Genomic DNA, 1,153,433 nt, shown 5'->3' with positions numbered 1-1,153,433 from the left:
TCGTGCAGCTAAACGTCGCGTTATAGACACCCTTCTTCCAGCAGCTGCCCCCTGCCCCCAATCTCTAGGCGCCTCTGCTTTGGGGCGATACTAATCCCACTGAGGTGATTTGTAGAAAAGCCGTGGAGCTTGGAAAACAGAGCTATCAGTGTGGGAACACAGCTCCCGGCCCGCAGGCCTCGGCGCAGCCCCCTTCTTATGGGAATAGGTCCACTGTCAGGTGCTACATTTGGCACTGTATCTAACCGGATTGTTGCTGTATCCCTGGCTGGGGTACAATCCTTGTCTGTAATAATGTGCTAATGACTTGCCCGTCCATTATGGCACGCAGTGTGAGGAAGAAGCACGAGTGGAAGGGGTCTGTGGTGCATTAGGTTGAGGTCCGACTCCTATTACTGTGCTGTCTCACCGGTGTGAGCTGTGTGATATACTGCATGTCTGGGTACCATGGCGACAAGAGACACGAAGTGACAAGAGACTAACAGAGCACGTGTACGGCCCTGGGTTTTTACTGTGCGCACTTTTAATCACTGTTTGTTTTAGGATGGCATCCTTCCGAGAGGAGGGGGCGCGGTTCCTTTAAAGGGGGTAGAGTTAAGTGCCTGTGACAGTGCTACTGCCGGGAAGAGTTGCTGCCCAGTAATGGCGGCGCACGACGGATGATGCCCCCGGGCAAGTGCATTCACTGCACGTGAGTGCCACAGACCCATAAACCAACCGCTGGGCTCCTGGCTGAAGCAACAATCGCCGAGCCTGAGCTGAACTGTCCTGAAGTGCAGCTCAAGGGTAAGGGGATTTACACCAAGTTTATCTCTCGGAGCATAAGGCCGCAAAAAGTGTGGTCGCTTGTGAGGAGAGATAAGACCCCCATTCCAGTCAGCAAGCATTGCTGGCTTATGCTGCTCAAGCAAAGGACATACGAATGTGTGGAGTCCCACCGTGGAACACCACCGATGACCAACTATGTGGGATGCATGTTGTCCAGCTCTAGGGCCACTTGAGGATGCTGAAAGCAAACTCCTCAAGAAGACAGGTTAGGCTCCATGTGTGACTGGTGGGTGCAGTGCCAGTATGTTGGTGTTGCAGAGGAGACATCTCCACCACACTGCTGAGGACAGTCTACTCGATTTTGAGTTCCCTGCCTCGAAGGAAGGATCTTTTCCGTACAAGACCTGTGTGGTTTAAGTGAACACTTTTGTACAGAAGGAATGCTGTGGAAAATGGCGCAGTACCAGAACCTTTATATTGAGCAGCCAGTCTGACGTCATTCCCCGCGGCAGCCAGTCACCTCACCAGTCTTTGCCGTGATGGAGCTGGCCGCTCCTCTTCCATGTGAAACTCCCTCTAGTGCCACACTCAATATGAGAGGAGGGAGGATAGGTGGGCAGAAACATGACTTCCATGTTTTTGGCCGAAGGCTTGTTCTGCTGTACTCTGAACCAGAAGAGAGGCCTATGCCTAGCATCACAGGTGCCGTAAACCAGGTCTGAGAAAAATAGCTAGCTACCCATGTGACTATGCTGTCTGTGATCGAGGTCTGGGCCCGTGCATCGAAAAGCTGGGTGGCTCCTGATTTCACAAGAAGATTTCACTTGATTTCCCGATTGCGTCATTCTAGTGGCAGCAATGGTGAAAAAAATTTTTTTTGATTCTCTAGTGCCTTTGAAAAATACGGTGTCAGAACTGTATTGGTTTGCTCTATTAAAAGAATGAAGCCAAGGTTGGGAAAACATCTCTAATAAAGCATTTTAATATATTTTTAGATCACTAATGGCTGAACCCTGTCTGCCAGGGCTTTAAGTGGGATGAAAAAACTCGGGGAGGGGGGGGGGGGGTCTCTCAAAGGGACGTGGCTTAAAACACTAAACTAAAAATCTGTGCATAGCATAGTGTGCCCCTGACTTGTATTTTGCTGTCTCCTTCATTGCATCCAAATGTATGATACAACAAGTAACATCATAAATACAAGTCAGCCCTATTGGCTTTGTCAATGGTTGTTAGTTGCATAGGATAAATAAGCAGCTACTATGGCTTGTATAGAATATTGATAAATCTTCCACTTAAAGCCCTGGTGAAACCACAACAATGTTGCTGCTCCTGAGTTTCAAAAAGAGAAGGGAAATCCAAAGAGAAAATGACCCGCTTTAAAGGATTTCCCTTCCCCTACAACGCTCACCTGGCATGACCTCATGCTGTAACTTCTCCACTAAAGAGAAGTGAGCAGTGTGAGCCCCGCACAGGATGTGCCTCCTGTCACCCCAACACGTCTCACTCTCACAGGCGGGTAAAGCTAAAGCGTGAGGCGGAAGTACGGGCTCTGGGCCAAGTCGGCGTGGTGGCGCCGGTCTGCTTACTTGAAAGAGTTGTTAAAGTAGTGTTTGTATGTAAGTATGTAGAAGTGTTCGAGGAGGTGTTAACAGCATGTAGATTAAAGATTTAAAGTGACGGTTGGGTAATTTTTCTTTTTGGTGGGGTGGGGGTGAGTAGGGGAGACCAAGGAGGAGTGAGCTGAGCAAAAGAAAGGCTTTTGGTAATGTAAGTGTTTCAAATGAAAATCTTTGTGCGTAAAAGGTATAAATATATCCACGCCCGAACCGCGGATATTTTTATTTTAGTTTCTTTTTTTTTCGTATGCTCCAAACCATGTGTAATGTAAAATTGCCAATGTGAGTACCTAACGCCATTTGCGTTGCCTAATACGTCACCAATTACTCGCTATGAAAGCAGAAATTACATTTCTGCCTTTAAAAGTAGGCATCACAGCAGCGGCCAGTATCATTTTTTTTATATTTCTCAATGACTAAAATACATTTCTACTTGGAGATCCCACTTCACCCATTAATCTGCAGACGGACCATTCCCAGCATCACCATGGAAACACGTTAAATGTGCGTGTGTTACCAGGTTGGCACTGCAGAGACATTTCTAGCTATGAGCTAAGTGGGCATTGGACTGTGCTGCTTTAAAAAACATAAACGTTTTACAGCTGGGAAAACACCAGGGAGAGCAGACATTGCCACCAAGGGGGCACTTCCTTTTTACGAATCTGTCACCACCTCCTTTGAGTAACAGGTAACTGTACAATGATTTGCGACCACAACTGTAGTCGTAAAGCATTGGTAGAGTGCACACCGATGCACAATTTGGAAGAAACACCTATTTTACGCCCCTTCCAAACTGCAGTTCCCTGTGGGTCGCAAAACCTGTTTTACGAGTTGGAAAATATTTTCCGACTCGTAAAATGGGTTTCCTACATTACAAAAAGCAATTTTGCGAACGCAAACCAAATGACTTAGCAAATGCAGAGTTTTACAATGGTAAAATCCTTTAGTATGTCTGGCCCTAACTTTGGAACTGCAAATCCACATTCTTTGATGGAGGAGTGGCTATTTCTATGCAAGAATTAAAAAAGTGAACCCATGGAGACAACATAAGTACGCAAAATCGGTTGTGAATCACTTCTGTGTGTCAGAACCCGAAGCTCCGTATTTGTGACGGCGAAAGGCAAAGCTGCGAGCGGCTGGCATCAGAAAGACGGGCACTTTGTCATACAAAGGCTCGAGGCACTGACAGACAGACATCCATCAGCACTTTTTGTGTGCACGAGAGGGCCAGGATTCCCAGGCTTCGGTGAAGCCAGACAGTGTTTTAAGGAACACCCTGTTTTCATTGGGGGATTCCAGTGTAAACCAGACCTCCAGTAGCGCCTCAAAGGCACGAGCCCCTAAGAGCTGTGTGCGCGAGGCCGGGATTAGGGCCCAGGAGAGGCGAGGCCCTTCTCACCTGCACACTTGTCTTCAATAGTGAACGATAGTGCCTGTAATGCTTCCAGGCGCTGCAGCAGGTGCAAAGAGAGGGGCCCATAGATTGAAGCTTCGCAGCGCGCTCTCTACTACAAGCTTACGTTTAGGTGTATTTCTCTTTGGCACATTTATACTATGCCCAAAGGCACACAGTGCAGCGGGCACGCTTTTCACATAGAAGCGTGGACTTAAGAGTGTTTAAAAGATCGAGCGACAGGGAGAGGACATGCGTCATCACCCTTCTGCCCAGACCCCCAAGCTCCTCATAGCTCACTCTACCCGTCTCTGTACCCCAATCGCCTCACGATGCTTGTGTGCTCCAATCTCCTCACGATGCCTGTGTGCCCCAAGCTCCTCACACTGCCCGGGTGCCCCTAGCTCCTCACACTATGTGCCTCAAGCTCCTCACGCCGCCTGTGTGCCCAAAGCTCTACACACTGCCCGGGTGCCCCCAGCTCCTCACACTATGTGTCCCAAGCTCCTCACACAGTCTATGTGCCACAAGCTCCTCACACTGCCTGTCCATGCACCAAACTCCTCGCACTGTCTGCCCATGTGCCTCAACTTCCTCACGCTTCTACTATATTCCCCAAGGACATCACCATTCCCCCGATGCCCAAAGCTCCCCATACTACCCCTCTAAGTACCCCAAGATCCTCACGCTGCTTGTCCATGCACCAAACTCCTTGCACTGCCTGACTGTGTGCCGTGAGCTCCTCAGGCAGTGCAGAGTCTCTCCAGATAAGCTACTCAAGATAAGTGCCCTCAGCTTCTCACGCTGAATATCAAGGTACCTGTAGCTCCTTACACTGTCTGTCTATGTGCCCTTCCCTCTTCTCTCTGTCTATCCTTAGCTCGAGTCCTTACACTGTCAGTCCTTGTGCCCTTCCCTCTTCTCTCCGTCTATCCTTAGCTCCTCACTCTGTCTGTCCATGTGCCCTTCCCTTTTCTTTTCTCTCTCTATCCTTAGCTCCTTACACTGTCTGTCTATGTGCCCTTCCCTCTTCACTCCATCTCTCTATAGCTCCTTACACGGTCTATGTGCCCCTCCCTCTTCCCTCTGTCTATCTATAGCTCCTTACACTGTCTGTTCATGTGCCGTTCCCTCTACACTCTGCCTATCTAGAGCTCCTTACACTGTCTGTCCATGTGCCCTTCCCTCCACAAACTGTCTACCCTCCACAGCTCCTTGGACTCTCAGTCCATGTGTCTTAAGGCTGCTCAACTTATGTGCCTCAAAACTGCTCACACTGTTCATGTGTCTTAAAGCTGCTCACAGTGTCTGCCCATGTGTCTTAAGGCTGCTCACACTTTGTGCTTCAAGGCTGCTCACACTGTCTGCCATGCACATTAAGGCTTCTCACACGTTTCATGTGCCTTAAAGCAGCTCACACTTTCTGCTCATGTGTTTTAAAGCTGCTCACACTGTCTGCTCATGTCTTAAGGCTGCTCACACTATGTGCCTCAAAGCTGCTCACAGTGTCTGCCCATGTCTTAAGGCTGCTTACACTATGTGCCTCAAAGCTGCTCACAGTGTCTCCCCATGACTTAAGGCTGCTCACACTATGTAAAACCAAAGGAAATGATGGACAGAGTGTTGAACATTGCAAGCACTCACCCCCGGTCAACTCCGTTCATCATTTCCTTTGATTTTGCTTTGTTCGCCATAAGTTGGCAGGGTATGCTCAGAGCCAGGTGTGCTCGGAATAGAAACACCTGCCCGCAATTCACCCATGCGCGTGCACAAGTGCACACAGTCGCGCCAGTGCCCAACTGGCACACACAATTTCAATTGCTCAATGCCCACGTCCCAAGGGGTGATTTCCCGCAGCTCACCGTCACACTGCTTACTCGGCCTTTTAAACATGAGCGTAAAGATGGCCGAGGCCCGGGTGCTCGAATCCGCTCACTCCCCATCTGAAACTTTCTCGGCTGGCTCAGCTTTTCTCTGAAGGCCTTTCTACTACTGGGTTTTCAACAATGTCTTTCCACATTTTTTTATAGCCACTGCTGACTTGGCGCTTTGCTCAAGGCCATATTCAAAGATGGGAAACATAAACATATCTCTCGTGGCTTCCAAAACTTCATCTTAGTTATTGTGAAAAATCGGTGCCTTGGGTGTTGGGGGGGGGGGAGGGGGATGTTCAATATCTCTGTGTTTTGTGCTCTGAGCCAGCAATAAATGCTCTACGTTTTGCCAAATTTGATTTGTAGCTCACTCATCTGCCAGGGGCCTTCTTGGCACTGAAATCTGTCAGTGAAAGTGAAAGTGACTGGGAACAGAAGCGAAGCGAGTATGGCCGTACAATGATGAACGAACGAACCCAAACAACGGAGGGCATCTGGTGTGTGCACTGTGGCATACATGCCAACATTTCCGAAGATCAATGGCTTGATTCCTTTTTTTAGTTGCAAGGAAATGTGACTAATGTCCTAAAAGGCTTTAACATTACTATTCCTACGAGAAAGCTTCTCCACCTGCAAAGAAAACATGAGATATTAGAAAATCACAGTGCACATGAAATTTAACGTTCATTCAGAAAGAGAACTACCAAGGACTGGTATTTCAGGCCTACAACTTGAGGCAACATAAGAATGTATTTCAAGCATTCATGTTACATAAATTGAGTTTACCACAACTACATTATAATTCTGCTAATGCAAATTATCAAACTAAAATGAAGCATTAGTTTAAATCACAACTAAAACATTATGAATGTAACACAGGTTTGTTCAGATGAGTAATTCCAGACGTCATGTCTATTTCCTATGTTATTTTGTTCGTCTAGATAATTGTTAAAATATGGCATGTAAATGCATTAATATGGTTTACATTTCTAACACACGTGTTTGCATGAAACATGATTATATGTGGGTGCGCTTTACATGTGATTATGATTAGGCCTGGGCGGTAAATTCCGTTCCGCTCGCGGAATTTGCAGAATTCGCGTAATTTCGCGTTCCGCGGAGAACGCGAAATTGCTCAAAAGTCTGCTTTCCGCGATTTCGCGAAATTTTTGCTTGTTCGCGTTCTCAAAATGCGTGTTCGCGAGATATTTCTCCCCGAGCACGCAAACAGCAATTGTGAACAGGAAAAAAGTATCGCGAACAAGCAATTCCGCGTGTTCGCGGAACTTCTGCGTGTTCGCAGAGATTTTTTACGGTTTCGCGGAGATTTGCGTAACGCAATTACGCAAATTCCGCCCACCCCTAATTATGATGCATCCCATCTAGTGTCCAAGTTTACAGCTACTTTTTACTTATTCACAGGGGCAATCGATTGACCCAGTAACTGGCAGAAAGGCCAGCCAGCATCACTAAAAGACTCAAAGCACTGCCCTACTCCATCACACCACTTGGATCACTAGATCATTTTCTGTTATACAAAATGAATACAGTTGACCAGCTACTCCTCACACCATTTTCTAGGCTGAAAGAAGAAGAGAAAATGCAGATCAAAACTTTAGGTCCAGATAAGCCTGAAATCAAGCTTGAACAGTCTACAAAAGATCGTGGAAAAGATTACATTAGAAAATTCACTACTACATGGTATACAAAGAAAATGTGGCTTACTGCTAGCACTACTAAAAATTCGCTGTTCTGCTTTCCCTGCTTACTGTTTGGTGGTGAAGTACCATGGACAAAAACAGGAGTTACGGATTTGAAGCATCTCTCTGAAAACATAAAGAAGCACGAATCATGTAAATCTCATCTAGATAGCTCAATAAAGCTTGCCATGTTTGGAAGAATGAATATTGCTTCACTGCTGGATGACGACTATCGCATTGGCATAAGAAATCATAACCTAGAAGTTGATAAAAACAGGTAAATTTTATCTAAATTGATTGACTGTGTGCTTTTTTGTGGTGCTTTTGAACTGGCATTACGTGGTCACGATGAGCAGGAAGGCTCTCCAAATAAAGGAATCTTTAGAGGCCTAGTTGATTTTGTTGCCAGCTTAGACAGTGCAATGGACACTCACTTAAAATCAGCAACAGTTTTTAAAGGCACTTCCAAAACCATCCAGAACGAACTCCTGGACTGTATGTTGGAAGTAACAAGAGACGTCATAATACAGCAGCTACGAAGCTCTGAATTTGTGGCTATTCAGGCGGATGATACTACTGATGTATCCACACAGACTCAGTCTGTACTGGTTTTCCGCTACATTAATGCCAGCAATAAAGTTGTTAAGAGATTCTATTGTTTTAATCAACTAAAAGATTTATCTGCTCATACAATTGCCACAACTGTGCTTCAGGAACTTAATAATATTTTCCCAGAGACCAGTGACAAAAAAAAGTCATTGCTCAAAGCTATGATGGAGCTAGTGTGATGAGTGGCGGTTCTGGGGGAGTCCAGAAAAAAGTTAGAGATGTTTACCCCAATGCACATTATGTGCATTGCTATGCTCATCAACTTAATTTGATTATGGAGCAAGCAGTATCGAGGATCTCAAAAGGTAAAACATTTTTTGCTATTCTCGGTGGCTTTCCTGCTTTTTTCTCACGATCTCCAAAAAGATCTGAAGTTCTCCAAGACATCGTTTCTAGAAGACTCCCAAGAGGGGCTACAACTCGCTGGAATTTCCACATACGCACTGTCAATATGATCTATGAGTACAGAGAAGACTTGAAAAAATGCTTTAGGGCCATTGAAAGTAGCGGACATTTTGAATCAGTTGCTGTACGCGAGGCCCATGGATTCATCAAAACATTGGAAGACAGAGAGTTTCTTTTCTTCCTTTTTTTATTTCATGACATAATGTCCTATGTGGATATTTTGTATAACCAGCTACAAAAGAAGGCCATAGATGCCTTATATGTGCAAACAAAAACAACAGATTTTGTCACCCACATCACATATGTAAGGGCATCTGTTGACAATCTTGATGCTAGATTGCCGGTGGAATCTGTGTTTTCAAGCCACAGAACTGATATAACGGTCTTGGTCCAAGATGCCAAAGAGGTTTGTGATACTATCATTGTCCACGCCAAAGAACGCTTTGAATTTACCAAACATCTTGTCAGTGCTACTTTACTCCAAAGTGACCACTTTGAAAAATATGACAAATCATTTCCAAATCAAATACTCAATGAAACTATAAAGGCATATCCCATGCTAAAAAAAGAAAAATTGAACTCTGAACTATCAATCATATATGGGAGGCATGAATTTCGAGGAGCTAGTGGTGCCATTCCCATATTTGGTTTATTTGTTGAAAACAATTTACAAGAACCATTTTCAGAGACTATAAATCTGTTGAAGATTCTGATCACCACACCCATGACCACAGCAGAGGCCGAGAGGTGTTTCTCAACTCTAAAGAGAATAAAAACATTTTTAAGGAACACTATGATAGAGACTCGTCTGAATGCATTGGCCATGTTGTCTATGGAACAGGAACTTATCAGAGACATTCCAGAATTTAATAAGCGTACTATAGAGAAGTTTGTCACTCTTAAAGATCGCCGTGCAAAATTTCTGTACAAAAAGTGAACATGGTTGACACCCAATAACCTTTTTGGAGGGGTTTGACTCATACAGCTAAATCACAATGACACATTTTCAGCATTTTCCTAGTGCTTAACAAATCACAATCAGTTGCTGTTATAAGCTTTTTGTATTCCTCTAAAAGATTTGAGCACTTTTCATTTTTCCGTCTTTTGGGTTTGCACAGTTATTTTTCTGTGTGTGTGGTCTTTATTTGCCGATGCTGCTTAAAAGTTTACACTTTATAAATTACTGTTACTCGTTAAATATTATTGTTCCAATATAAAGAGTGGAAACCAAGCTTTGCCACTTTAACATATTTGTGTTTATTTAACAAAATTTTCTTAACCATGTTAACCACTTGGTGTGGTTTTATTTATTTGTTAATGCCAAATTAAAGTTTACATTTTATACTTCACTTTTCTTTTGTACATTACGGGCCTCATTTATGAGGCCCCTTGCGCTGCTGCAATGTCTCTTTTTGTGATGTTCCGTGGTGCAGGATTTTTATTTACGAGGCAGCACTAAGCCACTTTTTTTGGCTTAATGCTGCCTCGTAAATATGTTTAACGCAGTTCTCTGCGTGCAATGCGTGTTGCTGGGGGCGTTCCCAGCAACATCCATGGCTTTTTGACGCTGCCCCAGATTTACGAGAAATCGGTAATCTGAAGCAGCACCAAAAACTTAGAGGTACAAAGCGGAGAAATCTCTTTATTTCGCCTCATTTTTCTTTTTTCTATGCATAGTGCCTTCTGCAGCACACAGGGAAAGAGGAAAACGCCTCTTGTAATTGCCCGCAATGCAGGTTCCAGTGCCCCATGGTGCAACAGGGCCTGCATTGGCGCACAGCAGCTTATTGTGTGCCGGTGCATGGGGAAAGGACAGGAATGCGCCGTATCTGCTGATAGATACGGTACATTTGTGCCCTTTTCTTTTGCTCTAGGGCAGCGCAGCAGGAAGGCCTACTGTTCTGCCCTAAAGCAAAACCTCATAAATGAGGCCCTAAATGCAAACTACTTTCTTCACTGATTTCAATTTTTGTTCTTGTAATGCTCTACATTTATGTTTTATTATTTATGTTTCAATTTAAAAATTAAACTTATTGTGTTAACTCCTTTTTCTCTAACACTTTATAAACCATATCTATCTTTTCCAGTATATCTTTGCTTTCCACCCAAAATCTTGTCGTCGAGTTTGTATGTTTTGCACCTCAATATCTGTTATGTGGACTTTCTGTCAGTGTACATTTATAGTATATAAATGCTATATTTTGCAAAATAAACACAGTTTGCTGAAATATAATTTCTGTTTGTCTGGCTAATCTTAAAAAATCAAGGATGAACTGCAATCCTGGGATGGATCTCTTTCGCCATCTAATTCTCAAAGTATTTGCAATGTACGGTCTTACCAATGGTGTGAGCCTTGATGACTTCATTAACCAATACAGTAAAAAGGAAGAGATGTGTTACAGGTAGAAAACACTTAGAGGGGCTCTTCCCATTGGCTGTGTGTGCTTGGCTTGGGGGTCGTTTTGCAAGCAGACCAGTTAGAGGATTGGGCACATTTTTGATATGTTTGTAATGTTTTCTTCACACTTGTGCTTTAAAATGCTATATTTGGATCCCGTTTTTGCAAAAATTTACAGTAAATATGTAGTGTAAAACCCACCATTTGAATACATTTTTTGCAAAATTTTCTTGCGGGGGGAATTACCCCCGCACCCTCCTTTTTCAGTTCGGGCTCGCTCGCTTTGCTCGCTCGCTCGTGCATTGTACAAGGGTACTAATTTTTCGCCTCACCACTTTCAAAATCCACCAGCCGCCCCTGCATGAGAACTGTCTGTTGTTAACATCACAAACAGTGAGCAGCGACCTTACACAGTGTAAAAGAAACAGTCTGGGTCGCTAGACGGTGCATGTTGTTGAGTTCAGGTTGATCGGCCCACTAGTTTAGCCATAACACGCACGCAGCTGCAAATGCCTGAAAGTCGAGTGCTTTTAATATTGCAGTGTTACATGTTTTCATTACATTCGGAAGAAGAGCTTTCCTAGGAGCAGAGCATAGCTGATCCTGTGATGTGAACTCTCTGAGCTGATCTTTATGGTATGGGGTTCCCCATTCAAGCCTAGAGACCTTTTATTAGTCTAATAATACTATTAGTGTGTTAGAGAAAGGAAGGTGGCCTAGAGCCACTGTCATTTTAGTATGATTACTCCTTTCATTTTCTATGGTATTGTAATTATGCTGATGGTTTTGATTTTAATCGTTTGTCTGCTTATGTTAGCCAAACTGCTGCATCTTAGGACACGAGGTTTATAAAATAAACTCTTTAAACTTTTACTGTGTCTCTGTTTACTCTGTTGTGGACTGGTACGAGAATAATGACGAAAAGGTATTTCCGATTCCCACCATTCCTGAGAAATATACTAAGTCGCTTGTTCTGGGTTGTCTATGCATTGGGACCGCCGAGCTAAACCTCGGATAACGAATGGGACACTGATGCTGGCCAGATGAGGGGATCTGGGATCCGAGGTGAGTTTTTGGTACACCGCAATTCACTGAGGGCCGGGGTTCCTGCGCATAGTTCTGCGCATAAGCAGAATCCCTGCAACAAAGATATATATCAATTTTCTTTAATTTAGTAGGATCAGCCCAAAATCTGTGAAGACCTAACTTTCCCAACCATGAGGACACGTGTTTAATCCATGGAAGTGATCTGGCACCTGGTATATTTAGAACTTCACACAGGGAATCCCTATAATCAGCAAGCTCCAGTGTACACCAGAGACAAACCCAATAAGTCAATACTTTCAGGGCCACTAGATCTGTTTCTCTTTTTAATCCCAGTTGTAAATAAAGTGGAATAAGGGGTGTACTAATTGAGAAGGGTTGATAAAAGACAAGAGAGGTTAAACTTGTGTGTAACAAGAGTTTGTATATTTTTTTTGCACCGGGCCCTTGGCGTGTGGACAGCAGGAGCAGGAGCGGACCTCCGAAGGTGTATGCCACCCCGGCATAAAGCTGGCTGCTTCCGCACCTATCGAAGGTTACCGCAGCACTACCTTTACCTGCCGTCTAGGCTCTTAGTCACTTTCCATGGCTCGGGCTGCTTCAGACGACGCTACCTTCTACTCGCACCATGCTCCGAGCAAACTCATCAACCGCTCTGTAATGGACACTATAGGGGAGAGGAGTTGGCCTAAGGGCTAGAGCGGTCGACCTCGGATCTGGGGAACTGGGATCAAGTCTCGGCAATGAGGCTGTACATCCTGTGATTCTGGGCAAATCAATAAATCTCCCTGGGCCTAACAAGAACAAGCATTGGCATAGCCAATAGGTCTCGCTTTTGGGACCTTATAAGTATTTAGTAATTCAGCACAATATCCTTGGTGCAACAGCATCAACTGTTGCAGGGCTAAGCACTTTAAAGGTCCCAAAGGCGATACCTATCGGCTATGCCAATGCTTGTTATATCTCTTCTGGCAACCTTCCATGATGCACAGAGGGGATCACTACTGGTAATCTTGCATCGGATGCCCACTAAAGTAATCTTGCCTAATGTGGTCACTATTGAAATAGAAGCTCCGGGGGATTTTCATTGAACAGCAGTAGCTTATATTACAGAAAAGGTTGCAGACTTCTGTTCTTTGTAATGATCAAAGAGTGGTTTACCAGTAAGTAGATAGCAGTCAAATGCACAAACAAGTACCAGCATGCGTTGCAATGTACAGCATGCCCTGCTCATAAAAGGGAATGGTAATTGGGGTAAAATTTCATATTGCACAGACAGCCTTTCCTGATGTTGCTCACTTGCTGTTTTCCTTAGATGAATCAATTTAGACCTCTGTACGTGGAATTCAGAATTTTAAAGCCAACTTGGCAAGGCTTACTTGAGCAGTGTGAAAATACAGGGAATTTGCATAAGTCCACTGTGCTAATTGGTACGTTCCCATAAGTAGGCCATTAGAATGGTAGACAGGCATGGATGCTTCAGTAACAGCACAGGGAACGAGTGCCAGCCAGCTGAGGGAGGAGTAGTGATAAAGAGCCCTTCTAGGAGACCGCTCGCACCACAACTGCAGATTTACAACAAAGAAATTGCTTTGTGCATTCTTGGCTTGGCTGCCAGCACTATATGCTGTGCTTTGCAAAACAGTCACTCCGGCTGTACTTGGACAAATACGCATACCTCAACCAGACACCCACCCGAAAAGGACATACCATCATAGAAATACAGACAGGCACACAAAAAGACACATACATGCACAAACGCATACAAAACGTATATAAAAGTTACCCAAATTCTGACATAGCATACAGAAACACAAACATACCGAACAGCCTCCCTACACCAAGACACACGCATCCCCATGCATATTAAGAAACACACCATTCACACACATATACAAAAACACTTGAATGAAAAGAAATGTACATACAGACCTACTGAAACACGCGCAGAAACACATGCATTGAACAAGCACACGCACTGAACCATAGTTTTGCTAGAAGAGATTACCACCACATACAGGCACACTAACAAGCACACAGGTAAGCACGTCTACAAAACAAACAAAAACACATGCACACACAAGCACAACTGGAGAGAACCACAGATGGCCATTAGCACATGTAGGTAGACACAGACATACTTGCACATATACGCACACCCACAGGCACAGGCAGAAAGAACACATAAAGATACAAACTACACACATACCCCAAATAGCCCCTTCCACACAGAGATACCCATAGACATGCACCTTTCCACTCATACTGTGCACGCACATGAATGCACACAACAAGCACACACCTTGAAGCTGCTGGACGTTACAGCGCAAGAACTCATCTTAATATTGCCGTCAATAGTCTTCTAATCCCCCGCGGCACAGAATCACTGACATGACGTCACGGAGTAAGCCAGTGAGGTACAGTGATGAAATGAGGTACTTGGCTAAGTTACGAGATGGTGTCACTCATAATTGTAGAATGTCACTCAAAATCACACTGAAATTATGAAAATGTCAAACATAAGCGATCTAAAACCTTTGCTTTTATGGCACTGGCTGGCTATCCCAATCAGTAAAGGGATGAAAATATAGTGTCAAAGCGCAGCAGCACTGAGTAACATTATTTACACCGCTCCGTGTATGGGCGGGGTTACGGAGCTGCTATCCAATAGGACAGAGCTCCGAAGATAGCCAACGATCAGAAAATACACATAACCTATGGATGCTCCATATTGGTGAACCTCGTCAAACAGTACGGCCATCTTGAAACTTCAAGGTGGTGTCCTCCTCATATTAAAATTATAGGGAAAACATACGCAACTTTTCTCAAGCACACTTGTTTGCACAATTTTGATTCTTTTATACTTAGTGTTCTAACTCACTATGTTGCTCTAAAGAAATCAATGTAAAATATTATTTTTTAAATTTGAAAGTGCATTTTATCTCTGATCCTAAAAACATGTTGTTTCTAATGAAGTTTAAAATGGCTATTCTATTAGGCCGCTTTCAAGCTCCTAATTCGCAATTGCTCTATTAATGCAGTTTACAATATAATATTTCCACACTGCCCTGTAACCTTTGCGAAAGTCATCGTGATCGCTCTGAAAGCGAAAGCGAAAGTGATCGCGATCGCGATGATGCGCTAAAGCACAGTTTTCAAAGTGCTGCTGGCGGCCGGCTGCGCACGTGCACGATTGCGTGAACGCAAGCGCTAGGCCAGCCAGCAGCACTTTGAAAACTCACATAGAAAATGTCTCTCCGAGCCAGCGCATGCGCTGGGCTCAGCGAGACCTAAAAATGAATGTGTCCCCATGTAATGCAACTGGTGCTATGTAAATCGCTATGATACCCGATTCGGGTCAAGTTTGCATTATATAAAACTCTGTAAAATAAAAAAATATAATAGAAATATAGAGGTCATCCAAGTTACAAAACATTAACTGCTGGATAGAAAACAAGCATTGTCATAGCCAATAGGTCTCGCCTTTGGAATCTTATAAGTGTTTTGCCAGAGCTATTGGTTTTGCCAATATGTTTAGGCTATGTTGTAGAGCAGTGTGGCTGCTGTGCAGCATGTTGAAAAGTTATAATAAAGTGTTACAAGTATTTTTGTTACCTTATATATGACCAAGTAAACATTATGTACAAACGAACAACCCTATTAAAAAATAATTAACATATACAATGTCTTCCAGTTTGCCTATCCTGGTGCTGAGGTAATGCTGTGTTGATGCTCAGGTGATGCTGACATGGTGCTGAGGTGGTGGTGTGCTTGCGCGGAGGTGATGCTGAATGATGCTGAGTGGGTGCTGTTCTGATGCTGCACTAATGCTGAAATGATGCTGCATTGGTGCTGAGGTGATGCTGCGCTGATGCTGTGATGGGGCTGTGCTGATGCGGAGTTGGTGCTTTGCTGGTGCACTGATGAGGAGGTGGTGTTGTGCTAGTGCTGATGTGGTGCTGAGTGATGCTGTGGCGGTGCTGAGTGAAGCTGTGCCATGCTGATGCCAAGGTAGAGCTGCACTGGTAGTGGGGTGGTGCTGTGCTGGTGCTAAGGTAGTGCTGCGCTAGTGCCAAGGTGGTGCTGAGCTGGTGCTCAGATCATGTAGAGTTAAACTGAAGTAGTGCTAAGGTGGTGGTATGCTTGTGTGGAGGTGGTGCTCAGGTGGTGCTGAGTGATACTGAGGTGTTGTTCAATGATGCTGAGTGATGCTTTGGTATTGCTGTGATGGTGCTCAGGTGGTGCCGAGTGATGCTGAGGTGGTACTGTGGTGGTGTTGAGTGATGCTGAGGAGACGCTGGTGCTGAGTGATGCTTTACTGGTGCTGAGGTAGTGGTGCTGCACTAATGTTGAGGTTGTGCTGTGTTAGTAGTCAGGTGGAGCTGCAGTAGTGTTGTGCTAGTGCTGAGGTAATGCTGCGCTGGTGCTGAGGTGGTGCTGTGCTGAATAATGTTGAGATGGCGTTGTGCTGATTGTGGTAGTGCTCAGGTGCTGCTGAGTGATGCTAAGGTGGCACTGCGGTGGTGCTGCTGTGTGACGCTGACTGGTGCTGATGCTGACATGGTTCTGAGGTAGTGCTGCACTGATGCATTGGTGTTGCAGTGGTGCTCAAGTGGTGCTAAAGTGGTGCTGAGTGATACTGAGGTGGTACTGTGCTGAAAAGTGCAGACCGATTTTTAAAGGTCATCTCCTAGAGCAGCGCTGCGCTAGGCTCGACCTAAAAACTTCTTCAAATGTATAAGCCACCATTCTGTGATGGAAGAAGTAAAGTGTGCTTTAACAGCACAAGGTCGAACTCAAGCTCCCACGGAATGGAAGAAGTGTGCTTTATTACCAGCAAAATTTCACAGTCTGCTCAAGGGTCATTGTTAGGTCAGTGTTTTAACTCCTCACAGACAGGAATTTGCTGCACAGAAACTGAAAATGGAGCCCGCCCCAGAAGCAACCACGAGCCAGCTATCCTCCTCGCGGGGTTAGTCAGGTGAAAACGCTGACAACGGCCTTTGACAGATATTTAAAAAAAGAAATACATTTTATTAACGTTTGTAATTTTAGCAGAGACTCAAACATATTTCAGGGTGCGAGCACCTTGGACAAGAGTAAACTGAACCCAAACGCTGGCACGCATTTTTATGACACATTTCAACTATGCAATACATGACAATTGCACTCAACTTTAGTAAACTTCCGAATCGATAGTTGGAGGCCACACTCAGCGATATAACATCGACTAAAGCACAATTGTGATCCTCCCAAACCCTAAGGAACCACGTTGCTATAAGATGAGCAAATTTTGTTAAAGAGACGTACACACCCTTCAAACGAATGTGTGCTGACAGGTATGAAAAGTGACCCCTGGCTATGATAGGATAACTCTCTGCATGTTCTCTTTAATCTCTCTAGGTGGAAGTGTCGTGTGCACACACTGAAGAGCTGCAAATTAGCATTACCTGAGGACGCTCTGAGTGGTTGTAAGTGAAGCCCCCATGCACACAGAGCAAATCTCTCCATGGACAGCGGCTAGATCCTGTCACAGGAAACGACTTTTCAATGACCTAGGGACAAGCATGCAAAGCAGTTGGCTGGCGTGTGTGCGTAGCTGCCCACATGAAGTCAAGTGTATTAGAAAACTACAGCTATGTCCATCTGTGATGAAGCAATAGGAAGTTGAATTCAGCACTAGTTGGGAAAGTGAAAACAAATGAGCTAGAGCGCCACTTGCGAGACAGTGACATCTTCAGTCGGCGACAAGTACTGCAGTGTACGGCTCGTAGTGAAACTTCAACATAGACCGCCTATCGACATTCCGCATTTGCACCCTCCCTAAAATCTCAGGAACGACTGTGAATGTATTAAGTAGAAAATGCAAATCAAGCTGGACCGTGTGTGACAGTGGCAAAACTTGGAAAATGAGGCAAACAGTTTGCGGTGAATTGTGGGCAAATCACTTAATCTCACCCTGACTAAACAAGCGCGCGGCAGCAGGGGAGGGGGCCTGCGCGATTCCCTTGTGGGAGCGTGCGACCATATGGCGCCACCATATGGCGCCGCGCGCTCCCGCAAGGAAATCGCCAGACGTGCACGCGTTGCCATTGCAAGCTATGCAACGCATGCACGTTTTTGCCCCCAAAGCTGTGCCGATGGCATTAGGTCTCTCTCCTATGCAGCGCATGCGCGCTGCGTAGGCGAGACCTAAAAAATGAGACGGCCTGCCTTCAACTGCACCTACGTTACTAGAAGAATCTCACTCTCAAATAGAAAGTGTTGCATGCACATCAGCAGCTCCATCAGAGGAATATAAAAATCACCCAAGCGCAGACCCTGACGCAGCCCGAGATTTACACAGCCACCTCAATTCAACATCAAGTATTATGCTTGCCTGAAAGTAAGTGCCCCAATGACAAGGACGCATACAGATGTTCCTAAGAGGCTTACATTTACATACTGTTCACAGCCTTCCTAGAAAGTTCTGGTCACGACAACCTAGCAAAATCAACTCATGCCTTCTAGCAGGGCCGGCTTTAGTGCTGGTGGCGCCCTGTGCGACAGAGTTTGTTGGCACCCCCCCCAATGACCACCTCCACCACGGATTCTCTCACTACCACCCTTTAACAGTGACCAAGTCTCCTTAACCACACTCTCTCAGATGCCTTGAATTCGTTATATAGCGCAACTCATACCAGTGTAGGATGTCCGAGCACTTTGCATCACACGCACATTACACAGAGACAATCAATCATATGTATAAATCAGTGAATAGGAAATGTTACATAAGCCAAAGGACTAAAAGTGTAGGAGTCACATGTCATCCATACTGGTAGGCAGTATGGTTTAAGAGTGCTTGGTGTGGAGAAGCACAAACTCAGAGTCGAAAATGAAACAGCATAGTTGAGAGTTTTCTTTAATAATAAGAATCGATTTCTAGCCAAATTAACCCTTCTTGCAACATTAATCAATGTTCTAATAATGTATACTTTGCAATGTGTATGCAGTTCTAGGTTGAAAGTTAATAGCTCACTATTCTTTATTAGGACTTTAAGTTATAAATTGCAAGTAACAAAAGGATGTCTCTTTTGAAAGCAGTAATCTGCTGATCTGTTTACATCATACGCACTCTGTAATCTGCTTGGTACATGTTCTTTGCAGCAGGCACATTAACCCTCTGCACTAACTTCACCTAAGTCAAAACCTCAACTATACATAATGCTGATCTCTCTCCAGGAAGATAATTATTCACACGAGTTATCTTGACATTTATGTGAGGCCTGTTATCGCCAGGGGAAAGACACGCTGCAGCAGTTGCTTCAAAAGCATAATAAACTTTCAAACACGGCGCCCCCAGGAAGCCAGCACCCGGTGCGGTGGCACCGGTCGCACCGCCCTAAAGCCGGCCCTGCCTTCTAGCATCGAAATTATACACTTCTACATGCAATACAGTGGAGGAAATGTGGGAGACACGCAAGGCATTCAGACCAAAGAAAGCTATCAAAGGGAACAAGCACTGGCAAAGGCAAAAAGAAAATTCCTTAAGTTTTATATACCGCAAACTTGACCCCAAGGTATCAGAGCGCTAGTTGTGTTACACAAGGGCACATTCATTTTTGTTAGGCATGGGGAGATTACGTGATTTTTCCAGAATCACAGGATGTTGACTTGAGCCTGGTTCCCTAGATTTGAGATAGAGACAGCCCAAGCCGTTGGGCCACATCCTAGTTGGTTGCAAGTGTTTTGGCTGGGTCAATGATTGTTTTGTCATGTTTTTTTGCAAAACTTTATTTTTGTGAAAGAGGCCGGGCTCTAGTCATCCTGAAATTAAAAAAATTAAAGAGACACAGGAAAAACAAAACCATGCCAAAACCAACAGGTGCGGCCTTGGCTGCTAATCTTTTGCTTGGTCAAGGCTTAATTTGTTTTGTGATGTTTAAAAAAAAAAATCTTGTTTATGCAGAGGTTTTGCCTGTCAGTAGCACCCACAGGGTCTTCAGGAGCTGCTGGCTAGAGGGTTGCATTCTGAGCGGGCTGAAATAACTTGGCCATGCCTCCGAAAAACTATTTCTAGTCACAGCCTTTTGCAAGGCTTTTGTTTTGTCATTTTTTTTTTGCTAAATGTTTATTGTTGAGAAAGCAGTCAGACTCTCGTCAATCTAAAATGAAAAAAATGAAAACTGGCTAAAAGCAAAAAAATAATATAAAAAAACACACATTCCGTTAATGGTTCCTGGCACTGAAGGGAACTACTTTGGGTGTGGATGTACTCCTTGTGAAAGACAGAAGGATGTCACTCACAGTGAAGTTAGCCAACAGCTGAAGAGAGCGGACTCACTGCCCCATACTGAATGCTGTGGTGGGCAGCAGAAAAATGTGAATGACACAAAACCAGACCAATTGAAGGAGAAGGCTGCCTGAAAGCCCCTATAAGTATACAACTCAAAATTTAGAAAAAAATAAAAGGCCCTGGCTAAAACTAGAATTAAAATGTGAATGCCATTTTACACTTCAGTTTGTGGGGCACTGCTGACGGTAAAGGTATGAAACTGAATTTACACATGTGAGATACATTAAGAAAGGTTGCAGCCATTCCTTTTATTCAAGCGCACCGGTGATGAATCAGGATGAAAAAAGTGCAGTTACGGGACACAAACAAACCTAAATACCAAATGCAAAGGAGCGGTCAGGTGAATAAACCGAATTGAACTAAATTACCTTGAACTATTTGTATCCACTCCACAGGCACATTTAGGGTCAGATTTACAAGCCCCGTACACAACTTTTGCGCCGCCATTGCGTCACTTTTGTGACTCAGTGGCGGCGCAAAGCCAGCGCCATGCTGCAGGGTATTGACGCATCTAGGGAGATGCATCAAGTTGTAAAGCCCTGCGCCACATGAAACCTGCGTCAGGTTTCATATGGTCGTTCCAGCCGGGGGGGTGGGGAGGGCGTTCCGGCGCAGGAACGCCTCGGAAAAGTGGCTGAGTGAAATCTACAAGATTTCACTCAGTCACTTTTCCGACCCCGCTGCGTCAAAACCTTGCACCTGCTTGTAGCAGGCGTAAGGATTGAGGCAGCACAGCTAGTACAGGGTGCCCCCGAGCAGTGCTGGAATTGCGTCGCGCTACCGACACAACTCCAGCACTGCTTCACCTTTACGACATCAGATGCGTCACGCATTTGACTATTCTTGCGCCATGGTGTGCCGCATCCATGGTGGCGCAAGAAGTGTCTGCCGTGACGCAAAATAACTGGCGCATGCCTGCTGATATGCAGGTATGCGCCAGTCATTGTAAATCTGCCCCTTAGAGTTAATGCCTGAATCAGAAGGTGTAGTAGACAGTCAAGTTACCTCTCTAGAGTATGAGAAAATGTTGCGAAGTCAGTTTCAAAAACACAATTAAACTGGCTGCGCAATTCCTTTTTCCAGAAGCGCCGATACTGCCCGCGTTACCTTACGTCACAAAAACAGCCACAAATACCTCAAAGAAGTAGCACAAATGTCAAGTACGATTAAATGAAAATACGACAAGGCGGACGAATATCTCTGAATCGAATTGAAATGCACAAGCTGCCAGTTCACTGATCACGGAGACTAACTCCAACAGGGGCGTCCAGAGGGTACAAGTAGACTGCTGGCTAGAGTTGCCTTCTGATAGGGGAGGAAATGCCGCCACTGCGAATTTCGCAGAGCTGGCAGGTTTGTTTATTTTCAAAACGGCCCCGGGCTTCCGCGAATCAATAAGGTTGTAGCGGAGGTTGGCTGTGTAGTAACAATAAATATTCTATTAAAGACCACAAGAGGGCGCAAGTGTGATGAATTAGTTACTTTGGAAATGTAAATGTTTGCAGAACTAGAAAGTCAGTGTTAACTTTCTACTCACCTAAATTATGACGTGGAACAGAAAAAAGCGAAACAACTGGGCACAAGAGGTGTAAATGTGTCTTATTTTGACGAGTTCCCCCTTACGTACTGTTGGGTAAATGGTCATTTAGGACTCCGGAAAGTCCCGGGTTCTAGATGTCTGTCCCAGAAAATCCGCTAATTATGTAGATTTCCTGTTTTATTTCCAAAGAATTCTGAAACTGTATTCCCAATAGTAAACAAAAAAAAACTTCTGCATCAACCGCTTGTGGTGTTTTCTGGTTGCACGTGGGTGCAGGGGAGGCCTAGGGGCATGGGGACCTAGCGGGACAGAGAAGGACACGACAGCCGGGGTTACTGTTGTGGGCCGAAGACCTCGAGCGGTCTCGCGCCCCTTTATTTATACCGTCGGGCGTGCCCGCCCTCCGGGTGCGTGGGTGCGTGAACAGCGTGCTGGAACGGGCCGGGTGGCTCCGTTACCACATCCCTCCAATCTTTCAGATACAGAGATCATTTCTCGCTGGACCGTTCAGTTCTTGCGCACACCACGCAAAGTCTCTAAGTCTCTTACTTGGGGCCGGGTTTGGCCGAAGTCCATACGGCCGACTCCGTGGAACATCTCCTCGGCCTGTTCCTCCTGCCCCTCGGCCACTGGGCGCCTCGGCCTCGGCGGGGGGCCCGCCTTCTCTATCGCCCGCCCCGGGCAGTGGGGGTGCGTTCTGTGATGGGCTTGCCGGCACTCCTGGTGAGCCGCCCCCTTCCGGGGCCTCAAACTCTTCCTCCTCCTGGTCGGTCTCGGGGACGCCAGATGTTATTCGTTTGAACCAAGACGCATTTCGCGTTACCGTCCGCGTCCCTCTCCTGGCGGACACCATGGTGCCCCGCACTCCGGTCACTTCCCACACCTCCGGTTCGAATGGGGTACGATACTTCCAATTCGGGTACCGGTCCTTCAGGATGACCCCGTCTCCCACCTGGAGACTCCTCCCCCGGGCTCTTCTCTTCAGACTGGCTTTCTCGTTGGAGGTCCGCCTTCTCCCTTGCGCCGCCTCTTGGTCTAGCGGCGTGGGCTGCCACACATGACTCGCCGGGATATTGTCCCTGGGGGCCTTCTTGAACAGAAGGTGCGCTGGCGCACACCTGGTCGTACAGTGGGGGGTCCGCCGGTAGGCACTTAGGAACTGCGAGAGGCACTGATCCGCATCTTCTCCTTGCTCGACTCCGATTCTCAGCGCCCTGTTCATCGTGCGCATGAAACGCTCCACCTCCCCATTCGCCTGGGGCCACTGTGGGGTAATCTTCCTGTGTCTGACCCCTCGAGCCGCGAGGTATTCCTGGAACTCTCGCCCTTGGAACGGGGGCCCGTTGTCCGACCGGACTTCCTCAGGTAGGCCCATCATGGCAAATATGCGATCTAGCGCCGCTCGCACCTGGCTGAATGCCGTCGATGACACTACTTCCACCACCGGGAACTTGGAGTGTGAATCCACCACCACTAAGGTGTGTCGCCCATCCGGGAACGAACCAAAGTCTACACTCAACTTGGACCAGGGTTCCAGACAGGGTTCCTCCGTGATCACTGGGTGAGGCGTCGGCTCCCCCCCCGTGATGTTGCACGAGTGACAGCTGCGGATGGCTTCCTCAACCAGCGCGTCCATCCGAGGGAACCACACCTTGCTCCGCAGCCTTGCCTTGGTCTTGGAGATGCCTTGATGCCCTTGATGCGCCAACCTGACCACCTCTCCTTGGAGACTCCTCGGAATGACGAGTGTTGCTCCTCGCAGGACCACGCCATGCGGCCCCTCGCTGAGTTCACTCCGCGCGTTCCACACCTGCTGTCGATACACTTTCTCCTCTTCGGTGAGGGCTTGCACTCCATCCAGGAAGTTCCGCCAGTGGTGGGTCGCCAGCGTGCGCTTCACCTTCACGAGGCAGTCGTCCAGCTCCGTGGCCTTGCCGATGTCTTCCAACGTGAGTGCCACCGGGCATGCAGCTTGCGACACCAGTCTGACGAACTCCTCCGTCTCCGCCTCATCCGCCTGATCAGGGTGCACCGGCTCCGGGTGGCGGGACAGGAAGTCCGCTGGGTTGCTGGCCCCGGGTCGGAACACGACCTCAAATCGGTACGCTTGTAACTGGACCGCCCATCTCTCGATCCTTGGGGGCCCTAGCCTCGCCGTGCCAGCGAAGAGCGGAACCAGGGGCTTGTGGTCGGTGACCACCCGGAAGTCGTGCCCATACAGGTAGAGATGGAAATGTTGGCAGGCCCACTTGATGGCCAGCGCCTCCCGCTCAATCTGCGCGTACCTCATCTCCGTAGCCGTCAGAGCCCTGCTGGCATACGCGGTCGGGACCCATTCCTTCGCCTCCGTCTCCTGCATCAGGACCGCACCCAGCCCCACGGGGCTCGCGTCCACCACCACCTCTGTCCGCCGGTGGGGTCTGAAGTACGCCATCACCTTGTCATCGATCAGCGCGTCCTTGACCGCTTGGAACGCCATATCTTCCTTAGCCGCCCAGGTCCAAGGATGACCACTCTTCGTGAGAAGCCGGAGCGGCTCCGACAGGGACGCCAGATTGGGAATGAACCGCCCGCAGTAGGTTGCCATCCCCAGGAAGCTCCTGACCTCGGTCGCAGATGTGGGCCTCGGGGCAGCGCGGATCGCTACCGCTTTCTTCGGATCCACTCTCAGGCCTTCCCTCGAGAAGATGTAGCCGAAGAATTCGACCGACTCCTGGTAGAAGGAGCACTTGGCCTCATGCAGGGTGAGGCCACTATCCGCTAGCCGCTGCAGCGTGTCTCGCAGATGCCGATGGTGTTCTTCCAGAGTTCGTGAGAACACCAGAATGTCGTCACTTAAGTTGATGACTCCCTGGAGACCCGAGAGAGTCTCCCTTATGGCGTTTTGGAATACTTCGGCCGCTGACGAGATTCCGAAGCTCAGCCGCTTATATCTCCGCAGGCCAACGTGGGTGGAGAAGGTGGTTATGTTGCGGCTGTCGGGGTGGAGTTCAAGCTGGTGGTACCCCGCGTTGAGGTCCAGTTTCGTGAACCACTGCGCGCCGTTGAGGTCGGCCACAATATCGTCCATGGTGGGCGTGAGGTGCCTTTCGCGCTTGACTGCCTTGTTTGGGAGGCGCATGTCCACACACAGTCGGATGGCGCCGGGCTGCTTGGGTTTGGGCGCCACGACCAGGGGGGACACCCACGGGGTCGGACCCGATACCTTCTCAATCACCCCCAAGTCTTCCAATTTTTGCAACTCCTCCTCTACCCGTGGTCGCAGGAGGAATGGTATTCTCCGGTGACGCAGCGCCATGGGCCGGACTGTCGGGTCCACGTGTAGTTTGAACTGCTTCCCGCGTAGGCATCCTAGACCTTGAAACAGCATCGGAAAGTCCTTCAGTATCTCCCTTGCATGCAGATCGTGCACCTGATTTGCGAAGAATACCAGCGCCAGATCTTCGGCGGTGTGGCAGCTCAGCAGGGTGCCCCTCTTGCCTTCCGCCACGTGGAATGTCGTGGCCAACTTCCGGCCTTCGCTGACGACTTCAACGTCGATCACCCCTCGCAGGGACAGTGGCCGGTCACTGTCATACGTGAAGATTTGGGCTTTGGAGGGTCTCAGGGGTGGGCGTGGCGACAACCTCTCATACTGGCAGCTGTCCATGACGTTCACCGACGCCCCCGTGTCGATGAGAGCACTCACCGGGGACCCGGCCACCATGATGTCACACATGGGCGGCGGTCTTCTCCTCGTGCCTTCCCGGCCTACGAACGACACGAAGAATACTTCCTCTTCTTCTCCCTCTTCCTCGAACTCTGGCTTGGAGTTTTCGCGCAGGGCGGCGGATTCCTCCGCTGTCAGTTGGTGTACGCGCGCCGCAGCCCCACGTGGGCCGGAAGCACCTCCGCGCCCCCTTCGGCCACTTCTGCAGACCTTCGCAAAGTGATTCGCTCGGCCGCACTTCAGACATGTCTGTCCCATTGCGACGCACCGGCCGCCAGGTGGGTGACCTAGGCCGCAGTTGCCACACGTGCTGCCCTGTGGAGCCCTCGCGGCTCCTCGCTGTTGGTTCGGTCGCTTCTGCAGCGCGTCCACTCTCTCTTCCTTGATCACTGGCGGTTTCGGGGCAGTCACTGGCCGATTGAGGGCCGCCTCCATCGCATCCGCCCGAGCATTGGACAGCTCGTGAGACCGGCCTAGGACCAGGATGTTGTCGAGGGAGATGCCTGGCTCCCGCAGGATGAGACGCCGCAACGGGACCGACCTGCACCCTTGTATGAGTTGAGCCCGAATCTCTGCCCTCTGGTCTGGCAGCTCACAGGACAGCGAGAGTTTCCGCAGGCGTGCATAGAAGACGTCAATGCTTTCATTTTCTTCCTGTCGCGCCTGGCGAAGCTTAAACCACTCGAAATCGGGGTTCGTTTGGGGATCAAAATGGCGGTTCAGGGCCCTTATGGCGCCCGCATAGTCGTTGTCATTCCCCCGGTCCGGTAGAGTTTCGAAGAGGTCGTACAGTTCTTCACCACCGTAGCACATGAGGAGAGATCTCTTGACCGTGTTGTCCGTCTCCCGCACTCCGACAAAATAGTGCTCCAGCCGTCCGATCCATGACCGCCACCGCACTGCCGCCGTGGAGGGGTCCGACAATTCGCTGAACGGCGGCAGCGGGGCCACCGCGCTGTGTCCAGGCGCGGCGGCCGCGGGCTGCGCGGCGGCTGCCGGCGGAGGCTGCTGCGCCGTGCCACTTCCGCTGGAGGCAGGGGTCGTCATGCTCGTCACCCCTCACTGCTCACGCCCCCAGACCGTGGCTGCTTGGCTGGTGTCCAGGCGAGACCACCGAAGCAATCTTCCCTTGACCGGGCCGCTGCAGGCCACCTGCCTGTCGCAGCGCGCGGGCGAGACCTCTGCTTCTGCTGGTGCTGCGCGTGGGCGAGACCTGTGCTGCTGTTAATGCTGCGCGTAGGCGAGACCTGCTTGTTCACCGGGTTTTTTTTTTTTTTTTTTGTGTGCTTTATTGTCCACTCTCCCCCTCAGGCACCGCTGAGGACGCCCTCTGCTGCAAGCTGTTGTCGGGGCCTTCACCGGCAGAGTCAGAGCCAGCTACAACCTCCCAGGCGCTCATCCAGCTCGCGAGGGCCGACTCCCCCCTCCGACGGAGCTCAGCTGCAGAGCGCCAGCTTCCTTCACAACCTCCAGCGCGAGGACGCGCGCGGCGAGGTCCTCCTCGTTCCGCCTCCGCGGAGAGCGCCGGGCACCCTCCCAGGCAAGTTTGCAGCGCCGGAGAGGCGAGGCGCGGGTAGGCTCCGCCCTCGTCGCCAATGTGGTGTTTTCTGGTTGCACGTGGGTGCAGGGGAGGCCTAGGGGCATGGGGACCTAGCGGGACAGAGAAGGACACGACAGCCGGGGTTACTGTTGTGGGCCGAAGACCTCGAGCGGTCTCGCGCCCCTTTATTTATACCGTCGGGCGTGCCCGCCCTCCGGGTGCGTGGGTGCGTGAACAGCGTGCTGGAACGGGCCGGGTGGCTCCGTTACCACACCGCTCTCTCAGATGGCGGTGGCAGGTTTGCAATGCAATAGGATTAGCATTTACGCGCGACCTATTGCATTGCAAACGGGCGGGACGTTGGGGGGAGCGAAGGCACGAACAACAGGAGTGCTGGGAGGGGTGAGAAGGCACCCACTGTGGGAGGGGGGAGAAGGCACGGGGAGAAAATAGTACTCAAAGTAAAGGGACCAGCAGCTAAGTAAGGATACAAATGACAACATGGCTGTCATAGGGAGGGACTAACAGGCCTATAAACCAATGGAAGGCAGCAGTTAGTAAAGGACAAAGACACAAGCCAATAAAAAAACTGGGCGGGGGAATGGGCGTGTCTTCTCTCCCATACTCAACTACACCAGAGTAGCGCTTGCGCCCTGGTTCAGAGCTCGACCGAAAAAAGGAGGGATAAAGAGAAGGAATGATCAATAGCAAGCAAGGATTTTTAAAGGACAATGACACAAACAAATGAAAAAGCATTGGGTGTCCAGTAAGCTTCAAAAACATAAAAGAGGTCTTGAGTGCTTGACCTAAAAAGGAGATAGATTCAACAGTTTAGAATAAAGGTTATTTTGAGGTTTTGTATTTTTACAAAGCAATGGAGGCCCCTTAAATTCTATTGGTGCTGGAAGATTATTTAGAAATATTCATACATTCCTCAAAGGTCATAGATCTTTCCAGTGTGAAAGCCTTAAAAGCACAGGTTGTGCGGTGAGTGGTCTGTGCTAGCAGGGCTAGACTGGACAAGGCCTGTGATGAAAGAGACCTCACAACAAAGAACATCAGTGCAATATCTCATGAGCTAAAAGACCACCACCGCCTTGGATCGGTAGTAATATCACTGTAGAACATCGTAATAACGTTATGAAATGATCCTAGTGGGAAGAGGCACGCCTGGAGTCAGGTGCCGGGTGTACGAAGCTGGCACTCCAAGATGGTTCTCTCAATGTGCTGCATTAGTTGGAAATAAAGTAGCATGTGTTTACTTATCTAAAGCAAACCAGGTAAAATAACAAAACAATTAAAATATACGAGAGCACATCACAACAAGCAGTCAAAAAAGAATGTAACACAACTAGCACAGTACAGCTCAAATCACACTGCAATAAAGCAGAAAAAATACAGGGAAGCATAAAAAAACTAAAGTATGTCAACATCACAGCAAAATGCCACAGAACAAATATGCATACATGTTCATGTCACACATTGCCACCTACAGAAACCTATTTCCATAAGACAATGTTAAAAGGCATTTGGAGCAAGCACTGCCTTAAACGTATATTCATTGTCATGATATAGCACTAGCTAAAGATGTTTTGTTGTTCTGCCTGGTGTCTTAAATTGGAACTCACAATGCTCACTTTATGGGATTCAGTTTAGTTGTTTTAGGTCAAAAATCTCTTTAACCCTCTTCCTGTTCTCTGATGAAGTTCCTGATGGTTTCCTCAAGCAGACCTGATACAATGCATGCCACTGCCTGGGGTGCTATCTTCTATATCAGAAGGTGAACAAAGCTTCCATTAAGGAAGGAGGATATTGCATAGTTTCCAATCACAGGCATCCTGTTCACCCGAGCATTGATGTCTTTTAAGAGGGTTAGTTTGGGCTGGAACCAGATGTGCTTTTTAGGTCTTGCATCAGATAGCACACGTGCTGTCTGATGCAATACATATTTTACCTTACAGTGGGCTTAGAGTCTGCCCAGTTATTACCATTGGGTGGTTTCATTGTCAGGGCTCACTTTAGAGCTGGAGGTGCCCGGTTACACAATTGTTTGGGTGCCACCCTCATATATCCTCCTCTTCAGATTCCCTCATTACCACCTTGCAAAAGTACCCCTCATCTCTCCATAGCCCCTCTCTCAAATACATTTAATTTGTGTTTAAGCAATGGTAAAATCTGGCTTTACTAATCCACTCAGGTAGAAAATACAGACCTGTTCTTCGCATCAGGTCTATTAACCCTCTGCACTTCTATATGTTGAGTCAAAACTATGACTAGACATAACTCAGATTTCTCTCTCTGGCAGGAACATTAATCACAAGAGTTATCATGAGATTTTTTATTTCTGCCTGAAAGCTGAACTCACAAGGACTTCTGCAGCAGGTGCTTTTAAATCGTAGGTTATTGCTAAACACAGAGACCCCCTTAAGGTCTGTGCTCCCCCATCAGATCCGCGCACAGTGCGAACGCACCGGTCGCACCGCCCTAAAGCCGGCATTTTCATCGTCACTCTCATTTGCTTGCTTGTAATTAATTAGAGAGTGTGATCTTCACTGCCTATTTTTGGGTCCTGGACCATGCACCTATTCATTGTGTATTTCGAATGCTCCATTTGCAGGGCCTACTTTTTTCTTTTTGTTTAAGTATTCTACACAATTGTTTTTTTAGGTCGAGCTAGACAGAGCTGTCTCTTATAAACCTGCTGTAATCAGTGTGTGGGCTATATGTCCATCCCATTTTTTGGCATTGCTTTTCATTTGTCTATGTCAGTGTCCTTTAAAAACCCTTGCTTGCTAGTGGTCAGTCCTGCCTCTTTGTCCCTCCTTTCTCTATTCTGTTCCTCCCACAGAACAGGGAATTAGTACTGTCTCATTATGCAATACTTCTTTATCTGTTCTTTGGGGATCTATTATTTTCTTGGTTTCCTGCTCTGTTACTGTTTGTCTGTGTTCAGCTTTAGCTTTCTTATATTTAAATATAGCATTGTTCCTCCTGCTGCCTGACTGGCCGTGTGTTCTATTTCCTTATTTTTAATTGCTTGACTCCGGGCATTAGATTAAGTTATATGTTTTATTGATTGCACGTTGTTTATGGTCTTTTATGAATTTTTATTAGGACTTGTTTTTAACTGTAGATTTGTGAATCGCATGATTTTATGTATTTATTTGTGTAGTATACTTTTATGATTTTAAGTAATCGAATAAAGTGGTTTTGACTTGACTTGACTTGAAGTTATATGTTACAGAATGTTGAGCCGTCGCCAGCTCGAACCCTGTTCCCCAGCTCCAAAGTCAGCAGCTTTGGATGTTTACCCACTTTCTCGCTTCAAGACAATGTGATTTTTTTAAAAGGGTTTTTACTCTGTTTCCTTCACTGAGTCACCCTCCTACCATGCGCCCACCCTTAACTCCTACCTCCCTTTTGCTTCCCTGATCTCCCCATGAGCACATGGGAAGCATGATTCCTTCATTACACAGAAGTGTAGAAGAAGCTATTTCACTTTAAATATAAAGAGCCTCAGATCCTGAGTCTATTTTCAGGAGCCCCTCCCTGCCGGCCGTCATAACATCCACACACCGCATATTAGACGAGGTAAAGTTTGCTTGAACTCGTCCCGGTATCAGAGCACTTTACGTGAGCACCAGCTGCATTACAGATGGACACATTCATTTTTTAAGGCCCCGGGAGATTAAATGAATAGCTCTTCCACAGCTATCACCAGGCTACAGCCTCGTGATTCAAGGCCATCCACACGCATCCACGGTGGAGAGAAAATTGCCATTGGTGACTCCACCTATCCGTCCCTAAACAGACCAGGCTCCAGCAGGCTTTCCTGACATCTCTCATATGACAAATGCACTGTTTACAATTCCACTCCAGCACTGCTCTGCCACGGAGTATCTGGGTGGCTGCCCGCCCCCTCCCTCTGCCCTTCCACTACGCTTGCCTCCCTCTTCCTGTGAGGGCCGTTGCAGAAACCCACCTGAAATCTCTGCAGTAATTCACATAGGCATTTCAGGACATCCCTAACCGGCCATCAAACTGCTGACCCGCGCAACCCCTTCATGGCTGGAGCTTTAATATTCTTTAATTTAATAGATACCTTTCCCCTACTTGTTTATTTTACACGTGTCCCAGGACAGCAGAAATAGCCATGGCCTTCACAAAGGGGATTATTTGGAAATGTTTGTATACGGGAAATAATATAATGCATTATATTCAGTGTTTCTGTTGCAAAGACATGCCATCTATCAAGCATCCAAAATATGTCCATGGAAGAGAGTCTTTCTTTGATGTCACCTCATTAAATTCACCTTATTTATAGACACAATTATATCTCAATTACGTTTCTCTACAGCATTGGCTTCACACTAATTTTCCTCCTCACTGGATTCTTGGAATATGCTCGGCCTGTTATATATTGACCTCATCTACAGTGAGTGGCAATCCATAATTTTTCCAGCAGCTCCTGCATCCCGCCCCTTTCTTGACATTACGGCGGCGCGGCGGCTCCGTGAGAGCAGCTCACACTTCATTCAACACCACTATGCACTGCTTTGCCCTTCTCCCTCCCTCTGCTTCCCTTCTCCCCTCACCTCTCACTCTTTTTCCGCATCTGTTATCAGTTTCACTTCCTCATCATCAATTAATCAATCAGTCATTTGTAAAGCACACTACATACCCGCGAGGGTCTCAAGGCGCTGGGGGAAGCCCTACTGATCGAACAGCCAGGTCTTGAGTAGCCTCCTGAAGGTCAGCAGGTCTTGGGTCTCTCGTAGGCTCAGTGGGAGGGTGTTCCATCTCTTGGCGGCGAGGTGGGAGAAGGATCTCCTGCCGGTGGTTGTTCTACGGATGCGCAAGACAGTGGCGAGTGAGAGGTCGGTGGAGCGTAGCTGGCAGTTGGGGATGTAGAAGGAGAGCCGTCTGTTGAGGTAGGTTGGGCCGGTCTTGTGGAGTGCCTTGTGTGCGTGGCTGAGGAGCTTGAAGGATATCCTCTTGCTGACGGGGAGCCAGTGTAGGTCCCTCAGGTGGGGGGTGATGTGGCCGTGGCGTGGTACATCAAGGATCAGTCGTGCTGAGGCGTTTTGGATGTGTTGTAGTCGTTTGATGAGCTTGGTCGGGGCTCACGCATAGAGGGCGTTTCCGTAGTCGAGTCTGCTGCTGACGAGGGCCCACTCCTCTGAGCTGCATTCCTCCATCTATTCCTCATTTTCCTCATAGCACATCTCTCCCACAGACCACTTCCCTATGTTGTTTTTTACTTACACATTACAGTGAATATTTATTTACCCAATTTACTCCTGATGTGTTAGCTCATAACTGTACATTTCACACTATCTTTCCAGTCTCTGTGTTTCACTCGCTCTCTTTTTAGGGCTTCTCTACTCATGTCACTTATTCTCTCCACTCTCTTTCCCTTTTTCCCTTCCTCTGTCACCCTTCTCTTTTACTCATACTGCCTTATCACGTTTGGCTCAGTCTTTAGCACAACACAAATCCCTCCCCAGCAATTTCGCTACCTGCTCAAGTTATACGGACTGAGGAAAATGGAGTGCAAAGCCGATGACACCCATACTTTTCTGAGCTCTCAAAGGCATGCGGATGCCACATTTCTTTTCCATTTGCAAAGCCAATAGCTCTCCATTTAATTAATGCAAAACCTTATGCATTACAATTGCTTATTTTCCCTGCAGTCTCTCTCGAGTACATCTACCCCTCCCCCCATGCTCGCTGTCAATGTGCTTCCCCCTGCTTATGTTGTTTTTTTTCTTTCAAAGTTTTATACAGCGCAAACTTGACCCAATGTTATCAGAGCCCTTTACACGAGCACCAGTTGCGTTACATTCATTTTGTTAGGCAGGGGGAGATTAAGTGATTTGCCCAGGATCACAGAAAGTTGGGCGTTGTTGCAGAGATCCGAACATGGGGGCATATTAGCAAGGGCTGGCGATGTAACTATCGCCGCTTTAGCGTCCGTTTTTGGGCGAAAAGCGGTGATAATTATATCACGATATCATCAAGGACACGCTAGAGAGATGCAAAAAAGGCGTGGCTGTGAAAACAACACATGTTAATATCGTGAAGGCAGCTTCGCGATATTAACAAGGAGGTGCAGCGATAAAAGAAATCACGCTACCTTAGCCTTAACCCAGGAATTTAATGTCTGTTAAATTCCTGACTAAGGCATACTTTTAATGGGATATGGATTATGCAGAAAGGACCACAGGGTCCTATCAGCAATGTTATCGCTGTTTTCAATGGAACATCGCTGGAAAACCAGCGATGTTCCATTGAAAACTCCGCTATCGCTGAAATATTATCGCCATAGAGCTATGCGTTGTAAATATAGCGTTATCATGGCGATAATATTCAGCGATAGCCGGCGATAATATTTCTATCGCTATGTACGGCCAGCGATAATTATCGCTGGCCGTTGATAATATGCCCCATGGTTCCCCAGCTTGAAGGTCGCCCGCCCTAGTCGTTAGATTACATCCGCTCCCCTAAGTAAACCAGTGGTGTTTTTTTCTGCAGTGATCTTCTCCCCACAGCTCCACATTTCACTCTCTCTCATTCGTTTGCTCCTTCCATGTTCCTCTCTCAGTTTGTCCCTCCCTGATTTCCCTCCCTGTGTACTACCGTTGCTTCCCCGTACACTCTCCACATGTTCCTTTGTGCACCCCACCCCCTACTCCATGTTGCTCCTCCTTTTGGCGTTGACCTCTCCCTAGTTACTACCCCATCCCCATTTTGCTTCCTCCAACCATGCTACTTTTTTTTGTTTACAAATTGAACTCCGATTGACAAACAAAAAAAAGTGATCACATGATTTAGTAGGTGCATGCATGCTTTGTGCACAGCTACAAAGTGACGCATATGGCTTTTTTGTTTTGTTTTTTGAGAGCCATTCTGCACAGCACCAGTGATGCCGTGTACATTTGCATTCCATTCAGACAAGCAGGCACCCTGGCAGGAAGGCTTCTCACAGCACAGGAGACTCAATTAATTAAACTTCAGCTGATGCATTTTAACTATCACAATTAGCCGTACTGGTATGGTTGTCTTTTTTCAAAACAAAAGCAAAATTTGGAATTCCAGGCACAAGTGAGTCTGGGGTATGCGCATCCCTTTCCTGGGACTCCACGGCCCCCTTAGGGGTTGCACCCCACAGATTGAAGACCCCCTGCTCCACACCCTGCCTAAAGCCAACACTAAAGCCAATAGGTCCCAAAAGGGGAGACTAATGGGCTTTTCAAAATGCTGGCTGTTTACAAGTACTGTGACGGTCTGCTGTGGTAATGTGCGATCGTTTTGTACATGCCTGGTCCTCGTATGAAAAGTCTTGCATCGCTGTGTGGAAACAGCGATGGAACACTTTTCAGTGTGCCGTCCTTGTGACACCATGCCTGTGCCATATTTGCTGTGCGGTGCTCCATGTCGCAAGGAGTTACAGATATGTCAGTGTTTCTGACGTATCTGTAGGCGCAGTAATGACGCATTGCTGGGGGGTGTTCCAAAAGTGATGCAACTCAAGCAGTGGGTCATTACACATCGGCAAGTCCCATGTTGAATGCGCCTGCATCAGTCTTACACCTGCTGGGAGGCAGGGGTAAGATTTTGACACAGTTGCAGCCTAGAAGTGGGACATTGAAATCTAGTAGATTTCACTGCGCCACTTCTACAACGCTTTTTGTGGGGGAACGCCCACCCAGCATACCTCATACCTAATGCAGGTGTAATGTAGTGCAGGGTTTTACAAAGTGACGCATCTGCTTAGATGCGTCACTGTGTTAATAGGGTGCAACGTGGTGCATTTTTACACCGCTGGTGCGTCACAAAAGATGACGCAACAGCGACACAAAGGCCTCATAAATAGGCCCCTTCGATATCTTGCTCGGCTGTGCCTAGTGAGAGATCGATCACTGCTAAGTCTGATTACACTTTCTTATAAAATGTTGTAAACAATGAATATGAAATGACACGTCTTTGCAAAAATTCCTGTTTTTCTGTGAAATACCGACTTGCCTGGAAGTTCACAACCTTTACGTATTTGTCTGTTTTTTGGGGGGAGAAATATGCAATGTTCAAAGAAAAAAGTTTCACAATTTTGCAACCCCCTACTATATAGGAGTTAGCACCACAGACGGTGATGTACATTATAATACAGTGTCCACTCCCTGACATCCCCGCCCTGATGCATCATCTCAGCACTCGGGAAACAGACGGGTGGACATGCTCTGGGCCCAGAGAACAGGACCCCGCTGCCAGGCAGAAATAAACCTTTTATGGCGCTGAATGCTATGTAAAATATAAATAGGAGAAGAGGGCCTTTTGGCAGATTTATGATAGAAATCCAAGACACAAAGGCAATCCTATGTCGGTGCGCAACTATGACTGGGATGCACGCGGTACCTACGCTGTCACGTTTAACATGATGAATGTGTGTTTACAGTAACGTTACAGAAAGAGACATTATGCAAACTTTGGCCATGCTGCCCAGACGCTGCAACTACACACCATTTGGGCACATGCTGCTAATTAAAGGCAAATAGAAGTGGGCATTTTAATGCATCTGTTCTCGGAAGGTTTGCAGTGTGGCTGTGCCAAGCTAGTTACAGAATCTACACATTTTTAAAACAAACACTTCACTGACCGGTGAAGGTCATATGTGCAGTGGTTTGACAGATGTGCGTTTGAGCTTCACCAAAATTCAATCTCTATTTAAAATGATGTAGCCAGGGACTTAAAATTGGGGGTAATGTGCTTATAAGGTGAGGAGCCTAGGACAAATGCACCCTGGAACAGTGCTTAATTGTGGACAGATAAGTGCCAGGCCGCATTTTGTTCTTAAGAGCCTGCCACAAGCACTGGAGTTTTCCAAGGTTATTGATAGAAAGGATGCCTAGTCTTGCTTCCACTACACATCTCTTTCTTCCACCACATTCCACTTACTGTCTCTTAACCCATGGATACCACCGTTTTCCTATCTTTCTCTTCATACAACCTCTTTCTTCTACCACCTTCCACTTCCCATCTCTTAACCCATGAATACCACTGTTTTCCTGTCTTTGTTATGTTATGTTATGTTATGTTATGTTATGTTATGTTATGTTAGAGGGACCTCTATAGCGCATGACTCACCCGGGAGCATCTCGGCGCTTGCTAAAGTTATCTCACAAAAGACTGGTAGGGAACAGGTAATGATTTTTTTTAAAAAAAGAAAGGCTTTCAATTGTTTCCTAAAGGTGGAATACACTGTAATTCTATGGAGAAAATCTGGAAGCTCATTCCAGTATCTAGGTGCAAGTATGAAAAGGCCTTTCCTCCAGAGCGGCATAGCCTGATGCGTGGCACTTGTAAAAGAGCCCCCGTACCAGACCGCAGATTTCTAATAGGGGCATGCTTAACAAGTCCCTTTTGAAGATAACTAGGGCCTCTACCATTAAGTACCGAATACGTAAGGCAGCAGATCTTAAAAAACTATCTTTTCCTCACTGATAGCCAGTGGAGCTCTCGAAGCAAAGGGCCTGATGCAGAGCCTGCTGGGCGGTTCATAACCATCCTAGCTGCCGTATTTTGAATGACCTGGAGCTTACTCAACAAGGTCTCTCCTACCCCTGCCAGTAGGGCATTGCCATAGTCCAGGCGACTGATAACCATTGCCTGGACCAAGGTTTTACGATGGCTAGTGGGCAGGAAAGGAAGAATTTTGCGCAACAAAAACAGGCTATAATAGCAAGAGCTCGTAGTCGCGGCTATGTGATCCCTCATAGATAGAGCCTGATCTAATTTTAGACCCAGGTTTTTTACACATAGAGTCGGAATAGGGACAGTTCATAATTCGGCCGGCCACCAGTCATCTGACCAGCTGACAGTTTTTTACCTATCAGCATTAGCTCGGTCTTGCCAGGGTTCAGCTGGAGACAGTTCCGAGACATCCAATTCGAAATTTCGAGCATTCCTCTGGCAAATTGAGCTTTCTCTTTCTCCTCATCCTGCTAGTTTCTTCCACCACCTTTCATTTCCTGTCTCTTAACCCATGAATACCACTGTTTTCCTGTTTTTTTAATCACCCCCCTCTTTCTTCCACCACCATACACCTCCTGTCTCTTAACCCATGAACACCACTGTTTTCCTGTCTTTCTCTTTGTCCCACCTCTTTCTTTCACCGCCTTCCACTTCCTGTCTGTTACTTTCATGAACACCACCGTTTTCATGTCGTTCTCTTCATCTAACGTCTTTTTTTCACCACCTTCCACTTCCTGTCTCTTAACCAATGAATACCACTGTTTTCCTGTCTGTCACTTCCTAATCACCTCTTTCTTCCATCGCCTTACACTTACTGTCTCATAACACATGAATACCACTGTTTTCCTGTCTGTCTCTTCCTAACCGCCTCTTTCTTCCACTCCCCTACACTCCCTATCTCTTAACCAATGAATACCACGGTTTTATTGTCTTTCTCTTCCTGACTGCCTCTTTCTTCCACAACCTTACACTTCCTGTCTCTTAACCCATGAATACCACTGTTTTCCTGCTGTTCTCTTCATCCCGCCTCTTTCTTCCACCACCTTACATTTCCTGTCTCTTAACCCATGAATATAACTGTTTTGCTGTCTTTCTCTTCCTAACCGCCTCTTTCTTCCACCACCTTACTCTTTCTTCTCTTTATTTCATGAATACCACTGTTTTCCTGTCTTTCTATTCATCCCACCTCTTTCTTCCCCCATACTACACTTCCTGTCTCTTTACCCTTGAATACCACTGTTTTCCTGTCTTTCTCTTTCTAATCGCCTCTTTCTTCCACCGCCTTCCACTTCCTGTCTGTTAACCCATGAATACAATGGTTTTCCCTTCTTTCTCTTCCTAACCACCTCTTTCTTCCATCACCTTTTACTTCCTGTCTCTTAACCCTTGAATACCACTGTTTTCCTGTCTTTGGTCTTCATCCTGCCTCTTTCGTCCACAACCCTACACGTCCTATCTCTTAAACCAGGAACACCTCTGTGTTCCTGTCTTTCTCTTCATCTCACCTCTTTCTTCCACCACCTTACACTTCCTGTCTCTTTACCCTTGAATACCACTGTTTTCCTGTTTTTCTCTTCCTCCTGCCTCTTTCTTCCACCACCTTCCACTTCCTGTCTCTTAACCCAGGAATACCACTGTTTTCCTGTCTTTCTCTTCATCCTGCCTCTTTCTTCCACCACCCCTCACTTCCTGTCTCTTAACTCATGAATACCACTGTTTTGCTGTCTTTCTCTTCCTCCTTCTCTTCTTTCTCTGAATTGCTCTGGGTAAAAAGTCTATTGAAGAAAAAGAAGTCTGGGTTCATAAGCATAAGTGCCATGCACACTACCTTCACCCACTGGCACACATTAGACATTGCCCTGAGGCATGGGTATGGAGGTGAACAGCCTCCTATGAGGCACCTTGGCAAAGAGTCACCTAGGAACCGGATCAAAGGCATTGACCCTCACCCTGAGAGTACCCTTTGGAATGGAGTCATAGAGGTCCCAGGTAGTCCTCGGGCATCTTTTTAAGTTTGAAAGAAAGATTTTATTAATACAAGCAAAGGTATCCATACAAAAGTAATAACAGTAAATGCTTGTCAAGGTATTTCATTGAAATATGACTACAGAATGTGATAAGTTCATGCCACTACAGCACAATAAATTATACTGCACAAAATGAAAAACAAGCTCATAAATAAGAAATAGGCCATTAATACAGAGAGATTAAATCATAACAGTATTAGAATTGGAAATAAATCTGGGAACGCACAAGGGATTCAAGGGGGCTTAAAAACCTCCTGCTGGAGTGGTTTTAGCTGAGAGCACCGTTTGGCACACATGTCAAGGTAAAGTGTAACAGGGGACCACAAATCTAGACGCTTAGTTGCCAACTGCATAGGATATACAAAAGAGGTGTCCAGTCTGTGATTATGGCAGACTGCATACCACCATGCCTTGTAAGAAATCTTTGTAAAGTCCTTCCAGTTAACAGTGATCTGTTGAAAAGCAGCCGCTAACAGCAAATCAATGATTTTAGTGTTAACTGGGACATTCTCCCAACACGGTGCAAGACTCCCCCAAAAAATATGAGTGATAGAAAAGGGACATGTAGTGTCAAAAATTAAGTTAATTTGGGACCAGACTTGCTTCCAAAAATTGTGTACAAGCGGGCAGAAAAATAGCGCATGCAGTATATCAGCCTTTGGGGAGGAGCATGACCAACAAGTATCTGGGGTGGATGCGAAACTTCTGCTTAGAGCACTGGGAGTGAGTAGAAGTCGGTTATACACAAAAAACAGCATTTGTGTAAGATTAGCCGCCCTGGAAGACTTACGTAGCTTGAGCCATATGTTATTCCAGAGAGATGCTGACCATGACAGCTGAAAATCTCGTTCCCAAGCGTCCTCCACCTTGGATTTCTGTCGAAGGGTACCCGTCCCCTGTAAATGCTGATATATACTGGAAGCTGAGGGTTTAGTCTTAAGTAGGGAGGAAAGCTGTGAAGGAGAAGTCCGGGAGGTGGGGGTCAGGGACATAGCAGAGATTTGATCGAACCTAGCCATCACAGCCAACTTGAGTAGATTATACTTGGGTAGGAATGAGTCAGGCAGGTCAAAACGCTGTTTAAGTGAATGAAAGGTCAAAAAATTTGAATCTGAGAGTAGCTGATGTATCCATATTAAACCCTTTCGGCGCCAGGTCTTCCAATAGATGGGTTTACCACGAATAACTAAGTCTTTATTGTGCCATATTGTGGAACTCAGGAAAAAATCAGTAGTGTCCGGGGGGGGGGGGGGAGATGGTATAAGAGCTAAAAGCTTGGAGGTCAATTTAATTATGGGAGAGGACACCGCCTGCGGTTTGCGCGAGAAGGAAAGATACTCTGAGAAGGAGAAGGGAGAAGGGAAAAGACGCTCTGTACTGAGCCATAGAGGGCAATTCTCTGAGGGATCAAGCAGCCACAGTGAAGCCTGTCGCAAAAGGAAAGCTTTTTGATAAACCTGAAAATCAGGAAAATTAACTCCTCCCTCTGACTTGGGACGAATTAATTTAGCTAGAGACATTCGAGGTCTTTTTGAGTTCCACAAAAAAGAAGAAAGGGTGGAATTAATCTTTTTAAAGAACTTGGCAGGGATAGGGACTGGAATATTTGAGATGGTGTACAATACAATGGGTGACAGCATCATCTTTATAGTGTCCAACCGACCCCACCATGATAGGTAAAGTGGATGCCACTTGGCCACTAAGTCAGACATTTTCTGTATACATTTGTTTAAGCATAACGCCACTGTGTCTGATATTGAGGGGGTGATATACATGCCTAAATACTTAATATGAGAGGGGCTCCATGTGAAGTTTAAGGCGCTAAAATCCGCTTTAAAGGTATACTTGGTCAAGGGAAGAATCTCACATTTGTCGTTATTTAACTTGTAACCAGAAATTTTGGAATAAGCCTGTACTTCTGCCAGAAAGGCAGGAATGGAGGCACTAGGGTTGGACATAAAAAGTAAGATGTCATCCGCATAAGCAGCCAGTTTAAGGTGAATACTTGCCGAGTGAAAGCCATATATATCTGGATTCTGGCGGAGCTTAGAAAGAAAGTGCTCCAAGGCTAAATTAAAAAGGAAAGGAGAGAGAGGGCAACCTTGACGGACACCCCTACCCAAATCAAAATACGAGGAAATCAATCCATTAGCACAGATAGCCGCCCTTGGGTTGGAATATAGAAGAGAGATCAAGGATACAAACTTGGGACCAAAACCAAACCAACGGAGCGCGTAAAACAAATAAGTCCATTCAACCCTATCGAACGCCTTCTCAGCATCAAGCGCAATTGCCGCTAGGGGATGTTTAAAGGATGAAGATTTAGACAGAACATCGAAAAGGAGTCTGGTATTGTCCGTGATAAATCTGCCTTTGACAAAGCCAGACTGTTCCATACCCAAGAGATCAGGCAAGTAGGAGTCAAGACGTATAGCCAAGGCTTTGGAGAAAATCTTATAATCTATGTTTACCAAGGAAATAGGTCTATAATTTTTGCAGTACTTGTGATCCTTCCCCTCCTTTGGTATAAGGCATATGTGTGCTTCCGAAAAAGATCCTGAGGAGCAACCCAAAGTATTGAAGAAAGTTATAAGAGAGTGTAACTTGGGCAATAGGAGTTTGGAGAAGTGCTGAAAGAATTCTACTGTAAAGCCATCGGGCCCAGGCGCCTTATTTTTTTTGAGTAGCTGGAGAGCCGCCAATAGTTCTTGTTGCGTTAGGTCGGATTCCAAAAGGCTTAGATCCGGCGAATGATGAGAGGGTGTCTGGAGAGTCGAGAAAAACTGAGAAAGAGAGTGATCGGATGGTTGCGATTCCGAGGCATAGAGGGATTTGTAGAATAGGGAGAATTCATTCAAGATATCTGCACCCTTGAACTTTAAATCTGAGTGGTCGTCGTAAATGGATTCAATATTAAGTCTGTTGTGTTTGACTTTCAAGTAATTAGCTAGTATTTTCCCCGCCTTGTTTTTACCCCCGTAAAATTTAGCGCTGGATTTTAGCAAATATAATGAAGCATCCTCCGTCGATTTCTCGTTAAATTTCAATTTAGCATTAATGAGGGCCGTGAGGGATTATTTGGAGTGTGAGGTGTAAAAAGAGTGCTCTAACTGTTTGATGTCCTGTAAAAGGTTCTCAGTAAATTTGCGAGAGAGTTTCCGCCTCTTAGCAACAAAGCCAATAATGAAATCTCTCGCTGAGGCCTTGAAGGCATCCCATACAGTTGAGAAGGGTAGAGATTGGTCCGTATTGAACACAAAAAACTCATCAAAAAAAGTGGTGAAAGCGGTAGTAAATTTTGGATCCAGGAGGAGGGCATTGTTGAAGCGCCACCGTTTGGGACCGGCGGCCTTAGGTAAAATTTCTAGACCAATTGAAACAGGGGCGTGATCTGACAGTAGGATAGGACCAATTTCTGCGCGTGTGAGGGTTTGTGAGATGGAGTGGGAGACAAAAACATAATCAATTCTTGATTGGGTTTGATGTGATGGGGAATAAAAGGTATACTCTCTGGTAGTTGGATTGCAGAGACGCCAAGCGTCTAAAAGTTTGTGCTGGGAAATAACTCGTACAAATGATTTCTGAGGCTTGTTGGGAATGTAAGAAACCCTTGAATTCTTGTCTATAAACGGATCAAAGACCTGGTTACAGTCCCCCGCCAAAATAAAATTATCCTCCATGCCAAAAGCAATCTTTGCAGCTAAGGTGGACCAAAAAGAAGGCTCTCCACAGGTTGGAGCGTAGACGTTAAAAAGAGAAACAGGAACACCTTTCAAAGACAGTTTAACATTTAACCATCGTCCGTTAACATCTGAGTCTTGGGCTAGCAACGTAAGCGGGAGGGATTTGCGGCAAAGAATCATCACCCCATTCCGCTTACCATCACCAGGAGAGAAGAAAACATCCCCTACCCAACCCCTCTTCAACTTTAACGATTCATCATCGGAGAGATGAGTCTCCTGCAAAAAGGCAATGTCCGCATTTAGTTTAGCAAGGTGGGTCAGGACTCTTTGCCGCTTAATAGGGGAGTGTAAACCCCTAACGTTCCATGTAATCAGTTTCAAGGACATGAACAATCAAAAATAATGCAAAATGCAATTATAAGGCAAGATGCCAGGGCAGTACAAGAACAGTATAGAATATAAAAGAGGCATGGCAAAAAAGAAATGTTTTGTCTAAAGACATAGGAAGAAGAGACAAATGAGTCAAACATGCACAGAAAAATAAGATTAGAGGAAAGAGAGAAAGTCGGAGTAATAAAGATACCAGACAAGCAATAGAACACGAATGGTGGAAAGGATTGCCGAAGCAAAAAAAATACAATAGGAATTACATACAACAAAACATAAAACATACCTACAAAAGGAGAGAATGGGTGGGAGGGTAGGCGGAACCACATGGAGCAGACAAACGTCCAAGGAAGGTCCAGCGGGGATCGGGGAAGACCTTGTGAGATGAAGTCAGAACTGTGAAGCGAGAACACAAGATGAAAGTTAATCTTAAGGGAAAACCGTAGAGATATACATCAGGAAATCACGGACTAAAAAACATTAAAGAGCATCATTGCAAAAATACAGAACCGTTAATACAGTGAGTGGTGAGTATAACTGACGCTGCTGTAAAGAATAAAATATTAATAACTATTCAACTAGCTTCAAAAAATCCATATAAACAAGAATAATGACAGAAAGTCAAACATGCTGGTCAATAGTTAAGTGACATGTGAGGAAGCAGCTCCTGAAGAAGTGGTGGCATCCATTTTGTGGGAATTAATAAAGCTCTGCAAGCGTACTGGATCCTCGTAAGTCGTGGTTCGATTATTGTACGTGACCTTGAAAAGACACGGATGAAAGAGGCCATATCTGGCCCCCATGGAACGAAGATCCGGTCGTAGATTTAGAAAGGCTTTGCGTCTATCAGCTGTGGCTTTAGAGTAGTCCTGCGCAAAAAACAGTGTGGAGCCAGACCATGTGACACGTTGAATCGCTCTAGCCGCTGCTAAGACCTTTAGCAAATCGGTGTATTCTAGGAAGTAAATAATGACACCTCTCGGTCGCTGTGAAGAGGAACCAACAGAAGGAGGTCGTCCCAACCTGTGGGCTCGTTGGATGTTTAACTGAGTATCTTCTGACATGTGAAGGATCCTAGGGAGGGAGGATTTGAAGAATGCAATGGGGTCATTACCTTCGATTCCCTCTCCCAGACCAAAAATGCGCAGATTGTTCCTTCGATTACGATTTTCAAGGTCCTCGACCTGCTTCTGAAGGCTAGTAACTTGCGAGTGCAGAAAGGGGACACTTTTAGTAGCATCGTTGAGAGAAACAACACTGTGTTCGACCGCTGTGAGCCTTGTGTCCAGATGCACCCAATTGTCTGAGAGAGTTTGTAATTTGTAATTTGTTTCCTCCATAAAGGGTCTGAGAGCCCTTATCTCATGCAGTAATAACTCCATGGAGACATCCGAAGAAGGTTTGGGAGGTGAGGGAGGGTCCTTTTTTAACCTTTTCACGTTTGACTTGCCGGCCGTAGCAGTTATGGGATCCATAGTCAAGTTCGCGGTCTCTTCCTCAGGTGATTGCAATTCTTCCAGTTTAGAAAGTTGTGAAAAGAGAGTAGAATTTTTAATAAAAGAACGCTGTGGTAGAGACGAACTAGTATGAGCACCCCGTGTTCTACCCATAAATTGACAGGATTAGTATTGAGGCACGTAAAAAAAAAAGGAAAAAAAAAGAGACTGCCAGCTGAAGTGTGCAAAGTTCAAAATGTGGTTCACAGGTAAAAGTCGGTCAAAGACGGCTGTAAGGACCATTCGCGAGTTCAAAATGAAGCATTGCCAACCCAGTCAACACATACATGTAGTTAAGAAGCCAGGAGTTGAAAAGTGCAGCAAGGAAAAATTGTGAGGAAAACCATCACCCAAAATGGCGGCCGCTGCTGACATCCTCATAAGCTGAGATATGAATTGAAGCAATAGCACAGAAATCCCGATAAAGACACAGTCTTACAGTCATTATGGGCACTAGGAATCGTATTCCAGTAAAAAGTATACATGTATGTTGCAGATGGCTAAAGCTCATGAGGAGAGGATCGGATCCGCCGAAATTCAAAATGGCGGCCGCGATGTTGCTGGGGCGCTCCAAGGCTCTTTACCTGAAAAAGAAGGGTATTTCATCTCAGGCAGGCTCGGGCAGCATCGTACGCGATGTAGAGGCGCTTCCGATGTAACCCCCTGCCTGTCGCTTCGCAGAAAAACGCCGCTAAGCAGGACTTCTCCGCTCCGGAGCCGGGAGCCTCACGGAGACGCGTCCATACCCCTTGGGCGCCTAGCCACGCACCGTCCTTGGGCATCTAACCGCAGGCACGTGTAGTCTCACACTATACCCACCTGCGAAGTAGGTACCTACCCTCTCCTTAAGAGCAGGCTGTCTCCCTAACCCCACCCACTGACAGACGGACTCACAATTTGAATAAAAACACAGTTCTGTCTTAAAAAGTGTTTTTATTTCCAGTAGACTAAAAATAGCTGCTGGCTCAAAACTTGAGACCTAAATCATGTCAATACATTCATGAGGAGCTGAACAAAAGTTCATCCGGCCCTCAGCAGAGGTGAAGAGGGAGTACAGTTTTTAAATGTGACTGGGTTCAGGTGTGTAGATGGATTTCCTGCAATGCAAGTGAAAGTTTTACTGTATGTGTGGTGAAGGGACAAAAGATGACACGTGGTCATCCCTAATACTGGGTTTGTAATTGGATTTCTAAATCTCAAACAACCATAGTGTAACTGCCTTCTAGGGGTGATACTAATACGCTCGTAGCAAATACATCAAAATCCTGCCTGTAGGCGAGAATCACATTTAGCATCAAAAACTCTATGTCACCCTACCATCTTCTCAGGTGTCTGCTGTGTCGTACAAGGCACCACCAAGTATCCATGTGGCAATGTAAAGCGAAACCCTAGACCAATTGAGCTTTTAATAAGGGTGTTAGCTCTACGTAATGATCTAGGATCAGTTACAAAAAATCTGAAGGTTTGTAGTTTGTGAATCCCATCATGTGGGGAAGTAGTGCTCTCTGAAGAGATGTCAAGAGTAAGTGCTCCACAGAAGGTCACCAGTAACATGCTTAAATAACCAGTGATTAATGTGTTTTCAGCCAAAGCAGGCAATAGGAACAGTACTCTTAGGCTATTTTCCATTGTTGATGCCTACAACACTATTAGATGCAATAAGGCACCTGGCTAGAAAATGAGGTGCTCCTGAATTACAACAGTGGCTTGCAATGCAGATAAAAGAATGGTCTGAAGGGATGTAAGTCAGAGGATGTGATAGAAACACGGCACAGTGGACTATATACATACAGTCTATTGAAAACAAGGATATTGGGGAACACTGCATAAGACCACTTGAACATGAAAGAAGTCCCACCCTGGGATGAAAATGTAGTAGTCTATGCTTGTTCTTATAATGTTCATTGGTATGGAACCTCACTGCGTGAGGTTTCCGGACTGAGCGTTGGGGCTGCAGACAGTTGGGAGTTGTGGATGCCTCTGTTGCTCTGCCCTGTTGGTCCAGCTGAACATTAAAACATTGTCAACAACTTACCTGTTTACCGTGCCTTCTTCATGATAGAAAAGCCTGAGGGTGGGGTGCTATCTACAGGCTGGCTTTAGAGCGGTGCTGCTGGTGAAGTCGCACCTGGCGCTGAGCTCAGAGGGTGGACTATGTTTAGGAATAGGGTATGAGCTTAAAGCACCTGCTGCAGAGTTCCTTGTGTGTAAATAAGTTTTCAGACAACAATAACAGTGCCAAGTTAACTCTGCTGATTAATGTTCCTGCTGGAGAGAGTTTGGAGTTTTGGCTAGTGGTAGTTTTGATTTATCATAAAGTAGTGGTTCATTTGGGGGTGGGTGTAACTTGCGTAATTCAGTGTAGTGTAAACAAAGGAATTATCTAAAAATTCTGTGATATCATGCATAATTATGCAAAAATAGTAATTCTAAGTTTAGTGCTATTTCTTAACGCAAAAATACACCTTTGTATCAAAAAATAGACACGAGAATGCTTTTTATGCTAAGAAATCGTACTATATGCAACAGAACACAAACAGCAAGGAGCTGATCGTGCTTTCTAAATGTGCTCTTGGGGTAGGTTTTTCACCAAATTTACCCCCCTGATATTTAGCACTATTTTATTATTACAAAATACCCCCTCACATCTGAATCGGGCGTAAGGAGGCATTTTGCACTAAGAAATAGTGCTAAATGTGCTGTTGCAGCAGAATTTTCCCTCCAACGAACTCCCAACTTCTAGCACTAATTTCCATTTTGGACGAGAGGATGCATTTTACATTAAAAAATAGCTCAAGCAGCCATTTGGAGTCAATAAATGTTTTAGCCCTGTAGGATTGTTTTTTCCCCAAATTACTCTTAGTAACGTGAGATGGTGTAATTGCGTTCTTATCAGTATTTCTATGTCAAAGAGTAACTACTGAAAAGGAATTACCAAAATTACTCTGATTAGAGTGAATAAAATTATGCCCAGGCCTAATTAATATGCCTACTACAAATGCACTTGCTCAGTGGATAACTGCTCTTGTTGCAGAGATCTTTATCTTACTTGGAGTTCATAAATTACAATCCTAAAATAACACAGTGATCTATGAACTGTCATCAAAGAGCTGCATGTAGATTGCATGGTATAGGTTAGATTGTAATGTTTTCCACCCAGACCGTTATTATCTTTTTGCTAAAAACACTTTGGATAGTAGTACATTCGGATTAGAAAAAACAGTCCCAAACTCTGTGGTATGTGTTCAAACCTGAGTTTGTGCGTCTCCAGACCAAACGCTCAATGGATGACATGCGAATTCTACACCTCATAATCATTGGTGTCTTATGTAGCATTACCTATAGACTAATTTAGAGACGTATGATTCATTGTCTCTGCATAATGTGTGTCATGTGTAGTGCTCTGACAACCTTCACTTGTATGAGTAGCGCTATAAAACAAATGAATGTAAGAGAGGGGTTATGGAGAGATGAGGGGCACATTTGAAGGGTTGTAGTGAGGTCATCCATGCAGAAGGAGTTCATGGGGTGGCACCAGAATAGACTGTTGCATGAAGTTGACACTGGCTACAAATAAACAATGTGGTTCTACTCAATGTGATATTAAAAAAATATTTTTCTGTATTTTGTTACTTTTAAATGGTGAATAATAAAGCAGTGCCTTATGTAATGTCAATGAAGGCACTAAATGTTTTTAAAATACCCCTCACACACTATGAATTCCCATAGTGTCATGCTTCATCATGGGGGTCTTCCCGTCCCTCTACGGGGCGGGGCGTGCTTCGACCAATACGTATATGGGAGCACTGTTGTTGGGTGAAGGAAGAAGACTATGTGTTAGGTGATGGTGAGTGTGATAGGGTTAGTGAGTGAATACAAAAATTAAAAATCCTCTAGCTAGTGGAAAAAACAGATTTTATTCAATTCCCTAGCTGAGAATGTTAAAAATTGGGGTTGCGTAGGGGGTGTATATCAATTAGATACTCCCTACTGGGTCAACATGTTTCGTAAGCAGTCCCCACTGCTTTACTCATCAGGACCTAAAAATATGTCCCTACTACACTCAAAATGTTGATAGGATTGTATGCCTATTCGCTTAATTTTAAGTCCTCCAAAAATGGAGAATAATTAAAGGTACATTGACCTTTGTTGATTGAAAATAGCGTTTCTTTGGTATCTGTAAAGATAAAAGCATGAATGAAAAACAACCCGTGAGTTGTTCATATAAACACATCTCCATACTGTGAATTTTTATACTAGCTGAAAGAGAAAATAGTGATATATTTTTCTTTTGCTGTATTTGAATAGTTCATATTTCATTGGTTATTCTGGCTTTTTATTTGGCCAGCACATGCGTTTACACATTTGCATTCTTTCTTATTCCTTTGCCACGGAGCGTGATATATTTTCCTGTGAATAAATGCTGGGTTTTTATTCCACCAACAAATTATCAATGACCAAATTGCAATGTGCAAAATATACTCGTTCTTTCATTCTTAGTTGCCAACACACACATTCATACATCTACTTTCAACAAAGCTCATCGTTTTTTTAATATCCATAATGATAGCCATCTGACTCAGTTGTGGTAAAAAAACAGTTACTTTGCAAACTGGTAGCTTGTACGAGCTCGCAAAGAAAGGACATACTGACATTCATGCTGTACTCCGTAAACCTGTGGTAGCCGGTTACGTGTGGTATATTTACGTAACGAAATGAATACATACTTCATTTGGGATGATTATCCAATTTCATGAGCTGGCATCGGAGAAAGGGGGGGGCCTTCTACCAAACACTGTGGATAAGGTGAAATATGTTTAGAAAGGTGATTGCCGATAACGTGATGTCGTTATTACTTTCGCTGAAGCAAGGGAGGGGGCAATTTAAGCGATGCCTACTTTAGAGACTTAGGCTGGTCGTACTTACATTTTAGAGAATCACTCCTCACCTCAGCTTCCCACCGTGCTGCTCCGTTGAGCGCCTTCTTAGTTCTGAGGTTTATATAAACCAAACATGTTGCCGGAAGCGGCGCGTGGAACAACCAAATAAGCTAGTGCGCGTTCTTCTTACAAAATGGCTACCCGTTTTGGAATAGTTGTTTTCTAAATGTATGCTCACTTCCTGGTATGTCTCTGTCACTCGTACCAGGTTGAGAAACCCGTTTCTCCATAACAAATATACACGAAATCTTTATGATGCCACTTGGGAATGTCAGATATCTACCCGATATATAAGATGTTACTTAGGAAAAAGTGGTAGATTCTTGGAGAAAGTTTTGTTTGAATTGACTGTAAATCTTTTCCGATAGTTCGTGTTTTAAAATCGGGCGGTCTCTATTCATTGGCAGTATGAAAAAAATGGCGGAGTGGTTGTCATACAGCCGAGAACCTGTTGAAATGGGGAACCACAGATGTTCCTGAAGTAATTTTCAATCATTTAGAAGACATTGCCTTCTGGGGACCTGGGTTCAGGTCCCCACAGTGCAATCAAGTCCCCACAACGTGAGTGTGTTATCATGCCCAAGTCCCCACAAGGATAGTTACACAAACCCCTCCACACACACAACATAACACCCTTTCCAAGGTGGTACAGGCTGCAGAGGAGAGATCATATCACCCACAACCTTTGCTCATGGAATTCAAGATGTCTTTAATAAACGTTGACATTGACATTTCTGAAGTGATTATGAAGTAGTCAAAAAGAAATATTAGACACAATTGGCTTAACTCATGTGGTGGGATTGGAAACTAAAACACACTCTCAGAGACTGAGAGTAACAAGAATCATGTGGGATACATCATCTGCGAGGGGTTGATGCTGGAACAGTGAAGCTGCCACACTGGTTCTCGTTCCCTGCGCAGAGAATTTCTCCAGTAGGTGTGCAACCTTCTGGGGTCTGGTTTGAGTAGCAATCTGGACACTTGTATCCATTTAGGGTCTTCTATATGGGAGTTTCTAAAGAGCGTCAAGGAAAAAATATGACATTACATTTGACGTACTAACCAGTGCTAAAGTCTCCCTGAAACATGGTAATATTAGCCTACTCCTGACTGGCACATTTAATTTGCTGTAAGTCCCTGGTATATTGTACGAAAAGTACCTGAGCCAGTAAATTAAATGCTACTAGTGACCCTGCAAAAACAACAGTCGATGGACAGAATGCAGAACAATGTCATACATTCACCCCAGTACAGAGATCTGGGCCTAAATCCATCGTTTTTTTGCTCACCATGCCATTCCAGTTTGAACCCAGCCATATGCAAATCAGTCTTGACCCTGTGCCTCATGGGAACAGTCCAGCCTGAACTGCCGAGCCAGGTCCTCCCTGGACTGGAAACAAGCATCCTAGGACCGGTTTCGGGGTTTCACCCCTCTTCAGCCAGGATAGCTTGATTCCTGCTGCATGGAGAGCGCGGGACCCACATCTGGGCATAGCCGTCCCACTCGGTGTGACAAATGCAAAAACAACAGTTGATGGGCAGAATGCAGAATAATGTCATACATTCACCCCAGTACAGAGATCTGGGCCTAAATCCATCGGTCGTTTTTTTGCTCACCATGCCATTCCAGTTTGAACCCAGCCATAAGGCAATCAGTATTGACCCTGTGCCTCATGTGAACTGTCCAGTCCGAACTGCCAAGCCAGGTCCTCCCTGGACTGGAAACATGCATCCTAGGACCGGTTTCGGGGTTTCACCCCTCTCCAGCCAGGATAGCTTGATTCCAGTGGCATGGAGAGCACGGGACCCACGTCTGGACATACCCGTCCCACTCGGGGTGACAAATGCAAAAACAACAGTTGATGGACAGAATGCAGAACAATGTCATACATTCATCCCAGTACAGAGATCTGAACCTAAATCCATCATTTTGTTGCTCACCATGCCATTCCAGTTGAACCCAGCCATATGCAAATCAGTCTTGACCCTGTGCCGCAGAGGAACAGTCCAGCCCAAACTACCAAGCCAGGTCCTCCCTGGACTGGAAACAAGCATCCTAGGACCGGTTTTGGGGTTTCACCCCTCTTCAGCCTGGATAGCTTGATTCCAGTGGCATGAAGAGCACGGGACCCACGTCTGGGCATACCCGTCCCACTCGGGGTGACAAATGCAAAACAACAGTTGATGGACAGAATGCAGATCAATGTCATACATTCACCCCAGTGCAGAGATCTGGGCCTAAATCCATCGTTTTTTTGCTCACCATGCCATTCCAGTTTGAACCCAGCCATATGCAAATCAGTCTTGACCCTGTGCCTCACGGGAACAGTCTAGCCCGAACTGCCAAGCCAGGTCCTCCATGCTCTGGAAACAAGCCCCCTAGGACCAGTTTCAGGGTTTCACCCCTCTTCAGCCAGGATAGCTTCATTTCAGTGGCATGAAGAGCACGGGACCTACTTCTGGGCATACCCATCCCACTTGGGGTGACAAATGCAAAAACAACATTTGATGGACAGAATGCAGAACAATGTCATACATTCCCCCCAATACAGAGATTTAGGCCTAAATCCATCATTTTGTTGCTCACCATGCAATTCCAGTTTGACCCCAGCTACATGCAAATCAGTCTTGAACCTGTGCCTCATAGGAACAGTCCAGCCCAAACTGCCAATCCAGGTCCTTGCTGGACTGGAAACAAGCATCCTAGGACCGGTTTCTGGGTTTCACCCTTTTTTCAGCCAGGAAAGCTTGATTCCAGTGGCATGGAGAGCACGGGACCCACTTCTGGGCATACCCGTCCCACTTGGGGTGACAAATGCAAAAACAACAGTTGATGGACAGAATGCAGAGCAATGTCATACATTCACCCCAGTACAGAGATCTGGGCCTAAATCCATCGTTTTTTTGCTCACGTGCCATTCCAGTTTGAACCCAGTCATATGCAGATCAGTCTTGACCCTCTGCCTCATGGGAACAGTCTAGCCCGAACTGCCAAGCCAGTTCCTCCCTGGACTGGAAACAAAAACAACAGTTGATGGACAGAATGCAGAACAATGTCATACATTCACCCCAGTACAGAGAGCTGGGCCTAAATCCATCGACCCTGCAGCACTCATTAGGCCACCGACTAGAGTAGGACTTGAAGACTTGTCTCGGGGCTGCCACAGCAGCCTGCAGTGCAATTTTAAACTGCAATTGTGACCTGGTAAAATAAACCTTTTTGCCAGTCCTAAATATTGCTTTTAATACATATAAGTCACTACTAAAGTAGGAAATAAAGGCTCCTAGGGCAGGGCGCATTGTAATTAAAAAGCATGGAATGGATCTGCTGAAGGTCTTGGTGTATTCCTCCACACAGTGTCACAAAGGATAGTAGGTGTGGACAGGATGGGTCTTCCTGCCAAAATAGCTGGGGGCGGAGCTGTTCCCTACCTCACTTGCACCTCAAATGGGCGTACATCCAGCACACACAGAGAAACATGTTACTAGTCTTTTGCCACCTCAGATGTCGTGGAGCCTTCGCAGGGAAGGGAAGAAATTTCCAGAACCAGAAGTGGGGCTCAGAGAGGGTGTTCCCCCCAGACACAATGGCTGGCACCAGGTATAAAAGCTGGATCCTCAGAACACCTCTTCAGTACACTTCTGGACCTATGGAAGACTTCTGAAGGACTGCCCACCCCCAGAGAACTATCCTGCTGCGATTAGAGGATTGCCTTCCTGCTTGAAGGAATGCCTTGCTGCTTGTACGAGATCTGGAGCATCTCCTTGAACACAGGAGCACCAGATGTGACTCCACAGCTAGTTTGCTGGCCTCCTTTGTAAGCTGCAGGGACATAGCAAGCTCCTATGGTCTACAACCCTGCTGATGGCCTGTGCTAGAGTGAGTCCAAAGCTCAAGTGGTGCCCCCCTGGCCCTCCACCCTCGGTAGTAGTGTTTCTGGTACTTTCCCATAAAATGTAACCAACAGAAGCCCGGAATCTACCTGCCAGCCGATCCTCCCAAGGTGCATCGTCAGTCAGCCTGACTTTGAGGCCAACGCAACGTTCTTCTCCAAAGTTCCAAATCCTGTTCTGCAGGACCTCTCAGCGAATGTATCCTGCCTTGTGGAGACCTCTTTGACTACAGCTTGTAGCTTTGCTCGGCTAAAGATACACTACTTCTAAAAGGTTGACTTAGTACCAAGACAAAATCTTCACCACAAATTCGGTCAATGGCTTTCAACAATGACACCTCATCCATGAACACTACCTTCTGCCTTACCCCACTGAACTCTACCTTCTAAGGACCTTTTCTTCAGGATATTTTCTAAGTCCAAAGTGTGAGACTGGGCACAATCCACCCCTTGTATCAGACCCACACTCCATTGTGGTCTGCCTTAACTTTTGACTTTGACTCGCTGTCTTCATACCAGATACACAAGGTTGGCACTTTGAACTTTTTGGGCACTATTTTAGACTAATTCATTAACAATTCATAACTTTGGTTCTACTGATTGGATTGAATTTGTTTTGATGCCATGCTATTTTAAAAAATACTATTACATTTCTTTAAATTGGTGTGGGTATTTTCTTGTGTTGTGTTTTTACTTTATTACTGTCATGTGTTTCAAACAGGGTCTATTGTAGTTTCCCTATGTTAGTCTCACTGTGCACGACACAGGCCACATTAACTTTGCACACAATACTAAACAATCATATTTGCTTCGGTGCCACATTATATTTTCACACAGCCCTGCAATTGTTTTCTCGTTCTGTTCATTCCTGGGATTTAGGCTTAACACTGGACAAGGTCAAATAACAATGTCCCTTATTTTTTTGTTCTGGTCAGCCACGCGCACCTAGACAGAACACAGAAATGCAGCTGTTGTATATGAATATGTGAACCTTGTCACATCCACATCACTGTAACACAGAGCGAGGTCAATATTTCCTGAGAGAAGATCACAGCTGTATCTGAGATGTACTACATTCATCTGTGTATGCTAAGGTATGGGGTGCTGATAAGCCCAGAGATCTTTACTGTATAATCAGTTTGCTTCTGTAGAAGGGGAGGGGAGTTAGGCTGTTCTGTCATAATATGACCGGGCTTTTCATAATTTACTGTAGATTGACAATGCAGATGGTATTTTTGCTAGGCAGTTGTATTCTAATTGAGGCATGTATTCTGCATTTCAGAGTACAATAGTTTAAATAGACATTTCAAACTTCCTTCGTGTCTCTTTCATATCCTATTGTGGATGAGTACGAGTGTGTGAGTGAAAGGGAGTGTCCTGACACCGCGATCCCTGAGAGGGTCAGGAGTGTTGTGTTCTGGGGTGTTAATTCACTTAGTCCTCTGGGTATGAGTAGGAAGGCAAGTGGAACAATTTAACTAGTCGGACTCGGGCTCATGGTACGGTGGTGGTATGGTGACTAAGACCCTAACTACAGATGTTCTATGGTGCCAAGCATAGTTCTGTTCCTGAGAAGAATCCCTGCAACATTACTGTTTGTGTAATGCATACATACTTTACACATTTCCTCTAAGATAAACCTGACTACTTTTTTTCCAGAGAATTTAGCCCAGGTTAATTTAATTACTTTTTGTGGTTCACCCTGACAAGGATTGTGGTTGTTGCCTGAGTGGTTCTCACCACTTTCAACCACTAACCTCATTTCTTATAAATCCTTCCTGCTCATACTCAGAAGGAGGGCTCAGACTTCAGAATAATTCTGCAATCAACACTCCTATAATATTTTAATAATTTAACAGAACAGGCAACTCACCTAATCTTAGGGGCTGGGCACTTCAACCAAGTGTAGCATCAGCTATTCCCATGGACATGAAAAGAGACCCACCTTCATAAAACCAACCTTGTGAACAAATTTACTTTACACAAAACAACTCCTTTGAGATCGCATATACCAGTGGCAAGCAGAAAGAGAGCAATAAAGACACAATAGGTAATACACATTCTCAGAACCATGACCTACCACTGTACTGTATGTGTATCATAGTAATAATACTATGGGGTGGCATGATTGGGATTAGAATGCTGTGGGTAGAACCATCGAGAAAGTCAGTTGAGCTTTGTGCCTGGTGGATGGGAAGCTGCTTTGTTGGAGTAGAGCTAATTGTGAAACCCACCTGTGAGAATTTCACCTTTCATTATACTTTACGTTTGGCAACGATCTGTGGTCTCAACAAAGCAGTGTTCATCGCCTGCTTCATTGGACTTCTTATGGATGCTCGTGCTGCTCCTTGGTGGATTTCTGGAGTTCTTCCTCAGACAGCCATTGGAGGAGCCAGCCCTCTTGCCAGAAAATTCATACTCTGCCTGCAAATCCACAGAGGATTACTAGATCCTAAAGACACAATTTCAGTGAGTCGAACTGTGAAGGTTTTGAGGGCCGTGGAGATCTTGATCCAAACCGTATCTAGTACTAGTTCACTATTTGGCAAGTTCAGAGCATGCATGGAGATTTCAGGAGTCACAACTTCTCCATCCTAGAGCTGCCTTTTACTGGCAGTATAAACAGATGTGTGTAAATCTATCCCACAAATCTGTGCAAGTGCATGTGACGTCACACACGGCAGTCAACAATAATTGGGCTATTTTCTCTTGAGGCAATGTGAAAAAGTTTGAAGTGCAGATGTTTTGGCAGCCATTTTTAGGTTTCACCATCACAGAGCCTGTGATGTGCTTGCTAAATCTTTTGTATTGAAAGAAAATATCTTAAACGGGGCTTACAACCCACAAATTACTTACCTTTACCTACCATTGGCTGGATTGTATGTGGCTCTCGCTTACTTTACTTACCAGTGGCTGGATCCAACATGGCTCCCAGGCACTTCACTTACCATTAGCTGGCTCCCACGTGGGTCCGGTGTCACTCTTGGTCACTACCTCCTCCTCACCTCTGGCAGTGTGGTGCTGTGGAGCCTGGACCAAGTACTGCTTGTGGTGGTGGGTGTCCTTTCACTCCAGGCTCCTGCAGGTACTCTTTTTGCTCTCTACGTGCCATCGCCAGGGAAAACTGTTAGCGATATATCAAAATGGATAATATCTGAGCTAGTGTTTCTTTTCCAGCCCCTGCAATACTTTGCTTTTACTTTGCGAGGCTTTCAGATGAATATTTAGATATTTTTGCTTGAATCTGCACAGTGCGGCTACTCCCATCTCTTGCTGGTGCATTGACTTTCGGTCTAGTAATAATGGCTAGAGTGAGAATGACTAGCTCCTGTATTTAGTGCCCTGTACAGCTTTTCAACAGGCAGTTTCAGCTGCATTGGCTACAAAGTAACTCAGCGAGAATGATTCCGCTGATTGCATGTTTATATCTGGGGTCCACACTTTCTAGGGATATAACATTTCCCTGCCCCACTGTCACAGGATTGTCTTGCCATTTTGACCTCTTTGTGAAGTAAAAATGAAAACATCATCTATTACCTCCTGCAGCTCAATGACATCCCTGGGAGGAGCACAGTTTCATTGGATTTATGTAATGTAATTTGTATCTTTTTGAATATCAGTTATTATGTTTTATGGTCATTGGGTTATGTATCTTATTAATTATGGTGTAGATGATGCAGTTATTTTAATTTTGCTTCATGACCATTGAACTGCTCTGTATTGTTTTTGTCTTTTATGGCTGTATATGGCTGGATACAGAATAATTGAATTGAATTGAATTGGCTCATGAAGGTTATCCTGGTATGTTTGTTATTAAACAGAAAGTTATTGAATTGTATTGGTGGGTAAAAACCGATGGAATTATTGATGGTTCGTTGAGGCAATGTGCAGTATGTGCTGGTAATGACAAGTTGGCTGAAGCATGTGTTGTTGAAATGGGACTGGTGCAGGGTGCCAAGGATTCGTGGAGGAAGTTGGGTACTGATATTCTCTGACATTAGCTGTGCTAAGAAGGATCGTTGAAAAAGTATCCCCAAAGTGGCGGGCACCATTTTTTAATATAGATAAGGAGTGAGGTTGCAAGTAAGTCCCCACTTACCAGCCCATTTAGGACCCCAGGGACCCTATCCTCTGGGGCCAAATATATTCAAGCAGAGGGGGCACAGTGCATCACTCCCCACGCCGATGGTGGCCCCAGGTACCTCATCACCCAGGGGCAATGTTGTAAAAAGTGGGCAGGGGGCTGCACGGCTCCCCTCCCCGAGATTGTGAAGGCCCTGTGGACCCCATCCATCGGGGCTGACTTTTTAATTAAAGGGAGGGGGACCCTACAGTCTCTCCTCCTCTCCTTAAACCTTTAATGGCCTCGGGACCCCATCCCCTGGGGTCAGCTCACTTACTCTGTCCCGAGAAGCCCACCTCCGGGACATAGTAGTTCCTAAGTCTGAAAAAGCTGGCAGGAGTTTAAAAAATTTTGATCTAGCTGAGAGCAGACTTCTGTTCTGTTTCCCTGCTCGCACTGATGTGGGCAGGTGAACAGAACACATAGTTCTCCTGCCTATAGGGAGCTTGCATAAATCAGTTGCTCCCTCCAGGCAGGAGCAAAGCCGGCTCTGGCACCATACGAGGAGCTGGTTGTGGCTGTGGTGGCCCTGAGGCTCTCCCCACAGTCCTAAACATTGTACTTGGTTGGTACTCTGGCACCACCTATAAATAATAGAGACCTTGGGGAATGGGGTCCTGTGGCAAGAAAAAGGCTATGAAGTCTCAGGGAGAAGTATGCACAGCCACCTTCACTTTTTGATAAACTACGGTCCCTGGCGATGTGATCCTCAGGGCCAAAATAGGTTTGGGTAGGAGGTGCACACAACCCCCTTCCCTTTTTAAAAAAATGGCCCAAGGAGATGGGCTCCCCGGGGCCAAAAGAGGCCTTTTAAATAAGGGATGACACTGGGGCCTATGAAGACTTGGCCCCTCCCTTTTAATATAATACAGTCCCAGAGAATGGAGTCCCCTGGTCTAATACGTCTCGGTGAGTGGTGCTGTACGGCTCCCTAACTTTTCTTATTATATTTGGTATCCGGGGGTGGGGGCCCCGGGCATATTAGGTCTTAGGGGCAGGGGCCACCCTTCCTTTTTTTATTGTATTTGGCCCGAGAGGATGGGGTCCCAGAGGCCTATTAGGGTTCAGAGAGGGGGTTTGCACGACGCCCTCATATTAGATTTTGGCCCCTGGATATGAGGTCCATGGGCCCAAGAATGCTGAGGGAGGGGGCTGCAGCCACCTCCCCTGTTTAAGCTTGTTTCCGGTCCAGGGAAGACATGGTTTGGCAGTTCGGGCTGGACTGTTCCCATGAGGCACAGGGTCAGTCTGATTTGCATATGGCCATGTCTGAACTGGGGTGGCAGAGTGGGCTAAAGAACGGTGATGGATTAAACCCAGATCAGTTGACTGGGGGTGAGTGTTTGCAATGTTCAACACTCTGTCCATCATTTCCTTTGGTTTTTAATTTTATTTAACCCTATGGGTGGGTCCCTGGGGCCTTTTTAGACTTGGGGAAAGGGACAATGCTGCCAACTCCTCTTTTTATTGGAACTGGCCCTGGTGGATGGGGTCCCTAGGGCCAATTAAGGCTTGGGATGGGGGATGCATGCCCCTGTTCCCCTCATAAATGTGTTTTGTCCTGAGGATGAGGTCCTTGGGTCCCAAAATCCAACCCTAGATCACACATGCCAAAGGCTGTGCACAGCGTGGGGCTGGCTGCCTTTCCATTATTAAATATAGTTTTCAATACTTTTCACTTGATAAGAGACCACTCTGGAAGTACCCCCAAACCCCTTAAAACAAACAATCAGATTGATGTCCCCGCTAAATGAAAAAGAAGTGTACCAGGAGCCCAATACACAGGATAATTGATCTTTGCATCCACATCGGGACTTCAAATCCCATTACACTGGCGTAATATGATGCAGAAAAATGGTGTGGGAAGAAATGCTTAAAAGAGACTTCATTCCGGCCATACTGACAACACCACTACACTACAACACCACTACACAACGAGACAGGCCAGGGTTCTGGGAGCATGCACCCCTGTTGCAAAAAGAGGCAGATTGATTCCCCGTGACATGAATAAGAAGCGCAATATGCGTCCAATTCTTGGTAATTAATTGGCAGCCTGAGCACCCTTCATACTGGAGCACACCTGAAGTCCTCCCTCCAAGCTAAAAGAGTAAGCCCCCTTTTTATAATTCAGCATAAGGATAGCCAGCGAACCACAATTGATGAAAAGGATTATATTGTTTGATTTGTTGTAAAAAATCATGTAGTGAATGCTCCATGCTCTACGCGATGAGACTGACCAACTCATTTACGGAATTCCTCCATTAACTTATCAAATCCTTTTGCTCTATGTGAATGTAAAATAATGGGATTTATCAGCATTTACAAAGCAATGTTTTGGAATTGAAGCACTGAAACACCTGCTTTCTGGTTTATTAGGTAGGATTCTCTTTGGGCCATGCACCGATTACACCAAATTTTATGTAAAGTCAAAGGATATATTGGAGGCATTCATTTGCTTTTGCCAAACCCATCTCCCATCCTTGTGACATATTCTATTTGTATAATCCTACCAGCACTGACCTCTTTCCCTGTGTGTTTATTACAGTGCTTTCAAACAGTTGTATTGGAGTGTCACACATACCAACTGTAGCCATGATCAAGACCTTCATGAAAAAACTACTGTTTTGATAGTTGAAATGCGTCAGCGTATATATGTGGGTTGAGGGTGACCAGCCCCTCACTGATTGTGAGCTGTTATAGATAAGTAACATTTTTTGAGGACTTGAAAAAATAAGGGGACAAGAAACTGTAAATTAATTCCCCAACCCATAATGGCCTACTACATTCCTCAACATAGAATGAGAAAGTCTTTAAATTGTTTGAAAAGTATAATATGTGTTGGACATTTTTCTACGTTGCTTCCCTCAGGGAAGAAGAGAAAATGGAAGAACGGAATGGCTGGCTTTGGAGTTGGAGAGTATCAATTGAACTATGCATAATACAAACACATCTCTTCAAATCCAGTGCTGACTGATAATGACAACACAGTGTAGCACGTAGGGCAGAATGCATATATTACTACTGCAGACTGATGTTAGAGTGGATGCTGTCAGGTGAAATCAAGTCATGAAGCAGAATCGCAAAGTTAATGCATTGTCAGTTTTCCATCACGGGTTGCAGGAGGGTGGCTGATGGCCTGCCCTGGGGTTAGCCTGGCAAGTGGGTACAGGTAGGCCTGGGCAAAATTTCCGTTCCGTTCACGGAATTTGCGATAATTTGGCATTTCCGCGTTCCGCGGAGAGCGCGGAAATGTCAAAATTTCCGCATTCCGCAGCTATGCGATAATTTGGTTCTTGCTCGCGCTGTAAAATAATACATTCTCGCGCGCGCGCGATCGCCTTACCTGAATCCCCGCGTTCGCCGACAAGTTTTCCCGATCCGGTCGCGTTCTCCATGAGATGTTGTATTGTTTTAGCCATTTGCGCTGTCTCGCGACAGTTCGTGTCCGCAGTGACGTCATGCGTCGCGCGATCACGTCTTTTTTCTCGCGATCATGCACCGCGAGACAACTGAAAACAAGATGGCCGCGCCCGCAAGCAACCACATGGGTAAGTTGACGACCTGCAACCATGCAGAAAATCTCGCGAACATGCCGGAAAAAAACTTCCGCATCTTCGCGATATTTCCGCTTGTTTGCGGAGATTTTTAACATTTTCGCGATAATTTGCGAAAGTCGCTTTCGCAAATTCCGCCCACCCCTAGGTACAGGTCAAGTAGATAGAAGTCTAAAGAGAGGATGAAGGAGGTGGGCAATTCTTAGTAATAAGCCAGACTTGAGGCTCAGTTTTTTCTCTGAAAATAGATAGGCAGTGCATTCTGATTTATGGATCTTACAGTAAAATGTGATACAACAAATTATAATAACAAAAAAAGTAAAAAATAAAAGACCCATAACTAGCAAAAAAGTAAACAATTTATTTTTACAAAAAATAAATCTATCAACACCATCCAAAACTGGCCCACTCCCCTCCATACACCCAAGGAGTTCTCTTCTCCAACTGTGCCACCCTTCACACTCACAACAGGCCCATCATTTCCCTAAACCCAAAACTGAGTAAAAAAAAAGTTCCCTTTTCCATTTGTACCCCACCACCCACAGCAGGCCCATCCTCTTCTTAATTAAAGTCAGTGCCATGCATTTTCATCCAGTTTCTGTTTTTTTAACCTCCTTCAGGACTTTTAGGATCTCACGGAGAAAGACCTTTGTAGTGGAGGGGGTACGGAAGAGACTGCTTTGAGAGATACAAGACTCTGCCGCCTGTGGCAGCTCGGGTGATGGTGCTACCTCTGTTCCACTGGCTGAGCACTGGAGAAGCTAGGTTTGCTACCTCATCCTCCTCTTCCTCCAGGCTAGGTAACTGGTGGAAGTCTGCTGGTATAAACTTCATCTTTTGGAGGTTCAATTAAGTATCTATTTCCCGCTGGTGATGTTCCTCCTGAAGCAGTCAGTCTGAAGCTAAGACACCGGTGGGGATAGCTGGATGTTGTGAGTAAAGAAGAAAAAGAACTTGAATTGTACTCCCCATGAATGATGTAATATGTGACGTCATCAGCAGTGCATTGCGGGGGTGCGAGTTATAGTTAGCTGAACTAACTATAACGCCGGAATTTCTATGGTTTTGTACGAGTGAAATGTACAACTAACTATAACGTTCCTGAAACCTATGGTTTTTTTCAGTGAATTTCTATGGATTTTTAAATGCTAATTTCTAACTATAACGCGCCTGAAACCTATGGTTTTTTCAGTGAATTTCTATGGTTTTTTGAATGCTCATTTCTAACTATAATGTGCCTGAAATCTATGGGTTTTTTCAGTGAATTTCAAAGGTTTTTTAAAGGAAAATGTGTAACTCTAATGTACCTCAATCCTATGTTTTTTTTTTTATATATATATAAAACAAGGCAGTTGTGCCGAAACGCGTAGCGAAAGAAGAATAAAACCCAAGCCGGATGGCTAAAGCATCTCCTGTGTCGGTGTCCGATTTTATTTAAGTCGGGTTTGGTTGGAATATATATATATGTATACATATAAATATCTACATATTTAAAAAAATTTGAATAATTTTTAGTTAGGAAAACTATATTCATTCTTTTTTTTTTCAATATTATACCGAAGTCGCGCACTGTACACGATGGCTGCACACATTCCGGTAGTATGAAATATGTTTAAATGAATTCTAAATAAAAGATTTCCTTTAAGTGTTTATCTAAATTTATTTATAAAAGTATTTTTAAAGTATTATTTTCAATATAATTTCGACGAAAGTAAAGTTACGAAATGCACGGTATAGCCACTTAATGTGCGCATCATCTCCCTGCACGTATTTCCGGGGTCACGCCGAGATCGCAGCGAGATCACGCCAACGTCGCGACTTCGGCATATTTTTATAGTTGAAAAAATAACTGTAGAAAGTTTGAATATGAGATTAGAGAAAATAGGTTTGACAATATAGTTCCTAAAATATTATAGAAACTGTTATTTATAGTTTATATTCATATATGCAATATTTCATGGGTGCGCAAAGGGTGCGTGATGTAGTTGCGCACCGTACACGACTTTATGTCAGTGAAAAAAGAAAGGATCTGATTGGTTTACATCATTTTTATTCTAGGAGAGGGAGTATCCATCCCTTTATCTTTAAAATCCATTGAGAGAAGACGTATTTCTTGCTTCTCTGTCTTTTGTAGTTTTTTTGTGCGTATGTGTTTTTTTGATAGCAAGAATGGCATCTAATCTTGCTACAGTAGATCCATTTGCTGTGGATGAGGAGGAACAGCTTCTGCAGCACAACCAGAAGAAGAAGGAGAGTATTGTGTGGGCCTTCTTCACAGTTCCAGAGGGTCATACAAAAGTCAATGCCACAAAAGTGACCTGTATTATATGCTCCAGAGTGCTTTCAAGAGGGTGTGAGAAGAAGTATTCATGTGGCTCTTCTAGTATGAAGAAGCACCTGGAAACAATACATCCAGGAACAACGACGGAGGGAGATGAATGCTGCAGCACAGAAAGACCGTAATGCTGCATCAACATCTGGTCAACAAGTTGCAGCTGCTCCAAGGCCCCACATCATGCCTAAACTCTTGAATGCAACTATATGTTGCAAGTTGTGCAATGTTCAACTCGGCATGCATTGCTGAACAATGCCTTGAAGTTATTACTGATGCATTGAAAGCACATAAATGCTATTTTTCTATGTGCTTCTGTTTTAGTTAAAGTTTTTTTCTTGTTCCTCATTTTTCTGTTTTAAAAAAATCAAAAACACAAAAAAAGTACAAGAGTTTTAAAAATACAAAATTTTTTAAAAATTGTTAAAAAAAAAAAAAAAAAGCAACGGTTCTCACAGAACCACCTCTACTTGTTAAAAGAAGAAAAATTACCTGAGAAATTGTACGAGTGTATGTAGACTGTGTGGGTGATTATTGAACTGCAAGGCTACTGCATGTTTTTTTTAATGAATGTTTCAGCAGTAGAACGTGATTGAATGAGTTCATGGATAATAGTTTGGGTGATTGGAGGTGTGCACAAAGAGTGACAGAGTGATTGCTGGACTGCATGAGTACTACCTGGGTAATTCAAGGAGTGAATCAGTAGTATGCACCTGGTTAGAGGTCTGCATGGATAGTGTACAGAGGATTGTAGCAGTGCTTGTGTTAGTGCCTGGGTCATTGTATGAGTACGTGAGCAGTGACTGGATGATTACAGTGCTCTAAAGAGAGTGCATGGTGAATTGATATGTGCTTGGGTATTGGCGGAGTGATTGGATAAGTAGATAGTGCTAGATAGGTGATTGGAGAAGTGGATAGGGACTGACAGGGGGATTGCTAGACTGCATGGGTACTACCTGGGTAATCAGAGGACTGAAGCAGTAGTATGTAGCTGGTTAGAGGTCCGCATAGATAGTGCACAGAGGATTGTAGAAGTGCTTATGTTAGTACCTGGGTCATTGTATGAGTACGTGAGCAGTGACTGGATGCCCGATTCACAGAACTAACTTAAGACAAAATCCTAAACTTACTACTTTTGGTATTCACAGAAGGCATTTAGTAGTAGTAAAGTTAGGATTTTGTCTTAAGTCTGTTTTAGGTCTGTCTTAAGTCTGTCCTAAGTCTGTCCTAAGTCTGCCTTAAGTCTGTCTTAAGTCTGTCTTAAGTTTGTCTTAAGTTTGTTTTAAGACTGTCTTAAGACTGTCTTAAGTCTTTCTTTAGTCTGTCTTAAGTCTGTCTTAAGTCAAACTTAAGACAAAATCCTAACTTAACTGCTACTAAATGCCTTCTGTGAATACCAAAAGTAGTAGGACAGACTTAAGACAAACTTAAAACAGACTTAAGACAAACTTAAGACAAATTTAGGACAGACTTAAGACAGACTTAAGACAAAATCCAATCTTTATTACTACTAAATACCTTCTATGAATACCATAAGTAGTACGTTTAGGATTTTGTCTTAAGTTAGTTCTGTGAATCGGGCCCTGGCTGACTTCCGTGCTGTAAAGAGAATGAATGGTGAATTTATAAGTGCTTGGGTATTGGCGGAGTGATTGGATAATTACATAATGTTAGATGGGTGATTGGAGAAGTGCCTGGGGACTGACAGGAGGATTGCTAGACTGCATGGGTACTACCAGTGTATTTAAAGGAGTGAATCAGTAGTATGTAGCTGTTTGGAGGTCTGTATGGATAGTGCACAGAGTATTGTAGCTGTGCTTGTGTTAGTACTAAGGCCATTGCATAAGTACATGGCTAGTAACTGGAATTATTAGAGTGCTGCAAAGAGAGTGCATGGTGAATTTGCAAGTGCTTAGGTATTGGCAGACTGATTGCATAAGTAGATAGTGCTGGATAGGTGATTGAAGAAGTGCATGGGACTGACAGGGGGATTCCTAGACTGCATGGGTAGTGCCTAGGTAATTAGAGAAGTGAATCAGTAGTATGTAGCTGGCTAGAGGTCTGCATGGATAGTGCACAGAGTATTGTAGCTGTGCTTGTGTTAGTACCTGGGCCATTGCATAAGTACATAACTAGTAACTGGAATGATTACAGTCCTGCAAAGAGAGTGCATGGTGAATTTTTAAGTGCTTCGGTATTGGTAGAGTGATTGGTTAAGTAGATAGTGCTCGATGGGTGATTGGAGAAGTGCATGGGGACTGACAGGGGCATTCCTAGACTGCATGGGTACTACCTGTGTAATTATAGGAGTGAATCAATAGTATGTAGCTGGACAGAGGTTTGCATGGATAGTACCAAGGCCATTGCATAAGTACGTGACTAGTAACTTCAATAATTACAGTCCTACAAAGAGAGTGCATGGTGAATTTATAAGTGCTAGGGTATTGGCGGAGTATTTGGATAAGTAGATAGTGCTGGTTGGGTGATTGGAGAAATGCATGGGACTCAAAGGGGGATTCCTAGACTGCATGGGTACTACCTGGGTAATTAAAGGAGTGAATCAATCGTATGTAGCTGGTTAGAGATCTGCATGGATAATGCACAGAGTATTGTAGCTATGCTTGTGTTAGTACCAAGGCCATTGCATACGCATATGATTAGTAACTGGGATGATTACAGTGCTGCAGAGAGAGTGCATGGTGAATTTATAAGTGCTTATGTATTGGTGGACTGATTGCATAAGTAGATAGTGCTGAATTGGTGATTGAAGAAGTGCGTGGGGACTAACAGGGGTATTACTAGACTGCATGGGTACTACGTGGGTAATTAGAGAAGTGAATCAATAGTATGTAGCTGGTTAGAGGTCTGCATGGATAGTGCACAGAGTATTGTAGCTGTGCTTGTGTTAGTACCTGGGCCATTGCATAAGTACATAACTAGTAACTGGAATGAATACAGTCCTGCGAATAGAGTGCATGGTGAATTTTTAAGTGCTTCGGTATTGGTAGAGTGATTGGTTAAGTAGATAGTGCTCGGTGGGTGATTGGAGAAGTGCATGGGGACTGACAGGGGCATTCCTAGACTGCATGGGTACTACCTGGGTAATTAGAGGAGTGAATCAATAGTATGTAGCTGGTTAGTGGTCTGCATGGATTTTGCACAGAGTATTGTAGCTATGCTTCTGTTAGTCCCAAGGCCATGGTGAATTTATAAGTTCTTAGGTATTGGCAAAGTGATTGGATAAGTAGATAGTGCTGGATGGGTGATTGGAGAAGTGCAGGGGACTGACAGGAGCATTCATAGACTGCATGGGTACTACCTGAGTAATTAGAGGAGTGAATCAATTGTATGTAGCTGGTTAGAGGTCTGCATGGATAGTGCACAGTGTATTGTAGCAGTGTTTGTGTTAGTGACTGGGCCATTGTATGAGTATGTGACTAGTAACTGGATGATTGCAGTGCTGCAAAGAGAGTGCATGGTGAATTTATAAGTGCTTCGGTATTGGTGGCGTGATTGGAGAAGTAGATAGACTAGACTGCATGGGTAGTACCTGGGTAATTAGACGAGTGAATCAATAGTATGTAGCTGGTTAGTGGTCTGCATGGATAGTGCACAGAGTATTGTAGCTATGCTTGTGTTAGTACCAAGGCCATTGCATAAGTACATGACTAGTAACTGGAATTTTTACAGTGCTGCAAAGAGAGTGAATGGTGAATTTATAAGTGCTTAGGTATTGGTGGACTGATGGCATAAGTAGATAGTGCTGGATGGGTGATAGGAGAAGTGAATGGGGACTGACAGGGGGATTCGTAGACTGCTTGGGTACTAACTGGGTAATTAGAGAAGTGAATCTATAGTATGTAGCTGGTTAGAGGGCTGCATGGATAGTGCACAGAGTATTGTAGCTATGCGTATGTTAGTACCAAGGACATGGTGAATTTATAAGTGCTTAGGTTTTGGCAAAGTGATTAAATAAGTAGATAGTGCTGAATGGGTGATCGGAGAAGTGCATTGGACTGACAGGAGCATTCCTAGACTTCACGGGTACTACCTGGGTAATTAAAGGAGTGAATCAATAGTATGTAGCTGGTTAGAGGTATGCATGGATAGTGCACAGAGTGTTTGTGTTAGTGTCTGGGCCAATGCATGAGTATTGGCAGACTGATTGCATAAGTAGATAGTGCTGGATAGGTGATTGAAGAAGTGCATGGGACTGACAGGGGGATTCCTAGACTGCATGGGTAGTGCCTAGGTAATTAGAGAAGTGAATCAGTAGTATGTAGCTGGCTAGAGGTCCGCATGGATAGTGCACAGAGTATTGTAGCTGTGCTTGTGTTAGTACCTGGGCCATTGCATAAGTACAAAACTAGTAACTGGAATGATTACAGTCCTGCAAAGAGAGTGCATGGTGAATTTTTAAGTGCTTCGGTATTGGTAGAGTGATTGGTTAAGTAGATAGTGCTCGATGGGTGATTGGAGAAGTGCATGGGGACTGACAGGGGCATTCCTAGACTGCATGGGTACTACCTGTGCTTGGGTACTAACTGGGTAATTAGAGAAGTGAATCTATAGTATGTAGCTGGTTAGAGGGCTGCATGGATAGTGTACAGAGTATTGTAGCTATGCGTATGTTAGTATCAAGGACATGGTGAATTTATAAGTGCTTAGGTTTTGGCAAAGTGATTAAATAAGTAGATAGTGCTGAATGGGTGATCGGAGAAGTGCATTGGACTGACAGGAGCATTCCTAGACTTCACGGGTACTACCTGGGTAATTAAAGGAGTGAATCAATAGTATGTAGCTGGTTAGAGGTATGCATGGATAGTGCACAGAGTGTTTGTGTTAGTGTCTTGGCCAATGCATGAGTACGTGACTAGTAACTGGATGATTACAGTGCTGCAAAGAGAGTGCATGGTGAATTTATAAGTGCTTCGGTATTGGTGGAGTGATTGGATAAGTAGATAGACTAGACTACATGGGTAGTACCTGGGTAATTACACAAGTGAAACAATAGTATGTAACTGGTTAGAGGTCTGCATGGATAGTGCATAGAGTATTGTAGCTATGCTTGTATTCATACTAATACTATTACATAAGTACATGACCAGTAACTGGAATTATTGCAGTGCTGGAAAGAGAGTGAATGGTGAATTTATGAGTGCTTAGGTATCAGTGGACTGTGCATATGTGGATAGTGCTGGATGGTTGATGGGAGAAATGCATGGGGACTGACAGGGGGATTTGTAGACTGTGTGGGAACTTCCTGGGTAATTACAGAAGTGAATCAATAGTATGTAGCTGGTCTGCATGGATAGTGCACAGAGTATTGTAGCTGTGCTTGTGTTAGTACCTGGGCCATTGCATAAGTATATGACTAGTAACTGGAATAATTATAGTGTTGCAAAGAGAGTGCATGGTGAATTTATAAGTGCTTAGGTATTGGTGGACTGATTGCATAAGTAGATAGTGCTGGATGGGTGATTGGAGAAGTGCATGGGGACTGACAGGGAGATTTGTAGACTGCATCGGTACTACCTGGGTAATTAGAGGATTAAATCAGTAGTATGTAGCTGGTTAGAGGTCTGCATGGATAGTGCACAGAGTATTGTAGCTATGCTTGTGTTAGTACCAAGGCCATGGTGAATTTATAAGTGCTTCGGTATTGGAGGACTGATTGGATAAGTAGATAGTGCTGGATGGGTTATTGGAGTAGGGCATGGGACTGACAGGACAATTCCTAGACTGCATGGGTACTACCTGGCTAATTAGAGGAGTGAATCAATAGTATGTAGCTGGTTAGAGGTCTGCATGGATAGTGCACAGAGTATTGTAGCTGTGCTTGTGTTAGTACCTGGGCCATCGCATAAGTACATGACTAATAACTGGAATGATTACCATCCTGCAAAGAGAGTGTATGGTGAATTTTTAAGTGCTTCCGTATTGGTAGTGTGATTGGTTAAGTAGATAGTGCTTGATGGGTGATTGGAGAATTGCATGGGGACTGACAGGGGGATTCCTAGACTGCATGTGTTTCACCTGGGTAATTAGAGGAGTAAATCAGTAGTATGTAGCGGGTTAGAGGTCTGTATGGATATTGCACAGAGTATTGTACCTGTGCTTGTGTTAGTACCTGGGCCATTGCATAAGTGCATGACCTGTAACTGGAATGATTACAGTCCTACAAAGAGAGTGCATGGTAAATTTATACATGCTTAGGTACTGGCGGAGTGATTGCGCAATTAGATAATGCTGAATGGGTGATTGGAGAAGTGCTTGGGCACTGACAGGGCGATTCCTAGACTGCATGGGTACTACCTGGGTAATTGCAGAAGTGCATCAGCACTGTGAAGGTGGTTAGGGGACGGCAATTTTAAAGCAAACACCAAAAATGATGTGGCATATTTCGAATGTACCTCTCTAAAGACTTATAAAAACTAGTCTTATCAGAAATACCTTAACTCAGCATATGCACTTCCAATTTGAAAGCAACACCTAACATTATGCGTTGTACATATCGACACACTGAAACAAACTACCATAATCAGCAATCCCTATTCCAAAATACACATAATACTATACAGAATCTATATTAAACAGCAGTTAAATACATTACAAAAAACTGCAATAAACATTTCTACATTTCAAAATATATCTCAAACTTCAAATTTCATGATTCATATTTTATCTTTAAAAACAAAGGCACCACATAGTAGACCTCACAAATTTATAACTCACCTTTCAAATTGATTTGTAGACTGTGAAGTATCAACCCTTGCCAACTGACTTCTAACTGAACCCAAAATGCTTCTGGAATTTTCTGGAGTTGAGACTGCACTATGCATAGTAAGCAATGGCACCGCGAATCCATACGGCAGTTCAAAAATATATTACAAATAATTTTACCACTTTTTTTAATAATACTCTACTTCTAAAAATAGCACTGATTTGGGAAATCTCACTGTAATAACATATTAATTTAATATTTATAACAAATTCACATTTTAATGCCACATTTAACTTCTAAACCTACCCCCATTCTCCACAATCCTTGTTTCCATAACAACAGTTGATGGAACACTCAACTGAACTCACAGGTCACAAGTTCAGCAAACAATGTTACAAATACAAACAGCAAGTTTGCTTGACTTTCCAAAAATATGAGCTTATCCTATCTAATGTACCTTTGAAACATTTTTTACTAACAAATAAGAAACATGCTTTTTAAAGACAGAAACATGCACCCTATGTTTGGCTATATTATGTTCTTAAACTGCCAATCTTTTCTCTTTTTTTTTTAAACTGCATCTTGTGCACCATTTTAGATACCTCCCATTCTACCAACTGCCTACGTCAGCTACACACATCTTTTCAGTGCATCCAGACTTCCCTTCAAGATGCTTAGAGTGTGGATTGTGGGACACAGCTATGTTTTCTGGTGCAAAAGGTATGCTGAACACAGAGGTATTGACAAAGATCTAGCTTTGCAAAATATGGACAATAAATGGATTGGACAAAGAGAATTAAAGTGGCACCAATTGATGCCTTTGGTTAAAACCTTTTTACATCTCCAACTCCCTAACCTCATGATTGTCCATTGTGGAGGCAATGACCTAGGCACATTGGCTGGGGTAGGGCTGGAAATGCTAATGAAGAACACCTTTGCATAATTGATGTGGCTTTTGACTCAACTGTCTTTGTATACTCTAACATATGTCAAAAACAGAAATGGAAGTGGTCCAATCAATTCTGTCCACAGATTGCGAAAGCTTGAAGAAAAGTGTCAATAAACCTGTTTCTGCTTATCTCAGAGACCATAGTCTGGGCTCCATATACAACAACAATCTGCGTTTTGATATGGATGGCCTCTATAGGAGTGATGGTGTAACTGTCACAGATAAGGGAAACAAAGTCTTTCTCAACAACCTAAGGTTCTACATCGGAACTTACATGTAGCTACAAAAATCTTCTAATAAACACAATGGCTCTTTTTAGAGCCACCTAATAACCCAACATATAATTTAGTTTTTCAAAAAAATATTTTGTTTTTTGTTGCTTGGAGTCATGCTCCCACCACGACATCCAGAGCCGTGAACCCATAGCGTTCACTTGGGGGGGGGGGCCATGCTGAGAGCCGGTCACCCATCACGTTTACACAGGTGCCACGCTGAAAGACACTCATCCATCACGTTCACACGGGGGGCCACACTGAGAGCCACGCACCAATCGCATTCACACAGGGGGGCCGCTCTGAGAGCCGCGCACCTATCACGTTCACATGGGGGGCGCGCCGAGAGCCGCGCACCCATCGTGTTCACATGGGGCCGTGCTGAGAGCCACGCTAGGGTCGCGACTCCATTTTTTTAGGAAAAAAAAACAGCCACTTTCAATAATTTACATTCGCCTCAGGGAACCCATTTCCCGAAGGCATGCCCACATGTACATTTTTTTTTAAAACAACAAATGGGAAGAGGGCTGCATGGCCCCTCTCCCAGGCCACTTCTGGCCCCGGGGATCCCATCCCCCGGGGCCTGGCCTCTTCGTTGGGGACTGTGGAGGGAGCCCCAATGCCCCCACGGTCCCACCGGCTCCTCGCCTCCTGTGGGAGCCGGCATTGTATTTCCACACGGAGGGCTGCTGACATGCAGCTCCCCATGTATAAAAGCAATCCTGCTTTGGATTTTGAAACAGAGAGCAGGTATTCCTGCTCCCGCTTCCAAAATCCAAAGCAGAGTTTGCTATGGTAGGGTGGGAACCGTGCTCCCACCCTACCATAGCAAACAGCAGTGTACAGGAAGTACCCAGGGACACTGCAGGAGCCGGCCCTGGGGGTGGCGGTCCCCAGGGCCTGCAAGAGCTCCAGGACACACATTTTTATTTATAGCCCCGGGGAGATGGCAGTCCCCAGGGTTTGGGGTATCCCGCAAGACCCCCACTAATTTCAATTTGTGCCCCGGGGAGGTGGCGGTCCCCGATGCTCAAGGGGGACCCCGCGGGCCCCTGCACATTTTTGGTGAGTGCCCCTGGGACCTGACCCACCCGGGGGCTTTTTCAAACAAAATGCCTCGTTTTTTTAAATTTCTCCTCAGAATCCGTGACCCCAGCGCAGACTTTTGACATTTTTAAAAAACAAAAATGCTCTTTTTTTGCCCTGGGGGGCCTTGTGGGACCCCCTGAATAGGCCAAGGGAGGGAGGGTGTTTGTACCCCGCCCCCTTTTCTTCATTTCATCTTTAATTTTTCCTCATTTCTTCTGACTGAGTTACTGGGAGAAAATGGCTGGTTTGGAGTGTTGGCAGCCAATTAAAATGAAGCACGTGGACGGGAGGAGTCTCGAACCCACTGCGGCCATAGATATCAATATATTTATTTTTTGATTTTCACAGCAACTACTGAACGGATTTGCACCATTTTACAAAAGGTCGTTTTCTGAACCAAGCACTACATTTTTGCCTAATTTGGGTTAAGTCCGTTCAGCAGTTTGGGCTGTAGCCTTGCCTAAAGTTTCCTATGGGAAAATTATTTTTTGACTCTCAGCAACTACTGAATGGATTACACCATTTAAAAAAAAGGTCGCTTTCTGAACCAAGAGCTACCTTTCTACCAAATTTGGTGTAATTCGGTTCAGCAGTTCGGGCTGTAGCCTGTCTCAATATTTTCTATGGAAATGAGCACATGACAAATGCGTTTTGGGACCCCAGTTTTTTCTCAGCCCCCGCTTTACGAATCACCCCCAAACTTTCAGGATAGGAGCTGACCTGGATAGACTTTTTTGGGGAGAATTTCGCGAAGATTCGTCAAACGACGCCAAGTTATTAGCAAATCAAAAAATGTTGTTCCTATGGAAACTAGGTTCTAACTATAACTACCTATATACGTTTATGTATATGTATATATTACCTACTGGTGGTAGCCAGTGGATAGTTATGGTTAGGACCTTATTTCTGTTCAGAAAGTGTTTTTTCTTTTGTCAATATCTTTGACACCGTTTGACGAATCTTAGCTGGGTAATTAGACGAGTGAATCAATAGTATGTAGCTGGTTAGATGTCTGCATGGATAGTGCATAGAGTATTCTAACATCCTGAGTAGTTGTAGAATGGTGAAGCAGCAGCACAGAAGTGAGGTTTAAGACATGTTGGCAGAGGGATTAGTGATTAGACTACTTTCTTTGAATCTGGGAAAATGTACACTTGAAGTACACCGCATAAATGTAGGTAGTTTTAGGTTTAAGGTCTTGTAATTTATGTATGTCTCTACTTGCACATGAATTCTCATATGTGCTATGAAGCTGATGATACTAGATGTATAACACAGGTATACCTCTATTTGTCTGTTTCTTTTATATATGATAGTACTAGTAAAAGGTACAGACACATGCATACATACTTTCAGGAATATGGTGAGATTTACAACAGACTCATGTGAAGGATTGCTGTGTTATATTTGGGTAGGCCCAACACTTTGAGTAGTCGCAAAATGGTGAAGCTACAGCACAAAAGTAAGGTTAAAGACATGTTGGCAGATGGTTTAGTGATTAGGGTACTTTGTATGAGCCTGTGAAAAAATGTTATGGATATGTAGATAGCTGTTAGACCTGGTACCATTGGCGTGAGTCTCCCTTCTATTTTTACTGATTGCCGCCTCTGTTTTTGATATGTTTTGCTGGTTTAGATGCTTTGGGCACTGTGCCACTGCTATTCAGTGCCACAGTTCAAGTGCTCCCTATGTTAAATTGATGTTTTGATTAGTGACTCCATGATTGACTTATTTGATTTACTGCCAGACCCTTGTATTGTGCACCGTGTGTGCCCGGGGCTTGTAAATCAAATGCTGCTGGTGGGCTTGCAGCACCGATTGTGCCACCTACCGAAGCAGCCCGTAAAGTGTAACTTGAGCCTGCCACTGCAGAGCCCGTACACAGTCTGGGACTGTCATGTCGACAAGGCGAGTGCACCCACTCGCCGGTCCTTAAACCTTCCCTTTTCTGCATATCAGTCACCCCTACGGTAGGCCTACGGGCAGGGTGAGTTGTATGTAAAAGGTAGGACATGCCCTGATGTGTGTGGCGTGACCTGATAGTGAACAACAACCCATTTCGTTTTTCACTATTGCAAGGCTACCTGTTCCCCTAGGCCAGAATGGGCAGTTTGATCATAACATCTTATAATCCTAACTGACTCAGGGAACTAGGTAGAGATTCAAGTTTAGTATGCCTGAAGTCAGAATGATACAATGCATCTTTTAGTGAAGTTGGTTTTAACATTCTCTGTTTGAAAATACCACTTTTAGAAAGTAGGTATTTTCTTACCTATCCGTCCAACCTGCCTCTGCTAGCATGCACATTGTATGTCTGGTTTTGTGAGTGACAGGGTCTGGGGGACTCCAGGAGACAGGGTGAGTCAGCATTAGGCTGAATAGGCCGATCTACCTGAGGAGTGGTGGGAGGAGAAACACCTGGGCCTGTATAGAGCTGTTCCTGCCTTCCACAATGCGGGCTCCAGCTCCTGTGGTACGTCTGATGACCCTGGCCTACTCTGACAAAGGAAGAAGTTGTGCACTGGCAGAATGCACCCAGAACTGGTTTGGACTAGGTACAGGACCTCTGCCTTCAGAGGATAAAGGATTTCTGAGTATAAATATTGGGACCCAGACCCCAAGACTTTAGATCACTTCTGGGAACACAAGCCTAACCCTTGCCGAGGAGAAGAACCGAAGGAAGCTGCAGGAGTTTAGACTGCACCTCTGCCAGTGTGCTGTTGTTAGGTTGGCCTGCAGTGGTGTCTTGATTGCCGAGGAAAGGAGAAGGAACTTTTACAGAGCTTTCATCATCTTGCAGAATATTTCTCCAAGGGCTTGAACTGAGCTTTCCTCCTGTCTGAAGTCTCAGGGAAACAAAAGACTTCACCCCTTCTGTTTGCCTGCTTCTGGAACTTGCTGTTTCAGTCGCTATGGAGGAAATCTGTAACACGAACGCCAGCGAACGTCGCCGCAATCTGCATCGAAGTTGTGAGCGTTGCTCCGACTTGTACCCGTAGACCGACGCCTGCTGCTGTGCCGTATTGACTCTGAAACTGACATCATCGCGTAGCCGATCCTCGACAAACGTGGCCAAGAACTAATCGACATCGTGACATCGTAAGGAACCGTGGTGTCGGCGCCATCGTAACGTCACCTCCTCTCCGGTCAGGAACTGACGCCTCCCCTGCCTGCGCAAGCATCCAGAACACCGACGCATCATCTCCCCCGAAGCAAGGAAGCATTGTTGCAACACGCCAACGACATCGCACCTCCCCAACGCTGTGAGATGTCTTTGTTTTCTCTTTCCAAGGTACTGGTCTGTGGGTGTCTGTTTTGACTCCGGGCCCGATGCTGCGCATCTCGCGGTCGGCACCGTACTTTGGGAACTCTTTGACCTTGACGTTGTGATAACTTCTGTTGGGGTTATCTGTTGCTAAAGACTGATTAAGTGAATGACCTATTTTTTTAATTACTTCTACCATTGTGAAGTATTATTTGTGATTACAGTATTGTGGATTTTTGTCGTTTGTGGTATTGTGATAAGTCTATATAAAGAATATTTATTTTTATACAACCCGGTGTGGTGTCCGTCTGTAGTGTTTTCACTGTATTACTGTATGTGTTCAGAAATGCTTAATACACTGCCTCTGAGATAAGCCTGCCTGCTCGTGCCAAGCTACCAAGGAGGTTAGCAGGGGTTATCCAGTAGTGTAATCCCCTTTCCCTAACTTAGACGCAAGGGTCCCTATTTGGACAAAGGTGTATGCCATTGCCAACTAGAGACCCCAAGTTCTAACACTGGCAGTCAGCGGTGAGCATTTGGACTTGCATTTGTAACTCATTTACAGTGATTGGTGTACACTACAAGTGAGTGCATACCAAATGCCTCCACATATTTTTTTGTAGAATATTTTTCCATGGACTGTTTTTTTTTTTAGAGCTGCCAATTCTTACTACCATAAGCCGACCAGCATCTGTTGCATCTATGGATCTCGATTTTGAGGAACAGTTTTTCTGGTAGCAGTATGATGGTTATATTGTTTTGGATTGGTGATTATTGCTTGTAAATTGCTTAGTCATTATTGATTATTGATTAGTATTGGTTTATGTATTAACACTCTATGTTGAGTCGCGTCGAGTTCTATGTTGTTTGACGGCTTCTGGGATGTAGGAAGTCGAAAGCTTGTAACGGTTCCGTAGTAGAGCAGAGGTAAGCGCTGCTCTCGGAAAGACGGAATTGTTGTTGCCCAGTAGGTACACGGGGAAAACGTGTGACGATTGGAGTTGCACGACGCATTGTCTGGGTTCGATACGGTAACATCGTCGTGTGTTGCCATTAGGGACATTTTCTGTATGAGAGAAATGTTTGGTAGCGAAGGTCACCTGTGAAATTTAGTTTTTAGGTACCAGCAGTCCTAAAGGAGCTCTGATTACGCTTATCACTGGAAAGGTAATAGGTGTTCCCTAAGCTTGCTAGAAGGATAAAGTAGAGGGAAGTGCTACTTTGTTAACAAGTGTCATAATTCTGTAGTAGGGCAGACTGTTCGCTGCTCTCGGGAAAGACAGGATTCTGTGTGAATGTACTACATTTTCTGTGTGAAAGTGCGTGAATGAAAAGGCATTCAGGATAATTATGAAACTCTGGTTTTATTTCTCAGGAGCATTGCGTCTCCAATTAGGTGTCTTAATTCTGGAGAATTGGTTAGCTGATGTTTGCTAGAAGGGTAAGGTAGAGGGATGTGCTACTTTATTGACGGAAGTAACGATTCCGTAGTAGGGCAGAGGTAAGCGCTGCTCTCGGGAAAGACGGAATTCATGTAAGAAAGGTCTTTGACTATCCTTGGTTAGCGAAACAGATGATGGTGGCATTTTCATGTCGTTACTAACAGATTTGTGAGTTTGAAGAACGTAAAAAGCTTACCGAGAACATTTTTGTAAAGGAGGGGTCAACAGGAGCAGGAGTGAGAGCCGCAACAGCGAGAAAGGCTGACGTCAGAAAAGTCGCGCTGGTATTGGCTAGTAGTAAGAAAATGTAGATGCTCCTGGTTGGTGCGTTAGTGTACGCCGCGCTAGGATTGGAGAATTATAGGGTGACGTCAACGCTCCAGATTGGTGCGTTAGTGAAAGTCGCACTGAGATTGGAGAACTACAGAAGTGAAATAGACGCTCCAGATTGGTGCGTTAGTGTGAGTCGCTCTATGATTGGTTAAAACAACAGAATGGTCGTAGGAGAAAACTAGCGACACACAGAATAGACAAAATGATGTATTACGATCCACCAGAAAAAGAGAAAAAGTCCTGGTTTGGAAAAATTAAGAGTTCATTTAAAAAGGATAAACCGATTGTGATTAGGGAAGGACAGTTGCTTCCCTCACCGAAATCACCCGCATCCTTTATGGTTGCGAAATACGGATATCATACTTGTATTTGGTTGGACAATAGGGCAAAGTATACGAAAGATGATGGAGTTTTGGCATTTCCAGAGCATGGTTCGTTCAATTTAGCGGTTTTGAGAAATTTGAGAGAGAGAATAATGAATCTAGAACCGAGACCTAGACCAACACAGTTTGAAGCATTGACAGAATGGGAAGATGAGATGCGTGACAGAGAAAGATAGAGGAGTGTCGGAAGATATAGGTACATGTTTGGTAGATCATACAGACATGAGAATCAATGAGGCGATTGCGAAGTGCAAATATGGCTGATGGTTTCTTTCCTGTAAGACATGCTGAAGAAATTAGTGGTAGAAAATGTACGGAAAAGAGACATAATGTAGAATAAAGAGGGTACGGAGTGAATGAGTCGGAGGATGATGTTCTTGATGACATGTTTTATAAAAATCCACCCCGTATCAACCAGAATCCGACATGTTAACACCAAGTGCCCCAATGATAGAGACTTTGCGAAACATTAAAATTGAACCAGTACCCCAAGAGTTAGGGAGGAATAATTCTTTCAGAGAAATAGAGAGAAAACAGGATAATAAAGTGAGTGGTGAAAATTTGGCAGACTTAGCAAAAACCACTTTAGAATTAACTGAAAAGATTAGGGAATTGACTAAAAACTTAGAAGCCGTGACTGTTCCTGTAACTATCGGTCCTGTAATGCCTATTTTTGATAAACAAAAAGATAGTGAACATTGTCTAACGGTCCCTTATAACAGTAATAAACAGATTGAGAGGCCAAAGCAAAGTTCAGACGAAAACCCAGGGAGACAAACAGTAAGTACGATAGAGCCAAATGTTCCTAAAAACCTGACAGTAAACCCAAATATAGTGGAAAGACATACAATGACTATAGAATCTGTATCAGAAACTCCAAAAGACCTAGAACGAAGCAATGGAGAAAAACCAGTAGGTCCAACGTCAGAATAATTTAGCAAATGGTTGAGGAGCTTACAGAGAAAAGATAGAGAATCACAATCAATAGATGTGGCCAAGCTAAAGATGGTCCTGGAGGAATTAATAGTAGGGACTATCCCCACAGAGAAGTTAAAAACTTATCAGGATGAAGAATTACTATTTCTGTGCCAAAGTATAACCTGGAGAGCAAAGAATCTGCATGAAAGACTAGAGGAAGTGGCAAATGAAATGGGTATAGATATTGAAAAGGTAAAGGCTTTACAAAAACCATATCGAGTAGATTTCACCGAGAAAGATATTTAAAAATTTGAACACCACAAGACGAATAATTCAGATTAATGACATAATTATTTTGTTAAGAAAATGGGGAGATGTGGATAAATGGAGGAGCAGGTGGTACCGAAAACGAGATGATGCCTCAGATAAAACCTTTGCAGCTTTCCCTGTAAGAGAAAAAGAAAAGGCGGTAACAGAATGTCCTATGAGAGAAATTCCAGGTGGAGGCTATGAACATGTCCCCTGGACTAGGCAAGATATTTTATCATTTACAAATGATTTACCTCGACTACATGAAAAGCCTGTCGAGTGGTATAGGCAAGTAGATAGGTTGGTAAAATTATCAAAAGTTTTGTGGATTGATCTAAATAGTCTATTTGATATAATAGTACCAGCAGATCTATGGACAGAATGTAAGCTGATGATTAATTGTCCTACACAAGAATACCTTAGGGATCCAAAGACAGGAGCCCCTGACCCGGAAGTAATGAAGAAATATCAACAGGTTATTGCTTTTCTGAAAAACAAAGTACCTCCCAAAGAAACTGATTGGGTAAAAATTGACCGAACTCATCAGGAGAGTAAGGAGTCAGTACACGCGTACTACGAAAGGCTAATATTCGCTTTTAAGCAGTTCAGTGGTGACGAAAATTTGAGTGAAAAGGATTTGAGTCATTTTTTATACAGATTTGTATATGGTCTACGTCCAGAAATTAGTGAAATGATTAAGCAACATACTGTGGATTGGCAAAAAAGGAAAATAGATGAAGTACTGAGACATGCAAAGTATTTTAGTGATGAAATTGAAGCCAAGCAGCGTAAATTAAAAGAAAAAGCTATGTGGGCACATGTAAAGGTAGCAGAAAGACAGGAAGCTCAGCTGATTGAACAAGCAAATAATACAGGACCAAAACAAAAATTCAATCCTGGGAAAGGAAAGGGACATTTTAATATAGAAGAGGCCAAAAAGAAATGGCCATGTCATAATTGCGGAAGAATAGGGCATTGGAAATCCGAGTGTAAATTTCCCCCAAGTACTAATAATGAAAATGCATCATTGAATCCACAGGTGCAGAATGAGGTGAGTGGTCAACCGCAGCGACAGCAGCAGGTTGTTCCCCAACAGAATCAGGTGCCAAAATTGCCTTTTCCACAGAGCGTAAATTCACAGAAATACAGTAATGAGACAGGATTCTACAACGAAGAACAGATAACTAAGCTGCCGCGCGCTAGCACTGTTTTGCAGTATTGGCTACAACGCGATGAGAGTGAGTCAGAAGAAGGTTATTGACGTGCCGAAGGGAGGAAGAAGAGTGCGCACTTGGCGCAACTCTAGAAGTAGACCAGACAGGCTTATTTGTGGACGGAAAGATAAATGATGAAAATATTACTTTCCTAGTAGATACTGGTGCTACTCGATCAACTGTTAGGTCAGCTGATGTTAACAATCTTCCTCTCTTGGACGAAACAATCCAAGTAGTTGAAGTATCCAACAGACAGATTAAAACGTATCTTACAGAACCAGTAAGAGTCAGTATAGGGAAATTCTCCGAAATGCACCGTTTTGTTGTGTGCGATTCAAGTACTGTGAATTTGTTGGGTAGAGACTTGTTTTGCAAAATGAATTGCATTATATTCTGTACCCCTGATGGTATAGCATTTGAGACCCCTGATGAAGACGTACTATATAAAATGACTATGGCTAATATGGAAAATGAGATTACTGAAGCCTATGCTGTATTCAACCCTGACGAACTACCAAAAGAATTGAAACAGACAGTAAAAGCAGAAGTCTGGGATTTCACAGGAGAGGATGTAGGACTAATGAGAAATGTGGATTCAGTAAAAATAACAGTAAAGGAAGGAATAAGCTACCCAAATATTCCTCAATATAAATTGACACCTGAGATAATTGAAGGAGTTACTCCCATAATCGAGAAAATGATAAAACAAGGTATTTTGAGAGAAATAATGAGTAGTCCATGTAATTCACCAATTATGGGACTGAAAAAGCCTAATGGGAAGTTCAGGATAGTACAAGATTTGAGAAAGATAAACAAAATTGTTGTGTCATGTTGTCTAATTGTACCAAATCCATCTGTAATATTGTATCAGATTCCCCATGATACAGAATGGTATACAGTAATAGATCTATGTCATGCTTTCTTCTCCTTCCCATTGTAACATGACAGCCAACAAATTTTTGCGTTCCATTTCGGCGAACGTATTTTGGCATGGTGTCGAATCCCACAGGGGTATACTGAGAGCCCCTCAATATTTAATCAGATACTGAAAAGGTCCTTAGAAGACTTAGAAATGCCCGAGAATTCAGTGTTAGTGCAGTACATTGACGACCTGCTTGTGGCGTCAAAAACTAGAGAGGCTTGTGTAATGGACACCATAGCATTGCTGAATAATTAGGCAGATGGAGGACTTAAAGTGTCACCATCGAAGTTGCAATTTTGTCAAAAAGAAGTACACTATCTAGGCCATAAAATTGAAAAAGGGCTGAGGAAGATAACAACAGACAGAATAAGGATAATAAAAGGAATGAGAGCTCCAATGACACAAAGAGAAGTGAGAATGTTTTTTGAAATGGTTGGATATTGTCAACAGTGGATAAGTAATTTTTCCCTGATCGCGAAACCTTTGGTATGCCTGACGAGAAGTGATGTAAGAGATCCCATTGATTTAAGTAGGGAAGAACTAGCAGCTTTTAAACAATTGAAAAACAGTTCGTGTGAAGCGCCAGCCTTAGGCATGCCTGATTACGAGAAAGAGTTCGAGTTGTACTGCAGTGAGAAGAATGGATGTGCACTCTGTATTAATACAGAAACATGGAAATTGCATATTTTTCAGCTATGCTAGACCCTGTAGCTGGAGCGTTGCCAGGTTGTCTGAAAGCAGTAGCTGCCACATGTAAGAGTCTGGAACAGAGTGAAGGAATTGTGATGGGATATCCTGTGAGAGTGTTTGTACCTCATGATGTGGCAATCCTTTTAACAAGGAGTCGCACTCAGTTCATGACACATAGTCGGTTGACTAAGTACGAGAAGGTCATATTAGGTGCAACGAATGTGAGCCTTGTGAGATGTTTGAATGTGAATCCTTCAACACTATTGCCTGAGCCTGAAAATGTTGAAGTCAGGGACGAAGTGGATCATGATTGTCTGAATGTACTCGACTTCTGTACTAAACCACGTCCTGATATAAAAGATGTACCTTTGCCAGAAAGTGATTTTGTGATGTTTGTGGACGGGTATTGCTTGAGAACAGACAGAGGAATGCTGAGTGCAGCATATGTAGTATGCACAGTTGTAGCAGTAATGGAAGCATCTTACCTGACAGGAGTAAAATCAGCCCAGGTAGCTGAGCTTGTTGCTTTGACTAGAGCATGCAAGATAGGAAAGAATGTGAGAGTGACTGTGATAACTGATAGTCAGTATGGTTTTGGTGTTGTGCATAATTTTGGCCAGATATGGCTACAACGAGGATTTCTGACTTCAAGTGGAACTCCTATAAATAATGCTGAAGTGGTTGGGAAATGGCTTGAGGTGATACAGCTGCCTAAGCAATTGGCCGTTGTGAAGTGTGCTGCCCATAGTCAGATGGGAGACTACATCGCTGTTGGCAATAAATATGCCAACGATATGGCCCAATATTGTGCGCAAAATCAGAACGCAATCAACAGGGCGAAAGAAAGGGAGATGAATTCTTGCACCCTACTGTTTACTAACATTGTGGGTACCTGGGAGGAAGTGAGGCAATTGCAGGAAGAAGCAGGAGATGAGGAAATGAGACAGTGGGTAAAAGCAGGATGTGCACCAAGGGAAACAGATCATGTGTGGGTCTATCGGGATGGAAGACCAGTTATGCCTGATAGCATGATGTCTGTCATGGCACGGATGTATCATGGACAGGGACACATAGGGTGAGATGCGATGATTCGGTCCTTTAAGCAGACTTGGTACAATGCAAAATTTAGACTTGTAGCTGAGAGCCTTTGTCAAAGATGCCTTATGTGTCAGCAGTTCAATCCTGGAAGAAAAACTGTGGTAAGTCTAGGAACAATAGGTCGAGAAAGAGGGCCTTTCACCAGAATGCAAATTGATTTCATTGAGATGCCTCCCTGTAACAGGCTGAGGAACGTTTTAGTAATGGTCTGCTTGTTTTCTAGGTGGGTAGAAGCATACCCCACAAGAAGGAGCGATGGAATTACAGTAGCAAAATTGCTTTTGAGGGAATTCATCACTAGATTTGTGTTCCCAGTAACAATCGAGTCAGATAGAGGAAAGCATTTCCATAACGAGATCATAAAATTGAATTGTTAGGCATTGAATGTACAACAGAAACTACATTGTGCTTATCGCCCAGAGGCTCCTGGTGTGGTGGAACAAATGAATGGCACCATTAGTAACAGATTGGGAAAAATGTGTTAAGCCACAGGTTTGAAATGGCCTGATGTCTTGCCTCTGGTACTCATGACTATTAGATCTATTCCAGATAGGAGTAAAAGTCTGAGTCCACACAAAATTATCATGGGAAGAGCAATGCGCCATGTATTCATACCAGTCAACAAGCTGATCCCTATAGCTGATTACTTGGTGTTGGATTACTGTAAGGGGCTGGCTGACGCAGTTCATTCTGTGTTTCATCAGGTTGGAGCGGATGCCACCACCCTTGAAAAGAAGCAAGCTCATGATCTGAGCCCAGGAGACTGGGTGAGAATTAAAGTACACAGAAGGAGGAACTGTTTGGTCCCACGTTGGGGAAAACCACGACAGGTGATTTTGACTACAACAACAGATGTGAAGTGTGCTGGGATCAAGAACTGGATCCATGCTAGCCACACTTTGAGAATTCCAAATCCAGTGGATAACAAAGAAGGAGAATATTTTGAGGAGTCAGAGAGTAGTTCTGAATCAGATGCTGAAGAAACAAGAACAAGAGAAAATCCTGAATGGGGGGAGACAGAGCCAAAACTAACCGTTGCCCCAGAGAATATCCCCTTGAGAAGGAGATTGCAGATTTCTGATACGAGCTCAGACTCAGAGACTGAACAAATACCGGTACATTCCGGGAAAGAGAAAAGCAGTGAAGAGACAATCAGAGAAGTTGTTGATAAGGAAGTTCCTGATGAGAAGCTGAGAGAAATTCCACCTGAAATAACAAAAGTAGATGTACATGTGTCAGATACAGAGAGAGAGAGAAAGATTCTTGCGGAAGACCCCCGAGGAGTTGTAGGGAATTCAGACATCCAGTTAGAGGAAGGGACAATTAGTCAGCAGGAAGATATTGTGCAAGAAACACGAGGAGGGACAGAAGTAGGGAAAATAAAAGAAGTGGTGGAAAGCAAGACAGCTGAAAGCAAAAAGCAAGTTGAAACAGAATCGGAGGATAGTGATGAAGAAATACCAGAAGGTCGAGTCCTGAGAAAGAGAGCATGGAGAGCTGAAAAGATTTATAAAGGAAGTAAATTAAGAAGATCTGCAAGAGATGAAGTCTGGCCAAACAAAATAAAGAGATTGAAATATCGACTAACACGAGTAAATTCACCAAGAGCTAAACAGGTGAATGAGGTATCTAGTCAAGAAAAATCGAAAGACAAGAAAATAACTGCAGTGGAGGAAAGCAAAAGAATGAGAAAACCTAACCAGAAGTATAAGTCGCCGGAATGGTCGTATGTGGCCCTGCCTGAAATAAAAGAAGAGGCGGATAGCCAAGAAAACCCAGAGGTGACTGTACCAGAAGTGGTTGAGGAAGACGAAGAATCGGAAATCCTGAGAGTCATCTTGTCTGATATTGGAGAAGAGACGGATGTTCATGAAGTTCTGTATCCGGATTACGAAAGAAAAGTGAAAGACGATCAAATGCCAAACTGAACAAAGACAAAAGTACTGCTAATGGAAAAACAATAAAATAACTGGAAGAGACATAACTGATAGAACCAAGTAGGTGCTTAGAGCCTTGGGTTAGACAAACTAGTTGTGAAGTAGAAGAGGCTAAGTCAAAAGACACTGATCATTTTTGCAAAATGGCAAACACGGAAAGTAGAAAAGCTAAATGTGTATTCTTAAAGCATTGGTTTAAAATGTGTTGTTGTTGTACAGGATTACTAATGCTTCTATGGAGTGGGTAAGCTCTGATGATCTCATTTAAGGTTACCATAGTCACAATAGAAGGACATAGTGAAAATAAAACTAATATAGAAAAGATCCAAAAGGTATATCCGACTAAAATAGATTGAAATTATCTACATAAAGATAGGTCTATAAATAATTTCTCTAACAATGTATTTTCAAAACTACTGTATGAATATGTAAAGACAATGAATGTGAGGGACTGCTACGTCTGCATGCAGCTACCTGCATCTGTATCGGAGGGAGTGACCTACCATCACCTTCCAGTAACCTATAGAATAACATGTAGTGTAAAGCTAGTCTGTTTTACAAAATAGGGAAACTAGAATATTATTTTTCATATGTAGATAACATATTTCCACAAGTACCTGTAATTAACTAATTGAATAAAGTAAAGCCTGCTAAGGTATTAGGTGATTTTTTCTTAGAGACTAAAGAACTAACATTAGAATATATATTTAGAAATAATTTGACTTGCAGTTTAAAGAAAGAGTAAAAGACGTTCTTGGATATGGTTGAAGAAAGGAGATTGAAAATGCAATTGAAAGTATCTGAGGGAAAAGAGGAAAAGACAGTCTGGGATGTTGAAATTGAAAAACACCTGAAGGGAGAATCTAGTCCAACTATGGCTTTAGATTGGCCTCAGAAAGGGAAATTGTGTATTCGAAGGAATCAAACTGCATATGATAATTACTTTGTAGGCAACAGTGAGTGCCATGATATATACTGAATCATGGGTGGATGGGGATTTAAAGGAGGAATGATCCAGTTTTTCCTGGGTTATATTTTATATGCGGGAACAAGGCATATTATCGTTTGCCAGACCATTGGTATGGCACATGTTATGTAGGTCTGGTTTTCCCAAAGATATTCCACATGGGAAGAGGAGAAGATGGTGTACATAAGTTAGGTAGTTATCTAGCCCATAGAAAGAGAGAATCTTGGTCAGAAATTATGGGTGACATCTTTGGAGCATTGATACCAGCAGTGGGAATATCTCTGAATGCACACAAAATTAGAAAACTATCAACAGTAGTGGATCGCTTGTCAACAAGCACCGCTGGAGGATTTTTATTGGTAAATACTGAAATGGTTGCCATGCATGCTATGGTAATGCAAAATCGACTTGCCCTTGATATATTATTGGCAAAAGAGGGTGGAGTCTGTGGAATGCTGAAAGTTCAACATTGCTGTACTTACATTCCTGAGGAAAGTAAAGATCTGAAAGTATACATAAAAAATATAACTGATCTGAATGAGGAAACTGCACCACTGGAGGTTGAAAGTGTTTGGGAAAAGATTGGAAAGAAATTTTCTTCTATTAAAGATTTCTTATTAAACTTATGTGGTACCTTTATAGGTAGAATCTTATTTCCATTAACCTGTGTGATTTTTAAAGTATTAATATTAAGACTAGGATGTTTATGTCATAAAAGAAAGAAAATACAGAAAAAGATAAAAAGAGAAAATTTGAAAAGAAGACAGAATAAAAGACAAGACAGGGAATTTGAAGAAGTAGAATTAGAAGAAATTAAAGAAAGCATGTATAAAACAACCAGAAGAGAGGAAATTGGGGAAACAGAGATGTAAATTAAAACCAAAGAATTCATTTTACTTTCATGACAAATTGATAAAAAATGTTAATGGTGTGGTGATAAAATCACCAAAGAGGGTATTGATGGAGCGGGTAGTACAAAATGTTTTATACCCCCCCTATTCTGCTTGAATATACTAATCAAATGATATATTAATTATAATATTACTAAATGAGTTTGCATGTTTTATTAATCAACATTATTAATATACAAATTACACGTGGGATTTGAATTTTGCATGGCTTAATAACTTTTATGACTAAAATCCGAAAGCATACTAACAGTAGTATATGTAATTAAAAGAATATTGCATGATAAATGTTGCTTTGTATTGTTTTGTAATGTTGCCCAAGAAGAGGACCTAAAGGGTGAATATAATTGCTTTAAATGACGGTATACGCTAGATAAATACAGACACATAGAGGGATTAGTAAGGGGTTAACATTAGATTCATTATTTCTATGCATTAATTACTTTTTTGTGTTTGTTTCGCTTAAGTTGGAATTTGGGCCTAAATCCAATATGGCCGCCGACGCGACACGACGAAGTGGCCACTGTCCCACGAGGTGCAGAGTGAAATGCGCAGATGGGACAAAGACCTCCTACAGCCTCTTCATGACCTGTATCCCAATGTACCAGAACAAGGCCAAGGTGGGAAGACGGCCAGGACGAAAGACAATAGACTTTCACAGTAAACCAGAACGGACTGACTTTACATGAACTTGTGACATCACCCCTTGAACTGTACCAAAATCCCCAAAAGATTCCATCGGAGGATCTAAACCAACCAATCATGACCGTGCTGAAATAACGAAATGTATCTTATTGCTTTGACTTTATTATAAAAATACATGGTAGATTAGAGAGTCTCTCAATCGTTCTTTTCCTACCCTTCTTTCCTTCAATGACGACGACAACGATGACGAGGACACTACGCGGATCCTACTTATCGATGCGACTTAGGGCGACTGCTACGACGGTCCGGATGCTGCCCGATTACCTGATGACTGCAAACTGTTATTAAAGTCTATGGGCACCGACAGATGCTTGCACGTCTCTGGTCCTTTGCTGACCTTTTGGGACTGTAGAGTGCTGAGCAAAGAACTTTGAACTTTGACGCTTTAGATGACTAAAGGCGAATTTAAGTCTACCGAGCCAATGACTTAGAGGACTCCAGATAGCCAGATTAGGTAAATATGATGTTCTGCGATTTACATGAAATTTGATATATAATTTCCAAATGCGAATTTAACCTTTTCTGAAAATTTATATAAACAGATATTGATTAACAAGAAACAAGTTTGTGGGTTATTGAGAAAAGTATCTTGAAATGTGTTTTAGCAGGTAATAAATCACCATCAACCAATCCAGCTATTTGGTCCATTGACCATGTGGGAGGAGTGCCTTGATGTTTAGGATTGAGATCTGTAGGCGAAAGGGTATTAATGTATAGATTTGTAATACAACTTTTCTTCCTATAGGAAATAAGGTATTCCTCTTCATGTCTAGCGCTTGAACCATTCATTCCTCCTGAGCGTGCAGACCAGTGTGGAAGTGACGTGGGAATGTTGGTGTTATGGGCCCCACCAATGACTGCATGTGTGAGTGCGTTAGTGTGATGCTGGGTCTGTGACGAAGGGAGGATATCGGTACGGGTTCGCCTTTTTCCCCGTTACCTGGGTTTTTGCTAAGCCTGGGCAAAGCACTACGCTACGCTCGCGTAGTTTGCGAAGTTCGCGCTGCTTCGCAGTACGTGAATTGCACGTAGCACAGTGCGAACACGCGTAGCGTAGTGTTGCGTAGTGCTGCGGTCATGTTTTGCTTGCTCGCGGTCCTCAACGTCAAGTTGGCGACCGCGAGCAAGCAAAATGACATCCCGGCGAGACTTTTTCCTTGTTCGCGATCAGCAACATCAAGTTGGCGATCACGAGCATGGAAAATAAACCTCCCGGCGAGATTCCCAATGCGAGGAGGTCAGGTTTCTCATTGCGAGTGGTCGTGTATGCTCGCGACCGCTCGCGATGAGAAACTACCAGTTCGCGTTGAGAAAGCTGCCGCTCGAGTAAAAATCTACTCGAGCAGCAGAAAACTACAGCTCGCACTGTGCAAGATGCCATTTTCAATGATTGCACAGTGCCGGTTGCTTGTCCGCACTGTGCAATCATTGAAAACGACATCTGGCAAAGTGCGAACAAGGTACTACGCAGTTCGCGAAGTGCTACGCATAGCTCGCGTAGTGCGAACTGCAATTTGCGTAGCTTCGCGAAGTGCTACTTCGCGAACTATGCCCAGGGTTAGTTTTTGCACTCCAACACTACGAGCAGAGGTTATCAAAGGGTGTAGCCCGCTTACTCTGACTTAGGAAGAAGGGTCCCTACTTGGACAGTGGCCAGCCATTGCCAACTAGAGACCCCATTTCTAACATTGGTGGTCAGCGGTGAGGATCTGGACTTGCATTTATGATCACATACAGTAATTATAGTGTACACTACTAGTGAGTGCAGACCATAACGTAACCACATACGTTTTTTATGTTTTTTCTATTTTTGATTGATATTTCCAGTTATTGCTACAATGGGCAAGCCCAGATCCAATGCCTCTGAGGATCTCTCCTGGGAAGAAGAGAAATTAGAAACCTACAATGCCAAGCAGCTCAAATATTTTTGCAAACGCTTCACAGTCCCTATCACAGGTCTCACTAGAAGGGAAGAGTATTATAAGGCACTGAAGGCCTAGTTAGAAGCCAGGGATGCCCCTAGGAATATGGGAGAGCCTGTGGAGGGGGAAGAGAATGCAGGAGAGCAGCAGGATGAAGTGGTAGATTTGGTGGGAGATAAAGCAGTTTCCAGCCGAGGCACTAGTTTGTCCTCAAGAGGTCTGACTCTAGAAGAGATGGAGGACAGGGAGAGAGAGGCGGCATAACATGGAGATGGCTAAGCTTAAAATGGATGGTCAGAGGGACCTAGAGAACAAGAAGTTGGAATTTGAAATTATGAATATGAAACTTGAGCATGAGAGAATATTGAGGGAGTTGGAGATTAAAAAGAGTGTAGAGAACTCCCCCTCTGGTGGCAGCATACCAGTAGTGCATACTGAGAGTAGAGTGTATATACCCAAGGAGGTTATTAAGGATTTCCATAAAAGTGAAGATATTGGGCAATGGTTTGCCACTTATGAATTAGCTATGGTGTCCCACCGGGTCCCGGAGAAGGAATGGGGAGCGAGGTTGTGGGGACGCTTTGTGAGTGAGGGGAGGGATACATTGTTGGACTTACCCCCAGAAAGTAGGATGATTTATGCCCACATGAAAGAAGCTTAGATTACCCGCTATGGTTTGACCCCTGAGATGTACAGGCAGAGATTTAGGACCTGTAAGAAGCTAGAGGGTACCACGTGGGTTGAATATGTGTATTTTTTTGCAGAGCAATGGAGCACTGGGTAAAAGGTAGCAAAGTAGAAACATTTGAGCAGCTTTATGATTTGATTGCATGGGAGCATTTATCTAGTAACTGTTTTCCTGAGCTACGCCAGCACCTGATTGATTGCAAGCTAACTAACCCTAGGAAGCTTGCTGAGGAGGCAGATCTCTGGGTGAGCACCCGGGTTCGCAAGGGTCCAGTGGAAGACTTCACCAAAGGTGGGCAGGGTCCCCAGCAGAGAGGTGGGGGGACAGGGGTAAACCAAGGGAGTTCCATAGGACCCCAAAGTAATTCCCAAGTGAACCAAGCAGTGGTGACCCAGCCTCCCCAAGATAAGAAGCCAGTGCCCCCAACAGGCAGGCCTAATCAGAGGGGGCCCCTTACTTGCTATAAGTGTGGTCAAGTGGGCCACAGATACTTTGATCCACAGTGTCCTCAAAGGGATGCTCCTGCACCACCCCGTGCACCACCCCGCCAGCTTGCTATTGTAGCCCTGGGAGGGGAGATGGGTGACCAAGGTGGGTGGGATCCCGTAGAATTGACCCTTGTCTCACTAGGAGACTTTGAGATGGTCCCTAAGCCTGCACTGCCTGATAACACTAAAAAGTACAGGCAGTGGGTGACCATCAATGGCCATAGAGTGAAGGCTCTAAGGGACACAGGAGCCAGTGTAAATGCTGTCAGTTCCCGGTTTGTGTCCAAAGAGCAGGTTGTCCCCCATGCATTCTACCCAGTAGTGTCCGCAGACAACTCAGAGAGCCAATGTGAGGTGGCTCAGGTTCCCCTTGAGTGGGGGGGGTCTCAGGAACTCTTCAGGTGGCTGTGAGGCCTACCATGCCTGTAGACTGTTGGGCAATGATTTAGAGAACTCCCCGTGGGCTACGGTGGAGAGGAGATCTCACTTGGAAATGTTGGGTCTGCCTGAGTGGGCGTGTGCTACCACTCGGTCCATGGCAGCCAAGGAGGGTATTGAAAAAGACCTGGAGCCTGAGAGTATGGCCCAGGTTCCTGCCTTAGAGAGAAGGGGTGGGGCAGGGGGCTCGGGAAGCTGGCCCCCTTGGTTCCCATGGCCCAGGAGGGAGCAGACCCTGAGGGGGATGCCCTGGAGCCTACTGGGGAGCAGAGCGCCAACCTGGGGGACCTGCCTGAGCTGACCCATTGGCAGCAAGCATGGGGGGCCCACGAGGGAGGAGTTTTGTGAGCAACAAAGAGTTTGCCCTTCTCTTGAGGGTATGCGGCGGCAGGCTGCAGCCCAGGCAGCAGGTGACGTGTCTGGTTCACATCTGATTTATTGGGAGAACAGTCTCCTGTATAGCGAGCCTAAGGCTGCAGAGCCGGGGTCAGCCCATGTGCTGGTGGTACCCGAGTGCTTCAGAGCCTTCCTACTGGGGTTGGCTCATGACATTCCATTGGCGGGACATCTGGGGCAGACTAAGACCTTTGAGAGGCTGGTTACCCACTTTTATTGGCCCCAGATGCGCAAGAGCTCAGACGCTCATTGCAGGACATGTGAGACTTGCCAGGCAAGTGGGAAGAGTGGGGGGAAGATTTCCAGTTGTTAGTACCCCATTCGAGCGAGTGGGCATTGACATTGTGGGGCCTCTGGACCCCAAGACAGCCATGGGCAACAGGTACATCCTGGTCTTGGTGGACCATGCCACCCGGTACCCTGAAGCCATCCCTCTCAGGACAGTGACGGCCCCTGTGGTGGGACGTGCACTGATAGTGATCTTCTTCCACGTGGGGTTCCCCAGAGAGGTGGTGTCTGAAAGGGGGACCAACTTCATCTCCCAGTATATGAAGTATCTGTGGAAGGAGTGTGGGGTAACTTATAAGTTCACCACTCCTTACCACCCCCAAGGTAATGGTATGGTTGAAAGGTTCAACCGGACCTTGAAGGGCATGATCATGGGCCTAAAAGAGCCCCTGAGGCGTAAGTGGGACGTCCTATAGCCATGCCTGTTGCTTGCCTACCGTGAGGTGCCACAGAAGTCCTTAGGGGTCAGTCCCTTTGAACTGCTCTATGGCCATCTGGTAAAAGCGCCTCTGAGTCTGGTCAAGGAAGGCTGGGAGCAATCTCCCAGGAAACCTCCTCAATATGTATTTAGCTACATGTTGGCCTTCAGGAACCAGACTCAGTGTTTCAGAAAGATTGCTGAGGCAAATCTGGAAGCCAGCCAGGAGGAAATGAGAAGTTGGCACGACCAGAATGCCACTCTGGTCGAATTTCAACCTGGACAGAAGGTTTGGGTACTGGCCCCAGTGGAGCCTTGTGCGCTCCAAGATAAGTGGACCGGTCCATTTGAGGTGGTAGAGCGCAAAAGTCCAGTTACCTACTTGGTGGACTTTAAGTCTCCCAGGAACCCCCTGCGGGTCCTGCATGTGAGCCGCCTAAAGCCCCACTTTGAGAGGTCTGAAGTGGGCATGCTTCTTGCCACAGATGCTGGGATGGAGGAGGAGAGTGAGCCTCTTCCTGACCTCCTGTGTGCAGGAGAGAAGGATGGGTTAGTGGAGGGTGTGGTCCTTTCCACCACACTGACCCCTGAGCAGCAGAAAGATTGCCACCAGCTGTTGGGGCAATTTCCTGATTTGTTTTCCCTAGTGCCTGGTGTCACTGAGTGGTGCGTCCATGAAGTGGACACCGGGGACAGTCCTCCTGTCAAGAACAAGGCTTACAGAGTGACTGACAAGGTCAGGGCCTACATTAAGGAGGAGGTCTCCAAAATGTTTACCCTAGGGGTGATTGAGTCCTCTAGCTGCCCCTGGTCCAGCCCCGTGGTCTTGGTACCAAAAGCTGCAGCGCTTGGTGACAGTCCTGACCTTAGGTTCTGTGTGGACTACCGAGGGCTCAATTCGATCACGAAGATTGACACGCACCCCATCCCCAGAGCTGATGAGCTCATAGATCGATTAGGGGCTGCCCGGTACCTCAGCACGTTCGATCGAACGTCTGGGTACTCGCAGATCGCCTTAACTGGGGCAAAGGAGAGGTCAGCATTCTCCACACCAGATGGGTGCTACCAGTTCCATGTGGTGCCCTTTGGAATGAAGAATGTCCCTGCCACCTCTCAGAGGTTGGTCAACCAGGTGTTGGTTGGGCTGGAGGATTTCAGTGCCGCCTACCTGGATGACATTGCAGTGTTTAGTTCCTCCTGGGAGGACCACTTGCGCCACCTCTGGGAAGTGTTGAGGGTGCTGCGCAGAGCAGGCCTCACAATCAAGGCCAGTAAGTGCCAGATTGGGCAGGGTTCTGTGGTATACTTAGGGCACCAGGTGGGGAGTGGCCAGTTGGCACCCCTGCAGCCCAAGATTGAAACCATCCTGGCTTGGGAGCCCCCAAGGACCCATACCCAGGTGAGGGCCTTCTTAGGACTCACGGGTTACTACAGGAGGTTTGTCAAGGGGTATGGCAACATTGTTGCACCCTTGACTGAGCTGACTTTCAAGAAGCCTTCAGAGATTGCGAACTGGACTGACGCCTGTCAGAAAGCTTTTGATGCCCTCAAGTGTACAGCACCCGTACTCCAGGCACCCAATTTTGCTAAGGAATTTATTGTCCAGAGAGACGCTTCAGAGCATGGGGTGGGGGCTGTTCTGTCACAGATAAATGAGGAGGGACTAGACCAACCTGTAGCCTTCATCAGTAGGTGGTTACTTCCACGGGTACAGAGGTGGAGTGCAATTGAGCGTGAGGCATTTGTTGTGGTCTGGGCACTGAAGAAGCTGTGACCATACCTGTTTGGGACTCACTTCCGGGTTCAGACAGACCACAAGCCCCTCAGATGGTTAATGCAGATGAGGGGTGAGAATCCCAAATTGTTGAGGTGGTCCATTTCCCTACAGGGTATGGACTTCACGGTGGAACACCGCCCTGGTATAGAACACACCAATGCTGATGGTCTGTCCAGATTTTTCCACCTTAGTGATGAGAACTTCCAAGGGAATGGGTAGTTCTCCCCACATTTCAGCTGGAGGAGCATGTTAGACCTGCCACCATTGGCATGGGTCTCCCTTCCATTTTTCGTTGTTGTTTCCTCTGTTTTTGCTGGTGTTAGATGCTCTGGTCGCTGTACCACTGCCATTCAGTGCCACATGCAAAAACAACAGTTGATGGACAGAATGCAGAACAATGTCATACATTCATTCTAGTACAGAGATCTGGGCCTAAATCTATTGTTTTCTTGCTAACAATGCCGTTCCAGTTTGAACCCAGTCATATGCAAATCAGTCTTGACCCTGTGCCACATGGGAACAGTCCAGCCCGAACTGCCAAGCCGGGTCCTCCCTGGACTGGAAACAAGCATCCTAGGACTGGTTTGAGGGTTTCACCCTTCTTCAGCCAGGATAGCTTGATTCCAGTGGCATGGAGAGCAAGGGACACACGTCTGGGCATACCCTACCTACTCGGGGTGACAAATGCAAAAACAACAGTTGATGGACAGAATGCAGAACAATGTCATACATTCACCCCAGTACAGAGATCTGGGCCTAAATCCATCGTTTTTTAGCTAACCATGCCGTTCCAGTTTGAACCCAGCCATATGCAAATCAGTCTTGACCCTGTACCTCATGAGAACAGTCCAGCCCGAACTGCCAAGCCAGGTCCTCCTTGGACTGGAAACGAGCACTGTGCCACTGGAATCAAGCTTTCCTGGCTGATGAGTAGTGAAACCCCAAAACCAGTCCTAGGATGCTTTTTTCCGGTCTAGGGAGGACCTGGCTTGGCAGTTCGGGCTGGACTGTTACCATGAGGCACAGGGTCAAGAGTGATTTGCATATGGCCAGGTCTAAACTAGGGTGGCATGGTGAGCAAAAGAATGATGGATTTAACCCAGATCTCTTGACTGGGGGTGAATATTTTGATTTGTTCTGCATTCCGTCCATCAATTGTGTGTCTTTTGCTTTCTCGTCCTAAGTGCGCCAGGTATGCTCAGACGTGAGTCCTGGCTCACTGTGCCACTGGAATAAAGCTATCCTGGCTGAAGAGGGGTGAAACCCCAAAACCGGTCCTAGGATGCTTGTTTCCGGTCCAGGGAGGACCTGGCTTGGCAGTTCGGGCTGGACTGTTCCCATGAGGCACAGGGTCAAGACTGATTTGCATATAGCCAGGTCTAAACTGGGGTGGCATGGTGAGCAAAAGAATGATGGATTTAACCCAGATCTCTTGACTGGGGGTGAATGTTTTGATTTGTTCTGCATTCCGTCCATCAATTGTGTGTCTTTTGTTTTCTCGCCCTAAGTGCGCCAGGTATGCTCAGACGTGAGTCCTGGGCTCACTGTGCCACTGGAATCAAGCTATCCTGGCTGAAGAGGGGTGAAACCCCAAAACGAGTCCTAGGATGCTTGTTTCCGGTCCAAGGAGGACCAGGCTTGGCAGTTCGGGCTGGACTGTTCCCATGAGGCACAGGGTCAAGACTGATTTGCATATAGCCAGGTCTAAACTGGGGTGGTGGCATGGTGAGCAAAAGAATGATGGATTTAACCCAGATCTCTTGACTGGGGGTGAATGTTTTGATTTGTTCTGCATTCCATCCATCAATTGTGTGTCCTTTGCTTTCTCGCCCTAAGTGCACCAGGTATGCTCAGACGTGAGTCCTGGGCTCACTGTGCCACTGGAATCAAGCTATCCTGGCTGAAGAGGGGTGAAACCCCGAAACCGGTCCTAGGATGCTTGTTTCCAGTCCAGGGAGGACCTAGGTTGGCAGTTCGGGCTGGACTGTTCCCATGAGGCACAGGGTCAAGACTTATTTGCATATAGCAAGGTCTAAACTGGGGTGGCATGGTGAGCAAAAGAATGATGGATTTAACCCAGATCTCTTGACTGGGGGTGAATGTTTTGATTTGTTCTGCATTTCGTCCATCAATTGTGTGTCTTTTGCTTTCTCGCTCTAAGTGCACCAGGTATGCTCAGACGTGAGTCCTGGGCTCACTGTGCCACTGGAATCAAGCTATCCTGGCTGAAGAGGGGTGAAACCCCGAAACCGGTCCTAGGATGCTTGTTTCCAGTCCAGGGAGGACCTGGCTTGGCAGTTCGGACTGGACTGTTCCCATGAGGCACAGGGTCAAGACTGATTTGCATATAGCCAGGTCTAAACTGGGGTGGCATGGTGAGCAAAAGAATGATGGATTTAACCCAGATCTCTTGACTGGGGGTGAATGTTTTGATTTGTTCTGCATTCCGTCCATCAATTGTGTGTCTTATTCAGTGCCACAGCGCAAATGCTCCCTGTGTAAAGATGACATGTGAAATGGTATATCCATGATTGGCTTATTTGGTTTGCCTGTTAGTCCCTAGTAGCATGGCCTGTGTGTGCCCAGGGCTGGTAAACCAAATGCTTCTGGTGGGCCTGCAGCGTTGGTTTGCACCACCCACAGAAGCAGCTTGTAAAGTGTGTCTCAGACCTGCCACTGCAGAGTCTGCGTGCAGTCCAGAACTGCCATCTTGGCTGTGAAGTGCACCCACTTTCCAGCCAATGAACATTCCCTTGGCATCATGTAAGCCACCCCTATGGTAGCGTGCATTGGATGTGTAAGGTAGGACCTGCTCTGATATGTTTAGCATGTCCTGGTAGTGAATTTGTCCCAATTTCGTTTTTCACTACTGTAAGGCTAACTGTTCTCCATAGGCCAGAATGGGCAGTTTTACTATTACACTCTATAGTCCTGACTGACCCAAAGAACATGGTAGAAAAACGAATTTAGTATGCCTGAGCTCAGAATATTTATATACATCTTTTAGTGAAGTTTATGTTTATATTCTGTGTTTGAAAATACCACTTTTAGAAAGTAGGTATTTTCTTGCCTAAGCCTTCCAGTGTGCTCTGCTGTTATGTGTATTGGCTGTCTGGTTTTGGAGGGACAGGGCAGGCTGAGTCAGACCTGTGTTGAATAGAGAGATCTGCATTGGAGTATGGGGAGGGGTAGCTCCTTGACCTGAATAGGGCTGTGCCTGGCAAGGTGAATGCTGGCTCCACCTCCCACGGTGCGTCTGATGGCAGACCCCCTCTTTCTGAAAGGAAGGATGCAGCCTGGTAAACAAAGTGCTACAGGACTGGGCAGAACTGGTTCTGGCTGGGTTCAGTGACTTGCAGCTTCTGAGAAAAAAGACCTTTGGGGTATAAATAGCTGTGCTGAAACCCCTACAATTTGTATTGCTCCTGGACAACAAGAAGAACCTCTGTCCGTGTAACTGAAGGGATCTGCAGGAGGTGACTATCCTTGTGCTTGTGTGCTGTTCCTTGGATTGGTCTGCAGTGGTTACTACTGGACTTGGAAGAAGAGGAAAAGGACTTTGAAGGAACTTTTATTTTATCTTGCTACAGCAATCACCCAAGGGCTAGAAGAGAGCTAGACTCCAGCTGGAGTCTCAGGCACATCAGACTCCACCACCAGCTTCCTGATTCCTCCCAGTGAGGATTTCTATCTGCATGTGAGGCTCCTGTGAGTTCCAGGGCCTCTAGTTCTACTACACAGAAGAGAGTGCTGAAAATCGTCGCTAACGCCGGTTTGCGAGCCGCCGCAGCTGAAGCGCATACGAAAAATCATCGTTCTGCTGCCGCTAAGGGCTCGCTACCGGAAATCATCGCATCGCACGTTTGCGGGCTGCCAAAGGCTCGCTAACCCGAAGATCATCGCATCACACGTTTGCGGGCCTCCAAGTGCTCACTAACCAAAGGTCATCGAATCGAGTTCATCATTTTACGACATCTCAGCGCGGATGCCGGGCGTCCACCATTTTCATCGCATCGCATCAGGATAGTCGCTGCCTCGCGGAGTGGCATTTCTTTTCATCGCAACAAGATCGCATACGCAACAGGCTCGGCGCATCTTCCTCCCTCGGGCCAAGGATTTCAACGCATCGCCGGGTTAGCGTGGAGAAGTTTTTCGCTTTGTCCCACACGCTTCTGCAGATCAGCGCGTCATCCTCCCTTGCGGCAAGGATTCAACGCATCGCTGGTCTCGCGTGAGGAAAATCTTCGCTCCAGCTCCTTTGTGACATTTTGGTTGTTTTGCTACAGAATCCAGGTACTTTGTAAGTAAAAGGGTCACAGAGACCACTGTTTTGAACTGAACTCCTCTTTGCACACTTTGAACTATTTTTGCAGCATTTCAAGAGTTTCTAGTATTGTGGCTTTTTACTGTTATTGGTCTTGTGTTAAGTCTATATATAAAGATACTTATTTTTTATAACTACTTGTGTGGTGTCCCTTTGCATTTTTCTTCACTGTGTTACTGTGTATGGTCATAAATGCTTCGCACACTGCCTCTGAGATAAGCCTAGCTGCTCGTGCTACGTTACCACAGGGTTGAGCAGGGGTTATCAAAGGATGTAGCCCGCTTACTCTGACTTAGGAAGAAGGGTCCCTACTTGGATAGTGGCCAGCCATTGCCAACTAGAGACCCCCATTTCTAACAAATGGTTTTAGTTTTCTCAGGTAGCTTAAATGGAAACAGGCGTTTTGTGCCATTGTGTTGATATGTGCTAACATGTTCAGGTTTTTGTCCAGAGTAATTCCCAGAGATTTAGTAGAGTCGACAATCTTTGGAGTACACTTTAGAGCCGTGATAAGGTTGGTCCATTCTACTATATTTGATTTGCTTTTCTGGGGTGTAATCCATAAGTATTCGGTTTTCTGAGGGTTTAGCTTCAGGTGGTTCATGGTTAGCCATTGGAGGGTTCTCGTTAGTGCCTGGTTCATGGTCTTTATCTCTTCTGTCGATGCAACCTTGATGTACAGCTGAGTGTCATCTGCGTACACGTGGAAAGAAATGTTTGCTTTTTCAATTCAATTCAATTCAAATAGACTTTATTCGGATTTCAAAAAACCATCCATAAAAGCACAAAATCTGAGTTAAGATACACAATTTGATACTAATTTCAGACCACAATTTATAATAAATAACATATTAAATATGACTTACAAAAGCAACAGTTAAAATACAATTATGCTTCCTTACTAGACTATACATAAGGCCTCCATACATACAATATATAGGGGTATACCAGAATGTAACCACTGACTTTATAGAACCACTGACTTTATAGAAGCAAAACAAACGTGTTCCATTAAGTTTGTACAAATTAGGCTTTAAAGTGCAGAATGCATATGTAAACAAGTATAATGCATTAAATTTGTGCAAATTATGCTTTAAAGTGCAGAAATGCATATGTAAGCAAATACAGAGCATTAAGTTTGTGCAAATTAGGCTTTGGGTTGCAAAATACATATAAAATTACTCAATTTTCAGAGACCTGCGTGAACGTACAATTGCATTGAGGAAGCCAGTAATTCTAAAAATTAGTTCATCTGATCCAAGCATTAAAAAGTGTCTAAAAGCATGGTTGTGGTCAGACAGATCGTGTTTCCTGCAGTAAGGGATTAGGTAATGCTTTGTATATTTCCTGTAAAAACCACAGCCAAAAATAAAATGGAGCATACTCTGGGTACCACCAAGGTCACAAGGGCAATATAATTTTTCCAAGTTTTTAGTGTAGCCCAGTGGGAAGCAGATAAGATTTACAATGCTCCTGTCCCTGAATCTAAATAATACAATCCTGTTCCACCTGCCCAATTTTTTACGTAAATAGGGCTGGGGTAACATCGGAGATTCAGTGTGTGGCTCCCGGATCATTAGGTAGTTTGTTGTGGATTGTTTCAGTGAGTCCACTTTTTCCCTCTCATTATGGAAATATTGATAGAGTGCCCTTCTCACCAGGTTTTTATGGGAGCAGTCAATCTGGTCGGGGTCTGAGAATAGGTGACCATAATTGACGCTCACAAGGCTCCTTTCTACCGCATTTATCCATGGAATTAAACGCAAATTCTCACTTTGCAGACAATCCATAATGATCTCACGGGAAAGGGAGGCTGCTGGGTTTTGCCAGATCCTTAACCAAAATAATGCAGGTCTGGCTCTAATAAAATCCTCAATATAATGCAATTTTAATTCATTGTGACATACGAAGGTCGATGCACTAATAACTCCCCCCAAGATCTTCCGACAGAATCTATTCTCTTCTCTCTGTAATTCTGAGCAGTTCGAGAATCCCCAGACTTCTGCTCCATACGTTCCAGTTGGGAGGCATTGGGTCCGATAAACTTGTAGTAAACTGGAAACAACATCAGCCTGACGGGGCTGATGAAGAGAGGTAACAGAGTTAATGGATTTGGAGAGTTTATTCCTCCCCCTTGCAACATGGGGTTGCCATGAACCACTATTGGAAAATAGCAGACCCAAATAGGGGAAAGTGCAAGTGCATTTTAGAGTATTTTGACCTATCGTGATCTTTGAGATTTTATAATTTTTAGGACCGCAGGTCATTATAAAAGATTTATTAAAATTGGTGCACAGACCTAAATCAGCCATATAATTGACAAATCCCGAAATTAAAACACGCAGAGCATTCGGGGTGCGGCCCATAAGGACCGCATCATCCGCGTAGAGTAACGCCGGGATGGGTTTCTTGTTAATAATGGGGACATCCTTAGTCAGATTGCATAGAGAGTTGGACAGTTCATTGATATATAATATAAAAAGCAAGGGGGCCAAGACGCAGCCCTGTCTCACCCCCTTGTGAATTAAAATATCGTTTGAAACCGCGCCTTCGTTGTTTATTCGTAAACGGGCTTTCAAATTGCGATGGAGGATGGCCAAAAAGTGGACTAAGGCTTCATCCAAACCATAATTTAAAAGAATGGACCATAGGCGGGAACGGTTTACAAAATCAAATGCTGAACTTAAGTCCATAAAACCAAAATATAAAGGGGATTTTTTGGCTCTTGTATATTTGGCCATTAGGAGATTAAGGTTCAGACATTGTTCCACCGTGCCGAGTTTACTCCTAAAACCCAGCTGGCAACGATGGATAATGGAGTTCTCGTCTGCCCAGGAGCTAATTTTGTTAAATAAAACCCTTCCAAGGACCTTCAGGGTGTTATCGATCAATGATATTGGTCGATAACACCCCGGGTCCATCCTGTTTCCCTTTTTAAAAATAGGTACAATGGTACTACTAGACCATGTCGAGGGGATGGACTTCTTGCTCAGGTTATTAAAGAGATTGCAGAGTAAGGGGGCCCAGAAACAAATATTCGATTTTATCTGGTCGATGGACAAACCGTCCGGGCCAGGGGCCTTATTGCCAGCACTATTGGCAATGGCTTCCTCCACCTCCTCTAGTGTTATGGCTATGGTGCCATCGGGGAAGATATCCTCAGTTGGGTATCCAACTGCAGCATAAAGCTTAGAAAAATGAGTGACCCATGAATCGCCTGTGATGTTGCAGTTTATCGGGTTAATATTACTACCCAGGGCTCTTAGGTTCTTTACTTCTCTCCAGAACCCTGTCATATCTTTTAGGGCAGCAGTTTTGGTCAGATTGTCCCAATGGCTTATTAGCAGCTCCTCAGATCTTGCTTTTAGTGCATGCTTGTATTTAAGGCGTAATGATCTGACAAGGGACACATCTCGGGGTTTGGTTTCCAGGGCCTTTCTAAGTTCTCTATTAGCCCTCGAGCAATTGGTATCAAACCATCTATGATTACTTATATTCCGTTCCTTTAGGGGTTTGGAAATTGCCCTTTTTATAACTACACATAAATCACAGAAGGACTTGGTTATATCAGGGCCACCAAGTGTTAAGCAGTTAGAGATCAATAGAGGGTTATTTCTAATCACATTAGCTAGAATCTCTTTATTGTCGATCTCTCTCCATACAATCCTGAGCCTATCTATGGAAACAGTAATGTTTGAGGCTCCAACCTCATGCGGGCCTGTAGGTCTTTTAATGGATTTAAGGTGGATTACAATTGGTAGATGATCACTATATGAACTACTGACAACCTCAGATTTAAGTAACACTCCACTAAGGAGAGAAGAGGTGAACATATAGTCAATAGTTGTAGAACTACCGCGGCCAATGTAAGTGGGAACCGTTACATTTTCCTCGGCAATTCCGCTAAAAACCCATAACATCATCTAAATCCCTACTATGCAATAAATCCAATAATTCGGAACCTCGTCTGCAGGGTGGGGATGTAGAATGAATATGAGCATTAAAGTCTCCGCCTACACAAATACCATCAAATTGGCCATACTTTTCTCCATTCACAACTTCATCAATAAAATTAAACAATTCTAAAAATGTAGGATTAGGATGGTTAACGAAATCATTATTGTAAAAGTTTATAAAGCAAATCTTTAACCTTGCACCATATTTTACAGCTATCAAATGTTTACTAACCACATATAGTGGTTCAATTTTCACATCCTTAGAGATTTTTGCCCAGATAGATAGACCACCACTAGGACGCCCCATAGCAGGACATGGTACAGTAAGATTATGACAGAAAAAACCCTCCAATAATTGGGCACATGTACTCCATGTTTCCTGCAGCATTACCACATCATAATCACTTATCCATGTGACCCATTCTTTAATTTTCATCTTACCTATAAGCCCAGCAATATTCCAGCTAATGATACTTAAAGTGTCACTCAATAGGATAGTAGCAGGAAAAAGGGGGGCTACGGAAGGGTCAGGGCATACTACGTGTGGGGGTACTAATCTACCTGGGCATAATTTGAGGATGCATGTAGAATTTGCCATTTCCAGGGGGACTGTGCTAGTGACCTCATCCGGTATATTAGAAGATGTTGGTGGTGGTCAATCTAGACTTCCTAAATCGGATAGGGCAGAGAATCTATTAGATAAAGGAAAGGTAGTGGAAACCATTTGGTAGTCTATGGGGGGGCCTATAGAAGTAACCCAATGGGTGAAGGGTTATAGCAGTGGACAGGCTGGCATAGGTATTATGTGTATCCATAAAGAATCTTACAGAATTCGGATGTCTAAAATTAATCACTATACAGTCTCCACTAATATCTTTGTGTTGTGGGCCCACCCAACTCACCCGGCGAGTTGATATAATCTCATTTGAAATGTCCCATCTTGCCCCTTTGTGTTTGGTCAGCCAATCAATACATTTATTGTGTAATTGTGCCCATGACTCACTTTGACCTTCTCTAAGGGCAGGGACGCCTGCTAAGACTAAAACATATGGGCAGGCATCTGGGGGTAAGTGGAGTGGCGGCCCTAAATTATTAGTGGATCTATTTCTTTCAGGTGCGCCTCCTTTGTTGCTTACACCGTCCAGAGTGTTGCCTGTCCTAGTTGATGGAGTAGCTAATGGGGCAGTAGTGGCCTTAACATTTGAACTTACAGTTCTGGCCGTTAGTGTTCCTGCTACATCAGAGGGGTCATGTGTTAAACCGGTAATCCGTACAGGTAGAGTATTGGCTAGACTGCTATTAGAAGAGGCAGTTTTAGCGATGGTTGGACCTTTGATCTTACTCTGGCCAGGATCTGCGGTAACAGCCAAACCCCTCTCCCTCAGGCCATTACATAGTGATTCTAGCTCATCCATGAATTTCTCACCCCGAAGGGCATCTATACTAATAATACCTTTCCTTTTAGTTTCCTCTTTTTTTACAAGGTTTTCGATTTTGTCAAGTCTCTTAAAAATGATATTAAATTGTTTAGCTATTTGAACTTCAACTTGCTTAAAAATAGTGTCTACGATAGTTTCAATCAAATTGCCATTTGGTTTAGGATGGATATTCCGGTCGAGGAACTCAGTCTGTGTGCTGATAGAGTTATCAGTGCCCTCAGGTTGCGACATAGAGTCCTCACAAGTGGTTTTATCCAAAGCTGAGAACTGTGGCCTGCGAGTGTAAACAGGGAGTCTCTCAGTACCATCGTCCAATGATAATGGTGGAAGCGAAAAATCCTCAGTGACAATTGATGTGACTATTTTGCAGTCTTTGTCTTTATTCCACATACTCTGTGGAGTAGGTTGGTTTCTGCAGCGACTTGGTTGCTTTCTTTTATTTATAGTACTTTTCACGGGGCCTCTCTTGCGTTTTTCCCTTGTTGTCTTATTGGTACATGATACTTTATCTGTTTCGGGTTCCGCTAAACAGTCAGGGACAAGAGTAGTAACCGAACTAATGACTCCAGTAATAGGGGTTAATGTATCCATTTGAACTGTGGGTTTATTAACCGTTACTGTGGGGGAGAGTGGAAGACCCGAATTTAATGCAGTCTTTGGGGATTGAGAACATCGGGAAGTAATGTTAGGTAGTCCTATGGACAATCTTCTTTCGGTGTCAGCAATCTCATTGGTTACCATGGTTAGAGCATTGGCCAGCAAAGTATCAAACGCTGTGGGCAGCTCAATCGGTACGGCAGGGTCTACTGATACAGGTATAATCGTGCGTTTCCCCATATTGAATGTATTTACCTGTGCATCCAAAAGACGAAAGGGGTGCAGCCCGCCCGACCACTGGAGACCACTGAGGGCCACAGAGGGCCCGCCCTTTGCCCGGGCTTAGCCCGGCGCGTCCCGCACGCGTCCCGCGAAGCGGGCCTCAGGGCTTCTTAAGTGCGCCTCCGGGCGCTGCCGTGACGTGAACTGTGCGCGCCACCGCAAAGGACCTCGGGATATGTATTCCCGTAGCGGCGGCGCGGTCTGTCGGCGAAGACTGGGGCACCTGGGGCGATGCAGTGAGTAAGATGACTCCTGGCAGTGTCGGCGGTAAGATGCAAGATATTCCCTGTTTGCTTTTTGTAATATATCCGTGAGTGGTTCTACGTATAGATTGAATAGTGCCGGAGATAGTGTTGAACCTCGCGGAACTCCGATTGTATTTCTGCTTGGGCCTGATAGGGTTTGGTTGACAATGAATTTTTGCGATCTATTCTCAAGAAAGGAACTAAACCATTTTAGGACTGTTCCCTCTAGCCCTATTCTGTTTTTCCACCGATCTAATATTTTGGCATGGTTTACCGTGTTGAAAGCCGACGACAGGTCCAACAGGATTAGGAGACATGTTTTGTTGTGGTCAAGAGCCAGTAAAGCGTCATCTACGATGTGCAGAATTGCTGTTTCTGTACTATGGTTTGGTCTGAAACCAGATTGGAAATCATTTAACAGATTAAAATCCAAAATATAAAGACTCAGTTGTTTGTTGGACACATTTCTCCAGTACTTTGGCTAGCATGGGAATGTTTGTTACTGGTCTGAAGTTGATTGGATAAGAGGGGTTCTCTGTTGGTTTTTTTAAGAGTGGAATGACTTGACCAGTTTTTAGGCAGGCCGGTATTTGGCCTTGTGACAATGAGGCATTTATGACCTTTGTCTATGACGGGATTAGCAGGTGGTTTATAGAAGACCAGCACTTTGCCGGTAAAGGATCGTTATAGTGATTGTTAGGTTTAGTGGTCGACATGACCTTTGCAATGTCTAGTTCACTGACAGCTTAAATCCTGACCATCGAGCATTTTTGGGGGGTTTTCTAATTCTTGTTGAGCCTGTTGTTCATCTAAAGTACCCTTATCGCTTTCAATGTCTTTGGCTGCTTTTTTGAGCTCCCCCTCCAGTGAGTTAGCTTTGTCTGTAAAGAAAACCATGCTTATGCCCACATGAAGGAAGCCCTGATGACAAGGTATGGTTTGACCCCAGAACTCTATAAACAGAGGTTCAGGAATTGTAAGAAACAGGAGGCAACTACCTGGGTGGAGTATCAGTCTTTCTTTTGCAGAGTGATGGATGGTTGGGTGAAGGGTAGCAAAGTGGATACTTTTGAAGCGCTCTTTGACTTGTTTGCATGGGAACACTTGTCTGCTAATTATTTTCCAGAGCTACGCCAGCACCTTATTGATAGCAAGTTGACTAACCCTAGGAAGCTTGCAGAGGAGGCGGACCACTGGGTCAGCACCGGGGTCCACAAGTATCACGTGGGAGACCTCGCCAAAGCTGGGCAGGATCCCCAGCAGAAGAATGGGAGGGACAAGGGTAAACAGAGGGAGTTCCAGAAAGGGTCCCAAAGTAATTCCCAAGGGAACCAAGGGAAGGGTTCCCAGCCTACCCCTGAGAAAAAGCAAGAAGCCCCGACAGTTAAACCTGCTCACAGGGGACCCTCTAAGTGCTTTACGTATGGTCAAGTGGGTTACCGTTGGTATGATGCACAGTGTCCCATGAGGGACTCTAAAGCACCACTTTGTGCATCACCCCGTCAGATGGCGAGTGTGGCCCTGGGGGAGGGTTGGAGATGGGTGCCCAAGGTGGGTGGAGTCCCGCAGAAATTTCCCTTTTCTCGCTAGGAGACTTTGAGATGGTCCTGAGGACCCAGCTGCCTGATAACACTAAGAAGTACAGGCAGTGGGTGACCATCAATGGCCATAGGGTGGAAGCTCTAAGAGATACCGGGGCAACTGTGACCACTGTCAACTGCCAGCTGGTGTCCAAAGAACAGGTTATCCCCTATGCATTCTTCCCTGTAGTTGCCGCAGACAGCTCGCAGAGCCAGTGTGAGGTGGCTCAAGTTCCCTTCGAGTGGGGGGTGGCGTCTCTGGTACTCTTCAAGTCGCTGTGAGGCCAGCCATGCCTGTTGATTGTTTGTTGGGCAACGATTTAGAGAACTCCCCTTGGGCTAAGGTGGAGAGAAGGTCTCATTTGGATATGTTAGGTCTGTCGGAGTGGGCGTGTGTGACCACTCGGTCGATGGAAGCCAGTAAGGGTGTTCAAGAGATTCTGAAGCCGGGAAAATATGGCCCATATCCCTGCCTTAAAGAAAAGAGGTAGGGGGCATGGGAAACCTGCCCCCATAGTTCTCACAGTCCAGGAGGAGGCAGACCTTGAGGGGGGTGGCCTAAAACCTACAGGAGAACAAGTGGCCGAACAGGGGGACCTGCCTGAGCTGACCCATTGACAGCAGCAAGGAGGCCCCTCCAGGGAGGAATTTTGTGAGGCGCAGAGGAAGTGCCCTTCTCTTGTGGGATTGCAGCAACAAGCCACAAACCAGGCAGCAGGTGATCAGTCTGGATCACATTGGATCTACTGGGAGAACAACCTCCTGTATAGTGAGCCTAAGGTTGCTGAGCCTGGGTCAGCCCGTGTGCTGGTGGTATCCCAGTGCTTTAGAGCCTTCCTACTGGGTTTGGCTCATGACATGCCGTTAGCTGGACATCTGGGGCAGGAAAAGACATTTGAACGGCTTGTCACCCATTTGTATTGGCCCCAGATGGGGAAGAGTTCAGACACTCAGTGTAGGACTTGTCAAACTTGCCAGGCAAGTAGGAAGAGTGGAAGGAAGCACTAGGCTCCTCTCCAACCCTTCCCTGTACTCAGTACCCCTTTTGAACGGGTGGGCATTGACATTGTGGGGCCACTAGACCCCAAGACAGCCATGGTCAACAGGGATATCCTGGTCTTGGTGAACCATGCTACCTGGTACGTGGAAGCCATCCCTCTCTGGACAGTGACGGCCCCTGTGGTGAAACGTGGACTGATGGGGATTTTTTCCCATGTGAGGTTTCCCCGAGAGGTGGTGCCCGACAGTGGTACCAACGTCATATCGAATTATATGAAGTCTCTGTGGCAGGAGTGCGGTGTTACCTATAGGTTCACCACTCCTTAAGCCCCAAGGTAATGGCCTGGTTGAAAGATTTAACCGGACCCTTAAGGGCATGATTATGGGTCTTGAGGAACCTATGAGGCATAAATGGGACGTCCTCTTGCCATGACTTTTGTGTGCGTACCGTGAGGTGCCACATAAGTTCTTAGGGTTCAGCCCCTTTGAGCTGCTGTATGGTCACCCGGTACGAAGACATTTGAGTCTGGTCAAGGAAGGCTGGGAGCAATCGCCCAGGGAACCTCCCCAGGATGCTGGCCTTCAGGAACCACACTCAGCGATTCAGACAGCTGGCTCAGGCGAATCTGGAAGCCACCCAGGAGGAGATGAAGCAGTGGTACTACCAGAATGCCACTCTGATAGAGCTTCAGCCTAGACAGAAAGTTTGGGTCATGGCCCCTGTAGAGCCCTGTGCGTTCCAGGACAGATGGACTGGGCCATTTGAGGTGGTGGAGCGCAAGAGTGATGTCACCTACCTGGTGAACTTGCGGTCTCCGAGGAACCCTTTGCGGGTCCTGCACATTAACCACCTGAAGCCCCACTTAGAAAGGTCCGAAGTGGGCATGTGCCTAGCGATGGATGATGGCATGGAGGAGGAGACCAAGGCTCTTCCAGACCTCCTGTCTGCGACCGAGCAGGATGGGTCAGTGGATGGTATCAACCTCTCTGCCACCCTGACTCCCGAACAGCAGCAAGATTGTTGCCAACTGTTTGGACGATTCTCTGATTTGGTCTCCCTGGTTCCCGGTGTCAATGAGTGGTGCGTCCATGACGAGGACACTGGGGACAGTCCTCCTGTGAAGCACCAGGCTTACAGAGTGACTGACAGGGTCAGAGCTCACATAAAGGAGGAGGTCTCCAAGATGTTTGCCTTAGGGGTGATTGAGTCCTCTCACAGCCCATGGGCCAGCCCAGTGGTCTTGGTCCCGAAAGCTGCCGCGCCTGGTGCCACACCTGAAATCTGGTTCCGTGTGGACTACCGAAGACTCAATTCAGTCACCAGGACTGACGCGCACCCCATCCCCAGAGCTGATGAGCTCATTGATCGGCTAGGGGCTGCACGGTACCTCAGTACATTTGATTTGATGTCTGGGTACTGGCTGATCGCCTTGACCGATGGGGCAAAGGAGAGGTCAGCATTCTCCACCCCAGATGGGCACTACCAATTCTGGGTTATGCCCTTTGGGATGAAGAATGCCCCTGCCACATTTCAGAGGTTCGTCAACCAGGTGTTACCTGGGCTGGAAGATTTCAGTGCCGCGTACCTGGACGAGATCGCAGTGTTCAGCGTCAGTAGGGAAGAACATCTGCCACACCTCTGGGAAGTGTTGATGGCGCTGCGGAAGGCAGGCCTCACGATCAAGGCGAGTAAGTGCCAGATCGGGCAGGGTACCATGGTGTACTTGGGTCACCAGGTGGGAAGCGGCCATGTGGCACCCCTACAATCCAAGATTGATACCATCTTGGTATGGGAACCCCCCAAGACTCAGACACAGGTGAGAGCCTTTTTAAGACTCACGGTGTACTACAGGAGGTTTGTCAAGGGGTATGGCAACATTGTTGCACCCTTGACAGAGCTGACTTCCAGGAAGCAGCCCAAGAAAGTGAACTGAGGTGTCAGAAGGCTTTTGACGCCCTGAAGACTGCCATGTGTACGGCACCCGTACTTCAGGCGCCCAACTTCTCAAAGGAATTTGTTGTCCAAACAGATGCCTCAGAATATGTTGTGGGGGCTGTTCTATCACATATTAATGAGGAGGGCCTAGATCAACCTGTAGCCTTCATCGGTAGGAGGTTACTTCCATGGGAACAGAGGTGGAGTGCAATTGAGCGTGAGGCATTTGCTGTGGTCTGGGCACTGAAGAAGTTGAGACCATACCTGTTTGGGACTCACTTCCGGGTTCAGACAGACCACTGGCCCCTCAGATGGTTGATGCAGATGAGGGGTGAGAATCCAAAGCTGTTGAGCTGGTCCATTTCCCTACAGGGGATGGACTTTACGGTGTAACACCGCACTGATACAGAACACGGCAATGCGGATGGTCTGTCCAGATTTTTCCACCTTAGTAAAGAGAACTCCCAGGGGGGTGGGTTGTTCTCCACACATTTCAGCTGGATGAGACACGTGTTAGGCCTGGTACCATTGGTGTGAGTCTCCCTTCCATTTTTTACTGATCGCCTACTGTTTTTGATATGTTTTGCTGGTTTAGATGCTTTGGACAATGTGCCACTGCTATTCAGTGCCACAGTTAAAGTGCTCCCTATGTTAAATTGATGTTCTGATTAGTGACTACATGATTGACTTATTTGATTTACTGTCAGACCCTCGTATTGTGCACCGCGTGTGCCCAGGGCTTGTAAATCAAATGCTGCTGGTGGGTTTGCAGCACCGATTGTGCCACCCACCGAAGCAGCCCATATAGTGTAACTCGGGCCTGCCACTGCAGAGCCGATACGCAGTCTGGGACTGCGGTGTCGACCCGTTGAATGCACACACTTGCCGGTCCTTGAACCTTACCTTTTCTGCATATCAGTCACCCCTACCGTAGGCCTACGGGCAGGGTGAGTTGTATGTAAAAGGTAGGACATGCCCTGATGTGTGTGGTGTGACCTGATAGTGAACAACAACCTATTTTGTTTTTCACTATTGCAAGGCTACCTGTTCCCCTAGGCCAGAATGGGCAGTTTGATTATAACATCTTATTATCCTAACGGACTCAGGGAACTAGGTAGAGATTCAAGATTAGTATGCCTCAAGTCAGAATGATACAATGCATCTTTTAGTGAAGTTGGTTTTAACATTCTGTTTTTGAAAATACCACTTTTAGAAAGTAGGTATTTTCTTACCTAACCATTCAACCTGCCTCTGCTAGCATGTGTATTGTATGTCTGGTTTTGTGAGTGACAGGGTCTGGGGGACTCCAGGAGACAGGGTGAGTCAGCACTAGGCTGAATAGGCCGATCTACCTGAGAAGTGGTGGGAGGAGAAGCACCTGGGCCTGTATAGAGCTGTGCCTGCTCTCCACAATGCTGGCTCCACCTCCGGTGGTGCGTCTGATGACCCTGGCCTAATCTGACAAAGGAAGAAGTTGTGCACTGGCAGAATGCACCCAGAACTGGTCTGGACTAGGTACAGGACCTCTGCCTTCAGAGGAAAAAGAATTTCTGAGTATAAATATTGGGGCCCAGACCCCAAGACTTTAGATCACTTCTGAGACCACAAGACAAACCTTTGCCGAGGAGAAGAACCGAAGAAAGCTGCAGGAGTTTGGACTGCCCCTCTGCCAGTGTGCTGTTGTTGGGTTGACCTGCAGTGGTGTCTTGATTGCCGAGGAAAGGAGAAGGAACTTTTACAGAACTTTCATCATCTTGTAGAATATTTCTCTAAGGGCTTGAACTGAGCTTACCTCCTGTCTGAAGTGTCAGGGATACAAAAGACTTCACCCCTTCTGTTTGCCTGCTTCTGGAACTTGCTGTTTCAGTCGCTACGGAAGAAATCTGTAACCCGAACGCCAGTGAACGTCGCAGCAATCTGCATCGAAGTTGTGAGCGCTGCTCCGACTTGTACCTGTAAACTGACGCCTGCTGCCGTGCCGTATCGACTCCGAAACTGATATCATCGTGGAGCCGATCCTCGACGAAGGTGGCTAAGAACTCATCGACATTGTGACATCGTAAGGAACTGTGGTGTCGACGCCATCGCAACGTCACCTCCTCTCCGGTCAGGAACCGATGCCTCCCCTGCCTGCACAAGAATCCAGAACACTTATGCATCATCTCCCCCGAAGCAAAGAACCAACGCTGCAACACGTCAATGACATCACACCTCCCCGACGCCTTGAGCTGTCTTTGTTTTTGCTTTCCAAGGTACTGTTCTGTGGGGGTCTGTTTTGACTCCGGGCTCGATGATGCGCACCTCGCGCTCGGTGCTGTACTTTGGGAACTCTTTGACCTCTACGTCATGATAACTCCCGTTGGGGTTATCTGTTGCTAAAGACTGATTAAGTGAATGACCTATTTTTTTAATAACTTCTACCATTGTAAAGTATTACTTGTGATTACAGTATAGTGGATTTTTTCGTTTGTGGTCTTGTGATAAGTTTATATAAAGAATATTTATTTTTATACAACCCGATGTGGTGGCTGTCTGTAGTGTTTTCACTGTATTACTGTATGTGTTCACAAATGCTTAACACACTGCCTCTGAGATAAGCCTGCCTGCTCGTGCCAAGCTACCAAGGGGGTGAGCAGGGGTTATCCAGTAGTGTAATCCCCTTTCCCTGATTTAGACGCAAGGTGTATGCCATTGCCAACTAGAGACACTGGGTTCTAACAATAGCTTTGTTGCCCAGTGGATGAAGATAGAATGACATTTGTACATAATGCATAAAGAGGCCCTGGAAATGATGTTTGAGACATTGTGATAATGTTGTGCGAAGGTAGATGTGTAAACACAGTAGTTTCAGAGAAACAAATCCAACATTGTCATGCAGGTAAATATGTGCAAACGTTAATGGCAGAATTGTTATTGTGAAAAAATGATAATGTAAAAAAATGAGCAGCTTTGCTACATAGGCCTAACCCGAGTACATAACACCCACTCCTCATACTAAGGTTTGATATAAAAAAGCTATCTAAAAAGCCAACAAGCTATAAAGAAGCAAAATTTTAAAAAAAGGTTAAAAGACTACTCTTAAAATAATCTAAAAGCAAGCTTCTCTTTAAAATATTCATATAAAACCCTCAAGGTCATTATACTAAGTGAAATTCCAAGCACTCAGAAAGCCATGGCGCCTAGCTGTTGATCCATTTTCATTTTGTTTTGTAACAAACAGGCCAAATGGTTCCCACCACACGGGAAAGACAATTGTTTATGTGTTCTGAGTGGTAGACTCAACATTACTGTTGCCCACAACTGCGACAGTCCCAGAGGCGCACCACTTAGCAGGTTTACGGAGCAAAGGTGATTCCATCCAATTCCCTCAACAGCCACTGAGGGAGGGACTGCATCCTGCAAGCATACTATTGAGCCAGTGTCCGTTTCATTCGGAGCCAAAGCATCCCAGGGTGGTTTGAAGAATGCATTCATCAGCAATGGAATACGCTGGGGACAACAATACCCATGGGTCTTTAAGCGGTAGGTACTTCAATGTCCAGTGGTGCAACCGATTGTGATCCTACGGATAGATCCAAAACATATTTGTGAGTTCATAGCAGGCAGCGGAATACAGGTTGTATGCAGTTAAGCCAAACAGGCCTGAAGGACAAGAACCAGTGCTCATTCAGTTCTCGAAGCTCAGGTGTGCCAAATCAGTGTACTGTGCGCTCACTGCAAAGGAGCACAAGCAGTGCTGTCTCCATTCTGGGTTGAACTGGGATATCCATTGCAGAGTAGAAAAATGTAAATCAGCATTCCCGCCACAAGCAGCAGGACAAGCAGGAGCCTTCCAAAATTGCTTCCCAACACGGAGTGTATGAAAGAAAGTAAAAACTCAAAAAATCGTCTGAAAGGTGCTAAACCATCCAGACCCGATACATTTAAAAAAATTGCACTATTCCCTTCGTATCAGACACATTAAAGATACAGTGCACCAGTTACCCAAAATGCAGTGGGATGTTAGTATGGAGTAGTGTCTGTATCTTAGACGAGGACCTTGCAACCCAGAGATCAAACGTCTCTTTGGCTGAAGTTAAGGCCACATCCTTTAAAAAAAAGCATGGCTTTCATTTTGCTCTGAGAATCAAATTGTATGGTGGAACCATTTATCAAATGCCATAGCGTTGCCTCCCTAACTGTGCGGGCAGGTAGAAACAATACTTATGTGTAATAAGGGGCTATAGAATTAACCATTAACAGATCCAGATAAGAGATGTCCAGTTCCATTTAACAGCAACCTTGATCAGTCAGCATCAAATACCTCCCATTTGACAACAGCTTGAAAACTGGATGAATCACAGCAGCCGGGGGAACCTTCAGATAAGAAGACACATTCGCAACCAGAGCATTGCATTCCCCATGAAGAGAAATGTCCTTGCAAACTAGAGGCTAGCTTAGAGCATCCTCACAGTCTGACCAACTAAGGAAAACTTCTGCATCCACATTCATGCATCTAAACCTGAATGGTAACTTCCAATACTCATGCACATAACCTTCCCCTAACCATTCATATCTGCCTACCTGCTGGTATTGGTGACAATATTTTAATTGTAAAGTCATGACCGGTAGGGTGATGTAACCATGGATTATCCATTTTGTGGATGGTGTAAAAGGTAATTGGTCTAACTTTTCAATGTGCAACATGGTATACTTCCCACCTCTGCGTGCCATTGCTTTCTGTCTTTCTGTTAGATCGTAGGCATAAAACAGACTCGTACTATTGATGTAATGGCATGGCACATGGCCAGAATGTAGTGTTTGTAAAGTTCAGCTCAGTATAACAACCGACCATAATTGTGACTGTCCATGCTGTAAAATAGACTTCTCTTGCTGACTAATGTCAATCTCTGAAAACACTATGTTGCCCAGTGAATACATTCTGTATGAGAAAAGTGGTCATGCTGTTGTTACCCACAGCCAAAGCCTTTTCCAAATTAACTCTGTCGATCTTGCGCAATCTCCTGTTGAGAAATTTCCACACCTCATTGTATTTGCCATACAAGAAGTGCTTTTGACATGGGTTCTGGGACCTACTAGAAAATCCCTGAGATCCATGTCATCAGAAAGAAGGGACAAGTGTTGCTTCACCTGAGAGAGTGTTGAGGTTTTCAGCCAAACAAGGCACAACTACCCAACACTATATGTCACCAGCCCTGTTTGCGGCAACTGTTTGTACATATCACTTATCCAGCCTATTAATTCTAAACCCTTCGGTGTTACCTAGGTATCTAGATTGACCCATTGGGATCTGATGAATTAAAAGAATTGTTACGTTTCATGGTGTCCAATGTATCCCGACTAAGGTGTTTTAAGTGCTGCCAATTCACGAAGTGTCAGAATGCGGGATTGCGAGGTGTGTTAAAAACCTTCATTTTGGCTATTCCGAGACAGGAAGTTTGTTGCACTGTTTTATTCAGGAAAATGATTTGATGTGGTATGAGGAATGCTCTAAATAAAGCCTCTGTTCAGCGAACCTGCCAATCTTTTGTCCCCCAGATGGATTTTGTATCTATGGTGTCTTTCCAAAAGTCAAAACCTTGAACAGACAGTTGGGAAATAAAGAAGCATGAGTATATCAGCTTGTTGTTTGTTAGCATATTTTTCTTTGCTGCTGTGGGAGCAAGCCTAAACTAATAAGAGGCTGGGTCTGATGTATCGAAACCAAAAACATTTTCACAAAAGTTTGCTTATTTTTCTGAACTACCTTTGGCGGTGTTGGGCAGTATTCCCATTGCGTGCAAATATAAACAGTGTGGGGGATACTAGCTTTGTGTAAAAAAATGGTGAACATAATGTTGATAACAGAACATGTCACCAAAATTAGATGCACCATCATACAATTCATCATTTGAAAATGTAGCTGATTGCTCTAGTTCTGCAAGCAAATTATGCGCAGTTTCAATGTCCCAATCATCATAGAAAGTACTAGAGGTTATGATATCATTCAAAGAAATTTTAAACAAAATGCAATTTGTAAAAGTTCAGTAGGAACATATACATCATACAATATCCTATCCCATACTATTTCTTCCGGAACTGGAACTACTGTAATGTTCATCAGGGACAAGTCCCTTAGTTCACAATGCAATGATGCATGTGGTTTCAGAACCAAGTTCATAAGTTGTATTGCAGATTGTCCTGGGAGATAGTATCTATTCAGGAGTAGAGAAAGGACAGTCACCAAACCAATCTAGAGGACCAGAAATAGTAAACTGACTATAATTCAAAGATGTATCTAAGGAACAACAAAGTATGTATTTTTTAAGCCAAAGATAGAGTATACACTCGTAGCCTGAAAGGGAGGGGCAATGGTGGCAGCTGCGGTTCACTTGAATCCGATGAGAAGTCATCATAATACACAAATTAGCCAGACACCGTCCTGTCCATTTTTGGCAGCTCAGCACATTAGAAATGGGAGATCTGTGGCATATTCACATAGACGTCATCAAGCTTTCAAACTGAGATTTCAGTACTCGTTGACTATGCAGTTGTACTTGTTTCAACAGGAAGAACTATTATTTCATCTTTGTGTATAGCTTCTTGTTGCAGAGGGAAATCATCTGTCTTTAGTAGGAGGAGTGTGATTGCTACCGAAAGAGCTCACACAGCCTACTGTTGAGAATCGGCCACATAGTGTGGTTTGATCAGATCAATGGAGACAAACCTTTTGTCTCTGAGACTAGCAATGGGTGGAAGAAGTACAGTTATAGTACCTTCGACAATTTTCTCACTGACTAGATTCCCCATTTTCAGGATCCAGGATGGTCTTGGCGGTACAACTTTCAATTCTCAATTCTCCAGTGGTGGTCTTCAACAAGGCCGACTCCGTCATCGCACCCCAACTCCGGGACATCATCAACTGCTCCTTCAACACCGCCACCTTCCCGGAGAGCTGGAAGCATGCCGAACTCAGCGCCCTCCTGAAGAAACTTTCAGCAGACCCCACCGACCTCAAGTACTACCGCCCCATCTCGCTCCTCCCATTTCCTGCCAAAGTCATCGAGAAGACCGTCAACAGACAGCTTGCTGCCGTCCTCGAGACGAACGGATCCCTCGACCACTCGCAATCCGGCTTCCGAGCCAACCACAGCACCGAGACAGCCCTCATCGCAGCCACTGACGACATCCGAGCCCTGCTCGACAATGGGGAAACAGCGGCCCTCATCCTTCTAGACCTCTCCGCAGCGTTCGACACTGTCTGCCACCGCACCCTAGTGCAGCGCCTCAGCAACATCGGAATCCAAGAGAAGGCCCTAGAGTGGATCATCTCATTCCTCGCCGGAAGAACCCAGAGAGTCCGCCTCCCCCCGTTCAGATCCGAGGCCACCGAAGTCATCTGCGGCATACCACAGGGATCATCACTCAGCCCCACCCTCTTCAACGTCTACATGAGCCCACTCGCAGCCATCGCACGCCAACACAACCTCGTATGCCGACGACACGCCGACGACACCCAGCTGATCCTCTCCCTCACCAACGACCCAGCCACCGCCAGAACCAACCTTCACGAAGGGATAAAAGACGTAGCCGAGTGGATGATGAACAGCCGCCTGAAACTGAACTCAGACAAGACAGAAGTCCTCATCCTTGGACCATCTCCCTCTGCTTGGGACGACTCCTGGTGGCCCCCCGCCCTGGGCAGTGCACCCAAACCAACGGACCACGCACGCAACCTGGGCTTCATCCTGGACTCCTCCCTCTCAATGACCATACAAGTCAACGCCGTCTCATCATCATGCTTCAACATCTTACGCATGCTCCGAAAGATCCTCTGATGGATCCCCACTGAAACCAGGAAGACGGTCACCCAGGCACTTGTCACCAGCCGTTTGGACGACGTTAACACCCTCTACACCGGAACCACAGCCAAACTACAGAAAAGACTCCAACGCATCCAGAACGCCTCCGCACGACTCATCCTGGACCTCCCCCGTCACGGCCACATCTCCGGACACCTGAAAGACCTGCACTGGCTACCCGTCAGCAAGAGAATCACGTTCCGACTCCTCACCCATGCACACAAAGCCCTCCATGACCTGGGCCCCAGGTACCTCAACAACTGCCTGACCTTCTACACTCCCACCCGCCAGCTACGATTGTCCAGCCACGCCCTCGCCGCCGTTCCACGCATTCGAAGAGCCACCATGGGAGGAAGATCCTTCTCCTACCTAGCAGCCAAGACATGGAACTCCCTCCCCATCCACTTCTGTCTTACCCAAGACCACCTCTCCTTCAGGAAGCATCTCAAGACCTGGCTGTTCGAGCAGTAGCGGACCCCCCTTTCCCTAGCGCCTTGAGACCCTCCGGGTGAGTAGCGCGCTTTACAAATAGATTGATTGATTGATTGGTAAATTTGGATGTTGATTTATGCGCCCTGGAATTCATCACGTTTGTGTAAAACAGCCCAACGTTCATTGACTTCAAAAGCTGTTTCCACCGCCACTATGCTGACATTATCAAGGTCTGTTACCCACGTTCTCAATCTAAACAGGAGTTTGTAAGGAGTACATTTTTATTGAGTGCCCTCTTGACCCCCCTGTTAAGGAACACTATTTTTCATTTCAACAACCAAATTTCCCACTGGATGGTATGGGGATGAGTACCGCAAGGCCACACCCAAGAGCTAAACGCCAGGCCCTGGTCAGAATGTAGTGTGTCAATTGTGTATGTCCCGATAAAGATTCACAAATCCTTTATAATAGTTCAAGCATCAGCTGAGCGCTGAGGCCAAACCCACAGGAACCTGGAGCATCAATCCACTGCCCCCAAGATGTACTTGTAAGCCCTGTCTGAGTTAAGGGGCTGCAGTGATCCACATAAATAACCACTAAAGGTTTGTCTGAGATCAATAAAGGTGTCTAAGGAGGACATGCTATGATGAACCCTTAATCTGCTGGCAGATGTCACATTTCAGGACAAAGTCCTTGGTCTGTTTTGTAAAACCATGCAACCAATAGCAATGCTTCACTAGAGAAACTGTAGCAATGAGCCCTGTGTGTGCTGATCCGAGACCCTCATGTGCAGATAGTCTTAAACACAATCTATGATCAATGTTTGGTATTACTCTATACCCCACTCCCGAAATCTGAGCATATGGAATGGTTTGTGCATCTAACTTGTAGGAGTACTTGAGTGAAAAACCCTTTGGAAGGTGGGTGTCATTGCAAGCAGCATTGGCGGCCACCATGATGTTTGTGTCTATTCTCGTAGTACTTGAATGAGTGATTGAAGCAATGACAGTAGCGTGAACTTTTGCCTTTTCAGCCTCATCGGCCATGGAATTCCCTTCAACGTGAATGCCAACATGCTGGTGACTCGATGTGTGAATAACATGAGCCCGTGACAAGCATTCTTTCAGGTTCATCACCTGTTCCCAAAGTATCTTGTGCTTGACTGTGCAAACCTTGGAATCTCGAAATCCATTTTGGCCCCAATAGTGAAGATATTTCTTATAGGAAGGAACACAGTAGTATGAATCGCACACTATTAGTGTGGGAAATTTAGTATCCATACTTTGTAGTGCCATTATCAGGACTTTGAGTTCTGCCAGCTGTACTGTACAGTTCCCTAAGGACTGAGCGTGTGTTTTTCCAGGACAGAACTTTCTGTCATGCATGCACACCTTTACAATTGTGCATGCCACAGAATATTGTTGTTGTGTTCCTAGGGCAGACTGAGCGGATCCACCAGTATAAATGATGCATTTGTATTGACCTAGAGGGATTATTTCATTCAACAGAGGATATTCTTGTTCATACTGCAGAAATGATTGTTTTTATAATGTAGAATCGAATCGGTAATCTACATCTGTCGCAGTGAGAGAGTTAGCCCATTGAATCCATCTTAGATGTAATGCTTTGGCATTTGGAATCCTTGCTTTGGTAATGCCTCTAAGGTCGGTACTGGGGTAACGACAATTATTTGATTACCCTGAGCCAGTGTTCTCTCTCTCACTACAGCAGTCTGTACCTCCGTGAGAATTTTCTCAGTAGGTGCAAAACGAATCTTAGCGTTGGTGTACAAATGTGATTTGTGTGCAATGGGTACTGTATCCACTTCATTGAAAGTGATATAGGTGTACCCGGTAGGTCCAGCGACAGGTTAGTTGTGTTTACAAGTGTGTGCAAATATTTGGAAGCTATCATATCAGCTTGTACGGAAATTAAAATGTTTGTTCCCGTGTCCAATGGTTGATTAAAAAATCTGGTCCAATTAAATCATAGAACGGTTTTACACGTTCTGCGTGATCCAAAATGTATGTTCTGCCAAAATTAAAAAATATTAACATTGATTGTAATCATTTGGAGGTGTGAGCAGTGCAAATTTTTCTAAAAAATATGCCGCAAGGTTGTTGCCTTCACTTGACAGCTCATATCCCAGAAACAGAACATTGGGGTTAACAATTTTTGATTTTTTTAAATAAAAATTGTAGCCCAAGTGAGCAAACCCAAGAATGATATGGTTCATTATAGCTAAGTGTTCCATTAACTCTTCGTCTGTCAGATAAATATCATCTGCATAGGACTATGCCTCCTCATCAAAATTTTGAAGTAACTCTGTTACCCTGGCTGAAAGCAGCCCAAGGCTATTTTATACCCTTGAGGCAAATGCCAAAATTTACGCCGTGAACCTAGCGCTAAAAATGCAGTCAAATATCTGCTTATAGGCGCAATATTCTGGCATAAAAATCCATTTGAGATATCTAGTGTGGTTTTGTATTTGTTCCGCACAATGTTATTCATTAGTGCGGCACTATGTGTATTTTGTACTGCAAATGTGCGTATGGAAGTGTTAAAATGTCTATAGTCTAAAATGAGATGATATGAATTGTCTGGTTTCATTACCGGAAACAAGGGATTATTCATGGATGAGGTGCAATTTTCTATTACACCCTGGTGCTCAAGTTGTTCTAGGATTTCCCAACTTGTTTTTTAGCTTCATTATTTATTGGATACTGTCTTTGCGGTTGAGTAAGTGATTTTAATGGGGAGACTCATCACCCCACCCAACATGACTGCGGTAAAGTACAGGAGCTAGCGCTAATGCCCACTCCTGCGCATATGAATGTTTAACTGATTCCGGAACCAGGTCAGGGAAAGCAGGTAAAATAACTATTTCTACCAGTGGGAACTCAGATGGCCAATCTTTTTCAGCCAAAATAATTTCTGAACTGTGTGTCAGATTCTCCCAAAAGAGAGCCTTGATGTTCTTGAGTATGCCCCTCCTCCATTTGGAGCGTTATTTTGAATAAACAATGTGGGACACTTGCCTTTGTATCAGGTGTTTCCACCATGAAATGTTCATTCAGCATTACTACCACCTGATAATCCATCATGTTCCGGTGGGCAATTGTGACTTCTGCTGCGCTGACCAGCATCGTCACTGCCCACTCCCCATTCAGAAGCGGAGTCCTCAGTAGCCTGGGCATGTCTTATTTGAATTCCAGCTACCTTCCTATTTTTGAATTGAGCTTTTTGAGTCTTTTGTTTGTCCTATTTAAGGATGTAATCTGAAGCGATTCCCTTTCTGTCTTCACACGCTCTTCTGATCTGCGCTCTGACTGTCCACCTCTCTCTGAACCTGACAGGAATGACAGGAATGTGTATCACTATCCTGATACTTGTCAGGCTTTTTAATATTTTCACGATTTCTTATATTATATTTTTTGTCAGTGGATTCCTGCTGAGGAGACCCACCCTGTGATTGTGTATTATTTTTTTTATTATTTTTTTTATTTATTGTCCCATTTCTTTTTGGAAGACTGAGGTGCTTGCGAAGAGTTATCTTTTTCAGAATTACTCTTAATTTGTCTAGCTTCCCAATTATCTTGTGTGTATAGCCAATGCTGCTGCTTCCCCTTTTATGTTACTTATCATAAGGGTTGCTACCATGGCAATATTCCCCATCAGTTTCATCCCTAACTCCAGGTCAGGTCCTGCCACGTACTCACTTTGTACTTGTTTCAGTACATCAGGTAGAACTGTTATTGAAGGGGTACCATGAGTTCTGGTGTAGACTGCAGCAAAGACTGTACCCCGAGTGGCACAATTTTTCACCAAGAGGGGCGATCCCCATTTGCAAGCAGATTGTTAATATTCTGTGTTTATCCTGTGGTCCCGTATGGGGAAAGACTGCTTCAAGCTGGCTTGTTTTCTGTGCTATCCAGAACAGATTTTGCTCCAGAATGGTAGGAACCTTTCCCAAAGTGGTGTTCAACGACTGAGGGCTGATACCCGCAGAAGCTAACTGAGGTTGTGCAGTCTGAGCCATCCGTGCAGGGTTAACTGTTAGTGTTAACATAATTTACTGTGTGTGATTTCTGTAAATCCTTAACAAATCTTTGTATAGTATTGTTATTTCTGCTGCATCTAAATCAGCAAGATTAGGATGTGGTGTATAAGCGGCTAAGACTGGCCAAGTCGCTCCTTCTTTACTGAGCGGACTAAATCTCACATTTTATACAGTATGGGGGAGGGCGACTTTTATATGTTCTTGGGAAGTTAAAGGAATTTCTATGTCCACATGTGGAAAATATTCCTCTGGTGTCTCATTTTCAATATAAGTGTGAAACAATTTCGAGCGAGCATCTGCATGTGGGAATTTAACCCAAGAGTAGAGTAACTCTGTTCTGAATGCTTTGTGTGCCTCAACCATGGAGGTAACATCATCACCCATTGTCCAGAGGCCGTAATTTAACACTTTCAGAGTCACTGCAATTTTCTGTAATATTCAAGCAATTACATTCTCTCTACCGGTATCTCCATTTATGGACATTTTGTGAGGAGAGTATAATTTATGAAGATGAATTTACGGAGATATGGTTAGCACCAAGTGGCAAAATGTTATCCTAGAAATTTGAACAACCTACAAACAATACATAGGGTATATCTACTCAGCTGAGGCAAATTTTTCCTTTATATCACAGACGTCTCCGGTTTGGAGCTGAGTAGGGTTCACTGAGAAAAGCACAACTGAACTACTCAGATAGACTAGTTAAATAAGAGCCCAAACAATGTTGAGTGCCATGGCGTGTAGTTCCCACTAATCCATAGGACCTGCACATTTGTTGGCAGGATAAACTTTAGGTGAGGTGCATAGACTGATTCTGGGCATCCCCGCAGAATATGTTGGCCTAGAAACCATCTAGCTCACAGTGCTGCCGTCAGCCACCCTAACCTTACCAGGGAGCAAATGGTTTCTGGCAACCACAGAACATGACAACCCTGACCCCTCAGGGGGATGTATGTCGTTACAACGCACACTTTTACAACGCATGCACTTACAACGCATTTTTACAACGCAAAATCCATTACAACGCACTACACTTACAACGCATGACAACACAAAGCATTTTTAAAAACTACCTTTACAACGCATTCCATTACAACGCATACTACCTTTACAACGCATACCATTACAACGCATAATATTAAATTGCATTTAAGGTAAGTATTAGATAGTATAGGGGTAAAAATTACTTTTCTAACTCCAGGGGGTGCAACAGTAGGGTAAGTGTTGGATAGTATAGGGGTAAAAATTACTATTCTAACTCCAGGGGGTGCAACAGTAGGGTAAGTGTTGGATAGTATAGGGGTAAAAATTACTATTCTAACTCCAGGGGGTGCAACAGTAGGGTAAGTGTTGGATAGTATAGGGGTAAAAATTGCTATTCTAACTCCAGGGGGTGCAACAGTAGGGTAAGTGTTGGATAGTATAGGGGTAAAAATTACTATTCCAACTCCAGGGGGTGCAACAGTAGGGTAAGTGTTGGATAGTATAGGGGTAAAAATTGCTATTCTAACTCCAGGGGGTGCAACAGTAGGGTAAGTGTTGGATAGTATAGGGGTAAAAATTACTATTCTAACTCCAGGGGGTGCAACAGTAGGGTAAGTGTTGGATAGTATAGGGGTAAAAATTACTATTCTAACTCCAGGGGGTGCAACAGTAGGGTAAGTGTTGGATAGTATAGGGGTAAAAATTACTATTCTAACTCCAGGGGGTGCAACAGTAGGGTAAGTGTTGGATAGTATAGGGGTAAAAATTACTATTCTAACTCCAGGGGGTGCAACAGTAGGGTAAGTGTTGGATAGTATAGGGGTAAAAATTACTATTCTAACTCCAGGGGGTGCAACAGTAGGGTAAGTGTTGGATGGTATAGGGGTAAAAATTACTATTCTAACTCCAGGGGGTGCAACAGTAGGGTAAGTGTTGGATAGTGTAGTGTAATATTATGCGTTGTAATGGTATGCGTTGTAAAGGTAGTATGCGTTGTAATGGAATGCGTTGTAAAGGTAGTTTTTAAAAATGCATTGTAGTGTCATGCGTTGTAAGTGTAGTGCGTTGTAATGGATTTTGCGTTGTAAAAAATGCGTTGTAAGTGTAGTGCGTTATAAAAGTTGCGTTGTAAAGGTTGTTCCCCCCCTCAGGGATCATGGAAACAGATCAGAACCTTTTGCTCAGTCACTCGTGCTTACAGGTGCTCAGAGAAATGTACAGAAAATACTCAGTGGGATGTTTTTAATATATTTATTGAACCAATGGTATTCTTGTATAGAATACATGGGCTGCGATAATCAGTAGACAGATGCAGATGAAAGTGATAACAAGCACCAAAAGAGTAGATAGTAGGTATAGCTCTACCATGATACTAAAACAGTGTATTTATGCAGGCATATAAACAAGGCAATAATCAGGCGTACTCCTACTGTGCAAAATCCTACTCTAAGTGTACCTATAGTGTGTGTAGCTGTAGAGCCATGAATCTCTCCTAGGGACGTTCCAACCCCATTACCTGGCAGGAGAGAATGAAAGAACTCATCTTGGTCACAAACTGGACACCCCTCAAGAGATGACAGACTGCGGCATGCTGAAGTCTCAGCATGCAGGGACCCTCGGTGTCAGGTGAAGTGTCTCCTCTGCTAATCTCTCGGGATGCTCATTATTTATAATAGAAAGCATCCTTGTGATATATTTTGTAGATTAGCAATATTATGGATAGTTCTGGTGCCCCTTGGATGAATATAGAACGACATTTGTACATAGTGCACAAAGAGGCCTTAGACATGATGTTCAAGGCATCGTGATAATGTTGTGCGAAGATAGATCTGTAAACAAAGTAGTTTCAGAGAAACGAATCCAACATTGTCGAGCACGCAAATGTGTGCAAAGGTTTAGAGCAGAAATGTTATTGTGAGAAAAGGGCAATGTAAAAAAGGAGCAGCTTTGCTACAAGGGCCTAACCCAGGAACATAACACAATGATCCTGCCACAATTCACAAAGGGGAAGGTATCCCCCTTGGGAACAAATTCCCCTTTGAGAATGTGGTGCAATGTTGAAGGTGTGGAATTGTACAAGTATTCACTTTCCATCTCTCTTTAGTTCACTGTAAGTGTCTGACTGCCGCCGTTGAAGTTCCTGAAAGAAAGAAGAGATAATCAATGCCAATCCAATTATTCATCTGAAAGGGTAATTTCTAATTCAAATACTCTTTGGTCCTGCTTAAGCTATACATTGTTTGGAGAAAGAAAGACATTTTTTATTTTTCTAGTATACAAAGTGTTTTCTGATCAATTTCAATTTTCTGTATGACCCTGTGTTGATTGCTCTTGTGCACTGATTGTCTTCAGGTTCAATGCAGGTTTTCTACTTTGCATTTCTCGTTTATCACCTGATCCTTTGCAACCTACAACTCGTAACCTACATACTCGTTGTGGCACCTCCACCATGCAGATTCTCATTATGGAGATCCTGTCACGTGTTTGGGCCCCCCACCACGAGTGTGGGCCCTCCACAATGAGTGTGGAAGCCCTTTTTTAATCAGGCCCACAGTATTTATTATTATGAAGATTCTCAATCTATGCAGAGTTTTCATTTTATCCCTAATAGAATATAATATTTATTTGTGCATTCCTATTGCTCGTTAATTTTTTAACTCTCCCTGACCTGCCAATGAGACCAAGTATGTACCAATAGATCTCCACAACATTATTTTAGCCTACAATCACACTTTACGTGTCAACAAGGCCCACACCTTCCTTAGAAGGTCCACATAAAAATGTTCGCCTCACCTATCACCTTATCTCTACGCTGAAAGTGGGCCTGTGCACTTGTTTGCTCCATATTGTGCTGTATTAGATGGGAACCACACACATTAGTTACGTGACTATTTAGGTTAACACACAATAGCTTGTATCACTGAATTTTACAAAGGGGTGTACTACACTCACCTATTTGCAATGCACTGTATTAATGGAAAGGATGATGAATGAACACATAGAAGGCTGAAGCAAGTGTGATGAGGAGGCAGTCATCTCACTGTACAGTGTGATAGCCTCCTCTTATGAAGCCGGAGCTCAATCTCTCATACACTAACTGATACGTTCATGTATCGAAGAACCTAATAAATCACCTATATACCTATCCATGTTCCACAACTTTCTTTTCTGTAAACCATATGTTTACTTACCAACTTAGTACATCAGCTTCTCACGCTGTGAATGTTAACACCTGCTTTCTTTCTCCCCCTAGAGGCATGCTTTGATTAGTCCATCACAAATGAAAATCTCTCTTTTCATTCTATATTGTTCAGGTTTCCTTATTTCAGTACAGTTTGCAAGAACAGAGTTCTTTCTCCATATTGGATCTATTTCATTTGAACCCTCAGGCACGGGCTGTGAGCAGAGGAGCAGCCAGACTCTGAGTGCCTCTACCTGCCTTCCTGATGCACAGTAGAGGGAGGAGCTAATGCAGGGCTCAATTTGGAGAAAAAAGTAAGTGCCAGGGCCCTCATCAGGAGCCCACTGCCACTTGCACTACCCATTGCTCCTGCCAGCGCTGCCAGTGAGAGTACCAACACAACTACATGTGTGACAATTCAGACTATTCCAGGACCCCAAAGCTATAAGAATGGCTTGGGTGGCACGTATACGCCATTTGTAATCTGTATTCAATTAATAAACAACTGTTGTGCTTATCTGTAAATTAGACACACAGCACCAGCATGTGACAGACTGTAATAAGCACGGGTGTTGACAATTAAGTGTCAGTGCCGAGCACCAGAAACCATTGGCTAGAATTAGGCACTGAGCTAACAGTTCCCTCCATCGTTGCCATGCTCTAGTGTACCATTCCCCCAGCTCCTACTTGACCCATAGCACTCCAGCCACTCCCATTTACCAAACTGATAGTGAATCCCAGTGGAAAATTGACGATTTTTTGATCAGGAAAGGAAACCTGCATGCTGACAAATTATGTTGGTTTCACGTGTTATTCCACATTCCGCTTGAAACAATTTGTGATACTCCTTATTTGAAGCAGCAATACGTATAAGAATATTAACATTCCTTCTCCCCATGACTCCTAGTATCCCTGCACTAAATAACTATCAACTTGTAATGAGGATTAAAGATCAGATTAAAGCGCAGGACAACCTACTATAGGAATAAAGAAGGTTCCTTGAGTTACTTATAGATGAAAAGAAGCTTCTTGTAGCACTACTCCAACCTGAGGAAGTAAAATGACACCCTAAGTCATAGATTTAGGTACATGCCAGCTATTATGACTAATTTTTTTCTCACACTGGGACTGTGTGGGAACCGTGCAATGTTTGCCATTATATGTGTGTCTGCTCTTAAGCATCATACTGAGAACATCATCCAGGTTTCTCTGATCTCACCAGCTGTCCCACACACACCAGTTCCTGGGAGGGCCAATGTAAATGGGGGCCCTGCTTGTGTTCAGGAACTGCATTTTTTAACCTTCTTGCTCATTCAAACTGGTACAAAAGCTTTACTATTGAGCCCGCTAAATGATTGTAAATCGAAAGCACTCGGTGTATCCTGACTGATATTTACAATCCTCTTTTTTTTTTTTTTATTGAGTTTTTGGCAATACAGTTTATCAAACATAAACAATATGCTGGGACAAAGCATCATACATCAACAAAGAGAAAAGAAAGGGAGATCCACACAAATCATATATAAGAAAATTTCAGCAATTTAAAATATAGTAACAAATATCGAAATCTGTCTACCCCATTCAAAGAATGACTATTAGTCAAAGTAAGATTCCCAAATTTTGGTAAATTTACGTAGTGCCCCGGTCCTTTGTGCAAAAATGAATTCGGATTTCCTGACTTTCCTACTTTTTTGAAACCATTCATCTACAGTTGGCACTGTTTCTGTCTTCCAGTGCTGAAGAATCAGTGATCTGGCCACTGCCACCAATATATACAAAAGTTTCGCCATAGACTCGGGCAATTTTAATTCTAGATCCAATCCGAATATGATTAAATTTTCGTACCTAATGAACGAGAAATGTAAATGAAGAGAAAGCAAAGAAAACATTCCTTTCCAAAAGGACTTAAGTTTAGGGCAGAAGGCCATTATATGCGACCAATTAGCCAGGTCCGGTTGTGTACATCTAAAACAATTAGACGATGAAGAGCTATACATCTTCGCCATGATTGCAGGAGTATAATATAAGAGCCACTTACTAAAGAAAAGCATACGTCGCCAATTGGCGCCTCGCACAAACGTAAAATTAAATTTATTTAAGATATTCCAAAAATTATCAGTTATTTTAATGTTTTCCTGCTTCTGCCACTTTTTTATTGCTTTAAGGCTTATATCCTCTTCCCTACTTTGTGCTAAACTTTTTTTCCATTTTCCGGGATTTTAAAAAAGTGGGGACCAAAAAAGGTCATTTGTTAACTGTAATAGTTGATTATTTTGTGCTAAATCGAGTTGAGCCAGAGATTTATACAAGAGAACATATGAGCCTATAAGTAAAAAGTTTCCACAGATTAAAGTAGCTATCTCATCAATAGTCAGCCATATTCCATTTTTCACAAAGCTCGATAAAGTTGTAAACCCAGATCTGGCCCAATTTTGTATGATTTCTGACCCAATATTAATCCCTAATCCCAGAACAGCATCCTTCAGCGGAGTTACTAGGCTCAAAAGAGGGAGAGAGTACCTTTTTAACATAACTTCACGTTTTTAAAAAAACCAACTCAGGACCTTATATCTAACTAATTTGGGTGATTTAACTATCGAAAGAGGAGAGGGAATTTTGGACTCTTTGCAAATTAAATCGAAAAAAAAGTTTATGAACAAAACGACTCTAGGTATTGAGTATTTAAATCTTGAAAGATACTGTGCAAAATAAGCATAGTAATAGTCTTTCAGATTTGGCAGACCAAGACCCCCTTGTTCTTTATCTGCATATAAGACATTAATAGCTACTCGAGGTTTTTTTTTAGCCCAGACAAAAGCTGAAAATAAAGATTCAACATTTGAAAAAAAAACACTTGGGAGAGAACAATAAATAGTAGAGAACAAAAAGTTAAATAAGGGAAGTATTGCCATTGTAATCAATGCCACCCTACCCAGAATAGATAAAGGCAGTAAATTCCATCGTGAGAGCATATCACGGACTTTTTGAATCAGCGGCTCAAAATTCAATGTGTATAGTTCCCGTACTAGAGGTGTAAAAAGAACCCCCAAATACTTTTTGGGTCTATTGTTAACACAGCTCTGAATATCAGGGTGCAATTCAGGATTATTCTTACCACAGATTAAGATTTCCGTTTTCTTCTTATTAATTCGATATCCCCCCAGTATTTCAAATTCAGTGAAAACGGAAAAGACCAGTCTTTGCGTATGTCTCTCAGGTTTCAGCAGCAGCATAATATCGTCTGCATATAATTTAATTTTGTCCATGCCGGGAACAGGCGGAAGAATATCCTTACTTTCTCTAATTGCTACTGCGAGAGGCTCAATAAAGAAGGCAAAGAGAACAGGAGACAAAGGACATCCTTGCCTTGTCCCTCTTTGCACCGCAATCGAGCCAACTATAAATGAATTAACAAGGATATGAGCCTTTGCCCCCTGATATAAATTCCTAATTAGGGTAATGATTTGAGAGGGAATACCAAAGTGCTGTAATATAAGAAAAAGTGTATCCCAAACCACCAAATCAAAAGCCTTTTCTGCATCTAAAAGGAGAACTAAAGCAGGAACCCTTCGTACTTCAAAATAGTCTAAAGCCTCAATCAGATAATGTGTATTAGTCATTAATTGACGGCCGGCAATAAAACCATTCTGGTCTGCGTGAATCAAATGTGAAGAGACGTGATTAAACCGAATAGAAAGTAATTTTGTAATAATTTTATAATCTGAGTTCAGTAATGTTATGGGTCGATAAGAGTTAGGATCTGAGGCTTGCTTCCCTTTTTTCAAAAAACTGACTACCGTTCCATCATAAAAAGACGCGGGAGTTGGGCCACCCTCCAAAATAGAATTGACTAGTAAAAGAAGAAGCGCCGAAAAAGAACTAAAAAACGTAACATAGAATTCCGAGGGGAGTCCATCTGGACCACAAGCCTTACCTTGCGGAAGGCTTTTGACAACAGACTCTAGGTCATCAGAGAGAAATGATGATGCCATTGCTTCTTGGTCTAATCGAGAAAGAGTAGGGAGAGCAAATTTATTTAGAAAATCGTTTAATCTCCCCTGATCCGTAGTGTGGTATGAGGTATAGATATTCTCATAATGGGACAACATAATTGTTCCGATCTCTCCCTGATCTGAAGTATCCCCCCCACTAATTGGTGATTTAAGAGACCGAATTACATTAGCCGCAGAACGTTCTTTAACCTGCCATGCTAGGAATTTGCCCGTAAAATTACTATGTTCGTAAATTTTTTGGGTTTGTCTGCAAAAGATTTCCTCACTTCTAGTGAAATAATGTGCATTCAACTCCCGTTTTGCGGCATTCAATTGATTTTGTATCTTGAGAGAGGGATTACAGTACATTTGGTTTACTAAAACCTGTATGTTTTGCTGCAATTGGTTCTTTGTATTCCTATAGATGGCCGATTCCTTTGCATCCATTCCAATAACTGCCCCCCGAATAAATGCCTTCAGTGAATCCCATAAAACATGTATGGGGGCTGTCCCCAAATTTCATTCAATATACTCCCTAATCTCCTTTTTAAGAGAAGAAACCCATATTTCATCGGAAAGATAGGCCTTGTTAAAAACCCATCGTTTCTGAGAATTCGTGCCTTCTTCCAGCACAAACTCAGCCACTAACATCGCATGGTCGGAGAAGCCATTATATAAAATCCGATAATGCTGAATTTTTAATTTTGAAGACACCAAAAGAAAATCAATACGAGAAAATGACTTATGCCTCCCTGACCAGCAAGTATATTCTCTTTTATCAGGATTCACAGAACGCCATGGATCCACGAGATCGAAAATCCTTACGTTGTTCGTAATTATCTGAAATGATTTAGGTTTCAACTGCTTTTTCCCACCAGTGGTGGAATCCAAGTTCGGTTTCATAAGAATATTAAAGTCCCCTCCAATAACAATATCTCCCCCAACCATCAGTAGGGACTGAAACATTTCGTCATATATCTCAGGGCAGTCATTCAAGGGGGCATAAAAGCTTACGAATGTGACATGCAATGGTCTATTCTTTAATTTACATGTGGCCCAGCACCACCTACCCTGGGTATCTGCATCTGTTTGAATCAACTCCACCTCTAATCTCCTACTAATAAAGAGTGCGACTCCTCTCGCTGATTCAGAGAAGAAGGAAAAGCCCCGATGCGAAGCCCACCCCTTAAACATGGAAAAGTTATCAGATTTTGAAATAGGTATATGGGTTTCTTAATAATTGCTGGATTTTCAGACAAAATCCAAGTCTCTATTGCCCGCATCTTCTTTTTATTATTTAGACCGTTCACATTAAAAGAAATAATTTTCAAACTTATTTTAGTCATAATTAAAGCCCGAATTTAGAGCCCACAATCCACAATTTCCCTTTTTTTTTTATCCAACATAACTTTAAACAGTCAATACAAAAATCAATATTCACCAAATAATCCAGCAAAAAGACCATGTTACAAAAAAAAAGAAGCAAAAGATTTTTTTGCCAAAAACTTCATTTCTAACCTTTTAAACCTCACCCACCCCCTCTACAACCTGTGGCACCCTCCTAGCACTGCCTAGATCTTCCCACGCGTACCACAGGAACCAACCCCTAGCAATGAGGTGTCCTGAATTTACACCCCTCAACCCCGAGGCCGTGGCTCCCCCCTCCCCCCCCTTCAGAGCAAAAAAAAAAAGGATCACATAATCTAGATTATCACAAAAAAAAATCAAAAACGAATACATACGGTCAGACTAGCCATTCTAAATTCCATGGAGCAAAGCCTGTGCTTCCTCCACGTCTGACAACATATGAAATCTTCCTTTAATGAGTACTCTAAGTTTGGATTGTTGTACAATCACTGCTTGAGCCCCCTTAGCTTTAAACAGATGTAAAATTTTAACGACCTCCTTCCTGCGTCTCGCTGCGGCAGCAGACATATCAGAGAAAATTCGGCATTTCGTTGTATCAGTTACAGGGAACTGCCTTTGTTGAATTGCCTTGGAAAGAATTCGCTCCTTAACCCTAATATCAGCAAAATTTAGAAGGATAGTTCGTGGAAGAGTTGAATTCGGAAATGGGCGAGCAGGTACCCGGTGGGCTCTAGTAATAGTGAGATCATCTTTACACTCCGGTATCACCACCTGGTGAAGAAACGTGGTCACCCATGTAAGCATGTCTGTCCCCTCAATTCCTTCAGGAACACCCACTATGCGTAGATTGGACCTTCTATTATAATTCTCCAAATCATCCATTTTGATCTCAAAAGCCTTGGTTGTTTTAACGGCATCTTTGGACTCTTGTTTCACCACAGTAATTTGGTCCTCTAAGGAACAGATCCGTTCCTCCGCCTCAAGTAAACGAGCTGGAAAAGAGGAAACTAACTCCTCAATTTTATCCATTTTGTCCAGTCTCAAATGAATTGCAGAAAGTTCGGCGTTTTGCGACCTTTTAATCTCTCGCACCTCATCCAGTATTAGGTTCAGCATATCCTTCACGGACATCTTCATTTCACCCTCCATCTCTGTATCCATCTCTATCAGGGGGCCCAGGGGATCTATCGCCATCTTATCACGTCCCCTATCAGGGACTTCAGGAGGCTGTGTTACTTCGCTCCTTACATCTTTTTTTGTAACAACCGCAGCATCCGTTATTATCTTTTTTTTCCCAGGATCAGATGTAGGAGGATCGATAGAAGGAGGGCTTGAAGAAGTGTTTACCACATGACACGGCCCATTTGTGCCAGCCTGTGGAAACTGGCCTAACTCCGGATTTGAAGATCCCCTGGAGGTCGCTGCATTAGGTGAGGGGAGAAATCATTTTTTAGTAAACAAAGGAAATTGTTTAGACGGAGGGCACAGTGGGGGGGATTCAAGAGTCTCAAGAGTTTTAGGGTAATCCTCCGAATGTAAGGCGTTAATTTCACCCCCCATATTCAGTTGGACTAAATTTTCTACTAAGGTATCCTCGAGCTCTGAGCTCTCTGGCGAACGTCCCAAGTCGCCTTCCTTAGGAACAGCACCGTCTATTAATCTGGCTGCTACCGCTGCCTCTTTTGCCTGTTGTCGGCGTTGCTTGGCTTTAACGCGAGCATTCAAGAGTTTTCCCATAGTGTGTGCGTCGATAATTGCGCAGTGGGGAGAAAAAGGAGAAGAAAAAAAACAAAAAAAAAAAACAGAGGGCTCTCACAGTACACAGAGCAAAAGATGTTACTTTACTCTGACCCCTTTCTTCCTTTCTCTGCCTCTCACTCGCTTGGAATGGCAATTTCCCCTTTGTTGCTCACTCACTTGAAACTTGTCATAAGCTGATAGAGCAGAATAGCAGTCAGGCTCGAGGATTCAGGCTACAGCTCGTCAGTGGGAAAAAAAAAAAAAGAGAACAAACAGCGTCGCCTCTCCTCAATAGATCAGCCCCATGGCTCCAGGTGCAGTGGACGAAGACCCCAGACCGGCACAATTATGGATGTAATCTCTCACATTCCTCCGTCCGATGATCGACACACTAACACACTGACTCGCGCTCAGTCCCCAAGGCTGAGAGCAGACGAGAACGGAAGGAGGCACGGAGTGTCCGGAGCGTGTACTGGTAAGCGTCCAGCGGCCGCCGCCATCATTGACCACGAGAGGGGGAGGGGCAGCAGCACGGTGCTCAGGCGCTACGCGAAGGCGTGGAACTCCGTCGCAGCATGGCCCGATATTTACAATCCTCAATGTCTCTATTCGGTGCTGATCAAAACTGTGAAAGACACATCCAGCAATGGCTGAGTGGGATAATCCAGACACAGAGAGTCAGCGTGAACTTCCTTTGCCTCAGGACACCTCTCCTTAATTACGTTGCTTCCAATGTTATTTAAGTGTTTAGTTTATGTGAAAATATGCCCCTTTTTGAGTTGTCACACACATCTTTTGCTTAATGTTATTGCTGGTTTTAGACACTGCAGACTGAGGTCAAATTCCTGATTGGCATACGTAAACTCTTCTATGGTGCCACAGTGTATGGTGTTGAAACTGCATCCATGGCATACGTGTTAAATGTCATTTCTGGGTTGCAGCGCTTTCTGTGTCTTCCACAAGTGGCTCCAGGCCTATCAGTGTAGCTGGAGTCGAGTCACTGCGCCATGTCTGTTTGACTTTCGATATAAAATGGAGACGCACTAAGGACTCCGGAGCAGATTTACAAGCCCCTTGCGCCACTTTTACGTCACTTTTAACATGGGAAAAGTGACGCAAAAGTGGCGCAAGGGGCTTGTAAATAAGCCCCTCCGTACTTAAACAGCCCTGGTTATCATGCTCGGGTCAAAATTAAGTCATACTGGGACGATTTTGGCGGACATACAAACAAGACAAAAGGTGCTCTAGACGGATTGAACAAGAAAGGGGAATATATAATTGACCGTAACAACGGGACGTTTCTTGTTTACAAAAATAATTATTCCCTTTATAAAAACAACTTCTATGGACTGAACTGTGGAGTTGAGGACTTCATTTTTTCAGATTATTACGTTGAGCTGTGTATATGGGACAGTGCAATTTGGGTTGCAACTTGGTCGAACTGCCTTGAAAAAGTCTTTTGGATAAGACGAAACACATGTCGGCTGATTGTTGTGAAACGAAAAAGAAATCAATAAAACATCAGTGGAATTACTATCTCTCATGAACTTTCTTTCTGCATTTCCATTAAGAAGAAGAGATGCTTTTCAACTTTTTGAGTAGTTATATTATTCTGCATAATTGCATATACTGTTGTGTTGCGATCCGAGGACCTAATGGCCTTTTCTGTTCACTTATGAGAGTGCTGGCATAAGGTTCCATTATATCATATCATTGTAGCCTGACTGCTGCAATTTAAGCCTGCAGTACAGCAGCTGAAAATAGCCCATTTCTAACAGGTAATAACTTCCCTTTTGAATATTAGTAAGCTGCACCTATATGGGTCTTGTAACCAGTGGCGTAATGAAACTTGAGGGGACCCCCTGCAAGGTATGTGGAGGGGCCCCCTCGGGGCTCAATCAGGAGCTGCCAGGCCAGACATTGTGGAGAGGGGGCCCCCTGGAGCTTAGGGTCCCCCCGCACCGCGGGGGATGCGGGGGCCTGTGTTACGCCCCTGCTTGTAACCTAAAGGGAAGGGTGCGTGGTATTTAAAAGTGGGACAAGTTGAAAATGAATGTTACTATGGGGCTGATTACGATGGCAGGCGGGCTAGGTCCAAACTACATCATAGCGGTGTTTGGAACCGCCCGCCAGACACGCGGCAGTCCCACCATTGTGATTAGGAAGCGCCCGCCATACTGGCGGGCTCATCTAGGGCTTTTAACTTTGCGGGCGGTGCTGGTGGCTGCAGCACTGTATGCAATGTCAAAAGTGCTTGCACTGCATTTCCCTGCACTGCATGGCAGGCACCACACAGTGCCTGCCACTTGGTGCCTGGAAATGCAGGGGGGTACCATGGGTACCCCCAGTGCAGTGACCCCCCCAAACAAGGGGGGCCCGCAACGGCCCCCCAAACCCAATCTCCACCAGCCTTCCCATGGTGGCATCGCCACCATGGGATCGCCACCCACATCCTCATTTGGTGGACAGTGCCTGCTAGGCACCGCCACCATTTTAGTGGCCCTGCACCGTCCACCAGGCAATCAGTGCGATTGCCTTTGGCGGTGAAGCATCGGCCGGACTTTGCATCTGCCGCGGTACCCACCGCCATCCTAATTTGGAGGTGAGTAATACGATTGGTGATGGCGGAAGGACCACCACCTCCGGGCCGGCGGTGGTGGTTCTTCCACCATCATTATGACGCCCCATGTTCCTACAGTGACAAGGTCTTAAAAGGTATTTTCACTGTGCAGGCCTGTTTGTCCTACGTAAAAAAATCAGAGTACAGTGTAAAATACTTAATACTTTAAGAGTTCTTAAATATCCAGTTAGATGGTGAAGACCAATTCAATGGTGAAGTTGGTCTTTTAATACAGAGGAAGGAAAAGCACATTTAAAAAAGTTAGGTTTTCCCTACATGAAGTTCCTGGAGTCTAATTTGAAAGGGAGGAAAGAGGATACTAGGACACATCTTGTGTATTCCCTGTCTAGTGCTTAGGGACCCTGCTTTTTTCTTACCAGACTTCTGTCTGCTGGTTTGTTGTGGGTACAGGGCCTGCTTCAAACTGGATGTTAGTTCAGGGTGGACACGAGTGATTTCCATAGTCTACTCCTCTACACAACTCCAGTCCATAGAGGCAATGTTTAGTGTTGCGCGCGAAAGCCTTTACTCAATTGATTAGGCAGTGCCCATAGTCACCCCATCCAGTAGCTGATGCCAACCATAAATGTGGCCCACTAAAGCACCTCCATAGAACACTTCTTGATGATGCAGAAGAACAGAAGAGAACTGGACCTACTGTATATCGCTTGAGAGGAGCCTAGAAGGACTGCACCTGCTTTCCTTGTGCTCTGGAAAAAGATGCACACTCTAAGAGTTAGCTGGCTTACCTCTTGTGTGGCACCAGGGACACAACAAACTGCCAGAGGCCCTCTTTTGGGAATTTCCAGCTGACTTGTGGCAGGTGGAACCTGGACTGAACTATGATGGTGGCCTCTGTCTGACACCCTAAGAATCTCAAAGTGTCCCACATTTAGGTCCTGGGGACCTTACAAGTGTATTCCTGTAATTGTTTGAAGCTTGAAACTTTTTAAAACCTTTTCTCCAGAGCTCCTGAACTCCAAGGGGACTTGCCTCAAAACGTTTCTGACTAGCAGTTCCACTACATCATACTGAATTTCAACTTTGTCTCGGGCAAAGAAGAGTTTTTCTTCAGAAAAATGAGACTGGCTTTTTTTAGTTTTGGCTTTTTAAAATGTTTTGACTTCCAGATTTTCACTGAGACCAAAATAGTTGGAGTATTCAACCCGGGCTCCCTTGTGGTTGGCCTCAAATTGCACATACGTCCCAGTCTGCCATGTCCACAGACTACCATTTCTGCTTTGCGCCTTTCTGCAATATCTCTGGTTCCCCTTATTTGGTTTAAGTTGTTTAGTATTGTTTTGCTTACTAAATGTTTCTCTATTTATATGAATTGGATTGAGATGTTAATGTGTTGTGTCTTTGATTTTTCAACTATTTGGTACTTCTAAATGCTTTACACATGTTTTCTAAGTGTAATCTGTTTGCTTTGTGCCACAGCTACCAAGGGTTAAAATCATGTTTTCATTTTTGAAACCGTTGACTGGTTAGTGATTTTATTACTTGTGATGGACTAACAACCACCCCAAATAATAATTCACTTTCTTAAAGTTTCACTTTATTCCTACTGTTTATACGCATGTGGGTGCTCTGGCATCTTTTGTTTTGGTCTATCAGCATTGAACAATACCAAAATTGGCAAATCTATAACTTTCTCCTGTAGTTTGTCTCTCCTTATGCAACTCAAAAGTATTTTTTCCTCTCATTGCTCTATAACCTTTGAATGCTGATTGGTTTGCCATCTTGAATGGGGCTTACTGCTCAGCCTCTCAATCATCATTCAACAATTTACAATTTAAAATAATGTTTTGAGATTAATATAAAACTATTATTCTCTTGTCTAAACCAGTGGATTATTCATGGTGTTTTGCTAAAGAGAAACGTAAAGCTACTATTTAAGAATGTATTACGTTAATTTGTTACTGAACCTTGTTGCTGTGTGAGCTGCTACAAAAGTTATTTGGTGCAAGGTAGAGAAGATTAACTACAAATATGAAGAAAATAAGTGAAACATACAGTTTATATTAATGATTAGAAGTGGTTTCTTTATTGTCAAGGCACAATTCTCACAATACGTGTATTTTAAACACCACAACAGGACTCACCTGTTATGTAAGGACTCCGGAGCAGATTCACAAGCCCCTTGCGCCACTTTTACGTCACTTTTAACATGGGAAAAGTGACGCAAAAGTGGCGCAAGGGGCTTGTAAATAAGCCCCTCCGTACTTAAACAGCCCTGGTTATCATGCTCGGGTCAAAATTAAGTCATACCGGGACGATTTTGGCGGACATGTTATGTTATGTTATGTTATGTTATGTTAGTGCTATTTGTATTGCGCACGGCTGCTCCAGCGAAGGAGCGTCCCGGCGCACCGACAAGGTGGCGAACACAACACAACTGGGGAACAGAAATAATTATTAAGAAATTGGGGAGTGAAGGATTTAACAAAGCTCAGAAAATAAATGAGTTTTAGCGGCCTTGCGGAAGGAGAGCAGGTCACCAAAGGTCCGGAGTTTCAAAGGGAGAGCGTTCCAGAGTGCGGCTGCCCGCACCTTAAAAGAGCGACCCCCCACCCGACTGAGTTTGAACCGAGGGGCTACCGCTAATTCTTGGTCTAGCGAGCGCAGAGTGCGGCCCGGGATGTAAGGGCGCAAGAGTTGGTGCAGTAAGGGAGGTGATAGGCCCTTCAGAATTTTGAAGGAGAGGCACAAAACTTTAAAGTGGATCCGCTGCCTAACGGGTAACCAATGCAAGGCTCGCAAAGATTGACCGGCCGAGCAAAACCTAGGAAGACCTATGATCGCTCTGGCCGCAGCGTTCTGCACTCTTTGAAGTCGGGTTAACTCAGCCTGGTTTAATCCTATAAAAAGGGAGCTGGCATAGTCCAACCGTGCCAGAACCGTTGCTTGCACCACCAATTGACGAGTTGCGGCATCGAAGTATTTAAGGGCAGGGCGCAGATTGCGCAGGATGCCGAAGCAGCAAGCCGCCGTCCTTTTGGTGTGGCCAACAAAGTTGAGGGAAGGGTCCAGCCAAACACCAAGGTTTTTGATCTCCGCAACCGGAGTGGGGGTCGGCCCCAGCTCGGAGGGCCACCAAGTATCTCCCCATAGGTCCGTCCGCTTCCCAAAGATCATCACCTCCGTTTTTTTGGCGTTTAGTTGGAGACAGTTGGACGTCATCCAACCAGCCACCGCCCTAAGTCCTTCTCTGAATCTTGGGGCATCCACCCCAGAGTCCCCGCTGATCGTGACCGCTAGCTGGGTGTCATCTGCGTACGACACCATGGTCATACCACAGAGCTTCACAACCTCAGCCAGCGGCCTCACGTAGATGTTAAACAACGTGGGGCTCAGTGAGGAACCCTGTGGGACCCCAAGAGACAGAGGATGACATTTGGACTGGTAGGGCGGGGACGCCACACAGAAGGAACGATCCCTGAGAAACGAACGGAACCACTGGTGTGCAGTGCCGATCACCCCTATCTCCTCAAGACGTTGCAGGAGAATGTCATGGGAGACCGTGTCAAAGGCGGCGCTTAGGTCTAACAAAACAAGCGCCGCCGTTTGACCTGCATCCAGAACTACCCGAAGGTGCTCGACCATAGATAACAGTGCTGTCTCCGTACTGTGGCCAGCCCGAAAACCATTCTGGGTGTCGTCCAGAATGTTGGCACGCAACAGATGACCAGAGAGGGCGGTGTTGACATGCGCCTCCGCGAGTTTGGCTGGCCACGGGAGAAGTGAAATCGGGCGGTAGTTCTCCGATTTTGTAGGGTCCAGAGATGGTTTTTTCAAAATGGGCATTACTACCGCATGCTTCCATTTCAAAGGCACTTGGCCTGATGATAGCGACGTGTTGATTAAGTCGCAAACCGGGCGAGCAAAAACCTGGTCTCTGAACATAGGTGGCTTGAGCGGGTCGTCCGGCGACCCCGACTTAACTCGGAGAGCCAAGGCCGTGTAAGACTCCAAAGAGAGAGAGGGGAGAGAGTCTAGCACCACCTGATCCAACCGGATGGGAGGCCCCATACTGGTTTGTGCAGTGGAGGAGGGGAAGGCCCTATATATGGTCTGGACCTTCTCCAGGAAGAAAGCCGCCAGCGCTTCACAATGAGTATTGGAGCTGATGGAGTTACCGGCCGGCTTCCTTGCCACAAGGTCTTTAAGGGCCTTAAAGATGGTTTTAACAGGATTCCCACTATTGCGAAACTCCAGAGCGTAGTATTCAGCCCGGGTTCTACAAACCGCGCGGTGATAAGACTTGACCGCAGCCATATACAGGGTTTTTTTGCTGCTGTCATACCTCTTCCTCCAGTCTCTCTCTGCACGTCTGCAGACACTTTTCAGAGCCCTCAGATTGCCATCATACCAGGGACTGGGGGCGCGGGAGCCACACTTACTGGAAACCATCGGGATAAGGGAGTCGAGGGCCCTGGTTACCCATCCGCAGAAATGGTCATAACCAGACTCCACGTTCTCCACTGCACCCAGTGGGTCGTCAGTGAGAAGGCGGTGGAGATCTTCCGCCTTTAATTTGCTCCAGCGCCGTCTGGGCATGGCTCGCAGTGGCACCTTAAGTGGGGCTTCATCAAGACTACAGTGAATGGTCACGAGTGAGTGGTCTGACCAGGTCAGGGGGAGGGGGGGGGCCACTGTAACCCCTTCTAAGTTAGAAAAAAAGGGGTCCAGAGTGTGGCCACCACTACAAACAAGACAAAAGGTGCTCTAGACGAATTGAAAAAGAAAGGGGAATATATAATTGACCGTAACAACGGGACGTTTCTTGTTTACAAAAATAATTATTCCCTTTATAAAAACAACTTCTATGGACTGAACTGTGGAGTTGAGGACTTCATTTTTTCAGAATACTACGTTGAGCTGTGTATATGGGACAGTGCAATTTGGGTTGCAACTTGGTCGAACTGCCTTGAAAAAGTCTTTTGGATAAGACGAAACACATGTCGGCTGATTGTTGTGAAACGAAAAAGAAATCAATAAAACAACAGTGGAATCACTATCTCTCATGAACCTTCTTTCTGCATTTCCATTAAGAAGAAGAGATGCTTTTCAACTTTTTGAGTAGGTATATTATTCTGCATAATTGCATATACTGTTATGTTGCTATCCGAGGACCTAATGGCCTTTTCTGTTCACTTATGAGAGTGCTGGCATAAGGTTCCATTATATCATATCATTGTAGCCTGACTGCTGCAATTTAAGCCTGCAGTACAACAGCTGAAAATAGCCCATTTCTAACAGGTAATAACTTCCCTTTTGAATATTAGTAAGTTGCACCTATATGGGTCTTGTAACCAGTGGCGTAATGAAACTTGAGGGGGCCCGCCTGCAAGGTATGTGGAGGGGCCCCCTCGGGGCTCTATCAGGAGCTCCCCGGCCGGACATTGTGGTGAGGGGGCCCCCTGGAGCTTAGGGGCCCCCCGCACCACGGGGGATGCGGGGGCCTGAGTTACGCCCCTGCTTGTAACCTAAAGGGTAGGGTGCGTGGTATTTAAAAGTGGGACAAGTTGAAAATGAATGTTACTATGGGGCTGATTACGATGGCGGGCGGGCTAGGTCCACACTACATCTTAGCGGTGTTTGGAACCGCCCGCCAGACACGCGGCAGTCCCACCATTGTGATTAGGAAGCGCCCGCCATACTGACGGGCTCATCTGGGGCTTTAAACTTTGCGGGCGGTGCTGGTGGCTGCAGCACTGTATGCAATGTCAAAAGTGGTTGCACTGAATTTCCCTGCACTGCATGGCAGGCACCACACAGTGCCTGCCACTTGGTGCAGGGGGGTACCATGGGTACCCCCAGTGCAGCGACCCCCCCAAACAAGGGGGGCCCGCAACGGCCCCCCAAACCCAATCTCCACCAGCCTTCCCATGGTGGCATCGCCACCATGGGATCGCCACCCACATCCTCATTTGGTGGACGGTGCCTGCTAGGCACCGCCACCATTTTAGTGGCCCTGCACCGTCCACCAGGCAATCAGTGCGATTGCCTTTGGCGGTGAAGCATCGGCCGGACTTTGCATCTGCCGCGGTACCCACTGCCATCCTAATTTGGAGGTGAGTAATACGATTGGTGATGGAGGAAGGACCACCACCTCCGGGCCGGCGGTGGTGGTTCTTCCACCATCATTATGACGCCCCATGTTCCTACAGTGACAAGGTCTTAAAAGGTATTTTCACTGTGCAGGCCTGTTTGTCCTATCTAAAAAATCAGAGTACAGTGTAAAATACTTAATACTTTAAGAGTTCTTAAAAATCCAGTTAGATGGTGAAGACCAATTCAATGGTGAAGTTGGTCTTTTAATACATAGGAACGAAAAGCACATTTAAAAAAGTTAGGTTTTCCTTACATGAAGTTTCTGGAGTCTAATTTGAAAGGGAGGAAAGAGGATACTAGGACACATCTTGTGTATTCCCTGTCTAGTGCTTAGGGACCCTGCTTTTTTCTTACCAGACTACTGTCTGCTGGTTTGTTGTGGGTACAGGGCCTGCTTCAAACTGGATGTTAGTTCAGGGTGGACACAAGTGATTTCCATAGTCTACTCCTCTACACAACTCCAGTCCATAGAGGCAATGTTTAGTGTTGCACGCGAAAGCCTTTACTCAATTTATTAGGCAGTGCCCATAGTCACCCCATCCACTAGCTGATGCCAATCATAAATGTGGCCCACTAAAGCACCTCCATAGAACACTTCTTGATGATGCAGAAGAACAGAAGAGAACTGGACCTACTGTATATCGCTTGAGAGGAGCCTAGAAGGACTGCACCTGCTTTCCTTGTGCTCTGGAAAAAGATGCACACTCTAAGAGTCAGCTGGCTGACCTCTTGTGTGGCACCAGGGACACAACAAACTGCCAGAGGCCCTCTTTTGGGAATTTCCAGCTGACTTGTGGCAGGTGGAACCTGGACTGAACTATGATGGTGGCCTCTGTCTGACACCCTAAGAATCTCAAAGTGTCCTACATTTAGGTCCTGGGAACCTTACAAGTGTATTCCTGTAATTGTTTGAACCTTGAAACTTTTTAAAACCTTTTCTCCAGAGCTCCTGAACTCCAAGGGGACTTGCCTCAAAACGTTTCTGACTAGCAGTTCCACTACATCATACTGAATTTCAACTTTGTCTCAGGCAAAGAAGAGTTTTTCTTCAGAAAAATGAGACTGGCTTTTTTTGGTTTTGGCTTTTTAAAATGTTTTGACTTCCAGATTTTCACTGAGACCAATATAGTTGGAGTATTCAACCCGGGCTCCCTTGTGGTTGGCCTCAAATTGCACATACGTCCCAGTCTGCCATGACCACAGACTACCATTTCTGCTTTGCGCCTTTCTGCAATATCTCTGGTTCCCCTTATTTGGTTTAAGTTGTTTAGTATTGTTTTACTTACTAAATGTTTCTCTATTTATATGAATTGGATTGAGATGTTAATGTGTTGTGTCTTTGATTTTTCAACTATTTGGTACTTCTAAATGCTTTACACATGTTTTCTAAGTTAAATCTGTTTGCTTTGTGCCACAGCTACCAAGGGTTAAAATCATGTTTTCATTTTTGAAACCGTTGACTGGTTAGTGATTTTATTGCTTGTGATGGACTAACAACCACCCCAAATAATAATTCACTTTCTTAAAGTTTCACTTTATTCCTACTGTTTATTATCATGTGGGTGCTCTGACATCTTTTGTTTTGGTCTATCAGCATTGAACAATACCAAAATTGGCAAATCTATAACTTTCTCCTGTAGTTTGTCTCTCCTCATGCAACTCAAAAGTATTTTTTCCTCTAATTGCTCTATAACCTTTGAATGCTGATTGGTTTGCCATCTTGAATGGGGCTTACTGCTCAGGCCTCTCAATCATCATTCAACAAATTACAATTTAAAATAATGTTTTGAGATTAATATAAAACTATTATTCCATTGTCTAAACCAGTGGATTATTCATGGTGTTTTGCTAAAGAGAAACGTAAAGCTACTATTTAAGAATGTATTACGTTAATTTGTTACTGAACCTTGTTGCTGTGTGAGCTGCTACAAAAGTTATTTGGTGCAAGGTAGAGAAGATTAACTACAAATATGAAGAAAATAAGTGAAACATACAGTTTGTATTAATGATTAGAAGTGGTTTCTTTATTGTCAAGGCACAATTCTCACAATACGTGTGGGTTGTCTCCTGAGGCGAAAAGCCGGGAGTAGACGCTGTTGCTGCTATAATTCAGACTTGCTCACCTTTTAAAACTGTATTTTTACTTTGTATAGCACTCTTGCACTTTAGGGCATCACGGAGCAGATCTAGCGCTCACGTGACCCCTTACACCGGCGTCCTTCGCCGCTGGCCACGCCCACCGCTAGGCCACGCCCCCTTCCCGCCCTACTTAAGCGCTGATTGACGAGCGCTCGGTTGGGTTGTCTCCTGAGGCGAAAAGCCGGGAGTAGACGCTGTTGCTGCTATAATTCAGACTTGCTCACCTTTTAAAACTGTATTTTTACTTTGTATAGCACTCTTGCACTTTAGGGCATCACGGAGCAGATCTAGCGCTCACGTGACCCCTTACACCGGCGTCCTTCGCCACTGGCCACGCCCACCGCTAGGCCACGCCCCCTTCCCGCCCTTGAGACCTCCTATATTAAATGTGCAACTACAGAACGCGCAGCGGACGTGCGCAGCGGGCGCGCCGTTTGCGCGCCGAAGGCGCGCCTAAGGCAAGCCTGTCTGCGCCCGTCCGCGGCCGGACGGGGCTAGGGGCACGACTCCATGCCAAATTCATCTCTTACTCCTCTGAGGAGCTTACCACCCTCCAAGGCCACTGGCCACTCTCGGATTGTGTCTGTAGGCACATTATCTCATTAGGTCTTGTACCTTCTTCCACTCCTACTCTGCCGTTTTCTTTGCCCGCCTCTCCCCCACAATGCCCTCTCCCACCCGACCCTCTCCCTCCGACTCCGTCACTATCCATTCTTTTACTTAACACCAGGTCAGCGGTCAAGCACCATCATGAGCTCTTTGTCTTGCTCGACTCTGAGAAGCCTGACTTATTGCTCTTGACCGAAACCTGGTTTTGCGACTCCTCCCTCCCCGTTCTCTTGGCTACCCTCCCCCCCTCCTATGTGGCCTTACGTGCTGATCATTCGGCAGGCAGGGCTGGTGGCGGAGTGGCGATAATCGCTCGATCGGAACTAAAGTTTCAAACCATTCCCTCTCCCCCCATTCCTTCCACTGAATTCCTTACAGCTCGCTCCTAATGTACCGTCCTCCCAAGCCTTCGCCCCTATTTTTGCCGGCTTTTCAAGACCTACTAGCCAACATGGTGGTCAACTATGCATCGGTCTTGGTACTAGGGAATTTCAATTACTGGCCCTCGGACCCTTCTGAGTGCACAGCCTCGAAAGAATTTACTGAGTCCCTCACATCTTTAAATTTTATGTCGCACATCTCTGTCTCCACTCACTCTCACGGTCACATACTTGACCAGGTCTGGTCCCTTAACCTTCCAGTCTCCCCGGTGACGGTTTCCCCCTGTCCTTGGTCCGATCATGCCCTTATCTCCTTCTCTATCTCTCCCAACTCGGTGCCCAAAGTTCCCCACGCCAAAAATACCTGGGCGCGAAATTGGAACAGAGTTGACTTTCCTACCCTGACGTCCCACCTTCGGAATACTATCCCATCCCTCTCTGGTCTTCCGTCCGACTCTCAAGCCAACACCATTAACACCTGGATGACTATGGGTTGTGACTCAGTGGCTCCCCTGCGTCGCATCTCCGCTCGGCGACCCAAGGAGTCTAACAGGTGGTTCAATGACCACCTAAAAGAATTAAAACTGTCCGCTCGTCAGGCAGAAAGGCACTGGAGGAAAAATTACTGTCCCTCACTTAAAACCCTTTACCTGACATCACTCGCCCACTACAAGACCGCAATCCTTGCTGCCAAAACTTCTTATTTTTCTACAAGAATTTTGTCGGCTGAAAATAAATCTAGGGAGATCTTCGGCATAGTGCAGGACCTAGCCTACTCCGATAGGGCTTCACCTCAAATCCCCTCATCCCAGCCTCTATGTAACGAACTAAACACCTACTTTCTTGATAAGATTGTTACCATTAAGGCCAACATCCCCCCCCCTCCCCTGCTTTTGTTGACCCTTCTCCTCCCACTATTCAAAACCGTCTTACTTCCATCCCTCCCCTCACTGAAGAGGTATTCCTGGAGATACTTCCCAAAGTAAAATCAGGCTCTCCGGCTGACATCTGTCCGGCGCGAGTCCTCCAACAAATCTATTCCTCTTGTCCTGAACCTCCCATCACCTTCCTTAACAGCTCCCTAGCGCAGGGAGTAGTGACCCCTACGCTCAAATCAGCCACCATAGTGCCCACCCTAAAGAAGCCTGGCGCTGACCCTTCCATCTCAGCAAATTACCGCCCCATTTCCCTGCTGCCCTACCTGGGCAAGGTGCTGGAGCGCTATGTCACCGCGGTATTCAGCACCCACGTAGAGGCCAGTGGGGGACTGGCTTCCCGCCAGGCTGGCTTTCGACCTAGGCACTCGACTGAATCAGTCGTGGTATCAGTCCTAGACAACCTCAGGAAGGGTATGGATAACAACAAACACCAGGTGCTGGTACTCCTCGATCTCTCCGCCGCATTTGACACGGTAGACCATACCATCTTATTGTCCCGTGTCAAGGCGGCTGGAATTGAGGGATCAGCCCTGGTGTGGCTTTCCTCCTTCCTGAGGGACCGCACCCAGGCGGTCCGACTAGGAGACTTCACAACCACCCCACTCCCCGTCACGTGCGGTGTCCCCCAGGGTTCTTCCTTGTCTCCCCTACTATTTAATCTTTATATCTTCCCCCTCATCTTTGCTCTTCAGCAGCTGGAGGTCACCGTGTATAATTACGCGGATGACCTCCAGCTCATCTTTGACCTATCCTCTTCTCCCCTCTCTGTCTCCAGCTTCCAGCACACTATGACATTCATCAGGGACTGGATGAACCATAACCATCTCAAGTTGAACCCGGATAAAACCGAGTTGGTTCTTACCGGAGGCTCTTCCAGTCCCTGGAACTCTCTCTTCTGGCCCTCAACCCTTGGTCCCGCCCCCACCCCTTCTACCACGGTCAAAACACTGGGGGTCAAAATGAATAATCAGCTCACCCTTCACTCTCAAATTAGTTCTGTAGTTTCTTCCTGCTTCCTCACCCTCCGTACTATTCGCACTGTCGCCCGTTTCTTTTCCCCTCAGGCACTCAAAATGATCATGGCCGCTTTAGTGATATCACGGCTGGATTATGCCAACGCTCTCTACAATGGCATACCAGCATACAGTCTTAGGAGGCTACAGTTGGTTCAAAACCAAGCCGCCCGGCTGGTCTTTGGTCTCCCTCGCTATCATCACTCCACACCCCTCCTCAGGGAGCTCCACTGGCTCCCTGTTAAGGAACGTTCTCTGTTTAAAACCGCTTGCATGGTATTCCAGGCCCGTCAAGGCACCGCCCCCGCCTTCATTTCCTCATTATTAAAAGAATATGTTCCCCTCAGAGAACTTCGTTCCTCCACCAAGTCCCTCCTTCAAATCCCACGCTTCAGATGCAAAAAGTGGGGTGGGTCCAACTTTTCCACCTTGGCCCCCACTTTTTGGAACTCCCTCCCAGACCACCTCCGTGCGGCTACCCATTATGTGTCCTTCCGTAAGGATCTAAAAACGTTTCTTTTTAAACAGGCTTTCCATGCGTAATCTTCCCTTCCCGGCTCTACCACCGGTTCTCGCTTTTGTCTCTGTAGCCATTACCCTCTATTAGCGCCAAGAAACCGTTCGGTGCACGCTGCGCTTTATAAATGTTTTAAATTAGAAATTAGAATTTTAAACACCACAACAGGACTCACCTGATATGTAGAATCAGCTGTGGTGCCATTTGATGCCTTGTTCATGTGTCTGTTACCTTTAATAAAACAAAGAATGTGGTTAATCCCCTCATTGGATAAATGTTGATTATCATCACAAAGCATAGAGCTTTATTTAATGTTTGAGTTCCCTGCCATACTACCCTGTAATTTATACCGAAGGTGCTGTAGCCTATACAAAAAAATGGGAATGCTGGTTGGATGGGCTGCAATGAAAACAACAGACATTAATGTAACTGAAGGTTTTCCCTAGATATATCAGCCCATAAAGCACTGTTCAGATGGGGTTCTAGGGTATATGGATTGTTGAGAAGATATATAGAACAGTGCAGTGAGACTGACTCACTCTGGGCCTGACCTTCTCTGCAGGGTTACCCCTTTTTGCTGCTACCCTCCACTTTCTGGCTGAATTCTTTTTTGTTGGCCTTACGACTCTGTGCACTTTGCACTATTAACAAGTTCTAAAGTGCTAGTGCTCTCTCCTTTGAACATCGTAACATTGGTTTACACCTAATTGGCCTATTTAATTTACTTATATAAGTCTCCTTTAGAGTGGGTATACGTTACATTTGTGAAGTCCTGATGCTTTTGTGTAGTTCAAAAGGATTTATTCAACAGCATATAGGCACAGCACCAACTGTACAGCAGGATGCCCATCTCTGGAATGAGTGATTCATGAGACACCATGCATCACTAAATTCCATGACATGGGCAGGGTTCCATACATTTTAAGATTACAACACATCCCCATCCAATAAGGGAGAAAAATGATTAAACAAAAGAACAAGAAACAAACACAACTACAGTAAAGAAAAACCAATAATACAAAAGCTGAAAAGAAAGCAACATATTAGAAAAACACTGTATCAATAAAAGACATAATCCCTCAACTTCATAGGCAATTTTTTATTCCTTCCAGTGGAAGTGTCATTTTTCCTGCTGCAAACATCCTCACCTAATGGATCACGATCATCAGAGAAATTACTCTCACGTGATGCATGCATATTTGGAGAATTCCCAGTATATCTTACCAGCCTAGACATGCTCCACATACAACCTGTGTCAACCTTCACAACATTCTTTCTGATGACAACAATGGTGAAGGGACCCATGAAGCTAGAATTCCCTTTAGGAATATGCCTTGGATTTTTTACCATAACCTGGTCACCGAAACACCACTTTTTGTTTCTCACACACATCTTGGAGTCATAACTCAACATGTATTTTTGCTGATAATCAGAAATTCTGGATCGTCTTGATTCAAGAGAAATGCCCACATTATCACATTCAGGCAACCAAGACCGGTTTAACTTCGAAAAAGCCTTCCTTCCCCTCAAGGCCTCGAAAGGAGACCACTGCGTGACCACATTAGGTGTAGTACGGTGTGCCCACCATGTATCTCTTAAAACACTGCTGAAAGACAACCTTCATTCAAGAGCACGCTGGGCACAATCTTTGACAGCCTGGTTCATACTTTCAGTCAAACCATTGGCCTGCGGTGCATAGAGAGCCGTCTTCTGGTGAATTATATTGAGATTGTCAGTGACCAGAAATTAGGCACACCCTCAGACCCAAATACATCTCCAAGGAAGTCAATAACAGTTTTGGTGTTTGCAGTAGACACACATTTTGTGACTACTCACTTAGAGGTGTAATCCACTAGCAAGAGGACAAACCGTTCACAGGATGGCAAGAGTGCAAAAGGACCAATAATATCCAGGCCCAATTTTGACCATACAACATCTGGAACCTCAACAGGAGATAGAGGCGCATGACTGGGGACACAAGACTTGTCACTGGAGGCACAAGACACACAGTCCTTAACAGCATTTTCAGTCATGTGGTCCATACCAGGCCACCAGTATCTTTCCCTCACGCATGCTTTAGTGAGGCTTCTCCCCAAATGACCCTCATGAGCAATGTTAATTATCCTACCCCTGAACTCAACTCTGTCACCCCTCATGAGATTGCCGCAATAAAATGACAAATAATCCTTCACAGACCAATATGCCTACATTTCCTGATCCAAAGCCTTGTAGTCAGGCCACCCCTGGCTCGTCCACATCTTGAGGGAAGAAAGAATTTTGTCCTTCTTTACTCCATCCAACCATTTTCCACTGGACAGGGCTGATTCAGCCACCCAACACACATTCTCGATTTCACCATCATTCTGATCGCACTCAGAAGGTAACCGAGAGAGACAATCTGCGGGCTTGTTACTTGGGCAAGGTATATACTGTACACGAAAGTTAAATTCCTGGAGACCCTCACCCCAACGCCTAAGTCTGGGTGTGATATGTTCACTGTGGTGGCATTAAAAGATCCAGACTAAGGGTTGATGATCCGTCCTGACAAAAAATGGGATGCCGCAGAGATAAAATTTAAAGTGCTGCACCGCCCAAACACACTCAAGGCCTCTCTCTCAATACATGAGTAATTGGCTTCCTCATCCCTGCGAGCCCTGAAGGCAAAAGCGACTGCTCTCTCATCCCCATCCACAACTTGGGAGAGTATTGCCCCTGACCCCTTGAGACTGGCATCAGTGGTTAAGATGGTCTTATGGTTGACATCAAAATGCCCCAGGGTGGGCATCCTCCTAATCTCACACTAGATGCTGTCAAACACTCTTTGGCAGTCATCAGACCATAGGAAATGCACACCTTTCTTGAGTAGATCCCTGATGGGTTCAGTCAAACTGGCAAACCCCTGCACAAACTTGGAATAGAACTCAGCAAGTCCCAGGAATTACCTCACTTGCGCCTTATCCTTGGGGGTGGGCACCTTCACGATACTCTCAGCAAGCTCTAACTTGGGTTGGATCCCTTCTCCTGAGATCATATGTCCTAGATACGTAACTGATCTCAACCCAATGCAACACTTCTGTTTCTTTACAGTGAGCCCCCTCTCCTTCAACTTCTCAAATACACAGGTCAGTGTTGCACCATGATCTGTTTCATTCTTGCCATAGACCAAGATGTCATCCTGGAAAAACATGATGTTGGGTATCCCTTCCAGGACCATCTTCATGACCCTTTGGAAACATGCCGTAGCCGATGCCAAACCGAAGGGCATTCTTAGAACGCGATAAGCTCTCAGAGGTGTCACGAAAGATGTAAGATGCCTCGAGTCTTTGTGCAGGAGAATTTGGTGATAGGCTGATGATAAGTCTAACACACTGAAAATCTGGGTTTCCTTGAGCATGCTAAGGGAGTCTGATATATTGGGCAGGGGTTGTCGATCCATCCAAATCCATTGGTTCAATCCCGTCAAGTCCACACACATCCTTATGCTGGCACCCCCATCTTTAGGGGCTAAAACAATTGGAGCCAGCCATTCAGAAGCTTCTATCTCCTCAATGACTCCCAAGTTTAACAGTCTCTCAAGGTCAGCCTTCAAGGGTTCCATAATCATATTGGGTACCCTCCTCACTTTATGCAAACAGGGAACAGCCCTCTCCTTGAGAACAATTTGGTGTTCAAACCCTTTAACACAACCAAAGGTATCTGTGAAAACTTCAGGAAACGTATTAAAGTACTAACTACCTTGATATTCATATTCCACCAGCATGACCTGATCCCTAGGATCTCTTGCACTCAGATTGAGCATGATACCTAAATCATGGTGGTGTCTCCATCCCAACAGATTGTCCCCCCCTTTCGGCCACGTAGACTTTACCAACTGTATGTCTATTTTTGAACTGGATACTGGCTTTAACATAACCAAGGACATTAATTTTCTCACCACCATAACTGACAGGATTTATGTCAGGTGGCAAAAGTGTCATGCTGTTCAACCCCACACTCTCATCCCATTGCCTGTTGCCGATCATGGTGAAAGGCGAACCAGAGTCAGCTAATACAACAAAGTTAAGACCGTCTACTAAGATACTGCACTCAGGCATTGTTATCTTCCCTGCATCAACTTCACCATTATTTTCACTGATACTAAGAACAACAGTGCGCACATTCTCAGCCCTTTTCTCTGGGTTACGAGCCTTCGCTGAAGACTTGCAAACCCGAGCATAATGTCCCTTGACATCACATTTGTTGCATACATACTCTCTGGCATAGCAGTGAGGGTAGTTGGAGAAGTGTGAGAAACTCCCACACCTAAAACACTTAGGTTTAGGAAACTCCCCTTTGGTTTTGTCATTAGCATTACCACCAACATTAGGAGAGCAAACTTCATATTCTGTTCTCACCGGAAATCCCTTGGAAGGACCACGGATGCGTGTGTCCTTCTCTGAGGCTTTACACTTGTCACTAGGTGAGACTTTGGCTACATTGTCACAAACCTCCAAGGTGTCAAAATCCACAAGAGAATGAACATCCTCTTGCCCATCCTTTTTATCCTCACGGTTTTTCCTAATCTCTTTCACCAATGTAGAAGTGTTCTCAATACCTTCTACAATGGCAACAGCCTCGGTCAAGGATGGGCTTTTTGACAAACATTTTTCCTGAACTTGTGTACTGTTGGTGCACCTCACCAACTGATCTCTGACTAGAGAGTCAGAGAGTTCACCAAATTCGCAAGTCTGTGCTAGGGTCTTAAGAGAGGCAACACAACTTCCCACCGGCTCAGACGGACCTTGGACCCTGGTAAAGAACCTGTGTCTTTCTAGAACAACATTACGCGGGGACCAAAATATTTCTCCAACATAGTCATAGACATTTAGTAAACATCAGTTGGTTCTCCATCACCATTCCCAACTGGAATAAGATCCATACTGTTGTAAATATTCCTTCCTTCTACACCTAAATTGTGGAGAAGAATAGCTTGCTTCCTAAATGCTGAAAACTTCTCTCCACCAATCGCTACAATATAGGAGTCACGTAAGTTTCTCCATCTCTTCCAAGGAAGGATTGGATCACCCTTCTCTGATAAAAAGGCTGGGGGTTGAGACATGCTTGTTGTGGCAGCCATGCTAATGTTTGGATGTGAAGAAACAGCAAATCAATTTAAAACAGCAAAAGAAAGAAATATGAGCAAATTGAAAGTCCAACCAGTTAAAGCGTCAACAGTTGAAATCCAAACAGTTTCTAGTGTAGTAATTCTTGAAATGTTCGTTGTCGATTAGAAAGAAAGGAAAATAAGATCACTGGAATACTGGTAATAAAAATGATGTCACTGCTGTACTTGGGCAAATGTAATAACACTCCAACATTTCCAACTCTCACCATGTACCAAGGTTCTAGCGTGGCAATCGATGAGTAATGAAGAAAAAAAAACATTGTTCGTCCTGACGAGATGACTCTTTACTCAGTTAGCAGCATGCTGCGTAGTCACACTGTGATTATGCCCTGAAGTGCGGCTTGCATTCCAGTATGCGTTCCAAAGTAAACAAACGCTTGATTCAAAATGGCCGAAAGCCGTGTAGTCACAGCGTGATTACGCGCTGGATTACGGTGTGCGTTCTGAGATGTGAAATGTGATGGAGGCTTAGCGCAAGGGAACTCCACTTGAGGAAGAGCTCGCGGTGTGGCAGTTGAGTAGGTGAGCCTCACATGTCCCAGACAGCAGCCTCGCGCTCATGTAGGCGGACTCTATCATAAAAAATAAATGTAAAACTTACAGTTCTTGGTGTAAAGATAGCAGTCACAGCCTTGCCTCTTTAAACAAATGATGAGGTAGACGCAGATCCAGAAATGATGGCACAGTCCTAAAGGCAAAGTTGAAAAACAGGGAAGTCGGTGCTGAAGGTGCCTGTCTCCAATCAGGCAAAAGCTACTCGTTGCCACGGTTAAATTTGGGAAGTCCTGTCGCTTGTTTGTAGTTCAAAAGGGTTTATTCAGGAACAGCATATAAGCACAGCACAAACTGTACAGAAGGATGCCCAGCTCTGGAATGAGTGATTCATGAGACACCATGTGTAGGAGAGTAGGATCTGCTTCACATGGGTACCCCTACTTTTTGCTGGTGTTTCACCGTTTTTCGACCTTAGTCTGGCTGTGGCCTTGCTAATCAGGACCCCGGCCTAGCTGCTTCCTCTCTAAAATGGTTTCCATGTACATTAGGTACATTCCTAATTGGATTCTGGAGTGCCTTATAAGCCCCTAGTATATGGTATACTATGTACCTAGGGCATAGGTACCTCAGAGGCCTACCAGGGGCTGAAGCATGTATTATGTCACCCTTGGGAAGCACTCCAAAATGACAGCACAGGTCTGCTACTGCAGCCTGGGTAAGGTGGTGCACGCACCCCTTACTGTGGTATAGGCTACCTATATCACTACCATTGCACACACATATAAAACCTATAAGTCACTTCTATGGCAGGCCTTAACAATCCTGAAGGCAGAGTGCTTGGTTTTTATGTGAGAGGGTGCCCCTGCATGAGCAGAGCCCCTCTTAAGTGCATTATAACCTCGCGGTATATGCTAACTTTGGACTGGCTGCACGGAAACATGTTGTGTTTGATGTCAAACGCTTTGGAATACTACATAATCTGCAAGACACCGCCATCCATATTAATATGACTGCGAAGAACAGCCTTTCCATGGCAGCAATGCCGCCATGGAAAGGCATGCGGATCCTGCACGTGGGAGCCGATTGTGGGCCCCCAGGGTGGGGGGGGGTTGGGTGCACATGGGGGTACCTATGGTATCCCCCAGCATTTGCATGCACAAGGTGGCAGGCACTGCGCGGTGCCTGTCACGTTGTGCATTCAAATGCACAACATGCATTTTTTACCTTGCGGCTGGTGCTGCGGCGGACGGTCCCTTTAGCCGTTGCGCTGGCGGGCGGATCGCAATAGACCCCTTAGTGTCTCACCCATTTTAAAAGCCCCTTAAAACATTTCCCAGGCTTGCCACTGCAGCTTGAAATCACTTTTAAACTGCCAGTTTGACTTGATAATATATCCCCCTTGCCATAGCGTGCATTCCCCTTTTATTGTATATATGTCACCCCAGGTTAGGTCGTAGGTAACCCATAGGGCAGGGGGCATAGTAGTTAAAAGGTTTGACATGAACTTTTAGGTTTAACACATCCTGGTTATGAAAAACTCCTAAATTCATTTTTCACTACTGTGTGGCCTACCAGTCCCAGAGGATAACATAAGGTTGACTTATTGCATTTAATAAGCTCTACCTTTTGATTGGGGGCAGAAAAGAATTTCATATTTCATATCAATGAAATTGTAATTAAAAATCCTCTCTATTGTTAATGTCGGATTTTAAATTACAATTTTGAAAATGCCTGGTAGATGACCAGATGTGGAAAGCCCCCTTGAAAGCTATACTTGTTGCCAAATGTGGCTGACCCCTGAAATATACTATCAGAGGTTCAGGGACAGCCATAAACTCCCAAATCTCAGTCTTGGGTGGACTTTTACTATTCCAGCAAGGCACTGAATGACAAGGCACTGAATGGCTGAGTTAGGGACAGGAAGGTCCTGTGGGACCAATGGTCCAACTATCCTTAATTTTGTAACCCCATCCAGCCCAATCTGAGCACTTCTGTAAAGGCTAATTTCTCAACAATGGCTGAACGGATTTACAAAAAATCATAAAAAGCACACTTTGTGTTTAAAGGTCTAACTTTTTGTTAAATTTGGTATAATTACAGTCAGTATTGGAGAGCAAAGATTACTATCGGAATTAGCATAGAAAATGAAAGTTCTGGGACCCCTCCATTTATAGTTATAATTAGATCAGAGATTCCATAGCAGAAGCATTTTAGATTTTTAATAACCTTGGCACAGTTTGATAAATCTTTACAAATCTTTGTAAAAACACAATTCATCTGCCTTAGCTCCTTTTGTATTGATCAATCAAGTGGGTCCCAAGAAATGAGGGGGGTCTCAAAAGTAGATTCCCCCATGTTACGTCCCAAAGGAAACAACAGAGCAGGAGTGAGCTGCTTCCAGTGGTTGGCCGCTTCTGTTGATTGACCACTTTTGATGGGTTAGGGGTGGTATTTGGAAATAATTCAAGTAAAAATATTGGGTGACAAATATAGAGCTTTTAATATTGTAATACAGAAATATCGCAATGTAGAAATATCATTTACAAAAATATTGATTTTTTAAGGTAAGTAATATTGTTGCCAAAAATATCTCTGTAGTTAATATTGTTTGCAAAAATATAGTTCTAAAAAATATATTTTGATAAATTATCTTTATGTATTTTAGTATATATTAAATTGTACATGTTATAAATTGCATAATGTTTTTAAATATAGACTGTAATTAAAAATTTAAAATTTAATTTAATTGATAACTGTAATTTATAGTGTCATAGCAGGCGCTGAGGTTTGTAGGGGTACAGAGTGGGGAGTGAATTAATTATTAATTATTTTTAATTATTATTATTTATTAAATTGACAATCAATTATGTAAATTCTGCAATTAATGTCTTTTTAAGTTATATTTTAGGTGGTGGTTGTTGGGTTGTAGGGTTAAAGGATGGAAAAATAATTAAGTATAATAAGTTAGTAATTAATTATTAATAATTGTTAAATTGATAATTAATTATGTGAATTGAGCAATTATTATATGTTTCAAGTTATATTTTAGGTGAGGGATGTTTGATTTTTAGGGGTACAGTTTTGTTAAATTGATAATTGATTATGTGAATTGAGCAATTATTATATTTTTCAAGTTACATTTTAGGTGAGGGCTGTTGGGTTTGTAGGGGTAGAAGGTGGAAGTTAATTAAGATATAATTAGAAGATAATAAATTATTAATTTATTATTAATTATTTAATAAGTAAATAATCATGTAAACTGTGTAGTCATCATATTTTTTAATTTACATTTAGGTGTAGTTTCGTTTTTAGGGGAATAAATTGGCAAGTTAATTAAGTAATGATTGGTTACTAATGAACTATTATTTATTATTGACATATTTAATTTATTGTCAATTTTGTAAATTATTTAATATTTTCATTTTTTTATCTTCTATGTTATATATTAGGTGTGTTTTGTTGTTTTTGCAGGAGAGTAGGGTGGAAAGTTGTTTACGTAATAATGAATTAAAAATTATGTATTCATTTATTAATAATTGTTTTATTTATTAATTAATGGGTTAATTGTGTCATACTTTTTTATTTCAATTACATTTTAATTGTTGGCTGTTATGTTTGTGGGAATATAGTATGGCAGTAATTAATATTATTTGTTTTAATTAACAGTAATTATTGGAAATTGTAATATGTATCTAATTTGTTTAATGTTTTTGTTTAAATTAGACATATAATTTCTAAATTAAGAATTTTATATTTTTGGTTAATTAATAGAGTTGCTAAAATATGCAATCTTTTTTAAATGAACTACTGTCTCTCTACTGCTGCACAAAGTGCAGTGGGAATATAAATTTTACCCCTCCACAGTCCAACGCTTTCCCTACTGTTGCAAGGACAGAAGTGGGAATAGGACATTTTACACATATGTGGCCCTATTATGTAAAGGACACAATTTACCTGTTTGCGCCCGGCTCACCTTAAAGCAAAGCGCTAACAGGAAAAGTGCCCCTATTACATGGAATGCCCTGCCCCCAGTTCAGCCGTGAACGTGTGCTAACCTGGTGCCAGCACATTCTTGTGAAAAATGGAGCAGCTGCTTTGAATTCGTTCCCTGTTTCTCTGTGCAGGCAGCAACCTGCCTGCAATTTTCAAGGGGATTAGAGATCCCCTTGCAGGCGGGTGCAGGCAGTGACTGCCCCAGTCTGCAAGGGGATGTTTGGGGGGTCCATGTGAGCCTTTTATCTTCTCCAGGGGGCTGCCATCAGGGGGCGCACTGATAGTGTGCCATCTTTTATATGGCGCTCTGTCAGTGCACCTCGTGAGAGCTTCTTTGCCTCAGCACCTGCGTCTGTAATACGGCGTAGCCACAGAGGCAAAGGGATACCCTCATTTGTATGGGTCACATCCCCATGCAAATAAGAGAACGCCCCCTGAAGATAGCGCTGTTATATGCTTACCAGCACTATCCGTATTACAGAAGGGTCCACACAAGCGTCTGCAGCCCCTTCTGCAGTACCAAATGCACCGGAGGCACGCAAAACGGGTGCAAACACGCGTTGTGCCCTTGGAGCACTTTTGCAATATGGCCCCTAGTGTACAACACGTTCCTCACTGTTGCACACACCAAAGTGAGAATAGTAATTGGGAGTCCAACGCTTTCGGTACTGTTGTATACTTCGTGGTAAAAACATATAGCTATTTTTCACAGATGTTACTACTTTTTGTTGCTGTTTAAATACATGTAATATTATTATTTGCTTATTTGTTTAATTTGATATTATTATTCATATTCGCATATACAAATATATAATTTGCTATATTATTTTTAATTATGATCGCTAAATGTTGTTTTTTCATTTAATTTGTTAATTATTTTATGTTATATATATATATTCATATTTGTATATATTACCTGCTGGCGGTCGCAAGTAGGTAGTTATAGTTAGGACCTCGTTTCTATTCAAATAGCGTTTATTCTTTTGCCAATATCTTTGGCGCCGTTTGACGAATCTTCAGGAAATTTTCAAAACTAATGGGGCACTCTGATCAGCTCCTGTCTTGAAAGTTTCAAGGTGATTCGTCAAGCGGGGGGTGGGGAAAAAGGGGGGTCCCAAAAAGCATTTTCCCCATGTTAATTCCCATAGGAAAAATAGGAACAGGCTACAGCCCGAACTGCTAAACGGAATTACACCAAATTTAGCAAAAAGGTAGCCCTTGGTTTCAGAAAGAGACCTTTTTTTAAATGGTGTAAATCCGTTCAGTAGTTCTTGAGAAAAAGAAAAATATCGATATCTGAGCACCGAGGAGGGTTCGCAAACCCTCCTGGGCACGAACTTCACTCTGATTGGCTGCCAACACTCCAAACCTGGAAGTGTTGGCAGCCACCTTGTGACTCAGTAGAATCGAGTCACAAGAGCCCTGGGGACCACCACCTCCCGGGGTCTCTGCTAATTATGTGCGGGGGGCACATGACCTCCGTTACCTCCACAGGGCTATAAACAAAATAAATGCATGGGGGTCCCACTCCCCCACGCTGCCCCAGGGACCGCCACCTCCCTGGGGCTATGTTTTATAAAGACAAAGAAGTGTGGGGGGACAAGAGCCCCCCCACATGCCCCAGGGACCACCACTTCTCCGGGGCACTCTTTGTTCAATTTTGGGGGTCCATTACGGACCCCCAGCCCCGGGGAAAACCACCTCCCCAGGCTTTCAAAATGAAGGGCCAGGGCCACGCGGCCCCCCTCCAGGAGTCCTTGATTGCCCTGGGGACCGCCACCCCCCAGGGCCAGCTCCTGCAATGTCCCGGGGTGCCCACCCCCGGGACATTGCTGTTTGCTATGACAGGGCTGGAGCACGGCTCCCGCCCTGTCATAGCAAACTCTGCTTTGGTTTTTCGAAGCGAGAGCAGGAAACCTGCTCTCTCTTCACAAAAACCAAAGCAGATTGCTTTTGAGCAAGGGGAGCTGCATGTCAGCAACTCCCCTTGCTCAAAAGCAATGTCAGCTCCCGCAGAAGGTGGGGGGCCGGCGGGACCGTGGGAGCATAGGGGCATTGGGGCTCGACCCACGGGCTCGAACGTGAAGGGCCGTCCCAGTGGGATTGGGTCCCCGGGGCCAAGAGTGGCCCGGGAGGGTGGCCATGCGGCACCCTACGTTAATTGAAAAAAGGGCAGGTCCCAAGGGATGGGGTCCCCGGGGCCAGAAATGGCTCAGTGGAGGGAAGCCACACAGCACCCCTCCCTGGAAATATAATTGTTTAAAAACAGGCCAGGCCCAGGGGGATGAAGTCCCCGGGGCCAATAGTGGCCCAGGGAAGGGGGGCCATGCGTCCCCCTTCCCGTTTCTTTTTTTTTTTTTAAATTAAAAGAAAATGTTCAGGCGCCAGGGGATGGGGTCCTGGGGCCAAAAGTAGCCCAGGGAAGGGGGGGCCACGCAGCCCCCTTCCCAGAAAAGAAAATTTAAAAGAAGAAAAAAAGAAACAGGCAACTTGCCGGAGGCCCCGCCCCCTCCCTGCAGCACTCTGCAAATGGACCCCCTGGTTTGTTCTAAATTGGGGGATTAAGCCCCCTTAAATATTGAGGGTTTGAGGCCACGCCCCTTTTTACACCTCTCTGCAACACAGCTCTGTGGAGCTTACTGGAGGTACCTGGTGGGCTAGTTGTCACCCAGGGACCCTAAGGATTCAAGGGGACTTAATCCCCCTACTTACAATGCACCAGGGGGCGCGTTTGCACAGTAGTGCACACAGGGAGTGGGGCCTGATATTAGAAGTTAGCAATCCTGCTGTATGGGACTTACTGGAGGTAATAAAAGGGGTATTTGGCCTCCAAGGTTGACGTTGAGGGCTAACTATCCCTCCTATTACCTCTGCTAAATCCCACACAGTGGGATTGCTAAAAGGTCTTTGAAGGCCACGTTCACCTTTCTCCACCACTCTGCAAACACGAGTGCTATGTTATAGTTAGCAATTAGCATTTAAAAAACCTTTGAAATTCACTGAAAAAAACATAGGTTTCTGGCACGTTATAGTTAGAAATTAGCATTTAAAAAACCTTAGAAGTTCACTGAAAAAAAAATAGATTTCAGGGACGTTATAGTTAGTTGGACATTCCACTCATACAAAACCAGAGAAATTCTAAGGTTATAGTTAGTAGAGCTAACTATAACTCGCGCCCCCACAATACACTGCTGATGACGTCACATATTACATCACTCATGACATGGTCAGTGACATCACTGATGACATGACTGACGACATCTCGAATGACATCACTGATGACATTACTGATGACATCATCCATGTGATAATCTGATGCACCTCCTCACACCCTATTATAACCTTTGCTACACCCACTCTAAAATACAGACTACCCTTTTCAAAACCATAGCCACACCAATACCAGTTACTACATATGAACTCACTGATTCTTAGGTCTACACACACATCCACTCATTCACCCATGCAGTAACTCATACATGCAGTCCCTCATCAATACAGCACTATCATATGCACTCATACACCTACACATACACTCACACACCACCACACATCCATAGACTTACTCACACACCTCCTCAGTCATTCAAAGAATCAATCACACTCATTTACTCACCTATACAGTTATACACAGACCACCTCACTTATTTATACATATACTAACACATACTTACTCTCTTATACAATCACTCATACAAGCAGACACTCATCCATACTGCCACTCTCACTATCACTCCCTCTCACGTATAGTCATTTACATATCCCAACACTTACATATACTGCCTTTCACATATGTAGTTACTCATACATATTCCACTAGGACATCCATTCACTCACCAACACACCCATACACACACTCACCCACCCATACAGCCCTTAACAGATACACTCTGGAACCCATACACCCAGTGAAACACCTACTCACACCTCTATGCACTAAATCATCCACCCCCACTCACAAAGACACTCAGGCACCCATACAGATGCTCAGACAACCAATCAATAATCCATATAGACAGTCATGTAGCTACTCACCAATCCATGCAGCCGCTTATACACCAACTGACAGACTGATACAGACAGTTACATAGTTCAAATCACTAGCCCCATGCATTCAGTAAGATACACTTAATTAGTCACTTATACAATCAGTCACGCACCTACTAAATCATCCATTCAGACACTTATACACCCACTCATTCTTCAATACACCTTGGTGCATAATATATATATATATATACATTCACTGAAAAAACCATAGGTTTCACACACGTTATAGTTAGGAATTAGCATTTAAAAAACCTTGCAAAGTCACTGAAAAAACCATAGGTTTCACACACGTTATACTTAGGAATTAGCATTTAAAAAACCTTGCATATTCACTGAAAAAACCATAGGTTTCACACATCTTATAGTTAGCTGGACACTTCACTCGTACAAAACCATTGAAATTCCCCTGTTATAGTTAGTTCAGCTAACTATAACTCGCGCGCCCGCAATCCACTGCTGATGACGTCACATATTACATCACTCATGACATGGTCAGTGACATCACTCATGACATCACTGATGACATCTCAAATGACATCACTCATGACATCACTGATGACATCATCCAGTGAATGTGTGTCTTTCTGAAAAATAAATATTTTTTATATATGTATATCTAAAGGTTAATGGAAGAAAAAATGGGTAAATAAGTGTCTAAATGGATGGTTTTTTTTGTAAAATTAATTGTATAACTGACTTATTAGCAGTATCTTAGTGAATACAAGTATTAGTGAGTAATGTTTAAATATTTAAATATCTGTATCAGCGTCTCACTTTGTGTATAAGTGGCTGCATGGGTTGGTGAGTAGCTACATGAGTGTGTATATGGGTTATTAGTTTGTTTTTAGAGTATCAGTATGAGTGTCTGTATGGTTCAGTGGGGGATGTTACTTAGCGTATGGATGCATGACTGAGTGACTCACTGTTTGTATGTATTTTGAAGACAGTATGTGAGCAGGACAGTATAGGTGGATGAGTGTGTGTATGGGTGAGTAAGAGAGTGAATGACTGTCTCAATAGTGTCTTTATGAGTAAGTCCATATGTTTTGAACTAGTATATGTGAGTATTGATGTATATAAGTGAGGATATATGAGAGTGAGAGATTGGAAGAGTTCCTGTATAAATAAGTAGAAATAGAGAGTAAGTATGTGTACATTTCTGTAGAAGTAAGTGTACTGGTGTGTGTATAGCTGTACATGCAAGTAAATGGATGTCTATTTGCATGTGTGAGTATGTGTGTGAGTAACTCCATGTATGAGTGTAGGTGTGTAACAGGATGTATAGGTGTATGAGTACATATGATGACTGAGTACATGTATGAGTGACTATATAGAAGTGTTGATGAATGAGTGGATGCGTATGTAGATTTTGGAATTACTGAATAGGTTGTTCTAACTGGTATTTGTATCTCTATAGTATTCAAAACCTTAGTTTGTATTTTTCAATGTGTGTATCAAAGTTTATATTCGGATAAGAGGAGGTCTGCCACTCTTACACAAGGATGATGTCATCAGTGATGTCATCAGTGATGTCATTTGAGATGTCATCAGTGATGTCATGAGTGATGTCACTGACCATGTCATGAGTGATGTAATATGTGACGTCATCAGCAGTGGATTGCGGGCGCGCAAGTTATAGTTAGCTGAACTAACTATAACGGGGGAATTTCAATGGTTTTGTACGAGTGAAATGTCCAGCTAACTATAACATGTGTGAAACCTATGGTTTTTTCAGTGAATTTGCAAGGTTTTTTAAATTCTAATTCCTAACTATAACGTGTGTGAAACCTATGTTTTTTTCAGTGAATTTGCAAGGTTTTTTAAATGCTAATTCCTAACTATAACGTGTGTGAAACCTATGGTTTTTTCAGTGAATTTGCAAGGTTTTTTAAATGCTAATTTATGAATGTATTATTATATTTTTTAATTATTTATTTTACAATAAGCTACCTATGTATATAGTTATAGATTGACTGTATCCTGTAACATGGAATGGCTCAGCTCTTTTTTTTTTATTTGGATAAAGTTGAACAGCATAGTTAATATCATCTATATTAACAGCGCGTCTTTCTCGAGAGATAAGGTCGCACTTTTGTCTTAGTTAGGGCTCTGCTGCTTGTTATTTCGTTAGCGGGGTATTCTCTGCTTGATTAATTTTCAATGGAGCTGGTTGTTAAATATTTTTGTGTTTTTACTAGACATGGACGCGCGCTCAGTTGAGAGTCTCTCCCTGTGAGTGGGTGGGACGTCACACCACTCTGATAGTTGCTTCGCATCTATTCCACAAGCGGCAGAATCGTTCCATAGCAACAACTTCTAGTGCGAGTTGGGTCAGCTTGTACAGCTTTCAGATTCTGCAGGACTCTATATCTTTATACGTAGGGCCCTAATGGCCGGCCTCGTGTGATATGGTTCCTCACTTATGGGCTTAAGTTACACATTAGACACACTAGCTTGCCTTCAGTATATAAGATAGTACTATACATATACCTTGCTGAGGTACCTGAAAGCGAGCAGAAACCTGAAGTTCTCGAGTTGGCTTCTCTGCAGGCCTTCACACTCGAGCAAGAGTATGTCTGTGATAGGTTTTATGACACATACACGTTGTAGTTTCTTTTAGAGCGAGACTGGTTTTAAAGCTCTTCTTACCAGCGTTGATACCTTGTTCTATACCAGGTTGTCTTTTACTTTTCTTTTTACAGAGCGCTGCTTCCCGCCCTGAGTTGTCACCAGGAGCGTTGACGCACAGTCCCAATCTTTGACGGGTAAGCTGATCAGTGGTATACCTTTTGGTACCCACCGCTGCAAGTCACTAATTTTCCTAAACCCCTATCCCCGTGCTACATTGACATGTGCTTGTTGTATGTTCTTCTTGTATTTCTTACAGGTACTGCATTAAGAACCCCTGCAGCCCCACTTCCTAATAACTGAGTGGTTGCATCTGCCGGAGGTATCATTTTGTTTTCATGCATTTGCATCTTGTCCTCATTTGGCATTGCTTATTGTTGCAGGAGTAGCATATGGTCCTGATGAAAGCCTTGATCACAATTTTGTGATTTATAATGGCTGAAACATGTTGACCACCTTTGTTTTAATTTTTGACATCCAACGATACCTAATAAACAGATTTTTCGTTAGATAGTCAATTTTAACTGTTTTTGCACTCACTCTGCACGTTTCACGTTAGTTCACCACACCTAGGGCAGCTTTAGTCTCTGTTATATTCAGCCTCATTAGGTTATTAAGATCCTTAAACATCCGTGAGCTCCTCCTTCCTTAGTTCTCTTGGAGTTGTAGCTCGTTAACCACACCAGGTTGTGGTTAACAGGAGGCCCCAGATGATGAAGCATGCCACCACGGTGGGTGATGGGACTCCGTCCTCTTTATGAGGACTTTTCTGTTTGCTATTAGCATCTGATTTTGTGGCTTTGGAAAATTAGCTTGACCCTCCCTATATCAACCAGGAGTTACACGTGCAACATGCAGAATATGATTTTTGTTTTTTAAACTGTAAATTCACTGAAAAAGCAAAGGTTAAAGTGACATTACAGTGGAGTTAAAGTGAATTGTAGGTGACAAAATGAAATAAAAGATAACATTTAAACAACAAAAATACTCTCAAATTTATCAGTTATAGCTTAGCAAACTAACTGTAACTCACCATGCACTGCTTACGACCATACATATTACACCACTCACAACATGACAAATGGTATTATTGGTGACATCACTGATGACATATCAAATGACAACATTGATGACATAACGGAAAATATTACAGTCATATCAGCATAGAGTTACTGTGCATACACAAATGGACTCATAGGATGGAAATAGTGTGAGCCCTGGAAGTGAGCATGACTGTACATGTTGAAAGTTAAGTGGTGCACCGTTTACAAATCACTAAAGGTTGGTGTGCATGTATTACACCCTGCGAAGCAAGATAAAGGCTGAGCACACTAAATGTGGGTTGTAAAGGTATGTTTGAAGTTAGGTTGAGGCGTAAATCCCAAAAAGTATAAGGCATCAGAGATTCTTGAATAATGTAGAGTGGAGAGATGTCCACTTAGAGGTGGTTTATCTCTCAGTGGTGTTGTAATAATGTGCCCAACTCAGCACCATGTGTGGAGTATTTTACTAAACTACAGATTGTTGTACATAGGACGTGGAAGAAGTACCTTTAGAGTGACAAAGGTATACCTGTCTACGTCTTGAATTAAAACTGTAAGTCGTGTGAAGTCTTTAAGTCTGCAACACCAATAAGGCTAATAGAACATTTTCCACAGCTGCAGTGTGTTGAATTACTTCAAGGCCACAAATACTATTAGAGGGTTTCACAATGATTGTATAATGTCTTCAATGATGGTTGTTTTGAGTGATGTGTGAGCTCCTATGCAAATAATGGTGAGGGAGTAGGTTGTAGTTAGCTCAATAAACTATAACTCGTGAATTTCAGTATTTACATTTTTTTTATCATTAGTTTTTGCTTTATTATAATAGCTAAATATAACTCTTTTCTTTCCAATACCGCAGTACTGTAACTCAAGTGTCACCTTAGGCACCCCGAGACTAGGAAGACTTCAGATATTGAATATTGCACAGTTTTGCTGTATCACAGCTCCCACAGGAGTCTTACAGTTCTTCACAGGAGCTGTGCAGAGGGTATCGCAGAAGCCATGGTACATTTTTTATTTTTACTTTTTGGCACGATGTGGGTCCTTTTGGGTTTTTTCCATGAGCACTAGGGGATCAGGGGGTCCATACTCTGCCTTCCTATGTGTTTTTTTAAACAAGTTCAGAAGACAGGGACCAAGTCCTCATATCCCTTAATGGCAGCCACAACAGTTTTCTTCATGTTGCAGCAAGCCAATCAGCTCTTTCGGTGTTGTAGGAAGGTACTGATCACACAGGACTGAAAAGACCAACGGGAAAAAGCCCTCTCCACCAATCAGATCACTCAATTTTTTAATTTGACATCTTACATGAGTCATCAGCTATGTCATTTGAGATGCTACTAATGATGTCATTTAAAAATGTAATGAGTGATCAAGTATGTGTGGTCATACGGAATGCATGGCAGGGGAGCAAGTTAGTTTGTTTTGTATTATTTCAACATCTAACTATAAGACCACTTAACCTTGTTTTTATCAGTGATTTTTTTGTGTTTTTTCAAAGAAAAGATGTTATTACCAATCCTAGCTATTATGCCACATTTACTTTTGATATTTGCACTGAATGTCGGAGTTTTTTTTATCATATTCACCCACCACCCCAGCTTAGTAGGTTGGCCTCTGACAAGGCCGTATGTCCAACACCCTGCAGTTGTCCAAACTCCTGTCCCACACTACACTGCATTTGCCTGTGCATGGTGGGTTGTGAGAGTAGGGCCAATAACCGCCACGGACTCCCAATCCATATATTTCACATTTACTCATTTTTTAAATTTCTTTAGCAGTACCACTGTGCTATTGGAGTACCACAGCACAAGCTTCACCTGGATAGTACTGCAGGACAATGCAAACTTTGCTTTCTGAAGCTTTGCCCATCCTGGGGAATAATGGGGTGCTGCTTGTATGGCCGAGCTCATGGAAGTCTGTGGCATGAAATTTGTTTTTGTTTTCGCCCTGGGTGGGGAGCTGAGTCACCTCTAGAGGTGTCAGGGTATGCCTAGGAACATGGAGACAGATTTCTGTTGCAGTCTCAACCACCCAATCGCATAGCTCATAGTTGACCAACAGGGGAAAAATGTCCCTTGGCGAATCGGATTGCTTTATTCAAGCCTACCTCAACATCTATTTAAATGCAAATTTTTCAAAACCAGCTAAACAGATTGATACCAAATCTTGAAAAGCGTGCTTTCTGAGCAAGGTTCCAACTTTCAGCCAAATTTTGTGTAATTCCATTCAGCTGTTTTTGCAGCATCGCTTCCCAAATTCCAGGTATGTATTTATGTGAGTTGCAGCCACATCACGTACTGCTTATGACATCACTTAACATATCGCAAATTACATTCATACCCAAATCTGTGCATGCACTCATTCTCCATCCCCCATCGTCTATTTTTTCATTACTTTTGTTCTGTTTGACCCCAGTACTCATTAGAAATTTTAAAGAATGGTGTTCTTTAAATCTAATGAGTAATGTCCCAAATTATGTTAGTTAGCATGTCATAAGTGTTGTAATATGTGAGGCCATAAGCAGAGCCTGACGAAGACATAAATTGTAGTTAGTTGATTAAACTGTAAACTTTGTATTTCTGTGTTTCCTGGGTTTATTAATGTTAGGTCTTGTCTCATTCCAATACCTGTCAATAACATCAACTTAGCCTTCTCAGGAATTTTATTATTATTATTTTTTTTTAATGAAGTTAAGTTCCTAGCATGTAACCTATTTATGACATCACTTTAACCTTTATTTATTTGAACAAAGTTCTCAGATTTTCCAATCATTTTTTGAATTAAGCAAGTGCCCATCCCTGCATGTTGCAGCCAACCACCACCCCCTTCAACCTCACCCAATGAATAAAGTTTTTCTACCAAAATGGTACTATTCCAAAGTTAGAGAGCTAATCGATAGGGTGAGTGAACAGATGTAACTCTCTTCAAGTATTTTAGTCCCTCCAAAGGGACATTAGGCGTCGAATTACTAAAAACCCATCACCCCTGCACCCCCAACACACACACACGGTCTTAATCAGCTAGTTTCATATCTGCATTACCATCTCAATGCTCATTTACTTAACCCACCTCCTTGGAAATGGCTTTCAATTGAACAGCTCCTACTTCATCAAAATGGCATTCAGGAGTGCCTCACTTTTGTCTTAAGCCCAAAATGTTAGCACTCTACGTGTCCATTAGAACTGTGTGGTGAATCCACAGTTGATGACTAGAGAGTTAACTGACAACCTGCTGTTGGTGTTGGGAGTCCATTTTTCACTGTGTCAGAATGTTTAACTGACATGAATGAGGAAGATAACTGAGAGTGCATAGACAATGTATCCTGATTTTAGCTTTGTATAGTACTAACTATACTTTCTATGACTAAACAAACACCTCTAGTATTGTTTACTTCAAAAGGAAATTATTTTAATTTTACAGCTTTGGTTACATAGAGGTGGCATTCAGATGTGCCACACCTTTGTTATAAAAATGGTATCTTAGTATTCAAATTGTTCATTAAACCAATTTGGTGAAACTGCAGTAAAACTCTGGGAATATATTTACAGATGGCTGCAGGAAAGTAAATGTTTCAGTCAGCACTTGTCAAGATTAAGGTGGCTTCAGTCCAACCCTTGATTTCTCCTGGGCAAACGTCCACCCCAATTTTTACACCAGCAATCCCTTGGGACTGCCCAACTCAGAGGACTTCTTGGAACAGATAGTCCATTGCTTCAGGACTTTTCCTTGGCCTCAAACAGCAGGTGCAGTAATTATTCTGTGTTTACAAAGGTTTATAGATTTTTGAAGAAGGAACCCAGGGTTGCCACATTTATGACTGGAACTAGCCTGTGGAAGGGGGTGACTCCTGCCCCCTCTCTAAATATAGTTTAAAAGATTCCAGTGGTTACCCTTCCCACTACATGTTCTCCTTTCAAATATCAAGCACCCTGCCTCATGGTTATATACGGTCTTCATAGGGTTTACTTATTAATAGAAAGTTGTTCTTTCTGTCAGGCTGGGCTGCAGTTTTAACCTGTAGCATACAGGCTACAGAGGTAGGCCTGGATTCATGTCACACTAGTGGATGGCACAGTTTTTCTTTAATCTGTATGTGACATTTTACTTAAGATGCCATGGGTGTACTTTCAACACCATATATTATGGTGTTATAGTAAAGTTAAATATGCCAGTTAGGGTTTTTGCCAAAGTCAACATGTATTAGGGGTTAATACAGTTGCACCAGGACCTGGTTCGCAGTGTCTAGTGTACATAGTCAAAAAATCCAGCAGCTTCATTCTTAACAATTGGGGTTGACAACACAATAGAGGCAATTTTTTCACAAGATTTGATCCATTAATATGGCATCCAGAGGTAGCACACTTTTGTCATAAATACAGAATGTTTTTTTATAAACAAATACTATTGATTTTGTTCAAAACAAAGTAAGAACAATACGAGACATATTTTGCTCAGCAGATAGAATCACATAGTGAGATTGCAAGGCACTGGTATTCAGTCAATACAGTACATCATCACAAAGCAGCAACAACAGCAGCACCCCTGCCCTCCAGGAGTATGTTAGATTAATTGGCCCAACAACTTCCCCCAAACTCAGCCATGTTTAAGGGGACAGCTCCTGGCCTCGTAGACTGGTTTCTCCTGCAGTGCACACCAATCCACCATCCCGCATGACTGTGAGAGCGTGGGAGGAGAAGGAGACCTCAATCGGGCAATGATATCTCATTTTGCGACCATAAGAGCCTTCCCTAAGAATGTTAGTACTTTAGTTAGTTATTGGAAAAGTACATGGAATCTGCAGTAGAACACTGAAGAATCAAATGGCAGATCTCTGTTGCTACTGGAAGTTCATATTTTACTCAGAATATCAGACTTGGGAGGCTACTGTAGCACTGTTACTTAATGCATCTTATTGCATCTAAGTTCATGAAGCAATTCCAGATTCTAGGATTTGCCCTGCTGACATTTTTTTCTCTTTTCAGAAAGTACTGAGGTAAACACAATTAGAGAAACCAACCTGCAACTTTTGTTTTGCTATGGTCTCTCAAGCGTTGTCTGCACAAAGTGCCTAAGTCCTGGTCAGCTACATGGAAAACATCTTGACATGAGATTCTTTCAATACCCTCCTATGTGGAGGGCAGTGATGGAATTATTTTTATTGCTTCATAAACGTTCATTCTTATCACATTATTTCCTTAAACACTATGTTGTTTGGCTAGTTATAGAACATGTGCCACATGCATTTTTAAAAATATTTTGCCCCAATGCTTGTTTACCAAGGATGAGACTTAGCTTCCTTACAGCTACCAGTTTACCTATATGCATCCAATTGTTTGCACCTTGTGGGAACTGGGTCACAGCTCACATTAACATTGCGGTCTTAACATCATAATGCTCTGAGTCTGGACACCTGCTGTAGAGAATTCCCCAGTACCTTTCCTCCTCTTACCTGAGTTGCCCCTCTTCCTGATTTTTCTGGTCACAAAAAGAGATACCCCCACCAGTAGCACCAAAAGCAGAATGATGGTAACCACTATTCCTGAGATAGCGCCTGCTGATAATCCTGAAAAAGATGAAGTACAAATAGTTATTTGCATACTACTATAGGGGCAGCACCAACATCCCAAGAAGAATGCCAAACATTGATTTGTTAGTCCAAGCAAAGACAGAAGGGCAAGTGTGACCATACTAATGAATAACAGACATCAAACACGGGGGTTAAAAATGAAACACCGAAGAACCACCAATGAGATACAAATACGTTGGAAAAATTATACTATAAGGCAATGCCAATCCCAAAAATACACTGCAGAACATACCTGACAGTGGATGGGTACCACCTCCAGAGTAGCGCGAAATACTTTTGGGCATTGCTCCTTAAACTGAAATGATGTCCTAAGTCTATCTTGAAGTTGACCTTTTATTGGTAACTAAAAGGTCTAATTTACTGAGATGCAGTGAGCTATCTTATTATTATGATTATTATTACTTATTATTAGGATTATTTGTAACGTGCATGAATCATCCCCAAAGGGATATCTTGGTGCAGCAGAGAGAAATGTCAGCAGTGGACTTTGATACTAAAACTGTTCGGTTTTTAATACTTTCCTAAAATTACAATGAACAATGCATTCTCTTATGTGATTGGGAAGTTTGTTCCAATGATATGGAGCGAGAAATGAAAATGCTTGGCCTATGGAACGAGTATTTTTGATTCGTGGGACAGTGAGTAGATCTGAGAGACCTTACTGGTCAATAGGGAATGAGTTTCTCCATCAGATACCTAGGTCCCTTGCCATTGGATTGTGCACTAGGCAGCAGATTTTGAAAATAATTATGTTTCTCACTAGCAGCCAATAAAGTGAGCGCAGTAAAAGATCCGGGGCAGATCATGCCGGCAGATTATGAATTAGGCGAGCCGCTGTATTCTGAATCACCTGGAGTGTATCCATAAGGGATTCATTGGCAGCAGCCAGAAGAGCATTGCCATAGTCTAGGTGACTAATCGCCAGTACCTGGACTACGGCCTTGTGCACTGCCAGTGGGCGCATAGGATAACCTCTGCGAAATAGTCTCATAACATGAAAGCAGGTGCCAGTAGTAGCCATCACCTGATCTTTCATAGTTAGATTCTAGTCTGAGTGTATGCCCAGGTTTTTCACTAAGGATTTGGGAGCAGGTGGCACTCCCAATTCGGACAACCACCACTCGGGACCATAACTGCTGTGCAGCACCAAGGAGCATCATTTCTGTTTTACCACTGTTTAAGAGGAGAAAGTTCGTAGCCATCCAGATTGTTATAGCTTTGATCCCATTCATTAAGTGTTCTCTCGTTGCAGACAGATTTTTCTCGAAAGAAAACAAAAGTTGAGTGTCGTCCGCATACGAAAGAGGTATCAACCCATAGGCTCTCATAATATCTGCAAGGGGGGTTATATATATATATATATATTGAACAGTGTGGAGCTCAAACAAGAGCCCTGTGACACTTCCATAATGATTACCATGGTACTTGATTTAAACGGTCCCAGGTTGATGGTCTGAGTATGGTAAGATAGAAAAGTTCTGAACCATTGTAGCACCGTATCCTGTATGCCTAGCTCTGCCAGTCTCTGTATCAATCTTGGGTGAGATATCATATCAAAGGCAGCTGACAAATCTAATAGTACGAGCACAGACTGCCGATTTTTGTCTAGGCAGCATCTAATATGGTCCTTAACTGCTAGAAGTGCAGTTTCGGTGCTATGCATTGGTTGAAAACCTGACTGAGATTAATCCAGGTACTCCACCAGTTGTTTATTGATATGACTTTCTATTATTTTACTTATCAACGGAAGAAGCGATAGGGGGATAGTTGGATATATCTGTAGCAGGAAGGTTACTATTCTTCCGAATAGGAATGACCTGGGCAGCTTTCCATTCTGCTGGATTTATGCCCATGCTTAATGAAAGTTTTAATAGTAAGCATATAGTCAGAGGCACCTGATTAGATAGCACAGCTGCTATCTTGGCTGGGAAGGGGTCCGAAGGAGAACCGATTTTACAGATTTTAAGGCTATTTGGGTGGACTCCAGATTGAGAGGGGAAAACTTCTGTACAGTGCAGATGTTGTGGGCTTTTTCAGGGGCGCATTTAGGTTCTGGATTAATGCAGAATGTCAAGCTCAAAATATTGTTATAAATCAGGTTGTTATGCAAGCCTGGGAAATAATCAAGGAATTGAGAGTTTTGAAAAGTTCAATAGAGGAGTTTCCAGCTTTGTCAAGTTGCTGAGAAATGTATGTTTTTCATGCTTTTCTGATATTTCCGAGATAGTGTGCTAAAGATTTAACCCCTTGAATGTGGGCGAAATTTTCCCACAGTGCGGGAAAATTTCACAGGTGCGTGAATCGGACGGTTCCGGGCCGTCGGACGCACACGCCACCTGTAGCGTCGGACGGCCCCCGGCATCCAAAGGGTTAATAAAGGCTTCTTGCTCTCCATGGTTGTGTGATGTTTGCCAGCATCTTTCCAATTTTTTACATTGGCTTTTCTCCTTGCGTATTTCAGAAGTGTACCAAGGAGCATGGGGAGTTTGTCTAACTGAAGAATGAGTTTATGTTTGAGCCAGGTTGTCAATAGCTGTATTCAAAGATGTATGGAATATTCCAAGTGTTTCCTGCATATCTTCTTCCTTCTCTATATTTGGGGTGATATATTCTTTATTAGAACATTGGAATGTTGGGAGCGCCATTGAAGACAATGGAGTGCTCCCTGCTTTTACGGGCCGGTAAAAACCCACAAGGCAACATTTTAATGTTGTTTTCAAAGGCCTTTCAGAGCCCAAGGGAATTTAAACCCCTCGAACTCCGAAAGGACTTTGTTTTATTTTTTGGAACATTCTGCCCTCTAGTGGCAGAATGTTCTAATAGCCTTATAGCCCTTCGTAGCTGGCCTATACCGGCTATTAAAGTCCCGCTCCCTTGTTAAAGTCCCTCGCCTTTGGCTCAGGCCTTTAACGCTGGAGCGGGCCTTAAATAGCCGGTATAGCCCGCTACGGCGGGCCATAAGGCTATAGTAAAGGCGTCATAAGAAACTTTATGCCTTTGTCTGCTGTAGTTTGGCTTCGGTAGATTATTACGATGTTCATCTATATGTGCCGAGGAGATGTGGAAGTTAATTAGTGAGTGGTCAGTCCACACAAGGGGCCAGGGAGACTCACAGGGTAGGAGAGGGGAGTTAGTAAAGATCAAGTCTAATGTATGACCTGAATGAGTGGGGCCATTAACAATTCATTTGAAACCTAAAGAAGTTAAATCAGTATGGAGTTGTACTGCCTCTAAATTTAAAAGATCCTTCATATGGACATTGAAGTCACCAAGTAACTCAACGTTTTTTGAGAATAGTACCTGCATTGTAATGAGTCTCATAAGTTAATAACTAAAAGGCCCTATTAGGCAGGGAGGGTGATAAGCCAGGGCACCTTTGCTGCTGTTCTGGGAAGAGAAGTCTACCTTAAAAACACATATCGCAGCCCCTTCCTCAGAAACGGTTTCAATGAAAGTAATTTTTTGTATATTATGGAAAAATGTTGCTAATCCTCCACCCGTTCTTCCCACCTTATCTAATCTCAATATATTATAGTTAGAAGGGAGAGCCAAAGCGAGTGAGGTTTTATCCAGGTCTCAGTAATAAACCCCAAATCCTGTAAGATGGTCATAATCATGTCCCAGATTTCAATTTTATGTTTAGGCAGTGATCAGACATTGCAGAGAAAACATTTCCGTGTATCTGCAGGCCGAGTGTGAGATTTAAAGGAGGCTGTAGAAGTGTAATTAGCTCTAGGGTTCACAGAATCCACAGTAGTCAAGGAAAGCACTCCTTAGGAGCTGAATATTAGTTATACAGTCCATGGGACAGCCAAACGTACGGTGTAGGTGCAGTGGTGGTCGGGGACCACCCCACCAGCGGTCCAACCACCGTATTAGGAGTACGGCAGTCGGACCTCCAGAGAATGCCCACAACCGCCAGGGATCCTGTGTTCCCTGGCAGTGGTGAAGTGGTTTTGAGGCTGCAATATGCTTGGTGGTGCCGCTGCAGCACCACCAAGCATATTACAAGTTTCCTCACCACTAGCAGCCACATGTTGTGCCCCTCTGTGTGCAGTCACCGCCTTTCCTGCACAACATGGAATTTGCAGTCATTTGTATGCCTTCCAACTGTCACCCAGGAGCTGAAGTGCCCTCATAATGTGTGTGTTGTGTGTGTTTGAAGTGCACCATCAAAAACTATTCTGTTCATGCATGGAATGTGTACAAGTAACAGTCCTGTGGAGCAGACATGTCTGGGTGGTTGATGCAAGGAAATGAAATTGTTCAGGCTGGTCGGGCCTAAATTGTGTAGTGCCTTCAATGTGTGTGTTCGAGGAGTATGAAATGAGCACTTATGTGTATTGGGAGGAAGTGGAGCTCTCTGGGGAGTGGTGTGATGTGAGTTCTGTGTGGACTTTTGAGGATGAGTCTGACTGCTGAGTTCAGGATGGTTTGTAGTCTTCTAGTGAGTTCCATGGTGATCCCGGCATAAAGCGTGCTGGAGAGAAAGGAGTGAGTGTTAGTTTTGCTAGTGTTGCTTAGGAGCTATTTGGAAATCTTCTTCAGCACCTTCAGGGTCTGTAGGATGCAGTAACGGCATTGACTTGTGCAGTCATGACCAGTTTTCTGTTGATGATTATTTTACGGTTACAGGCCTGGGTGCTGGCCATGGATGTGGGCCTCAATTCAGCTGGATACCAGTTGGATGCCCATGTTTAGGTGTTCTTGCAGAGGATCACTACATCTGTTTTGTCACTGTTGAGCTTGAGACAGTTGGTTTTCAACCTGTTATCGATTATGTTTAAGCAGGTGGTAAATCTGTATCTTGTGCTGGGGGTTTTATTCAAGAATGAGAGTATGAGTTGCATTTCTTTACCATAGGAGAGGAAGTTGATGTTGTTTGCATGGATGACGCTGGCCACAGCGATCGTGTATACATTGAAGAGTTTGGGGCTGAGCGATTAACCTTGAGGCACTTCGCAGATACGTTTGTGGGTATCATCCATGGAGTAAGGTGCCAGGCTGACAGCTTGAGTTCTATCCACCTGATGAGAATGGTATGTACGACTGTGTCAAATGTTACAGAGGGATCTAGCAGAATGAGGCTGCCATGTCTCCTCTGTCAAGGATCATGCTGATGTTGTCTGTGACAGAAATGAGTGCTGTTTATGTACTGTGTTAGGCCTGAATCTATTCCTGAGTGCTTGGTATTGAGGACTTTGGTTGCTGAGGTCATCAGTGAGGCATCAGTTGATTAGTTTCCCTAAGAGCTTTGCCAGGTATGGCAGGAAGGAGATGGGTCTGTAGTTGAAACGTGTGGCTGGGTCAGTGAATGGATTCTTGAGCAAGGGTCTGGGAATGTGGCTGACTCAATGGAGGCATTGAAGATGGGTGTTAGTGCTACACTGATCAATGGGAGTCCTTTGGTGAAGACGTGGTGGGGCAAGGTTCAGACAAGGCCCCCAAGTGGGTGATCTTCATGGCTGCAGTAATTTTGATGGCGGTAATGGCGGGCTTCGAAGTCAGGAATACATATTTGGCCATCATGTGAAGTTGAGATGCAACAGTGATGGGGTGAGTTGAGGGTCAAAGTTGCCATATATGGAGGTGATTTTTTTACAGATGAAATCCTGGGGCTTGTTGCCAAGGTCTTGTGAAGGAGAGATGTTGTTGGACAAGGCAGGAATCACAGTCAAATCTTTGATGATGGCGAAGTTTTCCTCGTTGCTGTTAGCACTTTAGTCGATGCAAACAGTGTGCTTGGTTGTTCCTATCTGTTGGTGGTACTATCTGCAGGCTGCTTTGAAGATGTTCTTATCTGTGGTGTCTTCACTTGCTCTCTAATTGCGCTCCAGTTGCTTATAGGGGCATTTCATCTGCCAGAGCACCTCTCTGTACCAGCTGGCCTGTGGTCAGGCTCTTGCTGTTGGGTTGCTCTTGAGGGGAGCCAGGATATGTGGTGATCCAGTTGTTTAAGTTCTTGAAGGCTTTCAGCAAGTTGCTGGTGCACTTGGGCTGGACACCTTAAGGGAGAAAACCAACTCCTCTTCTATGATGCTTTTCCAGCTGTTGCAGGCGGTTCTAGTGCTGGTAGGTCTGTGGTGATGTGGGATGATTTTGCTAAAACTGACAAAGTCTGTCCAGGTCATAGTTGCTGGCTTGCTGACTGTAGTGCTGCTGATTAAGGAGAAAATCAGCGTGCAGCGGAGTCAAAGGGTTTGGTAATGTGCTGGGAGAGGCTTAAGTTTGCATGATTTTCTAGGAGTGTCGCAGAGTTTGGGTCACTGTGTTCTTCTAGATGAAAGTTACATTTTCTGAGGAGGATGAAGTTGCTTGATTTGATGATAATGGGTGTGATGAAGTCTGTGATGTCAGTGAAAATTTGGTGTGGGGTCCTGGTGGTCCGTATAGAAGGGTTCCGCCCATGAAGAAGTTGACTGTGATGCATATCTTCATTGTGAGCTGTTCATGTACTGATGAGGGTGTCCATGTTGGTGGTCCTGTTGATGGTATCTTTGAATATGATGGCCACTCAACCACTGGGCTTGTGCAGATAGTAGCTGTTGGGGTGGCTGTTGCGATGTATGGTGCAGAGGTATGGGTTGAGCCTTGTTTCTGTGAAGAAGAACACGTCCGGAGCAGGGTTGCGCAGTATTTCCAATATATCTGTGGCATGTTTGGTGAGTGAGTATGTGTTGAGGAGCATGCATGCGAATGTGGCAAGTTGTGTTGGTAGTGTTTGGTCCGTGTGACCATGAGCGCATGGCTGTTTTTTGTGATTGCAAGCACATGGGTTCTGGGTGCTGCTGCAAGGATGGAAGAGTGCATGTGAACTTGTAGGAGCCGCATGTGAACACTCCGTCCATGTTGTGCGGTGCAGTATGGCAGCCATGTGGCAAGTGATAGCTGGGGTTGAGAATACAGTGGTGCTCTGCAGGGTATCAGTGGATATGGAGAGAAACAGGGTTTCATGAGCTGGACAATCTTGAGGTGCGGACTGGTATACACAGGCTTACATCTGTCATGGCACATCCTTGCTGCAGTCACCATTAAAAAGGTTGTGGGAAGGATGAGTGATGATAAATTAAGCCCTTCTGCTAGGCTTCTTTTTTAAAGGATGAATTCGGCAGGAAACCAGAGATCTAACTTCTTAAGCAGATGAATGATGGTAAATCCATTGATGTTACTTCCAGTACAGGTGGATGATGGGAAATCCAGTGATGTCATCTTCCTGAGCAGATGGATGATGGGCATTCCAGTGATGTCTCTTCCTGAGCAAATCAGTGATGGGACATAATGTCCTCTTGCTTGGCTTCTTCTTTTAAATTCCTTTCTGTACAGATGGATGTTGGGAAATCCAGTGATGCCACTTCCTGTGGAAAGGGGTGATGGTAAGTGAGGAAGATGGGTGGAGACAAAGGCCTTGAGTTTGGGAAGGTGCTCTGTTTCTCTGTGAGGCTGACCATCTGGGCTATGCCCAGGAGCTTAATTAGCATCAAAGTTGCCATCCCTGTCACAGGTAGATGTAGCTAACACGAGGGCCTGCCCATACCTTTGGTTCCCTAGCCAGTCAGATACCAGTCCCAGTGGGAAAGGAGCTGCCCCCAGAACTGGTTTTGAGTGCCACATTGGAGGGGCTGCTCAGTTCCTTGACAACACCTCTAGGGTGGGCACAGGAGCTCTGCAAGAGGGAAGAAAGTTTCTGCTTCATTGGTTTTGGGCAGTGAGTGGCACGGAGGATTTTTTGCAGTAAAGCCCACAGGAAGTGCTGCAAAAGTAGGTAGGGTCACCCCTAGGTAACAATTACCCCATTGGTTAGGGAGTGGCCAGGAGTACCCCCCTCGCAGGTTGGAGCAGGGCATAAATGATGCAGCCACAATACTCTCCTTAGATCCGTTCTGGGCCTGCGAAATAACAGAATAGGAGCAGCCTGCAGTCTATATCTTGAAAAGAACCCTGAAGACTTGACCCACTCTCCTTCTTGTACCTGGGTCAAAGAACCAGATTCCAAGGGTCATATGGCTAACTTCCTTTTTGGGCAACAGGGACAGAACAAGTTTCAAGAGGGACTTTTCCTGCATTTCCAAATGACTAGCTCAAACTAGACCTGCCCTGGATCCTGCTTCTGGAATAAGACTTGACCTCTAAGTGCTGTCCCCTTTGTATAGGGCCCCTGGCTGGTGTAAAAGTGTACTCCATCTAACAAATCCTGAAACCGGGATTTAGACACTTTTTGCCAATGTTCAGCTCTGAGAACCAATGAAGGTGCATTGCCACTGCTACAGATTCACATTGCACCTCCTACATTCTTCTCTGCAGTAGAAAATCCAATTCAGCTGCACCTTGCGGAGAAGTTATCCAGATTCCAAGGTCCATGTGAGAAGTTGGCCTGATATATGCTGTCCACTAGTTCTAGTGGGCACCTTGTATCAGTCCAAACAACCCCTTATTGGTTATAGATTAAAGACAACTTTTATTGAAAGCTATCCTAGTGGTAGGGGAAACATCGTTTACAACGCGGGGATTACATCGCGATGCCATTACATCGCGGTTATTACAACGACTTGCGCTAGATGGCGCTCTAGGACAAGGAATAGTATAATTTACTATCCAACACCTTCCCTACTGTACGTAGACTGGAGTTGGAATAGTAAATTATACTACTCCTAAGTCCTATTCCTTGTCCTAGAGCGCCATCTAGCGCAAGTCGTTGTAACGACTTGCGTTGTAAAAACCGCGATGTAGTGTACCGCGATGTAAATGTATGCGTTGTAACGTCATACATCCAGTGGTAGCTATAGAGAGCAGTCTTCAGGCTAAGTCTAGAAGGAATGTAAAGCAGCTTGTTTTACCAGTCTATACTCTCTTGAGTCACTAAATGAAAGATATCCACACCAGGTATATATATAAAATATATGTATTTATTACTAAACACACCCTCCTAGTCTCTTTATGAGACTAGAGGTCAAAACACATAAGTTACACTTCAATAATCACAGTAAAATAGCACAAATACACGTTAGGCCCTAGGGGCGAGCCAAACCATATACTAAAATAGTGGTATTAGAATCACGACTTAACTAGACACAAGGCCTAGAGCCTGTAGAATCACTGGGACCCCAAGGAACCACCCAAGGCAGTGACACAGGGGACCCACGGGGGCCGTGTGCAGTGTGTGAACACAGCTGCGAGCTCCCGTTAGCTTCTATGGGGAAAGTCACGGTTAGATTTTTAAAGATTAGGGACACTTAGAAATTAGTCAGGACCAGACCCTTTTGGACTTAGGAAGTTCTAGGGCTAGCACCCACGGGAGCACCAGAGTACTTGTGTTACCTCACCCAGGGAAGCCGGGTGCATAGGTGTCTTTTGGTGTCGGGTCGCGTCGTCGATTTCAATGGGAGCTGGCGAAGAAGTGCTGCTGCCGTGAACATGCGAAGTGTCCGAAGAGATCCAAGCCTGGATTGAAGATGAGAAGAACCTGAAAGCAGAGGGGACAGAGTCCGGGTCACTGGCCAGTGACCAGGAAGGCGATGAGCAGATGTCCACCAATGTTGGGTGATTTCAGGTGAAGGAGGTGAAGCTTGACTCTTCAGCCATGAGGTCCAGGAGGCGTCAAGGATGACCAGGAGCTGGACTGGAGCAGTCCCACAGAGGATGTCGAGTGCTGCAGCGTCGGTGCCTGGATTGGACACAACAAGCCTTGGCAACAGCAACCCACGCAGAAACGAGAAAGATGCTTCGGTGCAAGCCAGCAAGTTCTGTGGGACTCACCACTTGGTTGGGAGTCAGCACACATCTGGAGCAACCAGGGAAGCCCAAGGAAATACAAAGTTACCCCCTCAGGGACCCACCAGTCGACGGACCAGGGATCGCATAGGGACCTCAAGATGAAACACAAAATGGCGGCCCATGGGTCACTCGGAATGACCAGGCTGACAATCTTCGGTGGATTCAGTGCTCGAGGTGGGAACTACAAGTCAGCCCAAGCACGACTTCAAGAGACGTCGAGAAGTCAATGCACTTGCAGAAATGCACGGTGACCAGGAGTTCCGGTTCCACGCTACTCACTATGGCTGCGGGTCTCAGCTTTGCTGGGGACTTGGATCGGCCTCTGAGATGTCTGAAAATCCTCTTCCTGGGCTGCAAATACTTCAGAGTCCGGTGGGAGCTTAATGATGCAGACTGGCAAATGGCTTCATTGGGGCCTGCGAAGCAGGGGAGTCACTCCTTGACCCCAAGGGAGATTTCTTCAGTCCTCTGATCTTGAGCAGAACGTCAAAGGTCCAGGATTCAGCTTCAGGGTTTCATCCAGGGTAATCTAAAGTCCTAAGGACAGGGGTCCCATATTTATACTAAGGTAGGGGGTTGGACATACTCTGGGGACCCACCTATGGTAGGTTTTGGAAAGAGGGGTGGCTACACCCATTTCCTTTGTCCAGTTTCACGCCAGAGCAGGGGCTGGAAGCCCCTGAACCGGTTTGAGCTGGACTATGCACAGGGACACCAAATGTGCCCCCAGTGCAGGACATCAAAGCACTCAGTGGGTGCTCCCACACAGCCCTAATACACATAAGCCTGTCTGGGAGTTGGTTACACCTCCCTGTGACAGGAAACCTATTGTCCAGGCCTCCCTTGCTGGAGTTTCGGTCAGCAGCAGGAGGCCAGAGCCGTGTCTGTGGCTGCAGCATCCATTTTGTGATGCCCGGGCTCTATTAAGTTTCTACTGGGTATACCAGTGCCATAATGTCTCTCCCTGTAGAAGGGTGGGATCATACTCCCACACCAGTTACTAGTGTGGGGGTATGATTCCAAGGTGTTTGACACCAAACACAACATGTTTCTGTGCAGCCAGTCCAAAGTTAGCATATACCGTTTGGTTGTAATGCACTTAAGAGTATATGGTCAGGCTGCACTACTGACAACCCCGGAGAAGAGATTCCGAAGGCTGCAGAGGAGCTCAGCTCATGCCTGGGCACCCCCTCACATATAACCAAGCACCCTGCCTTCAGGAGTGATAAGGCCTGCCATGGGGTGACTGATAGGTTTGTATGTGCAGTATATGGTGAGATATGGTGAACCTATATCTCAGTAAGGGGTGCATGCACCACCTTACCCAGGCTGCAGTAGCAAACCTGTGGTGTCATTTTGGGTGGCTTTCCAGGGGTGGCATAATACACGCTTCAGCCCCTGGTAGGCCTCTGGGGAACCTATGCCCTGGGTATGTAGTATACCATATACTAGGGACTTATAAGGGCACCTCAGATCCAATCTGAACTGTACCTAAAGTACATGAAATCATTTTAGAGTGGAAGCAGCTAGCCTGCGGCCCTAAATAGCAGGGTTCCAGCCAGACTAAAGTAAAAAAAAAACGTGAAACACCAGCAAAAAGTGGGGGTAAACATGTGAAGCAGATTCTACTCTCCTACACTCCAAAAAACTGACTTAATCCGAAGTTAGACATTTTCAACCGATGAAGGAGAAAAAACTATCCAGCATCGATGGAAATTCTCTTTCCCAAAATTAAAAAAAAATCCCACTCTGAGCTTTCCCCACCAAAAGTAAGTGGTTTCAGGAGACCTCATCCAGCACCTGTCCGACGATGTGAAGCCCTCTTTGACCCCAGCCTGCTGCCTTTGCACCCACTGAGGATTTTCAACTTCCATTCCAGAGTCCGAAGCCAAGCTTTTCAGTGGGACAAATCTAGTCCCTGTGTCTGACTGTCACGGTCAGCCTTAAACCTTACCCTTGTCCCACTGAAGCATAGCAAGATGACTGCGGTTGGTGCTTGACACTTTTTGACTGTATTTTAAACCTTAAACTTTAAAACTTAATACATACGGTGTAATTTTAAATTTTAAAATGTACTTAATTGTTTTGTAAATTGATTTGGGATTTTTCTTGTGTTGTGTTTCTGACTTTATTACTATTAGAGCAATGCATACGTACTTTACCCATTGCTTCTAAATTAAGCATATATGCTTTTGTGACATAGCTAGCAGGGAGTTAAGCTGAGAGTAGTACAGTGACTTTAGTGGCTCACTCTCCCTAAACTAATGCCACAGTTCTTGTAGTGTGCCCACAACACTTTACCAAAGATTGTTCATCTGTGCGGTAGTAGATACATCTTTAAAGCTGATCCAGAATATTGAGGCTGGTTCCGCCCTGATTCTTAAATACTATAAATATAACTCATCCCTTCCAATAGACATATTGTGCTTTTCCACAATTTAAATGCAGTCATATTTTTCACAAGCTAGTTGCTCCACTTTTTACCTGTGTAGACTTTCTGTTTGTAAACTATGAAAGTATAATCCTCAGACAATATTTCAATCCATGCCATGTACATGGTGAGGTAGTTGTGCAACATGAATACTCCTTAAATGGTAGTATGTGTATTACTGTGTAGAATAGTGGCAATTGTCTTAGAAATATTTAGGCCAATTTCTCTCTAGCTTTTTTAGGGCGTGGGCTTCCACTCTCCACCTTTGAAAAAGGAGGTTGGATCCTTTACTTTACTTATTGTAATTAACCCTGGCAGAGAACTCCGCTCCGCCAGCGGAGTTTACGGAGTTTTGCCTACTTTGCGCTCCGTTGAGAATGCAGAGTTTAGGCAAAACTCCGACTCCGTGGCGGAGCAGTTAGCCGGCCCATCCACCCTCCCTAATTTAATTATATTTAAAAAAGGCACTTACCTGCTGGGGTGTCTCTGGGCTGCCTCCTCCTCGCCATTATCTCTCTCGCCTCACTGTCCTGCCGCCTCGTCCACGGAAACCCCTACATTGTATGTGCAACGTAGGGGTTCCGTGGACGAGGATGGCTGGATGGCGCGGAGAGGGAGACAATAGGAAGGAGGAGGCAGCCCAGAGATGCCCCAGCAGGTAAGTGCCTTTTTCTTTTTTATAATTAAATTAGGGAGGGTGGAGGAGAGCAGAGCGGAGTTCCACCGAGTATTTTCAAACTCCGTTGAACACCGCGTAACGGCACTACGCCAGCTCTGCCCGGGCCTGATAGTGGCTTTTTGCCCCAATGCCATTTAATGCACATTGAATAACTTTTAAGCAACACCAATGTTTAGGAGGAGCTGGCATTTGAAGTTAGTAGTCCAGTGTGTGGATAAAATTTCAAAGGAAAATATTGTGTGGACAAAATATTGTAAAGGTAAGTTTCTATGGAAAAAGAAAGTTCTACTATAATTAACTGCACATATATTTAGCTTGATGATATGTAATGTAATAGTTAGGTGAATTTGTCCCTGTCAATATTAATATTTTGAACTAGCAAAACACAGAAAGTCACCAGTTAACTATATCTTGCTTCCCGCCATGCACTGCTTATGTCCTTACTTATGACATCATTCATAACCTGTTCCATCACATCATTTATGACTTCACGGATGAGACCTCATATTACATCATTTATCTTAAAAAGTACAATTGTAGTGAAGCACAGAGCTGGGGCAATATGTAAATTCTGTTGTTTTATTAGTTAATGGTGTCACTGACAAATTCACCTAACTATAATTTGACTTTAACCTTTGTTTTTTTCAGTGAATTTCGAAGTTTTTTAAAAATAAAAAACGGATCCTTTTATCACACTTTACTATAATGTTACTATAACCTTTGTTTTTATCAGAGAATTTCTAGATTTCTTTTAACATAAAGGACGGACATGCGTGGTGAGTGGTTGGCTGCAGGTCATGGCCTGCGGCAAGTCCCAGCAGCCAACACTACCCCATACAGCCAAACCCCCACGGAGGGGGTGCCGAGTGCAAATATATTTGAAAGTATCCTGGCCTGAGCATATAATTATGCTTGGAAAACAAATGAAGGAGCATCAATCCTTGATGACTCAATATCACCTTAAACTGATGCCTGAGAAAAATTATTTCTTCCTGATCTCTCCTCGATTCAACTTCTATATAGGAACACTTACTTACAATAATGGCTAGATGCAACAAATGTCCTCAGATATAAACTAGCCATTGTTGAAACAGTGAAACCCTTGGGCTTCATTCTGGATAAATACTTGGTTCTTCTTATTTTAAGTGTATCATCTAGGTCACTTTAACCTCTTCCATGCTCATGACGTCTCCCGGCCGTCATGAGTCACGATGGGCGTGTGCGGACGACGGCCGGGAGACGTCATGACCACGCCCGCGATTGGAATGTCAGCACTGCGGTAGCGCTGCGGCGGAATTTGCGCCGCAGCGAAGAGGTTAATATAGTGGTGCACAAATGTTCTTGTTTACATAGTGGACCTAAAAACAGGTTTTTGTTTCATGATTAGGATCTGCCCCTTTTTTAGTCAATCTGCTCCAGCGACTGTTCCTGTGCCTTAGATTAAGTGGATGTTAATTACTAAATGACAGATAAATAGAATTAATTAGAACTTGATTCCTTCAGCAGGAATGCTGCTGGGGCTCGACTGTAATACGAGATGTAAAGTGGCTAGTGTTTTGACTTTGCCCTTATATAATTATTATGTCACACTTCATACCCTATATATGAACAACATGGCTGCTAAGTTATTTGTCTACGTCATTTGAAATTTGAAAATCTCCTGCAATGCAACATCTTCTGCAGCATAAATCCACAGACATCTGCTCGGCCACAATTCACCGTCCACGTGCCGCTTTTGCAGTCAGGAAAACGTATGAACTTGTAACATGATCCCAACGTAGTAATGTATTTTAGGGGCATGGTTTAGGCGCCAGAGGGAATGGCCGCCGCTCTCGGAAGGTCCGGGACTACGTAGAGAGCCGAGACTCCTCCGGGCGCCCGCCGCTGTTCTGCAGATCGTGGAGTCATGTCTTCCGACACCGGAATTCCTCCTGCATGCCCTGCTATCGGCGTGGAGACGCGGGGTGAGCTTGCAAGGTGTTTTTCTGGCGTTATGTACCGGCCGCGGCTCGTCTCTGAGTCACGGCCGCCATTTTAAGCATTTTGAGCATTCGCGGATCCCCGTGCCTCCCGCATCTATTTTACTGAGGTATCTCGCTCTAAAATGCCTATTTTAATGTTTTTATGGGCTATAAGCAGCAAGTCTTCCCTGTTTCATACTGCCAACTAATCTACATGGCATTTGGTCTATTTTTTGCGACTATGGACAGTTTTTTCCTTTCTCCTCAGCAGTGAATGTTATCTTCCTGGCCACCATTTTAGTTTTACTACTCTGTCATCTTCCACTGTGCTCACTGGAATAAAACAATGTGGTTCATCACTTTTTCATGATTTAAGACTTTATATGTGCTCACACCGATGAAAGATTCATTTAATTTTTATTAATTGAACTTTTTACTTTTTCTCAAGTCTTTCCAATAATTTCTGGCACCCTTTTCTGGCGTCTCGTGAATACCTCCCAATATTTTTCTCCACTCATTTTGTGAGCACAATGGCCCGTTCTAATCGTAACAACGCTCAACTTATTAATACTACCTGTGTGCCGTTAGTGGACAATAATCCTTTCAGTGTGCTACAGGATAATATGGATGACACACCTACTGAATCTATTGGTCTCAAGGGATCCACTCCTAACACTTCTCGATCAAATGCCAAATCTAACTCTAAACTACCTTCTGTATCAGGGAAATGAGTGAAGGCAAATCTTCCTTCCCCCACCGACGCATCCTCTTCCATTTCCATGGAGCTTCTTCTTGAAGAAATACGCTCCCTTAAACCGTATATGGCCGAAACAAATGTTCGCCATCAGAGCCTTGAGGATAATTGGTCCCATACTGAGCAACAAGTGGCAGATCTTGAGAGGAAAATTTCCTCAGTGCAGGCAATCTCTGACCAAGTTCCAGGAATGCATAAAGAAATACATTCACTTAAGCAGCAGATTGAAAATTTGGAAAACCACAGCAGACGCAACAACCTACGTATTTATGGCCTTGCGGAAGGTATTGAAGGTCCTAATCCTATATCCTTCTTTCAATCCTTCCTGCCAACACTTCTCGGTCTTCCAACTTCTCCTCCACTGAATATGCAACGTGCACACCGATTAGGTCCACCCTCTCGTACTGCCAATTCTGCATCCAATTCAACGAAACCTAGAGGTGTTATTCTATACTTTCTAGAATATACAGATCTGATTAAAGTTATTCAAACTGCTAAACAGAAGGGGAAGCTTACCTGGAGTGGCGCCAATCTCTTCTTTGCCCAAGACTACGCTAAAGCTACCGCAGATCATCGCAAACAGTTTTTGGACATGAGACCTGCTCTCCATTCCCTGAATGCACACTATGGATTGTTCCATACTTGTCTCTTCAAAATGACTTACAATAATAAGACGACAAATTATAAATATCCTGCACTTCTTCAACAATTCCTCAATTCCTGCAGAGACGATTCCATGGACACTCCCCGTTTATAATTGTTTTAATGGTTTTGATTGTCCCATTTAACTTCAGTGTGCCGTTATTTGTTTTTATTCTCTTTTCCGGTGCAGTTTGTTTTACCCTGAGATGCCCTCCTAATGTCTTCTTTTTTCTTTTTTGTCAGGTGCGGTTCTGTGATCCTTTTGGTGTATGACCTTTTCGTCTTATGTCTGGAGGTTGTTCTCCCTTTGCTGCGTCCTTTTGAAGTATTCCGTCCGGTGTGCTGTTTTCCCTTATGTGGTTGCTCCATCCCCACTTTCTTTGTCCGTTTGTGGTATGTCTTTTAAAAATTCTTATGCTTTATCATGTGTTGTTTGTTTTATCGTCTGTTTTTGTTTTGTGTTCTCTGCATTCCTGTCCTTTGTTCTCTCTCTCCTTCTTCATTTCTTTTTTTCCTTTCCTTCTTCCTCTGCTCTTTTTCCCTTCTCTTTTTGATGAAAGCTTTATTTCTATTTCTTTTCTTTGTCTCATCTGGAGCTCATGTTTCATTTCCTATCACTTTGCTCTCTATTCTTCTTTTATTATTACCTTTAGTTTTTCTATTACTTGCATAACAATTGTTCAAGTTACATTTAACTGTTACATTTTTGTTTCTACTTTATAACCTTTTCTCAGTAATAAGCTTAATCTTTTTTTATTGATTGCTCAATATTTGTTCAAGTTAATTTTTTATTGATTCCATTTAGAGTCGTTACATGGAACGTTAAGGGAATGAATAATACCATAAAAAGACAACGGGTATTAACCCATTTAATCTAAATGAAATGCTGACATAGCGCTAATTAAAGACTCACATGTATCTGATGCTGAAGCATCTAAATTAAAACGAGGCTGGGTTGGTAATGTTTTCTCTTCTTAAGCCTTAGGCAAGAAAAATTGAGTTTCTATTTTATGTCACAAAAAATATCAGGTATCTGACTCCCATCAGGAATGTGACTCGGAAGGTCGATGGGTAATAGTCAAACTTCTCTTGAATCAGATACCTTTAGTTCTTTTTAACATTTATGCATCAGTTAATGTTGATAATGCTTTTTGGACTCTAGCATCTGAGAAGCTTCTTTTGATGAGCGATGATTATATTATTTTTGGAGGAGATTGTAATCAGGTTTTTGACCCTATACTGGATAGACATTCTTCTGTTAGGTTTTCCAACACTAAGATGCATTCCCAATTTACTTCCACCATATGACGTAAGTCCCTAGTTGAAGTTTGGAGTTTTTGTCCCCCTGACACTCGAGAATATAGCTTTTATTCCCCTTCACATCATTCACAATCCCGAATAGATTATCTCTTTTTTAGTAAATCCCTATCTCAACAGGTTTCCCATTCCGAAATTGGATCTATTTTAATTTCGGACCATGCCCCAGTTTTTGTAGATTTTGACTTGTTACCCATCACTCCACATGCATGTAGATGGCGATTTAATAATAATTTATTAGCTGACCCTAATTTTACATCCCAATTCACCTCGTTTGCTTCCAAATTCTTTTCAATAAATTCTACTCCAAACTCTTCTCCGGTTATTATTTGCGACTCCTTTAAAGCGGCTGCCATAGGCTTTATTATGAACTTTGTTTCTCGTAAGAAGGAATCCTTTGAAGCTAAAACGTCCCAAATACTTGCTGAGATTAAACAACTTGAATATACTTACTATCATTCAAACTCTGAATCTTCCTTAAAAAAATGTATTGAAGCTAAATTTAATTTAATAAAACTACGGAAGCAGCCTCTTCATATCTTTTGAAGAGCAGTGCGCGTTACTATGGAGGTCAAAATAAAATGGGGAAGTTATTGGCAAATTATTTAAAAATAAGACGTGATCGTACTAGGATATAATCTATAAGGAATAATGCTGGTATCTCCTTAGTTAAAGATAATGACATCCTAAACAAGTTTGTTTCTTTTTGCAAAACTTTATACACTCCCAAACGTCATCCGTCCTCAATTGACCTTGTTCCCTATTTTCATTCTACTGATCATCTGTCGCCTCCTAATGTTGATTTTACCTCCTTAAATATGGATATCACTCTTTCTGAAATTACTCATGCAGTTTCTGTACTAAAACAAGGAAAAGCTCTAGGTCCGGATGATTTTACTGTTGAATTCTATGCACATTTTGCTAATATACTCCTTCCACTTCTTTCACTTCTTTTCAATTCCTTTATTACTGTTGGCGCTTCTTCTGGTACTTTTCAGGAAGCCATGATCTGTTTAATCCCTAAAGATAACAAAGATCCGTCTCTGTGCAAAAATTACCGTCCAATTTCCTTAGTCAATCCTGATTATAAGATATTTGCAAAAATTCTTCCTCTCCGAATCGATCCTATTTTACCTAATCTCATTGGACCTGAACAATTGGGTTTTGTAAAAGGTCGTCTATCCTCTGATAATTCCAGAGTCTTTTTTAATATCCTTAGTAAAGCCTCTACTCTTAATTATCCTATTGCAGCTGATAGGATTGTTTGGGACTTCATGTTTCAAGCTCTCAAATGGATAGGATTTCCTCCTAAATTCATATCCCTTATCTCTCAACTGTATTCAGGTCCTACAGACTCTATTTTTGTTAATGGTAAAGTCTCAGACTATTTCACTCTTCTTAGAGGTGTACGCCAAGGATGCCCTCTATCTCCACTTTTATTTATCATTGCTTTAGAACCTTTCTTAACCAAGATTAGGCAAGATACTCAGTTCACTGGTTTTCAGCTCGCTACCTCCCATGTTAAAATGCCTGTTTACACGGATGACATACTTTTATATTGTTCTAATCCTTCTTCTTCCATTCCATCTTTTATGGCACAGGTTGATGTTTTTTCTCAATTATCTGGCTATCGTCTTATTCAGACAAGATTTCAATTCTACCGGGTTTTTTTGCAAACTTCAAAGATAAAATGCTTTGGCCTGTGGTTCTCTTCAAAAATTCCGGAAACCCTAAAATTAAATTTTGATCACATAATTAAGACTTCATCCAATTCTATTAATCGTTGGCATCCGCTTTTTCTATCTTGGTGGGGACAACTAGATTCCATTAAAATGATGCTTTCTCCCATAATTTTATATATCATCTCTATGATTCCAGTGCGTATCCCTGGATTTTATTTAAAAAAAATTGATTCTCTTCTAACAAAATTTCTTTGGAAAAACAAATCTCCATGTATAGCCCTATCCTCTTTGAAGGCTAAAAGCTCTGGTGGTCAAAATGTTCCTGATTTCAAAAAATACCAACTTGCCTTCTCATTAAAACAATCTTCCCGTTAGCTTTCTCTTGATCAGAATATACCTTCTCCTATTTGGTTGACTATAGAAAATTATTTTATAACACCTTTTAAATTTGAAGAATCTCTTGCCTTTACCAACAATATTTCTTCCTTTCGGAGCCCGGTCATCTCTCACACTCGCAAAATTCTTGCTCCACTTCTGCCTTCCTCCTATCCCTCTCTTTCCTCGTTAGAACAGCCCATTTGGCATAATTCTTTACTCCGCATTAAAAATCTTACTTTCTATTGGAAATCTTGGAGAAATAAGGTATTACTTTGGATTTCACAATTATTATTACATAATGTTCCCTTTTCCTTTTCGGATCTTCAAACACAATTTGCCCTACCCTCTTCCTATAGATCTCAATATGATCTTTTGTATTCTTCACTTTGTCAATTCCTTCGATCCTTATCATTATTGCCTTCTCCCTCATCCAGCAGCTCCACGCTCTTTCCCTTATTAACAAACTCCTCCTCTGCTTCATCGTTATATAAATGTTTATCTCTATCTCCTGATAGGAGCAAAACGAAGGTTGATTTGGCTTGGGAAAGTGATCTCCTGGAATGTTAAGCAACTTCTTTTTGGGATAAGTTGTGGCTCAAAATTCATAAAACCTCCAGAGCTGCTAATAAATCTCAAACCCTCTATTTTGTTTACAAGCGTCTTTTATTTACTCCCACAAAATTAGCCTCCTTCACTACAAATTCTACCCCTATTTGTTGGTCTTGCCCTTGCACAAATGCAGATTTACATCACATGCTTTTTGATTATCCCCCTGTGAATTGTTTTTGGTAATTAGTTTGGTCTCAAATTAACAAAATCTTTAAAACAAAAATTCCCTTCTCCCCTTCCAATGTTTTTCTAGGCTCTCTATCCCCCTGCTGGCCTCAATCTCCTTCTAATTCTAAAATCATAGATTTGTTACTAGCAGTAGCTCTTCACTTAATCACCTCTAACTGGAAACAAGCTGACAAAGTTACTTTTAGAGCCTGGTGGGATGCAGTCTGTTTTTATCACAGACTTGATACTAACTTCGTTACCCCTATTTCAGTGTCCATAATAAGGGACCTTTTATGGCTTCCTATATCCACTTATTTAACTTATATTGCCTCACATAGTGCTCCATTAGTCCAAACCTCTGACGAAGTTCAAAAACCTCCATGACTTACTTGTTGTCTTTGCTTAGTTAAACAATTTCTTATTAATATTCCCTTAGATATTTGTCCTTATTATAACTCGATATTGATATTTTTTAACAATGTCTTTTATGCATACCAACACTGTTTCATATGCTATTTTCTCTTAAAGGCTAGTACAGATTATAACAGTATATATTTTCTCCCATCCCTTATTCCCGTCCCCCCCTTTTTTCTCTCTTTACCCCCCTCACTTCCCCCTTTCTTTTCTTTCCTTTGATATTTTTCATATATTTTAATTATTTGCTTGGAATGTTCTTAATTATATCTAATTTTTTTCTCTTTTATATATTGTGTTATATTGAAACTTGCTCAATATAATTTGATGTTAAACTTAAAAAAAAAAAAAAAAAGTAATTGAGTTTACCTTTTTCTAATTTAATTTTATTGATTTTCTCTCGATAAAGTGGGAGAAAATTTTAAATGCCAGTTGGTGTATTGATTGTTTGGATGAGTTGTGTGGTTCGTACGAGAACTACTTTTTGCGTATTTTACAAGTATAAATACATGCATAACATCTTGCCTGCGCAATGCTCCTGAGTGTCCTACTGTATATTTTTACTGCAACTTTTATGGCATTTTGCTGATTAAAGTTTGAGAAATACTCCCCTTATTTTATTATATTCACCACTCACACTTGACTCCGAAATGCATAGACCACATGTACCCAGGAGCATCAACTGCATGTCCAAGATGTGTAGAAGTCGAGGCAGATGTTAAACACATGGGGATTAAATTATTGGATTTTTGCTTAGGGCAGCGCAGTAGGGCACCTTGCTCTGCTGCCCTATGCCAAAGTGAAAGAGCAGGAATGCACCGTATGTAAACAATACAGTGCCTTCCTGTCCTTTCTCCCTTTGCTGGTGCCATTTCGGCAGCCTAGCGCCAATGTAAGCAGTCGTGCCCCATGGGGCAAGGGTGTCTTTGCATGCAGAATTGTTTTTGTGCAGGAAAGAGTGCCTTCCTGCACAGAACCAATCCTAAAAGGCATTTCTCTCTTTCTGTGTGTGCTACAGAATGCAGCACACATGGAAAGAGAAAAAACAAGGGAGAAATAAACACATTTCTCGTCATTGCGCCTCACCTCCAGAGGAGTACATATTTGGTACTCCCGCAGCTTTACATCACTTTGTAAATTTGGGAGAGCTTCAAATTACATGGGTATTGCATGGGAAAACCCATCGCAATGCCCATAGAATGCCTCCCGAGCACAGAGTAAGGCGACACAGCGATTTAAACTGCGTCACCTTACTCAGTCATGAAGGATGGCTTTGCGTGGCTTCATAAATCGAACTGGGAGCTCTGCGTCACGCATGTTCTACTTTACGCGGTCCAAAAGTGAGGCAACGGTCCCATAAATAAGCCCCCTTGTATGGTGATTCCCTGACATCTCAGATTTTTTAGATGACGTGCTTAAATGTGAGAGTGACATAACAGGGAGATTGATTCCGAAGGAGATGCGGTCTCTTGGGTTGGATGGTTCATGCCAGGAATGCTAAACATGTGTGTACTTTTGAAGAGTTGGCCCTTGTGCTGGCTAAAATATGTGCTGCCGCCCCATAGAAAGCAGTGTCCGCACTGTCAAGTTGGGACTGGACGAGGGATGAAGAAAAATGGGCACACTCTGAAATTCACGCATCATCTGTCCCCAGTCCACAGGCGGCCCAGGCATCCGGTACCTATACTGGGACGGGTATGTGGAGAAAATGGAGGCGAGCTCTGATGTCTGGCCTCCTTAACATACATTATGGGGGCGTGGTTGTTGAGGTGACCAAAGTACCGGGGAGATAAGGGAGGAGGTGCCTTGACTCAAGAATGGAATGGCATCAAAAGCCCTTAGAGATGGGAAAGCGGTGTCACCTGCCACGCTCTCTGGACATGACATGGGCCTGCAATGTGGCCCTGTTTGCACTCATGCTGTGTTTGGGTTTAAGTTAAAGATTAGGTAATATATTACTCCCTGTAGATTTTAATGCACACACCAACAGATTATATACAGATATAAAGTTGTATTAAGCATGGATAGATCCACATGTAACATATATGCTTACTGTATTTTGTAAGACAAACAAACAAAGATCAACTGGGAATAAAAGCAAGTGTTACGAGTGCACCTATATAAAACAGATGTTATGTAATATGTAATCATAATCACAAGAAGCATGTTCATACTTTACCACGTGTTTTGCCAATGAACATGTCTGATGCCTCAGGTGGGTCTGTAACAGAGAATAAATAGCATTTTGAAGGGATTGCTGATAAAATTAGACATACTTAGTAGCCCATTTGAGCTACTGATCTTCTCATACAGTTAAGCCACGCCATAAAAATAATTTTCACATCTGTGAGATTGACCAATAGGTATTGGTGTTTTATGTGTCCCTCCTCAGAGTTGTCCCCAATGTCAGGAATACTTCGATTCATTAGGCAGTCTTCTGAATTGCATAAATCATACATTCTTTTGGTGACCGAGGGGCTTACCATGAATCAAATGTGCTCCTCTCCCAGATTATCATTTATAATCGCTGGAAAACGTCTGAAATCAGATTTAAGGTTCCTGGTTTGACATCAGTGTGGGGTCATACACCTTGAAGATTCCAACTGCAGAATATCAGATTTCAAAGGTCAATGCCCTTGAAGGAACAGGCATAATGTGGTAGTAGCTTTCATAGTGGGACAAACGTAGTGCAAAAAAGAAAATAACAAAGCAGCAGACATTTCCTGGAATTGTAACAACATCTCCCCCCTCATCAATCAGCACCTTCCCGGCCGTGGTGCAACTTAGGATGGGGCTGAATCCTAACTCTTTACAAACAGTGGACCGTGGTGCAGTAATAGCCACTTCTGCTCAAACAACGCAGACACTCCCCCAATCGCTCAATGACCGTATCGCTGCCCTTCACCCTCTGCAGTGCACTGCTGCCTTCAGGCTAGATTCACACTATAGAAATAACAGATGCATACATATGCAAGGTTCTACTCAAGAACTTCCTCTGATAGTATCTAAATCTTCCTAGTAGTATAAGGGTCTTGTAAAGCCTCTGTTGTGCACTGCATGAGGGCCTTGGAAATGGTATGGGGTTGCTCTTTCCCAGAACCATTCAAAGGCCCCACCCATGCATGTTTTTGTTGCAAGTGCCCTTCCTGGAACAGTGCCCAACCATTGAGCAGAAGTACCACTGAATGCCAAACAATACACAAACTAAACATGAAATGCATGGAGGTGCAGCTAGAGGTCATGTAGCTGCTCCTCAATGCTGGTCTGCAGTTGTAGCACATGCCTCAGTGTTGTGTGCCCACTGGGCACCAGTCTCCAGAATGGAGCCCTCCTGACTGGTGCAGGCAGGGTCTTACTATTGTATTAGTTCCTTGCCACTTAGCGACTTGTGGAAGCAGTAACTGTGCTTTACGCTGCCATTCTGTGCTAAGGCTGGTGATGCAGGAAAAGACACATTCTTCGAATTCCTTGAAGATGAAGGGGCACCCGGAAGAAGTAAAGGTAATATTGCATGTGACAGTCCGAACCAAGACTCGCTGACTCTCCAGGTAACTTGAAGCAGTGATGCTGAAAGGAAGAGGTGTCACAGGTGCAGTGTGAAGGAGCAGGACAACATCACTATCCCAGCTGCAATAAAGATGGGACGTTCCACCAACCGGGGTTACAGTTTTATGTACACAATTCTTTAATAATTTCTCAAAAACATGAACATGTGTACGGTAAATATCCAACAAAAACGGATGTAAGTCGAAGAAAAGTATGTGAAACACGGCGAACCGAGGTGCATGCGATGAATACTTTTCCCACTCACAAAGGGATTGTGAACACTGATGTACATAAACCAATGGCAGCATGAAGACTGCATTCCTAATGACAACACACACTAACTCTTAACACCCTGTCTGCAATTCACCAATGAGGAATAACAGAAAACATTTGACATTACAGGATATAAAATATAAAGGTGCAAATTGTGGGGGAGGGACACAGCAGCACCCTCTTTTAGCACAGAGACTGGTCGAACTGTCTTTGTTTAAACCCAGGACAGCTCCAGTACAGAGCCTTGATTGTTGGACCCCTACTCCAACTGGGTGGTGACGCTGCAGCTCCCAGGGGGCCACCTCCCTTTTATTATTATTATTGCATCTTTTATATAGCGCGAACTCGACCCGAAGGTATTGGAGGGCTTTACGTAGCACCTATTTACATTACACATTCAGGCACGGGGAGATGAAGTGATTTGCCCGGAATCACAGGATGTGGACGCGACCTCGAGGCCCGAAACCTGGTTTCCTGCACCAGAGACGGCAGCGCAGCCGACGGACCACATCCCCTCTTGGGTATAAATCGATATTAGGTGGTGATCCAGTTATTCCTTCATCGTGCAGCATTTTGCCTGTTGAATTTAACCAGGACACAAATATCCGAATCGATCATGCATTCTACAATAACTTTATGATTGGGGGGATTTTAATATATTATGTTTAACTGAAAGACACACTGGTAGAAAACTAAGGTGGAGAAGGCATCTTGGATGTAAGCTACTCCAAGACATGTGATTGGTCAGCTGACAATCTACCAGGTGTGCCCTAAAGATTCAGAAAGAGTTCTCATCAATTTCTTATTGATAAGCTACAGGTGCTCTTCAATACTGATTCATATGGACAAAACGTCAATTCACCCCTGGCCTTCCTATGAACATATCTGGATGCGAGGCTGTGAGCCACACTCTCTATAGGTAGTGCTCTGCGAAATGGTGTAATTTCTTTTTTTTAGAAATTATGCGAAATGTCATGGAATTGTGCATGTCTTTTGCAAAATACATTCCAGGGTATTTAATGCGGACACAAGAACGTTCCTCACATTCAGAAGTCTCTCAAGACACCGACAAGGAGCAGGCTGGTTCGAGGAGGGACACACTGTGTGCACAAACCGATCTTCGGCAAAATATATTCTACTTCAAGCAGCCAAATAATAAATAAAGTAGGCAGAATGACACATTCAAATAATATATTGTAATTTTATGTAATTTGCTAAGCACAAAGTTGCTCAAATTAGTCAAATTACAGAAGTAAATAGATATTTATTGACCGTTCAATTGATTAAAATCATTACAGTAAGAAAAAAAAAGGTTCAGTGCAGTTCCCCCTCACCCCATCCCGCACCCCCCAATGTCTTAGGCCTCCGATTGGCAATAGTCCCCTGGCCCGTATGTGCTCATGCTCGAAATTATTTGCACTTGCTTATGGAAAGGGAGGCGTGGCATTGGTTGTTGAGTTGAACCTGTGCAATGCTTCTCTGCACGAGGCCTTCCTCGTCCTAGTGATGTATGGGGGGCCTAGTAATTACCAGGCCGATGTGACGGGAGGTGAAAAGAAAACAGCAAAACAAAAAAAACACAGAGACCTTTGCAAACCCATTTCGTCTACTCCAAGTAAAGATATACTGTGCAGGAGCGTTGAGAGAGTATAAAGTGCAAAGAGAGCTGGTTTAAAGTGCTGACCCCCCCTCCCCCCCGTGCGGCCCGTTAGGGATTCTGTGGCAGCTCTAAAAATGCGGGCAGGTGGGTGCTAAAAGCGAAAACGTCGGTTAAATGAGTTGAACTATAGATTAAAAAGAGATGGTCGCCCTTAGGGGGCTCTCCCTTAAAATCTATCGGAGTCCCACCCTGCTGCCTCCTTTGGGGAGTAAAGTGCACCGTGCTGGTAAAGATGCATGATTATTAGCCTATCATGGGAGTAACTTTGGTTTGTAGTGCCTCAATAATAGCAGTCCTGATTTAGGGGCATAATCTCAAGGATTTATCAACGATTTATCAGCACTTTAGCGCCGCAAAAGTGGCGATAGATTTTTTGCCCTATTCTCAAGCTGGCGCAAACTGCAACATCGCCAGTTTTCCAGCGATAGCTGCCGAAGAAAACATTGCCACGGAGGAGAGCGACAACTAGGCGTGCCCGTGCAAAAACACACAAAAACACCACTGCGCGACATTCTCAACAACCAGCCAGATCTGCGATGCGATCCAAAAACAGGCAATAAGGTGTGTTAGCAGCAGGGATTTAACACCTGCCTTTTACTGGTGTTAAGCAGGACGACAACCTGCAGTATGAAAGGGAGCCCAGCCCAGAGCCTCATCTGAAAACCAACAGATGTCAAGGAGCTACTGATCATGCAGCTCGGAGACCCAAGAGGGCCACAACACCCACTGCCACCACCCCCAGCCCCCCGCCTGGACCCTCAGTCCCTGGTCGTTACTCACCCTGTTCCTGTTGGCTCAGGTCATGTTGTGCAGTGTCCGCTCCCCCAACTCCTGCACTGTCTCCCCAATGATGGTCCCTGGCTGGTCCTCCATGGGGCTTGTGGGGTTCTGATTGTTCTCTGTACTTTCTCCGGCTACCTCTATGGAGATTCGTAGTTGTGTGTGTTTTTGGTTGCCGCTTTTATAGTGATTTTGCCCGCCTGACTTGTGGGACTTGCAGGCCTGGTGCAGCTTATCACGGATTTTTTTATCGCAGTTGAGCCCATCGCAACTTTTTTCACGTTCGGGTTTAGATTTTTATCACCGTCCAGGTGATTTTATCGTGGAACTTTGACGAGTTATCGCTTAACTATCACATGTTACCGCCGTGTTGGGAATACGACATTAACCCGGAGTTATTTTCCCGCGATGTGAAAAGTTGTGTTAACCTATTTTTGCAATGATTATCGCACATTCTTGAGAATATTCCCCTTGGTGTGTAAACATTCCCAGTATGGCTAGGTTGCTTGCCGAGGATTTGGCAAAGTCTGAAGCCGCCCTGCAAGTCCTGGCTCCCTTTGCATTGAGTATAGGGCAAAGTAGGTGCCGTCGCTCACCGTTCAGTTTTGGGCAGCAGCTCAGGATGTGGAGCCAAGCTTCTTTAAAGTAGGAGAATAGCCCACATGAGCCCTTTTCCCTCTTACGTGCCCAGACTGGATTAAAATCTGTGATACGTAGCATGGTAAGTCTCATGTAGAGTATTTATCACTGGACCTGTTTTGTCAAAGCATCGCATAAGTAGGGTTGAGTCTTTCCCAGGCAGGAGTTTTATCCCGTGACTCTGTGATGGAGCCGGAATGGAGGGTTGCATTGTCTTTTTCAAAGGATGTTACCAGTACCTGCTTGTTCACTACTGTTTTCCAAGTGGATGGAGTAACCTCGGGTAATTGTATGCTAACTGTGTCAATACTCAGGGTGCCAAGGGACTGGCTGAGGTTGAGGTGCAAGGGAGAGCCTTCCTCCTTAAAAACAAACCTCAATTGATGTTTAAGTGAATCTGCCGGTGCCCTCGTAATCCTTATGTAAAGCTTCATTAGGTCCCCCTGGCATTCCAAGTCCGGCCTTTCAAGTCTTTGCCTTGCCTTTCTGTCAGTACGGGCAGCACTGCCTTGTATGCCTTGGCCTGGGCAGTGATTAGGATCCTATTCAGGGCTCCTGGGAAGGCCAAGTGGCCATAACTGATTGCCGGTATCAGTTTTGCTTTTAAGACTCTCAGTATTTGCTTGGCAGATAGGCTTATCAGGTGGTGGTTTAGTTGTTTCAATGTGTAGATGACACTGCTGGCCTTGGTGCTAAGATGCTTTTGGTTGGTGTTTGAATTGGCCCTTTCTGAAAAGCAGACCTTAAGGTACTTGAAGGCTATTACTGTCCCAATTTGCAGTTCTCCCTGTTGCCAGTGAGCTTGCCTTTTGTGTGGATATTTCCCGAACACAACTACCTTGTTTCCCCCATGGTCTGCTGCAGTCCACCTTATCAAAAGTGGTGCTATAGTCAATAAAGCATCAGAACAAATGGGGTGGAGGAGCTCTTCTTCTTGACCCCTTGTGTGGATGAGTGTGCCAGCGCTATAATGTTGTCAATGGTTGATGAGTATGACCTGACGCCTGATTGAAAAACAGGATGATGCCTTTTTCTTTACCCATGACTTCAAGTCCTTCAAGAGTAATCGGGCATGGGCCTTTGCTTCTAGGTCGAGTAGGGCAGTTTGGCCCTCGTGCTCCATCATTCCTCATTTTATTGATGATCTTAATGACTTTGTCGTCTTCTATTGCCGTGCCTTGGGGCGTGCAGTTCCCTGCTTCTTGGCTATTCAATTAGGTGGTTCCTTTGTCCGGAGGGTCGGTCGAGTACAGTTGTTTTACATAGTTTATCCAGTCTCGTTCAGCTACCCAGTTCTCCTTTGTCGCTCCTCGATTGCTTAGCTGATTGATGTGCCTCCACAGCCCGGAGTGATTTTTCTCAAGGCTGTAATGGAGCGGCTGTCAGTTAGTTTGCCCTCTCTTTTCTTGGCTTCCAGGGCCCTATGGATAGCACATTAGCACTTGATTATTGAAGTAACCGAGAAGGAGACTCGTGATGGTTTCCAGAGGTGGTTTATTCAGTCAGAGAGAACAGCTTGTACATCCACTCAAGTCAATCCCCCAGCTGCCTATAATCCACGACCCACCATGGAACCTAGAACACTCTTAGAGCAATAACACTCTAAACCAGAGCGTGAGCGTGGATAGACTGAACACTACACACCTTCCCCCTTTGAAAAAAATAAATAAATAAGTAAATACAAACATTTAAAATCTAACAAAATCATTCAATTTAACAGGTGGTTTCCTGATACGAGAACTTTTCCTTTGAGCAGACATTTCACCACCTGAGACAGCCACCTCTTCAGCATGTTGGTTCTCAACAGGACCATCACTAGATGTGACAGCGGTACCCTGAGTTGAAAAAGGTCCATCCATAATGTCAGTGCTCAAAGATGGTATCACCACCTCTGATTCAAAGTTAGAACTATCCAAGACATCCAAAAAATTTTGAACATCATCATTCTCATTAGTAAGCAAAGATTCTTCTCGTGAAGGTACACGTGATTTGCAACAAATATCCTTGGATCTAAAAATGGATATGCGTCTGAAATTCCAAATTTTACCCCCTTGTACCCTAACAGCTTTGCTGAATACTTCAATTACCTCCACTGGGTCAGACCATCTAGACCATTTTTTGTCTACACCACCCAATTTCACACGAACTAGATCACCCACTTTGATTTTACAATTCACAAAACAGTTGTTACTTTTACTCTTCTGCATTTTATCTTGATACTTTTGAATTCGCTCCCTGACAGCCTTAAAATCCAAAGTAGAATCATGAATGTTATTTTTCTGCATCCAACATGGCACCAGCTTAGAACAAGGTCTCCTCCCTCTTAACATTTCAAACGGAGAACAACCCGTGACTGAATTAGGAGACATCCGATAAGTATGCAAAGTGGCTCGTAACGCTTTCCTCCAATGAATCTTACTTTTGATAGCTAACTGTATGGATTCTTTCACAACTCTATTAAAACGCTCAACTTGACCATTAGCCATGGGATTGTAATTGGAGACCCTTTTATGAGTGATACCACATTTATTTAGAAACATTTCAAATTCATTACTGATGAATTGCGGTTCATTGTCTGAAACCAGCTCAGAAGGAATACCCTCACGAGAAAAAATGTTATCCAAAAATTCTATAATGTGGTTGGAATTTACTTTATCAACTTTATTTTTGAAAAATAGTCAACTAAAACTACTGCAAACACCTGTTTAGCACTGGGTAGATTCAAAGGCCCAATAATGTCAATGCCTAATTTCCTCCAGGGACCTTGTGAGTATTCAATAGGAGTAATTCCCATAGATAGTGGTTTAGCAGACTTGTCACTTTTTGTACATTGTACACACTCTCTGACCCATCTGTCCACCATACTATCCATACTAGGCCACCAATAAGATTCTCTCAAACGCCGTTTAGTAGAAGACATACCCAAATGTCCTTCATGTGATAGATTAACTAACTGTTCTCTAATTCCCGAGGTGGGACAATTTTATCACCCCTGACTACAAACCCATGTAAAAACATGAGTTTGTCTTTGATTTTCCAAAAAGAGCTCAATTCTCCCCTCAGTTTACTCTCCTCAGGCCAATTGCTTTGTAAATGTCTTACAACATCTTGTATAATGTCATCCTCAGACATTGCCTTTGCCCACATCTCCTCCGAGATGGCATCTGAACTTATACTGTTTTGAACATCCTCCATGGTATAAGCTATATCACACTCCTCAGAACTATTAATGACATTAGGGTTCTCATCTAATGACAAGCGAGACATACAATCAGCATGAACATTCATACGGCCAGGAATGTACACAACTGAACATTGGTATTCTTGCAATTTAGCAGCTAACCTGGCTAAACGAGCTGTAAGATATCTTCCCCCCCCAGCTGTTAACATGTTGATAAGTGGTTTGTGATCCGTCCTTAATTGAAACTTTGTACCCCATAAAAATTGCCTAAAATGTTGAGCAGCCCACGTGCATGCAAGTAACTCTTTTTCGATAGTTGAATAATTAAATTCTGCCCCTTTTAAAGTTCTTGAAGCATAGGACACCACATACTCTTCCCCAAATTTCCTCTGCAAGAGTACCGCACCTAGGCCCGTATTGCTTGCATCTACTGCTACTATACACTCTCCTCCAATCGTGAAGGGTCTCAAAAATGGAGCAACACTAATTTCTTTTTTCAGTGCTTCAAAAGCCAATTTTTGCTCCTCACCCCAGACAAATTTCGTGTTCTTCTTTAATAGATTACGTAAAGGGAATACTTTTGAAGCATAATTTTCCACAAACTTACTATAAAATTCGGTTAAACCTAAGAATGATAATAATTGTTCTTTTGTTATAGGAGCAGGAGCTTTTACAATACTAGCTACATGGTCTAGTTTTGGTTTGATGCCCTCATGTGATATTTCATGACCTAAATATTCCACACTATCCTTTCTGAACTTACATTTTGAGAATTTAAGGGTTAAACCTTTGGTTTGTATATTACCCAAAACCCTTTTTAGGTTGCAGTCATAGTCCTCATAATCTTTCCCAAAAATTAAAATGTCATCCTGGAATGCTATGGCACCCGGACAACCTTCTAATACGTCTTTCATAAGTCTCTGAAAGACAGAGGCAGCACTAGCTAGTCCAAATGGCATACGCTTAAATTGATACATGCCTTCCGGTGTAATAAAAGCAGTTAAACATTTTGATTGTTCATGCAGCATGATTTGATGGTATGCACTTGCTAAGTCTACCGTGGAAAATACCCTAGCACCAGACAAAGTTGAAATCAATTCATGTATGTTAGGTAATGGGTGCCTATCGATCCAAATTTCTTTGTTTAAGCTACGGAGATCGACACACAACCTAAGATCCCCGTTGCTTTTAAGGGAAATAACCACCGGAGAAACCCATGGGGAGGACTCTATCAGTTCAATAATGTTTTTAGAAACTAAATCTTTCAGCATGTCTTTCAATCTGTTACGGTACGCTAGAGGAACATTGCGAACTTTATGTCTTATGGGAACAGCAGAATCTTTGATTATTATTTTATGTTTGAAGTTTGCATATTTCCCAAGCTTGTCACTAAAAACACTAGGAAACATTTCTTTTATGTTTGCAACGAAATCCTCACTTTGTGTGAAAACACTGTAAACAGGTGGTGAAGCATTTGGATCCAACTTTATGCCCAATTCTTGTTGATGGGGCCAGCCCAGTATAGCCACCCCTTTAGTAGCTACGTACAGTTTACCTCTAATTTTTTTTTCCGTTAAAAAACAAATCTGTCCATAAATACCCTTCCAAATCAATTTTATGCCCCGAGTAACTGCCAGGTTTAATATCGGGAGGCAGTAATTTCCTATCCTCCCATAATTCCATGAATAGGTCTTTAACAATAATGGAATACCAGGCACACGAGTCTATCATCATCTCAACTTCTTTCCCATCCACTAGTAAAGAACCTATTGGAAAACCTTTACAATTTTTTTCAGACACACAGGAAATGTAGTTAAATTCATTAAACTCTGTTGAAATTTCATCTTCTTCACAGGTAACACAGTTAACTTTTTGTAGTGATCTGCACATCTTCCCAAAATGGCCTGGCTTTTTACATTTGATGCACACTTTATTCCATGATGGACATCCTTTGTAATTCCCAACATGTTCAAAACTACCGCACCTATAGCAGATCACAGGATTTCTACGGTTACCAAATTTATTGTCTTTGAAACTTGGGTCTCTTTTAATAAACGAAGAAGTTCTCTTTGGTGTAAACTAAGGTTTTACAAGCGAAACTTCTACTACTGGATCTTGTACTTTGACAGCTTGAGGTTGACCTCTAATCTCACTTACAAACTTTTCAGACTGTTCAATGCCTTTAGCAATATGGACTACTGCATTCAACGAAGATTCAGTGCCTAACCACAGTCTTTCTTGTATCTTTTTGCTTTTTGTTTTCATCATTATTTGATCTCTGAGCACTTGTTCGTAATTAATAGTATCGAACGCACAGGAACCAGCTAGAGAACGTAATGCAGACACATAGTTTTCAATCGATTCATCCTCTTTTTGAGCACGAGAATAAATGTGTTTGAAGTAGCTATTAAAAAAATGAGTACCAGATTTGGAAAAAAAATAACATTTAAATCTTTCCATCACTGTATTTATTTTATTTCCAAATCTGGTACTCATTTTTTTAATAGCTACTTCAAACACATTTATGCCTTCTGTGCTTTTGAGAGGAGGTAAGTTGTCGAATTCTTTAATCCCTTGACCGCCCAAGCAATGCCTCAACAGGTCTAATTTCCTTTTTGGAGAGCAACCCTCCTCTTCTAACACTTCCACGTAGGCTAAGAACATGGGATACCATAGATACCATTCCATTTTCGGTTCACCTGCAGTTGGCAAAAAATGTGGTGGAGCTGAAATATTTGACATCTTGACACTAGTAAACCAAACGGTAAAAAAAAATATAGTAGAAAGATGTGAGACCTTCTTAAATGTAGCGCAGCTGAAAATGTCAACAAAGATACTCCACTTAGTTTGTTAAAACTATATGAAATTCACTTGGAATCATAAACTAAAAAAAACAAAATTTTTCCTTGCAGTGACACGATCCCAAACCAAGATGTCTCTGTTAAATGCAGCTATTTGTAAAAAAAACGAGTCTTTTAAACCAATGTTAGAGCGTTTCCGTGTAGTTACACCTCTCAACGCGTGACATCATTACACTCGATTTTATCCACACTCAGTGTGGGAGGGTATGCTCAGACGTGAGTCCCTTGCTCATTGCACCATCAGGATTCAGGCAAGCTGGGCCGACGAAGGCTGTGATGCCAGAAACCGGTCCCCGGAAGCTTGTTTCCTTCCCAGTATACGAATTGGCTTGGTAGTTTGGTTTGCCCTGTTCCCATCATGCACTGGGACAGGTACAGACTAATTTGCATGTAGCCAGGTTCAGAGCTGGGATGGTGCAGTGAGCTAAAAAACGGTGATGGATTAAAACCATGATCTCTTGACTTGGTGGGAGTATTCTGCATCATTCAGAAACTCTGTCCATCACCACCCCCTTTTTCCCAAATCGATTTTATCCACACTCAGTGTGGGAGGGTATGCTCAGACGTGAGTCCCTTGCTCAGTGCACCATCAGGATTCAGGCAAGCTGGGCCGACGAAGGCTGTGATGCCAGAAACCGGTCCCCGGAAGCTTGTTTCCTTCCCAGTATACGAATTGGCTTGGTAGTTTGGTTTGCCCTGTTCCCATCATGCACTGGGACAGGTACAGACTAATTTGCATGTAGCCAGGTTCAGAGCTGGGATGGTGCAGTGAGCTAAAAAACGGTGATGGATTAAAACCATGATCTCTTGACTTGGTGGGAGTATTCTGCATCATTCAGAAACTCTGTCCATCACCACCCCCTTTTTCCCAAATCGATTTTATCCACACTCAGTGTGGGAGGGTATGCTCAGACGTGAGTCCCTTGCTCATTGCACCATCAGGATTCAGGCAAGCTGGGCCGACGAAGGCTGTGATGCCAGAAACCGGTCCCCGGAAGCTTGTTTCCTTCCCAGTATACGAATTGGCTTGGTAGTTTGGTTTGCCCTGTTCCCATCATGCACTGGGACAGGTACAGACTAATTTGCATGTAGCCAGGTTCAGAGCTGGGATGGTGCAGTGAGCTAAAAAACGGTGATGGATTAAAACCATGATCTCTTGACTTGGTGGGAGTATACTGCATCATTCAGAAACTCTGTCCATCACCACCCCCTTTTTCCCAAATCGATTTTATCCACACTCAGTGTGGGAGGGTATGCTCAGACGTGAGTCCCTTGCTCATTGCACCATCAGGATTCAGGTAAGCTGGGCCGACGAAGGCTGTGATGCCAGAAACCGGTCCCCGGAAGCTTGTTTCCTTCCCAGTATACGAATTGGCTTGGTAGTTTGGTTTGCCCTGTTCCCATCATGCACTGGGACAGGTACAGACTAATTTGCATGTAGCCAGGTTCAGAGCTGGGATGGTGATGGATTAAAACCATGATCTCTTGACTTGGTGGGAGTATTCTGCATCATTCAGAAACTCTGTCCATCACCACCCCCTTTTTCCCAAATCGATTTTATCCACACTCAGTGTGGGAGGGTATGCTCAGACGTGAGTCCCTTGCTCATTGCACCATCAGGATTCAGGCAAGCTGGGCCGACGAAGGCTGTGATGCCAGAAACCGGTCCCCGGAAGCTTGTTTCCTTCCCAGTATACGAATTGGCTTGGTAGTTTGGTTTGCCCTGTTCCCATCATGCACTGGGACAGGTACAGACTAATTTGCATGTAGCCAGGTTCAGAGCTGGGATGGTGCAGTGAGCTAAAAAACGGTGATGGATTAAAACCATGATCTCTTGACTTGGTGGGAGTATTCTGCATCATTCAGAAACTCTGTCCATCACCACCCCCTTTTTCCCAAATCGATTTTATCCACACTCAGTGTGGGAGGGTATGCTCAGACGTGAGTCCCTTGCTCAGTGCACCATCAGGATTCAGGCAAGCTGGGCCGACGAAGGCTGTGATGCCAGAAACCGGTCCCCGGAAGCTTGTTTCCTTCCCAGTATACGAATTGGCTTGGTAGTTTGGTTTGCCCTGTTCCCATCATGCACTGGGACAGGTACAGACTAATTTGCATGTAGCCAGGTTCAGAGCTGGGATGGTGCAGTGAGCTAAAAAACGGTGATGGATTAAAACCATGATCTCTTGACTTGGTGGGAGTATTCTGCATCATTCAGAAACTCTGTCCATCACCACCCCCTTTTTCCCAAATCGATTTTATCCACACTCAGTGTGGGAGGGTATGCTCAGACGTGAGTCCCTTGCTCATTGCACCATCAGGATTCAGGCAAGCTGGGCCGACGAAGGCTGTGATGCCAGAAACCGGTCCCCGGAAGCTTGTTTCCTTCCCAGTATACGAATTGGCTTGGTAGTTTGGTTTGCCCTGTTCCCATCATGCACTGGGACAGGTACAGACTAATTTGCATGTAGCCAGGTTCAGAGCTGGGATGGTGCAGTGAGCTAAAAAACGGTGATGGATTAAAACCATGATCTCTTGACTTGGTGGGAGTATACTGCATCATTCAGAAACTCTGTCCATCACCACCCCCTTTTTCCCAAATCGATTTTATCCACACTCAGTGTGGGAGGGTATGCTCAGACGTGAGTCCCTTGCTCATTGCACCATCAGGATTCAGGCAAGCTGGGCCGACGAAGGCTGTGATGCCAGAAACCGGTCCCCGGAAGCTTGTTTCCTTCCCAGTATACGAATTGGCTTGGTAGTTTGGTTTGCCCTGTTCCCATCATGCACTGGGACAGGTACAGACTAATTTGCATGTAGCCAAGTTCAGAGCTGGGATGGTGCAGTGAGCTAAAAAACGGTGATGGATTAAAACCATGATCTCTTGACTTGGTGGGAGTATTCTGCATCATTCAGAAACTCTGTCCATCACCACCCCCTTTTTCACAAATCGATTTTATCCACACTCAGTGTGGGAGGGTATGCTCAGACGTGAGTCCCTTGCTCATTGCACCATCAGGATTCAGGCAAGCTGGGCCGACGAAGGCTGTGATGCCAGAAACCGGTCCCCGGAAGCTTGTTTCCTTCCCAGTATACGAATTGGCTTGGTAGTTTGGTTTGCCCTGTTCCCATCATGCACTGGGACAGGTACAGACTAATTTGCATGTAGCCAGGTTCAGAGCTGGGATGGTGCAGTGAGCTAAAAAACGGTGATGGATTAAAACCATGATCTCTTGACTTGGTGGGAGTATTCTGCATCATTCAGAAACTCTGTCCATCACCACCCCCTTTTTCCCAAATCGATTTTATCCACACTCAGTGTGGGAGGGTATGCTCAGACGTGAGTCCCTTGCTCATTGCACCATCAGGATTCAGGCAAGCTGGGCCGACGAAGGCTGTGATGCCAGAAACCGGTCCCCGGAAGCTTGTTTCCTTCCCAGTATACGAATTGGCTTGGTAGTTTGGTTTGCCCTGTTCCCATCATGCACTGGGACAGGTACAGACTAATTTGCATGTAGCCAGGCTCAGAGCTGGGATGGTGCAGTGAGCTAAAAAACGGTGATGGATTAAAACCATGATCTCTTGACTTGGTGGGAGTATTCTGCATCATTCAGAAACTCTGTCCATCACCACCCCCTTTTTCCCAAATCGATTTTATCCACACTCAGTGTGGGAGGGTTTGCTCAGACGTGAGTCCCTTGCTCATTGCACCATCAGGATTCAGGCAAGCTGGGCCGACGAAGGCTGTGATGCCAGAAACCGGTCCCCGGAAGCTTGTTTCCTTCCCAGTATACGAATTGGCTTGGTAGTTTGGTTTGCCCTGTTCCCATCATGCACTGGGACAGGTACAGACTAATTTGCATGTAGCCAGGTTCAGAGCTGGGATGGTGCAGTGAGCTAAAAAACGGTGATGGATTAAAACCATGATCTCTTGACTTGGTGGGAGTATTCTGCATCATTCAGAAACTCTGTCCATCACCACCCCCTTTTTCCCAAATCGATTTTATCCACACTCAGTGTGGGAGGGTATGCTCAGACGTGAGTCCCTTGCTCATTGCACCATCAGGATTCAGGCAAGCTGGGCCGACGAAGGCTGTGATGCCAGAAACCGGTCCCCGGAAGCTTGTTTCCTTCCCAGTATATGAATTGGCTTGGTAGTTTGGTTTGCCCTGTTCCCATCATGCACTGGGACAGGTACAGACTAATTTGCATGTAGCCAGGTTCAGAGCTGGGATGGTGCAGTGAGCTAAAAAACGGTGATGGAGTAAAACCATGATCTCTTGACTTGGTGGGAGTATTCTGCATCATTCAGAAACTCTGTCCATCACCACCCCCTTTTTCCCAAATCGATTTTATCCACACTCAGTGTGGGAGGGTATGCTCAGACGTGAGTCCCTTGCTCATTGCACCATCAGGATTCAGGCAAGCTGGGCCGACGAAGGCTGTGATGCCAGAAACCGGTCCCCGGAAGCTTGTTTCCTTCCCAGTATACGAATTGGCTTGGTAGTTTGGTTTGCCCTGTTCCCATCATGCACTGGGACAGGTACAGACTAATTTGCATGTAGCCAGGTTCAGAGCTGGGATGGTGCAGTGAGCTAAAAAACGGTGATGGATTAAAACCATGATCTCTTGACTTGGTGGGAGTATTCTGCATCATTCAGAAACTCTGTCCATCACCACCCCCTTTTTCCCAAATCGATTTTATCCACACTCAGTGTGGGAGGGTATGCTCAGACGTGAGTCCCTTGCTCAGTGCACCATCAGGATTCAGGCAAGCTGGGCCGACGAAGGCTGTGATGCCAGAAACCGGTCCCCGGAAGCTTGTTTCCTTCCCAGTATACGAATTCGCTTGGTAGTTTGGTTTGCCCTGTTCCCATCATGCACTGGGACAGGTACAGACTAATTTGCATGTCGCCAGGTTCAGAGCTGGGATGGTGCAGTGAGCTAAAAAACGGTGATGGATTAAAACCATGATCTCTTGACTTGGTGGGAGTATTCTGCATCATTCAGAAACTCTGTCCATCACCACCCCCTTTTTCCCAAATCGATTTTATCCACACTCAGTGTGGGAGGGTATGCTCAGACGTGAGTCCCTTGCTCATTGCACCATCAGGATTCAGGCAAGCTGGGCCGACGAAGGCTGTGATGCCAGAAACCGGTCCCCGGAAGCTTGTTTCCTTCCCAGTATACGAATTGGCTTGGTAGTTTGGTTTGCCCTGTTCCCATCATGCACTGGGACAGGTACAGACTAATTTGCATGTAGCCAGGTTCAGAGCTGGGATGGTGCAGTGAGCTAAAAAACGGTGATGGATTAAAACCATGATCTCTTGACTTGGTGGGAGTATTCTGCATCATTCAGAAACTCTGTCCATCACCACCCCCTTTTTCCCAAATCGATTTTATCCACACTCAGTGTGGGAGGGTATGCTCAGACGTGAGTCCCTTGCTCATTGCACCATCAGGATTCAGGCAAGCTGGGCCGACGAAGGCTGTGATGCCAGAAACCGGTCCCCGGAAGCTTGTTTCCTTCCCAGTATACGAATTGGCTTGGTAGTTTGGTTTGCCCTGTTCCCATCATGCACTGGGACAGGTACAGACTAATTTGCATGTAGCCAGGTTCAGAGCTGGGATGGTGCAGTGAGCTAAAAAACGGTGATGGATTAAAACCATGATCTCTTGACTTGGTGGGAGTATTCTGCATCATTCAGAAACTCTGTCCATCACCACCCCCTTTTTCCCAAATCGATTTTATCCACACTCAGTGTGGGAGGGTATGCTCAGACGTGAGTCCCTTGCTCATTGCACCATCAGGATTCAGGCAAGCTGGGCCGACGAAGGCTGTGATGCCAGAAACCGGTCCCCGGAAGCTTGTTTCCTTCCCAGTATACGAATTGGCTTGGTAGTTTGGTTTGCCCTGTTCCCATCATGCACTGGGACAGGTACAGACTAATTTGCATGTAGCCAGGTTCAGAGCTGGGATGGTGCAGTGAGCTAAAAAACGGTGATGGATTAAAACCATGATCTCTTGACTTGGTGGGGGTATTCTGCATCATTCAGAAACTCTGTCCATCACCACCCCCTTTTTCCCAAATCGATTTTATCCACACTCAGTGTGGGAGGGTATGCTCAGACGTGAGTCCCTTGCTCATTGCACCATCAGGATTCAGGCAAGCTGGGCCGACGAAGGCTGTGATGCCAGAAACCGGTCCCCGGAAGCTTGTATCCTTCCCAGTATACGAATTGGCTTGGTAGTTTGGTTTGCCCTGTTCCCATCATGCACTGGGACAGGTACAGACTAATTTGCATGTAGCCAGGTTCAGAGCTGGGATGGTGCAGTGAGCTAAAAAACGGTGATGGATTAAAACCATGATCTCTTGACTTGGTGGGAGTATTCTGCATCATTCAGAAACTCTGTCCATCACCACCCCCTTTTTCCCAAATCGATTTTATCCACACTCAGTGTGGGAGGGTATGCTCAGACGTGAGTCCCTTGCTCATTGCACCATCAGGATTCAGGCAAGCTGGGCCGACGAAGGCTGTGATGCCAGAAACCGGTCCCCGGAAGCTTGTTTCCTTCCCAGTATACGAATTGGCTTGGTAGTTTGGTTTGCCCTGTTCCCATCATGCACTGGGACAGGTACAGACTAATTTGCATGTAGCCAGGTTCAGAGCTGGGATGGTGCAGTGAGCTAAAAAACGGTGATGGATTAAAACCATGATCTCTTGACTTGGTGGGAGTATTCTGCATCATTCAGAAACTCTGTCCATCACCACCCCCTTTTTCCCAAATCGATCATCACACTCCCAGCATGCTTTGCACTTCCAGTTCTTTTCCCCGAAGGAGAAGCGCATAGAGCTTTCGATTCTTCCCCGCAAGGTGGAACGCGCTGGAGCTCTAAGCGAATGTTGGTGTCTTTTTTCAAATAAATTATTTTGCCCGTTATAGCCACCTTTTGAGAGTTGGCGGTGCCTACAAAGATCCAAAATAGCAATGGGACACGACTTTTATCGTCAAAATCTGCCGCGGGCGCAATCAAAGCGCATACATAAACTTACACGAGCAGCGCAGCCGCTGGCACAATCAGAGCGCAATTAGGGCATTTCTCAATACTTTAAAGTATTACACGTCTTTTTAAACTGCTAATCATGCGAAATTCAAATGATTCCCACAGCCGCTGGTGCAATCATGAGCACAACATTCACAAACGGCCGCTGGTGCATACACGCACTGATACCCAATACCTTAACGGAATTTTCTTAACAAGTGAGCGCTGTCCTCTTCTGACTCCCAGTCGTCGCCAGTGTGAAGTAACCGAGAAGGAGACTCGTGATGGTTTCCAGAGGTGGTTTATTCAGTCAGAGAGAACAGCTTGTACATCCACTCAAGTCTATCCCCCAACTGCCTATGATCCACGACCCACCATGGAACCTAGAACACTCTTAGAGCAATAACACTCTAAACCAGAGCGTGGATAGACTGAACACTACAATTATGTCCTTGGAGTAGCAGGGAGCTCTAGGTGCTGTTATAAGTTTGTTTGTCAACCGCTCCTTTTCCTACGTGGGGCTTCTTTGTCTCCCAACTCCCTGGTCCACTGCCCGGTGTTCCCGGTTTGTGTGAAGAGAGCCAGAAGAAAGCTGCCTCACCCCCTTCACTTCTGACCCACTTCTGGGTGGGGAGCCATCTTGGGGGTTGGTGCACCAGATGTTCCCTTCATCCAGCCATAAATGCTGGAAAGGGACTGGGCGTGCAGCGGATCAACTCTTCTCTGTGGCAAGTCTACCTGGTCTGTTCTCATTTGTTTATGCTTGACGGAGCACTCCTGTTTCTGAGCCTCAAGGGGAAGTTGGGGGAACTTGGTGGTGCTGGAGAGGGACGGGGTGCACAGCCGACACGCGCAGCGGGTGCTCCGTCTGCGCTCTTCCGCGACAGGACGGCACCACGCGCCTGGAACCCTGTTCCACTCACCATCCATACAAGGTGTGAACTCCTTGCTCTACGACACACTGTCACTAACAGTCTCTACTCTCCTCACGAGTGGGGCAGCAGCTTTATGTAATACAGGTGCCACTTGTGTTGTTTCTCTCAGAGTACGGGGGTTGGGTCAGGGTATGTTCTCCCCAGAGCCCCTATTCAAACTTCAACGGAAAGGCAATCAGCTGTAAAGACACATCACTGTTTGCTTCTTAACACTAGGTTGCTAATTAAGCATACACTAAAATTTGCAGATCTAATGGCCCAGCACGATCCTGACATTACTTTCCTCACGGAGACCTGGACTGACAGTATGTCTGACCCAGACATTAAGGCTGCCGTCCTGTGTGGGTTCAACATTGAAAGATTGGATAGATTAGATAAAAGAGGAGGGACTAGCGATTATTTATCGCAATTCGCCTGAGGCCAGTTGCACACCGATGTATCACCTAGAGTGTGAGGCACTTAGGTTCCGCATCAGTTTGCGAAATCTTACACATTTCAAGGACTACTAGTCTACCGACCCCCTGGCCCAAGGAGGGGTTCTGTTGATAAAATTAAATCCTTCATGTAATCCAGCATAATTTACGCAAATATTTTGCTGGTAGGGGACTTCAATTTCCATTTAGAGTCACCCTTGGATGCAGATAAAGGATATCTGGTGGACACTCTTAATAGCTTCAATCTACCCCAATGAATTGATGTGCCCACTCACATAGCCAACCATACACTGTGTGGTATCTTTACAAATAGTGCCGGTCTAGGCATGGATTAGATCCTTCCACTTCCATGATCGGACCACATGGCCATTTCTTTCTCTATCTCGACCCAGTGTAATAGAGCTGAATCAAATAACATAGCTAGAGTTATTAAGTACTAGCCATGGAAGGATACCAAGCTAGATGCTCTACAGGAGGCTCTCTCCAACTCTGTTCTCGTTTCTGTCAAGGGCATTGACAAGGCAGCAACTACCTACATGCACTGGCTGGAGACAGAATGCAGCAAAGTAATGCCTGTGAAGACACTAAGTAGCCATAGGAAAAATCCTTCTGCTCCTTGGTTTTCTCCGGCATTGAAAACAGCACAACTGAGGTGCAGGTGGGAAAAGGGTCTCTGGAGAGCAGACTACTCCACCGGGAAAAAGACCAGGTACAAAAAACCCTTGCAGAGTATAAAGAGTTTATTAAAGCCGAAAAGACCACATTTTTCTCAAGGAAAATCAGACTAGCAGTAAATTCCTCCAGGGAACTTTTTAAAACGGTTAAAGATTTGTCGAATTGGAGCAACAGCAACTCCTTTGTGATGGACAAATCTTTCTGCAGCAAGCTGGCTGATTTCTTCCAATTTAAGGTAAATGCCATCTTTCAGGTAATTTCTCAGCAGTCTCTCAGCACCGACCTCATTTGGAAGAGGCCTCGGGTTCGGGTACATTCATTGGTCGGGAGGTATCTCCTACCTTCGAGAAGTTTTCCCTTCTCACGCGGGATAAAATGCTCAGCCTCATGAGTTCCATCAATTCTAGGGCCCCCTCTGATCCTACCACCCTGGAATCCACAACAAGCTAGCCAATCTGGTGGTTCGGGCCACTTAAAGATATACTGAACCAAGTACTGAGTTTGGGCTATATCCTGACATCTGTAAAAAGGCTTCTATTCTTCCTCTGGTGAAGAAACCCTCCCTGGACCCTAAGTTGGTGGACAGGTATAGACCAATTTCTCGTCTGCCGTTCCCGGCTAAGGTGTTGGAGAAGGCCATGAACGCGGAAATTCTAACTTTTCTGTACACCTATCATTTGCTGGATCCTGCTCAACACGGGCTTAGACCAAACCACTACACCGAGTCCACACTGGTGGCCGCATCGGAGGAAATTAGAGTGAGGGTGGACAAGGGCGGCAGAGAGGCAATAATCTTACTCGATCTCTCTGCTGCCTTTGATACAGTCCACCACATGCTTCTTAGGAGACGCCTGCACTCCTTGGGCTTCAGGAGCACTGCATTAATCCTGCTGAGTACTTTTCTTGAAAATAGGCAATAATGGGTTGAGATGGGAGTGGTAAAATCCAGCCTCTTTTCCCTTCCATGTGGGGTGCCACAGGATTCAGCGCTCAGCCCTACTCTCGTCAACGTGTATGTCAGCCCCCTGGTAAAGCTTATTCTGAGCTTCCGCCTGACCGTACTATCGTACGCAGATGGCACACAGATAGTGTTGTCTGTGTCATCTCAGTTTGGAAATGATGCCAGCAAATTCTGCAGTTGTATGACTGCAGTGGCAGGCTGGATGAAGGAGAACTGTCTTAAATTAAATAGAATAAAATGGAGGTATTGCTCTTTGGGAATAAGACATCCTTCTGGATTCCATCCTGGTGGCCCCAGGAGCTGGGTGAAGGCTCAGAAGGCTAAAAACTTGGCAGTTATCTTTGACACCAGATTATGCTTCGATACTTAGATCAATGCAGTGACCTCTGGGGGCTACTTTATGTTACAGGTCCTCAAAAAAATCCTTCCTTTCATTCCAACCAATCTTCAGAGGACCGTAATGTTGGCCATCATTGTTCTAAGCTAGACTACTGCAATGCACTTTATCTTGGGACCTCGAAATACCTGGTAAACAAAATTGCAGTCTCTACAAAATGCAGTGGCCAGAACCCTTCTGAATATCCCCAAGTTTAAACCAGTCTCTCATCTATTACATGGTCTTCACTGGCTACCAATAGAGAAGAGAATCTCATTTAAAACTCTGTGCTTACTGCACAAGGCTCTCCACGGTACTGGCCCCCTCTATTTCCAGGAGTAATTTACCTGGTATGAGTCCAGTAGAACACTTAGACCTAGCTCAGCGCATAAGGTCCAGATTCCCAGAATTAAACGAGTAAACTGGGGTGGCAGAACACTGACCTTCCAGGGGGGAAAGTTATGGAATTCCCTTCCTCTTGCCCTCCGATCCCCACACAGACTGCAGCTCTTCAGAAAGCAGCTAAAGACCTGGCTTTTGCCGCTGTTAAATAACATTAGACCTAACTTTGGTGATGCGCCCTCCTCAGTCCTTGATCCGCCTAACGCCAAGACACCTTAGGGTATTGCGCGTTCTATACAATTATTTCATTCATTCATGCATTTCCAAGGTTTAGTTGAAGCTCTGCTATGATGTTCTCCAAGTTCCGTATTATTGAGACTTGACTTGGTGGTTTTGTGCCGTGCTTTCTTTTCACCACCCATGCTAGCAAGTTGTCTCCAATTTTTTATGACCATTTTATCCTTTGGAGAACCTTGTGCCTTTCTTCTCCTGTGTTTTACACCTACTGTTTGATGGGTGATTGCTGTAGGTACTACTAGTTGCATCAGGCCTCTCAGGGGCCTGTGATCCCTTTCAGCCCTGTCATCACTTTCTAAATCTTTCAGCCTGGTTGCAGTGGTTTCACTGACTAAAATTTAGTTGATTGTGGACATGTTTCTGAAGTTTGGTTTCGGGCACCAGGAGGGACAGCGAGATTCCTTTAGTGAGTGGATTGAGCTTAGCTAACGGTTTTTAAAAAGAGTTAGAAGGGGTTCTGTCTGATCCCGGGCTCTAGAGCAAGGCTTTCTTTTTGTCTAAATTCCTCAGATTAAAGTCTCCTGCTATGATTGCTTGTTAAGATTCATATTTGATTAGAAGGGTATCTAATGATCTTGTCAGGGAATCCATGAATTCCTTCAAGATAGTCTATTCAGGGTTGATGTAACAGTTTATTTGCAAGAGGCATAGTGGTTTATAGTTAAGATTCAGGCCTTTGATCAGTAAGACTTCAGTCTCTGGTGGGTAGTGTGTATTTCCGTAGCTACAAGACTGCAGGTGTGTTTTTAAAAGAGAGAGAGTCCTCCTGATGGCTGGTCGAAGATGTTCCGCTTGGTAGCTGGTACATGAAACTCACAGTACCCTGCCAAGGGGGTGGTGTTCATGACCAATGTCTCCTGGAAAACCGGTATGTCACCCTTACCAAGAAAACCCTGTATTGGTTTTTCCTTGGAGATTTTGCCAATCCCTGCAATGTATCAGGAGATTATGGAAAGATGTTGATGGGGCGAGGTTTCATTCCTTTCCCCTTCCCTAACAGACTGACTATAACTGTTGTTAGGGATGATGCCACTGTGTTCTTTGGGCTACTGTGAGAGCCAGGGCAGGTTGACTTGAGTGTACAGCTCATTGGTTGTTGCAGTATATGACCCTTATTTTACCAGGGGCATTTGAGCAAATCTCGTGGCTGCTGCTGCCGGATACTTTGCTGTTGGTTTCACGCAGGACTGAGCGGATACCCTTCCTCCCATTGTTCTTGGCAAGGACGTGAGGGTATTTAATCTGCCGGGGGGGTGGAGCTGCGTGTCTATGCCACACTCAGCTAGCTGTTGCGATTCACCCAACACTGCTTGTTGGAATCCCTTTTGCCAAAATCCCACCAAGGTCGAGTCACCATGGGTGTCCCCCTGAAGTTTCAGGAATCTGACCCATTTTAGGTCTTCTGAAAGGATTTGTGCGAGGGTGGCTACATGTTTAAATAGGCAAAGTATATTGCTCCTTTTCAGAATGCCATGTTGGCCCTTGGTGTAATATCTCGGAGTAAGCACTATCTAGTAGATACCTGTGGTTGCCTGTAAGGTCAGTTCTTCTACTGTTCTTTGACCCTGGTATTCTTGGCTTGTCAGAGAGCCTGGACTTAGTGGATCTTTCGGAATATAGCCTTGTTGGTGGCCGGTTGCCCTTCCAGTTGTGCTCGGCAGCCTTCCTTCCTCCTCAGGCCTGGCTGTAGTTGCATGGTGGGCCCTTCCGGGCTTGTTGGCTCTACGGCCTTCAATGTGATGCCGTCGCCTGGGTGCTGACATCCACCTTTATGGGGCGTGTCCCCGCAGCTTCTTTGGGTCCAAAATGTAAGTTTGGTAGGTGGGGGGCCTGGGGATCCTGTATGTTGTTGTGACATGGTGGGGCTGCCGGCCCTTGTGTTTTTTTTTTACCATCTGGTAAAACCCCTGGCTTGGTCCCATGTTTGACTGTGAAGAGTGGGTAAAGCTGTCTTTCTTTGGTTTCAATTCGTGAAATGGGTTGATTCAGGTGGCTTAAATGATCTTTTGGCTTTGGACTTTATAGCTCTTTTCTCAGCTTTCACTCTGCTCTCCTTGTTAGGGGTGCTTCTGGTATGGCTGTTGTTCTTGGTACTGCTGAGTCTTGGATTTTCCTTGAGAGCACTTCCCCTTCACTAATACTAACCCTCAGTTGGACAGGTGTAACTTTGAGCCCTGGTACAGAGCTCGGGGCACTTGCGTGGAGTCGTGTTTTGGTCCCTCTTTTGCTTTTGGGCTTAAGGTGGCTTCTTCTTTACTACTTGGTGCCAGGCAGGAATTGCACTATACTGATGGGCTGGTGGTTGTTTTGGGTGCCAGTGTGTCCCCTCGCCCCTTGGCTATCACCACTATTCCCCTAAGAGTCTCTGGAAAAGTGGCCCACTTATCGATGATTGTTGTGCAAGAGCATGAGCAGAATTTTGTGTCTAGATTCCTCACCATCCTGTCTTTCATTGCCTCCATCCTGCTGCTGAGGTTGACCAAGTGCTGCGCTATCGATTTCAGAAGGTCTATTTGGAACTCCATTTTTGTGGACTGCCATAGTAGAGATCTGGTTAAGGAGTTATGTGCATCTTTTGTGTCCATCAATTGCAAATCTTCATTATAGTTGGGTGATTGGATCTCTGATTGTGTGCCCCTTGCATCCTCCGATAGCCCAACAGTTGTTAAGGTTAAATCAAGAGTTCTTTCTATTTTTAGCCCCAGGTTTTGAATAAAAGAGGCTGTGAAGTCACCCGCTGCTGTGGAGTCGGCTGCCAGGCCCCAGATGGATGTAGCAGGACTAGAGCAGGTTGGAGGTGTCTCTGATTTTAGGTCTTCTGGACAGGATCCTTCGTGCCTGTGGATTTGTGCCACAGTGACTAGCTCCATTCCCATTTAGTTAGAGGCAGCCCTGGTACTTCCAGGGTTGTGTTTGGTCCTTCAGTTTGGTGATTCGGGTGCCTTTTCTTTCGAATTGGTAGTAATATAACATGGTATAATATAACATTTCTCCCGCGATTGCCCATGGAGGTGCACAACTCCGACTCCCCCCAGCCCACTGCACATGAGGGCGATCTCCTCTTTTGGATGGTTGAACTCCTGGGGGGATTTTTGGTCGTGCTTACATTGTGATCGGCTGATGAGAATAGGATGCCAGACCCAGCGTTTACCCCATCCACTTGGCGATCCAGGATTGTTCTAGGTTTTCCACTTGATGGAAACATTGTGTGATGGAGCCCAGTTAGGAGGATTTCAGTGGATTCTTACTTGAAGAATGCAGCTGGAATGTGCCTCTGGTAACCCTTTTGGTTGTTGTTGGACTTCGTCCTCTTTGCAGGGTCATCCCTGAACTTTTGCCTTCCTCCTAGAATTTTTCTGACATGGTGTTGGTAATTTTAGGACTCTGGGCACTTTACCACTGCTCTCAAGAGTAAAGTGTGTTAAATATGGTATGGATTGGTCTACACCTGTATGGCATATTTAATTTACCTGTCAGTCCCTTGTGAAGTGGTATCTCATATACCCGGGGCTGGTAAATTAAATGCTACTGGTGGGCTTGCAGCGCTGATTGCGCCACCTACCAAAGTAGCCTTTCAAACCTGTCTCAGGCCCCTGCCATTGCAGGGCCTGTGCGCGCAGTGTTACTGCCGCTGTGACGTGGCAGCTAAAGTGTGTGCCATGTCTGTGACCCCCCCTTTTACTACATGTCAGTCACCCCTAAGGTAGGCCCTAGCTAGCCCTGTGGGCAGGGTGTATTTCAGGTAAAAGGTAGGACATGTATCTTAAGAGTGTGACATGTCCTGGTAGTGACAAACAGCCATTTTGGTTTCTCACTGCTATGTGGCTGCCCTCCCCTAGTAATGCATTGGGGATTCCCTGACAAATGTTTCAGGGGTAATTCCTGATACGAGAGGAGCCGTGTGGTCACATTTGGTATGGTTGGAATAGTAATAATAAATGCTGTGCAATTGTGTGCGCAGATTTATTATCACTTTTTTAGAAATGCCACTTCTAGAAGTTGGCATTTCTGTGTGCTATGTGTCTGCCTGCCTGATGTGGATTGCATGTCTCGTTTTGGAGTAACAGGGGCTGGTGAGGTGTGTGTGGCTCCAGGAGGGGCAGGGTGAGTCAGCGCCAGGCTGAATAGGGCATCTGCATTTGGAGTAGAGGAAGGAGTAGTCCCCTGACCCTGAATAGGTCTGTGCCTGTCTAGGTGAATGCTGGCTCTGCCCCCTGTGGTGGTCTGATAACTGAGCCCCCATCTAACAAAGGAGGGTGTGAGCACTGTACACAAAGTGCTTTAACACCCCCCAGAACCAGTTGGAACTGGTTCCCCTAAGCCCTGTGCCAGCGCAGATAAAAGGAAAATGATGTATAAATATTGGGGCTGTGACCCCATGAATGGGGGTGATTTAATGCTTACTTGGTCCAGGAGATATTGCCCGGAAGTACCGCCGTGGGGCCCAGCTGCTGCCCTCAGCTGGGAGGCCCTGCATGCTGGCCTACCAGCTGGCGCCTTGCTGGTGGCCCTGGCCTTGAGGGGGCCCGAGCGCAGGAGGAGTGCTTTCTGCCCGTGAAGACTAAAGAACACTGCCTGCTCCCTGTCCGTTCTCCAAGTGGGAGGTAGTCAGGGTGATTCAGATTGGCCTATTGGCCCTTTACCTGGGCTGAGAGCACTGCAGGATTTTGGGCCCAGTATGTGGGCTCGCATTGCAGTGCTGGGGGAGGTCTGCCCTGTTGTTGGAGGGAGACCTGAGGTGCTGACACAGGAGCCGTGGTTCACTGCAGCTCCGAAGGAAGCCCCCACAGTGAAAAGGAAGCCAGGCGAGTAGAGCATGACCTGGGGTGATGATTTGGCCTAAGGAGGCCTGAACGGGGGCATGGCCAGCCAACGGATGCTGCTCAAGGCAGGAAGCCAGGCAAAAGAAAAGCCTGGTTGTGGGCGGGCCGGATTAACGGAGTCTCATCCTCCCGGGTTTCTGTAACCCTGAGGGAGGACAGAGGAAGTCAGGTGAAGGAAGCCTGGTTGTGGGCGGGGTTCCAATAAGGAGGAGGGAAGACCTGCATGTTGCAAGCCTGATCGGAGCCGGAGTCGACTGAGGCATAGCTCCGTGCCTGGCCATCAGTTCTGTTTGTGTTTAATACTTCCCGGGCTGCAGCAGCTGCACCGCATGACTTTGCGGGCAGCCGGGGTTTGTGAGGCCAGGACAGAAGGCTACAACTAGCAATCACCAGGTCAGTGCAGCAGGAAGGATTTCCTGGAAAGGGAGGGCTGTCCAACATTGGGCCTGACCGTCCTGACTGTGGAAGATGGCATTTCTGGGCACTCAAAGCAGGTTGCAGCCTCGACGGAGGCCCCCGCTGCTCATCGGGATCTAGGAAGAGTTTTGAAGGTACTGGTCGGGAGCAGTCATTATCACACTCCCAGTAGTAGCTGGGCAGATGGCCCAGTAGCCTCTGTTGCTAGGGGCGCTGTATTGCATGTAGGAGGAATGCAGGGCTACTCCTCGTGGTAGCCTGGTCTGACTTTGTGATATCCGTAGTAAAGGAGGATATATGGAGATTTATTGGGAATTTACCCAATGCCTCAATCTAATGGCCTCACCTCCGTGCCATGACATTATGACGATTAAGATGTTGTTCATATCTTGCGATGATCATATAGGGCCACCTATGCAATCAGTGGGGGTGTTTATGCCTAGCGCTTTTGATGGTATTTGGTAGCGTGTGCGCTCTATGAGCCCGGCTTTTGAGGCACTACATGGGCTATGACCGTCGCTTGTTGCAAAGTGATATGTGATGTGTGTAATGACAAACTGCCCAGTTGACACAGGTGTTTTATGTGATTGGGGCCTAATTTGCTTCACCCAGTGCAAAGTGTTTACTCTGGTGCACAGGAGATGATGTGTTTACAACAGGTTTAGGCTAAGTGCCCTATTACCAGTAATTACTGGTTGTGTTTAACTACTTGTGCTTGTGATGGTTCTGACAGTGGTCTGATTGGCCCTGTCATGTATATAATCCCCTGTAAATATTGCCAAGTGCCAGTTGGCACAGTGTACATTGTGTGATTATGATTTGGATGTGTTTTGGATAATACAAAGGCTATTTTTGTATAACCTTGTGTGGAGTTTATTTTGTGGTGTGCCTAGTGTGTGCTGCTGTGTGTGTGTTGCGCAAACGCTTTACACATTGCCTCTGGAATAAGCCTGACTGCTCGTGCCAAGCTACCAAGGGGGTGAGCAGGAGTTATCTTCGGTGTGTAACTGCCTTGCCCTGACTAGAGTGGTGGTTTCTGCCTGGCTGAGGTGTATGTACAAGCCAACCAGAAATCCCATTTCTAACAGTTGTTAGCTGAGGGGTGTCCATTTTCTCAGAAATCATGCTTGTCAGCAGGTGACCCTCTTTTTGGGCCCCGTTTTGGTGGGGCCACCTGAGTGTTGTGAGGACTGTCTAGGGTTTTTTTCGGTGCGCCTTCTCCAGGACTTAGCGCCCCGCCCACGGGTATTCGCCGACGCGTCCACCCCAGGTCCCTTCTGGGGTACAGACTAGGAAGCACCTCTCAGAGGGCGGATTCGCCGCTCCTCGGTCATCCAGGTCTATGCCGCCTCCGGAGTATCAAAGATGTATGACTTAGCTTGGAAGATTACTTTGAGATGTGCCGGAAAGAGGAGTCTGTATTGCAGGTTAAGGGTTCGCAGTTTCTGTTGCAAATGGGTGTATGATCTTCTTTGGGCTTGCACTTCCTTTGTGTAATTCGGGAAGATCATAATTTTGCCATCCTTGTGGAATAACTCTGACCAGGAGCGGGCTTCCTAGAGGATGGCATAGTCATCTCTGAAATTTGATATTCTCGTGATAATTGGCCAGTGAGGGGCACCCAGAGGTGGCCTGGGCTCAAGCGCCCGGTGGGCCCTCTTCAACACAAACCACCATGACAGAGCTCTCGTGGGAATCCAGGACTTAATTCAATCCTCACTGAAAGTGTTCATCTGTGAGGGTTCGGTTCCCTCCGGAAGGCACACCAGGCGAATATTGTTCTGACGTGATTGGTTTTCAGCATCCTCAGCTCGTCAATGCAGATCGGCTGCGTGGGACAGGAGCTGCTTCACTTGGGCCTTCAGGGTGGACACGTCGTCCTCGACCTCCGAGATGCAGGATTCTGTTTCTGAGTTGCGAGCGGTAGCATTGCTGAGGTCCTGCTGAATAAGGGCCATGTCTACTCACACCTCCTCGAGTTTGGTCTCCATTGACTCTTGACAGGACTTGATGGCCTGCAGGATAGTGGACAGGTCTCTCTCCAGGTGGCTGGTTGCCGGAGGCGCAGTCTCACCATGTCCAGGACCACTAATTGCATATTGCTCCATTCGAGTCTGGGTGGAAAGGGGTTTAGCCCCTCTATCTTTTCCCAACGGGGAGGTAGCTCGATCTATTTGTGCACCTTGTTGCTTTAGATTCCAGGGATGCTGGCCGACCGAGCCTGGGGGGGATCTCACAAACCCACGCAGATCTCGGCAGTCCATTGAGACTGAAGTGTTATAGTGGCTGCATCCAGTTATACAATTCTTTTGCAGTACGTGGCCGCCTCCCTGAGCCCTAAGAGCAGGAGATTCTGGAGGAGGCTCATCAGGTCATGGGAGGGATGCTGACTGCCCGCTCCCAGTGGTCTGCTGGGCTACAGAACCCCCGGCACACAGGGGGTATAGGCTGGGGATCTACAGGGCTCTTTAGAGTTGCCCTGGACTTCAGTGCCCAGATGGTGTTGCCTATAATCACAGGCCGAGCTGGGCGTCCCCTCTCAGGGCAACATCTGTGCACCATCCCTTCAGCCCCCCAGGGTGACCCGCCAACCTAAGTTGCCTTTATCTATTTTGCTGTGCGGAACACCCCCGGGACAGCCATCACTCTAGCACCCCTAGCTCCCGGGTAGCATACGTCTGCCAGTGCCCACAGTCCAGACTCAGTGTGTTGGGGAAGAGGAGAGGTCCTCTCTCATGCAACTTGAGATGTCCCGCCAATCGCGGGTCGATTTGGACCCGCCCCTCCACAATGGCTCTATGTAGTCAGGGTCCGTCGGCTGTGGGCCCAGCACCGGCCTCCTGCTGCTATTGGTGTCCCTTCCCCCAGGGTTCTGGAAGATATATAATCACAGCATTCACAGGGCTGTCCCACCGACTGCAGGTTGAAGAGCGTGAGTAGGCCCCACAGTCCATCGGGACAAAGGAGGTGTGCCCCCACCACAGAGAGCCGCCCGAAGACCTGGTTCAGCCTCCGAGGGGCCGAAGGCTCCAGGCAACGTGACCTCAGGGGGCCCCAGCTGTAGAGGCCTAAGTCCCACGACCACAGGCCGGGGGGACCTATATTCTGCCCCAGTAGGTGACCACGGAGGCAGGGCCTGCCAACGGGGATGGACCCGCTCCAATGAACTACGGCGCCTGTGGGTTTGTCCCACCGATCGCAGGCCAAATGGAGTAAGCAGGCCCCACAGCGAGTTGCCCTGCACAGCAAGCGCAGCATTAGAAGGGCAGGAGGCCACAATCAGTATAGTGCCAAGGGCATCAGTGGCCTAGATCCAAATCTCGCTGATCGCAGGCCAAACAGGGTCCGCACTGCATGGTGCCCCGCCGATCACTCATAGGGAGTGGCACACCACATCGGGGGCTGCCGTTGTTCCGAGGGCCAAGCGGCGGCTCCGCTATTCCTCCTCCTCACCTCCAAGAATGCTGCGGGCTCCTAGTCGGTCAGGCACCCCGACAGCAGGCACCACATCGACAGGCTTCTGGGCTGCATGCAGCTCGATGTGACTGTCAGGCAGTTTCAGGGCAAACTGCACCGTCGCTAGTGTCGGCAGGGCAGAGAAGGCAGAAATCGTTCCCTGGGGAGTCCACTGCAGTCCTGTGGGTCTCCGGGGTGAATGGCTTCAACAGGTCTCGCTCCCTGGCAACGACTATAGGCCTTCTAGAAGTATCCTGCCAACCGCAGGTCGAGTGTCTCCCGCAAGGCACACTACTAACAGGATTTGGGCCGCCAAGGGTCGCTGTCATCTTCAGGGCAATGCAGCAGCCCCGCGACTAGCCGGAGAGTCCCCCTCCTCACCTCGGCTTTCGCGCAGGCCCCGGCCTCACCATTCAGCTGCAAGCTGCCCTCTCCGGCACTGCGGCACCTGCAGATCCTCAGAGCCGCAACTGGCATGGAGGAGGTCCGCACCTCAGGAGCGCATCAATCAGCAGCGTCGCACGGGGATAGCTTCTAGAAGAAGGCTACCCGCCGCTATTTTGGCTCAGTTCAGGCCGCTCTTCAAGGTCTCGGTGGCAGCCGCTGAACCCCCCAAGGTGGTCGATCACTCACAGGGCTGTTGCATGGGAGTGCACCTCGAGGCTGGAGGTGCCCTATCTGTCTTGGCTGCACTGAGGAAAGTCAGGATGGTGGCAGATCTCCGAGGGGTCCAGAGCACTCCTAGAGTTCAACTGACATTTTGGCTGGCCAAGCCACGCCCCCCCGTGGGACTTTAGTATGAAAATAATTCATAACTGCATATGTTTTAACCTGTCTTTCCCACCAATTGTGGGAACTTAGGGGCAGATTTACAAGAAAGGGACGCATCTGTAGAGGTGCGTCACTTTCCCTGCGCCACCATGCGAAACCCTTGCGTCATCATGGATACTTCGTATTTACAATACGGCACACCATGGCGCAAAGATTGACAGACGAGTCAGAAATTCTGACGCATCTGTTGATGGAAAAGTCACACATTGCTGGAGTTGTGTCGCAAGCACGGCGCAACTCCAGCAATGTGTGTTGCGGCCTATTCCTAATACACTGCGTCACTCCTTACGCCTGCTTCAAGCAGGCGTAAGTTTTGATGCAGTGGCGTCCTAAAAGTCACGCAGTGAAATCTTGTAGATTTCACTGCGTCACTTTTACGAGGCTTTCCTGTGTGGGAACGCTTACCTTGCATACATTATACCTGACGCAGGTATAATGTCACGCAGGACTTTACAACGTGACTCATCTCCCTAGATGCGTAACATTGTAAATGGGCTGCACCTTTTACGCTGCCGATGCATCACAAAAGTGACGCAACAACAGCGCAAAAGTGATGCAAGGAGCTTGCAAATCTGCCCCTTCATCTTAGCGAGTGACCTATACAGTCCGAAACCAGAAGAGATTTAGTTGATTTTGGAATCAGGAAAGTGGGACACCCTTTTAATCACTGAAACCTGGACTACCACTGATTCGGCAGAGGATGGGGGTGGAGCTGGTATTCTATACCAAGAAAAGTGGGATTTTTCCCCTTTGGCAATTAAAACGTGTGAATGTATAGTAAACTGGTTTTGTTAATGTCTTCTCAGGGGCACTATGTTATAGGGCCCCAGATTCCTTGACCTTGCACATGCACTCCTTTTTTAGAAACTATTGCCAGCTCTAATTTCTGTATACTTGGAGATTTTAATCTCTGGGCAAATGATGCATCATCCTCTCCGTGTAAAGATTTGTGGAATTTCTGTGTGATTATTAGACTCCAAAAACTTATTAGTGGCCCAACACACCTAGGGTCCACACACTAGACCTCATTTTCTTCCCTAATGGTCTAACTCAGATAAATGATCAAATTCCTCTCTGTTGACCTGACCATGTCTTAATCTCCTTTGATTTACATATTCAGAAATTGCCCACTTGGATAATGGCTGCGATCTCAGGAAATCTGATCAGAGCCTGGCACAAAATTACCAGGCCTCCTTTTTTTTTTTTATTAGACTTTTATCTCTTCAAGCACAGCAGCATAATGAAATAAATATACAGAAATCATCTGAGATATATATATGATATCATGATAACCGGAGGAAAACACAGAAATTATACCGAAACGTCAAAAGAAAAATCAACAGAATTTCCACCTTTAAATTCATCAACCATATTGATCATACAAAAATAGGAATAAATCCCCAGTGTGTACAGATATTAATCGTTACTGCTTCTCCTTCCAGTTGTAAATAGGTTCCCACATGCGCTTCCCAAGTGCTCTCCCCCTTTTGCCCTTCCTCGCATAAATTCCTTTCTCAAGATTATAGGCTGAGAGCAACCTGGCGAACTATTGTTGAAATGTTGGTGGCAATTTATCCAACCATGCCGATGCAATACAAATACGAAGTACCGACATAGCCACGAATACAAAATAATGTGACGGACATTGATTATCTTCGCCATTTATCCCTAGTATTATTATAGCTGGTGTTAGAGAGATCTTAATCCCTAGCGTTCTATCAAAAAAGGATTCTATAGCGCTCCATAAAACCCTGAAGGTGAGGGCAGGATGCAAACATCTGCACTATTTCAGCATCTGAGCTATCACACCGTGGACATGTAGTACCCGTGGTGCCCCCCCATTGTGCTATCCTTGCAGGCGTGTAATACAAGGAGAAGATTGTTTTATACTGCTGGGCTTGAAGCCCTGCAGAGCATAAAATGGTCTGACCTAATTCCAATGAATCTGGAAAACAGTCTTGATCTATCCCAAGTTTATCTGCCCACTTATTTCCATATTTTCCAAGATCGTCATTTTCAAAGCAGATAGCTCGGCATAGAACCTTCGTATGGTGCAATCTACACCAGCCTTAATAACATCCATTATTTAGTTTTTACCAAAACCAGAGGGCCCGCCCTTTTTCTTTCCTAAAACGCTCTGAATTTGCAGATACTTAAAAAAATTCCTTTTTCCAATACCAAAAGTAAGCTGTATATCTAAGAACTGGCGAATTCCATCCGACCCCAATCGGTCACCCAATTTCCGGATGCCATGCCGCTCCCATTCTACCATACTGAGTCTGCAAAGATTTCTGCAGGAAGGGTTGGATGCCTACATAACTGAGTATAAGCGTTCAGCCTACCAAGACCACACTTTTTCAGAAACGACGCCCACACCTTATAAACAGCCATTAAGGTCTCAAACCTAGTTCTTTTAAAATAACTAGGGTCAGTGTATTTTAAGGGACAGTTCTCTGCCTCCCCGCCAATCCATATAGAGTACATATCTACAGATCCTGTCTTGACCTGCGGATCTGACTCATCCCCCCCAACAAACCACACATATACTGCAAGGCCGCCGCCCAACAATACATTTTAAAATCAGGGACGCCCATCCTCCCCTTGCCCTCGGTAGAGACATAAAGCATAATACCCTCCTGGTTTTCCCGTGAGCCCAGATAAATCTATTGACCAAATGCTGCAGTGCAGTGAACCATTTGGCCTCGAATTCAAGTGGAATCGCCCTAAAAATATAGAGAACCTTGGGCAATAGGATCCTTTTTACTACATTACAACGCCCCACTAGGGAGAGATGGAGATTATGGATTCTATCCAGATCTTTTTTAGGTTTCAATATTATTGGCTCAATGTTCCTGTCCACAGTCTACCCAGATCTGCCGAAATGTTAATCCCTGCATAAATAGTGGAGTTAACAACCCGTACGTCATTGCACACGGCCCTCTCATTCTTGACTATCTGAGTCTGAGGCCCATTTAAGGCATATAATGACACCCAGCCAAAAGCAAGAGCTTCTGACTCCACCACAAATATGGCATTTGCAGGTGAAGGGGTCACTAAAGCGATGTCATCTGCGTACGCCAAAGTTTTATATTCTAAGCAATGGACATTTATAGGGGGGATCCCACCATTTGCTTCCAACCTACAAATTAATGGGTCGATATATATCGCAAATAATAGCGGCGAACATGGACAACCCTGACGTGTCCCACGCTTAATTTGCAGGGGCGCCGTATATCCTCCATTGATTCTAAGGCAGGCTGTAGGAATTTTGTATAAAGCCTGAATTGCATTGATGAATCCCGCCCCAATACCACACCACTTCAAACCATCCAATGGTAGTCCCAGGAGACCCGATCGAATGCCTTTTCGGCGTCCAACAACATGACCACCATGGGTTCTCCTGAGACTTCGGCGGCATCAAAGAGAGTGATAACCCTGCGGACATGCTGCCTTTTACCTCTCCCCAGGATAAAGCCGTGCTGAGTGGGGCTAACCAGTTTGCCTATAACCTTACAAAGCCTAAGAGCCATGACCTTGGAAAAGATCTTTGCATCAGAGTTCATTACAGTTATTGGTCTATAAGACCCTGGTTCTTTAGGTGGCTTGCCTTTTTTTAAGATGACTACTATATCAACGCCGGCCCAGGAACCTGGAACTGAAATTCCCGCATGCTGCGCTGTTTCAATCAAATCTAAACAGAATTCCTCCTGGAAAACTTTATAAAATTCAATGGGTATCTGATCAGGGCCCGCTGCTTTGCCCGAGGGAAGGCTATTCATAGCCGTAATGATCTCTTCGGCAACCAAAGGTACTTCCAGTGCCTCCCTATCTCCCTCGGCGAGAAATGATACAGAGATATCCCTAAGATAACCTTGGATTTCCAGGAGTTCTTTCAACTGTTCTTCATCATACAAAGTAGCATAAAACTGCCTAAAAACCTCTTGAATCCCATCCTGATCGTTAACTATCCCACCATTTCCATCCGAGATCCCCTTAACTTCCCCTATTCCCGCTTACTGTCTCATGCGTATAGCCAGTGTATGCCCAACACGTTCACTTAGCTCATAACATTGTTCCTTTCTTGCCAGGAAGGTAGCAGCTATTTTGTTAGCTACAATCTCCTCTGCTTCAGCCTTTGCCCATGCGACTTTGAGCAGAGCCTGGTCCAAGGGTGCCCCCGATGTAATTGCTACATTCAATTCCTCCTCCGCATCAGCAACCGCCATGGACAATTTGGAGGGGCAAGATGTCCGCTGACTGGCCGTAGCAAGAAGTTGCAGCACTCTCCCCCCCTCCTTTGTTGAATACGGCTATGTAACGATGCTGGTTACCTCTCTTCTTTTGGAACAACTGTCTGGGTAGTGGAACACAAACTGCTGCAGTACTGGGCTCGGGAGGTGACTCCACAGGTGATATATGCAGCCCGACGTTTTGGCCGAGTATTGAGGTCACTCTAGCCCTGGAGGAGCGTGGATCGCAGAATGGTGCCAAGAGTGGCTAAACAACAGAAGGAGCCCAAGGAGGTCAAGGATTTACTGAATGATGCAGCGGCGTCGGCTACTGGGGCTATGCCTCTGAGAGGTACCAGGCAATCGCGCATAGTGGCTGCTAAGAAGCCGGAGGGCAGGATGGTGGCAACAAATCTGGCGAAAACAATTTACATCAGCCTACCTTGATAGAGTCCTTCCCTGCGATCCTGGCTGTGCCCCTGAGAGTTTCTTCAGCCGAGAGCGTTGTGAACCCTGAAGCCCTACCGCGCACAGATACAGTGTTGCAGGCTCAAGCTGGCCCTCCGGATAGACACAGGGAGCCGAGCGAGGAGATCACAGATGAAGCAGGCAGGCTCCGAGCACAGGGCTCACAGAGTTTTGAGGAGGAGGTAAGAGGCTTTGGACCTAATGATGGGAAAAGTATGAACAGCATGATTGAAAAAGCCTTGGGCCCTGAGTTGGTCATTGACTGGAAGGCTAAAGGGGATAAGAACGCTCCTGAAGGAGCTAAGCCTAGCAGACAGACAGCAATCCCCCCTATTGAGAAGGCGACTCCAGGGCTGGCAACTGTGAAACAGAAGCAGGGGTCTACCCACCCCAAAGCAATCACTGGCTCTCCAGATGGGGATTGCTTCTTTTCCATTAACGACGAAACAGACTCTTCTGTCTCGAGTGATGGTAGCATGTCTGGTGTCTCTGACTCAGTGGAAGACTCCTCAGTACAAAAAGCTCACTCTGTTCATAGGGTTGTTCACCGTAAAAATAGATCCAAATCAAAATCAAGTCAACTGGGAGCCTAACCCACACGGAAGCTGCTAGAAAGCTTCTATGGGACTATTCAGCTACATCTCAGTTATATCAGGAAGATAGTGCAATAACCGTGCAAGAGGGCTATAATAATCTGGGCAGCTCACCACAGACTCCCTCAATGGACCTTCTGTATACCACCTTTAAACAGATGCAGGGAGAAACCAGGTCAGAGAGCCGGAGAGCAAAGCAGGCAACGAAGAAAATACAGGGCTCACTCAGAAAGATGAACAAGCTATATGATGATATGGTGGACAGAGTTACCCAGGTGGAAGAGAGAACTGGAAGACTAGAGGACGACGTCACTAAGTGGCAGACATTCAAAGAGGCGCAAGAGAAAGTGGTGGAGGATGTCCAATGGAAGCTTGAGGATTTTGAGAACCGCCAGTGGCGGAATAACATCAGACTGCTGGGAGTGGCCGATGGGATCGAGGGACAGGATGTTATGGCTTTTGTCATCTCCCTCTTGAAGGGGGCCGTCCCTGAACTGACTTCCTGGAATTGGGAGAAGGAGGTGCAGCGAGCACATCGTTTCCCTCTGACCCAAAGGAAAGGGCACCCGGCGGCTCAAGCTGATAGACCTAGGGCGATCCTTGTCTACATTGGCAACTACCTTCTAAGGCAGGAAATTATGGATAAGGCAAGGCCAGATGCCAGACGGGCATTTGAAGGAACTTCATTTTTCGCCCTCCCAGACTTTTGCCACACCACAGTGGAAAGGAGATGGTGTTTAAGACAGTTGATTCTTCCTTTTCAGGGACTGGGCTGTTAGGCTTATTTATTGTATCCAGCACGGCTTAAAGTAGTAGTTAAGGGGCACGTTTGAATGTTCTTTTCCAAAATTAAGGCTCAATCATGTTTGGCGGAGCTAAAGGAGCGGGGGGGGGTAATTGAGGGGTCCCACTGTATGACGTTACCATTGATAATGAGAATCATGAACCTTGTAAGGGAGATTAATGGGGGCAAAAAGAGTGGGCACAAAGTTAGGGGGGGCTGCAACTTGGCTACGGGTTTAAGCTGTCACATATAGGTCATTGCTGACCTATTTGCCTGTAAGGGGGAGGGGGGCTGCAGGGGCGGGCTCTGAGGTGGGGTGGTGTACGGGGAGTACTCGAGGGGGGGCACATGGTACTGCACAGCACGGCATCTGAGATTTATGGGTGGACACAAGTGGTGTAGCAAAGTAACTAAAAACTAAGAAAGAGGGAACTCAGAAATGAAGAAAAGGAATCTTAGTATTGATTTAGAGGTTAATTGGTTGGGGCATTTGACTAATCTGTTTTAATGAGCATACGAATTGCCTCACTTAATGTATGTGGTCTGAACGATCAGATCAAGAGACAACGGGTTTCAACACTTTTAAGAACGATGCGGTTGGATTTTGTATGTTTGCAGGAGACGCACATAGAGGGTACAAAAGGGTATTTAATGGAGCAGTTGGGGTTTCACTTGGTTACTCACACTAAGCAGGGGGCCAAAACCAGAGGCGTTGCGATACTCTCCAAGAGAGACAATGTTATAGTCAAGAGAAAGTTGGAAGATCAGTGAGGTAGATGGGTCCTGGCGGAATGTATGATAGATGGTGAAACGGTTAATTTGTGTTCAGTTTATGGGTCAACTGAGGACGACCCGGATATATTTGAATTCTTAGATCTAGAGCTTGCCTCTTGGCCTATACCTGTTATTCTGTGCGGAGATTTTAATATAAATGGGATGGGGGGGTTATGGACAGAAACAGGGGACCGATATGCGTGTTGTAAGAAAAGGAAGTTTCGAGCAATTTCTAATCTGGCTCGGAATAATTCTTTAACAGATGTGTGGGCAAGTTTGAAACCTAATGATCTTGGCAGCACTTACTACTCTGCTCCACACAAGGTTTGTGTTAGGCTTGATTTTTTTTTATATCAAATTCCCGGCTGTCAAGATGCCAGATTGAGAAACTACCTCGGATTATTTCTGATCATAACCCGATAGTTTTAACATTGGAAATTGAAAGGGTGGCTATGTGAGAGTGTGTATGGACTTGTGAGAGAGGGTTATTGAAAGATACAAGAAATGTCCAACATATGAAGGAATGGATAGTAGGCTATTGGGATATTATCAGAGGTAGTACCTCTTCAGGGGTAACCTGGGATGCTTTTAAAGTGGGTGTTCGAGGGGAGACGCTGAGCTTTAGCCTATATAGACAGAAACAGGAGGAATCAAGATCTAAAAATTACCAGGCCTCCTGATGGCTCAATTTTCGGTCTTTCAAATTCTTTTGACCCTTGGAATACAATAGAAACTAACTGTACTATCCTCAATTAAGAAATTACTGCAAGGTTACATAAATGTATTCCCCGTACTAATCACAAACCACCGACCAATTGCCCAATGGTATAGTGAGTCACTAAAGGCATCTAAGCTTGTTGAAGACGGCCTTAAATAATTATAAAAAGGAGGTGCAAAAAGCAAAAGCTGAGTTCTATTAGAAATATATTTTAGCCGCATCTAATAGTGCAAAAAAGGTTTTTAGTATTTTTCGTGACCTTTTAAATCCCACTGCCTAAAAAACTGCGATGAGTTAATGGGCTTTTTTGATGAGAAGATCAACATGATTTTAGATGATAGTGGTGATTCTTTGGAGGTGGACAGACTGCTCTCTACTGACAGGTCTAGGGTGGTCGGTACATCTCAACTTAACAGTGGAACAGGGACGTTGTTCTAATTAATGGTGTAAGACTGTTGGAAAATGCTTTATTAGTAGTGATAACTAGTGAATTATGACTAGTAATAAGGCCACAAACACAATAAAAGGTTCAGTTAGGATCTCAATAAATTAATCCCTTGCTCAAACCTTGGTATCTGGCAAAAAGCAGGCAGGCTTAACCTAGGAGACAGGTGTGTGAAGCATTTAAAACACCAGATATTTGAATAGAAAGGCACAACACACAATAAAATTATAACAACAATTTATAACAATAGGTTATTCTTTTATGAACAATTATACATCAAAACGACAACAATCCGATGTAGGGAACCGTAGGTATGAATTTTGAAAGAATAAACACTTTCTAGTGCTTAAAAAACATTAGTGCCAAATTGGGATATCTGGTCACGCTTGACCCCGACAAAGTCAAAGTTTGAGGCCAACTGCAATGAAACCTTGGCCAGATACTCTAAGCTGGAGGCCTAGGTCAAAATGCTACCTTCACACCTAGTCGTTTTTTTGGAGCTTTTTTTCTAGATGTTGAGCAAGGCTGCGCTTCAGGCCAGATTAATGTTGAATTTGTTTGCTTGATTTTCTGTGATGCCCAGCTAATCCTGGAAGCCTGGAGCTCTGGAGCTTTCCGTGGGATGAACCTGAAATCCAGGCCAGGTCGCAGTTGAAGTTAGCTGGCTTTACTCTCGACATCGAGTCAGTCACCTAATGGATCTTTTTACCAAAAAATTGCCAAACTTCTGGATCTTCTTCCAGAAGGACTACTTGCGGGTTAAAAGGGACCACAACACCAATCCAGGGGTCTAGTATCTCTGAGAAGGTCCTTGGGATGTTGTGACTACAATTCCCACAATGCAACCAGCCAACTCTCTAAAAGACTACTGGATGCACTCCAGGATGGGGACTTCATGATGGAGATGATGCAGGTAGATCAGTTAACTTGTAGCTTGCAGGGAGTCCACTTCTTAATCCTTCTTGAAGCAAGGCAAAGTCCTTAGAAACGTAGTCCTAGAATGTGCAGCAAGTACAGTGCTTCAGAGTGCAGACCTTTGGGTATAGATCAGGTTTCCAGCAGGGCAGTCCTTCTTCTCCTTGTAGTTTCAGGTAGCAGATCTGAGTTGCTTGTCAACTCTTTCATATTTATGAAATATTCCTTGGCATCAAGCAGCGGGCAGCCCTGACCAATGGGATGCAGGATGCCACCCAGGTGTATGACCACTTCCTCCAAAGTGTAGCAAATTATTGCCCAAGAAAACACCATTCTTCCAAAATCTAACATGGAGAAACTCTCTCCTTGGAGGTTAGATTAAGTTAGACCAACCCACTAGTGTGGCTAATATTTCCTAACTCTCCCCTTCCTTAATCTAATTATTGGGTCTACTGTGTGGCTTTGGTTGCAGGATGTGCAGGCGAGCCTGAGCTGGCATAAAGTGTCATTCTCGCTTTGAGGGCCAGTTTGGTTGCTCCACCCCCTTCCAGCTTGTAGCTTCTGCAGCAGCATTTCTCCTCCCGCAGGAAATCCACTGTCATTCTGGGAGGCAACTTCACGCCTCATTAAGACAGCTTGGCTCAGCCTGGCAGAGGCTAGCCAATCAGGAGAGGGCAGCTGGGAGGCTGGGTTTTGGCTTACAGAAAAGAAAATGTAATAACTTATTTTCTGTGATAGTTATTATAAATCGAACAGTGGCAAGTTGTTGAATTTATCATAACTATCATTTTAAGTTCTTGAATGACATTTTTAGCTCACTCCGGTCAAAATTTAAACTTAAATAAAATATTCCATTGTTAGCCTATGGAGCCATTTGCTACAATGGGGAGAAAACAAAATTGACAGTTTTTCCCACACCATCTTTTATAATGTCCCTGCTTGTAGGTACAAGGCAAACTATCCTTGGGGCACCTAGGGGAGACCTTAGGAGTGACTTATATGTAACAAATAAGGTAGTTTGAGACTTTGGAAGTATCTATAAATCCAAAGTCAAATTTGCATATTATTATTTTGTTTTTAAAGTGCAAAGCAGGGCTGTCTTTAAAACAACAGCAGGATACACACCAGTGCACACAACTGTGCAGGAAATCTACTGTCCCGCCAAACCTCCCTGCCCTATTATATACTAGGGACACATAGGTAGTTTGAATACTCCTTCCCTTATTATATAGTAGGGACTTACATGGGTCAGTCAGTACCAATTGTAATTATGCTTAATTGCCATGTAATTTTAAGCAGAGCACAGGCCCTGGGTCTTGTTAAGCAGAGTGCAGGGCACAATCAGAACTAGAAAAACAAAATGGGTGCATAAAGAGTGGGGGATGTACTGCAAACAGGTCCTGATTTCTCACAAAGTCAGGTTCTGTCTGTGACTACTAATTGTCAGTTTGATTGTTCTGAGCCTATCTATGAGGAAAGTTTTCTCAGCATCGCTGTGACCACTATGTTTAGATCCCCTTTAGATCCCCTCCCCTCCAGACAGTGGAAAATGTGGACTGATGAGCTGCTGCCGCCCTTGAGATTACCTTGCAATCAATCCCTGGATTTGGGGGTGGTACATCGTTGCTGGAAAAAGGCCAGCCGTTTTAAGTGACTGTAGGTCAATTTACCTACTTCCGTTTCCCGTGAAGATACCGGAAGGCCATGTTAGTAAGATTTTCTCTTCTTACCCCGAAACACATTCTTTGCTGGAGGGAGAACAATTTGGTTTTACAACTGGCCATGGCACGGAGACAGCTCTATTGAGTGCCTTGGATAAAATATACCTCAGGGCAGACTTTGTTGATTCTGCTGGAGTTATCAGCAGCTTTTGACACGGTTGACCACCATACCCTGCTGGTGTTGGTAGTATGAGTTAGATTAGACAAAGTCTTATCTGAAGGACCACTGTCAGGCAGTTGAATTACCCCTTTATTAATCGGATTTCACATGCATCCGACATGGAGTACCACAAGGTTCAACACTCAGTCCGATACTGTTTAACATGTAATTAAAGCCATTAATCTCCTTAATAAAAAATACATCATATTATGGTATTTAACTATGCCAATGATACACCGTTGATGCTGTCTTTTAATAGAAATCAGCAGGATGTGTTAAGCACTTTTCGGTCCTGCATGGCAGACATTGTGAAGCGGATGAATGAAAATTCCCTTAAATTTAATGAGAATAAGACAGAATTCCTCTGCTGCTTGGCAAAGTTCTGATGCACCTTCCCCCCAATTTTTGCGCACTAACCTCAGAGACAGAGAAACCAGAGAGGTGGTTTGTAGTCTCAGAGTCACCTTCGACGAACAGCTCTCTCTTGAGAAGTACCTCAATAAGGTGGCCTGTGTCTGTTTTGCCCTGTATCATGGCCTCAGGAAAGTGTTTCCAGTGCTGCCTATGCACACCAAAACTTTTATTGCACAGAGTACTATACTTAGTCGACTCGACTATTGTAATGTACTTCTTCTTGCATCCTAAACTATCTGGTTAAGAGACTGCAAGTAGTCCAGATAGTGGCTGCCAAGCTAACACTAAAGAGACCCGGAAAATCCTCAGCATCCTCGGTTGTGAGAGAAGGTCATCGGCTCCCCGTGGAGCAGAGGATCTTTTTTAAGTCTATGAGTATGGTGTTCAGAGCCCTTCATGAGAGGGGCCCTGTGATGCTGCAAGGTAGACTAAAATGCTATGTTCTGGGGAGGTCTCTGCGATCTGCCACTGCTAATCTCTTTCAAGAGCCTAGGTTTCAAAAGGTTCGACAAGGTGGGCGAGCCTTCTCAATCAAAACTGTTCAAGTGTGGAACAAGCTTGTGCCCAGCCTGAGAGCGCGCACAGACCTGTTGAAATTCAGGAAAGCCTTGAAGACCTGGCTGGTCCCTAACACCTAGGCGCCCGCAGCGGTTCAATACTCTCTGTTCCTCCCTTTCGCGTCTTTCGCACCAGGATACCAGTCTGGTTACAGTACAGTGCGCTCTGCAAAAGCCTTAAATCAATATTAAGTACATTAGTGGGGAGTGGGATGCAGGCTTTCTGACTGCCACATTATTTTACAACTGGAACTCCTCAGTGAAAATGAATGCACGAAGTATGTTCGAAAGATAAACCTATTAACTACAGGGGTGTGAACACCAATATCAGCTCACAGGGCTGGGGCCGGATCAATGCCACTGTGTGAGGACATCCACATAGGATACATTATTTATCATTCTTCTTAGTGACGGGTGTTCACTGAGTTGAGTTTTCTGCAGAGGTCACAATGAAGGCCCTGATGCCATCACCACTGCCTTCCCTTGATTGGATTCTGCATTGAGTCCCTTCCCACTCATACTCTGGACATGATCATGTTCTCTCTTTTCTTGTACTCCTTCTGATTTCCTTCGCTTTGTTTTTTGTTTTATCATGCCCCTTGCTTTCAGAGTCCTCTTCTTAGATGCAGCTCAACAAAGAGCAAAATGAGCTAGAAGTTGTTTTTTTTTGTTTTAAAAGATGTTCTTTCCTAAAATTATTACTTTTTCTCTTTTAGGTGCTTGCAGACACTTCCTCTTACCCCATCTTTACTGGCTGGATTCGGTGAATGCTTCACCTTTGTTGATGTTGCAGTATTTTTATTTCCATGTGTACTGTTCCTCTTCCGTCGTTCGCAGATCATGTGTTTAGACCTATTACTATTTATTGTTTCTGCAGTAGAGTAAGGTATTTTCTGGTAATTTCTTTTTAATACGTAAATGTGTAATTTTTATGTTTAAAATTAGGGTTGTTGCAAACTGAAATTCCCTCGAGAAAGTTGAACAAAGAGGACAATCTTTGCAACTTCTTGGAACTTGACCTGCAGGTACATAGTGAGAATTTTCCTGAAAAAAAACGTAGGTTTCGTTTTTTACTTCCTGCAAACCCTACTTTTTAAGGCGTTGGTAGTATGCTATTTCTGTGCCAACTTTAGGAATGATGAGTTTTAAACGTGTTTCTTTGGCACTGATAGAAGCCTTGTTCACACACTTAGCACAACCCTTGAATCATTATTTTCTGTTTTACCACTACTGCCTCGCGCGGAAGTACGATGTAATATAACAGAAGAAAATCAGGACCCTCGCCACAAATTTATCAAACTGATAAGCCATGAAAGTGTTATTCTGTGCAGTGGTTAAAGGCTGTACTTACATCCAACCGTCAGAGTGATGCTCGATGTAGTGCGTTTGTCCACAGCCGGAAAGTTTGCGGTGCAGGACAGGCTTGTGTTGTTATGCTGCCTCGAAGTTGTGAAAGTGATAGTAGATTTATACGTCTTGGTGTCATCCAGATTATCAGTTTTATAAAATGACTGATTGTATTTAAACTGTGACTCGGGGCTCCAGGTTATCTGCGGGTCGGTGCCGTAGCACCTCCCGGGCGCCGTGCACTCCACAGTCACCGTTTCACCCAAGATCACTCGTTCACGGAGGGAGATTTCCGGCGTGTCCTGAAGATCTAGGGGACAGAAATCAAAATGCACAACATTATTTTCTTTTTATTAAAGGCACCGTCTAGGTAGCTGCAGTTATTAAGAAGCTCCGACAATGATACAATGTCTGATTTAGCCAGTTTTTGTTGTCATGGCTGCACTGTAGGTTTATATGTTGAGAACACAGACAACACACAACCAGAATGTCGTGTACATCCAGGTCATACACTCAGACTCCAACACACACAAATAAAAGAGAGCACACAGTCAAACATAGTCACCAGGGTGGATGGGTGAATACACGAACAATGCAGTTGGAATGATGGCTGTGTGAGTGAGTGCAGCGATGGATGACTGAGTGCAAATCATAGTGGATGGATGAATATGTACATGTGTGAAAAGAGTACTGGAGGAAAGGTGGGGGGGTTAGTGCTGTTTAGCTACACCTAAAATTGTATGTGTAAGAATGGTGGCTATTAGTTACGATGGGATCTTTCACAAGTAATACATTGGTAATAGTCTCTTTATTGAGAACCAATTACCATACTGCAGGACTTGACTCTTCAAGGTAGCAAAGCAGAGCAGTCAAATGTCCACTCAGGTGAGGTGATATTTGCTAGTAATCTCAATTCCCTGGCACACCACAACAACCCTCAATATATTATTCTCCAGTGAGTGCTTTTCAACACACACACACACACGCATGCGCGCACGCACACACACACACACACACACACACACCTAACTTACAAATAAATACATTCAGGTAGATGAAAATGCCTTTGGTGGCACCCTCATATCACAGTACACCCATAGTAGATCCTGAACCCTATTACCACACTAACCACACCTATGCCAGATGCAACATCTCAATGTAAGGGTATGTATTGATTGATTGATTGATTGATTGTATAAATCAAGCCTACTAGCTTTGTCACGGTGTCACTACATTAAAAACAGCTGCATGCTATATTAGATATTGCATCAGCAGTAAACTCACTGTGGACAATAGCAGTAATCAAACACCTTCATTATAATAAGACTTGCTGGGTCAATATTCACAGTTAAAAATAAAGCTTTGAAAATCAGCTCATGTGACAAAGCACCGGCTCAGCAAATGCATAAAATGTGAAAAGCCTCTCCCATGATCATCCTTACACTTCCATGTTGTTTATTAAAATATTGTTTGTTTTTCTAACTGAAACTGGTGTGGGATCTTTTTGTGTGGTCTTTTCACAGTTTTTACTGTTTGAAGTGTTGCACAAATACTTTACAAATTTCCTCTAAGTTAAGTCTGACTGCTCTGTGCCAAGCTACTAGTGGGTTAGCACAGGTTAATTTGGGGATTGGTGGTGCCTTACCCTGACTAGGATTGTGGTTACTGCTTTGCCAGGACTCACACTACAGTCTACCAGGAGCACACTTTCTAGCATTGATGATCAGCAGTGAGGTTAGGGATTGTGTTTGTGCAGTGTCATGCCATAATTTGGTTTACACTAACATCCCATATCTAAGACCAATTCAAATCATTTCTCCCTGATTGGCCTTTTTGCTTTTTCCTAATTCGTTTTTACTCTACCTGGCTGTTGTGTCTTTGGCCCCCACCTGCAAAGATGAAGTTCGAGCTGGCCACCCTCGACAGTTACACCATGGCCCAGCAAAAGGAGTTTTCTCGGGAGAGGAGGTTGCTTGCTAAGAGGAGCACTGAAAAGGTAGAGCTTCAAAGCACCTTGAGGGTAGGGGCAGAGGCCCAACAGATCCCCAAATGATGAGGAGGAAGATTTGGACGATGATGAGGAATTGGGGTGTTGGACCCGGCCCTCGTAACATAGTCAGACCTGACCCCTGCACCTCACACCAGCCCCGAGCCCCTGGCCTAGCCGATCCTTCCCACCAGGACACACGCACCCGACCCGGACTTCCCCCGTCCATAGGCCTTCCTCCTTCGGCCACCCCGGGCCCGCGTGCCCACTGCATGCACCAAGATGGCCGCCCGGCCCCAGCGCGACCCTAGCCTACAGGCGCCACTCCGGCTGGAGGACATCGCGCCCCCCTTGGGATGAGAGAGGGAGGAGCAGTTTCCATCACACCTCTGCGCTTCCCTGGGACGGTGGGTTTCGATCGACCTGCCGGCCTCCCTGAGGGCTGGCTCCACGCCTGCTGGGTGTCTGGGGCTCCTCCCGACCCGGCCCTGAAAGGATCAAAGGACAATGGCAGGAAACCCCCAACAAGCGACCCCCAGGTGACAAGACCCCTGCCTGCACAGACTCCGGACATCAAAGAGGAGTCGCCCTATAACAAGGGGTGCTCTGGGACTATCCGGCAGATTCGCCTTGGAACCACCTGAGCCCTGCTGAGTGACTCGCGGCTCCCTGAAGATCGTAAGACCTCCGAACTTGTGCTTGAGCCCTGATGAGTGACTCGCGGCTCCCTGAAGATCGTAAGACCTCCGAACTTGTGCTTGAGCCCTGCTGAGTGACTCGCGGCTCCCTGAAGATCGTAAGACCTCCGAACTGGTACTCGAGCCTGCTGAGTATCTCGCAGTGCCCACAGACTCCCGTGGTCCCACCGGACCCCACGACGACAAGCGTATCCCCCAGCTCGAGGATTGTGAGCTGTGCACCGGATACGCCCCTGCATTTGATCCATTCCCCCCAAAGACTGTCCCGCTACCTCCTAACCCCCCTCCAAGACTTCGTGAGCCCGCGCTCCACTTGTATATATATTGCTTTGCGGATCATAAAGATCTTACCACTCCGATCTGATAAAGATTTGCTCTTAAGAACTCTCGGTGTTGTGTCTCTTTGTCGTGTGGTGCCGAGTGTACGATCCTAGATACGAGATTCCTCCCCTGAGGAGTCTCCTGCCAGTGCCCGGCTACGATACCTCGAGGGTTGGTCTCAGGCCAGTCAGGGCCCCCTCCAGGCCCCTCTGAGGTCGCCTTCTAACATTGGTGGCAGCGGTGGGATTCGGGCCCATAAATCTAGAGATCGTACCGTGAACGGCTGACGCACTACCGACAAAGATGGCAGAAGGAAGCGCCGTGGTTCTCGTAGAAGACGGCGCCAGCACCGTGTTCCAGGTGGAACAGCTGGAAGAGTACACTCACAGAGAACTAAAGCAATTCTGTAAGGAACTCAGAATCGCTACCACTGGTCTCAACACCAAAGAAGATATGCAAAAGGCACTGAAAGCTTGGGTGGATTCTGGAGCCTCCCGCCCAGAAGGAGCGGTGGAGCGCCACGACGAAGCAGGACCCTCCCAAGGAGAACGCAGCAGCAACCAGGTGCGAGGCTTCGTACCAGACGGGGGCCTATCCCCGGAGGAACTCGCAGACAGAGAAAAAAGTCGCCATCACGAGCTCGAATTAGCCAAACTCAAAATTGAGGGCGAATTGAAATTAGCCGAGAAAAAGCTAGCAGTAGAACAGTTGCGAGTGCAAGGAGAACTGGAGGAGAAGAAACTCCAACGAGAACACGAGGGAAGGAGACTTCAACTAGAACATGAACGCAGCTTGAAGGAGATAGAACTGAAAGCAAGAAGCGAAGAAGCGCGGCCCCCGGGGAACCGGGAGGCGGCCGCCCCGACAGAACAGAAGGTCCACATCCCCAAGGATGTGGTCAAGGAATATTACAAGAATGATGACATTCAGCAGTGGTTTCGGGCCTACGAGGTCGCCATGACCTCCCATCGGGTCCCGCAGAAGGATTGGGGGGCTGGGCTATGGGGACGGTTCCTGAGCGAAGGGAGAGACACCCTGCTCGACCTACCCACCTCCATGCAGACCTCCTACGAACACATGAAAGCGGCCCTACTCACAAGGTACGGCCTCACCCTGGAGATGTACCGTCAGCGGTTCCGGGACTGCAGGAAGATCCCGGGTACCACCTGGGTGGAATATGTGAATTTCTTCAGCCGTGCCTTCGATGGGTGGATCAAGGGCAGCAAGGTAACCACCCTGGAAGAACTAACTGACCTTATGTTGTGGGAACACCTGGCTGCCAACTGCTTTGTGGAACTACGCCAGCATCTGCTCGACAGCAAGCTCACGGACCCGAGAAAGCTGGCTGTCGAGGCGGATCGCTGGACCAACACCCGGGTCTCCCGGGGCCCTGTAGGAGAGTACCCCCGAGCCAGTCAGGGACCACCCCGCCAGAGGGGGGGGAAACCAGGGAGGGCAGAGAGAGCCCCAGACTAGTCCCCCGAAGTCCCAACCTCCGCCTTTCCCGGCACCCCCACCAGCTGTATCCGGCCCCCCCCTGAGACGGGGGCACCGGGTAACCATCACTTGTTTCCGTTGCCAGAAGCCCGGGCATTACGCCAACGACCCTGAATGCCCCATGGCCCCACGCACCAACCAGGCAGCACCCTCCGCTAGACAGATAGCCAATGTAGCCCTGGGGGAGGAGGTTGAGGAGGCCGAGGAGTGGGAACCAGCCGCTATGGCCCTAGTGTCCTTAGGGGATAGGGAGATGGTCCCTGGGAGCCTCCTGCCCTCTAACACAAAGAAATATGGCCAGCTCGTCACGATCAATGGCCACCAAGTAGAAGCCCTCCGCGACACCGGGGCCAGCATCACTGGTGTCCTCAGCCATTTAGTCCACGAGGACCAGGTCCTCCCCAACGTATTTTGCCCTGTCATTTCAGCCGACAACACAGAAAGCCTATGTAAGGTAGCCCTGGTGCCCTTCGAGTGGGGAGGGGTGGTCGGTAAACTGAAGGTCGCAGTGAGAACATCCCAGCCCGTCGACTGTCTCCTGGGGAACGACCTGGAAAGTTCCCCCTGGGGGCAAGTTGAGCGCAAGACCCACCTAGGGATGATGGGCCTCCCTGAGTGGGTGTGCGCCACCACTCGATCCATGGCGGCTCGACTGACCCCCCTGAGGGACATCGACGACGCCCCGACCCCTGAAGATGGGATGGTCCCAGCCGAGGGCCCCCACATCCCCCCACCGGAAGAGTCGCTCGCCAGTAACGACCCGCCGCCTTCCGACTCCACCTCAGACACCGAGTTAGGCGATCTGCCCGAATTAGCACAGTGGCGCCACGAAGGGGGCGCCTCCCGAGAGGAGTTCTGCCGAGAGCAGGCTACCTGTCCCTCCCTGGTCGGGCCCTGGCAACAGGCAGAGGCCCAGGCCGCAGGCGACCAGACGGGGACGCACCGGGTCTATTGGGAGAATGACCTTCTGTACAGCGAACAGAAGTCGGTGGAGCTAGGGTCCGGCCGGGTGCTGGTGGTACCACTACGCTTCCGAAACCACCTCCTGGGCTTGGCCCACGACGTCCCCCTCGCAGGCCACTTGGGTCAGGACAAAACATACAGTCACCTCGTGACTCACTTCTATTGGCCTAGGATGAAAGCAGATGTAGAAGCCCACTGCAAGTCCTGTCCCACGTGCCAGGCCAGTGGGAAGAGTGGAGGGAAGCGCAAGGCTCCCCTCCAGCCCTTCCCTGTCGTCAGTACCCCTTTTGAGCAGGTCGGGATTGACATTGTGGGACCCCTGGACCCCCCAACTTCCCAGGGGCACCGGTTCATCCTCGTCCTGGTGGACCATGCCACTCGTTACCCTGAGGCCATTCCCCTGCGCACCGTCATGGCCCCCGTGGTGGGCCGGGCGCTGATGGGGATCTTCTCCCGCATGGGTTTTCCCCGCGAGGTCGTGAGCGATCGCGGGACCAACTTTATCTCCCGATACATGAGGTCCTTATGGCAACAGTGCGGGGTGTCCTACAAGTTCACCACCCCATACCACCCCCAAGGAAACGGCCTGGTAGAGCGGTTTAACCGGACTCTGAAGGGGATGATCGCGGGCCTGGAAGAGCCCCTCTGGCGTAAGTGGGACCTCCTGCTCCCCTGCCTCCTATTCGCATACCGAGGAGTTCCCCAGAAATCATTGGGTTTCAGCCCCTTCGAGTTACTCTACGGGCACCCCGTCAGGGGGCCCCTCAGCCTGGTCAAAGAAGAGTGGGAGGCGGCACCCCGAGGCACCCCCCGAGACGTGTTCCGTTACGTCCTGACCCTCCGCAATCAGACTAGGAGGTTCCAGGAATTGGCAGAGGCCAATCTGGAGGCGAGTCAGGAGGAGATGAAGCGCTGGTACGACCAGAACGCCGCACTAGTAGAGTTTCAGCCGGGCCAGCTGGTGTGGGTCATGGCCCCCGTGAAACCCTGCGCTCTCCAGGATAAATGGACCGGGCCCTTCAAAGTAGTTGAGCGAAAGAGCCCGGTCACGTACTTGGTAGACGTCCAGTCACCCCGGGACCCCCTCCGGGTCCTCCACGTGAACCGCCTCAAGCCCCACTTTGTGCGGACAGAGCTGAGCCTCCTACTGGCCACTGACGACGGGTCCGAAGAAGAGTCGGATCCTCTCCCGGATCTTCTATGCACCAAGGAGAGGGACGGCTCCGTAGGAGGAGTGAACCTCTCCCCGTCTCTCACGCCCCAGCAACGTGAGGATTGCCGCCAGCTCCTAGGGCAGTTTCCAGACCTTTTCTCCCTGGTCCACAAGGTCACCGACTGGTGTGTCCATGACGTGGATACCGGAGACAGCCCACCAGTGAGACACCGAGCCTACCGAGTCCCCGATCGGGTCCGGTCCTGTATCCAAGCCAAGTCTCGAAAATGTTGACCCTAGGCGTGATCGAACCCTCAGACAGCCCCTGGGCCAGCCCCGTGGTCCTGGTCCCAAAAGCAGCCGCCCCCGGGGTCGCCCCGGAACTCCGCTTTTGCGTGGACTACCAGGGACTCAATAAGGTCACCCGAGCCGATGCCCACCCCATTCCCCGAGCCGACGAGCTCATTGACCGGCTCGGAGCTGCACGGTTCCTCAGCACCTTCGATCTCACCTGCGGCTACTGGCAAATTGCGCTCACAGAGGGAGCCAAGGAGCGGTCCGCCTTCTCCACCACGGATGGGCACTATCGCTTTCGCGTAATGCCCTTCGGGATGAAAAATGCCCCGGCCACCTTCCAGCGACTGGTAAATAGAGTCCTGGCCGGGCTGGAAAAATTCAGCGCTGCATATCTCGACGATATCACAGTTTTTAGTTCCGAATGGAGTGAGCACCTCCAACACCTCCGGAGGGTGCTAACCGCCCTACGCCAGGCGGGCCTCACCGTGAAAGCCAGCAAATGCCAGATTGGGCAAGGTTCGGTAACCTACCTGGGGCACCAGGTCGGAAGCGGGCAGGTCGCCCCTCTACAGCCCAAAATCGACGCCATTCTAGCCTGGGAACCCCCCCACCACCCAAACAGAGGTCCGAGCCTTTCTGGGCCTCACGGGCTACTATCGGAGATTCATCCGGAATTACGGCAGCCTGGTCGGTCCCCTCACGGGACTCACGTCCAAGAAGCAGCCCAAGAAGATACAGTGGTCCCCTGCCTGCCAAGAGGCGTTCAATGCCCTGAAAACGGCCATGTGTACGGCCCCCGTCCTCCAGGCCCCCCGACTACTCCAAAGAGTTTGTGGTACAAACTGATGCCTCCGAGCATGGCATCGGGGCCGTCCTCTCCCAAGTAAATGACCAGGGTCTGGACCAGCCCGTGGCCTTCCTCAGCCGAAGGCTGTTGCCCCGGGAACAAAGATGGAGTACCATCGAGCGCGAGGCGTTCGCAGTAGTCTGGGCCCTCAAGAAGCTACGCCCTTACCTGTTCGGCACCCATTTCAGGGTCCAGACCGACCATCGCCCCTTGCGATGGCTCATGCAGATGCGAGGAGAAAACCCCAAGCTTCTGCGGTGGTCAATCTCCCTCAAGGGGATGGATTTCACCGCGGAACATCGCCCTGGTACGGATCACGCCAACGCCGATGGCCTCTCCCGATTCTTCCGCCTCAGCGAAGAGAACCCCCAAGAAGATGGGTAGTTCTCTCCGGCTTTCAGCTGGGGGGGGACGCGTGTTGGACCCGGCCCTCGTAACATAGTCAGACCTGACCCCTGCACCTCACACCAGGCCCGAGCCCCTGACCTAGCCGATCCTTCCCACCAGGACACACGCACCCGACCCGGACTTCCCCCCGTCCATAGGCCTTCCTCCTTCGGCCACCCCGGGCCCGCGTGCCCACTGCATGCACCAAGATGGCCGCCCGGCCCCAGCGCGACCCTAGCCTACAGGCGCCACTCCGGCTGGAGGACATCGCGCCCCCCTTGGGATGAGAGAGGGAGGAGCAGTTTCCATCACACCTCTGCACTTCCCTGGGACGGTGGGTTTCGATCGACCTGCCGGCCTCCCGGAGGGCTGGCTCCACGCCTGCTGGGTGTCTGGGGCTCCTCCCGATCCGGCCCTGAAAGGATCAAAGGACAATGGCAGGAAACCCCCAACAAGCGACCCCCAGGTGACAAGACCCCTGCCTGCACAGACTCCGGACATCAAAGAGGAGTCGCCCTATAACAAGGGGTGCTCTGGGACTATCCGGCAGATTCGCCTTGGAACCACCTGAGCCCTGCTGAGTGACTCGCGGCTCCCTGAAGATCGTAAGACCTCCGAACTTGTGCTTCAGCCCTGCTGAGTGACTCGCGGCTCCCTGAAGATCGTAAGACCTCCGAACTTGTGCTTGAGCCCTACTGAGTGACTCGCGGCTCCCTGAAGATCGTAAGACCTCCGAACTTGTGCTTGAGCCCTGCTGAGTGACTCGCGGCTCCCTGAAGTTCGTAAGACCCCCGAACTTGTGCTTGAGCCCTGCTGAGTGACTCGCGGCTCCCTGAAGATCGTAAGACCTCCGAACTGGTACTCGAGCCTGCTGAGTATCTCGCAGTGCCCACAGACTCCCGTGGTCCCACCGGACCCCACGACGACAAGCGTATCCCCCAGCTCGAGGATTGTGAGCTGTGCGCCGGATACGCCCCTGCATTTGATCCATTCCCCCCAAAGACTGTCCCGCTACCTCCTAACCCCCCTCCAAGACTTCGTGAGCCCGCGCTCCACTTGTATATATATTGCTTTGCGGATCATAAAGATCTTACCACTCCGATCTGATAAAGATTTGCTCTTAAGAACTCTCGGTGTTGTGTCTCTTTGTCGTGTGGTGCCGAGTGTACGATCCCAGATACGAGATTCCTCCCCTGAGGAGTCTCCTGCCAGTGCCCGGCTACGATACCTCGAGGGTTGGTCTCAGGCCAGTCAGGGCCCCCTCCGGGCCCCTCTGAGGTCGCCTTCTAACATGGGGCAAGACCCACAATAGGGTCTTGTGCTGAGACATGTTGAGGAGGAGGGTGGGTCAGGACTGCGACATGTTGAGGAGGAGGGTAACTTACTCCCAGGATTGGAGATCACTTTCAAGGCAGGTAGCAGTGTGTCTTCCAGGAGCCTGTTCTCACAGGAGTTGGGAGGACAGGTGGGAAGAGAGGAAGCTCACAGTGGAGCTGGGCAATTGAAATTAAATTGGAGGAAGAGCCTTAGAGGAAAAAAGGCTAGCCATGGAAAAGAACAAAATAAACTGGCTATGGAAGAGAGAATTGCTTTGGAGCACCTGCCTTGTGAGAGGAGCTGTTCCTCAAGGCCAGAAAGGCAGAGTCCAGGGGTGGTGGTAGCAGCAATTCTTCAGTGCCCTCTGACAAGAGGGTCCAAATCTGTAAAGGGCTCGAGCCTGACTTTGTGGTGGGAGATGATTTTGGTAAGTGGTTTGAAGCTTATGAGATTTCCTTATTGATGCACAGCATCCCTGTGGAGTATAGGGGAGCTAGTCTGTTAAGGCATATGCCTAGCGTGGAAGGGGCATCCTACTGGCCATAGAGAAGGAGAACAGGATTAAGTATAAAAGAGGTCCTTCTCAGGAAATATGGCTTTATCCCAGACAATTATAGGCAGAAGTTCAGGGACAGTCAAAAGCTGACCCCACAGACCTGCGTTGATTGTGTTGATTCTTTTTACAAGGCACTGGATGTTTGGGTGAAGGGCATTGAAGTCAAGGATTATCAGGAGCTGAAGGACTTGATTGCAAAAGAGCACACGTCCAGTCTTTGTTTTCCAGATCTGCGCCAACACTTGATTGAAAGTAAAGTCTCTGACCTCAAGGAGCTTGCTAAGGGTCAGCACCAGGGTCCACAAGAAGGTATCTGGGGTGGATAACCACAAGGGTGGGCAGGGCGTGTGACAAAGGCAGGGGGATACAAATAAAAGCAAGGAGTTCTCTAAAGGGCCCCAAACTAGTTCCTCAGGTCAGGACTCCCATCCCCATACTGAGAAGAAAAAGAGATGGTTCCTTGACAGTGGTTCTTGAGGGAAGGCACCCCCTAAGTGCTTTTGGTGCCAACAAGAAGGGCAAGTGTCCCAAGCAGGCACAGCCCCCACCGGTGGGCAGTCACTGGGGTTGGCTAGTATAGCGCTTGGGGAGGAGATTGTCCCTGTTAGTGTGCGGGACGGAGTAGAGGTTACCCTAGTGTCCTGGGTGATGGAGAGATGGTGCAAAGAATTCACATGCCTAGTAATACTAGGAAGTACATTCAGTGGGTCACCATCAATGGGCAGAGGGTGGAGGCTCTGAGAGACACTAAAGCCAGCATGACAACTGTCATATGTCATCTGATAACCTCAGAGCAGGAAGCCCTTAATGTGTTCCACGAAGTTGTTGTAGCTGACAACCGAGAGAGTCACTACCCAGAATCTCTGCTTCCCTTTGAATGGGGGGGGTCCCGGGTTCCTTTAGCGTAGCTGTAAGACCATCCATGCCTTTGGATTGTCTACTAGGTAACTGGAAGGAGGTGGAGCTCAGGCCCCACTTGGAGATGATGTGGTTGCCTGAGTGGGTGTGCCTGACCACACAGTCTATGGCAGTCCGAGAGGGTGGTTAGGAGTAACTGGAGCCTAGAAGAATGGCCCAGGTGCCTGCCAAGAAGAGGGAGGGCAAGGGTTGCAGGAAACCCACCTCCTGAGACTCCCACCATCCGGGAGAAGGCTGAACCTGAGGGGGACACCCAGAAACCTACAGGGGAGGGTGGCCGAATTGGGAAACCTGCCTGAGCTTGCCAACTAGCAGTAGGAAGGGGGTCCCGCCAGGGAGGAGTTCTGCAAGGTGCAGAGAGAATGCCCTACTCTTGAGGGTCTTTGGGAGCAGGCTGAGACCCAAGCAGCTGGTGACACCTCTGACATACTGGGAGAATGGTCTCCTGTATAGCAAGCCTAAGGCTCCTGATCCTGGTGCAACCCATGTGTTGCTGGTCCCCCAGTGCTGCAAAGCCTTCCTACTGGGGTAGGCTCATGATGTTCCCATGGCAGGTCATCTGGGGCAGGAAAAACCTTTGACATGCTTGTCACCGAGTTTTACTGGCCTCAAATGAGGAAGACCTCAGATGTATTCTGCAGGTCCTGTCCTACCTGCCAGGCCAGTGGCAAGTCAGGGAAGAGGTGTAAGGCCCACATGCAACCTTTTCCTGTCATTGGTACCTCCTTTGATAGGGTGGGCATCAACATCATTGCATCCCTAGACCCCAAGACAGCCATGGGCAACAGATTCATTCTTGTCTTGGTGGACCAGGCCATCTAGTACATGGAATCTATTCTTCTAAGGACTGTGCCTGCACCCGCAGGAGCCATGGCACTGATGGGGATCTTTACCCCTGTGGGTTGCCCCAAGGAGGTGGTATCTGACCGGGATGCCAACTTCATGTCAGAGGACATGAAGGCCTTTTGGAAGGAGTGTGGAGTAACCTACACAGTCTCCACTCCTTACCACCCAGAACCTGGAATCCACCCAAAATGAGAAAAAATTGTGGCATATCCAGATTGCCACTCTGGTCAAGTTTCAGCCTGGTCAAACAGTGTGAGTGAAAGAGCCTGTGGAGAACAGGGCCCTGCAAGACCACTGGCTCGGGTCTTATTAGATGAAGGAGTGCAAGAGTGATGTCACCTACTTGGTGACTGCAAGATTCCCAGGAACCCTTTAAGGGTCCTTCATGTCAAACGCCTTAGGTCCCAGTTTGAGAGATCTCAGCTTACCATGCTGCTGGGTACTGACGATGGGGTAGAAGAGGAAAGTGAACCTCTCTCCGACCTCCTTTCCTCCAGGAAGCAGGATGGGTCAGTGGAAGGTGTCAGCCTCTCCCTTACACTGACCCTAGACCAACAGAGAGATTTGCCTCTTTTTTCTCACTTACTCCAGGACTCACTACATGGTGTACCCATGATATTGATACTGAGGACAGCACACTTGTGAAGAACACAATTTACAGGTTTCCTTACAAGGTGAGGGCCAGCATTAAGGAGAAGATCTCCAAGATGCTGATGTTAGGATTATTGAGCCCTCAAACAGCCCTTGGTCCAGCCCATCAGTGTTGGTCCTCAAGGCTGCCCCTCCGGGTGTCACACCTGAACTTCTGGTTCTCTGTGGACTACCGTGGGCTCAGTGTGGACAGCAAGACTGAAGCACACCTCGCCCCCAAATTGATGTGCTCATAAATCGTCTAGAGGCAGCAAGTTCACATTTTATTTAACGTCTGGGTATTGGCATATCGCCTTGACCAAGGGGGCTAAAGAGATGCCTGCGTTCTCTACCCCAGAAGGGCACTTTTGGGTTGAAGAATGCCCCTGCCATCGTTAAGTCGCTGTTCAACCAGGACCTGGCTGGGTTGGAAAACTTCAGTGCTGCCTCTCTAGATGACATTGCACACATTTGTTTTAGCTGGGAGGACCACCCGTGCCACCTACAGGAAGTGCTTCAGGCACTGCAAAGTGCAGACCTGATTATCAAAGCCAGTAAGTGCCAGATAGGCCAGGGTTCAGTGGTCTACTTGGGTCTCCAAATGGAAGGTGGCAAGGTTCAGCTCCTCAAGGCCAAAATTGAAACCATTGTTGTTTCGTAACACCCCAAGACCCAAACAGAGGCGAGAGACTTCCTAGGCCTCACTGGCGAATATATGACGTTTGTTAGACCCGGCCTCGTGGCGTGGCCATCCCTGTCCCCGCACCACATACCCTGACCCATGCACCTCATGCAGCCCCCGAGCACACGGCTTAGCCGATCCTTCCCCCCGAACACACAAACACCCGACCCGGACTTCCCCATCCGTGGCCGTCCTCCTTTTGGCCACACCCGGCCCGCGTGCCCACTTCATACACCATGATGGCCGCCCGGCCCCAGCGCGACCCTGGCCTAGAGGCGCCACTCCGGCTGGAGGACATTGCGCTCCCATTGGGATGAGAGAGGGAGGAGCAGTTTCCATCGCACCTCTGGGCTCCCCTGGGAAGGTGGGTTTCGATCGGCCCTCCGGCCTCCCCGAGGGCTGGCTCTACGCCTGCTGGGTGTCTGGGACTCCTCCCGACCCGGCCCTGAAAGGATCAAAAGACAATGGCAGGAAACCCCGACAAGTGACCCCTGCCTGCACAGACTCCGGACATCAAAGAGGAGTCGACCTATAACAAGGGGTGCTCTGGGACTATCCGGCAGATTCGCCTTTGGAAACACCTGAGCCCTGCTGAGTGACTCGCGGCTCCCTGAAGATTGTAAGACCTCCGAACTTGTGCTTGAGCCCTGCTGAGTGACTCGCGGCTCCCTAAAGATCGTAAGACCTCCGAACTTGTGCTTAAGCCCTGCTGAGTGACTCGCGGCTCCCTGAAGATCGTAAGACCTCCGAACTTGTGCTTGAGCCCTGCTGAGTGACTCGCGGCTCCCTGAAGATCGTAAGACCTCCGAACTTGTGCTTGAGCCCTGCTGAGTGACTCGCGGCTCCCACAGACTCCCCTGCTCGTAACGATCAATGGCCACCAAGTAGAGGCCCTTCGTGACACCGGGGCCAGCATCACCGGTGTCCTCAGTCATTTAGTCAACGAAGACCAGGTCCTCCCCAACGTCTTTTGCCCGGTAATTTCCGCTGACAATACGGAAAGTCTGTGTAAGATAGCCCTGGTGCCTTTTGAATGGGGAGGGGTGATCGGTAAACTGAAAGTCGCAGTGAGAACCTCCCAGTCAGTCGACTGTCTCCTGGGGAACGACCTGGAAAGTTCCCCCTGGCAACAAGTCGAGCGCAAGACCCACCTAGGGATGATGGGTCTCCCTGAGTGGGTGTGCGCCACCGGACCCCGACAACGACAAGCGTATCCCCCAGCTCGAGGATTGTGAGCTGTGCGCCGGGTACGCTCCTGCATTTGATCCATATCCCCAAAGACTGTCCCGCTACCTCCTACCCCCCCAAGACTCTGTGAGCCCGTGCTCTATTTGTATATACTTGCCTTGCTGATCATAAAGATCCTACAACTCCGATTTGATAAAGATTTGTTCTTAAGAACTCACGGTGTGGCGTCTCTTTGTCGTGTGGTGCCGAGTGTACGATCCTAGATACGAGATTCCTCCCCTGAGGAGTCTCCCGCCAGTGCCCGGCACCGATACCTCGAGGGTTGGTCTCAGGATAGTCAGGGCCCCCTCCGGGCTCCTCTGAGGTCGCCTTCTAACTACGTTAAAACGCATGCAATTACAATGCATGCTTTTACAACACAGTCTTTACATCGCAACTACCATCACATTGCAGGATTTTACAACGCATGCAATTACAACACATTTTTACCATTACAATGCATACCATTGCCATGCGTTGTAGTGACATGCGTTGTAATGGCATGCATTGTAATGGCATTCGATGTAAGGGCAGTTGTGTTGTAACAGTTGCGTTGTAAAGATAGGTTGTTGTAATGACTGCGTTGTAATGGATGTTTCCCTCACTGGCCATTACAGGAGATTTGTCCTGAGTGCTGCTGGCTGGCCTAGCGCATGGTGGCTGCTCGCGTGCACGCTCACGTGCACGCAAGAGCTAGGCCAGCCAGCAGCACTTAAAAAACTCACATACAAAATGTCTCTCCGAACCAGCGCATGCTCTGGGCTCAGCGAGACCTAAAAAGGCATAATAATACCTGCAACAGCCCTGACTGAATAAAAAGTGTCAGAAAGTGTCACTTCTATGGTTGTACGGTTAGTGGCATGGCGCCGTCTACATATGGAAATGTCAGAAACTGAAAGGTTTTGACTGTTCTCTCTGCGCTCAGCCAGGCTGCTTGTTCTGTTCACTACCTTCGGCCAATGAGTACAGAGGTCACGTTGTTCTCATGTCCCCGGTATTAGAGTGATTTACGACAAGGGAACTGAACTCTTGTAGATCACAATACAGGAGGAAAACAAAATAGGCCGTACCCCGGAGGTACCAGGATCCCAGTTCAGCCAGCCCCCAGAAGCAGAGGCCACAGAGGTTGAGAGGGTGGAGATAGCATGTACATTCACCATCCACAGCTACGGGCTGCTGGTCTTGTACTGGCGGTTTCCAGGACAGGCTTCGGGGTGCATTATTTGTTCTTATCGTGCTGCCAAGCATGAAGGGCCACATGCAATTACCCTTAACCAGCAGGCCCTGTCGATAGCCATGATTATCAAGCGTGCAAATGTGGAAGCGTCTAGACTGTACCACTGCGCTGTGGGGGAAGAGGATGTGGTCCGTCGGCTGCACTGCTGACTTTGGTGCTGGAGACCAGGGTTCGAGCCTCGGGGTCGCATCCACATCCTGTGATTCAGGGCAAATCACTTAATCTCCCCGTGCCTGAATGTGTAATGTAAATACGGTGCTCATGTAAAGCGCTCCAATACCTTTGGGTCGAGTTTGCGCTATATATATATGCAAAAAAAAAAAGTGACTGTCACCAGCAGGAAGCCAGCACACAAAGTATCAGGCAGCTTCTAGCTGCTGTCCCTGCTGGGCTAAGAGCCAGTCTCTGGCGCCACCTCGTGGCTCATTTCATGTCACTGCCTGCGTAAGTGGATTTTAATAGGGCAACTTCATTGCCTTGCCAGTGCCAGGCAGTTCCTTTCTGCAGACCATTGTTTACTGCATGTATTTTTTGCAGCTTCAAGAGTGCAGACTCTGCGTAGTGGCATTAAAGGAGCTTTACTTGGGCAGCAGATTAGGGTATACAAGGTCACATGGGGAGATAATGTTGCTAGAGCCGCCGACTATGGAGCTGGAGAAGCGGGTTCAAGTCTCGGGGTCTGCTCTGCATCTTGTGATTCTGGGCAAATCACTCAATCTCGGGGGTGCCTACCAAAAAAAAGCATTTGCAATGCAATAGGTCTCACATTTGCAAGAGATTGAGATATTGGCATTGCAAATGACAATGTGTTTTATTTATGTGTTTTGAAAACCTGCAAGCTGTGCGTAAACACACAATCTGTACTTACAAGAAGCAAGGCTGGCAGTAACTGCAGCCCTTTTACTGCAAGCCTTGCTTCTCGTAAGCAAGGTCTATAAGTACAAAGTGAGTGTTTACGCACCGCGGTCAGGTTTTCAAAAAACAAAGAAAAGGTATTGTCATTAACAATGCCAATAGCTCACATGCTTGCAAATGCGAGACCTATTTGCATTGGAAATGCTTGTATTTTTTGCTTTACTGCTGACTGCCCAGTAGGACAACACTCCGCCATTACGGAGGAGTTGCCCCTGGATTTCAGAAATACAAATATACTTTTTTCTCCCTTCCCTGTCAGGAGCACAATAGCGCAATGGCAGGCAGGGAGAGCGTGGTGGAAATGTTGTGCACTGCCCTGAGGGAGAAGATCAACAATGCACACTTATATGAATCCCGTCCTCTATATGTGACATACATAGTGCTCTGCAATGCATGGACTTAGAAATCAATTTACAACCAGAGCGAAGTTCAGACGTGACTCACCTACAACCGTGACGCGCAGCGGATAAAGTTCATAAGAATATTTCGTTGTTGAATGCTTATTGTGTTCATATCGGAAGCAGTAGTTTCCTGCATCCGAGCTCCTGACGTCATCGATGCTGAGGGAACAGTCCCTTTGATTGACATCTCCCACCAGTCTGAAGCGGCCTTTGGTGTCCGCGAGGATCGCTCTGCTTCCATCGTTGGAAGCCACGGCCGCCTCGCCGTCCCAGCCTGCACTTCCAATGAACCAGGATCCGTGGGGGCTCTCTGCTGCCTCCTCCGTCGGCTCGTAGGTGAACTGGCAGGGAATGAGGACGCACAGGCCTTCCTGCGCCGTGACGCTCTCGGGCACGGTCAATGTAAAATATGCGTCTCTATCTCCGAGGACTCCTGCGGAGAGAAGAACAGCGGGTCAACGGTTTATAACAATATGAACGAATGGCGGGAAGTGAAGGGAAGAGGGGAAGCAGGAACCAGAGAGCGGCCGCCGTGGAAGCAGAGGGGCAGGTGATATAAAAGGAGATAAAATGGCCACTATCATTAATGACAGTGTACAGTAATAGCTACAAAATATAATTATGTATTGGTATTCATGCACTTTTTCAAAACTTAACGAGCTGTGTATGACACAGTGAAGGTTAAATAAGTTGTTAAAAAAAACGTTATCAGAAACAATCCTGCAATAGTGTGTTACGTATGCAAGAAATCCAGCAAAAATCTATTGTTTATTTCTTGTTTTCTTACGAACAAAGGTTTCTAGCTCCTACTGCACTTCGTGCCTAGACACAAAGCATTGGTCATATGACACCAGTGCTTAATTTGTAAAATATGAAGTGCAGGTGCTCAAATCATTGTCGGAGGCCACGCCTACTTTTCTCTGGCTCCACCCACTTCATCCACTGGCTCTACCCACTTCCTCTATTAGCTCCACCCACATCCTCAACTGGCACTGCGAAAAGTCAGATGAATTTCAGCAAGGGACCTCTACTTCCTGGGACTGCCTTTTGATAAAACAGCTGAGTGTGTGTGACAATGCATTTGCCCCAACTCCAAGTCATCATGTGACAATTTCAAATCCAAGCAAGGATGACTCAGACTTGCATACTTATGAAATCAATAAAAAAGCACCATTGGGTTGTGCTATACATACAGCATGTCACTCTGGGGCCTGTTTTCATAAATGTCGTCTGTACTGAGAGAGGTGGAGCACAATGTGTTTGTGAATACGTTGTTTAAAGTGACAGCGGTCACATTGTGCCAGTAACAGCCTATCTCCACATAGATTGGAGGTAACACAGCTTCTACCTGGACACAGTGCAATTTTCTGACAGCCACCAATGTTACAGCTGCAACAGATGTAGGTACGGACGCATCTGTACTCTTCAGTACCTTTCATTGTCCCGACGTGCACTGGCCTTTACCAATTTGAAATGCATATTTATCCGAACCCTTTCCCCTCACACTGAGAGAGGGAAGTGTTGCTTATTATGCACAAATGCACCAATAACGTGTCCCCTCAAGAACCATTTACCATAAGAGCCACCAAAACAAGTGTGCTGTGCATAAAAACCACATGTGCAGTAAGACACCAACTCCGTCTTCGTCTTAATTAGTCAAGGAGCACATGTGATAGAAACACATTTGAATAGGAGCAGGGGAAAAACATCAATCAAAGCGAGGGTTGACATTACATGCTTAGGGGCGTAGCTATCATAAGCACTGCAGGTAGGGTCACAATGGGGCCCTGGGAGTTGACGAACCACTGAACTTCAGTTATGTCAATTGGTTACTAAAACTGGGGGTAGGAGGATCATTGTTCTTCTTGCGTTAAGGCCCATTGCCCCCTTATCCACTCCACTGTAACTAAGCATCTTCACCTTGCACCAAAGCATACGTTATGTGTTGTAAACGTGAATTCTTCTGCACTGCTGTTTCTATCCTTGAGTGCACGAACATGGCAGTGCCGCTTTATACAATGCCTGTAAAGTCACCCAGGTATATATGCACGCTAGTACTACTGATGATTATTCCAGGCAGTGCTGGCGAGGTAAACCTGTGGCACCCTACAGAGCATGCTGAGGATGCTCACACGGAACCCCACAGGAGTAGCAAAGAGATGCACAATTTAGGGGTGGGCGTTCCTAATTTACATGGAATGACATCCAAAAGCAGCCATAAGGACCCCACCTTTAACAACTCGTCCAATGCAGAATGTTGCCCAAATGAGAAAAGCCTCCACTGCTTGAAATTCAACATTCATGTGAAAACATTGTCAATTGGAAAGGCAGCCCCTTTGGTTTTGCTGTGAGCGCACAACATCGAACTGACATTGAGCAGCTTTGCCAATAAACTTCTGATAACAATACTTATTGCTAAGTATAAAGAAACAATGCGTTTGTCAGATTTTAAACTTGTAGCCTGCAGATTATAAATAGTCTTTTACAATGAGTGCTGCTACTAAGATCAGGTGGCGCGCGGATGCTTTATTCATTAGCCCCCCCATCAGACCTCCCCACCCCTACAGCCCCTCCCGCCACCAGGGCTAGGGCTGGAAGCCACTACTCATCGCGCAATATAACTGGCTTCAAATTAAATTAATGGACGACATTGCAGGTGGTTGACGGGCCTTCTTATGTTAGTTGATTTTGCACATCGACTTCCTAATCTGCATATAAGGCACGATTACAACTTAGTTTACTTTAAAACCACAAAAACCATGGCACGCTTGAAGAGCTCCTTTACCAGTGTATATGCCTAGGATAGGCTCATTTATTAGGCGTTTGCTTGTTTGGGAAGGAATGGAGGATTCTTCAAGGGCAGGGGCAGGCCTTTAACTTCGTAACCCTGTCCGGCCCTATCTATTGTGATGTATAATAAATGTGTATGTGGGCCGATAGCCGGTACTAGGCCAGGACAGGCACAGTGCGTCATCGAGTCTTCTGGAGCTGCCGCCGGAGCTAAGGAGGATACTATTACTACTAAATTCAAAGGCAAGGGGCCGGGCAGGGCCTTTAACTTTAACACCGGCCGGCCGGCCGGCCCGGCCCTATTGTGATAATAATGTGTGCACAGCGTGGGCGACCGCTACTGCGCCAAGCAGCAGGCCAGGAACAGAACAGTGCATCGTCGAATGGAGCCGGAGCTACCCCGGAGCCCGACACCACGCCACCACTGACTGGGCATGTGGCATGATGTCTGACTGACTGCTACAGTACTTACATTTACACTCGTTGTGGTCGGCCGGAGCTGCGGGGCACTTTATTAACTGATAGGCCTGTCCTCAACGTGGTCAGAGTGGCTCTAACTCGTGGGGTGCGGGTGTGCCGGGGCGTGGGCGTGGCAAGCGGAAATGAAACTGTGCGCAGCGTGCACAACCAAAACTGACCCAATCAATGCCTGACTCCCGCCCAGCACTTCTCCCGAGTCCCGCCCACCCCCGGCAACAGTCCTGAACTAAGGGCTGTGCCCGCGCGACGCCGTGGCCACCATGAAAACTCCATGAGTATCATTAATATAATTAATGAATGCAGCCAGCAATTGCTTTGCTCCGGACCTCCGGCTCACATTTACACTGACTGACTCAATCGAAGCACACTGTACTCAGGAGACCCAGAAAAACACTCTGCGCCAACTCCGAGTCACTGAGTCAGTATTGCACCATGTCATCATATATGACGACGAGCAGTCCTGCAGATGCGTGTAGACCCGGCCCTGAAAAGAAAGTGCCGGTGCTAAGCACCGGAAAGCACCGGCACAAATTAAGCACTGTATGACACGCGTTTCTCTCTGTCAATGTAAAACACTGTAATTCACATGGAAGCTTCAATTTGTTTCCACAAACCAATCATCACATTTTGTAGTTGTTGTAACAGTGAAGCAGGGGGCATTTGTTTGAGGCTCCTGTTCTGGTACTTGTAAAACACAGTGTGATCTGAGGTGCTTTTAAGGTGAGTCTTGACTGATGGGCAGGAGGTGAAGTTGCAGCAGATTTCGGTGCAATCAGTGAAGCGAGAAAAGGCACATAACAAAACAAGCATTGGCAAAGCCAATCATTTTTGCCTTTACGAGTTTTATTGACTTTATCAATTGTTTTTCTACATGCTATGCAAAATGGATAAGCATAAAGTAAATAAAAACAAAGAGCTATGGCGCCATCGGTGTTGACCGTGTCATAGCGTTTTTTTTTTTGTTTTTTTTTTTACTTTAAGGCACTTTGCACAGCTTCCCACGCTACTATGCACGCAAATTAAACCATTAAAAAAAGTCAAATAGTTCTGCGAGCTGCCGGCGTTTGAAACATGTGTACACCCAGCAAGTGACTATTGGTACAAAAAGGATTTAATTACAATAGTCGAAGGTTCTACAGTGAACCCTCTTAGAGGGCAGCTCAAGTAACCATGGTCTGGCACCATGACGAGCTGTTACAGCAGGTTACAGTAGTGCATTGATTAACAATCACTTGGCCTCTTGGCGCTCATGAGCCTACTTGCGGTTCAGTTATGTTTTAAACTCCTCCCAGGTTGCGAGTCACCTCCCCCACCCTTACAAACTTTCCAACTGCATCCCTGTGAGAAAGTGCCATCTTTCGTGCATGGTATGCTCCCACTTTTTGCTGAATTGCTGAAGGTACTTTGACTGAGTGTGCCCTGGGCTCCTGCCAATCAGGTGCCCAGGGCCTATGTTCCTTCCCTAAAAACTGTGCTGAAACCTAAACTGAAATTGGCAAACCCTGGCCACATGTAAGCCCCTGGTAAATGGTACAATAGGTACCCAGGGCCTTGTGACCAGGGAAGGCCACTAAGTGCTGCAGCACTTATTGTGCCACCCTTAGAGGCCCTGTACCCTTACACACACACACTGCCCTTGCAGGCTGAGTGTCTGGGTATAGAACAAAACAAAGAGTCGACATGGCGCACATCCCTGTGTGCCATGCCCACAACACACACTACCCTGGCAACCTCTGCCACCCCTCTAGCTGGGTACCCTATGCCAGTAGTGTGGGTACAGGAGCATGAGTCCTGTGCCCCTACAGTACCCAGGTCCATTCCTGGGCACTTTAAGTGCAGTGCTGCCATTTAAGAGTATATGGTGCTGGGAGATCGTCAACACGAACTCCACAGCACCATGATGGCTCCACTGAAGACTGAGAAGTTTGGTATCAAACTTCTCAGCGCGAACCCGCACTGAAGCCAATGCAGGATTTAATGTACAATGCACAACAGAGGACATCTTGGAGATTACCCCTGAACCTTACCTACATTCCACGTCTTGTCTGAGGAGCTGCCTAGGCTGCCACACAGCAGACATGTTGCTGGACCCCTGGGTAGAGAGCCATCTGCTCTCCTGGGCCTGCAACAATGCACATCCTGGGCGAGATGCTAGGTCTCCTCCCCCACGATGGGCAGGGGAAGCTTCAAAGGCATGCCGCCTTTCTGAGCTTCTCCAGGCCACTTGCTGTACTCAGCAACTGGCCCCTACCGGTTCTAAACCCCCAGTCTGTCGGGAAGACTGGCCAGAAACCCCAAGGAAGGACAGGGGGTGTGCCAGCCTCTGCCAACCCCACCCCTCAAGTGGGGGAGGCGAGGTGAAGCACATCTCCGGGCTTTCGCCATCTTGAAGATGGGGAGCCCTGCCCAATCAGGACTAGGCCACTGCCCCCCTCCCACAGGAGAGTGGCAGGATAGGAGGTGTACCCACCCCAGGGCAGGGACCCAGTGGTCCCTGCCCTTTACCTACCTGTAACGCCCCTAAATGTAGTATTTAGGGGCACCTTGAACCTTCCTTTCTTAGATCCAGATTCCGAAACAGCAAATAAGATCAAGAAGCAAGAAGACCTGCTGTGCAGCTGCTAACAAGAGGAAGACACCAACTGCTTTGGCCCCAGCCCTACTGGCCTGTCGATCCTCAAACCTGCTCCTGCTAAATCTCGGCATTTCCCGTGGCCAGCAACCTCACAAACCCCGGAGGACCTGGCTACCTTGTGACTCTAAGCATCTGGGACTCCCACGAGCAGTGGTACTGCTCAAAGCAAGTAACTGACCTCTGGCATCAGCCAGGAACTGCGAACCCTTCACACTCTGCACCCGCCAAGCCTGGCCTGTGCTGGAGTGGACAAAGACCACAAGGACGCCCCCCCGGCTCTTTAATAAACACATAATCAATACTTTGAATCATGGTGCCTGTTTGGAAGTAGATATGATGTAATCTAGGGTTTGTATTCTCCCTCCAGAGGTGACAAAAAGTGGGCCCTCCAGGGCCCACCCAAATGCACCCGTGACCCATCCTGATAGAAGTTCATGGAACCGGGTCTGCTGGGAAGGCGATGTTATGTTCCATATAGGTATCCCAATATGGGCTCAGGTAGTCACCTAACCTTTCACCTATATTCTCTCTACCATTACTCTACATAACGGTTCTTAGTGCTGACCTTTTACCTAGTTACGGTAATGTCCAGAAATGACATGGGGTTTTCTCTGAAAAGCTTAAGCCTCATTCATTATGCATGAGGATTCTTGGAATCGGAGCAGGACAGAAGGCCTACCATCTCCTGCATAATAACTATTTATAAAGGTAATTCCTTCGTCATCATAGTCCGACGTGACACAGCAAGGTATATCCCCAGGGGGCACCACTTTGGGTATATATACACCAAATCTTGCTGAGGGAATTAGAGGAGAAAATGACTTCCATGCCGACACACTGACGTGAGACGCTGAGGCTCCTGCATGCAGACACTCCAGCTCGCAGTGGTCTGACATCCCTTGCGCCGTGTCCACCTCGAGACCAAGACAGGGTCCCACAGTCTCTCTCTTCAGGTAATGGGGTTGACTTTATCCTAGAGGGTTTCTTGGCCTTTACACCCACATACATGCTAGGTACACTTAGGTACCTCTATTTAGGGTCGCATCGTAGTAGTTCACTTTTATTACTGTCATGTATTTTATATACTTGCCTGTATTCACTGTTTTAGCACAATGGTAGAAATCTACCATCCTTTTACTCTGTTTTACTTAAAATCATTTATATGTGTTACTGTCTAATGGTTGTTTCAGCACACCTATTTTACACTATTGAAAAATGTCCCCACCGTTTATTCTGTGTCTCTCTCTGAGACAGAGTGAGCACGAGTGACTGAGTGACAAGTAGCACTGTTTCCACGATCCCTGATGAGACAGGGTTGTCATGTTCGATAGTTGCCAAGAACTATTCTCTCCTTGGTAAGTGTGGTTTCTAGTGGCACAGTGAGCTAGCTGGTATACAGGCCAACCTACTCGGTTGGGGTGTCTAGAATTAGTCTGACAACAATCCTACAGTGTATGTTGTCTAAACACACAGATCCTATATAGGTTTATGGGAACTACACGACAGCATAGCATTTTGACAAATCTCCAGGGCTACCGCTGATGGTAAATCTCTGAATGCACCCGAAGCCCTGGGTGGATGCATGGGAACACCCTTGACCCACCCATGGAATGCCTCTCTAGCAAACAGGGCCGCGACTTGCTAATGCTGCCATGCTTTACTCCACTCTTACCAAACCATGCAGGGCCACTAAATGAAGCCTTGCGTGGCTTGGTAAATGTTATTCTAGGTTTTATGTCACCCTGCGTCCCCTTGCATGGTGTACGGGAGACGCAAAACCTTTGATAAGTATGTCCCATTAAGTCTGTCAAAATCTCTGATATGCAAGGCAAGAAGCAGAACAGGAAACAAAGAGAAAGGGTGAAAGTGAGAGTGCACTGTGGGAATGATTCTTTACTAACTGCTTTCGGACATATATTTATTTCATTTTATGAGCCGGACTGTTTGGCATGTACGACAGCATATCTATTGACCAGGTAGCAAGGACATGATATTCACAGGGGACAAAAGGCACAGATGACAATTTTGATATCTTAGCCAGTCAACAGCACATTACATGCTGGGCCCCTTAAAGCACCTACATACACTGATAAAATATAAACTACAAGATCCAGAATACAAAATGCTGTTGACTAAAAAGCCAGGACTGGCTGAAAGTGATACACATGACAAGCAGCCATTTGAGCAGCTCTGCATATCAAAAATACAATAAGTAAGCAATTCAAGTCCCCCAACCCCAAACTTGAATAAAGACTTTCCAAATACCTAACTCAGGGTGGCAATATCATATGTATTTTCCCGACACTGAAATGTGAACCTGCCTCCAAAAAAGCATAGGAAACTGTACTGTAAATAATAATAACAAGCATTAGAAATGCAATAGGTCTCGCATTTCTTTGAGTGAGAGCTATTTGTGTTGTAAATGACAATGTCCTTTACTCATGTTTTATGGAGTGTATGTATGTTGTATTTAGTAGAATTATGTGGGTTAGATTGGAATTGTTAGTTGTGGAATTGTGAGGCGTGGAATTTTGTGGTGTGGATTTGATTTGGGTAGTGGAATTATGTGGCATGGTGTGCAGTGGAGTTATTTGGATAGTAAATGTGTTATCTAGTGTATCAGCATTATATGGAGTAGGATTGTGTGTTATGGAGTGGAATTTTGTTGAATGGAATTTTGTGTTGTGGTGTGGTATGTAGTGGAGTTTAATTGTGTGGTGTGCTGTTGAATTTTGTGCATGATGTGGAATTGGGTGGTGTAGATTGGATGTATGTGGTGTGTTATGCAAATGTGTTTTTGAGATGAAATATGTGCTTTGGTGTCAAATTATGTGGTGAGTGGAAAACAGAGGGAGGGATCACATGTACGGACACATCAAGGACTCAATGGAAAGCAGATGTGGTTTATGAAAAAAGTTTCTGCATGTTAAAGAAATACACTTTTTTGAATTTTGAAGAGAGTTTGCTACATTGTACATTGTCTTTTTACATTCTTTACATGGCAAACATTTTTAGGGCTCTGCTCTGTGCATCTGCCTTTGTAAAACATTCACTTGACACAAACTAACGAAAGGTCAACATTAGTTTAATTATGCGGGCAGGCGAAGAGCGAGTGCCTCGATGCACAGTGTGAAGGGGAAGCAGCCATGAGAGCAACAATTAGGAGAAGGATGGAGTGATGAGAAGAGGGACGAAAGAGGCGGAGAAGGACAAGGCAAACAAGCTTGCATTTTGAGTATTGCAAATATGTGCAGTGACCATAAAAATTGTAATACTAAGTAAAGAATAAAATGTTGCTGTCTAAATATGATGTTCATATGTGTTCAAAATTAAATTAAATAAACCCAGAAAATTAAAGTGAATAAGTTTGGCGTTATTTAATCTCTCAAAATCTTCCATGTAAGGCGTGAATAGTTCATCCAGTCCTTCATTTGTTTTTGTGTTCCTGGCAAAGTGAATTTTTGATTGACTAATTCAGTCCAGATACAGCACACTTGGTATAGGACAGATTTTATTTATTGTGTCATAGTTTGCAGCATGGCTTAGGTAGTCGAGCGCTTGCTGCTGGGGAACTAACAACGGTTCAAATCCAGGCATTATGTACTCCGCTCTCGTGCTACTCATGTTCAGAATTTTTGTATTATCATAAAAAAGAGGGTAATTACACCTGCAATTAATAGCGCTTAGAATCAACAGGTGTGGGTTATAAAGAGCTAAACACCAAGTTATGAAGTAAATCTTCCTCGTCCTCGACTTCCCCCTCACACTAAACTGAGAAGAGCTCTGAGTTTATAGAATGCCCCTTTCCTTTCCTTACCACTGACCTGTTTTCTGAGATCTCCAAACACGACACTAGTATTATTAGGCTGACTGGTGTTCTTTAGTCAAAGCCGTGTTGCATTGCAGCTGCAAGCAACACGTGTAGCGCATAAAACAATAGAAAAATAGCAAAAGTGAACCTGTCAGGGTCACATCTGGAGAAACTGTCTGCTGGTGATCTAACATTTACTCATCTTCAGCATATGAACTTTGCATAAAATAGCCACTCCGAGTGCCTGCATGTGAATTCCTTTACTGAGAAACGCGTGGAATTGCCAGCTGGAGGTGGCTCACAATCATTTTTAGTCTTTAAGATTTAAAGGGGTGAAGTGGCAATAAGAGGGCTAGACGCCATTGTACCAACAAAAAAAGCCTCAAGAGCTGTTCTGTCTCAGAGTCTGGGAGGGCTGCTTGATCGGCGGGTTTAATGGCGCAGATCAGGGCCGGCTTTAGTGCTGGTGGCGCCCTGTGCGACAATGTTTGTTGGCGCCCACCCAATGACCACCTCCACCACGGATTACTCTCACTAGCACCCTTTAACAGTGGCCAAGTCACCATAACCACACTCTCTCAGATGCATTGAATTAGTTATCTAGCGCCACTCATACCAGTGTAGGGTGTCCGAGCACTTTGCATCACACACACATTACACAGAGACAATCAATCATACGTGTGTAAATCAGTGTATAGAAAATGTTACATAAGCCAAAGGACTGAAAGTGTAGGAGTTACATGTCATCCATACTGGTAGGCAGTATAGTTTAAGAGTGCTTGGTGTGGAGAAGTACAAACGCAGAGTCAAAAAAGAAACAGCATAGTTGGGAGTTTTCTTTAATAGCAGCCAAATTAACCCTTTTTGCAACATTAATCAGTGTTCTAATAATGTATACTTTGCAGTGTGTATGCAGTTCTGGGATGAAAGTTAATAGCTCACTATTCTATATTAGGACTTTAAGTTATAAATTGCAAGTAACAAAAGGATGTCTCTTTTGAAAGCAGTAATCTGCTGATCTGTTTACATCATATGCACTCTGTAATCTACTTGGTACACGTTCTTTACAGCAGGCATATTAACCCTCTGCACTAACTTCCCCTAAGTTAAAACCTCAACTTTACAAAACACTGATCTCTCTCCAAGAAGATAATTAATCACACGAGTTTTCTTGACATTTATGTGAGGCCTGGTAATTGCCCGCGGAAAGAAACGCTGCAGCAGGTGCTTCAAAAGCTTAATAAACTTTCAAACACAGCGCCCCCAGGAAGCCAGCACCCGGTGCAGTGGCACCGGTCGCACCGCCCTAAAGCCGGCCCTGGCGCAGATACAGCTGGTCAGTAGTGAAAGATTGCACCGGGTAGCTTGTTATGAGCCTTTCATTCGTATCTGTTAAATGGCTGTTTACGTTCTGCCGTATTGCTGTTTAGCTTTTAAAGTACAAATGAAAATGCTTTGTAAAAAATAAATGCATTTCATGTCGGTACATGGAATGCATTTTTACAAAGCTTTTTCATTTGTACTTGAAAAGTGAAACAGCAATTAATTCCTGTTTCAACACAAATGCAGAATGCCTACCAACCAGCAGGAAATTATTAACACGCTGTAGGAGAGTAGGATCTGCTTCACATGTTTTTGCAGGTGTTTCACTGTTTTTCGACTTTAGTCTGGCTGGGACCCTGTTATTCAGGGCCCCAGCCTAGCTGCTTCCTCTCTATGTTGTATACCTGGGCCACCTTGTAGGTGGAGGCCAGGTTCAACCATTGCATAGCAAAATCCAGACCATAATGGACTGGGTTGCTCCAACTACCCAGACTCAGGTGGGAGCCTTCTTAGGCCTGACTGGGAACTATTTTTCAAGGGGTATTGATCAATAGTGACACCCCTGAATGACTTAACCTCTAAGAAACTGCCCAAAAAAGGTTCAGTGGACAGTTAGCTGTCAAAAGTCATTTGATGACCTGAAGCAGACCATGTGCAGTGCTCCCATTCTGCAAAGTCCTGACTACTCCAAAAAGTTCATTGTCCAAACAGATGCATCTGATTTGGGGGTAGGGTCTGTACTGTCACAGTTGAATGATGAAGGTCGGGATCAACCAGTAGCTTTCTTAAGCAGAAGGTTGACCCCCCAGAGAGAAACGTGGGTCAGCCATTGAGAGGGAGGCCTTTGCTGTGGTTTGGGCTCTGAAAAAGTTGAGGCCATACTTGTTTGGTACCCACTTTATTGTTCAGACAGACCATAAGCCCCTCTTATGGCTAAAACAGATGAAGGATGAAAACCCCAAACTTCTCAGGTGGTCCATTTCCCTACAAGGGATGGACTATAGAGTGGAATATAGACCTGGGAGTAACCATGCCAATGCAGATGGACTCTCCAGATATTTCCACTTAGAACATGAAAACTCAACTGGTCAAGGTTAGTTTAATGTCCCTGCGTTTGGGGGCGGGGGGTTGTGTAGGAGAGTATGTGGTATATGTTAGACCTGGCACCATTGGCGTGGGTCTCGCTTCCATTTATCGCAGTTGCCTCCTCTGTTTTTGCTGGTGTTAGATGCTCTGGGCGCTGTGCCACTGCCATTCAGTGCCACAGCGCGAATGCTCCCTGTGTAAATATGATATGAGAATTGGTCTATCCATGATTGGCTTATTTGGTTTATCTGTTAGTCCCTAGTAGCGTGGCCTGTGTGTGCCCAGGGCTGGTAAACCAAATGCTGCTGGTGGGCCTGCAGCGCTAGTTTGCGCCACCCACAGAAGCAGCTTTTAAAGTGTACCTCAGACCTGCCACTACAGAGTCTGTGTGCAGTCCAGAACTGCCATCTTGGCTGTGAAGTGCCCACACTTCTCAGCCCCTGAACCTTCCCTTGGCATCATATAAGTCACCCCCATGGTAGGATGCATTGTATGTGTAAGGTAGGACATGCCTTGGTATGTGTGGTATGTCCTGGTAGTGAATTACACCCAATTTCCCTTTTCACTACTGTAAGGTTACCTGTTCTCCATAGGCCAGAATGGGCAGTTTGACTATTACATTCTATAATCCTAACTGACCCAAGGAACATGGTAGAAAATCGAATTTAGTATGCCTGAGCTCAGGATATTAAAATACATATTTTAGTAAAGTTTATTTTTCTATTCTGTGTTTGAAAATACCACTTTTAGAAAGTAGGTATTTTCTTGCTTAAGCCTTCCAGTGTGCTCTGCTGTTATGTGTATTGGCTGTCTGGTTTTGGAGGGACAGGGCAGGCTGAGTCAGACCTGGGTTGAATAGAGAGATCTGCATTTGGAGTATGGGGAGGGGTAGCTCCTTGACCTGAATAGGGCTGTGCCTGGTAAGGTGAATGCTGGGTCCACCTCCTACTGTGCGTCTGATGGCAGACCCCCTCTCTCTGAAAAGAAGGATGCAGCCTGGCAAACAAAGTGCTCCAGGACTGAGCAGAACTGGTTTTTGCTGGGTTCAGTGACTTGTGACTCTTTAGAACAAAGACTTTTGGGGTATAAATACCTGTGCCCAAACCCCTACAATTGGTATTGCTCCTGGACATCAAGTCGAACCTCTGTCCGTGTAACTGAAGGAATCTGCAGGAGGTGACTATCCTTGTGCTTGTGTGCTGTTTCTTGGATTGGCCTGCAGTGGTTACCATTGGACTTGGAAGAAGAGGGAAAAGGATTTTAAAAGACCTTTTATTAATCTTGCTAAAGAAATCAACCAAGGGCTAGGAGAGAGCTAGCCTCCTGCTGAAATCTTAGGCACATCAGACTTCACCACCAGCCTCCTGATTCCTCGCAGCGAGGGTTTCTATCTGCAGGTGAGGCTCCTGTGAGTTCCAGGGCCTCTAGTTCGACTACAGGAAAGAGAGTGCTGAAATTGCCGCTAACGCACGTTTGGAAGCCGCCGCAGCTGAAAGCGCACCGGAAAATCATTGCACTGCTGCCGCGGAGTGCTCGCAACCAAAGATCATCGTATCGCACGTTTGCGGGCTTCCAAGTGCTCACTAATTCCAAAGATCATCGCACGTTTGCGGGCTGCCAAGTGCTCGCTAACGCCAAAGATTATCGCATCGAGATCATTGCATGGCAGACGCCGGGCGTCCACCATTTTCATTGCGTCAGGATTGTCTCTCCCTCGCGAGGCCATTTCTTCGCATCGCAACCTGATCACACACACAACAGGATCGTCGCCTCGTCTCCCCCCTCGCGGCAAGGAGTCATTGCATCAACGGCCTAGCGAGCAGAAGTTTGCCGACTTGACCCCGCATGCATCAGCAGATCGGTGCCTCGTCTCCTCCCTCGCGGCAAGGATTCATCACATCGCCGGCCTCGAGTGTAGAAAGTCATCGCTACAGCTCCTTTGCGACATTTGGTTTTGTTCTGCTACGAAATCCAGGTACTTTGTAAAGTAAAAGAGTCGCAGAGACCACTGCTTTGAACTGATTCCCCTTTGAGCACACTTTGAACTATTTTTGCAGCATTTCAAGAGTAATCCTATTTTACAGTATTGTGGCTTTTTATCGTTATTGGTCTTGCGTTAAGTCTATATATAAAGATACTTATTTTTTATAACTACTTGTGTGGTGTCCCTTTGTAGTGTTCTTCACTGTGTTACTGTGTATGGTCATAAATGCTTCACACACTGCCTCTGAGATAAGCCTAGCTGCTCGTGCTACTTTACCACAGGGTTGAGCAGGGGTTATCAAACGGTGTAGCCCTCTTACTCTGACTTAGGAATAAGGGTCCCTACTTGGACAGGGGCCAGCCATTGCCAACTAGAGACCCCCATTTCTAACTTATGTACCCAGGGCATAGGTACCCCAGAGGCCTACTAGGGGCTGTAGCATGTATTGTGCCACCCCTGGAAATCCTTGCAAAATGACACCACAGGTCTGCTCCTGCAGCCTGGGTAAGGTGGTGGTACTGAGGTATAGGTTCACTATACCTCACCTATCACTGCACATAGTAACCTCTCAGTCACCACTATGGCAGGCCTTATCAATCCTGAAGGCAGGGTGCTTGGTTATATGTGAGAGAGTGCCCAGGCATGAGCTGAGCCCCTCTGCAGCCTTCGGAATCTCTTCTTTGGGGTTGGCAGTGGTGCAGCCTGACCATATACTCTTAAGTGCATTATTTCTAAAACAGTTAATGCTAACTTTGGACTGGCTGCACGGAAACATGTCGTGTTTGGTGTCAAACACCTTGGAATCATACCCCCACATCAGTTCTTGATGTGAGGATATGATCCCACCCTTCTAGAGGGAGAGACATGGCAGTACTGGTATACTCGGTAGAAATCTAATAGAGCCCTGGCATCACAAAATGGATGCTGCAGCCACAGACACGGGTCTGGCCTCCTGCTGCTGACCAAAACTCTGGCAGGGGAGGCCTTGAAAATAGGTTTCCTGTCACAGGGAGGAGTAATCACCTCCCAGACAGGCTTATGTGTATTGGGGCTGGGTGGGAGCACTCTCTGAGTGCTTGGAAGTCCTGCACTGGGGGCACATTTGGTGTCCCTGTGCATAGTCCAGCTCAAACCGGTTCAGGGGCTTCAAGCCCCTGCTCTGGCTTGAGACTGGACACAGGAAATGGGTGTAGCCACCCCTCTTTACAAACCCTCCTATATGTGGGTCCCCAGAGAGAACCTCTGTAACCAGAATTTTAGATATCCCTGGATGAAACTGTGAAGCTTTATCCTGGAACTACGATGCTCTACTAACGACTAGAGGACTGAAGAAATCTCCCTTGGGGTCAAGGAGTGACTCCCCTGCTTAGCAGGTACCAATGAAGCATTTTGCCAGTCTGCATCTCCGAAGCTCGCGCCAAACTCCGAAGTATTTGCAGCCCAGGAAGAAGATTTCCAGACATCTCAGAGGCCGACCCAAGTCCCCAGCAAAGCTGAGACCCACAGCCCTTGTGAGTAGCGTGGAACCGGAACTCCTGGTCACCGTGCACTTTTGCAAGTGCATTAACTTCTCGACATCTCTTGAAGTCGTGCTTTGGCTCCCTTGTAGCCCCCACCTCGAGCACAGTATCAACCGAAGAGTGTCGGCCTAGTCTCCCTGAGTGACCCGTGGGCTGCCATTTTGTGTTACGCCTTGAGGTCCCTTAACGATCCCTGGTCCGTCCCTGAGGGAGTAACTTTGATTTTCCTTGAGCTTCACTGGTTGCTCCAGACGTCCCCCGGCTCCCTACCAAGTGGTGTGTCCTTCAGACCTTGCTGGTATGCACCGAAGCATCTTTCTCTGTTGGGCATGGGTTGCTTTTGTCAAGGCTTGTTGTGTCCAATCCGGGCACCGACACTGCAGGACTCGACATCCTTTGTGGGACAGCTCGAATCCAGCTCCTGGTTGTCCTTGACACCTCCTGGTCCTTGTGGCTGAAGAGTCAAGATTCACCTCCTTCACCTGAAATCACCCAACATCAGTGAGCATCTGCCTATCGCCTTCCTGGTCACTGGCTAGTGACCCAGACTCTGTCCCCTCTGCTTTCAGGTTCTTCTCAACTTCGATCCAGGCTTGGATCCCTTCGGACACTTCGCATCTTCCCAGCAGCAGCACTTCTTTGCCAGCTCCCGAAATCGACGACGCGACTCGGCACCATTTGACACCTATGCATCCGGCTTCCCTGGGTGAGGTAACACGAGTACTCCAGTGCTCCCGTGGGTGTTGGCCCTAGAACTTCCTAAGTCCCAAAGGGTTTGGCCCTCACTCATTTCTAAGTGTCCCTAATCTTTAAAAATCTAACCGTGACTTTCCTCATAGAAGCTAACGGGAGCTCGTGGCTGTGTTCACACACCACACACTGCCCCCTTGGGTCCAATGTGTCACTACCTTGGGTGGCTCATTGGGGTCCCAGCGATTCTACAGGCTCTAGGCCTTGTGTCTAGTCAAGTAGTGGTTCTTATACCATTATTTTAGTATATGGTTTGGCTCGCCCCTAGGCCATGACGTGTATTTGTGCTTATTACTGTGATATTTGAAATGTACCTTATGTGTTTTGACCTCTAGCCTCATAAAGAGTCCAGGAGGGTGTATTTAGAAATAAATACATATATTTTATATATATACCTGGTGTGATTGTCTTCCATTTAGGCCTAGACTGGTAAAACAAGCTGCTTTACATTCCTTCAAGACTTAGCCTGACGGCTGCTCTCCATAGCTACCACTAGTATAGCTTTCAATAAAGGTTGTCTTTAACCTATAAACAATAAGGAGTTGTTTGGACTGGTACAGGGTGCCCACTATAACTAGTGGACAGCATATATCAGGCCAACTTTTCACACACGATTTGGGAATTAATCATGTGGAACTGCCAGAGAGAGCCTAATGAATGATTGGGATGGGGAGCGTACAGCAGAGAGGTGGGGGTGGAAGAGCGAGCGAAGAGAGACGAAAAGGAAAGCAAAACTAGTGCTGTGAAAACCAGTGCCAGTCCTCTTAATGCACTTAGATCTGCTAACCAGCATTTATTATATATTCCCAGGGTCCATAAATGTAGAATAGGTGGAGCAGCTGCGAGAAGCAGGGCAGGCACAAACAGCAGTGCCCTTTGCTCTGAGGTAGGCTGCAGCACAACCCTCCCTCTCCATCTGCCTGGCTCTGCTGTGAGGCGGCTGGAGCCTCGTGACTGATTGAGAGGGGGGATGGAGAGCAAAGAAAGTGGAGCCAGGAAATACACAATAAAAACGAAACCCGCACAGTGCTGGTGAAATGCTAGCAGTGCTGATAGATAATTCTGATAAATAATGTCGACTATATATTATTAACAAGCAACCAAGTGGGAGGAAAGGCAGGGGAGGCAGCAGTAAAACAACTGTGGTGTTAAGAGGAGGTGGGAGGAAGACTGCTGTATTTAAATGTAAGCAACTCGGGCGCTCAAGTTGAACACAGACAAACACTAACAGAGCAGGAAACCAAGAAAGAAAAGAGTCCCCCAGAGAACAGATAAGGAACCATAGTGGAATGAGACAGTACTTAGTCCCTGCTGCATGGGAGGAACGGAAGAGAGAAAGGAGGGACAAAGAGGTAGTACTGACCACTGGCAAGCAAGGATTTTTGAAGGACACTGACAGACAAATGAAAAGCTGGTGGATGACTTTAACCCAACATAAGAAATTACAATAGGTCTGGAATGCTCGACCTAAAAACCAAAAATTAATCGATAGTCACCAAATGACACAATACCACGAAGGTACCATGTTCCAGCGTAAGTCTTCATTTAACAGTTAAATGCATTTTGGGAGATGTAGTCATTAACAACTTCAATAAGTTTGAATTGGGCTACATAATTTACATCACAGTGGTCTGTACTATTTAAAACTGAGCTTGAGTTTTGTTCTCCTAAGAACAATGTCCTCTGGCAATCTTAGCATTTTTAGAATTATAATAATGGACACCTTCCAGTGGGAGCCAGTCAACATTATTGCTGGCAGTTCTGTCGATGTCAGCATTCGGCTACATATAACTCCTTTCCATCTGGTTGAGTGTAGTTTCCACCAAAGAAGGTTCGAGTCTGAGGTGAGGAAGACCCCTGAACTACAGGATTTCCACAACAGCAAATAAGTAAGTGAAAACAGTATCACCACAAGAGAAGAGTGTTGCAACCACATACAGCTGTGTGGCACTAGAGTGCACTGTATGGTAGTAGCATTTGAGTAGAGCCCCTTTAGTAGATCATTGGACTGCAATGGGACACTCTGAAACTGACCTTCGCTGGACGATCTTAGAAAAGATTCGCCAACAAAGAGGAACTGACAGCAACAATGTTCGCAAGAAGCGAGAAGTATACTGGATTTTTGTCCTTAAATCTAAGGACAAGGGACTAAATGAATCCCTTCCATGGGAAAACGTCATTCCAAGCATTTTCAGCTGTCATGTGCTCTCACAAGTCATTAGACCCTTTCCTCATTCATTCGTTCTGCCCTGAGCACTGTAGATCTCGCTCACGCCATACTTTTAAATGTGGTCTCTTTGCTGCTTTTTTCTTTTCTCCCAGTTTACATTTGTAAATTCCCGGCAGTCTTAGTTCAGGAATTGTTATCCTTCCACACAATTTGACCCCCTGGTTCCTATTCAAGCGATACAAATGTTGCCGCTTATTGCCACCTCTCTGAAGTTATACCTCTTATTCCGCTTTTTTCTTGCTTTTTTCGTATTAGAATAGACTCTGTTTTGGCACCGTACCATTGTATGGATGCCAATATTAGTCATTTCCTCTTTTCTGTAGTCTTTACTTTAGATTAGTTTTCACCCTTGCGCGTATTCTTTATTGGATACTATGTTTCCAGATTTCTGCCAATGCGACCGTGGGACCTTTCTCCCTCCCAAGTTACTGACTTGCTCAGCTTCCCGGCCCTTTAAATCTAGACACGCCCCCCCTTCCCTTTCTCCCTGATGCTATCGTGCATTGGCCTATTTAAACGGCCTTTGAACCTCTCTGGGTGTTTCCCGGACCGGTCGTTTACTTCCATTCTCTTGTTTGAGGACTTCATCTTCCCGGAGTCCCTCCTATTGACGGTGTGTTATTTCGTGTGATTTGCGCGTTACCAGGTACAGACTCTGTATTTCATCTCGATAGCCTTTAGTTGACTTTTTCTCTGTATCCTCTGTAATTGGTCATTATTTATTGTCTTCAGGCACGCACATCATTGTCTCGCCGAAAATCTCCGTAAATAATCTGATGCTTCCTTTGCTATTTTACTCTATCGATATACACGTCCCTGCTCTCCCAGGTACGGGCCTTTTGCTTACCTATACAACAGGCTTTTTCTGACCTCTCTTGAACTCTCCTTTATTACTTTTATGTTTTTGTCTATTTTTTTCCCTTTCCCTCATTTTTTAACATTACATGTTTTTGGCTTTCTAGTCATACCTGAGATCTAAATCTAATTATCACGCTGCTGGAATCCCACGATTGAAAGGTCTGGCACTGACTCCGAGCCCTCAACTTCCTTCACAGGTTTAATTTTTATCTCGTTTTTATCCGTTATCTTCCCTGTCTGCATTTGTGCTTTAAGTGCGTAAATATTTGGAGGGAATAACGCTTGTCCCTTATTCGCTTCGTTTTTCGGCGCCTGCTCGCTTTGGATTGTTGCCTTTTTTTGCGCTTGTTTTCTGTCGAAGCAATTGTTCATGCCATTGGCCATTCAGTTTACACTGCTGTATCCGGCAGCTAACGATATAAAATTAGCCATTTAAGTCATTTAAGTTGAAGCTCGAGCTTTCATTCTAAAAACCTGCATGTATGTTTATCCAGCAGATTCTTCCTAAGTAAACGCCTTGATCTCCGTTCTTTTGAGACCAGAGCGGTCCCGCCTGGGTCCTCATTTTGACTTATTTGCCACGCCTAGAGTTTTCACAGGTGAGTGGAAACGTCCCCATCGTCTGCTCCACAGCTCCCCTGAGGTGACATGTATACTCTTCTTTCCCCCTTTTTTTCTTTCTTCTTTTTTCTTTTTTCCTCTTCTTCTTTCTCTTTTTCTCTTTTCTCTTTTCTCCTTTCCTCTTCCTCTTCCCATCTCTCCTCTCCCCCCTTCTTTCCCTTTTAAACCCCTTTCCACCCCCCCTCCCTCGCTTCCTAACCCCCGCTTTGGGTAGCCATGGACATAAACTTGATATTCACTATGTACATAGGTTTCTATTCTACTTCCCCTGAGTCTTCACTATTTCATTATTTAGGATCACTTATAGTGGTGGGATAGGACTCGCCAGTGTTTACGTTCCTCTAACAATGGGATTTATTGTCTTTAATTTATGATGTTTGACACTTATGACTAATGACCTCTGCATGTCCAGTCTCTTATCAAGACAAATGATGTTATTGAATTATATTTGCATTATTTGTTTATTTCATTTTTGCTAGGTCCCAGCAAAAATTCTAAAGCTATTTCCTTGTTAGCCCTGAGGAAGGTGGCACCAATATTTCGGTGCGTTCACCGAAACGCGCGTCGGCGCTTCCACTGAGTCCACCTAAGCCCTACTCCCTTAAATTCGAACATGTACTTTTTAGCACAGTATTGAATGTTCATATGTCTCTGTCTATATACTGATTGCTGTGGCTTCTTTTGGACCTCTATTTGATTAGTTGCATTTTATTGTACAGATGTTTGATGTCTGTTTTTATGGTGCGTTATGATACCGGTATAAGTTTGTGAGTCTGTGTGTGTTTGATTGTGACTGGGACCTTTTCATATTTGCGTTTTGTTATTTGATGTTATTCTCTCAAATTACCAACAATTCTATGTATTGAATTTATTTCGTTGAAATTTGACTATAGTGAAAAATAAAACACTAATGAACTTTCCTTTGATTATGTGCTGAATGTTCTTTGAAACTGCCATTCTGTAGGTCTAGCTTAAGTGTTAGTATGCCAATGAGATGATACACTGTACATTTTGAAACATATAGGTAGAGTACCTTCTTTTCTCTTTGAGTAGCACTTTCTGGCCTTGATCTGGACCAGAGGGCTATGCTGACAGAGCGCATCCAAAAGGCTATAACTGATATTGGATAATGTAAAGTGGAATCGGTGAGAACATGAGGAGTAGAGAACAACTCTGAAACTTTGAAAGGCTCATTAAATTATATGATCAGAAACTCCTTCCCAAAATTAAGTGAAGTAGACTATTAAAAAAGACATGTTTGAAATCAAGCACAACTGTGTGGGTTTGTCAGTCAAAGTACAATAAACAGTGGAGATATTATTCCTATCAAGAAGCAAAGAGGACTGGACGAATGATGAAAAAAGGGGGAATCCTAATGATTATTTCTAGGTGCCCTCACACATTCCTGGGGATGTCATGCTTCATAATTGGGCATGCTCCTCGTGGGGTCTTGGGGAGAGGAGTTAGACTAATAGCTAGGGTGGTCGAACTCGAATCTGGAGAACCGGGTTTGAGTCTCGGCAATGACTCTGAACCTCCTGTGATTTTGGGCAAATCACTTAATCTCCCCGTGCCTAACAAAAATGAATGTGTCCTCATGTAACACAACTGGTGCTATGTAAAGCGGTCTGATACCCGATACCGGGTCACGTTTGCACTATATAAAACTTCGTAAAAATAAAGAAATACATTTTTTTTTAAAAGGGTCGGTGCTGCAATGCCATACTGACTCTAAGAAGGGTCGCTTTGGCGAAGATCTTTTGGTTCTTGCCATTTGATGAGAAGTGTCTGAATATGTGGTGCGCAGTGAAGGAAAGCTAAAGCTGTCTAAGAGATAGCAGACAGGATTTTAATATGATGGCTCTCTTGGCAGAATTAAAAAAAGACTGTAAAGGGGTCGGGGCAACTACAGGGGTGTGAAGTAACCAAGTAGCTAAATTTGTAAGTGCAGTCAGGTTGACATGTTTAGCGCCCTATGGCCCAAAAAAACCCAGGACCTGTGGCATTTCTTCAGCACCTACAAAAAGTGGGTATCACCCTACCCCACACCTAAGACATGATGTAGGTATTCCCCTAGAAGAAAATATGGTTCCAAGGTTAAAAATGATCGTCCAACCTAGAAAATAAATAAGATAAATAAAGGGAACACATAGTAAACGGAGTTATTGCATGTATGGTTCAATGTGTCACCAGGATCGCTTTTTCCAGCAGTATCATAGTGTCTCCAAAGGTAAACATGCGCATGCTATTGTTGGTGCTAATCAGTCACCACAATGTGAAGGAAGTGAAAAACACACCAGTACATATCATAACAGAAAAGGCAAGTGGACATATGTGGTACAGACAACATAAAATCAAACTGTATTGGTGTTACACCCTGTATCTCAAGTCACTTGTTGTCCTCAGGTGTGTGCAAAGGGTCTTACTCTGTGGATTAATCAATTATGCCCCCTAGGTCCGAAGCATAGGTAAGCGTTCAGCTGCTAACTGTAGAAAAAGGCAGTGATAGTCAAAATCAATAAACAGTAAGTCAAGAGAACCAAAAGGTAAAAGAGAAGAGAAAAATTCACAGGAAAGGCACTGTAATCATGTGGTTTCTGTGCAGGGAGCACAAAAGACCTACCCTCTACTGCTCACCTGGATCAAGAATGAGCAGAGTAGGCAATCCATCTTTTAAGGTACGCGCAATTGGAGCGATTCTTGTCAGGTGCGAGGATTGCGGCAACGGGAGGGAGTAATGGTTGAGTAGCCAATGAGGAAGGGAAAGGAGGGGCATGCTCAAGCAAGGTAGGGCAGGCCCCTTATCAGCTGATGTAGCGGAGTATTCTTCCATCAGTGGTGGCCATCTTAGAGTATGGCGGTCCAGTATGTGCCAGTCCAACTGAAGCTGTGATATTACAAAGGTGATGTTTCACAATGCCACAACATTTGAGTGACGGCATGAGTTTCGGAAGTGTGGCGGTCAAATACATGCTTGCTCGAGGTAAACAGTGGTACTAAAATGACAGTCTAATAACACTGTTCTCGAACCCTGTGTTTTCTTTTCTTAACTGAGGGAGATGGCATGTAAGTGATGTGGTGCATAAAAGTGTCCTTGCATGTTTGAAAGCTAAAAAACAGATGATGCATGCTCCAGCTGTAGAGAGCAGGACCCCAGCGTGCTAGTGAGACAGGATTATCTTCCTACAGCGGGGGCCATGTTGGGGTGTATAACCATCAAAAGTGAACCGGTCCAGAGTAGACAAACATGTTAGAGAGCAATGTCTCAATAGAAAAGTAGGAAATCTATTTATTGGAAAGTGAGAGCATGTGAATTGCATGGTAAACGCAAGTCATCTCACATATATAGTGATGGAGCGGAAAGCGGGGACGCTCGATTGTTTGGCCAAGCAGGCATGGTAGTACTCGTGATCATGTTGGTTATATCTTCCTATTAGGAGGTGGCAGCACATGAATGCTATGATTAACATAAACTCTCTCACTTTTATGGTGATGGAGAGGAAAGCAGGGGCACTCAACTGCTTGCTAACCATGTGGTAACATGCAGGCATGGTTGTGCTTGTTTTGATGTTGGGTGTATTGGCTACCTCATCTAAAATACCATACTGGGGTGGAAAAATGGCAATGCCACCCATTTTAAACTGTTATAATCTCTTGTGGAAGAGTATGGTAAGCGAGATTGTGACTATCAGGGTAAATGTGTGACATAGTGAAATATCAGTGTCATACAAAAAAAGAGTCTGTTGGTCCATGTTTTCTTTCATGGGGGTACAAAAGAAAGAGTTCTAGACATGGGCACTATGTTATGTGTGGTACAGAAGTCCATAGCAGGGCATTACATCCGTGGTGTGGTGTCAGTTTGGATGTGATGGAACAAATCCCACACAGAAGGAGTGGGTGAGTGCGTCCCTGGTGAGGAAATGCCTGAAACGAGGGTTAGACTTGGAAGTTACACCTCGCACGACAGTATTTCATCATTTAGACCATTGCTGTTTGTGGAGAGGCAGAAGATCCACCGTTGCTCCTTTCTGAAAATGTTGATATTATTCCACGTGTTGTTTTCTTCAAAGATAGTCCACCGGAGGTCATCTGGAGAGTGCTTGTAGCTGCAAAAGTGATTATACATATTTGTGGTGCACAGCGTCTCCAGTAGATCATGCTTGGGTGTTCCACTAAACCTGTTTTGACAGCCCTCATGGTCATTCCCATGTAATGAATGCCAAATGGGCAGGTAATCAGGTAGAGACATTTTTTTGTGTTGCAGTTAGTGTGGCTTGTTTGTATCCAGGTGGGTTGGTGACCCACTTTGATTTCTTCTGAGTGTTGAGTGAGTGAGCAAATCCAGCATGGCCCACAGTGATACTGTTCTTTGACAGATGGCATGGGCTACAAGGTGTTTTGCATAGTGGTTTGTTGAGTATGGGGTCTGGTATGTCCTAAGACATCCTTCAGGTTTTGGGTACTCCTGAAAGCGAATAGTGGTCATGGAATCTCAAGAGATCCAGTGAGTAAAATGCCCCAATGTTTCATGATGATGCATTGGATCCTGTTGGAGCTAGGGGTAAAGGTGGTCACACAGGTAATGACACCTTCAGTAAATCTTGTGTGGGTCTCCATGAGAAAGCCCCGGTGATTGTTTTGTTCCCTTTGCCCAGCATGTTTAATAACTCTGGATGGGTAATTCCGGAAAGACTGGTTCCTGCTGAGTGTCTTGGCTTGCTCATCGTAATCTTTCAAAGAGCTGCAGTTTCTCCAAGGACTGAGAAACTGCCCATGCAGCATATTCTCCCATATGGCTTTTGCATGGTGGCTATCAAATAATATAAGGCTGTTGCAATTGGTGTGTTTCTTTGTACATAAGTGTCCATCCTAAATGGAGATTAGTAAATCCACAAATGCTATCTGTCTCATTGAAGTCAACTGGGTGAATCTCAGGTAAGGGTTGAAGGTATTGATCCAATATCCAAATTCCTGACACGGGGTATCATCGCCCTTCCTGATGATAAAACCAGCAGATAAGGACAGAGCGATTGTTGTGATGGATACCACCAACTATAACCAAGAATGCCTAAGTCAACTAGCGAATGAGAGAAACTATCATACAATAAGTTCAAATCCAAGAGATAGATTGATGAAACAAATTCAGTCCATGGTCACGATGGCAGAGGCACAAGAGTGGTTCACAAAACATGAAGCAGAGTTCTTGCTGAAAACTTCACGAAGTACCCCTATTTTTACATACTACCCAAACTACACAAGGGCATAAGCCCCCCTCCAGAAAGACTATAGGTCTCAGGCATTGGATATCTATTGGAACCTTTCAGTAAGTTCGGCGACCACTACCTCTGACCACTGGTCTAAAAAACCTTTCATTCTTAAAAGACACCAGGGACATGTTGAACCTGATTGCTAACATCACAATTGACCTCCTTGTGACCCTAAATGTAGAGGCGTTGTATACTAACATCCCTCAAGACGCACCCGTAGAGGTAATTGAGGCCAGCCTAAGAGCACAAACATGGACAGCCGCCACGTCCATTGACTTCATCATTGAATGTGCCACAAACAATGGCATTGAAGTACAACTTTTTCAAATTCAAGACCCAGATTTATCATCAGATACAAGGGCTATCTCTGGGCAGCACATTCACCTCGAGCCTGGCTTGCCTCTATGTGGCCCACTTTGAAGAACAATACATTTTCACTGACACAAATCCCTTCAAAACAACATTCTTATGTGGGGATGATACATAGATGACATTCTGGTCTCCTGGAAGGCCTATTATACCCCGTGTCAGGAATTTGAATGCTAGATCAATATCTTCAAACCTTACCTGAGATTCACCCAGTCGACCTCAATGAGACATATACCATTCATTGATTTTCTAATCACCATTGTGGATGGACACTTATGAACTAAGACCTACAAAAAAACACCAATTGCAACAGCCTTCTGTTCTTTGAGAGTCACCATCCAAAAGCCTTTGAGAGAACCTCCTGTGTTAGACCTGGCACCTTGGCGTGAGTTTCCCTTCCACTTTTTGATGGTGTGCCTCGGTTGTTTTGCTGGTGTTGTCCGCTCAGGGCACTGCGCCACGGCTAATCCGTGCCGCAGTGCAAGTGCTCCCTAGGTAAAGTGTACCTGTAATTGATGTTCATGATTGGTTTATTGGATTCACTGTCAGTCCCCAGTAAAGTGCACCAGGGGTGCCAGGGCTTGTGAATGCCAATGCTGCTGGTGGGCTTGCAGCGCTGGTTGCGCCACCCACGGAAGCGGCTGTGTAAAATGTGTCTAGGGTCTGCCACCGCAGACCCTGTGCGCGGTCCGGGACCGTCGCGCTGACTGCGCAAGTGCCCCCACTTGCCAGTCCCTAAACCTTCCCTTACCTACATATTAGCCACCCCTCTGGTAGGCCCAAGGGCAGGGTGCATTGTAGGCATAAGGTAGGACATGCCCTGATGTGTGTGGCATGTCTTAGTAGTGAATTACAGCCCTTTCCGTTTTTCACTATTGAAGGCTACCTGCTCTCCATAGGCCAGACTGGGCTGCTGGGATCACGCCAACGCTGTGACCCCAGTGGACTCAGAGAGCATGGTAGAGTGTCGAGTTTAGTATGCCTGAACTCAGGATGATAAAATACTTCTTGTAGTCAAGTTTATTTTAGTATCCTGGGTTTGTAAATACTACTTTTAGAAAGTTAGTATTTACTGACCTGACCATCTCAGTCCGCCTCTGCTGTGTGTGTGTGTGTGTTCTGCCCAGCAACAGTAAGGAGCAGGGTGGGGGGATCCCCAGAGACAGGTTGGCTGCCAGGTGGTGGGTAGAGAGATTACACCAGGATGGGTGGGAGGAGTACACCTTGACTCTTGAATAGACCTGTGCTCTGCCACCACAAAGCCGGCGCCGCCCCCTGTGGGGCGGCTGATGTCTCTGCCCTGCTGCTGAAAGGAAAGAGCAGAGTCACCATAACAAAGTGCTCCAGAACTGGACTGAGCCAGGCCTAGGCCCCCTGGCGCTGAAGAACAAAAGAATCATGGTATAAAAGTAGGAGCCTGGCTCCTAAGAAATCAGAATCCTGTTTACCACAAAGAACCTCTGCCCGACTAGAAGGAGAAGGAGACGCTGGAGGAGCTGGCCTGCTGCCTGCCTTGCTGAGAAAGGAGAGGAAGAGACTACTGAAAAGACTTTGCTACTTTGTGCTTGAACATTCTCCAAGGGCTTGATCTGAGCTTGCCCCCTGAACTGAACCCCAGGAACAGTGGGTTCTCTGTGCTTCTTGCTCGTCCTCCAATTCGAGCCGTGTGTGCATCCCGCTGGAAAAGAGACTGCACCCCTCATCGCCCCTCCTAGGGCCGTGACACTCAGGAGCTCGCCTGCCGCAACCCCGTGAGAGCCCCGCTCCGTCCGGAGTCGCTCTCTGTCCCCGGGCTAGGCCGCCTGCACCCCTGTCACCGCCTGCCATTGGAGCGCGCTGAACGTGCTATCACCCCTCCCGCCGGAAGCCGTCCGACGACTGTGATCTACGCCGGGTCATCCAGCTGCACTGACTGTGCCCTGTGACCCCGCTTCGCTATCCCCGGACACCTCAGGCCGCGCCGCCCCCGCTGTGGAGACCCTCCTGCACCGCCGTGCTAACGGGTCGAGGGCCGCGCCTGCCTACTTGCCCACACCTGCTGATTGAGGACCCAAGAACACTTCCCAAGCTGAGAGTCGCACCGACCTGTGCCGACTCTCCACATCACGGAAGAAGTTCCAGTATCGGGCTCGGGGCCCGCAACGCCTTATTTCCCCGTTCGCAGGAGCCGATCTCTGTGAGTACTGGAACCACGAGTAACATTTGAAAGAGACTACAAAGTATCCATTTGAACTACGAACCAAGAACATTTGCCTGCTGTATAATCTGGTGGCCTAGCGGAAACGTTATTGGTCTTGTGATAAGTCTGCTGAGAGATATATACCTATTTTTACATAAAGAATCGTATTTTTATATATATCCAAGTCTGGTGTCCGTTTCTGGGGGGATTGATGTATTTACTGTGTGTACGATTGTAAGTGCTTAACCAACAACGCCTGAGGAATCGCCTTGGCTGCTCACGCCACGCACCTAGAGGGTGAGCAAGGGTCATTCGCGAGGGGTTATCCTGCACCCTGACGTGGAGGAGAGGGTTCCTGCTTGACACAAGGGCAACCTTGCGCCAACCAGAGATCCCCGACTCTAACATTGGTGGCAGCGGGTGGGATTTCGGATTTGCACTTGTAATTTACATACAGTGAATTATTAATCACCAGATAGTGAGAGCAGACCAAATAACGCAACCACGGGTTTTCATTTTTTGAACTTTGTTGAGACATCTGCCATTACTGCAACCATGCCTGGCTCACACTCCGCTGGAAGAGCACTCTCTGTGATTTCTGGAATGGATGAGGTGGATTGGGAGAGACTGGAAGGCTACACGATGGAGCAATTGAAAGGCTACAGTGTAAAATTCAGAGTCCCCCATGCTGGATTCAAGATGAAGAACCAGTACACCAAGGCGTTGAGAGCCTGGAAGGAGTCACGAGACCCACGGAATGCGGGGGACATGGTCCCACCCGACAACCTTGAGGAGCCCAGCAGAGTCCGGTCGCCAGAGGAGCTGGCAGACAGGGCAGCAGACAGGGCGCATGCAATGGAGATGGCAAAGTTGGCAGGACAAATGGAAATGGAGAAGCAGAAGTTGGCCCTGGAGGCACAACAACGCCAAATGGATCATGACATAAGATTGAAGGAGTTGGAGCTGAAGGCGAAAAGTTTGGACACCGCTCCTTCTGGTGGCAGCACTCCACCAGTGCAGGTAGAGTCCAAGGTGTACATCCCCAAAGATGTAGTAAAGGAGTATTTTAGAAAGGATGACATAGGGCAGTGGTTTAGAGCCTACGAGGTGGCCATGTCTTCACACCGGGTCCCTGAGAAAGACTGGGGAGCGGGGTTGTGGGGAAGGTTCCTTGCTGAAGGGCGTGACACACTGTTAGATTTACCCTTAGATCTCCAAGTCTCCTACCCCCATATGAAGGAAGCGTTAATGACCAGGTATGGGTTAACTCCTGAGCTATATAGACAGAGGTTCAGGGAGACCAAGAAGATCCCTGAGAGTACGTATGTGGAGTATGTGACCTTTTTCTGCAGAGCACTGGATGGTTGGGTGAAGGGTAGCAAAGTGAATGATTATCAAGGGCTGCTTGATTTAATTGCATGGGAGCACTTGTCCAGTCAATGTTTTCCTGAGCTACGCCAGCACCTGATAGATAGCAAGCTGTCCAACCCGAGGAAGCTTGCTGAGGAGGGGGACCGCTGGCTCAGCACCAGGGTCCACAAGGGTCAAGTGGGAGACTCCGCCAAAGGTGGGCAGGGTCCCCAGCAGAAGAGTGGGGGGGACAAGGGTAAACAGAAGGGGTTCCAAAAAGGCCCCCAAAGTAATTCCCAAGGGAACCAGCAGAAGGGTTCTCAGCCTCCCCCACCCCCGCAGCAGAACGGGGCCCCGACAGGTAGACCTGTTCCAAAGGGGCCCTTCAATTGTTATAAGTGTGGTGACCCGGGTCACATTGCCTCTGATCCTAAGTGTCGCCTGTTTGGTAAGACCGCACCCACTGGTGCTCCACCCCGGCAAGTAGCTAGTGTTAACTTTGGGGAGGAGGTAGCAGTCCAGGAGGGTGGGGGTCCCGGGCAGATGACCCTAGTCTCGCTAGGAGACAGTGAGATGGTCCCTGTAACCTACCTGCCCTCTAACACTAAGAAATATGGGCAAGTAGTGACCATCAACGGAAAGAAGGTTGAGGCTCTTAGAGATACCGGAGCCAGCGTGACCTCGGTGAGGCAACACCTGGTGTCTCAAGAGCAGATTGTACCCAATGCCTACTGTAGAGTTGTCAATGCTGACAACGTAGAGAGTCGTTGTCCAATGGCTCAAGTTCCCTTTGAGTGGGGGGAGGTTTCTGGTACTCTACAAGTCGCTGTGAGAACTGACATGCCTGTAGACTGTCTGCTAGGAAACGACCTGGAGAGCTCCCCTTGGGAAAAGGTGGAGAAGACCACGCATCTGAGGATGGTGGGTCTACCCGACTGGGCGTGCGTGACCACCCGGTCCATGGCAGCCAGTAGGGGTGTTGAGAGGGTCCTGGAGCCTGAGGGAGAGGTCCAGGAACCGGCCTTAGGGAGAAGGCGCAGGAGGCGCGGGAAACCGGCCCCCGAAGTTCCCACGGCCCAGGAGGAAGCAGACCCGGAGGGGGATGCCCAGGAGCCTACCGGGGAACAGATTGCCGAACTGGGAGACTTGCCTGAGCTGACCCATTGGCAGCAAGAAGGAGGTCCCTCCAGGGAGGAATTCTGCAGGGAGCAGAAAGAATGCCCTTCTCTCGTGGGTATGCGGCAACAGGCTGCAGACCAGGCCAATGGTGTTCAGGCCAAAACACACTACGTGTACTGGGAGAGTGACCTCCTGTATTCCGAGCCTAAGGCTGCTGAACCTGGGTCAGCCCGTGTGCTGGTGGTACCCCAGAAGTTCAGAACCTTCCTACTGGGGCTGGCTCACGATGTGCCTTTAGCAGGACATTTGGGGATGGACAAGACCTATGACAGGCTTGTCACCCACTTCTACTGGCCCCAAATGCATAAGAATTCAGATTCCTACTGCAGAACCTGTCAGACTTGCCAGGCAAGTGGTAAGAGCGGAGGGAAGCACAAGGCTCCTCTGCAACCTTTCCCTGTGGTCGGTACGCCATTCCAACGAGTGGGTATTGACATTGTGGGGCCTCTGGACCCCAAGACAGCCCTGGGCAACAGGTTCATCCTGGTCTTGGTGGACCATGCCACCCGGTACCCTGAAGCCATCCCTCTGAGGACAGTGACGGCCCCCGTGGTGGGACGGGCACTGATGGGAATTTTCTCCCGAGTGGGATTCCCTCTAGAGGTGGTGAGCGACAGGGGGACCAATTTCATATCCACATATATGAAATCCCTGTGGAAGGAGTGTGGGGTAACTTACAAGTTCACCACTCCTTACCACCCCCAAGGAAATGGGTTGGTTGAGAGATTCAACCGAACCCTCAAAGGCATGATCATGGGCCTGGACGGTCCAATGAGGCGTAAGTGGGACGTCCTCTTGCCATGCCTGCTCTTCGCTTACCGAGAGGTGCCACAGAAGTCTCTAGGATTCAGCCCCTTTGAGCTTCTGTATGGTCACCCGGTAAGAGGACCTCTGAGTTTGGTAAAGGAAGGCTGGGAGCAATCTCCCAGGAAACCTCCCCAGAATGTATATAGTTACATGCTGGCCTTCCGCAACCAGACTCGGCGTTTCAGGCAACTTGCTGAGGCAAATCTGGAAGCCAGCCAGGAGGAGATGAAGCGGTGGTACGACCGGAATGCCACTCTGGTTGAGCTTCAACCTGGACAAAAGGTGTGGGTCTTGGCCCCAGTGGAGCCTTGTGCACTTCAGGATAAGTGGACAGGTCCATTTGAGGTTGTGGAGCGCAAAAGTCCTATCACCTACTTGATGGACATGCAGACTCCCAGGAACCCTTTGAGGGTCCTACATGTTAACCGCCTTAAGCCCCACTTAGAGAGGACCGAAGTGGGCATGCTGCTGGCCACTGATGATGGAATGGAAGAGGAGACCGAGCCTCTTCCGGACCTCTTAGTGGCCTCTGAGAAAGATGGGTCAGTGGATGGAGTTAACCTCTCACCCACCCTGACGCCCGAACAACAGGAAGATTGCCGCCACTTGCTGGGACAATTCTCCGACCGATTCTCCCTGGTTCCTGGTGTCACAGATTGGTGCGTCCATGATGTGGACACAGGAGACAGCTTACCTGTGAAGCACAAGGCTTACAGGGTAACTGACAGGGTCCGAGCTTGCATCAAGGAGGAGGTCTCCAAAATGCTTGCGTTAGGGGTGGTTGAGTCCTCCAGCAGTCCTTGGTCCAGCCCCGTGGTCTTGGTCCCCAAAGCTGCTGCGCTGGGAGCCACACCTGAACTCCGGTTCTGTGTGGACTACAGAGGACTCAATTCAGTGACGAAGACTGACGCGCACCCCATCCCCAGAGCTGATGAGCTCATTGATCGGCTGGGGGCTGCCCGGTTCCTCAGCACGTTTGATTTAACGTCTGGGTACTGGCAGATCGCCTTGACCGATGGGGCCAAAGAGAGGTCAGCATTCTCTACACCAGATGGGCACTTCCAGTTCCGAGTCATGCCATTTGGGATGAAGAATGCCCCTGCCACCTTTCAGAGGTTGGTCAACCAGGTACTGGTTGGGCTGGATGCGTTCAGTGCCGCCTACCTGGATGACATCGCAGTGTTCAGTGCCACCTGGCCTGAACACTTGCGCCACCTCTGGGAAGTGTTGATGGCTCTGCGCCGAGCAGGCCTCACGATCAAAGCCAGCAAGTGCCAGATCGGGCAGGGTTCCGTGGTGTACTTGGGACACCAAGTGGGGAGTGGCAAGGTGGCACCCTTGCAACCCAAAATTGAGACCATCCTGGCTTGGGAACCCCCCAAGACGCAGACCGCAGTGAGGGCCTTCCTGGGGCTCACTGGGTACTACAGGAGGTTTGTCAAGGGCTATGGAACGATCGTTGCCCCCTTGACAGAGCTGACTTCTAAGAAGCAGCCCAGGAACGTGATTTGGACTGACACCTGTCAGAAAGCTTTCGACACCCTGAAGACTGCCATGTGCACGGCGCCCGTGCTCTTGGCCCCTGACTTCTCCAAGGAATTCCTAGTACAGACAGACGCTTCAGAGCATGGTGTAGGGGCTATTCTCTCACAGATGACTGAGGAGGGCTGGGACCAACCCGTAGCCTTCATCAGTAGGAGGTTACTTCCACGGGAAAGTAGGTGGAGTGCAATTGAGCGAGAAGCATTTGCTGTGGTCTGGGCGCTGAAGAAGCTAAGACCCTACTTGTTTGGGTCTCACTTCCGGGTTCAGACGGACCACAGGCCCCTCAGATGGTTGATGCAAATGAGGGGTGAAAACCCGAAGCTGTTGAGGTGGTCCATCTCCCTACAGGGTATGGACTTTACGGTGGAACACCGTCCTGGTACAGATCATGCCAACGCTGACGGTCTGTCCAGGTATTTCCGCCTTAGTGACGAGGAACCCCCTGGGCAAGGGTAGTTCTCCCCACATTTCAGCTGGAGGGGACACGTGTTAGACCTGGCACCTTGGCGTGAGTTTCCCTTCCACTTTTTGATGGTGTGCCTCGATTGTTTTGCTGGTGTTGTCCGCTCAGGGCACTGCGCCACGGCTAATCCGTGCCACAGTGCAAGTGCTCCCTAGGTAAAGTGTACCTGTAATTGATGTTCATGATTGGTTTATTGGATTCACTGTCAGTCCCCAGTAAAGTGCACCAGGGGTGCCAGGGCTTGTGAATGCCAATGCTGCTGGTGGGCTTGCAGCGCTGGTTGCGCCACCCACGGAAGCGGCTGTGTAAAATGTGTCTAGGGTCTGCCACCGCAGACCCTGTGCGCGGTCCGGGACCGTCGCGCTGACTGCGCAAGTGCCCCCACTTGCCAGTCCCTAAACCTTCCCTTACCTACATATTAGCCACCCCTCTGGTAGGCCCAAGGGCAGGGTGCATTGTAGGCATAAGGTAGGACATGCCCTGATGTGTGTGGCATGTCTTAGTAGTGAATTACAGCCCTTTCCGTTTTTCACTATTGAAGGCTACCTGCTCTCCATAGGCCAGACTGGGCTGCTGGGATCACGCCAACGCTGTGACCCCAGTGGACTCAGAGAGCATGGTAGAGTGTCGAGTTTAGTATGCCTGAACTCAGGATGATAAAATACTTCTTGTAGTCAAGTTTATTTTAGTATCCTGGGTTTGTAAATACTACTTTTAGAAAGTTAGTATTTACTGACCTGACCATCTCAGTCCGCCTCTGCTGTGTGTGTGTGTGTGTTCTGCCCAGCAACAGTAAGGAGCAGGGTGGGGGGATCCCCAGAGACAGGTTGGCTGCCAGGTGGTGGGTAGAGAGATTACACCAGGATGGGTGGGAGGAGTACACCTTGACTCTTGAATAGACCTGTGCTCTGCCACCACAAAGCCGGCGCCGCCCCCTGTGGGGCGGCTGATGTCTCTGCCCTGCTGCTGAAAGGAAAGAGCAGAGTCACCATAACAAAGTGCTCCAGAACTGGACTGAGCCAGGCCTAGGCCCCCTGGCGCTGAAGAACAAAAGAATCATGGTATAAAAGTAGGAGCCTGGCTCCTAAGAAATCAGAATCCTGTTTACCACAAAGAACCTCTGCCCGACTAGAAGGAGAAGGAGACGCTGGAGGAGCTGGCCTGCTGCCTGCCTTGCTGAGAAAGGAGAGGAAGAGACTACTGAAAAGACTTTGCTACTTTGTGCTTGAACATTCTCCAAGGGCTTGATCTGAGCTTGCCCCCTGAACTGAACCCCAGGAACAGTGGGTTCTCTGTGCTTCTTGCTCGTCCTCCAATTCGAGCCGTGTGTGCATCCCGCTGGAAAAGAGACTGCGCCCCTCATCGCCCCTCCTAGGGCCGTGACACTCAGGAGCTCGCCTGCCGCAACCCCGTGAGAGCCCCGCTCCGTCCGGAGCCGCTCTCTGTCCCCGGGCTAGGCCGCCTGCACCCCTGTCACCGCCTGCCATTGGAGCGCGCTTAACGTGCTATCACCCCTCCCGCCGGAAGCCGTCCGACGACTGTGATCTACGCCGGGTCATCCAGCTGCACTGACTGTGCCCTGTGACCCCCGCTTCGCTATCCCCGGACACCTCAGGCCGCGCCGCCCCCGCTGTGGAGACCCTCCTGCACCGCCGTGCTAACGGGTCGCGGGCCGCGCCTGCCTACTTGCCCACACCTGCTGATTGAGGACCCAAGAACACTTCCCAAGCTGAGAGTCGCACCGACCTGTGCCGACTCTCCACATCACGGAAGAAGTTCCAGTATCGGGCTCGGGGCCCGCAACGCCTTATTTCCCCGTTCGCAGGAGCCGATCTCTGTGAGTACTGGAACCACGAGTAACATTTGAAAGAGACTACAAAGTATCCATTTGAACTACGAACCAAGAACATTTGCCTGCTGTATAATCTGGTGGCCTAGCGGAAACGTTATTGGTCTTGTGATAAGTCTGCTGAGAGATATATACCTATTTTTACATAAAGAATCGTATTTTTATATATATCCAAGTCTGGTGTCCGTTTCTGGGGGGATTGATGTATTTACTGTGTGTACGATTGTAAGTGCTTAACCAACAACGCCTGAGGAATCGCCTTGGCTGCTCACGCCACGCACCTAGAGGGTGAGCAAGGGTCATTCGCGAGGGGTTATCCTGCACCCTGACGTGGAGGAGAGGGTTCCTGCTTGACACAAGGGCAACCTTGCGCCAACCAGAGATCCCCGACTCTAACATCCTGTATGGGCAGTTTCTCCAGATCCTGCAACTCATTGAAAGATTATGATGAGCAAGCCAATATACTCAGTAGGAACCTGTCTTTCTTGAACTACCCATCTAGCATTACCTAACGAGCTGAGAAAAGGGCACAATACAATAACCGGGAGCCTCTTTAGGAGACCAACAAAAGCCATAGTCAAAGGATTTTGTCGAGCGCAACATATCACTAGGAGGTCTCAAAGCACTTGCCTAAACCCTGAGAAAACGTGAAAGGAAAGGAAGGCAAAAAGAGTGCGAGTGAAGGAAGAAACAAATCAGAACAGCCAAGTTTTTAGAGCTTTACGAAATAGTCTATGATTAGTTTCCATGCGTAGCTGTAGTGGAAGTGAGTTCCACAGAAAGGGGGCATGATATGAGAAAGATCTGCCTCCTGTCCTGACAGTACGGATCTTAAGAGGGGTAAGAAGATACTTGCTAGAGGACCTTAGAGTTCTAGCAGGTTGGTATCTGGTGAATTTTTTAGCAATGAAGGATGGTCCGGTCACATGGATAGTCTTGTGGACTAGGCAGAGGATCTTGAAATGGATGCTTTTCCTCATGGGCAACCAATGGAGAGCTCTCAAACTTGGTGCAGACGGGGTCCGAGAAGGAAGGTTTAATACAAACCTGGTGGCTGTATTTTGTAGCCCCTGGAGTTTGGTGAGCAGCTCTTCATTGATAGAGGCCATCAGGGCGTTTCCATAATCCAGCCAGCTAATGATGAGTCCCTGGACCAGCGGAATCCTATTTTCAACTGGGATCCACTGGAAGATCTTGCGAAGGCTACGTATCAGCCCATAGCAGACTCCCAACACATGATTAACATGTTCTATCATGGAAAGGTTGTTATCAATCAGCACCCCTAGGTTACGGACTGCTGATTTGGGAGATGGACAAGGGCCAAGATTGGGGGCCAAGATCAACTGAACACGTCTTTACCTGCGTGACCACCTTTACCCCTAACTCCAACAGGATCAAACGCATCATCATGAAACATTGGGGAATTTTGCGCATTGGGGGCATATTACCAAGAACGTGTGATAACCATCGCAAAAGTTACTTAACGCAACCTACAACATCGCAGTCCATCGCGGGAAATTTACACTGTGTTAACCAAGTATTCACAACACGGCGGTACCATGCGATAGTCACCATATATCGCGTCAAATGGCCGCGTTAAAAACAATGCCACGCCACAAACATGCGAAACACGAACGCAAAAAAAGCTGCAATGATGCCAAACGCGATACAAAATGCTGCGAAAACCAGCCACAGGCCTGCAAATCACACGTGTCTGGCGGGAAAATGCACTATAAAAGCAGAACAGGAAAAACACACCAGAAATAATCCAAAGTGCGCAGCACCATGGATGCACCCTGACCCAGCACAGAGGCCAACGCGAACCCCACAAGCCCCACAGACGACCTGCAAGGTACAACGGGGACGGGGAATGCAGGTAGAAGAGGGAGATGATGGGGTGCAGTCCGCAGCAAAACACGAACAGTGTCATGGAGGTGACAGAACACTACCATCAAGTGACTCACAAGTAGACCACTTGGAATGCATTTGTTGTGCCAAGGAGGCCAATCGAGGAGGCCAAGAGGCGCTGACATGATGTGACAACCTAAATCAGGCACAAACCCTCAGAAAACAGGAAGGCTGCAACGGCGACAGGAGGTGGCAGTCCAGCGCCACTGGAGAAGCTGGAGGAAAGCTAGGCCACAGTCATCAGTGTGGAGATGGTGCAAGGAGTAGGGAGTACAGACACAGCCTGAGAGGACCAGACACAACATCAACAGGGTGAGTAATGGCCAGGGACTGGGGGGATGGAGAGAGATGGGCACAATGGCACACATGCCCAACGAGGAGTAGCACACTGCACACCCACAATTACCCTGGATAATGTCCCTGATCCCCTTGGCACACTGCAGCACACACACATAGCAAGAACAGCACACCCACATTGACGACAACGTGGTACAATGTGCAAAGCCGACACTGCAGAACAGAGGACACAACTGGCTCCGCACACGCACAGAAACATGCCTACTACATCTGACAGAGCAGGAAACTGTGCAATGGAAAAGTACACGTACGACCTCACATCCATCATGTAGTCCAAATGTACACTGTCCTGCAGCAGTACTCAGCACCTCCCAAACAGTCACAATGTACATTGTCAAACAGTCTACATGTAAACCAGAACAATGCGCCAACATACATGTCAACACAATATCAATATCCATTTCCCCTTCACATTGCAGAGGGCCACATGACACCTCCAGCAGAGCACAGAAGACCACATATCTGTAATGCCGGAGAGGACCACCACACCTTCGGCACTGATGCCCTACAACAGCCCATGGACATCCCATGCAACCCACCACCAGGACCCGGGCAGCCATGCTACTCAGAGGAGAACACAGAGCCTGCAACAAACCACACAGGAGGCACCCGCAAGCACAGCTGGCTCACGACACTTCACCCACCCACACATGGCACACCAATGCCATGTGTCAGCACGCCAAAAGGAGGTGGCCAAACAGGTGTGGGTGGGGTCCAAACCCATGGAAGGCGAACTAGATCAAATACGTTGGTGTCTATTACCCTTCAGGGACCAACTACACCCCACAAAGGAGACCCACACTGCCATAGACACATGCAGATGCACATTCACAGTACAGAACCACGCCCAGAGTCACGCAAATAGCAGCCACACACCCATGTTGGCTCTGCGTACGATGGCCCAGGCCACTCCCCTTACGAATTGAGTGGGTGATGACAAAGCTATATGTCCAAGCTCCAACCCTCTACCTGCGGTGACATGTCTGAGTCCGATGTACACAGCACAATGCAATGTCGTAGGGCCCAGGGCCCTCAGGCATACAACAAGACCACAGGGACACATGCATATATCATGTTTAACTGGATATGGGCACATGCCCCCGGCCCCTTTATTGGCAGGGCCACATGTACAGTGACGCCTGTGCTGGATGTTTCTGGGGTGAGTGTAAGCCAGCACGCACGGAATACTTGGTGCTGGCAACCAATTGAACATCGAACACCAGTGCACCTGCATAACAGAGTCAACTGCTGAGCATCATGGAGGGAGCCAGAGAAAGTCCAGAGGACACCCAACATGCAAACAGAAGTGTCTGTGAGTTGCAGTGCACTGTGGTTGGGACACTAGAGATGAGTGCGCTCATGTGAAGAAAAAGTCTTGGATTGTGTCCCTTCGAGATATTCCTGATGCAGATGCAGTGGGGTGTGTTAGATCTGCATCATCTTCCCCATCAACGTCACAGGTCTCCCACACTGCTTGAGAGGACATTGCTGCACAACCTCTCCACAGCACAAAACTCTATCACGAACGGACGATGGCTTGCGGTGCACTGAGTTAGTGGCACCTGGAGTGCTGAGCAGGGTATCAGGCCGATGATGGCATCCACGCCAGGTGTGAGCAACTCTGTAAGTCTGTCAGGACCATCGTTTCGACCCTGGCAGATGGCGGTTGGAGGAGGTCCTTGCAGTGGTGGCATGTGCCTCCTGCAGTGATGCGACGTCTGGGCCGGTCAGGACTGAATTTGATGTGTGGGCCCTGGTGGCCCGCAGTTGAGGCTGGAGGCTGTGGACAGTGCAGGGCTGCAGACACATGACGTTAATGACCCCAAGGCCATCGCCTCAGAGGCCATCCAATATCTCAGAAGAATGTGTCCAGGACCTGACCAGCACAGAGCTAGTGGCCCCGGATGCACTGCGGCCGGCACAGGCACCCAGCCACGGGACAGTGACTTGCAGTGCAGTCAGATGGGCCATGCGACCTAAGTGGCTCCTCATCAATGTTCGAGGTGTATGTTGCGGCGGGTTGTGGGAGACAGTGGAAGCTGTCCTCCAGGGCATGATGCAGAGGGTGGAAGCTGTCCGGAAGCAGCAAATGGAGGAGAATGCCACGGCATCCTTTTCGCCACAAAGTCAGTATCTCCGACATGATGGCGACGACAACCCCAAGTCCATGGACTCAGTCGCCACCAAAGTCCAACCAGAAAGTGTCCATGGGTCTCGGGAACCGAATAAGGGGAACTGGGGCTGAAAGGGGATGCAGTCTACGATGAGGCCTGTCCAATGACATCAAGTATGCCATAAATAAATCAAGGCTGAATTCAAAATTGTGTGTGACCTACTCGATCGCAATGTAGGCCGGAGGCAGCGGTCAGCAAGGACCCACAGCCACTTGCCGATGGGATGCTATGCACATGGTTGCTGCCACCTGAGCTTAGGGAGTACATTGTAGTATATTCTTCATTGTTGTGCGTACACGGACAATGTATGATCAAGACTCAGTTCCAAATGTGTGGCCTACTTGTCCGCAGTGTAGGCCAGAAGCAGTAGTCAACAGGGGAGAACAGGCATGTGTTGTGAGCATGCCATGCATAGAGTTGGTGGCACCACGGCGAAGGGAGTACACTGATGTAAAATCTGCAATGAACATATGTACTTTACCATCGTGTAATCAAGACTCAGTTCCAAATGTGTGACCTACTTGGCCGTAGTGTAGGCCGGAGGCAGCAATAGAGTACGACAACGAGAAAGGACTAAAGAGGGCTTGTGTCGTGGAGGCCGTGATGGTCTGAGGAGGCTGCCAAGGTTACGGGCCCTGGGCTTGGAGCTTGGGCCGGCACATGGTGGGCCCTCCTTGACACACGCCGGTGTCGGCAGGTGATCAATGTGGCCTGACTACGCAGGGGAGGGCCTGACGGGTTCGGGGTCCAGCAGGCCGGGGTACGGTAGGAGCACAGGATCGCAGGCAAATCCGCTCAGGAGGATGCCGTTGGCCTCGTGGGGGGTTGAGATGCACCGCCCTGGAAGAGATGGTGGGCATTCCGGTAAAGGACCAGGCTCAGGGCTACGTGCTTTTTATTCACACCCCTACGCTGGCCTGGCGTACGCCGGTCCATCCCACTCCGCTCACGCGTACAGGGGGATGTAACTGGCAACATTTCTGCAAACTCCCCCACTGGCTGGGGTGACATGGTTGCGTCCACTGTCCACTGAACTCCATACACCAGGGGTGTATGTCGCCATGGATATGGGTGTGTTCTGCATACTGCGGTCTGTCCAGCACATCGCTGCCACTCTTGGCATTGTGTACTTTCCCAATCATGGTTCTCCTGTCTCCTTCACACATGCCTGGTTCCCACCTCTCCCCACATTCCGCTATTGTGTGGCTGAGGTGCCATGCTGTTGATGGCTCATGTTCAAGGCTTGCCCAGTTTACCATTGTGAGTTGTTCTGTCGTATCTGGTGGGTGGGCATGTTGTTTTGCATGTTGTAGTTGATTTTGTGACGTGTGCTTTGCTAGAGTTGTGTGTTGCATGGTTGTGGAGTTGATGTGTGTGGGGTATTCATTTGGAACTTGCCAAAGGGCTGTGCATTTCCCTTGGTGCCATCCTGGTGACGCTGGTTGATGATGGACTGTCGGAGGATGAAGGAGTCATGCACACTGGCTAGGTATTTGGCGACGGCGTTGGTGGGGATGCCATGGTGTTCGGATGTTGCCTGCACATTGATGTGAGACGTGTCCTTTCTGTTGCGGTGTTTGTGTGCTGTGTCACCATGGGGCACAGGTATGACATGTGTGCTATGGATTGCCCCCAACACGTGCGTGCATCCAGCTATGGCGTATGGTCCTTGCTTGGTCTCCTGCAGATCCTGTGCATTGTGTTGGATGTATAGGGATTGGGGTACCAGGCTGATGGTGATGTCCAGGACAGGTGTGAGGGACATGGATGTGGCTGGCTGTAGGACTCCTCCAACTCTGGCGGGTGTTGGTTGAGGGGTGCCAGGGGCCAACAGGTGAAGCACAGCCAGCAGCTTTGTCTGCAGAGGGATGTTGGTTGTCCGCTGTGTTTGTGCCGTCAGCCTGGTGGGGGATGATGGTCAGGGTGCGTAGGATGGTTGTCCTTTCGAGCCTGTAGTGGGCAATTACATACTCTGGTGTTAAGTCTGTGAGGCTGGTGCATTTCCTGAAGGTCCACTGTCTTTGTCTGCACTGCCTCTGTGGTGGTCCAGGGGGGCAGGAGGGTCCCGGGGGGTGGGGGTCCTGGGGGTGGTGGCGGTGGGTGTTGTGAACCTCTTGGGGCTCCGGGATGCATCATTCTGTGGCTCCATGGCATCTGTTGTTCTTCAGGTATGGCTCTGGGCTGGGCTCCCTTTTGTGGTGTAGGTTGTAGTCCGACTTTGCACCAGGTCGGAGCAGGTGTTAGTTTCCTGGTGCTAACGCACCTTATCGCATGTTTTGTGTTCTTATCGCCGATATGGCTTGTCGTTCAGAATGTTGTGGAGTGGTGTTGTCACAGCTTTTTCCTCAGGAACGCCTAGTCTGTATCTCAATAGCGATAGTTGCCGCGGTCACCCTTGGCGATGTTTTTTGCGGCTGCTTTCACCGGAAATGTGATGATATGGGCTGTTTGCAACAGCTTGTGAATGGGGTGTAAGTTTATTGCAAATTTGGCTGTGTTAAGGTGCCGATAACTCGGCGATAGCTCCTTGAGAATATGGTCCTGGGTCCCTTAAGATTCCATGACCAGGATTTGCTTTCAGGCATACGCAGAACCTGAAGGACCTCCTGGCACATGCCAGATCCCGTACTCGACAAACCCACATGCAAAACACCCTGTGGGCCTTGCCATCTGTCACAGGACACTATCACTGTGGGTCCTTTGGAGTATGCTCTCTCACTCAACAGTCATAAGAGGTCAAACAGAGTCCCCAATTCACCTGGATACATAAAAGTCACACTAACTGCAACACAAAAAACTGTGTCTACCTGTTTACCCACCCATGTGGTCTTCCTTGCATGGGAATGACCAAGCGGGCTGCCAAAACGAGGATAATCAAAAACCGGAGCACGATCCGCTGCGGGCACAGCACACAAAAATGTACAATCACTACTGCGACTCAAAGCACTCTCCAGCTGACCTCTGATGGACCATATTGGAAGCAAACCTCACATTTTAGAAAGGAGCAATTGTGGATCATCCACCTCTCCACAAATAGCAATGGTCTAAATAATGAAATACTGTGGTGCGAGGTGTAACTTTCCAGACTGACCCTCATTTCAGGCATTTCCTCACCAGGAACGCACTCACACACTCTTGTGTGGGATCTTTTCCATCACATCCAAGCTGACACCACTCCACGGATGTAACGCCCTGTTATGGACTTACGTACAGCACATGACATAGTGCCCGTATCTAGCACTCTTCCTTTTGTACCCCCATGAAAGAGAACTTGGACCAACAGACGCTTTTTATTGATGACATTGATATATCACTGTATCACACAGTTAACCTGATAGGCTTCCTCATTCACACTCTCACTTACTATACCCTTCCAGAACAGATTACTATAGTTTAAAATTAGTGGCATTGCCATTTTTTCACCCCCATAATGTTTTTTGGATAAGGTAGCCCATACTCCCAACATCAATACAACCATGCCTGCATGTTACCATAATGTATGGTTAGCAGTGAAGTGCCCCTGCTTCCCTCTATATCACCATATACGTACGTGAGAGAGCTCATATTCGCCATAGCCTTCATATGCTGTCACCTCCAAATAGGAAGATATTCCCAACATGAACACGAGTACTAACATGTCTGCATGGCTAAACAATCGACTGTGCCTGCTTTCTTCTCCTTCACCGTATATGTGAGACAACTTGCATTCACCATGCCATACAGAAACTGTCTAATCCTCTATAACACAGCTGTCTAATCTGGACCAGTCCACTTTTTGATGGGTATACACCCAAAATGGCTGCAACTGAAGGTTGATAACCCTGTCATACTAGCACGCAGGGGTCCCACTCCCTACAGCTCGAACATACGCTTCCTGTCTTTGGGCTTTGCATGTGCAAAGACACTCTTATGCAGCACATTATGTATATGCCATCTCCCTCAGTTATGAAAAGAACACACAGTGTTCGAGAACAGTGTGCTTAGACTGCCTTGTTAATACCATTGCTTACCTCAGGCAAGCATGTACTTGACCGCCACACTTTTTAACCTCATGCCACCACTCTCTTTTTGAAAAAACATTCAAGTGTTGCAGTGTTTTCTTTAAACACCAACTTTGTAATATTGCGGCTCCAGTTGGGCAGACACTTACTTGACTGCCATACTATAAGATGAAATTCACTGAGGGAAGAGTTCTCCGCTACATCAGCACATGTGGGGCCTGCTCTTCGTGGCTCGAGCATGCCCCTTCTCTTTCTTCCTAATTGGCTGCTCGACCATTACTCCCTCCTGCCGCTGCACTCACTGCACCTGAGGACAATCGCTCCAATTACCCATACCTTAAAAGATGGCTCGCCTCCTCTGCTCATACTCAATCTAGGGGAGCAGAGTAGGGTAGGTCTCTTGCGCTCCCTGCGCAGAAACCACGTGATTATGGCTACCTTTTCTATGAATGTTTCTTTTCTCTTTAACCTTTTGCCCATTTGATTCCTTTGAGCTACTGTCTATTGATTTTGACTACAATAATCAGACTGGAGGGAGAAAGAAGAGCCTCTGATCCACTCAGCTTCCTTGTCTCAAGTATCAAAAAATCAAAAGGGAGTGGATCACTAGTCCCAAAAGAACCAGGGAATGCAATGGTAGTACAAGGTACTGTTAAGAAACCCTCAATCACGTATTGTAGAGATCGATTCGAGCGGTATATTTTCGTTCTCCGCTTCGATATTAACAACGTGACAGCATCATCATCGGGTTAATGCAGTGCTTCCTCCATCTGGAGGTCGTCCCACTGGTTATTCTAGTAGTGATCGTAGAAAAAAAGTGAGTTTTGGTGAAGTGACAAGTGGTGAGAAATTAATTTACAAAAATTAAAAATCCCGTGGAGCCAGTAAAAAATCTTTAATTACACTGGATTCGGGAAATTATAAAAGGTCTTCGGTGTACACTCAGAGGCTGGTTATGGCCATGTGCACTATAAAAAAGGGTGTCCATAAAAAAGGTCGACATGTTTCAGCCCTTCAAGTGCCCCGGAGGGTCAAGTGGACTTTCTTCAGGACCTAAACGGTGAAGAAGACCCTAGTATTCAGGGGGCCTTCCAGTGAGTGAAGCGAGATCTGTTAATCCCAGGAGTATCTGTTCAATTTGAACCTGTTCGCCGTTAATGCAGGCAACAGCGGGTGTAAAAAGGGGCGGTCGCTCACGCTCTCTTCGGCGTGGGACGTGCGTCCAGTGCTGACTCTGCCCTCTTTGGCCCGGTATTGATTTTGACTATCACCGCCTTTTCCTACAGTTAGCAGCTAACCACTTATCTCTGCTTCTGACCTATGGAGCACTTGATTGATCCAAATGAAAAGACCCTTTGCTCACACCTGAGGACAACCAGTGACTTGTGATATATGGTGTAACACCAATACAGTTTGATTTTATGGTGTCTGCACCATGTATGCCCACTTGCCTGTTCTGTTATGATATGTAGTAGTGTGTTTTTCAATGACCAACAAAGAGAGAAAAGAGAATATTATTGTACCATGTATGATTAAGTTATAAATAAAATAAATCTCACAAACACATCATATCCAGATACACAGATCGACTGTTCTGTATTTGAGACTTGGAAGTGGATAAGGCAGATCACACTAGAGGGTACTATACCTTTTAACCCTTTGGAACAAGAACATCTTGGGGACACCATTTACCCTTTTTTTCCACTACACAATGAAACATTATTTACTCCTTTTAGGAACATATCCAACCCTGATGAAGTCCTGTTTGACGAAATGTGTTGGTTGGGTTGATGTATGCATGTAATTAAAACTTCAATAAAGTGGACTTGGAAACAGATGAACAAGTCTCCCTGATCAATATACCTGGATGTGATGGATTCATAAGATTTATTATATTTACAATGTAATCATACATGATCCAATTATATGCTCCGTTTCACTCTTTGTTGATCATTAGTTGTCTGAACAGTGACTTCTAAGCAGTGGGGTCACAAAACATTAGAGCATAGAGAATCAAGACACTGATGAGAAAGTTATACTTGTGCAACACTATATGGCCCACACTGCTATTATTTGCATTTGGATAGTGTGTTTTTCACTTCCTTCACATTGCGGCAACTGATTAACGCGAACAATAGCATGTGCATGTTAACCTGTGGCGACACTATGATACAGTGTGCTAGAAAAAGTGTTCCTGGTGTCATATTGAGACATACATGCAATACCTCTATTTACTATGGGATCCCTTTATTTATCTAATTTATTTTCTAGGTTGTATGATCATTTTTAACCTTTGAGCCAGGTATTTTTTTCCTAGGGGCACATCTACACTATACATCATGGCTTAGGTGAGGGGTAGGGTTACACACCGTTTGTTTAGGCCCTGAAGAAACACCAGGGATCAAGTTTTTTGGGCCATTGGGCAACACATGTTAACCTGACTGCATTCACAAATTTAGGCTACTTGGGCACATCAAGCCCCTGTAGTAGCACCAACCTATTTACAGTCTTTTTTTAATCCTGCCAAGAGAGCCATCATAATAAAATCCAGCCTGGTAACTATTAGGCAGTTTTAGCTTTCCTTCACTTCACCATACACCTTCACTCCTAACCACTTATTTATGATGCTTTCACAACACAGACACTTCTTATCAAACAGCAAGAAACCAAAAGATCATCAACAAAGCGACCCTTCTTGGAGTCAGTATGGCATTGCAGCGCCGACCCTACCAGGAGCACGCCTGATGATGAAGCATGACATCCCCAGGGATGCGTGAGGCCACAAAAAAATAATCCTTAGGATGCTCCTTTTTTTTGTCACTGCCCAGTTTTCTATTCTTCTTGATAGGAACAGTACCACCAGTGCTAGTTGTATTAGCATCTTCTGAGCCCAGGTACTGGACCTTTATTGGCTCCTAGTCCCTCCTATTTTTGGTTACTCAGCAGTGAAAGACCAGCGACTGGAGCAGAGGGGGAACGCATCGAGAGCAGGAGGAGACCAGGGATGGTGAGAGCGTATCGTGCCATGCCTTCTTATAGGGTGCATCACCAAAAGTAAAAAATAAAAGTACCGGGAGCTGAATGTAGCCAGTGGAAGGATATTGGATGCAAATACAATGCTGTGCTAGGACCATGCGCCGAGGTAGGGACAGAAGCCACAGAAGATTACAGGAGGTAGTGAGCAGTTGGCAAGAAGCAAGAGGTGAGACTAGTAAGAAGTAAGGGAATAAGAGTGGCATGGAAGCCAACCAATGGTATGTATTGGTAAGTAATATGCCGGCTCTAAGTCAGTTTTTAAGCTTTTTTTTAAATTTACAATAGTTTTTGATGACAGTGTATGCACACTGTAGGCAAAAGCTAAATATTAATCCTTACCAGGTTTGCAGATGCTGTGCGGGAGAGGGATGGGTTGAGAGGTAATGGTGAATAGTGAAATGGGATGCCTAGGGTGGGAGGAGAGTGTGTAATTTATACATTTTAGCCTTTTAGTCATTAGTCACTTACTGATAACTGTTTTTCTTCTTTGGGGAGCAAATTGCAACATATGAAGAAACAGTCTATTTTTAGAAGAGGAGGCAGGTTTTTGTGTCAGAGGGAATATCATTCAAAGAGCAACACTATCATTCGCAACTGTTGACCTTTCAAAATGGGGGAGTGGGTCAAAACGTGCAGTTGTGAACAGTGGAAGCTGGTGAAATACCAACGTTCAGGGTACTGATACCTGATTCAAACTGCACCTAGTGAGCAATGTGTTTTGTGGTACTTCCCCGAGAACCTGCTGTAAAATGCAGGCACTTTATTTGTACCTATATTGGGGCAAATTGTTTCCCATTGGAGACAATAGGCATTCCAAACTTTCAAAATAGGTTGGGTCCCCACTGTGAATTGCATGCATTGAAAACAAAGTGAGGGAGTCGAATTGCTCTTGGGGTGTGGTCTTCTGGAGAAACCTTTGTCAAAATGGGGCCAAATATTGAATTTTGGAGCAAAAATGGTCCCTTCATAGGCAAAAAGCTAAAGCATCCTATGGGGCATTGAGAAATAACCAGTTACTTTAATTGTGTGACAAGCATGCCTGACCCTAACCCTCAGTGGCACTTTATAATATTCCCTCTTTCTCGTGAGGTGACATTATTTGACGGCATCCTCACTGTAAAACTTGTTCCAACACCACTGCAGGTTAGTCAACTGTGAGGAGAACAGCAGCCTGGGAGGAGACCACATTTGTAAAAGGGCTGACTATTATACAAGTCACAGAATCGGACAGGGAACTATTCCACTCCCTATCCCTAATTTTCAACTGCCCCTTCCTTGGGCTGAACATTTGTCACTAAGTATAGGTCTTCGCCCATGAATGTCAGGATCAGCCATGCCTAGATTTCTGCAGCACCTGCTCACAGTTACTCCCATCCTTGGACTCCAGCTTACCCTGTTCCTTGTATAACATGCAAGAGCTCCCCCAACCGTCCTCAATGCCATGTCGCTGTGAACATAGTAGACCCACAGCCCCACTCCACATAGGTAGACCCTCTGCTTCCCCCATCAGTTTTCTACATTCTGAAACTTCTCAAATATTCTCCCCTATTGGCTCCATCCAGCACCAGTTGCTCCTTGCATGTCATGTGCTGCAAGCCACCTTCCAGATCTCGCTTGTCAGGACTTGAACTAGAGTGCATACAAGGATAAAGTCCACCGTGGGGCATGTCCGCAGGTGTGGAGGCACACTGGGGGCAAGAAAGAAAGCCATTGGAGGCACCCATGCCCTTAGTTGCTCCTTGTATACTCCTTGCATGTCATGTGCATAGAGCCACCTTCCGAACATCACTTCTTTGCAATTGAACTGGACTATATAAAAGGCTGAAATCCGACAGCAACATGTCCCATCGGTGCAGAGGTGCAGAAAATTAAGCAATAGGGGGGACCGCCCTCCCCCAAGCTCCCAATTTGATCTGCACCAGCACCAGTGGCTCCCTGCATATCACATACATGGAGCCACCTTTCCGTTGAATTCTTTTTATTAAAGTTTTGCTATGCAACCATGAAAATCGGTACCGATGAGGGCATGTTATGCAGGTGTAGGGGCAAATAGGGGCAGAAAGGGAGTCCAGAAGGGGTTCTTGCCTCTGGGGACCCATATTAGCTCTGCACTTGCACCAGATGTTGCTTGCATGTCATGTGCACTCAGCCACCTTCAGGACTTCTCTCCTCAGCACATGAACTGGATAGCATATTAGGATGAAGGCTAGTAGGGGCATGTTCTACATGTGCAGGGTTTCATTGCATGCAGAAAGAGAAGCAAGAATGGCACTTGCACCCTGTCGCCCAAATGGCTCTGAGCCTGCACCAGTTGTTTTTTACATGTCATGTGCTAAGCGCAACCCTCAGACTCCACTTTGGAAAAAGCCCAGCACGAGCATGTTCTGCAGGCGTAAGGGCACATTGGTGGAAGAAAGAGAATACAGAGGAGGTGCTTTACCCGTACACTTTTTATTATGCACCTGCACTTGTGCTCCTTGCATGTCATGTGCACAGAAGTATCTTCCAGACTTCACGTCTCATGACTCAGGACAATGCTCAGCAGGGGCATGTCCCACCAGTGTAGGGGTGCACAAGTGGGAAGAAAAGGAAGCTAGAGCAGATGCTCCCAGTCCCTGTATTGGTTCCATACATTCACCAGTTGATCCTTTCATGTCTTATGCATGAACCTGCCTTCAGGAATTCACTTCCCAGTACTTGAATTGGACTACATATGAGAATGAAACCTAACAGAGGCATGGTCTGCAGGAGTAGGGGTCCATTGGGGTCAGGAAGAGAAGCCATAGGTGGAACTTGCCTCCCTGCTTCTATTGGTTCTATGCCTGCACTAGTTGCTCCTTGCTCATCATGTGTCAGCATCCTTCTGGACTTAACCTTAAACTTACTTCTCAACATTTGAACTGGACTATATATGAGTATTCAGCTCAGCAGGGTCATGTCCTGCAGGTTTAGGGGTGGACTGGGCAAAGAAAAGAAAGCTAGAGAGGGCACCCACCCCACTGCCCTCCAGTGGCTCCAGACCTAAACCAGTTGCTCATTGCATGCCATGTGTGTCAAGACGTGTATCACTTCTTAGCATATGAACTGCACTATACATGAGGATGGTCTATGCCTGTCTATGCACACTATGTTTCTCTTCTATTTAAACTCAGACTTTCTAATGATGAGTGATATTGCATGCACACATGCGTTATTGTGAATCTGACTGCCTGAGGCAGAAAGAATACATTTTGATCTGGATCGTACATGGGGCCAAGGTGCAGACGTGAGCAACTGGTGCTGGAAGGTTTCTTGCCATGTTTTTGGTAGGCACATGTAGCTGCTTGAGCAGCCGCGGCCGCTGCAGTTAAGATCGGTGGGGTGGTGGGTCCCGGTGAAGGAGGGGGGGGGGGGGGGGGGGGATTTCGATGGACGATCATGAGGGAAAATGAATTATTTATTTAATTTTCGAAATTCCCTCCCACCGCTCTTACCTGCAGCGGCTGCCGCTGCGCTTCAGTCCTCCTCATGAGTCAGGTCCTCAGCCTATCAGAGACGGCCTAAACCTGCAGCAGAGGGGAGCCCTTCAGTCAAAACGAGCAGCAGTTACCAGGACATTCAGAGCTTATCATGCTACAGCATGAACACAGCAGGGCAGAAACAAGAGCAACGTATGAGCATGAACTAAACTAGCTATAGTGCTAATAGCAGTATATAAACATCAATTATTCCTTGGTATGATTTCTACATGTCCAGATGCTAAAAGTTTATGAAAATGCAAATGCATTTAAATAAACATGATATTGGGATCATGCTAATCATCTTTGGAATACTGGTGCCCAGACACACCTCCTGCTCATACTATTGCACCTTTGTAACATTGGTACTCGAGTATCCCCAAACAAGAAAAAATTGTGTTGTGTGTTTATTTATTGGAATGTATGTTTTGTTGGAGGGGTGGGAAAGGATTGTAACATTGGTACTCGAGCATCCCATTGTCTGCTCTGTCTCTCTACAGTCAGCAGTTGTCATTACATTTATTACAAAACACGTCTGCCACTGTCAGCACCAGCCACTGTCAGCACCAGCCACTGTCAGCACCAGCCAGTGCGATCCGGGCCCAGCAGAGTGTACATCTTCTGTCATGGATGGCTCTGGTGCAAAGGGAAATCTACAGTCCTCCATGCCTGCCCTCTGGGGATTATGGTCCGCAAACATAACCACACAGGCGTTGGTATGGTTGCAGGTTCGAGAGTTTGCAAATCTGGCTCTGATCTGCCCTGGGTCTATAGCCGGTTGAATTGCTGGAGGCTCCGGTTCTGGGAGCCTGGTGGGGACATCTTAAACTTTATTTATTGTTTCAGTTAATTAAAACCATAACAATATACCGATAAAACTGGACATATTGCGACAAATATAAAAGAGGTCTCACAAATTTGATGGTAACCAATACTACATTAGAGGAGAAGGAAGTAGCGCGGGGGCCAATATGCAGTTTTACGTAAAGTTCTATCTGCTCTTAATACCATCATCTTAATCAGAAGAATGAACTGTTCTGATTAATTTCACGTACAGAAGAAGACATTTTACCATTTTGCAACTAAGCTGTCGGCCAGTCGGATCAAGTCACTATAGAATAGCGGATCTGCAGGTGCGAATGCCACTAATATTAAAAAGGTGTTTTAACAATAAAAGCCATTTTAATTTCAAAACAGGACATATGCATATAAGATGTATGAAGTCCTGCTTTGCTGCACCACATAGACTACATGACTTCGGTCCATTATGTTTCCAAGTTGGTTGGTTAGCCATTGACGGTAATGATACAAGGTGTATTGCTAGTAATTTTCTTCTTAGGTGTAGGGAATATGTTATACTCAAGTATGCTGTGGGTTGGAATGCAGAATACGATTGCGTGACCATCCATGCGTGAGCATGTTTGCTGAATATATTTTTATCTTCAATTAGCGGGTGCCTTGTTTCCACTTTATTAAGTAATTGTCATAATGACGAAAAGGATGAGTTATGTTGCCTAAGATCTGTCACATTCGGTAACTTCATTGATGACTGTAAATACTCGCTATAGCCTTGTTGGGGATCATCTTCGTGAGCCCCCTAAAGAGTGACATGTCAGCTAGTCAATGTAGATAGCCTCTGACTGTAAATACCCTTCCGTCCCAGGCAGTCTCCTTTAGGCTATCATTAGTAGCAGTAGGGCTGCTGCAAAATCGGTAGCCAGCGACTTAACTCGGCTACCATTTTGTCATCTCCTTGTTCCCTTTTCCCAAAATAATACCTTTCAAGAATTGTGCTCACTGGTGGTAAATGATGCATCTCTAGTTTATGTATGTTGTATTGTTTATGTCTAAGTGCTGCCTCTTTTCTCTGCCTAAATTAGCCCAACAAATTCTTCCCTAGTTCTGGAACGCCATCTTCGATTGACTCCAATTAGTGGTAGATTTCCCAGAAAGCTTAGAAAGAAAGGAGGCTCCAACGTGACTCCTGTTGCAAAGTACAAAGGGGCATATCAACAACAACCGGCGATAATTATCTCTAAGCGCACTTAGCGCTAGGATTTTATCGCTGAGATAGCGTGCTATTAGCAACGCTTATCTCAATAGCGATAAAAATCCTCACGCTAAGTGGCTAACGTGAGATTATCGCTGGAAACCCAGCGATAATCTCACGTTACCTTGTTGATAGGGACAGGCAAACTTAGCCATGATATCCTCCTTCCATAGGATATCATGGCTAAGTCAGAAAAATACCAGACGTAAAAAAGCAGCGTTAACCGCGGTTAGCGCTGCTTTTTTTGTCTCTAACAGGGTTAGCGACATTCTTGATAATAGGAGAAATGTCGCTTAGCGACATTTCTCCCATTATTTTACTCTGGAACGCCCCCTTTGCATCTCATTAGAGATACAAGGGGAAGCGTAGAGTAAAAGGGTGCTAACATGCGAATTTGCATGTTAGCACCCTGTTGTTGATAGGGCGCTAGTTTTATCTCTGCCTTTTTGGCTTTTAAAGCCAAAAAAGCAGAGATAAAGCCCTTGTTGATCTGCCCCCAAGTTTTAAAGAATACCTAAAAGGAGAAATTAATTATCAAAAGAAACCTTATGGCAAAGTTTTTAAGTCTAAGAATCTAAGTCTAAGAGTACCAATTTCTGCTACATAAAATATTACTATAATTAGGGTGTCTATTGCCATTATAGCAGGAACACTTCAGGTCTCTTTACTGTAATGCTTCAGATCAAAGGTATTACCATCATTATTACAAGCAACAACTTAATTCATCCCAATACAGTACTCCCTTTGCCTGTGAAAGACCTGGTTGCACTGGCCACTTATGCAACACCCTCATGATTGTGAGCTCGCTGTTACAGAAGCAGGAGCTTGTTTCATGCCGAAATATCAGCACGAATGGCACCATGCGGTCGGCCAGAGGGTGCAGATTCTCGAGTTGATTTTGTTGCCACTCGAGTAGACTTTCTACTTAAGCAGTAGCTTTCTGATCGCGAACGGTGGAGGCCACCCACGACTGCCAGAGTTGAAGAGATCTTGTCAGGTGCCCTTCTAGCGACCAAAAATCATGCACAGTGATGCCACATCTCACTCTCCAGCTTATCGTTTGCAAGTCACAAGCGATAAAAAAACCCTGCCTCGTTGTGTTTGGCGGAATTTGTCAGGAACTCGTGTTACAAGCCGAATATATCTCCCAAACCTACTCAGAGCCCTCAGCTACTATACACCTTCTACAATTCTACAACATAATTCCTCATAAGGCCATAGTTGCTAGATACTACATGATGCTATAATATCCAATCCTGATCTCACTGAGCCAGGTCAGCTTCAAGGTAAGAAGTATCTTTAAGACAGTCTATCCTACTCACTAGACTCTTCCCTTCTATCTAGCTCAGAAAGTGGCTACTTTTGGTGACTACTGCCAGCTTTGAGCAGACTCCCTGCCATCATTCAAAAAGAAAAACTAGTTTGTCAGAATGGTTTCACAGTAATAAATTGAGGGGACCCTCAAACTCCAAATGGTTTTGCATCAGAATATTGTGTAATAATAAATATTAATAATAATAAACAAGTTTATAAAGCGCCTGGTTACACTAGGCTAGTGTGTCCCCGCGCTACGGTACAGCCTAGCGGCCCTATGACAAAAGATACTTGATTTACAGCCCTTTAAAGGAAGAAGACAACAGTGGTCTATTCTACGGGGAAAAGATACGTTTTCAGCTCCTTGCGGAAAACTGCCTCCGAAGCCTCCAGCCGGAGCCCCCACGGGAGTTTATTCCACTGCTGTGCCGCCAGGAAGCGAAATGAGCAGCCACCCATTCTTGCGCTCCTGATGAAAGGTATACTAACCTGCCCCATCCTGCTAGATCTTAATTGACGGGTGGGGATATATGGAGTTAAAAGGTTGGATAAGTAGGTGGGCCCCTTTTAGCCGATCGAAAATATTGATCGGCTAAAATATCTTAGCCTAAATATATCAAGGACCAAAATATAGAAGTTCACACAATTTTTGATAATGCCATGATTGGGGTGAGGAAGGGATACTTCAAAGCCCCAACTCTATATTCAAGTCAGGTATTTATCATCTTTGAAATGTCCATTGCAGAAGACGGGAGAAGTCATTGCAAGCATGACACTAAGCATGGGTCTCAAGGTGATTTTAATGCTTTTATTTCAATGCCCACACTTAGCTTGTTGGTGGTCTCGAGGTTTGTATGCAAATATGATTGTCATTTGAAACAGAAGTGGCAAGAAATATTGATTAACCAATTGTATCTAGAAAGTTGGAGATTAAGCTATAATGTGAGGAATTGTGGATGTGTGTGGGTTGATTTTTAAAGCACACTTATTAACCTATTGATGGTAGATGTTCAAGATTCCTTTTGTATAGCTGGGGCCCTAACTGATACTTTAAAGTGACTCACCTTTCCTGTGAGTCTATTAGACGGTTTTGTCATGATTGGGTTTGACTAGCCCACCCCATTCTAGGTTATGATTAGGGTGTTTTAGTTTAGCAAATTTTCTTCTGAATGACTTATTGAATGCTTTGATGCCTTGCTTGGGCTCGTTTTTGACTAGAGCTAGGATGTCCAGGGCAGATGATAAATAGTGGGAAAGTAGCCCATTGAAGATGCAAAACTTTGCAAATGTTTAATCTAAGTTGTATATAAAGGTGACCTCTAAGGATGTAGTACTTTTGAAACTTTGAGAGTGATTCAAAAATGTACCTTACACTTTTGAGTAAGTTTACAAATTTCGGTATTCACAAGTTACCAGTAGAAACATTTAAAACTCTTTTTATTAAACAGTTGCAGGAGACATCAATACAATTGACACAGATACAGAGGTGTAGACGATCTATTGTACACATCATTACAAATTGAGGGGATTTATCCTGCAGTCCTCCCCTCTACCGTCTTTACTCCCAGCCCTGCAGTTCAGTGCCATCAAGACTCCCATCCCCAGATGTTGTTTAGCCCTGCCTATACACCCCCAAGTGGGCCCATATCTTTTCCCCTTTTTGGGGGTAGCCTCTACTTTCATAAACAGCCTTCTCCACCAGCTGGCACCAGTCCATGTCACCATCCCAGTCACCCATCTCTGGCAGGGTCGCTGCCCCCACGCCTGAGCGATATTCCTATTTGCGATCATCAAGGCCAGCATGAGCCAAGTGCCAAGATATTTGGGCCACCGCTCCTCCCCCGCTATGCCAAGGATATGCCACCGTGCCTCCAGTGGGAACCGGAGACCTGTAGCCGCAGCCATGACCCCAGTCACTCCCTCCCAATAGCGCCAAACATCGGGGTATGTCCATATGATATGAAAGAAGGATCCCTCCTCCCCGCACCCTCAGGCACAGTGGTCTGAATTGCAACGGCCCCATCTGTGTAATAGTGTCCTAGAGGCATATGACCAATGCAGAAGGCGCATCTGTACCAAGCGGAAGCATGCACCAATGGCTATCTCTCTAGGGCACTGGAGTCCCTCCGCCCAGTCTTCGTCCTCTAAAAGCCCCAAGTCTGTCTCCCATGCTTCCCTCAATGGGCCCCAGAGGGTCCGGCAAATTATTGAGAAGTTTGCAGTAGGTGCAGGAAATAGATTTTTCCTCCATTGTGTCAAGGAGGAGCCGGTCCTCCAGTTGGGAGCTCTTGGGAATCAGTTTGCCCGTAGGTCGGCAGAACCTTAGGGCATGTTGCAGCTGCAGGTACCGAAAGTGTTTCGTGTCAGCCACTTTATATTTGGACTGCAAATCTTCTAACGTGATCATGGCCCCCTCCCGCCAGATATCCCCCAGGTGAGAAATCCCAAAGAGACTCCATCAGGCAAAGCGCTGTATGCATCCTACTTCTCTCAGTCCATCACTGGTCCATAGGGGAGTTTGAGTCGTCAGTTTGCCCTCCCAGCCCAGCAGTTACACACTTTTCACCAAGCCTGCACCACCACTTGCGTGTGTCCCAGGAGTTCCCTCTCTTGACTCTTCTGATAGAGCATCCCCAGATAGCCTATTGATCTCATGTCATTCTGATCCAGACGGTATGCCAGTTCCGAGGAGTCAGAGAACACCCAGCGGTTTATATTTATAAGTTGGGACACCAGGTAGTAGCACTTGATATCTGAACTTGTCAGCCCCCTGTCGTACACCCCATGATGGAGCTTATGTAACGCTATTCATGGGGTGCCCTCCTCCCACAGCAAGGTTCGGATTTCAGGGTCGAACGTCTGGAAGACGCTAAGCGGAATTCTGTGGGGGGTATGCTGGAGCACATACAACAGGTGCTGGAGGGCCATCATCCTGAACAGGATGGGCCACTTCCTCCCACAATCTCTACAGCTGCGGGAGCATATTGAGAGATATAAATTCCCCCTTCGAGTGGGTGATACTAGTGCCCAGATATTGAAACTCGCCCCTCTGAGCCAATGCCGCACAGTCGGATGTCAGGGGGGGAAGGTCCTCAGACAGTGGAAATACCAGGGATTTGTTCCAATGTAACTGTCAAATAGCCTGAAAATATGCATAAGTCAATGAAGTGATTGTCGGGATTGCGCAAATACAGCAGAACATCATCTGCATACAGAGAGATATGCTCCTCCCAACCCCTGCGCTTGCGGTGCCGTATACAAGTGGATCCCGGCGTACCCACGCAGCAAGTGGCTCAAGGGCCAGTGAAAAAATCATGGGATAGAGGGGGCATCCCCGACGGGTGCCCCTGTGCAGTAAGAAATGTCTGGACACTACCCCGTTGACCCTGACATGCGCCAGTTATTCCCAATATCGAAGTCTGACCCAGTCACTGAATTTTCCACTGAAGCCCATTCACTTCAGGACCGTGAAAAGGTAGGGCCACTAAATACTGTCAAATGCCATACACAAATCTAACGAGAGCAGCGCCGTTACCTCATGCGGCCGTGATGCTGTCATTTGCAGGACTCCATATAGCTACCGGAGATTAAGCCTGGTTTCTCCAGTGTGGCATAAACTCTGACTAGTCGGGTTGTATGACTGATGCGATAATCAGGCGCAATCTATTTGCAAGTGCCTTGGCCAGGGCCGTGGCTTCCAAATTTTGCAGGAATATGGACCGATAGGAGCCACATTTGTCTGGGTGCTCGTCTTTTTTCAGGATAACTACTATTGTGGCCAGCTGCAAGTCTTTGGGTAGTTGCCTGGTGTCCCTAGCCATATTTGGATCATGTTGAGCATTGGCTGTGCCACCTTATCCACCATGCATTTGTACAATTCCATGGGTATCCCTTTGGTGCCCGCAGCTTTCCCGGACTGTACGTCCCAAATTGTTTGCCCTATATCCTCCACCGTCAGGTTCTTATCTAGTTCAGCTGTGCCTCCCTCTGAGAGTTCCCACAGGGAGACATCTTGGAGCAGGTCCGTAGAGTCTTACTCGGATCTATTCACCGCCGACTCATACACGACCTCGTAGCACTCAGTGACGATCTCTGCTATGTCCCTCCCGGTTGCACATAGGGGTTTGCCCAGTGCTCAAAGCTCCAGCACCCAGTTACTGCCTTGGTCTCTCCTTTCTAGCCATGCTATCAACTCTTTCCCTTAGTTCATACATATGCCATTGTGTAGCAATGGCGTGCATCCAAGCTGCGTTCTCCTCCAGGTTTTTTTAGTTCTCGCAGTTTGACACACAAGCGGTGTCTCAATGAGCAATCCTGATTTCCCTCCCATTCCATCTTCAGTGCCTTGACCTCCTATTCCAATGTCTCGCACAGAACGTGTTGCTCCTTCTGAGCCCCCTCAGAAACACCTGAGAGTGTCCCTGGACCACCACTTTATAGGCCTCCCATAGGATGCAAGGCGAGTTAACAGGACCCAAGTACTCTAGGAAATAATATTCAATCCTGTCCTGTATCTTATCTCTGAACCCCTGGTCTTTAATGTGCCAGGAGGCAACACGTGGAGAGAGGGTGAAGTCACTGGTCGGGCCTAGGAGTTGCACCTCCACTGAGGAGTGGTCCGAGATGCCCCTAGCTCTCTGCCAGGCTGGCAAAAGAGCCCTGCATTTGGGCATTGTGTAAGAATGTAGACTAGGCACGACCCAGTGCCGTGTGCTGCTGGTATGTGTGTGTATTGTCAGCCATGGGATTGTGCACACGCCACAAGTCCCATTGCCCCCAAAAATCCTGGTAGCTGCTCCTGGACCCTGTCCGACTACAGGGCGCACTCCTGTTCATGTCACGGGAGATCGCAGCGTTGATGTTTCCTCCCATTATCAAGACCCGTGGGGGCAGCTCCATCAGAAATCTGCTAAGCTTTGGGAAAGTGTCTGTGTATAATTTTGTTTGGTATGTATACAGAAAAGAGGCAAAAGTTAGGCCGTTCCCCGCCGCAATGAGCACAACATATCTACCTAAGGGGTAGATATGCCAGGGCAGGAAGGGGATCGAGTTTTTCACCAGGATGGCCACTCATCTGGACCCGGACATGAATCCTGCATGGGTAAGGAGTATGTACCCAAATCTATTCATTGGCAGGCAACAGTTTCCTTAAGATGGGTCTCCTGTAGCAGGACCACGTCTGGGAAAATTCTGTGGAGATATCAAAGGACCATGGTACACTTAATCCTATCCCTAAGGCTGTTGACGTTCCACATCATGGCTGTTAGGGCCATCACTGATTGTACCACCATAGCCTGACTAAGGTGGATTGGGTGTCCTCCTTCCATGGTCCCCCCTTCCCTCCCTCTCTCTGTGTCTGGCTGTCTCACCTGCATTGGTCCTGTGTCCCCATAGCATCAACCTTAACCATAAACTTGTAACACACCCCCTTGTAAACACCCATCACCCAGATACCCTGCACCATAGGTCTAAAACTACCCACTTCACCATTTTGCAGAGCGCCTGTCGCCCAGAAAAGAATGATCAGCATAACGTGGTGTTGACTAATTCCGCCATATCTAACCAGTTGGCAGACTCTACCCAATTTGTGTCCTTCTGCACCCCGGCCATTAGGTCTGCACTTAGATTTGTATCAGAGTGGCGTGTAGTCCAACATTCATACAGAGAGCCAGTGTCTCGAGATAGTGTCTATGGTGGCCCAGCCAAAGAGATGCAGAGCCCTCCTCCAAAGCAGGTGCATTTAGTTCTGGAGGGGAGGACCCCAGCGGTCACCCCATCGGACTCAGAAAAAGGACAATTCGATTTGACATTTCAATGGCTCCGCCTCACGGATGCTACGCGAGTCTCCCTCCCCATGATCTTGTAGCCGCCTTCGCTCCTCATCCTGCCCCCGTGGCCTCTTCATCACCCAGATCAGCTCAAGCCAGTCACACACCTCCTCCAGTGACGTGAAGTACCAGGACCTGCCATCCACCAGTACCTGGAGCTCCAACGTGTTTTTCAGATCCACAATGGCCATCATGATGGGCCTAAACAAGGGCTCCGCACTGACCTACTTCTCCCTGGCAGTCGCACCTTCCTTCACCACCTATCATGGCACTGCATATTTCTCCATCTTATTACACTGTTATGGGGGCATCCTTGTTGGTCTCATTGTCATCACGCTCACCCCCATGCTGTTGGGGCAACCGCCAGGGCCAACGTTACCTTTCCCTCTGGCTGCGCCCTGATCCAGGTGCCGATCAAACAGTGGGGGCCGCCTTCCCCCAATCAACCTCCAGCACTGATGTGGTGCCTGATGGCCTGGAGCGCTCTGGTTCTCTGCCAAACTGTTTCTCAAGAAAGGGATGAGGGGAGGACAATTCTCCCTCTCTCTGCCATTTCCCTGGATCACTCTTGGGTTCATGGACCATCCTGCTGTTATCTTACCATCTCCCTCAGCAGACTCCATATTCCAGCACTCAGCTCCATGGGCTTGGGGCTCTCCTCTGCAGGCTCATGCCTGCCCAGCCATCCCACCTTCCTTGGACACATGGAAGGGAGCTGGTTCCAGGGCATGCGGGCCACTCCAGCCACTTCACTTCGGGGCTTCTTGTCAGCGTGCCGTTTCCACACGCAACCCTAGCTTCAGCAACCAGAGGGAAGAGATGGTCTCACCACACCTGCATTTCGGCACTTCGCTGCGGGGGCCAGAACTTATAAGCGGTGGTCCAACGCCCCTCTTCCTCCAGCTTTCGAGTTTGTGGTCGGCCCGTGTCCCAGACAGGCAAGTCACGTCCACCAGCACCAGCTGTCACAGCCCGCGGCCTCCCAGTACAGCCGCAGGCTGCCCGTGTCATTCTTGGGGTCTCTGTTTCCTAGCTGCGAGGGCCGCAGTTGAGCAGCCAAGGCAGCGGAGGGGGATCAGCCTCCAGGAATCCGTCACCCACAGGCCGCACTGACTCGCTGAGTACCGGCAGCTGTCAATGTGAACAACGTCATCAATATGCCGTCCTCGGCCACCAAATCTTCACCGAGGGTGCGGCAAGCATTCACGGACACCCAGGTGAGCTCCTGAGAAGACATCAGGTGGATTATGGGCAGATATTATGGCGTAGAAGAAGTAGGCCCTGCGGAGTTTACAATTTACGTGGCCATCTTGGCCGATGCTAAACCACGCCCCCTTCCCAGTAGAAACTTACTACAAAAGTGTATGTTACATGACTCCACCCACTGAGATTTGTGAGTGAATTACTATTGCCTGGATGGGTAATGTCCTTCAATAAACAACTCCTACTATCCCTATTCCCATACCCTTTTGTAGTAAGACTGTCCCTTCGTTCAAGACATTCCCAAAATTCCCTCCCACATTTATTACTAAAAGTCATCTCTACATGTGTGGAGACTCCAAAGTCAGGGCGGAGAACTATGCTCGTAGATTGTGAATTGCAAGTAGTAGATTGTTTAGTAGTAATACAAATAATATTACAAAGGGCAGTTTTTTAATCAGGATCATTGCATGTAAATATATAAATCCTTTGTAACTGTTTTTAAAGCACAAAAAAGGGATAGGATTCATGTAATAAAATAAAAGTGAAAAGGTGAAGGAATCACTCAGTTACAGAATAATACATGCATGTTTGTGGAAAGATACTGATAGACTGACCACTTACACTGAACTCGTGTCTGGCATGGTGTTGAACATGGCACTCTGCAGGTTCATCCCCAAACTTTGCACCTTCACCCTCCTATTTTCTGAACCTATTTGTGCTAGCTTTTAAGACTCTGTGCACTTTACCGTTGCTAACCAGTGCTAACATGCTTGTGTTCTCTCATTTATATCTTGCAAAATTAGCTTACACCCAATTGACGCATTCTATTTACTTGTAAGTCTCTAGTAAAGTGGCACTATATGTACACAGGGCCTTTAAATTAAATTTTACTAGTGGGCCTGGAGCAGTAATTGTGCGACCCATGTAAGCAGTCTTTTAAACATGTCCCATCCTGCCATTGCAGCTAATGTGTGCAGTTTCAACTGCCTTTTTGACCTGGGAAAATCATTTTTTGTCAGGCCAAAACCTTCCTTTTTAATACATGGAATTCACTCTTAGGGTAGGCCCTAAGCAACTCATAGGGAAGGGTGCATTATATTTTGAAAGTTCGACGTGTTCATTTAAGCTTTACATGTCCCGTTGTGAAAAGCTCTCAAATGTGTTTTTCACTATTGTAACGCCTACCTCTATCATAGAATAACATTGGATTACCTTATTGCATTTAATAAGTTATAACTTTTGAGTGGGAGTAGGTATGAATTTCAAGTTTGGACTCTAAAGAATTTTAATTTAAATCCCTCTTTAATGGTAAAGACGGATTCTGAAAATGCACTTTTAAAATGTTGGCTTGATCTTGTTCTAACCATTTTTTGCCTGCAGTCTATTCCTTACACACTTGACTAGGTGTAGTTGGTAATTGCCTTTTGTGTATTCCTCCCAAACAGCCACAAAATAGAGGTTCCTGGAGTCTACAGGATTGGCCATCCTGGCTTAATGAGGGGAAGGAGCTGTCACCTACCACATTTGATCTTCAAAGGCACTGACAGCACACTCACAAAGGACTTCCCACTAGCCTATTGTGCCCTCAAACAGACCAAGAGAAACAGTAAATTTCGGTAGGAAGAAAACTCCAGAAGTTCCTCCCACTTCAAAGGAGGTTCTGGGGATAAAAATGGGATCCTTAGACTCACTCTTCAGTTCAGTTCTGGACTTCTGGAAGAGTCACAAGACAGACTTCCCCGCTACTCTGCAGCCAGAAGGACTGCCCTGGTGCTCTCCTGTCCTGCTGCCCTGCTGCAAGGACTTCCTAGCGACTTTGCTGCTCTGCTGCCCTGCTGCTCTGCCTGCAAGAAGGACTGCTTTGCTGTCTTGCTGACTGAGGAAGAACTGGACCTGCACCTTGAACCAAGAACCACCAACAACCAAGGGCTCCAACACCCTTTAATCCTGCACCTGATCATCTCTGCCTACTGTGAATCCTAACCGCTAAAGTGGTGCCTCCCTCATCCTGGACTCTAGGAAGTGGGGCAAAAGGTGCTTTGCCAGCCAAGCTGTGGTCGTCATCAGAACCGACACAGAGCGACGCAACCTGATGCAGCCCTTGCAGCTCCACAACACAACGCAGGATCTTGTATCACAGCTGTCGCTGCTCTCCATTGGAACCAACTCAGGTTTCTATTTTTTACCTAATCTTTAAAATTGCATATCTCCCGTTATACTAATTGGATTTTTGTTGTTTTGGCGTCAAATAATTTATTACATTTTACTCTAATTTTCTAAATTGGTGATAGATTTTTCTTGTGTTGTGTTTTCACTTTATTACAGTTTAGGAGCTGCATAAATGTTTTACACATTGCCTCTACGTTATGACTGATTGCTTTGAGCCAAGCAACCAGAGGGTTAAGCACAGGTTAATTTAGTGACTTTTTGTGTTTCACCCTGTGGTTGTTGGTTTAAAAGGGCTACCCCCACCACCTCCCTCAACCAATAACCCAATTTTTCATGTATGGTATCACCCAATGGCCTCCTGTCCCAAGTAAAAATATCAATAAGAAAATTCTCTAGGAAATCAGTTTCAATGGCAAATGTGTTTTTTTGTTAAAGTTCTTAAAGTTGGGGGCGTGGCTTGCCAAACTGCGGAATGGCTGCTCTGTAAGAGAGTTCCACCGGCCGAGAACCAAACGCTTAGTAATCCGCACATTAAAAGAGACAACCTCCTGCAATCTCTGCATCTCTGAAGGCGCCTACCTTACGGTCACGATCGGTGAAGGTTTGGGATCAGTTTGCCATCCGATTGTTGAGATCCGAGCTCCGGAGTGCGACGCGGCGGTGAATGGTCTCTAGGCCTGGAGGCGGCGGCCAGCCGTTCTTACTACTATAGGCCGTGGTCCCATCGTGGGCCTACATCCTCTGGTTGTTGCTGCTGACGTCGTTTCCCCTGGGGGGAGCGCTGGGACCTCCGTGGGTGCTTGACGACGGGGGACGTTTCAGCTGCGGAGCCGCACCGCCTGTTGATGACCCCGGGGAGGCGTGATCTGCGAGGTGAGGCAAGACTCGCGTTAGGCCGGGCTGCGGCCTCCCGATCCACTGTCTGCCCTGGGGCCGGTGCGGAACACCGTGGAGGAGCTATCAGGTCCGGCTGGAGTGTGCTGAGAGGGAAGGAGCAGCTATTTGAAGGCCTGCGCCCATGAACACTGCCTGAGTTTGTCGTCTGAGAAGCTGTGCACATACGCTCAATTCGCTGGAGAAGTGCCCCTACTATTGTGGGTGGGAGAGGCAGGCGCAAGTGGGAGGTGGCTGTGAGCATGGAGACGGTCCGTTGGCGCTTTGCAGACACCGCGCTGTGGGTGTTGATGATTCTGAGCCACAGTGACTTTGCCGAGTTGTCCCTTATGGCCATTTTGGGCTCCATGGCGATAGGTGGGCTGAAATGCCGGAACTCCAAGGCATCTGAGGTTGACGCAAGATAGATGGCGAGCCCATGAGCCAACGTAGCCCCTGCCACTATACTTGGGATCCGGAAGTGGTGCACCTAGGGGCAGTGGTGCGGTGTTCATGGTCGTGGAGGGGTTTGGCTGCTGTGCGTGACTGCGGTGGGACCCTGACTGAGCCCTGGCACAGGAATCTAGGCAGATAGTTGCGACACCCACTGGTGGGCCCTATTATTCCCTGGTCGCCCTGGGTCATTGGAGTCTCAATCTCGTGGCGGGTGGATTGTGACGCCTGCGAAGAGGTGCTGTTTGCCAAGCTGCTAAGCACCTGCAGTACGAAGTGGGGCTACCTGGACCGCTTCACCATGGGCAAGCACGACACCAAGCAGACCAAGCTCACTTTTGATCAACTTCGGTCCACGAGCCAGCAAGAGTCGGACTCAGAGACCACCGCAGGGGGGTCCGCTGATGGACACCGTGAAGACAAGGGTGAGGATATGCGCGCACTCATGTTGGAGATGCGCTCGAGTCTGCGCACTATTGATGCCAAGTTAGATACCTTAACATCGCAGATGGAGTCGGTGAAAGCACAGATCGGATCGCATGAACACAGGCTAGATGTATTAGAAAATACACATACCGACCTACTCGAATTTCAGGTGGAAACCAAAGAACAAGTGTCCCAGATGGACAAACTCCTCCACATAATCCGCGCCAAGAATGAGGATTTGGAGGCCAGATCGCGTCGCAACAACCTACGCATCACGGGAGTGCCGGAGACGACGGCGATCACGAAAATGGAAGTCTATGTGACGGATCTGCTTCGGGGACTGTTCGCAGAGCATCTGTTGCCGGTCTTTGCGGTGGAGAGGGACCACCGTACTCTGGGAGCGCGGCCACCGGTGGGGGCTCCTCCACGGCCTATATTGGCGAGAATATTGAACTATCAGGATCGGGATGTGGTGCTGAGGCAGGCTTGTGCGATGGGCACAATCACTCACCAGAGCAACCAGGTCGCCTTCTACCCAGACTTCACCCCGTCGGTGCAGGCTGTTAGACGAGAATTCTTACCGGCAAAGAGGATCCTATTGCAGGCACAGATACCATACTCTCTGCTTTACCCTGCCAAACTCAAAGTCTCCCATGACGGCTCCGCTCATTTCTTCACTGACCCCAAATCGGCCTTGAAATTTGCCAAAGTTGTGGGTGGCAAGCTGAACAAGAAATGTCCGGGTCCAGCTGCGGCAGAGGAACGGCAGCTAAGTGATAATGACTAACAAATAGACATTTGTATTTCTTCTGATACATGTTTCCTTTTTTCCATGTACAACTGTTCTTAATTCCGCAAACTGTCATTCTGTATATTAAGATCCCAGATGTCTGTGCTCCGTTGCTTTATGATACACACAATGTGCATTGAATTCCTTATTGTTCTAAGAATTGGTAATGGTTCCTACCGCTTTAGATGTGAGATACCAGCCATGCCCACACCTTGTGCCTTTCTAACTTGGCGGGGTGAGATAGTCAAAGTGGGCTGGATGATCGTAATCACATGTTGTGAGATGGTTCTAGTAAATGTCGCCTTAAGACCACATGCTTTGTTTGGATTGATGCAGTGCAGGTTTGATCTCTTGCAGTATCTCGGCCACCCTGCTATGGTAGGGAAGTTAGCCGGTACTCATACGTCCCCATGGGAAGTTTCCCTGATATGCTCAATTTTGTGTATGTTTTGGGGGGGGAATTGCTTCAAGCTTATTGGGGGGGTTGATGTGGGTGGGGGGAAAAGGGGGGTTCCTTTAGGGTGTCTTTGTTGGTGTGTGGTTGTCGATTGATAGGACTGTTTCCAGCCGCAAAGACAGAACTATTTGCCCGATGGGGTGGGGGGGCGATGCGCATGCACCTTTGTTGACAATCACGAGACTATGGTGAATTTTTTAACATGGATCATTAGAGGTCTTAACGACTGTAAGAAGTCAGGGTTGGTCCATGCATATCTCGCACGCCACAATGTTAACATATGCTTATTGCAGGAGACGCATCTCCGATCCCGGCACTCAGCGAAACTCAGACATAGGCGTTGGGGCTCTACATATGTGTCAGTGTACTCGAATTTCTCTAGGGGAGTAGCTGTGCTGGTGCGGAGAGGCATAGATTGGAGGGAAAGAGAGACCTATACTGACCCTGATGGACGTTATGTCATACTTCTGGGCTATTTGGGTGGCACTTTACTGACAGTGGTAGCACTATATGGCCCCAACTCGGACTCCCCTGGGTTCTTTCAGGACGTCTGGGCTAAGGTTAGGGCCACGTGCAATACCACATCCCTCTGGGGAGGAGACTTCAATGCCATTCTTCACGATGACTTGGACAGGCAGGGCACAGCTAGGACACATCATCCTGCGGCTAGCAAGGTATTAAATGCCCTATTAGACGAAGGCGATATGGTGGACATATGGAGGCTTCGCAATCCATTGACTAAAGAGGGCACATGCTTCTCAGAACACCATCGGGCCTGCTCCAGATTGGACTATTGGTTAATGTCGTAGGATGTGGCCGGCTGGGTGGTGGACTTTAAGCATCTGTCGAGGACCCTGTCGGACCACTCGCCTTGCCTGCTGACCCTCTCCTTGCCTAACACTACACGGAAGGCGTTCGCTTGGAGGCTGCCCTCACAGGCGCTTTTAGATGAGGCATTCAAAGAAGAAATACGCACTGACATTGTGGACTACTTCACACTTAACACGGGGTTCGTAGATACGGAGGCCGCACTATCGGAAGCGTTTAAGGTGGTCATTAGGGGTCACTGTATCTCTAGACAGGCGGGCGTCCTCAAGGCCATTAGAACAACGCTGAGCAGTATTGAGACGTAAATTAAAGATTTGGAGGCGCGTATACAAGCTAATGGGGAAGTCGCTCTTTTGGCTGAGTTGAAGGTCAAGCTGCTGGAATATGAAGAGGAAGCACAGAGGGAGGTAAAGTTTCTAGGGAAATACGCGGAAGCCCGGAGATACGGGGAAGGGATAGACCGGGGAGAAGGCTGGCTGGTATGCTTCGTGCCCCCACGTGCCGCGGCCTTTGTCCCAGAAATTAGGAGTCCACAGGGTGACGTTGTCAGGGGCTCATCAGAGATTTTACAAATCTTTACACAGCCTCACAAACTGCGTGTCCAGAGGGTATGCAGGAATTTCTGGATTCCGTGGCGCTGGTGTGGTTTAATGATAGACACAGAGAATATATGCACCTGCCATTCACAGTGGACGATGTCAAAGATGTTATTAATAGCATGCCTTTGGATAAGGCCCCCGGATCAGTTGGTCTGACGACCACATTTTACAAAACATACATTGAAGAACTGGCGCCCAAACTCCTTGCGGTGTATGGGGAAGCGCATGTACCGGGCATTCTGCCTCAGACAATGCGTGAAGCTATCATTATCACCATACTAAAGCCGGGCAAGCCAGAAACCGACTTAGACTCATATAGACCACTGTCTCCTATTAATGTAGACTTCAAAATTTTGGCGAAACTGATAGCGAGCAGACTGCAGCCTTTACTTCCAATGATAGCGCCACCGGATCAATCGGGTTTCATACCTGGCAGATCTACGTCCCACAACCTAAGGACGGTTTTCTCAGTCTTACATTATCTGCACCCTGATGTTCAGGCGGCAGTTGTGTTCCTGGATGCTACAAAAGCCTTCGATTCGCTTGAATGGCTGTATCTTTTCCGAATTCTGGCACGAATGGGCATTGGCCCCTTGTTCATAAAATGGATACAATTACTATACACTGAGCCGTTGGCTAGGGTAAGAGTGAACGGACTGCTCTCAGCCCCATTCCATATAACGCGAGGCACTAGGCAGGGATGCCCGCTGGCCCCTTTACTAATTGCCATTGCGATGGAGCCTTTGGCAGCCCGTATCAGGCAACACCATACCGACAATGGCATAGGCTTTGGAGCTCGGAGCCTTTTGATTTCGTTGTATGCCGATGATATTACGCCATATATTCTGCGACCTGAGTACAATCTGGATGTAGTGCTAAGGGAGCTCATCAAATTCGGGGGCCTCTCTGGAGTAAACATTAACTGGTCTAAATCGGTGATATTTCCACTCACTGACAATACTAGGGCAGTTAACTCGGAGTTCCCATTGCAATGGGAAAATGAGGCTGTGAAGTACTTAGGAGTTTGGATACGCAGGATTTACAAGACTTGTGGAAGTTAAATTATGGCAAAGCCATCGCCTGGCTGGAGGACAAGGTGCACCTATGGGCTAAGCTTCCACTTTCCTTGGCGGGGAAAATTGCGTTGACCAAAATGATTGTCCTCCCAAAATTTTTGTATTTATTCGTTAATCTCCCACTTATACTTACTCAATCCATTTTCAAGACACTGCGCTCTTTGCTAATCTCCTTGGTATGGTCTGGAGGCCAAGCTAGAGTGTCCTGGGAGCTGTTATCTTTACCTACCGGGCAGGGAGGGCTGGGTGCCCCAGACATAAAGCTATATGCGCTCTGTGCACAGGCACAGTTCTTGCAGTACTGGGTCCACCAGACGCCATTTCAGCCTCATGTGGCTGTTGAGAAAGACGCGGCTGCTCCTGTTCCACTTAAGGTGGCAGTGTATCAAAAATGTAAGCGTCCCACTGACTGCATAGATACTGCTGAGACCCTCAGATGGGCCTGGGATGGTCTACGTAGAAGAGCAGGCGCGCAGTGTTTATACGCACCTTCCATCCCCCTAGCGCAGAATCCCATGCTTCCCAATGTCAGGGATGAAATCACTGCCAAAGTGGCATAAACTATGTCCCTTCACACCTTTGCAAGTCTATACCCAGGCGGAGTATTCAGGGATCCCCCGAGTGCAGTGGAGGGTCATGAGGTATCTTTTGGAGAGATGTTTTTATATCATAAAATACGTGCAGCATGTCGGGAGTTACATGCTGATTTCCCATCTCAGCCCGTCCCACTGACTGCCCTAGAAAATTTGCTGGTCACGCCATCGCCACACAAGCTTATCACCAGACCGTATACTCATATGCAGAAAGACGCACCTGTGATTGTTTCCGATGCTTGCATTAAATGGAATACGGAGTTGGCTCCCCCTTTGTCTGATGACCAATGGGCATATTGTTGTGCCCAGATGAAAGAACTGTCACCTACTATAAACTTCGGCTAATCCACTTCAAATTTATTCATCGCTCCTATAGAACGCCGATTCGTTTATTTAAAATGGGACTTAGAGACGACGACTGTTGCTGGCGTTGCGGAGCCCCTGAGGCCTCCTTCCTCCATAAGGCGTGGGCCTTCCCAGCTGTTACTGAATATTGGTCGCAAATTTTTGAAGCCATCAATCAAATCTTGGGGCAGGCACTGGCCCCATCGCCATTGCTTGGACTGTTGGGATATGTTAAAGACACACATGTTAGAAAACGCAAACTACATGCACTGTTATTGCTGTTTGCCAAACGACAGATAGCTTTATGTTGGGGTAGGAAGAGGAAACCCACGGTCGAGGACTGGGTTCGGAGGGTCACATACAGACAAACTCAGCTAGCTGTATTTTGGGAATTAATGCCATCTACCTCCAGGCCCAGCGATATATGGAAACCGTTTATTGACTGGGCTCGTGCTAGATCTACTAATTCGGTAACTGACACAGAAGTTGGAGTCACTGGTGGTCCTGGGTGATTTATTGTGTACATGCACTAGGACGTAGTCACTTATGACGTGCTGGAAAGGGGTAACATGTTTGCACTACATGTGGACATTGTGGTAGTCGAGTGTCTAGTATTGTCAGAATCTGTATAGTCTTATATGATTGTTTATTGGACGGCGGAGGTCGTCTGTGTCCGTTGTATGGTGCATCGCTGCGCCCACTGTGTACTATTTTGTTGATTACGTTTTTGGGGAAAATGTTCTGCCACATGCTATGATTACAAGAGGGGTCCACTGCACACCACTGTTTCTTAATTTGTTTTTTGTTCTTGATTTTGATTTGTACTGTATGCATTGTGAAAATCAATAAATAAAAGAAAAAAAAAAGTTCTTAAAGTTTATTTTATATTGGCAAGTCACACTTACCTTTCCAAAGAAAGGACATCACAAGCATTCTAACAGAGCCCATTATTGTTCCAGTAAACAAAAGTGAGATGTTTTCAAATCTATGAATTTCAAAGGGTGGTAGGGTCCGTACAAGGCACAGAACTTCTAGGAAAAATGAAGGGGCATCACTTGTTTTTGATGCAGCAAATCCAATGAATTCCTCTGAGCCGATCTGAGGAGGGAAATATAAATGTATTATTAATGTATTATCTTATGTACAACAAAACATGTAGAAATATAGCAAACATTTAACAGTACATTTGTTCAATTCATTTTTAGACAACAGACATAAATCATACAATGTGATGCCTGTTATAAGACTAACTGTTTATGAACTGGAGACATCAGGAGACAAAGGGACTGATTTAGATTACAGAGGATTACTTTTTGCAAACGTGCCACCATGCAATGGTTGGTCTGAGTACTTTTTGTAATGCAGAAAAAAATGTGGAAAGCCCATCTGTTGGACATGGCCATCGTAGGTGGATTTCACAGAACATTTTGCTTTTTGTCCTCCTAGTATTTGCCTACTCTCTGCGTGTGACCCTAGGACTCTGGACACCTTCTCCCTGTAGTGCAGTGAGAAGGTACCAGTCCCATACCTACACAGGTCAGGAATGGGGTGCCTATGTGATTGGGTTAGGTGTCACCCCTGTGAGCACCCTGTAAAAAGGTGCACCACATACCCAGGGTGGGCATGGTACTGGCTAGTAGTGGGACGTAGCACTGACCATGCCCCCACTGGACTCGGCTGCCAATCATGTTCCTGCTCAGGTTTGCCTCTCCTACTTGTGAGCCAACACTGAGAGGGCCTCCCTTACCGCTGGAGCAGCCCTAGGGTATGTCCCGAGGAGTGAAGCTCAGGTTAGCTGAGTTTCTGGGCAGGGACATGGGCGTGTCCACTATCCGAGAAGGGAAAAACCTTCAGGTACGTTCTCCCTACTTTGGAGGTCGGCTCCCCCCAGTGGGGCAACTTCCAGGGCATTTCCCCACTGTTGGTGCAGTGTAGAAGTGTGCGCACCCTTCCTATACCTGGTAGGAAGTGGTGCTTAACTGATGGGGTGAAACAGATCCACCACCTGCATTGCAAGTAAAGTGCGCGCTGGCACCAATGATGTGCTGAGCATGTGGTCCGACCCGCTATTGCAGGCAGGTCTGTGCACTCTTGCCAAGGATGTTTCTAGACCCAGGCCACCCGCCTGCCACGGCAGGCCAGTGTGCGCACTGGCACCAATGATGTGCTTAGCGTGTGTCTAGACTGTCATTGCAGGCTGGCCAGCACACTGGACACTGGTGTTTTCGAGACATAGGTCACCAGCCTGCCATGACAGGACAGTGTGCACGGGGGCCCAAACAATGGGCTTTGCAGGCATCCTACTTGCCCTTGCTGTCCGGACTGCACATGGGCACCAATGATGGTGTTAAACATGGGACAGGTCTGCAATGGCAGGCCTGCCAGTGCGCACGTGCACCAATAGTGATTGTAGATCAGTGTCAGGCCTGTCAGTTCACACCATGGTGCGCACTTGCAGGGAACGTGCTTTTAAAAATGTGTTTAACCTGCCAAGGCAGGACTGTGATGGTGCCATTGCGCATGTACTCAGGCTGGCCTTTCGAAAGCACTGGCCACCCTAAGGGGCCCTTTCACTTTCACTCAGAGTAGAGGGTGAAGGGCCGGGCAGGTACACGTTTTTTGCCTACCCAGGTAGTAGTCAACTAGTCGTCACCCAGGCGTGTTTCACTACCTATGAGACTTGCTCTTCCCATACGTTAGCATGGGGAAATGTCGACAGTGCTTCAAGCTGCAATAGTGGTTTGCAGTGGCACAGCCTCATGATGATTCCTATAAATGGAGTCGCACAGCCAAACCATTTCCAGTGGTAAAGGTGGACATGGAATTACTCGCTTAGAAATGCCATTTATAGAAACGTGTACATTTATATGCTCTAAAACTCCTTGTGTGCCATGGTGCTTGGCGCTGGTCAACAACGGAGGCCGAGGGAGCACATCTGGGCATTCCCAAGCAACAGCCTTAGACCATTGGGCATGCAACTGGAATGGTGGACCTCTGCCATTTGTGGGCCCGCCGGAATAGATGAGAGGAAGAGGTTGTGAAACTTGGCCTCTGGAGCCAGATATTGGCCCCCATAAATATAGGGATCTGCATTCCGCAGCCTCATGGCAGACAGGATGGAAATTTAGGGGATAAATCTGTAGTTCAAAAGGATACCCTTTGAACCCCTCAACTTCAAAGACTCACTTCAGTAAAACTACTGGTGCCACCCTACAGCAAGGAAGAGATACAGTTCCGGGGATGCAGGACCGGTGAACCTGGTCTACGTGGTGCACACGGCCAGAGGAACCTGCTGTGCCCGAGTAGGATTACTGCCATTGGAACAGACTGCGTGGCCTTCCTGAATAGTGGCTGGCCTGGGCCGACTACCTGCTGAAGTGTGGCACCCTGAAGTGGGCTCCCCAATGGCCAGTTGGCTGGTCCCTGTTCTCGCAGAGATCCCAGGGACATCAACGATCCCCTATGAGGGACTTACACCGTCTACTGATGAGATGGGGAGAGCAGTGCCCCCTTAAGTGCCCATATTGTCTGTTGAATTCAAACAAACAGTGCGGCGTGAGCTTCGAACTAAGATTCGTGCCTGTAGACCACAGTGCTTAGTGTGGAGCCTCAAAATCCTGCCCGCATATAAGGCAACATCGATCGAGCCGATGGAATCCGCGCCACATAGGTCATTTGAGGGGTGAGACCGGACAGACCGTGAGTACTCTGCAAGACGTCTTGACAAAACTTTATTATGTCTTGCCACCGCTAACTCCAAATGGAGAGACGGCAGCCTCGAGACGCAGCTTAAACATGTCTTGGGTGTTTTGTTTTCTTGTTTGTCTTTGTCTCACTTACAATTTGCAAAATACCGTGAATGTGTTGATGAACCAATACACTTTGTGGCTTTTAATCAAAATCTTGGAACCAGGGATACGCCCGCTAAAGCGTGATTCCACGTGGATCACTACTATTCTCTAAACGGGGTAAGAACATCGAAAATACTTCACCTGAGTTTCAACAAAAACTTTATTGTATTACAAAGCGATTTATATGAAGACGAATGAGTGTGGGTGTGTACAATTAAAGAACTTGTTTCTGTCTTCGTCACTTGGGTTTAAGGGACACTATATAAAGGCAATTAGCCAGTAAAAAACAATGAGCGCAAGAAAGTGAGTTCTCTTGGCATAAAATTTAGTTTTCAAATTGACACACTATACTGCAAGAGCACAACCTGGGAAGATATGAGGGAACTTCTCACACCATAGTGTTATTTGGCGTCTGAAGATCAGTATGCGCTGATACATAACTTTTCTTTTCTCTTTGTTGTGTTTTTCTCTCCACAGATGGAGTGACGTAACTTTTAAAATCATTGACGACATACAAAGGAGCAGCTATCTGCCCTTTATTTAAATAGGATGGGGTAATTCCCAGTTCTACTTTCACCAGGGGATGACATGGCCCTGAAGAAAGTCCTAGCAGCAATTTCTTTGGGCACACAAGGACTGAAACATGTTGGCCCTAGGGTCTTAGGACCATAATTTTCAATACAACCCTAATGTCATTATTTTAATATTCCTGTCAGACCCAAGAATAAAGGGATCCTGGGGTCTAACAGCAAACTTTTAATCTTTATCCCCCTGGCCTGTTATCTTATCTAAGTGCTCCCCGAAATATTGGTTGAGCCCACCGCGACTTATAGGGGTCGCGGTGTCCCGATGACGAAGCATGACACCACTAGGGTGTGTGAGGGAAAATAAATAAAAGCAAGGTTTTTTCCTACACCACTTTACTAGTGGTAGCTTCATGTAGGGACATCCCAACACCCCTCTCTTTCTCTCTCTTTTTTCTTACAATCAATACCTTGATAAGAATAATAGTGGAGTACTGTAATGTGTATAAGATTTAGAATCAGGAGTGTGTACTTCTTCTTTTTCCTCTTAGCCCTTCAAATATTCAGGACCACACGGTTCTGCATATTTAATGTATTACGATGGTAGTTCTTTCACCTACAAAACTCAAATGCTATATTATTTTAAAATAAACTGTCCTGTTAATTATTCATCAATCTAGTTAAGAACATAACCAATTTTAAATCTCTATTGGGTATTTTTTTAAGGCAGAGATCTGAACAAAGGTTGTGAGAAATTCTCCTCCTAAAGTTATTACATTAAAAAAAAAATAATGATGGCTAGTACTGCCTAGATATAAAGCATAATCCCTATAATTGAATGATTCTGATCTTGAAACCTTTGTCCCTCATCTCCCCAGCTCTGAAAGACCCATACGACTAGTCCACCGCGCCTGTTTACATCTTGCCTCTGTAGGTCATTTTTTCGCCAATCGCGGCGTGATTGATTTGTGCAGCTATCCAGGTACAAACCATCATCACAATGCTTCCATGCTTTCAAGTTTGAAATCACCATCTTGGGTTTGCCATGGCTGAAACCGTTCTGAGTTACTGCTGAGTTGTTCTCTCTTTTACTATTATTTTTGCACTTAGTTCAGGCATTAAGCGCCTTTGTCTGGGTTAGTTTAGTGGAAAGTTTATAACTTCTGTGTTTTAAACAGTTTATCATGCTAAAACTAAGCTTCTGTCCTGTTGCCTTCCGGCTCAGAGTTTCTCAATCCTCCAGGGCCGGTGTGGTGGAGAAAGCTCCGGGCGTGCTGTCTGGGTCATCTGCGTGCGTGTTTCTTCCTCTTTCCTCGTAACTTCTTAATGTTCCTCTCTGTTCGTGATCCACATTTTAAATGTGACCAATTCTTGTTTTGTGGTTGCTCAAATGGCTGACTGTTGGCTCTCTTGGTTGTTTCGTCTCTCGAGAGCTTTTAAAAAGCATTTTAATTCTGCCTGCAGCCGCAGCATCATGGCTATTAATGAGGAACCCAGAAGAAACAGGCCTCACTGGTCATATTACAAGTCCTTGAAGCGGACTGAGCGGGGAGGGAGTTTTTATTTATTTGAAGCAATCATTTGATATCGTTGCGTTCAGCTCACCCTCTCTGATGAGTTCAATCTCTAATAAAACCCAGATTTAAGTGTTGCTTTTAACGAGGGGGAGGATGAAACCCGCACATCGGCATCACCCCCCTCCTCCTGTGGCCCCTGCAGCCCGAGTCCGGTGGTTCTTTGTTATCAGGTGGTGATGGCCGCCCAGGACTGCCTGTTTCCATCATCTCTCCCAAACACATCTTTCTCCTTATCTTCATATTTTTTGTTTACAGAACCCTTATTAAGAACCCTGTTCTGTTTTTGCCTTTCATTGTTGGGAACACCACCTGTCATTTTTTCACCTTTTCATTTTCTAGCTCCTTACTACCTTACCTTTAATGTTCCCTAAATTGGACTGAACATCTATCCCGGGCATCTTCACAATCTTCTACAAGTTTCCACAAATAGAAAAAATATATATATTTTCACCGTCCCTGATAATTGTCACCACTGCAAGAGTGAAAAAGTTGGCTAACTTGAATGATTCACTTGTTAAGAATTGACTGACACGGGTCTGGTCTTTGTCCCTCAGTCAGTCGACCCGATGGGCCAGTCTTTACAAGCAGACAAAAAGGACAAGCTTCCACAATCCTGTGACAATCTGCACCTTGAGTCTCTCTCTCTCACACACACACGCCTCCCCCCACTTTGATGACTCTCATCGCCTTACCACTGCGCCGTTTGATGTTTGAGATCTCCATGGATTTAAAAATGGATGAGGGACAAAGGTTTTTCGGTAAACTGTAACCAGTTCACCGGGAGCTTCAGTACATGAAGGTCTGAGCACTGGTGAGCTGGAGTCACAAGGACCCAGGGGATGGGGCTGCACTATCTGGTTACGGGCTGAAGCTGGAGTGACACATACACATACACATGCACGTGCACAGGGACCCACACCTCTGAGGACCAGTGGGCTGGAGCCACAAGGAGCCAGGGGATGCGGCTGCCACTCTCTGGTTTACCAGCTGCACCTGGAGTGAAACACACACTCACTCACGCACGGCTCACACACCTCTGCTCTGAGCATAGGTATGCCGGAGTCACAAGGAGCCAGGGGATGCGGCTGCCACTCTCTGGTCACCCGATGCACCTGGAGTGATACACACGCGCATGCACGCACTCATGCACGGCTCACACACCTCTGATCTGAGCATAGGTAGGCCAGAGTCACAAGGAACCAGGGGATGTGGCTGCCACTGTCTGGTCACTGGGCGGCAGCACCTGGAGTGACACACACACACGCATGCACGCACTCACGCACGGCTCACACACCTCTGCTCTGAGCATAGGTAGGCCGGAGTCACAAGGAGCCAGGGAATGCGGCTGCCACTCTCTGGTCACCGGCTGCACCTGGAGTGACACACACACGCATGCACGCACTCACACACAGCTCACACACCTCTGCTCTGAGCATAGGTAGGCCAGAGTCACAAGGAGCCAGGGGATGCGGCTGCCACTCTCCGGTCACCGGCTGCACCTGGAGTGACACACATGCATGCACGCACTCACGCACGGCTCTCACACCTCTGATCTGAGCATAGGTAGGCTGGAGTCACAAGGAGCCAGGGGATGCGGCTGCCACTGTCTGGTCACCGGCTGCACCTGGAGTGAGACACACATGCATGCACGCACTCGCGCACGGCTCACACACCTCTGCTCTGAGCATAGGAAGGCCAGAGTCACAAGGAGCCAGGGGATGCGTCTGCCACTGTCTGGTCACCGGCTACACCTGGAGTGACACACACACACACGCATGCACGCACTCACGCACGGCTCACACACCTCTGCTCTGAGCATAGGAAGGCAGGAGTCACAAGGAGCCAGGGGATGCAGCTAACACTCTCTGGTTACCGGCTGCACCTGGATTCGAGTGACAGACACACACATGTCCATGCACGCACGGCTCACACACCTCTGCTCTGAGCATAGGAAGGCAGGAGTCACAAGGAGCCAGGGGATGCAGCTAACACTCTCTGGTTACCGGCTGCACCTCGATTCGAGTGACAGACACACACACACACACACATGTCCATGCACGCATGGGGATAAAACACCTCTGATCACAGGTAGGCCGGAGTCACAAGGAGCCAGGGGATGCGGCTGCCACTCTCTGGTCACCGGCTGCACCTGGATTCGCTGATGACTCTTACCATCTCTCTACTGCACCACTAGATCTTACAGTTCACCCTACATTTAATAATGAACAAGCATTTGCAATGCAATAGGTCTCGCATTTACACAAGTTTAAGGTATTGGCATTGTAAATGACAATGCGTTTTATTTATGTTTAAAAAACCAAACAAATAAGGAAAGACCAATAACGAAAATAGTGCTCACCCACTAAATAACGGAGACCGTGTAACAAGCCAAGTAAAAAGTCCAGTTGTTATGGGCGGTAATAAATGCAGACAAGGTGGTACCAAGGCAGGACTAACAAGCCTAGGTACGAATCAGAGGCCAGCATTTTCAAAGGACAATGACACAAGCCAATGACAAATATGGGGGGAGAGTGGGTGGGGCTTCCAGTGCATACCCTAATCCAGAATGCCTCACAGAGCGAGTGGTGCATGTGTGCTGCCGTTAGGCTCAACCTAAAAACTATAGTCTATAAGACCGAAGAGCCTGCTTGTCTTCCTAACTTCAAACAAATGGTTTACTTGATATTCAGTGAGAATGAATGCACCACGTGGTAACAAGAGAAAACTGGAACAGCCCAGTGCAAAAAATAATGATCTATGTAGTTCCACATAACTGGGAACTCGCTGCTTGCAAGGGGGGGTTGTACACTATTGATAAAGGAAACTAGAGAACATCAGAAACTCAGGGGTCAATGTCACATCTATGCTTCACTTTTAGTGCCAACAATTTCCGCGACCGTCTGGAAACTTTGAAGGTGGCTCTAGTCCACTCACTTGTCCAAGGGCCCTTTAACCCACATTGAATTATACCACTCGTCCATGACACTTTTTTTATGACCACCTTTCTACCACATGAGTAACAAAATGTCTGATCTTCAGTTGCGAACCTAATGGTATTAAGGGCCCCAAAGTCAAACCCCTGGTTTTCGTCTCTTCCCTAAGAAATTCCAATTAAATTTCACATGTATCACCTAAACGGGAGAAACGCGCTCAAAACTAGGAGCAATTGTTTAACCTTCTGTGCTTCTCTTCCTGCCTACAAAAACACTTTAATATACTTTACAACAGCGAACAAAACAACAAACACAAGAATCGAGATTATATCTAATGTATCTGCAAGAACTGACGATCGGGCCCCCCTGGGAGCCATGGAGGCTGCTTGCCTGTTTATTTGAAATACAAAGGTCGGCTGCTCTTCAACACACAATCACAACTATTTACTAACCTCAACTCACACGAACAGAGCAGACAAGCACAGGAGACCGCACCTGTAGACCGGGGCCCGCCATTTTTAGTTAAACTGAGTAGAGTGGGACACTCATGGCTGGCACATTCACGGAAGGCTGTAGCACCCGCAGCCAACGGGCGGCTTTAGAGCATGGATTCCACCCCCATAGAAAGCGCAGAGGACACTGGAGAAGCGCCGCTCCCCCCTGCCAGTTAAAAGTCCCGGGCAGGCATCCATGCCTAATGCCAAATACCACACATGGCAGAGTAATCCGGCTCTGAACAGGGTGATGAACGGGGCATGTCCGTGTGCACCTTGGCAAGATCACAGAAGTTTAAAGAGCCGCAAACAAGGACTTTCATTAAATGCACCCAAAACGGTTTGCACTTAATGGAACATGTCTCCGCCTTTCCCGCGTGCACTTAGACCGCATGATTAATATACAAACGTGTGACTATTACGTGCATCAAGCACCTATAAATGAGGACGGAATAATACAGCATTCTACGGTGAGACAGTGTAACACTGAGGAGTGTGATGGAGAATGGTGAAAGGAAAGATGGAAGAACAAGGAGCTGGCAGAGAGAAAGCAGAATGGCGCAAAGGCAATGTAGGAAGAGTTGGGGCAAAGCACATGGGCGAAGGAAGAGGCGTGTAGAAGGATTTAAAGGAGAGAAGCTAAGAGAAGAGGAGAAAAGGAAGTGAAGCGGAGAGAAAGAAAAGACGCAGGGATAGGAAAGGAGATAAGATAAGCATGCACTGTGTGAAAGTGATCGCAATCGCGATCACATCAAAGCGGCCGTGCGGCCCGCGAAAGTGAAAGCAAACGAGTGCTTTCAGGCCTCCAAATGGTGCGCGCGCCCAGCGCACATACACTGTATTTGGAGGCCTGAAAGCACTCGTTTGTACTTCCAGATCCCCCATTTACAAAAGCTCTCGCGAGAGCAGCGCTAAAGAGCTGTCTCAGGCGAGACCTAAAAAGCACAAAGGGGTACCAGTCTGCGGTGCCAAACTTCCAGTGGGCTGTAAGGGCATGAGTGAGGAGAGGGCAGGAGAATTGCCAGCCAATCCCCCTTGAGTCACACCATGGCCAATCGCCGGCCTGATCACCTGTTCACTGTAAAACTACATGTTAAAGTTCTGAATACTTTAAAAAAGCTCAAAAACAGCAGCAGAAACGTTTCATTGTCCCAAAGTTCACTCTCTGTAATTGCAGCACATGAAGAACAAACTCGGGGGATATTTGTCAGAGTTGTGGAAGAGAACACAGATGTGCCCTGTCAATCACCCTGCTCTTCGCTGTAAACCAAGGCCAGGCACAGAGGAACATATGTGCAATGTACATCTTCACTTCACAGAGATAAACAAAGAAAATAATGCACTTTGCTGTCACCGTGTTTATAAAAGCAGTAAAGATCCCTAGGGAACAAGTGAAGCAAATGTGTCTGGGGACACTGGACCAACATTGACAGAACAGGAGCTGTTGCAACAAATGCCACATCCTGCCTCCAAGGTATGTGAGGAAGAAAAATGTCTGCTCATGGTACATGTGAAAAACGTGCATAGTGACTGGCTTGTGACATGAGGCATATTTTATGCTGTAGAAGATGAACTAATACACACCACAAAATAGATTTTGGGGGCTCAGAGGTACCGGAGTGGCCCCCTCAACCACCCATTCTGCGATAGCATTATCTAGCACTGCCACCTGGCTGCAGCCGGCCTTATGCAGAGGTGTGTGAGCTGTGTGTGAGTGCGTGCATGCGTGTGTGTGTCACTCCAGGTGCAGCCGCCCGGTGACCAGACAGTGGCAGCCGCATCCCCTGGTTCCTTGTGACTCTGGCCTACCTATGCTAAAAGCAGAGGTGTGTGAGCCGTGCGTGAGTGCGTGCATGTGTGTGTGTCACTCCAGGTGTAGCCGGTGATCAGAGAGTGGCAGCCGCATCCCCTGGCTCCTTGTGACTCCGGCCTACCTATGCTCAGAGCAGAGGTGTGTGAGCCGTGCGTGAGTGCGTGCATGCGTGTGTGTGTCACTCCAGGTGCAGCCGCCCGGTGACTAGACAGTGGCAGCCGCATCCCCTGGTTCCTTGTGACTCTGGCCTACCTATGCTAAAAGCAGAGGTGTGTGAGCCGTGCGTGAGTGCGTGCATGCATGTGTGTGTCACTCCAGGTGTAGCCGGTGATCAGAGAGTGGCAGCCGCACCCCCTGGCTCCTTGTGACTCCGGCCTACCTATGCTCAGATCAGAGGTGTGTGAGCCGTGCATGAGTGCGTGCATGCGCGTGTGTGTCACTCCAGGTGCATCGGGTGACCAGAGAGTGGCAGCCGCATCCCCTGGCTCCTTGTGACTCCGGCATACCTATGCTCAGAGCAGAGGTGTGTGAGCCGTGCGTGAATGAGTGTGTGTTTCACTCCAGGTGCAGCCGGTAAACCAGAGAGTGGCAGCCGCATCCCCTGGCTCCTTGTGGCTCCAGCCCACTGGTCCTCAGAGGTGTGGGTCCCTGTGCACGTGCGTGTGTATGTGTCACTCCAGCTTCAGCCCGTAACCAGATAGTGCAGCCCCATTCCCTGGGTCCTTGTGACTCCAGCTCACCAGTGCTCAGACCTTCATGTACTGAAGGTCCCGGTGAACTTGTTGCAGTTTACTGAAAAACCTTTGTCCCTCATCCATTTTTAAATCCATGGAGATCTCAAACATCAAATGGCGCAGTGGTAAGGCGATGAGAGTCATCGAAGTGGGGGGAGGCGTGTGTGTTTGTGTGAGAGAGAGAGACCCAATGTGTTGGGTGAGGAGCAGGAAGCAACAGTGTTGCAATATTTTGTTGTTGCAATGTACTGAGACCCTGGCGAAAAGGTGCCCCGCATCTCTCTCTATCAATAAACATGTGAGGGTGAAAAAGAACAGAACGCGATGGTGACGAAGTACAGCCAGGGAAAGAAAGAGGACACTAAAAAGAGTCCTTAGAGAGGGTGTGACAGAGCGATGCAGGTAATAACAAGTATGTATAGTGAATAAGAGACAGCTGAATGAGAGAGGAGTGAACAAGAGATGCATGTGAGAAAGAGAGACATTGGAAAAAAAGAAAGAGAGAGAAACACCAAAGGCAAAAGAGAATAATACATAGAGGGAGAGAGAGATAAACAGGATATGAAGAACCAGGTGAGTATGAAAAAAAAACCTGACACAGGGAGACAGATAGATAAAGGGAGACCGAGAGAGAAAATGAAAAAGCGAGAGAGGAGAGAGTGAGAAATAAAGCGAATTAAAGCGAGAGGTTGAAACACTAAGTTTAGGAACGTAGGATCTACTTCTATGGTTACCGCCACTTTTTGCTTGATGTAGTGCTGTTTTTGACTAGTCTGACTGGGATTCTGCTAATCAGGACCCCAGTCTATCTGCATTCCCCCTAAATTGGTTTGTTCAGTACTTAGGTGCCCTCCAGATTGGATAGTGGTTTACCCTTATCGGTCCCTATCATATGGTACCAAGGTCCCCAGAGCATAGGTATCCCAGAGGTCCCCCATGGGCTGAAGCATGTATTATGCCACCCATGGGAGACCATGCACAATGGAACTACAGGCCTGCCATTGCAGCCTGTGTAAGTTGGTGCATGCACCACTTACTAAATATATAGGTTTACTATATCTAAGGGTCACTGCACTTAAAACCTATAAATCACCCCTATAGCAGGCCTTTGCAATTCTAAAGGCAGGGTGCTTGGTTCTAAGTGAGAGGGTGCCCCTGCATGGGTAGGACATCCCTACAGCCTACGGAGTCCATTCTCCTAGGTTGTCAGTGAAGCAGCCATTTACTATATAGAGAGGCACCGCGTAATTATGCGATGACCATCTAAAAAATGGCTGCAACGAATCCGATCATGTTTGGAATTAAACAGGTTGGAATTGTTGGAATCATAACCCCACACCGTAAAGGGTGTGGGAGGTATGATTACAAGCATTGGAAGAGTCCCCCAGTGTCAAACTTCTAGTCCCGTACAGCACAAAATGGCTGCTGGCAACCAGAGACACATTTCTGCCCTCCTGCTGCTGAGCCAAGCTCGAGCAGAGGAAGGTGGAACAATAGACATCCTGTCACAGGGAGGTGTGACCACCTCCCAGACAGGATTTAGTGTATTGAGACCCGATGGGTGCGCTTGCCAGCACCTAAAAGGCTGCATGAGGGGTACATTTGGTGTCCCTGTGCATAGTCCAGTTCAAACCAGTTCTGGGAGCCTCTGGCTCCCGCTCTGGCGTGAAACTGGACAGGGTCCAGACCCTCCCCTGAGAAGGTCCCTTGAATCTTCCCAACCATTTCCTTAGGGTACTTAAGGGCTTTCCTGGGTATAGGACCCTAGATTTGTTGTGGGATAAGAGTCAGATCAGATGTCACTGCACTTCTACCGTCTGGGCACTGTGGACTTCGCTGGACTTTGTTTGGGCCTGACTCCATCTCCCTTCCAGTCTCCTGCATTATCTGTGCAACACAGATGGTGGTTTTCCACAGCTCTCGAGGCCTACTCTACCCTGTCACCAAGTTTGAGGCCAGAATTCCTTGTGGGCGTTGCAATAACCAAACCCTTGCGTACCGTCTCCAATGTGCAGTTGCAAAGGCTTGTTGGCTTCTTTGCAAGAAGATCTTCGGACTCCAAGAACCCCCAAACTTGAGCATCTCCTGTGACCAGAATCTTCAGCCACACCACATCATGTGCACCATGGCCTGCATCTTTTGGTGAGCTGCTTAAGGTCCTCTCGCGACTCCAGTGCCTCCGGCCTGTGGATCCACTTGAAGGTCACACCTGTTTCTTTTGGGCTCCCCTTATTGCTTGGGGCCTGCCCTGGCTCCCCTGCCTTTGGTGAATCCACTGGACCTTGCTTGTCCCGACATTGCTCCTTTTTTAATTCCTGAGTGGCTTGCCTTTGCCAAGGCTTGTTGGTGCTCCCGCCGGACACCCACCCATCAGCACTCAACATCCTTTATGGGACAGCTCGTATCCAGGTCCTGGTCTTCCTCAGCATGGCCTGGTCCTCACAGGTGCAGAGTCAAGGTCCTCATCATCCATCCTGAAGCACCCGACATCGAAAGGCATTCGTCTTCCAAGTCTCCTGGTCACCCCTGAGTGACTTAGACTCTGTCCCCTCTGCTTTCAGGTACTCCTCTTCAAGAATCCATGTTTGGATTCCCACTGACAGTTTCTCCTCTTCCAGCAGCAGCACTTTCCTGAAATCCTCCATTGGGTTTGACAGCGGTTTCCAACACTACTTCACACGTATGCACCATGCTTCCTTGGTGCAGCTAACGTGGGTACTAGGGTATCCACGGTAGGGTATCCACGGATGGGGTGGCTCTCCAACCTTCTGTCTTCCATGGGGTTTCTTCAGGGTCCGCTGGGAAGGGTACTCAATATTTAAAAATACAACCGCGACTTGAACATAGACTTGTACGGAGCACGCGGTTGTGTTCCCACACTGCACATGCTCTATGTGGGTTACCTATCTACTTACTTTGGGTGGTTCTGTGGGTACCCAGCAATTCTATGTCCTCTCGACACTGTCTTGATCTGAGTCGTGGTTCTTATACCACTTTCTTAGTGTATGGTTTGGTCTCCCCTGGGGCCACTGTGTATTCTGTGCTATTTACTGTATTTCTTTGATAAAGTATTGTGTGTATTGTGTTTATCTCCATGTTGGAGATATTTGAACGTTCTAGAGAGTATTATATAATACATAAATATTTTTATTAATACTTGGTGTGGTTCTTTTCACTTAATCTATACCATGAGAATGTATTCTGGTAAAACAAGCTGCTTCACACTCCTTCTGGACTAAGCTTGAAGGATGCTCTTCACAGCAACCACTTCTAAGGTTGTCCACGACCTCTTAAATCACCATAAGGGTTGCCTGGACTAGTGGAACGCGTCCACTTCCATAAGTGTACATCAAATACCAGGCCAGCCTCTCACACTAAGGTTGGAAAAAGTGCAGATGGAGAGAGAGGAAAGGTGACCATCGGAAAAAAGGGTAGAAGAGAAAGAGATAACATCACAAACAGAGAAATGTGTGTGTCAGACAGAAATGTTACACAGAAATGTCTAAGTTTACGTGTGAGAGAGGGCCGGCCAAAGATGGTGCACATGTAGAGAGCTATGGCACAAAAGAAATCTGTGGGCTTTGCATGTGTAGCAGCCCAGAAGCACTCAAAAGCGAGAGGTACCTCAGTGCTGTAAACGCACCAGTAAACATCCTGTAGGGCACCGATGGACAAGGAAAAGCCTAGGGAAATTGAAAACAAAATGGAGGTTGGGTGCAGGTTCTGAGCCTGATACTCCACCATGATCAAGCAGTGAATGGCAAAAACAAGAGCCTTAGGTGCCCCTGGGAGTAGGTAGCAGGCCCTGTATAGTCGATGCATCATGCCCATCTCCCCTTGCACTTCTCCATCCTAAAGATTGAGGCAGTGGCAGAGCAGACAAGGGGACATATTCACTAGAAATTGGTGTAGAGCAGCGCCGCTCTACACTAATACGTTAGGACAGGAATGCAGAGTATTTACAAAATATGGTGCATTCCTGTCCTTACAGTCAGCACAGGCGCACATTTTTCTGCTGTGCACCAATGCAGGCAACCTTGCCTCATGGTGCAAGGGTGTCTGTATTGTTGGCACAATTTTGTTTGCGCATGAAGGTATGCCTTCCTGCACAAAACCTATAACAAGAGGCGTTTACTTCTTTCTGTGTGTGCTGCAGAATGAATCACACATGGAAAATTGAAAAAATTAGGAGAAATGTCATTACTCCTGCTCTAGGAGGAGCACAGCATTTCTGCTGCACCAGGTTTAGCTGATGATGTAACTCTGGGGCAGCATCAAACTCAATGGGTGTTGAGTGGGAACACCCACAACAACACCCACGGAACGCGTCTTTCACGCAGAGTAAGGCAAGGCAAGGCTTGCGCTGCTTTACCTTAATGCAAATCTGCAAGGTCATGCAAAGCCACATAGTGTGGCTTGCATGACCGAGCAGATATGGGCTTAACCTGTGCGCCACTGGAGTAGCAAAAAAAGTGATTATCCAGTGGCTTAAGGGGCTTGTAAGTATGACCCAAGGTGAGAAACAAGTGGCTCTGGCACTCAGCATGTCCAGGTTAGTTTACTGCAATGCCCTCTACCTGGACATGAACAAGACTGTCCTTGCCAAACTGCAGCTTGTTCAGAACGCTGCAGCAAGACTGATTCTTGACATCCCTAAATTTCAATCGGGATCTTAGGGAATTTTGAAACTTCACTGGATTCCTGTGAACAAGTGAATCACCTTTAAGTACCTTTGCATGGTTCATAATGCCCTTGACAACGGAGGCCCTAAACAACTCAGGAATCTTTTCCAATGTTACACTCCCTCTAGACAGTTGCGATCCTACGATAAACATCTCTTAACTATTCCTAGGTATAAGAAAACCAGATGGGGACGCAGCACTTTCTCTGTGGCTTAGTCCAAATTGTGGAACTCGCTTCTCCCTTCGATTTCCAGTCTTCAATCTCATGCCCTATTTCGTAAGGCCTTAAAGATCTGGCTGTTCACTCTGTACTGGTCAACCGTTAGTTGCTTCTCAGTTCCCCCTTCCATAGACTAATCTGCTATCAGCACCTTGATACCATTGCCATTGGTTGCACTCTACAAGTCTATTTCATTCATTCAGATATGCGGTGGGCCACTGCAATGGACACAGAGGACATTTACTCACTGGTGAATGCCTGGACGAACAGAGCATACTTAGACACTCGACGATGGGCTTGACATCACAGTAGCACAAACATACAGTGAGTGAGGACACAAGGGAAAGGGTTGATGGTGCTATTGAGCGCAGGTCCTCCTGAGATGGAAGAGGTGGCATAATGCACACCAGTTTGGATATACAGAGACAGTACTGGAAACCATATGTAGATGCATGTTATTGGCGCAAACAAGAACAGGACATAGGCCAGATTTGCACTGGCCACGGAGATTACCTGCACATCCACTTCCACAGTGGTTAGGATCTATATGGATGGAGAGATAGCAACCACGACAGAGGTGGATAATAATACGAAGTGCAAGTCCACGTCAAATTTATGCTATAGTCCAAAACAAAGGGAGGAAACCACAATAAGTGAACAAATGAGACAAGTATGTATTTGGGACTGCACAATGACGGAAAGACAGGAGCATGCCATGGAATCCGGACAAGTAGCCCGAGACAAGGAAAGTGTTGCTGGCACTCAGGGACACAAGATCGTTCCTTGAACATATGATCAACACAGTGCTAGTAGATATTTATTTGATTTGCACTGACATGAGGAACATTTTCACGAGAGTCACCACTGCAGAAGGAACACTAAAGGATCATGCAGACGCCATCAAAATGTTACAGGGGGAAGCTCTTAAAGATACCACACAATGACCTCTTGGACTAGAAAATGCTGAGGGTATGTCTGGAAGTAATAACACCAGACTAATGAGTTTGCCAGAGAAGGCATAGGGAACGTGTTTGACTTGGGCCCTCTGCAGGGTCACCTCTAAACATTTTGCCTTCACCCTTTTGATTTCAGAACCCATTTCTGTTGGCTTTTAGGACTCTGTACACTTTACCACTGCTAAACAGTGCTTACGTGCTCCTGCCCCCTCCTCTAAGCATGTTAAAATTGGCTTTCACACAATTGCTACACCTAATTTACTTACAAATTCTTAGTATAGTGGCATTACAGGTGACCAGGGAAAATGTATATGTGAGCCTGCAGCATGTATTGTGGCACCCCCTTAAGTAGGCCTTAAATGATGCGCCAGTCCTGCCATTGCAGCCTGCTGACAGTTTTAAATTGCCAATTTGACTTTGCAAAATAACCTCCTTGCCCAGCCTTAAACTCCCTTTCTATGACCCCTAGAGTAGGCCCTGGGCAGCCCATTGGGCAGGGTGCATTGTACTTAAAAAGTTGGACATGTACTTTTAAGTTTTACATGTCCTGGTAGTGAAAAACTGTGAGGCCTACCTCTCTAGCCTAGGATAACTTTGGCTTACATTATTACTTTAAATAAGTGATAACTTTTGATTTTTAGCAGGTAGGAATATTATGTTTGGTGTCTGATGAATGGTAATTTAAAACCCTTTTTAATGGTAAAGTCGGATTTTAAGTCGCAAGTCTGAAAATGCCATGTGAGAAATTCAGCATTTTCTTGTCCTAAACATTTGGTGCCTATAGCCTGTTTCCTGGATCACATGACTAGGTGTAGTTGTCCCTTGTATATTCATTCCAAACACTATCATAATAAAGGGTCTGGGTGTTGGCAGGGTGGGCCATCCCCACCAGGATGGGGGTAGAGCTGTCACTTACACTTCAAAGGCACTTGCTCAGCCCAAAAACAAAGGACTTCACACTAGCCTGCGGTGCCTCCAGAGAGATTGGGTCCAGGACAGGGGTTCATTTAATTCCAGACACCTCTGTAGGTGGAAACACCAGAAGCTCCCCCCACTTCAAAGTCAACAACAGGTATAAAAAGAGGACCCTCACGCCGACTCTTCAGTTCACTCCTGGACTTGCGAATACTACAGACGAAGGATGCTCTGCTGAATGAGGCCTGACCTGCTTCCCAAGAAGGAAGCCTGGACCTGCACCCTTCACCCCAGGCTGAAGTGACTCCAAGAGTCTGCTGACTGACCTCCTCTTCTGAGCTAGATGGACACAGCACGCTCCAGAGGCCTATCTGCAACTCCTCCTGCAACTAAATATACCAGCTGATGGCTTAGTGGACCAGTGCCTCCACTGGAAGGGCCTGTGTGTGACCTTATGGTCACAGGTTCAAATCCCAGCAGGTCAACCCAACTTTTTATCCTTCTGAGGCCGATAGAATGAGTACTATTGAGTTGCATAACAATAAACAGATATTATTTAGCAACAACACACTCTTTGTGTTGAATATGCGCTTTGCAAATACACATATCTTATGTTAGACCTGCCTGAGCCCTGCTTGCCTCTGTTGGAGTGAGTTCCAGATCTTCAAGATGTGCCTCTTAGGCCGTGGACTTTTTATCATTAGTTGAACTCCATCTTGAAGAAAAGGAAAAATCCTGAAGTTGTGGGTTCTTTGCTATTGCGAAGTGGCCCATTCATACCAAGATCTAACCACCCATTCATACTGCCAAGGCGAAAGACCAGTTGAACTCGATTCATTGCGCTATGGTGACCATCAAATCGAAATCTGTACTTTGCACTGCAGCATCTGCAGCCCCCGGTGGCCAGCATGCAAAACTCCAGCAACAGCAATCCATGATGCCTGAAAGAATCTGAGCTCTACAGTGACAACCATCCGTGATGTCCGTCCTGCTTTTCATGCTATAGTAACGACCATCTGTGATGCCCTTGTGGTCTCCTCTACAACAGGACTCTTCGCGCTGGACTTTAAAAGGTAACTTTTCCAGCTGGACTAACCTGGTCCCTGTATTTGGCCTGCACGTCATCATGGTTGATCTGGAGTTGTAATTTTTACCCAATTTCGCATGACCAGATGACCACGAGTGGCTCTTTACGCTTTTAGGCTCTATACTTAACTTAAATCTTTTAAACTGCATCTCTCGGTTCTGTTGATTGGATTTTTGTCTTTTTGGTGTCAAATATTTAATAAAATTTTACTCTATTTATCTCAGTTGGTGTGGAATTCATTACTGTTTGTGTGCTGCATAAATATTTTAATCCATTGTCTCTAAGTTAAGTCTGATTGCTGATATGCCAAGCTACCAGAAGGTTAAGCACAGGTTAATTTATTGACTTTTGTGGTTCACCCTGACAAGGATTGTGGCTATTACTTGATAAGGGCTCACCCCCCCTCATAAACAACCCATTTGTTTCTCCCAAAACTGGGAGCCAGACCCCGGCCGTTAAATAATACTCAGCTAAAGATACTACAATGCCATCTTGCAAGAAGCCTGCTAACATGCCCCACAGCCATTCGAAAACCATACAATAATGGTGTTCATGGATTACACGTATACAACGTCCAATTAAAAGAATGCTCTTTCAAATAAATAAAATGTTAACGTTGCAAAACAGGACGCAATGCTCAATTATATCCTCAGCCAAAACTATGAGTGATTGCCTTCCCGGAGGAAGCTGGGTAGTGGTTGGAGGGTTGTACACTGGTGGACAGCAAGAGATGCAGGCAAACACGAACCCCAGCAGACAAAAGGGAGCAAAGTCAGATAGAATTGGAGGCAACAGAGGACACAGGCCATTGAGAGCTGCAATCTGTAATGATCATCCACTGCTGTGAAAATCACGAGTCAGACAGTTTGTGGAATATTTCAGGAGTCCGGGAACAGTATGCCGGTGAAGTTCAGAGGCGCGAGGGCAATGGAACCAGAGCACACAGGCCTAGTGGCACTCAACAACATGTGAGTTTCAGCAAAGTGCTGAGTTACTTAGATTAGCTACACTTCTTTGAAGTATTTAGTGGGTAACAGTCACCTCAAGCATTGGGGAAGTGGGTAGTTTAACTGTTGCAGCATGAGGCAGTAGGGTGAGGGGGATGTTGTTTGGGTGAGAGGGGAACAGAAAGCATTGCCAGACACCCAGGTGCCAATAGAGCCAAGATAGTCTGTGTATGCCCGACAACCCCATCCATATGGCGTCTGAAGTAGGCCAAGTCAGTGCACGGTGACAGAGCTTTTCCTTCTAATCATGGAATGTAAATGAGCTAGGCAGCCAATTAAAAAGGGGCGGGTGATAACATTTTAGCAAGACACACTAAAGTTTACAAAAGAGTAACGGATGGAATGCTTGAACTAATCTCAGCCACAGGTCATTACTCAGGTCGCATCCCAGTCCATCGTTATTTTGCACACCATGTCACCTTAGTTTGTATCCAGCTATATGGAAATCCGTCCTAACCCTGAATTGTTTCCATATGGCTGGGTCCAAACTGAGATTGCATGGTGGGCAAAAAATGATGGATTGGGATGCGAACCATAGTGATTGCCAGTGGTTGAGATTAATTCAAGCATTCCATCCATCACCTTTTTGTTGTTGCAGTTACTGCTCTAAGTGGAATGGGTAGACCCAGACGTAGGTCCCATGCTTACTGTGCTACTGGAATAAAGCTATAAACCTGTCTGATGAGCCATTATCAGAGTGAAACCGGTCCTAAGTTGCGTGTATTCTGGTTCAGGGAAGACCTGCCTTTACAGTTTGGGCTGGACTGTTCCTATTAGAGCAGGGTCAAGACTATTTGCAATTGGCCGTGTCCAAACTGAGGTAGCATGTGTAGGAATTTGGGTGGTGATTGCCAAAGAGACAATCAAGGGGGTGGTCGGAACTAACTACCACCCTCTGCCAACTAAGGGACCCAGCTATCTTTAGGGGCACTAAAGCTATAGGCCTAGCAATCACCTCGCCTGGGACAGTCCTTACTATGCTAGTCTCTCCTGATAAGTACTGGGTTGAGCCCGTCATGCATAGTGCTGTGATTGGCACTGGTATCCTTCTGGACAGTGATTGGAATTCCATTTACTTCTATGGGATGGAAGTGATTACTTCAGTCTGGATTCACCAACTCACCTTTTGGCCCAGTTTCCCAGTTACTAGGTACAAAGATTTCCACATCTGAGGAGCATTCTTCAAAGGCTACACTGACAATCCCAGTGCCTACTTTTTTATTGGGACAAGATGAGCCCCCTCTGTAATGTCGAACCTGCTGACTATCAAAGCAGAGCCTGCAGTCAATGACTTTCTTTAGCTTAGGGTCCCCACTACTCTATTTACCACTAGAGGCGAGTTGGGATATGCTATCCATCTTTTCAGGGGCTTTAGTCTCTGAAGGTGTTTCCTTGGAGGACTTACCACCTCCATCCTTCGGTGGTCCTGAAACCCCTGTCTTGGAATCTCCCCCCAATGCTTTTGGGGAATCCTAGTCCTAATCCATTCATCAGCTTTCTTGGCTAGCTCTAGGAGACTAGAAAGTGATGTGTCCACTAGATGCTGATGTAACTTTTCTGATGTACAGTTTGCTAAAATGTGCTCCAACACTCAATTAAGAAATACGATACCAACGTATAAAAATAGCACATTGTTTATATGAATTTAGTTACAAAGTTCATCGGATTCAGGTAAGTACCTTTCGAGTTATGCAATCTTACAGTTTTTAAAAATGGACACAGTGCAATTTCTGAAGCAGTAATGTTATCCTATGGAGGAAAGACCTACACTTCATACAGGCACTTCACGGCGACTTACGGGACCAATCTCCTGGACTTAAGGGAAGTATGGGGCAAGGTCCAAGGTAGCACCAACAGGTCATCTTGGGCGGCACTAGGTCTGCCGGGTGCAGATGTGCTTTTCAGCATTGGGTGCCCAATGTTATCCTATCAGGGGGAAAGCATGTATTGCATTCAGGCACTTTACAGCGACTTACGGGACCAATCTTCTGGACATAAGGTGAGTATTGGGCAAGGTCCAAGGCCAAACCAACAGGTCACCTCGGGAGGTTTTGGGGCATCCGGGTGCAGAGGTGTGTTATGACATAGGGTGTCCCATTCACTTTCATGGGGAAAGGCCCAGTTGCAAAGAGGCTGCAAGCTGGGACTGGGAGACAAGTCATTCTAAACTAACAAGGGGGCTCAGGTCTCATGATGCTCAGGACATGGGGACGCCTGTGATCCTCTTCTCCTCAGGCCAGGGCAGCCAAGTGCAGAGGTATTCTGAGGCGTAGGGTTTTCAGCACCAGAGACACTTGTGGTAGAGGCGGCTGCACAAAGAGGCTTCAGGTGGCATCGGTGAGTCCACTGTGAGTAAACCCAAGGTTGGCTTTGTCTCTGCTCTGAAGGGTCGGGGGACCACGCTGGCACCATTGGCCCACTTCAACTCATGCTGGGGGCAAAGGTGCAGTGGTGCTTTCTGGTGTCAGGTTTGTGGTGATTCGGAGTCCTCACATATCTTTTGGAGTACCTGCAGGATGCAGGGAAGCAGCTTTGCTGCTCCATGGGAGGCACCACAGGTTTACCCGCTCCATCAAGGCAGGATAGACTAGGCACACCAGTGTCGTATCTTCGCAGTGGGACTGGGAGGGCCGTGGAAGGTCTGACCTTGGGAGGACAAAGCTTGCAGAACCTCCAGCAATAGCCCCAACTGCGCCCTAGGATAGTCCCAGGGCGATTGGTGTTCAAGCTACTCTTAGACCAAGATAACCCCGGGACGAACCCAGGGCTTCTAGGTGTGTTCAAAGCGTCAATGATCAATATGTCCAGCAATTCTCATTACTTCCCACAGCTATCCATGCTCTTCATCAACACACAAGCCAAGTGATCCACCATCAAGAGTCACAGGCAGCTTTTGCATCATTTGCCCACTTGCACTTGCAGGAGAGGCAGGAGGAAGTCAGCCCCAGCCATCCCCTAACCATGCAGTAAGAGAGCCCCCTTGCTCTATTAGGAGACACTGAGAGTATAAGAGCAAGGTGCCACACAGTGCCAAGGCAATCCACTCGCTTCCAGTACATGCATGGAAGGTTAGGCCGGGGCAGAATTTCCTCTCACCTCTCCGAACAGTTCACACTAGTTTCAAACGTGCACAACATCACCACTGGGAGGAACTGGGGTTCCCTTAATCCACCAGGTCCTTCACATCAAGGCAGTCCTTCCACCCAAGACAGGACATGTCCTCAGTCACTTCAAAACCCAGGCAGGTTGGAATCAGGCTTGAGAGTGCCCAGGTATGAGGTCCTCAGTATGTCCCAGCCGTGGGAGGCACTGCAGTTTGGTACATGCTGGGGGAGTATGGGTCGCCTCTTGGGAGGGCTATCTCTCGTGTTGTGCTCCTCCTATAGGGTCCAGGACATAACCCGCCCGAGTCCCTCACATTTCAGTTGCGTCCTCTCCGGTGGAACAGCCTGAACCTGTCCCTCACCTAAGCATGCAGCCACCATGGACCGCTCTATCAGCCAGGATGCACAAGGGGAATGACAAGCCGTATTATGTCTAGGAGATGCCTCAGGGTTCAAGCTGCCACTGTCAGTCACCCGGCCCTCTTCAATGCTAATGATCATTTCGCAGTTTCACCTACAGCAACATTGTACAACTTTCATTCCTCTAGATCAGGGTTCTCCAAAATCGAATCTGGAGGGCGGGATCTATGCCAGACTTTTTGCATAACCCCATTTAGATAAATGCAGTTATCTTAAAAATCTGGCATGGATCCGTCCCTCCAGGACCGACTTTGTAGAACCTTGTTCTAGATAGTCAAGTTTGCTCATCTTCTTAGTGCAAGTGCAATGCAAGCCTTTAATAATTGTTGGTACCAACATTCTCTCTTAATTTTTATCCCAGTGACTGCATGTTTATTTGTGTTTAACGACCTGAATTAAGTTGTGTGTTTACTGTTTTATCAATTGTTGGTTTGGTCATTTATTGCAAAGAATAGGAGTGCCTTAGAAAAATCTGCAGCTACTTAATGAGTGGGAAAAAGTAGATGATATGAATGTAATATTTATTTTTGATCACTTACCACCATCACTTAGCACAACTGAAACTTCCTTGACTCAGTCATCACGAATGCTCCAACCACCATCAAAAGTCCTTACTTCTTCATCCCAGCCAGCTTTGAAAATGAACGCAAGATGATTTGTGGCAAGGTGCCCTGATAGATCTTTGGCCTACACAAGGGAGGTTTTATCCAGTACTTACAGGGTAAGGATGATATCTTCTGTGAAGTCAGCTGAGCAGTGCTGTGCTTTCGAGAGGTGGACTCTTCTTGGTTACATTAAGGACCGGAGTAAGGACGTTTAATTTGGATTATTGTCAGTACTGGTAAGTGATAAATACATCACCGTGCCCTGCTCAGAAATATACTAATCAAGGAGTTCCCCAGCCACTTTCTGACAGCACACATGGATGCAAGTGGAAGTGTGCAAAGAAAGATCCTGATGGATTTGGATAAGAAATGGAATGTATGGTAAATGCAAAATAAATGGGCAAAACAGATTTCTTTGAAGATTAGAATGAAAAATAATATGCTGTGAAATTAGCTTTGTACATACCTCAGTGCTTAGCTACCCCTGAATTCTCAGTGCTGATGCTAATCCTACTCACAGGTCTATGATTGGCTAGGTACCCCACTAACTTTTGTATCATCTATTGGGCAGTCAGACAGTGAGATTGTTGAGGGCAAGTGATAATGTATGTGCATAGTATATAAGACTGTGAAAAGGCCAGCATTTCTGCTGGTCACAGCAGACATTATTGAAAATTAAAATTAGCTGCTATGTGAAATATTACATTGCATCATATCAGCTGTGCTGCACCTGACAAGATGGATTTTACAATACAACACACTGAGGTTTCAGCAAAAGTATCTCCGAGGATGCATCAATTTTCCATGGATATTAGAGAATTAAGCAGGGGTATAGGGGTGGATATTTAACATATAACATATAGTGAGCATATTTGCAACCCATCTTCTGTCAGTGTACTACCAGAATAACATCCTTTATAACACCAATGGGTATGTAAATATGTAATTGCATAACATGTGACCTAGTATTAGCTGTGTCTATCAGAACAATATAACTGATGTCTCAGGAGGCTTGCAATTAGTGCTGGGTTTTTAAACAATGTGTTAGTTTATAGCAACGTTTGAGCAAGAACGTTGTAAGCTGTATGAAAAGTCAAACTAGCATTAAAGGCAGAGAAAAGCAAGTCTGGAAAATATTTTGATTAACAAATCACATGAGTGGTAAAGGAAGTGATACATGGAGGGATGACTTTTTTTTAAAACCATTGTCAAATTTTTCCACAAAATGTTTTTAAAAACTTGCTATTAAGACAGTTTTGATGTGAAGTTTATTTAAAAAGCCAGGTGACAGTGTTTATTTTGTTTCTCTTTCTCTTGTGTGCACTAGAAATTGTTTCTCGTGGTATGGCAGGATTTTAATAGGAAATGGCATGATTTACTAACTGAAGGACAGTTTGATTCAATTCATCAGCTTTGCTTCCAGGGAGACAGGTTTGTCAGAGGGCAGTCAAGCATTATAGGAGAGATCCTTCTTCTGGAAAATAGTTGATGTAAGTTCTGGCGATGGACCACCATGTTGAGGTCAGGTGATGGAGAGCAATGAGTCTCAAAGAAGAGGGCCTCATAGTTTAGTTTCCTGAGGCGTAACAAGTGTATGGCTGTGGCAAAAGGCTGATAGATCATGACAGAGGGGCCCTTAGGACCATGGGAGGAGGTCCATAGTTCCAGATTAGTGGAGTCTTTCAATCAAGAGGAAGGAGGGTGTTCAGTTGCTTATTGGAATGGCAGTGGCATAAAAAAAGCTCCTTCAGTCCCAGCGGAGGGGGTCCAAGCTCCGGGCCCCCCTGCGGCACTGGCAGTTCCCTGGCCTGAGAGCTCTGGAGTGGTTCGGAGCCTGGCCCCCCCATGTATTTTCGAAGGCCCCCCAAGTTTTGCTACGCCACTGTGGAATGGGTGTGGTATGACCTGAAGGCAAGTTGTTTGTGGCATAGATGGTGGTTTAGGTCCGTTTTCAATTGAGATGAGTCCATCGGGTTCACAGCAAGAGTGAGTGTGACTCACTTGAAGAAGCAATAAAAGGGGAGCAGCACCATCTGACAGAGCAAGTTTCTCAGAAAAAGCATACCTTTTAATATATTAAAATACTAAGGGGCATATTTACAAGCCCCTATTGTCACTGGAGAATCGTCTGCAGCAAAGAGGCGTGCAATGGGTGTTGCAGTGGGCGTTTGACAGCAACACCCATTGCTTTTGACGCTGCCCCAGATTTACAAGGCTGAGAGAGCACCAAAAACTAATGTCACAGAAACCAAGCGTTAGACTGGCGATATGAGGAGATATTATTAATTTCTCCTTGTTTTTTGCTCTGTCCATGGGTGCTGCAGCTGCATTCTGCAGCACACATGGAGAGAGCAAATCTTCATTATTGATTGTTATGTGCAGGAAGGCGTCACTTCCTACACATAAAGAATCGTCCCTTTAGCACAGGCACCATTGCAACATGGCGGCAGGGTGCCTGCACTGGCACTCGGCTCTAGGGGAAACACTGAGGTGCACCGTATTCTTGTGGATTTGTCACATCGCTGTGTTTTGAAAATGTCAGAGCGTGGCGCTGCCAAATTTGGCGCAGACCCGCACTCCAACATTGTTTTGTGAATATACCCCTAAAATATTTTGCACATTACATAATCCACAGCAGGTTATATGAAAAGTACTCACAGAATTTACACACAAACTAAGTTGTTCAATTATATTGGTCCAGTAAATCGTAAGTACAACTGGCTCATTGAGAGACACAAAAATAGCAAGTTTTAAATACCGCAGGCCATTTCAACATCATGAAAAATTCCGCTACTCATGGCTAAACCCCCTAGTAGAACATGAATCATGCTTTTTGGGTAATTTCCCATGTTAACTCTTCAAAATAAAGTGGACACATTAGCATATAGTGTAGACTTGACATAATGCTGCGTAATTGAGTGACCAGCAAATTCTGCAAGCTTATTTTCCAGACAATGATTCTGATCAAATTGGAAACTTCAATATTCCACCCTCATTCACATTTGTGTTCTCATTAAAGACTCAGTGGTCCACACTACGTAATCCCCTTCTAATTTTTCCAAAGATTTGTAATCTCCACAATTACTTGATAAAACTAAAATTTCATCTTATTGGCTGAAGACAGCTCTAGGTGACCCATCTCAGCGTGTTTATTTCGTTACCAAAACGTTTATAACACACCAGACCTTGCATATAAAATAGCCATTTCTGTTTGCAGACCATGTACATAGAAGGAACTTTCAAACACATCTCATTGATGGGGTGCAAGACAGTACCAGCCAGGATGGCAAGAACGTGGGTGCCCCATGGAATTTGTACTGGTGCTCACATCAGGCATGCAGAAGCACAATTACTAAAAAATAGTGAGTCAAGATGAGTAGGCACTGAAACTGTGGCAGCGCCGCCCCCAGACTCTTTAAAGCGCTTCAGTCATATGATTTATAGAGATTTAATGTACTTACTTTGTGAGAGGAGACAATCGTGCATCCAACTCCCAGGCAGGCAATGCTGATGCAGAACACTCAGAATATCTCCAAAAAGGTAAAAGACAAAAAAAGCAGAACTGTGCTGAGCAACTTCCTCATCTCAACACCAGACAGCCTTCCCCGTTTTTGGCCCCAGCTGAGTCCTCCTTCGGGGGAGGTGAAGGTACTGAAGGCTGCATGCCCAGGTGTAGAGATTTTCACCAATCCCAAATAAGGAGTCCAGAGATCACTTCAGGAATGAAGAAGTTTTACAGAGCATAGGTAAAAGACCACCAGTCCAAACAGCAGTTGTAGTCCCACTGCCCACATCATATTCTAAACTCTACAGCATTCTGTTGCCATGCCATGACCACATAGAATGTAAGACATAGCCTGACAACAGTGATGAGAAGTAGAACATAATTATACATAACTACCAAAGCATAAATAAACCCACAACACATCTCCCTCCCAAACAAATGGGAACCCCACAAGGAGAACACCCATGTACAATAAATATGAAATAACAATAAAAAAAAACATACCTAACAAAGCATTACACACTCCCTGTGCCAGCCGGCCTAAACTCAACCCGCACTGGCCATCATGTTCCAAGACATGCCTAACTTGACATTTCATAATCCTTGTGCCAAGATGGTCTAAATCTCAACCTCCGTTGCCCATCCCGTTCTAGAACAATAGGAACACTGCTTTGAATTTCAGAATTAGAACCGGGTATCCACTCAACCAGCCGTGACATGCTCCACACTTCACCAGAATCTAAAACAACCACATTCTTCCTGATCTCCACAATGGTGAATGGACCAGTAAAACGTGATTGACCTTTCCTCAGGAGACCCGGCCTTTTGATCAATACTTCATCACCCACTTTCCAAGCCTTGAGAAAAGAGGAATGCCGTGAGTCAAAGTTTTTTTTGTATCTGTCTTGATATAAATTTCGTCTCAAAACAGCTTGATCATCCATTCGTACATCCACATCTAAGTTCAACCAGGCTGGGCTCAATTTGTCATGTGGCTTCCTCCCTCTCAAAATAGAGAAAGGCGAGACTGAAGTCACACAATTAGGAGTGTTGCGGTGAGCCCACCACGTTTCTCTAAGCATTTTTTTTTAGAGAAGATCTTGTTTGTAAAGCTCTCTGGGCACAAGATTTCACAATCCTATTCATTCTCTCCGCTAATCCATTTGCTTGTGGAGAATACAAAGCTGTTCTAAGATGTGTAATGGACAATTCTTTCAAAAACCCTTTCATCTCTTGGGAGACAAACTGAACTCCATTGTCCGTAATGAGCTGTTTGGGAATTCCTTCCCTTGAAAACTCATCTGAAAGAAACTCCACAACAGTTCTGGAATTCACCACAGGTACACACTTCGTAACAACCCCTTTGGACGTATAATTCACAAGCAAAATCACATAGCGCTCATCATAGCCAAATGACTCGAATGGACCCGCAATATCCAAACCTAACTTGGTCCATGGCTCAATGGGAACTTCAACAGGTGAAAGTGGTGCAGTACGAGTTTTTTTACTTTTATCATTATTAGCACATTCCCAACAATCTTTCACAACCTCTTCTACCTGTCTATCCATAGATGGCCACCAATACCATTCTCGTACCCTAGCCTTGGTCAAGTTCCTCCCAAGATGACCTTCATGGGCTAAATTTATAACTTTCTCCCTAAGTTTACACGGAGGAATTACACGATTTCCACTCAGCACCCTCTCCTCAAAGACACACAAATCATCTTTTACATTGAGAAAACCCCTCATGCACTCAGGTAAATCCTTTTCCACCGGCCACCCTTCAACAATGAATTTCTTACACATGTCCAATTCATTATCATTTCGAGAGGCCAGTGACCACTCATCCAACTCCACCGCTGATTCATGTACCCATCCAACCAGAGAATTATCTACCTCCACACCCATTTGATCCAAAGGTAATCTCGAAAGGCAATCTGCAACTACATTCATTGACCCAGGAACATATTCAACAACAAAATTGAATTCTGTCAGTCCTTCAATCCAACGCTTCATTCTGGGAGAGACATTATCGATATCTCTACATGAGAAAATCTGACACAAAGGACGATGATCAGTCCTCACTACAACAGGCAAACCCCAAAGATAAAATTTAAAGTGACGGACAGCCCAGTAAACCGCCAACGCCTCCCTCTCAATCACTGAATAAAGTTCTTCTGCCCCTCTGAGTGATCTCGAGGCAAACGCAACAATCCTGGATTCTCCATCCACCACTTGAGACAACACTGCCCCCAAACCAAACATACTTGCATTAGTGGACAAAATCGTTTTTCTTTTTGTGTCAAAATGTCCCAAAGTGGGCATTTCACTAATGACCTCCTTAATAGAACTGAAAGCTGATGAACATTCATCTGACCACGTGAATGACGTACCCTGTTTAAGCAAGACTCTAAGAGGAGAAGAAACACCAGCAAAGTTAGGAATAAACTTCGAACAAAATTCAGCTAACCCCAAGAACGAACGTACCTGGTCCTTACTAGCTGGTGTAGGAGCTTTCACGATACTTTCCACAATATCTAGTTTAGGACTAATTCCATCCGCAGAAATAGTGTGCCCCAAATAATCCACTGATGAGACACGAAACTTGCATTTCTCCTTCTTAATCACCAGACCAACTTCCTCCAATCGCTGAAGCACTCTCCATAACACCTCATCATGATCTTGAGTATCCTTCCCTATATGCTTATTCAGCCCACGCAAATCCACACACATGCGAATCGCCTTCCCACCATCCTTGGGTGCCAAAACTATGGGAGCCAACCATTCAGAGCACTCGATCTCTTCAATCACACCAGCCCCGAGTAATTTCTTAAGTTCTGCATCCAGAGGTTCCATAAGCATGTGTGGAACTTTCCTGACCTTACTAACAAAGGGCTGAGCATTGTCCTTTAGAATAATTTTATGTTGAAAATCCTTCAACAATCCTAACTGTTCACAAAAAACTTTCGGAAACTGTGAACATACATCCGACGACAAACTGGGAGACATAAGCAGAACCTTTTGCGGTGAATTGGGATCCAACTTGATTCCCATGTCTCTCTGGTGCCTCCACCCGAGAAGATTATCTCCCCTCCTAGCCACGTACACCTTACCCATTGTCTCCCTATCCTTGAACTGAATCCTTTTTATGACAAATCCTAAAACATCAATCCTAACCCCCCCATATCCTACTGGATTAATGTCCGGGGGTAACAATTCAGTCTTGTCCAAACCATAAACCGCATCCCAATTAGCATCTCCAACCATTTTGTAAGGTGAACCCGAATCCGCAAGAACAGTAAACTGCTGCCCACCAATCAACACTTCACACTCAGGCATCACTAGTTCATCACCATTAACCGTACCATCATGCTTAATACTACAAATGAAATGTTTTTCTTGCTCAACTAGTTGTACAGGATGAATCCTCCCATTACGGCACACCCGTGCATAGTGCCCTCTCTTTCCACACTTACTGCACACAACAGACCTTGCAAAACAATTCGGACTGTTAGGTGAATGATTTTCACTCCCACATCTGAAACACTTGAAACCACTCTTACTTTGTCTGAAATTTGAATGTTCGGAATCAGAAGGCTTAAATCTAGGATGAGGTTGTTCTGGACCAGGAAACCTCTTCTCATTCTTATCATTCTCACTAAGACTTGTTTTCAACATATTCTTCGAGTCATCCCTTCTAACTTCACTCCTTTTTATCTCATGAATAGCCTTATCATCACTACTTGTGTCAGAACCCTTTTCAACTTTCATCTCCCGTACCCACATATTAGTATTTTCCATGCCCTCGACAATAGACATCGTGTCTCTGAGATCAGGATTCTTAGCTAACAATTTTTGTTGAAATCTCGGATCATTAGTACATCTAACAATTTGATCCCTTATAAGGGAATCCGTTAACTGCTCAAATTCGCAGGTGCGAGCCAATGTTTTTAATGTAGCTACATAACTGGTAATCTTCTCTTGTTTGCCTTGGATCCTGGAGAAGAATTTATGTCGCTCTAACACAACATTAATTTTGGAACCAAAATGGTTTTCGAGCATCAAAACAGTCATGTCGTATACATTCTCAGGTTCACCCTCACCACGCCCTAATGGAATCTCGTCTAAACTGTCATAGACATGCCTGCCCTCTACTCCCAAGTTATGTAAGAGCGTGGCTTATTTTCGCACAGCTGAAAATTTCTCTCCCCCAATGGCTAAGAGGTAAGAATCAAACAATGGTTTCCACCTTTTCCAAGGCAAAGCAGGATCACCCACATCAGTTAGAAATTGGGGCGTTTGAGACATCCCCGTGGAAGCCATTATTTTCAGGCAATGTGAATAGTGGCGGTATATCTACAAAATGATATCCCAAGGTAAACACCAACAATCAAAGGAAATATAACTGTGCCAAACTATATCACTAACAGGAAGCCGGACCAAAATTCAGCTAAACCCTTCAAAAACATACCCCAAAAGAAAAAAATAATAATAATAATTTGTACTGTAAAGGCTTAATCAAATGTCCGCCAAGAAATAATAGCCCCAAGCCTACAAATGTACTTGAAACTGTGATCCAATTTTCACCAGGCACGAGTGTGTGTATCACTGATACACAATTCCGATGTCCATGTACAAAGCGCCGCTTCGTGAGTGAACAATTTTCATCAGGCAAGAGTGTGTGTATCACTGATACACAATTCCGATTCCCATGATGAAAACGCCGCTTCGTGAGTGAAAATTGAAGTGCTTCGTAAAATCCAAAATGGCGGCACGTTGCGTGATAATCCTGGAACGTCACCGGGTGGCTCACAGCACGCAATTGTCATTCCGAAGATGCCGGGAAGAAGCTAGCACGTCATCCCTCAGTGCTCGAGCCCGGTAAGAATCTTTAGAGTGATTTTTTTTAAACTGCAACAGCTGGCTCCAAATTAAAATGCGATGTAATTAGAAATTCCAAAACTAAACTTGACATATCTTACAAGCCATTCTCAGCGCAACAGAGCCACATCTCGAAAATGTTGGCGGACTGCCTAATAATCCAATTCAATTCCAAGTCACACAATCCACTGCCTCAGCTTGCGTTACGGTTGATAATTGTTATCCTCGCAATTGGAGCATGAATATCTTCGCTCTGGAAACACGTCGAAGTCATCCGCTCGCAACGTTGAAATAATCACTTGTCATTCACCACAGCAGGGCCAGTGAATTATTTACCAGTATTCAATCAAGTAATCCAATGGGTTCGTATACGGGGAGGCTGGTGGTCATCAAGTCCTGTCCCCAAGTAGGTCAACTCGTCGCCAGTGTAGAGATTTTCACCAATCCCAAATAAGGAGTCCAGAGATCACTTCAGGAATGAAGAAGTTTAATACAGAGCATAGGTAAAAGACCACCCGTACAAACAGCAGTTGCAGTCCCACTGCCCACATCATATTCTAAACTCCACAGCATTCTGTTGCCATGCCATGACCACATAGAATGTAAGACATAGCCTGACAACAGTGATGAGAAGTAGAACATAATTATACATAACTACCAAAGCATAAATAAACCCACAACACAAGGTTGAATGTCTTATGTACAAAACATTGCATTTAATTGTCAACAAACAAGAGTGACCGGTCTCCAGCAGTAGTTAAAGGGTTAATGCTGCACAGTTGGGACATTTGCAGAAATGAGAAAACAGGATCGGGTAAATAAACTAAGGCCTAGAATAAGCTGTGAAGATTCAAGATGTACTTAGCATAGACTTCAATCAGGACACAGGACTTGGAAAGTGGCTACTCCGGAGGATGACAAGCAGTGCTTCAGGTAGTCCTGGCCTCTTAGCCAAAAACATTGTACAAGCTCACATTTTCCACTGCATACTTGGGTTCGCTTGAATATACGCTATTGAAATTGATTGCTTTTTGATTCACTTTGAGTTACTTCTGCTGGACTGCTCTGCAGAAGAGTAGTCAGATCACTTACTGGATTACCTTCATTACACTGAGCCATGCTCATCCTCGCTACAGTCCTTGTGTCAATAGTTATATCTTCTGGGCTAAAGGGTACCATCTTCCTCCTGCCAGGAGGACTCAAATATCTGACCCTTAATCTGGGAAACCTGTCCCTAATACCAGAGGCATCATAGTGATAAAAGTGGAAGCAGGTGGGGAAGGAAACATGAAACTGTGAGAAGTAAACATCGGACTCTTGAGTAATGAGTGGTAAGTAATCGGAGCTTCACACCTTTGATTCGTTCTCATTAAAGTATTTGCATTAGTAGGAGCTTATTTGCAAGCCCCTTGCGCTGCCGGTGTGTCACTTTTTGTGACGGACCAGCGGCACATTTTGCTGCCCAAATTTACTAGGAGGAGAAAAGCCACGCTGCGTGGCTTTTTCTGTCCTTCTAAATACAGCCGCTTTATAAGCAGCACTTAGCATGAAAGAGGCATTCCATGAGTGTTGCTGTGGTTGTTCCCATGCCACACCTATGGAACCTGACACATTTCCAGATTTACGAGCAGCCATAAACCTGGAAATGCTTCTGAATGCAGGGGCGTAGGGAGGCGCAGGGAGGTGAAATGTATTCATTTCTCCTTCTTTTTTTCCTCATAGAACGAGGAAATCACCCCTAGTGATTGCTTATGTGCAAGATATCCCATCCTGCATATAATCGTTTAAAAAAAATACGTTTTGCAAGTTCTACATGTGCTAATGCAGCACACATAGGAGTTGAAAAACGCCATTTCAGATTGTTTATGTGCAGGAAGGGACACCTTCCTGCACACAAACACTCATCCCTGTGACGCAGGCGTCCTTGCACCGTGGTGCAAGGGTGTCTGCGTCGGCTCATGGAAACAAATTATGCACCAGTCATATCCTTGTAAGATTTGAAACATACCTGTGCTTGGAAAGTGCCGCAGCATAGCGCCGCCAAAGGGCTTGCAGTGCCGCGCTGTGGCACTTTCTTGTGAATGAGGCCCGACGTGAATATCAAGCAGTGGTAAATCCAACTGCTCCTATGCAGCCATCCAAAAACAATGCACCTTCTCTGGGTGCACTGGTCTCAAAGCATTGTGAAAGACGAGTTACTGTCCAAGCAACAATCAAATCAATCACCACAGCAGACTGTCATATCATGCATGAAGGCAGTATAAACAACATGCTAATTAGGCACTGATAACGTCATAGGTCTTGCTTTGATGCTACTCCATTCTCTCTGAAGTCATTGTTATTTTGAAGAATTTGAATAACATTTATTTTAACATAGACTATACAGGGTCAGACTGGCATGGAGGCAATCAAATAAGTGTCCGATTGGCTGGTCCGACAGGTCAGAGTGCATGCTGCGTTTTTTGGCTGTTTGTGGGCCCGTTTTAAGTGCTGCCAAGCCAGTTTCTACTGCTGATTTTCATGATATTAACACAAGTATTGCCTGCAGCAACCTCAAATCTATGCAGTTTTACCCTACAGAACACTTATACAGCATGTCTTTACAAGCACAAAACTGTAGTTTGCACACATGATCCACTTTTTTAGGTTGAGCCCTGGCATCACGCATCTCCTACCTGCAAGACCTGCTGTAATCACTCTACAGAGGAAAATTCCAACTGCTGCTTACTATAGATTCTCTCCTGCGTCAGTCTTCTTTTGTGGTCTCCTGCGTCAGTCTTCTTTTGTTGCTCCTTATTTGTTGGTGCTCTTGATACCCCACTTCCGTTTTATGTTTCGGAGAACCGGCCAACTACAGTTTCATTATGCTGTGGGACTACTTCTTTAATTTCCTGCTGCTTGTTCTTTAATGTGGTCGTATCTTTGTAGCCATCTTCATTTTTAGGTCTCGGCTAGACAGCGCTTGCGCTGTCTCTTCGAGACATGCTGTATCTACTTTGTGGCCCACAGCTCGCCTTAAGGCTTCCTATTTGCTGGCTCCTTTGTCACTCTCTTATTCTTTCTCCTCATTTGTCCATGGCATGCATTTGCCATGCCTCTTGTTATGTTTACCACTCCCCAACAGTAGGGACTCAGTACTGGTAAGCATTTTAACATCTGTTCAGGAACTCCTTTTGTCTTTAATCTGGAGCACTTGATACAGCGCTTGTGGTTTACTGCTGTAAACAGGGCTATAAATCTCGTTTCTTAGCACACATTTGCTGTGCATTCAATGACTGAGGTCTGTTTTTCATTCATGCTCTTTCTCTGCTTGTGTTTTTTTTTTAAATGTGTGCGGTTTTCACTTTGCAGAAAGTTGCCACTCCTCACACATCACAGTTTGAAGAACAGCGAGGTCCAGGGCTGCGGCTGTGGTCTGGGCAAGAGAACCCACCGTCCCCGTGCCCCCACGGAGCACGCTTAAATGAACTGTATGCCAGCTTTATCCCAGAGTTTTTCCAGTAAACACCGACACATACAGACAAGTGAGCAGCAGCATTGGTTGAGAGCTGTGCTTCAAGCCGAAGGATGCAGATGCAGAACACATGGCACTGATCAATCGGCCTCATAAAAACACATTAAGCTGAAGCTCGTTGCATGTGGTGTAAATGCACATTGTTCTACTTTGCACTTTTAGAAACAAAGATGTCTTGAGGTAGATAGGCCTGCAGGAGGGCTGCGTGAACTCCATGCACAAGGTTGAGGGCAGGGGGCCGACTTAAACATTTTGAGGTGTTCCTCTGAGCTCCAGCATTAGTCCACCAGAGTGAGGGGTATTTTTATTTCCTGTACTGAGAGTCACCTGCATTACTATTTGCTTCTTGTTTGCTTTGAAAGCCCATTTGAATCATGCTGTGGCCAAACACAGATGCAGCAACATTTGGTTGTGTTTTGGGACAGCTCACTGAGTGGTGCATCCATGGGCCCTGCAGTAGAAGGGGGTCACCTTCAGCAGCTCCACGCTCTGCGGAGCCCACAGCAGGCCTTAGAGGAAGGACATCCGGCAGATTAGCCCATAAATCACGATCCGTTCTCTCGAGGAACCTTCAGGTTGGTATTATGATTACACGCTGCCTACTGCTCTTAACTTGTGCATCGGAGGCGCTCATAGCAGTGTCTGCAATCAAACTCACTCAATGTTACAAACAGGACCCCTGAAAAACAACCAAGGTGTTAAACAGCACATAGCATGTATATATTTAGCTGCAGGCTGATTTTAAAAGTGGTTATTTTTTTCCGAAACGTGAGCTCAATTTAGAGAGGTATTGAATTATATATTTAATACACCCCACAACAGAACCTCCTTGGGGCTACTCATTCAAAACATGCACGGTTTAAGGCCGAAGTGCTCTACATTTTCAGTTCAGGAACTTAAGTGTTACATATTTTCGTGCTCTCTACCGGCTGACAATCTAGGATTCCCAGATGCCTGCAACAGGTGCACTGACTTCATGAATAAGGGTATTCCTATAATATCTTTTTGTACAGTGTTTTATAATGCAATAGCTATTGCTGTAAATGGTGCGTTACTGGTGCAAAATGTCATAGTTCAAATCTCTGAACTTTACAAAGCTCTAGGGATATCGACTGCAGATGTATAATTCATTGTGCCATTTTCTTATATCAGATAATAATAATATTAATTCCTATTTATAAATTGTAGGCATATCTCCCTCTTAGGGGTTTCAAAGCGCTGGGGGCCATCAGGGAGATAAGTGAGCGATTGCCCAGGGTAACATGATGCTGAGCTGAGCTGCCTGCCGGCACCAGAGATCAAACCGTGAGACCCGCGGCTCTGGAGTAGGCTCCTCTGGCCGCTGCACCCACACCACTCCCAAGGTACATTTGTTCCTGAAATGGCATTGTGTGGTGCATTTACATAGAATTGTATGCTGATTCGTCCAAAATCACACTACACTAGAACACAAATAATAGAGCCCTGTCCAAAATCCAAGTTCTGCTTCTTAAATCAGACCACATGCAGAGATGCGGACACCTGCACAGTGTAGGGTGAACAGAGGTGCTGCCCCTTGAAGAGAAGTATTGGCATTGTGGTTGAGCCAGAAATGACGTGATACCAAAGGGGATGATGGACGGAGCGTTAGAGCAAATCAAACACTCACCCCCAGTCAACTGATCTGGGTTTAATCCATCATCATTTTTTAGCTCACTCCACCACCCCAGTTCAGACATGGCCATATGCAAATCAGTCTGACCCTGTGCCTCATGGGAACAGTCCAGCCTGATCTGCCAAGCCATGTCTTCCCTGGACCGGAAACAAGCATCCTGGGACCGGTTTTGGGTTCATAACCCTCGTCAGCCAGGCTATCTTGAATCCAGTGGCAAAGTGAGCAAGGGACCCACATCTGGGCATACCCTGCCAACTTAGGGCAAACAAAGCGATACCAAAGGGGATGATGGACGGAGCGTTAGAGCAAATCAAACACTCACCCCAGTCAACTGACCTGGGTTTAATCCATCATCATTCTTTAGCTTACTCCACCACCCCAGTTCAGACATGGCCATATGCAAATCAGTCTGACCCTGTGCCTCATGGGAACAGTCCAGCCCGAACTGCCAAGCCATGTCTTCCCTGGACCGGAAACAAGCATCCTGGGACCGGTTTCGGGTTCATAACCCTCATCAGCCAGGCTATCTTGAATCCAGTGGCAAAGTGAGCAAGGTACCCACGTCTGGGCAGTGCCAGAAATAACACCTGGTCTGGAAAATGGAAACGGGCATGAGCAGTAGAGATGTTTGTACACCTGAAGTAGGATTGGGAAGTGGTGACGGGAATCATTACAATCAGTGGGTGACCCTGGTGGCCCGTTCAGCATATTGCAAAATTGCAATATCCAGTACCATTGAAAACACAATGTTTTGCAGCACTTTTTATTTGGACTAACACAGCAAAGCATTTTAAATGGGGCTCTATGTTACTTCATTCAATGTAGCCTCTTACAAATTACCATGAATCCATGGTAGCACCAAAGACACACTGTCCCAACATAAATATCTCCTTGAAAGTATGCATAACCATTTACAACATGACATGGGCTAATAACAGCAGGCAGTCTTGAATAAACAGGTTTAGACCCAACCCACATTTAACCCACCCAAACAGCCAGCACTTTAGTTGGCATTTAACCCAGCGTTGTTATTTAATGCCATGAGCAAACCATTCTGAAATAAGAACCGTGAACAAAATTGTAATTTCTTGCTGCTTTATGGTAGTCTTTTTCTTTACAAAAATATGTTTGAAAGATAATCTCTCTAAACCCATTGACCAACATGACAGATCCTAGAATACTAATATAAACAAAAGCGTCCAACATAACTAGTATAAAGTAGTAAGCACAACAATTGAGATTTGAAACAGTCATCAAATTAAGTCTTAGCGTAAGAGAAACCAGTACGTGTTGGACTAATGTATATTATGTTGTCAACTTAAGCTCGAAAAAAAGTACTCGTACTCTTTCTCTGCCAGCTGGTTGCTCTCCAGCCAGGAGATGGTCTAGTTACATTTGTCCACGATCTTCTTCTTCACTTGTCGTCCTCCACAGTGCTTTTCATGTCGAAGTCGTAGGATTAGTCTGAGTTCTTGGCAGCAGCCTTCTCACTCTAGGCTTTATTATCTGCTTTGTATATCTCTACCTCCTGCACCATCCTCTCGATCTCCTCTTTGCTCAGCCGGCCCTTGTCGTTGGTGATGGTGATCTTTTTCCATTTGGCTGAACTCACCTTCCTTACATCCATGAGCTAATCATCACTATGAGTGATGTCTCACGAATCCATTTCTTAGCTCAAGAGCAGCACATTCCTATTATTGATTTGGTGCTTCTTTCCACAGTTCGTCAATGGGAAGTTGTTCTAGACTTCAGCTCACTCAAAGGCCTACTGCTCTGCGTCTTGGCGATTTCTAGATGGATGAAGATGGCTGGTGAGAAAATGGCACATCTGCTACTGAGGAGCAGTGGAGGTGTAAAGAATGTGACAAGATAGATGCAAAGAAAGAGTGGTTTGACACAAAGAAAGCTCCAGAAACAACCACAGTAAGCTTGGTGAGGGGGAGGGCACGTCACCTCTCTGCACCTATTAACAGATTGAGATAGTATGCAATTAGAATGGAGTTTTTGGAGAATGACTTGCTTCTTTCACATTGTCAGTACTACATGTGGGATGGAGGTAACAATAGGGAAGGCAGATAATGGGTTGCCTAGCCTCTTTTTTTAGTTTTGGTTTTTGGTTTAGAGTCTCCTGCACTTACTTTAATGGACTTTGGATGTAACTCCACAAGCCATTGGCTTCTTTAGCCCTGTAACCTTCAGCTATTGGCATTAGACATTATTAGGCACATCATTGATCATCTCCCCATTTTTCTCAGAAAGGAGAAAGATGCTTCGGTGCAGACCAGCAAGGTCTGAGGGACTCACCACGCAGTGGGGAGTCAGGGCATGTCTGGAGAAACCAGGGAAGCCCAAGGAAAATCAATCAGAGTTGCCTTCACGGGGACCCACCAGTCGAAGGACTAGGGAAATGCAAGAAGCGGGCTCACGGAACACTCGTGGAGTGTAGGACCACAATCTTCAGTGCAAAAGGTGCTCGGGGTTGGGCTACCTGTAACCCACAGCACATTTTCAAGAGACGTCGAGAAGTCAATGAACTTGCAAATGTGCACGGTGTCCAGGAGTTCCGGTTCCACGTCACTCACGAGGGCTGTGGTTCTCAGCTTTGCTGGGGACTCGGGTCGGCCTCTGAGAAGTCAGGAAATCCTCTTACTGGGCTGCAGATACTTTGGAGTCTGTAGGGAGCTTCGGAGATGCAGACCGGCAATTGCTTTGTTGGTGCCTGCCAAGCAGGGGAGTCACTCCTTGACCCCAAGCGAGATTTCTCCAGTCCTCTAGTTTTGAGTAGAGCGTCCAGGTTCCAGGATTCAGTTGCAGAGTTTCATCCAGGTATATCTAAAGTTCTGGTTACAGAGGTTCCTTCTTTACACCCAAGGAAGGGGTTGGACTAACTCAGGGAACCCACCTATGGGAGGGTTTGGAAAGAGGGGTGGCTACACCCATTTCCTTTGTCCAGTTTTGTGCCAGAGCAGGGGCCGGTAGCCCCTGAACCGGTTTGAGCTGGACTATGCATAGAGACACCAAACGTGCCCCCAGTGCAGGACTTCAAAGCACTCTGAGTGCACCCACCCAGCCCCAAAACACTAAAGCCTGTCTGGGAGGTGGTGACACCTCCCTGTGACAGGAAACCTATTGTCCAGGCCTCCCCTGCTGGAGTTTCGGTCAGCAGCAGGAGGTCAGACTCCTGTCTGTGGCAGCAGCATCCATTTTGTGATGCCAGGGCTCTTTTAAGTCGGTACCGGGTATACCGGTGCTGTCATGTCTCTCCCTCTAGAAAGGTGGGATCATACTGCCACACCAGTTACTGGTGTGGGGGTATGATTCCAAGCTGTTTGACACCAAACACGATGTGTTTCCATGCAGCCAGTCCAAAGTTAGCATTTAAAATTTGGTTATAATGCACTTAAGAGTATATGGTCAGGCTGCATCACAGACAACCCCGGAGAAGAGATTACGAAGGCTGTAGAGATGCTCAACTCATGCCTAGGCACCCTCTCACACAAAACCAAGCACCCTGCCTTCAGGATTGATAAGGCCTGCCATAGGGGTGACTGATAGGTGTCTATGTGCAGTAATGGGTGAGATATAGTGAACCTATATCTCTGTAAGGGGTGCATGCACCACCTTACCCAGGCTGCAATAGCAGACCTGTGGTGTAATTTTGGAGGGCTTTCCAGGGGTGGCATAATACATGCTTTAGCCCCTGGTAGGCCTCTGGGGTACCTATGCCCTGGGTACATAGTATACCATATACTAGGGACTTATAAGGGCTCCTCAGAATCCAATCAGTTGTGTACCTAAGGTACTAGGATTTAATTTGTAAGAGAAAGCATAGAGGAAAAAGGTGGGGGCAACCATGTAGTCAGATTTCACCTTCCTACAATAACATAACACACAATAGCATAACACTCTACCCCACTCTGCTATGAACTTTGTGCCACTGCGCTCCTGCATTCTAGCCACTGCACTCAACTCTATGCCACTCTACTGCACTGTATGCTACTCTACTCTGCATCATTCCACTTTACACCACTCTAATTTATTCTACATCACTGCACCCCACCCCACTGCACTGTACACCTCTGCACTCTACCCTGTATCACTCCCCCCACCCTGCACCTCTCCTCTCTATCCTGCACCACTCCACAATGCACAATACAATTAAACACATAATGAAGACAATCACATGCAATCTCACTCTCCATATTTCCATGATAGTTAATATCATTTAGTCACCATCCACATAATTCCACAGCACACAATGCCACATATTTCCACTACACAACTTCACACCACACAATATTCCACAAAAAACAATTATAAAACAACCCCTCTCTAACTTGCACTTCCACCAACCCTGTCATCTCTCTCCCACACATCCACTGCCCCTCTCCTCTCTCCCTCATAGTACCACTACCCCCTCTTATCTCACAATTCCACTGTGACCCTCTCATCCCTCCCTCACACTCCCTGTCTCCTCTAAAAAACTGCCTGCTCACACATACTACCTTCCTATAACTACTCATGCTGTGCACTTTTCCACCTCCCGGTACCCCTCCCACTTATCCCTCTTTCTCTCGCTCTCTCTCGTACTCTCTCTCACACCTCTCTCTAACTCTCTCTTGCACTCTTCCCACCTCTCTCACGTGGTTCACTTCAGTTCTTCGATCACAGTTTCTTTCCCGTGCCTTATCAAGATATCCATCCCGCAAACTCACACGCTCCTTCTCTTCTTAAGGTGTCATCTGTCTACACAGGAGCTTCCTCTTTATGCATCTGTGGCCTGCATCTGTGGTCTTTCACTCTTCTCACATACTCTTTCTGCTCCCCTATATGGAGTTCTTTCACCGCTTCATGCACAAATGACCTATCCCTCGCTATCTTGGTTCCCATCTATTCTGTGCAGCTCTTATCCCTAGCTATTCACTGTCCAACATAATTCCACTACACAGATGCACTACACACCATATAATTCCAACCCACACAATTCCAGAACTAACCGTTCCAATTCAACCCACATAATTCCACTCCACACCACATACATCCACTCCACTCCTAATAAAAATACATACATAACAGACATTGTCATTTACAACACCAATAGCTCTAACTCTGGTAAATGCGAGACCTATTGCATTGCAAATGCTTGTTCATTTTGCATAATTAGCATTATTTATTTATTTTATTAATTCCGATCTGCACACCATTGTTTATTTAATTTTATTAGTTCTGATCGCCATTTTTTGTACACATGAGAAAGCCAAGACTCGAACCCTGTTCCCGAGTCCCAAAGTCGGCAGCTCTGTACTTACACTACGTGAGGACCAAAGTGCTGTGCATTACACACACAGTGCAGCGGCCCATCCTGTATAGCAGTGTGTGTTGTTCCAATAACAATTACGGGACTGGTTTTATCCTGTCTAATGATAGCACAAACATTACCATCGATATTAGAATCTCCAGGTAGTTTTGTCAGAAGAGCGGCATATTTTACAAATGTCCAGCAACCATACAGCATTTTGGGAGTGTGTTCTGGGCTAAGCTTTGTGATGAAGTCAACATGTTTTACGACAAACAAACAGAGGCAGGGAAAAACGCCATAGATTTTATTGCACTCTCTTTCAGACAGTATATGGGGTACTGCTAAACTGCATGACTGATTATACACATATCGAAGGGACACCAAAGTATGACTGGGGTGTGTAACTTGCCTCTCCTTGTGCCCGCCAACCACTGTTCAGATTAAACTGCTGAGCACCATGTGATTTTGCAGAGGTCACTAGATGAGACAGGAAGACTGACTCTTACAGCAGATAGGACTTGGAGGCCGCAATGTGTGGGTCGATTCTCTAGCTTTTAGCAGGATGGGACAAACAAGTGAGGTGCTTGTAAGTGACATCACCAAAAGTGCGAGATGTGCACCGTAGGCCTTTTTTAGGTCTCGCTGAGCCCAGCACATGTGCTGGCTCGGAGAGACATTTTGTATGTGTGTTTTTTTAAGTGCTGCTGGCTGGCCTAGAGCTTCCGTGCACGTGAGCGTGCACGTGCGCAGCCGGCACGCGCTAGGCCAGCCAGCAGCACTCAGGAACGCCTTTAGCGCGTCATCGCGATCACTTTCACTTTCACAGCGATCGTGATCGCGATCACTTTCGTGTGGCCGCGCGCGCACACAACTCCCACTTCTCCCCCTCCCCCACCACATATCACGTCTCGCGGCCACCGGACGCTTGTTTAAAGCGTTTTCAGTATTGCATACAAGCCATAGTTGCTGCTTATTTATCTTACGCAACTACCAAACATTGACAAAGCCAATAGTCTTGACTTGTTTGAGGTATGATGTTACTTGGTTTTTTTTTACCAAGAAGCCATAATTAATGCATGTTAATTTCAGTCACAAACTGTAGATACTGCTGCACTCGGGTTTTGCTCTGCGTGTGACTTACATCCTGAAAGCCACAATTTGTGTAATCACTTACATAAATGAAAAGCTGACAAGTTAACAAAAATACATATCCCTCTCAAATATCGAACAAGCGAACATGCGCCTGAGATCTAGGCAGGCGTCCCCATAGAAGCCTTATGCATAGACTTTCTGTGCTTGTGACGCACAGTTACAATTCTGAAGATTTATTGGCAGGCCAGAACAGCTGGTCAGAAGAGTTGAAGTCTGCTGAGATTAGTGGGATACACCCCCACAGTATACTTCAAAAGCATGCTGTTTTCAGGCAGTGAGTATTTCTTTCTTTGACGATCTACTGTTTTTGCTTGTTATTGGGTCTAAGTTTTAAAACTCGAAAATACTTCTTTACCCAAAGTGGTTTGTTACTTGTTAGGTCGAGGCCATATAGTGGCTCATCAAGAACACAGAGCGGCTTGGAGTCCACCCATTGCTTACCAGCACAGCATCACTCAGCACCAACATAGCATCACTCAACACCAACATAGCATCACTCAGCGCCAACATAGCATCACTCCGCACCAACATAGCATCACTCAGCGCCAACACAGCATCTGTGCAGCCTCTACTCAGCATCAATCAACACCACAACAGCACCATCTCCATATCAGTACACCACCACCAGCGCAACCCCACAACAGCATTAGCATAGCACCACTTCAGAATTGGTGCAGCCTACCTCAATGCCAGTGCAGCATCACCTGAGCACCACCAATCATCACTTAGCACCACCTCAGTATCACTCAGCATCACCACCTCACAAACACACCACCTCAGTGTCACCAGTGCAGCACCACCCCAGCACAGCACCAGCGCAGCACCACCTCAGCATAGCAGCACCTATGCACCGCCTCAGCATCTGCACAGCACCATTGCAGCCCCACCTCAGCACCAGCGAAGCCCCACCTCAGTTGCAATTCAGCACCAATGCAGCACCACCACAGCATCAACACAGCACCAAATCCGCATCTCTCAGCACCACATGAGCACCAGTGCAGCACTACCACCTCAGCATCACTTGGCACCACCAGAACACCACCTTAGCATCCGCACAGTACCACCTCATCAGTGCACCACCACCAGTGCAGCACCAACCCGGCATCAGCACAGAACCACCTCAGCATCAACCCTTGGACCAACAGTGCAGCCCCACCTCAGCAGCAACTCTGCACCAATGCAGCACCACCTCACCATCACTCAGCATCACCAGGGCACCAGCTCTGCTCCACCTGAGCACCAGCACCACCTCAGCATGACTTAGCTCAACCACAGCATAACTCAGAACCACCACAGCACCAGCGCAGCACCACCTCAGCATAGCAGCACCTATGCACCGCCTCAGCATCTGCACAGCACCATTGCAGCCCCACCTCAGCACCAGCGAAGCCCCACCTCAGTTGAAATTCAGCACCAATGCAGCACCACCACAGCATCAACACAGCACCAAATCCGCATCTCTCAGCACCACATGAGCACCAGTGCAGCACTACCACCTCAGCATCACTTGGCACCACCAGAACACCACCTTAGCATCCGCACAGTACCACCTCATCAGTGCACCACCACCAGTGCAGCACCAACCCGGCATCAGCACAGAACCACCTCAGCATCAACCCTTGGACCAACAGTGCAGCCCCACCTCAGCAGCAACTCTGCACCAATGCAGCACCACCTCACCATCACTCAGCATCACCAGGGCACCAGCTCTGCTCCACCTGAGCACCAGCACCACCTCAGCATGACTCAGCGCAACCACAGCATAACTCAGTACCACCACAGCATCAGCACAGCACCACCTCAGCATCAGCAAACCATCGCCCAAGTACCACCACAGCACCACCTCATCAGTGCACCACCACCAGTGCAGCCCCACCACAGCACCACTTCAGAAGCAACTCGGCACCAACACAGCACCCCTTCAGCAGTAGTGCAGCCCCACCTCAGCACCAGCGAAGCCCAACCTCAGTTGCAATTCAGCACCACCACAGCATTAGCACAGCACCAACTCCGCATCACTCAGTACCACCTGAGCACCAGTGTAGCAGCACCACCTCAGCATCACTCAGCACCACCAGAACACCGCATTAGCATCAGCACAGCACCACCTCTTCAGTGCACCACTACCACCACCAGTGCAGCACCAACTCAGCACAGCCCCACCTCAGCAGCAACTCTGCACCAATGCAGCACCACCTCAGCATCACCTGGGCACCAGCTCTGCTCCACATGAGCACCACCTCAGCATGACTCAGCGCAACCACAGCATATCTTAGTACCACCACAGCATCAGCACAGCACCAACTCAACATCAGCAAACCATCCGTGCACAACCACCAGCACAGCACCAACTCTGCACCAGCGCAGCGCCACCTCCACATCAGTACACCACCACCAGCGCAGCCCAACCACAACACCATGTCAGAAGCAACTCAGCACCAACACAGCACCACTTCAGCATTAGTGCAGTATCACCTCAGCACCAACACAGCATCACTCAGCACCACCCCAGCATAGCAACACCAAAGCATCACTCGGCACCACCTCCGCACCACCTCTGCACAAGCACCACACCACATCAGCACCATCTCAGTATTACTCCGCACCACCTCCGCATCAGCGCAGTACTACCCGAGCATCACCACAGCACCACATCAGCTCAGCACCATCTAAGCATCAGCACAGCACCACCGCCTCATCATCAGTACACCACCAGTGCACCACCAATGCAGCACCACATCAGCACAAGTGCAGCACCAGTGCAGCACCACCTCAGCACCAGTGCAGCACCACCTTAGCACCAGTACACCACCACCATCGCCGCCCCACCTCAGCACCAGCGCAGCCCCAACTCAGCAGTAATTCAGTACCAACACAGCACCACTAAAGCATCAGCACAGAATCAGCACAGCACTAGTGCAGCACCACAATCTCAGCATGGCTCAGCACCACCTCAGCATGACTTAGTACTACCTCAGCTTCATTCAGCATCACCAGAGCATTCCCTCCGTACCAGCACACCTCCATCTCAGCACCACCTCAGTCTGTCTTTGGGATCTGGCATCAGTTGAGTCTCACCTAGTGTCTGTCCACTGCTCGTGTTCAGGTAATATTTCCAACCTCCACCCTTCCGTTGATTATTCCACCCTCCCCAACAATAAAAACTATAACAAACGAGCATTAGAACATGCACGAAGAATTTGACAGCATTACAAGGACAAAAAAACCAGAAGACATTTTTTATGCTAATTTGATTTTTAATAGGGTCGTTCAGTTGTATGTAATGTCCTCTTGGTTATATGTAAGGTAACAAAAATGCTTATAAAACTTTTTTTTTAGTAACTTTTCAACATGCCACACTGCTCTATAACATAGTTTAAAGACATTGGCAAAGCCAATAGCTTTGGCTAAACACTTATAAGGTCCCAAAGGAGAGACCTATTGGCTATGCCAATGCTTGTTTATTTTTATATAGGTGATCTGCCGGAGACTGCGAGCAGATTGCCTGGGTCTCCATTAAAAATGTGGAAGCACGTTGATCTTAGAGTGTTTTATCCCCATTCGAAAATGGATTATTTTGAGAAAGTTCCAATAATGCGACTCTAAAGTGCAGCATTGATCACTATTTACTAAAATATTTGAGCTAAAGCCTAATGGTGAGAGGTGTTGACTTTAGGACCAGGTTCAGTCCCGGCATCGAGTCACCATCATGGGATTCTGGGCAAATCATCGCCCGTGCCTTAAAAATTAACCTGACTTTGTGTAATGTATTCGAGAGCTCCTGTCATGCCCCTGGGCCAAGTTCATGCAAGCCCAAGGTTGTTGTATGAAACTTCAAAATAAAATGGAGCCCCAGTGAACTGTATGAAGTCGTGGAGAAACACATCATGATATACCACCTCTCTGGTGCTATTTGTGCGAATACTCAACAAGCATTTGCAATGCAATAGGTCACGCATTAGTCAAATGCAGAGCTATTGTCTTTGCAAATGGAATAGTAATGCGGCAGGCAAACTACCTTTTTTAAAACTTTATTTATTTTGTATTTATTTTGTATTAAAGGCGTGCCATCATTGTTACAAAAGTGAATAAATCGGGGAAAATTTTTTTTGGGCCGCCGTATTCGTTCGAAAAACTTTATTCGATTCATAAGAAACATAAAAGTACATAGTTAAAATGATAAAACAGATCTTAAAAACTTTCCATGTAGCATTTTAGACTTATTAAATATATCCAAACAACGTATAAGATTTCAAAACATGATTATCCATAAAATCCACCATATTCCAATCCAAGGATATCATGAAGAAATTATACCCTATGATTGCTTAGAGCCCTTTTTCTCTATTTCCTTATCGTGATTCGTCCCTTTTCCGGATTAATAAAGCAGTTCTAATAAACTTTAACACAGCACAACAATTGATGGGATTGGACAAAGATCGTAAGTGATTAAAACCATCCTGGTGTGAGCAGGGGAACATTTCCCTCAGGATGGGCCTAATAAAGCATGCCCTTGTATCTTTATATAAAGTGCAAAACAGCATAAAGTGCATTGTGCTTTGTTCGGCTAGATTATTACAGGGGCAGGGAGTCAGTTTCTCAAACCAGCTCACCTGGTTGGGAAAAGCCACAAAAAAGTGCAGTGTGCAGAGACGAAACCAAGTCAGGAGGAAACGAGATTGTGTATGGATACTAAAAGATAGATAAAATTGCTGAAGGCTTAGCAGCCCATGATTTGTGGTCTCATCTTCCAAATTAGATCTTCTTAACTCATTATAGTAGGCATTTTTGATGGTTTATTTATTGTTAGATTGAATACCATCCGGGTTTTCGTAATAATTTCCCAGGCCGATCTTATTGAAAGCGTTTTTAACATAACAAAGCCAGGGAATGGACGATACATTTTCTAAACTTAAACAATCCCTGATAATCGCTCTAGTAAATGATAATTACTCTGAAGACCACACTTTCCCCCATAAGATCAAGGGGGCAATTTTGACCCTGTCTTCAACATAGTCCAATCCTAGTTCAGAATGACAGAATTTTGTGGGAGAACTAACGGGAACCATCACCAATCTTTTTATAAACTTGTTTTCCAAAATTTGTAACTGACTGGTTTTTGACTTCCCCATGCTCCTGCCCCATAGGTTGAAACTGACCGGCATTATGATTTATATAAAATTACAATTTCTGCCACTGGCTTATGACCCAGTTTCCCCACAAAACAAAACAAGCCTTCTATGATTCTACTGTTCTGTTGGGCCCTAGTTACGATCAATTGTTCTCAGTTCAATTTATTAATGAAAACATGCCCTAGATATGTAAAAGAGGGTACCTTTTCAAGGGTTCTTCCATTGACCACATATTTCCTCGTCTTTGTGTTTTTTGGGCCACATTCCATAATAAAGGACTTGCTAAAATTGACTTTGAGATCCAAAGCCGTCATAAAATCAGTAAAAGCGACCAGGGCTTTTTGAAGACTATTAGCTGTTAAAGTCATCAGTACAATGTCTTCAGCATATGACAACAGAAGTACCGGCTTGCCTTCTATGGTCGGATAGTCCAGCTGCTGTTCCATTAGGAATTTCTCCACCCCGTTTGTGTATAAAAGAAATAAAAATGGGGCCAGAATACATCCCTGTTGAAACACCCTCTATGGACACAATTTTTCCTGGTTTTTTCACCTCCTGGTCCGTAACGTATAGAAACAGAGGTAGATGAATGCATCCTACGTAAGAGGGTGATAAGTGCCTCCTCGAAGCCCAACCTTTCCATAGGTAACCACGGCTTCCCCCTATTAACTGTGTCAAATGCACTGGATAAGTCCATGAAGGCCAAGTGGATTGATCCTCTCTTGGCCTTCATGTACTTACCCATGACTAAGGAGAGATTAAGACATTGTTCGTTTGTGCCCTTTCCTTTTCTAAAACCGTATTGTGAGTGGGATATCAGGCCAGAGTCATTAGCCCACAACTCAAGACGGGCAAGAATTACCCTCCCCGAAACCTTGGATGTCGCATCGATTAGGGAGATGGGCCTGTAGCAAACAGGATCATTCCTGCTGCCCTTCTTGTAAATCGGGACCACCACGGCCTCTTTCCATGAGGCAGAAACGCAGCCTACTATTATTGATTTAAAAACATTTGCAAGTAACAGTGCCCATAAAAGTGGATTACCTTTAAACATGTCCAAAGTGACACCATCTGGCCCAGGGGCCTTTGCAGAAATACCCTTCAACAGTGCATCTACAACCTCACCAATAGAAATGAATAAGCTAAGTTGATTTGCAGTTACAAGATTAACCGCTATATCTTTTTTTTGATCTTGCAACGAGACCCTTTGGGATTAAATATCTTAGAAAAATGAGCTATCCAGGCATCCCCTGTTACTAACGATTCCATGTTCCTAGCCTCATTTGTAAAAAAGGGGCGATTTATCACTTCCCAGAAACCTCTGGAATCCATTAGGGCACTAGGTTTCTCCAAATCTTCCCATGCGAGTCTGCTTAACTCGTCCTTTCTCTGCCCAATTACATGTTTATAAGTTTGTCTTGCTTTCCTAATTAAATCTCCAGCACGGGGGACCGTATGCAAGGCTTTTTAAAGGTCTTTTTGGGCCTTAGAGCACGCGGCATTAAACCATTTTGTTTCCGGTGGTTCTTTTTTCTTCACAGAGCTAGTCAGATTAATAGCCACATCTTTACAGATGTCTTTGAAGCTCTGTATCACCAGCTCCGGGCTAGAAGCACCAGTTAAACATGTCATGACATTATCCATGTTAGATCGCACAATGAACTCTTCAAATTTAACAGGGTTTGTTTTACTCCATTTTAATCTTACCCCCTGGTTAGGATTATAATTCAAAGGGTAATCATCACTATTGCCCTTCAATGCCTTTATTTGCAAGCTGGCAACCAGAGAGTTATGATCACCGGTGGGAATGGGATCCACCATGAAGTTGTCCACCAAGTGGGAGTATTTCCTCGAAATCAATGTGAAATCCATGGTATTTACCCTACCTCCCCCCCCTCCCCCGAAATGTTGGAAACTGTTTAAGTGGAGTGCAAACCAGAGTATCGACAAAACATAAATCATTGATTACAATAATATCATTTAGGGCTTCATCCTGCATGGTGTGTTTAAAGTGAGAGAAAGATTGATTTTCGGAATCTAGCACCCCACAGACCATGTGCGTACTATACTGACATAAAGTGCAGTTAAAATCCCCCAGCCAAATTATGCATAAAGGAAAGCATTTAGCCACGGCCTTATTGATCTCCTCATTTAGACTATTAATGACCCCACATTAATTGTTGTTAAAGATGTTATAATACTAGTTAATCAGCAATATTGGAACATCAGTTAGGCTTGAGATTAAAATAATCTGGAACCAAGGAGAGGCCACAATATTCTCGGTCTTTATCGATCCAAATTTTACAGTGATCAGGGTCACTAAGCCACCCTTTGTCCTCCCTGCAGCAGACGGAATTGCCTGGACATTAGATGAACAAAAACCATCAATAGCCATCCTTTTCCTGCTCCATGTTTCTCAGAGACAGATAATGTCAAACGTCTTAACATATGATAGCCAGGCTTCGTCTAAGATTCTTGATTTAATTCCTACGATGTTCCATGAGACCATTCTTAGTACATGTGCGTTTTGGGCGAGTACATCTGCCTCCCCACCGGATTACTTTTTAATTTGCAAAGCGAATAGCTCTGCATTTAACTAATGCAAGATCTATTGCATTGCAAATGCTTGTATCTTTAGCTTTCTAGTTTACTAATTGGGACTACTGACCATGGCAATCGCGTGTTGGAATCGTATTGGCAACAATAATTATGAGCATTTTGTGACAGATTACTTTGTATTTGTGTGGTCTACTGTGTGAAAGCAGAATAACAGATGCTGCTACATTCGGGTAGCTGTAAAATTGATTATGAAGTATATGTAAATTAAAACATTTTTTATTTCAAAACTTGAGTGCCTATTTGTCATTTCCACTTAGTGGATCTAAGTGTGGGAGGGTACTTCATCTAGCAGACATTTGGAGAGAGTTATGTCTTTCTTCGCTAATTTTTGTTTTAGCATATGGCCATCAAGTTGAAAGTAGGGGAGTGCTCCAATTTTAATGAAATCCACATCACGTTCAAGAACAAAGACAATTACACACAGTACATCTCTCCGGTATCTTGAGTAACATTACTCTAAAAGTGTATACCTCACACGAAAAATCCAAGTGAGATACATACAAGAGAGTGGCTCGATAAGACTTTTTTTGTATTCTGTCCTCAAGACATTTTGGGCCTCATTTACGAGGCTCTAGCAGCAATTTTACACCAACAGAGCATCACTTTTTTGATGTACCAGTGGCGCAATGTGCCACAGCATATCTACCAGGCCACGCAATGCCACTTTGTATGGCTTTTAATGGGCTTGTAGATATGTGCCCCTTTCATGCAGACCACTGCATGAAAGGAGAATTCCATGGGAGTCGCTGTGGGTGTTCCCATGCAACCACCATGGAATCTGAAGCATTCCCAGATTCACGAGGAATAGTAGACCTAAGAATGCGTCAGATTCCAACACCACCTCAGGGGTGCCGTTATGGTGGCACAATGAGGAGAAATATTACATATCCTAGTTTTTTCCTCTTTCTGTGTGTGCTGCAGCACAGAGAGAGAAAAACAACTCTCAAAGGTATCCCTTCCTGCAGAAAAATAATCACACCTACAACACAGACATCCTTGCAACATGGCACAAGGGTGCTTGCATTGGGGCATGGCAGCAAAATTATGCGGAGCACATGGAAAAAGGACAGGAATGTGCTGTATCTCATAGATACGGCACATACCTGCACTTTTCTTTTGCCGCTGGGTGGCTCAGCAAGATTCCTTGCTGCGCTGCCCTGTGCCAAAACCTCGTAAGTGAGTCCCTTTGTTCTTGAACCAGTCTCCCATGGGAAAAAAACACATGAAATTGTACTTTATATGAATTGGGCTAATTTTTTGCATATTTACAATGACAAAGAATTTGGCAAATTTACACACACCTAAAACAAACAATATCCCACAGGCCTCAATGGGAGCTAAATCGATAAAAAAGTAGGCAAGAAATGCAAAGGATAAACAGTTGGGCTTTATGCATTTCTCCTAGACCAGGTGTGTCTCAATGGGCCATCTCTGGCAGGATGGGAGAGAGGAGCTGGGAACAGCCTTACCCACACCTAAATAGGCTGTGTCTTGTCCAAGCGAAAAGGGGTGCATACCACCCCTGTAGTGAGTCTGGAGCCGAGCCAAGATTGTAGGTATGCACTTTTAAGGCATCTCATGGGAGTCTCCCCCACTTCAAAGGCACTACTGGGTATAAATAATAGACCTCAGACACCACAACTTCAGTACATTTCTAGACCTGTGGACCCTCTGCCAGAAAGATGGACTGCTTTGCTGCTGAAGTACTGATACTCTACTCGGATTTACTCTGCTGGACTTTTGCTTTGCTATGCTGATCTGCTACCTGCCTTGCCTGGGTGAGACAGACTAGACCTGCATCTTTTGATGACAGAACCCGGGTTAGTTGGCTGGTCTCCTGAACTGAAGCCATGGGGACATAACAGGCTTCCAACCCATGAACCTGGACTCTGCCATTTGTGAGTCTATCCTGCCAATTGGTGACACCCCAGTCCTGGAGCCCTGGACCCTTGGAAGTGGACCTAGGGGGTTTATCAGTGGAACTGATACATCTTTTCTGCAGAGTGATGCAGCCTGAAGCAGAACCAACACTTCTCAGTAGAACAGCGCATTCCCGAGCAGAACTGGCATTTGCCCACTGTCCCGGGGATTGGACTTATCTATGAAAACTCGTTTTGCTGCTGCCTTCTGCATCTTAAGACCAACGCATCACTTTTGGAACCACACTTTCCCTGGCGCAAGCTGCCCGCAACCCTCGCCGTCTACAGCCTCGATGACGATGAAACTCCGTATTGTAGCTTCACTGCTCATTGGAACCAACACTTTGCTTCAGCTGTGCTTTACATCCTCGACACCAGACTTTGTATCACAAGCCTCGGCAACAGGGTCCTCAATGTCGGCACATCAGGACCTCGCATCACAGCCTCACTGCATCTCAGAACCAACGTATCACCTTGGCTGTGCAAAGCATCTTCGATGCTGATCCACGCAATGCTCTGCAACCAGGATTTAAAGTACTCTGTTCAGCAGTCCTAACTGGATCCCTGTGGCTGGACCACGATCGATTGGGGTCAGACTGAACTTGTTACTTTGTCCAAGGTCCGGTGCAACCAGATATCTCCAAAAGCACTTAGGGGCACTATTTTTTTACTATAAACTTGCAAAACTAATATCTTCGATTCTACTAACTGAATTTTTGTTGCTTTAGTCTTGTTTTATTTATTAACTTCGCTTCTATTTTTTAGGTCGAGCCTGAGTCAGCGCGCATGCACTGCTTAGCGAGGCTGCTGAAGTAGAGTATGGAAGAGAAGCTCAGCCCACTCCCCGCCCATGTTAGTCATTGGCTTGTGTCAGTGTTCTTCGTAAAGACTGGCGTCTAATTCATGAAGAAGCCTGTTAGTCCCTCCTTACTACCGCCTTCCCTTCATCTGTAATCTCCCATGGCGACTGGCCCCTTTACTCTGGTTGTAACACAGTAAGTGTTAAGTATGTAAGCAGCACTATTTTCTTTATTGAGTTTCTTTTGTGCAGGCACAACGTGTTTTACTTAAGTCCAGTGCGCCATGCCCAGTTTTTGTTTTGAAGCAGCGGGGATAATGGTGGGCACTTCTTTGAAATGCAATAGCTTGCGGAGAGTCAGGTCAGCTGTGCTAGTCTCTGCCTCAGCAATTGACATGCAAAGTCATTTTCGTGGATGCTAAATTTGGGGGGGGTCAAGCACGAGAAGGTAAATTTCAAAGGTACACTGGCCACCGCTCGATGAGTTTTCCCGGAAATGGACATGCTTATGGTGAGACTCGCCTTTGGGTTAACAGTTACTTTCCTTTGTTGGCAGTCATTTACATAGCACTGTATGCCCCGCTGGTTGCTTCTATTTGTATATATATTTGCTGATTTCTTATGGCCTAGTTAAAGTGGTGAGCGGAAGCCACCTCTCTTTTTTCTGTAGGCACATTATAAATCATGCACATGTATTTTCAGGGACATATTTCTGATTCGATACTGCACCACGTTTGAAACATAAATGCTATTACGTTTGAAGGTTATTCTGTTTGTTATCACTTCTGTTGCAAACTTAAGCAAATAAAGGGTCTTAGAAATGTTAAAATCACTTACAACCAACATGTTACTTATTTTTTATCACCGTATAATTGGTGCATAATATAAGCCACATTTTCTTCAGAACATGACAACACCAAAAGAACTGTACTACTGAGTATGTTTGAATATGATGGCAGTGAACTCTTTATTGGAGTTCCAGTGGAGCACAACTAGTGGTCCAAAAAGCACAGGGTGGGTCCCTTTGGTAGGAGCAAACAATTGGATGCTAAAAAGGCGCTGTGCATCAACTTCCAAAGTCGCAAATAGATGGAATCCCAGAGACCTTTCCCCATCGCCCTGCCTCCACATGTGTTTAGTTGGGGCTCAGTTGGTAAATGTTTCATTATTTTCCAAGAAGTCTAAATGATCACGGTTTCCTGCAAATAACAGAGGTAAAGCATATCTCCCATTTACTCTTATCATTTGGTCTACCCAATTTTTGATTAGTTTTCCACAAAATATTATTTTTATGGGGCTTATGGGTCTTCTGTTACTCATAAGCCAGCGTTTAGCGCCTTGCAGTTTATTGAACCAGAATGTATTGGTGATGGCATTCTTTCTAACAGCTAATCCCACACCCATGAGTCCTTCATTGCACTTAAATGACATGCAATTGGATTTACAGTCACGCCACGTGGTATATACACACTCCAGACCATCCTTTAAGGTCTCTCGGGTGCCTACCAGATGCTGGATGGTTGGCCCAGGAGGAAGACCAAGCTTTTAAAAACAGTGGGCAGACAGCACACCGCCCTCGCCTCTAAACAAATGGCTGGAATGGCTGGAGAAGGAAAATTCATTGGTGCAATTATTTTACACTTCCCTTCTTAAAACCAGACGAGGCACACCAAACCTCCCCTGTGTCAAGGAAGTCTGTTCGATGGGCTAGAAATTGCCCAGATCCTGCTATACAACATAAGTGTACTGGAATAGGATCACTCTATGAGTATCGATGGCAAATTTATGCTACATATCAATAACACTGACAATGTTATATCTCACATCACAAACCAAACTGTGGGGCATATTCACAAGGACTTATCTCCGAATTATCCCCACCTTAACGGATCCACAATGCGAACCGAAAACAGGCAATAAGCCGCGGTAGCAGCAGGGAATTAACACCTGCCTCTTGCTGGTGTTACGCAGGAAGACTACCTGCAGCATGAAAGGGAGCCCAGCCAAGAACCACACCTTAAGACCCAAAGCCATGCAACTCACGACATTGCCAGTGGGCACGCAGCACAACTACATACAACATGACACACAACATGCCAACCGACCAGACACGACAACACAACTCCATTGGGAATCCGGCCTTGCCATGCCCACAACCCAGCCACGGCATAGCACCACAGACACACAATAGCAGGATGTGAGGAGAGACATGGAGCAGGCATGTGTCAGAGTGGAAAGTGATTAAGGAATGTGAACCTACCTAATGCCAGGTGTGGTGTGGTGGTGCCTGACAGGCCACAGAGTGCAAACCACGGAAATGGCCATGTGGAGGTCAACTGCTGGTGCATGGAGTGTAGTGGCCAGTGGACGGTACAATGTTCCCACAGACTGTGATGCAGAATGCGGAAATGTTTCATGTTATGTCCCCCCTGCATGCGCATGCGTAGTGGGTTAGACCTGCATACGCCTGTCGCAATGGTCGTGGTTCTCATTCGGAATGGACAACGCGTCTGCCAGGGCGGCGATCCACAGCCTGCCATGAGTCCTGCGCTGAGCGCGGCGGGGCCTGCGTCCCTGTGCGCCTGCTGCTCCCCGGGCCACTGGACCACATCCTGCATGCCCCAGTGCACCAACGAGGCTCCGCTCACCTGCTCACGGCGTTTGGCAAAGAGGGCCCACAGCTCCAAGCACCAGTCCCATGACCTCTGCAGCCTCAGCAGACCATCACTGCCCCCCCCGACGCTGGCCCACATTATTCCTAGTTATCCCAGTACGTCCCACATGTGGAATTGTGTCCTGAGTCCTGAATGGCAGTGACCCCAAGGGCGTGGCAGCGACCACAGCACCAGACCCCATTCGATCAGTGTGGCAGAGTTCCATAAGGCAGGCCTGAGACACATGGTACCCCGAACCCTGTTCAATGCAAGCTGGTGACACGTGGTGCCACCATCCCTGTTCAACGACAGCCGGCAACACATGGTGCCACAAACCCTGTTCAACGCAAGCTGGCGACACGTGGTGCCACTGACCCTGTTCAACGCCAGCCGGTGACATGTGGATGAGGGCTTAGGCATACCCTGCGGACCAGTCGGTTCCACATCCAGTACCTGGTCGCGAATCATGAATGGCAGAGTCCAGACCAGCGAACGCACTGAGAGGAGTAAGAGGAAGATGCGGCTCAGTCCGGACGAAAGCCAGATCAGAGTCACGGAGGTGATCGAACACTATCAACAACTGACCTGGTGCCATCAACCCTGTTCACCGCTGAACTACGCAGGCCGGTGGGGCCAGCCAACCTAAGCCGGCGGCACCTGATGAATGGCCCGTGCTGACCGCTGCCTCAGGCCTACACTGCGGTCCAGTATGTCACACATGTGGAACTGTGTCCTGGGCAAGATGTGGAGGAGCCAACACCATTGGACACACCTCATCGCAGGCGACATCCCCTAACGGCACTGGTTCCACTAACTGTGTGTGCAATGAGTCATGGGCACTATCTGGTTGGACCTTGTTGGTGACTGAGTCCAGAGGCTGGTGGTTTCCTGCATCTTCATCAGGCTGGACAGGACTTGGTGTCCGACATGTGTCTGTTCCATTCTTCTCCGCCATAGTGATTGTTTCAGCATGGTCCTGCCCTCTGAATTATGCCCTGGGGGCACACCTGGCACTCTCCACCGAGACACTCCACGACAAGCCCCCTGGCATCTACGAAAACCTGCTCTGCACTCGTGACCCTGCCCCACTGCACCGCAAGACAGCGTCCCGTGGCGGTAGGCCCGTACAGGAAGCTGTGCATCCAGGGCCACTAACACTGTGAAGCACAAGTCATGGGGCCCTTATGGTTGAATAGTTGTGTTCTTTACGCTGTACACTGTTGTCTATGTCTGACTGCACCAGTCAGCCCTTGCCGGCTTGTCTGCACACACCCCACACACATCCAACACAGGTGTCACTTGGTATGTGTGCCTGCTAATAAATGTGGCCGTGCACATGTGCACGTGAAGAAATAAAAACCTTATTAGGGGTTCACTGATACACCTGGTCCTTTAACCCAGCAAAGAAGAGATTGGAACGGAAGCTGTAATATAAAAATAATGCATTTATTAACCTCACATGAGGGAGACTGCGTCAATACGGTACCCTCAGGCCACTGTAGGAGGCAGTCTTAGGAGTGCAGAGAACAGGGGCCTTTTATACCCACACAGGGGCTCAAAAGGAGGCGGTTCAAATACACATGAGAAGAGTTACACACATAGATGGTCATACAGAAAATGCACAGTCAACAAGTAGGAGTTGCTGACATCAGTTAGAACAGCCTGACAGTTACAGTCTAAGGCATGTGCATGAGCAGCTACAGACTCTTCTGAGCATGTGCAAGGCTCTGGCTCAGTGCTGAAAGAGTTAACTATATCACATGACACAAGCAGAATACAAGGGCAGTCGACAGTGAAGAGGGAGAAAGCACATGGTGTTAGAAATGGGGGTCTCTGGTTGGCAGTGGATGGCCACTGTCCAAGCAGGGACCCTTCTTTCTAAGTCAGAGTGAAGGGCTGCACCCCTTTGACAACCCCTGCTCCACCCTGTGGTAACGTAGCACGAGCAGTTAGGCTAACATCAGAGGCAGTGTATAAAGCGTTGATAATCATACACAGTAAATACAGTGAGGAACACTACAAAGGGACACAACACAGGTGGTTATCAAAGAAAATAGTTAGTTTTATAGAGACTTATCACAAGACCAAATAACGTGGAAATCACAATACTGTACAAAAATAGTCCTCTCTGGATGCTGCCAAAAATAGTTCCAATGGGTAAGGTAAAGTTCAGTTCAGGACAGGGGTCTCTGCGACCCCTCTACTCACAGTTCTGAGGTGTTGGCAAATAATCCACAAGAAATGTCGCTCCGGCGGGTTAGCAATGTTTTTCCTCACGCTCTGGTCACAGCCGCTCGCTAACGGGGGTTAGTGACGATTTTCCGGATGTTCAGCAGCTGTAGTGATGATTTTCAGGCCGCAAACGTGCGGGCGATGATCAGGCCAGCGAGCCTTCAGCGGCAATGATGCGATGATTTTATTTATGCTCGGTAGTTGTAGGGATGATTTTCGGGCCACAAACGTGCAGGGCGATGATCAGGCCAGCGAGCCTTCAGCGGCAGCGATGCGATGATTTTCTTTACGCTCAGTAGGTGTAGCGATGATTTTCTTCACGCTCCTCGGCTGCGGCGGCTCGCTAACCGGCCTTAGCGATGAAAATGAAGTCTACTCGTCCTGAGACTTCAGTCAGGAGGCTAGTTCTCTCTCTAGTCCTTGGGTGATTGCAGGGTCAAGATACAAAAGTTCTCTTACAGCTCCTTTTCCCTCCCTTTTCCAGTCCAATGAAAACTACTGCAGGCCAATCCAGGGACCAGCACACAACACAAGGACAGTCCTCTCCTGCAGCTTTCTTCAGTTCCACGGACAGAGGTTGGTCTTGAAATCCTGGGCAATACAAATTGTAGGGGTTTCAGCACAGATATTTATACCCCAAAAGTATTTGGTCTAAAGAGTCACAAGTCACTGAACCCAGCCAGAACCAGTTCTGCTCAGTCCTGGAGCACTTTGTTTACCAGGCTGCATCCTTCCTTTCAGAGTGTAGGGCAGAGACATCAGACACACCACAGGAGGTGGAGCCAGCATTGTGGAGGGAAGGCACAGCCCTATTCAGGTCCCAGGTGCAACTCCTCCCACCCATCTAGATGCAGATCTCTCAATTCACCACTGGGACACCTCACACTGTCTCCTGGAATTCCCCAGCCCTGTCACTCCAAACCCAGACAGCCAATACACATAACAGCAGAGCACACCGGAAGGCTTAGGCAAGAACATACCTACTTTCTAAAAGTGGTATTTTCAAACACAGAATGTAAAAATAACCTTCACTAAAAGATGTATTTTAATATTCTGAGCTCAGGCATACTAAATTCGTTTTTCTACCATGTTCCTGGGGTCAGTTAGTACTATAGCGTGTAATAGTCAAACTGCCCATTCTGGCCTATGGAAAACATGTAGCCTTACAGTAGTGAAACACGAAATTGGATGTAATTCACTACCAGGACATGCTACACACATCTGAGCATGTCCTACCTTACACATACAATGCACCCTACCATAGGGGTGGCTTACATGATGCCAAGGGAAGGTTCAGGGGCTGGGAAGTGGGTGCACTTCACAGCCAAGATGTCAGTTCTAGACTGCACACAGACACTGCAGTGGCAGGTCTGAGATACACTTTACAAGCTGCTTCTGTGGTTGATGCAAACCAGCGCTGCAGGCCCACCAGCAGCATTTGGTTTACCAGCCCTGGGCACACACAGGCCACATTACTAGGGACTAACAGGTAAACCAAATAAGCCAATCATGGATATACCAATTCACATGTCATATTTACAAAGAGAGAGCATATGCACTTTAGCACTGATCAGCAGTGGTAAAGTGCCCAGAGTCATAAAATTAACACAAACAGGTCAGAAAAAATACAGGAGGAAGGCAAAAAGTTTAGGGATGACCCTGCAAAAAGGGCCATTTCCAACACTTGGCGAGCCCATGGCTAACTAAAATGGCTGCCTCAAACCAAATGGCTTCAGCAGATGCTAACAGTTATTGCAGTTAGTTTTCCACACGCGTAGCCTTTCACACCATCTGAGCAAGTGTGAACATGTGGTCATTGTGTCAGCATGATGGGCACGGACCCTGCAACTTCACAGTGTGTTATCTTCAGCAGACGCCACCATGTCACATCAGTGTTAGAAGTGACCCTGGACATGTAGCTCCGCACGCATCCCCCTGCATGCACAAGCGGCATGTGCTGGTCCGGCATACATCTGGTCAGTGCAGGGGAGTTCTGATTCGGCAGGGGGAGCAGGGCGTGACTCGTACCTGGCCTTGGACAGGGAGTGCGGTAAGTGTGTATCTGTGTTGGGGTGTTGTCGCCACAAGGGCCACAGGTGCCGATGTTGCAATGTGGCATGCACCAGGAGGGCGGGGCCGGACGTACGGAGACATGTAAGAGCGCAAGACCGCACGGGGTCTTGGCACATGCATGCCAAGTGTTATGTGTATCAGCCCTGCGGATGGATGAGTCAGTTGCCTCGCCTCATTCGCTGCACGATCACAGCCCACCATGGGCTGTACACCTGTGTCCGCCCTGTCTGGACCATTGGCCTGCACTCATGTGTCCGCCCACCCTCAGAGGCCAGCTTCACGGTTTTGCTGGCATGCCGCTGGACATGCGCGGACAGGTACTACCATGGTGCGCCATAGGATTGCATGTGATGCAACCACGCAGTGCACACAGTTGTGGGGTCTCGTGGGAGGGAGGGGCAGCTGTGTGGCAACGTAACACATAGGGAGGCTGCTTATGTGCAACGTGCTGGGCATATCATCCATGAGTTCCAGGGTCACAGACATCCCACCACACCCACGACAGGCCTCTGTACCTCTCCTGTATGCATGAATGACTGTAGGGATGAATGGTCCTTTGTCTGAAGTATCAGGCGGGTGCACATCTTCAGCTCCAAGCATGCACTTGCTTTTGGCCAGCACCCCCTGACAGATAGGATAGCATTTGCTTGCGACTCCCACACTACGCACTGCCCGCCATGAGACCAACGTGTACACATCCCGCACTCAGGAGTCCATGGTCATAGTTAGCGTGCGTGAAATGGCCTTCACACATGCTCCCACCCAAACCCAGGCCTGCACCCATTGCACACAGACACTGCTCATTGCACCGAGCTGTGCCATTTCAACCACAGGACTGGCGCAGGGTAAGCCATTGCCGCTTTAAGCAGAGCCACTGATGCAATGGAAGACCATCCCGGACACATGCTCCAGTCACGTGGACCTGTGCCGTGCACGCCTGCTGCATGTCATTGGCAGTGTTGAGGATCAGTTACCGGCTGAGCTTCCGCCTTGCAGACGTCACCTGCGTTCAGCCTGTGTTACATTGTCGCTCATGCATATTCGAGTTGTCCATGGATGTCTGCCTCTCCAACGTAACGGTAGCTGACCTGGATTATGATGTGTGTGTGCACCCCCTGTTGGATCATGACCAGGAGTGTCACCGTGATGCCCGTCTATGGCATGCATGGATGTTTAGCATGCAGGCTGGAAACTGGACCTGGGAGTTTGCACGAGTTCTCGTGTGCAGTGAGCACACTGAGCCACTACCCGATTAGGCTTTGTTGCACATAGGGTCCAGTGGTTGGAGTCAGCACATCTGTCCGGGTCAGCTGATGGATTACGTCGACGACATGTCAGATGTGGTGGACGACGATCACTCACTGGAGATGTTGGCCTACGCAGCTGCACTCACGTTCATGGACGAGTGACAAGGTACCTGCAGCCACAACTGGATGTGACCCATTGCATGTGTCCCGACGCATGGTTGCATGTTGTGAATCTGGTCACATGTCCCGAGACGACAGTGGACATGGCTACATTGGTCTGGACTCATGATCCATGGGCGGACAACCAAAGCGGGTTGGCACTGACTTGTGTTGGTGATGGACTCCCCCGAGGTGGACATGGGCGCTTTCCTATGTTCCCCATTCAGACATGCTGCTGCATTGGTTTGCATCTCGTGGCACTTCTCATGGCCGTACTGACAAGCACTTGTTGCTAAAGTCTTCGCACTTTCACTTGTCTCCAACTGTGTTGTGTCTTGATTTGTATGTCAATGTGGGTGTCAAGGACTCTCTGGCTGCCTGCCATACGTGCATTGCTACCCCATCAGGGCTGTGGGTTTGTACTTGTGCATTATCAGGTCCCTGTTTCGTATTTAGCCAGATGCGTATGGCTGTTTATCGGCCACAGAGGGGTGCACTTGTGTCCTGTGTTCGGTAGTGCGGATGTTGTTGTTTTTACAACATTGTGTTCTATGTTGGGGTGCTCTGCTTCCTATGTGTGTGTGCTGCATTGTGTGTGGGATGACCCTTGTGCTCTGATTTGGCTCAGCCTTCTCCCTGTCAGGCAGTGTGGTTTTCACTTCTGTGCTTGTTCAGTGGTGTTCTGTTGCCAGAGTGTGTGACTTGTGCTCATGGTTGGTGTTGTTACTCTTGTGCTTGGTTTGTCTGTAGTTGTGCTGTGCTTGATTGTGCATGTGTGCCATTGTGCCGATCTCACCCGTCCCCCCAGTCCCTTCTGGTTCCTCTCCCTGTTGCTGTTGTGTCTGTTGTTTTGGGCAGTTTCCGGGCCCCTAGTCCAGCCACCATCTCCAGACTGATGTGGTGGACACCATTTCCTCCATGTCATCCAGCTCCTGGTGTGGCGCTGGACTCCCACCTCTGGTGTGCATTGCTGCCTTCATTTTGTTGGCGTGTTTCTGCTTGTTTGTGCCTTTTGCATCTTTCCGGATGTTCTGGTTTTCTGCTATTATCCTCCTCAGCTCTCAGTCTGCATTCACCTTGTCCACGATGGCCTGCCATGTACAATGTTTTGTTGCCAATGTGGCCAGTGGGGTTGTCTGCTGGCTTGGATTGTATCCATTGTGCTTGGCTGTTGTTTTCTATTTGGTTTGTCTTTCTTTTTCAGGCTTTTGTTGTGCTTATTTCCGCCTGCCATGTGTGACGCGAGCCTGGCAGTGCTTATCCCTGCTTTCCTCATCGCGAATGGGCTCATCGCACGTTTTTGGGTGTTGTGGTTTATGTTTTTATCTCGGTCAAGGGGGTTGTATCGCGGACATTGGCTGCGGTATCGGTAGACTATCGCATGCTACCGCCTTGTTGTGAATACCATGTTGACATGGGGTTATTTTCCCACGATAGGCTGCGATGTGTAAAGTTGCGCTAGCATTTTTTGGTGATGTTTAGCACACGTTCTTGTGAATGTACCCCTGTGTGTTGCAGGTCACACACATATCTCACCAGGGGCAGGTGGACTTCTGTGGATATTTTCATGGCACCCAATTTGTGGGATTCTCAATAACATCAATATTATTCATCCCATTGAAACAGTCTACAATGCGTCTGCACACCCACATTACCTGCATGTGCAAAACTCCAGTCTTATTTTCTAGGGTAGTTTCTATATCCCTAATAGGCTCTGCGCATTGGATTAACATACACTATAGATTTGACATAGAACTAATGTCAGTATGTCTCTATCGAGTATATTAAACGTAATTACTTGTGTGTGCCAGCTAACTCAGAGATCACTAGAAACTTCTCAAATATACAAGAAGGGATTAGTCTCTGACAACCGCATAAACATGACAACTATGTTTCCTTTTAGAATCGGAACAGTCTCAGAATCGTGGAAACAATAGATAACAGTTTCACTCAGTCAATTGTGCATGCTTCGTTTCTACAGAGTTGCACAGAAATAGAGAGAGGGGCGTTTCAATAAAAGGGTTTATTGAACAGTCTTTTTTCTCATGCAAGAGATATGAATGGCTACAATCGTAAGACAGACTGCAAAGTACAATATGTACGAGGTTAGCAGTAAGATAAAATATTACTGCAATAGCATGGTTTGTAGCTATGACATATATTAATGAAAATACATACTTAAATAACATAAGCTAAAATGTGATACTCATCTGATGCTTCTAAATTGCTCTACCCCAGTGTACTTAACCTAAGTGCAGTACGAGGTTTGAAGTAGGTGCCATTTCTAAAGTATAGCTAGCTATACTTTAGTTTAGCCAAGAGTTGCCAAAAGTGTCTCTAAGTTCTAGTCAGCTCCATACCTTAGAATGAGAGAGGTTGGAATCTCTTTTCTGGACTCGATAGTCTAACCCCCCGCCAGGGAAGTCAGAGAACACTGGAGCTGGATTCTCTGCGAGGAGGATGGCAGTGTCAGGTCAGTGCATCAGGCTGGAATTCGATCTCCTTCCGAACTTGCTGTGGTGAACCGCGTAGTCTGGGTTGAATCGAATCCTCCAGGAACCGCAATTTGCCAGGGCAAGTGCTGGTATATTTATACCTTGAAGTTGTCTAGGAATACCGGTATTGATGTAAAAGTCGGGCAGAGGAATGTCATGAATGAATCCCCTAAGGAATAGATGTTCATGCATACTTAATGAGTTCTTGGAGAAATCAATATTCAAGCTGAGGGAAATTCCTAAAGCCTTAAGCGTCTGATTTTCCAAGAATTTGTTGTCAAGTGGATGGACGGATGTAGGTGGCCATGCCTGTATTTGGTTTGTATGGACAATGTCTAAATAAGGGCCGGATTTCTATGTCCAAATAAGGGCAATGTGAATTGTACCTATATAAGGGCATAAATTGGTACATCTATATACAGAATCTAAATCTGCACACAACACCCACTCCAGTTCCGTATGAACAACGTTACTAAATCCTAAACATTCTAAACATATCTTAAAAACAGAGTATCGCAAAGGTTTGCTAAAATAAGCTAAAAACATATCTAAAAAATATATTCTAAAAATATATTACAAAACCATTGCTATGCACAGATTGTTGTACATATTAAAGACAATGTTCCATTCTAAGCATAGGATCACATTGGAATGCTAAATGAATGAACCAAAATATATACATGTGATGAAATGACTCGTAAATACAGAAGAAAAAGGGGTCCGAAACCATTTATTTCAGGTTACATTGTTATTCATGACAAGGTGGCATACTGTCCCTGGAAGTGTTTATCAAAGAATTCTGTTCTCTATGAATAGTTCTACTATAAGCAGATTATTGTGCCAAAAAATGAAAAATACAATTTTGGGACGGGAAGAAAAAGTTCCTAAGTCAGTATCACATTTGAAAAAGAATGAAGGCCAAATTCAGAGTCTCTCCGGAACACTGTGTGCTGATGGAGAAAACATAACATTTTCTAAACCTGTAGACAACAAGTCGTCTATCGTTGTGGGTGAGAGTTGGAATACCCCGTGTAGAAGCCTCGGCCTGTAAATGCATGCTGATAAACGCTAGATCTTTGGTCAAACATAGTACTGAATATGCACAACTAATTGAGGATAATGACATACAATTGACTTTTATCACCGAGTCTTGGACTGACGATTGCTCGGGCCCGATTTGCTAAAAGCAACTCCTCCAGGCTTTGTTTGCCAGTCTTTGAACAGGGGCGGCGGAAAATAAGGGGGAGGGCTTGCACTGCTATATCCTAGCTCATTTAAAGCAGTATTCCACCCTAATGTAGGCTGCGAGGCGCTGCCCTTCAATTTTAATACATCCATTCATCATACCTTTAAAGGTATCTTAATATATAGACCTCCGTATAACAAACAGGCTTTTATCACCGCTATTGGACATTTGCTGGAAGACAGCATTTGTCAGAAGTTTTATACTATTTTGGGAGACTTTAATTATCACCTGGAGGCGCTTTTGAATCCAGACACAGTCACTCTTACAGATATCATGAACAGTGTTGACCTCACACAACAGGTCACTGGTCCAACTCACTTGGCGGGAAATACGCTAGATGGCATTTTTACAAATCATCCAGGCCTCCAGGTTATAGGAGTTACGCCCATGGCCTGGACAGATCATTCGGCCATCCTGTTTGATCTAACCAGTAAGGGACATCACCCAGGTGGGGCAAAGGTCAAGAAATGGATTGAGATCCGATCCTGGAATAGAATGGACAATGGAGCTCTCCGGGAACTCCTTACTGCTACATCTACTCACTCAAGTTTAGGAGCAGAGGAGGGGACGATCACGTATACTAAGCGGGTAGAAAATGCTTGTAATAAGTTAGCCCCAGTTAGGAGCATTGTACCTAAGAGATTGACTCCGTCTGCCCCCTGTTTTTCAGAGGAACTGAAACAGGGAAAACTCATGTGTAAACGTCTAGAACGTTTATGGAGGAGAGAATACAAGGAAGTAGATAAGCTGGCCTATAGAAAGGGATTAGCAAACTATAAACAACTGTTGTTTGCTACTAAACAAAAATTATTTGTGAATAAAATCGAGCTGGCAAAAGATTCAGCTAAAGTATTATTTAAAACTGTTCTTGATCTCGCCTCCCCGCGTCCGGTTACATTACAGCCCAGTCAGGAACTCTGTGAAAAGATCGCCACATTTTTTCTGAATAAAGTTGAAGTGATCTTTTTGGCTTTAAATGGACCTATGGCATTAGGAAGCGACCGGGATAAGGATCATCTGGGGCGGAGTAACGCCTCTATTGTAGTCCTCGAGAAATTTGAGTACCTTCCTTTAGATCAAGTATGCTGTTTTCTGGACATGGCTAGATCTGGATCACCCTATGACCCCTGTCCGGTGGCCATTGCTAAACTTGCAGTAGAACCACTTAGTATGGCACTTACCCCAGTTTTTAATTCCATGATTGATACCGGGTGCCTTCCTGGGCTTTGGAAAAAGGTGTCAATTTTACCCCTTCTAAAAAAGCCCAATTTAGACCCGGCTGACCCCTCAAATTTTCCCCCAATATCCAGGCTCCCTCTACCAGCTAAAATGATTGAAAAGGCATTAAATACTCAATTGGGGGCTTTTCTTCATACAACCCAGGTGTTGGATGCAACCCAATATGGCTTTAGAAGTGGCCATAGCACGGAGTCAGCCCTTTTGAAGACCACGGATGAGATCAGGAAGGTGGTTGATCTGGGTGGAAGGGCCGCCCTGATATTATTAGATCTGTCCGCTGCCTTTGACACGGTCCACCATGAGCTTTTGTTGGACCGGTTAAGGTCATGCAGACTTCAGGGCAAGGCCTTGAATCTTATAAAATCCTTCCTTACTGACAGATCCCAAGTGGTCGCCATGGGTGAGCACTGTTCAAGGCCATTTGTGTTGCTCTGTGGGGTTCCTCAGGGATCTTCTTTGAGCCCGACCCTGTTTAATGTCTATGTTTCATCCCTGGCCCCTATTATTAAGTCCTTGGGCTTTGATCTGACATCTTATTTCGATGATACCCAAATTGTGGTATCTCTGCGGCCAGGATTGGAGGGGGGCATGGATAACTGCTTTCATGAATGCATGATGGCAGTGAGTCGTTGGATGGCAAACAACTGCTTGAAGCTGAATTCTGATAAAACAGAGGTGATGATTTTCGGAAATGTCCCCAATTTTTGGAATGCAAATTGGTGGCCTGTTACTATGGGGAAACTCCCTGCCCCGGTTCAAAAAGTAAAAATTTTGGGGAGTAATTGTCGATGATAAATTGAATCTGGGTGCCCAAATTAATTTGGTGTCTTCCTCTACAGCTTTTGTCTTGAGGACGGTGAAAAAAATTCTGCCTTTCTTGCCAGCAGGGAGTCAGAAAACAGTGGTTTCTGCCCTGGTGCTGTCAAAGCTTGACTACTGTAATAGCCTCTACTTAAATATTCAGGAACGTTTCCGGAATAAATTACAAAGGCTTCAAAATGCAGCCGCCAGATTACTTACCGGGGTCCCAAGTTTGCGGCTATTTCCAAGCAAATTCAGAAGTTGCACTGGCTCCCAGTCAGAAAGAGGGTACTTTTTAAAGCTTTGAGCACCGTCTTTAAAGCACTTCATGGGATTGGTCCAGAATATCTACAGAATCAATTTAAGTGGTACACACCCACAAGAAATTTACGCTCCTCGGGTGCTAAAATGGTGACTGTCCGGAAGATAAAAAAGGTCTCCTGGGGAGGCCGAAGATTTGTATTCGGAGCGGCTAAGGCGTGAAATGATCTTCCGGTTCAGCTTAGAAATGCACCTGATCTGTTGTCTTTTAGAAGGGCACTTAAGACTTGGTTGTTTATCCATTAGAATTTCTCCACTGCCATTAAATAGTCTGACTCTTCTTGGTAACGGCCAGTAGGAAAGGTAACTAGCGCCAGGACTCCCCAAGGTAACCGTTGCGCTTTACAAATTAATTAACATAACATAACATAACATCAACAGCACATAGATGCGAACCATTGCCTTCAGCATGGGAAGCATCAGCAATATTCGGATTGGATGTTACCTGCGCGCCTGGTGTTTCCTCTCGTACCTCAGCAGTAGCATGTTGTGTCTGTGAGATCTTAATGAATGCCGCCATCAGGATTGGTAGCCGCTTGGGACAACACATAGCATGGGCCGTTATCGGGTCCAGCAGAGTATCGATATCCATAGATATGACTGATGGGAGTATCAGACAAATGTCCAGCACGCATTCTTCACCGATTAGCAGGCAGCGTAGAACAGGTAAGATGCAATCTTGCCAGATTGGTCTGAATGACAGAAACCAAGTGGTGTTTAATTCTCGTGGACGAGGTAAACCCAGAATTTGGATGATGCGCTCACGGCCGGTCATCTCCAATAGAGTTCTTTCCATGGTGAACTGGGTGTAGCTGGTGATATGGCTTGCCATATCGTAGCAGTAGAAGCAAAAATCGTATCCCTGCAACAAGTGCTAAAAGGAGTGGCAGTCCGCCAAACACAGAGTGCACGAAGTTTGGAAAAAATCAGAGGACTGCTTGAAAAGGTGCGAACAGTCCTGCACACACGTTCATAAATACATGTACAATACCGCTCGTATCAGACATGTTTAAGATACGACCTAACATTTCTGAGAAATGCACAGGGCAGTTTGTATACACACGGGTATGTATCTCTGCAGAATTCCTTGCGACTTGGAGATCATAGGTTTCTTTGACAGAGGTCAAAGGCACAGTTTTTTGTAAAAGAATGGCTTTCATTCTGCTTAGAGTATCAACTCGTATTGAAGAGATATTCAGTGAAGGCCATAAAGGCGACTCTCTGACTATGTCTATTTGGGGAAACAAGACTTGCGTACAGCAGGTGACCCTGGATGTAACCTTTACTAGATATGGGATACCTGGCAGTATGCCACAGCAGCTGTGATCATTCAACATAATCTAACTCCCATTAGAAAGTTGACCAAAGATTGGATTAATCACTGCTGCCGGTGCACCGTGCAGGTGGCAGGATAAGTTTGTAGTGGAACCGTCACAGTCCCCGTGTAAGTTAATACCCTGATAAAGGAGAGAACCACTAAGTGTGTGTTCACAGTTTACACCGCTAAGAAACACTTCACATCCCCCACTCCAACATCTGTGTGTGTAAGGTAAATCCCAGGATGTCTTGATGTATTCTTTACCCAACCTTTCATATTTGCCTGCTGGTATATTTTTTAGGCAATACTGAAAATGGAAAGTAGTAACAGGCAGAGTAATCTTACCATGTATGATCCACTCAGTAGCTGGTTTTTCTGCCACTGTGAATGGAAATTTCTCCAGTTTTTCAATGCTCAGCACCGTATAGTCTGCTCCCCTTTGTGCCAGTTTGATCTGTCTATCAGTGAGATTGAATTCTGCAAACAGTGACGTAGTATTGATTAAACGCCAAGGCACATAGCCAGAACGCAGGTTTTGAAGCACCCAGCCTAGTAGCATAGATAGAACGTAGCTGTGACTGACCATGTTGCAACATGACCAAGCCTTGTTCCATGACGTCTATGACCGAGGATACAATGCTGTCCAAAGAATATATCCTGGACGACAGTCGTTCACCCATTGTTTACTAAAGAGATGGATTTCACTAAATTAATACGATCAATTTCTTGTATTTGTTCTGCAGTCTCTACTTGGGTGACCTTCCATGCTTCATTATAAGCAGCGTAGATACCGGCATATATGAAATGTTTTTGGCGCGGTTTTCTTGGTCCTAGTAAGAATTCCCTAAGGTCTGCGCCTTCTTGAAGTAAAGTTAAGTGTTGTTTTACATCCTCTAGTGTAGCTTTCTGTAGCCAATCAAGGCAAAGTTTCCATACACTGTAAGTTGTTACTAACCCCGGATGCTGTCTTTGGACATAACGTGGTTCTGGCCTATGAAAGGTAAAACCTTGTGTTTTGTTCAGGAATCCATCTTGACAGTTGTTTGTGTCTAAGGGCCAGAGCAACCATTTTTTCCATTCTGGATCTGATCTGTTATTATTCAAAATAGTATGTACGTCGACCTCCCCCTGTGTAGGTCTTTCACTTGTAGGTGCAGGTATAGACGGAGTGTTCATGTCTTTTATCTTGGCTATTCCAAGGCATGATGTTTGTTGGACAGTGTCGTTCAAAAACATAATTTGCTCAGGGATGATACAGGCTCTAAACAAAGCTTCTATTCCCTGTACTTGCCAATCTTTAGTACCCCAGACAGTTTTCGTCTCACTGTTTTCTTTCCAAAAGTTGTAACCCTGTGTAGACAGATGGGCAATAAAGGCTGTAGAATAAATCTGTTTGGTATTCGTTAACATAGTTTTCATTCCTGTCTTATTGACATTCCTAAAGTAAAATGTCTCTGCATTCGAGATATTAAACCCTGAAAAATATGGAAATTTAATTGCAAATGTTTTCGAGCTACCCTTTGGTGACGTAGGACAATGTTCCCATTGGTTATACATAAATACATTTCTAGGTGTTGCAGGTTTATGCAAGAAATGATGACCATAGTGGTTATAACAATACAGTTGTTCCTAGTCTGATGAACCTCGTAAATATTCATTATTGGTGAACGCATTTGACATCTCTAGATCAGACATCATATTATTAACAGTCTCCAAGTCCCAATCATCAGAAAAGGTACTGGAGGTAATAAAGTCACTTAATGACATTTTAAATAAATGTGGAATCTTCAAAAGCTCCGATGGGCCAAAAATGTCATATTCGGTTTTGTCCCAAACTATACTGTCAGGTATAGGAATCGCTGTGATGTTCACTGCTGACAAGTCTCTTGCTTCACGATGGGATGATTTGTGTGGCTGGAGAAATAAGTTCACTCTTTTACTTGCTGTGTCCATTTGAATATATCTTCCATTAATCAGCATACTCCGAGTTATTTCCAGAGCTAACCAAAGTAGAAAGAAGAATATTCCCAAATCAATCCATACTTTAATCCATGGTGAAACCAGATACGTTTTTTCTAGTAGATGAAAAAAGTCTGTTCTTTGAAAGTTCTTTGTACTGGCGTTGTTTCAGCCTTGCTGGGATCCTCAGAAAATGTATCAAAGTTCATGAAATAGCCAGAAGCAGTTCTGTCAATGGTTGGAATTGCATCTGTATTTGATTAAATTGCTGGAACCAGTTGATCACTTGTTACTTTGTTGTAAACAGGTGTATCTGGACGAACTGTTATTTGGGTCTCAAGAGGTACAAGGTCCATAGCATTGTTGCTTAGTCCTCTATTTCTTACTGTAAATTTTCAAAGGTGATGAGTCTCTCAGTTTGAACCTCTTGGTTTGTAGCTAGAGGAGTGCGTCTGCTACATTGGCAGAGTCCACTTGGCCTACTGTTCCGTATCGGCCACATAGTGTGATTTGATCAGGTCGATGGACACAAATCTTTTCTCCTTTTTACCAGCAAGGGGCGGCAAAAGTACTATTCTTGATCGGTGGATTGCTAGGACAGGTACTGGTTGTCTGTATGAGGGCCCAAATTCCTTCTTATCCGCAATCTTTTCTCTGACTAGATTCCCAAGCTTTGGGATCCAGACAGGCCTTGCTGGGCCGGCTCGATTTTTTTCAGTGGTGGTTGGCTTCAGGACCACGTTGCTTAGTTGCTTTCTTAGTTTATTTAAGTCCTGTAAAACAGCCAAACGATCTTTCTTACTGTAAATTTTCAAAGGTGATGAGTCTCTCAGTTTGAACCTCTTGGTTTGTAGCTAGAGGAGTGTGTCTGCTACATTGGCAGAGTCCACTTGGCCTACTGTTCCGTATCGGCCACATAGTGTGATTTGATCAGGTCGATGGACACAAATCTTTTCTCCTTTTTACCAGCAAGGGGCGGCAAAAGTACTATTCTTGATCGGTGGATTGCTAGGACAGGTATTGGTTGTCTGTATGAGGGCCCAAATTCCTTCTTATCCGCAATCTTTTCTCTGACTAGATTCCCAAGCTTTGGGATCCAGACAGGCCTTGCTGGGCCGGCTCGATTTTTTTCAGTGGTGGTTGGCTTCAGGACCACGTTGCTTAGTTGCTTTCTTAGTTTATTTAAGTCCTGTAAAACAGCCAAACCATCTTTGATATCAAATTGTTTGTTTTCCACCACTGTACCTTTCATATCTAAGTCCGGAACCAACATTCTAGTCCCAAACAGGACCTCATATGGAGTGACACCCCCTAGAGAACTTCTTGGCAAGTTGTTTATTGCGCTGGACCCCATATAAATGTTTGACTCACCCATCACCCGTACCTAATACCCTAGCTGTAATAGACTGCTTTATGTCCCGGTTTTTTCTTTCCACAACAGAATTTCCCTCAGGATGGAATGGAGAAGAATACCGCAATGCTATGCCCAGACTGGCCATTGCTTCTTGGTAAGCCCTAGAGGTAAACGCAGGACCCTGGTCAGAATATAGTGTGCCTATTGCGTATGTGCCGATAAAGACTCGCAAATCTTTTATAACAGTTCGAGCGTCAGCTGAGCGCTGAGGCCACATCCATGGGAACCTAGAGCACGAATCCACTGCGACCATGATATATTTATAGTTTCCATTCCTTTGTAAGGGACCGCTGTGGTCCAGGTAAACACAAGCTAATGGTTTATCTGAAATTAACAGGGGTGTCTGCGCAGTATGTTTAACAGTAGAGACTTTCCTCTTTTGGCATATCTCACAGTCCAAAACATAATTTCTAGTGTGTTTCCTAATGCTGGGCCACCAGTACCTTTGTTTTAATAAAGCCACTGTAGCTGAAACACCTGCATGGGCAGAGGCGAGCCCTTCATGTGCTGCTAGGATTAGCCCTAGTCTATGTTCCATGTTTGGAATTACTCTTTCCCCCACTCCGGGGATTCGAGCAAACGGAACGCTATTTGCATCAATTATATATGAGTATTTGAGTGGAAACTTTTTAGGTAATGCCACTGCCTTTGCTTGATGCATTGACAGCCAGCATTATTTTGCTTTCTATTTTCGTTTTTGAACGAGTGATTGCAGCTACGGAAGCCGTTTGCACAGCCCCTTTCGCGGCATCATCAGCCAATTAATTCCCTTCAACGTGAACGCCATCACGTTGGTGACTGAGCATGTGTATCACGTGAGTGTTTTATAGTCCATTTCGCAACTGAACTACTTGTTCACAAAGCAATTTGTGCTCGATTGTGCCACCTTTTGCATCTTTGAAACCATTTTGAATGCAATTCTGTAAATATTCATTATAAGATTGAACACAGTAAAAAGAATCGCACACTATCAGTGTGGGGAATTCGCGATCTGTATTTTCAAGTGCCATCTTAAATGCCTGTAGTTCAGCTCGCTGAGCTGTACAATCTCCTAGAGATTGGGTTTTTGTGACCATTGGTCTGAATTTGCCATCTCACATGCGACCTTTAATGCACTGTAAGCTTGTTTACTCCCCGTAGCGGGCTGTGCAGATCCGTCAGTATAAATTATAAATTCGTACTGGTCAAGAGGGAGAATTTCAGTAGGCAGAAGACATTCGTGTTCATATTCGGGAATGCTTGTGTTTTTAAATATGGATCAAAAACGTATTCAACATCAGTTGCAGCAAGAGAATTTACCCATTGTATCCCTCTCGGATGTAAAGCTTTTGCATTTGGAATGCTAGCCTTTGTAACTGCCTCTAGGCTGGTACAGGAGTCACAACCATAATACGTTTCCCCTTTTGCTACAGCAGTTTGAACTGCTATCAGATTTTTTTCTGTAGAACTGAATTTCACTTCTGCTTCTGTATACAAGTGGGATTTGTATGCAATTGGTACTTTTTCACCTTCGTTAAAAGTTAAGTAGGTGAATCCGCATTGACCCGGAATTATTCGGATCACTAATTTGCTTACGTTTACGTGTGTTTGCAAGTATTTTGTTGCTAACATGTCTGTTTGGAGTGAACGCAACATTTCTGTGTGTTTTTGTGTCCAATATGTGATTTTAAAATCAGGTTTGATTAATTCGTAGAGAAGTTTAACCCTTTCTGCGTAATCTAAAATGTAAATTCTTCTAAAATTCAGGAAACCTAGAATCAACTGTAAATTTTTCAGCGTTTTTGGCGGTTGGAGCAGCGCACATTTTTCGAAAAAGTTGGCTGCCAGGCTTTTTCCTTCACTTGATAGTTCATATCCTAGGAAAAGGATGTTGAGGTGGGCAATTCTTGACTTTTTAAAGTTTAATTTGTAACCCTCTGAGGCGAAGCCAATATTATGGTGCCTATCCAGGTCATCGTCTGTCAGATATATATCATCGACATATGACAATGCCTCGTCATCATAAGTTTGTAGTAACTCTGTTACCCTTGCTGAGAATAACCCCGGGCTGTTTTTGAATCCCTGGGGCAGTCGACAAAATTGACGCTGAGTCCCCATTATTGAGAAAGCGGTCAAATATCTGCTTTCTGGTGCAATATTTTGACAAAAGAAACCATTTGAAATGTCTAATGTGGTTTTGAACTTTTTGCGCACAATGTTATTCATTAATGCTGTACTGTGTGCATTTTGCACTGCAAATGTTTTGTAACAAGAATTTAAGTGTCTGTAATCCAAAATTAGATGATATGTATTGTCTGGTTTGGAGACAGGAAACAAAGGATTGTTCTTTGATGAGGTGCCTGTTTCAATCCCCCCCTGATATTCAAGTTGATCTAAGATCTCTCTGACCTGTTTTTTTAGCTTCTTGCTTAACTGGGTACTGCCTTTGTGCAGTCGGTTGATTTTTTTAACTGGATTTTATGGTGAGGTGAGTCCTCATCCCATCCTACATGATTTTTATACAGTGCTGGGGCTTGAGCTACTGCCCATTTCCCGGCTAATGTATATTTTAAATGAACTGAAACATGGTTGGAGAAGGCAGGCATAATGATGTCCTCGCCATGTCTGCACTCCCTGAAAAATTCTGGTGGCCAGTCCCGTTCTGCTAGAAATATATCATAACCCTTTGAAAGATGCTCCCAAAAGAGGGCTTTTACTTTTTTTGGTATGTCTCCCTCCATCCGGAGTGTTATTTCATATAACCTATGTGGAGAACTAACCCTGGTGTCTACAGTCTCAACTTGTATGTCTTCATTCAAGTCCACTGTCTCTAGAAGTCCCTGCAGGTTCTGGCGAGCTATTGTAACTTCTGCTGCACTGTCCAGCATGGTCTGGGCCCATTCTCCGTTTGTGAGTTGGGTTCTCAGTATTCTCGGCATGTCTGATCTTCAGACCTACTAAATTTTCTTGGAGAATTGAGGTTTTACTTTATTTTTCTGAACGTGTTGATCGTCTTTGGACTTCACACGGTCTTCCTTGTTTTCTGACCGTCCTCTTCTTTCGGATGTCTGTGACAATATCTGAAAGGTACGAGAGGGACGTGTATCATTATCTTGATATCTGTCAGGTTTTCTCAAATTACCCCTATTCCTGAGTTTGTACCTCCTTTCAGAGGGCTCCTTCTGTGGAGGAGACCTGCCTCGGGAATGAGAACACTTCTCTTTGGAATTCTGTTTACTATTTTCCCCACTTCTTTTTAGAAGAGGTAGGAGTATTTTTAGGAAAGACCTTATCAGGACTTTCAGACAGTTGTGGTTTTACTGGTTTCCCTCCCAGACTGTCTCTGCCTAATTCCTAATAGGATTTTTCAATTATTCTGGCTAGTTCTTGAGGTTGTTCTGTTACATCAAATTCCCTTAGTTTCTGGCGGATCACTGCTGATGCTGCTTCTCCTTTAATATTAGATAATATTATTGCTGACACCTGGTCGAAATATTTAAGTAACTTCATACCTAAATTCAGAGCAGGCTCTGCCCCGTATTCATTTTGAATCTGTTTCAGGATATCAGGTATTACCGTCATTGATGGAACACCATGTGTTTTTGTGCAGATAGCAGCAAAGACTGTGCCCCAAGAGGTGCAGTCTTCCAGATGTGATGTGATCCCCATTGGTAAACAAATTGTTAAAATTCTGTGTTTTTCAAAAGGGGTAGTAATAGGCAATACTGCTTCGATTTGAGTCATTTTTTGAGCTAACCAGAATGGAATTTGTTTGTGTTTTGCGGGTAATTTACCCATGACTGAGTGTAAAGTCTGTGGAGTAATTTTTAACGTATTCCCCTGATGAGGGGCTGGATTTTGAATGGTTAATGGTGGTTGGACTGTGAAAGTCCGCATGACATATTGAATTAATTGTCTGTAGATTTTGATTAGCTCCTTGAGTTGAGCTAGTAATTCTACATCTGTCATTTCTTCAATGTCAGGATGAGGAGTGTAGCCGGCTAAAATCCGCCATGTTGCTCCTGGTCTACCTAGTGGACCGAGTCTGGTAATGTGATTGTAATGTTTTAGGGCGCCTTTAAACCAGAGCTCATGCTCTTATAATATTCATCACTGGTTTGAGAAATCTATCGATACATGTCTTCCTCTTTCTATAAAAAAATTAAACAAGCATCGTCCTCCCGCCCCCTGGTTCTCAGAGAAATTAAAACAAGAAAAAAGTAAATGCAAAGTCCTTGAAAGGCATTGGAGGAAGGACTATTCTGATAACTACAAGATTGCCTATAAAACATCAATTCGAGCATATCACTCTTTGTGTAATACCGCCAGAGCGGAATTTGTGAATAATACTATGATAAATGCACAAAATAATTTCAAAACTCTATTTAGAGTAGTCAGAAATTTGTCTGCCACTGATAACCTTCCTAGTCCCCCTAGTCTTACTGAAACTCAACGCGAGAATCTGGCTGTTTTTTTCCTTACTAAAATAGAAAAAATGTATGATGCTTTTAAGACGAAACAAGATATTTCTCCAGTGTCTGACAATTATGTTTTTCTGACATCAGATTCTATGAAACAGTTGAAGGAGAACCAAGGACACTCTAGATCTTTATTGGAAAATTGGGCACTTCTTGATGTTATCACTTTTATGCAAATTTTAAATAGTCTTAGATCTGGTTCACCAAATGATTTATTTCCTGTTCCAGTGATGCAAAAACTGGATGCACCTATTCTGAGTGTGATCATGGAGCTACTGAATGCTTCCGTTCGTGAGTCTACTATACCTGCTGAGTGGTAGCATGCCATGGTCCTTCCTCTTTTAAAAAAAAGCCAATGCTGATCCAGAGCAGCTATCCAATTTCTGCTCTATCTCTCTGCTTCCAGTGTACTCCAAAATTTTGGAAAAACACATTAATATTCAGCTAACTAAATTTGTTGCCACCCAAAATTTCTTACACCCTTCACAGTCAGGTTTTCGGGAAGGTTTTTCGACCGAAACAGCGCTTTTGAGGGTCACATAGAAATTACGGGGACATCTGGACGCTGGGGAGACTGCGGCGCTTATTCTACTTGACTTAAGCGCCGCCTTTGACACGGTGTCTCACCCAGTGTTATTGACGGCGTTACGTTCATGCGGGGATAGCTGGCCCAGCACTTAGCTGTTTTAGTAATTTCTTGACCAATCGAACTTTTCAAGTTTTTTCATCTGAAGCAGCATTGAAAACTCATTTATCCCCCCCATGGCATTCCTCAGGGCTCTATCTTGAGTCCTTTATTATTTAATATTTATGTTAAGCCACTAGCAGTGATCACAGAAGAAGAAGGGCTGTCTATTTTCTCCTATGCCGACGATACCCAAATAATTTTTTCTTTGTCGGCAAACAGGTTTTCGGAATCATCTTCTCTTCAGACAGGGCTTAGGGAAATTGCGGAGTGGATGGTGGTTAACTCACTGAAGCTCAATGGGGAGAAGACCGAGGTTCTCATCCTGGGTAGGAATGTAGATCTCTGGGGCCCCCATTATTGTCCACCTGAAATGGGGACTCTCCCCACACCTGCCACCCAAGTTCGCAATCTGGGTGTGATTATTGATAACCAACTCTCAATGAAGCAGCAAGTGGTAAAAGTAGCTTCGGTTTGCTTCACTATCCTGAAATGGCTCAGGAAGATCCTTTGGATGTTGCCTAGTCCCACGCAGAAAACGGTAATTCAAGCACTCATAACATCTAGATTGGACTATGGCAACATCCTATATTTGGGAGCCAATAAGGAGTTGAAGCGCAGGCTACAACTTGTACAGAATGCAGCTGCTAGGCTGCTATGTCAGATTCCACGAATGACTCCTGTCTCCAGCTCTCTTTGTGAACTCCACTGGCTCAGGGTCAAGAGCCGTATAAAGTTCAAGACCCTGAACTATATGTTTAAGGTGAAGTCTGGTAGTGCCCCTCAATATCTAAAGGCCATTGTTCATTTGTATCTTCCTTCGCGGTCCCTCCGTTCTGCTACTCAGGCAAAGTTTGTAGTACCTAGGATCACACGTTCTCGGCTAGGTGGTCGGTCCCTTGCTTATCTAGGTCCTCTACTTTGGAATTCCCTTCCTTTAGTCCTTAGGAAAGAAACTGTTCTCAGTAACTTTCGTAAACACCTAAAGGCTTGGTTGTTCAATCAATAGGTTCATGACAATTTGACCACTTGTACTTTTTCCTGTATGGCGGCGCTGGGAAACCTTCTTGGTAGCTATGCGCCTTATAAGATTAATAATAATAATAATAATAATAATAATAATAATAATAATGCTCTTGGTATGTGAGTGGAATTTCAATATCCTCGAAAGGAATATATTCCTCAGGTGGATCATCTTCTTTGTAGAAGTGAAACAAGTGTGTTACTGGATTTGATTCTGGGAATACTATCCATGAATAGAATACCTCTGTCTGGTGAGATTCATGTGCCTCTATCACAAAAACTGCTCTACCGCCTCTTGGTGTTAGGCCATGTTTTATAAGTTTTAGAGTGATGGCACTCCTTAAATTTGGATGGATGTTTATAGCATCCTCGTCGGTTTCTTGAAAACCTGTACGATTAAAAGCTGCTTTGACTTGTTCAGCCGCAGCTCCACCAGTATCTGTGTTTGTGCTGTTTTCGGTCATTGTTTAGTGAAAGTTGCAGAGCAAGTTTCAAGGAAACAAAGATATGGTGCACAATATTTTGGAACACTGTATCCTTCAACGCTGAACAAAACCAAACAGCTAATGCATAGGACTTTCGTCCTACTCAGCTATGGCGGATATTATCCCTACCCACTCCACACGTCTTATGGAGTTTAATTAGTAGAGGGTCTCTGAGAAAAGCACGACTGAGTTACTTCAGTATCTAGCGTTAAATTAGTGCCTTACCAAACCGTTGGGCGCATGTAGTGTAGTTCCTATATCCCTGATAGGCTCTGTGCATTGGAATAACATACACTATAGATTTGACATAGGACTAAAGTCAGTATGTCTCTATCGAGTATATTAAACTTAATTACTTGTGTGTGCCAGCTAACTCAGAGGTCACTAGAAACTTCTCGAATATGCAAGAAGGGATTAGTCTCTGACAACCGCATAAACATGACAACTTCTCAGAATCGTGGAAACAATAGATAACAGTTTCACTCAGTCAATCGTGCATGCTTCATTTCTACAGAGTTGCACAGAAATAGAGAGATGGGCGTTTCAATAAAAGGGTTTATTGAACAGCCTTTTTTCTCATGCAAGAGATATGAATTGCTACAATCATAAGACAGACTGCAAAGTACAATATGTACGAGGTTAGCAGTAAGATAAAATAATAATACTGCAATAGCATGGTTTGTAGCTATGACATATTAATCAAAATACATACTTAAATAACATAAGCTAAAATGTGATACTCATCTGATGCTTCTAAATTCCTCTACCCCAGTGTACTTAATCTAAGTGCAGTACGAGGTTTGAAGTAGGTGCAATTTCTAAAGTACAGCTAGCTATATTTTAGTTTAGCCAAGAGTTGCCAAAAGTTTCTCTAAGTTCTAGTCAGCTCCATACCTTAGAATGAGAGAGGTTGAAATCTCTTTTCTGGACTCGATAGTCTAACCCCCTGCAAGGGAAGTCAGAGAGCGCTGGAGCTGGATTCTCTGCACGGAGGATGTCAGCGTCTGGTCAGTGCATCAGGCTGGAACTCCATCTCCTTCCGAACTTGCTGTGGCGAACCGCGTAGTCTGGGTTGGATCGAATCCTCCGGGAACCACAATTTGCCAGGGCCAGTGCTAGTATATTTATACCTTGAAGGTGTCTAGGAATGCCAGTATTGATGTAAAAGTCAGGCAGATGAACGTCATGAATGAATCCCCTAAGGAATAGATGTTCATGCATACTTAATGAGTTCTTGGGGAAATCAATATTCAAGCTGAGGGAAATTCCTAAAGGCTTAAGGGTCTGGTTTTCCAAGAATTCATTGTGACGTGGATGGACGGATGTAGGCAGCCATGCCTGTATTTGGTTTGTACGGACAATGTCTAAATAAGGGCTGGATTTCTATGTCCAAATAAGGGCATAAATCGCGAAACCTATATACAGAATCTAAATCTGCACACAACAATTGAATGCTTGACCTCTTTATTGACACTGGCAGCAATCAAAAGATAGAGATTGTCGGGAGAGTAGTATAGTTGCAGACGAGGAGGGTGAAACAATCACGAAAAGTGCTCTCCAAGCTTTGGAGTAAACCGCCAGGTGGATAGGGCACTGTAAACAGCCGAGGACAAACTTGCCCCTTTCACTCAATTTTTCAAGGATATTTTGAACAATGGTGGAAGTGCTGAAAGCCAAATTTAAAATGCTGTTGGACTATATGGGATGTAAAGAAGACAACCCTGATCAAGAATGGGTGACATGCTTTGGGTGAGACTGAATGGATACAGGACCTGATTCACAAAGATTTTGCAGTTAATAGACGGGGCTTATGCTCAAATTTTCAGAAGCAGTGGCACCAACATATATTATTAATAATAACTTTTATTTATGTGGCCTTCATCCTGAACCTCTGCTCTTTTCAGTGCTGAAATGGAACCAGCAGTACAAAAAGGGGTGGTGATGGACGGAGCATCAGAACCAATCAAACACTCACACCCAATCAGCAGATCTGGGTTTGATCCATCACCATTCTTTAGCCCACTCTGCCTCCCCAGTTCAGACATGGCCATATGCAAATCAGTCTGACCCTGTGCCTCATGGGAACAGTCCAGCACGAACTGCCAAGAAATGCCTTCCCTGGACCGGAAACAAGCTTCCTAGGACCGGTTTCTGGCATTTCAGCCGTCTTCAGCCAGGCTTGCTTGAATCCAGTGGCAAAGTGAGCAAGGGACTCACGTCTGAGCATACCCTGCCAACTTATGGCGAACAAAGCATTACAAAAAGGGGTGGTGATGGACGGAGCATCAGAACCAATCAAACACTCACACCCAGTCAGCAGATCTGGGTTTGATCCATCACCATTCTTTAGCCCACTCTGCCTCCCCAGTTCAGACATGGCCATATGCAAATCAGTCTGACCCTGTGCCTCATGGGAACAGTCCAGCACGAACTGCCAAGAAATGCCTTCCCTGGACCGGAAACAAGCTTCCTAGGACCGGTTTCTGGCATTTCAGCCGTCTTCAGCCAGGCTTGCTTGAATCCAGTGGCAAAGTTAGCAAGGGACTCACGTCTGAGCATACCCTGCCAACTTATGGCGAACAAAGCAGTACAAAAAGGGGTGGTGATGGTTTGCCCTGTTCCCATCATGCACTGGGGCAGGTACAGACTAATTTGCATGTAGCGTGGTTCTGAGCTGGGATGGTGCAGTGAGCTAAAAAACGGTGATGGATTAAAACCATGATCTCTTGACTTGGTAAGAGTATTCTGCATCATTCAGAAACTCTGTCCATCACCACCCCCTTTTTCCCAAATCGATTTTATCCACACTCAGTGTGGGAGGGTATGGTCAGACGTGAGTCCCTTGCTCATTGCACCATCAGGATTCAGGCAAGCCGGGCCGATGAAGGCTGTGATGCCAGAAACCGGTCCCCAGAAGCTTGTTTCCTTCCCAGTATAAGAATTAGCTTGGTAGTTTGGTTTGCCCTGTTCCCATCATGCACTGGGGCAGGTACAGACTAATTTGCATGTAGCCTGGTTCTGAGCTGGGATGGTGCAGTGAGCTAAAAAACGGTGATGGATTAAAACCATGATCTCTTGACTTGGTAAGAGTATTCTGCATCATTCAGAAACTCTGTCCATCACCACCCCCTTTTTCCCAAATCGATTTTATCCACACTCAGTGTGGGAGGGTATGCTCAGACGTGAGTCCCTTGCTCATTGCACCATCGGGATTCAGGCAAGCCGGGCCGACGAAGGCTGTGATGCCAGAAACCGGTCCCCGGAAGCTTGTTTCCTTCCCAGTATAAGAATTAGCTTGGTAGTTTGGTTTGCCCTGTTCCCATCATGCACTGGGGCAGGTACAGACTAATTTGCATGTAGCCTGGTTCTGAGCTGGGATGGTGCAGTGAGCTAAAAAACGGTGATGGATTAAAACCATGATCTTTTGACTTGGTAAGAGTATTCTGCATCATTCAGAAACTCTGTCAATCACCACCCCCTTTTTCCCAAATCGATTTTATCCACACTCAGTGTGGGAGGGTATGCTCAGACGTGAGTCCCTTGCTCATTGCACCATCAGGATTCAGGCAAGCCGGGCCGATGAAGGCTGTGATGCCAGAAACCGGTCCCCGGAAGCTTGTTTCCTTCCCAGTATAAGAATTAGCTTGGTAGTTTGGTTTGCCCTGTTCCCATCATGCACTGGGGCAGGTACAGACTAATTTGCATGTAGCCTGGTTCTGAGCTGGGATGGTGCAGTGAGCTAAAAAACGGTGATGGATTAAAACCATGATCTCTTGACTTGGTAAGAGTATTCTGCATCATTCAGAAACTCTGTCCATCACCACCCCCTTTTTCCCAAATCGATTTTATCCACACTCAGTGTGGGAGGGTATGCTCAGACGTGAGTCCCTTGCTCATTGCACCATCAGGATTCAGGCAAGCCGGGCCGACGAAGGCTGTGATGCCAGAAACCGGTCCCCGGAAGCTTGTTTCCTTCCCAGTATAAGAATTAGCTTGGTAGTTTGGTTTGCCCTGTTCCCATCATGCACTGGGGCAGGTACAGACTAATTTGCATGTTGCCTGGTTCTGAGCTGGGATGGTGCAGTGAGCTAAAAAACGGTGATGGATTAAAACCATGATCTCTTGACTTGGTAAGAGTATTCTGCATCATTCAGAAACTCTGTCCATCACCACCCCCTTTTTCCCAAATCGATTTTATCCACACTCAGTGTGGGAGGGTATGCTCAGACGTGAGTCCCTTGCTCATTGCACCATCAGGATTCAGGCAAGCCGGGCCGACGAAGGCTGTGATGCCAGAAACCGGTCCCCGGAAGCTTGTTTCCTTCCCAGTATAAGAATTAGCTTGGTAGTTTGGTTTGCCCTGTTCCCATCATGCACTGGGGCAGGTACAGACTAATTTGCATGTAGCCTGGTTCTGAGCTGGGATGGTGCAGTGAGCTAAAAAACGGTGATGGATTAAAACCATGATCTCTTGACTTGGTAAGAGTATTCTGCATCATTCAGAAACTCTGTCCATCACCACCCCCTTTTTCCCAAATCGATTTTATCCACACTCAGTGTGGGAGGGTATGCTCAGACGTGAGTCCCTTGCTCATTGCACCATCAGGATTCAGGCAAGCCGGGCCGACGAAGGCTGTGGTGCCAGAAACCGGTCCCCGGAAGCTTGTTTCCTTCCAAGTATAAGAATTAGCTTGGTAGTTTGGTTTGCCCTGTTCCCATCATGCACTGGGGCAGGTACAGACTAATTTGCATGTAGCCTGGTTCTGAGCTGGGATGGTGCAGTGAGCTAAAAAACGGTGATGGATTAAAACCATGATCTCTTGACTTGGTAAGAGTATTCTGCATCATTCAGAAACTATGTCCATCACCACCCCCTTTTTCCCAAATCGATTTTATCCACACTCAGTGTGGGAGGCTATGCTCAGACGTGAGTCCCTTGCTCATTGCACCATCAGGATTCAGGCAAGCCGGGCCGACGAAGGCTGTGATGCCAGAAACCAGTCCCCGGAAGCTTGTTTCCTTCCCAGTATAAGAATTAGCTTGGTAGTTTGGTTTGCCCTGTTCCCATCATGCACTGGGGCAGGTACAGACTAATTTGCATGTAGCCTGGTTCTGAGCTGGGATGGTGCAGTGAGCTAAAAAACGGTGATGGATTAAAACCATGATCTCTTGACTTGGTAAGAGTATTCTGCATCATTCAGAAACTCTGTCCATCACCACCCCCTTTTTCCCAAATCGATTTTATCCACACTCAGTGTGGGAGGGTATGCTCAGACGTGAGTCCCTTGCTCATTGCACCATCAGGATTCAGGCAAGCCGGGCCGACGAAGGCTGTGATGCCAGAAACCGGTCCCCGGAAGCTTGTTTCCTTCCCAGTATAAGAATTAGCTTGGTAGTATTGTTTGCCCTGTTCCCATCATGCACTGGGGCAGGTACAGACTAATTTGCATGTAGCCTGGTTCTGAGCTGGGATGGTGCAGTGAGCTAAAAAACGGTGATGGATTAAAACCATGATCTCTTGACTTGGTAAGAGTATTCTGCATCATTCAGAAACTCTGTCCATCACCACCCCCTTTTTCCCAAATCGATTTTATCCACACTCAGTGTGGGAGGGTATGCTCAGACGTGAGTCCCTTGCTCATTGCACCATCAGGATTCAGGCAAGCCGGGCCGACGAAGGCTGTGGTGCCAGAAACCGGTCCCCGGAAGCTTGTTTCCTTCCCAGTATAAGAATTAGCTTGGTAGTTTGGTTTGCCCTGTTCCCATCATGCACTGGGGCAGGTACAGACTAATTTGCATGTAGCCTGGTTCTGAGCTGGGATGGTGCAGTGAGCTAAAAAACGGTGATGGATTAAAACCATGATCTCTTGACTTGGTAAGAGTATTCTGCATCATTCAGAAACTCTGTCCATCACCACCCCCTTTTTCCCAAATCGATTTGATCCACACTCAGTGTGGGAGGGTATGCTCAGACGTGAGTCCCTTGCTCATTGCACCATCAGGATTCAGGCAAGCCGGGCCGACGAAGGCTGTGATGCCAGAAACCGGTCCCCGGAAGCTTGTTTCCTTCCCAGTATAAGAATTAGCTTGGTAGTTTGGTTTGCCCTGTTCCCATCATGCACTGGGGCAGGTACAGACTAATTTGCATGTAGCCTGGTTCTGAGCTGGGATGGTGCAGTGAGCTAAAAAACGGTGATGGATTAAAACCATGATCTCTTGACTTGGTAAGAGTATTCTGCATCATTCAGAAACTCTGTCCATCACCACCCCCTTTTTCCCAAATCGATTTTATCCACACTCAGTGTGGGAGGGTATGCTCAGACGTGAGTCCCTTGCTCATTGCACCATCAGGATTCAGGCAAGCCGGGCCGACGAAGGCTGTGATGCCAGAAACCGGTCCCCGGAAGCTTGTTTCCTTCCCAGTATAAGAATTAGCTTGGTAGTTTGGTTTGCCCTGTTCCCATCATGCACTGGGGCAGGTACAGACTAATTTGCATGTAGCCTGGTTCTGAGCTGGGATGGTGCAGTGAGCTAAAAAACGGTGATGGATTAAAACCATGATCTCTTGACTTGGTAAGAGTATTCTGCATCATTCAGAAACTCTGTCCATCACCACCCCCTTTTTCCCAAATCGATTTTATCCACACTCAGTGTGGGAGGGTATGCTCAGACGTGAGTCCCTTGCTCATTGCACCATCAGGATTCAGGCAAGCCGGGCCGACGAAGGCTGTGATGCCAGAAACCGGTCCCCGGAAGCTTGTTTCCTTCCCAGTATAAGAATTAGCTTGGTAGTTTGGTTTGCCCTGTTCCCATCATGCACTGGGGCAGGTACAGACTAATTTGCATGTAGCCTGGTTCTGAGCTGGGATGGTGCAGTGAGCTAAAAAACGGTGATGGATTAAAACCATGATCTCTTGACTTGGTAAGAGTATTCTGCATCATTCAGAAACTCTGTCCATCACCACCCCCTTTTTCCCAAATCGATTTTATCCACACTCAGTGTGGGAGGGTATGCTCAGACGTGAGTCCCTTGCTCATTGCACCATCAGGATTCAGGCAAGCCGGGCCGACGAAGGCTGTGATGCCAGAAACCGGTCCCCGGAAGCTTGTTTCCTTCCCAGTATAAGAATTAGCTTGGTAGTTTGGTTTGCCCTGTTCCCATCATGCACTGGGGCAGGTACAGACTAATTTGCATGTAGCCTGGTTCTGAGCTGGGATGGTGCAGTGAGCTAAAAAACGGTGATGGTTTAAAACCATGATCTCTTGACTTGGTAAGAGTATTCTGCATCATTCAGAAACTCTGTCCATCACCACCCCCTTTTTCCCAAATCGATTTTATCCACACTCAGTGTGGGAGGGTATGCTCAGACGTGAGTCCCTTGCTCATTGCACCATCAGGATTCAGGCAAGCCGGGCCGACGAAGGCTGTGATGCCAGAAACCGGTCCCCGGAAGCTTGTTTCCTTCCCAGTATAAGAATTAGCTTGGTAGTTTGGTTTGCCCTGTTCCCATCATGCACTGGGGCAGGTACAGACTAATTTGCATGTAGCCTGGTTCTGAGCTGGGATGGTGCAGTGAGCTAAAAAACGGTGATGGATTAAAACCATGATCTCTTGACTTGGTAAGAGTATTCTGCATCATTCAGAAACTCTGTCCATCACCACCCCCTTTTTCCCAAATCGATTTTATCCACACTCAGTGTGGGAGGGTATGCTCAGACGTGAGTCCCTTGCTCATTGCACCATCAGGATTCAGGCAAGCCGGGCCGACGAAGGCTGTGATGCCAGAAACCGGTCCCCGGAAGCTTGTTTCCTTCCTAGTATAAGAATTAGCTTGGTAGTTTGGTTTGCCCTGTTCCCATCATGCACTGGGGCAGGTACAGACTAATTTGCATGTAGCCTGGTTCTGAGCTGGGATGGTGCAGTGAGCTAAAAAACGGTGATGGATTAAAACCATGATCTCTTGACTTGGTAAGAGTATTCTGCATCATTCAGAAACTCTGTCCATCACCACCCCCTTTTTCCCAAATCGATTTTATCCACACTCAGTGTGGGAGGGTATGCTCAGACGTGAGTCCCTTGCTCATTGCACCATCAGGATTCAGGCAAGCCGGGCCGACGAAGGCTGTGGTGCCAGAAACCGGTCCCCGGAAGCTTGTTTCCTTCCAAGTATAAGAATTAGCTTGGTAGTTTGGTTTGCCCTGTTCCCATCATGCACTGGGGCAGGTACAGACTAATTTGCATGTAGCCTGGTTCTGAGCTGGGATGGTGCAGTGAGCTAAAAAACGGTGATGGATTAAAACCATGATCTCTTGACTTGGTAAGAGTATTCTGCATCATTCAGAAACTATGTCCATCACCACCCCCTTTTTCCCAAATCGATTTTATCCACACTCAGTGTGGGAGGCTATGCTCAGACGTGAGTCCCTTGCTCATTGCACCATCAGGATTCAGGCAAGCCGGGCCGACGAAGGCTGTGATGCCAGAAACCAGTCCCCGGAAGCTTGTTTCCTTCCCAGTATAAGAATTAGCTTGGTAGTTTGGTTTGCCCTGTTCCCATCATGCACTGGGGCAGGTACAGACTAATATGCATGTAGCCTGGTTCTGAGCTGGGATGGTGCAGTGAGCTAAAAAACGGTGATGGATTAAAACCATGATCTCTTGACTTGGTAAGAGTATTCTGCATCATTCAGAAACTCTGTCCATCACCACCCCCTTTTTCCCAAATCGATTTTATCCACACTCAGTGTGGGAGGGTATGCTCAGACGTGAGTCCCTTGCTCATTGCACCATCAGGATTCAGGCAAGCCGGGCCGACGAAGGCTGTGATGCCAGAAACCGGTCCCCGGAAGCTTGTTTCCTTCCCAGTATAAGAATTAGCTTGGTAGTATTGTTTGCCCTGTTCCCATCATGCACTGGGGCAGGTACAGACTAATTTGCATGTAGCCTGGTTCTGAGCTGGGATGGTGCAGTGAGCTAAAAAACGGTGATGGATTAAAACCATGATCTCTTGACTTGGTAAGAGTATTCTGCATCATTCAGAAACTCTGTCCATCACCACCCCCTTTTTCCCAAATCGATTTTATCCACACTCAGTGTGGGAGGGTATGCTCAGACGTGAGTCCCTTGCTCATTGCACCATCAGGATTCAGGCAAGCCGGGCCGACGAAGGCTGTGGTGCCAGAAACCGGTCCCCGGAAGCTTGTTTCCTTCCCAGTATAAGAATTAGCTTGGTAGTTTGGTTTGCCCTGTTCCCATCATGCACTGGGGCAGGTACAGACTAATTTGCATGTAGCCTGGTTCTGAGCTGGGATGGTGCAGTGAGCTAAAAAACGGTGATGGATTAAAACCATGATCTCTTGACTTGGTAAGAGTATTCTGCATCATTCAGAAACTCTGTCCATCACCACCCCCTTTTTCCCAAATCGATTTGATCCACACTCAGTGTGGGAGGGTATGCTCAGACGTGAGTCCCTTGCTCATTGCACCATCAGGATTCAGGCAAGCCGGGCCGACGAAGGCTGTGATGCCAGAAACCAGTCCCCGGAAGCTTGTTTCCTTCCCAGTATAAGAATTAGCTTGGTAGTTTGGTTTGCCCTGTTCCCATCATGCACTGGGGCAGGTACAGACTAATTTGCATGTAGCCTGGTTCTGAGCTGGGATGGTGCAGTGAGCTAAAAAACGGTGATGGATTAAAACCATGATCTCTTGACTTGGTAAGAGTATTCTGCATCATTCAGAAACTCTGTCCATCACCACCCCCTTTTTCCCAAATCGATTTTATCCACACTCAGTGTGGGAGGGTATGCTCAGACGTGAGTCCCTTGCTCATTGCACCATCAGGATTCAGGCAAGCCGGGCCGACGAAGGCTGTGATGCCAGAAACCGGTCCCCGGAAGCTTGTTTCCTTCCCAGTATAAGAATTAGCTTGGTAGTTTGGTTTGCCCTGTTCCCATCATGCACTGGGGCAGGTACAGACTAATTTGCATGTAGCCTGGTTCTGAGCTGGGATGGTGCAGTGAGCTAAAAAACGGTGATGGATTAAAACCATGATCTCTTGACTTGGTAAGAGTATTCTGCATCATTCAGAAACTCTGTCCATCACCACCCCCTTTTTCCCAAATCGATTTTATCCACACTCAGTGTGGGAGGGTATGCTCAGACGTGAGTCCCTTGCTCATTGCACCATCAGGATTCAGGCAAGCCGGGCCGACGAAGGCTGTGATGCCAGAAACCGGTCCCCGGAAGCTTGTTTCCTTCCCAGTATAAGAATTAGCTTGGTAGTTTGGTTTGCCCTGTTCCCATCATGCACTGGGGCAGGTACAGACTAATTTGCATGTAGCCTGGTTCTGAGCTGGGATGGTGCAGTGAGCTAAAAAACGGTGATGGATTAAAACCATGATCTCTTGACTTGGTAAGAGTATTCTGCATCATTCAGAAACTATGTCCATCACCACCCCCTTTTTCCCAAATCGATTTTATCCACACTCAGTGTGGGAGGCTATGCTCAGACGTGAGTCCCTTGCTCATTGCACCATCAGGATTCAGGCAAGCCGGGCCGACGAAGGCTGTGATGCCAGAAACCAGTCCCCGGAAGCTTGTTTCCTTCCCAGTATAAGAATTAGCTTGGTAGTTTGGTTTGCCCTGTTCCCATCATGCACTGGGGCAGGTACAGACTAATATGCATGTAGCCTGGTTCTGAGCTGGGATGGTGCAGTGAGCTAAAAAACGGTGATGGATTAAAACCATGATCTCTTGACTTGGTAAGAGTATTCTGCATCATTCAGAAACTCTGTCCATCACCACCCCCTTTTTCCCAAATCGATTTTATCCACACTCAGTGTGGGAGGGTATGCTCAGACGTGAGTCCCTTGCTCATTGCACCATCAGGATTCAGGCAAGCCGGGCCGACGAAGGCTGTGATGCCAGAAACCGGTCCCCGGAAGCTTGTTTCCTTCCCAGTATAAGAATTAGCTTGGTAGTATTGTTTGCCCTGTTCCCATCATGCACTGGGGCAGGTACAGACTAATTTGCATGTAGCCTGGTTCTGAGCTGGGATGGTGCAGTGAGCTAAAAAACGGTGATGGATTAAAACCATGATCTCTTGACTTGGTAAGAGTATTCTGCATCATTCAGAAACTCTGTCCATCACCACCCCCTTTTTCCCAAATCGATTTTATCCACACTCAGTGTGGGAGGGTATGCTCAGACGTGAGTCCCTTGCTCATTGCACCATCAGGATTCAGGCAAGCCGGGCCGACGAAGGCTGTGGTGCCAGAAACCGGTCCCCGGAAGCTTGTTTCCTTCCCAGTATAAGAATTAGCTTGGTAGTTTGGTTTGCCCTGTTCCCATCATGCACTGGGGCAGGTACAGACTAATTTGCATGTAGCCTGGTTCTGAGCTGGGATGGTGCAGTGAGCTAAAAAACGGTGATGGATTAAAACCATGATCTCTTGACTTGGTAAGAGTATTCTGCATCATTCAGAAACTCTGTCCATCACCACCCCCTTTTTCCCAAATCGATTTGATCCACACTCAGTGTGGGAGGGTATGCTCAGACGTGAGTCCCTTGCTCATTGCACCATCAGGATTCAGGCAAGCCGGGCCGACGAAGGCTGTGATGCCAGAAACCAGTCCCCGGAAGCTTGTTTCCTTCCCAGTATAAGAATTAGCTTGGTAGTTTGGTTTGCCCTGTTCCCATCATGCACTGGGGCAGGTACAGACTAATTTGCATGTAGCCTGGTTCTGAGCTGGGATGGTGCAGTGAGCTAAAAAACGGTGATGGATTAAAACCATGATCTCTTGACTTGGTAAGAGTATTCTGCATCATTCAGAAACTCTGTCCATCACCACCCCCTTTTTCCCAAATCGATTTTATCCACACTCAGTGTGGGAGGGTATGCTCAGACGTGAGTCCCTTGCTCATTGCACCATCAGGATTCAGGCAAGCCGGGCCGACGAAGGCTGTGATGCCAGAAACTGGTCCCCGGAAGCTTGTTTCCTTCCCAGTATAAGAATTAGCTTGGTAGTTTGGTTTGCCCTGTTCCCATCATGCACTGGGGCAGGTACAGACTAATTTGCATGTAGCCTGGTTCTGAGCTGGGATGGTGCAGTGAGCTAAAAAACGGTGATGGATTAAAACCATGATCTCTTGACTTGGTAAGAGTATTCTGCATCATTCAGAAACTCTGTCCATCACCACCCCCTTTTTCCCAAATCGATTTTATCCACACTCAGTGTGGGAGGGTATGCTCAGACGTGAGTCCCTTGCTCATTGCACCATCAGGATTCAGGCAAGCCGGGCCGACGAAGGCTGTGATGCCAGAAACCGGTCCCCGGAAGCTTGTTTCCTTCCCAGTATAAGAATTAGCTTGGTAGTTTGGTTTGCCCTGTTCCCATCATGCACTGGGGCAGGTACAGACTAATTTGCATGTAGCCTGGTTCTGAGCTGGGATGGTGCAGTGAGCTAAAAAACGGTGATGGATTAAAACCATGATCTCTTGACTTGGTAAGAGTATTCTGCATCATTCAGAAACTCTGTCCATCACCACCCCCTTTTTCCCAAATCGATTTTATCCACACTCAGTGTGGGAGGGTATGCTCAGACGTGAGTCCCTTGCTCATTGCACCATCAGGATTCAGGCAAGCCGGGCCGACGAAGGCTGTGATGCCAGAAACCGGTCCCCGGAAGCTTGTTTCCTTCCCAGTATAAGAATTAGCTTGGTAGTTTGGTTTGCCCTGTTCCCATCATGCACTGGGGCAGGTACAGACTAATTTGCATGTAGCCTGGTTCTGAGCTGGGATGGTGCAGTGAGCTAAAAAACGGTGATGGATTAAAACCATGATCTCTTGACTTGGTAAGAGTATTCTGCATCATTCAGAAACTCTGTCCATCACCACCCCCTTTTTCCCAAATCGATTTTATCCACACTCAGTGTGGGAGGGTATGCTCAGACGTGAGTCCCTTGCTCATTGCACCATCAGGATTCAGGCAAGCCGGGCCGACGAAGGCTGTGATGCCAGAAACCGGTCCCCGGAAGCTTGTTTCCTTCCCAGTATAAGAATTAGCTTGGTAGTTTGGTTTGCCCTGTTCCCATCATGCACTGGGGCAGGTACAGACTAATTTGCATGTAGCCTGGTTCTGAGCTGGGATGGTGCAGTGAGCTAAAAAACGGTGATGGATTAAAACCATGATCTCTTGACTTGGTAAGAGTATTCTGCATCATTCAGAAACTCTGTCCATCACCACCCCCTTTTTCCCAAATCGATTTTATCCACACTCAGTGTGGGAGGGTATGCTCAGACGTGAGTCCCTTGCTCATTGCACCATCAGGATTCAGGCAAGCCGGGCCGACGAAGGCTGTGATGCCAGAAACCGGTCCCCGGAAGCTTGTTTCCTTCCTAGTATAAGAATTAGCTTGGTAGTTTGGTTTGCCCTGTTCCCATCATGCACTGGGGCAGGTACAGACTAATTTGCATGTAGCCTGGTTCTGAGCTGGGATGGTGCAGTGAGCTAAAAAACGGTGATGGATTAAAACCATGATCTCTTGACTTGGTAAGAGTATTCTGCATCATTCAGAAACTCTGTCCATCACCACCCCCTTTTTCCCAAATCGATTTTATCCACACTCAGTGTGGGAGGGTATGCTCAGACGTGAGTCCCTTGCTCATTGCACCATCAGGATTCAGGCAAGCCGGGCCGACGAAGGCTGTGATGCCAGAAACCGGTCCCCGGAAGCTTGTTTCCTTCCCAGTATAAGAATTAGCTTGGTAGTTTGGTTTGCCCTGTTCCCATCATGCACTGGGGCAGGTACAGACTAATTTGCATGTAGCCTGGTTCTGAGCTGGGATGGTGCAGTGAGCTAAAAAACGGTGATGGATTAAAACCATGATCTCTTGACTTGGTAAGAGTATTCTGCATCATTCAGAAACTCTGTCCATCACCACCCCCTTTTTCCCAAATCGATTTTATCCACACTCAGTGTGGGAGGGTATGCTCAGACGTGAGTCCCTTGCTCATTGCACCATCAGGATTCAGGCAAGCCGGGCCGACGAAGGCTGTGATGCCAGAAACCGGTCCCCGGAAGCTTGTTTCCTTCCCAGTATAAGAATTAGCTTGGTAGTTTGGTTTGCCCTGTTCCCATCATGCACTGGGGCAGGTACAGACTAATTTGCATGTAGCCTGGTTCTGAGCTGGGATGGTGCAGTGAGCTAAAAAACGGTGATGGATTAAAACCATGATCTCTTGACTTGGTAAGAGTATTCTGCATCATTCAGAAACTCTGTCCATCACCACCCCCTTTTTCCCAAATCGATTTTATCCACACTCAGTGTGGGAGGGTATGCTCAGACGTGAGTCCCTTGCTCATTGCACCATCAGGATTCAGGCAAGCCGGGCCGACGAAGGCTGTGATGCCAGAAACCGGTCCCCGGAAGCTTGTTTCCTTCCCAGTATAAGAATTAGCTTGGTAGTTTGGTTTGCCCTGTTCCCATCATGCACTGGGGCAGGTACAGACTAATTTGCATGTAGCCTGGTTCTGAGCTGGGATGGTGCAGTGAGCTAAAAAACGGTGATGGATTAAAACCATGATCTCTTGACTTGGTAAGAGTATTCTGCATCATTCAGAAACTCTGTCCATCACCACCCCCTTTTTCCCAAATCGATTTTATCCACACTCAGTGTGGGAGGGTATGCTCAGACGTGAGTCCCTTGCTCATTGCACCATCAGGATTCAGGCAAGCCGGGCCGACGAAGGCTGTGATGCCAGAAACCGGTCCCCGGAAGCTTGTTTCCTTCCCAGTATAAGAATTAGCTTGGTAGTTTGGTTTGCCCTGTTCCCATCATGCACTGGGGCAGGTACCAACTAATTTGCATGTAGCCTGGTTCTGAGCTGGGATGATGCAGTGAGCTAAAAAATGGTGATGGATTAAAACCATGATCTCTTGACTTGGTAAGAGTATTCTGCATCATTCAGAAACTCTGTCCATCACCACCCCCTTTTTCCCAAATCGAAATGGAACCAGAGCAGTTCTGGAACTCACTATTCCAAGTGCCTGTTTCCTCTCAAGAAGTACTGGTACTCTCCTATTAAATATATTGCACAGGGGTGCTGAAAAGTGTAGGTACTCCCCCTTTTACATTAAAGAAGTGTTGGCACTCAGCACCTGAAGGGTACCTGCCCATTTGAAGCACTGGCTTCTTTTGAAGTTTTGTACATAAGTGGTGTTGCCCGTACCCAGTTTAATAGATGTATGTGTGTATTTGGTATGTGTAACGCGCTCAGCTACTCGAAGAGTGTCCCGGGACGAGCATGGACGAAGGAAGGCAAGAGGGGACATCTAGATGAAGAAAAGGTCTTAAGCCTTTTCCTAAAAAGCTTGGAATATTGAATGCTGCGGGGATCTAGAGGGAGAAAGTTCCAGGCCGAGACTGCCCTGAAAGCAAGAGATCTCCCTCCCACTCTCTTAAGGCAAAATATCGGAACATAGGCGAGAAGCTGCATAGCAGAGCAGAGCTGCCTGGTAGGAATGTAGAACCTGAAGTGCTTTCTCAGGTAAGCAGGGCCGTGTCCATAGAGAGATGAATGTGCCAGGGATTTGAACTTAACCCTTTCCAGCATAGGCAGCCAGTGCAGATCATGAAAGTGTTGTCTCACGCTGGTCTTTATGGGGATATGAAGAAGAGTTCTGGCTGCGGCATTGTGAACCACCTGTAGTTTGTTCAGACGGTAGCTGGGCAAACCTACATACAAGGCATTGGCATAATCAAGGTGCGAGGATACCAGGGCACAGGTAACAGTTTCCCTAGCTGACCTAGGGAGAAAAGGAAGAATCTTTTTGAAAGATTTCAAAGTTCCAAAGCATTGACCAGTGAACTTCTTGATCTGAGGAGTGGAGTTCAACTTCTCGTCAAACCAGACTTCCAGATTTTTCGTGTGATGGCCTTCCGAGGTCAGCAAAGGTGAATCCTCTGGCCACAACGATTTCCGAAAATGAGGAGGGAAATTCCCCAAAAGAAGTATTTCAGTTTTATCTCAACCATAGAAAGACCGCTGACAGACAAGATTTAGCTAGGGAGGTGGTACAGTAATTTTTCTTCCATGTGAAGAGGAGCTGGGTATCATCTGCATAAGTGATGATCTTGGCACCAAGCTCCTCAGCCATCTGTATGAGGAGAGTGACATAGATGTTAAAAAGAAGAGGGCTCAAAGTGGACCCCTGTGACACTCCCGTGATCACAATTTAGGGAGAGGAAGAAAAAGTGGGATGCAAATTTGTGGCGTTCAACCCTGAAGAAAGGATTTCAACCATCTCCAAGCACACCCTGAAACTCCAATTTCTGGGAGACGGTCCAGGAGCAGCGAGTGTGCCACATTGTCCAACGCCGCTGAACAGTCTAAAAAAATAAGGGCTGCCCGACCACCTGAGTCCAAAGTTTCACGGATGGATTCAGTAACTTCTGTGCTGTAAGTAGCTCTAAAGCCAGATTGTGTCAGGTGACGCAGGCCATGCCGCTCATCATACTCTGACATTTGCCTGTTAACCAGTTTTTCACAGACATTTGCCACGGCAGGAAGGAGGGAGATAGGGCAATAGCTGGAGGGAATGCTGCGGTCAAGAGTAGGTTTTTTCAGCAATGGAGCAATTTTGGCCTGGTTTCACGTAGCAGGCACCATAGCTGTGGTAAGAGAGAGATTGATCAGCTGATTTAAAACTGGATTGATCGTCTCTGCGGCCAAAAACAACAGTATAGCCAGACAGGGGTCTGCTGGTGAGCCAGATTTAAGTGACTTGAGGACCGCCAGGGAGTCTGGCTGAGCAATGGCTGTGAAGGTGAGCAAAGTGAATGGCAAAGCCAGAAACCGCCCTTTAGGGGACAACTTCTCAGCTGAAGACCTATTGGTGACGTCGAAATTAGCGTGGAGAACTCAGATCTTGTCAGTGAAAAAGCTAGAGCGTTCTTCGCACCAGGCAGACTAGGCGTGATGAGTAATAGCCTCTGCTCTAGGAGAGAGGAAACTTTGAACAATGTTAACGATTTCTTTAGCATTGTTCCTAGAATGGCCAATGCGCTCTGCGTAGTGAAGGCTTTTAGCTTGAGTGATCAATGAATAATAGGCCTTTTGTGCCTTTCTAAGGGCCGCCTTACCAGTCGGACAGTATTCCTGTTTCCACTTCCATTCAAGTTTTTCACACAGTTGTTTCTGTTTTTTTTAGAGAGGGTGAAAACCAAGGTTTAGAAGGGAACTCCCTGGTGTGCCTGCAACAGGTATTGCGGGGCAATTTCTCTACTGCCTGGGAGATCCAGTTGGTAAAACTGTGAAGAGTTACAGTCAGGTCATTGGAGAGAGACGGTTGAGACTCAGCTAGAGCAAGACTGAAACTGAAGGGTCTATTTTGCAGGGGGTTTAATCATACTCAACTTAGGACCTTCAAAGGCTGAGACCGCTTTGCTGGAATTCATCCTCAGCATTGCAGCAGATACCAAAAGTGAGCATTTACCTCAGTGGGCCTCCTTTCCAGTTTGTGGCATTCAATATGAATCGTACTCCCAGTGTCCCTCTGGTTATCCTTAGTTTGTTCCACAGCTAACCTGTACAAGGCAGTGATTTATTTGTAAAAGAACAAAGTAAGTGCCAGCTCTTCTTGGGAGGCCACTGCAACCTGCACCACTCATTGCCCCTGCCAGCGCTGCCAATGACAGAACCAACACAAGTACTAACAATCACACTGCTACAAGTGTGACAATTCAAACTATCCCAGGCCACGCAAAGCTATAATAATGGTATGAACAACTGTTGTTAATAGTTTTAATGTATATTGACTAATGAAACACTGTTGTGTTGATATCAATATTTTGCTAACAGCTCCACCACATGGTGGACTGTCACTAGAGCTGATGCTGACAATTAAGTTCCAGTGCCGCGCACCGGAAATCACGAGCTCAAATTAAGCACTGGTACAAGGTAGCTCTTAAAATCGGCCAGTGATATACGAAGACAGGGCTGAGTGCTCTAAAGTATTTACTCTCTAAAATTGTTATACCTAGTCCAGTGAGGAGTAACAGAATCTGTATCTTCCAAAAAACGTGTTGTCACAGCACAGCTCACCTTGAAGGTGTTTTTTTTATAAATATGCAGACAATGCATGAGACACAGTCCCACACATTCCTTGGTCCCAAAGGTGAACAGAGTCATAGAAAACGTGTACAATACCTCCAGTGTGTCTGGAGAGAAGAGCAGCTAGAGAAATACCACTTTCTTCCCCACTGAGTCATCCAACAACCCCATGTCTAACAGTTGGTTATTGAGATTAGTTTTGTGCTCTCTGTGAAATCATTTCATGCATTTTCTCTAGTTTTTTTGTGGTAGTTGGTGAAACAAAGGCTCTTGAAGTCAGTCTCTTCCCCAATATCCCTGCTTATCGCAGTGCGGACATCATGGGCAACGCTGCATTGCATATAAAAAAATAGGCTAAACCTGCACTATTAGCTGTCTGTGCAGAAGCAAACGAAGCATCATATGGTGTCTGTTCATGCCTGCTTCCACCCATCAGAGCTGGCATCCTCTCCAGCTCAGAAAGGACACCAGGCTTGGAGCTGCACATGTACTGATTTGCACACATGTATGGTAGTACCCATGGCAAAGTAGCCACACCTCAGCTCTTACCTAATGTATTGCCACATGTACCAGCAGTTGTGGAGTCCAGAAGAGGGGATGCAAGTTCAAGGCTCTTGAGATGTAATCAACTTGTGGGGATGATAGATGGGTATTCTGGGCATCCAATTCAGGAAGGCTGGAATCTCATGATGTCTGTGCTCCCATTTACTGCATGGAAGGTGCAGACATAGGTGCAGCATGCAGGCTTCAGCTTTTGGGTCAGTGGGGATTGGACCTGCACAGGGACTGGCCTCTGACCTAGCTGGTGAGATGCTGAATTTCCTCTGTTGGCCTAAAATCAATCACTTTTCAAGAGGAGGAGATAAGCTGCTCTTAGCACTTGTCTTGCCCTTACTACCAGTTATAGCCAATAACAATCAACAAGACATTCTTAAGAATGTAGGTTTGCCATTGGTAGGTATGCTATCGGAAAAGGAGAAAGCAACGGGCAGTTGCCAGCAAGGTAAACCTTGGGGATTTTGTAACTTAGAAGTGACTTTTTGCTAAAAAAAAAACAGGAACAAAAAAGAACAAACGCAGTTTTTATGCTATGAACAACATTCTTGCTCTGTTGAGAATGCTACCTCTTAAAGCTACGTAGTCTTGGCAACAGAGCATTATGAAAAAGGGGGAAGGAGAAAGCATTTAGCTGTAGAGGTGATGGAGCCCAGTAAATGTGAAATATAACCTTCAAGAAAAACAACGTATTTAGATGTTGCGTGACAGCCTACACAGTAAATTCTAGATCGTAGAATGGCTCTCTGCAAGGGCAATATTCATCAAGCTTTTGCACCGCCCTTGCGCCATGCAAGGTAGCGCAAGGGCAACGCAAATCCTAGATGAGATTTACCAAGCCAGGCAAGGCCTGCTTGCGTTACTCTGTCCCAGAGAGTATGTTCCATGAGTAGAGCATGGGTTTTCCCATGCATCCACCCATGGATTCTGAAGCATTCCCAGATTTACCAATTCTGGTAGAGCTGGGAATGCATCAGAATGCTACGCTTCTCCAGGGGAAGCGTAATGAGGAGAACTATCTAAGGATTGTTTTTGCGAAGGAAGGTGTCCCTTCCAGCACAAAAATAATCCTGCTTGTAATGCAGTCAGGGCCGGCTTTAGGGCAGTGCGAATGGTGTAGCCACACTGGTCACTGACCTGTGGAGGGGGGTGCTCTTTAGGCAGGGGGGAAGCTGTGATAAGCAGTAACTTATGATTGGAGAAATGAGGGGCACTTTTGCCCAGTGGCAGTGAGAGAATCCAAGGAGGCGGTCATGAGGTGTGGGGGGCGCCAAAAATGATTGTAGCACTGGGCGCCACCAGCGCTAAAGCCGGCCTTGAAGGCAGTCGCCCTTGAACCATGGTGCAAGGGTGCCTGCATTGGCGCTAGGCAGCAGTTTGTGCACCAGCGCAGGCAGAGAGTGGGAATGTGCCGTATTTATGATAGATATGTCACATTCCTTCCCTCTCTCCATTCATGCAATGCAGCAAGGTGTTGTGCTGCAATGAAAAAAATATGCTCCTAAATTTATTCAGCCTACAGCCAGCCCTGGTAATTGATTGTGTTATAAGTCCAAACTTGTGTTTAAAATGTGAGCCTTCCCTAGACAGACTTTGCCTCAAATCACACAGAAAAACAGTTCAAACGACACAGAAGGTGAATAAAAAATAAAGCCTACCAATGATCGAGACTCATGAAAAACTAACGATTATGACAGGAATGTGCCAAATATTTCTAAATATGGGTATTTCCTGCCCTTGCCTATCATGTAGCGCAGCTGCGCTGAGTGATAAGTGGATAAATATGCTCCCAAGTACCCATTTGTAGCACTTTATTCCCTTAGGGTAGTGAAGCAGAGCAGTTGAAGGCCTACTCAAGGGAGGTGGTGTGGGCTAGTAATCCCAATTCACAAGGCAGACAAGAACACTCAATAAATTATTCTCCAGTCATCCCCTTTTCTTTTAAAAAGGGAAAGCACTTTTATTACACATGCGCTACTCAATACTATGCATTACATTTCAAATATATACATCGGATAGATGGCAATACCTTAGTGACTCATACCACCAATGCTACCCATCTATTAAAGATGTAACATCACTGTATAAGTGGGTGTCATTATTTTATTATATCATTATATAATATTATCATATTGTATTATATTATGTAGTGGTATGTTATGCTATTTTATGATATGTTATATTATATTATAGTATATTATATTATAATATATTATACACATGTCCTTCCATTCACATACACTGCACCCTGCCCATGGGGGTACGTTGGGCCTACCTTAGGGGTGCTTTGCTTGTAAGAAAAGTGAAGGTTACGGCCTGGGATGTGAGTGCGCTTGCCAGGTAGACATGCCAGTTTAAAACTGTACGCAACACTGCAACGGCAGGTCTGAGATTTATTTACAGGTCTACTCATGTTGGAGGCACAACCAGTGTTGCTAGCCCAATAGTACCGTCTGATTTACAGGGACTTGCCAGTAAATCAAATATGCCAATCATGGACAACCAATCATAATAACAAATTCCCTAGGGGGCACTTGCACTCTGACACTGATCAGCAGCGGCAAAGGGCCCAAAGCATCTAAGCCAGCAAAAACGAAAACCAGCACAGCATCAAAAAATACAGGAGGTAGAGGCAAAAATTCAGGGGGAAACATGCCAAGGATGCCAAGTCTAACAATATTATATCTGATATCACTAGACTTGGAAACGGGATGCAAGCCAGCAAGCCATTGGAGTCACTCTTGGTTCAAGAGATGCTCGTCCAGTCCTTCTCACCCAGGCAGGAGAGCAGCAGACAGAAGGGAAGTCCTTTGATCAGCACAACAGCTCTTCTTCCTGGCAGACACAGGTCCAGAAGTGTACTGATTTGGTAGTGTCAGAGATCCAGGACGTGAGCCTATGAAGAGGGGGGGACTTCAATTGCAGCTTTGAAGTGCACAGAGGTTCTCCCTTCCTGCCCGGGCTCCAGACTCACTACAATGAGGTAATCAAATATTTGTGTGGGGACAGGGGCATTTTCCTTTTAGGTGTAAGCATAAGCTCCTCCCTCCAATCCTTCTCAGAATGGCCCATCTACATGCATATGATCACTGAGGCACACCTACCCTTTCTTTGTGTATAGTTGCCTAGAGGGAATGAAGGAAGCCTGCTGTTACCCACCCCTGACGTGTATTCCAGCATCAGGCAGAGGGCACCAAATGGCTAAATTACGCAAATTGGTGCCAAACAGAAATGGGGGGAGAGTGAGGAAAGGTAGGGGGACGTCCCTATTCCCAAGTAAGCAAATGCCAACCAAATTTCAAAAAGTGGAATTTGCTAAACGGAATTTAAAATGCAACTTCACCATAAGTTGTGATTTAAAATTAGGAGTTCTGTGACACCAAACTTGAAAAGTCTATCTCTTCACAATTAGGAATTAATTTAAAACGTATAACAAGATACCTCCAGTGTTATCCAATAGGAAAAATAGGCCTTGCAGTAGTGAAAAACGAAATTGACAGTTCTTCACTACCAGGAAATGTAAAAATTGAAAGTACACATTCTGCCTTTAAAATACATGGCATCAGGCCCTGTGGGTAGACAGGGCCTACTTAAGGGGTGACGTAAATGTATAAAGAGGGAAGGTTTAGGGCTGCACGAGGGTTACCTTGCCAGGTCCAAGTGGCAGTATAAAACAGCACTAACAGGTTCTGCAGTGGCATGCCAATTCATGGTTAGAGGGCTGCTTCATTGGGCGGTACAATGAGTGCTTAAGGCCCACTAGTAGCATTTAATTTACAGGCCCTGGGTCGCTGTAGTGCACTTTACTAGGGGCTTAAATGCCAATTGCCATTAAGCCAATGTTACCAAGTTTACATTAAAGAGCACAAACACTATGGGCCCGATTCACAGAATTAACTTAAGACTAAATCCTAAACTTACTACTTTGTGGTATTCACAGAATGCACTTACTACTTTTGGTATTCACAGACTGCACTTACAGGATGGATTTACGACTACTAACTTTACGTCCGCACTCGGGCCGGAAATTCCGGCCCGGAGGCGGAGCTTCCGGCCCGGAGGCGGGGCTTCCGGGCCGGAGGCGGAGTTTCTGGCCCGGAGGCGGAGCTTCCGGCCCGGAGGTGGAGATTTCGGCCATGGCTAAATCTCCGCCACTGGCCGGAATCCCCACCTCCGGGCCGGAAGCTTCGCCTCCGGCCCAGAAGCCTCGCCTCCGGGCCGGAAGCTCCGCCTCCGGGCCGGAAGCTCCGCCTCCGGGCCGGAATTTCCGGACCGAGTGCGGACGTAAAGTTAGTAGTCGTAAATACATTCTGTGAATACCAAAAGTAGTAAGTTTAGGATTTAGTCTTAAGTTAATTCTGTGAATCGGGCCCTATAGCACTGGTCAGCAGTGGTAAAGCGGGCAAAGTCCTAAAACCGGCAAAAATGAGTTCAGAAAAATGGAGAGAGGCAGGCAAAAAGTTAGGGGAAGACCACCCTAGGACTATCAGGTTTAACAGGCAGGTTTACTTGAAATTCACAAAATCTGGGTTTACCTCAAAATCCATAGGAGGATGCATGGGAACACCCATGCTTCATCACTGTAATGTCTAACCAATGCAAAGTAAAACAAGGTAGTGATATGCAATGCGTTGCATTACTTTGCATTTAGTAAACCATGCTAAGCCACATATAGTGTCTTTGTGTGACTCAGTAAATGCCACAAATTATTTGATGTGTGCTCTGCACCACAAAAGAGATCAACCTGGCTCAAAATCTAAATATATCTGCAACTATATGTTTTTGGCATATTAGCACATTGTAAAAATGACTTACACAAATGCCCTTGGTCTGTGCCACATGTGTGCCTTCAGTTAATTGTGGCTTCTCTCTATGACAATGGTCTTCCATTGTTTAACCAGAAACATCACCATCCACACTATGCAATTGAACTAACACAAAACCAATTGGCCAATAATATGCTGAGCTGCCTTGAAAAGATGAACATAGGGTTGGAGCCTAAGTCTGTACCTGTATGGCTTATTTTTACACTTTTTTTTAATGAATACATGAGCTTTGTCAAACAGCTAATGCTGTCTCTAGCCATACCTAAACTGCAGCAGCAAAACCTCATAGCACTCCCCTGGCCTTCCGTCAAGGTATTGAACGTTTGAAAAATACATTTCTTAAGGACACAGCTTACATTCGGAATGATGCAACATCACTATGCCGGCATCCTGCATTTCACTCTGCAATGTCATGACTTCTGAATGGCTTTTAAGAGTCACCTATTTCCTTTGCTCGCAACACGTAACAATGTTCCTACTTTACATCCAGGATTAACCTGATCCAGATGCAGCGTTAGCAAACTAAATATATCCTTCATCTCTACTTCTGTTTCTGTAACAGTAGGTATGCTCCTCACAGCGCCCAGAGGCAGTTCACCTACCAATGAGTGCTATGCAAAACAAAAGGAAGAAACATGGAGCAAACATCAGGATCAGCTGTTAGAACTCTCCGTCAGGCTTAACAAACAAAGAGCCCGATTAACAAAGGTAAAGTTAGACCAAAAATCTAAATTAGATCAATAGTCTAACTTGACTACTTTTCGATATTCACAAAGGTAAGTTACTACTGGTAAAGTTAGAATTTTGGTCCTAGTTTACCTTTGTGAATGGTGAAAAGTAGTAAAGCTAGACTTTTGGTCTACGTTTACCTTTGTGAATACCAAAAAGTAGTAAACCTACACAAAAGTGTAAGTTTACCTTTGTGAATCGGGTCCTAGAGTATCTTTTCAGTAGCTTTTCATTTTCACTTTCCTTATTATTAAGTCCTCCATTACAAGTCACCCAGTAATTCTGGGGCGGGTAATTTAGCATGCAGATGTTCAGAGAGAGTCATGATATAGAATACTGATTACAAATTCTGCCCTAATCATTATGAGTCAACTTATAATGTTGGCCCAAGACAGGCTGGTCGGCAGACTTTAAGGAACCTGTGTTTATTGCATTTGAATTTCTGGAGATAGCTATACGAGAACGGCAAACTACCTGCATGTTACAGTATATTCGGAACCAAAAGCCAGTGTTAAGAGTTTTAGGATGCTTCAAATATGTTTTCAAAATTACAATGTGGATAACGGTGGGTTTTTCATCTGATAGAGTAATACAGAAAACAAGCAATAGACTGCTACAGAGGAGTGAAGATGTGCCCATTTGTTTGAATACATTTGCATTTCAGAAGCTGTTTAGTGTCAGAAGCAGGGGAGCTGATGGGTGGCAGAATGTTATATGGGGCAACACAACCCACATCTGTGAAATGCTGTGGACATGACAGAGAGATCCTTCAACCAATGGCCAATGAGGAAAAATATGGAAAAAGCTAATGGCTTAAGGGGGCAGACAGAAAAAGACCACACTCTCTAATTTACTCTCTTTTGCAAGTTTTAATAAAAGGTGGTATGAGCTCTTGTAGCAATCAGCTAAATCTGCCAGTACTTACTTACCTACATACTTACTTACCTATACATTTTACCCCTCCTCTGGAATAGGCCAACAATCAGGACTCACCAGCCATCTCTGTCCTGGGCTTTTCTTTCTATGTGACTCCAGCTGTAACCCATCTCCTTGCAGTCAGCCTCTTGGTCTCAGTGCCAGGTGTTTCTTGGCCTTCCTCTTTTCCTTTTCCTTTGAGGGTTCCAGCTTGGCTGGTGGTGATTGATGCAGGCTTGAGGAGGGTATGACCTATCCAGCCTTAGCAGCTTTTCATGATTACTGGCTGAGCAGGGAGTTGGGCAGTCTAATGCCATAGGTCGTTGTTGCTGTAGTGTGTGGCCAGCAGATTTGTAGGACTTTCTTCAGACAGGTGTTGATGTAGGTCTGGACTTTGTTGGTGGTGGTCAATGCTATCCTCCAAGTTTCTGCTTCTTACAGAAGGACTGATTTTACCTTTGTGTTAAAAAGCCGGATCTTGGTTGCAGCGTTGGGTCCTTGGAACTTAAGATCTTTTTCAGCTGAATGAAGGCAGCCTTTGCTTTGATGATACTTGACATCGGTGTCTGTGCCACTAACCTTGTCTATGACACTGCCCAGAGCATGTGCACTAAAAATGGCAACACCCTCTACCACATAATACCAGTCCACCTAACACACTAGCTCCAGACCATCCAAAAAGCCCCTGCAAGACTGGTTCTCAATCTACCCTGCCACACCTACCTTACACCTGACCTCCAGGAACTTCACTGGCTCCCCATCCCAAGCCAGTTCAAGACACTCACCTTCACCTTTAAAGCGCTGCACCAGAAAGGACCTACCTACCTCAACCACCATCAGCACTTCCACCAACCAACCTGGAATCTTTGATCTACCTGGCTATCACTCACATACATCCCCCGCATTCACAGAACATTGTCAGGATAGCAGAAAACGACCTTGAATGTCCTCCCCAGGCCATCAGAACATCCACCATGCTCACTACATTCCACAAAAAACTAAAGACCCGGCTCTTCGACTGATGCCCCAGAACTTACTCACCTACTCAGTGCCTAGAGACCCTGATGGGTGATTAGTCCACGCTTTAAAATCCTTAAACATTACATTAGGATTCAGTGATGGGGCACAAAGTAGCCTTTTTGTTAAACTGCAGATATTGCATGATGTACTGGGAAAATGGATTCTGCCAGGAAAGTGGGGATTGATCCAAGAAAGAGGATCAAGGGTTGGAACCAGTTTTAACCAGTAGAAACTCTGGGGCATATTAGCAAGGGCCAGATTGCCGCTTTATTGGCACTGTTTGCCAATAAAGCAGCGATTTTTTTTTTATCGCCCAATTACCAAGCTGTTGCTAACAGCAGTTAGCGACAGCTTCAAGCCGATAGCGACCGGTTTGGGGCCCGCTTTGCATGTCAGCAATATTTATCGCTAATGACATGCAAAGTGGGCGTGTCAAAAGTGGTACCGACTGAAAGCAGTCGCTAACACAGCTATCGCCTATTAGCAATAGCCGCGGCGTGATAAAAAACCGCGCGCTAACCGCGATAAGCACCAGGATTTTACACCTGGTAAAAATCTGACATAGCCACAATAGTCAATGGGAGGTGGATTCTATGGCTAAGTCCCCACCTGCGAGATTTTCCTTAGCGATAGGATTTTTATCGCTGGAAATCTCACGTTAAAGATTGGGACTCTCTGGTTGCAAACACCTAATCAGGTGCTAGGAAAGGGCTCAAAGCATAAGTTAATGCACATCAGTCACTGCAGCTGGAGAGACTGAAACGGTAGAGTATTTCTTCTCAGTTTCAGATCGGTCTGGACTGGTGAGGACTCGGATGGGGGGCTGGGAGGAGGCTCAAAAGGCAGCATTGAAAGCTGCTCCAGTTATCTAAGTGAAGGAGGGGATGGCTCAGGGATAAAAGACTACTGGCAAACCATCAAAAATGTAATCTCCTTAAATGAGAAATCGGAAGTCAAGGTTGAATTAAAATGAGACTAAACTGTGATGCCACGGCTGGAGGGGAGCACTTCAAGCGCGCAAATGGGGGGTGGGATGCCTCTCAACCTGATCCGACAACCCTGGAAGCTATATACCACGGGATTAGCTGTAGGGCACAGGCTGCTAATCGGAAGCTGCAAGGAGCCACATGAAAAGTGGAAAAGACCTGTTCAGAGTTTTCAGACAAAGTGTCTGAGATGGCAAATAGGGTGGCCACCTTCGAGACAGAAGTGCTTGCAAACAGCAAAGTAGGAACAGAGCAAAAAGCACAAAGCAAGCCTCACTGACACTCAGTGGAGTTTGAAAAAAATTAAGGCGCAGGGTCATGGGGGTCGCGGAAGGAGTTGAGAAAGATGGCACCTGAAAGTTATTATTGGCTTTTTTAAGAATGCATTCCCAGAACTTGGACCTGGAGATACAGACAGCACACAGTACCCCTTTTAGGCAGCGTCAGCACCAAGTACAAGATGGGGGCAAACCACGAGCCGTTCTAGTACTCTTTGGCAATTTTCTTTCGCAAAACAGGTCACTTTTAGGTCTCGCATAGAGCAGCGCATGCGCTGCCTCTACGAGGCATCAAGTAATTAGTATTACTATTGAAACTCCACCCCTTTTTTCCTCTTTGTTTTGTTGATTGCCATAGGTGGAATCTTGGATTGCTGTTGTTATGTTGCTCATTGTTGGCTGGTGGTCCGATACATCACTTCCCTTTTCTTCAGTTTCAGGAGGAAACAGCATCAGTTAACTTACGCTGTTGGCTGTTATCTTTTAATTTAGGGACTACTTTTGTTCTTTGCTGCCACATCATACTTATTTACGTTTAATATACACGAGATATTTATAGTTAAATGATGCTGCCCACGCCCAAACCCTGTTCTCGGCAGCATTAAATGTTGAGCCACCTCCCCATATTTATTTACGTTTAATATACACGAGATATTTATAATTAAATGATGCTGCCCACGCCGAGGTTCGAACCCTGTTCTCCTGCTCCAAAGTCGGTACTCGGCAGCGTTAAATGTTGAGCCACCTCCTCACACCATTTGTTTTACGTGGCTTTAGATGCTAAATTTTTTTCATTTAATGGACGTCATCTCCCTGGGCTCCTATAGTAACAGTGAAGGAGCCTGATTTTAGTACAAACGCCATGATGTCAGGGTGAATGAGTTATGTTACTCTCTTGTGGTTACTTGCACTGGAATTGCAAAGCAATGGCTTATTTTTAGGTCTCGCCTGAGACAGCGCTTTAGCGTTGCTCTCGCGAGAGCTTTTGTAAATGGGGTTCTAGAAGTGCAAACGAGTGCTTTCAGGCCTCCAAATACCGTGCATGTGCGCTGGGCGCACGCACCATTTGGCAGCCTGCACACCATTTGCTTTCACTGTCGCGGCCGCTTTGATGTTTGATCGCGATCACTTTCACTTTCGCGGCCGCTTGTTTTAAGGATGTTTTACAAATTGGACATTCGTCACATTTTTAAGACAACACACAAGATACTAGCAGAATGTCTCACGCATTATCGGGCGCTTGAATCTTTAATTCGCTCCGGAAACAGACTACAGGGGCCACAGGGCTTGAAGGCACACAGAGCCATCCGGGTGAATTAATGCCTTTGCAATCCCATGTGTTTGCAGTAAACATGTCCGAGGCGCCAGCCGAGCGCAAGGCACATGGTGACATCCTTCTGCATTGTTTATTGCGCTGCTCTGCTCGCATCTCCCTCCTCCCTTTCTTTCATTCGGTCTCCTTTTCGTCAGTATCATTTAGCTCCGCTCCAAGCATTTCAATCCTCCCTTTCTTCGCCCAGCTCTGCTTGCATCTCTCTCCTCCCTTTCCTTCACTTTCAATCTGTCTTCTTCTCGTCAGTTTGTGGTAAATATTTTAATTACCTGTACTATTTTTGATGCGGAAAAACTATTAAGAATAACTCAGTAAAATGAGAGGCAGAATCCGTGGTATTAGAGGTTCTGAAAGGGCTTTATTCCTTATACAGTTCGAACTGTAGGCATCATATTCCATCACCACGGAGGTTCAGGAAGTGAAGACAATACATTATTGACAGGTAATCATTTTTATAGAAAAGGCATTATAATGAAACAGATGCAGTAGGCGTAACAGCTGATAAGACAAAATAAAATATGCATGCGTAACTAAAATAGGCGTAACTAGAAAACGTCATTATACATGATGTCATAAGTGGGTGGATCCATAAGAGAATCTTGCAATGTCAGCAGAAATATTTGGCAGAAATGCGCGTGCAGCCGCATGACGTGTGATTGACGTGCAACTAGGGGGTAAAGGAGACTTGGCATTTAGCTCTACATGTGGAGACAAAAGTCTGGAAGGTCAGGTCAACCTAATCCTAAATCATATCTAATATCCTATGTTTAAAGAACTGTGTTATCCAAAAGGGAAGGTCTCTCGGACGAAATCTAGTCTATACTGACTGTGAGTGCGTGTACAAGCGTCTAAGTGTCTACATGAGATGCGAGGAGGCAGAAATCTTCCATAGTAACAGGGCTATGAATTACTTGCATGAAGACAGAGAGGCCAGGCCCCTTGCTCGGTAGCTGGAAGAATGTTTATTTAAACTACTAGACAGGAATGCATTGGATGAGGAGCGGAGCAGATAATCTTGAAGGTGAAATACAGTTTTTGGCAGGCAGACAGGCCGAGTCAGGCACCGTTAGCCGCGCAAGGAGTAGGACAAAGTTCATGGATGCAGATGCGAGCTCAGACTGGAGCTGTCAAAGGTAGAAGGCAGGAAAAGGCTTGATGGCAGAAATCAGGGCCTACTCGCCTGGACTGTAAAATGGAGTAAATGAGCCACATAAAGTCGGTGGCCTTTCATACTTAGGAATGGAATATCCGGCCCATTCATGGCGGATCTGAAAGAGGACATGTTGACGGTGGACGCACATTTGTTTGCGTCTTCATAACTGGAACTGGAGGGAACATACATGTACTTGTAGCTTATACATGGAGTCGTTGGGGTCTAAGATAGGGGACATAACTGATCACAAAAATCCATATTTCCTCATTCCCTCCTTGTCCCCTACTGACCCTTAGGAGATATCAATCTTCATCAATCCATCGATCTGTTCATATAGCATAATTTGTTCTTCTTTCTTCTTCCGGGATCTTGAACGAAAACTTGGAGGTGGAATACACGATGTGGCACACAGACCACAAATCGCTGGTCCACATTGTAGACATAAGCAGCAACTGAATAGTATGAGAAAGCCAATACCTAGGAAGGATAGGATCCTCCATCCCCAGGCTGACAGCACGCTCCAGAGCCAACCGGACCAAGTCCAGGTGCCTGGATTTTGGTGTATCTGGCTTACAATCTTATGAAGGCGAGTTATAGCTTTATATACAGATGGCGAATTTTCTGGGATGAATACGCAGCAACTTGATCCGATGACCCTACAAGCTCCGCCCCTATCGGCCAGGATGACGTCAAGGACAAGACGATTTTGAAGAACAACAATCCGCATCGCAGACTGCTCCTCTGTTAAGTTCGCTAAGGCGGAAGTAGTTTCGTTTACTACTGCTTCGAGGGTTCTAGTTAATCTACGTATCAGCTTACTATTAGTAACTGTACCTATATAAGGAAAGAAACCTTTATTGAAATCTGTATATTTTTCCCATGCCGTTTCAGTGTAGTCGACAATTGGGAGATCTCTCCGTTCTCTATTGTGTACTAAATGAGTATTTCTGTGATAATCGGGAGGGGCTAGGAAAACAGGTGGCAAAAGGAATGCGATGTAACAGGTACCATCCCAATCTAAAGGCAAACGTATATATGCGGTCTGACCACATACAAAGTAGGAATGACGGGAAGCTCTAAATGTAGACTTGCCTTGATCACTGAATTCTATTACAGTGGTGCATTTACTATGGCCCATATGTATTGAACCATTCTTTCTTACACACAATTCACCTTTAACTGGAAATACTGACATAGCGGGCAAAATTGGTGCAGCTTCGGATTCAACATTCAGGATCATGAGATTAAGTGTAAAGTTACCTAATCCATATACTTCATTTTCTAGATCAGTTCCTGTTCTTTTGGGAAGTCCCTCCTTGTTAGGGTAGCAGACTTTGAGTAAAACTATGTTCAGGTTTCCCCAAACCCAATTGTCTTGATAAACTACTGAATTTGAATCTAAGGAATTAATTAAGCTAAACCATGCTCCACAGGAGCCATTATGTGTGAACGGATACGGAAAGAGAGGCAGAACTCCCTTATAATTCTGATAGGGAGGGAGTCGGCCACATATCCAACAATTGGTAGCATTGCTGGTCTGATGGGAATGATGTAACATACTAATGAAAGTGTTGTTGCGCAGCGCAAATCTATAGGACAACTCATGCGGGGGTAATTCGCTAAAAGAATGTTCAGCAGTAACATTGTAAGCACGTTTAGAAATAGGGTAATATATGTGCAACAGTATACTTGCAGCGATGATCAGGAGACTTAAGAAAAACATAACTAATAATGTCACTATGCAATGACTACGAAGTGATTTACAATACGCATGCTTTTTCAACTTCATCTGTCGATTTCTTTCTCTATTCAGGTCTAGAGGATACATGTCAGAGACAAATTCAACCGATTCACCTTGGAGAGGACTTAAACAATCAAATTGTCTGACTTGCTAGACCTTAATTTTAGTTTGTACAGTTCTGTATCGGATTGTTCAACCAAGGGGAGTTTTGAATCAATCTGTGAGGAAATGCAAGGCGTAATGTTCACATCAGAAGGTAGTCCATGAAATTTCTTGATATGACTTGAGTGTAACCACCCTTTACGACCTTCGATCTTCACGGCTGTTCTTGTGGTTAACAGAACGAGTTGAGGCGATTTCCACCTGGGATCCAGCTGGGTCTTCCGGTCAAAATTCCGTACCAGCACTAGGTCCCCGGGAACCACGTCATGGGGTTTTACCTCAGTGTTATCGGGAAAGGCTGCAGCTACCTGTGAACGACAAGATTGTAGTGTAGACATCAAGGAAGCCAGGTAATCTGTCAGCATATTACAGTCAACATCAGTTATTTTACGGGGTATAGGCGTCCCCCACATATTTGGTGGTCTACCGAAGATCACTTCATACGGGGATAGCCCTGTTCGAGAATGCGCTACCATTCTCATGTAAAAGAGTGCAACTGGTAAGGCTACTACCCAATCGACACCTTTTTCTCTGCATATTTTGGACAATCTAATTTTCAGAGTTTGATTATGGCGTTCCACGAGACCTGCTGCCTCGGGGTGTCGGACACAGTGGAACTTCCATTGGTAACCTAACAAAAGTGAAACGTGTTTCATCAGTTCGGATGAGAACGGCTGGCCGTTATCTGAGTAGACAACACGTGGTAAACCATACCGTGGGAAGAATTCTCGAACTAACTGTTTGGCAGTAGTCGGGGCAGTGTAATCTGAAACCGGGTAGGCTTCGGTCCAACGGGAAAGAGCACAGACAACTACGAGAACATATTTGAATCCTCGACACCGTTCCATCTGGATATAATCCATCTGGAGAACTTCAAAAGGGTGATCAGGAGGTTGAAATCCACCCTGTTCTACGGGAATGCTTTTACCTGGGTTAAACTGACAACAGATCATACAGGTACGAACTTTTTGTTTAGCTGCTGCTCGTAAATGTTTGTTGAACCAAATGTGTTGAATGCTGTCTAGCATAGCCTTTTCTCCTAGGTGCGCTGGACTATGTATTGTGTTAATGATAACTTGAACCATAGAGTCAGGAAGAAACCATATAGATTTTTCCTTCGTCATCCATCCTTGATCCGTTTGGATCCCTCCTAATTCAGTCCATTTCTTTATCTCGTCTGGTGTAGCATGTGTCTGTATGTCAATTACATCAAGAGCGGGATCCTTAACTGTCATGCAATGTGCTGATGTCGGAACTATTGTCTTTGTCACGTCAGTTGTGTGAGTTTGAGCAGTCTGTTTAGCTGTTCTGTCAGCTAGGTCATTGCCTTGAGAAATGGTATCGGTAACTTTCGTATGGGCTTTGCATTTCATAATCGATATTGCAGTGGGTAGATGAATTGCATCTAATAAAGCTTGAATGAGGGGTCCGTGCTGGATGTGGGCACCGTGAGAAGTTAAATAACCTCTCTCTCGCCACAGCACGCCGAAGTCATGAACGACTCCGAATGCATAACGTGAATCTGTGTATATATTGACTTTCTTATTCTTGGCTTGAATACAGGCTTGTGTCAGAGCGATGAGCTCTGCTGCTTGAGCTGACAAAGTGTTTATACAATTTGTTTCAATGACTTCAGTATCTGTTGTGACTGCATAAGCGGCTACTAACTCTCCTGTACTTGTTCTCATGCATGAACCATCTACATATAATGTCAGGTCTGGATCTGACAATGGGACATCTGTCAAGTCTTGTCTGGGTTTCGTCGTGATAGTAATAACTTCACTACAATCATGTGCTAGTGGGTCCGTTCCGTTTACTGGCAAAAGTGTGGCAGGATTTAAGGTATTGCAACGTCTGATTTCTACGTGTGGCTGAAACAATGTCAATTCATAACCGGTAAGTCTCGCTATAGTCAAGTGTTGTGTTTGCGTTCGGTTCAAAAGAACCTCTACTGCATGTGGTACTTGTACTGTCAATGGATGTCCTAATACTATGGCATCGCTTTGTCTGATTGCTAAAGCTGTTGCTGCCACTGATTTCAGGCACGCTGGAAGAGCCTGAGGTACGGGATCTAATGTACTAGAGAAATAGGCACATGGTTTGTGTGATCCTGCTTGTTCCTGTGTGAGTACTGACAAGGCAGTACCTTCGCGTTCTGTAACAAAGAGTGTAAAATGTTTACTGTAACATGGCGTTGCTAAAACAGGTGCTTGACATAAAGCTTTCTTTAAGCTTTCAAAGGCTTGTGTATGTTCCTGAGTCCAAGGGAGGACAGTCGATGTGGCTGCCTCCTGTGTTGTTAGCTGAATGAGTGGTTTTGCTAGAAATGCATATTGAGGGATCCACTGCCTACAGTATGAAGTGAGGCCTATAAAAGCCCGCCCCTCCTTTTGTGTCTTGGGTATTGGCATGTTAGCAATTAACTGGATGCGGTCAGGTGTAAGCTGTCTTCCCTCCTTGGACAGCGAGTGCCCAAGATAAACAACTTGCTGAACACAAAATTGCAGCTTAGAAGGGGACACCTTGTGCCCCTTGTCGGCCAGAAATTGTAAAACCGTCAGTGAGGCTTTTTCACATTCAGGTTCGCTTCGAGCGGTGATCAGCAGATCATCGACATATTGAAGCAGGGCAGTGTTAACTGGCATGTGGATACTGTCAAGTTCTCTTTTCAGTGCTTGGCTATAGATGCTGGGGCTTTCTGTGAATCCTTGAGGTGCGCGTGTGAATTTAAAACTTCGTCCATTTAAACTGAATCCGAACAAGTATTGGCTTTCCGGATCTATTGGGACGCTGAAAAATGCATTCTTGAGATCAATTACAGTAAAGAATGTTGCTTCGGAGTCAATGGCTGTCAGTAATGAAGAGATGTCTGGGACCACGGGGTATTGTGGTACAATGCATTTATTTAATTTGCGCAGATCAATAACTAATCGATATACTGGCGGAGCTTTGTGATCAGTTCGTTTAAGAATCGGAATTATCGGGGAATTACATACATTGGAGTCAGTTTCCACAACCACTCCTTGGGCAATAAGCTCGTCAATGATTTGCAGTAAAGCCACTACAGCATCTGGAGGTAACTTGTATTGTCGAATTCGTGGTAGTACCACTCCTGCCTTTAGTGTGACTCGATATGGTGTAATGTTCATGCAACCAACATCAGTGGGGCCTTGTGCCCATAAGTGTGTAGGTAAATTCTGCAGTCGGTGATCCATGTCTCTGGACACATAGTGCCCTTTGAAATCACGTAAAAATAATCTTACTCCTTCCTGAGAACAACATATTATAGCTCCTAGAGCTTTCAATGTTTTTATACCTAACAGGTTTTCTGGACATGATTTAGTAAGCAATAAATCTGTAGTTCGTGTCAAGGGACCAATCGTAAGTGGAAGCGGTTGTGATACTTCATTAATGATAGGTTTTCCTGAAAAACCAAGGGAAATATTCTGTGAGCCTGAGAGGGGTGCCCCTGGAACTTCACTACGTCGTATTGTTGTTCTGCTTGCCCCTGTATCAAGTAAAAACTTTCTATCTTGACCTAATAGTTCACTATGTACATAAGGTCCCTCTTGATCTACAGGAACCTCGATAAGGGGTAAGCCAACTTCCCTCTCTAGGCTGTGTCATGCGTATCGCTGATAATCGGGATAGTCAGTTTATGCATACTGGTTCATCTGTCGTGTCGTTGTTTGTGTGGCAGCAATAGGCTGCTGTTGTGGAACTGGCATGGACTGTTGCGGAGCTGGCATGGACTGTTGCGGAGCTGGCATGGACTGTGCATGCTGCGTGACTCCTTGTTGATTCTGATCCTGTCTAGGTGGCCGTGGTCTTTCCTGTGTTTTACCTGTGGCGATATTATGTTTTAAGACTGGACAATCGTGTATATAATGACCTGGCTGTTTACAATAGTTGCATGTCCCTTTCACAGGACCTGCTGAATCACTGGACTGTGTCATACCCTTTTTATGACCGTCAACTGGAACTGACTGGGCAACTAGCATTTTCATTTTCGTGTCCTTCATGCGTCTTTGTTCATGTTCTTGTTCCTCTCTAATTCTATTGTGGTGATATTGTAACATTTGTAACATTTGTGACGGGGTGTTACCTTGCCAGGTACTCTCGAATTTCAATACTCTATTCTTAACTTGGGGCAGGGAATTTTCAACTAATTTTGTCACAAACAGATGTGGATATGATTCGCTACTTGCTTTTATGCCACTATTTATACCAAAACATTTTTCGAATCGGGAATAGAAATCACTAGTGTCTTCATCTTGCTTTTGTTTACAGGCTGAGATTGCACCCCAATCTTCCTTTTTCGTACTTAATAAACGTGGCAATACCTGTACTAGTAGACCTGGTAGTGTTTTAGTCTTGTCCCCAAGCCCTGAACCTGGACCTCGGGCTCTTTCTTCGGTTTCTAATGCTGTCCAATCTATTTTTTGGTCTCCCACCTCCCAATCTTTTTCTTTGAGTTTTTCGTAAATGCCAGCAGGCATTAATACTTTCAATATTTTCATAATGTCAGGGTAGGTATATTCTCCCATGAGTAACATGTCTTTGATCTCACGGTGGAAACCCGCTGGGTCTTTGTCATGACTGGGTACCACTTTCTTCATTTCTAATAATTCCATTTTAGATATGGGTGTGTATACAAATACACGTTTAAACTGATTGTCATCGCCTTTAATTGGGTGTACTTCGCGTAAGGGATTCTGTCTGTCCATGTAATACGTCGTTCTTTCCTTCATGGGCAGTGAGACATGTTCTGGGCATACAAAAAGAATGTACTGGTTTCTGAATTCTAGTATTTCTCTAATTAAATCAGTACCTGAACCTCTCCATTTATTCGTGAGTAATTCAGACAATATATCAGGTAAGGGACCAGGATCGGAGTGTTGGCTTTTATATAATATAAGGAGTTGTTGAATCATGTATATACCAGCTAAACGCTGTTCATCTGGGGTAAGGTTCAAAAACGTGTGTGCTAGTGTATCATCACTATATTTTCCGGGACTGTCAACCCATTGAACGGCTGACCTGGCTAATTCTTGTTCGTCCATAGAATCGAGTATATGATATCCCCTTCGTTCTCGGAGTAATTTGTCAGCGGCTTGGAACAAATGTTCGGGAGACCTTATATTTATTATAGGGGTTTGGACATTTCTGTTACTTTCTGGACGTATCGGACGTATCGGATCATTAAAGCATCTAGTATTATTAAAAGATCTTCCTCTACCTACATAAGCCATCGTGTCCAACTGTCCTGTTGGCATTTCTGATTCTTCCCCCTCCTCTCTGTCTTGTTCAGGCTCGTCTACTTCTAATCTTTCTTCGTGTATTCGTTCTACTTCTTTGCGGATCTTTCGGCACATAGCTACTATACATAACTGTTTATCATGTTTCCCTTCTGATATATTCCGACTCCATGTGACAAGTTTTTGCATTACTTCCGGATTTACCCCCGGCCGGTCTTGATTTCTGATTACACAGTTTATGAGGAAACGTAACAGTTGCCCCTGTACCTCCGCTTTCTGGTACTCCATGGCTCTGTTAATACTCTCAGGACCTCGCCCTGACTGGACAAAGTGATATATATTTTCTAAATGTGTCGTCATTCCTGGTAGCATCGCTAAATATATTGTAGCTCGTCGTATACGTAATGATGACAGCAGCATTTCGTCCCGTCTACCGGGCACAGGATCATATCTACAATCCACTAGAAGTTCCTTAAGCATGTCGGGAGTTGCTACTTTGGGCGTACGTTGGTGTGCTAATTCTCTAAGGGAAAATTTATTTCCTCTGGGTGGCGTAGAAAAAATGTCTGTCGTACCTCCTGTAGCACCGTCTGAGGTGCTGGACGTGAAAGGATTTGTTGAATGTGAGACAGAAACCGTAGTTGCGGGAAAAGCGGTAGAAACAGATGTGCTTGTCGGAATGTGTGTCGGAGTTTGTTGTTGCGGAGGTACAGACGGAGGATCTTGGCGATGAGCACCATCGGCAAGCGGTCTATGTGGTGCGGTATTAGCATACTCGGGAGCTGCGTCATCTAAATAAGAGGAAAGGAAAACATCTTCTGCGGTTCTGGGATGCCCTTTGGGATGTGCTTTTATCGGAATCAATGGAGGTGGCAAGTCTTTTGGTATCTCCGGAGTAGCCTTAGGTAACCCTTCGGCCAGAAGTGGATACATACCATTCATAAGGGCGTTTCTTTGTCGGTCTACTTGTTCTGATTTTACTCGGGTACCTTCCTCAATTAATAGATTTTCTCGGACTTTATTTGAATTCTCCTTACCCTTATCTTCCTGTCTGAGTGCTTTTTCTGTACGTCTATATGATTCTTTACGCCATAATTCAATGGCATCTTTCTGTGATTGTCTGGCTTTCTTTTTCCATAATTCTTCTTCTACTCTCATGATGCAATCTGCATCCCAGGTCCCAGCTGCGGGCCACCTCTGACTTTCTGGTAATTCCTTGGTGTAGTCCACCCATAAATCAAGAAATAATACGGCATCTAAGCCATGTTTATGATACATGAAGTACCCTGGAGTGTCCCTAGGTGGAATGGGAACAGCTTCTTCGAGTACCCCTTTTCTAGTTTTGATCTGTCGTAATTTCGAAAAGAGCGGCATTTTTAGATCTGGTTACTTAATCTTGAACACGCTTAATACAATAAACACAATAATGAACAGTCATTCACACCACAATATGTAGAACGTATTTAAAACATTTAACATTTAACGTTTAACGAACAATGATAACTAATAGGAAACGAGTTACTGGCATAATACTTGACACTAGATGATACTGAATTATTATACAAGACTTACTAGATATACTGCTAAACAGTACAGATACACTGCTGAAACAGTGCAGACCGGATTTGTGTACCCCAACCCGTCTTGACCGGCACAGACTATGTGCACGTTTAAGTGCCTCCCCGGCAATGGTACTCACCGGGTAGCTCGGAACGGAAGGCCTCGGAACTGAACAGGACTGGACCGGACTGGACTCGACTCGACGTGGAACTTCGGAACCTGGTGGGCCTCTGTATACCTCGGATCTTGCTCTCTCAGCTAGGCTCTGGTCGGGATACTTCGCACTTCTCACCGCCTCGTCTGGGTGTTGATCGCAGCCTCAGTTACCCCCGCTTGGCAGGAGGGAGATACAGGAAATCCTGCGGGTACGCGTTGTTGTCCGTCCAGCTGTGGCAGGAGACCGGGCCTGCAACGCACCTCCGGCGCGTGAGATGAGAAAGTGTCCCTATTCGGGCGCCAATTTATGTGGTAAATATTTTAATTACCTGTACTATTTTTGATGCGGAAAAACTATTAAGAATAACTCAGTAAAATGAGAGGCAGAATCCGTGGTATTAGAGGTTCTGAAAGGGCTTTATTCCTTATACAGTTCGAACTGTAGGCATCATATTCCATCACCACGGAGGTTCAGGAAGTGAAGACAATACATTATTGACAGGTAATCATTTTTATAGAAAAGGCATTATAATGAAACAGATGCAGTAGGCGTAACAGCTGATAAGACAAAATAAAATATGCATGCGTAACTAAAATAGGCGTAACTAGAAAACGTCATTATACATGATGTCACAAGTGGGTGGATCCATAAGAGAATCTTGCAATGTCAGCAGAAATATTTGGCAGAAATGCGCGTGCAGCCGCATGACGTGTGATTGACGTGCAACTAGGGGGTAAAGGAGACTTGGCATTTAGCTCTACATGTGGAGACAAAAGTCTGGAGGGTCAGGTCAACCTAATCCTAAATCATATCTAATATCCTATGTTTAAAGAACTGTGTTATCCAAAAGGGAAGGTCTCTCTGACGAAATCTAGTCTATACTGACTGTGAGTGCGTGTACAAGCGTCTAAGTGTCTACATGAGATGCGAGGAGGCAGAAATCTTCCATAGTAACAGGGCTATGAATTACTTGCATGAAGACAGAGAGGCCAGGCCCCTTGCTCGGTAGCTGGAAGAATGTTTATTTAAACTACTAGACAGGAATGCATTGGATGAGGAGCGGAGCAGATAATCTTGAAGGTGAAATACAGTTTTTGGCAGGCAGCGTTAGCCGCGCAAGGAGTAGGACAAAGTTCATGGATGCAGATGCGAGCTCAGACTGGAGCTGTCAAAGGTAGAAGGCAGGAAAAGGCTTGATGGCAGAAATCAGGGCCTACTCGCCTGGACTGTAAAATGGAGTAAATGAGCCATATAAAGTCGGTGGCCTTTCATACTTAGGAATGGAATATCCGGCCCATTCATGGCGGATCTGAAAGAGGACATGTTGACGGTGGACGCACATTTGTTTGCGTCTTCATAACTGGAACTGGAGGGAACATACATGTACTTGTAGCTTATACATGGAGTCGTTGGGGTCTAAGATAGGGGACATAACTGATCACAAAAATCCATATTTCCTCAAGTTTCATTCAGCATACGTTCCTCTGGCCTTCGCATTACACTCTGATCCAAGCATTCCACACTTCCCTTCTCGCACAGCCTTGCTCTGCTCGCATCTCCTTCCTCCCTTTTCCTCACTTTCATTCGGCCTCCTTTTCGTCTGTATTATTTATCATCCGCTCATTTGGCCCAAGAATTCCCCTCTGCTACAAGGATTCCATCCCTTCCTTGTAGCCCATCCTTTTGATGGTCTGGTCGCATCTCTCTCCATTTTCTAAGAATCCAAATGTGCATGCAAACTGCGTCCAAATATTACATTACACCACACACGCAATGAGACGCTCTGCTGCAGTCACTTTTTGTGCATTACGAAAGGTGTTACCCACAGATTACTCAAAATTAGGTTTAGATTGCCACCTGGGTAAACTGCTATCAATACTGTAATTTTCAATGCCCAGTACAGGCAAATATATCTGGGGGCAAATATTAAACAGGTAAACAGTGTTTTTTTTTTGTTTTTTTTTTTAAACATTACGTTGCTTTAAGTTACTGTGCCACCTGGGTAAACTGCTATCCGTACTATAATTTACAATACCCAGTACAAGCAGATATATCTGGGGGCAAGTATTATGCACGCAAACTGTGTTTTTTATTACTGAAAACATTACGTTTTTTTAAGTTGCAAAATAAATACAATTATTTAAGCTACTAAAAGATACACTGCTGTTTTAAAACCAGAGCAGCCAGCGGGAGGTCCATCTCTGGCAGCATTTCAAGTTCTCATTCCTCAAGTGAATTGTTTACCCTGCAACCCTAAAGGCAGCTTTACCACCAGAGTTCTGTGTTTTGCTGTGGCGCAATGTCTCAGCATGGTGTAAACAACATAACACTTTGCTTTTAGCTGCTAACTGATCACTAACAAAAGGTGATAATATAGATAACGTTCAAAGACATGCATACCAGACAGTAAACAAATGCTGGAGGGCATGTATCTGTCCCGTAAGAAGTATCTCCTGGGAGAGGCAGCAGGGTAGTGTTAGGAAGTGTAAATGTTTGCTTGACACAGGGGAAACAACATCACATTATTTAAAGTTACAAAATATATAAAATTATTTAAGCACCACACACTGCTATCGCTACTGTAATGTATAATATTGTAAAATCAAACGAAGCCCAACTGCAAACCAACAGGCAACGAGCCTGGCAACATCGCTGTGTACAGTAATAGGAGTGACAGGGTTTTTTTATTTTCACTGGGAGACTCTCTTAACACGAGACAGCACAATCCGGGCCTCCTCCCATGGTGCTTTAATTAAACAGCATGGGGCAGATCTATATTGGAGATGCGCCACTTTTACGCCGCCGTTGCGTCACTTTTGTGACGCAGCGGCGGTGTAAACCCTGCGCCACGTTGCGCCATATTTACATCATGACGCATCTATGGAGATGCGTCACGATGTAAAGCCCTGCGCCACGTAAAACCTGCGTCAGGTTTCACGTGGGCGTGTCGACAGAGGGGGGGGGCGTTCCGTTGCAGGAACGCCCCTGAAAAGTGACTCAGTCAAATCTATAAGATTTGACTGAGTCACTTTCCCAACGCTGATGCGCCAAAACCCTGCGCCTGCTTGAAGCAGGCGTGAGGCATGACGCACCATGTTAGGGATAGGGTAGGTTGGAACAGTGCTGGAGTTGCGTCGCGCTTGCGATGCAACTGAAGCACTGCACCAACCTTACGCCATCGGATGCGTCACGCATCTGTTTATTCCTGCACCATGATGCTCCGCATTGTAAATGCCGCGCATCATGTGTGGCGCAAGGGTAAACTTGCGTGACGCATCATTCCTGGCGCATCCTTGCTGATTTGCAGGGATGCGCCAGGAAACATAAATCTGCCCCCATATATTTTGTTGTTGCATACATCAAAGCAGCATCCGTTGACATCTTTGAATATGCTGCAAAGAAATAAGCGACGAGCCTGGGAACATCTCTGTGTACGGTGATAGGAGTGACAGGGTGTTTCTATTTAACATCTTAGACTCTGCTGCTGCTGTAGAGCACAATTTCGACCTCCTCCCGCCCTGCTTTAATTAAACAACATATATTTTGGTGTGTATTATGCACGTAAAAAATGTTGGGGGGTGAAAACATTATGTTGTATTAAGTTACAAAATCTATAAAATTATTTAAGCAGCTAACAAATACACTGCCCTTTAAAAACCAGAGCAGTCCGCGGGAGCTCCTCCTTTAGGAGCGTTTTGCATTAACCTTTCACCTACGGTCATTATAAATAACAAACCTTTTATCTATTTGTTGGTTTTAAAAACAAATACATAAAAGATATTGCCATTTACAATACCAATAACTTTAAACTTTGAAAATGCGAGACCTATTGCATTGCAAATGCTTGTTCTCCTCTTTGCCTCTCCCCCTCTGCTGCCTGTCAGCAGCTGCCCCAGCCTCTGCTTGAATTCTTCGGTAAGGCTGTCCCTGCTTCCATTAATGACCGCGCCTGGGGCTCCTGGGGCCGGGGCCGGGAGGGGGAGCGGAGAGGACTGGAGGTTCTGAGCACTCGAAGCTCCAGGCACCGGGTGTTTATTGATTGATATCTACTACACAGGTTCGAATGTGTCCCCTGCATGTATTGTTTAAAATATTCAAGTGAACTCTGACCCAGCCTAGGATCGACTAAGGTGTCCCTAAGCACTTACAAAAGCGGGCACTGCACGTACATATGCACACCCCCTCTGCCTCCCCCACTACTCAGAAGGGGAGGCCAGAGCAGCTGTACCACCCAGACTTAAACGCCATCCTGCATAAAGGCGCATAGTTGGTTTTGAGGCGCATCATTCAAAGCACATTCTTACTTTCACAAAAGATCATTCACTTCAAGGTGCATCACCCCGACCGAGGCACATCATCTCTTTCAAGGCTCATAGTTCCATTGAAGACATAACATTCAAGGCGCAACAATCCCCACAGCATCTCTTTCAATCCGCATCGTCCCTGTCAAGGCACAGCATATTTCCTTACCTGGCGCCTCATTGAAGGCGCATCATACTCCATTCAACACCACACATTCCATGCCACACAATTGCACAACAAACAATTCCAATCCAACCCACATTATTCCAATCTATACCACATACATGCACTCCACTAAACGCAAAGCTATCCACACATTTCCATACCACACAATTCAACTCCACTCATTTACAATCCACACCACATAATTCGACACCAAACCACATAATACAACTCAACAATACAATTGCACAACACACCAAATACATCCAGTACACTCCACACAATTCCACATCCTTCCACAACATTGAACTGCATACCACATAATTAAACTCCATTACATACCACTCCACAGCACAAAATGCCATTCCTTATAATTACACTCCAGAACATACAATCCCACTCCACAAAATTCCAATACATGCAATACCATATAATTAATATCCACATAATTCTACATCACACATACCACATAATTTCACAACACAACTCCACACCACACAATTACATAACTAACGAATACAATCACTCTCACATAATTCCAGTACACACCACATTCATACACTCCATAACACATAGGTAAAAGACATTACCATTTACAATGTCAATAGCTCTAACTCAAACAAATGCGAGACCTATTGCATTTCCAATGCTTGTTGAAAAAGCATGCTCTGTTTCAAAGCTGGTGGCTGATGGCTGCAGGTTGTTTCTTTGGCCAGACTTCTGCCACACTACAGGAGAAAGATGAGGGCGCTTAAGGCAGAAGATACAGCTTTTACAGTCTAACGGTGAACAAACATTTTTGATAAATCAGGCAAAGCTGAAAGTTATCTCTCAAGACAAAACATATATTTTTTCTTCTGAGGTTAAAGCACACACATTTCTGGACAACCTGGAGTAGTATGGGACGTTAGACTATAAGGTTTAATGTTTATGGTGTTGCAACGATGCTAGGGGCTGGATTTGTTTCCTTAATCTACAGAGGGATTCGAAATGTCTGCTGCACTGTGGAGGGGGATTACTGAATCTGCTTCTTGAGTCTGTGAGGGGGACGAGAAATGCGTCAACATACAGCGTGTACTGACTATTATAGGTGCATAGTGCTGGTCAATATTTGGTGGAGTTTTTCATCTTGAGGGTGTGTCTCTAAGATGTGTCCATGTAAATTGTTGGGATGATGGTGTGTAGAAGCACATGTTAATGTTTTTCAGAAGAAGCAAGAGGTGTCTTAGGGGGTACACAGCCATCAACGTACCGTGGTTGGTCCAATTGCTCCAGCTAAGTGTAGGGGGATGGGAAGGAGGGGCCTGGAGGGACTGGGAGGGAGGGGGGCAGATCTGGGATAGGGAGGGCAAGTGGGAAGGCGGAGACAGCAATGGTTTGGGCTATGGAAGTTTCAACAGCAGGGAAAACTCTGCAAACTCCGGGAATGGAGCGGATTGCACTGGTCACTCCTTCTCTTCCATTTGTTCAGATGGAAGGAGAGACCCTCCTTCATGGGAGGATACCAATACTGTGATATTCAGGAAGAAGGGCAAATTCTCTTTAAACCTGGGGGCATATTATCAAGAACGGCGTTGACATTATCGCCGCTTTAGGGGCAGGAAACTGCCACTAAAGCTGCGATAATGGGCTTGTTAATATGCCCTAAAGAATTCCAATAGAAGCCCATGTTCTGGTGTGAACCTGGGCTTCGATTGGAATTCTCAAGGTCGTATTATCAAGCTCGTTATCGCCGCTTTAACGGCAGTTTCCTGCCGCCAAAGCAGCGATCATTTTAACGCCGTTCTTGATAATATGTCCCCTGGGGTCTTATAGGCGCATATCTCTGCATTGTGCAGCACACATGGAAACAGCAAATCGCCATTGATTATTTATGTGCAGGAAGGTGTCCCTTCCTGCACACAAGCAATCATTAAAATAGATGGCGGTCTGCAACTTCTGAAAGCCTCGTAGCTGGGGCGCAATGAAATCTATCAGATTTCACTGCTGTACTACTAGGACACCACCAGGTCAAAACCTTATGCGTGCCACATAGCAGGTATAAGTGTGACGCAGTGCAATAGTTATACACCTCCCCCATGCATTGCTGGAATTGCGTCATGCTTACGACACAAATCCAGCAATACGTGAGGTTTACGCCGACAGATGCCTCCTGATTCCTGAGTCAATACTTGTGACATGGAGCGCAGAATAGTAAATATGGCACATCCATGTGTTGACTGCATTATTTCGGAAGACTTCAGGTAAACACCGTATGAACAAGAGGTTAAAAGTGGGGTTCTTACGACAAATTCCAATGGCAGCGCGGGATCATGTAGCTGCCTGCAGACCATGTGTGCTCATGTTGTTAGGGCCTCTGACATCCCCTCCTGGGCCGGGTCACGTCATAGAGAGGCCACTAGTGCTGATGCCCATTGTTTTTACCGGCATGAAGGGGTGGCCGTATTTGTACATACGGACTTCAAAAAGTACATTATTTATTTTATAATGCTCATGACAATCTGTTGCATCCAGTCTGGCCTGTCATGCAAAAGTGGAGCACCATTTCCGGTGACGCAGGCCCTTAGTTCTAATGATTAATAAACGTGTTCTCTTTGTTATTTAGTTTCTCCAGAAGATGGAGGTGTTGTCTTATATTTGGCGTGTTGTCCCACATTCAGTTGGGAAGCTGTGCAGGATGACGTTTCTTGACAGGTAATGGCTGAAGGAGGAGTGCGTCTTTAAATCAGCTGGAGTGCAACGATGCGCAGGGTGCGCTTTCCGTCTGGCATACGAGAGTTTGATAACTGGGCCTCATAGATTGGATGTCTGGAGTAAGTGCGGGCACGTGGCTGAGCACGTTTGCTGGGGTGGTTTCCAGTTTTCTGATGTTCAAATAGATATTTTTGGCTTTTAAAATTAGCAGGGTGGCGAAGGAGCCAGTCTGAGCAGGGGGAGTCACATTTAATTACATTTGTCTAACAATATTTAGGGCATATTTGGAAGCCCGTATAACCCCCAAAACTTTTTCTTTTACGTTTTGGTGATGATATGGGCTTCGCCTTATTTACAAGGCAGAGTTCATGATATACTTAGCATGAAAGGGAGGGCAATGGGCATTGTGCTGGGGGTTCCGCCGTAACACCCATTGATTTTGATGCTGCCCCATATGTACAAGAGTAACATAAATATTGGCAGTGCCAAAATTAAGACCAGAGGAAAAACAAGGTGCAACAAGGAGAAATGCTTTATTCCTCCTTGTTTTTGCTGTTTTTGTGTGCTGCATTGCGCAGCACACATAAAAACAGCAAAACGCAATGCATGATTGTAAATGTACAGGAAGGTGTCCCTTCCTACACATGAACAATCATTTAAAAAATGACGTATTGCAACTTCTGTGTGTGCTGCACAAAGCAGCACACTTAGAAGTTACAAATCGCCATTTAAGATTGTTTATGTGCAGTAAGGGACACCTTCCTGCACATAAACAATCATTCCCCACAACACAGGTACCCTTGCATTATAGTGCAAGGGTGCCTGCGTTGAAGCGAGGCAGCAGTAATTAGCTACGGCACAGTGGGAAACGCAGGGCTGCACCATATTGTTGTAAATACGGTGCCGCCTTGCATTCCCAAAGTAGCTCTGTCACTTCTTCGTAAATATGCCTCTTTGTTTTCCAAGGTAAGCTTGGGAACTGCTGCCACAGGTTGTCCATGGTGTGGTACCGGCCTGATCGTCGCCAAATTGTAGTCACAAAGGATAATGCAGGCGTGTTCCACGTAAATCGAATGATATTTATTTCTTGGAGCAAGGAGTCGTGGAAGACCAAGCACCACAACTAAATGGCTTCATGTTAAATATCAACAATCTACTATGGAATATAAAGCTCATTGTAATGTAATCTAATGTTTTAAAATATATATATATATGTATATTTTTATTGATTTTTAAGATATGGGAGATAATTAAGCCTGGGCAAAGCACTACGCTACGCTCGCGTAGTTTGCGAAGTTTGCGCTACTTCGCACTACGCAAATTGCACGTAGCACAGTGCAAACACGAGTAGTGTAGTGCAGCGGTCATTTTTTGCTTGCTCGCCGTCCTCAACGTCAAGTTGACGACCGCGAGCAAGCAAAATGACATCCTGGCGAGACTTTTTCCTTGTTCGCGATCAGCAGCATCAAGTTGCCGATCACGAGCGTGGAAAATAAACCTCCCGGTGAGATTGTCAACGCAGGGAGGTCAGGTTTCTCATTGCGAGTGGTCGCGTATGCTCGCGACCGCTCGCGATGAGAAACTACCAGTCCGCTGCCGCTCGAGTAAAAATCTACTCAAGCGGCAGAAAACTACGGCTCACACTGTGCAAGATGCCGTTTTCAATGAGTGCACAGTGCCGGATGCTTGTCCGCACTGTGCAATCATTGAAAACGGCATCTTGCACAGTGCAAACAGGGTACTACGCAGCTCGCGAAGTGCTACGCATAGCTCGCATAGTGCACTTTGCATAGCTACGCGTAGCGCTACTTCGCGAACTACGCCCAGGGTTAGAGATAATACATGATCAAAATCCGCAGATTACAATTCAGGCTGACATTGTCATTTCATTTGTGATGTTATGTTTTATTATTCTGGGCTCAGTCTTTCTTTTCTTTCCCTGGCACTCACTACTCTTTGTCTAACCACTTCCGTCCTTACCAATCGACACGAAGGTTAGCTCTCTAGCTTTCCGGCATTATCATGCCTTCTTAAACCGTTTCCGGTTTTAGTCAATCCTCTGAGGTTCCGTAGCGATCTGAACCCAAGTATTCGGTATCATAGTACTGACACGATTTTGGCACCAATGAACCGCAAATGATCCATTATATACTAGACAGTATTTTCGCTACGCAACGAGCATGATTTCACTGAGAGATAGGGCATTCTGTTGTTTATTCATGGCATCCATTTTAGATGCAGCGTCCATTTTGATTCTTGCCCTCACATAGTCAATGAACGGACGATGACCCCGGCAGGATCACCTTGTTAAGGACACATAAGCTCGAGTCCCGAGAAAGGCTGACGCTACATGACTAGGCAGAATCAAGCTGCCTCCCTTGCCTGAGGCCTATCCTGCTACTCTGGTTCTCGTGTCCATTGTCCTGACCGAGAGGCCGAAGACGATAGCCCTGCCCGTTTATGATCCATAAACACCTCTTATCCTGTTTTTCAATCCTTGCACCTGGCTCTGCTCCTCTCCTTCTGGGCTTTTACAATGGGGAGGTTACGATTTTTATGATGGGGAGGATCAAGTAGAGAACGAAGAACTGACAAGAGAATTTGATCGAATACCGAAAACCTACAACTAATCATTGTTTGATGTATATTTATTGTCTGTTTGGGATACCGGGTTGGGCATGAGAAATATTCGTGTAATGTTGCCCCAAGACATTTTTCGTGTACTTAAGAAACGACCCACTTAATGCAATTTGAACAGTCTCCTAGATTCTGCCTCTGTGTGGTTCCTATGACTTCTGTGTCCCTGCAGTAAATAAACCTTGGTCTTTGACGCCGCCATCGAGAAACCCGCGTCTCTGTTTATTTTGTGCACCGAGACAGGTGGAACTCAGGGGTCTTCGGGTGTTGTTTCCCTGACACCTCTGGACTCTTAAAAGTCCAGAACCTCAAATAGGCGCCCAACGTTGGGCGACGTCCTCCGGTACCGGTCCAAAGCCTGAAAAGTTCGAGGAGCTTCGTGTGAAGATTCCGGAGGAAGGTACCCCGCTTCATCGATCCCTGCATGTCGTAAAAGTGGCCCGACGATCTCTTCCACGAGGGATCCCGTTCCCAGACGGCTACAGAGGACTGCTGCCTTGACTGTCGCCTTGTCTTGGACCTGAGGTGCAGACCTTAGTACGGCGAGATGTAGACGGGTTCTCCTTGGTGACGTCTTCCACATTTCAGTTAAGTATTAAGTGGGTCGTGCTCAGTTTGGTTATTTGGATACGTTTGTTTTGGATTCGTAGATTATCATTGGTTGCTCTTATTAAGATAATCTTTGTTTTTGGTATTGGTTCATTTTGGTAGGCCTAAGTTCTCTGCGCATTTTGGTTGGAATTTGTCTTCGTTAGTCATGACTAAAGGTAACAACTGTTTCTTGTCCTTGTTACGTTGCAACGGGGATTCCCGGTTGGAAGATTCGTGTTCGGTTCCTCCGATTGGAACTCCTACATATGAGCTCTATTGTAAACATGGTGTGGGTCCTATTACGTATAATGAAGTATGGGTTCGTTATACCAGAAAAGATGGTGTCCTTAGTTGGCCACCGCATGGTAGTTTCGAAAGTGAAATCCTAGACAATCTAGAAATGAAGTTGTTTAAGAGAAAAGCCCGGCCGGCAATGTTTGATTCTTTTCGCGTATGGCGTAAAGAAGCCAAACAGAGAGAAATTAGGAAATCAAAGAAGGAACAGAAAGAGAAAGGATTGACCTTAATGGAGTCTGCTAGGCAGCTGCATGTCAACGAGACTGAAAAAGCAATGGAGATGGCAAATAGAAAATATAATTTGGCAATTGATAAATGCTACCCTGTACTGCCATCTTGTCCTGCTAAGCCGATAGAGGACCTTGAAAAGGGTCCCCTGTTGTCTTACCTGTTGAGTTCACCTCCGCCGTATGCACAGGGTATTACAGCACCACAGTTATTACCTGTTGTACAGCCGGCTGCTGGTCAGCCCGGAATAGGTGCTCAACTTCCTTTAATTCCAGTTCCTGTCCTTCCCGTGGTTAATGTTCCTACGGCACCCCCTCTTCCTGGGTTGCCTATTCCGCCTTTGCCTATCGTTTCGCAAACTGCTTTACCTACTACTCCCACCCTTACCATTTCATCTGCTCCAGATGCCCTGTCCTCAAGCCCTGTCATTTTGACTCCGCTTTCCGTTCGTCGGAAAATAACCGACTCTGTAACTAATATCTTAACTTCTCTCTACAGGTCTTTTATTGGGACCCCCGTTTCTGACTCTATACAGAGACGTAGCCAGCTTCCTGGTCCCCAGGAACGAGACACGTTAGATTCAACAGCTCTTAGGTGGATGTCGAAAGCTGCGAAATATGATGCACGAAGAGTGTTAGATACCTTTATGCAATGGAACGAACCAACTCAACGTTATGTTTTTGACGTGATGTGTTCTCTTGTGCGTGAAGAATGGGAAGATGATGACTTAGATACTGTCCCCTCTGATCTGATAAATATTCAGCAGAAATTCGCCGCAGGAATGGTGATAGGTTCAGAAGTAGGGAAAGCGATAGAACTGATTTTAGCTTATAGGGATGATTCTCCTCTTCGAGCACCAAGGGACTCTGATGGTTCACCGATTACTAGGAAAAGACGAGGTCAGTATCCGATGAGGGAAGTTCCGCCCATATGGCGCGAAGCAGTTGCCGCTGATGGGGCTAATAATATTGCAGCTGCTCCAGCACAATTCCAGAGAGTGTGGATACACATCCCTTGGAAGCGAGCTGAAGTGCTAGCGGTAAAACAAGCGTTGCCAGACCCGCGTAAAAATCCTGCTGGTTATTACAAAGAGTTAACACAAACAGTCCAAGCGTGTATCATGAATTTGGCAGACATTGAAATGCTATTTGGCAATGTAGTGCCACAGCCGATATGGGCCAAGATTCGGCAAGAGAACCACCCAGTCGCCTTAGGAGGTGATTGGCCAGCTATCGTAGCGGCAGACGCACAGCAAGTTGGCGGAGCTAAGCCTGAACCCCTGATTGCTGACTGGCAGAATAATTAATCTGATGAAAACGCTAATGCCAGCGTTACGAGTAAATTGGGATAAACTATCAGCATGCAAACAGAAGAAGGACGAAAACGTCTCTGACTTCTTCACTAGATTTGAAGAGACCTTCGTAGACCACAGTGGGCAAGATATGAGTACCGAGGGAGGTCAGAGGTTGTTTGTCGACAAGTTCGTGTTTAATTTACTACCTGAGCTTAGTAATAAGTTAAAGGATTCGGAAAGTGCATGGGCAGTGTCGACGACAGCACAGATACTTGCAACTGCCCAGTATTACGAGAATAGAGAGAAAGAAGAGAGGGAAAAGTCAGAAAAGAAAACGAAAGATTTAAAGACTAAAGTACTATTGCAGCAGGCTTATCCGCCTCGCTCGAATCAGTCAGATTCACAACAGCGACCACAGTTTCAGCAACAGTCGCAATTCCAGCAAGGGACGTCCCAAAGATTTAATTATGGATTTCCTCGACAACAGTTAGCATGGAATCAGTGTGCCTATTGTAAAAAGGAGGGTCATTATAAGAACGAGTGTCCAGTACTGCACGCACAGACCAGTGGTGTCCCGGCTCAGAGAGGTAGTGTTGGGTCTATGCAAGCTCCTAGAGGTAGAGGACGTGGTACTATGATACCGCAGGCTGATCGCCCATCAAATTATTTCGATCAGCGAAATGTACAACCTGCACAACCAGGTAGATCTTCACAGTATCATGTTGAGGATTACTACGATCATAATGAACAAATTCAGAGAAACGAGTACTAGGACAGCCACAGGCAAAGAGAGGGAGTAGTATCAGTTCCAGTTGATCAGAGTGGACCTTATGTCGCAGTAGTTACATCAGGCGTGGTCGAACCGTTTCTGTTGGATACTGGTGCGGCAAAAAGTTCAATTATGCATGCGGAACTCCCTGGCGCACCTTTGTCTGGCTTAACGAACACTTCAGTAGGTTTCTCAGGCGCCCCTGTTCACAATCCTGTTTCTAATCCTTTACCAATCTCTGTTGGGCCATGCGAACTAGAAGCACCCCTTATTCTAACAACCGGTTGTAATGAGAATCTGCTTGGTTTAGATCTTTTGAAACGCCTGCATGCGACACTGTACTGTTCTCCTTCGGGAGTACAGCTCACATTAGGCAAAAGAGTCATCTCTCCAATGTGCATGTCGATGGACAAGCTCCCACCGGAGCTGCGTTCTCTCCCTGATACTCTTTGGGCAACTGGTCCTAATGATGTAGGCCTCTTGGAAATTCCCCCGTATGTGGTAAGTCTAAAAGCGAGTGTTAAATTCCCTCGAATCCCACAATATCGGATTTCAAATGAAGGTGAACAAGCACTTTTATTGATCGTAAAAGACTTAATACAGAAAGATGTGATAGAGGAAACGAGAGGAAATGTCTGCAATAGTCCTGTACTGCCGATTTTGAAACGCACTGACCCTTCCAAACCTCCAATTTACAGATTTGTGATCGACCTCAGAGAGGTGAATAAAATTGTGATTCCGCAGTTTCCAGTGGTACCAGATATCACTGCATTACTGACGTTGATTCCTGCTTCAGCTTCATGGTTTACGGTGATCGATTTGAAAAACGCATTTTTCAGCATTCCGATAGCAGAGGAAAGTAGAGACATTTTTGGTTTCTCCCTAGGAGGTCGCAGTTTCAGATTCAAACGCGTTCCACAAGGGTATTGGGAAAGCCCTTCAATTTATAGCCAAGCATTAAAAAGTCAATTAGATGCTCTTGTACTTCCTCCTGGTGTTGCTCTGATCCAATATGTAGACGATCTTTTACTGGCTGCTGATGACAAGGAAACTTGCAAAGCAGCTACAATTTCCTTATTACGACATTTGTCAGACTTACATCACAAGGTGTCACCTTCTAAACTGCAATATTGTTGCCAAGAAGTGACCTACTTAGGTCATCTTTTGTCAAAGGAGGGAAGAAGGTTGACCCCAGAGAGAATCAAAGCAATTTCGCAGATGACTGTACCAAGCACACAGAGAGAAGTGCGTGCGTTTTTGGGTATTACGTCATACTGTAGGCAATGGATCCCAAATTTTTCTCTCATGGCAAAACCATTAATAGCCCTGACTGGAAAAGGTGTTCCGAGCCCTTTACCATGGTCTGATGAATGTCAACAGAGTTTCTCCGACTTACGTGATGCGCTGTGTTCAGCTCCTGTGTTGGGTACTCCTGACTACAGTAAGCCGTTTACACTATATGTCCATGAAAGAGAAGGTTGTGCATTAAGTGTATTAACGCAACAATTTGGTGACAAACAGCGGCCTTGTGCGTATTTCTCATCCACATTAGATCCGGTAGCCAGAGCATTGCCAAGCTGTTTGAGAGCTACAGCAGCAGCTGCAGTGTCTATCCGACAGTCTGCTGGAATAGTCATGAACAATATGTTAGTAGTCATGGTTCCACATGCTGTGGATACACTCATGAATCGAACGAAAACTCAGCACCTCACCAGTGCTAGATTATCGGGCTATGAGCTGACACTTTTGGCAAGTCACATTCAGATCAAGCGATGCAACATATTGAATCCAGCAACGCTGTTGCCAACTACTCAGGAGTCGAGTGGTTCAGAGTCCCATGATTGTTGTTTCAGAACTGAGGAAGAGACAAAAGGTCGGATTGATTTAAAAGATACTCCATTACTAGATCCAGACGGCATTTTATATGTCGATGGGTCTTGTTTCAAACTACAGAATGGTGATGTGACGGCCGCGTATGCAGTTACGACTTTGAGTACAATTGTGGAGACCGCAAGAGTGAGTCACAATTCTGCCCAGGCTGCAGAATTAATTGCATTGACAAGAGCGTGTGTTTTAGCTGAGGGAAAGAGAGTGAATGTGTTTACTGATAGCCAATACGCCTTCGGCGTTGCACATAGCTTTGGACGTCTCTGGAAAGAAAGAGGTTTTCTCACGTCCCATGGAACTAAGATCCAACATGGACAGTTAGTCAGTGATCTATTGGAATCCCTGACCCTACCGAATGAAGTTGCGATTGTGAAGTGCTGTGCACATCGAAAGATTACAGATGATGTTGGCCGTGGGAATGCGTTTGCTGATGATGTCGCTAAAGAAACGGCCAAGAATATGACGAGCCGAATGTACGTTGCAACATCTGCGAGATGGATTGCTGAATCAGGAATGTGTGAGAATACGATTGACAGTGTGAAGGCAATCCAGAATGAAGCAACTGAAAATGAGAAGACTACATGGAGGGAGAAAACGGGTAAATTGGATTCGAGTGGATGTTGGATTGATCTGTCTGAACAGCAGCGTTGGATGTTACCTGATGCGTATGTGCTTGCGGTAGTCACGATGGCGCATGGAGCGGTGCACATCAGTTCAAAAGGGATCTGTAAAATGTTAGCTCCAGTATGGAAGAATGATGGAATTACTAAGTGTGCGGAAAGAGTGGTGAAAAATTGCATGGTATGCCTGATGCATAATCCTGGCAAGGGAACATCAACCCCAAGTGGTCATTTTGCTCCCCCTTCTTGTCCCTTTGAAGTGATTCAATTGGACTATATCCATATGGACAGGTGTAATAATCTTAAGTATGTCCTGGTGGTAGTCTGTGCCTTTTCAAGATGGATAGAGGCATACCCATTAAAGGATAACACTGCTATGTCCACTGCCAAAATCCTCCTCAAAGAGTACTTCCCCAGATATGGTATGCCACGGATTGTTTGGTCGGACAATGGAAGTGAGTTTGTAGGGAAAGTTATGAAGAGTGTGTGTACAGGTCTGGGGATTGTCCAGAAGTTTCACAGTGCAAACCACCCACAGTCAGCAGGTTTGGTTGAAGGGTACAATGGCACCCTGAAGCTGAAACTTGCTAAAATTCAAGCTTCCACTGGTCTCTCTTGGCCAGACGCACTGCCTTTAGCTTTACTGTCCACCAGAGCGGCTGTACACTCTCGAGTAGGGCTTAGCCCATATGAGATTGTGTTCGGTCGTCCTGATAATGTTTGGGGAGTCCCTAGGCCAAAGGAATTCAAACAGATTGAATACCCAATGTTGATTGATTACCTTTATGATCTGACTACTAAATTAAGCCTTATTCATCAACAGGTATTTGAATCCTTGCCTAAACTGCCAGAGAGTCCAGGCCACACGTTGAAACCAGGCGACCAAGTGGTAGTTCGGAACTTTGAACGTACTCGGAACCTCCAGCCAAGATTTGTGGGTCCGTTTCAGGTACTCCTCACAACAAGAACTGCAGTACGCCTAGCTGGAAGGAAAAATTGGGTGCACGCCAGCCATACGAAGCGTGTCCCTCTTCCACTCCCCTATGACAACTGGGTTAGACAGGGATTTGGTGTATCCGAGACAGAACCTGTTCCTAGGCACATCCTTTTCAGTGATGCAGAGTACCCAACGGACCACCCACGAACGGAAACACAGAACTTTGACACCTCAGCAGGAACCGCTCCTTTGAATCCTGAACCGAGTATTGTACAAAGTGAACATTTGTCACCTGTGGAGTCGAACATTTCTGCACCTGTAGACCAGCTATTCCAAGACCAGACGAGACCTGGAAAGTACAGATATAATCTACGTTCTCATGTTTTGAACTAATGACATTACATAGTTACCTTTCCATTTGAAAACTGTGTTGATCTTGTTGCATCCCGTGCAGTCAGGAAGTTTGCTTTTTTGTTGTTTTTACTGTTCTCTTTACCTTGCCGTCTGGGTTACCGTAGGGTCGTAACGTGTGCCTTGTTTTAATTTGCAGGGAATCAGACACTAGGTCGGTTTCTTCTGTTTGTCTTGGGAACTCCCAGGATAAACAGAGGCAAGTTTTTAACAGGTACAAACCATCCGTTGCGAACGGTTGTAGAAGATGGAGCTTCCTGAACTACGACAGGTTAACGTCATAAATGTGCACAAGACCAAACTGTATGATATACTTTACAGTAAATGTTTCCTATTGCAATGTGCCCTGACACTTCTGATTGTTTTTATAACTTTTTGTAGGCGGAATTATTTTTGGTATTCAATTGATCTTTGCACCTGTTATGTCTACAGTATCTCCCCATATTTCTGTTTCCCCGACTATTGGTTCTATCCATTCTTTCCATCCTTTTCCTGCACACGAGCAAGCTCGACGCTCTGAATTTATAAATAACACTTTCATTCAGCTCTTGCACCAACATCAACTAGTGGTAAACACAACGAACTGTTGGGTATGTGACTTGATACCACATACCATGGATAAGGGCATCCCTTATCTAGTTTTGCCTTTTAGTTATAATGGATCATTCTGGGCATTTCAGACCATGTTCGCCTATGCTCTAGAGACCTATCCTCCACGTCCTCCGCGTTCCACTAGGTATAACTCCGCTAACAGAGCCTTGGTAAAGGGAATTACTGACATGGTTAGAGACGTCAATGACACTCCGTTTATTCCCAAGGATGAGTTGCGAGTTTACATGGGGTGGAACGCTACAGAATATGGCATTACTTTGGGTGAGAACAAATGTAAAAGCTCGACTCCGATCTGGGTCGTACCCCACCAAGGTCAGGTCTGTTTGCAAGGAAATGGGAGGAATCCGAAAGCTCGACTAGGGAAGAGTGACTGTATTGAAACATACGTGTTCCCGTCACAATCTTCCCGTGCATTTTTAGCCGCTAAGGGTACCTATTTTGTTTGTCAAGACAGAGCATACACATGGCTGCCCGCTGATTTCTCAGGCTCATGTTATATCGCTCAACTGTTACCTCCGACATACACTGCTGCACCGGACTATCACAAAACGAGAGTTGTGAGAGGTGTATTCAGTGAAGAAGATACTGCTGGCCAAGAAGCAGGAGATTTTTTCAAAGGTTATCTCCCGTTCTGGGGGCCTATGGTAAACAGTAGAAACCTGCGTCAACTAACACGAGTAGTTGAATCCACCATTACCGAAACTGCGGGTGCCCTTAGTAACCTAACGGCTGAGCTTCAAGCGGATCGTCTCATGACGTTACAGAACCGTATGGTCCTTGACGTGTTACTTGCAGATCGAGGTGGGGTATGTAAGATGATCCAATCAAGTTGCTGCGTTTTTATCCCAGACAATGCGCCAACAGTATACAAGGCCATCTCTAAGTTGCACAAAATCTCTGACTCCATTCACGTAGAGGAAGGTGACTGGTCATTAATGGGATGGTTCTGGAATCTGTTATCTGCGTGGGGATGGAAGGTTCTGATGGTCATTGGTGTTGCATTGGTACTTTTATTCTCGTGCTGTCTCATTATTCAGTGTGGTCCTGCCTTATGTAGCGTTTGTGTTTCATTATGCGTAAGACGACCACCTGTTTTTAAGGATGCGCCACGGGATAGAGTAATGCTACAACAACATATCAGTGACTTAATGAACATAGAAATGGACTCTGACATAGAGTAAATTATTGCCTATGTAAGGGCAAAAGGACGGTCTGAGGTTCCGTAGCGATCTGAACCCGAGTATTCGGTATCATAGTACTGACACGATTTTGGCACCAATGAACCGCAAATGATCCATTATATACTAGACAGTATTTTCGCTACGCAACGAGCATGATTTCACTGAGAGATAGGGCATTCTGTTGTTTATTCATGGCATCCATTTTAGATGCAGCGTCCATTTTGATTCTTGCCCTCACATAGTCAATGAACGGACGATGACCCCGGCAGGATCACCTTGTTAAGGACACATAAGCTCGAGTCCCGAGAAAGGCTGACGCTACATGACTAGGCAGAATCAAGCTGCCTCCCTTGCCTGAGGCCTATCCTGCTACTCTGGTTCTCGTGTCCATTGTCCTGACCGAGAGGCCGAAGACGATAGCCCTGCCCGTTTATGATCCATAAACACCTCTTATCCTGTTTTTCAATCCTTGCACCTGGCTCTGCTCCTCTCCTTCTGGGCTTTTACAATGGGGAGGTTACGATTTTTATGATGGGGAGGATCAAGTAGAGAACGAAGAACTGACAAGAGAATTTGATCGAATACCGAAAACCTACAACTAATCATTGTTTGATGTATATTTATTGTCTGTTTGGGATACCGGGTTGGGCATGAGAAATATTCGTGTAATGTTGCCCCAAGACATTTTTCGTGTACTTAAGAAACGACCCACTTAATGCAATTTGAACAGTCTCCTAGATTCTGCCTCTGTGTGGTTCCTATGACTTCTGTGTCCCTGCAGTAAATAAACCTTGGTCTTTGACACCGCCATCGAGAAACCCGCGTCTCTGTTTATTTTGTGCACCGAGACAGGTGGAACTCAGGGGTCTTCGGGTGTTGTTTCCCTGACACCTCTGGACTCTTAAAAGTCCAGAACCTCACCTCCCGCACTCCGGCAGCAAGAAACTTTGTTCTTCACGCGCCTTGACCAGGTAACCTCTTCTTTCCCCACACGCCAAGGAGACATCATTTTGGATATCCACAGTACGGTCCAATTATAGTGTATTTTTCTTACCCCCACTCCTAATCTACTTTACATTGATACACGATCTACCACTTAATTGTTTGATTTTAGGCACACACCCACTTAAGTCTGGAGGGGGTTTTAACGTCTTTCACCTTTTTTTACATGTCATAAACTTCTGGCTTTCGCCCTTTCTTTGTCTGTGAACCCTATACCCCATCCTTTCAATACTCCTTATTCTTTTCTCCCCTTGTCTCTTCCATAATGATCTCTACCACCACTATAATTTACGTTTGTGTTTTGTTTTTTCGCCAATAATTGACGTTTGATTTGTTGTCGCCTCACCTTTTTATCGAATTCATGTCACCTTTTCCCCTTTTTCCTTGTCGTTTGTTTGAATTATGTCATTGTATTGTTTTCCAGCCCTGAAGAGTCACAGATCTCTATCTGATGATGAAACACGTGTCGGCTGGCGCTCTTTGTATTGATGGACTCATCTTGAATTAAAACATCATTCACATAACATTAATGTTGAACTACGTTGATTATTCTGTGAATGTTTTATTTATCATAAACGTGTGCACAGGACTTGTCTAAAATCCGCAGATTGGTTGTGACAGCAGGATATTCACAGAAACAGGGCAAATAGGCAAACTTGAATTTCAGCTATTAAAGTGCAAGACACAATGATTTTAGAGTTAAATGACCTTAGCAGCAGCATAGTCAGAAAATACAGTACATAATGATGGAATAGTATAATATAGAAATTTTTTTGATCTGATCCCTTTTGCAGCTAGGAAGATGGTGGCAGTAGCCCTCATTTCATCCTGTATTGATTACTGCAATAGCATCTATGCAGGAACAAATAGGACGGTATGCCATAAACTGCAAATGGTACAGCACGCAGCGGCCAGATTAGTGTTGGGATGGAAAAGAAGGACCTCAGCCTCAACAGCGTTGAGCATTTTGCATTGGCTGCCAATACATAAAAGGGTGTTGTTTAAAATCTTGTTAATCACCTTTAGGGCATTTAATAAAACAGGATCCAAATATATTGAAAATCTCTTCAAACACTACGTCCCCGCACGTTGTCTAAGATCCCAAAGTGAGAATCTTCTTACCATCCCTAATTTTAGACTTAAAACCAAAGGAGGTAAAGCACTGGCAGTTTTGGGATCTAAAGCCTGGAACTCTCTGCCGCCCCCACTCCGACAAATCCCCACAGAAATTACTTTCAGAAGGGCCCTTAAAACTTGGATCTATACCTTATCCGATACTAAATGCAAAAATTTGATATAACATTTTAACTCCTATACACCACAAGAATCAACCTCATCTGGTTATTTCTCACTGCGCTATACAAAACACTTTTACATTACATTACATTACAAATGAGGTAAAAACAATTCATACAGCCCCTCATATTAAGTAAAAACTCTGTACAGTTAAAAGACAGGGTCAGACAAGGACATTCCAGATATTAAAGTTAATACGCGCATCATCGGAGTGTATACATGGTGAATCGGAGCCCCCAGCTACTAAGGGGTGTCTCATCCCGCCTGCCTTTTATTACAGGCTCTAAAAACACATTATACAGTCCCTAGTTGAAGCGCCTCATCCACCCATATACTGGTGACCAGATAAAATTGCATGCCCTCTGGCCATCACACTGGTATAAACCCTTTTCCATATTGTACACAGCAAAAAAGTGTGACCTGCATTCAACAAATGTAGGAGGATCAGGACTTATCCATTCTGAGGCTATGCACATGCGGGCCACCGCCAGAGCCACAAAAATCAAATACGTTTCACCTTTGGAGAGCCCAAGGTCCTCACTAAGCCAAAGCAATATTACTTGAGGGGTAACCTTGATCTGTTTCTTAAGAATCATTCCAATGATGGTCCCAACCTCTTGTAGATAGTTAGACAAGCCAGACATGCACTGAGCACCTGCCCTATTTCTGCTCGGTCTGCTCCACTCCAAAGGCTGTTTTAAAGCGCTGGCTTTTCAATCCAGTAGTCAAAAGAGTCCTTCTACAGACCTACATGGAGCACTCGAGTAATGAACCTTCTGCACCCAATATCGATTCCCATCAAGCATTCTGGGTTTAAAAATCATCTGAAAGGCCCTGTGTTAGCAAATGATAGATTTACCTGATTCTGCTTGCTCGCTGCACCTCTTCTATAACTGTATATTTCGAATGACAAATTCAGTTCTTATCCAGTTTTCTGATAAAATCATGGATCTGCAGATATTTTTTAAAAAGTCGCCTTTGTGAAACCGAACTTGGCCTGTATCTCACTGAAGGAGCATAATTGGTCACCATCATAGAGGTCCCCTATTTTTGAGGGAACGCTTAGCACAAACTTCTTACCCATGCCGTCATGAAATATGCCCAGCAAGGCAGGAGAACCCCACAAGCTGCCAGACCTTGAATACCCCATTCACTGTCTTAAACCTGGTATTTTTATCATAGCTGCTTTCTAGGTTTCTCAAGAAGCAATTCTTGGCATCAAACTCCAATGTGAACTGATATATAGATGGTGCCTCAGCGGCGTTGATACTGTGCGTACTGCCCGTAATCAGGGTCCCTATATGCTGCAGCATGCAGGACCAATGGTACAACACAAAAAGAGGGATTGCCTGCCCCAGCATCTTGGAAAACTCATAAATCTTAACGCTCTTCTAGGTTTTGAAACTCCCATTGAAAATTGAAACTCAAGCTTTCTAGCTTGGTCAGCCAACTCTTATTAACCTTAGTGAGATGGCTCTAAACATCCATAGCACTTTTGGGAGGATAAGAACTTTAAAAATATTACATCTCCTCGCCAGCGATACAGGCAGATTGTTTATTCGGACAAGATCCTGTTTGATCTTCATGATGAGTGTTGCTAGCTTAAGCTCCGGCTATTTCTCAAGGGTAGCTGTTTTACTCACTCCTAAGTAGATTGGATCCTTCACCTCGCACTGATCTCCTGAATTGATTCCTTTGGTGCAAACTACTTGGGTCTTACCCTCGATAAGGTGGCATCCCGCTATAGCCCCGAAATTGCTAGCTTCATTTTCAATTGCTGTCAGACCATTGCAGGGATCGATGTTACTACTGCATAAGCCAATAATTTATAATCCATTTGCCTTATCGAAAAGGACTGGATCCTACTGTTACTCTCCAATCATGCAATAAAAGTATCTATATATAAAGCAAATGTTAGGGGAAAGCACGGATATCCCTGTCCTGTTCCTTTGCTAATGAAAACCTGCTCTGACTCCTTACACATGATATGAAGTCTGGCCTTAGGAGCTCAATATAGACCCCTGTTGGAATTGATAAAGCCCAGACCAAAGTTTTATAGCCAATATGTTTACATAGATTTTAGCATCTATGTTTATCAGATATTTGGGCATATAAGTCCCCGGTTTTAAAGGATGTTTGCCCTTTTTCCTGAATGTCACAATATTGGTACCCTGCCATGAAGGGTGCGCTCTCCTATCTGAACGCATAAAAGAAAAGTGGTTATGGCTTCAAGGAGCTCAGGGAAAAACATCCTATAGAATTCCAGCGGTATCTTGCCTGGTGCAGTGGCATTCTCTATAGACAGAGAGCTCACTGCTCCAGCCACCTCCTCAGGGAAGATTGCCTGTTCAAGGGAAGCCCTTTCTCCATCACTCAGGGTGCTTCCGCTTACTGTGCTGAGGAAGTTAGGATAGCTATCTGACTGAGGGAAAATATCCTCCAAGTAGAGTTCTTCATATTAGTCTTTACATGGCCTGAGAATCTCAAGAAATTTCAGTCTTCTGACTCTGCTGATCAAAAATATCCTTAAGCCTCCTTTCTGCCTCCCCTTGTCTAATATGGTGTGCTAATAGCTGCATATATTCTCACCATATTCATAGCTCTCTGTCTTGGTTAATTCTGGCTTTAAGCACCGCAATGTTCTGTGTAGTCCCATTACAGTCCTGCCCTTCCATTATAAGCCTAGCCAATTCTGCCTCTTGATGGGAGTGATCACCATACAGCCCCTGTCTTTGGCTGTGGTTCTGCCTCTGTTTAAAAAGGCTAAAATGAAAGGGCATATTTACAAGGTAGTGGCAGAGCACTGCGGTGCCGCAAAAGCTGCAGCGCCGCACTCCGCCATTGCTAAAAAGCATGGATGCGCCGCATTTACAACAATACGGTGCACTACTATGTATTCTCTCGTGCTGGAGCTAAATATAACTGCCTAGTACCCTTGCAACATAGTGCAAGGGTGCCTGCATTGCAGGGAATGATTGTTTATGTGCAGTAAGGGATACCGACATCCCTTCCTGCACAGAAACAATCAATAATGGCATTCTACAGCACACATAGAAGTGGCAAATCATCATTATTTAAGGATTGTTTATGTTCCTCCTTGCACCATTCTAACACCTGCTATTTTGGCACTGCCTCAGATATACACATCCTTGAAAATCTGGGGAAGCGCCAAAGAGCAGTATATGTTGCAGTGGAATGCCCACAGCAAACACCCATTGCATGCCCCTTTCATGTAGAAACCTGTGTGAAAGAGTACCATATTTACATAGCGGGCATAAATTCGTCCTGCTCCAGAATCGGGGAATTTATTGATAAGAAGTTGCAAATACTGATGAAAGACATCCCTTCATACATACAAGACAGCAAAGACATTTTACTTAAAGTCAGAGATATCACCTGGGAACCGGACTTCTTTCTAGTATGTATCGACATTGTGAGCCTTTACACCTCTATCGAACATCAAGCTGGCTTAAGATCAGTACAACAACCACTTTGGGCCCATCCTGCAAACTTCATGGAAATCTACAAAATGATACTTGAAATGCTAGACTTCTGTCTGCACAACATCATCTTCAGCTTCAACAAAAAGATTTACAAACAAGTACGCGGAACTGCAATGGGGGCCAAATTTGCGCTGCCATATGCCTGTGTCTTCATGAGCTACGTTGAGAAGTTCTGGCTATAGGACCGAGCTTTTCAGAATTCACCAAACACATTGTCCTCTGGCGTTGATGCATAGATAATATTTTTTGCATCTGGCAGGGTGATCAACATCTGTTAGAAAGATTCCTACACAACCTAGACAACAATCCGTGGGGAATCAAAGCAACTTCCAACTTCTCCAAAAATGTAATTCATTTCTTGGACCTCACATTCTACGTGAAGGAGAATAGACTGTATAGCAAACTATACAGAAAGACACAACAGCTAATACTATTCTACGAACAGAAAGTTGCCACCCCAAACACAAGCGAGCACGCAAGGAAAGCTTTATTCGACTGTTCGTAGGACAATCATAAAAGCACATAAAACACACAGTTAAAATTCATTATAAACTATAAACATTACAAATAGCAAAAAATTAGAAACAGACATTTTCCACAAATTTCAGATAGACTAGCAATTATTAAAAATTTAAAACCACCGTCCTCAGCCAATAAAAACCCAGCTGTTAACAATCCTCAAATATCATAGTTTTCCTAAGCCAGAGCACTTTCTTCAGCTAAAGAGCTATCCTCCAAGCAATATGTTAATTCTCCAAAAACTGGAGTCGGATTAACACTGGGCGACACTGTCTAAAACCTTAATTTGTTTAGGAGAGACAGTATCCAGACTTTCCTTAGTGACACATAAAATTTACAAAAAACATTACATGAATTGTGGACTGGGCAGATTGCGAGTCACAGGGGCAGAGCAACAAAATTTGTGACCAATTATTCAATTTAGGGATAGACAATAAGCTGTGGACAATGCTCAATCTAAATCTAGTTGAAAGCATTCTGTCAAAGCCACTGGGTACAAAAGCCAGGTATGGCTTCATCCCTAAACAAGTAAGTGTTAACTGGTGTTGCACAGCGTTTAGATGTTTCATCTGCTGCTCTTATCTCTCCAAATAATAAAAAACCCTCGGATGTTAAGTCCTTTCTAGATGTCGATAACATGGAACTTGGGTTTGTAAAGTATTCCGGATGACCTAAATCAGTCATGAAGCTCTGCACATAATTGACCCAGGGAATCTGCAGGGCCCCTTTGAGTCTCAGAGTGTCTAGCATGATCTCTATATTTAACTGAGTCTGTACCTTTGACCATATCCTATGCCAGAGAAGTATTGGTTCAAGTTTAATAAGGTCCGATAAGTAAGGAAGACCCAACTCCTCATGACAGGCAAAGGCCCAAATCCATCATAAAATCAGTAAAACTGTCTAAAACCCTTTGAAGCCCATTTTGTGTGCGAGCCATTAATACTGCATCGTCCGCATACAGTAACGAGGGTATCGAACGACCACCAACTTGTGGAAAATCTTGACCCGTCTTAAGCAGCTCGTCTCCCAATCCATTGTTATATAAGTTAAAAAGGAAAGGGGCCAGGACACAACCCTGCCTGACCCCCTCCTAATGAGAAAAGCTTTAGTGCACTCCCCATCCACACCATACCGGACCCTGGCTGAGGCACCGCTGTACAATTGCTGCAGGAAAGCTACAATGTTGAGGTCCACTCCCATTGCTACAAGGACCTCCCACAGTTTACCATGTCTCACCAAGTCAAAGGCTGCTGTGAGGTCCACAAAAGCCAGATATAATCTTCCCTTCTTCGCTCTGGTGTATTTCCCAATTATAATTGCTAAGTTTAGACTCTGCTCTATAGTCCCTAATCCTTCCCGGAAACCATATTGTAGGTCAGACAAGACCTTGGTGTCTTCCGCCCAGTTTTGTAGACGTTTCAGGACAACCCGTCCCACCACTTTCACCATTGAATCCAACAGGGAAATTGGTCTAAAACACCCTGGATTTTGACGATCCCCCTTCTTGAAGATAGGGATTATCGTGGATTCTGCCCAGGTCTTTGGTAATAGCGCCCTAGCACTGGCATTAATTACCTGAGTTACTAAGGGACCCCAGAGTTGGATGTTAGATTTAAACAGGTCAACTGGGACTCCATCGGGACCCGGGGCTTTACTTCCCTGGCTCCGAGAGAGGACTCTGTTGACTTCATCCAAGGTGACTTGCAAGACCTTCGTTGCCTGAGAAATTGGGACGGTAGTGGTCGAGCACAAATCAGAGTCATCTTGGCCTTGATACACATTAGAGAAAAAGTTGACCCATGCATCTTCTGAGGTTGCAATCTCGATTGATGGTCTCTCTCCCGAAGAGAGAAACGGAGATCTAACTACACTCCAAAATGCCACATTGTTTTCCTGGCAGGCCGCGGTTTGCAGTGTTTCCCATGCCGCGTCTCTCAGACAGCGTTTTCGCTCATTCATAGCCCTCCTATACTACACTCTTGCCAATCTGACCTTTGACGGAGATCTGGGCTGCCTATGTAGCTCAACTTTTAAGTTTGAATGCGCTTGTGTACATTATTTGTCAAATCTCCATTGATCTTTTTGTTTCTTGTGGGTTTGCACCCGGAGTAAGTTCCTTACCTCCTTTGATAATTCTAGAAAGGATTCTACAATGCTTTGGCTGGGGAGAGCTCATTCATACAAATATCAATGGCGGGGTCCACATTTACCACCGAAGTGAGTAGCCATTGGTTTTTTTTCAAATCTAAATGGCCTATAGTTGTTTTTCTGTTTTAAGCTTATTAGGACAAAGCATGGGCTGGGCAAACGTTAAACAAAGTGGGAAGTGGTCGCTCAAAGAAATCTCCCCCCACCTTAAAAGTAAGCACCCTGGATGCGTAAATACGAGAAACTAGCATAAAATCAATGGTGGATGCGAGACCTCTGCCATTAAAGGTATAGGGCATAGGTTCGGGGGTAGTTAAAAGTTTATTTGCAGAGCCCAAATCATATAGATGTAGGAGTTCATTAAAACGCTCCCCCACCCTTGAATGGTAGAAGTGGGTAATTTGCTTCCCTTTCTCACGGGGAAGGCCACACATTCTAATATCGGGGAGATTACAAATCGCACAATTAAAATCCCCTAGCACAATAATTAAACAATCCTTAGAGCCCGATATGCAGATGGAATTCAAGTCCCCACTCAAGTTCTTAACCACAGTACTAAGATCTTCCAAAGGAGCGTAATTATAAAAATTTACCAAGATCAAACAATAGGTTGTAGTACAAAATACCTCTATTATATGAGAATGGCAGTCCCCTGATAAAAAACTATTTTATCCACCACCAGCCTATTTGAGATAAATGTACAAAGACCTCCTTTTGGTCTACCCCCCAAACCCTTTACCGCCTGGGTATTATATGTCTTGAAGCCATTGATATGAATTGGTTCTATACACCATGTTTCCTGCATACTCAAAATGTCCATGTTCTGGATAAACTCATTCCAAACAGGATTCTCAATCTTAGTTTGCAGGCCTGCAATGTTCCATGAGGTAATATTCCAGGTCATGTTAGTGGGGTTAGACAGAGGGCTTGTGAAACACGGCTCAGGTGAGCAGGAGTGTTCACTACAGGATGGTGCCCTTAAATCAGTACCGGACTCCGAATAATCCAAGTGGGAGACCAACAACACTCTAGAATCAGCGCTATATACTGCGACTGACGCGATCTGTGGAGAGGGTGAAAGTGCAGTTGGAACAGCAGTAGGTGGTGTTATACAAGGTCCACAGGCCCCCTGACTAGAATCTCAATTAACCCATCCTCTAAACCTTGGAATTGGTTTGTAATACTCAGTCAGTCTATATTTTCCATATTATTAAGGGCCTCAAAATGGTTATAAACAGGCACGGCAAAGATATAAAGTGGGGGGCCCAAGGGTAATCCCTACTCCCTAGGGTTCTGAGTAAATATTGGCGGAAGATAGAAAAAATCCGGAGGAACAACACTGATCCCCTTACGCCTCACCGGCCAGTCGCCCACCCTATCTAGGATAGTTTGAACCAAAGGACAATACATTACAATCACCAGGCAAAGTTTTATTCGAGTTGTCAACCGACTCAATCTGCTGGGTCATCCTAAACTCAGTAAAGAGCCTATTATTTATGCCTTTTTTCCCCAGATACAAAAGTGCAAAGATTTGTTTCTCAGAGTGACCAATGCTCAACTTCTCCAAGTGGCAGTGGGGGTACATTCACCAACACCACTATATACGGAGTTGCATCTGGGGGAAGATGTAACACTTTTGAGCCCAAGGAGTTGATGCTGGAATGGGTATGAGCCCCAAAACCCTCTCTGCCTATAGGTAGCCGATTCGGATCAGATCTTGGATTTACTTGCCCCACGGAACCACTCAGCAAAAGGCAAGAAGCCTCTGCCCGTTTCTCTGATTGAGACACTGTACCAGACCCTGAATATCCAGGGCACGCGGGAGCATTAGGTACACATGGGGGGTTAAGAGCTTGATAATGCGGAATTTCACCATTCGAGGTAGTACTCTGAGGATGTATTAGCGCATGCTCGCCTACAAGAGAGGAGGAGTTTCGGTTGGATATCATTTTGCGCTCTCCTAACGCCATCGATGGTAAATTATTTATTGATTTTCTATTTTAACTAACCTCTCTTCCATGTTAGTTAGCAAGTTTATTACAGGTGTCAATAGGACAGAAAGGGTTTCCTCCACCCTACTCCAAAATTCTCCGCGGTCTATGGCTAAAGGACCGCTAGTAGTAATATTAGTATCAGTTAAGGGAGGATGCTCGTGAGTTGGCTTTTCCACCCCAGAAGCAAATTTACTGGCTAAACTTTTTACCCGGATGGTGGATTGTCTAGAGGCACCCTGCCCCTTTCTTTTCTTAGCAGGTGGCTGGGCGGTCCTCACTTGACCATTTTTCACTTTTTGACCCCTGGTCCTTATGATCTGACGGTTTAACCCACTGCATGACTCCAGAACCCCACTTGAGTTGGCATTGCTCACATCAATAATTTGCAAATCAGGTAGTGGGGATACCTCACGAGTATGTGCAGGGGTACAAGGGGTGAAGTTTGTGTCAACACTGCCGGGGGTTCTAGCGAGAGTCTGCGTTCTGTTAAGGTGATTTCATGCATTAAGGCAGAATCCGCTCTGGACAAAAAAGTGTCTAATATCCCCACCACCCCCTTCCCTGCTAAGGTCTTGCGCTTACTCATGATAATACAACTCTAAAAGTGTGGCTGGCCTGGTACTTTTATCAACCAGCCTGAGGTTCCGTGTGAGACGGGACGGCACTTTTTGAGTAGTGACGAATATGGATGAGTTTGGTATCTACGAACCGCAAATGACGAGCATAGTGGGTGTACGAAGTTTCGCTACGCAGCCACGTATGGTTCGTCTCGTTTTTGGGTTTGTTCATCCGGACCCTCGGGTTCCATTTTAGATACAGCATCCATTTTGTTTCTTGCCCTCAGGTAGTCAGCGAACGGGCTTTGTCCGCTTCGTGACCCTGGAACTCTCAAGCGTACACGAAGGACACGTGTTCCTTTGAAGTGACTTTTACGATGAGGGAAATGACACGACTCAGGCAGATGGCCCCGCTCGAGGCTCATCTTGCCGCTCCGGTCTATTGTTTCAGTCACGCATACATTAGACACGAGGTCTTTTGACCCTTCTATCAAGTTTCCTTATTGCCCCTAACACTCTTTTCTAACCTGTTGTCCATTCTCGTCCTTTCCTTGCATCTGTTTTTCGTCCTTCCTCTTAATGTGTTTATGGTTGGGATGGAATGTGTTTATTGCGGAGGAAATATGTTTTTACAGTTGGGAACCGGCAAGACGGGTGTAATTATGTTCCGGCACCCTGAAACATGAACGCGACCCTTTGAAGTTTATTGTGGGAACTGAGTTGTAACCTTTGTTTGCCATACTGTGCTATGGCAAAAACTTGTATAAAAGGAGCGACCCACTTCTACGAATTTGAAGCAGTCTCCGAGAACCTACACGTTGTGTACTTCTTGTGACCTCTGTATCCCTGCAGTAAATAAACGCTGATCTCTGACGTCGCTGGAAGTGTCCCGTGTCTCTGTGTTTGGTACGCCAGAACAGGTAACCCACGAAGGTTTCAGGTTATGTTCCCTGGCACCGCTGGGTCTTAAAAATAACCCAGTCCTTCAGTTGGCGCCCAACGTGGGGCGACATCAACGGTACCGGTCCAAAGCCCGACGATCGTGAGGAACTTCGTGTGAAATCTCCGAGGGAAGGTGCACCCCGCTTCATCGATCCAGTTGTCGAAATAAGTGGCCCGACGTCTTTTCCCGCGAAGATCCCCACCTCCTGACGGCTGCGACGGACCGATGCCCTGACTGTCGACCTGTTTTGGCGCCTGGCGTAGTCCTTTTGTACGGCGAGACGATCGACGGGCCTTCCTGGTGACGCCAGTGTTCTCTCAGTTAAGTATTTGTGGGTCGCTCCCAGTATTGCTTTGTTGCTTGCATGGTTCCATAGCATTCGTGGTTCTTAGTTGTTGGATTTTATTTGACGATTGCAATTGCCAAAAACCGAGGGTCTTGCATTTTTGCGAGGACATCGTACTTCGATAGCCCTTGAAGTTTGTATACTTGGCTAGTGTGCACGATGCCTGGCCGTAGTACTTTGTTTGGGTTTCTCAAATGTTGTACCATGGATTCCCGGCTGGAGGATTCGTGTCCGATGCCTCCGGTTGGAACTCCGATTTATGAGCTCTATAGTCGTCATGGCGTGGGTCCTATCATATATAATGAATATTGGGTCCGTTACACTAAAAACGATGGCGTCCTTAGTTGGCCATCTCATGGTAGTTTCGAGGCTGCCGTTCTGGATAATTTGGAAGCTAAATTGTTTAAAAAGAAAGCTAGGCCGGCCATGTTTGATTCCTTCCGGTTATGGCGGAAAGAGGCCAAACAGAGAGAAATCAAACAGAATAAGAAGAATAAAAAAGAAGGTGTTATTACGGTGATGCGAAATGCAGAACAGTATCAGTTAGACAAAGACGAGAAAGAGCAGGAAGTGAGTGCTCGGCTTCACCATATGGCAGTGGATAAGTGTTATCCGGTGCTACCTTCTAGTATCGACAGAGTAGGAGAAGATGAGGTGGAAGACTCGCTCTTGTCTTATCTGTTGAAATCGCCACCTCCCTATGCTCCCGATGTTATGGGTCCCGTGCATCCACCCCTTCCCCAACCTGCTGTTGTGGCGGCTGCCGGTCAGCCCGCCGTTCCTCCCGCTCTCCCTAATCCCCTTGTGCCACAGATCGTGCATCCTCCCGTTCCGCTTTCTCTCCCTACTGCGCCTTTCCAAGTGCCTGTTGTTCCCGCTACTCCTGCTGCCGCGTCGGCTTCTACTACTTTCACCCCTATTGTTGCTGCGTCTGCATCCTCTTCCTCTTCTCCTTCTGTTCGTAGTCGTCTCCTGACCGCTGTTGCCTCTCTTTATTCTCCGCTTTTTGGGCCGATACTTGGCTCAACTCTCTCAGATGTCGCTCCAAGACGTAGTCAGCTTCCTGAAGGTAGGGAACGTGACTCATTGGTGAAGACGGCACGTAGATGGATTCGTAACCCTGTTAAATACACCCCACGTGTAGTGTTTGAAACGTTTTCTCAGTTTAATGTGCCCACGCAACGATTTGTGTTCGAAGAATTGTGTAAGTCATTGAAAGAGGAGTGGGACGATGATATGGCTGATGATATACCACCTGAGGTTTCCGAGCTACAGCTTCGGTTTGCCACGGGTGTAATCGTAGGTGATAAGGTTCGAGAGGCTCTAGAACGCTTGTTATCCTTTCGATGTACAGTGCAACCTCGTGCGTTGTTTAAAGACGCGACCGCAGAATGGATGGCACACCCTGGCCAATACCCTATGCGAGAAGTTCCCCCAGTGTGGATGCCAGGTGATCCTACTGCTGTCCCTGCTGTCCCAGGCCGTTTCCAGCGAGTGTGGATACACCTCCCTTGGAAACGCTCGGAAGTTTTGCAAGTGAAGCAATCTTTGCCTGATCCCCGTAAGAATCCCGCAGGTTATTATAAGGAGTTATCCCAATTGGTGGATGCTACTGTGATGAACTTGGCTGATATCGACATGTTGTTTGGCAATGTGGTGCCTCAGCCGATTTGGGCGAAAATTCGTCACGAGAATCATGTAGCCGAGTTAGGCGGTGACTGGGCTGCCCTTACGGCGGCAGACGCCCTGCAAGTCGGTGGGGCTAAGCCTGAACAGCTTATTGCGGATTTGCCTCAGAGGATAATTACCCTCATGAAAACGCTTATGCCAGCAATGCGCGTCAATTGGGACAAGTTATCAGCCTGCAGGCAGAAGAGGGATGAAAGTGTTTCTGATTTCTTTACGAGATTTGAGGAAGCGTTTGTTGATCATAGTGGTCAGGACATGGGTTCTGAGGGTGGTCAGCGGCTGTTTGTCGATAAGTTTGTATCGAACTTGTTGCCCGAGCTTAGCAACAAATTGAAGAATTCTGAGAGTTCGTGGGCTGTTTCTACCACCGCTCAAATATTGGCCACGGCCCAATATTACGAAAATAGGGAAAAGGAGGAAAGTGAGCGTGCAGATAAGAAAACGAAAGATCTCAAAACAAAGGTCTTGTTGCAGCAAGCCTATCCCCCGCGTTCGAATTTCAGTGATACCCAGCAGCCAAATCGATCCCAATCACAGTTCTCTAGATCGCAGCCGCGAAATGCCTCTCCCGCACCTCGCTTTGCGCTGGGATATAACCAATGTGCATATTGTCGTGGGGAGGGCCATTTGAAGTTTGACTGTCCGGTTCTCCGTGATAGGAACAATGGTGTGTCGGCTCGAGGAGGTCGTAGTGGCCCTCAACAGGCTTCCCGTGGTAGAGGTCGTGGAGTTACTCAGAATCAGGCTGACCGTTTTTCAACGTCTGCGGACTCGCAAAATTGTTTCGATCAGCGTGACCCGCCGTCCGGTCGATCTGCACAGTATCATGTTGATGACCGCTATGTTGGATGTGATGTTGATTCGGATGATATCTACTAGGACAGCCATAGACAAAGGAAGGGAGAAGTATCAGTTCCGGTTGATCAGAGAGGGCCTTATGTTGCAGTAGCCACTTTGGGCGTCGTTGAGCCTTTTCTGTTGGACACCGGTGCAGCAAAAAGTTCTATCATGCATTCGAAACTCCCTGGCGCGCCTTTGTCTGGCTTAACGAATGTTTCCGTTGGATTTTCTGGCGCCCCCGTTTGCAATCCAGTTTCAAGCCCTTTGCCCCTTACGATTGGGTCTCATGAGCTAAAGGCTCCTTTGATTTTGACTACTGGTTGTGGTGAGAATCTTTTGGGCCTAGATCTGCTGAAAAGGTTGCATGCGACTTTGTACTGTTCTCCTACAGGTGTGGAGCTTACGTTGGGTAAGAGCGTGATTTCCCCTATGTATTTATCGATTGATAAGCTCCCATCGGAATTGAGATCTCTTCCGCCTCCTTGTGGGCGACAGGTCCCAACGACGTGGGCCTGCTGGATATTCCACCTTATGTTGTTCAATTGAAAGTTGGTGCGCGCTTGCCGCGCATACCCCAGTATCGTATTTCCCTTGATGGTGAACGGGCACTATTAGCGATCATTTACGATTTGATCGGTAAAGATGTTATCGAGGAGACACGGGGTAATGTGTGCAATAGTCCCGTGTTGCCTATTCTGAAACGAACGGATCCCTCCAAGCCTCCCGTGTATCGTCTAGTTATCGACCTGCGAGAGGTGAATAAAATTGTTTTCCCACAGTTTCCTGTGGTACCAGACATTACTGCTTTACTGACTTTGATTACAGCCACTGCATCATGGTTCTCGGTAATTGATTTGAAGAATGCGTTCTTTAGCATTCCGATCGCAGAGGACAGTAGAGACTTGTTCGGTTTCTCATTAGGTGGTCGCAGCTTTAGGTTCAAACGCGCACCTCAGGGCTACTGTGAGAGTCCATCGATCTACAGTCAAGCTCTTAAAAGTCAGCTTGATGCGTTTGTATTACCGGCTGGTGCGGCCTTGATTCAGTACGTTGATGATCTGTTGGTAGCTGCTGACACTGAACAGCTTTGTCGAACAGCTACAGTGTCACTGTTACAGCATCTTTGTGACTTACATCATAAGGTATCACCTTCCAAACTACAATATTGTTGTCAAGAAGTAACCTATCTAGGTCACTTATTGTCAAAGGCGGGAAGGAGGTTGACCCCTGAAAGAATTGCAGCAATTGTTCGAATGTCTGTGCCAGCAACTCAGAGAGATGTGCGTGCCTTTCTAGGTATCACGTCATACTGCAGACAGTGGATCCCGAACTTTTCACTGTTAGCGAAGCCATTGGTAGCTCTCACGTGCAAGGACGTTTCAACTCCTTTGCCTTGGACGGAGGAATGTCAGAAAAGTTTTTCTGAACTGCGTGATGCACTGTGTTCGGCCCCTGTGTTAGGTACTCCTGATTACAGTAAGCCTTTCACATTATACGTCCATGAGAGGGACGGTTGTGCGTTGAGTGTTTTAACGCAGCAATTTGGTGATAAGCAGCGTCCGTGTGCATATTTTTCCTCCACCTTAGACCCGGTAGCTAGAGCGTTGCCGAGTTGCTTAAGGGCAACAGCGGCAGCGGCGGCGTCTATTCGACAGTCCGCAGGTCTGGTCATGGATAATATGCTCATAGTGATGGTTCCGCATGCAGTTGATACGCTCTTGAATCGGACAAAGACTCAACATCTGACGAGTGCAAGGTTGTCCGGGTACGAGCTGACCCTTTTGGCAAGTCACATACAGATCAAACGTTGTAATGTACTGAATCCGGCGACATTGTTGCCGATTAATATGGAATCAGATGATGTGCTGCCACATGATTGTTATTTACGGACTGAGGAAGAAACAAAATGTCGTGTGGACCTGAAAAACACTCCTTTGATGAATCCCGATGGTACTTTGTATGTGGATGGTTCTTGCTTCAAATTGCCGAATGGTGATGTGACGACTGCGTATGCTGTAGTGACGTTGAACACGGTTGTGGAAACTGCGAGATTGAACCAGAATTCAGCACAAGCGGCAGAATTAATTGCATTAACGAGAGCGTGTGTTTTGTCTAAGGGGAAGCGAGTGAATGTGTTTACCGACAGTCAGTACGCATTTGGTGTTGCGCACAACTTTGGAAGACTGTGGAAAGAAAGAGGATTCATGACGTCGCATGGTACAAAGATCCAACATGGGCAGCTTGTGAATGACCTTTTGGATGCACTTACATTGCCTAAACAAGTGGCGATCGTGAAATGTAGTGCACATCGGAAAGTAACGGATGATGTTGGCCGTGGTAATGCGTTTGCGGATGAGATTGCTAAGGAAACGGCTAAGAATCTTGCGACTCGAATGTATGTCGCGAGTTCAGCAAGGTGGCTGATGGAGACTGGTATGTGTGAGAATACTGTTGAGAGTGTGAAAGCAATTCAGAACGAGGCCACTGAGGCTGAAAAGACCAAGTGGAAAGAAAACACAGCGAGACTGGATGCGCATGGATGTTGGGTTGACCTGACGGAATGTCAGAGGTGGATGTTACCAGATGCGTATGTATTAGCTGTTGTGACGATGGCTCATGGGTTGTCACATATTAGTGCGAAAGGAATATGCAAGTTCTTGTCTCCTGTATGGAGGAATGACGGTATTGCTAAGTGTGCCGAGAGAGTGGTTAAGAATTGTATGGTGTGTTTGATGCACAATCCCGGAAAGGGCATTCCCACACCACCCGGTCATTTCGCTCCTCCTGCTTGTCCCTTTGAGGTTATCCAGTTGGACTTTATCCATATGGAGAGATGCAATAACCTGAAGTATGTTTTGGTTGTGGTTTGCGCGTTCTCCAGATGGATCGAGGCCTATCCTCTTAAAGATAATACTGCCCTGTCCACAGCAAAAATCTTGCTGAAGGAGTACTTTCCTAGGTACGGAATGCCACGGATTGTGTGGTCGGATAATGGAAGCGAGTTTGTGGGAAGTGTAATGCAGAGTGTGTGTAAGGGCCTTGGAATACGACAGAAATTCCACAGTGCCAACCATCCTCAGGCAGCGGGTTTGGTTGAAGGGTACAATGGTACCCTGAAGCTGAAACTCGCTAAGATCCAAGCTACGACTGGATTGTCGTGGCCTGATGCCTTGCCTCTGGCTCTCCTATCGACCAGAGCGACTGTACACTCTCGAGTAGGGCTTAGCCCATATGAGATTGTGTTCGGCCGCCCTGCAAATATTTGGGGTGTCCCGAGGCCGAGGGCTTTTGATAGTCTTGAGTATCCAATGTTTATTGATTATCTGCATGATTTGACCACTAAACTACGGTTAATTCACCAACAGGTCCTTGAAGCTCTACCGGTGCAGACAGAGGGTCCTGGACACCAGCTCCGGCCAGGGGACTGGGTGGTTACCCGGAACTTCGGTCGGAAGCGTAACTTGGAGCCAAGATTCGTCGGACCCTACCAAGTTTTGCTGACAACGAGGACAGCGGTTCGACTGGAGGGCCGGAAACATTGGGTCCATGCCAGTCACACAAAGAAGGTACCGATCCCCTTACCAACTGACGGTTGGGTGAGGACTGGGATTTTGGCTACAGAAACTGAGACTCCTTTGCATTTTGTGCCGTTTAGCGACGCTCAACTCGTGGAGGAGGATTCGTCCCTGCCAAACTCACATGTGGAGTCATCAGTAACAGAGAACCCAAGGTCTGACTCGTTGTCCACCTCATCGAACACTGTTGCGCCAGCTGAACAATTGTTTGTAGAGCAAACTCAACCTGGAAGAAGTCGATACTTTCTTCGTTCAAGGACTAATAAAAATTAGTAGTATAATTGTTTTTTTGACGTTACGAATATTGCGAACAATTACATCCTTTCTTTTTTTGGAGTTTTTTTGTGTTTTTCCACTGCTAAGAGATTCGTAATAGGGAGACCTCTCCATCCGGGTTACCGTAGGGCCGTGCGGGTACTTCTTTCTGCTTAGCAGGTTTCTGACGTTAGGTTGGTTACTTTTGTCGATTCCTGGGAACTCCTGGGGATTGATAATCGCTACTCAGAACGAAGTGCGTCAAGTACGTCACGGACGGTTTGTAGAGGATGGCATTCTCTAAGCTAGTGGAAGAAGAAAGGGTGTCAGCACAGAGATCAGAGCTATGGAGGATTGTACGAACGAAATGTTTTTTGTTCCAGGTATTTCTACTGTTCCTAACTGTATCTATGCTATTGGTGGGTGGAGTGTATTTTGGAGTACAGTTGTTTTTGCCTTCTGTTTCACCTACTTTTTCTCCTGATCCAAGTTCCCTCACCACTGTCTCCCCACATTCCTTTCATCCTTTGCCTCAACATGAGCAGGTTAGACATGCGGAATTCATGAATAATTCCTTTGTTCAACTCCTACATCAGCATCAGTTGGTGGTGAATACTACCAATTGCTGGGTATGTGGGTTAATGCCACACACCATGGATAGGGGTATTCCGTACTTGGTTCTTCCTTACAGCTCCCAGGGTTCAGCTCGAGCATTTCAAACTATGTTCCGTAGTGCACTAGATTCCTACCCCAGTCGAGAGCCACGATCTGTAAATTCCGGTCCTGGGCCGTACCATAAGCCTTTGGCCATAGCAATAGCGGATCTGGATAGAGATGTTTTTGACCCATCACTCATTCCAGATGAAGAAGTGCAGGCCTATAAGGATCTGAGCGAGGCTGAGTATAGTACGTCAGTGGGTAATAGACAGCTTAAGAGCTCGTCCCCGATATGGATTGTACCGCACCTTGGTAATTTCTGCTTGCAAGGTTTGGGTCGAAATCCGAGAGCACAACTTGGGAACAGTGCTTGCACTGATACGTATGTTCTACCGATGCTCTCCTCCCCTGTTTTTCTGACTGCCAAGGGCACCTATTTTGTATGTTATGAACGCGCATATACATGGTTACCCCGCGACTTTTCGGGTACCTGCTATATTGCGAATCTTTTACCTCCAACTTTCACAGTTGCTTCAGACTACCACAAAACCAGAGTTGTGAGAGGCGTTATTAGCAAAGAGGATACTGCTGGTCAGGAAGCAGGAGACTTCTTTAAGGGTTTCTTGCCGTTTTGGGGACCTATGGTTAATAGTAGGAACCTAAGACAGTTGACCCGTGTGGTTGAGTCGACTGCTAATATTACTGCAAATGCCCTTGGTAATCTAACAGCTGAACTACAGGCGGATAGACTCATGACGTTGCAGAACCGTATGGTTCTGGACGTTGTTCTTGCAGATAGAGGGGGTGTGTGTAAAATTATCCATTCGAGTTGTTGCATTTTTATTCCTGACAATGCTCCAACTGTATACCAAGCCATCTCCAAGTTGCACAAGATTTCCGAGTCCATACACGTGGACGAAGGTAATTGGACGCTCCTAGGATGGTTTTGGGGCCTGATGTCAACCTGGGGTTGGGAGATTCTAATGATCGTAGGGGCTGTTGTAGCGTTTCTGTTCACGTGTTGTCTTTGTGTACAGTGTGGTCCTGCCCTATGTGGCCTGTGTGCTACGACGTGTATAAGGCGGCCATCTGTTACCAAGGAGACATTGATGAATAGAATGATGTTCCAGCAGCAGCTGATCGATCTGATGAATATCGACATAGACTCCGATCGTGACTAGTGCTTGCCTACATGAGGGCAAAAGGAGCGTCTGAGGTTCCGTGTGAGATGGATGAGTTTGGTATCTACGAACCGCAAATGACGAGCATAGTGGGTGTACGAAGTTTCGCTACGCAGCCACGTATGGTTCGTCTCGTTTTTGGGTTTGTTCATCCGGACCCTCGGGTTCCATTTTAGATACAGCATCCATTTTGTTTCTTGCCCTCAGGTAGTCAGCGAACGGGCTTTGTCCGCTTCGTGACCCTGGAACTCTCAAGCGTACACGAAGGACACGTGTTCCTTTGAAGTGACTTTTACGATGAGGGAAATGACACGACTCAGGCAGATGGCCCCGCTCGAGGCTCATCTTGCCGCTCCGGTCTATTGTTTCAGTCACGCATACATTAGACACGAGGTCTTTTGACCCTTCTATCAAGTTTCCTTATTGCCCCTAACACTCTTTTCTAACCTGTTGTCCATTCTCGTCCTTTCCTTGCATCTGTTTTTCGTCCTTCCTCTTAATGTGTTTATGGTTGGGATGGAATGTGTTTATTGCGGAGGAAATATGTTTTTACAGTTGGGAACCGGCAAGACGGGTGTAATTATGTTCCGGCACCCTGAAACATGAACGCGACCCTTTGAAGTTTATTGTGGGAACTGAGTTGTAACCTTTGTTTGCCATACTGTGCTATGGCAAAAACTTGTATAAAAGGAGCGACCCACTTCTACGAATTTGAAGCAGTCTCCGAGAACCTACACGTTGTGTACTTCTTGTGACCTCTGTATCCCTGCAGTAAATAAACGCTGATCTCTGACGTCGCTGGAAGTGTCCCGTGTCTCTGTGTTTGGTACACCAGAACAGGTAACCCACGAAGGTTTCAGGTGTTGTTCCCTGGCACCGCTGGGTCTTAAAAATAACCCAGTCCTTCAAGCCCTAACAAAAGGTAATCATAAACAGTCTCACCAAGAAGCAAATGTCAATAAAATGGCCCAGCCCGGCCTCCTTCGGTCTCGTACAGGCACAGATGGGCCCGCCCTTGGCCCGGGCTTTGCGTAGCGGGAGTCAAAGCTCACTATATGGTCTGTCTGTCGCGGTGTGCGTGCCGCTTGCCGCTGAGTCCTGGGCTTTGAAGTCCTAAGTGGGCAGCCTATGGCAACACGGTGTCTTCTGGCACAGATGAAGATCAGTGGTAGCAGAGTAACAACAGAGTAACAACAGAGTTTTAAGGTTCCCCTTTCTACTGTCTCTAAGGTAGGTGTATGCAGTCCGCTTCCATCAGCCTCTCTGCATGCTGCAGGAGGTGTCTTTGTTCCTTCTTAGGGTCTTCGGCTCCCTCAGTACAGCAATGGTGGTTTGGGGGAAGAACAAACAAAACAAAGAAAATAAAAGAAATCTTTGTCAGGTCTGGACAGATAAACTCAAGGGTGGGGTGCGGGGAAAGAGAGCACACCGCGGTCCGTCACCTGCATTTTGCTTTGCATTTAGTAGCGCTAGCGTGCTGCGGTTCCGATCTACTTACGGGTCTCCCGTTAACCCCCTAGGTGGTTTCCCACCTCTGTTGCACTTCATGAAGATGGTACAGAATCGCTTACGTACCACTTGAAGCCACGCTCCTCCTGAAGCGCGGCTGGCGTGGTCACGGTGCTGGATCGGGTCCGGCTCTCTCTTGACAGTGCTGGAATCGGTTTCCGAGAAGTGCTCTCCCTCCGATCCTCGTAGCAGGCGGTAGGTGTCCGAGAAGGCAGCAACGGGACACTTGGATAACTCCGTACTCGTCCTGCTTATCCAGCAGTGCTCCTCCCATTCCTCTTCCAGGCGGAAGAGTAGAGCTGCGCAACACAATATCAAAAACATCCCAAAAGTGGAGCTACTTTGTATTCAAAGAAACTGCAGTGAAGAACAGATGTTTGAAGCTAAAGGAAGCTTTTGGTTGAAGGGTTTCTCAGTCAAGTGTATGTAGCCTTACGGCTATAGCAATTGACCTAAAAGCTGGGGAACTAGGTTCGAGTCTCGGCAACAGCGCTAAACATCCTGTGACTCTGGGCAAATCACTTAATCTCCCCGTGCCTAACAAAAAAATGTGCCTATCTGTAACGAAACTGGTGCTCATGTAAAGCGCTCTGATACCCGATGTCTTGGGTCTAGTTCACGCTATATAAACTGAAGAAAAAGTCCTCAGCATTTCACAAATGTGGGTTACATTTCCCCTTATAACATTCTACCACCCATCAGCTCCCCTGCTTCTGCCACTGGACAACTACTGAAATGCAAATGCATTCAAATGAATGGGCACATTCACTCCTTTGTAGCAGTCTATTGCTTGTTGTCTGTATAACTCTATCAGATGAAATACCCACCAGCATCCACATAGTAATTTTGAAAACTTATTGGAAGCATCTTGAAACTCTTAACACTGGGATTGTGGTTCTGATTGTACTGCAACATGCAGGTAGTTTGCCATTCTCATATAGCTATCTTGAGCTACGCAATAAACACACGTTTCTTAATGTCTGCAGACCAGCTTGTCTTGAACCTACATTATAAGTTGTCTCATAATGATGTTTTTGGCAGAATTTCTAATCATTGTTCCATATCATGACTCTCTCTGAACATCTGCATGCTAAATTACTATACCAGAATTACTGGATGACTTGTAATGGAGGCCTTAATAATACGGGAAGTGAAAATGAAAGACTGCTGAAAAGATACACTTAGAACCTGATTCACAAAAGAGTGCTTACAATCTTAATAAGTCATGCCGTGTCGCATCCGAAGTAAAGGTGTCAGTCGCCATGGGTGTTTACAAATGCAGACAATGCGGTACCAAGGAGGTACTAACAACAACTCTCAAGCCAGCTTTTACGTAGGCAGTCAATGAAAAAAATGGGCGTAGACGTGGAGTGGGCAGGGCTTATCTTACATACTCCACCACAACAAGTCTTTCAGTGCAGCGCATGCGCGCTGACTCAGGCTTGACCTAAAAAGAAGCAATGTAAACAAAAGACTTTGTATCTAACGACTTTGTATCTAACCCTTTGTTCCCTTTTTTAGGGCAGCTCAGCATGTGAGTGGCCAGTTGGTGTTGTATTCGGTCTCATACGAGTAATTCAATTGCATAGTGTGGCCAGTGAAGTTTCTATTCAAACAATGGAAGACCATTGTCATAGAGAGCAGCCACATTTGCCTAAAGGCACATGTGTGGCATAGACCAAGGCCCTTGTGTAAGTCACTTTTATTTCCTAACTATTGTTTAAATGACTATTAGATGGCTGCCATGTGGCAAATAAAACACAATAGTTTACAAACAGTTGTGTATTGTGTAAAAATGACTACCATAATACAATAAGTCACACTGTGCTAATATGCCAAAGATATATAGCTGCAGATTTATTATGATTTTGCATCAGGGTTGCATTTCCTTGTGGCGCAGAGCTGACACAAACCCTTTTATGGCATTTACTAAGCCACACAAAGCCACTTTATGTGTCTTAGCGTGGTTTACTAAATGCAAAGTAATCTTCTGCATCGCATAGCGCTACCTTGCTTTACTTTGCTTTGGTTAGGCAATACATTGATGGAGCATGGGTGTTTCCATGCATCCACCCATGGATTTTGATGTACACCCAGATTGCGTGAATTCTAGGTAAACCTACCTGTTAGAACTGACAGCCTTACGGTGTTCTTTCCCCACATTTTGCCTGCCTCCCTCTATTTTTCTGAACTCGTTTTTGCTGGTTTTAGGACTTTGCTCACTTTACCACTGCTGACCAGTGGTAACGTGCTTGTGCTTTTTCCCGTAAAACATGGTAATGTTGGCTTATTCCCAATTGGCACATTTCATTTACTTATAAGTCCCTATTAAAGTGCACTACATGTGCCCAGGACCTGTAAATTAAATGCTACTAGTGGGCCTGGAATACTCGTTGTACCACCATTTAAGTAGCCCATGGTTTGGCATGCCACTGCAGAGACTCTATGTGCAGGTTTATACTGTCACTTCGACTTGGCAAGGTAACCCTCTTGCCAGGCCTAAAACATCCCTCTTTATGCATTTAAGTCACCCCTAAAGTAGGCCTGGTCTACCCACAGAGCAGGGTGTTCATGTATTTAAAAGACAAGACATGTACTTTCAATGCTTGCCTCTCCTGGCAGTGAAAAATTACCTATTTAGTTTTTCACTACTGCAAGGCTATCTCTCTCATTGGATGCCATTGGGGTGAGTTTATTACACCTTTTAAGTGTAATTCCCAATTGTGAAGAGCCGGACTTTTCAAGTTTGGTATTACTGAATTCAAAATTCAAAATCCTAACATATGGTGAAGTTGGATTTTAAATACCAGTTTGGCAAATGGATCTTTTAGAATTTTGTCATCTACTTACTTTAGCCATTTGGTGCCTTCTGCCTGATGCTGGAATACACGTCTGGGGTGAGTAACAGATGGCTTACTTCTAGACAGCCACACACAAAGAAAGGGTAGATGTGCCTCAGTGATCATCTGCATGCAAATGGGCCATTCTGATCAGGATGGGAGAGAGGAGCTAACACTTACACCTGAAAGGGCTGTATCCTATCCCCACACAAAGAGTTGATCACCCTTCTGTAGTGAGTCTGGAGCAATGGCAGGAAGGGCAGTAAGGGAGACCCTCTGTGCACTTAAAAGTTGTCTTTGAAGTCTTCCCCTATTTCAAAGGCACACATACTGGACCTCTGATTCTACCAAAGAGTGCACTGCTGGACCTATGACTACTATGCCTAGAAAGAGCTGCTGTGAACTACATGCACCTGCAACTTGACTCTGCAAGCTGGGAGTCTGCCCTGCCAAGTGGTGCCGTCCTAGTCCAGGACCCTTGAAATTGGTAAGAGACAAGATGTTTTCTCGGGTCTAAAACAACAGGAAAAAATAGGAGTTCCATTAAAAAATTAAAACACTTGCAAACTTACTGGATGTGCAGCCCCTGGACCACGGCCATGCTTCAGGCAGTTGGGGCGGCATTGGTGAAAGCAGTACTCACTGGCGGGCTGGGTCTCACCGCATTTGTAGCTCACATCGCCCTTAGCACCGGGCTGGGAAGGAGGAGGACTGGGCAGCTGATGGCCAGGACTTGCATCAATAGAGGAATGCCTCCAAAGGTGAACCGCTCTGTGCGAGAAAAGAACAATGATAGCAACACTACCACTATGATACAAGTATCCCCTAATGGAAATGCCATATCCTTGCACCGCTCCAAGGCAGGGAAGCTGGGAGCTAACATCAATGCCACTAATGCAATGAATTCCAAAATATTCTTGAAGGGAAAGCAGAGCCTAGATGCTGTTAAACAGGGAGAAGGAAAGGGAGATGGAAGGTTGGAAAAGATCAACGGAGAAACTCCCAGATTGGACAGCCTTTGCAACAGCAGGCTAAGTTGCAGTCTCACTAGCAGCAGAGTATCACAAAATGTTTTCCCACCATCGCGATTGCTGCTGGAGGTTCCGGGATGGAAATAATGGGAGTACCTGGTGGCTGTAAACGGAAGGACCTGCATGGGGATGCTGACACCCTGGAGAAGATCAAGTTTGGCAGAGAAGGTCCAGCAAACAAGGTGGAAGTGGCAAGTGAAGGACAAACTGGGCCAAGTAGACTTCTGGTAATCCCTAACTCTGAATTTGCTTTTGGGAAGGAGTTGGTAGACATTGATAAGCAGAAGCATACCGTAGTCCCTCCTCAAATAGCACCAACTAAGGTGATTATGCACCACTGTCCTGCGGATGATTTATCCATCTGACTTTCGCAATACAGGCGATGGATAATATGGACACCAGTGTCTTAATTGAAGAGGCAGCAGGGCTTAAGGGGCTGGAAGATTCTAGGAGCTGGGTTACAAGTTCGTCTCAATCACAGATAGCTCTGATATTAGCTCTACAGATCTAGAAACCTGGAGCAGTACTCAGTTATCCAGCTCAAGCCCAGGGAGCTAATGGGCAGGACCCGGGACAGTGGTAAGAAGGAAAAAGCTTTCCAGAAGGAGTTGAGATCCCCACTCACTTGGGTTGACTGCAGATGAATCATCCTGAAATTGGATTATTCCACAACGCAGAAAGTCTACCTCAAGCCTCTGGTACAGGAGGAAGCCTCTAGTAACAGAAATACAATTCAAATAGAGAAACCCTCCCTGAAACTTATGTACGAGTCCATCAAGCAGCTCCAAGAAGACATCCGACTGGATGGGGAAAAAAAGTCTGGCAAAGGGTAGTAAGAAAGATAGCTAAAGCTGTGTAAATATGAACACCAGGCTGTCGACCACAGAAGAATACACAGCTACTCTAGAAGCGGATGTGGCTAGAGCTCAAACCCAGTCAGAGTCGCCGGGGGCACAAATTGTCAACATCCAATGGAAATTAAAAGACTTTGAAAACAGTTAACGGAGGAATAACCTAAGAATCTTAGGCATCAAAGAAGGAGCCGAGGGTAATGACATCCAGGCTTTTATGCTGGCTTTAATGAAGGGAGCCTTTCCGGAACTTTAACACTGGAACTAGGACCAGGAAATCCAGCGGGTACATCATTTCCCATTGATTCTAAAGAAGCCAGGTCAGTCACATAACAGTGAAATTCCAAAGCAAAGAGCAATCATAATCTACTTTAGAAATTATTTTCTCTGAGAAGCAGTGTTTTTCAAAGGCACGCCCCACTGCCAAACCAATTTATGAAGGTCAGTCTTTTTTTGCAAGGCCGGATTTTTGTTATTTTATGTGGTGAGACACTGGAGGCTAAGACAACTGATCCAACCATGCCAGGCTCAGGGGGCTGAAGCATATCTGATGAATCCGGCTCATCTGAAAATCATATTTCAAAACACCCCTATAGTCTTCACCTCTGAAATTCAAGCAAAGGAGTACATTAATAAACAGAACTAGTACAGGATGAGCAGTCCCTTCTTCTTCAAGCAGTTTTTTTGTGGTTTTGCATTTATGGCTTTTTCTGTCAGAGTAAGAAAGGGAAAGTAAAGGGATATCTCTAAAATAGGAATCAAAAGGGGCTACGACCTGATCGATGGGGGGGCGAGCACACGTCCCATCTCCAACACCACTGGTCTGCTTGTTTCACAGAGTAGGTGGGGGTAGGGGGTTGGCAAGGCGAAGGGGAGGAGGAGGGGGCAGGGAGGAGCGGTAGGTGACCCGGGGGGGGGGTAGAAAATGGGAGAAACATACTATTACATGAGGAAACTAAAGAGGTTGGGGGAGAATGAGAAAATTTGGTGAAATAGTGTAAAACATTGTAATTAGAATGCAAATTAAAACAATAAATATATGTGGGTTGAATGACCCAGCGAAGCAATGGAAAATTAGAGCAGACCTGCGAATGTTGCATGCCGATATAGTGTGCTTGCATAAGACACACATTGAAGGAATCAGGAAAAATGTATTAGATCAGCTGGGATATCAGCTTGTGCCATATACTACGCAAGGAACTAGGACCAGGGGGTGGCTAATTTTGGCCCGGAAGGGGGGTATAGTATTTGAAAAATGGGTAACCAACAGATTTGGTCTCTGGGCAATCGTGGAATGCTATTACTCAGGGGTTACATGTACACTCTGTTCAGTCTATGGCTCGATGGGAAATGATCCTGTTATTTTCAAGTTCTGTAGTCCATAGCTCACTGAGGGGCAATACCAATTATACTCTGCGGGGACCTGAATATCAATGGCTTGGTTGGGCTATGGGATGGGAGCTCGAGCAATTATACTGATCGTAAAAGAAAAATGTATCGAGCTCTCACTCAGCTGATACAACATAACAGGCTTACAGATGTTTGGCCATACCTAAAACCTCATGAAGGGGGTAGTACATATTTTTCTGCTCCGCACAAAGTGATAGCACGCCTGGATTATTTTTTTTTCTCGCAGCAACTGCTTACTGCGTGCACCATCAAGAAGTTCCCCAGGGTTATGTCAGACCCCAAACTTTTGGTTTGGTCTTAGAAGTAATTAGTACAGTGTTGGAAATACAAGAACGAACCTGGACATTTGAGTGGGGCCTGCTGCAAGATCCTGATTAAATTAGCCATATGAGCTTATGGTTGGGAGAGTTTCTGGAGTTTAATAGGGGAAGTGCTGGGAGTGGAGTTGTATGGGATGCTCTTAAGGCTGGGGTTAGGGCGGAGACCTTGATTTTTTCCCGAATTAGAATAAGCAGCTATCCAAGTGCCTAAGCAAAATACATAATACAATGGCGGACGTCGAAGAAGAACTGGTTATGGCTATAGTTAATGGCTTATGTATAGAGGGAATTTTTCAAAAACTCGCTCTAGCAAAGGCATCCACTGGCGAAATCTCGATAGCAAGAGCAGCAGAAAAATATATGGCCTAGTGGCAAAATTGCTATGACTATAGTGAGCAAGTGAGTCATTTGTTAGTCATACGAGCAAGACAGAGACTGTTATTGGGGAGATCCTGAAGATCAAGAACCACAAGGGTGAATTAGTGTCCAACCCCGGGGACATACGGGAGGAATTCCACAGGTTTTATGAGAAGTTATTTGGGGAGGAGGGGCATCCGGACGTGAGATATATAAAGGGGTACTTAGAGTCTCTTCAGGTTGAACAGTTTTCCCAGGCAGATGCGGAATCCTTGGATGCACCATTTTCAGGGGGAAAATGCAAAAGGCGCTAAAAGATCTCCCCCCTGGAAAGGCTGTGGGACCTGATCAAATCCTGCTAGTGGTCTACAAAAAATAAATTCCAATCCTGAGGTCTGAACTACCTTTTTTAATTTTATGTGTCAAGTGCAGTAAGGAGAGCCCCCCCGCCCCGGAGTCGTGGGCTTGGGCTAATATTGTTATTTTCCCAAAAATGGGGAATTCTCAAAATGAGATGGGGTCTTATTGGCCCATAAGCCTCATGAATAGCAATCAAAGATTTCTCAAAGATATTTGCCAATTGGTTGAGCTGTGTCATAGGGAAGGTTATATCCCCCAGGCAACATTGCTTCATCCCAGGCAGGGGAAGCGCTAACCATATAAGCAATGTGATCACTTTATGCGATGGTACTTCAGTTCCTGGTCACTCGACACTGAGAAGACATTTGATAGCGTCTCCTTGGAGTACATTTGGGCTTCTTTAGAGAGGGTGGGAATCAGAAAGGGGTTTATCAAGACTATTCAGGCACTTTATAGAGTCCTTCGTGTCCAGCTCTGATTAATGGGGGGTCAAACCAAACCTATTTGTATCACACGTGGGACTTAACAGGGGTGTTCATGTTCTCCCCTTTTATTTGCATTTTTTATTGATGCCCAGATCCAGAAAATATAGGCCAACGATAAATTTCAACTTATCCGGCTTCAAGGCCTTGATATCTGGGGTACGCTGATGATCTTGCGGTAGTGACACCTAACCCCTATGAAGCCCTAAGGGAGATGGTCTCAGGCTGCCTGCTTAATCGGGATAAAACACAAACTGTAATTAATAGCAGGACCTGCCTATCCTATCCTCGGGTGACAAAATCAGCAATCTACTTAGGGGTCACCTTAATATCCGAATTGGGGGAAATTGTAGAGAACAATCTGGCCATGGTAATCCAGAACGGGATGGAATATCTAGACAGGCTTAATAACCTGTATCTCTCAATTGTGGAATGGTGCAACGTCATTAAAATGCTATTTCTCCCAAAGATTCTGTATCTTCTTAGAGCAATACTTTTAGAGATTGAAAGTCATTGGTTTAAGGGGATGGAAAAGATGGTAAATAAGTTTATATGGGCACACTGGAAGACTAGAAGGGCACTTAGATTCATGTTCCTTCCCAGGGAGAGGGGGGCTGGCCTGTCTAAGATTTAAGAACATATTATTGGGTTGCAGCAATCCAGTAGTGCTTGGAGGGAAGGTTGTGGATCAATGGAGAAGTGACGCCCCCAAGATATGTACAAATTGCTATCAGGGAATGAGTTTTCTAATTGGCTTTTGAAATATAGCAAACCTAGTAAATATAAAAAAGTTACTTTTAAGACCATAGGGGCGGCATCTTCCATGTGGACTGTCGTCAGGAAGAAACTAGGGCTAGGGAGGATGAATCCTTACACCCCGAAAATCCATAATTTCCAGACATATTCCATGATCGTGTGATGCGTGTGATGTTGATATACTATGTGTGAGGAAGAGAGGAGATTTACTTGATGGAAGCGGAATCATGCCATTTGAGAGAGTCCCGCTGTCTTTTAACGTTGATCGGAAAGAGTTTTTTAAATACCTTCAGGTTCAGAGATATATTGCTAAAAAAAGGGGGGAAAGAGCTTTTAGTAAAGACCCTATAGTAGAGGCAATTAAGGATTATCACGCAACTATATGGAGTGTTGAGACGGTTGATGCCTGATGATTTAGAGAAACTCTACGAGAAGTGGAAGCAAAGATTTGGTAATGATGGTTCTTTGACTAACTTACACTGGGCCACTCCATATTGAGATCGGCTGGTCTTCAAGCACAGCATTATAAAACAATCTTTTAGCTATACTATACGCCAGCTAAGATTGCTGAGTGGGGTGGCACAGAAGGAGTCCTCTGCCCCTGATGCCGTAGCACAGAGGCTGACATTGTCCACATGTTCTCTTCTTGTCCAATCCTAGACACCCTGAAGTCAGCTATAGAAAACTTCTTGGTGCAGTCTCTGAGGATTAAACTAAAAGTTACAGCAGAACTAATGTTATTAGGGGTCACAAAGGAAGGAGCGCCAGAACACAACAAGACTTTGTTTTTCCGGCTATGGTCCCAGTGGCTCTCATAGTTTTTAGCTATTTATAATCTCGAAAAGGGGTGACATGAAAGGAAAGTACAGAGAGCTCCCATCCACAAATGGAACATTGACAGGGAGGCTAGTTAAGCTACAGCTTAAATGACTTGGAATCTTTGGTGTCCGGAATACTGGCAAATAATGCTATCTTACTGTCAAATATGAAATACTGGAAAAAAAACAAAATTCTCCCTTTTTTAATATATTTATTATTGATAGTGTTTCCTCATGTATTTATGTATGTATTTATCTAACAGTAGTTAACTGATAATGGCAAAAAAAAAAAGTAAATACAAAACAAAAAAAAGAATGTGAGGCCAAGGGTGTTGTACATCCAGAGCCCACTAAATCCTCATCGGAACTGGCACATCTTTACCTATGTGTGAGTCAGAATCAGCACATTCTCGTCATTGCGGGGGCACATCGACACATCCCACATCAAGGTACTTTAGTCTAGTGAGCAGAAGTGGGTCCCTGTATCCGGCATGCACGCTATTGCAGTTGGCCTGTACTTTTGACTTTGCCCTTGTCTATTGTGACCAGGTAACCCACTTAAAGTGTTTATCGCCTCTAAGTGCTATTTTGACATTTATTCCTTAAAAATTCATATCTCGACTTCTATTTGATGGATGTTTGTTGTTTTGGTCCTGTATTATTTACAAAATCATAATCTATTTTTCTAACCCGCTGCAGAGTCTTTTTGTGGTGTTTTCACTGTGTTATTTTATGAGGTGTTGCACAAATACTTAATACATTGCTTCTTAAGGTTACCGTAACTGATCTGTGCCAAGTTGCCAGAGGGTGAGCATCGGACAATTTAGGGTGTGTTGTGACATACCCTGACTAGGATTGTGGTTCCTGCTTCGACAGGGTTGGTACCTCTGCCACCCAGAACCCTACATTCTAATATTGCCCCATAGTGTGGTAGCATTTTCTTCCAATAGGGAAACATTATAAAAAAAATTGTTATTAATTTGTAGGGTGACTCTCCCAAAAGACCCAGACCCATAATTCACACAAGATGATGCAAGGACAACACAAAGTCTTTAGTGTTGTTTACAAAGCCATGCAAGGCCAGATTTGCATTGCTATTTGTGGCTTTGTAAAGATATGTAGAGCAAGACAACTGATTGCACTGTGTTAGATTATGGTCTATCAGTGACTAAATATTGAGGGACATAATATAGAATGCCCAAAATATCGATTCCAAAATATAGAAGGACAGAATATAGACTCCCTATCTACAAACAAGTAATTACTAAAATATTGATTCCAAAATATAGAATGTTAAAATATAGTTGGCTAAAATATTGCATTTTTTAAATGTATTAAAAATAATATAAAAGTAATTAAATATTAAAAACAATTAAATAAACCGTACCTAATATAATATTAAAAAAGCTTAAAATGTAAAAATAATAAAAGTAATGTAAAAAAAGTTGAGATTTTGTTGGATAGTGAGAGCGTAAAAATTGCTATTCCCACTCCAGTGAGTGCAACAGTAGGGAAAACGTTGGATAGCGTAGGGGTACAAATTACTATTCCCACTCCAGAGACTGCAACTGTAGGGAAAGCGTTGGATAGCGGGAAGGTAAAAATTACTATTCCCACTCCAGTGAGTGCAACAGTAGGGAAAGCGTTGGATAGCGTAGGGGTAAAAATTACTATTCCCACTCCAGTGAGTGCAACAGTAGGGAAAACGTTGCATAGTGTAGGGGTAACAATTACTTTTCCCACTCCAAAGAGTGCAGTAGGGAAAGCATTGGATAGCGGGAGAGTAAAAATTACTATTCCCACTCCAGAGAGTGCAACAGTAGGGAAAGCGTTGGATAGCGGGAAGGGAAAAATTACTATTCCCACTCCAGTGACTCCAACAGTAGGGAAAGCATTGGATAGCATAGGGGTAAAAATTACTATTCCCACTCCAGAGAATGCAACAGTAGGGAAAGCGTTGGATAGCGGGAAGGGAAAAATTACTATTCCCATACCAATGAGTGCAACAGTAGGGAAAGCGTTGGATAGCGTAGGGGTAAAAATTACTATTCCCACTCCAGTGAGTGCAACAGTAGGGAAAACGTTGGATAGCGTAGGGGTAAAAATTACTATTCCCACTCCAGAGAGTGCAACAGTAGGGAAAGCGTTGGATAGCGGGAAGGGACAAATTACTATTCCCACTCCAATGAGTGCAACAGTAGGGAAAGCGTTGGATAGCGTAGGGGTAAAAATTACTATTCCCACTCTAGTGAGTGCAACAGTAGGGAAAACGTTGGATACCGTAGGGGTAAAAATTACTATTCCCACTCCAAAGAGTGCAGCAGTAGGGAAAGCGTTGGATAGCGGGAGGGTAAAAATTACTATTCCCACTCCAGAGAGTGCAACAGTAGGGAAAGCGTTGGATAGCGGGAAGGGAAAAATTACTTTTCCCACTCCAGTGAGTGCAGCAGTAGGGAAAGCGCTGGATAGCGTAAGGGTAAAAATTACAGCTACAGCTTACCAAGTGAGGCGTAATGAGGAGACTTTGTTTTTTAATTTCTCCTTGCTATATTCTCTTTACACTTTTGATGCATTCTGCAGTACACATAGAAGGAGGAATATGCCTTTAAGGATTGTTTTTGTGCAGGAATGTGCCCCTGCATGTAACACAGACACCCTTGCTTTGTGGTGCAAGGGAGCTGCATTTGCGCTTAACTACACACAGTGCGCCAGCACAAGGAGAGATCAGAAGTACTCCATATTTTTGTAAATATGGAGCAATACTGGTCTCTCCATTTCACTAAACACAGCTTAGCACCTTTGCTTGCTGCCCTGCATTGTATGAAAGTGTAATAAATATGCCCCCAATCATTTTAGGAGACAAAAGTTCAATGAGAATAGATATGGCAAATGTGTGGCATTACTTGCTATTTACATACAAGGATGATGAATTTAGTCTTTGCCTTTGTGGGTAACAATTGTGTTCTAAATTTCAGATAAGATATTTAATAAGTATTTTCAAATATTGTACAACTACACAAATATAAGAGGCATGAACATGTCAGGTTTATGACTAATATTATTTCACAGTAAAGTGTCATTACATTAAATAGTGAAATAAAGATAAGCCTGGGTGAACAGTTAGGCTACTTTGAAAAGCATGAGCATGCCTGGTCACATACGAGTTTAGAGGAGTGGAGAAAATTGGAAAATATGTGATGAATGCTTGTTGCCAATAGGCTGAAGCATTGAGCAAGCTGATACTTTAGCACCATCCTCGCATCACAATGCACTTCTACCACAAATCTCTGTTAAAGTCCTTTTACTAGATATCACTGGGAAGAACAACTAATCATGAGTGGAATGTTTGAAGTAGTATTCAACACAGGTAACAACTCTGGGCATTTTTAAAGTGATATGCACCATGAGACCCATGGTACAGTGAGCATGTGATGGATATCTGGACAAAGCTGTTGAACTTATGGTGTCTTAATGAGAAAAAAATATATAGTTGACATAGTTGAATTAAGCATGTACCTTGTGATTTTCACCAACAATGATAGAAGTCCTGTTCACACACCATCTACATCAGTGATGGTGAAGAGGAGTTCAAGGTTTCCAATAATAGAGCCTTTGCTGGATATGCCATCTGAAATACCCTTGCTGCAGATTTAGGGCCATATTTATCATTATTCCACGCAATGCTGTGCCGTAAGACACCATCCTAAGATGCGTGAAAAGGAGAGGGCAGGAATGTGCCATATCTATAAAGATATGGCTCAATCCTGCTCTCTGCCTGTGTTGAGGCACAAACTGTTCCTAGTGCCAATGCAGGCAACCTTAAACCAGGGTGCAAGGGTGCTTGTGTTACGGATTGTTTTTTGTGTAAGAAGGAACACTTCTTCACAAAAACAATCTTGTAAGTCAGTTTCCTCTTTGTACGTGTGTTATGTGCCCAAGTTAGGCCCATGTAGAGAATGCTGCACAATTCTTACATGGTCCTCTTTTGCACAATAACATTTCTGCTGTGACTTTTTGCTCATATTTGCGTGCATAACGACGTTGGATTAGTTTCTCTGAAACTACTACAAGGCTCTTCTTTGCACTATGAATAAATGTCAATCTATCTTCATCCACAGGGCAATATAGCTATCTACAAATCCATAACATCGCTAATCAATACGCACATCCCAAAAGAGTAGCAGAGGAGGCTCTTGAGCTGACACTGAGTGTCCCTGCATGCTGAGACTTTACAATGCAGCGGTGTGACATCTCTGTGAGGGGGTGTCCAGTTTCTGACCAAGATTTGCTACTACATTCTCTCCCGCCAGGTAATGGGGTTTGATCGTCCCTGGGGGTGTCTTGGCTTTTCACCTACATACACACTAGGTACACTTAGAGTAGGGTTTGCAGTAGGGGTTGCCTTATTACTGCCTTGTTTATATGACTGCTTAAAAACACTGTTTAGCACCATGGTAGAACTATATCTAATATATACGCTTTTGCTGCTTGTAATCACTTGCATCTGCTTCTGTGTATTCTGTATGTTTATCTGAGAACAAGTAAGCACGAGTGGCTGTGCGAAAGGTTCTGATCTGTTTCCACGATCCCTGAGGGGTCAGGGTTGTAATTTTCAGTGGTTGCCAGAAACCATTTGCTCCCTGGTAAGATTAGGGGGGCTTACGGTGGAATTTTGAGCTAGCTGCTCTCTAGGCTAATATATCAAGCTAGGTGCCTAGAATCAGTTTAGGCACCTCGTTGAAAGTTTGTTTTGTCCAAAAAATGTGCAGGCCCTACGGATTGGTAGGACCTACACAACATGTGCCACAGAATGAGATATTTTTCTCACTACGCCTCCCCTGGAAATGCGTAGCATTCTGAAGCATCAACAGGTCCACCAGCATTGGTAAATCAGGGAATGCTTCAGAACTCATGGGTGCATGCGTGGCAAAAGCCATGCTCCATCCATTGAACACCTCCCTGGGGCAGAATAACGCAAGGCTCCAACTTGTGCTGCCTTGCGTTACACCAGATTTAGGCGCCCTTGCATGACTTGGTAAATCTCATTAAAGGTTTTGCGTTGCCCTGTCCCCCTTGCGTGGCGCAAGGGCAACGGAAAACCCCTGATAAATATGCCCCTTTATGTAGGTGGAAGCCTCGTCCAGTTAAAGAGAGTCCTGCAAGTGCTTGTTAGCATATTTTCTGGCCCATGTGGTGGCCCAACAAGAGACGAGGCACAACAAATGAAATTGCCACGTACTGTGGGGGGCTCTATGAGGTGAGGCAGCCCCCCGGAGTGTTTATGGAGCTTAACCCTAAGTCTCCTGGGATATTGAAGTTCTTACCGTGTGGGATGTTTGCTATGATATTGAGTACTCTTAGCAGTGGAGCTTTTGCTCTTGGGACTTAGGAATGTAGGGATCTCTTGTGATTAATCTTATGGCTACATTACATAGCATATAGTGTGTGGGAAAATACTCTGACACATATGTTCATGGTTGTTTTGAATATCAGTGCTTATAGATACTACAGATTATGAGCATTGCAATCCATCTGCTCATAACGAATTCATTTGAATATGCCTATTGTCCCCATTGGATTTATTGGTGATATCATGGCGATCCATGACATGTGACTAATTTGAATAATCTGATGACATCATGAAAAAGTCAGTAGGTCTGCCTTACGTATATTATTGTGGTGAGCGTTTGACAAATATAATATAATATAATGTAATATAATATAATATAATATAATAGAAATATATATTGATGTAATATTATAATTACACACCCTTTAAGTGTGATTTTACATCTTTTATATATAGGGAGCACTGGTATTATGAGTCCCCAAAAGTATTACCATCTAATTGATTTATTTATTTGTAATTTAACACATAGTATTGAGTAGCTCATGTGTAATAAAAGTACTTTTGCTTTTTTTTTTTTTAAAAGGGTTGACTGATAAATAATTTATTGAGTGTTGTTGTCTGCAAGTGAATTGAGATTGGTAGCCCACACCACCTCCCTTGAGTAGGCTTTCAACTGCTCTGCTTCACGACCCTCAGGGAGTCAAGTGCTACAGATGGGTGCTTGGGGCATATTTTTCAACCTTTAGCGCAGCGTCGCAAGTCACCTTGTTGCGCTGCGCTTCGTGATAGGGTAAGGGCAGGAATGAGCCATATTTAACTATAGCAAGTAACAACTAGCAGTCCCTTGATAACTCAGATATTGACAAAAACTTCAAGGAAAGATCAAGGGAATAGGATACTGTTCCTAATATCACCTAGCAGTCCCTTGATAAAACAAGTATTAACAAAATCAATTCACAACATATAATCATTACATACACAGATCAGTTAAAAAGTAGATTACATTTATTTTATAAAAACATGTAATACATTGTATTTAAAAACCACAGTTCATGATGGTCCCTATTCTACTCTTATCAACACACTTGGTCTGAATCCACAGTACAAATGATAACTTTAAAATATATACCACACAATTTAAACAGAAAACATTTCTCACATTTTGGGAAAGCAGTCAGAGGATCAAATATAATGCATTACCCTATTATGAACCCGCATAACAGAGAGAATACAAAATTGGAAACCGCACCACGGAACTATCCCTGCATGGACGCAACAGCCTGTATATTTTAAGAACAGGGGAACTGATATGTAACAAGGACGCTTTATCTATTGCCGGTCCGTATACAGATCCAAGACGAGCCTGTGACTTCTAATTTAAAAGGATACACTCTACATGCAGGTTACCCAATGATACCCATTACCAGGTATGAATAACAGACAATAGTAGCCGGGCCAATTCTACAGACAAGAATTAGTGTCCGCAATTTGAAGTTAAGACATACGAGTAGAATACGAGTAGAACCAACGAAAAGATCAGGGCACAGGGACTATTGAAGGACAAGTATCTATCCCCAACATACTACAAGAATCGTCCATTCATTGATAGTGGGCCACAATAATAAGGATATAGGAAAGAAAAACATTAAGTTGGAATCTTGAATAAAACGTGGATTGAGAGAGAAACATATATTACTGGTCTTGATAAAGATAGCGGCATAAATACAGCCCATCGAAACGCGTCGACGCATAGGAGTAACATAATCCAAAGAACCGGGTATCCACTTGTAGCGATAAATAGAGTCAGATCCCACAAGTGTATAATCCCTTGAGCTGTCTGAATTGGATGTGTGTTTTATGACAAATTGCAGTGTCTTTTCTTTTGTATTCTCTCTGTTATGCGGGTTCATAATAGGGTAATGCATTATATTTGATCCTCTGACTGCTTTCCCAAAATGCGAGAAATGTTTTCCGTTTAAATTGTGTGGTATATATTTGAAAGTTATCATTTGTACTGTGGATTCAGACCAAGTGTGTTGATAAGAGTAGAATAGGGACCATCATGAACTGTGGTTTTTAAATACAATGTATTACATGTTTTTTATAAAATAAATGTAAACTACTTTTTAACTGATCTGTGTATGTAATGATTATATGTTGTGAATTGATTTTGTTAATACTTGTATTATCAAGGGACTGCTAGGTGATATTAGGAACAGTATCCTATTCCCTTGATCTTTCCTTGAAGTTTTTGTCAATATCTAAGTTATCAAGGGACTGCTAGTTGTTACTTGGAAGAGTACCCTATTCCCTTGATTTTCACAAGGGGTCCCTCTCTATTCCTCCCAAATCCATATTTAACTATATACAGGGCATTCCTGTCATAATTGGGAGTTTTTCAGGACTCACAATCATCGGTAGGCTTTGTATTTTATTCACCTTGTGCACTGTTTAACAGCTTTTCTGTGCAATGTTCGGCTGTCTAGGGAAGGCTCGCATTGTGAACACAATTTAAGACTTATAACTCAAAGAATCACCAGGGCTGGCTGCAGGCTGAATACATTTAGGGCCATATTTATCATTATTTCATGGAATGCAGCACAACACCTTGCTGCGTTGCATGCATGGGAGAGGGAAGAAATGTGCCATATCTATAAAATAAATGGCGCATTCCTGCTCTATGCCGGTGCTGGTGCACAAACTGATGCCTAGCACCAAAGCAGACACCCATGCCCCATGGTGCAAGGGTGCCTGCATTACAAGCAGGGTTGTTTTTGTGCTGGAAGGGACACCTTCCTGTGCACAAACACTCCTTAGAGCCTTTTTACTCTCTTTTCTCTAAGTGTGCTGCAGAATGTAGCATGCAAAGAAAGAGGAAAAAAGAAGGAGACATAAAGATATTTCTCCTCAACATGCTTCCATTAGAAAGGCATAGCATTCGGACGCATTCCCAGGTTTCAGTATTGGTGAATCTGGGAATCCTTCAGAATCCATGAGTAGATAGGTGGAAACACCCATGCTCCACCCATGGAACATCCTCCCTGTGGCAGACTAACTCAAGGAAATGACTTGTGCTGCCTTGCATTACCCAGATTTAGCAGGCTACACAAGACCACACAAGCAGGCCTTGTCTGGCTTGGTAAATCTCATCTAGGATTTGCATTGTCTTTACGTAACCTTGGGTGGTGCAAGGGCGATGCAAACCTTTGATAAATATGAGCCTTAGTGAGAGCCCTTCCACGAGCCACAGAGTCTACTGTCTAGGCAGTTAGGCAACATCTAAATTCATTGTTTTTCTTGCAAGTTTTATTTCACAGTAACTGGGCTCCTGCACCTCTACACCTAAATGCTTTCTTGTTCTCCCTTTTTCATTACGCTCTGCTGCCATGACGACATTGGAGGCCAGTTCACATCGGAGCAAGTATGTTGTTCATAGCACTGCATTGGTTGTTAAATGTTACTGCTTTTTCCAGCAAAAGGTCACTTCGCAGTTACAAAACCCACATGGTTAACTTACTGGCAACTGCTTGTTGTTTTCTCCTTTTCTGATAACATACCCACCAATGGCCAAAATAATTTTTTAAGGATGGCTTGCTGATTGTGATTGACTATAACTGGTGGAAAAAGCAAGACAAGTGGTAAGAGCAGCTTATGTCCTGCCCACCTTACTCTCCTGAAAAGTGTTTGCTTTTTAGACCATCAGAGGTAATTCAGCATCTCACCTGTTCGGTCGGATCTAAACTGACCTAGAAGCATGCCTGCTGCACCCATGCCTGCACTTTCCCTGCAGTCGATGTCAGCACAAGCAGGCGATTCCAGGCTTCATGAATTGGATGCCTGGCTTTCCCCTCTATGCTCCCCAAAAGTTGATTACATCCCCAGAGCCCTCAACTTGCATCCCCTCTTCTGAACCCCACAACTGGTAGTAAATGTGGCAATACAGGTGAGAACTGAGGTGTGGCTTCTTTGACATGAGTGCATTTCAGTATGTGTACAGATCCAAGCCTGGCATCTTATCCGAGGCTGCAAGGAGACCAGCTCTGATGGTCAGAAGGGGGCAGGAGAACATACGGACACCATATGATGTATCACTTGGTTCTGCACAGTCAGCTAATAGTGTGGGTTGCACCTAATTTTTTTTTTTGTAGTGTGGCTGTCCGCAATGTGCACTACAATACACAGGAATATTGGGGAAGAGACTGACTTCAAGTGCCTTTGTTTCACTAACAACCACTAAGAAACTGTAGAAAATGCATGAAATTATTTCTCTGAGAGCACAAAATTAATCTCAATAACCAACTGTTAGACATTGGGTTTTCGGTTGACTGGATTGCACGCCTTGGTCAAGCAGCAACCACAACCCTAGTCATGGTGAGGGCAGGGAAACCCTAAATGAACCTTTGCTTACTCTCTGGAAGCTTGGCACAGGGCAGTCAGGCTTAACTTAGAGTCATTGTGTAAAGTATTTGTGCAACCCTTCAAACAGTAGAGCAGTGAAAACACCATTCAAAATGATTCCTCACCAAGTTAGAAAGAAGAACTGAGGTCAATAAATAAAACAAGACCAAAACAACAAAAATCCAATATCGATTTTGAAAGTTTATAGTAAAAAATAGCACAAAACTCTATTGGGGATATCTGGTTTCGCCAGACTGGGACAAAGTAATAAGTTCAGGCGACCCCAATGAATCATTGGCTAGCTACAGGGACCGAGTGAGGTCTGCTGAACGGAGTGATTTAAATCCTGATTGCAGAGCGTTGCGTGGATCTGTGTTGAGGATGTGTCGTACAGTCGAGGTGATGCATTGGCTCTGAGATGCAGTGAGGCTGCGGTGCGAGGTCCTGATGTGCCGACATTTAGTTTCCTGTCGATGGGGCTTGCAATGCAAAGTCTGGTGCCGTGCATCCGAGGTGATGTGTCGACTCCGATGAGCAATGAAGCTGTGATGATGAGTTTCATCATCGTCGATGAGGCTGTCGACGGTGTGGGATGCAGGGAGCATGCACCAGGGTAAGTCTTGGTACCAAAGGTGATGCATTGATCTTAAAATGCGGGAGGTGGCAGCAATACGAGTATCTTGCACTGGGTCCAATCCACCGAGCATCAGCAAAGTGCCGGTTCAGTTTGGGGATGTGCCGTCCTGCCAAGGAGATGCACTTGTTCTGCATGAGGATGCATCACTTTGCAGTGAAGATGCAACAGCTCCACTGGCAAGCACCTTAGTTCAACTTCCAAGGGTCCATGACTGGTGTGTTATCACTTGGCAGGGAAGACTCATGGATTGCAGAGTCCAGGTGCAGGAGTTCAAAAAAACCTTTTATGTCCATGTGGCTTCAGATTAGGAGTCCAGCCTACTAGCCCTTGGAGTTACTTTGGGTTCTGGGGTCAAGCGATGCAGGTCTAGTCCTTCTCACCCAGGCAAGAGGCCATCAGGCAGCAGATCAGCATAGCAAAGCAGGAGTCCCGCAGAGTGAAGACCAGCAGAGCGTTAGTACTCCAGCAGCAAAGCAGCCCATCTACCTGGCAGAGTATCCACAGGTCTACAAGTGTCCTGAAATGGTGGTGTCTGCGCGGTCCCTTACTTATACTCAGTGGTACCTTAAGATTGGGGGACACTTCAAAGACATGCCTTAGAAGTGCAACAGTGTTCTCCTTTCCTGCCTTGGCTCTGGACTTACGGCAGGGGTGGTATGCAACCCTTTGTGTGTGGACAGAACACAGCCTATTCATGTGTAAGTAAGGCTGTTTGTTGCCAGCTCCTCCCTCCCATCTTGCCAGAGATGGCCCTTGGAGACACACCAAAGCTCCCATTGTATTTGGCTGTCTAGGAGGAATACACAAAGCCCAACTGCCAAAGCCACCCAGGCATGTGGCCAAAGACAGGCTACAGGCTCCACATAGCTAAAGCAAGGAACTGCCAACTTTCTCAAAGTGGCATTTTTAGAATTTCCGTTACAAATCTAGCTGCACCATACATTTGGATTTTAAATTATGATTCCAGAGACACCAGACTTCAATGGTGTATGTCTTCCACATTACAAATTACACTTACAAAATGTAAGAAGGTAATCCCAATACAACTCTATAGCCTTGCAGTAGCGAAAAAAATAAATGTAAGAGTTTCTCACTACCAGGACATTTGTAAAGCTTAAAGGTACATGTACTGTCCTTTAAATACATTGCACCCTGCCCTCTGGGTTGTCCTGGGCCTACGTTAGGGGTGACTTAGATGTATGAAAAGAGAAAGTTTGAGACTGGCAAAGTGTTTGTTTTGCCAGGACAACAGGGCAATGTAAACTGCACAGGTTGTGCAGTGGCAGGGGAGAGACATGGTTAAAGGCTACTAATGTGAGTGGAACGATCAGTGCAGCACACATAGAAAGAGCAAAAATCAAGGAGAAATAAAAGTATTTTTTCTTGTTGCGCCATTCTTACGCCTCCTTTTGAATGGCATCTTTGTAAATCTGGGGCAGTGTCAAAAGACAATGGGTGATGCATGGGTACAGTCCCTGCAGCACCCGTTGCACATCCCTTTGATGCAGTAAACTGCTTAAAAGGGTACAATATTTACAATGCTGCGTTATGCATTGTAAATATGGAGCAGGGCGCTGTGCCACCATAGCATCAGTAAAAAGGTGATGCTCAGGTGGTGCAATGCCCTTGTAAATATGTCCCTAAGTGAGAAATGCTTCTATTTTTCTGATCAACATATGCATATTACAAAGCATGCTGGCAGCATGTATGTTTACATTTCTTTTGTTTGCGCCTTTATCTAAATGGTAATTAACCTCTTCCATGCTCATGACGGCTCCCGGCTGTCATGAGTCTCAATGGGCGTGTGCTGACGATGGCCGGGAGCCATCATGACCACGCCCGCGATTGGAATGTCCTGCACTGCGGCGGCATTTGCGCCGGAGTGAAGAGGTTAACTGAACATGTTTCACTTTCACAGAAATAGTTTTATTTAAGTCCAGAAATGTGCAAAATGGCCGGCGTACTTTTGAAACAAATAATAAGATATGTGTTTCCGTGTAGTCTGGAAATGATAGCCTACTGGAAGTGATGCTTTTATGCCTTTTGCCTATGAGGCTTTTGAAATAGTGTGTCCTCACAAGCAGGACGGAAGGCCCCCAGCATCAGCCTGATTTGCAGATCAGTATTGTGCATTGTGGTACTCTGTAGATCAATGAATAAGGATTAAAGAAAGTGCTTTTGAAATGCCAATAAAATATAATATTAGCATTAGACAGTGGCAGCCAATGCCAGACCTATTGGCTCTGCCAATGCTTGTTCTTCTTTTTATCTCGTTCAAAAATACATATATTATTGCCTACGTGCTTGAACTGGTTTGGGTCCACTTAGATGTGCCCTGCTTTAAGAAGTAAATCCTTTCCAGTCCAGGGGCATAGATTGTGCATTGTCCCTCTTGGAAATTCCCCTAGTGTAAGCCCTTGGTTTAAGTGTACATTCCTGCAGTTGTTGATTTAGGCCTTCTGGTCCTTCAATACTCTTAGGATTGGCTTTTTAATCTAATCTTGGATCAGACCAGTCAGTATTTCAGTCTCATCACCAGCCTTATTAGTCTGCTTGGTGTATCCCTCCACCTCCAAGAAAGTTCTTTCGGGACGGGAGGTTAGCAGTCTAGACCCCTAACTACAAAAGCTGATGCCTAGTCAGACGAGCAGCGGACGCGCTTAAACTGACTTTGGAGATTGATTGAAGCACTACCGGAGCGCCTGGTAAAGGGCTCCTTGACATGTAATTTGTGATTTACTTTAAATAACTACTGTTGATTTGCACTACCTTCTAGAGAGCACCTGGCAAAGGGCTCCGATGTTTTAGATACTTTTAAAATCGTTTTAAAATTGCTTTTGCACACTGATATTTACCTGCGCACTGCTAGCACTCTCACACGGTATCCTCCCCGGTCCAGCACGGATTGTTCCAATTGTCTGGAGGGAGGCGACTCAAACCGGAAGTGAGACCTGACTGCTTCCCTCCCATTCCCGACGGGAGGTTAGCAGTCTAGACCCCTAACTACAAAAGCTGATGCCTAGTCAGAAGTACAGCGGACGTGCAGAGCAAGCGCGCCGCCGGAACGCCGAAGGCGCGCCAAAGGCAAGCCCATCTGCACCCGTCCGCGCCTGGACGTCGCCAGGAACAGGAATCCCTGCTGGTTTCGCCCAATTCAAGTCCAAACAGGTGAAGGGATCTTTTACTTATACTAGTAGAGAGTTGGTTGCGATCAAGAACGCCAACACTAACGTAGATATACCAACTTTTGCTTGCCCCACCCTTTCTGAAATAGAGGGTCCTTTTTCCTGTAATAATTGTAAATACCAAAGTGCTCCAGTTCACTCCAAGAGTGCTAATACCAAGCCTAGGCAGATCGTAGACCCTATCTCTCATCGAACTGAGAGGAGACACTCTGCCAGAACAGATACCAGCAAAGGCTGGAACTGCTTTCTGGCTAATGTAAGGTCAGTGCCCAAACATGCTGCTAATATATGGGACCTGCTGTCCTCCAATAATCCCCTCATAGGGTTCCTAACAGAGACTTGGACCAAACCTCACTCCAATCCTGACAGAGCAGTAGCACTCCCTGATGACTACCACATACTAAAAGTAGACAGGCCACATACGACAGGGGGAGGAATAGCAATAGTATATAAAAACCCAACAACTATTTCTGTCCTAGACCAAGTAAGAAACGATCAGTTGGAGATACTGGTATTTAGCATGAAGCTGGACCATAACCTTAGCTGGAAAGGAGCCATAGTCTATCGTCCTCCTGGACCATTAACCAATATCACCTCACAGCTCATCGAACTTATTGCCCCTCATGTCATTTCCTCCAGAAAGTTTCTTCTTCTTGGAGATTTCAATATACATAGCGAAATTCGAGACAATCCGGAAACCTCATCTTTTCTGTCCGAACTAGCTGCACTCGACCTTACTGTAATAAACAAAGATCCTACCCATCAGGAAGGACATACGTTAGACATCATATTAACTAACTCTCCCGACATATCTTATTTTGCTATGACTCCTCTGACCTGGTCTGACCATTTTATGGTCGAGTTTCGGATTAATAACATTAATGCTCATCCCGCTCCCAAATGCTATCCTAAGAAAAACTATAGAAAGTGGAATTCAATTACACCTCCACACTTTGAAGGTGCATTTTGCCCACCTCATCACGCGGAAACAGATAATGTGGAGAAACGCCTTGCCTCCTTCAACGCTAGCCTATTGGCTAACTTAGATACCTTAGCACCCCTGAAAAAATGCCTCACAATCATTAAACGTCGCCAGGCCCCATGGTACTCGGCTCCCCTACGGCTAGAACAGGGCTCATGTAAAAGACTGGAACGCCATTGGCGTCAATTTCAAAACCCTTCCGATAAAGAAAAATGCAAGGAGGCTCTAAGCCATTACCATCGCAATCTAAACAATGCGAGGAAGACCCATATCAAAGCCTCTCTCGAACAAGCAGGAACTTCCCAGAAATGCCTCTATCAGATTTTAAAACCTTCACTAACCCTTTGGCCTGCGACACGGCTTTCGTACCATCCCAAACGCTGGGCGATAATATCGCTAATCATTTCACCCAGAAAATAGACACGATCGATAACAAAATGACCTCGACCATAAATCCTCAACCAAAATTAGGATGCGAATCTCCACACATTCTACCGGCAACCAGTTTATTAGGAAATTTCCCACAACTCACAATAAAAGATACTGAAGCCCTCTTAAAAAGTGCTAAATCAGGATTCCCATTAGACCTGATACCTGCTAAACTGACAGCCACCTTGGCCAAACAGCTTGCCAACCCCATCTGTAATATCCTTAACAGCTCCCTGAAGGATGGAGCTCTCCCTTCGGATTGGAAAGCTGTACAGAGACTTCTGATTAAAAAGAATCTCAAAATCTCACCAGAAGACGTAACAAACTACCGACCCATCTCACTCCTTCCCCTCCACACCAAAATCTTAGAAAAGCACATCAATCCACATCTTTCCTACTTTAATGAATCCACTAACAGCCTAGACTCCTCACAATCTGGTTTTCCCCTAGATACAGCACCGAGTCTACCCTAGTGGCAGTAACGGACAACATCAGAATGCTGTTGGATAAGGGTCAGGCAGTGCTTTTGGTGCTGCTTGACCTTTCTGCAGCATTTGACACCATATCCCATCAAATTTTACTCAGTAGACTGGGAGACATAGGCATCACAGGGAAAGCCCTGATATGGTTAACCAACTTCCTATCCGATAGAACACAGACAGTCAACCTAGGCCCCTACCACTCTAAGACCACCAAGGTTACCAAGGGAGTATGTTGTGATGGGTTCAGGAAATGAAGACAGGAAACGTTCCGATAATTAAGATGATTTACTCATGGCACAACCTGGCATCCAGCTACCTCCATGACCCAGCTGCAACTGACACCCGTGGAGTGCCGTCTGCCTCACATTCTATTCACGAGGACACAGAACTAAGAGAAGCTGAACACTCGGAACAAGGTAAGCGTAGAGCCTACCTAAGTACACATCACAACACATCCTCTTCTCTTAATAATAACACAAAGAAAGAAAAACATAGAAAACACGAGAAGGAGAAGCAAAGTACAAACTAAAACAAGAAGAAAACATTCACGATCTAACATAATCTTGAAGATAACCAGGTGGTCTACGGTTCCTAACTCCCAACTCAACCGGAGTATCACACAACACATCTTGATCCACTCCCCTACAACCTCGAGTAGAAGGACATTGATCATTGAATTGAGACACATCTTCCGCACGTTTAGAATCAATCTATACAACCCTGTCAGGCAAAAACATAGCACCAGAACAACTTCCACCATCATTACAGCTTTGATCAACAAAACCTCCCTTTTGATATAAAGCTACTCTGCGCAAATTCCAACACTCTCCACCCTCAATGACAACAAAATACCTACCAACACTCACAACCCGACATGGACCTTTGAATTTGGTAAGACCACCCTTGATCCTACCAGATTTCAATTTGACCCAATCACCCACCGAAATCTTGGAAGGGAACACTCCAATGTCACTTTCTCCTCCAGAGGACACCCACCCCTTAAGCCAAGCTGGAACAAGACGTGACCCAGGATGACGACCTCTCATAACAAAGAATGGAGATTTCAAAGTAACACTGTGTGAAGTTGTGCAGTAAGCCCACAGTGCATCTTGAACAAGACGACCAGGAGACAAACCATTTGCTAAGGCAAGTTGTAAAGTACCTTTGACAAGCCGGTTCGCCCTCTCAACCATACCATTGCCCATCGGATTGTAAAGGGAGGTACAAGAATGCTTCACTCCACATCTCTCCAAAAAACAACGCATCTCACCAGAGGTGAGTTGCGTCCCATTATCTGTAAGAAGGACTTGGGGAATGCCTTCCCGTAAAAATAAAGTCTCGAGGACTGAGATTGTGGACCTTGTTGTAACATCCTTCAAGAATTCCAAATGTACCCACCGCGAATGTACATCCACCACCACAACTGCAAACTTCATGTCCACCGGCAATTCTGAAAGAGGCCCAATAAAATCCAGGCAAATAGTATGCCAAGGTTGACCCGGATCTGCGATGTGACCCAAACAACCTTGCGAGCCAACTTTCAATCTTTTCTCACTCTCTTTACAAAAAGGACAATTAACCACCCATTCTCAGATTTGGTCATCCATAGCAGGCCACCAAAACTCTTGTTTTATGCGCCTGATGGTCATACCTTGACCAAGATGACCCTCATGGGCAATTTTAAAAATGTGTGGTCTAATGGCACTCGGAGGAACGAACCTCTCACCTCTCATAATCACATCCTTGCCATTCAGAGAAAGTTCATCCAACAACTTCCAATAGGGCCTAAGAGAAGTGGAAACCATGCTTTCACGAGGAGCACCTTTCTTCATAAGGATTACAACATCTCGCAATATAGGATCCTCACTCATAGCTTCAGACCACTGTGCCTTTGAGAAAGATCCCAGGCTGCATTCGCAAACATCAAACACAACTGCAACAGCCTCTTCATCTTCTAATTTTTTGACAATTTCTTTATCTACAGTTTCCCACTCCAGTGACAAACGTGATAGGCAATCAGCTTGCAAATTTCTCCAGCCCTGAATGAACTCAATATCATATATATATTCTTGTAATCTTGCCGCAAACCTAGCAAGACGTGCTGATCCCTTTCCTGCCCCACCTGCAGACAAAATTTTGATTAGAGGTTTGTGATCCGTCCTCAAAACAAAACGTGAACCCCATAGAAATATTCTGAAATATTCTACACCCCAAGCTGCAGCAAGAGCTTCGCGCTCAATTACTGAATAATTCCTCTCAGATTGAGTGAGAGTTCTCGAGGCGAAAGCAATGGTCCTCTCAGTACCCCTCTGAAACTGAGAGAAAACCACCCCAATTCCAGTAAGGCTTGTATCCACTGTAAGGAATGACTTACACAGAGGATTAAAAGGTGCTAGAATCCCCGCATTACAAATCTCCATTTTAATCTTTGAGAATGCATCAGATTGCTCCCTTTCCCAAATAAAATTGCACCCTTTGCGAAGGAGTTTCCTGAGTGGTTCAGAAATAGCCGCAAAGCTGCGAACAAATTTTGAGCAATACTCAACAAGACCCAGAAAGGACCTGAGCTGATCTTTGTCCCTCGGGAAAGGAGCATTCTTAATGGCATCCAAAAGATTCTTTTTGGGAGCAAAACCACCACTGGAAATCGAATATCCTAAGTAATCAACACATTCAGTCAAAAAACAGCATTTGTCTTTGTTAACCGTAAGACCCTGTTGTTCAAGCTTCCATAACACTTGCCTAAGAGCCACATTGTGTTCTTGTACAGATTTCCCTGAGACCAAAATATCGTCTTGGAAATAAACTACCCCAGGCAAACCTTTCAACAAGTCAGACATCATTCTCTGAAACACACTCGCGGCAGAAGCCAAACCAAAAGGCATGCGAGTGAATTGAAAGATCCCTTCTGTAGTGATGAAAGCTGTAAGAGGCTTTGACTCAGGATGCAATCTAATTTGATGGTAAGCGCTCCTCAAATCGATCTTGGAGAAATATTTCCCACCCCCAACAGACTGTAACAATTCGTTGATGTTAGGAAGTGGAAAGGTATCAATAATTATGTCACGGTTCAATGACCTAAGGTCAATGCAAAAACGGAGACGGCCATCCGACTTCAGTGTCAAGACCACTGGAGAAATCCATGGAGATACCTCCACAGGCTCAATAACACCAGATTGCAATAACTCATCCAACAAATCTTTAAGGCCATTCCTAACCGAAAGAGGTACCTTCCTGAGCTTGTGTTGTATTGGGCATGCATTAGGTTTAAGAATAATTCTATGCTGATACCCCTTAACACAGCCAAGCCTATCTTCAAACACCTTGTGAGCATCTTGAAGAATATTCTCAACCTGTACATCATCTTCCACAACCATGATTTGGTTTGTGGCTCTAGGATTGATAACAATGTGCAGATCATATTGATGCATCCAACCTAGGATTGGCGGACCCTCTTTAGCCACATAGACCTTACCCACAGTGGTGCGAGATTTGAAGGAGATTCGACCAGACATATACCCCACAACATCTATAGGCTGACCTTGATACCCCACTGGATTGATGTCTTTTTCCAAAAGAGAGACTCCCTGCCAGGTAGCATAAAAAAGAGATTCAGGGATGATAGTATACATGGAGCCCGAATCTACCATCAATGTGATGTCCTTGTCACAAACACGAAATGTAGCTGTGGGTCTGATTAATCTAGGAGACTCTAGAGTGGCACCCACCATCGTTTGTTCACATTCTTCTCCCACAACCAAAATTTTGTTCACAAAGGGGTGATGGGCATCGTCACCATGTACTACACTTATTTTTTGTTTTGACCTATCAACAGGATCAGATTGTTTACACATTCTAGAATAATGCCGTTTCTTACCACAGCGCCTACACGTCTGGTCAATGGCATAGCATTTTTTAAAATCTGCTGAATGGTACTGACTACCACAACGTGAACACTCTTTGGATTTTGCTTTAACATTGTAACCAGCGGCATTACTAGTTTTAACATTCCTTTTCATTACAGCATTTACATCTATATGCTCATCTCTAATCTCTATATTGCCTATTTCCTGAAGAGGTTTATACTTCTTGCCCAACTCTTTGATGCATCTTTGAGACTCTTCAATGACTTTAGCCAAATCGATAGCATCTTTCAAGGATGGGTCTTTAGCAGCCCATAACCTTTCTTGGATTTTCTTGTCATAACATTGAACGATCAGTTGATCACGGATCAATTCGTCAGACATGGTACCAAAGCGACACTTGACGGATAATTTGCATAACCTTGACACAAAGTCATCGATGGTCTCTCCCTCCAGTTGCGGCTGAGTATTAAATTTGGATCTGACTAAGACTAAATTGATTTCTTTTGCAAATCTGGTTTCAAGTCTCTTGATAGCCTCCTGAAATGGATCATCCATCGGTTGCCCATTTGGTCCCATGGCCACCGGTAAATACTTAAAGAGCCGTTGACCTTCAGTACCTAAATTGCTCAACAACAAAGCTTTCTTCCTGTCAGGAGAAAAATTGGTACCATCCAGAGCTACTATATAATTGTACAGCATTTCCACCCAATCTTCCCAAATGATAGGTGGGGGACCTGGGTTAGCCAGAAACGTAGGCAGCAACACATTGGACGTATTGGCATCCATTCTAAGATATAAAGAATGGAACAGAACAGAGCTAGAATAAACACAGTCAAATACTGAATGTCAAACAATCGTAAACCCAAAACAAAATTTTGCAGTAACTACAATAATGTAGGCTTGTACGATTCCAAGTTTGACCACACGATGGCAGCACAGTACAGTCAAAACACTGCTAAAGCAGAATAAGATCGCCGCTCGTACTCCTTAATGTATCACCACACAGTCGTAATACACAGTACCAAGAGTCTCCCAATTGCAGAGGAAATCGGCTCACCCTTGCATGGAGTATTGCAGGACACGGCAATGATGGTCACAAGAGAAGCGTTGAGTGACAAGAGAGTGCTCACCTCAGGAAACAATCCAGATGAAGAAAACAATATGGCGGCACGTTACGTCACGTAACTTGCGTTGCGCATTACGCGCCTGACCCGCAAACTACCTTTACGCACGCCATGCGTTCCACTGACGTTTCAGGTGATCGGAGCGGAGCTCGCGCTTCCAACGGCTGCCACAGGAATTTACCAAAATCTTCCGATTTTTCCGCAGAAAACAGACCACGACTTCAGGGAAAAAGAGCCGGAAACCCACGTGGAAACCCAGAAGTGCGCTGAAGTGCTGGTACTGGAATTGGAGACAGGAAGAGCAGGAAATCGAAATCCAGGTGAAAAAACGATACCAGGTTGTGCCTAACCGGTCCCAAGATCGTCGCCAAAATTGTTGTGATGGGTTCAGGAAATGAAGACAGGAAACGTTCCGATAAGTAAGATGATTTACTCATGGCACAACCTGGCATCCAGCTACCTCCACGACCCAGCTGCAACTGACACCCGTGGAGTGCCGTCTGCCTCACATTCTATTCACGAGGACACAGAACTAAGAGAAGCTGAACATTCGGAACAAGGTAAGCGTAGAGCCCACCTAAGTACACATCACAACAGAGTACCACAGGGCTCATGCTTGAGCCCTACCTTATTCAACGTTTATGTTGCTCCCCTGACGAGACTGTTGAGAAAACTGGGCTTCATCCCTATATCAACGCTTATGACGCCCAGCTACTCCTTTCATTTGACAAATCCAACCCGAATATTCAAGCCATCTTTGGCGAAGGAATGAAATCTTTAGCGGAATGGATGAAAATGAATTTTCTCCAAATGAAGGCTATGAAGTCTGAGATAATGCTATTTGGTGATGCAACTGTGTTATGGTCGCCTAGTTGGTGGCCAGAGGAACTAGGTCCCACCCCTTGCCCCAAACCAGTGGTAAAAAACCTTGGAGTCAGACTAGACCAAAAACTCACTTTGAGAGACCATGTCTCTCCCACTATCGGAGCCTGCTTCCACAACCTTAGCATGCTCAGAAGAGTCTTCCCTTTCCAACCACTGCCCTCGAGGAAAACCCTGACAAAGGCACTAATTTTAAGCCGCTTAGACTATTGCAACGCGCTGTTGATCTCCGCTAATGAAAGGGACATATATAGACTACAGGTTGTCCACGGCCCATCTGGTGACCAATGCCCCTTCAAGAACAGCCTCCCTCCCTTTGCTACTGAAATTACGCTGGCTACCCATCCGAAAAAGGATCAATTTCAAAATATGCTGTATGGCTTATAAAGCCGTAAACAGATTAGGCCCTAGTTATCTCAATGACAAATTTGTTAACTATGTTCCTCTCAGACCCCTCCGCTCAGGAGACAAAGCCCTAATCTCAGTCCCTCGCATTAGAAAGGCTCGACAAGGCGGTAAGGCCTTCTACCATCTTGCCCCTCGCTTATGGAATGATCTCCCTTTCCACCTGCGACAAAGTACAGACTACCTGGCATTCAGGAAAATGCTGAAAACCACTCTCTTCTAAATAAGTCTCCTTAGTTCTCTTATGTGGCTCCAGTGCTGAGATACCCTGATGGGGTGATTTGTGCGCTTTGTAAGTGAAATAAATAAATGAATTGCAATGCATGACAATATATATAACATTTGAAGTGCAATAAATCACCACACCTTTTGGCACATGCATTTCTTCATCTTGTGTGTGTGTGCTATACATTATTAATGCCACTTGTTTCAACTTTGGTGGGAGATTGTTAATACTTTTGTCAGGAATTGAGTGGGAAAGTCATTTTAGCATGGCCATCCTATTGAGTTGTCCTCTTGAAGATCACAGTCACCTGGAATCAGTTTGCTCTCCTTGAGTCTTTTGACTCAGAACAAAGGCAGAAATCTTGCATGACTGTAGTGGGCTGACCCCACATGTTGAAGTGACATAGTAGATGTAGCCGAGATGTACTTCATATAGTTTATTGTTTTTAAGAAGTATTTACAGCGAGCCCCACCAGGAGCAGCCTGCTAGCTGCTCAGCCCATCTTCCAACTGACAACGCTCACACCAGGCTCCCAAGCACTCCACTCATGTCAATCACGCCAACATTCTACACGGAACACTCACACTGGCTGAGCACCTAGGGACAAGATGTAAGGGAACATTACAGCATAACATGAGAATACTACAAAGACTTATAAAAACCACTTTGGTGTCAGTTTATGGATCGCCCACTAGCGCTTTCTGATGATCACTTTTGATATTATTGGCTCAATTATTATATAATATTAAGGAAAGTAGCTGTGTGCTCATGAGTATGTCCACCCCCCTGCCGCCACCATTATGAAAGCTTGTGCTTCCCTGCAGCCCACCATTACATGGTGAAATACATGTGTTAAACTAATGTGTATATTTATCCTTTGCATTTCTTGCCCTTTTATCAATTAAGCTCCCATGGAGGCCTCTGGGGTTCGTTTTTTAAGTCTGTCTAAATTTGCCTATAATTCTTTGCTACAGGAAATATAGTTAGATAGATACATTTTTATTGCACAATTAATTAAAATCATTTCAATTCTTACAAAAAGAGGTTAAAAACTATTTCCATTCTCTGTTAAAAAGGAGTTCATATTAGTAGAAAGTTAATGACTGGCTTGGCAAAAATTCATAGCGATCGTCTAGAGGTAAAATAAATTTGATTTCAGACATGTATTTTACAAAACGGGCGGCCATCTGAGCAGAGCCACCCTTCATGCACTCCTCTAGGGCCTCTTGACATGTCCACACCTTGAGGATGCGCCAGACCTCCCCAACCATCATAAAACCTGAATTGAGGATTCTTCCCCTTTGCAGCAGACAAAGGCATTGAAAGGACGTACCTTCCTTATACCTCTTGCCATACTAATATGCCATCAGGGGGATTAGGCCAAAACGTAGTCTCATTAAATAATGTTTCACTGATGGCTACATGGTGGATGACAAATAGTGTGGTGGTGTTTCACGAGCATAGAGTTTTGACGCCCTGCTGCCATGGGAGAGATTTTTCACAGCAAATGCATCATGTTCCACTGACAAGATCTTTGCTTGTTTGGCCAACACTTTTGCGGCCACACCTGTGGGTAGCGAGCTGGACCATATAACGTGGGCTTCTTGTGCATCCAAGTAGTATGTAAAAAATTGACTCCAGGTGGCTCTATGGTTATTTAGCAGGGACCAGCTGTGACTCTTTAGTGTGAGGTCACGGGCCTTTTTAATTTTCAAGCAGTAGGCACTAACTCTTGCTTTCATGATCCAATGTTGGATGGCAGGCTAAACTCCATGCAGATTTGGGCATGAGAGGTCCAGTTGGGTAGATGGAACACTCTGCAAACATAGGCTTATTGCGCTCTGTCCAACCAAGTGAACATTGTGTCTTTAAAAGTTAGTGCGCCATAGACTAAAGTCGGTAGACGTTTGGCACCTATCAGTCAAATTAACTGTGAGAAATCAGGAGAATGAAGGCATTTCTTTGTTCTTAAGAAGGCTCCCTCCATGCAGCAAGCCACTCCTTGCATTGCAGCAATATGTCTGGTCTTCCGCTATGGTCCGTCCAGACACCCAGGTCACCCAGGTACTAATATGCGACCACTACCTCTATTGATTTTCCTTCGATATACCAGAAGCACTTTCTTGCTCATTGTCTCAATGCCAACCTCAACTTGGTTTTGGCGTTATTGATCTCTAAAGCGTTTGTTTTGCAGTACGAGGCCCATGAGTCAAAGAGCATTTGGAGGCCCAATTGGCTTTCATCGAGGAGAATCGTATTGTCTGCATATTGCATTGATTGAATTTTAGTAGATGCGATTCTGTGCCGAAATGCTCGAGTGAGAGCCAGCCACTCAGGCAGGTCTGCTAGGTAAAGATTAAAGAGTAGTTGGCCCAATATGCATCCTTGCTTTAAGCCTCTGTTGGTCATGATTTTATTGGTTGTTGACCATCCAGAGTAATCTCTTATTTTTACCCAGGTGTCAGTTTACAGGGCGATGAGAGAATTCAATAGGGTTGCGGAATGCCCCAGTTCTTAAATTTTTCCCACAGTCGCTGACAAACAACGCTGTCAAAAGCTTTTCGGAAATCGATTAGCCCCAGATATAGCGATTTTCCTTTTGTAGCGAGCGTGCCCTCAATCGTGTGGGCTAGACAGATTAGATTGTCTTCAATGTGGCAGCCCTTTTGGAAGCCGGTTTGAGTAAAGGGTATCAGTTTACGGTCTTCCACCCAGGTAGTCAACGGTGGGGCGAGGAGCGAGCCTGGGGAGCGCGGGCACAAAGAGGCCGCCTCCCGCGCCCCCCAGGCTCTTAACCCCTTCGTGATCGCGGCCCCGCCCCCCCCCCCCCGGCCCGGAAGCACACAACTACTTCCGGGGCAAGGAGCATTCTTGGTATCAATTGTGACCATACAATCACCGACCCCGGTAACCGCTTTGCCAGCCACCCTGCTGCTGCTATAATCTCTTCCAGGAGGACCCTCCTACCCAGGCCTGCCAGATCATTCCCCCCTAGATGAAGGATCACCGCCGAGGGAGGTGCAGTATGTCGTTTTAGTAAATCCGACATATAATCCCTGAACTGACTAAGGCGAAGCCCCCCCCTGCCGTGGAAGGAGACCGTGCACCGCCCACTCTCCGCCCTCCGTCTACCCGAACCTGCAAGAAAAATTGTGTTAGCGCGCTTCACAAATGAATGTCCTACTACCCAAACCACCCTTGTCTTCTTTGTGTCCTCCGGGCAATTCCTTGATGTTGCTGAGTTGATGAGATGATCCATAGGAAGTTTCCGTCCTGCGTGGCAGGCCCGTGAAACTGTAAATAACCAGACGAAAAAGGACAAGTGTTAAGACTCAAAATGGCAACAGTTCTCATAACATGTGCAACCGCACGTAACCTTTGTACCTATTAGAGGACCATCTCCCAATCCTTTGTACACTGGTTGAATTCAACCCCCTGGCAGTTGCTTCTGTGGCTGCCCCTATCCGAAAGGAGTGCGTCCCAAACTCTTTGTGGTTATAACCAGCCCTGGCCATACTCATGGCTAGCACCCTCTGGAACTGAAACTTAGTCAAAGGTGTTCCGTCCCCATGCAGCAGCAGTGGCCCCCTACATTCCTGCGCCCGCTGTCTCAAGAGCTCCTCCACCAGTGCCACCGGGCAGCAGACCCAGATGCACCCATGAGGTATGGTCTGTAAGACCGGGGTTCTAAATAACCTGTCCAGCTTGTTGTTAATCCTTTTTACTGAGTGATTCAGGGCGCTAACAGAGTCCCCGCCTCTCCATGCAATAATCTCGCAGAAGTGTGATTGGGGTACCTGTTAAGCCAAGGGATCATAGCCGACAAAAGAATGGGCGAATGTGCTATAATGGGGTGTATCTTGTTACTCTCCTACAGCACCTGGTATTCCCAGGCGGTCTCCCATCCAGGTACTAACCAGGCCCGACCCTGCTTAACTTCTGAGATCAGACGAGATCAGGTGCTTTCAGGGTGGTATGGTCGATTATTGCCCTCCTCGATGTTGAAGGGAAGGCCTGTGAAAGCGCTCTACATCAAGAATTGACTACCTAGTGCGCCATAGACTAAAGTCGGTAGACGTTTGGCACCTATCAGTCAAATTAACTGTGAGAAATCAGGAGAATGAAGGCATTTCTTTGTTCTTAAGAAGGCTCCCTCCATGCAGCAAGCCACTCCTTGCATTGCAGCAATATGTCTGGTCTTCCGCTATGGTCCGTCCAGACACCCAGGTCACCCAGGTACTAATATGCGACCACTACCTCTATTGATTTTCCTTCGATATACCAGAAGCACTTTCTTGCTCATTGTCTCAATGCCAACCTCATCTTGGTTTTGGCGTTATTGATCTCTAAAGCGTTTGTTTTGCAGTACGAGGCCCATGAGTCAAAGAGCATTTGGAGGCCCAATTGGCTTTCATCAAGGAGAATCGTATTGTCTGCATATTGCATTGATTGAATTTTAGTAGATGCGATTCTGTGCCGAAATGCTCGAGTGAGAGCCAGCCACTCAGGCAGGTCTGCTAGGTAAAGATTAAAGAGTAGTTGGCCCAATATGCATCCTTGCTTTAAGCCTCTGTTGGTCATGATTTTATTGGTTGTTGACCATCCAGAGTAATCTCTTATTTTTACCCAGGTGTCAGTTTACAGGGCGATGAGAGAATTCAATAGGGTTGCGGAATGCCCCAGTTCTTAAATTTTTCCCACAGTCGCGGACAAACAACGCTGTCAAAAGCTTTTCGGAAATCGATTAGCCCCAGATATAGCGATTTTCCTTTTGTAGCGAGCGTGCCCTCAATCATGTGGGCTAGACAGATTAGATTGTCTTCAATGTGGCAGCCCTTTTGGAAGCCGGTTTGAGTAAAGGGTATCAGTTTACGGTCTTCCACCCAGGTAGTCAATTCTTGATGTAGAGCGCTTTCACAGGCCTTCCCTTCAACATCGAGGAGGGCAATAATCCGGTCGTTATCGTGGCTGGACCGGGGACCTTTTTTGGGGATAGGGATGAGGAGAGAGCCTCGCCAGGAATCAGGAATAGGCCCGCCCATTATGCTTGCCTTTAATAGGGTAGCCAACAGTACAGCCCACTTGTGCGTAGATGCTTTCTACACCTTTGTTGGTATGCCATTTGGATTGGGCGCCCCTCCAGGGCGCATATATTTTATAATAAGTACGACCTGGTTTGGTGTGATCTTGATGGTGGGCTCCGGTCCGATGTGAGAGTTGATATGGCTAGAGCTGTAATGACTAGGCCAGTTGTTGCTAATGAGATCTACATAGAGTGCTTCAATGTTGGCCTCCCATTCGGCAGGAGGAATGTTTGTTACAGTTGATGGTTGGGCAGGTCTGGCACCCTTGTTTTCCCAGCTCCAGAATCTCCTATGGTCCTTTGATGTCAATATTTCGTGAGCGGTTGCCAAGAGGTGTTCTACTTTCATACTCTGGTAGGGCAATCTTGCTTTCCTGTACTCCTTACGAGTGATCGATATCTTCTCTCAAAGAAATTTGTTGTTTAGTTTGCCTTTGATGTTCATTGTAGTTTGCTTGTGCTCAGTAAAGTGGAGGGTTTTTGAAGTAGGTTTGTGAGGCCTTTTAGTTATCTCTGTTGCTAACTTTCTCGAAGGTCCGCCACTGCCATTTCCCACAATGTTGCAGTCAGTTGATCATTGTACTCTTGATTCAATTTGATCCGGAAATGGTAATCTCCTCTTCGATTATGTCCTGGTGATCCAAGGCCCACAGGTTCCAACATGACTTCTTGCCCAATCGGATACATTTCTGGACAGAGGCACTGCGGGAATGACACTTTGCACATAGAAACGGCATGATCGGTTTCGGTTGAGGGAGTTACCACGAATTCCATCACTCGATGAGCAACCGAGATCCAGATGTAGTCCAAAGTGGCCATTCTAGAGAAAGAGATGTGAATGTAAGTGGTAGGCAAATCTGAGTCGAGTCTTCCATTTAGAATACTGAGGCCTAGTTGGTTTAGGTAAGCTGCCACGATTGTGCTGTGAACATCCTTCCGTTGGTACTGATGCTTTGTGTCCTGAATGGCCACATATTGTTAGGAAAGTGAGAGAGAAGGTCGCTCGCGGCAGGGAGCATTTTGCCCAAGGTTGCCTCTCGATTGATTTTATAAGGGTGTAGGTAGATGTGGCCAAGGATCATTGTTTGGTGTTTCGAGTGGTGATTTTCCAATTGCTGGGTCTGAGTTTTGAGAAAAATGTAATCTCCATACCCTTCACAGATTAAAGAAACCTGTAAGGCCAAGTTGTTCTTCACTGAGATTGACACCCCTCCCGATGCGTGGCCACCTGCTTGGGATGCTATTGCATAGGATTCATAAACAGTGAAATCCTCCCAGGGAATAGTTTGCAAGGACCAAGTTTCTAATAGGGCGATGATGTTGCAGCTCTTCAAGAGGGAAGAAGTTGTCCTTTCAGTGTTTCCTTGGTTAGTCCTTGTTTGTTCCAGGAACAGATTTTGAGGTGGTAAGTAAGTCCTTATTAATTTTATGTTCAGCCGAGGTGCTAGGTGCTTCACTGTAGGGCATGGGGGCGCCCGGACCAGTCTTAGGAATTCTATTGTTTAAGAGCACACTGGCGTGGGCCTCCTGCTTTGCTTGTAGTTTTTTGCAGCAAATTCTCTCTCCGGGGTATTGTTTGAGTTCCTGCTAAGGTGCCACACAGGACTGAAGTAGGTGAGTGCCTGGTTGTATTACTATAGTACATGCTTTTTTTGTTGGAGTCCGTTAGGGTGTTGAGAGCTCTATCCTTTAAGAAAGTTGGGTACTTAGCTGGAGCCGCAAAACTAACCTAGCTACCCCCAATTTTTGTTCTTCATTAGGGCAGAGGCCATGTCTTAACTGTAGAAGGTTACTTCCAAGGCCTAATTTATCTGACCCACACTTTTGATATCCGCATATGTAATCCCGTAAGGTACGAGCACACTTTATGGTATTTCCTCTGTTGACGATGTCCCATTTCCCTTAGGGTGCATACTCTGGGTGCAACTTTAGTTTTAAGCCTTCTTGGGCAAAGTGGGTTTTCTCTATAATGTTTGAAGCCGCTTTGTTCAGCTGTTGTGAGTTTTGCCACAGAGCCTTCTTTGGGCACCCTGGTTTTGGGTGATTGACTTAGGCATTCTGGTCTTTTCACATGGGGACAGTTTAGGCAGAAATCAAATAAGATTCTTCCCCTCTTAAATATTTCCTCGGAGAAACTGCAGCCTGTGGTCAGCTATTTCAAGGGGATTCGGTGCCTTCTTGTTTCGTTTTTTCCTGACCAGGCCAGGAGGTTTGCTTCTGTGGCTATCTCTTCTGTGAGTTTTCTTGTTTTAGGACCTTCTTCGTCAGCTTAGAGCAGCTGTAATAAGTCATAACAGCTTGTATCTTTATGTGGAGAACCCCTGCTAAGAAGTTTTTTTTTGCACCATGTTGGTGGAGAGAGGTCTGTTTCTTGATTGTTTTAGTAGGTTTGTCTGTGGTCTTGGGAGATTCTCTGCTATGTTTCTTAGTTGATTCTTTTGCATTAGATTTCTCACAGTTCTTCGCTGAGTCAAGCAAGGTACATCGATCGATATCAACATTGTTTTGGCCCTCCTCTAGCGCTTTGATGTTTTGTTCTGGAGAGCGAGTAGCTGTGGTTTTCTCCTCCATAAATGTTATTATTAGGTGAGAGGACTGTATAAGCTTTTGGTTCCATGTCTTTAGTTGGGAGCCAACATAGTAGGGCACCATCCTTTTTTCTAGACTTATTTAGTTTCTTAGTCTCTTCATGTTTTTCCTAGACAAGTTTTGGCCTTATTCTTGTTCATTGTCAACTTTTGAGATTCCGGCCTGGTCCCCTTGGTGTTGATGGTCCATTTCTTGGGAGCCTCATTGGGGTCAGGGCTCTGTGACTGGTTTCTTGTCCTAGTGTCAGTCATATTACCTCCTGGGTGCTCTGTGCTGCAGGGGTGTTTGTTGCTTGAAGTGGGCCCAGGTAGATGGTGGCTTTGAGGTAGCAGGGGAGAAAGAGTTTTCGGTGCTTGTCTGCATGACTCATTCTTCAGGTCCTCAATTAAGGTAGACATTACGTCCGGGAGCGTTTCTGGGTTTTTTATATGGTTACAGCTGCATTCCTTGTGCATTTGAGTTTGCGTTGCGTTGTTCTGAGCTCTGCGTATCAGAGAATTTAGATGATTGAGCTTGGTATCAATTCAAATTATTTGATCAGCTATCAGGTGTAGGATATTTATTTGTGCATCCAGTTTGTCTGCATGCATGTGAGCTTATCTAGCCATTGAGTTCATGGCTTGGTTGGTGATTGTAAGCAGCATCTCAGTCTTGTGTGTCGATGGAGTATGGAGTGCCTCCCTGTGCAAATGTTCTGTTATTGAGGGTGCGTTGTACCTGGGTTTGAGGATGTAGAGGTGTTGAGTTTGAGTTTAAGAAGCTACTAGTTGGCGAGGGTCGTTCCCCTTGAACGTTTTTATATGAGTCTTGTTGTAGCTTGACTGTCTTGTAACTTGCACTGCTGTTATTGGTGACCATCAAAGAGGCATTAGTTATGTAGCCCCTGAGCTCAGCCTGGTGTGGTTCCTCGAGACGGGTATTGCAAAGTTGCTAGCAAGGAGCGGGTGACAATGGGAAAGCAGGCGAGGGCAAACTGAACCTGAGCTTTTGGGTGCAAGACTCCAGTACACCATTAGATTGTTTTGTTTCTATTTCAGAGGACAGCAAGCTTGATAAGTTGGTGGACAGATTTACTGGACTCGCTGAGCTAGTGGACGAGATCCATATTGGTGATTTCTGACCAGAATGCTGGTTTAAGGCAAGGTCTAGATCTTCTTGAAAGTCCAGGAGCTCCAACCATAGCTGTGGCTCTTGGTGGGCCTCACTAGGTTTCATGTTACCGGAGCATCTGGGCACACCCAAGACTGACTTATTGTTTTGCGAGTCATCCAGACGACTTTATTGAAGCTTCCTTTGGGAAGAAGGCAGGGGTGTTTGCTTTGGAGCTAGATCCTTCCCATGAATAATTATTTCTGGATAAAGGGAAACAGGATGATGTGTACTTGTTCAAAAATACTCACTCTGGCTATAGCTACTGGGGCTCTTGACTCCCATGAGGAGGGCTGCTTGCTTGAGCTTTTGCGGTTTTTTTCCAGCCATATTGAGATAATCTCTGATGTCGCAATTGTTTTGTTTAGCTGGAGCCATGATGCTTCATGGTTGTAGCTTCTTGTGTACATCTTGCTTTCCTTTGACCAAGGATGTCAGGAGATTGCCGTGCCTACCCGATTTGAGCCCCTTGTGTGCCTCCTGATTTCCCTCGATTCAACGCGATGACTGATTCCATCGCCCTCTTCCTTTAGGGTACAACATTTTTTATTTTTGTCATTTGGCAGTCTCATGAGGGCGGTGGGAGTTTTGCAGCTGCATGGAATTTCTTGTTTGCATTGCTCCCTCTATTTGTGATAAAGAACCTGTTTTTATTTGGGTTACAGCCGGACGTTGATACGGTCAAGTTCCACTAGGTAGTGGGGTGGCTGAGAGCAGAGCCACAAATTGATGCTGTGAGTAGGAGGTAGGGAGGGGGGCTGAGCAGGAACACACCAGGCCACTGACAAGCTGCACCCAAGCCTAGTTGGGCCGCTTCTGCTAGGGCCCAGGTTCACACTGGGGCCACTACTAACACTGCAACTCAGCCACCACAGCCGCCATCCGGCCTTGGCCCTTTCCCTTCCACAGAACCTCTCTTGTTCCCTTTCGTAACTTCTTCGAATCTTCTCCTTCTTTCAGACAAGGGGAAAAAAGGGGGAGAGCAGGGCGGGAGCTCACTGTCTGCTCAGGAGAAGCCCGGCGAGGGCTATGGGTCAGAGGTCACCAGTTGAAAGTCATGAGTAGAGACGGTAAGGGAAAGGCTGATGGAGCAGTTGAAAGCAGGTAAGAAGGCCAGCAAGAGCGGGCGGAAACAGAGTTGCGGGCCTGGGGACCTAGGGACCAGGGGAGGTGACTTGGGCTACCCTACCCTGCCTTGCCACAGTAGCGCGCCCAGTAGTGCGCCCTCTTACTTGTTACTCATGCTTCGGCACTCAGCGCTATGTTGTCACCAATTCCAGGCGTTGCCTGCCTGCCTGCCTGCTCCTGCTCTGCACAGACGGCTCACTTCCTCACTCCTTCTTGCTCCTCCGCAGCTAACCGCAACTCACCGGCACCACTCGGGGCTCAGAACTCAGCCTCGCCTCCCTGTTCCTCCTCGTGGAGGTGCAGTGGAGATGCTGTCAGCTCTTCCTGCCTCCTTGTCCGTCCGCCACCTTCCTGAAAACTCACACTTTCAGCAGGAGAAGAGAGAGGGCAGAAAGACTGCCACTCAAGAAGAGGGGCCGGGGCCAAGGGGCGGTGGGGGCGCAGTGGGTCGGTAGGAGGGAGAGTGAGGCAGAAGGCTCAGCAGGCTCGGATGGCTCGTAGCGGGCCGCGAGATGCTGAGGGCGGTGAGCCACCCAGCTCTGTCATCGAAAATGTCGGAAGCTTTGTTGAACCAAGAAGAATGCCAGAGTATGCACAGAAGAGTTCTGCTGGAGTTCTCGCTTGGGGTCCCTGAGGAGTGGAAGGTGATTGGGCAATGTACAGGCTCCAACGTGGCATACTGAAAATATAAAAAATTTGGGCAATTTCATATAAAGTAAAATTACATGTGTTTTTTTTTCCCACGGGAGACTGGTTCAAGAACAAAATGTACTGAGGACAGTTTACAAAAAACTTCCTTATCGAACCACTCTCTTGTAGGTTCGGTGAGAGTTATACACTGTCAGTGTAATGTTACTCGAGATACCGGAGATATATACTGTGAGTTACTGTTGATACAGCGTCATGATATTCTGAAATTTGTAGGGGTACATTATATTCCTGAACAGTCTGTACCCGCATATATCCTTATGTGTATTAATATTGGTTAGTAAATTGTGCTGTAATAATCAATGATAAATGAAGTGTTAGAATGAGTTGTGCCATTCGAGAAAAGTAAAATGGCATTTAGATGGAATCATGTAACTCTCGATGTGTATTGCAAATGCCTAATGAAGTAGCTCATGTTTAATGTAATGCATTAGATTTGAACGTGCATCATAGTGAAGTCTGCATGCCTATAGCTGATTAATTGTGCCTTAAATGTGATGAAAAGAAGAGCTTGCAGATACAATTATTGAATGTGTTTAATATGATGTCAAATGCCTAGATGGAGTATTCATTCTTTCGTGCTATGAAAGGCCTATTCATTTTCTTATGTTAGCTGAATTGTGTAGGCCCGAAATCTATTTTCCCCTGGTAAACCTCTTATTTGGAGGAAGTCAGCGAAATTCATTTGCGTGCAAGGGTTTTCTGTTCTCATACTTCTGTTGCAGGTGCAAGGACACCGTCCTCGTTAGCTAAAACTAACGCCTTTTGTTTTATGAGTTAGGTATGGAGGAGACCTGTTACAAAGTGTTCAGGAATGCTGATAATTGGGAGCCAATATTCTTTCTGACTGAAGAAGCCTGAGACCCAAGGACATATCAACCGTTGCTGGACCGAGTACAAGTTTTGGTGGAAAATTACCTACCAGACATGCCTGGCAAGAGGAGGTGTTTCAGGGGCGTGTTCTATCAATGGCGCATTTTGTATTAGGGAGAGTGCTCCGAGGGGGGAGAGGGCAGATGCTGGCAGATGAGCTATGAGAGAGCAGAGAGCCGTTAGAGGGGTAAAGGAAGGAATTGATTCTTACAAGGAAGACTTAGAATGAACTCTATAGCTTTGGCTACTGACCCCACAACGTGAGTGTACTTCTTAGGAAGTCTTCACGATCTGGCACCTTTTCTTGCTCTTGCCTGGGAAATGCTAAGTAGGGATGCCAATGTAGTGATGGTGTAGGGATAGATTAATAGATTTCTTTTACAGCCACTAATGAAGACCAATATAGATGTTGGCGTAGTTATTGCTTGTTTAGTATTTTTGGAGTTGCTCATTCTCTTTATATTACATTGGATTAGACTAATTCGTAAGATGAACTTTGTATTAGTGCCTATGTATTTTTTCAACCTCGTCATGAGGTGCTTGTATATTCAGTTATTTTTGGCTTTGTAATATAACCAATAAAATTGAATTCGGAGTTAGTGATCTTTTACGAGCCTTACATGATTGGTCCATGCTAGTTATTCATGAATTTATTGGATTCTTCCCTTTACACTTTTCAGCAGGTAATAAAGATCCAGGTGACCGAGGATTCTTAGAGATATTTTACAATAGAATCCGGCGTTATCACTGTCTTTGTTCTTGAACATGATGTGGACTCCCTTAAAATTGGAGCCCCCCATACTTTCAGCTTGATGGCCATCTGCTAAAAGAAAAATCGTGGAAGAAAGACAACAACTCTTTCCAAATGTCTGCAAGATGAAGTATTCTCCCACACTTACAACCACTAAGACACAGAAAAAAGAAATGGGAAATAGTCAATGAACCAACGTTTATTGTTATAAGTTAATAAAAACCATTACAATATTACCATGTACATTATTTGTATAAAACTAAGCTTAGCCAGGTATCCCAAAGATCCCGTTATCAGTTTATGGCTGTCTAAAAATACATTATAAAGTGCTAAACATTCAAACACCAACATTAATTAAGGTGATTAAAGTGTCATTATGCATACATACTTAAAATATGTGCAGAGTTCTCGCTTAAATATATACAGCTGTGTCCAAAATATCACTTAAAAATATTAAAATACCATTTTGCGCTACTAATCAGCTTTGGCATCCCCCTGTTTATGTTATACCTAAGAGAATGAGGCGCTAATATGAAATTTCCCATGCAAAGTCAAACATTTCAGCAGTTTACAGTTTACAATAGGAACTCAAGTTTTGAAATAAACACTTTTTTTAAGTTACATATACTTTAAAATGAATTTTATAGCTAACCAACTATAGCAGCACTTGCACAAATAGTTCATCTGCTATTCTGCTTACAAACAGAAGACCACACAAATACAAAGTAATTTGTCACAAAATACTCAGAATTAATGTGGCGAGTATGATTCTAACTAGGCCTGGGCGGTAAATTTCGTTCCGTGCTTGGAATTTGCGATATTTTGACATTTTTGCGTTCCGCGGAGAGAGCGAAAATGTCAAAACTTTTGCAACCTGCCACAAAACGGAAGTATTTTCCTTGTTTGCGCTTTAAAAATGCATTCTCGCGCGCACGATCGCGACTTACCGGGTCCCTGTGTTTGCCGACGAGTTTTCCTATCCGTTTGCGCGCCATAAGAAGTTGGATTGTTGGTAGCCGGTCGCGCTATCTCGCGAGGGTGTGTGATCACGAACACGTCATTGCGATCGCGAACAAGAAATAAGCATCACAAGCAAGATGGCCGCGCCCATTAGCGACCGCATGGGCAAGTTGGAGATATAGTTCCCCGCAAGCATGCAAAAACACATCGCGAACGGGTGGGAAAAGCAATCTCCGCATCTTCGCAGAAGTTTCACATGCTCGCTGAGATTTTGTGCAATTTTGCAATAATTTGCGAAAGTCAATTTCGCAAATTCCGCCCAACCTTAATTCTAACAAGCTATTGCCATGGTCGGTGGCCCCAATTGGTAACTGAGATAGCTAAACAAAATAAGTGAACCATGTGTGCAAACTACAGTTTTGAAGTTGTAAAGACACGCTGTATAAGTGTTTTGCAAGGTACAACTGCATGGATTTCAGCTTGCTGCAGGCAATGCTTGTTTTAATATCAGGAAAATGAGCAGTAGAAACCAGCCCAGCAGAACTTAAGTTAAAACGGGCCCACAAACAGCCAAATAACCGAGCCTGCACACTGACCAGTCAGACCAGCCCAACAGGCACTTCCTGGTTGCCTGTAGGCCAGTCTAACCCTGTGTAGTCTAAAATCGCTTAAAATAACAATGACTTTAGAGGGAATAAACTAGCATTAAGCAAGACCTATGACGTTGTCAGTGCCTAATTAGCATGTTGGTTATGCTGCCTTCCTGCATGATATAACAGTCTTCTGTGGTCATTGCTTTGATTGGTGCTTGGACAGTTGCTCTCCTTTCACAGTGCTTTGGGACCAGTCATCAAGGGGGGCTGCTTAGGAGCAATTGGAATTACCAGTGCTTGATATACACTTCGAATATCAGTACTCCAAGGAGAACGAATCAAAGGTGTGAAGCTCTGATTACTTACCACTCATTACTCAAGAGTTCGAGGTTTACTTCTCACAGTTTCATGTTTCCTTCCCCGCCTGCTTCCACTTTGTCTTTTATCACTATGATGCCTCTGGTATTAGGGACAGGTTTTCCAGATTAAGGGTCAGATATTTGAGTCCTCCTGGCAGGAGGAAGATGGTACCCTTTAGTTACATTTGTAGAGCCCAGAAGATATAACTAATGACACAAGGACTGTAGCGAGGATGAGCATGTCTCAGTGTAATGAAGGTGATCCAGTAAGTAATCTGACTACTCTTCTGCAGAGCAGTCCAGCAGAAATAACTGAAAGTGAATCAAAAAGCAATCAAATTCAATAGCGAATATTCAAGCGAACCCAAGTGTGAAGTGGAAAATGTGAGCTTGTAAAGTGCTTTTGGCTAAGAGGCCAGGACTAGCTGAAGCACTGCTTGGCATCCTCCAGAGTAGCCACTTTCCAAGGCCTAGGACATATCAGCCACGAGGCGATAGAAACTTATCACCGCTTTTGCGTCCGTTTTCGGACGAAAAACGGCGATAATTTTAACGCATAATCAGCAAGGTCACGCTAGCGTGTGAAACCTTGCATTAGCGCCTGTTTTTGAACGCCCAGCTTTGCATCTCAAATGAGATGCAAAGTGGGAGTTCCTGCCCAGAGTAATGGGAGAAATGTCGCTAAGCGACATTTCTCCTATTATCAAGCCTCACACAAAGCAGCATAGCGACAAGAAAAGTAGAGATAACCTCTGTTATCGCTACTTTCCTTATGCCTGCTTTGAAACTGACTTAGCCATGATATCCTATGTAAGGCGGATATCATGGCTAAGTATGTGAGGCCCTATCAGCAAGTTTTCGCCAAAAGTTGTGCGATTATTGCTAGATTTCCAGCGATAATCGCACATTTGGCAGCTTGCGCTCTGAATTTTATCGATTTGGAGATAAGCGTCGCTGATAGCACGCTATCTCCGCGATAAAATTCAGAGTTGGCTGGTGATAATTATTGCCGGCCCTTGCTGATATGCCCCCCTGTGTCCTTATTTAAGTCTATGCTACGTACATCTCTAATCTTCACGTATGCTTCTGGGCCTTTGTCTCTTTATCCGCTCCTGTTTTTTAATTTGTGAAAAATGTCCCAACTGTGCAGCATTAACCCTTTAACTACTGCTGGAGACCGGTCACTCTTGTTTGTTGACAATTAAGTGCAATGCTTTGTGCATAAGACATTCATCCTGGGTCATGCAGCCTTCAGTACCTTCACCTCCCCCGAAGGAGGACTCTCCTGGGGCCAAACACGGGGAAGGCTGCCTGGTGTTGGGATGAGGAAGTTGCTCAGCACAGTTCTGCTTTTTTTGTCTTTTAACTTTTCTGTGATATTCTGAGTGTTCTGCATCAGCATTGCCTGCCTGGGGGTTAGATGCACGAGTGTCTCCTCTCACAAAGTAAGTACATTAAATCTCTATAAATCATATGACTGAAGCGCTTTAAAGGGCCTGGGGCGGCGCTGGCACAATTTCAGTACCTACACATTTTGACTCACTAATTTTTAGTAATTGTGCTTTTGCATGCCTGATGAGATCACCAGTACTTGGCGGAGAGTAGCAGAAAACTGCAAATTCCATAGGAAACCCCAGCAGTTGCTCTCTTGGCTGGTACTGTCTTGCACCCCACCAATGAGATATGTTTGGAAGTTCCTTCTACTTACAGGCTCTATAACTAGAAATGGCTATTTTATATACAAGATCCGGTGTGTTATAAACGTTTTGGTATCGAAATGAACACGCTGAGATGGGTCACCTAGAGCTGTCTTCAGCTAATAAGATGAAATTTCAATTGCGGTGATTACAAATATTTTAGAAAATTAGAGGGAGATTGTGTAGGGTGGACCATTGAGTCTTTAATGAGAACACAAGTGTGACTGCAAGTTTTCAATTTGATCAGGGTTACTGTCTGGAAAATAGGCTCGCAGAGGTCACTTAGTTGCGCAGCATTATGTCAAGTCTACACTATATGCTGATGTGCCCATTTTATTTTGCTGTTTTAACACGGGGAATTACCCAATATACATGATTTAATTACTAATACTGTTAAGTGATGAATACCGGGATTTTTTCTTGATGTACTGGCTGTAGGATTTAAAACTTGTTATTTTTTTGTCTCTCAATGAGACAGTTGTACATATAATATACTGGACCAACATAATTGAACAATTATGTGAATACTATTTATATAACCTGCTATGGATTGTGAAACCTGTAAAAGATTTTTAGTATTCTAATATATTAAAATGCATACTTTTTCTCTATATCATGTTATCTTCTGGTTTCAGAGAAACCTGTTCAGCTAGATCCCTCCCCCTGCCTTACCGCCCCCGATTTATAGCTTTTACAGTGAGTAACCATCTCTCTTGCTGTGAACACAATGGTCTCTTCTCAAGTAAAAACGTCTCTAAACCACAATCTATGCCACAATCAACTCGCCTTCAGGTGATACCACACCCATTCCACAGTGGTCCGAAAATAGAGGGGACCTCCCTGTAAAGTAAATGGGGGGATCCCCACGCTCCGGACCCAGTCTCAAGCTCTCAGGCCAGGAACCTGCAAGTGCTGGTGGGGGCCCCGGAACTCAAGGGCCCCATCTGCACCACAGGAGCTGCAGGGTCTATTGTTACGCCACTGCCATTCCAGTAACTAACTGAAAACTCGCCTTCCTCTTGATTGAAAGACTTCACTAATCTGGACCTATCGACCTCCCCCCATGGTCCTAACGCCCCTTCTGTCTCAATCTATCAGCCTCTTTCCTCAGTAATGTAAATGTCACACCTCTGGAAACTAACTCCCACTCCTTTGAGACTCATTGCTCCCCAATGCCTCCCCTCAAAATGGTCGTCCATTACCTGAACTTAAGTCCACTCTTCTCCTTTGAGACTCATTGCTCCCCGTTGCCTGACCCCAACATGGCCGTCCATCACCAGAACTCACATCGACTCTTTTCCAGAACAATGATCTTTCCTATAATGCTTGACTGCCCTCTAACAACCCTGTATCCCTGAAAGCAAAGCTTCTGAATTAGATCAAACTGTCCTTCAATTAGTCAAGCAGGTCATTTCCTATTCAAATCCTGCCATACCATGAGAAAAAAATTCTCATGCACACAAGAGAAAGAGAAACAAAATAAACACTGTCACTAGGCTTTTTGAAAACTATTCACATCAATACTGTCTTACTAGCAACCTTTTTCATACATTTTTATAAAGGTTTTTTTAAAAGTCATCGATCAATCTATCGATCGAAGATGTGGCCTTACACCTTGCCCCATACTCACCTTAAGTCGAGGAGTTTGATCCCATAAGTTGCTGTAAAGTCCCCGAATGCAGTACTTGTTTGTCCAAGCCAATTGCAAAGCAGCCTTGACCCTGCTCCAGTGGGAACAGTCCAGCCTGAACTGTAAAGACAGGTCTTCTTTGAACCAGAATGCAAGAAACTTAGGACCGACTTCACCCTGAAAGGGCCCATCACCCAGGTATAGCTTTATTCCAGTGGCACAGTGAGCACGGGACCCACTTCTGGGCGTGCCCATCCCACTTAGAGCATCAACTGCAACAACAACAAGATGATTAGGGGTGGGCAGAATTTGCGGAATTAACCTTCGCAAATTATCGCGAAAATGTTTAAAATTATCGCAAACAAGCAGAAATATCGCGAAGATGCGGAATTTTTTTTCCGGCATGTTCGCGAGATTTTCTGCATGGTTGCGAGTCGCCAACTTACCCATGTGGTTGCTTGCGGGCGCGGCCATCTTTTTTTGAGTTGTTCTCGCGGTGCATGATCGCGAGAAGAAAGACGTGATCGCGCGACGCATGACGTCACTGTGGGCGCGAACTGTCGCGAGACAGCGCAAATGGCTAAAAACAATACAACATCTCATGGAGAACGCGACCGGATCAAGAAAACTTGTCGGCGAACGCAGGGATTCAGGTAAGGCGATCGTGCGCGCGCGAGAATGTATTATTTTACAGCGCGAGCAAGAAACAAATTATCGCCAAGCTGCGGAAACCGGAATTTTTGACATTTTCGCGCTCTCCGCGGAACGCGAAAATGTCAAATTATCGCAATTTCCGCGAACGGAACGAAATTTTCTCCCAGGCCTAAAGATGATGGATCAAATGCTTGAAATAATCTCAGCCAATAGCAATTGCTACAGGCTGCATCCCAATCCATCACTTTTTACCCACCATGCAATCTCAGGGCCTCATTTATGAGGTTTTGGCGCACGGCAGCGTTGCAAGAAATCTTGCTGCACTGCCCTCAGTGAAAAGAAAAGGGCAGGAATGCGCTGTATCTGTACTCACATTTGGCTGCCATGTGCCAACACACTTATTATCAAGTAGGGCAATAGTATCTTTGTCATCCTGAGATTCCAAATGAAAATTAAAATCTCCAAGGACTGTATAATCTGTACTACAAATGTCCTCCTTGAGGAGAGAACTAATAGAGTTTGAAAAGAGTCCCATTTGTGTTAGAGGAGACTGCGGGGCATTGCAAATGGTCGCTTCTGTAGCATGAAAAGCAGGCTGGGCGCCATGGATGGTTGTCACTGTAGAGTTCAGATTCTGTTGGGCGTCAGTCATGGATTGTTGGGGCTGGAGATTCGCATATTGGTCACCGGGGGCTTTCGATGCTGAAGTGCGAAGTGGAGATTTTGAATTGCCGGCCATTGCTGGCGGTTGCCTTAGCGTAAAGTATCGAGTTCAACTAAGCTTTGCGTTGGCAGTAGCTGCAGCTGACAAACTCTTGGTGCGAATAAGCCACTTCGTAGTAGCAAAGAACCCAAAAATTAAGGATTTCAACTCATGATAAAGGGTCAAGGATGTGTGAGGCACATCTTGAAGATCTGGAACTCACTCCAACAGAGGCCAGCATAACACATATGTATTTGCTAAGCGGAAAATTCACCACAAAGGGTATCTTGGCACTGAATAACAGATGTTTATTGTTAAGCAACTCAATGGTACTCATTTTATTGACCTCAGAATGATGAAAAGCTGAGTGGAACTGCTGGGATTTTAACCTGTGACCATGAGGTCAAACACAGGGCTCTACGGTGGAGGCATTTGCCCACTAGGCCAGCAGACCTGGCTGGTGCCTTTTATTTGCAGCAAGCCAGATGAGCAGTTGCAGAGTGGCCCCTGAACCATGCTGTGTCTGTCTAGCTCAGAACAAAAGGTCAGTCAGCAGACCCTTGGAGGCACTTCAGCCTGAGGTGATGGGTGCAGGTCCAGTCTTCCTTCTTAGCAAGCAGGAGCAACCCTCAAACAGCTGAGTATCCTTTTGCCAGTAGCATTAAAAAGTCCAAGGGTGTACTGAAGAGTGGGCTTCAGTGTTCCCTTTGTATACCTGGTGCCGACTTTGAATTTGGAGAAGCTTCTGGAGTTTCCGCCTACTGAGGTATCTAGAATTTCCTAACCTCCTGCCTCGCTCCCAATCTGTCTGGAAGCACAACAGGCTAGGGTGAAGTCCTTACTGTATGAAGTGACCAGTGCCTTTGAAATGCAAGTGTGGTGGGTGACAGCTCCACCTCGCATCCTGGCTGAGGTGGCCCATCCTGCCAACACCCAGAGCCTCGATTGTGACACTGTCTGAGTGGAATACACAAAGGCCAACTACACCTAGTCATGTGACCTAGGAAACATGCTGCATGCACCAAATGTTTAGGACAAGAAAATTCAGATTTTCTAAAGCGGCATTTACAGACTTGCGACTTAAAATCCGACTTTACCATTAAAAAGGGGTTTAAATTACAATTTAACTAACACCAAACATGACTTTCCTACCTGCCGTAAATAAAAAGGTATCACTTATTAATTGTAATAAGTTAAGCCAATGTTATCTTTTATGAGAGATGTTAGGCCTCACAGTTTTTCACTACCGGGACATGTAAAACTTAAAAGTACAGGTCAATCTTTTTACTTACCGTGCTCCCTGCCCTATTTACTTATATGTAATAAAAAAGGAGTTTAAGGCTAAGCAATGGGCGTTAGTTTGCCAACTCAAATTGACAGTTTAAAACTGCCAGCATGCTGCAGTGGCAGGCCTGAAACATGTTTTATGGGCTACTTAGGAGGGTGCTACAATAAGTGCTGCAGGCCCACTAGTGCCATTAATTTTAACATGTTTACAGGAGGGAGCACAAGTACTTTAGCATTGTTTAGCAGTGGCAAAGTGTACAGAGTCTTAAAAGCCATCAACAAAAACAGGTATAGAAAACAAGTGGGTGAAGGCAAAAGGTTTGGGGAGTACTATGCAGAGAGGGCCAAGTACAACAGTTTTCCTCCGCCATCTCTGGGAAACTCATTAGTCTGGTGTTATTACATTTGGACCTGCCCGTAGAATTTTCCAGTCCAAGATGCCATTGTGTGGTATCTTTAAGCTCTTCCGTCTGTAACATTTTGATATCATTGGCATGATCCATTAGTGTTCCTTCTGCAGTGGTGACTCTTGTAAAAATGTTCCTCTTGTCAGTGTAAATGTGTTAATCATATTCTTAAGGAGCAGTCTTGTGTCCCTGATTGGCTTCAAAACTTCCCTCATCTCGGGCCATGTGTCCAGATTCCATAATGTGCTCCTGTCCTTCCCTCATTGTGCTGTCCCAAATTCATACTTGTCCAATTTGTTCACTTGTGGTTACATCCCTTTGTTTTGGACCATGGCATCAATTTGCTGTGTACTTGCGCTTCGTATTATTATCGACCTCTGTCATGGTTGCTATCTTTCCATCCAGAGTGATCCTACCCACTATGGCAGTGGTTGTGGAGGTGAGCACCCTGGACAGTGTGAACCTCGCCCAAGTTCTGTTCTTGTTTGCATCAATACCATGCATCTACCTCTGATTTCAAGTACTGTTGGTGTATCCAAACTGGCGTGCCCAATGCCACTTCTTCCACCTCACGAGGACCAGCCCTAAATAGCAACATCATCCCTTTTCCTTGAAACCTCACTCACTGTATGTCTGTGCCACTATTATCTTAAGCTCGTCGCCAAGTGACTTAGGGGCATATTTACACGGGCTTTATCTCCGCTTTTTTGGATTTTAGAGCCAAAAATGCGCAGCTAAAAATATTGTCCTATTAACAAGAAGGTGCTAACATGCATTAGCGCATGTTAGCACCCTTTTACCCAACGCCTCCCTCTGCATCTCTAATGAGATGCAAAGTGGGCGTCACTGGGCAGGACAACCGTGTAAATATCGCTGATGCCCACATTGCGATATTTACAAGGCTGTCCCAGCATGTTAGCACATGTTAGTTTTTGGAGAAAACCGCTGTTTTCTCCAAAAACTAATGTCTGCTAAAATGCAGACTTAGGCATACCTATAATGGGGGTGGATTGTGCTGATACAACCCTGTGGGTCGTATCAGCAAGGTTATCGCCGTTTTGCAGGGAACATCACTGGAAAACCAGCGATGTTCCCTGCAAAACGGCGATCTCCCTGCTATCGCTATTAATTATATCGCCCTGGGGAAACGCGTTGTAGATGACGCGCTAACAGAGCAATATGATCAAGCGATAGACGGTGATAAATAGATAAGCGCTACGTGCTTTACGACTATTTATCGCCGTCCTTGTAGATATGCCCCTAGGTATGCTCTGTTTTCCCAGGCATTCACCAGTGAGTAAATGTCCTCCTTCTCCCCTTGTGGTGGGCCCCTGCCTTTCTGACCTTGGGTCATATTTACAAGCTCCCTGTGTCACTTAAGAATCCCTTTTTTTTTCGATCCGGTGCAGGCCCATATCTACAAGGTCATGCAAAGCCACCCTGCATGGCTTTTCATGGCCTTGTAGATATGGAGTAAGGCGTGTTTCATGGGTGTTGCTGTGGGTGTTCCTACTCAGCACCCATGGAATTTGCTGCTGCCCCAGAGTTACAACATCAGCTAAACCTCGTGTAGCACCAAAACCGTGCACCTCCTAGAGCAGGCATAACGAGGAGAAAATGTTTAATTTTTCCTAGTTTTTTTCCACTTTCCATGGGAGCTGCATTCTGCAGCCCACATAGAAAGAGGAAAACGGCTCTCAGGATTGTTTTTGTGCAGGAAGGAGTTGAAGGAAGGGGGTGATGCATTGTCTATTCAGGGCAGGGCTGGACTGGCCGTAGCGGGCATCGGGCAATCCCCCGGTGCGCCGCAAGGGCGGGGGCCGGTTTTGGGCCCCTAGGGGCCGCTTTTGTTACAAGACCGTTTTTGCAGCATAGCTGCAAAATCGGCCCTGTAACAAAATCGGCCGAAAACCGAGCCAGGCGAATAGCTCGGCTGCCATCCCCGCACCCCCAAGGCGGAGGGGGGTGGGGGGGTGGCGGCCGAGCACTTTGCCAGGGCCGGCTTTGGTTCCCAGTCCGGCTCTGATTCAGGGCTCACTGCCTCCTCCCAGGGGGATCTGCTACTATTGTTCCCGCCATCTTTGCTTGATCATAGTGGCATATCAGGCTCAGACCTTGCATCCAAATGCCATGTTGCTTTCAATTTCACTAGCCTTTCCCCTTGGCTGTATGTACCTTACAGGATGTTTACTGGCCTCCTTGATGCGTCTACAGCACCAAGGTACCTCTCACTTTTAAGTGCTGCGATTACAGGGCTGCCTACACACGGCAAGTCCACAGATTTCTTTGGTGCCAGAGCCCTCTACATCTGCACCATCTTTGGTCAGCCCTCTTTCACATGTACACTGAGACATTTCATTGTGACAATTCTGTCTTACGCACACGTTAATCTGTTAGTGGTGTTCTCTCATTCTCTTCTGCCCTTTTTACCGAAGGTCACTTTACCTCTTTCTCCATCTGCACTTTTTCCAACCTTAGTGTTCCAACCTCTCTCTCTCTTTCTTTCGCTTTCATTCTTACTCTCTTACTCCTTTCTCTCTTTTTCACTTTCTCTCTCGGTATCCCTCTATCCGTCCCCCTTAGGTGTTTCTTACTCACCTAGTTCATTATAGCTAGTTTGTCTAGCTCTCACTCTGTGTTTTTCTCTTTTGCCTTTGATGTTTCTCTCTCTTTCTCCAATGTCTCTCGTCCTCACATGCATCTCTTGTTTACTCTCTCATTCAGCTGTCCCTTATTCACTATTGAGACTTTTACCTGCATCGCTCTGTCACACCCGCTCTTCTCTAAGAACTCTTTTTAGTGTCCTCTTTCTTTCCCTAGCTGTTCTTCCTCTCCGCCTTTTTCTGTTCTTTCTCGCCCTCACATGATTTTTGATAAAGAGGGATACAGTGGAACTGTTTTGCCGGGGCATCTGCACATTGCAAAAAATTCATCATAAGCCCGACTGTAGCCAGGTGGCAGTGCTTGATCATACTAACGCAGAATGGGTGGTTGAGGAGGCCACTCCGGTACCTCTGGGCCCCTCAAAAGTCTATTTTGTGCTGTGTATTAGTACATCTTCTACAGCATAAAAATGTCTCATATCACAAAAAGATGATGGGCGGAATGATGAACATTGTCAAACATTCACCCCAGTCACAGATCTGGGTTTAATCCATGGTTATTTTGTTCACCAAGCCGCCCCAGTTCAGACATAGCCATATGCAAATCAGTCTTGACCCTGTGCCTCATGGGAACAGTCCAGACCGAACTGCCAAGCCACGTCTTTCCTGGACAGGAATCAAGCATCCTAGAACCGGTTTCGGGCTTTCAGCACTCATCAGCCAGGATAGCTTGACTCCAGTGGCGTAGTGAGCACGGGACCCACGTCTGGGCATACCCTGCCCACTTAGGGTGAAAATGCAACACAAAAAGATGATGGACGAAATGTTGAACATTGTCAAACATTCACCCCCAGTCACAGATCTGGGTTTAATCCATGGTTATTTTGCTCACCACGCCACCCCAGTTCAGACATAGCCATGTGCAAATCAGTCTTGACCCTGTGCCTCATGGGAACAGTCGTCCAGACCGAACTGCCAGGCCACATCTTTCCTAGACAGGAATCAAGCATCCTAGGACCGGTTTCGGCTTTCAGCCCTCATCAGCCAGGATAGCTTGACTCCAGTGGCGTAGTGAGCCCGGGACCCACGTCTGGGCATACCCTTCACACTTAGGGTGAAAATGCAACAAAAAAAGATGATGGACGGAATGTTGAACATTGTCAAACATTCACTCCCAGTCACTGATCTGGGTTTAATCCATGGCTATATCACAAGCCAGCCACTATGTACAAATAGAGACCGTTTTTCACATATTAAGGTCCAGATGTTCTTATGTTATTGCGGGCGCAAATCGGTTTAAGACCCCGTCTGCAACTGCAAAAAACGTGTGGCCCATGTACTAATCCTATTTTAAATAGGATTAGCGACTCACTATTAGGAAGGGGCTTTCAAAGGGCATCCCTTCCTAATAGCGACTCCTGAAGCAATGTATGACTTTTTTGCGACTGCAACATTCGCAGTTTACCACCCTTCATAGAAGGGTGATAAACCACTTGCTAATGGAAAGGGGTCCCCACGGAACCCCTTCCCCTTTGTGAGTGGCCCTGAAAATATTTTTGGAGGTCAGTCAGTAGTCCCGCCTACCCTTAAAAATGAAACTGCAAAGTTTCATTTTTATTTTTTAAATGCATCCCGTTTTCCTTGAAGGAAAACGAGCGGTATTTAAAAAAAAACTGCTTCATTTAATAGGAGTCCCAGACATGGAGGTCTGCTGAGCCCAGCAGGCCACCCTCACTGGTAGTGCCAGCCATTCCCAATGGGGTCGCAAAGTGCAACAGCCTCATTAATATGCATGAGGCATACAATTTGCGACCCAATTGGGAATCGCAAACAGTATCTCAGATACTGTTGTGCATTTCAATTTGCAAGTCTCAAATTCAGAGTTGCAAATTCAACGCAATTTGCGACTCGCAAATTGATGGGTCGTACATTTGGCCCTAAATACCATGCTTGTTGACCAAATATTTTTCTTCTATTCTTTCTTTGGAAGTAGGATGTGGCATTTCTTGCAAAAGCTCTTGTTGTGTCATTGCTCATCTAGTGTCACCAGACACATCTGCTTCACTTGTTCTCTGGAAATCTTTTCTACATTTAAAAAAGACTGTGACAGAAGATTGCACTAGTAGCAACTTGAGAACCTCGCGGGAGAGTAGCGTGCTTTATAAACCTCTGATCGATTGATTGATTGATTGATTTACTGACAAACATCCCATCAGTTTGCCCTTTAAGTGCTACCATTACAGAGAGTGAACTTTGAGACTGCTGATATTTTTGAGTTTTTAAAATTATCCTGAACTTTAACATCTATTGGTACAATAGAGAGATGATCAGGGGATGTGGTTGGGGTTTGACTCAAGAGGGATTGGCTGACAATTCTCCTGCCCTTTCCTCACTCATGCCCGTCCGGCCCACTGTGAAGTGTGGTACCACAGACTGATACCCCTTTGTTGCTGTTTCATTCTTAAATGTACGGTGAACTAAAAGATCTAGTGGTGCAGTAGGGAGATCAGCGAATCCAGGTGCGGCTGGTAACCAGAGAGTGTTAGCTGCAATCCCTGGCTCCTTGTGACTCCAGCCTACCTGTGATCAGAGGTGTTTTATCCCCATGCGTGCATGGACATGTGTGTGTGTGTGTGTGTGTGTGTCTGTCACTCGAATCGAGGTGCAGCCGGTAACCAGAGAGTGTTAGCTGCAATCCCTGGCTCCTTGTGACTCCAGCCTACCTGTGATCAGAGGTGTTTTATCCCCATGCGTGCATGGACATGTGTGTGTGTGTGTGTGTGTGTCTCTGTCACTCGAATCGAGGTGCAGCCGGTAACCAGAGAGTGTTAGCTGCATCCCCTGGCTCCAGCCTACCTGTGATCAGAGGTGTTTTATCCCCATGCGTGCATGGACATGTGTGTGTGTGTGTGTGTGTGTGTGTGTCTGTCACTGGAATCGAGGTGCAGCCGGTGTCCAGAGAGTGTTAGCTGCATCCCCTGGCTCCAGCCTACCTGTGCTCAGAGGTGTTTTATCCCCCATGCGTGCATGGGCATGTGTGTGCATGTGTGTCACTCCAAGTGCAGCCGGTAACCAGAGAGAGGCAGCTCCTTCCCCTGGCTCCTTGTGGCAGCGCAGCTCAGCACCATGTGACTCTAGGCAGTAGCTCACTTAATCTCCCTGACAGCCACCAGCTCCTTGGGGCCCTTGGGACCCTTAGGAGTGAGTAGTTCAATACCGGGTTTAGATTTAGTCTCACAATGGTGAGAGTTATCAGGGGCAGTGAAAAATATTTTTTTATATTAGTGAAATTTTTTGTGAAGATGCAGGAGTGGACGTTCAGTCCAATTTAGGAAAAAATAAATGTGAGGTAATAAGCGGCTAGAGAAGGAATGTGCGAAGAAATGACAGGCGGTGGTCCCAACACGAAAGGAAAAACAAGGTTCCTAATAAAGGTTCTGTAAACAAAAAAATATGAAGATAAGGAGAAAGATGTGTTTGGGAGAGATGAAATAGGCAGAACTTGGGCGGCCATCGCCAACTGATAACATAGAACCACCGGACGCGGGCTGCAGGGGCCACAGGAGGAGGGGGGTGATGCTGATGGGCGGGTTTCATCCTCCCCCTCGTTAAAAGCAAAAATGAAATCTAGGTTTTATGTGAGATTGAGATCATCAGAGAGCTGAAGGAAACTTCATATAAATAAAAACACCCTCTCCACTCAATTCTGTTCAGTGACCCATCATATGACCAGCGAGGCCTGTTTCTTCTCAGTTCCTCCCTCATGGCTATGATGCTGCGGATGCAGCCATCATTACAATGTATTTTAAAAGCCCTGGTGGGAGGTGACAACCAACAGTCAGCCATAGATGAAACCACAAAACAAGAACTAGTCACATTTAAAAAGAAAGGAATTGAGGAAAATAAAGAAGTCCAAGGGGAAAGAGGAACAGGCACCCACACAAATAACCCAGATTTAGCAGCACCCCCGGATCTTTCTCTACCACACCAACCTTCGAGGATTGAGAAACTCTGAGCCAGATGGCAGCAGGACAGACGTTTCGTCTTTCCACGCAGAAAGAAGTTTCAAACTTGCAACTAAAATAACCCAATCAAAGGCGCCTATTGCTCTGAACGAAGAGAAAAAGTGATAGTAAGAGAGAGCACAACTCAGCAATAACTGACGATTTCAGGAATGGGAAAGCAGAAACTGTTTCACATTTAGAAACATGAACACATCTTGATTATGCTTTGTCCCTGGATAACTGCAGGACTCTATCAACCCGTTTATTTATTTATTTTTATTTTTATTAAGCTGATACATAGAATACAGCAGGTTTGTCATAATCGTTTCAACTATACAAAACAAAATCCTTGATATATCTATAAAGTGAAAATGTGCGTATATGGAATAATCCAGTATAATTTCAAAAATGTGCAAGAGTGTTAAATTTGTCAATCAAGCATTCAATACAATTTATGCCGTAATAAAATCCTAAATATAACTGGAAAGTGTGTATGTGCATAAGCGCAAATGTCCGATATACTCTCAATAAAGTGCAAAAATGTAAAGTTTAGCAGTTATCCGTACTATATAATAGATCCTAGAAAGTGCATATATGCTCAAAGGTGTGCTTTGTTCAGCAGCAAACCATAAGGTATATCTCGTCACCTTTTCATTCTAGATCTCCGCCCCCCCAAAAAAACATCCTTTAGGGGAAGTACATTCCTGCATTATTCATGTAAGGGGATTTCAATATTTCGTTTAACTATGTTCTTTGTTGGCTCCTCAACAATATCTTATCCAAGTAGGTGAAGTCCTACCGTATAAGTCCTCAATCTCCGTCATAAATTGCCAAGAGGCGGCAAATCTTTTGAGTCCCCAACCCTTCAAGCATATGCCTTCTCAAACTTTTGAGTTACAATCATTTTGTTATACCATTCCTGATAAGTTGGTGTTCTATTAGTCTTCCAGTCTGCAGGATCAAAGAACGAGCAACTAGAGAGGTCATAGTTATAAATTTATCAGCACCTTTTCTCAGCAGTTTACTTTGCCTTTGAGAACTGAACCCAAAGAGTGCCACACCTGCATTGGGTTCCATCTGTATATTTAACCCCCTGCTTAAGCCATCAAATAATTGTTCCCAAAACAGAATAATCCCAGGGCAGGTAACAAAGATATGAAGCCAATCTTTCCCCCTCTAACTGATTACACCGAAAACAGCGATCTTCCAACTCTGGATACATCTTTTGGAGGGCTTTAGGAGTACAATATGCCATCCATTGTGCTAAAAAATACGTTCTATTGAAGTTGGCGGCTCTTAAGGCCTTATTCCCTAATTTTGAGATCACCTGCCATTCCGCCTCAGAGAAAATACACTGAGATGCCAATGAAATCTTTTCTAAAAATTGTTTCATCAAGGAGCACTCCCCTTGACTCCCTTATAATCTCTACCAATTTCCTATCCCCCTCGTCCCTGTACTAAAGAGGGCATTCAGTATTGTTGAAAAGACAGAGCTCGTTTTAATATTATATTTTCTTATAAAGTGCACAATCTGCAGATATCCAAAATATAAAAGCTTGCAGATGTCTCCGCATCTTACTTGGAGATTCTGCCAAGATATATTATTCCTTCCATCCAAAAAATGTCCTAGTTCTTTAAATCCATTCATATACCAAAACCTCGTATGGCTATTTGGGATTTGCAGACCCGGCACCTGGCATTCACTTAGCTGCAAATTGTCCCTTTGAGGCATAGCATGTTTGAAGTCTCCAAGAATACTCCTGAAGTACTTGTCTTTCAACTTTAAAAATAATTTATTTAGACAATAAAGTCTATCAAAGTGCAAAAGTGATGAGAAAGTTAAAATACTAACCAATATCTCATTTTATACAGAAATGTTGATGATTAGTCACAAAAGAACATATTTTATGGGAGTTTTGCAGTCGTTATAAATACCGGTAGCTGAGATTCTACCCACTGTACCATCTTCTCTATAAAAAATTATCCTGAGACCCTTCAGCATCTAAAATCCACGCTGATCTGTCTAAAAGGGCGGCTTCATAATAAGAATACATATCAGGTAATGCAAAACCCCCTGACTAATATCCACCTGAAATACTGGTAATGTAACTCTTAGAGCCTTTTTATTCCAAATAAAATGGCTAAAACATGCATCAAATTCCCTTAAAAAATGCCCTGTTGATTTTGATCGGGATATTAGTAAAAATAAAAATCAACAAAGGTAGGCTCGACATTTTATCAATGCTACGTGCCCTATCAATGTAAGAGCGAGAAATGCCCAGCGACCAATAATTCCTTGATCTTTCTCAGCATCATTTCATAATTCAATCTATAGAGTTCTGTGAATTGGTTAGTTACTTTTGCCTCTAGATAACGAATTGGTTGATTATTAGAAGCCTGTTGCTGAAGATTTAAAGGGGGTATACTGAGACAGACATTAAATAAAAGCAATAATGTTTTTCTATCATTCATTTTGTATTCATCTATTGCTTGAAACCGATCAAAAACTGCCAGTATTTCTTTAAAATTTTCACTTTCTGGCCTGAGATAAAGGTGCCGATTACGATCCGGCAAAAACCGGGTACGAACCGTCGGACGGAGCATATTCTCCGTCCGACGCGTACCCGGTCGTCAAAATTTACAAACATGGAATTACGATTCGCACGGGAACACCATTTCCGTACGAATCGTAAAAAACCCCGACCGAACAAAATAAACCTGCAAATGCGATCCGGGAAAGCGCCGACCTGACGTCGGGACACTCGCAGCCTGCCATTCACGAACCAGGAATTACGATTCGCACCGACGTCATCCCGCACGGTGAATATTTTCCGGCTGCCAAAAACTGCCGGGAAAGCAGGACGACGCGAACAAGGACTACCAGTACGCGACGGACAGACAGGACGACGCGAACAAGGAGTACCAGTACGCGACGGACAGACAGGACGACGCGATCAAGGAGTACCAGTACGCGACGGACAGACAGGACGACGCGATCAAGGAGGACCAGTACGCGACGGACAGACAGGACGACGTGAACAAGGAGGACCCGTACGCGACGGACAGACATGGGCCCGAACCTACGTGTCATCCCGGCCCTCACAGCAGTCGACCTCCTCTACAGGTTCCAACGCAGACGCCGCAGAAGGTCAGAACAACTAAGGGAGGGGGGAAAGTGGGGTGGGCTGGGGGTGGCAGGACCAGGGCAGGCCACAAACCCCCCAACAAAGTCACACAGCACACATGCCCTGGACATACCTGACTCCCATGCCCTGGTCACTACGAGGGGGTGGGGGCGTGTCCAGCTAAGCCAGCGACCGCCACAACGGAAGTCCGTCAAGACGCGAACCAGCAACACAACCAGACAGGTACGTCCCGTACCCACGCCTGAAGAGCGTGGGTACGAGTCGTACCACACCCACACCCACGTCACCCCAACAATGGCGGGACGGCTCGTACCCACGTGGCAAAGGCCTGGGTACGGCCCGCACAAGCATCACATAGCGTGGGGACGGATATGTACGGACCCTACCCCCACCCCTTATGCATGGAGCGTACCCCCACCCCAACAGTGTAAGTACGACCCGTACTCCCACCCGCGTACGTATGGAGCGTACCCCCACCCCAACAGTGTAAGTACGACCCGTACCCACACCCGCGTACGTATGGAGCGTACCCCCACCCCAACAGTGTAAGTATGACCCGTACCCCCACCCACGTACGTATGGAGCGTACCCCCACCCCAACAGTGTAAGTACGACCCGTACCCACACCCGCGTACGTATGGAGCGTACCCCCACCCCAACAGTGTAAGTACGACCCGTCCCCCACCCACGTACGTATGGAGCGTACCCCCACCCCAACAGTGTAAGTACAACCCGTACCCCCACCCGCGTACGTATGGAGCGTACCCCCACCCCAACAGTGTAAGTACGACCCGTACCCACACCCGCGTACGTATGGAGCGTACCACCACCCCAACAGTGTAAGTACGACCCGTACCCCACCCGCGTACGTATGGAGCATACCCCCACCCCAACAGTGTAAGTACGACCCGTACCCCCACCCGCGTACGTATGGAGCGTACCCCCACCCCAACAGTGTAAGTACGACACGTACCCCCACCCGCGTACGTATGGAGCGTACCCCCACCCCAACAGTGTAAGTACGACCCGTACCCCCACCCGCGTACGTATGGAGCGTACCCCCACCCCAACAGTGTAAGTAAGACACGTACCCTCACCTCGAATGCATGGAGCGTAGCCCCACCCCAACAGTGTAAGTACGACACGTACCCCCACCTCGAATGCATGGAGCGTACCCACATCCGTGTATGTCATGAGCGTACATATTGTGAAATTGGAGAGGTGGGTGCAGAGTCCTCCCAGCAGTGCCCTGAGACAGGAGGGGTGGGTGCAGAGTCCTCCCAGCAGTGCCCAGACACAGGAGGGGTGTGTGCAGAGTCCACCCAGCAGTGCCCAGAGGCAGGAGGGGTGTGTGCAGAGTCCTCCCAGCAGTGCCCAGACACAGGAGGGGTGTGTGCAGAGTCCTCGCAGCAGTGCCCAGAGGCAGGAGGGGTGGGTGCAGAGTCCTCCCAGCAGTGCCCTGGGACAGGAGGGGTGGGGGCCTATCACTCCCAGCAGTGCCCTGAGACAGGAGGGGTGGGTGCCTATCACTCCCAGCAGTGCCCTGAGACAGTAGGGGTGGGGGCCTATCACTCCCAGCAGTGCCCTGAGACAGTAGGGGTGGGGGCCTATCACTCCCAGCAGTTCCCTGAGACAGTAGGGGTGGGGGCCTATCACTCCCAGCAGTGCCCTGAGACAGGAGGGGTGTGTGCAGAGTCCTCCCAGCAGTGCCCTGAGACAGGAGGGGTGGGTGCAGAGTCCTCCCAGCAGTGCCCAGAGACAGTAGGGGTGGGGGCCTATCACTCCCAGCAGTGCCCTGAGACAGTAGGGGTGGGGGCCTATCACTCCCAGCAGTGCCCTGAGACAGTAGGGGGGGGCTATCACTCCCAGCAGTGCCCTGAGACAGGAGGGGTGTGTGAAGAGTCCTCCCAGCAGTGCCCTGAGACAGGAGGGGTGGGTGCAGAGTCCTCCCAGCAGTGCCCTGAGACAGTAGGGGTGGGGGCCTATCACTCCCAGCAGTGCCCAGAGACAGGAGGGGTGTGTGCAGAGTCCTCCCAGCAGTGCCCAGACACAGGAGGGGTGTGTGCAGAGTCCTCCCAGCAGTGCCCAGAGGCAGGAGGGGTGGGTGCAGAGTCCTCCCAGCAGTGCCCAGACACAGGAGGGGTGTGTGCAGAGTCCTCGCAGCAGTGCCCAGAGGCAGGAGGGGTGGGTGCAGAGTCCTCCCAGCAGTGCCCTGAGACAGGAGGGGTGTGTGCAGAGGCCTCCCAGCAGTGCCCAGAGACAGGAGGGGTGTGTGCAGAGTCCTCCCAGCAGTGCCCAGAGACAGGAGGGGTGGGTGCCTATCACTCCCAGCAGTGCCCAGAGACAGGAGGGGTGTGTGCAGAGGCCTCCCAGCAGTGCCCAGAGACAGGAGGGGTGTGTGCAGAGTCCTCCCAGCAGTGCCCAGACACAGGAGGGGTGTGTGCAGAGTCCTCGCAGCAGTGCCCAGAGGCAGGAGGGGTGGGTGCAGAGTCCTCCCAGCAGTGCCCAGAGGCAGGAGGGGTGTGTGCAGAGTCCTCCCAGCAGTGCCCGGAGACAGGAGGGGTGGGGGCCTATCACTCCCAGCAGTGCCCTGAAACAGTAGGGGTGGGGGCCTATCACTCCCAGCAGTGCCCAGAGACAGGAGGGGTGTGTGCAGAGTCCTCCCAGCAGTGCCCTGAGACAGGAGGGGTGTGTGCAGAGTCCTCCCAGCAGTGCCCTGAGACAGGAGGGGTGGGTGCAGAGTCCTCCCAGCAGTGCCCAGAGACAGGAGGGGTGGGTGCAGAGTCCTCCCAGCAGTGCCCATGGAACGCAAAGGGTGGAGTAGTCACAGATACCATGCCCACAAATGTCAGTCAGGTGCACAAAGACCCTGCAGTACATGTACCACATGTGTGCGAGGCTGGGAGTATACGCATGCATAGCGCAGAAAAGAAAACATGTACACATGAAGTCATGTCAATAGGCCACATACACAAGTACAATGACTACCAAGGATGCCACGAATGATGCAGGTGGAGACATCGCTCAGCATGCATGTGCAAAGGTGAAGGACTACGTCACACACCCAGATAATGGACACACAGCTCTGTGCCAAAGTCAGGGGACACCCTGCAGGGAAGAAGTCAGGGTACACAGAGGAAGGAATACACCTTGGGACAATTGCAACATGCAGCAACTGCTTACATGAATGGAGAAAGCTAGCTAACACCGTGTGATGGCACACAGATCCCAGGGTACCCCCTATGAGCAGCACACTACTACATTTCCCACACACCCAACACATGACCAACACCCACAACCATGTAGCAGCCCCACCAACAGCAATGCCAGCAATGCAGGAGTGTTACAAGGGCAAAAAATAAATAGCTTTATTCAGCATGACCAAAAAACTAGTATGACGTAAGTCCAAGATTAACAAAGGCCATAGGGCAGTCCAGGAGTCCCAGCTGGATGGGGGACACAGTGGGATGCGTGTCCCCTAGCTTGCCTGCACAGTTACAATCCGTTGTCTTCCACAGGGGTGAGGGCATCATGTGGGGGGGAAGAAACAGGCACCGCAGGGACAGGAGGGTGAAGGGTAGGCGTTGTGGGTGCAGGGATGGAGGACTCCACCACAGGGGGTGGGGCAGGGCCAAAGGCGGAGGCCAGGATCTCGCTGCACACCTTAGCAAGGTCCTCCAGGGACTCCCCTGCACCCGAAGGAACCACAGGCCCCAAGGAGGGGGGGGGTCAGAGGGATGGGTCGCAGCGCCACTGGGGGAGGGTGTGGACAGGGGGGGGGACTCAACCACCCTGACCGAGGACTTCCTTGACCGCTTGCGTGGTGGCGTCACTGTGGGGCTCAGGGACAGAGCGGCCATGAAGGAGTCTTTGGGGGAGATGTGGCCAGGAGAGCTGAGGGGAGGGGATTTGGAGGGAGTGGATTGGGTGGAATGCGGACTCCCACTCTGGCTGCGTGTCACACGTTTGCCCCCCGACCCAGTGGGTGTGCCTACTGCACCCTGTGTGTGCGTGTCAGGAGGTGTGCGGCGGACCTTCCCTGCTGGTGTGGTGCCTGTGTCTGTTGTGGTGGGTGCATGCTTACGTCTGGGTGTATGTGGGACAGGCATGGGAGTGGGAATTGTGGAAGGAGCAGGGGTAGGGGGTGGGACATAGCGCTGCAGGAGACCCACTGCTGCAGTCAGTGTGGAGTCTATGGACCTCAGCAAGTTGCGTTGGTCAGCCTGCGATGAATGAATGCCCTCCAAGTATGCCTCCATGTTGTTGAGGACCTGGCTGTGGCCATGGAGGACATTAAGGATCGCAGTCTGACCAATCTGCAACTGCCGCTGGATGTCCACAGACTCAGCATTGGCGGCAGCAGTGGAGACAGGGGCAGGGGGTGCGGTGCCTGGCAGGAAGGAGACATGTGGTGACCGGGCACGTTGGGAAGGGACACGAGCAAGTGGGAGGCGGCTGATGCCAATGGAGGGGGCGGTGCCAGATGTAGGGCTGCTGTCAGATGGTGGTGCAGCCACCGCCCACTCGGAGAGATCATCCTCGGACCCGTCAGCTTCATACTCTGTTGTGCCAGTCGACAGGTCCCCGGGGTCACTCTCCTCCGCCTCAGTCCCACTCGAAGTGCCAGCCCCGATGTCACCGCTGGCACTGGTGCTCGGTCCCTCCGCGCCGTCTGTGTCCATGTCTCCCTCCGTGTCCCCCAACGATGCTGTGGGCAGGGTGAAGAGACAGAAATTAATCACACACCTGTATACATATGTCACATGAGTCAAATCTACGTAGGTTACAGTGCATAGCCTGAAACAAAGGATGAGTCACAACTACAAAACAAGGTACATACGTAGGCCCTGCAAGACACAGTTGTGTGACCCACCATGCCATGGAAAAACTATGGAGAGCATGACACAATAGCAAATGAGATGACATGGTATTCTGACTGAGGAGCAAGGCCCTGGGGACAATACAGCACTGCATCTGCACCACACAGCGTGGCAGGAAATTGGGATGAGCCAGGAACTAGAGGCACATGCAGCATAGGTAATACTGAGAACATGCCCACCCTGACTGGCACGCTGCACCTTGAGTGTATGTCCAGACAAACATCACACACTGGCCAGTCCGAGCAAGGTGATGACAGTTCTTGACATGTAGGCCATGCCCGCCCCACCCACCCCCTACATGAGACAAATCTGTGGAGACACAGGAAGCACTTACATCTCTTAGTCTGGGTGAAATACACATGGGATGCAACAATTCAAGATTGCACACCAAATACCCAAGGTGCGCCTGTCCTAATAATAATCTACAAATGGGCATCATCAGATGATTGTAACAAGACACACAGGCAATGGCCACCGTGAGTATCTACTTTGAAAATCAGGTCAGGCTGGACAGTGGACACTTGTAATACATCTCACGTCAAGGAACATGGTGCCAGGGGACAATGGCACAGAGCACAACCTATGCTGTAGACACAGAGATTGTCGACATACTCGGATTACACAAATGATACCCAGGAAAAGATGCCCCTGGGGACAGTAGTGGCCACACAACTCCATGCTCCTGAATGGGAATGACTGCAACACACGCTAACATCCCTGCACTATGCCCAACGCACACTCATGCACATCATGTCACAGGCCACCACATGGGACATGCCTGCTGGAAGGCCTGGCACTCGAGAGATTAACTCCCATGTCTGGACTCAGCATTAGTGCCAACTGACATGGAACCCACAAGTCCAGAACTGGACAGGGCACAGGCAAGGTCACAAAACCTGTTACACACCACCCCCACACATGATGCTGCAGGCATTGTACACTTGGAGAAGGTGTCAGGCTACATAACCTTGTGATGGAGTGACTACACACAGACCAGGGAACACATTGCAAGGAGGGGAAGGGAGGCAGGAGAGCACTGCAATACAGTGGGGAACAGGATCTGCACAGCACCATAAACCCTGGAAGTGTATCCATGGAACAGTGCACTTACAAATGCTGGTGAAACACAACAAACACACACATGTACCTACCCCCTTCCGGCTGCTGCATGTCCTGTAGACGCCTGTCCAAGTCAGGAAAGACCACCGCCAGCACACGTTTCTGGATGTGGGAGAGACGGCGGCGCCCGCGGTTCTTGTGGCTCTCAGGTGAGTCCCCCAGCAGGAGCCGTGCGATCCTCCGCGTCCAGCACCGGATATCCTGCCAGCGTTTCCTCACCTGGGACAGGTGCCCCCTCCGACCATCCGCACTCCTCACGGCGCTGACGGCGTCCAGCCATATCTGCTCCTTGGCAGAGGCATCTACCTGTGAGGATGAACAAGTGACACTATATCAATACACCTTGCACATGTCACGGGGACACAGATTAGAACACATTTGCTGTTTACAACAAGGCATAGTGTGCATCCAACGCATTGCAACTTTGTCATAGGGACATGATCCTCTGGGGGAAGGCCAAAAGCAGTACGTGCCATTGAAAGGACACAGGTGGAATGAGGGCAACTACACAATCAATGAGCCAGGCTCACACTGTGCATCACACCCACCCCTCCTGTCTCAGGGCACTGCTGGGAGGACTCAGCACCCACCCCTCCTGTCTCAGAGCACTGCTGGGAGGACTCTGCACCCACCCCTCCTGTCTCAGGGCACTGCTGGGAGTGATAGGCCCCCACCCCTCCTGTCTCAGGGCACTGCTGGGAGGACTCTGCACCCACCCCTCCTGTCTCAGGGCACTGCTGGGAGGACTCTGCACCCACCCCTCCTGTCTCAGGGCACTGCTGGGAGTGATAGGCCCCCACCCCTCCTGTCTCAGGGCACTGCTGGGAGGACTCTGCACCCACCCCTCCTGTCTCAGGGCACTGCTGGGAGTGATAGGCCCCCACCCCTCCTGTCTCAGGGCACTGCTGGGAGTACTCTGCACCCACCCCTCCTGTCTCAGGGCACTGCTGGGAGGACTCTGCACCCACCCCTCCTGTTTCAGGGCACTGCTGGGAGGACTCTGCACCCACCCCTCCTGTCTCAGGGCACTGCTGGGAGTGATAGGCCCCCACCCCTCCTGTCTCTGGGCACTGCTGGGAGGACTCTGCACCCACCCCTCCTGTCTCAGGGAACTGCTGGGAGGACTCTGCACCCACCCCTCCTGTCTCAGGGCACTGCTGGGAGGACTCTGCACCCACCCCTCCTGTCTCAGGGCACTGCCGGGAGGACTCTGCACCCACCCCTCCTGTCTCAGGGCACTGCTGGGAGTGATAGGCCCCCACCCCTCCTGTCTCAGGGCACTGCTGGGGGACATCAGGCATTCCCCCCCTGGGACTCCCCCTACAGTACATGTGTGTCACACCTGGACACAATGGCAGAAGTCACAGTCACTAAAAAGGGACACAGTCTTTGCCAGTGGACACTGCACTCACCTGATAACCTGGTCGCCCATACAGCATGGGGTACCGTGGGAGGATCACATCCACCAAAGCTATGTTCTCCTCCAGGGTGAATGGCTGTGACCTCTCCACAGCCCTTGACATGGTTCCAGGGAATCAGTAGCAGCAGCTGGGTCGTGGAATACAAAGATGTGCAGGCAAGTGCTCCCTCATGGGACCTGGCTGCCTTATATCTGCCTTGCTGGCCCATCTCATGCACAGGAGTACAGAGTGATTGGTCACTCACATTTGCATCCTATGTTTCCTCCAATCCCTTCAAACCTAGCAGTCTGTGGGTTCTCTATCGGTTTCATTCTCCTGCATGATGTCAGCCCCCCAAACACATTGCAACAAAGTAGATTATTTCCAACTGACTTCTGCTGTGCACCTTCCAGAACAAATTCAAAATTTGAACTTGGTCTCCATGACAACCAGCATGCATGTAGGCCTTAATACTTGTCCCTCATGTGTCCCCTATGTAATTTGGAGCTTCACACACAGGTACGGTGCGTTCCGGGGCCCTAGGGCACCCCAAATGCATTGCAACGGCCCGTACACGCGTGCCTACGTTCAATATCACTATGGGTGTCCTCGCGTATGCGTACACGTAGTGATATTGAGCGTACAGGCATGTGTACGGCCCGTACCACTACGAGTACGCATACGCGAGGACACCCATAGTGATAGGGAGCGTACAGGCGTGTGTACGGCCCTACCACTATGGGTGTTCTTGCGTATGCGTACACGTAGTGATAGTGAGCGTACAGGCGTGTGTACGGCCCGTACCACTACGAGTACGCATACGCGAGGACACCCATAGTGATAGGGAGCGTACAGGCGTGTGTACGGCCCTACCACTATGGGTGTTCTTGCGTATGCGTACATGTAGTGATAGTGAGCGTACAGGCGTGTGTACGGCCCGTACCACTACGAGTACGCATACGCGAGGACACCCATAGTGATAGTGAGCGTACAGGTGTGTGTACGGCCCGTACCACTACGAGTACGCATACGCAAGGACACCCATAGTGATAGTGAGCGTACAGGCGTGTGTACGACCCGTACCACTATGAGTACGCATACGCGAGGACACCCATAGTGATAGTGAGCGTACAGGCGTGTGTACGGCCCGAACCACTACGAGTACGCATACGCGAGGACACCCATAGTGATAGGGAGCGTACAGCCGTGTGTACGGCCCTACCACTATGGGTGTTCTTGCGTATGAGTACTCGTAGTGGTACGGGCCGTACACATGCCTGTACGCTCACTATCACTATGGGTGTCCTCGCGTATGCGTACTCGTAGTGGTACGGCCCGTACACATGCCTGTACGCTCGCCATCACGATGGGTACACATACGGCAGCACTCCCATAGTGATATGGGAACGTACACAGGCCCTCTTAGCAGCAGTACGGCGGTTTTCACACATCACAGTGGTGATAGGCGGCACACAGGTAGGGATAGGGCGGACATACTTGTCCATGGATGGACAAACTTGTCCATGGATGGACATACTTGTCCATGGATGGACATACTTGTCCATGAATGGACATACTTGTCCATGAATGGACATCAAGGCATCGTCTGTGCATTACTACATGTGTGGGGCACAGGTGTGACGGGCTGCGATGTGGAACATTACTCCTGGGCCGAGAAGGCACCAGATGTATGATGAGATGTGTACAGATGTACTGTGTGACGGTGCAATGTGTGCCAGGCATGCCCTTGACTCCTTTGACATGTGTGCATGTCGTACTGCACACTTGGGGTGAGCGTCACTGGCATGGCACGGACACCAACACACGGAAGTGTCCCCTGATGCCCGGTACAGGGGTTACCACACCTGACTTGTCACTACCCACGGTGCACAATGTGACTATGTCATGTATGTGTGGGGGCTTCCCATCAGGTTGATGTTGGAGCACCCTCACAAGCTGCAGCTGTTGCAGCAACCAACATGTGTCTGTGTGTAGATTGACATTGCACACTGTTCCGCACACCATGCCACATGTGGTATCGGATGTGAGGTGCACATGTATGCATGGGACACGGAGTAGCATGACAAGGACATGTCTGCATCCTCACAATGAATGTGTGGTGAGTCATGACATGTGCACCTTCATGGCAAGGTGTGTGGGCTGTCCTAGTGTAATGTCATGTGACCTGTGGCTCTAGTGTTCCGCTACCAGTCTCTGCAATCGGCATCCTACTTCTGCTGATGTGTGGGCGTATGTCACTCCTGTCTTGCGTCTGGCTGTTCACTTGCACTGGGACACAGCTATTCCCATGGCATGGCATGGGGAGGTTCTCAATCTCCATGTGTAGCTGGGTCTTGGTAGGAGTGTCACCTTGCATCCATACGTGTCCTGGGCATGTAGCACATACCTGACTCCCTATGTAGCATATGTGTATTGACAGATTAACATGTGCTCAGTACATATGAATTGTTGTCGTAGTGCACTCACTCTTCCTTGTCACTTCCAAATTACTGCAGAGCGCCGCCTCTTGCCCGACCAATTCCGGACTTGGCTGCCATGCGGGAGAATGATCGGATCCGGTGCTACCGCTTCCCACGACGGTTGATTCTGGAGTTGACGGCGAGACTGGCACCACACCTGCAACCGCAGCACAGGTATCCTACGGCACTGACACCCCAGCTGAAGGTAATGGCTGCCCTACATTTTCTTGCCGCGGGTACCTTTCAAAATACCATAGCTCATGTTGGTGGCATGTCCCAGAGCATGTTCTGCCGTGTGCTGCATGATTTCTTAGAGGCCATGTTGATTCACCTGGATGACTTCATCAAGTTCCCAACCCCTGAACAGTTGACTGCGGTCAAGCGTGGATTCTATGCCCTGGGAGGGATGCCCCATGTCATTGGGTCCATAGATGGGACACATGTAGCTTTGGTACCACCACACACACGGGAGGTGGCGTACCGCAATCGGAAGCACTACCACTCCATCAATGCCCTTGTGGTGTGTCAGTCCAACATGGTGATTTCACATGTCTGTGCTCGTTTTCCAGGATCAGCACACGATACCTACATCATGAGGCGTAGCAGGATGCCTGAAATGATGATGCAGCTGCGCAACGAAAGAGCATGTGTTGTTGGTGGGTACAGTCTGTCTGTCCTGTATTTTGCATAGCCTACCAGCACGACCGCTTCACCACTTCTAACGATGTCCATGTGCTTCCCATGTAGGGGACGCTGGCTATCCCAACATGCCATGGCTGCTCACACCTCTCTGCAACCCCATCACGCCGGCCCAGCTCCGCTACAACACCGCCCATGGCCGTACGAGGCGAGTGATAGAGAGAACGTTTGGCCTGCTGAAGAGCCGATTTCGGTGCCTCCACAAGACCGGCGGCGCGCTCCCATATGCCCCTGCGAAGGTCTGCAAAATCTTCATGGTCTGCTGCATGCTGCACAACGTGGCAGTTGAGAAAGCTGTGCCACTCATCCTGGATCAACATGACGAGGACCATCCACCTGTGGAGGACAAAGGGCTTGGCAATGGGGCTAGTGATGTGGAGGATGTGGAGCCGCAAGAGGACATCCGGACTCGGCTCATACGCGACTTCTTTGCTTAGTGGTGAGTACCAGTGTCTGAGTGTGCACGCATTGGTCCCCGTGTGGCATGTGTTGTGATGTGTGTCTCAACCTGCATGTATGTCACGTGAGTCAGAGGTGTGTGTGGGTGTGTCACTGGAGTGATGGTGGCAGTGATGGTTGTATTTCCCCAGTCATAATTGTGACCTAGCATGTTGTCATCCATACATGTGTCGAGTAAATGCACATGCAAGTGGCTGTGCTTTTTGTGGCTGACTTCTTGTGTGTCTCTCTTCCCCAGGTACTTGCGCATGCCGTCTGCTGGTTGCATTGTTGTGGCACTGCTATTCCTCATGGACACGTCATCGTGGGCTGACTCAGCGTTACAGGCACGGACACGTTTGGAAGTCTCCATAGGGTAAGGGATGCATCAGGGGTGTATTGGGTGTGGCAGTTGTTCACGATGTATGCACACTGCCCCGTCAATGTTTGGTTCCTCTGCAGCCATGTGGCATCACCATGGGACACGACATGCAGCTGTGTACACCTGAATAGATGGTCTGCCTGGTTGACAGTCATCAGTGATGGGATAGTGGATTGTGATGATGGCATCAATGTGTGTAACACTGCCCTCGGACACATACGGTTTGCATTGGCTTGACATGGTGTGGGACTTCCACATCAGCGGATCAATGGTGTATGGCAGTCTCTCCGTGAGCAGCTGTGGGTGTTTAGCTGTTAGCCGACAATTGTGTGCCAGTTCCATGGCTAACACGCATTTGTGCTGCAGAAGGGGGGTGCCAGTGTTGGACCCACATGTTACTCCACAAGATGTGTTCATGTGTACTTCAAGTTGCCTCTGCAATCCCGAACACATGACTAATAAAGGTGTCCCTATGCCTCCAAGGTGCCTCTTCTCAGTCAATGCTGGTGTGTTGCCACGGTGCATCCAGCATGTCTGGCATGGTTTTCCCTTATAGTGGCTATGTGTCGATGTGTCGAGTAGCAAGATGCAAGCTGTGTGTGTGGGCTGAGACTGTGTATTGGGCATGATGTCCATGAGTTTGTGGGTATTGTGACATGTGCCATCCCCATGCATCCAACGTTGGCCAGGCCCCCATTCTCTGCATCCACCAGACTCAAGCTTGCAGGACATGGTTCTTCCACCTGTCTACACATACCTGGGTGCCCCCCAGGACACTGGACATGATCCCTGACCTCTGCGCATGACTGTTGCTGTACTCAATGTGTCTGTCAGCACGGTTGTGCGGCCACCCCCTCAGCTGGTTGGGCCCATCACGGGTGTGTATGGTGCTCCATGTCTATCTTGCCTAATACACTGTGACCCGTGTGTCCTGTGCCAGACTCAGGCCCCAGGGTGTGGATGGTTGGAGTCAAAAGAGAGCTCAGGCATGTTTAGACTTTACAACACACATGTAAGGTAATAATGCAACCAGCAGGCATCTTCTCTTCATGGTGTGAATTTTTATTTGGGGGGGGGGGGATAAAGTGAGGGGCTTTCCGGGAGTTTGGAATCCAAAGTTCAGTAGGGGAGTTGGTGTCCTTGCCATTGGAAATCCTCATAGTCCATGCCACAGTCTTTGTCAACATTGGTCAGACAGTGACCAGCAGGGCCATGTGGCAGAGAATGTCTCTTGATGCTGTGATGCTGTTGCTCCAGTGGGCCAGGTGCCAGGCCAGGTGTCCTGGGAGATGGTGATGTAGCGCCGACCCTCACGGTCCTTTCCGTGGACGACCCGGCCTCCTGCGGGGACCCTCAGCAGCAGGCCGTGACGATGTTTGGGATGCTCCGTCGGATGTCTCCTCCTCCTCCTGATCCCTTCCTGTGGGTGGTGATGTTCTACGCCATCTGGCACAGGGAGGGTTGCCCATGTTGTCGGCCATCTGACGGAGTGTATCGTGAATCCCCTGGAACACCGTCACTTGCTCAGCCTGTCTGTCCTCCATCCTCCGTTAGTGTTGCAGTAGACAGGCATGTTGCTCCGCATGTTGCTGGGCCTGCTGGGTCTTTATCTCATCGAGGGTCCCCTTGATCTCATTGAGGGTGGACACAACCTGGGCCATGCCCGTGGTGTCCTGCCGGTATGTGTCCATGATGTTACGGACATGGGCAAATACCGGTTCCCCAGCCAACTGGTCAGGCTCGCGCCTCCACCGTCCTCCACTCCCACCACCCCTGCCCACTTGCACCTGGCCTGCCCTTGTGGGTACATCAGGTCTCCGGGACCCCTGAGGGGTGGCATTGGCGTTGTCGCCTGCCTCCTCCTGGGTGCCCGGGACACCGTGTCCCTCCTGGCCAGCCTGGCTGCATTGTGGTGGTGGGGCAGGGATCCTGGGTGTCTCCTGGGATGTGGCAGGAGTGGGGGTGGTGGTTGGCACAGTTGTACCTGACGCAGGTGCTGCAGGTGGTTGGACACCAGAGGGGCCAGGTCGGTCGGGGTCGTCCACAGAGTGGTGAGAGTCGTCGCTGCCGGTGGGATCGGGCTCCCGCAGATCCGGGTCCTGTGAGTCTTCCCCCCCAGTGTTGGGGGGTGAACCACGACGTTGACCTGTGTGTGAGAGAGACAATGTTAATTTTGGTCCATGCAACATCCATGTTTCATCAGTTTCAAAGTTGGCACTTTTCCTCTTGGAATTGGGATCCGTCTTGCATTCCACTCACAGTGCACTTGTGCATGGGTGTGTCCCTTGGGCACCACTTTGGCCCCTTTAACTATGTGTGGCACAGTCTTACTTGCTGCGTCAAGTGTGACTGCTGTCAGCAGTGGAGTGGGCAGGTGTGGCGAGCCATGCATTGGCGCCTTCCGTGTAGCACTGTACATGTGCACATGGCGTGGATCCATACACTTATATAATGCAGGTAGCTGTCGTTGTGCTCGTGAACAGGTTGTGACATGGCCCTGTGTTTTGCCATGGTGAAGAGGGGGGGTTCTGGCACTGGCCACCCTTGGCTACATGCACGCAGTCTACCTGCTGACGAGCAGACATTCCCACACACCACACGGCTGATTTGCTCTCCCTGTGTCTCCCTACCTCTCTGTCCCCCTCTCCCTCCCTCTCTGTCCCCCTCTCCCTCCCTCCCTGTCCCCCTCTCCCTCCCTCTGTGTGTCAGCCTCCTCCCTCTGTCCGTGTCCCTGTGTCTCCCTCCCTCTCTGTCCCCCTCTCCCTCCCTCTCTGTCCCCCTCTCCCTCCCTCTCTGTCCCCCTCTCCCTCCCTCCGTGTGTCAGCCTCCTCCCTCTGTCCGTCTCCCTGTGTCTCCCTCCCTCTCTGTCCCCCTCTCCCTCCCTCTCTGTCCCCCTCTCCCTCCCTCTCTGTCCCCCTCTCCCTCCCTCTGTGTGTCAGCCTCCTCCCTCTGTCCGTGTCCCTGTATCTCCCTCCCTCTCTGTCCCCCTCTCCCTCCCTCTCTGTCCCCCTCTCCCTCCCTCTGTGTGTCACCCTCTGTCACCTCAGCCCAGCTTCCTAGACACACACTTTTTCCAGTCCTTTGAATGGCCCTTGGCTTGTTGCTGTGAGTTTGTTTCTGATCTCCAGGCACCCATTGGGTGTATTGTCTGTGTGTGCGCTGCTGCTGTGGTTGTGTGTGCTGCCACTCTTTCACAGTGTTGGCTGTTCATTAGCTGCTGTCATGTGCAAAACAGTGCCTTCACCCCCATGTGTTGATGCAAGGCGTCCGCCATTTGCTGGCGAGTCTTTCCTGTGTGGGGACACACTGTTTGTCTGGCTGTGACCTGGGCCATATGGGCAGAGGGCATTGTTGTCTGCTTCTGAGTTGCACTATGTGATTTTTGGGGCCCACCCTCCCGCTATCCGGGTTACCGTGTCATGTGTTGGTGTCTTCTGTGGCCTGTGACTTGACATTGTCCAGCTGGGTTCATGGGGCATGGTGGCGGCAGTGGCATGTGCGTGTTCATGGAGTGTGGTTGAGTCATGCGATAGGTTGGGGTGGTTGCGTGCCTGTTAGTGATTTTGGTTGTGGATGAGGTCCCCCCCATGTGAGGTGCGTTGTTCGTGTACTCACCCGGGTCTCGGAGTCCTCCTAATCCTTCGACTGCCTCCACCGGCTGTATGGCCATCACCCTCTCCTCCCAGGGCTGGTAGTGTACGGGTCTGCGGGAGGGCCCTCCTCCAGTGGCGTTGGCCCCGGTTGTGTTCCTCCAGCATCTTGGCTCGGACCCTCCTCCGCAGATCGTACCACCTGGCTTGGCATTCCTGCCTGGTCCTTCTGGTGTCCGCAACAGCATTCACAGCATCGACGATGGTCTGCCACATGGCTGTTTTTGCTGCAATGCTGGTCTGTCTGACGGGAAACAACCTTTACAACGCAACTTTTACAACGCTATGCTATTACAACGCATTTTTTACAACGCAAAAGCTTTTACAACGCATGCTTTTACAACGCATGCTATTATATGGTAAGTACTTTTACAACGCATATACCATTACAACGCATTCTTTGCAAAAGCCTTTACAACGCATGCATTTACAACGCATGCATTTACAACGCATGATGTTATATGGTAAGTACTTTTACAACGCATATACTATTACAATGCTTTTTTTAATATTGTGATTTGTAAAAAATTAAATATATATTGTTTAATTTAAAATAATTACTATATTTGTAAATTTTGATAGTGTAATTATTGATTAAAATGTTTTTTTTTTGTAAAAAAATAAAAATGTGAGTAGTTTAACAAAAGATTATTGCTTGAGTATTTTTCAAATATAAAAGAGTATTTTTTAAGTTAAATTAATACTTGAGTATTTTTCTAATTTCAAAGAGTATATTTTAATATAAATTAAAAAAATATAAGATTAATAAAAGAGTATTTTAATAATATGAAAGAGTATTATTAAAGTTAAATTAAATAAATATAGTTTAAGAACTTAAATGATTTGGCTTTTGAAAAATTAATAATTGAGTATTTTTATTTTAATTATAATATGTTAATAATTTCAAAATAGATTTATTATTCATTATTTATACTAGAGCTTTGATTAAAAATATATTTAAAAATTTATTTAAAAATTAGTCTAATGAAAAAATTATACTTGAGTATTTTTAAAAAATTACAGAGTATTTTTAAAGTTAATTTAAAAAAAAATAATATTAATAAAAGAATTGTATTATGAGAAATTAATAATTGAGTAATTTTAATTTTACTAAAATATGTAATTAAAAGAAAAATAAGGATTATAATAAAATATTAATACTAGAGCAATTATTTAAAATTAATATCAATAAATAAAAAATTTAATATTAGTATTTTGATAGATTAATACTTGAGTATTTTTAATCTTCTTATATAAAGTTTAATGTTTGTAAAAAAAAGTACTTTTGGAGTATTATAATATTAAAAGAGTAATTAGAAATGCATTTCAGAAATAATAATACCTAAAGAAAATAGAGCAAAGAAAATAGAACTTACTTTAAAAAAAATTCACACGCTTTTGCATTGAAGTCTATGAGCTTATTTGTCCTTCATTTATTTTGGCAGCTTCAGAATATACAACCCGCGGAACAAGAAAAGAAGGATCAGAAAGAGAAGAAAGAGCAAGTTTTGAAGGAAAAAGAATATAGAGTCGAGGTAAGGAAAACATTTAGTAAATTTACATTAAAAAAGTAACATTTTACATGATTAAATTACAATTTTTAAAATAATAACAGTGAACAAATAATGTTTATAAAATATTTCTTTATTGAAACAAACTTAAAAAATAAACCATATTTTTATTGATTTTTGCAAAACAAGGTAAATTTTTTAGAAAACATATAAATATTTTAATTACATTTTTAAACATTTATTTACAGATTAGTTAAATAAAGTAGTCCGTTATAAATATTGAAGCACGCGATGACGTAATGACGTGAGCGTCGACGTAATGCGCCATTTTGAAGAGCATCGGAGGAGGAAGCAGCAGGAAGCTGATCTGCGTGCCTGTTAGTGATTTTGGTTGTGGATGAGGTCCCCCCCATGTGAGGTGCGTTGTTCGTGTACTCACCCGGGTCTCGGAGTCCTCCTAATCCTTCGACTGCCTCCACCGGCTGTATGGCCATCACCCTCTCCTCCCAGGGCTGGTAGTGTACGGGTCTGCGGGAGGGCCCTCCTCCAGTGGCGTTGGCCCCGGTTGTGTTCCTCCAGCATCTTGGCTCGGACCCTCCTCCGCAGATCGTACCACCTGGCTTGGCATTCCTGCCTGGTCCTTCTGGTGTCCGCAACAGCATTCACAGCATCGACGATGGTCTGCCACATGGCTGTTTTTGCTGCAATGCTGGTCTGTCTGACGGGAAACAACCTTTACAACGCAACTTTTACAACGCTATGCTATTACAACGCATTTTTTACAACGCAAAAGCTTTTACAACGCATGCATTTACAACGCATGCTATTATATGGTAAGTACTTTTACAACGCATATACCATTACAACGCATTCTTTGCAAAAGCCTTTACAACGCATGCATTTACAACGCATGCATTTACAACGCATGATGTTATATGGTAAGTACTTTTACAACGCATATACTATTACAATGCTTTTTTAATATTGTGATTTGTAAAAAATTAAATATATATTGTTTAATTTAAAATAATTACTATATTTGTAAATTTTGATAGTGTAATTATTGATTAAAATGTTTTTTTTTTTGTAAAAAAATAAAAATGTGAGTAGTTTAACAAAAGATTATTGCTTGAGTATTTTTCAAATATAAAAGAGTATTTTTTAAGTTAAATTAATACTTGAGTATTTTTCTAATTTCAAAGAGTATATTTTAATATAAATTAAAAAAATATAAGATTAATAAAAGAGTATTTTAATAATATGAAAGAGTATTATTAAAGTTAAATTAAATAAATATAGTTTAAGAACTTAAATGATTTGGCTTTTGAAAAATTAATAATTGAGTATTTTTATTTTAATTATAATATGTTAATAATTTCAAAATAGATTTATTATTCATTATTTATACTAGAGCTTTGATTAAAAATATATTTAAAAATTTATTTAAAAATTAGTCTAATGAAAAAATTATACTTGAGTATTTTTAAAAAATTACAGAGTATTTTTAAAGTTAATTTAAAAAAAAATAATATTAATAAAAGAATTGTATTATGAGAAATTAATAATTGAGTAATTTTAATTTTACTAAAATATGTAATTAAAAGAAAAATAAGGATTATAATAAAATATTAATACTAGAGCAATTATTTAAAATTAATATCAATAAATAAAAAATTTAATATTAGTATTTTGATAGATTAATACTTGAGTATTTTTAATCGTCTTATATAAAGTTTAATGTTTGTAAAAAAAAGTACTTTTGGAGTATTATAATATTAAAAGAGTAATTAGAAATGCATTTCAGAAATAATAATACCTAAAGAAAATAGAGCAAAGAAAATAGAACTTACTTTAAAAAAAATTCACACGCTTTTGCATTGAAGTCTATGAGCTTATTTGTCCTTCATTTTTTTTGGCAGCTTCAGAATATACAACCCGCGGAACAAGAAAAGAAGGATCAGAAAGAGAAGAAAGAGCAAGTTTTGAAGGAAAAAGAATATAGAGTCGAGGTAAGGAAAACATTTAGTAAATTTACATTAAAAAAGTAACATTTTACATGATTAAATTACAATTTTTAAAATAATAACAGTGAACAAATAATGTTTATAAAATATTTCTTTATTGAAACAAACTTAAAAAATAAACCATATTTTTATTGATTTTTGCAAAACAAGGTACATTTTTTAGAAAACATATAAATATTTTAATTACATTTTTAAACATTTATTTACAGATTAGTTAAATAAAGTAGTCCGTTATAAATATTGAAGCACGCGATGACGTAATGACGTGAGCGTCGACGTAATGCGCCATTTTGAAGAGCATCGGAGGAGGAAGCAGCAGGAAGCTGATCTGCGTCCAGGTAGGAAACATTTTCACTTTAAATTATAGATTAAACCTTTAATAGTGATACATATATAGTAAGGAAAGAATAAGGAGAGGTTGCGGAAAAACTAATTGATGTTTTAAATGTTTTTAAACATGTCCACATTTATGTCATTAATGTATGCCTATGTCGGGTCGCGAAAAGGTATTGGTTCATTATAAAAATGTATGTAACTGTTAAAATATTTAAAGTTACTGTTCACAAAGTTTATTTCTTAACTTCGGAACTAAATATAGTGATTTTGTTCTTCATTTCTAAGAGAAAAATAATAGCGTATTCGTAAATTTTGGGAAATAATGATTGAATACAAATTGGTGTTTATGCAGCAATGTGCATTTTGGATAATGGCTTGACATGTACAATTTAGATTGGTTTGAGTTTTGGTGATTTTTTAGGTCGGTAATTAAAAAAAAAGTTTTCTCTAATTAAACTAATGGCGTTCGGTTGTTGAAAAATTGGTCCAATACTATGGAACAGTACTTTTGATGACATTGGTAGTTTTGCTAGAAATGAACATTTGAAACAAAAAAAAAAGGACCCGACTTGTTTGTTTGAAAACTTTTTTAGAAAAAACATTGTATGCCAATTGTAATTTAAAAATATTTAAATTTGAAGCAAAGCAAGAAAGTAAGTAAAAAACTAATTTTAGAAAGAAAGAATGTTAGAAAGATTTTCCAGGTAGTCTATAGCCACACACAACGAAAATTGTTGTACAATAGCCAATAGTCTCTCAGACATTTCCCTTGTTTTGACAGTTACTCGTGGGTTTAGACTACCTGCAAGTGTTTGGGCTATTCTCATTTCTTGAAAACTTTGCTCCTTCTTCAAAGTTTCCAAAAAAGAGTAGAAGTTTGGATGAGGTTTGCCAATTGTGTGGTTGAAGGAGTTATGCCATCCCTCAATGGCATTGTTTGTTTTTGCTTCTCCCTCTAAACAACTTGTGTAGCAGTTCCACCACTCCACATGGAATCGTGGCTTCCTCCTGCGACCCGATCTGCTTAGGTGTCCAATCCATGTGTCCTCGAAATAATTTAGAATGGGTGCCAATTTTTCTTCGTTACTTGTATAATAAACAGATTCTATAATTGCAGTGTAGTACTCGTCCACACTATCGGGAGCAACAAAACAAAGTGCTGTTAATTTTTTTAGTTCAAATTGTAGTTTGCTATCACGAGAATATTCTGCAACTAGGGATGTTTTTTGTAATTTACGCCAAAATGCCTGGGAAAAATGAAAAAAACATCCCTGAATTTGGGTATCCGTGTACGTTTTATTGATCACATTGATCATTCTCAATTCAAAATCAATAATTATTTTGCTAGGACTTTGAGATGTTTTACTTTTAATCACTGATAAAAGTTCAGTGTATGTTGCAGAAGTCTTATCAGGTAGCAAACTATATACTAATGGGATTACACTATTGTTAATTTTGGCATGTATAGTGTAAATTTGAGTGAAAGGATGGGGTGTACTTTTAAACGTCCCATCCATCATCCAAATTTCACTACTTTCTAACTTTGCAAGGTTACGTGGGGTACTAAAAATGAGAATTCGTTTCTGAGGGTTTTCATTGTCATGCAGAAGGAAAGGTTCATCAGAAAAAGAAATAGAAAGATCATGTGGAATTCTAATGTCAGTGAAAGAATGTGGTGTAGATAATTGAATGTTACTTGCCTGCTTTTGTCTTTGAATAATTCTTCTCAAATTAGGAATTATAGGCATGTTACTAGCAACATGACTGGGGACATGCTGTGCAACCTCTCTTAAAATTGATCCTGTAGAATCATTGGAGGTGCTTGCAATAGCTTTCATTTCGTTAACTGTTTCTCTAATTTCTACCTCCATTGCAGAGGCAGAGTGGTTATGTTCTGTGGTTTTCACAACTAAATTATCAACAGTAACCGCTCTGCCACTGCAATGGGTAGTGTAGTATTGCACACACCTCCAATGATTTCTAGTTAAACTTATTCTTTCCTTACTATATATGTATCCTCCATGGTTTAATACATTTTTTCCCTTCCTGGATTTAATGTACTTCGCAGCTTCAAGACTAGACATTATCTGAAAAGAGAAGAGAAGAAAAAAAAATTAGGCTGAAAAAGTAAATGCAATACCTAAAATGTAACACTTACACCTTCCCACACTTTCCCTACTGTTGCACCTTCCTGGAGTTGGAATAGTAAATTATACCCCTACAACATCCAACACTTTCCCTACTGCTGCACCTACCTGGAGTTAGAATAGTAAATTGCACCCCTACACCATCCTACACTTTTCCCTACTGCTGCACCTTCCTGGTGTTAGAATAGTAAATATTACCCCTACACCATCAAACACTTTCCCTACTGCTGCACCTTCCTGGAGTTAGAATAGTAAATTGCACCCCTACACCATCCAACACTTTCTCTACTGCTGCACCTTCCTGGAGTTGGAATAGTAAATTGCACCCCTACACCATCCTACACTTTTCCCTACTGCTGCACCTACCTGGAGTTAGAATAGTAAATATTACCCCTACACCATCCAACACTTTCCCTACTGCTGCACCTTCCTGGAGTTAGAATAGTAAATATTACCCCTAAACCATCCAACACTTTCCCTACTGCTGCACCTTCCTGGAGTTGGAATAGTAAATTGCACCCCTACTCCATCCAACACTTTCCCTACTGCTGTACCTTCCTGGAGTTGGAATAGTAAATTATACCCCTACACCATCCTACACTTTTCCCTACTGCTGCACCTTCCTGGAGTTAGAATAGTAAATATTACCCCTAAACCATCCAACACTTTCCCTACTGCTGCACCTTCCTGGAGTTGGAATAGTAAATTGCACCCCTACTCCATCCAACACTTTCCCTACTGCTGCACCTTCCTGGAGTTGGAATAGTAAATTGCACCCCTACACCATCCTACACTTTTCCCTACTGCTGCACCTACCTGGAGTTAGAATAGTAAATATTACCCCTACACCATCCAACACTTTCCCTACTGCTGCACCTTCCTGGAGTTAGAATAGTAAATATTACCCCTAAACCATCCAACACTTTCCCTACTGCTGCACCTTCCTGGAGTTGGAATAGTAAATTGCACCCCTACTCCATCCAACACTTTCCCTACTGCTGTACCTTCCTGGAGTTGGAATAGTAAACTGCACCCCTACACCATCCAACACTTTCCCTACTGCTGCACCTTCCTGGAGTTGGAATAGTAATTATTACCCCTACACCATCCAACACTTTCCCTACTGCTGCAACTTCCTGGAGTTGGAATAGTAAATATTACCCCTACACCATCAAACACTTTCTCTACTGCTGCACCTTCCTGGAGTTGGAATAGTAAATTGCACCCCTACACCATCCTACACTTTTCCCTACTGCTGCACCTACCTGGAGTTAGAATAGTAAATATTACCCCTACACCATCCAACACTTTCCCTACTGCTGCACCTTCCTGGAGTTAGAATAGTAAATATTACCCCTAAACCATCCGACACTTTCCCTACTGCTGCACCTTCCTGGAGTTGGAATAGTAAATTGCACCCCTACTCCATCGAACTCTTTCCCTACTGCTGTACCTTCCTGGAGTTGGAATAGTAAATTATACCCCTACACCATCCAACACTTTCCCTACTGCTGTACCTTCCTGAAGTTGGAATAGTAAAATGCACCCCTACACCATCCAACACTTTTCCTACTGCTGCACCTTCCAGGAGTAAGCAAAAAAAAATCTTCAATCTGAAAACTTTATGTTATACATTTTGGGAATATTTAAAAAAAAAAAAGTAAATTGTTTGTTAAACTAATTGATGGTTAAAATACAATGTTGTATAAAAATACCTTGTTTTTTGGGAATTGGTTTCCTTGGTGAGGCTTTTGAAGTGGAATTGGCCTGCTGTCTGGAGTTGACACTTATGTGTTGGATGGAATCGTACTACACAAACAATTGTCTGGAAAAGTGATAAAAGGATAAAATGAGAAAACTGAACGTTGGTGAGAAATGCAAATTTGAAATAACTTTTTGCAAAAATGATATTCAATATAACTAATAGTACATAACACTTTCCCTACTGCAGCACCTTCCTGGAGTTAGAATAGAAAATTGGACCCCTACACCAACCAACTCTTTCCCTAATGCTGCACCTTCCTGGAGTTACAATAGTAAATTGCACCCATTCACCATCCAACACTTTCCCTACTGCTGCACCTTCCTGGAGTTGGAATAGTAAATTGCACCCCTACACCATCCAACACTTTTCCCTACTGCTGCACCTACCTGGAGTTAGAATAGTAAATTATACCCCTACACCATCCAACACTTTCCCTAATGCTGCAACTTCCTGGAGTTGGAATAGTAAATTGCACCCCTACACCATCCAACACTTTCCCTACTGCTGCACCTTCCTGGAGTTGGAATAGTAATTATTACCCCTACACCATCCAACACTTTCCCTACCGCTGCACCAACCTGGAGTTAGGGAAAAAAAATCTTCAAAATGCAACTCTTATTTTAATTATTTTGGGATTTTATTAACATTAAAAATAAAATGGTTAGTCTAACGTATTGATGGTTTAAATACAATGCTATATAACAATACCTTGTTTTTTTGGAATTGCTTTCCTTGGTGAGGCTTCTGAAGTGGAATTGGCCTGTTGGCTGGAGTTGTCACTTATGTGATGGATTGAATCTTTCAGCAAAGAAACAAACAATTGTCTTGGAAAAAAAAAGAGAAAAAAAAATAACTTAACGTTGTTGGCAAATGCAAATTCTGAATAACTTTTTAAAATTATGACATAGAATATAACTAATAGTACATAACACTTTCCTAACTGCTGCACCTTCCTGGAGTTAGAATAGTAAATTGCACCCCTACACCATCCAACACTTTCCCTACTGTTGCACCTTCCTGGAGTTGGAATAGTTAATTGTACCCCTGCACTATCCATCACTTACCCTACTTCTGCACTTTACTGGAGTAACAATAGCAAAAGGAATGACTATTACATTGTGGAAATTTTAACTCTGAAAATATAAAATACCTTTTTCTGATGTTGTTTGTTTTCGTGGCTTTTTGGTAATGCTGGCTGCAGGAATAAGTTATTTTTAAAATTTATTTATTCCAGAAACTTGTAACCGATTTTCTGTGGAAATGAAATTTTTTTTTCATAAATTAATGTTACTTAGTCAACGTTGGTTAAAGCAAAAAAAACAGTTTTTTGTAAATATGATTTTTGACAAATGAGTATGAGTAACAATTGGCAGACGTCACGCAGGTTATAGACGTTTCGGGTTGGTTTGTGAATGAAACGACCACACAAGCTGCAGGGGGAGCGTTGCGGGCTGTACCTGCTGACTCGTTTGTGTGCGGTAGACGGATGTAAACAGGACTCCTTTTATTTGCTCTTAGTAGACTTGGCTTCGAGGGTGTCTGAGCCCTAACAGTACCATTGAACAAATGGAGCATTTTAGTGACTGCGAGTTAGGGGACTCACCTACTGTTGAAAACTGACATTTGCTCCCGCAGCCTCCCTGTGTCCCAGGAGGGATTGACCGCCGGAGTCCCGCGTTAACAGCTTGCAGCACCCGCTTCGCGGGTGCCGCTGCGCGGCGCTCAGGTGTGGGGTCGAGGCAGCGGGTCTACACCCAGCATCCAGCACCCGGGAGGAACGAAGAACTGTGCAAGGTAATTGGGGGCGAGTGACGCAGGGACTACAGAGACCAGGAGCCCCCGCGCTGCACAGGTGTGCACGGCCGCACCCCCAGCAAGCCACGCCCCCGGCCATCCAAACGCTGCTGAAAAGGGAAACTTTCCAGAGCACAGTGGGACTCACCTACTGTTGAAAACTGACATTTGCTCCCGCAGCCTCCCTGTGTCCCAGGAGGGATTGACCGCCGGAGTCCCGCGTTAACAGCTTGCAGCACCCGCTTCGCGGGTGCCGCTGCGCGGCGCTCAGGTGTGGGGTTGAGGCAGCGGGTCTACACCCAGCATCCAGCACCCGGGAGGAACGAAGAACTGTGCAAGGTAATTGGGGGCGAGTGACGCAGGGACTACAGAGACCAGGAGCCCCCGCGCTGCACAGGTGTGCACGGCCGCACCCCCAGCAAGCCACGCCCCCGGCCGTCCAAACGCTGCTGAAAAGGGAAACTTTCCAGAGCACAGTGGGACTCACCTACTGTTGAAAACTGACATTTGCTCCCGCAGCCTCCCTGTGTCCCAGGAGGGATTGACCGCCGGAGTCCCGCGTGAACAGCTTGCAGCACCCGCTTCGCGGGTGCCGCTGCGCGGCGCTCAGGTGTGGGGTCGAGGCAGCGGGTCTACACCCAGCATCCAGCACCCGGGAGGAACGAAGAACTGTGCAAGGTAATTGGGGGCGAGTGACGCAGGGACTACAGAGACCAGGAGCCCCCGCGCTGCACAGGTGTGCACGGCCGCACCCCCAGCAAGCCACGCCCCCGGCCGTCCAAACGCTGCTGAAAAGGGAAACTTTCCAGAGCACAGTGGGACTCACCTACTGTTGAAAACTGACATTTGCTCCCGCAGCCTCCCTGTGTCCCAGGAGGGATTGACCGCCGGAGTCCCGCGTTAACGCTTGCAGCACCCGCTTCGCGGGTGCCGCTGCGCGGCGCTCAGGTGTGGGGTCGAGGCAGCGGGTCTACACCCAGCATCCAGCACCCAGGAGGAACGAAGAACTGTGCAAGGTAATTGGGGGCGAGTGACGCAGGGACTACAGAGACCAGGAGCCCCCGCGCTGCACAGGTATGCACGGCCGCACCCCCAGCAAGCCACGCCCCCGGCCGCAACACCCTCTACAAACAAAGTGCGGTAACGCTTAGCGGGACGCGAGCGGGACGCCGAGCGAAGCCCGGGCAAAGGGCGGGCCCTCTGTGGCCCTCAGGGGCCAGAAGAGGCTGGGCTGGGCCAGCCCCCCAAAATTGCCCTTTTAAAAAATACACCGCTAACAGTTTTACGGCAACCAGCCTGATTACTGGCCACCCCCTCGAGACAAGCTACATCTGCCCGCTACCCCCCAATATAGTACCCCTAGCAATGAGGAAATCTACCAAGAAAACCAGGATGCCTACCCTAAGATCGAGCACTAAAACCAAATCGGATCATCCACCCCCTCTACCGACCCTTACTGCCATCGACAAAATGCTCAAACAGACTATAGGGGCGGTCTCCGATGCCATAGCTAATACCGAGAGAAGATTGTCCTTACCACCTGTAACTATCATTCAAGAAACTCAGGATTCACTGATTAATCTATCAGAAGCCTCCGTTGACTTGGCTGAGGAGATGGACACTAGCCGGCCCATAACCCCACCATCTTTTGCTGACCTCCCTTGTGCCCAGGCGCCCGCTGAAACCAGCAGGGATAGACCTGGTGCACAAACAAGTATTCAAATAAATACTTATGATAAAGACATATCCCCCGCGGAAAAAACGCCGCATAGGGAAGGCCATATACAAGGGAGGAAAAAAGGTCACGTAAAATCCAGTAATCACAATCTGATCACGCCTTTAAACCCATCTACACCTGGAATACCATGCTGGATAACCAACATGGTGGCGGATCTTAAATTTGACCTGGAGCACTCCATCACGGTGCTGTTAAAACCCCTCATAGCAAAAATAGATAGACTGACATCACTGGTCAATAATAAGGGGATCAGCCCGAAAACTCATACTGTGCAGGAACGGGACTCGACAAAACTAAAGGACCTCACACCAATAAGTTTACCAAGTGATAAGGTCCCCTTAGCAACCAATGGGGGGGCTAAGCTCAATAACAACAGTGTCACGCAGAAGGGAGCTCAGGAAAAACAAAAGGTTGCCTCTACCCCGCAAGTAGGCAAAAATAAAAATCAAACACCCACTGGCAATAATAAACTTCCACCCGGATCTTCACAAATGCCAGAAGAAAATAAGGCCCTAACCCCTAAGGCGGACCCTAAGTCCCCACGGATTCCCACCGCGACAACCACTAACGATAAGAAAACTGCAACATGCTTCAGGACAATTAACCTTCCGCCTGAGGCATTGCCCTTTGTAGTCGTCCTAACTGGAATTCCTCCTTTAAAGGAGGGTCAACGGGAATCACAAATTGAACTAAAAAACAAATGTATGCAGTGGCTGCAAATACATAGACCTTTGCCCCTAAACATCCACGGGGAAATCCTTGCAGTGAGAAGGGGCGAATGGATCGGCAAAGGTATTAAGACCATTGCAGGGGATATCATTACGGTGAACTTTAGAGACAGGGCGGCTGTTAACTTCATCTGCAACGCTCCCCCGAGTTATACTCGATCACAAATTCACCCGGTCCATCTATCCTACTTTTACCCCTTTGCACCTCAAAGGCCCAGGCAGAATATTGGCCCTGATAGAACATCGCATTTGGGTTCCCAATATGGCCCACCCCAATGGCAAAGGCCAAATCCTGCATTTCCAACTTATGACTCCTCCATTACACAGTACGCCCACTGGAATAGGTTCAGTACACTTGAAGGGGTGGACTGACAGAGATTGGGCTGTTCACCTCCAAAAGTCAAATACAGGAAGGAGCCAACTTTACCATCAACAGGGATAAAAGAAGGATCCGACCAGGGCCAAACTGATGCCTTGGATCATGTGCATACCATAGGAGGCAGTAGCATACCACCGAATACCAACTGGGGACAAGGGGAGGGGATAAATCCCACAACAGTTAACTCCCATTCCACTCATAGAAGAATGGTCACCCCCTACAGGTCGCAACCAAGCCGGGTTGCTGCACCCGCAACGGATAAACAATCAAAGCCTTTGCTAGGCGAGGGAAAAAGAACACCCAAGGTCATGTTCCGTGACAATCTACTAATAGCTACCTGGAACATCGCAGGGCTAGCGGCCAAGTTCGCATCCCAGGACTGGCGCAGCTATATAAGCAAATTCCATATTTTATGCCTGCAAGAGACGTGGGCCACTGAACCGCACGCCTACAGCCTGGAAGGCTATAAAAGCTTCTTTGTCCCTGCAAAAAAAGCTACTTCGGGGAGAGCAAGTGGGGGGCTCGCGGTCTACGTTAATCTAGACATCAAGGGCACATGGTCCAACACCAAATGGGCCACACAGAACCTCCAAGTACTAAGGTTCACCTCACCAAGTTTAACATTCTTGCTAATGAACTGGTACAACGCTCCGGCTATAACGGAGAAGGGTATAGCCATAAATGAACTAGAAAATTGTTTGAATTCTGTATCCAAGACACCAAATCTCACGGATTTAATACTAATGGGAGATTTCAATTGTCACCTTTGTGAGAAACTAATACCCTTCAACAAGGACTGGTCAAGATGCACGATCATGAAAGGCCCTCACTTTACCCATTCAACAGAGGGCTGGGATTTAGAAAGACTTATGAAAAGGCACAACCTAATCCAAACCCTAGACCTTGTTACCCTAAACGAGAAAGGAGAACTAACCCCAACATTCAAAGGAAGAGGTTGTCACTCTTACATCGACTTTGCACTAGTCTCTCCCAACCTAAAAAGAAACATTAGTACAGTCATCATAGAGGCCAGCAGCTTCAGTGATCACAATCCGGTGATCATTAAAATGGAAGGATTTGTTTTTTCATTTCAAAAGAGATCTGCCATTATGGTAAGAGTAGTGGACCAGGGTAGAAGAATTAAATGGGCCAAAATTGATGCGGACATTTTTCTCAAAAGATTATTACTCGAAGCCCCAGCAGCAATCGATAAATGTCTTGACCCCTGTGTAATCGGAGCTGAGGTGGTGAAGGCATTTGAAGAAATTGCGCAGGTTGTAAATAACTCCTTACATACCTCAGGAGCTAAGAATAAAATACCCCTAAACCCCCGTTGGTTTGACTCAAATTGTACAAAGGCGCTGAAAAACCTGAAGGATAGCCTCCACGCCCAACCAAGGGACAAAACGAAGGTGGCACGGAACAGAGCTGAATACAAAAAAGCTCTGAAGGCACGAAAGCAAAGTATACAAAACCAGGCTTGGGAAGACTTAAGGGACGCCGCAGAAAGAAAAGACTCTATTGCCTTCTGGAAAGTGATCAACGCCCCCTGTTTCCAGGACCAAGGGGCTCCAAAAATCATGAACACCATTCTGCCGGAACAATGGCAGAAACATTTCCAGAGCTTATATAACCATCCAAACAAGGCACCCCAGGAGGAGCTAGCGGAGGCCCATCAGCCCGTAAAGCTAAATTTTACCCTGAAGGAGGTCGAACTAGGAATTACCGGGCTCAGCAAAAATAAAGCGGCGGGCCCGGACGGAATTCCACCAGACCTATTCCTAAGTAGACCTGAACTATGGGCTCCGTTACTTACGAGGGTGCTAAATGAGGCGGGGGAGGTAGGTCTCCCACAGTCCTGGACAACGGCGACCATAGTCCCCATCTATAAAAAAGGCAACCGTGATGACCCCCAATGCTATCGACCCATTTCCCTCATCGACGTGACAGCTAAGGTCCTGGGGCGAGTCATCCTATCGAGATTGCAAGCTTGGGCAGAGGAGCAACAAATCCTCTCCGAAATCCAATACGGGTTCAGGAAAGGCAGATCTACCACCGATCAATGCCTAAATCTATACCTCCTGATTGCAAAATATACCATCGCCGGGAGGGGGACAATACATATGGGGTTTATGGACCTCTCAGCGGCCTTCGATCGTGTAAACAGGAGAAAGCTCTGGGCTATGCTAAAGGATCTAGGAGTGGACCAATCACTAGTCGACACTCTACAAAACCTCCACCGGAACACCTCTGCAAGTGTAAGGTACAGCCAGGAGGGTAAAAAGACCGACCCTTTCACCTGCAATAGTGGAGTAAGGCAGGGATGCATTCTTGCGCCCTTCCTTTTCTCTATTTACATTAATGCATTGGAAAAGGACCTCCTTAAGCTTAAAGTTGACTCACCCCAAATTGGTCACCGAGCAGTGCCCGTACTACTCTACGCCGATGACGCGGTCCTGCTCTCTAGAACACCTCTGGGACTGCAAAAACTAATTGACGGGTTTGTCAAATTCATGGACAAACTGGATCTGGCAACAAACCTGGAAAAGTCCTATATTATGTCATCTGGGAAACCCACAAAAGGAACTTTCACCTATAACATCGGGTCACATAAAATAGACCAGGTCAAGTCTTTTACGTACTTGGGGGTGTTATTCGATCACGACTTATCGTTCAAACCCCTGATTGAGAAGCACTCTACAAAACTGGCAGCTGCAGTAGGAGCAATCATGGGGTATGGGCAAAGATTAGGGAAATGGTCCCCGGAACAAATTCTGACCTTATATAGATCTATTTGCTGTGCGAAAGTAAGTTATGGGGCAGAAGTGTGGGGCTTACTGGGCAAAAAAGCACAGCCGCTTCAGACTGAAGAAAACAAATTCTTACGAAGAATACTAAAAGTTCCACAGAGTGTTTCGGCCCACATTATACACGAAGAGGTAGGAGAACCCTTTTTAGAGGATAAAATCAAATCCAAACCTCTCCTGGCATGGGTGAAAGTATGGACCAACCCTGAGGCGGCCCTTACAAGACAAATCATTGAGGACTGCCTCAAAAGAGACAAAGGCCACGCAATCCCCTGGTTGAAATTTGTCAAGAAGTCGTTAATAGAGATTGGTTGCTCTAAATACTTCTCAACCCCCGACTCTCTGACCCAGGAGAGCAAGATCTTGGTCAAAAAACTTTTTCTTACACACCTGAAGACATTAAGGGTTGAAAAAGAGAAGCATAAACCCACTAATCGCTCGTATAACGACCTCACTGCGAAGCAAGGTATGGAACCCTATCTGAGGGTCATGTACAACGCGCAGGATCGCTACCTCATGACCCGTTTCAGAATTAATATGTTACACCATATCCTTGCAGTGCCATCTGGGTTTACCCACACAGTGGAAGAGAAGGGTACCTGCGGCTGCGATCTTAGATCTCCGCAGGACACCCTCCATTTTGTTTTACTGTGTCCATTCTACACGATGCCAAGACGCAAGTTCCTGGTGGGAATCCTGAAAGAGCAAAAATTTAAACACGCAAAACTGGCGCTGAGATTCCTACAGGAAGCGGAGGACGCTTACACTCTGTTTTGCACGATAAATTTTATTCGAATTGCAACAAGACTGAGGAACACCAGAGACATTGGCCCCTAAATGTGATTCGAACATTTAAAACTCTTCAAAACCCCTGGCCCTCTACCTGAGTACAGAAAATTTTAAAAATTTTAATATTTATATTTTTAAACTGAATATCACTTGCTGTGTTTTTAATTTGTGTAAATATATATTGTATTTGCGCTTTTATGGTGTCTTTTTAAGAACCGAATAAAGATTATAAATTGAAATTGAGTAACAATTGGTAAAGCAAAACATAATACACTTTGAATGCATTATTAAATAAGAGTAATAATGGATACACCTACACCATCACTTAATTACTCTACTGCTGAACATTCTGGAACTTAGAATAGTAATAGTTACCCTAGTAACATGAAACGCATTTTCAAATGTAGTACCTAATTGAAGTCATATTAGTAATTGTTACCCCTGCACCATGGTATTATTTCGTTTATGATGTAGTGTGAATGAGTAAAAAATTAGTATAATCACCTTAACCATACAACACTTTAGCTAATGCTAAAAATATATTTTTAAAGTAAAACAATTTCAATTAAATAACATTTACCTTCACAATAGTAAAGGTGAGTCGATTACGTTGCGGTGATGCAAAATTAGGTGCACAAATTCTGGATTTTGAAAAAATAGCAAGTTTCTGTTTTTGGAAAAGAAAGTAGTTGTTTTAAGTTGGTATATATTTTTAGTGATAACAAATTAGAAACAGTACATTTTAAAAGTTAATATAAAAAATTTTAAAACATATTTTGTATGGAAAGCAAACATATATTATGCTAAAGCAAGGTGTTAAAATATTTTACTGACTTACTAGTAGTTGCCTACTAATAATGCTTTTCCAAACGAATTCAGTGCTCTCTCTGAGGAGGTCGCAGTGGAGGTGACAGAGGGTCAGGTTTTGACGTCTGGTCTCTCTGGTAGTTGATAATCAACTGATTGCAAAATGGTGTCTTGCTGGTATTTATAAGTTTTACTCAGTGTCACTATTAATTTTTTTAAAAAGTGCGTTCGTTGTGTTTTTTTTTATACTTTATTTTACTGTGGAAAATGATAATTTAAAAAAGCATTTTAAAATGTATTGTTTTCATTCATTTGCTCCGTTTTGGCATCCATTTTGGAACATGTCTTTTGCTATTGTTTTCATAGAAAGTGTTGTAGGACAAGTTTTACAAGTGTGGTGGATAAAATGGCGCCTATGTGTATGTGTCTTCTGTTTTTCTCTGTTTACTTTCTTTCCGATGTAATCATGATAAAAATGTGTATGTATTGTTGTTAAATCTTTCGTTGTTTGTTTAAAAGTTTGAAATGTGTGAATACGGATTTTTAGGGGGGATTTTGAGTATTAATTTTAATACTCGAGAATTAATTTTAATACTCGAGTATTAATTTGGTAATGCATTTCAGTAGATTTACGTACAGTTTTTCTCCACATTTTAATACACTTCCCCACCCTAAAACCCCTAATTTCCCTGCATCCCGTGCCAGATTTTATTGTACTTTTAAAAAAATAAAAAATAAAAAATAAATTTGCGTTGTAATGGTATGCGTTGTAATAGATTTCGTTGTAACAGCACTTTTAATTATTTTAATAGGTTTTGCGTTGTAAAAGTGTTCGTTGTAAAGTAATGCGTTGTAGTAGTATTTGCGTTGTAAAAAATGCGTTGTAATGGTATGCGTTGTAATAGCATGCGTTGTAACGTCATACATCCCACTCTGACCAATGTTCCAAAGAGCTGTGGCTCGACTCTGAGGATTTCATCAACAAGGACCTCCAACTCTCGGTTAATGAACTTTGGATTCTTGTTAGTGGGCATGGTGAGGGGTGTGGGTGTGGATGGTGGGGGGGGGTGTGGATGGTTGTGGGTGTGTGGGTGTGGTTGTGCAGGTGTGTGTGTGTGAATGTGATGAGGGGGTGTTTGTGGAGGTGGTTGTGTGAAGGTGTGCAAGTGTAAGGTGTGGTGAGGCTTGTAGTATGGCAGCAGTGAGTCTGTTGCAAAGGCTCATGGTTTGTGTGTGTGGGCCCTTTTTATCGGTCCATTGGTGGGTGTGGCTGTGTTTGAAGTTTGGGTGGGTGTGTTATAAGGAGTGGTGGTGTTTTGGGCCTCTGTTTGTTTTTGGCAGTTGCAGGTCAGTGAATGTGTTTTTTTAGTGTTTATTGGCCATGTTTAGTGGCTGTGTGCCATTCGAATAGTGTATTCTTGTATTGTTTTGTTTTGTCCTGGTTGTTTACGTGCGTTTTGAGCGTGTGTACGGTGTGTACATGGGCCATTTGGTTGTACGGTGCTGTCCTTGTGTGTGGCTTGGTACGACTCGTACATGCGGTTGTGATGTTGGGGCCTGGGGTGCGCTCCGTACTTAGGAGGTTGTGTTGGGGATGCGACGGGAACGTACTGGGGTGTACATAGACGGTGGTACGACACGTACAGGGGTGGGGGTACGAATCGAACATACTGGGGTGTACATAGACGGTGGTACGACACGTACAGGGGTGGGGGTACGACTCGAACGTACTGGGGTGTACATAGACGGTGGTACGACACGTACAGGGGTGGGGGTACGACTCGAACGTACTGGGGTGTACATACATGGGGGTCGGACACGTACAGGGGTGGGGGTTCGACTCGAACGTACTGGGGTGTACATACATGGGGGTCGGACACGTACAGGGGTGGGGGTATGACTCGAACGTACTGGGGTGTACATAGACGGTGGCACGACACGTACAGGGGTGGGGGTACGACTCGAACGTACTGGGGTGTACATAGATGGTGGTACGACACGTACAGGGGTGGGGGTACGACTCGAACGTACTGGGGTGTACATAGACGGTGGTACGACACGTACAGGGGTGGGGGTACGACTCGAACGTACTGGGGTGTACATAGACGGTGGTACGACACGTACAGGGGTGGGGGTACGACTCGAACGTACTGGGGTGTACATAGACGGTGGTCGGACACGTTCAGGGGTGGGGGTACGACTCGAACGTACAGGGGTGTACATAGACGGTGGTACGACACGTACAGGGGTGGGGGTACGACTCGAACGTACAGGGGTGTACATAGACAGTGGTACGACACGTACAGGGGTGGGGGTATGACTCGAACGTACAGGGGTGTACATGCACGGGGTAGGACACGTACAGGGGTGGGGGTTCCACTGGAACGTACTGGGGTGTACATACATGGGGGTCGGACACGTACGGGGTGGGGGTTCGACTCGAACGTACTGGGGTGTACATACATGGGGGTCGGACACGTACAGGGGTGGGGGTTCGACTCGAACGTACTGGGGTGTACATACATGGGGGTCGGACACGTACAGGGGTGGGGGTATGACTCGAACGTACTGGGGTGTACATAGACGGTGGCACGACACGTACAGGGGTGGGGGTACGACTCGAACGTACTGGGGTGTACATAGACGGTGGTACGACACGTACAGGGGTGGGGGTACGACTCGAATGTACAGGGGTGTACATGCACGGGGGTAGGACACGTACAGGGGTGGGGGTTCGACTGGAACGTACAGGGGTGTACATGCACGGGGGTAGGACACGTACAGGGGTGGGGGTACGATTCGAACGTATTGGGGTGTACATAGACGGTGGTACGACACATACAGGGGTGGGGGTTCGACTCAAACGTACTGGGGTGTACATACACGGGTCGGGGTGTACATACACGGGGGGTACGTCTCGGACGTACGGGGGCGGGGGGGAGTGTTGGGCACGTATGCGGGCACATGTCTCCATGGTTGCTATGGGACTTCGGTGCAGACGGTGTTTTTTCCATACGGTTGTAAGATCGGACGCACGGGATGGATCGTGATTCCTCGGTCGGACTTCACCTTTCACATTTGTACGGTAAATCGTCCGAGGACGTGTCGGACACATTTTCCGACCCGAGAACATGTGGGAAATCATTCCCGATGCGGTTCGTATGGACTTTTTACCATGCGAATCGTGATTGCCAGTTCGTAAGGCACTTGTACGATTCGTACGGTAAAAAGACCGGATACGAGTCGCACGGGGATTTTTTTTACCGGATCGTAATTGGCACCAAAGTATTATATCATCCGCAAATAGTTTGAGCTTGGACATTCCTAAAATACCCCTATTGGCCCTGATGCTGATGGCCAAAATTTCAATGAAGAAGGTAAATAACACAGGGGACAACCTTGATGCTTTCCCTTGTTTATTTTGACCACTCATGCTTAATTCAAACTTATAAGAACCTTTTTCTGTGCGCCATTATATACCCGTTGAAGCATATTAGTAAACTGAGGAGGGAAGGCAAACTTCTCAAGGCCAAAGAAGAGGATCCCAATTCACTAAATCAAATCCTTTTTTGGCATCTACCACCATTATGACTGCGGATGCCTGGTTAGTATTAAAAAAGTTGAGTGCTTGGACTAAGAAGGTTGTGTTAGATGACATCATTCTATTGGAGATAAATTCTGTGTAGTCCATATGAATTTTCTTTTGTGCTATAGGCAACACACAATTAGCCCATATTTTCACAAAGATCTTATAGTTGGTATTTAATAAACAGTCTATATTCATTGACATCTCTGAGATTCTTGCTCTTCTTCACGAAACCATCTATTGTTGATTCTTTGAAATCTGATGGAATCCCCCATTTTTTTTATTGAATTGAAGGATTCAACTAAAAAAGGTGTCAGTTCATTAATAATAGTTTTATACAATTCTATTAGGAATCCATCATTACCTGAAGCCTTGCCACTGGGCATTGTGGTGAGGGCAAGTTAGATTTCAGTTGCTGTTATATCTGTTTCTAATTCTTCTACCTGCATACTTGTTAGTTGTGGGAATTTTTTTAGAGTGAAAATAATAAGAATTAGTCTCATTTGAGACTGTGTACTTAGCAGCGTATAGGTCATTATAATGCTGTAAGAAGATATTGGCTATCCTATTGTTTTCAGAAACCACAGCACCTGTCTCTAATTCCGCCAGTTCCATAATCATTGCTGCTTCCTGCTTAATCCTATTTGAATGAGCACAGAACTTTCCTATCATCTGACTTCCCTCATAGACCCAGTGCTGATGTAGCCGTGAGCTCTGGATTTCCTCTAAAAGAAAAAACTCTCTTAACTCGTACTTTGCTTAGTTGACTCAATATTATGGGGCCGATTCCGATCCTGGAAAAACCGGGTACGAATCGTCGGGCGGAGCGTTTTCTCCGTCCGACTCGTACCCGGGAAAAACAACTCACAAACATGCAAGTACGATTCGTACAGAAACACCATTTCCGTACGAATCGTAAAAAACACCGACCGACTAAAAAATACATACGAATGTGATCCGGGATAGCGCATACGAGACATTCGCACGGAGTTAGGCAGCTTTTTACGTACCAGCAAGTACGATTCGTACCGACAGCACTCCGGACGCAAATATTTTTACGGGACCCAAAAAGTGCCGGAAAAGCTAAGTACGCCGCGATGCGTGAGGTGAAGGGGGGCCGGTAAGCGCCGTACCCCCTTCCCTACATGTCCGCGCCGTACCCCCACCCCCGTATGTATGGTGCGGACCCCCACCCCGTGTAGGTACGGTGCGGACCCCCACCCAGTGTAGGTACGGAGCGTACCCCCACCCCCGTCTGTACGGAGCGTACCCCCACCCCGTGTAGGTACGGTGCGGACCCCCACCCCGTGTAGGTATGGTGCAGACCCCCACCCCGTGTAGGTGCAGTGCGGACCCCCACCCCGTGTAGGTACGGAGCGTACCCCCACACCCGTATGTACGGAGCGTACCCCCACCCCGTGTAGGTATGGTGCGGACCCCCACCCCGTGTAGGTATGGAGCGTACCCCCACCCTCGTATGTAAGGAGCGTACCCCCACCCCGTGTAGGTATGGTGCGGACCCCACCCTGGAGCGTACCCCCACCCCCATGTGTACGGTGCGGACCCCCGCGCTACGCGCGGGGGGTCCGCACCGTACATACGGGGGTGGGGGTATGCTCCGTACCTACACGGGGTGGGGGTCCGCACCATACCTACACGGGGTGGGGGTACGCTCCGTACCTACACGGGGTGGGGGTCCGCACCGTACATACGGGGGTGGGGGTACGCTCCGTACCTACACGGGGTGGGGGTCTGCACCATACCTACACGGGGTGGGGGTACGCTCCGTACCTACACGGGGTGGGGGTCTGCACCGTACCTACATGGGGTGGGGGTCCGCACCGTACATACGGGGGTGGGGGTACGCTCCGTACCTACACGGGGTGGGGGTCCGCACCGTACCTACACGGGGTGGGGGTCCACACCCTACATACGGGGGTGGGGGTACGCTCCGTACCTACAAGGGGTGGGGGTCCGCACCATACCTAAACAGGGTGGGGGTCCGCACCGTACATACGGGGGTGGGGGTACCTACACGGGGTGGGCTGGGGGTACGGCGCGCACTTGGGGGGTGGGTTGGGGGGATGTTCGGCGCATATGCAGGCATATGTTTGGACGTCTCCATGGTTGCTATGGGAGTTCGCTTCGTACGGTGTTTTTTCCATACGGTTGTGCATTCGGACGGACGGGACGGATCGTACTTGCGCGCTCGGACTCCAGTTTACCGATTCGTCCATAAAACTGTCCGGGGACGTGTCAACACTTTTTCCGACCCGAGGACGTGTCGGGGAATTTTCCCAATGCGATTCGTATGGATTTTTTCACATACGAATCGTACTTGCCAGTTTGTACGGGACTTGTAGGATTCGTACGTAAAAAAATCCGGATACGATTCGTACGGGGAATATTTTTAACGGATCGGAATCGGCCCCTTTGTGTCCCCAGCCGATCATCCCTATGCTGTAATAGGTTTTTGACTGCAGATTGCAATTGAGCTATATGTGCCGCCCAACTTTAAGTTATGCAACAATAAAAGCTATCATTTGTCCACGAATTGTGCCCCCAGACTGAAAAAAATATACAGTGCTCTTGTTGATCTGAAGAAAATGCTCTATATGGTTCCTCATATATGTTACCCATTGCTGATTAGAGAGAAGGGAGTGGTCCATCTGTCACCTTAACCTCTCTCTTTTACCGACTTCCAACTCAAGATCAATACTAACCAAAGAATGATCAGAAAAAGCATTAGCCCATATTTCAGAACCCACACAGTTAAGAGAATGAGAAACGTAAAAAACATCTATACGAGCTGCAGATTTGAATCGCTATGAAAAGCAAGTATATTGTGAACATTCAATATTAGCTCTACGCCAAGGATCCACCAATTGATACTCCCTTTTCAGTATATCTATTATTTTCTTTGTGTAGGGTTTTAACTGCTTCTTTGTTTGTTCGAGGTATCCATTGCCAAATCCTGTATGAAATTAAAATCCCCTCCTATAACTTTGAGGCTTACTGCTGCCAAGGCCACCTCACTGATCTGGAGGATTGCATTGGATTCATCAAACACCGAGGCATAGTAGCTTACTAAGTTAATCGGGTTGCCGTTTATTCTGGTTATAACCCAGATCCATCTATCATTGAGATCCCGGCTAAGGGCCCGATTCCGATCATGCTTGGAAAGCCTTCTCAACGACACGGATCGGGAATGCCTTGCGACCGACTCCTACATGCGCAGTCCGACCGACGTAGTACGATGCAATGCGTGTCAAATACAAACGACTCGCATGGAGCACAATACAGATGACCGACTCGTACAGAAACGAATCGCACGGAAAAGAGCCCGATGTGACCGACTCGCAGGTGAACACTGCAACATAGCTTAGCGTGAATGGTACCACCCCACCAATATATGAACAAGCATCTGGTGCGGTCAACAGGACGTTTCGGTTATGCTCAACAAAATACAATAGAAACAGACAGAAAAAGTCCAAACAAGCATTTTCAATGCTAACAACATAACCCCACCTCCATGTGTGCCTACTACATCTGTTGCTTTGACATCTGCAGCTGCCACAGGGAGGTATGAGGACACTGGCGGAGAGACCCCTGCACCGCGGCAGCCTACACCTGAGGGTCCCCCAGAAAAAAAAGTAAGAGGGGTCATCCGAAGAGGGAAAAATGAGAGACAGATGGCTATGCATCCCCTGCAGGAAGTGACACCCTGCTCCTGATATCCTCCATTGTGTGTGAAGCGTTCACTTTGTAGACTGTCACTGAACTCTCCCACATGGGATGGGGGTCTAAGTTGGACCAATGACTCAAATGACTGTGGACTTGGCTCTGAAAATTTCATCTACTGGCACTACCAACTCCTCTATGAATATTGGACTTCAAAAATGTATACAGCACAATAACTTTCTTGTAAAATTTCACACATGCACATACCTTTCAACACCAGGGGCCTGCAGTAGGTTGCCCCTCCTCCACCCCTGTCCTGAGGAAGACCCGCAAGCGGAGGTTTTAAAGCATCCCCTATGCCTCTAGTCGGGTCTAAACATCGGCATCTACCCCTAATAAGGGTCTGTACCATATGACACTACCACCCCATCCCCTGAACAGATGATATTTCTCTTCAACGTTTATTGTGAATTGCCTTGAATTAATGACAAAAATGATGTTTCATGGACAGGCCACTATCAACTGGTGCTAATGTCACAACCAGTTGTATATGCTAAATCATTGTAACTTTCTTTGAACTACTTTCATTCTGTGCCTCTTTCACTTTTATTGCACACAAGAGCACCCCTATTTTTTTCACCTCCCCTTCTATTTTTTGGAGCAACCTCCTGACGATTACATGTTTGGTAATGTTCTACCTTCATTATTGGTACTGTGAATAAAATAGACAATTTTTCCTAAATACAGTGGGTATCTATTTGATCTTTTTGAAGGTGCAAAATGTATTAATTACTATATGCTGAATATATTTTTGCATGCAAATTGTTTTTGAATTATAAACGTTTCTTGACTTGATGTGTGACAAAAGAGTCGGAGGACCAATTGTTGTTCTATATCATACAATACCCAGGTCCATGGACAGTGATTGGATTACACCATTAGTTTATGATGGTCATACACATAACGAAGCACACGGCTGCACATTGTCTGTGACATCCCACCAGAAGTAGCAACAGTATACTGGAATGATCCTGTGGCAAAGAAATGTAGGGCCACCCTTCACCTTCACTTTGGGGGTCAGTGCAAAGGGGTATCTGCGTCCAGGTTGCAAATGTAGGGCCAACTGGTCTGCTAACTCAACAATTATTGCTCTGGTGAAGCAGTATTGTCTGATGCTATCCTGTTCTTCCATGGTCTTGAGGTCGGGGAGGGGTCTGTGGACAGCTGGTCTCCTGCTGTACCTATGCTACAAGTGAAAACATATTTTAGGACACTTTCCAATGTAGTAAGGAACATGCAATTACACACATGCAACAATAAATAAATAGACACTGAAGTCAGATGCGTAAGGTTGAGCCTAGACACAGAGAACAGATATGTGACCCTTCCTAGACATGCCACATTAATATGGTTGGGCGCCAATTACACTGCTGCACTGTGACTACTCACTGGTGTCTGTCACTGTCCATGTGATTAAACATCACATACTCAACACACACCTAACAAAGTCACAACTATCATATGGTTGAAAGGTACATAGAACTGGATCATGTAATGCCAGCTCAGTGGGACACTAGATACAGACAGCGTGTCACCATGCACACCACTGTCCCAGTGTGGACACTGTCATGATGTCAATTCTGACAAACAGGTATTATCATATACACCTAACTTTTAGAACGTGTGGCACATTTATATTTAACAAGCATCCATGTATGCCTGTGACAAAAAGACACAACAGCAAATCACATGGCAAATACAAGATGATGTTTCAGATAAATATAATTTTAAGAATTAACAATGAAGTGTGTGCATTGTACAAGACTCAGACACTGTTGATTTACTCAAAATAACTTACCACAATGCACTTTGTAACGCAGTCCAACAAAGCAGTGATTATGTGTGGACATAATCTGTGTTAACACAATTATTCCCTGGGACTGTGACCAAGCCAAGAAGGATGATCTGTAAAGTGGTCACTCACTGTTGTGATTTCCATCACAAACAATGTTTTGTTTTGTATGCCCATCAAGCTAGGCTTATCATGGGAGTGTGAGCTATCAAGTACCAAGTTCAATATGACATGTTAATCACTGTACCCACACATGTAATGCAGCAGAACATCCAGATTTGCTATACTGTCTGCCCTGCTGACCGATTAGTGTAGGGTGCATGAGCCCCACTCCAAAGGTTTGGTTCGCATCCTTTGGCTGTTTACTGTAATGGTGAACTACGTGGGTGAGTATTGAATGGACGTGTGAGCTGCATCCAAACCTAGCCGGACGCATCCTTTGGCTGTTCATTGTAATGGTGAACCACGCGGGTGAGTATTGAATAGACGCGTGAGCCGCATCCAAACCGAGCCGGGTGCATCCTTTGGCTGTTGGTCGTCATGAAGAACGTCATGGGTGATTATTAAAAGAATGCGTGATCCGCATCCGAACCGAGCAGGATGCACAAATTGGTTGTTGGTCGTCATGGTGACAGACGCGCATTTCGCTTCGTCTACGAATCATGTGCAATCTGAACTGGTTAACTTACAACACCAATGTATCAAACTCAATAGTGTTTGGATGCGTACAATTTGAACATTGCGATAGGCGTGTCTAATGCGTGCAATGTTAAGGATTGGACAAATTCAGATAATGCAAATGATTCGGACCTATTGCTTTGGACGCATGGAACAGAGTCCGCCTCTGCTGCACAGATATAAGTCTGTCTTCTGTTCCCTAGAGACTTTACTTGCCTGCACTACATGCAACTTGACTGCACTTCAACATCTTTCTGCTGCTGTCTCTGCATCCTCTGGGAGCTATCATGGCACGTACTGTGGAGAGGGCACCTGCTTTCACAGAAGAGGAGAACCAGACCTTGCTGGACAGCTTCCTTCCCACAGGACAGCCAGCTGTATTGCAAACCAGGGGAGCAGGTGAGTGGTGATTACACTGCCTTTTTATTGGCCATGTGTAAAACATGCACTATTAGCATTGGGATCCCCAAGGGCAAGCATGCAAACAGAGTTAATGTAAGTCTTACGCTGTGTAGATTTTGGTTCTGGACAGGTACTGTGATGTAGAACCATGTGTACTGGGTTTGACTTTTCTGCACTGTTCTCATGTTTTTGAGGGAGAATTGCACACAGGACAACTGCCCATGATGACACTTGCCTACCCCTTAGACATTATCTGCCATTCTGACCATGACCTATATGTACAAGTGTGTGATGCATAAACATGTAGCATATAGAGTAATGGTGTGTCACCATGTTATCCTTACAGGTCAACGCCCGTAAGAAGGCTGAAATATGGCAGACCATCGTCTGGGCAGTAAGATTTGTGGGGGTATTCAGAGCAGGGGTCCGCCACTGCCAGAAGAGGTGGAAGGACCTCCGTGGCTGGACACGGAGGATTACAAGGGTCCAGCTGAAGCTATCACCTCCTTGCAAAAGGGGTGGGCGATGGACCCTGACTCCCCACATGCTCCGGATACTGACTGTGGTTTTCCCTAACCTGGATGGGCCGTTGAAGGCCGGACAGCAGCAAGGAGGGGGTAAGTATGTGCCAAGTTGCAGAACTATGTTTAACATGCATGTTGCACTCCCGCAGCCTGATACCCTTCTTACAGGTCATGTGTCTACTAAGACAATATTTCTGTGGCAAAAATGTAACTGTTCCCAATTAGCATCTGATGGCCAGGTGTGTCCCTTTCCGTCTTTGACATGTGTGTCACTTAGCTCCTGTATATTGGCTGTAGTCCAATGTTCATGTGATCAGCACTATATACAACATGTGCATGGATTTTGTGGTAAATAATTTAATTACCGGAACTTAATTTGATGCGGAAAATTAATAATAATAGCTCAGAAAAATAAGAGGCAGAATCCGTGGTATTAGAGGTTCGGAACGGGCTTTATTCCAAGATCAATTCGAATTGAGGGGCTCCATATTCCATCACCACGAAGGTTCAGGAAGTGAAGGACCCTACTTTATTGACAAGTAATCATTTTTATACAATAGGCATTACAGTGAAACAAATGCAGGAGGCGTAACAATTGATAACACATACATGCGTAACTAAAGTGGGTGTAACTAGGCGTAACTTAAAGAACGTCATCAGGTATGATGTCACAATAGGGTGGTTCCATGAAAGAATTTCGCAATGTCAGCAGAAATACTTGGCAGAGATGCGCGCGCAGCAGCATGACGTGTGATTGACGTGCAACTAGGGGGTGAAGGGGACTTGACATTTAGCTCTACATATGGAGACAGGGAGTCTGGGGGGTCAAGTCAACCTAATCCCAAATCATATCTAACATCCTATGTTTAAAGAACTATGTTATCCAAAAAGAGAGGTCTTAGAGTAGAATCTTATTCTATACTGACTATACTGACTGTTAGTGCGTGTACAAGCGTCTAAGTGTCTACACTAGATGCGAGGGCAGAAATCTTCCATAGTAACAGGGCTATGAATTACTTGCATAAAGACAGAGAAGCCGGGCCCTTTGCTCGGTAGCTGGAAGAATGTTTACTTAAACTACTAGACAGGAATGCATTGGATGGGGAGCGGAGCAGATAATTTCGAAGGTGAAATACAGTTTTTGGCAGGCAACAGGCTGGAGTCAGGCACCGTTAGCCGCGCAGGGAGTAGGACAAAGTTCATGGATACAGATGCGAGCTCAGACTGGAGCTTTCAGAGGCAGAAGGCAAGAAAAAGGCTTGATGGCAGAATCAGGGCCTACTCGCCTGGACTGTAAAATGGGATAAATGAGCCATATAAAGTCGGTGGCCTTTCATACTTAGGAATGGAATATCCGGCCCATTCATGGCGGATCTGAAAGAGGACATGTTGACGGTGGACGCACATGTGTTTGCGTCTTCATAACTGGAACTGGAGGGATCATACATGTACTTATGATTTATACATGAAACCGTTGGGGTCCAAGATAGGGGACATAACTGATCATAAAAATCCATATTTCCACATTCCCTCCTTGTCCCCTACTTGCCCTTAAGAGATATCAATCTTCATCAATCCATTGATCTGTTCATATAGCATCATTTGTTCTTCTTTTTTCTTCTGGGATGAATGAAATCTTGGTGGTGGAATACACGATGTGGCACACAGACCACAAATCGCTGGTCCACATTGTAGGCATAGACGGCAACTGAATAATATGAGAAAGCCAATACCTAGGAAGGATAGGACCCTCCATCCAAAGGTAGATAATACACTCCAAAACCAACCGGACCAAGTCCAGGTGCCTGGATTCTGGTGTATCTGGCTTACAATCTTATGAAGGCGAGTTATGGCTTTATATACAGATGGCGAATTTTCTGGTATGAAAATGCAACAGCTTAATCCGATGACCCTACAAGCTCCGCTCCTATCGGCCAGGATGACGTCAAGGACAAGACGATTCTGAAGCACAACGATCCGCATAGCAGACTGTTCTTCTGTTAAATTGCCTAAGGCGGAAATAGTTTCGTTCACTACTGCTTCAAGGGTTCTGGTTAATCTACGTATCAGCTTACTATTGGTAACTGTACCTATATAGGGAAAGAGACCTTTATTGAAATCTGTGTATTTTTCCCATGCTGTCTCAGTGTAGTCGACTATTGGGAGATCTCTCCGTTCTCTATTGTGTACTAAATGAGTATTTCTATGATAATCAGGAGGAGCTAGGAAAACAGGTGGCAAAAGGAATCCGATGTAGCAGGTACCATCCCAATCTAGAGGCAAACGTATATATGCCGTCTGACCACATATGAAGTAGGAATGGCGAGAAGCTCTAAATGTAGACTTGCCTTGATCACTGAATTCTATTACAGTGGTGCATCTACTATGGCCCATATGTATGGAACCATTCTTTCTTACACATAATTCACCTTAAACTGGAAATACTGACATGGCGGGCAAAATTGGTGCAGCTTCGGATTCGACATTCAGGATCATGAGATTAAGCGTGAAATTCCCTAATCCATATACTTCATTTTCTAGATCAGTTCCTGTTCTTTTGGGAAGTCCCTTCTTGTCAGGGTAGCAGATTTTGAGCAAAACTAAGTTCAGGTTTCCCCATACCCAGTTGTCTTGATAAACTGCAGAATTCGAATCTAGGGAATTAATTAAACTAAACCATGCTCCACAGGAGCCATTGTGTGTGAACGGATATGGAAAGAGAGGCAGAATTCCCTTATAGTTCTGATAGGGAGGGAGTCGGCCACATATCCAACAATTTGTAGCATTGCTAACCTGATGGGAATGATGTAACATACTAATAAAAGTGTTATTGCGCAGCGCAAATCTATAGGACAACTCATGCGGGGGTAATTCACTAAAAGAATGTTCAGCAGTAACATTGTAAATATGTTTAAAAATAGGATAATATATGTGCAACAATATACTTGCAGTGATTATTAATAGACTTAAGAAAAACAAAATTAATAACGTCACTGTGCAATGACTACGCAGTGATTTACAGTACGCATGTTGTTTCAACTGCCTTTTTCGGTTTCTTTCTCTATTCAGGTCTAGATAATACATGTCAGATACAAATTCGACCGATTCACCTTGGAGAGGACTTAAACAATCAAATTGTCTGACTTGTTAGACCGTAGTTTTAGTTTATATTGTTCCTGGTCATTCAGTTCAACCAAAGGAAGCTTTGAGTCAATCGGTGAAGACACGCGAGGTGTGTCGTTTACATCGGACGGTAGTCCATGAAATTTCTTGATATGACTTGAATGTATCCAGCCTTTTCGACCTTCGATCTTCACGGCTGTCCTCGTTGTTAACAGTACGAGTTGAGGCGATTTCCACCTAGGATCCAGCTGAGACTTCCGGTCAAAGTTCCTCACTAACACCAAATCCCCGGGCACTACGTCATGGGGTTTCACCTCGGTGTTGTCGGGAAAGGCTGCAGCTACCTGTGAACGACAAGATTGTAGTGCAGACATCAAGGAAGCCAGGTAATCTGTCAGCATATTACAGTCAACATCAGTTATTTTGCGTGGTATAGGCGTCCCCCACATATTTGGTGGTCTGCCAAAGACCACCTCATAAGGGGATTGCCCTGTTCGAGAGTGTGCTACCATTCTCATGTAAAAGAGTGCAACTGGTAAGGCTACTACCCAGTCGACACCTTTCTCTCTACATATTTTGGACAATCTAATTTTCAGGGTCTGATTATGTCGTTCCACGAGACCTGCTGCCTCGGGGTGTCGGACACAGTGAAATTTCCACTGATAGCCTAACAAAAGTGAAACGTGTTTCATTAGTTCGGATGAGAACGGCTGGCCGTTATCTGAGTAGACAACACGTGGTAAACCGTACCGTGGGAAGAATTCTCGAACCAACTGTTTGGCAGTAGTCGGGGCAGTGTAATCTGAAACCGGGTATGCCTCTGTCCAACGGGAAAGAGCACAGACAACTACGAGAACATATTTGAATCCTCGACATCGTTCCATCTGGATATAATCCATCTGGAGGACTTCAAAAGGGTGATCAGGAGGCTGAAATCCACCTTGTTCTACGGGAATGCTTTTACCTGGATTAAACTGACAACAGATCATACAGGTACAAACTTTTTGTTTAGCTGCTGCTCGTAAATGTTTGTTGAACCAAATGTGTTGAATGCTGTCTAGCATAGCTTTTTCTCCTAGGTGCGCTGGACTATGTACAGTATTAATTATAACTTGAACCATTGAATCAGGAAGGAACCACACAGAATTTTCCTTCGTCATCCATCCTTGATCCGTTTGGATCCCTCCTAATTCAGTCAATTTCTTTATTTCCTCTCGTGTAGCATGTGTCTGTATGTCAATTACGTCAAGAGCGGGATCCTTAACCGTCATGCAATATGTTGGTGTCGGGACTATTGTCTTTGTCATGTCAGATGTTTGAGTTTGAGCAGTCTGTTTAGCTGTTCTGTCAGCTAGGTCATTGCCTTGAGAAATGATATCAGTAACTTTCGTATGAGCTTTACATTTCATAATTGATATTGCAGTGGGCAGATGTATCGCATCTAATAAGGCATGAATAAGGGGTCCGTGCTGAATGTGGGCACCGTGAGAAGTTAAATAACCTCTCTCTCGCCACAGCACGCCGAAGTCATGTACAACTCCGAATGCATAACGTGAATCAGTGTATATGTTGACATTTTTATTCGTAGCTTGAATACAGGCTTGTGTCAGAGCGATAAGCTCTGCTGCTTGAGCGGACAAGGTGTTTATGCGATTTGTTTCAATGACTTCAGTGTCTGTTGTGACTGTGTAAGCGGCCACTAACTCTCCTGTACTTGTTCTCATACATGAACCATCTACATACAACGTCAGGTCTGGGTCTGACAATGGGACGTCTGTCAAGTCTTGTCTGGGTTTCGTCGTGATAGTGATAACTTCAATACAATCATGTGCAAGTGGGTCTGTTCCATTTACAGGTAACAGTGTGGCAGGATTCAATGTACTACAACGTCTGATTTCTATATGTGGCTGAAACAATGTTAATTCGTAACCAGTGAGTCGTGCTATAGTCAAGTGTTGTGTTTGTGTGCGGTTCAAGAGAACCTCTACTGCATGTGGTACTTGTACTGTCAATTGGTGTCCTAGTACTATGGCATCGCTTTGTCTGATTGCTAAAGCTGTCGCTGCCACCGATTTCAGGCACGCAGGCAGAGCCTGAGCTACGGGATCTAATGTACTAGAAAAATAAGCACATGGTTTGTGTGATCCTGCTTGTTCCTGCGTGAGTACTGACAAGGCAGTACCTTCGCGTTCTGTAACAAAGAGTGTAAACTGTTTATTGTAACATGGTGTTGCTAAAACAGGTGCTTGACATAAAGCTTTCTTTAGGCTTTCAAAAGCTTGTGTATGTTCCTGAGTCCAAGGGAGAACAGTCGATGTGGCTGCCTCCTGTGTTGTCAACTGAATGAGTGGTTTTGCTAGAAATGCATACTGAGGGATCCACTGCCTACAATATGAAGTGAGGCCTATGAAAGCCCGCACCTCCTTTTGTGTCTTGGGTATTGGCATGTTAGCAATTAACTGAATGCGATCTGGTGTAAGCTTCCTTCCCTCCTTGGACAGCGAGTGCCCTAGGCAAATAACTCGCTGGACACAGAATTGCAGCTTAGAAGGGGACACCTTGTGCCCCTTGTCAGCCAAAAATTGTAAAACCGTCAGTGAGGTTTTTTCACATTCATGTTCGCTTCTAGCGGTGATCAGCAGATCATCGACATATTGAAGCAGGGCAGTGTTGACTGGCATGTGGATACTGTCAAGTTCTCGTTTCAGTGCTTGGCTATAGATGCTGGGGCTTTCTGTGAATCCTTGAGGTGCGCGTGTGAATTTAAAGCTTCGTCCATTTAAACTAAATCCGAACAAGTATTGGCTTTCCGGATCTATTGGGACGCTGAAAAAGGCATTCTTGAGATCAATTACAGTAAAGAATGTTGCTTCGGAATCAATGGCTGTCAATAATGAAGAAATGTCTGGGACTACGGGGTATTGTGGTACAATACATTTATTTAATTCGCGCAGATCAATAACCAATCGATATACTGGCGGGGCTCTTGGATCAGTTCGTTTAAGAATCGGAATTATCGGTGAATTACATACATTGGAGTCGGTTTCCACAACCACTCCTTGGGTAATAAGCTCGTCAATGATTTGCAGTAAAGCCACTACAGCATCTGGGGGTAACTTACATTGTCGCATTCGTGGTAGTACCACTCCTGCCTTCAGTGTGACTCGATATGGTGTAATGTTCATGCAACCAACATCTGTAGGGCCTTGTGCCCATAAATGAGTGGGTAAAGTCTGCAGTCGGTCATCCATGTCTCGGGACACATAGTGCCCTTTGAAATCACGTAAAAACAATCTTACTCCTTCCGGAGAACAACATATTATAGCTCCTAGAGCTTTCAATGTTTTTATGCCTTACAGGTTTTCTGGACATGATTTAGTAAGCAATAAATCCGTAGTTCGTGTCAAGGGACCAATCGTAAGTGGAAGAGGCTGTGATACTTCGTTAATGATAGGTTTTCCTGAAAAGCCAAGGGAAATATTCTGTGTGCCTGAGAGGGGTACCCCTGGGACTTCACTACGTTTTATTGTTGTTCGGCTTGCCCCTGTATCAAGTAAACATTTTCTATCTTGGCCTAATAGTTCACTGTGTACATAAGGTCCTTCTTGATCTACAGGGACCTCAATAAGGGGTAAGCCAACTTCCCTCTCTAGGCTGTTTCATGAGTATCGTTGATAATCAGGATAGTCATGCTGTGCGGTCTGATACATCTGTCGTGTCGTTGTTTGTGTGGCAGCAATAGGCTGCGGTGGTGGAGCTGGCATAGACTGTTGTGGAGCTGGCATGGACTGTGCATGCTGCGGGGCTCCTTGTTGGTTCTGATCCTGTCTAAGTGGTCTTGGTCTTTCTTTTGTGTTACCTATGGCGATATTATGTTTTAAAACGGGACAATCGTGTACATAATGACCTGGCTGTTTACAATAGTTGCACGTCCCTTTTACAGGACCTGCTGAAACACTGGACTGTGTCATACCCTTTTTATGACCGTCAGCTGGAACTGTCTGGGAAACTAGCATTTTCATTTTCGTGTCTTTCATGCGTCTTTGTTCATGTTCTTGTTCCTCCCTAATTCTATTGTGATGGTACTGTAGCATTTGTAACATTTGTGACGGAGTGTTACCTTGCCAGGTACTCTCGAATTTCAATACTCTATTCTTAACTTGGGGTAAGGAATTTTCAACTAACTTTGTCACAAACAGATGTGGATATGATTCGCTACTTGCTTTTATTCCACTATTTATACCAAAACATTTTTCAAATCGGGCATAGAAATCACTAGTGTCTTCATCTGGTTTTTGTTTACAGGCTGAGATTGCACCCCAGTCTTCCTTTTTCGTAGTTAATAAACGTGGCAGTACCTGTACTAGTAAACCTGGTAGTGTTTTGGTCTTGTCCCCGAGCCCTGAACCTGGACCTCGAGCTTTTTCTTCGTTTTCTAATGCTGTCCAATCTATCTTCTGGTCTCCCACCTCCCAATCCTTTTCCTTGAGTTTTTCGTAAATGCCCGCAGGCATTAATACCTTCAATATTGTCATAATGTCGGGGTAGGTATATTCTCCCATGAGCAACATGTCTTTAATTTCACGGTGGAAACCCGCTGGGTCTTTGTCATGACTGGGTACCACTTTCTTCATTTCTAATAGTTCTATTTTGGATATCGGTGTGTATACAAACACACGTTTAAACTGATTGTCCTCACCTTTTATCGGGTGCACTTCGCGTAAGGGATTCTGTCTATCCATATAATACGTCGTTCTTTCCTTGATGGGCAGTGAGACATGTTCGGGGCATACAAAAAGAATGTACTGCTTTATGCATTCTAGTATTTCTCTAATTAACTCAGTACCTGAACCTCTCCATTTGTTCGTGAGTAATTCAGTCAATATATCAGGTAAGGGACCAGGATCGGAATGTTGGCTTTTATATAATATAAGGAGTTGTTGAATCATATAGATACCAGCTAAACGCTGTTCATCTGGGGTGAGGTTCAAAAACGTATGCGCTAGTGTATCATCACCATATTTTCCAGGACTATCAACCCAGTGTACGGCTGACCTGGCTAATTCTTGTTCGTCCATAGAATCGAGTATTTGATAACCCCTTCGTTCTCGAAGTAATTTGTCAGCGGCTTGGAACGAATGTTCGGGGGACCTTAGATTTATTATAGGAGTTTGGAATTTTCTGCTATTCTCTGGACGTATCGGACGTATCGGATCAGTAAAGCATCTAGTATTATTGCAAGATCTTCCTCTACCTACATAGGCCACGGTTTCTAACTGTCCTGTGGGCAGTTCTAATTCTTCCTCGTCCTCGGTTTGTTCAGGTTCGTCTACTGCTAATCTTTCTTCGTGTATTCGTTCTATTTCTTTGCGGATCTTTCGGCACATAGCTACTATACATGATCGTTTATCATGTCTCCCCTCTGATATATTCTTACTCCATGTGGTAAGAATTTGCATTTCTTCCAGATTTACCCCTGGTCGGTCTTGATTTCTGATCACACAGTTTATGAGGAAACGTAACAGTTCCCCCTGTATTTCCACTTTTTGGTACTCCATGGCTCTGTTAATACTCTCAGGGTCTCGCCCTGACTGGACAAAGTGATATATATTTTCTAAATGTGCAGTCATTCCTGGTATCTTCCCTAAATATATTGCAGCTCGTCGGATACGTAATGATGCCAGCACCATTTCGTCCCCTTTTCCGGGCACAGGGTCATATCTACAATCTATTAGAAGTTCCTTGAGCGTGTTGGGAGTTACTAGTTTGGGCTTACGTTGGTGGGCTGATTCTTGAAAGGAAAGTTTATTTACTCTGGGTGGCGTGGAAAAAACGTTTGATGTAGCTCCGGTAGCACCACCTGGGGTGCTGGATGTGAAAGGATTTGTTGAACGTGATATAGCAACCATAGGTGTGGATACGGATGTAGAAACAGATGTGCTTGCCGGAACTTGTGTCGGAGTGTGCTGTTGCGGAGGTACAGACGGAGGAGGGTCTTGGCGTTGAACCCCCTCGGCAGGCGGTCTATGTGGCGCAGCATTAGCATACTCGGGAACTGCGTCGTCTAAATAAGAGGAAAGAAAAACATCTTCTGCGGTTCTGGGATGCCCTTTGGGATGTACTTTTATCGGAAACAATGGGGGTGGCAAGTCTTTTGGTATCTCCGGAGTAGCCTTAGGTAACCCTTCGGCCAGAAGGGGATACATACCATTCATAAGGGCATTTCTTTGTCTGTCTATTTGTTCTGACTTTACTCGAGTACCTTCTTCAATTAATAGATTTTCTCGAACTTTATTTGAATTCTCCTTACTTTTCTCTTCCTGTCTGAGCGCTTTTTCTGTACGTCTATATGATTCTTTACGCCATAATTCAATGGCATCTTTCTGTGACTGTCTAGCTTTCTTTTTCCATAATTCTTCTTCTACTTTCATGATGCTATCTGCATCCCAGGTCCCAGCTGCGGGCCACCTCTGACTTTCTGGTAATTCCTTGGTGTAGTCCACCCATAAATCAAGAAATAATATGGCGTCTAGGCCATGTTTATGATACATGAAGTACCCTGGAGTGTCCCTAGGAGGAATGGGAACAGCTTCTTCGAGTACCCCTTTTCTAGTTTTGATCTGTCTTAATTTCGAAAAGAGCGGCATATTGAGAACTGATCTGATACCTAATTTTGAACACGTTTAGTACAGCAAAACACAATAATGAACAATCATTCACACCACAGTATGCAGAACGTATTTAAGACATTTAACATTTAACATTTAATGAACAACAATGATGGCCATTTAGGGAACTAGTCACTAAGCATAATACTCGATACTAACTAGGTAATTCTGAATTATATACTAGACATACTTGACATACTGCTAAACAGTACAGATACACTGCTGTAACAGTGCAGACCGGATTTGTGTACCCAAACCCGTCTTGACCGGCACAAACTATGTGCACGTCAGAACGCCTCCCCGACAATGGTACTCACAGGGTAGCTCGGAACGGAAGGCCTCGGAACTGAACTGAACTGGACTTGAACCGGACTGGACTCGACTCGAAACTTCGGAACCTCGGAAACTGGTGGGCCTCTGTATACCTCGGATCTTGCTCTCTCAGCTAGGCTCTGGTCGGGATACTTCGCACTTCTCACCGCCTCGTCTGGGTGTTGATCGCAGCCTCAGTTACCCCCGCTTGGCCGGAGGGAGATACAGGAAATCCTGTGGGTACGCGTTGTTGTCCGTCCAGCTGTGGCAGGAGACCGGGCCTGCAACGCACCGCCGGCGCGTGAGATGAGAAAGTGTCCCTATTCGGGCGCCATATATGTGGTAAATAATTTAATTACCGGAACTTAATTTGATGCGGAAAATTAATAATAATAGCTCAGAAAAATAAGAGGCAGAATCCGTGGTATTAGAGGTTCGGAACGGGCTTTATTCCAAGATCAATTCGAATTGAGGGGCTCCATATTCCATCACCACGAAGGTTCAGGAAGTGAAGGACCCTACTTTATTGACAAGTAATCATTTTTATACAATAGGCATTACAGTGAAACAAATGCAGGAGGCGTAACAATTGATAACACATACATGCGTAACTAAAGTGGGTGTAACTAGGCGTAACTTAAAGAACGTCATCAGGTATGATGTCACAATAGGGTGGTTCCATGAAAGAATTTCGCAATGTCAGCAGAAATACTTGGCAGAGATGCGCGCGCAGCAGCATGACGTGTGATTGACGTGCAACTAGGGGGTGAAGGGGACTTGACATTTAGCTCTACATATGGAGACAGGGAGTCTGGGGGGTCAAGTCAACCTAATCCCAAATCATATCTAACATCCTATGTTTAAAGAACTATGTTATCCAAAAAGAGAGGTCTTAGAGTAGAATCTTATTCTATACTGACTATACTGACTGTTAGTGCGTGTACAAGCGTCTAAGTGTCTACACTAGATGCGAGGGCAGAAATCTTCCATAGTAACAGGGCTATGAATTACTTGCATAAAGACAGAGAAGCCGGGCCCTTTGCTCGGTAGCTGGAAGAATGTTTACTTAAACTACTAGACAGGAATGCATTGGATGGGGAGCGGAGCAGATAATTTCGAAGGTGAAATACAGTTTTTGGCAGGCAACAGGCTGGAGTCAGGCACCGTTAGCCGCGCAGGGAGTAGGACAAAGTTCATGGATACAGATGCGAGCTCAGACTGGAGCTTTCAGAGGCAGAAGGCAAGAAAAAGGCTTGATGGCAGAATCAGGGCCTACTCGCCTGGACTGTAAAATGGGATAAATGAGCCATATAAAGTCGGTGGCCTTTCATACTTAGGAATGGAATATCCGGCCCATTCATGGCGGATCTGAAAGAGGACATGTTGACGGTGGACGCACATGTGTTTGCGTCTTCATAACTGGAACTGGAGGGATCATACATGTACTTATGATTTATACATGAAACCGTTGGGGTCCAAGATAGGGGACATAACTGATCATAAAAATCCATATTTCCACAATTTGACCATCATGAGTGATGTATTTGTCTAACATGTGTCAGCACATTGACTGATGTATGACCTGTACTCAGTGTGGTACATACATATATGTTCAAAATGGTACTAATGGTGCACACAAGTGTGCATAAACAATGCTATACATTCGTGCAGCAGGTGAGACCAATGTGGGTGCCTCAGACAAATCATATTGATAAGTGGTCAAAATGTATTGTCCCATACATAGTGATCAGTGTAATCACATGTATAACATGGACCAAGCACAGGTATGCCAATTCAGGCCATCTGAGACACTGAAACATCATATTTTTGTGTCAGGCAACACTTTCACCATTGTAATGTGAAAATCCATGGGTCAGATTAAGTGACAGTGAGTACATATTCCAAACTTTGAAAGACACAGGTGGTCAATATAGAAAACATGGACATACATCTAATGTATCGCTTGTGGCTCAGATACACAAGACAAGATATGTGTGTATAATCCATTGACTGTGCATACTGGTGGCTTGAACATCTATGTGTATGGTGCATTACATTCTTCTTGAGAGATGTAAAATGTTCATGTAGACAGACATTTTTATTCACATACTCCGATGGCTAAGTAGAACAATGTGAGCTTGTAAAAGGGTGAAAATTGTGTCTAGCACATAGTGGACATGTATACTTGACACATACAGATGTTACCTGAAGCAGTAAATACAGGATTGTGACACGGTTTTGAATGTAAACTTGAGATGTACCGTTCCTGTACCAAGAGTCTGTGTACAGACTGTTCAGCCAGACAAGCCAGTGGCATAGTGTGGCTCATGAATTGTTTTAGAGAATGCAGTATTTGTACTTGGCAGTTGTCATGCATGCAGACCATTAGAGCATTGACAGTCAAGACATAGGTGCCCATCATATTGACTGGGGATGGAATTAAGACTCCCTTGCAAGAGATGAGACATGTATATATTGACACATAACCCTCAGGAGCATTACAGATCAGACCACCTGCCAAATAGTGTCATAGTTGGCATGGTTTTTGTGGTATTTGACATACATCTAACCAATGTTTCACATGCCATCATGAGTCTGGAAACCATAGTTTACTAGCAGACTGACAAGTGCCATGTTCACATATGGGTAATGATTTAAAAGCTGCCATGTAAATGATGCATAACCTTGCTCTGTGATGTGTTGTGATGATACTCGTGTCAAGTCTATGCAGATGATTGATGTGAATGTCTTTCTCATCCTTGTTTACAGCATCATCAACGGCTACTGGAGGGGACAGTTCCATGGACCAAAGGAAAGTGGCTAGCCAGACTGCGTCCACTGTGGGGGAGGTGGAGGGACCCAGTGGCATGGAGGGTGGGGAGAGCCACACTGAGGGCAGGTTGGAAACATCTACACCTGCTGAGGACCAATCAAGGTCCAGTGATGACTCCCTTGTGGTGGTGGGTGTTCCCATTTCAGAGCCCAAAACATCAAAATCTTCTCCCACCACCACCATCTCTACACTCACAGCTGCTCCCATTACAAGTGTCCGTGTACCATCCCATGTTAGGGAGCATGTCTCCTTCAGGCCAGGCACTGCACCCCCTGCATCTTTCACCCCTGCTGCCCTGAGTGTGGAGGCCGTGGATTTGCTAAAACAGATCCACGTGGGGCAGACATCCATGCTGAGTGTCCTCCATGCACATACCAGTCTTTTGACACAATTGGTGTCATACATGGAGGGCATCTCACCAGACATGTCTGCCAGACAGCGATCAAATCAGGCCATGGCCTCCTCCCTGATGGCAGCAGTGTCCCTCCTGCAGCAGTCCCTCACCCCTTCTTCCTCTACCCAATCCACAGTCGACACTACCCTACCTGACCTAAGCACACTCATACAGGCACATACACACACACGAACAGACACAAGCAGCACATAACCACCTAAAACAAAGTCAAAACACACATGCATGCACTCTCAGGGGACTGACATCACACACAGGAGAGAGGGCAAACAAATCACACAACCACTCTGCATTCCTCAGCTACATCTCCCTCCAAAACCCCTACCCCTGACTCTCCTTCAACCCCCTCTTCACAGCGGGTCTTTCTCTGTGACCTTGGCCTCTTCCTCACTGATCCATCAGGCCACACTAGCAAGGGGAGGAGGAAACCACCGGCACAAAGATGAGATCTACCCCTGCACGCACACCCTCCCTAAGAGTAAGAACACAAAGCCCCCCACACGTATATCTCCCAGATCAAAGAAGTTCAAAAGCCCACCACCATCCCACACTTCACCACCAAAATCCACTTCCTCCCGGTCCCAGGCCCCCCTCCCAAAGATCACATCTTACACCCCATCACAGTTTCACCCACACACTGTTACAAAATCCACAAGAAGGTCAGGCCCTCCCCTACTACCACAAGCACTTCCCCTCCAACAGCAGCCTCAATACAGTCTGATCCAGTCACTGCAGTGGAGCACCCACACCCTCAATCAGACCACTCCACCGCAGTGTGCCCCCCTCAATCTGACCAGTCCACTGTAGTGTGCCCCCTCCATCTGACCAGTCCACTGCAGTGTGCCCCCCTTCAATCAGGACAGTCCACTGCATTGGAGCCCCACACAACACAAGATCCCATCCCTCTCAAACCCAAACCAGTCCCCCCTAGTCCTGTCCCTGTGGTGCCTGGCATTGCCCCAAAGATGCCCCTCCAAGGGGAGATGTACCCTTGTGGTTGCAGTGCAGGCAAGCGATTGAGGATTTATAGGCATGCCCACCTCCAAGACAATCATAACTGGACTGGCCATTTGCCTTATTGTTATTGTCATTTTATTTCAAATTCATCACAAATGTTGAATAAAACAGGTTTTGTTATTTGTACTGTTGCTTTTTGTGGCCCACAAATGTGTAATAAGTCAACTGTCATTGATGTGCAAATCTTGTGTGGGTATACAATGCTATAGTGATGTGATGGATTGCATGTGGTCCATGGCATATATGTACTATTACAGTATGTATCTGAGTCTTTATTGTCTACATTTGCAAGTTGTCATAATCCACAATATTGTCCCGTGAAGGTGACATGCTTTTAACAACCTACCATCTTTGACTTACACTTTTGCACATAGGTTGAGCTGACATTTGTAGACATTGTACAAGTCTTTCAAAGTGCAACCGTCTTGGATGGCCATGCAGAATAGCACTGTGATGTGTAACAAGTTATCTGTCTCATCAGTACAATTGTGTACACATGAAGTATGACTACGTGCAGATGACTTTGGAGACACCCATGAGCACAGGCCAATGGAAAGAAAGTATTCTGTGACTTGTAAGTGTTGGAGCCATGTCTGAGTCTCCTTATGACATAATACACCCCTGCCAAGAACAAGCTTGCACAGCTGACCTTACACTGTAGAGAAATCCAATCAAGGCAGTATGTTCATCTGTAACATATTCTGAGCCCATTGTGTGTGTGAGGTGAGCACGAATCTCTGTCTGCAAACCACCTTTCCTACTAATACTCTAGTCCCTGCAGATGTTCCTGTTTGATAAGATGTATGTGGGCTGTCTAGTCCAGTGCTTTGTCAACCCTTTGGGAGTAGTGGTAGCCTGCTTTGGTCAGGCTACATCATGTTGATCTAGTGTTTTTATGTGTGTGCTTTGACTTCATGTTCTCACCTATACCCCTCATGTAATTGGTCATAATGTATCTTGTGTGTTGTGTTGTGAGCCTGCACAATGATGTAGTCCTTTTCAGCTATGCATGATGTTGAACCTGGTCACACAAAGCTGGAATAGAAATGAAGGGATGTATGTGGTTTGTCCGCGTGTGACGTGTGTTGAGCAGAATGGGGCACTGGTGCACAGGTGTGTAGTGTGTCAATCTATCATGCAGTCTCTGCGGGCGATCTTGTAGCCGTCTGGGACGGCTATGGCGATGTCGGGGGCCGAGGAGTCGTTCCACCAGGTCTCGGTCAGGAAGGCAACGTCTGGGGTGGAGGTGTCGAGCAGGTCCCAGAGCTCGACGGCATGTTTGCATGCAGAGCGTGTGTTTAGGAGTATGCAGCGGAGGTGGTTGGGTCCGGTCCTTGGTGGTTTGGTGGCTCTGTCACAGATGAAGCTGCAGGTGCGGCAGGAGAAAGGTCCGTGGGTGCATTTTGGGGCGGCCTGGAAGCAGCTGCGGTCTTGGTCGGCGTTGAGTGCGTGGAGGGTGCTGGCCTCGTATCGGAGTCTGGCGTTGTGGTGTACGTGGGGGCAGGGGTTCTGGTGCTGGGCGCGGTCCAGGCATGGACGGGCGCAGACTGGCTTGCCTTAGGCGCGCCTTCGGCGCCCCAGCCGCACGGCCGTGCAGCGTCCAGCATATATGGGGAGGTGAGAGGGAGGAGCAGCAGGGAGGTGGGAGCAGCGAGGGAGCGGGGCCGCAGGGGGTGCAGAAAGCAAAATTGGGCACAGAGGGGGGAAAAAGAGGCACAGAGCGAAAAAACGGGGTACTGAGGGGGTGGAGAACGAGTGGCACAGGGAGCAGAAAAAGCGGTCATAATGGAGGGGGGAAAAAGTGAGCGGCACAGAAGCGCAGGAATGGAGGAAAATGGAGGAAGGGCACACTTACCAGTGTGATTTAGCAGCGTCAGCAGGGGCACACAGGCAGAGCTGCGTGGAGGGGGAGCGACCTACCAGGAGGGTCAGGGGTCACTCTCCTCACCATGCAGCGTCCGGCATATATGGGGAGGTGGGAGGGAGGAGCAGCTGGGAGGCGGGAGGAGCAAGTGAGCAGGGGGCGGGGCCGCAGGGGGCACAACGGTGGGGAGACGAGTGGTACAGGAAGCAAAATTGGGCAGAGAGGGGGGAAAAAGAGGCACAGAGCGAAAAAATGGGGTACTGAGGGGGGTGGAGAATGAGTGGCACAGGGAGCAGAGAAAGCGGTCACAATGGAGGGGGGAAAAAGCGAGTGGCACAGAAGCGCAGGATTGGAGGAATATAGAGGAAGGGCAGAATTACCAGTGTGATTTAGCAGCGGCAGCAGGGGCACACAGGCGGAGCTGCGTGGAGGGGGAGCGACCTACCAGGAGGGTAAGTAAAGCCACCCAGAAATCATAGTCCTATTTGAATGTTTGACCTCGGACACCGTTCGGGCCTGGGGTGCCATTACTTCTGATGTTCTTTAACATTGTTAACACATGGCTGTGCACGTCTGTTATTTTGTGTGCATCTTCACTAGTTAGTTGCCTTGCCTCCGTTTTAAGTCAGTTGGTTATTTGCACAGGTTCTGGTGCTTGGCTTACAGTACAATCTTTTTCACATGTGTAGTATTACGGAACAGAAACCTGTTGATCTTTTAAGAAGATTTATTAGATAGCAGCACAGTACCTCCTCATCCCACTAATTAAAATATCTTATACCTCCCCACTATTCTCATTCCAGAATCTCTTGAAAAATCCAAGAGATAGACATGTAACAACAATGAATAAGCTTAAACAACAAAATACAACACATTTCCCCCTTAAAACAGAAAAGAAAACAAATACAAGGCTACAAATTCAAATTGCATTTACACAAAATCATTCAACGTAGCAGGTGCATATCTCACTCTGGCATTATTTTTTACCCGTGGTGCTACTGAGTCCTCCCTTACATTCGCTTCCAAACCCCTGCTTACTGGTACTACATGAATGCAATTCTCAGATACCAGGGCACTGAAGCAGTTTCTGACCTAGAAAACAATGGTGCAGAACCACAAAAATGGTAACAAAAGACTCTTTACTCAAAAAAATGTCAAAATTCACTCCTCCAGTACACCTTAATTATCCTGATAGTCTTGCCATACTTGGGAGTGCCTTTAGCAATAAATCCTGGTTTGTGCACCCTTACCCAATCTCCAAAACCAAATGTAGGTACTTTGACTTTCCACCTGGCATCATAATCTTCCTTAACCTTTTCTTGTTTCTGTATCACTTTTTCACAAACCCTCGAGACATCAACCTCATCAGTAAACCTCTCTTGTTGTTTTCTAAACCACCAAGGGCACAACTTGGAAATAGGATGTCTTCCCCTCAACAATCTGAAAGGACTAACTTCAGTAGTACTCCTCTGTGAAGTAATGCACTACCTCCATAGTTTTACCCTCAAATTGTCTCTCCAATTACCTCCAAAATTATGCGCCAGAACAATACTCCCCTTCAGCTCTCGGTTGAACCTTTCCACCTGTCTATTACTATGTGGTTCATAAAGCGCAGTGGCGGCTTGTCTAATATTACTGTATCTCAAGAAATCCTGCAATTCTCTCGACACCAACTGTACTCCATTATCTGAAATAAGGACTTCAGGTAATCCACCAGAACTAATGCAAAGCAAGAATCACACGGGAAAGAGAAAAGGTCCAGAAATATCAAATCCCACTTTCTGCCATGGTGAACTGGTCAAATCAGGATTTCCACAACTTCTCACTATTGGCACAAGTATCACATTCCCTCACCCATTTATCAGTCATCCTGTCTAACCCTGGCCACCAAAAACATGTTTGAACCAACCTCTTGATGGATGACATACCAGGGTGTCATGGGCAAGCCTCAAAATAACATCCTGCATCCCTTCAGGAGGAATACATTTCCCATTCTTAAAAAACAATTCACCTTCCATTTGTAACTCTTCAGCCACTTTAAAAAAGGTAACATTTCCTCAGGCACTGCTCTTCTAGAAGGCCACCCTTCCTAAACATATTTTTTTGCACTTCGCAAAATGTAACTTTGCTCATACTCTCTCCATCTCTCTTCATCAGTGCTCCTGAAATGATCAATAAATATTCAGAAACTGATGCCACAACATCCATACCAACACAATCCTCCTCCTTCTAAAATTTCTCATGAGGCAACCGCGACAGACAGTCTGCCACCATATTACTTTTCCCTGGAACATGCTTCACAGTACAACAATACTCCTATAACCTCAATACCAACCTCACAATGCATGCAGTAGATTCCACTTACCGCCAGGCGAAAGTATTCCAACTAAAGGTTTATGATCAGTGCATAGCACAAAATGTGAACCCCAAATATAGTTGCGAAAGTGTTCAATTCCCAAATACAAGCCAACAATTCCTTCTCTATCACTGCATATCTCCTTTCAGTTTCAGAAAGTGTGCACAAAGCAAATGTAACATCTCAGATTTCACTTCCACATCTTTGCGATAAAACTCTACCAATACCATACATACTAGAGTCCACAATCACAATGCATTCCACACCCATTCAAAAAGGTTTCAACATGGGCGCTTCTGCAATTTCTTTCTTTATCTATTCAAATGCAGACTGCTGTGCTTCAGTCCAATGATACTCAACAACCTTTCTAGTGAGCTTTCTGAGCGGCTCCATTTTTGTCGCAAAGTTTTTTATAAACTTGCTTTAGTACTCACAGAGACCTGCAAAAGATAGTAATTTCTCTCTATTGTCAGGAGCAGGTGCTTTGACAATAGCATCAACAAGAGACCTCTTTGGTACTACTCCATTACCTGCTACAGTATGCCCATGATATTCCACAGATTTAGCAAAAAACTGACATTTTGTTTCTTTCAACGGTAGACCATTTTTCTTAAATACTTCACAAACCAACTTGAGGTGCTCCTTACGTTTCCTTTCATCCTTTGAGAACACCAGTACATCATCCTGGAAACATTTAACGCATTTTCCCATGTCCTTTAACAAATGGAGCATGGCCCTTTTGAAAACAGATGCTGTAGACGCTAATCCAATAGGCATCCTCTTGAATTGAAACAAGCCATGAGGAGTGACAAATTCAGTAAGGTGTCAGGAATCTTCCGTCAACATAATCTGATGGTGAAACGATCTTAAATCCAATGTAGAAAATATTCTCGCCCCATCCATCATGCACACTACCTTGTTTATATTGGGGAAGGGATCACAATCCACCACAATTCCAGCATTTACAGCTCTGAGGTCAATACACAGCCTCAACTAATAGTCAGCCTTGCGAGCCAAAACTATCGGAGACACCCACCCACTCAGAGGATTCTGCTTCTTCTATCACTCCTTCTCTCTCCATGTCAATCAACATCTTGTTTAACTCCTCCCTCACACTGATGGAAACATTTCTCAGTTTTTGTACAATAGATTTAGCATTGGTTTTCACTTTTATTTTGCAAGTGTAACCTTCTAACTTTCCAAGTTTCTCTGTGAACACCTCGGGAATCTGTTTGACTATCCAATCCTTTCCACCACATTCCTCAAGCAACAACACTGGCTCGCTACTCCTGGGATTTAAAATAATCCCCAGCTTCCATTGGTCCTTCCAGCCCAATACATTCACACCTTTGGGTGCCACACACAAATTTATTCTATCCTCCCTTCCCTTAAACACAATATCAACCTCTACATACCCTATAATGTCAAAAGCAGTACCATCAAAATGTTCTGCAGGTATATCCAATTCATTCAGATCATCCACATTCCATCTCTTGCTAAACTTTTCTTCAAAATATTCACACGTAATAATCGTCCAAGGAGATCCTGAATCCACCATGTGTTCAAGTTCTTCATCCATAATATATACTTTACACTTGGGAGAGTTTAGTACCTCCAAACAGTCAGTATCCGTCTCCTTTGTCTTCAAAGATAACACCACACCACCCTTCCCACTCTGATTGGTTCTACCACACACACATTCAGCTCCACACTGCTCCTTCCCTGACAAACGTACGTCCCCACATAAGACACCTTAGGCTTCCAATTTCATTGTTTTTCTTCAAAACCTTGCACACTCAGGCAAAATGCCCAATTCTCCCACATTTCACACACTGCTTCTCCATGGCAGGACACCTTGGGAAAGAAGAAAAATGAATCGTGCTACCACAGCGATAACAACCAGGTCTGTCATTCTTATCAACTCCAGATGTATCACTCCTTTCAGTCCTTTTCCCTTGTTGATCAACCCGAGAATTAACCCCGCTTAATGCACACACACCTTTTTCATCAACCTTTCCTTTCTCTTATTCATCTACCGACTTCATCCATCTTTCTGACTGCTCAAACACTTTAGCTGTAGTTATAACATCCTCTAACTTGGGATCACCTATAACCCACAATTGTTCTTAAACTTTCTTACTCCATGTGTGTACCATTATCTGATCTTGTATCATTTCGTAAGAAATCACACCAAAATTACAATGCACAGATAGTCCTTGTAACGCAGTAAGAAATTAATCAAACTTTTCATCTGTACTTTGAGCTCTAGTATAAAATTTATATCTGTTTAGAGCAACGCTAGATGTGGGTTTGAATCTGTTTGCAATACGTAATAAGGCCTCAAACAATACATCCTCGTCTTCATCCACATCTGGACGTGTAGTTTGTGGTAATGTTCTGAAACAGCTTGCCCCTCAGAACCCAAACAATGAAGCAAAATACTTTTTATCCTTTCTTGAAACATGTCAACATCATCAATAGCCTTGATATGGGTTAGAAATTCTTCCTTCCAATGTGTCTAAGGTATTGGAGGGTCCCCTTTATGCTGAAGGAACTTAGAAGGTTATCCAAACTGCACGGTGCACAATACCCACCACAAACTCAGAAAACACAAAAAACAACTACCTTGTAAATGCGTGGAAAATGAGTGATAAACGTTGAAAGTCTATTACCCAACATATGTTTTTCCAATGATTGTCCTTCCGATGTGTAGATCTAGTGAAAAAACGCCTTCCGATGCAAAATCTTCCAAAACCGTTGTTGTTGCCTGACTATAAGGACAGGTCAGGCAGAATAAAAATAGCCGCCACGCACAACGTGTGTATGATATAGGGTGTACACAGCTCACCAACGTGCAGACGATAAGAATGGAGGGACAATGTGCAGGTGTTCTTCCTTCGATTGTCCTCACGATAATTACCCAGTACTCTGCTGAAATCCAAATTATTGATCTCAAGTCCCACGTATGTAAAACGACCGTTGAAGATCCGCAGTAAAGGAAAATGCAAAAATCTTCCTCAGATAAATTAGAAAGTCAAAAGCGCCGAAGGGTTCTTAAAAAGACACATTGTGCCTGTGCCGCAATGTAGCAGGTGTGTTCTCCAACTCATTGCCAATTTTTGTAGTATTCAGGAAGAGAAACCAGTTGATCTTTTAAGAGGATTTATTTGATAGCGGCACAGTACCTCCTCATCCCACCAAGTAAAATATCTTCTACCTCCCCACCATTCCCATTCCAGAATCTCTTGAAAGATCCAAGAGATAGACATAAAGAAAAGTATGTGACCACAATGAATAAGTGTAAACACAACAAAATGGTTAATCCAGGTTTGATCTGAGACCCTATTTCGTCTTCAAGTGTGTTAATATATTGCCAAATTCAGATTGTCTGCTTTGTTTCAAAAGACCGTAGGCATGTAGCCAATGTGATTCTCCATATTGCCATATACTTATCTTGTGTGTTTTCCTGGCTGAAGTCCACTTATGATGGAGCCCTTCTCCCTCAAACCGTTTATAATAGTGGTTAGCCTGCCTCAGTGTTCTTTTACTTTGCATTATCTTTGTACAATGTGGTTGCCGTCGGCACCCTTTCTTTACGCACAGACTGGAAGTTGGGTGGCCTGCCGTGCAGCAAATAGTACAAGTCTACCACCAAAGATGGCCATTTTGAAAATATTTCCCCTGTACAGTCCTTAGCCAACAGCCAAAATTTTCTTCCAAACAGCCAAACATGACATGTCGCTTTTGTTCCACTTTATCTCATATTAACTTGCGTATTTCTTCCCCAGTAGGCAAGCCAAGTGCATTTACAAACTGAGGACAGCATGCCTGAAGGGAGATTGTAGTGTTAAAAAGGAGATGGTCACCAGTCTGCTGATGTGATAGTGTGGACTCAAGGACTTGTTCATAGAGAAATTTGCTCATGAAGACAAAGTCTATGGTTCATGTTTCACTGAACTAATTGTCTCTTGCTCTGACGGGGATAATGTCTTGAGCAAACCTCAGACTATGTGTATTTAGAAATGAGTTTAGCATGTTGTCGGCTGGGTCCCTTGATGAGTTAAGCACTTGCCAGGTTATGAGTGTGAACATCTCCGGCTATTATTATCCCACAGTTTGCATAATGAGAGAGTAGATCTTCCAGCATCCCAACCAGTTCCCTCATCTTGCACTGTCGATGACTATCAATACAGTTAAAATACATATTTAACAGTAAAATCGATATTAGGTGCCCGTTCAAATTCAGACCTTGCAAATGCACAGCCTGGACCATGTCTGCGCAGATGGGAGATTTTACTGCCTTTAGCACCACTGTCAGACTTAAATAGATGGATAGGCTGCCAGACGTGCTCCCAAATAAATGGAGATATTTAGCTGGATGTTGGAACTCCACAAAACCTGGGATCAACAGTGGTGACAATAGCCATGTTTCCTGTAGACAAAGTAGATTCTCTATCTGCAGGAATTTAAAAGTAGCACAGTTATTTAACATTGTTTTGAGCACAAATACATTCCAAGAAATTATTTTTAGAACGCTGTCCTTTCCGCATGAGGGCCTATTTAATTCCTCTATGCTGGGAGCAATTTGATTGTAATCCCATCAACCAGCTCCAATCATTTGTGTGATGTGCGTCCTTTTCTCCCTTAGTAATTCTATGCCCCATCACAGAATTCATGAAAGCAAAGCATATTCTCAAATTGGAAAATGTTTTCGGGGCGGCAACTGTCATTGTACCGCTTAGGGGACGATTCCGATCTGGGTCGGAAGGGCACCGAACGCGATCCGGCCGGAAAAACTACGGGCCGTACGCGTGTTTTCCGAGTTTAATTTGCCTTAAATTAAACTCATAATAAATCTTCTGTATTAAAGTGTGTTAGCTGTGGCATGTAGTGAATAATTTGTAAGATGTTTGCCCTGTTTAATATATCCTTGCTTCCTATGGAAATATATTCAGGCATGAATACTATGATGTTGTTCTTTGTTGATGTATGATGTAGGTTCCTTATTGCCCGGTCCCCAGTCCCTGCATTAACTGCGTGTGTATTGAAAGATAGTTTATTTTTTTATAATTAGGCTGGTGAGTGCCTGCATTGGACTGTTACCCCTCGGCCCTATTCCGTATGTGTGAGATGCCATTGTTCTTGTAGTGTCTAAGGTGGACAACAACACTATTTCATCCTGCCTGCTTGGGTGCAGAGCTGTATCAATACTCATCCTGGTTTCCGTTGGAGTGGAATAATTGGCCTCCAGTGGGGATTATTGCCTAACCTAGTGGTGGGCCTCACTGTTTGAAAGTTTGGAAAGAGCTTCAGCGGCTTAAGGATGTTTGACTGGGAAGCAGTATCTAAGGCTGCCTTAATAGCAGTATTGCCCCTGTCTGGAGCCTATGAGCGCGATTGAAGTTCCTTTGCGTGACTGTACTGTTTATTATTTTTTGCTTGCTTCTTCAGATGTTGTTTTGCTATTCTGGGGAGGGTATTACAGGTATGTGTGGTATCTTCTGAGGTCTCCATAGGAGCATTTCTTCTAAGTGAGCCTTTGCCCGATGTGGTCAGGTCTTTTTGAGTTTGATTACAATTCCTCACTGTGGCCAGTTGTGAAGAAGAAGGGGGGGTATCAATTCCCATGTTATCTCTGATATGCGTGGTAGTGATAATGACATCACCTTCTTCCAGAGCTATGGCCGAGGACTTACACTCTGTATAAAGTCTGCACTTGACATTCGCCTTTGTTTCAGTTCTGATACCAGTGATGAAAAAACTTCTGGTAGGGAGCTAAGTTTCTCCACTATAGTGGGACATGAGCACTTCTCCATTTCCTGACCGGTTATTGAGCCCAGTTTACCATCCAATATGTCTGTTTTGACTGCTCTCTCGGTTATGGCTATTGCTATTGCCTGCATCATGTCCATTTGAATTTCCAGTTTGTGCATCTACCACTGATGCACTGATTGCAGCCATCAGTGTTGTGTTTATTGAGGCTAAGAGGGAATTTTGTAGAGTGCACCCAGGCTAAGGTATACAATTGGCCCTGCAGTTTGAATGTAAGCAGTCAGGATCCCCCTCTAATCCACAGTAAATTATCACTTACATTTAAAGGAAGTGATTCAAGACCTGATATGCCAGTGTGGGGCAATTAGTAACTTTGCTGAAACCTTTTAAAAGGCAACTGGTGATAATAGGAAAGCCTTCACCCAGCACAAATTTCTCTCAAACTCTTCTGATCACTCTATCACCAATGCCACGTCTACTAAGAAACAGAATATTGAGGACCCTAATAGTCACAAAAATCCCAGTTAGGATGGTAGAAGTGGCACAGCTGATGCAAACGTACTGTTAGTAGCCAAGTCCAATCCATAGGTTGTATCACTTAGTCAGAAGAACATCCATCAACATCTCCAAGGCTTGACAGCTGGTACCCATTACCACTGACACTAACGATCATGCAGCACCAGCCACCCAACTGTGACTATCCCCAACATTATAAAGGTCAATCAAAGGAGAGGGGAATAGTAGGAAAAAAGATACAAATGAGACCAAAATTGGGAAGAGAAACATAACCACAAATGTGGTATTTAATGCAATAAGATACATTTGAAAATTACCAAAATTGATTATTAATTATTGAATCCCAAAGGAAAAGGAACTTAAAAGCAAGTACAGTAAATATTCAGAAAACAACAAGCTGCTTGTCGAAGGAAAAGGCTGTGCTGGCCTTATATAGAATACCAATCTCTGACCAACGAAGTCTCATCTTTTCTTTAATATAGTAAGGAAATTTCTGTTAGCAGTAGGTGTATACTTGAGCTCTCCCACCAAGTCCACTACTCTATTGCAAGCACCAAGTGACGGGTGGAATGCTTAAATTAATTTCAGCCACTGGCTATTCTGAAGCCATAAACCAATCCATTGTTTTCTTTTTTATCTTAGATTAGATTGAGCTATATGCAAATCAGCCTTGATCCTACATAAATAGGAACAGTTCAGCCCAAACTGCCAAGCCAGGTCCTCTCTGAACCAAAACAAAAGCAACCCATAACTGGTTTTGCCCTTAATTGGGGCTCTTCAGTTGGGTAGAACTTGGTTCCAGTGTCACAGTGAGCATTGAGCCATGTCTAGACATGCCGGTTGCACTGATGACGTCACAATCAAAATGTGATTGTCTTGACTGGTCTCCCCATAACTTCAGGTAGATGGTCATAGGCATATCCTATCATGGAATAGAGAATGGGTCTAATTCCCAGTGGAGAGAAGGGTTTCTCATCCTGCTGCTTGCTGGAGATGACAAGGGGAGGTGGACATCACTCTATTTTGAATCTTTAAGCCTGAACCACCCTCCAGAAATTGTAAATGCTTACTTTGTCACAGATGCTGATTGCAGTTGTGCCTAATAACTGGCTGTACTCAGTGGACATCTGGATGCCTGGGCACCAAATCTAAAGGCAATTCCACACTTTTTCATGAAAGAAGACCATCTCCATTTCCTTTAGCTATTTTGACCTTGGTTCTAAGTGCCTTTTCATGCTAGACTCACAATTAAAATAACAAAACCTCCCTAGATCCATTTAAATAGTTTCCACTCATAGAATTCATTCCAGACAGAACACTGGCAAGAGACTTCCCTTCCAGACAGAATTACCACCAATTTATTTGGGATAGGCCTTCTGATGCAGATTTTCCATTCAGGAGTCCACAATATGAGGGCCTGTGATGGAAAATTCAGCAATGGCCCTTACATGTAGGGGAAAATGGATGAGCTTTCAGAATTTTTTTCTGCATAACAAAAACTTCATCTGCAAAACGTAATCTACTTTAATCTAAATCAGTCCCTTTGTTCCCTGATGTCTCCAGCACATAATAAAGCTCGACTTCCAACTGGCATCACATGCTATGGTTTATATCTGCTCTCTAAAAATGAACTGATCAAATGTACTGTTAAATATTTGCAATATTGCTACATGTATTGTAGCATATGAAGATCAAACATTAATAATACATTCATATTTTCCTCCTCAGAGTGGCTCAGAGGACTTCGTTGGATTTGCTGTATCACAAACAAGTGATGCCCATTCATCTTTCCTATGAGTTCTGAGTCTTGCACAGACACTACTGCCCTCTTGGAATTCACCGATCTGGAAATATCTCAATTATCTATACTAGAACAACTATGGGTTTTGTTAGACTGCTTGTGATATCTTTTCTTGGGAAAGGTAAGGGTCCAATCTAAAATAAACTTTTAAAACATTTACAAAGTAAACATATTTTGCATTGAAATTGATTTTCGAGGGAATGTTTCTATTGATGTTTTTACTTGGGGCAGACTGCCATTGGTTGATACTATGTGTGAGAAATCAGATTATTGGTTGAGGTGGGTGTGAGCCATTCTCAAGCAACAACCACAATCTTTCAGGGTGAAACACAAAAATCCACTGAATTAACATGTGCATAACCCTCTGCACAAAGCAGTCCAACTTAACTTAGAGGCAATGTGTAAAGGATTTATGTAGCTCCTAAAAAGTAATAAAGTGAAAACAAAAACACAAGAAAAATCTCACACTGATTTAGAAAAATAGAGTAAAATGTAATAAAGTATTTGACACCAAAACAACAAAACTCCTATCAGTAAAACCGTAGATATGCAACTTTAAAGATTTTGGTAAAAAATAGATTTAGAAGCACAAAGTGCCAACTGCGGTTATCTGACCACACCAGACCAAGCACAGTCACAAGATGAGGCAGACCACGATGAGAACTAAAAAGAGGTAAGAGAGGTGCAGAAAGAAGCAAGAGAGGTGCAGAAAGAGGAAAGAGGTGCAGAAAGAAGCAAGAGAAGTAGAGAAAGAAGCAAAAGAGGTCTAAAAAGAAGCAGGAGAAGTAGAGAAAGAAGCAAGAAAAGTACAGAAAGATGTGATAGAGGTGGAGAAAGAGGCAAGAGAATTGCAGAAAGAGGTCAATGAAAACAGAAAGAAGCAAGAGAGGTGCACAAAGAAGAAGAAATTACAAAAAGAGGCAAGACAGGTGCCGAAAGAGGTAAGAGAGGTACAGAAAGAAGCAAGAGAGGTACAGAAAAAGGAAAGAGAAGTACAGAAGGAACTAAGAGAGGTGCAGAAACAAACAACAAAGGTGAACAAAGAAGCAAGAAATGTACAGAAAGACAAGAATTGGGTCCAGAAAGAGCAAGTGAGGTACAGAAAGAGGCAAGAGGGGTGCAGAAAAAAGCAGGAGAGGAGCAGAAAGAAGCAAGAGAGGTACAGGGAGAAGCAACATAGGCGCAGAAAAGATCATGAGAGGTACAGAAAGAGACAAGCGAGGTGCAGAAAGAGGATGAAAGGTCGAGAAAAAGGCAAGCGAGGTACACAAAGATGCACGTGAATTGCAGAAAGAGGCAAGAGAAGTGCAATAGGTATAAGAAGTGCAGAAAGAAGCAAAAGAGGTGCAGAAAGAGGAAAAAAGGTTCAGAAAGAGGAAGAAAGGCACAGAAAGAGGGAAGAGAAGTGCAGAAAGAGGCAAGAGAAGTACAGAAAGCGGTATGAAAAGAACAGAAAGAGGAAGAAAGGTACAGAAAGAAGCAAGTGTAGTGCAGAAAAAAGCAAGAGAGGTGCAGAGAGAAGCAAAAGAGGTATAGAAAGACAGGAGAAAAGTGCAGAAAGAAGCAAGAGATGTGCAGAAAGAGGCAAGAGAAGCACTGAAAGAGGAAGAAAGATAGAGAAAGAGGCAAGAGAGATACACAAAGATGTAAATGAATTGAAGAAAGAGGCAAGAGAAGTGCAATAGGCAAGAGAAGTGCAGAAAGAAGCAAAAAGAGGTGCAGACAGAGGAAGAAAGGTACAGAAAAAGGAAAAAAGGTGCAGAAAGTAGCAAGAGAACTGCTGAAAGAGGCAATAGAAGTACAGAAAGAGGCAAGAAAAGTACAGAAAGAGGAAGGTACAGAAAGAAGTAAGCGTAATGTGCAGGAGAGGTACAGAGAAAAGCAAGAGAGGTGCAGAAAGACAGAAGAGAAGTACAGAAAGAAGCAAGAGATATGCAAAGAGGGAAGAGAAGTGAAGAAAGAGGAAGAAAAGTGCAGAACGAAGCAAGAGAAGTACAGAAAGAAGCCTGGGAGGGGCAGAAAGAAGCAAAAGAGGTGTAGAAAGAGGCAAGAGAGGTGCAGAAAGAAGCAAGAGAGGTGCTGAAAGAACTATGAGAGGTGCACAAAGAAGCAAGATAGGTGCACAAAGAAGCAAGAGAGCTTCAGAAAGCAGAAAGTGAGGTGCAGAAAGAGGCAAGTGAGGTGCAGAAAGAGGCAAGAGAGGTACAGAAAGAGGTAAGAGGGTATATAAAGAAGCAAGAGAGGTACAGAAAGTGGCAAGTGAAGTACAGAAAGAGGCAGGAGAAGTACAGAGAGAACAAAAGACAGGTGAAGCAAGAAGCAAGAGAGCTGCAAAAGGAAGCACGAGAGGTGCAGAAAAAGGAAAAGAGGTGCAGAAAGAAGCAAGAAAGGTATAGAATAAGGCAAGACAAGTGCAAAAAGAACTAAGAGGGATGCAGAAACAAGCAACAAAGGTGCACAAAGAAGCAAGAGAGGTACAGAAAGAAGAGTATAAGCTCCATAAAGAGGTAAGCCAGAAGCAGAAATAGGCAAGAGGGGTGCAGAAAGAAACAAGAGAGGTGCAGAAAGAGGCAAGAAAGGTACAGAAAGAGGAAGAAAGGGGGAGAAAGAGGGAAGAGAGGTGTATAAAGAAACAAGAGAGGGACAGAAAGAAGCAAGAGAAATGCAGAAATAAGCAAGAGAGGTGTAGAAAGGGGAAGAAAGGTGCAACAAGAGGAAGAAAGGAGTAGAAAGAAGCAAGAGGGATGCAGAAACAGTGAAGAGAAGTGATAAAAGAGGCAAGAGAGGTACAGGAAGAAGCAAAAGAGTTGCAGAAAGAAGTATTAGAGGTACAGAAAGAGACAAGAGAGGTGCAGAAAGAGGAAGAAAGGTGGAGAAAGAGGCAAGAGAGGTACACAAGAGGCAAGAGAATTGTGAAAAGAGGCAAGAGAAGTGCAGAAAGAGGTAAGAGGTGCATAAAGAGGCAAGAGAAGTGAAGAAAGAGGAAGAAAGGTACAGTAAGAAGCAAGCGTAGTGCAGAAAGAAGCAAGAGAGGTGCAGAAAGAAGCAAGAGAGGTACAGAAAAACAGAAGAGAAGTACAGAAAGAACAAAGAGAAGTGCAGAAAGAGGCAAGAGAAGTACAGAAAGGAAAAAGACAGGTGCTGAAAGAAACAAGAGAGGTGCAAAAAGAAGCAAGAGAGGTGCAGAAAGAAGCAAGAGTAGTGCAGAAAGAAGCAAGAGGTGTGAGGAAAGAAGCTAGAGAAGTGATTAATGAGGCACAAAAGGTGCAGGAAGAAGCAAAAGAAGTGCAGAAAGTAGCACGAGAGAGCGCAGAAAGAGAAAAGAGAGGTGCTGAAAGAGGTAAGAGGGTACAGAAAGAAGCAAGAGGGGTACAGAAAGTGGCAAGTGAAGTACAGAAAGAAGCAGGAGAAGTACAGAGAGAACAAAAGACAGGTGAAGAACGAAGCAAGAGAGCTGCAAAAGGAAGCAAGAGAGGTGCAGAAAAAGGAAAAGAGGTGCAGCAAGAGGCAAGGAAGGTATAGAATAAGGTAAGACAAGTGCAGAAAGAACTAAGAGAGGTGCAGAAACAAGCAACAAGGGTGCACAAAGAAGCAGGAGAGGTACAGAAAGAAGAGTATAAGCTCCATAAAGAGGTAAGCCAGGTGCAGAAATAGGCAAGAGGGGTGCAGAATGAAACAAGAGAGGTGCAGAAAGAGACTGTAGTGAGTTCTTCCTGAATACGCACATACATTGTTAAGTTAGCATAACCACGTTAGATGTTAGAATGCCATCTTTCTGCTTTTGCACACGACACTGCGTTTAAATGTTATTTCTTAAATAAACTGCTGACTCGAGACTCGCTTCACACGAGAGCAATCTGTTGTTACCATCCCAAGCTCTGCGCAGCGACCTTGGTCTGTACATGGTGTGACAAACAGTCTGGAATATTACACAATGCATGTTTTCCACTCTAGGTTGATCGACCCACTATTTAGCCATAACACACGCGCAGCTGCACATACCTGAAAGTTGGTGCTTTTAATATCACAGACATCATGTTTATTATTCAGACCGAAGACGAGCCTTCCTGCGAGAAGTCTCCTGATGCTCCTGTGATGTGATTTCACTAAGCTGATCTTTGAGGTATGGGGTCCCCTATTCAAGCCTAAGAGACCTTCTATTAGCATAATACTAATATTAGCTTCTTAGTAAAGGGAAGGTGGTAGTATCCACTGTCATTATAATATGATCACCCCTTTTATATTCTATGGTATTGTAACTATGTTGCTGGTTTTGATATTAATCATTTGTCTGCTTGTATTAGCCAAAGTACTGCATCTTAGGACACGTGGTCTATAAAAATAAACTCTTTTTATTTACACCGTGTCTCTGTTGATTATTGTTGTGGACTGATGTGAGAATAATATACGAACAGGTGTTTCCGATTCCCACCATTCCTGAGTATGTACTGAGTCGCGTGTTCTGGGTTGTCTTTTCATTGGGACCGCCGAGCTAAATCTCGGATAACGAATGGGACACTTATGCTAGCCGGATACTGGGTTCTGGGTTCTGAGGTGAGTTTCTGGTACACCACAACTCACTGAGGTCCTGGGGTTCTACGCATAGTTCTGTGTATAAGCAGAATCCCTGCAACATGGCGCACCTAACGTTTGGTCTATGAGTTGAAACGCCTTAGTAGTGCTTACATTTAGTCCACAGCACCCTCATTCTTGTTTCCGGATAACAAGTCTGACGGATTTAAACCTACCTAGTTCTATTGATATAGGTTCCTTCAAGCTTGATCATTAAAAAGGTTATTGAACCCTTGTGCTACTGAATACTTGAAGTATAGCTTGTCCTTATGGCAGTAGACATTGCGGCGCATAGCCGCGCGGCACTAAAACGTCATTTGACGCAGTATGGTGTGCCGGACACGGGCATGGACGTCATCTTTGTGGTGGGAGCCGATGCGGCTCACCCATTTGAGTTATTCTATTCTTGGGTGACGATTCCGGCAGTCAGTGGGGATGACGATACCTTTCATTCTTACACTGCTACTGCCGTGCCTGCTAACTATGCGCCGTATAGGACACAGGAGATACCAATATCTGCTTGGCAACATCAGATTTGGTTTAATGGCGCCCTCCCCCATGTGGTTATACCGCCGAGAATGGGCCCTTTATCAATTGCAGGGGCCACTTGGCCGGTACTAGCCGGATTTACGCCTCATCCCCGTTACCTCACGGTGACGGTGGCTGAATTGCGTGTACTACACACTGCCCTTATATCAGTATATAGGGCGTTGGTGCAGTATGTGTCGCGCACTGTACAGGCGGGGGCGCCTGTTAGTGCGGGACAACCTAGTGATCGTCACGCGGTGGTCATTAGTCCTGTTATGGTTAATTCTGTTATGGGCAAGCGCCCCCTCACAAGGGATGATTATCCTTTTTGGCTTGCTGAAAAATTTGACCAAATAGAGGCGGTTTATCCGCATACAACTCCTGTGGAGAAACACAGGATCCTCACCATTAGTTTGCCTAAAGACTTAGTTCCCCATATGGATGATTGTGTATCCTGGGGTAAGATTTTTGCTGCGACGTACGCGCAGTGCTTTGGCACTCCGTCGATGTTGCAGCTGCCCTCCATTATTAAACAGGTTCAAGAGGACCATGGAGCGGAGTCTGCGATAGAATTGGGGATGCGGCTCCTCGGCGATTTTGGCCTGGTGGCTACCATGATAATGGGAAACCTTAAGGGTGATGCGTTGCACTTTCAGGTTCGTAATGAACTGAAGAAAGTTGCTGAAGAGGACAAGCCGCAGGAATTTGCAAAAATAATTTCAGAAGCATATCGTGATTTGGGTCGTAGCTCTTTAGGGGTTAAGCCTGTGATCAAAAATCCCGATTCTAGGCAGCAGGGTAAGGCAGAAACTTCTGGTAAGGATGGTCGGCCAATTTTTCCAAAACAACCTTGGCGGACTAAACAACAGGGAAAGCAGCAGCAGAAACAGGGCTCTCGGCCTGCCTCTCCCGTACAGTCAAGTAGTGAACGCACTTATGATCTGCGCGATCGTGCTACTATTAAGTCTCCTGATAGATTTCAGGTTTCTGAACCGCGTTCTCCTCGTTCTTCACAGGAAACATCGGCTACACAGTCTGGTGGCGGAGGCGGTGGCAAGGGTCGGGGTGCTCCACAACAGCGTGACCAACCCCGACAGACTGAGGGTAAAGGCAAGCAGGACGAGTTTGCTCGACAAAGACCCCCGTTTCAGAAGAAGAAAGTGGCGGCTCTGACGGCAAAATATGCCTCAGATAGTGCGGACACAGCTTCAGAACCGGACATGGGCGCTGACGCTACTGGACAGCGCGGCAGAAATTACCATAGTCCGTCAAGCTCTGCGTCCATTTCTGGCGGCGACAGCAACTGATGTATTGGTTACTGTTGAAACAGCTGACACCAGAGTGGCTCCCCCTGATAGACTTTATGAAATAGTCTTATTAATAGAGGGTGACATACAACGTACTATAAAAGGGATTTTTTGGGATAATCTGACCACCACCTATGATATCCTCCTAGCGGAGGCAGATTGGCCCCCAGCCTTCATTTTGGAAGCTCCTAGAGGGGAGGAGAAAATCCTCCCGTCCTTTGCGCACACGGTGCCTAAGGACCAAGCTGAAATGTACGCTGGTGAGTGGGCGCTGGCGCTTGCGCCAGCGGTATATCGTACTCAAGTGGGTTGGGACCGGTTGTCCCCCTGCCATGAGATTCCATTACGGTCTATGCCCCAGCCTCAGCCCCAGTATCCCATGCGTCGTGAAGCTCGACCCCACGTCGCGGCGATCCTTGAACAATTGGAATATCAGGGTGTTATTGAAACTTGTGTGTCCCCTATGAATAACCCTTTATTCACTGTAACGAAGCCTGACGGCTCGTACCGTTTAGTTTTGGATTACCGGCACCTAAACTCCCATTGCCGGACCTGCGCGGTACAAAATACACATAGCTCGGCTCTAGTCGACAGTCTCGTGCGTAAAAGATTTAAAACGACACTTGACATTTCCAATGGCTTTTTTAGCCATAACCTGTCCACACTGAGTAGCCAGTGGACAGCGTTTACTTCGGGCGGAAAACAAAAACAGTTTACCAGATTAGCCATGGGGTACAAAAATAGCCCTGGCGTCTTTTCCGCTCGCGTGGTTTCTCTCTTAGAAAGAATAGACCCCGAGGCATACTCCTATGTTGACGATATCTACCTCACGGATGATGAGCTGTTGCCGCATCTGTCTCGAGTCGACAATATTGTAGTGAGTTTTGCTGACTATGGCTACAAATTCAATTTTGCGAAGTCTCACATCGCGGAATATACAGTGTTGTTTTTGGGCTACGAGCTCAATAATGAAGGAAAGGGGTTAGCTCCCCACTTTCTGGAAAAGTGCGCATGCTTGAGTGCGCCAACGACGCTAAAGAAATTACAATCTCTGCTGGGCTTTCTGAATTTCGGCCGTACGTACATTCCTGATTATGCCCAGCGTATCAAGCCGCTTTACGCCTTGGTACAACCCACATTTTCGAAGTCTAGCTGGCAGCTGGAACATTCTAAAATTTTACAGTCTTTACAGGCTGACCTTCTTGCTTCACAATATTTGCTGACACGTGATAACCGCACTAACCTGGTAATAAGAATAGTGCCAGGCGCCGTGGGTTTCACGTATTTGACGTTTAATGAGGGCGATACAGTCCCCATTGCGTACAAATCCCACATGTACACCTCTGCTGGATTACGTTTTTCCGCGGTCGAAAAAGTTCTGACTGCTGTACAGATGGCGATCCTTAAAGAACGCGCACTGTCACATGGGAAACAGATTCTGGTCGTAACACCCTATCCTGCCTTAGAAGCAGTGACAAAGGCAAGTGTACCAAATTCTAAAGCTTTGCATCCTCGGTGGATACAATGGGCCACAACACTGACGTCGCCAGACGTCACCTACATCTTTGATGCCTCATTACAGACTCAAGAGTTCTTGCAGTATGAATTCGTTTATCCGGCACCTCTGTCTTTGCGCCCGCTCGAAGAATACCATTGTGTCATATACACTGACGGGTCTGCGCAGCCCGCGATTGGATCGAAGCACGCTTACTCAGCGGCTTGCGCTATTGTCGTGGGTACATTCGTAAATGGTGAATTCCAATCTGATGCAGTGCATACGCAGTCATTGGGTGATTGTACCGCGCAATTGGCGGAGCTCCGGGCTCTGGTGCTTGCACTGGAGTTTGCTGATCCCCGAGTCACTACTCTTATAGTGAGTGATTCCTTCTACTGTGTCCAGTCCTATAATGACAATTTACATTTCTGGTCTCAGAATGATTATCGAGACACAAAAGGTAGCACAATTAAGCATAAAACGCTTTGGGTTCGAGTGGCAGACTTTAAAGAACGTCTCCCTCTCGTGAATGTTATTCACACTCTTGGTCACCAACGACTTGGTGTCCATGCTGTCGGTAACAGCTTAGCTGACGAGGCAGCAAAAACAGCAGTGGCTACATACTTAGTGGCAGCAGTAACCAGATCAAAAAGTAAGATTGATGATGACATCTTGGCAGCTATTGCTGCTACAGAAAAGGGAGGTGATTACCCGAAGGGTTTTCCTTCTCGTTACATTTACCATTTAAGTCCTGATAATGTCCCATTAGTGAGGATTAATGACGTTGGTGACAGAATTATTCCCAACGCGGACTGCAGGCCAGCACTGATCTTGGCTGCACATGAGGGGTTGGCGTCTGCCCACGCCGGTGTGTCAGCTACAATATCTCTGCTACAACAACGTTACTGGTGGTTTGGTTTATATAAACAAGCGCGCGCTTATGTTCTTGATTGTGACATTTGCCAACAGATTAAACCTTCTACTGTTGCGCGCCCACCACAGACACAGCTGTACATCTCTAATAAGCCATTTGGTTGTGTTTATTTGGATCACTGCGGTCCTTTTTCCTCCGATACTGCGTACAAGTACATCTTGGTTGCAGTGGATTCGTGCACACGTTTTCTATGGGTATGGCCACAAAGGAGTGCTGACTCGCGGACTGTCATCAGGGATTTGCGTGTCTTTGTGGGAACTTTTGCGTGTGGTACCTTCCATTCTGATCAGGGCCCTGCGTTCGCCTCTAAGGCTTACAAGGAGGCTATGAGAAATTTGGGGGTCCTAGTCAAATTTTCGTCCCCCTACCGACCTGAGGGTAATAGTGTGGTGGAGCGAATGAACCGTGACTTAAAGCAATCATTGACAGCCCGTGTTTTAGGCACAGGCCGGAACTGGCTAGCCCATTTGTATAACGTCCAACGTGCACTTAATAATCTCCCTAGAAGGTCTCTGGGTGGGCGGACCCCGTACATGATGCTCTTCGGAATCAGAATGTTTGTCCCAGACCTTGATGGTCTAGACATGGCGTCGTCGACCGCACCCTTTGACGTAGATGATCACTGTGCTGTTTTACAGACTCTACAAGAAGCCAGAGACACTCTTTCGAAGGAACATTTGCCCTCCACATCTGAAGCTGAAGTTCAGATTCCGGTAGTCGGCTGGCTACCCCGAGTTGGAGACCTGGTCCGTGAGAAGGTGGAGAACAAGAAGGAGTTTGGCCCCTCTTATCGTGCACCAGTTCCAGTGCTTGGAGTGCAGGGTACAAGAACAGTCATTTTACCTCCACTTCCTGGTCGCAAAGAAAACAGGTACATCTCTATTGACAATGTCAAACTTCAGCGAGTGGCCGATACTTCTTAGTATGACTCCAGCAGTTTCATGCCAGACGATGCAGAGAAATTCAATGTTGACTCTTGCTTCTAACACCTTGCCTGAGGTTGCCATCGAGATGCAATCTGTTACTGATCCCTTGTTGATACCATCGGCTGGTGGTTTGCCCGAAGAGACTGAGTATGCTTATCCTACACGTGGTCCCTCGCCTGTTTTACAATCTACAGCACTTGGCCAGTCCCGTTTCTCTTTTGACACTAACTCATTACCCTCGAGCCCCCCTTCAAACATTGCTGTTTTTTTCAGCTGGTTTAAGAGACATTTTTTGATTGCCCCTTGGACGTACATCTGGTTGATGCTTTTTACTATTTTTTTGTTTATGTCAATTGGATTTGTAATAGTTTTTTTCCGTCTTGTGGATGGCCACTATCTGAGTGAGAGATCGACAATTAGACTTATCAATGGAACTTTGGCCCCCCACTCCTCGTCCCACATCATGAAAAGGGACCAGACTTTTGTGAATATTACTGCCTGGCCCGTCTTGGATGGAATCGCATGGGATGCTGTTAAATTCCAAATTCATGGGCCTACAGAGGTCATTAATGTACCTAATGTATTTCGTGTTTCTATGGGTGATGTGGTTAGGCAGAACATACGTTCTGATGATTGGGATGTACACGCCATTGAATCACTGTTTTCTGATTTGAAATATTATGCCGCTTTTGATGCTGAAGATTTATATGAAAATGCGGCTAATTATGCGGAACAGTATTGTTTTCAACATTATGGCAATCATTTCCTGCATAAAGCAAATACATTTAGAAATTTTGTAAATTTTACCCAATGGGAACACTGTCCTACTCCCGAGTTCGGAAGTTCACAAACACTAGTTAACAAGTATTCTTATTTTACTGATTTCAGTGTTTCCGACCCGGCAGCGTTTTATTTTAAGGTGCTGCCTGAGTCTGCCGCAAAGGTTAGACTGACACACACAAAGCTACTTTATTCCAAGTCCTTTATGGACGAGTTGTCAATCAAAGGTTATGATGTATGGAAGGCTACTATTGATCTAAAGTCGGTTTGGGGTTCCAAGCCGTGGCAGGTACAGGGTACAGAGGCTTTGCATCGTGCCTGTCTTATACCAAATCATATTTTATTTTTAAATTCATCCATCTTCCAAACCACCTGTTTTGGATTGGCTACTTCTAAACAATTAAAGTCACCTTCTGTGCCGGATCTGGGCGCTTATCCCAATTGGGATAACCACACAGATATATCCCTTGCTGCTTTGCAATCCTTAGTTTCAAATACATCTTTCAATATTTCGAAATTTAATAGTGAGGGTTGGTTAGTTTGGCAAAGCAGTTCGGACGCCTGTCAACGTCGTTTTCTGGGACTGAAACCGGGGTATACTCAGGAACGCGTAGATCCTCGGTTTGAGTCGTCACATACTGTAACTACATACTCTGTGGGCAAGTTATGCCAATCTTGGCTGCGACATTCCACCTTGGCGTCTGTCAAAGTTCATTTATCGCAATTACATGACAAAATAGATTTGAATGATTTTGTTAAGGGTCCTGTGGGTGGCAGAACCAAAAGGTGGGCGTATGCTATTTACAACGAAGTCTGGAAGTTGTCGCAGATTGAGGCGGCTTCCAGACTGAGAGCTATTGACCAAGCAAACATGGAGAAGGTTTTAGCCGTTATAGATAATAGCATTAGCACTCTCTCTTCTAGGATTTATACATTAGATAATATTGTTTCTTCTGTTGTTGATATTGTGCATGATGATATGTCTGTGTTATATCATGGTCAAAACCAGTTGCGTTCTGTTATGCAGTTTGCATGGACATTGCAGACGTTAAAGGCAGGGAGAGTCCCTTGGGACTATCTGAACACTACATCGTTATTCCTTCCCTTTAACCTTACTGACAAGCAGCGATTTATGTCCATGAAGGATGCTACATATTCATTGTTACATATTGAAAAGATATGAACCGCTGGGCACCGCTTTCATACATGAGGTTTGGTCCCTCCCCTTTACGTATAGATGTACTAGGGACGGCACTGAGGTTTATTTGAAAGGCGAGGAATGTACCACGACACCAGACCATTCCTTGGTATGTAGGCACATTCAATTACACGGCGCATGCAATGTACAAGCCCCGAACTTAGCCTGCGTCCTACGAGGTATCCCAGTGCCTGTGATTACGCCTTCTTTCACGCTGCTTGCAAACGGTAGTTATTTAATTTTGAATAATGAAGCTTGCTGCGGGATGTTAGTGGGAATCCCGTACATAGTAACTGTCTCGCAGAAAGTGGTCTGCTGCAATAATGTTCTCTTTCCACCCCCGCATGGGCGGCTGGATGTTTCAATCTGGCCTTCGATTCCAACCTTGAAAGCAGAGTTCAACAAGTTGAGCAGAATAAGAGCTCTATTGTCCCAAAAAGAGGTGCCATTGACTTCCTCTCGTGAAACATTTGTCCTTCACGTTGCTAATACGCGCACTGAGGTACAGGCGCTTCTGAATACTGACCTCCCCCTACATTTCGGCACTTTGATCCAAACTATTTTTAATGCCTCGTCCACGACCGGCCTGGCTCATTTTTTTAAACTTGTGGGCTCGGGTCTCGTGACCTCTTTCAAAACTATTTTTGGTGTGATTCCGGCATTTTTTCATTCACTTTTCTCGAGCATCTTTGGAGGTGTTCCGCTGCTTCTGGCGCTGGTGGCAGGTGTGCTGCTTTTACTTTTCATACTACGGAATGGCTGCTCCTTCTGTGCCGCACGAGCGCCTGTCCCGCCTGCATCTTCTTCGTGATAGGATGCTTGACTTTTATGGAACTCTGCCGTTGGCGACCTTAAGCCTGGCATATGGATTATCCTTCAGGTATTCCTACTTCACCTGCGTGCAGCCTGTGTTTCACTGCCTGGATTGTCCCTTTGAATGGCCTTTGGATTTGTGCTTGACCAACCTGGTGTCTCCGGTGCCGGATTTCGATCGACTGATGAGGCCCTTTGTGTCTCACGAGTTGGCCTGTTCTGGTGTCCGGATTATGGCCTGTGGTGCGGCGCATGGTATCCTGGGTAATTGGGACATCTCAACAGCTGCCTACAACTTCTTGGCTATGAGCTATTTGGAGGAACATTCCGGGTGCCCTCTGATCGTGCTAGAGGCTCCGATGGTTGATGAACACGTATGTTCCTTTTCGTTGATGGATTGGATGGCTGAGACTTTCAGTGGACCTGCAAACGATTTTTTGCTGGAAGCAGTGGCCACATATGCTGCCTATACATTCATGGATTAACTGGACAGTCGTCCTTTGCGCCTGTGCTATTGGACAGCACTCTAGCGCACCATTTCTTCTTTTCTTTCTCTTTTTTTCCTGATGGTCGTTTTGAGTTTTTTTTTTTTACTTCCATTTTTTCATTCAAAAAAGCCCTGGTTTATAATTTTTGTAGTTTCGGACTTTGGCGCATTCTGAAACTCTGCATTGGTTACGCCTTGTTCTGCTCTGACGACACTGAACTCTGCGTTCTCTCTTTTCTTGCCTATTAAATAGGGCTTCGATCAAGGGGGCGTGTAGTGAGTTCTTCCTGAATACGCACATACATTGTTAAGTTAGCATAACCACGTTAGATGTTAGAATGCCATCTTTCTGCTTTTGCACACGACACTGCGTTTAAATGTTATTTCTTAAATAAACTGCTGACTCGAGACTCGCTTCACACGAGAGCAATCTGTTGTTACCATCCCAAGCTCTGCGCAGCGACCTTGGTCTGTACATGGTGTGACAAACAGTCTGGAATATTACACAATGCATGTTTTCCACTCTAGGTTGATCGACCCACTATTTAGCCATAACACACGCGCAGCTGCACATACCTGAAAGTTGGTGCTTTTAATATCACAGACATCATGTTTATTATTCAGACCGAAGACGAGCCTTCCTGCGAGAAGTCTCCTGATGCTCCTGTGATGTGATTTCACTAAGCTGATCTTTGAGGTATGGGGTCCCCTATTCAAGCCTAAGAGACCTTCTATTAGCATAATACTAATATTAGCTTCTTAGTAAAGGGAAGGTGGTAGTATAAACTGTCATTATAATATGATCACCCCTTTTATATTCTATGGTATTGTAACTATGTTGCTGGTTTTGATATTAATCATTTGTCTGCTTGTATTAGCCAAAGTACTGCATCTTAGGACACGTGGTCTATAAAAATAAACTCTTTTTATTTACACCGTGTCTCTGTTGATTATTGTTGTGGACTGATGTGAGAATAATATACGAACAGGTGTTTCCGATTCCCACCATTCCTGAGTATGTACTGAGTCGCGTGTTCTGGGTTGTCTTTTCATTGAGACCACCGAGCTAAATCTCGGATAACGAATGGGACACTTATGCTAGCCGGATACTGGGTTCTGGGTTCTGAGGTGAGTTTCTGGTACACCACAACTCACTGAGGTCCTGGGGTTCTACGCATAGTTCTGTGTATAAGCAGAATCCCTGCAACAAGACAAAGGTACAGAAAGAAGTGAGAGAAGTGCAGAAAGGGACCAGAGAAGTGCACACAGAGGAAGAAATGTACATAAAGAAGCAATAGAGGTGCAGAAAGTGGCAAGTGAAGTACAGAAAGAAGCAAGAGAAATGCAGAAATAAGCAAGAGAGGTGTAGAAAGAGGAAGAAAGGTGCAGCAAGAGGAAGAAAGGAGTAGAAAGAAGGAAGAGGGATGCAGAAAGAGTGAAGAGAAGTGATAAAAGAGGCAAGCGAGGTACAGGAAGAAGCAAAAGAGTTGCAGAAAGAAGCATTAGAGTTACAGAAAGAGACAAGAGAGGTGCAGAAAGAGGAAGAAAGATGGAGAAAGAGGCAAAAGAGGTACACAAGATGCAAGAGAATTGTGAAAAGAGGCAAGAGAATTGCAGAAAGAGGTAAGAGAGGTGCATAAAGAGGCAAAAGAGGTAAAGAAAGAGGAAGAAAGGTACAGAAAGAAGCAAGCGTAGTGCAGAAAGAAGCAAGAGAGGTACAGAAAGACAGAAGAGAAGTGCAGAAAGAACGAAGAGAAGTGCAGAAAGAGGCAAGAGAAGTGTAGGAAGAGGAAGAAAGGTGCAAAAATAAGCAAGAGAGGGGCACAAAGCAGCAAGAGAGATGCGCAAAAAAGCAAGAGAGCTGCAGAAATAGGCAAGTGAGGTGTAGAAAGAAGCAAGAGAGGTACAGACAGAGGTAAGAGAGGTACAGAAAGAAGCAAGAGAGGTGCGGAATAAGGAAGAGAGGTGCAGAAAGAAGCAACAGAATTGCAGAAAGAGGCAAATGAAGTGCAGAAAGAAGTAAAAGAGGTGCAGAAAGAGGCAACAGAAGTGGAAAAAGACGCAAGAGATGTGCAAAAAGAGGTCAAAGAAGTGTAGAAAGAAGCAAAAGAGGTACACAAAGAAGAAGAAATGCACAGAAGGAGGCAAGAGACATACCGAAAGAGTCAAGAGAGGTACAGAAAGAGGCAAGAAAGGTACAGAAAGAGAGGTACAGAAATGAGTAAGAGAAGTACAGAAAAGGCAAGAGAAGTACAGAAAGAAGCAAAAGAGGTGCTGAAAGAACAACGAGAGGTGCAGAAAGAAGCAAGAGAGGTGCAGAAAGTGGCAAGTGAAGTACAGAAAGAGGCAATAGAAATGCAGAAAGAAGAAAGACAGGTGAAGAAAGAAGCAAGAGAGCTGCAGAAGGTAGCAACAGAGGTGCAGAAAGTGGCAAGTGAAGTACAGAAAGACGCAAGAGAAGTACAGAAAGGAGAAAGACAGGTGCAGAAAGAAACAAGAGAGGTGCAAAAAAAGCAAGAGAGGTGCAGAAAGAAGCAACAGTAGTGCAGAAAGAAGCAAGAGGTGTGAGGAAAGAAGCTAGAGAAGTGATTAATGAGGCACAAAAGGTGCAGGAAGAAGCAAAAGAAGTGCAGAAAGTAGCATGAGAGAGTGCAGAAAGAGAAACGAGAGGTGCTGAAAGAGATAAGAGGGTACAGAAAGAAGCAAGAGAGGTACAGAAAGTGGCAAGTGAAGTACAGAAAGAGGCAGGAGAAGTACAGAGAGAACAAAAGACAGGTGAAGAAAGAAGCAAGAGAGCTGCAAAAGGAAGCAAGAGAGGTGCAGAAAAAGGAAAAGAGGTGCAGCAAGAGGCAATAAAGGTATAGAATAAGGTAAGACAAGTGCAGAAAGAACTAAGAGAGGTGCAGAAACAAGCAACAAGGGTGCACAAAGAAGCAAGAGAGGTACAGAAAGAGGAGTATAAGCTCCATAAAGAGGTAAGCCAGGTGCAGAAATAGGCAAGAGGGGTGCAGAATGAAACAAGAGAGGTGCAGAAAGAGGCAAAGGTACAGAAAGAAGTGAGAGAAGTGCAGAAAGGGACCAGAGAAGTGCACACAGAGGAAGAAATGTACATAAAGAAGCAATAGAGGTGCAGAAAGTGGCAAGTGAAGTACAGAAAGAAGCAAGAGAAGTGCAGAAAGAAGAAAGACAGGTGAAGAAAGACGCAAGAGAGGTGTATAAAGAAACAAGAGAGGTACAGAAAGAAGCAAGAGAAATGCAGAAATAAGCAAGAGAGGTGTAGAAAGAGGAAGAAAGGTGCAGCAAGAGGAAGAAAGGAGTAGAAAGAAGGAAGAGGGATGCAGAAAGAGTGAAGAGAAGTGATAAAAGAGGCAAGAGAGGTACAGGAAGAAGCAAAAGAGTTGCAGAAAGAAGCATTAGAGTTACAGAAAGAGACAAGAGAGGTGCAGAAAGAGGAAGAAAGGTGGAGAAAGAGGCAAAAGAGGTACACAAGATGCAAGAGAATTGTGAAAAGAGGCAAGAGAATTGCAGAAAGGGGTAAGAGAGGTGCATAAAGAGGCAAAAGAGGTAAAGAAAGAGGAAGAAAGGTACAGAAAGAAGCAAGCGTAGTGCAGAAAGAAGCAAGAGAGGTACAGAAAGACAGAAGAGAAGTGCAGAAAGAACGAAGAGAAGTGCAGAAAGAGGCAAGAGAAGTGTAGGAAGAGGAAGAAAGGTGCACAAATAAGCAAGAGAGGGGCACAAAGCAGCAAGAGAGATGCGCAAAAAAGAAAGAGAGCTGCAGAAATTAGAGATTGAGGTGCAGAAAGAGGCAAGTGAGGTGTAGAAAGAAGCAAGAGAGGTACAGACAGAGGTAAGAGTGGTACAGAAAGAAGCAAGAGAGGTGCGGAATAAGGAAGAGAGGTGCAGAAAGAAGCAACAGAATTGCAGAAAGAGGCAAATGAAGTGCAGAAAGAAGTAAAAGAGGTGCACAAAGAAGCAAAAGAGGTCCAGAAAGAGGCAACAGAAGTGGAAAAAGACGCAAGAGATGTGCAAAAAGAGGTCAAAGAAGTGTAGAAAGAAGCAAAAGAGGTACACAACGAAGAAGAAATGCACAGAAGGAGGCAAGAGACATACCGAAAGAGTCAAGAGAGGTACAGAAAGAGGCAAGAAAGGTACAGAAAGAGAGGTACAGAAATGAGTAAGAGAAGTACAGAAAAGGCAAGAGAAGTACAGAAAGAAGCAAAAGAGGTGCTGAAAAAACAACGAGAGGTGCAGAAAGAAGCAAGAGAGGTGCAGAAAGTGGCAAGTGAAGTACAGAAAGAGGCAATAGAAATGCAGAAAGAAGAAAGACTGGCGAAGAAAGAAGCAAGAGAGCTGCAGAAGGTAGCAACAGAGGTGCAGAAAGTGGCAAGTGAAGTACAGAAAGACGCAAGAGAAGTACAGAAAGGAAAAAGACAGGTGCAGAAAGAAACAAGAGAGGTGCAAAAAGAAGCAAGAGAGGTGCAGAAAGAAGCAAGAGTAGTGCAGAAAGAAGCAAGAGGTGTGAGGAAAGAAGCTAGAGAAGTGATTAATGAGGCACAAAAGGTGCAGGAAGAAGCAAAAGAAGTGCAGAAAGTAGCACGAGAGAGTGCAGAAAGAGAAAAGAGAGGTGCTGAAAGAGGTAAGAGGGTACAGAAAGAAGCAAGAGGGGTACAGAAAGTGGCAAGTGAAGTACAGAAAGAGGCAGGAGAGTACAGAGAGAACAAAAGACAGGTGAAGAAAGAAGCAAGAGAGCTGCAAAAGGAAGCAAGAGAGGTGCAGAAAAAGGAAAAGAGGTGCAGCAAGAGGCAAGGAAGGTATAGAATAAGGTAAGACAAGTGCAGAAAGAACTAAGAGAGGTGCAGAAACAAGCAACAAGGGTGCACAAAGAAGCAAGAGAGGTACAGAAAGAAGAGTATAAGCTCCATAAAGAGGTAAGCCAGGTGCAGAAATAGGCAAGAGGGGTGCAGAATGAAACAAGAGAGGTGCAGAAAGAGACAAAGGTACAGAAAGAAGTGAGAGAAGTGCAGAAAGGGACCAGAGAAGTGCACACAGAGGAAGAAATGTACATAAAGAAGCAATAGAGGTGCAGAAAGTGGCAAGTGAAGTACAGAAAGAAGCAAGAGAAATGCAGAAATAAGCAAGAGAGGTGTAGAAAGAGGAAGAAAGGTGCAGCAAGAGGAAGAAAGGAGTAGAAAGAAGGAAGAGGGATGCAGAAAGAGTGAAGAGAAGTGATAAAAGAGGCAAGAGAGGTACAGGAAGAAGCAAAAGAGTTGCAGAAAGAAGCATTAGAGTTACAGAAAGAGACAAGAGAGGTGCAGAAAGAGGAAGAAAGATGGAGAAAGAGGCAAAAGAGGTACACAAGATGCAAGAGAATTGTGAAAAGAGGCAAGAGAATTGCAGAAAGAGGTAAGAGAGGTGCATAAAGAGGCAAAAGAGGTAAAGAAAGAGGAAGAAAGGTACAGAAAGAAGCAAGCATAGTGCAGAAAGAAGCAAGAGAGGTACAGAAAGACAGAAGAGAAGTGCAGAAAGAACGAAGAGAAGTGCAGAAAGAGGCAAGAGAAGTGTAGGAAGAGGAAGAAAGGTGCAAAAATAAGCAAGAGAGGGGCACAAAGCAGCAAGAGAGATGCGCAAAAAAGCAAGAGAACTGCAGAAATAGGCAAGTGAGGTGTAGAAAGAAGCAAGAGAGGTACAGACAGAGGTAAGAGAGGTACAGAAAGAAGCAAGAGAGGTGCGGAATAAGGAAGAGAGGTGCAGAAAGAAGCAACAGAATTGCAGAAAGAGGCAAATGAAGTGCAGAAAGAAGTAAAAGAGGTGCAGAAAGAGGCAACAGAAGTGGAAAAAGACGCAAGAGATGTGCAAAAAGAGGTCAAAGAAGTGTAGAAAGAAGCAAAAGAGGTACACAAAGAAGAAGAAATGCACAGAAGGAGGCAAGAGACATACCGAAAGAGTCAAGAGAGGTACAGAAAGAGGCAAGAAAGGTACAGAAAGAGAGGTACAGAAATGAGTAAGAGAAGTACAGAAAAGGCAAGAGAAGTACAGAAAGAAGCAAAAGAGGTGCTGAAAGAACAACGAGAGGTGCAGAAAGAAGCAAGAGAGGTGCAGAAAGTGACAAGTGAAGTACAGAAAGAGGCAGGAGAAGTACAGAGAGAACAAAAGACAGGTGAAGCAAGAAGCAAGAGAGCTGCAAAAGGAAGCACGAGAGGTGCAGAAAAAGGAAAAGAGGTGCAGAAAGAAGCAAGAAAGGTATAGAATAAGGCAAGACAAGTGCAAAAAGAACTAAGAGGGATGCAGAAACAAGCAACAAAGGTGCACAAAGAAGCAAGAGAGGTACAGAAAGAAGAGTATAAGCTCCATAAAGAGGTAAGCCAGAAGCAGAAATAGGCAAGAGGGGTGCAGAAAGAAACAAGAGAGGTGCAGAAAGAGGCAAGAAAGGTACAGAAAGAGGAAGAAAGGGGGAGAAAGAGGGAAGAGAGGTGTATAAAGAAACAAGAGAGGGACAGAAAGAAGCAAGAGAAATGCAGAAATAAGCAAGAGAGGTGTAGAAAGGGGAAGAAAGGTGCAACAAGAGGAAGAAAGGAGTAGAAAGAAGCAAGAGGGATGCAGAAACAGTGAAGAGAAGTGATAAAAGAGGCAAGAGAGGTACAGGAAGAAGCAAAAGAGTTGCAGAAAGAAGTATTAGAGGTACAGAAAGAGACAAGAGAGGTGCAGAAAGAGGAAGAAAGGTGGAGAAAGAGGCAAGAGAGGTACACAAGAGGCAAGAGAATTGTGAAAAGAGGCAAGAGAAGTGCAGAAAGAGGTAAGAGGTGCATAAAGAGGCAAGAGAAGTGAAGAAAGAGGAAGAAAGGTACAGTAAGAAGCAAGCGTAGTGCAGAAAGAAGCAAGAGATGTGCAGAAAGAAGCAAGAGAGGTACAGAAAAACAGAAGAGAAGTACAGAAAGAACAAAGAGAAGTGCAGAAAGAGGCAAGAGAAGTACAGAAAGGAAAAAGACAGGTGCAGAAAGAAACAAGAGAGGTGCAAAAAGAAGCAAGAGAGGTGCAGAAAGAAGCAAGAGTAGTGCAGAAAGAAGCAAGAGGTGTGAGGAAAGAAGCTAGAGAAGTGATTAATGAGGCACAAAAGGTGCAGGAAGAAGCAAAAGAAGTGCAGAAAGTAGCACGAGAGAGTGCAGAAAGAGAAAAGAGAGGTGCTGAAAGAGGTAAGAGGGTACAGAAAGAAGCAAGAGGGGTACAGAAAGTGGCAAGTGAAGTACAGAAAGAGGCAGGAGAAGTACAGAGAGAACAAAAGACAGGTGAAGAAAGAAGCAAGAGAGCTGCAAAAGGAAGCAAGAGAGGTGCAGAAAAAGGAAAAGAGGTGCAGCAAGAGGCAAGGAAGGTATAGAATAAGGTAAGACAAGTGCAGAAAGAACTAAGAGAGGTGCAGAAACAAGCAACAAGGGTGCACAAAGAAGCAGGAGAGGTACAGAAAGAAGAGCATAAGCTCCATAAAGAGGTAAGCCAGGTGCAGAAATAGGCAAGAGGGGTGCAGAATGAAACAAGAGAGGTGCAGAAAGAGGCAAAGGTACAGAAAGAAGTGAGAGAAGTGCAGAAAGGGACCAGAGAAGTGCACACAGAGGAAAAAATGTACATAAAGAAGCAATAGAGGTGCAGAAAGTGGCAAGTGAAGTACAGAAAGAAGCAAGAGAAGTGCAGAAAGAAGAAAGACAGGTGAAGAAAGACGCAAGAGAGGTGTATAAAGAAACAAGAGAGGCACAGAAATAAGCAAGAGAAATGCAGAAATAAGCAAGAGAGGTGTAGAAAGAGGAAGAAAGGTGCAGCAAGAGGAAGAAAGGAGTAGAAAGAAGGAAGAGGGATGCAGAAAGAGTGAAGAGAAGTGATAAAAGAGGCAAGAGAGGTACAGGAAGAAGCAAAAGAGTTGCAGAAAGAAGCATTAGAGTTACAGAAAGAGACAAGAGAGGTGCAGAAAGAGGAAGAAAGATGGAGAAAGAGGCAAAAGAGGTACACAAGATGCAAGAGAATTGTGAAAAGAGGCAAGAGAATTGCAGAAAGAGGTAAGAGAGGTGCATAAAGAGGCAAAAGAGGTAAAGAAAGAGGAAGAAAGGTACAGAAAGAAGCAAGCGTAGTGCAGAAAGAAGCAAGAGAGGTACAGAAAGACAGAAGAGAAGTGCAGAAAGAACGAAGAGAAGTGCAGAAAGAGGCAAGAGAAGTGTAGGAAGAGGAAGAAAGGTGCAAAAATAAGCAAGAGAGGGGCACAAAGCAGCAAGAGCGATGCGCAAAAAAGCAAGAGAGCTGCAGAAATAGGCAAGTGAGGTGTAGAAAGAAGCAAGAGAGGTACAGACAGAGGTAAGAGAGGTACAGAAAGAAGCAAGAGAGGTGCGGAATAAGGAAGAGAGGTGCAGAAAGAAGCAACAGAATTGCAGAAAGAGGCAAATGAATTGCAGAAAGAAGTAAAAGAGGTGCAGAAAGAGGCAACAGAAGTGGAAAAAGACGCAAGAGATGTGCAAAAAGAGGTCAAAGAAGTGTAGAAAGAAGCAAAAGAGGTACACAAAGAAGAAGAAATGCACAGAAGGAGGCAAGAGACATACCGAAAGAGTCAAGAGAGGTACAGAAAGAGGCAAGAAAGGTACAGAAAGAGAGGTACAGAAATGAGTAAGAGAAGTACAGAAAAGGCAAGAGAAGTACAGAAAGAAGCAAAAGAGGTGCTGAAAGAACAACGAGAGGTGCAGAAAGAAGCAAGAGAGGTGCAGAAAGTGGCAAGTGAAGTACAGAAAGAGGCAATAGAAATGCAGAAAGAAGAAAGACAGGCGAAGAAAGAAGCAAGAGAGCTGCAGAAGGTAGCAACAGAGGTGCAGAAAGTGGCAAGTGAAGTACAGAAAGACGCAAGAGAAGTACAGAAAGGAGAAAGACAGGTGCAGAAAGAAACAAGAGAGGTGCAAAAAGAAGCAAGAGAGGTGCAGAAAGAAGCAAGAGTAGTGCAGAAAGAAGCAAGAGGTGTGAGGAAAGAAGCTAGAGAAGTGATTAATGAGGCACAAAAGGTGCAGGAAGAAGCAAAAGAAGTGAAGAAAGTAGCATGAGAGAGTGCAGAAAGAGAAACGAGAGGTGCTGAAAGAGGTAAGAGGGTACAGAAAGAAGCAAGAGAGGTACAGAAAGTGGCAAGTGAAGTACAGAAAGAGGCAGGAGAAGTACAGAGAGAACAAAAGACAGGTGAAGAAAGAAGCAAGAGAGCTGCAAAAGGAAGCAAGAGAGGTGCAGAAAAAGGAAAAGAGGTGCAGCAAGAGGCAATAAAGGTATAGAATAAGGTAAGAAAAGTGCAGAAAGAACTAAGAGAGGTGCAGAAACAAGCAACAAGGGTGCACAAAGAAGCAAGAGAGGTACAGAAAGAGGAGTATAAGCTCCATAAAGAGGTAAGCCAGGTGCAGAAATAGGCAAGAGGGGTGCAGAATGAAACAAGAGAGGTGCAGAAAGAGGCAAAGGTACAGAAAGAAGTGAGAGAAGTGCAGAAAGGGACCAGAGAAGTGCACACAGAGGAAGAAATGTACATAAAGAAGCAATAGAGGTGCAGAAAGTGGCAAGTGAAGTACAGAAAGAAGCAAGAGAAGTGCAGAAAGAAGAAAGACAGGTGAAGAAAGACGCAAGAGAGGTGTATAAAGAAACAAGAGAGGTACAGAAAGAAGCAAGAGAAATGCAGAAATAAGCAAGAGAGGTGTAGAAAGAGGAAGAAAGGTGCAGCAAGAGGAAGAAAGGAGTAGAAAGAAGGAAGAGGGATGCAGAAAGAGTGAAGAGAAGTGATAAAAGAGGCAAGAGAGGTACAGGAAGAAGCAAAAGAGTTGCAGAAAGAAGCATTAGAGTTACAGAAAGAGACAAGAGAGGTGCAGAAAGAGGAAGAAAGGTGGAGAAAGAGGCAAAAGAGGTACACAACATGCAAGAGAATTGTGAAAAGAGGCAAGAGAATTGCAGAAAGAGGTAAGAGAGGTGCATAAAGAGGCAAAAGAGGTAAAGAAAGAGGAAGAAAGGTACAGAAAGAAGCAAGCGTAGTGCAGAAAGAAGCAAGAGAGGTACAGAAAGACAGAAGAGAAGTGCAGAAAGAACGAAGAGAAGTGCAGAAAGAGGCAAGAGAAGTGTAGGAAGAGGAAGAAAGGTGCAAAAATAAGCAAGAGAGGGGCACAAAGCAGCAAGAGAGATGCACAAAAAAGAAAGAGAGCTGCAGAAATTAGAGATTGAGGTGCAGAAAGAGGCAAGTGAGGTGTAGAAAGAAGCAAGAGAGGTACAGACAGAGGTAAGAGAGGTACAGAAAGAAGCAAGAGAGGTGCGGAATAAGGAAGAGAGGTGCAGAAAGAAGCAACAGAATTGCAGAAAGAGGCAAATGAAGTGCAGAAAGAAGTAAAAGAGGTGCACAAAGAAGCAAAAGAGGTCCAGAAAGAGGCAACAGAAGTGGAAAAAGACGCAAGAGATGTGCAAAAAGAGGTCAAAGAAGTGTAGAAAGAAGCAAAAGAGGTACACAAAGAAGAAGAAATGCACAGAAGGAGGCAAGAGACATACCGAAAGAGTCAAGAGAGGTACAGAAAGAGGCAAGAAAGGTACAGAAAGAGAGGTACAGAAATGAGTAAGAGAAGTACAGAAAAGGCAAGAGAAGTACAGAAAGAAGCAAAAGAGGTGCTGAAAAAACAACGAGAGGTGCAGAAAGAAGCAAGAGAGGTGCAGAAAGTGGCAAGTGAAGTACAGAAAGAGGCAATAGAAATGCAGAAAGAAGAAAGACTGGCGAAGAAAGAAGCAAGAGAGCTGCAGAAGGTAGCAACAGAGGTGCAGAAAGTGGCAAGTGAAGTACAGAAAGACGCAAGAGAAGTACAGAAAGGAAAAAGACAGGTGCAGAAAGAAACAAGAGAGGTGCAAAAAGAAGCAAGAGAGGTGCAGAAAGAAGCAAGAGTAGTGCAGAAAGAAGCAAGAGGTGTGAGGAAAGAAGCTAGAGAAGTGATTAATGAGGCACAAAAGGTGCAGGAAGAAGCAAAAGAAGTGCAGAAAGTAGCACGAGAGAGTGCAGAAAGAGAAAAGAGAGGTGCTGAAAGAGGTAAGAGGGTACAGAAAGAAGCAAGAGGGGTACAGAAAGTGGCAAGTGAAGTACAGAAAGAGGCAGGAGAAGTACAGAGAGAACAAAAGACAGGTGAAGAAAGAAGCAAGAGAGCTGCAAAAGGAAGCAAGAGAGGTGCAGAAAAAGGAAAAGAGGTGCAGCAAGAGGCAAGGAAGGTATAGAATAAGGTAAGACAAGTGCAGAAAGAACTAAGAGAGGTGCAGAAACAAGCAACAAGGGTGCACAAAGAAGCAAGAGAGGTACAGAAAGAAGAGTATAAGCTCCATAAAGAGGTAAGCCAGGTGCAGAAATAGGCAAGAGGGGTGCAGAATGAAACAAGAGAGGTGCAGAAAGAGACAAAGGTACAGAAAGAAGTGAGAGAAGTGCAGAAAGGGACCAGAGAAGTGCACACAGAGGAAGAAATGTACATAAAGAAGCAATAGAGGTGCAGAAATTGGCAAGTGAAGTACAGAAAGAAGCAAGAGAAATGCAGAAATAAGCAAGAGAGGTGTAGAAAGAGGAAGAAAGGTGCAGCAAGAGGAAGAAAGGAGTAGAAAGAAGGAAGAGGGATGTAGAAAGAGTGAAGAGAAGTTATAAAAGAGGCAAGAGAGGTACAGGAAGAAGCAAAAGAGTTGCAGAAAGAAGCATTAGAGTTACAGAAAGAGACAAGAGAGGTGCAGAAAGAGGAAGAAAGATGGAGAAAGAGGCAAAAGAGGTACACAAGATGCAAGAGAATTGTGAAAAGAGGCAAGAGAATTGCAGAAAGAGGTAAGAGAGGTGCATAAAGAGGCAAAAGAGGTAAAGAAAGAGGAAGAAAGGTACAGAAAGAAGCAAGCGTAGTGCAGAAAGAAGCAAGAGAGGTACAGAAAGACAGAAGAGAAGTGCAGAAAGAACGAAGAGAAGTGCAGAAAGAGGCAAGAGAAGTGTAGGAAGAGGAAGAAAGGTGCAAAAATAAGCAAGAGAGGGGCACAAAGCAGCAAGAGAGATGCGCAAAAAAGAAAGAGAGCTGCAGAAATTAGAGATTGAGGTGCAGAAAGAGGCAAGTGAGGTGTAGAAAGAAGCAAGAGAGGTACAGACAGAGGTAAGAGAGGTACAGAAAGAAGCAAGAGAGGTGCGGAATAAGGAAGGGAGGTGCAGAAAGAAGCAACAGAATTGCAGAAAGAGGCAAATGAAGTGCAGAAAGAAGTAAAAGAGGTGCACAAAGAAGCAAAAGAGGTCCAGAAAGAGGCAACAGAAGTGGAAAAAGACGCAAGAGATGTGCAAAAAGAGGTCAAAGAAGTGTAGAAAGAAGCAAAAGAGGTACACAAAGAAGAAGAAATGCACAGAAGGAGGCAAGAGACATACCGAAAGAGTCAAGAGAGGTACAGAAAGAGGCAAGAAAGGTACAGAAAGAGAGGTACAGAAATAAGTAAGAGAAGTACAGAAAAGGAAAGAGAAGTACAGAAAGAAGCAACAGAGGTGCTGAAAGAACTACGAGAGGTGCAGAAAGAAGCAAGAGAGGTGCAGAAAGTGGTAAGTGAAGTACAGAAAGAGGCAATAGAAATGCAGAAAGAAGAAAGACAGGCGAAGAAAGAAGCAAGAGAGCTGCAGAAGGTAGCAACAGAGGTGCAGAAAGTGGCAAGTGAAGTACAGAAAGAAGCAAGAGAAGTGCCGAAAGGAGAAAGACAGGTGCAGAAAGAAACAAGAGAGGTTCAAAAAGAAGCAAGAAGGGTGCAGAAAGAAGCAAGAGTAGTGCAGAAAGAAGCAAGATGTGTGAGGAAAGAAGCTAGAGAAGTGATTAATGAGGCACAAAAGGTGCAGGAAGAAGCAAAAGAAGTGCAGAAAGTAGCATGAGAGAGTGCAGAAAGAGAAAAGAGAGGTGCTGAAAGAAACAAGAGAAGTGCAAATAGAAGCAGGGGAGGTACAGAAAGAGGAAGATAGGTGCAGAAAGAAGCAAAAAACTTACAGATAGAAGCAAGAGAAGTTCAGAAAGAAGTGAGAGATGTGTAGAAAGAAGAGAGTGAGCTGCATAAATAGGCAACTGAGGTGCAGAAAGATGCAAGAGAGGTGCCGAAAGAAGCAAGAAAGGTGCAGAAACAAGCAAAAGAGGTGCAGAAAGAAGAGAGTGATGTGAAGAAAGAGGTAACTGAGGTGCACAAAGAGGCAAGAGAGGTGCAGAAACAAGTAATGGAGGTGCAGAGAGAGGAATAGAGCTGCAGAAAGAAACGAGAGGTGCAGAAAATGCAAGAGTATTGCAGAAAGAACTAAGAGAGGTGCCCAAAAAAGCCAATAAGGTACAGAAAGGAGCAAGAAAGGTGCAGAAATAAGCAATAGAGATGCAGAAATAGGCAAGAGAGGTGCAGAAAGAGGCAAGAGAGGTACAGGAAGAAGCAAGAGATGTGCAGAAAGAAGCAAGAAATTTGCAGAAAGAAGCAAGAGAGGTGCAAAAAGAAGCAGGAGAGATGCAGAAAGAAGAGACTGGGGTGCAGAAAGAGGCAAGTGAGGTACGGAAAGAAGCAGGAGTGGTGAAGAAAGAAGCAAGAGATGTGCAGAAACAAGCAAGAGAGGTGCAGAAAGAAGGGAGTAAGGTGCAGAAAGAGGCGACTGAGGTACATAAGGATGTAATGGAGGTGCAGAAAGACGCAGGAGAGGTGTAGAAAGGAGCAAGTGAGGTGCAGTAAGAAGAGAGTGAGGTGCCGAAAGAAGCAACTGAGGTGCAGAAAGTGGCAAGAGAAGTGCAGAAAGAGATCAAAGAAGTGCAGAAAGAAGCAAGAGAGGAGCACAAAGAAGAAAGGGCTAGAAAGAGGTGAGGAAATATGAATTTTGTGATCAGTTATGTCCCCTATCGTAGACCCCAACGGCTCCATGTGCATGCTATAAGTACATGTATGTTCCCTCCAGTTCCAGTTTTAAAGACGCAAATATATGTGCGTCCACCGTCAACATGTCCTCTTTCAGATCCGCCATGAATGGGTCAGATATTCCATTCCTAAGTATGAAAGGCCACCGACTTTATGTGGTTCACTTTCCACATTTTACAGATTCAGGCGAGTAGGCCCAGAATTCTGTCATCAAGCCTTTTCCTGCCTTCTGCCTCTGAAAGCTCCAGTCTGAGCCTGCATCTGTATCCATGAACTTTGTCCTACTCCCTGCGCGGCTAACGGTGCCTGATCCAGCCTGTTGCCTGCCAAAAACTGTATTTCACCTTCAAGATTATCTGCTCCGCTCCTCATCCGATGCATTCCTGTCTAGTAGTTTAGGTAAACATTCCTCCAGCTACCGTGCAAAGGGCCAGGCCTCGCTGTCCTCATGCAAGTAATTCATAGCCCCTGTTACCATGGAATATTCCTACCCCCTCGCATCTCATGTAGACACTTAGACGCTTGTATACGCACTAACAGTCAGTATAGAATAGATTCTATCCTAGAGACCTTTCCTTTTGGATAACACAGTTCTTTAAACATAGGATATTAGATATGATTTGGGATTAGGTTGACATGACCCCCCAGACTTCCGTCTCCACATGTAGAGCTAAATGTCAAGTCCCCTTCACCCTCTAGTTGCACGTCAATCACACGTCATGCGGCTGCGCGCGCATCTCTGCCAAATATTTCTGCTGACATTGCAGGATTCTTTTATGGATCCACCCACTTGTGACATCGTGGAGAGGTGTGGCTCACTGGTTAGAGGCGGCAGATCCGTAAGCAGAGAATCGGCCAGGGACCAGGGTTCAATTCCCGACGCGGCAGGGTCGTGGACCAGGGTCAAAACGGACTCGATAATTCTCGCCTTGGTACCTACTCTAACCAGGAACACACTCGGCAACTCTGGGCACTAGCTTGCCTCATCTCCACAACGGCCCCCCACATTCGCTGGGGATGCCTGGTTTCACCTTGGAGATACCCTGGAGGGACCATCTCACAGGGATAGCCAGGACGGGTTCCCCAGCGGTCTACAGCGCCAGGACGCCTCAGGGCAGCAGTGCGCTTTACAAGACACTTACATTTACATTTACATTTACACATCATGTATAATGACGTTTACTAAGTTACGCCTATATGTCCGCCTCTATTAGTTACGTATGCACATTTTATCTGTATTATCAGCTGTTACGCCTCTTGCATCTGTTTCACTGTAATGCATTTCCTATAAAACTGATTATCTGTCAATAATGTATGCCCTTCCTTCCTGAACTTTCGTGGTGATGGAATAGAAGCCTGCAATTCGAATTGTATTCCTTTGTATAGGAATAAAGCCTTTTAGAACCTCTAATACCACGGATTCTGCCTCCTATATTTACTGAGTTATTCTTACTAGACTTTACCGCATAAAAAAATAGTACCGGTAATGAAATATTTACCACATAAATTGGCGCCCGAATAGGGACACTTTCTCATCTCACGCGCCGGAGGTGCGTTGCAGGCCCGGTCTCCTGCCACAGTTGAACGGACAAAAACGCGTACCTGCAGGATTTCCTGTATCTCCCTCCGGCCAAGCGGGGGCGACTGAGGCTGCGATCAACACCCAGACGAGGCGGTGAGAAGTGCGAAGTATCCCGACCAGAGCCTAGCTGAGAGAGCAAGATCCGAGGTATACAGAGGCCCACCAGGTTCCGAAGTTCCGAGTCCAGTCGAGTCCAGTCCGGTCCAGTTTCAGTTCCGTTCCGAGGCCTTCCGTTCCGAGCTACCCGGTGAGTACCATTACCGGGGAGGCATTTAACGTGCACATAATCTGTGCCGGTCAAGACGGGTTTGGGTACACAAATCCGGTCTGCACTGTTTCAGCAGTGTATCTGTACTGTTTAGCAGTATATCTAGTATGTCTTGCATATAAATAAGTATTATCTAGTGTCAGTATTATGTCAGTAACTAGTTTTCTATTAGTTATCATCGTTCGTTAAACTGTTAAGTGTTAAATGTTTTAATACGTTTTATATATATTGTGGTGTGAATGACTGTTCATTTTAGTGTTTATTGTATAAAGTGTGTTCTAGTAATAAGGTCTAAAAATGCCGCTCTTTTCGAAATTAAGACAGATCAAAACTAGAAAAGGGGTACTCGAAGAAGCTGTTCCCATCCCACCAAGGGACACTCCAGGGTACTTTATGTATCATAAGCATGGCCTAGATGCCATATTATTTCTTGATTTATGGGTGGACTACACCAAGGATTTGCCAGAAAATCAGAGATGGCCCGCAGCGGGGACCTGGGACGCAGATAGCATCATGAGAGTAGAAGAAGAATTATGGAAAAAGAAAGCCAGACAGTCACAGAAAGATGCCATTGAATTATGGCGTAAAGAATCATATAGACGTACAGAAAAAGCGCTCAGACAGGAAGAGAAAGGTAGAGAGAATTCAAATAAAACCCGAGAAAATCTATTAATTGAGGAAGGTACCCGAGTAAAATCAGAACAGGTAGATAGACAAAGAAACACTCTTATGAATGGTATGTATCCTCTTCTGGCCGAAGTTTACCTAAGGCTAACCCGGAAATACCAAAAGACTTAACTCCTCCATTGCTCCCGATAAAAGCACATCCCAAAACACATCCCAAAACAGCAAAGGACGTTTTCCTTTCCTCCTATTTAGATGACGTAGCTCCCGAGTATGCTAATACCATACCACACACACCGCTTGCCGATGGTGTTCAACACCAAGAGCATCCGTCTGTATCCCCGCAACAACAAACTCCTACACAAGTTCCCACAGGTCCGTCCGTTTCTACAGTTTTTCCCGCATCTACAATCTCTATCCTACGTCCAACGAATCCTTTTTTGCCCAGCACCTCAGATGGTGCTACAGGAGGTACGACAGACATGTTTGCCACCCCGCCGCGAAATAAACAGACCCTTAGAAATTTAGCACTCCAACGTACACCCCAACTAGCGACATCCGACATGTTTAAAGAACAGCTTGTGGATTGTAGATACGATCCAGTGCCAGGTAAACAGGACAAATTGCTCATATCATCACTACGTATACGACGAGCTACATTGTATTTAATGACGATACCAGGAATGGTTGAACACCTAGACAATATATATCGCTTTGTCCAAACAGGGCGAGGTCCAGAAAGTATTAACGAAGCTATGGAATACCAGAAAGTGGATGTACAAAGACAACTACTACGTTTTTTCATAAATTGCGTGATTAGGAACCAAGACAGGCCTGGGGCAGATCATGATACCATGCAAAAACTTGCCAAATGGGGTCAGAACATATCAGAAGAGAAACATGATAGACAGGCGTGTATAATCGCCATGTATCGAAAGATCCGCAAGGAAGTAGAACGAATACATAAAGAAAGACGAGAAGCAGACAGAGTAGAATCAGAAGAAGAGGAGGAGCAAGACTCAGAACAATTAGAAACGATAGCTTACGTAGGTAGAGGAAGACCCCATAATAATACTAGAGGCTTTAATGATCCGATACGTCCGATACGTCCAGAATATAATAGACATTTTCCAAACCCTATGTTAAATACAAGATCCCCTGAACACCTATTCCAAGCCGCTGATAAATTACTCCGAGATCGAAGGGGGTACCATATGCTCGATTCCATGGACGAACAAGAATTAGCCAGGTCAGCAGTACAATGGGCTAATAGTCCCAGCGAATACAATGATGATGCACTAGCACACACGTTTCTGAATCTTGACCCCTACGAACAGCGTTTAGCTAGTATATACATGATTCAACACCTCCTTATATTATATAAAAGCCAACACTCCGATCCAGGACCCTTACCTGACATATTGACAGAACTACTCACGAACAAATGGAGAGGGTCAGGTACTGATTTAATTAATGAAATTCTAGAATTTCGAAACCAGTATATAGCTTTCGTATGCCCAGAACACGTTCCAGTTCCCATTATGGGAAGAAAAATGTATCACATAGATAGACAGAATCCGTTACGTGAAGTACACCCAATCAGAGGTGAAGGTAATAACTTTACACGCGTGTTTGTGTACACGCCTATAACTAAAATTGAATTATTAGAAATGAAGAAAGTAGTACCCAGCCATGACAAGGATCCAGCAGGTTTCCACCGTGAGATAAAAGACATGTTACTCATGGGAGAGTATACCTACCCCGACATTATGAAAATATTAAAAGTCCTATTACCCGCCGGTGTTTATGAGAAACTCAAAGAAAAGGAATGGGAGGTGGGGGACCAAAAGATAGATTGGACAGCATTAGAAAACGAAGAAAGGGCCCGAGCTGCAGGAGCAGGGCTTGGGGAAAAGACTACAGCACTACCAGGATTACTAGTGCAGGTACTGCCACGATTATTAACTACGAAAAAGGAAGACTGGGGTGCAATCTCAGCCTGTAAACAAAAGCAAGATGAAGACACTAGTGATTTCTATTCCCGATTTGAAAAATGTTTTGGTATTAATAGGGGCATAAAAGCAAGTAGCGAGTCATATCCACATCTGTTTGTGACAAAATTAGTTGAAAATTCCCTACCACAAGTCAAGAATAGAGTATTGAAATTCGAAAGTACCTGGCAAGGTAACACCCCGTCACAGATGTTACAGATGTTACAATATCACCACAATAGAATTAGAGAAGAACAAGAACACGAACAAAGACGTATGAAAGATACAAAAATGAAAATGCTTGTTGCTCAGTCAGTTCCAGCTGATGGTCATCTAAAGGGTGATTCCGCAGGTCCTACGAAAGGGACATGCAACTATTGTAAACAACAAGGTCATTATATACACGATTGTCCAGTCCTGAAACATAATATTGCCACAGGTAGAACCCAGGAAAGACCACGTCCACCTAGACAGGATCAGAATCAACAACAAATCCCTCAGCATGCACAACCTAGGTTAGCTCCGCAACAACTAGCTCCGCAACAGGCAGCTCCACAACAGACCGTAGCACCACCACAAGCGCAGCCTATTGCTGCCACACAAGCAACAACACAACAGATGTATCAGTATGCACAAGCAGATTATCCCGATTATCAGCGATACACATAAAATAGCCTAGAGAGGGAAGTTGGATTACCCCTTATCGAGGTTCCTGTAGACCAAGAGGGACCTTATGTACATAGTGAACTATTAGGGGAAGACAGAAAGTTTTTACTTGATACAGGGGCAAGCAGAACAACTATACGACGCAGTGAAGTTCCAGGGGCACCCCTCTCAGGCTCACAAAATATTTCCCTTGGATTCTCAGGAAAACCTATAATTAATGACGTAACACAACCTCTTCCACTCACAGTTGGTCCATTGACACGTACTACAGATTTATTGCTTACTAAATCATGTCCAGAAAACTTGTTAGGTATAAAAACATTGAAAGCTCTAGGAGCTATAATATGTTGTTCTCCGGAAGGAGTACGACTATTTCTACGTGACTTTAAAGGTCACTACGTGTCAAGAGACATGGATCACCGGTTCCAGAATCTACCTGCACATTTATGGGCACAAGGCCCCACTGATGTTGGTTGCATGAACATTACACCATATCGTGTCACACTAAAAACAGGAGTAGTACTACCACGAATGCGACAATACAAGTTACCACCAGATGCTGTTGTGGCTTTGCTGCAAATCATTGACGAGCTCATTGCACAAGGAGTGGTTGTCGAAACCGACTCCAATGTATGCAATTCCCCGATAATTCCGATTCTTAAAAGAACGGATCCAAAAGCACCACCAGTATATCGATTAGTTATTGATCTGCGCGAATTAAATAAATGTATTGTACCACAATACCCTGTGGTCCCAGATATCTCTTCATTACTAACAGCTATTGACTCAGAAGCAACGTTCTTCACTGTAATTGATCTCAAGAATGCTTTCTTTAGCGTCCCAATAGATCCGGAAAGTCAATATCTGTTCGGATTCAGTTTAAATGGACGAAGTTTTAAATTCACACGCGCACCTCAAGGATTTACAGAAAGCCCCAGCATCTATAGCCAAGCACTGAAACGAGAACTTGACAGTATCCACATGCCAGTTAACACTGCCTTGCTTCAATATGTCGATGATCTGCTGATCACCGCCCGAAGCGAACCTGAATGTGAAAAAGCGTCACTGACGGTTTTGAAATTTCTGGCCGACAAGGGGCACAAGGTGTCCCCTTCTAAGCTGCAATTCTGTGTCCAGCGAGTTGTTTACCTTGGGCACTCGCTGTCCAAGGAGGAAAGACAGCTTACACCCGACCGCATCCAGTTAATCGCTAACATGCCACCACCCAAGACACAAAAGGAGGTGCGGGCTTTATAGGTCTCACTTCATACTGTAGGCAGTGGATCCCACAATATGCATTTCTAGCAAAACCACTCATCCAGTTGACAACACAGGAGGCAGCCACATTGACTGTCCTCCCTTGGACTCAAGAACATACACACGCCTTTGAAAGCTTAAAGAAAGCTTTATGCCAAGCACCTGTTTTAGCAACACCATGTTACAGTAAACAGTTTACACTCTTTGTTACAGAACGCGACGGTACTGCCTTGTCAGTACTCACTCAGGAACAAGCAGGATCACACAAACCATGTGCTTATTTCTCTAGTACATTAGATCCAGTAGCTCAGGCTCTTCCTGCGTGCCTGAAATCGGTGGCAGCAACAGCTTTAGCAATCAGACAAAGCGATGCCATAGTGTTAGGACACCAATTGACAGTACAAGTACCACACGCAGTAGAGGTTCTCTTGAACCGCACACAAACACAACACTTGACTATAGCGAGACTCACTGGTTACGAATTGACATTGTTTCAGCCACACATAGAAATCAGACGTTGTAATACGTTAAATCCTGCCACACTGTTACCAGTAGGCGGAACAGATCCATTGGCACATGATTGTGTCGAAGTCATTACTATCACGACGAAACCCAGACAAGACTTGACAGATATCCCTTTGTCAGATCCAGACTTGACATTGTATGTAGATGGGTCATGTATGAGAACAAGTACAGGAGAGTTAGTGGCCGCTTACGCAGTCACAACAGACACTGAAGTCATTGAAACAAATTGTATTAATACTTTGTCAGCTCAAGCAGCAGAGCTCATCGCTCTGACACAAGCCTGTATTCAAGCCAAAAATAAGAAAGTCAACATATACACAGATTCACGTTATGCATTCGGAGTCGTCCATGACTTCGGCGTACTGTAGCGAGAGAGAGGTTATTTACCTTCTCACGGTGCCCACATCCAACACGGACTCCTCATTCAAGCCCTATTAGACGCGATTCATCTACCTACTGCAATATCGATTATGAAATGCAAAGCCCATACAAAAGTTACCGATATCATTTCTCAGGGTAATGACCTAGCTGACAGAACAGCTAAACAGACTGCTCAGAATCAGATTCACACAACTGACACGACAAAGACAATAGTTCCGACACCAACACATTGCATGACAGTTAAGGATCCCGCCCTTGATGTAATTGACATACAGACACATGCTACACCAGAAGAAATAAAGAAATGGACTGAATTAGGAGGGATCCAAACGGATCAAGGATGGATGACGAAGGAAAAATCTATATGGTTTCTTCCCGACTCCATGGTTCAAGTCATCATTAACACAATACATAGTCCAGCGCACCTAGGAGAAAAAGCTATGCTAGACAGCATTCAACACATTTGGTTCAACAAACACTTGCGAGCAGCAGCTAAACAAAAAGTTCGTACCTGTATGATATGTTGTCAGTTCAATCCAGGTAAAAGCATCCCCGTAGAGCAGGGTGGATTTCAACCTCCCGATCATGCTTTTGAAGCCCTCCAGATGGATTATATCCAGATGGAACGATGTTGAGGATTCAAATATGTTCTCGTAGTTGTCTGTGCTCTTTCCCGTTGGACGGAAGCCTACCCGGTTTCAGATTACACAGCCCCGACTACTGCCAAACAGTTAGTTCGAGAATTCTTCCCACGGTACGGTTTACCACGTGTTGTCTACTCAGATAACGGCCAGCCATTCTCATCCGAACTAATGAAACACGTTTCCCTTTTGTTAGGCTACCAATGGAAATTCCACTGTGTCCGACATCCCGAGGCAGCAGGTCTCGTGGAACGCCATAATCAAACTCTGAAAATTAGATTGTCCAAAATATGTAGAGAAAAAGGTGTCGATTGGATAGTAGCCTTACCAGTTGCTCTCTTTTACATGAGAATGGTAGCACATTCTCGAACAGGGCTATCCCCGTACGAGGTGATCTTCGGTAGACCACCAAATATGTGGGGGACGCCTATACCTCGCAAAATCACTGATGTTGACTGTAATATGCTGACAGATTACCTGGCTTCCTTGATGTCTGCACTACAATCTTGTCGTTCACAGGTAGCTGCAGCTTTTCCCGATAATACTGAGGTGAAGCCCCATGACGTGGTTCCAGGTGACCTGGTTCTGGTCCGGAATTTCGACCGGAAGACCCAACTGGAGCCTAGGTGGAAGTCGCCAAAGCTTGTTCTACTAACCACAAGGACAGCCGTGAAGATCGAGGGACGTAAAGGGTGGTTGCACTCGAGTCATATCAAGAAATTTTATGGACTACCATCCAGTGTGAATACTCAACCCTGCATTCCCTCACAGACAGACTCAAAGCTCCCCTTGGTTGAACCAACAAACACTGAACTATATAAACTGAAGTTAAGGTCTAGTAAGTCAGACAATTTGATTGTTTAAGTCCTCTCCAAGGTGAATCGGTTGAATTTGTCTCTGACATGTATCCTCTAGACCGGAATAGAGAAAGAAATCAACAGATGCAGCTTAAAAAGCATGCGTATTGTAAATCACTTCGTAGTCACTGACCAGTAACATTATTAATTTTGTTTTTTCTAAGTCTTCTGATCATCATTTCCAGTATACTATTGCACATGTATTACCCTATTTTTAAGCGTGCTTACAATGTAACTGCAGAACATTCTTTTAGCGAATTACCCCCGCATGAGTTGTCCTATAGATTTGCGCTGCGCAACAACACATTCATTAGTATGTTACATCATTCCCATCAGACCAGCAATGCCACAAATTGTTGGATATGTGGCCGACTCCCTCCCTATCAGAACTATAAGGGAGTTTTGCCCCTCTTTCCATATCCGTTCACACACAATGGCTCCTGTGGAGCATGGTTTAGTTTGATTAATTCCCTAGATTCAAATTCCGCAGTTTATCAAGACAACTGGGTATGGGGAAACCTGAACCTAGTTTTGCTTAAAGTCTGCTACCCTAACAAGGAGGGACTTCCCAAAAGAACAGGAACTGATCTAGAAAATGAAGTATATGGATTAGGTAATTTTACACTTAACCTCATGATCCTGAACGTTGAATCTGAAGCTACACCAATCTTGCCCGCCATGTCAGTATTCCCAGTAAAAGGGGAATTATGTGTAAGAAAGAATGGCTCCATACACATGGGCCATAGTAAATGCACCACTGTAATAAAATTCAGTGATCAAGGCAAGTCTACATTTAGAGCTTCTCGCCATTCCTACTTCATATGTGGCCAGACCGCATATATACGTCTACCTCTAGATTGGGATGGTACCTGTTACATAGCATTCCTTCTACCACCTGTTTTCCTAGCTCCTCCTTATTATCACAGAAATACCCATTTAGTACACAATAGACAGCAGAGAGATCTCCCAATTGTCGATTACACTGAAACAGCATGGGAGCAATACACAGATTTCAATAAAGGTTTCTTTCCCTATATAGGTACAGTCACTAATAGTAAGCTGATACGTAGATTAACTAGAACCCTTGAAGCAGTAGTGAACGAGACTACTTCCGCCTTAGGCAATTTAACAGAAGAGCAGTCTGCTATGCGGATTGTTGTGCTTCAAAATCGTCTTGTCCTTGACGTCATCCTGGCTGATAGGGGCGGAGCTTGTAGGGTCATCGGATCAAGTTGCTGTGTTTTCATACCAGAAAATTCGCCGTCAGTATATAAAGCTATAACTCGCCTTCATAAGATTGTGAGCCAGATACACCAGAGTCCAGGCACCTGGACTTGGTCCGGTTGGTTTTGAAGCGTGTTGTCAGCCTGGGGATGGAGAATCCTATCCTTCCTAGGTATTGGCTTTCTCATACTATTCAGTTGCTGCTTATGTCTACAATGTGGGCCAGCAATTTGTGGTCTGTGTGCCACATCGTGTATCCCACATCCAAGTTTTCGTTCAAGATCCCGGAAGAAGAAAGAAGAACAAATGATGCTATATGAACAGATCGATGGATTGATGAAGATCGATATCTCCTGAGGGTCCGTAGGGGACAAGGAGGGAATGAGGAAATATGAATTTTGTGATCAGTTATGTCCCCTATCGTAGACCCCAACGGCTCCATGTGCATGCTATAAGTACATGTATGTTCCCTCCAGTTCCAGTTTTGAAGACGCAAATATATGTGCGTCCACCGTCAACATGTCCTCTTTCAGATCCGCCATGAATGGGTCAGATATTCCATTCCTAAGTATGAAAGGCCACCGACTTTATGTGGTTCACTTTCCACATTTTACAGATTCAGGCGAGTAGGCCCAGAATTCTGTCATCAAGCCTTTTCCTGCCTTCTGCCTCTGAAAGCTCCAGTCTGAGCCTGCATCTGTATCCATGAACTTTGTCCTACTCCCTGCGCGGCTAACGGTGCCTGATCCAGCCTGTTGCCTGCCAAAAACTGTATTTCACCTTCAAGATTATCTGCTCCGCTCCTCATCCGATGCATTCCTGTCTAGTAGTTTAGGTAAACATTCCTCCAGCTACCGTGCAAAGGGCCAGGCCTCGCTGTCCTCATGCAAGTAATTCATAGCCCCTGTTACCATGGAATATTCCTACCCCCTCGCAACTCATGTAGACACTTAGACGCTTGTACACGCACTAACAGTCAGTATAGAATAGATTCTATCCTAGAGACCTTTCCTTTTGGATAACACAGTTCTTTAAACATAGGATATTAGATATGATTTGGGATTAGGTTGACATGACCCCCCAGACTTCCGTCTCCACATGTAGAGCTAAATGTCAAGTCCCCTTCACCCTCTAGTTGCACGTCAATCACACGTCATGCGGCTGCGCGCGCATCTCTGCCAAATATTTCTGCTGACATTGCAGGATTCTTTTATGGATCCACCCACTTGTGACATCATGTATAATGACGTTTACTAAGTTACGCCTATATGTCCGCCTCTATTAGTTACGTATGCACATTTTATCTGTATTATCAGCTGTTACGCCTCTTGCATCTGTTTCACTGTAATGCATTTCCTATAAAACTGATTATCTGTCAATAATGTATGCCCTTCCTTCCTGAACTTTCGTGGTGATGGAATAGAAGCCTGCAATTCGAATTGTATTCCTTTGTATAGGAATAAAGCCTTTTAGAACCTCTAATACCACGGATTCTGCCTCTTATATTTACTGAGTTATTCTTACTAGACTTTACCGCATAAAAAAATAGTACCGGTAATGAAATATTTACCACAGAGGCATGAGAGGTGCAGAAACAGGCAAGAGGGGTGCAGAAAGATGCAAGAGAGGTACAGAAAGAAGCTAGAGAAGTGCAGAAAAAGACAAGAGAAGTGTACACAGACAAAGAAAGGTGCAGAAAGAAGCAACATAGGTGCGGAAAGTGGCAAGTGAAGTACAGAAAGAGGCAAGAGATGTGCAGAAAGAAGAAAGACAGGTGCAGAAAGAAACAAGAGGGGTGCATAAGAAGCAAGAGAAGTGCAGAAAGAAGCAAGAGAAGTGAGAAAAGAAGCAAGAGAAGTGATGAAAGAGGCAAGAGAGGTACAGGAAGAAAGAGAAGAGGTGCAGAAAGAAGCATGAGAGGTACAGAAACAGAAAAGAAAGGTGCTGAAAGAGGAAAGAGAGGTACAGAAAGAGGCAAGAGAAGAACAGAAAGAAGCAAAAGAGGGATAGAAAGAGGGAGAGAAGTACAGAAAGAAGCACGATATGTGTAGAAAGAAGATAGTGAGCTGGATAAAGAGGCAACTGAGGTTCAGAAAGATGCAAGAGAGGTGCAGAATGAAGCGAGAGGTGCAGAAGCAAGCAAGAGAGGTGCAGAAAGAAGAGAGTGAGGTACAGAAGGAGACAACTGAGATGCAGAAAGAGGCAGGAGAGATGCAGAAAGGAGGAAGAGAGATGCAGAAAGAAGCAAAAGAGGTGTAGCAAGAAGAGAGTGAGGGCAGACAGAGGTAATTGAGGATCAGAAAGAAGCATGAGAGGTACAGAAATAAGTAAGAGAGGTGCAGAGAGAGGAAGAGAGCTGTATATAGAAACAAGAGAGGTGCAGAAAACACAAGAGAAGTACAGAAAGAATTAAGAGAGGTGCAGAAAGAAGCAAGAAGGGTGCAGAAAGAGGTGAGAGAGGTACAGAAAGTAGCAAGAGAGATGTAGTGTAGTATAGTTCCTATTTCCCTTATAGGCTCTGTGCATTGGAATAATATACACTATAGTTTTTGCATAGGACTAAGGTCATTATGCCTCTATCGAGTACATGAAACTTAATGACTTTATGTGCCAGCTAACTCAGAGGTCACTAGAAACTTCTCGAATAAACAAGAAGGGAGTAGTTTCTGACAACCCCATAAACATGACAACTTTATTTGCCTTAGAATCGGAACGTGTCTCAGAATCGTGGAAACAATAGATAAACAGTTTCACTCAGTCAATCGTGCATGCTTAGTTTCTTCAGAGTTACACAAAAATAGATAGACGGGCGTTTCAATAAAAGGATTTATTGAACAGTCTTGTTTCTCGTGTAAGAGCTATGAGCTTTTACAATCATTAGACAGTAAGCAAGATATAATACGCACAGCGTAAGCAGTAAGAAGAAATAATACTGCAATAGCATTGTCTTTTAGCTATGACATATATTCATATATACATACATAAATAACAAAGGCTAAAAAGTGAATGCTCATCTGATGCTTCTAAATAGTTCTACCCCAGTGTACCTAACCTACGTTTAGTACAAGGTAAGTAGGTTCTGTTTTCCATAGTATGGTATATACTAAGTTATTATGCCAAGAGTCCCTCTAGGTTCTAGTCAGCTCCATACCTTAGAATGAGAGAGGTGGGAATCTCTTTCGGAATCTCAAACTCCAGCACCCCACAAAGGTAGTCAGAACACTGGAAGCTGGATTCTCTGCAAGCAGGGATGACAGCGTCTGGTCAGTGCGTCAGACTCGAATTCCTTCCGAACTTACCGTGGCGAGCCCTATCGAGCTGAGCCGTACCGTGCTTGCCATGGTAAGGCAGGGAATATTTATACCTGGAAGGTGCTTAGGAGTGCTAGCTTTGACGTAAAGTCGGGCAGAGGAAGATGTCATGAATGAACCCCTAAGGAATAGTAGTTCATGCATAATAGATGAGTTCTTGGAGAAATCAATAATCCCAGCTAGGGAAAGTCCCGATGGCATAAGGGTCTGGTTTCTAAGAACTCGTTGTGATGTGGGATGGACGGATGTAGGTGATCATGCCTGTATTAGGATAGCATGGCTAATGCCTAAATAAGGACTGGGATTATATGCCTAAATAAGGACAATGCAAATTGTGCCTATGTAAGGACATGATTCAGGGAAACCTATGTACGGGCATCTAAATCGAAACACAACACCCACTCCATTGACGAATGATCGATATTACTAAATGCTAAACATGTTAAACACATTAAATTGAGTATCACATGTTCACTGAAAACATATCTAAAAGCAAACTTAAAAATAAGTTAATGTTAAAAACTCTCAGCTAAACATGGAATGCAAAGGTGCTGTACATTTTTAAAGTAGCGTTTCATTCGAAGCATATGTTTACAATGGATGCTAAATGCTAAATGAATGCACAGAAATATACACATATATAATGAAATGGTCCGTACTTACAGAAAGGAAACAAATAGTTCAGAGCCATTTCATGTCATGAGTACATAAATGTGAAGAAATGGTAACAATGTGCCCCTGGAAGTGTTAAAAAAAAGTCTGTTCTCTATGAATAGTTCTACTGTAAGCAGATTTTTTTGAGCCATAAAAGAAAAAGTCAATTATCTGAAAAAGGTTCAAAATTTTGTCTTTTGTTTTGAAAAATGAAGGCCAAATTTATAGATTATCCGGTAGACTGTGAGCCAAATCAAAAGTCAGTGTAAGATGTTGCTGAAAACATGAAATCTTCTATTTCTGTAGACAAAAAAAGTCTACCCATGTTGGTGATAGGTCGATTACCTCATTTAGAAGACTAACTGCACATAGATGTGACGCATCGTCAGTAGCACTGTTCGTTACCGATGTTACCTGTGTGCCTGTTGATTCATCTCGTACCTCAGCAGTAGCATGTTGCGTCTGTGAGATCTCAATGAATGCCGTCATCAGGATTGGTAGCCTCTGGGGACAACACAGAGCATGGGCAGTTATCGGGTCCAGCAGAGTATCGATATCCGTTGGCATGACTGATGGGAGTGTTAGACAGATGTCTAGCATGCATTCTTCACTGCAAAGCAGTCAGCGTAGAATAGGCAAGATGCAATCTTGCCAGATTGGTCTGAACGACAGAAACCATGTGGTATTTAAATCTCGTAGATGAGGTAAACCCAATAGCTGTACTATGCGCTCACAACACTTCCTCTCATGGAGAGCTTTCTCCAAGTTGCAGGGAGTGACGCTGGTAGATTGGTTTGCCATAGCGTAGTAGTAGGAATAAAAATAGGATTCCTGCAACGAGTGCTAGAATTAGTGGCAGACCACCAAACACCGAGTGCATGAAGTTTGGAATGATTCCGAGGACTGCTTGAAAAGGTGTTAACAGTCCTGAACATATGGTCCTAAATACATGCACAATACGGCTCGTATCAGACATGTATAAGGTACGTCCCAACATTTCTGTGAAATGTGTAGGGCAGTTTGTCCTTAACAGAACCTGTATCTGAGCCGAAGTCCTTGCAAATTGTAGATCATAGGTTTCTTTGGCCGAGGTCAAAGGCACGTTTTGTTGTAAAAGAATGGCTTTTATTCTGCTTAAAGTATCAATTCGTATAGAAGAGATGTTCAGTGAAGGCCATAAAGGTGCCTCCCTGACTGTGTCTATTTGGGGGAACAAGACTTGCATACAGCAAGTGACCCTGGAACTAACCGTTACTAGATTTGGGATACCTGGCAACATGCCACAACAGCTCTGATCATGTAACATGAGGTAACTCCCATTTGAAAGTTGTCCAAAAGTTGGATTAATCACAGCGGCCGGTGAACCTTGCAGGTGGCAGGATAAATTTGCAGTGGAACCACTACAGGCCCCGTGTAACCTAATATCATGACATATGAGTGAACTGCTCATTGTATTTTCACAGTGTGTACCGCTAAGAAACACTTCACGCCCCCCACTGTGTGTGTAAAGTAAATCCCAGGATGTCCTGATGTATTCTTTACCCATCCTTTCATATTTGCCTGCTGACATGTGTTTGAGGCAATATTTTGCCATGATTGATCCATTCTGTAGCTGTTTTTTCTGCTACTGTAAATGGCAATTTTTCCAGTTTTTCAATGCTCAGAAGTGTATACTTTGCTCCCCTTTGCTCCAGATCAATCTGTTTATCAGTGAGATTGTATTCTGAAAACAGAGAAGACGTGTTGATGAAATGCCAAGGCACATTGCCTGCATGCAAGTTTTGTAGCGTCCCGCCTAATAACAGAATACAACGTAATTGAGACTGGCCTTGTCCCAGCAGGACCAAATTTTGTTCCACCATGTCTATCGAAAGAGGATACAATGTTGCCCAATAAATATATCCTGGATGACAGAGTCGTTAACCCATTGTCGACCACAGCGAGAGATTTCTCTAAATTAATACGATCAATTTCTCGTATTCTTTCTGCGGCGTCTGCTTGGGTAGCCTTCTATATTATAAGCAGCATAGATGCCAGCATATATGAAACGTTTTTGACGTGGTTTTCTTGGACCTAGCAAGAAAACCCTAAGGTTTGCGTCTTCTTTAAGTAAAGATAAATGTTGTTTCACATCCTCTAGTGCAGATGTCTGTAACCAATCAAGGCATACGTTTTCTACACTGTATGTTTTTACTACCCCTGGATGCTGTCTTTGAACATAGCATGGGTCTGGCCTAGTGATAGTAAAACCCTTTATTTTGTTCAGGAATCTTTCTTGACAGATGTTTGTGTCTGTGGGCCAGTGCAACCATTTTTCCCATTCAGGATCTGATCTGTTGTTTTGTAACATAGTATGTACGTCGACCTCCTCCTGTGTAGTGCTATTACTTGCAGGTGTAGGTATGTATGGTGTGTTCATGTCTTTGATCTTGGCTAACCCAAGGCAAGACGTTTGTTGGACAGTGTCATTCAAAAACATTATTTGCTGTGGGATGATGCAGGCTCTAAACAAAGCTTCTATCCCCTGTACCTGCCAATCTTTTGTACCCCAAACAGATTTTGTGTCAATTGTGTCTTTCCAAAAGTCAAAACCCTGTCTAGACAGTTGGGCAATAAAGGCTGCAGAATAAATCTGTTTTGTATTAGTTAACATATTTTTTGTTCCTGTTTTGTTCACATTTTTAAAGTAAAACATTTCTGGATTGGATGTATTGTACCCTGGAAAATATGGAAACTTCATTGCAAACGTTTTTGAGCTATCCCTTGGTGGTGTAGGACAATGTTCCCATTAGTTATACATAAATACATTTCTAGATGTTGCAGATTTATGCAAGAAGTGATGACCATAGTGGTTGTAACAAAAAAGCTGTTCATAGTCTGTTGAACCCTCTAGGTATTTGTGGTTAGAGAATGCAGCAGACCTTACTAGATCAGACAGCATGTCGTTAACAGTCTCAAAGTCCCAATCATCAGAATAGGAACTGGAGGTAATAAATTCACTTAAAGAAATCTTAAATAAGTGTGGAATCTTCAAGAGTTCCGACGGGCCGAATATATCATAATCCGTTTTTTCCCAAACTATACCATCTTGTATAGGAACGGCTGTGATGTTCACTTCTGACAAGTCTCTTGCTTCACGATGGGATGATTTGTGTGGTTTCAAAAGTAAGTTCACATTTTTACCTCCTGTATCCAAATGAATATATCTTCCATTTATCAGCATGCTCAGAGTCATCACTAAAGCTAGCCAAAGCAGAAAGAAAAATATTCAGAAATAATCCATAGTTCAATCCATGGTGAAACCAGATAAGTCTTTTTCACGTGATGGAAGAAGTCTTGTGCTTGTTCTTGTTCTTTGAAAGTCCTTTTGGCCGGCATCGTTTCTAGTTTGCTTGGATCCTCAGATAATGTATCAAAGTTATTGAAATAGCCAGAGGCAGTTCTGTCAATGGTTGAAATTGCATCAGGATTTGTTGAAATCGCTGGCACCAGTTGATCACGTGTTACGTTGGTGTAGACAGGTGTATCAGGACGAACTGCTATTTCAGTTTCAAGAGTAAAGAGTCCCATAGCATTGTTGCTTAGTCATTCATTTCTTACTGTTGAACTCTCAACGGTGAGGAGTCTTTCAGTTTGAACCTCTTGGATAGTAGCTAGAGGAGTGCATCTGCTACTTGGTCGGAGTCCACATGGCCTACTGCTTAGTATTGGCCATATGGTGTGGTTTGATGAGATCAATGCACACAAATCTTTTCTCCTTTTTACCATCAAGGGGTGGCAGAAGTACTGTTCTTGTTCTGTGGATGGCTAGGACAGGTACCGGTTGTCTGTAAGAAGGCCCAAATTCCTTCTTGTCCGCGATCTTCTCTCTGACTAGATCCCCAAGCTTTGGGATCCAGACAGGCCTTGCTGGGATGGCTGGATTTTCCCCACTGGTGGTTGGCTTCAGGAACATGTTGCTTTGTTTTGATCTTAATTCATTTAAGTCCTGTAAAACAGCCAAACGATCTTTGAAATCAAATGATTTATTTTCCACCACTGTGCCTTTACATTCGCGATCAGGAACCCACAGTCTTGTCCCAAATACGACCTCATATGGAATGACCCCCCTGAGAACTTCTTGGCAAATTGTTTAATGAGCGTTGGACCCCATAAAGATGTTTGCCCACCCATCACCCGAACCTAATACTCTAGCTGTTATAGACCGCTTTATGTCCCGGTTTTTCCTTTCCACAACAGAATTTCCCTCAGGATGGAATGGAGAGGAGTACCGCAATGCAACGCCCATACTGGCCATGGCTTCTTTGTAAGCTTGAGAACTAAATGCAGGGCCCTGATCAGAGTGTAGCATGCCTATTGCGCATGTGCCGATAAAGACTCGCAAATCCTTTATAACAGTTCTGGTGGCGTTCTGCACTACAATCTCTTATGCAGTCTATGCAGTTATTTATGAAGATGTGAATCAGTGTATTCATTCCAGGCCACCAGTACATCTCTTTTAATGGTAATATAGTTTTAGAGATCCCCTGATGTGACAGACCCTCTCCCAGATGGGCTTCAAAAATGAAAGCTGCTCTACGTTCCATGTTTGGAATTACCCTATCCCCCATTCCGGGGATTCGAGCAAACGGAACTACTTGTTCCCAAAGCATTTTATGCTTCAATGTTCCACCCTTTGCATCTTTGAAACCATTTTGAAGCCAATTCTGTAAATATTTATTGTATGATTGAATACAGGAAAAAGAATTGCACACTATAATTGTGGGGAATTCGCGATCCGTATTTTCAAGTGCCAATTTGAATGCTTGTAGTTCAGCTCGCTGAGCTGTACAATCCCCTAGAGATTGTGTTTTAGTGACCATCGGTCTGAGTTTACCATCGCGCATACGACCTCTGACGACTGCGCATGCTGCACTGTAAGCTTGCTTACTTTCCGTAGCGGGTTGTGCTGATCCGTCAGTATAAATTATAAATTCATACTGGTCAAGAGGGAGAATTTCAATAGGCAGAGGACATTTGTGTTTGTATTGCAGGAATGCTTGTGTTTTTAAATTAGGATCAAAAACGTATTCAACATCTGTTGCAGCAAGAGAATTAACCCATTGTATCCATCTTGGATGTAAAGCTTTTGCATTTGGAATGCTCGCTTTTGGAACTTCCTCTAAGGCTGGTACCGGAGTCACGACAATAATGCGTTTCACCTGAGCTAGAGCTCTTTCTTTTGCTACAGCGGTTTGAACTGCTGTCAGAATTTTTTCTGCCGAAGTAAAGCGCATTTCCGCTTGTGTATACAAATATGATTTGTATGCAATTGGTACTTTTTCACCTTGATTAAATGCTAAGTAGGTGAATCCGCATTGACCTGAAATTATTCGGATCACTAAATTGCGTGTTTTTACGCCTGTTTGTAAGTGATTTGTTGCTAACATGTCAGCTTGTAGTGATCGCAGGATATCTGTGTGCTCCTGTGTCCAATTTTTGATTTTGAAATCAGGTTTGATTAGTTCGTAGGGAGGTTTAATCCTTTCTGCGTAATTTCGAATGTAAGTTCTTCCAAAATTTAGGAAACCTAGAATCGACTGTAAATTGTTCTGCGTTTTTGGAATTTGGAGCAGTGCACACTTTTCTAAAAAGTTAGCTGCCAGGCTTTTACCTTCATTTCAAAGCTCATATACTAGGAAAAGGACATTGAGATGGGCAATTCTTGATTTTTTTAAATTGAATTTGTAGCCCTCAGAGGCAAAGCCCAGTATAATGGTATTTACCCTGTTCAAGTGTCCATCCAGGTCATCGTCAGATAGATATCATCGACATATGACAATGCCCCGTCATCGTAAATTTGTAGTAACTCTGTTACTCTTGCTGAGAATAACCCCGGGCTGTTCTTGAACCCATGAGGGAGTTGACAGATTTGACGCTGGGTCCCCAATATTGAGAAAGCTGTCAAGTACCTACTTTCAGGTGCTATGTTTTGATAAAAGAAACCATTTGAAACATCTAATGTGGTTTTATATATTTACGCACAATGTAATTCATTAATGCTGTACTGTGTGCATTTTGCACAGCAAATGTCTTAGAACAAGTGTTCAGTTGTCTGTAATTCAAAACTAGACGATATGTGTTGTTGGGTTTGGAAACAGGAAACAAAGGATTGTTCATTGGTGAGGTGCATGTTTCGCCCCTTGGTATTCAAGTTGATCTAAGATCTCCCTGACCTGTTTTTCAGCTTCTTGCCTAATTGGATACTGTCTTTGTGTAGTAGGTTGACATTTTAATTGGATTTTAAGGTGAGGTGAGTCCTCATCCCATCCTACATGATTTTTCTATAATGCTGGGGCCTGGGCTACTGCCCATTTCCTGGCATAAGTAAATTTAAAATTTATAGGAACATGGTTGGAGAAGGCTGGCATAATGATGTCTTCGCCATGTGGGTAAGAAGGTATTGTGATTTTTCCTTTCTTAACAGCTGTCGTACTGTTAAAGACATTCTGAGTCTGGAGTGTAGCCAGGAGATATGACTAAAAGAAAACTTCAGTAAAGGAATTTATTTTCTGAAAAGACATTATTCTTCAACTGACTCAATATTCTAAATTTATCTTTGAGGTAAAAGCAAATATCTACAAAGACCTTTATTCACAGAAAGAAAACTTCATCGTTAATAGAGAGAAGCAATTGCCTTGTGCCTTGGGATAATTAGAAGGATGGGCACATGAAATAGAGATAAATAGGTGTATAGATTGTATGCATTACAATTTGCTCTCCTCATGCAGATGCAGAGTTTCCAGTCCCAGGCAGAGTAGCGGACATAAATTGAGGTCTTCAGGAAAATTCTTACGAGGTAGTCTCTCTTTATCCACTTCCCCTATCCCCCCTGCTACTGCGCTCACCAGGGAAACTGCTTTCTAGTGTGACTACTGGTGGAGGGGCTTTGGGACCATCTTCGGTTCCTGTGGAATTGGTGTAGAGCCTTGACAGTTGGAGACAATTCCAAGAACTACCCCTATCACGCATCGACCCAGCGGGGAAAGTACAACAGCACTGGAGAGGGATGAAGGAGAATTGCTGAGAGCTATACCCCCAAGAGATTACCTCAAAGCAATCAAACGCCATATTAAGAAGGGAAGAAAAGAAGGGGCACCAGGCCCAATGGAATACCACCAGTGCTCTACAAAGAAGATGCTGATTACTGGGCAAAAGCACTTAGTCCACTTTTCACCGAGATAAGGCAAACAGGCCTACTACCCCTGAACTGGCCGACTTCTATAATATTGCCAATTCTTAAGTCAGGTGACAAAAAACTACCGGCTGGTTGCGCTATTAGATAATGAGGCAAACATTTTTCCGGGAACGTTACTAGACGAAATACAAGAATGGGCCGAAGATAACATGATAATCTCTTTGAATCAGACAGGCTTTTCTAAATCAGTCGGAACAGTAACATATATAACAGCTATGGCTCTGCTAATCGATAAGGCAGAGGAAACAAAAATGCTGCTACAACTATGCTTTATTGATTACAGGGCTGCCTTCGATCATGCGAATCACAGCACACTATGGACACAACTGGCCAACTGGGGTATATCCCAAGCTTTGCTAAATCTACTAATCAATCTGCACGCCAAGACCTGGATTCAGGTAAAATTGGGGGACGGGTCAACTCTTTCGAGACGGATACCAACAACGAAAGGTCTCAAACAAGGATGTGTGTTGGCCCGACCCTTTTTAACCTGTTCCTAGCAGACCTTATCCCGCTTCTAAATACCAGCAACTCTCATTCTCCAAGATTAGGGAATCGAGCGGTATCATGTCTACTTTACGCGGATGACTTAGTTCTAATTAGTCAGACAAAGGTAGGCTTACAGCATCTTCTTAATACCATTTTCGAATACTCTGAGGCAAACAATCTAAACATCAACTTGGAGAAAACCGAAACCATGACAATCAACAAGCACTCAAAGAAAATACCCATCTGGTTTTGGGGTCATACCCCCATCGATTCAGCAACAGAATATAAATATTTAGGGGTGTCATCGACAAAGGAGGGCATTTTACAGCCCAAAGGGACTCAATCAGGAGGAGGGGAACAGCCCTGGCAGATTCACTAAGACATCTTAATTGCAAGCTGAGCGGCCCCTCACTTGCCCCACTAGCCAAAGTAATATGGACAAAACTTATGGGAATGAGGCACAGAGCGGCAGGGATTCCAAACTCCTAGATGATACGGTTGCAAAAGCATATAGAATAATCTTTGGCCTGCTAAAAAGAGTCTCCCAAGCACAGATCAGGCTCGAGTTCAGCATTCAAAAACAAACCTTCGCAAGACAATGTACAATAGCCATCTTCTGAGACAAAGTACGGAAATCAAACCCAGGAATCCTCAACTGGTGCCTGTGGTCAGAAGTACAATATAATATGTCATTGCTTGCTGCAAAATATCTACAAGCAAGTCTGACCACCTTGCGGCTCACCGAGCTCTGGGAATCACCTACTAGTCACTGTCTCTTCAAAAAAACAGTAAAGAAAAATGCCAATCCTGGGTCGAGGACAAAGCAGAATTATCCAAGAGGTCACATGGCTGGATGACCTTGCGCACCTATTCCACCCCGCTGCCCATAAATACTTAGCCCTGAGATTTGCCAGACCTATTAAAATTTAATTCTTAAAATACCGACTCGGCCTGCTACCATGCACAAAGCACTTTCCCCACTGGCTGAAAAACCAAGTCGACTCCATCTGCCGCTTGTGCGGTAAAGCACAGGAAGATATGCTGCATCTGCTTTGCATCTGTAAAGAAATCACACAAGAACAGCTTTTAAAACCGCTTTTTAATTACAGAGGCATCTGCATATGGAGACAAGCGGTGCTGGCACGTTTTGAACCCGAGGACACACAGCTGAACTGTTGCTTGGTGAAGCTTTTGAGGCTAGTAGAGAAGAAAATGCCACATCAGCTATAGGCATGCCTCAGCACTAAATCGGACAATGAAATTTTACTGCGTAAATGAAAAAAGGTTAAATGCCCCTAAGCTGTTAAACTAATTACAAAATCTTGCATTTATAACATGACAGATCTTCCAACTTAATTGATTTGAACTGATCTAACTGATTTTTTTAATCAAATCTTTCCTTTTATCTTCTTAAAGTTGTAATTTATAATGCAAACTTTTATAATACATTTTTTAGCAATGGTTTTAAGTAACTACGCTAAATAAAATAAAACTTGAAGCAAGAGAGATACAGAAACATGCAAGAGAGGTGCAGAAAGAGGAAGAGAGCTACAGAGCTACAGAAAGAGGAAGAGAGCTACAGAAAGAAGAGAGTGAGGTATAGAAAGAGGCAAGAGAGGTACAGAAAGCGGAAAGAGAAGTGCAGAAAGAGGTCAAAGAAGTGCAGCAAGAAGAAAGAGAGGTGCACAAAGAAGAAGAAAGGCCCAGGAAGAGGAATGAGAGGTACAGAACCAGGCAAGAGAGGTACAGAAAGAACTAAGGGCCTCATGTAGGAAGCCAAATACCGGTCGGTAACGGCCAAAATTCGGTAAATATCCCGTTACCGACCGGTATTTTGGCATTTGCTATGTAGGGGGCTGATTTCTGGATTCGGTATTTACCGAATCGGAAATTAAGAAATCGGTAAAATACCGATTCGGTAAATACCGAATCCAGAAATGCAATGTAGGGAGCACTCTAAAGAGTGAACATCAGTATTAATAATTCGTTATTTACCACCAAATACATGTTGGTGATAAATAACGAATTCCTTGCAAAAAGCAATATTTTGCTGATTTAAGAGTGCCATGTTGCAGACATACATGCCCTAAGGGCATGTATGTGCGCCACATGTGCACACATGCAAGATTCAGGGGTGCAACAGGGTGTCAATGTGACACCCTGCCACCCTTGTATATGCTCCCCCCATTACTGAATCGGTATTTACCGAATCGGTAATGAGGCATACCTTCCCATTGATTCCTATGGGCCTCCAGGCCCATAGGAATCAATGGGAAGGTATGCCTCATTACCGAATCGGTAAATACCGATTCATAATTTCCGAATTTTTCCGATTCGGTAAACTTTACCGAATCATTACCTACATCACATTTACCGATTCATAAATACCGAATCGGTAAAATTCGGTATTTATGAATCGGTAAATGTGATGCTACCTAGATATGGCCCTAAGAGAGGTGCAAAAACAAGCAACAAAGTTACCCAAAGAAGTCAGAAAGGTACAGAAGGAGAGGAATGAGGTCAAGAAAGAGGTAAGTGAGGTACAGAAAGAGGCAAGAGGGTTACAGAAAGAAGCAAGAGAGGTGCAGAAAGAGGCAAGAAATGTACAGAAAGAAGCAAGAGAAGTGCAGAAAAAGACAAGAGAAGTGCACACAGATGAAGAAAGCTGCAGAAAGAAGCAACAGAGGTGCAGAAAGTGGCAAGGGAAGTACAGAAAGAGGCAAGAAATGTGCAGAAAGAAGAAAGACAGGTGCAGAAAGAAACAAGAGAGGTGCATAAATGAGCAAGAGAGGTGCAGGAAGAAGCAGGAGAAGTATAGAAAGAAGCAAAAGAAGTAAGGAAGGAAGCAAGAGAAGTGATGAAAGAGGCAAGAGAGGTGCAGGAAGAGGTAAGAGAGGGGCAGAAAGAGGCTAGAGAAGGGCAGAAAGAAGCAAGAGAGGTGTAGAAATAGGAAGAGAGGAACAGAAAGAAGCAAGTAACTTGTAGATAGAAGCGAGCGAGGTTCAGAAAGAAGCAAGAGGTTTGTAGAAAGAAGAGAGTGAGCTGGATAAACTGGCAACTGAGGTGCAGAAAGTCACAAGAGAGGTGCAGAAAGAAGCAAGAGAGGCTTGGTCGCCCCACTCACTGCTGCCGCTCCTGCCTGCCTTTGCCGCCTCCTGCCTGCAGATTACTTCGCTCGCTGCCCGCTGCTCCTGGGAATTTCCCGCTGCTCCTGGGAATTTCCCGCTGCCCGCTGCTTCTTGGAATTTCCCGCCGCTGCCTCCCTGCGGCCCCGCCCCCCTGTGATTCCATTCGCCGCCCCGCTCCCGTCACCCAGCTGCTCCTCCCTCCCGGCTCCTTACTTAAGGGGACCGTAGGGGACCACAGAGTGTGACCGCTCAGCCCTCCACAGGGCTTGGTCGCTCCACTCATTGCTGCCGCTCCTGCCTGCCTTTGCCGCCTCCTGCCTGCAGATTCCTTCGCTCGCTGCCCGCTGCTCCTGGGAATTTCCCGCTGCTCCTGGGAATTTCCCGCTGCCCGCTGGTTCTTGGAATTTCCCGCCGCTGCCTCCCTGCGGCCCCGCCCCCCTGTGATTCCATTCGCCGCCCCGCTCCCACCACCCAGCTGCTCCTCCCTCCCGGCTCCTTACTTATGACGCCCCCAGAGCGACCGCACAGCGGACGCGCGCAGCGGGAGCGCCGATTGAGCGCCTAAGGTGCGCCAAAGGTAAGCCCGTCTGCGCCCGTCCGCGCCCAGCGCCAGACCCCCTGGTCCTCGCCCTCGCCAGCACACCCTGCACATTTACGACGCCAAAACCCTCCACGCACTCAACGCCGGCCGAAACACCGCCTGCTACCGAGCCACCCCGAGACGCACCCACGGACCCTTCACCTGCCTGACCTGCCACTTCACCGGCCTCCGACCCAACACCGCAACTGCTAAACCAAGCCCCAGCAACAAACAACTGATGTGCATCCTGCTCAACACCCACTCCGTTCACAGGCATGCCATCGAACTCTGGAACCTCCTCGACTCGACAGCACCAGACATCGCCTTCCTGTCGGAAACCTGGATGAACGCCTCCTCAGCGCCCGATGTCGCCATCGCCGTCCCGGAAGGCTACAAAATCACCAGGAAGGACCGCGTCAACCAGACAGGAGGAGGCATCGCCATCATCCACAAGAACACCATCCGCATCACGACCAACTCCGATGACACCTTCACCTCCACCGAACACCTCCACTTCCAGATACACACTGACCCCAAGACCACGCTCAGAGGCACCCTCGTCTACAGACCACCGGGACCAATCACACAGTTCAGCGAAGACATCACAGACTTCGTCAGCCCGCACGCCATCAATTCCACCGACTACATCCTCCTGGGGGACCTCAACTTCCACCTGGAGGACAACAAGGACCGCAACACCACTGCTCTGCTGGACAACCTGGCCAACCTCGGACTCAAGCAACTGGTAACCACCCCCACCAACTACGCTGGCCACACGCTTGACCCAGTCTTCTCATCCAGCAAATACGTCACCTTCAGCCACTCCACCAATCTCCAGTGGACTGACCACAGCTGCGTCCACTTCAGCTTCAGTAAAACGATGACCCACCACCACCCTCAACAAGCCCCCCGCAGGAGCTGGAACAAGATCACCGGTGACCAGCCAGAACCCCCCCACCAGCTCAACGGACCCCAAAGAAGCCGCCAACAACCTCACACAGTGGATCACCAACTGCGCAGACGCCCTCGCACCACTGAAGAAGAACCCCCCCCAGGAGAGGCGGCAGCAAGAAAGCCTCCTGGTTCACCGACGAGCTCATCACCTCCAAGAAGAACTGCCGCTCCCTGGAGAACACCTGGCGCACCAACCAGACCACAGACAACATGACGGCCCTCAAACACGCCACCCATAAACACCACCAACTGATCCGCGCCACAAAGACGACAGCCTTTAAGGAACGACTGGACAACAACACCCACAACAGCAAGGAACTCTTCAGCATCGTCAAAGAGCTCTCCAACCCCGACGCCGGAAACAATGACATCACTCCCTCGCAAGACCTCTGCGACTCCCTCGCAGCCTTCTTCCACGACAAGATCGCCAACATTCACAACAGCTTCGGCCCACCAACCACGAACCCCACCACCGAACCGATGCCCCCCACTGCCACCCTCCGCACCTGGACCCCAGTCAGCACCGAAGACACAACACGCACAATGAACACCATCCACTCCGGATCCCCTACGGACCCCTGCCCACACCACATCTTCAACACGGCCGACCACATCATCGCACCCCACCTCCGCGACATCAACAACGCCTCCTTTAACACCGCCACCTTCCCGGAGTGCTGGAAACACGCCGAGATCAGTGCCCTGCTGAAGAAACCAACTGCAGACCCCTCCGACCTCAAGAACTACCGCCCCATCTCGCTCCTCCCGTTTCCTGCCAAAGTCATCGAGAAGACCGTCAACAGACAGCTAGCCGCCTTCCTCGAGACCAACGGATCCCTCGACCACTCGCAATCCGGCTTCCGAGCCAACCACAGCACGGAGACCGCCCTCATCGCAGCCACAGACGACATCAGATCCCTAATGGACAACGGGGAAACTGCGGCCCTCATCCTCCTGGACCTCTCCGCAGCGTTCGACACTGTCTGCCACCGCACCCTGGTACAGCGCCTGAACAACACCGGCATCAAGGAGAAGGCCCTGGAGTGGATCACCTCATTCCTCGCCGGAAGAACCCAGAGAGTCCGCCTCCCCCCGTTCCGGTCAGCGGCCACCGAAGTCATCTGCGGCGTTCCACAAGGGTCATCGCTCAGCCCCACCCTCTTCAACGTCTACATGAGCCCCCTTGCAACCATTGCACGTCAACACAACCTCAAGATCATCACCTATGCCGACGACACCCAACTGATCCTCTCCCTCACCAGCGACCCGGACGGCGCCAGAGCCAGCCTACACGAAGGGATAAAAGACGTCGCCGAATGGATGAAGAACAGCCGCCTGAAACTGAACTCAGACAAGACGGAGGTCCTCATCCTGGGATCATCACCCTCCGCCTGGGATGACTCCTGGTGGCCCCCCACCCTGGGAGCCACCCCCAAGCCAACGGACCACGCACGCAACCTAGGCTTCATCCTGGACTCCTCCCTCTCGATGACCAGACAAGTCAACGCCATCTCATCTTCATGCTTCAACACCGTGCGCATGCTTCGAAAGATCTTCCGGTGGATCCCCACCGAGACCAGGAAGACGGTCACCCAGGCCCTCGTCACCAGTCGGCTGGACTACGGGAATGCCCTCTACGCCGGCACCGCCGCCAAACTCCAGAAGAAACTCCAACGGCTCAGCACGACTCATCCTGGACATCCCCCGGCACAGCCACATCTCCGGACACCTGAGAGACCTGCACTGGCTCCCCGTCAACAAAAGAATCACGTTCCGACTCCTCACCCACGCACATAAGGCCCTCCACGACCTGGGCCCCAAGTTCCCCAACAGCCGCCTGACCTTCCACAAGCCCACCCGCCAGCTCCGCTCCACCAGCCTCGCTCTCGCCACCGTCCCCCGCATCCGCAGAGCCACCGCCAGAGGAAGATCCTTCTCCTACCTGGCAGCCAAGACATGGAACTCCCTCCCCATCCACCTCCGGACAACGCAAGACCATCTCACCTTCAGGAAGCAACTCAAGACCTGGCTGTTCGAGCAGAAGCGTTCCCCCCCCCCCCCCCAGCGCCTTGAGACCCTCCGGGTGAGCAGTGCGCTATACAAATGCCTATGATTGATTGATTGAAGGCAAAGGAAGAGCAGAAAAAACTAAGAGAGGAACAGAAGCAAGCAAGAAAGGTGCAGAAAGAAGAGAGTGAGGTGTAGATAGAGACAAGTGAGGTGCCAAAAGAGGCAAGAGTAAGTGCAGAAAGAAGCAAGAGAGGTGCAGAAAGAAGCAAGTGCGGTACAGAAAGAGGAACAGAAGTGCAGAAAGAAGCAAGAGATGCAGAAACGGGTAAGAAAGGTGCAGAAACAACTAAGAAAGGTACAGAAACAAGCAGAAAGAGGCAAGTGAGGTGCAGATAGAGGCAATCGGGGTCCATAAAGAAGAGGGGTACAGAAAGAGGCAAGAGAGGTACAGAAAGAGGCAATATAGGTGCAGAAAGAGGTAAGAGAGGTGCAGAAAGATGCAAGAGAGATGCAGAAAGAGGAACAGAGGTGCAGAAAGAAGCAAAAGAGGTACAGAAAAGGCAAGAGACGTACATAAACAACTAAGAGACGTGTAGAAACAAGCAAGGAAGAAGCAAGAGAGGTAAAGAAATAAGAGAGTCAGGTGCAGGAAGAAGTAAGTGAGGTGCAGATAGAGGCAAGAGGGGTGCAGCAAGAGAGGTACAAAAAGAAGGGAGTGAGGTGCAGAAAGAGGTAACTGGGATGCAAACAGAAGCAAAAGAAGTGCTGAAATGAGTAAGAGAGGTGCAGAGAGAAGAAGAGAGCTGCAGAAAGAAACGAGAGGTATAGAAAACGCAAGAGAAGTGCAGAAAGAACTAAGAGAGGGGCACAAACTGAGTGCCATAGTAGGACGGGAGCACGGTTTAACCAATCAATTATATAAGGAATGCTTAGTTCTTCGTGTAAATTAAAATTGGGACGACCAGTAGGGAGACTCATCGGCAAATTTCCAAAACAAATCCTCCATTATTTGGATACTCATTATGTCAACATGGCCCCACACCCCTGCACCATAAGTGGCTACTGCTCTTGATTTAGCCCCATAGACCTTTCTTGAAATGTCTGGGTTTCTTTTTCCCAGCTTATTTGAAAATGAGCGTATAGCGCTTGTACTCTTTTCTAACATAATCTCACGGTTCTCTACCATCATCCTCCATGATGCCTTATAATCGAAAGTGTTTCCTAGGTATGGGAAAGACTCAGTCTGTGTCACTTTACAATTTCAAATAAAAAAGGATGGTGGTTTACTCAGTTTTTGCCCTGCAATTAAAACAAATGACTTTGATTTGCTTGTGTGGAGATCCAAACCTTTCATAAAATCCACATGAATGTTTAACATTTTCTGGAGGGATCTTCCCGTTCGTGAGATTAAAACTGCATCATCTGCATATAATAACATGGGGATGTGCAACTTCCTTATTTTAGGCTCACCTATCGCTGATTCTAGTAACTTAGACTCCACCCCATTAGTATACAGCGAGAATAAAAAAAGGTGCGAGAACGCACCCTTGATGAACTCCTCTTGTTACTGGAAACCACCTAGTGCATTCTCCATGTGGCTCATACCTAACACATGCTTCAGCCCTTGAGAACAAGTGGCTAATAAAGGTGATAACTGCCTGATCTAGCCCCATTTCCCTCATAATTCTCCAAAGCTCTGGGTGAGATACACAATCAAAGGCCGCACCGAGGTCCATAAAGGCCAGGTATAATTTGCCTTGCTTGGCGTGTGTACACTTTGCTATAAGCAGGCTCAAATTCAGGCATTGATCTTGTGTGCCTCTCTAGAAGACAAACAGAGAGCCTCCCATGAGCCGTCAGGACTGAAGTCTGCCTATGATTAAAATGCAGTGTCATTGAAACGCAGGGCTGTGAAGAAGCCACTTGAGTAACCTCAACGGGGTCCCCCTGTCAACTGCCTCCTGCCTCCCAGCTTTGCTTGGACTGCGGCCGGAGCCACACAGCCAATCACAGCGCTTGGAAGCGCTTCAAAGTCTCCAGCGGGCTACTGCAGCGCGGGTCCAGCAGTTAACCGCCTCCTGCCTCCCAGCTTTGCTCGGACTGCAGCCGGAGCCGCACAGCCAATCACAGTGCTCGGAAGTGCTTCAAAGTCTCCAGCGGGCTCCCGCAGCGTGGGTCCCGCCGTCAACTGCCTCCTGCCTCCCAGCTTTGCTCGGACTGTGGCCTGAGCTGCACAGCCAATCACAGTACTCGGAAGCGCTTCAAAGTCTCCAGAGGGCTCCCGCAGCGTGGGACCCGCGCAGGCGTGCCCAGGCCGCGCCCGTCTGCGCCCATCAGTGGCCGGAAAAGGCTGGTCTGGGCAATGTCTCTGCAATTTGCTGTGTAAATACAGACAATTGGGGTAAGAGTTTGTGACTTTAAACACTTCTCTCGTATAAATACCCCTATTTATGTAGTGGTAAGGTGGTGCCATTTTGAAAAAACTTTAGTACACATCACAAGACATGGGGAAACGCAAACTCGTGGGTGCTGCCACCAGTAGTAAGAGCAAAACGGCTAGATTAAGTGCTCCTATAACCAACTACCTTAACAATGCAATGGGTTTAATTAATAGTAAAATCAAAAATGTTGAAGAACGCTTAGCAGCCACGAAGAATGCATTAACTACTGTGATAGATGGAACCACATTGGCTCCACTTGGGCAGGCATTAGAAGCAGATTCGACCAACAATGCCAAAACAAAAACAGTAACAGCCCTAGTGCATAACATCTGTGGGGCACCTTGTGTGTCTTCTGACCCATTGGAAATACTGACTTTCCCGGAGGACATAAGTAATTCTATCCCACCAGTAGTCAAAAGCAAACAGCTAGCGAAAGAAAAAGATGATGATTCAACAAAAAAGTTGCAGCCAATGCTCCTTAAACATTATGGAGGGATAAAGGCCAGTATTAAGAATGACTGTACAACGAAACTGGATCTAGCTTCAAAAACGTTAACAGGGAAGATCGACATGGTCAAAACAAATCTCCTAAAGGAAATTGGGAAATTAAGGAGGATATAGCGCAGATCCTGAAAATCATTGCAGATTTGTCATCCCACGGGAAAGCATTATCGGACAAAAATCGATCTAAATCAGTGGGAAATGACAAAACGATTGATATTGTTAGTAATAAGACTGTACGTGGCCCTGTGAAACCTGCATCAAAGTATAATGAGAAAGACAGGGGAGAAACTGTAGAGAATTTAGCTAAGGGTGCTACAAAAAGAGATTTGCATTTACCATCAGCATCTCGAAATGTGATAAAAAACAACAAGCCCTACACGCTCTATAATTAGAAGTCAGGATAAAACAAAGGAAAGATCTGAACCTAGATATAACTACAGAGGTTTGCTTCATCTACCACCTGAGGCTACACCTTACACTATTATCCTTAGAGATGTTCCAGTATTGGAGGATGGTGTCATTGAGGGTTGGGCAGATCTGAAGAATAAAGTCCTGCACTGGTTTACGAAACATTCTTTCCATAACCCAAATAGTTTGGCAAGGAACATTATTATGGTGAGAAGAGTACCCTGGGTAGGGAGATCTAAAAAAAATAGAGAGGGAGACTGTGTGGTTGTTTCTTTCTGTTACCCGGCAATGGTTGAAGTTTTGCTTGCAGAAATATCTAATGATGGAGAAATGTCAGCAAAAAATGGGAAAAGTGACATCACTGGGGTACCACTTGGATATTTCTACAGACCAATTGCAAGAAACCCAAAAGAGTATGACAGTGGTACATTGACAGCTGATAGGTATAGACATCTGCCCCTGTGTAATAGATTTACAGCTCTTAGAAGGTGCAGTGATATAGATTGACTGCACCAGGGTGCTAACCAATGTTTAACACAAACCTCTCCTCTTGTTGATAAAGGTTTATCGTCAACACCAGATTCACAGGCCTATAATTTGATTATAGTTTCATGGAATATTGCAGGCATTAATTCAAAATTGGATACTAAGGTATGGCCTGAATTCCTGAAAAAGTGTCAAAATATTTGTGTACAAGAGACCTGGCACACAGAACCTTTCTTTGTTGATGGCTACTCAACAATTAGTACACAAGCAATCCCATCACGAAGTGGAAGGGCAAAGGGAGGCTTAGCTGTTTTACTTGCGGTTACATGCCCGCTGACATTGAACCATGTTTATATTGATTCACCGTATTTTCAGTTTCTGTGGTTAAACACTATTGATCATCAGTGTTTTGTGATAATTAATTTTTATAATAATGTCTTCGACAGTAATAGAAATCAAGTAATTCTACCCCTTGAGAAGGAGCTTGATCTGTTTTAAAAACAGATCAAGGGTGACTATCTTTTGTTTTGGGTTGGAGATTTTAATAGTAGGAAATACGACATTCTCGAAGGGAAGTATTGTGGATATGAGAATGAGTCTGGAGAAAGCTAAACTCATTTCCCACATAACACGTATGGGGAATCAATTAACCGGGTTTTGTGCAAAAATAATTTGGCAGTAGTGGATCAGTCGCTACAGAAGGGACAAGTGGAGTTACCAACTTTTGAAGGGCATGGCCAGTGTTCAATAATTGACCACATAATAATCTCGGTACATGGCTGCAATCAGATAGTAAAAATGGAGGTGGAAAAAAGCTGTTTAAGCGACCACAACCCAGTATTTTTAACTGTTAGACTAAATGATATCACCTGTGGAGGATTGTGCTTGGCACAAAGTATAAAAACCCAGGGAGAAAATGGCATTTCGATCAAATGGTCTGGGATAAATCAGACCGATTTTGTAGAGAGATTATTGAGTGAGTGTAAAAATGATGTAGAATTGTGTAAAAGCGGGGATTCAGCAAATAAAGATATTATTGGGTCTTTTTGCAAAATAATCGCATCAATTTCTCAGGGCCTAAAAGTTAAAAATAAGAATAATAAGAAAAAGATAGTTAGCTGGTTTGACTCAGAATGTACAGAGGCAAACCGCCTACTAAAGATTGTCCTGAACATTAGACCAAAAGACAACAAACAGATCAAAAATTGGAGGAGGATATATAAATTGACAGTGGGAAGAAGCTAACACAGACAGCATATCCTAGGGACTCTTCTCTTTTTTGGAAAACGATAAACCACACCAATTTTAAAGACAATAGTGCTGTAAAAATTGAAAGCTTAGTTCAACCCCAAGAGTGGATTAACCATTTTTCGAAGGTTTTTAACTCAGAAAATGAAATTCCTGTATTAACAGTTCAAAGTGACCCAATATATTTTTTTGAATCAGACGATAATAAAATCTTTATAAATGTTGATACCGTCAATTTAGACCGCATTACTGTAAATGAAGTCACATCGGCCTTAGAAAAAGTTGCTAATGGAAAGGCACCTGGCGTTGATGGTGTCCCTATAGACATCTTCAAACAGATTGTGGGCTGGCTCTACGAACAGTAGCAGTTTCCCCCCCTTAGAGCCTTGAGACCCTCACGGGTATGTAGTGCACTTTATAAATGCTATGATTGATTGATTGATTGATTGATTGGGGTCCGTTGTTACAAAATGTGTTCAACACTATTGCTGAAGGTTTGATTCCAAGAACATGGACAGAAAGTATCATTGTCCCATTCTTCAAAACGGAAATAGGAATGACCCCAAATGTTATCGTCCAATCTCCCTTCTTGAAACAACATCTAAGATAATGGGCAGGATATTGCTGGAGAGATTGGAATTGTGGGCAGGGGAGAACAAAATCCTTACTGAACCACAATAAGGCTTCAGAAGGGAGATTGGGACAATAGAACAGTACATACATTTGCACCTTCTTATTTCCAAATATACAATTGTGAAAAAGGGTCACTTACATCTTTGTTTTATTGACCTCACATGTGCCATTGACCTACTAAATCACTCAAAATTATGGAAAACATTGATTAACATGGGGGCACCAAATGAGATTGTGAATTATCTTTCACAATTGTATAGTCGTCTGAGTACTAGAGTGCGTTATAGGGTTGGAGGAGAGTATCCATCAAGTTTTAGGGTAACTTGGGGATTTAGACAGGGCTGTGTCCTTGTCCCTCTTTTATTTTCCTTATATGTAAACGGAGTGAATGCAGAGTTACAAATTGTAAATGCTGACACCCCAAGAGTAGGTAAATGCTCCGTTCCAATTTTACTCTATGCGGATGACGCAGTTCTTTTATCAAGTACTGCAAATGGATTACAGTCCCTGATAGAAAAATTTACTGAATTTATGGAGGTTAGGGACCTTGTCTTAAATTTGACAAGGGAAACCAAAAACAAGGATTCACCATGTAAACAGTGTTCCTATTAAAGAAACAAATTCATTTGTATATCTGGGGTTAGTTAAAATGCACAAGGACACTGGAGAACCCAGATTGAACAATGCAAATTAAAATTTATCAGGTCGACAGAGGCAGTCTTTAGGTTTTCAAGAAAGATCGGAAATAAACCTATTAGGGAAATCATGACTTTATATAGTAGTAAATGTTTAAATGGAACTTGTTACGGAGCAGCACTTTGGGGGGCGGCAAATTGTTCATCCCTCCAAACCCAAGAAAATGAATTCTTCCGAAGATTGCTTGCCGTACCAAACTCCACCCCTTCATATAATGTACATAAAGAACTTTGGGCACCGTATACTATTTATTTTATAAGTACTGTAAGTTTAAATACTTGGTATGGGATATGGAGCATAGAGGGTGTAAGGTTTACAACAGAGGTATTCAGAGACTGTATTGCCCTTGAACATGGGAATAAAATCCCTTGGCTGATATATATGAGAAATCTTTTAAAGGAATGTGTCGATGATGTTGATCTAGAAAATCCCTCCCAAATACTTGAATACGATAAAAAATAATTAAAAAGAAGTTTTTGTGGACTCACGTAACTGGTTGAGGGAAGTAGATGCTAATGGGAAACACTTGACAAAGGGCTACTGTGGGAGAACTTTTGGGACTGGGACACAAAATTATATATTGCAGGTTACAAACACAATGCACAGATTTTACCTTATAAGATTGCGGATGGGTCTGGCTCACTTTTTAATAGCCTTTTTAAAAAATGGGCATGTGGAGTCAAAATTTGCCAAAGTGCCCCTGTGATGGAAAATCAAATCAGACAACGTTACATTTTATTTTGTTTTGTAACTTTTATAGCGAGCTTAGGAAGTGTCTTCTACGACCTTTGTTCTTAAAGGAGAGGTTATTTTTATATAGACCTGCTTTTGAATATAACTGCAGCTTAGGTAATATTAAAGTCTGTAACGCCATGGCGATATTTATCCAGAAGGCAATTAAAATAAGACACATAATTCATATCTTGAAGCACTTGTCTATAAAGAAACTGGGACATATTATGATAAATGATGATTGTACTGTAATTTATTTGTGGTTTAAATATATGCCTTATCACTTAGCACTTTATTCCTTGTACCATATTATTAAATACCGAGATGTTAAACACTATTGAAATGAACTGAGTTACATATAGGAACATCTTTAATTAGATACTTTGTATACAAAGCTTGCGGGAGGTTAACTGTTAACTTTTTGTTTTTTATACATGCATTGTCATTTTTAACGAATTTTAGTATTTTGTGATGTACAAAGTTTTATGATCTTAGGATGCTTTTATGGTTTGTGTTTTTTTTTAAAAAAACGAATAAAGCTTACAATTCATTGATTGAGTGATTGATTGTGTACCTCTCCTTTTTTGAAAACCATATTGTGCGGGGATCAGGATATTATTTGTTGATGCCCATGTCTCCGATCTATTTAATAGCACTCTGCCCATGAATTTTGCCATGCAATCTAGAAGTGAAATAGGTCTGTAATTCCTGGGGTCTTGCTTGTCACCTTTTTTTAATTTTGAACTAAAATGGCTTTAGGCCAGGAGGCAAGAGGTCCCTCTCTTACTATAGCATTAAAGGTATTAGTAAGCAGTGGACTCCAAAGGTGAGGGCAGTCTGTAAAGAAGTCTATTGGAGCACCATCAAGGCCGGGCGCCTTATTGCTGGTACTTTGTTCCAGGGCTATACATACCTCCCTGTTATCAAAAGTGAGGGTGTTAATAAAAGATGGGACAGACTCTGCGACCATAAGCCCTGGACTCACGGGAGGTAGGTTAAAGGTGTTAGTAAAGTGCGCCACCCAGGAGTCCTCATCCACATGCGTGTCCAAGTTAGGCTCTGCATTAGATTTTAAAAATGGGGCATTAATCGTTAACCAGAAATCCCTCACATTATTTGTGACAGATGCAACCAGTAATTTCTCCCAAGCTTCTTCTTTCAGTTTTTTTAATCTATACTTCCTCACAATCAAATAACTTATGCAGGCCTGTTTCACAAGTAGGGGATCTTTTGGTACAATCCTGAGTGCACAATTGAAGTCAGAAAGTACTTTAGTGTACTCATGGTCGAACCATTTCGGTCCCCTAGGATTGCGAGGCCCGCCACTCTTAGAGAGGTTCCTTTTTACCTCTTGCAAAATGGTTTTGAAGACTTCAATAGGAGACCCTGGGTCCTGATTTGGGTCAAGACTTATTACTATTTCATTCATTGTGTTTGAGATTACCTAGGGAATGAGTACAGTCTTATCAATGCTCTCCCACTTGAGTGTTATACCGTTCTTACTTCCTATAATGGGTTTTAAATGAGAAAAAGTAGTGCCGTAAATACCTGGCCAGTTCATGTGCCAGGTTATGGCTGCGTGATCGCTAAAACCCAAGAATTCAACTTCCCCCAGTCTGGATGATGCTATTATAAAATCTATGGAGGAACTATGTGAGGAGGAGCAGAATGTTTCTAGCGGAAGACCTGTAGATTCAGATAGAGGGTTCATAACCTCCAGGTTATTTATAAAAATAAATGTATTTAGAGTATTCCCATAGGGGTTGCATGTGAAATGAATGTTTGGTCCCCGAACCTCATCTACAAGGCCGCAAATTGGGGTTAGTGCAGCAGGGCAAGGGTGTATGTTAAAGTCGCCTATCCGAAGCACCAATATGTCTTTCTTGCTTGAGCCTATTATCCTATTCATGTTTTCCTCCACTGTGGCAACCACTTTGAACATTTCACTCCCAAACCAGTTATTGTAAAATTGAATCAATAAAATAGTATTGCCATCACGGCCATTGAGGTGTAACATATTAAAAAAATGACACTCATTATAGAAAGATAAAACTTCGAATCTAAAAGTATTTTTTTTTAAAAGTCACAATGCCGCCCTTTGCCCTCCAAGCAGTTGAAGCAGTCACTGGGGTGTAAAATGACCTGCATACATTTAAACCAACGGGGCCCTTCACCCAGGTCTCTTGAAGACATATTAAGTTGAAAGTACAAATATATTTTAGCCAATCCTGATTCAACAGTTTCTGCCCCAGACCTGCAATGTTCCATGTGATGGCTGTGAATATGTTCACATTCTTAGTAGGGGGGAGTTTAGCAACCAAACTTTCCCAGAGCCCTACCCCCTTTGTATTCTGATCTTCTTCCCTAGTACACAGTCAGTCACAAGCCTCCATGTCCGTCAGCACCATGAAACGGTTTGAAGTCGGTAATAAAGGGGTGTAATCTCCTCCCTGATATGAAAGTAACTGGGGCCCGCTCTATTAAAGTTGATTTTTTGTACCCTAAAGCCACTTGTGCCTGAATGGCACAATGAAGGCTTATAAAAGAAACCGAGGGGCAGAGCAAATATTTGGGTATGCTTTGACGGTTTATTGGGTAGCAATTGCAATAGGTTTTTGGCCATGGCCGCGGATTTTAAAGTTAAGACCACTCAGTCCCCTGGGATGGATTTAGCTTGCTTTCCAAGCCAGGATACTCTACGCGCCATTAAGATGTTACAATAGTTCTTGACTCATTCATTCCCAGTTTTATTGATCCAATGTCGTGCTTTATGAATTAATTCAAAGGTAGTTTCTATTTGATCTTTTTTTAGAGTTGGGTGTTTTCTAAAATGACTACATACAGAGAGGCATCTGGAGGGAGATCAAGTCTTGGCCCTTCATCAAGCCTTAGAGAGAGGTTGGGGGCCTCCACCCTTAAACCTGGAATCTCCGAGGCCATTAGCATTGGAGTCGAGTGTGAATAGGGCACTGTCATTGGGCCTTGATTTTGGGTATCAGAAAAGGCCGATGGGGGATGAGCGACAGTGCCCCATGCTGACGTCCAGGCTACTGGTGTGGGCACACCCTGGGTTTGAGATTGTTGGATTACTTCATGCGTGCCTTCACTGCTTGCTCCTTCTGTATGATTTTGCAACTGCCTTTGGCCATTTTCTGTGGTCACACCCTTTCCCTGAGGCATTAACCTCAGAGTCGATCAATCTGTTATTGCTTTTTCAATTAAGTCTAGGCACTGGATAATGGGCGCTAAAAGTTCCTTACGTTTTTCCATCTGCTCATCCGTTTTTATGGCCAAACAAGGGGTGACTGGCTCTTTGTGAGTTTTTTCTGTACAAACAACTGTTACCCTTTCTGCAATGTTTTGGCTTTTCCAGGTGTCTTTGAGATTTTTGGTGGTGGAATTTTTAAGGGGCCCCTTTTTCTCTTTATGATTGGTGTTGCATCCAAGGTAATTAGCGCCTCTGGTGTGGGGATGCAAGAATGTGTTTGTATTTCTTCCTCTTAATAAATCAGTTCACATGGGTATTGAATAGTCTATTTGAGGGGCTCTATAACACCTACATATATAAGACATGTCTGCCTACGACCGAATGCAGGACGAACTGAGAAGATTTCTTCACCTGAAGGAGAATCTACCAGTTTATAAAGCTAGCATCTTCAGATGCATAACACATGTCAGAATACATGTACAAGTAGACACACACATCAGTCACAAGAACACGCAACCCTTTTAACTTGACAGACTGGACTTCCCATTTCAAGCAGACACGTACATTTATACGGCCTACTTCAAGTATATGTTTCCAGAGACTCATAAGAAGTAACTTGGGGCCATATGTAGGTAGGCTGTGTTTTGCGATTCTCTAATTGCAATTTTTAGGGAATCGCAATTAGAGAATAGCAAAATGCTATGTAGGTAGGATTAGCAATTTTTTTTGCGAATCCCACCTGTTCCTTATTTGCGATTCTCTAATTGAGAATCGCAAATAAGGAATACCTTGCCATTCATTCCTATGGGCTAAAAGGCCCATAGGAATGAATAGGAAGACATTCTCAATTTGAGATTCTCAATTAGAGAATCGCAAATTGAGAATGCAATTTCAAGGTTGCAAGGGTGTCAATAGGACACCCTGTTGCACCCCTGTAATGAGCATGGGTGCATATGTGGCGCACATACATGCCCTAAGGGCATGTATGTGTGCCACATGGCACTTTGAATAATGCAAAAAACTGCATTATTAAAAGAAATCACAAATTACCATCAACCTGAAGTTGGTGGTAATTTGCGATTCCTTAAGCCAAAATAGCACAACTTGGGTGCTTTCTACATTGCATTTAAGGAATCGCTATTTGGGATTCCTTAAATGCATTTGCAAAATAAGGAATCGCAAATTTTGCGATTCCTTATTTTGCATGTGGGTTGTTGTTCCCTACATAGCATACTGCCCAAATTGCGATCACAAACGCTGAAATTCTGCGAATTTCAGCATTTGCGATCGCAATGTGCCTTTCTACATATGGCCCCTAATCACTAAGTCCTCTGCCAACATGTCTTAAACCTCACTTGTCTCTTGCAGGTTCACTATTCACTGACTGCTCAGAATGTTAGGTCTACCAAATTTAAAACAGCAATCCTAACCATGTCACTGTTGTAAGTTTCACCATGTTTCTGAAGGCATGTATGCTTGTGTCTGTGCATTTTTCTAGTGACATGATACATAAAACAAAACATACAAATACTTGAATATCTGTGTATCAGACCGCATACTCTCTAAAATGTTATAGAAGAAAGTGTATGTATTCCTTTCTCATCATAATACAGGGCACATGGGTACAGAGTTATACAGACTGGTATATAGTTTAATATATCTGTCAACATGGTTTAAACATCAATTTTCTCTGCTACTTTCATTAGACACTGAGGAAGCACACATATTACTATGCCCACCCTATTTCAATCTACATTTCAGTACAATAAAACAAACTACAATACACATTTGTTCACTTGGTAACATATTTCATACATCACATTTCTCTAATGCTTTGCAAGCTTTATAAATTATGCATTACAAACGTAAAAATATAACTACAAACACTGAACCACTCCTACACAATACATAACACACCTTACACATTTGTAACTCACCTCTGAAATACTATTGCAGAATTTAAAAATGTCAGAAACCCCTTGACGATTTTCTTTCCAACACAATAAATGTGGTGCAGCACTCTCAACAAGGTAATGGCAAACTTTCCCTCTCTTTTTGCACACAAATAAATGTAAGTAACAAATCAAAATGCCCCTTTCAGTTTTTGAAATTCTACAACCAATTTCTATTGGTTACACATATTAACCCTTTATTACTCTCTTCCAAAAGTACCCAATATGCTTCTGTAATTCATTGGAGTCACGACTCCACAGCGGTTCCGCAGTTCAGCGCCGCGATGGAGCTGCGAACCCTTACGAGAGTTCAAAAACTTATTTCCAATAACACTAGTATTATTTTTTAAGAACACACGACTTCTAGACATAGTACTGATTTCGGAAATATTACATTAGTAGCATATCACTTATATATACCTTAGCATTTCATATATTAAAACCACAGTTAAGTTTCAACCCTTCCCCCATTCTGTTTAAACCTAGTTTCCATAGTAACACTTTCTACAACATTCAACTGTACCACACAGAGTCAAAAGTTCACCATATTTTCTAATTCAGCACACTAGCTCACATATGCAAATAGCAGCTGTGGTTCACTTTTGAAAAAATAGTAGCTTATCCATCTACTGTACCTTGCAAACATTTTTCTATAACCAATCATAAAGATACTTGTTCAAGAAAGTAACGTGCATCCTATTTTTTAAGTACACAATGTTTACCTACAACAAATCAGATATCTGCTTTTTCTAAAACAGCATCTTCTCCACATTTTTCGATACCTCTCCTTCTACCTACTGCCTTACTCAGCTACAGACGTCTTTTGATTCTTTCCACACATCCCTTCAAAATGCTTAAAGTATGGATTGTAGAGCACAGCTATGTTTTCTGGGGCAAAAATTATGCTGAACACAGAGGTATTGACAAAGAGCTAGGTTTGCAAAATGTTGATATTTAATGGTTTGCCTAGAGGAGATTAAAGTGGCACCAATTGATGCCTTTGGTTAAAACCTTTTTGCATCTCCAACCCCCTGACCTCATGATTGTGCACTGTGGTTGCAATGACCTAGACACATTGACTGGGATAGGTTTGGAAATCATAATGAAGGATACCTATGCACAACTGATGTTGCTTTTCCCTCAAACTGTCTTTGTATACTCTAACATATGCCAAGGACAGAAATGGAAGTGGTAAAATCAATTCTGTCCACAGCTTTAGAAAGCTAGGAAGCATGTTAATAAAGCTGTTTCTGCTTACCTCAGAGACCATAGGATGGGCTCCATCTATAACAACAATCTACGTTTTGATATGCATGACATCTACAGAAGTGATGGAGTTCACTTCACAGATGAAGGGAACTGAGTGTTTCTCAACAACCTTAATGTGTCCATCTGCACTTACATGTAGCTGCAACAAAGTCATAATGAACACAATGGCTCTTCTTAGAGCCACCCTATAACCCAACAGGGAAAGATTTATATTTTTTACATATATATTCCCATAGCCCATATTTTAGAGATTTATAAGCGTAAATGTATTCCGATTTTAACTTATGGTATGGGGATCTGGGGATGTAGAGATGTACATGCTATGCAGCTGGAGGAGAACAGATTTTGCAGTTTTTTTAGGTGCCCCCTTCTTCGCTGCATTTTCCCCTCTATTTGGAGTTGGGTCTCGAGTATGTCCAAGATACTATAAATGTGGCACCTTTAGCTACCTGTTGTTCCTGCTGGACAAATGAAGAAGCTGATTTTAATAGGGCAATTATTAGAGACTGGCTTGTAGTGGAGGCAGCGTCTTAGATGTTAGAAACACCATCTTGCCACTTTTGCTAACATAGCAATGTGTGCATCTAAAACGCTGCCTCCACTACAGTCTAAACTGTACCCGCTGCCTTTGTGTCCCCTGGCTCCAATACATTAAAACCTTTTTTACGGAACTTGGTTATCCATCTATGTTTGAGCACTCAGGTCAAATTGTTAAAGGGGAGTGACAGCGGGTTTTGGTGAGCTTCCGAAAACACAAAGATCTGTCCAGGGAATTAACTGAAGTAGCCAAACTCACAGTCAGGGATTATTGCCTTACACAAGGTCCTCCCTACATTGCCCCGTCTCTAATATATGTAAATAATGTGCATGAAAGTAATCTGTTATCTAGATTCAGGCTGGGATCTTTTAGTTGGTTGATATGCCTCCCCCTGGGTCAGTATTCTTCAGAATCTATTATGATCTGCCCCTGTGATGAACATTCGAGTCAAACCATTTTACATTTTGTATTTTCTTGTCAATTTTATCTTCCATTTACCAGGAAATTTTTAATACCTCTCTTGCGCAGACACAAATTTTCTAAGTGTAAAGCAGCTTTGTACTTTTTGGCGCAACTTAATGATTTTGATGTCTGTTTTGCTGTTGGCAGCTTTTTGAAGTGCATTTTAGCAAAGAGAAGGAGTATGCTGTTTTAATTTTAATGTATTTTATCACTTTCTGTATGGAATGCTTGGTATTGCTGCTAAAATGTTTACCTGATTTGCTAACTCCTTTATAGGCCCTATTTTATTATTCGTGTATTTTTTATAATAAATGCTGCTATTGATGGCTGCAGTTGTTTCTCTTTGTTGCACTATTAGATAATATGTGCTGCTATTTACAAACCCAAGCGTTTTGCACTGTCACTTTAGTTCACATCTGATAAATCTGCTGCTACTCACGAACCCAAGTGTTTTGCACTGCCACTTTAGCTTCGAGAAAAGTACTGTATTTGTGAGCTGATGTATTCTTTTTAAACTGGAAAATGAGTTTGTATTTGCTGTGACAAGATTTATTTTATATGACGTTTATATCTATTTGTGTCTCTTATGTCCTGTCTTTGGAAGGACGAATAAAGAAAGAGTTGAATTGAATTGACATATATATTCTTTTTTAATACTTTCCGGATTTGTGAACGTGTTGCAAATTCAGCAAACAAAAGCTTGAATTTAATGTGCTACAAAACATTCACTTTTCAAGTTTGACTTTTAATTGATTTTTTTTATATTATTTCTAACTCAATTTTAATGTGTTTATTAACTTCAATCTCACTAGCTCTATAAAAAAGTTCACAGCTGCAAAACTACGTTCTGAAATGCATACTATTCAATTACCCAACCTGACGTTACACTGAAGGGCCGCACTGGGGGTTGCTAAATTTTAATTTTAATGAGGGGGGCTGTGCGGCCCACCTCCCCAAGCTGATTACGGCCCCGGGGACCCCATCCTCCAGGACCAGACCATTCTTTAAAAAAAAAAAAAAGTGGGGCTGAGTGGACCCCTACTGGCCATTTTCTGCCCCAGGGACCCCATTCCCCGAGGCATGGCCATCTTTTTTCGGGACCGCGGTCCCAACAGCTCCTGTCTCTTGCAAGGATCGGCCTTCCTTTTTACCCTCAGGGAGCTGCTGACATTCAGCTCCCTGAAGGTAAAAATAAAAGTGCTACTCTGTGAACAAGTGGGAGCAAAATGCTCTCACTTGTTGACAGTGGACCACTTCTTTGCTATAGGATGGCGGGAGCAGTGCCGGGGCTGCATGGGAGGTCCGCATGCCCCCCGCATGTATTGATGAATATCGTCCTGAAGAGGTGTCTTCCCCAGGGCAGCCAGGGCCCCCCCGCATCACAATTATGGCATTGCCCCCGGGACCTGGCCCACCTGGGATCTTAATAGAAACAAAGCTTTGGAGACCACGCTTCGTTTTGTAAAAAGTTTTGGTGGGATTCATGAATCCAGAACAAATCCCGCCGCAAAACTTCAAAAAATTAATTTTTGGGCCCTTGGGGTCCAGGCCTAGTTGGTCAGGGTGTTTCTAACCTGCCCCCTTTTCACATTTTATCACCTTTTTCCTTGTGTCTCAGTTCAACCGAGTCACAAGATTGCTGCCAACACTTCCTGGTTGGAATTTTTGGCAGCCAATCAGATCTCAGGCACAAAATCGGGAGGGTTCGCAGATCCTTCGCGGTGAAATATATATATCTGTAAATATTTAAATTTCTCAAAAACTACTAAACGGATTCACACCATTTAACAAAAAGAGTGCACTCTGGACCAAGTGCTACCTTTCTGCCAAATTTTATGTAATTCTGTTCAGCATTTCGGGATATAGCTGCGTCAACAGTTACCTATGGAAATTAACATGAAGAAAACGCATTTTGGGACCCCCTTTTTTCCCGATCCCCGCTTGACGAATCACCCCAAAACTTTCAAGACAGAAGCTGACCTCAGCGCCCCATTAGTTTTAAAAATCTCGCAAAGATACGTCAAACGCACCAAAGATATAGGTAAAAGAAAATATGCTTTTACTATGAAAAAGTTGTTCAAATAAAGTTAGCAGAAACAATCCTGCAAAAATGTATATATATCAATGGCAGGCGAGGAGGAAAAAAATTATTCATCTTACTTAATGAGGTCTACGTTCGTTCTTTTCCTGGAGAAAATGTGGACGAAGAGTTTGGAGATATATATATATATATATATATATATATATATATATATATATATATATATATATATATATATTACCTACTGGCGGTCGCCAGTAGGTAGTTATAGTTAGGACCACGTTTCCATAGGAAAACCTCAACATTCTATTTTGAATAACTTTGGCGCCGGTCGACGAATCCTCGCGAATTTCTCAAAATAGGTGGGGCGCTACGGTCCGCTCCTACCCTGAAAGTCTCGGGGGGATCCGTCAAGCGGGGGCTGAGATAAAAGGGGGGTCCCAAAACGCGTTTTTCCCATGCATTTTTCCATAGGACCTTTAGAACGACCTACAGCCCGAACGGCTGAACAGAATTACTAGAAATTTGGCAGAGAGGTAGTCCGTAGGTCAAGGAAGTGCCTTTTGTAGGTTTGGTGTAAATCAGTTCAGTAGATTTTGAGAAAATAGCCTTTAAATCAATATATATATCTGAGCCAGCTTACGGTACGCTTACCGTACGCTTACGGTAAGCGTACGGTGGCGTGCGCGAGCGCGATTCTGATTGGCTCTTAGATCTTAGTAAACATTCGAATCGGCCGAAACCAGGAAGCGGCGGCCGCCATTTTGTGTATTTCACTCTGAAAAAAAAGAGTGAAAACAAGGAAAGGGGGCAATGAGGAGAGTTACAGACCCCCTAACAATTGTAAGGGGGTCAAAGAAGGACAGAAAAGTACAAAAAAAACATTTATTGATTTTAAAAAAAATCACGGGGTACGCGTACGGTAAGCTCACGGTAAGCGTACGGTAAAAAAAATAAAAATAAATAAATGAAAATCAGATTTAAGAGTTTAGAAATTAGGGAGCTCTAAAAAGAGCTGTTGTGTTTATGGAGTCATTTTTTTAGTGGTACCTACAAGTAAGTACCGATGCAGAGTCTAAGGTTCAAGAGGAAGACTCTGTTCCCTTCATCATTGAAGTGCACACCATCTCCTCTATAAATGTCTTGCATGTCGTAACGCAAGTTGTTGTGGTAAATGGCACCCATACCATAGTCACGGAGGAAAGCAGAAACAGATTTGTTGACGTGCTTTCTTGCTTTGTCAATCTGTGGACAGAAATGATTGGACCAGTTCCATTTTTGCCTTTGGCATATGTTGGAAAACACAAAGGCAGTTTTAGGGAAAAGTGTAAACAGTTGTGCAAAGGTGTCCTTCATAAGCATTTCCAGACCTACCCCAGTCAAAGTGCCTAGGTCATTGCCACCACAGTGCACTATTATGAGGTCAGGGTGTTGGATTTGCATGAAGGATTTCACCAATGGCATCAATTGGTGCCACTTTAACCCTCTCTGACCAATCCATTTAATGTCTACATTTGGCAAAGCAAGGTCTCTCACCATATCTGTTTTCTCTGCAAACTTTTCACTCCAGAAGACATAGCTGTGCCCTACAATCCACACTGTGAACATCTTCAAAGGAGAACTGGATGCACTCAGGAGGTGTCTTTCAGTAGAATGGCAATATGAAAAGAAAGACAGTTTGGAAATGGAGGCATACATATTTTTTACAAAACAAAAAGAACTGATTGGCTGTTTCATACCATTCTAGAAAAAAAACTAGGCTGTATGTGAAAATTAATAGAAGCATGTTTTGTATTGGTACAAAAAAATGTGTAACCAAAGAACAGTACTATGGATTTGCAGTTAGGATTGAAAAGTCAAGCACTCTTGCTCTGTGGAATTGAAACATTGTGTGTCGAACTTCTGACCTAACTGCACACAGCAGTGTTCCATGAGCTGTTGCTATGGTAGCAGGCAGAAGTCAAGTTGGGGGAAGGGTACTAGGCAGAAGTCAAGTTGGGGGCAGGGTACTTTTGGAAAAGGGTTGGTTTTCAACCAATAGAAATGTGTCATTACATTTGAAAAAAAGGGGGAAGCACTGAGATTTGAAACTTACATGTATATGTGTGGAAAAATAGAGGGAAAGTTTGCCATTATCTGGTTCTGCTGAGAGGAGAGAGGTGTACAGAACAGAGATCCTGGCTCTGATAATCTGCTGTTTGAGTGACACATTTCTTTCACAACTAACTAATTTTAAAGGTGAGTTTACAGTTTGAGAGGGGATGTATGTGGTAACTTAAGAAATGAATAATAGAAATGGGAATTGTTTTTGTTGTAGTTACACATGGTGGATTCATAATGTGTCAGTCTGTAAAAGAGATTTTCACTTGGCCCGAAAAAAAAAGAGCAGTAAGTGTGCTTTCAAATTGGCAAAGAAATTTCGTTTTGGCACTAATGTGAAAACATGACTCTGTGTCCATAGAAGAATTATAGGCAGAAATTTATTGCGTCTTGCTCTGGTGATTTCACAGTTGCAGTAGATGGAAAAGAGGAGCGAATTTTTGGGGGAAGAAGCAGAGGCTTAGCACACACCCATGTGCTTGCCATGTATAGTCATGCACAGTAATTAGAAGCGAGTGGGGTTTTCAGGTTTAAGTCTGTAATGCAAATACATTCAGCATCACTAAGGCTGGTTGCTCCTGCTGGAGTGTAGGCAGTCACAGAGAATACACACGGTGGTGGTCTGAAAAAAAAACAGCTTGGACATGTGCATTTAAATAAATTTAAAAAAAAGGTTTCAGAATGTGTCAGTCTGTAAAAGTGATTTCAAAGTGTAAAAAGAGATTTTCACTTGGCCCAAAAAAAAAAGAGCAGTAAGTGTGCTTTCAAATTGGCAAAGAAATTTCGTTTTGGCACTAATGTGAAAACATGACTCTGTGTGCATAGAAGAATTATAGGCAGAAATTTATTGCGTCTTGCTCTGGTGATTTCACAGTTGCAGTAGATGGAAAAGAGGAGCGAATTTTTGGGGGAAGAAGCAGAGGGTTAGCACACACCCATGTGCTTGCCATGTATAGTCATGCACAGTAATTAGAAGCGAGTGGGGTTTTCAGGTTTAAGTCTGTAATGCAAATACATTCAGCATCACTAAGGCTGGTTGCCCCTGCTGGAGTGTAGGCAGTCACAGAGAATACACACGGTGGTGGTCTGAAAAAAAAACAGCTTGGACATGTGCATTTAAATAAATTTAAAAAAAAGGTTTCAGAATGTGTCAGTCTGTAAAAGTGATTTCAAAGTGTAAAAAGAGATTTTCACTTGGCCCAAAAGAAAAAGAGCAGTAAGTGTGCTTTCAAATTGGCAAAGAAATTTCGTTTTGGCACTAATGTGAAAACATGACTCTGTGTGCATAGAAGAATTATAGGCAGAAATTTATTGCGTCTTGCTCTGGTGATTTCACAGTTGCAGTAGATGGAAAAGAGGAGCGAATTTTTGGGGGAAGAAGCAGAGGGTTAGCACACACCCATGTGCTTGCTATGTATAGTCATGCACAGTAATTAGAAGCGAGTGGGGTTTTCAGGTTTAAGTCTGTAATGCAAATACATTCAGCATCACTAAGGCTGGTTGCCCCTGCTGGAGTGTAGGCAGTCACAGAGAATACACACGGTGGTGGTCTGAAAAAAAAACAGCTTGGACATGTGCATTTAAATAAATTTAAAAAAAAGGTTTCAGAATGTGTCAGTCTGTAAAAGTGATTTCAAAGTGTAAAAAGAGATTTTCACTTGGCCCAAAAAAAAAAGAGCAGTAAGTGTGCTTTCAAATTGGCAAAGAAATTTCATTTTGGCACTAATGTGAAAACATGACTCTGTGTGCATAGAAGAATTATAGGCAGAAATTTATTGCGTCTTGCTCTGGTGATTTCACAGTTGCAGTAGATGGAAAAGAGGAGCGAATTTTTGGGGGAAGAAGCAGAGGGTTAGCACACACCCATGTGCTTGCCATGTATAGTCATGCACAGTAATTAGAAGCGAGTGGGGTTTTCAGGTTTAAGTCTGTAATGCAAATACATTCAGCATCACTAAGGCTGGTTGCCCCTGCTGGAGTGTAGGCAGTCACAGAGAATACACACGGTGGTGGTCTGAAAAAAAAACAGCTTGGACATGTGCATTTAAATAAATTTAAAAAAAAGGTTTCAGAATGTGTCAGTCTGTAAAAGTGATTTCAAAGTGTAAAAAGAGATTTTCACTTGGCCCAAAAAAAAAAGAGCAGTAAGTGTGCTTTCAAATTGGCAATGAAATTTCGTTTTGGCACTAATGTGAAAACATGACTCTGTGTGCATAGAAGAATTATAGGCAGAAATTTATTGCGTCTTGCTCTGGTGATTTCACAGTTGCAGTAGATGGAAAAGAGGAGCGAATTTTTGGGGGAAGAAGCAGAGGCTTAGCACACACCCATGTGCTTGCCATGTATAGTCATGCACAGTAATTAGAAGCGAGTGGGGTTTTCAGGTTTAAGTCTGTAATGCAAATACATTCAGCATCACTAAGGCTGGTTGCTCCTGCTGGAGTGTAGGCAGTCACAGAGAATAAACACGGTGGTGGTCTGAAAAAAAAACAGCTTGGACATGTGCATTTAAATAAATTTAAAAAAAAGGTTTCAGAATGTGTCAGTCTGTAAAAGTGATTTCAAAGTGTAAAAAGAGATTTTCACTTGGCCCAAAAAAAAAAGAGCAGTAAGTGTGCTTTCAAATTGGCAAAGAAATTTCGTTTTGGCACTAATGTGAAAACATGACTCTGTGTGCATAGAAGAATTATAGGCAGAAATTTATTGCGTCTTGCTCTGGTGATTTCACAGTTGCAGTAGATGGAAAAGAGGAGCGAATTTTTGGGGGAAGAAGCAGAGGCTTAGCACACACCCATGTGCTTGCAATGTATAGTCATGCACAGTAATTAGAAGCGAGTGGGGTTTTCAGGTTTAAGTCTGTAATGCAAATACATTCAGCATCACTAAGGCTGGTTGCCCCTGCTGGAGTGTAGGCAGTCACAGAGAATACACACGGTGGTGGTCTGAAAAAAAAACAGCTTGGACATGTGCATTTAAATAAATTTAAAAAAAAGGTTTCAGAATGTGTCAGTCTGTAAAAGTGATTTCAAAGTGTAAAAAGAGATTATCACTTGGCCCGAAAAAAAAAGAGCAGTAAGTGTGCTTTCAAATTGGCAAAGAAATTTCGTTTTGGCACTAATGTGAAAACATGACTCTGTGTGCATAGAAGAATTATAGGCAGAAATTTATTGCGTTTTGCTCTGGTGATTTCACAGTTGCAGTAGATGGAAAAGAGGAGCGAATTTTTGGGGGAAGAAGCAGAGGCTTAGCACACACCCATGTGCTTGCCATGTATAGTCATGCACAGTAATTAGAAGCGAGTGGGGTTTTCAGGTTTAAGTCTGTAATGCAAATACATTCAGCATCACTAAGGCTGGTTGCCCCTGCTGGAGTGTAGGCAGTCACAGAGAATACACACGGTGGTGGTCTGAAAAAAAAACAGCTTGGACATGTGCATTTAAATAAATTTAAAAAAAAGGTTTCAGAATGTGTCAGTCTGTAAAAGTGATTTCAAAGTGTAAAAAGAGATTATCACTTGGCCCGAAAAAAAAAGAGCAGTAAGTGTGCTTTCAAATTGGCAAAGAAATTTCGTTTTGGCACTAATGTGAAAACATGACTCTGTGTGCATAGAAGAATTATAGGCAGAAATTTATTGCGTTTTGCTCTGGTGATTTCACAGTTGCAGTAGATGGAAAAGAGGAGCGAATTTTTTGGGGAAGAAGCAGAGGCTTAGCACACACCCATGTGCTTGCCATGTATAGTCATGCACAGTAATTAGAAGCGAGTGGGGTTTTCAGGTTTAAGTCTGTAATGCAAATATATTCAGCATCACTAAGGCTGGTTGCCCCTGCTGGAGTGTAGGCAGTCACAGAGAATACACACGGTGGTGATCTGAAAAAAAAAAAAAGCTTGGACATGTGCATTTAAATAAATTTTAAAAAAAGAGCAGTTTGTGTGCATTCAAAATGGCAAAGAAATTTCGTTTTGTGACTGTTGTGAAAAGAAATGTAGTAATATATTTAAATACAATAAAGGATTTTTTTTTTTAGTTTTTTTCAGGTATTGCTGAAGAACAGTGAACAAAATTTAAGATGCCTACAAAATCTCGAGTTCAAAAAACGCTAAAAAAAAAACTATATTTGAGGACAACTGGAGGACCAAAGTTAGTAGAAGATGCTGATGTTGGGAAAAAGAAAAAATCTTCTGGTAAGCAAAAAAAACAATTCCTAAACAAAATATTGAAAACAAACAAAAATGTACAAAATGTCTGTTCTCGGAAAAATGTAACAAAACCTACAGAACAGCAAAAAATTGAGGATTTAGTTAATGCAAATATACCTTCTGCAATTGAAAAGTTTAACATAAACAGAAAAACAGCATTTAAAGAGATACGTAGAAAAATGTTTCAGAGAAGAGTTATGTCCAATTTGATAAAGGATATAAAGAAATATAAGCAAAAGGCTAAATATTATAAGAGAAAAAAAGAAATTGAAGCCATTGCAGCAAAAGCATTAGAATTAAAAAGGAAACTATTCATATTAATTTTGAATAGGATGCGTACATTAGATAAAATGGTTAATGTACTGAAATCACAAAGCAAAAGCAAAAGAGTAGTGAACAGAACAAACTTTTGTAAAGTGTTTTTAGGAAAGTGGATGCATAGTTCAAGTAGTGAACCTTTTTTTAATGAAGAAAGCTATTTTCAAAGTAATAGTTTGCTGCATGCAGTTGACACCAGAGGTCGTTCATACGAAGTAAAAAATGGTTGCATAATGGAGAAGGAGATAATGGTTCCAAGAGATGAGGTACAAGTGATGGCAGATGAGGCAATGGGGAGACGTCCTAAAGCCCCAGTGTACACTTGGAATTGTAGTAGTATTTGCACTGTGCGTCAGGAATCTATTGACAGATTTCGAGAGTTTCTAAGAGAATATAGTAAAAAAAGTGTAAAACAAAAGATTAAGGTGCTTCAAAGTCTGGATCCATGCAGAGTGAGAGAGAATACTGGTTTGCAGGGTCATTCTCTTGCTTGTCTATCTAGAAAAGTGTGCAATAGTGTTTTCCATCATTTTAGGATGCTGGCTGTTCATCATACTGAAATGAGAAAGTTTGTGAGACGGTTGTATTTTGCCAAAAGTCCAGCAATAAAGTTAAATGAATTGAATAGGGCTCTGTTCCGAGGAACGGTATCAGATGTAGAGAAGGTTGTTGATGAAATTCAGTTTTGTTACTTTGGTCCTGAAGAAAACAGTGCAGAGAAGGACACAGTAAATGAGGCAGAAGTGGAAGAGAATGTAGAACCCTCTGTAAGTAACACATTTAATGATCACATAACAAAATTTGCAATAGTCTCTAATGAAAGACCAAATGTTACTTGTATTTGTTGCCGCAGAACTCATTATAGAAAACAAACTAGGAATGTTGATCTCTACAGAAAGAGTGAAAATGAAGATAATTATAAGTGGATGGATTTTGCCACATATATATTTCTTGAAAATTGTTTTGAATTGGGTGAAGATCAGCGTATTTGTAAATACTGCTACAACAAGTTAGAGGAAAATAGAATGCCGACCAGAGCTGTACATAATAATTTAGAATTGGATGCTATTCCTGCTGAACTTTCTGAATTAAATACATATGAGTCTATACTCATTCAATGTGTTCATCCGTTCCAGACCATAGTACGTATGGAGCCCAAAACTGGTAAATTACCTCCTTCAGATTTACTGAGAGGTTTAAAAGGTAGAGTGGTGTATTTGCCCTTGGATTTGAAAAAAAATATGGAAACTATTGATGCAGATACTTTGGAAACTGAACCATTAATTATTCTGGTTAATGGTGTCCCTACAAAGAATAAGAAGATTTGGCAGGAGCTGGTAGATGTGCGGAAAGTACAAAGAGCAAATTTGTATTTGAAAAAAAATAACAAATGGTATGAATCAATTTATATACAAGAAGAAGAAGAAGAAGAAGAAGATTTACAAGGAGACACAGAAACACCAACTGGACAAATTGAAAAAGTGGACAAGTCAAAGGAAGAAGAAATTTATGAACATTTTAGCATACATCCTCTCCATTCGAAAGAAGTTATGGGAGACAATATTGATCTCTTTCAGATGAAGAAAGCAAAAGGAAATCCCGTGAGTGTATGGGAGGAGAGCTTGGAAGCTCGATGTTTTCCCCAGCTGTTTCCTACAGGAAAAGGAGGACGATACGATGAACGTCCAGAACAGATTCCAGCTTCTGAGTATCGGACTACAAGACTATATGCTGAAGATCCCAGATTTCGACAAAGTATCCCTTATTTGTTCCATCTTTTATTTGAAAGCGACTTGTCTGCACTGTCTTATGCAGTAAATCACATTTTAAAAAGTGGAGTACATTTACAAAATGTGTCAGCTAAGGATTTTATGGAGAAAGTGCAGCACCGAGATGATCATTTGGAAACACAACTGATCAATCTGATGGCTTGTCAGCGTGGGACAAATGAATATTGGTACCGACGCCATGGTGAACTAAAATGCATGTTACGCAACTTAGGAACACCAACATGGTTCCTTACCCTAAGCTGCGCCGAGTACGCTTGGGATGATTTACTGGATTTTCTACGAGAGGCCAATTCAAACATTGAAAACATCGAATACAAGACAGCAGGAGAACTGTGCTCATTGGATCCGGTTAATGTTTGCAGATATTTCAATCATAGATTTGAGGCTATGATGTCCTTCATCTGCAATAAAAAAAATCCACCCCTTGGAGAAGTAGTGGATTTCTTTTGGAGAAAAGAGTACCAGGCAAGAGGTGCTCCTCATATTCATATGCTGCTGTGGATCAAGGATGCCCCAAAGTTTGGAACAGATACTGATGAAGCAGTGTTATCTTACATTGAAGAATATGCAACATGTGCTATACCTAAAAGCACAGAAGAGAACAAGTTAAAGGAGCAAGTTCTACGTTTCCAAAGTCATCGGTGTGGAAAATACTGTCGACGGAAATACAAGAGCAAAGAAAAATACTACACTAAATGTCGATTTGGATTTCCTAGACCTGTTCTTACAAATGGAAGAGTCAACAGTTTTATGTCAGCTGTGAGACATACTATCACAAGAAAATCACCTAAGAATACCTACAACCTTAAAAGAAAAGAAGAATCAAAAAATATAAATGACTACAACCCAGTCATTTTATCCATGTGGAACGCTAACATGGATATACAGTATGTTGCTGACAATTCCATTGCTGTTGCTCGATATGTAACGTCTTACATTACGAAATCAGAAAAAACAGAATTGAAGGAAATGTGGGAAGAGATTTCTCACGAGAAGACTGTCAGTAAGAAGCTGTACAGTTTCAGTTTGAAGATGTTATCGCATCGAGAAATTGGATCCTACGAATGTTCAGATAGGTTATCTTCTGCAAGTCTCTACTCGAAGTCAAGAAGAATAATTTGGGCAAGTTTAGGCCTTGCAGCAATGAGAAATCGGGTACTGAAATCTGTTGGAGAAATTGAATATTTGGCTGAGAATGACCCAGAAAGTACAGACATATTGAAAACAAACATGTTGGACACATATTATCCCAAGAGAAGTCATCATCTGGAGAACATGTGTCTCTATGAAGTGCTGCAGAACTACATTTATTCACGGAAAGCTGCAGAAGACATCAACAGTGGAAAATATAAAGTTGTTGGTGAAGAAGGATGTTTGGTGAAGCAAACCAAAGGAAGTTTGATAAATCACCGGAAGCTGAGTTGCGACACTACCGACAAGAAAGAATTTTACTACTTGGCTCTTTTACAGTTGTTTAAACCATGGCGTACAGAGGATGAACTACTGGGAGAATTCCAGAGCTATGAAGATTCTTTTAATGCTTGCAAAGACAGCATACAATGCAGTACATTCTCAACTTATCTGCAAATGTTAAATGAAGAAATTGAACAGGAAACTACAATTGCAGCAGAAATAGCTAGAGACAGTTCTCAGGACAGCCAAAGTTCAGGAACATACAGTCAAGATCCCCTAGGACAACCAATCGTTGAAAATGAAGCATCAATAGCCATGAATGAAGTGGAAACGGCTATGAATCAAGCTCAAGAAGAATTTATAGACTTAGAAAATTTGGAAAGACAACTGAATCAAGAGCAGCAACAAATTTATGAAGAGATCAAAAACAAAATTGATCACGGATTTCTACATATCAAAAAAGAGTGCTCATGCACATCATTTCATCCAATCAGGATGTATGTAAGCGGACAAGCTGGCACTGGAAAAAGTTTCCTAATTAAAGTCATCAGAAGCTACCTAAAGCAAAAAACGGATTCTACTTTGTCTTGTGTGGTTACTGCTCCAACTGGGTTAGCAGCATATAACATAAAAGGAATCACCTTACATCGTTTGCTAATGTTACCAGTGGAGCATGAGAACAAAATACAATTCAACAAGCTAACTGGAGAAGCATCCTTAGAAGTGTCAAGAGTATTGAAGAAGATGCAAGTTCTCATTATTGATGAGGTGAGCATGGTATCAAACTTAATGCTTGCCTTTGTGCATTTAAGAATGCAGCAAATTTTGAAGACAGACTATGACGTGTTATTTGGTGGAAAACACGTCATAGTTTTTGGGGATCTTTTGCAACTTACTCCAGTTAAAGAACAACCAGTGTTTAATACTGTGACACATGAAGACACGAAGAAGTCATTGGGAAGCATTGGAAATACAAATATTTGGTCCTTCTTTGAGTACAAGGAACTTACAACTAATATGAGGCAAGCAAACGATGAAGAATATGGAAGTATTCTGAAAGATATCAGAATTGGACTACTCACAGAAGTTGGCAAAAAAGCATTACAGAGTCGGCTGTTACATAACTTATTTCCAAAGGAAGAAATAGTTGCAGAGAAAATATACAAGAATATTGCAGAAAACAAAAGTGTCATCTGCTTAATGCCAACTCTACGTGAATGCTCAATATTTAATGAGGAGCTTTTGAAATTGGAAAATGAAGACATCATGAAATTGGAAGCAGTGGACAAAATTGAGGATGGAAGAATTACTGTCACAGTAACAGGCAAACTGAAAAATAAATTGGACTCACTAGAGAAGAATATCTCCAAAACAGCAGGATTAGAAAAAAATCTATATGTTTGCATGAACTGTAGAGTGTTTTTAAGGAGAAATTTGGATGTTGAAAAAGGCTTAGTGAATGGAGCGATGGGAAGAGTTGTGGGTTTTATTAATTATCAGAAAAAAGATGGAATTGAATGTTTAAAAATAAAATTTGATCAGATAGAGGAAGTTAAAGACATTTGTCGTTGTTCAGTTCGTTTCATGCTTGTGAAAGACTTATATGTACGTAGGAAGCAGTTTCCGTTTTCACTAGCATATGCTGTAACTATCCACAAGTCTCAAGGATTGACTGTAGATTGTGCATTTGTGAACATTGGTTCAACTGTGTTCAAAGAAGGTATGGCATATGTAGCTTTGTCACGAGTCAAAACATTATCAGGTTTATTCATGATTGACTTTGATGATTCAAAAGTTAGTGCTGATACAAACTGTGTAAAGGAGTATAATAGATTAAGAAGAACCTATGCTCCTCATTTAGGTCAGTATCCTGTGTTGGAGAAACGTGTAGTTTCTCGTAAAAGGAGAAATGAGAATATCTGTAATGAAGATGTAGAGAAGAGGAAAAAAAAGAGGAGTGATGTAATTGCAAGCAAAAAGAATAAGGAAAATGAAGAACAGGTTGTAGGATGTCATTTTGAAAATAGCTCTGGTGTCAACTGCTACGCTAATGTAGTGCTGAATGTTGTATTTTATCTGGAAAGTTTGCAAGAGCAGATAATAGTAAATCAGGGAAAAAGATTCTGTTCAGAGCTCAGTCTCCTTTTTCAAAAGCTGAGTAAAGATAAAACTCAAATAGAAAGTGCTACTGACATTAGAAAACTTTTAGATGTATGTTCAGGACGAACACAGTTTTCTCAAAATGTACAGCAAGACGCACAGGAATTCTTGTTGTTTTTTCTTCAGGTAGTGGAAGAAGAAGGAGTTCCCATTGACATTTTTTTTGGTCTCTCTTATAAATGGGAACATAGTTGTGAAAATTGTTATAATATATGTGGCTCTATTGTTGATAATGAAAGGTTTATTTATTTGACATTGCCAGAGAGTAAAACAGTCACTTTTGCAAAATTAGTTAAAGATGCTAATCATAGCATGAAATGTGGTGAGTGTAATTCTGACATGTTTTCAACATTAATTTTAAGGGAATACGGACAGTATGTAATTTTAATGATGCAACGATGTAGAGCTGATGGTTCAAAATTGGATACTTTAATAAAGAAGTTTACAGGACAGCAATTATCAATTTCAGGAAAAACTTTTGTAACTGTTGCAATAATTTTCCATGATGGACCTACTGTTACTTCTGGACATTACACAGTTTATCTTAAATGTGAAAAAGGCTGGACACTGTGTAATGATTCCCAATTGATTTTCAAACAACGTTTGCCTTTTGATTTAGCAAATTCCTATCTAATCTTTCTGAAACCTAAATTTTAGAGAGACTTGGCAAGATCTGGACAAAATAATTTTACCATTTTACTGGATTACCATTGCAATTTTGTAGAAAAAATATTTTTTAAAATTATCATTTGGCCTAAAGGAAAGATAACCAATTGTAATGTGGACTTTTTAAATTTTTAATGCAATTTTGAAAAACCAATAATTTAGAGATAATCGGTAACTTCTGCACATTTTAAATTTTGGAATGCTATTGGACTGCCATTGGAAATTTTTACAAAAATGATTTAAAAAATTACTATTTGGCCATGTGGAAAAGTAACCAATTCTATTGTGGACTAAATAAATTATTCAAAAAATTTTTGTGAACCAAAATGTTACAGAGAATCGGTGAGATCTGGACAGATTAAACTTTAGAATTTTAATGGTTTTCCCTTGGAAATTTATTCCAGGGAAAAAAAAAAAATACAATTTGGCCTAAAGGAAATAAAATCAGATGTATTTTGGAGTTATTTGAGATATAATATTGTGATTATACTCCTGAAACAAAAATATCAGACGGTATTTTAAAGAAAAAAGTATTGTTTTTAGATGATATTTTTTTAGAATAATATGCATTTCTGTAATGATAAGTTTAAGTGAGAAGAGATTCTGGGCTTTTTTAATACAATCTTTGAGATTGTTATTTTTTTTTGCCCGCTGTAAAATGATGAATGCAATTGCTTTCACAATTTATAGTGAAATGCAATATATTCTGAAAACAGCAAAAATAAGGCAAAAATATTTTTTGGTAAAAAATGTAAATATGTGTACTGTATTATAAAATGGTTTAAAAATATTAATACTTTTTTCTTTTTTTTCAGATCGATATAGAAAATTTTCGTAAACTACAACCATTTAAAAAACTATTTTTAAAAAAAACAAATGAATAAATATTTTTTTCAGTGAGTATGGTAAGTCAATAGTAATAATTGTAGTCTCTCAAGGACCTTGTAATGTGAAAAATGATTTTTAGTGTTTTTTTTAAAAAATAAAAAAAAAGGTACGCTTACCGTACGCGTACGGTAAAAAAAAAAAAAAAGTTTTTTTAAAAAAATGTAAAAAAAAGATGAAAGATAAGGTTGGCTCTTAAAAGAACCGTTGTGTTCATGCAGGGACAGAGGAAAGGAACCATGGGAAAATCATTCAAAGCTACAAATGTGCTGATCTATTTTGTTATTCACTAGGGAAACACTGGTCTCCCTATAACAAATTAGAGCTTTACAAAATGTGCAATGAATATCAACCTTCCGAAATCGAGGGTTCATTTCCAGAGGGCCAGCAAAAGGAGATTCTCCCCCCACAGATGAAGGGCTCACCTGAGCTGCAGAAGAAGGAGTAAGCTCTGCAGGTGATGGTCCAGGCTGAGCTGCTGTGGATGTACTGGCTCGTCTTTCTGAAGAGTTACCTCCAAAAAGTTGAGCATGTGTCCTTTTGTGTACATCCTTGAGGTGCCTCATCATGGTGTGATTCCCAAAGGAATACTTCCTGTCAGGATTACCTCTAGAAAGTACACGCTGACACAGCTTGCAAGTAACTAAGGGTGCATTCACCTTTTGCTGGCCTTCTGGAAAAGTAAAATAATCCCAAACATAAGAAGGCTTTACTTTCCTCGCTCTCTGCCTCAAGACAGTGCTGCTGGTGCTAGCCTCACTCTCAGAAGAGCTCTGCTGTTCTGCCATCGTATCCCAAAGACAAACCAGCTCCTTCTCCCAAGGGATCACAAGCAGAAATGAGGGGAATGGGTGTGGTGTAGGAGAGTTCTAGAACTGAAAGTAGTTTCAACCAATCAAAAGTTGTGTTTCATGATCACATGACCAACCGTACGCTTACGGTACGCTTACGGTACGCTTACGGCAAAAAGTACGCGTGCGCGTAAAAAAGACACGCGCTTGCGCGCATGCGCATAACAGTCATTTCCCGGCACTTCCGCGTAACGTGCGCGTGTTGCGTAAGCGCGCACGCGTCCCACGCGCAGTACGCGCGCTACGCAAAGTACGTAACTATACGCAAGCAGCGTAGATAGATTACGGACGTTGCGTAAACCGTACGCTTACCGTGAGCTTACGGTACGCGTACTATAAAAAAAAAAAAAAAAAAAAAAATAATAATCTAGAAATAAATTTTACTTGTTTATTTTAAAAAATTTATATAAAATAAATATTTAATGATTTTAAAAAATTAAGCATAGTCTTTATAAAAGGTAAAAAATTAAATTAAAAATATGTTTGAAAAAAATGAAGAAAAAAAAAAAAAAATAGCATTTAAAAAACCTTGCAAATTCACTGAAAAAAACATGGGTTTCACACACGTTATAGTTAGGAATTAGCATTTAAAAAACCTTAGAAATTCACTGAAAAAACCATAGGTTTCACACACGTTATAGTTAGGAATTAGCATTTAAAAAACCTTAGAAATTCAGTGAAAAAACCATAGGTTTCACACACGTTATAGTTAGGAATTAGCATTTAAAAAACCTTAGAAATTCAGTGAAAAAACCATAGGTTTCACACATGTTATAGTTAGCTGGACATTTTACTCGTAAAAAACCAATGAAATTGCCCCGTTATAGTTAGTTCAGCTAACTATAACTCGCGCGCCCGCAATGCACTGCTGATGACGTCACATATTACATCACTCATGACATGGTCAGTGACATCACTCATGACATCACTGATGACATCTCAAATGACATCACTGATGACATCACTGATGACATCATCCTTGTGATAGAGTGGCAGACCTCCTCTCACCTTAATATAAGCTTTGATACACACATTCAAAAATAGAGACTAAAAATTTCAAAACAATGGACATACCAATACCAGTTACAACAACCTCTTCAGTAATTCAAAGATCCACATACACATCCACTCATTCACCAACAGTCCTACACAGTCACTCATACATGTACTCACTCATCATATGTACTCATACATCTATACATCCTGTTACACAATGCCACTCATCCATAGAGTTACTCACACACATAGTCACTCATGCTAAAAAAGAATAAAACATACATTTACTTGCATATACAGTAATACACACACCACCATACTTACTTCTACGGAAACTTACACATACTTAGTCTTTTAAACAATCACTTATAGAAACACATACTTATTCATACAGGAACTCTTTCAATCTCTCCCTCTCATATATACTCACATATATACACCAATACTCACATATACTAGTTTAAAACATATGTAGTTACTCCTGAAGACACTATTGAGACAGTCATTCACTCACTAACACACCCATACACACACTCATCCACCCATACAGTCCTGCACACATGCTGTCTTCAACACATACAAACAGTGAGTCACTCATTCATGCATCTATGCACTACGTAATACCCCCCACCGTACCATGCAGACACTCAGACTGATACTCAAAAAAACAACTAATAACCTATATAGACACCCATGTAGCTACTCACCAACCCATGCAGCCACTTATACACAAAGTGAGAGATACACTTAATCAGTCAGTAACACAATCAATTTTTCAAAAACAAATCATCCATTTAGACACTTATATACCCATTTATTCTTCCATCGACCTTGAGATATACATATATAAAACATATTTAATTTTCAGAAAAACACACATTCACTGGATGATGTCATCAGTGATGTCATCAGTGATGTCATTTGAGATGTCATCAGTGATGTCATGAGTGATGTCACTGACCATGTCATGAGTGATGTAATATGTGACGTCATCAGCAGTGCATTGCGGGCGCGCGAGTTATAGTTAGCTGAACTAACTATAACGGGGCAATTTCATTGGTTTTTTACGAGTAAAATGTCCAGCTAACTATAACATGTGTGAAACCTATGGTTTTTTCACTGAATTTCTAAGGTTTTTTAAATGCTAATTCCTAACTATAACGTGTGTGAAACCTATGGTTTTTTCACTGAATTTCTAAGGTTTTTTAAATGCTAATTCCTAACTATAACGTGTGTGAAACCTATGGTTTTTTCAGTGAATATATATATATATATATATATATATATATATATATATATATATATTCAATGAAAAAACCATAAGTTTCACACACGTTATAGTTATGGTTTTTTCACTGAATTTCTAAGGTTTTTTAAATGCTAATTCCTAACTATAACGTGTGTGAAACCTATGGTTTTTTCAGTGAATATATATATATATATATATATATATATATATATATATATATATATATTCAATGAAAAAACCATAAGTTTCACACACGTTATAGTTAGGAATTAGCATTTAAAAAACCTTAGAAATTCAATGAAAAAACCAAAGGTTTCACACATGTTATAGTTAGCTGGACATTTTACTCGTAAAAAACCATTGAAATTCCCCCGTTATAGTTAGTTAAGCTAACTATAACTCGCGCGCCCGCAATGCACTGCTGATGACGTCACATATTACATCACTCATGACATGGTCAGTGACATCACTCATGACATCACTGATGACATCTCAAATGACATCACTGATGACATCACTGATGACATCATCCCGTGAATGTGTGTTTTTCTGAAAATTAAATATGTTTTATATATGTATATCTCAAGGTCGATGGAAGAATAAATGGGTATATAAGTGTCTAAATGGATGATTTGTTTATGAAAAATTGATTGTGTAACTGACTGATTAGGTGTATCATAGTGAATACATGGCTTAGTGAGTGATGTTTAAATATGTATATATCTGTATCAGTCTTTCACTTTGTGTATAAGTGGCTATATGGGTTGGTGAGTACCTACATGAGTGTCTATATAGGTTATTAGTTGGTTTTTTGATTATCAGTCTGAGTGTCTGCATGGTTCGGTGGGGGGTATTACGTAGTGCATAGGTGCATGAATGAGTGACTCACTGTTTATATGTGTTGAAGATAGTATGTGTGCAGGACTGCATGGGTGGATGAGTGTGTATGGGTGTGTTAGTGAGTGAATCACTGTCTCTACAGTGTCTTTATGAGTAACTACATATGTTTTTAACTAGTATATGTGACTATTGGTGTATATAAGTGAGTATATGTGAGAGTGAGAGATTGAAAGAGTTCCTGTATGAATAAGTATGTGTTTCTATAAGTGATTGTTTAAAAGACTAAGTATGTGTAAGTTTTTGTAGAAGTAAGTGTGGTGGTGTGTGTATAACTATATGCAAGTAAACGGATGTTTGATTCTTTATTAGCATGGGTGACTATGTGTGTGAGTAACTCTACGGATGAGTGGCATTGTGTAACAGGATGTATAGGTGTATGAGTACATATGATGAGTGAGTACATGTATGAGTGACTGTATAGGACTGTTGGTGAATGAGTGGATGTGTATGTGGATCTTAGAATTACTGAAGAGGTTGTTGTAACTGGTATTGGTATGTCCATTGTTTTGAAAAGTTTAGTCTCTATTTATGAATGTGTGTATCAAAGGTTATATTAGGGTGAGAGGAGGTCTGTCACTCTATCACAAGGATGATGTCATCAGTGATGTCATCAGTGATGTCATTTGAGATGTCATCAGTGATGTCATGAGTGATGTCACTGACCATGTCATGAGTGATGTAATATGTGACGTCATCAGCAGTGCATTGCGGGCGCGCGAGTTATAGTTAGCTTAACTAACTATAACGGGGGAATTTCAATGGTTTTTTACGAGTAAAATGTCCAGCTAACTATAACATGTGTGAAACCTTTGGTTTTTTCATTGAATTTCTAAGGTTTTTTAAATGCTAATTCCTAACTATAACGTGTGTGAAACTTATGGTTTTTTCATTGAATTAGCAAGGTTTTTTAAATGCTAATTCCTAACTATAACGTGTGTGAAACCCATGGTTTTTTCAGTGAATTTGCAAGGTTTTTTAAATGCTATTTTTTTTTTTCTTCTATTTTTTTAAACATATTTTTTTTGTAATTTAATGTTCTAACCTTTTATAAAGACTATGGTTAAATTTTTAAAATTCTTTTTTTTGTTTTTTTAAATATATTTCATAAAATAAACATGTTATAATTTTTTGCAGTACATTTTTTCCTTTGTTTTATTACGCGTACCGTAAGCTTACGGTAAGCGTACGGTTTACGCAACGCCCGTAATTTATCTACGCTGTTTGCGGATAGTTACGCAATTTGCGTAGCCGCGCGTACTCCGCGTGGGACGCGTACGCGTGTACGCTACACGCGCACGTTACGCGGAAGTGTCGGGTAGTGACTTTTATGCGCATGCGCGCAAGCGCGTGTCTTTTTTACGCGCATGCGTACTTTTTGCCGTAAGCGCACCGTAAGCGTACCGTAAGCGTACGGTAGGTCATGTGATCATGAAACACAACTTTTGATTGGTTGAAACTACTTTCAGTTCTAGAACTCTCCTACACCACACCCATTCCCCTCATTTCTGCTTGTGATCCCTTAGGAGAAGGAGCTGGGTTGTCTTTGTGATACGATGGCAGAACAGCAGAGCCCTTCTGAGAGTGAGGCTAGCACTAGCAGCACTACCTTGAGGCAGAGAGCGAGGAAACAAAAGACATTCTTATGTATGGGATTATTTTACTTTTCCTGAAGGCCAGCTAAAGGTAAATGCACCCTTAGTGACTTGCAAGCTGTGTCAGCGTGTACTTTCAAGAGGTAATCCTGACAGGAAGTATTCCTTTGGGAATCATACCATGATGAGGCACCTCAAGGATGTACACAAAAGGACACATGCTCGACTTTTTGGAGGTAACTCTTCAGAAAGTCAACCAAGCACATCCACAGCAGCTCAGCCTGGACCATCATCTGCAGGGCTGACTCCTTCTTCTGCAGGTCAGGTGAGCCCTTCATCTGTGGGGGGAGCATCTCCTTTTGCTGGCCCTCTGCAAATTAACCCTCGATTTCGGAGGGTTGATATTCGATGTGCCTCTTGTCATGATCTCATTTGTCATAGGGAGACCAGTGTTTCCCTAGTGAACAACAAAATAGATCAGCACACTTGTCACAGAGACTAATTTTCCCATTCTTTCTTTCCTCTCTCCCTGCATGAACACAACGGCTCTTTTAAGAGCCAACCTTATCTTTCATCTTTTTTTTATAGATGTTTTTAAAAACTTTTTTTTTTTTTTTTTTAAAAACACTAAAAATCAATAATCACATTACAAGGACTTTGAAACACTACAATTATTATTATTGACTTACCATACCCACTCCAAAAAATATTTATTCATTTGTTTTTTCTAAAATAAATTGCTTTAAAAATGGTTCTAGTTTTCGTAAATTTTCTATATCAATCTGAAAAAAAGAAAAAAGTATTAATATTTTTTAAACATTTTAAAATACAGTCCAGACTGCTTTTTCAGACCACCACCATGTGTATCCTCGGTGACTGCCTACACTCCAGCAAGGGCAACCAGCCTTAGTGATGCTGAATGTATTTGCATTACTGACTGCAACCTCAAACCCTTAAAGTATTCCTTATTTTTACCAGTACACCTTAATTTTTCTTTTAAAAATGGTCCATATTATTTTACATGTTCCTCACATTTAAATTTCTCCCAAAACAGAAAATAATAAACACAACTTCTACAAAACGAATTCCAATTAATTTACCATATATATCCCCTCTCAAACTCATAACTCACCTTTAAAATTAGTTAGTTGTGAAAGAAATGTGGCACTCAAACAGCAGATTATCAGAGCCAGGATCTCTGTTCTCTACACCTCTCTCCTCTCAGCAGAACCAGAAAATGGCAAAGTTTCCCTCTATTTTTCCACACATATACATGTAAGTTTCAAATCTCAGTGCTTCCCCCTTTTTTTCAAATGTAATCACACATTTCTATTGGTTGAAAACCAACCCTTTTCCAAAAGTACCCTTCCCCCAACTTGACTTCTGCCTAGTACCCTTCCCCCAACTTGACTTCTGCCTGCTACCATAGCAACAGCTCATGGAACACTGCTGTGTGGAGTTAGGTCAGAAGTTCGCCAAACAATGTTTCAATTCCACAGAGCAACAGTGCTTGACTTTTCAAACCTAACAGCAAATCCATAGTACTGTTCTTTGGTAACACATTTTTCTGTACCAATACAAAACATGCTTCTATAAATTTACACATACAGCCTAGTCTTTAGTGTAGAATTGTATGGAACAGCCAATCAGTTCTTTTTTTTATGAAAAAAATATGTATGCCTCCATTTCCAAACTGTCTTTCATTTCTTTTTACCATTCTACTGAATTACACCTCCTGAGTGCATCCAGTTCTCCTTGGAAGATGTTCACAGTGTGGATTGTAGGGCACAGCTATGTTTTCTGGAGTGAAAAGTTTGCAGAGAAAACAGGTATGGTGAGAGATCTTGCTTTGCCAAATGTAGACATTCAATGGATTGGTCAGAGAGGGTTAAAGTGGCACCAATTGATGCCATTGGTGAAATCCTTCATGCAAATCCAACACCCTGACCTCATAATAGTGCACTGTGGTGGCAATGACCTAGGCACTTTGACTGGGGTAGGTCTGGAAATGCTTATGAAGGACACCTTTGCACAACTGTTTTCTCTTTTCCCTAAAACTGCCTTTGTGTTTTCCAACATATGCCAAAGGCAAAAAGGGAACTGGTCCAATCATTTCTGTCCGCAAATTGACAAAGCAAGGAAGCACGTCAACAAATCTGTTTCTGCTTTCCTCCGTGACTATGGTATGGGTGCCATTTACCACAACAACTTGCGTTATGACATGCAAGACATTTATAGAGGAGATGGTGTGCACTTCAATGATGAAGGGAACAGAGTCTTCCTCTTGAACCTTAGACTCTGCATCGGTACTTACTTGTAGGTTCCACTAAAAAATCACTTCATAAACACAACGGCTCTTTTTAGAGCCCCCTAATATCTATAAACTTAAATCTGATTTTCATTTCTTTTTTTTTTTTTTTTTTACCGTACGCTTACCGTACGCGTACCCCGCGTTTTGTTTTTTAAAATCAATAAATGTTTTCTTTGTACTTTTCTGTCCTTCTTTGACCCCCTCACAAATGTAAGGGGGTCGGTAACTCTCCTCCTTGCCCCCTTTTCTTGTTTTCACTCTTTTTTTTCTGAGTGAAACACACGAAATGGCGGCCGCCGCTTCCTGGTTTCGGCCGATTCGAATGTTTACTAAGATCTAAGAGCCAATCAGAATTGCGCTCACGCACGCCACCGTACGCGTACGGTAAGCGCACCGTAAGCGTACCGTAAGCTGGCTCAGATATATATATTGATTTAAAGGCTATTTTCTCAGAATCTACTGAACAGATTTACACCAAACCTACAAAAGGCACTTCCTTGACCTAGAGACTACCTCTCTGCCAAATTTTTAGTAATTCTGTTCAGCCGTTCGGGCTGTAGCCCTGTCTAAAGATCCTATGGAAAAATGCATGGGAAAAACGCGTTTTGGGACCCCCCTTTTATCTCAGCCCCCGCTTGACGAATCCCCCCGAGACTTTCAGGGTAGGAGCGGAGCGTAGCGCCCCACCTATTTTGAAAAATTTGCGAGGATTCGTCGACCGGCGCCAAAGTTATTCAAAATAGAATGTTGCGGATTTCCTATGGAAAAGGGGTCCTAACTATAACTACCTACTGGCGACCGCCAGTAGGTAATATATATATATATATATTCACTTAAAAAACCATAGGATTCACACACATTATAGTTAGGAATTAGCATTTAAAAAACCTTGCAAATTCACTTAAAAAACCATAGGTATCACACATGTTATAGTTAGCTGGACATTTCCCTCGTAAAAAACCAATGAAATTCCCCCGTTAGAGTTAGCGCAGGCAACTATAACTCACGCGACCTCAATCCACTGCTGATGACGTCAGATATTACATCACTGTATTTAGACACCTATTTACCCATGTCTTCTTCCATTAATCTTTAGCTATACATATATTACAAATATTTATTTTTCAGAAAGACACATATGTAATCAGTGATGTAATATCTGACGTCATCAGCAGTGGATTGCGGTCGCGTGAGTTATAGTTGCCTGCACTAACTATAACGGAGGAATTTCATTGGTTTTTTACGAGGGAAATGTCCAGCTAACTATAACATGTGTGATACCTATGGTTTTTTAAGTGAATTTGCAAGGTTTTTTTAAATGCTAATTCCTAACTATAACGTGTGTGAAACCTATGGTTTTTTAAGTGAATTTGAATGGTTTTTTAAATGCTAAGTTATGCATTTATTAAGATATTTTTTTCTCCAGGTTTTTCACCGTGCGCGCACCGTGCGCGCACGGTGCGCTTCGCACCACGCGCATTTTCGAAAAAAAAAATAATGTTTTTTTCACCCTTGGGGGTCCTTCAGTGACCCCCTGACAAAGGCTAGGGGGTCAGGAACTGTCCACCCTGCCCCCTTTTCACGTTCTCCACCTTTGTTTTTCACTGCCTCAGACTGCGAGAGACAAAATGGCGGCCGACACTTCCTGATTTCGACCGATTCGAATGTTTACTGACATCTAACAACCAATCAGAATTGCGCACGCGCACGTCACCGTGCGCGCGCCTATAGATATGTATGTACTTTTAACTGCAATTTTCTCAGGAACTGATGAACAGATTGACTCCAGATATGCAAAAGGCACATCCCTGACCTGAGGACTACCTCTCTGCCAAATTTAAAGTAATTCTGTTCAGCCGTTTGGGCTGTACCTTGGACTAAAGGTCCCTATGGAAAATTGCATGGGAAAAACACGTTTTGGGCCCCCCTGTTTTCTCAGCCCCCGTTTGACGAATCCCCCCGAGACTTTCAGGGTAGGAGCGGAGCGGAGCGCCCCACCTATTTTGAAAAATTAGCGAGGATTCATCAATCGGCGCCAAAGTTATTCCAAATAGAATGTTGCGGATTTCCTATGGAAACACGGTCCTAACTATAACTATCTACTGGCGACCGCCAGTAGATATATATATATATATATATATATATATATATATATATATATATATATATATATATATATATATATATATATATATATATATATATATATATATATATATATATATATATATTTTTTTTTTTTTTAAACAAAGGACTTCTCAGTGTGTAATTTATTACAGAGCCAGTCTGTCACACAAGGTGTGACAGACTGGCTCTGTAATAAATTACACACTTCAAGATTCCAGAGTGCGACGTTCTTTGTTTTAAAAAATTGACTTTGGCCATTGGTTCGGCCCAATGCCTGCACCCGCTGTTGCGCGCCCCAGCAGGGACCCCATTGTAGGGGGAAAATATATATATATATATATATACATATATGCACATTTTTCTAAGTATATATAAATATATACACACACACCACACCATCGATCACCAGTACCTTACCTAACCAACAAGGGAACGAGTCATGCAGGATTACTTCTCTAATGCATTGCTGGGGACTCAGTGTCCCGTGAGCCCTTGCTTCGCATCATGCTCACAAAAAGCGGTGGCAGCCCCATGGTGTGGGGCATACATGGGTGAGCGCCCGGGCAATGTCCGGGCCAAGGGCGGGCCTGTCCACATCCTATCAGAGCCCGAAGGTGGCTGGGCCCCCCTCTAACAACTGGGATCTGCTTACGGTACTTAATATATTCAGGAATGGTTAAGCGGAAGGGCACAAACGACCAAACAGGAAAAGTAGTAATAAACACACTTGATGCATTTTTAAAAAGGACAGCGAGTGCCCTCTCACATCAGATAGAACTCATAGAGTGATGTCTATCATTGGACCCCCTGCTTTCCCAGAAGCGATGTTCTATAGGGGGAGGCAGTTCAGACATCGACCCTATGCAGCCTTCTTCAGTAGTCCCACTAGATCACTTGGCAAGCAGGGATTCCCAACCTCCCGCCGTAACAATTATCAGTCCTGGAGTACCCATGACTGAGCTTGCATCCCCCCCTCAGTCTGAGCAAAATATTTAACCACTGGTTAAGAGTAGAAGGGGTGGTGGGACACAAAGACAAAAGCCGGTAAGAACTCCCCAAGAGACAAAAGCGAGGGGGACTACAGTTTTGTAAAATAGTAAGAGCTATCCCTTGCCCTTGGATCTGCTCCCTTTGATGATGATGAGGCCAGGTGGAAAAAAGATAGAAAATATGGTGAGCCTCTTACTGAAGCCTCTCCTTTTCAAATTAACTGAGATTGAAGGAAGACTATCCAGTCTCGATGACCATGGTGTAAGCAATTTGCAAACTTTAAATCACCCACGCTCTGGGATTAATAATCAATCACAAGGGAGGAACCATTTAGGGGAAGCTGATCCACACTACACACATACCTCAAATTCAGTGATGGTCACTCAATCTATCAAACACAAAAAATCAGGACCTCAGCCTCTGTCACCCTTGATCCCCTCCCAAGCTACAATACAATATGAGAAACCAGTGGAAGATCCAAGGTTGATGTTAAACACCATAACCTCCTCACAGAGACCAATAGACTCATTGATGGGGGGCTCAAGTAGGGGTGTGGCATAGAGGCCAGAAGAAGATAAAGGGGGGAAGCACTTTTATTTACATCAGACATTGGATCTCCCACCAGTAGCTTCCCTTCTTGTGCTGGTTTTGGTGAAGGTACCGGTATTGCAGGAGGGACAGAGAGAATCAACAACTCAATTAATGGCCAAACTTTTACACTGGTTGTCGAGGCACTTGAACAATTCTGAAGGGGGGTTGGGTATCTGTAAAATCAGATCATTATGGCCAGAGTAGGGTGGATGGGCACTTCTAGAAAATCTTTATGTGGCGAGTGTATAGTAATACATTTTAATGATACATTTGTAGTTGGGTCCCTCCTAGGCCAGCTACATAAAGTAGCCTTGCATGGCACAGAGATCTCTGCTATACCTCTGGAGCATTTCTATAGCCATATTTCACCCCACTTTAATGAGCATAGAAGACCTTCGATGGAAGAAACAATAGGAAGTGGTATAGATAGAAATATGGGTGTCTCGGGATAAGATTGGAAAACAGATTTGCCCTCTGGACAGACCTAGAAGCATGTGGACAACTACCCTTGGGTGGTAACGACTTTGTAGGGGGATTGGTACGTTCTGATGTTGATATTCAAGGAGCGTAAAAACCCTTGATACCCAGATAAGGGTTCATACCGAATGCATTAGATGAGCCTTGTCGAATGTGGCTTGTATCGGCAAGCACAATGACAAACCTATGCCTACAGGAAACATGGGTTACGGGTTATGTTTTTATAAATGGTTACTGCTTATTTCATACAGAGGCAATATCATCATCGTCCGGTAGAGCAAAAGGGGGCCTATTAACTCTAATCTCAAACACCTAACCGATAAAAAGAAAGAAGTTGGAATGCCCGAGCCCCAATTTCATTTGCTCCTGGTAGAGGATAATAGTGATTGTGCATGACTCTTAACAAATTATTATAAGAGCTTTTGGGGGGAGCATGTACTTAATGGTAGCTGAACTGGACAGGTAGATAGACAAATTTGCTAAGTATCATGGCAATGGAGTATTTAGTATTATACGGGTGGGTGATTTTAATGCACACCCATGTAAATATACACAAAATCGTGTCTGTGGTCTAGAAGATGAATCAGGAAACCCTATTTACAACTTTGCCCACAATGAATATTTAAAAAGGATGTTATATGCTAGGAATATGGCAATAGTCAATAAGCCGAATATATGAACAGGCAACATAGAAAAAACCTTTAAACTGAATGATCATGAAAACACTTGATTTTATATTAGTGTCTAACTCTTTTATTGATAAGGTTACCCATGTAGATAGTCTATTTACAAGTTTTAGTGATCACGGAATTTTATTTACTCAGTTGATTCTCGAGCTCAGGCAAGTGAGGCAGCCATGAAAAACACAAAACCCAATCTTGGCCAGAAAGAATTGACACCAATTAAAGTGGGCACAAATTGACAAGTTGAAACTGATCCCAGCAATCATACCGAATATACTGGAGAATATTCTCAACTGTCTAGAACTGAAGAGCCCCCTAGCCAAATTATTACCGCAGTTTGTAGAGCTGCTGGGATAAATAAAACTGCCCCTTATTTGAAACAAACCAGCGGATAAATCTACATTAAATCGATGGTTTGATTCCCCTTGTACAATATCTCAAAAAGCTCTTCACAAAGCCCTGAAAAATCAGCCTGGGAATGTAGTCTCAATAACGTTATTATGCAGGGATTGCAAAATAGCAAGGAAGAAAAGAGAAGGGGATATGAGGGAGGAGGTCTGGGCTGAACTTGATTATGCAGCCAGTACGGGAAGGAGTAGAGACTTCTGGAGGGTAATCAATGCCCCTTTTTTAAGAACCCAAAGGATCCCATACTGGACACCCATGTAGGTGAAGAAGAATGGATGGCACACTCTAAACTCATCTTTGCCTCCAGTATGCTCCCTCCAATACTTCCCACTAATCCAGATACTGAAACAGTGGACACTTTATCTTATTCATTGATAGAAGTAAGAAGAGGGGTGGCTGCCTGTAGTGCTGGGAAGGCTCAGGGCCCTGATGGGCACCCGATAGATGTCTGTCAGGAAAATCAAGATCTTTAGCCCCCTTTAATAACCAAAGTCTTCAACGGTATAGATAAAGCTGACCCTCTGCCTGTGTGGAAGACCAGTTTAATGGTCTCTATATATAAAAAAGGTTTAGGGAAAAATCCGCAGACTTATAGGCCAATTTCTTTGCTGGACACAACTGCAAAGCTCATGAGTCGACTGCTTTTATATAGGTTGGAATAGTGGGTGAAGAAAATCTTAATGCAGGCACAATATGGGTCCCAAAGAGGCATGGGTACAATAGAGCAGTGTTTGAACCTATCTTTAACCATAGATAAATATACTAGAGCGAGCCACTCTAAACCATGGTATATAATGGAGTCGATGGGGATTGACCCTCCTATAATTCATTTAATTGGTCAACTATACACCCATGCCACTGTTTGTGTTCGCTGCGGTAAAAACAGGTAATGTACCCGCCTCTTTAAGATTGCCAGGGGAGTTAGGCAGGGGTGTGTCTTTGCCCCTTTCCTATTTCCCGTCTATACAAATGGGGTTGAGGCAGCCCTTTTTGGCTCATCCCTGGATGTCCATGTGTTCAATACCCTCTCTTTACCAATATTGGCTTATGCTGATGACGCAGTATTGATTGCCAGAACGGGGCTAGCCCTCCAACGCCTCATAATATCATATGTGTCTTTTATGCATCACTGGACTTGGACTCGAGGGTTAACAAAGCTAAATCCCTTTTTTTCCTATAACAGGGGCTGGTAGTCGTGATAGAGTACGTTCACATAGATTCACGTAAAATAGAAGTGGTAGATACCTTTCCCTAGTGGGGGTCCTGTTTGATAAAAATCTAGTTTTGTCAACTCTGGTGGCAGGTAGGGCCTTAGGCATGGAGAAGAGTTTGGCAGCCATCATGTCTTTTGCATTGAAGCTGGTCGGCAAGACCTTTAGAACCAATAAAAAAGATTTACCAGGCTAAGATCAAGTCGGCTGTTACGTACGGGGCAGGAGTTTGGGGAATGGCCTCTATAGACTCTCTTCAAATTCTTGAAGATAGATTTTTTAGGAGCTTAGGGGGTCATTATGATAGAGGTGAATCCGCCACCGCCAGACTAGCAGGCACCGTCCGCCATATTATGATGCAGCCTCCCCACCAGCCTGTGGATGGCAGTGAAACTGCCATTCACAGGCTGGTGGTGATTGCATTTGGGGGCCCGTTGCAGGCCCACTTGTGTTGGGGTTGTGGGTGTGCACTGGGGGGTACCTATGGTACCCCCTGCATTTCCCTGCACCAGGGGGTGCCTGCCGCGTAGTGCAGGGAAATGCAAACAGTGTATTTCGGACATTGCGGGGGTGCTGCAGCCAGCAGCACCGTCCGCAATGTCAGAGATACACGATGCCACCGCCATGGTGGCGGCCACATCATAATCTCAATTGCGGGACTGCCCCATTACAGGCGGACGGTTCCAAGCCCGGCCCGGCCCGTCCACCATCGTAATGACCCCCCTACTTTCCCTTCCCACCTCCTACTCAAACTAAATTTTATATCTAGAGTTGGGAAGCTTACGTATCAGATACCATCAGATTAGCTCTGAAATTATTGTGGTTTTGCATTTGGAGTAGGGACCCAGTAAACCTATCGTAAAATTATAATAAAAACATTGTTTTAAACTGGATAATAGCCATAAGATTAGATGGGTGTGTCAACTTTAACAGCTCTTGGGCAAGTAGAATTATTTAAGGACCCAACTGTGTGTAGGAAGATCTTGAAACAGAAATTAATTGATAGTTTTATATCTAGGGCACACTATGACCGATTGGAAAGGAATCATGCTAAACAATCAGTCCTTGTATACCAGCTGACCCCGCCCATCATAGAGGGGGGTATTCTTATTTAGTGAGTACTAGTCTAGCACAGCACAGATACATTTTATTGAGGTTCCGCATGAACCTAATTCCCTTAAAGCTGGGTGATCCGGCAAGAAAATGTAAGCACTCTGAACTGACTCTGTGCCCATGTGATAATCAATCATCTCAGTCTGATTTACACATAGTCCTGTTTTGTGGGTTTTATGCAAAAGAAAAAGAAAATGTTGTCCTTCTGATTTTAAGGCGCTTCAATTTTAGACAATGTCGATTAGCTCTATACTTTTTAAAGTCTTTGCCTGATCCTTTTGAATGCTTTTCAATAGCCATATTTTTGTGGGCTTGTGTAAGGAGGAGAAAACTGAGGGGACCCTAGACTGTATGGAGCCTAACAGATTATAACTAAGCTGCAGATTAAGGGCTATTATATATGCTTTGTATGTAGCCCACAAGATATGTGATACATCAATGGTTTTTATTCTATTTCTAATTTTATTGAATGAATATTTGTGAATCATACAGGCAATTTCAGCCAGTACATGGATATATTTTAAGAATCAGACAATGTGGCCGATTCACAGAAATAATCTGAGACCAAATCCTAAAATTACTACTTTTGGTATTCACAGAAGCCATTTAATAGTAGTAAAGACTTTGTCTTAAATTAGGATTTTGTCATAAATTAGGATTTTGTCTTTAAACCAAAATTTAAGACAAACTTAAGTTTAACTTAAGTTTAATTTAAGACAAAATCCTAATTTAAGTAAAATCCTAACTTTACTACTACTAAACACCTTCTGTGAATACCAAAAGTAGTAAGTTTAGGATTTTGTCTCAGATTAGTTCTGTGAATCGGCCCCACTGGGCCTTTTAAGACATGAATTGGATTATTATGTTTATAATTGATCTTTTTATCTGCGCTTTTATGATCTGTATTTTAATGAATTGAATGAGGAATTTATTGATTGATTGATTATATATATATATGTAAAACAAATTGCCCAAAAGGGGGACTACATCTCCCAGCGCACTACTATGCAAATGAACTGTGCCACGCCCACTGAGGGACTTGTACTAAATAAAGGTTGGTCAAAATGGAGGGGGTTGATCAGTGTTCTATTGTCAGCCCATGATGAAGAGGCGTATTGGCCTCTAAACGCGTCAGCAGAGGCAGATTGTAAAAAACATTTTGGGAATTGAAAAGCGAGCTGCAGCGAGGCTTCAAAACCTGATGGTGAAAGCGCCGTGGTGTGCCCTCTTGCTGCTTTTGCTGCTTTTGGGCAATTTGTTTTATATATATAGATATATGCAAACCAGCGGTAACCTACTTGAGCCGCACTCGAGCTGAAATGAAAGGTTACCAGCCTTTAATGAAAGGTATGGACACAGTTCAACATGCGAAAAATTTAAAACAGCCTTATGTAGCCTGACGCGTTTCGAGAAGTGTTCTCTTCCTCAGAGGCGGGATAAGGTGCGTGCTACGGCGAACGCTGACATCCCCTTAATTTATGCATGATGACACGCCCCCATTGGGGCTGCTCCATTGAGACAGTGTGCAAGCATTCTGGGAGTTGCAGTGTTCGTGATTCCTCCATTTGAATATGCGCACTCATTACTGTTCGTGACAATGCAGGCCCAAGGTGAGCCTCGGCAGATGAACGTGCCCTCAATCCTACATGACAGCTCCACATTGAGGGTGGTGAATCCAATCCTCGTGGCACCCTGAAATCCTGGGTTGGTGCGTTCTCGGCGGCTAGGCTGCCGCCTATTGATGCAAACCAGCGGTAACCTACTTGAGCCGCACTCGAGCTGAAATGAAAGGTTACCAGCCTTTAATGAAAGGTATGGACACAGTTCAACATGCGAAAAATTTAAAACAGCCTTATGTAGCCTGACGCGTTTCGAGAAGTGTTCTCTTCCTCAGAGGCGGGATAAGGTGCGTGCTACGGCGAACGCTGACATCCCCTTAATTTATGCATGATGACACGCCCCCATTGGGGCTGCTCCATTGAGACAGTGTGCAAGCATTCTGGGAGTTGCAGTGTTCGTGATTCCTCCATTTGAATATGCGCACTCATTACTGTTCGTGACAATGCAGGCCCAAGGTGAGCCTCGGCAGATGAACGTGCCCTCAATCCTACATGACAGCTCCACATTGAGGGTGGTGAATCCAATCCTCGTGGCACCCTGAAATCCTGGGTTGGTGCGTTCTCGGCGGCTAGGCTGCCGCCTATTGATGCAAACCAGCGGTAACCTACTTGAGCCGCACTCGAGCTGAAATGAAAGGTTACCAGCCTTTAATGAAAGGTATGGACACAGTTCAACATGCGAAAAATTAAAAAACAGCCTTATGTAGCCTGACGCGTTTCGAGAAGTGTTCTCTTCCTCAGAGGCGGGATAAGGTGCGTGCTACGGCGAACGCTGACATCCCCTTAATTTATGCATGATGACACGCCCCCATTGGGGCTGCTCCATTGAGACAGTGTGCAAGCATTCTGGGAGTTGCAGTGTTCGTGATTCCTCCATTTGAATATGCGCACTCATTACTGTTCGTGACAATGCAGGCCCAAGGTGAGCCTCGGCAGATGAACGTGCCCTCAATCCTACATGACAGCTCCACATTGAGGGTGGTGAATCCAATCCTCGTGGCACCCTGAAATCCTGGGTTGGTGCGTTCTCGGCGGCTAGGCTGCCGCCTATTGATGCAAACCAGCGGTAACCTACTTGAGCCGCACTCGAGCTGAAATGAAAGGTTACCAGCCTTTAATGAAAGGTATGGACACAGTTCAACATGCGAAATATTTAAAACACCCTTATGTAGCCTGACGCGTTTCGAGAAGTGTTCTCTTCCTCAGAGGCGGGATAAGGTGCGTGCTACGGCGAACGCTGACATCCCCTTAATTTATGCATGATGACACGCCCCCATTGGGGCTGCTCCATTGAGACAGTGTGCAAGCATTCTGGGAGTTGCAGTGTTCGTGATTCCTCCATTTGAATATGCGCACTCATTACTGTTCGTGACAATGCAGGCCCAAGGTGAGCCTCGGCAGATGAACGTGCCCTCAATCCTACATGACAGCTCCACATTGAGGGTGGTGAATCCAATCCTCGTGGCACCCTGAAATCCTGGGTTGGTGCGTTCTCGGCGGCTAGGCTGCCGCCTATTGATGCAAACCAGCGGTAACCTACTTGAGCCGCACTCGAGCTGAAATGAAAGGTTACCAGCCTTTAATGAAAGGTATGGACACAGTTCAACATGCGAAAAATTTAAAACAGCCTTATGTAGCCTGACGCGTTTCGAGAAGTGTTCTCTTCCTCAGAGGCGGGATAAGGTGCGTGCTACGGCGAACGCTGACATCCCCTTAATTTATGCATGATGACACGCCCCCATTGGGGCTGCTCCATTGAGACAGTGTGCAAGCATTCTGGGAGTTGCAGTGTTCGTGATTCCTCCATTTGAATATGCATGGAGGAACACATGGTAGGATTGAGGGCACGTTCATCTGCCGAGGCTCACCTTGGGCCTGCATTGTCACGAACAGTAATGAGTGCGCATATTCAAATGGAGGAATCACGAACACTGCAACTCCCAGAATGCTTGCACACTGTCTCAATGGAGCAGCCCCAATGGGGGCGTGTCATCATGCATAAATTAAGGGGATGTCAGCGTTCGCCGTAGCACGCACCTTATCCCGCCTCTGAGGAAGAGAACACTTCTCGAAACGTGTCAGGCTACATAAGGCTGTTTTAAATTTTTCGCATGTTGAACTGTGTCCATACCTTTCATTAAAGGCTGGTAACCTTTCATTTCAGCTCGAGTGCGGCTCAAGTAGGTTACCGCTGGTTTGCATCAATAGGCGGCAGCCTAGCCGCTGAGAACGCACCAACCCAGGATTTCAGGGTGCCACGAGGATTGGATTCACCACCCTCAATGTGGAGCTGTCATGTAGGATTGAGGGCACGTTCATCTGCCGAGGCTCACCTTGGGCCTGCATTGTCACGAACAGTAATGAGTGCGCATATTCAAATGGAGGAATCACGAACACTGCAACTCCCAGAATGCTTGCACACTGTCTCAATGGAGCAGCACCAATGGGGGCGTGTCATCATGCATAAATTAAGGGGATGTCAGCGTTCGCCGTAGCACGCACCTTATCCCGCCTCTGAGGAAGAGAACACTTCTCGAAACGCGTCAGGCTACATAAGGCTGTTTTAAATTTTTTGCATGTTGAACTGTGTCCATACCTTTCATTAAAGGCTGGTAACCTTTCATTTCAGCTCGAGTGCGGCTCAAGTAGGTTACCGCAGGTTTGCATCAATAGGCGGCAGCCTAGCCGCCGAGAACGCACCAACCCAGGATTTCAGGGTGCCACGAGGATTGGATTCACCACCCTCAATGTGGAGCTGTCATGTAGGATTGAGGGCACGTTCATCTGCCGAGGCTCACCTTGGGCCTGCATTGTCACGAACAGTAATGAGTGCGCATATTCAAATGGAGGAATCACGAACACTGCAACTCCCAGAATGCTTGCACACTGTCTCAATGGAGCAGCCCCAATGGGGGCGTGTCATCATGCATAAATTAAGGGGATGTCAGCGTTCGCCGTAGCACGCACCTTATCCCGCCTCTGAGGAAGAGAACACTTCTCGAAACGCGTCAGGCTACATAAGGCTGTTTTAAATTTTTCGCATGTTGAACTGTGTCCATACCTTTCATTAAAGGCTGGTAACCTTTCATTTCAGCTCGAGTGCGGCTCAAGTAGGTTACCGCTGGTTTGCATCAATAGGCGGCAGCCTAGCCGCCGAGAACGCACCAACCCAGGATTTCAGGGTGCCACGAGGATTGGATTCACCACCCTCAATGTGGAGCTGTCATGTAGGCTTGAGGGCACGTTCATCTGCCGAGGCTCACCTTGGGCCTGCATTGTCACGAACAGTAATGAGTGCGCATATTCAAATGGAGGAATCACGAACACTGCAACTCCCAGAATGCTTGCACACTGTCTCAATGGAGCAGCCCCAATGGGGGCGTGTCATCATGCATAAATTAAGGGGATGTCAGCGTTCGCCGTAGCACGCACCTTATCCCGCCTCTGAGGAAGAGAACACTTCTCGAAACGCGTCAGGCTACATAAGGCTGTTTTAAATTTTTCGCATGTTGAACTGTGTCCATACCTTTCATTAAAGGCTGGTAACCTTTCATTTCAGCTCGAGTGCGGCTCAAGTAGGTTACCGCTGGTTTGCATCAATAGGCGGCAGCCTAGCCGCCGAGAACGCACCAACCCAGGATTTCAGGGTGCCACGAGGATTGGATTCACCACCCTCAATGTGGAGCTGTCATGTAGGATTGAGGGCACGTTCATCTGCCGAGGCTCACCTTGGGCCTGCATTGTCACGAACAGTAATGAGTGCGCATATTCAAATGGAGGAATCACGAACACTGCAACTCCCAGAATGCTTGCACACTGTCTCAATGGAGCAGCCCCAATGGGGGCGTGTCATCATGCATAAATTAAGGGGATGTCAGCGTTCGCCGTAGCACGCACCTTATCCCGCTTCTGAGGAAGAGAACACTTCTCGAAACGCGTCAGGCTACATAAGGCTGTTTTAAATTTTTCGCATGTTGAACTGTGTCCATACCTTTCATTAAAGGCTGGTAACCTTTCATTTCAGGTCGAGTGCGGCTCAAGTAGGTTACCGCTGGTTTGCATATATAGATATATATATATATATATATATTATCTACTGGCGAACGGCTGAACAGAATTACGCGGAATTTGGCAGAGAGGTAGCCATAAGGTCAAGGAAGTGCCTTTTGCAGGTCTGGTGTAAATCTGTTCAGTATTTCCTGAGAAAATAGCATTTAAAAGCATATCAATATCTATACGCGCGCACCGTGCGCGCACAGTGCGCGCACCCTGCCGTGCGCGAGCGCAATTCTGATTGGTTGTTAGATGTCGGTAAACATTCAAATCGGTCGAAACCAGGAAGTGTCGGCCGCCATTTTGTCTCTCGCAGTCTGAGGGGGTGAAAAACAAAGGTGGAGAACGTGAAAAGGGGGCAGAGTGGACAGTTCCTGACCCCCTAGCCTTGGTCAGGGGGTCACAGAAGGACCCCCAAGGGAGAAAAAATTATTATTTTTTTTTTAAATCGCGAGGTGCGTGCATAATAAAATAATATAAAAACATAACTTAGCATTTAAAAAACCGTACAAATTCACTGAAAAATCCTTGGTTTCACACATGTTATAGTTACGAATTAGCATTTAAAAAACCTTGCAAATTCACTTAAAAAACCATAGGTTTCACACATGTTATAGTTAGCTGGACATTTCACTCGTAAAAAACCAATGAAATTCCCCCGTTATAGTTAGTGCAGGCAACTATAACTCACGCGACCGCAATCCTCTGCTGATGACATATGTGTCTTTATGAAAAAAAAATATTTGTAATATATGTATAGCTAAAATTTAATGGAAGAAGACATGGGCAAATAAGTGTCTAAATACAGTATTAGCATCAGCAGAGGATTGCGGTCGCGTGAGTTATAGTTGCCTGCACTAACTATAACGGGGGAATTTCAATGGTTTTTTATCAGTAAAATGTCCAGCTAACTATAACATGTGTGAAACCTATGGTTTTTTCAGTGAATATATACATATATATATATATATATATATAAAACACAAAGTGGTTCCACACACAACAATATCAAAATCTTTAGAAATCCAGTGAATGATAGTATCTGTGTGCACATATAAGACTTTCCAGATGTTGTTTCTTTCTTCCCCAAAAATTATTATTGGGATGTTTTTTCAAATTGAATCAAATCATACAGTTAAAGTCCGGTAGCCAACGTGTTTCGTCCCAGATGGGACTTCTTCAGGACTCCACTGTATAGATCATACATCCAAGTTCAGAATCCTCTTACGATATTGTTCTTGTTCTGTAGTCAGACAATTTGTATAGTGTGTTATCAAGGTAATTAACAGCATTAAGGCACAGATTCCGACTTGGTTATCTAACATCGCTCTTGTGTAGGAGAGGTTGGTAAATGTGTGGTTCCGCTAAGGGTGCACCGATAGCGGAAACACAAGTTTACCATCCTCCCCTACACAAGAGCGACAATATTGTAAGAGGTGAGGCTTGCGGGAAACAAAGCTTGCAGCTGGTTGCACCCAGCTGGGGTTCGGACGTTGGTCTCTTCTTCGCCGGTGCCGCGTCCTCCCCGCATTTGACACGAGGAGCAGCACAGGAGATGAAACGCTGGTCCTGGGTGTCCTGGTTGACTGCTGCCTGCAAAGTAAGATCTAATGTGCTTGGGCACCGTCGTGCACGCGTAGCTGTGATTTAGAGCGATGAACTCTGGGGAGCTAGACATTAGGCTTTAATAATTCCTCGGGTGGTTTGAGTGGCCCCTTCATGCTTGCACATTTGACAATTCTGGTTGTACAATTGTCTTTTTTGATGACCCAAGGGGCAGAAAGAGTCATAGGACTGTGCTACATGGCCACAAACAAGAAAAAAGGACCTCCCACGGTAAACAGTATATGGAAAGTGAAAGAGGACTATGTCATAGGGAAGGCTGGTACAGTGAAAGAGTTATAGGACTACACCCCAGTTCTTAGTTATCAGCAGCAGCCATCTTGGATTGGTCAGCACACCTCAATGATTTCTCATCAAAACAACCAAGTACACATCGCATCAAGTTCATTTATGAAAGAGAACACCTGCCCTCAGAAATACAGATGAGCATTAAAACAGGTCTGCTACACAGAGTTCGAAGACAACTGAAGATAGAAACAGATCTACTGCGTGAGCACCCTTCATTAGGGCTGATAGTTTAGATTAGTATTATTCACAACCATGACAGGGTCCCAGCTGATACCTGAAGGAAGGAACTCCTTTTCAATCTCATACCCCTTAATCTCTCTAAAAATGCCACCAAAACCTTTAAACATAATTTACTTAGAAAGAACCCAGAAACCTTAATCTCAGACCCTTCCTTCAACATAAAAAGGCGCCATTATTAATGACCTTATATTCTTTACCACTAAAATGGCCAAATGGCGCAATACCCTAAATAAGATGCTTAAAGTACAGGAAACAAGAAATATTACTTATGGCACTAAGTTGCTAATGTCACCCTCTCGAAAACTAAGAGCAACACTATATATAACATGCTACAAAAACGGCACGATTCTCACACATGCCGCCAACAAAGATCTTTAACTATTCGATGAATATTTCTCAACCTTAAAAGAATACATTCTTAACAGCTCTCCATCAAGTAACCGACCAAACAACAAATTGCAAGCCATTTCCCTCCTCAGAAATAAATCGGCCAAGATAGAAAACTTCACAGCTAATGAGCCTCAACAATCGAAACAGGAAGCCAGAACTTCCGACGTTATGTGTAACAGCCCACATCTCTGCATATCAACACTATCCTCCACTAACCACAGAGCTTATAGCTCCGAATCAAGCCCCAACCCCGGTCCTTTCCCTGTACTGGAAAAAGTCGGTAGGATAGAATCAAAAGTCTTGGACCAGGATAACTGGAGATGTATACATAGGTCAGGCACTAAGAAACGTGAAACAGTAGCAAGATATACGAATATATGCACAGAAAAGTATAAAAATAGCCCCATTCCCCCAGAGACAACTTATGCCAACATACCAACAGGGCCATCCATACAACCTTCCATCAGTCCTCAATCTGGAATGGAGTCTGAAAATCCCAGTGCACCTCACTCAAGTATGGACACTGATAATCTCAGCTCTCAATCGAGTAAGACTTATAGAGCCATGCATTTAGCTATCAGCAATATGAAGAACCTACTACTCTTATCAGAAAAATATATAAAATAAACCCACAAAACCCCAAATAAACGAAAATCCATCCCATTGGGTGCGACAAGCAGACAATACCGTCCTGGTAGTCAACTTAGATATCTGACTGACAATGAGATACAAACCCTTTTGCTATCTTATAAACCATCTCACATTCCTCCGATTAAATCAGATGAACATTTCATTCAGTCAGTGCCAATTAACAGAAGCAGAATTGCGAAGACGAGCAATAGAATGCCAAACTTTGACAACCTAAAAAATGTGACATTAATTACAGATAAGCAAGATTCTTCAACGAACAAGCCACAGAAACCCATTCTGTGTCTACTACTCAACTGTCGGTCAGCAAAGAAGCATGCCGCAGACATAGCCGACCTCTTATTAAGCCAGGAAATTGACGTAACCATCCTAACAGAATCATGGCTATCTGACTTGTCCTCCCCATGCCTAGATATGTTAGTCCCCAAGAACGACTGCATTGTGAGATTAGACAGACCAAACAAAAAAGGGAGTAGGCATCACCTGTATATATAGAGTAGACATTGCCATTATGAAACTACAGTCTGACCCCCTGGAATCATGTGAATATCTTGGTTTGTCCTTAAGATCCCATGACAATCAAATCTGCAAACTACACGCTTTTTATTACCCCCCAAGCAAAAATACCATGTTTATGGACCAGTTGATTGAAATCATCACAACAAACTCTACTCCCTATTCTAATGAGATCTTACCCAGGAGACTTCAATCTTCACTGGGAGGATCATACGGATAGTCAGATCAAGCTATTCAAAGCCTTCCTTGACGATCAATCACTGGGTCAAAATTGCCATCTACCAACTCATTCCAAAGGCTCTACCTTAGACTGGATCATCTCGAAAGAAAAAGCTATTGATATAATTGAGATCATCCCTTGCGACTGGTCTGATCATCACATCATTACCTTCCAAATACCCTACGTAAAAACAAAAACCTTCTCACAATTAATAAAACCCAGGAAATGGATTTGTGACTCCAGAGGGCTTAATTTGGATAACCTCGCAACACGCTGTGAGACAGAACTGCAACCTCCAAACAACATGGTAGCCGTTAGTGACCTCACGGATTATTACAACAATACAATGTCGGGTATTATTGAAAACATAGCCCCTTTAACACTCAAAAGGGTCTCTGACAAAGATAAAAACCCTTGGTTTAACAGTTCCCTTAATGAGGAAAGACGATCACTCAGATTCACAGAGCGGAAATGGCGACAACACCCTTCTTCACCCCAGAAAGTCCTACAATAAAAGCATTTTAAATTCAAAAAAAGAATTCTTTAGGAAAGAACTGGATAATGCAAAAAATAGACTGAGGAAACTATTTGAACTACTAAATGATCAATCCACTAAAATGGCCTAATCTGCACCAACAAATACAAAATCGAACATAAGCAGTGAAGACTTCTCCTCCTTCTTCACAGCCAAAGCCAAATCGATGGAGGTGGAGCTAAAAAAAAAGCTGCTGAATGCCCTCTACACAAAAAGAGCACCCCAGATGAGCATCACTGTCAACCAGCTCTGGAAAAGCCTAGAAATAATGCTTTTTGGGCAGAATTCATGCCTCTTAGTGACTTAGATATGCAAAGATTATCTCGACCATTAAACCAAACAATCATTACAATGATCTTCTACCAGCAAATTGTTGGTCTACAATAAACCATCTGCTCATCCATTCATGAACAAGGATCATTAACGCATCGCTATCAGAAGGCTCAATGCCGGACTGCCTAAAAACAGGGCAAGTCACTCTAATCCAGAAAAAAACAACAGAGAACCCTTCTGACCAGATCCACTTCAGACCAGTAACAAACATTCCTATAATAGCCAAAGTCCTGGAAAAATATGTACAACAACATTTGAGCCTTCACATCTCTGAATTCAATCTGTTGAATGATTTCCAGTAAGGATGATTCAGACCAAACCACAGTACTGAAACAGCAATTCTGCACATCTTGGAAGACGCTCAACATGCCCTCAGCGGCAACTAAACCCGTCTCCTAATCATGCTCACCCTTTCAGCGGCATTCAACATGGCAAACCATGCTAAAATACTAGATCGCTTGAAAAATGGGGTGGGTTTAGAGGGCACCGTCTTAAAATGGTTTAGCTTGTTCTTAGAGAACAGATCGGTAAAATTCATAGTCAAGCAAACATTATTAGCCTCATCCAGAAATGATATTGGAGTTCCTCAGGACTCAACACTATCCCCTGCTCTATTCAATCTGTATGTAGAGCCAGTCACAGTAACCCTACAACAAGCAAACATCTCCTTCCACATGTACGCAGATGACATGCAGCTCTATATGAAAATCTCATCGTTAGAAGAGATAGGTATAACAAACCAAGCATTAAAGAGTACCGTCCATTGGCTAACCAGCAATCTCCTCAAGCTTAACCCGCATAAAACTGAATTCCTGCTGATTTCCTCCAGTAAAATGCTACGATCATCTGAGAGTGGACCAACCTGATCACGGCATTAAACTGTACTCCAAGGATTGTTGATTCTTCCAAATCCCTGGGTATTAGATTAGACAAAAACCTGAACATGTTATCACATATTAACACAATGGCAAAAAACGCCCGCTTCCACTTAAGCTACCTCAGAAAGCTGAAACCTTTCAAAAACAACTCAGACCTTAAAGCAGCAGTCCAGGCTTTAGTCATTTCAAGGATCGAGTATAGTTGCACAACTCTAGCTGGTCTTCCCAAGATTTCAAGACCGCCTCTGAAAGCCTGTCTTAATGCAGCCACAAGACTTATAACTGGCTCCAAAAAATTCGACCACATCACCCCTCATCTGAAAGCGCTAAATTGGTTGCAATATGAAGCAAGAATACAACTAAAAATTGCATTTATCACTCACAAAGCAATACACTACAAAACACCAGTGTATCCGGCCAAGAAAATTATTAAATCAGGAGGATGCTGTGTTACCCGTAGTCTCGGAGATCTATTACTGAAACCGGCCCATTTCCGTGAGAAAAGAACTTATGAACTAGCTTTCTCTGGCGCAGCGCCTAGAATCTGGAATGCTCTCCCCCCAAACATTCGAAGAATTTCGTCCATCGCTGCATTAAAAAATGAAGCCAAATCTTTTTATATGAGCACATTTTTTCCATAATCTCAGCATTATAGTGATTATCATAGATCCTTCTTGATCATATATATGCTACCTCTCATTGAATATTACCTGATTTTTTGTCTTGTATATATGATTCTTAAAACTCTAATGTTTCTCTCACATAACAATGTACATTTACTTATGACTTGGTTGCATAACTATCTTTTGAAATTTTCTGTACTTTGTGTGTAGTTATGAAACCTATATGACGTGCGTGTATGTTCTAAGTTAAAGATATGCTATGTAAAGCGCTCTGATAACCTACTCTGGGTCATGTTCACGCAATATAAAACACCAAATAAATAAATAAATATATTTAAAGAAAATATACATATATGTGATCAAGTCCCCTTGTAGGGATGAAACGCGTAATGGCTGCCGTTTTGTTGATCTGAACCGACATGAAAATAAACTAATCGGTATTTGAAGAACTGTGGTCCGTGCTCTTTTTGCCGTGGCTGAAGGGAAAGGCGCGGACTGGAAGAGTGCTTGGCGATATATACAGGGCCGGCTTTAGGGCGGTGCGACCGGTGCCACCGCACCATGCGCTGACTTCACATGGGGGCGCCTGTTTGCTTTAAAGCACCTTCTGCTGCGTTCCTGGCCTCAAGCAATTTTCAGTCAACAATTATAACGTCAAGAAAACTCCAGTGATTAATGTTCTTCCAGGCAAGATCAGAGTTTTTTGTCTTAGTAGCAGTTTTGACTCGTGGAAGTTTTGAAGGTAGCGCAGAGGGTTAGTATGCCTGCTGCACAGAACATGTACCATGCAGATAACAAAGTGAATATAATGTAAACAGGTCAGTGGGTTACTGCTTTTGTCAGAGACTTCCTTTTGTTATTTTCGGTTTACAGTGAGCTATTAACTGTCATCAAAGAACTGCGTGCAGACTTCAAGGTATAAATTAGAACTATGGATTTTTTCCCCAGACCTTCATAATTGTAATGTCGCAAAAAGGGTTCATTTTGGGTAAAAACAGTTCTTGCGATTAAAGAGAGCCCCAATCCTTGGGGGCGTGGCTTGCGCGCCGCTGCGAGATGGCGGATCGCGCTTGAGCTCCGTAAAGAGCGAGGGCCGACGGAGATATTGCTGCCGCTGAGTAATGCCCCGCTCTGCACAGAGGATGTTATCTTGCCTGGGAAACTGCCGTGCACGCTACGAGGGAGTTTTCTGGTGGTGGAGAGTGGCCAGAGTCCATTTATCGGCATTTTAAGGTGGCGCTTCATGCTCTCACGAGCGGCCGCCATTTTGTTTCTTCTGTGAGGAGTTTTACTCTCGCTTCTACACGACGACGCTACTGGACTATCCTGTCAGGAACGGAGGCATACAGCTGCTGGTGACGTTTTTTCACTTTTCTTGAGTTTATTTTGTTTTTTCTATCGCCTATTGCAGTGCGACCCACTGTGTGAACTTTTTGAGATTTCTGCTATTATATTTTTCATCAAACGCACTGCCACTTCCTTATGTGAGGCTTCTTTGCTCTTGGCTTGATTTTGGTGATATTCGTTGTCGGTGCTTGACTACTGGCGTCTGCAGCACATGATATTCTTTGTGAGGTGGTTTTTTCTGACTGGGATCGCCTGCCATATTCTCTGTCCGGCTCTTTTTGATGCAAGTGCATGATTCCTTCCTGCCCATTTTTCCTTTCGCACATTGGGTGTTATACAGCCCCTGGCATTTCTTGCTCTCACTATATCTGAGGAGGTGTATTTTGTTCCTGCTGAGGTGGTGTGCCCTATGGCTGAGAATATGGCCCCTTCACCGAATGCTAAAGACGTTAAAGACTCTAAAGCATCTCTTAAGAGGTCCAAACAGGTGTCCCCAACACCTGAGTCTGCTCCTAAAGACACTAATTCGACTCTTGAGTCCATCCTGACGCGCCTTAATGAGGTCTATGAAATTGCGCAGTCTACTAAGACTAATACAGATTTACTGCAGGTGGAGGTGTTAGCCATCGGGAATGATTTTAAGGCCCTTTCCCTTCGTGTTTCAGGTACAGAAGCACGGATTAGTGGCGCAGAGGATACCATGCAAAAGCACACTAGATCTCTCACGCAGATAGAGCGTTCTATGGCAGCATTGAGGAAAGACCTCACTGAACAAGAGGATCGTAATCGTAGATCCAATCTGCGTATTTTTGGTCTTCCTGAGGATGTTGAGAAAGATGCATCTTCCATGATTGAGTTTCTTTATCAATGGATTCCATCTACACTACAAATTTCTTTCCTTAAAGATTTTGAACTGGAACGGGCACACCGTGTCCCTTCCTTTCGCCCCAAGTCTGCTACGCAACCAAGAGCGATAATTTTTAAACCGCTGCGTCACCAACATACAGAGCAGATTTTGGCTCATATGCGGAAGGTTAGAGCTGTCTCTTGGAATGGCCATCGTATCTCAATATCTCAAGACTTTGCCAGGGACACGGTGATGAGGAGGAAGGGCTTTCTTAATCTCCGGAAGCGTTTGTCTGAAATGAATATCCCCTTCTCCTTTGCTGGTCCCTCAAAATTCCGCATTACTTTCAAGGGTCGTGTCAGAATTTTTGACGAACCTGCGGATTTGGCCTCGTTTCTGGATAATCAAATGGAGTTACAGATGGATCTTCAAACGGGGGCTTAACATGTTCCTGGTTCTTCTGGCACCTGAGGCGGCTATACATAATGCATTGTTTTTTGTCTTTGTCAGATCTATTAAGTCTAGCTGCTTTTAGATCTGCGCGGTGGTCTTTATGTCCATTGGTCTTGACGTATTTTTGTCGTCTCTTGGTGCTCCCCTAGTATTGTTATGGTGTATTGGTCTTTAGTGTTGTTAGTTTTATTGTATATACCTTTTAATTTTTTGTGGTAACATCTCTTGTTGGCGTACTTCACCTCTGTTCGCGTGGCGTCCTGTTATTCATTGCCTCCCCAGTTTGTCTCTCGACGTTTTGGTCATGGTCCTTTTCCTTTCCAGTGGAATGTCTTCGGTATGTGCGTCGTTTTTTGTGGTGAAATTTGGTTTACCTTATCCTTTTGTGGTCGGTCTTTTTGCTTTATGTTTGTTTCTTGTTATTTCGTATTTTATGGAGTAGGTCATTGTTTTTTCCTTTGCTTTCTCATCGTGCTGTTGTTTGGTTTGTCTAGATGTTTTATTCATATATGTGTACTAAGTGTTTATTTATGGCTATATTTAGAGTCAATATGGGTCGTTCATATAGTTGCTAGTTATACCTACTTTATTGATTTTTTCATTGAGTGATTTGATTACATTGTGTTATTATTTGTCTTTTTCGAGTAGGTTAGTTTTTTATAGATGCTTTGTACTTGACAGATTTATGCCTCTCTTACCTACATGTTCACTTTCTTAGGCTTGCATATTTCAATCAATCAATCAATCATAGGCATTTATAGAGCGCTCTACTCACCCGGAGGGTCTCAAGGCGCTGGGGGGGGGAGGGGGCTGCTACTGCCCGAACAGCCAGGTCTTGAGCTTCTTCCTGAAGGCGAGGTGGTCCTGGGTCAGGCGCAGGTCGGTCGGGAGGGAGTTCCAGGTCTTGGCGGCCTGGTAGGAGAAGGATCTTCCTCCTGTTGTCGTTCTTCGGATGCGGGGGACGGCGGCGAGGGCGTGGCTGGCTGATCGGAGGTGTCGTTTGGGAGCGTAGAAGTTGATGCGGTTGTTGAGGTAGCTCGGGCCTTGGTCGTGAAGAGCTTTGTGTGCGTGGGTGAGGAGACGGAAGGTGATTCTCTTGTTGACCGGGAGCCAGTGCAGGTCTCTTAGGTGTCCGGAGATGTGGCTGTGTCGTGGGATGTCGAGGATGAGTCTGGCTGAGGCGTTCTGGATCCGTTGGAGTCTCTTCTGGAGCTTGGCGGTGGTTCCGGCGTAGAGGGCGTTGCCGTAGTCCAGTCGGCTGGTGACGAGTGCCTGGGTGACATTCTTCCTGGTCTCGGTGGGGATCCACCGGAAGATCTTCCGTAGCATGCGCAGGGTGTTGAAGCATGACGAGGAGACGGCGTTGACTTGCTTGGTCATGGAGAGGGAGGAGTCCAGGATGAAGCCCAGGTTGCGTGCGTGGTCTGTCGGTTTGGGTGCGGTGCCCAGGGCGGGGGGCCACCAGGAGTCGTCCCAGGCGGAGGGCGAGGATCCCAGGATGAGGACTTCCGTCTTGTCCGAGTTCAGCTTCAGGCGGCTGGTCGACATCCACTCGGCTACCTCTTTCATTCCTTCGTGAAGGTTGGCTCTGGCGGCGGCGGGGTCGTTGGTCAGGGAGAGGATCAGCTGGGTATCGTCGGCGTAGGAGATGATGTTGAGGTTGTGTTGGCGTGCGATGGCCGCGAGGGGGCTCATGTAGATGTTGAAGAGGGTTGGGCTCAGCGAGGATCCTTGAGGGACGCCGCAGATGACTTTGGTGGCCTCTGACTTGTACGGTGGTAGACGGACTCTCTGTGTTCTTCCGTCGAGGAAGGAGATGATCCATTCCAGTGCCTTCTCCTGGATTCCGACGTTGCGGAGGCGCTGCACTAGGGTGCGGTGGCAGACGGTGTCGAAGGCCGCGGAGAGGTCTAGGAGGATGAGAGCCGCTGTTTCTCCGTTGTCCATCAGGGTTCGGATGTCATCGGTGGCAGCGATGAGGGCGGTCTCGGTGCTGTGGTTGGCTCGGAAGCCAGACTGTGAGGGGTCGAGGGATCCGTTCGTCTCGAGGAAGGCGGCCAGTTGCTTGTTGACGGTCTTCTCGATGACTTTGGCTGGGAACGGGAGCAGCGAGATGGGGCGGTAATTCTTGAGTTCGGTGGGGTCCGCTGTTGGTTTCTTGAGTAGAGCGCTGAGTTCGGCATGCTTCCAGCTCTCAGGGAAGGTGGCGGTGGTGAAGGAGGTGTTGATGATGTCCCGCAGGTGGGGTGCGATGACGGCGTCGGCTTTGTTGAAGACGTGGTGAGGGCAGGGGTCGGTCGGAGATCCGGAGTGGATGGAGTTCATCATGCGGACGGTTTCTTCGGTGCAGATCGGGGTCCAGGCGCGGCGGGTGGAGGTGGGGGGCGGTGGTTCGGTCGGGTTGGACGTGGCGTTCGTCGGTAGGGTGTTGAAGCTGTTGTGTATGTCCGCGATCTTGTTGTGGAAGTAGGAGGTGAGGGAGTTGCAGAGTTCTTGCGATGGGGTGGTGTCGTTGTTTCCGGCGTTGGGGTTGGAGAGCTCTTTCACGATGTTGAAGAGTTCCTTGCTGTTGTGTGCGTTGTTATCCAACCGGTCCTTGAATGCAGTTTTCTTGGTGTCGCGGATCAGTTGGTGATGCTTCCGGGTGGCAAGCTTGAGGGTGGTCATGTTGTCCGGGGTTGGCTCCCTTCTCCAGGCTTTCTCGAGGGCTCGGCAGTTCTTCTTGGAGCTCTTGAGTTCGTCGGTGAACCATGGGGCCTTCTTGCTGCCGGGTCTGCTGGGCGGGGTCCTCAGTGGGGCGAGTTCGTCCGCGCAGTTGCTGATCCACTTCGTGAGGTTGTCGGCGGCCTGGCTGGGGTTCGCTGAGCTGGCGGGAGGGTGCTGGCTCAGGGAAGCGGCGAGCTGGTCGGCTGTGATCTTGCTCCAGCTTCTGCGGGCGACCGGTTGCTGGTGGTGGTGGGTCGTCGTTCTTTTGAAGGTGAAGTGGACGCATCTGTGGTCCGTCCAGTGGAGTCCTGTGGCGTGGCTGAAGGCGATGACTTTGCTGGAGGAGAAGACGGCATCGAGTGTGTGTCCGGCGAGGTGGGTGGGGGCGGTCACCAGTTGCTTGAGTCCGAGGTTGGCGAGGTTGTCGAGCAGGGTGGTGGTGTTGTGGTCGTTGTTGTTCTCCAGGTGGAAGTTGAGGTCCCCCAGGAGGATGTAGTCAGCGGAGGGGAGGGCATGCGGGCTGACGAAGTCGGCGATGTCTTCGCTGAATTGTGTGCGTGGTCCCGGGGGTCGGTAGATCAGGGTGCGTCTGAGGGTGGTCTTCGGGTCGGTGTGGATCCGGAAGTGTAGGTGTTCGGCGGTAGTCAGGATGTCGTCGGTGTAGGTCGTGATGCGGATGGTGTTCCTGTGGATGATGGCGATGCCTCCTCCTATCTGGTTGGCGGTGCGGTCCCTCCGGGTGATCTTGTAGCCCTCTGGGATGGCGATGGCGATGTCGGGCGCTGAAGAGGCGTTCATCCAGGTCTCCGTGAGGAAGGCAACGTCAGGAGCAGTGGTGTCGATGAGGTTCCAGAGTTCGATGGTGTGTCTGTGGACTGAGCGGGTGTTGAGCAGGATGCACTTGAGGTGGTTGCTGCTGGTGTTCGGCTTGGCGGGTGCTGGTGTGGGGCGGGTCCGGATGCAGGTGAACTTGCAGGTGCGGCAGCTGAAGGGTCCGTGGGTGCGTCTCGGGGTGGCACGGTAGCATCCCGGGACTCGTCCGTCGTTGAGTGCGATGAGGGTGGCGGCGTCGTAGGTCCGGCGGGGGCCAGGGGTCCTGGCACTGGGCGCGGTCCAGGCGCGGACGGGCGTAGACGGGCTTACCTTTGGCGCACCTTCGGCGCTCATTCGGTGCTCCCGCTGCGCGCGTCCGCTGCGCGGTCGCTGAGGGGGCGTCATAAGAAGGGAGCCGGGAGGGCGGGTCAGCTGGGAGGCGGGGAGCGCGTGGTCCTATCAGCAGGCGTGGGGGTGGGGTCGCGGCAAAAACCGGCGCGAAAATCGGCGTCGGGCGGCCCTGCGGCGGCTGGGGCGCCGGGCTGGAGGCGTCAGCAGGTGGCAGGTAGGCAGCTGGAAGGAGACAGGCAGCAGGCAGCCGGGAGGGCTATTTATCTTGCCAGTTTGTGTGTATATGGCTATATTTATTCATGTATATGAAAAACAATGGGAGAGAAAGGGTTTTTATGGGGGGTACTCCTATTCCCCTTGAACAAATATTTGGCAAACAAAAGAAGGAGTGCGCCCTCTGAGGTCAAGTGATACCTCCAAGTTTAAGAGAGGTGTACTGAAAGGGACAATCCTTTAGTTAAAGACCCCTCACTCACCAACCTAGTTGGTGACATGCTTCATCATCGGGGTCCCACCCAGAGGCCGAGTGCCATCTGGGTGTGCTGCGACACCTGATTACAGTGGAGCTGGTGTTATTTGTGTGTGCAAGTGATTGTAGTGTTTTAAAATTTGGTCAAGTTTATAACTCTTTAAGAAATTATTTAATCATAGAGCACTTGATCAATGTTAAAAGAGTAAATGGGGATACCCTATAGGGTTAAATTGGCCCGTGGTATCTAGCAATAAAGTGTTAGGTGAGTGAAAAAAATATATATGTGGTTGGTCATATATATAAAAAGGTCTGCATGTTTCAACCCTGGTGGAGAAAGTCTCCAGGTTTTCTTCAGGACCGGAGGTGATGGTGCTAACCAGGGTGGTATACACGCGCTAAGGTGTAGGAAAACAGAAAAGAAATATACATTGTATTTATATTCCGTAAAGTGTTATAAATTTCAGGTACCTCTCAATCACTACAAAGTGATGCTAAGCCGTGGTTGTAAGTTTAATCGGCTAATCCAGTCATCCACATTATGGTGAAATAGTGTGTATGTGCTCCATTTGTGGAATACGGCTTGCATCCATCAAGAGTGCGCTACAACTTACTCCAATCATACACTGTTGATCCAACAGGTGAGAGAGTGTATTCACACGGTAGCTTACCGGGGTGCACGTGAATGGCGGTGTGATGATCAGGTGACTAACAGCAATCGTTCGTGTTGTCACTCCGTGTATCCACCATTGATCGTACTGGTGATTCTGTGCATTCACACGATAATTTGTGTGGTGCAGGTAACTAGCGACGAGTGATCAAGTGACAATCACAAATGCCATTCGTCACCAGTGAAAACACACCATGCCAGTATTAGATTTCTGTCCGTGCTCTCGGCATTCTCGAGGCACTTTCTCCCCGCATTACCAGTAAGACCAACCTTGGTGTTACCTTTTTCATGTTTCTCGCCCTCTGCACGATTGTTTCAGGAGTGTTGTTATGTAGAGTATGCGAGTTAGTTGTAACCTTCTGAACCAGTTGTCGGTATAAATCTAATACTGGCATGGTGTGTTTTCACTGGTGACGAATGGCATTTGTGATTGTCACTTGATCACTCGTCGCTAGTTACCTGCACCACACAAATTATCGTGTGAATGCACAGAATCACCAGTACGATCAATGGTGGATACACGGAGTGACAACACGAACGATTGCTGTTAGTCACCTGATCATCACACCGCCATTCACGTGCACCCCGGTAAGCTACCGTGTGAATACACTCTCTCACCTGTTGGATCAACAGTGTATGATTGGAGTAAGTTGTAGCGCACTCTTGATGGATGCAAGCCGTATTCCACAAATGGAGCACATACACACTATTTCACCATAATGTGGATGACTGGATTAGCCGATTAAACTTACAACCACGGCTTAGCATCACTTTGTAGTGATTGAGAGGTACCTGAAATTTATAACACTTTACGGAATATAAATACAATGTATATTTCTTTTCTGTTTTCCTCCACAGGCTTATTCCCACTGGATTTTCAGTGGGAATTTTTTACTCCTAACCAAGGGCAGGGTACACCTTAGCGCGTGTATACCACCCTGGTTAGCACCATCACCTCCGGTCCTGAAGAAAACCTGGAGACTTTCTCCACCAGGGTTGAAACATGTAGACCTTTTTATATATATGACCAACCACATATATATTTTTTTCACTCACCTAACACTTTATTGCTAGATACCACGGGCCAATTTAACCCTATAGGGTATCCCCATTTACTCTTTTAACATTGATCAAGTGCTCTATGATTAAATAATTTCTTAAAGAGTTATAAACTTGACCAAATTTTAAAACACTACAATCACTTGCACACACAAATAACACCAGCTCCACTGTAATCAGGTGTCGCAGCACACCCAGATGGCACTCGGCCTCTGGGTGGGACCCCGATGATGAAGCATGTCACCAACTAGGTTGGTGAGTGAGGGGTCTTTAACTAAAGGATTGTCCCTTTCAGTACACCTCTCTTAAACTTGGAGGTATCACTTGACCTCAGAGGGCGCACTCCTTCTTTTGTTTGCCATATATTTATTCATGGCCAGTTATCTTTATGTTTGTATATAGATTTTACATATTTATATATAGTATTGGGTCTCTTATTTAGCTGCCATAAGGGATTCTCTGAATGTTATATTGATAAGATGCTATATATCGTTTTTATTATGTTTCACTTATTTTTCCCACATTGTATCATATAGATACCTACTTTATTGATTTTTTCATTGCGTGATTTGATTACATTGTGTTATTAATTGTCTTTTTCGAGTAGGTTAGTTTTTTAGAGATGCTTTGTTCTTGATAGATTTATGCCTCTCTTATCTACATGTTCACTTACTTAGGCAAGCATATTTATTCTGCCAGTTTGTGTGTATGTGGCTTTATTTATTCATGGCCAGTTATCTATAAGGTTGTAGATAGATTTTACATATTTATATATAGTATTAGGTCTCTTATTTAACTGCCATAAGGATTCACTGACTGTTATTTTGATAAGATGCTATATACCGTTTTTTATTATATTTTACCTATTTTTCCCATTTTGTATCATACAGTATGCTTTAGATTGTATTTCTTCCTTTCTCTTCATTATGGTCCTTTTTTCTCCTTATGGAGTCCGCTTTGGTCTGGTTCTACCTAATACTAATGTTATCTCTTAGTTCACTTTCCACCAGCTCTTATTGCCTGTTCGTGCTTTCTTTTTCTCTCTTTTCTGCTCTTACCGTTCTCTATGATTTATTTTAGTTGATATCTATTCATTAATTTGGTCAAACGTGTTGCCTTTATAGTCTCTCATTTCGCTTTGTCTTCTAAAAAGTTATAATTAATTCTAGTCCTTAGCTTTTAGATAGTTTTTCTTTTAAAATGTATAATCGGCTATGCACTGTTCTGGGGCTTTTTATGCTGTTGTTGTTATTTCTCCTGTTGGCCCCTCGCTCTTTGTTCCATGTCCCCCCTTGTATGAATTTGGTCTTTTTCAGACGTGCCGGATGGGCCCTTCTCTCTCCCTTTCTCTGTATTCTCTTGCTTTCTTTTTCCTCTTCTTTCCTTTTTTCTCTTCGGATTTCCTCTTTGGTCTCACCCTGTTTTGTGTTGGCTGTTGATGTCTGCTGTTTAGCTCTCCTGGTTGTTGCGCTTTATTTGTCACAAATTATCTGTTTTTCCTGATAATGGTTCTATGTCTGGACTAAATATACTTTCCCTTAATGTTAAAGGGTTAATTCATCCAGTCAAAAGGTCAAAGATTTTGGACTACTGTAAATCTCTTTCTTCGGATCTCGTCCTTTTTCAGGAGACAAAGCTCTCTGCCAAGGAGGCGTTGTTTCTGAAGAAATAGTGGGTCTTTGATGTTGCTTGTTCAGATGCTTGTGGTAAAAGGAATGGGGTAATTACCTTAGTTTCTAAACACTCTGGGTTATCTATTGTTTCCTCTGAACAGGATACGGAGGGTCGTTGGTTAATATCTAAGTTGTCCAATGGTAATGCTGACTTATTTGTCATGAATATTTATGCCCCCAACAAGGATGACCCGGCCTTTTGGAATGCGATTGCCAAAAAGCTCGAGGATACTCCTCACTCTGGTAATCTTATTGTAGGTGGTGACTTTAACTTGCCAATGGACCCTATCTTGGATAGGAATTCTGCCTTTAACTTTCGTCCCCCTAAAGCACACAAACAAATGACTAATATGTGCTCTCTTACTCATCTTCAGGATGTTTGGCGTCTTCATAATCCCACTGGTAGTGACTTTTCCTTTTTTTCTTCCCCTCATTCGTCCTTTTCACGCATTGATTATCTTTTGGTTCACTCTTCTCTGGTTCAATTTTCTTCTTCTCCGCTTATTCACCCAATTTTAGTTTCTGATCACGCCGCAGTCACATTTACTCTTACCTCCTTTGTCCCTAGGGCACGAGCTCGTTCGTGGAGACTCAACACAGAAATTTTACATGATGAGTCCTTGGTGCGAGAGTTTTCCAATGACATTGAGACTTTTTTTATTGAGAATGTTGGGTCGGTCAGTTCCCCTGTTGTTCTCTGGGACTCTTTTAAATGTACTTTTCGTGGTCAGGTCATTAAATGTATGTCAAAGAGAAACGCAGCCATTAAAAGGGAACTCACGGACTTAGCAGATGAGATCAAACGTCAGGAATCCCTTTTCCGCCATTCTCAGAACAAGACCTGCCTCCAATCTATTAAGAATCTAAAGTATTCGTACAACACTATAGTCACTAAGAGGGCTCACATTGGCCTGCAGGCTCAGAAATCTAAGAGACTGCTGTTAAAAAATCGTGCGGGCAAGATTCTTGCAGCCACTTTAAAGTTTCAGGAATCTTCTTGTAACACTTTCCAAATTCCTTCTATTACTGACCAGCTTGGTAAGAAAAAATTTCAAACTGCAGAAATCCTTGAGGTGTTCTGCGATTTTTATAACAATTTATATACCCCGTCGGCTCAAGCTTCTTTTGAACAATGTCAGGAGTTCTTGAAGTCGGTTCCTTTGAAAGTTGTTTCGGAGGAAGATAATCACTCATTAAATTGCCGATTACTTCTGAGGAAATCATTTCCGCGATCAAAGCTACTCGGTCTGGTAAAGCTCCTGGTCCTGATGGATATCCTATTGCGTTTTATAAAACCTTTATTCCCGTGATTGTCCCGAAACTTCAATCCGTTTTTGATGCTTTTATTAAGGATGGTTCTGTGTCTGGTTCCGCGGCTGATGCTACTATTCTAGTTATCCCCAAAGAAGGGAAGGATCACGCAGATCCCAAAAATTTTCGGCCCATTTCCCTTCTTAACATGGAAGCCAAGATCTTTGCTAAAATTTTAGCCAAACGATTAGAGTCCTTTATTCCCCATTTGGTTCATCCCTCCCAAACAGGTTTCGTAAAGGGGCGTCTTGCACGGGATAATATTCGTACTTTTTGTCATATTCTTGGTGCCGCTAAACGATCTAATCTTCCGGCGGCAGCCTTGGCCCTGGACGCTGAAAAGGGCTTTGATAAGGTCTCTTGGCCTTTTCTAAGAGCTGTTCTATGTGCACAATCTTGGTGATTCCTTTATTCGTATGGTTATGTCTCTTTACTCCCGACCTAGAGCTAATATACGGGTGAATGGTGCTACGTCTTCCTTTTTTAACCTTTGTCAGGGCACTAGACAAGGATGTCCTTTGTCCCCTCTCCTATTTTTGTTATCCATTGATTGACTCGCATCCAGATATTAAGGGGTTCTCTTTTGGGTCTCATCAGATAAAAACAGCAGCATATGCAGATGATGTTCTCATTTTTTCTGATGATATTGCACTGGCCATCCCTGCTATTTCGGATACGATTGCTCTTTTTTCAAAAGTTTCAGGATACACTCTGAACAAAGATAAGACAGAGATGTTTCCTTTAAATGCTTACTGCTTCTCCTCTCATATGGGTTCGGCGGGCTTTAAATGGCAATCTAAACACCTAAAATATTTGGGTATCTATTTTTGTTCCACCCTATATGCTACGGCTACTTATAATGAATCCCAAACTATTCTTAAGGTGAGACGTCTTTTAGAAAATTGGTCTCCGAAGCATATTTCTTGGTGGGGCCGTATGCAGACTCTTAAAATGATGATCACTCCTATTATTAATTTTGTTTCCTCTATGCTTCCAGTAAGGCTTTCTGATTCCTTCTTCCATGAACTTGATCTGCTTACTTCTAAATTTTTATGGAATGATAGAAGGGCTAGGATTGCTTATAAATTCTTACGGAAATCTTATGATATGGGGGGCTGTAATTTTCCTGATTGGGGGAAATATCAAACTGCTTTTCTGGCGTCCCAGGGTGCCCTTTGGTTTTCTTCCCCATCTATTCATGCTCCAGCATGGTTGACAATAGAACAGGAACTGGCCTCCCCACTACCGACTGCATCTTTTTTAACCACAAACACTCTTTCTATCCCATTCTCTCGCTCTATTATTTTAGACACTATTGCTGCGGTTCGTCAGGTTGATAAGAGGGTTGCAATTCCATTACATAAAACTAGATGGTCGTCTATTTGGCGCAATTCTAAAATCAAAATTAATATTGACCCTGAGTTGATGTCTTACTGGGCTGGGAAAGGTGTCTCACTTGTTAAGCATCTCTATGATTCCAACAATGACCCTTCCCCTTTCTCATCCCTTGCTCAACAATTTTCTCTATCTAATTTAGATTTTTATACTTTTCTTAAGATTAAGGTTGCACTTGCTAAAGTACACCTTCATCCTTCTTCCCCGATGATTACGCTTTTTCAGCTTTGGATCAGGACTGGCCATGTTGCGTCTCGGATTTATAAATTTTTATCGTCCTCTACACTCCCTTCCCATACTGTCACACAGCAAAAATGGTTACACCATTTTGATCATAGTGTTACTGCTCATATCTCTTCTGATACCTGGCAAGATATTGGTAAATTTTCTCTTCGTAACAAAATTGCCCCCTCTCTAACGCAGTCTAAGTTTTTCTCTATTAATCTTCTTCACTGGACTCCCATTCGTCTGTATTCACTTAATCTCAAAGAAGACAATTTGTGCTGGAGTTGTGGGCTTCTACCAGGCGATTTTCAACATATGTTCCTTGATTGTTCCCTTCTCCAACCCTTTTGGGATTTAGTTCACAAACACCTTATGCTCATCTTTAACATCAAATTTCAACTGTCTTTTCCATTAATTCTTTTGGGTCCGCTGGCGGCCCCAGTCCCTCTGCCTTTAGATCCCATGGAGTTACAGTTGTTGGACCTCTTATTAACTATTGCAGTCAAAGTAATTCTCATGGAGTGGAAATCCTTTTCGTCCGTCTCTTACCATACTTGGTGGGCCTGGGTTTCCTTTCTACGAAGTGCTCATACGTCAGTGGACCATGCTCATCTTTCTCCTTCTATTTCCTCTGGTGTATGGAAAGCCTTAGATTCATACATGAAGTTGGCCTCTGAAGGGTTGGTGGAGCAGTATCCCTTTGATTTGTCTGGTTAGTGTTGTCTTGTGTGTGTTGGGTGATTCCTCTGGAAATCCTCTCCTCTTCCTTTTCTTCTCTCTGTCTCTCTTTTTCTTTCCTCTTCTCTTTTCTATTCTTTCCGTCTTTTCTTTCTTCCTTTCTTCTCTTTCCTCTTCTCCCTAATTTGCCATCTGTGGGTGATACTTTTGATATATATCTTTGTCAGATATCATTTTGGGTCTTCCCTCCTTATGTATTTATTTATCTGATGTCTGCAGATTAATGAATGACAATGATTTGCTCTCCTACCAATTAATTTTATATTAATGTATTTATTATCTTATTGTCCGATATCAATTGTATCACTTTGATTTGTATCTTATGTTTCATATTTGCGCTTTTAAAATAATAAAATTCTTTTGAAATGAAAAAAAAGAGAGCCCCAATCCATTGTGTTACATTTTACATTGAGAGTTTGTGCTTCTCCAGACCAACTACACCGCAACATTTACTATACACTGATTTACATACCTACAATTGATTGTCTCTGTGTAATGCGTGTGTTATCTAAAATGCTTTGACACCCTTCACTTTAATGAGTGACGCTATAAAAGTAATAAAATGCATCTGAGAGAGAGGTTATGGAGACTGTAAAAGGGTGGTAGTGAGGGTATCTGTGGCTGAGCTGGTCGTTGGGGGCACCAAAAAACATTGTCGCACTGGGCGCCACCAGTGCTAAAGCCGGCCCTGGATATATATATATATATATATATAGTATATATAGTATACGTATAGTATCTTTTCACTGTAAACTGTATGTAATCATCGCTGAAAATGCTCCTTCCTCGTGTCTCACTTGCCCCTCTGCTTCGACGGCGGTGGTGGTTCTCTGGTTCCTGCTTCTCCTCTTACCTTCAGTTCCCACCATTAGTTCACATTGTTATAAACCGCTGACCCGCTGCTCTTGTCTCCGCAGGAGTCCTCGGTGCCACTGAAGATTATACACTGACCGCGCCCTGGTACGTCACAGCTCAGGAAGGCCAGTGTGTCCTCATTCCCTGCCAGTTTACCTACGAGGAGACGGGGGAGGCAGCTGTGAAGTCCCGCGGATATTGGTTTGTTCAACGGTACAAAGAATACAAGGCCGTGGCTTCCAACGATGAAAGCAAAGTCATCTTCGAGGAAGCCAGAGGCCGCTTCAAACTGGTGGGAGATGTGAGGAGAAGGGACTGTTCCCTCAGGATCAGTGACGTCAGGAGATGGGATGGAAGAAACTATTACTTCAAATATGAACACAATGACTACACAACAACTGAATATTCTTATATCCATTATATTGTGCGCGTTAGGGTTGTAGGTGAGTCACATCTGAACTTCGCTCTCGTTGTATATTGATTTCTATGTCCGTGCATTGCAGAGCACAATGTATGCCACATATAGAGAACGGGATTCATATAAGTGTACACTGTTAATCTGCTCCCGCAGGGCAGTGCACAACATTCTCGTCATGCTTGCCATAGCGCTTTCCCCGTGCGCCTGACAGGTAATGGGGGAAACGTATATTTGTATTCCTGCAGCAGCTCACTTGCTAGTCCCATGCCTGACAACAGACCTGATTCAGGCTCGACAGAAGTCAATAGGAGACATAAAGTCTCACGATTAGTGTATTGGAATTTCCCACTTTCCTCTTCTAAAACCATGGCATGTATGTGTAGTAATGATGACACACTGTAACTTGTAGTCCAAGTAGGATTATTCACAGGTAGTATCAGTAAGTCCATAACAACAAGTAGGTCAACATTAACAGGTACATATACTCCAGTAGGGCAGCCTGTAGGTGGTAAATAATAGCCCCGCCAGGAACAGCCTGCTAGCTACTAAGCCCCTCTCACCAACTGTCCCTCAATCAATCAATCAATCCATCATGTGTAAAGCGCACTAATCACCTGTGCTGGTCTCAAGGCGCTGAGGGGGGCTGCAGCTACTGCTCGAACAGTCAGGTTTTGTGGAGTCTCCTGAAGGTCAGCAGGTCCTGGATCTGCCTCAGCTGTGTGGGTAGGGTGTTCCATGTCTTGGCGGTGAGGTAGGAGAAGGATCTGCCGCCGGTGGTGGTCCTGTGGATGCATGGAACTGTGGCGAGGGCGATGTCTGCGGAGCGAAGCTGGAGGTTCGGGTTTTAGAAGGTGAGACGTTTGTTGAGGTATTCTGGTACGGCATTGTGGAGTGCTTTGTGAGCGTGGGTGAGGAGCTTGAAGGTGATACTCTCTGTTGATGGGAGCCAGTGGAGGGATTTCAGGTGGGCGATGATATGGGTGTGGTGTGGTATATTGAAGATGAGGCGTGCGGAGGCGTTCTGTATGCGTTGGAGTCTTTTCTGGAGTTTGGCTGTGGTTCCTGCGTAGAGGGCCTTGCCGTCCTCATCCAGTCACCCAGGCTTTCTACTGAAGGTCCACTCACCAACATTCCATACAGGAGACACACACCCAGGCTGAGCAGCTAAAGCAGAGAAACATAGGGAAGAATACTACATATCTCTTCCCTATTGAACAGAAGAACCAACAAAACGAATGCATTAAACTATAAACATAAAAATACAGCGGAATAAAACATCATGCAAGAATACTACAGTAAACTAACGCCCACAGACAACGTAAATGAGGTCCTTAAATGAACCAAAGGAGTGTGAAAAGTTTTTTTAGAGGATCACTAGTTCGAATGTGTATTTATTCAAATCTTTACATATTTCAGGCAAAAACTCCAAGAAAATGCACAAAGATGAAATTCTATGCATACAATGGTTGTTATATGACACACAACCTGCTTTCATTACTTTGCAGCGATTCTGCTTTATTTTGAACGTAGTTCTCCTTTGATGTATCATTACCTAAAGTGATAAACAGGAAGACCATGTTGAACAGGGTCAGTGTGAACTCATCTTTATTACAATTACTACTGCTACTACTACTACTATTCCCGCCGCACTAACCACCGTTACCACTTCCACTACTGTTTCTACTACCTGCCACTACTACCATTAGTACTGCTACTACTTCTAACACTACGATTACAACCTCCACTTCTGCCACTACTACAACTACCACTACTACTGCTACTGCTACTACTGTTTCTACCACTACCACTACTACTAATACTACCACTACTACTGCCACTACTATCACCATTACTACTATAACTGCTACTACTGCTAAAACTACCACTACTGACACCACCACTACTTTTATTAATACTATAAGTGCAACTATTATCACCTCTGCTACTATTATTACTACTACTACTACTACAACTGCTACTACTACTACTTCTACTACCACTACTACTACTACTGCCACAACTGCCAGTGATACTTCTAACTCTTCTTCTACTATTACAACCACCACTACTACCACCACTACTATCACTACTACTACTATTATCACTACTAGTAATACTGCTACTACTACCACTATGACTACTACTGCTGCCACTACTACCAGTAATATGACTACCTCTTCTACACTACTACTACCATAACTACTACAACTGCTACTACTGCCACTACTACCAGTAATATGACTACCTCTTCTACACTACTACTACCAAAACTACTACAACTGCTACTACTGCCACTACTACAACTACTACTACTATTACTACCACTATTATCACCATTATAACTATTACTACTACTATGACTGCCACCACCACCACTACTAATAATAATACTATAACTACTTCTACTACTACCACTACTAGTGCTACTACTGCCACTTATACTACCACCACTCCTACCAGTACTACTGCTACTTCTTCTACTATTACAACCACTACAACTACTGCACTAGTACGTAGGAAAAGGGAACTCATGAATCTCCACGAAGGCCAGTAATCACAAAGGAAGCAATCTTTGCAAAGTTCGATTTTGTGATAAAAACTTCACAAAAATCCCTAATGACTTTCCCCTGTTTACCATGTAAGTTCTATAGACGCTTGTACCACCGGTGGAATCATATTTGAGCAGATGTGCTAATGGGCCCTCAAAATTCATAGACCCCTCAGAAGTATCAATGGCTACACCATTGTGTAAGTGTTGGTGAATATCATTCATTAAACAAAATAACTGCTTTAGATGATGGACTGTCGAATCCGTAGCAGGAAACTAAAGGCGTGATTTAGAGATACATTATATTTTATGGCACTGATAGTACCACAGATGAGATATCAGTCACATTTCTGATGGAGTATCCCATCTACCAAATTCTAAATCCAGCCTTGAGTCAGTGTTTTGGCCAAAATAAAAGACAAAAGAATATTTTCTTTTCCTTTGCAATGATGCTGCATTGATAGACATTTCCTGGGCCACTGTGTGTTTATTATAGATGGGAGCACATTATACAGTTTGTGTAAGAACTCCTCATTTGTAAAGAAAATAACCTTTAAAGAACTTTCATGAGTCCTTACATTTTCTACTATTATTTGATTTTTATGTGTAGATGCTTATGAGTAAACACCTTATAAATGTAATAACTGTAACGTAAGAAACATATCAAGACTACTGACCACCAAACAGGATAAAGAACTAGTATCATCGGATCAAAGTCCACAGTATATTTTCCATACATGGCACATCCACATTACTCCGTCCAGGCTAATCATAATAATGCCATTTCTGTACATATTATTTGGGTTCATAATTGAGGATAACCTTACTAATGTCTGATCTTCCTCAACCGACCCATAATGAGCTCTCCTACTGCCTTACATTTCCTTAAACTGATGTAAGCAAACTCTACACCCATACACCACTATTTGGGAGTTCGTACACATGTCCTCTCCCATTTGTCTTTCCGACCCGTTGGCAGTTCTCCACTGCTGTCTTACAAAGTTTAGCTATGATGAAACCAGGTGCACAGAGTGGAAGTTTACCTCTGGCAGATCCTCATCGTTGGGAATTCTCAATCGGATGGGATGCATGCAAGACATACATTTGGTTACTCAAATGAATATAAATCAGGCTTTCCACTCACCCTCTACCTTTTTTATGGTCCTCCACCTTCTTAGGTGGAACCATCAAGGCTGGCCATCCCTTACACTCTCTTATAATTTTACCCCATACTTCAGGGATCAATAACAAATAGCCCTTCGTTTGGAGGTAGGACGTAATTACTCAAAAGGGAAAGAAGTATGCATGATTTAGAATACCCGGAAGTAACCATATCCTAACCTGCTGCAAGCTGCTACTGTATTGCAATATATCTATTTATTGGATTATTTTATTTGGGCAATGCAACAATAGAACCCTGGTTCAAAAATATGAAGAATCGTTACTGCCATGTCTAAATTGTGGCACGCAACAGATTTGGATATTGTAGCCCTGAAAACGTCAGTAAGAGAAACCACGAAGCATCTTGCATGTAAACAGCTATTCCTTCTATGGATATCCCATGAACAGCTCTAGAATCACATCCTGCAAGCAAGAAGAATTGGGCATCTTTACATATCTGTTTAAGGTAGTTGGTGATTACCTCTTTTCCTGGTGAGTTACCAGAGACATTATTTTAATGTCTTTAATCAGCAAAGCCAGAAGCGATATACATTTAAGTGACTCTTATGTGCATAGTATATGCGAGCCACATTCAAGTCTGCAGTTTGCTTGTGTTCTTTCAATTTATTTTAATTTCTTACATTTGGAAAGTCTTTAACTAAAATTTCGCCTAAAATAGTTTCAACTTTTTACTATTCACTACAATTGCCCACTGTTTTTATTCCACTGGTGTGGTCAGTTTTCACGTGTTTATGATCCTGAATAATTGACCAAATATATTGTGACCCCTGAAATATTGTCTTCTGGGGATTTCCAATAAACCGTACACCTACTCCTTTATTTTACCCTTTCCTGTTCATTAAATGACAAGCAGATATTTGTTACTTAACCACATGACTGGGGCGGGAATAAATTAAAGCCGTTGACGTTTACTCACAGGTCTGTCTTCAGCAATCACCCGAATATTTAACCTGAACATACAATGCACCCGGGTATTGAAGTTATAATTTGAGGTACACTTCCAAAATATATCTACTTGAAGGAACCTGACCCTCTAGTTGGAACAAACATTTTTGATGAAGCCTAATATAATGGGAGCCAGAGCAGAATGCTATTCTTTGTTTTTACAAACAAGTTTGATAGAAAAGGTCTGCTATATTTTGTTAGACTGAATGAATACACATCATTTAGACAACATCTGAAAACTTTGTGGTTTAAATGCATTTTTACCTTCCTTCTGCAACAGTATAATGCCCTTACTGGGTATTGCCACTTAATCATACAAACCATGATAATGAGGAGGGTGAACATCCAGCACCCTAGTAATGTTGAGCAAGTGCCAAGTCTCTTCTTCCTCTGATCTACGTTACAACAAAGAAGGGAGGATTAGCTTCTGTCTTGGTAGACAGGCCGCAATGATGTTCTACAAAACTCGGCTAACAAAACACAAGCCTTTCTGGTATTATTCCTTGTCTCGTCTTGATGGCTTCATCATTGATGTCCATTGTTATGCCAAACTTGCCCTTGAGCTAGATTTCAACAGATTCAAAGGAAATAAATTAACTGGATGAAGATCAACTCTTTGAAGCTGAAACACAACAAGGCAGAATTTGTAATCTTCAGCAAGAACCCAACCCAGTGGCACTCCATCTGGTGGCCGAAAGAGTTAGGACCAACACCCACCCCCGACCACCTGTGCTAAGAACCTCAGTATCACCATCTACTGCAAATACAACTTGATCGTCTAAGTCAATGCTGTCACTCCATCCTCACCCTAAAAATACTGAGGAAAATCTTCAAATGGCTCCCAATCAACACATAGAAAAACTAGTCTCAGCCAACTGGACGATAGAAACACACTCCACGCCAGGATCAACAAGCAACTTATCAGAAAGCTGCAGATCATTCACAATTCAGAGGCCAGAATCACTCTCAACCTCCCAGTGCCACAAACACATCACACCTCACTACAAAGAGCCACACCGGTTACCCGTACACAAACAAGCATTGTTAGAAATTGGGTTCCTGGTTGACTGGGGTGTGAGCCCTGATCAAACAATAACCACAATCCTAATCAGAGTAAGGCTCCAGCAATCCCCAAATTAACTAGTACTTGTCCTGTGGTAATTTAGCACAAGGCAGTCAGGCTTAACTTAAGGGCAATATGTACATTATTTGTGCAACACTTCACACAGAAAAAACAAAGAAAACACAACACAGAAAAATAAATCCTGCACAACTTTGAAAAAAAGACAATATTTTAATTTAAAAAAAAAAACAGACCAAAACGGCAAAAATCCAATAAGTAGAACCCAACATATTATTTTTAGAGAATAAACTGAAAATGGCACCATGAAGCACCAAGCCCCAACAAGGACAGGTCAAAGTTAAAACTTCAGGCCGACTGCGATAGAGCTCAGGCTCAGGCTCAGGCTGGTCACAGGGACCAGATTGGCCCCGCCGAGCAAAAGTACCTTAGTCCGGGCTGTGTTGATGTCGAAGACCCTGTTGATGATGAGGCTGCGGAATGCAAAAGGGGTGATGTGCCAATCTCAATCCATGAGTCGGTGGCAATGTGTTGGTCCTGGTCATGCAGCAGTGATGATGTGTTGGCTCCAATGCGGAATTTCAGTTTTACTGTCAATGCTGTCTTTGACGGGTATGCAAGGACTTTCCTTGAAGAGCATCATACAGTGGTGGTTCCAAAGGCAGAGCAGTGTCTCAGAGCCATGTAAAGGCAGCGATGCATCGGTTCTGGCCCATGCAACAGGGAGCTATGTGCCGGTTCCGATCTGCCACATGGCGATGATGCATCAGTGCTGAACACACAGTATCAGCGATGTGCCTGTTTTGGTCCAAAGTGGCATGATGCGTTGATTCTGCTGAGTAGCAGCTTAGGCCCATTTACAAGGATCCAGGACTGGGGTGGCACTACTTGGCAGAATGATATGACGTTAGTTATGTTCCTGAAACTTCAGAACAGGAGACCAGCCAACTAGCCCATGGAGTCATTCTGGGTTCAAGTGATGCAGATCCAGTCCTTCTAACCCAGGCAAAAGGGCAGGACGCAGAAGGTCAGAACAGCAGAACAGGAGTCCAGATGAGTGGCAGTCCTTTCAGCAACACAGCAGCCCTTCTTCCTGGCAGAGCATTCACAGGTCCAGAAGTGTTCTGAAGTTGTGGTGTCTAAGGTCCAGTACTTAAACCCAGTGGTACCTTTGAAGTGGGGGACACTTCAAAGAGATGTCTTTGAATTGAACAGATGTGATGCCCTTCTTGCCCTTGCTCCAGTCTCTCTACTGGGAGGTATGCAGTCTTTTGTGTGTGGACAGGACACAACCTATTCAGGTGTAAGTGTGAGGCTGTGCCCCGCTCTGCCCTTCCATCTTCCCAGTATGACCCATCAAGCAACACCTAAGCTCCCACTGTGTGTGGCTGTCTAACTGAAATACAAAGGGCCCGATTCACAGAACTAACTTAAGACAAAATCCTAAACTTGCTACTTTTGGTATTCACAGAAGTTAGGATTTTGTCTTAAGACAGACTTAAGACAAACTTAAGACAGACTTAAGACAGACTTAAGACAGACTTAAGACAAACTTAAGACAGACTTAAGACAGACTTAAGTTAGGAATTTGTCTTAAGTTTGTCTTAAGTTTGTCTTAAGTCTGTCTTAAGTCTGTCTTAAGTCTGTCTTAAGTCTGTCTTAAGTTTGTCTTAAGTTTGTCTTAAGTCTGTCTTAAGTTTGTCTTAAGTCAAACTTAGGACAAAATCCTAACTTCTGTGAATACCAAAAGTAGTAAGTTTAGGATTTTGTCTTAAGTTAGTTCTGTGAATTGGGCCCAAAATGCCCAGCTGTCACCCAACCCAGACGTGTATCAGATGTAGGCAGCAGTCACCAAATGGCTAAATTTAGAAAATTCCAACTTTCTTAAAGTGGCATTTTCATTATTGCAATTTAAAACATAAGTTAGCGCTTTGCATTGTGATTCCAGAGACACCAAACTTGAAAAGTCTATCTCTTCACAATTGGGAATTACACTTAAAAAATGTAATAATGTATACCTAATGTTATCCTATAGGAGAGATAGGTCTTGCGGTAGTGGAAAACTAATTTAAGAGTTTTTCACTACCAGGACATGTAAAACTTGAAAGTGCTTGTCTTTTTTTTTAAGTACACTGCACCCTGCCCATAGGATGCCCAGATCTACATTTGCCATTATTTATTTGTATTAAAAAGGAAGGTTTGAGTTTGGCAAGAGATTTAACTTGCCAGTTCAACATGGCAGTTTAAGTTTGTTTGAGTCTGCTAATGAGTGACTCTGTACCTACCTAGTAAGAAAAAGGTACCTTTATATCCACCCACGGCTCTGTAATTATGACCACAACTCCATAGCTCCAGGGAGACAACCCATACATGCTTGGGTCGCCTGACGACCTGTGGGAGTTGTGGGCATTTTTTTCTGGAAACCGGAACGGCGATAGGGACCAATTCTCTACAAAAGCAGGACGGATGCTCTACCAGCCGAACCACCCCTCCATGCTCAGCACCACTGGCTGGCCTCTGTATCACAGGACTTTTTAGAGGCATTTGAAGGAAGGTTTTATGACGAGCCTCACTGACATGCTTACCCCTTTTTACATTTTCTAGACACATATCTCCAATGTGTCCAGAGCCTGCTGGAATTGATGAGGCACTTACTAAATAGCGATAAGTTGAGTTCTATGACTGTGGACTCACTGTTACAAATGAGGACACACACTCAGCCAATTCTTCACCGTTTTTCACCAGAACCATGTTTTTAACTTGTGCCACTTTTTTAGCTTGTGTCACATGATTGATATGATTTACACCACTTGGTAATCACATACTATGTGTATTATCAAACAGGCACTTCTGCTCACCAGAGCAGTCACCAGTGATCTTCACCTAAGTATGACAGCAGAATACTAGTATATGTTCACAATTGTATTTAAGACCTATCTTGTTTTGGAATTTTGTATCTCTCCTGCAGGTTGCCCATTGAACTCGCGGGCACATTTACCACTGATCCATTAAGTGGTAGGTAGGTTCTCACTGTACAACTGGGTGTAGATAAGTTTCACATTAAGGTCCTGAAGAATCGCCACTGATCCCCCAGACAAATAGGCGAGAAACATGTTGACCCACCAGGAGTAGAGCGCCCTTATTATGTCCCATTATAGTCAGATAGTCGCCTCTCTCCCCCTTTTTTAATCAGGCAGTGACCCTGATAGAATAAAGTTGGTTCCATAGGACCCCTGACCTGTTTTAATCATCCTACTCACTACTACATCCAAACTCACTAGGGCCCTCCCACCCATGGCACCAAACGGCAAGGAACAAAAGAACTCCGATAAAGAGCCACTTTATGAGTGCCCGTCGGGTATTGCAAAGAGGAGCAGGCCCATATGATGAAGCATGACACCTAGCTTGCTGGGTGTGTGAGGACACTAGTTCTGAAAGGAGGAATCCCTCTCCTCCCATTACTCAACTGACAGGTCAACCTGCTTCAAATGCCTATAACTAGGTCTCTGACCAAGATTTTTAAGGCACCAAGGAACTTTGTACCCTTCTTCCTTTTGACAGTCTAGGGCATGTACGCTGGACATTACCAAAAGCCCATTGTCCCCTCTCTTTGGAATAATTAGTTTAAAACTGCACACACAGGCTTTGCAATGGTAGGTCTGAGACATGTTTAAAGGGCTAAGTGAGTGGCACAATCAGTGTTGCTGGACCACTAGTAGCATTTAACGTACATGCCCTAGGCACATGTAGTGCAGTTTACTAGGGAGTTATAAGTAAATTAAATATGCCAATTGTGGCTAAGCCAATGTTACCACATTTCAGGGAAGGAGCATAGGCATTTTAGCACAAGCACTTTACCACTGGTGGTGGCTAAGTACACATTATCCTAAAGCCAGCAAAAACAAGCTCAGAAAAACAGGAAGTCTACAGGCAAAACGTACGGGGAAAGAACACCAAGGATGTCAGGTATAACACGTGTCTACCCAGCTGAATGTGGAAAGTGCTATCCAAACCCTTAGGAGTTCTCTTCACTAAGGTGGTAGAACTTGGAGAGACATCAGCTTTAGCGTGTTCTTTTCCAGGACAGTGTTCCACCATAAAGTCCATTACATGTAGGGAGATGGACCACCTCAACAGTTTGGGATCCTCACACCCATCTGAACCCAGAAGTGTGAGTACCAAACAGGTATAGTCTTAGCTTCTTCAGTGCCCAGACCACAGCAAAGTCTTCTCTCTTTATTCCACTCCACCTTTGTTCCCTGGGAAGTAACCTCCTACTAGGCCCTGTCATTTAGCTGTGAGAGCACTGCCCCTATGCCATGCTCTGAGGCATCTTTCTACACAATGAACTCTTGGCAGAGGCCGGGAGCTTTAAGCATAGATGCTGTGCACATAGCCTCCTTCAGGGTGTCAAAAGCTTTCCAGCATGCCTCTTTCCAGTTCACCTGAAGTGGCTACTTGCTGGAAATCAGCTCTGTTGAGGTGGCAAAAATGGTGCCATATCGCTTGACAAACCTCCTGCAATAGCCAGTGAGGCCTAGGAAGGCTCTCACCTCTGTCTGACTTTTGGGGGGTGACCAAACAACAATGGTTTAAATGTTGGCCTTGAGGAACTGAACCTTACAACCTCCTACTTCGTGACCCAAGTAGACCAGTGAACTTTGGAATATCTGGTACTTACTGGCCGATAGTTAGGTTTTCACTTGGCAGAACCCGAAACATTTCCTGGTGGTGGCACATGCGGTCCTCCCAGTTAGAGCTGATGAGTGCAATGTTGTCTAGATAGGCAGCACTGAAGTTCTCCAACCCAGCCAGTACCTGGTTGAACAACCTCTGGAAGGTATAAGGGGCATTCTTCAACCTAAAAGTGCCCTTATGGCATAGAGAATGCAGACCTCTATTTGGACAAGGCAATCTGCCCAGACGTTAACTGAAACGTGATGAGAAACTTGGCAGCCCCTTGCCGATCTATGAGCTTATCAGCTCGGGGAGGGGGTGTGTACACAGAATCTAATTTTAGGTGTGACACCTGGAGGGGCAGCTTAGAAGACCAACACCGGACTGGGCTGGAGCAAGGGCTGTTTAAGGGCACAATAACCCCTAACACCAGCATCTTGGAGACCTCCTCCTTAATGCCGGCACCTTGTAAGACAACCTACATATTTTGTTCTTCACATGCATGCTATTCCCAGTGTCAACATCATGGGTACATCATGAAGTGAACCCTAGAGTAAGTTAAAAAAAAGAGGCACCCTGCCCCAGCAAAGGGCAGCAAACTCACTGTTGGTCTAGGTGCAGTGCAGGGGAGAGGCTGACACCCTGCCCTGACCCATCCTGCTCTGGGAGAAAGGAGATCAGGGAGAAGTTCATTTCCCTCTTCCACATCATCATCAGTAACCAGGAGCATGGTAAGCTCAGACCTCTCAAATTGGGGCCTGGGGCGATTGACATGAAGGCCCCTTAAAGAGTTCCTGGTAATCTTGTGGTCCAAAAAATAGATGACATCGCTCTTGCACTCCTTCCCCTCATAAGGCTCAGACCAGCGGTCTTGCAGGGCTCTGGGCTCCGGGGGCTCCATCAACCACACTTTTTCACCAGGCTGAAACTTGACCAGAGTGGCATTCTTGACATACCGATGTTTTATGGCATCCTGGGTGACTTCCAGGTTCTCCTGTGTGAGTTTCCAGAAGTGCACTGTCTGGACGTAGTCAGCATATAGCTGACCACATCCTGAGGGGCTCTCCCAGGAGCTCACTCTCAGCCCTCCTTCACCAAACTGAGAGGTCCCCTCACAGGGTGCCCATACAGAAACCCAAGGGGATGCAAGCCACCACCCTCTGAGGTACCTCCCTGAAGGCAAACAAAAGGCCCGGCAGGAGGACATCCCACTTCCACCTCATGGGCTCTGGCAGACCCATAACCATGCCCTTTAGGGTCCTGTTGAAGCTTTCAACAAGCTAATTGGTTTGTGGGTGTTAAGGAGTGAAAAACATGTAGGTCACCCCACACTCCTTCCACATGGTCTTCATGTACCCTGACATGAAGTTGGTACCCTGCTCAGATACCACCTCCTTGGGGAACCCCACATGGGTAAAGATCCCCATCAGTGCCATGGTCACTTCGGGCACAGGTACAGTGCTTAGAAGAATTTCTTTCAGGTACCAAGTGGCATGATCATCAAGACAAGAACACATCTCTTATCCATGGCTGTCTTGGGGTCCAGATTCCCAATAAAGTTGATGCCCACCCTTTCAAAGGGGGTAACAATGACAGGAAAAGGTTGCATGGGGGACTTGTAATTCCCCCCTGACTTGCCAATGGCCTGGCAGGTAGGACAGGACCTGCAGAATACATCTGAGGCCTTCCTCATTTGAGATCAGTAAAAGTGGGTGACAAGCCTATCAAAGGGCTGCCCTGCCCCAAATGACCTGCCAGGAGTACATCATGTGCCAGTCCTAGTAGGAAGGCCTTGTAGCACCAGGGGACCACCAACACACAGTTTGCACCTGTCCCAGGAGCCTTAGGTTTGTTATACAGGCGACCATTCTCCACATTTAACATGTGTTTACCAGAGTCGTCACCAGCTGCCTGGGTCTGAGCCTGCTGCTGAAGACCCTGAAGAGTAGGGCATTACCTCTGCTCCTTGCAGAACCCCACCCTGGTCGGACCCCCTTTCTGCTGCCAGTTGGCCAGCTCAGGAAGGTTTTGAAGTTCGGCCACATCCTCCCTGCAGTTTCCAGGGCATTTCCCTCAGTTTCAGCATCCCACCAGACCATGAGAGTCTCAGGAAGCAGATTTCCTGCTCCCCTTGCCCTTCTTTTTCTTGGCAGGCACCTGGGCCATTCTTCCAGACTCCAGGTGCTCCTAACGACCCTCTTGGGCTGCCATGGATCGTGTGGTCAGACACACCCACTCAGGCAACCCTAACATCTCCAAGTGGGACCTTAGCTCCACCTCCTTCCAGGCGGTATGCTCCAGGACATTGCCTAGCAGGAAATCCACAAGTATGGATGAATTACAACTACCCTCGAGGAATCTGCGGCCCCCCACCCAATTCAAAGAGAACCAGAGTCACTGAGTAGTGACTCTCACGGTTGTCAGCTATAAAAAGTTGGTGGAACATAGTAATGCCTACCTGCTCTGAGGTTACCAGATGACATCTGACATTTGCCATGCTGGCTCCACTGTCTCTCAGAGCCTCCACCCTCTGTCCATTGATGGTGACCCACTGCCTGTACTTCCTAGTATTACTAGGCATGTGAGATCTTTGCACCATCTCCCTGTCACCCAGGGACACCGGGGTAATCTCTACTCTGTCCCCCACACTATCTAAGACAATTTCCTCCCCAAGCCCTACACTAGCCAACCCCAGCACCTGCCCACCGTTGGGGGGCTTGTCTGCTTAGGACACTTGCCCTTAATGTTGGTACTCAGAGCACTTAGGGGGTGCCTTCCGTGAATACCTACTGTCAGGAAACCATCTCTTTTTCTTCTCAGCAGAGGTATGGGAGGCTGACCCAAGGAACTAGTTTGGAGCCCTTTCGAGAACACCTTGCTTTTATTTTTATCTCCTGCCTTCTTCAGGTGAGGACCCTGCCCACCCTTGTGGTGATCCACCATCTTGTGCCCCACATGCTGACCCTTAGCAAGCTCCTTGGTGTCAGAGAGCTTACTTTCAATCGAGTGTTGGTACAGATCTGGAAAAAAAAGACCAGACATGTGCTCTTTTTTATCAAGTTATACAGACCCTAATAATCCTTGACTTCACTGCCCTTCATCCAAACATACTGTACCTTGTAAAAAGAATCAAACAAAATCAAGACACAGTAGGTACCCGTATACCCAGTTGAGACCTTAGTAGTAAGTGCATGTAACAATGGACAGCCTCTCAACAGGTAATATTTAAAGACAGTTATTTTTTTAGATAAGCACAACAGTTGCAAGAAGAAGGAAATGGGGAGACATGAATCATTATTGAAATATATGCAATGAACAGTCTGTATTCAAAAACAGTATATTACATTGAATGTATTTGTAACTTGTACAAACGTGTGCACATGTGTGCTCGTGATAAAGGTGAACGGCGCAAAGTAACAAGTGAAGCAGTAAAAACCTGCACAAAAGAAAACAAAGAGTTAAGATATACAGAATTTTTTTTTGAGATTCAAAATCATTAACAAAGATTAGGAGAAGATCAATTATTAAATGAACCACAGAGTCTTTGCCAAGGACCAGCTCCTTTAGGCTTCTTTCATGAGCCAAATGCTCCAAAGGATTTCTTTTGCTTGTTTCCTTGGCCAGCCTGTTTCCTCTAAGGCTCTTTCTTTCTTTAATTTCAATTTCAAATCAGGTGTTTGTTAAGCGTGACTACTCACCCGTAAGAGTCTCAAGGCGCTGGGTGGTGTGGTTTCGCAGGTTCCTGTCCATCCAGGAGGGGGTCTATCGAAGAGCCAGGTTTTGAGGTTTCTTGCGAAGATGGGAAGCGAAGTTATTTGTCTGAGGTGGAGCGGAAGGTCGTTCCACGGTCTGACCGCACAGAAGGAGAAGGAGCGGCCTCCTGATCTGGTCTTTCTGGTGCAGGGGACCATGGCGTAGGAGAGCTGGGCTTATCGTAAGGTCGTTTGGGGTGCGTTGAATTTGAGTCGCGTGTTCAAGTATGCTGGTCCGGTGTCGTGGAGGGCCTTGTGAGCTGGGTTAGCATCTTGAAGGTGACTCTAGCTTCGATGGGGAGCCAGTGGAGTGTGCGCAGGTGCTGGGAGATGTGGCAGTGTCTTGGAAGATTGAGGACCAGTCTTGGGGGGGCATTTTGGATATTCTATAGCTTGCAAGTGCGGTTTTTGTTTATTGTGGCATAGAGTGCATTGCCGTAGTTGAGCCTGCTGGTGACCAGGGCATGAGTGATGGTCTTTCTGTGTTTGAGGGGGATCCATTTGAAGGTCTTACGTAGGAGGTAGAGGGTGTGGAAGCAGGAGGACGATACAGAGTTGATCTGGCGGTCCATTTTGAGCTCTGAGTCCAGGATGATTCCCAGGTTGCGTGCATGGTCCGTGAGGGTGGGTGGGCTTCCTAGGGTGGGGGGCCACCAGGTGTCGTTCCAGGCGTCTGGGTTTGGGCACATGATAAGTACTTCTGTTTAGTTGGTGCTTAGTTGTAGGCAGCTGTTTTTCATCCATTTGGCAACGGCTTCCATGACTTCTCGAAAGTTGTGTCTGGCGGTATTGGGTTCGTTGGATATGGAGAGGATGAGTTGGGTGTTGTCTGCGTATGACACAATGTTGAGTCCGTAGGTTCTGATGATGGTGGCGAGCGGAGCCATGTAGACATAGAAGAGCGCAGGGCTGAGGGAGGACCCCTGGGGGACTCTGCAGGTGGTAGGTGTAGGGTCTGAGAGGAAAGGGGGGAGTCTGACCCACTACGTTCTGCCAGAGAGGAAGGAGCGGGTCCAGTCGAGGGCCTTGTCTTGGATCCCTGCGTCGTGGAGTCTGTGTATTAGGGTGCGGTAAGAGACTGTGTCGAACGCCGCTGAGAAGTCGAGGAGGATGAGGGCTGCTGTTTCTGGCCAGCTCCAATATGAATTTCTTTCCTCCAGCCTCTCTGGGGATAGGCTCTTGGAAGACACCCTGCTCCTTGCCCTGGGAGGGATCTGCAATCCTGGGAGTAGGTAACCCCCTAATCAACATGTTGCAATCCAAGACCCACCCCCTCCTCATCATGTTGCAGTCCAAGACCCTCCTGTGGGTCTTGCTCCAATTCCTCATCATAGTCCAACTCTTCCTCCTCATCTTTTGGGGTCAGGTTGACCTCTGCTCATGCCCTCAGGGTGTTTTGAAGCTCTACCGTTTTAGTGCTCCTCTTAGCAGGCAACCTCCTCTCCTGACAAAACTCTGTGATCTAGGCCACAGTGTATCTGTCCAGGTTGGCCAGCTCAAATTCCATCTTTTCAGGTGGGGCCACAAACACCTCAGCCAGGTAGAGTAAAAATGAATTAGGAAAAATTAAAAAGGCCAATCAGGGAGAAATGATTTGAATTGGTCTTAGATATGGTATGGTAGTGTACAACAAATTACTGTATGGCACTGCACAAACACAAGTCCTGTCCTCACCACTGATCACCAATGTTAGAAAATGTGTCCCTGGTAGATGGTGGTGTGAGCCCTGGCAAAGCAGGAACAACAATCCTAGTCAGGGTAAGGCACCAGCAATCCCCAAATTAACCTGTGCTCACCCACTGGTAGCTTGGCACTGTGCAGTCAGACTTAACTTAGAGGAAATGTGTAAAGTATTTGTGCAACACTCCAAACAGTAAAAACTGTGAAAAGACCACACAAAACGACCCCACACCAGTTTAGAAAAATAAACAATATTTTAATAAATAATAGGGAAATGTAAAGATGACCATGAGAGAGGCTTTTCAAATTGTTTACGTTTTTGCTGAGCTTCTGCTTTGTCACATGGGCTGGGAAGAGTGTAGAGTTCTCTAGTGGTTGGGTCTAGGGCTGCATTTGCAGCCTGAGGAAAATAAAAGAAATTCTCACATACACATGTATTGAATTTCTAAGCTTTATTTTTAATTGTGAATATTGACACAGTAAATACGTCTTATCAATGAAGGTGTTTGATTACTGCTATTGTCCCCAGTGAGTTTAATGGTGTTGTAATATCTAATATAGCATGTGGCTGTTTTTTGATATGCTGACCACCTGAAAAAGCTAGTAGGCCTGGTTGTATATATATTCCCTTACATTGTGATGTTGCATCTGGCATAGGTGGAAGCAGTGTGGTTATAGGGTTCAGGACCCACCAGAGTTGTATTGTGATAGGAGAGTGTCACCAAAGGTATTTTAATCTAACTGAATATATTTATTTATAATTTAATATTTAGTAGTGTGTGTGTAATGTTGTGTAGTTCCTATATAACCTATACAGGATCTGCACGTTTGGATAACATAAACTGTGGAATTGGTGTCAGACTGGTTCCGTACCCCACCAGGTATGTTAGCCTTTCTGTATCAGCTAGATCACAGTGCCACTAGAATCTCCTCTTACCAAGAATAGAATAGAATAGTTATTGGCAACCTCAGAACATGACAACCCTGATCCCTCAGGATGGTGGAAACACTGTTCTACCTTTCGGTCAGTCACTCGTGCTTACCTACCTTTTCTCAGAGAGATTCACAAAATAAACAGTTGGGCGTTTTGCAATAAGGATTTATTGCACAGTTATTATTCTAGTGTAGAATAGATGTGCTGCAACAACCGGTAGATAGTAGCAGATATATATGATTAGCAGTACAAAGAAAGTAAAAGGATGGTATAGTTCTACTATCTGCAAGTAGTCATGAATACATAGAGGTATATAAAATACATGACAATAAAAATGGTGGGTACTCCTACAATGCTTCCTAACTAGGTGTACCTAAGTGTACCTAGCATGGGTGTAGGTGTTAAGCCAAGAATCCCTCTAGGATTTAGTCGACCCCAATACCTGAATTGAGAGACTGTGGGACCCCGTCCTGGTCTCGAGTTGGACACCCCGCGAGGGATGTCAGACCACTGCGGGTTGGAGTATCTGCATGCAGGAACTTCAGCGTCTCTGGACAGTGTGTCAGCTGCGAAGTCTCTGTCTCCTCTGTCTTTCTAAGCAACACGTGTTGTATATATACCCATAGGTCTGCCCAGTCATCCTACCTTGCTGAGTTACTGTGTCTGCTGGACGAGGCCTATCAGGCACATATGAGGAAGTGGTTAATTGAATTTCTCAATATTAATAGGGGTACTGCCTCCAACGAGGTGGTGTGGGATGCTCTAAAGGCCGCAGTGCGCGGGGAGACCAAAAGTGTCTCCTCGTTCCGGTGGAAGCAAGGGCAAGATCAACTGAAGTTTCGTTTGGAGGAGCTTAGAACGGCAGAAGTAGCACTGGCCTCTAAAATTAAGAATGGTAGCGACATACAGCAGTCTCAGGAGGCTGTCGCTATAATAAAATCTAACCTTCTTGAATCTTTTGCTGCGGATCTGGCCGCTAAGTACCTTTTATATCGAACGACTATGTTTGAATTTGGTGAAAACTCTGGTAGGGTACTTGCGAAGCGGCTTCACCAGAGAAATATACAGAGTCGCGTCACTAGAATCCAGGATGAAAATGGCATGGTTCAGGATACCCAGGATGGAGTGAATGGGGTATTCTTAAAATATTATACAAAGCTTTATTTTGAAGATATTGATAGTGATAAGGTAGGGCCCGAGATTGAGGCTTTTTTATCGGGTAAGGATACTATGAAGGTATCACCAGAACAGAATGATATACTATCGGCCCCTATTATATGGGAGGAGGTGGTTATGGCGGTTAAAGCATTGGCCAATGGTAAGGCCACAGGTCCAGATGCAATACCCCTTGAGTTCTACAAGATGTTTTTATCAGAGATTCAGCACGATTTACTTGCTGTCTTTATTTATTTATTTTATTTATGGGTTTCTATAGCGCTGGAATCGACTCCAACCGGAGTATCTCTGCGCTGTGATACCAAATAGAGTCTAAATAAATATGCAGATGAGGGGCAGGGTCTAGATTTTATCAGTAAACAGCAGAGTTTTCAGTTGCTTCCTGAATTTTAAATGGTCTGTGCAGAGCCTGAGGGCCAGAGGCAGTTTGTTCCACAGTGTGGGCCCTGCAACAGATAAAGCTTTCCCTCCATGTCTGGTTTTTTTTGCACGAGGTACTGCCAACAGAAAATTCTCACTAGATCTCAACGATCTGGAGGGAGTGTAGGGGATAAATTTCTGCTCCAGGTATGTAGGGCCATTTCCGTTTAAGCATTTATGGATAATGCAACATATCTTAAACTTGGCTCTTTGTCGAATGCTCAACCAGTGTAGTTTCTGTAAAAGAGGTTTTGATGCTGTTCTGGGGGGAGCATTTAGGACAAGGCGAGCTGCCGTATTCTGGACCACCTGGAGCCTATCCAGAACTCCTTCATTAGCAGAAAGGAGCAGTCCGTTACAGTAGTCAATACGACTCAATATAAGGGCTTGCACCAAAGTTTTTCTGAAGGAATCCGGTAGCAGTGGAAATATTCTGCGCATCATGCTGATGGTGTGGAAGCATGAGCCAGCTACCATGTTACTGTGCTGTTTGAGGGAAAGGTCGTGATCAAGGCGTATCCCCAGATTTTTGACAATCTGTTTGGGCTCCGGAACAGTGCCAAGATCAGATGGCCACCAGTCAGGAGTCCACAGTAATTTGGCATCTCCAAACAGCATTACTTCCGTCTTGTTGACATTGCACTGTAGGAAGTTGGTGGACATCCACTGTGCGACGGCTTTCATGCCAGCGGAGAAGGAGTTTCTTATTTCTGTGGTGAGATTTTGAAAGGGAAAGAGGAGCTGCGTGTCATCCGCATATGACACGGGGATGAAACCAAATTTGCGCATCACTCTTGCCAGGGGTGCCACGTAGATGTTAAAGAGTGTTGGGCTCAAACAGGAGCCCTGTGGCACCCCTTTCGTAATCTCTACCTCAGTTGATCTGTATTCACCCATGGTGACAGTCTGGGTCCGATCCGTAAGAAAACTCCTTAGCCAAGCAAGGGCCTTGTTCTTGACCCCTACGTTCGACAACCGGTCAATGAGGATGTTATGTGACACGGTGTCGAACGCGGCTGAAAGGTCTAATAACACCAAAATTACCGAGTAGCCTTTGTCCTGAAACATATGCAGATCGTCAGTGACAGACAGGAGGGTGGACTCTGTACTGTGTTTCGGCCTAAACCCAGATTGAGAGTAGTCTAGGCCGCCAGCTTTCTCAATGTAGCTGGATAACTGACGATTAACATACTTCTCAGTGAGCTTTCCCAAAAATGGCAGCAACGAAATAGGTCTGAGATTTGACAAATCAGTCCATGGAGTTGTGGTGTTCTTCCTGATTGGCCTGACTAAGGCCTGTTTCCTCTGCTTGGGGACAGAACCTGTACAGAGGGATAAGTTAACAAGTTTTTCGATGGTGGGAGATAGGATTCCGAGCAAGGTGGGCATGAGTCTTGCCGGGATGATATCATCAGGACCTCCACTTTTAATCTGCGTCATGAGCAAGGACACCTCTTTAGGAGTGATAGGGGGGAAGAGGTCTAAAGTATGAGGGCCACTATCAAGTTCTGAATCCTGAAAGATAGGGACTGTATTTGTAGTCAAATTGTTGTTAGAGTTGACTATTTTAGCATAGATGAGATCGATTTTGTTGCAGAAAAATTGCGATATATTGTCGCAAAGTAGTTGTGACGAAGTGTCTGCACTCTCACATGCTGTAGGATTGGTGAAAGAGTGAAGGACCTGGTATAATACTCTGGGGGAGTTGTCTGCAGCCGTGATAAGAGTGGTAATATGGGTTTTTCGCGCCGTTCTGATAGCTTTATGATATACACTTAGAGCGTCCCAATAATGTTTCCTATCTGTTACCAGATGGGTAGATCTCCAAATCTTTTCTAATTTCCTGGCTGTTTTCTTGAGATTTCTGAGCTCTTCAGAGAACCAGATCTCTTGTTTTTTGGCTGGTCGGGGTCTAAATTGTTTTAATGGAGCTATCTTATCTATGGCTGTTTTAATGTCTTTGCTAAACATATCAATAGCTTTATTGATATCATCAGGAATCACATGGTAGGGTTGGACAAATTTCTCCGCAAAGGAGGCCTCATTAACTTTATGCCATTGCCGCCGTATTTCAGGGATATTGGTGGTTTTGAGGGTAGTGGTTGCAGGATAGGGAGTATAAAACTCAAGGATAAAATGGTCAGTCCAGCTGACCTGTGTAGGGGGAAGGCATGTGACACTAGGGAAATTGGTTATAATCAGGTCTAGAGTGTGTCCGGCCACGTGAGTTGGGCCCACATTGTGTGGTTGGAGACCTAGCAATGAGAGATCGTTAAGAAAAGCCTGTGCTTCTTTACAATTTATAAGTTCACTGTGAAGGTTGAAGTCACCTATTAGCAAGAATTCTTTGTCTTTTTGAACATATGGCGCAAGATTTTCCAGTAATATGTTGATAAAGTTGGAGCTAGGTCCAGGGGGACGATAAACCAGGGCTCCTAATCTGGTTTGTTTGGTGGAATGAGTTGTTTTAAAAATCAGCAATTCAATGTCCGGAGTGCAGAGTTCTGCCAAAACAGAGCAATTGATGTGATTTTTATGAGCAATAGCAATCCCTCCACCTATTTTCTTAGGTCTGTCTAACCTAATCATTTTGTATCCTGAAGGAATGGCCAATGTAATGGAGGGAGTGGAATGGGGTTTAAGCCACGTTTCAGTCATGAAGCAGTAGTCAGGCTCATTTGTAGAGATTAGGTCCCATACTTCAGAGGTATGCTTAGGTAAAGAGCGTACATTGCAAAGAATGTTTTTATGACCAGCAATTTTAGGTGTTTTGTAAGATGGTGTATGGCTGTTCACACATCTATCAGGGCTTTCTCCCTTCAGAGTAGTGAACTGGGATTTACAATGTAAGCATGTAAAAGGCCCTTCTACAATAAGTTTAAGGTCTTCATGACAATCAACAATCTGTAGATCCTTAAGTACCTGGGCTGAGTAGGTAATCCTGGCAGGAAGCGGGACAAGCGGGGAGATAGGTGAGACCGCCATGGCCCCTGGCACCGTCCTGGCGCGGACGGGCGCAGACGGGCAGGTCTTTGGCTTGTCTTCGGCGCGTCTAGAGGCGCCTCCCTGCGCGCAATCGCTGCGCGCTTGATCCCGACGAGTGGCTAAATAGCCCCAGTAACAGCAAGGCTAGAGCGCTACCCGCTCAGTGCTGCAGCGGGAAAGCGGAAGTGTGTCACTCAGGCTCGTACCTGTCCCGCCCTCCGCTCAACGGTATTGGATACCGAGTCGGACCAGGGCGGGCAGGCTGTAACACAGAGCGCTGAGTGTACACGTAAGTTTTTAACCCCTGTCAATGCCTAAGATAAGCGTCTAAGCCCTGAATGAGAATATTGTGGCACAGTTTAAAATATACAATTCTGTCAACTTTAAAATCAAGCTTTCTAAAATATCGCTATAGGGCTTTGCGTTTCAGCAATACAGCATCAGCAGAGAATTCACACTGTACCTGGCATCAAGCGGGGTCGGCCGACACTGCCACTGTCAGCCTTACCACACTTTGCCTCGCCTCCTCGCCGCCTAAATAGCCCCAGTAACAGCAAGGCTAGAGCGCTACCCGCTCAGTGCTGCAGCGGGAAAGCGGAAGTGTGTCACTCAGGCTCGTACCTGTCCCGCCCTCCGCTCAACGGTATTGGATACCGAGTCGGACCAGGGCGGGCAGGCTGTAACACAGAGCGCTGAGTGTACACGTAAGTTTTTAACCCCTGTCAATGCCTAAGATAAGCGTCTAAGCCCTGAATGAGAATATTGTGGCAGCTCAGAAAGGTATGGTTCCAGATTCTTGGCGGCAGACTACAATTGTTCTGTTTAAAAAAAAAGGAAAACCAGAGTTGAGTCCGTCATCTTTTTGGCCAATTTCTCTTATTAATAGTGACTCAAAAATTTTCTCCAAAATATTAGCTTCTAGATTAGCTGAGGTTATAGTTCCTTTAGTATCCCTCAGTCAACATGGATTTATTCCGGGCCGTGACACCACAGACCATGTTCGGCGGGTTATTGCTTTACTGGACTGGGCCCAGGCCATGGCCTCTCCCCTCGGAGTGATCCTGTTGGACGCTGAGAAAGCGTTCGACAGGGTCTCCTGGGGGTTCTTGTGGGCCGTGCTTAGCTGGAAGGGTTTTAGTAAAGAGTTTATTCAAGCTATCCGGTCATTATATACTTCACCTGTGGCAGTGCTTCGTATATCGGGCCAAGAAACTAGCTACTTTAATATTAGTAGGGACACCCGTCAGGGGGGCCCGTGCTCACCTCTACTGTTTGCCTTATATATTGACCCGTTTTTTTGCCAAATTGAAGGGGATAGGAGCATATTACCAATTAGAGCTGGGGGTACTGAGTTTCGAGCTTTGGCTTATGCAGATGACATTGCAGTGCTTACCTCTAATGTCTCTTCTGCGCTGCAGGCACTTAAGGTGTCTGCTGTGCAGTTTGGTGTAATATCTGGCTACAAGTTAAACGTGGCTAAAACCCAGGTAGTTCAAACACCAGATATGCCATATTCTGGCAATCTAGTTGTCCTCGAAGCAGTGTATCTTGGGGTGAGAATTTCAGCGGCTGTCGATTCTATACCTGATTTAAATATTCTTCCGATAATAGATGCAGTAAATACAAAATTAGAACGAATGGATCACCTTTACCTATCTCTTTACGGTCGCTGTAGTGTTCTTAAAATGCTTATACTCCCAAAGTTTTTATACCTCTTTAGGACTATCCCTTTAGTACTATCACAACGTAGTCTGTTAAAGGCAGACAGGGTCTGCCATAGGTTTTTGTGGGGATATAGATGATCTCGAAGGGCTCCTTAGTGGAAGTGCCTCCCTCGGAATCGTGGTGGGTAGGCAGTACCTAATTTATTGCTATTATTATAATTGGTCGGTCATGATACAGGCTTTTGGAATACCACTTTTAGGAGATAAATATGAAGCTCCGCTATGTAACTGCCCTACTATCTTTGAGATCGGCTTAGGTACTGCGGCTAAGGGTATTTTGGTTGAAGTCCTCGAACCAAGTTACTTTAAAAGGACTAGATTCAAGGTCATTAATACTTTGTTCGTCATTTGGCAGAAAATTCGGCGGAAATTATCTATACATCAGCTTAATGTTTACACTCCATTTAAAGCATCTCGACTTCTTCCTCCCCTTATTTTTCAAGATCAGGTAATGTCTAGATGGCGATTACAAGGGTTGCGGGTGATAGGAGATTTGGTAGGTGATGGCCAATTATTACCTTTTGTATTTTTGAAGGATAAATATCAGTTGTATTCTCACGAACTTTTTTAAGTATTTGCAGGTTAGAAGTGTATTGTTTAAACATCTCGATGCAAATCCTTCTCTATTCGATAAAATAACTATATTTGAACTTATCCGAAAGAAAGCCCGAATTAGAATAATATATCGGTATGTACTCTCCAGTCTACCGGATGATTTGAGCGTACAAGGATTAAGTTGGGCGGTTAAATTAGGAAAGACTACTGTTGATTTAAATCCGGCTCTCAAGCTGGCCAGTAAAGTTTTGGTATCTGGCAGTCTTCGGACGCAAAGTTATATGTCGATGTTTGATCTGTATTATACACCAGCAAGGATTGCAAAATGGGGCAGTAGAATACGGGACCACTGTTCTAGGTGTGGGTTATATGCAGCTAATACAACCCATATGTTTTTCTTTTGTCCAAAGCTGAAAAATTTCCTGTCTGACATTGAATCCTTCATTAATGTCACGTTTAAGATCCAGTGTTCCTTGACTCCGGAGATGGTGTTAATGGGTTATGACGGGGCAGCGTCTTTGGGCAATACATGGTATACTTTTGCATTTCTGTTTATTTCCATGTCTATGATTCGGTTATGTATAACCTCACAATGGCTTTCTCCTGAAGCCCCGACATTTATCAATTGGAGAACTAGATTGCTTGCTATTCATAAGCTGGAATCTTCAGTATATTCATTAAAGGGTAGGCGGAGGTGGAAGCTTGCTTCAAAGATTTGGACTCCAGTGGAGGAATGGATTAAATAGCTGTTCTGTATGTATAGTTGATAGGATAAGGTTTTGCTTTCCTTATATGTTTTGAATATGTTAGTTTTAATGAGAAGCAATGTTTATCATAATTTTATGTTTGGACTGAAAGCCATGACTGTATTGTCTTGTGTTAAAAGGAAATAAAATCAATAAATAAAGTAAAAAAAAAAAAAAAGAGAGACTGTGGGACCCCATCCTGGTCTCGAGTTGGACACCCTGCGAGGGATGTTAGACCACTGCGGCCTGGAGAATCTGCATGCAGGAACTTCAGCGTCTCTGGACAGTGTGTAAGCCGGGAGGTCTCGGTCTCCTCTGTCTTTCTAAGCAACACGTGTTGTATATATACCCATAGGTCTCCCCAGGCATCCTACCTTGCTGAGTTACTGTGTCGGCCTGAAGGGTGACGTCAGACCTGAATTTTATACAGCGATATTATACAGGAGATGGTAGTCCTGCTGCTCTTCCAAGAAACCTCATGTATAATGTATAAGATTTGAACATAGGGCAAACCCGCGTTCTGAATGCAGTGTCTTATCTGGGTAAAAGGTCAGTCCCTGTAAGCCGTTATGTGTGTAATGTTGGGAAGGATATAGGTGAAAGGTTGCGATGTTGCCTGTTCCTATATTGGGGTACCTATATGGACTATAACAGCAATAAAAGTACTTTGCCCTTTTTAAAGAAAAAGCACTCACTGGACAATAATTTATTGAGGTTTGTAGTGTTCCAGGGAATTGGGATTACTAGCAAATACCGGCTTCCCTGAGTAGGCCTTTGACTGCTCTGCTTTGCTACCCTGAGAGTTAAGTGCTACAGTAGGGTATTTGGTTCTCAGTAAAGAGATAATTGTCAATGTATTACTTGTGAAGGACTCACACCCATCGCAACTAATAGCCACATTTCGTACACATACAGTTTTAGGTGTAGCTAAAAAGTGCTTTCACTTTCTTTCCTCCAGTACTCTTTTCCATCAGTCCACATAGTGTGCTCTCTTATGTGTGTGTTGGCGTCTCAGCGTATAACCTGGATGTTCACGACTTTCTGGTCGTGTGTTGTCTGTTTTCAGCATATAAACCTACAATGCAACAATGACAACAAAAAACGGCCTTTGCACAATAAATCAGACATGTTTGCATTGTCGAGTTACTTTACAACTGCTGCTACCCAGACGATCCCTTTTATATAAAAAATAATGTGCATTTTGATTTCTGTCCCCTAGATCTACAGGACACGCCGGAAATCTCCCTCCCTGATCGAGTGATCGAGGGTGAAACGGTGACGGTGGAGTGCACGGCGCCCGGGAGGTGTTCCGGCACCACCCCAGAGATAACCTGGACCACAGAGTCACAGTTTAAATACAATCAGTCATTTTATAAAACTGATAATCCGAATGGTACCAGAACCTATAAATCTATTATCACTTTCACAGCTTCGATGGAGTATAACAACAAACGTCTGTACTGCACCGCATACTTTCCCACTGTGAGGAAATATACTACCAGCAGTGTCTCTCTGAATGTTGAATGTAAGTACAGCCTTTGACTAGTGAACAAATTAACGATCTCATGGCGTGTTAAAGTGATCAATATATGTCGAGCTTCTGTTATATCACATCGTACATCAGTCTCAGGCAGTAGTGGCAACAAATAACATAGGGGCATATTATCAAGCACGGCGTTAAAATTATCGCCGCTTTAGCAGCAGAGAATTTCAATAGAAGCTCATGTTGACACCAGAACATGGGCTTCTATGGGAATTCTCATGGGCATATTATCAAGCCCATTATCACCGCTTTAGCGGCAGTTTTCTGCCGCTAAAGTGGCGATAATTTTACCGCAGTTTCTTGATAATATAACCCATGGTGATTCAAGGGTTGTGCTAAGTGTGTGAACAAGGCTTATTTCAGTGTCAGAGAAGGAACAAGGCTTATATCAGTGTCAGAGCAACACTTTTAAAACTCATCATTCCTAAAGTTGGTAAATAAATAGCATACCACCAACGCCTTGAAAAGTAGGGTTTGCAGGAAAAAAAACGAAACCTTCTTTTTTAGGAAAATTCTCCTTATGTACCTGCAGGTCAACTTTCAAGAAGTTGCAACGATTGTCCACTTTGCAAAACTTTTTCGGAGGATTTTCAACTTGCAGCACCCTAATTTGAAACATAAAATACCATATTTAAGGAGTAAAATGAAGTCACCAGAAAATACCTCTCTCTACTCTAAACACATGTTCTGCGAACGACAAAAAGAGGAACAGTGAACATGGAAAAAACAAGCATTTGCAATGCATTCGGTCTCGCCTTTGAGACCTTATATGTATTTAGCTATGCATCACATTGGCCTGGGTGCTGAAACATCTACTGTTCTTTAACATGGAGGTAAAGTAAGCACCAAACTGCGTGAGATGCCAGGTATGGGAACACATGGATCGAAATATTGCCTCTCAGCGGGAAGTGGTACAGTCCAAAGCTCTGTTTTTAATATAAATGCAGGGCCTTCAGAGGTCATATCACTGAAAATACACGGGGCAGATTTACAATGAACTAACGCAGCACAGTGCAGCAAGTCATTTTGCTGCGCCGTGCTGCATTAGTTTGGAAGGCCATTACAAAAATGGGGTAACCCTAAAGTGGTCGTGGACCTGGGTACAGCATAATACAAAAAACAGTGGTCCTAGACCTACTTTATAAAGACATAAGTCAATTCCCTGTTTGGGTATTTTCAATGACAATTTTCATGAGCATTCTCAGGCGCAAAGCACCTGCTCATAGTATTAAATACCTTATTCAAACCATGAAAGAAAAAGTGCAAACACGCAAAGCTTACTTGACCATGCATTTAATTCTTATGCCAATGGCTTACAATTCAGGGACATTGCTTTAAAGATAATGTACATTTGTCATTAAATGTAGAAGGTTGCTCCAGGTGGAACGTCCGTAAAGGAAAGTGCTCAGGTGTAGAGAGGTGTGAAAAGGACTTCAAAGTAGTGACATAAGGGAGATAAACATTAGTATTTTTGAACAAATGGACCGTTTATGGTAAACAATCAAATTAATTACAATTTTGATTACACAGTTACATTCTTGCGTGGCACATTTGGGAAAGCGTGTGGGGTCCAGGCTAATTATAGGGGCATTGACGTTTCGACCCGTCTTGTGGCCATGAGGGTAGTTCCAGCCTCGGCCTTGCGGGTCTTCCTCAGGACAGGGTGGGGCAACCAAATTAGATATAGTCACAACCTAAAGGACGAAGTTAAGGAAAGGATCAGGGTGTTGCACTAAGGGGTAAAAGCGATTTAAGAAAAGGGGCCATTAAATGGGGCTTACCTGCCAAAAACTTGCAGGGTGCAGGTTCCTATTAAATAGAGGTCCATGAAAATTCTATGGCCCAAGGGCAATTCCCTGGTAATTGCGCATCAAATTAGTAACCTAAAATTAAAAAGGGGGGGAAAATTAGATAAACATACCCAAGGGTACATAACCAATAATGTTAAGGTGTTTATAAGAAACGGGAAAGTATTTTACCTTACTCATACGTAATTGCAAGCGTTGGAAGGCAATCGGTCTCCGTGGGCAGTCAACCGTAGAGAGGGCAATGAATGCAGGTTCGTTATTGGAGGGGGTAGAGAGGGGAATTAAACGGTAGAAACGGTAGACAAAACTGTCCCCATTGTGGCCCGTTAGAGTATCAAATACCTTGTGTGTGGATGCGGACGTCTCCAATTATGATGTGACTGGAAAGGGGATATCGGCCGTCACACAGACGTTTGAACCGCTAGTGCCGTCATTGGCGTCAGGATGACGCCGCCGGTACGTATCAAACAGAGATGAAAGACTGTACCGTGGGCACCGTATTGGCCCTGACGTTCAATGGAAGAAAGTGGGAAGGATGCCCAAATGTGATATGACACATTAAAATACAGCGTTATGGTGTTTTTTCTGCCAAACTGAATCTTGTAATTACATCATTGCAAACATATCAGCCGCTTGGTTTCAAATTGTGAACGAAGTATGTAGGGAGCACAATTAAGCATAGTTGGTATGAAGTATGTAGGGAGTACAATTACAAAAAGTAAACATCGTAGGTATACAATAACCAATTGAGTGGTGACACAACATACATATTGCGTTGGTACATACCATATCGTTGCACCAGTTAAAATGATATCAGCCGCTTAATGTACAAGGATGCAGAGCATGTCAGTACCAAAATTGAAGGCAAGCTAAATAACCTTGGTGTGCATTAACCATCAGCAAAGACAGTGATTTAGATATAAAACCTTTTTTTTTAAAACACATGATATATACAGTACATAATTGACTGGTGTTATGCATGGTATATGTGCATGTTGGTCATGACAATGACAATAGGAGCTAGTGTGACCCTCATAAGGTGGATGGCCAGGCTCCCTAATTTTTCAGGTACGTGAGAATCCTAAATACAATTTATCCATTACTAAGCAAAGAAACCTGTCTACTTATTCCTTCAAATTCGTTCAGACCCCGTGTAAATGTGTCTAATGAATGCATCCTTCTGCATTCACGTTTACTGAGAATATTGGCGAAATCACCCCCTCTGGGATTGGGTTTTACCTTCTCAATTACCCACCATCTCAGACTTTCAGCTGTGTGTTCAAACGTACTAAAGTGCTCTACTAGAGGCGCGCCTTGTACCTTACAGCGTATGCGACTGCAATGTTGTAGGATGCGGCATTTTACTCTCTGGGTAGTCTGTCCTACATACATAAATCCACACTGGCAAATGATCGCATAAATTACTCCGGTGGTATAACAGTTGCTGTGCTCCTGTAGTGTGTGTTTCTGTTCATTGTGTGTAAATTCAGTAATTTCCTCTGTCAAGGAGCAGGCTTTGCATAGGCCACATTTGTGATGCCCTCTAATCGGTGGGATCCCCCACAACGTAGTTTGGCCCAGTGGGCGTTGTATCGGTAGTAAGGATTTGACCACATGGTCCCTCACGTTTTTGCCTTTTCTAAAGGCATGTAACGGAGGGGGCATATTACCCAATTAGTCCACCACTAGATGCCAGTGCTGGTTAATGGTCTTCTTAATTGCATTGCTTTTAGTGTTAAAGGTAGTCACTCATACGATCCTTTCTTCACTAGTGCTAGCTTTTGGTTTCGGGACCAATAGGAACTCCCTATGATTGTGCCAAGCACGTTTACGTGCTTTCTTAAGGAGTCTTATTGGATAGCCACGTTCAATTAATCTGGAGAGAAGGCCTGTTGACTCTTCAAAATAGTCCTCTGCATTGAGTCAGTAACTTAACAAAAGACCTGCACCACACAAGGTCCCTACTGAATTCATTATTGAACTTCTCAATGTGGTCCCGAAACCAAAAGACGGGTCGCAACGTCGACGCCCCTATAATTAGCCTGGACCCCACATGCTTTCCCAAACGTGCCACACAAGAATGTAACTGGTGTAAATCAAAATTGTAATTAATTTGATTGTTTACCATAAACGTGGCCAGGCCCTGATAAGGTGGTGAGTCATAACCGGTCCATTTGTTTAAAAATACTAATGTTTATCTCCCTTATGTTACTACTTTGAAGTCTTTTTCACACCTCTCTACACCTGAGCACTTTCCTTTATGCATGTTCCACCTGGAGCAACCTTCTACATTTAATGACAAATGTACATGATCTTTAAAACAATGCCCCTGAATTTTACACCATTGGCATAAGAATTAAATGCATGGCCAAGTAAGCTTTGGGTGTTTGCACTTTTACTTTCATGGTTTGAATAAGGTATTTAATACTATGAGCAGGTGCTGTGCATTAGTTTGGAAAGCACAGCGATGGAACATATTTACAACAATATGTTGCATCTCTGTGCTTCCCCCTGCGCTGGCGGACAAACTGCTGCCATTTGCTGACCCAGGCACCCTTGCACCATGCAGCAAGCATGCCTGCATCATGGGGAGATTGTTTTTGTTCAGGAAAGGACACCTTCCTGAACAAAAACAATCTGAGTGGCGGTCTTTCTGTGTTTGAGAGGGATCCATTTGAAGGTCTTACATAGGAGACGGAGTTGATCTGGCGGTCCATTTTGAGCTCTGAGCCCAGGATGATTCCCTGGTTGCGTGCATGGTCCGTGAGGGTAGGTGGGCTTCCGAGGGTGGGGGGCCACTAGGTGTCGTTCCAGGCATCTGGGTTTGGGCCCATGATGAGTACTTCCGTTTAGTTGGTGTTTAGTTGTAGGCAGCTGTTTTTCATCCATTTGGCGACGGCTTCCATGCCTTCTCGAAAGTTGTGCCTGGCGGTGTTGGATTCGTTGGATAGGGAGAGGATGAGTTGGGTGTTGTCTGCGTATGACACAATGTTGAGTCTGTAGGTTCTGACGATGGCGGCGAGCGGAGCCATGTAGACGTTGAAGAACGTAGGGCTGAGGGAGGACACCTGGGGGACTCCGCATGTGGTAGGTGTAGGGTCCGAGAGGAAAGGGGAGAGTCTGACACACTGCGTTCTGCCAGAGAGGAAGGAGCGGATCCAGTCGAGTGCCTTGTCTTGGATGCCTGAATTGTGGAGTCTGCGTATTAGTGTGCGGTGAGAGACTGTGTTGAACGCCGCTAAGTCGAGGAGGATGAGGGCTGCTGTTTCTGGCCAGCTCCAATATGAGTTTCTGTCCTCCAGCCCCTCTGGGGATAGGCTCTTGGAAGACATACTGCTCCTTGCCCTGGGAGGGATCTGCAATCCTGGAGTAGGTATCCCCCTAATCAACATGTCGCAATCCAAAACCCACCCCCCTCCTCATCATGTTGCAATCCAAGACCCTCCTGTGGGTCTTCATCCAATTCCTCATCATAGTCCAACTCTTCCTCCTTATCTTTTGGGGTCTGGTTGGCCTCTGCTCATGCCCTCAGGTGGTTTTGAAGCTCTACCTTTTTAGTGCTCCTCTTAGCAGGCAACCTCCTCTCCTGACAAAACTCTGTGATCTAGGCCACGGTGTATCTGTCCAGGTTGCCCAGCTCAAACTCCATCTTTTCAGGTGGGGCCACAAACACCTCAGCCAGGTAGAGTAAAAATGAATTAGGAAAAAGCAAAAAGGCCAATCAGGGAGAAATGATTTGAATTGGTCTTAGATATGGTATGGTAGTGTACATCAAATTACTGTATGGCACTGCACAAACACAAGTCCTATCCTCACCACTGATCACCAAGGTTAGAAAATGTGTCCCTGGTAGATGGTGGTCTGAGCCCTGAAAAAGCAGCAACAACAATCCTAGACAGTGTAAGGCACCAGCATTCCCCAAATTAACCTGTGCTCACCCACTGGTAGCTTGGCACAGAGCAGTCAGACTTAACTTAGAGGAAATGTGTAAAGTATTTGTGCAACACTTCAAACAGTAAAAACTGTGAAAAGACCACACAAAACGATCCCACACCAGGTTAGAAAAATAGACAATATTTTAATAAATAATAGGGAAGTGAAAAGATGACCATGAGAGAGGCTTTTCAAATTTTTTACGTTTTTTCTGAGCTTCTGCTTTGTCACATGGGCTGGGAAAAGTGTATAGTTCTCTAGTGGTTGGGTCTAAGGCTGCATTTGCAGCCTGAGGAAAATAAAAGAAATTCTGACATACACATGTATTGAATTTCTAAGCTTTATTTTTAATTGTGAATATTGACACAGTAAATACGTCTTATCATAATGAAGGTGTTTGATTACTGCTATTGTCCCCAGTGAGTTTAATGGTGTTGCAATATCTAATATAGCATGTGGCTGTTTTTTGATGTGGTGACCACCCGACAAAGCTATTAGGACTGGCTGTATATATATTCCCTTACATTGTGATGTTGCATCGGGCATTGGTGGAAGCAGTGTGGTTATTGGGTCCAGGACCCACCAGAGTTGTATTGTGATAGGAGGGTGTCACCAAAGGTATTTTAATCTACCTGAACATATTTATTTATAATTTTATATTTAGTAGTGTGTGTGTAATGTTGTGTAGTTCCTATATATAAGGATCCACCCGTAGGTACAATATGTCAAAATCTCCCCCAAAAAAATATGTATCCCACAGTCGTGGAGAGTACACATCAGTTGTTTAAATACCCCTCACACACCAAAAGGGCTCTTGGTGTCATGCTTCATCATAGGGGTCTTCCCGCCCCTCTACGGGACGGGGCGTGCTACGACCTACGTCTACGTGGGAGCACTGTTATTAATGAGACGACTATGTGTGATGCGAGGGTGTGAGAGGAAGGGTCAGGAGTGGATGGAAACGTGAATTAAAAAATACCTGGCTCTTTGGTCAAAGAAATTTATTATACCGTTTGAGCTGGTATTAGTAAAAAGATGAGGGGGAGGAGGAAGGATGCCTCAATGAGCTGTGCCTCCTAAATGTGTCGACATGTTTCAAAGCTTCCCCGTGCTTCTTCTTCAGGACCTTAAGGATCCCTTCCTAAAACTCACTGTGATGTGTAAAATGAAAATGATGAATGAATAAATGAAAAAGGAAGTAAATAACCTCCCAAGGTAAGTAATGCCTAAATAGGTCTTACATGGTCCATTAACCTAGAAAAAAAAAAAAAAAAGGGAGATAAAAGCCATATTTCACGTAGCTAGATGATCAATCCATCGTGTGCAAATAGTGATCTGAAAAATAAGTGATATAATACTCTCCTCTTAACGCTATCCATAACGTTATCACGTGGTCTGTGATGAAGATACTAGGTGACAAATAGACATAAACATTAGACAGAACATACACGTAACATAAAGCACACACTCTATTCAGAAAGGAACAGAGTTCCTATGATCCTAAAATTCCCCAAAACAATAGTTATTCATAACAGTGGGAACATGTAAAAAAAACCAACATACTTGCTGTAAAGAGAGTAAATAGCCTCATGAGCTCGTGTACCGAGTGGTGGAAGTGCCAAATCGGCTATCTATATGGTGGAACAAAAGAGAAAGTATATTCCCAATAGGTCACGAGAAAGACGTTGAAGTGGTCCTAGGTAGGCAATCCCTACAGGTAACGGCTATGCCGTACTTACAACTCCCTGGAACAATGTCCTGCCAAGTAAACCACCTCGGTCGGCTCCGTCGGTGATACTGAGCGGGAGGGAGCAGCTTTAAATACTAGCTTCAATCAAGGTAAGCGCGCGAAAGCCGGCGTTTACACCGTTGCGCATTGACCCGCTACCTCTGCCTTCAACGACCCGGAACCGGAAGTAAGCCGGCCGGGTCAAAGTGTGATACATAGTATAATTATATACCAGAGACATAATACTAAGTGCCTGATGAATTTAACTGCGGACAATACTCAACAGCAAAACTACACAGAAAGTGGCATTTAAATAAACGAACTCCGCTTCGGTGAAAAAAATAATGTATAGACGAAGGCAAATTGCTTTAAATACAACCATGTTCAAATCAACTGGGTCTAGGCATAGTCTGAAGCCCAAAGGTCAAAAAAGGCACTCTCAAGGGTGTTTAGGAGGGATAACCCCACCCGTTGTTGCCGGTGGCCTTGAACATCAACCTTAGTTTATAGAGAACCAAGTATGGGCACAGTGACACCTAGAGTTAGGTAATGACACATACAACATGGAAGAGGATTATGAAACAGGCAAACTCTCCAAAACCGGCGAGAAAGGAGGCTGCATAGATCAGGAAATCATCACTGATACGTGAAGAGTTGGTAGTCTGAAAATCACAGATGGAATCGATTCCATGGTATTTCGTCATTCAGTCCACAGATGTGTGTTCCAAGACGAAAAACCCAACGCTGTTCTTTTTCAAGGAGGCCATGTTCTCCGCCCAATTGTTCAATCACTGTCCACTGTAAATCGTCAATACCATGTTCCCTGGATATGTAGTGGCTGGACATCTTAGTAGTACTCCTCCCACATCTTACATTACTTCGATGTTCACCTATACGTATCTTGATTGGTCTAGTGGTCATCCCCACATATTTAAGACCACATGGGCAGGTGATTAGATAGACCACATTTTTGCTATTACAATTAGTAAAGCTTCTCTGGTCCCACTCATCACCATTCCGGAATTTAATGTGTTTGCTTTTGTTCGTGAGGTGGCATGTGCTACAGTTACCACATGGGTGATGTCCCTGTATTGGTGGTGGAAAACCTTCAATTATAGGCCGGGGTGTGTTCCTGGGTCTAGTATGGACAAACATGTCTCTGAGGTTCCTACCTCTTTTGTGTGCAAACATTGGTTTAGTGATATTCAGACCGCAACTGTTGAGAAGTCGCCAATGTTTGTTCATTATCTTCGTGATCTTGTTGGAATGCGTGTTATAAGTGGTTACACAGATAGGTCGGTCTTCAGCCTGAGTGAATACTTTGTCTTCCGATAAGGCTTCTCTGTTGTTATTCCTTGCTCTCTTAAGGGCTTTGTCAATGACTTTATCGGGGTAGTTCCATCTAATCAACTTTTGGCGTAGTTCAGATGCTTGTTTCTTGAACTCATTAGTTTCAGTACAATTTCTCCGTAAACGGAGGAATTGTTCATACGGTACGTTCTCCCTCAAGTGGCGGGGGTGGAAGCTATCGAACAGGAGTAAGCAGTTTTTTGCCGTTGCTTTGAAGTGTGTGGCGGTTTTCAGTCTGCCCTGGTCCGGATAGATATGAAGATCCAGAAAAACCAAATTGTCATTTGATACTGTATGTGTGAATTTAAGAAATGCATTTTGTTGGTTAAGCCACAGCATGAAGGCCTCAGTTGAGTCAGCATCACCTTCCCATATGACCAGAACGTTATCAATGTATCTTTTCCAGACTTTGATGTGTGTAAGGAAGGGGTTCGTGGTATGCAAGATTCTGTTGGCCTCTAGATGGTGTACATAGAGGCCGGCCAGGCTTGGAGCGAAGGTGCTCCCTATGCTGGTACCGTGTCTTTGTTCATATATGTCTTTAGCATACATGAAGAAGTTTCGGGTGAGTGCCAGAGATACACATTCCATCACTAAATTGCGAGGTGTCTGATATTCCCAAGGAGCGGAAAACAATACTTCCTCTATAATGAGCAGCGTTTCGTCATGCTGGAGGCTAGTATAAAGACTCTCAACATCAAGTCCCATGAGGAGATTCTTGGTAGGGTCAAAGTCAATATCCTGCAGCACTTGCAAGACATTCTTGGTGTCTCCCAAATAGGTGCTGGTGGCTTGAACCAAGGGGCGAAGAAAGGCATTCACGAACCTGGACAGTGGTTCCAAGATGGAATTGACCCCGGAATCAATGGGTCTACCTGGGGGGGACCCAAGGTTTTTATGGATCTTAGGTATGGTATAAAAATAGGGGACCCTGGGGCTTCTATTGACCAGAAATTCAGCCTCTTTCTTAGAGATCCAATCATTAGCTAGTGCTTCTTCCACCATAGTGACAATTCTGATCCTGATTGATTCAGTAGGGTCTTCCTGTAGGATACCATAGTTCCTACAATCATCTAGGAGTTACCTACATTCGTTATCATAATTGTCTGTGGTTTGTAACACAATCGCTCCCCCCTTGTCTGCGGGTTTGATTGTGATATCCTGGTTCATTGATAATTGGCGTATTGCCTCCTTTTCCTCCCTTGACGTATTTTGAAAGGTGTTGTCGTTCACTGTTGAGATATCCTGTATTTCCCCCATCACGGCTTTCTCAAAGGTAAGGATTTCTACAGGAAGTGTGGAGTCAGGGGGTACAAAGGTAGATTTATTGCGAAGTCCTGTGTCCTTTCTATTCACCTCAGTGGTGGGTTGGTTACTGAAGAACACTTTCAATTTCAGTTTGCGAATGAACTCAGTAATTTCTGTAAGAATCTTAAATTTGTCAAACCGGTTTGTGGGTAGAAAGCCTAGTCCTCTCTCAAGGACTTTGCTCTGTATAATGGACCATGTAAGACCTATTTAGGCATTACTTACCTTGGGAGGTTATTTACTTCCTTTTTCATTTATTCATTCATCATTTTCATTTTACACATCACAGTGAGTTTTAGGACGGGATCCTTAAGGTCCTGAAGAAGAAGCACGGGGAAGCTTCGAAACATGTCGACACATTTAGGAGGCACAGCTCATTGAGGCATCCCTCCTCCTCCTCCTCACCTTTTTACTAATACCAGCTCAAACGGTATAATAAATTTCTTTGACCAAAGAGCCAGGTATTTTTTAATTCACGTTTCCATCCACTCCTGACCCTTCCTCTCACACCCTCGCATCACACATAGTCGTCTCATTAATAACAGTGCTCCCACGTAGACGTAGGTCGTAGCACGCCCCGTCTCATAGAGGGGCGGGAAGACCCCTATGATGAAGCATGACACCAAGGGCCCTTTTCGTGTGTGAGGGGTATTTAAACAACTGATGTGTACTCTCCACGACTGTGGGATACATATTTTTTTGTGGAAGATTTTGACATATTGTACCTACGGGTGGATCCTTATGTTTATGAGCGTATGACTGGGAGGAAGTATCCACCTCCACCACTCGTGCGAGTGGTACCTCTCTACTCCCCACTTTGTTTCTTTTAGTTCCTATATAACCTATACAGGATCTGCACGATTGGATAACATAAACTGTGGGATTGGTGTCAGACTGGTTCCGTACACCCCCACCAGGTATGTTATCCTTTCTGTATCAGCTAGCTCACAGTGCCACTAGAATCTCCTCTTACCAAGAATAGAATAGTTATTGTCAACCTCAGAACATGACAACCCTGATCCCTCAGGATGGTGGAAACACTGTACTACATTTCGGTCAGTCACTCGTGCTTACTTAGTTTTTCTCAGAGGGATACACAGAGTAAAAATTCTGGCGTTTTACAATAAGGGTTATTGCACAGTTGTTATTCTAGTGTAGAATAGATGTGCTGCAACAACCGGTAGATAGTAGCAGATATATATGATTAGCAGTACAATGAAAGTAAAAGGATGGAATAGTTCTACCATCTTGCAGTAGTCATGAATACATACAGGTATATAAAATACATGACAATATGGTGGGTACTCCTACGATGCTTCCTAACTAGATGTACCTAAGTGTACCTAGCATGGGTGTAAGTGTTAAGCCAAGAATCCCTCTAGGATTTAGTCGAACCCCAATACCTGAATTGAGAGACTGTGGGACCCCGTCCTGGTCTCGAGTTGGACACCCCGCAAGGGATGTTAGACCACTGCGGGCTGGAGTATCTGCATGCAGGAACTTCAGCGTCTCTGGACAGTGTGTCAGCTGGGAAGTCTCGGTCTCCTCTGTCTTTCTAAGCAACACGTGTTGTATATATATCCATAGGTCTCCCCAGTCGTCCTTCCTTGCTGAGTTACTGTGTCGGCCTTAATGGTGACGTCGAACCTACATTTTATGCAGAGATATTATGCAGGAGCTGGTAGTCCTGCTGCTCTTCCAAGAAACCTCATGCATAATGTATGAGATTCGAACATAGGGAAAACCCGCGTTCTGAATGCAGTGTCGTATCTGGGTAAAAGGTCAGTCCCTGTAAGCCGTTATGTGTGTAATGTTGGGAAGGATATAGGTGAAAGGTTGTGATGTTGCCTGTTCCTATATTGGGGTACCTATATGGACTATAACAGCAATAAAAGTACTTTGCCCTTTTTAAAGAAAAAGCACTCACTGGACAATAATTTATTGAGGGTCGTTGTGTTCCAGGGAATTGGGATTACTAGCAAATACCGGCTTCTCTGAGTAGGCCTTTGACTGCTCTGCTTTGCTACCCTGAGAGTTAAGTGCTACAGTAGGGTATTTGGTTCTCAGTAAAGAGATAATTGTCAATGTATTACTTGTGAAGAACTCATACCCATCGCAACTAATAGCCACATTTCATACACATACAGTTTTAGGTGTAGCTAAAAAGTGCTTTCACTTTCTTTCCTCCAGTACTCTTTTCCATCAGTCCACATAGTGTGCTCTCTTATGTGTGTGTTGGCGTCTCAGCGTATAACCTGGATGTTCACGACTTTCTGGTCATGTGTTGTCTGTTTTCAGCATATAAACCTACAATACAACCATGACAACAAAAAACGGCCTTTGTACAATAAATCAGACATGTTTGCATTGTCGAGTTACTTTACAACTGCTGCTACCCAGATGATCACTTTTATATACAAAAATAATATGCATTTTGATTTCTGTCCCCTAGATCTACAGGACACGCCGGAAATCTCCCTCCCTGATCGAGTGATCGAGGGTGAAACGGTGACTGTGGAGTGCACGGCGCCCGGGAGGTGCTCTGGCACCACCCCGAAGATAACCTGGACCACAGAGTCACAGTTTAAATACAATCAGTCATTTTATAAAACTGATAATCCGAATGGTACCAGAACCTATAAATCTATTATCACTTTCACAGCTTCGATGGAGTATAACAACAAACGTCTGTACTGCACCGCATACTTTCCCACTGTGAGGAAATATACTACCAGCAGTGTCTCTCTGAATGTTGAATGTAAGTACAGCCTTTGACCAATGAACAAATTAACGATCTCATGGCTTGTCAAAGTGATCAATATATGTCGAGCTTCTGTTATATCACATCGTACATCAGTGTCAGGCAGCAGTGGCAACAAATAACATAGGGGCATATTATCAAGCACGGCATTAAAATTATCGCCGCTTTAGCAGCAGAGAATTTCAATAGAAGCTCATGTTGACACCAGAACATGGGCTTCTAAGGGGAATTCTCATGGGCATATTATCAAGCCCATTATCACCGCTTTAGCGGCAGTTTTCTGCCGCTAAAGTGGCGATAATTTTAACGCAGTTTCTTGATAATATAACCCATGGTGATTCAAGGGTTGTGCTAAGTGTGTGAACAAGGCTTATATCAGTGTCAGAGAAGGAACAAGGCTTATATCAGTGTCAGAGCAACACTTTTAAAACTCATCATTCCTAAAGTTGGTAAATAAATAGCATACCACCAACGCCTTGAAAAGTAGGGTTTGCAGGAAAAAAAACGAAACCTTCTTTTTAGGAAAATTCTCCTTCTGTACCTGCAGGTCAACTTTCAAGAAGTTGCAACGATTGTCCACTTTGCGAAACTTTTTCGGAGGATTTTCATCTTGCAGCACCCTAATTTGAAACATAAAATACCATATTTAAGGAGTAAAATGAAGTCACCAGAAAATACCTCTCTCTACTCTAAACACATGTTCTGCGAACAACAAAAAGAGGAACAGTGAACAGGGAAAAAACAAGCATTTGCGATGCATTCGGTCTCTCCTTTGAGACCTTATATGTATTTAGCTATGCAGCACATTGGCCTGGGTGCTGAAACATCTACTGTTCTTTAACATGGAGGTAAAGTAAGCACCAAACTGCGTGAGATGCCAGGTATGGGAACACATGGATCGAAATATTGCCTCTCAGCGGGAAGTGGTACAGTCCAAAGCTCTGTTTTTAATATAAATGCAGGGCCTTCTGTGGTCATATCACTGAAAATACACGGGGCAGATTTACAATGAACTAACGCAGCACAGTGCAGCAAGTCATTTTGCTGCGCCGTGCTACATTAGTTTGGAAGGCCATTACAAAAATGGGGTAACCCTAAAGTGGTCGTGGACCTGGGTACAGCATAATACAAAAAACAGTGGTCCTAGACATTCTTTATAAAGACATAAGTCAATTCCCTGTTTGGGTATTTTCAATGACAATTTTCATGAGCATTCTCAGGCGCAAAGCACCTGCTCATAGTATTAAATACCTTATTCAAACCATGAAAGAAAAAGTGCAAACACGCAAAGCTTACTTGACCATGCATTTAATTCCTGTGCCAATGGCTTACAATTCAGGGACATTCCTTTAAAGATAATGTACATTTGTCATTAAATGTAGAAGGTTGCTCCAGGTGGAACATGCGTAAAGGAAAGTGCTCAGGTGTAGAGAGGTGTGAAAAGGACTTCAAAGTAGTGACATAAGGGAGATAAACATTAGTATTTTTGAACAAATGGACCGTTTATGGTAAACAATCAAATTAATTACAATTTTGATTACACAGTTACATTCTTGCGTGGCACATTTGGGAAAGTGTGTGGGGTCCAGGCTAATTATAGGGGCGTTGACGTTTCGACCCGTCTTGTGGCCATGAGGGTAGTTCCAGCCTCGGCCTTGCGGGTCTTCCTCAGGACAGGGTGGGGCAACCAAATTAGATATAGTCACAACCTAAAGGACGAAGTTAAGGAAAGGATCAGGGTGTTGCACTAAGGGGTAAAAGCAATTTAAGAAAAGGGGCCATTAAATGGGGCTTACCTGCCAAAAACTTGCAGGGTGCAGGTTCCTATTAAATAGAGGTCCATGAAAATTCTATGGCCCAAGGGCAATTCCCTGGTAATTGCGCATCAAATTAGTAACCTAAAATTAAAAAGGGGGGGGAAATTAGATATACATACCCAAGGGTACATAACCAATAATGTTAAGGTGTTTATAAGAAACGGGAAAGTATTTTACCTTACTCATACGTAATTGCAAGCGTTGGAAGGCAATCGGTCTCCGTGGGCAGTCAACCGTAGAGAGGGCAATGAATGCAGGTTCGTTATTGGAGGGGGTAGAGAGGGGAATTAAACGGGAGAAACGGTAGACAAAACTGTCCCCATTGTGGCCCGTTAGAGTATCAAATACCTTGTGTGTGGATGCGGACGTCTCCAATTATGATGTGACTGGAACGGGGATATCGGCCGTCACACAGACGTTTAAACCGCTAGTGCCGTCATTGGCGTCAGGATGACGCCGCCGGTACGTATCAAACAGAGATGAAAGACTGTACCGTGGGCACCGTATTGGCCCTGACGTTCAATGGAAGAAAGTGGGAAGGATGCCCAAATGTGATATGACACATTAAAATACAGCGTTATGGTGTTTTTTCTGCCAAACTGACTCTTGTAATTACATCATTCCGAACATATCAGCCGCTTGGTTTCAAATTGTGAACAAAGTATGTAGGGAGTACAATTAAGCATCGTTGGTATGAAGTATGTTGGGAGTACAATTACAAAAAGTAAACATCGTAGGTATACAATAACCAATTGAGTGGTGACACAACATACATATTGCGTTGGTACATACCATATCGTTGCACCAGTTAAAATGATATCAGCCGCTTAATGTACAAGGATGCAGAGCATGTCAGTACCAAAATTGAAGGCAAGCTAAATAATCTTGGTGTGCATTAACCATCAGCAATGACAGTGATTTAGATATAAAACCTTTTTTTTTTAAAACACATGATATATACAGTACATAATTGACTGGTGTTATGCATGGTATATGTGCATGTTGGTCATGACAATGACAATAGGAGCTAGTGTGACCCTCATAAGGTGGATGGCCAGGCTCCCTAATGTTTCAGGTACGTGAGAATCCTAAATACAATTTATCCATTACTAAGCAAAGAAACCGGTCTACTTATTCCTTCAAATTCGTTCAGACCCCGTGTAATTGTGTCTAATGAATGCATCCATCTGCATTCACGTTTACTGAGAATATTGGCGAAATCACCCCCTCTGGGATTGGGTTTTACCTTCTCAATTACCCACCATCTCAGACTTTCAGCTGTGTGTTCAAACGTACTAAAGTGCTCTACTAGAGGTGCGCCTTGTACCTTACAGCGTATGTGACTGCAATGTTGTAGGATGCGGCATTTTACTCTCTGGGTAGTCTGTCCTACATACATAAATCCACACTGGCAAATGATCGCATATTTTACTCCGGTGGTATAACAGTTGCTGTGCTCCTGTAGTGTGTGTTTCTGTTAATTGTGTGTAAATTCAGTAATTTCCTCTGTCAAGGAGCAGGCTTTGCATAGGCCACATTTGTGATGCCCTCTAATCGGTGGGATCCCCCACAACGTAGTTTGGCCCAGTGGGCGTTGTATCGGTAGTAAGGATTTGACCACATGGTCCCTCAAGTTTTTGCCTTTTCTAAAGGCATGTAACGGAGGGGGCATATTACCCAATTAGTCCACCACTAGATGCCAGTGCTGGTTAATGGTCTTCTTAATTGCATTGCTTTTAGTGTTAAAGGTAGGCACTCATACGATCCTTTCTTCACTAGTGCTAGCTTTTGGTTTCGGGACCAATAGGAACTCCCTATGATTGTGCCAAGCACGTTTACGTGCTTTCTTAAGGAGTCTTATTGGATAGCCACGTTCAATTAATCTGGAGAGAAGGCCTGCTGACTCTTCAAAATAGTCCTCTGCATTGAGTCAGTGACTTAACAAAAGACCTGCACCACACAAGGTCCCTACTGAATTCATTATTGAACTTCTCAATGTGGTCCCGAAACCAAAAGACGGGTCGCAACGTCGACGCCCCTATAATTAGCCTGGACCCCACACGCTTTCCCAAACATGCCACACAAGAATGTAACTCGTGTAAATCAAAATTGTAATTAATTTGATTGTTTACCATAAACGTGGCCAGGCCCTGATAGGATGGTGAATCATAACCGGTCCATTTGTTTAAAAATACTAATGTTTATCTCCCTTATGTTACTACTTTGAAGTCTTTTTCACACCTCTCTACACCTGAGCAATTTCCTTTATGCATGTTCCACCTGGAGCAACCTTCTACATTTAATGACAAATGTACATGATCTTTAAAACAATGCCCCTGAATTGTACACCATTGGCATAAGAATTAAATGCATGGCCAAGTAAGCTTTGGGTGTTTGCACTTTTACTTTCATGGTTTGAAGAAGGTACTTAATACTATGAGCAGGTGCTGTGCATTAGTTTGGAAAGCACAGCGATGGAACATATTTACAACAATATGTTGCATCTCTGTGCTTCCCCCTGCGCTGGCAGACAAACTGCTGCCATTTGCTGACCCAAGCACCCTTGCACCATGGAGCAAGCATGCCTGCGTCATGGGGAGATTGTTTTTGTTCAGGAAAGGACACCTTCCTGAACAAAAACAATCTGAAGTGACATTTTTCAACTTATATGTGTGCTGCATTAGCACACATAGAAGTTGAAAAACCGCATTCTTTCAATCATTGTTCATGTGCAGGAAGGGAACCCTTCCTGAACAAAAACAAACATAAGAGGTGATTTCCTCTTTTAATGTGTGCAGCAGAATGCAGCACGCATAGAAGCAGGAAACAAAACCGAGGAGAAATTAATATATTTCTCCTCGTTGCACCTCCCTACGCCTCCCCTGGGTAGGCATAGCATTCAAACGCATTTCCAGATTTATGAGAAATCATAAATCTGGAAATGTGTTTCATTCCATGGGAGTTATAAGTAAATTAAATATGCCAATTGTGGATAAGCCAATGTTACCACATTTTAGGGAAAGAGCATAGGCATTTTAGCACAAGCACTTTACCACTGGTTAGCGCTGGGTAAGTACACATAATTCTAAAGGCAGCAAAAACCAACTCAGAAAAACAGGAGGTCTACAGGCAAAATGTACTGGGAAAGCACACCAAGGATGTCAGGTATAACACGTGTCTCCCCAGCTGAATGTGGGAAGAGCTACCCAAACCCTTAGGAGTTCTCTTCACTAAGGTGGAAGAACTTGGAGAGACATCAGCTTTAGCGTGTTCTTTTCCAGGACAGTGTTCCACCATAAAGTCCATTACATGTAGGGAGATGGACCACCTCAACAGTTTGGGATCCTCACCCCCATCTGAACCCAGAAGTGTGAGTACCAAACAGGCATGGTCTTAGCTTCTTCAGTGCCCAGACCAAAGCAAAGTCTTCTCTCTTTATTCCACTACACCTTTATTCCCTGGGAAGAACCTACTACTAGGCCCTGTCAAGTATGCTGGTCCGGTGTTGTGGAGGGCCTTGTGAGCTGGGTTAGCATCTTGAAGGTGACTCTAGCTTCGATGGGGAGCCAGTGGAGTGTGCACAGGTGCTGGGAGATGTGGCAGTGTCTTGGCAGGTTGAGGACCTTTTGGATATTCTATAGCTTGCGAGTGAGGGTTTTGTTTATTGCGGCATAGAGTGTGTTGTCGTAGTTGAGCCTGCTGGGGACCAGGGCGTGAGTGGCGGTCTTTCTGTGTTTGAGAGGGATCCATTTGAAGGTCTTACATAGGAGACGGAGTTGATCTGGCGGTCCATTTTGAGCTCTGAGTCCAGGATGATTCTCAGGTTGCGTGCATGGTCCGTGAGGGTGGGTGGGCTTCCGAGGGTGGGGGGCCACTAGGTGTTGTTCCAGGCATCTGGGTTTGGGCCCATGATGAGTACTTCCGTTTAGTTGGTGTTTAGTTGTAGGCAGCTGTTTTTCATCCATTTGGCGACGGCTTCCATGCCTTCTCGAAAGTTGTGCCTGGCGGTGTTGGGTTCATTGGATAGGGAGAGGATGAGTTGGGTGTTGTCTGCATATGACACAATGTTGAGTACGTAGGTTCTGACGATGGCGGCGAGCGGAGCCATGTAGACGTTGAAGAGCGTAGGGCTGAGGGAGGACACCTGGGGGACTCCGCAGGTGGTAGGTGTAGGGTCCGAGAGGAAAGGGGAGAGTCAGACCCACTGCGTTCTGCCAGAGAGAAAGGAGCGGATCCAGTCGAGTGCCTTGTCTTGGATGCCTGAATTGTGGAGTCTGCATATTAGTGTGTGGTGAGAGACTGTGTTGAACGCCGCTAAGTCGAGGAGGATAAGGGCTGCTGTTTCTGGCCAGCTCCAATATGAGTTTCTGTCCTCCAGCCCCTCTGGGGATAGGCTCTTGGAAGACATACTGCTCCTTGCCCTGGGAGGGATCTGCAATCCTGGAGTAGGTATCCCCCTAATCAACATGTCGCAATCCAAAACCCACCCCCCTCCTCATCATGTTGCAATCCAAGACCCTCCTGTGGGTCTTCATCCAATTCCTCATCATAGTCCAACTCTTCCTCCTTATCTTTTGGGGTCTGGTTGGCCTCTGCTCATGCCCTCAGGGTGTTTTGAAGCTCTACCTTTTTAGTGCTCCTCTTAGCAGGCAACCTCCTCTCCTGACAAAACTCTGTGATCTAGGCCACGGTGTATCTGTCCAGGTTGCCCAGCTCAAACTCCATCTTTTCAGGTGGGGCCACAAACACCTCAGCCAGGTAGAGTAAAAATGAATTAGGAAAAAGCAAAAAGGCCAATCAGGGAGAAATGATTTGAATTGGTCTTAGATATGGTATGGTAGTGTACATCAAATTACTGTATGGCACTGCACAAACACAAGTCCTATCCTCACCACTGATCACCAAGGTTAGAAAATGTGTCCCTGGTAGATGGTGGTCTGAGCCCTGAAAAAGCAGCAACAACAATCCTAGACAGTGTAAGGCACCAGCATTCCCCAAATTAACCTGTGCACACCCACTGGTAGCTTGGCACAGAGCAGTCAGACTTAACTTAGAGGAAATGTGTAAAGTATTTGTGCAACACTTCAAACAGTAAAAACTGTGAAAAGACCACACAAAACGATACCACGCCAGGTTAGAAAAATAGACAATATTTTAATAAATATTAGGGAAGTGAAAAGATGACCATGAGAGAGGCTTTTCAAATTTTTTACGTTTTTTCTGAGCTTCTGCTTTGTCACATGGGCTGGGAAGAGTGTATAGTTCTCTAGTGGTTGGGTCTAGGGCTGCATTTGCAGCCTGAGGAAAATAAAAGACATTCTGACATACACATGTATTGAATTTCTAAGCTTTATTTTTAATTGTGAATATTGACACAGTAAATACGTCTTATCATAATGAAGGTGTTTGATTACTGCTATTGTCCCCAGTGAGTTTAATGGTGTTGCAATATCTAATATAGCATGTGGCTGTTTTTTGATGTGGTGACCACCCGACAAAGCTATTAGGACTGGCTGTATATATATTCCCTTACATTGTGATGTTGCATCGGGCATTGGTGGAAGCAGTGTGGTTATTGGGTCCAGGACCCACCAGAGTTGTATTGTGATAGGAGGGTGTCACCAAAGGTATTTTAATCTACCTGAACATATTTATTTATAATTTTATATTTAGTAGTGTGTGTGTAATGTTGTGTAGATCCTATATATAAGGATCCACCCGTAGGTACAATATGTCAAAATCTCCCCCCAAAAAATATGTATCCCACAGTCGTGGAGAGTACACATCAGTTGTTTAAATACCCCTCACACACCAAAAGGGCCCTTGGTGTCATGCTTCATCATAGGGGTCTTCCTGCCCCTCTACGGGACGGGGCGAGCTACGACCTACGTCTACGTGTGGTAAATATTTAAATTACCTGTACTATTTTTTTATGCGGTAAAGTCTAGTAAGAATAACTCAGTCAAAATAAGAGGCAGAATCCGTGGTATTAGAGGTTCTGAAAAGGGCTTTATTCCTTACAAAGGAATTATAGTTCGAACTAGGCAATCTTATTCCATCACCACGAAGGTTCAGGAAGGGATAGGCAATACGTTATTGACAAGTAACAATATATATATGAAAAGCATTGCATTAAGACAGATGCAGGAGGCGTAACAGCTGATAATACAGATAAGAATACACATACGTAATGAAAGTAGGCGTAAATACAGGCGTATACTAGAAACGTCATTTAAAATGATGTCACAAGTGGGTGGATCCATAAGAGAATCCTGCAGTGTCAGCAGAAATATTTGGCAGAGATGCGCGCGCAGCCGCATGACGTGTGATTGACGTGCAACTAGAGGGTGAAGGGGAATTGGCATTTAGCTCTACATGTGGAGACAGAAGTCTGGGGGGTCAGGTCAACCTAATCCCAAATCGTATCTAATATCTTTGTTTAAGGAACTGTTTTATCCAAAAGGAAAGGTCTCTCGGACGGAATCTATTCTATACTGACTGTTAGTGCATGTGCAAGCGTCTATGTGTCTACATGAGATGCGAGGGGGCAGGAACCTTCCATGGTAACAGGGGCTATGAATTACTTGCATAAAGACAGCGAGGCCGAGCCTTTTGCTCAGTAGCTGGAAGGATGTTTACCTAAACTACTAGACAGGAATGCATTGGATGAGGAGCGGAGCAGATAACTTGAAGGCTGAATACAGTTTTTGGCAGGCAACAGGCCGCGTCAGGCACCGTTAGCCGCGCAGGGAGTAGGACAAAGTTCATGGATACGGATGCAGGTCCAAGCTGGAGCATTTCAGAGGCAGAAGTAGGAAAAGGCTTGATGGCAGAATTCAGGGCCTTCTCGCCTGAACTGTAAAACTAGAAAAGTGAACCATATAAAGTCGGTGGCCAATCATACTTAGGAATGGAATATTTGACCCATTCATGGCGGATCTGAAAGAGGACATGTTGACGTTGGACGCACATGCATTTGCGTCTTCATAGCTGGAACTGGAGGGAACATACATGTACTTGTAGCATGTACATGGAGCCGTTGGGGTCTAAGATAGGGGACATAACTGGTCATAAAATTCATATTTCGTCATTCCCTCCTTGTCCCCTACGGACCCTTATGAAATATCCATCTTCATCAATCCATCAATCTGTTCATATAGCATCATTTGTTCTTCTTTCTTCTTCCGGAATCTTGAATGAAAATTTGAAGGTGGGATACACGATGTGGCACACAGACCACAAATCGCTGGCCCACATTGTAGACATAAGCAACAACTGAATAGTATGAGAAAGCCAATACCTAGGAAGGATAGGATCCTCCATCCCCAGGCTGACAACACGCTCCAGAACCAACCGGACCAAGTCCACGTGCCTGGATTCTGGTGTATCTGGCTTACGATCTTATGAAGTTGAGTTATGGCTTTATATACTGACGGCGCGTTTTCTGGTATGAAAACACAGCAACTTGATCCGATGACCCTACAAGCTCCGCCCCTATCGGCCAGAATGACGTCAAGGACAAGACGATTTTGGAGAACAACAATCCGCATCGCAGACTGCTCCTCTGTTAAGTTGCCTAAGGCGGAAGTAGTTTCATTCACTACTGCTTCAAGGGTTCTAGTTAATCTACGTATCAGCTTACTATTAGTGACTGTACCTATGTAGGGAAAGAAACCTTTATTGAAATCTGTGTATTGTTCCCATGCTGTTTCGGTGTAGTCGACAATCGGGAGATCTCTCTGCTGTCTATTGTGTACTAAATGGGTATTCCTATGATAATTGGGCGGGGCTAGGAAAACAGGTGGTAGAAGGAATGCAATGTAACAGGTACCATCCCAATCTAGGGGTAGGCGTATGTATGCGGTGTGACCACAGACGAAATAGGAGTGACGAGAAGCTCTAAATGTAGACTTGCCTTTATCACTGAATTCTATTACAGTGATACATTTACTATGGCCCATGTGTATTGAACCATTCTTTCTTACACATAATTCGCCTCTAACTGGAAATACTGACATAGCGGGCAAGATTGGTGTAGCTTCGGATTCAATATTCAGGATCATAAGATTAAGTGTAAAGTTACCTAATCCATATACTTCATTTTCTAGATCAGTTCCTGTTCTTTTGGGAAGTCCCTCCTTGTTAGGGTAGCAGACTTTAAGTAAAACTAGGTTCAGGTTTCCCCAAACCCAGTTGTCTTGATAAACTACTGAATTTGAATCTAGGGAATTAATCAAACTAAACCATGCTCCACAGGAGCCATTGTGTGTGAATGGATACGGAAAGAGGGGCAGAACTCCCCTATATTTCTGATAGGGAGGGAGTCGGCCACATATCCAACAATTTGTAGCATTGCTGGTCTGATGAGAATGATGTAACATACTAATGAATGTGTTGTTGCGCAGCGCAAATCTATAGGACAACTCATGCGGGGGTAATTCGCTAAAAGAATGTTCGGCAGTAGCATTGAAAGCACGCTTGGAAATAGGGTAATACATGTGTAAAAATATACTAACAGTAATAATCAGAAGACTGAGAAAAAACATAATTAACAATGTCACTATGCAGTGACTACGAAGTGATTTACAGTACGCATGTTTCTTGAGCTGTTTCTGTCTATTTCTCTCTCTATTTCGGTCTAGAGGATACATGTCAGAGACAAATTCAACCGATTCACCTTGGAGAGGACTTAAACAATCAAATTGTCTGACTTGCTAGACCTTAGTTTCAGTTTATAGTTTTCTTTTTCAGTTTTGTCAACCAGGGGGAGTTTTGAGTCAGTCTGTGAGGGAATGCAGGGCTGATAATTCAAGTCGGATGATAGTCCATGAAATTTTTTGATATGGCTCGAGTGCAACCACCCTTTACGTCCCTCAATCTTCACAGCTGTCCTTGTGGTCAATAAGACGAGTTTAGGCGACTGCCAGCGAGGCTCCAGCGGGTTCCTTCTGTCGAAGTTCCTTACAAGTACAATATCTCCCGGAACCACGTCATGGGGCTTCACCTCAGTGTTATCGGGAAAAGCTGCAGCTACCTGTGAACGACAAGATTGTAGTGCAGACATCAAGGAAGCCAGGTAATCTGTCAGCATATTACAATCAACATCAGTTATTTTACGAGGTATAGGCGTCCCCCACATATTTGGTGGTCTACCGAAGATCACCTCATACGGGGATAGCCCTGTTCGAGAGTGTGCTACCATTCTCATGTAAAAGAGCGCAACCGGTAAAGCTACTATCCAGTCAACACCTTTTTCTCTACATACTTTGGACAGTCTAATTTTCAGAGTTTGATTATGTCGTTCCACGAGACCTGCTGCCTCGGGATGTCGGACACAGTGGAATTTCCATTGGTAGCCTAACAGAAGTGAAACATGTTTCATTAGCTCGGATGAGAACGGCTGGCCATTATCTGAGTACACGACACGGGGCAAACCATACCGTGGGAAGAATTCTCGAACTAACTGTTTGGCAGTAGTCGGGGCAGTGTAATCTGAGACGGGACACGCCTCTGTCCACCGGGAAAGAGCGCATACAACTACGAGGACATATTTGAATCCTCGACATCGTTCCATCTGGATATAATCCATCTGGAGGACTTCAAAAGGGTGATCGGGGGGGTTGAAATCCACCCTGTTCTACAGGTACGCCTTTTCCTGGATTGAACTGACAACAAATCATGCAGGTACGTACTTTCTGTTTAGCTGCTGCTCGCAAGTGTTTATTGAACCAAATGTGTTGAATACTATCTAGCATAGCTTTCTCTCCTAGGTGCGCTGGACTATGTATTGTGTTAATGATGACTTGAACCATTGAGTCGGGGAGAAACCATATAGATTTTCCCTTTGTCATCCATCCTTGATCCGTTTGGATCCCTCCTAATTCAGTCCATCTCTTTATTTCTTCTGGTGTAGCATGTGTCTGTATGTCAATTACATCAAGGGCGGGATCCTTAACTGTCATGCAGTGTGTTGGTGTCGGAACTATTGTCTTTGTCGTGTCAGTTGGATGAGTCTGATTCTGAGCAGTCTGTTTAGCTGTTCTGTCAGCTAGGTCGTTACCCTGAGAAATAATGTCAGTCACTTTTGTATGGGCTTTACACTTCATAATCGATATTGCAGTCGGCAGATGTATTGCATCTAACAGAGCTTGAATAAGGGGACCGTGCTGGATGTGGGCACCGTGAGAAGTTAAATAACCTCTCTCTCGCCAAAGCACGCCGAAGTCATGGACGACTCCGAATGCATAACGTGAATCTGTGTATATGTTGACTTTCTTATTTTTGGCTTGAATACAGGCTTGTGTCAGAGCGATGAGCTCTGCTGCTTGAGCTGACAAGGTATCGATACAATTCGTTTCAATAATTTCAGTATCTGTTGTGACTGCATAAGCGGCCACTAACTCTCCTGTATTTGTTCTCATGCATGAACCATCTACATACAGTGTCAGGTCTGGATCTGATAATGGAATATCTGTCAAGTCTTGTCTGGATTTCGTCGTAATAGTAATAACTTCAATACAATCATGTGCCAATGGGTCTGTTCCACTTAATGGCAAAAGTGTGGCAGGATTTAATGTACTACAACGTCTGATTTCTATGTGTGGCTGGAACAATGTCAATTCATAACCCGTCAGTCTTGCTATAGTCAAGTGTTGTGTTTGGGTTCGGTTCAAGAGAACCTCTACTGCGTGTGGTACTTGTACTGTCAATTGATGTCCTAACACTATGGCATCGCTTTGTCTGATTGCTAAAGCTGTTGCTGCGACTGATTTCAGGCACGCAGGAAGAGCCTGAGCTACGGGGTCTAATGTACTAGAAAAATAAGCACATGGCTTGTGTGATCCTGCTTGTTCCTGCGTGAGTACTGACAAAGCAGTACCTTCACGTTCTGTGACAAAGAGTGTAAAACGTTTGCTGTAACATGGTGTTGCTAAAACAGGTGCTTGACATAAAGCTTTCTTTAAGCTTTCAAAAGCTTGTGTATGTTCCTGAGTCCAAGGGAGGACAGTCGATGTCGCTGCCTCCTGTGTTGTCAACTGAATGAGTGGTTTTGCTAGAAATGCATATTGAGGGATCCACTGCCTACAGTACGAAGTGAGGCCTATGAATGCCCGTACCTCCTTTTGTGTCTTGGGTGGCGGCATGTTAACAATTAACTGGACACGGTCGGGTGTAAGCTGTCTTCCCCCCTTGGACAGCAAGTGCCCAAGGTACACAACTTGCTGGACACAGAATTGCAGTTTCGAAGGGGACACTTTGTGCCCCTTGTCGGCTAAGAAATGTAAAACCGTCAGTGATGCTTTTTCACATTCAGGTTCGCTTCGTGCGGTGATCAGCAGATCATCGACGTATTGAAGCAGGGCAGTGTTAGCTGGCATGTGGATACTGTCAAGTTCTCTTTTCAGTGCTTGGCTATAGATGCTGGGGCTTTCTGTGAATCCTTGAGGTGCGCGTGTGAATTTAAAACTTCGTCCATTTAAACTGAATCCGAACAAATATTGGCTTTCCGGATCGATTGGGACACTAAAGAAAGCGTTCTTGAGATCAATTACAGTAAAGAACGTTGCTTCTGAATCTATGGCTGTTAGCAATGAAGAGATATCTGGGACCACGGGGTATTGTGGTACAATGCATTTATTTAATTCTCGCAGATCAATAACTAATCGATATACTGGTGGTGCTTTTGGATCAGTTCGTTTAAGAATCGGAATTATCGGGGAATTACATACATTGGAGTCCGTTTCTACAACCACTCCTTGTGCAATGAGCTGGTCAATGATTTGCAGCAAAGCCACAACAGCATCTGGGGGTAACTTGTATTGTCGTATTCGTGGTAGTACCACTCCTGTTTTGAGTGTGACTCGATATGGTGTGATGTGCATGCAACCAACATCAGTGGGGCCTTGCGCCCATAAATGTGTGGGTAAATTCTGTAACCGGTGATCCATGTCTCTGGACACATAGTGACCTTTAAAGTCACGCAAAAAGAGTCGCACTCCTTCCGGAGAACAACATATTACAGCCCCTAGAGCCTTCAATGTTTTTATACCTAACAAGTTTTCTGGACATGATTTCGTAAGCAATAGATCTGTAGTCCGTGTTAATGGACCGACTGTGAATGCAAGTGGTTGCGATACTTCATTAATAGTGGGCTTTCCTGAAAAACCAAGGGAAATATTTTGTGAGCCTGAGAGGGGTGCCCCTGGGACTTCGCTGTGTCTGATAGTGGTCCTACTTGCCCCTGTATCGAGTAGAAACTTTCTGTCTTTCCCTAATACTTGACTCTGTACGTAAGGACCCTCTTGATCTACGGGAACCTCAATAAGGGGTAGGCCAACTTCCCTCTCTAGGCTATTTCATGTGTAGCGCTGATACTCTGGGTAGTCATTTTGTGCATACTGGTACATCTGTTGTGTCGTGTTTTGTTTTGCAGCAATAGGCTGTGGCTGTTGTTGTGGTTGTTGTTGTGGTTGTGGTGCGGTCTGTTGTGGAGCTGACATAGGTTGTATATTCTGAGGTACTTGTTGTTGGATCTGATCCTGTCTAGGCGGACGTGGTCTCTCTTTCGTTATACCCGTAGAGATATTATGTTTCAGAACTGCGCAATCGTGTATATAATGACCTGGCTGTTTACAATAGTTGCATGTCCCTCTAACAGGACCTACTGAATCATTTGGCTGTGTCGTACCCTTTTTATGACCGTCAGCTGGAACTGACTGAGCAACAAGCATTTTCATTTTTGTGTCTTTCATACGTCTTTGTTCATGTTCTTGTTCTTCTCTAATTCTATTGTGATGATATTGTAACATTTGTAACATCTGTGACGGTGTGTTACCTTGCCAAGTACTCTCGAATTTTAATACTCTACTCTTAACTTGGGGCAGGGAATTTTCAACTAATTTTGTCACAAACAGATGTGGATACGACTCACTACTTGCTTTTATGCCACTATTAATACCAAAACATTTTTCAAATCGGGAATAGAAATCACTAGTGTCTTCATCTTGTTTTTGTTTACAGGCTGAAATTGCACCCCAGTCTTCCTTTTTCGTAGTTAATAAACATGGTAGTACCTGCACTAATAATCCTGGTAATGCTGTAGTCCTTTCCCCAAGCCCTGAACCTGCAGCTCGGGCCTTTTCTTCGTTTTCTAATGCTGTCCAATCTATCTTTTGGTCTCCCACCTCCCATTCCTTTTCTTTGAGTTTCTCGTAAATACCGGCAGGCAATAAAACTTTCAATATTTTCATGATGTCAGGATAAGTATACTCTCCCATGAGTAACATGTCTTTTATCTCACGTTGGAAACCTGCTGGGTCTTTGTCATGGCTAGGTACTACTTTCTTCATTTCTAATAATTCAATTTTAGTTATGGGCGCGTACACAAACACGCGTTTAAAATTATTGTCTTCACCTCTTATTGGGTGTACTTCGCGTAAGGGATTCTGTCTGTCTATGTGGTACGTTTTTCTTTCCAACTTGGGGGGAACTGAAACATGTTCTGGGCATACGAAGACAATGTACTGGTGTCGATATTCTAGAATTTCTTTAATTAAATCAGTACCTGAACCTCTCCATGTATTCGTGAGTAATTCTATCAGTATATCAGGTAGGGGACCAGGATCGGAGTGTTGGCTTCTATATAATATAACGAGGTGTTGTATCATGTATATACCAGCTAAACGCTGTTCGTCTGGGGTAAGATTCAAAAACGTGTGTGCCAACGCATCATCACTGTATTTTTCAGAACTGTCAGCCCATTGTACTGCTGACCTGGCTAATTCTTGTTCATCCATAGAATCGAGCATATGGTACCCCCTTCTGTCTCGGAGTAATTTATCAGCAGCCTGGAACAAGTGTTCAGGGGACTTCGTATTTAACATAGGGGCTTGAAAATGTCTGTTACAGTCTGGACGTATCGGACGTATCGGGTCATTAAAGTATCTGGTATTGTTACAAGGTCTTCCCCTACCTACATAGGCTATCGTTTCTAATTGTCCTGTGGGCATTTCTGATTCTTCCTCCTCCTCTCCCTCTGATTCAGTTTTGTCTGCCTCCAATCTGGCTTTATGTATTCGTTCTACTTCTTTGCGGATCTTTCGGCACATAGCTACTATACATGTCTGTTTATCATGTTTTCCCTCTGATATATTCTGACCCCATCGGGTAAGTACTTGCATTTCATCCTGGTCTACCTCGGACCTATCTCTGTCTCTGATCAAGCAGTTTATGAAGAAACGTAACAGTTGTCTCTGTATATCCGCTTTCTGGTATTCCATGGCTTCGTCAATACTTTCAGGGCCTTGCCCTGTTTGGACAAAGCGATATATATTGTCTAAATGTTTAATCATTCCTGGTAGCGTCGTTAAATATATTGAAGCTCGTCGTATACGTAGTGATGATAGCAGCATTCTGTCATTTTTACCGGGCACTGGATCATATCTACAATCTATAAGATGTTCTTTAAACATGTTGGACGTTGCTATTTGGGGTGTACGTTGGTTTGCTAAATCTCTAAGAGACGATTTACTTTGTGATGGTGGCGTGGCAAAAATTGCTGTCGCACCTTCTGAGGTGCTAGGCACGAAAGGATTCGTGGGATGTAAGGTAGAGACTGTGGATGCAGGAAAAGCGGTGGAAACAGATGGACCTGTGGGATTGTGCGGAGGAGTTTGTGGTTGCGGAGTTGGGGGCGGATGTTCTCGGCGTTGAGCACCATCGACAGGTGGCGTGTGTGGTGGAACATTAACATATTCGGGAGCTACATCGTCTAAATAGGAGGAAAGGAAAATATCTTTTGCGGTCTTGGGATGTGCTTTAATCGGGAGTAATGGGGGTGGCAAATCTTTCGGTATTTCCGGGGTGGCCTTAGGTAGACCTTCGGCCAAAAGAGGATACATACCATTCATAAGAGTGTTTCGTTGTCTGTCTACTTGTTCTGTTTTTACTCGGATACCTTCCTCAACTAATACGTTTTCTCGGGCCCTATTTGAGTTCTCCCTACTTTTCTCTTCCAGTCTGAGCGCTTTCTCTGTGCGCCTATGCGATTCTTTACGCCATAACTCAATAGCATCTTTCTGTGACTGTCTGGCTTTCTTTTTCCATAATTCTTCTTCTACTCTCATGATGCAATCTGCATCCCATGTCCCAGCTGCGGGCCACCTCTGACTTTCTGCTAGATCCTTGGTGTAGTCCACCCATAAGTCAAGATATAGTACGGCATCTAGGCCATGTTTATGATACATAAAATACCCTGGAGTGTCCCTAGGTGGAATGGGAACAGCTTCTTCGAGTACTCCTTTTCTAGTTTTGATCTGTCTTAATTTTGAAAAGAACGGCATCTTTAAACCTTGCTACTTGATTCTTACTTGAACCGAACTTGAACACAATTAATACAATAAACACAATAATGAACACTCATTCATACCACAATTTTTGAACACAGTAAAACATTTAACATTTAACATTTAACCTTTAACGAACAATGATAATTAGAAGAAAACTAGTTACTGACATAATACTAATACTAGATAATATTGAATTATATACATGAACATACTGGATATACTGCTAAACAGTACAGATACACTGCTAAAACAGTGCAGACCGGATCTGTGTACCCAAACCCGTCAGGACCGGCACAAATTAATGTGCACGTCTAACTGCCTCCCCAGCAACGGTACTCACCGGGTAGCACGGAACGGAAGGCCTCGGAACTGAACTGAACTGGACCGGACTGGACTCGACTGGACTCGGAACTTCGGAACCTGGTGGGCCTCTGTATACCTCGGATCTTGCTCTCTCAGCTAGGCTCTGGTCGGGATACTTCGCACTTCTCACCGCCTCGTCTGGGTGTTGATCGCAGCCTCAGTCACCCCCGCTTGGCCGGAGGGAGATACAGGAAATCCTGCGGGTACGCGTTTTTGTCCGTCCAGCTGTGGCAGGAGACCGGGCCTGCAACGCACCTCCGGCGCGTGAGATGAGAAAGTGTCCCTGTTCGGGCTCCAATTTATGTGGTAAATATTTAAATTACCTGTACTATTTTTTTATGCGGTAAAGTCTAGTAAGAATAACTCAGTCAAAATAAGAGGCAGAATCCGTGGTATTAGAGGTTCTGAAAAGGGCTTTATTCCTTACAAAGGAATTATAGTTCGAACTAGGCAATCTTATTCCATCACCACGAAGGTTCAGGAAGGGATAGGCAATACGTTATTGACAAGTAACAATATATATATGAAAAGCATTGCATTAAGACAGATGCAGGAGGCGTAACAGCTGATAATACAGATAAGAATACACATACGTAATGAAAGTAGGCGTAAATACAGGCGTATACTAGAAACATCATTTAAAATGATGTCACAAGTGGGTGGATCCATAAGAGAATCCTGCAGTGTCAGCAGAAATATTTGGCAGAGATGCGCGCGCAGCCGCATGACGTGTGATTGACGTGCAACTAGAGGGTGAAGGGGAATTGGCATTTAGCTCTACATGTGGAGACAGAAGTCTGGGGGGTCAGGTCAACCTAATCCCAAATCATATCTAATATCTTTGTTTAAGGAACTGTTTTATCCAAAAGGAAAGGTCTCTCGGACGGAATCTATTCTATACTGACTGTTAGTGCATGTGCAAGCGTCTATGTGTCTACATGAGATGCGAGGGGGCAGGAACCTTCCATGGTAACAGGGGCTATGAATTACTTGCATAAAGACAGCGAGGCCGAGCCTTTTGCTCAGTAGCTGGAAGGATGTTTACCTAAACTACTAGACAGGAATGCATTGGATGAGGAGCGGAGCAGATAACTTGAAGGCTGAATACAGTTTTTGGCAGGCAACAGGCCGCGTCAGGCACCGTTAGCCGCGCAGGGAGTAGGACAAAGTTCATGGATACGGATGCAGGTCCGAGCTGGAGCATTTCAGAGGCAGAAGCAGGAAAAGGCTTGATGGCAGAATTCAGGGCATTCTCGCCTGAACTGTAAAACTAGAAAAGTGAACCATATAAAGTCGGTGGCCAATCATACTTAGGAATGGAATATTTGACCCATTCATGGCGGATCTGAAAGAGGACATGTTGACGTTGGACGCACATGCATTTGCGTCTTCATAGCTGGAACTGGAGGGAACATACATGTACTTGTAGCATGTACATGGAGCCGTTGGGGTCTAAGATAGGGGACATAACTGGTCATAAAATTCATATTTCCTCATACGTGGGAGCACTGTTATTAATGAGACGACTATGTGTGATGCGAGGGTGTGAGAGGAAGGGTCAGGAGTGGATGGAAACGTGAATTAAAAAATACCTGGCTCTTTGGTCAAAGAAATTTATTATACCGTTTGAGCTGGTATTAGTAAAAAGGTGAGGGGGAGGAGGAAGGATGCCTCAATGAGCTGTGCCTCCTAAATGTGTCGACATGTTTCGAAGCTTCCCCGTGCTTCTTCTTCAGGACCTTAAGGATCCCTTCCTAAAACTCACTGTGATGTGTAAAATGAAAATGATGAATGAATAAATGAAAAAGGAAGTAAATAACCTCCCAAGGTAAGTAAATGTAAATGTAAATATTGTAGACTTGTAAAGCGCACAGCTGCCCCAGCAACGGGGCGTCCCGGCGCTGTAGACCGCTGGGGAACCCGTCCTGGCTTTCCCTGTGAGATGGTCCCTTTCTGGGTATCTCCAAGGTGAAACCAGGCATTCCCGGCGTCTGTGGGGGGCCGTTGTAGAGATGAGGCAAGCTTAATGCCCAGAGTTGCCGAGTGTGTTCCTGGTTAGAGTAGGTACCGAGGCGAGAATTATCGAGTCCATTTTGACCCTAGTCCACAACCTAAGTAATGCCTAAATAGGTCTTACATGGTCCATTAACCTAGAAAAAACAAACAAAAAAGGGGAGATAAAAGCCATATTTCACGTAGCTAGATGATCAATCCATCGTGTGCAAATAGTGATCTGAAAAAGAAGTGATATAATACTCTCCTCGTAACGCTATCCATAACGTTATCACGTGGTCTGTGATGAAGATACTAGGTGACAAATAGACATAAACATTAGACAGAACATACACGTAACATAAAGCACACACTCTATTCAGAAAGGAACAGAGTTCCTATGATCCTAAAATTCCCAAAACAATAGTTATCCATAACAGTGGGAACATGTAAAAAAAAACAACATACTTGCTGTAAAGAGAGTAAATAGCCTCATGAGCTTGTGTACCGAGTGGTGGAAGTGCAAAATCGGCTATCTATATGGTGGAACAAAAGAGAAAGTATATTCCCAATCGGTCACGAGAAAGACGTTGAAGTGGTCCTAGGTAGGCAATCCCTACAGGTAACGGCTATGCCGTACTTACAACTCCCTGGAACAATGTCCTGCCAAGTAAACCACCTCGGTCGGCTCCGTCAGTGATACTGAGCGGGAGGGAGCGGCTTTAAATACTAGCTTCAATCAAGGTAAGCGCGCGAAAGCCGGCGTTTACACCGTTGCGCGTTGACCCGCTACCTCTGCCTTCAACGACCCGGAACCGGAAGTAAGCCGGCCGGGTCAAAGTGTGATACATAGTATAATTATATACCAATGACATAATACTAAGTGCCTGATGAATTTAACTGTGGACAATAGTCAACAGCAAAACTACACAGAAAGTGGCATTTAAATAAACGAACTCCGCTTCGGTGAAAAAAATAATGTATCGACGAAGGCAAATTGCTTTAAATACAACCATGTTCAAATCAACTGGGTCTAGGCATAGTCTGAAGCCCAAAGGTCAAAGAAGGCACTCTCAAGGGTGTTTAGGAGGGATAACCCCACCCGTTGTTGCCGGTGGCCTTGAACATCAACCTTAGTTTATAGAGAACCAAGTATGGGCACAGTGAAACCTAGAGTTAGGTAATGACACATACAACATGGAAGAGGATTATGAAACAGGCAAACTCACCAAAACCGGCGAGAAAGGAGGCTGCATAGAACAGGGAATCATCACTGATACGTGAAGAGTTGGTAGTCTGAAAATCACAGATGGAATCGATTCCATGGTATTTCATCATTCAGTCCACAGATGTGTGTTCCAAGATGAAAAACCCAACGCTGTTCTTTTTCAAGAAGGCCATGTTCTCCGCCCAATTGTTCGATCACTGTCCACTGTAAATCGTCAATACCATGTCCCCTGGATAGTTAGTGGCTGGACATCTTAGTAGTACTCCTCCCACATCTTACATTACTTCGATGTTCACCTATACGTATCTTGATTGGTCTAGTGGTCATCCCCACATATTCAAGACCACATGGGCAGGTGATTAGATAGACCGCATTTTTGCTATTACAATTAGTAAAGCTTCTCTGGTCCCACTCATCACCATTCCGGAATTTAATGTGTTTGCTTTTGTTCGTGAGGTGGCATGTGCTACAGTTACCACATGGGTGATGTCCCTGTATTGGTGGTAGAAAACCTTCAATTATAGGCCGGGGTGTGTTCCTGGGTCTAGTATGGACAAACATGTCTCTGAGGTTCCTACCTCTTTTGTGTGCAAACATTGGTTTAGTGATATTCAGACCGCAACTGTTGAGAAGTCGCCAATGTTTGTTCATTATCTTCGTGATATTGTTGGAATGCGTGTTATAAGTGGTTACACAGATAGGTCTTTCTTCAGCCTGAGTGACCACTTTGTCTTCCAATAGGGCTTCTCTGTTGTTATTCCTTGCACTCTTAAGGGCTTTGTCAATGACTTTATCGGGGTAGTTCCATCTAATCAACTTTTGGCGTAGTTCAGATGCTTGTTTCTTGAACTCATTAGTTTCAGTACAATTTCTCCGTAAACGGAGGAATTTTCTATACGGTAGGTTCTCCCTCAAGTGGCGGGGGTGGAAGCTATTGAACAGGAGTAAGCAGTTTTTTGCCGTTGCTTTGAAGTGTGTGGTGGTTTTCAGTCTGCCCTGGTCCGGATAGATATTAAGATCCAGAAAAACCAAATTGTCATTTGATACTGTATGTGTGAATTTAAGAAATGCGTTAAGCCACAGCATGAAGGTCTCAGTTGAGTCAGCATCACCTTCCCATATGACCAGAACGTCATCAATGTATCTTTTCCAGACTTTGATGTGTGTAAGGAAGGGGTTCGTGGTATGCAAGATTCTGTTGGCCTCTAGATGGTGTACATAGAGGCCGGCCAGGCTTGGAGCGAAGGTGCTCCCCATGCTGGTACCGTGTCTTTGTTCATATATGTCTTTAGCATATATGAAGAAGTTTCGGGTGAGTGCCAGAGATACACATTCCATCACTAAATTGCGAGGTGTCTGATATTCCCAAGGAGCGGAAAACAATACTTCCTCTATAATGAGCAGCGTTTCGTCATGCTGGAGGCTAGTATAAAGACTCTCAACATCAAGTCCCATGAGGAGATTCTTGGTAGGGTCAAAGTCAATATCCTGCAGCACTTGCAAGACATTCTTGGTGTCTCGCAAATAGGTGCTGGTGGCTTGAACCAAGGGGCGAAGAAAGGCATCCACGAACCTGGACAGTGGTTCCAAGATGGAATTGACCCCGGAAACAATGGGTCTACCTGGGGGGGACCCAAGGTTTTTATGGATATTAGGAATGGTATAAAAATAGGGGACCCTGGGGCTTCTATTGACCAGAAATTCAGCCTCTTTCTTAGAGATCCAATCATTAGCTAGTGCTACTTCCACCATAGTGACAATTCTGATCCTGATTGATTCAGTAGGGTCTTCCTGTAGGATACCATAGTTCCTACAATCACCTAGGAGTTTCCTACATTCGTTATCATAATTGTCTGTGGTTTGTAACACAATCGCTCCCCCCTTGTCTGCGGGTTTGATTGTGGTATCCTGGCTCATTGATAATTGGCGTATTGCCTCCTTTTCCTCCCTTGACGTATTCTGAAAGGTGTTGTCGTTCACTGTTGAGATATCCTGTATTTCCCCCATCACGGCTTTCTCAAAGGTAAGAATTTCTACAGGAAGTGTGGAGTCAGGGGGTACAAAGGTAGATTTATTGCGAAGTCCTGTGTCCTTTCTATTCACCTCAGTGGTGGGTTGGTTACTGAAGAACACTTTCAATTTCAGTTTGCGAATGAACTCAGTAATTTCTGTAAGAATCTTAAACTTGTCAAACCGGTTTGTGGGTACAAAGCCTAGTCCTCTCTCAAGGACTTTGCTCTGTATAATGGACCATGCAAGACCTATTTAGGCATTACTTACCTTGGGAGGTTATTTACTTCCTTTTTCATTTATTCATTCATCATTTTCATTTTCCTAACTAGATGTACCTAAGTGTACCTAGCATGGGTGTAAGTGTTAAGCCAAGAATCCCTCTAGGATTTAGTCGAACCCCAATACCTGAATTGAGAGACTGTGGGACCCCGTCCTGGTCTCGAGTTGGACACCCCGCAAGGGATGTTAGACCACTGCGGGCTGGAGTATCTGCATGCAGGAACTTCAGCGTCTCTGGACAGTGTGTCAGCTGGGAAGTCTCGGTCTCCTCTGTCTTTCTAAGCAACACGTGTTGTATATATACCCATAGGTCTCCCCAGTTGTCCTACCTTGCTGAGTTACTGTGTCGGCCTTAATGGTGACGTCGGACCTACATTTTATACAGAGATATTATGCAGGAGGTGGTAGTCCTGCTGCTCTTCCGAGAAACCTCATGCATAATGTATGAGATTCGAACATAGGGAAAACCCGCGTTCTGAATGCAGTGTCGTATCTGGGTAAAAGGTCAGTCCCTGTAAGCCGTTATGTGTGTAATGTTGGGAAGGATATAGGTGAAAGGTTGCGATGTTGCCTGTTCCTATATTGGGGTACCTATATGGACTATAACAGTAATAAAAGTACTTTGCCCTTTTTAAAGAAAAAGCACTCACTGGACAATAATTTATTGAGGGTTGTTGTGTTCCAGGGAATTGGGATTACTAGCAAATACCGGCTTCCCTGAGTAGGCCTTTGACTGCTCTGCTTTGCTACCCTGAGAGTTAAGTGCTACAGTAGGGTATTTGGTTCTCAGTAAAGAGAGATTTGTCAATGTATTACTTGTGAAGGACTCACACCCATCGCAACTAATAGCCACATTTCGTACACATACAGTTTTAGGTGTAGCTAAAAAGTGCTTTCACTTTCTTTCCTCCAGTACTCTTTTCCATCAGTCCACATATACATATTCATTCATGCACTAACTATGATTTATCACTGCAGTCACACAGCCGTCCTTCCATCTGCATTATTCATTTATTCACCCATCCACCCTGGTGACTATGTTTCACTGTGTGCTATCTTTTATGTGTGTGTTGGCGTCTCAGCATATAACCTCGATGTTCACGACTTTCTGGTCGTGTGTTGTCTGTTTTCAGCATATAAACCTACAATGCAACAATGACAACAAAAAACGGCCTTTGCACAATAAATCAGACATGTTTGCATTGTCGAGTTACTTTACAACTGCTGCTACCCAGACGATCCCTTTTATATAAAAAATAATGTGCATTTTGATTTCTGTCCCCTAGATCTACAGGACACGCTGGAAATCTCCCTCCCTGATCGAGTGATCGAGGGTGAAACGGTGACGGTGGAGTGCACGGCGCCCGGGAGGTGTTCCGGCACCACCCCAGAGATAACCTGGACCACAGAGTCACAGTTTAAATACAATCAGTCATTTTATAAAACTGATAATCCGAATGGTACCAGAACCTATAAATCTATTATCACTTTCACAGCTTCGATGGAGTATAACAACAAACGTCTGTACTGCACCGCATACTTTCCCACTGTGAGGAAATATACTACCAGCAGCGTCTCTCTGACTGTTGAATGTAAGTACAGCCTTTGACCAGTGAACAAATTAACGATCTCATGGCTTGTCAAAGTGATCAATATATGTTGAGCTTCTGTTATATCACATCGTACATCAGTCTCAGGCAGTAGTGGCAACAAATAACATAAGGGCAAATTATCAAGCACTGCGTTAAAATTATCGCCGCTTTAGCGGCAGAAAACTGCCGCTAAAGCGGCGATAATGGGCCTTTTAATATGCCCTTGAGATTTCCAATAGAAGCCCATTTTGACACCAGAACATGGGCTTCTATGGGAATTCTCAAGGGCGTATTATCTAGCCCATTATCGCCGCTTTAGCAGCAGTTTTCTGCCGCTAGAGCCGCGATAAATTAAAGCAGTTTCTTGATAATATACCCCATGGTGATTCAAGGGTTGTGCGAAGTGTGTGAACAAGGCTTATATCAGTGTCAGAGAAACACTTTTAAAACTCATCGTTCCTAAAGTTGGTAAATAAATAGCATACCAGTAACGCCTTGAGGAGGGTTTGCAGGAAAAAAAAACTAAACCTCCTGTTTTAGGAAAATTCTCCTTATGTACCTGCAGGTCAACTTTCAAGAAGTTGCAAAAATTGTCAACTTTGCAAAACATTTTCGGAGGATTTTCAACTTGAAGCACCCTAATTTGAAACATAAAATAACATATTTAAGGAGTAAAATGAAGTCACCAGAAAATACCTCACTCTACTCTAAACACATGTTCTGCGAAGACAAAAAGAGGAACAGTGGACATGGAAAAAAAAAGCATTTGCAATGCATTCGGTCTCGCCTTTGAAACCTTATATGTATTTAGCTATGCAGCACATTGGCCTGGGTGCTGAAACATCTACTGTACTTAAACATGGAGGTAAAGTAAACACCAAACTGCGTGACATGCCAGGTATGGGAACACATGGATGGAAATATTGCCTCTCAGCGGGAAGTGGTACAGTCCAAAGCTCTGTTTTTAATACAAATGCAGGGCCTTCGGTGGTCATATCACTGAAAATACAAGGGTGCAGATTTACAATGAACTAACGCAGCACAGTGCAGCAAGTCATTTTGCTGCACCGTGCTGCATTAGTTTGGAAAGCACAGCGATGCAACATATTTACAACAATATGTTGCATCTCTGTGCTTCCCCCTGCGCTGGCGGACAAACTGCTGCCATGCGCTGACGCAGGCACCCTTGCACCATGGAGCAAGGATGCCTGCGTCATGTGGAGATTGTTTTTGTTCAGAAAAGGACAACTTCCTGAACAAAAATAATCTAAAATTACGTTTTTCTACTTATATGTGTGCTGCATTAGCACACAGAGAAGTTGAAAAAAAGTATTCTTTCAATGATTGTTCATGTGCAGGAAGGGAACCCTTCCTGAACAAAAACAAACATTAGAGGTGATTTCCTCTTTCAATGTGTGCTGCAGAATGCTGTCAGTGCATCACAAAAAGAGAAGGATTGGCAGCGCAAGGGGCTTGTCATTCTGCCCCTAGATGTGAAAAAAATATTATTGTCAACGGGTGCTCGTGGAAGACAATTTTTATGGACTGGAATCTAGAGAATGATAAAATTACTCTGGTATTTTACTAACCTATGCAGGTCGTTTTCTATCAAAAAAGTTAAATAGAGGAAGTTGCCAGAAAAATTATGAAAAGAAAGTCCCTCAGCAGAATGCAATTCTGGTATTTTGCTGACCTCTGCTGGTCATTTTCTATCAAGAAAGTTAAATAGAGGCAGTTGAACAGAAAAGAAAGTCCCTAAGCGGAAGCAGACAAGTCCTAGGGCTGATCTCTAGAGCCCACAAAGAACATTCACATATAAGTATATACTCAAGTATATACTAAAGTATATATATACTAAAGTATATACTAAAGTATATACAGGAGGTCTTGAATGCTTGACCTAAAAATACTGTAAGATCAACAAACGTGAAGCATTCACCGAATCCAGCCAGTAAAGATGGGGTAAGAAGAAGTGCCTGCAAGGACTAACAAGCATTTGCAATGCATCGGTCTCGCCTTTGGGACCTCTTAAGTGTTTAGACAGAGCTATTGGCACTGCTAATGTGTTTAAGTTATGTTTGAGACAAAAATATCAAGCATCTGCAGGATACTAATTTTCAGTCGTATACTCTCTCGTAAGAGTCATCTCCTCAACAAAACAATTAAAACTAGGGACATTTTGGGTGAAAATGAAGAATGTATGCACAAATCAGAGGGAAGAAAAAGCTAAGGAAGAAATACCAAGCAAAGGCCACCTAAACAAACACCATCTTCCTACAGTGTATACTGTAGGTGTTGTGGAATATAAACTTGCAGACATTAAGCAAGATAAAAGATGTTGCAGCCAGGAAACTTTGAGGAGTTCAATTCAGAAAACTCCAAGTGACTTTCTGCTCAACTAACCCGAGACCAGCGAGGATGTCCCAAATCACTCCTACCTGTCGCAACTCTGCCTGATCGCCCTGTTTGCTCCTACTGACTGTTCACTCTGCCTGCTTCTGCTGCACAGTCACTCTGCCTTCTCCTACTGACTGCACTCTGCCTGCTCCTACTAACTGTTCACCCCGCCTGCTCCTACTAACTGCTCACTTTGCCTGCTCCTACTGACTGTTAACACAGCCTGTTACTGCTGGCATTTCATTTTGGCTGCTCCTCTCGACTGCTTGCTCTGCCTGATCGTCTCGTTTGCTGCTACTGACTGCTCACTCTGTCTGCTCCGGTTGACTGTTCGCCCTGCCTGATCAGTCCCCCTCCTCCAACTAACAGTTCACTCTGCCTGCGCCTAATAGACAGCTGCTAATGACCACTCACTCTTTCTGCTACAACTGACTGCTCACACTGCCTTCTCACACTGCAGTGACTGCTCGCTCCGCCTACTGCTGTGGAGTGCTTACTACTCCGCACACTACCAGGTCCTACTGACTACTCACGCTCCCTACTAACTGTTCTTACTGTCCTAACTTACTGCCAGCTCACGCTGCCTCCTCACGCATACTGTGCCTTGTGCCCCCTACTACATAACAACGAGCTGCTCATACATTCCACTCACTCTGACTACACACTGAATTCTGACTGCTCCGGCTGGCTGCTTACACTGCGCACTCATGCCCAGCACCAGTCTTAATTTGCTACTGCGCACCCCTACTGACTGTCGCCAGCTATTAAAGTACTGCCTGCTTGTACTCACTGTCCTGCTCCTAAAACCTGATCCACACACCACTGACTGCTTCAATTGTATGATCAATCCTGAACGTCCTGCTCTGACTGACAGCTCCGTTTGAATGTGCATCTTCACTGTTCATACTGCCTGCTTCCTCCGGTGAGCACTGCCTGCTCCTGCAGCTGGCGTGCTGCTTGCTCTGGGAGTGAGAGAAGCTAGGACTCCAACTCGCTTATTTAAACTGTTTTGGTGAATTTTCCTGGGCAGTGTTTTCAGGAGCACTACAATTTTACATACATCAAACGAGCGCACTGAATGACGATGCTCATTAGCAGGGAACTACAGAAGAGGCACACGGAAAATAAATAAACAGCAATTTTTATAGCCAGTATGATACCCGTTACTTAAATTGCTTTGTGTAAACACACCGCACACAGCTTTCAGTCAGCTGTCAATAAAAAAAAAAACGGGACATGAGTTAAATCTCCTGAAATCAGTCAGAACTGCTGGTGAAAAGCAGGGACTGTCCCGGCAAATTCAGGGTGGCTGGATGACCATATTCAACTCAGAACAGGCATCAGGACCTGGGCTACTTACTACCCGGTTGCCCTAATGCGTTACAAACGTCACAAGCGCATGCAGGAAATACTCAGGGCACCAGGGATCGTTATTACGTGCATCTGATTACGTTACAACAAACTAAGGTGAAGCGCAATAAATCATGCAGATACATACATCAAGAAAACCAGTTAAAAAAAACAAGATTTAAGCAAGCCAAACACCAAAGGTACCGGGGGCACAGGGCATACTTACCATCCTCATACGGACATTTACCCCACAGTAGAGATCGACAATAGAACCATACAACAAGCGTGAGACAATGAACAGTTCAACGGCATAGAAAAAGGACAAGGGAGTCCTCGATGTAGTCAATGGAAACCGGCAGACATGTTGATATGGGAACGCCTCCTATACGTGGTTCGATTAGAAAAAATAATGCATTTTCCTAAAAGGCATCGATAACGTGATGGCTGTTAAAATTAAACAATTTAGTTTTAAAAGTAAGTCGCAAGGGTTTACATGTAGGTGATAATTTAATTTTAAATTCAAACGTGTTTGAAAAGAATACAACATCATTATAATTAGAAAAAAACATTTTTACTTAACTTGGAAACTATTTAATTCCAAGTGGAAAGAGGTTCGGTGGTGCTTTCATTTATGTTGTTTTGGCTATATACTCTTTCACTCCCATTAAACAAAGTGAGCGGATTTGGTCCAACGGCTAGATTGCTGACTTTGGTGCTGGAGACCACTGTTCGAGCCTCCGGGTCGCATCCACATTCTGTGATTTTGGGCAAATCACTTTATCTCCTCGTGCCTGAATGTGTCCTTGTGTAATGTAATCGGTGCTCATGTAAAGCACTTCAATATCTGGGGAAAGTTTGCGCTATATAAATCTATAAAAGTCATCTGTTTCCCGGAGTGAAAACACGCCGATGCGGTTTGATGGGTATGCGCGCACAGGCAGGGGGAGCGCTTACAGACGTGGAGCTAAAAACAACAAAACACCGGCCAGGAAGAGAGCACGTCATCACGTTCGCACTATTGTGATCAGGCCGGGTGCCAGAAGAAAGTGCGCAAGTGAAGGGGCCAGTAGCCTTGGAAGGTTACAAATGATGACATAATCGTCATGAGGAGGGACTAGCAAGCCTTAAACAAATCGGAAAGCAGCATTTACTGATCTAATCCAATGAAAAAGATGGGCGGCGAGTGGGCGGAGCTTCCACGAAGCTTCCCCCACTAAAGTGTATACTGCATGTCTCGGAGAGACAGTGCAAGCACTGTCTAGGCGAGACCTAAAAAGGGAAACAGTAATCATTCTAAGAAAGAGCCCCTTTTTTAAAACACTTCCAGCTCAGGTTGCTTTTTCTTTTGCTGCATCTAAGAAGAGGAATCAGAGAACAAGGGACATAATAAAACACAAGCAAAGCGAAGGAAAACAGGAGGAGTACAAGAAAAGAGAGAACATGAACTCTTTCATGTCGAAAGTGTGAGTGGAAAGGGACAAAATGCAGAATCCAGTCAGGGGAAGGCTTTCATTGTGACCACTGCAGGACAGCAGAAAACTCAACTCAGTGAACACTCGTCACTTAGAACAAAGAATGTTAAATAAGGTAATCTTATACCAAAAGGGAGTCACCGTTCCTAATTAGAGAGAGAAAAAGAAGGGAAGTAAGAGGTACTCTCGTTGTGTACTACTCTAATTGTGGGGGGCAGTGTGTCCTCATCTTGATGCCCTCACACACCCGAAGGTTGTCATGCTTCATCATTGGGCTTTTGCTCCTCATTGGGCCAGCGCTGCAATGCCCTATGGGTCCCCCAAAGGGTCTCTTTTTCAGAGATCTTTTGATGAAGCCGTATGGGTGCAGTGAAGTCCTAGAAGGTGTATTAAAAAAAGGCTGGAGGAGAGTGATTAATTTTTATTAGGGTGATCAGTCTGTCCTTATTAAAACAAAGTGTATGGTGCTGCTTTAAGGGGTATTATGTCCCTTTGTTAGCTGGGTAACTATATGTCCCTAGTGGGCATATGTTCTGGTCAACATGCTTCGTGCTTTAATGGACCCCGGGGGAGATCCAGGGTGCTTCATCAGAACCGAGTGTGAAAGTTGTATCTACAGTGACCCGAAAATGTCAGTGCCCCCGGATAAATGAAGGGAGTAGAACTTCCCTTAGTAGGTAGGGTAAGATCCCATGAGATCAGTGAGGGTCACTTGAGAGGGTTCTCATGGTGCATCTGGGCTGTGCCTCTCGCTGTCTCCGCCGGCGGAGACCATTAAAGCCCAACGAGGAGCAAATGCCCACTGATGAAGCATGACATCCTTCGGGGTGTGTGAGGGCATTAAAATGAGGACACACTGCCCCCCATATTTAAAGTAGCACACAACAAGAGTACCTCTTACTTCCCTTCTTTTTCTCTCTACACTTAGGAACGGTGACTCCCTTTTGGTAAAAGTTTAACTTCGGGAGCACGGGTCACCGGACCTTTTGAATAGCTCCTAGAGTCCCCCTCTTTTGATAAATAGGATGATAAATAAGGTATCCTATGTGGATGTCCTCACACAATGGCATTGATCCGGCCCCAGCCCCGTGTGCAGATGTTGATTTTCACACCTCTGTAGTTAATAGGTTTGTAAATTCCTTTTCACTGAGGAGTTCTAGCCAGTATCTGGCCAGTACCAACCTAGCTAAGCACAGAAGCGAAAAAGTCAGTTCTGGTTGTAAAATAATGTGTTTGTCAGAAAACCTGGACCCCCCTCCCCACCCACTGTTAATGTCAAAGCAAACTTTCTGAAAAAAGTGAAAGTTATTTTCCTATACATTTGTAATCAATCACATTTACATATGGCATGAACTTTGACTCATTACATATAAAATGGCTGATTGATAAAAGCATTGATGGAATCGGTAGTACTTGCATACTCTTATATCACTTTGTGTATAGGTACCAAACGTCCAACTCCCTAAAACTAACAAGGTAAAAAGACCAAAGCCCTTTCTTTCTATTTGTACTATTTTTTATGAATATTCATCCACTTTTATTCTCATTTTACATATCTTTAGGCCAACTCACAAATAGCATAAATGAGTTTGCAAAAGAGTACTGCTGGACTACTGAAAAATGTTATATTTAATGAGCCTCATTGTGTACAATCTTCATCTTCAGCATGTACCAACTGGCCTATCAGGTAGGTTTTCCAAATGTACAGGTGAGTGAGAGTTCATAGTACCAAAGAGAGAGAACATTTCTTCCTGTGATGATGTTGGGCACAGACAGTATTAAAACCAAGTTATTTCTTTTAATTTAAGGAAGACAAAAGGGCCCAATGTAAGTCTAAGGCGATGGAAACATTTGCCTTATACTGTTCTTGCAGGCTAGTAAAATGATGCATTAGACCATAACAGCATATAAATAACAAGCATTGATACAGCTTGTAGATCTCATATGCAAAAAGATGACCTTTTGATTTTGTCAATACGTTCTTCTTTGACACTAACATTATCAGGCATCATGTCACATGCAGGTGTATGGCAGGGTATTGGAAAGGTTAATCTAAAGTCCCTGCAAATCAAAAAGAGAGAGAGGAAGAATCAAGAGGAACTAGTTCATTTTCCCTATATGAATAAATGTAATAAAAAAGAACTGGCTCGTAGTTTGAAGCCTAAAGTTTGTGTTTGTGGAAACCAGTAGGTTTTTAAGAAAACCCTCACCCACCAACCTAGTTGGTGGCATGCTTCATCATCGGGTCCCACCCAAGGTGCCGAGTGCACCCTGGGTGTGCTGCGACGCCTGAACTGCAGCGGAGGAGGTTTTTTTGTGGGTAGTGTGGTGCAGTGAATGTGGTGGTAAAGCTATCTATAGGGTCCATTTTTATAAATTAATTTTAATAGTGGGCCCAATGACAGGGTTAAAAATAAAGAGAAGCGGATATATGTAGAGCTTTAGGTTTGGACTCAAATATCCCAAGGGTAGGTCTACATGTTTCAGCCAGTCTATTTAGTATGCTGACTTTCATCAGGACCATTGTGAAAAAGTGTATAAATTGGTCAAGGTTGAGTCTTCTAGATAGGATTGCGTAAAAAGTGTTGCACGCGCTAAGGTGCGGTTAAAAAAGTGGAAAGAAACTAGTTGTTTCCTCCTAGTAATACTTTGATTATGATGTAGTGATCTGCAAAGGAAGTGACACAAAACACAAACACAGACACATAAAACATATAGTTGTTTAAACAAGAGAAAATCATGCAATCATGTGTGCCACACGCATTGTCAGACATAATCCTTAGTCAATCTATCCTGTGGTGACAAAATGTTACACTCATGCGTGTATTGCGATTTATTATTGGGTTGTATGTGCTACAGTGAAAATGTCCACAGCGGCTAATTTGCGACATGGTGTATGGCTTCACAAATTGTTGGATAATGCTTACTATGGCAGATTAGCCATAGACGACATGAATCCCGCAAGGGGGGAGTGCCTGTAGTCACACGCTGAAATTAGAAAGTAAAGGGTTACTAGGTAAGTTCCCACGTGCCGTTTTCAGTGTATCTCGCTACCTGGTATGTGAGCCTGGATGCTCCACTTACTTCATCAAGGTCCACTACCCTCTGCTAATACCTGTTGCACCCTTGGTCTGGGATTCCGAAGGAGGTTTGGCCGCTTCAGAGACCCACATTAAATGTGCAGTCTTTCTCGGTCTGTTCCTGGTGCATGTGTGATTGTGTCATCACGCAGGGCGTGACCGCATCTTCACGCGGGGCGTGGTCACTAGGATTGGAGGATCGACTATGACTCAAAGTGCAAGGACATGCCCGAAGGGCTGTTTGACATTTGAAATGATTTTGTGCAATCATAATAGTAAGTTCGTATCTGCATATGCTGATTGTTGTATGCAGCTAAGTGTATTGACGGAATTGTGTACAAATTTCGTTTCATGGGAGACAAGTGCAGTGCAAGCATTCTGCGTGTTGGGTAGTGAAAATATGAAATAATAAAATGTTCAAGTTTATTGATGGAAAATGCTTAAAATAGATAACAGACTAAGCCTTAGGGTGCCCGAAGGGCTGCTTGACATTTGGAGTGAGTATGTGCAAATTATGGTTAACTTATTGTAGCAAGTTTGTATCAGCATTTGCTGATTGTTGTCATATGCTGCTGGGTGTTATTGGCGGAATTGTGTATAACTTTCACGCCGATACCTTTTGGGATAAGGGTGCTTCGCCAGCATTCTGTCTGTTAGGGTGGTGTAAAAATATGAGAAGGATTAAATGGACCTGTTTAATGATGGTGAATGCTGCTTGCCCCTTTGACTGATATTTCTTGGGGTTGCTCAGGCCCAGTTTCTTGTCTGCCAATTATCTACAAGAACCCACTCTGGTCGGATGGAACTTTTTACTTGCCCAATAGCGTGGAGGGAATAAACACAATTATCAAAGAATGCTGTCCGCAAATTGCCATAATCAAGGACTCGAGACTTAATTTCTTGGCTCTCTGGCTTTTATTATCAACATAAAAATTTGAAGATACAGACTCCTCAATACGAGGCACAACAAATACATAGGCACTAACACTAATGCTACTCTACGAAGAATCCGCATACGACTAAAAATAACCAAAAGCACAATTTCTAAAAGCATGAGGTAGAAAACTACCAAGCCAATGTCGATATTAGGGACACTGGACCATACCATCTCTGTCCCTGCTCTGTACTAGATGTCATCCCTACTTAGCAATCCCTTGAGACCCTCAATCGAGAAAAAGGCGTCAGAGTGAAACTTCCTAAGAAGACTTCACTTGGAGAGCTTGGTCTATAAATGCCCCCTCTAGCTCCTCGCCTAACTCGTCTCGTCTCTAACAGCTCCAAGTCCTCCGTGTGATAAATCTTCGGGAATATAATAGCCAAATAACATATGCCATACCAATTTGCAGGTAATCTTACATAAGCATTCTTCCCACATACATAATACACTGTCGTAATCACCTGTACTGCACCTTGCATAAAGTACTTAACAGAAGTCTCCATAGTGAAGGTCTGGGAACAGGTGCTATGTCCCACTGAAACCTTCTCAGTAGCTGATTGAGGACGTCCAATACACAAATTCCCTTTCTGCGCTTCATCTAATGCAATTGGTCCATAGCTTCCCTTGGACTTGTGAGATTTCTCCTCCTCAGTCCAATCTACTGAGCTATCTTCGGTATCTCGAGCCTGGGTCAACTTTCTATATCTGTCCTCTACCTGGTCAATGAATTTCTTCTCCGTCTCGGACAATGCACATGTCTGGTTATGCCGGTGAGCATGCGCAGTGTCCAACCTCACAGTTGGTCTAAAATACTTCAGGAGTCTGTCCTCTTTCTTATAATAATCATACTTATTCAAATGCTTGATTGCTGGAACTTCAGGAAGTACCGTATCAAAATTTGAAAAGAAATACTCGAACTGCCTCCTGTCGTAAAATAAACTAAGTAACAAACTACAAGAAATCCCATACGTCAATGGGAGATGATGATACTTGATACCCTCATCTACTGAAGCAGGCAACTGCATACACACATAGCAATCCTTCACATCCATTGCATCAACATACTCGTACAACAACTTTGCATAAGCATTGAGTTTAAAATCACAGTTCGACAAATCCATGTGTAACCTACGATCCTCTTTTAACTTTAATGTTTTCTGATCTTTCATGTTGACCCCTCCTTGCCCTGGAGTAGTAGGTGTGGGTGCTCCCTGAACCTCCCCCTCCTGCCTGTGGGCCACCATGTACGAACTTATCACTACTGCAAATATAGTGGCTATCACTACCCCTACCAATGTGCCCACTATTAATCTAGCCCTACGATGTGGGTTTCCAGTATTTGCTATCCTTGGAATATACTCAATGTTCAATACAGTCTCTGGAATGGTAAGTCTCTTTCTCATTAATGTCTCTTTATGAACTTTGGCAGACCTCCCTAACTTTTCTTCGTTCTACAACGGAAGGTCCCTAATTTTATTCTTCTTCACCTCGGATCTAGGTTATCTTCTTTTTCCTGCTTTACAACACTCTTGAATCAGTCCAGAATAACTGCTGGTCCCAACAGTTCTAGGACCCCCTGCAATATTTCGAGCTTAAGAATGGTCAGTTCTTGTGGAGGTGGCACAACTGTGAACGTCGGGAAATCCAAGGTATCCAAGATCATACCACGAATGATGCTTAGAAATGGCGGATTTGGGATGTTGATGGTCAGGATTCCATCGATCTCCAATCCTGGAATTTTCAGCAACACTTCCACTCTCGGAAACGGAGCACTGCTGACCAATGTCATTGACCTCAATCTTCCCGTGCTCGGTAAACCTGGCATCAGTCACTGGATATGCCCACTCCGGTGAAGCGTACTTCTGACTTGGCACTCTAGTTCTCTTTGACCTTCTCAGAGTACCTTGAGGATGCTCCTCATCACTCGATTCTGCCTCTGACTCCTCCGAAACTGGTGCGAGATCTGTGCTTGGTGCCAACCTCAGGTTTACCCGTTTTGGTCTCGCGGGCCAAACCCTTTCTGCTTCTGTGGCACCTCTGGTCTCTCCCTCGATACCCTGTTCACTGCTCTCTCCTTCTTCGGCAGAGCTCGATTCAGTACTGCCCACTGCACCTCTTAATTCTTCCCCTGTTTCTGGTTCTGGGCTTCTCTCACATTCTCCTTCGGCTTGATTCAGTGCACCACCAGCTGCTTCAGCAACCCTTACAGCTTGACTTGCCCTCTCAGATGGCTCGGCCACCTCAGCTGAATTTTCGTTCTCGAGAGGGGCTGTATCTTCTAAGGGTGCTGGAACTCTACGGGTATGGAAAGCATGCACCCAGTTCGGTAAACCTCCACACTTAACTGCTGTGTTCGTGATGAGGATCACTTGAAACGGTCCTCGCCACCTAGCATCCAGGCAGCTCTTCCTCACGTGCTTGCAAACCAGGACCCAATCGCCTGGACATAGGTCGTGGCACAGGTCACTCGCAGCTGGAACCGTTGCTGTCTGCACCTGCTGAGACACAGAACGGACCACGTCAGCAAGGCCTTTACGATAGTCCAGGATCATATCATCAGTGATATTTATCAGAGCAGTGGCAGGTATTGCTGGCAAACGCATCGCCCTCCCCATAAGGATCTCATGGGGCGACAATCCAGTCCTTCTATCAGGCACACTTCGGAGGCTCATGAGAACTAAGGGTAATGCGTCAGGCCATTTCAGGGACGTCGACGAGCACACTTTCGCCATTCGAGCTTTTAAAGTTCCATTCACTTGCTCCACTATCCCTGAAGCTTCTGGTCTATAGCTACAATGTAACCTCTGATCTATATTTAGGGCAGCACAAAGCAACTTCATGACTTCACTGTGGAAATGAGTTCCTCTATCTGATTCAAAAGAGGTCGGGAAACCGTACCTCGGAATGAGTTCCCTCAATAATAACTTTGCTACCGTGAGTGTGTCACATCTGCGTGTAGGGTATGCCTCCACCCACCTGGAAAAGACACATACTATGACTAATATGTACCTCAACCCATTACACTTCGGCATTTCAATGAAATCCAGCTGCATCCTATTGAAAGGTCCACCTGACCTCCCTATGTGACTCAACGTCACAGCTGTCCTCTTCCCTACATTCATCTGTTGACAAGTGACACACCTCTGGCACACGGTTTCGGCCACCGCCCGAAACTTCGGGTTGTACCAAGTTTGACGAAACACTCGCATCATTGCGTCTCTACCAAGATGTACAGCACCATGTATCAACCTCGCCATGGGATTCAACAAACATTCTGGCAACACCGCTCGTCCATCATTCGAAACCCATATATCCACATCTCCTTTCTCACATCCAGCTCGTATCCAGCTGTCTCGCTCCTGATCAGAAACCCCTTCCTGAAGCTGTTTCAGTTCCTCCCATGAGTCTGCCATTGCTAACATCTGATCATACACCGTTTTCTCCTCAGTTTCCTCAATGTGGTTCTCCGTGTAATTACATCCCTGTTCTGCACAAAACCGGGCAACTTCGTCAGCATAATTATTACCCAATGAAACAAAATCATTTCCCTTAGTGTGTGCAGAACATTTAACAATAGCAATTTCATCAGGACCTTGCAATGTTTCAAGCAATTTTCGCACATAGTCACCATTTCTAATGGGTGAACCTGAAGATGTCATGAACCCTCTCTAGGACCATAGCTGTCCAAAGTCATGAACCACACCAAACCCATATTGGCTGTCTGTGTAAATAGTTACACGGATCTTATCCGCCGCCAAACAGGCACGAGTCAAAGCAATAAGCTCAGCCACCTGCGCGGAGTGTACTCCTTCTAGACAAGCGGCTTCAACCACCCCCGTGATGGTACACATAGCAAACGCTGCTCTCAATCGACCGACACTGTCTCTTAAACATGAACCGTCCACAAAGAAAATCTCATCTGAAACTGGGAGCGGTTCATCAACAATGTCTGGTCTCGGTTTGGTGCACAGTTCAGTCACATCGAGACAATCATGGTCCTCACAATCTTCATCATCATCTACATTTGGGACAGGTAACAATGTAGCAGGATTTAAAACAGCACACCTCTTCAATATCACATTATCTTCTGTAAGGATGACTTGCTCATAACGAGTCAGCCTATTATTCGTGAGGTGCTGTGTTTTAGTCCTAGTCATCAACAATTCAACAGAATGTGGCACATGTACAGTAAGTGGATGACCCATCACAATGCTCTCACATCTCTCGATGCTGACACCTGTTGCCGCAATGGATCTGAGACATCCGGGCAAATAGCTGAAAAATAGGCAACTGGTCTACGGACACCTCCATGATGCTGAGTTAACACTGCTAATGCGCAACCTTCTCTTTCGCAGCAGAATAATGCGAATGCCTTGTTGTAATCCGGCATTCCCAACGCAGGAGCGCTACATAAGGCTTCTCTCAGCCTCAGAAATGATTTCAAACAGTCGTCGTCCCATGGTACCGGATTACTTACGTCCTTTCGCGTCAGCCGCTGTAAAGGCTTCGCTTCAAAGGAAAAGTTTGGGATCCACTGGCGGCAATAACCCACCATTCCCAAAAACATTCGAACTTCCCTCTGTGTCGAGGGAACTGGCATTCTCAGAATCGCATCAATGCGATCTGGAGACACCTTTCTTTTACCCTTCTCAATTCGGTGCCCCAAATACTGTACCTCAGGCAAACAGTATTGCAGCTTGTTTGGGGACACCTTGTGACCATTTTCTCCCAGGATATTCAACAACGCAACCGTATCAGTTCTGCAAGCGTCTTCTGTTTCCGACGCAACAAGCAGATCATCAATGTATTGCACTAAAACAGAGTTTTGTGGCAACACGAGACTTTCAAGGTTTTTCTTCAAGAGTTGATTAAAAATAGATGGACTCTCGGTATACCCCTGTGGGATACGACACCACGTTAATACACGGTTCTCTAGCCTAAATGCAAAAAGAAATCTGCTCTCTTCATATAGGGGAATCGAAAAAAATGCTTGACACAGATCAATCACTGTGAACCATTCAGCTTCACATGGGATCTGAAACAGGATCACAGATGGATTCGGTACCACTGGACAACATGGAACGACTATGTCGTTTATTTTTCGCAAATCTTGCACTATCCTGAACTTCCCACTTGGTTTCTGCAGTCCCATAATGGGCGAATTACATGGACTACCCATGATTTCCATCAGTATTCCTTGCTTAATCATGGACTCGCTCACAGGTTTAATCCCTGCAATCGTCTCAGGAGATAACTTATACTGAGGTGTTCTCGGGAACTCCACATTTGGCTTAATCTGGATTTTCACTGGATCTACTCCCCTAACTAAGCCAATCTCTTCTCCACTTAGGTCCCACACATCGATGGACACTGAGTCCCTCAGGTCGAGTGGGAGCTCCTCTACTGTCAAAGCTGGGTACATTTCCACACACACCCGCTGATTCGCAACCTTAAAGGTTGCGTCATCATCTCTTGTCTGTACCTCTACTCCTCTCGGGGTACAGTAAATTGTGCAATTGAGCTTGCACAATAAGTCTCTCCCTAATAAACAAACAGGACTAGAATCGCACACCACAAACAGGTGTCGATCCCTAAAGTTTCCTATCCTAATTGGAATCGGGTCTGTCAAAGGGCTAACTAGCCTCTTATTCGCCACCCCAACAACCTGTATACTCTCCCCCGAAAGTGCTACCCCCGGAACTACTGCCGATCTTATAGTCGACCTAGTAGCCCCCGTATCGACCAAAAAGGTAGTAGGGTGTCCGTCAAGCTCTGCTTCCACAAAGGGTCCTCTCTGATCTACCTCTAAGATGGCCCTAAGTATGCAGTCATCATCTTGGCTTGAACTCAACCGGGCCAGCAAATCTGTATCTTTCTCCTCGCTTACTTCAAACATGGGCATCTGCAAATAAGTACGAGCTCCCTGCTGTATGTTCTGTATCCTGGGTGGCTGTGGAACCTGCACCTGCGGGAAGCCTGTCCCCCCTTTCATCATTCTCGGTGTAGTCACCGTCTGTACCTGTTCCGCCCCAGGGACCTGAGCTATTCCTCCCTCCATCTGTTGCTGGTTCCACGGGTTCAGGGGACACTCGCGTCTCCAGTGTCCCACCTGGTGACACTGGTGACAAGCAGTCGTCTTTTTCAGTATCGCTACATCCATGCCAGTCCTAGGGTCTTTGGGCCTTGGCCTTCCCTGCCCCTGAACATTCTGATTTCCTGCTTGATAGTTCCCCTGTCTCCTTACCACTGGTCCCCCATTCGGCGGTCCCTGAGCGGCTTGCATCTGTATAAGCAACAAATTGTCCTTTAGCTTTTTATGCTTCAATTCAATCTCGTCCGTGCAGTACCTGGCGTACCGTAAGATTTCATCCACGGGCTTATTCTGCCAACAGATTAAATGCTGCTGTATCATAAGACTAACCTCTGGCTTCAAACCCAACACAAACTTAGAAACAAACTGTCCCATATCTTTCGTTTCCAGCTCGTCTAGGCCACTGTACTGCTTAAAAGCCTTCAAGAGTCTCTCATAGAATTCATGTACCGTCTCCTTAGGTTCCTGCACTGTCCTGTCTATTTTCACCCAATCAATGTCTTGTGGTGAGACCTTCGATTTCAACCAAGTAATTACTTTATCATACAGCCTCATCACCACTGGTGACGGACCATTCGTAATCACGTTCCTATCAGGCTCATAGTCCGGCCAATCAACGGCAACCTTGCATGCGTTCCACAAATCTCCCTGAACCACGATATCAAATAAGGTATTCAGATCGATCCATAATACCTTCGAAATCTTAACAAAGCGCTCAACTTGCTTGTACCACTCTTCAGGCTTCTCCCTGAGCCTGGGGAAATCATTCGTAAATGATGCCAAATCACCCCTGCTCCATGGTACATGCACATATCCTCCATTCGCCACTTCCCTCAAAGGGAAGGTCTTTGCCAGTGGCAACCCTCCACCCGGGGTTCCTCCTGCCGCTCCCTTAGAGTTCTTTTTCTTAGACCATTTCTCCTGCCATTTATCAAGCATCAGCCATACTCGCATGGCTAAAATCAGTTCTCTGGTATGTGACCTTAAACCAACAACCCTTTTCTCCTCCAACTCCCGCTCAGTATAATGCATCCTATGACTTCCTTGCAACGTCCTAGTCTTGGATAGATCCACCTCATATTCCTTCGCCAATCCCCTTAGTTTCTCGTGTGCAATTCGTGCTTTACGAGTCACATCTTTCGCTACAAAGAACAGCTCATTCGGGTTGTATGTTACTATTCTCTCAAGAGGTAGACTTCCATATATTATTTCATCTACCTCTGCTTTGAGCCTTACGACATCTATCGTCCCTACTTTCAGAGCTCCCTTCAACACCTGACAACTTGCTCCATGTCTCTCATCATATTCACATTCCGGTTCCTTCTCCCTACTCTCTTCTGGTGCTTCCCTAAGAGCAGAACGACTCATAAAATGTTCCCGATCACTCTCCAATTGGACCACATTTGGGTTTTGGTGCCTCTCTGATGGTACCCACGACCTTAAATCTGATTTCGACTCCATCAGATTTCTCGGCCTCACTGGTCTCTGTTCCTCTTCGCCCCTAGATGTATCTGACACCGCTACCAATGGTGTACTCCAGTCTACAGGGCTCGGAGCTCGGGCCGTTGCACCCTCTAACTCTCTCTCCTCACTCTCTCTCCTCGTTCTTTCAGCTACCCGTTCGGACCGCTCCATCTCCTCCGATTCTGGACTATAAATCGACACAATTGGTCCAATGGTAACCGGTACCCTCAGTGCATCCGGTAACCTCATCTCTCTCTCGATCCTCCCACTAGCCTCAGACTGACTCCGTGAACTCTCTGTTCTGAACGAGACCATCCCTTCTACTCGAGTCTCGGGTTGAATTGTTACCCTTCTAGTTTCCCCTCTCTCACCCCACCTGTCCTCTGACTCTTCTGGGTTGTAAGGAGGTGGTCTCTCCTCCAACATTCTTTCCAATACTCCATCATCGGAATCACTTTCCTCTTCCTATGCCTTCACATGCCTTATCCCCGTCGAGTCTATTAATAAGGGATACAGTTTCTCTTCCTCTATTGCCTGCACTCTCCATCTTTTCTCCGCTGCATCCCACTTGGCATCCTGGAATGCCCTGATCGATTTTCTCACCCTTTCCTGATTCCTTCCCTTTTCTTTATCATGCGCTGCTCTAATCCACGCATGTAGTGCTTCGAACTGTGTTGGCCTTGGCAAGGGTCTTAAGGACGCCATCACAGACTTCAGCTGATACAGCACCGCTAGTCTGAATGAGCCGTACCTCGGGAAAGCTAGTTCTCCTTCACCTTGTGTAATCTTATGCCAATTCTCGATCCAAACTATGGTATGTAATCCCACATTCTTTGCCATATAATGTGCTGGGGTATCCTCGGGAGGGGCTTCTTCTCCCTCTCGAGTAACCACATGCTTGTCACCTCTACACAATTCTCGCAAAACCTTAAACCACTTCATGACTACCAAGTTCGATTTTGCGCTCTGTTTACTTCTTGCCCTTAAATCCTCCAATAACAGCGCGACTCACACCAACCGGCCTATCACAGCGCGACACTCTCTGACGTCACCTTCCTTCGTTCGCAGCAGTTCCCTTCACTAGACACGTCTCACGCCTACACTCGTCCCATTCATACGCTGAAGTAACCAATTAAGTCACTTCTCTGGCTGTCCGTCCACAGCCTCTGACTGTACGTCCACAGTCTCTTGAAATTGTTGACCTCGGCTGGCAAACGTCTGTCTCCGTCCGGGCAAACAGATCGCCTCTGATAGGTTACTAATATTCAATTCCACATACAACAACCCACAACCAGCGTCAAGTTGTCACGCACTCACACATTCACTCCACCTATCTCGGTCCAGGTGATCGATGGTACCTCACAATCTCCTTTAAGTGGTCAACAAAATCTATCTCGGGTGTCTTCTACACCACAATTCCCGGGCTGCGCGCGCTCACAGCCTGATCTCACAATCACTCAACATACGCACCAACTCCGCAAGACATCACACAACAAATCAACACCGCAATCTACAACATCTCATCTTGTTCATACTCACTTCTGGAACTGCTGCTTCCTGCCGCACTGCTACTCGCCGTCGATGCTCATCTGCCGCCGTCGTCTCCCGCTCACCATCTGATGATTCACCATCACTTATCGTCTATGGGCCTCAAGGATCACTTATCCTTATCTAATCTAATCGTCCCTCGCTATCGGAAGTAACCATCCGTCTCTGCTACCAACTGCTCAGGCCCAGTTTCTTGTCTGCCAATTATCTACAAGAACCCACTCTGGTCGGATGGAACTTTTTACTTGCCCAATAGCGTGGAGGGAATAAACACAATTATCAAAGAATGCTGTCCGCAAATTGCCATAATCAAGGACTCGAGACTTAATCTCTTGGCTCTCTGGCTTTTATTATCAACATAAAAATTTGAAGATACAGACTCCTCAATACGAGGCACAACAAATACATAGGCACTAACATAAATGCTACTCTACGAAGAATCCGCATACGACTAATCTAGTCTCTAGGCCAACTGGCCGTGAAGGGGCAAGGGCACCCTGTGTCCAAATGTTAGGGTAAGGCTGCGCAAGCTGCGCCAGCCAAAACACAGAGGCTACAACCTAAACGTAGCAGTTGCCCACTAAGTGCTGGGCAACTGGAGAAATGCTGGGGCCAACGTTGGAGCCTCCCAGGGCTCTGAAACAACTGGAATGCCCCCTAGAGCCTCGCAGGCTCTAAACTACAAATATGCCCTGTGTTGGAGCCTTTTCGGCTCTTAAGCAAACAATGCGCTCAACGTTGGAGCGGCCCACTGCCTTCCGGGGCCGCTCTGATTATCAACTGAATGCCCCCGTAGTTTGAGTCCCTCTGGACTCCGTAAGAATAATGCCCCCAGACGTCGGAGTCCCACATGGGGGACTCTTTCACGCTGCTGCCCCCGTATGCGTTGGAGCCTCGTGGGCTCCCAGGCAGAGAATGCTGTCCCCTTCGGGGGAGCCTCCTCGTGGGGGGGGGCTCAGATGCGCACAGAGACCACCCCGAGCCCTCTCCTTACCGGGGTCTCCTACGCGCCGTCTCTGCTCCCTGATGTCGGCTCCACGAGACCGGCCGCACTCCGGCCGGGCAGCAGCGACGCTGCTGCTCGCAGGCTCGCCTCCTCTTCTCACCTCCGGGAAGCGCGTGGTAGGCTCCCGTCCGCTTCCATCCAACAAGGTGCGACTTCAAGGCCCCGCCCACCACCAGGCGTCACTCCTCTTTACTTCCGGGTCGCCGCAGGCAGCGCGGCGGCCCCGAGGTCCCGATGTCGGTGGCGAGACGGGGTGGGCACCCGTACGTGGATTCACTAATATCAAGGCAGCACCACAGCGGGGTGGGCACCCGCTAATTAAATAATAAAATAGGTGGGGTAGGCACTTGCAAAGTGCACGGCAACAACGGGGGAATCCCTATGTCGGGGTTCCCTCCTGGATTATCGTAGCGCCGGGCTACGGGCTCCCAGGCAGGCGCTTTTCCGGGACAGCGCTTTCTTGATGCTGGGGGCCCCAATAAAGCGCTCCTAGCGCTATGAGTCCAGAACAAGCGCTTTCAGGCGCTCAGGGATACAACTAAAGCTCTTCCAGCGCTTTAGGGGCAAAAGAACCCCAAAGTCCAGCAAAGTTCTTCAAAAGGCAGGGGGGCAAGGCTGGACCCAGAGCCAGCTCACTGGGCCTCCAGGCAGGGAGGTAATCCAAGTGGCGGTCCTCTGGTCCAGCAGCAGAATCCCCCCTCAGGTAAGATCCTGGCAGAGAACAGTTTTTGTGGGGACACAGCCCCATTTTTATACAGCAAAACCCTTTGTTCTGGGTTCAGGGTGAGGGGGAAAACCAGTCGCAGCTGGTTGGGGAGCACCCTTGATGTGCTCAGCCCCTCACTCTATTCACTGGCAGGGCTAGGGTCGTCAGTCGCACCACAGGGGGCGGAGCCAGCACTGTGTGTGGAAAACCCTGTCCTATTCAGGACCCAGGTGTACTCCTCCCACCCATCTAGCTGCTGATCTCCCCATTCACCACTGGGTGACTCATCCTGACTCTGGGGAATCCCTAGCCCGTCACATGACATGACCAGCCAATCACGCGACAGACACACTGCACACAGAAGTGCCCACTTCTAGAAGTGGCACTTCCACACTAGGTACATGCACGCCGCACACATCATCGCACAGCATTCACTCCCACGAGTCCGCACATACCAAACTCGGGCCTGCACACCCCACGCATCAGGAACTACTAGGGACACATACATTCCCCATGCATTCCTATGGGAGGGCAGGCCTATCTCACCACATGCACTCAGAGCGCGCACGCACTTTACCCTGGGACACAGGGAAAGTGCGCAGAAACCAAAAATCACCACACCAAGTCACCAATAAAAAGCAAAAAGTTCAGGGGTGAACCTGCCAGAAGGGCTAAGTCCAACATGAAGTATGTCTGCATTCCATGATCTCACTCCAGGTGCAAGGACAGTTGCTTCGTTAGTAGAGAAGTTCTTTGTTCACGAATTGAATTATGTAGTTAAAGCCAGACATGGGAGTGCATTGGAATGTGCCAATCGTTACTCCTAGTGCGGATGGTGTCTGGGACTCAAGGCCAAGCTGATGGACGATGGAACTGGACAGCGCTCGATGGAAAATTACTGAAAGAAGACCCGGCTGAAGAGGTGGACCGAAGGGCGTGTCTGAAATTTTGGGGTTCTGTATTAGGGAAAGCACCCGAGGGTGGAGGCAGTTCAGTGCAGATCAGATCAGCCCAGAGAGAACAGGATAGATCGGAGCAGAGAAGAGTTAGGCGAGGAGCTAGAGGGGGCATTTATAGACCAAGCTCTCCAAGTGAAGTCTTCTTAGGAAGTTTCACTCTGACGCCTTTTTCTCGATTGAGGGTCTCAAGGGATTGCTAAGTAGGGATGACATCTAGTACAGAGCAGGGACAGAGATGGTATGGTCCAGTGTCCCTAATATCGACATTGGCTTGGTAGTTTTCTACCTCATGCTTTTAGAAATTGTGCTAATGTAAGTTTTTGCGCCATTGTTCCTTTCCTGCACCTCTGAATGTGTTTTATGCGTCATGTGCTTCGCTTTACACCTCTGAATGTATTTTATGCATCCTGTGTTTATGTGCTTAGACCCCTACAGGTAGAGTGATACTTAGGTGGTTGTTTTTCTCCTAGTACAGGTGATGCTAGTGAGGTCCTGATTCCCTGCGCAGTATTTTCCTAAGGTGGTTAGGGTTGCGTAGGTGGTACTTACCTGTTACCAGTAGTTACTGGTTGTGTGCTATATGTTCTATTTTTAGTGCTACAGTGATTGTATGTGCTATGTTCTCAAATATTATTCCTACGTTCTAAGTGCTATTTCTACAAAGTGCTAATTCCTGACAGTGGTCCATGTGGCCCTGTCCCCTGTATATATAATCCCTTGTAAATTCTGCCCGTGCCTGTTGGCACATTGTAAAGTGTGTGTTTTTATCTGATGTGTTGTGTATAATACAAAGGCTATTTTTATAGAATACCTTGTGTGGAGTTTCCTTTGTGGTGGGCCTTGGGTGTTGTTGCTGGCTGCGCGCGCAAATGCTTTACACATCGCCTCAGGGATAAGCCTGTCTGCTCGTGCCAAGCTACCAAGGGGGTGAGCAGGGGTTATCTTTGGCGAGTAACTTCCTTGCCCTGACTAGAGTGGTGGTTTCTGCCTGGCTTTGGCGCAAGCCCTAGCCAACCAGAAATCCCATTTCTAACATTGGTGGCAGCGGTGGGATTTGGACTTGCGTTTGCGCTGTACCGCAGTGGCAACTGGCCGCACTACAAAACTCTGCATTTAGATAAATCACATGGTATAGGGATTATTGTTCTAAGTTTGTTTTTAATTGTCTTTTCTTTGGAAATGTGTTTTTATGCACTGTGAGTTGGGTGTCCCTAGCTCGAGAGGGTAGATCATCCCCCTTAGTGCATTGTGTTTTCTGGATTCACCAGAGGGTGGGATCCAGTGGTGGCAGCGTATTAGTGTCTTGTACATTTGTCCCCCGCCCTGCGCCCAGAGTTGGTACCTGTGTCACGTGGTGGTCAGGTTGAGGAATCAGGGGTGGTAGAAACTACCTTACCAGTCCGAGGGGAGGGTTGTGTGTGGATGAATGGTGTGTGGCACTAGGCAAGTGAGGGTGAGTTCTCTGGGATAGAGAGCTTGCTGAATCCTTTTTTGTGAATTGTGTACTCCTGTTAAACTCAGACCCCTAGGTTCCCGGTGTGATCTTTTCTCTAGAACGTCTGCCAGAATGGAGCCTGCTTTTGATCTAAGTGATCTAGTTTATTACAGTATGCAGGAGTTGGAAAGGTTCTGTAGAGAGAGAAACATAGGGGTGAGAGAGTCAGACACTGTGTACGAATTGAGGAACTACATGATTGGATGGCAAGCAGATGAATGGAAACGTGAGCGCAGTGAGGAAGACAGGGCCCGGGCCTCGCACCTGGAGGGTGGTGGGTCTGTGGGGAGCCCTCAAGATTCAGAAGGAGATGACAGTACCTGGACGCCAGTAGAGAGTGAGGACCCCATAGGTAGGGAGTCCCTTGCTGGGTCCAGCGTAGGAGCTAGCACCTCATCCCTTTCCCTGTCCCCTGAGCACAGTGGTAGTTTTCTGGATTCCCCAGTGAGGGTGGAGTCCAGTGGTGGCAGCGATATAAAGTGCAGTATAGAGAGTCCCAGTCCCAGTTCCCCGAGTGTGGTGCCTTTTTCCCGAGAGGAGGAATGTAGGTTGAAGTTCAGGGGCAGTCTTGGGAGGAGGCTGTGGAGGAATGTCATGATGCACTGGTGGACTGGTTGGTGTTTAACCCGGAGCAGGATTTGGATGGAGTACTAAATATGATTATCAAAGAGCAGATGCTCAGTAGTTGTTCTCCAGGGTTGCGCCAACACCTGTTGAGGTATAACTCTTTTTGTCCATGGGAACTTGCAGAGGAAGCAGAGCGATGGGAAAGGGCCAGAGGTTCTCTAGAGTCATTAGTGAGTGATTCCAACAATAGTGGGTCAGAGATCCTCCAGCCCAGTGTGGTGGAGGAGGCTCAGTGTAGCCCAGCTAGGTCCCAGGATAGCGAGGAGGGTGTAGGGGCTCACTGCCTGGCTCAGTGGAGCAGGAGTGAGGGGGTGACCGAGGGTCCCCAGACGCCCGAAACCCTGCCTCAGGACTTGGATGGTTTCATGAGGGAACACCAAGTTGGGGACCTAGGCTGTCCTGTTAGTCCACTTGAGGAAGATCTCTTAGTGAGTGGAGGACCTGGAGCGCCTGTAAACAGGGCTCCTGTGGTTCTGGAGTCTGGCAGTACCGCTCCGGTAGGGAGGGTACAGGAGTCCAGCGTGAGTGATTGGGGGATGAGTTCCCCAGTGGAAGAGCCGGTGGGTCAGGAACTTCCCAGTTGGGCTAGGATCCCGTGTAGTGACCAGGATGACACCACTTCTGTTCTGGCGGATCTCCGCGCACTGTCAGGTGGACAGGGGACGGGAGATCAGCGCCAGTCAGACAGTCGCTCGACATATGTGTCATTTGATAGCCTCAGGGGGAGGGAGTGTAAGTCCCCCAAAATCCTGGAGTGCCAGGCGATTATTCCACCAAAGGTTCTAGGCCGGAGGTTGGAAGGCCAGGTTCGGGATCAGCCTGACCTGAAGGGTGGGACGTCTGTAATCAGCGTCCCGACCGGTTCTTCTTCCAGAGGTACCGCCCCAGTTGGTAGGGAGCAGGGCTCTGGAAGGGGGTGCAGAGGGTGGGAGAGCCCACCTCTGGCCCCGGTACAACCTGAGGGGTTAAACCCTGGGGTGGAATGGCGTTCTAGGTGTACCCCTCGCCAGAGGAGGAGGAACCCTAGGAGAAGAGGTAGGGGGAGGAGAGCCTTCCCTGAGAGTCCTGGTCCGCCTGAGGGTGTAGACCCTAGGCTGGAGAACCAGTGGCAGTCTAGTCCTGTCTTGCAGAGAGGAAGAGTGGAGAATGGCCGCTATGTGCCAGGGGTTACTACCCCCCACTCTGTGATTAGGCAAGGACCGGTGGCACCTCGGTGGCCTAGGGCCTGGTCTTGGCCGCGGACAGCTTGGGAGTACCAGTGGGGTAGCCCAGTTGGTCCAGACAGCGGTGTTAGAAAGAATTCCATGGGTTCACCGTGGCGTAGAACCGGAGGGTGTCCCTGCAGTTGCGGGCCCGCGTCCGTGTTCTATCGCCCCAAGCAGGGAAGTCCATCACGGTGGTGATTGGGCTGCCCTGCGTTTTGGCTGGAAGGGGGTTGTGATGGACTTGGCCCTTCTGGCAGGTTCACCCCTGAACTTTTTGCTTTTTATTGGTGACTTGGTGTGGTGATTTTTGGTTTCTGAGCAGTTTCCCTGTGTCCCAGGGTAAAGTGCGTGCGCGCTCTGAGTGCATGTGGTGAGATAGGCCTGCCCTCCCATAGGAATGCATGGGGAATGTATGTGTCCCTAGTAGTTCCTGATGCGTGGGGTGTGCAGGCCCGAGTTTGGTATGTGCGGACTCGTGGGAGTGAATGCTGCGCGATGATGTGTGCGGCGTGCATGTACCTAGTGTGGAAGTGCCACTTCTAGAAGTGGGCACTTCTGTGTGCAGTGTGTCTGTCGCGTGATTGGCTGGTCTTGTCATGTGACGGGCTAGGGATTCCCCAGAGTCAGGATGAGTCACCCAGTGGTGAATGGGGAGATCAGCAGCTAGATGGGTGGGAGGAGTACACCTGGGTCCTGAATAGGACAGGGTTTTCCACACACAATGCTGGCTCCGCCCCCTGTGGTGCGACTGACGACCCTAGCCCTGCCAGTGAATAGAGTGAGGGGCTGAGCACATCAAGGGTGCTCCCCAACCAGCTGCGACTGGTTTTCCCCCTCACCCTGAACCCAGAACAAAGGGTTTTGCTGTATAAAAATGGGGCTGTGTCCCCACAAAAACTGTTCTCTGCCAGGATCTTACCTGAGGGGGGCTGCTGCTGCTGCTGCTGCTGCTGGACCAGAGGACCGCCACTTGGATTACCTCCCTGCCTGGAGGCCCAGTGAGCTGGCTCTGGGTCCAGCCTTGCCCCCCTGCCTTTTGAAGAACTTTGCTGGACTTTGGGGTTCTTTTGCCCCTAAAGCGCTGGAAGAGCTTTAGTTGTATCCCTGAGCGCCTGAAAGCGCTTGTTCTGGACTCATAGCGCTAGGAGCGCTTTATTGGGGCCCCCAGCATCAAGAAAGCGCTGTCCCGGAAAAGCGCCTGCCTGGGAGCCCGTAGCCCGGCGCTACGATAATCCAGGAGGGAACCCCGACATAGGGATTCCCCCGTTGTTGCCGTGCACTTCGCGGGTGCCTACCCCGCCTATTTTATTATTTAATTAGCGGGTGCCCACCCCGCTGTGGTGCCGCCTTGATATTAGTGAATCCACGTATGGGTGCCCACCCCGTCTCGCCACCGACATCGGGACCTCGGGGCCGCCGCGCTGCCTGCGGCGACCTGGAAGTAAAGAGGAGTGACGCCTGGTGGTGGGCAGGGCCTTGAAGTCGCGCCTTGTTGGATGGAAGCGGACGGGAGCCTACCCCGCGCTTCCCGGAGGTGAGAAGAGGAGGCGAGCCTGCGAGCAGCAGCGTCGCTGCTGCCCGGCCGGAGTGCGGCCGGTCTCGTGGAGCCGACATCAGGGAGCAGAGACGGCGCGTAGGAGACCCCGGTAAGGAGAGGGCTCGGGGTGGTCTCTGTGCGCATCTGAGCCCCCCCCCATGAGGAGGCTCCCCCGAAGGGGACAGCATTCTCTGCCTGGGAGCCCACGAGGCTCCAACGCATACGGGGGCAGCAGCATGAAAGAGTCCCCCGTGTGGGACTCCGACGTCTGGGGGCATTATTCTTACGGAGTCCAGAGGGACTCAAACTACGGGGGCATTCAGTTGATAATCAGAGCGGCCCCGGAAGGCAATGGGCCGCTCCAACGTTGAGCGCATTGTTTGCTTAAGAGCCGAAAAGGCTCCAACACAGGGCATATTTGTAGTTTAGAGCCTGCGAGGCTCTAGGGGGCATTCCAGTTGTTTCAGAGCCCTGGGAGGCTCCAACGTTGGCCCCAGCATTTCTCCAGTTGCCCAGCACTTAGTGGGCAACTGCTATGTTTAGGTTGTAGCCTCTGTGTTTTGGCTGGCGCAGCTTGCGCAGCCTTACCCTAACATTTGGACACAGGGTGCCCTTGCCCCTTCACGGCCAGTTGGCCTAGAGACTGCCACAGATAGTGGCTAATGTAAGTTTTTGCGCCATTGTTCCTTTCCTGCACCTCTGAATGTGTTTTATGAGTCATGTGCTTCGCTTTACACCTCTGAATGTATTTTATGCATCCTGTGTTTATGTGCTTAGACCCCTACAGGTAGAGTGATACTTAGGTGGTTGTTTTTCTCCTAGTACAGGTGATGCTAGTGAGGTCCTGATTCCCTGCGCAGTATTTTCCTAAGGTGGTTAGGGTTGCATAGGTGGTACTTACCTGTTACCAGTAGTTACTGGTTGTGTGCTATATGTTCTATTTTTAGTGCTACAGTGATTGTATGTGCTATGTTCTCAAATATTATTCCTACGTTCTAAGTGCTATTTCTACAAAGTGCTAATTCCTGACAGTGGTCCATGTGGCCCTGTCCCCTGTATATATAATCCCTTGTAAATTCTGCCCGTGCCTGTTGGCACATTGTAAAGTGTGTGTTTTTATCTGATGTGTTGTGTATAATACAAAGGCTATTTTTATAGAATACCTTGTGTGGAGTTTCCTTTGTGGTGGGCCTTGGGTGTTGTTGCTGGGTGCGCGCGCAAACGCTTTACACATCGCCTCAGGGATAAGCCTGTCTGCTCGTGCCAAGCTACCAAGGGGGTGAGCAGGGGTTATCTTTGGCGTGTAACTTCCTTGCCCTGACTAGAGTGGTGGTTTTTGCCTGGCTTTGGCGCAAGCCCTAGCCAACCAGAAATCCCATTTCTAACACTTCACATCTTTTAACTTTGCAATTTACTACAGCCTAAAACCTCTACTAGAATAAATCCTCTTTGGCCTATTGCCCTCGACTAACATAAGAAAATAACAGGCCTTTCTCCTCAACGATATATGTGAATTCTGGCCACTACTCGGTTACACAAGCACGTCTAAATCAAGCTATTGACATTTACGTCTTTCTTTTCATGTATGTTTTAAGCAATCTTCATGAGCGTTTTACCACGTTACACATTTAACTTCACATTGCGTTCATATAAACTAAAACTCTATGCATTTCTCTAAATACATTCACAATACACTGGTACATTGCTAACACTTCTATTTAAATCGATATAGGTTATACAATTCTTAATACATTGCACACAAAATACCTGAGTACACATTTGATTATATGCGGGTGCCAACTAACAGTGAATATGACGCACCCCTACAGTTTTCAACCTTTTAAGCGCTACATCAGGGTTGAGGTGCTGAGCATCAAATGTGCACTACTCAGGTGATGCCTTACCATTTGTGGGGTGCATTTCAGATATTGGATTATTGCCTCAGACATCTTAGTGTCCCCTGTCCAGGAATGGGTTGCTGTACCACTTTTAGAATGTTACAGAGAACCAAATATATCAAATTATAAGAGTTATTTAGTGCGTTCCATGGGATGTTGTAGTTCAACAGTTTTCATGAATTGACAGGCGATAGATCCAGCTTTGTTCCTTTTGCAGTAATAGGTTTCCCCTGCCCCAGATGTGGCCTCGATCTGTTTCTCCCACATCAGTTTCCCGGTGTTTAGGATTTTCCAATGTTTGTTACTGATTTTGGTCATTTTATTTGAGATGGTGTTATAATTTTGTTAGGCAGGTCAGCGCGATTGTCATGTCTGTTCGTTGGTTCTCTTCTAAAAGGGCCTCCCTTTTCTGGTTCCGAGCTCTTTTTTGGATGCGCCTATTATGTTTTTTGGGGTAACCTCTAGTTTGTCTGCTAGGTTTCTTGATTGTGCTTGACGCCTTCACACAAAATCAAAGGCCGCCTTTTTTAGGCAGAGGAAAGAGAAGAAGAGGCAGGAGAAGAGACAGACAATGGGTACACTGGGGAGAGGAAGAAGGACCAGTTGAGGTGAACACCAGATTTTAGCCAGGCATGGTTTTCTACCTTTTCTGTGAGAGTGAATTCGCACCTGAAGCATATATTAATATGTTTATAAAAGGGAATAGACTGATTAGAGGAATTTGCCTGCTGACTTTTTCTCTCTTTCTAACTTTCTTCCTTGCAGTGAACAGGATTCACATGCTTACTGCTTCTATCATGTAACTCTTTAGCAGACTTGAAAGACGTTAAAATGCTTTTAGATATATATTAGAACTGGGGATCTCTAGTTGGCTGAGGTAGGTACCTTAGTCCAAATAGGGACCCTTGCTTCTAGTCAGGGCACGGGAGTTACAGGCTGAAGATAACCCCTGCTCACCCCCTTGGTAGCTTGCCACGAGCAGTCAGGCTTATCCCGAGGCAGTGTATAAAGCGTTTGCGCAACTCACACTCACAGCAGCAACACACAAGATTATATATAAAAATAGCCTTTGTATTATCCGAAACACATTAGAATAGTAATCACACAATATACACTGAGCCAAATGGCACTAGGCAATATTCACAGGGGATTATATACAAGACAGGGCCAATCGGGCCACTGTCAGAACCTTTGGAACTCGCTTAGTAGTAAAATGAAACAACAAATGACTACTGGCACATACACTTTGCATAAATCACATTAGGCATAAGCTGTAGGCATTAACACATTATGCATCATCCTAAAACACACAAGCATAAACACATTAGGCAGTAACTCAGCAGTGCACCCTAGTAACACTGCCACAAGGTGCGTGCATCACATTAGGGCCTTGCGCCCTTTCGCCATCACACAAAAGGGGCTCCTGGCCCACTGGCCTTTCACTGGGGTTCAATGCCCTACGTCCAGAAAGTCAGGACTCCTACAGGACCGTCTTCTGGGCCCCCTCGCTGCAACTGCCTGCGCTCTTGCGATGCAGCTGGGAAGATCAATGAGGCACTGGCCCTCACTGTGCCGGGAGAGCCCCACTTCGGGACTCTGAACACACATGTGCCCCTCCGTTGCAGCTGCACACAACTGCAGTGCAGCTGAGAAAATCAGGCACTGGCACTACCGTGCCTTGTGAGCCCTGTTCACTGGGCTCTTCGGGTGCCTCCTCTGACAGGGGGGAGGCACTGACAATGTGAAGAATGGAACCCCACTCACTGGGGCCTCCTAACTGCATGGGGGAAGGCACCAACAATGTGCCTCGACAGTCCCCCCTTCCAGGACACAACTCGGCACCACTGTGCCTCAGGCGAGCACCAACAGTGCTCCCACTTAGCCCTCCACTCACCGGGCTACTTCGGGGCCTTCACAGGACCATGACAGAGGCGGGTGGGCTCCCGCCAGGACGTAGGCTCTGCGGCATCTCCTGACTTCACCGGGGCACACAGGGAGGCGGTGATGGAGCCCGCAACTGGCTCTGGATTCCTCTGCCACCTGCAAGGTTCCCACCAGCACACAGGAGCCCAGCCTTCCTCTCTGGACGCTCGGCCTCTCTGGACTTCACCCGGGCCCCCTTCTGGGACCCGGGACTTTGACGTGGAGCCTGCAAGGCTCCGGACGGCCAAGAGACAGCAGGCCCTGCCCACCTCCAGGCAGCTTTGACTGACTTCCGGGTCACGTTGGCAGAGGCCCAGCGACTTTCCCTCGCTGCAGAATGCGGGATGGGCTCCCGCAACAAACTTCACATGCGGGGTGGGCACCCACTTTTCAATAGTGTACAAATGCAGAGTGGGCACCCGCAAAAGTAAAGGCAGATGCGGGGTAGGCTTCCGCTGGATCAGCCATGCAAGGGGAAATCCTTATGCTCGGGATTCCCTCGGCAGGCACCTCTGCAGTGCAATGCCAGATGCCAGCTCCTCCCAGCAGCAAAAAGTCAGCGCTCTTCAGAATAAAAGGAAACCCCTCACCAGGTGCTAGAGTCCAAAGTCCACAAGAGCATAGCTGGTACCAGGCAGACCAGCACACAGAGCCCTCCAGCAGGGAGGCAGTCCCTCTTGGCAGTCTCCTCCTGGGGCCCAGCAGCAGTAATTCTCCCCAGCCAGACGAACAACAGCCCCCTAAACACATGGGGCTCTAATACTTATACCCCTCAAAGCCTTTGAAGTCTTTGTGCTCAGGGGGCACTGACCCCTATCTAAATCAGTTCTAGGAGTCTCCCTGCCAGTGACACCTTCTTCCTTTGATAGCGGGGTCTGGTTCCTCAATCACTCAGCAGGAGATGGAGCCATTGTTTTATGGCGGAAGCCCAGGCCTCTTCGCCTCCAGGGGCTACTCCTCCCCTACACTCCTGATGCAGGTCAGCTGTGGCTGTCTCACCTACCCCTCCCCTGGGTCAAGACTCTTCCCAGATCCTATCACATTCAAATCTAGGCAATCAATCCACAGTCAGGCTGAGACGCATAGAACTGTTAGAACAAGAAAACCAGCAACTTCTAAAAGCGTGGTTTCTAAACACACAATTCAAAAACCACCTTCACAAAAAGATGTGTTATTAAATTGTGAGTTCTGGCACATTAAACCTCAGCTCTCCATCTTAAGCCTATGGGAAGATAGGCTGGAAACATATTACATAGCCTCCCCATTCCGTCCTATGGGCAAGATGGCCTTCCAACAGTAAAAAACGAAATTAAGAGTATTTCACTGTCAGGATATGGTACACACTTCAGTACATGTCCTACCTTTCACAGACACTCCACCCTACCCAGGGGCGTACCTTGGGTCTACCAAAGGGGTGTCTGATGTGCATGGGAAGGTTAAGGCCTGGCAAGTGGGTGCACTTGTCAGGACAACATGGCAGTTAGCAAACTGCGCGCAGGCACTGCAGTGGCAGGCCTGAGTTCTCTCTTTAGGGCTACTTGTGTTGGTGGCACAATTAGTGCTGCAGACCCACAAGTAGCATTTGGATTACTAGCCCTGGCACACAAAATGCACTTTAGTAGGGACTTTACTAGTAAAACAAATATACCAAATTTGGACAACCAATTGCCATAACACTTTATATAGGAAGTACTTGCACTTTGACACTGATCAGCAGTGGTAATGTGCCCAAAGCATCTAAGTTGGCAACACCATGTCAGAAAAAAGGACTAGGGGGTAGGCAAAAGGTTTAGGGAACTTAAGCCAAAAAGGGCCAAGTCCAACACATGTACAAATGGATTCTAAGAACGATGGGTTTCTTAATGAAAGAGATTTTCGCTGTATACTTCTATCAGTACAATGATTGATAAATTGGTCACAAATTAACTGATCAATGTAGTTTCGAAACTGACATTCAGTCATTAATTTACATAAAGAGGAGATATAAGCATTTACATTCTGGATGGGTTTTTGAGTTCTGTTGAAAAAAGTATGCTTGGAAATCACCAAGCTCGGTGGTATATCAAACCCTTTCACCAGTTTCTTAACGATTTCTTGAAATTCATCAAGCACTTGACCTTCCACATTCTCCAAATCAGGAAGATGCTTGACTGTAGACCTTCTTTCAAAACATAAAGAATGAAGTAACAGAAACCTTTTAGCTTCTGAGAAGGTGGAAGGCCCCCACTAAAAATAGCCCCCTTGAGCCCACGATATGGTGTTGACAGTCACTACCCAGGGCAGGATGGCTACAGACTGTGGAGGCATCTATTGTTCCCCCTCTGGGTTTGAGCCTAAAGCCTAGACCAGCCCTGCATGAAGGACAAGCCCCTGGGGCATAAAACAATATGGGTACTACAAAATAAATAGGTCTGTGTACCAGGTCAACATGAACTTCAGACTTTAGGGACCTAGTCTACACATATCATTGGAAAATGTTGACACAGTTCCAAGCTAGCTCAGAGTGCTCCATTTAAACCCCTAACCTTACCAGGGTAACAGACTGTATCATCAACCTCGAACATGGGCAGTCTTATTCCCAGGGTAATCGTGGAAACAGATCTACCCTTTCATTGTCACTCTGCATCTCCAAGGTAAACACAAGAAAGATACAAAAATGATTTTTCCAACATTTATTGAAACAATGGTATTCATGTATAGAAAACATTAGTTGCTGTTATTAGGCAAATGAAACAGAGCATGATAACCAGCATTATGAGAATGGTAAAAACATAAACAATTCAACCATGGTATAGTTACTATTTTGCTACACTCCTATCTACAACTACCTACTATCAAGAGCATATCGGGAGTACCCTCTGCCAGATTTGTTGACAGAGCCTAACCCCCTCATACCTGGGTATGATTGTGCCAGGAAGCCGGTCTGATGTAGAGCAGACTATCGTCCTTTGCAGGATAGAGGTTAGAATCAGCAGGGCTGCTTCTCAGTCTTCCCAGTCACCGCGTTCCAGGATAATCCCGCCAGAAGTCATCTTCTGCTGAATGTGAGATAATAGTGCCAAGTCGCTGCAGGTGACTTGGACAAAGTGTGCACAATTATGAAATAATATTTTGTTTCAAAATCAACATTTTAACATGCATCATTATTGTATTATTGACAAAGTTACTTTTGTTACAATTGACTTCCTAGTCAACATGTTCCATTCAAGCAACTTTCAATATGATAAATTAACAAAAATTAAAGCTTTTATGCAACAAAATCATAATTGATCAACAATAGTGATTAGTCCTCTTGAAATACCGTGTGTCCTGCATTTCGGGACCCCATGTCTCTTCTTCAGGGGCCAATCTGAAAAAGATAAATGTAAAACTCCAACGTACATATATATTCGAAAAACGAGTTACATGATAGTCTGTTATATACTGAAAAGGTCTGAGTATTTCACCATTTATCATATTTGTTGGAGGTGAATTGCTTATGTCAATAACCAATCGCCTAGAAACATCATGATTTCCGCGGATCCAGTGGATGACACAACACAAGGGAATCATGTTCTAAGTGCCTTGCCTTGGACAGGAAGTACAGACAACAAAGCAGCAACGGTTCCTAGAAATAAACTACATAGACAGTATCTTCTCAGTACAACATCGTGTTAATATAAAAAGATGTAAAAAAGTCACCATTAAAAAAGCTGTGAAACTAAAACCTGAAACTAAAATGGAGACTCAGTGCGGACCCTAATGTTCTTCACTACAAGTAGAGGAGAGTGTCGTACAATGTAGTGCTGTGTCAGATAGTGGAGTGGTGTGTCATAGAGAGGAGTGGAGTTGCATGTCCTCTAGTGTCATACAATGTAGCACAGTGTCATAAGGTGGATGAGCATAGAGTGGGATACATTGGCATACAGCGTAGTAGAGTCTTGTAGAGTGGAGTTGCATTAGAGCAGAGCAGGGTGGCATACAGTTGAACAGCGAAGACTGGATTGTCGGACAGTGGTGTAGAGTGAGATAAAGTGTTGTGCAGTGCAATCTACTGGAGTGTAGTCGAGTAGAGTGGCATAAAGTAGTGTGGATTGGAGCATAATAGAGTGATTATAATAGAATAGAGTGGCATGGAGTGAACTACAGTGGAGTAGTGTAGCGTATAGTCAAATACAGTGTAATAAATAAGGCAGCCTTTAATCTTCCACGCAATCCCCCCTCATGCCAAATTCAGTATTAGTTTCAAGAATGCACTTTTTATTTTTCCAGTCCGGGAAAAGGCCAATTGCTTGCTGCTGCTAAGTGCAGAAAGAGGGCTTTCAGTTAAGCTATTTCAGCTGAAGGTGGAAAACACAGTGGATATTCTCTCTCTCATTATTATTTAAATTGGACTGACAGTCACCTGCCGAGTCTATTTGCAAGCACTACAGAGACAGGGTCTGGATCCAAACTCACAGTTTTTCTCAGGAGCCTGACGCTGGTCCCACATGAATACTTGGATTACTGAATACCAAGGCTGGGAGTTTTGATTTCATCTCATGCCTATTTCTTCCTTTATAGAGCACCTATAAATGTCCTGCATCTTTGTCTCACTTTTGAAAGTTTGCTTCCCCCTTTTCACTGTTTTCCAACTGCCAACGTCCTCCTCCTTTCTTCCTTACCTGATGTTCTTTCTTTTCAACTGGCTGAAATATTGATGATGAAAAATAAGTGTAGGTCCTCAAAAATGAGTGCCAGTGGCCACCATGCACAAATTAAACATGGGGCCTAAGGATCTGGAATGATGGCTGTGTGGCTTGTTCTTGTTTCCAGTGGCACTGGGCTTATCGCCACACTGTTCCTGCTACCCGAAACATCCTGGGCCTACATTTCCTATCCGTTCTGGCACCTATTTTGTTGAGGCCTCCCACATAGAAGTCAGATATAGTCAGTGCTTTGCTGGCTGACAGTGGGACCATTTCTTTGTATCCAGCATTTCTGCATACTTGTAACTGTTGCCCTGATATAGAGGGTGTTGGAGGGTCTATCTCCCACCTTATTGTCAATGCATTGTGTTCCATAGCTCTTATAATGGGGCGTTGGGGATATCCATTGCATTTGTGGTGGAGTAACCACCAGCCAAGCTCTAAATCAGGACCTAAGTGCCAATGTCTCTAGAACTGCCTTTAAAACCTATTCAATTTGTATCAATATTGGTAGATGGCTGGAAATACAGCACTTGACACTCACTTCTTCAAAGGTGCATTAAGAGAGAACTCACAACCACTTCCACAATCGCCCTTTTGTTCTATTCAGTTTTTATTATTTTTACTATCCAGAGGTGCTTTCAAAATACCATTTGACACACGTTTCCTGAAAGTCTCCAATATTTATGGATAATGTGCTTTAAAAGGCACCATTTCCTGCAAATAAACACGTACGCTTGTCAAAATATAATACTAAAAATTCAAAAAATGTTGCAAAATATGTTGAGCTCCTCAAACTCTCACTATATTGAGCCGTTTTGTATTCTCGCTACAGACATGTCTAGCTGTCTGTTCGAGACTGCATTGTATACATTACTCCACAGAGCTAATCCTTGCTCATGACTAGATGGCTTTCTTGTCAAGCTCATTTCCCTGTGTTTTACTGCCCGTCCTTCCCTGTTCTGTTTATGTCCCTCCTATTAGTCTTATTTTGATTGTATATAGTGTAGCCTCCGCTGCTGATGTCATGGAACTACTTTTTGTGTCTTTTAATATTATAGCACACCATGAGAGCGCACGTCTGGGCTCGTGCTCTTTACTTTTGTCCTGCTGACTTCACCCATACCCAGCCACCGTTTGCCTTTCCTCCTGCTGCTCGTCCGTACTGCACCAGGACCTCCATGGCAGCCTTGGTGATGCTCTGGATTACCACTTAAATCCTAGTACTAAGGAATAAAGGGGCATATTATCAAGCACAGCTTTAAAATTATCGCCGCTTTAGCGGCAGAAAACTGCCGCTAAAGCAGCGATAATGGGCTTGATAATATGTCCTTGAGAATTCCCATAGAAGCCCATCTTCTGGTGTTTTCTGCCGCTAAAGAGGCGATAATTTTAATCCCGTGCTTGATAATATGCCCCCACATTGTTACAAGAATCTGCTCTACATCACTGTAGTGGGTTCATGATAGCTTTATGTTAAGTTTTGAGTGTTCAGCAGTTAGAATACATACATAATAAACTGTACAAATAAATAACATTTGGTTCATCCTTTAGTGTTACAGACCCTCGCAGGACACAACAAATGACTGATGGGAATGTAACGATACCACGGGGCATATTACCAAGAACGGCGTGCGAAATATCGCCGCTTTAGCGGCAGGAAACTGCCGCTAAAGCGGCGATAAGGGGCTTGATAATATGCCCTTGAGAATTCCAATAGAAGCCCAGGTTCACACCACAACATGGGCTTCTATTGGAATTCTCAAGGGCATATTATCAAGCCCATTTTTGACGCTTTAGCGGCAGTTTCCTGCCACTAAAGCGGCGATAATTTTAATGCTGTTCTTGATAATATGCCCCCAGGTATTAATGAAAAATGTTGTGTACTGGACGATCTACTAACTATAAATCAGCAGCCTACAAATTAGCTTTGGAAGACCTGGGGGCACATTATCAAGAACGGCATTAAAATTATCGCCGCTTTAGCGTCAGGAAACTGGCGCTAAAGCGGCAATAATGGGCTTGATAATATGCCCTTGAGAATTCCAATAGAAGCCCAGGTTCACACCAGAACATGGGCTTCAATTGGAATTCTCTAGGGCATATTATCAAGTCTGTTATCGCTGCTTTAGTGGCAGTTTCCTGCCGCTAAAGCGGCGATAATTTTAAACGCCGTTCTTGATAATATGCCCCAAAATCTTCACTGTCACCCTCTGTCAGGGCCTAAATCAACATCCACTGAGATTCTGTCTTTTAACATTAGGATGCAAGACATTTTCAAATCTTGGCCCCAGATTTGAATGCCACAGCTTGACAAAATAAAAAGTCATTATAACCTTACATATTTCAGAAACAATTTTGAAATACTAGACAAATACAGATGGTAGTATCTGATTGGACGTTTTTTTAAAGAACGTGCATCATAAAAGTTCTTTTCCATTTATCTAACTTATTCTCATGGGCCTTCTACTGATTCCTAGAACGGCCAATATAGAGCAGCAGGGTAGTCAGCATTAACATTTGTAATAATTGATGAAAAGGCACTGACTAGAATTTCATTGACCCTTGTGTCACATATTGCAATCCAGCTGAAGAAATCATAGCCCATTTGCATGTAAATTATTTAGCTTTTTCCTTCTCCTACACATTGGGAATCGTGGAAAATTCAGAAATTTCATTCTGTCATTTCACACCTGCGTTTAGAATTATTTTAGAAATTTTGTGGCATTCACAATGAATCTCAAGGAGCACTCCAGAAATTCTATTTATATATCCAGATGCAGGGTACCATGGCTTTTTTGATATGCATGTCACACAGCACATGTCTGATTCATCTCCATATAAATATGTGTTGCAAACATAAGTCCTAATCGGAGCAATGCAAAGTCCTCAGTTTATTTATGTTGACAGCAGTGTCTGTGTGTGGGTGTCAGGCTTACTCAGAACAGTGCAAGACCATTGAAATATATACTATCACTTTAAATTTCCATTAACATCGTAACTCATCCACCATTCAAATAGATAATCAATTCAATTAAGTGCAAAATCCTACTAGAACTTTATTTTCAAACACACAGCAAAATTACTTAAAAGAAACAAACCAAACCTAGCAGCCACCCAGTGGATAGTTCAACATTAAGGACGGAAAGTCTCCGCCCGACTCGGAATCAGGGCGACCAACTTGCTGTCGGTGGTTACTACCGCAGGATTATGATGTGACCGAACACTGTTCGGTCGGAGTCACATTGTTCCCTATGGAAGCTTGCATACAACCAGACAACCAGCCATATCACAGGTTCCTATGGGGAAATGGAGTGTGTTAGAAATGGGGGTCTCGAGTTGGCAGAGGTAGGTACCTTTGTCCAAATAGGGACCCGTACTTCTAGTCAGAGTAAGGCGGATACATTTCTTAAATATCCCCTGCTCACCCCCTTGGTAGCTTGGTACAAGTAGACAGGCTTATCTCAGAGGCAGTGTGTAAAGCATTTGTGAACACATACAGTAATACAGTGAAAACACTACAAATGTACACCACACCAGTTTAGAAACGTAAGTAATCTTTATCTAAACCAAAGAAGACCAAAATAAAACAAATCCACAATAGAGTAATAGAAATATGACTTTCAAATGGTAGAAATCATTCAGTTCAAAGCAAATTGGAGATGCAACACTTTTCACACAAAGAATCTTCGATGCATTGCACAGACAAATAAAAAGGGCCGCAGGGAAGGTGATGCATTGGTTCCTTACACTCAGAGAAGGTGATGCGTTGGTTCCTTGCTCCGGGTGTGGTGATGCGTCGGTTTCTTACTGCTGCGCAGGGGAGGTGAGGCGAGGCATTGGTTTGTTACTGGAGAGGAGGTGATATGTCGGTTTCTTACTGCATGGGGAGGTGATGTGCTGGTTTCTTACTGCGTCTTCCAACAATTTGACATACTTGGTGCCTCGATGCGATAGACGATCCCAGAGGATGCATGGGTTCTTGCAGCCGCACTGCAGGGCTGGCTTTAGAATCGGTGCGGATGCGTCACGCTTCTTGAAGTTGCGTTATATTTTCAGCCACCAGAGGTCCAAAACAACAGCATGAACCTCTTAGCAGGTCAGAACTCCCAGCAAGGAAATTCGGGGGAGCTGGTGGTGAGGTCTTTGTGTACCTGAGACTTCAGAACAGGAGACAGGGTGCAAGCTCAGTATCAAGCCCTTGGATATCGTCCTCAAACAGAGGACACAGCAAACAGCAAAGTCCTTTTCCTTCTCCTTGGCAGAAAGTAACCACTGCAGGCCAACCCCAGTCAGCAAACAGCACAGCAGCAGTACTCTTCCTCAGTTTCTCCAGCTCTTCTCCTTGGCAAAGGTTCCTCTTGATTTCCCAGAAGTGATCTAAAAGTCTGGGGTATGGGCCCCTCTTTTTATACAGCAACATCCTTTGTTCTCTGGTGGCAGAGAAGTCCTGTGCTCAGTTAAAACCAGTTATGTTCTCTCTGGTGCAGCTTCATGGAAGAAGGTGGAGACAGCATTTTGGAAGGCAGACCAGTCCCATTCAGGTGAAAGGAAATCTCCTCCGCCTACTCTAAATGCAGCACAGGTCTGTGAAGCCCATCCCTGACCCATCCAGACTCTCTCTCTGGAGCCACTGTACCTCCCCAGCCCCTGTCACCCCAAAGTCAGACAGTCAATACACATCCTAGCAGAGGCACACTGGATGGCAAATCAAGAAATATCTACTTTCCAAAAGTGATATTTTCAAACACTGATTTTAAAAATCACCCTCACTAAAAGATGCATTTTAACATTTGTGAGTTGAGGCATACTAAATTGTATTATCCCCTGCCTTGTTCCCAGGGGTAGTTATGTTTATAAGATGTTATAAGTAAACTCCCCATTCTATTCTATGTGAACAGGTAGCATTGCAATAGTGTAAAATGAAATTTTCAGTATTTCACTATCAGGACATGCCACACACACAAGGGCATGTCCTACCATTCACATCCACTGCCCCATGCCCACAGGGGTACCTTGCGCCTACCTTAGGGGTGACTAACATGTAAGGAAAGGGAAGGTTATGGCCAGGCAAGTGGGTGCTCTTGCCAGGTCGACATGGTGGTACCAGACTGCACACAGGCTCTGCAATGTCAGGCCTGAGTTACATCTACAGGTTGCTTCTGTGGGTGGCACAATCAGTGCTGCAGCCCACTAGCAGCATTTGATTTACAGGCCCTGGGCACACACAGTGCACTGGACTAGGGACTGACTAGTAAATCTAATAACCCTGGGCGTAGTTCGCGTAGTAGCGCTACGCATAGCTACGTGAACTGTGTAGTGCACTGTGCAAAATGCTGTTTGCACTGATTGCACAGTGCCGGATGCTTGTCCGCACGGTGCAGTCATTGCAAATGGCATCTTGCACAGTGCAAGCAGTCATTTTCTGCCGCTCGAGTAGATTTGTACTCGAGCAGCAGCTTTCTCAACGTGGACTGGTAGTTTCTCATCGTGAGCGGTCGCGAGCATACGCGACTACTCGCAATGAGAAACCTGACTTCCCCGCGTTGAGAATCTCGCCCTGAGGTTTATTTTCCATGCTCGCGATTGGCAACTTGATGTTGCTGATCACGAATGAGGGAAAAGTCTCGCCGGAATGTTATTTTGCTCGCTCGCGGTCGCCAACTTCACATTGAGGGCCGCGAGCAAGCAAAAAATGCCCGCTACTTGTTTTTGCACTGTGCTACGTGCAATTCGCATAGCGCGTAGTTGTGCTAACTACGCAAACTACGCAAGTGTAGAGTAGTCCTACGCCCAGGGTTAAAATCAAATATGCCAATCATGGAATCACCAATCCATACCAAAAATTTACAAAGGGAGCACTTGCACTTTGGCACTGAACAGCAGTGACAAAGTTCCCAAAGCATCTAGACCAGCAAAACAAAGTTCCACACACAGCAAATATCAGGAGGCAAAGGAATAAATACAGAGGAAACCCACACCAATGGTGCCAGGTCTAACAGGGTGTTGGTGGAAAACCCCCTGGTGCCTGACACACAGTGCAGGGTTTTACAGGGGGTCTCTTAGGTACCCCCTCAGCCATCAACGGTAAGCCACGGGGCAAAGGGGGCTGTGTCAGGGTCCCCCAAAGTCACTTTCAGTGTCAGAAGTGCCAGCGCAGAAAGGCTGTTGGTAATCCAAAGGGCAGATACCTTGTCCATAGGGGTGTACGATGCGGTTCCGACCGACATAAATACTCCGCGAGTTGCTCGGAATTGATTTTGAATGACCTTGCTGTTTACAATCCAACCAGGGACATCATAATCGGGTGGTCGGAATGTAAACCGACCGAGTCTGTCGGATATGCTCTGACGTGGTCGAGAAGATTCCGACTGTCCGGAGGAGGCTTTCCGCCTGGCATCGTAATTGCCCCCATAATCTCTTTGCAGTTAGGTGTAAATTTGTAAAGTAGTTTTAATTACATTTTAAGAGTAGTATCAGTAGAAACTGTTAGTTGACTGTGGTGTAAGCCCTGATCAAGCAGCAACCACAATCCTAGTCAGGGTGAGGCACAAGCAAACCTAAAATTAACTGGTGCTCCCCCTTTGGTGGCTCGGCACAGGGCAGCCAGACTTGACTTGAAGGCAATGTGTAAAGTATTTGTGCAACACTTCAAACAGTGAAACAGTGAAAACACCACACAAAAAGATTCCACACCAAATATAGAGAAAAATAGAGCCTAATTCAATAAATACAATAAGACCAAAACAACAAAAATCTGATGAGTAAAACTTGACTTAAGAATTTTTAAAGAATGAACTTGTAAAACAAATCTTGTCGCACAGGATCGGTACAAAACCAAATGTTCAGGCCGACCGCGATGGAGCGCGGGACGGCTGCAGGGACCTAGTTAGTCCTGCTAAACCAAACTACCTCAAATCCTGGTTGCAGAGTGCTGCATGTGTCAGAGTCAAAGATGTTCCATGTAGAAGCGATGCATTTGTTCTGCTTCACACAGCAGTGTGGCATTACGTTGGTTCTGTTCCAAGCAATTATATTGATGCGTTCATTCTGCTCCGTGCAACTGCGGCGATGCAGCCATTTTTCTCCATGCAACAGCTGCAATGCATCAGTTCTTTTCCACACATTAGCGACGATGTATCTGTTCTGCTTCACGGCCCAGAGAATGCGTTGTTGCTGCTGGAGCAAACAACTTAGGCCCACTTCCAAGGGTCCAAGACTGGGGTGGTGAAGGACGGGGCCCTGTAGGGCCACGCAGGTACATATGACCACCTGCTATGCCTTCCCCAAATGAAATGTCGATCAGACAGTGGAGAATGAAAACTTATTTATTATATGTTCTCAGCAGAGGAGCCCTGTCAGACCTTCACCCTGAGATGGATTCCAAGGGACTGACTCCCCAACATTCGCTAATAGATGATAAATCCTTTAGGAGACTTCGGCTACGCCTCTAATGGAAAAGTACCGGCTTCAGCCGGACACAAACAAAGAAGGCACAGAGAGATGGGATAACACCTGCCACATGGACATACTATCAGTGGCCCAAGGCCACTGTGCAGAGTCTCGACATCTCCTAACGTGGGAGCAGAACTACATGTATACTATACAATGGAATGCAGAGCAAAATAATTGTACTGTTAGCAAGTTGAGTTGAAACCTTGAACATGAATAGAAAATGCAATGTTCTACTGAGGCAAGCAATTCTGATTACTAAGGCCTAACATGAGCACAACTCAAGCAGTCTTATAAGAATTGCGAAATACAAAATGGAGTCACGCTGGCTAATGAGGCCTGCATACTGTGAGGGATACCTGATGGGTTACTGGATGCAAGCATGAATACATGTAATTTAGTCACACACTGCAAATCTAAAACAGCACGGCAGAGGCATCAAAGGAAAGGGTATTTTACATCTAACATTGGTACCACTTGGCATGATGGACTCATAGATGGCAGAGTGCAGGGTCCTTGAGACTTAAGATCAGGAAGACAGCACACTAGCCCTTGAAGTCACACTGGGCTAGAGAGGTGCAGGTCCAGGTCTTCTCACTTCCAGGCAAAACAGCAGCAGGGAGCAGCTTAGCACAGAAAAGCAGGAGTCCAGTAGGGTTGCAGTCCAACAGAGTGGCAGTCCTTCAGCAGCACAGCAGCACAGCAGCCCTTCATCCTGGCAGAGTATACACAGATCCAGAAGTGTACTGTAGTGGTGGTGTCTGAGGTCCAGCACTTACACCCAGTAGTGCCTTTGAAGTGTGGGAGACTTCAAAGACATGTCTGTGAAGTGCACAGATGTCCTCCCCTCCTGCCCTGGCTCCAGCCTCGCTATAGGTGGTATGCGGCCCTTTGTGTGTGGACAGCACAGCCACACTCACTGTGGTGCAGCAGTAGCTGTCCACCGTCTGCTGGATTACGACTTTCAAAGCCCCAGCCCTGCAACTGTCCCGCAGGGGAGCAAGCAGAGGTAGCGAGACTGGACTTACTACTATCCAAGAAGTAGCCAAGTGTGTATGCAGGTTGTGGCAGTCAACAGTGTGCTGCTCAACGGCATTGAAGTAGAGAGACTCGGACATCAGGGTCAAGCCAGTCATTGGTGCCCTGGACGTCAGCATTGAGGAAGAGAGATTAGGGTAGCAGGAGCAAGCCAGTCATCGGTGCGCCTCTCGGTGGGGCTGATGCAGAGAGCTGGGTAGTGGAAGCAGGGGGGAGGGATGGGGAGGGCAGCTGACAAGTTTGGGCGACAGTGGACCAGAAAAACTGTCTGATGGAGTAGTGTGACAGGAGAGGAGCAGCAAGCTTACCCTGGGAAACACAGTTGCTTGCCTCCCCCTGTCGTGATGTGGCAGTCTTCAAATAGGAAGAGTGACCCCAATCAGCGGAACTGCCTCCGGGTCAACAATGCTCTTTGCTGGCAGGGAATCAAGTGGAGTGGTATCAAAGGGCTCCAACGGCAGCTGGTTTTTAGCACTGGTCCCATACCTGGTCTCTCCAAGTGTAGGTTGTTAGGCTGGGCCAGCGGAACTTCCTCCGTCGTGAGGAGGCAGTCTCCAAGATGGAAGAGAGACCTCATAGAAGGGAACAGCCTCCGAGTTCCCATCACTGCTCTGAGGGCTCCAGCAGAAGCTAGGCACCAGAGCTGTTCTCTCCACCGAAGATCATACTGGGCCAGTGGATCGGTGCTCACCGTCCCTCATGGAGGCACTGTGCTGGTCTCCTGCCCAGTGGCATGGGTCGTTCACTTCTTTTCCCTCGATCCGCTCACTGCTAGGAATCTCCAGATTTCCCTCTGTTGCAAGAATGTTTCCCTTCATTTGCGGTGGCCTAATGGCAGGGCTTTTGCTCAGGATTTGCAAGAATGGCAATACCTAGCCTGAGAGCTCCTTCACTGAGCTCCTTTACAGTGGGCCATCTTGCCCAGGGTTATAATGGGGGTCGAAATGACAGTGTAAAACTGCACATACCTACTCTGTAATGGCAGGCCTGAGCCATTATTAGAGGGCTACCTAAGAGGATGGCTCAATCAGTGCTGCAGGCCCACTAGTAGCATTTAATTTAGAGGCCATGGGTACATCTAGTACCATGTTTTAGTGGAGAGAGCAGAAGCACTTTAGCACTAGTTAGCAGTGATAACGTGCACAGAGTCCTAAAGCCAGTTAAAACATGGTGAGAAAAGTGGAGGAGGTAGGCAAAAGGTTTGGAGGAAGACCACCCTAAGAGCGTCAGGTATAACAAGTATAAATAGCACTGTTTTGTCAGTTTTCTCAAGACAGCCCAGGTTTCACAGTTTGGAGAACAAATCAAATGTGAATGGAGGAACCAATAATAAATCCCACCAGCCATTGTGAGATTCAAAATCCTCCAGAGTCTAATGGGGTTAACCGTGGGCAATGAACTCTGCTCCACTAGCGGGGGTTGCAGAGATTTGTTAACTACGCATTACATTGAGAACTCGGAATTCATGCAAAAACTCCGACTGCACCATGTAGCAGAGTTAGCTATTGCACCCAGAACCCTTTGATAAAACTACTTTAACTTTACATGCTAAAAGGCATATAACCAATTCACAAAGTGAACTTTGAAAAATATCAGGCAATGAGAGAGGTGATGATTTTGGGGTACCCGTAACCTAGGGGATGACCACACAGATGCCTTGAACACAAAGAGCATATCATGCTGAACGATTCGGCGGTGTTCCCATCCTCCTCGGACCACCCCAAGCAAAGTTATAGGCAAAATACAATGCCAACCAAAGGCCCAGCAAATCAGTATGGGGCGAGATTGTGAAGGAAATATGAGTCAGAAGTTGGTTAAAGCTACCTTCAGTGAGTAGAAAGACTGGGGAAGCTCTAGACAGCCCCATGAGCCAGGGACCCATAAACCTCACCCACCAGCCCATCCCCTCAGTCTTTACACCTACTGCAACATAAACATTGGTTCCTAGCAGCCTCCACGCTTGACTCTGATAGTTCCCAGACCTTGCCTATGGACCTGGCAGCAAAACGTCTATGGCCAAAGTCCCTAATCATGCCCTTCTCCAAAAGGATAGAAAGAAGAGTTTTATGTATGTATCCATCCTTCTTCTCCCAAATTCAGCTTGGCACATTGGGAAAGAATTAACTCCCAGTGCAATTATGAAGTTGCCAGTTTCTCATAATTTGGAAGTCTTCCAGTTACAACAGGAATCTGGATTGATAGATGTTGAGCATGGTGAGGCATGCATGTGTACCTAATAAGTAGACAAGATTATTTATTGTGAATCCAATGGTCCAATGTGTCCCTGTCCTTACTAGAGGGACTAGAGCAAAGAAACTGCCATCTCCTGTCCCACATTCACACAGGTGTCCAAGACTCCCAGCATCACTTGTGTGGTTGTAATTACTGGCAGGTATGACAGTGTGCTTTTTTATTGCCACAGCCCACACCAAAAGGCCCAGATTACTAATGCTTTGCTCAGGGTTTGCAGCATAAAAGTGATACAAACCAAGCGCAAAGTGTTGGAATGGTATTCACTATTCAATACAGACTAGGATTTGTATTGGAATGTTCACCAAAGGAATGCAAGATTGCGCAAGATTTGCCTCAAGGGGGCATTCCATGAGCGGCACATGGGTATTCACATGCAATCACCAATGGGTTTTAACACAAATCTCTATCTACTAACTTTCATAGAAAAGGATTTCCACCAATAGCTTATACCTCCTCAATACAGGTATAATGAGGAGACATTTTTTAATTTCTCCTAATCTTTCCAACTTTGAATGTGTGCTGCATTGTACCCCACACATACAAAGAAGAAAAATGAATAAAGGTTATTTATTTATTATACTGGAAGAATTCCCTTCCAGTACAAAACCTAAGCGGCTTATTTACAAGCCACTTTCGCCGCTGGTGCGTCACTTTTTTATGACACTCCAGCAGTGCAGAGTGCATACCCATATGTATGAGGCCATGCAAAGGCGTTTTGTGTGGCTTTTCATGGCCTCGTAGATATGGTGTACAGCAACGCAGCGCAGGTCACTGCGCTGCTTTACACTACCTCAAGGAGGCATTCCATGGGAGTTGCAGATTGGTGTCTCACACAACACACGTGGATTTTGAGGCATTCCCAGATTTGCATAGATCGGTAAACCTGGGAATGTGCCAAAACTGTATTTCAACCCAGGGCAGGAGTAACGCAGAGAAATATGTATTTTGTTTTCCTCAGTTTACCTCTTTCTGTGTGTGCTGCATTCTCCAGCACAAACAGAAAGAGAAATACACCTCCATTGATTGTTTTTTTTTCAGGATGTATTGTATTTAATACATTAGAAATGTATTTTTAAGCTGGTGGTGAAAAACTCATACATTAGTCTTTTACTACTGCAAGGCCTATATCTCCCATAGAATAACATGGAGTTGCTTTACTACATTTAATAAGTGATAACTGGGAGCAGGTAGGAATGTCAAGCTTGATGTCCAAAGAATTGTAATGTAAAACCCTGTATAATGGTAACTTTGGATTTTAAGTCACAATTCTGAAAATGGCATTTTTAAAAAGTTTGCATTTTCTTGTCCTAACCATTTGCAGCCTTCAGCCTGCATCCTGTATCCTGTATTACATCATTAGGTGTAGTTGGCAGTTGAGCTCAGTGTATTCCTCCCAGACAGTTATACAAAGAGGGAATAGGTGTTGTCAGGATGGGCCATTCTGGCAGAATGAGATAGAGGTGCTGTCACCTACCACACCGGAACATCACAAAGACCCTGCCTCAGCACACTCACAAAGGGTTTCACACTAGCCTTTTGTGCCGTCAGATGAGCTGGGACCAGGGCAGGGAGGGAGGAAATTCCAGACACCTAAGGGAGTTGGAAGCCTCTAAATAATTCCCCACTTCAAAGCTGGCACCTGGTATAAGTAGTGGATTCTCAGACCCAACTCTTCAGTGCACATCTGGACCTAGGGAAGACTCAGATGACTGCAGTGCTTTTCTGCTGCAAGAAGAGCTGCTGATCTGCTTCCCCGCTAATCTGCTACCCTCATGGCCAGCTGCCTGAGTGAGAAGGACTGGACCTGCATCTTGGACCCAGGACCACCGAGTGACTCCAAGGGATAGTTGGCTGGCCTACTGATCAGGGCCTCACGGAGAGAAAAGTCTCCACCTACCTTTACCCTGCACCTGGACTCTGCTGTGAGTCTTACCCCCCAAGTTTTGCCAGTCCAGTCCTGGACCATTGGAAGTGGGCTTAAAGGTGCTGGTGTCGTCCAGCTATGGTCCTAGCAGAACTGACACAGCATGACGCATTACAGCACCACATTAAAACCGATGTGTGACACATCCCCAATACAAGACCGCACAGTTTATGGGAACCACCACTCCGCAATGCATCCTGGATTCAGGACTGTGCATAGAAACCGCCATTGCGCAGCGCATCCTTGATGCAGGACTTTGCATCGCAGCCCCACAGCTCTCCAGAACAGCCACTGTCCAACACATCTTCAACACAGGACTTCGCATCGTAGTCCTGCAGCTCCTCATGACTGTAGTGTTCGGCACGCGTGAGGCGTTCTAGCCTTCCGCGCTGCCGATGTGCGCTAGCGCTGACGCGTGATGTCAGATGCTAGCGAGTTAAAATAAAGGGGCGTGGCCTCGGCGAGTCAGTTGGGAGCCGCGTGTGTAACACAATTATACCGGCTGCCGTGTATTATTTAGCGCGCTCGCGCTGCCATGCTTTCTAGGCCATTAGAAGCATTACACTGGCGACGAGGGGTCAATTGAGCCCTGCTGTGCTATTTTGGGTGCCCCACATTGCACACCTTGTCCTCCCATGGTGCCTGAGCCTATATGTGCTGCTCCCCTCATGGTGCCCTGGCTGAGCCTACTGTGAGGCCTGGTGGGGAACACTGCAGGTGCCCGGAGGGTCCATCCTGACATCGGAGGTGACGCTGGGTGTGCCCCGGTGCCCCAATCCACAGCCTGGAAGAGGTATGTCTCGCCCAGGTGATGCCGCACCTGCCCCCACGAGGTGTTTGACGACGGCCGCGCCCTCCTCCTGATCCAGGCCCATGCCAGGGGTGATCGCCTCGAACCAGAAGCGCCTGAGAGTCCCGCGGACGACGGTTGGAGGTAGGCGCGCCCACCAGTTGGTGCAGCAGCGCGAGGAAGGCCAACACGCAACGCCCGGAGGGAGTGCACGCCTGGTGGCGTCGACGCAGAGGAGAGGAAGCTAGCTTCCACCGCGTGCTGCGCACGTGCCAAGATGGCGTCGATCCCCGCCATTGAGCCGTTTGTCATGGATGGTGCCCCGTCATCCCTCGCCCCACGCTGGAAGGATTGGACAGACCGCCTGCAATTTTACTTCGAAGGGGCTGGCATCGCGAGGGAAAGGCGCAGAGCACTGCTGCTCCACCTAGGAGGCAAAGACATCCACTGCATCTACAAAACTCTTGTGGAAGCCACGCCGAAAACGTACCACACACTGCTGAACGCGCTCAACGCCCACTTTGAGCCCATGGCGAACAGGGACTATGAAAGGTTCATCTTCCGTCAGGCCAAACAAGAGGCAGACGAATCTCTGGATGCGTTCCATGGCCGGCTGAAGGAGCTAGCCAGCACGTGTGGTTTCCGCGACGAACAGGAAGAGATCCGAGGGCAGATCATACAGGGGTGTTACTCGTCTAAGCTTCGCATCACGGTCCTCCAGGAAGAAGGAAAGCCCCTGGCGGACATCCTCACCCTCGGACGGTCGAAGGAGCTATCGCAAGCGAGAGCCTCGCACATGGAGGCAGCCCTACATCGCCCTGTGAAGACGGAGCAAGTGCAAGTGGCGGAAACGGTGAACGTAGTGCGGCCAAAAGGGAGGCAAGCCGGAGGAAAACGACAGCCGGAGGCAAAGAAGAAAGACTGTGGGTACTGTGGCGGGCAACCCCACCGCATGCAAGACTGCCCGGCCAGAGGGAAAAAGTGCGGCGCCTGCGGGTGGCTGAACCACTTTGCGGCGGTGTGCCGGTCCACCAGAGCCAAGAAGGAGGTGGCCCATGCGGTACGCGAAGAGGCAGACAGTGAAGACATGGACGACGACACCGGAGAGTACCCAGTCCATTATGTGTTTGCAATCCATCAACCACAGAAGAAGAAGCGCAGACTTCCGAAATGTCGCATACTAGTCCAACAACAAGAGGTAAAGGCGACAATCGACACAGGGCCCTCCATCGAGCTGATTGCCGCCAACGTCTACCACCAACTGCGAGCCAAACCCCCGCTGAGAGAGGCGAAGATTAGGGTGTTCGCATACGGCCAGAAGACGCCCATTCCCCTCATCGGGTGCTTCCAAACAGAGCTACAACATGGCGAGAGGAGCATCAAAACCACCGTCTATGTCACGGAAGAGGGCAGCGGGATGCTGCTGAACGGGCAATCGGCCGAAGAGTTAAGGTTGATATCGTTTGCCATGGCAGTTCTGGAGGAAGAACTGGACACCATCCTGGAAGAGTTTGGAGAAGTCTTCAAAGGCATCGGATGCCTGAAAGGAAAGGAAGTATCCTTACACATCGACCCGTCGGTCCAGCCAGTGGCGCTGAGGCACCGGCGGATTGCTTTCCACCTGCGGCAGAAGGTGGAGGAGGAGCTAGAGGCCCTGGAGAGACAAGGCATCATCGAAAAGGTCAGTGGGCCAACCCCGTGGGTATCCCCGATCGTCATCGCCAGGAAGCCGAACCAGCCAGGACAAGTACGCATCTGTGTGGACATGCGCCTCCCCAATGCTGCGGTCAAGAGAGAGCGACACCTGACGTCCACTATTGATGACATCCTGGGAGAGCTGAACGGGGCCAGGTGGTTTTCAAAGATGGACCTACGGTCAGGCTACCACCAGCTACCATTTCATCCGGACTCGAGGTACATCACTACTTTTTCCACCCATGTGGGCCTCAGATGATATCGGCGCCTAAACTTCGGCATTTCGAGTGCCGCCGAGGTATTCCAAAATACCATCAGAGAGGTGCTCAGTGGGCTCCCCGGCGTGCTCAACGTGAGTGACGACCTGCTCATATACGCGTCAACCATAGAGGAGCACCACCAGCGATTGAGAGGGGTCCTCAAGAGGATTCGGGAGTCAGGCCTGACCCTGCACCGGGAGAAGTGTCAGTTCCTGCAGAATAAGATCAGTTTCTTCGGATATACCTTCTCGGACCAAGGGGTGGCCCCAGACCCGGATAAGGTGAAGGATGTCCAAGATGCCCCAGCTCCGACGAACATATCGGAGGCCCGGAGTTTCCTGGGCATGGTCAACTTCTGCGGCCGCTTCATTCCGGACCTCTCCAACCTCACCAAACCCCTCAGGGAACTGACCAAGTCGTCCACCACGTGGCAGTGGGGCCTGGAACAGGAACAGGCGTTCCAAGCGACGAAGGCGGCCCTATCCGCGGACACTACCCTGTCATACTTCGACCCGGCAAAGCCCACCAACGTGGCAGTCGACGCGAGTCCGTTTGGGCTGGGAGCGGTCCTGACACAACGCCAGGACAATGAGGAATGGGCCCCCATCGCCTACGCCAGCCGGTCCCTGACCGAAACAGAGCAGCGGTACTCTCAAATCGAGCGAGAAGCCATCGCCATCCACTGGGCATGCCGGTACTTTCATGTGTACGTGTATGGACATCATTTCACGGTGACAGCCGACCACAAGCCGCTCATTCCTCTGTTCCAAGGGTCGTCCTCGAAGCCGCCACCCCGGATTGAAAAATGGATACTCCAACTGCAAGGGTACGACTACCGGGTGGAGTACAAACCAGGGACAACGAACCCAGCGGACTACCTGTCACGACACCCGCGGAAAGCCACGTCAGAGGAGAAGGAGGAGGCCGAGGATACGGAGGAGTATGTCCGGTATGTGACGGAGCGGTCACGACCCCTTCCAATGAGCCTGGCCGCAATAATAGAAGCATCAGAAGGCGATGAATGCGTGAGAGCAGCAGCGGAGGCCGTCAGATCGGGGGATTGGAGGACAATTCAAGCCTCGCTCAACAGACGGACACCCCAAGCCAAGCTGACACTAGAGTCGTTCCTGAAGGTGAAAAGTGAGCTGTCCGTTGATGCTCAAGGATGTCTTCTGCGGGGTCCAAGACTAATCATGCCGGCCAGCCTCGCTCAACAAGCGGTGGACCTCGCCCACCGCGGACACCAAGGAGTAGTAAAGACAAAGGGCAGGCTCCGAGCCAAAGTATGGTTCCCAGGCATGGATGCGATGGTGGAACAGACGGTGAGAACCTGCACGTGGTGCCAAGCCGCAGGACCGCCGGAGCGCCCGCACCCAGTGGCGACCGAAGACAATCCTCAGCGACCATGGGAGTGCGTGAGTGCTGACTTCGGACATCTCCCCGATGGGCGGTATGCGTTAGTCATCATTGACGACTTCACCAAATACCCAGAGGTCGAAATCGTGGGGAGCCAGACAGCCACGGAGGTGATTGCGAAGTCTGAAAAAACCATCGCCACTCACGGCATATTCGGGGTGGTCAAGACCGACAACGGACCGCCTTTCCAAGGGCAGGAGTTCGCAGAGTATCTCAAGAGCTGGGGGATCACTCACCGCAAGATAACACCACGGTGGCCCCAGGCCAATGGAAAGGTAGAGAGGTTTATGAGGACACTTAATAAAACCATTTGCATCGCCATGGCTGAGGGATCTCCACTGGAGAGAGCGATCTACAGTTTCCTGCGCGAATACCGTTTAACCCCCCATGTCATGACCGAGGCAGCGCCAGGAACAGCCACCATGGGGAGAATCGTAAGCGACACGATCCCACACCACCCTACTTGGGTTCCGGTACAAGCCACCAGTGAAAAGACATTAGCCAACCGGAGGCGCTCGAACGACCACGCCAGCCTGCGAAGAGGAGCGAAGGAGTCCAGGATACAACAGCAGGATCGAGTATACGTGAGGGACCGCTACCCAGGCAGCAAGTTCAGACTTCCTTTTGAACCTCAACCATGGGTGGTCACCCGCCGGACAGGCACGATGGTGACCGCTCAAAGAGGTGCGGAAACAGTCACGCGAGATGTGTCCTTCTTTAAAAAAGTCCACCCAGGAACACCGCCACTTCCCGGGGCCGAGCCCGAGCGGCCGGATCCCGACCAGCCGAGAGGAGATCAGGAAGCAGAGGACGGTCGGAGCGAGGATGGGGGTTCCCAGCCCGTCCCAGCCACCCCAGGGGGTAACCTGCCTGGCAGCTCCCCAGCCCGGGTAGAGCCGAACACCCCAAGGCGCAGAACCCCCGAGGTGGTCCCTTCCAGAGGCGGCCCGTCCCGCTACAACCTGAGGAGGAACCCGGCACCGTCATCCCAGCTGGCGGACTATATGGTGTGACCCGTAAAGACTGGCGGACTGGTAACAGATCCATCATTTTGCTTTTATGTTTTGCTTAATGTTTATAAAGGTTGGAAGGAGTGTAGTGTTCGGCACGCGCGAGGCGTTCTAGCCTTCCGCGCTGCCGAGGTGCGCTAGCGCTGACGCGTGACGTCAGACGCTAGCGAGTTAAAATAAAGGGGCGTGGCCTCGGCGAGTCAGTCGGGAGCCGCGTGTGTAACACAATTATACCGGCTCCCGTGTATTATTTAGCGCGCTCGCGCTGCCATGCTTTCTAGGCCATCAGTAGCATTACAATGACCACTGTTGCGTGAATCATCCTCAATGCAGGATCTCACAATGCTCATCCTTTAAGGTGCTTTGTTCAGAATGCCTAACTTGGTCCCTGGATTAGGTCCACACTGCATCATGGTCGGTTTGAACCAGTGACTTTGCTTTAGTCTGGCATAACCAGATAACCACAGTTTCTGCTTTGTGCTTTTAGGCACTATTTTACATAAATCTTTAACATTGCACATCTACAGTTCTACTGATTGGATTTTTTGTCATTTTGGTGTTGCATTATTTAGTACTTTTTACTACATTTTTTAAAAATGTATGTGTAAATTGTCTTGTGTTCTGTTTTCACTTCAATGCTGTAGAAGTACTGCATAAATATGTTATACATTGTCTCTGAACTAAGCCTGACTACTTTGTGCTAAGCTATCAAGGGGTTAAGCACAGGTGAGTTTCGGGTTTTGCTTGTGTTTCACCCTGATAGAGGTTGTGGCTATTGCTTGAGCAGGATTTCATCCCACTCAACCACGAACTCAATTTCCTGCACAGTGGAACTATTGGGGAGGGTATCTCAGCATGCTGTTGAGGGCAGAAAAATCCAAAAAGGCAGAAGTATTGTACTTAAGGGATGCCATCGCAACTCTAGTATCAAGCATTTGTAAATCCAGTAGTGTCAGTTCTAAAATGCTGAGTTGCTAGTGTTGCCAATGCTTATTTACCAATTGCATAGGTGAGCATACATCAAGAGGCTTGCACATGTGTTGCTTGCTATCTTGTTATGAATTTTCTATTAAAGAAAACCTATTGTAAAATACCTGCTGATATGCATATATGCCTCATGATGCCCAAACATGGAGCCCATTACGGAGCCTGCACACAATGTACAATTAACATAGGCGGCAATGTTTAATTTAATGAACTAACTTTTGCAGACGGCTGTATTATACCACTATACACAATTCACCAAAAAATATAAAACAAGTTATGAAAAGTCAAGCCATCGGCCCAGCAACACTTTTGGACCTCATAAACAATAATAATGATAATAATAATAGTAATAATGATAAAAATACAACACTTGGCAGCAGGTAAAGGGTGGATGAAAGAGCGAGTGTCCCCGCAGCACTTTACAGCACCTGGGCCCTCTTAATAAATTAAGAAATAATAATAAAAAAATAACAGGGATCCAGGAGCTGGGGAAAGCTTGGGAAAATGAAGTGTGAGAGCAAGGTGAATGGTTAGAAAAGAGGGAGAGATCAGGAAATCACATGCACTCCTATTAAGTGCTTAAGGAAAATAAAAAAGGCCCCTCAAGTGTGCAGTCAAAGAATATTACTCATCCAGTCAGAACACTGTGAGACTTCACTGCTCTTGAGTGGGACAAACATAAGAATAGCAAGGAAAGCCATCAAAACAGGAGTTGGAAAGTGAGATAGACAATAAAGCCATTTGATCATGACCAAGGGTCTTATTCAGAGTTTAGGGGATGAGAGGCCCCCTCACAAACATGGTGGAAGTTCCAACATCCTTTGTTGTAAGTGCAATATATCATGTAGCACTTGTAATTCAATAGGCAAGATATCTGTTTCATTTTGCTAATGTATCCCATTCACCAAACTGCAAATAAGGCGACAATGGTGCTCTGCGAATACTAGCTAGCAAAAGCCTTTCCTGCTACAGTCATTGTAATGCAACAATGATCAAAGGCTGAAAAACATCACCACATACTGACAAGGATCACCAGTGCAACAGCACACCATCTGTAGTGTAAAACTAACTGATGTCACAACTGTGTAAATTCACCTGACATTCTCTATTAATAGGTGAACAATCAAAGGATTGGTGAAATCTGAGTTACAATGACAGGAAGAAATGACATTGAAAGATTACATCAAGGACTGGATGCTGCAAATGTCTGTTAAACTTCATACTTTATAGCTACAGGAAAGATGATGAGTCCTAGTAGTCAGGGTGCTACCCTGGCCTTAATAGTACACATGAAACTTAGCATGTGTCTCCTCAGGAAGGGCCCGTGTAAGAGGAAAGAAAAACAAGGGTGAAAATCCTACTGGCATTCCAGTAGTTCTTGGTTGACGATGCAGGTTAATGCAGTAGCAGATACGTCTGGCACCAAACTCTCTCCGACACCAGAGAAGAGAGAGGAGCTAATTCAAGGTATCAACAAGAGGCTCTATTAGGTAGGCAAAGTACAAGGAGCAAAAATCAGGGACAAAAACAAGCGGGCAATGAACATGATGAAAAATAGGGAGCCTATGTATTGTGACACATCTGCCATTCACAAATAGATCCTTTAAATATGATTCAAAACAAACTGATATCACAGTAATGACTCAAGCTTCATCTTTGATTGAGAGCCTCTGGTAGAGCTCTCTGAACAAACCACCATCTTGGAAAGGGTACTTCATAGAGTCGACCACGCTCCTTCTGAAATATGGCATCAGCTTGACACAAAAATTAAAAGTCCATGAATTATATCCTTTGCTGGTTGCCGCACACCTTTCCAGACCAATGTGTGAAGCTGACAGTGAAACACCCCTCCAGATAAAATTGACCATTAAAATCTCAGCGCAGACCTGGACAGTAGCTACTCCTAGTCATGCACTGATCTGGGTGTTTAGCAACTTGCTGCCTAAGAATCAGTTTGCATCTACTGCCATTTTCTCCTCATTGAAAATATCACAATTGGACATGCATCATTGCTAGTGGAACTCATAATAATTTAATATTTTGTGGCATAAAGTGTTGTGCCCTCCTGCTATCAATTGGGCCAAGCACAAAAAAACACACTGTGGAACAAACGTGGCTGCAGGGTTAACTTACCTGGAAGGTTTTTCTTCAGAGCTGTTAACAGAAAGCAGCATGCTTCTGACTATTCCTCATTCGAATGGCTTTGGTGAGAGATCTATTGGTGTTCCCATCTCTGCGCACACTGTTTAGGATTGGCAAACCATCACTATTTTCTTTCTCTTTCTTCCTGGGGTTCACCGCCTGCCATGGAAGGAGCCACTTCCTCTTCTTCCATAACCAGTGTGCTGGATTTCTACATCTGCTCAAACTAACATGTAACTTCCGAGGGGCGTGGTCTGGCCACGCAGGAAGATGGCTGCCTGACGAGTGAGCTCCGCCGCGGGATGGGCCCTTAACGGAAATATTCTTCTCCTTACCGGCTTTGGAGTCCTCTTCACGTGCCCTGTGCTTGCCGGAAGGTGGGGGGCACGATTTGAGCGTGTTCCAGGGATGTGACAGCGCAGTCTTCCTGGTGTTAACTGTCTCGACGAGATTGTGTGGCGCCGCTTGCCTGACGCAGCCCGCCTGACGTGCTTCCTTCGGCTACCTCACCCTCCCCCTGAAGCCGCGCCTCTGCTACCCATGGAGTGCGCCTGCCCCCTCATGAGGCCGCGCCTTCGTTGCTGCTGAGGAGCACTCGCTTTCTTATGAGGTCGAGCTCCTGTGGATGTCGAGCGCCCGCCTCCTCATGAGGCCGCGCCTTCGCTGCTGCTGTCAGGCACCTTCCTCATGAAGTCCCGCCCTTGCTATTACTGCTGAATACCTGCCTCCTCATGTAGCCGCGCCTCCTTCAATCTTGTCTGCTTTATTTTCCTCAGCAATATTACCTCACAGGAGTCATGGTTCTTGTTGTGCTGCTGGTCTGCTGCTGGTAGGATTAACTCCTTTTATAACCTTATTGTGGCGCTTTTTGTCATTCACCTCAGCCAGTCATTTTGCGCCACGCCCTCAGCAAAGTTAATGACTTCCCTGCAAGAACAAGTCGCGACTGTCACTCAAAACTGAGCTTTTCAAATTTAATTTTTCACCCTCTTATGAGTGGCCTCATAGTTGTAATCTCGCCCCTTCGACTGGTGCTGCCTGGAAATGACTCTTTTAATGCAACTTGGGTGACGCATATAACAGCATGTTTTAATTTAATGTCATTATAGTGCATTAGTCAACCTTTTCAGTCAGGTTGTGTACTCTTTGCTTTGATATGGCTCATGACTTCTCTGTTCATTCTGCAAATACAACTGTGGTTCATATGTTGTTTCATCTTATCTCAGTCCTATTTATGCGCCTTTGAGCATGGCGATAGTTATACTATCTTCATCAATGCTTTAACCCTTTGCTTGTGGTTTTGGGGATAACTAAGCAAGGTTTTCCCCTCCATGTGATGTACTTTTACATTTTAGTGTCTGGAATTGCTGTATTTTCGGTGTTTATATACAAGAAGTGTTTACCAGCACGACGCCTTCACGCATTTTCAAAGTTTCTGTCAAATACTCTCCTCAAATGCCTGCCCCTAGGCAAGGGAATAAGTCTTCTAAGCCACTTCTCTTTGCAGAAGCTCTTAAGCAGACCATTAACATGCCAACGAGAGGTACTGCCTCCTCTCCTCCTGCTTTACCCTCGGCTTCGACCTCTAATGGGGGGCAGACATCGGCAGCAACTCTGCAACGAATTTTACACAAAATATCTGAGGTTAGCCGCCGATTAGATGACATGAAACTCACAATTACATCATTAGCTGAGGAGACTAAATCACTTAAAGCAGAATTCACCAGCTTTCATGCGAAGATTGAATCTCTTGACTCCAGAGTTCAGACGGTGGAGAACCGCTTGGACTCTCTTCCCAACAAAGACCGAGACCTCCTATTCTTCCGTAGCAAACTTATTGATTTGGAGGACAGAAGCTGGAGGGATAATGTTCGTTTCTTTGGTTTCCCAGAGCGTATTGAAGGGCAGAGTTCCAGTGCATTTCTGTGTCGTATACTTCCTCAGATGACTGGTATTTCTTTTACCCCACCTCTGGAGATACAGCGGGCTCATAGAATTGGTCCTCCACGTGATGATCCTGCCGCACGTCCACGGCCGATCATTGCTTGTTTTCTCCGACATGACCAAACTAGACAACTGCTATCTGCTGCTCGACTTCAAGGTTCCTTCTCTTTTGAAGGCCATCGCATTCATATGGCAGCCGATTTCTCCAAGGAAACCAATGAACGGCGGAAGGCCTTTCTCTCCATGCGACCTCAATTACGTCAGTTAGATATCAAATATGGTCTATTTGAACCTGCACGTTTTCGTGTTACCAAAGATGGAGTCTCTAAGGACTTTTTTGATCCAGAACATCTTCAGCAATTCTTGGACTGCCTTCAACCTCAAGATATGGAGGTTCTCGCTGCATCCTCACAGTCAATCCCGTCCCAATCACTCCTTAAATCTTCTACTTCAATGTCAGAACGTAACAGGCGCCCTCCCAGTAGCCCTAGACCTCGGGGCAGGGACCTCGAACGACTTCATCGCTCACAAGAGGATAGGAAGTCTGCAATACAATCGGTTTCGGCAGCCACATTCCCACAGGATTTACAAAGAGACAAGTCCCGCTCTCCTCTTAAAACCCCTTCAGATGCGGATTGAATAATACTCCCTCCTGTGGAAATAGTTATTTCCAGACCTATTGGCAGTTGATGGTAGACTCCTGGTCCTTGCGAGTCTTGTTTCTATTGTTAATTCATTATTATATTTTTGACATATTTTGCTGTTCTTATAATATTTGATTGCCTTTTTTCACCTCTTTCTCACTAGCTTCTTATCTTATCTCTTTTCCTTTTCACTTTGCCTTTTGCTATTTCTTAGCTTTATAATGCTATTCTTTTTCTCCCTGCATTTATTACTCTCCATGTTACAATTTTATTGCATATTCCTAACTGGTTTTGCAGTTACTCGGGTGCATTGGCGCCTAATTGTTTGATTATAGTTGTATTATTTTATTTTGCCCGTATGCATATTGGTATAGGCTTTTTGATATGTGTTTGATATGTCTTATGCACTTAAGGCTACCTCACATTTAATTATTGTAAGATTTCTCCTCTTATGTAGTGTCGCTTCTCAATCTCTATTCGGCTTTCTCTACCTTCTTTTGTTCTCTATTATATTGCTCTTTCGGGTTTCCCTTCTATATTATTAATGCATTCTTAACTGTTTCTCTCTTTCTGTGGGGTCTTTTCCCGCGGCGGCGCTCTAGTGCGCCCAGACCCGCGGGTAACAGTTTACGGTTTCCTGTTCTCTAATCGCTACTATTTAATTCTATAGTTTCTTTATTACTGTATTATTTTCTAAATTTTATCTCCTTTCGTCTTTATCTCTTTTATTGTTTTCTTTATGCATTTCATCTAGATTAGAAGTACTGCTTCCACTTATTTTCATTCTGTTTCCCCTTCCTTTTGTCATCTCTTTTCCTTTTTTCTTTGTCTGGTTCAACACGTTGTTTTGTGCTTTATTTTCCTCTTTCTGATTTTTGCTCTACTCTACTATGGCACAGGCACATTCTCTTAATGCGATCACTTGGAATGTACATGGCCTCACCCATTACATAAAGCGGAAGAAAGTACTCTCTTATCTCCAGACCAAACATGTAGATGTGGCCTTGCTTCAAGAGACCCATTTGGATGCTCTAGAATCAGATAAACTTTGCAGAGACTGGGTGGGCAAGGTTATCCATAGTAGCGTTCAACAAGACGATTCCTCAGATTCAGGCCCCCTCCGCAAATGTGGAGTAGCAATCCTCCTTCGCAAATCACTCCCGGTCACTGTCTCTAAAACATGGTCAGATGTAAATGGCCGTTATGTATTTGCCAAACTTAAAATTGGAGAGTCTCACATTTGTGTAGGGTCTGTTTATGCTCCTACGGGTACCAAAAAAACATTCTTTCTTCAATTATCCCGTTTGCTGCTTGAAATTAATGCATCACAATATTTGATTGGCGGAGACTGGAATGTAACGCATGATTCCATTCTAGACAAAACTGGTCCATTGGATAGGGGCAATGCGTCAGATAGAGCTCTGTTAGGGGACATCATATCAGATATTGGGTTGGTTGACCATTGGCGTTTCAGTCACCCAACGGATAAGGAATATACTTTCTTTTCATCGGCTCATGGTACATTTTCTCGTCTTGATTATTTCCTCATCTCACATAACGCAGTTCAATTGGTCACAGATTCCTGCATTCTGGAAGCGGCCTTGTCTGATCACTCTCCGGTTCTCCTCTCCCTTGATCTGGGTCTTTCTCGGCCTGGACGTAAACCATGGCGAATGAACATCCAACGCCACAGGACTCCTACTGGTAAGTCCCAACTACAATCTCACCTTCAAAATTATCTTTCTATTAATCAGGGGTCTGTCACTTCCAGTAGGACTCTCTGGGCTGCGGCGAAGGCTACCTTGAGGGGGCAATTAATGCGTGATGCAGCAATTGCTAATAAACAAAATGCAAGGAGACAAAGTGAGCTCGAATCTGACATACAAACTTATTCTCGCTTATACACCATATCTCCGTCTCTACAAAATCGTAAATTACTCGAGCAAGCTCGAATGGCCTTAAATAGCCTTTTTACATCTAAAGCAGAATACGCTTTACAGAAAATGAAAGGTCGACATTACGAGCAAGGGGAAAAGGCGGGAAGGTTATTAGCCGCGCAGCTGCGTCAGAGGGAGGCGTCCATGGCCATTCCGGCCATTAGATCTGCGCAAGGTCACCTGTGCACAAAGCCTCAAGACATTGTTAATGAGTTCGCCTCCTTTTACGAATCTCTTTACACTTCCGATAATAGAATGGATTCGGATAAAATGACAGCATTTCTTGCAAAAGTGCATCTTCCTTCCCTTTCGGCGGAGGGCAGAGCCATCTTCGAGGGTGAAATAACCAGAGATGAGGTTTCTAGTGCGATTACTGCCCTGCCTTACCACAAGGCCCCTGGAGAGGATGGATTTCCCCCTGAATTTTATCGCTGGGCAGGTCACAATATTATTGATACCCTGCATGCCGCATTCCAGGAGGCGGACAGTTCATCTTCACTAGGGCCCCTCTCTAACAAGGCTATTATTGTTGTGCTTCCAAAGCCAGGTAAAGACCCCCAGCTCTGCAGTAGCTATCGCCCAATCTCTCTATTGAACACTGATATTAAAATCTTGGCCAGCATTCTTGCTTCGCGTTTGCGTAAAGTCTTGCCTTCCTTGATACACCATTCTCAAGTAGGCTTTGTACCGGGTCGTTCCTCTCGGAACCATCTGCGCTCTCTGGCCCATGCACTATGGTCGGCTCAACATCTTAAGGACGATGCGTTAGCCCTTTCACTTGACGCAGAAAAAGCGTTCGACCGCATCGAATGGAACTATCTCTTCAAGGTCATGGATAGATTTGGTTTAGGCACGAAATTTATTGATGAGGTGCGCTTATTATACGACCACCCTTCTGCTCAGGTAAATTGTGGTGGGTTTCTATCAGACACCTTTACGATTAAGAGAGGGACACGCCAAGGATGTCCACTATCCCCCCTCTTGTTTCTTCTGGCTATGGAGCCTTTGGCCGCCACCATTCGTCAATCTGATGAGGTCTCTGGTGTCCCCCTTCCAATTGGACATTCTAAAATATACCTATATGCGGATGATATCCTACTCACCCTTACTCGCCTTCCCCGGTCGATTCCTTCTCTTCTTCACATTATTAATGATTTCTCCTCTTTTTCAGGTTATAAGATTAATTGGGACAAGAGTGAGGCTTTACCCATCTCTAACGGTACCACAAAAGCAGCCATTTTCGGATTCCCTTTTCATTGGCAGTCCTCACGCCTTAAATACTTGGGTGTCCTCGTTAATAAAGGATTGCAAGACATGGTTGCAGATAATCTATCTCCTCTTATATCCCAAATGCAACGGGACTTTGACAAATGGAAGGCTTTGGGTCTTTCTCTTTGGGGCAGAACTCAGGCGGTTAAAATGGTTACCCTTCCGAGATTTATATACATTCTAGGTATGCTTCCTCTGCAGATTCCTCTATCTTTACTTCGATCAGTAGATGCCCGGATTAAAACTTTCATTTGGGGTACTATAAAGCCTCGCCTTGCTATCACTAAGTTGAAGGCTCACCAGTTATCTGGCGGAATTGGCCTTCCATCTATCGAACACTACTCTTTGGCGTTACATATTTCCCAAATCTCATATTTTTTACCTGGCATCAAAGATTTACCACAATGGGTTCAAATAGAAAGACATCTCCTATCCTCAGAATCAAACCTTTCTCCTCTGTATGGTAATGGCTCTAGTCGTTTTGACCCAAAAAATCCGATACTATCTGCCATGCATAAATCCTGGCAGAGAAGTCATAGATTATCAGGCTCAAACTCAAGAATCCATGCTAAGGCTCCCCTGTGGAATAATTCGGGGATCCGTATTAATGGTCGTATGTTATCCTGGCCTGAATGGCGAGCTGCAGGTATTCTCTATCCGGATCAACTTCTGCATGATGGGGATTTTAAGTCATTCTCTCAGCTCAGGGTGGAATTTGATCTTCCCCTTCATCATTCTTCCAAATATCTTCAACTCCAAAAATGTTTGAAGACCCATATGGGAACATCACCATGGCTCCTGCAAGATTCCCCTATATTATCCTATTTGCACATTTGGGGGAAACTTAAGGGTGTTACTTCTGGTATATACAAAATTTTTTCATCTCATCTTTTTTCTAAATCTCTTTCACATGATCTCCAGCGTAAATGGCAATCTCGTCTCTCAATTTCCTTTTCCGATACTGAGTGGGATTTGATTCTAGAGAATTTAAATAAGGGAGCCCGTGAATCAAGGCTCAAATTTTGTCTTTTTAAAATTCTGCATGATTGGCACTGGTCTCCTGTCAAACTACACCAAGCTGGCCTTCTCTCTCATTCTAATTGTTGGAGATGCTCCAATTCAGGTTGTGATATTACTCATATCATTTGTGAATGCCCTAGTATCCAATCCTATTGGACTTTTATTGGTGTTACCTTGAATTCCACTATGCCCCTAAAATTGCCACTTACATCTAGTAACATTCTCCTGCATGACTTGCGTCATTCCCCAAAGCTCACGAAGCCACAGCTCCGTCTTTTTCATACTTCAATTGCTACTGCCAAAATATGTATACTGCGTCATTGGAAATCAACTTTGCCTCCCTCACAGGAGGACTGGTTGGTGGCAATGATGCAAACTGCCTCCCATGAACGTACAATCTATAACCTTCAGGATCAAACTGACACTTTTCTTCGAATATGGTCTCCATTTCTTAAATCAAATGCTGCTGATTCTCCGACCTCCACTTCTACTCAAACACACTAATCAGCTTTCACTTTTTCTGTCCTTTGTTTTTTCTCTTCTCTTTGTTCCCCCCCAATCCTTTGTTTCCTCCGTTGTGGTATTCTTCTGCTTTTACTTAATTACCTTTCCTCTGTTTTATTTCTTTATATTTCCAGCACTCTTTATTCTACTATGTCTTTCTGCTCTCTTTTTCCCTATAGCTCACTCTTATTACATGTCATTCTGAGTTTTGATCTCATCGTTGCATCAACTAGTATTTATCTATTTAAATGCATATTTATATCGTATTTATTTATTAATATCTTATTCCATGATTCCTTTTAACATGAATTTATTTTCTTTTATTTATTATTGCATATGCTCTAATGTATTTGTCTTATAAAACTCAATAACAAATTTCAACACTAACATGTAACTTCCAAAGCATCATTGGAGGACTACTTTTTGGTACCTTTTAAAGTAACAAGGAATCTTTGTGTAGCTTCAATACATTCATCACCCCTTAGTCTCAAATTTGTGTCCCAGGGTTTTTCTCTATAAGAACCATTTGGGACTTTTCTGCTTTGTCCTTTTTAGGACAGTTTATGGTTTTTTTCCTCCTTAGTGAATTATTCTATCTTTTTTTATGCCTTTCAGCAATGTCCTCCTTTTCAGTGTGTCATCCTTAGAGACACTGGGCCAGATTCACAGAAGTAATCTGAGACAAAATCCTAAACGTACTACTTTTGGTATTCACAGACGGCATTTAGTAGTAGTAAAGTTAGGATTTTGTCTTAAGTCTGTCATAAGTCTGTCTTAGGTCTGTCTTAAGTCTGTCCTAAGTTTGTCTTAAGTCTGTCTTAAGTCTGTCTTAGGTCTGTCTTAAGTCTGTCCTAAGTTTGTCTTAAGTCTGTTTTAAGTCTGTCTTAAGTCAAAACTTAAGTCAAACGTAAGACAAAATCCTAACTTTACTACTACTAAATGCCTTCTGTGAATACCAAAAGTAGTAAATTTAGGACTTTGTCTCAGATTAGTTCTGTGAATCGGCCACACCATATATAAATAACATTGTCAAAATCGAGGCAGCAATATAAGTCACCCTTCCTTTTGACAATCCCATCTAGAGAAGAAGGCACAAACCTTATGCCCAGTCCATGGCAGGTTGCAGTACACTGAAGACATCAACATCTCAAAATCACATTGGATCCCTCTCATTGAGGTGTCTTGGAAAGTTGAATGATAGTTCAACCCAAAGACCATGGGGTGAATCACCCTGGGCGCAATCGACACCCTTCAAAGGGTGTAAAACTGTTAATGATAGTTTGCAGTAAAGACACGTATTCAAAATTTTCTTTCAAAAGTTGTATTTGTTGGACTTAAATTCAATCCATGCCGATTCAATATCAATGATCCTCACAATACGATATATTGCAAATAATTGGTATGCATTCCAAAAGCAATCCAATGCATTTCGGGCATTGAGCCCTTCATCAGGGAAAACTCTATAATTGAACACAAAAATACCATAAGGAAACCATCCTAAATTTCAAAACAATGCATAATGCTATGCACAAGTGGGGTTAAACATGTGATCATGATGTCTTTCAGTTCTGTCTTGCACGGTTGCCTAGAAAAGTTACTTAGAAGGATGTGAACAGAAAGATACACAGTGCGCCTGTGAATAAAAGTAAATGTGAAAAAGGTAAAAAAACGTTGTTTGAATGACTACGTGCATTAAAGTCATCATGCGGTTATGTGATGCAGTGCAAACCAAAGTAAAAATATGAGCGAAACTCGCCGTACTGGCGGTTACAAGTTGCGGAGCTAGTCAAGTGTTTCCAGTAAAGATGACTATTAGAAGTGGATATTAAAAAAGTAAAAAACTTTGTGCCGTCATACCGTGAAATGAAAACAAAAATGAAACTCGCCGTATGGCATCAAGACATCGCGCTGCAGACAGTGCATTGTGCATTGTGGGGAGGACATCTCCTTGAAGGAATGCAATATGGGTGACTCCCCCTTCTGGGTACACTTACTGGCTACTTTCAATCAACACTGCATGCTTAAAGTAGTAACATAATTAATATTGTATAAAAAAAAGAAATGGTATGCATGGTAAAAGTGTTCATGGAAGTAGATTGCATGGTAATTATATTTTTTATGTGAGCAATTTTAAATGGGCGGTAATGTTTGCGTGTTTAAATCTATGAAGTAAAAACGTGCGTGCTAAAACAACACGATGTAATGTCATACAACCGATGGAGAGCAATTATGTGGTATGGTAGACTGTGTTGTGGAGTGGTAACCTCAGGTTTGGTCTTCCTCATCTCCATAGAAGCTAAACTATAAACTCACTGAGACACAAATAAAGAAGCAAATACGGAGGTGTACTTCTGGACCTAGTCAGAGATGTGAGGAGGACCACTGGAATTATGCGAATGTTGGGCCGTGCCAATTTTCGCATAACTAAACATTGTTTGCATTTGCCACATAATGCATCATCTGCCATATAATCTGCAGATTTTAAAAAGAAAAAAACCCCTCTTTCTAGCTCAAACGGCTCAAATGTTACCAAAACTGCAGCGACACATGTTACAGTGTGGTGGAAGGCCCTTTGCAAAGCTCAAATGTTCACCTGTTACTTACTGCTAAACGTGGGTATTAAATTGGTATTAATCGTGTGTCCATCCTCTCTTGCTCATTTCTGCGCCTCTCTTGCCTCTTTCTGCATTTCTCTTGCTGCTTTCTGCACTTTTTTTCCCTCTTTCTGCACATCACTCTCTTCTTTCTGCACCTCACTTGCCACTTTCTGCAGCTCACTGTCTTCTTTCTGAACCTCACTTGCCTCTTTCTGCACCTCACTATTTTCTTTCTGCACTGATCTTGCCTCTCTCTGCAACTCACTTGCCTCTTTCTGTAACTCTCTTGCCTCTTTCTGCACCTCACTTCTTTCTGCGCCCATCTTGTCTCCTTCTGTGATCTTCTTGCTTCTTTCTGTACTTCTTTTGCCTCTTTCTGTACCTCATTTTCTTGTTTTCTTATCTCACTCTCTTCTTTCTGCACCTAATTTGCCTCACTCTGCACTTCACTCTCTTCTATCTGTACCTCACTTGCCTCTTTCTGCACTTCTCTTGCATTGTTCTATACCTCTCTTGCCTCTTTCTGCACCTCATATTTTCGTTCTGCACTTCTCATGCCTCTTTCTGCACTTGACTTGACTCTTGCTGTACCTCACTCTCTTCTTTCTGCACTTTTCTTGCTTATTTCTGTACTTCTACTGCCTCTTTCTGTACCTCTCTTTCTTCTTTCTGCACCTCTTTTGCCTCTTTCTACACATGTCTTCCTCTTTCTGTACCTTTCTTGCTTCTTTATGCACCTTTCTTGCTTCATTATGCACTTCTATTGCCTTTTTGCGCACTTCTCTTGCCTTTTTCTGCACTTTTCTTGTCTCTTTCCTCACATCTCTTACTTGTATCTGCACTTCTCTTGCTTCTTTCTGCACTTCTCTTGTCTCTTTCTGTGCTCCTCTTGCTTCTTTCTGTACTTCTCTTGCCTCTTTCTGTACCTCACTTGCCTGTTTCTGTATCTAGCTCTCTTCTTTCTAAATCTCATTTGACTCTTTCTGTACTTCTCTTGCTTCGTTCTGTACTTCTCTTTGCCTCTTTCTGCACCTCATCTTTTCTTTATGCACTTCTCATGCCTCTTTTTGCACTTGACTTGGCTCTTGCTGTACCTAACTCGCTTCTTTCTGTACTTCTCTTGCTTCTTTCTGTACTGCTACTGCCTCTTGCTACACATTTCTTCCTCAGTTTGCACCTCTCTTGCTTCTTTATGCACCTCTCTTGCTTCTTTCTGCACCTCACTTACCTTTGTGAATTTCTCTTGCCTATTTCTGCACCTCAATCTCTTCTTTCTGCACCTCTCTTGCCTCCTTCTGCACTACTCTTGCTCCTCTGTGCACATTTCTTGCTTCTTTCTGTACTTCTCTTGCCTCTTTCTATACTTCTCTCACCTCTTTCTGTATCTCTCTTGCCTCCTTCTACATTTCCTTGCCTCTTTCTGCACGTATCTTGCTTCTTTCTGGATTTCTCTTGCCTCTTTCTGTACCTCTCTTGCCTCCTTCTGCACCTTACTCTCTTCTTTCTGCACCTCTCGTGCCACTTTCTGCACCTCACTTGATGCTTGCTGTACCTCACTCTTTTCTTTCTGAACCTCTCTTGCCTCTTTCTGTACCCCACTCTCTTCATTCTACACCTCTCTTACCTCTTTCCATACCTCTCTTGCTTCTTTCTGTACCTCACTCTCTTCTTTCTGCACCTCTCTTGTGTCTTTCTGTACCTCACTTGCATCTTTCTGTACTTCTCTTGCCTCTTTCTGGACTTCTCTTGCCTCTTTCTATAACTCTCTTTCTGCACCTTACTTGCTTCTTCTTGCACTTCTCTTGACTTTTTCTGCACCACTCTTGCCTCTTTCTTCACATCATTTGCTTCTTTCTGCACTTCTCTTGCCTCTTTCTGTACCTCTCCTGCCTCTTTCTACACCTCACTTGCCTCTTTCTGTACCTCTTTTACCTCCTTCTGCACTTCTCTTGCTTCTTTCAGTATTTCTTTTACCTTTTTGTGCACATCTCTTGCCTCTTACTGCTCATCTCTTTCCTCTTTCTTCCCTTCTCTTGCCTATTTCTGCGATTATCTTGCTTCTTTCTGTACTTCTTTTGCCTCTTTCTTCACTTCTCTTGCTTCTTATTGCGTTTCTCTTGCCTCTTTCTGTACTTCTCTGACTTCTTTCTGTACTTCTCTTGCCTCTTTTCGCACTTCTCTTCCCTCTTTCTGCAGTTCTCTTGCCTCTTTCTGCACCTCTCTTGCCTCTTTCTGCACTTCTCTTGCTTCTTTCAGCACTTCTCTTGCCTTTTTGTGCAGTTCTCTTGCCTCTTTCTGTATATCTCTTGCCTCTTTCTGCACATCACTTACCTCTTTCTGCACCTCTCTTGCCTTTTTCTGCACTTCTCTTGTTTCTTTCAGCACTTCTCTTGCCTTTTTGTGCACATCTCTTACCCTTGTCTGCTCTTCTCTTGCTTCTTTCTGCACTTCTCTTGCTTCTTTCCATGCTTCTCTTGTTTCTTTCTGCTCTTCTCTTGATTATTCCTGCACCTCTCTTGCCTCTTTCAGCACCTCTTTAGGCTCTTCCCCCTTTCTGCATCTCACTTGCCTCTTCGTGTGCCTCTTTCTGCACTTCTCTTGCCCTTTTCCTTATATCTCTTACTTCTTTCTGCGCTTCTCTTGCTTCTTTCTGCGCTCATCTTGTCTCTTTCTGTGGTCTTCTTGATTCTTTCTGTACCTCATTTGCTTGTTTTCGTATCTCACTCTCTTCTTTCTGCACCTCATTTGCCTCTTTCTGTACTTCACTCTCTTCTTTCTGTACCTCACTTGCCTCTTTCTGCACTTCTCTTGCTTTGTTCTATACCTCTCGTGCCTCTTTTTGCACCTCATTTTTTCTTCATGCACTTCTCATGCCTCTTTCTGCACTTGACTTGACTCTTGCTACCCTCACTCGCTTCTTTCTGCACTTCTCTTGCTTCTTTCTGTACTCCTACTGCCTCTTTCTGTATCTCTCTTGCTTCTTTCTGTACCTCTCTTGCCTCTTTCTACGCATTTCTTCCTCATTTTGCACCTCTCTTGCTTCTTTATGCACCTTTCTTGCTTCTTTATGCACTTCTCTTGCCTCTTTGCGCACTTCTCTTGCCTCTTTCTGCACTTCTTGTGCCTCTTTCTGCACTTCTCTTACCTCTATACTCACATCTCACTTCTTTCTGCAATTTTCTTGCTTCTTTCTGTGCTTCTATTGTCTCTTTCTGTGCTCCTCTTGCTTTTTTCTGTACTTCTCTTGCCTCTTTCTGTACCTCACTTGCCTGTTTCTGTATCTCACTCTCTTCTTTCTGCATCTCATTTGCCCCTTTCTGTACTTCACTCTCTTATTTCTGTACCTCACTTGCCTCTTTCTGCACTTCTCTTGCTTCATTCTATACCTCTCTTGCCCCTTTCTTCACCTCATCTTTTCTTTCTGCCTTTCTCATGCCTCGTTCTGCACTTGACTTGACTCTTGCTGTACCTCACTCTCTTCTTTCTGCACTTCTCTTGCTTCTTTGTTTACTTCTCCTGTATCTTTCTGTACCTCTCTTTCCTCTTTCAACACATTTTCTGCTCTATCTGAACTTCTCTTGCTTCTTTATGTATCTCTCCTGCTTCTTTATGCACTCCTGTTGCCTCTTTGCACACTTCTCTTGTGTCTTTCTGCACTTCTTGCCTCTTTCTGCACTTCTCTTGCCTTTTTCTGGACATTTGTTAATCTTTATGCACCTCTCTTGTTTTTTCTGCACTTCTCTTGCCTCTTTTTGCACCTCTCTCACTTCATTCTGTACTCAAATGGGAAGTGCAAGTCATCAAGTTTAAAGGTCTGCTTGCTCTTGAGACTGAGGTATATGTCTACTTGTACATGTAGTATCACATGTGTTATGCATCTGAAGATGGTAGCTTAAAACGCGGTTAGCTTCTTCTATAGGTGGTAAAAGCTTCTCAGTTTGGCTCTCGTATTTGGTTGCACAGGCAGACTTGTCTTACGTATTTGGTGTTATTGAGCCCCTCAAATATACTATTGAATACCCATGTGCCAAACTTAGTGATACTTACAACAGTGATACCGTTAGGGTTGCTGTTTTAGGTTTGGCTAGGCCTAACATTCTGAGCAGTCAATGACTAGTGAACCTTCAAGAGAAAAGTGAGGTTTAAGACATCTTAGAAGAAGGATTAGTGATTAGGTTGGTTTGTATAAGTCTGTGGAAAGGTATAGCCAAAAAAGGCCTCTTTCTAAGCCTCTGTTCCTTATTTCTGCACTTCTCTTACCTCTTTCTGCATCTCTCTTGCCTCTTTCATCACTTCTCTTATTTTTTTGTCTTCTTTACTTGTCTCTTACTGCAGTTCTGTTGCTTCTTTCGTTGCTTCTCTTCCTCTTTCTGCACCTCTGTTGCTTCTTTGTACACCTCTATTGCTTCTTTATGTACTTCTCATGCTTCTTTCTACACCTTCCTTCCTCTTTCTGCACTTCTCATGCCTCTTTCTGCATTTCTCTTGCTACTTTCTGCGCCTTTCATCCTCTTTCTGTACATGTCCTATCTATTTAGGCATAGTTAATAATTAGCATTTAAAAAACCTTAGAACTTCACAGAAAAAAACACAGGTCTCAGGAATGCTATAGTTAGAAATTAGCATTTAAAAAACTTAAGAAATTCACTGAAAAAAACACAGGTTTCAGGGATGTTATAGCTAGAAATTAGTATTTAAAAAACCTTATAAATTAACTGAAAAAAACACAGGTTTCAGGGGCGTTATAGTTGGGAATTAGCATATAAAAAACCTTAGATATTCACTGAAAAAAACACAGGTTTCAGGGACGTTATATAGATAGGCTGACATTACACTTGTACAAAACCAGAGAAATTCAGCCATTAAATTTAGCTGAGCTAACTATAACTCACGGCCCCGCAATGCACTGCTGATGATGTCACAAATGACATCACTCATGACATAGTCAGTGACATTACTAATGACATCACTAATGACATCTCAAATGACATAACTGATGACATCATCCGCTTAATAACTGATGCACCTCCTCGCAACCTGATATAACCTTTCATAAACCCACTCTAAAATACAGACTACCATTCTCAAAACCATGTACACACCAATACCAGTTAGTACATTTCCACTCACTTATTCATAGGTCTTCACACACATCCAGTCACTTACCCATAAAGTCACTCATTCATGCAGTCACTCATCAATACAGCTTCTGATATATGCACGCATATACCCATATAGATACTCACACACTGCAACTCACCCATAGAGTTACTCACACACCTAGTCAGTCAAACCAAATATTCATTGACACTGCCATTTACTCACCTAAACAGTTATACACACACCACCTGACTTATTCATACAGATACCAAAATATACTTACTCTCTTATACAATCACTGACACAAGCACATACTCATCCATACAGCCATTCTCGCAATCACTCACTCTCACATGTAGTCACTTATGTACTCCATCACTCACATATACTGCCTTTCACAAATGTAGCTACTCACACATATACCCCTGACACATCCATTCACTAACCATCATAGCCATACGCACACTTACTCACCCATACAGCCCCTCGCAGATGCACTCATGAACCCATACACCCAGTGAATCACGCATTTAAACATATCTATACAGGGAGTCACACATCCCACACCCACCCACAAAGACACTCAGGCACCCATACAGGTACTTAGATAACCAATCATTAACCCATATAGACACTCATGTAGCTACTCACCAACCCATGCAGCCACTTACACACAGACTGACAGACTGATACACACATTCACACAGATTAATCATTCACCCATGCATATATATATGTATATATATATATATATATATATATTCACTGAAAAAACCATAGGTTTCACACATGTTATAGTTAGCTGGACATTTCACTCGTAAAAAACCAATGAAATTCGCCCGTTATAGTTAGTGCAGGCAACTATAACTCACGTGACCGCAATCCTCTGCTGATGCTAATACTGTATTTAGACACTTATTTGCCCATGTCTTCTTCCATTAAATTTTAGCTATACATATATTACAAATATTTTTTTTTTCATAAAGACACATATGTCATCAGCAGAGGATTGCGGTCACGTGAGTTATAGTTGCCTGCACTAACTATAACGGGGGAATTTCATTGGTTTTTTACGAGTGAAATGTCCAGCTAACTATAACATGTGTGAAACCTATGGTTTTTTCAGTGAATTTGCAAGGTTTTTTAAATGCTAATTCCTAACTATAACGTGTGTGAAACCTATGGTTTTTTCAGTGAATTTGTACGGTTTTTTAAATGCTAAGTTACTTTACGCCATTCGTGGCGTGCGCGCCCACTTAACGCAGTTCGTTCCGTGCGTGCACGGTGCGCTTCGCGCACCGTGCGCGCACAGTGAGCACGTGGTGCCCTTCGCGCACCGCGCGCCCACTTTACGCAGTTAGTGCCGTGGATGGGCCATGTACGCACGATGCGCTTCGCGCACCGTGCGCACATGGAGGACATATTATGCGCTTCGCTGTGAAAGGTAAGCTTTTACATTTTCTACAAAAATGCAATGCCATGCACAAATGGTGCCCTTCGGCCACCATTTGCACACGGGGTGCCGCCCACTTAACGCAGTTCGTTCCGTGCGCTCACCGTGCGCTTCGCGCACCGTGCGCTTCGCGCACCGTGCGCGCACAGTGAGCAAGCGGTGCGCTTCGCGCACCGCGCGCTCACTTTACGCAGTTAGTGCCGTGGATGTCCCATGTAAGCGCGATGCGCTTCGCCCACCGTGCGCACATGCAGGACACATTATGCGCTTCGCTGTGAAATGTAAGCTTTTACATTTTCGACAGCGCTAATATGCCCTGCGGGCACCATTTGCACACGGGGTGGGGAGAGTGGGGATAATTTTTTTTAAATTTTTTTTTTTTTACCGTACGCGTACGGTAAGCGTAATCGGCGAATTTTCGTAAAAAAAATAAATTGAATTTTTGCCCTTGGGGTAATTGTGGGGACCCTTTACTCAAGGCTAGGTGGTAAGGAGCTGTCTAAACAGTCCCTTAACATGTTTTTTGCCTTTGTTTTTCCTCTCCGCTTAAGAGTGCGAGAGAGAAAATGGCGGCCGCCGCTTCCTGGTTTCGGACGATTCGAATGTTTACTAAGATCTAACAGCCAATCAGAATCGCGCTCGCGCACGTCACCGTACGCGTACGGTAAGCGCACCGTAAGCGCACCGTAAGCTGGCTCAGATATATATATTGATTTAAAGGCTATTTTCTCAGAATCTACTGAACAGATTTACACCAAACCTACAAAACGCACTTCCTTGACCTGTAGACTACCTCTCTGCCAAATTTCAAGGAAGTCTGTTCAGCCGTTCGGGCTGTAGCTGTGTCTAAATGTCCTATGGAAAAATGCATGGGAAAAACGCGTTTTGGGACCCCCCTTTTATCTCAGCCCCCGCTTGACGAATCCCCCCGAGACTTTCAGGGTAGGAGCGGAGCGTAGCGCCCCATTAGTTTTGAAAATTTCGTGAGGATTTGTCGACCGGTGCCAAAGTTATTCAAAATAGAATGTTGCGGTTTTATATATTCACTGAAAAAACCATAGATTTCAGACATGTTATAGTTAGGAATTAGCATTTAAAAAAACTTAGAAATTCATTGAAAAAAACCATAGGTTTCAGGGCTTTTATAGATAGCTGGACATTTCACTCGTACAAAACCATTTAAATTCCTCTGTTATAGTTAGTTGTACTCACTATAACTCGTGCGCCCGCAATCCACTGCTGATGATGTCACATATTGCATCATTCATGACATGGTCAGTGACATCACTGATGACATCACTATTGACATCTCAAATGACATCACTGATGACATCACTGATGTCACCATCCACGTGACAATCAGTTACACCTCATCATACACTAGTATAACCTTTCATCACTCACTGTAAAATACAGAGTACCATATTTGAATCCATTTGACACACCAATACAATTTTCTAAAAACCCACTCAGTGATTCCTAGATCTATACACACATCTAATCACTTACCTATAGATTCACTCATACATGCTGTCAATGATCAATAGAACACTATTAAATATACTTATACACCTATATCGACATTACACACCAGCACACATCCTATTCACTTATGCAGTCATCCTACTCATTTATGTAAACAACGAATCCTACTTACATTTACTCAGCTACACACATATACAAACACCACTTAATTTATTCATATAGATAGCAACTCATACTGAGTGTGTTATAAAATAACTATTACATGTATACAGTTATCCATACAGTCACTCATACAATCACTGAGTCTTATATATACTAATTTATATACAACTGTCACATACACTGCCTTTTATTTTTCTAGTTTGTTGGACATGTACCATTAAGAGATATATTTGCTCATCAGCACACCCATAAAGATATTCACTCACCCAAACAACTGTTATAACATGTAGTCTTAACCTCATATACCTACTGAATCAACTATTCACACATGTTTCGGCAGTCACACACCCCCACCGAACCACACACACATTTACTCTCCCATACAAATACTCAGTTAACTAATCAACAACTAATATAGACTTTCACATAGCTAGTAACCAACTGGTACAGCAGTTTACACAACAACTGACAAAGTGATACAGATATTCACACAGTTTAGTCACTATCCAATATATTTAGTGAGACACTATAAAATAGTCAGGTAAACAGTCAATCACACTGCTACTAAATCCTCCATCCAGATATTTATATTTATATATCCACTCGTTCTTCAATGCAGATTGCTATATATATCATACATATTTAACTAACGAACCAAACCACATTCACTGGATGATGTCATCAGTGATGTCATCAGTGATGTCATTTGAGATGTCATCAGTGATGTCATCAGTGATGTCACTGACCATGTCATGAATGATGTAATATGTGACATCATCAGCAGTGGATTTCGGGCGCGCGAGTTATAGTGAGTACAACTAACTTTAACGGAGGTATTTTAATGGTTTTGTACGAGTGAAATGTCCAGCTAACTATAACACCCCTGAAACCTATGGTTTTTTCAGTGAATATATATATATATATTTTCACAGAAAAAACCATAGGTTTCAGGCACGTTATAGTTAGGAATCAGCATTTAAAAAACCTCAGAAATTCACCATAGGTTTCAGGGGTGTTATAGTTAGCTGGACTTTTCACTTGTGCAAAACCATTGAAATTCCCCCGTTATAGTTAGTTCAGCTAACTATAACTCGCGCGCCCGCAATGCACTGCTGATGACGTCACATATTACATCACTCATGACATGGTCAGTGACATCACTCATGACATCACTGATGACATCTCAAATGACATCACTGATGACATCATCCAGTGAATGTGTGTTTTTCTGAAAATTAAATATGTTTTATATATGTATATCTCAAGGTCGATGGAAGAATAAATGGGTATATAAGTGTCTAAATGGATGATTTGTTTTTGAAAAATTGATTGTGTAACTGACTGATTAAGTGTATCATAGTGAATACATGGCTTAGTGAGTAATGTTTAAATATGTAAATATCTGTATCAGTCTCTCACTTTGTGTATAAGTGGCTGCGTGGGTTGGTGAGTAGCTACATGGGTGTCTATATAGGTTATTAGTTGGTTTTTTGAGTATCAATCTGCGTGTCTGCATGGTTCGGTGGGGGGTATTACGTAGTGCATAGGTGCATGAATGAGTGACTCACTCTTTGTATGTGTTGAAGACAGCATGTGTGCATGACTGTATGGGTGGATGAGTGTGTGTATGCGTGTGTTAGTGAGTGAATGACTGTCTCAATAGTGTCTTTATGAGTAACTACATATGTTTTAAACTAGTATATGTGACTATTGGTGTATATAAGTGAGTATATGTGAGAGTGAGAGATTGAAAGAGTTCCTGTATGAATAAGTATGTGTTTCTATAAGTGATTGTTTAAAAGACTAAGTATGTGTAAGTTTCCGTAGAAGTAAGTGTGGTGGTGTGTGTATAACTGTATATGCAAGTAAATGTATGTTTGATTCTTTATTAGCATGAATGACTATGTGTGTGAGTAACTCTATGGATGAGTGGCATTGTGTAACAGGATGTATAGGTGTATGAGTACATATGATGAGTGAGTACATGTATGAGTGACTGTATAGGACTGTTGGTGAATGAGTGGATGTGTATGTGGATCTTAGAATTACTGAAGAGGTTGTTGTAACTGGTATTGGTAAGCCCATTGTTTTGAAAAGTTTAGTCTCTATTTTTGAATGTGTGTATCAAAGGTTATATTAGGGTGAGAGGAGGTCTGCCACTCTATCACAAGGATGATGTCATCAGTGATGTCATCAGTGATGTCATTTGAGATGTCATCAGTGATGTCATGAGTGATGTCACTGACCATGTCATGAGTGATGTAATATGTGACGTAATCAGCAGTGCATTGCGGGCGCGCGAGTAATAGTTAGCTGAACTAACTATAACGGGGGAATTTCAATTGTTTTGTACAAGTGAAAAGTCCAGCTAACTAAAACACCCCTGAAAGCTATGGTTTTTTCAGTGAATTTCTGAGGTTTTTTAAATGCTAATTCCTAACTATAACGTGCCTGAAACCTATGTTTTTTTCTGTGAATTTCAAAGGTTTTTTAAATGCTAATTTCTAACTATGCCTACAGAGATAGGACATGTGAAGAAAGAAGAAAAAATGCACAGAAAGAAAAAAAAGAAATGCAGAAAGAAGCAACAGAAGTCCTCAAAGACGAAGAAAAGTGCAGGAAGAAGGATAACGTGCAGAAAGAACAAAAAGAAGAGCAGAAAGAAGCCTTGTTGAAAAATCATCCTGTACCCTCAACTTTTTCAGACGGATACTGGTGGTAACTGAGTCTGACTAACCAGTCCTAGAGCCAGTGCTATGTAAAAAGACACTTAGAATACAGTGAAAACACCTACATACACTAGGGAACATTATGCGTTGGGGTCCCCCTGTGATTAGCATGACCTCCTCTGTAAGCCCCTAGTATATAATAGGGCAGGGGGATTAAAACTACCTCTTAAAACAGGCCACAGGGTGTTTTTGCACACGTTATCTCAGTCCCCGTCCCCTCCCTTCACCACTGTGTAAACACGCCCTGTGTCCGTTTTTAGTTGGGAGATTAAGTTCATTTGAATCCTGAGGGTCTCTAGGGTCCAACTAGCCCACTAGGTACCTCTAGTAAGTGCCACAGAGTTGCGTTGCAGAGAGGTGTAAAAAGTGGGACGGCCTGGACCACCTCTCTGCAATGCAGCTCAGTGGCGCTTACTGGAGGTACCTAGTGGGCTAGTTGGACCCTAGAGACCCTCAGGATTGAAGGAAAATTATATCCCCAATTTAAATCGTGCCATAGTGCGTGTTTGCACATGTCACCTCAGGCCCCGTCCCCTCCCTTCACCACTGTGTAAACGCGCCCTGTGGCTGTTCTAAGTTGAGAGATTAAGTCCCCTTGAATCCTAAGGGTCCCTAGGGTCAAACTAGACCACTAGGTACCTCCAGTAAGCGCCACAGAGCTGCGTTGCAGAGAGGTGTAAAAAGGGGCTTGGCCTCAGAACACCTGTCTGATGCGCAGCTCCCTGGCGCATACTGGAGATGCCTGTTGGGCTAGTTGGCCCTTAGGGACCCTCAGTATTGAAGAGGAATTAATTCCCCAACTTACAACTCGCCAGGAGGCGCGTTTGCAGAGTGCTGCAAGGATGGGGCGTGGCCTCCGGCACGATGCCAGTCTTTTATTTATTTTAATTTTTTAAGAAGGTGGGCTGTGTGGTTCCCCTTCTTATTCTAATTTATTGGCCCTTATGACCCCATCCCCCAGGGCCTGTCTCCTAATTATATTTTTTTTACCCCAATCCCCAGGGCCGGCCACTGTTTTTTATTATTTTAAAAAAATATATATTTATAGACACACCTAGGACATGCTGGACAAACCGTACGTACCTACCCCCATGACGATTTGCGTGATATTCATTAAAAGGCGACTATGCATACAATGAATCCACGTGTAATGTATTTACACCACTAGTGAAGCTCTGACATGTCTGATGCCCTACCGTGCCTAATCCCGGTAGACACCCTTGTCGTTTATTTATACAAACATGGGTAGCTATTGACGGGCACATTTAATACACATGCACACCAAGCCATTCAAAGGGCATTCGACAAAAATTCGACCAAAACTATGCAATAAACCCCCCTCACGGTTAATAAAACACACATCCACTGCCGGATGTGTAATACTTTTTGTTTTACTCTCTGGAAAGGGGACGAACATCACTTGAGAGTCACAGCGCGCTCCTGGCAGAGCCCAATGCTGTGTTACACCCACCATTGCCTGCTGAGTGCCACACACCTCTGTGTTGTATTCCACTAGCTAGTGCATATGCTATGACACTCTCTAGCCCATGTGCACTGTAACACCACCCCGTGAATGTGTCATGCCACACTTGTCTTCGCACGGGTTATATTGCCCCATCTAACGTGCCTTCCTCGATGCCTATGTTATAACGCACAGTGCTATGCCATACATATTACAATCTGGGATCCATATCTTTGTCACAGTGCATATACAACGTTACACTCCCCAGCACATATTTTATATTGTGGAAATGTGGATTTTCCTGATCAGTTATGTCCCCTATCTTGGACCCCAACGGTTCTATATGCATGTTACAAGTACATGTATGTTCCCTCCAGTTCCAGTTTCTAAGACGCAAACATATGTGTGTCTACCGTCAACATGTTCTCTGTCAGATCCGCCATCAATGGGTTGGATATTCGATTCCTAAGTATGAAAGGCCACCGACTTTATATGGCTAAGTTACTTCATTTTTACAGTTCAGGCAAGTAGGCCCGATTCTGTCCTCAAAGCCTTTCCCTGCTCTCTGTCTCTGACAGCTTCAGCTTGAGCTCGCATCTGTATCCATGAACTTTGTCCTACTCCCTGTGCAGCTAACGGTGCCTGCCTCGGCCAGTTTTCGCCTGTCTGCCAAGAAGTTGTATTTCACCTTCGAATTATCTATTTTGCTCTCCAGCCGATGCATTCCTGTCCAGTGATTTAGGTAAACATTTCCTTTAGCTCACAAGCAAGGGACTCAGCCTTTCCGTCCTCCTGCAAGTGATTCATAGCCCTGTTGCCATGGAAAGTTTTCTATCCCTCGCATCTCATATAGACACTTAGACGCTTGTACACGTACACAGTCAGTATAGAATAGATTCTGTCCGAGAGTCTCTTCCTTGTGGATAACATAGTTCTTTAAACATAGGATGTTAGATATGATTTGGGATTAGGTTGACTTGACCCCCAGACTTCTCGTCTCCACATGTAGAGCTAAATGTCAAGTCCCCTTCACCCCCTAGTTGCACGTCAATTACACGTCATGCTGCCGCGCGCGCATCTATGCCAAGTATTATCTTATAGATCCACCTATGTCTGATAATTCTAACCAATCATGTTTCTTTTATTCCTTATTACGCCTAGTTTCGATTATGTCACTGTTTTGTCACTTTTCTTATCAAATGTTACGCCTTCTACATTCGTTTCATTGTAATGTACTTATTATAAAAATACATGTCTGTTAATAAATTATTGTACTTCACTTCCTGAACCCTCGTGGTGACGGAACCTGAAGGCCGCGACTCGAGTCGGCCATTTTGAATGGAATAAAGCCCATTAGAAAACCTCTTATACCACGGATTCTGCCTCTTGTTATTTTGAGCTATTTACTTTATTTTAAGATTCCGTATGAAATTCAGTCCGGTATTTTTATTTACCACATAATGGCGCCCGAACAGGGACACTTTCTCATCTCACGCGCCGGCGGTGCGTTGCAGGCCCGGTCTCCTGCCACAGCTGGACGGACCATAAACGCGTACCAGCAGGATTTCCTGTAAGCTCCCTCCGGTCAAGCGGGGGCGACTGAGGCTGCGATCAACCCAGACGAGGCGGTGAGAAGTGCGAAGTATCCCGACCAGAGCCTAGCTGAGAGAGCAAGATCCGAGGTATACAGAGGCCCACCAGGTTTTCCGAAATCCCGACGTCCAGAGGGTCCGATGTCCGCAGTTATCGAGTCCTGTCCATTCTCTGAGGCCTTCCGTTTCAAGGAGCTACTCGGTGAGTACCATCGCCGGGGAGGCGTGTTGACGCGCACATAGGTTGTGCCGGTCAAGACGGATTTGGGTACACAAATCCGGTCTGCACTGTTTAGCAGTGTATATGTACTGTTTAGCAGTATATCAAGTATTCCGAAGTATTCAGTTATTGTCAAGAATTCAGCGTGGTGACTAGTTAGGCAGACTGTCATCATTGTCGATCATTGTTATAATGTTTAATGTTTAATGTTTAAAGTATTCAGAAATGTCTTGCATATTGTGGTATGAATGACTGTTCATTGTTCACTGTTCATTTATGGTGTTTTTCGTATTAAGAAAATTCAAGAGTAAGTATCAGATCAGTTGTCAATATGCCGCTCTTCTCGAAGTTAAGACAGATTACTACCAGAAAAGGGGTGCTTGAAGAAGCAGTTCCTATTCCTCCTAGGGACACCCCAGGGCATTTCATGTACCATAAGCATGGCTTAGATGCCATATTGTTTCTTGATCTATGGGTAGATTATACCAAAGGATTACCGGAAAGTCAAAGGTGGCCCATAGCGGGAACCTGGGATGCAGAGTGCATCATGAAAGTGGAGGAAGAGTTATGGAAAAGAAAGGTCAGACAGTCACAGAAAGACGCTGTTGAGTTATGGCGTAAAGAATCTCATAGACGAACAGAAAAAGCACGTAGACAAGAAGAGAGGAGTAAAGAAAGTTCAAATAAAGTTCAAGAAAATCTATTAATTGAGGAAGGTATCCGAGTGAAATCAGAACAAGTGAATAGACAAAGAAATGCTCTTATGAATGGTATGTATCCCCTTCTAGCCGAAGGACTACCTAAAGCTGTTACAGAGATGCCAAAAGACTTGCCACCCCCATTATTTCCAATTAAGGTACATCCAAAGGGGCATCCCAGAACCGCAGAAGATGTTTTTCTTTCCTCATATCTAGACGATGCAGCTCCCGAGTATGCTAACGCCACACCACATAGACCGTCTGGCGGAGGGGTTCAACGTCAGGATCAGGTATCTGTCCCCGTGCAACAGCAAGTCCCGATACAAGCTTCGGCAAGCACATCTGTTTCCGCATCTGTCTCCGCAGTCGATCCTATAGGGGTATCGACACCCATAGTTGCTGTGTCACGTTCAACGAATCCATTCACACCCGACGCCCCAGATGGGGCCACGGGAGGTGCTAGCAGTACCTTTACACCACCCAGAATAAATAAACTTGTTTTTCAAGAGTCAGCGCATTCACGTACACCTAAATTCGTAAGTGAACGTACGCTTAAGGAACTCCTTGTAAATTGTAGATATGACCCAGTGGTTGGTAAAGAGGACGAAATGGTCCTGGCATCATTACGTATCAGACGAGCCGCAGAGTATTTAGCAAGGTTACCAGGGATGACTACGCATCTAGATAACATATATCATTTTGTTCAAACAGGACGAGATCCAGGATGTATTAACAGAGCTATGGAATTCCAGAAAGTAGAGATACAGGGGGAACTGTTACGTTTCCTCATAAACTGTGTAATCAGAAATCAAGATCGTCCGGGGGTAGACCCGAATGCAATGCTTATTCTTACAAGATGGAGTCAGAATATATCAGAAGGGAGACACGATAAGCAAAATTGTATAATAGCCATGTGCCGAAAAATACGTAAAGAAATAGAGCGTATTCATGAAGACAGATTGGGAACAGACGAGTTTGAGCAAGATGAAGTGTCCGAATCAGGGAACTCTGCAAGACAGTCAGAGACCATAGCCTATGTAGGCAAAGGAAGATACTGTGAAAATACTAGATGTTTTTCTGATCCCATACACTCTGTATGTCCAAATAATAGCAGAACGTATCCGACGCCTGTAATAAATCTGAAATCTCCTGAACATTCGTTTCAAGCCGCAGACAAAATACTACGAGAACGAAGAGGTTACCACCTCCTCGATTCCATGGATGAGCAAGAATTAGCCAGATCAGCCGTTCACTGGATTGACAGTCCTGAAAAATACGGTGATGAGACCGTAGCACACACGTTTTTTTAACCTCAGTACAGATGAACAACGTTTAGCTGGAATATATATGATTCAGCAACTCCTCATATTATATAAGAGCCAACATACTGACCCTGGTCCTTTACCTGATATATTAACGGAACTACTCACGAACAGATGGAGAGGTTCTAGTAACAAGCTAATTAAAGAAATATTAGTGTCACGTAAGCAGTACGTCCTTTTTGTAAATCCAGATTCTCTCTCCTTGCCCCCCAGAGAAAGAGCACCGTACTACATGGATAGACAAAATCCTTTACGGGAAGTGCACCCAATAAAAGGCGAAGACAATGAGTTTCACCGTGTATTTGTTTACACACCCATATCAAAAATGGAATTATTAGAAATGAAGAAAGTAGTACCTAGTCATGACAAAGACCCAGCGGGTTTCCACCGAGAAATTAAAGACATGTTACTGATGGGAGAGTACACCTTTCCTGATATTATGACGATATTAAAGGTGCTTTTGCCTGCTGGCATATATGAAAAACTGAAAGAAAAAGAGTGGGAAGTGGGAGACCAAAAGATAGACTGGACAGCATTAGCAGAGGAAGAAAGGAGCCGAGCTGCAGGTTCAGGGCTCGGGGATAAAGTTAAACTATTACCAGGTTTACTAGTACAGGTACTACCACGTTTATTAACTACAAAAAAGGAAGATTGGGGTGCAATCACAGCCTGTAAACAAAAGCAAGATGAAGACACAAGCGATTATTATGCTCGATTTGAAAAATGTTTTGGTATAAATAGTGGTATAAAAGCAAGTAGTGATTCATATCCACATTTATTTGTGACAAAATTAGTGGAAAATGCATTACCTCCAGTAAAGAATAGAATATTGAAATTCGAGAGTACCTGGCAAAGTAACACTCCGTCGCAAATGCTACAAATGTTACAGTATCATCACAATAGAATTAGGGATGAACAAGAACACGAGCATAGACGCATGAAGGATACAAAAATGAAAATGCTAGTTTCTCAGACAGTACCAGCAGATGGTCACAAAAAGGGTGTGACACATTCTGGTGATTCTGCAGTTCCTGTAAAAGGAACCTGCAATTACTGTAAACAACTAGGCCATTATGTACACGATTGTCAAGTCCTGAAACGAAATATAGCTACAGGTATTGCAAAAGAGAGACCACGATTAGTTAGACAAGATCAGAATGAACAAGGAGCTATGCAGCATGGACAGTCCATGCCAGTTCAGCAACAGTCCATGCCAGCCTCACAGCAACCCATACAGTTTGTGCCAGCTGCACCACCGTTGCCTGCTACTGCCACACAAACCACAACACGACAAATGTATCAGACTGCACAGTATGAATACCCTGAGTATCAGCGTTACGCATGAACCAGCCTAGAGAGGGAAGTTGACTTACCGCTTATCGAGATTCCTGTAGATCAAGAAGGACCTTATGTACATAGTGAATTATTAGGTCAAGATAGAAAATTCTTACTCGATACAGGGGCAAGTCGAACAACCATAAAACGTAGTGAAGTTCCAGGGGCACCCCTCTCAGGCTCTCAAAATGTTTCCCTTGGTTTTTCAGGAAAACCTATTGTTAATGAAGTATCACAGCCTCTACCACTTACGATAGGACCTTTGACACGAACTACAGATTTATTGCTTACTAAATCATGCCCAGAAAATCTGTTAGGAATTAAGACTCTGAAAGCACTAGGAGCCATAATATGTTGTTCTCCGGAAGGAGTAAGGTTGTTTTTACGTGATTTTAAAGGTCATTATGTGTCCAGAGACATGGATCCCCGACTACAGACTTTACCAGTACATCTATGGGCACAAGGCCCTACGGATGTTGGCTGCATGAACATTACACCCTATCGAGTTACATTGAAAGCAGGAGTGGTACTACCACGAATGCGACAATACAAGTTACCGCATGATGCTGTAGTGGCTTTGTTGAAAATCATTGATGAGCTGATTGCCCAGGGAGTAGTTGTAGAAACAGACTCCAATGTATGTAATTCACCGATAATTCCGATTCTTAAACGAACTGATCCTACTGCTCCGCCAGTATACCGATTGGTTATTGATTTGCGTGAACTAAACAAGTGTATTGTACCACAATTCCCTGTGGTCCCTGATATATCATCATTGTTGACAGCAATTGATTCCGAAGCAACATTCTTTACTGTAATTGATCTCAAGAATGCCTTTTTTAGCGTCCCAATAGATCCGGAAAGCCAATACTTGTTCGGATTCAGTTTAAATGGGCGCAGTTTTAAATTCTCACGCGCTCCCCAAGGATTTACAGAAAGCCCCAGCATCTACAGCCAAGCACTGAAACGAGAACTTGACAGTATCCACATGCCAGTCAATACTGCACTGCTTCAATATGTCGATGATCTGCTGATCACCGCGAGAAGCGAGCCAGAATGTGAAAAAGCTTCTCTGACAGTTTTACATTTCCTAGCCGACAAGGGGCACAAGGTGTCCCCTTCTAAGCTGCAATTCTGTGTTCAGCGAGTTATTTATCTTGGTCACTCGCTGTCCAAGGAGGGAAGGCAGCTTACACCAGATCGCATCCAGTTAATTGCTAACATGTCAATACCCCAGACACAAAAGGAGGTGCGGGCTTTCATAGGCCTCACTTCATATTGTAGGCAGTGGATCCCTCAGTACGCATTTCTAGCAAAACCACTCATTCAGTTAACCACACAGGAGGCAGCCACATCGACTGTTCTCCCTTGGACTCAGGAACATACACAAGCTTTTGAAAGCCTAAAGAAAGCTTTATGTCAAGCACCTGTTTTAGCAACACCATGTTATAGCAAACCTTTTACACTCTTTGTTACAGAACGCGAAGGTACTGCCTTGTCAGTACTCACTCAGGATCAAGCAGGATCACGCAAGCCATGTGCTTATTTTTCCAGTACATTAGATCCCGTAGCTCAGGCTTTGCCTGCATGCCTGAAATCAGTGGCAGCGACAGCTTTAGCAATCAGACAAAGCGATGCCATAGTATTAGGACACCCATTGACAGTACAAGTACCACATGCAGTAGAGGTTCTTGTGAACCGAACACAAACACAACACTTGACCATAGCAAGACTTACCGGTTATGAACTGACATTGTTTCAACCACACATAGAGATCCGACGGTGTAATACATTGAATCCTGCTACACTATTACCTGTAATTGGAACAGACCCACTAGCTCATGATTGTGTTGAAATCATTGAAATAAAGACGAAACCTAGACAAGACTTGACAGACGTTCCATTGTTAGATCCAGACCTGACGTTGTATGTAGACGGATCATGCATGAGAGCAAGTACAGGAGATTTAGTGGCCGCGTATGCAGTCACAACAGACACTGAAGTTATTGAGACACATTGTATAGATACTCTGTCAGCCCAAGCAGCAGAACTTATTGCTCTAACGCAAGCCTGTATTCAAGCCACAAATAAGAAAGTTAATATATACACTGACTCACGTTATGCATTCGGAGTTGTACACGACTTCGGCGTGCTGTGGCGAGAGAGAGGTTATCTAACGTCCCATGGTGCCCACATTCAGCACGGGCCCCTCATTCATGCTTTGTTAGACGCAATACATCTACCCACTGCTATATCGATTATGAAATGTAAAGCACACACGAAGGTTACTGATACCATTTCTCAAGGCAATGATTTAGCTGACAGAACAGCTAAACAGACTGCTCAGAATCGCACATTAGACATGACAAAGCCAATAGTTCAGACACCAACACAGTGTATGACAATTAAGGATCCCACACTTGACGTAATTGACATACAGACACATGCCACAGCAGAAGAAATAAAGAAGTGGACTGAACTAGGAGGGATCCAGACAGATCAAGGATGGATGACGAAGGAGAAATCTGTATGGTTTCTCCCTGATTCCATGGTTCAAGCCATTATAGCTACAGTTCACAGTCCAGCACATTTAGGAGAGAAGGCTATGCTAGACAGCATTCAGCACATTTGGTTCAACAAACATTTACGAGCAGCAGCTAAACAAAAAGTTCGTACCTGTATGATATGTTGTCAGTTTAATCCAGGAAAGAGTGTTCCCGTAGAGCAGGGTGGATTTCAGCCTCCTGACCATCCTTTTGAAGTCCTCCAGATGGATTATATTCAGATGGAACGTTGTCGAGGATTCAAATATGTACTCGTAGTTGTCTGCGCTCTCTCCCGTTGGACAGAGGCGTATCCCGTATCAGATTACACTGCCCCGACTACTGCCAAGCAGCTAGTTCGAGAATTCTTCCCACGGTACGGTTTACCACGTGTTGTATATTCAGATAACGGTCAGCCTTTCTCATCCGAATTAATGAAACATGTCTCACTCTTGTTGGGATATCAGTGGAAATTCCACTGTGTCCGACACCCCGAGGCAGCAGGTCTCGTAGAAAGACATAACCAGACACTGAAAATCAGACTGTCCAAAATATGTAGAGAGAAAGGTGTCGACTGGATAGTAGCATTACCAGTTGCACTCTTTTACATGAGAATGGTAGCACACTCTAGAACAGGGCTATCCCCGTATGAGGTGATCTTTGGTAGACCACCGAATATGTGGGGGACGCCTATACCACGCAAAATAACTGACATTGACTGTAACATGCTGACAGATTACTTGGCTTCCTTGATGTCTGCACTACAATCTTCTCGTTCACAGGTAGCTGCAGCCTTTCCCGACAACACTGAGGCGAAACCCCATGACGTTGTTCCGGGTAATCTTGTCTTTGTGAGAAATTTCGACAGGAAAAGTCAACTGGAGCCCAGGTGGAAAGCACCCAAGTTGGTCCTGTTGACCACAAGAACAGCCGTGAAGATCGAGGGACGCAAAGGGTGGATTCATTCAAGTCACGTCAAAAAATTTCATGGACTACCTTCAGATATAGACACTGTGCCCTGCACTCCCTCACAGACTGATTCAAAACTTCCTTTTGTTGAACAGAATGACTCTCAGTGCTATAAATTAAAGCTTAGGCCCAAACAGTCGAGCAATTTGATTGTTTAAGTCCTCTCCAAGGTGAAGCGGTTGAATTGTCTCCGACATGTATCCCTTGGACCTGAGTAGAGAAAATACCCGAGAAATGTTGAAACGACAGGCGTATTGTAAATCACTGCGTAGCTACTGTATGAGGACATTATTAATTTTGTTTTTATTGAGTATTTTAGTAATTATTACGAGTGTGATTTTGCACATATATCATCCTATCTCTAGACATGTTTATAATGTTGCTGCAGAACATTCTTTTAGTGACCTACCGCCACATGAATTATCTTATAGACTTGCGCTGCGCAATAACACCTTCATTAGTATGTTACATCATTCCCATCAGACTAGTAATGCGACCAATTGTTGGGTGTGTGGCCGACTTCCTCCCTATCAGAATAACAAAGGAGTTCTGCCTTTCTTTCCACATCCGTTCACACACAATGGCTCCTGTGGAGCATGGTTTAGTTTATTAAATTCCATAGACCCAGACACAGCAGTTTATCAACAACATTGGATATGGGGAAATCTGAATCTAGTTTTATTCAAAGTCTGTCACCCTAATAAGGAGGGTCACCCCAGTAGAACAGGAACTGATTTAGAAAATGAAGTGTATAAATTAGGTAATTTTACGCCTAATCTTATGATTCTGAATGTCAAATCCGAAGTTGAACTAATTCTGCCCACTATGTCAGTATTTCCAGTTAAGGGTGAATTATGTGTAAGAAAAGTTGGTTCCATACATATGGGCCATAGCCAATGCGTTACTACAGTAGAATATAGTGATCAAGGTAAATCTTCATTTAGAGCTTCTCGCCATTCTTACTTTATATGTGGTCAGACGGCATATATGCGTCTGCCTCTAGATTGGGATGGTACCTGTTACATAGCATTCCTTTTGCCACCTGTTTTCCTAGCTCCCCCTGATTATTATCGAAATGTTCATTTAGTACACAATAGAGAGCAAAGAGATCTCCCAGTTGTCGATTATACTGAGACAGCATGGGACAAGTATGTAGATTTCAATAAAGGTATCTTTCCCTATATAGGTACAATATCAAATAGTAAGCTGATACGCAGACTCACCAAGACTCTTGAAGCTGTAGTAAACGAGACTATAGCCGCCCTAGGCAATCTGACAGAGGAACAATCAGTGATGAGAATTGTTGTTCTCCAGAATCGTCTTGTCCTTGACGTCATCCTGGCCGATAGGGGCGGAGCTTGCAGGGTCATCGGATCCAGCTGCTGCATATTCATACCAGAAAATTCGCCATCTGTATATAAAGCTATAACACGCCTTCATAAGATTGTAAGCCAGATACACGAGAATCCAGGCACTTGGACGTGGTCCGGGTGGTTTTGGAGTGTGATATCAGCCTGGGGATGGAGAGTTTTATCCTTCCTAGGTATTGGCCTTCTTATGCTCTTCAGTTGTTGTTTATGCCTGCAAGGTGGACCAGCGATTTGTGGTCTGTGTGCCACATCATGCATTCCACATCACAGGTCCCGTTCAGAATGCCGGAAGGAAGAAGAAATGATGCTCCATGAGCAAATCAATGGAATGATGAAGATTGATGTCTCGTGAAGGGCAAGAAGGGGACAAGGAGGGAATGTGGAAATGTGGATTTTCCTGATCAGTTATGTCCCCTATCTTGGACCCCAACGGTTCTATATGCATGTTACAAGTACATGTATGTTCCCTCCAGTTCCAGTTTCTAAGACGCAAACATATGTGTGTCTACCGTCAACATGTTCTCTGTCAGATCCGCCATCAATGGGTTGGATATTCGATTCCTAAGTATGAAAGGCCACCGACTTTATATGGCTAAGTTACTTCATTTTTACAGTTCAGGCAAGTAGGCCCGATTCTGTCCTCAAAGCCTTTCCCTGCTCTCTGTCTCTGACAGCTTCAGCTTGAGCTCGCATCTGTATCCATGAACTTTGTCCTACTCCCTGTGCAGCTAACGGTGCCTGCCTCGGCCAGTTTTCGCCTGTCTGCCAAGAAGTTGTATTTCACCTTCGAATTATCTATTTTGCTCTCCAGCCGATGCATTCCTGTCCAGTGATTTAGGTAAACATTTCCTTTAGCTCACAAGCAAGGGACTCAGCCTTTCCGTCCTCCTGCAAGTGATTCATAGCCCTGTTGCCATGGAAAGTTTTCTATCCCTCGCATCTCATATAGACACTTAGACGCTTGTACACGTACACAGTCAGTATAGAATAGATTCTGTCCGAGAGTCTCTTCCTTGTGGATAACATAGTTCTTTAAACATAGGATGTTAGATATGATTTGGGATTAGGTTGACTTGACCCCCAGACTTCTCGTCTCCACATGTAGAGCTAAATGTCAAGTCCCCTTCACCCCCTAGTTGCACGTCAATTACACGTCATGCTGCCGCGCGCGCATCTATGCCAAGTATTATCTTATAGATCCACCTATGTCTGATAATTCTAACCAATCATGTTTCTTTTATTCCTTATTACGCCTAGTTTCGATTATGTCACTGTTTTGTCACTTTTCTTATCAAATGTTACGCCTTCTACATTCGTTTCATTGTAATGTACTTATTATAAAAATACATGTCTGTTAATAAATTATTGTACTTCACTTCCTGAACCCTCGTGGTGACGGAACCTGAAGGCCGCGACTCGAGTCGGCCATTTTGAATGGAATAAAGCCCATTAGAAAACCTCTTATACCACGGATTCTGCCTCTTGTTATTTTGAGCTATTTACTTTATTTTAAGATTCCGTATGAAATTCAGTCCGGTATTTTTATTTACCACAATATTACAACTTTAGAGACTAGTTAGGTTACATAACACTGCCCTGTGCATATTACACTCCAAGGCGCATATCGCATAGCACGCGCTAGTGCCTGTGCTATCTCGTGCTCTCCAATGAATCTGTCATTGCGCACAATGTATTGCATATTATATTTCACGCCCGGTTCATCTTATATCACACTTTTTGGTGCATAGTTTATACCATACACTATATCTAGTTTTCATTTTCAATCGTGCTCTCAAGACAATGTTCTATATAACACTGTGTTCACCTACCCTTTTCACGGGCATTACATTTTGCGATAGGGGGTGGAGGGTCAGGGGGTGTTTCTGCCAAGTGAGCCCGGAGTCACAGTCACAAACGTCCTCTTCTTCCTGAATAAAAGTGAGATTATGCTGCATACTTGTTCATATTTTAAGTAGTTCGCACAGACACACGTTTTAAAAACAATAAAGTTCCTAATACCCGCCTTCTCTGAACAGTTAGCTTGCTGCCCCATCCCCCTCCTCCCTATCCTCTGTTGTGTGAATCCATGGACTAGCCTCCTCCCTCCTGCCATGCATGTTCTGATTTGCTGCCACTGCCCTCAATTTAGTATGATGTACCAGTCCACTCCTCCTGCCCTCCATTGCCCAATTCTATGCCCCATCATTGACCTCCTGCTTAAACTCTGTGCTTAGCTTGCTGCCCCTATTCTCCTTCCCCCTGCCCTCTGATGTCTTTGTGCATGCCCCTGCTCCATCCTTTTTGCCCACCATGTTCCATGGACCTGCCACTCCTATCTACTCTGAGTGTTCTGTTGAGCTGCCACTCCCCTCCCACCTGCCTAGTATTGTCAGATGACTGTAACCTGTCCCTGCCACCTCCACCCTGCCTGTCCACATGCCATGCCCCTATCCTCTTCCTCCTGTCCTACATGGTCCATTGTACTGCCACACCCTTCTGCCCTCCCTGGTCTGTTGTGCTGCAACTGCTCCTCATGCCTGCCCCGTGTGGTCTGTTGTGAGGCCCCTTCCTCTGAACTTTCTTGTCTGTGCACAGGTCCTGACCCTCCCTTCTATCCTCCATCGTCCTTTGTGCATGCCCCTGCACCCTCCTTCTTGCCCATCATAGCCATTGTGCTGCCACTAACCCTCCCACTTGCCATGCATGGTCTTCTGTGCTGCCATGGCCCCTCCCACCTTTCCTGTGTGGTCAGTTAGCTGCCCCTGAACCCCTCCCACCTTCCCTCCATGGTCTGTGTGTATGCCATCACAGTCTCACTGTTGCTCTTCATGGTGTGTCTTGCTTCTAGTGCCCATCCTGCCTGACCTCCATGGCTATCTTGCTGCTCCTGCCCTGCCCCCTTGCCCCCAGCCCTCTGTTTACATGTGCAGACCCCTACTCCCTCCCTCCTGGCTTGTCTGTTCCATTGTAATGCCCCTGATCCGTCCCTCCTGCCCTTTATGGTCTGTTAAGCTGCAGCTTTCTCTCCTGTCTGTCCATTATGGTCAGCTAGCTACCATTGCCTCTTGCCCCTCTGTTCTCTGTTGTCCATGTGCATGGTCCTGTCCCCTCCCTCTTGCTTTCTATGGATTGTTGTGCTGCACTCCCGTCTCGCATGCCCTGTGTGGTGTATTGTGCTGCTGCAAACCCTGATGCCTGCCCTGCAGGCTCAGTTTGGTGCACCTCTCCATGTCCCTCCTGTCCTCTGTTATCCAAGTCCATGTCCCTACCCCATCTCCTTCCATGATCCAATGTACCATACTTGCGAACATTTTGAACTTGGTAAGAGGGAGATTTTGAAAAAAAAACTGGGGTATTGATTTTCCCCTTTGAGTTACATTGAAAAAGAGGAGATTGTAGACAGGAGACAGATCAAATAAAGCCCATTTGTGCTTAAAAACATTGGACGTTTCCTGGCTGAATCGGGTCTGTTGGCATGTATGGTTGTACCACCATTGCCTCTTCCTTCTGCCCACAATGGACTATTACATTGCCACAGCCTCTCTTGCAAGTCCTGTATTGTTGGTTTGTTGCCCCTGCCCCCCTTTCCACTGCCCTCCATAGTCTGTTGTGCTGCCACGGCCCTTCCTGCCTGCTCAGTGTGGTTAAATTGTTGCCTTTGCACCCTCCTACCTGCCTTCAATTTTCAGAGTCCGTGCCCCTGGCCTCTGCCTCTAAACAGTATCCTAATGAACAACTAGATTGCTAACATTCTATATTTATTACAAAAGTGTGGAACGCCTGACGTCATCTTGATGTAATCAAAACTGTAATACCTAGAGCATTTCCTTTAGAAATTACATATATGAGAGGGTCTTATTGGCATCAAAATTATGGTTAGTGCTCTAAAAGACTAAAATAAGGACATATTTTCTGAGTTTTCAAATAGCGACAAAGCACTTTTAAATTATTTGTTACCTTTATGTTTTTTTATCCAGTTGACCACTTGATTAAATGTTGCACTTAGGGGAGAGGATGTGGTGTTATTTCCAGAACTGCAGACTTTGCAACTGGGGAACCAGGTTGGAGTTTCTGCTTCAGCTCGACATTCTGTGATTCTGGTCAAATCACTTAGTCTCCCCATGTCTACAACCAAAATGAATTTGTTCTTGTGTGATGTAACCAATGCTCATGTAAAGCACTCCAATACCTGACAAGTCTGCACTATATAACACTGCAAACACACAAAATAATAAGTGTTTTGCACACTTCTGTCATTGGGCTATATTTGGGCTACATCTGGGTGATTTTGGGCTACATTTGGGCTCTTTTGTCTCCTGTGGCCTTCTTGGGAGATTTATTTGTTATGAAGTTTCCTAATCTCCTCATGTACTGCAGTCCCCTCAGTAGGAAATGCTTTCGGTTTTTTACTTTGATTCCATCATGAAGGTATTCAGATATGTCACACATTTGCCATAAATTCTGAATGTTAGCACTCTAGTTGCTCATTAGATCACTGTAGTAAAACTACTGTTCACCATGGAAGTCTGCTCCTGGTATTAAAAGTGCATGTTTCAGTCTGCATGTCAGAATTTTTTAATGAAATAGAAGAGGATTTGAGAAGTCACTCAAAATGTGCCCTCATTTTCTTTCTTCAGCATTAATCATAATTTCTATGGCAAAATGAACCCCCTCATTGTGTTCCTTTTTAAATTAAATGTTTTAAGTGTTACCAGTTTATTCCAATCAAGATGGCTTCAGGTGTGCCATACTTTTGTCATAATGAAGACAGTAAGCGCTCTAGTTGTTTTTAAGAACACTCTGTGACATTCTGTCATTGGGCTATACTCGGGCTACATCTGGGTGATATTTGGGCTACATTTGGGCTCTTTTGTCTCTGGTGGCCATCTTGGGAGACTTATTTGTTATGAAGTTTCCTAATTTCCTCATTTACTGCAGTCTCCTCAGTAGGAAATACTTTCAGTTTTTTACTTTGATTCCATCAAGAAGGCATTCAGATGTGTCACACATTTGCCATAAATTCAGAATGTTAGCACTCTTTTTGCTCATTAGATCACTGTAGTAAAGCTACTGCTCACCAGGAAAAACTGCTGCTGGTATTGAAAGTGCATGTTTCAGTCTGCATGTCAGAATTTTTTAATGAAATAGAAGAGGATTTGAGAAGTCACTCAAAATGTGCCCTAATTTTTCTTTCTGCAGCACTAATCATACTTTTTATGGAAAAATGAACCCCCTCATTTTGTTTCTTTTTAAATTAAATGTTTTAAGAGTTACCACTTTAATCCAAGCAAGATGTCTTCAGGTGTGCCATACGTTTATCATAAGCGCTCTAGTTGTTCTTTGGAACACTCTGGGAAGCTGCAGTAGAACACAAAGGAATCAACTGACAGTCTCTGCCCTTGTTGGATGTACATGTTTTACTGAGAATGTCAGACTTCATTCTCACATGACTGAGAAAGATAATGTGAATTTACAGAAAATAAGCTCTCAGTTTAGCTTATACATCACCTTCCAAACCTCTGTGGGAAAAGCATGAGAAAATATTTTTCTCTCAATCATGATATCCCAGCAGAAGGCTTTTTCACATGGTGAAATCACCTTAGAACATACCACAATTCCTAAAATGAGTATGGTACCATCAACAAATGATTTATAATGTAACTAAAGTCTTAAAACCTTCTATTAACTGCAATGCTTTTTAATGAGGTGCTATCATGTATATTGGTCCCAACATGGCTGCCAACACTTCTTGGCGGAAGTGCTGACAGCCAATCAGATCTCAGGATGAGATGTGTGGTTAGGCTCCTCCCACATATATATATGAATTTACTTTTGATTTTCTCAGGATCTACTGAACAGATTGACACCAGACTACCTCTCTGCCAAATTTCAAGTAATTCTGTTCAGCCATTCGGGCTGTACCTTGGACTAAAGGTCCCTATGGAAAATTGCATGGGGAAAACGTGTTTTGGGACCCCCCTTTTTTCTCAGCCCCCGCTTGAGGAATCCCCCCGAGACTTTCAGGGTAGGAGCGGAGCGGAGCGCCCCACCTATTTTGAAAATTTCCCGAGGATTCGTCAACCGGCGCCAAAGTTATTCCAAATAGAATGTTGCGGATTTCCTATGGAAACACGGTCCTAACTATAACTATCTACTGGCGACCGCCAGTAGATAATATATATATATATATATATATGTATATATGCATATACATATCTATATCTATATATATATGTATATACATATCTATATATCTATATTATCTACTGGCGGTCGCCAGTAGATAGTTATAGTTAGGACCTATTTTCCATAGGAAATCCGCAACATTCTATTCCCAATAAGTCTGGCGCCGGTTGACAAATCCTTGCGAAATTTTCTAAACTTTTGGCCAGCTCCGCTCCGCTCCTACCCTTAAAGTTTCGTGGTGATTCGTCAAGTGGGGGCCGAGAAAAAAGGGGGGTTCCAAAACGCGTTTTCCCCATGCAAATTTTCATAGGATCTGTTGTCGCAGCTACAGCCCGAACCGCTGAATGGAATGACACCAAATTTGGCGAAGAGGTAGTCCTCAGTTCAGACTCGTGCCTTTTGCATAAATGGTGTGAATCCGTTCAGTAGTTCCTGAGAAAATTGGAGTTAAATGTACATACATATCTATGGCCACGGAGGATCCGCGGACCGTACACGCACTGTACGCGCACCCTCCCCGAACCGAGCGCGCACCGTCCTGATCGCGCACTGAATGCTAATTGGCTGTCGAGTGTCTCTCTACATTCGAAACCAGGAACTGTTGGCGGCCATTTTCTGCCTCGGTAGCAGCGAGGCTGAAGAAGCAAGGGGAATAAGTGTGTAAAACATATAAAGGGGGCAGAGTGGAAATACTCTGACCCTCTAGAGGTGCTTAGGTGGCCCCAGAACAATCCCCTAGGGCCCCCTTTTTAAAAAAAAATAAAACGGCGAAATGCACGCACAGTGCACGCATCCTATCGCGTTGGATGCACAGATTCTCTCGCGGTGGGTTCGCGGATCCAAGGGAAAAAAAATTAAATTGTTGGGAGATAAAGATTAAGCTTAAGTGTTTTGTTCTTGAGTGGCTCTAAAAAGAGCTGTTGTGTTCATTGAGAGTTTTTGGTACTTATAAGTAAGTACCTATACAGAGTCTAAAGTTGTTGAGGAAGACTCTGTTTCCTTCATCAGTAAAGTGTACTCCACCTCTCCAATACATCTCTTGCATATGAAAGCGCAGATTGTTATTGTAAATGGACCCCATTCTGTAGTCTCGGAGAAAAGCAGAAACAGATTTATTCACATGTTTCCTAGCCTTCTCAATCTGTGGACAAAAATGATCAGACCAGTTCCATTTCTGCCTTTGGCATATGTTAGAATACACAAAGGCAGTTTTAGGGAAAAGTGAAATCAGTTCTGCAAAGGAGTCCTTCATAAGCATTTCTAGACCTACCCCAGTCAAAGTGCCTAGGTCATTGCCACCACAGTGCACTATTATGAGGTCAGGGTGTTGGATTTGCATGAAGGATTTCAGCAATGGCATCAATTGGTGCCACTTTAACCCTCTCTGTCCAATCCATTTAATGTCTACATTTGGCAAACCTAGGTCTTTGTGAATGCCTTTGTTTTCTGCATACCTTTGGCTCCAGAAAATGTAGCTGTGTCCCACAATCCACACTCTAAGCATCTAGTAAGGAAGTCTGGATGCACTCAGATGGTCTCTGTAAATGAAATGGCAGTTTGGTAAAGTAAGATGTTTCTAAAATGGTGGCTAAGATGCAATTTTGAAAAAAGACAAGAAATCATTGGTTGTTTGACAACCTTCTACACTGAAAGGTAGGGTGCATATTTCTGTTTTTTAAACGCATGATTCTTATTGGTTAACAGAAACTGATTGTAAGGAACATTATATATGATAAGCTGATATGTTGAGAAGTCAAGCACACTTGCTGTCTTGATTAGCAACATTGTGTGTGCTGAACTTGTGACCTGTGTGCTCAGTACAGTGTTCCATGACCTGTTTCTATGGTAACGGGCAGAAGGCAGATTGGGGGAAGGGTTGAAGTTTATGTCATTTGGACAGGGTTAAAATGTTTAACCAATAGAAATGTGTGTTTGCTTTTGAATTTATGTGGGAAGAAATGTGATTTGATGTTTACATGTATATGTGTGGAAAATGAGAGGGAAACTTTGCCATTCTTTGGTTCTGAGAGGTGCACAGTGCAGAGATTGTGTAAAATCTGGTGAGTGACTGATATCTGGTGTGTGCCTGATATACTTCTTAATCTACAAAACATCTTGAAAGGTTGAGTTATTTAATTGTGAGGGGATGTATGTAGACTATTTTTATTTTAATCAGACTAATGTATTTATTCTGCTAAAGTGTAGGGAGTACTTTTTTCTCTCTACAATCTTATTGACAGTGTGTATGCATGTAGAAACCATTTTGTGATAAGGATTTGTTTTTTTCATGTGTTTGTAGACATATAACTATGCAGTTTTTATATTTTGGTAGAATTAGAAACCAGTCATTGTTTATGAATTTGTGAAATAAGTTATGTTTCTGCACTAAAATGTAGTACTCCTTGTAGATGAAGAAATGTGCTTTGGTATAGTGCAAGGGATAGTGTTGTTTGTCTAGAATCACACAGAGAGCCTGTCTGCATTTGGGAACCACTGTGAGAGAAGCATTTAGTAACATCTTGTATTTGCTGACAGATAACTCTTTTAAAACCTGTCATGTTGTCAAGTTTTAGTAGCATTAGAAGCCAGTCGTTGCTTATGCGTTGATTAAATGAGTCAGGCTTTGACACAAAAGTGCAGTCTTGAAATATTTACATTGTGTGCAGTTCCCTTACCACTTCCACTGTAGTGAATGAGTTTTGGTAAACTCCTAGGGATAGTGGTGCTTGTCTAGAATCACACTGTGAGTCTGTGTGCATTTGGGAACCACTGTGAGAGAAGTGTTTGGTAACATCGTGTATTTGCTGACAGATAACTGTTTTAAAACATTTCATGTTGTCAAGTTTTAGTAGCATTAGAAGAAAGTTATGGCTTATGCTTTCATTAAATGAGTCAGGCATTGACAGTAAATTGCAGTCGTGAAATATGTAGATTGTGTGCAGTTCCCTTACCACTTCCACTGTAGTGAATGAGTTTTGGTAAACTCCCAGGGATAGTGGTGCTTGTCTAGAATCACACTGTGAGTGTGTGTGCATTTGGGAACCACTGTGAGAGAAGCATTTGGTAACATCATGTATTTTCTGACGGATAACTCTTTTAAAACCTGTCATGTTGTCAAGTTGTAGTAGCATTAGAAGCCAGTCTTTGCTTATGCGTTGATTAAATGAGTCAGGCTTTGACACAAAAGTGCACTTTTGAAATATGCACATTGTGTGCAGTTCCCTTACCTCTTCCATAGTAGTAAATACGTTTTGGTAAACTCCTAGGGATAGTGGTTGTTGTCTAGAACCACACTGTGATTATGTGTGCATTTGGGAACCAATGTGAGAGAAGTGTTTGGTAACATCGTGCATTTGCTGACAGATAACTGTTTTAAAACATGTCATGTTGTCAAGTTTCAGTAGTATTAGAAACCAGTCTTTGCTTATGTGTTGGTTAAATGAGTCAGGCGTTGACACAAAAGTGCAGTCTTGAAATATGTACATTGTGTGCAGTTCCCTTACCACTTCCATAGTAGTGAATGAGTTTTGGTAAACTCCTAGGGATAGTGGTGCTTGTCTAGAATCACACTGTGAGTCTGTGTGCATTTGGGAACCAATGTGAGAGAAGTGTTTGGTAACATCGTGTATTTGCTGACAGATAACTGTTTTAAAATATGTCATGTTGTCAGGTTTTAGCAGCATTAGAAGACAGTTATGGCTTATGTTTTCATTAAATGAGTCAGGTATTGACACTAAAGTGTAGTCGTGAAATATGTAGATTATGTGCAGTTCCCTTACCACTTCCACTGTAGTGAATGAGTTTTGGTAAACTCCTAGGGATAGTGTTGTTTGTGTAGAATCACACTGTGAGTCTGTGTGCATTTGGGAACCACTGTGAAAGAAGCATTTGGTAACATCGTGTATTTGCTGACAGATAACTATTTTAAAACCTTTCATGTTGTCAAGTTTTAGTAGCATTAGAAGCCAGTCATTGCTTATGCGTTGATTAAATGAGTCAGGCATTGACACTAAAGTGCAGTCGTGAAATATGTACATTGTGTGCAGTTCCCTTACCACTTCCACTGTAGTGAATGAGTTTTGGTAAACTCCTAGGGATAGTGGTGCTTGTCTAGAATCACACTGTGAGTCTGTGTGCATTTGGGAACCACTGTGAGAGAAGCGTTTGGTAGCATCGTGTATTTGCTGACAGACAACTGTTTTAAAACCTGTCATGTTGTCAAGTTTTAGTAGCATTAGAAGCCAGTCTTTGCTTCTGCGTTGATTAAATGAGTCAGGCATTGACACTAAAGTGCAGTCGTGAAATATGTAGATTGTGTGCAGTTCCCTTACCACTTCCACTGTAGTGAATGAGTTTTGGTAAACTCCTAGGGATAGTGGTGCTTGTCTAGAATCACACTGTGAGTCTATGTGCATTTGGGAGCCACTGTGAGAGAAGCGTTTTGTAACATCGTGTATTTGCTGACAGATAACTGTTTTAAAACGTGTCATGTTGTCAAGTTTTAGTAGCATTAGAAGACAGTTATGGCTTATGCTTTCATTAAATGAGTCAGGTATTGACACTAAAGTGTAGTCGTGAAATATGTAGAGTGTGTGCAGTTCCCTTACCACTTCCACTGTAGTGAATGAGTTTTGGAAAACTCCTAGGGATAGTGGTGTTTGTGTAGATTCACACTGTGAGTCTGTGTGCATTTGGGAACCACTGTGAGAGAAGCATTTGGTAACATCGTGTATTTGCTGACAGATAAATATATTAAAACCTGTCATGTTGTCAAGTTTTAGTTTACATTAGAAGCCAGTCATTGCTTATGCGTTGATTAAATGAGTCAGGCATTGACACTAAAGTACAGTCGTGAAATATGTAGATTGTGTGAAGTTCACTTACCACTGTAGTGAATGAGTTTTGGTAAACTCCTAGGGATAGTGTTGCTTGTCTAGAATCACACTGTGAGTCTGTGTGCATTTGGGAACCACTGTGAGAGAAGTGTTTGGGAGCATCGTGTATTTGCTGAGAGATAACTGTTCTAAAACAGGTCATGTTGTTAAGTTTTAGTAGCATTAGAAGACAGTTATGGCTTATGCTTTCATTAAATGAGTCAGGCATTGACAGTAAAGTGCAGTCGTGAAATATGTAGATTGTGTGCAGTTCCCTTACCACTTCCACTGTAGTGAATGAGTTTTGGTAAACTCCTAGGGATAGTGGTGCTTGTCTAGAATCACACTGTGAGTCTGTGTACATTTGGGAACCACTGTGAGAGAAGTGTTTGGTAACATCGTGTATTTGCTGACAGGGAACTGTTTTAAAACATGTCATGTTGTCAACTTTTAGTAGCATTAGAAGACAGGTATGGCTTATGCTTTCATTAAATGAGTCAGGTATTGACAGTAAAGTGTAGTCGTGAAATATGTAGATTGTGTGCAGTTCCATTAGCACTTCCACTGTAGTGAATGAGTTTTAGTAAACTCCTAGGGATAGTGGTTGTTGTCTAGAATCACACTGTGAGTCTGTGTGCATTTGGGAACCACTGTGAGAGAAGCATTTGGTAACATTGTGTATTTGGTGGAAGATAAGTATTTTAAAACGTGTCATGTTGTCAAGTTTTAGTAGCATTAGAAGCCAGTGTTTGCTTATGCATTGATAAAATGAGTCATGCTTTGACACTAAAGTGCAGTACCATGTGGTATTTTCTTCACTGCACCAGAACTGAAAATTTAAAAGTTTTACCCAGGCACTGTCCTAGAAGTAGTCTGATGATTTAGTCAGTTTCTAAGTACTTATGTTGTGAACCATTCATTACCAAATAGACTGCTTCAAATGTCTATGCAGTATGCATGTAGTTCTCTAACCACCTACACAGTTGTTTTTCACACCTTCAATTCCCTAGTCAGTATCCATACAAATCCAGGAAAGACCCTGTCACTCCCTTTGCAGTCCTCTAGTGACCCATTCAGCACCATGTACTAATCCATTCACTGTGCCAAAACCCAAACACTTATAAATTCACCAAGACACTCTCTTTCCAGCACTGTAATGATTCAGTCACTGCCCAAGTATTCATGCACTGAGCCAGGCCTTAGCACATGGACTGCTTCAAACCCCTATGCACTATGCATGCAGTCTTCTAACCACCTAGACACTTGTCTTCCACACTTGCAATTCCCTAGTCAGTATCCATATAGTCCAGCAAACATCCTGTCACTCCCTTTGCACTCTTCTAGTGACCCATTCAGTACCAAGTACTAATCCATTCCCTGCGCCAAAAGCCTACCATTTATAAATTCACCCAGGCACTCTCCTTGCTGTAGTCTAATCATTCAGTCAGTACCAAAGTACTCATGCAGTGAGCCAGGCCTTAGCACATGGACTGCTTTAAATGCCTATACAGTATGCATTCAGTCCTCTAATCAGCTACACAGTTGTCTTTCACAACTTCAATTCCCCAGTTAGTATTCATACACTTCTAGCAAATACCCTGTTACTCACCCAGTGTGTCTCCTTTTAGTACTGTAATCATTCAGTCAGTTAGCATGTAATCTTTTAGTGAGTTAGGCTTTAGGGCATGAACTGCTTCAAAGTAGTATGCACTATGTATGTAGTGTTTTAACCATTGTCACACTTGTGGTTCAGGGCTACAGTTTCTTAGTCAGTTTTTATATAAAATGTATTTGTACAGTAATGGAATACTGTAGATTTGAAAGTTAGTAATATACATTTATTTGTGATTCTTTTTTGCAGATAATGTTTTTCAACGTTAAAATAGAGAAATTATGCCAGAAAAAAAAGGAAAAGAAAAGAACAGAGACAGGAGGATTATTTGAAGAAACATCAACCACAAGTATTGAATGAACAAGATAATGTGGCTAAAAGGAAAAAATCTATTGGTAAGATCACGAAGCAATTTATTAAAAATGTTTGTAGGAGCAAACAGAATGTAGATAATGCTGCAACTTCAGAGAATTTTTCTCTAGTAAGAAAAAAATTCAAAATGAGAGGAAAAGTAAAAAAGCAAATGTTCAGTCAAAGGAGATAAAGTATGGTAAAAGACGACAAAACCAGTATAAGGAATTACGCAAAAAAATATTTTACAAGAGAGTAGTGCATAATTTGCTGAAAGATGTGAAGAAATATAAAAAGAGAGCTTTATTTTATAAAAAGAAGAAGCATATTGAAAGTATTGTGGAAAAGCCTTTTGAAGTAAAAAGGAAACGGTTTATTTTACTGTTAAACAGAATTCGATCACTAGATAAACCAATATATGTAATGAAGGCCAAAAGTAGGAGGAAAAGAGTTATTAATAAAAAAAAAATGTTGTGATGTTTTTTGGGGAGAATGGAAACACAGTTCTAGTTCAGAGCCTTTTTTTAATGAAGAGAGTTATTCACTGAGTGAAAAATTATTGTATGCAGTTGACACCAGTGGTAGAGGTTATGAGGTTAGTGATGGTTGTCCAATGGAGAAAGAGAAAATGGTTGAAACAAATGCAGAAGAAGTGATAGCTGATGAAGTTTTAGGGAGATGTGCTAAAAACCCTGTGTACACTTGGGATTGCAAAAAATGAGCCACTAGTCATTCTAGTTAATGGTGTTCCTACTAAGAATAAGAAAATCTGGCAAGAGTTAGTGGATGTTAGAAAAGTGCAAAAGGCATCATTGTATCTGTTAAAAAATAATGAGTACTATAGAAATGTGTTTGTTGGTGAAACATTAAGTGGACAAATTGAAAAAGTGGACATGTCTAGATGTGAAGTGATCTATGAACATTACAGTGTACATCCACTTCATTCCAAAGAGGTGATGGGGAATACGATTGAGTTGTTTCCAATGAAAAAAGCAACAGGAAGTCCCATGAGTGTATGGGAAGAGAGCTTGGAAGCTCGTTGTTTCCCGCAGTTGTTTCCAACAGGAAAAGGTGGACAATATGATGAACGTCCTGTGCAGATTCCTGCATCTGAATATCGGACAACAAGATTATATGCAGAAGATGCAAAATTTCGACAATGTATCCCTTATATGTTTCATCTTCTGTTTGAAAGGGACTTGTCTGGACTTTCATATGCAGTAAATCACATTTTTAAAACTGGAATGCATCTTCAAAATGTAACTGCAAAGGATTTTATGGATAAAGTGCATCAGAGAGATGATCATTTAGAAACTCAGTTGATTATTCTGATGGCATGTCAGCGTGGTGCTAATGAATATTGGTACCATCGACATGGAGAACTGAATGTATGCTACGGAACTTGGGAACTCCTACATGGTTCGTTACACTAAGCTGTGCTGAGTATGCTTGGGATGATTTACATGAATTTCTTCGAGAGGCAAATTCCAATATAAAAAATATTGAATACAAGACACCTGGAGAATTGTGCTCTTTGGATCCTGTCAATGTATGCAGATATTTCAATCATAGATATGAACCTATGGTGTCTTTCTTCTGCAATAAAAAGAATCCTCCTCTTGGAGAAGTTGTGGATTTCTTTTGGAGATAGGAGTATCAAGCAAGAGGTGCTCCTCACATACATATGTTGTTACGGGTCAAGGACGCCCCCAAATTTGGAACAGATTCAGATGAAACTGTTTTGTCTTTCATTGAAGATTATGCTACATGTGCTCTTCCAAATAGCACAGAAGAGAAAAAACTTAAAACAACAAGTCTTACGATTTCAAAGCCACAGGTGTGGAAAATACTGTCGACGAAAGTACAAGTCAAAGGATAAGTTCTATACCAAATGTCGTCTTGGATTTCCACGTCCTGTATTATCCAAAGGAAGAGTGAACAGTTTTATGTCAGCTGTATGACATACCATCACAAGAAAGTCTCCAAAAAACACCTACAACTTAAGAAGAAGCGAAGAATCAAAATACATAAATGACTACAATCCAGTTATTTTATCCATGTGGAATGCTAACATGGATATTCAGTATGTTGCGGACAATTCCATTGCTGTTGCTCGATATGTAACATCTTACATTACTAAATCAGAAAAGACTGAATTGAAAGAAATGTGGGAAGAGATTTCTCACGAGAAGACTCTAAGTAAGAAATTATACAGTTTCAGTTTGAAGATGTTATCGCATCATGAAATTGGAGCATATGAATGTTCAGATCGGTTATCCTCTGCAAGTCTATATTCCAAAAGTAGAAGAATCATTTGAGTAAGTCTAGGTCTTGCAGGAATGCGAAATCGGGTACTGAAATCTGTTCAAGAAATTGAATATTTAGCAGAAAATGACCCTGAAAGTACAGATATTTTGAAAACCAATATGTTGGACACATACTATCGAAATAGAAGTCATCGTCTTGAGAACGTGTCTCTATGAAGTGCTGCAAAACTACACTTTTAAACGGAATATTACAGAGAACATCAACAATGGAAAATATGGAGTGATTGGTTCTGAAGGATGTCTGGTGAAACAAAGGAAAGGAAATTTAATTAATCACAGAAAACTGAGTTGCGACACTGGTGACAAAAGGGAATTTTACTATTTAGCCCCTTTGCAAATGTTCAAACCATGGCGTTCTGAACTGGAATTACTTGGAGATTTTCCCAGCTATGAAGATTCATTTAATGCTTGTAAAGATAGCATACAATGCAGTGCTTTCACAAATTATGTCAAAATGTTGAATGATGAAATTGATCAAGAAGCTATAATTGCAGCTGAGATTGCTAGAGACAGTTCTCAAGACAGTCAAAGTTCTGCTGCACTTAGTCAAGATCCACTAGGACAACCAATTGTTGAAAATGAAGCAGCGATTGCAATGAATGAGGTGGAAACAGCAATGTATCAAGCACAAGAAGATGCAATACAGTTAGGAAACTTGGAAAAGCAACTAAATGTTGAACAGAACCAAATATATCAGCAAGTGAAAGAGCAGATTGACCATGGATTACTTCATGAAAAGAGAGTGTGCTCATGTACATCATTTCAACCTATCCGAATGTATGTGAGTGGTCAAGCTGGAACAGGAAAGAGTTTCTTAATTAAAGTAATTACAAGTTATCTGCAAAAAACAACTGAGTCGCATTTGTCTTGTGTTATCACTGCTCCAACTGGGTTGGCAGCACTTAACATTAAAGGAATTACTTTACATCATTTACTAATGCTGCCAGTAGAGCATGAGAACAAATTGGAATACCACAAGCTATCTGGAGAAGCTTGTTGTGAAGTTTCAAGAGTCCTGAAGAAAATGAAACTTCTCATTATTGATGAGGTGAGCATGGTTTCAAACTTGATGCTTGCCTTTGTGCATTTAAGAATGCAGCAAATTCTTAAAACAGAGTATGACGTGTTATTTGGAAGAAAACACATCATAGTTTTTGGAGATCTACTGCAACTGACACCGGTAAAAGGACAACCGGTATTTAAAACACTTGCCCATGAAGATACCAGAAAGTCTCTTGGCAGTGTTGGTAATGTGAACATTTGGAGTAATTTTGAATACAAAGAACTGACATAAATATGCGACAGGCAAATGATGCTGAATATGGAAGTATTCTTCAAGATATAAGAATTGGAATTCTTTCAAAAAAAGTGAAAATAGCTTTGGAGAGTCGATTACTTTGCAATGTCTTTCCAAATGAAAATGCAGTTCCTGCAAAATTGTACGTGGAAATTGCTAAAAATAAGTCTGTGATTTGCTTAATGCCAACACTGCGTGAGTGTTCAATATTCAACGAAGAATTATTAAAATTGGAAAATGAAGAAATTGTAAAAATGGAAGCCATCGATAAAATACTACATGAAGGAATCACTATTTTTTTGACGGGTAAGTTGAGATCAAAACTGGATTGTTTAGAAAAAAAATATCTAAAAACTGCTGGTTTGGAAAAGACACTGTATGCGTGTGTAAACTGTCGGGAAATTTTAAGGTGTAATTTGGATGTAGAGAAAGGTTTAGTTAATGGTGCAATGGTCAAAGTGGTAGATTTTGTGAATTATCAGAAAAAAGAAGGAATTGAATTTTTAAAAATTAAATTTGATCAGATTGATGAAGTTAAAGAAATTTGTTGTTGTTCAGTTCGCTTTTTGCTTGTTAAAGATTTATATGTCCGTAGGAAACAATTTCCATTTTCTCTGGCATATGCAGTGACTATTCATAAATCGCAAGGATTAAGTGTAGACAGTGCATTGGTGAACATTGGATCTACTGTATTTAAAGAGGGTATGGCATATGTTGCTTTGTCGCGAGTCAGAACATTATCTGTTTTTTTTTTGATTGATTTTGATGAGACAAAGGTTACTGCAGATGCAAACTGTGTAAAAGTGTATAATAGGTAAAAAAGGATGTATGCTTCAAATTTAGGTCAATATCCTGTATTTGAAAAGCGTATGGTTGGTCGAGAAAAAAGGTTAGAGAATATCTGTTCTGAAGGTATCAAGAAAAGAAAAGAACAAGATAATGTTGTGATTGCAGGTAAAAAGAAATTGGACACTGTTGGAGAGATTGTTGGTTATCAGTTTGAAAATAGTTCTGGTGTCAACTGCTATGCTAATGTAGTGGTCAATGTTGTTTTTTATCTTGAAGGTTTGCAAGAACAAATCATGGAGAATTGGCAAAAAATATTTTGTTCTCTGTTGCATTCTGTTTATGAAAAATTGACAACAGATAGAAGTAAAATACAATCTGTTTCATATGTTCTTAATCTTTTGGATGTGTGTTCTGGTTCTACACAATTTACACAAAATATCCAACAAGATGCTCAGGAATTTTTAATGTATATGCTTACCATTTTTGAAAATGAAGGTGTAGAAATAGAAAATATTTTTGACCTTTCTTTCAAATGGGAAAATAATTGTGAAAATTGCATGTATACATTGAACACAAGTTGGTCGCACACTGCTCGTCACACCAGCAAGTTGCCCCTAAGGACTGTGGTGAATGTAGTGGCGACGGCGGGTACGCCTATGCCATGATGTGTAAAAAGAAAAAAGTATGTGTTGCATTTAGCCATCCCTGGACACGTGTTTCGAGGTAGTTGCCTCTCGTCAGCAGGGAGCAGGACAATGTAAAGGGGTGCCGAGTGGACTGCCAAAATGTAATTAAAACAGGTCAAATACCTCTCATGGCGCGCAGGTGCAGAACCAGGGCTCGTCAGCCCGATAGCTCATGGGAGCCGTAATAATTTGAACACAAGTTGGTCGCACACTGCTCGTCACACCAGCAAGTTGCCCCTAAGGACTGTATACATGTAGCATCAATGTAGACACTGAGAGATTTATGAATTTAACATTACCAGACTGTAAATCAGTGTCTTTCAATAAATTAGTTAAAGGTGCAAATCAAAACATGGAGTGTAGCAATGTAAATCAGAAATGTTATCCACATTATTCTTAACAAAATATGGAAAATACATAACTTTAATGATGCAATGTTGTACAGCTGACGGAAGAAAATTGGATACTTTAATAAAGCAATTTGTAGCAGCACAACTATCAATATCAGGAAGGACTTTTGTAGCAATTGCTATAATTTTTCATGATGGTCCTTCCACCACATCTGGACATTACACTGCCTATCTAAAATGTGACAAAGGCTGGACACTTTGTAATGATGCCCAGTTGGTTTTCAAACAACGTTTGCCTAGTGAATTACCAAATTGGTGCAGGTGTAAGAAAGCACAACAAGGAGAATTGTTTTCATTTCTCCAAATTTTTATATCTTCAATGCATGCTGAAATTTTCAGCATAAATTGAAGGAGAAAAATGCATTTTCTCATTGTTTTTGTGCAGGAAGGTGTGTCTTCCTACAGAAAAACAAACAGCACATGACATAGATATCCTTGCACTATGGTGCAAGGGTGCCTGTCTCACCACATGGCTGCAGTTTAAGCAGCCGTGCAGACAGAAGCATAGATTTGCAACATATTTATGTACATATGTTGCATCCCTGTGCTTCAGAAGTACTACAGCACACTGCAGTTAAAGAGGTTACTGTGTGATGCTGCAGCACTTCCTCATACTTCTGCACTTATACATTCACCATACGCTACTAATGCATTCATTCAGTCAATTACGTACTACAGATACATACATCTAAACTAACACTAACAAAGAAATGTAGCTCTTTTTTTAAACCAGGAAAGTTAGTTCTTACAAGAACTTTTTTTTTCTTCTTTCTTCTTTTATAATTTTTTGGGGGTTTTCTGAACAATTTTTAAGGTTTTTTGGGGTTTTACTGCAAAAAAAACAAAGAAAAACAAAACAGGAGAAACCAAACAATGAACTTCAGGGAGCAATAAAAGAAAAGAAAAAAAAACTAGCAATTGTGACTTTCTTGGCGGCGGAAGATCAGATCGATCGACTGCTCACCATAGCACAAAGTCGCATTGCACATAGTGCAGAGCACTTTTAAAAATTGAAATTGAGGACGGATGTCCATGGTTTGGGCTGATGGATGCACTCTTCATGTGCTCGGCTGCGATGAGGTGGATGGTGCAGGAGTGTTTCTCATCCGTCGGCACTCTTCTCGTGCAAGATTGTTTGGATGAAGGGTCCTCATGTGCTTCATCATACTTGCTGTGCCGTAAGAGTATTTCTTGTTAGGATCCCCTTGCGACAGGACACTTTTGCAAATCTTGCACGTGACTAAGGTTGCATTGGTCTTATTCTGCCCCTCGGGAGAAGTAAACAATTTCCACACCACTGACGAAAAACGTTCTTTGGGTGGTGCCTCCGGCAAAAATTCATCCTCAGAAGTATGAGGTGATGCAGGGGATGCCTGCTGCCCTGAAGCCTTTTTTAGTTGAAAAAAGTTAGAGCTAAGTGTAAACTTAGTCTAAAAAATCTTCTTCTCTCCAAAGAGATGGTGCTCCAAAGAAGGTCAAAGAAGAATGATTGAAATGGGTGGGGGTCTTTCAATAGTTAGAAGAGGAAGTGTAATGAACCAATCAAATCTCTTTCTTTGCAGGTCACATGGGATCTGCGCACCCTGCGCGTATGCAGCACGGACCCAGCGCGCATCCGTGAAATTGAATAAAAAAAGATTATAGTATTAGATGTAAAAATATATTAGTTTTAAGACTAGTTTAGAGTTTCTCTTAAATTAATATTCACATGAAATACATACATATGTTTTTTAAATGTTAAATACTTCGTGGGATCCGCGCACCCACAACGTCATAGACGTAGATGACGCATAGCGGAAGCGCGTAAACATCGCGTTACGTACATCGAACGTGTCACGTATAGGCTGGGAGTCACGTACCGGTCGCATTGGAATCGCGCAGTAACCACGTACTGGACGCATACCATGCGCGGATGCTCTCGCATAGGGATCGAGAACGGTGCGCATAGGGTCCGCGGATCTACAAACATTGAAAAAAATATATAAAATACAGTTTTGAACATATAGTTAAAAAAATATTTTGAAAAATATAAAAAAATATGTTTGAAAAACCCATTAAGTTAAAATATTATTTTTTAATTTTTAAAATGTTTACTTGAAAAAATAAGTTAAAAAAATGGTGATAAAAAAGAATTTAAAAAAAAAGATAATTAATGAAATTGACACACTGAATTTGAAAAATATAGAAATCCAATCAAAATCATTAATCATGATATCTTCAGAGATAAGTTATAGATAGGAATTAGCATTTAAAAAACCTTTGAAATTCACTGAAAAAACCATAGGTTTCATGCACGTTATAGTTAGGAATTGGCATTTAAAAAACCTTTGAAATTCACTGAAAAAATCAAAGGTTTCAGGGGCGTTATAGTTAGGAATTGGCATTTAAAAAACCTTAGAAATTCACTGAAAAAATCATAGGTTTCAGGGTTGTTATAGTTAGCTGGACATTTCCCTCGTACAAAACCCTAGAAATTCCCCTGTTATAGTTAGTTCAGCTAACTATAACTCGCGCCCCCGCAATGCACTGCTGATGACGTCACATATTACATCACTCATGACATGGTCAGTGACATCACTGATGACATCACTGATGACATCTCAAATGACATCACTGATGACATCACCGATGACGTCATCCATGTGATAAATTAGTGCATCTTCTCACACCCTAATATAACCTTTGATACACCGACTCAAAATTTCAAACCATAGATTGAAAACCATAGATACTCCAATACCAATAACTACATACCCACTCATTAACTCTTAGGTCTACATACACCTCCACTCACTCACCTGTACAGTCACTCATACTTACAGTCACTCCGTACAAGACTATCATATGCATTTATACACCTACATAGACACTCACACACCACCAATCATCCATAGAGGTACTCTCACACCTAGTCAGTCATGCAAATAATTAATCACACTCCCATTTACTCACCTATGCAGTTATACACACTCAAGTTCACTTACTCATAAAAATAGTACCACATTCTTACGGTCTTATACAATCATTGATACAAGCACACACTCATCCATACAGCCACTCTCACAATCCCACACTCTCACATATACCCACTTATATACTCTTACACACATATATACTGCCTTTCACATATGTAGTTAGTCACACATGTACCACTGAGATATGCATTCAATCCCTAACACACCCATACATACACTCACTCAACCATACAGTTCATCACAGATGCACTCTTAAAACCATGCACCCATAGAATCACCCACACACACATTTATGCATAGAGTCACACACACCCTACCCACACAAACACTCAGGCACCCATACAGATACTCAGACAACCAATCAATAACCCATATAGATACTCATATAGCTATTCACAAAACCATGCAGCCACTTATACACCTACACACAGACACATACAGACATTCACACAGTTTAGTCACTAGTCTGCAGTAAGATACATTTAATGACTCACTTATAGAGTGAGTTACGCACCTAGAAAATCATCCATTCACACACTTGTACACCCACTCATTCTTCCACAGGTCTTTCACTATAAATATATAAAACATATTTAAACTTTACAGAAATACACAGTCACTGGATGATAATTTTTTTTTAAGTATGTATGTTTAAATAAGACTAAGATTCACTATTGTGTTATAGGGTGGCTCTAAAAAGAGCCCTTGTTTTCATTATGAGGTTGGTGTGGCTACATCCAAGTGCCGATGCAAAGATTTAGGTTGTTGAGAAAGACTCTGTTACCTTGATCTGTGAAGTGTACTCCATCACTTCTGTAGATGTAATCCATTCAAAATGTATATTGTTGTTATATATGGAGTCAATCCAATGGTCTCTGAGGTAAGCAGAAACAGCTTTATTGACATTCTTTCTAGCTTACTCAATCTGTGGACAGAATTGATTTGACCACTTCCATTTCTGTCTTTGGCATATATTAGAGCATACAAAGACAGTTTAGGGGAAAAGCAACATCATTTGTGCAAAGGTACCCTTCATGAGCATTTCCAGTCCTATCCCAGTCAACGTGCCTAGGTCATTGCTACCACCATCCACAATCATGAGGTCAGGGGGTTGGAGATGCAAATTTTTGTTAACCAAAGGTATCAGTTGGTGCCACTTTAATCCTCTCAGAGCAATCGCTTTAATATCCACATTTTGCAAAGCTAGGTCTTTGTCAATACCTCTGCATTCAGCTTACCGTTTGCACCAGAAAACATAGCTGTGCCCAACAATCCATACTGTAAGCATCTTGAAGCGGTGTCTGGAAGAAATGAAAAGATGTCTGTAGCTGGGGTAGTCAGTTGGTAGATTGAGTGGTATCTAAAATGGTGGACAAGATGCGTTATTAAAAAAAAGTAGAGAATTTATTGGCTGTTTAAGAATATTGTACACTCAAAAATAGGGTATATGTTACTTTCTTTAAAATGCATGTTTTTATTGGTTAGTAACAAATGTTTGGAAAGTACAGTAGATAGGATAAGGTCATATTTTGCAAAAGTCAACCGCACCTGCTGTTTGCATTTGTAACCTTGTGTGCTGAACTTGAAAATATGGTGAGCTTGTGACCTGTTAGTTCAGTTGAATGTTCCATGAACTGTTACTGTGGAAACTGCCATTAAGCAGAATGGGGGAAGGGTTGAAACTTAACTGTGGACTTAAAATGTGAAGTTGTAATTTATATATAAGTGATATGTTATTAAAGTATAAAGTCAGTACTATCTTTAGAAGTAGTGTGTTTTTAAAAAATAGTGGTATTTTTATGTGTAATATATTTTCGTATGGATTTGCTGCTTCATTCCAGAACCAGTTTGTGATTTGTTACTTACATTTATTTGTGTGGAGAAAGAGAGGGAATGCTTGCCATGACTCGTTTTACATTGTTGAGAGTAGTGCATTACATTGATTGTGTGCATGAGAAATTATTTTATGAGTTTGTGATATTTCATATTCTACTAATCAATTTGGAAGGTGAGTTATACATTTGCGAGGTGTATTATGTATTAGCTTCATCTTTAATCTTTAAATAGCATTCCAGAACTGTGATGTTTGAAATACATTATTACATGTAGAGATGTGTTTTGCAGTTTGCTTGATTGTAGTTAAATGTTTTTTTTAATGGATTCGGTATAGTAATATGTGTATATTGGAAGACAGATTAGTGATTTTGTTAGTTTGTTTTAGTGTGTGGATATGTACATTTGTAGTATACCGCATAATTTTAGGTGTCGCTTTCAAATTGGAAGTGCTGTCTGTCAAGTTTTAAGGTGTGTATGGACTTGTGTCTGAAGTATGTCTCTACTTGTATATGTATTTTCATATGTGTTATACACTTAAAGTTGCATGATGTATAACAAAGAGGTGGTGTTGATTTTTATGTGGTAGGCTCAAGACTGTGAGTAGTAGTAGAATGGTGAAGATGCAGCATAAAAGTGTGGTTTAAAAGATGTTGACATAAGGTATTAGTGATTAGTAGGGGTGGGCGGAATTTGCGTAGTCGCTCTACGCAAAGCTCTGCGAAACGGTAAAAAATCTCCGCAGCACGCAAAGTTCAGTGAACACGCAGAATTGCTTGTTCCGCCCGTTCGTGATGCTTTTTTCCTGTTCGTGAACGCTGTTTGCGTGCTCGGGGGCAAATATCTTGTGAACACGCATTTTGAAAGCGCAGACAAGCAAAAAATTCCACGAAGCCACGGATTGCAGAATTTTTGGCAATTCTGCGTTCTCCGCGGAATGCGCAATTACCCAAATTCCGCGAGCGGAACGGAATTTACAGCCCAGGTCTAATGATTAGGCTTTTTTTTTAAGTCTCTTGAGAGGTACAGTTGAAATATGCCACATAATTTTTGGTGTGTGCTTGAAATAGGAAGATTGTTCTGTGAAGTTTTGAGGTGTGGATAGTGTTGTGGTACAGACATATGCATGCATGCTTTTAGGAATATGGTGAGACTTTTAGCAGAGACATGTGAAGGGTTCCTGCCTTGTTTTTGGCAAGGTGTAACATTATAAGTAGTTGTAGAATGGTAAAGCAGCAGCACAAAAGGGAGTTTTGAGATATGTTTGTAGACATATTATTTATTAGAGTAGTTTGTATGATGAGTGGAAAGGTATTTTTCATATATACCGCATAATTTTCAGTGTCTGTTTGAAATTTGAAGTGTAGTCTGTGAAGTTTTGAGCTGTGGATGGTGTTGTGACTGAGGTTTGTCTCTACTTGCACATGTATTATGGTACGTTTTATGTGTCTGAAGATGATAGATGTATTAAACACAGGTATACATTTATCTGTATATTACTTTTATATATGATGCTGATAGCAAAAGGTACATACATATGCATGTGTCCTTTAAGGAATATGGTGAGACTTACAGCAAAGACTTGTGAAGGGTTGCTAGTTTATATTTGTGTAGGTCCAATAGCATAAGTAGTTGCAGAATGGTGAAGCTGCAGCTAAAAACTGTAGTTTAAAACATGTTGGGAGAGGAATTAGTGATTAGGGTATTTTGTATGAGTCTGTTTAAAGGTATGGTTGAAATATATCACATTATTTTAGGTGTATATTTGATATGAGAAGTGCAGCTTCTTAAGTTTTAAGATCTGCATGGTTTTGTGACTGTGGTATGTCTGTACATACAGATGTATGTTCATGTGTGTTATGCATCTAAAGATGCTAGTTTTATTAAATAGAGGTATAAATCTATTGGTATGTTTCCTTTATATATGATGACACTAGGAATAGGTAGAGATATATGCATACATGCTTTTAGAAATATGGGGAGTATTTCAACAAAGATAAGTGAAAGGTTACTTTGCTGTTAGCTATGCTTAATACCTGATTTGTACTAGAATAGTGAAGCAGTCGTAGTGTAAAAGTTTACTTGAAATTTGGCGCATAAATCTAGGTGTGTTTGAAATGTTAAGTGTACTCTTTCAAGTTTTGAGTCCTTTATGGTCTTGTGAGTGTGGTTATGTTTCTACTTGCACATGTATTCTAATATGTGTTATACTTTTGGCAATAGGTATACATAGAACCATGCATGCTTTTAGGAATATGGTTAAACCTGGGCATAGTTTGCATAGTAGCGCTATGCTACGCGAGGTGCACTTCGCACTACGCTACCTACGCGAGCTGCGTAGTGTAGTAGGGAAAATGCTGTTCGCACTGATTACACAGTGCCGGATGCTTTTCCGCACTGTGCAATCATTGCAAACGGCATCTAGCCCAGTGCAAGCGGTCGTTTTCTGCCGCTCGAGTAGATTTGTACTCGAGCAGCAGTTTTTTCAACGCTGACTGGTAGTTTCTCATCGCAAGCGGTTGCGAGCCTACGCGACCACTCGCAATGAGAAACCTGACCTCCCCAGATTGAGAATCTCGACGGGAGGTTTATTTTCTACGCTCGCGATCAACAACTTGGTTGACATATTTGCATGTATGGTTTCAAGAATATGGTGAGATTTATAACAGACTCATGTGTAGGTTTGATGCTTTATTTTGGGTACACCCAACACCCTGAGCAGTTACAGAATTGTGAAGCTGCAGTACAAAAGTGTACAGCATGCCATAGACCTCACTTTTCTGCTGCAATTTCAGTATTCTGCTACTACTCTGAATGTTGCACTCCTCTAATCACTCAGGGACTACCACAGTACTACTCCAATCACCCAGGCAGTACACATCCACATATAAAATCACCCAGGCACTTCCTATCTACTCCTGTAATCCCTCAGATATTTCTCCTGCACTCATGAAATCACCAGGCATTACCTATGTACTCCTCTAATCCCCCAGACATTACTCCTGGATCTATACACTCCCCCATCACTAAGCCAGTGCCCATGCACTGAAAAAATAACCCAGGCACTAACTTTACACTCTTCCAATCACTGAGGCACTACAACAGTATGACTCCAATCACTCAGGCAGTACCGATGTACTTACAAAATCACACAGGCACTTCCTATGTACTCCTGTAATCCCCCAGATATTACCCCTGCACTCATTGAATCACGAGACATTACCTATGTATTGTACTCCTCTAATCCCCCTGACATTACTCCAGTAATCATGCAAACACCAATGCGTTAGCTATACACTGGGCTAATCACCCAGGCACTACCCTTACACTCCTCCAAATTCCCTGTCAGGATCTATACACTCCTCCAATCACTACACCAGTGCCCATGCACTTATAAAATCACCCAGGCACTACCCTTGCCCTCCTCCAATCACCCTGTTAGGATGTATGCAATCCTCCAATCACTTAGCCAGTACACATGCACTTATAAAATCACTCAGGCACTATCTATGCTTTTATGCAATCACCCAGGCACTACCCTAGTACTCCTCCAATCATGCAGGCAGTACCTTTGCTCCTGCAATCACCCAGGCACTATCCCTGCACTCCTTCAATCACCCAGCCACTATCGCTGCAGTCCTTCGAACACCCAGCCACTACCCATGCACTTGTATAATCACCCAGGCACTACCTTTGCACTATTTCAATTACTCAGGCACTACAACAGTACTCCTCCAATCACCCAGGCAGTACCCATGCCCTTATAAAATCACCCAGGCACTTCCTATGTACTCCTGCAATCCCCCAGACATTAGCCCTGCACTCATGCAATCACCCAGGCATTACCTACGTAATCCTCTATTCCTCTAGATATTACCCCTGCAATCATGCAATCACCAATATGTTAGCTATACACTGGTTCAATCACCCAGGCACTACCCTTGCACTCCTCCAATCCCCCTGTCAGTAACTATGCGCTTTTCCAATCACTCAGGAAGTACACATGCACTCATAAAATCACTCAGGCACTACCTGTGCACTTTTGCAATCCCCCAGGCACTACCCTAGTAGTACTCCAATCACCCAGGCACTACCCTTGTAGTCCTCCAATCACCCAGACACTACCCTTGTTCTCTTGCAATCACCCAGGCACAACCCCTGCAGTCCTTCAATCACCCAGCCACTACTCATGTATTAATATAATCAGTCAGGGACTACCTTTGCATTCTTCCTGTCATGCAGGCACTACCCCTGTTATTATGTAACCACTTAGCCAGTGGCCATGCACCTATACAATTTACCAGGCTCTACCTTTAGACTCCTCTAATCACTGTGTAGTGAAGGCTGCCCTTTACATACATACATTGCTAAGTTAGCATAACCGCGTTAGATGTTAGAAAGCCATCTTGCCACTTTTGCTGCCTTTGCACACGACACTGCAGTTACATGTTATTATTTGAAAAACTGCTTGCTCACCTTTTCCCTCGCATGAGAACTGTCTGTTGTTCACATCCCTAGCAGTGAGCTGCGGCCTTGGTCTGCACATTGTGTAAAGAAACAGTCTGGGTCATTAGACAATGCATGTTTTCGAGTTCAGGTTGATCAGCCCACTATTTAGCCATAACATACACGCAGCTGCGAATACCTGAAAAACGAGTGCTTTTAATATTGCAGGCTGCATGTTTAGCACACATTCTGAAGAAGAGCTTTCCTGCGAGAAGACTTCATCTGATCCTGTGATGTGATTTCACTAAGCTGATCCTTATGGTATGGGGTTCCTCATTCAAGCCTAGAGACCTTTTATTAGTCTAATAATTTTAGCTTGTTAGTGAAGGGAAGGTGGTTGAAACCCACTGTCATTTATAACATGATTTCTCCCTTTATTTTCTATGGTATTGTAACAATGCTGATGGTTTTGATATTAATCATTTGTCTGCTTGTGTTAGCCAAAGTACTGCATCTGAGGACACGAGGTTTATAAAATAAACTCTTTTTAATTTTACCGTGTCTTCGTTTACTCTTGTTGTGGACTGATATGAGAATAATAAAGAACAGGTATTTCTGATTCCCACCATTCCTGAGAGTACCCTAAGTCGCTTGTTCTGGGTTGTCTATTCATTGGGACCTCCGTGATAAAACGGATAACGAATGGGACACTGATGCTGGTCGGATAAGGGGTTCTGGGTTCTGAGGTGAGTTTTTGGTACACCACAATTCACTAAGGTCCTGGTTTCCTGCGCATAGTTCTGTGTATGAGCAGAATCCCTGCAACAACTGAGGCACTACCACAGTTCTACTGCAATCACCCAGGCAGTACTGATGCAGTTATAAAATAACCCAGGCACTTCCTATGTACTTCTGTAGTCCCCCAGACATTACCTCTGCACTCATGCAATCACTCAGGCACTACCCTTGCCCTCATTCAGTCACTCAGGCACTACCCTTACACTGATTCAATCACTCAGCCACTACCTATGCATTTATATAATCACTCAGGCACTACCCTTGCACTCCTTCAATCACTTAGGCACTACAACAGTAGTCCCACAATCACCCATGCAGTACTCATGCACATATAAAATCACCCAGGCACTTCCTATCTACTCCTGTAATCTCCCAGACATTACCATTGCACTCATGCAATCACCCAGGAATTACCTATGTACTCCTCCAATCCCCCAGACATTACCCCTGCACTCATGCAATCACCAATGCATTAGCTATACACTGGTTCAATCACCCAGGCACTACAGTTGAACTCCTCCAATCACCCTGTCAGTATCTATGCACTTCTCTAATCATTCAGCCAGTACCCATGCACTTATAAAATCACTCAGGCAGTTCCTATGTACTCCTGTAATCCCCCAGATATCACCACCCAGGCACTACATATGCACTTATGCAATCACCCAGGCACTACCCTAGTACTCCTCCAATCAGCAAGGCAGTATTCTTGATCTCATACAATCACACAGGCAATACCCCTGCAGTCATGCATTCACTCAGACACTACCCCTGCACTCATGCAATTACCCAGGCACCCACTCATTGATTTCTCACCTACTTTCTGTCTCGGTAGTTGCACTTTCTGGTTGGTTTAAAAGCACTGTTTTCCATCACAGTCCTAGCGCCAAGATACCCGTAGGGTGATAGCTGCGCGGTACAAAAACTAAATACATACATACATACATTATCCCTGCACTCATGCAATCACCTAGGCATTGTCCCTGCACTCATGCAATCATCCAGGCATTTCCAAAGCACTCATTCAATCATCCAGCCACTACACATACACTTTTGTAATGACCGATGCACAACCCTTGCAATCATGCAATCACCCAGTTATTATATATGCATTGTTCCAAAAAGTCACAAACTATCCATGCAATCATTGATGTAACAAGGCAGCATCTGTGCATTGCTCTAATCATGCTGGCATTATCTTTGCACTCATGTAATCACCCAGGTATTATGTATGCAGTTCTTCAATCACTCATTCAGTACCCACGCGTTCCTCCAACCACCCAGGCAGGAGACATGCACTCATGAAATCACCTAGGCATTACCAATGCACTTCTTCAATCACTCAGGTAGGACATATGCAGTCCTCTAATGTTGTAGACACTACCCCTGCAATCATCCATGCAGTTATCCATGCTCTCAGTCACGACTTATGCACTCATGCAGTACTTATGCACTCATGTAATCAGCCAGTTAATATTAATCATTTTCTGCATTTACCCAGCTAATATTGTTGCACTCATACAAACACCTAGACACTACTGCTGTACTCATTACATGTGCATGTGATAGGTTGCTAATTATGTTTGGCTAGGCCCAACATTCGTAGAATGGTGAAGATGTACAACAAAAGTGAGTTTTAAGACATGTTGGCAAAAGGGATTACTGATTAGGCTACCTTCTATGAGTCTGGGGAAAGGTACGCTTGAAATACACTTCAGAAATGCATGTGTGTCTTTCAAATGTAAAGTGCAGTCTATGTGTTTATTTCTTTTATATTTGATGAGGATTTCAAAAGGTAGACATATATGCATGTATGGTTTCAAGAATATGGTAAGATTTATAATAGACTCATCTGTAGGTATGATGCTTTATTTTCGGTATGCCCAACACCCTGAGTACCCATGCACTTGTATAATCACCCAGGCACTACCTTTGCACTATTTAATTCAATTACTCAGGCACTACAACAGTACTCCTCCAATCACCCAGGCAGTACACATGCACTTATAAAACCACCCAGGCACTTCATATGTACTCCTGTAATCCCCCAGATATTTCCCCTACACTCATGGAATCAGCAGGCATTACCTATGTACTCCTCTAATCCACCAGACATTACTCCTGTAATCATGCAATCACCAATGCGTTAGGCACTACCTATGTACTTATGCAATTACCCAGGCACTACCCTAGTACTCCTCCAACATTCAGGTAGTACCTTTGTTCTCATGCAGTCACCCAGGCACTACCCCTGCACTCCTTCAATCACCCAGCTACTACCCCTGCAGTCCTTTGATCACCCAGCCACTATCCATGTATTTATATAATTATCCAGGCACTACCTTTGCACTCTCCCAATCACGCTGACACTCTCCCTGTAATTATGTAACCACTCAGCCAGTGCCCATGCATTTCTAAAATCACCCAGGCACTACCTTTACTCTCCTCCAATCACCCAGACACTACCACAGTACTACTCAAATCACCAAGGCAGTACCCATGCACTTATAAAATCATCCAGGCACTTCCTATGTTTATTTATTAATTAATTTATTTATTTTTGAGTTTTATAGAGTGGGAACCATACCCCTGAGGGTAGCAGAGCGCTTTCCAGGGTTAACTGGTGGTAAACACAGTCTTAGGACGGGTGTATACAATTGGGATAGGGACAGGTAAATGCCTTAAACAAGGAAAGAAATAATAGGCAGTAACATATTCTGGATACAGTAGGGATAAAAACAGGTAGATACATTATATGAGACTTGTGCACTAATTTCATTTACTGATGCACTCATTACATCACTCAGGCAGTATGTATGCACTCACGTAAACAGCCAGTTATTATTCATCCTTTTCTGCAATTACCCAGCTAGTATAGTTTAAGGGTGGGCGGGATTTGCAAAATTGACTTTTGCAAATTATCGCGAAATTGCGCAAAATCTCGGCGAGCATGCGAAACTTTCGCGAAGATGCAGAGATTGCTTTTCCCGCCCGTTCGTGATGTGTTTTTGAGTGCTCGCGGGGAAATATATCTCCAACTTGCCCATGCGGTTGCTAATGGGCACGGCCATCTTGCTCGCAATGCTCATTTCCTGTTCGTGATTGCAATGACGTGTTCGCGATCGCAAACTCTTGCGGGATAGCGCGACCGGCTACCAGCAATCCAACATCTTGTGGCGCGTGCGAACGGATAGGAAAACTCGTCTGCGAATGCAGGGACCCAGTAAGTCGCGACCGCGTACACGAGAATGCAATTTTAAAGCGCGAACAAGAAAAATACTTCCGTTTTGCGGCAGGTTGCGAAAGTTTTGACATTTTCATGCTCTCCGCGGAACGCCAAAATGTCAAAATATTGCAAATTCCGCGAGCAGAACGAAATTTAGCGCCCAGTCCTAGTATAGTTGCACTCATACAAACACCTAGACACTACTGTTGTACTCATTCATTCATGTTTGCACTACTTATACACTCATCTATGCCTTCAGTGTCTATTTATGCCCTCATCCATGCAAACAATCTCTATGTCTGCACTTATGCATTCAGTTAATTAGTATCAAATGTCTCCAGCAATTATACAGACATTACCCTTGCACTTATACAATCACCTAGGCACTACCCATGGAGTGATGTAGTCACTGAGATACACCCATCACGTATCTTAGCTGTAAGTCTTAACATATTGCGGAAACCATTTATATATATTTCTGTACCTTTTGGTAGCAATATCATATATTAAAATATATAAATAAATGTATACTTGTGTTTTATATGTCTTGCATCTTTAGATACATAATATGTGTCAGAATACAGGTCCAAGTAGAGCTATACCTTAGTTACAACACCATGCACACCTTAAAACTTGACAGATTCCTGTTCAGATTTGTAGCAGATAATGAAACTTATGTGGTATACTTGAAGTGTAGCTTTCCACAGACTGATACAAAGTAGCGTTATAATTGATTCTTCTCATAATATGCCTTAAACCTCACTTTTGTGCTGCTGCTTCATTGTTCTATGACTACATAGGGTGCTGGGCCTAGTGAAAGATATAGTAGCAATCTTTCATAAATCTCTGGAGTAAGTCTCACAATCTTCTTAAAAACATGCATGCATATGTCTGTACCTTTTGTTAGTAGTATCATATATCAAAGAAACATACAAATAGATGTATACTTGTGTTTTATATGTGTAGTATGTTCAGATGTATAAGACATATCACAATACATGTGCATGTTCATACATATCATAAACAGAAGACCATGAAGACGTTAAAAGTTGAGAGAATGCGCTATTTGAAAGAGACACTTACATTGATTTAGTGCACTTCAAGTGAACTTTTCCAGAGTCTTACAAAGTATCATAATCACTAATTTGTCACTCATTCACTCATCATATGTTAAATATTACTTTTCTGGTGCTGCTGCTTTACCATTTTACTGGTAGTTAAGTATTGAACATAATCAAAATAAATAACTAAGAAGCAAGATAAGTGCAGACAGAAGCAACAGAGGTGCAGAAGGAGGCAAGAGAACTGCACAAACAGGCAAAAGAAGTGAAAAAAGATCCAAGAGCAGTGCAGAACGAACCAACAGAGGTGCAGAAGGAGGCAAGAGGGGTACAGAAGAAGCAAAGAGAGGTATAGAAATTTTCAAGCGACATTTAGAAAGATGCAACAGAGGTGCAGAAGGAGACAAGACAACTGCAGAAAGAGGCAAGACAGTTGCAGAAATACGCAGGAGAAGTGCAGAAAAAGGAAATAAGGGTGAAGAAAATTCAAGAGAAGTGCAGAAAGAGGGAAGAAGGATGTAGAAAGAGGTAGGAGGGGTGCAGAAAGAAGCAAGAGTAGTGGAGAAAAAAGTAAGAGAGGTGCAGAAAGAGGAAAGTGGGGTAGAGAAAGAGACAAGAGAAGGGCAGAAAGAAGCAAGAGAGGTGCAGAAAGAGACAAGAGAGGTATAAAAAGAGGGACAAGGGGTGCGGAAAGAGGCAACAGAGGTGCACCAGGAGGGAAGAAGGGTTTAGCAAGAGGCAACAGCAAGATAAGTGCAGGTAGAAGCAACAGAGGTGCAGAAGGAGGCAAGAGAAGTGAACAAACAGACAAAAGACGTACAGAAAGATACAAGACAGTTACTGAAATACACAAGAGAGGTGCAGAAAAAGGAAACGGGTGCAGAAAATTCAACGGAATTGCAGAAAGAGGAAAGAAGGATGCAGAAAGAGGTAGGAGGGGTGCTGAAAGAGTAACAGAAGTGGAGAAAGAAGAAGCAAGAGTAGTGGAGAATAAAGTAAAAGAGGTGCAGAAAGAGGGAAGTGTGGTAAAGAAAATTCAAGGGAATTGCAGAAAGAGGGAATAAGGATGTAGAAAGAGGTAGGAAGGGTGCAAAAAGAGTAACAGAAGTGCACACAGATGGACGAAGGGTATAGAAAGAGGCAATAGGGTTACAGAAATAAGTAAGAAAGGTACAGAAAGAAGCAAGAGAAGTACACAAACAAGTAACAGAGGTGATGAAAGAGGCAGGAGGCTTGCAGAAAGAGGCAAGAGAGGTTCAGAAAGAGGGAAGAAGGATGTAAAAAGAGGCAAATTGCAGAAGGAGTATTAGAAGTGTACAAGAAGCAAGGGAAGTGCAGAAAGAAGGAAGAGAGGTGCAGAAAGAGTCAAGTGGGATAGAGAAAGAGGCAAAGGAAGTACAGATAGAAGTAACAGAGGTGCAGAAAGAGACAAGTGCCACTAAATTGTCCACTAATTCAGCTGAGTTTAGGGTTAGGCATACATAATCTGAGCTATGGTCGGTCCTCTCTATTCGTTGGGCAGCAAGTATGTCTTCCCTTATTAATGACCTACAGTTCCTCACAAACCGAAGCCACCGAGTGCTTTTGTTAATCAGGGATTGTTCATCTTCCCTGAGAAAACTAGGATTTTTTATAGGTACATTTGTCAAATATATTTGATTTTGTGTACTATTGGGCCAGAATCTTCTTTGTGGTTGATTTGGCCTATACATGGAGGGGCCTGAATAGCTTCGGGAATGCATCAATCTTATATTGGCTTTTTCACCATAACTCTTATTATCTTGCCGGGAAGTAAGATGACTAACACGAAATGACTGAGCATAAGAGTGCGAGGTCCCATTAATAATCGGCGGTGTCTATCATTTAAGATTGGATGGGGAACAATCGATACAATTTCAACCCCATCCTGAGGCCTACCCTTGCTTACCATATCTAAAGCATCCCCCGAAAACCCCCCAGATGTACATGGTCTAGCGACATTTGAACAATTACCATTATTAATCATTTTGGCTGTATCAGTTAGCTTTTCAATCAGGGCCTTTAGGACATTGACAAGTTCTATAAATACACTCGGCTGCAGTGTCGAACTTGCTTGCTCCGGTCGAATCTCCCTCATGCATACACATTTACAAATGTGTGATGGTGTTGTTTTATGTAAAACACCCTCGGGGACTATATGTTCTTGCGATTTAGCCAACACAGTATTCTCAACAAGGGTCATTAGGGGAGTAAATCTATTACTGCATTCTACAATGCACTTCAAATCGCTTGCATTTGCTATTTGCTCACCAAAGGGTTGAACAGTCGTCTCTCCTAATGAACTCCCCGCTATGGCAGACTCTATTATACCCTTGTCCACTGATTTTTTAAACATGGCCGGTATAGATATAGAGCCTGAGGACATAAATTGGATTTTAGGGGGAGTATGTTTGAAAAGCACTATTGGCTGCATCTGATGGAACTATTAACATCCCTTCACAGTCTTTTATCAAATTGTCTTTGCTATCCATGACACCATTATTCCTTTTAGATACAACATTTTTGAGTCCCTTTTTGGGCTTTTTTCCCTTCCCAGGTGGTCCCCCTCCTGGAGCTTCAACAGCCTTCCTTTTTCCCATGCTTAACAGCCAGGCGGTTGTATGATAAGCAGTGAGGAAAGTGTGACAACTATTTCTTAAGTGGGTTTGCAGTACTGCCCAAAATAACAAGCACCCTAGTGCTACTAAATAAAGGTCCAAAAAATGAGATCAACAAAATGGCCTGCAGTTTGAAGTAACCACCCAGTACATCCATTAGTCCAATCTCATCAGTTAAAAGTATTAGTAATAGGGATAAAACGAGTCTGTACCAGACCAACAGTACCTTGGTATAACAGTCCTATAGCTGGCAAAAGGTGGGTGGCCCTGCCCTGCCCCTTCCTGTCGATGACGGGCGAAGGACGGGCCCGCCCTTGGCCCGGGCTCTGCCCGCGCGTGTCCCGTGCTGTGGGGGACGAGGCAGGAATTTAAAGCGCCGGCTGGCGCGGGCTGTTGATGCAGCTCCTGCCGCGATGTGTATTGGTCCCGGTAGTCCCCCTCCCTGCTTTACAGCAACTTGGGCGGCAGCGGTGATGTGGCAGCCACAAAGGTTCCCGCACTGTCGGGGACGAGGCAGGAATTTAAAGCGCCGGCTGGCGCGGGCTGTTGATGCGGTTCCTGCCGCAATGTGTATTGGTCCCGGTAGTCCTCCTCCCTGCTTTACAGCAACTCGGGCGGCGCGATGATATGGCAGCCACAAAGGGTTCCGCGCTGCGGGGGACGAGGCAGGAATTTAAAGTGCCGGCTGGCGTGGGCTGTTGATGCGGTTCCTGCCGCGATGTGTATTGGTCCCGGTAGTCCTCTTCCCTGCTTTACAGCAACTCGGGCGGCGGCGGTGATATTTGTTTGTAGATATTCATCATTATTAGTAATAAAGATTGAGTATGGCAAGAAAACATCAAAGAAAAGAAAAAAACAGTACTCTTTAATGGAAAGAGAAGAGCAGAAATTAGATGAAGTATAATATGTAACATTGAAGAAAAAGACTTCAGGTAAGAGAGCTAAACAATTTGTTAAATGACTTTTAAAGAACGTAATGAATTTTCAAAATGGGGAAAAAAGAAAGAAAAGTAGCACAACCAATCAGAAGAAAACGAAAAAAGGACAAATTAATGAAAAATCAGGTTATGGGAAAACAATCTATGCTGAAAGAAGGATGAAAGAATATAAAGACATTAGAAAGAGAATGTATAAAAGTAGAGTACTACAACATTTATTGAAAAATTGCAAAAAATGTAAAAGAAAATCAGCATTTTATAAGAAAAAACAACAGATTCAAAGTGTAGTCGAAAAGGCTTTTGAATTGAAAAGACGATCGTTTATATTAGTACTGAAGGAAATGAAAACATTGAATAAAGCAATGCACTTTATGAAGGAGAAAAGTAAAAGAAAAAGACTGGTTCATAGAACTAACTTTTGCAAAGATTTTTCGGGTGAATGGAAGCACACTTCTAGTACTGAACCTGTTTTTTGATGAAGAAAGCTATTTTCAACAAGATACATTAATTCATGTAGTTGATACCAGTGGTCGTTGTTATGAAGTTAAAAATGGTTGCCCAATTGAAAAAGAAAAGATGGTTCCCAGAAATGTGGAAGAAGTAATAGCTGAATAAGTTCAAGGGAGACATACACAAGCTCCACCGTATAAGTGGGATTGTCGTAGTATGTGTAGTATACGACAGAAATCTATTGCTATATTACAACATTTATTACATGATTATGGTAACAAAAAAGTGTTAAACAGAAGATTAAGATGTCGCAAGTACTAAATCCTTGTAAAGTGAGAAGATACACTAACTTCCAGGGCCATTCTCTGGCTTGTTTTTCTAGAAAAATGTGTTGAAGTAGTTTTCATCATTTAAGAATGTTAGCAGTACATCACTCAGAAATGTGGAAGTTATTAAGAAGATTGTACTATGTGAAAAGTCCTGTATTATCTTTAAGTGAAATAAACACAGCTCTTTTGCATGGTTCCGTAATGGATGTGAAAAAAGATTCTGATGATATACAGTTTCGTTTCTTTGATCTTCAAGAGGAGTGTAAAGTAAGTGAGAGTTTGATAAGGGTAGGTATTGAAGAAGAGGTGGAAGATAGTACTGCTGAGAAGTTCGCATAAGAAATTACAAAGTTTAAGGTAGTTTCTTGTGAAAAACCAAAGTATTTGTTGTCGACATACTTACTATAGAAGTCAAACTAGGAATGTTGATGTGTGTTTAAAAAGTGAAAAGGAAAACAAGGATAAGTGGGAGCAATCTAATGCTTATTTGTTGGTAGAAGGTTGTTTTGAGTTTGGTAGTGATCAACATATTTGGAAATAGTGGTACAACAAATTAGAAGGGAACAAAATGCCAGCTAAAGCTGTACATAATAGCCTAGAGTTGGTAGCTATTCCTCTGGAACTGGCAGATTTAAATACTTATGAGTCCATTCTTATTCAATCTGTGCACACGTTTCAGGCTATATTTCGTAAGGAGCCTAAAACAGGTAAGCTGCCTCCAACAGATTTACAAAGAGGTTTAAAAGGAAGAGTTGTGTATTTACCTTTAGATTTTAAGAAAAATATTCAAACTATTGGTGTAGAGAGAGAGAAAAGTGAACCTGTAGTTATTCTAGTTAATGATATACCAGCAAAGAGTTGGAGAATATGGCAAGAATTAGTAGATGTTACCAAACTTCAAAAGGCTACATTATATCTTGTGTAAAACAATATTTATTATAAAATTGTATATGGGGAAGAACAAAAAATATCTTTGGAAGATGAAAGAGAAATTTTAACTAGCCAAATAGAAAACATGGACAACTCGAGGAGTGAAGACATTTATGAACATTATAGTATACATCCTCTACATTCAGAGGAAGTGATAGGAAACACTATTGAATTATTCCAAATGAAGAAAGTGAAGGAAACTACCATGAGTATATGGTAAAAACTTTTAGAAGCTCGTTGTTTTCTACAGCTCTTCCCCAGTGGAAAAGGTGGACAAAATGATGAACTACCAGTACAGAGTCCTGCTTCAGGATATTGTACAACAAGATTGTACTCAGAAGATCCAAGATTTCGACAGTGTATTCCATATTTATTTCATCTTCTGTTTGAAAGTGACTTGTCTGGACTTTCATATGCAGTGAACCACATATTAAAAACAGGATTTCATCTTGCACATCTTTCTGCAAAGGAATTTTTGGACAAAGTTCAACAAAGAGACGATCATTTAGAATCTCAGTTAATTAATTTGATGGCTTGTCAACGTGGTACTAATGAGTATTGGTATCATCATCATGGAGAACTTAAATATATGTTAATGATCTTAGGAACCCCTAAGTGGTTTGCTACCCTTAGCTATGCTGAATACGCATGAGACGATTTACTTGAATTTCTACAACAAGCAAATTCAAATGTAAAAAACATTGAATTGAAGACAGCTGGAGAACTGTGTTCCTTGGATCCTGTAAATGTGTGCAGATATTTTAATCATGGGTTTCAAGCTATGATGTCTTTTATCTGTAATAAAAATAATCCACCTCTTGGAGAATTTATTGGTTTCTTTTGGAGAAAGGAGTACCAAGCCAGAGGTGCTCCTCATATACACATGCTAATATGGATGAAGAATGCACCTACATTTGGAACCGATTCTGATGAAACAGTTTTGTCTTTCATTGAAGACTATGTTACCTGTGCCATTCCAAAAAAGGAGAAGAAAACAGATAAAGACAACAAATTTTACGGTTTCAAAATCATTCATGTGGAAAATATTGACGACGGAAATACACGACGAAGGGAAAATTTCATACAAAATGTTGTTTTGGATTCCCATGTCCAGTAATTTCAGAAGGAAGAGTCAACAGTTTCATGTCAGCAGTAAGACATACTATAACTCCAAAATCTCTGAAGAACACTTACAACATAAAAAGAACTGAAGTTTAAAAGTATATTAATGACAATAGTCCAGTGATTTTGACAATGTGCAATGCAAACATGGATATCCAGTATATTGCAGATAATTAAATTGCTGTTGCCCGCTATGTTACGTCATATATTACCAAATCCGAAAAGACAGATTTGAAAGAAATATGGGAAGAAATTTTACAAGAGAAGTCTCTTAGTAGCAAATTGTACAGCTTTAGTTTGAAGATGCTTTCCTATCTAAAGATTGGATCCCACGAATGTTCGGATCGATTGACCTCTGCAAGTTTTTATTCAAAGTCAAAAGGAATCATTTGGGTAAGTCTAGATCTTACTGCAACACGAAATTGAGTATTGAAATCTGTACAAGAAATGTAATACTTAGCATTGAATGAACTAGAAAGTACAGATATTGTTAAAATTAATATCTTGGATACGTACTAACCAAAAAGGAGTCCACATCTGGAAGACATATGTCTCTATGAAGTACTGCAACATTACAGTTTTAAGAGAAATGTTACAGAAAATATAAATGAAGAAAAATTTGCAATAATTTGATGTGATGGATGTTTGGTAAAACATGCCAAAGGAAATCTTATTAACCACAGGAAACTCAGTTGTGAAACTCCAGATTAAAGGGAATTTTTCTTTTTAGCAGTTCTACAACTTTTCAAGCCTTGGCGTAGTGGAATGGAATTACTTGGAGATTTTGACTGCTATGAATATTCTTTTAATGCATGTAAAGATAGCACTCAATGCACAATTTTTCTAACGTATCTACAAATGTTAAATGAAGAGATTGAACAAGAAACTACTATTGCAGCTGAAATAGGTAGAGACAGCACTCAAGACAGTCAAAGTTCTGCTGCACTAAGTCAAGATAGACTAAGACAACCAATTCTTGAAAATGAATCAGCAATAGCCATGAATGAAGTAGAAATGGCAATGCAACAATCACAACATCATATTATTGAGTTGGGAAACTTGGAAGAAAAACGAAATAGCGAGCAAAAGAAATATATATCAGCAAGTGACACAACAGATACAGCATGGTTTACTGCATGAAAAAAAGAATGCCAATGCACATCATTTAAACCTATTCGAATGTATATCAGTGGGCAAGCTGGAACCGGAAAAAGTTTCTTAATTAAAGTTTTGACCAGTTATCTACACAAAACCACTGAATCACATTAATCTTGTATTGTAACCGCTCCAACTGGGTTAGCAACGCACAACATTAAAGGGATTACGTTACATCGATTACTCGTGCTACCAGTTGAATATGTAAATAAGTTGGAATATCACAAGCTATCTGGAGAAGCTTGGTATGAAGCTTCAAGAGTACTCAAGAAAATTAAACTTCTAATCATTGATGAGGTGAGCATGGTGTCAAACTTAATGCTTGCCTTTGTACATTTATGAATGCAACAGATTTTAAAAACAGATTATGATGTTCTATTTGGAGGAAAACATGTAATTGTATTCAGCGACCTACTACAATTTACTCCTGTAAAAGGGCAACCTGTTTTTTAAACACTTGTCCATAAAGACACTAGGAAATCTTTGGGAAGTATTGGAAATGTCAACATTTGGTCTTATTTTGAATATAAAGTACTTATTATTAATATGCAACAAGCTATTGATGAACATTATGGAAATAATCTTCAAGATATAAGAATTGGTGTTTTGACAAAACATGGTATAAAAGCTTTACAAAGTCGGCTTTTAATGAACTTGTTTGCAAATGAAAACATAGCACCTGAAATAATGTACAAATAAATTGGAGAAAATAAGTCTATAGTTCAGTAAATGGAGCGATGTGAAAAGTTGTTGTTTTTGTAAATTTTCAGAACAGAGATGGAATTGAATTTTTGAAGATTACATTTGATCAGATTGAAGAGATAAAACAGATTGGACGATGTGCTGTTTGCTTTTTGCTTGTAAAAGACTTGTAATTCTGAAGAAAACAGTTTCCTCATTCTTTAGCATATGCAGTAGCCATTCATAAATCTCAAGGTCTAAGTGTAGACAGTGCTTTCGTAAATATTGGAAGTACAGTGTTTAGAGAGGGCATGGCATACGTTGCATTGTCTCGAGTAAGAACATTATCTGGTTTGTATTTGATTGATTTTGATGAGAAAAATATTAGTGCTGATGAAAATTGTGTAAGAGAGTATAATCGGTGAAGAAGACCTTATCCTCCTAACTTAGGTGAATATCCCATATATGAGAAACGTATAGTGTGTCCAAAACGGAAATATGACAAACTTTTTGGTGAGATTAAAAAAAAAGAAAACAATTCAGGAGAATGAGGTAGCTGCAAAGAAAATGAAAATGGACACTGTTGATGATATTGTAGGATACCAGTTAGAAAATAGTTCAGGTATCAACAGCTATGCTAATGTAATTATGAATGTTGTCTTTTATCTAGAAGATCTTCATCATGAAATTATTGAAAATCGAGAAAAAAGATTATGTTCTTTACTACATTATATTTTTCAAAAGTTGGTAACTGATAGAAGTAAAATCCATACAGCTTCTGGCATTCGGCATCTTTTGGATATATGTACTGGTTCATTGAAATTTAGATTGAATGTACAAAGAGATGCACAATAATTTCTTATGTTTATGCTTGGAGCATTGGAAGATGAAGGAATAGAAATTGAAAATATATTTGAACTAATTTACAGATGGGATCATTAATTTAAAGAGTGCTGATTTTCTTCTACCACTGAAGTAGACCCTGAACGATTCATATACTTGACGATACCAGATTGCAAATCAGTGTCTTCTATCAAATTAGTAAAAACAGCTAATCAAGATATGAAATGCTCTCATTGTAAATCAGAAATGTTGTCAACATTATATATAGAAAGATTTGGAAAATATGTCATTTTAATGCTGCAACTTCTAAAGTAAGATATTGATGTAAGTCTGTCGATGTAAAAGCAGGGTTACAAGTTGGCCCATAATAACGAAAATAAGAAAACGGCAAAACAAACAAAACAGTAATGAAATCACGTAAAACCTCTTCTGACTTTATGAACCCAAAGTAGGAAATTCAGCCAACTGAGTTAAAGGCTCACAAATGCATTAAAAGCTCTTTGCGATTTTAGACCATTTATAACAATACTAAAAGCAATACTAGAAATCCCAGAATGCAACATATTGTTTTTAAAAGCCAGCACTATCTGAACGTGTTGCATATAGCATGAACTCGCTTGTCAGTTAAAGATGAGTGACCCTGGCTGGAGGAGAAGCAATGTGTTGAATATACACGTAAAGTCCTGATTGCTATGGGGCATATAAAAGTGTGTGAAGCATCATGGCTTAAGCTCAGGTTAGAGATGCAGCGGAGGGTTTGGAGGTGAAAGGGGCTCAGGTAGGATAGCTGACTTAAAGTCCTAAATGCTATGGGGCATATAAAAGTGTGTGAAGCAGCTCTGATGCATGTCATTGCTTAAGCTCATGTTAGAGTTGCAAAACTATTTAAACAAGACATTATTTTACCTGCTATTTACAATACCTTTTCATATGATAAAGATTGAGATGCCAGTGCCACTGGTCCCTCCTGCCTTGATTGATTGAGAATTCGTCACTTAGTTGTTCTTTTCTAATTGTCAATAATAACTCTCATGAGCTATGTGGCAACTGCCTGAGTTTATCTCTTAGCATCTATTTGAAAGCCAGTAGCACAGGTGCCTAGGTTGTTGTCACACTCCTCATTTTGACTTTCCTCTGATCCATGTCTAAAATATTGCCATTAATCACAGGTTCCTGGACGAAGCGAATGTCGAGAAGCATCGCTTCCTGATGAAAACATCAGATCCGAATATTTTTAAAATAAAAATTGTCCTAATCATCAACAAAATATGATAGGACATTGCAATAGATTAAAAATAACTGGCAACACTGGGGCTCGAACCCATGCCTCCGGAGAGACTGGAGCCTTAATCCTGCGGCTTACACTGCTAGGCCACTCTCCTTTACATTGGACCAATGTTTAGTTCTAAAATACAGACTGCAAAAGCGAGCCATTGGATAACGTTAACGTTAAAATAAGGTGTGCAAATATGCATTTTGCTGGCGTCTGCCTCTTTCCTTCTGCAGGAGCACTTCTAAAAGATTTCTATTTCCAACAACCTGTGACATTGAATGTGTCCCTTTTGGGCCCTTAACTCACCATGAAAAAACTTTGATCGATTTCTGAACAGACAGCAAAAAAACGTTTATGTAATCTATGTTGTTCCTGCTTATTTTTCACATGCTTTACTTAATCTTGCATCACTCGAGTGTTTGCTTTTTCCAGGAGGCTATGTTACTTTTTTCAGGTTGTATTTGTTTTAGGCATCATATAACTGTTGCCTAGTGTATAATTTGATTTGAGTTTCATCGAGGTTTTTCTATGGGGCCACAATTAAGTTGCGGCTGAAGGCAGTGCAAGTTTCTCTCAGTGCGTATGAGTAGAAAAAAAAGGTGGCATATTACGTGGTCATTTAATCCTTGGCTTCTTTTCAAAGGCACAGAGCAATGGTCACGTATGCCGGCACTTGAGGCGGCCCTGTTGACTTTACAAAAACACAAGACGACTGTTTGAAGCAACTCTCCTGAGACTGGCCTTTGAACCTTCAGAGCAGCAACCAACCATGAGCCTACCCTGGCCCACTGGCAGGGCCAACTGTTTAGTGGTATAGAGTCAGACCAGTTGAAGAGGGGTAACTGGTCCCTTGAATCTGGGCTTTGTAGGTAAATAGCACATCTGCCGTTCCACCAATGGCTACAAGCCAGACAAAGGGGTGCTCCTATCTGCAGAGCTAAGAGGCCTCATTGTGATTGGCTAGAATACTCCTCATAGTGACACCCCTTCAAATGTTGTCTTTTCCAAAGGATCGCACCGTTAACCATGCACACAGAAGCAGGGCGGAAGTGACTATCACCCAAACTGTCCTGTAGTGACAGCGAGCAGGGGCAGAGCAGGTACCCCCCAAGTGCACGCTACCACTGCCCTAGGGGGATACAAGGAGAGAAGTGACCTGAAGGTACCCAGAAGAGCAATCCACCACTGGCAAGATGCTCATTGGCCTTGGAGGCTGCCCTAGTGACTTCAGCACGTCTCTGCGAGATACCGCCCAAAGCTCCACGCAGACCAATCACAGTTGTTTCACACAGAACACCTCATCACATGACTGGACCGCATCATAATATTATGGATAACCCAAGGGCAGTGACCCCGCAAACTCAGCCACCATGTCAGTTATCCATCTGACATACACATTACAAATAACACTAAAGGGTAGTGGGGAGTAAGGCTAGAAACCACAATTAAAACAAAATAAAACCACAAATACTGTCAAAATTGTTCTGTTACTAACTTGTATGTATAACACTGTTGAGAATGCATTAGGAAATTAAAATAAGATGTTATATATACCCTTATATTGATTCAAGCTCTATATAATAGCTTTAAAATTTTGAATGAATTTTTGAACAATGTTTCAAATACAAGTTAATAATAGAACCATTTTGATAGTATTTGTGTTTTGTTGTTTGGATTGCGGTTTTCTCTCCTTACTCCTCACAACCCTTTAGTGTTAAAGGACTGTACTGCTTAAGTATGGGAAGCGCTTGGGACAGCTGTCCTGAATAGGCCATTAATGACTGACATGTGCCTTGCAGCAGGACGACCCCTCCCCGTTAAGTGATGGTCGGCTCCTTCCACAGACCAGTACACTGTAACCATCCTTGGACCCCAAACATTTACTGACCTCCTGCCCTGACGTGATCAGGTACTCACCACTGTGCCATGCTGCCCCCACCGATCCCCAGCAGCACAGGGTGCCACTGGCTCAACTGCACAAAGTATCACCAGGAAACGCAGGTTCAAATCCCAGCTTCTTCACTGGACCAAATTGTGTGATCTTGCACAAATCACATTATTTCACTCTACCGCATGTTAGTTTACCATCAAATCTGAGAATAGTGAAGAAACTTCATTTAGGATGTGTGCTGTATAAACACTTAACCTGTCTATGGTTTAACAGACAGTGTTGCTCCAAATAAAACGATACTGGCCTCATATAAAGGGCACATAACACACGGATATCTTGGTTCACTCATTTCCAGGCCCTGAGGTCACTGGAGGTGGGGAAAGTTCATATCTACAAGCTATTACTTTTAGGAGATTTCACAGCACATGTATGCAATTAACCTCATGTACTACAGTGAAAAACAACCCTTCAAGAAGTCACCAATTTTTCACTTAAGTCTGTATCACGTGTTCACAGAACGGTTGCTGTGTCCTTTCGATGACTCAGCTCGATTGCTTTAGCACCCAACCGCCAAACCAGACCCCTGGCCTGACTCTAGCTTGGCTCCTCCTATGAATTCCAGGCCCCCTTCTAACACATGTCACACGTGCATCACCTTCGCTTGCACTGCTGTTGCACCAGACCTCAGTCTCCCACAGGGGCCACTGCTCCAGAGCGCCCCCTTCTGGCCTCAGGCCAAAGCACCTTGCTCCCCGCCTGGCTGCTAGGCCATGAGCACCACGTGTGACATGCCTGCAAAGGTGGACTCCCTAACACTGAACTGCTTCCACATACATGCCTCCAGCAGTTGTGTGCGAGCTCCCACATGTCTGTAATGGTTGTGTGAGAGCTCCCACCAAGGTTGTAACAGTTGCGTGCGAGCTCAGTTGTGTGCGAGCTCCCAGTATAGGTGTAATGGTTGTGTGCGAGGTTCCACCAGGGCTCTAACAGTTGTATGCGCGCTCCCACCAGGGCTCTAACAGTTGTGGGCGAGCTCCCACGAAGGCTGTTACAGTTGTGTGCGCGCTCCCACCAGGGCTTTAATAGTTGTGTGCGCGCTCCCACCAGGGCTCTAACAGTTGTGTGCGCACTCCCACTAGGGCTCTAACAGTTGTGTGTGAGCTCCCGCCAAGGCTGTAAAAGTTGTGTGCATGCTCCCACCAGGGCTCTAACAGCTGTGTATGAGCTCCCACCAGAGCTCTAACAGTTGTGTGCACGCTACATTTGGAGACGGACAGTGCTTGAAATTAACCACTTGGACAAAGGAGCCTGCAAAGATTACTACTCAAAACGAAAGCGGGGACTGGGAACTTGCTATGTTACTAGGTGGGCCTTTGTGTAAATTGTAAAGCGCTTTGAATATAGACTGAGTGCTAAAGCTATGTTGTTGACTCGCCTGCCTCTTCTGCGTAGGAGCAGGAGAAATGCATGTATTTCTGTTTCGCATTTTGCCAGACTGGTAAAAGACCAACTTTTGCTCGGAGAGACCACACACATTGAGGTGTGCCTGTGCAAGTACAAAATAAAGTAAAAAGAAAAAGTGCGCAGTAATGTGGTTCAGTGATTAGCGGTGCGCGTCCTCGGGGTGCAGGCTCCAGCAGGACCTGGCCAGGGGAGGGTAGGTATTTTTGTGCTTGAGCTGCGCAGCCTGTTTGTGTATGCTTTCCAACTCCGTTTATACATTAAATGACCTGATCCGCCGCATATTTTCAGTAAACAAAGGGAGAGACATGCGATTTGTCGCTGTCCAAGAAAGCTCTAATTTAACAAGAGGCAGACTTTTGGCACGCATGCATACGATGTATTACATTGCACGCATGCGTGAGGGACAGGTCAGGCAAAAGAAAGTGCGAATGCAGGCAGCCAATGATATGAAAGAAAAGCCTTTACAAATGCAATAGGACTCTCATTTATGCGAGTCCTATTGCATTGTAAACAAAAAGGCGGGCACCGAAGAAGGTAGGAACGGGAGTGGGTGGGGGGTGGTGGTGGCCAGATAAGTCACGGACTGTGGGAGGGAACGGGGGAGACAGGGGAACAAAAGAGTTGCTGAAGTAAAGGGGCTGATAGCCATGGAAGGACACAAATTACGTCATGGCAGTAAGGACGTGGGACTAATACGCCGGCAACCAATCAGAATGCAGCATTTCAGATTTAAGCCAATCAAAAGCTTGGGCAGAAAGTGGGCGGGTTTCCCCCACAATACTGTATACAGCATCTCTCAACGAGACAGTGCATGCACTGCCTAGCCGAGACCTAAAAAAGTTGTGACAAGTCTACTATCAATTTCAGGAAGAACTTTTAAAGCAGTGGCTATTATTTTCCATGTTGGACCTACTACAACATCTGGAAACTATACTGTGTATTTAAAGTGCAATAAAGGATGGACACATTGTAATGATTCTCATTTGGAATTCAAATGTAGATTGCCTTTTGAATTACTGAATTAATATCTGATATTTGTGATGCATTGTTTGCAAATGATTTAACATAGATGACGTGCAGCAAGAATACTCCTTTTCTGATCCTCATGAGAGGACCTTCTCACAAATGGTGCATGTCACTTTATGGGCATTCCCCTTTTTCTCCCCAGGTGGTATGGAGAATAATGCCCAAACGATATTCTAGTACCTGGTCTTCACAGGTTCCTCCAAGTCTTCTTCCTCTTGAGGTGGATTGCCATCTGTCATTTTTGGATGGAAGAAAACAACACCATAAAAAGGCAAAGAAGAGGAGCAGGTGTGTCTGCTGATATGATCTTGAAAGAATGAAAAAAATGGGTGGTGTCCTTCAAGTTCTAGAATCAAAAGCTTCTTAACCAATTAAATTGTTTCTTTTGAAAGCACATGGGATTCACACCCCGGCGCTCAACCAGTTCGCACCTGACGATTCCCAAAAGATATATTTAACAATAAAATATCTTTATTACAATTACAAATATATGATATTTACAATTGGATTAAATCATCTCTTGGTATAATACACATATTAAAGTTATATACATATACTTTTAAAACTTAAAAATTTGCAGTGGATTTACACACCTGGCGCGACCCCCGGAAATATGTACTTGACGTTATGTGAGGAGGAGAACCGCGGACCATTTGCATTCCGAACGTGCATCGCACACGACTTCCCAAGATGGCGGCAACATTCTTGGATTCGCGCACCCACCCAGACTGGTACAAGATCGGTACGCTTATCCACTTTTTTTTAATGTGAATTTATTTTTTAGAAAAAAGAAAACGTCACATTATTTTTATACAAATTTAAAAATTAAGAAAACGTTTTGGGAGGACATTATAGTAAGTTGGACATTAGATGAACTCTCAAGGTGCTAGCTTGAGTAAAATGATATACTAGCTTGAGTAACATGAGAACACGAGAAGATAACAAACAGGAGAACATGAGAGGATAACAAAGTCTAGAGTTTGTACCTAGATTAAATGTTTATTAATCTAGAAAGAGTGTATTAAAAGCAAGAATATTCCAGGACATGCTTGAGTAACTCGAAAAGGATAACAACGTTTAAAGTCTACAGTCTACAGCCTAGAGTCAAAAGTCTAAAGTCAATGCCTAGTTTAAATTTGTAATGCTCTTATTAAACAGTACTATACCTAAGCAGTTTTTGTTAGACCTGCTATACTATGCTGTCTAAAGTCACTAGGCCTTGAATAATACGTGGCGGATTACCAAGTTTAGAGCCTATAGTCAATGCCCAGAACCTTTGGCTAATGCTCTGAGATGTGTTGCTCCTATTGTATAGTGGCAGATAATTAAGTCTAGATTCTAAAGTCAATGCCTAGACCAAGTGTTAAATAATCTGATAATTGTAGCTCCTATTATACTGTGCTATAGCCAATCTATTGAAGTCCTATTTAACTGTTTAAAGTCACTAGGCCAATCCAGTACCATGCCAACTCATTATTACGCTAGTTACGCTAGTGATCACGCTAGTTAAACCAGGCTGCTCTTACTTCATGGTACCTGGGCAAATGGCTGAAAGGTCATTATATCAATGACTTTTCATTTGTACTGGTGGTATAGGCCCACCTTGTCACTATACACACCGTAAATATTCAAATGCGCCATTAACAACAGCTATTGCTGACCGATCAGGTAGCTCAAGATGCGATGTGATAGGAGGCTCTCTTAGCTTGCTTACAAATGTTTTTAAGGAATGTTAAATGCTAACTATTAAGGAATGTTAAATGTTAACTGTTAATACATAGAGGAGAAGGGAGAATTAATATTTTTCTTTTACATGCTTTTTTTCCTTAAGTTTAATATCTGCCCCTGGTCACATACACAATTCCTATTGTTTTCCCTCAACCAAGGGTGCGTTAATGTGATCCTGCATACAAAATTGGTTCCTAAGATGGTATCTAAGGTGTCAAGCACGACTACTGTTTTATGGGATGTTCCCAGACAAAGCGTAGGTGGAGAGGGTCTGATAATGTCGATAGTCACAAAAGTCAGTATGTAGGATACTTCCTCCACATTTTAAGGATGACCATTCGATGGAATCACTGACTGCAAGCCTCATTTAATGTCAAATGACTCAGCAAACCCAACAAAAAATTTAAATATTATCATTGAACGTTAAGGGTCTGAACCACCCTGTCAAAAGAAGGAAACTGCTTGATTATATCCACAAACAAAGAGCGGACATTATTCTCCTCCAAGAATCTAAATTGAATGCCAAAATCTCCAACTCTTTCAAGGTTCATCTTTCCACAGATGTTGTCTGTTCTCAAGCAGACAGCAAAAAAAACAGTGTCCTGACATTGATATTGAGGAATGCTAGAACAAATCTTATCTTGCATGCCTCCGATAAAAAAGGGAGATGGGTCATAACAAAACTACTTAAGCAAAACTCAGAGTTTTACATAGCCAATATATATGCGCCCATTATCGGCGACCCAGGATTTTGGAATGATCTCGAAGAACAGCTAAAGTTGATCCCTGATACGGCCACAATCGTGCTGTGGGGGGATTGTAACCTCCCATTGGATCCTGACTTAGATAGGCACTCGACCTGCCATTTCAGACCAAACGTGGCACACAAAGCTCTTAAAACTCTCTGCAAAACATTTAACATGGTAGCCACATTGTGTCTACTACACCCTACAGAAAGAGATTACACATTTTTTTCCTTTCCACACAGCTCCTACTCTTGCATCAATTATTTACTGATCTCGGGTAACTCAACCAGCATGATAAAACAAACCACAAGAGAGCCAAGACTCGTGTCAGATCACTCTTGTATCTCCCTCACATTCACGGACTCAACACCACCCCTCAAAATGATGGCGTACTCTCAAATATAATAAATAAAACAATTCTGGAATTAACGAATAAAAACTACTTACTTGAAAATAAGGTTGATAAGACATCACATCTAACCAGATGGGAGGCAATGAAAAGTACAGTCAGAAGAGTAGTTATAAAAAGTAAAGTAAAAAATTAACATGGAGGCAAACGAGAAACTCCAGACCTCAGAGAAGGAAATTTGTGATCTCGAGAAACTACATATACTCAGAAAGGATCCAATGATTCCAAACAATATGTTACACAAAAAATATGAATACAATAAAATATTCAGCACCAGAGCAGGAGTCTGGATTAACAAGTAGAAGAGTCTGAAGACCTGTGATGCCAACAAGGCAGGGAAATCACTGGCTGCTTTTCTAAACTTTAAATTGCTGAAATATGAGATAAATGCTATTAAAGATGAATCAGGAACTATCCATACCAATCCAGATTAAATAGCAGACACATTTCAGAATTTTTACCAGAAATTGTACAACAATGACAACAAACTAAATTGCACAAATACGAAGGGATACCTAGATAGTATAAAACTCAATGCTCTATCTGACCAAGAAATGCACACTATTAATGGGCCTATTAGCTTGGAAGAAGTAGCATCCATCATTAAAAAATTAAAGTCTGGTAAGGCACCAGGCACCGACGGTTACAATGCTACCTTCTATAAGACATTTATTATGCAATTAACACAACCTCTTGTAAATCTATTTCAACACTACACATCGACTGGCCAAGTCACAGGAACGCCAGCAGAGGCCATCATTTCAGTCATTCCAAAAGAAGGCAGGACCCACTCCTCACTTAAAACTACAGACCAATTTCCCTAATTAATCTCAATTGCAAAATGTATGCAACAATCCTGTCCCTGGGTTACAAAAATATATTGCCAATCTTATCCATCCTTCGCAGGTAGGCTTTCTAAGACAAAGGTTTTCTAGTGACAATAACAGAATGGTCTGCAATACAACTGAGAAAGCTAAGTTGATCAATTTGCCGGCTGTCGCCATTACCTTAGATACAGAAAAGTCATTTGACAAGTTGGATTGGGTATATCTCTGAATGACCTTAGAAAGATTCAACTTCGAAGACTCACTAATACGAATGATTATGGCACTATACCATGAACATAAAGCAAAGGTTAGACCAGGGGCACCATTTCCTCATCACTCACACTCCGACAAGGGACCACACAAGGATGCCCTCTTTCCCCGTCACTGTTCTTGTTACCGATGGAGCCATTTTTACAGCACTTAAGAGTAAATGCGGACATACCTGGAATGGAATTCAGCAGCACAATATTCAAGGATGCGGCAAATGTGGATGACGTCCTAATAGTGTTGAGGAAAGCTAAGTCTGCTATCCCTGCTCTAATGAGAGAAATACATGAATTTGCAGATGTCTCTGGATATACACTTAATAGTGAGAAGACTGAGGTCAAACTCCTTAACTCGCTAGGGAACAAAAACATCTTGGGAGACACGGGCCTGGCATTGCAATTAGAACCAATTAAGTACCTAGGTCTACTATTCACCAATGACCTCATCACCACACTAGAAGTGAATGAAGAAATCACATTCAAGAAAGTCTCTGAACTACTTAAAGTTTGGTCACCAATTTTTACTGTGGTGGGGTAGTGTAGACACGGTCAAGATGATGATTACACCTGTAATTAACTACCTTATTAGTATGCTTCCCATGATTCTATCAGAAGAGTTTATAAAGAAAATCGACAAAGCCCTCAACAATTTTTTATGGCAAGGAAAGAAGCCTAGAATATCTTTGATAAAACTGAAACTTTGCAAATCCAAAGGTGGAGTTGGACTGGCCAAATTTAGGAACTACCAAACTGCTTCCCTCTGCAGACAAGGGCCAGCCTGGTTTATAGAAATCCCATTGTACCACCCCCCATGGATGGAAGTCGAGACAAAGGCATCCCGGTACCCGCCATTATGACTATGAATTCATCGATCCCTCAACACTCAAAATGCATTATTGTGAAATGTCCAACTAACTGTAATGTCTCTGAAACTTGTGTTTTTTTTCATTGAATTTCTAAGGTTTTTTAAAAGCTGATTTCTAAGTATAACGTCCCTGAAACCTATGTTTTTTTTAGTGAATTTCAAAGGTTTTTTAAATGCTAATTTCTAACCATAAAGTCCCTGATACCTAAGGATTTTTCAGTGAATTTCTAAGGTTTTTTAAAAGCTAATTTCTAAATATAATGTCCCTGAAACCTACGTGTTTTTCAGTAAATTTCAAATGTTTTTTAAAAGATAATTTCTAACCATAACGTCCCTGAAACCTATGGCTTTTCAGTGAATTTCAAAGGTTTTTTAAATGCTAATAACTAACTATAACTACAGAGGTAAGACACTGTTCGCCATAAGTTGGCAGGGTATGCTCAGACGTGAGACCCTTGCTCACTTTGCCACTGGATTCAAGCAAGCCTGGCTGAAGACGGCTGAAATGCCCGAAACCGGTCCTAGGAAGCTTGTTTCCGGTCCAGGGAAGACATGGCTTGGCAGTTCGGACTGGACTGTTCCCATGAGGCACAGGGTCAGACTGATTTGCATATGGCCATGTCTGAACTGGGGTGGCAGAGTGGGCTAAAGAACGGTGGTGGATTAAACCCAGATCAGTTGACTGGGGGTGAGTGCTTGTAATGTTCAACACTCCGTCCATCATTTCCTTTGGTTTTGCTTTGTTCGCCATAAGTTGGCAGGGTATGCCCAGATGTGAGACCCTTGCTCACTTTGCCACTGGATTCAAGCAAGCCTGGCTGAAGAAGGCTGAAATGCCAGAAACCGGTCCTAGGAAGCTTGTTTCCAGTCCAGGGAAGATATGGCTTGGCAGTTCGGGCTGGACTGTTCCCATGAGGCACAGGGTCAGACTGATTTGCATATGGCCATGTCTGAACTGGGGTGGCAGAGTGGGCTAAAGAACGGTGGTGGATTAAACCCAGATCAGTTGACTGGGGGTGAGTGCTTGCAATGTTCAACACTCCGTCCATCATTTCCTTTGGTTTTGCTTTGGTCGCCATAAGTTGGCAGGGTATGCTCAGACGTGAGTCCCTTGCTCACTTTGCCACTGGATTCAAGCAAGCCTGGCTGAAGACGGCTGAAATGCCAGAAACCGGTCCTAGGAAGCTTGTTTCTGGTCCAGGGAAGACATGGCTTGGCAGTTCGGGCTGGACTGTTCCCATGAGGCACAGGGTCAGACTGATTTGCATATGGCCATGTCTGAACTGGGGTGGCAGAGTGGGCTAAAGAACGGTGGTAGATTAAACCCAGATCAGTTGACTGGGGGTGAGTGCTTGCAATGTTCAACACTCCATCATTCATTTCCTTTGTTTTTGTTTTGTTCGCCATAAGTTGGCAGGGTATGCTCAGACGTGAGTCCCTTGCTCACTTTGCCACTGGATTCAAGCACGCCTGGCTGAAGATGGCTGAAATGCCAGAAACCGGTCCTAGGAAGCTTGTTTATGGTCCAGGGAAGACATGGCTTGGCAGTTCGGGCTGGAATGTTCCCATGAGGCACAGAGTCAGACTGATTTGCATATGGCCATGTCTGAACTGGGGTGGCAAAGGGGGCTAAAGAACAGTGGTGGATTAAACCCAGATCAGTTGACTGGGGGTGAGTGCTTGCAATGTTCAACACTCCGTCCATCATTTCCTTTGATTTTGCTTTGTTCGCCAGAAGTTGGCAGGGTATGCTCAGACGTGAGTCCCTTGCTCACTTTGCCACTGGATTCAAGCAAGCCTGGCTGAAGACGGCTGCAATGCCAGAAACCGGTCCTAGAAAGCTTGTTTCCGGTACAGAGAAGACATGGCTTGGCAGTTCGGGCTGGACTGTTCCCATAAGGCACAGGTTCAGACTGATTTGCATATGGCCATGTCTGAACTGGGGTGGCAGAGTGGGCTAAAGAATGGTTGTGGATTAAACCCAGATCAGTTGATTGGGGGTGAGTGCTTGCAATGTTCAACACTCCGTCCATCATTTCCTTTGGTTTTGCTTTGTTTGCCATAAGTTGGCAGGGTATGCTCAGACGTGAGTCCCTTGCTCACTTTTCCACTGGATTCAAGCAAGCCTGGCTGAAGACGGCGGAAATGCCGGAAACCGGTCCTAGGAAGCTTGTTTCCGGTCCAGGGAAGACATGGCTTGGCAGTTCGGGCTGGACTGTTCCCATGAGGCACAGGGTCAGACTGATTTGCATATGGCCATGTCTGAACTGCGGTGGCAGAGTGGGCTAAAGAACGGTGGTGGATTAAACCCAGATCAGTTGACTGGGGGTGAGTGCTTGCAATGCTCAGCACTCCGTCCATCATTTCCTTTGATTTTGCTTTGTTCGCCAGAAGTTGGCAGGGTATGCTCAGACCTGAGTCCCTTGCTCACTTTGCCACTGGATTCAAGCAAGCCTGGCTGAAGACGGCTGAAATGCCAGAAACCGGTCCTAGGAATCTTGTTTCCGGTCCATGGAAGACATGGCTTGGCAGTTCGGGCTGGACTGTTCCCATGAGGCACACGGTCAGACTGATTTGCATATGGCCATGTCTGAACTGGGGTGGCAGAGTGGGCTAAAGAACGATGGTGGATTAAACCCAGATAAGTTGACTGGGGGTGAGTGCTTGCAATGTTCAACACTCCGTCCATCATTTTCTTAGGTTTTGCTTTGTTCGCCATAAGTTGGCAGGGTATGCTCAGAAGTGAGTCCCCTGCTCACTTTGCCATTGGATTCAAGCAAGCCTGGCTGAAGACGGCTGAAATGCCAGAAACCGGTCCTAGGAAGCTTGTTTCCGGTCCAGGGAAGACATGGCTTGGCAGTTCGGGCTGGACTCTTCCCATGAGGCAGAGGGTCAGACTGATTTGCATATGGCCATGTCTGAACTGGGGTGGCAGAGTGGGCTAAAGAACAGTGGTGGATTAAACCCAGATCAGTTGACTGGGGGTGAGTGCTTGCAATGTTCAACACTCCATCCATCATTTCCTTTGGTTTTGCTTCGTTCGCCATAAGTTGGCAGGGTATGCTCAGACGTGAGTCCCTTGCTCACTTTGCCACTGGATTCAAGCAAGCCTGGCTGAAGACGGCTGAAATGTCAGAAACCGGTCCTAGGAATCTTGTTTCCGGTCCAGGGAAGACATGGCTTGGCAGTTCGGGCTGGACTGTTCCCATGAGGCACAGGGTCAGACTGATTTGCATATGGCCATGTCTGAACTGGGGTGGCAGAGTGGGCTAAAGAACGGTGGTGGATTAAACCTAGATCAGTTGACTGGGGGTGAGTGCTTGCAATGTTCAACACTCCGTCCATCATTTCCTTAGGTTTTGCTTTGTTCGCCATAAGTTGGCAGGGTATGCTCAGACGTGAGTCCCTTGCTCACTTTGCCATTGGATTCAAGCAAGCCTGGCTGAAGACGGCTGAAATGCCAGAAACCGGTCCTAGGAAGCTTGTTTCCGGTCCAGGGAAAACATGGCTTGGCAGTTCGGGCTGGACTGTTCCCATGAGGCAGAGGGTCAGACTGATTTGCATATGGCCATGTCTGAACTAGGGTGGCAGAGTGGGTTAAAGAACGGTGGTAGATTAAACCCAGATCAGTTGACTGGGGGTGAGTGCTTGCAATGTTCAACACTCCGTCCATCATTTCCTTTTATTTTGCTTTGTTCGCCAGAAGTTGGCAGGGTATGCTCAGACGTGAGTCCCTTGCTCACTTTGCCACTGGATTCAAGCAAGCCTGGCTGAAGACGGCTGCAATGCCAGAAACCGGTCCTAGAAAGCTTGTTTCCGGTACAGGGAAGACATGGCTTGGCAGTTCGGGCTGGACTGTTCCCATAAGGCACAGGTTCAGACTGATTTGCATATGGCCATGTCTGAACTGGGGTGGCAGAGTGGGCTAAAGAACGGTTGTGGATTAAACCCAGATCAGTTGATTGGGGGTGAGTGCTTGCAATGTTCAACACTCCGTCCATCATTTCCTTTGGTTTTGCTTTGTTTGCCATAAGTTGGCAGGGTATGCTCAGACGTGAGTCCCTTGCTCCCTTTTCCACTGGATTCAAGCAAGCCTGGCTGAAGACGGCGGAAATGCCGGAAACTGGTCCTAGGAAGCTTGTTTCCGGTCCAGGGAAGACATGGCTTGGCAGTTCGGGCTGGACTGTTCCCATGAGGCACAGGGTCAGACTGATTTGCATATGGCCATGTCTGAACTGCGGTGGCAGAGTGGGCTAAAGAACGGTGGTGGATTAAACCCAGACCAGTTGACTGGGGGTGAGTGCTTGCAATGCTCAGCACTCCGTCCATCATTTCCTTTGATTTTGCTTTGTTCGCCAGAAGTTGGCAGGGTATGCTCAGACGTGAGTCCCTTGCTCACTTTGCCACTGGATTCAAGCAAGCCTGGCTGAAGACGGCTGAAATGCCAGAAACCGGTCCTAGGAATCTTGTTTCCGGTCCATGGAAGACATGGCTTGGCAGTTCGGGCTGGACTGTTCCCATGAGGCACACGGTCAGACTGATTTGCATATGGCCATGTCTGAACTGGGGTGGCAGAGTGGGCTAAAGAACGATGGTGGATTAAACCCAGATAAGTTGACTGGGGGTGCGTGCTTGCAATGTTCAACACTCCGTCCATCATTTCCTTTGGTTTTGCTTTGTTCGCCATAAGTTGGCAGGGTATGCTCAGACGTGAGTCCCTTGCTCACTTTGCCACTGGATTCAAGCAAGCCTGTCTGAAGACGGCTGAAATGCCAGAAACCGGTCCTAGGAAGCTTGTTTCCGGTCCAGGGAAGACATGGTTTGGCAGCTTGGGCTGGACTGTTCCCATGAGGCACAGGGTCAGACTGATTTGCATATGGCCATGTCTCAACTGGGGTGGCAGAGTGGGCTAAAGAACGGTGGTGGATTAAACCTAGATCAGTTGACTGGGGGTGAGTGCTTGCAATGTTCAACACTCCGTCCATCATTTCCTTAGGTTTTGCTTTGTTCGCCATAAGTTGGCAGGGTATGCTCAGACGTGAGTTCCCTGCTCACTTTGCCATTGGATTCAAGCAAGCCTGGCTGAAGACGGCTGAAATGCCAGAAACCGGTCCTAGGAAGCTTGTTTCCGGTCCAGGGAAGACATGGCTTGGCAGTTCGGGCTGGATTCTTCCCATGAGGCAGAGGGTCAGACTGATTTGCATATGGCCATGTCTGAACTGGGGTGGCAGAGTGGGCTAAAGAACAGTGGTGGATTAAACCCAGATCAGTTGACTGGGGGTGAGTGCTTGCAATGTTCAACACTCCATCCATCATTTCCTTTGGTTTTGCTTTGTTCGCCATAAGTTGGCAGGGTATGCTCAGACGTGAGTCCCTTGCTCACTTTGCCACTGGATTCAAGCAAGCCTGGCTGAAGACGGCTGAAATGTCAGAAACCGGTCCTAGGAATCTTGTTTCCGGTCCAGGGAAGATATGGCTTGGCAGTTCGGGCTTGACTGTTCCCATGAGGCACAGGGTCAGACTGATTTGCATATGGCCATGTCTGAACTGGGGTGGCAGAGTGGGCTAAAGAACGATGGTGGATTAAACCTAGATCAGTTGACTGGGGGTGAGTGCTTGCAATGTTCAACACTCCGTCCATCATTTCCTTAGGTTTTGCTTTGTTCGCCATAAGTTGGCAGGGTATGCTCAGACGTGAGTCCCTTGCTCACTTTGCCATTGGATTCAAGCAAGCCTGGCTGAAGACGGCTGAAATGCCAGAAACCGGTCCTAGGAAGCTTGTTTCCGGTCCAGGGAAAACATGGCTTGGCAGTTCGGGCTGGACTGTTCCCATGAGGCAGAGGGTCAGACTGATTTCCATATGGCCATGTCTGAACTGGGGTGGCAGAGTGGGCTAAAGAACGGTGGTGGATTAAACCAGATCAGTTGACTGGGGGTGAGTGCTTGCAATGTTCAACACTCCGTCCATCATTTCCTTTGGTTTTGCTATATATATAAATAGCAATCTCAAGTATAACACTGTTTTTTATACATACAAGTTACTAATATACTTTTTGGAAATAATTCTTTTAATACTGTAAAGTGGTTTTATTGTATTGTAATGCTTTCTTTTTGTTTTTTCTTTTTCAAAGGAGTCGCACACCCTAAGCGAACCTACTCAATAGGTGTGTGGATTATAAGTGTGCAAACCCTGCTAGCGCACAGTTCAGACATCGAGCTTGAGTTGCGACTTTGGCGTGATTTAAAAAGTATAAAATATCATTGTAGAAATTGTAAATATAAGTTTTGGTTAAAGTCTTTGATTAATATAGTTTAGAAAACATTTTATAAACAGTTTTTTTGATGTTACTATTAACTATACAAAATTTCACAAGTGCGCAACGTCTGCTTGTACAATATGCGACCCCACCCTGCAAGTCTTCCGGGGTCACGCCGGGGTCATGACTTCGGCGTATTTTCAAAGTTTGAAATTTCACTGTACAAAGTTAAAATATCAGATTTGAATAAACACTTTCACTAATAAGCTTTTAAAAATAGTGTAGAAACATCTATTTATACTTAATAATTATGTATACAATATTTTACGGGTGCGTGACGGGTAAATGACAGATACGTGCATCCTACGCGACTCCATGTCACCACAAAAAGAAAGCTTCTGATTGGTTTAAATCATTTTCATTCTGTAAGAACGGGGATCCATCCTTGTTATAATCTGCCCATTATTTGTCTGTCTTGTGATGACATCGTGGAGCCAGTATAAGCAAGGAAAGTTTTGTACGGGCCTTCTTTAGTGTGCCAGAGGGAGAAAAGAAAGTGAACATGCGAAAAGTCACCTGCAACATCTGTAAGAGAGTCTTGTCAAGAGGCTTTGAAAAAAATATTCATGTGAGACATCAAGCATGAAGAAGCATTTGGAGACCATGCATCCCTTACATCTGGTAAGAGAAGTAAGACAGAGAGAGCAGAAGGAAGTGGCAGAAGAAGACCTTAATGCCCCTTCAACATACTCTCAAGGACTTACAGCAAAACCAAGGCCTCACATTGTTGCAGAGCTGTTGGAAGTGGCCATAATTTGTAAGAAATGTGATGCAAAACTGTGCATCGGAGCGCAGTGCATTGACCAATCAAAGACCATAAATGTTAATTTGTTTTTATAATGTGCTCCCTAATTTCATTATTGTTTTTTTTCTCAAACAGTTCCTTTGCAGTCTTCAATTTTGTTTTGTTTAAAAAAAAGTCTAAAACACCCAAAAAAAGAAAAAAATACAAAAAAAATTAAAATTCTTTGAAAACAAAAAACAAACAGTTCTTACGGAACAACATATATTGCTTTAAAATAGAAACATTACTTGAGTGATTGCATGAGTGCAAGGATACTGCCTGGGTGATTGTACAACTACTTGTATAGTGTCTGAATGATTGCATGTGTGCATGGGTACTGCTTGCATGATTGTATGAGTGCACCAGAAGTGCCTGAGTGCATGCATGAATGCATGGGTACTGCCAAAGTGATTGCATAAGTGCATGAGTAGTGCTTGAGTGATTGTATGAGTGCAGTAGTAATGTCTGGGTGATTGGAAAAGTACATGGGTAATGTTTGGGTACATGGAGGATCGCGTTGGTAGTGCCTGGGTGATTGCATGAGTGTATAGGTAGTGCCTTGGTGATTGGAAGAGTGCATGAGTAGTACCTTGGTGATTGCATGTGTGCACAGGTAGTACTTTCATGATTGCATGAGTGCAGCAGAAGTGCCTGAGTGCATGCATGAGTGTATGGGTAGTGCCACAGTGATTGCATGAGTATGTGAATAGTCCTTGGGTGGTTGTATGAGTGCAGGGGTAATTTCTGGGTGATTGGAAGACTGCATGGGTAATGTTTGGGTACATGGCGGACTACGTAGGTAGTGTGTGGGTGATTGCATGAGTGCATAGGTAATGCCTGGGTGACTGTATGAGGGCAAAGGTAATGTCTGGGTAACTGGAGGAGTGCATGTGTGCTGCCTAAGTGATTAAAGGAGTGTATACGTAATGTCTGGGTGATTGCATGAGTGCATAGGTAGTGCCTGGGTGATTGGAGTAATGCAAGGTATAGTGCATGTTGATTTTGTAAGTGCATGGGTTACGCCTGGGTGATTGCATGAGCGCAGAGGTAATGTGTGGGTGATTGGAGGAGTGTATGGGTAATGCATGAGTGATTGCATGAGAGTATGGATAATGCCTGGGTGATAGCATGAATGCATGGGTATTGCCTGGGTGATTGTAAGAGTGCATGGGTACTGGCTGAGTGATTGAAAAAACGCATGGGTTATGCCTGACTGATTGCATGATTTTTGGGTAGTGCCTGGGTGACTGCATGAGGGCAAGGGTAAGGTCTGGGTAACTGGAAGAGTTCATGGGTACTGCCTAGGTGATTGAAGGATTGCATAAGTAATGTCTGGGTGATTGCAGAACTGTATGGCTAATAGCTGGGTTGGTGATTCCATAAGTGTAGGAGTAATGTCTGGACGATTAAGGGAGTGCATGATTAAAACCTGGATGATTGCAAGAGTGTCAGAGTAATGTCTGAGTGTTTGCAGGAGTGCATGGGTAATGCCTGGGTGATTGGAGCAGTGCATGCGTAGTAGCTAGGTGATTGGAGGAGTGCATGGGTAGTGCTTGGATTATTGCATGAGTACATAGTTAGTGACTGGGAGATTGCATGAGTGCATAGGTAGTACCTGGATGATTGGGAGACTGCATGGGCACTGTCTGAGAGATTGAAGGAGTGCATGGGTAATGTGTGGGTGATTGCATGAATGGAGGGGTAATTTCTGGGTGAATTGGGGAGTGCATGGGTAGAGTCTGAGTGGTTAGACGACTGCATAGGTAGTGCTTTTGTGATTTTATATGTGCATGGGTAGTGGCTGGCCGTTTGAAGGAGTGCATGGATAGTGCCTGGATCACTGAAGGAGTGCAAGGATAATGCCTGGGTGATTGCATTAGTGCATAGGTATTGCCTGGATGATTGGAAGGCTGCATGGGCACTGCCTAAGAGATTGAAGGAGTGCATGGGTAATGTGTGGGTGATTGCACGAATAGAGGGGTACTGTCTGGGTGAATAGAGGAGTGCATGGGTAGAGTATGAGGGATTAGATGAGTTCATAGGTAGTGCTTCAGTGATTTTATAACTGTATGGGTAGTGGCTGGTGGATTAGAAGAGTGCATGGATAGAGTCTGTGTGATTGCATGAGTGCAGGGGTAATGTCTGAGTCATTTAAAGAGTGGATAGGTAAGGCCTAAGTAATTGTATGAGTGCATGGGTAATGTGTAGTTAATTGAAGAAGTGCATGAGAAATGTATGTCTGATTGCAAGAGTGCAAAAGTAATGTCTGTGTTGTTGCATGACTGAACTCGCAGTGTGTGGGTGATTGCACAGGGCATAAGTAGTGTCTGGGTGATTTTTTAAGTGCATGACTACTGTCTGGATGATTGGCGGACTGCATGGGTAATGCCTGTATAATTGCTTAAGTACATAGGTGATGCCTGGATGATTTTATAAATGCACCGATACTGCCTGACTTACAGAAGGAGTGCATGGGTAATGCCCAGGTGATTGTATGAGTGCAGGGGTAATATCACAGTTATTGGAAGAGTGCATGCGTAATGCCTAAGTGATTGCATGAGTGCAGAGGAATGTCTAAGGCATTGCAGGAGTCCATGGCTTATACCTAAGTGATTGCATGAGTGCAGGCATAATGTCTGGGGGATTAGAGGAATGGATAGTTAATACCTTGGTAATTGCATGAGTTTAGGGGTGATATCTTGCTGATTGCAAGAGTGGGGAGGTAGGGCCTGGGTGATTGGAGGAGTACATAGGTAGGGCCTTATGTGATTTTATAACCGTAAGCATTCTGATTGTATGATTGGAGGAGTGCACAAGTAGTACCTGGGTGATTGGAGGACTTTATAAATCGAGTTTGGGTGATTTTAAAAGTGTATCCCCACTGCCTGAATGAATAGAGAATTTTATAGATAGTACCTGGATGATTAGAAGACTGCAAGGGTAGTATCTAGGTGATTGCATCAGTGCAGGGATAATGTTTAGGGGATTGGAGTAGTGTATAGCTACTACCTGGATGATTGGAAGAGTGTACTGATAATAATGTGTAATTGATTGCATGAGTATACAGATAGTACCTGTGTGATTTGAAAAGTACATAGGTAGTGTCTGGGTGATCTTATAACTGTATGAATACAGGCTAGGTGATTGAAGAGATACATGGATAGTGCATTGGTGATGACAGGATTGTGGGAATAGTGCCTAATGGTCTAGATCAGTGCATGGGTATTGTTTAAAAAATGGATGACTGCAATAACAGTGACTGTAACCATTACTTCATATTATTATGCTTATTACATTATCTCATTTAACCTTCTTTATTAAAGTATATACCAAACTCATTGAAACTATTTTACAGTAGTTTTATTCTAAACTGAGTTTAAAATCTTTTCAAGATTTAGTATTACTTTCTGTAGAAAAAGAAAAACTGTTATTGCTTATAGTATTATAGTTTTAAGATCACAACATAATTTTAGTTCCCCTTAGTTTCCCTTTTATGCTGTTCTCAGATTCTATTGATTACATAATGATTTCAATGTAGCTCATCATATAACAGTGGGGAAAAAAGTACAATCAATGAGATTGTAAAAAAACACAAATCTGTATTGAAAATATTTACAAGTTCAAATATCTGTTCACCTATGTACAGTCTCTAAATTATATTTTTCCCGTACAATAAATCATTTTTTGCTCTGAAGTAAGGGTGAGCGGAATTTGCGAAATTGACTTTTGCAAATTATCGCGAAATAGCGCAAAATCTCAGTGAGCATGCAAAACTTTCGCAAAGATGCGGAGATTGCTTTTCCCGCCCTTTCTCGATGTGTTTTTGCGTGCTCGCCGGGAAATATATCTCCAACATGCCTGTGCGGTCGCTAATGGGCGCAGCCATCTTGCTCGTGATGCTTATTTCCTGTTCGCGATCGCAATGACGTGTTTGTGATCGCAAACTTTCGTGGGATAGCGCGACCGGCTACCAACAATCCAACATCTTGTGGCGCGCGCGAACGGATAGGAAAACTCGTCTGCGAACGCAGGGACCCGGTAAGTCACGACCGCGTCCACGAGAATGCATTTTTAAAGCACGAACAAGAAAAATACTTCCGTTTCGTGGCAGGTTGCGAAAGTTTTGACATTTTCACGCTCTCCGCGGAACGCGAAAATGTCAAAATATTGCAAATTCCGCGAGCGGAACAAAATTTACCACCCAGGCCTACTCTGAAGTACATTTCTGAAATATATATTTTCATTTACATCACATGTAATATAAAGATCAAATTCATAGACTATTTCTTTCAAACACAATTTTGAAAATGCAATAACAATTAGCAAAAGACAATAATCCAACAGTAATTTTTCATATCTTCCCAACAGGCAGACTGATGTTTCCAAATCAATTTCCATTTAAAATATCCAAAATAAACTAATTTATTTGTGTTTACATCTTCCCAATAGGCCGAATGATGTTTTCAAAACTTCTGAGACCAAAAACAATGGTCCTTGACAATTGATCAATCTATCTGAGACAATATGCTTCGCTTAGTTAATTTGTTTGTCTATTCCTGAGCCCAAAGAGAAAACACATAATTTTGTTTAGGAACAACGGCTCACAATATTCAATAATTAGTTCATATTGAAAAAGGACAACATCCAAAACACTGTGAAATTATATACATGCGTTTATTTTAGCAATTTGAGTATTAGAACAGAACGAGGTTGCTCCAAGGGGAGACGTGCATAAAGGGAAAGTGATAAAGGAGTGAGTGAATGAGACAAGAAATGAAAAGTTACATAGTAGTCAGAGTATTCAATTAATTTTAGGCAATGTGGATCGGTTGTGATTCACCGTCCAGAGTCCAAGAAACCTGGTCAAATTCATTAGGTACAAAATATTTAGTATATTTCAAAATTAGACCCCGTTGGTGGTCTTGCACGGAGGAATTCAAGTTATCAACGGAGACCTACATATGTTTCCACCTTTTCAAAGCATCATCATATCTAAAAGAAATATGAATACAATATTTTTTAAATATAGTGAAACCTAGAAACTGACACATGTAATATATCTGCCTGAGTGATTGAATAATTCCAGATGTAGTCCTTCAATAATTTTATAACTCCAAACGTAGTTGCTAGGTAATTGCAAGAGAAGATGGATAGTGACTGGCTAATTAGATGAGTGCACACATAAAGGTCAAATGCATGTATAAGTGTACAAATAGACCCTGAAAGCATAGATAAGTCATGGAGTAGTACCTAGGTGAATTGATGACTGCAATAGTAGGACCTGGATGATTCTATGACTGCAAGGGTAGTGTGTGGGTTATTACATGAATGCATAGGTAGACACTACATGATTATATGACGGCAAAGGAAATACATAAGTAGTGCCTGGGTGTTTCAATGACTACAGGGGTAATATCTGGGGATTATATAGGAAGTGAGTGAGTAATTTTATAAGTGCATGAGTACTGTTTCAGTGATTGCAGGAGTAATGAGGTAGTGTCTGAGTGAATAAAGGAGTGCGAAGGTCCTGCGTGGGTGATTGCATAACAGTATGACTACTGGCTGAGTGATTACATAAGTGCAAGTGTAGTGCCTCTGTGATAGAAGGAGTGCAACTTTAGTGCCTGAGTGATTTTATAAGTACATGAGTAGTGGCTAGATGATTCAAAGAGTATATAGTTAATACCTTGGTGATTGCATGAGTGTATAGATAGTGCCTAGATGTTTGCATAAGTGCAGGAGTAAAGCCTGAGTGATTACAGTAGTGTATATGTAGTGCCTGGATCATTTGAAGACTGCATCGGAAGTACTTGGGTGTTTTTATAACTGCATGAGTATTGGGAATAGCCAAATATAAAGCAGCAGACTATTACATAACTCAACTATAAGACTCTCTTGTTAAAAGCATGCATACATATGTATCTACCTTTTCAAATCATAATCACATCTAAAAGAAATATATATACAATATTTTTAAAATATAGTGAAACCTAGAAACTGAGGCAGTTAATAGATCTCGCTGAGTGATTCCAATACCCTAAGGGTAGTGTTTGGGCGATTGTATGACCCCAAAGGTACTCACTAGGTAATTATAGGAGAAGATGGATAGTGACTGACTAATTAATTACATGACTGCACACATAGAGGTTTAGTGCATGTATAACTGTATAAATATCACCTGAAGGCATGGGTGACTCAATAAGAAGTGCCTAGGTGAATAGATGAGTGCAATAGTAGAGTCTGGGTGACTATATGACTGCAAGGGTAGTGCCTGGGTTATTACAAGAGTCCATAGGTAGAAACTGCATGATTCTATAATTGCATGGGTAGTACATAACTAGTGCCTGGGTGATTGCTTAACTGCACAGGTAATATCTGGGGGATTTTTGGAGTACATAGGAAGTGAGTGGGTGATTTTATAAGTCCATGAGTACTGCCTAGGTTATTACAGAAGTACTAAAGTACTGCCTGAGTGATTACAGGAGTTCAATGGCAGTGTCTTGGTGATGCATGACTACAACAGTAATATCTGGAGATTTACATGACTACATAGGAAGTAACTGGGTGAGTTTTTAACTGCATGAGTACTTCTCGGATTATTGCTGGACTAATGAAGTAGTGCCTGACTGAATAAAGGAGTGCATAGCTAGTGCCTGGATGATTGTATGAGTGCAAGACTAATGCCTGAGAGATTACAGCAATGCATATGTAGTGCCTGGATCATTGGAAGACTGCATGGGAAGTACTTGGGGGTTTTTATAACTGCATGACTGGTGGGCCGAAGCCAATTATAAAGCAGCAGACTATTATATGACTGAACCATAAGTATCTCCATATTGTTAAAACAAACATGCATACATGCATCTCTACCTTTTCAAAACCTCATCATATTTAAAATAAATATATATATACAATATTTCTGGAATATAGTGAAACCTACAACTGAAACATATAATAGATCTGCCTGACTGATTGCATAAATTCATGAGTAGTGCTTGGGTGATTGAATGAGTTAAAGGGTAGTCACTGGGTAATTATAAAAGAAGATGGATAGTGACTGGCTAATTGCATGAGTGCACACATAAACATTAAGGGGCAGATTTACAAGAAAGTGACGCATCTGTAGAGATGCGTCACTTTCCCTGCGCCAACATGCCAAATCCTTGCGTCACCATGGATGCACCGTATTTACAATACGGCGCACCATGGCGCAAGGATTGACAGATGCGTCAGAAATTCTGACGCATCTGTTCACGGAAAAGTCACGCATTGCTGGAGTCATGTCGCAAGCACAACGCCACTCCAGCAATGCTCAGGGGCGCCCTATGCCTAACATGCTGAGTCACTCCTTACGCCTGCTTCAAGCAGGCGCAGGGTTTTGACGCAGCATGGACGTAAAAGTGACTCAGTGAAATCTTGTAGATTTCACTGCGTCACTTTTACGGGACTTCCTTCGACGGAACGCCCACCCTGCATACATTAAACCTGACGCAGGTTTAATGTGACGCATCTTCCTAGATGCGTCACATTGTAAATGGGCCGCAACTTTTACGCTGCCGTTTCGTCACAAAAGTGACGCAACGACAGTGCAAAAGTGACGCAAGGGGCTTGTAAATCTGCCCCCAAGTATATGAATAAAAGTATGAATAGCACCTACAGATATAGATAACTCATTTAGTAGTGTGTAGGTGAATAGCTGACTGCAACAGAAGGATCTGCATCATTCTACAAGTGCAAGGGTAGAGTTTGGGTTATTACTTGAGTGCATAGGTACAGCCTACATCATTGCATGACTGCAAGAGTAGTACATGACTAGTGCCTGGGTGATTGCATGATTGGGGGGTATTTTTAGGGGATATTTGGAGTAAGGTAATGCCTGAGTGGGTTTATAAGTGCATGAGTACTGGCTGAGTGATTACATAAATACAATAGTAGTGCCTGTGTGATTGAAAGAGTGCACGGATAAGATTTGGGTGATTGAAACACTATATAGCTAATGCATTGCTGATTGCATGAGTACAGAAGTAACGTCTAGAGGATTAAAAGAGTACATACATAACACCTGGGTGACTGAATGACTACAGAAGTAATATCTGGGAATTTACATGAGTACATAGAAAATCACTGAGTGATTTTATAAGGGCATGAGCACTTCTTGGATGATTGCAGCTCTACTGAGGTTGTGCCTGAATGAATAAAAGAGTGCAGAGTAGTGCCTGGGTGATTATATAACAGCATGAGTACTGGCTGAGTGATTAAACAAGTACAAGAGTAGTGCCTGCCTGATTGAAAGACTTCAAGGGTATTGCCTGGGTGATTGAACCAGTTTATAGCTAATGCATTGGTGATTACATGAGTTCGCAAGTAATATCTGGGGGACTACAGAGATACATAGAAAGAGCTTAGGTAACTATTTATTCCTCTAATCCCCCAGACATTACGCCTGCACTCATGCAATCACGTAGGTATTAGCCATGCACTCCTTTAATGGCCCAGACATTACCCCTACACTCATGCAATCACTTAGGCATTACACATGCACTCCTCCAATGACCCTGACATTACCCCAGCACTCATGCAATCACCTAGGTACTTCCCTTGCAGGTTTTCAATCACTCAGGCAGTACCCTTGGATCTATAAAATCATCCAGGCACTACCTATGCACTCATGCAATCACACAGGAACTACTGAAGCACTGTTCAATGCACCTAGGCATTACCCATGCACTCTTCCAATCAGCCATGCACTATTCATGTCCTCCTTAAATCACCCAGTCACTTCCTTTGCAGTCTTCAAATAACCCAAACACTAGCGCTGTACTCATATAATTACCCAGGCAATACCCATGCACTTATAAACACATGCAGACACTGCCTATGCACTCATACATTCACACAGGCACTACTGATGCACTCCTCGATGCACCAAGGCATTACCCATGCACTCCTCCTATCATCCATGTACTCCTTCAATTACCCAGTCACTACCCTTGCTGTCTTCTAATTACCCAGGCACTGCTGCTGTACTCATATAATTACTCAGGTAATACCCATACACTCATAAAAACATCCAGACACTACCTATACACTCATTTAATCACACAGGCACTACTGATGCACTCCTCGATGCACCTAGGCATTACCCATGCAGTCCTTCAAGCATCCAGCCACAACCCATGCACTTAAATAATCACAGAGGCACTACTTATACACTTTTGCAATTACCCAGGCACTACAAGTACCAGTACAGTCAAGCAATGGCACAGACATTACTCTTGCAATCAGCCACACATGTGTCATGCACTCCTCCAATTACCTACACATTACCCCTGCACTCAAGCAATCACTTAGGCATTACCCCTGCACTCGTCCAATAACCCAGAAATTACCCCTGCACTCATGCAATCACCTAGCTATTACCCATGCAGTACTTCAATCACTCTGGCTGTACCCATGCACTTATAAAATGATCCAGACACTACCTATGCACTCATGGAATCACAGAGGTACTACTGATGCACTCATCGATGCAGCCATGCACTATCCATTTACTCCTTCAATCACACAGTCACTACCCTTGCAGTCTTCTAATAATCCAGGCACTACCACTGTACTCATAAAATTATCCAGGGAATACCCATACACTTATAAAAACATGCAGACACTACTGATGCACTCATGCAATCACACAGGCACTACTGATGCACTCCTCGATGAAACTAGGTATTACCCATGCACTCCTCCAATCATCCATCCAGTATCCACACACTAAAAAAAATCACCCATACACTTTTGAAATCACACAGTCATACAATGACCCAGACATTACTCTAGCATTCATGCAATCAGCCAGACATTACACATGCACTCCTCCAATTACCTACACATTACCCCTGCACTCATGCAATCACTTAGGCATTACCCTTGCACTCCTCCAATGACCCTGACATTACCCCTGCACTCATGCAATCACCTAGATATTACCCATGCAGTCCTTTAATCACTCAGGCAGTACCCATGCACTGATAACATGATCCAGACACTACCTATGCACTTGTGCAGTCACAGAGGTACTACTGATGCACTCATTGATGCACCTAGGCATTAGCCATGCACTCCTCCAATCAGCGATGCATTATCTATGTACTCCTTCAATCACCCAGTCAATACCCTTGCTGTCTTCCAATAACCCAGGCACTACTTCTGTACTCATATAATTACCCAGGTAATACCCATAAAGTTATAAAAACATCCAGACACTACCTATGCACTCATGAAATCACACAGGCACTACGGATGCACTCCTTGATGCACCTAGACATTACCCATGCACTCCTCTAATCAGCCATGTACTCCTTCAATCACCCAAACACTACTCTTGCACTCCTCCAATGACTCAGTCACTAGCGCTGTACTCATATAATTACACAGGCAATACCCATGTACTTATAAAATTACCCAGGCACTACCTCTACACTCATGTAATTAGCTAGACATTACCCCTACACTCATGAAATTACTGAGACATTGCCTATGGACTCCTCTAGTCCCACAGACATTACCCCTGCACTCATGCAATCACTTAGACATTAGCCATGCACTTCTCTAATTATCTACACATTACCCCTGCACTCATGCAATCACTTAGGCATTACCTGTGCATTCCTTCAATGACCCAGACATTTACCCAGCACTCATGCAATCACCTAGCTATTACCCATGGAGTCCTTCAATCACACAGGCAGTACCTATGCACTTATAAAATCATCCAGTTACTTCCTATGCACTCATGCATTAACCCAGGCACTACTTCTGCACTTCTGCAATCACCCAGGAACTTCCACTACACTCATGCAACCACCCAGACATTATTATTGCACTCATGCAATCACCCAGGCACTAGCTATGCACTCATACAATAACCTAGGCACTACTCTTGCACTGCTACAATCACCCAGGCAGCATCCATGCACTCCTCCAATCATCCAGCCAGTAGCCATGCACTTAAAAAATGACCTAGGCACTACTTATACACTTTTCCAATCCCCTAGGCACTACCACTACAGTCATGCAACCACCCGGAAATTAATCTTGCACTCATGCAATCAACCAGAAACTAGCCATGCACTCATAGAATAAACCAGTCAGTACTTTTGCACTGCTGCAATAACCCAGGCAGTATCCATGCACTCCTCCAATCATCCAGACAGTACCCATGCACTTAAAAAATCACCCATAGACTACTTGTAAACCTTTTCTATCACCCACACTCTACCACTACAGTCATGTAATGACCCAGACATTACTATTGCACTGATGCTACCAGCCAGACATTAGTCATGCACTCCTCCAATTACCTACACATTATCAGTGCACTGATTCAATAACTTAGGCATTACAGATGCAGTCCACCAATGACCCATACATTACCCCTGCACTCATGCAATCACCTAGCTTTTATCCTTGCAGTCTTTCAATTACTCAGCTAATACCCATGCACTTATAAATTAATTCAGACACTATCTATTCACTCATGCAATCACACAGGCACTTATAATGCACTCATCAATGCACCTAGGCATTACCCATGCACTCCCCTAATCAGCCATGCACTATCCATGTACTCCTTCAATCACACAGGCACTACTCTTGCACTCATCCAAAAACTCAAGCAGTACCTACTCCTGTACTCATATAATTACCCATCCAGTACCCATGAACTTATAAAATCATCCAGGCACTACCTATGCACGTATGCAATCACACAGGCACTACTGATGCACTCATTGATAAACCTAAATATTACCAATGCACTCTTACAATCCCCTAGGCATTACCCATGTACTCATGCAATCACTCAGGTAGTACACATGCACTTCTTCTAGCACCCAGGCACTACACATGCACTCATGCAATCACAAATGCACTATCCATACACTTCTCCACTATATTCCACTTCATAAACTATATTCCACTTGCCACAATTCATACAACACTTGGAAATATGTCTATTTTAAACCAAATGTTTTTTTTTATATATTTGTTTTGTTTTTTAACTCTTTTTTGATTTTGTTGTTGTTTTTTTATGTACAAAATAAACAGAACCAACAGTGAAAACATTAAAAAAATTATGCAATTAGAAAGTCATTGCATAAAAAATAAATAAAAAATAAATTAACAGTGGTGATTCTTAATGGCAATCAGGATGGCATCCACTGATTGCTCAACAAAACTTAGGATCTTCTTACATTTAACACAACGCTGCTCCACTCTGGCAAAATCAGGGATGATGTTTGGTGTAGCAGTTGTTGTGGAAGCAGATGAGGTGCTAGGTCCAGCAGCGTTCTCCTCAGTTGCCTGCTTGTCTTGCTCACGTCGCAGCTGTTCTCTTGCGAGACAAGAGGGTGCATTGTTTGCAAATGATTTAACATAGATGACGTGCCGCAACAATTCTTCTTTTCTGATCCTCATGAGAGGACCTTCTCACAAATGGTGCATGCTACGTTTCGGGCATTCCCTCTTTTCTCCCCAGGAGGTATGAAGAAAAATGTCCAAACTATACTCATGTACCTGGTCTTGACAGGTTCCTCCGAGTCTTCTTCCTCTTCAGGTGGAAGCCGCTGAGGTGCATTGCCAGCTGCCATTTCTAGATGGAAGAAAAAAACAACAAAATTGGCAAAGGAAAGGAGCAAAAGACAACAGGTGTGTCTGCTGAGATGCACTTGAAAGAATGAAAAAAATGGATGAGGTCCCTGAAGCTCTAGAATGAAAAGCTTCTTAACCCATGAAATTGTTTCTTTTGAAGCCACATGGATTTCGCACAGCGGGAGCTAAACCGTGAGCACCCGACGATTCTCGAAAAATATATTTACCAATAATAATCTCTAGGTACAATATATATATTAAAGTTATATATATATACTTCTAAAATATAAAGATTTGCGGTGGATTTTCATTACGTGGCGATGAGAACCGTGCATCCTTCGCATACCGAACATGTATCGTACATGACTTAACCAATATGGTGGCAAAATTCTTGGATTCGTGTACCCACTGAGACTGGTACATGATCTTTATGTGAATCCACTTTTTTATGTAAAGTTATATTTTAGGGAAGAGAAAACATCACATTATTTTGATAACTTTAAAAATTAGGAAAAAGTATTTTTGGGCCTTGATACATAGAAACCAGCATTTAAAAAACCTTTGAAATTCACTGAAAAAACCAAGGGTTTCAGGGACGTTATATTTAGAAATTAACATTTAAAAAACCTTTGAAATTCACTGAAAAAAACATAGGTTTCCGGGACGTTATGGTGAGACAATAGCATTTTAAAACATTTGAAATTTACTGAAAAAACCAAAGGTTTTAGGGAAGTTATAGTTATAAATTATCATTTAAAAAATCATTGAAATTCACTGAAAAAACATAAGATTCAGGGATGTTATAGTTAGAAATTAGCATTTAAAAAACCTTAGAAATTCACTGAAAAAACCACAGGTTTCAGGGACATTATAGTTAGTTGGACATTAGATGGACTCTCAAGATGCCAGCTTGAGTAACATGATATGCTAGCTTGAGTAACATGAGAACATGAGAGGATTGTTTAAAGTCACTAGGCCAATTCAGTACGATGTCAACTCATTATTACGATAGTTACACTGGTTAGCACGCTAGTTAAACCAGGCTGCTCTTACTTCATGGTGTCTGGGCATATGGATGAAAGGTCATTATTTCAAAGACTCCTTATTTGTACTGGTGGTGTAGGTCCACCCTGTCACTATACACACCGTAAATATTCAAATTTGCCATTAACTACAGCTATTGCTGACCGATCAGGTAGCTCCAGATGCGATGTGATGCGAGGCTCCCTTAGCTCACTTACAAATGTTTTAAAGGATTGTTAAATGTTAACTGTTAAGGAATATTAAATGTTAACTGTTAATATTTTGGGTTCATGGTTGACGTGCTATGTCCACTCAAAGCAAAGCTTCTGAGAGGGATGTACCTTCCTACAATTGCCACCTTTATGGGTTCTAATAGGGGGGAGGGAGAGGGACAAGGGTAATGGAGGAGAAGGGATGGTTAATATTTTTCTTTTAGCTGCTTTTTTGTCTTATGTGTAATATTGTTTAATACATTTAATATTTGCAATCACACTTCCTATTGTTTTTTCTCATCCAAGTGTGTGTTAACGTGATCCAGCATACAAAATGGCATCCTAAGACGGTAACTAAGGTGTCAAGCACGACTACAGTGTTATGGGGTGTTCTCAGATGAAGCGTAGGTGGAGAGGGTCTGATAATGTCAATAGTCACAAAGTCAGTACTTAGGATAATTTATCCATATTTTAAGGAGGATCATCCAAGGGAATCACTGACTGAAAGCCTCACATAATGTCAAATGACTCAGCAAACTAAACAAAATTTAAAATAATATCATTAAACCTTAATGGTCTTAACCACCCTGTCAAAAGTAGGAAACTGCTTGATTATATCCACATTATTCTCCTTCAAGAAACTAAATTGGATGCCAATATCTCCAACACTTTCAAGGGTCATCTTTTCACAGAGGTTGTCTGTTCTCCAGCAGACGGCACAAAAAACGGTGTCCTGATATTGAGGAATGCTAGAACAAATCTTATCTCGCATACCTCCGATAAAAAAGGGAGATGAGTTATAACAAAACTACAAATGTATGATGTTACAACACAAACATTTACAACGCATGCCTTTACAACGCAGTTGTTACATCACAACATTCATTACAATGCATGGTTTTACAGCGCATGCCATCACAATGCATTTTCAGAAACTACATTTACAACGCATTCTAATACAACACATTCCATTACAACGCATACCATTACAATGCATATTACTTTGAGGGTTAAAATTAGGGTAAGTGTTGGATAGTGTAGGGGTAAAAATGACTATTTCCACTCCAGTGAGTGCAACAGTAGGGTAAGTGTTGGATAGCGTAGGGGTAAAGATTACAATTTCCACTCCAATGATTGCAACAGCAGGGTAAGTGTTGGATAGTGTAGGAGTAAACATTACTATTCCCCATTACTTACCTTTTATTGCGTTGTAATGGCATGCGTTGTAGAGACATGTGTGGTAATGACATGCGTTGTAGTGACATGCGATGTAATGTCTGCGTTGTAATGGCATGTGATGGAAAGGATGTTGCATTGTAATGATTGCTTTGTAGGTAGGTAGTACGATGTAATGCATGCGATGTAAAGTTTGTTTCCACAAAACTACATAAGCAAAACTCAGAGTTTTACATAGCCAATATATATGCACCCACTACTGATGACCCAGGGTTTTAGAATGATCTTGCTGAACATTTTAAGTTGATCCCTGTTGCAGCCACAATTGTACTGGGGGGGGGGGGATTTTAACCTCTCATTCGATCCTGACTTAGATAGGCACTCGATCTGCCATTTCAGACCGAAAGAGGCACAAAGCTCTCAAAACTCTCTGCACTAAATTTAACATGGTAGACACATGGCGTCTACAACACCCTACAGAAAGAGATTACACATTTTATTCTTTTCCACACAACTCCTACTCTTGTATTGATTATTTTCTGATCTCGGGTAACTCAACCAGCATGATTGAACAAACAACAATTGAGCCAAGACTCATGGAAGAACTCTCTTGTATCTCTCTCACATTCAGAGACTCAACACCACCCCACAAAAAACACATCTGGAGGTTTAATGACGATGTACTCTCAAATATACTAAATAAAAACCCTTCTGGAATAAAAAATTAAAAACGAATTACTTCAAAATAAAGTCGATGAGACATCACATCTCACCAGATGGGAGGCAATGAAAAGTACAGTCAGTGGAGTAGTTATGAAAATAAAGTAAAAAATTAACATGGAGGATAATGAGAAACTCGTTAGCCTCCTTAGAGAAGGAAATTTCTGATCTTGAGAAACTACATATACTCAAAAAGGATTTAATTATGCTAAACTATATCTTAAACAAAAATATGAATACAATAATATAAGCAGCAACAGAGCAAGAGTCTGGATTAACAAGCAGAAGAGTCTGAAGACATGTGATGCCAACAAGGCAGGGAAATCACAGGCTGCCTTCCTAACATTTAAATTGCAGAAATATGAGATAAATGCTATTAAAGATGAAAAAGGAACTATCCATATCAATCCAGATAAAATAGTGGACATAATTCAGAATTTTTACCAGAAATTGTACGACACTAACAACAAACTAAATCGCACAAATAACAAGGGATACCTAGATAGTATAACACTAATGAATCCACCATTAAAAAATTAAAATCTGGTAAGGCACCAGGACCCGACGGTTACCATACTACCTTCTGTAAGACATTTATTACACAATTAACACAACCCCTTCTAAATCTATTTCAGCACTTCACATCGACTAGCCAAGTCACAGGCACCCCAGCAGAGGCCATCGTTAAAGTCATTCCAAAAGAAGGCAAAGACCCACTCCTCACTAAAAGCTACAGACCATTTTCCCTAATTAATCTCAACTGCAAAATGTATGCAACGATCCTGTCCCTGTGTGTACAAAAATGTATTACCAATCGTATTCATCCTTCGCAAGTAGGCTTTCCAAGGCAAAGTTTTTCTAGTGACAATAGCAGAATGTTCTGACATGCGATTGAGATAGGTAAGTTGATCAATTTGCCGACTGTAGCCATTACCTTAGATGCCGAAAAGGCATTCGACAAGTTGGATTGGGTATATCTCCGAATGGCCTTAGAAAGATTCAACTTCGGAGACTGAGTAATACGAATGTTTCTGGCACTATGCCATGAACCTAAAGCAAAGGTTAGAGCGGGGGAAGCCGCTACCTGATCACTCACTCTCCAGCAGGGAACTAGACAAGGATGCCCTCTTTCCCCATCACTGTTCTTGTTAGCCATAGAGGCGTTTCTCCAGCACCTAAGAGTAAATATGGACAGACCTCTAATGGAATTTGGCAGCACAATATTCAAGTGTGCCGCCTAAGTGGATGACGTCCTAATAGTGTCGAGGGCGCTAAGTCTGCTATCCCTGCTCTAATGAGAGAAATACATGAAGTTGCCAATGTCTCCGGTTATACACTTAGGGGGCCGAATCGATCCGGGTCGGAAGGGCACCGAACGCGATCCGGCCGGAAAAACTACGAGCCGTACGCGTGATTTCCACCCGACTCATACAGCTGTACGAGCGAGCAAGTACGATGGGAGCTACATGAAATTCACTGACCGAGTCGTTTCTGGGTCCGAACCGCTCGGTACGTCCCAGTTGTAAGCTAACCGTGGCGTGCAATGGAAGCGATTCACGACTGAGCCAGTACGATGCACGCGTCGGACAGCCTGTGCGAGCCGGAGTGTCCGGCTCGCAAATCGTCTGGGTGGTTGTTTTTGGGGGTCCGCGTCAGACCCCCTGTCACCCGCAGCCCTACGACTCGGACACAGGGGTAGACCCAAGGGTCCCCCCAACACTGGCATGTACGTGTGGATGGTACCGATGCGCACTCACTGTAGAGGTCGCACTTGTCTGCGACGTACCCATTCAGTCAATGGGATCCCATGTACGCGTTGTATGACCGGCTCCCATTGACTTCTATGAGAGTCCGACCGAAGCGAGTCCGACAGCATACGGCCGCATCGTACTCGCTCGGTCGGACTGCAGGACTCCGGCTCGGTCGGAAAACACTCCGGATCCGGCTCGGTCGGAGTGCTTTCCGACCCGGATCAGAATCGGCACCTTAATAGAGAGAAGACCGAGGTCAAACTCCTTAACTCGCTAGGGGGCAAAGACATCTTGGGAGGCACGGGCCTGGCATGGCAACCAGAACCAATAAAATACCTAGGTCTGCTATTCACCAATGACTTTATCACCATACTAGAAGTGAATGAAGAAATCACATTCAAGAAAGTCTCTGAACTACTTAAAGGTTGGTCAACAATTTTTATCGTGGTGGGGTTGTGTAGAGACGATCAAGATGATGATTACACTTGTCATTAACTACCTTATCAGTATGCTTCCCATGATTCTATCAGAAGACTTTAGAAAGAAAATCGACAAAGCCCTCAACAATATTTTATGGCAAAGAAAGAAGCCTAGAATATCTTTAATAAAACTGAAACTTTGCAAATCAAAAGATGGAGTTGGACTGCCCAATTTTAGGAACTACCAAACTGCTTTCCTCTGCAGACAAGGTGCAACCTGGTTTATAGAAAACCCACTGTACCACCCCTCATGGGTGGAAGTCAAGGCAAATCTAATTAAAGGCATCCCGCTACCCGCCGTTATGACTATGAACTCATTGATACATCCACACTCAAAATACATTATCCAAAACACTAAACAAGCTCTCAAGCGCTTGGACGTTCACCATGTTGTCAAAATAGAAAAAATCCAACGTGGTGGCACTTTGGAATAATCCTAAACTGAGAATAGATGAAATCTTAATCTTCTGGGAGGATTGGTCACAGAAAGGTATCAATATGATAATTGATTTGTATAACAATACCCTCCCTAAGTCCTTTGCTACACTGCAGCTAGAAAATAACATAGATCCATAAAAAATGTTGAAGCTTAAAGCTCAGGTCGCTAAACATCCCATAAAACCGATATCCCCTTCTCTCCCCCTCAAACTGAATCAACTAACCATAGCTGGCCACATGGTGTCTAGAATATATAAACTACTCCCGGTTAATGAAAGGAAATGGGAAAGTGAAAATAATACTAAATGTATCATGTGGGATTGGAAACACAATCATATGACATCATTTAAGAATAAAATCTCGCCATAACTCTCTCAGACGAAATATATGATTATCAACAGATCATATTGGAAACCAGCCAAGTTGCACAAACGTAATCTCACTCAATCTCTCCAATGCTGGAATGGCAATCCGTAAGTAGGGGATTTACCACATATTTATTCTACTGCCCTTTCTTGCAATCCTACTGGGGTAAGATCATTGATTTAATTACGCACAATTTACATATTAGACCAGCCAGAGTCTTCTCATATGTTATCCTAGGTTCCCTAGACCCCCAAATAAAAAATGACAATGACCCTGACCTCCTGGACCTAATGCTCACTATAGCTTGCAAAATAATATTGAGAAACTGGAAACACTTCAAACAGACTGCCTGGAAATCATGGCAAGAAGAATTAATCTTCCTAAGAGGTGCTGACAAAATAGCTATAAAACTATCTCCCTGGCACTCTCCTTATAGGAAGATGTGGGGCACTTTGGATACTTCTTCCCTTACCTTCAAGCCACCATGAAGGTCCTCTAAGACATCTAACTATTCACATCCAATCTCAGTACACCAGACACCACTCATCCTGAGTAATCACACAGTCTCAGAATACATACATCCTACGCTCATTGTAGCGACCCCTTATTTTTTTAATGTCATCAGTGATGTCATCAGTGATGTCACTGACCTTGTCATGAGTGATGTGATATGTGACGTTATCAGCAGTGTAATACAGGGGCACGAGTTATAGTTAGCTCAACTAACTATAATGGCTGAATTTCTCTGGTTTTGTATGAGTGAAATGTCCAACTAACTATAACGTCCCTGAAATCTGTGTTTTTTCCTGTGAATTTGTAAGGTTTTATAAATGCTAATTTCTAACTATAACATTCCTGAAACCTATATTCTTTTTCCAGGGAATTTCAAAGGCTTTTTAAATGCTAATTTCTAACAATAAAGTCCCTGAAACCTTTGGATTTTTCAGTTAATATTTATATAATATATACATAAAAACACACACATAAAGGTAAATAAAATTGAATTATAATAGCGAGTAGTGTTAAGCATGCACAAACTAGTATGTTTCACATATAATTGTGAACAGCAGTCTGTATTCATTAGTGCAAGCTACTGGAAGGTGTGCTGCACTAAATATTAGTGTAGCACATTCTACCAGGGGATGTCATCCTTCAGTCCTATTTTCTTTGTGTATAAATAATAAATTCAAAACTGTTCCTTCTCAAATAATTTGTTTTGCAGATTCCTTGTCTCCGCTATGACATGTTCCAGAATGACCCATTTAAGTTATTTGAGGTTACTCCTGCGTATTTAACACAATCTGTGGAACATCTATTGATTTAGTCGGTCCTGAGGAAAGCCTGCTGACCCTGATTGGTGCTTGTAACTGACTGAAACATGTCGACCTTACTGAGCTATAGGAGTTAGGGGTCATTGCACTCTTTGAACATCACACTGTTTTGATCCCAGCTAAAGGACTTTATTAATAACTAGGAATTAGGATTTTTAACTTCTACTTAGGTTTTAGGAAGAGCTCTGCTTAAAAACCGTGTTGAGCCCACCCACTCACACTAGGTGCAGTGGGCAATGATCAAATGAGGAAGCATGCCACTGGTGGTATTAGTGCATGAGGATCCTACTAATATATCCATGTGATTCAACAGGGTGCAGATTCCTTTCCACTTTGATATATATTGTGACCAGTTAATTTGACATCTTGAAATGTGAGGAGTTCATCAATTGTGAGGCTTTCCCTCTTTTGTGTACTGCATGGGATCACCCACATTCCACCCGTGGAATGCCTCCCTGCCACAAGGTGATGTAAGGGGGCTTGTGTCATGCAAAGGCAATGAAACCCTCTGTAAATCATCCCCTTCATCTCTTTTTAATTTTTCAAATTTGAGTTTGAAAAGGTTTCTGTCCTGTAAAAGAGTAATATAAGGTTTCTTACAATTTAAGTGGGAGAGTACTTTTTTCCTGTTAATATAATGTGTCATACCATGTACTTTAGATGACCATGTGGCAAAGTGTTTCTTCTCATGAGAAATCATTTCTCCGAGTTTGTCCATAGGTGTAGTGTTTGAAAAAAGAAGTAGGAAAGGCTTGTGACATGTTTGGAAGTGATATGCATGTATGTCAGTTAAGTAAAGAGAACTAACTACTTTTAACCGAGTGAGTAGAGACATGCATCACTTGTGTGTTTGCTTTTTGTGGATCTGGAATTAGTGGAATTCCTTCTCCAGCGTATTCCTTTGTAGGATGAGCAAAGGCTGGCTGAATGGAAAGTGGAGGCTGCTGCAGGTCATTTGCTGATTAGCAATTCGTATTTTGGAAGTAGGGTGACATATAAAGATTATACAAATCATATTTTCAACAGGGATCTAGATTTGTCTCTATACTTCTTTATGATGGGGCTAATTTCGATTCCAATCCTTATCATGATTTCTGCTCTTACAGAGTGGCTAATGTCTACGAGGAAATTATAGCGCTGATGTATGTGAGATCTTTCCATATCTGTGGGCAGTGAATACAGATTTTGGAGCTTCCTTTATAGCTCGTCTAGGTCTTGGAAGATGTCTTTCACCTTGAGGGAGAGGCACAGCACCAGGAATTTATTTCAAAGAATGCTAGTCTTATAAGGAAAATTCATCTCAAAGGAGAGTCCATGTTCTTTCAAGAGATATGTCCCATGGTTCGTGGAGGTTTGCATGTCCTGAGATGCTTGTTGGTGTCACAGTAGCCACGCTATGACAGGTTGCTGGGCATCTGGCAGGAATAAATCCTTCTGGTTCTCTGTGTCCTTTGGAATTCCAGAGGGGGTTCAAAGTTCAGTTCTAGCAGTTTATGTTGGGAAATTGATAAAAATGTTATCAGTTATTGACCCTCTTTAACTCCGGGGGTCTGAACATTTGGATATTATTCCGATGGCTCATGTTATGTTATTCTGTGCTATGTTGTGTTATGTTATGGTCTGTTAAGAGGATTTGTATAGTGTGCTTATCACCTGAGGGATATCCAGGTGCTGGAGTAGATGAGTATCCGATTGGGCTCCTAGTTGAATAGCTAGGTCTTTAATTTCTTGTGGAACCGAGGAGGGATGGGGAGGACCTGATGTGGAAAGTCATTCCAGTATGGCAGCGATGTAGTAAAAGCAGAGTCCTCCTGCCTTGTTCATGCAGATATGGATTATTTGCAGGAGGTGGAGCGAGGCAGAGCGCAGTTGCTTGGTGGGTTGGTAGAAGTTTGGGCCTGTGGTTGAGGTCGGCAGGTCTAATGTTTGTGGAGAGCTTTGTATGTGTGGGTGAGCAGTTTTAATTTGCATCACTTCTGGATTGGTAGCAAGGGTAGCCCTCTTAGGTGGGGCAAGATATATGCATTGTGAGGGATGTCAAGTATGAGTCTGGCGGAGGTGTTCTGGATGGCCTGTTGTCTTTGTAAGTGTTGATTTGTGATGCTGGAGCAATGTGCTTTGCGGTAGTCTAGTCTGCTGGTGATGAGGGCCTGGGTGGCCATGCTTCTGGTGTTCGTGGGGAGCCAATGGAATATATTTTGCAGAGCATACATAGAATGGAGAAGCAGGAGGAAGTGATTGCAATCACTTATTTGCCCACTGTGAGCCTGTTGTCAATGATGATGAAAAGGTTTTTGGCATGGTCGGAGGGGGCAGGCATGGGTTCCAGGTCTGATGTCTACCAGGAGTTCCATGGAGAGCTCTTGCTCACAGATCAGGACTTCAGTTTTATCTGCGCTGAGTGTGAGACACTTTTATTTCATTCGGGCCTCCAAATATGTCACTTTATTCCACATGCAACATATTTCTGGTCCCCAAACTGTGTTCTAGTGTCACAGCAGCCTGTTGGACTCACCAGACCATGGGGTTTACAAATAGAGCTGTTACCTGGCAGTTTTGTTCTCAGACATCAAGTTATGTGCTAAGTATTGCCCTGTGGCCGTATTCTGAAGCAATAATAGGAAGCATACCTTGGCTCAACTATTTGTGAAAAGTAGGCAAGTCTCACTTATTGCAGTGTTCTCCCAGAATGTATATACAGAATACTCTGGAATGTCTATGTCGCTGCTCTGAAAAGGTTGGCCAAATGAAAGGCGATAGAGATGGGGAGGAAGAGCTGCTTTGTGGTAATGAGGAGATAGGAGGGGATGCTGTGTGCACTACTCACCAGAAGGTTGCAATATATCCCCAAAACATTTCAAATGTTCAACAGTGCCTGCTCAAAAGGGTTGTATCATGATTTGGCCTCCCCAATCTAAGATGGCTGGCCCCAATGATTTCCTTTGTCTGAGTAGCTGCCCTCTGGTCCATTTCCAGGGATGCACTCGACCTCCCTGTACTCGTACAGCTCACCAAGTGGCTCGCCCAGGCCTCTGGGCTCCAGGCATTTTCTTCCAGCAGGTGGCTTACAAGGGATTTCCCTGGAGAACGCCCGCTCAGCCAGACACAACACATCATGCCTGGAGGTTGCATCCTCCTGAGCATCCCAACAACAGGTATTTCACATTGTCTCATGATGTTTAACAACACCTGGCACGTAAGAACAGGATGCCAACCAAGATCTAAGAAGGCTCATGTGCCACCCGCTCTCCTCTCTCTGAATTCAGTCTCAGGAGTAGTGGGAAACAGTCAGCACACATAAGCCAGTGTGGGAAATAGTCAGTGCACACAAGCGGAACTCCACTAAAGAACAGCCATCACAGCTGTGGCATAGCTCTGCCCTCTGAGATCGCTCAGTGGGTGGGGTTCTAATACAATCACAACAGAGTGATGGGACAAAGCACCTGTCTCCGGCAATTCTTGATCAACTATAAACGTAATTATTCTGTCCTGGTTATGAAGCTTGCTTGTGAAGAATGGAGACATTATTAAACTTGTAAACCATTCACTTTCATCTTGCTCTGAAATGACTATGCCATATGCAGTTCAAGTACAACCATCAGGCTTGCTGGAGAAACAGCAGTTAGAATGTATGGAATGTAGTGTTGGAAAAGAAAGGTTTGGAGTTAAACATTAGCTTCCAAATAGACTGCATGATGCTGGCTGCCCATACCTGTCATCATGTTCCATCATGATGATAACTCTCTGATTTTCACCAGCTGTTGTTCTTGAAATATTATGGGCCCACTCCACTTACTGTGACCTGTGAGCACTCTTAATTTCTAGCATAAAATCTTTGCCATTACGAATCCAGCCAAGTAGTGTTCCAAGTGTAGCAGCAGAGGACATTTTTTATGAATTAATTAATAGTTTGTTGTATAAATAATTGACACAAAGATTCACATGTGTATAATGATATCTTACTATTTGCCTTTGAAACAACTTAATATGACCTGTTAAAGTGCTTTTCCCTACTTATGCTAAGTAGGACTCATCAATGCCTTTATGCCATCTTGTCAAAAATGGGCGTGCAGGCACGCATGGATGTGGAGGTCAGCCTTCATCCAATGGACCTTTTTAAAGATGTCTAGAGAAAAAGGGTGTTAGCAACAATTTACATTTTAACATTTGTGTAGCACGTTTGGCTCCACAATAAACACTAGGATTCAGTAGATACGATTTAGTGGTTTTTTACAGCTTAATAAACAATCCAGTAAACAGGCAAAATAAAAAGGTATTATGGACATGAAGCATTACAGCAAGTAAATAATGCACCAGTAAGGATTCTTGCTAGACAATAAATGCCAATAACGACTGCAGTCAGATTAATCCAGAAACAGAAGAATATAATTTGTTGTCCAGCTAAAAAACTCAGCTCCTCCTACCTGAACATGAATAAAGCTAAGAGCCATCTAGTGGTAATTTCAAATCTAAATTTGGGGATAAGCTTAGAATCATGGGTCCCAGAGAATTCAGGAATAAAAGAAAGGAAGTGTCATCATCGTGAAGACTCCAAAAGTATTCTAAATAGAAAGACTAGTGTTCAGCAGAAAGCTACTCACTTTCAAGGAAAAGGAAGCAGAGAGGTCTGAACCCCCCAAAGTCAGAAAGAATCTGCCTACAGCCTCACGGTGAGAACACTAATTAAAACCAGAGTTTTTGAGGAGTATCCAGTTCTACCAATGTCGCTAGCTAGCTCTCATTGTTCCTTTCACATACACACCTTTGCAACATTCCTTGGTTTTCCCATCCAACAAGCATGTTCAGGTCTGCCGACCTTGGGCACCTTGATCCTCAGGATACAAAATGAATAAAGTCCCTATCCATCTCGTTAGCTCTTCACATTCCTGCAAGGATCTTTCTTCTGAGGCGTTGCTATCTCTAATACACCTATCTCTAGCTAAGAAATCACAAGAACAACTTGCAACAAAAAGAAGAAATGCAGAGCAGAGGAAAAATACATTTAACGTTAAAAAAATGTTGGGCTAAGCTAAGGGAAACAAATTCAGTAAGCAATAGGATGCAGGAGTACATGTCCATGTATACCGTCAAAATAAATGCAATCAATCGATCAACAATAGGTTTGTTAAGCGCGACTACTCACCCGTAAGGGTCTCAAGGCACTGGGGCAGAGGGGAGGTGTAGGATCCAGTCCATCAAGGAGGAGGTCTATCGAAGAGCTATGTTTTGAGGTCTCTCGTGAAGATGGGGAGTGTTGTTGTTTGTCTGAGGTGGAGTGGGAGGGCATTCCAGGCTCTGGCCATGAGGAAGGAGAAGGAGCTGCCTCCTGATCTGGATCTGGTGTAGGGTACCACGGCGTGGGAGAGCAGGGGTGATTGTAGGGTCCTTTGGGTAGCTTGGAATTTGAGTTGGCTGTTTAGGTATGCTAATCCAGTGTTGTGGTTGGCTTTGTGTGCATGGGTGAGAATCTTGAAGGTGATTCTGACCTCTATGGGGAGCCAGTGGAGTGTGCACAGGTGCTGGGAGATGTGGCAGTGTCGTGGCAGGTTGAGGATTAGTCTTGCGGCAGCGTTCTGGATGTTTTGCAGGGTGAGGTTTTTGTTGATTCCGGTGTAGAGTGTGTTGCGTTAGTCAAGTCTGCTGGTGATGAGGATGTGAGTGGCGGTCTTTCTGTGTTCGAGTGGGATCCAATTGAAGGTGTTGCGTAGGAGGCAAAGGGTGTGGAAGCAGGGGGATGCGATGGAGCTGATCTGGTGATCCATTTTGAGTTCGGAGTCTAGGATGATTCTGAGGTTGTGTGTGTGGTCTGTGTGGGTGGGCGGGCTTCCAAGGGTGGGGGGCCACCAGGTGTCATTCCAGGCATCGGGGTGTGGGCCCATCATGAGTACTTCTGTTTTGTCCGTGTTGAGTTGTAGGCAGCTGCTCCTCATCTGTTTGACGACTGCTTCCATGCCTTCTTGAAAGTTGTGTTTGGCTGCGTTGGGTTCGTTGGATAGGGAGAGGATGAGTTGGGTGTCATCTGCGTATGAAACAATCTTGATTCCATGGGTTTTGACAATGGGGGAGAGCGGAGCAATGTAGACATTGAACAGCGTGGGGCTGTGGGAGGATCCCTGGGGGACTCCGGAGGTGGTTGGTATAGGGTCCCGGAGGAAGGGAGGGAGTCTGACCCGCAGCGTTCTGCCGGAGAGGAATGAGCAGTTCCAGTCGAGGGCCTTGTCCCGGATCCTTGCGTAGTGAAGTCTGCATGTTAGGTTGCGGTGAGAGACTGTGTCGTAGGCTGCTGAGAGGTCGAGGAGGATGAGGGCTACTGTCTCTCCTCTGTCCAGGAAGGAGCGGATGTCGTCTGTTGCGGCGAGGAGGGCGGTTTCTGTGCTGTGTTTTTTTCTGAAGCTGGAGTGGGAGGAGTCGAGGATGTTGTGATCTTCAATGAAGGTGGCAAGTTCGCTGTTGATGGCTTTCACAATGCCTTTCGCTGGGAACGGGAGTAGGGTCAGTAGTTTTTGAGGTCAGTGGGGTCCGCCGAGAGTTTCTTCAGCAGGGGGTTGATCTCGGCGTACTTCCAGTTGTAGGGGAAGAAGGCATTCACGAGGGAGCTGTTGATGGTGTAGCGAAGCATGGGTGCCATGGTGTCGACGGCTCTGTTGAAGATGTGGTGGGGGCAGGGGTCCGTGGGGGCTCCAGAGTGGATTGACTTCATTCTCTTCAATGTGTCTTCATTGGTGAGGGCTGTCCAGCTGTCAATCATTGGCTTCAGGGTGTCGGTGGTGGTTGTTGAAGGTTGTGTTGGCTGCAACAAGCATGAGTAAATGAAATTAATATTGCACATGCATTTGGCTTTTAGTATATGCAATAAACTAGAAACTTAAGTGTAAATGTGACTGGTACCAACATTCCTTCATTAAACTAAACAGCGTGCACACAAATATAAATTTCTAGTCTCTGCAGTAAAAAAACTTCAATAGTATAATAAACTGTTACATTTTTACATTAATAGGGTTAGATCACACAAGACATAGGTTTCCAGGTACACGTATATATTGTGGCGCTATGACATAAAAGGGAGGAGCCTAAATTAAGCTGCTCAAAACGTCACATTCACTGTTTATTATTTCTGTTTCTTGTAGTCAAACAAGCCATGTTTGTTTATTACTGAATGAGACTGTTCTCGAAAAATATTGTCTAGCATGGGCTCAGTATTGAAACATTTATTCAGGAAGCTTCATGCAGTATTGCGTTCATTCGCAATCTTTTTTTAAAAAAACTTTATTTTTCAGTTTACGTTGATTCTAAGGATACAGACATGTAAATCCATTCACTATTAATTACAATTGTCGCAATCAGAAAGCCCAGTCTTTTATAATTGCAATATTGATGTGCCCATGGTGGCTGGTATGAATAAATCAGTAATACAATGACATCGTCTTACAGAAGGCTTCCCCCCGCCCCCCCATCACGGCTGCCCCCCGGCACCGCAGACATCCCAACATAGACAAACTTATAGGCCATACATTCAGGACTTGCCTAGTCTGTCGAGAGGTACTTGATTCTAAGGGAGCCAAAAGGATTGAAGCTTGCTACCCCACTCCCTCCGGAACAACAACATGCTCCAGTGGAGAGCTGGAAACTCAACTCAGACCCTCCACATAGGAGCGATATGGGCCCCATATGTCTTTAGGACCCAAAGAATTGGGCATTATTCTAGCATAGATCTCGCTATTAATATTACAGTAGGCCAAGCTGCTCAGCCAACCCCGTACTGTAGGTACGGATTTGTGGCACCAATGTATTACGACCTCCCTCTTCACCAGTTACAGACCCAGTGATGCGAACCGTCTGACCCCTTTGGGGAAGTTAACCGTTTATCCCAATAAGGCCACTTCCAGAGTTGGAATACGGGGCAGTTTAATCATTTTCCCTAGAGTGTGGTGTATGAGTTCCCAGTAGGACTGGAGCTTAGGACATGTCCATGTAAGATGTGCAAAGTCAGCATGAGGTGCCGTGTATTTCTGGCAGTTATGTGGTCTGGATGGAACTCTTCTGTGCGCTTTAGCAGGGGTGAAGTAAACTTGGCTTAAAAATTTGAAATGAAGAAGCTTGTGCTTGCTGTTTAGTGACACTTATTTTGAGACTGCACAACACTTGGCCCACTGATAATCGGTTATCTGATTGGCCAAGTCTATCTCCCAGTCATTGCGGACCTTGTTGTCATTTACCGGCCTCATACAAGCACATGTTTTATACAATTTAGAAATTAGATGCACACTGTTCATGCTCTCAATTATCATCGTAAGAGGGGGGAAATTAGGCAGAGTGGCAAGCAAAGAAGGCCGGAAGCGACCCAAGATCCATAAAGCCACTGTCTTGGAAACGGGCATCGTCCGCAAGCGAGAAGATGTGGCCCCCAGGATATAAATCATCTAGTTTGGAAATATTGAATGTTGTCAAGGTGCGTTGTACCAGTCGTTCACCTGTGATCGGGAACCAGCGAGCATTTAAAATGGGTAAGGCAGAGGAATATAATGTTGTGGCACCGGTCAACTATCTTAATTTATCCCAGGCCCAGCTCGTAGTGGAAACAGTTTGTATGTCATGGGGGTTCCTAGGAACGCCCTTGGGCAGGACAGTGATAGCCATTCAGGCAGAACAAAGTTAGTTTCATGCCAAAGAAATGGTATCCTGGCATCTGGATGAAACCATGCATGGGTGTAGTAGCATTGGGCCACTAGACAGTACAATTGTACATCTGGGACATCATACCCCCCTCTGTCATATGTGTGAGCACTGACCACCGAACACATGCCTACTTCCCACCCCAGACCAATCGCGTAAGGAGTGTGCGTAATGTCTGAATAAAATGTTTTTGGGGGATGTTGTTAAATAGGTATAAGAATTTAGGAAGTACCACCATCTTTAGGATCGCCACTCGGCCCACAAGCGATAAAGGCAATGGCAGCCATCTTTACATCTGTGTTTCAAGTGTGCCAGTAGCCATCCCATAGTTTGAGCGGATGATCTGTGCAGTGTCTAGGTGGATCCATCACAGTCGGGTTTTAAGGCTGCGCACAGAACTGAAACAGCGCTGGTGGAAACCGTGGACAATATCAGACTGGCACTGAATAAGGGACAATCATCTATCCTTGTACTGTTAGATTTGTCAGCTGCCTTTGACACCATCTCCCACAGAATTCTTGAACACCGGCTCTGAGAGGTTGGTGTCAGAGGGAGGGCTTTGAAGTGGCTTAAGAGTTATTTAACCGATCGAGCCACCGCAGTCCAGATTGGTTTCATGCAGTCGACCGGTAAAGATGGGAGTACCTCAGGGCTCAATTTTGAGCCCAATGCTTTTCAATCTTTCTGTAAGCCCACTGGCCAGGGTGATCAGATCATATGGCTTTGATGTAGTGTCATATGCTGATGACACTCATATTCTGATCACCCTCGGTCCTGACCCTATGGATATAAAAACACGTTTTACTAACTACATGCTGCACGTTGACATATGGATGAGCACTAATTATCTGCAACTTAACAGTAATAAGACCGAGGTGATACTCTTTGGGAAGGAACATGAGCACTGGTCAAAAGACTAGTGGCCTCCCTAACTGGGCCCATGTCCAATTACTAGGCAGGTAGTGCGTAATCTTGGTATTCTAATTGATGACCAACTAACAAGGCACCTGCTTTGGCATCACGCGCAGTTTGCGCAAAATCTATAAATGGATCCCGATAGAAGCAAGGAAACCTCTAGTACAAGGACTGATCATCAGCCGGATGGATTATGGGAATGCCTTGCTGACACCAATAAATGAAGATCTGCTTTCCAGGCTACAGGTTTTGCAAAATACCGTGGCCAGGCTAGTGTTGAATCTCCCGTCAAGATCACCCTCAGCACCTAGCATAAAACTACTTCACTGGCTTCCTGTAAGGAAGAGAACCAGGTTTAAGACTCTCTGCCTAGTACACAAGATTATGTACGGTAGGTGCCCCAGCTACTTTGCAAAGAGACTCAGCTGGTACCAGCCTCGCAGGCCATTAAGGTCCAGTAATACATTTCTACTTACCCCTCTCAGAGTCCATACTGCTAAAAATGGCAGAAAATCATTTTCCTTTTGGCGCCCACCCTTTGGAACGAATTGCCCCCCCCCACTTAAGCACTGCTGCTGCTGATCTCAACTGCTTCCGTTGGGAGTTAAAACATGGCTGTTCAATCACTAAACCAGCAAGATCTTCTCTCTAGCCAGAAAGTCAGAGTTGTCCATCAGCACCATGAGACCTTTGGGTTATATGTGCACTCAATAAATATCCCTGATTCGATTTAATTTGATTTGATATGGATCCCCAGATACTTGACCGAGTCCGTGCACCACTCCAGTGGGTATTCGCACTCCCATGGCTTCGTGCTTGAAGTTAAAGGAAAAATTACTGATTTGTGCCAATTGATGCCTAGGCCAACCAGAGAAACGGCTGAACCTGAGAATTTCTCTGATGAGAGGTTCTAAATTTACCTGGGGTTCCCTGAGATAGAGTATTGTGTCGTCTGCATAGAGCGAGACCAGGAGAGGGCCAGTATTGAATTGTAGCCCCCGCTGCAAATGTCGCTCATGAAAATTGCGAATTAACGGATCCATGGACAGGATGAAAAATAGAGGGGACAGGGGACAGCCCTGGCGGGTACCACGGGAAAGCTTGAAGGGTCGAGAGAGATTTCCGTTAAAGCAATGTCTCGCCGTGGGCTTACAGTATAACAATGCGGTGGCAGCAATAAATCCCATCGGCATGCCCACACTGTCCTTTACGGCCATCAGAAATTTCATAAAGCACGCCGACAACTGTGCTGAGTCACCCTTCAAGCATTCCACCAGGGCATCCTGGCAAGTCCGAATGTTTAGAATGCGCCAGATAAGTCGAAGCCAATAAGTTCTTAAAGGGCGCAGTGTCTCGCAAGTACATAATATGTGAGTTAAGGTTTCTTCTTCTCGTCCACAGGCACGGCACTGTGTGGATGAGATTTCTTTGTGCCTTACCCATACTTGTATGCCAATAGAGGGATCAAGCCAAATCGTAGCCTCATCGGTTGGCACTTCATTATTGGCTTTATGGGGTGATGACAGATAGTGTGGTAAGCCTCTGCTGTTCTATAGTTTTAAAGCCCAACTTCCATGCTTAAGGTTTTTTAAGCCTGTTGCATCGTTTTCCTCTGACATTATTTTGGCCTGTTTTATTAAGAGTTTTGCTGTCGCCGGTATGGGAATGGGGGCGGCCCATATTTCACAAGCTTCCAGTGTTTCAATAGAATGAGTGAGATAATTGTGCCAGGTTGACTCGGGTTTATTTATCATTAGCCAGATGTAATTTTCTCCCGTGCTTGTTTGGCCTTTAGACAGAATGCTCTGAATCATGCTGTAAGTATCAACTTTTGAGATGTCAAGTTGAATTCCTTACGAATTTGCACATGCGAAGTGGAAGAGGGTAAAAGAAAAACTTTACGGAAGCAGGCAGATTGTGCTCTGTCCAGCCACAATGACATGTTGTCTTTAAAAACAATAGCGCCATGGGAAACGGACGGTAGAAATGTTGCCCCCATTGCTTGGATTAAAGGTGTGAGGTCGGGTGAGCACATATATTTCCTTGTTCTACAGAAGACGACCTCCAAGGATTGTGCCAGCCCGTGCATTGCTATGATGTGTGTGGACTGCCTTCCTTTATGGTCGATCCATACCCCAAGGTACTTATAAGTTGAGACTGTCTCGATGGATTTACCGTTGGCTTGCCATAAACCTCTTCTCTTCATTTGTCATCGTCTTTTTTTTTTGTTGTGTTTATATTCAATTTGTTGGCTTTGCAATATGATGACAATGCAGTTAGAAGTTGCTGTAGGCCAATCTGAGTTTAATCTAACAGGATGGTGTCGTCTGCGTATTTCAACGATTAGATTTAAAATCCGGCGAGTTTAGGGGCAAATGCTCGAGCCTATGCCAGGGAATCAGGAAGGTTGGCTAAATACAAATTAAAACGCATTGGGGCCAGTATATGTGGGAGAGTAGGATCTGCTTCACATGTTTACCCCCACTTTTTGCTGGTGTTTCACTGTTTTTCGACTTTAGTCTGGCTGGGACCCTGCTATTCAGGGCCCCAGCCTAGCTGATAAATTGATTGCAGGTACTTTAGGTACAGTTCAGATTGGATCTGAGGTGCCCTTATAAGTCCCTAGTATATGGTATACTATGTACCCAGGGCATAGGTACGCCAGAGGCCTACAAGAGGGCTGAAGCATGTATTATGCCACCCCTGGAAAGCCACCCAAAATGACACCACAGGTCTGCTACTGCAGCCTGGGTAAGGTGGTGCATGCACCCCTTACTGAGATATAGGTTCACTATATCTCACCATATACTGCACATACAAACCTATCTGTCACCCCTATGGCAGGCCTTATCAATCCTGAAGGCAGTGTGCTCTAGTTATATGTGAGGGGGTGCCCAGGCATGAGCTGAGCCCCTCTGCAGCCTTCAAAATCTCTTCTCCGGGGTTGTCAGTAGTGCAGCTTGACCATATACACTTAAGTGCACTATAACCAATCGGTAAATGCTAACTTTGGACTGGCTGCACGGAAACATGCCGTGTTTGGTGTCAAACACCTTAGAATCATACCCCCACACCAGTAACTGATGTGGGAGTATGATCCAACCCTTCATGAGTGAGAGACATGGCAGCACTGGTATACCCGGTAGAAACTTAATAGAGCCCTGGCATCACAAAATGGATGCTGCAGCCACAGACACAAGTCTGGCCTCCTACTGCTGACCGAAACAAACTCCGGCAGGGGAGGCCTGGACAATAGGTTTCCTGTCACAGGGACGTGTAACCACCTCCCAGAAAGGATTATGTGTATTGGGGCTGGGTGGGAGCACTCTCTGAGTGGTTTAAAGTCTTGCACTGGGGGCACATTTGGTGTCCCTGTGCATACTCCAGCTCAGACTGGTTCAGGGGCTTCCAGCCCCTGCTCTGGCGTGAAACTGGATAAAGGAAATGGGTGTAGCCACCCGTCTTTCCAAACCCTCCCATAGGTGGGTCCCCAGAGCTAGTCCAACCCCTTCCTTAGGTATAAGTAAGGAAGCTCTGTAACCAGAATTTTAGATTACCCTGGACGAAACTCTGAAGCTGAATCCTGGACCTTCGACACTCTGCTCAAGACCAGAGGACTGAAGAAATCTCCCTTGGGGTCAAGGATTGACTCCCCTGCTTGGCATGCACCAATGAAGCAATTTGCCGGTCTGCATTATCAAAGCTCCCGCCGGACTCCTAAGTATTTGCAGCCCAGGAAGAGGATTTCCAGACATCTCACAGGCCGACCCGAGTCCCCAGAAAAGCTGAAACCCGCAGCCCTCGTGAGTAGCGTGGAACTGGAACTCCTGGTCACCAGGCACTTTTGCAAGTGCATTGACTTCTCGACGTCTCCTGAAGTCATGCTTGGGCTGACTTGTAGCCCTTACCTCAAGCATGAATCCACCGAAGATTGTCAGCCTGGTCATTCCGAGTGATCCGTGGGCTGCCATTTTGTGTTTTGTCTTGAGGTACCTTCGCAATCCCTGGTCTGTTGACTGGTGGGTCCCTGAGGGTGTAACTTTGAATTTCCTTGGGCTTCCCTGGGTGCTACAGACGTGCCCCAACTCCATACAAAGTGGTGAGTCCCACAGACCTTGCTGGTCTGCACCGAAGCATCTTTCTTGTTTCTGCATGGGTTGCTGTTGCCAAGGCTTGTTGTGTCCAATCTGGGCACTGATGCTGCAGCACTCGACATCCTTTGTGGTACAGCTAGAATCCAGCTCCTGGTTGTCCTCAATGCCTCCTGGTCCTCGCGGCTGAAGAGTCAAGTTTCACCTCTTTCACCTGAAATCACCCGACATCGGTGAGCATCTGTCCATCGCCTTCCTGGTCACTGGCTAGTGACCCAGACTCTGTCCCCTCTGCTTTCAAGTTCTTCTCCTCTTCGTTCCAGGCTTGGATCTCTTCGGACACTTCGCATCTTCATGGCAGCAGCACTTCTTTGCCAGCTCCCATTGAACTCGACGACGGGACCCGACACCAAAAGACACCTATGCACACGGCTTCCCTGGGTGAGGTAACACAAGTACTCTGGTGCTCCTGTGGATGGTATCCCTAGAACTTCCTAAGTCCAAAAGGGTTTGGTCCTGACTCATTTCTAAGTGTCCCTAATCTTTAAAAATCTAACCGTGACTTTCCCCATGGAAGCTAACGGGAGCTCACGGCTGTGTTAACACACTGCACACGCTCCCCGTGGGAACCCTGTGTCACTACCTTGGGTGGTTCCTTAGGGTCCCAGCGATTCTACAGGCTCTAGGCCTTGTGTCTAGTTAAGTCGTGGTTCTTATACCACTATTTTAGTATATGGTTTGGCTCGCCCCAGGGCCTGATGTGTATTTGTGCTATTTTACTGTGATTATTGAAGTGCAACTTATGTGTTTTGACCTCTAGTCTCATAAAGAGACTAGGAGGGTGTGTTTAGTAACACATACATACATTTTATATATATACCTGGTCTGGATAGCTTTCATTTAGTGACTCAAGAGATTATAGACTGGTAAAACAAGCTGCTTTATATTCCTTCAAGACTTAGCCTGAAGGCTGCTCTCCATAGCTACCACTAGGATAGCTTTCAATAAAGGTTGTCTTTAACCTATAACCAATAAAAGGTTGTTTGGACTGATACAGGGTGCCCACTGTAACTAGTGGTCACCATATATCAGCCCAACTTCTCACGGTATACAGCCTTGTTTTAGGCCCTTGTTGGTTTGTATCTTCTTGGTTGTTGACCAGTCGGCAGACACTCTGATTTTGCCCCAGGTTTCAGAGTATAGAGCCACTAGCACGTTTAATTGTGAGTTGTTAATGCCCCAGTTTTTTAATTTTGTCCACAGTCTTGAACGGTCCACGCTATGGAAGGCTGTTTTAAAATTGATATAAGCTAGGTAGAGTGCCTTGCCTTTCTTGTCCAGTGTTGTTTCTATTAAGGATGACACACAGATCAAGGTATCTTCAATGCTAGAGTCCTTTTGGAAGCCAGTTTGCGTAAACTGGATCAGATTTAGTGCTTCAGCCCAGTCAATTCTTTTAAAAGCGGTTAGCATAACATTTCCCATCGACATCCAAGAGAGCAATCATGTGATAGTTTTCTGTGTTCGATCGCATCCCTGTTTTATGTATTGGGACTAAAAAGGAACCCGGACATGACTCAGGAATGTGCCTTCCTCCTCTATACTCTGTAAATAATGGTGCCACAATGGTTGCCCATTTAGAGGCTGTTCCCTTATATACCATTGGAGGTATGCCGTTTGGGCCTGGAGCCCCGACTGGGCGCATTTTATTTATAATGTGCACAACCATATCTGCTGTCATTTCCTTCTGATCGTTTGGTGCTTGTGGTGGCTCTTAGCGAGATAGTATTTCGAGGAAAGTAGCCGGTTTTGACTTGTGCTGTCTTCGCTTGGCGAGTCCACGTACAGAGCTGTTTGTGACAGAGGGTTGCAAATTTGATTTGAAGCAGTATTTCATCCACTTACAGAATCTCTTCTGGTCCCGAGACCTTATTATTTCATGAGCTTTGATTCAGTGAGATTCTTCCGCCATTCTTCGAAGGGCGAATCTTGCTTTCCTGTAGCTATGACAGATTGCTGACACCTTTTCCTGGGCTAATCTATGTTCAGAGATCTCATTGGTGATATTTCTCATAGTGTGGTTTAATTTACATTTAATCTCCTTTATTAACTCTTTGTTTTTTGAGGTGATCGTCTGTAGAGAATGATGTGGATGGATTTCTATTCGTCCCTCTGAGTTTATCCCTAATCTCTCCCAGAAGATGTTCCCAAGATATTGTCGGAATTAGATTACCATTTCCCTCAGATGCTCTGGACAGGATTAATTCTACTTATTCATCTATTTTTTTTTCGTGTTCGATGGACCACCGTATTTTACTGATTGGCTCCAGATTGGCCTCCTCACCGATCGATAGTTTTTTTGAGCGATGGCATTGCGATGACAGAATGTTGCAAGAGATTATGGCATGGTCACTTGCCAGTGACAGAGTGACAGCAAAGTCTTAAGCTGCGTGAAAGTGCACAATCAAAATCCAAATATAGTCTAGAGTGGCCAGTCTGGAGTGGGAGAAGTGGGTATACGCTGCCGGTGAGTCGGAGGCTGATCTTCCATTTAAGACTCGGAGGCCCAGTTGGTTGAACTAGGCTGACAGTTCATGGTTATCCTTTCATTGGTACTGGCAGCCTGTTGCTGGAATAGACCAGGTTGAGTCATCCAAAGCTACAAGGGAGGAGTTTCCATAAGATTTGCATTAAAATCACCCATAATTAGCCATAGATCGTTTGGGTGTTCCGCATGTAAATCGCTGATTAATGGCAGCATTCTGTTTAACAAAGATTCTCTTTTGGGCTTAAATGGGTGAAGGTAGATACAGACTAAGATCATTTTCTGCTGGTCCTGACGTAGTGTGTTGGAATTTTGGAGCCTTGTTTTGAGGAGTATGAAATCACCATTTCCCTTGTATACTAGGGATACCTGGATTGTCAGATTGTTTTTATGTAAATTGCCCCTCCCTCCCAAAGCATGCCCCCCCCCGCTTGTGAGGGTGTAGCAAGCGATTCATAGGCTGTGTAGTCTGCCCAGGGGGTTGAGCTCAAAGCCCAAGTTTCTTGCACCGCTATGATGTCTTAACCCTTCAATGATTGTAGTGCATCCTTTTTATCTTCGTTACCGATTAAACCCCTGCTATTCCATGAAGAGATTTTTATTTAAAAGATAAGTTGTTCTTGTCAACAGAAAAACCCCATTTGTTAGGAGCAAGAGTTTAAAGCCCTCGGTACCCACGACCAGTCTTTGATGTTCACTGTCTTGGCCAGGCATGTTCGTTTTCCCGCCTCTGGGTCCATTATGATTTGAAATGGGCTATTACTCCACTGTCTGGTTCTTGGACCCACTTTTGATTCCGTGCAAAATAGAGCCGGTTGTGGGATTGATCTCACTCTTTCTGTTCTCTTTGCTTTGAGGTTTTCTTTCATGGTCCCGTGGCTGTGCTTTATCTACTCCTTTCAGGATTGTCGGGTATTTCGTTTTTACTGGATTTCTCACCTGGATCCCCCAGTTGTCCAGAAGGTTTTGATTTTCCCTTAGTGCTCTTGCCAGTTCCTGGTTAGAGAAGGTCACTTCTATTACCTCATTCTTATCACCGGGTTCTGGAGCAAGGAAACCCACTCTATCGATGTCTGGGGTTTCAATATTCTCCAGTCCTGGCATGATTGAGCAGAGCCTCAAGATGTTTCCTCTGTTGAGAATGTCCCACATCCCTTGAGAGGTGTAGTTGGGATATAGCCTTAGCTTTGGATTTTGGAGAGATTCATATTGGTCTGAAGTGGGAATTGTATCGTGTGGACTTACATCCAGGCCCTCCTGGTTTGCTGTAGTCTTTGATGCCATGTTCCTCCCGGGGTTCAAAACTTCCCATGGATGCATTATCTGTACAAATTGCTCCAGGTCGGCGCTCCTATTTCTCTTAGACGAGGGGGGAGGGTCATTGATACTTGTTCTCCGGGTTTTGACTTCCTTGTCATCGGGGCTAGAGGCCATCATAGCTCTTTGATGTATTTGAGTAGAGATTTCTGTTGGCGGCTACTTTTGGTTTGTAATTGTGTCCGTTTGTTAGACAAATTGTCGTTGTTTTTTGGTTGGTGTTATAGGCGATCGGGTTGTCCACTTCGATTCCTGTTTTTTCATGGGTCCGATTTGGGGAGTCGCCCTTGGGCATCCCTAAGCTTTTATCAGGTTGGAGAGTTTTTCCATCAGGGGCCCTTGCATGTGAGAGATCGTCAATGTTGAGTTTGTGTGGTTCTTTGATCTTGTACCGTTTGCCTTCAACAGGTAATCCATCTTCATGTACCTGTGATGTTGAACATGGCTCTTGTTCTTTCATGTTTTGCTTTATGGCCAGGCTACCTGAGCTTTGTGTAGGGGCATGATCGTTTGTTGTATCCATTGGTGGTCGGTCCTGTAGCCCATTTTCCTGAGCCTTATGGAATCGATTTGAGGGGGAAACCGTAGTCCCAATGTTTACCTTTGAATCGGTCAGTAGGCATTGCGTTAGAAGCCCATCTGTGGTGTATTTGCCCTTTTCAGATTTGTTTAGTTTTCTTAGTTTTTTCTTATTTTTCCCTGATAGGGGCTGGAGGTCCAGAGGGCCGATTATTGATTCTGGGCTTGTGTTTTTGTTGGAGGGGATTTCCTTTGTTGTGTTTTGTATCATCTTTGGGATCCAAAGCTGTGTTTTTATTTATTGGATTCAATTTGTCTTTCCCCTCATGTTTGTCCATTTTCTTTAGTCTTTCCGGCCCATCTCGAGTACCATTGGCCATTGGGGATCCAGGTCTCAAGAGCTCATTATCCTGAATAGAGGAAAAGGAATTTTAAAAGTTTGAGCTTGATGGAGAGCATTGATTTCTTGGCACTGTAGCCGGTATATCTGGGTGGGACTCTGTAAAGTCAAAATTTCCTTCAGAGAAGTTTACTCCTGCGATAGGCTTTGATGATAGCAGACCATCATCTCTGGTAGCGGGCATTGTAATCTGAGCTTGTTGGATTAAATGATCTGTCTCCTTATGATGACTAATTGAATTGTTGCGGGTGGCCAATTGGTTTTGGTATAAGCTAAGTAGAGATGATGAGGGGCATTTATTTCTAGATTTATTCAGCATGCTAAAGTTCTCTAAGGCTTCATTCTTTACATTTATGGCCTTAACTACATTTGTGTTTGCTTGCAGGCACAAGACTGCGTCTGTCGACTGAGAGGGGGCCTTCTTAGTTGTTAGTAAGATCCTTGAGGGAGTTGGTTGAGTGGCCTGGTACACAGCATCTGTGCCAGTACCCTGCCAGGCCGTTCACCCTCCCTGTATTGCCGAGCTGTCTGGTATTTGCCTAAATACAATATCTCCCGGTCTGAAGTTTCCCTATATTCAGCCAGAAGGGGCAGGCGTTGTCCCTCCACAGCAGAGTTTATTGAATGGTTAGTAGCACCATCCATTGACGCGAGTTCTCGTTCAATGCGCGATAACGTGTTTCAGAGATCTTTGAGTACCCCAGCATATTTGGCAATTCAAGCATCCCTGATAACTGCTTTAAAACCCTCCCATAGGACTGCCCAGGAGTCTACTGAGCAGGTATTAATCGTTAAGTAATCCTCAATAGATTCGCATATTTATGCCTTAAAAAGGTCATCGTTAAGGGAGCGGCTCGGGAAGCGCCATTGTCGTTCAAATCCCTCGAGGCGAGGGACTTTCAGGTGTAGCAGTACTGGGGAGTGATCGGAGTATGTCAGAGGAAAAGTCTCAAGTGTTCGGAACGAGCTGGAAACATCCGGGGAAATTAGCCAATCATATATTCTAGTCCAGGTGTTGTGCTGGCCCGAGTAATCTGTGTAGTCTGTAAGGGTAGGATTGCTCTCACGCCAAATATCCAGAAGCTAAAACTGTCCACAGAGTTCTAAAAGGGCGTGGCGCGCACATGGTTTAATGTCAGGAGATGTGGAAGTGCTATCCAACCTGGGGTCCAGGAGCAAGTTGAAATCCCCGCCCACCAATAGTAACTGCTGCTCTAACTTCGCCAGCTGGGCGTTTAATATGTGAAAAAAGTCAGGGGAATCAGTGTTCAGGGCATACACACACACCAAGGCAGCGCTGTAACCTATCAGAGACCCCGTGACAATTATGTATCTACCCTCTCCATCTCGCACAACAGAACCAAGACTTAAGGGAACCCTTTTATGGATAAGAATGGCCATACCCCTGGCATAGTTGCTAAAATTGGCAAAGTATCTATGTGCGCCCCAGCTGGCACCAAAGCGTGGCGCATCTGTTCTGGGCAGTTGTATCTCCTGCAAGTAGGCGATGTCCACATTATGTCTCAGTAGATAGTGGATCACCTGCCTTCTCTTGCGATTGTCATTGAGAACTCTTACGTTCCAGGACACCAGGGACAGGCCAGAAGGGCCTTCTATATTACCCAGCCGAGCCATCAGAAGAACGTGTCAAACTTGTCATAGAAAGGAAGTGACAAAAAGAAAGAATTTGCGACAGTGAGCATTTCTGCAAACAACAAAAACATATAGGCAATCACGATCAACCCCCACCACCCTCCAAACAGCCTCACCCCAACCAGTGCGAGGCCAATCCAAAACGAAAGGCAGAACATGAAGTACCAATTGACTTTGTACTTAACTGACAGTCCCAAGAACGGTACCCCAGTACGAGCAAGAACAAACCCAAGGGAGACACCATGGGGGGTGGCAACGCAAAGGCAATCAACCAGCTAGTTGAAATAGCATAACAGGGTGAATAACATTATCCCAGAAAAGTCTTACATCAGCGAAGCAGGAGCAGTGTAGCAATGCTAACCAGTGCCGGAGCCAGAGAAGAGGTCTGCACTAGTGTCCGAGCCACTATGTGGGGGAGAGGGCCCCCCTCTGCCCGGCGAGGCCTGATTGTTATTTTGTTTGTATACCTGGCAAAATTTCTGGGCCTCAGTAGGAGTGGAGGTTCCTGAGGGTGGCCTTAACCCCATTATATTTGCGACAGGCATCCTGTACCATTACAGTGAAGTCTGGATAAAAGGACAATTTAGAGCCCTGCCAAATAATGTCCCCACACTCTCTAGCAAGACTCAGGGCTGAGTCTCGGTTGTGAAAGTTCATTATACGTGCAATGATGGGTCTGGGAGGGAGTTCAGGATTTGGCCGAGGCCCCAACGATCTGAGCGCTCTCTCTACCACAAAGCCGGAGGTGAATGACTCCTTGCCAAACAGATCAGATAACAGAGTTTCAACAAAAATGTCCATGTGGCCGGTGGCGGCCGTCTCCGGAACCCCCACGATGCGGATGTTGTTGTGCCGACTGCGTACTTCGAGATCTTCATTTTTGATTGCCACATCTTTGAGGATATGCTCGACATGCTCCGATCTTTTTATGGTTTGAGCAGTTCCATCCTCAATGTCAGAAATACCTGCCTCTGCCACATCGAGTCTTCTGTCATGTACCTGTATCTTGGCCCCTAAGCTTGCAAGGTTTTTGTCAAGCAAATTAAATCACCTGTCTAGCGCCTTGAAGCCAGTCCTCATCTCCTGGAGCATGGAGTTTGAGACATAGGGAGAGTCAGCTGTGTGTTGGGTGCATTGTGCGCTTTCTGCCATGCTGGTGCTTTCCAATGGGGCCCTGTCTACAAGCTTTTCAAAGGGGAGTGTCTTTTGTTTGGGTCTTTGCGACCTATGCCGTGGAGAAGCAGACTAGATAATGAGGTGGAACAGCAGATCTCCAGATAGGGTTACGGGATCACTGTGCCAGGCTACCACGCAACCACCAAACACCTAAGGAGGCAGAGCAAGGGTGTAGGGCTCCAAGGGCAGGAGCTGCATCTGCAAACGAGCCGGTGGAGGTGCAATAGTTTGTGTGTGCAGGTGGCAAGTACAAGAAACCAGTGTCTTGCTCCAGTGAAGAAGTCCGTGCGGGCCTGCACCAGCCCGTCTGTTGCGGCCTCTCTGCAGTGCCGAAGATCACCTGATGGATCAGGAACACAGGGTGTGTGTTCGCAGTGGACTCATATCTGATGTACCAGCTCGGTAATGTCACAACGAGGGCCACGCAGCCCAGGCCTCGCACGCCAGGAGGAGGGAGCCCCGCAAAACTGTGTGCAATTTCTCAGCTGTATATGTCGGGCCAGCACCGGTTTACGCTGCAGGGGGCCAGCATTTTGGCAGAGGGCATGCCCCCGGGGTTCAGGCGCCAATGCCTGCAGCCGTTCCACGGATATTTCCTAGGCCAGATATGTCCAGAAACAGTCTGACTCCCTGCTTAAGCTGTGTTTTAAGAGATGAATAGGTGCGGCCTTTCTTCGCGGGACTGCCGGGCCACAGCAGGCGGCGGGCCCTCACCAGCCTGTCTCCCCCTTCTCGCATCTGAATGTGCCCAAATGGGTGCCGTTTAAATGTGCAGGTGAGCCCTGTCGCCGCCTGTGTCACCGCCATCACGGGCCTGCTCTCCTCAGTCTGCCGCGTCTCTGAGTCCTCCGGCCTGCCAGCGCGATGATGGCGCAGGGTCACGGGCTGGATAATGATTTTAAAGGTTTATTCTGATTTGTAGAAAATATATTTCTTTGCTCACACTACAATGATTCTGCACTTTCCATGATGCTCCATGAGATGATTTCCTCTATTAACCCTTAAATTTAGGGTAAGCCATTGAGAACCTTTCCATGTTACTAGGGATTTTATCCGATTTCTTACTCACTTGCTGCATATTTGGAATTTAGTCTATTTTTGATTTTGTCTGTTTCTGTATTGTTCTATTACTAAGATCCTTCATGTAGATAATTTTTTGCATTTAACCTAGATTTGTTTCACCAGCGCTTTAATTATTCTGTTTTGTATCTATTAATCTTTTGCAATAAATCTTCATAAATTTCTAATTCCACCACATAACTCACTTCTTCCTATATTTGTACCTTATTTTGGGACACATTGCCTCCTGGAATTAAGGTTAACACCATCCCTGATCCACCCAACCACTAGGGGTGCAATGGAGTCTAAGATTTTATGGGTACAGTGCACCCATACAGCACACTAGCAGACTTTAGTATAAATACATTTGCTATTCCAAGGATTGAGAAAGAGAGAAACAAAGAAAGCAAAGAGTTCACTCAAATCTCATTCTCCATTCAATATTATCTCTTATATATTCTTTTCTCTTTAACTTAATCTCACTTGTTCACATTCTATTTCTTTTGTGCTTCATTTCTGGCTATGTCCTCTCCTAATTCATCCTATTTCTATTTCAGGAAATAAAAAATCTGTTATTTATGCAATTCTCAAGACATCATATGTGAACTGGGCATGTGGCTACTTGCCAAGGTTATGGAGGATGGCATGTAAACAGGAATATGTTATTAATAGATATCTTTTCTGTTTCTCATTTCAGATATGGAATCTTCAAACTGGCCACTTCTGGTCATTTTAGGGGGAGCATCCGTAGGTGCTGTTGTCCTGGCTGGCCTGTCCGTGTTGGCCTGGTTGATGATTGGCAAGGGTAGAAGGTGTGTTTCTACTTTTTGAATGTAGGCAAAATATTTTCCCAAAACCCCAATCATATTCCCTAATCCTTATGAGTTAATCAGTAAAACTGAGGACCTTACCATGGACAGTTTCCGGTCCCTGCCTGGGACAATGATCTAGCACTCTCCTGTTTCAAAGTATTATGTATGTGCAAACAGTGCATGCTCATTCAATCCCTTTTGTATTCACACATGAAACCAAATTCTCTCCAATCATGTGCTCTTAGATGCTGCAGTAAGTCCACCCCAAAACTCATGCATGAGTTTACAAACCCCATACATATGCAATCAATTTCTTAATAATCTCCTTGCAAACTCTTATACAAGAGTTTACAATTAATTATGCAATCCACTGTGCAGGGATATATGACTCATATGCACGTAGTCATGCTGATAAGGGTGAGTTTGTCAAATTTACACATGCAGATATCTAGCCATTTTAGGATTTCATTTTGACATAGTACAGTTATAAATTGAGGTTTTGTATCATAGCTGTTTAGACTCCTCTCGAAGATGTATTTAAAGAAAGGGCATAAAGGAGTTGAGTAAGCCTAAATCAAAGAGCTCAGGAATTCTATTATAGAAATAGTAAGGGCCAGATTAAACATTTGTTCACTCAAAGCATCAAAACAAATGCACTGCATGAAAGGGAGGTGGTAGGAATGCACCTCTAGCTATCAAAATATAGTGCATTTCTGTCCTCTGCCTGCACTGGTGCAAAATATGCAGCCTAGTGCCAAAGCAGGCACCCTTGGGCCATGGTGTAAGAGTGCCTGTGTTACAGGCATAATTTTTGTTTGTGTCAGAAGGGGCATCTTAGAGCCATGGTTAGAGGTATATTCCCCTTTCTAAGTGTGCTGATGGATGCAGGATGCAGCACCCCTAGAAAGAGGAAACAACAGGGAAAAATAAATGCATATCCCCTCCTAGGTCCTCCCCTGGAAAGGCATACAATTCTGATGCATTCCCAGATCTACCAGTGTAGGTAAATATGGAAATATATGGGTGGATGCATGGGAATATTTACGGCCCACCCATGTAACGCCTTTCCTGGGGCAGTGACATGCTCTGCCTTGCGTTGTCCAAATTTACTATGCCACGCATTGTCCCTGTGCGTGGCATAGTAAATCTCATTCCAGGTTTTGCATTGTCTTGTGTGGTGCAAGGGTGACACAAAACCTTGATAAAGTTGTCCCTAAATTTACACAAAGTGTAAGTTTACCTTTGTGAATCGAACCATATATGTTTAGTCACCAGCTGCCACTAGGAGATTGCAATGCAGATGAAATGTATGACTTGATTTCAGCTAAGAACTGCTCTCTGGATTCTTCTGGTTGCATGCCCCGAGGTGTACACTTTTGGTATAGCCTAATCAGCTAGCTGCAAAAGTATTATAATGATGCTTTAGTGGAATCCTAAGAAAGGGAATATTTGATATAGGCATACCGTCATGTTAAAGGATTCTTGAACTTGATGCAGTTAGGAAATCAAGGATTAGTTTGTGTCCATGATGACATTAGATTCATTATTTGAAATCAGTTTGTTAGGATGTGGGCCAAACACATGGTTAAATATCCTTAATCAGGACCAACTCTTTATGCTCAAAGCCAGAGCCAGGATACAATGTATGAACTAGAAGGATGTCTTTGTCGGTCTCATTCAATAACAGGTTCATAACATTTAAAGAAATCAGAGTGGCATTTTCAATTCAAAATGAATTGTATTCCCCTTGATGTATGCAGACATTAGTGAGAGTGTTGGTGGAGCAAGGTTCAGGAGTGAGGCTGCTAGGACAAAATAAAAAGTGATCAACAAAATATACACACACTCATGTGTGTTCATTATTTACACAGATTACAAGTTTAAACTTAATGATTGCCTTTGGATCTAAATCCATTTAGCAAACAACTGCTGACTTTTATGTCAATGTTTCACCCCAATGCCTCATTTCATAGGGTCTTATCAGACCGTGATCAACAACATCTATCTTATCTTCCTAGTCAGTTGAATAAAGAAAGGTAATTCAGCCAAACAACTGGATAGATCCGCAATATATACGCCCTTATTGTTGGAGGACAAAAGGGACACACCTCACCTTCTATTCATAGGTGCTTTGAAGAGATATTTAGGGAGGTGAGGGTTGAGGGTGAAGAGCTGGAGTGGGAGCTAGATGGAAATGACCAGCGGCTAACCTTTACTAAAGAGCAGGCCAATGAAGCTATAATGGCCTTAGGTGGGTGTAAAACTCCTGAAGTAGATAATGTCTCAGTGGATTTGTATATGGCTGACCCATCAAAATGGGCTAAAATATTATCTCAGGTTTTTAACATTGCATGTAGAGAAAGTTTTCCCGATGCCTAGTTAACCCCTTCACTGCTAGGCCTTCCCCCCCCCCCCTGTGCTAAGCCTTTTTTGGGCTATTTGGGGTAGTGCGCGCTTAGGCCCCTGTAACCTTTTGACCACATAAGGTATCCATGCCAAATGTGCGTCCATTTCTTCCAACATCATGGGGATTGTAAAGGTACCCAGGGTTTGTGGATTCCCCTGGAGGGGTCCTAGAAATTAGCCAAAATACAGCAACATTTTTTGGGGGGGAAGAATGGGCTGCAAATGAAAGTGTCTGGGCTTTTCTCTGCAAATGGTATCAAAAAAGGGTTTATGGGGCTGAAATCACAATTTTGCCAGCCTTTAGGGAATGACAGACTTTTGTCAGAAAACCAACATTTTTTACACAGTTTTGGCATTTTTCTGGGACATAGCCTATTTTTGCTATTTTTTGTGCTTTCAACCTCCTTTCAGTTAATGGTAGAAATGGGTGTGAAAGCAATAATGGATCCTGGAAAGCTATACATTTGAGAAAAGTAAATAAAATTCTGAATTCAGCAAGGGGTAATTTTTGTAGATCCATCAAGGTTTCTTTATAGAAACAAACAGTTAAATATAGGAAAAATTGAAAATTAGTTGAAAAAAACAGCCTTTTGTGTCAACATTTTTACCTGTAACTTTTTCTAATTATGACAGCTCTTTGAAAGCAATATACCGTTACATCCGCTGGACCTTCCTGGTTGTGGGGATATATAGGGCTTGTAGGTTCACCAAGAACCCGACGAACCCAGAGTCAAAAACTGAGTTGCAATTTGCAATGATTATTTATTATGTTCCGGGTATATAGCAATTATTGTGGGAAAATGTATGCATGGAAAAATCGGTATGAAAGGCACCTATGTATTTCTGAAATGGGAATAAATTATAGAGTTTAGAAACAGTAGATATTTGCACATTTTCGAAATTGGGAATACTCATACTAGCATGAGAATTATTGGTCATTTTTCAAAATGACTTCATTTTACACAAAGTCTATCATTTGGAAGGCAGACATGTATCAAAAATCAATAGGTAATAACAGCTGCTTTACAAATCTGAATTACCCTGACTCTCCCAATAAAAATGGTACCTCACTTGTGTGGGTAGGCATAGTGCCCACGACAGGAAACGGTGCAAAACGCAACGTGGGCACACCTCAATTTCCCAGTGAAAAATGACCCTTTTTTGGCAAAGTGCCTAGCTGTCGTTTTTTAACCATAGGTCTGCCGGGACCTAGGGAAACCTAGCAAACCTATATATTTTTGAAAACTAGACACCGAGGGTAATCCAGGATGGGGAGACTTGACTGCCTCCCACCAGGTTTTGTTACCCAGAATCCCTTGCAAACCTAAAAAATTGTAAAAAAAAAAAACACAAATTCCCCACATTTCTGTGGTGGAAAGTTCTGGAATCTGCGTGGATCCACAATTTTCCACCTACCCCGCGTTCCCCAAAGTCTTCCGAGAAAAATGGTACCTCACTTGTGCGGGTCGGCCTAGAGCCCGCGACAGGAAACGGTGCAAAACGCAACGTGGTCACACCTCAATTTCGCAGTGAAAAATGACCCTTTTTTTGGCAAAGTGCCTAGCTGTAGTTTTTGAACCCTAGCTCTGCGGGCACCTTGGGAAACCTAGCAAACCTATACATTTTTTAAAACTTGACACCCAGGGGAATTCAGGATGGGGTAACTTGACTGCCTCCCACCAGGTTCTGTGACCCAGAATCCCTTGCAAACCTAAAAATTTGTCCAAGAAAACACTTTTTCCCCACATTTCTGTGGTGGAAAGTTCTGGAATCTGCGTGGATCCGCACATTTCCACCTACCCTGCGTTCCCCAAAGTCTTCCGAGAAAAATGGTACCTCACTTGTGCGGGTCGGCCTAGTGCCCGCGACAGGAAACGGCGCAAAACGCAACATGGTCACACCTCAATTTCGCAGTGAAAAATGACCCTATATTGGCAAAGTGCCTATCTGTAGTTTTTGAACCCTAGCACTAGGGCACCTTGGGAAACCTAGAAAAACTATAAATTTTTCAAAACTAGACACCCAGGGGAATCCAGGATGGCGTGACTTGACTGCCTCCCACCAGGGTCTGTTACCCAGAATCGCTTGCAAACCTAAAAATATTCACAAAAAAACACATTTTCCCCATATTTCTGTGGTGTATAGTTCCAGAATCTGCGTGGATCCACAAATTTCTACCGACCCCGCGTTCCCCAAAGTCTTAAGAGAAAAATGGTACCTCACTTGTGTGGGTCGGCCTAGTGCCCGCAACAGGAAATGGCGCAAAACACAATGTGGTCACACCTCAATTTCGCAGTGTAAAATGACCCTATTTTGGCAAAGTGCCTAGCTGTAGTTTGTGAACCCTAGCTCTGCCGGCACCTGGGGAAACCTTCCAAACTCATACATTTCTGAAAACTAGACACCCGTGGGCTTCCTGGGAGGTATGGCTTGCGTAGATCCCCCAACGTTTCCTTACCCAGAATCCCCTGCAAACCTCAACTTTAGCTGAAAAAATCACATTTTTCAGACATCTTTGTGTGGAAAAGTAGTGGCATCATCGGGCTCACACAAATTTACCACCACCCAGCGTTCCCCCATGTCTCCCGGTAAAAATGGTGCCTCAATTGTGTGGGAGGCCCAAGTACTCGCGACAGACAAGGGCCCAAAACGTAGTGAGGCGACATCAAAATTGACTAGCTCAAAACCACTGTCATGATCTCGTCCGCTTCCTCGCTCCCGACGGCCGGAAGCGAGGCCTTCCACGGGACGAGACTCCTCCTCTATACTGGTTTCTCACCGAGTAGCGGTCTAGTGGCTGTGATCGACTCTGCCACTGTCATTGGCCGTTCCACGCTTCCGGCGGATTGTGTACTTTAAGCCGACGGACGCCCACGCCGGTGCTTCGGATTCATCCACGGAGCTTCGCCGGATACGCAGGAGCGTAGCGAAGGCTCTAACAGCAACCAGACCTTCCGTCTGGACCGCGCATGGGCGCCTACAGCTGCTGTTCACCGAGACTCGGGTAGAGTCTCCATCGCCTTTTCTGTTCCCTCTTGCAGCGCAGGAGCGCTATCTTCCTTGCTTCCCCACGACTCGTGCGACGGCACGGAGTCGCCCTTACTTTGCCCCTCCTTCACTAGCGCCGGTGCGCTTCCCCCTTGAGCACCACGACTCGTGCGACGGCACAGAGTCGCCCTTACTTTGCCCCTCCTTCACTAGCACAGGTGCGCTGCCACGCCAGGTCACCCACGAGCTTCCCCCCATGGACCGATTCCTGGTACCCCTAGCATACAGCGCAGGAGCGTATGCTTCCGCCACGCTGAGGCCCTCTCTCGCCTCCCACCTTGAAGCGCTTGCCGACTTGTCTCATCTTTCCTGCGCAGGAGCGCCACCTTCAGGTAACACTTGCAGTGAGCGATAACCAGGGGGTTAGTGTTTGCGTACCTGTGCCTCTGTTTTCATTCCCTTTCCTGGAACTGCGCTTACCCCTCTCCTCTCTGTCCTGATTAGGTGGGATTCGCGCCCGACCCAAGACCCCGGTTGTTCACGAGAGACGCCCCATCCCGACACACCACCCTCACCTGCTTCGTGGCAGCCTCCCCCAGCTCCCTCTCTGTCCTGGTTAGTGCACTCGGTCCTTCCAGGAGGAAAAGGGTCCAGGAGGGGGTTGTCCTTGTCATCCCTGTGGGATCTCTCCACACAGTAAGGTAAGAATTGTGGGGACCGGACAACCACCTGGTTTTGCAAGGGGGGTCACCTGGGTTTTTGGCCCTGTGCTCGGCGGCCATCTATGGACACCTACCAAAACCACACATTTCTGAAAACTAGACACCCGGGGGCTTCCAGGGAGGTCTGGCTTGCCTGGATCCCCCAACATTTCCTTACCCAGAATCCCCTGCAAACCTCAATTTTAGCTGAAAAAATAAAAATGTTCACACATTTTTGTGTGGGAAAGTTGTGGCATCACCGGACTGACACAAATTTCCCACCACCCAGCGTTTCCCCAGGTCTCCCAGTAAAAATGGTGCCTCACTAGCGTGCCCTCTTGCTAGATACTTCTTTCCCTAGAGTATAGATCTCTGAAAATCGATCTACAAAGTGATCAAGAACAGGCCGAATCTTAAAAAGACGGTCACAGTCAGGGTGATCTCGTGGCAACGCCAAAGAATTATCAACAAAATGCAGCATCCGTAGCAAAAGCAAATACCGATCACGAGTCATAACTGCAGGAAATATGGCCGTTGCCATCAAGGGACTGGTAGACCAATATGAAGCCATGGACGGCTTCCTTAGCAAACCCATCAATAAAGTCAAACCCAAAAACTTCTTCATCTCTTCCAAATTTGTGGGAGTCCACCGGGTAGCTCTAGAGAGGGGCCTAAGTTTGTCACTGTTGTCCCTCAAAAACTGTTCAGCATACAAATTAGTCTGCTCAACAATCTCACCCAAAAATACATCATCCATAAACAACTTAAAAAACTGTATAGACAAACAATGTTCACAATCCACTCTACACCCAGTGGGCCGAATACAGTTTTTTAAAATGTAAATCTGCCCCAAATAAAGCAAAAATGTAGGCATCCTAAAAGGGGAGCGACCCTTGCCTAAGGGGTCACTCCCCTGCACATTGGCAAAGTGGGCCGATTTTTGGGTGAAAAAATACATTCTGCCCCCCCAGGATGGCAACCGAAGCCAAAACATTTGCCCCCAACAGGGGAAGCGACTCTTTCCCAAGGGGCCGCTCCCCCAACCAAAACAATGACCAAATTAAAAAAAATAAAAAAATCCCTGGGGCTAGTGGGCATTCCTGCTGCACGATCGCACGATCGTGCAGCAGGAATGCACAAAAGAGGCATCGAGGGAAAGGAAAACCTTTCCTTTCCCTCGATGTCTCTTTCGTTTAAATCCTCCGTTCCCAGTCCCAAAACTAACCTCTTAGATCACCGAAGCAAATGGCTTCCTGCACGTCGGTGATCCAAGGGATCCCTCAATGACGTCAGCGGGCCTCGCGTGCTGATGTCATTGATGACGCGAGGGGGGTCAAGGGGAGGCAGGGGAAGGTCTTCCCCTGCCTTCCCTAGGAAAAAAACCCGATCGGCCGCCCACGGGGGGAGCGCCAGCGCTTCCCCCGTGGGTGGGTGTCATGACGAGCTGGGCTCGTCATGAGCACACGGCGACTGTGTGCCATGACGAGCCCAGCTCGTCATGAGCACCGAAGGGGTTAAAATCGGTTATTGTCCTAATATTTAAAAAGGGGGATATGGACAACACCATCTGCTACCGGCCCATGTCCCTGCTATCATCTGCAGTTAGAATCATGGGGAGAGCTGTACTAATTAGACTGACTTATTGGTTAGATGAGCATGTGATAATCTAGGATCTCCAGTATGGCTTTAATAAGGGTCTGGAGACATTGGACCAGTGTATGAATGAGAGTTCAATATTAGGGAAGAGGATGTAGCCTTACGGCTAGAGCAGTCGACCTCTAAGCAGGCGAACCGGGTTCGAATCTCGGCAGCGACGCTCAACACCCTGTGATTCTGGGCAAATCACTTAATCTCACCGTGGCTACCAAAAATTAATGTGTCCATCTGTAACAAAACTGGTGCTCATGTAAATCGCTCTGATACCTGATACCTGATATCCTCGGGTCTAGTTTGCGCTATATAAAACTAAAAAAAAAAAAATATTATCATTATTGGCAAGTACAGAATTGCCAAACAGGGGAATATCTATATGGCTTTCATGGATCTTACTGCAGCCTTCAACCGATGAAATAGAGTAACATTATGGCCCATGCTCATTAAAATAGAGGTAGACTATGATTCAGTGGCATTCCTACATACTCTTCATACACATCTCACAACCTACATTAGGTATGGTGAGGACAGTAGTTTGTCACCTGCAGTGGAGATTAAAAGGGGAGTCAGGCAGGGGAACCTGCTTTTCACCCTTTATATTAACCAACTAGAACCCACATTTAGTGTCGCCTGTAGTGATATACCCAGAGTTGGTAATAAAATGATTCCTTCAGATATTGTGACCAATTTTACAGAATCTCATACAATGGTAGTGGGTAACAGAAAAAAGCTGAGACAAAGTTCGGTAGCACGGGAATTGAACTCACGAAGGTGGCAAGTTATTTTGGCGGGTGCCTTTAGGCGTAGGGATAAAACTTTCTGCACTTAATGAAATATTTTAGGCAATCAACCAGATTTAAGGTGTTAAACTTAAATATTTTGTATGTTTCTTGTAAGTATTTATGAGACTGATTGTATTATCGAAACTGTTTTTAAAAGAAATGAATTGTTTAAATATGGGTTGTTAATGATTATTGATTATTCAATGTTTTTAACATTAAGGTTTTTAAATTGTGTTTTATGTATTTTGTACTTTTATGGTTATTAACTACTGAATAAAGTATTTCTGACTGGCTGACTCTTATCCCCATTGTAACCTCATTCCGTCTAGAAAGTCAATTATGGTCTCCCAAGGCCTCAAACTTTCTGCCATCAATCCTCCTATATCTGGGCGATTGGAGAATATCTCACTCAGGGGCATCCTTATTGGTTGTCATTATAAATTGTATGCAGCTCTGTCATGCTCAGTGTTTGTCAGCGAGACTGCTATTAAGCAGGCTTGTGTTAATTTGCTCAGCAATGAGACTGCTTAGCAGACTTTTGACATCGCCTATTGCTAAGTCTATCCCTGCTGTGTTTTTCCCAAAGCATGAGATCCACTTCTCCACCCCATCCATCAATGGCAGCAATTCAGTTCTGTGTCGTTCCTTATCTAAGGCACAAAGATGGTCCCTGACATGCCCTTCTGCAGCAGTGGGCACATTTTAGCTTAAGGCAATACCGGGAGTTTCTCTCTAATGTAGCGCTCCAATTTCCTTTGGCGATCCTGCATGTAAGGGAAGTTGCACTTGGGATCTCCCCTCCATGACAGATACAGTCCTTAGCTATAGCCAAGTCCTGTGGTCCGAAGGATCCTCCCTTTGGCCGGCCCTATCATAGGTGATCCAGTGGGCAAGTAGGTGGCAAAAATGTTGCACAAAGGTCTAGCCTTCCTTCCTGGTCATGATCTTTTGTGGCTTCAGTTTGAATATGCTGCGCAATCAGGCACAGCAGCTGACACTTTTTTGCAGCTTTCCTCATGAGCACGTAAAGGTGCCATGTTGCTTTTTCTATGTCTTGAGTCTGTATCAGGCTACCTTGATCCCTTGTCACCTAGTCAGCTTCTCTCCTACGCTGACAATCTGGTGAGGCTTAGGCCCCAGGCAGAAGCTTTCCTTCTGCCTGAGGCTCCTGTCTGGATGGTGCTTTATACATTGCCTGTTCTCCTCAGTCAGAGGGCTGCAGCTCTGCTCTCTCATTAAGTTTCCAGGGAGAGAGCTCTCTCTTTCTCCAATCTTAATTCACATCTCTCCTCTAACTCCCACCTGGGTTGTCTCCTCCGTTCTGAGCTAGGTCTTTTTGTCGGAGTAGGAATTTGCCCACAAACCCACTGGACTTGGGTGATGCTGAGTTTGCCTGGGCCTGGTGGCCTGGTGGACTGTTGGTCTCCCTCTTCTAGATCTGGTAGCTTGTTTTTCAGTCAACCGGTGGATTGGTATAACCTAATGTGGGGGTGGCAGGCCTCGGAGAGTGCAGCTCTTGCTTGCAGGCTCCAGGATAGGATTGTCGGTCTTGGCCTCCTCAAAGAAGGCACATTGTTCTAGCAGTTCTATGTAGGATGTAAGGTCCAAAGATTCTCTTCCTGGGTATTATTGAGTATTCTTAAAAATGACAGGAGGATGTTGACTCGAGGTACTGGACATTAATGACCTCTATTATAAATAGTTAGGAAAACATGTGGGAACGTACTCCTACTTACTGAATGTTAGCATACTTATAACAAAGAAACTTCGAGATTCCAATTGGTATTTATTTTTTACTTTTATTCTTCATATTTATTCTTGATTCATGAATTTCCATCAATCTCCAGAGTGTTACAGGGATTATTTCTAGACATTCGACAGCCGTGTTTCGCCCTTTTTGCGGTCACTTGGACCATGGCTTTCTCAAGGCTTTTTTAATATTAACAGCAATACTTATTATGTAGCATAGTACTAGACAAAATATATTGCATCAGGGAAATCAAGGGGAAACAAATATTTATTCCCATAAATCGGCTGCAAGTTCTGGGATAATCCCTTTTTCGTTCCGGTCAGAACTTGGTGCGGTGCCTCTCTCTTGGTCTTCTTTTGTCCTACATATTTGGCCCAATGTGTGCTATCTTGTGTTCAATTATGTTGGTGTCGAAACTTGCCCCTTCTGGACAGGGGAACGGGTGTGGCTTAGTTTATGCATGCCATTTGTGGCAATACTTGCAAAGTTTTTTGATCTGTGTGGGGAATCAAGTTTGCATGTGTTTTGAGAAGATTTCATGATAGCTGGGAACTTTTTTATGTGACTGATACAATCTAGCTTCTCTGGATCAATTAAAATTAGCTTCTACTCCGATCATTGGGGAATCAAATACACAAGGATTACTGCTTTCAACCATTTATATGAGCTCATTACGATTTACACAGCTGCATTAGGATAGACATTAAACACACACGAAAAATGCACTTGAAGGATCACAACTTGAAAGAAAGTGAAATGGTTGTGGAAGAGGTGTGGCGCAGCGGCCAGGGTGCCTGACTCCGGACCATTGGGTTTATGGATTGATCCCCGGTGCCGGCGGTGGTTAGCCCAGCACCATGTGACTCTGGACAATAGCTCGCTTAATCTTCCTCAGTGCCCCCAGCGCCGGGACACCTCTCCAGAGGTAGCTGTGGGCTGTATTTCATTTCATTTCAGTTAAAAACATGTGAATTCAGCAGAAAAACAGCAGGTACGGAAAAACGATTGTAAAAATGTATGGCGCCTTCATAAGTCATTACCAAAACACAACACAAGACAAGACTTCCAATTGCAACAATTTACCAGCAACAGCACATTAATAATGGATCAATTAATAATAAAAATGAAGAAAGAGAAAAAACTGAGAGAGATTTAATCATAACTTTGTCAAAAAATACCTTAGCCCACTCCTTAGTGCATGCTATCTGATGACAAGGGGAGGCTTTGCGCAGTACACAGGACTAAGGGTGGGCAGAATTTGCAAAATTGACTTTCGCAAATTATCGCGAAATTGCGCAAAATCTCCGCGAGCATGCAAAACTTTTGCGAAGATGCGGAGATTGCTTTTCCCGCCCGTTCGCGATGTGTTTTTGCATGCTCGTGGGGAAATATATCTCCAACTTTCCCGTGCTGTCGCTAATGGGCGTGGCCATCTTGCTCGTGATGCTTATTTCCTGTTCGCGATCGCAATGACGTGTTCACGATCGCAAACTCTCGCGGGATAGCGCGACTGGCTACCAACAATCCAACATCTGTGGCGCGTGCGAACGGATAGGAAAACTCGTTGGTGAACACAGGGACCCGGTAAGTCGCGACCGCATGCGCGAGAATGCATTTTTAAAGAGCGAACACGAAAAATACTTCAGTTTCGCGGCAGGTTGCGAAAGATTTGGCATTTTCGCGCTCTCCGCAGAACGCAAAAATTTCAAAATATCGCAAATTCCACGAGCGGAAAGAAACTTACTGCCCAGGCCTACATGGAACTAAGTGAGCCTGGTAGTCTGTCACTATCAATTTGCACAGAAACAATGAACAACTTGACAACCACAGGCCCTCCCTGACCAAGCATAGGCTGCACCTAATCTCCAAGGTCCAGATTTTCCCTAATGTCTGAATTTCACCCTATATCACTCCCAGGGGTCATGTTTACCATCTGTATCATGCCCAGTGGTCCACTCCTTTCGGATACCAACAGTGCTGAGAAACTGGTAGCACTGAGAAAACCCTTTTAGACTAAACAAAAAGATCAAGGTGCTGGACATATATCACATCCAGGTGTGATGCATACCATCTGTATCACGCCCAGTAGTCTAATCTGCGAGTCCTTGCCCCTGTATCACACACATTGGACAAGCGTACCGACTGTGTCAAGCCCAGTGGCCCAAGTTACAACCTTCATCATTCCTACCGTGTTGGCTATCAATGAAAAGTAACCTACTTGGGAATGCCTCTGAGGCAACCTTGCGACTCCACAATTTTGACACATGAAGTGGGCAATAAGTCAGATTTCTGTCAGTGGCAGGGTGCTCATGTTAAATTTGTGCGCTTCTTCCTAGTTTGCCACACACCAAATGCTGGGGACTAAGGATCAGATGTAGTCTCTACCCAATTGATGGTGGCTTCAAAATGGACTTCTGACCACAGATTCAGCAGGGCTTTCAATCAATTGCAGCGCCTGCTCACCTTCCTCACTGTGCTGATATGAATGTGTCAGAGCAGTGTCCTTTCCTTCAGCTGCAGTTAGGTTCAAAGTACAAGTCTCTCCTGGCTGGATCGCCAGAATATTGCTTGAATAACAAAAACAAGAGGCATTTGGCAAAACAGGAACAGTTGGTTTATTCAACTAATACTGCCAGGAGTGCAGCATACAGAAACGAGTTGGAGGACTGACTCAAAGTGTAATCGTTTAAATATCTTTTTATAAATTTCTTGAAGTATCATAAAACTATCCATAGATCTTGTTTCAGGATGGAATGTGGGTTTTGTAATGGGGTCATAAATTATTCCCACCTCATGACTTTTGCAGGTGGGTCCCAACCTTGCGTGGACAAAATGAGGGCCAGTGGGTAATGTGTCCAGATGTCAAGCACGGTCAGCATGTGATCACTCAGTGTGTAGTGTGTGCTGTGTCCTGATTGACTGAGTGTTCCTAATTTCATCTATCATTTAACTTTATGGTGTTTTTGGAATGCATAGTTTTCTGTCCATATTAATTTTATTGGGGCCAATCTCCCAGGACCATTGTGGTGTCGCTCCCTATCTCTGGGGCTAATCTCGTTTTTTTCTGTTTGCGCGATAGTCCTGCTGATTATCCTTAAACCAGTAGCTTAGGTCTTTTTTAGGCGTATTTCTGACTTGTGGTTGATGGAAGGGTCATATCAGGTGATTTCGGCAACAGTGATTCAATTTTGGTTTTATAAATAAATGTATTATTGCTTACATCGCCATCAATTTTGAACAGCTTTCCGTAAGTAATTTGTGGAGATGTCCCCAAAAAATCCAATTTGCATTCAGCAAAGAGTTGCCGTACCTACGATCCCACAAGCTTGTCCATTTATTCAGAAGCTTGCAAAAATATTCATGATTTACTTCCTGTATTTTTCTTTGGAAGGCTTGGAGGGGTTTCTGGAATTTATGGAGTCCAAACTGGAAAGTTCCAAGCCGGACCTTTTTTCCACTGTTGCTGTGGCAGTGCTGAACCATCAAAAGCTGGGATAGGTTGGTAAAACAAAGAAAGAAAGCACCATTCAGTCTATCCACCTCAGGACCAGGCAAGCCCCAGAATACATGTCTATCACTTAACATGCGATCTTCTTAACAGATGGTTAAAGAAAAGCTAGCTACTGGTGATGTCATGCAACAGTTGTGGTGTTCTCTATGGCAAAATCATATACAGCTGCCAGAATCTTGGAGGAATTTAACACCAAAACCTATGAAATGGTACAACCCAGAGGACTCTGCATTGGATTTGTTCATACTGACAATGGTAATACAATTGTCAAAGCCATGGCTGATAGAGGAAAATTCAGAGTCCTATGTATAGTGAATTACATCAACCTAATTGTGTAGGACTTCCTCAAAAAAGAAGACATAGTCAAAAGCATACTGATCACCTATAAGAAGATTTTTCACTAATTTCAGGTATTCTTTCAAAGCCCAGATGCAGTTTAGGTTCATTCAGCATGGTAACAGGGTCCCTGTAAAAGCCCTCATTCAGGAATAGGCATGGGGGAAATATAACACTTGTTTGTTTTGTGTTTTTTAGGGAATTTCACATTACGCTTATTATTCCAAATTCCTGAAATTACTCTCTTATACCCCTTTATATAATTGCATTGCAATTTACTGTCTAGAGGCAACATAAGGTGAATGGCTGCTGTTCATGGTGCTTTCATTTGTTTTGCACTTTTTGTTAGTGTGAGATGCATCCTCACCTGAAATATTTCAATGAAGATGCAATTTGCATGAAAATATAGCACTAAAAGGTATTTTGTGTCATTTCATGCATTTCACTGAAATGTTATATGATGGCACCAAAATAAAATACACAAATTTCACACACCAATAGACAGCATGTGCCAACCCATTAGAACACCTCCTTCTACATGTAGCAATGACTGTTTCAGCAATACAGGTCAATGATTCTGAACTACGAAAGAGAGGGGATGCTACCGCTAAGGTCATGGCAATCAGGGTTGTCAAATGGAGTTTTACTGGTGTGTGCTATTGCTGTTTGAGATTTTGACAGGGGAAGCCCGCAAGAAGCACATTACCATATTCCAAGTAATCCCATTGTTGCACATGCTGCAGGATCATTTACAAATGATTGCACTACCATTTACCACCATCACTGAAGAAGCAGCTGGTTTGCTTAAGAGCTTAATTCTTCACCTGAACACAAATCAAAGGCTGAAAAAAGAGATTATGTCCTCCAAAAAGGAATTGTTCTCACTTTCATTCTTTATTCAACAGTGAATTTCTCAATTCACAAGAATTGTAATGCCAGGAAAGTGAGGTGCCAACAAGAGGAGCAATTTCGATTTTGAGGCTGTAGCAGAACTAATGCGCTGCTTTCAACTTCCAGAGAGTTCAATGTTGGCCCAGACTCGCCACTTACTACTAAACATGCAGCAACAATAGCTTCACTTCCAACATCTGCAATGGGTTGGTTTCATGGAGAGCGGACCTTAACTCAAGTGCGTAGGTGTAAAAACAACCAGTGTCAAAATAAATGACACTTAAGAAGATGGTACAAGACTATTTGGAAGACCCAGCAGAGGTCTCCCTGGGTCAAGTCCCATAGACCTATTGGCATGAGAAAACGTTGTAGTGACCAACAATAAAGTATTGCATGTTGAATAACCAGTGAATCTGCAGAGTGTCTTCAGTATAACTGGGGCAAATGTCATGGTCAGAAGGAAACGTCAAAAGGTGAAGAGACTAATGATGATCAAAATGAATAAACATGTCTCACCCAGAAAGCTTCCTGAAGACAGAACTGTGGATGAGTGAGGCTTCTAGGACAACACACATGTGGTGAGTGACCATCATCCAGATGAACCCCATGAATATGAGCATGACTCTACTCTCCAGTTTATAAAAAGAGCAACACAAAAGAAAAATATGTAATTAAATAAAAGGAAACACGTTTTCTTTTTAAATTTGGTTTGCAAATGTAAATAATCTCAAAGAAACAAGTGTGCACTACACAGATAAACATTCTCAGAGGATGTACTAATTTGGCCTGCTGGCAACTGAGTGGGTTTGAGCAGTGACTAAGAAAACAAATTTGGCATTAGAATAAACTAGGGATTTATGGTGAGCAATCAATGATATCTAAGGCAGCATGGGTATCTCCAGACAATTTCCTGAAAGGACAAGATGCCTGCCGCACACGCCTTGCATGCCTATGCTCAGTTGTACGTGAAAATGCAAAGTACTACACAGCTTAAGTGTGTTTCTTCCATGGGAAAAAGAGAAACCTGGAGGAGAAGCTTGTGGGGTAGTACCGTAGAAGTAAAGCAGTGCAGAAGGATGGGCACCCATGGGGGTGGGCACAACCCCAGCTATACACAGCAGGGAGTTGGGCACCAGTGGAGGGTTGGTTTGTTTCGTACTTAAAACGGATTATGTTCAGTTGTAATTTGCACTATGCTGGCATATTATAGACATTACATAAGGTTTAGCACAGTAGAAATGTAGCTGTACGATGTCTAAATAATGTCATATATAAGCAGATGTATGTCTGTATGTATGGTGCATATAACTAAAAGAAAGGTGTTTTATGAAGCGCAAAGTTACGTCCAGAGGGGACGCTCAGTGCTAGGGTTTCCTGTCCTCTGCCATAAACACGAGAAAGGTGCATATAATCACGCGAGTGCCAGCAATACCATACAACTCTGAAAATACCTTTGTTTACCAGTAAATAGCGTTCATTTCAGGCTTCCAAGTCATAATGCATTGATGCCATTCACATAAATAAAATATTCACTTCACACTAGAGAAGGAGGAGAAGGGGTGGCCTAAGGGCTATGGCGGCCGACCTTGAATCTGGGGAACTGGGGGGCATATTATCAAGAAACGGCGTTAAAATTATCGCCGCTTTAGCGGCGAAAATGGACTTGAAAATATGCCGCAGAGAATTCCCATAGAAGCCCATGTTCTGGTGTCAATAAGGGCTTCTATTGGAATTCTCGGCGACATATTATCAAGCCCATTATCGCCGCTTTTGCGGCAGTTTTCTGCCGCTAAAGCGGCGTTAATTTTGACGCTGTGCTTAATAATATGCCCCAGGGTTCGAGTCTTGGCAACAACGCTGAACATCCTGTGATTCTGAGCAAATCACTTTATCTCCCGTGCCTAACAAAAAAATAAAAAAAATGAATGTGTCCTCATGTAACGCAACTGGTGCTATGTAAAGCGCTTCGATACCTTCGTGTCAAGTTTACGCTATATAAAACTCTGTGAAATAAATAGAATGCCTGTGTCCACCTCCTTTATTGCAAAGGAGTGGTGAAATATTAATATACAATTAAACCTGCTGCACCTCCAGCAAAGTAATAAAGCAAAAACAACCTTTAAACATCATTTTCTTTTCAACTCTACTACCTTCTGCTCCTGGTCAATGACATCTGCCCAGAGGTGCATGACCTGCCACTGGGTCCATATAATGCCAGTGAGTTGGCGCTTGCTGCTTCACACTTGCCCCAGGGCTGCTTCCTCTCCACAAAGAATTGTCTCTGGTTGGGCCTTCTGCCTGCCACTAACAGGAAGGGGAGGTGGCAGTGCACCAAAAACATAAGAGTTGCCACCTCTTGCTAATAATCTTTTTAGAGTGGTAACCCATTCTTGACTAGCTGGCATACTCCCAGACTCCATATTTATTTATTTAATGTTTTATAGAGCGCGACCATGACCCGTAAGGTTATCAGAGCATGTTACAGGGATAACAAGTTGTATACAAGTTTGAAATAGACAATTCCATAGGTAGGGATATATGAACGTGCATACACTAGGGCAATAACAGGTCATTTAATATAATCGGAATGGCGAACATGAGAGCACTTTGCAGAGATAGCCAGCCATTAACAGAAGTAGGAATGAGCAAAAAGGGTACCCTAGCAGGAGATACAACAGGTGGCGGCGAAGAACAGAAAGATACACAATGAAGAGCAGACGATCATGATACCAGAGGCGCAGGGTTAAGGCACAGATATCAAGACTGGTTAACGCAGGTGGAGTTAGAGAATAGAGCAAAACACATATCGCTAGGCCACTGTGCAGTGTGTGCAATGAGCGAGATTTATGGAAGGAATTTGCCCATTAGTAAGGTTTTAGCTTCCTCTTTGAATTTTGACAAAGATGGGTATTCTTTTGGTGTAAGGTGGCAACGAGTTCCAGATTCTTGGCCCATAGTTATGGGGGCAACAGAAAAGATAGACAAGTGGTAATAAATGAAAAAGAAAAACACCGGGGTGCAGTAAGGAGAAACATAGACAAGAAAATGAAAATAAATGTAAAAGATGGGTAAAACTGGGATAGATGGGTGGGAATAGCATTGGGGATAAAGCAAGAGCAACTGGGAGCAGGGCGCAGGTTTAAATGAGTGGCACATTCTTTTCAAAATGGCTGCGGGAGTGTCACTTGCAGTGCAGGTTACCATATTTTTTTAACAAGAAATGTGTCTTTACAACGTCTTTCGCACGAGAGGCCTGGAGACGCATTTTTCATAATTACGGCTAATTTCACGTTATTTTGTTAATTTCATGTAATTACACCACTGGCAAATACCGCAAATTTCACACACCTCTTAAACAAAATACATTCAAATTGCAAGACCCATTGGTTAGTGGTAACATCAACTTTGTCTTCAACTCCAGTCAACAATAATGATGCTCTGTTGCCAAATATCTCCCTTCCTCTCACCCCCAAGGTTATACCTCATCTCATCACTGGACCCAACAAACCAAAGCAGATCCCAGCACTGGGTGTGAGGGATACAAGCAGAGGTGTGCACCCCCCCCTTCCTTTACCATATGGAGGGCAGCAGCCTTGGCAATCACTTATCCATATGGCCAGCAGAAGCAGTTTGTGTTACAGCAAACTTTATTCACAGCTCCTTTTTTATGCACCAGAATTCACAAGAGCCTGCACTCCTTGTATAAAAGCCTGTCTCAAATGTCTCTATTATGGTCATGTTGTGACATCTCTACTCACCCAAAATAATAAATTGATACAACTGGCATACGGTAATAGTTTAATTAAAGGTGAGTGGAGACTTCATACTACCTCCAGCCAGAGCTTGCAGCCAAGCTGACCAGCCAGTCACAGAGAATAATTACAGCAGCATTTTAAACAATGAAAATTAAAAATGGATTTGAGGTCTTCTGATTTGTTTTTCGCAATTGAAACAGTGATCAGCAGAGACTTTGATATTTTTGGTAATATTCTGCATGCTATAGGTGAATATTGGAAAGAAAGAAATAATCTTTTCGCTCATTTCAATACAATATTTTTCAAAATGATTTACATTAAACTGATAGTGACATCTTTTTCAAACAAATTACTGAATGAGTTTACATTTGCATAACAATTGTTGTTTTCATATTTGCATTCCTAATAGTTTGTTTATATGAAAGAGCAAGATACTTACCACTTAAGAGGTTTATGGGATGGGTGATGGTGCTACTATGTAAGTTAAATATATTAAAGGACGTTAGAAGTCACCTTACAGTTCCATGAAGTCCACCTTCTGCCTCTTTCCTCAATATGGCCATATAAATCCATGGTGTTTTACAATATAATTATCACAGAGGGTACTTTTCCCCACATATAATGTCAAAATGCACCATCAGGATCATATCAAAACAGGAGGTAATAAAACACTCCAAACCATAATCATACATTATTCAACATCTCTAATGTTATGAAGGTTCATGGATTCTTTCAATAAGCACTCCTTGAGCTTTACCTGTGTTTTTAATCTTTTCAACATGAGTTTTAATTAACTTGAGAGCTACTGCTGGAGTTGTGCATTTTTGGGATTTGAGGTTGTATGTGATATTCAGTTGGACTGCATATAACATGACATACCCTACTCTTCTATAAAGAATGTCTGCACTGCCCAAGTGGTGTGGTGGCCCTTCCATCAAACATTAAGTTAGGCTGTATGCCTTTTGTATGATAGTCAACATTTAACCAATGAGGCATTAACCACAATTTTGTTTTTATTACAATTCACAGGACCATGCACGAGACATCGATTGACACCACAGTAGATTCTGCATATCAGGTGAGTCCTGCTGTTGTGGTGTGTCATGGCAATCATGCCTTAAGAATGAAGAAAGAAGCTGTGATCAAGGATTACAAAATTAACGTTTCACTTATGTTCTACATACGTGTAGTTCATCTGCTATAACCTGCACCAATTATGTTTCTTGTAGCAGCCTTACATTCTTAAACATAAAACAACTTTGTTTATTGACAAATCATTGTAATATATTCTTAAATAGCTGCATTTATCTGGAAGCACCAACTAGGATGGAAAATGAATCAGCATTCAAAAGTATTAGTGCAAATATAGAACAAAAACAATAATAACATATTTGAGATGCTGAAGGAGGGACGAGCTACGGCTGGAAGTTATAGACCTATCAAATCAGGGCTTATGGAAGGCTGATAGAGACAAAAACATTGAGAGGAAAGGGCTCAAAACATGCATGCTTAGAAACAGTAACAATAAAGTGAAGCTAGGAGATTGTGAATTATTATTGGGGTTACTGCTAGCCCAGTGTAGGGAAGTGCCTTTTTGCATGGTAAGCCCACACGTTTTGCCTCGTATCTGATTTGATTTCGACCTGTAAGTGCACTGAGTCCCTACTAACTTGGTCCCCAGTGCCAGATCTCTTTCTCAAAGCACTGTACCCTGAATGGCACAACTTCAGCTACCCCTGTAAGTCCCTAGTAAGTGGTAATTAGGTCATGGGTACTGAAGAGGGTCCGCTGGGTCTGCAGCACTGGTAGTGTCACCTCAGGTCCCCTTCACCAAGGCTATGCACTCTGAACTTGAAGACTGCGTGACTTGCTGCAGGAAAATCTGAAGAGTGGACATGGCACACAGCTTGTGTGCCATACCAACCATACCCATGCATAAGATATAAGTAAGTCACCCTTACTGCAGGCTGGTAGCTATAAGGCAGGGTGCACTATATCCCATGTGTTGGCTTGTCAGCATGAGCAGATATGCCCCTACAATGTCCAGTCCATTCTGTGATGATGTAAATTAATAGGGTAGCAATAAAGAGTACGTAGGCTGGATACGTATCAACACGATGAGCACCATAATGGCTTCACAGATTTCATAGATGTTGGGCATCAAACATCTTGTCTTAATAAATCCTCACTGATGCCAGAGTTGGATTTATTTATAACTTCAGACAGGGGGCCCTTTTAGAGGGTCCACTGACACCTATAAAACATTAGTGGGGTCTGTGGCTGGTTTTCACCAGCCTGCCACCACCACACATATTTCTGGCCTCATGGGGTGAGAGCCAGCACTCTCACAGGACAGAAACAATACCTGTTGTGGGCGGGGGGGAGGAGGGATTTCACACCTCTGTTATATTCCATATAGGAACACTAATATAGGCAACATTGCAACCTTTCACCTATATCTTTCCCTACATTACACACATAACAGTTTTACAGGAACTTACCTTTTACCTAGATACGACACTAGATTCAGAAATGCAGATTTTCCCTAGTTCGAATCTCATACATTATGTATGAGGTTACTTGGACTACCATCTCCTGTATAATATCTCTGTATAAAGTTCAGGCCCGACGTCATGCTTTAGGCCGACACAGTAACACAGCAAGGTAGGAACCCTGGGGGAGACCTATAGGTATAAATACATCACATATTGCTTAGAAAGACAGAGGAGACCGAGACTTCCAGAACGACACACTGACCAGAGACGCTGAAGTTCCTGCATGCAGATACTCCAGCCCACAGTGGCCGAACACCCCTTGCGGGGTGTCCAACTTGAGACCAGGACGGGGTCCCACAGTCTCTCACTTCAGGTAATGGGGTGGACTAAATCCTAGAGGGATTCTTGGCTTAACACCTACACACATGCTGGGTACACTTAGGTACATCTAGTGAGGAGGCATCGTAGGAGTATGCATCTTTTTACTGTCATGTATTTTATATACTTGTATGTATTCATGATTACTGCAAGATGGTAGAACTATACCATCCTTTTACTTTCATTGTGCTGTTATCATATATATCTGCTACAGTCTAACGGTCTTTGCAGCTCATCTATTCTACACTAGAATAACAACTATACAATAAGTCCTTATTGTAAACGCCTGACTGTTTATTCCATGTATCTATCTGAGAGAAACTAAGTAAGCACGAGTGACTCAGCGAAAGGTAGTACATTGCTTCCACGATCCTGAGGGATCAGGGTTGTCATTTTTTGAGGTTGTCAGAAACTATTCTCTCCTTGGTAAGAGTAGATTCTAGTGGCACTGTGAGCTAGCTGATACAGAAAGGCTAACATACTCAGCGGGGGTGTACAGAATCAGTCTGCCAACAATCCCACAGTTTTTGTTATCCAAACACGCAGGAACTATACAACACCTCCTCCAGGACAGGATGGCCTTCCCCGGTGGGAAGCTTCAAAGGCAATGCCACCTTTGAAATCATAGCTAGAAACCCCAGATAATGGGGGAGGCCAAGCCCGCTTTGTGGTCCATTTGTGGTAGGAGAATAGGCGGGAAAATTAGTTAGATGAGGAGGAGGGACCCCCGTCAGCCTGCATCTGCCCTAAATTGCGTATTTAGGTTGCTCCCTGAGACCTGAACCTCAGAATCTTCTGACCAAAGAAGACCAGGACAAAAGAAACACTGCTACATGATAACAGAAGACCTGCTGCAGAAAGAAAAAGGCACACAACCCTACCAGCTGCAAGAAGGACCAGACAATCGATGCTGCTGTTTCGTTCTGAAACCTGAAAGGACTCCAAGAACCCCAGAGCACCTCCAGCTTTCAAGAAATTGCTGGAAAGCTCCCTTGGAGCAGGCACCGATCCCGTGAATCCCAGTTTGCCGACTTGCTGCACTCCGATTACCTTGACACAGCACCGAAGCAAGAAGAGATACAACAGAATTATATTTGAATGTCCATAGGTTTATTCATCTTCTTTTCAAATCAAATTTCCTTAAATCGGTACAGCACTCTTGTCCGTGCGTCCAAAACATTAAATGTAGTAAATTCATCCAACATAAATAATATCATTGGCAGCCAACACATGTTTCGTCATGCTTTATCAAGCCTCTTTGACTTCTTCAGGGCTGCAAACCCAAATAGAACAATATGTCAAATATGTATATTTTATCTAATACATTAATAAAACAATTCTTAAAACCTATTTATTCAGAAAAGTTTCAATAACCATGTGTTCAACAAATAGGCATCACCCTATGATAAAAAGTATAAGGTCCTTAAATCCATCAGAAATCAAAACACAGAGCGTGTTTAAACACTGAAAAAAGGAAGTCAGCCCAAGAGCAAAGATTATGTTAATTAAAGTATGATTGCCAAAATTAAAAATAGATTATTCATTAGTTATTATTTTATAATTATAAACATAAAGTCACCTGAAATGTAGTAACCAAATTCACAACTTGTACCTTGATCCGTATTATTCTGTATTCAATCAATATATGCAGCTAGCAATTATCAATCTCCTCAAATTTACCTAGACGATGGAAGGTTTCAAATTCTCAAAATAGCACCAGACATGAACCATGTATAATAAACAACTTAAATAATGTATGCAAAACAAGTACTATTTAATTATTTCATCAGCAGCATAAAGTATATTACCCTTTTATCATTCCGAATTTGAAACCTTCCATCGTCTTGATAAATTTGAGGAGATTGATAATTGCTAGCTGCATATATTGATTGAATACAGAACATTATGTTAGGAAGTAAGAAAATAAATTTTGAATTGGCTTATTAGTCTTAAAATATATGACAATTTGAGATGGGGTATCATTTGTTTCGATTAGAACTTATATTTTTTATGGGGATTGCATTTGATTTTTGATTTTGATTATACAGTGTAAGAGTTGCATGTTGTTTTAATATTACGGATCAAGGTACAAGTTGGGAATTTGGCACATGCTGTTATCATTTCCTGGCCATCAAATCTGCTATTGTCTAATGACATTTAGAATGACGGCTTCTCCATTAGGGTAGAGGAGCGTCGCAACGACCATACAAAATGCTGCAGAGCCGAAAAATAAAATGGTAATAAAGTTGATTTATTACCATATAGTTTTTCACTACTCCCGAGTCAAGTGTCAAGGCAGGGCCATTGCTGCTGAGTGGCAGCAGCAGGGAGAAGTGGTGTGCACTTAAGTTTAAAGTGCGCATGTCACTTTGGCTGGCTGTCTTGTGATGGCCAGCTGGACATGCACTTTTTCAACCTGAGCTGTCATAGACAGCTGAGTGGAGCAGGCACAGGCCCCCAGTGCCTAAGATAGCATTGGCCCAGCACGCTCCAACCAATCCTGGTGCTTTTCTCATGCTGCTTAAGGCATGAGAGATGTCTCAACTGGAGATTATTGAAAGTGGGACAATTTAAAACGGTGAATTGAATCACAATTGCGAAGAGGCAACAAAGGAAGGGAGACCACAAGGTAAGGGTAGGGTGGAGTAAAATAAACTATAATTCTGTAAGTAGTTAAGAAGCACTACAGTACATGATTATACAATGACCATAACACACAAGGTGAGCACTGGGCGTGTTAGTGAAAGTGAACGGCGCAGGACATAAAGGTGTGGGAAACAGCGTGAACGGCGATAATAGGTAAGATGAAGGTGGTCAAAATTTTCAAGTTATGTACAGTGTTTACATACAAAACAATCAGATAAATAGATTGACCACAGTAGCGCCTGAGTTCTAGGCTGGGTAGTCGACGGCATTTCACCCTGAATGATTGCAGGTCATCATCAGGACAATGGTCATTAGTTTGAGCGTAGTGCTCTAATAGAGACAGTACAAGATAGATGAGGGGGATCCTGAGGTAATTAAGATCTGCGAGGCATCAGGGAAGCTTGTAAGTTCCAGATTCTATAGTCCAAGAGCACGGTAAGCAATATATGAGGGCCCAGGGAGGAGCTTTAGGTCAAAATGCTCTTCGTACAGTGGAAGAAAAACACTATCATTCTTTCTCCAAACAATGTACACTTCTAAAGCAGAAGCTTGCTATTTCTGCTGAATTATTAGAATGGTATTGATTCTCTCTTCTTTCTTTCAGGAACTTCAGCGGAGGCAGCCAGACATTTACTGTGAACTAAAGAGAGACAGAAACTGAATACTTGTACGATTACACACCTTGAATAGTGTACCAGCAGGGAGATCTACAGACTAGAGTCCTCTTCCTCTTTATAGTTCCAAGATAAATACATCAATCGTTTGTCACCACAATTGCAGTTGCAAACCATTGATGAGTTACCAAAAACCGAGTTGAAATGGTTTGTAGAAGTAACTGAGCTTTCCAAAGGCGGGACACTTTCCACTTTGTGAAGTGCAATGGTGACTACCAACTTCGATGAGTGGAGGGGCATGCAAATTAGTTTCATAACATCAAACAATTCAAGGAAATAAAATAAGAATGTACTTACCATAGTGACTGCTGTGTCTTCCTCACTCCAATCTTCTTCCCTCATAACACCAGGGCCCCAGCTAACTCTTTTAACCAATCCTGGTGCTGCTCTCACAGCATCAGGGCAGCACAAGGACTGGTTGGAGCGGCCTCTATCAGAGCTCACACGACCACTGGAGGCTTTTGCTTTCTTTAACCCAGCTGTCCTAAGACAGCTGGGTTACAGAGGTTTGAAGTGTACATGTGTGGCTGGCCATCATCGCGTGGAGTTGTTTAGCAAACACAAGGCGATGATGGATGGAGTGCTGAAACTTTTCAGACACTCACCCCCAGTCCCAGATCTGAGTTGAATCCATTATTGTTCTTTAGATCGCTTTGCCACCCCAGTTCTAACCCAGCCATATGCAAATTAACCTCGACCCTGATTCTTATGAGAAACAGCCCAGCCCGAACTGCCAAGCCAGGTCTTTCCTGGACCGGAAACAAGCATTCCTGGGACCAGTTTCAGAGTAACACCCCTCTTCGGCCAGGCTAACTTGAATCCAGTGGCAAAGTGTGCAAGTGACCCACGTCTGGGCATACCCTGCCAATTTAGGGCAAACAAAGCAAACAAAAAACTCTGCAGTTGGAGATTTTGCGATGTGACCTATTAGTAAGTGAATTGCATGTATGGAAAATTTAGAATCAGGTCACAAACAATCAGTACAGAATTTGTTACCCCTATGTCCATTTATGCATCAGGCCCATGGATGTTTGCAGTGACAATTTGATTATTTTAAATACCAATCCTTATTATCAATGTTCTTTGTACAACTTTGAATAACTTCTGTATACTGCATTTTTTTTTTCTTTCATTATCATATCACTGGTTTGCAACAATCAAGAAAGGTCTGCAATTTTATGTAGTCAGAACTGACTGCTGCAAGTTCAAACCTGATACTATCTACAGGTTCTGCACCTACAGTGCCTACCATGTGCATAGCAGCATTTACCACTGCACAAGGAGAGTCTCCTATCTGCTTATATTTTATTATTCAGTAACACCACAAACATTTTGACTCTGAATACTCTTAGTTTATGGTGGGAGGTTGAATGTGGGAGGAACGGCAAGGGTGGCTGACATCAGCAAATGTCCTAAACAAGACACCCTACTTTAAATGGAGAATTTGAGTCAAGACCCATTAGGAGCATAAGAAGAAAGATGTTTTCTTTTAAGGAATAAATGCACAGTAAATGTACAACTGTTGGTTTAAAAATAATTGTATACACATTGTACGTATTTAAATTTCTGTAAGATGGATATAGTAAACATGATTGTTTTGCTTCAACAAATGAGGCCTTTGTGCATTCAAATACATAATTTAAAGACCATTTCTAAATTATTATGATGCCCTTTGTCCGATTATCAATGTCGTAAAATGAAAAACCAAATATTCTGAGCCACTTGTCCCTCACCCAGTGCTTGTTCACTAACCTACCTACAGTTAATTTGTCAATAAGACACATTTCCTGCAGGCTTGGGCCTTTTTTGTGTAAGTGTTGAGTATATTATTTGTCACAGATATTCTGACCAGAAGCCGCAGCCTATGGGTGAATATATCCTCTCTTCTGCTCATTGGGTACTTCAAGAACATGAATGCAAACACATGGATATCCACATACCTCTTTACCATTCACTGCCTCTTCTAGTCAATTCTCCAGCTGATCCCAGCAAAAGAATCAACATATGACCAGCCTGGCTCTTTTCCACATAACAGTCCTTATGGAAGGAGGACAAGCCGCGTCTGATAGGCACGCGCACTGAACACCATGTTAGTATAAACTTTCCTTGCTATGATGTATACATCTACCTCATTTGTGGACAACCAGACCCATTCTAACTGTTCCCCTGATGCAGACTTTGCACTGGACGCAAAATGCTACCAGACATCTCCATAACTGTCCTTTCTTTGTTTTATTGGGTTCATTCTGGGGAATGTTTTTTTGATATTTCCTTGTTTGCAAAGGTTATTTGGCACCAATGGCTCCCTGTTTCTTTTTTTTCTGATCCTTAGGGTTAGGGAGTATAACACCATTGTTATTGCATGCTCCCTGGCAGTAAGTAGACCACATATATCTGCCTTTGGTTTGATGTCTCCCTTCCTGCTCTGTGGACACAGTTCGAGCACAATCACTCCTGGACGCTCATTGACTACATCTGCTGATGTATATTTGTGTCCCTGCAGGTGGACTACATCCACTGCTTAGTATATCCTCATCCTGTAAAGGCAGTAGCAATGCTGTGACTAAGTGATGTGAGCCTTGTCTTGATGGTGCCCTACTCACTCTAATCACAGTATGACATTCCCTCTCTCCTGCCTGGTCTGTCTCCAACTTTTGAAGCAGTGCACATGTATTACTTAGAAGATATGTCCTCATGTCATGACAAAAAGAGGAACTCAAAAGTATATGTGCATTTTAAAGGGCTTGCATGGTTACCTGTTTTCAGGCACGACTCCACCTCATACTTTAAGGTCAGTAGTGACAAATAGAAGCAGGACTTTGCATGAAAGAGAAATTAGTGAATGCCAGAAATGCTAACTATGTCTTTGTTTCTTGCTGTCTTTTTCTCTGTCTTGCTGCAACTAAATGGTCTCTTAATGTTTATTGGTGAGAAAGCAATTTAATTAACATAAAAATAATTCATCTAGTAGTTGAATGTGGAATGATAAATTCAAACACATAATGCAGGAAATGCATGCGTTTGAAATATGCTGATTTGCAGCCATAGTTACCAGTGTAGGCCATAGAAAAGCTTTGAAGCTAATTTTTTTGACAAGAAGCAGACTTAATATTACTGAAATGTGTATAACGTGATTTAGAAGCTTGACCTTATTTTGACATGCTTAGAATGTATTACTTTACAAGCAACATTTCGTTCTTGAATGTCATGAACTTTGCATCTTATGTTTCATATAACGTTTGAATAGAATGACTTGCATTTTCAACAATAAATCTTGAGTCATATTAAAAGGACTACATTACCTAACAGTGATTTTGCCTTGTGGTTTGTAGTTCATTGTACTCGACTTGCAATGAAACTAATTGAGATCTAGAAGGTCGATCTGTGTTTAAAGACTTATGGGAACCAAGGCTTATGGGAACCAAGTCAATTGTTTCCAGAATCTAACTACACAAGTCTGTCTGTAGCTAACCTAGTGATAAATAGTTTAAGCTGAATCTATTTTCATGGAAACATAGAAGCTGAAACTGCTTACTGAAGAATGCTGACATCTTATTGGTCCATGAGCGAAGAAGCCTGATATAATGTTTTAGACACGTTTTCTTGACTTTTATATCAGTGCGTGTTCCCAAGAGAAGAGGATTGCCCCCAGAACCAGACCCTTGATGGTTGTGGCTACTGTTTTTCCTCTCTGCCTTACCTTTCCTTTTTGATATCTGACAATTTGCTACTGGAGCTGTTTGCTGATTTACATGGATTTATTGAGACTTAGCTGAGTCTTATGAGCTATTCTTTATGGGAAGTTCAGCTAGTCTAATTTTCCTTTGAGGCTTTATGCTCCTCTGATCTCACTATTTTCTTTGATTTCAAACTTCATGGGTTCTTGAAATCTAAATTCTGACCCTGATCCTACGACTAATGTATTCCTTTATGGGATGCTCTTAATGCAAAATATATTTGCTGATTGGTTGTAACCATGTTATTGCTGATTTCTGTAAACATATTTGATTTATGGACTAACTGAAATAAAGAAAATAATTTTACAAAACTATTAATGGGAATAAAGGTATAGGAAAAATTATCCTAACTCTCATTATTGACTGAACTTAAAACTGTTAATGAAATTTAATTTTGAGATGTCTGATTTGTTCCATGATTCCTAATACAACATTCCAAGATACATCACAAGAAAGAAGAATGATTTAAAGTTGAAAAAATGGTTTAACTCTGCCTGTGATAGTTAAATTGTGACAGTATTTTAATTAGTTTATTGAAAGAATACATTTCAGGGCCCAGTCTGCACGATCCGTTTCCTGGTTGCAGAGTAATTGTTCAATGTTTTGAGCAAGGAGCTGTAAATATTTACCTAAGTTAGAATACAAGACCTAAATCCTGGACTCCAATGCCCAGAGCTTGAGGAGCTCAAAAAAGGTGTGAATTTCGAAGGCGCTTGCTGTTTGGAGATGTGAAAATTAATAGGGTGATGCAACATCTATTGTAATTGTGTTATCGTTGTATTAATGATTTGAGAGTAATTGGTTTGATGAATGTAGTTGTTTATTGTTTCTTTGTGAATAGTTTAAAGAGTTAAGACTGGAAGTAGTCTAAGATCCTAGGATTATAAAAGAATGAGACAAGTGTAAAAGAAACTTGAATAAGTCCCGTTGAATGGTATTTCTTGTTTGCAGAAATGTTGTGGTGTAGAGTGTGAGGTAAAATTACCTAGATATATTGACATACAAATAATGTGTTGTCTAATATTTATTGAGGTTACCAGAATCTAATTGCTCAAACAGGGGAAGCTGCATTGATTAGGGTAATTTCACACTGGTCGAGATTTCACTTGTGAAAGACAATTTCTGTGTGTATATTAAAAGTCGGAAAGTGTAAAACCCTTAATATTTTGGTTGTTAATTTGGTATTGTTTTCTTTTAGAAAAAGCAAACAAGAATATATGTTTTGTTTTGTGAGCGAGATCGCAGGTCATAGTGTTTCATGTTGAGATTGCTTGATTGGTCTGTTTTTCATATTGGTTGTTGACTGCAAGGTGCCGTGCTATGATAGGTCAGCGATTCTGCAGCGTTGGGATTTGTTAAAAGGTTTTTGATAGATAACAACTGAGACAGTATTGGAAGGGAAGATTTTACGTTTACATAACAGAATAATAACATTGAACTGTGAATTGTTTACTTTAAGAATATTGTGATAACATGAAATGTTTTAAAGGATTTAGGAGTTTTGTGAGACAAGATGCTACATTTCGGACACGGAAAGGTTAAGAGGCAACTCCTGAGGATATGCTTGCAAATTTTAGCTTACCTGAAGCGGGATTAGATACATGTTTATGGCTTCATCAATGGCGCAAGATTACTGAGAAAGATGGTCCATTGAGGTTTTCCAAATATGAGAGTTTTGAAATAAGAATTATTAACAAACAGAGGGGTATATTCACAAGAACGTGTGTCAAAGATCACCAAAAAATGTTAACAGAACTTTACACATCGCATCCTATCAGTGGAAAATAACCCTGTGTCAACGTGGAATTCACAACAAGGCGGTACCATGCGATAGTCTGCCGAAACACGGACAATGTCCGCGATACAACCACCTGGATGGAGATAAAAACACAAACCACAACACCAAAAAACCTGCGATGGGCCAAAGTGCGATGAGGATATCAGCGATAAGCAGCGCCAGTCCTGTAACACACACCTGACCTCAGGGACAGGGAAGGGCAAGGACAAGAAGAAGAGGAAGATGAAGTTCAGTCCGCAGGCGAACAGGATCATAGTCACGGAGGTGATGGAACACCATCAACACCTGTTCGTCACCTCCAACGTGTCATTGGGCACCAAAACTGGAATATAGCGGGACATCGTGGACAAGGTGAATGTCGTTGAGAGAACAAGAGGACAATGGACGAGGTCAAGAGGTGATGGAATGACATGAAGCGGAAGACCAAGGAGAAACTCGCAGCCAACCAGAAGGCAGAAATGCAGACTGGAGGTGGGGGCCCAGCGCCACAGCTCGAGCTGGATGACATGGAGGAGCTGGTGTTGACAGTCATCAGTGTGGATACTGTGGCCGGAGTCGGGGGACCGGACAGTAACTGCTCGACAGGACAAAACACAACCGCAACAGGGTGAGTGACGACCAGGTACTGGGGGGAAGGTTTGAGATGTCCACGATGGCACACATGCAAATTCAATCAGAGCACAGTGCACACCCTCAATGACTCTGGGTCATCGCCCAGATCCATAGACTGTCACAATGTACAATGCCATACTGTCTGAATGTCAACATGTCCCATGCGGCTACATACATGTGAACACATTGCAATACACCATCTCCCCTTCACATTGCAGGGCCAGCATCAACACCCCCTGCAGAGCAGTCCCAGCCACTCTTCACTGATGATGAGGAGGACAACCCCAGCATCGACACCCAAGCCCTCCTAGACATCATTGACTTCATCCGTGACTCACCTCCAGGATCAGGGCTGACCAGCTGCATCGTGTAGACCCCACCCACCACCCAAACCACCCAGCAGGATGCACCCATGGCTCCGCCAGTCTCCCAAGACCCCCAGTAACAACACATGGCCTTCCAACGCTGTGTGCTGGAGTCCCAGAGGGAGATGGCTGAGCAGGTGTGGGTGGGGTTCGACCTCATGGCTACCAAACTGGACACCATCCATGGGTGTCTAGACCCACTCCATGGCCTCCAACGAGCCCTGAATGACATCGCTGGAGTCCTGACGTGAAGCAAACAACACCTGTCGGCTCAGAGTGGCTCCAGCGATAGCAGCCGTGAGCTGGCACACATGCGGAGGCTCATGGAGGACATGGTGCGGATGGAGGCGGAAAGGATGGCAGCCATCGCTGTACATCAGCAAAATGTAGCTGAGATCTACCATGCCCTGCACATCATCATTATGGCGTTGCTGCCACAAGGTGTGGTGCAGATGAATGCTGCTGACCCCACTCCATCCACATTTCCACCCCCTGGTGTGTCAGTGCCCCACAGTGCATCAGGATATCCACTCCATCACCTGATGTATCACTGTCACACAGTGTGGCCGACAACCCTCCTCTGGCCCTTGATGTTTCAGTTGTACACAGTGCCCCAGCCGGTACTGCAACACCCACAGGTAGGGCAGAGCACACATCTGGGGACGAGGACGTGGATGGGTTTGTGATCAGGAGGCACCAGCTTTCATTTCCACCACCTGGGCTGTTCCTGTTTGGTGCTGCACATCGCCCAATGACCTTCCACTGACCCCCGATACACTCCGATGCACTCACCTTGGACAGCCATATCTTTTTTAATGACCAATGACACGGCGACCAGACTGCGGACTGTACCCTTCCTCTTCCACAGTACTTGTCATCCCTGGATGCACTCTGGCTGGCCCTCCACGGGCCCATATTGTGTAGTATGCTCGACATTGCCCTGTACCGCTCTAGCTGCAGGACTGCACTGGATGTGCAATAAACATCCAGTGACGCACTGCTGTGTTATGTCTTTCATCATTAATGAATGAATGTGTGGGTGATTGTAGGGACAGTGATGTTCCTTGCATCAATGATGCTCATCCTGTGGGATACCAGTCAGAGGGTGCAACATTGCATATTGTGTACCAGGTCCCGTGAACATTACAACAGGGACACACGCATCAGTCACTTCCATGTCCGGACATGGACTGAACCACGGCCAAATCCCATGAGTCATTGTTGCAAACCCTGCGCTGGTCCGGCGTACGGCAGGCCAGACCACTCCGCTTATGCCCTGAGGGGGGGCCCTCATTACTACCCGTCGCAGGCGTACTCGCTGGTGGTGTGCAGGTCATTGGTCTAGTTGTCAGCATGTCACAGCCACTCCCTGAGGGCAGGTTTGCATGCACACCACACCAATCCGGCACAGGCGTCACAGGCCATGTGACTCTGCCAACATAAGGGGCCAACTACATCACATTCCCCTTTGCCAGTGGTGACTGGATGACGGACACTCCACGATTCTCAATCTCAAAATGCCCATGAGTTGTTTCGCACAGGGTTAGTTGCACCTGAGGCCTTGCAGCTGTCACGGGCCTACCACCACGTGACGCTGACTGGGGTTGCATAGGGTTAGTGGCACCGAAGGCCTTGTGGCCATCACAGGCCTACCACCACGTCTGACTGGGTTTGCACAGGGTTAGTGGCACCTGGAGCATTGCGGCCGGCACAGGCACCCCACCATGGGACGGTGACTTTGGGTACACTGAGTTAGGGGCACCTTGAGCTGCTGAGCGGGTCTGCAGCCTGAGATGATGCCCCATACCGGAGGTCCGGACAGCTCAGGTTTTGTGTGCCCTGCTGGACCGCAGTGTAGGCCAGAGCCAATAGGCAGCGCGGGCCTACCGCCACATGGCGTCCCTTCCAGGATCGCAGAGCTGGTGGCACCTATTGGGCAGAGCGGTTGTACAGTCTGGGATGAGGCCCGGGTGCACTGGTATGTCCTCTGCCATGGAGTAATCAAGACCCAGCACCAAACGTGGGACCTGGAGGCCTGTGGAGCGGGGCTGCATGGTGTGGAGTGTGCCATGTCCACGGGTCCCAGGCTTGTGGCTTGCAGCGGCATGTGGTGGGACCTCCTATCTGCACACCGGTGGGTGAAGGTGAGCAGTGCGGCCTGGTTGTGCATGGGTGGGCATGCTCCGATGGGCGGCTGGAGGGGCTGGGGTGCCTCTGTCTGGGTGTGCATAGGCGGGCAGGCGATGTTGTCTTGTGCAATTGTGTGTACTGTGCCAATCATGTATCTGGACTCTGTTTCAGATGACAGGTCTGTCTCAGATATGTGACCTAATGAACTGCACTACATGCCCGCAAGTGGTTGGGGACACACCGGTGGCAGCAGGTGAGCAGTGTGGCCTGGGTGCGCAGGGGCGGCGCTCTCTATCTCTCTCTCCCCCTCTCTTCTTCTCTCTCTCTCTATCCCCCTCTCTTATTCTCTCTCTCTCTCTCTCTCCCTCTCTTCTCTTCTCTCTCTCTCTCTCTCCCCCTCTCTTCGTCTTTCTCTCTCTCCCTCTCTTCCTCTCACTCCACTTCGCTCTCTCTCTGTCCTTTGATGTGCACAGCACACCCCTTCTCATCATGATATATGTCCTGCAGGCTGTGACCTATGGATTGGCCCGAGGGGAGCAGCAATGTGTCTTCATTTCATTTCAGTGTTCATTTTAATAAAGTTTGATTTGTTGCTTCGGAAATGAATGTGTGATGCTCATATTTGTGATGACACATGCATGTCACCAGATTCTGCGACATCATGCAGATAATTTTGTATGTGTTTGGGTGTAGCTGATGTGGCATGTCTTTGGTCGGGAGGTGCCGGGGAGAGGGGATCCTGTGGGTGGTTGCAGTGGGTATTGTTTCCCTTTTGGCCCTCCAGGCTGCATGTTCAGTTGCCCGGGTGCATCTGTTGTTCTTCAGGTGTGGCTCTGGGCTGGTCTCCCTTTTGTGGTCCAGGTTGTGGTCCGATGTGCACCAGGTCAGAGCAGGTATTAAAAAGACAGAAGGCTCAGGGCAGATGACTAGCCCAGAACCTGAGAAGGAGAGCTCATTAAATATTCCAAAATTAAAAGTTGAACTAGAGGAAATTATTAAGGGATGCTTGAATTTATAGTTTTGAGTATGTATCAAGGAAAATAATTGATCTACCAATAAAAAGAAATTACAAGAAGGGCAGCAGTTACACATGAGAAATTGACTGAATTGGCTCAGAAATATGATGTTGATATTCCAAAAAGCTCTCCTTACCAGAAGAGTTGAAGCTTACAATTGGATGATGCAGCAATTGAAAACATGCATCCTAAAGGAACCTGATTACACATTAATTAATTAATAAAATGTATCAATTAATGGAGTGATTTAAAAAATTAGACAACAAATGGGCAAAGAAACATGAAAAGAAAAAGAAACAGACAGAAATTGGATAGGAAAAAAATGACCCAGACGAAGAAGGAGCTTCAGCTTCTCCACTTAGAGATATAGCTGGAGGAGTGTACGTTCATGTGACTTGGAGCAGAGGTGATCTTTCAGCATTTATTAACAATTTCCCAAAACTGAGAGACAAATATGTTCAGTGGTATACACAAGATGATTGGTTTGTGAAAAATTCAAAGGTGTTGTGGATTTATTTGGATATATTATTTGATATTGTGGTGCCAAGTGATTTGTGGGCTGAGCGTAAGACTACTGTACAATGGCCATGTGATGAGCCATGAGGGATGCACGCTCTAATGCACCATCTCCTGTATATATGGAGAAATATAAAGCACGATGCCTTTCTGAAAGGCATCGTGCCTGCAAAGGACTTGGATTGGTTGAACATTAACCGAAACACAGAAGAAGCAAAATAATTAGTTCATGTGTATTATGAATGTTTGATGCAGGTGTTTCAGCAGCACAGTGGAAGAGAATATCCTGAAGAGAACGACATGGGGATTTTTGTATCTTAGTTTGTGTTAGGATTAAGACCAGAGATCAGTTCCCATATAATGCAAACTGTAATATGTTGGCAGAAAAAAGGCACTTGATGAGATCCTGTGATATGCAAAGTATTTGAGTGATGAATGAGAAATGAAGCAGACAAAGATTAAAGAGTAATTTACATTGTCACAAACGAAATTGGTTCGGAAGAGTTTCCAAAATTCTTCTTTTGCAGGAAATCAAGGAGGTATTCAAGGTGTTGTTGTTTCACAGACTGGTTTCCAAGAAAAATTCTGAAGGTTTTGGTATTTCACAGGGCAGAGATAGAGATATACCTATTGATCCATGTTCAGGTATGTAGGTTTCAGCATTAAACAAAAATGACTCCTTGTCACATCTGTCAAAAGGTCAGGCATTGAAAGAGGAAGTGTAGATTTAATCCTGATAATGCAAACAGAAATGTGCCTATGCAGAGAGGAGCTTGGATGCAAAATATGCCAGTACAGCAGATGCAGGTGCCAATGCAAAAACTAGTCCCAATGATGCAGGTTCCACAGACTCAAATGATCCCACAAAATATGGGAAACCTGAAATTGAATGCAAACCAGATTCCAAAAGCAAATACAAATTTCTTCCAGAATATAAATCAAAAAACTTTCCAATAGTTCCTTAATGCAGGTCAAAGTACTTTTCAACATTTTCCTGTTTTGGAAAGCGATGGCTCAGTCTCAGACACTTCTGAATGATGGGTCCTGAGAGGGGATGAAGATTGCGTGCTTGGTGCTGCCTTAAAGGTAGACCAGGGTGATCCATTTGCAGATGTTGAAGAAAATGGCCACCGTGTCATTTCTGATAGATACTGGTGCTACCAGAGCCACTGTTAGAACTGTGGAAGTCATAGACCTACCCCTCTCAAGAAAGAAGATTCAAGTTGGAGGAGTTCAAATAAATAAATTACCAATCCAGTTTCAGAGAAGGTCCCTATAAAAGTTGGCTCCTTTGAGGAAAATCATCAATTTGACTTTTGTAACCCAAGTCCCGTAAATTTATTAGGGAGAGATTTATTTTGCAAGTTAAATTGTACAATCTACTGCACACCGGATGGTGTGGAACTACAAATACATGATGAAGATGTAGGATTCAAAATGATTCAACAAAAGTCAGCTGTAGGTTTATTCCCATTAATGACAACTGAACAATTACCTGCTGACTTGGGAGGTACTGTGAACACAGAAGTGTGGCATTTCACAGGGAAATACATTGGGTTGCTTGAAGTAGAACCAGTTCAGATTACCATAAAGGCAACTGTGGTATTTCCAAGAACCCCATTGTACCATCTGTCCCAGAAACAATTCCAGGAGTTACACCTGAAATAGAAGACATGATACAGAATATGCCATTATGTCCCGTGGTACCTAATCCAGCCAAAATATTGTTTCAAATTTCATGTACTGCAGAATGGTTTGAAGTCATTGATCTATGTCAAGCTTTTTTCTCAGTGCCATTGCATGAAGATAGCCAGTTTCTTTTTTCTTTTGTGTTTCAGCAGAGAGTTTTTGTATGGTGCAGAGTTAAACAAGGGTATACAAAGAGTCCATACATTTTTAACCAGATTTTGAAAAATAATCTGGATTCATTACAAATGTCCTATAAATCAGTACCTCTGCAGAATATTGATGACCTGCTTGTTGCATCAGAGAGACGAGAAGCTTGTAAACAAAATACCATTGCTTTGTTACTTCGTCTGGCTGAGAAAGCATCACCAGGTAATCTGCAGTACTGTCAGAAACAAGTTCAATATCTAGGACACATAATTGAAAAAGAAGCAAGAAAGCTACCACCGGAGAGAGTGGAAGCAATTCTTCAGATGAATCCAGAATGTTTCTGGGAATGGTTGGCTACAGTAGGCAGTGGATCCCAAACATTTCCCCAGTGGCTAAGCCTTTACTCAGGCTATCACACAGGGATGTGTCTGATCCACTTCCATTGGGCAACAAATATTTGAAAGCCTTCCTAGAGTCTAAACAAAATCTTTGTCATGCACCAGCACAAGGAATGCCAGATTACAGGAATTAATGTTCTCTATTTTGCAGTGAGAGGGAGGGCTGCCCTCTCTCAAGTGCTAACACAGGTGCATGGTGCCGCTCAGAAATCAGTGGGTTATTTTTCAACCACCCTTGACCCGGTCGCCAGAGGTCTGCTTGGCTGTCTTAAAGACATAGCGGCAGTGAGCACTAGTCTGGAAAGCAGTGGGAGTTAGTGATGGGATATCGAGTAACTCTAATGGTCCCTCACTGTGTGGAGCTCCTATTGACAAGAAAGAACACACAGCACATGCCCCATAATTATTTGACAAAGTATGAACGGAGAATGTTATCTTCAGAAAATGTTGTAATTGAAAGATGGGAGATTTTAAATCCTGCAACATTGCTTCCTGTAAATGATGATGTTTGTAATGCAGTTGAACATGATTGCCTTGATGTCACAAATGTATTCACAATGCCTAGACCCAATATCAAACATGAAACCCTGATTGAGCCTGTTCATGTCATTTTTGTAGACGGCTCATGCTTGAGAAACAGTGACTGTACCCAGAGAGCAGCTTATGCTGTATATTCCATAAATGCTGATGAAAAAGCTTTATTTCTTCAAAGGGTTACAAGTTGTAGAATTTATTTCCCTTACCAGAGCATGCAGTTTAACTGCTCGAATAAGAGTGACTATATTTACAGATAGTCAGTATGGCTTTGGCATTGTCTATGATTTTGGGCAATCATGGTCACAGAGACGTTTCTTGACCTCCTTAGGAACCTCAATTAGAAATGGGATGCAGATGAAATATTTGCTGGATGCTCTTCAGTTGCCAGTTGAAATTGTGGTTGTTAAATGTGCAGCTCATCAGACTGGGAATGTCTACATAGCCATGGGAAATATGGATATTGATTCGTTATTTGCTTTGTTGGCCTGCACATTTAATGGAGCTTTCACATGTGAATTTGAGAGACACTTCATTCTCTGTGCTAATGAAAATGACAGACATTTGTGATGAGTTGAAAAGTGTACAAGAAAATGTTTGAGAAGCAGAGCAACAGAGTTGGATTAAAAAGGTTGTGGAATAACACCAATGACATAGGAATATCAGCCGATGGAAGGGCAGTGTTACCTGATAGTTCCTTGTTTGTTGTTCATAATGACTCAATATTTACAAGGATACTCACTCATAGGTACGGATGCCATGACTAGACGTTTGGTCAGAACTGGTTTATTCCCAGGTTTAGGATCAGGATGCTAATGGAAGAAGTGTGTCACAGATGTGTCGACATGTCAACAAATGAATGTAAGGAAAAGAACACACATCACACTGAGTCACATAAGGAGATCAGGTGGTCCTTTCAACAGAATGCAGATGGACTTTATTGAAATGCCTGTTATAATGGGCTGAGATATGTCCTAGTCATAGTATGTAACCAGAAGAAATGACAGTCTCATGGTAGCAAAACTGTTATGACGAGAATTGAAACCCAGGACTGGATGCCAGTTTCTTTGGAATCAGATAGCGGGACCCCCTTGAGGTCGTGAAGATGATTTACACAGCATTAGAAGTTGGGCAAAGACAACATTGCAGCTACTGACCTGAAGCTTCTGGCATAGTTGAGCAAATTACTGTGACTATCATGTCTTTTTTAGCAAGGTTTGTGCTTCAACATCACTGAGTTAGCCAGATGCTTTACCATGATAGGAAAACAGGTCTTTTGCCCCATGAAATACTGATGGGACGGGCAATGAGGTTGCCCGCTGTACCTACAAATGCATTAATGAACATTGCAGATGATATGATACCCAACTACTGCAAAGGATTGGCTGATGTGGAACATTGTTTCTTATTAGGTTGCAGCTGCCACAAACAATCCACACCAAGAACAGTGTCACAACCTCAATCCTTGTGATCAAGAAGCATGTTCATAAGAATTGTTTGGAGCCAAGTTTGAATGGCCCTACAGAAACAATGTTAACATTTTTCTCAGATAGCTTGGCAACAGTCAGCAGCAACAACATTGTTCTAAAGTTGCTGAGAACTCTATGTAAAGCTGATGGCTTCTTAAATAGAGGGAGGAGCAAAGCTTGTTTCCAGCTGGGCTAAAGGAGGACCAGGTCTAGGGATTCATTTAGAAATTTGTTCAGAGTAGGGTTTACAACAGGCGCAGCCTATATAAGAATAGTCTTAGGGCAAGGATTCAGGGGGGATCCAGACTTACAATTACATGTTGCATCATTCATGGAACAGACCCTGACCCCCAAGTAGTGAATACAGTGCTGATCCCATGGTATTGTATGTAAACAGAATTATAATGACCTTCCAAACAAGGCCCATAAGAAACTGCAAAGATGACAGATGGAAAGATTGCCCTTTCTAGGTCGCATAGCAGTGTATAAAAATAACCCTACTACTCAAGTGTTATACCTAATGCAGATCTTACTATTGCACCTTGGGGATGCCTGACAAACTTCCGGAACTTATTCAGAGCTTTATTTAGGAAGGAAAGAAAGCACACATTCCGGTATGACAAGCTTATCTCTGTATTCGGGCAAAATTTCTAATTGAAAATATCGAGTTGCAGATATATTGAATTTTCAATATCATGACACAGACAAATCATGTGCAAAAATATAATTGACAAAAAAATAATTTTTTTAAGGTAAGAAATATAACTTTTTAAGTTTTTTTATGTGTATAAATTACATTTTCATTGTATAGGTTTTATATTGTTTATGTAATTGTTGTTAATGTTTTTGAATATAGTTTGTTATTTATAGTATTAATGTACCAGTAAAACAGTGATTTATATTGTCGTAGCGGGTTGTGAGGATTGTAGGGGTACAAGGTGGGAAGTTAATTAAGTATAAATAATGTATATTTTTTTTAATTAATGTTAATTATTTATTTGAATATTTAGGTGCCAATTCCGATCCTGTAAAAGCTGGGTACGAATGGTCGTACGGAGCGTATTCTCCGTCCGACTCGTCCCCGGGTAAAACACCTTACAAACCCGCAAGTACGATTCGTACAGAAATACAATTTCCGTACGAGTCATACAAAAGACCGACCGACTGACAAAAAAATACCCACAATTCCGATCCGGGACACCGCGTACGTGACGTCCGGACGGAGTCAGGCAGTGTTTTACGAACCAGCAAGTGCGATCCGTGCCTACGTCACTCCGCACGGATAATATTTTACGGCAGCCAAAAACTCCCGGGAAATTGAGGACGACGCGAACAAGGAGCACCGGTACGCGATGGACAGCCATGGACCCCATCCTACGTATTATCCCGGCCCTCATAGCCTATGACCTTGTGTACAGAAACCGCCGCAGATGCCGCAGAAGGTCAGAACAACCCCCAGGGGCAAAGATGGGGGGGGCAAGGGGCAGGAAAAATAACCCACACCCCACATAAAACAAATATATCCTGCACATTAATTACATCCATGGTCTGGTCACTTCGGGGGGCGTGTTCACCAATTCCACGTCCCACCACAACGGAAGTGGACGTGGACGCGTACCCGTCACCACCACAATGGTGGTACGGGACGTACCCATGCCCCTCAGAGCGTGGGTACGGTCCGTACCACCATTGCAGTGGTGATGTAGGGGTACGCATGTACGGACCGTACCCACGCCCCCCAGAGCGTGGGTACGGTCCGTACACGCATACCCCTACATCACCACTGCAATGGTGGTACGGACTGTACCCACGCTCTGGGGGGCATGGGTACGGTCCGTACCACCATTGATATGGTGATGTAGGGGTACGCGTGTACGGACCGTACCCACGCCCCCCAGAGCGTGGGTACGGTCCATACACGCGTACCCCTACATCACCACTACAATGGTGGTACGGACCGTACCCACGCCCCCCAGAGCGTGGGTACGGTCCGTACACGCATACCCCTACATCACCACTACAATGGTGGTACGGACCATACCCACGCCCCCCAGAGCGTGGGTACAGTCCATACCACCATTGCAGTGGTGATGTAGAGGTACGCATGTACGGACCGTACACACGCCCCCCAGAGCATGCGTACGGTCCGTACACGTATACCCCTACATCACCACTACAATGGTGGTACAGGACGTACCCACGCACCTCAGAGCATGGGTACGGGTACCACCCTTGTAGAGGTAATGTAGGGGTACGCATGGTACGACCCGTACACACCCTATGAATGCAGGGGTATGGGCCATACCACCCGTACCCCTACGGCCCCATTACATGATGGATACAAGGCGTACACACGCCACGAATGTTGGTTTACCGCTTGGTGCAGCACATCAGCTGTAAATTGGGGGTGGTGTATGCCCAGGACAGCAGTGTACCACAGCAAGGGGGCAAGTGGGTGGGTGGGTGCAGAGGAATACCAGCAGTGGACACAGACATGTGAGGGGTGGGTGCAGAGGAATACCAACAGTGGACACAGACATGTGAGGGGTGGGTGCAGAGGAATACCAGCAGTGGACACAGACATGGGGGTGGGTGCCTATCACTCCCAGCAGTGGACACAGACATTGGGGTGGGTGCCTATCACTCCCAGCAGTGGACACAGACATGGGGGTGGGTGCAGAGGAATACCAGCAGTGGACACAGACATGGGGGTGGGTGCCTATCACTCAAAGCAGTGGACAGAGACATGTGAGTGGTGGGTGCCTATCACTCCCAGCAGTGGACAGAGACATGGAGGTGGGTGCCTATCACTCCCAGCAGTGGACACAGACATGTGAGGGGTGGGTGCCTATCACTCCCAGCAGTGGACAGAGACATGTGAAGGGTGGGTGCCTATCACTCCCAGCAGTGGACACAGGCATGTGAGGGGTGGGTGCCTATCACTCCCAGCAGTGGACAGAGACATGGGGGTGGGTGCCTATCACTCCCAGTAGTGGACAGAGACATGCGAGGGGTGGGTGCAGAGGAATACCAGCAGTGGACAGAGACATGGGGTGGTGCCTATCACTCCCAGCAGTGGACAGAGACATGTGAGGGGTGGGTGCCTATCACTCCCAGCAGTGGACACAGACATGGGGGTGGGTGCCTATCACTGCCAGCAGTGGACACAGACATGGGGGTGGGGGCCTATCACTCCCAGCAGTGGACAGAGACATGTGAGGGGTGGGTGCAGAGGAATACCAGCAGTGGACAGAGACATGTGAGGGGTGGGTGCCTATCACTCCCAGCAGTGAACAGAGACATGGGGGAGGGTGCCTATCACTCCCAGCAGTTGACACAGACATGGGGGTGGGTGCCTATCTCTCCCAGCAGTGGACACAGACATGGGGGTGGGTGCCTATCACTCCCAGCAGTAGACAGAGACATGGGGGTGGTTGCCTATCTCTCCCAGCAGTGGACACAGACATGGGGGTGGGTGCCTATCACTCCCAGCAGTAGACAGAGACATGGGGTGGGTGCCTATCACTCCCAGCAGTGGACACAGACATGGGGGTGGGTGCAGAGGAATACCAGCAGTGGACAGAGACATGGGGGTGGGTGCCTATCACTCCCAGCAGTGGACAGAGACATGGGAGGGGTGGGTGCCTATCACTCCTAGCAGTGGACACAGACATGGAGGTGGGTGCCTATCACTCCCAGCAGTGGACAGAGACATGGGGGTGGGTGCCAATCACTCCCAGCAGTGGACACAGACATGGGGGTGGGTGCAGAGTAATACCAGCAGTGGACAGATACATGGGGGTGGGGGCCTATCACTCCCAGCAGTGGACAGAGACATGTGAGGGGTGGGTGCCTATCACTCCCAGCAGTGGACACAGACATGGGAGTGGGTGCCTATCACTCCCAGCAGTGGACACAGACATGGGGGTGGGTGCAGAGGAATACCAGCAGTGGACACAGACATGTGAGGGGTGGGTGCAGAGGAATACCAGCAGTGGACACAGACATGGGGGTGGGTGCCTATCACTCCCAGCAGTGGACACAGACATGGGGGTGGGTGCCTATCACTCCCAGCAGTGGACACAGACATGGGGGTGGGTGCAGAGGAATACCAGCAGTGGACACAGACATGGGGGTGGGTGCCTATCACTCAAAGCAGTGGACAGAGACATGTGAGGGGTGGGTGCCTATCACTCCCAGCAGTGGACAGAGACATGGAGGTGGGTGCCTATCACTCCCAGCAGTGGACACAGACATGTGAGGGGTGGGTGCCTATCACTCCCAGCAGTGGACAGAGACATGTGAAGGGTGGGTGCCTATCACTCCCAGCAGTGGACACAGGCATGTGAGGGGTGGGTGCCTATCACTCCCAGCAGTGGACAGAGACATGGGGGTGGGTGCCTATCACTCCCAGTAGTGGACAGAGACATGTGAGGGGTGGGTGCAGAGGAATACCAGCAGTGGACAGAGACATGGGGTGGTGCCTATCACTCCCAGCAGTGGACAGAGACATGTGAGGGGTGGGTGCCTATCACTCCCAGCAGTGGACACAGACATGGGGGTGGATGCCTATCACTCCCAGCAGTGGACACAGACATGGGGGTGGGGGCCTATCACTCCCAGCAGTGGACAGAGACATGTGAGGGGTGGGTGCAGAGGAATACCAGCAGTGGACAGAGACATGTGAGGGGTGGGTGCCTATCACTCCCAGCAGTGAACAGAGACATGGGGGAGGGTGCCTATCACTCCCAGCAGTTGACACAGACATGGGGGTGGGTGCCTATCTCTCCCAGCAGTGGACACAAACATGGGGGTGGGTGCCTATCACTCCCAGCAGTAGACAGAGACATGGGGGTGGGTGCCTATCTCTCCCAGCAGTGGACACAGACATGGGGGTGGGTGCCTATCACTCCCAGCAGTAGACAGAGAAATGGGGTGGGTGCCTATCACTCCCAGCAGTGGACACAGACATGGGGGAGGGTGCAGAGGAATACCAGCAGTGGACAGAGACATGGGGGTGGGTGCCTATCAGTCCCAGCAGTGGACAGAGACATGTGAGGGGTGGGTGCCTATCACTCCTAGCAGTGGACACAGACATGGGGGTGGGTGCCTATCACTCCCAGCAGTGGACAGAGACATGGGGGTGGGTGCCAATCACTCCCAGCAGTGGACACAGACATGGGGGTGGGTGCAGAGTAATACCAGCAGTGGACAGATACATGGGGGTGGGTGCCTATCACTCCCAGCAGTGGACAGAGACATGTGAGGGGTGGGTGCCTATCACTCCCAGCAGTGGACACAGACATGGGTGTGGGTGCCTATCACTCCCAGCAGTGGACACAGACATGGGGGTGGGTGCAGAGGAATACCAGTAGTGGACACAGACATGCGGGTGTGTACATCCTTATCAGATGATCCCAATTCCATGGGTGTATGTACGCATCCCGATATTTGGACTATGTTGATAGTGCCATAAAAACACATCACTGACAGCAGTGTCCCACTCCCATGATGATGGATGTCTTTCCCCCACTGCATGACACACCACATGTGGATGTGAGGACAAATCACACATGCATACCCACCCCTGGCGGATGCAGCACAATACACACACAGAGATCATGCCACAAGACTGTATAGTCATGTCAATGCCTACTAAACTAAGAGAGACAAAGGGAACACACACTGTCACACACATCCCAGGACTGATAGGAATGTACAGGTGCTGGGACAGCCACCAAGATGTTGTCTGTCATGGAAGGAATAGGGTGGAGTTCCCACAGATACAATTGTGAGTCAGGTGTTCAAATACCCAGCAGAACAAGTACCATATGTGTGCTAGGCTGGGATTACACACATGCATTGTGCGGAAAAGGGACAATTTCTCCATGAAGGCATGGCAAAATACTCTAAACACAAGTACAGTGAGTACCAAGGATGGCACAGACGATGCAGTCGGAGACATTGCTGAGCAGGCATGGCCAGAGTTGAAGGGATCCATCACCAAGAAAGGAAATGTAGACACATGGCAACACAACAATTGTGCAACCCTCTGCAGGGGAGATGTCAGGTGCCACAGAGGAAGGAACACTCCTAGGGACAATGTCTCCAAACACAAAGAGCAGACACGACCAAAGAATCTTTGCAGAGACCTTGTGAGGGCACGCAGATACCAGGTTCCACCCCATGAGATGCAGACTACAACATTTCCATGAAGCATAACACATTCCCACAACCCCAACTTCTGGGGCCTCAGCATCAACATCAATACATGAAATGCAAGACTTTTCAAAACAGAAAAGAAAATGCTTTATTCAGCATGAAAAAATAAGATGTAGTAAAGAACACTATGTACAAAGGCCAATGGCCAGTCCAGATACGAAGTCCTTGGGGGGGGACACATGACCACGCGTCTCCCCTAGCTTGCCTGCACATACTAAACCTCTGGTTCAGCGACTGGGGGGGCATCATGTGGGGAAGGACCAGGCACCGCAGGGACAGGAGGGGGAAGGGTAGATGTGGTGGGTGCAGGGACGGACGACTCCACCCCAGGGGGTGGGGCAGCGCCAAAGGTGGAGGTGAGCTCGGTGCGGCACACTTCTGCCAGATCTTCAAGTGTCTCCCCTGCACCCGGAGAAACAACAGGCCCCAAGGAGGGGGGGTCAGAGGGATGGCCTGCAGCGCTACTGAGGGAGGTGGTGGACAGGTTGGGGGACTTAACTCCCCTACCCGTGGAGTGCCTTGACCGTTTGCGGCCAGGTGAACTAGTGGGGCTGAGGCCCAGCCCAGCGAAGTAGGCCCCCTTCTCCGATTCTGGGGCAGGGGAGCCACGGGGAGTGACATCGGAGGGACTAGGGAGTGAGTCATGTGGACGAGGACTGTGGCTGCATGCCTGCCTGTGTGCCCCAGACCCAGTGGGTGTGCCTGCTTTCCCCTGAGTGTGCGTGTCAGGAGGTGTGCGCTTGCCCTTACGTGGTGGTGTGCTGCTTGTGTCTGGTGGGGTGCGTGTGTGTGGATGTCTTGCTGTGCTTGGGACAGGCATGGTGTGGGACTTGTGGATGGTGCAGGGGTAGGGGGGATACAGCGCTGCAGGTGACTCACTACTGCCGTCAGTGACGAGTCCAGGGACCTCAGCAACATGCGTTGGTTCAGACATCGCTGATGACATGCCCTCCATGTACGACACCATCTGGGTCAGCAGTCTGGTGTGGCCATGGAGGACAGTCAGGATCGATATCTGCCCAACCTGCAACTGCCACTGAATGTCCACAGACTCGGCAGTGAGGGCAGCAGGGGGGACAGGGGCAGGGGGTGCGATTCCTGGCACGAAGGAGACATGTGGTCGCCTAGCACGGACAGAAGGGACCCGAGCAAGTGGGAGGGCGGTGATGGGAATGGAGGGGGCGGTGACGGATGGAGTGCTGCTGCCAGCTGTTGGAGCAGCCTCCGCCCCCTCAGGGAGTTCAGCCTCGGACCCGTCAGCCTCGTAGTTAGTGTTGGTACTGGGCAGGTCCTCCGCCTCACTCCCCTCGCCCTCCGTGCCACTAGATTCCGCCGACTCCTCAGCAGTGGTGGCACCAGTGCTCGATCCCTCCTCCACGTCCGTGCCGGTGTCTCCCTCGGTGTCCTCCGATGATGCTGTGGGCAAGGTGAAGAGACAGGAAAAAATCAGTCACCTGTATACATCTGACACATGAGTCCAAACAAAATAGGAAACAGTGCATAACAGGAAAGGCATCATGAGTAACATCTGGAATACTCCCCACATATGTAAGCCCTGCACTCCCCAGTTGGTTGACCCACCATGCCACTTGGAAAAAATGAAAATTAGGACACAACAGCAAATAACTTGAAATCCCAAGATCCTGAGAAGCTAGTGTCTGGGATCAGTTGAGCACAGCAAGACTATGAAGGCATGCCACCTCTTCTTCACTGTGAACCCAACAGTAATGTCGCACCCAAGGCCAAATACCACATGACAATGCAGAAGGTATCCCCACACTCAGAGACCTGTGAGTACTTAGGAAACCCCAAAGAAATACATTGTGATTCCTGGAGAATCACAACCCTTTACACAATGGACATGTCTAGAATGTGTGAATGTGCCACTTTGTGAACAGAACACACATGTGTCTGTATAACAGAAGTCACACAAGGAGGTGCACACCAAACTACATGTACACAGTCATTGTCTGAGCTGCCAGACTCATTCAAATAAGTCACTGTTAGGCAGAAATGGGGTATCAGTAAGTACATATACATGGCACCAAGGTGGTCTGGATGACTTGACACTCGTAAGTTGGTATCGGCAACAACCAAGGACTAACCCAAATGCATCCACACTGTGGGAACATGTATATGTTTGAACTCTAAACAAGTTTTGTTCAAACTGTTCCTTACTTTAAAATGTGACAGCGGGTCCCAGGAAAGTGTAAAGGTGGTGTCTTGTGCACTTCCTTGGGAGACATCTGTCATGCAGGCACATTATTGTCCTTCACAACAAAACAACAAGGTCAAGCATATGAAACATTGAGACATGTTGACAGGTGGTGTGATTGCCAAGGGACAATTTCTCTGAGTTGAGGAAAATAAAAATCTATGAGGCCTATATGTCCCCATGTGCCCCCCAACGCTTATGTGCACATGCATGTAACCTATGCGTTTCCCCTTCATGGCCTTTCCTATCATGATACATATGCTATAACGTGGCCTGTCATCATTCAGTTCCCCATGAGAGAAAAGACAAATCTGTATTGAGGCCTACACGTTTTGCATCATGTTTTCCTGCACCACATGAAAATCCGTGTTTGTGGCTCAGCTAGACCCGAACAGAGGTTTCAGGCCTCGGACGTTCAGAAAGCTGCAGCTGCGTATCCTTGGCCTTACACACTTGGGCCTCAGCCAAAAGGGCCCTGCTACAAGGTGCCGAGACAGTATTGAGCACGGTTATCTGCTCACTCCTACAGAGCCGCATTCCTGCCTGGTGAAGGAGGAATGAACGCGACCCATCTGCAAGGAGGGAGCCTAGCCTTTCTGTCTCTGTTTGTGAGATTGCAAAGCTCACGTCAGTAAAAAGCCCATAGCCCCCATGTAAGGCCTCTGCAGTAAATGAAGTAAATGAAGAAATAGATGCAATATTGGCTCTTGGTGATGGGCAACCTATGTCACAAATCAGTCTCTGCACCAGACATCAGATATCAGATAAACAAGATGTGCTGGTCGTCCTGACACTGAAGGCCTCACTCACTGAAGGCCTCACTTCCAGACTTCCCGGTTGCATAGCAACCCTCCCCACGTCAGTTACACGTCATGCTCGAGTTGAGCGCAAGTAAGGCAAAGTTCCAGTACAATTCCAGCAGATCACGCAACCCCCTCCAGGTATCCACCCACCTATGACAAATTACCCATTATCATCAAGTGGACGCCCACATGGACGCCCACCTTCACACCTACTTACACGCCCACATGCTCTTATCTCATTCTCTTTTGCTCTTTTTGCTTACGTACATTATAGAGATGTATATATACTGTACTCTGTGAATAATGTTTTGAGAATACTTTGAGACCCTTCCAGATCCCTTGTGGTGATGGTAATATTCTCCCTTTGACTCGAGTTATTGGAATAAAGCCCTTTTTGAACCTGATACCACAGACTCAGCCTCTTGCTTTATGCATGATATTATTAATAATCCGAAATTCTGAGAGCGTAATATTTTATTTACGACATAATGGCGCCCGAACAGGGACAATACTCTTTCCCCACACGCCGGAGATGAAGGTCCAGCTTTGCCCCCTTCCACAGCTGTGACGGACTTCAAGTACGTACGTCGTGGGTTTTCCCGCCAACTCCCTCAGGCCCACGAAGGAGACGGACTGCGACCAGGCATCCATACGAGGCGGTGAGGAACGCAGATTGTCCTAACCCTGAGCCCAGCCGCGAGAGAGCTGTGTCCGAGGTTTCTGGAGATCCACCTAGGTAACGCCATTCCCCGCGCAGCGTCAAGTTACGGAGGCCTTCGATTTCAAGCACAAGTTTTCAAGTTTTCAAGTTTCAAGTTCCGCTTCCCGGTGAGTTTTCTCATGGGGGTTGCAATCAAGACGGGTTCTTACTTGTGAGACCTGTATTCAAGTTCAAGTGCATGCTTTACGAGTTATAGGAAATAGAGATCTCATAATGTTCAGAGTGCACCAAAATAACTGTATGAATGTTATTGTCATAGTAAGGTTCAGTTAGGTTTGAATGTGTCAGGTTTTTATGTATGTTTGTTTTATTATAGTTTTTGTTTTTACAGCGCTATTGTGATTTTTTGTTTTTGGCTACATTCCAACATGCCGTTATTTTCGAAACTACGTAAAATATGTACCAGAAAAGGTGTGCTTGAGGAACCAGTTAACATTCCTCCTAGGGACACGCCTGGACATTTCATGTACTGTAAGCATGGTTTAGATGCTGTGTTGTTTTTAGAACTATGGGTAGATTACACGAAGGATCTAGAGACAAAATATAGATGGCCTATCATGGGAACGTGGGATGCAGAAAGCATTATGAAAGTGGAGGAAGAAATAAGGAAGAGAAAATCTAGACCTGCTCAGAAGGATGCCATCGAGTTGTGGCGTAAGGAGTCACACAGAAGAACAGAAAAAGAGCTCCACAAAATAGAGAGAAGTAAGGATGAATCTGAGAAAGCCAAAGAAAAGAAATTACGAGAGGAAGGGGAACGAGTAAAGAGAGAGCAGACAGAAAGAGAAATGAATACTGTCATTTCTAGTATTTACCCCGTCCTTTCAGAAGAACTAGCGAAAGTGACTCCAGTAGAAAGACCCATTAGAGTGCCTCCGCCAGTACCCCGAAAATTAAAAACAGCATCAGACAAGTTCATCGACACCTATCTAGAGGAACCCCCACCAGCCTACGTGAACGGATCTTTCCCTGCACCCCCAACGCCAGAACAGCTCCAGGAGCTCGAGGACAGCGGGAAAGGGGGATCCGGGACAACGTCAGGGGGGTTGTCGACAGTAAGAGTAGACATCCCCGAATGTATATATGATCCAGACCCAGCAAAGGGCAGGATGCTTGTGTTTTCACTACGGCTTAGACGAGCAGTCACAGATCTGGAAAAACTACCAGATATGGATAAACATCTAAAGAAAATGTATAGATTCATAAGAACGGGGGAAGGTCCTGAGAGCATAGCAGATGCTATACAAAACAGAAAAGTGGTTGTTAAGAATCACATCCTTCGCTTCCTAATTAATTGTCTAATCAGAGAAAAAGACGAAGGAAATGGGGATGTAAACGATCGTTATACTGGTTGGAGTGATCGCATAGACGCAGGTCATCATGATAAATCAGGACAGACTGACAACATGTTGACCAAAATCCGAAAAGCAATAATAGCATCACACGAAGCAGAACCACACGATAAAGATACTTCTGATGAGGATGATACAGGGGACCAAGATAAAATACAATACGTGGGCCATGCCAGACGATTTGAGAAACCGAGAGGCCTGAATTACCGCAAACAGGGAACGGCTATAAAAAAGAGATTTTCCCTTGAAAATTTGTTCCAAATCACCGACAAGGCGGTGAATGAATGGTTAGGTAATGAACAGCCCTTAACCCCAACTGAAATTGAATTAGCACGATCAGCCACCCTGTGGGTATCTCAATACGAATTGTATAGTAATGACGTCGTAGCACAGACGTTTTTGAGCCTTCCACCGAATGAACAGCGCTTAGCTGGTGTTTACATGGTCCAACATTTAATAACGTTATATGAGAGTCAGTACTCTGGTCCTGGTATATTGTATAGGTTGCTGGACGACATAATACTGGACAGATGGATGAACTTGGGTACTGAACTGATTAATGTCATCTTGGATCAGCGACACAAATATATAGTATATGCAACTAGAACCCTGCTTCCCGTTCCACCCCAGGTTAAGGGGCAGGCATACAACAAACTGAACCCTCTACGAGAGGTACATCCTGTGAAGGATACAAACGATGTCCTGCAACGGGTGTATGTCTACACCCCTCTGTCCAAATTAGAGATGCTGGAAATGAAAAAGATGTTGCCCTCCCATGACAAAGACCCGGGGGGTTTTCACAGGGAATTAAAAGACATTCTCCGCTTAGGGGAATATACATATGCGGACGTTCTGAAGTTACTAAAAGTGCTTTTGCCTGCTGGTATTTACGAGAAGCTTAAGGAAAAAGACTGGGAGGTGGGAGAGAGCAAGATTAGCTGGGATGTGTTGCAAACAGAAGAAAATGCACGAGGACCGGGGGTTGGTCTGGGTCCCAGAGCTAAAGAATTGCCTGAACTGCTTGTACAAGTTCTGCCAAGATTGTTAGTTACCAAGAAAGAAGATTGGGATGCTATTTCAGCTTGTAAACAGAAGCCAGATGAGGACACTAGCGATTTTTATTCTAGGTTTGAGAAATGTTTTACTATCAATAGTGGCCTTAAGCCCGGTAGTGATTCATATCCCCATCTTTTTGTGAGCAAATTAGTAGAAAATTCCCTACCTGAGGTTAAATATAGAGTACTGAAGGTTGAGAGTACTTGGCAAGCAAACAGCCCTTCCCAAATGTTACAGATGTTGCAGTATCACCAAAACAGAATTAGGGAGGAACATGACCAAGAAAAGAGACGCATGAAAGACACAAAGATGAAGATGCTGGTGGCCCAATCGACACCGGCAAACACAAATGCAAACACAAACAAGAATAGCACGAAACTAAATAGTGGGACTTGTAATTATTGTAAGAAGCCAGGCCACTTCGTAAATGAGTGTGCAGTGCTGAAAAACAATATAGCGACAGGTAAAACGAAGCATCGTCAATATCATCCCAAGGACAGTAACACACCTCAGACATCGGACACGTTCCCGCCGCCGCCACCGTCCGTCCATACACCTGCACCAGCCCGAGCTACAACACAAATGTATGAGCACGCTCGAAACAACTATCCAGAGTACCAGGCATATTCATGAAACTGCCCAGAGAGGGAGTTCGACCTGCCCCTCATTCCAGTTCCTGTGGACCAAGCGGGTCCCTATGTACATGCACGGTTACTGGGACGAAATAAAAAGTTTTTGATTGACACTGGGGCCAGTAGAACTACCATTAGCCATTCCGAGGTGCCCGGGGCACCTCTCTCGGGCTCAAAAAGTGTATCCCTGGGATTTTCGGGTAGACCTATTATTAATGAGGTTTCGGAACCAGTCTCCTTAGGAGTTGGTCCTCTGATACATACCACAGACTTACTACTCACTAAATCATGCCCGGAAAACTTGCTTGGTGTAAAAACATTAAAAGAATTAGGAGCGGTAATCTGTTGCTCTCCAGAAGGAGTGCGACTGTATTTACGTGACTTCAAGGGACATTTTGTAATGAAGGATATTGACATCAGACTCCGAGACGTACCACAGCACCTGTGGGCACAAGGCCCAACTGACGTAGGTTATATGGACATTACACCACACCAGGTTACCCTAAAGGACGGAGTAGTACTACCGCGGATTAGGCAATACAAAATACCACCCGAGGCTGAAGTAGGGCTACTAAAAATAATAGATGACCTGATTGCACAAGGGGTGGTGATTGAGACTGACTCGAACATATGTAATTCACCGGTCCTTCCTATTCTTAAAAGAACTGACCCCAATGTACCACCTGTATATAGATTGGTTGTGGACCTACGAGAATTAAACAAATGTGTGGTACCACAGTACCCTGTGGTCCCGGACATCTCTTCGATATTGACTGCCATTGATGCGAATGCCACGTTCTTTACCGTGATAGACCTGAAGAACGCATTTTTCAGTATTCCAATACATCCGGACAGCCAATACCTTTTTGGTTACAGTTTAAAAGGCCGTAGCTTCAGATTCACGAGAGCACCACAGGGCTTCACGGAAAGTCCTAGCATTTATAGTCAGGCACTGAAGAAGCAACTGGACAGTATCCACATGCCTAGCTCTACAGCACTGATACAGTATGTCGACGACATTCTCATTACTGCACGATCGGACCATGATTGTGAAGAAGCTTCCCTGATGGTGTTACGTTTTCTGGCTGACAAGGGGCACAAAGTGTCCCCTTCGAAGTTGCAATTCTGTGAACAGCAAGTGGCGTACCTTGGGCACTTGCTATCCAAGGAGGGTAGGAGACTGACACCTGAGCGTATACAGTTAATTTCAGGCCTTTCACGGCCCACGACACAAAAGGAGGTACGTGCATTCATTGGCCTCACTTCATATTGTAGGCAATGGATTCCTCAGTATGCTTACATAGCAAAGCCCCTAATACAGTTAACGACACACACAGGAGGCAGCTTCTACTAAAGTTCTCCCTTGGACACAAGAACACACTGTGGCATTTGAAGAATTAAAAAGAGCTTTATGTCAAGCACCAGTTTTAGCAATCCCTGATTACAACAAATCGTTTATGCTTTTCGTGACAGAGCGGGATGGAACAGCACTATCTGTCCTCACACAAGATCATGCAGGAAAACACAAGCCCTGTGCTTATTTTTCTAGTACATTGGACCCAGTAGCACAGGCTTTGCCTGCGTGCCTAAAATCAGTTGCAGCAACGGCCTTAGCCATAAGACAAAGTGACTCGATAGTGCTGGGTCACCCCCTGACAGTACAAGTACCGCATGCAGTGGAGGTTCTCTTGAACCGGACACAAACACAACACCTGACTGTAGCGAGACTGACAGGTTATGAGCTGACGTTATTTCAACCACACATAGAGATCAGACGATGCAACATACTGAATCCCGCTACTCTATTGCCCTCCAGTATAGAAAGCCTTTCACCACACGACTGTGTTGAAGTAATACATACCGTGACTAAGCCAAGACAAGACTTGACAGACGTTGCACTTCCAGACCCTGACCTAACACTATATGTTGACGGCTCATGCATGAGGACAGGGGCGGGAGAATTAGTGGCAGCATATGCAGTGACTACTGATACTGAAATAATAGAGACTAAAAGAATAGACATATTGTCAGCACAAGCAGCAGAGCTCATCGCCCTAACACAAGCATGCATAAGAGCTGAGCACCTGAAAGTAAACATTTACACCGACTCCCAATATGCATATGGGGTAGTTCATGATTTCGGGGTGCTCTGGCGAGAAAGAGGTTTCTTGACCTCTCATGGGGCCAAGGTACAGCATGGCCCCCTTATTCAAGCCCTTCTGGAAGCGATACATTTGCCAACAGCCATAGCTATCCTAAAATGTAAAGCACATACTAGAGCCACAGATACCATTTCCCAAGGCAATGATCTGGCAGACCGAACTGCTAAACAGACAGCTCAGACCCCACTAGACATGACAAAGTCACAGGTACCATCAGTGTCCAAAGCCATGACAGTTAGGGATCCTTCTAAGGATGTACAAGACATACAGACACATGCTACTCTAGACGAATTAAAGAAATGGTCGGAACAAGGAGGGGTACTGACTGATAAGGGTTGGATGACTAAGGGCAAATCCACATGGTTTCTTCCTGATTCAATGGTACAAATAATCATAAATACCGCACATAGTCCTGCACACTTAGGAGAGAAAGCAATGCTAGACAGCTTACAGAATATATGGTTCAACAAGCACCTGCGTGCAGCAGCGAAACAAAAGGTTAGAACATGTATGATCTGTTGCCAATTCAATCCAGGTAAAGGCATTCCGATGGAGCAAGGTGGATTCCATCCACCTGACCAGCCTTTTGAGGTTCTCCAAATGGATTATATCCAAATGGATAGATGCAGAGGTTACAAATATGTCCTAGTAGTAGTATGTTCATTATCAAGGTGGACTGAAGCCTATCCAGTCCCTGATTATACTGCTGTAACTACCGCCAGACAATTGGTATGAGAATTCTTCCCACGTTATGGATTACCGCGTGTCGTATATTCCGACAACGGTCAGCCTTTCTCCTCTGAACTCATGAAACAAGTGTCCCTCCTGTTAGGGTATACCTGGAAATTTCATTGTGTACGACATCCTGAAGCAGCAGGCCTTGTAGAAAGACATAATCAGACCTTAAAAATCAAATTAGCTAAAATTTGCGCAGATAAAGGTGTAGATTGGATGGTAGCCCTGCCGGTTGCCCTCTTTTACATGCGAATGGTAGCTCATTCTAGAACAGGCCTATCTCCCTATGAAGTGGTCTTCGGTAGACCACCAAATATGTGGGGCACTCCAATGCCTAAAAAGATTACTGATGTTGATAGTAACATGCTGACAGATTACCTGGCTTCCTTGATGTCTGCACTACTCTCTTGTCGTTCGCAGGTTGCCGCCGCTTTCCCTGACAACACCCAGGTCAAGGAATACTCAATCGCTCCTGGCGACTATGTCCTGATCCGGAACTTTGATAGATCAAGTCCTCTTGAGCCAAGGTGGAAGACGCCGAAACTGGTGTTGCTAACAACAAGGACCGCCGTTAAAGTCGAGGGACGGAAAGGATGGATACACCTCCACCACTGCAAACGCTACTTCGGGAATAACTGTACTTTTAAAAAGAACACTGACTGCTCGGACTTTGAGCCCCCTTTACTAGAGGAGACCCCGCAGCAGAAATATAAAACGAAACTTAGATCTCATAAGTCAGAACCCGTTTGATCGATTAAGTCCACTAGGTGGTGAAGCGGTTGAACATGTTTTCTGGCTTGCATGAGATCTCGAACAAAGCGAACGAGAGAAAGAGCAGGATGAAAAGCAAATACTGTAAATTATTACGTAGTAGATGTATAGTTACTTTGATTTTTCTATCTCTTCTATGTATCACGATAATATGTATCAGCTTAATACTACATGCTGTTTTTCCTCCTATTGCACTCTTACACTCCTCCACTAATGATACCACCAAACACACATTTAGTGATCTGCCATCCCATGAGTTATCGTATCGACTTGCCTTACGCAACAATACCTTCATTCAGATGCTGCACCATTCACATCAGACTAGCAATGCTACAGACTGCTGGGTCTGTGGCCGACTTCCCCCGTATCAGAAGGTGAAAGGAGTGTTGCCTCTTTTCCCTTTTCCGTTCTCCCATAATGGATCTTGCGGAGCATGGTTTGCCTTAATGACATCCATCAACGGTGATGCCAAATAATGCCAAGAGGAGGACTGTAGGGGCGAGTGGGTATGGGGTAACTTGAATAAAGTCATGAAAAAAGCATGTTTCCCAGATGAAGAGGGTCTTCCCCAAATGAAAGGTACAGATCTAGAAAATGAAGAGTATCTGCAAGGAAATGCGACCCTCGATTTCATAGTATTGAACGTAAAGCCCCAACACATGTCAGGTCCGCCTTCAATTACAGTCCTGCCAGTAAAAGGGAACTTGTGTGTCAGAAAAGAAGGCTCAGTACATTTGGGGCACAGTGAGTGTGATACTATAATAGTATTCAAAGACAAAGGAAAGTCCTATTTCAGAGCATCACGACACACCTACTTTATTTGTGGCCAGACAGCCTATGTGCTGCTGCCCTTGGACTGGGATGGGACGTGCTACATATCATTTCTTTTACCACCAGTTTTCTTGGCTCCATCGAGCTATCACCAAGATCTTCGACTCACGCTTATCAGACACAGACGAGGGCTCGATGCCTCTGGCATTGACCAGACTGAGACAGCTTGGGAGCAATATACAGATTTCAATAAAGGATTCTTTTTCTTCATAGGTCCCGTCCAGAATAGTAAACTTATCCGAAGGCTAACAAGGATTCTAGAAACAGTCGCTAATGTGACTGCATCGGCCCTGGGAAATCTGACCCAGGAACAGTATGCTATGAGACTGGTTGTCCTTCAGAATCGTCTTGTTCTTGACGTCATCCTGGCGGATAGGGGCGGGGCTTGTAGGGTCATCGGTTCTAGCTGTTGCGTTTTCATACCTAATAACGCACCGTCTGTATACAAAGCAATAACAAGGCTCCACAAGATTGCCCAAAGCATACACCAAGACCCAGGCACGTGGACATGGTCCAGTTGGCTCTGGGGATTAATATCGGCATGGGGATGGAAAGTGTTGACCGTCTGTGGGTTGATACTATTAATGATATTCAGTTGTTGCCTATGTCTGCAGTGTGGCCCGGTCATTTGCGGCCTGTGTGCTACTGCATGTGTTCCACATCCCCATTTACAAAGCATTGAAAATGGAAAAATAATGCTGCAAGAACAGATCGACTGTCTCATGAAAATAGACGTTACATAGGGGGTTCACTAGGGTACAAGGAGGGAATGAGGAAAATAAAAATCTATGAGGCCTATATGTCCCCATGTGCCCCCAACGCTTATGTGCACATGCATGTAACCTATGCGTTTCCCCTTCATGGCCTTTCCTATCATGATACATATGCTATAACGTGGCCTGTCATCATTCAGTTCCCCATGAGAGAAACGACAAATCTGTATTGAGGCCTACACGTTTTGCATCATGTTTTCCTGCACCACATGAAAATCCGTGTTTGTGGCTCAGCTAGACCCGAACAGAGGTTTCAGGCCTCGGACGTTCAGAAAGCTGCAGCTGCGTATCCTTGGCCTTACACACTTGGGCCTCAGCCAAAAGGGTCCTGCTACAAGGTGCCGAGACAGTATTGAGCACGGTTATCTGCTTACTACTACAGAGCCGCATTCCTGCCTGGTGAAGGAGGAATGAACGCGGCCCATCTGCAAGGAGGGAGCCTAGCCTTTCTGTCTCTGTTTGTGAGATTGCAAAGCTCACGTCAGTAAAAAGCCCATAGCCCCCATGTAAGGCCTCTGCAGTAAATGAAGTAAATGAAGAAATAGATGCAATATTGGCTCTTGGTGATGGGCAACCTATGTCACAAATCAGTCTCTGCACCAGACATCAGATATCAGATAAACAAGATGTGCTGGTCGTCCTGACACTGAAGGCCTCACTCACTGAAGGCCTCACTTCCAGACTTCCCAGTTGCATAGCAACCCTCCCCACGTCAGTTACACGTCATGCTCAAGTTGAGCGCAAGTAAGGCAAAGTTCCAGTACAATTCCAGCAGATCACGCAACCCCCTCCAGGTATCCACCCACCTATGACAAATTACCCATTATCATCAAGTGGACGCCCACATGGACGCCCACCTTCACACCTACTTACACGCCCACATGCTCTTATCTCATTCTCTTTTGCTCTTTTTGCTTACGTACATTATAGAGATGTATATATACTGTACTCTGTGAATAATGTTTTGAGAATACTTTGAGACCCTTCCAGATCCCTTGTGGTGATGGTAATATTCTCCCTTTGACTCGAGTTATTGGAATAAAGCCCTTTTTGAACCTGATACCACAGACTCAGCCTCTTGCTTTATGCATGATATTATTAATAATCCGAAATTCTGAGAGCGTTATATTTTATTTACGACAGAGTAACAACTAGAATAATGTCATTTGTCACATGGCTATCTGTCACCTGATTACACAGTTGGCTACACATATGACCTACTGACTGTCATCTGGATGGCACACATGTCCACACCCAGGACAATGAATAAGCTAATGGGCCTGCAATTGTTTTGTAAAAAATCCTAGCTGGCCTAGCTGTACTGTGGGGACACCCTCATGGCAAGCCAGAATGTACCCACAGATGTCAGCACACAAAGTCACAACTGTGTAGCATCTGAACCACACACAGGTGCAAAAAATGTACAAGCAGGATACATGATTGTAAAAAACTGACACAGGCTACGAAGCACAAACATTAAGCACTGGCCAACATCACGGGGGCACTGCACGGTGACTTTCTGTACTGCGAATTATCACACACAAGTCAGAACTGGCAATGAAAAATCAGGGTTGAACATGTACACCATCCCGCACACACCCACCCATACCTGAGTCAATGTGACTGATACCGATCAAGAAGTGACACCTCTTATTCAGGGTTACAATAACTGTGCTTGAAAACTCGCTTCATTAACACAACATCACCTTGTAGGGCTGGCAAAACATATTTGTCACAAACAACCATCAACAGATTGTTGTGAATAGCCACACAGGCACTGCCCAGTGTGAGTATGCACAAGCAAACTGGTGTATCCCTGTCCAGTGGACACATGTAGCACACATGTGAAAAATACAACCTAGGCCAGGGAAGAATTCCACAGAGGCAGGGCCATGCTGAACCCACAGTGAATGTGCACAGTGTTGGATGACACACATGATTAGGAGGGGAGGCTGTGTCAGGGGACTGTAGTGGGCACACTGCTCCATGGTCCTGGAATGAGCTGACTCTAACAGGAGCAACCGTCCCGGCACTATGCATATCTCCCACTCATGCACATCATGTCTGAGGCCACAACATTGGTAATGCATGCTGCAAGTCTGTTCTTTTGAAACCTCACACTCCTATGTTGAGACTCAGCATCAGTGCCAACAATATGCACCCCCAAATGACTGAACAGGACAAGGCACAGGCAGACCACCCCCACACGTGATGCTGAAAGCAGTGTGCACCTTGATTAACTGGCAGCCTAGATGACCATGTGCAATAGTGATAACACACAGACCAGATAACACATGTCAAGGAGGGGAAGGGAGGAAGAACAGCACAGGTTGACTTGGGGGAACAGGATATGCACTGCACATATATACCCTGGCAGTGTCTCCAGGCAACTGAGCAGCAACAAAAGCTGGCGACACACAACAAACACACATGTACCTACCCCCTTCCTGCTGCTGTAACTCCTGAATCCGCCTATCCAGGTCAGGGAAGACCACCACCAGGACACGCTTTATTTGGTGGGTCAGGCGCCGGCGCCCGCCATGCTTGCGGGGAGCCTCCTCCTTCAGCATGACCCGGGCGATCCTCCGGGTCCAGCACCGGATGTCCTGCCATCTCTTCCTCACTTGTGGCAGGCGCCGACTGTGACCCTCCACCGATTGAACGGCCTTGACGGCCTCCTTCCAGATCTTCCCCTTATGGTAGGCATTTACCTGTGAGGATGACAAAGTGGGACAACATCACTACACCTGCACCATGTCACAGAGACACACATTTTAACATCTTTGATTTGTTGAACAGGGCATAGTATGCTGGCAAGTAATAGCACCTTAGTCATAGGGACATTTGCCACTGTGGACGCACCAATGCACTACATGGCATAGTAAGTACACAGGTGGCATGAGGGGTGCAAACCAATTCCTGATCATGGCACACACTGTGCATCCCAAGCAACACAAGGCTGATGGCCAGCACCGCAAAGCAGTCACATGCCCCAGGCCACTGACGAAACCGCAGCAGAGTACACAGACACACACAGGCACAGATCAATCACCTGCCATTGTCAACAGCGGATACAAAGCTCACTCTGCACATGTGCCACTTGCCAGGGGGGTGTCACAGGTGTGGGGCTAGCTCAGCAAGTCAGACACACAGCACGGCTTCCTTCTCACATCAGATGGGTCGAGCAGTTGCCTCCTCCATGCAGCTGTGGTGCAACACTCCACATAGACACTCACCCACATGACAAGGAACATTCAAACACATCAATGTCCAGGGGGCGTACACATCATTTGGACACTCTCACCACTCTCACCACAGCTCCACTCAACTCACACACATCTGTGGGTGCAGTCACCTGTCACACCGGGGTGACCACTGAATCACCGAAGGACAATAGAACAAGAATGCCCAAGAGGATTAGCCAGGCTGAATGTGCCATGCACTATGCAGTGAATGTCACAGTAATCACAATGCAAGTGAGTAGTGCACACATGAACTACATCAAGCCCTGCATGAGAGACATAGGCCATCCACCCCCCCCCCCGGGACCCACTCTAAACAACATTGCATGTCTGTCACACCTGGACACAATGCCAGAAGTGACAGACACAAAAAAGGTGCACAGGCAAAGGTAGTGGAGTCAGCACTCACCTGCTCCCCTGGTTCGACCATACAGCATGGGGTACCGTGGGAGGATCACATCCAGCAGGGCCTCATTCTCCTCCTGGGTGAAAGGCTGGGCCCTCTCCACAGTCCTTGACATGGTGCCAGAGGGAGACAATACAGCAGCAGTGGTATTGACTGACATGTTGTGCAGGCAAGTGCCCTCTCATGGGTTCTGCCTGCCTTATATCTGCATTGCTGGCCTATTTCATTTACAGGAGTACAGAGTGATTGGTCAGACTCATTTGCATCCTACGTTTCCTCCAATCCCTTTAAACATACACCATTTGCAGCATCATGTCAAGTCAACAACCACTTTGCAACAATTTATAATGTGGCCAACTGCTTTTTCCAGACCACATGATGTAAAGTTTTGAACTTGAAACTCGGTATCCGTGACAACCAGCATGCATTTATGCCCTAATACTTGTCCCTCATGTGTCCCCATTGTAATTTTTAAATCCCCACACAGGTACGGCGCGTTTCACACATACACCTAGGGCACCATCACTACAGTGATACGGCCCGTATTCATGCGTGTACGGGCCGTACATGCGTGAGTACGGCCCCTATCACAATGGCCTACGGTAACACAACTATAGTGATAGGGGCCGTACTCACGCGTGTACGGCCCGTACACACGTGAGTACAGTCCCTATCACAATGGCCTATGGTAACACAACTATAGTGATAGGGGCCATACTCACACGTGTACGGCCCGTACTCATGTGTGTACGGGCCGTACATGCGTGAGTACGGCTCCTATCACCATGGCCTACGGTAACACAACTATAGTGATAGGAGCCGTACTCACGCATGTACGACCCATACACGCACGTGTTTGGCCCGTACTCACGCGTGTACAGGCCGTAAACGCGTGAGTACGGCCCCTATCACTATGGCCTACGGTAACACAACTATAGTGATAGGGGCCGTACTCACACGTGTACGGGCTGTACACGCGTGAGTACGGCCCGTACTCACTTGTGTACGGCCCGTACACGCGTGAGTATGGCCCCTATCACTATGGCGAACGGTAACACAACTATAGTGATAGGGACCGTACTCACGCGTGTACAGCCCGTACACGCGTGAGTACGGCCCCTATCACAATGGCCTACGGTAACGCAACAATAGTGATAGGGGCTGTACTCACGCGTGTACGGCCCGTACACACAGCCTCAGAGCGTGTGTACTGCATTTCACAGCTTACACTATGATAGGATGCGCACACGAAAGGAATGGAGGTGTCAGACTTGCACAAGGCTGTACATCAAGTCATTGTCAGTGCAGTCCTTCATGTGCAGGGCCTAGGTGTGTCAGGCAGTGATGTGACACATGTCTCCTCATGTTGTGGCAGAATAGATGTGTGATGAGCTGTTTACATATGTCATGTGTGATGGGGCACTACGTGGCACACTTCCCCTTCACACTTTGCACATGTGTACATGTAGTACAAACGTGTCAAGCACTGCATCACTGGTATGCCACAGTCACCAACACCCACAACTGTCCCCTGATGGCAGGTACACGGATAATTTCACCTGACATGTGACTACCAGCGTGCCACGATGTGACTATGTCATGTGTGTGTCATGTGTTCCCATGAGCTTGCAGTTAGTGTTCCGTCAACTCCATCTGCTGTTGCAGCATCCAACATGTGTCTGTGTGCATATGTGCATGGCACACAATTACGCACACCATGCCACATGTGCAATACCACATGACATGTGTCTGCATTCATCGAACATGGTATTGCGACCTGGGGACATTACTGCGTTGTCTCAATGTCTGGGTTATCAGCATTTGACATGTACCCCTTCATGGAAAGGTGTGTGATCTGCCCTTTTTAAATGACATCTGACCTGTGCGTCTATCTTCCCGCCTGCTGTCTGTATGAGATTACATCCTTCAAATGCAGATATGTGGATGTCTGTCACTCCTATAATGTGTCTGGCTGTTCACTTACACTGGCACACAGCTCGTTTCATGGCATGTCACGTCGACCTTGCAAATAAACTATTGTAGCTGGCTCTTCGTAGGAGTATCACCTTGCTGGCATACGTGTGCTGAATGTATTGCACAGACCAGACTCTGTATTTAGCAGATGTGTATTAGCTGTTGAACATGTGCTCATTTTCATTGACATTGTTGTTGTGATGTACTCGCTCATCGAATTCCTTCCAAATCTCTGCAGGGCACCGCCTCTCCCCAGACCTGGGTGCCATGCGTGAACATGACTGCATCCGAAGATACCGTTTCTCGCAAGAGTTGATTGAGCGCTTGACCACCCGGCTGGAACCACACCTCCAACCGCGACACAGGTATCTTACTGCTCTGACCCCCAAGATGAAGGTGATGGCAGCCCTACATTTTTTTGCCACCGGTACCTTTCAATTCACTATAGCTGATGTCAGTGGCATGTCCCAGACAATGTTCAGCCGTGTCCTGCATGATGTTTTAGAAGCCATGTTGGAGCACCTGGATGAATTCATCCATTTTCCCACTCGTGAGCATTTGACAGGTGTCAAGGGTGAGTTCTATGCCCTGGGAGGGATGCCTCATGTAATTGGGGCCATTGATGGGACACATGTGGCTTTGGTACCACCACAGGCACAGGAGGTAGCCTTTCGGAACCGCAAACATTATCACTCTATTAATGCCCTTGTGGTGTGTCTACCTAACATGTGGATTTCCCATGTCTGTGCCCGTTTTCCAGGGTCAGCACACGATGCCTACATCATGAGGCGTAGCAGGGTGCCAGAAATGATGCTGCGGCTGCACGACGAACGAGCATGTCTTGTTGGTGGGTATACTCTGTTTGTCCTCAGTTTAGCGGTATCTTTGTATCTTACGGCATCTCCTGACCCACTTGTTCACATGATGTTTCCATGTAGGGGACTCTGGCTATCCCAACATGCCATGGCTGATGACGCTTCTCTGCAATCCCAGAACAGCCGCAGAACACCGTTACAACGACGCCCATGGGCAGACCAGGCGCGTGAATGAGAGGACGTTTGGACTCCTGAAGAGCCAATTCCGGTGCCTCCACAAGACCGGCGGGTCCCTCCCATATGCCCCGGTGAAGGTCTGCAAAATCTTCCTTGTGTGCTGCATGCTGCACAACATGTCAGTGGAGAAGGCAGTGCCACTCATCCTGGATCCCGATGAACAGGAACATCCACCCATGGAGGATGAAGGGCTTGGGCATGAGGAAAGTGAGGAGGAGGAGGAGGACATCCGGAGTCAGCTCATCTGCAACTTCTTCTCATAATGGTGAGTCCCTCTGTATGAGTGTGCACGCTTTGAGCCTTGTGTGGCATGTGTTGCAATGTGTGTGTCCAGCTGACTGTTTGCTAAGTGACTTGGAGGTGTGTTCTGATGTGTCATTCAAGTGATGATGTCATTCCACACATTTTAGCATGGACACTAATTTGTTAAATTAGCATGGTGACAACATCATTCCTGTCCATGTCTGCCGATAACTAGCTCTTTGCTGACTTGTGGTGTGTCTGTCATCCACAGTTTCTTACGCATGTCGTCTGCTCGTGTCTTCGTTGGCCTCCAGCTATTCCTCATGAGTATTGCAACGTGTGCTGAATCAGCGTTCCATGCACGGACATGGTGAAAAGTCATTTTGGGTAAGGAGTGCAGCAAGGCATTTTGTGTGTGGTACGTGTTTGGTTTATGTTGGAACTGCTCCTGTGCATGTTGTGTTACCTTGCATACCTGTCGACTCACCATGGGGCACATGACATGTGGCATGGCTCCCATGACTTGATATTCACCCTTCCTGACAGTCATCTGTAATGTTTTGTGGAATGTGATGAAGGCATCAATGTGTGTAAAACGTCCCTCAGGAACATACGGGATGCTGATGGTGGACATAGTGTGGGGCATCCCCATAAGAGGCTTAATGGCGAATTGCAGAATCTCCGTGTGGAGCAAGGGGTGTTTGGCTCACACACTTCACTTGTGTGCAGGCTCAGTAGGATTTTACACATCTGTGTGTTGCAGTGGGTGTCCAGTGTAGGTCCCACATGGTCAGAGGAATGACCTGTGAGTTCAAAAAGATGCATTTCCCTTAATGTGAGCCTGAGTAATAAAGGTGTTCCTCACACTCCAAGGTGCCTCATCTCTGTCAATGCTGGTCTCTTGCCACTTTGCATGCGGCATCTCTGGCATAGTTTTGAAAGATTGTGCAGAGGAGTCCATGTGTAGTTTAGCAACATGCATGCAGTTCCTCATGGATTATGATCCCTATTGTGCATGAAGTCCATGGTTGTGTATGTATTTTGGCATGTTGGTCCACACAATGGGCCATCAACACCTGCTGAGGGTGTGTCTTCTGTGCGCAGCTCGGCCTTTATTTTGGCATGTTGGTCCACACAATGGGCCATCAACACCTGCTGAGGGTGTGTCTTCTGTGCGCAGCTCGGCCTTCAGTTCCCTGATCTGGTGTCATTCATCTTTGGTGTTTGTGCATGCATTGTCTCTGGGTGTGCCATGTAAAACCGGACACTCCTTCCTTTCCACACGCCTGTTGCAGTTGTCCTTCAGACATCCTAGTCTTTGTGTGCAAATTGTGGAATATTTTCAAGGACATGCCGCCTGCTGCTGTGGACCCTGCAGCAAGGGCCCACAGAGTATCTTGATTTGGCAACACACACGCCTCAAAGATGCTCCTCCCTTCCTCCCTCCACCCATTCATTTGGCTATCCTCAGCTTGTCTATGCCACAGCTGGCGCCACGCACTGGCAAAGGCTGGACCATCAGCACATGCAACGTGCACATTGCACGACCCTCATGTCCTTGCATAACACACATCACACTACAGTCTGATGTAGCAGCCACACTCCAAGCAATGTCCTTCCGCAAATCTACTGCATGCTTTCAGACATACCCTAAGCGCACACACGACACCTTTGCATGCTGAGTGTGCTACTCCAACTGCCTACACAGCGCTGCCATGCCTTCCAGGCCCTGTCACACCAACCAGGTCATGTCCCTCCTACTCCACACCGGCTCTGTACCCCAGCAAGGCCATGGGAGTGGGACTCAAGGCTTCTGCATGTAGTATGGTGTCGTCGTCTGGCACATGGCACAGGTATCATCTCTCAGCGTGTCAATCTACAATGTGTCCAGGACCCCCCTCTCCACCATCACATGCGCACAGCACCTCATCAGCTGGTATGCCATTGACAGCCAGGTGCTCCTCACCAAAGACGCAGACATTGCCAGTTCCATTATTCCTGAATGCATGAGATCCATTGATGAATGGCTGTACATGAGCCACCTGAGGCTGGACTTGTACAGGACTGAGGTGATCACCTGAGGATTGTCCCCTTACAGCTGGGTCAAGTGCTTGTGTCCCACCCGCAAGAGCCCTGCCCCAGCACCCAGTGGCCACACACACAAGATGGTGTGCATCATGTATTGCTCGCACACATTTGCCATGTCAGTCCACAGCATCTGTACCTCATGCTGCAACGCCCTCTGCATTATGCACATGATCCACAAATAGATCCACTCCAAGGAAAGATAGACCATCCCCCATGTCCACGACAACATCCGTGTCAAATACTGGCCTGCCCTCTACGGAGCACGTACATCCAAACTCCAGGGAAACTTGTCCACATCCAGGGTGCATCTGCACACCTCAGCTTCAACATCCTGCGCCCCAGCCACATCACCGTCCACCATAGATAGCTGCAATGGATCACTGTCTGCTGCAGGATGACCTCAACACTCCCCACCCACACTCAGGAGGCAGTCCACAACCCCGACACAAAACCAACCTTGCACGTCTTGTCATACGAGACCCCGTTGGGCCATCTCCGTGCATCCGACCTTGCCCTGTCCACCATTCTTCACATCCACCGTACTCCAGCATGCATGACATAGTTCTCCCACCTGCCAACACATACCTGGGACTCCCTCCCCGGGAACCTCCACATGAGCCATGACCTCTACGCCTTAATTATAATCTTCCAAATAGGTCTGTCCGCTCTGTATTGCAAGCCCCCCTCAGCAGCTTGTGGCCATCACAGGTGAGTGTTCTTCTCCATGCCTGCTTTGAATGAAACCTTGTGACCCATGTGTGTCCTGTACCAGACTCAGATCCCAGGGTATGGATGGCTGGAGTTAGTTTAACACTCAGCTATAGTTTGACATTTACACACACATATGTTGTGGAATTAAGCAACATGACAGCAACGTCTCATGAACCAAATAATATTTTTATTTGCGGTGGGGTACGTGTTTTGGTAGGTGAAATTAGGTGCTCTACCGGGGGAATAGAATCCAAAGTTCACAGGGGGAGATGGTATCCTTGGAATTGGAAGTCATCAGAGTCCAGAGCACTGTGTTGGTCATCATTGGTCAGACTGTGACCAGCAAGTCCATGTGGCAGAGAATGTCATTGGATGAGGTGCTGCTGTTGTGCCAGAGGGCCAGGTGCCAGGCCAGGTGACCTGGGAGATGTTCATGGTCCGCTGACTCTCACGGTCTTTTCCGTGGACGACCCACCTTCCTCCGGGGACCCTCAGATGCAGGCCTTGACGATGTTTGGGACGCTCCGTCGGATAAATCCTCCTCCTCCTCCCTCCCTGTGGCTGGTGCTGGTCTGCGCCTGCTGTACAAAAGGGGGTGGTGATGGACAGAGCATCAGAAGGGAGGGTTGTCAATCCGACGGAGTGAATGGCTCATGTCCCTTTGCACCGCCAGGAGCTCAGCCTGTCTTGCCTCCATCCGTCCTTGGTGTTGTTGTTGACTGGCATGTTGCTCGGCCTGCATGTTCTTGATCTCGTTGAGGATCTCCTGCATCTCTGTGAGTCTTGACACTACCTGGCTGATGCCCCTGGTGTCACGCCGGTATGTGTCCAGGATGTGGCGTATGTGGGACATACCGGTTCCCTCAGCTGGCTGGTCAGGTTCGCGCCTCCGCCTGCCTCCACTCCCACCACCCCTGTCCACTTGAGCCTGGCCTGCCGTTGTGGGCACATCGGGTCTACGGGACCCCTGAGAGATGGCATTTGCAGGGTTGCCTGCCTCCTCCTGGGTGCCCGGAGAACCTGGTCAGACTGGCTCTGTTGTTCAGTGCAAGCAGGGCTCCTGGGTGGCTCCTGGGATGTGGTAGCAATGGGGGTGGTGGTTGGCACAGATGTTCCTGACGCAGGTGCTGCAGGGGCTTGGGCATCAGAGGGGCCAGGTTGGTCGGGGTCATCCACGGAGTGGTGAGAGTCATCGCTGCCGGTGGGGTCATCTTCACACCAAGCCGGGGACTGTGAATGTTCAGATCCACGACGTTGCCCTGTGTGTGAGAGAGAGACAATGTTAATGCTGTTTCATGGGACATCCATGTTTCATACATATTCAAGTTGTCAGAGTTCCTACTGGTAGTTGGATGTGCCTGGCATTCCTCTCAATGTCCACTTGGGGATGGGTATGTTGCGGGGGACAGATTGATATGTTCTCCTGAGTGTTTGACCTGTAGAATTTTGGCTAGGATGCTTATTTGGCTATGGATTGGTCTTGTGTCACATGTCCACTGTCACTGAGAGTGTGTAAATCCGTTGCCTGCCCCGGGGGTGTGTAAGGGGGATGTGTGTGACCGGGACTGCTGTTGGGTGTAGTGTGAGTTGGCATTGGGTCTCCCAGGTGATGTGTCTGTCCCCTCATGGTGAATGCTGGCATGACAGTGAGTGTGAGTTCCTGTGCTAGTGGAGTTGGTGTTTGAGTGTACAGTGGTCCCAGGAAGGCCTTGTGCTGCATACAGCAGGGCCAAGTGTCAGCGACCTTGTCAGTACTTTGCCAGTCCCTGTGCATTGTGCATGGGTATGTACCTATGCCATATGGGCTGAGGACATTGGTGTATGCTTCTCATTTTCACAATATGTTGTGTGAGGCCCACCCTCCCAGCCTCCCGGACATCCAGTTTTGGGTTTGTGGTTGGTGTAGACTGGGACATGGCATTGGCTTGATTTGTGAATGGTGCATGGAGACGTTGGTGGCATGAGCGTGGTTTTTGAGTGTGGTTGTGTGCGGTGAGTGCTTGGGGGAAGTTGCATGCATTTGGTGTATTTGTGGTGTGGACCCCATTGCCCACATGTTACGTAAGTTGTTTGTGTTCTCACCAGGCTCTGCGACTCCTTCAACTCCGTGTACTCCCACCGGCGGAAGCAGGGCCATCACCTTCTCCTCCCAGGGATGGTAGTGTACGGGTCTGCGAGGGAGCCTGCCTCCAGTGATGTTACTCTGGGCGTATTCCTCATTCATCTTCTTCTTGACTGCCCTGCGCAGATCGTACCACCTGGCTTGGCATTCATGCCTGGTCCTTCGGATGGGCGCACAGCATTGACCTTATCGATGATCCTCTGCCACAGGCTGGTTTTTTGGGCTGTGCTGGTCTGTCTGACCAATGTTCCAAACAGCTGTGGCTCGACTCTGATGACTTCGTTGACAAGGAGCTCCAGCTCCGCCCTTGTGAACTTTGGATTCTTGTCTGTGGGCATGGTGTGGGGTGTGGGTGTGGATGGTTGTGGGTGTGTGGGTGTGAATGTGACGGTGTGTGTGTGAATGTGAGTGGGGGTGTTTGTGAAGGAGGTTGTGTGAAGGTGTGTGAGTTAAGGTGTAGTTAAGGGGTCAGTAAGGTGCAGTTGTTTGTGTGTGGGGTCTGGCAGCAGTGGGTCTGTTGCAAAGGCTCATGGGTTGTGTGTGTGAGCCCTTTTTATTGGTCCATTTTTGGCTGTGGCTGTGTTTGAATTTTGGTGGGTGTGTTATAAGAGGTGGTTGTGAGTTTGGGCCTCTGTTTGCCTGTTTGGATGTGCCAGGTCAGTCTTTGAGATGTATTTTGTCATGTAGACGTGTTTTGTGGTGTTGTGCGAGTCAAATTGACCCTCCTTGTGCTGTTTTACAGTGTCCAGGTTCTGTACGAGTATTTATCACGTAGGTACGGTCCGTACATACGCGATGCTGGGTGAGGGTGCTGGGGTACGGGGTTGGGGTGCTGCGCGTACATGCGGTGGGGGTACGGCGCGTACAGGTGCGGGCCTGGGGCGGTGGGGGTACGGCGCGTACAGGTGCAGTCCTGGGGCGGTGGGGGTACGGCGCGTACAGGTGTGGGCCTGTGGTACTCGCATACATGGGGGTACGGCACGTACATGCGGGGATATGGCGCGTACAGGTGCGGGCCTGGGGCGGTGGGGGTACGGCGTGTACAGGTGCGGGCCTGGGGCGGTGGGAGTACGGCACGTACAGGTGCGGGCCTGGGGTACCCGCATACATGGGGGGTACGGCACGTACATGCAGGGGTACGGCGCGTACAGGCGCGGGCCTGGGGCGGTGGGGGTACTGCGCGTACAGGTGCGTGCCTGGGGCGGTGGCGGTACGGTGCGTACAGGTGCGGGCCTGGGGTACCCGCATACATGGGGGTATGGCACATACATGCGGGGGTACGGCACATACAGGTGCAGGCCTGGAATACCCGCGTACATGGGGGGTACGGCATGTACATGCGGGGGTACGGCACGTCCAGGTGCGGGCCAGGGGTACCCACGTACATGGGGGGTACGGCACATACATGCGGGCGTACGGCGCGTACAGGTGTGGGCCTGGAGTACCCGGGTACATGGGGTGGGGGTATGGCGCATACATGCGGGGGTACGGCACGTACTGGGGGGGTACAGCACGTACGCGTGCGTGCCTGGGGTACAGTGAGGACAGGGGGGTGTACGGCTCATACACGGGCACAAGTTTACCCGTGTACATGTGTGCTACTGCGTTGGCTCCGTACGGGGCCTTTTACATGCGGTTGTGTATTCGGACGGGCGGTACAAATCATACTTGCGCGTTCGGACTTTTGTTTTACGATTTGAACGTAAAAATGTCCGGCTCCCTCTTGTACACTGTTCACGAGGCCATTCGGACGTAAAAAATTCCGACTCCCTCTCGTAGACATTTCCCAACGCTATTCGTAGGTATTTTTCACGTCCGAATCGTACTTGGCCTTTTGTACGGATACGAGTCGTACAGTAATTTTTTTTAACGGATCGGAATCGGCACCTAAGTGTGGAAATTGTGGAAATAATATTTTATTAAGTTATATGTTAGGTGCAGGTTGTGAGGTTTTTTAGGGGTATAGGATCTGAAGTGAATTAAATAATAATATATTGATTATATATAAATTATTAACTAATGTTAATTATTTAAATTGTGTAATTATTATAATCGTTTTACTTACATTTCAGGCATGGGTTGTTGAGTTACCAGAGGTATAGAGGGGTACAGGGTGAGAAGTTAATTAAATAATAATTGACTATTTCTAAATTATTTATTTATTTCTAATTGATTAATTGCTAATTAATTATGTAAATTGGATAAATATTATATACATATTTTTTTTAATTTAGATATATGTTAAATGTACATTGCTTGATATGTGGGACTATAGTGTGGGATTTAATGAAATAATTATTAAAACATTTTTATATTAATTATTTTTAAAATGTATAATTATTTTAATTGTTTATTTGTTTTTTTAATGTATATATTTAATTTTAAATTAATAGTTTTATAATTAGATGTAATTAATACTTGTATTAAAATAAGGTTTGTGTTGAAATAAAGTACTTTCCCTACTGTTGCACAGACCTGAGTGGGAATATTAAATGTTACCCCTCCTGAGTCCAACGCTTTCCCCACTATTGCACTGACTAGAGTGGGAATAGTACATTGTTCCCCTCCTGAGTCTGTACTGTTGCACCGACTGGAGTGGTGAAAGTAAATTTTACCGCTCCTGAGTCCACTAATGTCCCTTCTGTCGCACAGACTGGAGTGGGAAAAGTATAATTGTAACCTACCCGAGTCTAATGCTCTCCCTACTCTTGCAAAGATGGGAGCGGGAATAGTATATATAATTGTCTGAGAATTTCATAAATGTTTATATCGTGTAAAATTATATTATTATGTTTTTGTGTATTTCAAATTATATTTTTTTAATTAGTAATGTTTGTAATATGTAATATATTTTAGTAAGATGTATTCATTAATATTTTTTACTTTTTTATGTGCAATTAAATTGAAATGTTTTTTAAATAGTTTCCATTTTATTACAGTTTTTAATGTGTGTGTGTGTGTGTATATATATATGTGTATATATATATATATATATATATATGTGTATATATATATATATATATATATATATATATATATATATATATATATATATATATATATACACATATATATCCAGTCGAAGAAAACTCCTGTTGGAGATTGTAGCCCGTTGGGGGGGTGAGTGACACGACGCTGGTGGAGTGAACCGGTATGTAATATAAATCGAAGAAGGGATTTCCAATCGTGCACTCGGATCTTTCTAAGAAATCACCAAAATCCAAGGGTCAATCATAAAGGGGTTTATTCAACTCATAAACCCTGACATGACGCGTTTCACCCGCTGGGGGCTTGATCACACAACATGACTTTGATTGTTTCAGGCTTACATACTTTTTTCCGGTTTAAACAATGTAATAGACAGAGGACTGATTGTTACACTACAAGCGCCATTTTACATTGGTTAATTCGTAATCATAATCAGCACAATACAATGTTATTTGTTCCATGTGTAAATAATCGGAGAAGGTGGGGAATATGTAAATTAAATGTTTGAAATGTTCCCCTGCATAGTCGCCCATAAAGGTGTAGTCACTCAAGGGAATAGCTTGTATTTGTAAATACGTCAATCCAGCGTAACGCGCTGATCATGCAATGCATGCTATGTGAGCTCACTATATGAGCACTATAATTGTGAAGTAACACTGATATATATATATATATATATATATATTCACTAAAAAAACATAGGTTTCAGGGACGTTATAGTTAGTCGGACATTTGACTCATATAAAACCAGAGAAATTCACCCGTTATAGTAAGTTGAGCTAACTATAACTTGCACACCCGCAATGCACTGGTTATGACGTCACATATTACATCACTCATGACATGGTCAGTGACATCACTGATGACATCACTGATGACATCTCAAATGACATCACTGATGACATCATCCACGAGATAATCTGATGCACATACTGATGCCCTAATATAAACTTTGATACACCCACTCTAAAATACAAACTACTATTTTTGAAACCATACACACAACAATGCCAGATACTACATACCACCCACTATTTCGTAGGTCTACACACACATCCAGTCACTTATACAAGCAGTTACTCATCAATACCGTACTATAATATGCACTCATACACCTATACATACAGTCACACTCTGCCACTCATCCATAGAGTTACTCACACACCTAGTCAGTCATGCAAAGAATTAATCACATACCCATTTACTCAAGTATACAGTTATGCACACCAACTCAGTTATTTATACACACACCACATCACTTATTTATGCAGATACTAACACATACTTACTGTCTTATACAATCACTGATACAAGCAGACACTCATTTATACACCCACTCTTCAAATAACTTACTCTCACGTATAGTCATTTATATACTGCAACACTCACATATACTGCCTTAAAACATATGTAGTTACTCACACATATACCACTGAGACATTAATTCACTCCCCAACACACCCATACACACACTAACTCACCCATACAGCCGTTCGGACATGCACTTATGAATCCATACAACCAGTGAATCACCCACTGAGACATCTATGCACAGAGTCTCACACCTACCCACCCACCCACGCAGACACTCAGGCACCCATACAGATACTCAGACAACAAATCAATAACCCATATACACACTCATGTAGCTACTCACCAACCCATGCAGCCGCTTACACACCAACTGAGAGACTAATACAGACTTTCACACAGTTTAGTCACTAACCCATGCATTCAGTAAGACACGTTTAATCACTCACTTATACCGTCAGTCATGCAGCTACTAAATATTCACTTCAGGCACTTGTAAATCCACTCATTCTTCATTACACTTTGGCATAGATATATATAAAAAATATTTCAATTTTACAGAAACACACATTCACTGGATGATCATCAGTGATGTCATTTGAGATGTCATCAGTGATGTCATCAGTGATGTCACTGACCATGTCATGAGTGATATAATTTGTGACATCATCAGCAGTGCATTGCGGGTGCGCACGTTATAGTTAGCTCAACTAACTATAACAGGCAAATTTCTCTGGTTTTATATGAGTCAAATGTCCAATAACGTCCAAGAAACCTATGGTTTTTTCAGTGAATTTCTAAAGTTTTTTAAAATGCTAATTCCTAACTATAACGTCCCCGAAACCTATGGCTTTATCAGTGAATTTGAAAGGTTTTTTAAATGCTAATTTCTAACTATAACGTCCCTGAAACCTGTGTTTTTTTTAGGGAATATATATATATATATATATATATATTATCTACTGGCGGTCGCCAGTAGATAGTTATAGTTAGGATCGTGTTTCCGTAGGAAACTGAAAATTCTATTTTGAATAACTTTTGCGCCGGTTGACGAATCCTCGCAAAATTTTCAAAACTAATGGGGCGCTCCGTTCAGCTCCTACCCTGAAAGTCTTGGGGTGATTCGTCAAGTAGGGGCCGAGAAAAAAGGGGGTCCCAAAACGCATTTTCCCCATGCATTTTCTCATAGGACCTTTAGACACAGCTACAGCCCGAACGGCTGAACAGAATTACTTGAAATTTGGCAGAGAGGTAGCCATAAGGTCAAGGAAGTGCCTTTTGCAGGTCTGGTGTAAATCTGTTCAGTATTTCCTGAGAAAATAGCATTTAAAAGCATATCAATATCTATACGCACGCAGGGTGCGCGCACCGTGCGAGCACCCTAACGTGCGCGAGCGTAATTCCGATTGGTGGTTACATGTTAGTCAACGTTCGAATCGGTCGAAATCAGGAAGTGTCGCCGCCATTTTGTTTGTTTTCAGTGCGAGAGTGAAAAAAGGAAGGTGGCGAACATGAAAAGGGGGCAGGGTAGAGAGTTCCTGACCCCCTAGCCTGAAGGACCCCAAAGGCAGAATTTTTTTTTTTTTTAAATCGTGGGGGTGCGCGCACCGAGTGTGCACAGTGAAAACCAAAAAAATAAAAAATTTTAATACGTAGTTTATTGTAAAATAAATATATAAAAAAAATAATAATACATAAATAAATTGGCATTTAAAAAACCGTACAAATTCACTGAAAAAACCATAGGTTTCACACACGTTATAGTTAGGAATTAGCATTTAAAAAACCTTGCAAATTCACTTAAAAAACCATAGGTTTCACACATGTTATAGTTCGGTGGATATTTCACTCGTAAAAAACCAATGAAATTCCCCCGTTATAGTTAGTTCAGATAACTATAACTCGCGCGCCCGCAATCCACTGCTCATGACGTCACATATTACATCACTCATGACATGGTCAGTGGCATCACTCATGACATCACTGATGACATCATCCTTGTGAAAGAGTGGCGGTCGCGCGAGTTATAGTTATCTGAACTAACTATAACGGGGGAATTTCATTGGTTTTTTACGAGGGAAATATCCACCTAACTATAACATATGTGAAACCTATGGTTTTTTAAGTGAATATATATATATATATATATATATATATATATTATCTACTGGTGGTCGCCAGTAGATAGTTATAGCTAGGTAGTTAGGACCGTGTTTCCATAGGAAATCTCAAAATTCTATTTTGAATACCTTTGGCGCCGGTTGACGAATCTTCGCGAAATTTTCAAAACTAATGGGGCGCTCCGCTCAGCTCCTACCCTGAAAGTCTCGGGGGGATTCATCAAGCGGGGGATAAAAAAAAGGGGGGTCCCAAAACGCATTTTCCACATGCATTTTCCCATCGGACCTTTAGTCGAAGGTACAGCTCTAACGGCTGAACAGAATTACTTGAAATTTGGCAAAGAGGTAGTCCTCAGGTCAGGCATGTGCCTTTTGCATATATGGTGTAAATCCGTTCAGTAGATCCTGAGAAAATCAAAAGTAAAATCATATACATATCTGGGCGGAGCCTAACCACACATCTCATCGTGAGATCTGATTGGCTGTCAGCACTTCATCCAAGAAGTGTTGGCAGCCATCTTGGGACCAATAAACATGATAGCACCTCATTAAAAAACATTGCAGTTAATAGAAGGTTTTAAGACTTTAATTACATTATAAATCATTTGTTGATGGTACCATACTCATTTTAGGAATTGTGGTGTGTTCTAAGGTGATTTTACCACGTGAAAAAACCTTCTGCTGTGATATCATAAATCATGTTTGAGAGAAAACTATTTTCTCATGCTTTTCCCACAGAGGTTTGGAAGGTGATCTATAAGCTAAACTGAGAGCATATTTTCTGTAAATTCACATTTTCTTTCTCAGTCATGTGAGAATGAAATCTGACATTCTCAGTAAAACATGTACATCCAACAAGGGCAGAGACTGTCAGTTGATTCCTTTGTGTTCTACTGCAGCTTCCCAGAGTGTTCTAACGAACAACTAGAGCTCTAACAGTCTTACTTATGACAAACATATGGCACACCTGAAGCCATCTTGATTGGAATAAAGTGGTAACACTTAAAACATTTAATTTACAAAGGAACAAAATGAGGGGGTTCATTTTGCCATAGAAATTATGATTAGTGCTGTAGAAAGAAAAATTAGGGCACATTTTGACTTCTCAAATCCTCTTCTATTTCATACAAAAATTCTGACATTCAGACTGAAACATGGACTTTGAATACCAGCAGCAGACTTCCCTGGTGAGCAGTAGCTTTACTACAGTAATCTAATGAGCAACTAGAGTGCTAACATTCAGAATTTATAGCAAATGTGTGACACATCTGGATGCCTTCTTGATGGAACCAAAGTAAAAAACTGAAAGTATTTCCTACTGAGGAGACTGCAGGAAATTAGGAAACTTTATAACAAATACATCTCCCAAGATGGCCACCAGAGACAAAAGAGCCCAAATGTAGCCCAAATATCACTCAGATTTAGCTCAAGTATAGCCCAATGACAGAATGTCCCAGAGTGTTCTAACAAACAACTAGAGCGCTAACAGTCTTACTTATGACAAAAGTATGGCACACCTGAAGCCATCTTGATTGGAATAAAGTGGTAACACTTAAAACATTTAATTTACAAAGGTACAAAATGAGGGGGTTCATTTTGCCATAGAAATTATGATTAGTTCTGCAGAATGAAAAATTAGGGCACATTTCGACTTCTCAAGTCCTCTTCTATTTCATAAAAAAATTCTGACATGCAGACTGAAACATGCACTTGGAATACCAGCAGCAGACTTCCCTGTTGAGCAGTAGTTTTACTACAGTGATCTAATGAGCAACTAGAGTGCTAACATTCAGAATTTATGGCAAATGTGTGACACATCTGAATGCCTTCTTGATTGAACCAAAATAAAAAACGGAAAGTATTCCCACTGAGGAGACTGCAGTAAATGAGGAAATAAGGAAACTTCATAACAAATAAATCTCCCAAGATGGCCACCAGAGACAAAAGAGCCCAAATGTAGCCCAAATATCACCCAGATGTAGCCCAAGTATAGCCCAATGACAGAATGTCCCAGAGTGTTCTTAAGAACAACTAGAGCGCTTACTGTCTTACTTATGACAAAAGTATGGCACACCTGAAGCCATCTTGATTGGAAAAAACTGGTAACACTTAGAACATTTAATTTAAAAAGGAACACAATGAGGGGGTTCATTTTGCCATAGAAATTATGATTAGTGCTGAAGAAAGAAAAATTAGGGCACATTTTGAGTGACTTCTCAAATCCTCTTCTATTTCATTAAAAACTTCTGATATGCAGACTGAAACATGCACTTTTAATACCAGCAGCAGACTTCCGTGATGAGCAGTAGCTTTACTACAGTGATCTAATGAGCAACTAGAGTGCTAACATTCAGAATTTATGGCAAATGTGTGACATATCTGAATACTTTCTTAATGGAATCAAAGTAAAAAAGCTGAAAGCATTTCCTACTGAGGAGACTGCATTAAATGAGAAAATTAGGAAACTTCATAACAAATAAATCTCCCACGATGGCCACCAGAGACAAAAGAGCCCAAATGCAGCCCAAATATCACCCAGATATAGCCCACATGTAGCCCAATGACAGAAGTGTGCAAAACACTTATTTTTTTAGTATTTGCAGTTTTATATAGTGCAGACTTGTCAGGTATTGGAGTGCTTTACATGAGCATTGGTTACATCACACAAGACCAAATTCATTTTAGTTGTAGACATGGGGAGATTAAGTGATTTGACCAGAATCATAGAATGTTGAGCTGGAGCAGAAACTCCAACCTCGTTCCCCAGTTGCAAAGTCTGCAGCTCTGGAAGTAACACCACATCCTCTCCCCTAGGTGCAACATTTAATCAAGTGGTCAACTGGATAAAAAAACATAAAGAATACAAATAACGTAAAAGTTCTTTGTCGCTATTTGAAAACTGAGAAAATATGTCCTCATTTTAGTTTTTTAGAGCACTAACCATAATTTTGATGCAAATAAGACCCTCTCATACATGTAATTTCATCAAGATGATGTCAGGCGTTCCACACTTTTGAAAGAAATATAGAATGTTAGCAATCTAGTTGTTCATTGGGATACTGTTGAGAGGCAGAGGCCAGGGGCACGGACTCTGAAAATTGAAGGCAGGTAGGAGAGTGCAGATGCAACAATTTGACCACACTGGGCAGGCAGGAAGGGCAGTGGCAGCACAACAGACTATGGAGGGCAGTGGAAAGGGGGGCAGGGGCAACAAACCAACAATACAGGACTGGCAAGAGAGGTTGTGACAATATAATACACCATTGTGGGCAGAAGGAAGAGGCAATGGTAGTACAGCCATACATGCCAACAGACCCATTTCAGCCAGGAAACGTCCAATGTTTTTAAGCTCAAATGGGCTTTATTTGATCTCTCTCCTGTCTACAATCTCCTCTTTTTCAATGTAACTCAAAGGGTAAATTCAATACCCCAGTTTTTTTTCAAAATCTCCCTATTACCAAGTTCAAAATGTTCGCAAGTATGGTACATTGGATCATGGTAGGCAGGAGGAATTGGGGTAGGGACATGGACTCGGATAACAGAGGACAGGAGGGACATGGAGAGGTGCACCAAACTGACCCTACAGGGCATTCATCAGGGTTTGCAGCAGCACAATACACCACACAGCGCATGCGGGACAGGAGTGCATCACAACAATCCATATAAAGCAATAGGGAGGGGACAGGACCATGCACATGGACAACAGAGAACAGAGGGGAAAGAGGCAATGGTAGCTAGCTGGCCATAATGGGCAGACAGGAGAGAAAGCTGCAGCATAACAGACCATAAAGGGCAGGAGGGACGGATCAGGGGCATTACAATGGATCAGACAAGCCAGGAGGGAGGGAATAGGGGTCTGCACATGGAAACAGAGGGCTGGGGGCAAGGGGGCAAGGCAGGAGCAGCAAGATGACCATGGAGGTCAGGCAGGTTGGGCACTAGAAACAAAACACACCATGGAGAGCAACAATGAGACTATGATGGCATACACACAGACCATGGAGGGAAGGTGGGAGGGGGTCAGGGGCAGCTAGCTGACCACACAGGGAAGGTGGGAGGGGCCATGGCAGCACAGAAGACCATGCATGGCAAGTGGGAGGGTTAGTGGCAGCACAATGGCTATGATGGGCAAGAAGGAGGGTGCAGGGGCATACACAAAGGACCATGGAGGATAGAAGGGAGGGTCAGGACCTGGGCACAGATAAGAGAGTTCAGGGGAAGGGGCCTCACAACAGACCGCGTGGGCAGGCAGGAGGAGCCGTTGCAGCACAACAGACCACAGAGGGCAGAAGGGCGTGGCAGTAAAATGGACCATGGAGGACAGGAGGAAGGGGATAGGGGCATGGCATGTGGACAGGCAGGGTGGAGGTGGCAGGGACAGGTTACAGTCATCTGACAATGCTAGGCAGGTGGGAGGGGAGTGGCAGCTCAACAGAACACTCAGAGTAGATAGGAGTGGCAGGTCCATGGAACATGGTGGGCAAAAAGGATGGAGCAGGGGCATGCACAAAGACATCGGAGGGCAGGGGGAAGGAGAATAGTGGCAGCAAGCTAAGCACAGAGGCTAATCAGGAGGTCAATGATGGGCCATAGAATTGGGCAATGGAGGGCAGGAGGAGTGGACTGGTACATCATGCTAAATGGAGGGCAGTGGTAGTGCTCCAGCGCAGAGTGCAAAATCCCTCTCTACCGTTGCGGACCAAAAGATCTCACACACGCACACTATCCATACATTCGCTGGTGGGGCCCATAACACCAACACACACTCACCATCAGTCCGAACGAGAGGCGATTATCCTTCCAAGTGCTGGATAATCAGGGAGGAAGATACCACTTTACCCTAATGAGCAACAAACCTACAAACCCTTCTTATACTCATTAGGCCCTAGAGTCTACATTTGGTATTCCCCTCATGACCGGGATGGATCTGTTAGTTGTAGATTTAAGTGAATTTCTAATACTCTAATTAACCTTTTCATTAACACATTTCAATGAATAAACAACCCAACTCATTTCTGTAGATGTTCAAATCCAAATTTATAATAATATTGCAGAATAAATCATTAATTTGATCAAGTTGCCATTCATATTTACCTATTCTGGCTAAAGGTGTCCTCTATGCCAAATCTGGCAATCTCGCAAATCTATGCCCATCAATTTAGCAGGTTAAGTTCATCAGGATTTTGGGCACTAATTCAGTCCGTCAAAGATTCAGGCTAACAGCTGTCCTGCAGTGTCACCGTCCTCTTCGTCAGCATATCATCAGGAAATCGAAGGAGCGACCCTCCAACCTCTCTATTCTATGGGTTTTATAATAATTTCAAAAGCAAAATGTAACAATATTGAGTTTTAAACTGTTCTGATTGGCTGATCAGGGGTCAACCTCTCCGTTCCCATAAGGTTTAGTCCATGTTGTCAGCATACTTGCTGGTTCCGGTTCTTTAATAAAGCCTTTTGTCTGTAGCGCTGGCACCTTTCCCAGTGGCCTTGATAAGTACAGCTTGCCTGGGGTCAAGACAGGGCAATTGTTGCTCATCTTTTAGCGCAGGCGCACTTCACCCAAGCCTGGTTCAGCGTCGGCAGTTGGGTTAGGCACCAAAAGCAGCCATCATTTGATAGGCCAGAATAGTCAACTTAAGCAAAGAAACACAAAAACGTAATTAATACATAGAAATGACTAATTAAATGTTATTCCCTCGCTAAGACCCATATGTGTGTGTATTTATCTAGCCAAAAGCAACACTCAATGCGGTTTATACTTACTAAATAAATCACGAATCACAATTTCATCACCAAAGCGACATATATCATGCAATGTTCTAATTATCCATCATTAATATGCGTACAAAATTTAGTTCACGTCATTAATTAGGCCATGCAGATGCAAATCCCACGTGTATTTCGGTCATTAATAAGGTTGATTAGTTATTTCCACATCACTCCAAACCATTAGTACGATTATGATTAATTAATTAATCGAATTAATAAAACGACATGCAAAATGGGATGGGTATACAAACATTTTGCATAACCCGCTCCAGCAGCAGCACATCAGACCATGCATGGCAGGAGGGAGGAGGCTAGTCCATGGATTCAGACAACAGAGGATAGGGAGGAGGTGGATGGGGCAGCAAGCTAACTGTTCAGAGAAGGTGGGTATTAGGAAATTTATTGTTTTTAAAATGTGTGTCTGTGCAAACTACTTAAAATATGAACAAGTATGCAGCATAATCTCACTTTTATTCAGGAAGAAGAGGACGTTTGTTACTGTGACTCCGGGCTCACTTGGCAGAAACACCCCCTGATCCTCCACCCCCCATCGCAAAATGTAATGCCCGTGAAAAGGGTAGGTGGACGCAGTGTTATATAGAACATAGTCCTGAGAGCCCGATTGAAAATGAAAACTAGATATAGTATGTGGTATAAATAAGGCTCCCGGTTTTCCATTTAAACGGATTTTTACTTATAAATGCAGACGGAAAACGTTTTGTCCTTCGTCTGTATTTATAAATCAAAACGGAAAAATACTGCCAAAGTGCTTTAGCTCAAGGTTGCCTGATCTGATGCATAGAATGCAGGCTGCTCTCTGCACATGAAAGGCGCGCCCTACTTAGAGGGCGGACTCTTAGCACAGCATTTGTCACTCTCCCTTCACAGGTCATTACTCAGGACCCCTGGGGGGAGCCTAGGATAGTCATCCCCATCCAGCATGCTCTCACTGCTAGGCAGAGGCACAATAAAAATTTCGGGGGGGGGGGCTAATTCTTCCGGCCGAAGGGGTGAAAAAAACAACAAAGCCTCGCTAACAAGTGAAGTGATGGTCTTTCAAAGACCTGTGAAGTACCTGGGTGCGGCTGTGTGTGCCCGGGAAGCGTCTCAGCCCTGGCAGACAGCAGACACACACGACAGGGGGGCGGGGGGGGGGCTGGCTATGCGCACCTGAAAAGGAGAGATAAGATCGGAGAGACATGGTGACTGCAGTGAAGGAGACCAAAGTTAAAGGGTACGGAAAGAGAAGTGAGGGCGGGTAACGGCCGAGGGTAAAGACACGGGGTGAGATTACCAGGAAGATATGAGAGACGGTGTAATGGGAAGGGTAGAGAGTAAATGGGAGGCGCTGGTTCCAGCAGAGGCTGTGAAGAGGGCACAGCCAGCCGAATCCAGAGCCCGCACGCTTGCTACAGTGCCTCAGCTGTACCCTGCTCAGTACTGTATGTTACCTTTGCTAGGCCAGTACATGCTGTGGACTCGGAGCCGCGGGGAGGGGTGAGGGGCCGAGGACTAGTGTCAATGGCAGATTAGGTACTCGGTGATGTGGCGCCCCCTTGGCTCCTATCTGGCCGCTTTAGGGGTCAAAGAACCTCTCTGGAGAGGGGCCTTATCGACATCCTGGTGCACAGGTGGGGGGGGGATGCTTGTCGTTTGGTTATTTTAGGAGCATGTTTGTGCCCCTGGAGGCCCCCCCCGACTTCCAGAGAGTTTCATCCACTCTCAGCCTTACACCCCACTTCTCCTTGTGTTCCCTCACTTCACTCATGCATATCTGGCACAAACATGGTCTTACAGCTTCTAGTCACAGCAAAGAGTCCTAGTACTAAATGGGCATGGAGTCTGATGGGCAGTGTCAGCTATTGGCATATACGTAAACAATGTGACGAACCGACCCTGTCGGGCAGTGTGAGATGCTGTCACTGATAGACAGCATGTGGGACTGGCAATTGGGGGCATGTGAGGATCTCCCCAAGTGGGCAGTATGAAGAACGGGTAGTGGGGGCAAAATGTGTAGTTGCAAGTGATGGGCAGTTTAACCCTTTCGATACGCATGACGGAGCGGTTCTGTCATGCGCATCGGTCGCGCTGTGCGGATGACGAAACCGCTCCGTCACGGCCCCGCCCGCGCAATGAACCTTCAGCACGACGTGGTAATCCGCGCCGCGCTGAAGGGGTTAAGAAGCTGCCACAATGAAGATTGTGAGAAAGAGGCTGTGGGGTTCAGAATAGTAAAGTTACACTGGTGAACAGTGTTAGAATGTGGCACTGTTGGGCAATGTGAAGAACTGGGTTGGGCAGTGTGAATATCTGGCACTGGTGGCTAGGGTGAGGAAAAGACAATGATGTGGGGGGTAGCGGGGGGGCTGAAGCCAGTTGAGCCCAATGGGTGTTGCGCGCCTCCTTCCGGGGGAAGACTGTTTCCGATGCAGACACAAAGCATTTTGCACCCTCCTCCCTTTAAAAATATGAACAAGACACTTTTTAGCACGTTTTAGCAAGTTATAAATCGATATTCATGATAGTGTACGCTGGAAAATTATCTCCTCCGTTTAAAAAAAAAATAGAAGAAAAATCTGCCAAAATAATTCCTATGTAGGCCTAAATAATCCCAGGGAAATTGTTCTGCCATGAGAAAAAAGAATGGGTTGCTCCCTCGAAAACACAGCTTGACATTGGACCTCTGTCTTTGAAGGGCAGGATTTAAAGGTCCCTAGGTTGTACAGCTCGCAGTAAAGGTTTCCTCATGCAAGTTACACAAGGTCTGTTTAGGCCTATTTTCTCTTTAAATTATTTTGGCAAAGTTTTCAGATGAATATATTGTGTTTACTTAATTTGATGTATATATACATATATTTAAACCTATTACAACTGAGTGCACGTGTGCAGTGCCTACTTAAATAAATGTGGAAAAATACTGGCTGCAGCGTCTTCTTTTGCTTGCGACAAAAATAAATGTGGATAAATACAGATAAAATGACCAAAAAATAAATATGGATAAATACAGATGGAAATGTCCAGAAAATAAATACCATAAAACCGGGAGCCCTAGGTATAAACTATGCACCAAAAAGTGTGATATAAGATGAACCGGGGTGTGAAATATAATGTGCAATACATTGTGCGCAATGACAGATTCATTGGAGAGCGCGAGATAGCACAGGCACTAGCGCGTGCTATGCGATATGCGCCTTGGATTGCAATATGCACAGGGCAGTGTTGTGTAACCTAACTAGTCTCTAAAGTTGTAATATAAAATATGTGGTGGGGAGTGTAACGTTGCATATGCACTGTGACAAAGATATGGATCCCAGATTGTAATATGTATGGCATAGCGCTGTGCGTTATAACATAGGCATCGAGGAAGGCACGTTACATGGGGCAATATAACCCGTGCGAAGGCAAGTGTGGCATGACATATTCACGGGGTGGTGTTACAGTGCACATGGGCTAGAGAGTGTCATAGCATACGCACTGGCTGGTGCAATACAACACAGAGGTGTGAGGCACTCGGCGGGCACTGGTGGGTGTAACATAGCATTGGGCTCAGCCAGGAGCACGCTGTGACTCTCAAGTGAGGTTCGTCTCCTTTCAAGAGAGTAAAATAAAAAGTATTACACATCCGGCGGTGGATGTGTGTTTTATTAACCGTGAGGGTGATTTCTTGCATAGTTTGGTCGAATTTTTGTCGATTCCCCTTTGAATGGCTTGGTGTGCGTGTATATTAAATGTGCCTGTCAATAGCTACCCATGTTTGTATAAATAAACGACAAGGGTGTCTACTTGGAGAGTACCCACTGGAGGGGGTGCTGAGATTAGGCACGGTAGGGCGTCAGACACGTCAGAGCTTCACTAGCGGTGTAAATACATTCCATGTGGATTCATTCTATGCATAGTCGCCTTTTAATGAATATCACGCAAATCGTCATGGTGATAGGTACATACGGTTCGTCCAGCATGTCCTAGGTGTTTCTATAAATATATATTTTTTTTAAATAATAAAAAACAAAGGCCGGCCCCGGGGGATGGGGTCCCCGGGGCCATAAGTGGCCTGAGGAGGGGGGCAACGCAGCCCCTCCTAAAGATTTTTTTTTAAAAAAGGTCATGACCCGGGGGTTGGGGTCTGATTAAGGCCTTGAGAGGGCCAAATTTATTTTTTTCAACAAAAAAAATTAGGGTGGAGGCCCTGGGGGATGGGGTCCCCAGGGCCAGTAAATTAGAAAAAGAAGGGGGGCCACACAGCCCTCCTTCTTAAAAAAATAAAATAAATAAAAGACCGGCATCGTGCCGGAGGCCACGCCCCCTCCTTGCAGCACTCTGCAAACGCGCCCCCTGGCCAGTTGTAAGTTGGGGAATCAATTCCCGTTCAATACTGAGGGTCCATGAGGGCCAACTAGCCCAACAGGTATCTCCAGTATGCGCCAGGGAGCTGCGTTGCAGACAGGTGTTCTGAGGCTACGCCCCTTTTTACACCTCTATGCAACGCAGCTCTGTGGCGCTTACTGGAGGTACCTAGTGGGCTAGTTTGACCCTAGGGACCCTTAGGATTCAAGGGGACTTAATCTCTCAACTTAGAACGGCCACAGGGCACATTTACACAGTGGTAAAGGGAGGGGATGGGGCCTGAGGTGACTTGTGCAAACACGCCCTGTGGCGCGTTTTAAGTTGGGGAAATAATTCCCTTTCAATCCTGTGGGACCCTGAGGGCCAACTAGCCCACCAGGTGCTTCCAGTAAGCGCCACTGCTCTGCGTTGCAGAGAGGTGGTGCAGGCCGTGCCCCTTTTTACACCTCTCTGCAATGGCGCTTACTGGACGTACCTAGTGGGCTATTTTGCCCCTAGGGATCCTCAGGATTCAAGGGGACTTAATCTCCCAACTTACAAAACGGCCACAGGGCATGTTTACACAGTGGGGAAGGGAGGGGACGGGGCCTGAGGTGACGTGTGCAAACACGCCCTATGGCGCGTTTTAAGTTGGGGAAATAATTCCCCTTCAATCCTTAGGGCCCCTGGGGGCTAACTAGCCCACCAGGTGCTTCCAGTAAGCGCCAATGAGCTGCGTTGCAAAGAGGTGGTCCAGGCTGTGCCACTTTTTACACCTCTCTGCAACGCAGCTCTGAGGCGCTTACTGGAGGTACCTAGTGGGCTAGTTGGACCCTAGGGACCCTCAGGATTCAAATGAACTTAATATCCCAACTAAAAACGGCCACAGGGCGTGTTTACACAGTGGTGAAGGGAGGGGACGGGACCTGAGTTAACATGTGCAAACAAGCCCTGTGGCGCGTTTTAAGTTGGGGAAATAATTCCCCTTCAATCCTGAGGGACCCTGGGGGCCAACTAGCCAACCAGGTGCTTCCAGTAAGCGTCACTGCGCTGCGTTGCAGAGAGGTGGTCTAGGCCTTGCCCCTTTTTACATCTCTCTGCAACGCAGCTCTGTGGTGCTTACTGGAGGTACCTAGTGGTCTAGTTGGACCCTAGGGACCCTCAGGATTCAAGGGGACTTAATCTCCCAACTTAAAACAGCCACAGGGCGTGTTTACACAGTGGGGAAGTGAGGGGACGGGGCCTGAGGTGACGTGTGCAAACGGTGACTGCAGTGAAGGAGACCAAGGTTAAAGGGTACGGAAAGAGAAGTGAGGGCGGGTAATGGCTGAGGGTAAAGACACGGGGTGAGAGTACCAGGAAGAGATGAGAGACGGTGTAATGGGAAGGGTAGAGAGTAAATGGGAGGTGCTGGTTCCAGCAGAGGCTGTGAAGAGGGCACAGCCAGCCGAATCCAGAGCCCGCACGCTCGCTACAGTGCCTCAGCTGTACCCTGCTCAGTACTGTATGTTACCTTTGCTAGGCCAGTACATGCTGTGGACTCGGAGCCGCGGGGAGGGGTGAGGGGCCGAGGACTCGTGTCAATGGCAGATTAGGTACTCGGTGATGTGGCGCCCCCTTGGCTCCTATCTGGCCGCTTTAGGGGTCAAAGAACCTCTCTGGAGAGGGGCCTTTTCGACATCCTGGTGCACAGGTGGGGGGGGGATGCTTGTCGTTTGGTTATTTTAGGAGCATGTTTGTGCCCCTGGAGGCCCCCCCCGACTTCCAGAGACTTTCATCCACTCTCAGCCTTACACCCCACTTCTCCTTGCGTTCCCTCACTTCACTCATGCATAGCTGGCACAAACATGGTCTTACAGCTTCTAGTCACAGCAAAGAGTCCTAGTACTAAATGGGCATGGAGTCTGATAGGCAGTGTCAGCTATTGGCATACGTAAACAATGTGACGAACCGACCCTGTCGGGCAGTGTGAGATGCTGTCACTGATAGACAGCATGAGGGACTGGCAATTGGTGGCATGTGAGGATCTCCCCAAGTGGGCAGTATGAAGAACGGGTAGTGGGGGCAAAATGTGTAGTTGCAAGTGATGGGCAGTTTAACCCTTTCGATACGCATGACGGAGCGGTTCCGTCATGCGCATCGGTCGCGCTGTGCGGATGACGGAACTGCTCCGTCACGGCCCCGGCCGCGCAACGAACCTTCAGCACAGCGCGGTAATCCGCGCCGCGCTGATGGGGTTAAGAAGCTGCCACAATGAAGATTGTGAGAAAGAGGCTGTGGGGTTCAGAATAGTAAAGTTACACTGGTGAACAGTGTTAGAATGTGGCACTGTTGGGCAATATGAAGAACTGGGGTGGGCAGTGTGAATATCTGGCACTGGTGGCTAGGGTGAGGAAAAGACAGTGATGTGAGGGGAACGGGGGGGGGGCTGAAGCCAGTTGAGCCCAATGGGTGTTGCGCGCCTCCTTCCGGGGGAAGACTGTTTCCGATGCAGACACAAAGCATTTTGCACCCTCCTCCCTTCAAAAATATGAACAGACACCTTGCGTTTTAGCAAGTGATAAATCGATATTCATGATAGTGTACGCTGGAAAATTATCTCCTCCGTTTAAAAAAAATAGAAGAAAAATCTGCCAAAATAATTCCTATGTAGGCCTAAATAATCCCAGGGAAATTGTTCTGCAATGAGAAAAAAGAATGGGTTGCTCCCTCGAAAACACAGCTTGACATTGGACCTCTGTCTTTGAAGGGCAGGATTTAAAGGTCCCTAGGTTGTACAGCCCGCAGTAAAGGTTTCCTCATGCAAGTTACACAAGGTCTGTTTAGGCCTATTTTCTCTTTAAATTATTTTGGCAAAGTTTTCAGATGAATATATTGTGTTTACTTAATTTGATGTATATATACATATATCTAAACCTATTACAACTGAGTGCAAGTGTGCAGTGCCTACTTAAATAAATGTGGGAAAATACTGGCTGCAGCGTCTTCTTTTGCTTGCGACAAAAATAAATGTGGATAAATACAGATAAAATGACCAAAAAATAAATATGGATAAATACAGACGGAAATGTCAAAAAAATAAATACCATAAAACCGGGAGCCATAGGTATAAACTATGCACCAAAAAGTGTGATTTAAGATGAACCGGGGCGTGAAATATAATGTGCAATACATTATGCACAATGACAGACTCATTGGAGAGCGCGAGATAGCACAGGCACTAGCGCGTGCTATGCGATATGCGCCTTGGATTGCAATATGCACAGGGCAGTGTTGTGTAACCTAACTAGTCTCTAAAGTTGTAATATAAAATATGTGCTGGGGAGTGTAACGTTGCATATGCCCTGTGACAAAGATATGGATCCCAGATTGTAATATGTATGGCATAGCGCTGTGCGTTATAACATAGGCATCGAGGAAGGCACGTTAGATGGGGCAATATAACCCGTGCGAAGGCAAGTGTGGCATGACATATTCACGGGGTGGTGTTACTGTGCACATGGGCTAGAGAGTGTCATAGCATACGCACTGGCTGGTGCAATACAACACGGAGGTGTGAGGCAATCGGTGGGCACTGGTGGGTGTAACATAGCATTGGGCTCAGCCAGGAGCACGCTGTTACTCTCAAGTGAGGTTCGTCTCCTTTCCAGAGAGTAAAATAAAAAGTATTACACATCCGGCGGTGGATGTGTGTTTTATTAACCGTGAGGGGGAATTCTTGCATAGTTTGGTCGAATTTTTGTCGATTCCCCTTTGAATGGCTTGGTGTGCATGTATATTAAATGTGCCTGTCAATAGCTACCCATGTTTGTATAAATAAACGACAAGGCGTGTCTACTTGGAGAGTACCCACCGGTGGGGGTGCCGAGATTTGGCACGGTAGGGCGTCAGACACGTCAGAGCTTCACTAGCGGTGTAAATACATTCCATGTGGATTCATTCTATGCATAGTCGCCTTTTAATGAATATCACGCAAATCGTCATGGTGATAGGTACATAGGGTTTGTCCAGCATGTCCTAGGTGTTTTTATAAATATATATTTTTTATAAATAATAAAAAACAAAGGCCGGCCCCGGGATATGGGGTCTCCGGGGCCATAAGTGGCCTGAGGCGGGGGGCAACGCAGCCCCCTCCTAAAGAATTTTTTTTAAAAAAGGTCATGACCCGGCGGTTGGGGTCTGATTAAGGCCTTGAGAGGGCCAAATGTATTTTTTTCAACAAAAAAAATTAGGCTGGAGGCCCTGGGGGATGGGGTCCCCATGGCCAGTAAATTAGAAAAAGAAGGGGGGCCACACAGCCCTCCTTCTTAAAAAAATAAAATAAATAAAAGACTGGCATCGTGCCGGAGGCCACGCCCCCTCCTTGCAGCACTCTGCAAATGCGCCCCCTGGCCAGTTGTAAGTTGGGGAATTAATTCCCCTTCAATACTGAGGGTCCCTGAGGGCCAACTAGCCCAACAGGTATCTCCAGTATGCGCCAGGGAGCTGCGTTTCAGACAGGTGTTCTGAGGCCACGCCCCTTTTTACACCTCTATGCAACGCAGCTCTGTGGCGCTTACTGGAGGTACCTAGTGGGCTAGTTTGACCCTAGGGACCCTTAGGATTCAAGGGGACTTAATCTCTCAACTTAGAACGGCCACAGGGCACATTTACACAGTGGTAAAGGGGGGGGATGGGGCCTGAGGTGACTTGTGCAAACACGCCCTGTGGCGCGTTTTAAGTTGGGGAAATAATTCCCTTTCAATCCTGTGGGACCCTGAGGGCCAACTAGCCCACCAGGTGCTTCCAGTAAGCGCCACTGCTCTGCGTTGCAGAGAGGTGGTGCAGGCCGTGCCCCTTTTTACACCTCTCTGCAATGGCGCTTACTGGACGTACCTAGTGGGCTATTTTGCCCCTAGGGATCCTCAGGATTCAAGGGGACTTAATCTCCCAACTTACAAAACGGCCACAGGGCATGTTTACACAGTGGGGAAGGGAGGGGACGGGGCCTGAGGTGACGTGTGCAAACACGCCCTATGGCGCGTTTTAAGTTGGGGAAATAATTCCCCTTCAATCCTGAGGGCCCCTGGGGGCTAACTAGCCCACCAGGTGCTTCCAGTAAGCGCCAATGAGCTGCGTTGCAGAGAGGTGGTCCAGGCTGTGCCACTTTTTACACCTCTCTGCAACGCAGCTCTGTGGCGCTTACTGGAGGTACCTAGTGGGCTAGTTGGACCCTAGGGACCCTCAGGATTCAAATGAACTTAATCTCCCAACTAAAAACGGCCACAGGGCGTGTTTACACAGTGGTGAAGGGAGGGGACGGGGCCTGAGTTAACATGTGCAAACAAGCCCTGTGGCGCGTTTTAAGTTGGGGAAATAATTCCCCTTCAATCCTGAGGGACCCTGGGGGCCAACTAGCCAACCAGGTGCTTCCAGTAAGTGCCACTTCGCTGCGTTGCAGAGAGGTGGTCTAGGCCTTGCCCCTTTTTACATCTCTCTGCAACGCAGCTCTGTGGTGCTTACTGGAGGTACCTAGTGGTCTAGTTGGACCCTCAGGATTCAAGGGGACTTAATCTCCCAACTTAAAACAGCCACAGGGCGTGTTTACACAGTGGGGAAGTGAGGGGACGGGGCCTGAGGTGACGTGTGCAAACACGCCCTGTGGCACGTTTTAAGAGGTAGTTTTAATCCACTGCCCTATTATAAACTAGGGGCTTACAGAGGAAGTCATGCTGATCACAGGGGGATCCCAACGCATAGTGTTCCCTAGTGTATTTAGGTGTTTTCACTGTATTCTGAGTGTCTTTTAACATAGCACTGGCTCTAGGACTGGTTAGTAGGGGTGGGCGGAATTTGCGGAATTAACCTTCGCAAATTATCGCGAGAATGTTTAAAATTATCGCAAACAAGCAGAAATATCGCGAAGATGCGGAAGTTTTTTTCCGGCATGTTCGCGAGATTTTCTGCATGGTTGCGGGTCGCCAACTTACCCATGTGGTTGCTTGCGGGTGCGGCCATCTTGTTTTGAGTTGTTCTCGCGGTGCATGATCGCGAGAAGAAAGACGTGATCGCGCGACGCATGACGTCACTGCGGGCGCGAACTGTCGCGAGACAGCGCAAATGGCTAAAAACAATAGAACATCTCATGGAGAACGCGACCGGATCAAGAAAACTTGTCGGCGAACGCAGGGATTCAGGTAAGGCGATCGCGCACGCGCGAGAATGTATTATTTTACAGCGCGAGCAAGAAACAAATTATCGCCAAGCTGCGGAAATCGGAATTTTTGACATTTTCGCGCTCTCCGCGGAACGCAAAAATGTCAAATTATCGCAATTTCCGCGAACGGAACAAAATTTTTGCCCAGGCCTACTGGTTAGTCAGACTCAGTTACCACCAGTATCCGTCTGAAAAAGTTGAGGGTACAGGATGATTTTGCAACAAGGCTTCTTTCTGCTCTTCTGTTTGTTCTTTCTGCACGTTATCCTTCTTCCTGCTTTTTCTTTGTCTTTGAGGACTTCTGTTGCTTCTTTCTGCATTTCTTTTTTTTCTTTCTGTGCGTTTTTTCTTCTTTCTTCACATGTCTTATCTCTGTAGGCATAGTTAGAAATTAGCATTTAAAAAACCTTTGAAATTCACTGAAAAAAACATAGGTTTCAGGCATGTTATAGTTAGGAATTAGCATTTAAAAAACCTTAGAAATTCACTGAAAAAACCATAGGTTTCAGGGGCGTTATAGTTAGCTGGACTTTTCACTCGTACAAAACCATTGAAATTCCCCCGTTATAGTTAGTTCAGCTAACTGTAACTCGCGCGCCCGCAATGCACTGCTGATGACGTCACATATTACATCACTCATGACATGGTCAGTGACATCACTCATGACATCACTGATGACATCTCAAATGACATCACTGATGACATCATCCTTGTGATAGAGTGGCACACCTCCTCTCTCCCTAATATAACCTTTGATACACACATTCAAAAATAGAAACTAAAATGTTCAAAACAATGGACATACCAATGTCAGTTACAACAACCTATTCAGTAATTCTAAGATCCACATACACATCCACTCATTCAGCAACAGTCCTGTACAGTCACTCAAACATGTACTCACTCATCATATGTACTCATACACCTATACATCCTGTTACACAACGCCACTTATCCATAGAGTTACTCACACACATAGTCACTCATGCTAATAGAGAATCAAACATCCATTTAGTTGCATATACAGTTATACACACACCACCACACTTACTTCTACAGAAACTTACACATACTTAGTCTTTTAAACAATCACTTATAGAAACACATACTTATTCATACATCAACTCTTTCAATCTCTCACTCTCACATATACTCACTTATATACACCAATAGTCACATATACTAGTTTAAAACATATGTAGTTACTCATAAAGACACTATTGAGACAGTCATTCACTCACTAACACACCCATGCACACACTCATCCACCGATACAGTCCTGCACACATGCTGTCTTCAACACATACAAACAGTGAGTCACTCATTCATGCACCTATGCACTACGTAATACCCCCCACCGAACCATACAGACACTCAGACACTCATACTGATACTCAAAAAAACCAACTAATAACCTATATAGACACTCATGTAGCTACTCACCAACCCATGCAGCCACTTATACACAAAGTGAGAGACTGATACAGATATTTACATATTTAAACATTACTCACTAAGCCATGTATTCACTAAGATACACTTAATCAGTCAGTTATACAATCAATTTTTAAAAAACAAATCATCCATTTAGACACTTATATACCCATTTATTCTTCCATCGACCTTGAGATATACATATATAAAACATATGTAATTTTCAGAAAAACACACATTCACTGGATGATGTCATCAGTGATGTCATTTGAGATGTCATCAGTGATGTCATGAGTTATGTCACTGACCATGTCATGAGTGATGTAATATGTGACGTCATCAGCAGTGTATTGAGGGCGCGCGAGTTATAGTTAGCTGAACTAACTATAACGGGGGAATTTCAATGGTTTTGTACAAGTGAAAAGTCCAGCTAACTATAACGCCCCTGAAACCTATGGTTTTTTCAGTGAATATATATATACACACACACCAGGCATCAAAATTATACATACAAATGATGCAAGCACCAGGAATCAGAAGGCCTTGTAAATACAAGATTTGAGACAGTCGCAGATCGGACTGTTTGCAGCACCAGCAATTGGTATTCAGAGCTTTAGGAGCATCTAATATAACACAAACCAGAGGTGAGCTTGTGTAAGATTGGAGACCAAGTACAACATCAACAGCAATGTCTAAGCCAATCTGTGTGGCATTACTACCAATCTTTTTGCTTTCTCTCCCGGAGTTTTTTATATAGCGCGAACGCAACCTGAAGGTATCGGGTATCAGAGTGCTTTACATGAGCACCAGTTGGGTTACACAAGGACATATTCATTTTTGTTAGGCACAGGGAGATTAAGTGATTTGCCCAGAAATACAGAATGTTGAACGTCATTGGAGAGACTCGAACCTAGTTACCCAGAATTGAGATCCACCACCCTAGCCGTTAGGCCACATCTGTGTGTTGTCAGGGTTTTATAAGCATTACTGCTGTGGAAGCCGAGGTGCGCTCAAAGAAAATTTCTTTCTCAAGAAGCACATAGTAGCCTCTGGCATTTTGGAAACTACACTGTATGTGAACATACTCTATGTGACAGGGCAGGATGTCATCATTTTCCCATGCTCTATGCTGGAGTGGGTGGAAGAAACAAGTGAATGACAAAAACAGACCAACGAACAAAGAGGGCTAGTTGACGGTCCCTAGACAGAAGTATTTTAAGCATATCATATTATTAAAATCAAACAGTCTTGGCAAATGCCAGGCCTAAAATAATTAGTCCTGTGATGTGCAAGCCATTACACCGCCACATGTGGGATTCTAGCACCAAAAATCACTAACGCAGTAGGCAGGTGTGCAAATACAAGACGCCAGGCCAACACAGGCCAAAGTCTAGGCAGCAGGAACCATCATGGTCACAGGCATGAACGCTCCACAAAGCAAGGACACGGGCAATCATATGCCAGGACCTGTCAACCAAGAACCACTGAGTGTGTTGAGTGAGCCGAGAAATGACAGAGCATGAAACTACCCAGAGGAAGGAGCACCAGATTTGCCCTCCTTAAGGGGTTGAACCCGTTTTGATGGTTCAGCAACAGCAACTACTTTTTGGTGAATTCTCGTTTTTGTGCCTCAAAATTTACCATGGTGCCGTTCTTACCTGTTACAGTTTTATGTGTCTCCATATAAACAGTTTATTACTTCTGTTCAGAACACTAAACGTGGAAAAGCCTAAAACCCGTGGGATAAGTTTAATGTGAGCTGTTGGCAGAGAGAGAATTTTGATATTCACCTGTGAGCAGAGGTAATGCCTGGATGACTGCTGGTTGGCAGCACAAGATGCTATATGTTCACAACTAGGAAGAGTGAAAAGCTGGGTGTCTCGCTTGTGGGCAGGTTGGCAAGCTACACACACACTAGAGGGTAGCAAGCAAAGTGGGCAGTGTGAGAAATCAGGCACACCGTCATGAGCAGTCTGAAGCTGGATGCGGACTAGTGGGCAGTGCAAGAAGCTCGACCTGCACTGCTGAGAAGTGTGAGAAGATTCAGTAATGCTGGTGGGAAGCGGCAAAAGCTTAATCCGAGGGCCCACCGTGAGAACTTGATGAGCACAAGAGGGTAACATATGAAACTTCCTCAGTGATTTTAATGTGGCAGCTTTCACTAACACCAAACGCAAGCCTTAAATCCACTTATTTGTCTAGACACTACTCTGTATGTAAGGCAAGCTACAGAATAAACTCACAGGTGATTGAGCAATTAACACAGGCACAGAAAGCACAACATAAAACACAGGGGTGCAGAGCTGACTAATGCTGAGTCATAATGGGGAAACAAGACTAAGCAGGCAAGTGAGCCTGTCTCTGCCTGGCATGAGCTGTGTGCAAATGCCCATGGGCATGGGTTATGAAAGACCATTTAGTGAAACCCAAGGTTTCTCCAGAGAAAACATTGGCGATTGTCCACCGACCCCTCCACCACCCCCTCTGACCCCCATAGTAAAGCCAGCCGGGCATGCACCCACCCCAACCTACCTGAAGTTCAGTCACTAGGTCCACATGACTCGTGGCAGGGTGTCTCCGCATCTCCTCATTGAGCCAAACTCAGTTTGTGGATGTTTAGCGGCAGGGCTCAGGTCGCGGAGACGCCCTGCCACGAGTCATGTAGACCTAGTGACTGAACTTTCATCAATGTGGAACAAGGGGGCCAGATTGACGGATGATTACTTTCAGCACAGCGTGATACCTAGTGTCTGCCCAACCCACTGGGGTAATACTTTTTAACAATAAAGGAGAGTCAACACGGCGCCCACTGCGGATGTACTTAATCAAAGGGACTACAAGTACAGGCATGCCAGGAGGCATACACCCACATGGGCGGGACTTGATTTATTCATTTAGGTTCCTTTGAACTGCCGTTGCTTGAGCCTCATTTTGCCCGTGAACAAGAGCACAGGAGTGCTTGAAACGCGCTGGGCTGTGAACTGTGAGGGAGAGACTGTTCTTCCGCCTAGCTGTAATTCCGCAATTAAAAGGTGAAAACGTCCCGCTGTGGGTGTCTCCTCATTGAGCCAAACTCAGTTTGTGGATGTTTAGCGGCCGGGCTCAGGTCGCGGAGATGCCCTGCCACGAGTCATGTGGACCTAGTGACTGTACTTCAATCACTGTGGAACGAGAGGGCCAGATTGACGGATGATTACTTTTAGCACAGCGTGATAGCCAGTGTCTGCCCAACCCACTGGGGTAATACTTTTTAACCCCTTCCCCGCTCATGACGGAGCCGCTCCGTCATGAGCCACGGTTGCCGTGTGCTCATGACGGAACGGTTCCGTCATGTTACGGCCGTTGGCGGCCGCTCCGCCTACGCGGCGCTGTTTCCCCGCCTGTGCGGGGGGACAACGCAAATGGGCGGAGTCATGACGGAACCGTTCCGTCATGAGCACAGCTCAACCGTGGCTCATGACGGAGCGGCTCCGTCATGAGCACAGCGCCACCGCGCTGCCCCCCCGCGCCCCCCAGCGCCGCGGTGGAATTCCCGCCGCGGCGAAAGGGTTAACAATAAAGGAGAGTCAACACGGCGCCCACTGGGGATGTACTTAATCAAAGGGACTGCAAGTACCAGCATGCAAGGAGGCATATGCCCACATGGGCGGCACTTGATTTATTAATTTAGGTTCCTTTGACTGCCATTGCTTGAACCTCATTTTGCCCGTGAACAAGAGCACAGGAGTGCTCGAAATGCGCTGGGCTGTGAACTGTGAGGGAGAGACTGTTCTTACGCTGAGCTGTAATTCTGCAATTAAAAGGTAAAAACTTCCCGCTGTGGGCGTCTCTTCATTGAGCCAAACTCAGTTTGTGGATATATATATATATTTTTTTTTTATTTTTATTTTTATATATATATATATATATATGTATATTCCGATGCGATGGTAGTCCTTTTTAATTAACTAGCCACAAAAACTGCATCTGTACCTGTTATTGGGGCTGGTAACCTCCACCACTTTCTCGTGTGCTTCTCAAGAAAGGACTACCATCGCATCGGAATCTACAGACGGCGGTCCAGCCATCGAGTAAAGCACCACCCCGGAACCAGAGGGGCCGTGAGGTTTGATGCACGAACCTCGTATCGGAGAAGTGGTGCAGGAATGAAGATGGTTTCGAGTGGCTGGGGCTCAATGTGGGCTCTATCATGCAGGAATTGTGCACTGCTACTATGTAAGGTGACGCACTACAGCCCCCATGATGCCTCATACACAGACTCATTGGAGCCACCCCATACAGGGGTGTGCAGTGCTTAATTTGTAAAATATGAAGTGCAGGTGCTGAAATGCTTGTCGGAGGCCACACCCACGTTTCGCTGGCTCCACCCACTTCCTCCACTGGCTCCGCCCACTTACTATATTAACTCCACCCAAATCTTCAACTGGCACTGCTAAAAGTCAGAAACGACTTAGTCCTAAGTGTATTAACATCATGTAATTTCATTGAGCACCACCAGAATTACTAAAGAAACAACAATGCTCTTCCTATGGAAATTCTGACCGACCTACCTATATATCTACAGTTCTACACAGTATTTACAAATATACATACAGATAAACAGTGCATTGTAATAATGTGAACAGAGATATGGGCCTTGTTTAGCAGAGCATCTCAATATTATGAAGAAAGATCAAGTGCCTCCTTAGCGGAGCTCGTTAATAATGTGGGGGGAGCTGCACCCACAATTCAGCCGGGCACCTAATAAGTCCCAAACTTAAGACATCTTAGTGACACAGGCATGCTTTCTTCAGCACTACCGTGGCAGTACTGTAACATGGTGCACAGCACAGAGTGGAGAATCTCTTGCCGTTCCATCAATGGCAATGACGATGCCATGCCCAATGCATACACAGTAAAATCAGCCTGCCCTTACGTAGAATCAACAGCATTCCATGGGTGCCATGCACTGTGTATACCTTACGCTACTGCCGTAGTGCTATAGATAACATGGGATGGGAGTCTTGCAGTCCTTTCAGCATGGACCTGAACCACCTATGACCCTCATATCTTGTACCAACCTTCGCACTTTGCAGGCTATATAGACCCGAGCTATCAGTAACATCAGCAGTCTCTGCGTATTGCAAGCTGGGGTTCCAGCACGTTTTCAGTAAAAAGAAAACCCTGTCTACATTGTGCCTGTGTGTGGCCGGCGGCGGTGTCCGCCGCTCAGTGCATCTCATCATACATGCTACTACTACCACACAGTGACGTGACCTGCTGCGACCATCACTCCACCACCACACTGCACATTATGCCTTCGTAAAGGGTAATCAAAACACACAATGTTCTCTCTTCAGTTACGAGTTTGAAGTTACTTCTTGTAACCTGTTTCGTCGCGCTACAGCGGCCGTGCCGTTCAATGGTTCAAGATTAGAACAGTTGGTTCTAAGTGAAAGTCGGAGTGCCAGCCAGCGCGACCCAGGCAATGTTGCGGATGCATTGGAGTAGATGCTGCCAGTGAGTACTGGCATGCAACAGCCGACAGCACCCTGTGAGGCAGGGCCTGGCAGGCCTAATCAGTTAATAAAGCTGCGCAGCAGCCTAAGGCAGTGCAGTGCACTGCAGCAGTCAGTGTGTGTCCCGGGCCTGCAGTTGTGAGCATGTTGAGTGAGAGAAAGTTTAGTTGTTGTAGGACAGTGATGTGCTGGGTGAAGAGCACTCCAAAGTTGTGATAATATTGGATGCCCGAAAATGCTTTTGCTGTAAAATCTCTCCTGGTGAGAGAGCATTGGGTGTGAGAACAAAGCAACATGTACTGCTCTACCACCCAAATTGTTTTCACCACCACTGCGAGAAAATGCTGGCTGTGAGAGTGCAGGTTTGAATGAATACTAGTGAGCATGCTGGGAGGTTCGACAGCTTGCCCCGTCCCCCCAACACACAGTCACACAATTACAACCAGTCTGCTTAGGCAGGGGAATGAAATTCAGTATTCACTGCGAAGAGCGCCTAATTTTTCCAGCCAAAATTTGGGTATGTCCAAACATTGATGTGCGCAGAGGACACTAGGGTCCGAGGGGAACTTTAGCATCGCCAGCGGCTGTGCCTGCTACTACAATCACCTGGGAGCAGGGGTTGGAAAGCATCCTAGGACAGGCAGAAAGCAAACAAAGTCCTGGAAGGTCGCAGAAAGAGGGTGTATCAAACCAGAGAGAGAAAGAGGGGATGAGAAGATGGGGAGGAGGAAGAGAGTGCGCGACGGATGATTGTGACAAAGGAAGAGAGAATTACATAATATATATATAAATATATCGTCCTCCTAGTTCGGTGTGCTGCCTCTGAGCAGAGGACCCTGAATAAGTCATGCATCCTTTCGAAATATTTGTCCCAAGTTGGGGATCTATATCGAGACAGACTCCTCTACAAGCCTCTGTGCACTGAATGCGTCTAGTTTTCAGAAATGTGCAATAAAATCAAAAAGCTCCGGTTTCTTGTTGCCAGTTCTTTTGAAACCACGCCACTCCAGCCCTGTTTAATTTAATCACGGCCGCTGAAGCACGATGACTCGCTGGTGGGGTGCGGGTGTATGCTAGGGCGTGGCAATCATCATGCAGCAAATGCGTGTGCAATCTCAAAAAATCTGCCCACGCGACCACGCACAGCCCCATCCCCCACAGATTCATAGAACCAAATCCGGGCCGGCAACAACACAAAAGGGCTGCGGACGCGACGCCTTTAACATAAATGCATCCATCACTTCCGATGACCAGACCACCCAGACCCTCGGTCGCGCCACTCCCAAAAAAAAGCTTTGGTTTAGCATGGTGATGATGTCATGGCATATTATTGGCATCATCGATCATGACTACTACTTAGTTATACTGTCAGTGTCCGTACTTAATTAATTTATTTTACCTGTACTTGTGAACTGCACTGCCACTGACTGACTGGTTCCGTTAGGCGGGTCCCTGGAGGTGCTGCTGCCTGCTTGTAACTGTCTGTTGAATGAAAGACTGACTCGCGGTGGAGTGGGGTGCGCACATGCGGGTATGCTGGGGCGTGACAATTTGAAAAAAAATCTGCGCACGCTGCCTGCTGCCCCTGTGGCCTCCCCCTGCAGAACCAAAATCCTGATTCAGAATCCAGCACAAATAAATGAATTAGTGTGTGTCCCATGGCGCCGGCACGCCCATGCCCACAACACAGAACTCAGGGCGGCAGCCGCCATCAATACATTTAATCCAGGGATTTCATTTCATGAATCTTTTATTGGCATCGTCGAACATGACCACTGGCTACTACTTATGTCCGTGCATAATTAATTGACCTGTACTTGGTAGCTTGGCCGCCGGACACAAACTGACACTGCACTGTGACTGGTTCGTGGTTCCGTTAGGCGGGCCCCTGGAGGTGCTGCTGCCTACTAGTAACTGTCTGTTGAACGGATGACTGACTCGCGGTGGAGTGGGGTGAGCGAATGAGGGTATGCTGGGGCGTGGCAATTGGAAAGAAATCTGCCCAACAACCAAAATCCAGATTCCAGCGCCCAATGATGAATTAGTGTGTCCCACGGCTCCGGCTCGCCCACCACCTGCAACACCGAACTAAGGGCCCGGGCCGTGGACGCCATCAATAAACATTTAAGTGTGATTCGATTTCAGGAAAGGACTACCATCGTATCAGAATCTATAGACGGCGGTCCAGCCGTCGAGTAAAGCACCACCCCGGAACCAGGGGGGCCGTGAGGTTTGATGCACAAACCTCGTATCGGAGAAGTGGAGCAGGAATGAAGATGGTTTAGAGTGGCTGGGGCTCAATATGGGCGCTATCATGCAGGAATTGTGCACTGCTACTATGCAAGGTGAATACAGACGCACTACAGCCCCCATGATGCCTCATACACAGACTCATTGGAGCCACCCCATACAGGGGTGTGTCATTGTGGATAATAAAAGGGAGGAGGTATGCACACCGCAGCACGTTATTTCCGTGTAAAGCCTTTGAGGAAGTACATATACGAAACGCGTCAGGCAACACGCAAGACTGCTTTTTAATGAACTAGCCACAAAAACTGCATCTGTACCTGTTATTGGGGCTGGTAACCTCCGCCACTTTCTCGTGTGCTTCTCAAGAAAGGACTACAATCGCATCGGAATCTATAGACGGCGGTCCAGCCGTCGAGTAAAGCACCACCGCGAAACCAGGGGGGCCGTGAGGTTTGATGCACGAACCTCGTATCAGAGAAGTGGCGCAGGAATTAAGATGGTTTCGAGTGGCTGGGGCTCAATATGGGCTCTATCATGCAGGAATTGTGCACTGCTACTTTGCAAGGTGAATACAGACGCACTACAGCCCCCATGATGCCTCATACACAGACTCATTGGAGCCACCCCATACAGGGGTGTGTCATTCTGGATAATAAAAGGGAGGAGGTATGCACTCCGCAGCACGTTAGTTCTGTGTAAAGCCTTTGAGGAAGTAAATATACGAAACGCATCAGGCAACACGCAAGACTGCTTTTTAATTAACTAGCCACAAAAACTGCATCTGTACCTGTTATTGGGGCTGGTAACCTCCGCCACTTTCTCGTGTGCTTCTCAAGAAAGGACTACCATCGCATCGGAATCTATAGACGGCGGTCCAGCCGTCGAGTAAAGCACCACCCCGGAACCAGGGGGGCCATGAGGTTTGATGCACGAACCTCGTATCGGAGAAGTGGCGCCGGAATCAAGATGGTTTACAGTGGCTGGGGCTCAATATGGGCTCTATCATGCAGGAATTGTGCACTGCTACTATGCAAGGTGAATACAGATGCACTACAGCCCCCATGATGTCTCATACACAGACTCATTGGAGCCACCCCATACAGGGGTGTGTCATTGTGGATAATAAAAGGGAGGAGGTATGCACACCGCAGCACGTTATTTCCGTGTAAAGCCTTTGAGAAAGTAAATATGCGAAACGCATCAGGCAACACGCAAGACTGCTTTTTAATGAATTAGCCACAAAAACTGCATCTGTACCTGTTATTGGGGCTGGTAACCTCCACCACTTTCTCGTGTGCTTCTCAAGAAAGGACTACCATCGCATCGGAATCTACAGACGGCGGTCCAGCCGTCGAGTAAAGCACCACCCCGGAACCAGGGGGGCCGTGAGGTTTGATGCACGAACCTCGTATCGGAGAAGTGGTGCAGGAATGAAGATGGTTTCGAGTGGCTGGGGCTCAATATGGGCTCTATCATGCAGGAATTGTGCACTGCTACTATGCAAGGTGAATACAGACGCACTACAGCCCCCATGATGCCTCATACACAGACTCATTGGAGCCACCCCATACTGGGGTGTGTCATTGTGGGTAATAAAAGGGAGGAGGTATGCACACCGCAGCACGTTATTTCCGTGTAAAGCCTTTGAGGAAGTAAATATACGAAACGCGTCAGGCAACACGCAACACTGCTTTTTAATGAACTAGCCACAAAAACTGCATCTGTACCTGTTATTGGGGCCGGTAACTTCCGCCACTTTCTCGTGTGCTTCTCAAGAAAGGACTACCATCGCATCGGAATCTATAGACGGTGGTCCAGCCGTCGAGTAAAGCACCACCCCGGAACCAGGGGGGCTGTGAGGTTTGATGCACGAACCTCGTATCGGAGAAGTGGCGCAGGAATGAACATGGTTTCGAGTGGCTGGGCTCAATATGGGCTCTATCATGCAGGAATTGTGCACTGCTACTATGTAAGGTGACTACAGACGCACTACAGCCCCCATGATGCCTCATACAGAGACTCCTTGGAGCCACCCCATACAGGGGTGTGTCATAGTGGATAATAAAAGGGAGGAGGTATGCACACCGCAGCACGTTATTTCCGTGTAAAGCCTTTGAGGAAGTAAATATACGAAACGCGTCAGGCAACACGCAAGAATACTTTTTAGTGAATTAGCCACAAAAACTGCATCTGTACCTGTTATTGGGGCTGGTAACCTCCGCCAATTTCTCGTGTGCTTCTCAAGAAAGGACTACCATCGCATCGGAATCTATAGACGGCGGTCCAGCCGTCGAGTAAAGCACCACCCCGGAACCAGGGGGGCCATGAGGTTTGATGCACGAACCTCGTATCGGTGAAGTGGCGCAGGAATGAAGATGGTTTCGAGTGGCTGGGGCTCAATATGAGCTCTATCATGCAGGAATTGTGCAATGCTACTATGCAAGGTGAATACAGACGCACTACAGCCTCCATGATGCCTCATACACAGACTCATTGGAGCCACCCCATACAGGGGTGTGTCATTGTGGATAATAAAAGGGAGGAAGTATGCACACCGCAGCACGTTATTTCCGTGTAAAGCCTTTGAGGAAGTAAATATACGAAACACGTCAGGCAACACGCAAGACTGCTTTTTAATGAACTAGCCACAAAAACTGCATCTGTACCTGTTATTGGGGCTAGTAACCTCCGCCACTTTCTCGTGTGCTTCTCAAGAAAGGACTACCATCGCATTGGAATCTATAGATGGCGGTCCAGCCGTCGAGTAAAGCACCACCCCGGAACCGGGGGGGCCGTGAGGTTTGATGCACAAACCTCGTATGGGAGAAGTGGAGCAGGAATGAAGATGGTTTAGAGTGGCTGGGGCTCAATATGGGCTCTATCATGCAGGAATTGTGCACTGCTACTATGCAAGGTGAATACAGACGCACTACAGCCCCCATGATGCCTCATACACAGACTCATTGGAGCCACCCCATACAGGGGTGTGTCATTCTGGATAATAAAAGGGAGGGGGTATGCACTCCGCAGCACGTTAGTTCCGTGTAAAGCCTTTGAGGAAGTAAATATACGAAACGCATCAGGCAACACGCAAGACTGCTTTTTAATTAACTAGCCACAAAAACTGCATCTGTACCTGTTATTGGGGCTGGTAACCTCCACCACTTTCTTGTGTGCTTCTCAAGAAAGGACTACCATCGCATCGGAATCTACAGACGGCGGTACAGCCGTCGAGTAAAGCACCACCCCGGAACCAGGGGGGCCATGAGGTTTGATGCACGAACCTCGTATCGGTGAAGTGGCGCAGGAATGAAGATGGTTTCGAGTGGCTGGGGCTCAATATGGGCTCTATCATGCAGGAATTGTGCAATGCTACTATGCAAGGTGAATACAGACGCACTACAGCCTCCATGATGCCTCATACACAGACTCATTGGAGCCACCCCATACAGGGGTGTGTCATTGTGGATAATAAAAGGGAGGAAGTATGCACACCGCAGCACGTTATTTCCGTGTAAAGCCTTTGAGGAAGTAAATATACGAAACACGTCAGGCAACACGCAAGACTGCTTTTTAATGAACTAGCCACAAAAACTGCATCTGTACCTGTTATTGGGGCTAGTAACCTCCGCCACTTTCTCGTGTGCTTCTCAAGAAAGGACTACCATCGCATTGGAATCTTTAGATGGCGGTCCAGCCGTCGAGTAAAGCACCACCCCGGAACCAGGGGGGCCGTGAGGTTTGATGCACAAACCTCGTATCGGAGAAGTGGAGCAGGAATGAAGATGGTTTAGAGTGGCTGGGGCTCAATATGCGCTCTATCATGCAGGAATTGTGCACTGCTACTATGCAAGGTGAATACAGACGCACTACAGCCCCCATGATGCCTCATACACAGACTCATTGGAGCCACCCCATACAGGGGTGTGTCATTCGGGATAATAAAAGGGAGGGGGTATGCACTCCGCAGCACGTTAGTTCCGTGTAAAGCCTTTGAGGAAGTAAATATACGAAACGCATCAGGCAACACGCAAGACTGCTTTTTAATTAACTAGCCACAAAAACTGCATCTGTACCTGTTATTGGGGCTGGTAACCTCCACCACTTTCTTGTGTGCTTCTCAAGAAAGGACTACCATCGCATCGGAATCTACAGACGGCGGTACAGCCATCGAGTAAAGCACCACCCCGGAACCAGGGGGGCCGTGAAGTTTGATGCACGAACCTCGTATCGGAGAAGTGGTGCAGGAATGAAGATGGTTTCGAGTGGCTGGGGCTCAATATGGGCTCTATCATGCAGGAATTGTGCACTGCTACTATGCAAGGTAAATACAGACGCACTACAGCCCCCATGATGCCTCATACACAGACTCATTGGAGCCACCCCATACAGGGGTGTGTCATTGTGGGTAATAAAAGGGAGGAGGTATGCACACCGCAGCACGTTATTTCCGTGTAAAGCCTTTGAGGAAGTACATATACGTAACGCGTCAGGCAACACGCAAGACTGCTTTTTAATGAACTAGCCACAAAAACTGCATCTGTACCTGTTATTGGGGCTGGTAACCTCCGCCACTTTCTCGTGTGCTTCTCAAGAAAGGACTACAATCGCATCGGAATCTATAGACGGCGGTCCAGCCGTCGAGTAAAGCACCACCGCGGAACCAGGGGGGCCGTGAGGTTTGATGCACGAACCTCGTATCAGAGAAGTGGCGCAGGAATTAAGATGGTTTCGAGTGGCTGGGGCTCAATATGGGCTCTATCATGCAGGAATTGTGCACTGCTACTATGCAAGGTGAATACAGACGCACTACAGCCCGCATGATGCCTCATACACAGACTCATTGGAGCCACCCCATACAGGGGTGTGTCATTCTGGATAATAAAAGGGAGGAGGTATGCACTCCGCAGCACGTTAGTTCCGTGTAAAGCCTTTGAGGAAGTAAATATACGAAATGCATCAGGCAACTCGCAAGACTGCTTTTTAATTAACTAGCCACAAAAACTGCATCTGTACCTGTTATTGGGGCTGGTAACCTCCGCCACTTTCTCGTGTGCTTCTCAAGAAAGGACTACCATCTCATCGGAATCTATAGACGGCGGTCCAGCCGTCGAGTAAAGCACCACCCCGGAACCAGGGGGGCCATGAGGTTTGATGCACGAACCTCGTATCGGTGAAGTGGCGCAGGAATGAAGATGGTTTCGAGTGGCTGGGGCTCAATATGGGCTCTATCATGCAGGAATTGTGCACTGCTACTATGAAAGGTGAATACAGACGCACTACAGCCCCCATGATGCCTCATACACAGACTCATTGGAGCCACCCCATACAGGGGTGTGTCATTGTGGATAATAAAAGAGAGGAGGTATGCACACCGCAGCACGTTATATCCGTGTAAAGCCTTTGAGGAAGTAAATATACGAAACGCGTCAGGCAACACGCAAGACTGCTTTTTAATGAACTTGCCACAAAAACTGCATCTGTATCTGTTATTGGGGCTGGTAACCTCCGCCACTTTCTCGTGTGCTTCTCAAGAAAGGACTACCATCGCATCGGAATCTATAGACGGTGGTCCAGCCGTCGAGTAAAGCACCACCCCGGAACCAGGGGGGCCATGAGGTTTGATGCACGAACCTCGCATCAGTGAAGTGGCGCAGGAATGAAGATGGTTTCGAGTGGCTGGGGCTCAATATGGGCTCTATCATGCAGGAATTGTGCACTGCTACTATGCAAGGTGAATACAGACGCACTACAGCCCCCATGATGCCTCATACACAGACTCATTGGAGCCACCCCATACAGGGGTGTGTCATTGTGGATAATAAAAGGGAGGAGGCATGCACACCGCAGCACGTTATTTCCGTGTAAAGCCTTTGAGGAAGTAAATATACGAAACACGTCAGGCAACACGCAAGACTGCTTTTTAATGAACTTGCCACAAAAACTGCATCTGTACCTGTTATTGGGGCTGGTAACCTCCGCCACTTTCTCGTGTGCTTCTCAAGAAAGGACTACCATCGCATCGGAATCTATAGACGGCGGTCCAGCCGTCGAGTAAAGCACCACTCCGGAACCAGGTGGGCCGTGAGGTTTGATGCACGAACCTCGTATCGGAGAAGTGGCGCAGGAATTAAGATGGTTTCGAGCGGCTGGGGCTCAATATGGGCTCTATCATGCAGGAATTGTGCACTGCTACTATGCAAGGTGAATACAGACGCACTACAGCCCCCATGATGCCTCATACACAGACTCATTGGAGCCACCCCATACTGGGGTGTGTCATTGTGGGTAATAAAAGGGAGGAGGTATGCACACCGCAGCACGTTATTTCCGTGTAAAGCCTTTGAGGAAGTAAATATACGAAACGCGTCAGGCAATACGCAACACTGCTTTTTAATGAACTAGCCACAAAAACTGCATCTGTACCTGTTATTGGGGCCGGTAACCTCCGCCACTTTCTCGTCAGGGTTAGGGTATTTAAATGGATAGCACTTTGGGTCCAGCTCTTAATAGGTGGTATTAACAGGGGTGGAATGCCTCTCCTAACATCTTCTTCTTCAGAGCCTAATATGTCATCCTCGGCTAGGGGTTCAAAGGTGCAGTTAAAGTCCCCTGCTATCATAATATGCGTTGCTGACCTACAGGATCTGAGTGCATCCTCTAAGCCCAGTAGGGTCAATGAGGGCGCGCCCCCTTTCAGGGATCTAACATAGATATTAAAAATCTCTAAAGTCTGCCCCCCAGAAGACCCTCTGACTACTAGTCTCTGCAAATCTGGGGACTTAGTTTCTATACACCTAATCTGATACCCCAATAAGATGCTTACCCAAATTAATAGACCGCCTGAAGGTCGACCTCTCCCAGCGGACAAAGGGGTTGCAGGTACAAAATAGGTTGTGTAACCAACCTTGTATCGTGGTTCCAGACACCAGGTTTCCTGAAATAGGCATATCCCAAATGACTCAATAAAAGAGTTCCATTCCGGTATGTCCAGGTTGCGAGAAATTCCCACTATATTCCAGCTGACAATCTTCAGGACCTCATCATCAACTGCAACCTGCGCAGAGGAAAACCTCTGCACGGATAGACTATCCTGAAATCCAGAGTTAGTTGGTACACCACTTACTGGTTTCAGCTGGTTAGGGGCTTCGAGGGCGGACTCATCGGGATTTGAATAACCTGTTGACTCCAAAATATGGGACACAGCACTACCCTCAAAGGAAGATAAGTTATAACAGGGTGGCCCCAAAACTACCCCTTTACAATCTAAAACACAGCTCTCCTCCTCCTCAAGTACAGCAGGTGACTTCATGGGAGGTTGGTAACTATATTGTCAACAATCCTGCCAGGACCAAGTGGGAAATGGGCATGGATTTTGACGAAACACGCTGAATTGGGGGAGATTTTGAGGAGTTTGTCTGCCAATCCATCCCTCCCAACTAGCGATTCTAGCAGGCCGGGCGGGAGCTACACAGGGATTAAAAAACTAAGATCACGCGTACCAATTCCTGTGTTGGGGCCCATACCGCCCTCACTATTGTTGAAACTACAAACATAGCTGGCTACCCTAGGGTCTTCAAAATTAACTATAATACAGTCCCCCATTATGTCTTTGGGCCGGGTGCCTAACCAGCTAACCCTCCTCACATGGATAACCCGACCACCCAATGAGCTAGGGAGAGGTCTGTTTTCCTTTAGCCAGAATAGGGTTTTATTCTTAAGTTCGGCATATGACTCATGTTTACCTGGCTTTAGCACAGGAACCCCAGTAAGTACTGTCACAAAGGGCTGGCAGTCTGGGGGTAAGTTGACATTGGGGACAGGAAAAATGCTTGGAGCATTTCTTGGTTGTAAGATGGAAGATGGGGTTATTTTGCCAGATTTGGTATTAGTTGTACCAGTACAATTACTATCGCTAGATGTTTTAGTCGTAGAGGTACCGCTTGTGCTTGGGCCCGTAGACCTCGCAATCGTCACTGGATAGACAATGCTACCCAGTGCTGCGTTAGATTGCGCCGGTACCCCCCACTGTGGTTGCCCCGAACTTTGGGATGGCTCCAGAGGAGGCCACAGTTTGTACCACAGGGCTATTTACCTCAACCACCCCCTGAACTGCCCCACATGTGTTAGTTAGACTTATTGGGGCAGTAGGTGACTCTCGAGGAGAAAAATTCCCTACTGAGACATCCTTCCTAATTCTAGATTGGAGTTTAATGAGAGATTTTAGGGAGAAAAAATTATCAAGTGTGACTTGCTCGAATCTGTCCAGTCGCTCTGTTAGCCCCTTCACTCTCTCTAGAACCGGGATCAACAATGATTTCATGATTTGTTCGAGCTGGGTGATTAATGGGGTCTCGGTAGGGGGGCCGTCGGCAGATTCAGGAGGATCGGACATCAGATCCACACGTCTTCTCTATAATAGCACCAGTAACTGCTCCCCCTTTAAGCCCCTGTGGATAACCAACACCCACCCCTGCGCCCTTATGGGACCAACCCACCCTACTTCCAACTCTCCTGGGTTTCTTAAAAGGTTTTAAGTAACTGCCCTTACGTGGACTAGCCAGTTGTTTCCTTTTGCTAAAAACTTGGCCATTTACTGCCAGTTGTAAGGGCACAGAAGGGGCGGTGGAATCCTCCTGACAAGGTGGGGTAGCAACAGGGAGCAAAGGCGCAGATTTCCCAATCGGCCGTGGCTCTGGCAGGGCGCTCTCACCTCCCAGCGAAACCGCAGCAGACAAACTCTCTAGCCGGTCCAGGCTAGCCCTAATCGCAACAACCCGTGGGTGGTCAGGGTCTAGTAAAACATTAACTAAGGGATCAGATGCATGAACAGGAGAAACATTAACTAGAGGGTCAGTTGGTTGTACTGGGGAGGGAACTAATGCCAGAGAGCCCAACGATGAGCGTTTACCGGTCAGAGGTTCCCGAGAAAGACGCCGTTCTGTCATGGCGATTTCTTTCTCGATAACCGTAACAACCCGGGTAATAAATTGGTCCATAGTCCCAGAAACACAACCAGCGCCCGCCCCGCCTACCCCCCTCAAGCCCCTACCAGATCGCGCAGACATTGGCATAGAGACCTCAGCAAAGATAGTTAAGCCACTAACTGCGCCTAGAGAAGGAATCCTTCAGCTAACTATTCAATACACTCACAATACTTGCTACCCGTGCACCTCCTAAAGCAGACAGAGGGGTGGCCCAGCCCAGCCTTGTCCAGCCCTGGACGGCCACAGACGGTCCCGCCCTTGTCCCGGGCTCCTCCCGGAACGCTCCCGCGTGTTCCCGCGCTGCAGCTCTGCGGCCTCCTTAAGTAGAACAAAAGGGGTGATAGGCGGGGGAGGCGGGTCCAGCAGGGAGAGCAGCCCAGGTGAAACAAATTGGGCTCGCAGGGACTCCTGAGTGATGTAGTCCCTGCTAACGTACTCGCAGCCCTGCCAGCAATAACACACCCCAAGTTTTAAAGCACAAGACAGCCCCTCTCTCAGCAGCAACTCTTGCTGGTGGAATGTGTGCTGCGGGACCCGCGAAGCGGGTGCGGCGAGTTGCTGATGAATTTCAAGTAAAAAAAAGCAGAGGGCAACAGTGGCAACAACAGCAGACCGGTGGCAGGTCCAGAGAAACAGCCAGTAGGAATCCAACAAACAAAGTCCTGAATCCCAGTTTTAACTCTGTGGGCGGAGGGGCGGGTCCAGCAGGGAGAGCAGCCCAGGTGAAACAAATTGGGCTCTCAGGGACTCCTGGGTGATGTAGTCCCTGCTAACGTACTCGCAGCCCTGCCAGCAATAACACACCCCAAGTTTTAAAGCACAAGACAGCCCCTCTCTCAGCAGCAACTCTCGCTGGTGGAATGTGTGCTGCGGGACCCGCAAAGCGGGTCCGGCGAGTTGCTGATGAATTTCAAGTAAAAAAAGCAGAGGGCAACAATGGCAACAACAGCAGACCGGTGGCAGGTCCAGAGAAACAGCCAGTAGGAATCCAACAAACAAAGTCCTGAATCCCAGTTTTAACTCTGTGGGCGGAGGGGCGGGTCCAGCAGGGAGAGCAGCCCAGGTGAAACAAATTGGGCTCGCAGGGACTCCTGGGTGATGTAGTCCCTGCTAACGTACTCGCAGCCCTGCCAGCAATAACACACCCCAAGTTTTAAAGCACAAGACAGCCCCTCTTTCAGCAGCAACTCTCGCTGGTGGAATGTGCGCTGCGGGACCCGCGATGCGGGTCCGGCGAGTTTCTGATGAATTTCAAGTAAAAAAAATCAGAGGGCAACAATGGCAACAGCAGCAGACCGGTGGCAGGTCCAGAGAAACAGCCAGTAGGAATCCAACAAACAAAGTCCTGAATCCCAGTTTTAACTCTGTGGGCGGAGGGGCGGGTCCAGCAGGGAGAGCAGCCCAGGTGAAACAAATTGGGCTCGTAGGGACTCCTGGGTGATGTAGTCCCTGCTAACGTACTCGCAGCCCTGCCAGCAATAACACACCCCAAGTTTTAAAGCACAAGACAGCCCCTCTCTCAGCAGCAACTCTCGCTGGTGGAATGTGCGCTGCGGGACCCGCGAAGCGGGTCCGGTGAGTTGCTGATGAATTTCAAGTCAAAAAAAGCAGAGGGTAACAATGGCAACAACAGCAGACCGGTGGCAGGTCCAGAGAAACAGCCAGTAGGAATCCAACAAACAAAGTCCTGAATCCCAGTTTTAACTCTATGGGCGGAGGGCGGGTCCAGCAGGGAGAGCAGCCCAGGTGAAACAAATTGGGCTCGCAGGGGACTCCTGGGTGATGTAGTCCCTGCTAACGTACTCGCAGCCCTGCCAGCAATAACACACCCCAAGTTTTAAAGCACAAGACAGCCCCTCTCTCAGCAGCAACTCTCGCTGGTGGAATGTGCGCTGTGGGACCCGCGAAGCGGGTCCGGCGAGTTGCTGATGAATTTCAAGTCAAAAAAAGCAGAGGGCAACAATGGCAACAACAGCAGACCGGTGGCAGGTCCAGAGAAACAGCCAGTAGGAATCCCTAAGCAAAGATTGTAGTTTCTTCAGTGTTGTCGGAGCACGCAAACATGCGCACTTCTTCAGGAAGTGAGGGGCTAAACCTCGGCCTTCGTTGTTGAGTTCATAGCCCAAAATCAACACTGTATACTCTGCAATGTGCGACTTTGCAAAGTTGAATTTGTAACCGAAGTCCACAAACATGACAATGATGCGTTCAATGCGACACAGATGCGGCCATAATTCGTCGTCTGTGAGATAGATATAATCAACATACGAGTACGCATCAGGGTCAATGCTCTCTAACAGAGAGACTACACGTGCGGCAAAGACACCAGGACTGTTTTTATAGCCCATGGCTAAGCTTTTAAACTGTTTTTGTCTGCAGTAAAGGCTGTCCATTGACTACTAATAGAGGACAGATTATGGCTATAAAAGCCATTAGATATGTCAAGTGTGGTCTTAAACCTTTTTCTCACAAGACTATCAACGAGGGCAGCACTGTGGGTATTCTGTACGGCACAGGTCCGACAATGAGAGTTCAAATGCCGGTAATCCAAAACTAGGCGGTACGACCAATCAGGTTTAGTTACAGTGAATAGGGGATTATTCATGGGTGACACGCATGTTTCAATAACACCTTGATATTCCAATTGTTCAAGGATTTCTGTAACGTGAGATCTAGCTTCGCGGCACATGGGATATTGGGGTTGCGGCTGGGGCATAGACCGTAAAGGAATCTCGTGGCTTGGTGACAATTTATCCCACCCAACCTGAGTACGGTACAGAGCCGGAGTAAGCACCTGAGCCCATACCTCGTCAAAGATCTGAGTCTGATCCTTAGGCACTGTGTGCGCAAATGATGGGAGGATTACCTCCTCCCCTCTAGGGGCGGCCAAAACAAAAGCCAGGGATCAGTCCACCTCTGCTAATAGAATATCATATGTAGAGGTCAGATTTTCCCAAAAAATCGCTTTTATGGTACGTTGTATGTCACCTTCTATTAAAAGGACCATGTCATATAGTCTGTCAGGGGGAGCCACTCTAGTATCCGCAGTTTCTACAGTTATGAACGTGTCAGTTGCTGTCGCCTCCAGATACGGACGCAGTGCTTGCCGCACTACTGTAACCTCCGCTGCGCTGTCGAGCAGCGTTAGTGCCCACGTCAGGTTCCGAAGCTCCGTTCTGACTATCTGTGGCATACCTCGCTGTTAGCGCAGCAACTTTCTTCTTCTGAAACAGGGGATGTTGACGTGCAAACTTGTCCTCCTTGCCTTTAACCTCAGGCTGACGGGGTTGCTCACATCCTTGTTGGGCACCCCGACCCATGCCACGTTCTCCTCCACCGGGCTGCGAGGCCGATGTTTTTTGTGAAGAACGAGGAGAACGTTGTTCAGTAACCTGAAATCTATCAGGAGACCTAATCCTTGTGCGATCGCGCAAGTCATATGTGCACTCACCAGTCGGCTGTACAGGCACCGCTGGACGAGACCCCTGTTTCTAATGCTGCTTACCCTGTTTCTTAGATCCCCAACTATGTTTAGGAAAAGCTGGACGATCGTCTTTGAAAGACGAAGACAACTTAGTTTGCTGTTGCACATCTGCGGTCTGAACCGTAGGCTTAATCGCCAAACTACTGCAGCCTATAGTTCTATATGCCTCCCCAATAATTTTAGGCAACTCTCGGGGTTTATCGACTTCGTCTACGAGGGCTAGACCATTCACGACTTGAAAGTGAACCGCATCTCCCTTGAGGTTACCAAGGATGAGAGTGGCAACCACGTCGAACACACCGACAAGTCTCATTCTCAACTCAACCACCGCCTCCGGACCATTTTGATCTTGTACACGTTTGATCACGGAGGGCAGTACAGCCATAGACGGGGTGCCGAAGCACTTCGAGTAGACCGCTGCGAAAACCTTACTCCAGTTCTCACAATCGGCCACTTCTGGGACTAAGTCTTTCTGCTAACTAATGGTGAGTATCCTGTGTTTCTTCACAGGAGTAGAGTGCGGAAATACTGCTTCCAGCTGGTCAAACTTCTCAGCAAGCCAATAAGGCAAATCGTCCTTATTTTGGAGGCGCTTGCTCATTACCGAATTAGCCATGACGGGACTAATAACAATCCCGGCCGGGCCAGCTGGTTGCCCCGCAACAACAGGTGCCCCTACCTGTACATTGCGTGAAACGTATTGCACCAAAGCCTGATGTACTGTAATCAAGGCTGTATGGAGTTAACGTAACTCATCCACCATGGCATGTAAATAACGAGGATGAGGTGTAAATCCAGCCAGTACCAGCCAAGTGGCCCCTGGAATGGACAAAGGGCCTAAACGAACCAGTGTAACCGTGTGGGTGAGGGTGCCATTAAAGCAAATACGATGCTGCCAAGCCGAAATAGAAATCTCCTGCGTCCTATATGGCGTATAATAGGGGTGGGCAGAATTTGCGAAATCCACTTCCGCAAATTATCGCGAAAATGTTTAAAATTTTCGCAAACAAGCGGAAATATTGCGAAGATGCGGAAGTTTTTTCCCGTATGTGCGCGAGATTTTCTGCATGGTTGCGGGTCGCCAACTTACCCATGTGGTTGCTCGCGGGCGCGGCCATCTTGTTTTGAGTTGTCTCGCGGTGAATGATCGCGAGAAGAAAGACGTGATCGCGTGACGCATGACGTCACTGCGGGCGCGAACTGCCGCGAGACAGCGCAAATGGCTAAAAACAATACAACATCTCATGGAGAACGCGACCGGTTCAAGAAAACTTGTCGGCGAACGCAGGGATTCAGTTAAGGCAATCGCGCGCGCGCGAGAATGTATTATTTTACAGCGCGAGCAAGAAACAAATTATCTCCAAGCTGCGGAAATTTTGACATTTGCGCGCTCTCCGCGGAACGCGAAAATGTCAAATTATCGCAATTTCCGCGAACGGAACAAAATTTTCGTCCAGGCCTAGCGTATAATTCACTGGGACCAACGTAGGAGTATAAGAGTGAAACGTACTATCGTCCGCATTCACCGCCGGCAAGGTAACCCAAGAGTAAAACAACTGATAGGGATATGAAGCATCGGCACTCACTACAAAGATAACAGCCATCCCATCGTCAGGCACCCCGAACTGCGTCAAATGACGCCGGAGAGGTGCACGGTTATGCGCCGCAATAGCGACTTCATCCATAAGGACACAGAGAAGAAAAACAATCTATTATAACAGTAGCACAACAAGGGTCCACAAAAATAAAAACCTTTTTAATTGACAAGCTTTATTGATTCTATAGAGAAACTATGTAGGTAGGTTTAACCGTCACTCCCGCTATCCAGAAACAAGAGTGAGGGCGTCGTGGACTAATATAAGCACTACTAAGGCGTTTCAAATCATAGGACCAAATGTTAGGTGCGCCATGTTGCAGGGATTCTGTTCATGCACAAAAATATGCGCAGAAAACCAGGACCTCAGTGAATTGCGGTGTACCAAAAACTCACCTCAGTACCCAGAACCCCTATCCGACTAGCATCAGTGTCTCATTCGTTCTCCGTATTATCTCGAAGCTACCGATGATTAGACAACCCAGAACAAGCGACTTAGAGTACTCTCAGGAATGGTGGGAATTAGAAATACCTCCTCGTTATTATTCTCATATTAGTCCACAACAAGAGTAATCAGAGACACCGTATAGTTTAAAATGTTTATTTTCTGCTACGTGCCCTAAGATGCAGTACTTTGGCTTACAAAAGCAGACAAATGATTAAAAATGAAACCATCAGCATTGTTACAATACCATAGAAAATGAAGGGAGAAATCATATTACAAATGATAGTGGATTACAACCACCCTCCCTTCACTAGTAAGCTAGTATTATTAAACTAATAGAAGGTCTCTAGGTTTGAATGGCGAACCCCATACCGTAAATATCAGCTTAGGTGAATGACATCACAGGATCAGCTTTGCTCTGTGTCTGAAAAAGGTCTTCTCCAAAGTGTCTAACACATGCACGCAAACTGCAATATTGAAAGCACTCGAGTTTCAGATATTTGCAGCTGTGTGCATGTTATGGCTAGAGCATGGGCCGATCAACCTGAATTCAAAAGCATACATTGTTTTTTGGCCCTGACTGTTTCTGCACACAGTGTACAGACCAAAGTCGCGGTGCACGTCTAGGGATGTGAACAACAGATCGTTCTCATGTGAAGAAAAGCAAGCAAGCAGTTTTCTTATAATAACATCTACCTGCAGTGTTGTGTGCAAAAGCAGCAAAAAGTGGCAAGATGGCGTTTTAATTCTAAGACGCTTATGCTAACATAGCAATGTGTGTACCTTTAGCTCTGCCTCCACTACAATAAGCTGTTCCGTTAAGTCACAACGACATGCACCGCCCCTCAGAGACGACGTGAAGCAGGAACCATGAGGAGTGACAGGGAAGGGGGATTGGGTATGGGGTGGGGGTTACTTTTCTAGGGTTTAGGGTAGTGCAGTGGTGCGTGGGTAGTGTAGGGGGTCGTGGTGGGGTAGGGTTTTAGGGTTTGGGGTAGTGCAGTGGTGTTTGTGTAGTGTAGGGGGTCATGCTGGGGGTAGTGTTTTAGGGTTTAGGGTAGTGCAGTGGTGTTTGGGTAGTGTAGGGGGTCATGCTGGAGGTAGTGTTTTAGGATTTAGCGTAGTGCAGTGGTGTTTGGGTAGTGCAGGGGTCGTGCTGGGGTAGAGTTTTAGGGTTTAGGGTAGTGCAGTGGTGTTTCTGTAGTGTAGGGGGTCATGCTGGGGATAGTGTTTTAGGGTTTAGGGTAGTGCAGTGGTGTTTGTGGAGTGTAGGGGGTCCTGTTTTAGAGTTTAGGGTAGTGCAGTGGTGTTTGGGTAGTGGGTAGTGGGTAGGGCACCTGTAAGCCCATAAATATTAGAATTTATGTGCAAGAATAGTCAGTACATTTGTATATTAATAGGAGTATCAGTATTGTATGATAGGGGAGAGCAACATGGGGATAACAAACAAATTCAAACTGGATGCTTAGTGTTTTTTTTTTCCTTTTCTTGTCATTTATTGGGGATGTTTTTCTTTTTCAGTGTATGAGATATCCATAACACACTGGGTAGTGCAGGGGGCCGTGCTGGGGTAGTGTTTTAGGGTTTAGGGTAGTGCGGCAATGTTTGGGTAGTGTAGGAGGTCGTGCTGGAGGTAGTGTTTTAGGGTGTAGGGTAGTGCAGTGGTGTTTGTGTAGTGTAGGGGGTCATGCTGGGGATAGTGTTTTAGGGTTTAGGGTAGTGCAGTGGTGTTTGGGTAGCATAGGGGTCATGCTGGGGGTAGCGTTTTAGGGTTTAGGGTAGTGCAGTGGTGTTTGTCTAGTGTAGGGGGTCGTGCTGGGGGTAGTGTTTTAGGGTTTAGGGTAGTGCAGTGGTGTTTGGGTAGTGTAGAGGGTCATGCTGGGGTAGTTTTTTTAGGGTTCAGGGTAGTGCAGAGGTGTTTGTGTAGTGTAGGGGGTTGTGCTGGGGACAGTGTTTTAGGGTTTAGGGTAGTGCAGTGGTGTATGGGTAGTGTAGGGGGTCATGCTGGGGTAGATTTAGGGTTTAGGGTACTGCAGTGGTGTTTGTGTAGTGTAGGGGGTCGTGCTAGGGTAGTGTTTTAGGGTTTAGGGAAGTGCAGTGGTGTTGGTGTAGTGTAGGCGGTTGTGCTGGGGTAGTGTTTTAGGGTTTAGGGCAGTGCAGTGGTGTTTGTGTAGTGTAGGGGGTCATGCTGAGGTAGTGTTTAGGGTTTAGGGCAGGGCAGTGGTGTTTGTGTAGTTTAGGGGTCGTGCTGGGGTAGTGTTTTAGGGTTTAGGGCAGTGCAGTGGTGTGTGGTTAGTGTAAGGGGTTGTGCTGGGGGAAAATGTAGGGTTTAGGTTAGTGTGTAGTGTTTGTGTAGTGTAGGGGGTCGTGCTGAGTGTAGTTTTTTAGGGTTTAGGGTAGTGCAGTGGTGTCTGTGTAGTGTAGGGGGTAGTGTTTTAGGGTGTAGGGTAGTGGAGTGGTGTTTGTGTAGTGTAGGGGGTCATGCTGGGGGTAGTGCTTTATGGTTAAGGGTAGTGCAGTGGTGTTTGTGGAGTGTAGGGGGTCATGTTTTAGAGTTTAAGGTAGTGCAGTGGTGTTTGGGTAGTGGGTAGTGGGTAGGGCACCCGTAAGCCCACAAATATTAGAATTTATGTGCAAGAATAATCAGTACATTTGTATATTGATAGGAGAATCAGTATTGTATGATAGGGGATAGCAACATGGGGGATAACAAACAAATTCAAACTGGATGCTTAGTGTTTTTTTTTCTTGTCATTTATTGGGGATGTTTTTCTTTTTCAGTGTATGAGATATCCATAACAGACTGGGTCAGTTCAATTCATTACAGAGATAAAACTCAATACAATTCTATGTGGGCACTGCAAAGTTGTGCCAAGTAGGTGAAACAAAACCACTCTGTGAAACTCTGCACAAGAGTTTGGGCTGGAAATCCTATTGGGTTTACTAACGCTTGAGACATGGTGTTATTGTGGGTGCATACATGAACAACCAGAATGATAGAACTGAGCTAGAAGCAGCTGTCCTAATATGCTCAAATGAGCACATACTATGAGAAGGTCTTGCATATAGGTTAATGGTAGGAGATAGGTCATAATAGAATAAAGCTGGTCATCATGGGAATTATGTTGGGGGCTTTTATTAATATTTATGTGACCCTTTATTGGACTGCTAGGAGGTTGGTGTGATACGTGTAATGCTATCCTATAGTCTTACAACTGGAGTACATTGGATCTATCTAGAAACATTTTTATAGTGAAGTCTGGAAGGGTGGGGTCAGAGATAGGTCTAGGGGTTTACGGCTTTGATAATATGCGGTTAGCATGGGCATCATATCTGTTGCGCCCAAAGAACTTTCACAACTATGTGATACCTTCAGGATGTTGTGTGAAGGTTGCTTCTACCATTGAGTGCGTAATAATTCACTAAAGAGAATAGTGCCTGTTGGTGGTCCTATAATTTAGGAGCAGATAGGAAATGTCAATTCAGAAGTCTGATGCACCTGGTGGAGGCAATCTGGAATCGTGGTGAGGCTGAGTGCTCCTACCTTTTAGAGTGATAGTCACTTCACAGCAAGTAAATGTGGTCAGGAGGATCCAATTGAGTAGTCTGATAATGAACTGGACTATCCCGGCAAACAGGAGCAGCAATTGTGGGCCTGTAAAGGGGGGGTGAGGTAATCGATGATAAGAGATCTGATATATGTGGGGGACTTGGACATTATAAGGTTAACCGTACCTTCTTTAGTAATTGCCGAACAGGAGCAGAGCATGACGTTATTTTTACTTAATCCGACAATCACCTGTACGTACCCAGCAAGTACAACTTTTGCCCCTTTTGTTATGGCTAGCCAGCCACACTGCTGTTAGACTACACTTGGCCTCATATCTTTCCTTTGTCCATAGATGCGTGTTTCCGGCAGCCTTTGAAGTGTTCCCTGATTGCCACGTGCACTGCAGGTCCCACTGTTCAAAACCCTTCCTGCTCTCCAACCCTCCCTCCAGCCTAAACTTGGCTAAGCACAGAGCCAAAGTTGAAGGCAGCCAAAAATAAATCTGGAAATTGGAAATGAGGTATCGTGGGAAATCTGTGTTTAAAGCATCAAGTTCTGCCTTTTGGTTTTCTGGGCCTTTTCCTCCTCAAGAACATAGGCAGGGTTGACCTGCTGAAGTCTACCATGGGGAACCAGTAGGGGTGCAACTGTTGTATAACGCTTTAGGTGTCCGTATATAGGTTTTCCTGAAACATGTCCTTAAATAGGCATAATTTACATTGCCCTTATATAGGCATAAGATCCCAGTCATTATTAAGGCATTAGCCATGCTATCCAAATACAGGCATGGTCACCTACATCCGTCCACCCCAACGTCACGAGTGCTTAGAAACCAGACCCTTAAGCTATTGGGAGTTCCCCTAGCACAGGATTATTGATTTCTCCAAGAACTCATTTTATGCATGAATCGCTATTCCTTAAGGGTTCATTCCTGACGTCTTCCTCTGCCCGACTTTACATCAGTGCTAACATTCCAAGGCACCTACCAGGTATAAATATACCTTCCCTTGCCCAAGCAAGTAGGAGGAGATCTCAACTTTAGAGGAGCCCGTGTCCCGGCCTGACGCACTGACAAGAAACGCTGTCATCCCTGCTCGCACAGAATCCAGCTTCCAGTGTTCTGACTCCCTTCGCGGGGTGTTAGAGTTTGAGACCCTGAAAGAGATTCCCACCTCTCATTCTCAAGGTATGGAGCTGACTAGAACCTAGAGGGACTCTTGGCATATTAAACTTGGCATACCATCCTATAACATACCATACTATGGAATACATCACCTACTTCTTACCTTGTACTACTCTTAGGTTAGGTACACTGGGGTAGAACTAGTTAGAGAGGAATCTCATGAGTACTCACATTTTTAGCTTATGTTATTTATGTATATGAATATATGTGTCATAGATAAAAGATAATGCTAGCGCAGTATTATTTCTTTCTACTGCTTACGCTGTACATAATATATCTCGCATACTGTCTTATGATTGTAACAGCTCATATCTCTTACATGAGAAACAAGACTGTTCAATAAATCCTTTTATTGAAACGCCCGTCTATTCTTTCTGTGTAAGTCTGAAGAAACTGAGCATGCACGATTAGCTGAGTGAAACTGTTATCTGTTGTTTCCACGATTCTGAGAGTGTCCTGATTCTAAAGGGAAACAAAGTTGTCATGCTTATGAAGTTGCCAGAAACTAATCCCTTCTTGTTTACCAGGAGTTTCTAGTGGCCTCTGAGTTAGCTGGCACAATGTAATTAAGTTTAATATAATCGATAGAGGCATACTGACCTCAGTCCTATGCTGAATCTATCGGGTATATTATTCCAATGCGCAGAGTCTATTAGGGAAATAGGAACTACACTACACAACAGTCATCCTTGCTTGCTTGACATCAGGCCATATGTATCGTAACACAGAACCCCTTGAAATACCGCACCCCCCACCACTGAATATTCTCTTTATGGGTTTTCCTGCTACCACACTCAATGTCACATTTAGAAAAGGGCCCAAAATCTGCCTCGATTAATGCCCAATTTACACTTTTCTGTTCCTCATTGCCTTTCTAAATCTTTAAAATCTTTCGACGTGCACATAATTTGGCACTTCTTCATCTTGCCTGCTTCACAAGATCCACAGATACTACGCACAAGAGCCCACATCCTGGTGTGGGTTCTGCCCCACTGCCCTTCCTGCTTCTGATGTGTCTTCTTGACCTGCCCATGACTCTTTTTCAAGAGTGAGATGCATTTAGTGTTGGACTATGACTCGTTGATTTGTCTAATGTACACATTTAGGGTCTTTTTAACAAGGAATTAACACAACGTAGGGTACCAAGCCATTTACCTGTGCCGCCCTGCGTTAATTCAGAAGCAAAGGGATGCTTCATATGTAAAACAATGTTTTGGATCCCTTTGATCTCCCCTGCCCCAGAGCACAATTAGCCGCCATGTGTGTTAAAATGAAGGATTTACATAGACAGGTCTTGTAGATAAAGGTTATGGATTTATTCATCAGTTTACTTCTTCAGTTACAGGTTAATGGAAGATGGTAAGATCCATATTGTGCCCCACCAGGAAGATCCTCCTTGCTGCTCAGCCCATCCCCTCCAACTGATTCTTCCTCAAGCGCAAACACTCTCAATATTCCAATGACTACACCATTGGCTGAGCAGCAAGGCAGTGAACAACAATGGGGAGGATGCATTGACCCAACAAGTAGATTACAACACATCTCCCCCCTTAAAATGATTATAGAAAATCAAATGTATGCAAGATGATAAGACACACATGCCACACGTCAAATAAATTCATCAAAAACGACATGCTCAGCCATTCTAGGAAAAATAGGAAAAACACAACTAAAAGTTCCCCTCAATAAAACAGTGGGTACTCACCCACCTTAACTCACATTCCTTGCACAACTATGCACAGCGTATCTCTCACCCCTCAAACAGTGGGTATCACACCACCTCGCCTCACTTCCAAGACACAACTACACACAAACAGGGCATCTTCAAAACCCATAATCAGTGAGTAATGCATAACTTAACCCACTTGGCCTAACTCTCAAGGCACATCTACACACAAACAGGGCATATCCCATCGTCGTCGCCAGTATTAAATTAAAGGATTGTACATAGACATGTCTTGTGGATAAAGGTTATGGATTTATTCATCAGGTTACCTCTTTAGTTACAGGTTACAGGAAGATGGTAAGATCCATATTATGCCCCACCAAGAGCAGCCTACTTGGTGCTCAGCCCTTCCACTCCAACTGATCCTTACTCAAGCACAAACACTCTCAACATTCCAATGACCTCACCATTGCCTGAGCAGCAAGGCAGAGAACAACAATGTGGAGGATGCATTAATCCAACAAGTAGATTACAACAATGTGCCGAAGCAGGCAACCTTGAAGCATAGTGCAAGGGTGCCTACATCACGGAGATGATTGTTTTTGTGCAGGAAGGAACACCTTCCTACACAAAAAAAAAACCAATCACAAGATGTGATTTCCTCATCCTATGTGTGCTGCAGAATGCCGCACGAATAAAAACAGGGAAAAAAACAAGAAGAAATGAAAACATTTATCCTTGCTAAGACTACCTACGCCTCTCCTGGGGTGACGTAGAATTCGGAGGCCTTCTCAGGTTTACGATGCCTCTTAAATTTTGGAATGTGTCTGGTTCCCTGGGTGTTGCGTGGGAACACCCACAGCAACGCCCTTTCGTGCACTGCGCTGTGTATAAAGAGGCAGCATTTACAAAGACAGAAAAAGCCACGCAAGGTGGCTTTTCGTGTCCTTGTAAATATGAGGCAGCACAGAATGTGATGCACCGGCAACTCAAGGGGCTTGTGAATATGCCACAAAGTGTGCAGTAAATAAACAGCAAACATAAGGAGATGATGGACGGAGCACTGAAACTTTTCAGACACTCACCCCCAGTCACAGATCTGGGTTGAATCCATGATTATTCTTTAGCACACTTCGCCACCCCAGTTCAGACACAGCTATATGCAAATCAGTCTTGAACCTGTGCTTCATGGGAACAGTCCAGCCCGAATTGCCAAGTCATGGCTTCTCTGGACCTGAAACAAGCATCCCGGAACGGGTTTCGGGCTAACAGCCTTCATCAGCCAGGCTAGCTTGAATCCAGCCATGAGGCCTAGGGTCAAGACAGATGTGCATATAGCTGGGTCTGAACTAAGGTGGCGAAGTGAGCTAAAGAACGATGGTGGATTCAACCCAGATCTGTGACTGGGGGTGTGTGTCTGAAAGTTTCAACACTCCATTCATCATCTCCATGTGTTTGCTTTGTTTGCCCTAAGTTGGCAGGGTATGCACAGTCGTGGGTCCCTTGCTCACTTTGCCACTGGAATCAAGCTATCCTGGCTGATGAAGGTTGTTACCCAGAAACCAGTCCCAGGATGCTTATTTCCGTTTCAGGAATAACCTGGATTGGCAGTTCGGTCTGGCTGTTCCCATGAGGCACAGGGTCAAGACTGATTTGCATATAGCTGGGTGTGAACTGAGGTGGCCAAGTGAGCTAAAGAACGATGATGGATTGGACCCAGATCTGTGACTGGGGGTGAGTGTCTGAAAAGTTTCAGTGCTCCATCCATCATCTCCTTCTGTTTGCTTTGTTCACCCTAAGTTGGCAGGTTATGCCCAGACGAGGGTCCCTTGTTCACTTTGCCACTGGATTCAAGCTAGCCTGGCTGATGAAGGGTGTTACCCAGAAACCGGTCCCAGGACGCATGTTTCCTGTTCAGTGAAGACCTGGCTTGGCAGTTCGGACTGCACTGCTCCCATGAGGCACAGGTTCAAGTGTGAGTTGCATATAGCTGGGTCTGAACTGAGGTGGCGAAGTGAGCTAAAGAAAGATGATGGATTAAACCCAGATCTGTGACTGGGGCGGGTGAGTGTCTGAAAAGTTTCAGCACTCCGTCCATCATCTCCTTGTGTTTGCTCAGCCTACATATAGACAGACCAGTCACTGCTGTTGCGCTGATGAGCTAACACCTGTTAGCAGCAACAGATAGTTACCCTTTAGTAAAGTAACAGACCTGTGTTATTAATACACGTGGTACTCAATTCATCAGTACTAGAAAGATCATATGTTATTCTGCTTTTGCGGGGACTGAAACCATGCTTTTCACGTTACACCGAGAAGTCATAAACAGGTGACAAATTCACTAAAATAGCTAATCAAATGCAAGCATGATGTTGGTCTGGTCTCTGTGCCCTACCTTGTAGATGCAGAATGTTACTTTATGTTTCAATCACTGAACTTCGCTCTGCTGGCAAAGGTTGTCCTTGCCCTGGATAGTGCTTTTTTGTGGTTGATGATGGCTGGATCATGCTCTGTTTTGGAGAAATCTAACTGGCTTGTTTGAATACAAATTAGCAGGAGACCATCATCTAGAGAGAATGATCAGTACACATATATATAAAATCGATTGGGGTTGACTTCCTCCCTTAATGTGTACAGCTGCAACCTTTTTCAAAGGTAAAATATAATGGAGTATTGTTGTCATTCTAAGTGAGTTAAAGGTTTCTTTCAGAAGCATGTTATTTGTCACCACATCACTCAACAATTTGCAGCTCCGCACTAGGGCCAAGTTCAGTACGGTTGGCAACTGCGGAGAATGAAAGAGACGCAAATTGGGTGGTGGGTGGATGCATGCACTATTGTGTGTCACAGAAAAAAATCATGTTCCTTACCTGCCGCATGCATAACACTTCCTCCTCCTCGCTACTGTCCGGTGCTCAGTGCAGGCCCCAGCCAACTCCATTAAACAATCCTGGTGCTGCTTTCATGCTGTTAACTAGCATGAAAGAAGCACCCGAATTGTAGGGAACAGTCTCTCTTGGTGCTCCTGAGTACACTGGAGGCCTGTGCTTTCTCTCGACCCAGTTGTCTTTAGGCAAGACAGCCGGCCGAAGCGAAATGCGTACTTTAAACTTAAGTGCACAGGCAGCCCACCACTCTTCCTTGTTGCTGCCACATAGCAGGCCCGTCCCATCTTGACACTCGGTTTGGGACAGGTTGATGAAAAATATTTTATTTTTCATCTCGGGGGGTTTTGGGGGCATTTTAGTTGGTAGGGCGATGCTCCTCTACTCTCATGAAAGAGCTGCCCCTGGCCACGCTTTTAGCCACAAAATAAAAATGCCTCACTCACACTTTGCCTATCACTCTTATGGCTCAGAGTGAGTCATGCACTCAATAGGAGACTGAATACAAGGACTTTCACACAACTGCCTGCCGGGATCACTGGCACATTATCGAAGGAATTAATACTGTGTCAAAAATATTGTTCAGAAAAATATGATTTCCCTAAACTTCAAACATAAGTACAGAAATATTGGAAGTAAAATATCGTTTAACACTAATATTGTGCTAAAGCATACATAAATATTGTTTTTTAAATCTATATTTATATATTTATACACATATATGTAATTCACTGAAAAAACCATAGGTTTCAGGCACGTTATAGTGAGGAATTAGCATTTAAAAAACCTTAGAAATTTACTGAAGAAACCATAGGTTTCATGGGCATTATAGTTAGCTGGACTTTTCACTCGTACAAAACCATTGAATTTCCCCCGTTATAGTTAGTTCAGCTCACTATAACTCGCGCGCCCGCAATGCACTGCTGATGACTCACATATTACATCACTCATGACATGGTCAGTGACATCACTGATGACATCAATGATGACATCTCAAATGACATCACTGATGACATCACTGATGACATCATCCAGTGAATGTGTGTTTTTCAGAAAATTACATATGTTTTATATATGTATATCTCAAGGTCGATGGAAGAATAAATGGGTATATAAGTTTCTAAATGGATGATTTGTTTTTGAAAAATTGATTGTATAACTGACTGATTAAGTGTATCTTAGTGAATACATGGCTTAGTGAGTAATGTTTAAATATGCAAATATCTGTATCGGTCTCTCACTTTGTGTATAAGTGGCTGCATAGGTTGGTGAGTAGCTACATGAGTGTCTATATAGGTTATTAGTTGGTTTTTTAAGTATCAGTATAAGTGTCTGAGCGTCTGTATGGTTCGGTGGGGGGTATTACGTAGTGCATAGGTGCATGAATGAGTGACTCACTGTTTGTATGTGTTGAAGACAGCATGTGTGAAGGACTGTATGGGTGGATGAGTGTGTGCATGGGTGTGTTAGTGAGTGAATGAATGTCTCAATAGTGTCTATATGAGAATCTACATATGCTTTAAACTAGTATATGTGACTATTAGTGTATATAAGTGACTATATGTGAGAGTGAGAGATTGGAAGAGTTCCTGTATGAATAAGTATGTGTTTCTATAAGTGATTGCTTAAAAGACTAAGTATGTGTAAGTTTCTGTAGAAGTAAGTGTGGTGGTGTGTGTATAACTGTATATGCAAGTAAATGGATGTTTGATTCTTTAATAGCATGAGTGACTATGTGTGTGACTAACTATGGATGAGTGGCATTGTGTAACAGGATGTATAGGTGTATGAGTACATATGATGAGTGAGTACATGTATGAGTGACTGTATAGGACTGTTGGTGAATGAGTGGATGTGTATGTGGATCTTAGAATTACTAAATAGGTTGTTGTAACTGGTATTGGTATGTCCATTGTTTTGAAAATTTTAGTTTCTATTTTTGAATGTGTGTATCAAAGGTTATATTAGGGGGAGAGGAGGTCTGCCACTCTATCACAAGGATGATGTCATCAGTGATGTCATCAGTGATGTCATTTGAGATGTCATCAGTGATGTCATGAGTGATGTCACTGACCATGTCATGAGTGATGTAATATGTGACGTCATCAGCAGTGCATTGCGGGCGCGCGAGTTATAGTTAGCTGAACTAACTATAATGGGGGAATTTCAATGGTTTTGTACGAGTGATAAGTCCAGCTAACTATAATGCCCCTGAAACCTATGGTTTCTTCAGTGAATTTCTAAAGTTTTTTAAATGCTAATTCCTAACTATAACGTGCCTGAAACCTATGTTTTTTTCAGTGAATTTCAAAGGTTTTTTAAATGCTAATTTCTAACTATGCCTACAGAGATAGGACATGTGAAGAAAGAAGAAAAAACGCACAGGAAGAAAAAAAAGAAAGGCAGAAAGAAGCAACAGAAGTAAAGAATGCATATGCACTGTGACAAAGATATGAACCCCAGATTGCAATATGTATGACATAGCGCTGTGTGTTATAACATAGGCATCGAGGAAGGCACGTTAGATGGGGCAATAAAACCCGTGCGAAGGCAAGTGTGGCATGACATATTCACGGGGTGGTGTTACAGTGCACATGGGCTAGAGAGTGTCATAGCATACGCACTAGCTGGTGGAATACAACACAGAGGTGTGTGGCACTCGGCGGGCACTGGTGGGTGTAACACATCATTGGGCTAAGCCAGGAGCACGCTGTGACTCTCAAGTGAGGTTCATCTTCTTTCCAGAGAGTAAAATAAAAAGCATTACACATCCGGTGGTGGATGTGTGTTTTATTAACCGTGAGGGGGTTTCTTGCATAGTTTGGTCGAATTTTTGTCGAATCCCCTTTGAATGGCTTGGTGTGCGTGCGTATTAAATGTGCCCGTCAATAGCTACCCATGTTTGTATAAATAAAATACAAGGGTGTCTACTTGGAAAGTACCCACTGGCGGGGGTGCCAGAATTAGGCACGGTAGGGCGTCAGACACGTCAGAGCTTCACTAGCGGTGTAAATACATTCCACGTGGATTCATTGTATGCATATTCGCCTTTTAATGAATATCACGCAAATCGTCATGGTGATAGGTACATACGGTTTGTCCAGCATGTCCTAGGTGTTTCTATAAATATATATTTTTTTAAAATAATAAAAAACAAAGGCCGGCCCCTGGGGATGGGGCCCCCGGGGCCGATTAAGGCCTTGGGAGGGGGGCCACGCGGCCCCCTTACAAATTTACTGTTTTCAACAAAAAAATTAGGGTGCATGCCCTGGGGGATGGGGTCCCCAGGGCCAATAAATTAGAAAAAGAAGGTGGGCCATACAGCATTGCGCCGGAGGCCATGCCCTCTCCTTGCAGCACTCTGCAAACGCGCCCCCTGGCCAGTTGTAAGTTGGGGAATTAATTCCCCTTCAATACTGAGGGTCCCTGAGGGCCAACATGCCCAACAGGTATCTCCAGTATGCGCCAGGGAGCTGCGTTGCAGACAGGTGTTCTGAGGCCACGCCCCTTTTTACACCTCTATGCAACGCAGCTCAGTGGCGCTTACTGGAAGTACCTAGTGGGCTAGTTTGACCCTAGAGACCCTTAGGATTCAAGGGGACTTAATCTCTCAACTTAGAACGGCCACAGGGTGCGTTTACACAGTGGTGAAGGGAGGGGACGGGGTCTGAGGTGACGTGTGCAAACACGCCCTATGGTGCGTTTTAAGTTGGGGAAATAATTCCCCTAAAATCCTGAGGGCCCCTGGGGGCTAACTAGCCCACCAGGTGCTTACAGTAAGCGCCACTGAGCTGCATTGCAGAGAGGTGGTCCAGGCCGTGCCACTTTTTACACCTCTCTGCAACGCAGCTCTGTGGCACTGAAGTACCGGGTTTTTAGAACCCAGCGGTGCAGGGGAACACACCCTAAGACTTCGGATTCTTCCTGTTTCAGACCCACAGAAACACAGAGTCTTCTAGGTGAAATCAAATATCGTATTTATTGGCTGCAGACCAATCACAGATATCCGAGAAGTACACCACGATGTATGTTCTCAGGAGACTGCTCCCGAACCAGAAACCAGTCTTTACTTATATACACAAAATTACGCTTTGGGGCAACACCGCCCCTGTTTTACAAGTGGTCATTCACATATTTTAGTTCCAAAGGAACAGCAGAGCCATAATGACAATCCCACATTTCAGTTCATTAAGCATACAGTGATTGTACCCAGCAAGGCTCAGAACCCTCACCAGATAACAGCGGACCCCAATAAAACGGGCACCTCCTGCTCGTAAAACAAGCCATAAAGTAGGAAACAGAGTCAGGTGTGAAATAGCTTAGTCAGAGATCGTGTGCGAACAAGGACTTTATGATGGGTCGAGCCCTGATGCTAATCACATTAGGCCGCGAGAAAAGGAACTGGCCGGACAGGATTGACCTCGGGCAGCGGAGTCAGTTTGCACAGGTCAGAGAGAAGTCACAGAAGGTGTACGTGTCCTTTAGGCCTAGGCATGGCCTTAGTGCGCAGCCTATGTGAGGGCAACCATAAAATGGCTACTGTTCCAAAATGGAACTCAAAGGGTTCAATATGTGGTATCGTATGCACACAAGACGAAAACACTCATACATACCGCGTTACTCATTTGCGGTTCGCTGATACCGAAATTGGCATGGTGGGACCATGCCACCTACACGGTTCCGAATTTTACAGTACCACAGCACTTACTGGAGGTACCAAGTGGGCTAGTAGGACCCTAGGGACCCTCAGTATTCAAATTAACTTAATCTCCCAACTAATTTACACAGTGGTGAAGGGAGGGGACGGGCCTGAGTTAACGTGTACAAACACGCCCTGTGGCGCGTTTTAAGTTGGGGAAATAATTCCCCTTCAATCCTGAGGGACCCTGGGGGCCAACTAGCCCACCAGGTGCTTGCAGGCGGCGCCATTACGCTGCGTTGCAGAGAGGTGGTCTAGGCCGTGCCCCTTTTTATATCTCTCTGCAACACAGCTCTGTGGCGCTTACTGGAGGTACCTAGTGGTCTAGTTGGACCCTAGGGACCCTCAGGATTCAAGGGGACTTTATCTCCCAACTTAAAACGGAGATAAGGCGTCTTTACAAAGTGGGGAAGGGAGGGGACGGGGCCTGAGGTGACGTGTGCAAACACGCCCTGTGGCGCGTTTTAAGAGGTAGTTTTAATCCCCTGCCCTATTATATACTAGGGGCTTACAGAGGAGGTCATGCTAATCGCAGGGGGACCCCAACCCATAGTGTTCCCTGGTGTATGTAGGTGTTTTCACTGTATTCTGAGTGTCTTTTAACATAGCACTGGCTCTAGGACTGGTTAGTCAGACTCAGTTAACACCAGTATCCATCTGAAAAAGTTGAGGGTACAGGATGATTTTGCAACAAGGCTTCTTTCTGCTCTTCTGTTTGTTCTTTCTGCTCGTTATCCTTCTTCCTGCACTTTTCTTCGTCTATCAGTGATGTCATTTGAGATGTCATCAGTGATGTCATGAGTGATGTCACTGACCATGTCATGAGTGATATAATATGTGATGTCATCAGCAGTGTATTGCGAGCACGTGAGTTATAGTTTAACGAGGAGTTGGACGCAGTGATCTCGGTAATGAGTGTTCAATTTAAACACTTCATTCTCCTTGGCGATTTTAACGTTCATTTTGATAATGCGGATGCTGCAGATACTATCAAAATTTTAGGTATTACCACTCCTCTGGGCCTATCACCCTGCGTAGTGTCGCCCACTCACAACAAAGGGTATACATTGGATCAGATTTTCTCTACCTCTTCTATTACAGTTGCGCCCCCCGTTCCAGTGTTATGGTCCGACCACCTACTGGTGACTTTTAATATCCAGTCCAAAACCACTGTGACTATTAGAGGTAATGGGTGCCAACCCCGGATGTCGCGTGCCTTCCATCGAGTAACACCAGAAATGATTGATCAGTATCGGCTAACTCACCCCTGCTCGCTTACGGGTGACTTAGAAGAGGACCTAGCCTGCTTTCAAGCATGGCTCGTGCAGTGTTTGGAGGACTTGGCCCCGCCTAGGCGGTCCTATAAGAAATCTACGCGAGCTTCTGCCCCATGGTTCACGCCTGTGCTTAATACCAGCAGAAGGCTCTGTAAGAAGGCCGAAAGAGCATGGCGAGCAAACTATCTGGATCCTTTGAGGGAGGCCTATAGGTGTTGCACCAAGGCCTATCATAAGGAAATCTATCTGGCCAAGAAAGCCTACTTTGCTCAAAGGATTGAGGAGGCCGCCAACACCAGCAAAGAAATCTTCTTGATTGTGAAAGAATTCACATCACCAGCCTCCATCACTCCTAAGTGCTCTTTTTCGGAACCTTGAGTTTTGCAATTAGCCAGCTTTTTTGCCAATAAAATCAAAAGCATTCAGGCAACTTTTCCATCTTTTGCGCTGGGGGGAGTGTCCTGTTTTGAAACCCAGTCTGCTGTGTCTGACCCGGGACAGCCCAGTTTGACGAGTTTTCCACCTATTGAGCCTCAAGTCTCACTGGAATTTCTCTTTAAAATGAGATCCGACTCTCCACTGGACCCCTGTCCCGCTAAGTTTCTAGCTAAAGTGGCTCATGCTATTAACCCTATGGTCAACCCAATTTTAAACTGCTCATTGGAAACAGGGATAGTGCCGCCTGCCTGGAAACAGGCGATGGTCATTCCTCTTCTGAAGAAGCCCTCTCTGGACCCTGCCATCCATGCTAACTACCGACCCATCTCTTTGCTCCCTGCCCTGGCTAAAGTGGCAGAAAAGCATGTACAGTCCGTTCTCTCACATTTTGTTGAGTCCCACGGTGTCTTGCACTACACCCAATCCGGTTTCCGCGCGAATATGAGCACGGAGACGGCTCTGTTGGAGGTGGTTGAGGCCATTAAGGAAGTTCAGGACTCCGGGGGGAAGGCACTGCTGGTGTTGCTTGATCTCTCGGCGGGGTTTGACACCGTTCTACACGATCGCCTATTGGCGAGACTTGCGGAGATTGGTGTTGGGGGAACGGTGTTCAGATGGTTTAGGTCCTTTCTGGCCAACCGTCAACAGACAGTCTGGGCCCCTCCGTACTCGGCGGCAGTGCCGCCCCTGGAAGTGGGAGTTCCTCAAGGGTCAATATTAAGCCCTACTCTCTTTAACATCTATATGTCCCCTTTGGCGGCGCTGGTTGAGTCATTCGGCGCCCAGATTGTCTCATATGCTGATGACACCCAGCTTCTTTTCACATGTGAAAAAGACATGTACTTCAACGGAGATCGCATTAAAAGCTGTTTGGGCGTGGTTTTCACCTGGTTTCAATGCAACCAGCTTAAATGTAACTCGGATAAATCCGAGGTCCTTTTTTTCGGTTGTCCTCCTGATCCCTGTTGGATGTCCTGGTGGCCGGCGGATATGTTTCCCCCTCCGCTGTGGCCTCGGTGGCTAAAAATCTTGGTGTTAAGATGGACAATTGTCTTACTTTTAAACCACAGATTATGAGCCTGGTTGGTCAATGCTTTTGGACTCTAAAAATGTTAAGAAAATGTCTTCCTTTCCTATCTATTGCCCATAGGAAAGTTACGGTGCAGGCCATGATAGGATCTAGGCTGGACTATGCCAATATCCTTTATCTGGGTCTTCCGAAATTCCTTCTCTCACGCCTACAGATAGTGCAGAACTCGGCCGCTCGGGCAATCTTTGGCCTCGGCCATCGCTCCCATGCTACGGGACTGTTGGAGTCTCTTCACTGGCTGCCAATTCAGAGGCGCATTGAATTCAAGGCGCTCACTATGGCATTTAAGGCCCTGTATGGCATTGGGCCCCTCTATTTGAGGAAGAGGATCGGTTTTCATCTGCCTGCCAGAGCCCTGCGTTCTGCGTCACTGTCTCTCACCACCGTCCCGGCAATTAGGCGTGTCCAGACCGGGGGGGGGGTCTTTTAAATATCTTGCGCCCCGGGCATGGAATGCCCTCCCACTGTCCTTAAGAAAGTGTGAGAGCTTAATGGCCTTCAGAAAGAAGCTCAAAACATGGCTGTTCGGCCAATAAGTCTTTTCTTCCCTGCTGGAGCTCTACGGTTATGGGTCTGACAGCGCTGGGACACTCTGCCTGAGTAGCTGAGCCCTTAACAAAACCCCAGTTAACATAACATAACATAACATAACATAGTTAGCTCAACTAACTATAACAGGCAAATTTCTCTGGTTTTATATGAGTCAAATGTACAACTAAGTATAACATCTCTGAAACCTATGGTTTTTTCAGTGAATTTCTAAGGTTTTGTTAATGCTAATTTCTAACTATAACGTCCCTGAAACCTATGTTTTTTTCAGTGAATTTCTAAGGTTTTTTAAATGCAAATTACTAACTATAACGTCTGTAAAACCTATGGATTTTTCAGTGAATTTCAAAGGTTTTTTAAATATCGAACTACTATTGTGCTATTTGTCATTACTACTGTTTTTTCTAACTTTTCAACTACATAAAATAAACTGCAAAACTACTATGTAATGTAATATATTACCCAAATTACAGTGAGTTTTTAAATAATACAAAATAATTTAACATTCAGAAAACAATTTTTCTCCCTTTTTTTGCTGTCATCAGCTACTACTTATCTTCACTTTTCACAGTGATACAGAGTAGTTTCTTCATAAACAGCAGGGAAAAAAACAGTCAACTAGATTGTTAAAAAAACCAAATCCCTAATTCTCACAAATATAATACAAAATCAACACAAATAACACATCCAATACTATTTCCGATCTTCAAATCTTACCTTTACTTTGTAGTTTCTGTGAACATTTTCCAATACGCCAAATAATATATCAAAAATTTTGCTTTGAAAGCATCCAGTATGAATTCCCTAAAATATCTTTACACCTTCCTGCAAAGCTGAATGTTGTATCTAAAATCTTTGTTTCAGAAATATCAAGTATGAGTTGGGTAATTCATAAGGCAATCAAAGTTTCATTTCCAAGTGCGTATCGTTGCAGTGACTCCAACCATTATTACACTGTATAATGTCCACTTGTGGTAGTACTTCCAGCATGGAAAACAATAGCAACTGTTGCAAAAGGTCTTCCAGAAATTGATACTTGACTAGCAACAAAATTTTTAATTTTGGTTTCCACTTTTCTTCCACTTGGTCTACAGTGTTGTAGCATTATAATCAAATATTTTCCATATCTTTGTAGGCATGATGTAAATAGCATTGTTGATTTACAACAAGAACAGATCATCTCGTGATCTGCTTCTTTTAGTAATATGGGAAATGGTACAGATTTGCAGTCAGGTATTGTCAAATATAGAAATCGTTCTCTGTCAACTATAGTGCTTGAAGTTAACGAACACTGTTCATATTTATGTTGCCATTTGTAACTGAGTCCAAATAAACTCTCAATCTGAATTCCTTCATCTTCTAGCACACCAAGCATAACCATCAGAAATTCTTGTGCAACTTGTTGTATATTAGCACTTAACTTTAAAGATCCAGTACATGTATCCAATAGTTGGCGAATACCAGAAGCAGAATGAATCTTAATATCAGTTCTCAATTCCTGAAATAAAGTATAAAATGATGAACATAATCTTTGTTCCTGACTTTCCATAATTTCACCATAAACATCTTCAAGATAAAATATAACGTTTAGAATAACATTACCATAGCAGTTGGCACCAGAAGCATTTTCTAATTGGAATCCGACAACATCATCACTTGTTTGTATTTTCTGCTTCTTTACATCTTTTCTTTTCTCTTGATTTTGTTTCTGCTTTCCAACCATAGTTGATTCTTCACCATGTTTGCATTTTGAACACACAACACGTTTCTCATAAATATGATATTCACCTAAACTTGGAGCATAAAGCCTTCTCAAACGATTATATTCTCTTAAACAATTAGCATCAGCACTAACATACAAGTCTTTTACAAACAAAAAACGCACAGCACAACGCGCAATCTGTCTTACCTCTGTAATCTGAACAAATTTAACTTTCAATAATTCAATTCCATTTCTATTTTGATAATTCACAAAATCAACATCTTTCCCCATTGCTCCATTTACTAAACCTTCTTCTACATTCAGATTAGGCCTCAAAATTACGCGAGAGTTTAAACATACATCTACATTTTTTTCTAAGCCAGCAGTTTTTGATACAGACTTTTCCAAAGAATCCAGTTTAGCCTGTAGTTTTTCTGAAAGAAGAATTGTTTTTCCTTGATGCTCGATTTTATCACTAGCTTCAATGTGAACTATTTCTTCATTTTCCAATTTCATAGGCTCTCTATTAAATGTATAACACTTTTCCACTGTAGGCATTAAGCAAACGATAGACTTTTTTCTTTCATTTTCTTGTACATTACTTCTGCTGGTGTGTTTTCATTTGCAAATAAGTTCTTTAGTAGACAACTTTGAAAAGCTTCTTTACCATGTTTGCTTAGAACACCAATTCTTACATCTTTTAGAATATTTCCATAATCTTCATCTCTTGCTTGTCGCATATTTTGAGTGAGTTCTTTATATTCAAAATGTAACCACAGATTCACATTTGCAATACTTCCCAGAGATTTCTTTGTGTCTTCATGTAGAAGAGTTTTAAACACTGGTTCTCCTTTTACAGGTGTTAGTTGTAGCAGATCTCCAAATACAAATAAATGTTTTCCTCCAAAGAGAAAGTCATAATCTGTTTTTAATACCGGTTACAATCTTAAGTGTACAAAAGCAAGCATTACATTTGAGACCATGCTCACCTCATCAATAATTAACAGTGTCATTTTCTTCAGCACTCTTGACTCTTCATGAGAAGCTTCTCCAGACAACTTCTGATATTGTAATTTACTATCATGCTCAACTGGTAACATCAGTAATCTATGCAAAGTAACTCCTTTAACATTGTGTGCAGCTAATCCAGTTGGAGCTGTTACCACACAACATAAATGTCGACCAGTAGTTTTTTGAAGATAGCTTTTCAAAACTTTAATTAAAAAACTTTTACCTGTCCCAGCTTGACCACTGATGTACATCAGAAGAGGTTTAAAAGATGAACACACACATTCTTTTTTTTCATGCAACAAACCATGTTCTATCTGTTCTCTCACTTGTACATAAATTTCTTCGTATTCAACATTTAGTTGTTCTTCTAACTTTTCCAATGTAATATTCTCCTTGTGTGCTTGTTGCATTGCAATTTTGACTTCATGCATAGCAATCGCTGCTTCATTTTCCAGTATTGGTTGTCCAAGAGGATCTTGACTACATTGACCACTACTTTGACTATCTTGAGAACTTTCATTAGCTATTTCAGCTGTAATAGTCTTTTCCTGTTCAACTTCATCATTCAACATATTTAAAAATGTAGGGAAAATTGTACATGCAATGCTATCATTACATGCATTAAAATATTCTTCATCGCAGTCAAAGTTATTATGTACTGCTCTAGCAGGCATTTTGTTCTCTTCTAATTTGTTGTAACAATATTTACATATACGTTGATCACTACCTATCTCAAATCGACCTTCCACCAACAAGTACGTTGCAAATTCTTTCCACTTACAATTGTTCTACTTTTCACTTTTCAAATACAAATCAACATTCCTAGTTTGACTTTTATAATGAGTATGTCGACAACAAACACAAACATAGTTTTGTATCTCAGAGCACACTACATTAAACCTTTCAATTTCTTCTTCAAACTGATCAGTGCTAATCACTTTCACATCTCCTTCAACATCTGTAATTGTCAAACTTTCACTTTCTATTGACTGCTCTTCTGAACCAAAATATCGCATTTCCATATTATCACACTTTTTTTGAACATGTGATAAAGAAGCGTATAAAAGAGCTGTATTCAGTTCACTTAAGCATAATGCGGTACATTATACATAGTACAGTTTCCTTACAAACATCTGCATTTCTAAAAGGTGTACTGCTAACATTCTCAAGTGATGAAAAACACTTTTACACACTTTTCTTGAAAGACAAGCCAGAGAATGCCCTCGTTTCTTACATTACATGGATCTAGTCCTTGCAACAACCTAATCTTCTGTTTAATACCTTTCTGTGTATATTCTCGTATCAAATTTTGCATTATATCAATAGATTCCTATCGAATACTACAAATACTGCTACAACCCCACATATACACAGAAGCTTGTGTATGTTTCCCTTGCACTTCTCAGCTATTACCTCTTCTGCACTTTTACCAACCAATTCCTCTTTTGGAAGGGGACAATCATCCTGAACTTCGTAGCAACGACCTCCAGTATCAACTGCAAATGGTAAACTATTTTCCTGGAAGTAACTTGCCTCATTAAAAAAAGGCTCACTACTAGAAGTATGTTTCCAATGTCCACTAAAGATTTTGCAAAAGTTGGTTCTGTTCACAAGTCTTTTTCTTCTACTTTTCTCTTTCAACACTTTGATTACTTTATCTAATACTTGTATCCTCTTCAAAATCACAATGAATAACTTCTGTTTTAAAGTAAAAGCAGTATCCACTATACTTTCGATACACTGCTTCTGTTTGAATTGCAGCACTTTCTTTTTATATTTGCAACATGTTCGGAATCACTCTAGTTCGAAAAAGTCTCTGATGAATTTCGTGTAATTGTTTTTGTCTCCGGGTAACAGAAACTGTTTCTTTATCATGTTTTCTTTTCCTTGTATTTGAAATCGAAGTCTCCTTCTCCTTACTTGAACATTTTTTCGTTTTCCTTTGTGTCATGTTATTTTCATTAAATGTCCATAATATTTTTTTCAGAAATTGTCTAGTATTTTTACCAGAAGAAACTGTTTGTGTAGTGATCTCATTTTCTTGTAATTGAAAACCTTTTCTTTTCTGTAAATATAAATGCTTCTTTTCTTGTCTTTTTATCTCAGTTCTTCTAGGCATTTTCAAATTTTTATACAAACGAAATATTTTCTGAAAAAAAAAATAGATTGAATTATTTTTTTACATCAGTTCAATATATTACAATAATAACATACAATTACATAAATTCTACTGACGGCTTCCAGAGGCAGTGCTGCAACGTGATGGAACAGGGCAGGGGAGCAGTAGGATGACGGGTAGTGCCATAGAACATACAGCAAGTATTTATTTAATTATTTACATTCACCTTTACAATTTACATTAACTGCACTACCTCGTACTTTTCACCTCTCCACCACACACCACCACCCCACACATTCCCTCTGCAACCCACCGCAGACAACTTTATAGATAATATTTTAAAAATTGTAATCTATATACTTAGGATGATATTGCCAACCAAACGGCACACAGAAAAATTACCATTATTAGCCTAAGAATTTTATCTACCACTTCGCAAACATAATACTGCACCCAAAGCTTTAATTGGAGGGGAGGGAGTCTGAGAACCGGCAGTTTATTTTTGAGCGCCTCGAAACGTATCTCAATGGGCTCTATTTTCGGGACTCACAAAGGTAGTCCGTTGTTTTTTTTTTATTGGACTGTAGTGAGACAGTGAGACCATGCACATTGCTCCCTACTAAAAAGTGGACACATCATGCCAGGTGAGTTGTGTTGTAGGAGAAAAGAAATCCTTTAAAGAGAGCCATTTTCTCTCACGTTTTCCCTTCTCTTTTTGCAGCGCAGGAGCAACATCATTGTTGTGTGATTAGCAGAGAGACCACCAGGAGCACAACGCCCATTGCCCCGGACTCCCTGAGACGGCTTCCTAATAGCACACACAGAGCCGCACCCGAGTACTTCACAGCTCTTCAAAAGACCATTTGCTTGTAAATGATGCTCTGTTTTTTTCCACCCCTTTTTAGAGCCCCTACATCACCACTCTACCTATTGCTGAAAGAACTAGCCTCTCCCGAAATTTCGCTCTGGTTGCACCTTTGGAGACGACCACACGCAGCCAGCTCCAACACAACCCTGCTCTCACCTTTCACAGGGTGTTGTTGTAGTGCTACGAAAACATACGCTTTGCCTGGCTCACTTAGAGGCATATTATCAAGAACAGTGTTAAAATTATCGCCGCTTTAGCGACAGGAATCTGCCGCTAAAGCAGCGATAATGAGCTTGATAACATGCCCTTAATTTTTAAAGGTGTCTTCCTTAACGCTTATCATCCAAAAGTATTCAAACATGCAAATTGGCGGATAAAACATAAACCATCCCATAGCACGGTTTATAAATGGGCCCAGTGGCACTACACCACTTTACTAGCTATACATCTGTATGTTAATAAAGTGGTTTAAACACTCTGTAGAGTGAATAGCAGAGGATGGGGAAAGTAAACAAAGTTGTAATTCCCAAACTTTTGTTATACTGTCCCTTTACTGTATGCATATTAAGGACATTAAATTGAATTAAAAAATTGACGAGTGTCTCAAAAGAGATGGTGAAACTGAGCACCGGTAAAACCTGGACCACTTAAACATCTACATATATTCAGCAGAGGAACACCGCATGACAATTACTATAACTTGTAATGACATGCACTTTACTAATGTCAAGAAAGTAATACAGAAAATATATTGAAAATTTTTATTTCTTTTTTATCTCTCACACATTTATAAAACATCTCTTCTAAAGAAACACTCCCCAACCATTTCTATTTCATACTAACAGACAATAATTAATACGTTTACTACCATATACTTTAGTATATCTACTTTTTTATTATTCATTAGTCACAAACTACTAAAACTATTAACTATACCCAAATGCAAACCAGAAACCATGTTCATATTATATCTCAACCTATATTCAAATGATTCAAACTATGCGTACATATAAAAGGAATGTATCACTTTTACTATCTCCATCTCCCCTCCATGTAATCTACAAACACTGTAGATGGCCTCACAGTACAACAACCTACCTAGACTTATATTCAAATCTACCTCTCACTGTCAAAAATGAGACCACAACCTGTCCACATAACATTTCTGGGTTTGGTTTTATGGGGCCATATTATCAAGACCGGTGATAACATTATCGCCGCTTTAGCGGCAGGAAACTGCCGCTAAAGCGGCGATAAAGGGCTTGTTAACATGCCCTTGTGAATTCCCATAGAAGCCCAGGTTCTGCTGTGATAATGTGATCACCGGTCTTGATAATATGGCCCATCGCTTTTAACTTAATAACACATACATCTCCTACCCCCCCCTTCCCCACTACTTCCACAAAAATTATGATTTGCAAATGTGGGACATTTTGTTCATCTCGCCTGAATACATTAAGAAACCCAAATTAACGCTGTACCTCATTTTCAAAACCATACAGTCCTTTAAAGATGACAAACTACATTTCTACTTTGTGAAAAATTCCTAAACATATATAACGTACTTATATAACAACAGGTCAAACTTTATGCATATTTTATAACCAATATGAAACACCACACTTTACTAACAGGATATTATTTTCAAATAAAAAAACTTAAAAATATCACTTCAAATACTTAATCACTACTACATAACACATAACACACCTTGTTCATTCTCCCTCACCTTTGTAGTTGGTATGCAGAATTCAAATGTCACACACGCATGCAATTCTTTCTTTCAAGAATGAAACCAGTAATGGCACAATTTCTCTGTCGCTCCACATATAAATACATGTAAACAACAAATCAGAATACTTCATTCCTTCATCGACATTCCAAAACTCATCTCAATTGATTATTTTTGAATTTTGCATCTGAAAAGGTACTTAATATTCTGCGCCACACACAGGTCAGAAGTTCAACCTATTTTCTCACGACACTTTCTGAAACATTCTACGACACCTGCAGGTTAAAAGTTCATGATTTGTTTAAACATAACCGTTTCTTTTTCATAATCTCTAACATTTAACCACACCTGCTGGTTAAAAGTGCACCATTGTTTTAAATTATAAATGTACCTTACAAATGCAAGTAACACGTCTGGTTGAGCTTTGCACATTTCATCCTATCGTATGTACTCCACGTTTAGACTGCTCTTTATTAAGACAAACATGTTATTTCACGCAACTAATATGCACCCTAGTTTTTAGTACCCATTGCTTCTTATCTTCCAATCAATTATCGTTTTCTGTGTAGTTTGCACTTTACAAATATCGTATTGATTTACCTTCGCACTCCCTGTATAACACCACCTAAGCACCATATACAAGCACCATATACAAATTACCGTGTTCCAAACAAAACTTCCTCCTACTACGTATAAAATATTACTGACATTACTTAGACAGGTGTGGCACAGCAGCCAGGGCACATGACTTCACATCATAAGACACACAGTTTAGGCTCACGACTCCCACACCAGCACACCTTAGCACCATCAGACTCTACGCAATACCTTACTTCATTTCCGTACCCAGCACTTTCAGACTGGTAGCTATGAGTAATTCACTTCGCACCCCCTCTATAGCACACCCTAAACCCCCGCACAAAGGTTACAGCGCTCCTACCGTCCTCTTTCCTACTTTTTTTGCCCTTACTCGCTTCGACAGAATCACAAAATGGCGGCCAACACTTCCTAGTTGCAACTGCTCGCAGCGCTCCCAACCAAGAAGCAGAAAGCTTGTGCTCGTAATGCCTCAACCAATCAGATGGCAGAATTCCCAAATATCGATATCTGTAAATTTCGATATTTCTCAAAAACTACTGAACGGATTTACACCAAATAAACAAAAGCGTGCTTTCTAGACCAAGACCCTTCTCCCTGCCAAATTTGGGGTAATTCCGTCCACCCCTTCGACCTGTAGCCTTGTCTAAAATTTCCTATGGAAAGTAACATGGAGAAAACAAGTTTTGGGCCACCCCTTTTTTTTCTCAGCCCCCCTTGATGAATCAATCCCAATCTTCCCACATAGGAGCTGATATGAATGAAGAATTAGTTTGAAAAATGTCATGAAGATTCATCAAACGACGCCAAAGTTATAAGCAAAATAAAAATGCTCTTCCTATGGAAACTTGGTCCTAACTATAACTACCTACTGGCGACCGCCAGTAGGTAATATATATATAAGGGTTTTAAGCGATGCAGAAAATGCAAAGCATGCAGTCACTCCGATGATGTTAAAGAGGTCATCCTACACAAAACAGGGAAAGTATGGAATATTCCAAAACTGATCCACTGTAATACAGACCACACTGTCTATGCCAGCACCTGTCCCTGCCCCAAATGGTACATAGGGTCCACTACATTTCCAGTCAAGAAACGTATCCTGGAGCACTGGCGAGCCATCACAAACCAAGATCAAAGTTACAGCACTGCCAGACATTTCAGGGAATACCACTCTAGTGACTGGACCAAAGCAAAGTACTTTGCCCTTGACACTGTCCCAAAACACCCTAGAGGCGGCAACATGATACAGTCTCTGAGGAGATTAGAATCTCGCTTCATACTACAGACAGGCAGCCTTTCCCCGACAGGGCTTGATAATGATGAAAAAATGTCTCAATAGTGTCTTTATGAGTAACTACATATGTTTTAAACTAGTATATGTGACTATTGGTGTATATAAGTGAGTATATGTGAGAGTGAGATATTGAAAGAGTTCCTGTATGAATACGTATGTGTTTCTATAAGTGATTGTTTAAAAGACTAAGTATCTGTAAGTTTCTGTAGAAGTATGTGTGGTGGTGTGTGTATAACCGTATATGCAAGTAAATGGATGTTTGATTCTTTATTAGCATGAGTGACTATGTGTGTGAGTAACTCTATGGATGAGTGGCATTGTGTAACAGGATGTATAGGTGTGTGAGTACATATGATGAGTGAGTACATGTATGAGTGACTGTATAGGACTATTGGTGAATGAGTGGATGTGTATGTGGATCTTAGAATTACTGAATAGGTTGTTGCAACTGGTATTGGTATGTCCATTGTTTTGAGTTTCTATTTTTGAATGTGTGTATCAAAGGTTATATTAGGGGAAGAGGAGGTCTGCCACTCTATCACAAGGATGATGTCATCAGTGATGTCATTAGTGATGTCATTTGAGATGTCATCAGTGATGTCATGAGTGATGTCACTGACCATGTCATGAGTGATGTAATATGTGACATCATCAGCAGTGCATTGCGGATGTGCGAGTTATAGTTAGCTGAACTAACTATAACGGGAGAATTTCAATGGTTTTGTACGAGTGAAAAGTCCAGCTAACTATAACGCCCCAGAAACCTATGTTTTTTTCAGTGAAATTCTAAGGTTTTTTAAATGCTAATTCCTAACTATAACGTGCCTGAAACCTATGGGTTTTTCAGTGAATTTCAAAGGTTTTTTATATGCTAATTTCTAACTATGCCTACAGAGATAGGACATGTGAAGAAAGAAGAAAAAACACACAGAAAGAAAAAAATGAAATGCAGAAAGAAGCAACAGAAGCCCTCAAAGACGAAGAAAAGTGCAGGAAGAAGGATAACGTGCAGAAAGAACAAACAGAAGAGCAGAAAGAAGCCTTGCTGCAAAATCATCCTGTACCCTCAACTTTTTCAGACGGATACTGGTGGTAACTGAGTCTGACTAACCAGTCCTAGAGCCAGTGCTCTGTTAAAAGACACTCAGAATACAGTGAAAACACCTACATACAATAGGGAACAGTATGCGTTGGGGTCCCCCTGTGATCAGCATGACCTCCTCTGTAAGCCCCTAGTATATAATAGGGCAGGGGATTAAAACTACCTCTTAAAACGCGCCACAGGGCGTGTTTGCACACGTCACCTCAGGCCTCGTTCCCTCACTTCCCCACTGTGTAAACACGCCCTGTGGCCATTTTAAGTTGGGAGATTAAGTCCCCTTGAATCCTGAGAGTCCCTAGGGTCCAACTAGCCCACTAGGAACCTCCAGTATGCGCCACAGAGCTGCGTTGCAGAGAGGTGTAAAAAGTGGCACGGCCTGGACCACCTCTCTGCAACGCAGCTCAGTGGTGCTTACTGGAAGCACCTGGTGGGCTAGTTAGCCCCCAGGGGCCCTCAGGATTGAAGGGGAATTATTTCCCCAACTTAAAACGCGCCATAGGGCGTGTTTGCACACGTCAATTCAGGCCCCGTCCCCTTCCTTCCCCTCTGGGTAAACATGCCCTGTGGCCATTTTTTAAGTTGGGAGATTAAGTCCCCTTGAATCCTGAGGATCCCTAGGGGCAAAATAGCCCACTAGGTACGTCCAGTAAGCACCATTGCAGAGAGGTGTAAAAAGGGGCACGGCCTGCACCACCTCTCTGCAACGCAGAGCAGTGGCACTTACTGGAAGCACCTGGTGGGCTAGTTGGCCCCCAGGGTCCCTCAGGATTGAAAGGGAATTATTGCCCCAAATTAAAACGCGCCACAGGGCGTGTTTGCACACGTCGCCTCAGGCCCGGTCCCCTCCCTTCACCACTGTGTAAACCCGCCCTGTGGCCGTTCTAAGATTGAGAGATTAAGTCCCCTTAAATCCTAAGGGTCCCTAGGGTCAAACTAGCCCACTAGGTACCTCCACTAAGCACCACAGAGCTGCGTTGCAAAGAGGTGTAAAAAGGGGCGTGGCCTCAGAACACCTGTCTGCAACGCAGCTCCCTGGCGCACACTGGAGATACCTGTTGTGCTAGTTGGCCCTCTGGGACCCTCAGTATTGAAGGGGAATTAATTCCCCAACTTACAACTGGCCAAGGGGCGCGTTTGCAGAGTGCTGCAAGGAGGGGGCGTGGCCTCCAGCACAATGCCGGTCTTTCATTTATTTTATTTTTTTAAGAAGGAGGGCTGTGTGGCCCCCCTTCTTTTTCTAATTTACTGGCCCTGGGGACCCCATCCCCCAGGGCCTGCACCCTAATTTCTTTTGTTAAAAAAAGAAAATTTGGCCCTTCCACAGCCTTAATCTGCCCCGGGGGACCCCAACCTCCGGGTCATGGCCTTTTTTTTATTTAAAATCTTTAGGAGGGGGCTGCGTTGCCCCCCTCGTCAGGCCACTTATGGCTCCGTGGACCCCATCCCCCGGGGCCGGCCTTTGTTTTTTATTATTTTAAAAATATATATATTTATGGAAACACCTAGGACATGCTGGACAAACCGTACGTACCTATCACCATGACGATTTGCATGATATTCATTAAAAGGCGACTATGCATAGAATGAATCCACATGGAATGTATTTACACCGCTAGTGAAGCTCTGACGTGTCTGACGCCCTACCGTGCCTAATCCCGGCGCCCCCGCCGGTGGGTACTCTCCAAGTAGACACCCTTGTCGTTTATGTATACAAACATGGGTAGCTATTGACGGGCACATTTAATATACACGCATACCAAGCCAACCAAAGGTGATTCAACAAAAATTCGACCAAACTATGCAAGAAACCCCCCTCACGGTTAATATAAAACACATCCACCGCCGGATGTGTAATACTTTTTATTTTTCTCTCTGGAAAGGAGACAAACCTCACTTGAGAGTCACAGCGTGCTCCTGGCTGAGCCCAATGCTGTGTTACACCCACCAGTGCCCATCTGATTGCCTTACACCTCTGTGTTGTATTCCACCGGCTAGTGCGTATGCTATGACACTCTCTAGCCCATGTGCACTGTAACAGCACCCCGTGAATATGTCATGCCACACTTGCCTTCGCACAGGTTATATTGCCCCATCTAACGTGCCTTCCACTATGTGTATGTTATAACGCACAGCGCTATGCCATACATATTACAATCTGGGATCCATATCTTTGTCACAGTGCATATGCAACATTACACTCCCCAGCACATATTTTATATTACAACTTTAGAGACTAGTTATGTTACACAACACTGCCCTGTGCATATTACACTCCAAGGCGCATATCGCATAGCACGCGCTAGTGCCTGTACTATCTCACGCTCTCCAATGAATCTGTCATTGCGCACAATGTATTGCATATTATATTTCATGCCCCGGTTCATCTTATATCACACTTTTTGGTGCATAGTTCATACCATATACTACATCTAGTTTTCATTTTCAATCGTTCTCTCAGGACTATGTTCTATATAACACTGCGTCCACCTACCCTTTTCACGGGCATTACATTTTGCGATGGGGGTGGAGGGTCAGGGGGTGTTTCTGCCAAGTGAGCCCAGAGTCAGTCACAAACGTCCTCTTCTTCCTGAATAAAAGTGAGACTATGCTGCATACTTGTTCATATTTTAAGTAGTTCGCACAGACACACATTTTAAAAACAATAAAGTTCCTAATACCCACCTTCTCTGAACAGTTAGCTTGCTGCCCCATCCACCTCCTCCCTATCCTCTGTTGTCTGAATCCATGGACTAGCCTCCTCCCTCCTGCCATGCATGGTCTGATGTGCTGCCACTGCCCTCCATTTAGCATGATGTACCAGTCCACTCCTCCTGCCCTCCATTGCCCAATTCTATGGCCCATCATTGACCTCCTGCTTAGCCTCTGTGCTTAGCTTGCTGCCCCAATTCTCCTTCCCCCTGACCTCCGATGTCTTTGTGCATGCCCCTGCTCCATCCTTTTTGCCCACCATGTTCCATGGACCTGCCACTCCAATCTACTCTGAGTGTTCTGTTGAGCTGCCACTTCCCTCCCACCTGCCTAGCATTGTCAGATGACTGTAACCTGTCCCTGCCACCTCCACCCTGCCTGTCCACATGCCATGCCCCTATCCCCTTTCTCATGTCCTTCATGGTCCATTTTACTGCCACACCGTTCTGCCCTCCCTGATCTGTTGTGCTGCAACTGCTCCTCCTGCCTGCCCCGCGCGGTCTGTTGTGAGGCCCCTTCCCCTGAACTCTCTTGTCTGTGCCCAGGTCCTGACCCTCCCTTCTATCCTCCATGGTCCTTTGTGCATGCTCCTGCACCCTCCTTCTTGCCCATCATAGCCATTGTGCTGCCACTAACCCTCCTGCTTGCCATGCATGGTCTTCTGTGCTGAGATGGCCCCTCCCACCTTCCCTGTGTGGTCAGCTAGCTGCCCCTGACCCCCTCCCACCTTCCCTCCATGGTCTGTGTGTATGCCACCATAGTCTCATTGTTGCTCTCCATGGTGTGTCTTGTTTCTAGTGCCCATCCTGCCTGACCTTCATGGTCATCTTGCTGCACCTGCCCTGCCACCTTGCCCCCAGCCCTCTGTTTCCATGTGCAGACCCCCTATTCCCTCCCTTCTGGCTTGTCTGTTCCATTGTAATGCCCCTGATCCGTTCCTCCTGCCCTTTATAGTCTGTTATGCTGCAGCTTTCTCTCCTGTCTGTCCATTATGGTCAGCTAGCTACCATTGCGTCTTTCCCATCTGTTCTCTGTTGTCCATGTGCATGGTCCTGTCCCCTCCTATTGCTTTCTATGGATTGCTGTGCTGCACTCCCGTCCCGCATGCGCTGTGTGGTGTATTGTGCTGCTGCAAACACTGATGCCTGCCCTGTAGGGTCAGTTTGGTGCACCTCTCCATGTCCCTCTTGTCCTCTGTTATCCGAGTCCATGTCCCTACCCCAATTCCTCCTGCCTACCATGATTCAATGTACCATACTTGCGAACATTTTGAACTTCGTAAGAGGGAGATTTTGAAAAAAAACTGGGGTATTGATTTTCCCCTTTGAGTTACATTGAAAAAGAGGAGATTGTAGACAGGAGACAGATCAAATAAAGCCCATTTGCGCTTAAAAACATTGGGCGTTTCCTGGCTGAAACAGGTCTGTTGGCATGTATGGTTGTACTTCCACTGCCTCTTCCTTCGGCCCACAATGGTCTATTATATTGCCACAGCATCTCTGGCCAGTCCTGTATTGTTGGTTTGTTGCCCCTGCCCCCTTTCCACTGCCCTCCATAGTCTGTTGTGCTGCCACTGCCCTTCCTGCCTGCCCAGTGTGGTCAAATTGTTGCCTCTGCACTCTCCTACCTGCCTTCAATTTTCAGAGTCCGTGCCCCTGGCCTCTGCCTCTCAACAGTATCCCAATGAACAACTAGATTGCTAACATTCTATATTTATTACAAAAGTGTGGAACGCCTGACGTCATCTTGATGTAATTAAAACTGTAATACCTAGAGTATTTCCTTTAGAAATGACATATATGAGAGGGTCTTATTTGCATCAAAATTATGGTTAGTGCTCTAAAAAACTAAAATGAGGACATATTTTCTGAGTTTTCAAATAGCGACAAAGAACTTTTAAATTATTTGTAATCTTTATGTTTTTCTATCCAGTTGACCACTTGATTAAATGTTGCACCTTGGCGAGAGGATGTGGTGTTACTTCCAGAGCTGCAGACTTTGCAACTGGGGAACCAGGTTGGAGTTTCTGCTTCAGCTCAACATTCTGTGATTGTGGTCAAATCACTTAATCTCCCCATGTCTACAACCAAAATGAATTTGATTTTGTGTGATGTAACCAATGCTCATGTAAAGCATTCCAATACCTGACAAGTCTGCACTATATAAAACTGCAAATATACAAAAAATAAGTGTTTTGCACACTTCTGTCATTGGGGCTACATGTGGGCTACATCTGGCTGATATTTGTGCTGCATTTAGGCTCTTTTGTGTCTGGTGGCCATCTTGGGAGATTTATTTGTTATGAAGTTTCCTAATTTCCTCATTTACTGCAGTCTCCTCAGTAGGAAATGCTTTCAGTTTTTTACTTTGATTCCATCAAGAAGGCATTCAGATGTGTCACACATTTGCCATAAATTCTGAATGTTAGCACTCTAGTTGCTCATTAGATCACCGTAGTAAAGCTACTGCTCACCAGGGAAGTCTGCTGCTGGTATTGAAAGTGCATGTTTCAGTCTGCATGTCAGAAACCTGCTCTCGCTTCCAAAAACCAAAGCAGCATTGCTTTTGCACAAGGGGAGCTGATGTCAGCTCCCCTTATCTGCAGAGGAAATCTTCAGATGAAATATGCAGATAATGTTTTAATGAGGATCTTTATTAACTTATGGTAATGGGGTACCTTTAATTGACAAATATGACCACAGCCATTTTAAAGGTCAAAAACAGTAAGGTACTTTACCGAGACCCACCAACTTTGCACTTTAAACTCAAAACTTTATATCTACCTCATCCATTACATGAGGACTCACAGTTTTTGCACTTTTTCACCAACTATTTTATGAGAGTGACAATAACTGTGAATCATAAAATTAGGTGATTTTGTAGGTTTTACCTCATCTGCTATCTTTTGCACACACTTCTTATGCATATCTTTTAGAGATCGACAACAATTTTTTATATATAACTGTTTGTCATCTAAACACAGGGTCATCTGAGACTTTACACTTTAGGTACTTTAACCATCTTTATAATGCCTTTCAAAAAACAAATTTTAAAGTAGACAAAATAGGGCTAGACCTAAGGTCTCAAGACTGCGTAATCAAAATATTTTTTAAACTCTGTCTTTGTATTGCATTTTGCACACTGGCTATGATTTATACTTTGAATGTGATCATGTAACACTGTTCCTTTAAAAGTCAAACCAACCTCTTTATATTCACCCTGCACTTGTAATCTTGTGACCCAGACGAAGGCCTCTGGCCAAAACGCGTAGGTCGCTTGTTTGTTTGCTGATGCACTTGGCACTTTGCACATTTTATTGGAGAATAAATGTAGAAAACAATAAGAAAAAAGAAAAATAAAGTCATGAACGCTTAACAACTACCAACTTGCCTGGGCTTGATGATGTAAATTCTGCCTTTCTGTGTTTATCTGAGATTCTGGCACAACAATCGAGGATAAACATGGGAAACCCCTTTTCCAGTTAAACGTGGTGTCGGGCCATGAAGGACGAGCACCCGAACGTGGAGTAGCAACCCTGTCATCCGACATCTAAATGGTAGATTCCTGAAACAACGCTTGCTTCCAAAACCCACGACCCACAGAATTCACGTTGAGCAAGGTAACTGGTACTTTTGCGGTCGGCAAGGCGGGGGCGTCAGGGGAGAGGGCTGGTGGCAGCATGGTGGTTTCTCCGGAGGGGGGTCACCAATAGCTTTGTACACGGCAATCTGTGCCTGGCAGCCGTCGTGCCGAGATTACATTCCAGGACGCATGTGGCTCATAAAAGCGAAGGGGCCAATGGAGCTTGTAGTTCGGTCTCCAGGGAAAACACAACGAGTATGCTAAGAGGTTAAGCTGTTCCCAAAGCAACATTTGTTGTGCCTCCCTCCCAGAGTAATACTGGCATTGTGGCAAAACAGTTGAAGCGCTCATTTTTTTTTCTTTCTCCATAATCTTAAACCTGCATCAGGGGCAAATTGTTGACTGTTGTCATTTGAGTTGTCATCAGTGATGTCACTGAGCATGTCATGAGTGATGTAATATGTGACGTCATCAGCAGTGCATTGCAGGGGTGCGAGTTATAGTTAGGTCTCGGACGAATTTCTATGGTTTTATGCGAGTGAAATCTCCAACTAACAATAACGTCCCTGAAACCTATTGTTTTTTCAGTGAATTTCTAAGGTTTTTTAAATGCTAATTTGTAACTATAATGTGCCTGAAACCTATGGTTTTTTCAGTGAATTTCAAAGGTTTTTTAAATGCTAATTTCTAACTAATCCTACAAAGGTAGGATATGTGAAGAAAGAGGAAGAAAAGCGCAGAAAGAAGCAAGACAAATGCAGAAAGAGGCAACAGAAGTCCAGAAAGATGAAGAAAAGTGCAGGAAGAAGAAGAGATGCGCAGAAAGAACCAACAGAGGTGGGGTCCAACTAGCCCACTAGGTAACTCTACTAAGCGTCACAGAGCTGAATTGCAGAGAGGTGTAAAAACGGGTGTGGCCTGGACCACCTCTCTGCAACGCAGGCCTGAGGCGCCTACTGGAGGCACCTGGTGGGCTAGTTGCCCCCCAGGGGCCCTCAGGATTGAAGGGAAATTAATTCCCTAACTTAAAACAAGCCACAGGGCGTGTTTGCACATATGTCACCTCAGGCCCCACCCCCCTCCCTTCACCAGTTTGCAAATGCACCTGTAGCACATTTTTAATTGAGGGATTAAGCCCCCTTGAATCCTGAGGGTCCCTGGGGTCCAACTAGCCCACCAGGTACCTCCAGTAAGCGCCACAGAGCTGCATTGCAGAGAGGTGTAAAAAGGGGCCTGGCCTGGACCGCCTCTCTGCAACTCAGCCCTGTGGTGCTTTCTAGAGATACCTGGTGGGCTAGTTGGCCCCCAGGGGCCCTCAGGATTGAAGGGGAATTAATTCTATAACCTAAAACAAGCCACAGGGCGTGTTTGCACATATGTCACCTCAGGCCCTGCCCCCTCCCTTCATCCCTTCACCACTGTGCAAACGCGCCCCATGGCGCGTATTAAGTTGGGGGATTAAGTCCCCTTGAATCCTGAGGGTCCCTGGGGTCCAACTAGCCCACCAGGTACCTCCAGTAAGCGCCACAGAGCCGCGTTGCAGAGAAGTGTAAAAAGGGGCGTGACCTGGATGACCTCTCTGCAACGCAGCCCTGTGGCGCTTACTGGAGGTACCTGGTGGGCTAGGTGGCCCCCAGGAAGCCCCAGTATTGAAGGGGAATTAATTCCCCAATTTAAAGCACGCCACAGGGCGTGTTTGCAGAGTGTTGCTGGGAGGGGGCGGGGCCTCCAGCACGATCGCGATCTTTTTTTTTTTTTTTACAAGGAGGTCTGTGTGGCCCCCCATCTTTTCCCTTGTTTTGGGCCCTGGGGACCCCATCCCCCAGGGCCTGACCCCTTTTAACAAATAAAAAACGGGAAGGGGCATGGCCACATTTTTCTTTTGTTTTTTTATGGAGAGGGGGGCTGCGTGGCCCCCCTTCTGAGGCCTCTTTTGGCCCCGGGGACCCCATCCCCCGGGGCCGGACTTTATTATTTTTATTATTTATTTTATTTATTATTTTGGGGAGTGGGGCCGCAAGGCCCCCCTCCCGGGCCACTTTAGCGCCAGGGACCCCATCCCCCGGGGCAGGCCCTATCTGTTGGAGACTGTGGGGGAAGCACCAATGCCCCCACGGTCCTGCCGGCTCCCCGTGTCCTGCAGGAGTTGGCATTGCTTTTCCACATGGGGAGCTGCTGACATGCAGCTCCCCATGTGGAAAAGCAATCTGCTTTGCTTCATTTGAAGCAAGAGCAGGCTTCCCTCCTTTCGCTTCAATGAAGCAAAGCAGTTTGCAATGACAGGGCGGGAGCCGCATGACTCCTGCCCTGTCATTGCAAACAGCAGTGTACCAGGGGTGGGTACCCAGGGACACTGCAGGAGCCGACCCTGGTGGGTGGCGGTCCCCAGGGCCATCAAGGGCTCCTAGAGGGGGGCCGCACTGCCCCCTCCCAACATTGGCTAAGTCCCGGGGAGATGGTTGTCCCTGGGGCTCGGGGGTCCATAACAGACCCCCAAATTTACATAGTTAGTGCCCCGGGAAGGTGGCGGGCCCCGGGGCATGAGCCCCCCCCACACAGGTTCTTTATTAAAAAAAGAAACAAGCCCCGGGGGTGGCAGTCTCCGGGGCATCTGGGGGGCCAAGTGCCCCCGCAAATATTTAAGAAAAGCTCTAGGGGTGGTGGTCCCTGGAGCTTGGGGGGTCCTTGGAGGCCGCCCACCCATTTTAAATACAAGCCCCAGGGGTTGGCCGTCTCCAGGACTGCGGGGGGCCGTGAGCCCCCGCAAATATGTAAAGAAAGCCCTGGGTGTGGCGGTCTCTTGGGTCGCCATCACAATATAAACATTGCCCCCGGGACTTGGCCCACCCGGGGGCTAAATAATAACTAAGCACTGGAGCCCGTACTTTGTTTTTTTTAATTTTTGCGGCAGGATCTGTGGATCCTCCGCGACTTTAGCGGATTTAAAAAAAAATGCTTTTTTTGGCCCTGGGGGTCCTTGTGGGACTCACTAAGCAGGCCTAGGGGGTCAGGGAGTTTGTACCCTGCCCCCTTTTCTTGTTTTTCATGTTTGTTTTTCTGATTTCTTGTGACTCGGTTCTAGATGGCTGCCGACACTTCCTGGTTTGGAGTGTTGACAGCCAATTAGACTAAAGTGCGTGGTTGGAAGTATCCGCGGATCCACCGCGCCTCTATATATCGAAACTTTTATTTTTTGATTTTCTCAGCAAATACTGAATGGATTTACACCATGTAAGAAAAATAGTTCTTTCTGAAACAAGGGCTACCTTTCTGCCAAATTTGGTGTAATTCTGTTCAGCAGTTCAGGCTGTAGCCGTGTCTAAAGTTCCCTATAGAAAATAACATGGAGAAAACTCGTTTTGGGATCCCCCTTTTTTCTCTGCCTCGCTTGTCGAATCACCCCGAAACTTTCACACTAGGAGCTGACAAGAGCGCCCCACGAGTTTTTAAAATTTTGCGAAGATTCGTCAACTGGGGCCAATGTTATTGGTAAAACAAAAAACGCTTTTCCTATGGAAACTAGGTCATAACTATAACTATCTACTGCCGACCGCCAGTAGATAATATATCTATATCTATATCTATCTATCTATCTATATATATATATTCACTGAAAAAACCATAGGTTTCAGGGGCGTTATAGTTAGCTGGACTTTTCACTCGTACAAAACCATTGAAATTCCCCCGTTATGGTTAGTTCAGCTAACTATAACTCGCGCGCCCGCAATGCACTGCTGATGGCGTCACATATTACATCACTCATGACATGGTCAGTGACATCACTCATGACATCACTGATGACATTTCAAATGACATAGAGTGGCAGACCTCCTCTCCCCCTAATTTAACATTTGATACACACATTCAAAAATAGAAACTACAATTTTCAAAACAATGGACATACCAATATACCAGTTATAACAAGCTATTCAGTAATTCTAAGATCCACATACACATCCACTCATTCACCAACAGTCTTATACAGTTACTCATACATGTACTCACTCATCATATGTACTCATACACCTATACATCCTGTTACACAACGGCACTCATCCATAGAGTTACTCACACACATAGTCATTCATGCTAATAAAGAATCAAACATCCATTTACTTGCATATACAGTTATACACAGACCACCACACTTACTTCTACAGAAACTTACACATACTTAGTCTTTTAAATAATCACTTATAGAAGCACATACTTATTCATACAAGAACTCTTCCAATCTCTCACTCTCACATATACTCACTTATATACACCAATAGTCACATATACTAGTTTAAAACATATGTAGTTACTCTTAAAGACACTATTGAGACAGGCATTCACTCACTAACACATCCATGCACACACTCATCCACTCATACAGTCCTGCACACATGCTGTCTTCAACACATACAAACAGTGAGTTACTCATTCATGCACCTATGCACTATGTAATACCCCCCACCGAACCATACAGACACTCAGACACTCAAACTGATACTCAAAAAACCAACTAATAACCTATATAGACACTCATGTAGCTAGTCACCAACCCACGCAGCCACTTATACACAAAGTGATAGACTGATACAGATATTTACATATTTAAACATTACTCACTAAGCCATGTATTCACTAAGATACACTTAATAAGTCAGTTATATAATCAATTTTTCAAGAACAAATCATCCATTTAGACACTTATATACCCATTTATTCTTCCATCGACCTTGAGATATACATATATAAAACATATGTATTTTTCAGAAAAACACATATTCACTGGATGATGTAATCAGTGATGTCATCAGTGTTGTCATTTGAGATGTCATCAGTGATGTCATGAGTGATGTCACTGACCATGTCATGAGTGATGTAATATGTGACGTCATCAGCAGTGCATTGCAGGCGCGCGAGTTATAGTTAGCTGAACTAACTATAACGGGGGAATTTCAATGGTTTTGTACGAGTGAAAAGTCCAGCTAACTATAAGGCCCCTGAAATCTATGTTTTTTTCAGTGAATTTCTAAGGTTTTTTAAATGCTAATTCCTAACTATAACGTGCCTGAAACCTATGGTTTTTTCAGTGAATTTCAAAGGTTTTTTAAATGCTAATTTCTAACTATGCCTACAGAGAAAGGACATGTGAAGAAAGAAGAAAAACGCACAGAAAGAAAAAAAAGAAATGCAGAAAGAAGCAACAGAAGTCCTCAAAGACGAAGAAAAGTGCAGGGAAAAGGATAACGTGCAGAAAGAACAAACAGAAGAGCAGAAAGAAGCCTTGTTGCAAAATCATCCTGTACCCTCAACTTTTTCAGACGGATACTGGCGGTAACTGAGTCTGACTAACCAGTCCTAGAGCCAGTGCTATGTTAATAAACACTCAGAATACAGTGAAAACACCTACATACACTAGGGAACACTATGTGTTGGTGTCCCCCTGTGATTAGCATGACCTCCTCTGTAAACCCCTAGTATATAGTAGGGCAGGGGATGAAAACTACCTCTTAAAACGCGCCACAGGGCGTGTTTGCACACGTCACCTAAGGCCCCGTCCCCTCCCTTCCCCACTGTGTAAAGACGCCCTGTGGCCTTTTTAAGTTGGGAGTTTAAGTCCCCTTGAATTCTGAGGGTCCCTAGGGTCCAACTAGACCACTAGGTACCTCTCTGCAACGCAGCTCAGTGGCGCTTACTGGAAGCACCTGGTGGGCTAGTTAGCCCCCAGGGGCCCTCAGGATTGAAGGGGAATTATTTCCCCAACTTAAAACACGCCACAGGGCGTGTTTGCACACGTCACCTCAGGCCCCGTCCCCTCCCTTCACCACTGTGTAAACGCGCCCTGTGGCCTTTCTAAGTTGAGAGATTAAGTCCCCTTGAATCCTAAGGGTCCCTAGGGTCAAACTAACCCACTAGGTACCTCCAGTAAGCGCCACAGAGCTGCGTTGCATAGAGGTGTAAAAAGGGGTGTGGCCTCAGAACACAGGTTCCTGGCGCATACTGGAGATACCTGTTGGGCTAGTTGGCCCTCAGGGACCCTCAGTATTGAAGGGGAATTAATTCCCCAACTTACAACTGGCCAGGGGGCGCGTTTGCAGAGTGCTGCAAGGAGGGGCGTGGCTTCCGGTGCGATGTCGGTCTTTTATTTATTTTATTTTTTTAAGAAGTAGGGCTGTGTGGCCCCCCTTCTTTTTCTAATTTATTGGCCCTGGGGACCATATCCCCCAGGGCCTGCACCCTAATTTTTTTTTGTTGAAAAAAAATCATTTGGCCCTCCCAAGGCCTTAATCGGCCCCGGGGACCCCAACCCCTCGGGTCATGGCCTTTTTAAAAAAAAATCTTTATGAGGGGGGCTGCGTTGCCCCTCTCCTCAGGCCACTTATGGCCCCGGGGAGCCCATCACCAGGGGCTGGCCTTTGTTTTTTATTATTTTTAAAAAATATATATTTATAGAAACACCTAGGACATGCTGGACAAACCGTATGTAGCTATCACCATGACGATTTGCGTGATTTTCATTAAAAGGTGACTATGCATACAATGAATCCACGTGGAATGTATTTACACCGCTAGTGAAGCTCTGACATGTCTGACGCTCTACCGTGCCTAATCCCGGCGCCCCTGCCGGTGGGTACCCTCCAAGTAGACACTCTTGTTGTTTATTTATACAAACATGGGTAGCTATTGACGGGCACATTTAATATACACGCACACCAAG

General features: G+C 44.9%; 3 protein-coding genes, 1 long non-coding RNA gene and 2 pseudogenes across 7 annotated transcripts; 3 read left to right on the top strand and 3 right to left on the bottom strand.

Moving 5' to 3' along the window:
* Positions 1-123,346: 123,346 nt before the first annotated feature.
* LOC146808991 (sialic acid-binding Ig-like lectin 9) lies at positions 123,347-351,610 on the bottom strand. 2 transcript variants are annotated; one of them, XR_014965510.1, is made up of 8 exons: positions 351,486-351,610; positions 324,008-324,200; positions 254,073-254,462; positions 237,155-237,460; positions 192,670-192,716; positions 169,552-169,665; positions 146,899-146,954; positions 123,347-124,249 (listed from the first exon to the last, which is right to left on the bottom strand). XR_014965510.1 is itself a non-coding variant. In XM_085614276.1 (8 exons), the coding sequence occupies exons 2-8, from the start codon at positions 324,048-324,050 to the stop codon at positions 124,193-124,195; spliced, it is 1,008 nt and encodes a 335-aa protein (XP_085470402.1). In that variant the 5' UTR covers positions 324,051-324,200; positions 351,486-351,610; the 3' UTR covers positions 123,347-124,192. The 2 variants fall into 2 exon arrangements, 1 of the variants encoding a protein (XP_085470402.1); XM_085614276.1 differs by having other exon boundaries at positions 192,675-192,716.
* Positions 273,185-317,067, top strand: LOC146808993 (uncharacterized). Of its 2 annotated transcripts, none has more exons than XR_014965509.1 (5): positions 273,185-273,284; positions 273,371-273,466; positions 273,601-273,693; positions 273,991-274,095; positions 315,939-317,067. It is a non-coding gene; the product is annotated as an uncharacterized LOC146808993 (long non-coding RNA). The 2 variants fall into 2 exon arrangements; XR_014965508.1 differs by lacking the exon at positions 315,939-317,067 and adding an exon at positions 274,597-275,037.
* On the bottom strand, positions 346,624-346,777 carry LOC146808992 (5.8S ribosomal RNA; annotated as a pseudogene).
* A 167,181-nt stretch (positions 351,611-518,791) lies between the features above and the next one.
* On the bottom strand, positions 518,792-518,910 carry LOC146808990 (5S ribosomal RNA; annotated as a pseudogene).
* An 11,581-nt stretch (positions 518,911-530,491) lies between these two features.
* On the top strand, positions 530,492-1,023,351 carry LOC146808988 (sialic acid-binding Ig-like lectin 13). Of its 2 annotated transcripts, XM_085615782.1 has the most exons (9): positions 530,492-530,561; positions 614,445-614,638; positions 742,422-742,802; positions 768,402-768,707; positions 781,306-781,611; positions 805,940-806,245; positions 996,667-996,781; positions 1,016,584-1,016,632; positions 1,021,678-1,023,351. In XM_085615782.1, the coding sequence occupies exons 2-9, from the start codon at positions 614,596-614,598 to the stop codon at positions 1,021,732-1,021,734; spliced, it is 1,563 nt and encodes a 520-aa protein (XP_085471908.1). In that variant the 5' UTR covers positions 530,492-530,561; positions 614,445-614,595; the 3' UTR covers positions 1,021,735-1,023,351. The 2 variants fall into 2 exon arrangements, with proteins under 2 accessions (XP_085471908.1, XP_085471909.1); XM_085615783.1 differs by lacking the exon at positions 996,667-996,781 and having other exon boundaries at positions 1,021,678-1,021,762.
* LOC146808989 (uncharacterized) lies at positions 587,129-602,266 on the top strand. Its single transcript, XM_085614275.1, has 3 exons — positions 587,129-587,316; positions 587,666-587,936; positions 600,716-602,266. Exons 1-3 carry the CDS (start codon positions 587,143-587,145, stop codon positions 601,384-601,386), a joined length of 1,116 nt encoding a protein of 371 aa, XP_085470401.1. The 5' UTR covers positions 587,129-587,142; the 3' UTR covers positions 601,387-602,266.
* Positions 1,023,352-1,153,433: the final 130,082 nt, after the last annotated feature.

The sequence above is a fragment of the Triturus cristatus genome, chromosome 7 (genome assembly GCF_964204655.1).
Source record: "Triturus cristatus chromosome 7, aTriCri1.1, whole genome shotgun sequence".
Taxonomy (NCBI): Eukaryota; Metazoa; Chordata; class Amphibia; order Caudata; family Salamandridae; genus Triturus; species Triturus cristatus.
The sequence above is the reverse complement of the archived record's forward strand: the minus strand, read 5'-3'. Positions and strand labels throughout refer to the sequence as shown.

Coding starts and splice junctions, on each gene's coding strand:
- LOC146808991 (XM_085614276.1), bottom strand. CDS start 324,050: ATGGGCTCTGTTAGAATGCTTGTGATGTCCTTTCTTTGGAAAG. Junction 146,955..169,551: donor CAGGAAGAGGGGCAACTCAG/GTAAGAGGAGGA, acceptor GTTTTATTAAAG/GTAACAGACACATGAACAAG. Junction 124,250..146,898: donor CAGCTGATTCTACATATCAG/GTGAGTCCTGTT, acceptor TCTTTCTTTCAG/GAACTTCAACGGCGGCAGTC.
- LOC146808989 (XM_085614275.1), top strand. CDS start 587,143: ATGCAACTTGACTGCACTTCAACATCTTTCTGCTGCTGTCTCTGCATC. Junction 587,317..587,665: donor ATTGCAAACCAGGGGAGCAG/GTGAGTGGTGAT, acceptor TTATCCTTACAG/GTCAACGCCCGTAAGAAGGC. Junction 587,937..600,715: donor CGGACAGCAGCAAGGAGGGG/GTAAGTATGTGC, acceptor CCTTGTTTACAG/CATCATCAACGGCTACTGGA.
- LOC146808988 (XM_085615782.1), top strand. CDS start 614,596: ATGGGTTTTGTTAGACTGCTTGTGATATCTTTTCTTGGGAAAG. Junction 806,246..996,666: donor CGTCTCTCTGACTGTTGAAT/GTAAGTACAGCC, acceptor TTCTCATTTCAG/ATATGGAATCTTCAAACTGG. Junction 996,782..1,016,583: donor ATGATTGGCAAGGGTAGAAG/GTGTGTTTCTAC, acceptor TACAATTCACAG/GACCATGCACGAGACATCGA.